The sequence below is a fragment of the Zalophus californianus genome, chromosome 10, assembly GCF_009762305.2.
Source record: "Zalophus californianus isolate mZalCal1 chromosome 10, mZalCal1.pri.v2, whole genome shotgun sequence".
In the NCBI taxonomy this organism is placed as follows: domain Eukaryota; kingdom Metazoa; phylum Chordata; class Mammalia; order Carnivora; family Otariidae; genus Zalophus; species Zalophus californianus.
In genome coordinates, this window is record NC_045604.1 from 41,822,916 (window position 1) to 42,976,348 (window position 1,153,433).

The 1,153,433-nt window shown below is 44.4% G+C and overlaps 9 protein-coding genes, 2 long non-coding RNA genes and 1 other non-coding gene across 26 annotated transcripts; 6 read left to right on the top strand and 6 right to left on the bottom strand.

The window, feature by feature from the left end:
- The first annotated feature begins 7,219 nt into the window (after nucleotides 1-7,219).
- KIAA1614 (KIAA1614 ortholog) lies at nucleotides 7,220-62,257 on the top strand. Of its 4 annotated transcripts, none has more exons than XM_027614051.2 (10): nucleotides 7,220-7,235; nucleotides 23,564-24,507; nucleotides 25,215-25,278; nucleotides 34,553-34,696; nucleotides 40,973-42,543; nucleotides 44,287-44,443; nucleotides 46,017-46,272; nucleotides 55,725-55,852; nucleotides 56,551-56,735; nucleotides 61,058-62,257. In XM_027614051.2, the coding sequence occupies exons 2-10, from the start codon at nucleotides 23,598-23,600 to the stop codon at nucleotides 61,249-61,251; spliced, it is 3,609 nt and encodes a 1,202-aa protein (XP_027469852.2). In that variant the 5' UTR covers nucleotides 7,220-7,235; nucleotides 23,564-23,597; the 3' UTR covers nucleotides 61,252-62,257. The 4 variants fall into 4 exon arrangements, with proteins under 4 accessions (XP_027469852.2, XP_027469849.2, XP_027469853.2 ...); XM_027614048.2 differs by lacking the exon at nucleotides 7,220-7,235 and adding an exon at nucleotides 21,632-21,895; XM_027614049.2 differs by lacking the exon at nucleotides 7,220-7,235 and adding an exon at nucleotides 22,192-22,400.
- Nucleotides 62,258-69,418: 7,161 nt separating this feature from the next.
- STX6 (syntaxin 6) lies at nucleotides 69,419-119,200 on the bottom strand. Of its 3 annotated transcripts, none has more exons than XM_027611471.1 (8): nucleotides 118,926-119,200; nucleotides 99,202-99,371; nucleotides 96,327-96,421; nucleotides 88,296-88,358; nucleotides 84,637-84,762; nucleotides 83,289-83,395; nucleotides 79,444-79,538; nucleotides 69,419-71,754 (listed from the first exon to the last, which is right to left on the bottom strand). In XM_027611471.1, the coding sequence occupies exons 1-8, from the start codon at nucleotides 118,958-118,960 to the stop codon at nucleotides 71,741-71,743; spliced, it is 705 nt and encodes a 234-aa protein (XP_027467272.1). In that variant the 5' UTR covers nucleotides 118,961-119,200; the 3' UTR covers nucleotides 69,419-71,740. The 3 variants fall into 3 exon arrangements, with proteins under 3 accessions (XP_027467272.1, XP_027467269.1, XP_027467270.1); XM_027611468.1 differs by lacking the exon at nucleotides 69,419-71,754 and adding an exon at nucleotides 71,761-75,252; XM_027611469.2 differs by lacking the exon at nucleotides 69,419-71,754 and adding an exon at nucleotides 75,262-77,231.
- A 5,172-nt stretch (nucleotides 119,201-124,372) lies between these two features.
- On the top strand, nucleotides 124,373-125,029 carry LOC113933033 (UPF0184 protein C9orf16-like). Its single transcript, XM_035722398.1, has one exon. The coding sequence runs from the start codon at nucleotides 124,475-124,477 to the stop codon at nucleotides 124,724-124,726; it is 252 nt and encodes an 83-aa protein (XP_035578291.1). The 5' UTR covers nucleotides 124,373-124,474; the 3' UTR covers nucleotides 124,727-125,029.
- An 11,563-nt stretch (nucleotides 125,030-136,592) lies between these two features.
- Nucleotides 136,593-138,386, top strand: LOC118356007 (major histocompatibility complex class I-related gene protein). Its single transcript, XM_035722192.1, is given in 5 exon segments — nucleotides 136,593-136,641; nucleotides 137,199-137,286; nucleotides 137,288-137,418; nucleotides 138,066-138,324; nucleotides 138,326-138,386. Coding segments are annotated over 5 exon segments (588 nt in total).
- Nucleotides 138,387-169,211: 30,825 nt separating this feature from the next.
- Nucleotides 169,212-172,060, top strand: IER5 (immediate early response 5). The gene has a single exon (XM_027614047.2). It carries the CDS (start codon nucleotides 170,116-170,118, stop codon nucleotides 171,082-171,084), a length of 969 nt encoding a protein of 322 aa, XP_027469848.1. The 5' UTR covers nucleotides 169,212-170,115; the 3' UTR covers nucleotides 171,085-172,060.
- Nucleotides 172,061-190,261: 18,201 nt separating this feature from the next.
- Nucleotides 190,262-198,319, bottom strand: LOC113931763. The gene is made up of 3 exons (XR_003522859.1): nucleotides 198,227-198,319; nucleotides 197,420-197,474; nucleotides 190,262-190,516 (listed from the first exon to the last, which is right to left on the bottom strand). It is a non-coding gene; the product is annotated as an uncharacterized LOC113931763 (long non-coding RNA).
- Nucleotides 198,320-231,513: 33,194 nt separating this feature from the next.
- On the top strand, nucleotides 231,514-320,076 carry LOC113932988. Of its 2 annotated transcripts, none has more exons than XR_003523194.2 (6): nucleotides 231,514-231,644; nucleotides 231,730-231,882; nucleotides 284,269-284,363; nucleotides 285,315-285,460; nucleotides 317,649-317,759; nucleotides 318,118-320,076. It is a non-coding gene; the product is annotated as an uncharacterized LOC113932988 (long non-coding RNA). The 2 variants fall into 2 exon arrangements; XR_003523195.2 differs by lacking the exons at nucleotides 231,514-231,644; nucleotides 231,730-231,882 and adding exons at nucleotides 279,885-280,039; nucleotides 280,691-280,787.
- Nucleotides 254,238-254,344, bottom strand: LOC113933821. Its single transcript, XR_003523516.1, has one exon. It is a non-coding gene; the product is annotated as a U6 spliceosomal RNA (small nuclear RNA).
- Nucleotides 320,077-352,379: 32,303 nt separating the features above from the next.
- On the bottom strand, nucleotides 352,380-353,220 carry LOC113933341 (OCIA domain-containing protein 1-like). The gene has a single exon (XM_035722529.1). It carries the CDS (start codon nucleotides 353,218-353,220, stop codon nucleotides 352,474-352,476), a length of 747 nt encoding a protein of 248 aa, XP_035578422.1. The 3' UTR covers nucleotides 352,380-352,473.
- A 33,097-nt stretch (nucleotides 353,221-386,317) lies between these two features.
- On the top strand, nucleotides 386,318-887,345 carry CACNA1E (calcium voltage-gated channel subunit alpha1 E). Of its 9 annotated transcripts, XM_035722083.1 has the most exons (51): nucleotides 386,318-386,407; nucleotides 386,720-386,786; nucleotides 495,282-495,732; nucleotides 567,237-567,503; nucleotides 593,411-593,516; nucleotides 594,391-594,530; nucleotides 665,502-665,605; nucleotides 666,409-666,561; nucleotides 667,748-667,929; nucleotides 738,958-739,061; nucleotides 795,664-795,779; nucleotides 800,297-800,350; nucleotides 800,969-801,058; nucleotides 802,004-802,213; nucleotides 802,950-803,062; nucleotides 804,670-804,782; nucleotides 805,134-805,265; nucleotides 805,728-805,800; nucleotides 807,092-807,209; nucleotides 808,998-809,065; nucleotides 809,802-809,899; nucleotides 814,321-814,377; nucleotides 815,498-816,139; nucleotides 816,570-816,880; nucleotides 819,007-819,163; nucleotides 820,301-820,430; nucleotides 821,146-821,205; nucleotides 821,947-822,053; nucleotides 833,450-833,461; nucleotides 835,133-835,229; nucleotides 837,351-837,511; nucleotides 838,042-838,179; nucleotides 839,326-839,527; nucleotides 840,334-840,498; nucleotides 841,107-841,217; nucleotides 844,914-844,997; nucleotides 845,959-846,084; nucleotides 849,091-849,156; nucleotides 853,106-853,197; nucleotides 853,775-853,940; nucleotides 858,325-858,452; nucleotides 863,580-863,676; nucleotides 865,772-865,877; nucleotides 866,736-866,843; nucleotides 867,415-867,515; nucleotides 867,780-867,886; nucleotides 871,580-871,688; nucleotides 874,607-874,735; nucleotides 875,757-875,937; nucleotides 877,174-877,364; nucleotides 878,832-879,374. In XM_035722083.1, the coding sequence occupies exons 3-51, from the start codon at nucleotides 495,296-495,298 to the stop codon at nucleotides 879,372-879,374; spliced, it is 7,362 nt and encodes a 2,453-aa protein (XP_035577976.1). In that variant the 5' UTR covers nucleotides 386,318-386,407; nucleotides 386,720-386,786; nucleotides 495,282-495,295. The 9 variants fall into 9 exon arrangements, with proteins under 9 accessions (XP_035577976.1, XP_027466597.2, XP_027466604.2 ...); XM_027610796.2 differs by lacking the exon at nucleotides 386,318-386,407 and having other exon boundaries at nucleotides 386,673-386,786; nucleotides 878,832-887,345; XM_027610803.2 differs by lacking the exon at nucleotides 386,318-386,407 and having other exon boundaries at nucleotides 386,673-386,786; nucleotides 804,670-804,718; nucleotides 805,244-805,265; nucleotides 878,832-887,345.
- Nucleotides 887,346-996,635: 109,290 nt separating this feature from the next.
- On the bottom strand, nucleotides 996,636-1,003,334 carry LOC113932607 (40S ribosomal protein S7-like). Its single transcript, XM_035722193.1, has 2 exons — nucleotides 1,002,812-1,003,334; nucleotides 996,636-996,832 (listed from the first exon to the last, which is right to left on the bottom strand). The coding sequence occupies exons 1-2, from the start codon at nucleotides 1,003,332-1,003,334 to the stop codon at nucleotides 996,636-996,638; spliced, it is 720 nt and encodes a 239-aa protein (XP_035578086.1).
- Nucleotides 1,003,335-1,089,675: 86,341 nt separating this feature from the next.
- Nucleotides 1,089,676-1,091,385, bottom strand: ZNF648 (zinc finger protein 648). Its single transcript, XM_027609926.1, has one exon. The coding sequence runs from the start codon at nucleotides 1,091,383-1,091,385 to the stop codon at nucleotides 1,089,676-1,089,678; it is 1,710 nt and encodes a 569-aa protein (XP_027465727.1).
- Between the last annotated feature and the right edge of the window lie 62,048 nt (nucleotides 1,091,386-1,153,433).

Below are 1,153,433 nucleotides of genomic sequence, written 5' to 3' on the forward strand. Positions count from 1 at the left end.
CTCTTGTGCAAGACAACACATGCACCACTCAGGGTCCTCATAACTCAGCTGGGGACATGCTGGGCCAGCTAAGGGAAGATAGGGACTATACACTAAAAGAACCATAAGATAGTACACAGGTACTGATGGGAATTGGAGGAGATCCTAAGGATGCTTGAAGAAAGGAGCCAGAATATTATAAGATGGAATAGAGAAGAATTTTGGACTTGGAAGTGCTCCGCCAAGATACAGAATTTAATTCTCTAGCAAAGATTCCAGGAGTTGGTGCAAACTTGCTACTAGCATGGCTCCTAGAAACATGGAAAAAGTGATGGCCAATGTTGAGTGGAGTTAAAATTCCAGAATTGCCTTGGCAGACAGTGAAAGATGGAGCTAAAAGTTTCAGGGAAGCGGGCATGATGGATATACTATGGCTGGAAGGCCAAGAGGACACACCATGGACAAAGGTCCTGAGGCATACACTGTTCAGAGGTGCACTAGCATCACTAAAAATTCAAAGATGACTCTTCTATAAAGACATCACTACAGAACAATGTTGGCTGATAGCAACAGGGATGCTAGGACTCTGAAACAACAGAGCCAGGTGGCAACATAAAACCACCCAAAGCCAGGAAGTCACAATTACTGTCCTGACTGCAAGGTCAGAGTGGCAGCCGAGAGGGTCAAACCACACAGTTATGAGAATAATTCCAACAACAGAGTCCCTAGAGACAAAATAGATGGGCATTTACCCAGCTTGTACTACTGAGCTTATACTAGCAGAAGTCAATGATGGACAATTTCAAAACTGAGGCCGTTGCCCCCTTAAAAAGTCACAATCCCTTGCCCATTTTCTCAACCTGGGCGAGCCAGTTTTCAGACCCAGAACTGCTGACAGAAGAGATGGCTGGGTCCACAGGAGGGAAAACACTGCAGTATCATGGCAAGTATACACAATAATGGTTACGTAACTACACATTAGGGAAAAGCGAATACCCAGACATTTGAGGAGGTTGAACATAGGGCATGAGTTGTCATTGATGACCCAAGACCTGAGTCATCATGGCCCCCGTGTTAGAGTGGGTCCTATGGGGGCCAGATAGTAAATGTAGTCCTGACCAATGTCCAGTTTACAGAGATCCTCAGCTCCCATGGACCCACTCAGTGGTCAGTTACTCACTCAGTCTGCTAATATATAACTGGAATGACCTGTTTGGCAGTTGGCCCAACCCCGCTTTGCATCCTTGGTCTGCAAAATAAGAACTATCATACTGGAAAAGGCCAAGAGCAAGTCTCTCAAATTAACCTCCCCCCCTCGCACTCCCCAGGCATAAATAAATGTAAAGTCATATTGTGGGGAGAAGATAATAGAGGTGTATTGCCACATTCTATTCATCTTCTCCTCTCAGTTCTTACTAGTTTGACCAGTCTGGTCCCTGAAGAAACCACATGGAGTAGGAAGGGTCACTAAACTATCACAATCTCAAGTATAATAACCCCAGTTGCAAGCAGAGTGCTAGGTGTGGTATCTTCATTAGACCAGATCAATACCACCTCAAGTGTATAGTATACAGCTATTGATAGGGTGAAGGCATTCTTTTTTCTTTCAGTCAAAAAAGATCAGAAACAATTCACATTTCCATGGAAATAATAGACATTAACAGTTTTGCTCCAAGGCCATATTGACTTCAATATTTGTACCAGTTGGACATCCACAGAATAACACCTTCATTTCATCAATGATACTATATTGACAGGGTCAGATGAGCAAGAGGTGGCTAGCTTGCTGGAGACCTTTATAAGACACGTGTGTTCCAGAGGATTGGCACTAACCCCTGCAATAATTCAGGAGCCTGCCACAACTGTAACATTTTCAGAAGGCCAGGAATCAGGTCCAGTAACCAGGACATCTGCAAAACAAAAGACAAATTATTGTATCTTGTACCTCACTATGAAGAAGGAAACATGCCTGGTAAGCCTCTTCAAGTTCTTGAGTCAGCATATTATTCAGTACCTAGAGAAACTATTCTGATTCATGCACCTTGTGACATAGAAGGCAGCCAACTTTGAGTCCCAGAGCAGAAAAGACCTCTGCAGCCAGCCCAGGCTACCATGCAGACAATCCAGATCCATATGCTCTGACAGACCTCATGGGATTAGAGGTATGGTGTGAGGAAAGACACCATGTGGAGTTTGTGGCAAGCTCCAGTGAGAGAAAATCACAATGCAAGCCCCCAGGGCTCTGCAGCAAGGCCATGCCATCTGCACTGAAGAATTGTATGCCTTTGGAAAACAACTCCTAACCTGCTAGTAGGCCCTGGTATAGAGAGAGTCCAAGTAACTTTGTGGCTAAAACTGCCCATCAAATGCAGGGTCCTCTAAGACCCAATGAGAGACTAGCTCGGCAACAGTCCATCATAAAGCAGAAGTGGTACCTCCAGGATTGAGTACCAACAGGATGAGAGGGTACAAGCAGGCTGCATGAGCGGGTAATCCAGACCCCCTCTCATCTACCATGATTGCCCAGGAGGTCCTCTTCCTGGGCACATCTCTGGCAGGATGAGGCATCCTGTAAGACCAACTGAAAGAGGAGGAAAACCCCCGGGTTGTTTCACGGATGGGTCAACTCTGTATGTGAGTGCAAGCTGAAATTGGATAGAGTTACACTACAACCTCACATAGGGAGGGGGATCGGGGGGTAGGGGGCGGGGCGCTTAAAAGACAGTAATAAGAGAAAATCCTCCCAATATTCAGAACTGTGAATAGTGCACTGGGTCACCCGCTTAGTGTAGAAAAAAGAAGTGTCCCAAGGTTAGAATATATAGTGGCAAATGGCCTGGCTAGCTGATGAGGAAAAACAGGAAAATTAGAGACAAGGGGTCTGGGATGGAGGTATGTGGATGGACTTAAAGAAGTGGACTTGAAGGAGAAAAATCTTTGTATCCTATGTTCAAATCCCCAGAGAGCATCCACCATTGATGAAGAACTAAATCAGGTAGACAGATGACTCAGCCCACTGGCCTCAGCCAGCCTCTATCACCGGCCACTCCAGTGTTGGCACAATGGAAACATGAACAAAATGTGGGAGCAGAGATGAACGTTATTCATGGGCCAACAGCATAGACTCTCACTTACCAAAGATAATTTGGCTACTGCTGCCATTAAAGTTATCCTGCCTACAGCAGCAACCAACGGAGTCCCCAACAGAGCACCATATTGATTGGTCTTCCTCAAGAGACAAACCAGCCACTTCGTAGCAGTTTGACTACATTGGGCCCTTTCTATCCTGGAAAGTTCAGAAATCTATTCTTTGTTCTCAGAAGAATAGATACATATTCAGGTCATGGGTTGGCCTTGCCTTTCCTGACCACAGAGTCTCAACCAGCACCACCATATGAAGGTTTGCAGAATGTTCCATCCACTGACATGGGAAGATTATGTTTGGCACCCAGGTGTAGAAAAAATGTATTTCAGTGGACGCTATGCATCATTTATAACATACCTTTCCAGATTATCAGATTCTGGTCATGTTCCTCATCTTCAAGTTATTTTTCAATATTTTGGTAAATTGTAGGTAATTATATGTAAATTCTGTCTTGTCTTGTGGTGATTTTAATTGACTTATTTCCCACTGCAGAAAAAAATTTAATCTCTACTTGCAATTCATCCCAATATCCCTTAATGCCAAATATGCTTGTGCTCTTTTGACTTTCTTAAATTTTGTATATGTACACATATCTCATCCATCTTTGTGTCTGAGAGTCCTAATTTTTTTTTTCTGAAAAGAAAATTACCTTTTAACACAGGTGACTTGGGCACCTTTGGTGGCTCTCTTACCTAACAGTGACGGTAAATGGAGAGCTATAGAAACTTCAGCTTACAAAGGGGCTCAGGTCCCCTAGAGATGAGATCTGGGTCATATCAGACTAGCCTGTGAAGCCAGGAGAAGTGGTAACCGATGAGGAGAGGCATCTAGAACAAATGAGTGTCAACTGTGACCGAGAATCCAACTGCACCATTCTGGGCTATTATGAAAGTGTGGCTCAGTCGGTTAGGCGTCTGCCTTCAGCTCAGGTCATAATCCCAGGGGCCTGGGAGGGAAGCAGGGAGCCCGCTTCTCCCTCTCCCTTTGCCTCTGTCACTCCCCCTGTTTGTGCTCTCTCACTCTCTGTCAAATAAATAAATAAAATCTTAAAAAAGAAATAAATAAAATTGTACTCTTTTCTTACCTACAATCAGTTCTGTACATTGTAGGACACAAGGCCCTTTGGAATCTGACCCATCTGCTAGTCCACCCTCATCTCTATCTGTCTTCAAAATGGAAACTGCAGGAAGGCATGTCTCTCCGCCTCTGTGCATGAGGCTGATTCTCCAGAGAATTCTCCCCTCTTGCTTTTCACCTGCTCAGGCAGTGCCAGGGAGTACTACTTCACTCCTACATTTATCCCACCAGTACCCCCCCACTAGAGGGCTCCTTACCTTTTTTTTTTACTTTTTACATTGAAGCAGTCAACACACAATGTTACATTAGTTTCAAGTGTGTAACATAGTGATTCCACAACTCTACCCAGTATGCTATGCTCTCCCCAAGTGTAGCTGCCCTTTGTCACCACACAGCACTATTACATTATCATTGGCTAAATGCCTTATTTGTACCTTGCATCCCTATGACTTCTTTATGCCATAACTGGAAGCCCGTACCTCCCACTCTCGTTCACCCATTTTGCCCACCCACCCACCCCCTCTTCTGTGGCAATCATCAGTTTGTTCTCTGTATTTATGGGTCTGTCTCTGCTTTTTTTGTTTGTTCTCTTGTTTCTTAGATTCCACACAGAAGTAAAGTCATGGTATTTTTCTTTCTCTGACTTACTGCACTTAGTATAATACCTTCTAGATCCATCTGTGTTGTTGCAAATGGCAAGATCTCATCCTTTTTTAAATTGCTCAGTAGTAGAGCACTCCTTATCTTTACTAAATCTGGTCACTTGTCAGTCTACCCACCACTTCACATTCCCCATACTAGACTGTTCTCTAGGGCTAGAATACTATCTATTTTTCTATCTTGGGTATCCAACCATAATGCCTAGTTTACATTAGGAAATATTAGTTGAATAAATAAGTTGCATAAATTCATCAAAAGATATTTTTTGTGTATGAATGTTAATAGCAGCTTTATTCATAACTGCCAAATACTGAAAACAAGAAAATATCCATCAGTAGATAAATGGATGAACAAATTGGGTATATAGTCTTAGTCTGATAAGGCTACCATAACAAAATAGTATGCAGTGTGTAACTTAAACCACAGAAATTTATTTTTTCTTATTCTGGAGGCTGGAAGATCAAGGCATCAGCAGATTTGGTTACTCCAGAGGCCTCTCTCCTTGCTTGCTGATGACTACCTTCCCACTGTGTCCTCACATGGCCCTTTCTCTGTGGATGTGTCAAAAGATAACTTTTAAAGGAGGGCATAATCATACCTCTCAGATAGCTATAAAATGAACACATGTCAGAGATTTTATTTAAGTCATTAATTAAGGAGAGAACCAGTAATATGTCTGTTCCTGAATAGGTTGTCTATTCAAAAGAGAATCCAAAACACAAATATATAGACATCTGGAGTGCTGAGAGAAATTTACAAATAAATGCAAATTCAGCAATATTTTGCTGGTCAGTATCCATGGGGCTAACTACCACTAAATACAACTGGAATTCTATGGACAAAAATAATTTGCATTACTGTCAACTTTTCTACAACTTAGAGGATTCTAAAATAGCTTAGATAATCTGGAAGGATGCAATAGACAGTACCCCCAATAATCTTTTTAAGTCCATGTCAATGTCTTTCACATTTTCCCCTACAGTTTAATTAACAGCTAATTCCTCCACCCCAAATTATGCATTTATTTATCAAGTCATTTGACATAATTTTTTAAAAACCACACAACAAAATGCTTTGTTCTCAAATAGCCTAGAGAAAAATCCTTTTCAGCTTTAGTCATCTAGTTAAAAGCCAGCAGTCTGATTTAGGCCCTGGGCAGATGGAATCCCCCTGTCAGGTGTCCTCTTGTTTCCTCTAAATTTTCAGATATGGCCCAATTCTTAGCAAGAGATATTATTAACGACATCAATATTAACAAAGGAAAGACTTTGTTGTCTTAGATGCTCTGAAGAGTTAGAAAAAGCTAACCACCTTTTGGGTGATGTGTAGGGCTCTACCAACCCTGATTTTCACCACTGCTTTCCTGGGGGAGAGAGAAGTCTTGTGGGCCCAGCTCCCAAGGCTGGTACCAAAATGGAGCTGGATGTTGGGGGAGAAATGTTGGGCAATTGAGCCCAAGGGGGAGAAAGGAGAACAGGAAACTAGTGAGGCGATTCTGAGTGAACAGCATCTTGGAGGGAAGAGTAAAGAGCCTTGAACCGCGCAGACTACCTCTCTAGATGTGGCAGCTTGTGAAAAAGTGATGCGGGGCTCAAGGGGGCAGAACTTTGCACATATAAAATCAGAACTTCCAAGTGTTTGAAAGCCCTCAGATATTGGCACTGCCAAAAGGCTTTCTTTTTTTTTTAAAGATTTTATTTATTTATTAGACAGCGAGCGAGAGAGAAACAGCACGAGAGGGGAGAGGGTGAGAGGGAGAAGCAGACTCCCCGCCGAGCAGGGAGCCCGACATGGGGACTCAATCCCAGGACCCTGGGATCACGACCTGAGCCGAAGGCAGTCGCTTAACCAACTGAGCCACCCAGGCGCCCGCCAAAAGGCTTTCTAAGAAGTTGCACAGAATCCAAGTTGGCCGGATCCCTGAGCCTGCTTGAATGGGCTCTGCTCCCCTCAGCTCAGTAAAGGTGGTGCTCCACGCACTATCTCGGCCCGCGGAGATCCTTTCCCAGTGTGCTCTGAAAGGCCAAGCCATACGTCACAACCACGTCACACCTTCAACACACGCTCCCATACACAACCCCGGGTCTCCCTTGGGGACACCCTTACTTCCCTTGGGGCCCCTCCACCCCTTTGCTCTCCACCACAGCACTTTTAAACTGCTCCGGGGCCCAAGCTCTTGAGTCAGGAGCTCTTTACCTTTTCATTACCTGCTGATCTTTTTATTACTTTCACAGACACTAAGTTTGTAAAAAAAAAAAAAAATTGTCTCACAAACCAACCCTATCTATTGCATAATAATCCTTGTCCCCATGACAACCAATGTTGCCATACTGAGTTGATACAATACCAGTCAAAAGCAAAGACACTTCTCATGGTAAATGTATAATTTCCACTAGACTTCTTTAAATATTGGAAATAGCTTATGCTTTTCTCCCCATTTGGTGTATGGGGACCCCAGGTTGGGAACTTCTGAGGGCTAACATTGAGTGGGGGCCAGTGAAGACTCCCTAGTCCCTTTTCACAGATGGGCAAACCAAGGCTGTTAGTTTTAAGGTGAATTGACGTCATCAAATTGACAAAGAATCAGAGTAAAAAAATGAGATTTTTTTTTAAAGTCTCCCCTTTTTGGTCTCTAATTCGTAGCAGTAGTCTTTCTTAAAAAAATAATAAAATAGAGCTGGGAGGGACTGCTACTTGCCCCTTTTCTACGTGCAGTGTGGACCTTTCTGTGGGATCTTGGAATTTGCTGTAGAGCCGCTCCTGGTCTGCTCCCGGCCCCGGGGTGGAGAGGTCTCGCCTATCCTGGCAACAAGAAAGTTGAGAGGTTATCTGGTCAGGTTGTCCCAAGGGGGTGTCCCAGGATGTTGACTGCTATTTTGAGGAAAAGGGCTTCTATGGTGAATTACTTGTGAGAAAGTCAGGGTTAAACAAAGGTAAACTGGTTTAGTTTAGTTTTGTTTTGTTTTCACTGCGGTACTTCCCTGAGCCTTTGAAATGCCTTTGGGCCTAATGACCTGCTGGGAGGATGAGATAGCATATATTATCACCCAAACTTATGGGACCCGAATTCTCTTTTTCATAGGAGACCTATTAATACCTCATGGAACCCTGGGGTTCTGGGGAACATTAGTTTGGGACCTGTGAGTCCGATCCACCATTTTCAGATGAAGAAACTGAATTCCATGGAGTGACCAGGCCAGAGCTGATTCCAGGTTGCTAGTGTCTAATCCCAGACTTTCCAAATTTGGGTCTTTCCCTCCATACCTCACCCACCATGTACCTTAATTCAACCCTGGAAAAATCTTAGCAGGGGACCACAGACCATGGAGGGAATTCTGCTCTGAGAGAAGCTGCTTCCGAGCTTCATGTGTGTCTCAGCAAAATCTCCCAGGCTGGTGGGGGAGGGGGGACCCGGGAGGCAGGAACCCCACAGGACCACAGGGTGAGGAATGGCACAGCCGCGGTGCTAGAAAGGGCTTCGTTCTGGGGCGCCTGGGTGGCTCAGTCCTTAAGCATCTGCCTTCGGCTCAGGTCATGATCCCAGGGTCCTGGGATCGAGCCCCACATCGGGCTCCCTGCTCAGCAGGGAAGCCTGCTCCTCTCCTACTCCCCCTGCTTGTGTTCCCTCTCTCACTATATCTCTCTGTCAAATAAATAAATAAAATCTTTAAAAAAAAAAGAAAGAAAGAAAGAAAGAAAGAAAGAAAGGGCTTCATTCTGGAGACCCCAGAACATCCTCGGTCTAAGGCACCTGTCCACAGTGAGAGGCCGCAAAGGCACCTTGCACTCAGGAAGAGCCGGGCAGACGCGCCCCTGCAAGCCGGCATCCTGGGCCAGAGAGACCTGGGCCAGTGACTCCCAGGGGTCTCCGCGGAAGGTGTGTCCAGGAGGAAGAGAGCACCCACTGCGCTCCAGAGCTGGAGAAGCGGCATCTGCAGCCAGGAGTGAGGACTTGGCGGGGCTCCAGGCTGACGGGCCCGCTAGCCTGGGGAGTGTTCTAGGGGCTGCAGGCAGCAAGATAAACAGGCACCGCGCCCCCTTTTCAGAGCAGCCTCAGACACTCACTCCAGAGACCAGATGCCAAAAAGAGCAATGAAGAGCTGGGCCTTTCCTGGGCAATGGTCCCGCTGCAGCCGGGATGTAGGGCCTTTCCCCTCTGCCCAAAGCAGCTTCCGAGCTTCTGGGGAGACCCCTCCCATCCAACACTGAGCCACTCTGCTTGGCCAGGTTAGACCTCCCCTGGCAAAACCAGGTCGTCCCCCCCTCCCTGCCTGCCCCTCGGAGTGTGGGAGGGGCATGCTGAGTCGCTGTCCTCCTGCCTTAGGTGACCACGCCCGACTCAAGCCTTGTTCCCCTTCGAGCATTGGGGATGGGGCTCTGAGCCGAGAGGGAAGCATTCTTGGGGGGCGCCTATCTGAGAATAGCAGTCTGGTGGGGCCGTGCGTGGAACTCTCCCTGGTAGGCAGACACAGCCAGGTGTGTGGTTTCCAAGCCTGGAGTGGGGCTGGGTCGCTCACCAGCCTTCTTAACTGTGGGCAAATTCCTAGGCCTCCTTGGGTCTTGGCATCTTCCTCTGTAAAATCTGACTTGGGAGGCTTGTCGGGGGCTGACTTACAGGCTACGCAGTGCTGCTCCGGGGGACTTGCTGGCATCCGCCTTCCACAAGAGGAGGATGGAGGCGGGTGACGGTGTTGAACTCACACCCCTGTGGACGTGGGAGGGGCGATGTGGGGAGCGGTGCCCCCAATCCAGGACCCCAGCACATCGGCCCCGAGTGAAAACCTCCTCAGAGTCTCTTCAACAAGTACATGCATTTCCACCACCCTCATTACCCTCGTCTCATTCGATCAAGCTTATTCCCAGACCTGAGCTGGACCCTCTACCAAATTAGTCCCCAGACAATCTGTGATGTCTTGGGACCACCACTTACCAGCTGGCGAACCTTGGGCAAAGTAGTTAGTCTCTTTGAGACTTGGTGTACTCCTCTATAAAATGGGAAGGAGGGTTGCCTTGTGAATTAGACTAACGGACAAATGCAAAGTGGGCTGATTCCAAAGCTCAGGCCTTAACCTCTGCTTAGAGTTAAAGGACTCACAGAGGTGACAAAGAAATGAACCCACCCAAAAGGCGCTGCAATGAATGGTGTTAGGACACAGGGAAGGGGTATTACTCTGACTTCGGGTTGATCACGAGGGCCTCCCAGGTGGAGAAGGAAGGACCTTCCAGGTAGGGAGTACACAGATGTGTTCATGGAACATGAACCCCAGGGTGATGTGAGTGGAGTGTGGGGTGTGCACAGGAATTGGGAGGATATGAGACGAAGCTGGAGAAGGTGGGTTGAGGAGCTGTCAGTGCTGTGAGCCAGTTGGGGACCACATTTCGCCGCTCACGAGGACTATGCTCACAAGGTTTTAGAAAGATCACCAAGTGGCTGTAGGGAGAGACAGGATTGGAGCAGGGAGACCGGGCTGGAGGTGCGTTCAGTTCTGCGGTGGAGATCCTGCTACTCCAGACTGGGATCGAGGCAGGGGAGATGGGAGAGGAGATGCCTCCAGGAGAAAGGAAAGGGGCAGCATTCTTGTCTTGGAAGGTGAAGGAGAGAAAATTTCTCAGGTTGCTGGCTTGGGTGATTGATGATGCCATTCTCCGGGAGAAGATTCAGAGAAGAGGGAGATGATCCATTTGGATCCTACCATGTCAAATGTAAAGTATCCGGACAGGTGGGGGTGTCCTCCACCCAGTTATGTAGCACATGGTAGGAACTTGATACATATCTGCTGGGCACCTCATGCGGGTGTAGAGTGGGGGTCTTCAGCACGCAAAGGGGGACAGCTTGGATGTCTTGGATTTAGATTACGTCCCTCTGGAAGCCCACGCAATGTAAGAGTGGGGTAAAGAGCTCCAGGGGACAGACCAGGGCAGGAAGAAGAGTAAAGAAGGAGCAATCGGAAGTGAGTGAGGGTAACCAGGAAAGAGAGGGGTCATGGAAGCTGAAGGAAGAGACCGCTCGAAAAGGGGTGGAGTCACAAACAGTCTCCTGAATTCTGCAACCCTGGGCCCTGGCGCTTGGGGGCAGGGCACAATCACTATGCAGTTGCAAAGATTATGGCTGTTTTTACCTAAAGGGAAGACTCATTCGGAGCTAGAATGAGCAACGTTGCTTCCTTTGAACAATTTTTCTTGAATAAACCTCCACAGAATTAACATAGTTTTTAACCACATGACTGCACGTGCAAGGCTCTCAGAGTTGTCGGAGACTTCATGGAGATTCAGGGACTCAGGAGAGAAGAGTGGCTAAAGTGTGTGGTCTTTGGAGGCAGACAGTGGTTCAACTTGGTCTCCTCCACTTACTCATTCTGGGTCTGAATCCTGACTCTGCCACCTACTATCCTGCAGGTTACTTGACCTTTCTACACCTCATTGCTCCACCTAGAAATATGAGTTCTTACTGATGAGCATTGTTGAGAAGATTCTGTAAAATGAAGCATATGAAGCACTTAGCATAGTTTTCGCATATTGGCATTCAAGAAATGTTAGCTACGGGGCGCCTCTGTGGCTCAGTCGGTTAAGCGTCTGCCTTCTGCTCAGGTCATGATCTCAGGGTCCTGGGATCGAGTCCACATTGAGTCCCACAGCGGGCTCCTTGCTCAGCAGGGAGCCTGCTTCTTCCTCTCTCCCTGCCTCTTAGCCCCCTCCCCACCTGTGCTCTGTGCTCTCCCTCTCTCTCAAAATATAATCTTAAAAAAAAATGTTAGCTACAACAACAACAATAGAAGACTATTGTTAATCTAGTCAACAAATATTAATTGAGTGCCTACCATGTGCCAGGCAATATTCTAGGGCAGGTCTGTCCAGTAGAAACACAACGCAAGCCATAAACACAAGCCCTGTATGTAATTCCAAAATACATCTAATAGCCATACTCTAAAAATGCATAAATTATATAGAAGTATTTACATATAGCATTAGATATAATATACTTCATTTAACCTAATACATCCAAAATACTATCATTGCAACATGCAATCTATATGAAAAGTTATTAGTAAGATTTTTACATTCTTTTCTTATGTGACCACTTTGAAACCCCCTGGGTGGCCACCAAATTGCACAGTGTTTTCTAGGGGCTAAAGATACAATGGTAAGTAGGGACGGAGACAGCCCTCATAAAGCTTACGTTTTCGAAAGGAGGGATGGACAATAAGAAAGAAAGAGAGTTATCGAATAAAATAATTATTCACTATAGTATCTAACCTTTACCCCGATCTGACTCAGAGGGCTGAGGTCTATTTCACTGACTGCTTATCTCTGCTCCACTATGGGGTACTGTTTACCCGGTCCTATCTCCCTGATGCCCAGGAGGCTTTAATCCTGTTCCCTGCAAGGGACAATACCACAAATCAGGGAGGATGCTTACTGAGCTGGTAAACTTAAAACGATCGCAAGTAAAAATAAAAATAACCATGTTATTGGCGTGGATTTCATTAAATGAGGTCCATTTTGAAGAACCACTTCCTTTATTTGAGGGCTGCAGAAAGAAGACGGTGCTAAGTTGTCCTCGAAAGTTAAATGGCAGAGAGAATATTGATACTCTTGAAAAGTTATTTCTCTAAATTCTTTTTATGATTTATTATAATGACTTCTTTTCTGCTTATGAAAATGGAACATTGTAAAAAGCCTGAAAATATCAAAAAGTATCAAGAAAAAATTTACCCAGACCCCAAAATGCAGAGATGAATATTTTGATGTATTTTCTGTCTTATTTTGTATACAGATATGTAAGTATAAATGTAGCTATTTACTGATTTCACATGCATGTTTTATATACTTAAAATCAAACTGTAATATTCTGTTTCATATTCTGCTTTTTTGCCTAACAATGTTGCATGAGCATATTCCTATTTCACATTTCAAAATAGAATTTACTTCTAAGGGCTACATAATGCTCTACCTTATAGAGATAGCATAACTTCCATTCTAGTTGGACATTTGGGTTGTTCCAATATTTTACTACTATAAATAATGCTGAATGAGCTTCCTTTTACTCAAATCTTTGTTGTCATTTTTTATTTCCTTAGCATAGATGCTAAGAACGACTTTGCTTTGTCCAGAGCTATAGCATACGATGAATCAATTGCCTTAAAAAATGCTACATCTCCCACAAGCAATGTATGCGAAAGCTCATCTAATTGTATTCTCCCCAAAGTCTGGTATTAACATTGAAACATTTTTTGCTATTTTAAAGGGTTAAAATGGTAACTTTAGGATTGTTTTAATTTTCATTTCTCTGTTTTCTAATGATTTTGAACTTACCCTCTTATGGTTATTAGCTGTTTCTTTCTCTTCTACTGTAAACTGTTTTGTGCTTTGCTCATGTTTCCTCTGTTCTTTAATGTAGTGGTATCATATTGTGACTTAAATTTTACTTGTCTAATGACTAACAGTTTTGAGCACCTATTCACATGTTTGTAGATCATTTGGATATCCTTCTTGGGAAATGCCTATTCAAGTCTTTTGTCCATTTTTAAATTTAGTGTCTGTCTTTTCTTGATTTTAAGAAGTTCAGGTATATATTGGCAGTATATAGATATTGCAAACATCTTCTCCAAGGCTTTTCACTATCTTAAAGATGTTTTCTGATAAACAGAGATTCTTAATTCTAATGAAGTCCAATTTATCACTTCTGTCTTTTAAAGTTAGTATTTTTGTGCCTCTTTAGGAAAGATTTTCCTAGCCCAACGTCATAAAGATATTCTCCTGTTTTCTCCTAGAAGCTTGATTGCTTTGACTTTCATATTTTGTTCTATAATCAATCTCACATTAGTTTTTGTGAATGGTATGAGGTAGGGGTCAAGGAGTCAAGATTTATTTCCTTTCCAATATGGATATACAATTGACCCAGCACTGATTATTGAAATGATTATCCTCTCTTGCTCTGCACTGCATGGAGCTTTGGTTATAAGTCAAGAGACTGTACATGTGTGACTCTGTTTCTGGACACTCTAGTCTATTCTATTCGTCTATACTTTACCAATGCTACATTGTCTGAATTAGAGTCATTTTATTGTAAGTTTTGATATTCACTAGCGTAAGTACTCCAGCACTGTTCTTTTTGAAAATTGTCTTAACTATATCCTTTATATGTCCATATAAACTTTAGAACCAGCTTGTCAATTGCAACCAGAAAGAAAACCTGTTGTAGTATAGATCAGAATGCATTGAATACTGTTATGGGTTGAGCTAGTCCCCCAAAACTCATATATTGAAGTCCTAACCCTCAATACCTCAGAATGTGACCTTGTTTGGAAATGGGATTGTAAGATGAAATCATACTAGAGTAGGGTGAGTCCCTAATCCAATATGACTGATGTCCTCGTAAGAGGAGGAAATTTAAATTTGGACACAGTCATGCACACAGTGAGAACACCACGTGAAGACTGAAGTTGTATTGCCACAAGCCAACTACCAGAAGCTGGCAGAGAGGCCTGAAACACATCCTTCTCTAGAGCCTTCAGATGGAGCATGGCCCCGCTGAGACCTTGATTTTGGACTTCTGGCCTCCAGAACTGTGAGATAACACATTTTTGTTGTGTAAGCCACCCAGTTTGTGGTACTTCATTACCACAGCCCTTTCGAACTAAAACAAATACATAGATCAATTCTGGAGGAATTGACATCTTAACGATAAGTTTTCTGATATGTCAACATGGTATATTCCTCCACTTATTCACATGTCTTCAATTTCTCTCAGTAATGTTTTGTAGTTTTCTTTCTTTTTTAAAGATTTATTTATTTATTTATTTATTTTAGAGAAGAGAGAGTGTGTGAGCAAGGGGAGGGGCAGAGGGAGAGGGAGACCAGCAGACTCCCCACTGAGTGGGGAACCTGACATGGGCCTCGATCTCACATCCCCGAGATCATGACCTGAGCTGAAATCAAGAGTCAGACACTTAACCAACTGTTTTGTAGTTTTCTTTTTTTTTTTTTTAAGATTTTATTTGTTTATATGACAGAGAGAGAGATAGCGACAGCAGGAACACAAGCAGGGGGAGTGGGAGAGAGAGAAGCAGGCTTCCCGCGGAACAGGGAGCCTGATGCGGGGCTCGACCCCAGGATCCTGGGATCATGGCCTGAGCCGAAGGCAGACACTTAACGACTGAGCCACCCAGGAGCCCCTGTTTTCTAGTTTTCAATGCAAAAGTCTTGCTAATGATCTTTGTCAGATTTCATTCCTAGGCACTTGATGTTTTTTGATGCTTTTATTCATGGTACTTTTTATAAATCTCACTTTCGACTTGTTTGTTGCTAAGTATATAGAAATGCAATAGATTTTTATATATTGATTTTGTAACCAGAAGCCCTGCTAAATTTACTTCTTAATTTAAGAGCTTGTAGTTTCTTTTGGATTTTTCTATACTCATGTAATCAGCAAATAATTTTAATTGTTTCATTATTTATGCTTTTTTTTTTTCTTTTTCTAGCTGTATTGCACTAGATAGGGCTTCCATTACAACACTGAATAGAAGTGGTGGTACTGGATAGCCTTTCCTTGTTCCCAAACTCAGGAAAAGTGTTCCATATGTCACTACTATCATATTAGTTATATATATATATTTTTTTTGTAAATTCCCTTTATGAGATGAAGAAAATGTAGGATCTGTTTTTATATTATGTGCATTACTATATACCCACTATATGTGTATACTGTATTCATTATGTTACCTTGCTCTGATGATTTACTTTGGCATCAGTTCCTCTCTATTTTAATTATTATAAACTTATAATACAATTTTGTATTTTGTAGAATAAGCCTCCTCTCCTTTTCTTTTTTTTTCTTTCCTTTCTTTCACAAAATTTTTTTAAAAAACATTATTGCCTATATATGGAATCTTCACTGAAATCACATTTAAATCTTTAAATTCAATGAAAATTTTCATCTTCATAATATACAATAAGTGTTGCGAGCACTAAGTATTTCTCCATTCACCCAGGTCTTTGTTCACATATAAAGTGGGGGTTTTTTCATATAGTTTCCATATTTTTAAAAATTATGAAATATGTTTATTGTACATTATATATACTATATATTACACACATTCTATGTATGGTGGTATGTGTTTACATATAATGTACATTGTAAAGACTAATAAAGTAAACATCCGTATATGTGCCACCCGATTCAATAAAGCATTGCCTCTGCCTCTGGGAACCTTCTCCCAGTTGTCACCTGCCATTCTCTTCCCACACTGAGGAGACCACAATATAATTATCTGTGCTAATAATTCTCTTTCTTTCCATTAGTTTGCCCCCATACGCATGGTATGTGTCTCTAAAGAATGTATTGTTTAGTTTCATCTGTTTCTTTTTTCTTGCTCTGTTTGCTCAGCAGCCTGTAAGAATCAGCCACGTTGTTGTGTGTAGTTATCATTTGTTCATCTTTCGTTGATCTCTAGTGTTCCATTTTACAAATATACCAAAATTATCCTTTCTACTATTGATAAACATTTGGATTGTTTCCAGTTATTTTGTATTGTGAACAATGTTGCCATTAATTTTCTTATAAATGTCTTTGGTATAAAGGTTATTTCTAAATGGGCTATTACTTTTCTGGATTATACTAATATATTTCTTCATAGTCTTTCATATGTCTTAAGCAAATGACTGATGTATTTTTGAGCACATCTCTGTCTTTTCTCAAGATGAAAAACTGTCACAAACATGACTTCAGGTCTTAGTCATGTTCCAGTATCTTTCTCCCTGAATCTGCTTTCATTTTGTAGATGAGAAAAGTGATTCGACCAAGATGATAGTGATTGCCGACAGGCATGTTAAAGCCAGGGGCCCTCTCCTCATATTGATGCCGCAACCCACAGAGAAGGCCGGTAGATTAGGAGGGAGAGTATTAAAATATTTTCCTAATTGCAGTCATTTCCCTGTGATTAGGATTATGAAATGAAAAGCTGTGGTCTGAGTTTGGACATGGGAACAGACGCCTAGCAGAGGGAGGGCGGATGTGGGGCATCAAAGGCTGTGAAGTCTGAAGTCCTTATCTCCAGGGAAGGTCCCTGTCCCATCCTGGGGGACGCCCTGCCCAGCAGCCTGGGGAAGTGGTTCAGGCTAACCCTGGCCAGGTAAGAACCATGCTTCTGTTCTCCTTGGGACTAGGGCAATTCAGGCAGGTGGGGCATAGGAGAGCATGTATGTGTTCTTGTGTGTGTATGTGCGCGCGCGCGTGCACGAGTGCTGGAGTGTGCAGGGACGCGTAACAAGGTGGTTGCTCTCTGGAGGTGCCCAGTTGTTGTGTTGCCTCAGTGTATGTACTTCTGGGATCCTCTCCCACCCTGTTTGTGCTTCTCTCTCATTATCTCCTCCTCTCTCCTCCCCCATCCATTTCTTCTTCTGATCGCTATGTTATCTCCTGATTTCCAGGCTCACTCAGAATTGAAGCCTAATGCCCCTACCCGTGTCTGTGATCAGTAGCACTGGGGGAAGCGGGAAGAAGAGCGGGGGCAAGCAGGGCATCAGGTGAAAATGAGAGGCAGTTAAGAAACCTAGGTGCTGGTGCTGGTCCTGGCCCTGCCAGGGACCGACTTTCTCACAGAACCTGAGGCAGGACTGGCCATGTCGAGCAAATGAACCAAATCCTTTGGAAATGACCTTGATCCTTTTAGCAAGCAGTGCTGTCAGGCAGCCTTACTTGGTAGGGATTTTTTTCTCTCTCTCTTTTAGCTGCCTGGCATTTAGTCAATACCTTTTATGTGGCAGGCACGTGGTAGGGGCCAGGGACACAGATCCAGATCAGGAATGCTCAGTGATGTGGCAGCGTGATAAACGGTCTGGCAGCAGCGGGGCCCCCCGGGGCTCTAACCTAGGTTAGGAGGCCCGTGGAAGGTACTGGGAAGACTGCCCTGAGGACGGGCCATTTGAGCTGTGCGGAAGGTCTAGTAGGAGACAGCCAAATTGGCATGTATGTGGAGGGAAGCTGGGTGTTTCAGGCTGAAGGAGAGCCTGGGCAAGGTCGGTCAGGAGAGCTGGAAGCAGGTCCGTTGGCCAGCGTGCGGGATGGGCTGTGGGGCCGTGAGCTGAAGCCGGAGGCCCCCAGGCCTTACGAAGGGGTTTGAGTCTGAACACAGGACGTGTGCTTCTCCAGGCTGACTGGGCCTGAAAAGCCCATGGGAAGCCCATTAGGAGGCAGACTCCCGGGCCTCACTCAGCCTACAGAGTCAGGATCTCCAAGAGCAGACCTTGGAATCAGCCTCTCACCAGTGTCCCAGGCGCATCCAAACAGGCCCAGGTCACACCAGCTCTTGGCAAGTGGCGGAAGAGTTCTATAGGGAGGGAGACAGGTCCCAGTGCTCTCTTGGGGTTCTGCTGGAAGGAAAAGGGAAGAGCCTGAGGGAAGACCCTGGAGCTGTGAACAGCATCCCCAAGAGCCGCTGACAGGACCAGTTGGCTCTGTGTGCTCCTCAGACCATGCGCCCCACGTCCGAGACAGGGGTGACCAGCTCCTCAGGCAGTACAGTGAAGCGCCGGCAGAGGTGTCCCTCCCACTCCAGTCCCACTCCACCCACCTCTAATGGTGTGACCTTGAAGGACCATCTCTCACCCATCCCTTTATCCTAAGTGAAACCCGATTTCCAGATCCAACATGGCTCCTGTTCAAAGCTCCGTGTTCAGAGCCTGTTGAGGGAAGGCGGGGAGGAGGAGTGAGCTGTGGTGTTTTCATCCAGGCCAAGTGGAGGGAGGCTGGGTCTCCCTCGTTGTTCAAATGGAGGAAGAAGTCTATGTGATTGCTACATCCCAAGTATTTGTGTTCCTCCTAGATTTCTCTCCAAAACACGGTATTGAAGGATTCTGATACACATGACATACATAAGGTGGTTCTCCAGTCCAGAAAGGTGCCATGCTCAAGGTAGCCCACCTTCCAGGGACTCCCACTTCACAGGACAGCGTCCAAGCTCCTCACCCGGACACGAGATGCTCTGCAGCAGGCCACACCACCCCTGCCTTGCAACTTCAGCCCGGCTCTTGCTTTTCCAGTGTAACTTTTACTCATAGTAACAATGGAACCAGGCAGTTTCACACCTGGATGCCTGTGTTTATGCTAATCTCTCTGACAGAAATGTTTCTCCCACCCCTCCCCCTCTGTCTGGCTAACTCCTGCTCTTTCTCCACGAGCCGGTGCTCCGTCATACCCCTCCCACCCAACACACACGTCAGTCACACACCTCAGCTGTTCCTGTGAGCCGACCTCTACCACCACCCTGTGCTAGCCTGACTGGGGAGCACGTATATAGAAAGTTTCTGTTTCCCTCCCCTGCCCAACTTGACCAGAAATTCCTCAAGGACAGGGTCTGTGGTGTTACATTTTGTCTTTCCAGTGTCTGGTGCATAGTAGAAACTCAATGGATATTTGCTGAACCAAACAGAATCCAGATGAATGAGAAATGCCTTCCAATGTGTGAATGTTGTGATAAATTAATAGCTTCTGAGGATATGCTTGTTGGTATTTGTAGATGGCTTTTCAAACCTCTGTAGAGATGTGACACCCATCCCCCTATATTAAGTGTAAAGTAACAAATTTAATGAGTAAACTGAAGGTGATTATTTGCATCTCAAAAGGTGGGGGGCAGGTTTCCTTTAAACATTAAGCTTTTGCTGGAACTTTCAGAAACTTGCCTTACAGATCATTAACTTCTGGGGGTGGGGAACAGGAGTCATGAAGTTACCTGCAAGAGTCTGGGTTCTGAGATGCCTCTGGAAGGAGAAAGCAAGGCAGAAGATCTTGGAGCCCCGCAGGACTGGATTCGGATTCTGACTAGACTAGCTGTGTGGCCTCAGGCAAGTCCCTCAGCTCTCTATACCCCGATTTCCTTATCCCTAAAGTGGAGAAACACTACACTCACTTGGTGGGATGGTTGTAAAGATCTAAAGAATCCTATATGGAGTCTCTTAGCTCGTAAAAGTTTCCCAATAATGGTAAGAGTAATGTTGTTGGGTTTGACATTGCATGTGGACGAGAGGAAGGGGTCTTACCAGGTTTCCAGAACTTTACCTTGGATTGCCGGAGTAAGGAAGGCAGAAAGTATCCAGACTGGAAGGGCCAGACCGCTGCTGCAGCATATTTTTTCTCTCACAGCACTTGACAATGTTTTGATTTTTTAGACTAACTCTTTCTATGCCAAACATGCACATGCAGAGTGCTGCCGCCCTCCCCCCGTGCGGTGCGGTTGAGGTGAGGGTCTTGAACTCTAGAAAGCATACCACTTACGAGCTCCATAATCTTGGGAAGATCACCTAACTCAGTTTCCTAATCTGTAGAAAGGAGACAATAAACAGTACCCATCTTTTAGCGCTACCATATGAGATAAGGCATGTAAAGTGCTTAGCACAATGCCAGGTGCACAGTACCTCCATAAATCCCTGTATATGGTACGTTATTGTCTTATGAAGGGATCCGTACTAAGAAATGGCAGTAAGTGCCCTGTTGGAGGAACAGCTTGCTCTGGGACTATGGAAGGAGGTAGGGATTCACTTGCCAGAGCACTGACCCCAGACTTTGGAGACCACCTGACAGGAGAGCTGTATGACCTTGGGCCTATTCTGTAACACACAGGGTTTGCCCTAGATAATCTCTCAGGTTCCTAAATTAGCCCAAGGCCAATCTAACACAGCTCCCCAAACAGCTGCTCTCAGGCCTGGGGGGCTTGAGCCTTGCCCAGATGCCCCCACTTACAGGGTAAGTCCTCCTCACTCAAGAGCCAGGCCTCCCCCGGAAACCATCCCTGGCCTCCACCCCTGCGCAGGCACTTGGCAAGCACACTGTGTGGTCCTGTTGCTGTGCCTGTCATCTAGGTGGTGACAGTAGCACGCAAGTACAAATAGGAGAGCAACCCATACTTGAGTGAGAAGCTTGTCCGGCTGAAGGAACAATGAATGAGCACTTTTCTCTTTGCAGAGATTTCTGGAATCTCCTGGGTCCTCACTCTCTTATTGTTTCCTATCCTTTGTTGACAACTGTTTGGAAACAGGTGAGATTCCTTTACCTCCCTCTGGGTGGACAGAGAAAGCAAGCTCTGTTGGTTTGGGCCACAGGCTGCAGGGAAAAACCTTTGCTGCCGCTTCCTCCCAGCTGTGGAAAAAGTGACAAGGTCTCTTGAGGAGGCCCCAGGGCTCTGAGAACCGGTCCCTATCCCAGGGGCTGGCAATGCAGGTACCAGGCTCTCCTGCGGGCAGGGCAGGATGAGGGAACCCGCCTCCACTCCGGGTACCCTCGCGCCGCAGGAAAGCAGAAACGAATGACCTTGACCTCTGAGGCTAGGGCACCTCGGAGAGAGCGCCCCGAGTTCTCTGGAAAAGTTGTCTAAACAAAGGGCATCGCTTAGCTTCCACCCGGAGGGCCGAGCCTCCCCCCAAGCCGCGGGTGTAGAGTTACACGCATTCCCGCGGAGCCGGGGAGGAACGCGGTGTCTTCCTAGCCTTGGCTCGCGTGGAGCCGGGTCCCACGCCGCGCGCGCCCCGAAGCCTCGCCTGGACCCGCGCGAAGGGGTCGGTCCCGCGGCGTCCTCCGAGGGCCCCGAGCCCCCTCGGTCCCCGCGCCCGGGCCCCGGCCCCGCTCGTCCTCCCTTCCCCGGGACGTGGGAACCCGCGGCCGCCCTCGCCGGGAGCAGGAGGCGAGCGGAGGGCGGCGGGGGCCGGGGTGGGGGCACGGGCCCGTTCCTCCAGCCCCTTCCGCTGCCCCGCCTTTCTGCCCTCCTTGCTCCTTCTCTCGGCTCCCGGCCTGGGGCGCGCCAGGCTTGGCCTCTCCCCGGGGCTGGCAGAGCCGGGAACCAGCAGCCCATGCCGCTGTCTCCCCGCTCGGGCCGCGCCCGCTTCCCCCCGCGGACCCGCAGGCAGGCGGCGGCCCGCACCCCACCGCGCGGCCGGAACGGAGGGCGGAGGGGCGGAGGGCCGGAGGAGGGCCGCGCCGCTCCGCGGGATGGAGGGGGTGCCGGAGGCGGCGGCGGCGGCCCGGCCCGCGGGCGGCGGCCCCCAGTGAGTACGCGGGAGCGAGGCGCCGGGCCGGCGGGGTTGGCGGGGGAGCGGAGGGGATGGGGTGGGAGGGGGATGCCGGCCGCGCGCGGCCTCGGAGCGGACCGCGGCGCGGGGAGGCCGCCCTGCGCGTCCTTCCGGCTTCAGCCTGCGGGAGTCAGAGCCGACCCCGGGCTCGGCCCGGCCCGGCCCGGCCGGCTCCACGGAAGGCTGCCGGTGCCCCGGGGAGCCCCGTGCAAGGCTCGCGTGCTCGAAGGGCTCCAGACCCGGGTGCCCCGGGAATGCGGGTTCCAGAGCCTACCCGTCAGAAAGTTCTTTTCGTCTGGCTGGCCTTGCCCCGAATCCCCTGCTTTCTGAGCTGAACTTTTCTAGAAGAGAGAATTCGGTGGCTGGGCTGCAAAAAGAAAGTTGGTAAATTCCAGATCAGCTGGTGGAGGAGATGATCTCGCCCTCCTGAAGATACTCCTTATACTTCACAGGCTTAAGGCTGATGTGACATTTGCACTATGTATGTATTTTGCTTTATGAACTATGTACATTCCCGAAACATGTATAAATCGAATTGTAAACGACGATGGAGGGACTTGCCATTTCAGAGAATCCTGTGGTGAACTTTAGTTCATATATGAAGTGAAAAATTAACTCCTAATTTGTAATTTATGTAAATATGAATTTTTATACATGCAGTTTACTTCAAGTGAGACATATCTAAATGTATGGTGTTTAAGGAGCTTTTTCTCAGAGAGTGGGGTAAATATTAGTGCACTGAACCACTTGGGGAATAAAATCCTATGCTCACTTTCATTCTCTGTGAAGACATTGACATCAGCTCCGCCACCAAGGAGCTGTGTGATTCGGGCAAGTCACTTAACCTCTCCAGACTGGATATTCTCACCTACAGAATAAGGGGAGTGGGGGGTTAGTGATCCCCTGATCACTGAGTTCTTTGAGCCACCGGCCTTGGAAGGAGATTTGCATTCCAAATCCAGCCTTCTTTCAGCCCCTGTGTGACCGGATCTCTGTGCCTCAGTTTCTCCATCTGTGAAAATGAGGAAGATAATCCCCTTCTGGCAGAGTGTGTGAGGATCACTAGAGAGAGTGTGTTTGAAAGCTCTTGCAGGCCCGCCTGCCACAGAGTAGATGTGGATAGGAGCCGGTGACTCGTCATGGCCACCCTTTGCACACAGCCCCATGCTGCTGACCTGTGGCTTGTACACAGGGAGGCACCTTCAACCAGGGGGTCAGATCCTGTGTGGTATCTTCCCAAAGTCCCTCATCCCCTTTGGCTCCCCTTAAAAAAGGAGGAGTTTGTTAGCTCTTAGCAGATGTTGACATCCTCCCCTGAGACCTCCTGTCAGCAAAGATGGAGGCCAGGGGCTGGGAAATCTGGCCCCTGTTGTCACTCTGGTCCACATTAGGCAGTTGTTTGAAGCTTCATTGTGCCCCATCTGTAAAATGGGGATAGAAAAACTAGAACACTGCTCAGACTTGGAAGAAAAAACTCAATAACTTATTTGTGCCACACAGTGATTTATACTTTTCAAAGTTCTGTCCCCAGGTTGTTCTCATCTGCACAAGCCTCAATTCCAAGGCACTTTGGGGACCCAGGAGGTAGTTGGAGCTACTGGCCACATGCTGGGTCTCAGGAGCTCTGTCTGTTTTCTCCTCCAGAGGGACCCAAATAGGGAGCAGAACAACCAGCTCCATGGAGATGACCTTGGCTGTGGAGAGAAGTGGCCCTGAGCCACAGCTGGATAGTGGACACCTCCCAAGACCCTGGTCCTGCTCTCTGGAAGACAGAACATCCAGCCTGATGGCCCCCCAACACCCCAGGGCATGGGGGATACAACTCCCAGGTCCCTCTGTGCTGGAGTCCAAAGTGAGGGCCTTGAAGGAAAAAGTGACGGCAGGCAAACAGGGGGTGAGCCCCGGCCTCACTTCTCACGAGTGGCCATCCAAGAAACCCAAATGCAGACGAGTCAAGGTGGGCGGAGCTGGGCCTCTGTCAGAGGGGTCTTCCTTGGCGGATGCTCAGGGGGTGCTCCCTGCTCAGAATCTGCCTGATGGGCAGCTGGACAGCGATATCAGCAAGGAGGAACTTGCCCGGAACGGGGGTCCCAGACCTCCTAGGCCGCCTTCTCCTGGGCTGGAGTGCCGGAACGGGAGGAGCCCGCGGCCTCCAGAAGCAGTACAGGCCTTGCCCGACAATGAGAGGAGTCTGCTGCCAGGGCCTGGCTGTTTGGAAGAAAACCCTGTTCACAGAGTCACTCCAGGCCGGCCTGGGGGCCCTGGTCCTTGTAACAAAATCGCCCACACGCCCAACCTGAGGAAGGGAAGGTCATACACCCTTCAAGATGATCTAGTTACAGGGGGAGACCTGGACAGCTTGTCTCTTACCTGCGAGGAGGACTTTGTTCCCAGGCCAGCCTTGCTCGAGGGGCTCTGGCGAGCTGCAGAGCTGGGGGCTCTGGGCCCTGGGGGCAGTGCCTTATCCTTGTCTGACCGGGTGGAGAGGAACCGCCTTCTGCTGCAGGAGATGCTAAATGTTGGTGGCCAAGGCCCCCCCAGGGTGGGAATCCCAGCCTGGACTCCATCCTGGGACAGAGGTCTACCAGGTGAGGCTCTCTCTGTAGGTCTGGGTGGTGGGGGCCAAAGGAGGGAGTCCAGGAGGAGACGAGGGGCAAGAGGGTACCCGTGGTGGCGTGTGTCAGGAAAGGGAGAAGGGCACAGCTGCCGGCCACCTAATTCCTCAAGATGTCCTCTTACTCTGGGCTTTGACATAGATTCTTTACCACCTCACAGCTAGCCTGTCTGCTGAAGACCCCCATGGCCCCCCAGACCAACTGGAGGCTACCCTCAGAGCTTGGGATGGTTTCTCCCCTGTGGCTTACAGCCCTCTCTGGGGTGGCTCTCGGCACCTTCCTCCGGGACCTGCCCCCAGCCCCCAGTGGAGCTCAGTGCCTCCTGGCGGAAGCCCCACCGCAGGGGGCAGGGTTCTGTCAGGCGGCAGCTCCGCTGGGATGTGTAAGTGTTCGGGCCTGAGAGAGCCTTCTTTCCGTGCTTCCCCCCACTCCGAAAGTCCATTCCTCACCCCACACCTGAGAGGACCCACGCGGTCCCCTTGGCCCGTGGCAGTGCCCCCCTGTCACCATGACAGGCTATGCCTCCACTTCTTCAGCTGAGACACAGAGCGGGGTTGAGTGTGTCTAGGGAATAAGTCGCTCCTGGAGACAGCTTTCTTCCGGGTGTTCACTAAGTCACAGCTGAGAGCCCGGTGTCTGTCTGACTCTGCCCTGAGCTCCGCTTCTGTTCTATGTCCTAGAGCGACCAGCAGGGGACGTGGACTGGGACTCAGGCATCTCCTTGCAAGACTTGGACCAGAACAGGTGAGAACCCACAGTGCACACGTCCTCTCCTGCCCTCCTCACTGGGGTCCCCTCGTTTGCCCGGCACCAGGAGAGTGGGAGACCTCGAGAAAGCAAGAGGCAGGCAGGACCCCCTCCCTGCCCCGCGCCTCCACCCCCCCCGCCCCCGCTGCTGCACCAGCAGACCAGTGGACAGCGGGCCACTGTGGATCCTCATATCTGAGGCCCCATGGAAGGTGTCAGCACCCCCCAGTGCCCACAGGTGCCTGGCCACTGGGAGAAAACCACTGGGCACAGGACACAGGGCCAAGAGCACTGCCAGCCACCTGCTCTGCATCCCTGGGCATCCTTTCCCCGGCCCTGGGCTCAGTCTCTTGATCTCCAAGGTGGCCCAAATAGTGCCTGTCTGGTTTCCTTCACAGGACTGTGGTGAGGCTAATAGGAAAGAATGTGTGAAAATCCTTAGGGAAAGTCCACAGATTTCCCCCACAGTTCCTTCCCCACCCAGGGGGTCTGCTGGCTCCTGCAAAGGAGTTCACCTCCTCTGACCTCACCTGTGACATCGCACAGACACAGACCAGTGTCTCTGGGCAGTTGGCGCAACGGCGTGCTCGGGGCCGTGGGGCCACTCTCCAGAGTGGGCAGTGTCCTGGCAGGATGTGCACTCCGTGGGGCTGAGGGCCACCCCTGGTGCCTGCTCAGAGGTTGGCCCCCGCCTTCAACGAGCTCCTGGCCCCAGGTACACCGGGCTCCGTGTCTCCAGCTGTGCAGTGACGTCACTTGCTGAGGGTCTCCTGGCTCCTGTGGGGGGCAGAGGTCAGAGTTGTTGCTTCTTCATTCCCAGGCCATTCCCTGCAGAAATTCCACTTCAGTTGACCTGCCTTCCAGAAAACGTGGATGGGGCCCCCCTGGTCCTGCTTTCACAAATCGAGGGCTGCCCCGATTCAGGCGATCCAGCTTCTGCTTGGCTACTGGCCTTTGCCGTGGCCTTGGCCAAGGGCTGGTGGAGTGGGGGCTTTCTGGCTTCTTCATCCCTCATTATTTATGACTTGGAATCATAGTTGGCTCCCCTCTGCCAGGTCCCCACATAGCCCGGCCACCGTATGGAGGAGTGTGACTGCAGGAAGGACTGGTCCTCAGTGACATGCTCTCGGCCTCCCTGCCCTCTCCTTGCCTGGGGAGCCCGTGGAGAAGGCAGCTGGGGCAGACGTACCGCGTGTCCTGTGAGATGGTACCTCCTCTTCTGTAGCTGCTCCTGCCCCCCACCTCTCACCCTCCCACCCCTGCCCCGGCAGGAGAGAGGCCCCGCCCCAGCCTGTTGCCCCTGGGGGCTTTGTCCAGAGCTCACTGTTGAAAGGAGAAACCAAAGTTCCCGACTGGCTTACCGGATTATAAGGAATAAAAATACCCAGTTTAGAGGAGGAGAACCTCAACTGTGGTGGAGGAAGGGACTCCCCCCACCCACAAGTCCTGTGAGGAGATGGTGTTTGTGTAGAATCCTCCGGATGGGGATTTCTGGACTATTGTTTAAACTGCCAGGCCACCTGCAGCATTTTAGGGTTCAGGTGGGGTATATGTGTGCAGGTGCAGGATGTGTAGGTGTGTGCATATATGTGTGATGGGCGTGTGTGTGTGTGTGTGTGTGTGTGTGTGTGTGGAGGAAGAAGTTGTCCTAGTGAGCTTTAGGACTGTGGCCAGCATATACTGGGCATAGAGTTGGCATGGGGAAAACTGTGTCCTCCAGAGTGCCCCATTGACCTGCAATCTACAGTCAGGCCCCTCCCGAACCGACATACAGGCCGAAGGGCCAGGGAACATACCCTAGTTCAAGGCTGAGTGAAACATTGGCCATGTCTTGAGGCCCCCTTGGGCAGAGCGCCTCATTTGGTTCTATTCTTGAGTCTCCTGGGCAGAAATTAAAGTACCCTAAGACACTGCAGGCTCCATCTGTCCCCTAAGGGGGATGGATTATTGATGCCATTTCCTTATAGCTGAACTTCCCAAGAGACCTCTGAAATAAGGCCTACTTCTCTCAGTTCTGTAATCCAGGGGTGCCAATCGGACCAGCATCCTGGGGATTTAGTGTGTACGGAGGGGCCTAGGGCCCTGGGCAGTGGCGTGTTCTGACGCGGTGGCCGTGCATCTTGGTGGCCGTCCTTCGGGGGGTCAGGACATGCTCTGGCAGTGAGTCCTGTGATCTCTGAGGATGTGACACAGAGAAGGTCCTGCCTCACACTCAGGTCCAGCATCAGTGCCTTTCAGGATTGCCATCAAATATCCATTTGACCACATTAATCCAGCCTGTACTTAATTATAATTGTCTGCACTTGTTACTGCTTTGCATGGTGATGAGACAAGAAGCTCATGAAATGATGGTCACTGCAGAGCCTGAGACAGTCGTCACTGTGTGACGGGGGGGGGGGGGGGAGGTGTGGGCCAGCCTGTTGGGGGCTAGTCAGCGGAAGAGTCGACCTTGCAGGTGGGACACCTGAGATGCTACAGGAACACCAGAGGTGCCCTGGGACCCTAGATGCTAAGGGCCAAATGCAGAGGAGACCTCCATCCCCTGACCCCAGGGTGGTCCCCTCTACTGAGGGGCAAGGGAAGGTTGAGTCCTAGAGAGCTGGAACATGCCGGTGGCCAGTCCCTCCCTCCAGAAGACCATGCCAGCCCTGCCCTTTTCCAGCCCCTGTTGTGTGCCAGGGCCTGTGTGAAGTCTCTGCCCACATTCTCGCTTTATCCTAATAACTACCTATAGGGCTTGTTCTGTTTCCCTGACAAAGAGACCCCTCTGAAGAGAGGTTAAGTGACCTGCCCAGGGTCATACAGCTAGTAAGTGTGGAAGCCAGGATTTGCAGGCACCGGGGTCTGTGCCCTAACCCTTATGCCACACTGCCACGGCTGTCCTCTCCATGCCCCCCCAGGCCGCTCCTCGAGTTAGGGATCTGGGGGTCTTCTGCCTCCCCCAGTGCCGGCGAGGTGTTCTCAGGGATGGGCAAAGAAGGGGAGGTGACAGTCTCCAAGGGCTAATCTTGTTTCTCTCCCAAGCCACCGTTGAGATGATTTGGGGCATAAGGCTCTGGTTTGGGGAGAGGAGGGGGTGGGAGGTAAGCACTTCAGAGAGTGCAGACGGGGGCCGGTGCTGTCAGCCACCTGTTCACAGGCGGACTGGGAACTGGTCCCATCAAAGGCAGGAGCGGGAAGGAGAGTGCAGCGGGCACTCTGCTCAGGGCTGGCTCTGCCCTCTTCCATCCTTAGCAGCCCATGGGCATCCCACCCCAACTCCATGAAATGGCCAGGACCAGCTCGGCCTCTTCCCTCTCTTGAGGCTCTGAGAGAGCAGATCAGGATTACAGGTCGCCCTAGGACCCTCAGTTACCCCAGCTTGTGCAAAACATATGTGAAGCCAGAGGTGCAGCAGCAGGCAAGGCAGTCCTCACCCCACGCCCTGCACCGAATGGGAGTCGGGAGCTGAAAGCACCCAGCTCTGGGCGGCCGCACGTGCCAGCGTGCCCACTTGAGGCCGGCTCTGGCTCGAATCAGGACCTTCCGTGTGGGATCAGTGCTCCAGATCCTCAAGTGTGTCTGCAGGGCTTTAATGATTGCTCCGCTGTGCGCAAAATGGAGAGAAGAGGGTCTCTGGGGTTGTGTTTTATTTGTGCTCTGCTGATGAAGGAAACTCAGAGGATTCCCTAGGTTGTTGACCGACACTCCCCCCCCCCCCCCCCCCCCCGCCGAGCTGCATCCCTGTGGCAGAGTCGTGCCCATTTTGGAAGCCGAGGCTCGAGGGAAGCTCAGTCCCGTACACACACCTCTTTATGAGAAGAGAAGGCAGAGTGCCAGCCCACAGACGCTCACACCCTGGTGGGTCGCAGTTTTCCGGCCCCAGCTGGGATTGCTACAGGTCAAAACTCCCTGCCCCAAAGCAGTTCATAGACTGTAAAGGGAGGCAGGCAGGGAGCCCCCAAGAGTTTCCGAGGCCTGGCCTTGTGGCTCAAGGGGTCAGGCCCACAGCTGCGAGAAAATCTCCGGCTTGTTAAAAATTAACATATTAACTCACATTTCTGGAGAGCATCCTGTGAACCGACCACTGTGTCTGATTTCAGAGGGAATTGCCCGTTTGTGTGCTCACTGCCATCTTTGCACAGCTTTAGCGAAAGATGTTGTTGCTGGGTCTCCTCCTCGCGCTCCTTGGGGACAAAAACTATGCCGGTCTTCTCTCCGGGGCCCCGTAGCTGCAGGGAACAGGCCCTCAGGAAACGTTTGGCAGTGGCTCACAGGCAGGAGTGTAGGTGGGCTCGAAAGAAGCGGGATGGACACAGGAGAGGACACCCCCAGGTGGGTAGGACCTGCGGGAATGCTTTCGAGAAGGCTGAAGCGGCATGTGTGGATACTACAGGATACAAGATGGGAAGGCTGGCTCTCCATTTGTGGAGAGCTTTGGAATTGAGATCTTAAGTAGGGCAGTAACAAGTGGAGACACATTCACCATCTTCAAGGAAACCACTCGCCTGTGTTCTGATACCGTGCTCCCGGTTATCTAGGCTTCTAAGTCCTGGGTGGAGAAGGAAGGACGCTAACGTTGGAAGCCTTGATGCACAGCTCGTGCCACCTGGAGCTTTCACGTCATGCCATTTCCACACTCACATACACGCCACACGTGGAAACCCCCTGGTGGCCCTAGCCTCTGCGAATATAGAGGCTGAAGAAAGCTACTTTCTCCTCCACCACCTGTGGGGGGTCGGGCTGACGTTCAAACAGAGGAAGCCCTCCTCCTGGCCTCTGGAGTTGAGCCGGCCACTCTCCCTCCTACTTGGGGGTGTCTCGGGCACCTGCCTCTGCACACTGAGGCCAGGCAGTGCTGCCCAGAGGGGCCACCCCCAAGGAGTTTGTTAGCCTTCAAGAAGGCAAGAACAGGGCCAGCTGCTGTACTGTCCCCAAGCAAGAGGCTGGCGTCTTGACGCTGCTCGCCTGCACCATGTCCTTTTCAAGGTGTTAAATGAGACAGGCGCCCCCTGCAGCAACCATTCTTGAGGACGCCTGCTCTTCCTTCTCTGTTGAGAAGTTACCTATTTATTCTCTGGGCAGCAGTTTCGTCAGCCACCAGACAGTCTCCTCTGAGGGGCTCCCCATTTGTCGGATATTGCCTTCTCTGTGAAGCCCTGTCAAGAGCTGTCTAGAGCAAAACCCCCGAGCCTTCTGGAGCTTCAAAATGGTTTCCCTTCCAAACGTACCTTCCCCTTGCAGACGACGGCAAGATGATCTCTTCAGCAGGGATTTCAGTTCGCGGTTAGGGATTCCATCCTTTGTTCATAAGGGGGAGAGTTACCTAAAAAAAATAGCACCCTTAATAACAGCAGTCGTAACAGTGAATGCTAACACTGATCGAATCTCACCCAGTACCCGGCTCTGCGATCAGCTCCTTTAAAAGGAGCTCAATCTCACTTATCGACTGAGCCCTTAGTTAGCAGATGAGGAAACTGAGGCTTAGCCCCAAAGTAACCTACCAGGGTGACCCACTTGTAAGGGGCAGCCCCGAATTAGGACCTGGTTAGGCTGCCCCAGAACCACGCTTGGAACCCTCACTCTGGCCCCAGCCTGTCCGTGTCCTGTGATGATGCCCCGAGGATAGCCTCCCACCCTCAGGCCACACGCAGTCAGGACTCAGTTTCAGGCCTGCTTTCTCTTCCCCTCCCTCGGGGAAACTGCACACAGTGTAACAGCAGGAGAGCGCGACCCTCGCTCATCTAGAAAGATGGAACAAGTGCGGGGCAAGAAGGTTTATATATGTTCTGTATGCCATACATTCCCCTCTACCCACTGCATCCTGGAATCTGGGAAATGTCAGATCTCTATATATTCCAAATTATTTCCCTGATTCGTGTTCCTGGGATGGAAGGGTGAGACCCAGACTTGCTGGAGCTTATTATTTTAATCCAGGATTATGATGGCTGCAGAAAGATGCCACTCTGTCCTGCTGACCTCCCTCCTTGGCTAGGAGACCAGTGGAGGCTCTCCTGACTCGAGATCTCGGCCTGTCTGGCCACGAGGGGAGCTGAGGTCAGAGCTAAGCCTGTCCCTCCACCAGGAAACTGGCTTAGAGGGACAGGCCAGATGGGGGCACATGCTACCTTTGTCCTTGAAATGAGCTTGGGACACTGGTGGTTGGAGGGGCAGAGGGAAGGGCTAGAATACCCCTGTGGTGCTCCGGTTGTCCCCAGCAATTAGTTCCTTAAAAAAAAATTATTTGAGAGAGAGAGAATGAGCAGGGGGGAGGGGCAGAGGGAGAGAGAGAGAAACAGGCTCCCCGCTGAGCGGGGAGCCCAATGCAGGGCTTGATCCCAGGACCCTGAGACTATGACGTGAGCTGAAGGCAGATGCTTCACCACCTGAGCCACCCAGGCGCCCCCAACAATTAGTTCCTTGTAGGTATTGCTGCTCCTTGGTGACTAGACCTCTGTGATGTGAACTCCCCAGGGAGAGTTCAAAATCCCCCACCCAACCCTGTGGTCTACCAGACTACCTGGCCAAAACCTGGACTCACAGGGTAGCAGTGGGAGTCTACGGGCCTGTCCAACTCCCACTGTTCGCAGATGGGAGATTAAGGCCCAGGGAGGAACAGCGTTCAGCCATGTTATCTCCGCGCCCTACCCGCTGAGCTAATGAGGCCCAGACATGCAGGTTTTCTAGAGAGTAGCAACGGTGTCTGTTCTGAGATGGAATTGCCTCAGCCTCGCCATGCGCTGATGGCCCCGGCCCTTCCAAGAAATTCCCACAAATGTGGGAGCTGAGACGGTGGGGTACAGTCCATGATGGGAAGGGGTTGGCTCTAGGGCTGCATGCCCCTGGGCAGAGGCCAGGGCCAGACGAGACAGGAAAGCCTCGCTCGGATGGGAGAGTCTGAACCTGTCAGGCTGGCAGGGCTGGCACCCTACCGGCAGACCAGCATGTTGCAGTGATGGTTCTGGGGTGGGCAGTCAGGCTGGGAGAGGCTCAACATCCCCCAGCACTGCAGCCGCTTGCCCCCGCCTCCCGGGAGAAAGAGCCCTTTCCCCTGCACGGGGCTGGTCAGGTCCAGGACTGCGTGCCCTGCTGACCTTGACGGCCATCTGTGAAGGTAGCTGCCACGCCCCTCCCGGCTCAGCTTGCTAGTGCACGGACGCCTTCAGGAGCCTAAAAAGCCTTACTTTTGTAATCAGTGGAGAAAGCAGCTTTGTCTGCCAGGAACCAAAGCAGGGCAGCTGATGAAAACAGAAAGAAATGGAAAAAAAAAAAAAAAAAAGAATTAATAGCTCCAAGGAGAGGGAGCAGAAAGGAAGCAGCAAAGCTGGAAAATGGCTTAAAAACCTGGGGGCAAGGCCAGGCTTGGCAGCATCTGGCCAGCTGCCTGGGGGCCCTCCTGCCTGCCCACCAGGTCTTGTGACAAATGCCCTCCGACAGCCGGGGAACCACATTGTCCCCGGAAGGCTCCGAGTGTGGGGGCCGGCGGCTGCAGGGCGTCTCTTGGGCTGGTAACCTCATTATCTGTGCTGTGGGAGCAGGAGCCCCAGGGGGCACAGCTGTTCTCAGCAGAGGGTCGGAGAAGCTGCCTGCTTGGGAAGCTATGCAAAGCGAGGCCTCTCCTGCCAAAGGAGGCTTCACAGGGCCACAGGCCTGGAGAGTCACTTTCACGTCACTCCAGTAAACCCTCCTGGTTCCAAAACTGTGCCTGGGCCTTGCCAGGGTTCATATGCACAGATGGTGCCTTTATTCTAGCAGTTCTTTTTTTTTTTTTCCCTTGAGCTCCAAAGCAAGGTTAGGTGCAAAGCATGAGCAACAAAGAAAGAAAGACGAAAGCAAGCAAGAAAGGAAGAGAATAGGAAAGAAAAGAGAAAAAGAAAGAACCACAGACTGCCTGAGCTTGTCCAAGGATGTCCCAAGGAGGCCCCAGAATTATGCCATTTCCCACTCACATCTGTCATCTGTCATCCAGGAAACTGGTACCTTCCCCCAGTCAGGCCCCTTTCTTGGGGTCACCCATGCGGCAGGCGAGACAAGGGATTTGGGGGGCTACCGTCTGAGATCTAAGCCTGGCTGAGCCTCTCCCTGCCCGGGTTCTCTTTTGGTGGATCCTCCCTGGTGAGGACAGCCCAGCGTATATGACAGTGAGGACAGGGGCAGCCGGGGGGGGGGGGAGGGGGATGCTGAAGTCACGTCAAAGAATGTGACTCCAGCCACGCACACTCTCAGCCTGTCCTGGGATCCAGGGACAGAAGGAAGGAGGAGACAGAGGGTGTGGGAAGGAGACGGGAGGCAGTGGGGCTGGCGATCGTCTGCTTTGCTCTCCACTGATGTTCGACCTTGAGCAGCGCGCCAAATGTTCCCGTCTGCTGCGGAATACCCTCATCTGTCAGGCGGACAGCACACCTGCCCTGGGTCAGCCTGGCTGGGGAGAGGGAGCTCGGTGGAGAGAAATGGCTTGTCAGTGGGGGCTTGGGGGCTGCCGTTATTCTGTACCCTGGTGCAGGCTGTATGCCACCGTCTGCCAGACAGCTTTGAAAAAGGGCCTCGGCTCTGGACTGCGGTTCTGGACCTCCCCGGGAGGCCACACATCTGGTAGGTGGGGAGGGCTGGTAGAGGACCCTTATTTTTACGAAAATCGAGCCATTGGCTGACTTGGTGTGGGTCCAGCTTAATTTCTCTGAGCCCTGAGCCGATGCCTGACGGGTTTGGATTGGGCCTGAGGCAGGCAAGAAAGCACCAGGATTTATAGAAATGTCATTCCCCCCAAGGAGCAGAATGTGACGGGCTGAGGCCTGACTCCTCATGTCTGCGGTGGGGGCTTGCATGGGTACGTGTGGGTGCAAAGAGAGGCAGAAGGAGAGAGGGAGGTGATGTGTGTAAAGACCATCTGGCTGGGCACAGGCCCAGTCCAACAATGCCAGGCCCTTCCCCCGTCCTCCCAGATAACTCCCATTGCCTGCCCAGGGAAGGAACAATAGAATAATCTGGAGATTCCCCTGCCCTTCTTAGATCCTCCTGGGATCTCTGCCTCTAGTCCCTGAGCGGATGTCCGAGGTGGGCCATCTCCCTTCCCACGCAGGGCCATTGCCCAGACTCCAGGCCCCAGAGCCCCGTCCCCGGGCTGGAGCCCTCTGTGTAGGAGCTGGACAAGGAAGGCTGCACATGCAGAGCCTTTTCTGGCACAGCCAAGTTCAGTGCTGTTAAAGCCCTTCTAATCCATGTTATTTTCTTCTAATCCCTCCCCCCCGCCCCCCGCCCTGCCGCCTGCTCCGGCCTGTGGGCCACCCTGCAGGACCTTTGGTCCCAAGCCGGAGTCTGTGCTGAGCCCCAGGCATGAGGAAGCCAAGCATCTGCTGCAGCGTGCCCGCATGAAGGCCAGGACCAGGCCCCTCCGTGCCAGCCATGAGATCATGCCTGCCGTTGCTCAGGGCAGCCGGTGAGTGGGGCCCTGGCCAGGCTGGGCTAGGAGGGCTGTGGCAGGGAGAAGAGGTAGGATCTAGCCAAACTGCCGCTGCTCGCTCCTCCCTCTGTCTATGTGTGTGGTTCCCATGCCAGACACTTGATTTAACTCATTTAGTCGCTCAACACACCTTGACCGAGTGTCAAGTGTCAAACATTGAGTCGTCAAAGATGAACGACACATAATCCGAGCTCCCTGGAGGGACAGATGTCACGGTCTCCAGGGAGAAAGACAGGCACGCAGATCAATACAATTCTGTGGACTGTGGTGTAGGAGAGGTGAGACAGGCATGCAGGGCAGGAAACCCAAACCTCCACCTGGAGAGGATAGCAGAGGCTCGAGAGGCCGTGGCTGCTACGTCGGGGCTTGAAGGGGGTGTAGATCTTCACTGGGCACATGCTGGAGGCTGGGGTGAGCATCCCAGGGCAGAAACCCTGAGCAGAAACACTGTGCTCGTTGGGGAGGGAGGGAGTGGCTCGAAGGCCAGAGAGCTCAGTGGAGGCCCGTCAGGGAGGCCTCCAGGCCTACTGAAAAATTGGGATGTCTCCAGGAATAGGTAGGAGGCACTGAAGGATTTTAAGTGGGTACATAGCATGATCACACATCCATCTCAGTAGAGCTGTTCTGGCCACCGGGTAGTGTTGGATCTGGGGGCCTGGGGAAGTCAGGGGGCTGAACTGTGGTCCTGGTGAGATGTGACAGGGACGAGGCTGTGGAGACAAGGGATTACCAAGAGCCAGAAGCAGGCAGGTTTACTGAGGCAGCACAGAAGTTAGACTGGTTAAGACTCCGGAACCAGACCACTGGGTTTGAATTTGGGCTCTGCCACTTACTGGCTATATACCTTTAGGGAAGCCTCTGTGCCTCAGTTTCACACACCAGAGCCGGTGCACCTGGGTGGGCCTGACTCGGAGCTGCCAGCCCATGCCACATTGGGCCCGCCCCAAAGCAGGGTATCTGTGCTGTTGAGAAAGCCTCTGCTTTGGTCACATGATGGGTACGCTGGCTCTGCTGGTTTCCATTACCATGTGATACTAGAGGGGGTGAGGATTCTCAGTGGAACTGGACCTTATGCTCTTTGATGGGGAACGCTGAGCCCGCTCACTGAGGGCCGAGAACTGTCATGGCACCACTGAGGTGACTCCAGCATGCGCAAAGGGCTGAGGCCTGCCTCTGGGTTCAGGGTCATTGTGACCCCTTAGGAGAGGGGCACAGGAAATCCTAAATCCTGGCAAGCAGTGCCGAACAGGCTACCCTTTTATTTCTACATCTGTGCCTTGTCTCCCTCTGCTTGGAGGGCACTAGTTAGGAATGGGCATGGCTTCTTTGGAGCATCCGAACTATTATTCTCTGCATGTATATGGCCCCCAGAGCCTTAGAGTTACACAGAGCCCTCCGTTCCACTTTCTATAATCCTTAGGCTGGGTTTCATAGCCACAAAATAGTCAAGAGGACAATTTGCGAAAGAGACGTGACTGCGTAAAGGTCCTCCCGGACACCTCCTGTGCCCCAGATTCCACGAGCAGCTCATAACAACCCCGGTCACTGACCTTAAAGTACGTTCCCTTTTGTCAGGCTGTCCCCTGGCCATCGAAATGCTATAGAAATGCAAGGTGACCCACTTTAGCAGCTGCTGTGTCCAGAAAGAATTACTTCGACTTGGCAGCACTGGTGAATCCTCAGAGGGTGTAGCTGAAAAATCAACACCAGATGGCTTGCTGCAGATGCTTCTAAAGGTTATGCTTGTCAGAGCACCCTGGAGAGCCATGCTGAGTTCACAGGGAGATGCCGCACGGGCCCCAGGCCTGAGTCGGATGCAGGAGCAGCCCCGCACCCTCCCCTGCCCTCAGCCCAGAGGCATCCCTCCTTCCAAAGAGCAGCTCGGTAGAAGATGGATGGAAGAGTGGGGGCAGGCAGAGCAGTCTCCAGAAGGCCTTCTCTAGCCTCAGCCTGGCTGGAGGTGGCTGGGGCAGGCCAGGACAGACAGACTTTTCTAGGAGGGAAAGAGGTAGCCGTAGCTGCATTTTCTGGCAGCAAACCAATGTAGAAATCCAGCAGCTCCTGGAAACATAGGCTCTTGCCATTTGGGGGACAGGCACACCGAGGTTGGTGTTCCTAATACCGGGAGGGCAGAACATGTCAGCAAGATGCAGAGCCCGGGAGGGGGGCACCACGAGTGCTCTTGTCCTGTGTCAGGTAGTGGCTGCAATAAGACTACGGAGCGTGTGTGGGTTGCACTGATTGTGTGGTTACGACAGCACTGTTATAGGAAGTGGGCCTCCAGAAAGGGCTTCTGCCCGTTGGGGTGCCTCTTGTTCCTGGGGGAGGGGAGGTGATGCGGTTTCTCTGGCCAGAGCCTTCCCTTCCTGGGCAAGAATGGTCTGGAGAGCTGACCCAGGAACCCCGCATGGACAGCGACCCCTCAGATCCTGAGCTGCAGAAGAGACATAGGTGCAGGTGGGGTCCTCAGGGGCCAGAGCTTGGGGCTCCAGGGGCTCCACAGGCACCAACAGAAAACTGTCACCAGCTCAGGGATCACAGGGACCTCCCTGGCCATGTTGAGACAAGCAGGGAGACCCTGAACCATTCTCACCAGGGGGCGATCCTAGCGAAGAGCTTCACGTCTCTGCCGCGAACCCCTCTCTGAATGCAGACCCACATTATGACTTCGAGGGGTCCAAGGCACTCTGGCCTTCTCTGCCGTCCTCCATAAAAAAAAGCTAAAAGTTATAGTTTACCACCGTGCTGGTTTAAAGGTATTATATATTAGAATGTTTTCTTAGACTTAAAAGTTTGTTTCCTTCTTACCTGAAGAGAAATTAAAACATTTTCATGGGTCCCTGGAAGTATCATGGCCCATAGATGCTGTGGCTGTTGGGCCTAATGGGGAAACTGGCCCTGTGTGAATGTGAGCTCCAGAAAACAGGATGACTGACGACCCTGCAGTATTCCTCAAAGCAGCCATTTTAAGCACAGGCTCTGCTCAGGTTTCAAAGCAGGCAGATCCACTTGCTTAGCAGTAGTTCTGTAAAAAAAAAAAAAAAAAAAAATTCCTCCTGGAGCAGTGCTTATTAAGAGAAAATACTGGAGTCAGGATTAGCAGCAGGTGTGCAGGCCCCCATAGCCCGTCGCATCCTAGGGCAGGTAATTATTTAGCCAACACCTAGCCTCAGCCTCCAGGGAGGCCCCCCCGTGCTTGCCCTGTGGCACTTTAAGCTGCATGATTTAGGAAGTGTTCACCCTTCCTTAGTATGGCATGGCAGGACCTTGGCGGTCGCTTGATTCCACCTGCTCAGCATTCAGTTAGGTGACCAGCAGGCCTGTGCGATCAGAGGCCTGGGGTCCAAGGTTTGAGCTGGTGGTCTGTCTGATGTGGCATGAGTGAGGGAGTGCCTTAAGCTATCAGCCATAGCTGGTTCCCATGGAGCTTTGCAGAGAATCATTCTTGAAGAATTTCTCTCTGACCTCTCAGACCACCCCCTGATTCCAAAGACTAGCTTTATACATCATATTCCACACCCTCAGCAATCCAGACCATTCCGATCCATCAGGACCGTGAGGCTAGTCAGTGGCTTTGCTGTCAAAGCACAGAGGCAGGGGATGGTTAGGGATGGCCAGTGACACCCCCAGGGCACAGGTCATGTTCACCTGAGCCAGATAGGCAATGCCTTTTATTTATACAGAAAGTACAGCTGGGAAGGACAGCCTGCGCAGTCCAGTAAATGCTATGTCTCTGTATAGGCCGCTCTCCCCACTGGCTGGCATGCTTTAATAGTAATTGTGAAGCATGTATGGTTTCTTCCCACTGTTATCTGAACTCCTTTCCTTTTAACTGTATACCATATCTGCCCTTCGGCTGGGTAGCTGTAAACTTGGTGAAGGAGGAACTCGCATGAGGGCAGCCTTTTTGAAAGCACTGGCATCCTTCTTCCGGAATCACTGAAGCATCCAGTTAGAGAAAGGATTAGTAAACCCACTAATCACCAACATGCATTTCATTATAATAAGTTGATGTGTCTAGGCACCTGAGCAAACTGTGCTATGTACAGTATGCTATCAGAGAAGTGTACTTCTCTGTTTGGGGAGATGGGGGGTGGTGGGGAGGAAGAAGGTAAGGTTAGGGAAGGCTTCGAAGACACTTTGAGGACTAAAACCAGTAACGTAACCCATGACGTATACCGATATAGATACTTGCGTATATGGGCGCACTTCTGGGCAATCGGAAAGAAGCCGCAAGTCTCCAAAATCCGGGCTCCTGTCTCCAGGTAGGACTAGACCACCAGCATGGTCAGTGTCTAGTTCTATTTTTGTGGTTCCACCTGAGGGAGAAAAAACATCCACAGCTTGCCTTTGCGGCTGCTCAGGTACTGGTCAGCCTGGGAGCTGGGCTTGTGTGGCCTCTCCTTTCTAGGAATGAGGAGGGACCACGTGGTCATGGCCCTGCCTTCCAGCACTAACATCCTGTGAGTCTGTAATGACAAATGAGTGGTACAGGTTCAGAGGAGGAGATATTGTCACGGTGCATTAGTCAGGTTTCTTCAAAGGAAGAACCAACAGGGGGTGTGTGTGTGTGTGTGTGTGTGTGTGTGTGTGTGTGTGTGTGTGCGCGCGCGCGCGCGCGCACATACATATGTATGGAGAGAGAGAGAGAGAGAGAGATTTATTTTAAGGACTTGACTCATGTGATCATGGCATGGTAAGCCCAAAATCTGCAGGGTAGGCTGGCAGGCTTCAGACTCAGGAAAGAGGAGCAACTCAAATCTAAAGGCAGTCTATTGGCAGAATTCCTTCTTGCTCAGGGAAGATCTGTATTTGTGCTGTTAAGGCCTTCACGGATTGAATGAAGTCAACCACATCGTGGAGGGTAATCAGCCTTATTCAAAGTCCACCCATCTAAATGTTAACCTTACCCAAAAAATGTCTTCACAAAAACATCCAGAAGAATGTTTCACCAAGTAGCTGGGCACCGTGGTACCAGTCGAGCTGACACACAAAATCAGCCATCACACATGGGATGTCTATACAACGGTAACATTTTAACAGATAGGATTCAAATGCAGGCAGGTTAAGAAAAAAGATTCCAGGAAATGGGGCAAGAGTGCTGCATGAGGTGGATGAGATAGGAAGCCTGGGGGCCCTATAAAGTGGGTGGTGGGGGTGCAGAGCTGGGGAGGAAAACAGTGAGGAAGGTGGAGGGCCTGTGTTTTTACCACAAAGACTGTGAGCTGGGTCCTGTGCCCCCTTGGGGGACAGTGTGACAAGGCTGTGCTCCAGGAGGACCAGCAGACAGGAGGCAGGGAGGCTGGGTAAGAAGCAGGAGTCCAGTGTGAGTGATAAAGAAGCTATAAATGAGAAGAATGGTGTGAATGCCAAACACTGAGCAGTAGATTGATGGGGACGCTGCTGCAGGGAAAAGGAAGGGAACATACAGTCCTTCCTTGGGTAGCCTGTGATGGGAAATGCCTCAGGTTCCTGGCTCCAGGGGGCCCTCGTGTGAGATTTATGTAGGTGTTTTCTTGAGCTGAGCAGGACTTGACCACCAGCAGTGTCTCCCAGAGCGAAGGCCAGTGACAGGACGACTCTTCCTAGCGCAGTCCCTGTCCTCACAGCTTTTCAGAGTGCGAGTGAGGGGCTGAGGAGGGCAGGTGGGGGGGTGCTGGCACAGACAAGATGCAGAGTCCAAGAAGAAACGTGGGTGGCATTCTGTCTAAATTTTGTCTGAGCAAGAGGATTAGGAACCCTGAGTGGACACTTTTGGGAGCAAGAATGCTTAGAAACCCTGACTTTGGGTCCCGCGCAGTCTCTGTAGAGACTTATAATTCATTCTTCCCATTAAACCTGCATAGCAAATACATCATTGGAACAATTCATCCCTACCAGATGCCCATGAATGCCAGGCTCACTTCCTCTTAAGTGCGTGCACACATACATACAACACACACACACGCACACACCCCACTATGAGGATTTTGCTCTTATCCATCGGTACATCCTCTGTTCAATATAATGTTTCATCTTGAATCAGGCAACAGAAGGAAAGCCAAAGTAGGAAGCTCCTACTGATTTTGTCTAGAGCTGGGTCTCAGGATCAAGATGGTCTTGGAAGCTACTCGGGTTTGCTGCCTGACTCCCCAGGAAGCTGCTATCGGGTAACTTTGAAGTTGTCATCACGGAGCTGTACTCCATGGTACCCTCCTCCCCATCTTCTGTCTGTGACCTGTCTCCCCCCCCAACCCCCCGTCTGCCCCTCAGAGACGGCCGGAGAAGCCCAGCCCCGGACTCGAGGATGCCCTTTGCCTGCAGAGACACCCCGCAGAACGGGAACACAAGTGACTCGTCCAGCGGGGAGTCCAGCAGCGGGCAGTGGCCGAAGCGGGGCGCCTCCCCATCCCGCGTGCGCTTCGAGGACGAGTCGGCCCGCGACGCCGAGTCCCGCTACCTGGAGCGGCTGCAGCAGCGCCAGCGCCAGGCGCGGAGCTGCGCGCTGCCCACGGCGGCACAGGGCCCGCTGCGCTCCAAGCCCGACCTGGCCCACTACATCAACGCGGGCTTCGCGCGCACCGACGCCGGCCAAGGGCAACTCTACTGCCTGGTGGGCCGGCTGGAGCGGAGGGGCGGACCGGCGCCGCCGCCCGCGCGGGGCAGCGCCAGGAAGTGCCAAGCCTGCGGCAGCTGCATCCACGACCAGCGCCCCGCCCCAGGGAAGGCCGGCCCGGACCCCAGGGCCCTCCCGGAGCGCGAAGCTGCCTGCGGGGTGCCGGCGGAGCCCCTCAGCTCTCGGGGCCCGAGCCCCGCCTTCCAGCTCCTCCCTGCGGAGCAGGGGTGCCACACGGAATGGATCCGGGAAACGCACATCGGAGACTCGGCGCGCCCGGAGGAGGCGGATTCCGCACTGGACAGCACGGACACCTCGGACAGCTGCAGGACCGACAGTGAGGAAGCTGGGACCTCGCAGCCCAGCAGGGCTCGGGGCCCGGCCCGAGGCAACAGCCCCCGTCCACGTCCACAGGGCTCCAGGCCTCGAGGAGGCCCCAGATGGTTCCGGAAGGCCGAATCGGAGCTGCCCCGGAGCCCTCAGGCCCCGCACTACCTGCTGGGGGTTGATCACGTGGAGGGTGCAGCCGAGGTGAAAGAAGGCAGGGGACACCTGCCTGAGGGGACTCTGTTTCCCAGAGAAGATGCTTTCCCTAAGCCTCCAGTCCTGGAATGTAAAAGGGCTTCCCTGGGCTCCCAGTGGCAGCCTGGCCCGGGGCTGGGAAATCACTGGGTCCACCCGGTGGATTCCCAGGCTCTGAGCAGGACAGCCTATCCCCTGGCCTCTTCCATGAAGCTGGGGTCCTCAGTGCCAGGCAGACAAGCCCAGGATGGAGGAAGCCATGAGTCTCTGGAGACTGTCTCTGCTTCCTCCCTGCAACAGAGTCACCCAGAGCCCTCTGCCCTGCACCAGGCCCAGCAGGTGACCTCTTCCCTCTCCCCTGAAGGCTGGGTGCCAACCCCTCCGTCTTCAAGGAAAACCACCTCACCTGTGTCTCACAGGAAGGCAGCCCTGGCTGGACCCCGCAGGCTGGGTAGGCAGGAAGAGCCTGTGGACCCCCCTCCGCCTTCTTCAAGAAGTGTAGTTCCCAGGACCTGTGAGCTGTCCCCTGCCCAGACCCAGCCCTACGGCCCTGCAGGCAGGCATCCCCTGCTGGCCTTGTCCACCAACAACTGCAACAATAGCCTGCCTCCGGGGCTGCAGGAGCCCTGGGGAGGGGCCGGCCTCGAGGCGAAGGTGGGGGATGGCCCCTGCAGCCCGGAGCTGCCCCTGGAGAACCGCGGCCATGGTAAGCAGAGACCCCAGGCCAGGCGCTCTGAGTCCTTCCTTACCTCCAATCTGAATCGATGACATAGCTGTGCGCACTCCCAGCAGCCTCTTGGCCCCTTCAGAGCAGCAGCAGGTGTTCTGGAAGCTATGGGGTCTGTGGGTTAGCTGACTCAACGTCAGCCTGGATGCAGATTAGCCACCTCCTGCGAGGGGAGGCAGGGGGTGACGCCCTCTGACTGCGGGGGACCCTGAGCTTAGTACAGAAGCACCACACTCTGGCTGCTGGAGGCCTAGACTTTAAGGGAGTTTCACTACCAACGAGCAGGAAGGTTGCCACAGCTGTAGATTTACTATTTGCTTAGAGCAGTCAGTGCCTATAATCACATGGTTGAGGCCCTTTCCTTCAACATCTTCATTTCATTCATTCCCTCATTCATTCCTTCAACACTGATTGAATACCTGTTACATGCCAGGCATGATACCAGGCACTGTGGGGAATGCATAAGTGAATGAATTCAGCGGGAGTCCTGCCCTGGAGACCTTCTGTGGCCAGGCAGACATGCTATCTGGAGAACATGGTGACCAGCAGGCAAGCCCTCCCAGACCCCCAGCCCTCCTGGGCAGGCTCCTAGGTTTCAGCAGGAAGGGTTGCAAAAGGGTGTAGGGCATCACCTCTGCCCTTGGAAGAGATCCTTATATTGTGGGCCAATCCTGGGCATCAGCCGTCATAGGCTGTGATTCCTGGTGCTGTGATCTGGGGTGAGCAACTCAGCCATTCACTCTTAGGCAGAGATAACAGGCCTGCCCCCCAAGAGCCATGCCTTAGTGTGTCCACAACTGTGACAGTCCTGGGGTTGGGGTGGCTTGGGAGGGATCCAGGGCTTGGAAACACAGTAGGGGAGGGCAGAGAGCTGGTAGACCAGGCTGACCTTCCTGAAGATGTGGATGCCAAGCACCCTCCCCCGGGGTGTTGACCACCCCCTCTGCTCCACACGGGGACACAGACATTTTCCCCTCTCCCTCCCTTGCTGACAGGAGCCTTAAGAAAGCAGGCACTACCCTGAGCTGCCTGCTGCCTGCCCCGTTCTAAGGTGCGGTTTCTTCCGTGGGGTTGGCTCTAGGCCGGCTGCTGCTGGCTGCCCCTAGCCACTTCCTGAGGAGCTTCTATTCTTTCTGGGCAGCCTGGCCTTCACCTCCTCAGACTCCTCCTCTCATTAGCCAGGAGGTCCTGGCCACACCATGTCAGCCCTCTGTGCTCCAGGTTCCTCCTCTGTAACCTGGGGAAATAGGAGAGCCTATCTCCTAGGAACCCAGGACGTCATCTCTGTAGAGGGTTTAATTCCTTGCTGAGCACCGCATACGTGCTCCCGAAATGGTGCCTGTCATTAAAGCTTAGACATCACAACCAATGAGATTGTGGTTTGCATCCCAGGAACGCAAAAGTTCCCCTTTCCCAACTATGTCTCTTGTTATAGGAGGCACATGACTTATGACCAGCAGCCCCTTCATTGAACAGACATTTATTAATCACCGACTGTGTACCAGTTGCGGTTCTGGGGGTGGTGGGTTATAGCAGTAAACAAGACCCCTCATTCCCGTCCTGCTGTGTGGGGTCTCATCACTGCCTCCACTGCTCTCCTGGGGCTCCCGCCTCTCTCCAGCTTCCTCTGGTTCTCCTGCCTCCATTGTTGGGCATGTCCCCTCCCCTGATCATGAACTGCAGGGATGGCTCAGTGACACGGGAGGGCTGTGGCTGTTGCAGGAGGAGTCCAGGGCTTTCTTGGCCCAGCAGCTGTTGGCGCAGTCAGCTCCATGAGCATCACCCTCTCCCTGGCCTTAGAGGAGTCAGAGTCCAGCCAGGACCCAGAGGGAGGCCTGCAGAGGCCAGAGTTGAGTTCCGGAGGGCAGGTGTCATCCCGGTGAGTGATGGGGGCAAGAGCCCTGACTGCCAGAGGTGGGGGGCTGGGGGGCTGGGCGGAGAAAGAGACCTCCTCCCTGGCATGATTAGCCTCACCACTCCCAAACCCTTAGAGGGTTCCTAGACTTATTCCAGGCATGGCACCTTAATACTCCTTTCCCAGCCACTTTTAGTGTGATGCGCATGCTCACTCATTCCCCAAACCTCAGGCTTCAGGTACTGTGCTGGGCACAGCTGGCCAGACAGTCCCGACCCTCGGGGTGCTCCCAGGATGGGGCTGCCTGAGAGCCCTTGTTTCTGACTCGGGACTTGGAAACAAGCAGATGCTGAAGAAACAAGCCTGGCGTTCACCTTTCCATTCATTCTCTCCTTCGGCGCCGAGGGTCTGAGTCCTCGCCGAGTCCCCAAAGCCTTGGTGAGCCAGGGCTGTGGCCACGACATTCTTTCCTGCACCACACCCCACTCCTGGTGACACCGAGAGCCAAATCTCCATCTCCGGCCCTGTGTGCCCCCCAGAACCCCAGACCCATACACCTTGTTTCCCCTGACTTCTCCACTAGGGTGGCTGAGAGGCCCCTGACCCAATGGCTTCCCCAGGTCCTCTTCCCGGCACCATCCACCATCCACACGGTGCTCACGCCCACTCTCTTCCTTCCAGCCTCTCTGACCCACTGGCATGTCCCCTCCAGCTGCTGCACCCCCCTCTCTCGCCTTTCTCCTGGTCTGAGCTGCATGACATCTTTCTGACAACCCCAACAGCCCCAGCGGCTCTCTGCCTTCACTCTCGCTCCTACACTTCCTTCTTGGCACAGCAACTGAAGGTACATTCTAGAAACTGCCATTAAATAATGTCATGTCTCCTGCTGAAAACCCCCAATGGTTTTCTTCTCCCACTTGGGATAGAATCCGAGCCCCTTACCTTGGCTTCTGTGCTCCGTGAAATCTGGCCCACCTGCCTGGCCTCTCTGCCTGCCTTGCTGGCTCTGTCCCAGGGCTGGTGGCCGGGCCCCGTCGCGCTCTGGAACGCACGGAGCCTCTTCCTGCCCTGGAGCTGTGGTCCCACCGCTGCCTCCGCCCGGGGTTCTCACCTCCGGCCTCGCAGGACAGGTCCTCCTTACCATTCAGCTCCCAGCCTGGGCGCCATCTTCTCGGAGGGAGCTGGCTTCCCTCTCTCTCTGCTTGACATTTCTCAATACTTGCTGTTGGTTTTTCTCCTTCGTTTACTAGTCTGAGAGTAAGGACCTTGTCTGTCTTGTATACCACGGACCCCTGTTGTTTCTAGAAGGCACAGAGGCCCGGAAGAAATCCTGAATGAATGAATGGAACAAATGGGTGGGTGAGCCCACAGTTGGGTGTGAGGCCCAGGGTCTTGTCTGAGCGTGTCTCCCCAAAAGCTGCCCAAGCAGAGCATCCTGCAGATGTCCTCTCAGCCTTTCTGTACCCAGCCTTCACGTCCTCCACAAGCAATGGGTGCTGGCTCTCCTAGGGCCCCCAGGGCCCTGAGGAGCAGTCCACCCAGGCCCCTGCCCCCCAGCTGTCTCCTGCCTGCTTCATGTACCCCCCTTGCATTTCAGGGCATTCCCGGGGGTTGGCGCAGGACCTGGCCTGCCCTCTGCTGCCCCTTCTGACAGGAGCAAGAAAAGCAGCAGCCTGGCCTCCACCCTGGGGCTGAAAAAGCTCTTGCTGGCCCTGGGCCACAGCACCAGGCCCAAGCTGGGCAAGGCCCGCAGCTACAGTGTGGAGCAGCTGCAATCCCCTGCGCCTGGCCCGGCATCACACACCAGCACCCCCAGAGTGAAGAAAGCCCCGTCGGTACAGTCCCTGCAACTGGTGAGTCTGAAGGGCCCCTGCCACGGGGTGAGTGGTACCGGTGCCACCGGAATGGAAGGTGACAGGAGATGGGAGGCGCTGAGGATGCCACCTGAGGAGCCCAGGTGGAGAAAGGGAAGCTACTGGTCTCCCTGCAGTCGATCCACAAGACCGGGCTCCCCACAGGGGTAGGCAGCACCCCACAGTTCTTTTCTTCCACCCAGCTACCCCAGCATGGGCTCTTCCTAAGCTCCTCCTCCTCCTTCTGTCTCTCCCTCAACTCTGCCACCTGTGCCAAGTCCTAGAGGCTACTGCCTGATCATTCTGGAACCTTCTCCATGGCCACAGTGACAGTCTAGCACAGGTCACTTCACACCCAGACTAACGCGGCAGCCTCCTGACTGGCGTCCCTGCCGTGCCTTTCTCCGCCTGGCTTCCACAGAGGTCCTCCTGTTACGCAGGTCTGGTTATCTACCCCCTTGCTGAACATCCGCCGTTGGCCCCTTATCACCCGCAGCGTAAAGTTCAGATCACCTGACGTGGCCAGACGCTTCTGTGATTCTGCCTTCATCTCTCATCACTCTCCTTCTAACACCCTATCCATTATCCTTGACCTTGCTATTCTGTCATCAGGCCACACACTGTCTGACTTTGAACTTTCACCTGCAATGTTTCTTGCACCTTCTCTCCCTGCTAACATCTGCTCGTCTGTCAACTTTTCAGGAATTGCCTCCTCCATGAAGCCGCTTCCGGTCCTTTCTTGGGCTGAGCTGGGGGGCCTCTGCTCTGTGTTCCCATCCTGTTCTGTGCTTCCCTCCTTTGGGGAACTTGCCACATAGTATTTTAATGGATTTTTGTCTGCCTGCCCTCACTGGAGTGTGAATTCCTTGAGGGACACCCCTTGATCTTTATATTCCCAGTACAGGTTCCCCTGCTGTCTAGATTAGAGAGTTTCTACGACAACTTCCATCAGCCAAAATGGCATAAACTGAAGAAGCAGTCACCGTTAGTTAATATGGGAAATTTTTTGAACACTCCCAGACCCCCTATTTTGGGCTCTTCTCTTGGGCTTTTCTGATCCCCCAGGACACCTCTTGCTAACGGATGCACACATAAATCGAGATGGAGCACGGACGCTCACAGATGCACTTCAAAGCTGTAGTGGCTTGATGTGAAAATGCTGAGCGTCACCCTGGGGAAGGAGCTTGGTGGGGCCACACTCACTGCTCGGGGTCCGCTGCTCCGTGACGGCAAAACTAACGCTGAATGCTGGTTTTACTTTTCACCTTTTTTCCTAAAAGTGAAAATCCTCCAAATTTCTTCTGGTTAGTGAAAACAGGTCTTTCATAAAGGCAAACTTTTGAAAAGTGGGGGATACCCGTACTGAGTGCAATGGCTAGTATATAGTACATATTTAAGACACAGCGAATGAACAAATGAGTGAGGGAGGGAGCGAATGAATGCAGGGCAGCTAGCGGGCCGTCTCCCTCCCCGTGTGCCAGCTCCTTAACCAACAGCAAACCAACGGTGCGCTCTCAACTAGGTTTCTGAAAACCCTGCTCTGTCCCAGGTGTGTCCAGGGCTCCAGTTTGTTCTTCTGTTCCCTGCCCCCCGGGCAGAACAAAGCAGGTGATGTGGTTGGGGCCAACGGAGGCTTCCATTGGTCAGGCTGAAGTAGGGAAGAGAGGGCCAGCCGAGTGAAAATGCCAGTGGTTGTCCTGTACCAGGAGCAGTACCTTGTATGCAGTCAGTGCTCAATACCTATTTGCTGGATGCAGGAATGGAAGGCAAGGAAACAGAAGTCAAGTGATCATAAGCTGGGGAGAAAAGCCTAGGGTGATGCTGTGCTCCGGGAAGTCACCTTTCCCCGGAAGTGAGGTTTGGGCCCTGTGTGTCGGAGCCAGGGTGTCCGGGTGGATCACCATCAGAGCTCCGAGCTCCGTAAGCCTCCCAAGGGCAAGGACGCCGCTGGTAGCGTGGCACAGAGACTATCGGTGACGCAAGCCGAGTGGGCAAAGAGAGAGAGCAAGCTGGCCAACAAAGGGTGGGACCACGTGCGGGGAGGACCGAGCAGCAGAGAGAACGGCTCAAGGACTGACGAAAGACGATGCAATGAGAATCCGTCTCCCCCAGAATGTGACACCTCTGACAGGTGTCAGAGCGGGGGGCTCCCTCCTTTAGACCGGCACCCTTGCCTTAGACGCTCCCGCTGCCGTGTGGGGGCAGGGGCCGCCCCGGTTTCCTTTTCATTTTGCCTTCTGCGTGGGCCCTGTTCCCGCACCCGACCACACTGGGGCTCCCGCGTCCCTGGGCGGCTGTGGCTTTTTGACATTTGACCCCGCATCTGGAACGCTCTCCTCTCTCTGTTCTCCCTGGGGAATGCCCCCTGGTCTTTCAGGTCTGAGGTAAGCATGACTTCTCCCAGGAAGCCTTCCTGAACTCGGACAGGAGCTTAAGACCCCCTCTAAACCTCTTGATAATGTACCTTATTTCTTCTTCTTTTTCTTTCTTTTTTTTTTTTTTAGATTTTATTTATTTATTTGAGAGAGAGAGAGAGAGAGCACAAGCAGGGGTGAGAGGGGCAGAGAGAGAGGGAGAAGCAGGCCCCCTGCTGAGCAGGGAACCCAATGTGGGACTCGATCCCAGGACCCTGGGATCATGACCTGAGCCGAAGGCAGATGCTTACCTGACTGAGCCCCCCAGGCGCCTGGATAATGTAACTTTCTTCTTGAGAGCATGGATTCCAAATGTGGTAAATAATGTGTGCCATGTTTGTTTAAAAGCCTGTCTCTATCTCCACCGCCCCCACCCTCACAATAGCCCCCTCACTGGGTCAGTTTCTAGAACACAGATCTATTCTTGTCTCTCTTCTGATTAACGTCACTCTAGTGGCTCCTTAGCAGGCCATATAAGGTCCTTCCAGGTCTGTCCCCTGGCTCCAGCCCATCTCCTGTCTGCAGCCTAACCACCCAAACCCTGTTCCAAAATATATGCTTTCTGTCCATCTCTCCACGTCCTTGCACCTGCTGTTTTTCTACCCTGGAGCACCTTTACTGGTCTTCACCTGGAAAGTTCATGCTTCAAGCCTCGCTCAGGTGTCATTTTCTCCAGTGTCCCCGGACCTCCTAAACCGGAGTCTCTCTCTGCTTCCCTGCACGTCCATCTCTTAGCCCGGCACTTACAGCAAGTATTTAGGGCTGTTAACTCATCTGTGCTCAACCCCAGCCCCAGTGGTGGGTGAACTCCTTAAGGGATTTTTGTCTTGTCTACCTTTTTATGCACAATGTTTTAAGGTGCATACTGAGATAATTCTTTTAAATTCCAGTATAGTTAACATACAGAGTTATATTAGTTTCAGGTGTACAACATAGTAATTCAACAATTCTGTACATTACTCAGTGCTCATCAAGATAAGCGTGCTCTTAATCCCCTTCACCTACTTCATCCATTCCCCCACCCCCTTCCCTCTGGAAACCATCAGTTTATTCTCTATAATGTAGAGTCTTTTTATTGGTTTGTCTTTGTCCATTTGTTTGGTTTCTTAAATTCCACACGTGAGTGAAATGATATGGTATTTGTCTTTCTCTGACTGATTTGACTTAGCATTATACTCTCTAGATCCATCGATGTTGTTGCAAATAACAAGATTTCATTCTTTTTTATAGGTGAGTAATATTCTGTTGTGTATATGTCACATCTTCTTTATCCATTAGTCTGTCGATGGACACGGGGACTGCTTCTATAATTTGGCTATTGTAAATAATGCTACAGTGAACATAGGGGTGTGTGTTTCTTTTTGAATTAGTGTTTTCATTTCCTCTGGGTAAATACCTAGTAGAATTGCTGGGTAATTCTATTTTTCCTCTTCTATTTTTTGGATTAGTTTGAGAAGAATAGGCATTAATTCTTCTTTAAATGTCTGGTAGGATTCACCTGTAAAGCTGTCTGGTCCTGGACTTTTATTGGGAATCTTTTGATTACTGATTCAATTTAATTGATAATAATCAGTCTGTCAAGTTTTCTATTTCTTCCTGATTCCGTTTTGGAAGGTTATATGTTTTAGGAATTTATCTATTTCTTCTAGTTTGTCCAGTTTGTTGGCATATAATTTTTCATACTATTCTCTTATAATTCTTTGTATTTCTGTGGGGTCAGTTATTTCTCCTCGTTCATTTCTGATTTTATTTGAATCCCTCCCTTTTTTTCTTGGTGAGTCTGGCTTAAAGGCTAATTGGTTTTATTGATCTTCTCAAAGAACCAGCTCCTGGTTTCATTGATCTGTTTTATTGGTTTTTTAGTTTCTATTTATTTCTGCTCTAATATTAATTATTTCCTTCCTTCTACTGGTTTTGGGTTTTGTTTGTTCTTTTTTCTAGCTCCTGTAGATGCAGGGTTAGGTCATTTATTTGAGATTTTTATGGCTTCTTGAGGTAGGCCTGTCTTGCTATAAATTTCTCCCTTAGAACAGCTTTTGCTGCATCCCAAAGATTTTGGACCATTGTGTTTTCATTTTCATTTGTCTCCATGTATTTTTCAATTTCCTCTTTTATTTTTTTTTAATTAAAAAAATTTTTTTAAGATTTTATCTATTTATTTGTCAGAGAGAGAGAAAGAGCACAAGCAGGGGGAGTGGCAGGCAGAGGGAGAAACAGGCTCCTTTCTGAGGAGGGAGCCTGATGCGGGACTCAATCCCAGGACTCTGGGATCATGACCTGAGCCGAAGGCAGATGCTTAACCAACTGAGCTACCCAGGTGTCCCTGATTTCTTTCCTTCGGCTCAGGTCATGATCCTGGAGTCCCGGGATCGAGTCCCACATCGGGCTCCCTGCTCAGCGGGGAGTCTGCTTCTCCCTCTGACCCTCTTCCCTCTTGTGCTCTCTCTCTCACTCTCTCAAATAAAAAATAAAATCTTTAAAAAAAAAGATTATTTGTTTATTTTAGAGAGAGAGAGGGGGGAGATGGGCAGAGGGAGAGGGAGAGAGAGAATCTCAAGTAGACGTATCACTGATCACAGAGCCCATGTGGGCCTCAATCCCAGGACCCTGAGATCATGACCTGAGCTGAAATCAAGAATCGGTTGCTTAACTGACTGAGCCACCCAGATGCCCCTCCTCTTTGATTTCTTGGTTGACCCATTCATTGTTTAGTAGCACATTATTTAACCTCATGTATTTGTGCTCTTTCCAGATTTTTTCTTGTGATTGATTTCTAGTTTCACAGCACTGTGGTCAGAAAAGATACATGGTATGACTTCAGTCGTTTTTAATTTGTTGAGACTTGGTTTGTGACCTAATATGTGATCTCTTCTGGATAATGTTCCATGTGCACTTGAAAAGAATGTATATTCTGCTGTTTTAGGGTGGGATGTTCTGAATATATCTGTTAGATCCATCTGGTCCAGTGTGTCATTCAAAGCCACTGTTTCTTTGTCGATTTTCTGTTTGGATGACCTGTCCATTGATGTTAGTGGGGTGTTAAAGTCCCCTCCTATTATTGTATTCCTAGTGATTACTTCCTTTATGTTTGTTATTAACTGCTTTAAGAATGTGGGTGCTCCCATGTCGGGTGCATAAATATTTACAATTGCTATATCTTCTTATTGGATTGTCCCCTTAATGATTATATATAGTGTCCTTCTTTATCTCTTGTTACAGTCTTTCTTTTAAAGTATATTCTGTCCAGGGGCGCCTGGGTGGTTCGGTCGGTTAAGCATCTGCCTTCGGCTCAGATCACGATCCCAGGGTCCTGGGATCAAGCCCCGTATTGGGCTCCTTGCTTAGCGGAGAACTGGCTTCTCCCTCTCCTTCTGCTTGCCGCTCCCCCTGCTTGTGCTCTCTATCTCTCTCTCTGTGTCAAATAAATAAAATCTTAAAAAAAAAAAGTATATTTTGTCCAATATAAGTATTGCTCCCCCGGCTTTTTTTCACTTCTTTTTGCATGATAAATGTTTCTCCATACCCTCACTTTCAACCTGCATGTGTCCTTAGGTCTGAAATGAGTCTCTTGTTGGCAGCAGGTTTTGCTTTTTTCTGCATTCCCCCAACCTGTGTCTTTTGTTTGGAGCATTTAGTCCATTTACATTCAAAGTAATTATTGATACACATGTACTTCTTGCCATTTCGTTACTTGTTTTATAGTTGTTTTTGTAGTTCTTTTCCGTTCCTTTCTTCTCTTGCTCTTTTCTCTCGTGGTTTGCTGGCTTTCTTTAGTGATATACTTGGATTCCTTTCTCTTTGTTTTTTGCATATCTATTACTGGCTCTTGATTTGTGGTTACTGTTAGGTTTATAAATAACATCTTCTGCATATAGCAGTCTATATTAAGTTGATGGTCACTTCAGTTTGAACCCATTCTTTACTCCTCTCCTCCCCACTCCAATTTTAAGTATATGGTGTCCTACTTTACATCTTTTTACTTTGTGAATCCCTTGGCTCATTTCTATAGATATACTTAATTTTACTGCCTCTGTGCTTCCTGCTTTTCTTACTCCTACTTAAGGCCTTTCCTTTCCACTCAAAAAGTTCCCTTCAACATTTTTTGTAAGGCTGGCTTAGTGGTTCATGAATTCCTCTAACATTTGTCTGGGAAACTCCTTATCTCACCTTCTATTCTGAATGATAGCCTTGCTGGATAGAGTACTCTTGGCTGCAGGTTTTTCCTTTCAGCACTTTGAATGTATTATGCCCTCTCTTCTGGCCTGCAAAGTTTCTGCTGAAAAATCAGCTGATAGCCTTATGGGGTTTCCCTTGTATGTAACTGTTTTCTCTTGCTGCTTTTAAAAATTCTCTTTATCACTACTTTTTACCTTTTTAGTTACTATGTATCTTAGTGTGGACTTCTTTGGGTTGATTTTGTTGTGGGTTCTCTGTGCCTCCTGGCTCTGGATCTCTGTTTCTTTCCCCAGATTCGGAAAGTTTTCTGCCTCCTTTCCTCTCTCTTCCCCATCAGGGATCCCCATAATGAGAATGATATTATGGTTGATGGTGTCACTGAGTTCCCTAAGTCTATTTTCATTTTTTATTATAATTTTTTCTCTCTGCTGTTCAGCTTGATTGCTGTCCATTACTCTATCCTCCAGGTCACAGACCCATTCTTCTGATTCCTCTAGTCTACTATTTATTCCATCTAGTGTATTTTTAATTTCAGTTATTGAATTCTTTATCTCTGAGTAGTTCTTTTTTATGTTTTCTATCTCTTTGGTAAGGGTCTCACTGAGGTCTTCCACTCTTTTCTCAAGTCCAGTGAATATCTTTATGACCATTGCTTTATTTATTACTATTATTATTATTATTATTATTATTATTATTATTGGAGAGGGAGAGAGAAAGGGGACAGGAGAGACAGAGGGAGAAGGAGAGAGAGAATTATAAGCAGGCTCCATGCCCAGTGTGAAGCCTGTTGCTGGGCTCGATTTCACAACCTGGAGATCATGACCTGAGCTGAAATCAAGAGTCAGACACTTAACCATCTGAGCCACCCAGGCATCCCTGACCATTACTTTAAATTCTCCATCAGGCATATTACTTATCTCTGTTTCATTTAGCTCTCTTGCTGTGATTTTGTCCCGTTCTTTCATTTGAGACTTATTTCTCTGTCTCCTCATTTTGACGAACTTTGTGTCTGTTTCTTTGTGTTAGGAAAGTCAGCTATGTCTCCTGCTCTTGAAAGTAGTGGCCTTATGAATAAGAGGTCCTGTAGTGCCCTGCAGTGCTGTGTCCCCTGTTCATCAGAACCTGGTGCTTCAGGGGTGACTCCTATGTGTGTTGCGTGTGCCCTGTTGTGGCTGAGCTGCTTTTGCCTTCAGTCCAGTCGTCTGCAATGGCTCTCTTTGCCTGTTGTGGGCAGTGTTTGGTCCCTGTGGTGTTAGTGGGCCGCTGTTGGGCTGCCTTAGACTTGAGTTGAGTCAGACCAGGCATTTGCCAGAGATGCAGTAGTATTGAACTATAGGGCGCTTTCTTGGTGTTGCCCCGTGAGAAGCTTTTGTTGGTGGAACTGCTGGGGCCACAGTCTCAGTCTGGTATGTATGGTTATCTTCCCCTCTCCCCAGGGCAGGAGTCACTGTCATGGCTGCTTTGCACACTGCCAGACTTATGGCACCACTTTGAATGGGCTCTGGCCAAGGGCATATTGGAGGGGGCCTGTGCACAGGAGAACGAGGGGGTGTGCCGCGCTGTTAGCAAGTTAGGTGGAGAGTGTTGGTACTGTGCTGGTTCCCCCAGCTGTCCATGTGCCTAGGCTGGGGGGCAGGGGAGGGAAATGGTGCCTGCCAGCATCTTTGTTCCTAGAGAAGTCTCCCAAAGATCCCTGCCCTTCCAGAGCAGACTCTGAGATTAGTAAACAAATCTCCCTCCCATATACCCCAGGTGTTTTCCAAACTGCTGCTTCTCTCTGCTGCATTTCAGTGGGGCTCTTTGCTGTGCCGTCTCTTTAGGGGCAGGGACTCAGTTTCCTATCATCTTCCCAGGTCTCCCAGAGCCAAGCCCACTGATTTTTAAAGTTCCAGTGTTAAGCCCCACTGATTTTAAGAACTCCTGAAATTAGGCCTCTCTGGTTTTCAAAGCCGAATGTTATGAGGATTCAGCTTCCCTCTGCAGGTTCCTCATGCCTGGTATGCCTGGTGTGAGGGTCTGGTCCTCTCCTCTCCTCCTCTCTCTGCACCCAGTGTCCCTCCCTCCCTCTGATGGTCTTGCAGGTTCATTTAGCTCCCGAGCGAATCTCCACCCCTCCTACCCTCTTCGATACATTCAGCTGTGAAGAGTCTGTTCTGCCAGTCTTTGGATTGTTTTATGGCTTATTTACACTGATATGCATGTTATCTAATTGTATCCATGGGACGAAGTGAGCTTGGGATTGTTGTACTCAGCCATCTTTCCTGGAAGTCCTCAGATAAAAATTTTTAATATAAACAATCATAAAAGGGATACTAAAGAATCATGAAGTTTTAATATTTTAACTCTAAAATCGTATTTGTTACTCTGTAATTAATTTGCTTTCACTTTTTTCTTAATGAGAACATTAGATTTTCTTAATCAATGAAATTATTAGTATTCTAGTGCTAAGTTATTTTAGCCAAAAATGAACCTTCAGATCACCTCTATAGGACTGTCTACTTGAGTAAATTATGGTGATTCCTGATGGGCACTTTGCAGTAGTGACAAAAGCTTGTATCATTACTTTCTTAAAAAGCCCTCAGGCTTGGGGCACCTGGGTGGCTCAGTCGGTTGAGTGTCTGCCTTCAGCCTTGGTCATGGTCCCAGGGTCCTGCGATGGAGCTCCACATTGGGCTCTCTGCTCTGCGGGAGCCTGCTTCTCCCACTGTCTGCCTCTCTGCCTACTTGTGCTCTCTCTCTGTCAAATAAATAAATAAAATCTTAAAAAGAAAAAAAAAAGCCCTCAGGCTCCTGGTTAGGGTCAGGTCTCCACCCCCTGCGCTGTGGCTTTTCTCACCTGCAATATTGAATCCTTACCACCAGGTGTCACCATCTCACAAACATCGGAAAGCTGCCTCCTTTCAGAACCTCCACTCTCTGCTGAGTGGCAAGGGGGACCGGTCCAGCCTCTACATGGTAGGGGAGCCGGGGGACCACAGTGCACTTGGACGGTAAGAGTTGGCAAGTGGTGTGGGGGTTAAACTCAACATGGGTGGTGGAGCTGTAAGCCTAACTCCGTCCTGCCTCGGGTGCCACAGGAGTCTTGGAGCCCACATCTCAGTGCCTTGCCCCATGCACCTGAGCTCTGAGAAGGTGTGATGTTGGTGGAATGGGTAGAGTTGGAAGGTTTGATTCTTCCATCCTTCTGCTGTCTGATGACATCCTAAAATCAGGATGTTCAGAGAGCTTCCTTAGCCCAGCTGAAGATCTGATTAGAGATCCAGAGATAGGGCCCCCAAAGAGGCACTTGACCTGTGACCCTGTCTAGAGAACTCCCACCCCCTGACGAGACCCTCTAGGCTAGCTGCTCTTACCTAGGGCTCCATGGAGGCACCTCAAGTGGCCTGTTCACTCCTGGAAATGTTATCTAATATCATAGCTTTGGTTGGATTCTCAGAGAGGTCTCTGTACCCACAAAGATTTAAAATTGTGTTTCTAGGTTAGGGGGTGGGTAGCAGGGGGCTTCTGGTCCTGCACCAGGCTTTGTGGAGCCTCAGACCACTGTGACAACCCTCCAGTCTTGTTCCCAGCATGTTGTTTTTGCTGGTTGGAGCCAGTCAAGAGGCATCTGTCATCTTTAAGGCAGGGAGTGATTGGGCCCCGGTGCCCAGCCCTCTTTGCACTTACTCTGTCTCCGGCCCCCTGGCAGACCAACCAAGGCCTCACCCCGACGTGCCCTCAGTGTGGAGGACGTGAGCTCCCCCAGCCAGGCGCGCACGGTGGGCCGCGTGGTGGAGGTGTTCCCAGATGGCACAACCCAGCTGCAGTTACAACGCTCCCCGGAGGGCTCTTTCGGCTTTTGCGTGGCCTCCGGGAATGGGCGCCGGGACTCAGGTATGCCCCCTCCCCTTTTCTGGGTTCCATATCCCTGGGGCCTTAGCAAACCGCTTTTGGCTGTGGGCACTTCCAGTCTGTGGCTGAGACGCGGAGCTCCAGACTCAGACAGCCTCGTGAAAGGACTGGAATTCTCCCTCAGGGGCTCTTTGGGAAGCGTCAGGTGTGGGGCTGCTGGAGTGGGTAGGGATGGCGAGCCTGACCCCCCTGCCCCTCTGTTGTCTGCTGACCTTTTCGCTGGAGCGCCCAGGGGAGGTTTGTGCTTGCTGGTTCTCGGGAGCCCTTTGATGCGGCTGGTGCGTATAATGGTTCCCTTCCTCAGCTGCTGTCTGGCCATGTGCAGTGAGCCCGCCTGGCTATGCGTCTGGCTCCCTCTCGCAGCGCTGGCTCCAGGGGGTGATGTTCTGGGGATCCTGCCCTGGCTGCCCTCTGCCGAGCAGGGTTCAGTCCTGGGCTGTGATCGCCTAGGTCAAAGTCATGTAACCTGGAAAAAAAAAAAAATCTGCCTGCTGCCAGGTTTGCAGCCTGCAGCAAGTTCTTACCTCTGTTCCGTAGTTCATTGTTTCAACAAGTTTGCCCTTAGCACCTACTAGGTGTTTTAGATACCGGCTCTATGGCAGGAAATGGAACAGAAAAAGACCCTGTCCTCAGGAGCCCACAGTCCAGGGAGGGAGATAGGCTGTACCTATAAAGAGGTATACATTTTTATATATTATCCAAATAAGGTGCCAGATAGCAGAGGGTATGAAGACACGAATCCAAGCAAAGCAGGGTGAGGGCCCGAGAGTGGGAGGACGGGAGTGCAGGTGGGGCAGCTCTTCTGGGCGGAGGTGTCTGGAGAAAGAGCAGTCCAGGCCCAGGCGGAGGGTGGGAATGAGCTTGGCTGTCACAAGACCTGCAGGGTGGATCTGCACAGAGCAGCAGCGGGGAGAGAGGGCGCTGAGCTCAGGAGGGTGGTGGCTTCCCCACCCCCTGAGCTGGGAGGCGGCAGCGGCCAACGGGCTCTGATTTGCACTTGGAACGGGTGTCGCTGCCCAGCTGGCTGCCCGACCGTGAACAGATGCTAGCAGGTCGAAGGTGGACCAGGGAGACTCTTTGTAAAGCTATTTCCGTGGAAAGACTTGCTGGTGGTGGCTTGGGCTGGGGAGCCAGTGGGGATGTGAGAAGTGCTTGCAGTCAGCTTGACTTGAAGGCCGTTTGAAGCAGTTTGCGGATGGTTTGACCTGAGCGTGAGAGGAACAGGCCAAGTTTCTCCCCACTCTGGACCTCCGGGGGGGATGGGTCTGTCCTCACAGGGAGGTGGTGTTTGTGTTTGAACTTATACTGATCATCATAAAGGACTAGCGGGCTGTTAGCTACTCCACCTTTTCCTTTAGCCTCCCCATTCCTCAGGTGAGGGGCGGCAGGCCTGCCAGAGAGGCACAGAGTTAGGTGACATGGCATGGTTTGTACTCCAGAGCCTCTGCCAGCTGCGTGACCTGAGCAGGTCACTTACCCTCTCTGAGCCTCAGTTCTCTCATCTCTAAACTGAAGATACTCAAACCTGCCTGGAAGAGTCATAAGGAGCGTCCCGTGAGGTACATGGGAAAGTGCCTGGCACTTTTCTTCCCTTCCCTCTTCACAAAGAGAATTTGTATTTGGGGAACAGAACTCCAACAGGGGCCACCATGATCTGTACCATCTGTCCACATGAGGTCACACACAACCGGGCATTGTGCTCTGCCCTTCATCTTCCCCTAAAGTCCCGCTAGGCCGCTTTGCAGACAGTCACGGAGTTGATGTCTGATGGGCAGAGGTCTCTAATGACCAAGAGCTCCTTGGGCTCTGCCCTGACCTGCCCCCGCATGGCAGCCCTCACCTGGGTTGGCACGAGCTCTGCCCTGTCCTGCCCAGGGGGTGCCCTGCTCCTGCTGCCACCGTTGGCCATTGGCTATCCTGCAGAGATCCCCAGGCACACGGAACGTGACTGGTGCTGGTGCCTCCTGGCCACAGAGCCTCCTCCGACAGCCACAGGTCACTCCTGCTGGGCCTCAGAGGGGCCGTGAGCTGGGGCTGGTCTGCATTCCTCGCTAAAACGTCCAGGTGCTGGGGCTAACTTGCTGGCTGTCACATAGGATGCTATGCAAGCATATGAGAACAGCAAGCTTCGCCTCCGGCTTCTGAGCACCACATAGAGATGATCCATGCTGAACAGAGGCCATTTCCAGCAGACAGTAAATACCAACAACAGCGGTCTGTCTGTCATATTTTTGTCATGACGTTCCGTTGTGAAACCTACCCCAGTGTCTCCCCCAGAATGACTGGCACGACATCAGTGTCTGGTCCGGCTCTGGCTCCATGCTTTTGGGGTTTCTCATGGCTCCCCACATGCATGTCCTGCTTACAACAGCCGTTTCTGTAGGCACCACCCCTCCCCTCCTTTCCTGCCCTCTCTCCATGCCAGCAACATGCAGACGGGGCAGGCAAGTGCTTAGAACACCTGGAGAGAAGGAGTTGGAGATAGGGCAGGGGCTGCGAGAAAGGCGTTGCTCGAGCAGCTGAGATGGCCAGCATACCTCATGAGGAGGGAGGCAGCCTGGCGGCAAAGGCTCGGCTTGGCCAAGAAGCCCCCCACACCGAGAGAGAGTTCCACGGTCAGACCCGGGAGAGGAAGTGTGTCAGGAGGTTGGTTTTGCTAGACTCAGAGCTCCAACCTTCAGGTGCCTTGAAGGAGATTTCAGTGTTTTCAAACCCCCATTTCAGAGGGTTGCTCTGGAAGGTTTGCCACAAGCTGGGCTGAACAAAGCTCCTGTGGGCTGGGGGCAGCAGAGGCAGGATGTCCCACTATAGTCCAAGTGTGTTAAATGCCTTCAGGCTCGAGACCGTGATACCAGAGGAGAGGCCCTCTCAGGCCCTTTCTAAGGAAGCTGATTCTAGGACGCAGAAGTAGAGAGGAAGGAGTTTGCAGCCTGGGCTGGGGAGCCGTGAGGGCGTTTAAGGTGGCGCTGAGTGGGCCCCCCTGAATTCTGCAGGTGGTGTCAGCTGCACACCGTCCACACCCTGGCCTTGTGCTCTCAGATCACCTGTGTTCGCTCAGCTGGGGGTGGGGGGCGCGGGGTGGTGCCCAGCTTTCCCTGTAAGACCCTTTATTCTCTTAACTGAAGGGGAGTCTGGAAGGTTTTCAGAAGAAGTTGAGGTGAGAGGGGTCCCTCAGCAGGACTTGCCTGTGCTGTGCGGTCAGGAGAGTCCCGGGGAACTCAGGCTAGCCAGCCCCCAGGCCCCACAGAGCCTGCTCCACTGATGTGGGTTCCCCAAGTCGGACCCAGGGAAAGGGGAAGAAGCAGGCTCTGCCCAGGCTCATGCTGCACCTGAGAGACCCAGGAGACCGTCACACTGGCCAGGCAGGGCCTTCCCAGGGGCAGTGTGGGGGACAAGATGTGTGTGAATAAGGGACAAGTGAGCCACCATGGCTTTAAATAGGGGGTGGGATTTTTGTTTCCTGGGCTTTTGCCCAGATGCCTCCAAATCCCAGTGAGGAACCACCTCTGATGAAGATTGAGGCCAGGGCTGGTCCTAACAGTAATATGGAGCAAACCAGGTTTGGATTTGACCTCAGCCATGTTCAATGATACCTTCCCACCACTCCAGCTTCTTGAAGGCAGCAACTGGATCATATTTGTGAATCCCACCCAGTGGCAGGCATGAAGTAGGCTTTTTTTCTTAATTTTTAAATATCGGTTTCCTTCCTATTCTACAATCAAAGCTCATCTCAGAAAAAGATAAGATCACCTCATTCACACAGGGGTATACACGAATAATAATAAAAAACAAGCATTATTTGCTTAAAGCATTATTTTATTAAAGCATTATTTGCACAGCTTTTTATTTTTTTATTTTTAAAGATTTTATTTATTTATTTGACAGAGAGATAGAGAGAGAGCACAAGTAGGCAGAGAGGAAGGCAGAGGGAGAGGGAGAAGCAGACTCTCCACCGAGCTGGGAGCCCGATGCGGGGCTTGATCCCAGGACGCTGAGATCATGACCCGAGCCGAAGGCAGCTGCTTAACCGACTGAGCCACCCGGGCGCCCCGCTTTTTAAAAAGAGACAGAGAAATGAAATGATACCATGGGGGTGGGCACACTGTATCTATATAGAAAGCCCGTTGTGGTTCTGAGGTAGGATAATGAGGGTGTGTGTGGGTGGGTGTGCACGCGCATGCATGGAGCAGTGCCCTATATGAGCACCTGCTCCCCGACCCCTGCCCGAAACACCACCTGGTCAACATTCCACAGAGCTGCATCTCTGGATTTCATGTGTTCACTTGTTCTGTTTTCCTTTGCAGGGTTCTACGTGCAGGAGATGGCTGACGCGAGCATGGCCAAGCTCTACTCGGGGCTGCTGGGGGTAGGGGATGAGATCCTCGAAGTGAATGGGGCCAAGGTTGCCGGGCTGGGCTTGGCTCACATTCAGGAGCTCCTGGCCCACGCGGAGAGCTTGTCAGTCCGTGTGCTGAGGCAGAGGCCTGTCCCTCGGTGACCCAGGGCTGTTTTGCCCTCACTGTCACCCTTTGGAAGCCCTGACCTGCCCCAGGAGGGACAGCTGGAAAGGTACTGCATGAAGCTGCTTCGTGGATGAAAACAGATCACGGTGGTGTGTGACCGCTTAGGCTGTGGCAGGGGCTTCTGGGATTGACCACCATAGGGTGAGAGCAGGATGGTGTGTTTTGTTTAGGGATGTTAATTGACGCTGAACTGGGGAAAGCAAACATGGATCTCTTTCCATGCCGGAAGTGGTGTCAACATCTTTCTGTTCCTTTGTCGGAGGGAGGAGGAGAGAGATTCAGGGGTACTTGGGTGAGCCCCTGATTGTCTCCTCACCCCCAAGTCTCATCCCACTCTCGATCAAGGGCTCCCCCAGCCTCCACACTCCAGAACCAAAGAAAATGCTTGGCCATTTTGGCCTTGAGCCTGCCTTTAAAGTCTCATGTCTTCCATGTCCCATTTGACACCTTTGCTCTTTTTCCGGAAATGGGCAAAGTGCCCTAGTGTAACAGTCTTACAGCCATCGGCCATATATTCCCAACCCAAAATTGGAATATGTGGTCCTGGTGTGAGAACATCTGGGAGATGTTATCTGGCAGCCAGATAATTTTTGTGATATATAAAGTTGGAGGGGAAAAAAAATGAACCTGAGACCAATGTCAGGGAAGTGCAGCTGTGGCTGGTGGGTCTGGCCGGCTCCACCCCCGGCCCCCTGCCCTCTGCCTCTGCCCAGGGCGAGGCTGGCGCTGGTGGGGAGGGCCTGCCTTCCTTCTCCGGTGGAGTGTGGGCACAGGCTGCAGCCGGTGCCAGGCTGTCTCCAGCCGCAAGCTCTCTGCCCAGGCTCCTTGATGGCTGCTGGGGGTGGGCCGGCAGGGAGTGCAATGACAGGGTATAGGCAGGGGAATGGGCTCTCCACCCAGGTGCTTCCCAGCTCTAGGCCCAAAGGGTTGGGACTCTCTGGAGTGGATGGCCGTGTGTCAGTCTTAAATTATTAAAAAGCAAAGCTGAAGCTTCTCTCGCTCTGAGTCGCTAAATTCTGGGCTGGATGCTCACTTGACCTTGAATGGCCAAGAGCAGGGGCCTGGGGTGGGGGAAGAGGGAGGGAGGATACGGGCACAGCAGTGCTGTGTTGGGCCTGCCAGAGGGGAAGGCCTGGGCAGTCCCCTGGGGTTGGGGTGACAGCCAGGGTAGATGCAGAAGCCTCCAGAGACAGTCCTTCAGCTGGGAGAGGAGCCTTGGGCAGGGTGCATTTCTGAACAGAAGACAGAATGGAGCTAGGGGCTTTGGGGAGGTGCTACTGGAGGGTGGGGAGCGTAGAGGGCAGCTTCAGGGCTGTTGTAGAACTTGGGAAAACACACAGCCTTCGCTAAAACGAGTGTCCTAGCAGCTTTCCAGGGGCAAGATCACTGAAAGGCACATGTGGCCTGAGGGAAAGATGATGGGGGAGGAGGCAGGCAATCCTGTGGAGTGTGGAGTGTTTCAGGCCTTACCTGCAGGAGCCAGTTAAAACCCCTCTTTACTGGCCCCTGGAGGCTAGAGATTGAGGGGTGCTCCCGGAGCCCCTCTGCACTGTGGGACTGGGAGACTGAGCCACCTGGGGTGGGGGGGGAATGTGGGAGGAATGGGGAGGTGCCAGCAGGGGAGCAGGGAGGCCAGTGGAGCAAGTGTTTGGGCCTGCAGGGTGTGAAGAGGGTGCTGGGACATCTCAGAGAGCATCCTGGCCCCCCAAACTTGGGAATGGCCCCATGTCAGAAAGTATAGTCATGGGGGAACACTGGCAGCTCCTGTACCCCAATTCCTGGTCTTGAGGTCATGAAGTTTCATGTTGAATGAAAGCTTCTAGGGACAAAGGCACCTCTCTTCTCTGTATGGTGATCATGGACAACGTGCCCTTCTCGCTTCAACTGGGAAGAAAGGGAAGAAGGAAGCTCCGGCTGGGACTAGGCCGGGGAAGGTCTCTAAGGAATCCTGAGCATCTGCTTCTGTTACCTGCCAGGGGGGCAGGGCCAGGCTCTCGACACATCCTGTTAAGTCCTTAAAAAATGGATCTGCCAGGTAAGCTCTGTGTAGCATCTTCCTTTACACAGATGGAGATCCTTTACACAATGAGGGGTGTCTCTGACACAGGGCCCACTCCTCCTGCTGCGACCCCTCCCACAGCTCCCGAAAAAGGCTTGACAGAGGGTAGTGGACACTCTGGACTGTGTGGAAAGTAGACCTGCGCTTCTTGAGTAAAGTGGCCCCGACTTGTGTGGGTGGGAGGGGACGTAGATTCCTCCAGACACCTGTCTGATGGTCCCCATCTGCTCTGCCTGGGGAGCTGCTCACCAGGTCAGCCCTGTGTCCCCCACACAGCCATCAGAATGTTCCCACTTAGAACGTTGTGTATTAACTGGGAGCCAGGCCCTGTGACAGGCAGGAGCTCAGGCAGGTGAGAAAGACGGGCTGCAGGGGCCACAGTCTAGGGGAGACGCAGACATTAGGCCTGGGGCTCGCAGCCACGCAGGAGAGCGGGCCGGAGATGCTGCCTGCGCCAGATCCGCCCTTGGTGGGGGGGGGAAGCTTACCGACAAGGGGCACCCACGCAGGGCTTTGTAACATGAGTAGGGGCTGACAGGTAAGACAGGGAAAGGACACAGAAAATAAGCAGCACGTGCTTAGGTTAGACACCCATAGGTGTCTAACACACCTATGGGTGTCTAACCTATGGGCCCACCCCAGCCCTGGCCCATTATTGGTATTGTGTGTCCGGGGCTCTCTCCACCAAAGGCCGCAGACGTTGGGACTACACAGAACAGAAAGGGGCTCCGACTTGGGCCTCAGACATGACAATATCCTTAGGGTGACAGGTGGGGGTGGGGAGCAAGGTGAGACGCAGGCCTGGGAGGGAAGGGAGGGGAGGGCGGGCGTGGGCCGGCCGCGCTCCCACCGTCGCCCGTTACAACTTCTCCTCAGGGCGCCTCTTCCCGGTGGCGGAGGGGCCGGCGGGAGGCGAGGGCACATGTCCGCGCAGGGCGCGCCCGGCGCCGGCGGCCCTGGGGGGCGGGGTGGGGGGGGAACCGAACTCGGGCGCGCGCGAGCGACCGGGACCGCCAAGGTTCTCTGCCCGGACGCGCGGGTCGCCGGCAAGTCCCGCAGGTCCCGGCGGTTCGCAGGCGGCTGGCTGGCTCTCTGCCCGTGCGCCCTCCCTGCCACCCCACCGCCCGGGAGTGCCCTCCGCGCCGGCCTCCCGGCCTCTGTGGCGCGCCTCCCGCCCTCCCGCCGCCGTCCCTGCGCGGTCCTTCCTGGCCTCGGCGGAGATCCGGGCGGGAGACGCGGCTCCGGGCGCACTGCCCCGCCTGGCGCGGGCTCGGTTAGAGCCGCGGGACGGCTGCCGCCGGAAGTTTGCCAGAGGCTGGCGGTGTGTGTGTTGGGGGGGGGGGGCGGTTTACACGCCCCCAGTCCCTAACACACACACACACACACACACACACACACACACACACACACACACACACGACACCTTACCCGGCGCCGAGGGCCGGGAAGAGGCTGGCCCCCACTTTGCCTTCGAGGGACGCACGGCTGGGGGCGGGGAGCGGACAGCCTGGAGGACTGCGTGGTGACCGCGGCGGGCTGGAGCCGGTGAGCGGGATGGGACGGGAAGTGAGGTGACTCAGGACCCGCAGGCGGGGGTGGGGGGGTGGGGGTGGCGCAGGAATGAGGACCCGCAGGAATGAGGACACTGCGCGCAGTGTCCGGAGTCTCAGGCAGGATGGAGAAACCGCAGGCACGGCTCGATTTTTGGAAATCAAGGTTAATTCAAGGGCGTGCAGTCGCTGTGCCTGCTCCGTCTGCTCTTCAAATACTCCAGAGCTCTGTTGGGGACATCAGGGATTCAATTCTGAATCCTTCCAGCAACTCTGCGAGGGAGGGAATACTTATCTCGGGGTTACAAACTAGGGGGCCCGAGATTCGGGTTGAATTACTTACCCAAGATTACACTGCAAACTAGTGGAGGTTGGATTTGAACCGGGCCCTGTGAGACTCCCAGCCTTCATGCGTCCTCCCTCCTGGGACCCTGTGGGGCTCACCTCATCCCGAGGCCCTCGAGCACCCCTCCTGGCCCTCACAGATGGCGGGGCGCAGCGCTGGCCCGGGACACCCAGCTGGGCCTACCCGATGCTGACCTTCACCAGGGTGGGTGTGAGGGGTTCGCTTCTGTTTTTCTTGGGGTGGGGGGAATGGCATTGGCCCTCCCACTTCCCTGCGGGGTGGGGTGGGTGGGGGACAAATCACTTTCCAGTACAGTGTTTCTGAAATGCAGGTGTAACCCACTCATGGGTCACAAAATTGGTCGAGACCAACATTTAAAAGAATATCAGTGCTTCGCACAAGCAAGTGTAGGTTTTGTTTGAGAACCGCCTCTTCCAGGGCTGGGGGTGTCCTGAGTTGTAATTTAAAGGGTCGTTAAGACCCTGCTCCAGGGGCACCTGGGTAGCTCAGTCGGTTAAGCGTCTGCCTTCAGCTGAGGTCATGATCCCAGGGTCCTGGGATCGAGCCCCGCATCGGGCTCCCTGCTCCAAAGGAAAGCCTGCTTCTCCCTCTCCCTCTCCCCCTACCTGTGTTCCCTCTTTTGCTGTGTCTCTCTCTGTCAAATAAAATCTTTAAAAAAAAAAAAAGACACTGCTCCAGAGGGCACAAAAAACACACCCTTGGGGCTAAGGCCCAGGGAGGCTGCCTCCGGCCTCCGATACCCCACACTCCATGCGCGGACTTCTTCAGGTGGCGCCTTGCCTCAGGAGGCTGCGGAAACCTTCCTGGACTGAGTGTGCCTGGCCTGTGGGCGCGGGGGAGGGGGGGCGGGGAAGAGGCATCCTCCATCCTTGTCCCAGGGGCAGGGTATAATGATGTGACTGGACTTCCTGCTCCCCCAAACTAGCCTCGGTGCAGTGGGATTTCCCCCGAGGGTATGTATCACCAGGAGCTTGGGCTGCTGGTTCCCTGACCTGGCCACGCCGCAGATCCACGCCCGCACCCCTTTCGTGCTGCTTATTCCTGTGCCCTTGCTGGAACATCCTTCCCCTTGTACGCCATGGATTCCTTGGTGGCGGCCTGCAGAAATGTCAGAGGTGCCTGTCCTGGGAAGCATTCCAGGACACCTGCATGCTGACTTTGGCCCCCTTTCCTTAGCTCCCATATAATTGGGTACAAGTGCTCTTTACTGTGGCTCTTTTCAAATAGCATTTCTTGCTTATCCTCCACCAAACTCACCTGGCAACAACTGGACTTCCCTTGTCCATCTGCGCAACCCACTTCCCGCCCCAAATCCCCAGGGTGGTCCCGGAGCTATTCAAAAGGTCCTGCTGTCGCCGGATCCCCTTCCTTCCCGCCCTCTCTCCCTCCCCGCCATCCTCTCTGAAGTTTCCCTCCTTCCCACAGAGCCAGAGCACCTGCTTAGAAATGGCAGCAGCCTTCCTTGGCACGAAGCTCTGCGCAGCTTTCTCAGGCCGTGGGCTTGGCCAGGTCGGGGTCCTGGGCCCCGAGGAAGGGGCTGCTGGCATTGGCTCTGAATCTCTGCCCATGCAGCCCGGCTTTAACAGCTGCCCTGCCAGGCCTGGAGGACATCCGGGGCTCTCCTGTGGCTGCCCGGCTGCCCCGCTGGGCCTGCCTTTGTCTTGTCCTTCTGCAATCTGGGCTCAGGCCCCGACTCGCAGTGTGGGGCTGTCCTTAGGGGTCTGGCCAGATGCCAGGTACTGGGGAGAGGCCTGTCCTGCCCTTGGGATGCCCGTGTCCCCAGGGTGGAGACAGTTACAGCTGTGAAAAGACGAACCAGTGTGCCAAGGCCTACAATGGAAGCCCCAGGCAGGAGGCCCACTCCCACCTGGTGAGCAGAAAGCCTTCCCAGAAGAGCCAGCCGTGGGCTCACCAGCCTCCATCCCTGAGGAGCAAGGAATGCTGGCCGCTGTGGGGGCCGTTCAGATGCCACAACGTTGCTTCTCACCCTGAGCTCCTCAGACTGAGTCTCCAGGCTTTTCTGAGTTCATATAATGAGTTGGGCTCACTTACTTTTTGCACATTTCCAGCCAAATAAAAGCTCCAAAACATTTTATCAGCAAGGCTAACCTGCTTGAAGGTCCTTGACGAGTAGACTTCTTGAAGCTTTACAGTGGGCATATAGGGTTAGAGACGTGGTCAAGTCCAAGGCACCTGGTGTCCAGGTTTTATCTTCAGCACTTGCAGTTCAGCGCTTGAACCCACCGCGGACTCATACTACCGCTCTTTCCATTCCTTGTCCTCACCTCAGCTTTCACGGCTTCTTGGGTTAGAAAGACGGCTTCCCGAAATGCTTGCCAGCCCTCAAATCTGAATGGCGCCTTTTTTGTCTGAAGGGAGGCTGGCTTCACGAGGGTCCAGTCAGACCTGGGTTCTCATCCTGCCTCCACCACTTCCTCATGGAACCCCGGGGCGAATTCTTAATCGCTCCATGCTTGTTTTCAGGGATAAAGTGGGCCTTGACAGGATCTCCCTCGTGGGGTTGTGGGAATTAAATGGCGACAGAAATTTCACTCATCATGTCCCGGATGCCTTGGTCAAAGACCTGCCAGCCCATCAGATTCTCATCAAATGCTGGCTGAAAGTTTCAGCTGCTAATTAGATATAAAATTTGAGACATTTTTTCCTATGAGTTGATGACCCCTTCCCAGAGGCTGGCCAATCCTAGTGTGAACTTTTGTGAAAGCAGACAGGATGCATCTGATGGTGTGGTGAGGAACGGGAATACCATTACAGAGGTCAGGTTGGATTTGGATTTCTCACATCCAAGCTTCTGGAACAGATCACCGGTGGAGAGGGATATTGGTGGGGATGTTTGTGCTCAGGCTCTGCCTGCATCTGCACCAAATGGAGACTCCACTAATGTTCCAGTTATCAGTGTCACCTGGGTAGAAGGTGTTTCCAGACAAGTGAGACCCCAGAGGTGCCAAGGATCAAGCTTTATAGACCTGAACTGTGTCCTCTTGGATGGGCAACATTATGGCAATATGGCCTTCCCTTCCTACAAGTTTCATTTTTGCCTCAGGTCTTGTATTTTCAGTGAGTTTTATGTAAGATTTGTAGCCAGTGGGGACCTTTTGAAAGACAGTAAATCACTCTTTTGCTGCAAAGTGGAGCCACTAGTGGAGTCAAGTGCTGGTCAGTCCAGAACCCTCAGCCTTGTAGATGCCTGCCTTTTCCGCCTGTCCACACGACACAGTCCACGCTTCCTCGGGCTGGGGTGGGGGGCTGATTCGCTTTTATCAGGGAGCACGTTATACATAACCATTTCTTCCTCCTAAATCCCCTCCTCCTCAAATATTAACTAGAACTCTCAAAATAAGCACTCATTCCTCTAGCAAGGCTGGTTATAGGTTGGTCTGCGTTAACCCTCCTCGCTGTTACATTTGGGGGGGAAGTCAAACTGGGGACTCACGAAGCACTGATGTCCCAATTTCTGTGCTAGGCGCCGGGGGCACAGTAAGTAGCTCTGCCTCTCATCAGCTGTGTGACCTTGAGAAATTGTGTCCCAGGTTCCTCATCTGCGTATTTGAGATAGTATTAGATGAGGAAACTTCACTATTTCATACAGCCATTTTCAGTATCATCTGCACTAGTACGGACGAAGTACCTAGACCACCGCCAGGCACATAGAAGGTGTTCAGTTAACAGGAGTGAGGAGGATGATGACAAATGGAATGATGAAGGTCTGTGTCCTTAAGGAGCTTATGTAGCCTCGTCACCTTGTCCCACACAGAACTGAAGGCAGGTTCTTTCAACTGCCAACTGGGATGGCCAATATTCTTGTTGGCCAACACTTCGGTGAGGGGGAAGTAAGACTCAGGTCGGGTTTCTCTGCTCCCCACACACTCCCTGTCCCAACTGAAGCTGTGCTGTATGGTATTTTGAATACATAGTGTGGTTATTTTGGGGTTTAATAATTCATGTGACTTGCCCAAAGAAAGCCCAATTTATAATTCAGACCTTCTAACGGCCACACACTTTCCTCCCCCCAAAGGTGTACGCGTATGTCCGTGTTTATTAGTAGGGGCAGAAGGAGGGCGCTGTGTGTGGGTATGAAAGGAAATAAAAAAGACAAAAACCAACAGAACTTAAACACAACAAAACAACAGCCCAAGACAAGGTCATGGTCTCTCCATTTCTCTTTTAATACTGAACAGTATTCTTTGTACAGCTGTAACATGATTTCAAGAGCAGAAGTAAGAAACATTACTAATAGACTTCAGGGTGTAAAAATACCACTTTGAAAGACGGCTAGTTGAGATTTTTTCTTACACAAGTATTTTTAAAAAGTTTTCAAGTTTATTGTGTCATCAGTTTGTTTAATGTCAGGATTACATACAAAGCTGTGGAAGAGCTTTTATTATGCAGGGAGTAGCCTAAATTCCACGATGCAGTAGCAGTGATTCTGAAACTAGACTGGGCGTCAGAACCCCCTTGGAGGGCTTGTGAACACCCCAGAGTTTGTGATTCAGCAGAGCCGAGGGGAGCCACGAGAACCTGCATTTCTAGCAAGCTCCGGGGCGATGCTGCCGAGGCTGGTCCCACACCGCACTTGGGAGACCCGGCCTGCAGAAAAACAACGCATCTACCTGTGGCGAGGGGCGTAAACTGGCACCAGGACCACTGGGCTCTTCTCATGAGGACTCGGGGGAGGGGGGGGACCATCTGGAAATCACCCAGGCATTTGCAATTCTAATCTTTGACCTCACTTCTTTAGTTTGTACCTTCCAGTTATTTAAAAATGAAACGCTGTAGGTTATTTATCCCTCGAAGAAAAATACAATGGTTTCATCTTGCTCAGTACTGCCAGGTATTATACATTTGATTTTTCCATTACACTAATTTCTGATTACAAATGAGCCAGTGAAAGCATATTTTTCCACTTACAAAAAAACGAATCCACAATCATTTACAGCTTGCTGTCTTTGGCCCTTTCCTGGTTTCCAGGCCGCCCTCACCCAGGGCGTTCTCCCAGCCTGGGTCGAGCTAGGACGGAACCACATCCAGCTTACAAGCAAGTTCCAGTAACCCATCCTAGTGGGGGACACCTGGCTGGCCTCTCCCTGCCCTGCACGGATACTTTCTTTTCCTGAGGACTAGGACATCTGCCTCTCCCAGGGCGCACTTTACCCACAGGGTTGCAATTCCCGTTCAGGAGCAGGGTCTCAGCTAAAGCCCACTTTCTGCAGAGCAGACAGAACAACGGTGAACGTGGTCTCAGCCCAGGGCTGGCAGAAAGCCCGGCTCGTGCGGAGCGCCCGGCTGACACGCGGCTACACCACAAGGCCCGAGCTTTGCTCAGCGAACAGTGAGGCCGGGGGGTCTTATTTCAATCACCCCCTGGATAATTGAGTGGCTTCTGGGTTTAAGAACTCATAACCTTTAAAAAAAAAAAAAAAAAAGGATAAAATACACTTTCTCACAGTGGACCTGTGCCAAGCAGCCGGGCAGGTGACCGGGACAAATCACCCTCTCAGCACAGTTCCCGTCTACACAGCCTTGGGGAAGGGCATTTCTAGACAAAAGTCACATGGGAAAGAAAACAGCACCAACACACTAGCTTATGTCGCAGGGAAACCAAGTTCTTTTTCTTCCTTCCCCGCCTAGCCACACACTTGTTATCTGCAGAAACCAGATCATGAAGAAGTGCCGCCTAGAGGTAGATGGCAGCAACACAGCAAGACCCCCCCGGGAGCTTTCAGAGCTTCAGTGTTCATCCAAAAGCAAAAAACACCAAATGGCTGGGGTGAGGGGTGCGCACGACAGGTCACTACCAGCCTACCTTGTTACGTCGCTGAGGTCGCTTGTCCCTGGGACCAAGTCCAGCATGCAGCGCCGCAAATGCCCCCCGTGTCTGTTGGAGGAGCTGAGCTGGGGGCTCCAAGGCCTTCTGAGGGCACCGTTGGGGCTGCTGACCCCAGGAGCCAGCGAGCCTGGGGTTTTGGCCCCGCCGTGAGTGACCAGGCACTGGGCCTCAAGAGCCAGAGCCTCGGAGCTTCTCTGCACTGCTCTTCTCGTCTGATGGCTGCTCTACTCGGAATTCTCTTGATTTTCTGGACCCGACAGCCGACGGCAGCTTCGCAGTGAGCGTCACAGCAAGGGGCCCACAGTGAGGCCGGCGTCCGCGCTTCCATAACGGCCAGGCGCAGGCCTTGCAAGAGTAAAACCTCCTCACTGGAAGCGCAAGCATGTCCGTGAGGGTCGGAAGCTGGGTAAGGACAGCTAGACAGGTCAGCCCGGTGCAGCTGCCGCAGCTGCCCCCCACTCAGAAGCAGAGGCCCCGGGAGAAGCCCGCCGCTGTGCCCCCGCCGGCCACCCAGGGCCATTCACCGGGCACCATCTTCCTGCATGGACTGGACGGGACAGCGCCACGGGACGGAGGGGCTAGAAGTTTGCGAGCCCTCTGGTTTCCCCTCTCTGCTCTTGATGGAGAAAGAACGTGCTTTTCAAAAGCGTTCTTCTGAAAAAATAAGAAAGACATGGCAGCTAGAGGAAGACAAAGGGAGGTAGTGCATGCCGTGTTTTACAACTTGCGCTTCTCGGGCCGGCCCGCTGCTGTTCTGCTTCCAAGTTCATCCTGCAGCACGAGGCGAAGCCAAGCAGTCTGAGCCCACTGAGCTGAAAAGCAGCTCTTCTATGTAATTCAGTTCCTAGATCTTCAAATGCTGTGAATTCTCTAGAAAGGTAACGGTCTCACTTTATAGCCAGGGAAATTACCAAAAGAAAGATCTTGGCTCTGCCACCTTCACTTACAGAAGGTAAAACACTTCACAGAGACAGATTTCTGTTGGAGTTAGACTAGATTTCTCTTCACAGCCCTGATTCTCACGAGGTGAGAAGGAGTGGGAGTTGCCAAGTGGTTGGCTACCAGACCCATCAGTCTGTTTAACTCTGGCTAAAAGCAGAGAATAATGGGCAAGCCACCAAGTTTCTCCCCCTTCGGCTCTGGCGTGAAGATCCTCGTGTAACACACACGCTGCGACTTCCAATTGCCACCCAGCAGCGGGCACCCACAGAGCGCTGGGAGCGCGCAGTCCGCACAAAGGCAAGATGAAAAATTAGGACTAAAAACTAAAGGTATTTCAGTTTTCCAGCTGGATCCCCACTCTGGCAAACTCTCTCAATGGTTCATTCCCCCCAATCTACCCCCCAAATCAGCTGATTAGAAACACGTTCTTCCAATAAACCGATAAACGTAAGCTGAGCTCTCCTTGTATCCATCATATTCTGCCAGTTCCTTAGAAATGATATGTGTCGAGGTGCAGAGGCTGCAGGAAAAAGCCCACACACTGCAGGATGTGCCTCTAAGCAGTGCAGAGGGTCACCAGGGTCTACTTCTCTCCCCATTCTACGGGCAGGGGGGCCACGTAGGTGCCCCCAAAAGCCCGGCAGTGTTAGGATCGCTGATGAGGAAATACTTATCCTCAAAAATCAGCCTAAGCCCCTGGCTTATTCCCTCGGACTGCCCTGGTTTGCATTCTGAGCGGAGACGTCTATAGTGATGCCCACTTCGGGCACAACAGGGTCAGGCCATGACCATGCTGGCGGGGCTGAAGCTCTGCTGGGGGCAGAGCTGGCGCGGACAGTTACGGTAAGAGGCTGCCATGTTAAAGAGCATTCCTTCGAGGCGCGGAGACAGGGGCGGTGCTTGTATCTTAAACTTTCTCCTCCTAAATAATTCCCTAGTCTGCGTCAGCGGGAGTCTGGTCTACAATAGCCACTGTTTAGCAAACACTTGAAATTAAGTGAGGTCATCATGCCGATTCTAAATCTATCCAGACATTTAGTAATTAAGTCTCCGGGTCACAACACTTGGCCCCCCACCCCACCTCAGGGAAGCATCGTACTCATTAATGACCAGGCATGTTCCCAACAAGCCCCACGGACACACATGACAGTTAGTTGTGTGGGGCACAGTAAACCTGATCATAGCAGGAGAAGAGCATGGCTTTTAAATGGCATGATCATATAGGTCATTAGGCTGCCGGCTGCCTCTGGTAGTGCGGATTGTGGATTACAGTACTGAGACAAGGTCCCCATTTATGGCGAACAAAGACCTATACGTTTTAATGCAAATCTAAGGACCATCCCTGTTCTAAGTTTAGAGAAGACTATTTGAATGAGTCTCAAAACTTGTAAAACAAATAATCTAGTACCCAACGTCTGAAGCCCTTTGTAGTTATTTTTTTTGCTAACTTGAAAAAAATAACTTATTTATATATCAAATAGAGTTGAGTGTAAACGTGGATGTCAACCACCCTTTTAGTTTTATAAATCTGCTTTTAGCTTTCATTAAGAGGCAGATTTCCTTACCTACCATGATCCTAGCCATGAGAAAATACCCTTCTTTAAAAAATTGTTACAAATATTTATTAAAAAGTGCAATTCATAAGTCAGCTGGGCAAGTACATTATTGCAAATCACAAAAAAGGGGGGGAGGAAGCCCAAAGCAAATAAACAAAAAAACCCCAAGAAATACAGACAAAACATGAAAAAAAGGAAAAAAAAATAGAGTGTGCTGAGGAATGGGCCCCAACAGATGAGGAAACAGGAAGTCAAAGCTAGAGCTCTATCCAGACATTGCTGTGCTTTCCAAGTGCAGAAGGTGGAGGGGGAGTGGCCCCTGCCGCAGGGCTCCGGGTCAGCTGCTGCTTCAACATTGGTGACGGCATCGGGGAGGTTATAAAAATATCCTATAGACGCTGGGATGCTGGAGGTGTTTAAAAAATCGGAAGCTTGAAGTTTAGCATCTCAGCAGTTTCAGCTACTAAAACTCAATTAAAGCATCCGTTCTTTAAATTTGGATTGGCTCAGTTATTTGGATGATTAAAAAAAAACTGAGTCGTCATCTTAGGGGGAAAAAAACCCCACCCAAGTTCACCTACCCATTCTTGCCATTACTCACAGGGTAAGAAAAGTCCGGTCCAGAACTAGTCTTTTTGGTCATTAGGGTTTCTGAGTGTCGCTACACTGCCAATGTACTAACCACCCCCCCCCAATGCAGAGTGCCACAGGAATGACCTAACCGGCCATGAGGCTGGCCCCGGATCCAGACCACCCAAGTGTGCGGCTAAGCTGCACCACACGGGTAAGGGGCATCCTCAAAATACAAGGTGCACCAGGATAGCAACATGAATTTGGCAAGGCTCTGATCTCCCGCAACCTCACCCACCCTTCCCTCAGCTGTGCAAACCCTGGGTCCTGCTACCCTCTCCTCCCTTCGGTTCAAGCCCCAGCTGTTAGCACCCCCAAAGCCTAGTGCTTTCCGTTATTTTTCATTAGTTATTTCTACCACAGAATAATGAGCCTGGAAAAGCAATTTTATCCCAGCACTTATCCCTGAAAAATGGATCACTGCGTCTTCTGTCACAAACTGCTTCTGGGCCTTGCGTCCCCATTAGCAACCAGCTCTTGGGGGGGCCAAGGGCTGCTGCCGCAATGGGAAATGAGACCTGCCCGGGAGCCCGCACTCCTGACGGCGCTCTCGGGGATGGGACAGCGGTGTGCTGTCTGAGCTGGCGGGGGGGGGGGGGGGAGAGCTGCCAAAGATGGATGGAATGAGCAATAGCAAGCGCTAGTGGAGTCTGCAAACTTTTCCGGATTCCTCAGAGGTTGTCCCGGGGGCCCGAGGCCCCAGAGGCAAGCAGTGCCGAGCCGTCCTCAGGACAGGACAGGTGGCCCCGGGAGCGCAGTCATCGCTTCCTCTTCCCAGCGGCCCTGCCAGCACCGGGTCAGAGCAGCTATCTCAGTGGTGGGGTCACAAGGAGGAAAGTCAGTGCAGGCTGTTTTCCAGAGAGGAGTGTGAAGAGACGGCAACGTTGGGGTGCTGCTTCCCGCCTCCCCCGGGGTTCGTGAGCAGGAGGAGCCGCGCCGGGCCGCCGTCACAGCACTAAGAAGAAGACCAGCACGACCACCAGGACCACAAAGAGGATGGCGATGGCACACCACTGGCGCCGATCTGGAAGGCAGGACACAAGGGTCAGCGCTCACGACTCCACGCTCCCCAAGGTACAGTCACATGCAACACCCTGAAGCAGAGAGGGGACAGAATGTGCACACGACGGGCGCACAGAGGCTCTGGAGCCTGCCCGGGGGGTCGGGTATCCTGGCCTGCTCCGTGTGTGCATCCACAGTGCTGCCAGTCTCCTGAAAATGGGCCTCTAATAGTACTGCTTTGTGTCTCAAGCCTTTCATTAAAATCTGTGGCACTCAGCTTGCTGCTGGTGAGTACCATGTCCCTGGAAAGGTGCTGGCATCGGCGTTATGGATCAAAGCTCGTTTGCTTTCATCTCCTACCGAAGTCAAATCATTTCATTCAACAACAATCAGTGAGCACTAAGGGAGGATGGAGAGAGGATAAAAGCGCCTGCTGGTCACTTCAAGAAGCGAGGAGCTGAAAAAGCAAGCTCTGAGGATCGAGAGCACGATCAGCACTACCCCACTTAACCAGTAACTTACACAGCTTACCTGTAAAGGAAAGTGGAATGTCTTCTCTGAAACTTCTGCACCCTACCGATACTTGAGGACAAGCACTGGAAGCGAAGTGGTTAGAGTCCATCCAAACGGCCGAAAGCAAGGGGACTTGAGGGGCAGGAGGGCCCACACAGGCCCCAGGGGAGACCTGGCTGCACCCACAACCCTGACCGTGGGCTCGTCACGCTGCACAGAGGCTGCCTGGCAGGGCTTTGTGAGCGTGAACACGAATACCCTCGCACACTCTGGGCTGGGCCAGGCCAGGCATGGGGCCCAGGATGCCTCCTTAACTTGTGTAGGTGTAGAAAGAACACGCGGTCCTTCCATAGACGGGTCCTGCATTTTCCACAAAGGGTCAGACTGACAGAACAGGATTTCACTGGCCTATAAAAACGTAGTTCGACGGCCAGAAATGATCACTCCATTTAAACAGAAATATAAAGGTATACTGATTCATCAAAAGTTTATTGGAAAGCCTGCAGATTGTGGCATATACAATTGTGGCATACCACAGCGAATGAGACTCACATTACATAAAGGTCTGAATCTAGGAAAAGAGATTGCCAAACTTTCTACAAAGCAATGCTAAGTCCACAAACCAAGGACTTAAATTATTTAAATGTCACGGAAAGCACAATCTTAGAACCAGCCAACAGACAGCCACCAACGGACAGTAAGCAAAGCAAGTACCTTCTTAGTGGTGATCACCTTGTTCTACTTCCGATGTGCTAGAAACTCACTTAGTAAGTGTGATTAGGGCAAAGACCCCAAGTCTGTCGGTTCCTTATCTGAACAGGGACTAGTCCAATGGGCATGGGAGGCAGAATCGGCCTATGAGATAATAATCTGTTTATCACTTCACTGGCCAAGAAAACTTGAGTATCTAGGATTTTTCATCTATTTAAAAATGTTTACGATAATTTAAAAACACTCTCACTAAAATGATTGATCAATATTCTTCCAGGACAAAACAGTCAAGGTAATTGCTTCCTAACCACCCCCACCCCCCAACTTCATACAGATCCCTGCCCCTCCCCCCATCCTGCCATTCTCAAACCCAGATTCCCAATATTGAACTGGTTTTCTACTTTTTTTGGCTTTCCACCAGCCTCTACCCAATCCCCTCCTACCTCCAATCACTCCCTCTTCCCCAACTGCATTAAACAGGGGATTTTCATCGAGAAGTTGGGTCACACAAGCCAGCACAACCCAGGACCGCTCTTTTAAAGCCATCTTCCTCTGCAGTGCTAAGCTGCTGCTTCGAAGCAGGAACCAGGTAAGCTCTGGGAGCTGTTACCCCAGCTGACTTCTCCCCAGAAGGGGTGAGTACCAACCACAAAGGCTTCTGTGCTCTCAAGTGAAAAGCCTAACCAGCTTGGCAAGGTCAAGACCTGTTTCAAAAAGATAGGAACAAAGAGAACTCCAATGGCAAGTTTTTTCCTCCTTCCAGTATATTTTTCTTCCCTAAAGAGAAAAGAACGACAACAGAATTTTGGAAAGTGAGGGGAAGAAAACCTCTGTTATCTACTCAAAAGAATATACTTCCCTTGGGTCACTCGAAAAGGCGGGTGTGGCACCCTGGCTGATCTCCATGGAGCAGCCAGCCACGGGGAGGGCAGGTGTCCTGTGCCTGCTCACTGACTGCCTCATTGAACTTCAGTGTGTCTTAATATACTTTAGGTAGAGACTGAAAGGTAGTGAACTTGCCCAAAAGTTATGGAGGTGAACAGAGACAAATACAAACTGCCTTGTTGTCAAACTGAAGCCAGCACCCCCGTGCGGGAGCCCTGAGTGAGCTTTCTTTTGGGAGCGAGCAAAGATTAAAATGAAAACCCCAGGCAAGCTGTCCAAACTGAAGGGTCTTTCAGGCTGAATGCTCTGTTTCCTGGCTCTTTTTCTTAGACAAACATAACTGAAGTCCCCACTTTGCTCCCCAAACTTTTCTTTCAGGATAAAGTAGAATAAAGCATAAGCAAGGCTCAGTGTTATTTATACACACTGAACGGCTTATCACAATGCAAGTACTTTCCTCAATTATTCATACCCGGAATGCTGAGAAACAAAGACACAGTGCATCTTTGTTCTTTGCTCTTCCCCAAACAAAACTGGTGTTGAAGTAGCTACTTGACTTTGTGACTAATACATACACTAGTGAGAGGCCTGGTGTTTCAACTTGTTATATAATACTTCATTAAATTTTTTTTTTTTTAAAGTAGAGGGGTGAAGGTGGGAGAGGAGAGAACACAGAGGAATAAGGAAGGCGGCTTTGCAAACCTTTCTCTGAAGTGTGTGAAAGATGAACTAAGCTGGTGCCTGCTTTCGGCAATGACTTGTTAGGAGCATAAAGGTATTTGTCCCTGGAGAGAAAGAAGGAAGTCTGGCTATGAGCTTCCCTCTGTTTTGGATCTAACAGGTCCTTTGCCCCGTAGGGCCATATTCTGCCTGTCTTACTATTTTTTTAAAACATAAACAGTAAGAACTAATATATGGGAGACACTGTTAAACACTTGTACATTAATTACTATTATTTCACATTTAATCTTCACAATGATCTTCAGAGGAAGGCATCAACCTATTTTTTTACAGATAAGAAGCTGAGCCCCAGACAACTGTTCTATAACTTGATTGTGAGTTGAAGTGCTGGAAAGTAAATATACATTTGTATTTAAGTCTCAGCTCAAAAGTCCGAATTATTAGACCCCGTAACACAGACCTGATGGGAGGAAACCCAAAGAATGACGTGTCAAGAAAGAGGGGAAGTTCCAGTGTGGGAGCTGGGTGCTCTGGTTCAAGGACATCTACATCACCTCAAGGAGCAGCTCAGGTCCTCCCTTCACCAAGCCATCCCCACCAACTAAAGAAAAAAGGAGATACTGGATTTTCCTTGATTTAAAAAAATACTATTTCTGGGACGCCTGGGTGGCTCAGTTGGTTTAGCATCTGCCTTTGGCTCAGGTCATGATCTCAGGGTCCTGGGATCGAGCCCCACGTCAGGCTTCCTGCTCAGTGGGGAGCCTGCTTCTCCCTCTGCTTCTCCCCCCGCTCATGCTTTCTCGCTCACTCTCTCAAATAAATAAAATCTTTAAAAAAGAGTAAAATATTATTTCTAATGTACCAGGGGAGGTGGGCTGTTGCAATAAAAACAAATAGTCATTGGAACATATCTTCCTGTACAGTGACTGATTTGAAAACTGTTACTTCTTCATCCCCATCCTGATGCAAACCTGCTGGAGTATTTCACTATGGATTTAAATGAACACCATTTAAATTAGACCTGTAAGGCCATCTTATTCTGAAATGGTAGGAGTTTCTCAATAAAACAAAGTCAGTCCAGGAGAAACAGTAACTGGCTTCTTAATTACTGTTTTATAATAAGTTCCCTATTTTGGCAAGGAAACAGAAAAAATAAAATTAAGTAAGAAAGGATTTTCTAATTGCAAAGAGAGTTGATCCACCAGGAGATAAGCCACCCAACACCACCAGCCTTGTGCGGTGGGGGAACACAAAGACCACTTCTCAAGTGAAGGCCACAAACGACAGACAAGGCCTGTGCATACTAGTCTTCCTTCTCCGACCGGAAAGCAGGAAAGATCTGAAGGGGCACGCCTATGAGAATTCTATAGACCGTGTTTCTAGAATTAAGTAGGAATTCTTAAGCTTTAAATACCATACATACCACTGGTCATGTGAGATACTTTTGCAAGTTTCTTCATCACATTGTCTAGCCGAGACTGAGTGCTCTCCAACTCATGAGAAAAATCATCCAACATACTAGAAAGAGAAGCAGACACAGAAGGGTAGCTGGTCAGCACAAAGACTTGGCAATACGTTGGCCATGGAATTAAAACAGGATCTACACCTCCATTTTAGCAAACCTAAAACCGGTAATTTTGCGATTCAAGTTCCCAATCTATTATCCAAAATCCTTAGCACAAGATATGTTTTTGATTTCAGAATTTTGGGGAATTTTAAAAAAGTACTAAGTTACATGTGCTATATATTAGCCAACACCCTCAAGCAGGGTCCAGGGCAGACCTCATAATCAAACATGGTAGTATTTCTGCAGAGAAAACTATGAGGAATCACTGCTGCAGTCAATTCAGGTCAGGTTTTTTGTAGTAGGAACTTGCTGAAAACTTTTTTTTAAAAGATTATTTTAGCACTTTCTAGACTTTAGAATTGTAGACCAGGCAGCGTGGACCTGACTATATAGTAACACAAACTCAGGGGCAGTGCAGCACACGTGGAGGAGGCTAAGCAAAGCCCGACAACCAGGCTCTGCCACTTGCTTCCCTTGTTACCTTGACAAGGCACCCCACTTTGGCACTGTTTCCACATCTGTAAAATGGGGTAGCTTCCCTGCCAGGGTCTTGTGAGCACCAGGTCATAACACAAAGCGCTTTAGGGCCAACAGGAGTTAAACACGCTTAATTGCATGATCATCTCCTTTAACGCGCTCTGTGCTTTGTCACAGAGCTGGGAGGCCGTGGGACTGACACTCCTGACCGTGTGCACTCCTGGTCTACACGTGTACCACACAGAAGTCAGTGTTTGCCCGCTAAGAGAAGCGGCTCCAGGAAGCGAATAGTATTTGCTGTCCACAGTGCAGCTGGGAAAGAAAACACCAAAATGCTCTTATTCCAGCAGTGTTTATTTCATAAATGACTAAACATTCCAGACTTTTCAACTTGGGATTAACATATGATTATCCCAAAGAGTGGTACCTAACATACAGCATCAATGGAAGCTAGAAATGACTGGGCTTGGTCTGTGCCCCTGTGAGGCACGTGAGTGCCTGCAGGACTCGGGGCAACCAACTCCTCATTAAGTCGATTATTAAATAAACTCCATGTTGACAACTAAATAAACAGATCTTTGTCCCTTACCTGAAATTCCAAATAACACACTATTAGCTCATCTAAGATCCTGGTAGCATCTTGGCCTGCAGCTGTAGACCTATCCAGGCAGGGCCAAATACTGAAAAACAAGAGCCACCTTTGTATGCTGGGCATGACTTTTCCTACTGAGGACAAAAAGGCCAGTCACTCAACCTCCAGCCCAAGGACACCCACTAAACTAGGTTTCTAGCCCAGATCTAGCTGATTCGGCACTGTCCAAAAGAAACAGACTGCGAGTCCAATATGCTACTTAATATTTGCTAGTAGCCACATTTAAAGCAAGAAGATGAAATTAATTTTAATAATCTGTTTTATTTGGCCTAATATATTCCAAATATTATCATTCCAACATGTAACTAATATTAAAAAAAAAAATCACTCACAAGCTACTTTACATTTTTTTTTCATAGGAAGTCTTCAAAATCTGGTGTGCATTTATACTGAGGGCGCATCTCCGTTCAGACTGGCCACATTTTATGTATTCACTGGCCACAGCTGCCAGTGGCCACCGATGCTGGAAAACACAGGCCGAAGTCCAAGACCCAGGGGTTTTCCTTTTAATTTACTTATTATTTTTACCAAAGTGAGACACAGTTTAAAGAGCTAAATAGCACGTTCAGGCTCTTTATAAAAAACCACGGCTGTTTCCTGCCCCCTTGGACAAGTGCTGCCACCCCCTCCCACTAGTCCCTGGGTGCTTTCTCGGTGTGTTCAAGGAGCATGCTCACACCAGAATCCTGTCGTACTGACTCCACTCTAAAAAGGCTAGGGCTTAGCTCTGCTCCCACCTCCCTCCCCATCCCGGCATCCAACCCACTACTCATCCCCCTTCCTTCCAGTATGACTGTGTCACAACGTGATGAGCACGCCCTTCAGGGCTCACACTATCACGAGTGATTGCTCTCCTGGGCTGGTGGCTCGCGGTGGGAACTGGGTTTGCTCCGTGGCGCCCCCCTGAGGCTGGCAGAGGATTCAGCTTTCTCTGGTCTGTTGAGTCAGTAGCCATTCATTTTCCTACTTTCCAGGACCTATAATGTTATGGTTACTGTTTGTTATTTCATGTTCTATGTCCCCATAGGTCTTATGCCAGTTTTATAAAAAGATCCCTCTGCTGGTGCCCTAGTGGGCTCTAGGGAAGGAGCGACATAAAGGGTATGTTCGGTGTGTTCAGGTTACCATCTTTAACTGAAGTCTGCCAGGCTTCTCTATCATCTACTGAACCCCAGGGAGGCAGGCAATTAGTCCTTTTCCAACCGCAAATTGAAATTTTAGGGGAAAAATGCATTTTAGACAGAAATTCAACACGCATGCCTAGATTTTCCTGCTCTTCCAGCTTCCCCCTGGTCTCCTTGCCTTCAATCTGACTCCATTATTGCTTGTCATCTAAACCACAGCTAGATGGGTCTGCCCCAAATGTAAACCTGTCCATGGTATTACTCCCAACACAACCTTCGTGGTTTCCCACGACCCTCAGGAGAGAAAGTCCTAGCCCCTTAATGGGGCGTCAAAGGCCTCCCCACTCTGTTCTTGGCCTCCGTCTTGCCTTCTGCAACCCCCCCTACCCCCATGCTCTACACAAACGAGACCTTTCTGTCCCATGCACACTCTCACACTCTCTCTAAAACCCCAGTCGACCCTCCCCTCACCCTCACCCCTCCGCTGGGTCACCTTCCCCTCATCCTTCAGGTTCCAGTTCCACACATCTTCTCAGGGACCTGGGCTAAGTCAGGTCTGCAGCTTGAGTGGAGTGAGGGCTCTCAAGGCACCACACTCTTCCCCCTTACGTCTCTGCACTTCTTAGTGACTTGCATGTAGAACGTCTGTTCTAGGCAGTAACTGGTAAACTCTCTGATGGCAGAGATGCAGTCTGTTCGCTCCTCTATGGGTACCCGGGACCTCCCAGCAGAACAGATACCCAGTTTGAATTTCTGAAGAATGAATGTATAAGGCTGAACTCAAGACTGAGATAGGAGAGGTTCTGAAATATCCTAGTGGATAGTCTTATTTTTTCAGAAAGAAATTTGTGAAATGAAAGCATTTAAGAATGATGCTTTTGGTGTCCTACTTCTGAGCACAAAAGGAGACTACTGAAGGAAAAAATAAATAAACCCAGTTATGTTTTCGTTTGCTTTGTTTTTACTTTGTATTTTTGAGAGGGAAGATTTTTGATTAATTGAACTCAAATCTATAAACTTTCTTCATTAAGTTAAAGTTTAAGATGCAGAGCAAGAAGTTCTGTTCGATGGAGCAGGAGAGTCAGGGGATGACAGAGGGAAGTCAGCTCCTGTCCTATCCTCTCCGGGACCCAGATCTCCAAGGAGGTTACACAGCCATATCTGTCTCATGTCCCATTCGTCACAACACTCTTGAGAATCGGCTCAGAGGAATCTCTATCTGTTTTTGGAGGGCGCAAAAATAATCATGATAATAACTCTGCCCAAACCCCGTTGAAAATTTTATCTGATCAATGTGCTTCTTTGGGGGAGCAGAATAAAGATGCAGCTACACAAGTAAAACGGCTTTTGGGTTTACTAGCCATGTAACTGTCAGGCTTTTCAGGGGTCTCATAAGATGGCTTTGCCCCTCAATTTCACTGTAGCAAGAGGGGCGTGTCAGTACTCACACCGCCTGTTCCTCTAGCTCCCCTCCGATGCGCTGGGACATGTTCTTCAGCACCCCGATGCTGCCAGAGACCAGCTCCAACTGCTCATCCTGCTGTTCCACGATCAACTGGTGCCAGAGAAATGGGAAATAAGCAATTAAACTCCATCTTACCTGGTTCCAAGCCCAGTACTCTAGCAGCTGCTAGCTTCTTTGCCAACTTGGGACCATTCTCATTCAGAAGCAAAGCCCAGAAATCGAAGGACCAGACCATTGCCTCTGAGAACACGCTGCTCAAAAGGCTGGGTTGACAAGCTACTGATACTTCCTGCCGATCCAACTTGTGAACAGTCAGCAGGCCTGGAAACCACCAAGAGCGATTTACTCTGGTTGGCTCAAGTCCGACGAGGGAATAAGCCAGGGTCAAAAGCACCTGTGTGGTGACCACTGAGACATGGGATGTTGGGGAAGAGGAAGCCCACTGCCAGGGTCAAGGTCTCAATCCACAACAGACTGCCTCAGCCTGACTCCAAGAGAGAGGCCGACAAATATGTGAATGTGGGAAAATTGCATACAGAGTTCTTTCTTTCCTCTTCAAGGACAAACTAGAGGAGGCCCTGTGGCTATAAGCTGCTTCAAGGACAACTACTGAGTGATAAATAATTAGTTTTAATTGTGGTGTAGCCTCCTCATTTTTTATTAAGAAAAAAAGGTTTGCTTGATTAATAACAATTTAAGTAGACAACTGGTTAAACAGACACGCTATGAAAAAGAACAAACCTACGTGTATACATAAAACATAATATTTAAGAACCAATAGTTTCAATGGATAGATAATCCTCAAATCCCCAGATACATCATTAACTTCCTTTTTAAAATACAACACATATCAAAAGCCACGATGTAATCATAATCAACCTCACTTTCCTTCTACCCTAGAACCTCCACCAAAGCAATCATTTTTACATATAATGGAACCAGCAATAATTTGCAATGAAGAAACAAGGACTCAGTTTTTCTGAAAGTGCCTTTGTTGAAATGAACAAAAAACTGAGCATACAAGTGGAGGCGGGGGAAGAGGTTGCTGGGGTTTGTTTTTTTTTTTTTGTAAATCAATGGCCTTGTCTGTCAGTTTTGGATGTGTGGTCTGCTTTTCCTAAGAGATCTAATCAAGCTTGGTTCTCCCGAAAAGGTCGTGCTCTGAAGGAGGTTTTAAAAACCCTTCATCTACACAATGGTTGCACACACAGACAGGCAGCCGCGGGGCCAGCTCTGGTCCCCCAGGGGCTGTCACTGGTCACAGCACCCCCTGGCGGCAGGGGAACGTAGGGAGGTGCCCCACCTCCCTCCCTCGGCCGCTTCTTGGGTACCTGCTGCTGAGCCTGCTGCTCCTCGATGAAATGGGAGTTGGCCAGCTGGAGCTCACGGTCCAGGCGCCCGGATGTGTCCATCTTTCCTGCGCTCCAGTTCTGGCCACCACTGTCCCCTAGGAGTGCCTGTGAGAGGGAGGCGGGGGGAACCAGCCGTTACCATCTGAACAAATGCTCCAGCACAGGGACAGAAAGAGTCCACAGACTGCTCACAGTGCATTTCCCGCCAGCTCAGCCTTTTGCGTAGTGGTGTAGGTTGGTGCCTGTGTGGCATGATTTCAGGAATGCCAGGAAGGGCGCCCACTGCCTCCAAGCTCTCGCAACGGGACTCAGAAATGGGCTCTGTCCCATTAAAATACAGATAAAGGTCAACTTTAAATCAACAAACGCCCATCTGTACACTGCTTTACAATCTAGAAGCACTTGGTCTTCAGGCCAGCTGTTCCTAGCACCCTCGGAAGTTCATCAGAGACTCATAGACTCCAATCTGATTCCACAGACCTAGAGTCCCTTTTTATTCACGTATGAGCCAGGAAAGTTTCTGGGTTTCTTCGGAAGGAGGCAGGGAGAGCTCCCTGGAATGACAACAAGCCAAGTCACAGCCCCTCATGTACAGAAGGCACGAGACTCACCAAAGTCTGTTCAATTGAACCCATGAGTAAATCCCAGTGCCCTTCAGTTGAACTAAAAGGCTACCGGCGTCCCAAATAGGAACCGGGAGTTGCTTCAGAGGCAGGTATGGTCACAAGTGAGCACCTGACCCTCATAACCCAGGCAAGTGCTGGTCCCGAAGTCAGAGCTCTTCCCCAGGGTCAGGTTTCCCAATATGAATTCAAGGAAGTTTGCAGCCAGAACAGGATAAGTCTGGAAAAAGGATAAGTCTCCCTTCCGTGAAGAGGCCAGCCAGGAATGTGAGAGCTCATTCTCGGTAGCAGGCTCTGACCAGGAGCCCCACAAGCCCATCTGACTAGTTGGTCAGAGTTACCGCTCACACCAGTCCTGCACAAAGAACCAGAAGATGCTGCTAAGATTCTTCTTCCTTGTGGAGGTGCCAGATCTTACTAGGTACTTTTTATCTCCGGAACTGTTAAAAGCCTCACGGGTTACGTGGTTTTCTGTCTGCAAAGCCCTTCAATAGCCCCTTGATACTGACATGGACCTCCTGGCCTGACGTTCGAAGGTGACTTCAGTCAAATGGCCACACTTCAGGGACGGGGCTCAGAGAAGCTCAGGACGCAGAGCCTAAGTTCTTGAGGGAGTTAGGAGAGCTGCCAGCAGCCCAGGGCCTCAGTCCAGCCAAGAAGCTGGATGGGGACTGTCTCCGGCATAAAGCAAACCCAAGGCCTTCTGTAGATGGCTCTGCCCAACCTGATCCTAGGGCTGTCAAGTTTAGAAGATCCTGCTCATTCCGAGGCAGAGACTCTAAGAATCTCTGTGGAGGACACTGAGGCCTAGTGACAATGTTTTCAAGGTCAGAAAGAGTCTATACAGAGTGCATCATTAGGTTACCGACAGAACTGGGGGCTCCACCAGCCTCGTGCACTCCTGGGATCATAGTCGGGGCTGTTTTTTTTTTTTTAGTCTCTTCATGGTCTGCACTTAGGTGGACATATGTCACGCCGTTAAGAGTTGTCTATGCTTTATTGTGAAGCAGATTAGATGTCATTAGTCTGACTTCTAGGAATCTATCTTCACGGGAACGAAGATGGAGAGGGCCCAGAGCACTGGAAGACCAGCCTGGGCGCAGGTGCTGGAGCGGGGAGGTCCTGGCTGAGCAGGCTGGAGCACAGCACCTGGTCCTGGCATGAAGCAGTGAGGCAGACTGGGCCTGCTCGAGTATGAGAGAAAACTGGTCCTGCCATTCCCTGAGAATTTGTGACTCTAGGACATTTCACTCCACGCCAAAAACAAAGTCCCAAGCCATACTCGGAGAAGCAATGTGTAAGTATACGTTTTATTTATGGTAGTTCAACTCTTACTCTCTAGAGAATAAAGCAATTCAAGTTTGGCAGAACAGAGGCCCAGTGTTCCCCATCTCCCTGCCACAACTGCTTCGGGTTCCGTTCCTCAACTTCTGTAAGTTCAAGTGTAGACAAAAAGGGAACTCTCAAACTGTGAGCCTTTGGCCATGCCCTAGAGCTCCTTTCAAGAGTTAGTGCCAGATGGGCTGGGTTAGCGCCTGGCAGTTCCCCACTGCACTATTAAGAGGAAGGGAGGGAGACAGGAAGAAAAAGCCACAACAGTGACTTGAAGAATGAAATGCAGGGAAAGGCAACAGGAAAATTAGGCAGGTGATATCTGGAGAGCCCCTCCCTTTCTTTGAACTCTTAACTTGTTTTCAAATGTCATGGGTCAACAAATAACCACAGGTCTAAAGTAAGAATGTAACCGATTCCTAGTTAATAATGATGAACTGTTTCTTACCAGTCTACTAAACGGACTATCAGTAACTTGATGGAGTCTGAATAGAACTGAAGTTAAATCTAAATTTTAGGCGACTGTTGTGTATTTCTTAAAAGGATTTTATCAGTCAGAAGGGAATTTCTATCAAATGTCTCTAATTTTAAAAAGTGTCTAATTTTAAAAAGATACTTAAGTCTGGGTAGCTCACTCCATTGAGCACCTGACTCTTGGTTTCGGCTCAGGTCATGATCTCAGGTTGTGAGATGGAGCCCTGCTCAGCAGGGAGTCTGCTTGAGATTCTCTCCCTCTACCCCTCCCCCTACTTGCACATACATGTGCTCGCTCGCTCTCTCTCCAGTAAATAAATCAATCTTTGGGGGAAAAAAAAGATACGGGGCGCCTGGGTGGCTCAGTTGGTTAAGTCGTTGCCTTCGGCTCAGGTCATGATCTCAGGGTCCTGGGATTGAGCCCCATGTCAGGCTCCCTACTCAGCCGGGAATCTGCTTCTCCCTTTCCCTCTGCCCTTCCCCCCTGCTCATGCTCTCTCTCTTAAATAAATAACATCTTTTAAAAAAAATTAAAAAATTAAAAAAAAGATACTTAAATTCAAGGACTGGTCTCCTGTAGGTTTTATTTTTGATATGTCATTATCTGTACTGGGGTTTTTGAAATCAGGTTTCATAATTTATCTGTAATAACTAATAAAAACTGGACCTCATATCAAAACAATACTTAAAACAATGAAAGATTTAATTTAACACATTTAAGGTTCCTCTAATGTCTTTACATAAAATTTCACTCATTAGATGTCTAGTAAGTTCTATGGGCAATAGAATAGCAGCTAGATATTTAAAAACAGCTCATGATATAATTGCTCTTCACTTTCAAGGAGCTTGGTTGGGGTCCAGCAGAGAAAGCAGAGAAAAAGACAGGAGACAAAGCAACCACAGCACTTCCCAGAGCACGTGGGCAGCACAGGCAGAGTGAATGGCTGTGTGTAAGGCCTACGGGGATAAGCAGAGGGAGCTACAGGGGCCCAGAGGAGAGAAGCAGAGGGTGTGAGGGAGGGAGGGACAGAGGACCGTGGCACTGGGGCAAGCTAACCTTTCACAACACCTGCCAGCCTCATGCCAGGCTCAGCACGTACAAGTCTTCTGTGTGAACACACGATACACCCACGTCAGCAGTTTTTAATTCCAAATATCTAACCATGCTATTTTCTTTGATTGATACTGTGTGTTCAGATGTTTACTCACCTGTCTGTTTTTTCGTTCCGCTAATGCCTGCACAGATGAAGCTGACATCTGATCCTTCATGTCCTAATGAGATGAGCAGAAGACCAGAAAATGAATGAAAACAAAATCACGGCTAACATTTTACAGGCTAACAAAATACACACAGATTATTATGAATTTTTTTATTATGAATTTTTTTAAACAAAAAGACAGCATTCTTTAGCTTGTAAGTCTCAAAAACAAAGGAAATAAAATAGACTCACATTCCCTTAAAAGAGAGTAACCTGGACACTGAATTCAAACAGGCAGAAAGAGGAAGGGAACTCGTATTTCCTGGGTACCTACCAGAGACCGCAACACCGTGTACACTTGTGTACACTTACACAAGGTATCATGGAATTTTCACAACGACCCTGTGAAGCCGCTATTATTTCCATTTTGCAGGTAAGAAGACTGAGATCTAAAAAGGCTAAGATACTTTCTTAAAGTCACACAGTCAGTAAATGGCAATCCTGGGGCACAAACACAGAAGTCTGTGCTCAAGGGCTAGCATCTTCAAACAGAATGCATGTGAAAAACCACACACTTTAGGATCAAGTCTGTTTACCATTAAACACCAGAGCACTTTCTAGTATTCTTATTTTATTTCTGAGTTGGATTCGTGTGTAGAATAGACTCCCCTCCCTCCTTCCCTTCCTTCCTTCCTCCCATAATCTCTACACCCAAGGTGGAACTCAAACTCACAACCCCAAGATCAAAAGTCACATGCTCTACTGACTGAGCCAGCCAGGCGCCCCCCAGTATAGACTATTTCTAACACAAGAGTGAATTTCTAGCACAGTATCAAAAATAATTTTGTATGGAAAGAAAAATGAATGGACCCATTACTTAACCCAAAGCAAAACACTATTAAATATGAACCCTTTCCCTTATATTTAACCACAACCCAATATACTTTAAAATGATTTGAACTGAATACATGATTACTGTAATACAAATTTTCTTTGGAAAAAAAAAAAGGCTGCCACAATACGTTATAATTTTTTGTTGGCAAGTAGGCTATTTTATAGATGCAAACGTTGAGGTATTAGGCTCTTAGAAACTTCTTCCAAGAGCCGTGACAGGTGAACAGCAGATCGGACAGTGCCACAGTTTTTGTCATTCCTACTGTGGTGTGTCTTAATAATAACCACCTTGCTCCAACTTTCCAAGTGCCCATTTTACGTTTGGCAAATGCTCCCTAAAGCCTAATACATGCCCACATAGAGCAGTGAGCAATACAGGCAAGGCCCCTGCCTGAGTGGAAAGGGTACTATGGTGAGGAAGGGGCAAACAGTAATCCCACAGACAGGTCAATGAGCTGATGACTGCGTTGGGAAGGAAGGGAATAAAGGGCTGGGATTGAGTGGGTGAAGGACACCACTTTAGAAGGATGGGGGTAACACTGGAATCGAGATCGGAAGGGCAAGAATGAGCCAACCACAGAAAGAGTTAGAGGCTGAGAATTCCAGTCAAAGGGAACAGCAAGTACAAAAGCCTGGAGGCAAGAAAAAGCTTTGCGCCTTCAGCTATGGAGAAGGCAGGCCAAGGGAGGGTGGAGGAGCCAACTGCGTGTTCAGGGGTGGGGGGGAAAGAAGAGAAGGCTGGCCGAACACATGGGGCTTAGATTTTATCCTGAGGCAGGGGTTGGCAAACTCCTTATCTGTTTGATAAGGAGTAGATATTAAGGATTCAGTCCCTGTCATATACTCTTTGTTGTGTGTGTGTTTTCTAATTATCCTTTAAAAAAATGTAAAACTGTTCTTATATAGCTTGCAGTCCCCTGTGCAAAGGCAATGGGAAGGCCTTAAGGTATTTTAAGCAGGGCCATGGAGTATTCTGGTTCATGTTTTAGAAGCTCACTTTAGTTTTTCTGTAGAAAAAAAATGTTAAGCAGAGCAAAAGTAAAGGGATCATTTTACTATAACCTGTCACAAAGTACCAGTGCTGCCCCAGATAAGAACTGGCGCATCTAGAAGGAGCAAGCTCCCTGCTGTTGGGGGCCGCCTTCAACAAGAGGCTATGTGAGCCCTTGGAAATGACACTGGATAGGCAGCGCATCTGAGGGGTGCTCCGCCTAGGGTCCAGCTGACCCAGAAATTCTAGGATTCTCTACCTATTTCATCCATTCGCAAACCTCAAAGACAAAAAAAAAAAAAGGCCACCCATAAAAAATGAGAAAAATATACTTAGTAAAAGAAGTATTTGCCACAAAATACAAAGGGAATTCAGTGATATAAGTCATATTTCTTAGATGTGTGAGATTTGCTTGAGTCAGTCACCTGAGGTGAAATGCAGGTCCCTTGGGCACCTGGTGGCTCAGGTGGTTAAGTGTGTGACTCTTGGTTTCAGCTCAGGTCATGATTCCAGGGTTGTGAGACTGAGCCCCCGAGGGCTCCATGCTCAGGGTGGAAGCCGCTCGAGATTCTCTCGTTCCCTCTCCCTCTGCCCCGCCCCCGCCTGCATCTGCACTCTCTCTCAAAATAAATAAAATCTTAAAAAAAAAAAAAAAATGCAGGTCCCTGGACCCCACCCAGACCTACTCAGGCAGACTCTAAGGTACAGCTAACAAGTCCCTGGGTGAGTTTTATGAATACTGAAGTCTGAGCTGCTCTTTTTTAGATTCTAGAAGCCTTAAAGTGAGCCTGTCACCTAATAAATATCTCCTGGACTGTGGGCTCCCAATTACCACTGAGAGTTAAAGATGACATTTGGATATTCAATCAAACAATAATAATAGTGCAATCCTATATATATTATTAACTATGCAGAGCAAATATCTGAAATGTTCATTGGTATGGATAATATATGCTTTAAAAATGCATTTAATACATTTTATAATAGTTTTTCAAAACAATAAACATTACTTGCATAATGAAAATATCAACACACGGGTATGGCAAAAGTAACTGAAGTTCAATTAAACTTTGAACTTCAGCTACAGAATGTGTTTTTGCTGTTAGAAGTCAGGACAATGAGCAGGGAATTAAAGACTGTAAAGGGACACAAGGAAGCTTCTAGAGGGTGCCGGGAATGCTCTGGAATGCTTCTGGGTGCTGTTTCCATGGTTGTGATCAGTTTATAAACTCTTCATGCTGTATACTTGGGATACATGTACTTTTCTCTATTGTTATACTTCAATAAAAATGTAAAAAAAAGGGCGCCTGGGTGGCTCAGATGGTTAAGCGTCTGCCTTCAGCTCAGGTCATGATCCCAGGATCCTGGGATCGAGTCCCGCATCGGGCTCCCTGCTCCTTGGGAGCCTGCTTCTCCCTCTGCTTCTCTCTCTCTCTCTCTCTTTCTCCCTCTGTCTCTCATGAATAAATAAATAAAATCTTAAAAAAAAAAAAAAAAGTAAAAAAAAAACACAAAACCCTACTGTTCTGGAACAATGGCTGGAAGGTAAACTGGACTCTAAATAAACCTGACATTTTGTATCAAGAGCTGTGATATTTGTATCAAATATTCACAGCCTTGACCTAGCAATTCCACTAAAAGGATTTATTTTAAGAAAACAATATAAAAGTGGTGCTCGGCTGGCTGAGTTGGTAGAGCATGCAACTCTTGATCTCAGGGTTGTGAGTTAGAGCCCCATGCTGGGTGTGGAGGTTACTTAAAAATAAAATCTTAAAAAAAAAAAAGTAAAATATATACCCCCCCAAAAAAGCAAAGATGTACACTGCAGTGTTATTTATAATATGAAAGAAAAACAGAAATAAGCAGCATGTCCAAACCAGAGAACAGTAACTTAGAGTAAATCCAGAATAATATGTCATTTCTTTTAAATATGTCTATTTCGGGGTCATATAAGGGCTAGAGATAATATGTAAAATTGTTAATAGTGATTTCTAGGGAGTGGAATTACAGAATGGGCGGGAGGCATTTTCACCTTTCTCATACAGCAAAATTATTTGCATTTTAAAAAGAGCAAGTATGGATTACCTTTAATTTAAAAAAAATAAAAAATGCTTATGATTGCTTAACAGTATGATCACAACTATGTAAAAATACAACTGTCATGCATTAACAAAATGACTGAGAAAATATAACAAAGTTTGGTGTTTATTATTTTTTTTAATTTTTTATTGTTATGTTAATCACCATACATTACATCATTAGTTTTTGATGTAGTGTTCCATGATTCATTGTTCGTGCATAACACCCAGTGCTCCACGCAGAATGTGCCCTCTTTAATACCCTTCACCAGGCTAACCCATCCCCCCACCCCCCTCCCCTCTAGAACCCTCAGTTTGTTTTTCAGAGTCCATTGTCTCTCATGGTTCGTCTCCCCCTCCGACTTACTCCCCTTCATTCTTCCCCTCCTGCTATCTTCTTCTTCTTTTTTCTTAACATATGTTGCATTATTTGGGTGTTTATTATTTTGAGCTTAGGTTTCTTTTCCTAGCTTTTCCTCTTATTAACATTTTTCTAATTTTCTTTAATAAACATGCATTACTTTAATGAAATAGATATTTTAAAAGTTCCAGTTTTTAAAGTTTCTGCTTAATAAAATATATGTGTGGGGGGGAGAGGCGGTGCCCTGATGGCCATGACTTCCCCAACAGCTGTGTGCTGTGCATCCTGTGTGTGGTGTGCGTCCTGTGTGTGGCCATGGCAGCAGGTAAAGCACGAGGCTTTCACTTCCAGGATGGCATTTTTTCTACGGACGTTAAAAGCTGTAAGATACCATGCAACAGACTACCTTATTAGGATCTGGAATTTTAAGCTAAGTCACTACACAGTTTTAAGCATTCTGCATTAACCGGTTACATCAGGCCAAAAACATAATCAATCATCTTTCCAACACATGAAGTTTAGAACCAGCAGTCAAGAAGCAGTACCAATACGATTTGGTTCGTCTGCCAAAAGAGCAATAAATGTCCTGGTTATTTACGCTCCTGTTCCCATTTCATGGTGTCCTCCAAACTGAGTGAATGGGACACTATACATACCCCAGTACTTCCCACTAAGAAGTCTCACACCCTTTATACCTCATCCTTTTCGGTTAACCATGTCTGTCTTGACTTAGAATGAAATGTGAATAATTCTTGGGTTGGAACAAGTTGGGTTCCCCCCACCCCACCACAGGGATGTATAGTTCTCATTCCTTTAAAAGTTAAGGTTAGAAAATGTCTGTGAGGACCATTTAACTGATAAAGAAAACACAGAGTGAAAGAAGCTAATTGACCTGCCATGATGAAAATTTACTAAGGGGGCACCTGGGTGGCTCAGTCGTTAAGCGGCTGCCTTCGGCTTAGGTCATGATCCCAGGATCCTGGGATCGAGCCCCGCATCAGGCTCCCTGCTCTGCGGGAAGCCTGCTTCTCCCTCTCCTACTCCCTCTGCTTGTGTTCCTGCTCTCGCTGTGTCTCTCTCTGTCAAATAAATTAATAAAATCTTTAAAAAAAAAAGAAAATTTTTATTTTATTTTATTAAGGTCACAGATGAGCCTAGAACTCAGGTCTCCTAAGAGCTCACCCCCTGTATTCCTCTGCCACACACTACAAAACCTTTTGCTACGAAATTAAAATGAGGTCACTCCTGGAACATATTTCCACAACAGAAAAATTCCACATGCAAAATCGCTGTTGTGTAGATAACTCCATAAATGTAAAAATGATTACTTCAAAATTATCAAAGGCTATTTACACACACAAAAGAATATTTTGCTTTCTTCCAGCAAAACTTACTAAACTGTACAACCTTAAAAGACACTTGGGAAAACAAGACTCTTAAAACAAGGAAGGCTTCTAAAAGCAAAACCAATGGACAATAATTGAAAAGAAAAACAAGAGAAAGATGTAATTCTTCAGAGACAGCAACCACAGACACACAAATGCACAATGTATCACTGACTCTCCTGCCTATGAAGGAGAAAGGACCCCTGGTATCAGCTGTGGATCCAAATGTATTCTGTTTAGAGCAACTAAATGAAAACCTATTGATAATGGTTAACAGAGGAGTTTACATGAGCTTGTGAAAGACAAATCCCAAATCGGAGTGTGGTCTTAGGTCTCATTTCCCAAACTGGCTAACTCTCTGATCCTACTCTATCTCCTCCAACTAGAACCCAGAGATCTCTGTATACAAATGCTGCCTAACTAAATGCAATAATAGTCAATCACCACACGGTGCTTTAAAAAAAAAAAATCAAGTTGGCATCATTACTACCTCCTTCTCTTCTTACAGAACTTCAATTAGAATTTATCAAAATGAGATCAGCAAAAGCTCAGTTACGTACTGTTAACCTACAACTAGCAAACGATAACAGCTTCCCAAAAAGGGGTCATAATTAAAACAAGAATGATTAAAAACTCTACAATACTCAGTTGGATTATACAATTGAGTATGCTTTAGACTTCAATTCTAGAAGGACTGCAACACTATATATGAAATATGGACTTGATTTAGAATACTTCTTTTAGGTGCGCCTGGGTGGCTCAGTCAGTTAAGCATCTGCGTTGGGCTCAGGTCATGATCCCACAGTCCCAAGATCGAGCCCTGCATCGGGCTCCCCCACTCAGTGGGGAGTCTGCTTCTCCTTCTGACCTTCCTCTTGTGCTCTCTCTCAAATAAATAAAATCTTAAAAAAAAAAAAAAAAACTTCTTTCAAAGAATGTACTTTAAAAACCTCTTCAAGGATTAGAAAATGATCTCTGGTTTCTCCTTGCAATTATACCAACTAACTTAACTTTCAATATACTTACCTCTGAATTTCAATTTGCAAAATTTACAAGTACTATCTTGCAAAAAGAAGAAACACAATGATTGAGTTCAGGAATTTATGCTTCACTGCCAGGCGCTATTTAAATACCAGTCTCTACAGCAGTGTCTTTCAGAAAATCTATTACAAAAAATAAAAAAGCAAACTATATTTATAAAATAAATAATTGGGGACTTACCTTCTCGGAATAAGGGGCTTTCTTGTCAGAATAACATTCTGAACTGGCTAGAAATTAGGAGTGTCTAATACAAATGCTCAGTGTATATAGATGGTGTACCTAGGTCCCAAAATGTTACTGGCCCATTAAAGTATGGGCTTATTTAACAATAATTTATACACACACACACACACACACACAGAAAGGCAACTAATGAATAAAAGACGACACAAGAATTAAAGTTCAGTGATAACCTACCATTTGAAATAATTTCAAAAGGAAATCACATGACATAAAGTCTTTGGCAAACACATACCAAGGTTCCTGCCTGAGATGACTCCTAAAAAGCCATATGTTAGCGCTGGTATGATCCCAAGTTTCTTTATTCAAGGAAGCTGCTTTCTAGTACATATGTTAAAGACAGCTGGTTCTCTTACATCTAGTTATGCTAATCAAATGGCTTAGCTATATAGTTTCAAAATACAAACATATCTCAAGGAGACAAGATTTGTCTTAAATGATATTTTCTCCTAGTTTTTTTTTTTTAACAATAAGTTATTAGTTATATCATTTGAGACTAGAGATTTGTTCACTTGGATTGGTGTTTTGCACTCTGATGGATGCTGCTCTGGACAGCTCCCGAAAGGCTGTCAAGCAGTTGTATATGGAAATGTCAGTAACATGGGTTGCAAAAGTTCCAGAAGCAATTCAGATGGTAGAAGAGGCCGCTATCCAAACCCGGTAAGAGTCACTCTTCACAATGCAAAGTGATTACCAATCAATCAAGAAACCAAATGTTTTCTACAATACTAATTCTTCCTTTTGTCCAAAAATACAGTATACTGAGAAATAAAGAGGCAAAAAGATAACTGGTTTGGAGAAACAAAAGCTATGGACAAGGAACCTCCCCAAAGCCGGTCATCTACTCTCATTTTTGCTCTAAGAAGTAAGCTAGACAATATTACAAACAGATTTCTTTATTTGAATCAGAGAAATTAGGAAGAAAACTCGCATTTAATTCATACTAAAAAGTGGTTTCAGAGTTGACCTATTAGTTTACAATTAAGAAAAAGAGTTCTGAGAAGTGTGGCTATTTCTTGCAAAAATAACACAATAAGACCATATTCCTTACCCTGACAACTTGCCGAGTACTTGTGATGAAGGTTTTTCTTATACTCAATTCAGTTGCATCGAGGTTGAATTTTCTAGGGTTTGCTTCAACTATGCGTGGGTCAAAAAGTCAAGGGAAAGCAATTTCATCGTTAAAAACCTAACAAACATCATCACGTTAAACCACAAAATCTCTCACAGGTAAGCAATAAGATCTGGCTTGATGTTTCTTAAAACACTGTCAACTTGACACACATCATTCTCAAACCTTCTCTTCCTACAGCTATGAGGATCTCTGTGCCTCCGAGTGGAGAGGACCCACCAGGTTAAGAAACACAGCCCCTGCTGACTGGGTTCACTACAAATCCATGGCAGGCTGACCACAGCTGAGCTGGGCTCTTCCAGATGCCTGCCAGCACTCTTTGTTGACTCGTTTCTGACTTCAGATCATCTTTCCCATGACAGCTTTGCAAGCCTTTTTCATCTGCTATTCCAAACAATTCCATTTATGCCAAGAAGCTAATCCTGCTTATTAATCTAGAGGTTGAGGCTTCTTCGAAGTTTCCCCTAATCTCCTTATTCCCAGCCTGGTCCTGCTGCCCCATGTCAGACACTCGCATGGCTCTCTGGTCTTTTCTCTTACAGTCTGCAAATACATAGTGTTATCTGATTAATGTCTGTTCCCCTGTCCCCTGAGCCCCTCACTACTCCCCACCATAAATTCCATGAGGGCTGGTATCCTGTTTTGCTTTATCAATCCAATCTCAGTAACTAACAAAATATCCAGCACATTACTCAAAAATGTCACTCAAAGATTAATGACTATTAACAATTTTACATATTATCTCTAGCCCTTATATGACCCCGAAATAGACATATTTAAAAGAAATGACATATTATTCTGGATTTACTCTAAGTTACTGTTCTCTGGTTTGGACATGCTGCTTATTTCTGTTTTTCTTTCATATTATAAATAACACTGCAGTGTACATCTTTGCTTTTTTTGGGGGGGTATATATTTTACTTTTTTTTTAAGATTTTATTTTTAAGTAATGTCACTCAATGATTATTTGCCGAATGAATGATGAATACAAAGGCATACCTCATTTTATTGTGCTTTGTTTTACTGCACTTAGCAGACACTGTGTTTTACAAATTGAAGGCTTCTCACAACCCTGTGTCGAGCAAGTCTATGGGCACCATTTTTCCAATAGCATCTGCTCACTTCATGTCTCTGTCACATTTTGGTAAGTCTTAAAATATTTCAAGCTTTTTCATTATTATATTTGTTATGGTGATCCATGATTGTGACTCAACTGGAAGCTGAGATGATAACTAGACTTTTTTAGCAATAAAGTATTTTTTTAAAGATTTTATTTTTAAGTAATCTCTACCCCCAACGTGGGGTTTGAACTTACAACCCTGAGATCAAGAGTTAACATGCTCTACTGACTCAGCCAGCCAGGTGTCCCAGCAATAAAGTATTTTTAAATTAAGGTATATACATTGTTTTTAGACAAAATACTACTGCACACTTGGCACCTGGGTGGCTCAGATGGTTAAGCGTCTGCCTTCAGCTCAGGTCATGATCCCAGGGTCCTGGGATCAAGTCCCGCATCGGGCTCCCTGCTCCTTGGGAGCCTGCTTTTCCCTCTGCCTCTCTCTCTCTGTCTCTCATGAATAAATAAAATCTTTAAAAAAAAAATACTACTGCACACTTAACAGACTACCGTATAGTGTAGACATAACTTTTATATGCACCAGGAAACCCTAAAAATTCACTTGAGTCGCTTTACTGAGACCACGATACTCCCCTTACTGTGCTGGTCTGGAACCGAACCACAGTATCTCCAAGGTGTGCGTGTATCTGTTAACACCTGTCTTCTTTCTCTCACAATTTCTGTCTCCCCAATCTTCTTCTCTTTCCTCTATCTCAAGCTATCTCCCTGTACCTGTGTTTTTGATCCCATCTTCTCACACATTTTGTTCCACTAATTTTTAACAATATACTTTTTAAAATAATTTAAAAGGTACCCAGCGTCACATGATGAATAGAAATATTATAAACAGATTATGACCTCCACTTATTAACCTGCATATGAACCTGAAAAGCTGGTTTCCTAGATCACTCTTACAGAGAGAACAAGAGAGAACTGAGAACATGCAACTGGCATATCTTCAAAATTTTTGATTAACTGGAATTTTTCCAGCTGAAAAAAGGCCATCATTCTCTGGTTCGCCAGTCAGGTCAGTGGACCTCCCATCAACAGCATGACTTAACAGACAGATCTGCTTTGACTAAATGCAGTTTCATGGTACAAAATGCTCTCTGATGGACACTGGCGTTGTAACACATCACTTCTTGAACAGGAAAAAGACAGTCTACAAAAGGATTTTCTTTTGATTTCTAATTAACCATGTAGGACACTGGTCTGTATACACCTCTATGGAATAGTGACTAACACTCACAGAAGCTCACTGCGTGTCAGGCCCCACACTTACCTGCTCAACTTTCAACAACCCTATGAGATAGTAACTACTGTTATCTTAACTTTCTACAGAAGAGGAAACTGAAGCAGAGAGCAAGGTGCCCAAAGTCACAAAGTTAGTAACTGGTGTAGCCAGGACTTGAACACACGGTCTGCCTTCAGGGTCTGAGCTTATAACCACTGCACCACACTGTCTCCACGTTGCCGGGTTTATCATGCACTGTAGAAGAAGGTGGCCCCTACCCCTTAGCTTACTGGGCAATTATTTCAAGTGTGTCATGGTACAAATAAAAGCAGTATCAATCATTATAAAAGGAAATATCTTAATGATGTACTTGAGAAATCAGGATAAAAACATGTTCACTTTTCTGTTGACCCCAAAGGCATAGGCACCATAGAAAAGGATATTGATGGTCTCGTCAAGGTCCTCGAGATCCCACTCTATGCTCCGGAGGTTGTTTCTCAGCTCGTTGGTGGTCCAGTCGATTTCTTCCCTCGTTGCTGTGGAAGGATCCTGGAGGAGCTCTGTCCATCTCTGAAATAATCCCTGGGCAGTGTTGACTGCTTTCTGTACCTCTCTGTAATCAAGGTGAGGGGAAAGGACTGAAATCGCAGACAACATGTTCCAGGAACAAGTTAACTACTGCCTAAGTTAACACTTGTGATCACATACCATCTTCAGCAAACTACCATTCCCGAAAGTGTTTTTAGATCTTTATAGAAGGCTCTTTGCAAACAAATATCAAAGTTTATTTATTTTTTTTTAAAGATTTTATTTATTTATTTGAGAGAGAGAGAATGAGAGATGGAGAGCACGAGAGGGAAGAGGGTCAGAGGGAGAGGCAGACTCCCCGCCGAGCAGGGAGCCTGATGCGGGACTCGATCCCGGGACTCCAGGATCATGACCTGAGCCGAAGGCAGTCGCTCAACCGACTGAGCCACCCAGGCACCCCAATATCAAAGTTTAAACCTTTAAAAATAACAGTATTATGTTCTCAGCTGATTTTGGAATAAAATAGTCACTATTTAAATAGCTGTATCAGGTTTATCTGAGGACAAAATTTAATCTTTCTCTGAACAGCCTATACTTAAAAGTCATATAAGCAGCAATCCTACAAATTAAAGTGCCATTAACATTCACACATGCTGCCATTTGGTGTGATAGTAATTTATACTCACATGTACAAGTCCTAACACAGCTTTCCTTTTCTTGGGGTGGGGGAGAGGGGTGGTGAGGGTAAAAAGGGTTGAGGAAGGGTTACTTATGCAGCTAGTCTTTCAGAAGAGAGGTATTTTAATCTGAGAGTTTAAAAAAATTTTTTGAATTCCAGTATAGTTAACAGAGTGTTACGTGAGTTTCAGGTGTACAATATAGTGGTTCAACAATTTCATACATTACTCAGTGCTCATCATGATAAGTGCACTCTTAATTCCCTTCACCTATTTCCCCCACCTCCCCACCCCTCTCCCCCTCCGGTAACCATCAGTTTGTTCTCTATAGTAAAGAGTCTGTTTCTTGGTTTGTCTTTTTCTTTTTTTTTTTTTTTTAACTTTGCTCATTTGTTTTGTTTCTTAAATTCCATATATGAGTGAAATCATATATTTGTCTTTCTCCAGCTGACTTATTTCATTTAGCATTATACCCTCTAGCTCCTTCCATGTTGTTCCCAAAGGCAAGATTTCATTTCTTTTTATGGCTACATAATATTCCATTGTGTATATATATATATATATATATATATATATATATATACACAGCACTTCTCCTTTATCCATTTATCTATCAATGGACACTCGGGCTGCTCTCATATTTGGCTTTCATTCACTGGCTGCTTACAATTTTCATATTGTAAATAATGCTGCAATAAACATAGGGGTGCAAGTATCTCTTTAAATTAATGTATTTGTATTTTTTGGGTAAATACCCAGTAGTGTGATTCCTGGATCGTAGAGCAGTTCTGTTTTTAACTTTTTGAGGAACCACTATACTGTTTTCCACAGTGGCTGCACCAATTTGCACTCCCACCAACAATGCACAGAGGGTTCTTATTTCTCTGCATTCTCGCTAACACCTGTTGTTTCTTGCATTTTTGGTTTTAGCTATTCTGACAGGTGTGAGGTGATATCTCATTATAATTTTGATTTGAGTGTAGTTCAAAGATTTGATTGCAGTTTTGATCTGGATAATTATGAGTGATGCTGAACAGCTCTTCATGTGTCTGCTGGCCATCCATTCATATGTCTTCTTCGGAGAAATGCCTGCTCATGTCTTCTGCCCATTTTTTAATTGGATTATTTGTTTTTTGGGTGTTGAGCTGTATCAGTTCCTTATATATTTTGGATACTAACCCTTTATCAGAGCTGTCATTTGCAAATACTTCTCCCATTGAGTAGCTTGTCTTTAATCTGAGACATTTTTAAATCCAAAATCTCATTAGAAGATTTCCTAATATTATTAGTTTTAAATATAAATATGTATAATATATACATATAGCAAATGAATATGTTTCTTGTTTAGAGAGTGAAACTAGGCCATTAAGTGCTATGATTTAGAATGCTTTCAAATTAGATATGGTCACAAAGTTTTAAAAATTTTCCCTACTTCCACTCTCATGGATTGTAAGAACAAATATTGTTAAAATGTCTATACTACCCAAAGCAATCTACACATTTAATGGTATCTATCAAAATACAAACAGCATTTTTCAGAGCTAGAACAATCCTAAAATGTATGGAACCACAAAAGACCCCATATAGCCAAAGCAATTTTGAAAATGATAAGCAAAGCTGGAGGCTTCACAATTCTGGACTTCAAGCTCTATTACAAAGCTGTACTCATCAAAACAGTATGGTACTGGCACAAAAACAGACACATAGATCAATGAAACAGAATAGAAAACCCAAAATGGACCCACACCCATATAGCCAATTAATCTTCGACAAAGCAGGAAAGAATATCCAATGGAAAAAAGTCTCTTCAACAAATGGTGTTGGGAAAACTGGACAGCCACATGCAGAAGAATGAAACCAGACCACTTTCTTACACTATACAAAAAAATAAATCCAAAATGGATGAAAGACCTAAATTTGAGACAGGAAACCATCAAAATCCTAGAGGAGAACACAGGCAGCAACCTCTTTGACACTGGCCAGAGCAACTTTTTACTAGATGTCTCCTGAGGCAACAGAAGCAAAAGCAAAAATAAACTATTGGGACTTTATGAAAATAAAAAGCTTCTGCACAGCAAAGGAAACAATCAACAGAACTAAAAGGCAGCCTCCTCCATGGGAGGAGGTATTTGCAAGTGATATATCTGATATAGGGTTAGTATCCAAAACCTATAAAGAACTTATCAGGCACACCTGGGTGGCTCAGTCAGTTAAGTGTCTGCCTTCAGCTCAGGTCATGATCTCAGTCCTGTGATTGAGCCCCACATCGGCCTCCCTGCTCAGCAGGGAGTCTACTTCTTCCTCTGCCTCTGCCCCCAATTCATGTATGTGTTCTCGTGCGCTCTCTCTCAAGTAAATAAATAAAATCTTAAAAAAAAAAAACAACTTATCCAACTCAACACCCCCAAAAACAAATAATCCAGTTAAGAAATGGGCAGAAGACACGAATAAACATTTTTCCAGAGAAGACATACAGATGGCTAACAGACACATGAAAAGATGCTTAACATCACTCATCATCAGGAAAATACATCAAAACTACAATGAGATATCACCTCACACCAGTCAGAATGGCTAAAATTAACACCACGGGAAACAACAAATGTTGGCAAGGATGCAGAGAAAGGGGAACCCTCTTACACTGTTGGTGGGAATGCAAGCAGGTGCAGCCACTCTGGAAATAGTATGGAGGTTCCTCAAAAAAAGTTAAAAATAGAACTACCCTATGACCCAGCAATTGCACTACTAGGTACTTACCCAAAGGATACAAAAATATCAATTCAAAGGGTTACATGCACCCGATGTTTTCAGCAGCATTATCAACAATAGCCAAATTATGGAAAGAGCCCAAGTGTCCATCAACTGATGAATGGATAAAGATGTGGTATGTGTGTGTACATATGTATGTACAACACACACACACACACACACACATACACACACACACACACACACACACAAAGGAATATTACACAGCCATAAAAAAGAATGAAGTCTTGCCATTTGACATGGGTGGAGCTAGAGAATGCTAAGCAAAGTCAGTCAGAGAAAGACAAATACCGTATGATTTCACTCATGTGGAATTTAAGAAACAAAGGAACTTTGGCACGGGGTGTGGGGGAAGAGAGGAAAACCAAGAAACAGACTGTCAACTGTTCAGAACAAATTGATGGTTACCAGAGGGGAGATGTGGGAGGAGGCGATTTGGGTTGAATAGGTGATGGGGATGACGGAGAGCACTTGTTGTGATGAGCAGTGGGTGTGATATGGAAGTGCTGACTCACTAAATTCTACACCTGAAACTCCTATTACACTGTATGTTAAACAACTGAAATTTAAATTAAAACTTGGAAAAATAAATAAATAAATAAAAGTGATAACACATTAAAAAAAAGACCAACCACTTCTGAGGTAGCATTCTGTACTGGTGTAGTGAGAATGACACTATAACTTTTCAGAAGTGCAAATAAAGATAGACACAGAAGAGAAAAAACGAAAAACAAAAAAAATTGGTTGCCTAACAATGGGCCAATATCCACAATTTAAATGTTATAATTGAGTATTACTGCATATAAAAGCCAGTAAGGAATCATTTTATAATTATACGGTCTCTAGTATACAAAGATTATAATCATGCACCTAAACGAAGAGATCTGTTTTGATCCTTCAATGACTTCTTAACCAATTCTTCCGGGTATTCACTCAGGGTGTTTGCTGCCTATAACTTTAAGACGGAAACTGCACGCATTCTATTCCCTCTGACAGGTTTTTTTTTTTTTTAAGATCTTATTTATTTTTTTGACAGAGAGAGAGAGAGCAAGAGAGAGAGAAGCAGGCTTCCTGCTGAGTAGGGAGCCTCATGTGGGGCTCGATCCCAGGACCCTGGGATCATGACCTGAGCCGAAGGCAGACCCTTAACAACTGAGCCACCCAGGCGCCCCTCCCTCTGACAGTTTAAATACCAGAAGATAAAGCACTAGCAAAATGAAGAAAGGTGACTTACAATACTATTTCTGTTAGAAAATACCCATGAGAGCTAAAAAGTGTCAAAACAGAGAATATAGCTATGGGGCCAGGCTGAATATATCACTGACCTATATGGCCAACAGGACATCTCCCCAGGTCTGTTTAATACCCAGTTTATGGGTTAGCAGAGTCCTCTCATTGTTCCTCGCATACCAGCCGTATACTTTCAGTGTTAATGAGAAACTCTATTTAACATAAAAAGGGGAGGAGCTAAATACATGGTTTTACTTTCTCGTAAGGTTTCTGGCTGATTTGGTGGAGAAAGAGGTACACATCTTCCCATAATACCAGGTACTTGGTTTACTTCTAAGTGTTGAATATCACCCATGATAACAGAAGACAGGATTAAAGAGGTTATCTACAATATCTCATTTTAAAGAAGATAAAAATTAGGGGTGCCTGGGTGGCTCAGTCGGTTAGGCCTCTGCCTTTGGCTCGGGTCATGACCCCGGGGTCCTGGGATCGAGTCCTGCATCGGGCTCCTTGTTCAGTGGGGGCCTGCTTCTTCCTCTGCCTGCCGTTTCCCCTGCTTGTGCATGCTCTCTCTTGCTGACAAATAAATAAATAAAATATTTTTAAAAAATAAAAATAAAGAATATAAAAACTAGCAATTCTGTAAAGTACATATAAATTCCCTTTTGAAAATGAGAAGCCTTAAACCAAGGAAGACTCAGGGCATACCACATTCTCCATCCCCAGAACACAACCATATGCTCAAATTAAATTCTCTTAAGTAGCAATCCATACACTTTTTTGATCTCAGAGCTTCTATGCACTCTTCAGAATTACTGAAGACCCCAAAGAACTTAGATTGATGTGGGCTATTTATCTATTCCCATTTACCATATCAGAATTTCAAACAGATGTTTAAAGAGTATTTAGCAAGTAATCAAATATAGTGAACTTGCTACATGTTAACATTTTTGCAAAATAAAACTTCTAAAACAAAAAAAATTACCATTTCACATGCTTGCAGATCTCTTTAATATCTGGTTTAACAGAAGACAGCTGGATTCTCATATCTCCTTCTACATTGAGTCTGTTGACATGTTTTGTTGAAATATATAAGGAAAATCCAGCCTCACACAGATAGATGGAAAAGGGAGTATTTTAATAGCCTGTTTAGATAATTGTGTATATTCTTTTTTTTTTTTTTAAGATTTTAGTTATTTATTTGACAGAGAGAGACACAGCGAGAAAGGGAGCACAAGCAGAGGGCAGTGGGAGAGGGAGAAGCAGGCTTCCCGCGGAGCAGGGAGCCTGATGCGGAGCTCGATCCCAGGACCCTGGGATCATGACCTGAGCCGAAGGCAGAGGCTTAACGACTGAATCACCCAGGCGCCCCTAGATAATTGTGCATATTCTTTTTTGACCCTATACCAAAACTCAACAAAGTGGCAGTTTCTTAAAGGTTAGTTGCAATGTGGAACCTGAAACTGTATCAAAGGCTTTTTGAACTCTTCTATACATTACAGTCCATTGCCATACCTTGTATTTTACATGGATCTTTTACCTACCCATGTTTGATTTTATCACATACTGGTCATCTGGAAAGTATTAGTTTACTGAGTACCACAGGTCTTGCAAATGCTGACTCTTTTCACTACCCAATATTCCAAATCATATAATATCACCACCAGTCTCATCAGAGACTTAACTATTGGGAACCAGTAAGATGATAGGAATTTAAAAAATTCTATTTAAAAAAAAAGGCTCTAATTTTATCGTCAGCAGAAAAACTATCAACTGTTTTCTAGTAAGTGACAGGTTCACTTTCTTCATTTTTGAGAAAATATCTCAAGTACTTTTTAGATAATTTTGAAATTTGAGAACATGGGCAAGTCTCAATAGTCAGTTTGCCAGGCATTCTTTCAAGTAAAAATGAGAGTCTGTGGAGGAAAAAAAAATGAGCTATTTCAGCTAGTAACTCAATCACAAATTGCTTTTCCTGGAGACAGCCATCTTATTTCACAATATAGCCAAAGTGCTTTGGCATACTCTCAGTTTGTCACGTAGAATAGTAAAATGTGTACTAAGGCTGGGAGAAAACATGTATGAATTACATAACTGATCAATGTCTTTTATTTAGAATATAATTTTTGAAAAAACTCTCAAAACTTAGCAAGAAAACAAACCCAATTAAGAAATGGGGGGGGGGTGGGTAAAGGAAACAGGCAAAAGATGTGAATATCACTTCACCAAAGATGACATACAGATGATAGCTAAGCACACAAGATGTCCAATACCATTAGTTATTAGAAAAAATGCAAATCAAATCCACAATGAGATACCACTACAAACTGAGAATGGCTTAATACAAATGACTGACAATGCCGAAGGGCTGACCAGGTGGTAGAGTAACTGCAACTCCCATGCACTTCTAGTGGGAATGCAAAATGGTACAACCACTTTGGAAAATAATGTGCCTCTTTCTTAAACATGTTTACCATATGACCCAACAATCTCACTTCTAGGTGACATGAAAACTTATGTTCACACAACCACCTGCAAATTCTTATAGCAGCTTTAGTCATAACTGCCAAACATTGAAAACCACAACCCCTCAAGCAACAGTGATTAACCTGACAAGACCTCCAGCCAGCCCAGACCAGTTTGAGTGTAAGCCCCAACTCAAGCCTGCGCAGATGGGACCATGGAGTGACTTCTAGAATGACCAACAACTACCTTTGCCTCATTATATTATTAAATTCTCTGCCCGAGGAGAATAAGCCTCATTTACATAACATAAAATGTACGCATAGGCATATTTCCTGAAGGCACACTGTGACCTTCCACCCACCTCTACATATGACAAGGCTCTCCTTTTTAAATATTCACACTAACCCTAAATAAAAGGAACCCACCCACACTTGCTCAGGAGTCACAGCTTTGGAAGTTATTCCCCGTGATCTCATTTGCTGCAAATAGTTTCCTTTGTGCTACAACTCACCTGGCGTAGTATTTTTTTATTTAATTTTATTTAAATTCAATTAATTAACATATAGTGTATTATTAGTTTCAGAGATAGAGGTCAGTGATTCATCAGTTGTATATAACACCCAGTGCTCATCACATCACCTGTTGTAGTTTTTACCTGTGACTCACCAAGGAGCAAAGTCATGTTAGTTCAGCTACAAAGGGACACAGAGAAACAAACCTTTAGGGGGGATGGATCTGTCCTATATCTTATTTGTGGAGGTGGTGGTTACACACAACTGTATCCATTTGTCAAATTTTGAAGAACTGTACACTAAAAATTAGGATCAATTTTACTGTAGGTAAACTATAACCCTAAAAATAAAGTGTCTTTGAGGATCAAGATTTGATACAATTTTTACTGTTTCAGTGAAGAACATTTTTAAGGGAGTATGACTTTTTTTTCCTCTTCACCGTGAGGGAGGAACACAGTGACTACTGGTACAGTTTTTGGTGCCACTGCCTTGACCTAGGCTAAGGCACCGGCACTTTTACCTGCCATAGCTTTTTGCATCATTGTGTAAATGTCAGCACCGTGGAAAAACAAACAACATCTGAGCTATTATGAACAGCATTTTAGGTTAAGGGACTCTTCTGTGAAAGGGACAAGAACCCCTTGATATCCAAGGACCACACTTTCATAACCACAACTTCTGAGAGTTGATAGTCAGACTTGAGGGGGAGGGGCACGTGGATGGATTCAATTCTAGTAGCACAGAGTGAAATCAAGGAGGCCTTAAGCATGTTCTGAAGAAGACATCAAAGCGATGGCAGGAATCAGAAAAATGCCGCAAAGCAATCCCAGGATAACATTCAACACCCCACAGACCCGGCCAGTAACCGGGCTTATTCCACTCTCAATCTCTTATTTTTTAAGAGGTTTTCAGTTAGTGGCACAGACATAAGAAAGGCAAAGTAATCATTATTTTGCAGTTCTGAGATAAACATTTCAAGGAATTACGAAAGTGGAACTATCAGCAATGGTTCAAATCTCGAAAAGCCAGAACCTGCAGTGTGTCACGGAATCCTATTTTAACAGCAGCTTGTGGGGTCCCTCAAAGTTTAAAACACTTCCCAACTTCATTTCAGCTTAGTGCTAGCCTGAAAAAGAAGGCATGAAAGCAGAGTAGAAAACATCATGTGTCACAACAAATCCCTTTTTAAGCCAAATATTAATGGTAACCAGAATTTTCAAGAGAACTTGGGATTTCTGGTCAGTTTCAAGAGCCACAAGCCACACCTAATAAGTGTGAGACTCTAGTCAGACAACTCATTCAATTAGGAACCATTTGTAAATATCTGTAACTGAATATTTTACAATCACGAGGCATTCCAAGTAAATCAGTTAACAGGACAGAGGAGAACAACAACAAAAAGACAGGGGAGTATATAATAGTGTCATCTGTTTGAGATTTGTGAGGGTTTTAACAAGAGAAGGAAAAGAGCCCACGGAGTTTTCTTCACACCACTCTCTCAGGAAGGGCAAGGGAGTTGCTTCTGTAACAAGTGGCTAGTTACGCACTTCCCACATACACACATATCCAGCACTGCCGGCTCGCACAGCCCATGTGAGCGCAGCACCCGGACCAGACAGCAGCAGCTGCTAACTCCTTAGGCAACAGAGATCCACGTTTGTGTATAGTCTCCAGAAAGGTTAAAATCACAAAACACTGATTTCCTTTTCCTGTGAAGTCTGGTTTACTTATTTGAGGTTTTTCTTTCAACTATGTGAAGGGAATGACTGAAGTCTGACGCCCAGAACTTACCACGAGGGGCCAGGTATACCTTGAATTTTTGGAGCTCTTCAGCTTAGCAAACTTCTTGGTTAACCATCTGCTCACCAACAGCTCTGGGAATCCTGTCTGGCACCATTTCACCACAAACTTCCTAATTACTTTCCTAGGAAGTACAAGTTTAGCTCCAAAGAAGGTCCCCACAACAGTCAAACAGATTTTCTGCTGCCACATCTGTTAACAGATGTTTCCAAAGTCAGTTCTGTCTTACACAGCTCATGGGCAACAAGAGTCAGTGTTGGAAAATGCTAGGGATGAAGATCTTCCACCTTGCTGTCTACCAAATGGTCTATCAAAATCAGGGACCTGTCATATCCTCATGGGTTAAACTGCACGAACACCAGAATGAAGGTCCCTCACTGCAATCCGCCTCAATGCCCAAGGAACTACTGGTAAGCAACTGTCAAAAATGAGAACACAGTCCACATATTTGAAGAATGTATCTTTTGGGAAAAATGAAGTCAACAAAGCTTTCAAAACCAGATTACTCCATTCATTATAAATAAAAAGTTGACACTGTCAGAACTAACCTAGTTTGTTTCTGAAGCCAGCCAAACACTAACCCTCTGTCATTGCTAGGTGAGCCTCTACCGTCCAACAGTCTAGTCTGTTCCACCATGGGGAAGGGCCCACCATCCCAACAACCAACCTCCAGGGCTAAAGGCAACACATCTAGATGTCCATAAAAATCTCCACGTATTCTTATCTAGATCTTGCCAAGTTTCTCAGTAAAGCCAGAGGAAGGATTATCTCAGCCATTAGGGAGCTTTGGTTTTGCAGAATCTGCCATTCAGCTATGCCAACAAGTTGCAGAATAAATGTAGCTGCAACTCCGTCAGCCTTCTGATTTCTCATTTCTTCTTTGATCATGCTGACAGACTCTGAATTGGCATCTGTCCCAGTTACTGTGGTTGTGTAACAACCACCCCAAAACATAGTGGAGAAAAACAAGCATTTATTATGCCCATGGACTGTGCGGGTCAGGAGATCGTGCCGGACACAGAAGAGATGGCTGGTCCCTGCTCCACAGTGTCTGGGGCTGCAAAAACATAGGCTCCTCAGTAGTGTCTCTGTGTCTGTGTCTCTCCACATGATCTCCCTAGCAGAGCAGCTTGGGTGGAGCTGGACTTCTTCCTTGTTCGTTCCAGACACGCCAGCCTCGAGTCCCCAGTCAGGAAGATGCAGGTGCAAGCTGTATCGGCAGTCTTTTAGGACTCAAACTTCGGGAGTCAAGCAGTGTCATTTCCGCATTCTGTCAGGTGAGACAATTATAAAGGTCTGCCCAGGTCCCAGGGAAAGGAACGAGGAGGCCAGCTTGCTAGAAGAACGCCAGCTTCACAATTTAAGAAAAGCAAACGGGGCAGGATATACACTGGGGTGGCCAGTATATATGGAAAAAGACAATCGGCCCAAGACCAGTATCTGGCGCAGGCAGCGCTCATCCTGCATGACCCTTTACAGAGAGGTTCCTGTTTCGTCAATATACTGAGAGGCTAGGAAAGGCAGATGGTTTCCATTCTCGTAATGAAACCTGAAAAACCCAGGCTGTGTGAGCCTCTGCAACCATATCCCCCTCCCGCCCCCTTATCCTACCAACCTTGTTCCACCACCAATCCCTCGTGCTTGGTAAGGGAGGAACTCTTGTTACTGCTCGACTTCCATACTCACATCTTCTGTATTTAAGGGGAAAACCATACACACTCCTTTCACTTGACCTCACCGTCATTTCCAAATTCAACTGTACTGTGATACCTTTGGCAATTACTCTTGTGGGGGAAGGATTGACTCTACTTAGTTACCTACAGTTACATACAATTTTGACCTCAACTTGCTGCTGCTTCCACAACCCCCCTGGGATAGTACTACTGCTACCAACGACACCGCAGGTCAGAGTCATGATGGGCTTGAACTCATCTTCACTTTCAATATACCTGCCACGACAGCCTTCATAGCTGTTTTCTTGAAACTCTCACTTCCTTTGTTTTTGTGTCATTGTGCTCTTCTGGTTTCTACCAGTTTTCTCATTCCTTTTCCTCCGCTTGGTCCTAGTGTTTCTCAACACTCTGTAGAGCTTCTAGGTGCTCATCAATACCCACAGGTTCAAAAGATCCCTTTCAGCTGATGACTCCCCAACTGCATTACCAACCCTAGTCACTCACCCAGGATTAATTCCTCTATCTTTAGCTGCCTACAGGACCACTCCATTTGCCTAAAACCAAACTGATCTTATCCTGCCTACAAATAAAGAAAGAAATTTTTTTAAAAAGCAAGTATTCAAACAAAAAGAGCAGAAAAGAAGTCTGCTTCCTTCTCTAACTTCCCCTTTTCAGTCAATAGTGCCTCTAGCTTCCAAGATTTCAAACTTGTCTAGACACTCTTCCTCTTAAACTTCTCACCTTGCACAACTTCTACTTAAGCTCAATCACTGGATTTTAGATCTGGAAGAAACTTTCAAGATATCTAGTCCACACTCGTTGAACAAACAGGAGAACTGGGGCTCAGGCATCTTGGCTGTTTGCTTCAAATGCTTCTGACCCTGACTATGAGGTGCCTTCCAGCACCAAGACCTATTCAATCCCATCTTTGCTAAGCCTTCAGACAAATCTATTTTCTTTGTGGAATCAGAAGACCCGGGTTTGAACCCTTAACAGCTGTTTGCCCAAAGGCGAGTAAACAGTACCTGCTAGTTAAAACTGCCTCCTGATTAAGAATTTACAATAGGAAACAGATTAAATTTAAACTCCTCAGCTGGGTATTCTGTATCTTCCTCCCCAAAACTGACCGACTTTAATATCCAACCTGATTTCTTCACTAAAACAAAATCTGCGTCAGTTGGCAGGTCTCCTTCCCATCCTCCCCTTTCTCATTCCTGGCTCTAGACTTCTGCTAGCTGCTTCCCCAGCCAAGAGTCCCTACATCTCTGCAAATGAAAAGCAGACATTTCCTTTAAGGGTCAGAATGAGACCCTATTACTTGCTTCACTAAAATGCCTTTGACCAACATTCCCCCTGGGGTCTTTCCTTTTTTTCATTCTCTGTAACATCTCAACTCTACTCTGAAATCTTACACACAATGCACATTGTCTTTCGCCTACACTCCACGTATCTACATAGTGTTGTCCAACTAGACTACTATTTCAGCCAAATATAGTATTAGGCATTCAATAAATTTATAACAAATGTTTGCAAAGTCTTTATGGTGAAACATCTGATTCTGATTTCAAAAAAGTAGAATGTGAGATTTGACTTACATTCATTTTATTAGACTAAAATTACCTTGCAAGCAAATGATTTCTTTTTCAGTGATTATACCAATAAGCAGTTCTCTCAATAATGTGACTACAATGCACAATGCCCGCCTTCAAGGAACTCATAATCTAGAGTTAAGAAGGCTGCACATATAAATGCTGGTTAAAGAATACAACATAACATATACCATATTGCTCATCTGCTTACTTAGGCCATTATTTCAACATTGATCCACAGCCAAGAACCTGGAAATTACCCTTACTCAGGCACACAAAGCCTCCAAAACAACAAAATATTAAAGAGCCACAACATTCATGCCTTTTACCTACAGGAGAGGCTCACTTGGTACCAACAGACTCTCATACTCCAATGCTCAATTTTGTGGTTTTCTTGGTCAGTTCAATCAGAAGTTGCAAATCCTAAAAGGTTGCCAACAAGACAGGGAAAAATACAGAACCCAAAACTCAAAATGGATGCACTCATCAAACAAGCACTGCATGAGTCCCTACGAAATATAAAGATGAAAACAACAGGATTCAAATACGGCATTTTTTTTTCACCTCGCAAATTAGTAAAGATTTCTTAAAATGAGAATCCCAGGGCTGTTAAGAGATCAGGGGAAATGGGTGGGGCTGGGGGACAGAGTGAAGTCAGAGGTGTGTTCCGAAGGGCAATCTGCTAACATGCGTCAGAAGCTTTGGACACGTGCTTACTCTCTGATTTTGCAATTTTGCCACAGGAATATACGCTATGGAAATAAAGAGAAGCAGCAATAAAGACCTGTCAGGCATTCATTCTCCTCACCACTACTTTATTTGTTACTAGTGAAAATTTAGAAATATCCTGTCATCCTAGGTAATCATTTATATTACGTTTATATGGCAAAATTCAACGCAGTCATTAAAAGCCCTCCCCACTGAAGACATTTTAAGGATATAAAAAAAAAAAATGGCCCTCCCGTCCTCTTTCTGTGTCGCCATAATGATACACACGAACGTCCTGGCAGATGCTCTCAAGAGCATGAACAATGCTGAAGAGAGGCAAACGCCAGGTTCTTACTAGGCTGTGCTCCAAAGTCATCGTCCGGTTTCTAACTGTGATGATGAAGCATGGTTACACTGGTGAATTTGAAGTCACTGATGATCACGGAGCGGGGAAAATTGCTGTGAACCTCATGGGCAGGTTAAACAAGTGTGGAGCGATCAGCCCCAGATCTGATGTACAACTCAAAAGATCTAGAAAAATGGCAGAAGAATCTGCTCCTGTCCCACTAGTTTGGTTTCGTTGTACTGACAATCTCTGGCAACAGTCAACTTCTCACAACCCATGAAGAAGCAAGACAAAAACACACAGGAGGGAAAATTTTTCTGGGATCCTTTTTCTAGGGATGTAATACATCTGTGTAAATAAAAATGCCTCAATGGAAAAAAAATACAGATGAAAAGATTATAACATGGTATGATCCCAATTTCTGAAACAGTTAATAATAATACACACATATATAAATCCTGGCCTTTCCACTTATAAGCTTATAAGCCTGAAGTTTTTGGTTTTTTTTACTAAGTTTCATTTTCTTAATTTGTAAAATGATAATAATAGTACCAGTACTTACTTCATAAGGACTAAAAAGATAATTACTGTTAGGTTCTTAGCACAGTGCCTGACATATAGTAAGAGATCAAAACCTGATGAAAAGTATTGCCTAAAACTAGTAATAGAAATAAAGATCAAAAAGACATCAAAATTTTAACAAATTATTTCTGGATGGTGGCACTTCAATAAATTTTTATTCTCTTTATATTTTTGTTTCCTAGATTTTCTAAAATAAGCATATATTAGTTTAACATGAGTTTAAATGTTACTCAAAAACCAGTAAGACATGGTCTTTCCTCTCAGAGACAGCAGCTTATTTGGCCAGAAACATAGAAACAGACATTTCAAAGAGAATGTTTATTGGGCATTTAATATGTGCCCCCAACCGCTAGGCAATTTACATGCATTAACTCATTTAATCCTTATAACCAATAAAGCAGGTATTGTTAAGCCAATTTTGTACATTGCTAAGCCATTTTGTACAAACAGTTTCAAAGAGATGAATTAACTTGCCAAAAGTTACTCCAAGTAACTGAAAGGTAAGATCCCAACGTTGGGTCAGCCTGATTACCAAAAAACAGGTCACCAAACTTCACTGCCTCCTGAAGTCAGATAAAAAGAAAATTTTCACCCAGAATCCACTTTTCCTTTCTCTTTAACCACCTTTATTCTTACAGAACTTATTACCACCTGACATACCACGTTATTTGTCTTGTTTCCTGTCCCTAGAATGTAAGCTCCATAAGGATGGGATTTTGTTTGTTCACGGCTGCACTCTCAGCTCCCAGCACACAAAAACAGACGCTCAATAAGGATGTTAGAATAAAAGACTCTGAATAGAGAAGTGACCTGATCGTGTCTCTGTGGACACATCTGGTAGCAGTGCGAAGCTTGCTGAAGAAGTTGCTTACAGGAGTCCAGGCGGGAGAGAACAAGGACACGCACTAGGGTAGATGAACCATCACTAGAGAGGGAGAGAAGACTCCAGAAATATCCAAGGGATGGCACTGCTAGGACACGATGATCAAGTGGGCGCGGGACTGGAGGACGGTCTGGTCAGGCATTTGTAGGGAGGGGAGAGAGTGGGGCCAGAGTGACCAGGATGTGCTCAGATACACAGGGAGTACGACACAATGGGAATAATCCAGCTCACCCATGAGAGCACACGGAGAGGATCTGCCAAAGAGGCTACGCGTTAAGGGCAGGCCAGAGGTGATTCAGGAGGGCCTGGAGTTTCAGGGACCGAGTTCTGGTGCTGTAAATACCACTGTGAATGTCTAGGCCAGGTAGGGGTCACGTGCGCTCGGAGAGCTCAGCTGCCCCACTGTGGTGGTTTTCTCCTCTGTGTCCTGGGATTCTGCTCTGAACAGGCCACTGATAGTGTCAAACCCTCACAAAACTAGCCTCAAACATCCAGGCATTAAGAACTGCACATTTCAATTAACACAGCTTTCTAACTGGTCCCCTTTTAAATCTTTCCTCACACTGATGTATCTAACAGTACTACCAAATCAATATTCCTAAAAACCCTAATTTCCCAGATTTAAAAATCTCCCAATGGCTTCAAAATGAGACTCTCCTTGACCCTAATTCTACCTGTACTGTGAAGTTTTAATAGCGTGAGTAGAATCAGGAAGTTCAAATCTGAATCCTGGATCTATCACTTACTAGCTGTGTGACCCCAAGCAAATAACAACCCCTCTGGGCTTCCTCAGTTCCTCATCTCTAAAATGGGGCTAGTACCCACATCACAAAGCTGTTCCTATCAAGTGAAAATTTTTATAAAGTGCTTACTTAGCACAAAATGCTTGGATAGGAGTTGCATCCTTTAAATGTTAGCTATTATTATTACTTCCCCTAAATAAACTTCCTACACCACCTGGGAGCATCTCTCCTTGATCATTTCTAATACACAATGCCCAACTCACGGCATCTGCTGGCAAAGTTCCCACCCATGAATCACTACTCCTTAACCACCTGCACCACCACCACGAGTATTTAGTTAACATTTATGCTGTATATTCAAGGTGCTGGGCTGGAAATACAGGAAAAATACACAGTCCCAACCCACAGAGCTCATAATCTAATAATGAAAGACAGCCAGAGGAAGAGGTGCAATAACATGTTACAAGTGCCAAGGGAAGCTCTTCCTGGAGGCAACACAGATGCTTACACTGAATCTTCAAAGCTTAGTGGGTGAACCAGGCAGAGTGGGTGCACATGGAGTAACAGCACCCAGGACTGTGGTCACACACACTAGTCGGACCTTGCTGGAGCTCCGCGCTGAGGGTAGGCAGAGTGGGCGGAAGGTAAAGGGCCACGGGATCATGGGGGTCATGAAGTGTTTGGACTTTATTCCTGAGGCAACAGGCAGCCACTAAATGATGTTAAGCACGGAAGCCCTGCTTGGGTTCTAGAAGAGCTGCACCTCTGCTGCCCAACGTGGGCTCCACATGTGACTACAGAACACCTGCAATGCGCTGGGATGACGAAAGAACTAATTTTTCTATTTCAATTAAATTTAAAAACCGATATGCAATTCCGTTCCTGGGAAATTTCTAAGTATGTCGGGGTATGTGAATTGACTTTCTCAACTGTAAATTTAATGAACTCTAAATACAGATCAAATATTCCCGATGAAAATTCAGTGTCCAAACTAAGATGTGCTATACGTGTAAAATACACTCCAAATCTGAAAACTTAATACAAAAAAAGTAAACTATTCCATTATAATCTTCATATTAATCACCTGCTGAAACATTTGAATATATTAAAGATGATATTATAATTAATTTCACCAGTTTCTTTTTACCCCCCTTTTTTTTTTAAAGTGAGCTCCTCAGGGCGCCTGGGTGGCTCAGTCGCTGGGCGTCTGCCTTTGGCTCAGGTCATGATCCCAGGGGCCTGGGATCCAGGCCCGCATCGGGCTTCCTGCTTAGTGGGGAGCCCGCTTCTCCCGCTCCCACTCCCCCTGCTTGTGTTCCCTCTCTCGCTCTCGCTCTCTCTGTCAAATAAATAAACAAAATATTTTTAAAAAGTTAAAAAAAATAAATAAAGTGAGCTCCTCGCCCAGTGTGGGGCTTGAACTCACGCCACAGAGATCAAGAGTTGCATGCTCCACCGACTAAGCCAGCCAGGTGCCTCTCTTTTTACTTTTTAACATGGCTACCAGCAAACGTAAAATGGCATATATGGCTCACATTATATTTTAGATAAAACTGACCCAACAGAACCAAAGGAAGATGACTAGAAGCAGGCAGACCAATTAAGAGACTCTTTAGTAAGAGTCCAGATGAGACACAGGCCTGAATTATCCCAATTCTACCCATGTTCATAACCTAATTCAAGACCTACTACTTCTAAAAGCTTGTCCAATCACAACCATTTCTAATGAGTTGCTTTTCTCAGAACTACTGGGGCACTTAATCTTCTGTAACATTTGCTTTAGTGCTTAATTTATCACCTGTCATTTCTACTTAATTTTGGGGTGAGCTGTTTCTCAGAACCATCAGCTCCTAGGCTAAGGGCCACAACTTAGGCATCTAATTTTCCACATCGTTTGATGCATTTTCAATACTTTTAATAAATAGAGGTACACGGCTCCCCGGATATTCTGTCACAGTCTGGATACACCCTTGTGGCTAACTTTACCTTCTACAGCAGAAGGTATTGCCAATCTCTTCCCTCAGACACCTTAGGACATGAGCTAAAATGATATAAAAGTCAACGAAGAATCCAGTGTTCCAATGTTCCAATACAGCAGTGATATCTAATCAGTGAGCAAGCACTGGTAGACTATATTGGATCTATCAGGAAAAAAAGACCAAGATGGCAGAGCAATTTAGCATTTTCGCAGGGATTCCATTAAAAATCAAGCAAACAAAAAATTTCTGATTATCCCTGGTTTCCACCGCCAGAGATAACCTTTGCAACCTAAGCATTAAGAACTTTCATTCAAGGGAAAGACACACAGCTTTAACATTTAAAAATTAACCTCTAAACTAATCCTTCTAACAAATAACACATTTTCCCGGTAGAGAGCCACATATTACTAGTCAATCTGCAACTCAGCATTTTCACATCTACCTTTAAGTAGGATGAAGGAAAAAACCTTTTAAGAAAATGTTAAAAAGTATATAAATATATTTTACCGTATCATGGATAACAAAGTACTTCACCTAAAGTACCAAGTAAATTTCCCGAGAAGAATCCTTAAAAAACACAAACACTCAAGCAACTGGTCAGCAGAAATAGGAAGCTAGCAGCAACCAGTTGCAAGCAAAGGGACACTTTGTGGTTATTAGTACTGATCTGGGAACTTTGTAGTTCTCGGATTTTTTTTTTTTGGTCTGTCATTTAAAACAAGCTGACAAGTTACAACAACCTGAGAATCGACCTTTTTTTGCATTTGTTTAATGGCTACAAAGATAATATAACAAAGTGCAAATAAAGTTTCTATCTCCAAACAATCGTGCAATCAAAGATGGAGTCAGGACAGCTCAGAGGGAAAAATAAATTAAGGCAGTTCTGTTCTGAAAGGCTGGATAAGAAATGGGGGAAACCTGTCAAAGAGCCTGGATGAAATCAGGGAGTTAAAAAGAAAGCACTCACTTCCTTCAGCACTGTGGGAAAATCCCAGTTGCTAATAGAAAGCTGAGGAAAGTTTAGTTTGGCTGATATCATTTTGTTTTCCTTCCAACATCATCGCCGAGTTCGAACGACTGCTTTCCTCCCCTCACATTACTCAGTAAAAACGCCCCCACTGAATTGAGTTGTCTTCCGGAGCCCTGCTCCCCCGCAGCCCAGCCTGCAAACGTGCTCAGACGCCTCTGGGCGTGTTGTGGTCTCACCACTCTGCGGGCCGGCGCTCCAAACTCAATGGACAATGGGAGCTCACCCCCATCAACGCCAACTACAAAGCTCAGGAGGGCCATTTCCCTTTTCCTGCCCAGATGCTGTTTTCCCTCCTTCGAAGTAAGGCCCCGTGCTCCACTAGAGCCCCAGCATGGACTGGGACGCGTGTTTCCCTCCTCACCTGCAGAGCTGCTGATCCCCTCGAACCCCAAATAAGTTGTATCTCCGCGCACGTCCCAAAAGGGATCCCCTTCCCCAGGGGCTTGGTTGGGGGCACGGTTTTCACAGTCCAGGTAGGACGCGGAGGGGATGTGTCTGGACGCTTGGTCATGGCCCTGCAAGCTAAGCCGTCCGCACTGTCCCCTCCCTAGCCTCCACTTGTCTCCCCTCCCCCTCTAGCGAGAAGAGCGGGGAGGTGCGGGCTGGTAGCACCGCCACGTCCTCCTCCAGTGGAGCCCACGGGGACACTCACCCTTTCACCACAAAGAAGGGGTCCTCCATGGACATGGCGTCCCGGCCCCCGGCTGCCTCACGCCTGCTCCGCGCACAGGGCGCCCTCCGAGCCCCCCTCTGCCCACCTCACCGGTTTGCCGCAGCCGCCGGCGCCTCGGCCTGGGGTACCCAGAGCAGCTGGCGCGCGCTGGCCGGGGCGCACCGGACCGCCGCCGGTCCAGCACTCGATCGCCCCGCAGACCGAACCCCGGACTCTGACGCCGGCCCCCGCGCCTGCCTCCTCCCCCGGCTCCTCCCGGCGCGTCTGGCCGGCTTGACCCCGCCCCCGGGACCCGCGGCCTCGGCCAACCACAGACGCCGCCCGTTGCACCACTTCCGCACCCGCGCTCACGTGACCAGGGCCGGCCCCGCCCCCCGTCGGCGGGGCTTGGGCGCCGCGTCACGCAAGCCTGGAGGCGGGGCTCGGAGGCGGGTGGGCGAGGGCCGGAGTTCCTCCCACCCTTGCCCACTCTGCTTGTTTCCTCCTGGGGGGCAATTAGGTTTTCAAGATATGCACTAGTACCTGATTTGTACAATCCTTTTACCTTTCCTGTACTTTTAACACTTGATTTTGATAACATGATTTATAAATCCATCTTGTCCTTGCAATAAAGCGCGCTCATGTACATCATCTGACTATGATAATGTTGCACAACTCCTTTATGTAGGTCCTACTATGTGTTCCGCAATGCCCTAAAGGCTGCGTGTGCGTTATCTCAATTTTCCTGGGGGAAGGTATTATTTCCAATTTGTAAATGATAAAAGTTCAGGGACGCCTGGGTGGCTCAGTCGGTTAAGCGTCTGCCTTCGGCTCAGGTCATGATCCCCGGGGTCCTGGGATAGAGTCCCCCGTTGGACTCCGTGCTCCGCGGGGAGCCTGCTTCTCCCTCTGTCTCTGCCTCTCTCTCTCTCTGTTTCTCACGAATAAATAAATAAAATCTTTAAAAAAAAATAAATGATAAAAGTTCAGAGGTTTCAAGATTGCCTGTGGTCACACACCCTGGACAGTCTCTCTGTGCTCTCCACTAGACTGGATGTATTTTCTATTGCTGTGCATCCTGCAAGTGAGCAGTATGGTAATTTTTTTCATACCGCATACAGTGCTTCCCTGGAGAGAACTCCTTTAAGAGACTAATAAGGGGCCAGGTATGGCAATTTCTTACCAGCTGTAGTTCAAGAGCCCTTCCAGATAGCATTTTGGTCATGACAATTAGCCAGCTCTCATGCTATGTATGCTATAGGCTTTGTGAACTTTAATTGCTAATTATCACTGAGCACTTACTGTGTGTCAGGCACTGTGCTGTTATCTCAGTTGCTCTCACAATGAGGTAATTACCACTATTATCCCCATTTTACAAATGAGAAATCTGAGAAATCTGAGATTCATGAAGGTTAAGTGACTTGCTCAAGGTCACCAGTCCTTGTGCGGATGGAAGAGTCCTCAGGGCCAGACAAACCCTGTTTGAACCTGGAGTCTATTATTTGGTTTCTCATCTATAAAACATGAATAATAATATTTAGCTTGTGGATTATCGTGAAGGTTAAATAATAATGCATGTAAACCCCAAGGCCCCCAAAGAGTGGGGCAGCATTTGCAAAGGTGCAACCAAACCAATGTGAGTCTGCTCCTAAGTGAGTCAGAAACTGAACCATGTTGAGTTGTCATACAAAGAAAACTTTTATTTGCAGCAAAAAAGGAGATCATGGGGAATGGCTTCCAAAGCCCTGATTCTGCAAGAGAGGGTGAATGGGTTCCTTTTGTTTAGTGTTAGGATGAATATTTAGATAGGGAAGCCTTGTTCCTATGTAGAGGTGTGCATAAGGTTGCCCAAGTGCTTTAAGGAAACATGCTTATACGTGTGTTGTATGTTATGTAAATGAGTCTAAGTCTCCTCCTTGGGCAGATATTTTAGTATTATGATGAAGTAAAGGTAGTTGTAGGTCATTCCAGAGCTCCATCTGTGCAGTCATGAGTGGGGGTTGAGCTCAAAAGGTCTAGGTGGTCTGGGCTGGTGGGAGGTCTTATCAGGGCCTTCACCATCACCTGAGGGGTGGTTTTGGGTTTCATGTGCTGAGTTAAGAGGTAAGCCAGAAAGAAGAGCTTAAGGGAAAATGTAAGACAAAGATGAGTGAGTACAAGCAGGTAGGCAGGTAGGCAGGTAGGCAGCAAATTAGGCTGGGGAGAAGAGGCTGGGATGCCTGGGTGGCTCAGTCGGTTAAGCATCTGCCTTCGGCTCAGGTCATGATCCCAGGGTCCTGGGATTGAGTCCCTCATCCGGCTCCTTGCTCACCCAGAGCCTGCTTCTCCCTCGGGCTGCCGCTCCTCCTACTTGTGCTCTCTCTCTCTCTCTGACAAATAAATAAAATCTTTAAAAAAGAAAAGAAAGTCTCCATGTTTCTCTGAGACCCAGGACGAATAGCGAGGTCAGATGTGGGGAAAAGATGTTTTGGGGAGAGAACCATTTAATTTGGCCATGGACATATTGAGATGAGAAGGCAAAAAAGGATCATTGTTCATCCATTCAACAAACACATGTAATTGAGGGGCAGATGAGAATACTGATTAACAGCCGTACTTGGAGCCAGATTGCTCAAGTTCCAAATTCCAATTCTGCTGCTTCCTGACTATGGTGTCTTGGGCAAGCTGTTAAATCTCTCACTGTCCTCATCTGTGAAATGGACTGATTGATAACACCTTCCTCATCGAGTATTACAAGGATTAAATGAATTGATGTGTAAAAGGAGCTTAGAACAGTGCCCAGCACCTGTTGCACTCTTACTGTGTGCTAGGCACTGAGGACACAGAGATGAATAGGCTTGGCCCTTGCCTTCAAGGGACCCTCAGATTGGCGGGACAGACAGGCCCCATGGAAAGGAAAGCTATTATTAAAATGAGGGAGAAACAAAGGAAGCTACTTCTTTTTTTCTTCTTTTCTTTTTTTTTTTTTTAAGTTTAACAGGCCCCAGGTCCTGGCATAAACAATCACTCAGGAAGAATACTCAGCAAAAAGCCATCTCCTCCCAACCCCCTGCCAAAAAAAAAAAAAAAGAATAAAAAATTCTCATGGAATAAAAAATCAAAGCAGTAGTTGCCTTGGGGTGGGAGTATTGACTGGGAAAGGAAACTTTCTGAGGTGATGGAAATGTTCTCTATCCTGATAGGAGTGTGGCTTATACAGTTATATGGCTTTGTTAGAACTTATCAAACTGTAACACTTAGATTCTGTTCATTTTGCTGGAAGAGGCTACCACTCCACCTCTGAGTTTTCTGTACAGTCCTGAGAGGACATCCAGGAGAACCTCCAGTCCCTGAGTTAGTCTGCAAAGTTAGGAGATGAGTGACGGGGGGAGCCTGCTGGGGGCCAGGCACAGGTCACTAGGCCACGGATTGGATGAGAATGAGGATCAGAAAGTGTGGAATCACATCCTACCATTAAGGATTCCAGGGTAGGCTGGAGCCATCCCTTTCCCTTAAAAGCTGTGGGGGCTCCATGACATCCCTACAAGGGAATCTCTTCTACTCCAAAATGAGAATGAAAATACCCAACCTGCTCCCTTACAGGTTGTTTTAAGGATCAACTGGGATGTTGTATGCGAAAGCATTTTGGAAAGTAGGGGGTAGGGCGCCTGGGTGGCTCAGTTGGTTAAGCGACTTCCTTCAGCTCAGATCATGATCCCAGAGTCCCAGGATCGAGGCCCACATCGGGCTCCCTGCTCAGCAGGGAGTCTGCTTCTCCCTCTGACCCTCCCCCCCATGCTCTCTCTCTCTCAAATAAATAAATAAATCTAAAAAAAAAAAGAAAGTACGGGGGTAAGTACCCTAAATCCTTTTTTTTAAAGATTTTATTTATTTATTTGAGAGAGAGAGAGAATGAGAGAGAAAGCACATGAGATGGGGGGAGGGTCAGAGGGAGAAGCAGACTCTCTGCTGAGCAGGGAGCCCGATGCGGGACTCGATCCAGGCACTCCGGGATCATGACCTGAGCCGAAGGCAGTTGCCCAACCAACTGAGCCACTCAGGCGCCCCCTAAATCCTTTTTTAAAAGTAATTAAAAATGTCTTCCTTGTGGTAAAATACAAGTAACAAAATTTACCATCTTAACCATTTTTAAGTATGCAGTTCAGTAGTGGTTAGTACACTCACAGTGTTGCTCAACCAATGTCCAGAACTCTTTTCATCTTTGCAAAAACGGAACTCTGTACCAATTAAACAACTCTCTATTCTCCACTTCCCCCACCCACTGACAACCAGCATCCTACTTTCTGCATCTGTGGATCTGACTACTGTAGGAACCGCATAACTGAAAGCATACAGTATTTGTCTTTTTGTGATTGCCTTATTTCACTTAGCATAATGTCCCCAAGGTTCATTCATGTTGTAGCATGTGTCAGAATTTCCTTCCTTTTTAAGGCTGGATAATATTCAGTTGTGTGTACATACCACATTTTGTTTACCTATTCATCTAACCATGGTCACTTGGGTTCCTTCTACCTTTTGGCTACCGTGGAATCATGGGGCATGAACATAGGTGCACAAATACTGCTTCAAGACCCTGCTTTCAATTCTTTTGGGTATATATCCAACGTGGAATTGCTGGATCATATGTTAATTCTATTTTTAATTTTTTGAGAAACCACCAGACCGTTTCCACAGTGGCTGGACCATTTTACAATCCCACTAACAGTGCACAAGGGTTTCAATTTCTCCACATCCTTTCCAACACTTGTTATTTTGTTTGTTTGTTTATTTTTAATAGTACCCATCCTAAAAGGTGTGAAGCAATATCTCGTTGTGGTTTTGATTTACGTTTCCCTAATGATTAGTGATGTTGAGCATCTTTTTGTGTGCCTATTGACCTTTTGTGTATCTTCTTTGGCAAAATGTCTATTCAAATTCTTTTTCTTTTTTAAGATTTTATTTTTAAGTAATCTCTACACCCAATGTGAGGCTTGAACTCACAACCCCAAGATCAAGAGTCCCATGCTCTACCAACTGAGCCGGTCAGGCTCCCTTCAAATTCTTTGCTCATTTTTTGAGTTGTTTTTTGTTGTTGAGTTCACCCTAAATCCTTTTTGAAACAGCACAGAGTAAGGGAGAAAAGTGTTACATACATGTTAGGTATTATATTCTTCATCATTTCCCCAAATTTTTAAAAACCCTGATACACATATGTATGTTCTAGAATACTCCAAGCAACAGTCACTTAAGTTGGTTTCCATTGACCGAACTATGGCTGTCTAGGTTTCCCAGCCCCAGCCACAGGAAATATCCACACAGTTGTTATGTTTTCTTTCCTCTCCTTGGATGTTACCAACATCTCCCACTTTTACTCTCTACATACTCGTTTAAAATAAATAAGGAGGAATTCTAGTCAATTTATATAGCCCAACACAAAGAAGTGATTAAGAATTTTTTTTAAGCGGCTTCGAGTTCCATCCGGCGTCTCCACCTTCCGCCCAGCGCAGGCTGTGGGCGGGAGGGTAGCTGGGTTCTACCGTCGCGCGGCCCTTGCGGCGCCCGAGCCCGCAATGTCGGGCCCCAACGGGGACCTGGGCGTGCCGGTGGAGACGGGCGCGGAAGGCGAGGACGACGGCTTCGCGGAAGCAGAATATGCTGCCATCAACTCCATGTTGGACCAGATCAACTCCTGTCTAGACAACCTAGAGGAGAAGAACGACTACCTCCATGCCCGCCTCCAGGAGCTGCTTGAGTCCAACCGGCAGACACGCCTTGAGTTCCAGCAGCAGCTTGGGGAGGCCCCTAGTGATGCCAGTCCCTAGGTTCTGGGAGCCCCCAACCAGCCCAAACCCTGCCTCCCTGGGCTAGGCTCTGGCCTGGGCACTCACCACCTGGCTTAGATACCTTCTCAAGGGCTGGCCTACAGGTCCCCTGGTGGGTCTGCCTGCCTCAGTCACCCTTCCGGTACTCCCCTTGGCATGCCTGGGCCAGCCCCCACCACCCAACATCCCCTCCTGGGGTCAGGTGTGGGCCCACGACCCACCCACTTAGCCTGCTTGCCCAGTTCCAGGGCACTCCCCACTCTGCCCAGGCCTTGAGCGTCCATATTAAACGGGTATCCAACAAAAAAAAAAAAAAAAAAAAGAATTTTTTTTAAGTAGGCTCCATACCCACCGTGGAGCCCAAAGCAGGGCTTGAGCTCACAACGCTGAGATCAAGACCTGAGCTGAGATAAAGAGTCGGACGCTTAACTGACTGAGCTGCCCAGGTGCCCCAGTGATTAAGAATTTGTGGAATATACATTTATGATTATCAGAAGTATTTAAAGGTGTGTAATGGCAGGTATGGAAAATAGCAAGACATAAAATTGTATATATGATATACATTTTTATATACACTGTTCATTTTTATGTATACATTTATGCACATATACACTCTTCATTTTATATACACATTTATACATATATACAAACATTTGTATACATAGAAAATTTTTATATGTACAAAAAAGGAAATGTATTTAAGATTTGGTAATTTTTACTTGGATGATCAGAAATACAAAAAGTAAAAAAAAATTGAAAATTAAAAAAAAGAGAAGTGAGAAAGCCAAGTGACCACATATTCAAAAACTACATCAAAAGTTAGCAGTCTTAAATCCTTTCTAGAATAAGGCAAGTTAGGCATGTATGAATGAATGGATATTGGTAAGTATTAAAAGTTAAAATATGTTATTGGAATTCAGTGACCTCCTTGACAAAACAGTGAATTTGAACCATTGTAGGAGGGCAGGTTGACCGTTACCATTTTCTACGAATTTGTCAGGGCACAGGGAATCTCTCCTGGTAAACGAGAGATTGCTCGTTTGATTGCTAACATTTACTTACTATGATTGTTCATTTACTTACTATGTACCAGACATTGTGCTAAGTGATCTCCATGCATAATCTTCAGAAGAGGCTCCACAATTTCTACAGAGGGCAGGTCTTAGAACTTGTTTGTACATCAGGGCTAGGAGGCTTGAACTCGGGTTACAAGATAGACCCACTGTCTTTTCTTCCACTACTGGTTTATTTGGGACAGCTCCAGAGTGCCGATGGTGATTGTGTGTGTGATAATAGTGCTCTAAAGTCCCAACAAGTGGCCGGTCACCTCTTGGGTCCACCACTGGGGATCTCATTGAATCCTTACAACAACTCTGTAAGGAGGATAGTGTTATTACCCTCCTTTTCCACATGAGAAATCTGAGGCTTTGAGAGGTTGATAATTTGCCCAAGGTCTCATAGGTAGGAAAAGGCAGAGCCCCATTTGAATACAAGTTTGTCTGACTCCTAAACCCGTGTTCTTTGCTACAGTATTCTACTGCGCATTTGCACAAGGGCTAGCCTTCTCCAAAAATTAGCAAGTGGATTTTACCTAAGCACAGAAAATGGCTCAGATTGGACTTCACACCCACACCCATGCACTCACCCACAGGCACACCTGCTGGAGCACATGCACACCTATTGAATTTTTAAAAGTAGCCAAGAGGAAACTATTTACTGACTGTGATAAATTAAATTGTATGGAAAATAGCATTATTTAACAAACAAGACCCTCCTGCTAACTTGATAATTTGTCTTTTGGTTTTTGAGGATGACCCGTCCCATTGGGTCAGATTCTTCAGATGGACTTTATGATACATAGGTATTAAAAGCCAAGACACATGCGTGCGCTCACACACACACACACACACACACACACACAGGGAGCCAAAACACAATTAAAGGGATCCATAGTAAACCAGATGAGCACGGGACACTGAAAAGTGCAGCCTGAGATTTAAGGATAGGCAATTGCTCAGAGGGAGGGCTTGTTCTTCCCAAGGAGAATTCATAGGACTCTTCCCTACCCCAGTGATTCCCAGCTTAGTGGGTGGGGCAGGTTTCACTTGTCCTTTAGGATCTTGATTATCATCAAATCTATTTATTTAAGAATTTAAGGACTAGTGAAACGATCCCACTTTTTAAAATGTACTGTTAAATGAAGAAGAGAGGGAAGAACAAAGGAGAGAAGGAAGAAGGAAAGGAAGAAAGAAATACAAAGATCTGAGAAGAGAAAGTGCTAGGAGGGGCTGAGAGGTTACCAAATATCAATTTCATTACCTGGCTTCTTTTTTCTTTGGAGAAATGAAAGACAAATAGTTTCCTATTGCTGCTGTAAAAATGACCATAACCTTAGTGACCTAAAACAACACAAATGTATTATTTTACAGTTCTGGAGGTCAGAAGTTTGAAAGTCGGTCTCAGGAGCTAAAATCAAAGTGTTAGGAGGGTTGCATTTCTTCTTGGGGTCATAGGGGAGAATCTGTTCCTTCTCTTTCCAGTTCTAGAGGCTGTCTGCTTTCCTTGGCTTAGGTCCCCTTTCAACAATGGCATCCCTTTGACCTTGCTTCCATTGTCACATCTTCTCTGATTCTGACCCCTTTGCCTTCCTTTTATAAGGACCGTTGTGGTTACATTGGGCCCACCAGATAATCCAGGATAATCTCCTATCTCAAGATTCTTAACTTAATCCTATTTGCTGAATCCCATGTAAGGTAACATTTTCACAGGTTCTGGAGATTCGGATGTGGATATCTTTAGGGTGATGGAGATATTATTCAGCCTACCACAGAAGGAAACCAAATGTTTACAGTTTTGCTGCCTACCAGGTGCATCATAAACAAAGCCTCATCTGATACCTCAACAACCTTGTGCAATATATGCCAGGATTTACTTTTAAAAGCTGAAGAGACTGAGCCTTGGTGCAATCTGGGATTCTGCCCAAGGCCAAGCAGCTGGGATGAAGACCCAGATCCCTGAACCCCAGCGCAAGCCAGCCTGCCTCATGGCCCTGCCTCCATTCATCTCTCCCACTCACGTCTACTTCCTCTTTCCCATCTGGGCCGGTCCCCCAGCTCCCTGGACAAGCTCAAGCTGCTGTTTCCCAATGTGGCATGCTCTCCTGATGACAATGGTGTAGTCACAGCTTGATCCTGGGGATTTCTAATCAAGCAAGCCAAGTGGCTGCCCCTCCAGATCTTCTTTTAGGACTTTTTCTTGCCCTCCTTTATTCAACAAGCATTTTGAGCTTATTGTGCTGGGTGCTAGCGCAGCAAGGAAGGTAGACCTAAGCTAAAAATAACCGGACAGTCAGTGATACATACTGTATCAGACAAAAGGGGGTCCAAGATTATAGGAAGCCAGAGGAGGGAGTTCCAAGTCCTGGGAGCTTTGTGTGAATCTTTTACATTGACGCTGGGTGAAATCTAAGTTCCAGTGAAGAACCAAAGGGTCCTTTTCTTTTGAGCTTCTTAAGGGACCAGGTATCGTTAGTCTTTCTGTGCCTTGCACATAGCCATGCTCCATAAATAATTAAAAGTTGGGATTGGGGTCAAGACAGGCACACTAAAAGGAGGAAGCAGTGTGTGAGACCAATAAAGGGTTAAAAGTCACCTTGGAAGGCAGTCAGCACTGCCATTTTGTCTCTCTATTCTACCTAGCAACTGGTGACACCAAGTATCTCTCCCTGTTTTTGTAGGAGAGGGCCCTGGGTACTGCTAGGTTGTCGAGTCACTGAAAAGCAGGAGCTGATGGAGCTGTTGTAGACTTTTGATGTCATCTATACCTTCTGAGGGGTAGAAGCCATTCTGGAAGTACCGTCTTGGTAATTTCCTCACTTTCCTTCTGAGCATTGCTACCCTTCTTTTCTGCTCATCTCTTTTCTTTCCTTTTGTTTCTCTACTAGCTTAGTGAATTGCAGGGGTTGGGGATGTGGTCAGAGTTTCAGGGGCACTGAATAGAGGAGGAGATCCACTGCTCAGGTTTATTTCTGTTTTTTTTTTTTTTTTTCTCCTCAGCATAAGCCCTACCTGTCACAAAAGATCCCAGAAAGATAAAACCATGGTTCTGGACTTGTTTACTGTGTATAAAGATATATCAACTGAGTAGGAGGAATTTTTTATTTTTTACGGGATCCATGTCATTGGAAAAGCAGATGCCTTCTGTTGTCCGAAATACATGAGAAGGCCCACTGGCTGGAAGCACCAGGCTTCTCTGTCTTAAGCAACTGCTCACCCAGCAAGGGCTGGTACTCCTGAGTGGTTTGGCAGGCAATGTCTAGAACTCACTCAGTCTGGGCCACCATAGGTGGTGACTCATGTACTTGACAGTCAAGGGCTCTTGCAAATCATCTGTGTATTAATACCTCAAGTGTTGGTTGATGAGCTATTATATGCAAAGTACTTTTGGAGATATGACAGTGAATAAGACAGACATAGTTCCTGTTTCTACAAAAATTTAATCCAGAAAAGTCCCACCATTCAAGTAAGAAATGGGAAAGACTAGGGGTGAAGATAAGAGACAAATGATGGAAAGATGAAGGGAGGAAGGAGGAAACAGATGATATTTCTAGAAGCTCAAAGCTTGTATATCATCTACATTTGATTGTCAAAGAATTCTCCAGTAATATGACCGTAATATCTACCCTACACATAACCTTTCATGCGATAGTCTCACTAACCCTTTGTGGTAGGCTGAGAAAATATCCCCATTTCAAGATGGGAAAAACGCAGGCCTTGAGTAGGGAGGCTGACTCAGCTCACGTAATGAACAGAGTCCAAAGTAGACCCAGGTCCTAGAGCCCAAAGTCCCAGGCTTTACCACAATGTCCCAGCACCTTCGGATGTGGATATTTGGCACGTTGATCATTGGTAGAATTTGAAATAAAACCAGTCAGCTATAAAGGACAGGAAAGGTCGCTTTGTGCTGGTTATTCTCCTTTTGACTCCTCACACTCCAATCTTTCTCTGTCCTGTCTTGTGCCCTGGGAAGCTGACTGCCACAGACTGCATCACCTAGTTGCTCTTGCAGGCTGATATCTGGTTGGATTCCCCCCATGGGAGGCACTGAGAGGAGAGAGATCAGAGAACAGAGAGGAAAGAGAGGTTGGAGTATTTTCTTCTTCCTCCTTGCCCTCATTCTGCAATGCTTCTGGTGGTAGATGTGTCCCTCTGCTATATAGTTTTCCCTGAATAGTCCCTTCTTCATGGTTCTAGGTCCCGCTGAGCCTCAGTAACACTATTTGCTACTCTTATCTCTGCAAATCTAGGGGCAGTCACAGGCTTTCCATAATTACTAATTTCTGCATGCCCCATCATCCCTCATTTATTCCCTTAACCTTGCCCATACATTGCAAAGAGTCCCTTCCTTCCTAGGTGAGTCTCTTCATGTGACTCACCTAGAGTGAAGGCTGTTTCCTACCAGAACCCTGACTGAGCATTCTTGAGCACTGAGGGATGCTGACAAAGAAGGGAGGCAGGGTTATGAAAAAGACTTGGTCTGCTTGTTATTTGTGTCTAATGAGGGCCCTGAGTAGGGGCTTCTAGATGGGGAAATACAGAGAGGAGATACCAGAGTGGGGTCAGGAAATGTCAAGATAACTCCAATGTCACTTCCAGTGTATTGCTTTCATTGACTCCACAGCCTGCGATAGACTGCTCTTCCTCTGTAGTCCTATGGTGCCTGTCCACAGTTCTACGGTTTCTGTTTGCAAAACTCTTCCTTAAAGGCAGGGAGAGATCTCCTCACTTTCCTCTTCTTTATTTCCCAGGCACTACCTAGGGACCAATAGGTACTGAATAAATGCTTCCTGAATGAATTTTTGTTCAAAGGTAGTGTCCCTAAGAAACTGAAGTTATCCAACTATGATGAGCCATATAGAATCTGGGCAGCAATAATGACTACAAAATTGCACCTGGGGCTTACTGTAGTTGTAGAATTTGTCTGAAAAAAAATATATATATATATATGTTTCACACTTTACAAACTCATCTTGTTCTTCACTTCAGCCTCTGTGAACTTGTGACCTGGTGTGAGGGGGACATATATGAGATCTCTCTTGCACAGCCATGTGTGGTTTGTGTGTTTAATCTCGAAATAACCAAGGTCAGTCTCTTGGTATTACAATTCTATGGTTGTATCAATCTGCTTCACAAATGGTTGAATCCTTCACAGACAAGGACTGATGGCGGATAAGCCCCCCAAGTTGCCAACCAGGCTAGTGTTAAAAGGCAGACTTGGAGATTATCTGCTTAGAAATGGCCTAGAGTTCAAAGAGTTAATGTGAGAAAACGTGGGCCTTTGCTATAGACTTTATTCGACTTCAGTCTGTTTCCATGGAGCTGTTGCCAAGGTACGTGCAACCGAAATTTCTCTAAGACAATATTCCACTCCCCTAAGGCCCTCTTCTTCTTGGTTGACATTGAATCTATCTAAATCTGAGAAATTCAACTCATTTGTAGCTTTTTCTTCTGACTAGTTGGAATTTCTGCCTATTCTTTCTTAAAGCCCATTGACTTCAATCCTCTTAACCCAGGGGGTTACCAAGAACAGGAGAGAGGAGTCCTAAGGTAAAGATGAGGCATGTGGCTCTTTATATACTAGTTTTGTGAAACCCAAATTGAGACAGATGACAAAGGACATTCTTTCTGATGTCCGAATTTATGTTTATTCTGGAAAACCTTTCAAGAGTATGCATATCAAATCACATTTTCTTACAACTTCAATGAATCATGTAAAAAGAATAAAATTCCTAAATTAGAATTCTCCTGGGAAATATGAGACATATGGTTATCATTGTATATAGAGAATACTAAGAAAAAAACCTACCAGAGCTCATTCATTAATTCTCTAAAGTTCTACATGGCCCTACTGTGTTCTCCTTCCTGTTCCTCAAACTCATGGAATGTGCACCCTCCCAGAAGACTTGGGCTTGCTGTCCTCTCTGGAAGGTTCCTCTTCCATGGCTCACTTTCCACCCCGTATCCAAATTTCTTCTCAAATGACACCTGCTCAGAGAGGCCTTTCCTGGTCCCTCTGTCTAAAAGATCAGCTCTCTTCACACTGTTTCCTTTCTCTGCTTTACTTTTCTTCACACACTTTGTCACCACTTAATCTTGTTTAAGATATATTTAACTATTGCCTGTCGTCCTCATAGAAATTAGCTCAGAGAAAGGGACTTTGATGTATGTGTTCGTTGCTGTGTCCCCAGCAGCTAGGACTGTGTCTACTGGAAATTCAGAAAAGAATAAAATTTATAGGGGCACCTGGGTGGCTCAGTTAAGCGTCTGCCTCCAGCTCAGGTCAGGATCCCAGGGTCGTGGGATGGAGTCCCACATCGGGCTCCTTGCTTAGCGGAAAATCTGCTTCTCCCTCTCCCTCTGCCTGCCGCTTCCCCTGCTTGTGCTCACTCTCTCTCTCTCTCTCTCTCAAATAAATAAATAAAATCTTAAAAAAAAAAGAATAAAATTTGTGTGAAATAAGACCTCGGTAACCTCCAAAAAAGGTAGCCTCAAAAGAGTAGCTAAAAAATTCAAATTGTTGCATTCAGCACACACAGCAGTATAAGTTCCTGTAGTTAGATGAGTGGTTAGGAGAGAGACTAGCAGTTCTTGTTGGGGATAGAAGCATCCACATGACTGCATGGTTTGAGAAGCGTCCAAAGATCCTTATAACTAAAAATATCACCATCCCCTTCCCCTCCTCATTCTCACAATGCCTGAAATTCCAAAGAGTAGTTCCCAGAAATCATAATCATTTTGATTGTATTAAGGCATTGGGCCATTTGGGAGAACCAATGTATAATAATCAGAATTGTGATGACCTGGTTATCCAATCAGGATGCGCAGCCACTTGGAAGATCTGGAGCCTGGGCCCCCAGGGACTGGGAAATCAGGGACAATGAGTCATTGTGACACAAGGGGGCGGGAGAGAGCAGGAACAACCGGGCGAGGAGAAGACTGGAACAGAATCTGGGTTGGGGAAGTGCCCCTACATTAGGGCCAGTTGGGTCACATAAGGTGGAGAGACTTCACATTCGAGAGATCAAGAGTGTGATTCCTGGCTCCTCCACTTATGGATTCTAGGGATGATGTTAGGCAATTTTCTTAACCTCTCTGCACCTACTTTTGTCTGCGAGATGGGAATTATAAGACCTACCTCGGGCGCCTGGGTGGCTCAGCTGGTTAAGCAACTGCCTTCGGCTCAGGTCATGATCCTGGAGTCTTGGGATCGAGTCCCACATCGGGCTCCCGGCTCAGCGGGGAGGCTGCTTCTCCCTCTGACCTTCTCCCCTCTCATGCTGTTTCTCTCTCTCTCTCTCAAATAAATAAATAAAATCTTAAAAAAAAAAAAAAGACCTACCTCAAAGGGGTATTTATTTATGCATTGTATTTATTTATGTTATATGCTTTAGTTCTCCAATAATACTATCACTTCCTGGACGACAGAACTGGTATCTGATTTATTTTACTGTTCCTGACATTGTCTCACAACTCCTTGTACATCACAGATACCCAATAAATATAAATTGCCCCATGGATGAATATCTGTAAACCCTTGGTCAATTATTTTATGATCCAGTGATTTTTCACAGCCTTTTGTAAAAATGGCCCAACCAGGTCATCTACAGGTTAAAGGGCACATAATTTAGAATGTGCAGTAACCACTGCCTCTGGTCTAAGGGCTATTTGGTTGTGTTGTTCAGGCTTTTCAGCAATGTTTGTGAGAGGCTGCTGGGACGGGCAGCAAATGTCCTTTGTGAGGACTCCCTAACAACTCCCTAAGTGAGTTGATGCTGATAATCTGTTCATGAAAAGGGAGAGAAAAATCTAATTTCATAATTACTGGAGTAAGAAGAGAGAATCAAAAGCTTAAACTGAATTGTATGAAATAAAAAATGGTCAGAGATAGGTTTCTTCAAATGATTCAACCTGCATAATCATACTAGAAATCTGATCATCGGAGCTACATATTGATAGGATAGAAAGCATCCCAAGGACTAATGTACCAAGAGAGAAAGGGTACCGTGGACCTTCCCCTCTCTTCTCTGTTCTAAGTTACTGACTTCACATCTGTCAGCCAACTTCCCATCACGGCTGGGGTAGCATTTTGGAAACCCAACTCGGGAGCAAGCGTGACTTGTGCTTGTGGACACAGCAGATGGGTAAGTGGGCCCATGGCAAACCAAGGGGACGGGACCATGATGCCCCTGGAGCAGAGCCACGCTGCAGCTGGGCGAGGGGAGACGAGCAGATGACCGGCAGATGGAGGCCAGCCTTCGGGGGCAGAGCAGCCTTTGAAGTCAGGGCTGGCTGGTGCAGACAAACTGCTCTGAAATCAGGAACTGGATTGAGATCGAGGTTGGCAAAAAGGACATTACACTGTACTTGGACAGTATTGTCAACAGACCATGTTTCTATTTCCCTCTTATAAATTCCAGACAATGCAGATTTTTATGAGGTTATATTTTGGTAAGAAAGTGACATTAGGGACGCCTGGGTGGCTCAGTCCATTAAGCGCCTGCCTTTGGCTCAGGTCACGATCCCAGGGTCCTGGGATCGAGTCCCGCATCGGGCTCCCTGCTCCGTGGGGAGCCTGCTTCTCCCTCTGCCTGCCGCTTCCCTTGCTTGTGCTTGCTGGTGCTCATGCTCTCTCTCTCTCTCTCTGACAAATAAATAAATAAACTCTTTTTAGAAAAATAAAAAAAAAGAAAGTGAAATTATAGGAATTGTAAATAATATGTGTGGAGATGATGTGGGACAAAGACAAAATCCTCCCATTGAGCAGTAATGCCCCAAGTTGTTAATACTTTGGGGGTTTGATTTTTTTTTTTTTTGCTTGTTGACATGTCCTAGGCATGTAGACCCCAGATGTCATAAGAAGAACCCCACCCAGATTCCAAGGGAAATTCTATACCAATCCAGCTTTGCTCAGAAGCACAGTCTCTTTTTAAATCCCTTCCTCCTTCTCCTCTCCCATTCTTTGCCTGGAATTTTATTTCTGTGAGGTTTTATTCCTATGAATGAGTGTGGAAGCAATTCTTACCTATTTCTTTCCCCCTCATTCTCTCAGCTCCAGTCACGGGTCTTCTTGCTGCTCCTGAACCATGCCAGGTTCGTCCTTTCCTCCAGGTCTTTGTACAGTCCCCCTGCCTGGACTGGTGTCCCCAGATATCTGGCTGGCTCCCTCATTCCCAGCAGGCACTTGCTCTAAAGTCACCTTCTTGGGGAGGCCTTTCTTAAGCATTGCTGTTTTAAACTTCATTGCTTCATCCTTTTTGCAACTTTATTTTTCTCCATTGTACTTTCCAAAAGACATGATGTATATTTCATGTATTTTGTGTTGTCTGTCTTCTTCCCTTCCATCTACTAGGGTATAGGCTCCACAAGGGCAGACATTTCTATCTTTTTTGTTTGCTGTGTGCTCAGGGCCTAGAACTGTGCCTAGCACGGAGGAAGCACTCGTATGTTTGTTGAATACACAGATGGATACTAAGAAGGTGTGAGAACTAATGTTCATGACTTGTTCTTCCTTCTGCCTCCCTCTCTGAACAGTTGGGTATCTGCAGAGTCGCCACAAAACCTTTCCAGCTGTGGAGGAATGGAAGAGTTTCAAAATTGGTTGCAGATTCAAGCATATACACCTTTTGCAGATTCCAGACTAGGTGTAAATGAGATTTCAGCTCTGCTCCCCATTCGCCAACCTGCACTTTCTGAAAAGTATTTTGAAAAGTACACATTCCAGGTTAAATAGATTCATATTCATTTCAGCATCTTTCAAAGCAGAGAAATCAAAAGCTTTGCCAACAACTTAATTCACAAATATTTACGAAGCTCCTACCATGTGCCAAGCTCCCTGCGGCAGGCCTTGGCAGGAACCACAAAGGAAAGACACAAAGTCCCAGTCTTCAAGTGCCTTAGGATTGAGACTGGAGTAGAAGGTAAACAAAGATAAAGAGAATAGAAGGCAGAATATGATAACTACTGATTTGGGGGTAGTATTTGTACCGCTGCTTCAATCTCTGGCTCTTAGTTATAGAAGAACCAACACTTCCATGATGACAGACTCTTACGCCCAACCTGACAGCCTTCCACTGGGTTGCTTCCTCATCCCAACCCTTATCCCCTCAACCCCCTAGGAAGGAAAAAGGGGAAGAAAAAGCTGAAAGCAATGAAAGGGGGCCTTGAAGCCTTACATTCTGCCAGGCCTGGGGAAGACCAGACTCCTCCATCTTGTTCAGCACTGCAGCTGATATGCAGGACCCCATTCCATGTGGAGGGGCCTACAGGGCTGGGTGCCTACTCTGAACCCAGCCAAGCTGCCCCCATCCCAGCTAGAGGAGCAGGGAGAAAGGAGAGGACAGTTCTGCTTTTATAGAACCTGGCACAATCAGGCAGAAGGGGCCCTGGCTGTACCTGGTTCAGTCTCAGAGACTCCTGTCTTCCTCCGAGGTTAAGGTAATGGGTAGCCTGGCCTTGCGGTGGCCCGTTCTCAAAGACAGTCTCCATGTAATGAATGCTTTCAGAAACAGTTTTAGAAAAAAAGAAAGACTAGACAGACTCGCATGTACCAAAACCAACCCAACCATTTTGTGAATGATTTTTTTTAATTTGATATTTTTTCTTAAATATATATTTGTAAATAAAGGGGAAGGAGTCAACATCATTAAGTAGTAGTCAGCCTGGGGGATGGGAGCCTGACACAGTCCAAGGTTCCCTGCTGTGGCAAGGGCCACATAGGAAAAAAAGATCTGAGTGCTAGGGGAGTTCCCAAAGGGACAAGAGCATTTGGCTGGGCGATCTGGAAACACTGTGGAGAGGTGGTGTCTAGTATGGTCCTTAGGCAAGAGAAGTCCCTGGACATGGACGTGACCCCACACGGTAGATGGCTCCACTCACCCACAGCCTTCCCTATGGAGCAAGGAAAAGCACAGTGCTTTTAAAACACTTTTTCTTAGGAGGCCTGTGTCCTTAAGTGGGTTCTCTGACTGATCTGAGCTGTGTGTGTGTGTGTGTGTGTGTGTGTGTGTGTGTGTACCTACACAGGGTCGGGTAGGAGCCCTCATTTACCCACGTAGAACCTTCATTCACAAAACAAGGGCATGGGTTATCAGGGTTATCAAGCCCTCTGACAGCACCCTAGGGGTGGTCCTGGGCACATTGTCACCCCAAGTCCAGAGCAGGGCTCTCTACTTCACTTACAAATTGAGATTACCTGTAAAATTTTATCCTGAGGTTTCCAAACCAGGACAAAAAAGGCTCCAGGTCTTGGGCTGAAGCTCTTAGGTCCTTTCCAGGCTCCAGGTCCTGGGGTTCTGTGATTATGTAAAATGAAGCAGCAGCTACGTCCCTGGAGGAATGCAGCCAAACACAGAACACTGATGTGGGTTGCAATTGTCCGTGACTCTAAATATCTTCCCTCTTTGCCTCCCTTCCAGGGACTAGCTCACTGACATATTTTCGCCTGGGCATTTCAGATCCCAGCCATGGGATCACTGAATCTCTTTCTCATCCCATCATTACATATTAGTGTCTCTTTGCAGGAGGAGCCGTGGGCTCCATGGATGGTGGAGAACCCCTTGCCTGGTCACTGGGAGAGGTACACTCAGCTGCCGAGGGGCTGGAGCTGGAGCATCTGTAGTCATCGCGATCACTCAGGTGGTGAAGGCAACAGAAGTGAATGCTTGCCCTCACCAGCCCCCATTCCTGCAGAGAGGTCCTTGGGCTGACAGTGAACATGAGCAGTTGCTGAGTTACACTATTTTGGCAAAGCCTGGACAATCTGGTCGATCGTGTTCAGTGTCTGCCAGCTGCCCGAAGCATCTTCCAAATCCTCTCTTCCTCGGGAGCCCTTTGTCCTTTGCCCCCCATATCCTGATGCCATCCCCATTCAGGCTTCTAACCTGTATCTTCTCCTTTCTCATTCTAAATTTGGCCATTCTGTGTCTCATTTCCTGGTGGCCGGGCTTAGTGAGACACTTGATTATGCACAATGGCTTACTACATTAACTTTCCCAGGATATTTCTGGCTCTTGCATATCTTCCTCTCCTTTATTGCATTATAAAATTTATAATTGATCGTTCCTATTATCGGATAATTCCCCAAGGCAAAAATTATCATGTTCCTATGGCGTGCAAATGTCTGTTGCTAGGTGGGTTATGTCACAGGAACCTCCTGGAGGCATGCCTGTGGGATGATGTATTCGGGGGCAGAGGATGCTTCCAGCCATACCCCCAGTCATCCACCGGATGCCCACCTTTATGTCTCTGTCTAATCCCCTTCCTGAACCACATGTGTAAGCCAGGGTTTCACACTTCCCAGAGGATGACTGGCTAGGAGTTGCTGGAGGACAGAAGCACCACATTTGTCCAGCATGCCTATGATGGACAAGATTTCATTATCTTAAATAAAGATATCATTTTCTGGATGGCTGCAGATAATATGGCTCACATCACCAAGTGGGCATGGGAGGCCAATTGGCATGAGTTATAATATCAAAAGAACTAGCTGGAAGGAGAACATATTACCTCATTAAAGAGGTTCCCGGAGTATGGGGAAGATACTTACAAGGACAGGTAAAGAGAAGGGAGAACACCAGGTCCCCAGAGCCCTTGGTTTTATATAGAACTTCCTCTAATCTAGGTTATAGTCACCCTATTCTGAAACCCATCTTGTGAGTTGCACTGTGGTGATCTGTAACTCCCTGTGAAAACTTCCCTTAGTTATTTTTTATCAGCATCTGGACAAGATTCAGCAATTCCACCTGTCTTGATGGTGGAGTACCTTCAGGGACACCTCTTTTTTGGGGTATCCATTGAGACCAATCCTTCCATCTCCTGTCAATGAGAAGCTGGGAAGTACTTTGGGAGGTGGAGCAATCCTCATTTACCAGGGGCTCACACAAGACCAGTATGAGTGAAAATCTGGTCTTACGAAGAAGACAAATGGAGAGTCTTTGCTTTACTAAAGGATTTATGTTAAGATTTCTCTCAGTAAAAAGCTCATCAAAGACGAGACTCAATCAGTCCACTTTTATTTAATGCAGACTTTTCACTTATAATCTTATTATTTAAAAAAAATTCTTATTATTTAAAATGCATTTATGTCTATAACATGCTATGGGTAACTCCTGGACACAATGCGCCTTTTCCCACTGGAGTTATCTTTAATGGTGGGACTTTCCAGAGCTGTGGTGGGCCTTGGGAAGACATCTGGGTCACAGTTACGAATGTAGACTCTCTGTCTAAGGGTATCGGCTTTGGAGGCAGATGACTAGAGTTGGAACTTCAACCCTCCCACTCATTGGCTGACTTAGCCATCTGAATTGCAATGGTTGCAGGTAACAGAAACCTACTCAGACTGGCTTAGACACAAAGAGGGAAGCTATTTGGAAGGCAGGAATCAGGACCGTGTGAGGACCCAAGGAATTTAAACCAAGATTCAAATGAGGAGGGGATGTGGCCGCCAGCATAAAGCTCAGAGATACTTTCAGCCCTTCACCATTCCAGAAGAATGGGCTTCCCTCTCCCCGCTCTGGTTACAAAACCTTTTTTCCCCCCCACAGGAGAACTGTGGTTGGTCTGAACTGCATCACAGGCCACCCCTCCGACTCATTGCTGTGACCATCCGGAAGAGTGTCTAAGATCGGCTGTGGGTAACAGAGTCCTGGTAAGAAGTAAGTGACGTACTCAATGTGATTTAGCCGAGGAGAATTCAATCATAGGATTATGCACAGAGGGACCATCAGGATTGAGGAAACCCAAAGTCAGGTACCCAGAGGTGTGCAGCAGAGGGAAGCTGTTACATCCCCAAATCTGAAGGGGCAGGCGAAGGCAGGGGCCCTTGAAGAAGCGCCTTCTAGCAAGTCCTGCGCCTCTGGAGAAATACAGCCACTGGCAGACTGCAGTGAAATGCTTGGAGAACAGGTCCCTGAGAACCCCAACCTTTCTCTCCTCCGGCTCTCTGAGGTTTGCTGAGGATGTTCCTCCTAGCAAGCGGCCAGACCCGGCCAGGCCAGGGAGCCCTGGAGGGGCAGTCTGAGGAGCACAACCTTCCAGGGCACAATACAGAGGAGAAGCTGGGTCTGGGGGCTAGCAATGAGAGAGTAACCAGTGCACGACGGGCTGTGCTTGAGTTCCAGGATTAAGATTGGTACTTCTCAACAGAAGCACACCTTGGAGTCAGGAGAACTGATTTTCCAATGTATGTTATGTGTTTGTCAGGAGCAGGGGTTCCTCTTATCAGAAAAAAGTGGAGCTCATAGATGCGAAGGCGGCAAAGCAGTAATCTTGAGTAAAAGAAACAGTTGTGATAATGCCTACATCCCAGACATTGGTGTGAAAAATGTGCATGAAAGCACTTAGTACAGATAGTTCTCTGCTTACACGTTACATCTCATTATTGTTGCCAGGCTGAAGAAGTTCTGACAGCTTGGGATCTGGCTGAAATCTGTGGCCAGTTTGGGGTTGTACTAGACCCTCAGTCACTGAGACATTGTAGGCCAAAGCTAGGTATGAAGTGGCGCCCTAGGAGTCTCCACTCCCAGATCTTGATGAGTGGCATGGCCTTGGACTGCAAACAAAGAGAACCCTTCGTTGCCTGGCCTCCTGCTCTCAGGGAAGGGAGGTAAACTGGAGAGACAGTAGGAAAACTGGAACAGAATTGCTATCAGTTGGGATTTGAGGGTTAATACTAATCCTGTTGGTTCTCTCTGGGGCGAGGAGCTCTTTGGAAGGAAAGGGGAGAACCTGGACTCCCGGGTTGTACGGGAAGAGTATGGAAAGAATGGCTTCAGTGTATCTGCTCCCCCTCCCATTAGGACCATGAGTGTCATAATAGGCTCTCAACTCTTTGGTCAAAATCCATTCTTAGAAAAGTATCTGGGAACGATTTCTTCCGAGCACTGTCAAAAAGCAGTATCTCTCCTTGTGGCATTCATATTTTATTTTTCATGTTGGGAAGTCTTTTTTTCCTGCGAAATTTCATGCCTCAGGAAAAATAGAAGGAAGGTGTTGTTGAGGTAAAGCTCTTCCCTGTATCTGACGGCCAGATAGCAAGGTGGCGGGGGGGGGGGGGGGGTGGTGTGTGTGTGAAAAGGTGGGGCCTCCAGACGAGCAGGAGGCAGCCCTTCTAAGATGCCGTCAGGCTCTGTATGGCTCACATCTGGATGGGACCCAATTCAGAGGGAATATTAAGAACAGCACCATCTGGAAAATTAGTAGAAGAGTCCAGAGTTAGCAAGGCCCCCAAATAGACAGTTTATTGTTGTCACTACTGGAGCCCCTTCGCGATATGAATTTCTGGAATTCCTTCGAGGGCATAACCACAACATGATCTATTGATTACATATGTTTGTTTCTGATGACAGTCCCTGTTTTAGTCCATGTGGCTGTATAACCAAACACCATAGGCTGGGGAAACTTACAAACAATAGAAATGTATTTCTCACAGATCTGGAGACTGCAAGTCTGAGATGAGGGTGTCAGTGTGGTCGGATGGGGGCCCTGTTCTCAGTTGCAGACTGTGGGCTTCTGATGGCATCCTCACGTGATAGAATTGGGCCAGGGATCTCTCAGAGCCTCTTCTATAAAGCACTAAGCCCATTCATGAGGGTATCACTGGCATGACTTTTTTTTTTTAAGATTTTATTTTTATTTATTTGATACAGAGAGAGAGAGCACAAGTAGGCAGAGTGGCCGCAGAGGGAGAGGGAGAAAGCGCCAGCCCAAGGACACCAGGCAGCTCAGAGCCAAAGCAGAGCCGCATTGGCTGTGATATCTCTTTGCGCTAGCACGGTATTGAGAGTAAAGAAGCCTGAGTTCTAATCTCCAGGCTTTTGCTGAATTACTCATCACAGTCACACACGTTGTAACTCAGTTTTCCTTTTCTGTGACTCATAAGAGTATTTCAAAGGTTAACAGTAAATGATCCTGACACACTTTCCAAACACTCAAAACTATGTGGCTTTTCCCCCGCTTGGAGGACCGAACATGGCTCAACTCCACGTTCGTCCTTCCCCAGCATGCTGCCCTGGTAGGAGGTACACAATAAATACGTTTGTTGTTGACAGACCTGGGCTCTGGGTCATTCTTGGTTTTAGATGTTTCCTGCAATAAAGAAAATAAATTGGGAGACCCAGTTGCCAAGTTCTAGTATTGTATGCTCTGTACCTACGATACTTGCACTGAACGTTATTTCTTCTTCCTAGAGCCCCCACCGGTCAGAGTAAATCACAACTTTTCCAAGGATTACAACTCCTTTCTGCAGAGTTCATGGCATGGGGCGGGGGGGGGGGGGGGGGGGCAGAAATTTGCATGATCTGGTTGAAAAATGGGGAAGAAATTTTCCAAGGAATAGTTTATGGAGACATTCTTCCCAATGGGGATGGAATCAATCGGACATGGGTACCAGTTGAGCTGGATCCTCAGATCGGCGACCTCTACTCCTACCCAAGCAGACCGTAGCCTCTGCGTGGTTCTTCAAGTCCCCCAAGATAAGGATAGGTTGTGGCTGTCTGGGGAGCGAGAGGGAGGGAAAGGGCAGAGCAGGAAACACTGTGTGCTTTTTTCAATCAGTGGTTCTCTCGCTCTTTGGCCTTAGAGCTCCTTTATTCTTAATTATTGAGGACGCCAAAGAGCTTTTGTTTCTGTGGGTTATATCTATTGCTATTTACTGTATTATAAATTAAACATTAAAAAGATGTTTAAGTACAAGAAAACACAAGCTCATATCTATTGACCGTCAGAGAGATGATGTCATCGTGTGTCATGTAGCCTCCAGAAAACTCCACTGGGCACACGTGAGAGATGGAGATGAAACGAAACAGGGAAATCATGATTTAGACCTCATGGACGCCCTGAAAGGGTCTTGAGGCCCCTGGGGCATTCAGATCACACTTTGAGAACTGCCTCCTCTGTTTTCCTTTATCATCCTACCCGGAGCTGTGAAGTGAGAAGTGTCAGTAAGATAAGTAGGGCTGGGCTTCCTGCGGATCACAGGGACACGTCCCTAAAAGTTGGCAGAGAAGGGGAGGAGGGCTTGTGGAGTTCTCCTCCCTCGCTGGCTTTTAGAACCAGAAACGGTCAGCAGAAGGTCTATTGTGGGAGGGGCTGGAGTTGGTGTCCTAGCGGGAGGGCGAGGGGGGACGAGGGGGGGTGAGGGGGGGCGGGCAGAAGGCCCCATGGCTGTGAGGCAGGTGGAGGCAGGACTCTAGGGGCCACAGATTGTCTCTCCTGCAGCTCCACACAGTCTCATTTTCTGCACCAGCCACTCCAAGCTCCATTTACAAATGGGTTGGGCCTCGCTTTGCGATCACAGGAGGACCAGGAACACCGCTCCCACGATAGAGGAAAGCACACCATGGTTAGAGCTTGCAAGGAAAGGGGCGCCTGACCATGACAAAGCCCAGCGCCCGTCCAGGTGAACCACCCTCATAGAAGTTGAGTCAGAGAAGGTATGGCGATCTTGATTGGTCTTTTTCCAAACTCTATCTTTATTATTAGTTAATATCGACTTTTGAGGGAATTTTGTCCTTGGTTTCAAGACTTTAGTAAGTTTTCCCATTTTGACACTTTTTCCTCCCAATCATGTGAAAATCCTTTTCTTTCTAAAATCATCGTTCAACACATGAAATGTTGAAGAGTAGATACCTTTGGAAAATGGGATTCAGGGGAAGGAAAAGGGGAAGGAAAAATGGGAGATATATGGGCTCTTGATACTTTGGGGAAAAATTAATTCATTCAATAACTATGTATTTAATACCTACTATGTCCTGGGCACTGCACTGGATTCTAGAATATAGCAGTGCAAAGGACAGACATGATTCCTGCTGTCAGAGAGTTTACAGGCTAGTCTTATAACATCATTCCCCTGCCTCTGGCTTCTTTAGGTGCACAAACTGATCACAGCATAATATTGATGAGACCTGGATTATGGGTTTGAACCCACTGTGGGCTAGGAGTTTGGCTTTGCTTCATAACCACAGACTTCAATCTCAATTCAGGTGATACTGTGCAAAGCATGTTATTAGAACAAAGTAAAACCAGCCCCTTTACTAGAAAATCAACTCAGGAGTTAGTGAGTCATTGATGTTTTCTTTATAAAGTAGAGCACTAATCCCAACCCAATAAGAAATAGCTGCTGAAGAAAAAAGAAATTAGCAACGACATACCCCTTTCAAGACTGATACACACTGTGAGTTCCTTCTTATCTCGTGGAGTTTGTGAATTTGAGTTAAAATTTGTCAAGTACTAAGAGAATCTTGATAAAGCGGGCTAAAAATGTCAATGCTGGCTTCTCAGATTTTGCTGAACATTGCATAATTTGTTTTTGAGCTATAAGGAAAATTGCATATATCTGACTAAAAACTTTTCCTTTCAAAGCAAAATGGAGTCATCAACCTTTTTACACCAGATCAATGATTGAAGATAGCTCTTTCCCGGTGGTTTTTCCTCTAGGAAGCATGGTCCCCTTGTCCCATATAGACTCAAGTCCAGTGCTCAACATTCTTGGCCACATCCATGATAACCTATGGATATCATAGGTTTGAGCCTTTATGGCAGAAAGATAGGGAATCATGAAATTTTCGTGAGATCAGAGAATCTCAGAGCTGAAGGGAACCTTCTGATCCAGGACAGGAAATGTCCTCTACACTACCTCCGACGCGAGCATCCAGCCTCCACTGGAATACCACCAGTTTGGGGCGGCTCACTATTCTATAACATGCTCTTTCTCTTCTTTCACGAGAATGTTTATTATGTAAGAGCTTTGAACATCACAGGTGCCTTTGCTGTGACCCTACGGACAGGGTGAGATCAGCCCATGAGATTAGCCAGTGAGTTTCTACAATGGCCTGTGAATGGCTGGATCATTTTACACATTTCCTGGCCTGAGAGAAAGTGAAAGTGCCCTGTTCTTATGGCAAACCTGACGGGTAGCTTGGAATCTTGGAAGTATGCCTGGTCAGATCTGTGGAAGTGATCTCATTCTTTCTGATGTTGGTGGGAAAGTAGGAACACTAATTATCAGACGTTTTACCACCTTTGGTGGTACCGCAGTGACCTGGACTCAACTGCAATCTTGAATGCAAAAATGAGAGTATGTCTCAGTCTCAGAGGGGGGTTCAATTCTTTCTCTACCGGCTTCTCATAGATGGGCCTGACTCACCTTTATACATATGCTCATTCTCCACATATATATGCACTGGGAATAAAGAAAAGCCTCACTAGGAGAATGAACTTCCCCTCGATCCTCCTTTACTCCCCTAAAATCCTCACCATCATTTACCTCTTGTCCTGCTGACTTGTCCTCGGATGGACAGCAGTTACATTCATCTGTCCCATTCCTCTGACTCTGTCTGGCCACACACCTCAGCCCGGACACTTACTTCGGTGGTCCCAACTTTGACAACTGGCTTTGAACATGTACCTTGGGCTTGACCTTTCCCCTCCCTTGACCATGACATTTGCCCTCTGGCTTTAATATCACAACCACAGGTAAAGACATTCTCAGTGTGCCAGGCCTTAAAGAACCCACCTGCCAAGCCTACTTCTTGCTTCACTGTCCCCACCTGCTTCCATGGATGAAGATCCTACTGTACGTCTCTCACTTCTGGTGCCAACTGAGTCACAGAAAAGCACAATTGTCCCTGCTTATCTTGTTTTCAGGGTTGCTATGGGCAATTTCTATGCCATCTTTTAAACAGTGTTGCACTGTGAAGAGGGCAGCTTTATGTGGGGAATGGTTTCTCACCATTAAAATAGTTAGGACTGGGGCGCCTGGGTGGCTCAGTCGTCAAGCATCTGCCTTCGGCTCAGGTCATGATCCCGGGGTCCTGGGATCAAGCCCCGCATCGGGCTCCCTGCTCCGCGGGCAGCCTGCTTCTCCCTCTCCCACTCCCCCTGCTTGTGTTCCCTCTCTCGCTGTGTCTCTCTCTGTCAAATAAATAAATATAATCTTAAAAAAAAATAAAATAGTTAGGACTGGATATATTTCTGGATGGACACTGAGAGTCAAACAGGTGGTACGTCTATGTAAATGTCTTGTCTCTCCAACTGTGTGGTAGTCTCCTCAGAGGTGTGAATGAGCAAGGCCTCTTTGTGCTTCCAGGGCTTCACCCTACACTTCACACAAAGCGAAAATGTCCAAGGGGATGAAGAGGAAGAGGCAGGGGCAAGGTCAAGGATGTGGTGAGAAGACCTTCTGTAATGCGCTTGCTGCATTTCTGCTTCTCCTGGAGGGATTTTATAATTTAAGAGCTACATACATATAACATAAAGGGGTGCTTTTAAACAATACCCAACATGTTGTAACCTTCATTTTACCAGTGGTTCAAAATTTCATTATTTCTTAATAATTATAGACCTGTCCTGGCTTTATTAACTCATGTTTGCTGATGACAGATGCTCAGTCACTGGAATCTGTGAAATATTTGATAACATAAATATCAAACACAACAAACTGTGCTGTCACCAGAATCAGGTTTGGACTTTGGGCTGTCTTTACCTAATATGTGGGTTAAGAACACTGGACGAGAAATCTGTTCAGCTCTGCCCCTCCCTCCTCTTCCACTTTTTTCCTCCTCCTCCCCCTCCCTCCCTCTCCCTCCCCACTTCTTCCTCTTCCACTCCGCTCCACTTATAATCTGTTTTCCTTTTAAGCGCATACAGACCAAGATGTAGCTTGTCTCCATGGCAGTGTAACGGGAAGGAAAGCAGTTTGGAAAGCAATGTGAAGGTCAGGCGAGGTTTTCCTGGAGGCCGGACTGCTCTGCCCCAGGGGTCCTGAGCTGTCCCGTCAGACGGATGGCCTCCCTCCTCTCTCTGCCTCTCTCTTCTTGCTCCCACTATTTTTTAGTTCTTCTGAGCCTTCCCTTATTTCTGAGGAGCTGCTTGGTTTTTCCTCTTCAAATTTTTGGCCCGAGACTGTTTCTGCAGTTGTGGCCGTGAGGAATAGTCATCTACTAGAGAGGCCAGTGATCACTTTCTGGCAGTGTCCCTCAGCAGGGTCACCCCTGATTTGATCACGTCTGGGGTCTTTGTCTTCACATGTGCAGGTCAGGTGGCCCCACGCGCTGATCAGATGAGTGCATAAACTCCAAGGCCAGTGGATTAACTTACGGCGAGAAACACGAATGCCAAGTGGGTCAGATGTGTGTCTCAGCTGGTCAGCAAATTTTCTGGCAGCAGAGTCTATCAGGGTCAGAAGAGTGCTTGGTGGCCCCAGAATCGGTGCAAAGGGACACATTCTTTCTCTTTAGCTCCTCCTTTCACACACAATTTCGCAGTTTTCACAGTTCGCAGAGTTTTCTCCAGCAAGGAGAGGGCGCTTGCCTGAAGACTCAGGCAGTGGGCGGTGGCTCTAGAAGGGAGCCCAGGTCTCCCAGCCCAGGCGTTTTCCACTTGACTGAGGAAGAGTCCCTCACCACCCTTTCTGAATGCCTTCACTACCTCTCTTTTTGGACATTTGCCATCTTTGAGCCTTTTATCTCTCTGGGACATCTCTGCAACTCCCTTTCCCACTGGGCTGCCTTTCTCTGATGTCCCTCTGGCTTCTGGTTGCCCCAAACCCTGCAGGTTGTGTAACAAATCCCAACTCTAGTGGCTTCAAACAGCAACAATCATTTTATTATCTTTTATAGTCTCTGTGAGTCAGGAGTTTAGGTAGGGCTGGGCTGGGCCTTTCTGGCTTGGGGTTGCAGTCAAATACTGGCTGGAATTTGCTCCAGGTAGACTCGGGACTCTCCATGTGGCCTCTCTGTGTAGATTAGATTGGGCTTCCTCACAGCATGGTGGCCACAGGGCAGCGAGACTGCTTCATGGCAGCTAGCCTCCCTCAGCTAGTATCCCAAGAGACCAAGGCAGAGGGGCATAGTATTTCTATGACCTAGCCTTGGAAGTCACATAGTGTGACTTTTGCCATTCTTAAGTCAAGAAAGTCGCAAAATTTCTGCTCAGTATCAAGAGGAGGGGACATAGACCCCAACATTCAATGGGAAGATTGTCAAAGTCACGTAGGAAGAACATATGGATAGGAGATATTGTGGTCAGCTTTGGCAAGATAAACCTGTCCCAATTGCCATGGCCCACCATCCTCTCCCCATTCTACCCTGTATTGGTTTCTTAGGGTTGCCATGACATTGTAAGGCAAACTGGGTGGCTTCTAAAACAACAGAAATTTGTTCAAAATCAAAGTGTTGACGAGGCCATGCTCCCTCTGTAGGCACCAGGGAAAGAATTGTTCCAGGCTTCTCTCTTAGCTTCTACTAATTCCTTGGCTTGTGACTGTACAACGTCAGTCTTCACATGGTGTTCTGTGTGTGTGTGTGTGTGTGTGTGTGTGTATCTGAATTTCCCTTTGTTATACCAGTCATACTGGATTAGGAATCCACTCTCCTCCAGTATGGCCTCATCTTCACAATTTACATTTGCAACAACTCTATTTCCAAGTAAGGTCATATTCTTAGGTACTGGGGGTTAGGACTTGGACATGAATTTTGGAGACACAATTCAACCTGTAACACACTCCTATCAAACCTCTGCAGGATCCCATCAATCCATCAAAGCTCCCTCCGCTCCAGCAGATCAGCCAGCATTTAAGAAATCAAAGTTATTAAATGAATTCATCTTGTAGTGAGATTGAGGAGTAGTGTACCTTTCCTTAACTAGCCATGAAAACAGTTAAGTCAAATGAATCTGGTGGAAGTTTGGATGGTTCTGGGGAAATTCGGGGAACGGCAATGCTTTCTTTAAATCATTCCACTTACTTTTCTTCAATTTATAATGCTTACCACCTAACCTTGCAGAACAAGGAAAGGTGTTCTTGGCCTCTTGATGGTGAAAGGAGTTGTTCATTGGCCTACTCGCTCAACAGCTTCTCCTCTTGAGCCAGAGGCTTCTGATGTCTGCCATCTTTGATTCTCAGTAAGAAGGTCATATTCTACCAGAGGTGGGGGGATGCTTACGTCTTTCAGTAAGTTAAATATGAGTACAGACCCCAGGACTCTGGACTCCCCTGGACATAAGATTTCTGGAGATACTCAGAACATGGGGACCCCCTGCTGAGGAGGAACCTCCTCCCCCCACACACACCACCAAACTGTGGCTCCAGGGGAACTCACCAGCTTTCACTGTGGCCTCCTTCTCCAACAAGCTTCCTGTTTGCTTCCCCACAGTTGGCTTGGCTGAGTTAAAAAAAAGACCCAGCATACACAGCCACTTACAGGAGTGACTTACCGCATAGCAAGATAAATACCATTTACGTCATCAAACGTATCTTTGTTGTAGATCTTGTTTGATAAACTCTGTAAACTCAGCAAACCCTGCCCATGTGTTCTATTTCCAGCTCATGAAGCAACTGAGGACATGAGCAGGACTACAGCTAACCCATACGGGACATTTGTGAAAATTAGAAAATTGTTCTTTTTCTCTGGTAGACACTGACCCAGTTGGGATCATGGCTTAGCCCAGCAGGACATTTCTACCCTGTTTGCCCTCTTGGTGGGGTATTTATTCTCATGCAGGGCTCAACCTTACATGGCAGCTCTGGTCATACCATTAGAAAACAGAAGGAAATTAGCTGTAGACTAAGATGAATGAATTGATTCAGAAGGGAAGAGTGATGGTAGAAAAAATAGGTCAATTCATTCAAAACAGTAGAACTAGAAGCCTTGTTTGCATCTCCGAAGAGCTAAAATTATCTAAAAGGTTTTACATAATCCTATCATGGAGTTTATTTATGGCGATCTATTTTTAAAATTTTATGTCATATCACACAGTCTGTTTGCACAATGCCTTGTATGTATTAGCAACTCAGTAAATACTTCTAGAATGAACCAGTACAGTATTTTAATTAGCTAGTCCTCACGTACTGGCGCAAAAGAACAGTGTCATCTTACAACTGAAGTCATAGAGGGGAAATATCCCACCCAAGATGGTGTGACATTCCAGGGACCCAGAATGAACACTCCAAAGGCTTGCCCGAGTTCTTCAAAGGTTTTAGCAGCATTAACATTCTTTATTTAATACTTCATCTTGTTATTGCCTTGTCTGACATGAGCGATCCCAAACATTCTAACTACACTCCTCCTCCCCCACACACGTATCAGGAACAAAAACAGAATACAGATGTTCTCACACAAGGCATGGTTTTTCTTGAAGGCTCTGACAAGAGGTGCCAAGAAATGAATTCCCAGCCATCGTGAGGGCCCAAATATCTGAAACCTAATGTATATCTTTTATTTTTGAGGCCAGTAGAACTGTTACATAATCTGAATTTTCCTTTCTATTGTTATGTGGGTATTTAGTTAATGAAAGTTCTTGCAATACAAATTTCATCAATTCGTATCAACGACCTGGAAGTGTGTGAAACTGCTCCTTCTGAGCAGAAGGATCACATATAATTTTCCCTTTCCCCTTTCCTCCCTTCAGAGTTAGCTGAACCCAACAGGAACTGCTGTATTTGTCCTTGGCGGGGGTGGGGTGTGAGAGAATGTTTGAGACCAGAAGGTTCTGAGTCGGTTGGAGCTGGACGGTCGGAGCTGAATGGTGGCGGAGTCGTAGCTGGAGAGCTGGGTTGGCCCAGAGCCCTGGCAAGGCCAGACTGGGTCTGAGGCAAGTACCGTGGTGGCAGCCAGACCTCTGAAGGAGCAAAACAGGGGCCAGAGAGTGGGAACAACCGAGGAGAAAAACAGCTTCTGAGAAAATAGCTTCTCGAATGGAAAATACATTCAGGGAACAGGAGGCTGCAGACGAAATGGGAAGCCACCTGAACGAAATGGGAAGCCACCCGAATGGAAAGGAAGTGAAACGAAGAGAAAAATGAGACATTCACCCCCAAGCTAAGGCAGTCTTTGCTTTTTTTCCCTTTTGAGGTATCAGTAGGGATTCCGAGGTGAATCTGTTATCTGAACTCAGTAAAAGCTCTATTTTTTTTCTCTTCTGAGCAACGTGATGGTGGGGTGAATAGGGAATTCCGGGAACACACTGAGAAGATACGAACTGAAAGCTGACGATCCTGGGGAAATTCGAAAGGTTGAAGTAATAAAAAGTAAAACCTTTGGAGTCCCATCAGCTGCTAAAACACAACCCCTTGATGCACGTTAAAAGACCTAAAGGTGTGTACTCTTGTGTATTACTCACAAAACGGCGACAAATACGTGGTCTGTGCATTACACACAACAGGAAGTTGCCAAACCAGATGTAACCCCCAGAGGCTGAGTACTAGGGCTATCCTCCACCTTACTTTTAGAAGACTGAATTAGTCATCGATCCCTGAGGATCAAGGAGGGCTGAAGACAAGGCAAGCTACTCTAACCCAATGTACGTCCTTGCAACTGGAACTGAGATCAAATTTCAAAGATCTGTAAGCTTGCCCAGCTTCACAGACTTGAAATCACTCCACAGGATGACTTGTTTATAGCCCCCATGATGAAATTTTCAAGGATTGTCCCCTGCCAAAAGGAATTAGCAGTTTATCTGTGTGACACTGCATACGCTATATTTTCAATTAAAGCCACCAATTTTGTTAACTCCAATTTCTTACTAATAATCTGCCACGGATACTGACATTCAAATTAAATCCTTATGGCCTTCATAAGTTAATCAGCTATTCATAGAATGTATGTTCTATGAGGCCTCAGACTCCAGTGCCTGGCACATGGTGGGCACTCAATATGTATGCATACTGATTAAATGAATTTCCATAATGCCTACTCGGAGCCAGACTATAGAAGGCAATGGAGCCCAGTGACATTCTGGAAAAGTAGCAAGTGCAGAAATGGCTCAGACATACCCTTATAAGCAAATCAAGCTCACATCAAAGAAAATGATTTTGGAGAAGGTAATCCAGAACATAATTTCTATAACATCGACCCCAGGTTTTATGTTAATAGAAGAAATACAACCCTGACAGTGACCTTTTGTGTCATGCTGAAAAACACAAGTTAGATAAAACTTCAGAGTGAACTAGGAGGGCCTGCATATCAATATTCCGTTAACAAAGGGGAGGAGGGAGAGAGGGAATGGCTGGAAGTGCGGAGAGCTGTCTCCCTCCCTGAAGCAGCTGGGCTGGGCTTCCAGGGCCAACAGGCAGTTGTGAGGGTGACATCTAGGAACTCAGAGATGTCTGGTGACACAGAGTACGTTCTAATCCGCTAGTTTCCTTTTGCCTTCCCCATTTCCCAACTGGCCAATCCTCAGAATTAACTCCTTCTCTAAACTCCTAAACGCTTTTTGGCTCTGCCCCTCCACTGACACTTGCTACTGTGTGTTTCCACACAGCCTGTCACTCCAGCTAGACCCTCTGGCTAGATTCTGGCTCAACCCTGGAAGAACACAGTTTGCTCGTTTGGAGGGAAAAAAAAAAAAAGAACACAGTTTGAATTCCATCTCCTTCACTTAAAATCAGGGTGATTTTAAATTGTTTAACTTCTCTGAGCCTCACTTTTATAAAAAACGGGGCTCGTCGAGGCACCTGGGTAGCTCTGTCAGTTGAGCAGCCGACTCTTGGTTTCGGCTCAGGTCATGATCTCAGGGTCATGGGATCAAGCCCTGAGTTGGCTCAACACTCAGCATGGAGTCTGCCTGAGATTCTCTCTCTCCCTCTGCCCCTCCCCCTGTTTATGCTCTCTTCTAAAATAAAATAAATAAAATCTTAAAAAACCAAAAAAAACAGGGCTTGTAAATGCCTGTCTCCCAGTGTTGCCGTGGGAACTGAATGAGCGGCCTGTGTGTGTGTATGAATGTGCAGAGCAGAGGGCATGGCGTGTGCTGCATCACCCTTCACCCAGGGACACCCCCTCCCACCCCACACAATCAGAGCGACCATTTACTGAGTGCTAACTGTGAACCGGCCGCTTTATGTGTATGATCTCTGTGTTGTAGCAGCTTTGGCAGCAGGTGTTCTGTCCGTTTTGCTGACGTTCAGATGAGTTATGTTTCTTTACAAGGTCACAGTTACTAAGTGGCAAAGGCATGATCAAAACCAAAGCCTTCTCCACATAGAGCTTGTGCTTCTTCCCATACCCCTCCCTAGCTGCATACACTAGGCACTCAAGTGATGTGTGATAAAAATTGTAAGGTATCATCTACTCCAAACCATGTTCTATAATGAACCCTGGGAACAAACCAAAAACAACTTTACAATGAATCAGAAAATTAATAAAGTCCCTTATCAATTTGTGAAAATGTGAATCTTTTTGTTTAGCTTTTGATAATGTAACTTAAATGCTGAGTGAGGCCCACAGGGCCAAATGAAGCACATAGGGGGTTCCATGGAAATGTCAGTGAAGACCATGGATAACAGTTATTACTTGTCAATGCATGGTGGATGGGAACAGCTGAGGCACAAAGGGAAAAGTAAAAGCTCCTTACCTTGCAAACAAACTCACCCAAGGTAGATTCAGTGGTGCATAGAATTTTAGATTCGGAGAGTTATATAGTGAAATTCATTTTACAGATGAGAATGTTGAGGCTTAGAGGGAGTAAAATGATGTGCCAAAAGAAACTCTGAAACCAGTTATAAACTTCATGTGTTTACATACATATGTTCAACATCATTAGTCTTTAGGGAAATGCAAATTAAAACCACAGTGAGATATCACCACACACCTACAAGAGCAGCTAAAATAAAAATTGGTGACAATACCAAATGCTGGAAAGGATGTGGAGAAACTGGATCACTCACCCATTGTTGGTGGGAACATAGAATGGTACAGGTACTCTGGACAATAGTTCGGCTATTTCTTTAAAAACTAAAAATATACTTACCCAGCAACTGGACTCCTGGCAATTTACCCCAGAAGAATAACTTATGTCCACATAAAAATCTGTACACAATTGTTCATAGCAGCTTTACTTATAATAGCCTGAAATTGGAGACAACCAAAGCATCCCCTGTGAATGAATTGATAAACAATGGTACATCCATGCTATGGAATACTAGTCAGCAATAAAAGGAATGAACTATATGTGCAACAATTTAGATGAATCTCAAAGGCATTATGCTGAGTGAAAAAAGCCAGTTTCAGAAGGTCACATACTGTATAATTCAAACTACATAATTTCTAGAACATTCTCAAAAATGACAAAACTATAGAGATGGACAACAGGTTGGTGGTTACCAGGGTTATGGATGGTTGCAGGGAGAGGGAAAGGTGTGACAATAAAGGGGTAGCATGACAGAGATCTCTGTTGTGATGGCAGTCCTATATCTTGATTGTGGTGGTGGTTCCACAGATTTACCCACGTGGATAAAATGACATAGAGCAATACACATATATTGTTTTGGTTTCAGCTTCTTGGTTTTGGTAGTGCATCCTAACGATGTAAGATATAACTATGGAGAAAACTTGGTGAGGGTTCATGGGATCTCTGTACTATCTTTGCACTTTCCTGTGAATTTATAATTATTTCATACTACAATATTTTTTTAAATTGAAGGACAGTGCAGCAACTCAGTTCAGTTATGATACTTGTAATTATCTGGCTTACATGAAACTAGTTCCATGTAGAGTTTAGCCAAATAGTGGAACTGACAGTGTCAGCTTGTTAAAGTGATCTGTGCCTATTACTATAACTACCCAAATACTCTTATTTAGAAAAATCCCATTTAGTTTGCAATGGGTAGACTGTAAATTAAGATAGTTAAGGCGACCCACTAACAGTGGAATAATCAGAAAAATCTGTATTTTTAGAATTAGGTAATCTCATAGTAATTCGTTTGAGGAGTACTGGGGGCATTTCCACTGCTTTAGAACCCCATAGAAGAAAAAGTGCAAGGTATTTCGTGCGTGGATCTTGCTCCTGTCTTTCATAATTCGAAAGATACCCCCACCTAAGGTTAGCATCACCTACCCATGTGACCGAAAATCTCATCACTGGGTGGTGAGGAGCTCAAGATGATTTGAACTTAAAGTCTCTTTGCCCCAGCAGGAGAACCACCCTTAAGACTAACTACCCTTCAACCATTCTGATTGTTGGGTTCTCGAGCTGGTTTCCTTGCAGTAACTGTTTTCTAGAGGGTCAGAGCTGTGCCTGAATCTACAGGTAAATCACCCATTTTTCTGGGGCTCTTATAGTGACCTAAGGGGAATGACTAATGCTTCCCATTATGACAGTACTGGCCAACATAATGAATGAACTGCAGCTATTTCTTTCTTTTTTTTTTTTTTTTAAGATTTTATTTATTTATTTGACAGAGAGAGACACAGCGAGAGAGGGAACACAAGCAGGCGGAGTGGAAGAGGGAGAAGCAGGTTTCCCGCTGAGCAGGGAGCCAGATGCGGGGGCTCGATCCCAGGACCCTGAGATCATGACCTGAGCCAAAGGCTTAACGACTGAGCCACCCAGGCTCCCTCCAGCTGTTTATTTCTTAGGGGCAGTCCCTCATGGAATTTATCCACGTATTTGGTTGGGAAAGATGGCCACAATCTCAACTCGCTTGGTGTGTATTTGTAAATCTAACCCTGGTCAGTTTTGTCCACAAGAGCTCTTCCAGGCTCTCTTCACTCAGGCTCCCTGCTTGACCTCACCCCATTTGCCTCCAAATTCACAGAGAAAGCTGAGGTTCTCAGAAGCTCCTTAGCTCCTAGCCCAAGCCATCTCCCCCTCACCTCCTTCCCTTCAGCCTCAGTGGAGTATTCTACTTTGTTCTGGGCTGGTCCCCCTCCAAGGCTCTAGATCCTCTCCTTTACTGACCTCCCAAGACTTTCTCCACCAATTATCCCTCTCCCTGCTGCAGCTTTAGCTTCACAGACTGGTGCAGATGCACAGAGAAAAGAGCAGTGATTTCACAACCCACCAGACAAGGGTTTGAATACCACCTCCTCCATTTACTAGCTGTGCGAGCCTAAGCACTTTTTTTTTAAGATTTTATTTATTTATTTGAGAGAGAGAGTGTGTGTGAGAGAGAGAGAGCACTCCAACAAGCAGGGGAAGTGGCAGAGGGAGAGGGAGAAGCGGACTCCCCGCTGAGCAGAGAGCCTGTCAGTTTCCGGCTTGATCCTAGGACCTGGGAATCTTGAGCTGAGCCGAAGGCAAATGCTTAACTGAATGAGCCACCCCAGTGCCCACTTTTTTTTTTTTAATTGTGGTAAAATATACGTAACATAAAGTTCACCATCTTAATCATTTTTAAATGTACAGTTCAGTCGTGTTAAGTAATTCAGATTGTTGTGCAACCGATCTCCAGCGCTCTTTTCATCTTATAAAACTGAAGCTCTGTACCCACTAAACAACACCCTACTCACCCCTCCCCAGCCTCTGCTAATCACCTTCTGTTTTCTGTCTCTATGATTTGACACTTTAGGTACTTCATAGAAGGAGAATCATACGGTATTTGTCTTTGTAACAGGCTTACTTCACTTAGTCAAATGTCCTCAAGGTTTATCCATGTTGTAGCATGTCTTGAGCAAGTTTCAAGGCATTCTTTTTTTAAAAAAATGTATTTATTTATTTGAGAGAGAGAGAGCACGAGCAGGGAGAGGGGCAGAGGGAGAGGGAGAAGCAGAATCCCTGCTGAGTGCAGAGTGATCCCAGGGCCCCCTGAGATCACGACCTGAGCCCAAGTTGGACGCTCAACCAACTGAGCCATCCAGGTGCCCTTTAAGCAAGTTTTAAAAAACCAATCCCAAACTCCAGTTGCCTCGCACACAAAGTGCCACACCTTCCCCAGGGGTGTTGGGAGGGTTACATACTATGGGAACTCAACACTGGTTGGGTCCTTTTCCTCTTACTGTCTGTGATCTTTCCCTGGATTCAGAAACCCTCCCAAGTTCCTGGATGTCTCTCTCTACTTAAAACCTTCCCTTATCTTCACAATCAGAGTTCTGATGAGCAAGCTATCTGCAAGCTGTCTCCACTCCTCACTCCCTTGTCACTCTTCCTGATCTGCAGAAGGACTTGTATATGTCACTACCCCTCCAGGCATGCTGTTGCTGGGAAAGTCACTGGAAATTCCCAACTGTCCAATCTACTTCTCCAGTCTAATTTCACTTGTCCCTTCTGAAATATCTGACATGAATTGAACATCACCCAATGTACTTTCATTGTTGAGAGCTCCTCCCTCGGCCTCTGTGATGGCACTCAGTAGCATTCTGAACTGGTCAAAAAGGTACTTAGGAATAACATGAGCAGAGGCTTTATTTGAATGTATTGTTTTATTATTATTATTATTATTATTATGTGAACTCTATGCCCAACAGGGGTTTTGAACTCATGACCCCGAGATCAAGAGTTGCATGCTCTACCAACTGAGCCAGGCTAATGTATTCTTTTTATTCATTCAACAACTATTTTGTGAGCACCCTATGTGCCACTTACTATCCTAGGTTCTAGAGATACCTCAGTGAACCACACAGACAAATGTGGTGCCCTGGCATGCTTCAGGGACAGATACTAGTTCATTAAGGATTGGATGGTGGCTGGAGCTCCCCCTACCCACTCCCAGTTTTCTGTACATTATTCACTTCTGCACTAGAAGAAAAGGTAGCTCAAGCCTCTTTCTTTGACACCATGAACCTTGCCCCCAGTTCACACCTTGCCTCCATGACCTGCATCACAGGAGGGTTGCCTGTGCCCTCTTTGATCCCAACCTTGTCCTTGCACAGAGTCCTATTGTAGGACTGATCCCAGTAACACTCTATTATTGATGATGATGACTCTGATGATTATTTCTATTATAGATGACTTTCTATTCTCACCAGCCTGTCTCCCCTATAAGGAGGTGAGCTGCATGAAGGTACCGCTGGATGGGGCCATATTCATCCTGCTTTTCCCAGGGCCTGATATAATGCCTAGCACATGTAGACAATCAGTGAATGTTCACTGGATAAAGTTGAGTAATTTTATTTTTTTAAATGTTAATTAACAAGAATATTGCAATGGCCCTCCTGTCCTCTTATATTTTGTTGCTTTAGAACCTGGACTGCAGGGATTTTAATAAACCCAGAAACATCCCAAATCCTTTTTCCTTTAAATAGGCCCCCACTGCCACTAATTTGGCAAATAAGGTTGGGCTGCTCAAAGTCTTTTTCATTCTTCTTTTTAAAGAGCATTGGAACTGGAAGGGACCTTAGATGAGCCTCATCATTTCATAGATTGGGATCCCGAGGACCATGAAATGCCATGGCTGACACAGGGTCACCCAACTGGCTAGCAGCCGGGAGAGAGGCGGTCTCCTTTGGGAGAGCGGTCATGGGTGTGTGGAGATGGGGGGCATCGAATCCTTCACGGGGCCCAGAGACCACTTCCAGCCCAGCTGCTCACCTCGCGCTGTGTGCTCGCTTTTCTGAGCAGAGAAGAAAGAAACAGGCTCAGTATTTCAGGCACATATTTACAACCTTATCTTTTCTTACTCTAAAATATTCCTGAATAGGAGCCTTTGAGCCAAGAGTCTTAGTTTGCAATTCTAGTCAATACAACTTGATTTTGTAAGACAACCTCCAGAAATGCCTAGGATATTAAGTGATACAGGAATGCCGAGAATAGTCAGTAGAATTAATGTGCTAATGAGGTAGTAACACAGATTCGCTCAGGATTAACACATTCAGGAGCCAACCAATTAACTACCCTTTCTACTACCTCGCAGGCATATTCTGTGTCCAGAATTTGGTAAAGCTCCTGGCCTCTGTAAATCTCAGCTCTCCTGTGTTTTTTTTGTGTGGGGGGCGCGGCTCGAGAGCTTGGGGAGTGGGGGAGGAGTTGGATAAATGAATGGCCTAAAGCTAGCTGATGGCCAAATCCCAGAGTGAGCCCTCTTGTATGCTAAATATTGGTTATGTACCTGCATCATCACGTATTTGCTTAGCATTATCCCAGCCCTTCCAGCACCCCAGTTTGGGCCAGAGCAGAAGCTGTGCTCTCTGGGCTTCAAGTATCCTATTTTGCCTACCTTGTCAGCGTTGACCCTGCTCCCTCTATCATGCAGAGTCCTTCCCAAAGTAAAAAGAATGTAAGCGTCTCTGGATCCAAATGTTTAACATTTGAGTCAGCCACAAACACCTTTGAAGGAGGGTCCTTTGGAAATATCACACCACATACATACTCCCAGTCCTCTTTCTTTACTTTAGAAGCCCTTCGATAGTCTCCAAAATATCCCCCTCTCATCATGAGGTTGTTTCTTAGGATATTTCACAGAGCTGAGGTTGGGAAGCTATGCCTCAAACGCTTTATATTTGAATCACTCTCTACTGCTCCTCCATTCTCTTTCCTGGAAACCTCTTCCTCCAGGGAGAAGAGCTATTTTTCTCCTCTCTTAATCATTAATTCAACAAACGTGTGCTGAGTATAACCCTGTGCATGCCGTGTACCGTGTTAGGTGCTGAAGAGGATATTTGCGGAGCTAGTCTCCAGAACAAAGTCAATCCCATTGCATCTCTATCTTGTGTATCTGTCAGAAGAAAGTTTGCCAATCATATGTTGCCTTTTCTGGAATATCGGGAGAAAAGGAGAAAATGTATGAGTATTCCAGGTGTCTTGCTCTACTATCTATTCTCCTCTCCATCCATCCGTCCACTAACCCCAACACTCCGAGAGAGTCCTTCCGACAGAGGAGTGCCTCCTCTAGACCAAGCGCTGTGCTAAACACTGAGGATCCACGCAGGAGACTTGCTCACTGCCCCAGGGAAGGAAGCGCCAGTTCAGAGGGACATAGTCCTATGATCAGACCATGAGCTAGAATGTCACTATTAGAGTGGAAGCATATCTAGAATGCAAAAGGAACCAAGCCCAAGGTTTCTAGCAGCTGAGGTTGACTGGGAGTTAATTCGTGAACAGGATTCTGGTTTTGATAGTGGCTTTAATTCCCGTTGGGTGTATTTTCAAGGAAATTTTAAAACAGCAAAATTTAGAATCCAATTTGATAGGTATAATCTTTTAATTCTTTGAGGGCATATCTGGTCCTTCTCTTTCTCTGCCTTCTTCCTTGATCTTCCAGCTCCCGACCTTCTGGAAGGTGTGTTGCTGGTCTGTTCCCTTTGTTTAGTGCATCGTGTGCTTTCCCTTCCCATCCACATCCCCATTCATGACAGGAGACATTTCAGGACCCCAGAGAGCCTGGGCTGGCAGAGCGAATTGACATGTGGGAGTGTGAGAGGCAGTCTTTCAGAGAAAAGGAAGGGGATGAGGTAAAAATGGCAGGCTGAGAGAGCAGAAAAAGGGGAAAAAGAAATAAGAACGTAAGAGGACAAGACAGAGAGGGAAGAAGGAAGAAAATGGGGAGGAAAAGGCAACACAACCCTGATCAGATCTCCCCAGACGTGGCATTGAGCAATTTCTGCAACAGAGAGTCAGGTTTAGAGAAGGGCTGGCTGGAACAGTCCTTCCAAATGTGGGGGGCGAGGTGGAGCAGAATTGCAGGAATACCAGAAGACCTGACTCATTCACTGAACTGCATCTTAAAGGGCAATTTTGCTTTAATTATTGAACTGGGGGAAATTATGAAATTATGAACTGGGGGGGCGGTTAGAAAAACTCAGTATCCATCATGTGTTGCTTTTGAAAATTATTATTTTGGAGCACAAGCTGTTTCCTGTCTTAAAAGCCTATTATGTATCTCCCTTCCAGGTGGAGCCTGGGCTGCCTGCTAATTTAATCCCCTGGGTTTCCCCCTCTGCCTTCAAGATCTCACAGAGATGCAGGCTTTAAAAAGAGGGCACCTTTGTGTCTTCCTCCCCTTAAGGCCCTCCATCTACCCTGGCAGCTAAGAAGATGTTATTTTGGGAAACAGCAGCTGAGTGGGGAGGATTGTTAATTGTTTGTCAAACCCTTCTAGTCTAGTTAGATCTCACCAAAAAAAAAAAAAAAAGAAAGAAAGAGAGAAAGAGAGAGAGAGAGAGAGAATGTCATACCTTTCCCTTCATTCTATTTTCCTCTCACATCTGTGAGAAGAGAGGGGGCCTTTTCCTCTCAAGCACAGGCACACAAACTCATATTTAAAAAAATAAACCGAATTCTTCTACCCAATTGGAAACACATAAACATAATATTGACCCCAGAACCAATTAAAATAGTTTAAAAATCATTTATAAGCCTCAAAACAAACAAACCAACCCCAAACCCAAACAAACAAAAAATTCCTATCTTAACCGAAAAGACTTCAGGGGCTCTGCCATCCCTTCGGGACGGGACCTGCCCTGCCCGGAGCATTTATTCAAACCACTGCGGCCAAATTGAGTGAACCGATCCCCCTCTCCCCCGTAACACCCACTCACATGCTGGAAAACAATCCTACCCAGGCACACTAATCGGAACATCCACTGTCACACGCACTCATTCCATCACGGCGTGGACAAATTCAAAATCAAACAGAAAAAGACCCACTATTGGGACTAAAAGACCCACTCCTTGGGACTTTAGTCCCAAGGAGAAAAGGGTCCTTGGGACTCTGACCTCAGGAGCCCCCACGTGATTCTAAACTTCCTAAGCATTACGTCAGCCTGCGAGGAAAATGGGATGAAAAGACTGGGAACCGAATGCTTACGCTTCTTAAAAGGGCAATGCCACAAAACATTTTATAACTAGTTTTTCTCCTCTGACCAGTTCTCATAATGGAAGGATCGTAGTCCCACTTGACTTTGAGAGGACACCTTTTCCCAACCCCCACAATGATCCTCTGATATTTTCAAAGAATGGCAAAAGGAATGAGCTTTTTTAAGAGAGGAGTTGGACTCAGAACTTTGTAAGTGATCAAGATGCAGGGAAGGATATGAGCGTGCTGCCTATTTCAAAATCATTTTTCCTCAAAAGAGCTCAGACTGCTTTATAAACATAAATCTGCTAATCCACACACCAGCTCCTGGTTAGACAGCAGATCTGAAACTTCCTTTTACACTGCAGGATGTGTCTGTGTAAATACTCACTCAGAATTTGCTTAGTCAAAATGAACATGAGATGGGTTAGTGATTTGGGGTTTTCAAAATGAATGCGCATTCATGTTAGCATTTAGATCAGCTGTGTTGATCTAAAATGGACTTGACTGATGAATTAGAATTCGCGCTATTAGTTTCAGCGATTAGAACGGGAGTGGGGAGAAGAGGCGAGATTTCCATACTGGCTGAAGATATATAGGTTGCCCTTAAAGGAGGTGCTGATACGCAGCGGGGTTTTCAGTACATCATTAATCCATAATAAATGTTTAATCAGAACAGAGTAGGCCAGCAATTACTTTCTCAGTAATAAAATCACACATTGGTAAATAGCATGGCAGAAAAAGCAAACTATCAAAAATCAATTTATTTCATGTGAAAAAATAGCTTTTATAGGGGAAAGGTGGAGCTTAGGGTCATGAATAATAATGAGCTAGGATAAGATAAAATGTATTTGATGTGATATTTTGGTTAATATGCCACTAAAGTAATGTATGTGGAGTACTCTTTTTTTACCCTCTTGTTGTCTGTGTTTAAAGAGTTTACCATCAGATTTGCAGAGCCCATTAAAAACTTGTTTATCAACTAGTTATTGATCCCTCAATATGTACATAGCAATAGTCAAGCTTCTGGGTGTAGAGGAGGCAGGATGCAAAGAAAGTACAATGCAGCATTTTCCCAGCACTTGAATGTTACTGGGAAATGAGAAATATATCCACACAAAGTTAAATAGATACTATGGAAGTAAATAAAACACAGAAATACAACGGTTATAGATAACAAGTGGTATTGTGGTTTTCAGTAACAAATGACGAGTATGTGCGCCCAAGTGAGAACACTAAATACCAGTGGGCATGGACGGCTTCCTGGAAGAAGTGATGGTGCAGAATTTGGGCAGGAAGGGAGAGGGCATTCTGTTAAGGAAGTAGAAGATAGACATACACTTTTGATTAGACCTGTCTAGCTGGGAAAGAGATGGGTCCTTTATGTTGTTCAGGGTACTAGAAAGGTTGAAAAGGTTTGCCCAGGGCGCCTGGGTGGCTCAGTTGGTTAAGCGACTGCCTGCAGCTCAGGTCATGATCCTGGAGTCCCGGGATCGAGTCCCACATGGGGCTCCCTGCTCAGCAGGGGGTCTGCTTCTCCCTCTGACCCTCTTCCCTCTCGTGCTATCTCTCATTCTCTCTCTCTCAAATAAATAAATAAAATCTTTTAAAAAAAAGAAAAGAAAAGGTTTGCCTGGATTCATAGAATCTCGGAATTCTAGACCTGAAGTGATCCTAAAACAATCATATCTAGTCCCCTAGTTCTCAAACGTGAATGCACATTGTAATCACCTATGGAGTTTAAAAAAATTCCAATACCTGGGTCTCACTCCAGAGTTTCTGATTTAAGTCATCTGCAGTGAGGTCTGGGCAGCTCCTGTATTTAAAGGCTCCCCAGGTGATTCTACTGTGCAGCCAGAGTTTGAGGGCCACTGATTTAGTCCAACTCCCCAATTTTGTAAGATAAAGAGCATGCACAGCTGGTGAGAAGCCAGGCTCTATTCACCACTCCAGGCTGTTTGTCTTTGACAGTGTATTGTGTAGTACTCCAGAGACCAGGCCAGAGGGTTGGATTTTTGCCATAAAGGTCATGGGGAGCCACTGAAGGTTTTTGTGCAGGGAAAATGGCACGTTGGAAACAAATGGTCCTGCAGCTTCCAGGTGGACATCAGAATTTGAAAAGGATAAATGCACTCTAACAGCGCACAAGAATGGTGCTGTCCAAGTGAGTTTTTGAAATTTGTTTGCATGTTTGTATTTTGAATTTTAAAATAATATTGTGATAATTTCTGTGTTCTCACAATCAGATACGTAGAATTGTGCTTCTCCACCTGTGTGGCCACTTCTCAGTTCTAGAAAGAACTGTCATCTGGCTGATTGGCTCTGGTTTTTTTTGCCTTTTTCTTAGATTTTCTAAGAAGCTAAGTGTTTTAACAACCATCTAAGTGTTTTATGGTTTACTTCCTTTTTACTTTATCTTCCCTCACAATATGCTCATGCATGTTTATATGTCCATACCACCTTTTATTACCATTAGGGCACTGTTGTCCAATAGAAATATAATTTGAGGGGTGCCTGGGTGACTCAGTCGGTTGGGCGTCTGCCTTCTTGGGTCATGATCTGGCTCCCTGCTCGGCGAGGAGCCTGCTTCTCCTGCCTCTCCCTCTGCTGCTCCCCCTCCTTATGCTCTCTCCCTCTCTCTCTGTCAAATAAATAAATAAATAAAATCTTTTAAAAATGAAGAAATATAATTTGAGCCACACATGTAAAAAGAAACAGGTTACATTAATTTTAATAATATATTTTATTTAAGTCAGTATATCCAAAGTTTTATCATTTCAGCATGTAACCATTCTAAAAATATGAATGAGACATTTTATGTTCTCTTTTTGATACTAAGCCTTTGAACTCTGCTCTGTATTTTATAATTGCGGCATTGATTCAGATGCTAAATTTTCAATCTTCAAAAATCATACAAAATAAAGTTGGGTTTCAAAAAAAGGATTTTACCCTGTTTCAGTTTTCAGATTTGAAGTAAATAAAATTCAAAATTCAGTTCCGCAATCAACCTAGCCCCGTTGGCCCTGCGGCTACTATATTGAACAGTGCAGGCCTAGGGTTTTATATGGTAGTGGCTTCTCATTCTGTGGCTTGAGAGGGTGGTAGGCTCATTTTAATGAGTTTGAGTACTCTATTTATGGAGGAATCTGTTCTCTAAGAGTACTAAGGGAGGCAAGGTATGACAAGGATGATTGTAAAAATAACCTAAGTTTCTCTGAACCAAAATATAAAATTTAGGACAAGAAGGAGGGCTAATTTAGGAAAGGAAATGGGGAGGAGGAAAAAAAAGGCAGGTTTTGGTGCCCACTCCTGGTCAAATGTTATTTGAAAATAAAGAAATTCTATAGTAGTCAAGCAGCCAAAAGGAAAAAAAAAAAGATATAAAATATGACAGAAGACTGAGAGAGAAAAAGTTGAATTAAAAAGTGGCTTTGGGGGCGCCTGGGTGGCTCAGTCGTTAAGCGTCTGCCTTCGGCTCAGGTCATGATCTCAGGGTCCTGGGATCGAGTCCCACATCGGGGTCCCTGCTCAGCGGGAAGCCTGCTTCTCCCTCTCCCATTCCCCCTGCTTGTGTTCCTGCTCTCGCTGTCTCTCTCTGTCAAATAAATAAATAAAATCTTTAAAAAAAAAAAAGTGGCTTTGGGGGGCGCCTGGGTTGCTCAGTCGGTTAGGCATCCGACTCTTGATTTCGGCTAAGGTCAGGATTCTCAGGGTTGTAAGATTGAGCCCCCTCTCCCCCGTTGGGCTCCACACTCAGCTTAAGATTCTCTCTCTCTCCCCACCCCCCACCTGCATGCGAGCTATCGCTCTGAAATAAATAAATTAATTAAATAGCTTTGTCTGTCCTCAGAAGAGCAAGAGGAGTATTGCCTACATAAAGTGCTAATAATATATTTTTGTAGCGCTCTTCCCCTAAAGAACTCAGGATGTCATACGAATGTTTATTCACTTACATAAGCAACTTTGACCCCCCAACAATTTCCAAGTGGCCTAACATGGCAAGGTAGGCTTGGTGCAGAGAACTTACTTCACCCACTCCTCTCGTTACTTCTCACAGCTCGAGCTATGGAGTGTATCATCCATGGTGCATTTGCATTGTTCTTATACAGACTAGACTTAATTTAAGGCAATAGAAGCTCTGTGATCATCTGATCATAATCCTTAGGCTTCAAGTTGTCATGCAAGAAATAAAGAACAACAAGAAATAAAGTCAACAGCAGTGGGCACGCAGGCCCTGCTCTCAGGTGCCACGCAGCACCTGAGTGGGAACAGGTGTGGCCAACTGTCAGCATGCTAACCTGCTCGTGCGTGTCCAGGGGAGGAGATGGGGTGGAGGGATGGACCAGACTCTGTGGACATGCTCTGGCCATTTCGTCCAGAGCAGTTGCTTCCTGGGTCCTTCTCATACTGCTAGGGTTTCTCGTTCTCTACCACTTCTTTTTTTTTTTTAACTGAAAAGGTCTCAACGATTGATAATGGCAAATTCGAACTCAGTTACCTGCTTTCTAAAGCTTAGGAAAAGTTGTTCTGGATCTCTCTTTTGGTAGGGGGAGGTAAAGTTTGCTGAGCATAAGAGATGAGTTCTCAAGGTTCCATTCTGTTGTCTCAGGATTAGAAGTCCTGATAATAGGAGTGATCAGTGGACATTTCCTGAGCAGCTATTCTGTGGTATTGTAGAAAAACCATGTACAATTCAATAAGCACTAACTGTGTGCCTGGGACTCATATGGGCACTGGCATAATAAGAACAATATCAGGAAATAGACTTAGTAAGTGCTTATATGGTGCTGGGAGCTGTACTCAGCCCCTTAGGTATTGTTATTTCTTTTCTTTTTTTTTTAAAGATTTTATCTATCTATCTATCTATCTATCTATCTATCTATCTATCTATCTATCAGAGAGAAATATACACACAATGAAAGAGGGAACACAAGCAGGGGGAGCGGAAGAGGGAGAAGCAGGCTTCCCGCTGAGCAGGGAGCCCGAAGTGGGGCTTGATCCCAGGACCCTAGGATCACGACCTGAGCCGAAGGCAGATGCTTAACCGACCGAGCCACCCAGGTTCCCAGTATTGTTATTTCCATTTTACACAATAGGCGACCGAGGCACAGAAAGGTTGAATAACTTGGGCATGACTTTCTCATTTCACTTAGATGTGAAATAACTTTCCACAGGTCACACAGCTAGTAAGAGGTGAAACAAGGTAACCTGGTCCCAGAACTCTGCACTCAAGCTTTAGAGCTCCATAGGTTTGGAGTTCAATCCCACCCTCTCCACCCATAGCTGCATGACTTGGGGGAAATTACTTGACCTTTCAGAGTCCTAGTTTCCTGATCTACTTTCAGAACTTTTTAAGGATGATAAATAATGGCTGGAAAGTGACTAGCACAGTGCTGGATAGACAATATCATTATTCGAAATTCACTAAGCCGAGTTCATAATTGCCCAGTATACACTGGTATGGCCACTCCAGTTGTTAAAATATTGTAATGGTTCCATGCCAGTTGGCAGAACGTCTGCCCCAGCCCCCTGAGTGCACCCTTTCCTGGCCACTCAGCTGCTCCTGCAGGAATCCACCATAAACCCTTGTACCATAAGGGCCTCCAGGATTCTGTTCTGGTGGTTACTGCCTGTGCCATACATTTGTTAAATATTCTTACTATCTTCTGGCTACAAATATGAGATGGGCTCCTGCCTTTGATGACAGCATAATTTGAGAGGGGACCTGAACATGACAGGTGCAAGTGAGGAGAGCAGTGCTGAGGGACCATGAATGCAGGGGCAGATGGTGAAACTCCCAGCTCATGTGGGTCAGCTTCACCTAATGCTTGCTCTATCAGTGACCTGTTTGAGTGGGTGGGAACACCCCAGATCATCACTACAGTTCCTTGTGTTCCTTTTTTTTTTTTTTTTTTTTTGTAATTCTTCCTACCTCCACTTAGTTCAGGCTTTCAGGACCCTTTGCCTAAACTCTCACAAGAGCTTTATAATTAAGTGATCCTCTTTGTAGTTCAGTTGTAAATTAAGTGTACTGACTGTTCTAGAATCTGTTCTGTGGTTCTCTTACTCAACAACCTTAGGTAGCTCCCTGTGACCCCATCTCCTCCTTGAGGCATGCATGACCCACTGTCATTAGCTCCAGCCCCTGTTCCTAGCCTCTGGCACACCTGCCAAATGATATGCTCCCTATACCAAACTTTGTTGCTCCAGCTGCTCAGAACTTGTGGATCCTACCTCAGCGTTTTTCAACAAGCTCTTCAAGCATAGCTTCTTTCTCCTGTCTGTTTCTTCCCTCCTCAGCCTCTTCTCCCACCCCTGGGTCTTGCGTGGGGTGATATTTTCTAACTAACATACATTGATAGCTTCTTATATGCCAGGCTGTTCTAAGAGCTTCACATGTGTTACCTTGTTTTATCCTCACAAAACTCTAAGAGGTGGGGACTATTATTAGCTCTATTTTAAGATGGAAAAGATGAAGGCACGGAGAGGTAAAATAACTTTCCAAAGGTCACACAGCAAGTAAAAAGTGGAGCTGGGATTCCAACTCAGGAAGTTTCCCTTCAAAGCCTGCATTCTTAATCAGTGTTTTATGGTGACTAATAACTATCAAAGAAAGAGAAACTAGAAGAAAAATTTTCATGTTATTACTCAAAATATGTGGCTTGCTTCTGAATTATTCATGTTACTATTTTATCTCCTTTATGCAAACTGAAAACTCCTAGAGGGGAGGAACTCTGGGTCTCATGTCCTGGTGTCTCAATTACCATTAATAAGTTGTGGCATAAGTAATGTTACAGAGCCATCACATCTGCTGGAGTTCTTTTAACTGTGAATTACTCATTATCAAGCCCACTTTTCACTATTTTTCCTAACCAAATATCCCACTTGGCCAAACTCTGGTGCAGGATCAGGCTAACTATTCCATGTGGATTCCAAGAAAGTTATGCTTAGTTTTATGATTCAGATGTGGCTGAGAGTTGTCATTTTTCTAAAAAATTTTAATTCCAGTGTAGTTAACATACAGTGTTATATTAGTTTCAGGTGTACAATGTAGGGATTCAACACTTCCATACATCACTCAGTGCTCATCACAACAAATGCCCTCCTTTTTTTTTTTAAGATTTTCTTTATTTGAGAGAGTGGGAGAGAGAGAATGAGAGAGAGAGAGAGGGAGAGCAGAAGGGGGAGGGGCAAAGGGAGAGAGAGAAGCGGACTACCCGCTGAGCAGGGAGCCTAATGATATGGGCAATCCCAGGACCTTGAGAACATGACCCTGGGATCATGACCTGAGCCAAAGGCAGAACCTTAACTGAGCCACCTAGGAGTCACAAGTGCCCTCCTTAATCCCCATCACCTATATCACCCCTTCCCCCCACCACCAACCATCAGTTCGTTCTCTAGTTAAGCGTCTTGTTTCTTGGTTTGTCTCTCTTTTTCCTTTGCTTGTTTCGTTTCTTAAATTCCACATATGAGTGAAATCATATGGTATTTGTCTTTCTCTGACTGACTTCACTTAGCATTACACTCTCTAGCTCCATCCATGTCATTGCAAATGTCAAGATTTCATTCTTTTTTGTGACTGAATAATATTCCATTGTGTGTGTGTACCACATCTTTATCCATTTATCTATGGATGGTGAGAGTTGTCCTTTCTCTTTTGCATAATAGAATAGATGTGTATGTGATTTCTCCCTTTTAGAGTTGGAGAAACTAAGGTATCCTGAAATTCTTCACCCAGAATCATCAGGCAGGTCTGTGGTGGAGCTTAGGTGGACTAACTCAGACTGACTCTCCAGGAACCCAGTCCAGGACTCTGGACAACCCTGTGGTGATTCCACCCTAATGCCATGTACTAAGGATCACTAGATAGACTAAGTTGTTGACTGACCAGAAAAGTCTGGAACAGTCTTCCCCTATATTTTTACCTTGACACAAAATAAAATTATGACATCATGATGGGAACACAGGACTTCTCTATTTGTATTTTTAGAACTTCTTCCAAGGGTGAACTTATCAGTCCTTGTGTTGAAGAAAAATGACCGGGGAGAACTTGTACCACCTTTCATTGTAACCTAAGGGACACTTGTGTTTATTCTAGAATCTAGAGAACAAAGTGATAGATGATGGCTTTAGTAGAGAACCAATAATTTCGTACCTAGTCACAATTCCTTAATAAGCAGCCAAAAACCTTAGGAACTTTTAGAACCCCCTTTTTCTTTCTTGGGGATTAGAACTGACAGATGTTATGCTTGTGTGTGACTCTAGGAAGGCAAGGCACTCATCCAAAATCAGTATCTGCTAAATACCTTGTGGTAATACTATTTATTATCCAGGGGTATACTCAGATGAAAGTTCGAGTGGTTTAGTTCCCTCTGGTTCTGGCAAGCCTGCGCACAAGCCAGAATCCTTAACTACAAACCACTCTGGCTACGCCTCCGCCCCGTCACCCGCCGGCGGAGCACAAGCCCGGACCCGTCCGGCCAGCGCGTCCTCGCCCCCTTTAAGAGCCTGCTCCGCGGGACTAACGTTCGAATAGCCCAGGCGCCCCTCCTCGGCCTCCGATTGGCCGCGCGCGGCGCACGGGGGCGCGCCGGCCTGCCCCGGAACGGTTGGCGGCCCGTCGCGATTGGCGGTCGAGGGGCGTATATAAGGCGCCGGGCGTCCGGGTTGCCCTCAGTCAGCGACCGGACCTGGGACTGAGCTGTTTTCTGTGGTGCCCAGGACGCGGGGGTCGGGGAGCGCGTCACCGGAGTCGTTTCTTTTAGCCTTCAGGTATCGAGGGTCCAGCTCCGGACCGGACTTGTCGACGTCTCTCCTTCCCTCTCAGCTTCCGAACGTGAGCCGGGGGTTCACCCCTCACCTCGGCGCCAGCCCCGCGAGGGGGAGGCAGGATGGAGTTCAAGCTGGAGGCTCACCGCATCGTCAGCATCTCCCTGGGCAAGATCTACAACTCGCGGGTCCAGCGCGGCGGCATCAAACTGCACAAGAACCTGCTGGTCTCCCTGGTGCTGCGCAGCGCCCGCCAGGTCTACCTGAGTGACCCGTGCCCGGGCCTCTACCTGGCCGGTCCCGCGGGGAGCCCGGCGGTGCCGCCGCCGCAGCCCGGGGAGCCGGCGGCCGGGCCTCCCGCGGGCTGGGGGGAGCCGCCCCCGCCGGCCGCCGGTGCTGCCTGGCCCGAGATCGAGCCGCAGCCGGAGCGCCCCGCTGACCCGGCCGCGCCGCGGGCGGGCGACGCGGAGCCCGGGGCCCCGATGACGGGCGCAGGGGAAACTGTTCGGGGCGGAGAGGTGGAGGCGGCGGAAGCTGCCTGGCGCCGCGTGGAGGGACCGTGCGAGGCGGCGGAGGGAGGAGCCGGGGGCCCCGCCGGAGGCTCAGACGGCTTCCCCGAGGGGCTCCGTGAGGCGCGCCGCCACTGCGGCTGCCCCCCAGGAGCGGCGGACCGGCCGGGGCCGCTGGGCGCGTGCCCCCGAGTTGACTGCTGCTGCGCGCCGCGGCCCGCCGAGGACGAGCCCCCAGCACCGCCCGCCGTCGGCCCCCGGAAGCGTGGCGCGGCGGGCGTGGGTGGCGGCCCGGCGCCCGGCTCCAGCCCGCTGAAGAAGCCCCGCCGGAACTCAGAGGAGCAGTCGGGCGGGGCGGCGGAGGAGGAGGAGGAGGAGATGGAGACCGGTAACGTGGCTAACCTCATTAGCATCTTCGGTTCCAGCTTCTCGGGACTCTTGCGGAAAAGCCCCGGGGGCGGCCGGGAGGAAGGCGAGGGAGAGGAGAGCGGTCCGGAAGCCGCGGAGCCCGGGCAGATCTGCTGCGATAAGCCGGTGCTGAGAGACATTAACCCTTGGAGCACAGCCATCGTGGCCTTCTGAGCCCCCGGGTCCCCGTCGGAAGGAGGTTGAGCCGCGGGGGGACCCCGACGTGAGGCCGCGAGGGCGGCCCAGGGACCGTAGGCGCTGGGCGCGTGGCGGAGCCTGCGGGTGCTGCCGGGCCGCACGGACTGCCCTTGGGCTCGGCGGCCCTGCCGCGCCGAGCCTCCCTGCGGTCTCCTCTGGAGACTTGGCGGGGGGTGGGGGGGTGAGGCTTGTCGGAAGAGGACGATCGTTCGCTTTTGTGTAGTGTTGTTATGTCTGTACGTATGTTCGTCTTGTTGAATTAAGACTATTTTGTCGTGGAATGCATCGCCCCTTTCCCAGGGCTTGGGAGCTTGGGGGCAGACAGGGACTTTCCTCTGCCGGCAGCACCGAGAAGGAAGCGGCTGAGAGGGCCGGGGAGTTCCCCTTTCGTACTCGGGGGAGGAAGGGACTTTACACACACCCCTCACATGAAAGCTAGCATCGCACCAGTGCCAGGGTGGCATTTCCTCACAGGATTTCCTAAGACTAGAGGGATTTAGTCTGGGGGAGAGGCTCGTATTATTTCTCTCTCCCCCCACCCTTCTATCTCACTGAAAAAGTTTATACCCTGTGATTACTCTGGGAAAAGGGAGTATGAGCGGCCCTTGTCTTCCCCCACAGGGGGGAAAAAAAAGCTTGCTGAACTTCACAGAAGAGTTCAAGCTTGGAAATACGGAGTTTATAGAGAATAGATATATTTTTAAAAGCTCTAGATCAGAACTACTACACAGTGCTTTTAAAAAGTGTTTAATGAAACAAAGTTTACAGACAGAAGCCCTAAGTGGAAAGACCTTATGGTTTTGTAGATACGGTGACTCCAGTCTTTGTTGTATAAAGGTTGGGGGAGCTGACAAGGTTTTTGTACAGTATTTTCTCCTTCGTTGTATTGATTTTTGTATAAAAATGTAACTTTACGTGTCTAACACGTATTAAATATTTTGAAGCAACTTAATTGCCTCCTTGTCTGTAATCACCTGTCTGGGTCGGAAGAGAAGTGGGAGGAGGGAAACTATGGTCCTGGCTGGAAAAGTGTGGTTCTTAATATCAGCCATGCACAGACTGGGGACATTGTTTGCTGACTTCACTGAGTATGGAGAGACACGTTTAAGGTTTCTGCCCTAGATCAGAGGATAGCTCTTAAATACTAATATCAGTGGCCATCCAGTTTCTTGAAACCTGTCACCACAACTGCCTTTTTTTTTTTTTTAAGATTTTATTTATTTATTAGAGAATGAGCGAGAGAGAGCATGAGAGGGAAGAGGGTCAGAGGGAGAAGCAGATTCCCCGCTGAGCAGGGAGCCCGATGTGGGACTCGATCCCGGGACTCCAGGATCATGACCTGAGCCGAAGGCAGTCGCTTAACCAACTGAGCCACCCAGGCGCCCCACAACTGCCTTTTTAAAAGTCAGCTTAGCCCAATTTGATCTTCTACAGGCCAATCTGATGGTGTCTGATATTAGTAACTTTAGTGCCAACTTTTGAAGCCCTTCCCATAAGCAAAATGTTTTCGCAAAAACTTCTTTCAGTATTCTGTTAAACTATATCAACATGGGTCATCTTTCAGCTCTGTTATTGAAAAAAGCTGACACATTGAGGGAAGCTGATGAGACTGACTTGCCCAGTTGGTCAGATCCACCCTGCAGTCCAGTGGATGTCAGGATGGAATTTTCAATGCTTTTTTCTTTCCTTTTATTGTTTTATCTGTAGAAAGTAAATGCATCAGTGAAAGGAAATTGCTTGTGTCAAATTAGATAAGGAAGGAGGACTAGGCAAATTCAACTTAGCAAAACTTCCTGGTTTGCTGCGGTGTTTGGGTCATGGTGAACACTTAGGTGATGACAACCAAATCACCGGTTGATTTTACTATAATCACTGCATTTAAGAGAGCTTTTTGTCTAAGGCAAATATTCAGTGTTTGAAAGGTATTCACTAATCTATTTCAAAAGCAAATCAATTAGAAGGAGATCTTAAAATATTGTTGCTAGTGCTTTAAACACTGGTATTGGTCTATACCAGCTTATAAATAGGGTGTTTAAGAGATGGGACAAATTGAGGTTAGACAAAGTTTTAAGGGTTATGACCTTTGTACAAAAGGAGCAAATGAATGGTGCTTTGGTGTTCCTAAAGTCTTGATTATGTGAACTGTCATAGCTGAGTAGGCCAGTGCTTTGATTTTTTGCAAATCTATTAGTGATTCATTAAGCATAAGGAACTTTCTGCTTTATGCTCTATCACCTTAATAATATATTCATAGAATTAAACCTTGTCTAATCAGGGTCTTATTAAAATTGACGTGTTTTTCTTTCAGAGATTAGCTACTTGAGTTCTGTTCTAGCCACAAGAGATCCTTTGAGTGCTGACTGCTTAAACTGAAGAGGGGGTCCAGGACCTGAATTTTGCAAACATTTCCTGTTGCTAGAAAGTAATTATGCTTGAACAGCTATCTGAGTGCATTTTTATATTTGAAAGGAGGTAACATTTGGTGTGTTTAAGAGAATTGATATATTTTGGATAAGACTAAAGTTCCTGTTGATTGTTGTTTTCACATTAAGATGACCCATGGGACCATGTTTCTGTTTAATTTAGAGAATGTAAATGGACATTTTTGATAGGGAGACATAGCTTTGTAGGAAATCTGAAAACATCATTGTTTCTGTTGCAGGATTGTTGCAGAAGCAATGTAGTGTAATGGTTAGAGCATGGGCTCTGGAGCCAGACTTCCTGGGTTTTTATCTTGGCTCTGCTACTTAACTAGCTGAGGAACTTTTGACCGATTCCTTCCTTTTTCTCTGCCTCGGTTTTCCCAAATGTGAAATTGAAAACTATCTACCTCATAGGGTTGTGAAAATTAATGAGTTAATGCCCCTAAAGTTCCTTAGAAAAGTGAGCATAGTGAGCACTCAGTTATCATTGTTAATTTAGAAGTGAATTTTGTGTATAAATCAGATATATTACTGTCAAAGAATTGTGTATATTTTGTAAGAAGGGCGAGTAAGGGAGAATCTATTTTAAACTTAGCCTATCTGTGAATGCTGGGTTCTTTTATTCTCTGAACACTTGGCAGTTACAAAGCTTAGTTGCATCAGCATGGTTTTGCTGTTCTGTATGTCTCACACCAACTCTGACTTTCCTGATTGTATCAAACAACTCTATTTTCAGGGAGGAGTAAGGAGTGAAAACACTCAAGGAGCAATGATCTTGTTGAGGTACAAATGCTTTCTGTGGATGAGTAAAGAAAAAAATAGCCCACAGAGTTATTTTTAGCCTGAACTGCTTGGGCATAGAATGTTTCTTAAGCCATGTTAATTGATAGGTCCTGGAAAAGAGCCTTCCTAGTGCCAGGATGGGGTTATCACACACAACTAAATCAGATTCACCGTGACTAGAAATGAAGCTACAGTTTTGAGTACCTAACCACTTCTTGACCACTCTGAGAGGGACCTCTTCTCTTGATCAAATTAACCTTAGCTGTGGTCTAGGGAAAAAAAAAATTTTTTTTTTAAAGATTTATTTATTTATTTATTTATTAGAGAGCAAGCGAGAGAGAAACAGCATGAGGGGGGAGAGGGTCAGAGGGAGAAGCAGGCTCCCGGCCGAGCTGGGAGCCCGATGCGGGACTCGATCCCAGGACTCTGGGATCACGACCTGAGCCGAAGGCAGTCGCTTAACCAACTGAGCCACCCAGGCGCCCGAAAAAAAAAATTTTTGACTGCCACGTAAAAATTCGTTTAAAGTGCTTTAAAAATATGTGTATTTATTTATTTATTTATTTATTTGAGAGAGAGCATAAGCGGGGGAAGGGGCAGAGGGAGAGGGGGAAGCCGACTACTGGCCAAGCAGGGAGGCCGATATGGGGCTGGATCCCAGGACTCTGGGATCATGACCTGAGCCCCAAAGGCAGACACCCAACTGACTGAGCCACCCAAGCATCTATGTAAAGTGCTTTTTGATGACTACTCCAAGAAGATCACATTGATAGTGAATAAGGTGATTAGTTTTGGTTTAATGCTTCTTAAACATGTCACTTTAAACGTATCTTCCCTCTCAGAAATCATTGATTGTATTTGGGGAAAGGAACCAATGATGTAAAGCTTGAACTGCCCCTCCTCGGCAACTGGATTTTCTCTAAGGCACACCTAGTAGAGTAATAATAACCTTTCTATCCCTATCATTCATCACTGATTGGATTTGGGGCTGAGAAGTGGAAAGGAATGGGCTATTTAGTAACATTGGTAGAATTCTCAGACTAAAGATTAAGTATTAATGACAAAACTGCTCCGTTTTATCACTGGATTGGTCTGAGTCTCTTCCCTCAACTTGCTAGGCATGACAACTCAGCTTAGAGCCTGTGAGATGGGGTTGAAAGGCTAATACCCATTGTGACATGGAGTTTGATGGACATTTATTTCCTTATACTTTTTTTAAAAGTAGAGTTAGTTCAGTTCACTGAATAACCAAAGAACTTCTGATCTCCTGCCCTAAATATTCCTGTCCTGTTTGTGAATTTTTTATTCTTGTAGGCTCGCTTTTATCCCAGCAGTTACTGAAAGAAGACGAGAATGAAAAGAAACAGTGATCCAACCCTCCCGTGACTATGAAAGAAGCCATTACTATTAGGTGCAGAACTCCGGTGGGAGTGAGGTCTGCTTCCCAAGATTCCTGGCACTCTTTCCAGTAATGAGCAGTTTGTTTCTCAGCCTTTGAACCATTATTCACATTTAAAATTCTACCCAGTGGAAAGCCTTGGGAGGAAAAATATAGAAGTAGAATCGATGTTAGGTATCATTGTGATCTTAACTCCTGTCCTTGGAGTTTTTTAGTAACAATTCTTGAGGATATAGAGAAGAGAATATGTGAGAGCAGAAAGTATAAAAGGATACCCACATCTAGTAGAATGCCTCCTTCCCGATCCAAACACAGTTTTTCCCAATGCCTGCCACCACCCCCTCCCCCGGCAGGAACGAGGGTTTTAAAAATAAAACTCTTCTCTCGCTCTCAGAGGAATATAGCCCAAAGCGTCTTTGCTGGACCATATCCTAGGGTTTATCTCAGACATTTGGAATCTTACAAGCAGGGAGGGAGAAGCCTCCTGGGACTGCATTCCTAAAAGGGCCTCTCCCTCCTCCCTACTCTCCTGATCAGCATCTTCCACCACTGGATACTGACTGCTTATGGGCAGGTGAGTTCTGGCTATCAGCTTTTGAAAACTGCAGGAAGAAGGGCTGATCCCTGTCACTACCACTGAGCATCTTCAGCAGGTGTTTCTCTTAAGGGTCTAACATAAAGTAGGCCCACGATATTTCTTGATAAATCTACTTATTTTATAAAACAAAGTTTTCTGGGACCTGGTCACAAGAAGCTGCCATGCCTGTGTGATAAGCCGCATCCCTAACTTACAGAACGAAGGTCAGACCCAGCTTTCCCCTTTCTACCCATTTAGCACCAAGTCAGCCCTGGTCGCCCTCTGCTTTCTCCCTATGAATTTGAGCCTCTCTCTGCCAGGCTGCCCTAGCCCCTCATTCTACTAGATGCCAAGGCAAGGCTCCTTTCGGTTTTTCTAGAACTCGGTTGTGCCAAACGCCATGTGTCCCCACCTGCTCGTTTTTCGTTCCATTCATTCTCTCAAGTCTTGGGGCAGGGCAGGCTGCTGGAAACTTGCTTTCTCTGCGGTAAAAGAAAACCATTCTGTTCCCTCTGCTCGAAGCACTGAAGTTGTCTCTGAAGGGCAGGATTTCCTTTGGCTACTCTCCGTACTTGATCCCTTTTCTGGATCCCATTTGAGTTTTTCTCTGGGTTGATCCACCTCTGCATGGCTCTTTCTTTCTCACCAGTCACAGCATCACCCTGCCCTTGGTGGCATAGCTACTTCCTTCGGTGCTGTAGTTGTCTTTCCTATCTGTCTGGGTCCTAGTCCTCCCTCCACCCTCTCCGGAGGACACTCACATTCATTGTTTACCTGGGAAAGACTCTGAGTGCCCAGGGAAGAGCTGTGATGGGGAAAGATGGAATGGAGTTGGATTTCTTGACCTTGAGACGTGCAGAATCTCCGGAGATCAAGCACAGCTGTGGTAGCTGGTCGCCCAATCCCGGTGCCTCGCCAGACCCCCAATTCCATCATAATAGCAGGGGGTGGGCTTGGGAGTATCCATCTAGAAACAGGAGCAGCTGCTGAAAAACAGCCTGGCTTGTGGCCAGCTGGAGGGAAGGAGAGGCAAAGCCAGGGGAGCCCAAACTTGGGCTACACAGCATTTCCACTCCCCCTTTCCTGGAACTGCATGTGCCGCTTTTTAGAACAGATAATGAATCACAGAGCTGCTCTGATGAAGAAATCCAAAAGTGCCTCTTTGCCTTGTCTCCCCCATCCAGGCTTTGATTAATAGAAACTTTTTACAGTGGGTTACCAGAAATGAGAGTAGGGGAATAGTTATAATCCCGCTGGAATCCTGCAACAGAGGTGACTGGTAGGAAGTGAGTTAGACTGACCCTGTGAAGAGATCCTGTGGGGTGGGGGGCAGTCATTGGGAGGAATTGCCACTGAGTCAAGTTCTGCTCTCCTGCGTCGAGCTAGGCTACTACTCTTTGGCATGCAAGGCAAAAGAGAGCCGGGATGATAGCTAGAGAGGTCAGTTGAAAGGGCCTGTGCATGTCTTAAGACAGAACCAACCAGAAACAACCAAATTGAGGTGAACGGGGCTTGAATATATAAACTGCTTAAGTATGCATCTCTTTATCAGAAGGAATAAACACTTTCTTTTCCTTCTCCTGTCAATGAATCCAGGGCAGGAGCACCCCACCCACTTTTTTCTCCCCAGCTTTTCTCAAGCTGCACCCATTTTCTTTAGACAATTTCCAAGTTCTATTTTTGGTTTGGAAAAGGGTGAAAGTGCCTTGGCATCTGCATTTATCAGCTTGCTCTCTCTCTGTGTGACCTACTTTAGAGACTGGAGTTGCTTTTATTTTTATGGCTATGGGAGAAATCCCTGAAAGCAAAAATTCAGTTTTAGAAGCTGAACTTAAGGGACATGGGACACTATGTTGAGGTGGTTATTACTCTATGATTTCTGTGGTTTTCTCCCCGCCCCCGCCAACCCTACCCCACCCCACTTCCTCTTCACATGTCTTTTTAAGAGGTGCTTCTAAACAGTACCGGCTAAGTTGTAAAGGTGCCGTGTGGGGGCGATTCTGGCATGTGGGCTGGCCCAGCTGTGTGCTTCCCAACCTTTGAGTCACCTCAGCATCAGGCATCTGGCCTCCTAACATGAAGCTTGCAGCTCCTTAAGGCTCCTGAACTTGCCTGTGAGAGAAGGAGACAGAGGGGAGAGTCTCCTATTTATTAGTCAGGAAAGAGTAAATGAGGTCCAGAAAGTGAGTAGGTCATCTCGAGCAGTCAGGTGAGAACCCAAGCAGAGGCAGTGTTAGAATTCACCCTGGAGGGCGCCTGGGTGGCTCAGTCGTTAAGCGTCTGCCTTCGGCTCAGGTCATGATCCCAGGGTTCTGGGATCGAGCCCCGCATCGGGCTCCCTGCTCAACAGGAAGCCTGCTTCTCCCTCTCCCACTCCCACTGCTTGTATTCCCTCTCTTGCTGTGTCTCTCTCTCTCTCTGTTAAATAAAATCTTTAAAAAAAAAAAAGAAAAGAAGAATTCACCCCGGACCAGTCCTTGGGACCCCTCTGAGGAATATGTGGACCAGAATCTGAAATGTGACTCACTATTTGGAGAATCATTCATTTTTCTTGGTTTCTATTTATAGTCCAAAAAAAGAAAAAAGAAAAGAAAGGATCCACTTGCCTCATGATTGTGATGTGAAGATAAATTAGTGTTTGGAAAGCAAAGCTAGAAGATATAAACAACTCAGCCCTGGGTCCTATCAACTAAGTATTCATAGGAACACCCAGAAGGAATTCATCAATGGGGAACACTAAGATGCAAACAATAGCATCCTGGTTCTCAAGTCGGATTACATTCCAGATGAGCTACAAAAACAATGCAGAAAACCCCCAGGAAACCTGACAGTAGTTAAGTGTGATGTAGCCCCTTGCTTCTCAAAGTACTGCCTATGGACCAGCAACGTGGGTATCATCTGGGAGTTTACCAGAAATGCAGAATCTCAGGCTCTACCCCAGACCTACTGAATCTGCATTTTAACAAGGCCCCCAGGTGATTTGTCTGCACATTAACGTCTAAAACGCAGATATTTCCACTAATCTCAGGGTCAAGTGGAAACTTCTCAGCCTGAGGTCACTCAAGGCCTAGCTTCCCCAAATATATTCCATCCCTCCTGATGCCTCCTGCCAGAGGGTATTGCCTGCAGGCTTGTGGGGGTGGGGGGGTGGGGCTTTTCACATGCTGCTTCCTAGGGGGCCATGGCCAAGTTTAGAGATGATCCTTAGAGCTGAGAGCATAAAGAAACTCTCCAAGCTAGAGAGAAGGGCTAGAGAGAAGCAATAAAAGGGAAGCCTGGAGGTGGGGGCTGGAGTAGGAAGAGGGCACTGCTAGGAGGAACAGTTTTCGGAGAGGTGGGCTTAGAGCTAGGCTACTACCTAGGGAGATGCTCAACAGAACAGTCAAGGAAAACGAGAACAAAGAAAAGGTCATTGAACCAAAGATGGTTACTGGTGAATTTTGAGAACGGTTCTGGTAGGATACGGGAGGAAAAAATCCAATTATAAAGTTGTGGAGGGAAAGATGTGGAGGCTCTGGCTTCCCCCCAAGAACTTTGGCATGCAAGGCAAAAGAGAGCCGGGATGATAGCTAGAGAGGTCAATTGAAAGGGCCTGTGCATGTCTTAAGACAGAACCAACCAGAAACAACCAAATTGAGGTGAATGGGGCTTGAATATATAAACTGCTTAAGTATGCATCTCTTTATCAGAAGGAATAAACACTTTCTTTTCCTTCTCCTGTCAAATAAAAGGAGACTGAAGACACTAATAAATCACTCCAGGGACCTTGTTAGTGTCAGCAGCCTGCATTCTCTTCCTCATTCTCAGCCCTCGAAGACTCTTGCAGCTTTAAACTCCAGCATACCAGCTGGCAAAGTAACAAACTGCAAGAGGGTTCTGGAGGATAAAGGATCACTCTCCCAAACCCTAGTGCTGCCAGGTACAAATCTAAAGATCTATATTTCTGATGCTTCATCCTCTTTACATATCAGGAGTTCAAAACATCTGAAGGCAGGCATGTGTTAGGAGGAAAGCAGAAGTTGGGGTTCTTGACAGCAGAAACACACACACACACACACACACACACAGCAGGCATGTGTTAGGAGGAAAGCAGAAGTTGGGGTTCTTGACAGCAGAAACACACACACACACACACACACACACACACACACACACACACACACACACACACACACACACACCTGGTAGTCTGTTCTCATTTGGAAAGCCAGTTATGAATGAGCATGGTTTCCTGGGTAAGAAATGTTCTCTTCCTTCCCTCCCAAGCAAGTCTGACCTCATCTGTCATTTTCAGTGTTATGGAGGATTAGCCTGAGGCTGAGAACAGGTTGAGACATGCCCCTTAGAGGGCATGTCTCTAGGAGACTCCGGATACTGGGAGACCCAGGAGGAAAGCCGAGCAGTTTTAGGTCTCTTAAGGCAACGCTGAGAATCGGGAGTGGGAGAGGAGAGGGGTGGACGGATGGGGAAGGCAAGAGAGACAGATGTCTGTGGTGATTTCAAAAGAAACACCAGACTAAAATAAACTCCGAGTCAGAAAACAGGAAGAATGTGAGAAGATGAAAAGGTAATGGACTGAGAACTGCAGTGTGTTTGAGAAAACACAGCCCCATGCCCCAGCAAGGTCTTCTGGAAGGGGTCGGGGGATGCAGAGGGGCTGCAGAAGAAGTAATAGCTCTACTTGGTACTGGGATCATTTGATGCGAAAGCTCTAAAAGTCACAAAGCAACATCGCTGTTGGGCCTCTATCCCAATTTCCTGAAAGGGTGACAGGAGGCCCTGGCTTGTGAGTCTTTGCCTGCCTAGATATTCAACCCAGAGCTCAAAATTCCTTCAGTCTGTTTGCTTTCTGTCCTCATTAGCTGAAGCTATTTCTAAAACCAAACAGATCGGGCGCCTGGGTGGCTCAGTTGGTTAAGTGACTGCCTTCGGCTCAGGTCATGATCCTGGAGTCCCGGGATCGAGTCCCACATCGGGCTCCCTGCTCAGCCGGGAGTCTGCTTCTCCCTCTGACTCTCTTCCCTCTCGTGCTCTCTGTCTCTCACTCTCTCTCTCTCAAATAAATAAATAAAATCTTTAAAAAATAATAAAAATAAAATAAAGATAAAACCAAACAGATCATCTCCTCTCACAGATTCCCTGGTGGCCCTTTCCCCACTGCTACCCTCACCCAGGACCTTCTCCTGACTTCTGTGTGCTGCTTTGACTCAAGTTCCCTCTCAGACTCCAGGGCTGCGGACCTTAGCTTCACCTCCCTCCTTTGCCAACACATCCCAACACTTGCTAAAGCTTATAGCATTACCTCCAAAGCCAAGCTCATTTCCATTCCTGATTCTCACTGCCACCTTCTTCCTTCTTTACTTCAAGCCCTTTATGACTTCAGTCTCTTCTCCCCTTTTCCCCCAACACTTCCCCCCCTACAACTTGGTAACTAATAGATTACGCATCTGACAATGTAGTTTTGGTGTTGTTATCAGTCACTAACTCAGAAGCCTCTAATGACTTTCCATATTCTCTGCCTGCCTCCCATTCAGTTTTTCATTCAACCATCATTTATTGTCTACTCAGCACCAGGCACTGGGTACAAAGTTGAGTTAAGAAAGTTGATGTCTAGTGGGGAGAGAGGTAGAAAACTCATTGCAGTTCAGGCTTGATACTACAGCGTTGCAAGAATGTTGATGAGGAGTACTTAACCCAGACAGAGAAGGTCAGGGAAGGAGTCCTGGGAAGAGGAAATTATTTCTGTGCTGAGTTCCAAAAGGCTAGTTGGAGTTAGCCAAATGGGAAGAGGAAAAACATTCCAGGCAGACCGAGCTGCATGTGCAAAGGCCCTGAGGCCAGAGAGCTGGTAGTATCTGGATATCACAAATGCTTTATTCTGGCTGGAGCATGGAGTCCCAAGGATTAGGAAAGGTCAGATTAAAAAAGGCTAGGCATGCCATGGGAGGGGTTTGGTTTTAACTGGAAAGATAGGGGGAGCAGAGGGAGACTTTTGAGCAGATTTACATGTAGAGTCATCATTGGCTATAGTGCAGAGATGGGACTGAGAGTGGAAGAAGAGGAAAGACTGGAGGCAGGCTGAGGGGGCCAGTTAGGGGGCTGTTCAGTGACCCACGCGGGGAATCACTGGGGCTAACGGCTGCCGTGGCAATTCTGAGGCACCTAGTGTACACTGTTATGTACATGTTTGTTAATTTCCCAAAATTCCTTACCTCTCCCTTCCTCACTGGATTGTAAATTCTTGAAAGATAAGTGCTGGGCCTTACTGGATCCTAATCTTTTTTTGTTTAAAGATTTTATTTATTTATTTGAGAGAGAGAGAGAGTGAGGGAGAGCACAAGGGGGGAGGGGCAGAGGGAGAGGGAGAAGCAGGCTCCCCGTTAGCAGGAAGCCCAACGCAGGACTCAATCCCAGGACCCTGGGCAGATGCTTCACCGACTGAGCCACCGGGGCGCCCCACCGGATCTTAATTTTGTCCATGTAGAGGCCTTTCTGTGTCAGGATCTGCACTGGTATCAGTTGAACCAGGGAAAGTTAAGAATAAGTGGGGTGAGGGGAAACTAGCCTAGAGGCAATAGGCAGGAGAGAGCTCACAGCCAAAAGACAGAAAGGAATGTGAGGTTTCTCTTGCTCCAACCCCACACCTTCTGCAGCTCAGCTGGGTTCCCACTCCAGTTTCTGAGAAGCAAATTCTGAATCACCTCTTTCTTCCTAGATTCTCTTTCCCCAAAGGATTCAAAGGCTCTAGGGGTGTTGGAGAAGGGAGGGTAGAAGCACCATCTCATACTTGCCCCTTCTCACAACGTGGACAAAGAGCAGTGATGTTGACAATGGCCTAGCTGGGAAGAATGTAGCCAGAACAGAGCCTTCTGCCTCTCAGCCCTGGAACCTTGCTTCCAGCGAGCGTGGAATTTCACTTGGAAGGTAGGCTGAGGGTGATGAAATTAGTCTTGAGAAGCTGGCTGGGAGGGGGCCTTGAGGGAAGGCAGTGTCCTCTCAGGCAGTGAGTAGAGTCAAATCATTTAAGCCACTTCTCCAGTTACAGGCTGTCCTGTAGGGTAATTGCTTGTTTACTCCTTCCCAGTTCTTAGAGGCTGTTGGACTCCCACTGCTCTGGGAGTTGTGGGCTTACCGACCCCCCCTTTACCCTCACCTTCTCCACTGCACTGAACCCACTGGGAAAGAACAAAGACCAGAGTTCAAGTTCTAATGAGGTCTCCGGTGAGGTAGAGGCGATCGTCATCATTTGGTCCCAGGCAGAGAGAGGTATTGAAATCCCAGAACTAGCCCTTAAATTGGCTGTTGGCCTGGTGCTCAGAATGAGTGCCCCAGGGAGGTGGGCAGGCCTGGTTACGGGCTTTCAGGGACAGGGACTTGAAGTGCAAGTAGTCCTATTGGGCTCATTTCTTCTCCCACCAACAGTCTCTCCCCCAGGGAGGGCATTTGAGTGCTGTGATTTAATAATTCCCTGAAAGAGTGGATTAAAGACATGATAAACATAAATATGCAACTAGTACTCCTAAAGAAACCAGTAGAAGATAAGTGACCCTAGTATCTGGCTGTATATGTCATAAGAATTTCCCAAAAGGGGACCGGGAGATAATAGTCCCTTCAATAACTACAGGTCTTTTTTTTTTTTTTTTTAAGATTTTATTTATTTTTTGACAGAGAGACAGCGAGAGAGGGAACACAAGCAGGGGGAGTGGGAGAGGGAGAAGCAGGCTTCCTGCTGAGCAGGGAGTCCCACGTGGGGCTCGATCCCAGGACCCAGAGATCATGACCTGAGCCGAAGGCAGACGCTTAACCAGCTGAGCCACCCAGGCGCCCCAATAACTAGGGGTCCTTATCTGCATTTCCATTGTGAGGAACGATCATAAACTGGTTTAAGTAAGACTCTGAGCCTCTGGAGACCTGTGATTCTGTGAAATCCATTGACACCTTGCTAGGAAAAGCCACCAGGTATGCACTTCATATCTTCTCCTAATTAAAGTGCATTATCACTTATTTACAAATGGTTAGGGCTACAGTAAACTAACTCTTAGGAGACTGAAGGTCAAATAAACACACAAAGATAACTTACTACAGGATGTCAATAGGAACCCAATTGACGGGTTAATCATTGCTTCTCTTTAGGGTTATTAGGTCCTTAAGGACTCATCCACATTGGTCTCTGTTCCAGTTCGGTTCTCCCCTTTGGCCGGGGCCCAGGGGAGGCAATTAGAGTCCTTAGGTAGAAGGACGAACAGTATCCCCAGTGGCATCTGGGGCATCTCTGCTCCTTCCTTCCCTCCACCCTACCTTGCTCTCAGCAATACTTGGGGGACCACCCCAACAGCTGGTGTTTTACCAAGATTCCTCTGCCTGGACCACTTTCCCCATATATCTGCCAGGGCAAAGAATCTTTGCAGTAATTACTGGTTCACATGTTTCTTTTCCCGACCGGACTGTGCCCTCCCCACCTCAAAATCGAGTTCATCTTTCTATTCCCATAAGCTAGATCAGAACCTAGCATGCGGTAAGTACTTCGCCAGAGCCGACTGGATGCTGGCTGGGGAGGCTCAAGTCTGGGTTCGGTCCTTCACATTCTGTATGACTTTCAGCAAGTCGTTTCATCGTTCGGAGTTTTAGCTTCTCCGTTTTAAAATAAATCCTGCCAATTCCAACTCACACGGTTACGAATTAAAAACGAGACAAGTGTGGAAGCGCTGAACAAAACGCCAGGTGGTGGAGGTGGTAGGAGGGGCGCTGGGCTCCAAGCGAACACATATTTGTCTTAGTCTGCTCAGGCTGCCATAACAAAATACCACAGACCGGGTGGGGGGGGGGCACTTAAACAAAAGAAATTTATTTTCTCACAGTTTTGGAGGATGGAAGTCTGAGATCAGGGTGCCAGCATGGTTGGGTTCTAGTGAGGGCTCCCTTCCTGGCTTGCAGATGGCTGCTTTGTCATTGTGTCCTCACGTGGCAGTGGTGGGGATAGATCCCTCTTTTCCTTTTCTTCCAGGACCACAGCCCTGATGAACTCACTTCACCTTGAATTACCTCTCCTAAAGAGCCTCTCTCCAGGTATAGTCACATTGGGAGTTAGGGCTTCAACGTCTGCATGGGGGAAATGCCATAGGGGACACAATTCAGTCGGCAGTAATGTGAGAGGAGACTCAACAGCACACAGATCCCTTCAGTCCTGCCTCCATGTCCCCCAGCTTGCAGATCTGGCACCCTCCTGAGTCCGGTCACCCTGTTGTCTTGCTCTCTGGATAATAGATGGTCTCTTTAGTCCAGTATCAACATTTATTCTTTTATAATTCCCTGTCTCTTATTGGGACTGCTCTTCTGGGCTTGAGTTTTGGTTCCTACCCTTGGAGCATATAGTATTTGAAGCTGTCTTTTAGGCTAAGAAGTAAAAAGGAAGTCCTCTGGGGTTTGCCAAATTAAGTCAAGAATCCAGAAGTGGTCCTGAAAAAAACACCTGAGTTTCTCTCTGAATTTCCTCCTATTCAGAGGAGACTGGACGGAGGTAGTCCATATCTCACTAGGATATTTGGAGAAATAACCAGCAAAATCTTGGGAAAGCACTTTGCAGCTACAGGATGTGAAGCGGTTTGTAGATGTCCCAGTAACTGAAGCATGTGTGTGGCATATCCTATGGCTTCTGAAGAATACCTCCTAAATTATCTCATCCCATCTTCACAACCATTTCACAGATGAGGAGACTTAGGCCTAATTAGGTCCTCCATTTGTTCACTCCCAAACTCTTTCCACCATACAAGGGAACCCCCATCCCCACTTCAAAGAAAGCACAGGGCCCTAAGGAGGAACACAGTGTACCTCTTTAGCTCCTCTGCTAGGACCAGAGATAGTCCAGACTCTTACTCGTTTCATATGAATCTTTCTTTCTTGTTCTGGAATTTTAAGGAGTTTGAAGTAGAATATATGGAATGAGGTGACATTCTTAGAGGAAGAGACTTTACAAATGGAAAATTATTATTTTATTCATGTTCGTTTGATTTAAGACTAAATTTCAGGGGACCCTGACTACTTTCTTAGTGTGTTTCCTTGAGATGCCCTGCCCACTTAGAACAACGGAATGAAGGAAACATTATCTGGTTTTAACCATATCCATTCACTAAACGTTAATTTAGTTCAGAACCTTCTACGTGCCAGAGGCTCTACCCTGCAGGAGCTCACATTCTAAGTAAGCCAGGGATAGACTACCCCTTAAGAGGGACAGTATAAATGGAACTCTTCTGGTCTGCCCCTTTCCTCCCGCAGCTCTCTGGGCGCTCGGAACGTCTCAGTTCGGCCCCAATCACCCTGGAAGCTGGAGACACTCTTTTCGGGGATCTGCAACGCTCCCTTCTCACCACACCAACAAACAAAATGCGCCAGGGTCCTGCACAGTCGAAATCCTCGGGGGGGGGGGGGCGGTCATCCCAACATGGAGCAATGTGCAGTTTTTGTGTTGTTTTTTCCCCACGAGATGCGGTGCACTTGGGGAGGGGGCTGCCTGGAAAGCACGACCCCAGCTCCCGACGGCGATTCCCGCTCCGGTCCTTCCCTCCAGGCCAGTGTCTCTTCGGCCCGCACATCCCTGTTTCTCCGACCCCGGCCCTCGGGCCAGAGAGGGCTTTATTTTCCGGCTCCCTCTTTCATCTGGCCGAGCGTGCCGACTCAGCCAAGGTCTCCTTCCATCCTAGGAAGACGGGCGGGGAGATCTGGGGAGGTTTTCGAGGGGCCGGGAGGTCAGGCGAGGCCGGGGGAGGCTCCGGGGAGACTGTGCAACCGGCCAGGGCTCTCCCGCAACCTCCGCCGCTGCGGCGGAGCTTCCTCCCCTGCTCCAGCCTTTCCGGACCCGGCCGGCCGAGCGGAGGGGAGGCTTCCTGCGTCGGCTCCCGCGGCGCCGAGCGAGTGCCGGCCGGGGCAGCGGCCGAGCGCCGGGCGCCGCGGGCGGCGAGGGCGGAGGTGGGGCCGGGCCGCGCTCAGGGTCCCCTCCCGCGCACCGCGGCCGCCGTTGCCAGGGTTACCGGGGGGGTTGCTCAGGTGGAGGGGAGGCCGCCGCGGCGGGGGCCGGCAGAGCTCGCCGCGGGCGGGCGAGCGGGCGGGGGCGGAGTCGCTGCCTCGTCGCCATGGGAACGGCGCAGCTATTTCCAACCCCGGGCGGTGCCAGTGGCGCCGTGCCAGGGTGCGAGGGTATTGCAGGACAACGGCAATCTGCTGCGGCCGGGGACCTAACAATGCGCTCCTTCTGTAGCGCGGGGCCCGCCGGCAAGAGGCCGAGCTAATCGGAGGGGCCCGGGCCGCCCCCGCGCGTCGCGCCTCCTCCCCGGCGCTCCTCGGCGGGGAGCCCGGCTGCCTGGGGCGCTGTCGGCTGCACGTGCTGCCCCCGCCGCCGCCCTCGCCAGACAAAGCGGCCTCCCCCCCCCTCACTCGATGGACCCTTTGATTTCTTCCCCCTCTCGCCTTCATCTCTCACTCGTTCCACCCCGCTCAACGGCCTCCTGGAGAGCCGCCTCTTTTGTGCTAGCCACCTTCAATTTGGCCCTCGCTCCAAAGCTTTGTCCTAAAAAACCGACTCCGTTTGACCTTGCCCCTCTCCCACTCTGTCATCAACTTTGGTAGCTTAATACGTTTGTTAAAAGGGCGACTGCCCCCGTCTCCTCATATTTTTCAGCTTCGCGTTACCTTTTCTTTTGTCCGCTCCCCTTCCTATCAGAACCGACTTTCTGGCCTCAGCCTTTTCAAGATTTCCAGAAACCTTCTTGCCTCTTTCCCAGTTTCCTTTTCACCTTTTTTCTCGCAGCAGAAGAGAGATTGCAAATGACTACCTCGGTTGAGCCCCCTTTGTATTTCGCTGACATCGCCTTTTTCTGCGACCCCGAAATCACATTGTTTGGGTCCCATGGGTGGGGCTGTAGTTGGGAGTGGGGGAGTTCTGTTGCTACCGCCATTAGCAGTCGCTTTGCTTGTAAAACCAAGTGAGGGAAACTTCTGGGAACTGGCCAGAGACCCCTGAAATGCAACTTGGCTGAACGTCTCTCAGTCCATCCGCGCTTGGCCACTCTTTAGTTCGTGCACCATCTGCCTCTTCCCACCTCTGGACTCCCTTCACCCCTGCCCCTGCCCCCCTCAACATCACATTGTTCATCCCTTTGGCACCAGCCCTAGAGAGGAAAGGGCAGGTCCTCCTCCCCAGGAAGGAAGGTTGGGGCAGAGCAGCTCCTGCAGGAAGGGAAGGAAAAAGGAGGGAAGGAAGGAAGTGGCCAACAGAAGAAGTGGGATCCGGTGGGAGGGCTCTGCATTGTTTTAACTTCTTTCCTTTTTAGCAAGGCAAAGCCAAGCCCAAGGCCATCCCAGAGCCAAGGTTATGCTGCCATCTCTGAGAACCCCGCTGGGACTGCCTGGGGGGGACAGTCTGAGGTTTTTGGTGGACCTATTTAAGAGAGGTGGGCAGAGTTCAACGTGTGCTGCAGATTGTAAGCACTTACATTTTTAATGTATCCATTTCCTTTTGGGTTTTTTTTCTGTCCAACAAAGTCAGCTTTTATTTTATTAATGTATTTCCATAAAAAGCTCCAGGGTAGAACTATGCCTCAGGTAAGGAAAATGTAACACTTCCCAAAGATCTTCTAAGTGTGAATCTGCTCGTATAGTCTATAATAGTTCATATTTACATAGGGCTTTGTAGTTTGTAAAGATCTGCCCCTTAACACTACCTCATCTCAACCATTATTACCCCTGCTTGGTCCTTTTCACCCCCTTACTTTAAAACTCAGCCCCTCGGGGAAAAACTGCTCATCAGTATTGCTCTCTATTTCCTCCACCCTTTTCCTGGGCTTGGCCCAAACTGTAGGTCTCAGGAACACAGGCAGGAAGTGCTTCGGTCCATGTGAGGCCTGTGGGTCTTACGCAGTTATAAGCTGCTTGGTGATAGACTAAAAAGAGGTTTGTCGTGTGATTGTTATTCACATAGTGTATCTTTGTATCTCCATTCACTTAATATCCAAATGCCTAGAAGACCACCAGCCAGGTTTCTGGCTGTAGAGGCCTTGTCTTGTTCTTTGAAAGCCTCAGAATGAAAAAAAAAAAAACAAAAAACAAAAAAAACACTGATTTGTGCTTTGGAAGAGCTTGTCTGAAACATAGTCCAAAGTTAAACTGCTGTTGTCTTCCCACCTTCTGGATCGGTTAACAGTGTCCTGAACACTGCGCAGGGGGCAGAGGGAATGGGTGTTCCTTTTTCTCAGCCCAGGGAAGCTCATCCTTGCTGTCTCTGTGAGGCGTCCTTCTGGCGGGAAAGGGTTCTCAACACCACTCTGATGGCCCGAGATGGGGGGTGAGGGTCAGGAAGGGGGCCCAAGAACCAGGATCCTTTTGTGTTTCTTTGGATTTGAAGTTGCTGTCTCATTGGTGGAAGAAGGTTTGAAGGGCTGGAGAACCTGGCTCTGCGGACTTGGGACAAGTGTGGGCAGAGCTGTGGGGCTTGGCTTCTTTTCCTTCCCTCTTAGTCACCCGGTTCTCTAGAGGGAATTTGCTACCACCATCCATTAGCAAGCCAATTTGCCCTGGGTGCTTACTTGGGGCACTGAGTTAGTGCCTCAGGGAACTGACCCTCTCCCAGAGAACAAGCTCTACAGTCTTGTGGTCATTGTGTGGAGGGGGATGGGGGTGCAGCGGTGGGGAGGGGAGATTTCTGGCAACTAGTAGAAAGGATCTTCTAACCAGAGACCTCAACTGTGACCGGGGCCGGGCTTCCTTAGGCATTCGTGGTCGTGGAGATGGTCAGGGAGTCCAGGCTAGAGGTCCATCAGTCAGAAATTGTGCAGTACCTGCTCCTGTGCTGGGGTGGGGGGTGAACTGATGACCTCACAGTCCCTTCTAACCCCGAGAGCTTGCAATTTTGGGATATACTCACGATCCAGGCAGTGTTCAATAAATGACTCAAGCTTTATAGGGATTCTATTCATCCGTTATTTTATCAAGCATGTACTTCGATAAATACACTGGTGCTCTGCTAGATGCTGTGGGAGATTCAGAGATGTGAATCGTGGGGTTTAAGATCTTTGTGGAGACCACCAGCACGCAAAGCAAACCGAGGCAGGAAGAGTTCCAGGCCAGAGTGAGAGGTCCTGTCCCCCATTACGTCTCAGGTCAGCATCCTCTTACAACATTGCCCGGTGGTTTGTTTCTTCTTGAGACGCTGGATTGAAAGATTTCTGGGGCTTTGGTCTGTAGGAGAGGGGCAGAAAAGAGAAACCTTATTAATCCAGAGAGAAGTGCTGAGGGAGCAGGGCAGTGTCTGTAAGGGTGAAAGCAGAGAGTGAGGATGGAGCCCACCTGTCAGGATACGCTAGGCTGGGGACAGGAATGAGAACCGGGAGGAAGATGAGGTGGAAATGAATGGGCCCCTGTAGGAGGAGGTAATGAGGTGAATCAGAAAAATCTGTCACTGAGATCCAAGAAGAGCCTGCGAGGTTTAATCTCTCTTGGTCTTTTTTAAAAGATGAGGTGTGTCAGTTAGAGGTCCCAGCCTTGTAGAGACAGATCTGTTTGGTTGGCTCCGACCAGGAGTCTGGGGATGGAACAGGTGGGGGCTTGCCAGGGCTGTTGTGGATGATGCTATCCCAGCACCAGGGCAGCCTGGAATCAGCTCACGGGCCCATCCTTCTTTCCCATCTTTGGCAGGGGGAGTCTGCTAAGTCCCAAGAACTTCTTCCCTGGCCTGGGCTCAGCGGCAACCCCCACCCCACGCTGGCCCCCAGCAGAGTCTCTGTATCTGTAGGACTCTCAGAACCCCGAAGCCAGGGAGAGTGGCAGGGTGGGGTGGAGGTCGCACTGCAGGATGGTGGATGGAGGAAGGGAGGGGTCACAAGGATTCTAATTTGCTTCTCTGTTCAGGGGAGCAACTGGGAGTCCGTTCAATTAGAGTTCTTGGCATCCTTGGGGATGGAAACCTCTGCTTTGTTGGTTTAGGTTTGTGTGTGTCCTGGAATAGCCTCCCCCTTCCACAACTGTGGACACTCAAGAGACTCTTGTGCCCAGAATGTCGCTCAGGGGGGCCGTGTCTTTTTTTTTTTTTTTTTTAAGATTTTATTTATTTGACAGAGGGAGAACGAGAGAGAGAACACAAGCAGGGGGAGTGGCAGAGGGAGAAGCAGGCCTCCTGCAGAGCAGGGAGCTCAATGCGGGGCTCGATCCCAGGACCCTGAGATGATGACCTGAGCTGAAGGCAGATGCTTAACGACTGAGCCACCCAGGCGCCCCAGGGAGGCCGTGTCTTGTAGGTCCGGAAGGACCTGACTGTGTGACTTGAGGGGCGTTGCAGGGAGGGGAGGGGAAGGACACCCTCTCCGCCAGAAGCACGACTCCTTCAAGCCTGCAGCTTCCATTGGGACAAACGCTGTCTGTGTGGGGATGAGGTAGCTGTGGGTCACCATCTGCTGTAAGGAGTAGACTGGCAGGCACGGGAAAGGGCCACCCAGTGCAGACCAGGGCCCTGAAGGAAGGGGATCAGGGACCAGGGAATTTTGCCGTTGGTAGGGACAAGTCAGGGGAGAAGAATCCAAACACCAGGGCTAGATTTGGAGCCTTTTTTTACTGTCTTCACGTCATCCCTGGGAGCTGAAGGAGGCTGAGGCTGAGGCCTGGGACATCTCAGAACCTCTCTGGGATGGGAGGGTGCTGAAACGGGATTTCATTTTCTCTGTTCTGAATTTGAGGACAGAAAGGCTGCCGCTGGGAGTTTTGCTCATGTCTGCATTCAGATCATCGCAGGGTTCTCTGCTTTGAAGAATGAACGGAAGCCAGAGGCTCAGTTTGACAAGGGCTCTGCAGGGGGATTGCGGGATGCAATTGTGGGCTGCAGGAAGCTCTTCTCCTGCTCGGATGATGGATGTGATGAGCCTCTGCGAGGGATGCGGCCAGATGCTGGTTGCTTTTCTGGTTTTAGCTCTCAGTGGTGGCGTTCAGCTGGAAAGCCCTGGTAAGTATTTCATGCAAACCAAAGGAGGGCCAGAGGCACCTCACCTAAACTCAGGGTCCTCAATGTCACACACCCCTGGAATTCCACCTGCCAGAGGCGAGGCTGGGGCTGGGGCGGGGCTGAGTTGGAAGCGGAAAAAGCTGGGTAGAGGGTGGCCTCTGCAGCTTCAGAGGACCTGACCTCGAGGCTGGGGCACTGGACAGAGTGGTCAGGCGTGAGGCCGCTGTGCTTCATCCAGGGTCAAGAGCTGAGCTGTTGCCATGTAAGCCAGGCAGCTCACATCCAGCCATTCTGAGACTCCAAGGCCATTCCACCTGTCTCTGTGTTGACGGTTTGGTTTTGTCTTTGGTATTGACTGAGACTTTCAAGAGCTAATCAGGCTTAGGGGACAAATAGAGGCTTGCTTTCCCTTTCAGAATTAAATCCAAATGCTTCAGTGTTAGGTACTCAAGTCTTTGTGGTACATTTCCTGCCTCATCTGTTGACACCACGCTGTGTAGATAGCACCCTCTAGTCACACTGATGGATTCATAGTTCTCCTGAGCGTGGCGCACTCTCATTCCTGTCTTCACCCTCTCCCTGGAGCACCTTTCCCTTCCCCCACTCCCGAGATGCCTTCGAAAGAGCCTGTGTCTCATCTTTTCCAGAGCACCTTTCCCGATGCCCTCCCCTCCCCAGTCTGGAGTAAAATGCCCCCTCCGTGTTCTGCAGGAGAGTATGCGTACCCAAATCACAGCAGTTACCGGATTCGTATTCGGTTGCGGTACTTTGCTCCTGGGTCTCCCTGACAAAAAGAGCTTGCCTTCCGGGCTTTCCCGGTGCTCAGCACAGTACCTGATACACAATCGGCCCTGGTTTATTTGTTTAGTGGCTAACTGTATTTCCTCCCACCCACCCCCGCTTCAGAATTTAAGCCCCATAAGAGCAAGGATCTTGCCTTTCTTGTTCACTGCTAACCCCCAGTGTCTAGCACATAGTGGGCCTGTAAAAATATCTGTTGAATGAATGGTTGGAAGTCACGCGCTGTGGTCCACATGTTGGCCCTTCCCCCGAGTGCCCCAGGGATGGTGTATAAGTTACTTATTATACCTGGGACGGTGGTGTGGGGCCGTGGAGGGACGCGTGTCCAGAGCACCGCCCGTAGGCACCACGTCAGGTCTTTGCTGCCTGGACTCCGCTTCCAGTGTCTGCTGCCCTGGCCACCTCTGGGCTGGTGTGGGCAAGTCAGCAATACAGAGGGACTGACATGGGCAACTGCGGCCAGCGCCTAAATGCTTTCTCCCTTTCTTCGTCGTGAATGATCTTGTGACGTTTCTTTCTTTTTTTTTTTTTTTTAAGATTTTATTTATTTATTCGAGATAGAGAGAGCAGGAGCCAGGGAGCAGAGGGAGAGGGAGGAGGAGGCTCCCCGCTGAGCTGGGAGCCGGACAATGACAACGCAGGGCTGGATCCCAGGACCCGGGATCAGGACCTGAGCCGAAGGCAGCCGCTTAACCATCTGAGCCCCCCAGGCGCCCCTGATCCTGCGATGTTTCAGAGTATCCTCAGATGGCCCCACAGGATGGGTCAAACAGCTGGCCCTTATGGACAGCTTCATTGTTCCCCACTGTGTAGGCTCCCTCTCCTTCCCTGTTTCTGCCTTCCAGGGTCACATACCCAGGTGCACTACTCACATATAAGCCTCTGTCTCAGGCTCTGCCATTTTCTTTTTTTAAAAAAGAATTTTTTTTTTAGGTAAACTCCACCCCCAATGTGGGGCTTGAACTCATGACCCTGAGATCAAGAGTCGCACGCTCTAGCGACTAAGCCAGCCAGGCACTCCTCAGGCTCTGCTTTTTAGGGAACCCAGGTAAAGACGACCAGGTTCCACTCCTGGCTCCTGCTACTAACTAGCTCTGTCTTTGGGTCAAACCATTTGACCTGTCTGCTTCTGTTGCCTCAGCTGGGAAATGGGTATCATAAAGCCACACCAGGTTTGTGACATTTGATAATGTGATATATGTGAGAGTGTCTGCTTCAGTCCCTCATATATTAGGGACTCACTAATAGTTTCTTTCTCTTCCTACCGCCTGTCTTTGTAAAAAGGCAGGTCTAGGAAGCCTGCTGGGCCTCCTAGTTGGTGAGGCCTTGTGAAGAACTGTTGCGGAGTGTGACCCTCACTCCGGTGGGAAGGCCACACCAGAGGACCAAAGGGTGCACCAGATGACTCAGGCATTTGGCAACCAGTTCATTCTCCTTTGGAGCATTATGTAAACATTGGTCAAGGCAGTCTTGCAACACGCCTGACAGGTGGGAGGCGGGAAGAGGCGAGGGTGTGGAGGCGGGGAGAAGGCCAAACACATTGCTCACAGGGCCTGGGCGGTGGGGGGGGGCATGTCTGAGATGCTCGTCTGGCACGAGTATGAGGCCACATGTGCAGGGCCTCCCTGTGGGGGGCAGGGTGGGGTGGGGTCAAGTTCTCTTTCTGCCCCCCACTGGTTTTCCTGTCCACCCCACATCTTCTCCCACGTGGCATCCTTTTGCTGCCAAGAAGAATCCCAGAGTTTTTATGTTCCTGGCCCCATCCCCCCCATGCCCCCCCTCCAAAACAGCTTTAAGTCCCAAAGCAAAGAAAACGGATTTCTGGCTTATTGTTGGTGATGGGAGAGAGATCTGGGGGGATGTCATCTGCCTGGCTCCCCCTTAAATTAGATACTATATGCCTCCTCAACCTACAGATAAGGCAGGTTCTGGGCACAGTAAGCCCATTGGTGACTGGGAAGCTCTTTGGGAAATGACTCAGGAGGGCTAGGTCAGTCTTCTTGGCATCTAGTGATTACTTCTTTGAGCTGTAAGGCCCCTGCTTTCCACTGTCCCTGGCAGTCTTATGCTCTGAGCACCCACGTTCACCCATTTGCAGAGGGACTGTTTTTCCTCTCTTCTCCCGGCCTCCTGGCCCCCAGAGAACAGGGGAGACAGGAAGTTGGGGCCAGGATCAAAGTCTGAAGCCCACCACAGATGTGGCCCCTTCTCCCAGAGCGCCCCTGCCCGCCTCCACCTCCCAAGGGGGTAGATTCCTGCCCTCGTAGAAACATGGCAGACGTCTGGCCCTGGCTGGGCCCGCTGAAGGAGGCCAGGAGGGGAGGGGGCAGTTCCTAGTGGACAGCAGCAGGGGCTGGGCTGTGCTGCCTCTGCCTTCTCCCTGTCACTACCAGGCACCTCCCTCTTCAGTGGTCCGGCTGGGTCCTGTTCCCATCTGGCCAGCAAGTCAGCAGTCACCACTCTCTGAGCGACTCCCTGTGTCCTGCCCTGAGGTCTCTGTGCTGCCAAGACAGGTACACCTAGAGACCCGTGGCTTTGCCCCCTTCCCCCCTCCCCCATACTGCCTGTGAGGCAGCAGCGGGCCAAAGCTCAGGGAACTTTCTCTGGAGGGCAGCAGCTGAGCGTGGAGGGGAGAGCGGCAGCAAAAGCAGTGAGAGAATCATCCACTGAGTTGCCAGAGCCTTTCTTCTCAGCCTCCCATCCCACATTGCTACATGCATCTGGGGATGAGCATCTAAATAGCCACACATGCGTACGCCACTTGCTCATGCTCAACTTCAGTCCCCGGGGCTGGTCTTTGGTCAGACTCCTTCCCAGCCCCAACCCTCCTTCCCACGCTCTTGGACCCTCCCCACACCCCAGCCCTGGGCAGGTGACCACCGATTGCCTGAGCCGTGTCCTTTATCACAGTGGTTCTCAAAGTGTGACTTCTGGACCAGCAGCAGCAGCGGTACTTGGGAACTTGAAATGCAGATTCCCAGGCTCAGCCCAGACCTGCCGAATCAGAAACGCTCAGGAGCGGGCTCAGCAATCTGTGCTTATCTGCCCCATCCTGAGATGTGTTCTTTTTTTTTTTTTTTTTAAGATTTTATTTATTTATTTGACGGTGAGAGATACAGCGAGAGAGGGAACAGAAGCAGCGGGAGTGGGAGAAGCAGGCTCCCCGCTGAGCAGGGAGCCCGATGCGGGGCTCGATCCCAGCACCCCGGGACCATGACCTGAGCCGAAGGCAGACGCTTAACAACTGAGCCACCCAGGTGCCCCCTGAGATGGCTTCTGAAGTTTGAGCACCCCTGCTTTATCACCATACCTGCAAGAGTCTGAGCAGAGAAACGCTTGTCCTGAGCAAGGAGGCTGAGGCAGGGGCAGGTAACTGCCCCAACAAGCTGGGCTTCCTGGCGAGCATCCCCCCAAGCTAGCAGAAGGTGCTGGAGGCCACCGCCCACTGACAGCAGCCTCGGAGGTATCCAGGAGTGCTGAGCGGGCACTTCTCACCACCGTTTCTCCACCGGGCCTGGGAATCACAGTGGACGTGCTCTTCTCCCGAGGGCTTGGCTCAAAGAAGGGTGGGGGGGGGGAGAGGGGAAAAGGGCTTCTCCTCCAGGACGAAGTTCAGGGAACCAGTGACTTGCAGGAGGGAGCACGTTAGCTCAGAATTAGAATGCGGTGGTGGTTCTAGCTGTGTGGTCAGTCTTCCCTGGAAGGGGCCCCTGTGACAGTTTCATCTGGTTACTTTGATTAGTCGGGTGACAGTGCCTTATTTACGGACACATGGAGTACAGTGGAATGAGCACTGGATAAAGAGTCAGGACACAGGCACTCTTCTGCCCACTTTGACACATCTCTGTTGTGACTCAGGGCAACTCTTTCTGGCCTCAGTTTTGGGAAACTCTATACAAACTACATTCTCATCCATACAATGAGAGTAACATTATCAACTTCATTTACCTGAAAATAATGCTTTGAGGACAGAATAAAACCCTTGTAAAATTTTTTGATAAGTTCAAAATGTTTGGTATCTAACCCTACAATGCTAGGTTTTTGTTTTTTAAAAATCTATGTTTCTGGGTGCTGGGGTGGCTCAGTTGGTGAAGCATCTGCCTTCAGCTCAGGTCATGATCCCGGGGTCCTGGGATCGAGTCCGCATCGGGCTCCCTGCTCAGCGGGGAGCCTGTGTCTCCCTCTCCCTCTGCCCCTCCCCCTCAAAAAAATAAGTAATATCTTTAAACTAGCTTTCTGAGATCTGAACCCCAAGTGCAAACAGAACTGAGGGGCAGGTGGGTGTGCTGGAAAGAACAATGGAGTAGAAGTCTGGAAGTCTGGACTCCAGCTTCAGTATGACCACTCACCAGCAGTGTGTCCCTGGGTCAGCCACGTTCCCTCCCTGGGTGTCAGTTTCCTCATCTGTAAAATGGGAACATTAGGTTAGATTATATCTAATGTCATGCCAAAATTTAACAGTCTAAGATTCCAGGACTTTGATTTGTTGGTCCTCATTGTCTTCATTCCCAGGCAGGCTCCACGATGTTCTGGCCTTTGCCTCGTGGAGGGAAAGAGGCCAAAGGAAAGGGGTGGGGCACATTAGGCTACGATCGCTAGAGCCAGGACTGAGGACCAAGGGGGTAGAGGATGCAGACAGAAGGAAGAGTTGGAAGGCTTTCTGGAAGGGTGACAGGTCATTCTCAGAAAATTTGCTGAAAGTCAGGGTGTTTTTTTCAGCCACGAAGCTTAGGTTGACAGCTCATAAACAAAACAAGGGAGTGCCCGAGAGAGAAGCAAGTGGGCTGGCTTTATAGACTTCTGTCCTCCTTCCTCACTGGCCTCACGACATGGATGGAATTCGCTTTTACTCTTTCCCACCCCAACTGTCAAAGCTGGAGGAGACATGGAGACAAGAAGGGGCAGCGGATGGGGGCTGGAGGGCGGGCTTAACATTCTCAACTCCACATCTCTTCCTCATCCTTAGCTGGCCTTGAGTGGGCCACTCAGAAAGGAAGGCAGAGAGCAGACCCCTGGCTTCAGGAAAGAAAAAGAGCCCAGCATTCCCTTAACAAGACCAGCCCTCCTGTATCCCAAACATCATCCCTGGTTCTCTTGGCTCTGGGTGCTCGCTGCCCCCACGCAGGTCAAGGGTGTGTGCCCAGAACCTCACTCACATCCTTCCTCCGGCTTCTTTGGGGGCCACTCACAGCTTTGGGGAGCAGCTTAAGTGGCAGAACCGGTGTCAGAACGCCCTGGGGCACTCTGAGGCTGTGGCTTCTACTCCTGGGAACAGCCTGAGGCTATTTCTACTCCCTTAGTCAGCACAGGGCGGGAAGGGTGAGGGCCTGGGAAAGGCCAGTGGTGCAAGCTTCTGTAGCAATTGCTCCTTGGTAAACACAGTAATAATAGCAGGTCTGGGATTATGGTTGTTACCCCTGATAATTATCAGCTGCAGCGCATTCCCTCCCCTAGGTGGGCCACACCGAGCTCATCACAGCACAGGGGGCCGTGGAGTAAGCTCCAGATTTCCCAGATCACCTCCTCCAGTTGCTAGGCAACTAGAAGTCTGTGCTGGAAGTGGGGTGGAGGGGGGAATCCCATTTAGGAAAATCTCCAGGTCTCCCAAACCTCTGGAATCTCAATGGATTATTCACCAAGTGAAGACCTTGGATCACTGATTGCTCACCTGGGGGGTCAGAGGCTAGTCCAAATGCAAGGATAAGCTGGGCTGAGTGAGATTGCCCAGCCAGCCTGGGGTGGGTGGGGGGGAATCACAGGGAGGGGAGGCTGTTCTGGGAGCAACCCTTTTCTTTTTTTTTTTAAAGATTTTAGTTATTTATTTGAGAGAGAGAGAGAATGAGAGGTAGCACGAGAGGGAAGAGGGTCAGAGGGAGAAGCAGACTCCCTACCGAGGAGGGAGCCTGATGTGGGACTCGATCCCGGGACTCCAGGATCATGACCTGAGCCGAAGGCAGTCGCTTAACCAACTGAGCCACCCAGGCGCTCTGGGAGCAACCCTTTTCCTGAAACACCAGAACTGCGGTTATGGGGCTGAGTTTAGCATGTGTTATGGCCCTAGCTAGTTGGAGTGAGAAGCAGCCCATGGTTGTCTGCCTTATACTGGCCCGAGAGGGTGCAGGGGTGACCCGGCGCAGAGAAGATGTAGGGGAGGAAGGTGGGTTTGTGTTCATTGGCTTGTTTTCAGTGGCCAGCCCCCATGGGAGTATCAGGGAGCAGGCCCTAGTGTCTTGGGCTCTACTCCAGTACTCCATAGACCAGTGTTTGAGACCACGGGGGAGGAGAGGGAGGAGAAAGTTCTTGGAGCTGCCTCAACTTCCTGCTCCAGGTGATGTAATTTGGGGGCAGGTGAACTGCAGGACCTAATGCATTGTCTCAGGCATGACTTGGGAATCTACTCCAAGGCCCCTCAGGAGGGGCAGAGTTGGGAAGGGGGAGGAGGAAATGGCAGGGACTGTTGGTTCTGGACCCTGTTGACCTTGACCAGGCATGAATGACATCTCTCTGTTGAGTTTTGAGGAGTGTGTCTAACAGCTTACCTCAGGCAGAAGACCCTGGCTCCAAACCAGAAACAGAGGAATTAAAATTGAAGAAACCTTCCTTGACCATGTACCCAGATGTGCATGGTGTTTAGGTGCCAGGAGGAGACGGGGAGCCAAGGGACCTGGGTTCCTACCTTCAGGGAGCTCACAGTCTAGCCAGGGAGGCGTCACAGGCTCTCCTGCAGCTGGAGGTCATTTCTCGTCCTGGGAATGTGCCTCTCACAGCAGCCAGAGGTTGAGGCTTTGTCCTAAGGTGGAGGTCATAAAAACCTGTTTATCTTCCCAGAGCAAGACTTGCCTCAGGGCCTGCATGTCAGAAACCAGCACTCAGTTTGCCTGAGTCAGGCGGGAGAGCACCTCCTCGTCTCTGGAATCCCGCTGAGGCAGGGAGGCTGGGGAGGAGGCCAGGTACAAGCCTGGCGTGGGAGCTGAGGAGGTGGACACGAAGAGCTCCCTCCTCAGTGGCTGGTCTCCTGGCAACCTTGACCACGGTCCTCCCCCCCTCCCCGCTAGCCGAAAGTGCCCCGAAGAGACCATGACGAAAAGAACAGGCTGTCCAGACACTCGCGGTGATGGTATTCCAACAAAGCAACCATTGATGGTCATGATCACCTTCAGGTTCAATAAATACGGAATTCCCGCCACGTGCCAGCTACAGGGCTGGGGGCTCTCGCACGGCCGTCCTGTGTAGTGTATCGTCTCTCCATAACTCTATGATGTAGGTGTCAGCCTCACTGGACAGAGGAGGAAGCAGAACCTTGAAAGCCAGGGAGTCCATGGGGACAACTCACCGGACTCAGCACTGAGCTCTGGGCTGCTTGCAAGCACCACCAGACTCTTGGCGTCCTTCAGCTGTTTCAAAAGTCAGTTTATCCAAAACCAAGTTCACTAGGATTGACTCCTTCCGGGTTCCCAGTCCAGGGCCATTCGTCTAGCTGCCCAAATGTGGAAGTTCTCTTCGATGCCTCCCTTTTTGCTCACCCCTACTTTCTCCATCTGCCGGTCCTACCAGCCACACATCGCTTGGATCCATTTCCTCTTTTCTGATCCTGGATCACGGTCTTAATGCAGTCTCTAATAATTTATCTGCCTGGTCATCACAGTGGCCTTGCCTGGAGGCTTCTCCACCCACTCCCACCCAAACTTCTGCTGGAGGGCGCCTCTCTCTAACCTCCCGGATAAACGTAAGCTCGTTATTTGGAATAAAAGGCTCTTTTGGGTATTACTGATTATTGGTTGTAGCTCTCTGCCTCACTCTGCTCGCTTGCTGCTGGCCCCCAGCACAGGGCCTGTGTGTGGGTCCCTGGGGTGTCCCATGCTTCCTGCCCACCTCTCTCATTCAAGCCCGTCTTCCTTTCTGCCTCGCCCTTCGCCTCAGCCGCCTCCCTCCACTTCCCTGGGCTCCCGTTTATGTCTTCCAACCAAACCCAGGCTTCCCTTCTTTTTTCTAGCATTTCCAGACCCCAGGTGGAGGTTGTTGGCCTTGTGTCACCTGTCCCCAGAAAGGAGCCTGTGTCTCCGCTGAGCAGAAGTGCTTGACCAACTCCAGTGATCATTGACAAAAGAACAGCCTTAGACAATGGTTTTTTGAGTGGGGGAGACCCTGCAACATACCCAATTACAAAAATAACTTTTATAAGGCTGTATGGAGATATCGTAGTATAGTTCATTATTCGAGGGGAGAGAGTCAGCATTTGTTGAAGCCGACGGTGGACCGTGCTGAGGCTTTGCGTATGTCATGTCATGTCATTAGCAATGCTGAGACTGGGGCACAGAGATTCTAGAAGCCACGGTCATAGTCCACTCAGCAGTTGCCTGCCACACTTGGGGTTCACATCCAGGCAAATTCCTCTGCTATTTCCCTGGCCTCCTGTGTCCCCTCCTTTTTGGAGGCAGGTTTTCCCAGTGTGGGGGATTCTCTTTTGGTCATTTTGGGGCCTATCAGGACTTTACGAGGGGAGGGGACAGGGGTTCGGGGCCAGGGATGAGAGGATCAGTGATGCCCAGGGTACCACATCTCCACCTCCTGATCTTCCTTGCGTATTTGCATCACATCTCACCGTGTGTCTCCTGAAGAACAAGCCTGACGGTCGGATTGTCACAAGGTGGCCCGAAGGCTGACATCGCTGTGATTCAGTATGCCAGCATCGGGCACAGAGGGTCCATAATCAGTATGGTGAGACGCAGAAACAGCTGGGCCCGCGGAGGCCTCCTGGGAGCACTGACGGAGGCCCTGCCCCCCCCACCTGTGTCTCTGGGCTCCAGCAGAGTGCTTGGCGCTGGTGGGGCTCAGCACAGGATTGCTGCAACGAACGAAGCAATGATCGAGTGAGTTCGGGGATACCGTGTTTGTCAGGAAGGAGGGGGAGGTGGGCGCTTTGCTCTTTCTTGGGGGTCTGTCCCTCTGGTCAGGGGCATTTCTGCCATAAGCCACCCACGTGCTCCCTCCACTCTGCCCTTCTCCCCTTCTCCCTTCCTCACCTCTTTTCCATCTCATCACCCCCACTTGGGTGACTGGCGCAGGCTTCTGGGGCTCCCGTAGGACGACTCGTTCAACGTTTATTCAGCATTTCTGGACTCCTTCCCTGTGCTCAGCAAGCACGAGGCTCTACACACAGGAGGAAAAAGGATGATACACCCTGTGGCGAGCCAGGCTGGTCAACAGGCAGTTACAGTGGAATCTGATTGGAGGTCAGAGCCATCAGGGACATCAAATAGACTTGGATAGATGAGTTTAGGGGAGGGCTTCTTGGAGGAGTGATGTCTGGACTAAGCCTGACCATTTGCACGATTCTGAGAGCCTCCTTACGTTTTGTGCCCCTTTGCTTCACTTTGGTCCCAGGTCTGGCCCTGAGGATGCACAGGAGTTGGTAGGAAAGGAGGAGATAGTGACGGTGAGTGGCCAGGAAGTGCCTTCCAGGTGAGGGATGTCTGGAGCATGGGGCAGAGCACTGAGGTCAGAGCCCCATGGGGTCTTCATTCCCCCCTCTCTGGAGGGGGCTGGGGGCAAGCTGCTGGTGCCTGTACCTCATCAGGCACGTCTGAGAGCCAGACACTGTTACCAGTGCTCTTGCTGCGGAGAGAAGGTAGCTCCAGGTGGCACGGAATGGAGGGTCGAGGGCTCTGACATCTGTCATGGCACTTCTCGGCTTTCACACCAGGACAATAAAATAGCCAACACTTACCTGGTGCTTTATGTGTACTTTATGCACTGTCCTATGAGGCAAGTGCTGTTAATACTGGCCATTATCACAGATGGGAAACTGAGGCACAGAGCTGTTGAATAACTTGTTCAAGGTCATACAGGCGGAGCCTGGACTCAAACTCAGGGAGTCGGTGCCAGAGCCCTTGTGTCTGCCCCCTGCACTTAGGCTCGTGACCCCCGTGAACAGCTGGAGAGAGGAGATAGCTCTTGGGTGATTTATAAAGATGCCTACAGGTACAAAATTTCTGAAATACTCCTATTTCATCTTAAAAATTCACATACATCTACATCTGTTATGAATAAGTCCTATATGTTTAATCAAAACAATGCGTCCCACCAAGGAACCGAGTAAAATTGGTGCCCCAGAGACAGGTGCCCCCTCTGTCCCGAAGCCCTGAGGATCCCCAGAGACGGGGTGGGTGGCAGGAAAGGGACAGCCCAGCTCAGGTTTCAGAGCAGGAAGAGCTCGGGCTGGTGGCAGGAACTGGACGAGGAGGGACTCGAGCCCTTGACCGTAGCGCTGCCTTGCTTTCCCCTTCTGCCTCACCCTGACCGCCTGGAGACCCTCTTGAGTCAGGGTGCGTGTCGTGACTTCCCCACATGACCTTCACTGCGAAGGTCGTCTGGAAACTGGCGACTCCTGCTTTGTGGTTGCTGGACTGCCTTGTTTGTCACGGCTCTCCTCCTCCTCCCCCTCCTTCTTCCCACTCCTCCTCCCCTTCTCCTCCTCCTCCCTCTCTTCCCTTCTTCATCCTTCTCGTTCTTGCCCCTTCTGCTAATCCTCCCCTTCCTCCCCATCTCCTCCTTCCCCTCCTCCTCCTCCTCTCTTTCTCCCTTCCCCTCCTCCCCCTCTTTCCCCTTCCCCTCCTCCCTCCCCTCTCTTCTCCCTTCCCCTCCTCCTCTCCTCCCCTCCCTTCCTCCTCCTCCCCTCTCTTTCCCCTTCCCCTCCTCCCTCCTCTTTCCCCTTTCCCCTCCTCCCCCTCCTCCCCTCTCTTTCTCCTTCCCCTCCTCCTCCTCTTTCCCCCTTCCCCTCCTCCCCCTCCTCCCTCTCTCTCTCTCCCCTCCCCTCCTCCCCTCCTCCTCTCTCCCTCCCCCTCCTCCCCTCTCCCCTCCCCTCTCCTCTCCCTCCCCCCTCCTCCCTCCCTCTCCCCTCCTCCCCTCTCTCTCTCCCTTCCCCCTCCCCCTCCTCCCCTCTCTTTCCCCCTCCCCTCCTCCCCCCTCTTTCCCCCTTCCCCTCCTCCCCCTCCTCCCCTCTCTCTCTCCCTTCCCCCTCCCCCTCCTCCTTTCCCGCTTCCCTCTTCTTCCTCCTCCTCCCATCATCCTCCCCTTCTCATCCTTGTCCTCCCCTCCTCCTCCTCCTCCCCCTTCCCATTCCTCCTCCTACTTCTCCTTCCTCCTCTTCCCTACTTCTCCTCTCTGCCTCCTCCCCTCCTTCCTCCTTTTTCTCCCTCCCCCTCCCTCCCCCCTCCCTCCCCCTCCCTCTCCCCCTCCCTCTCCCCCTCTCCTTCTTTTGTTTTCTTCTGGAGGAGGCCTCTTAGAGGGTCATGTGAGCCCACACATCTGAGATCAAGCTCTGGAAGCCTCTTCCATTTTAGCCCACATTTAGTTCTCTCCTTTCTCCAACTTCCTCTATTTTCTAGAAGTTTCATGTTTGCTCATGTTGAGCTACTGCAGAAACCCCCTTGAGTGGCCTTAGAAAATCATAGCAACCACCGCAAACCCAGCATTTCTATTCTTTCTTTACCTCCTAGTTTCCAAATAAGTCGTCCTTCCTTGGCCAGACAATTGGCGGCCTTTACGTGATGTCTTTATGTCCTTAAGTTTCAGACTTGATGTGCTTTCTCACGTGGCTGCCTGGAGCCCCGCGGGGCCATTTCTCTGTTGCAGGGGAAACCGCCCCAGCTGCCCTGCCTCTCAGCCCAACATCTCCGAGGTCTCCTTAGCATTCATTTATTTGCTTAACAGATGATCATGGTCAGGTGCCGTTCCAGGCATGAGGAATGCAGTTGGGTGTACGACCAGATGATCTTGTAAAGCTTACATTGTCGGAAGGGATTGCAGTGGAGACAGACAGACAATGGCCCTCCCCCGAGAACAATAACAATAATAACCCCCCCAAAACAACCGCCCCCCACAAAACCCCAAGAAGTAGATAAGTAACATACTTTCAGGTAGTTATAAGAACTACAATGCAAATAAAATAGGATGGTACACAGAGTGAAAAAGGGAGACAAGGAACAGGTGCACAGACCTTGGGTGAGGAGAATCTCGAGTGGACAGGAGGCCAGCAAGGCTGGAACGTGGTGGCTGAGGGGAAGGGAGGTGCCAGGTGTGGGGAGAGAGGGAGGCATGGGCCAGATCACCTTGCTTGACAGCTTCTGTGCCCTTGTAAGGAGGTAGGTTTTATTCTACACGCAGTAGGGGAGAAACGTGATCGCTTCTTGAGAAGGACCACTCTGGCTGTTGTGGAAAACAGATTTTAGGCACCAAGGGTGGGACCAAGGAAACCCACTGGGAGGCTAATGTAGTGACCCAGATGAGCAGCGATGGCAGATTCCACTGAGGGCAGTAAAGAGGGAGAGAGAGAAATACACTCAAGAAAGATCATGGAGAGGTCACCAATGGTGGAGTGGAACATGCTCTAATCTGGGACTCAGAAGTCCCGGGGTTGAATCCTCAGCCCGCTGCCCACCAGCTGCGGGAGATTGTGTGAATGGCCTCATTCGTCTTCTATAAAATGAGGATGATGGCACCGCCTGCACATTTCTCAGGTGGGGGAGAGGAAGAAGGTGAATTTGCTCAGCTCAGTGCCTCTGTGACAGAGCCTCCCCCCCGAGTTCTTATGATGTTGAATGTTGGGTGAGGACACTCTAGAGAGGTCACAGTGTTCCAAGGATTTCCTGGAACGCACCTCTTCTCTATTACAAGGGTGAAAAGGCAAGACTCTCATCTAAGGTTTCAGGTAAGTCAAAGCTCACTCATTGTTGACAGTAAAGGGCGCATTTGGAAGTCATTGCTTTTCAAAGTGGGGAAGTGGGTTTTGGGCAGGGTTAGGAGATACCCAGGGCTGGTGGGAGACAGTAGTAGCCTGAGGGGCTGATTGATGGTGGCTGGACAAGGCAGAAGGGCTTGGACTTGGGGGCAAGCCTGTCACTGTCCAGAGGGGCAGCTGGTAAAGGTGGCTCTGGCCACATGTCCTTTGATGGATGAAGGCAGGCAGGCTAAGGAACAGTTTGATGGACAGACAAGTTTCCAGAAAGTCTCAGCAAGGCTGGGTTTTGACCTTTCATGGGTGGAGTAGGTCAGTTTCGAGCCCTTTCTATGGAAGTTCTGAAAGCAGAGGTCCCACCCCTGGAAATCACCTATCCCAAGCTGGCTTGTTGTCAAGTCTGGCCTGCAGTGCTGTGGGAGCCAGCTGACCCGGGGGCAGGGTGCATGGACTTTTATTAAGGCATGAATCAAAGGTCAGCATAACATGAGCAATATTCATGGGCTACGCCCCTTTCTCTTTAGCTTTCTGAAGTCTGGACTCTGGAACTTCAGGTTTCTAAAGGAAAATGGAAGGGAGCTGGTAACCGTTCAGGTATGGCACGCCTGGCACCTCGCCAAGCACCGAACACTACTCACAACACGGTGAAGTAAACGTTATTATCTCCATTTTTTTATACTAGGGAACTGGGGCTCTGAGAGAGAAAAGCATCTTTTTCCAAAGTTTTGTGACTGGTAATGGGCACCTAAGTCCACCTACTCCAAGCCCTAGCTCCTACGCAAGTGCCTCCTGGACAGGCTAGGTATACATCAGAACCTTCCAGAGGAGGGGTCTTAGGATCTTGATTTTTCATTTTTTTATTTTTATTTTTTTTTTTTAAGATTTCATTTATTTATTTGACAGAGAGATAGCAAGAGCAGGAACACAAGCAGGGGGAGTGGGAGAGGGAGAAGCAGGCTTCCTGCCGAGCAGGGAGCCCGATGTGGGGCTCGATCCCAGGACCCTGGGATCACAACCTGAGCCGAAGGCAGACTTAATGACTGAGCCACTCAGGCGCCCTGGGATCTTGATTTTTTTTAAAAAGTCCCTCAGGCTCCTGCGATGGCCAGAAGCAAGAAGCTTCTGCCTTGCACCGTGTGGCTCTCCTAAATGCCTTCATGGGACATTAGAAGTGAAAGGAGAGAGTAGGCGCCCAGCCTACTTCGGAACATGACCACAGCAGGACTTAAAGAATCTTACCTAGAAAGAAGCTTTAATCTGTGTTAAGTGGCTTTCTGGCTGTGATGCAGGTCACTGAACTTCTCTGAGCCTCAGTTCCCTGGCCTGTAAAATGGGGATCCAAATACCCTGCAGGACCATTAAAGGGTTAGGGACAAGAAAGTAAGTGACTTAGCATACTGTCCCGCTCAGCTGGCCCTGAATGCATGGTCGCCATTAACAGGATTCATTGCATCATCAAACCTTTTTTGGACGGGGGAGTTGGGGGACAGTCAGCTTCTCTGTGGCCCACTTAGCCATTGCTGAGGCCCCTCCTTGGCACAGCCTATCCCGTAGAAAGAGCAGACTGCCAGGCACTGTTCCTCTGCGGAAAGCTAGTATCCCCACAGGCCACTGGGCCCTGGTGCTTGAAGCTCTGGCACGCGGCGACACTCTCTGCTTTTCAGCCGGCGAGCATGCCCCCCTCCCTGGACTGGCCCAGGGGCATGCTGGGCAGGGGGGCGGCTGGCAGGGAGAGCTGAGGAGGCTGGCCCTGCGCCCTGCTCCTCTGCCATCTGGGTGGCTGGGCCCGGCAGCAGCTTGGACTAGCTCGAAGGCCCAGCAGGGGCCTCTGTGGGGCGGCAGCCTCCCTGAGCCCCTCAGCTAGCACCAGGCCATCTGGTGCCTCTGTCCCCTTTTGTGTGCCAGGGGGGAGGAGGGGCGAAGGGGGAGGGGACAGATTTCTCTGGCCAGCTCTTTTCTGAACTGAGAAGGAGAAGCTGGAGGTAGAGGGCATGGAGCCTGGGGATGAGGTGGAGGGCACTCTGGGCTCAGGACTCGGGAAGAAGGGACGGGAGGGATGGGGGGACCCCCGAGGCGTGAAAGGGGGCAGGCTCACGAGGGAAGGAGGAAAGCTCAGGAGGAACAGGTGCCGTGTGCAAACTACAAGGGGAAGAGGCGAAAGAGAGAGAGAGAGAGGGCACGAGCGAGCTGTGTGAAGAGGAAACTGGGGGGGCTGCGGAAAAGGGAATAAAAGCAGACAGAGAAGGATGAAGCCCAGGAGTAGGAAAAGGTGTACAAAATCTCTCCAGGTTGGATGCGTGAAGTCGCTGCCGTGTCTCTGCTCTAGGAAAGAGGAAGTGAGAGCGTGTGGGCTGGGGGCCGGCCCTGGCCAGGGCTGTAGGTGAGGGGGAGTGGCTGACAGAGCAGCCTGGCTTTCTGGGCAGAGCAGCTGGCGGGGGGCGGGGGGGCAGCCCAGCCCTGCCCAGCAGCTGCCAAGGTTGGGTCAAAGTCAGAACTGCCACCAGGCAGAGACTACTGGAAAGGAATGTGATGCTTGGTCTCTAGGGGTGGGGGGAAAACTGGTGTTGACAAATATGCTCTTTGATGTGGTTCACTTGGGGAGTAAAAGTGTGCATTTCTGAGGCAGTTAGGGGGTGGACTTTAAAGGATTTCACATTCAGGAACTTATAGTGGCTTTGAGGGAGCAGGCGCCTATCAGGTGGTGGAATATCCCTTCTCTTCCATGCAGGCCACCGGGCGTGCATAAAGCAGACACAGAAATAACAGTGGTGAGCGTGCTGCTTTGGGCTTCTCTGCTTCTGCATTCGGGGAGCAGGAAGGACACAGAAGGTGGTCTGTTTTCTCTGCTGGGGACAGTACAAACTGGCCTCGGGTTGGAAGCCTCCTTCCCCCCCCGGCACTTCTCCCGTCAGACTCCATTCGTGGACCTCTCTCCGAATTAAGCTCGCTTCCCCTCCTGGGGTTTGTCTAGGGTTATCCCTTCCTGGCCCCTGGCCCGGAGATGTGTGTTCACCCTCTAGCTCTCCCAGAAATCTGCCCTGTCATCTGCATAAGGCCTTACCAGTGTCAGTCTTCTGGTCCCATCTAGAAAGAAGGACTAAGTCACCGTTACCTTCTTGAAGCAGGAAATCCACACAGAACTAATTCATGACTGAGGCATGGAGAACACATACCGCGAAGATGATTGATTTTAGTGCAAATTGGTCCATTTAGCACCAACCAACATGCGATTTCCCCCCATTTTTTTTAAAGATTTTATTTATTTATTTGACAGAGATAGAGAGAAGCAGGGGGAGCGGCAGGCAGAGGGAGAGGAGAAGCAGGCTTCCCGCTGAGCAGGGAGCCAGATGTGGGGCTCGATCCCAGGACCCTGGGACCTGAGACGCTTAACTGACTGAGCCACCCAGCCTCCCCCTCCCCCCCGCCCCGTTAAAGTCACCTGAAGATCATAGGTTGGTTGGAGGCTTTGGGAAGCCCTTTGCAGCTCTGGTGGCAGGGGGTACCCCAAAGTGGAAAAATATGCGATGGCCCTGCCCTGCTGGGCTCTGAAGACCCGAGTGGGTGATGGGGCAGCACTCACTGCCAAAGAGGGCCCTGTGTTTTGAAGAAGGTCAGGCTGGAGCTCAGAAGCGGCCCCTGCAAGGAGCCACCAGATGTAGCTGATGGGCAGCTAGAAGCAAGCAGGGCCTGACTGGAAAGGTCCGTTCCTGTGTGCCTGCAGGCGGGCTCACAGCTGGCTCAGCTGAGCCGCCTGCACAAGGGACAGAGGGGACTTTGTATATCAGTGGTGATTTCTTGAGCACTTATGAAGTGCCGCCCAGTTAGTCCTCACAGCAAGCAGGAAGGTGAGGAAATCGTGGCCCAGAGAGGCTAAGGGACTCTCCTACCACCCTTTGGCTAGTAAAGGGCAACGCTGCTGCTCAAACCTTGGTCAGGCCCCATGGGAATGCTCTGGAAGGCGGCATCAGGAATGGCTTCATGGAGGGCCTTTGAAATGGCCTTGACAAATGAGCAGGACGTTGACATCTGGAAGGGTGCTTCCTCTCCTGAATGGAGGAAATAGCAGGCACAGCCGCCCAGGCCCATGCGGGGATCTGGGCAGACTGCTGAACACCGACAGGCATTTGGAAGGACATACAGCCTGAGAGGCAGGGTGGCGCCATTTTGTGGCATCTTAAAGCCACTGTGGAGGTTTGCTTTCTTCCCTAGGTGGTGGGGTCTGATGAAAGTTTGGATGAGGGGAGTCACGTGGTCAGGGCTGTCATGGCGGGGGGGGGGGGGGGGAGGACTGAGCACGAGGAGGAAGGCCACGGCCGGAGCAGTAGGGCGGGCAAGGATGGGGAGGTGTGCGAGCGGCCAGGACGGATGACACACACTCCGTGGAGCTGGCTGGGAGTTCATAGAAATATCTATAGAAAGTTGATAGACGGTGTGGTTGTTTATAGAAATGGGGAAGTCACGGAGAGGAGGTGATTTCGGGTGTGGGGGAGGGACAAAGGAGATCAGAATTTGAACCTGGTGAGGTTGGTTGTTAGCTGGACTTCCAGGTGGCCATAGGTAACAGGACGGCTCCCTGATAACCAACCCTAAAACCTCATCTTGAATGTTCAGCTGCTTCATTCTCCCCCGAGGTGCTGAGTTACCAATTGGGATTCTTGGACTTACTTCCCAGTGGCATCAGAACCTTGGATACCCTGGGAGCTGAGGGGCCCAGTTACCAGCTGGCGCTAAGGGACAAAGACAACTATACAGTCCCGGCCCCAGATCTGGGGTCCTCAGACCTTCAGGGAAGTTACAGATGAAGAATTTCCCTAGAGGGCTCTTTCTGCAAGACCTCCTCTGGTTCTCTCAGGGGAGACCCTATTCACCCTTCCACAGGGGCACGGAAACCAGCAGCGGGGCCAGGGTGGCATTTTGGCTCAAGGGTCACGACAATGGCCCTGCCTTGACCAGGAGGAAAGAGACAGCTTCCTTCTCCTGGCTTTACTTCTGCACGAGAGGGGAAAGAGACAGTAACCCAGGCTGTTGACTACTCCTGGTCCCCCATCTTGCCAATTCTTGACGTGCTCTTGAACAGCTGAAAAACCTGAACCTGGATCTTGGCTTTGGGTGAATCCCCTTTCTTAGTGAGGAGGTAGAGCTCTAGGAAGAGGCAACTTATAAATAAGATCCACTCCTTCCCTTTTTTCTTTTCTTTCTTTCTTTTTAATATATATTTTTTAAAGATTTTATTTATTTATTCCACAGAAAGAGACACAGTGAGAGAGGGAACACAAAGCCGGGGGAGTGGGAGAGGGAGAAGCAGGCTTCCCGCGGAGCAGGGAGCCCGAAGTGGGGCTCGATCCCCAGACCCTGGGATCATAACCTGAGCCAAAGGCAGATGCTTAACGACTGAGCCACCCAGGCGCTCCTCCCTTTTTTCATCCAATAAGTATGCATCTAGTGTCTACTGTGGGTCAGATAAAGCATAGATAAGCTGAAGTCTTGCCCCCGAGGGGCTGAGAGTTGGGGGCACAGACGTATTACACGGGCAAGGACAGCACAGAGCCGGGGGGAGTCGGATGTCCTCACAGAAGAGGCAGGCTTCAGCTGAGTCGGGGGTATGTAGGGAACTCTCCAGTGAAGGGGGAGCAGAAACTGTTCGCAGAAATGAAAACAGCAGGAGCACCCCCAGAAATTCTTATTTCATGGGTCTGGAGAGTGGCTCAGGCACTGACTGGTATTTTAAAAGCTCCCTAGATGATTCTGACTTGCAGTCAGGGCCCCACTGGCCCACCCCTGGTTTGTGTGCAGAGTTCTGCTAATTGCATGCGGGTCTTTTTTTTTTTTTTAAGATTTTATTTATTTATTTGAGAGAGAGAGAATGAGAGAGAGCAAGCACACGAGAGGGGAGAGGGTCAGAGGGAGAAGCAGACTCCCTGCCCAGCAGGGAGCCCGATGCAGGAATCAATCCAGGGACTCCAGGATCATGACCTGAGCTGAAGGCAGTCGCTTAACCAACTGAGCCACCCAGGCGCCCTGCATGTGGGTCTTATCCAAGGAAGCACGGGGTCACAGCTGCTGAGCATGGTGGGAAGACAGAGAAGAGCAGGTCTATATGGATTCAGGCAGCTCTCCCTGCGGGGTCTGAGCCAGGGGCTTCTCTGCATCTCCCTTCTTGTCCCTTCCCGTTGCCACCCCCTTGCTCTGGCTCCTGCTCTCGGCAGACTTCCGCAGAGGTCTTCCAACCAGTCCCCCGCCCCTAGGATCCAGCCCCAGCGGGGGCATCCCCGTGACCTGGGGCATACGGCGCTCCTGTTGTTTGTGGCCTGGCCAGGGTGCTCCCCCCTGCAGGGGCTCCGTGCACCCCGGGCCCTCTGGCTTCACACCTTCTGTGCTCACTTCACAACTTCTCCCAGCAAGGGAAACCCTGCCTTTGTGGTTCCCTTCCCACCTCCCGTTCCCTTCCTGGAATGTCCTTCATCTTCTATGAAGGTGTCCCTCCCAGGAGGCCCCCCACCCGCTCTTGTGGAGTTAAGGGCCCTGCCTGTGCTCTCAGCTTGCCCGGTGTTCCTGGCCTGTGCCGCGTGTGCAAACCCGCGGGAATGACGAACCTCTTCTCCCTCAGATGGACGCGTCTGCAGCCGCCACCAGCTTTGCTTTTGTAAAGGGAGGAAAATTACTCTTTTTTCCCTCTGCACAACTTAGGTGCCTTGACTGGGGCCCCTGCAAACTAGATTGACAAGGGACAGATTAACAAAAGAAGATGCAGGAGGTTACTACACGTTGCACTGGTTACTACACGTTGCACTTACGCACGGGAGCACTCAGTGATGAGTAACTCAAAGGGGTGCACGGAGCTTGGACTTCTAGAACATCTTCACAGAAGAACACTACACTTGGAGAAAAGTGACAAGACCAAGGAGAAGAGTTGTCCGCTTCCAAGGCTGGCGAGCTGTGGGAAAGCATATATCTGGGGGAGATAATGGAAGATAAGGGCTGGTTGGTAACGTTTGTGTAGCTTCCTCTGGTGCCTTCTCTGGCCTGAGAAGGGTCTGGAGTTGTGTCTGGTGAGTAACTTCCAATCTTCTTGGTAGACGGGGGAGCAGGGACCTCTTTCCAAATTTATGCCCTGATTTTGGGCGAAGAGCAGGAGGGCAGAGAGTTGTTCTTGCATCTTCTCGGTTGCCTTCAGCTCCAAGTCCTTACACCAAAGCGGCCTCTTCTGGGGTGGCGTATTCTGCTCCCCTTCACTCGCCAGGCCTGACAGCCGCCGGCCCACAGCAAGTGCACAGGAAAGGCAAGGATGACCGTGCTGCAAGGAGCAGAGTCAAGGCGAAGTTGATGGCAATGGCCTGACTGCAGAGGGACGTGCAGTCTGGGCTGCACTCCTGGTTTTATTTATTTTTTTTTTAAGATTTTTTATTTATTTATTCATGAAAGACAGAGAGAGAGAGAGAGAGAGAGAGAGAGAGAGAGAGAGGCAGGCAGAGGGAGAAGCAGGCTCCCAAGGAGCAGGGAGCCCGACGCGGGACTCGATCCCAGGATCCTAGGATCACGACCCGAGCCGAAGGCAGACGCTTAACCATCTGAGCCACCCAGGCGCCCTGCACTCCTGGTTTTAAATGAGGAAATTGTGCTTCCCCAGAAGATGAAAGACTTGTCAGAGGTCACTCTACAAGTGTCAGAGTTGTCATTTAAGGCAGTGCTGCCTCGAGCGTGTTTGTGGCTTTGTGTTGACAGTGCTGGCCCTCGGTGGGGGAAGAATCCAGGGAAGCTGCTGTGTTACCCCTCCCTTTCCTCTGCCTTCCACAGCCACTGCCCCGTATACCCCCCGCTCTTCTCTCCCAGTTGCCTGATTTTATCGTAGGTGATTTCTTTTGGGCTTTCACCATCGACCCCTCTGAGGGCCGACTCACAATTTCAGAGACTCTCAGGGAGGCCCATGCCTCATTTGCCACCCCTGCCCGGAACACAGCTTCTCCAGAGCTTTGGTCTCCGGGCCTGGGAGCCTGGGAGCGAGCGTGCCTTGCAGGAGGGGGCAGCGAGGGCCAGGGGGTGGCAGGATGGCCAGTGCTGTGTCCCTGGACCTCTGCATTTGTGTGTCAGCAGTCCGGCCCGAGGCCGAGAGGGAGGGAGACAAGCCCGGGTGTATCTGGTGGGGCAGGCCGGCCAGGAGCCCACTTGCCTGAAGATCGCAGAGATCCTTGGGAGTCGCTACTGGATGCTGAAGCGTGCTACACTGGAACTGGGCCTTCGTCGGGGGAGGGCAGGAGAGCTGTGCTCTGGGGGAGGAGGGCGGGTATTGAGGATGATGATGTGATGATGTGGGTAGTAGTGGTGGGTATCATTGAGTGAATGGCTCCTATTTGCTGGGCACCGTACTCTGGGCCTTTGTAGGCATTAGATCATTTTATCCTTAGTACAACACCTTGAGGTGAGACTTATCCCTACTTTCATATTTTACATTTTGCAGTTTATAGATGAGGAAATGAGGCTCATATGTCTGGTCATCAGTGGAGCATCACATGGCTGAGCTCCTGAGCACTGTCCTTTCTGGAGACTTCAAGAGTCCTCCTGGAGACACCCGGAGATACTGGATGGGGTGTCTCAGCGGGGCCTGGAGCAGGTGTGGCTCAGAACTAGCCAACGATGGGTTCCTATTGTTCTTGTGTCTCAGACGGGCAGGTCTGGGAAAAATCATGGGTTACGTTCATAGGTCTTTAAAAACAGAAAAGTTTTCATGCTTGACTCTAAAATAATATACTTTCTTTTTTTTTTTAAGATTTTATTTATTTGACAGAGAGAGATACAGCGAGAGAGGGAACACAAGCAGGGGCAGAGGGAGAAGGAGAAGCAGACTCCCCTGCTGAGCCTGGAGCCTGATGCGGGGCTCGATCCCAGCACCCTGGGATCATGACCTGAGCCGAAGGCCAACGCTTAACGACTGAGCCACCCAGGGGCCCTAAAAAAAAGTGCTTCCTGCTATGACTGCTCTGGGCCCCTCTACTATGAACTGGCACAAACCCTAACAGCTTAAACCCTTCTGGGCAACACTACAGAAGAAAATAAATCCTGGAGTGTCATTATTGGCCACAAGCTGAACATGAGTAAGCAGCAGAGATACTCATTTGTAAGAAAAAGAGGATTTGTGGCAAGTGAAGTGTGACAAGGGAATTAGCCCCCCTCCCTCAGTGGGGCAAGGCAGAGGAACTTCCCTACACGTGGTGCTCCGAGGGGTTATTTCTAGGTCACTTGTTGAGAACTTGGAACTCCTTCCTTCACAGAATCATTGTTGCTAATGCAGGCAAAGTGCTGAAGCTAGCCTAGAAATGTGCACCTATTGCTCCGATCCTCAGAGCTACAATGAAACAATAGGAGAGAGCAATTTAGCTGCCCTGTGCATCATTCCCTGTTTCCCTTCCCAGGAAATGCTTCCTGGGATACTTGAGAAGGGGAGGGATGATGTCATGCAAGAGACACAGCTTCTTTCAATTTTCAGATTGTTAGTATTTGGCATACCTCTGCCTCTTCCTACCCCCTCCCCTACCTTTCTCTAGAAGGCTTTCAGCTCTTCCCCAAATCATCTGCATGTGTGTGCACACGTGCATATGAGTGTGCATGCGTGTGTACATAAACACACACACACACACGGAAGGACAGGACACCTCTCCCAGTCCCCCCTCCTCACCTGTCAGTCTCTGTGACTCCCAGTGTGACATGCTCCTTCATGTACTTTCCTAAAGTCTGACAAGGACAGTATGACAAGTCATTCCTAGCTCTGAAATATATCTCCCTCTAAATCGTACCTCCGTCCTTCTGCTGCCTTCCATCTTCATTACCAACACCTTGGTCATCATTTCTGGTGAAGATAAGGGCAATAGCCAGAATGGCTCTTTCCTTCCCACTCCCTCCCCTGCTCCAATCCTCAGTTCTATTTTCCACACAGTGGCCAGAGCGACCCTTGACCATTTCACCTTGCGGGTAGAGTAAAATCCACTCTTACCCTGACCCTGCTGGGCCTGGGTGGTCTCCCCGCCTCCCGGTTCCCCCCTGGCATTGGGCTTTTGCTCTTGCCTACCCCTCCGTCTGGACCACCTTTCCTCCCCGCTGCCTTTCCTCACCTGGCAGATGTCAATTTAAATATTAGCTTCCTCCTCCAAGAAGTCTTTTTGGATCTCCCTTTCTAAAAGAACTTCCGTGCTCTCTTACAAGATCCTATTTATTTCCTTCAAAGAACGCAATCACAACCTGCAGTGCTCTTGTCTGTTTACTACACCCTTGTGCATTGTGTGTCTTCTCCTCTGGAATGGGATTTTTTTTTTTTTTTTTAAGTAGGCCCCACACGCAGCGCGGAGCCCAACGTGGGGCTTGAACTCATGACCCTGAGATCAAGACCTAGGCTGAGATCAAGAGTCGGATGTTTAACCGACTGAGCCACCCAGGCGCCTCCAGGATGGAATTTTGAAAGCCTGGCTTTGTCCGGCCTGTTGGTCATTGTAGCTGCAGTGCCCAGAACAGTGCCTGACAGTGAAGGCATTCATCAATGTTTGCAGAATGAATGGATGGATCTAAAATACATCAGAGAGAGCAAATGAAAAAATGTTTCTGTGCTAGGGAAATTTTATGGAGTGTGAAGAGACTTTGGAAGGTGGGTGCTGCATAAGCCCCCAGAATCCTGCTGATTGAGGACTGGCTCGGAGTTGAGGTCAAGGCACAGTTGTATGAGGCCTTAGTGGTTGGAGGGCATCTGATGGGTTGGGTGAGAAAGAGGCTTAGAAACACAGATCCTGGAGTTAGTGCCTGACAGGAGTGGTGTAGGAGCTGATGTTTCCAGGAGGGTGATGGGGGCAGGGGCTCACCATTTGTTTAGACGAGGCTGTGGCGTTTAAATGTGAACCACAAGCCCCACTTTCCAGTCCATATTCAGCGGATTGAGAGTAGTATGGCTGGGGTGAAAACAATCACGGTTTAATTGGTTTTAAATATGCTAATGTCTGTGGTGAAAGCACAGTGATGTGAGCAGATGGGAGCACACCTTTGGAGGGGGTGAGCTTTCTGTCACAAGGTGGGATGACTAATGAGTGAAACAGACTCTTAGAAGATAACTAAGGGTTGTAGTTATGAAGAGTCAAATAGAGATCTAGAAGAAACAGAATTCAGGACGCAGGAAGGATTTGGTGGTAAGGACAGAGGAATGTAATGGGAGTGGGACGCAAAAGAGGTTAAGTTCTTTTGGATGTTTGTCTTGGGCTGTGAGAAAGAAACAAAATATTATTATTGATATGATAATAATGGATTTTCATTCTCAGGAATCAAAATGTTCCTACTCAATGAATCAATGGATTTGTGGTTTCAGAGGAGCACCATGATATCCCAGAACAAAGAAGTCTTGCTTTGGGGCGCCTGGGTGGCTCAGCGGCTTAAGCGACTGCCTTCGCTCAGGTCACGATCCCAGAATCCTGGGATCGAGTCCCGCATCGGGGTCCCAGCTCAGCGGGGAGCCTACTTCTCCCTCTGACCCTCTCCCCTCTCATGCTGTTTCTCTCTCTCTCTCTCTCTCTCTCTCAAGTAAATAAATAAATAAAAGCTTAAAAAAAGGTCTTGCTCAGCTTCATATTTTAAACTAGATTTTAAAAAATCCATAGCAAGCTAATAATCAATAATCTTGAGAGCCTGGTTCTTGAGAGGGAGGAGGCTTTCTACTTTTCAAGAAGATTCCTTTTCTGTATGTAGAGCAAAGCTTGGGGATCTGAGCAGAGAGCGATGTGTTATGCCATCATGCTGAGAAAGAATAAAGGGTTGGACACAAAGGAAGTACCTGCCCTGTAGAAACTCATCTGGGAGAAGCCTGGAGCAAGACTCAGAAGGGATGAGAAGGGTGGCGAGCCGCCGTGTGCCTCTACCCCCCAGCCAGGTAGGAATGGGGGCAAGGTGGCAGAAACAGCCCAGATGGGGTGACATGCAGTAGGAAGTAGATTTGGATCACTGGGAAGAAGATGCCTTGTATGGGGTGCCCACGGCACAGTGGGAATGCTGGCAAACTGTGTTTTAGCCGGGGGGGGGGTGCTGACATCGTGGTCCCTGCTTCGTCTCCAGAGCTTCCCAGTGATGCCTGGGGGTGCATAAGGTGGCAGAGAATTAAGAGCCAGCATGCCCGTTGAGGGGTGACTGGGTCAGGGGGGCCCCTTGGCAGAGTCTTGGAGTAGAGACCCAGCACTGGCACCAGAGGGAAGGTGTGGCTGAGCCCCGGTGGGTCATGGTGCCAGGGCACACGGACAAGGGGGCCCACAAGGCAGGCGGGATGGCCAGACTGCCCAGGAGTACTTAGTAGGCACTGCCTACTCGAAGAGAACAGGTCATGAATGTCTCAGGCCCCGCCAGACGAGGGGCGGGAGAGCATGTGGCTTAGGGTCAGCACATGGGAAAGGCACTTAAGAGGTTTCATTCCTGACAAGATCAGAATGAGTGCCCAGCATATTAAGACCCGTGAAATAAAATAAAGGGGCCGTAGTCTGGCCCCATGCTTCTCTGGGCCGATAAGCTCACTTTTGGAGCCCTCTAGTCATGATGGGGTCTCACTATGAGACTTGACTGACAAACCAGACTCCATTCAGAGAGTGGTGAGAAATTGCCACATGAGAGTGAGGAAGGAATCTAGAATGTGAATGTGTTGTCTTGAGGAGGACAACTCAGGAGTGACACACTGCTCAGGTTCTCTATGACCTGAGGGCTGACTCCAGATGGGGACACTACAGGCAGAGAGAGAGATTTCAGCTCCAAACGCAAAAGGACTGTTTAAGAATTCTGAGCCGGTATGGGCTGACTCAGGACACAAGGCACTTCCTGGAGTTGGTGTCTCCAAACGGAAGCCAGGACATTATGTAGGAAACCCAGACATCTGCCTGGACAACCTTTAAAATGTCTTCCAACCTTAAGATTTTGTGAATTGCTGAATGAAACTCTCATTTTACAATTTATGACTCAGAGGCGGCTCTTACTTTGAGTCAGAGCATCTGAGTAGTAAGGACCCAGCTTCTCGGAGTCAGATCGCCCTGGCTTCTGGGACTGGCTTTGTCACTCACTAGCTGCACGACCCTGGAGAATTTCCTCCCCTTTCTGAATCTCTGTTTTCTCATCTATGAAATGGCAATACTTACCTGGCAGGGTTTTGTTGGCATTAAGTGAAAGAATATGATAAAAGACCAAAACAGCAGTTGTGTGTGTGTGTGTGTGTGTGTGTGTGTGTGGCAGGGTGAGGTCATGTGTGTGTGTGTGTGGCAGTGAGAGAGAGAAGGGGGCCAAGAGGGAGCGGGAGGTGAGTACAGGACCTTCGCAGCGCTATAAAAATCTCATTACTGCCTACCGGTTAATTTTTGTCTTAAGACTCACAGAGCATCAGGGTTAATGAAAAGATGAAACAGACTCTGATATGATGCAGACAGATTCTGGTTTGAATCCCCTTAACAGGGAAGGGAAGGGATGGGTCTGACTTGGGGAGGAAGGGAGGCCCCAAAACTATGCTCGGGAAGGGGCAAGAGAAAGTCGTCCCCTGAGGACTACAAATAGACGGCTCTGGTCCTCCCCCCTGGCCATGGGATGAGTGTGGTTGTGCAGGTGCCCACCCTCTCGTGGAAAGGAGTGGGCCTGGATAAGCCCCTTGCTTCCCCGTGACTGTCTGAGGGATGGCACCGTATCTGGAGCAACCCTCAGAGGTGAGGTGGGCAAGGTTTTCTTTCAGCCTTCCCCACCCTGGCTCCAACACTTATTGCACCAGCCCCAACTCCCCCTTACCTTCTCCCTCCTAATTCCTCCTTCAGAACTTAGTTCCTTAGAAACAGCTCAGTTTGTTCACAGGGAGGTATAAGGGACTGACAAAGCTGAAAGAGCGACCTCTCCCAGGGGCACTGACACTCCAAGCCAGGACCGACTCTCCACAGGGGGCCTCTCTCCTCAGCAGACCCTGTGGGTGGGGGTGAGCCCAGGGCATGTACTCTGGGCCAGGTTCCTGACCGCCTTGAGCACTGGTGGATGGTGGTGAAAAACCAGGCCCAAAGCCTTGCCTGGGGATGGGGGAGTGGCCCGGCCCATTGGAGGAAGTGAGTGGGTCCTGCCTGGGGCCTTAGGCTGACTCAGTGATTCCTGGAAGGTGTGATGTCACAGTGACGTAGCAATTCCCCACCCCAGCCAAAGTCAGTGGGCGAGTGAGCAACGAGTGTCTCTCATTGGCACAGAGCCTTGAGGCCTCTAGTTACCAAGTCCCCGGGATCTTGCAGGCCACTTAATGCTGCCTGCATTAACCAATCTCTTCGCCAAATTCCCACAGGTCAGATCATCTGTCCCTACAGTGATCCCATGCTCTGGGCAGTCTTGGTTGATTTTAATAATTTTGTCTCTTTGTTTGCCATGTAAATAAATTCACAGGGGCACCTGGGTGGCTCAGTCGGTTGGGCATCCAACTCCTGGTTTTGGCTCAGGTTGTGATCTGGGGGGGAAGGAAGTCCTGGGATTGAGCCCCATATCCAGCTCCAAGATCAGTAGGGAGTCTGCTTGAGATTCTTTCTCCCTCTCCCTCTGCCCCTCCCCCTGCTCAGGCTTTCTCTCTCTCTCTCTCAAATAAATAAATAAATCTAAAAAATAAATAAATACACTCACAAATCATAAAAAATCATCCCAGGTCTGACCATGTGTCCTGAGGTTTGGGGAACATGGCGCCTCTGGCTGTGCTTGATTGGAAACGGAGCACAGGATGATGTGTATCCCTGTGTCTTTCTCCAGTTTCACATCTGCGTGTCTTCAACAGTATTAATAGCTCCTAATTGTCGGGAGCTGTGTCCCTTTATTTCTTCTGTCCTCTCCAGGACTCCCAAATGGGGCTGAGGATGTAAGCAGCTGAAAGCCTTGTGGGGGAGCTAGGGTTGTCCCCTAGCTCCATGTTGTCCTGTCAGGCACTCTCTCCCAACATGTCATGGAGGAAGGGGCATCTGCAGCAAGGGCCGGATGGCTGGGTAAGAAGCAGCCTTTTGCTCCAGGAGGATGGGTGCTATATTCAAGGATAACAGTAGTCAGTCCCAGTGTGGGTTTGGGGAAAACCCGGCTGGACTTCTTGGGACTAGGAGTGCTTGAAAAAACCCACTCCCTGCTCCCCTGTTCCCCAAAGACCGGACTCCCTGGGAGGCTGAGTGTCAGGCTCACGTGGCCTAACTCCAGGTCTTTTGTCACCTGGAGTCTGAATTCAAGCCCCTCCTCCGAGGTCCTTCCCAGCCCCGCTCCAGCGGTTTCCAGGGGCGCCCGGGCTGGCCTCACACTGCCCGATGCTGCCCCCTGCAGGCGGTTCTGGGGGCACAGCGCTCAGTCCCGGGGGCTTGCAGGCTCTGAGCCCCAGCCTCCCAAAGGGTGGCTTTTCATCACCTAAAGTTGTCAGAGCAGCTAATAGCCCATGAACATAGAGAGAATGAGTCCTCTCCAAGTGAACTGGGTGTTGAAAGACACTGTGATAAATGGTGGAGGTAGTGAGGGTGACTGATGAAGACGCATGTCTGAAATGAGATAGTGGGGATGGGGGTGAGGTGGCACAAGAAGGAACCAGTGTTTACTGCGACCTTGTCATTTACAGCAAGGCTCACAACAATCGGAGAGGCAGGTGTTCTGAGCCCCTGCTTAATGAATGATGGAATCGAGTCTTAGGTTAACTAACATGACCCAGGTTATACAACCAGTAAATGGTGGGGCCCGGACCCGAACTCAGTGACCCCAGAGCTCTGTGACATCTGGTGTCCCATTACCTTATGCTAAGAGAGCAGAATCCTGCCCAGGAGGAAAGTCCCTTTTTCTTTGGTATGAATGGGGTTCTTTGGGATGAATATGAGATTTTAACAGCATTCTCTTCACTAAGAGTTTTAGCTATAGCCTCCATGATGTGATTTTAGGGATGCTGGGAAGATCTCCATACTTGAAAACATGTCCCCAACTTGTCCATCAAGGAGCTCAGAATTTCACTGTTGGAGAGTCGTTCCCTTGATTAGCATTGGCTACGTGGTACTCTCTCGTTAACTGAACATGAGTCCGGGGGCGGGGTGGGAGGAGTCCCATGTTGAACCCTTACATCATCCCTCAGTGGGGATTAGCTTCTCACATTGCTTTGTCCCTGTGATAGAGAATTAAGGGTGTGGGGAAAGTGGAGGACAAGGCTCCCTAACTACATACTTCATCTTCTCCCCCGAGCCTGGTTTTTTCTTTGGTGTCACATGGGCCCAGAAATCTTCAAGGTGTCCATCCCTCCTCCATCTAATTGGTCGGGAAGTCATACCTGGCCTACCTCTTAAGTGGTGCTTGCCTCTTTCCTGTGCACACTCCCAGTCTCTGGTCAGCTTGTCCCTCGCTTGTTCCTGGCTCTGGGCCTTTAATCAACCCCTGGGGCAACAACAGTGGAAGAGAACTTTGTAGAATGTAAATTGGATAATGCTGTATTTCCTCTTAAGATCCTCCTCATTGCTCAAGGAGTGCAAACTCCTTAGTATTTTTTATGTGCCCCTCAGGACCTCCTGGCTACCCCTCTCTCTAACCCCAATTCTGCTTTGTCTCTGTCCATTCCTCCATCACCCGCCCCCCCCGTCCCATTTCTGCCGCCTTCTCTGACATTTTCCCTTTGTTCCCTCAAATGTTCATTCACATCTTCGTGCCTCTGCTGGTGCTTTGTTTTTGGTCAGGAAAGCCTCATCCCCTTCGGGTGGTCAGCTGACCACTCCTTGGTGAAGCCGTCCCTGATTCCCACCCCCGGGCCCCAGGAGGAGGGGTTTTGATGTCTCTGTCTCCCCCACTAAGCTGGATACAAAAATGAAGGAGTGAATGAGTAAACGAAGTCAGCTGATGAGCGGGCTATCCGTTTCAAAGGACGTGCTGCCGTTGTGGACATGAATACGAACTCCACGGTTGCTGCGTGTGTGAGGACGGCTGCGAGGCACCAGATGTACGTGTGTGTGCCTCGGTGGGCTACACTGGCTCTGTTATGATAAGTAATTTGATGGGCCTTGAACTTCCTCACACAAGCAGAATAGTTTCAGAACATTGCCATGGAGACGGATGAGGCCTCAAGCAGCAGGGTACCACTTAGGCAGTGACAGATTTTACAGAAAATGGGCTTAGTTACACCTTTCTTGTCAAAAAAAAAAGAAGAATCCCCCAGCTAATGGGAAGAGTACTTCCAGGCAGAATGAAACCTTGCACCCCCCGTGAACAAAAAGCCCCTGAAGTTCGGAAAACGGGGACATTAGCAGGGCAGGAAGAAGGTAAATGCTTAGCTGGAGCCCGAAATACAAAAAGAGAATTAGGATGCCGAAGCCCTGGCACGATGTTGGAGCTCCAGACGTCGTCAGAAAATAAACGGAGGAAGAAGATGTTTCCAATATATAATTACGTTCGGGAAAACGAGGAGGGAATCCTGTCGTGTGGAGGGGTGAGATACCACACAGAATAGTCAGGCCTGGGGGAAACGTGTCCTGGGGTCTTTGGCAAGGTATCCATCATCTATGACATAACTAGAACTACCATCTTCCAATTCTCCTTCATCTGCAGAGAATGGCCTTCCCTGCCTGGTAGAAATGTGTTCTTTCTGGGACCAGCTCAAATGGCGCGACTCCATGGGTGAAGCCTTCCCCGGGTCTCCAGGTGGGGCTGATCATTTTCTCCATGTGGCTCCTCTCGTCTCTTCATTGCATCGTTGGTGGCATTTATTCTCACGTCCGCATCAGCTAGACTGTGGCTCACATGAGGGCAGTGCCCTTGTCTGGCCACCTTGAACCCGCTGACACCCGGGTGGTGTCTGGCATGGAGTGTGTGAGGAGACGAACTGTCTTCACCGATCCCTACATGGAAGTCCTAACCCAGGACCTCAGAGTGGGACCGTAATTGCAGATAGGACTTCAGAGAGGTGATTAAGGTAAAATGAGTCCTTAGGATGGGCCCTAATCCAAGCCACCTCCTCCTGTATAAGAGGAGGAGACCTGGGCACAGGGGGCATCAGGGGCCTGGCTGTGGAGGGAAGACCACGTGAGGACACAGTGAGAAGGAGGGCCGAGAAGAAAGGCCTCGGAAGTGACCAGCCCGCCTGACGCCTTGCTCTGGGACTTCTGGCTTCCAGGACTGTGAGAACATGCATTTCTGCGGTTTAAACTGCCCAGTCTATGGTATTTGGTGATGGCAGCCCTGGCAACCTGATAGAGAACTTCCTCAAAAAAAATTTTTTTTTTTGTCAAATGAAGACAAAAACACTGATTATGAGAAGAGGCAAAAGTAGCAGCTTTTGGTTGAAGATATTAGGGATAGAAATGGAAGGCCGTGCTGATTGCTTTAACTGGAAGCTAAAAAGGAAGAAAAAGGAAATGCCATTTCACCTAACTACAAGGGCTTTATCAAGTATTGATTAATAAGAAAGCATGGGCGGGCGCCTGGGTGGCTCAGTCGATAAGCATCTGCCTTCGGCTCAGGTCATGATCCCAGGGTCCTGGGATCGAGCCCCACATCGGGCTCCCTGCTCCGCGGGAAGCCTGCTTCTCCCTCTCCCACTCCCCCTGCTTGTGTTCCCTCTCTCGCTGTGTCTCTCTCTGTCAAATAAATAAATAAAATCTTAAAAAAAAAAGAAAGCATGGGCATGCCTGGGTGGCTCAATTGGTTGAAAGGCTGGCTCTTGGTTTCGGCTCAGGTCGTGATCTCTGGGTCCTGGGATCAAGCCCTTTATGGGACTCCGCACTCAGTGGGGAGTCCGCCTGAGGATTCCATCTCTCCCTCTGCCCCTCCCCCCACCCGCAGGAGCTCTTGTGCTCTCTCTTTCTAAAACAAATAAATAGGGGCACCTGGGTGGCTCAGTGGGTTAAGTATCTGCCTTCAGCTCAGGTCATGATCCCAGGGTCCTGGGACCGAGCCCCACATCGGGCTCCCTGTTCAGTGGGAGTCTGCTTCTCCCTCTCCTTCCCACTAATTCTCTCTCGCTATCTCTGTCTCTGTCTCTCTCAAATAAATAAAATCTTAAAAAAACAAGAAAACAAATAAAACAAATAAATAAATCTTTAAAAAAAATAAAGTATGGATAGATGCACATTGCATGTATGAACTGGTAATGATGGATATTCCTTTAATAAATCCTCCAATTATTTATGTTTAAATACATTGTTGCTGTCTCTCTCTTTACAAATGCCATATAACCTTGTAGGTGGGGTGGAAAATATAAAATCACAGTGATAGGTCAAAGAAATGTCCAAAGGGCAACTCACAGTTGGGTACAGTCCTCAAGACAGGGACACTTCTTAGGATTTTGTAGACAAAGTTAAAAAAATTTTACCCTCTAAAGTTGGAGTCCATAAAAATCAACCTCAAATGAATATGATTAACAAACAAACTTGGAGTGGAACCATCTTGAAAGATGACTTGTAATTGGCTCCTGGATACAACTAGGGTGCTTTCCAAATCTCCATGAAGGAGACTGAAGACCCTTCCCAAACCTATCTAAGCAGTTATTCATTCATTCAATACCAGTCATGTTGGTGTCTGCCAGTTTTCTCCCCTGCAAAGTTATCATTTCTCTTTTTGGAATTACGTGTTAGTCTGATAAGTGCTGGGGAATATAACAGGGGAGAAAACACAGTCCTTGTGCTCAGAAAGTTTATAATCTGGTTGGAGAGACAGACCAGTAACCAGGCCATTTCTAAGTCTCTTGAGAGGAGTGAGCACCCAGCTCTGACTCCGTGGAGGGTATATGGAAAGGTTTCCCAGAAGAGGTGACATCTAAGCTGAGACCTGAAGGACTGGTGGGAGTTAACTAAGAGAAGGGGTGTGGTAGAAAGTCAGAGAGGAGAGAATGTTATAGGATGAGGGGCCATGTGTTCAAAGATCTGGAAAAATGAGAACACTTAGGGAGTGGCAAGTAGCTCAATGTGGCTGGAATACCAAATTTGAGGAGGAATGGGGGACATGCGACTGAAGAGTTATGTGGAGGCAAAATCATCAGAGGTCTTGGAAGCCATATTTAGGCATCTGGACTTCATCCTAGAGAAAAGGAGACATCCCTCCCGTGTTTTAGGCAGATACGGGATGCGATCATAGTCCCATTTTAGAAAACCCCTCTGGCTGTGTAGGGTGAGTTAGCCAACTTGAGGTGAAGGGCACAGTCCCCATAAGTCTGCCCTTACTTCAGACACCAGCCCCAAGTTTGGGGGTCCCCAGGATTACCTACTCATCATAGCATCTGGCTGCAAATTCAGGGGTTCCCATGACTACCCTCACAGTTGATAATTTGATATTTAGGCAAGTTTTATACTTAGGAGTAGACTTTTTTTTAAAAATTTTTTTATTGTTATGTTAACCAACATATATTACATCATTTGTTTTTGATGTAGTGTTCCATGATTCATTGTTTGTTCATAACACCCAGTGCTCCATGCAGAATGTGCCCTCTTTAATACCCATCACCAGGCTAACCCATCCCCCTACCCTCCTCCCCTCTAGAACCCTCAGTTTGTTTTTCGGAGTCCATCATCTCTCATGGTTCATCTCCCCCTCTGACTTACTCCCCTTCATTCTTCCTCTCCTGCTATCTTCTTCTTTTTCTTTTTTCTTAAAATCTGTTGCGTTATTTGTTTCAGAAGTACAGATCTGTGATTCAACAGTCTTGCACAATCACAGTGCTCACCATAGCACATACCCTCCCCAATGTCTATCACCCAGCCACCCCATCCCTCCCACCCCCAACCACTCCAGTAACACTCAGTTTGTTCCTGAGATTAAGAATTCCTCATATCAGTGAGGTCATATGATACATGTCTTTCTCTGATTGACTTATTTCACTAAGCATAACACCCTCCAGTTCCATCCACATCGTTGCAAATGGCAAGATCTCATTCCTTTTGATGGCTGCATAATATTCCATTGTGTATATAGACCACATCTTCTTTATCCATTCATCTGTCGATGGACATCTTGGCTCTTTCCACAGTTTGGCTATTGTGGACAGGAGTAGACTTTTATTATAATAAAAAGATACAAATTGGAATTAGTCAAAGATACAAGTAATTGGAAGCAGGAGGGTGGACCCTGAGAGGGTTCTAAACGTGACGCTTCTGTGTCCTCAGGATGCACCGCTTCCCAGCATCTCTAGATGAATACGCACAAGTATTGCCAACCCGGGAAGTTCATCCAAGCTTTAGTGGCCTGAGTTTTTATTGAGGCTTCATTACCTAGGCATGATTGATTGAATAATTGCCCACATGGTTGAACTTAATCTCCAGGCTCCTTCTCCTCCCTGGAGGTCAGGCTGTCACATGGCCTAAAGCCCCAACCACAAATCACATGGTTGGTCTGTCAGATAGGGCTGGCCCCACCCTGACTCATCTTGTTAGCAGAAAGGAAGGGCCAACCTTGAATAACAAAGACACTCCTCTTGCTGTGAAAATTGCAAGTTTAGGAATTACCTCCCAGGAGCCCAAAGGGCAGATCTCTCTTTAGGTGAGGCCTTCTTATTACGCACTGTGGTGGTGCAGTTCGACTGGATGAAAGTAAGTCTGAAAACAGGAAAATCAATTAAGTGGTAGCTGCAAAAATCTAAGGAAGAGAACATGATAGCCAAGACCAAGGAAGAGGAGAGAGGATGGGAAGTAGAGGGGTTTTGATACATGAAGAATAGAATGTCAGTACTTGGTGGTTGACTGGATATAAGGAGGTTGAGGGATGGGGAGGAGACAGGGACTATGGGCAGGTGTCTGGCCTGGGCAAAGAGCTGGTTTAGGGCTGCTGTTTGCCAGTATCTCTGGCTTCTTGTTTTCCGGATCAATCAGCCTAGCGCAATGCTTGACACATAGTAAACATTCAGCAAATATCTGTTGAATAAAAAAAATGAATGAATGGACCCATCTTCCAGCAAAAGAGGATGTGCCTGGATTCAGACTGCTGTAAGAGTGCAAGCCACACTCAACAAATATTCACTGACCCCTTCTGAAATAGGGCCACAAGGTAGCTCATGCATCCTCAGCAACTAGACATTTTTACCTTCCATGTGGGACGTGTCCCAGGATTGCTTAGGGGTGTGTGTGTGTGTGTGTGTGTGTGTGTGTGTGTGTGTGTGTGTGTGTACGGGTATGTGTGTAATAAGGGGAGGTTCTATGCGAGTTGTGAATTTTATTGTTGAGTTGAAAGCCAGACACACATCCTACTCTATTGGAGAGACTTGAAGAGGGCTATGTGTTTGCCTGGAATAGAACAGGGCTGAGTGTTGAGAGGAACTTTCTTTCCTCTCTCTTCATGTTTCCATATGGAGGGAGTTGGATTAGGGTAACACTCTTGGCTTCTCTCTGCCTTCCTCTTTTCTCCTTTGTCATTTAACTGCTTAGTGAGCTTGGGAAAAGGGGCTGAGGGTACCTGGCTCAGTCCCTCCCTGACTCTCTCTTAGAGGCTGGCTGCCTCTGGAGAGTGTAGATTGTCATTGGCTTCAGCTGAGCGCTCAGCTTAGTGGGGCAGGGCCCTCAGCGGGGAGCCTGCAGGGATGCAGCTCTGCCTGCACCTGGGAAGGCAAGTGTGCCTCATTCTGGAAGCAGGGTTGGGAAGTCCTCTCTTATTGTGTACCTAAGTCACACTTCCTGGGTCAGCTTTAGTGTTACTCAGTTCGTGGAAGAGAGATGGTCTTTCTTTCTAGTTCTCCCCAACACAGGGCTCCCAGCAGAAGGGCAGAAGTCTGAGGCCAACTTGCCATGGCCTATACCCCATACTCTGCCCTGATCCCCTGGGTTCTGGTGTTATGGCTCCCTTACAGCCTGAGTTCCTGTCTTCGCTTGGGCCGCCATAACAAAATACTGGGCAGCTTAACCACAGAGATGTGTTTTCTCACAGCTCTGGAGGCTGGAAGCCTAAGATGAGTGTGCCATTGGGGTTGCTTTCTGGTGAGGCCTCCCTTCCTGGCTCGCAGACAACATCTTCTCGCTGGGTCCTCTTCGCATGACCTCTTTTCTGTGCACGTGTAAACAGACAGAAAGGTTTCCAGTCGCTCTTCCTCTTCTTATTGGACCCCAGTCCTATGGAATCAGGGCCCCACTCTGATTCAATGACTTCATTGAACCTAAATTACCTCCTGAAAGGCTCTATCTCCAAATACAGTCATATTGGGGGTTAGGATTTCAACATAGGGATTTTGGTGGGGGTGTGAGGGGGAATGCAACAGTCCATAACACTATCCCTTTAAAGAGCTTTCCCATTGTCTTTCATGATTAGGATATAGTTATACAGTCTGTGTTGTGATAAAGTTAAGAATTCTGGATTATAATTTCAGACTGGTTTTAAGAACCATGAACCTGGCGTTCAATAATTGCCTGTTGATGCCTTCAGAAATGTGATACTTGGGTTTTGTGTAATATCGCCGTTGGTGGACTTTGGGCATGACACCAAAGGACATGGATGATAGATCAGTCCTTTAGACGATAGTATCAGCTGCACCCAGGTGCATCTGGGGAATTTTCCAGCGCTAACCAGCAGGTGCTCTTTGTTACGTCATAAAAATCTTTCAAGTCCTAATGATTTAAAGCTGGGGGCAAAGGTCACCTTTGAACATTATTCCTATCTTCTTCTGATGTCATTCCTGAAAAGTTCATGCTGCTCATTATCGGTTGTTATGGTGATAAATTGGGTGAGTTTCTGAACTGGGAGAAAATACTACTAAGTGGAAGGAGGGGCTTAAATATTTAAAGCTATAAAATGGAGGCAAAATTATTATTTTGATCCAGGCTTTAGAAGTCATCCCATCTTCTCCCACGATATTGGCTGGCAATGCAATGTTGATATATCTCCAAAGAATTTGCTAGCCACTCTGGGCAGCATCCTCTCTACTGGGAGGCCACAGCCTTGGAATGAGAGCACCACTGCTGGTCACAGACAGCCCATGTCTATCCTGGGAGCCAGATTTATGGGAGGTCTTAGCGGTGCCAGGTGATGGAAGCAAGCCCATGGACCGCGGAGCAGGTAGAACTTTGAATTCTGCCTCTGGCTTCTCTGAGCCACTGTTTTCTGTTCTGTAAAATGGGAACGATAACACCACACAATACTGTTGTCAGGACCAAACAAGATGGTGTACGTAGGTGTGTGCCATGCCTTGCTGACGTGAACATGTGAGACTCCTTCTCTCAAACCAACCCAATCCCATCAGGAACTACCAGGCGTGGTGCCATTGATGATGTTCATTTTCTCTACGAGACCTGCTCTGACCTCCAGAACCCAGTGGAGAGTCTCTTCCAGACTTGCCACCTTATCACCTGCCAAGGATCATATCCTGTTTGCTGGGTGTGCCTTTTGGCACAAAGCACTTGCTCAAAAAATAGGGATCGGCTGATACCTCACCTACTTTTGTCTCCTCAAAATTGTCCTAGGGTTATGAGATAGCTGAACTCAGCCTCCATGAGGTCGTCACTACAAAGTAACAACATGTTTATTCTTTTATCTGTTTATCTAGCAGCCCTGCCATGACTCACACATCCCAATGAGGACTCCTGCCTTATAAGGAGGCACTTTGAAGGCTATTATTCCAAGGAGCCTGTCACCTCTCAAAGCATTTTTAGAACTCCTGCTTTGAATCAGTGCCAGTGTCAGGATGGTGAATCCTCACACCTCCTGGGAACAATTATTTTTGGAAACAATGGAAGTCATGGTGGCCAAGTTTGGTAAGTCTGGTCCTCCAGGGGGTGGGTGGGTGTGGAGAAGGAGGCATGGTGGACTGATAATCAGTTAATATTTAATTGGGCATTTCCAATGGGTCAAGCACTTTGCATCCACTGTCTTATGTGATTCTTAAAAACATTTCTGTGAGGCAGGTGCTATTATCACCCCCACTTTACAGACAAGGAGGCACAGAGTGCAAAACACATTTTCTACAGGAATATCGTTGCTTTTTCTCCCCCTATTACTAAGCTAGTGTTAGGGGGCCCGGAAGCAGGCAGGACAGACATCCTTGAGTGACCTTTCTCACCCCAGCAGAAATGAGGAACAGGGACGCCTTATCTAAAGACAACAAAGCCAAGAACAGTGACATTTGAACTGGTGGGGGCAGGGAAGGTACGAGGATGCAGGAACCCTGGGGGAGCAGGAAAAGGAAAGTCCCCGCCAGCACCTGGAGGACTCCTCTGGGAGAGATCGGAGAAGAGGGGAGAGGGCTGGTCCAGGATTGGGGACCCAGGAGCAGAGGGAAGATGGTCACCAGAATTCCTAGTGGAAGGAATTCCTTTTGTGCCTCTCTTTTTTACTTTTTTAAAACTCGTATTCATGTTTGCTGACTCTGAGAGGAGCTCAAGTTCGTTGTGGAGAACTTGGAACATATAGAGGAGTATGAAGAAGATAAAAATGATCTGTAGGTGACCCCTCCTCCCCAGGATCTCAGGCCTTGCTAAGATGCATGCTGAGCCCATCAGCACGACTGAGGTTATTTATAAGCTCCCTTCTTCTCATCCACCCACTCCCCTCTCTGCTTGGGCTAGGGAGGCCTTGAGCCAGGACATTCCCTTGCAGCCCACACAGGCTGCTATATAAAGCCCTGCTCTTCTAGGGGCTGGATCAGGACGTCCCTTATCGCTCTGCAGCAGGGTTCTGATAACGCGCCCAGTTGGCAGGTGCTCTGAGCCGGGCCAGTGGACTCTGGTAGCTGCCACCGGGGCCTCCAGCCCCCATGTGGTCGTCTGTTCTGGTTGCCGCTGAGACCTGGCCAAGGACACCAACTGAAGCCTTCAGCATGGGAAGTCGTTTGCTCATTTTGTTAGAGGGCAGTTGCCAGACAGCTGAGTTGAATTCGACGGGCTTGGCACGAGTGATGGGTGTGTCCGGCACATGCAAGCGCCATGGTCAGTAGCCCCCTCCTGCAGCAGCTGTGCCTAACCCCACTCTCTCAGCCCCCGCCCTGATTTCCCTCTCCTTTCTCTTCATTAGTGCTTGGCTCAGAATTTTCTTCATCCATATGGCTTCTGCAGGCAAAGGCCTTCCATGGCTGGTGGCCTGCTGTGTCTCAGTCCCAGAATTCCGGGCTGGACTTCTCCCTAATCGACAGTGGACTATAGCAGATGTACTCTCTCCGCCTGGAAAGTAAGTTTTGCCAAAGGAGGTAGAACCATCTTATTGCTACAAGCTGGGGCAGAGGGGAGACAGGAAGCCCTCCTGAAAAAATGCATAGGCTTTTGTTAGAAGGCGGGGGAGGGACTGTAAAGTATTCCCCAAACTGAGAAGGCAGTTTGAGACTGAAAAATGAAGGAGGCCACACAATACAGTTTACACACAGTTTTGTTTGGGGTAACTTACTGATGGGGGGCGGGGATCAGGCAGGTGGTGATCCACTTGCAGAGTTATTCTCCACAAAGTCTGGACCTCAATCTACAAATTTTATAGAACAAGGGACTCTGCAGAAGGGCACTGTGGTGAGACCAAAGGGTTCTCATGCACCTAATAGACGTCTAACATTTAATCAGATCTTGCGGCACCACCTGTGTATCAGGAAGGGGAGACACTGTGTGATCTTTAACAAACTTACAGAGGGCCAAAGCAAGCTGCCCTCCATCTCAGCCTTGGAAGGCATTTCTAAGTTATGTATAGTAATCTCCTAGGGACCCTGGAACACATAGCCTGCCCGGGGGGGTTGGGGGGTGAGTGGGGGTGGAGTTGGGGAGGGATCAGTGAGTAGATGTGAACAAGATAAAGAGTTAAAGTTGGCTTTAACTACAGCTTTCCTATAGCTTTAAATCAGACACAACCAGCATGAAATCCTAGCTCCTTTGCTTAAAAGGAGGTGTGATGTTAAGCAACATATATATATATATATATATATATACCCTTTGAGGCTTATTTCTCATCTTTAAGTAGAGTATGATATCTCTAAGAACTCACGCAAAAATTAAATAAGATGACATGTATAAGACACTGGAAACATTTTAGTTGGCATTATGGTAGCGATTATAATTTTTGTTAATAATATTTTGATTTATGATCATTTGGATAAGAGAGAAGTGGTGACTTTTTTTCCCCCTTTTGGATTCAACAGGGGAACTCTTTTTTTTTTTTTTTAAAGATTGTATTTATTTATTTGACAGAGAGAGACAGTGAGAGCAGGAACACAAGCAGGGGGAGTGGGAGAGGGAGAAGCAGGCTTCCCGCTGAGCGGGGAGCCCGATGTGGGACTCGATCCCAGGACCCTGGGATCATGACCTGAGCCGAAGGCAGATGCTTAATGACTGAGCCACCCAGGCGCCCTCAACAGGGGAGCTCTTGACCTTGGTTATTAAGAGACTCATTTAGGCAAAAAGGTATGTGTTTCCATTGATATTTAAGTGAATTTTTCAAGTTCTGAGAGAACCTTTCAAAGCAACATCTGGGCCCCAAGGAGGTCCTGGTTCACATTTGTCTTGACCTATGAGAATCAGATCAACCTTATACAAAAGGGCAAGTCAGTGTACTCATGGCTTAGTCAAAATTTAGTAGCAAAACATCCCTGCCATAAGCTACAAGGGACTTCAAGATGGAATGATTATATATGAAATGAAAATAGGTAAAAACATTACTTATCTGAACTTAGGAGATACAACTAGAACAGCGTCCAGAGAAGAATGCATAGTGAGATTTTATGTGTCAACTTGCATAGACCACAGTGTGCCCAGATATTTGGTCAAACATTATTCTAAGTGTTTCTGTAGGGTGTTTCTGGGTGAGGTTAACACATGAATTGGCAGACTGAGCAAAGCAGATTGGTTCTTCCCGATATGGGTGGGCCCCATCCAATCTGTTGAAGGCTTGAATAGAATAAAAAGACTAAGCAAGAATTCTCTCTGCCTGCCTATCTTTGAGTGGGGACATCATCCTTTCCTGCCTTTGAACTTGGACTTGGATTGGAACTTACATCACCGTCCCTCCTGGGGCTCCAGCTTGCTGTCTGACGATCTTGGGGGACTTTTTAGCCTCCATAATTGCATGTGCCAATTCCTTAGAATAAATTTCTTTATATATCCTAGAGATTCTGTGTCTCTAGAGAACCCTGACTAATACATAGTCTTATAATGAATTAATAAAAAATTAAACAGGAATGAAAAATGAAATAAGCATCCAACTGAAGTAGTTAGAAAAAAGGCAATAACCTAAGGAAAGCAGAAGGAGAGAAATTAATAAATGTTAAAGCAGAAATCAATAAATTATACAACAAAAAGTTTTATAATTAATAAATTATAACAAGTAACTCACAAATAAACTTAAAGCTAATTCTTTTAAAAAACACGATTTATAGGGGTGCCTGGGTGGCTCAGTCGGTTAAGCATCTGCCTTCGGCTCAGGTCATGATCCGAGGGTCCTGGGATCGAGTCCCACATCTGGCTCTGTGCTCAATGGGGAGCCTGCTTCTCCCTCTGCCTGCTAGTCCCCCTGCTTGTGCTCTCTCTCTCTGTCAAATAAATAAATAAATAAAACAAAAAAACCCACGATTTATAAATTGTTGGCTAACCTTGTCAAGAGAAAAGAAGGAAAATGGCACAAAAAAGAAGGGCTAAGGGGAAAATAACCACAGGTGGATGGAATTAAAAGAAACCTTAGAGACTATTTTTCTCAACTCCATGTAAATACATTTAAAAAACTTGTGTTGTAAAAAAATGAACATTACTCAAAGAGATATCTAGCTTTTGTCCTTGGCTCCTGGGACATAATCTCTAGGACCTTGGAATGTCCTGCCTGATAAGAATGTCCTACTTTACCTGGGGGCCTCAGGCCCCACCAAACAGTTTAACAATGTGATTTAGGATGGGAGCTTTGGGCTGCATGCTCTTCACTCTAGCTCTGGCTCTGCTCTAAAGGTCAGCCACATGGACAGTCAGTAATGTCTGTGTGGTTGAGCTCCAGTAGAAACCCTGGACACTCAGGTGAGTTTCCCCAGCTGTCAGTCCTCTGTATGTTTGCATGTTGTTGCTAGGGAGAGTAGTGCTGGCCATGGGTCCACCAGAAGAGCTGGGAAACTCAGTGCTTGGAAGTTTCCTGGACTCTGCCTGGTGCATCTCTTCCCTTGGCTGGCGTTAATCCACATCCTTTCACCGTAACGAACTGTAACCGTGAGCACAACAGCTTCCAGTGAGTTCTGTGAGTCTTTCTATAAATTGTTAAACCTAAGCATGGTCTTGGGAACCCCCTAAGTTTGAAAAACCTGACATATTGGATACTTTCCTGAAAAAGTATAATTCTGCCAAACTGAATCAACAACCAATGTTAGTTTCTCCTTAGTTAACCTATAAATGAATAGAAATCCCAATAAAACCGATAGTTCACATGGAAAAAGAAGGTGAAAAGTGAATGGAAAGCTAGCCCTATAAGTTCTAATGCATATCGTAAAACTATAATAATTAAAATAGTGTAGGACATCTTGCAGTTGGAACAAAATAGGAACTCCAGAAATAGACCAAAACCTATTGGGAATTTAACTTATGAAAATGATGGCATTTCAAATCATTGGGAAAAAAAGATGAATTATTCAGTAAATAGTGTTGAGACAACTGAGTAGCCATCTGGAAAAAAATTAAGTTGGCTTCATACCTAACTTCTTATATCAGGATACATACCCGGAGAGATCAGTGATTTAAATTTTTTAAAATGCTAGAAGATACTGTGGGGAGATTAAGAAGTAATCTAATGACTATTTTGGAATGCGGGAGAACTTTCAAAGTATGCCATAAGACACAAAAGTCATAAAGAAAACAGACGATAACTTCTATTGCATTAAAGATTCTGTATGGAGGGACACCTGGATGGCTCAGTTGGTTAAGCATCCAACTCTTGATTTTGGCTCAGGGTCGTGAGATTGGGCTCTGCACTGGGCATGGATCCTGCTTCAGATTCTCACTCTTGGAGTGCCTGGGTGGCTCAGTTGGTCAAGCCTCTTCCTTTCTGCCGGATCATGATCCCGGAGTTCCTGCTCAGTGGGGAGTCTGCTTCTGCTCCTCCCCCTGCTTCCTTCTCTATCTCACTCACTCTCTCTCAAATACATAAAAAAAATCTTAAAAATAAAAAGTTCTCCCTCTCCCTCTGCCCCCCCCCCAAATTACGTATGGAAAACCAGCAAGAGCAAATACTACAGAGTAATGCCAAACCAGGAAAAATATGGTGACATTCCTAATACATAAAGACCTTTTTACTAATCAATAAGAAGAATGACTGGGTAATAAGAAAATAGCAAAAGATATGAACAGAAAGTTCACAGAAAAGGAAACATAAATGATTTATAAATGTATAAAAAGATGCTTCACATTACTCATATTAAGAGATACAAAATAAAACTATAGAGAAATAGCATTTACTGTTTTTCACTTACCAAATCAACAAAGATAAAACATTGTTTGTGCACTCTGCTGGTACAAGCATGGGAACAGAAAGTCTTATATGTTGCTTATGGCATATTGAATCTGTGCAAGCTTTATGGATTGCAAAAAGTGACAAACGCACATACCCGTTGACTAACATTCTACTTGTAGGAATTTATCCTAATCACTTTCGGACAAAATAAAGTATGTACAAAGTTATTCACTGCAGCATTGTTTGTAAGAGAAAATATGGAACCCGCCAAAATGTCCATCAAAAAAAGGATCGTCCAAATAATTATGGTGCACTGAGCCAATGAAATATTATGCAACCCTAAAGTAGACCAAGGAAACTCTTTATGTACTAATGGGGGGATGAGCTACAGATCCACTGAAAGTGAAAAAAATAAGGTGCAGAATAGTATGTGCAAAACAGTGTGCTATCATTTCTGTAAAACAGGAAAGAAAACAATATCCATTACAGCGAGAGCTAAGACGTTGTTTAACCTCACCCTCGTCCTATGCGGCAGGTACTATGATTACATCCTGCTGTGCAGATGGGGGTAACTGGGGCACAGAGAGGCTGCCCGACGTCATGGACCAGTTAGTACCGGGCAGTGCTGGGTCTCAAACGCAGGGAGTCTGGCTCCAGAGTTTGCACTCTTCCCACATGCCATGTTCTTTTGTATGGATACATGGGCATATTTGCTTATAATATCCATAAACTATCTCTGGTGGCTAAGGGAGAGGTGTGGGAGGGTGTATTTCACTGTATTCCCTTTCTGTACATGTGGCTATTGGACCATGTCAAGTATTACCTACTAATACGTTTAAAGCAAACGTTTCTGACTGGGAGCAGAGCTCAGGGGAAGGGATATATTGCCCAAGACCCAGGTTCCCCGAGGCAGATGTAAAGTCCTGTCCTGGGCACCAAGGACTGAGTGTCTCTGCCTGCCAAGCTGGGGAAACCACATGGCCTCAGGCCGGCTCTGATCTGCTCATGGGGCCCTCAGAACGGTGGTAGGTAGAGGTGAGGGCTGAACCAGCCCGCCGCCTCATGCGGAGCTCAGGTCCAAGACCACAGAGCTGGGCATCAGGTGGGCATCATGCTGGGCCCTCTGCTTGTGATCTGAGGCGAGACATGTCTTCCCACGGGCCTCCTCCTACAGATGTTCGCTTGCTTTCTCTTCCCCCTCCCGACCCAGGGCTATCAGCTCAGTCTGGCTGGGCTTGCTTGACAGCCTCAGGGCAGTGGGATGGGGCAAGGTCTATTTTTGCTGATGCAGATAATGTGTTTCTGCACAGGAAAGTATTCTTGGGGCTAGAGGTGGTGCTGCGCAGAGGAGGACCTTCAGGCTTTCAAGTGCTTGGACTTGGCCCAGCTCTGGGTGAGTGGCCCGCATAGCCGTGCTGGACATCACCACCAGGGGCTGGAGCCGCTCACCCAGAGAAGATCCCCTCTCTCTGCCTGTCCCCTTTTGTTTCGCCTGGGCACAGCCTGAGGCCGTGAGATGGGAGAGTGTCAAGGGGCAAGAGACCACCCCTCCCCGCGGCTGGCCTCCCCCTCAGGCTGTGATGAAGGAGCCGGAATACCCTCAACAAGCCGGCAGCAATGGCAACAGGCACACGACCATGAGGATCCGAAAAACTCCCCCGCCACTGTGATTGCAAACAACCACACGGTACGATCACACAACGAACAACAGCAATGAGTTGCTGGAGCAACCACACCATCTGTACAATCATGCAACGCCCACACACCACAGCGACCTGCAGCAATCACTGCGTCCGTGGCCAGTGAGCCAATATGTACCATGCTCTGACTTAAGAGCGGGAAGGGAGTTGTGCGAAGCCTCCTGCCACAGATCCGCGAAGGCCCAGGAGGCTGGAGAGCCCCTCGGGCCTCTGGGCGGGAATGGGTTGGCAGGAAGTTGGATCAGGTGAGTTGGGTTTATGGCCTTGCCCCTCTTCTCTAAGGGAGGTGTGGTCCCTTGAAAGACTTCCGAGCCCTTTGGCTCTAAGCCTAGAGGAGAGGGCATCTTTCTCACTACCCTTTCTGAGGCTTGTTTTCCTTCCCTGGGGACACCCTGTGATGCTCAGCGCTGAGCTCTGAGCATAAATGGTACTCTCTGGTTAGAGGGGATGGGACCAAGCAGCAGGCTTTCCTGTCATTCCAGTGTCCTATTTGCTCTGGTGCATCACAAGAAGGAGTGGGCTTCAGGCCTTCTGAAAACCACTCTCCAAAAGGGGGATGGGGTCAGCAAGTTGTTGACCAGACCCCCTGAGTACTATCAGCACAAGCCCATAGAAAGTCTCTGTTCTATGCAGCCCAGCACAGTGAAAGGCAAGCTCTGAGACCCCCAGGGACTAACTGTGTATGTGAGGAGACAGGTCTGTGCACAGAGAAACTATCCAAACTCTCAAGGCAGCTGATGCCCCGAGCCGGTGGCCCGAGAAAGCCACAGGAGAGCCTGGGGAGGGGCACGCTGATGCTTGGGGCTCTCAGGAAGGCTTCCTGGAGAAGGTGGAGCTTGATCCAGGTCTAAAGGAAGGATTCCACTCACCCAGTAGAGAGAGAGAGAGGGTGTTCCAGGAAGGGGAACAACATGAGTGAAAACCCAGAGGCCTTCCGAGGTCTGGTGGAGTCACTGAGTCGTGGGGGTTAGGAAGGCAGGAAGGAAGACATAGGATGGCGGAGGGGGTCGGAGGCTGGAGGAGAGCATCTTGGAATGCAGGGTCCTGTGGGCAGTGGACACCACTGAAGGTTTTTCGGAGAGATGGGCCACAACATATGTAGGGCAAGGTCGCAGGATGATTTTTTGGCTACCCTGTGTGGGACTGAGCAGTAGGATTCTGAGGGTGTTGTGGGGGGGGGGGAACAGGCCAAGTGAGAGGCTGGGACTTGGACTCAGTGTCCCCAGTGGGAGCCAAAGGTAGGGAGGGGGTGGGCAGGAATAGACGGGCTCTGACAACAGCTTGGATTCGGGGAGGGTGAATCAAGGATGGTGGCTCCAAGCGATGGTGTTTGGACTACTGGCTAGAGGGGTCCGTAGTTTCTAGGGAGAGATGCTGAGCTTGTGCAACACAGGAAGTAGGGCTGCGACCATGGGGGAGGCACAGGAGGCGGCTGGCTATGTGGCATGGAGCCCAGGAGAATGGGATGGTGTGGGGTGCACTGGGGTGGTGACAGTTGCAGGAGCAGAAGGGACCAGGGGTGAAAAAGGGCCAGAGGGAGAAAAGCAGAGGGGCAGGTAGGGAACCGGGATGCAGCTGCAGACGCAGGAGAGGTGGGAGTCTGAGGCCGAGGGGGAGGTGAGGGGGAGCCATGGCCAGAAGCATCAGTCTGGAGAGTGGGGCTCCAGCTGTGTGGAGGTCCCCTTTCTCCCTGGTGTCTTCCCCTCTGCCTTCCTTCTGCTTCAGGACAATCGTCAGCTCCCTAAGCGTCACAGTTGTCTACCTGTCTGTGCACCCCACTTCGCTGGGAGCCCCAAGAAGGCTGTACCTCTGTGTCCAGTGAAGGAAAGAACTTACCTGGCAGGTGGGACTGGCCCCGAAATCTCAGTGATGTGTGTGGTCCTGGGGATATCTGAGCGGCAGACTCTTGTCAGGAAGCAGACTGTCCCTCTTGGCTAGAATGTTCTTTCTCTCCTGAGCTGCTCAGACAGCAGCTTCCCTTTCGTGGGTACCTGCTAGGTACTGGGCATGGTGGGGCGAGTCCAGTGACAAACTGGGCACAATCACCTTATGGTTCTTCCAGTTTCTGCTTCCAACTAGGGGCCCAAGATGGAATCAAGGGGGAAGAGAAAAGGCAGGCGAGGCAGGTAGTCCATGGGGCAGAAGAGCCCTGAGGACCTAGAGGGCCGCGCAGGGGGAAGCGGGAGTGGCTGGTGGGTGGGGGGAAGATGGAATTTTCAGAAGAGAGGACGAAGTGGGTTTGGGTCAGTTTGAAGTTTGCAGTCAGTCCTGAGAGGAAGGGAGGGACTGGCAGGCTCCTGTGTGTGGGGTGGAGAGACCGAGCCCAGCAACCATCCATGATGGGGAGGGACAGGGAGAGGTCAGGCGAAAGGAAGTCCCGAAGCTTTGGCTGAGGAGATGGGGTTTGTGTAGTCAGTGACCGGGGAGTCACGAACATGGCAGGGAGGATGCTTTGGTCAACACGTGGCGAAGTCGGAGGAATCCCTTCTGTGAGACGGGCAGGTGGTCCACAGAAGGCCTGCTGAAAGCTCAGATGTTCACCTGGGTAGTGGCCAAGGAGATTAGGCCCCAGGACCCTGAGCCGGCAGGGGATGGCAAGGATGAGGGTGTAGGTGGGCAGCAGGGAGCTAGAGCAAGGGCCAGATGCCTGGGGGTGCTGGGCGGGAGCCGAGCGAGGAGGTGGCAGTGGGACGATGTGAAGAGCCGGCTCAAGATGGAGAGAACCCTGGGACAGAGATGGGGGTGGGGAGAGGGAGAGGGAGGGTGAGGGAGGCTGGGGGGGTGGAGAGAGGCGGAGGGGGGAAGCGCTTTCTAGACCCAAGGGGATGAGGTTTCACAGAACCAATGTTGTCTAGGTCATTTCCTACTGAGGCCATGCACAGGAGGAACGGGACTGTCTCCTCATATCACCCCTATGCTGGCCTTTAATTCTGTCCAGGTCGAGGGAAGAGAAAGCTCCCCTCCTCCACTCTGGGAGAGTTGTTAGTTTTGCTGACAAGTACTCTATGCTTCCTCTTTCCTTCAAGGAAAGGGGAACCAGTTCTCGAAGCTGTCAGAACAGTGGCCTCTGAGGTTTGCCAAAATGCTTGTCCGGGCATTTGAGAGGGGCTGACAGGTCCCTGTTGCCACATTCAGCGAGAATGTTTTCCTTTGTCTTATCCAGTTCTATGCCATTGGTTCTCAGCTGTGGTTGGACAACAGTATTCCCCCTGGAGCTGGGAAAAAATCTTATTGCCCTGGTAGCTCCCGAGATCAATGGGATACAAATCTTGGGGGAAGACATTGGTATGTTTGAAAGCTCCTTAGCAGATTTCTGGGTGCAGCCAGGCTTGGGGACCTCAGTCCAAGGGTGTGGTTCCTGTAAACGCCTCTTTGTTTATAGCTGGAAAACCTGGAATTAATGTTACACTGTCTGTTAACTAACTAGAATTTAAATTAAAAAATTGAAACAAACAAATAAAACAAAACTAAGAAAGAAAACAAAGTGACTGCCTTCATGGAACTTACATTCTAATGGAAGTGACAGACAATTGCTAAAATTATATGTCAAGTAGTAACAAGTGCTATGAAGAAATGTTGAGAATCCTCAAAGATACAAAGGAGTGACTAACAGCTATATATAAAACATAACTTATGAAACAACAAATAGGCAAAATTTTAAAAAGCAACTTATAAAAAAGAACCAATTGAAATGAAAAATATAGACATTGAAGTAAGTAAACTCAATAGTACTGGATGAACACTATGAAGTCATATTGGAAGAGAGATTAATTAATTAGAAGGCAGTACTGATGAAATCACCCATAATGCAGCACAAAGAGAGGATATGTATTTTTAAAAGTATAAAAAAGCAAATATATATATAGATATATATGTATGTAATATTAATTTCAGGAGTAGGATTTAGTGATTCATCACTTGTGTATAACACCCAGTGCTCATCACATCACGTGCCCCTCTTTAATGCTCATTTGACCCATCCCCCCACCCACCTCCTCTCCAGCAACCCTCAGTTTGTTCTCTATAGGTAAAGTCTGTTTTATGGTTTGCCTCGCTCTACCCCCCCCACCCATGTTCATCTGTTTCATTTCTTAAGTACCACATATGAGTGAAATCATATGGTATTTGTCTTTCTCTGACTGACTTATTTTGCTTAGCATGATACTTTTTTACGGCTGAGGAATATTCCAGTGTGTGTGTGTGTGTGTGTGTGTGTGTATCACATTTTTTTTTTAAAGATTTATTTATTTTAGAGAGAATGAGAGGGCGTGGGGAGAAGGGAGAGGGACAGAGGTAGAGAATCTCAAGCAGACTCCCTGCTGAGCATGAGGCTTGATCCCACAACCCTCAGATCATGACCTGAGCTGAAATCAAGAGTTCAACACCCAACCAACTGAGCCACCCCTATACCACATCTTCTTTATCTATTCATCGGTTGATGGACATTGGGGCTCTTCCATAATTTGGCTATTATTGATAATGCTGCTATAAACATGGGGATGCATGTTTCCCCTAAATCTATATTTTTGTATCCTCTGGGTAAACACCTAGTAGTACAATTGCTGGGTCATAGGGTAGTCCTATTTTTAACTTTTTGAGGAAACTCCATACTGTTTACCAGAGTGGCTGCACCAGCTTGCATTCCCACCAGCAGTGTAGGAGGGTTCCCCTTTCTCCGCATCCTCACCAACATCTGTTGTTTTTTGTGTTGTTAATTTTAGCCATTCTGACAGGTGTGAGGTGATATCTCACTATAGTTTTGATTTGTATTTCTCTGATGAGTGATGTTGAGCATCTTTTCATGTGTCTGTTAGCCATCTGGATGTCTTTTTAGAAAAGTGTCTATTCATGTCTTCTGCCCATTTCTTAACTGAATTGTTTGTTTTTTGGGGTGTTGAGTTTGATAAGTTCTTTATAGATTTTTGGATATTAATCTTTTATCAGATATGTCACTTGCAAATATCTTTTCCCATTTCAAAGGTTGCCTTTTGCTTTTTATTTTTATTTAAAAAAAGATTTTATTTATTTATTTATTTATTTATTTATTTATTTACTTACTTACTTACTTACTTACTTACTTACTTATTTTAGAGTCGGGGGAGCAAAGGGGGAGGGGGAAAGGGGGAAAGAATCTCAAGCTGACTCTGCATTGAGCACAGGGCCTGACTCAGGGCCCAATCCCATGACCCCAAGATCATGACCTGAGCCAAAATCAAGCCACCCAGGAACCCCTCAAAAGTTGCCTTTTAGTTTTGTGATTGTTTCCTTTGCTGGGGTAGAAGGTTTTTATCTTGATGAAGTCCCAGTAGTTCATATTTGCTTTTGTTTCCCTTCCTTCTGGAGACATATCTAGTAAGAAGTTGCTATGGCCAATGTCAAAGAGCTTGCTGCCCATGTTCTCCTCTAGGATTTTGATGATTTCCTGTCTCACATTTAGGTCTTTAATTCATTTTTAATTTATTTTTGTGTATGGTGTAAGAAAGTGGTCCAGGTTCATTCTTCTGCATGTTACTGCCCAGTTTTCCCAACACCATTTGTTGAGACTGTCTTTTTTCCATTGGGTAGTCTTTCCTGTTTTGTTGAAGACTAATTGACCGTATAGTGGTGGGTCCATTTCTGGGTTTTCTATTCTGTTCCATTGATCTATGTGTCTGTTTTTGTGCCAGTACCATACTGTCTTGATGACTACAGCTTTATAATATAGCTTAAAGTCTGGAATTGTGATGCCTCCAGCTTTGCTTTTCTTTTTCAAGATTGCTTTGGCTATGTGGGGTCTTTGTGGTTCCATATGAATTTTAGGATTCTTTGTCGTAGCTCTGTGAAAAATGTGGTTGATATTTTCATAGCGACATTTTAACAATATTTGTTCTTCCAATCCATGAGCATGGAATGTTTTTCCATTTCTTCAATTTATTTCATAAGTGTTCTATAGTTTTCAGAGTATAGATCTTTAACCTCTTTGGTTGTGTTTATTCCTAGGTATCTTATGGTTTTGGGTGCAATTGTAAACGGGATCAATTCCTTGATTGCTCTTTCTGCTGCTTCATTATTGGTGTATAGAAATGCAACAGGTTTCTCTATGTTGATTTTGCATCCTGTGACTTTACTGAATTCATGTATAAATTTTAGCAATCTTTTGGTGGAGTCTTTCAGGTTTTCTACATAGAGTATGATGTCATCTGCAAATAGTGAAAGTTTGACTTTTTCCTTGCCAATTTGTATGCCTTTTATTTCTTTGTCTGATTGCTGCAACTAGGACTTCCAGTACTATGTTAAATAACAATGGTGAGAGTGGACATTCCGGTCTTGTTCTTGACCACAGAGGAAAAGCTCTCAGTTTTTCCCCAATGAGGATGTTATTAGCTGTGGGTCTTTCGTATATGGCCTTTATGATGTTGAGCCATGTTCCCTCTATCCCTGCTTTGTTGGGTTTTATCAAGAATGGATGCTGTACTTTGTCAAATGCTTTTTCTGCATCTATTGAGAAGATTATACGGTTCTTATTCTTTCTTTTATTAATGTGGTGTATTCTGTTGATTGATTTGTGAATATTGAATCACCCTTGCAGCCCAGGAATAAATCCTACTTGATCGTGGTGTATGAGTCTTTTAATGTACTATTGGATTTAATTTGCTAGTATTTTATTGAGAATTTTTGCATCCATGTTCATCAGGGATATTGGCTTGTAATTCTCCTTTTTGTGGGGTATCAAGGTAATGCTGACCTCATAGAATGAGTTTAGGTAGTTATCCTTCCATTTCTATGTTTTGGAATAGTTTGAGAAGAATAGGTATTAACTCTTCTTTAAATGTTTGGTAGAATTTCCCTGGGAAGCCATCTGGCTCTGGACTTTTGTTTGTTGGGAGATTTTTGATTACTGATTCAATTTCTTTGCTGTTTATTGGTTTGCTCACATTTTCTATTTCTTCCTGTTTCAGTTTTGGTAGTTTATATGTTTCTAGCAATTTATCAATTACTTCCAATTATCCAATTTGTTGGTATACAGTTTTTCATAATATTATCTTTTTTTTAAAAGATTTTATTTATTTATTTGACACAGAGAGAGAAAGAGAGAGACAGAGAGAGAGGGAATACAAGCAGGGGGAGTGGGAGTGGAAGAGGGAGAAGAAGGCTTCCCGCCGAGCAGGGAGCCTGATGCGGGGCTCGATCCCAGGACCCTGGGATCATGACCTGAGCTGAAGGCAGACGCCTAACCAACTGAGCCACCCAGGCGCCCCTTTCATAATATTATCTTATAATTGTTTGTATTTCTGTGGTGTTGGTTCTCTCTCTCTCATTCATGATTTCATTTATTTGGGTCCCTTCTTTTTTCTTTTTGATAAGTCTGGTTAGGGGTTTATCAATTTTATTAATTCTTTCAAAGAACCAGCTCTTAGTTTCTTTGATCTGTTCTACTGTTTTGTTGTTGTTGTTGTTGTTTGTTTTTTTCTATATCATTGATTTCTGCTGTAATTTTTATTATTTCCCTTCTTCTGCTGGCTTTAGGCTTCATTTGCTGTTCTTTTTCTAGCTCCTTTAGGTGTAAGGTTAGGTTGTGTATTTGAGACTTTTCTTGCTTCTTGAGGTAGGTCTGTATTGGTATATACTTCCCTCTTAATGACTGCTTTTGCTGCATCCCAAAGGTTTTGGATCAGACTGTTTTCATTTTTATTTGTTTCCATGATTTTTTTCTTTCTTCTTTAATTTCCTGGTTAACCCATTCATTCTTTAGTAGGATACTCTTTAACTTCCATGTATTTGTGGTCTTTCCAAATTTTTTGTTGTGGTTGACTTCAAGTTTCAGAGTGTAATAGTCAGAAAATATGTATGGTATGATCTCAATCTTTTTGTACTTGTTGAGGCCTGATTTGTGACCCAGTATTTGATCTATTCTGTTGAATGTTCCATGCGCACTCAAAAAGAACGTGTATTCTGCTGCTCTAGGATGAAATGCTCTGAATATATATTAAGTCCCTCTAGTCCAGTGTGTCATTCAAAGCCCTTGTTTCCTTGTTGATTTTCTGCTTAGATGATCTGTCCATTGCTGTAAGTGGGGTGTGAAAGTGCCCTATTATTATTATATTATTATCAATGAATTTCTTTATATTTGGGTGTTCCCAAGTTGGGGGCATAATATTTGTCATTGTTAGATCTTGTTGGATGGGCCCCTTTATTATGATATAGTGCTCTTCTTCATCTCTTGTTGCAGTCTTTGGTTTAAAATCTAGTTTGTCTGATATAAGGATGGCTACTCTGGCTTTCTTTTGATGGCCATTAGCATGATAAATGGCTCTCCATCCCCTCACTTTCAATCTGCATGTGATTTAGGTCTAAAATGAGTCTCTTGGGGTGCCTGGGTGGCTCAGTTGGTCCACTCAAGTCATGATCCCAGGGTCCTGGGATCAAGCCCCACATTGGGCTCCCTGCTCAGTGAGGAGCCTGCTTTTCCCTCTCCCTCTGCCTGCCACTTCCCTGCTTGTGCTCTCTGTCAAATAAATAAATAAAATCTTAAAAAAAAATGAGTCTCTTGTAGGCAGTATATAGATGGGTTTTGCTTTTTATCCATTCTCATACCCTATGTCTTTTTATTGGAGCATTTAGTCCATTTATATTCTGAGTGATTATTGATAGATATAAATTTAGTTCCATTGTATTACCTGTTAAGTTGCTGTTTCTGGAGATTTTCTCTATTCCTTTCTAGTCTTTGTTGCCTTTGGTCTTTCTTTCCCACTCAAAGAGTCCCCTTTGATATTTCTTGCAGGGCTGGTTTAGTGCTCACAAACTCCTTTAGTTTTTGTTTGTCTGGGAAACCCTGTCCCTCTCTTTCTATTCTGAATGATAGCCTTGCTGAATGAAATATTCTTGACTGCATATTTTCTCATTCAGTATGTTGAAGATATCATGCCATTTTCTTCTGGCCTGCCGAGTTTCCTTGGAAAGCTCTGCTGCTAATCTTATCTGTCTTCCCTTGTAGGTTAGGGATTTCTTTCTTTCTTTTTTTTTTTAAATTATTTATTTATTTATTTAGAGAGAGCATGAGAGGTGGCAGGGCAAAGGGAGGGCGAGAGAGAATGATTCTGATGGGAGCTCTCTGTGCCTTATGGATTTGGATGTCTGTTTCCTTCCATATATTAGGAAAGTTTTCAGCTATACTTTCCTCAAATAAATCTGCCTCTTCCCCCCTTCTCTTCTTGTTTTCTTTATTATTATATCTTCAGCACTCAAAAGAGTACCTGGGAAATTGTAGTTGCTTAGAATATTTGCTGAATAAGTAATGAAATCTTATTTTAAAAATCAATATTTTATTGTCCTACTATTTCACTTCATCTGAGTTGAATTCACTTCCTGCCATTACAATTTTTTACTTGCAAGTTTTGGCTGCCTTTCTTAGTCTTTCACTTGGGGGAGTCATTATTAGTAATTTTGATCTCTCTCATGCTCATGCCCCCAAACTTGTGGTTTTACCGTTGCTTCCTCTTAGCTTCCATAGCCCCCAGTTTAGAACCAGATTTTCTTTTCTTTTCTTTTTCTTTTTTCTTTTTTATTTATTTGACAGAGAGAGACACAGCGAGAGAGGGAACACAAGCAGGGGGAGTGGGAGAGCGAGAAGCAGGCTTCCTGCTGAGCAGGGAGTCCGATGCAGGGGCTGGATCCCAGGACCCTGGGATCATGACCTGAGCCGAAGGCAGATGCTTAACGACTGAGCCACACAGGCACCCCAGAAACAGATTTTCTATTGTCCGCTCAGGTATCTATGCTGCCATAATTTGGGAATGCTGCTGATCTTGTCATTGGGCCAGGGAACCAGTGCCTCTTCATGGAGGGCTAAGAAGTTTGGTGTAAGCCTCAGCTCTGGAAGCAGTTATGTATTTTAAGCCCCTTGTTCTTGGGTGTGGAGCCCCACACAGTCCCTGGTTTGGGGACACCTTCTCATGTAGAAAAGCTCCTCATCACCTCTGCCTGCTTCTTGCCCTGGAGACTCACAATCCCACAGCATCATCCAGCTTAAAATGTTGTGTCTCTGTCGTTCTGATCTTCAGAGATGTTCATCTTTTTTAAGCAAGGCTTTGAGTTTAAATTTTTTTAATTTTTGTATTTTATATGTTATTGTTAAGTGTTTGGAGCACAGGGGGCCTCAAAGTATGAACTTATAGTACCATTGTGCCTGCAAGTCTTATAATTACTGCTCTCCTTGACCAGGCCTGCAGGCTTTTACTCTTCAAAGTAAGGATGCTGCGGTTGGGGGGTGCATTAAAGCTCATCTTGCTCCACCTCATTTCACAGAGGAAGCAACGAAGGCCCAGTGACTTGCTTTTGGCCACTCACTTTGTTAGTAGCAGAGCCAAGAAGGTAAACCTGATTCTCCACCCTGGGTCTTTGAACATCCTCCTCTGAATATGATTTCTCTCATACAGAATAGCTTTCCTGCATTGCTGTTTTGTCTGAGCTTTTTTTTTTTAAAGATTTTATTTATTTATTTGAGAGAGAAAGAGCACAAGCAAGCACAAGCAGGGGGAGGGGCAGAGGGACAGGGAGAAGCAGACTCCCCGCTGAGCAAGGGAGCCCGATGTGGGGCTTGATCCCAGGACTCCGGGATCATGACCTGAGCCGAAGGCAGTTGCTTAACCAACTGAGCCACCCAGGAGCTTTGCTTAGAGTTTAAGGGCCCTTTACAGTCCTCCACGGTCTCTCCCTTTTCCCAAGGCATGACATTTAAGAGGGAGGGAAAGAGGATCAGCTCTAATAGTTAACTGAGTACCTGCCTTGTAATGGCTCTGCCTGTCGGGTCTACTTAGTTAACGGTTGGGGGAAAGCTCACATTTTTATATACGCTGCTGCCCTCTAGTGGCTATAATGGGCATCACATGTATAGTCTGGAACAGCAAATAAAATTGCCCCAGGACCAGTCTGTCTTGAACACATTAATATTCTCATAGTCATAACTTCCCTGCTCTGCGTGGAAACACAAATATAAGTCATATTTATTTGATTTTTCAATGCCAAATATATATATATACATATATATATATATATATACACATATATGTATATATAAAATCAGAAGTTGTAATCGACCTCCACAGCACATAACATTCTTCAACTGATGCTGACCATCTAGGCAGCACGGTCCAAGAGAAATATAATGTGAGCCACACAGCAATTTAATATTTTCTAGTAGCCTCTGGGTGCCTGGGTAGCTCAGCCAGTTAAGCCTCTGACTCTTGATTTTGGCTCAGGTCATGATCTTGGGGTCCTGAGATCCAGCCCTGCCTCGGCTCACTGGGGAGTCGGCTTCTCTCCCTCTCCCTCTGCCTCCCCCTGCTTGTGTACTCTCTCTCTAAAATAAATAAATAAATCTTTAAAATTTTCTACTAGTCCCATCTTTAATAAAGTAAAAAACATGTTAAATTCATTTTAATGATATATCAGTATAGCCAAAATATTATCATTTCAATAAGTAATCAATATAAAAATTACTAAAACATATTATACATTTTTTTGTACTATGTTTTTGAAATGTGGTGTGAATTTTACGATTACATCACATCTCAGTTCAGACCAGCCACATTGCAGGTGCTCAACAGCCACATGTGACTATCAGGCACTGAACTGGACAGCGAAGGTCTAGGGAGTGGTTTCTAAACTCTGTCTGTCCCTGTTGTTGCAATGATGTTTGTGGGTTCCCAAGGAACATTTTCACCAATCTGCTGTAAAACGAGAAAAATATGAACCATAACCTTGTTTTTTTAATATATAAAGTGAATGCAAGATTGTTGCCTATCTTGTCTGAAGGAACGCTTGGAGGTCATTCTACTGACTTTGTCAGTGTTCATATATTCATTCTTCTATGAAATGATGGTCATAGCAGATGACAGATTATTGATCAAGTGTTCTTAATTTGCAAATAAAACATTTGCAATCCTCTCCGGGGCCCCACACTTTTTGTGCACATTTTACTAATGGTGTGTGATGCATGAAATCCCGGGAGCCAGCCTGCGAGGTGGCTTTTTCCTCTGGCTTGGACAATGGATGGTCACAAATGGACACACGTCTGTGTGGGGAGGCTACTGGGTAGTGCTTGGCATGGCATCTCTACACCTTTCTGTCTGCCTCACAAAAGCATAAGGAAATACAAGTGAGTGAGCATGATATGAACACAGGAGTAACCTTGAATTTACTCTGAAAACCACAACCCAAAGAGTAAATCATTAGCAAAAGCCAGTTCTCAGCAATAATTAGTAACAAATGACTCTCAACCGAGCCTAGAGACTTTGTTGCCACATACCTGGAAGATAGCATTGCAATGTGGCTGGTTTTTAATGCAGAGCCAGGGAAGCTGATGAAGTCCGAAAGAGAAGGCACTGTTCTAATGGGCAAAAATGTCTTTAAACATTTTGTTTAAATGTTTTAAATGTCTTTAAACATCTTTAAAGACAAAATGTCTTTAATGTCCTCCCAAGCTCTTTATCAGGCAGTATCTAAAGCAGGCTGGGTAGGTTTGTGTCACTGTGTATGGCTAGGGAACGGAGGAAACTAGGGCGTTCTCCTCTGTATGCAATGGGGTGTCTACTTATAGTAGCTCCAGACTGGGGTCTGCTCTCTTTAGCCCCTCTTCTCGGATTGATGTTCCCCCTTTGGCTCACCTGTCTGCCCTGCATATCCTGACGGGTCACAGCCCTATCCCAGTCTTTGAGGCTGATCTTCAAGGTGTCCTTAAAATATGCCTTCTGACCACCCTGCTTATAAATGCAAGCCTTTAGCTCTCTAACTTAGCAGTCACTAGGGTGCTCATTAGCAGTTCTGTTTCTTTTTCATATATAACCTTTATGCTCAGGTTGTAAAATGGGAAAAAATGTGAGCAAATTGAAATTTTATAAATCAAGTAATTTTGATTGCTCTGGGAGCTCACTATTTAAGAAATCCTATGGCAATGTCTGTTGTAAATTGAGCCATCAGCCTTTTATCTGTTCTAAAAATTCAAGTTTTAATATATCATCTTGCCTGAGGGGGGTGATTGCGCTTGTATTATTAAAAAGATGCACAGAAAAGATCGAGCCTTTGGTGCTCCCCATCTGTATTTAAATAGTGGTATGTAATCACAATTACCCAGCTCACAAGCAAGCAATTACACTCAGTATTAATGAAAGGACCCTAGTCAAAACTGTGCCCAAGGGAAGCTTCTGCCTACAAGTCAGGGTTAATGGCCCAGCCATTGTTTTAATGGATTTTCAATGAGGTGTGAAGATGACAGGCCAATAAGGGTGAAGCTTTATGACGCGGCTAAACAAGCACAATTAGCGACTTGCCATTAGTATCCTGACCTTTCTGTTTCTATTTCTTTGCAACCGGAGTGTTTATTTATTAATTTTTGTTTAACACAATTCATAGAGCCTTGGTTAACTCAGAGGGAAGGTGACCCATCTTGGCTGCTTTTGTGGGAAGGGCATTAATAAAGCCGCCTCCCTAAGCAAGTTTCAGCGGCGAGCCCGTGGTCACGGACTCTGCTGAACCACCCGGTTCTGCTCGCCGCCTCTCTTCCAGGCTCTCTGGCCCTCGAGACGCCCAGCGCCTTGCCCAGACAAGACAGTCTTGTCTTCTGGAGTCCGATCCCCCACCCCCACCTGGGAGGTGTGGACCTAGTGATTACAAACTCAGCCTCAATGAGATCACCTGGGTTTGTCTCCCCGCCTCCAATTTACGTAATTTACATAAGATCAGTGCTCAGCGCCCGTGAGCCCCCCCCCCCCCCCCCCCCCCCGCCCCTGAGGTCTGATTTCTCTCATTTTGAATCCACATTTCTGATTCTGGGCTAGAATTCTGAGCTAGAGCCTGGGCTAGGCCTACCTTGACTTTAACCTAGCACTTCTGGGGACTCAAATTTTGCTCCTGACCTGTTTTTCTGGCTGAGTTCCCTCTCTCACAAAGGCCACATAAACTCTTTTTTTCCTTGTTTTGAAAATTTGTCTGTTAAACTGGGGCTCGGCAAACTATGGCCTATGAGCCATGTCTGGCCTACTGCCTGTTTTTGTAAGTTTTTTTTTTTTAAGATTTTATTTATTTGACAGAGAGAGAGTGAGAGCACACAAGCAGGGAGAGGGGCAGAGGGAGACCAAGAAGCTGACTCCCCGCTGAGCAGAGAGCCCAGGACTCTGAGATCACGACCTGAGCCGAAGGCGAACACTTAATCGACTGAGCCACCCCGACGCCCTTTTTGTAAGTAAAGTTTTATTGGAACACAACCATGCTCATTTATTTATATATTGTTTATGGCTGCTTTCTTGCTACAATAGCAGTTGAGTAGTTGTGACAGAGGAATTACAACCCTCTAGTCTAAAACATTCACTATCAGGCCCTTGACTGAGAAAGTTTACTGTTCCTTGTTTGCTCAGCTTGAATTAAGTCCTCTAAAAAAGATATGTTGAAATCCCCAGTACCTCAGAATGGGGTCATATTTGGAAATAGGGTCTTCCCAGAGGTAACCAACTTAAAATGAAGTCATTAGGGTGAGCCTTATTTCAATATGACAGTTGTCTTTATAAAAAGGGAAGTTTGGACACAGTATTTTCTTATTTCCTACATTCTTGATGCTCAGACATCTGGACCTTCAGTGACTGGGGTGAGAATGCCCTCCCAGGATTAGCAATTCCTAGAGATAGCAAAAGACTTGCACAGAGCCATGCCTTTTGTATGCAAACTAACCCTTCCAGAGCCCATACTCCAAACTGCCTCCTCCATCTGGCTCTTACACCCAGGGGCTAAGTACTAGACAACTAGGGACCATCCCCACAGCCCAGAGCTTCCTGAGATTATCCTAACATATCTAATCCTAAACCTACTCAGCTTGCTTACCTTGCCTTCCTCATTCCTTCCCATGAAAGCCACAGTGAGGACTCTAGGCCACGTTTTCTCCTCACTCTTTCTGCCTCCTGACTAACCCCGTGTGGCCTTGCATGGTATGCATGCCCCTTCCCCCTGGGAACTAGAAGTAACAAACATTTTCAATGGCAATCATCCCCCGATCTGTTGGTCTCACCATACTTGAATAAAAACCAACATCCCAGGTGCATTTTAGAACATAGAGACAGACACATATGGAGGGAAAATAACATGAAGACATAGGGACGTGCCGTGTGGACACGGAAGATTGGGGTTTTGTATCTATAAGCCAAAGAACACCCGAGGCCACCAGACGCTGCCAGAAGGGCATGGAACTGTTCCTTCCCTAGCACCTTCAGGAGGAGCAGGACTCTGTCAACACCTTGATTTTAGTCTTCCAGACTCCGGAATGTGAGACAATAAATCCCCATTGTTTTAAGTCGCTCAGTTTGTGGTACTTTGTTAGGGTAGCCTAGGCAACTTATATACCACCTAACACATTATTTTGTTTTGTTTTCTTTATTCCTCATTGTTCTTTTACATAAAACACCTGTGTGGTCTCTTATATCGTCATTTGAAGATGACCCTAACACACATTACCGCATCTATGTATCGCCAGGTAGTCGGGCGAGCGGGCAGCTCGTCTAACCCAGGACCGAGGCTCAGCGACTTTAGGGGACTTCACGAGCTCACCCTGCAGGCAGCAGGTGGGCGGCGCACTGGTGTTTACTGAGGGCTCCTTATGTGCTGTCCTCACAGGATTTCAGGACCCACCCCCACAGTTAACCTGAGGACTAGGAGCTGAGCAATTCAGGTAATCATCAGATAGCTATGAACGTAAAAAGGACACCTTCTGACCTCACTTTCCCTTGTCTTTAGGGGGGCTTCTCCTTTTTTTTAAGGTTTTTAATTTATTTATTAGAGAGAAAGAGCCCTACTGAGCAGGGAGCCTGATGCGGGGCTCAATCCCAGGACCTGGAGATCATGCCTTAAGCCGAAGGTAGATGCTCAACCGACTGAGCCACCCAGGCGCCCCCTTTCCATGGCTTCTGAAGGCAGAACTGCATGAGGAGGCCGGACCACCTACAACTCGGTACTGCCGTGGTCAGAACCAGCCGGCACCGCCTGGACCAGTCAGGGAAGTTCTTCCTTCAAAGGACAGTGCTGAACTTAGCAGTGTGTGGTAAAACAAGCTAAGAGAGCTCTAAAGGCCACTTCTGCTGGCCCTGTGGGGTGTGGTGAGGGTCCGAGGAGGGGAGAACGGGAGAGGTCTGGGGCTATTCCCGTGTGTAACACTGTGGTGAAAGCTGGAGCTGCTTCTGGTCAAGGCTTGGTCTGGATGTTGTGGATTCCCTGACCTCTGACGCCAGGAGCCCATCCATCTCCTGGGGTTCTTTCTTTCTTTCTTTCTTTTTTTTTAAATTACATTAAAAAGTATTTTTCTAGTGAGATATCACAATTTCATTATCCAGTGCTGCACATTGGGCTTTGACTCATATTGTTTCCTCTGAGTTAATCTGCAAAGGGTGGCAGTTCCCTGGGGAAACTTCGCAAAACATGGAACGTGTCGCAAATTTGTGTGTCATCCTTGAGCAGGGGCCATGCTAATCTTCTCTGTATTGTTCCAGTTTCAGGATATGTGCTGCCGAAGTGAGCACTAATTTCATTTTATTTCATCATGATAAGTCTCTTTAATCCCCATCCCCTAATTTCCCCCATCTCCCCCCACCCACCTCCCCTCCGGTAACCATCAGTTTGTTCTCTATAGTTAAGAGTCTGTTTCTTGGTTTGTCTCTCTTTCTTTTTTTCCCTTTGCTTGTTTATTTTGTTTCTTAAATTCCACATGAGTGAAATCATATGGTATTTGTCTTTCTCTGACTTATCTTGCTCAGCATTATACCCTCTACCTCCATCCATGTTGCAAATGGCAAGATTCATCCTTTTTTATGGCTGAATAATATTCCTGTGTGTGTGTGTGTGTGTGTGTGTGTGTGTGTGTGTGTGTGTGTATGTATGTATCATGTCTTTATCCGTTCATCTATGGTTGGACCCTTGGGCTGCTTTCATAGTTTGCCTATTGTAAATAATGCTGCAATAAACACAGGGGTGCATGTATCCTTTTGAATTAGTGTTTTTGCATTTTTCAGGTAAAAACCCAGTAATGCAATTCCTGGATCATAGGGTAGCTCTATTTTTAATTTTGGGGGGAACCTCCATACTGTTTTCCATAGTGACTATATCAGTTTGCATCCCCACCAACAGTGCATGAAGATTCTTTTTTCTCCCAATCCTCCCCAACACTTGTTGTTTCTTGTGTTTTTGATTTTAGCCATTCTGACAGGTGTGAGGTGATATCACATTGTAGTTTTGATTTGGATTTTCCTGATGATTAGTGATGCTGAGCATCTTTTCATGTGTCTGTTGGCCATCTTTATGTCTTGTTTGGAGAAATGACTATTCATGTCTTCTGCCCATTTTTAAATTGGATTGTTTGTTTTTTGGGTGTTGAGTTTTATCAGTTTTTTTGTATGCTTTGGATACTAACCCTTTACCAGATATGTCATTTGTAAATGTCTTCTCCCATTCAGTAGGTTGCCTTTTAGTTTTGTTGATTGTTTCCTTTGCTGTGCGGAAGATTTTTATCCTGATGTAGTCCCAATGGTTTGTTTTTGCTTTTATTTCCCTTGACTCAGGAGACATCTAGAAAAATGTTGCTATAGCTGATGTCAGAGAGATTACTGCCTTTGCTCTCTTCAATGCTCTTTGTGGTTTCAGGTCTCACATTTAGGTATTTAATTCATTTTTAGTTTATTTTTGTGTAGGACGTAAGAAAGTGGTCCAGTTTCATTCCTTTGCATGTAGCTGTCCAGTTTTCCCAACACCATTTGTTGAAGAGACTGTCTTTTTCCCATTGTATATTCATTCCTTGTTTGTCAAAGATTAGTTGACCATATAATTGTGGGTTTATTTCTGGATTTTCTATTCTATTGATCTATGTATCTATATTTATGCCAGTACCATACTGTTTTCATTACTATTCCTTTGTAATATAACTTGAAATCTGGAATTGTGATACCTTCAGTTTTGTTTTTCTTTTTCAAGATTGCTTTGGCTATTTGAGGTCTTTTGTGGTTCCATACAAATTTTAGGATTGTTCCAGTTCTGTGAAAAATGCTGTTGGTATTGCATTAATGTGTAGATTGCTCTGTGTAGTATAGACATTTTAACAATATTTGTTCTTCCAGTCCATGAGCATGGAATATCTTTCCACTTCTTTGTGTCATCTTCAATGTCTTTCATCAGTGTTTTATAGTTTTCAGAGTACATGTCTTTTACCTCTTTGGTTAATTTATTCCTAGACACTTTATTGGTTTTGGTGCAATGATAAGTGGGATTGTTTTCTTAATTTCACTTTCTGCTGCTTCATTATTAGTGTATAGGAATGCAACAGATTTCTGTACATTGATTTTGTATCCTGTGACTTTACTGAATTCATTTATTCTAGTAATTTTTTGGTGGAGTCTTTAGGGTTTTATATGTGTAGTATCATGTCATCTGCAAATAATGAGAATTTTACTTTCTGACCAGTTTGGATGCCTTTTGTTTTTATTTTTTAAAAGATTGTATTTATTTGCCAGAGAAAGAGAGAGAGGGCACTCACACAAGCAGGGGGAGTGGCAGAGGGAGAAGCAGGCTCCCCGCTGAGCAAGGAGCCTGATGTGGGACTCAATCCTGGGATCATGACCTGAGCTGGGATCATGACCTGAGCTGAAGGCAGATCTAAACCAACTACCAGGCAACCCTGGATGCCTTTTATTTTTTTATGTTGTCTGATTGCTGTGGCTAGGACTTCCAGTCCTATGTTGAATAAAAATGGTGAGAGTGGACGTCCTTGTCTTGTTCCTGACCTTAGGGGAAAAGTTCTGTTTTTCCCCACTGAGTATGATGTTGGCTGTGGGTTTTTCATATTTGGCCTTTATTACATTGAGGCATGTTCCCTCTAGACCTACTTTGCAGAGGGGTTTTTTTTTTTTATCATGAATGGATGTCATACTTTGTCAAATGCTTTTTCTGCATCTATTGATATGCTTGTATGTTTTTTTAATAAAATCATTTCTCTTATTGATGTGACATATCATGTTGATTGTTTCGTGAATATTAAAACACCCTTTCATCCCAGGAATAAATCCCACTTGATTGTGGTGCATGATTTTTAAAAATATATCGTTGGATTCGGTTTGCTAATACTTTTGTTGAGGATTTTTGCATCTATATTCATTTGAGATATTGGGCCTGTAGTTCTCTCTCTCTCTCTCTCTTTTTTTTTTGTGGTGTCTTTATCTGTTTTTGGTATCAGGGTGGTACTCGCCTCAGAATGAATTTGGAAGTTTTCCTTTTGTATTTTTTGGAGTAGTTTCAGAAGAATGGGTATTAACTCTTCTTTAAATGTTTGATGGAATTTGCCTGTGAAGCCATCTGGTCCTGGACTTTTGCTTGTTGGGAGTTTTTTGATTACTGATTCAATTTCATTGTTGGTGATTAGTCTGTTCAAATTTTCTATTTCTTCCTGCTTTAGTTGCAATACATGATGTGTTTCTAGGAATTGATCCATTTCTTCTAAGTTGTTCAGTATGTTGGTGTATAGGTTTTCATAATATTCTGTTACAATTATTTGTATTTCTGTGGTGGTGCTTGTTATCTTTCCTCTTTCATTAGTAATTTTATTTATTTGGGTTCTCTCTCTCTCTCTTTTTTTTAATGAGTCATACTAGAGGTTCATCAATTTTGTTGATCTTTTCAAAGAACCAGCTCCTGGTTTCATTCATCTGTTCTATTGTTGTTGTTTTTTTAAATTTCTCTATCATTTACTTCTGCTCTAATCTTTATTATTTATGTCCTTCTCCTGGTTTTGGATTTTGTTTGTTGTTCTTTTTCTAGCTCTTTTTTTTTTTTAAGATTTTATTTATTTATTTGACAGAGAGAGAGACAGCAAGAGCAGGAACACAAGCAGGGGGAGTGGGAGCGGGAGAAGCAAGCTTCCCGCCGAGCAGGGAGCCCGATGCGGGACTTGATCCCAGGACACTGGGATCATGACCTGAGCCGAAGGCAGATGCTTAACGACTGAGCCACCCAGGCGCCCTTTTTTCCAGCTCCTTTAGGTGTAAGGTGAGGTGGTTGATTTGAGATTTTTCTAGCTGCTTGAGGTAGGCTTGTATTGCCCCCTCTGCATTTTATACTGCCCCTCTGCTTTCATTCCTTTCACCCGTGTGTTCACCTGCCATTGCCACTCACTTTCCAAGCTTGGCCTGGGATGCGAACAGCCTTCCTGACAGTCCTGGGAAGACCCAGCCCTGTGCACAGAGTTCTGTGAGCACATATCACACTGCCTTGTAATGACCTGTTTACTGGTTTACCTCCCTTATTAGACAGTGAGCCCAAGGGAAGAGATCCTGTTTTACATTTACATTAATATCCTGTTTTACATTTAAATGTCTCTTTCCTTACACAGCAGTACCTTACCAGGTACTCCAATCCTTGATGAATAAATGATTCAACCAATTAAACAAACTAGAATTCCTCTTAAGTTCACTAGTCTTTGCTAATGGCATCCCTCTGTCTAAACCAATTATGACTCTCCAATAGCCATAAAATTGCCCCTGGTGTGAAAAGTTAGGAGATTCTTGCACCCATGATCTGTTTCTTCCTTGTCCAGTTGTTACAAAGATTCTTCCACATCAAGGATATTTGTAAAGTTATGCCAAGATTTTGGGGACCACAGATAGGGGTAACCATTCCACTAGGGATGTCATCTCCAATGTAGAGATGAGAACATTGAGTGTCAGTAGCCTCACAGTCCATCAGGGATGATGATGGCATTGGGGCCGGCCCTTTCTGGCTCTGTAGTTCTTGTCATCACACAGGGCTGAGGTGGGGTGGGGTCCATGCCCTCAGCCTCTTTTGCCAGTAAACGTTGTTCAGAATATGACTCAGCATGTGATTCCTCTGTGTGGACATGGGTGTATGTGCATGAGGGAGAGAAATAGCAGAGGCTCAGTGAACCTCTCTCCTCAGTGCTGAGGTGGGGGAGGGTAGAGAATAAGAGGAAGAAGTCAGAGTGTGTCCTGGGTGAGAGAAGAAGCAGGAGGTGAAAGACTAGAAGGAAAAGTACAACAGAGCCCCAGGGACACCCACCTCTGCCCCTGCATCCCCCTCTTGCCTCCACACACCCCCTAAAACAAGCTGAAGAAGGTGCTGCCATCCTGGCTGTGGGGATGGTGGCTCCAAGACTGGCCAGTCTGGGTCTGCCTCCGCAGGAAGCAGCAGGTGTAAGCCCGGGGCTTGCAGGTGTAAGCCCGGGGCTTGCAGCTGCTCCGGGGCTGTGAGAAAGCCCGGGGTGAGGGGATGCCATCTGGTCAGGAGTCCCTGAAGCTGGGGTTGGGGAGAGGCTGTTGGAGCCCCACCTCAGGCAGCCTCCGCTGCAGATAGGGCAGCCGATGGATGTCATGACAGGGGCTGAGGAGCCGGCCTGCCCTTCCTGCCTGTGGTAGGCTGAATAATGGCCCCCGAATATATCCACATCTTAATCCCCGGAACCTGGGAATGTTACCACACACGGCAAAGGGGACTTGGCAGATGTGATTTAGTTAAGAATCTTGAGATGGGGAGATTGGCCTGGATTATCCGGGTGGGCCCCTACCCTCACAAACGTCCCCTAAGTAGCTACCAGGCTCTCCAAGCACATGGTGGGGCAGAAGCAGTTTCCTTCATCTGATGAAAATTTACTGAACACCTAATCCATGCCAGAGGCTGCTATGGGGGCCTGGGCTATAGCAGTGCAAACACAACACAGAGTGCTGCCCTCATGGGGTTCATAGTCTAGTGGAGGAAGAACGGTTGAAGGCACGTACATGTATCAGAGCTTGGTAAGTGCCGGGGAAGAAAATTAGCAAGGCGAGGGCAAAGGAAGTGCTGGGTGGAGTGCTAGGGTGGTCAGGGAAGGCCTGATAACATGCAGTTTGAGCCACAATGATCTCTGAAGGAAGTAGAACATTCCAGGCAGGAGGAATGGCAGGACAAAGGCTTGGGGGCAAGACACTTGCCGGACACTTTCCAGGACCGCGAGGAGCCCAGTGTGGCTGGCATGGAGTGGGTGGTAGGGCAGTGATAGGAGGTAAGTGTGTGTGGAGGCAGAGGGTAGATAGCCTGGCGCCTCATGGACTTTAGGCCACCTGCCAAGGGAGCCCTTGGGGGGTTTTGAGCAGAGGAATGGACTGGTCTGAGTGTTAAAAGGATCCCTCTAGGATACCTGAGCTACCTCCTTTATCTGTTCTGCAGCTGTACCCACTGGTGTCGGCCCTCAGCTAAATCAGGAGAAAGACGAAGAAATCAGTCTTTGTGGCTCCATCCTTGGCCCTCCTACCCCACTTCTCGTTAGTGGAACCATCCATCTATACATGGTGTATGCATGGTCCTCTCCCCTCTTCTTCTGCATGGTTGTCCCCTGCCCCCTCCCCCCATATCTTATCAGTCATTTACACTTTAGTGAAATCAAGGATATGTATCCCACTACCTTCTCCGTGGTTACAAGTTGAATTGCGGCAACCAAAAGATGTGTTGAAGGCTTAATTTCCAGTACCTCGGAATGTGACCTTATTTGAAAATAAAGTCATTGCAGATGTAATTTAGTTCAGATAAGTTCACCCTGGAGTAGGGAGGGCTCTTAATGCAACATGACTAGTGTCCTTTTTTTTTTTTTTTTATTAGAGAGAGAGAGACTATGAGCAGGCGGAGTGGCAGGCAGAGGGAGAAGGAGAAGCAGACTCCCTGCTGAGCAGGGAGCCTGACAAGGGGCTTGATCCCAGAACTCCGGGATCATGACCCAAGCCAAAGGCAGACGCTTAAGTGACTGAGCCACCCAGGCGCCCCACATGACTGGCATCCTTAGAAAAAGATGATGTGGAGATGCTGGGGAAGATAGTAGGGCGACGCAGCTGTGGCCAAGGAACGCCAAGGAGTGCTGGAAACTCCCCATAGCTAGGAAGAGTCAAGGGAAGATCCTCCCCTAGAGCCGTCAGAGGGAGCAGGGCCCTGTGGACACCTTGATTGCAGACCTCTGGCTCTGGAACCGTGAGAGGATAAGTTTCTGTTGCTTAAGCCCCGCCAGGTTGTGGCGCTTTGTTATGGTGGCCTGAGGAAGCTAATGCCAGGGTTGATATCTTTTTTAGAGTCTTTCTTCTAATGGTGAAATGGGAGATTTTATCTATCTAAAGAAATGTCTGGCATGTGATTATCCTACTAATCAGGTTTTACCTGAAGATAATGATGCTCTGCTGTGGGGGGCGTCCTGGGGCTGCATGACAATTCAGAAGGGCCCATTTCTCTCTGCCGCCTGCATATGCTTACCCCTGGGGAGTGGGGCAGCTGGGGGTTGTGGGGAGAGCTGGGTTGGACCCCTGCCCCAATGCTGGGTGGGGTTTGGGAAGAGGAAGATGCGGGGGTCTCAGTCCTGAGCTGAGGGCAGATAAGGGGAGACCTAAAGCTCGAGGACATTAGATGCCTTTTATTAATTACTGAGCCTGTGCCGGTCTGTTCACAGCCCAGGGACATGGAATGATCAAAGCAGAGTCCCCTTCAAACAGACACTTGAATGTGAATGTTCATTGCAGCATTACTTAAAATAGCAAAAGGTACAAACAACCCAAAGATCCACCAGCTGACCAGTGGCCGAACAAAATGTGGCCTAGCCATACGATAGAGTATGATTCCGCCATAAGAGGAATGACATACGGCTATCTGCTATGACATGCACGACCCCTGGAAACATGATGCTAAGTGACAGAAGTCAGACACAAAAAGTCACACACTCTATGATTCCATTTATTTACTTATTTTTATAATTTTCCTAAAGAACAATAAGTTTTATGCCCACTCACCATCACAAGACATTGATCTGCTAAATAGAGAGAAACTGTTATGTGATTCAAATCTAAAAATGACTTGTGTCTGGCCAGGCCAGTGAAATGCACCAGCAGATTATTTTTTCCATAGTGATAACCTATAAGAGTTAACTCAGAAATGTGTCAGGAATTGTTTAAAAAAAAAAAATATATATATATATAGTCAAGATATTGTCTAATTGTCCTAGTGACTTTAAAATATAGAACATATGTCAAGCATTTATTAGGAATCTTCTCATAAAATACCAATTTTTTAGAATGTATTTTGAATCCCTGAAACTATGGATTTCTAGTTTTTGGCCATGGCAATTTATGTGTATAATAGTGATTTTTTTTTTAAAAGACTTCACAATTAAATTACATTATTTACTTGACATGCCACATTTAAAAAATCTCATTTAACAATAAGGAGAGAATAAGGAGTGAGGGAGATACAAGCCCAAAAGCCATAAAACAAACAAAAAAAAGTTCAAATACATTAAAAAAAAATCCTGACCAGTAAAAAAGACACAAAAAAGGAAAAGGTATTTTTTTGTGTGTGCGATGTATATACATATACACCTATATGCATAGTTATTTCCCTTTTAAGGGTTAATAACCCACCCTGGATTTAAAGAAAATTTTGTTTATCTGTCAGCTCTAGGCACAAGATCCATGAATCTGAAATCTAGCAAAATGTATGCCACAGTTACCTTTTCTGTTTTTTTTTTTTAAGATTTCATTATTTTAAAAAATTTTTAACATATAGTGTAATATTGGTTTCTGGAGTAGAATTTGGTGATTCATCACTTGCATACAACACCTGGTGCTCGTCACAACAGGTGACCTCCTTAATACCCATCCCCCATCTAGCTCCTCCCCCACCAACCTCCCTCCATCACCCCTCAAGAGTCTCTTATGGTTTGCTTCCCTCTCTCTCTTTTTTTCTTTTCCCATTTGTTCATCTGTTTTGTTTCCTAAGTTCCCCATATGAATGAAATCATAGTATATGTCTTTCTCTGACTTATTTCGCTTAACGTAATACACTCTGGCTCTGTCCATGTCATTGCAAATGGCAAGATTTCATTCTTTTTGATGGCTGAGCAATATTCCATTATATATATACACCACATCTTCTTAACCAACTGAGCCACTCAGGCGCCCATATACACCACATCTTCTTTATCCATTCATCTGTTGACGGACACCTGGGTGTCCAGCCAGTGATGGACGCTTGTACACACACACACACACACACACACATCTTTTTTATCTATTCATCAGTGGATGGGCATTTGGGCTCTTTCCATAATTTGACTATTGTTGATAATGCTGCTCTAAACTTTGGAGTCCATGCACCCCTTTGAATCTGTATTTTTGTATCCTTTGGGTAAATATCTAGTAGTGCAATTGCTGGGTCGTATGGTAGCTCTATTTTCAACATTATGAGGAACCTCCATACTGTTTTCCGGAGTGCCTGCACCAGCTTGCATTCCCACCAACAGTGTAAGAGGGTTCCCCTTTCTCCGCATCCTCACCAACATCTGTTGTTTCCTGGGTTAATTTTAGCCATTCTGACAGGTGTGAGGTGATAGCTCATTGTACTTTTGATTTGTATTTCCCTGATGATGAGTGATGCTGAGCATTTTTTCATGTGTCTGTTGGCCATCTGTAAGTTTTGTTTGGAAAAGTGTCTATTCATGTCTTCTGCCCATTTTTTAACTGGGTTATTTGTTTTTTTGGGTGTTGAATGTGATTAAGTTCTGTATAGATTTTGGATACTAACCCTTTATCAGATGTCATTTGCAGGTATCTTCTCCTATTTCATAGGTTGCCTTTTTTTTTTTTTAAAGATTTATTTATTTATTTGACAGAGAGAGACACAGCGAGAGAGGGAACACAAGCAGGGGGAGTGGGAGAGGGAGAAGCAGGCTTCCCACCGAGCAGGGAGCCCGATGCGGGGCTCGATCCCAGGACCCTGGGATCATGACCTGAGCTGAAGGCAGACGCTTAACGACTGAGCCACCCAGGTGCCCCCATAGGTTGCCTTTTAGTTTTGTTGCTTGTTTCCTTTGCTGTGCAGAAGCTTTTTATCTTGGTGAACTCCCACAGTTCATTTTTGCTTTTGTTTCCTTGTGTGATTCCATTTATATGACATGTCCAGAATAGGCAGATCCATGGAGACATAAAAACAGAAAGCACATTAGTGATTGCCAGGGGCTGGAGGTGGGAGGGGCAGGCTGGTGACTCGTTAGTGGGTCTGGGGTTTCCTTTGGATGTGATGAAAATGTTCTGAAACTAGGTGGTGGTGATGGTTGCACAATCTTTTTTTTTTTTTTTTAAAGATTTTATTTATTTATTCATGAAAGACAGAGAGAGAGAGAGAGAGAGAGAGAGAGGCAGAGGGAGAAGCAGGCTCCCAAGGAGCAGGGAGCCCGACGCGGGACTCGATCCCAGGACCCTGGGATCATGACCTGAGCCGAAGGCAGACGCTTAACCATCTGAGCCACCCAGGCGCCCAATGGTTGCACAATCTTGTAAAAATACTCAATGTCACTGAATTGTACACTTTAGGTGGTAAATTTTATGTTATTTTACTACCCCTCTACATGAAACCCAGAGTTCCTGCCCCCCCTGCATTCAAGCGAGAGGAGACAGATGATTAAGAAAGAAATATGTATTTAAGGTAAGTGCTGTGAAGACAAAGCAGACAGGCTAAAGTACAGGGAGTGACAGGGGGGTGCTAATTGATTGTATGGTTGGATTTTCCGAGCCGAATGCCAGTGGGAGAGCCGAGGACACGGTGGAGAGGAGACCCTTCAGGCTGCGGAAGCAGAAAGGGCAAAGGCCCCGAGGCAGGCTCAGGCCAGGCGTGTCGGGAACTGAGCTGCAGGAAGCGGGGCACACAGGTGATGAGATCAGAGGAGAAGAGGCTGGAGGCGTGGCAGGGAGGGCCTGTGGGCCAGGGCGCCCTGGGAACCTGAAGGGCACAGGCAGGACAATGAAGGGCAGGGAGCCAGGGTAGACGCCAGGAGACGGTGGCAACAGTGGTCCTGTCTGCAGAAGGAACAGGACCAGGAGACCGGAAGGCTGGCTTTGGCCATCAAGCAATCTGATCAGAGTTCTACATGCGGCAACTCCTGTCCTGGTCACCAAGCAGCACCGTCACGATTAAGCAGATGTATAAACGCGCGAGGAGTTTGTACTTTTTGAGCGCATCGCCTAGGGATGTTTATTGTTCATTCAGGTTCATATTGAGCGACATGCTGTATTTCCCACAGCGGGTCTCCTGCTGTCCCCCTGCCTGGGGCTCCCCGACCCCCTCACCCTGCTTTCCCCTTCCCCCATGCACGTATCACTGCCCCATGCAGTTATATATCACTGTCATGGGTAATTTCTGTGTCAGGGTGGCTAGGCTGTAGCACCCAGTTATTCAGTCAAACACTCACCTAGTGCTGCTGTGAAGATACTTTGTAGCTGTGGGAACATCTACAGTCAGTTAACTTGAAGGAAGGAGATTACCCGTGATAGCTTGGGTGGGCCTCATCTAATCAGTTGAAAGGCCTTGACAGCAAAATTGAAATTTCCCAATGGAAGAAGAAATTCTGCCTCAAGACTGCAGCCCCAGCACTGGACTGAGTTTCCAGCCAGCCAGCCAGCCAGCCTGCCCTACAGATTTCAGACTTGGCCAGTCCCCACAATCACATGAACCATTTCCTTGAAATAAATCTCTTTCTATCCATATCCATACACACATTATTCCTACCGGTTGTGTTTGTCTGGAGAACCCTGGCAGATGTGGTGTCTCTTTGTTTATCATCCCCTTCCCTCCGGATCCAGCCAAGTGCAAGGACTTGCCTGTTTTCTCCATAACTGCGTCCCCCAGAATGATGCCTGGCCATAGTAGGTCAGTGGGTAGTGTCTGGTGGATAGTTCTACATACATCTTGTTTGTGTGGTTGTTGGATCAGTTTGAAAATCAATAGAGGGAGAAAAAAGAGGCACCCTAGTCTTATCTGAGCTGGGGCTTTCCTTGCGGGGCCCGGGGCTATAGGTCCTGCTGTGGAGTAGGTGTCTGTCTGCAGCTGAGGAACGGCAGTGGCAGTGAAGAAAGGTTGCAAATTTAAACTCAAGTTCAGATTCTCTTAGCAACGTGCACGCTTCCGGCCGGGGTAACCCAAGCACCGACTCCGTGCAGCCGGGGCAGTGCGTGTTGCTGGGAGCACAATGCCTCCTGCTTCCAGCACAGGTGGAGGTGCTGTTGTGGCATCAGGAGGGGTGAACAAGGTGGGCATTGCCTTTTGTTTCCGAGTAATTGTTTTGGAGCAAGGTGTGCAAGGAGCCAGGCGAGTGGGAGAGTGAGAAACAAGGCTTAAGCCCTGATTTTTGTTTGTTTGTTTGCTTCAGAACTAGTGGTTAGTGCAAAGCCTCTTGTTGCAGAATATGCCCCAAAAGGGTTTGCCATTGGGGACAGAGTCTGTAGGAGCTTACAAAACAACCGGTTCTCCTACTGTTTGGCTCTCAGCCTCCACAGGCCATCTGCATCAGAGCAAGAAGTGAGGGACTGGGGGTGGGGTTGGGGAATGAAAAGGATCAAGCTGGTGTTGGATGGGGCTGGGAGGGATTTGGGTTTCCAGTTTTTGTGTGTACTTCATTACATTCGCAGACCATCTTGACTTCAGCCTTCTATGGTGCCGCGAGGCTGGGGTATGGGAGAACAGGAGGAAGGGGGCCAAGATCACCCTTTACGTGCGCTGCCCCCAGCTGCTAACCACCCTGTGTTACCACTTGCGCTTTGCAAAAGAGGAAGCTGATGCAGAAGGGCTGAGCAGCCCGAGTAAGTGGCAAAGCTGAGAGCTGGGTCCCTCTCTTCCAAACCACCTTCTTTCTCACACATCTGCTGCCCAGGTCAGATGGGACATCATCTGCTATGGGCTTGGAGGAGAAACCCATGGAGCATTGCTTTGGGTCTGTTTTCTAAGAGGATGCCCTTAAGAACAGAAATTCAAGTTCCCTCCTAGAGAAGCCTCTGCTTCAGAAGGAGGTAGTGACCTAAATTCTTTATTGAATTTATCTTTTTTTTTTTAAGATTTGATTTTTAAGTAATGTCTACACCCAATGTGGGGCTCGAATTTGCTTTTGTTTCCTGTGTGATTCCATTTATATGAAATGTCTGGAAGAGACAGATCCATGGAGACAGAAAAACAGAAAGCACAGTAGTGATTGTGGGAAAAATGCTGTGTTCATCGCGCTGATTTTATTTTCCTCTTGGACATGTGGAAAGACTATTCCTGAGCTCCCACTACAGTAAGGTGGTGTCATGGGACTGAGTTTCTGGCCAATGGAAGGGGCTAAGGGGACAAACGTCCCTGCCCAATATGGTCCTAAAACCTGCATGTGATCCTTGATGTGCTTTCTTCCCACCTTCTGGCTGGATGCAGAGGACCCAGGTGGGACCCCAAGGCCCAGGAAGATGGTGGAGCCACTAGAAAGGAGCCTGGTTTTCTGAATGATTTCATGAAGCAGAACATTGACATTATCAGATTATGAGTGAAAAGCAAGCCTGTTGTTTGTGTTGTGTTGCGCCCTTGGCTTTGGAGGCTGTTACAGCAGTCAGGCCATGGTGATCAGTAGAGAGCTCTACGTAGGTGGTATGTGTGGTATGTGGTATGGAGGGTATGTGAGCAGATCATTTTTGTTGGGGGCACCTGGCTGGCTCAGTCAGTAGATCATGTGAGTCTTGGTCTTGGGGTCGTGAATTCGAGCCCCACATTGGGTGTAGACATTACTTAAAAATCAAATCTTAAAAAAAAATGATCATTTTTGTTGGAGGAGGGAAGAGAGTGATATTTGGCAGAAGTGTTTCATGAGCAGGTGGGGAGGAGCCTCCTGCTGACAGAAGGGTAAGGTTTAACGAGCCCCCCTAGACTGAGAAGAGGGAGCCAATGTGTGTGTGTGTGTGTGTGTGTGTGTGTAAATTGGGGTAAGCACCCTCTGGTGGGGCCCTTTCTCAACTAATTAAAGATAATAATGATAATATAATAGTTAATAGTAATAGTAATAGCAACAAAAGAAACTAATAATTATAATAAAAGTCAATTTTTATTGCATACTCACTTTTCCAAGTGCTTTACCTGGATGATCTTATTTCATCTTCGTAACAGTCCAATGAGGTAGGAACTGTTAATGTTATCCCCATTTTATAGGTGAGGAAACTGAGGCCAACAGAGACACAGAACTTTCTGCAGTGCCAGCAGGAAGTAAGCGGCAGTCAGGACTGGGGGGAAGGTATGCTGGCGATCGAGCCCGCCTCTTACCCACTCTGTCTATCTCTCTGGAATGAGCCCTAACCCTTCTTAACGAGGATGAGGAATTCTGCTTTCCTACTTCGTTGTCTAAAGCAAAGGCAGAAGTAATTTGGGTGGCTTAAGGCTCCTAGGTTGGTAAGGAAGCCATGCCATTTATCTTGTCTGAGATGGTGCCAGACATTGCTGGAAACATCCCCGAGGGCACAGGGGGCCCTGGGGTGAGAGGGAGGAGGACAGCTGGGAGGGGGAGAGGCCAGCCTGTGGTCATCGTAGGTTTAAAACGAGGGTCTTGGGTGGACCCGTGCTCAGGCAGAGCGAGCCGGTGGGCCTGGACAGGTGCGCCTCCAAGCCCGGTACTTCCCTGGAGGCCCCGGCTCATCTGCAGAGCAGGCTCTTGGTGGGAGGAGCCCCGGCTGCCCTTTCAGTACCTGTCCTAGGACGAAGGATGGGCCTGAAGGCAGGAAGCACAGCCCGCACATCTGTGTATCTTATACAAGAGGGGTGCTCGACGTCTGCTGAATCTAGGCCACGAATGATTGTAGAAGGCCTACTGTGTGTCAGGAGATGTCCTAGATGCTGGGGATATAATAGTGAGCAGAACGACATGGCTACTGCCTCCATGGAGCTTTCCGTCTGGATTCTAGATGCTGAATGTGTCGCTGGAGGATGAGCTGGAGGTCAAAGGCACCACAGAGGTGGGATGGGGTGGGGAAAAGGCTCAGAGGGACAGGGAACCCAGAATCCTCCAAAGCCAAGCCATGCAATCTGACTGGGGAGCGTTTGTTTACCTGCAAGTGTTTTCAGACAACTAGAAACTGTGGGTAGCCGTGATCCTGTCTGTAAACACAGAGAAAGTACGTCTCAGAGGTGAAGGGGGGAGGGGGAAGGAGCCCTCAGTGGGCTGGCTTCCCTCAGGGAGCCAGGACAGGGCTCTTGAGAGGGAATTTGGATAATTCTTTTTTAGGACCAGCAGAAACTATGCCCAGAACAGGCTCTTTCCATTTTTGATGTCACTTTGGGATGTACATTTGGTTTGCTCAATGCCACAGGAATTCAGATGGAGTTGAAGTCTTGCATCAAATTAGGAAAAACATAATCATTGGTTGGTCTGGAGCCTGGAGCTAGGATTTGCTGTCTGGGGCGCTGCCCGGAGGCAGCCTGCCTCACCTACTGACTCTGGTGCTTCCTTGAACGGGAACATTCCATAGTGTAAGCATTTCCTCTTTGACTGATGTCTGGCCCTTGGGGGCAGGCGACTCCATGTCCCACTTCCTTAAACGGGATGTTTGGAGAGCGAGCAGCCTCCCTGGGCTTGCGGATCTGTCCCCTGTTAATTTAAGCCAGGGCGGGAGTGCAGAATCTTCCTCACTTTCCTCATGTTCCCTGTAAGCTCTGGGACCCCCACATAATTTACGTCAGGTTTAGCACAACCCATGTAACTCACAAGGAAGTGGGCCAAGTTCCCCAGATATCCCTTTGGCGGGCATCTCTGCTGAGCTCCAGCCCTCTGTTCCTGGCTGCCTTGCGGATGTCCCTCCTTCACCCAGCCGTCATTTGTGGAGTCTTCTCTGTGCCACGGCCTGCTGGGGGCGGGAGACAGAGCCAAAGACGAGAAGCCCCCCTATCCCGTGGACGGTCTCTGTTTACCTCCCTCCTGCATTAGACCAAGCCTGGCACGAGAGCAGGGGCTGCATTCCCTCCCCGCTGTGCTCTCAGAACCTGGGCATTAGAACACAGTAGGGGGCGCCTGGGTGGCTCAGTTGGTTGAGCGACTGCTTTTGGCTCAGGTCATGATCCTGGAGTCCTGGGATCGGGTCCCGCATCGGGCTCCCTGCTCAGTGGGGAGTCTGCTTCTCCCTCTGACCCTCCCCCCTCTCATACTCTCTCTCTCTATCTCATTCTCTCTCTCAAATAAATAAATGAAGTCTTTAAAAAAAAAAAAACGCAGTAGGAGCTCAGGAAACATTGTTGCCTCCACGGTGAATAATCGAACACCTGTCCTCAAAAGGCTTCGGCGAGGGGCAGGGGGTTGCTGGGGGGAACCAGAGCGGTGAACCAGTGACTGCGGCCCACCCAGCACCGGTGGTAGGGAGCAGGTAAGCAAGAGGAGGGCATTTCCTGAAGCCCCTGACGTGGGGCCCCCTGGGGGGGGGGCGCTTCCAGGAGGAGGTGGTGCCTGAGCTGAGAGCTGAAGCAAGAGGCCCCCTGGTGAGCAAGGGGAGGGGACGGGGGAAGGACGCTCCGGATACTGGTGGAAGCAGTGTGGGGCAGGACTGATGGCAGGTCCGGGGGGCAACGGTCAGAGGTGAGGTAGAGAGGCCCAGGGCGGGGGGCCGAGCTCATCTTTGGCAAAGCAGCTGCACCTTCCCTGACCTCCCATTTTTGGCGGAGGGCACCTCTGTTCTCCTGAGACCTTTCCAGCCGCCCTCCACAGTCTGTCTTACCACTTCCTCGGGATTCCGGTGCTCTGCGTTCTGTGCTCGCCCTCCCACCCGGGGCCTCTGTTCTGGTAACTCTGCTCGGTCCTTACGTTCTGCTTGCCTGGGTCACTGTACGGGCCACCTGACCGGTCCTCCTGCCCTTGTCTTGTTGGGCTCCCATCTACCCCACACACTTCTGCTGGGTTCTTCTTTGCAGACCTCAGTCCTGTCCACAGCCCTCCCTGCTCAGTAGCTTTCAGCAGCTCCCAGATGCCTTACAAAATTAGGTGAAAACGTCTTCACTGAACATTTCAGGATTCCAACCTGTAGGATCTACCTAACTTTCTAGAATCTTCTTCCATTGTTGACAGGCCGCCAGCACCAAACTGGACTTTTATTCTTCTCCAAACGCCATTGAGTTCCTTCTGCCTGGAATACCTGTCCCCATATCCTCAAATGTCTGTGGGGTCCTATATATCTTTCAAGGCCAATCCTAAACTCTACTCTGTGAAGCCTTTCCAACCCGGATATTCTGGCTCTTACCATGTAAGGCAGCATAGTCTAACCTTCCTGCTGAATGACTCCTCCCAGAGTGTGGAGGATTGTTATCGAAGGTATTGGCAATGGGAAGGGGCCAATACATGTGCTACGACCAGAGGACCCAGGCAGACCCCCAAACCCAGCAAACCCTACCCCCAAAGTCTCAGAGGGTGACCAAGAGGAAGAGCAGTGAAGAAAGAAGAGTCACATTTGATGGTGGCTGGCCTTGGGCCCCACACCCCACAGAGTGAACTGGGCTGAGCCTGGAGGCCTTGTTCTCTCTAGATTTCTGCTCTTCCCGTGCTCTGGCCAGCCACATGGAAGGACAAGAGAGAGCCAGCCTGGGCCACCGAGCCACTTCCGCCGTGGGAATGGAGGAGAGGGCCAGGCCAGCCACGCCCTAGCCCACATTTTAGGACCAGCAACCGCACCCATCTGCAAATCTGGGCCAATCACTGGCCTTCCATCTGACCAGTCGGATGAGCATTCTCTCTCCTTGGGACAGAATGACAGGGGAGGGGTGCAGGGAGGGAGTCCTGAGAGCATCTTCCTGTCTTACCTGGGAAGTCTCCCGATTCCCAGCCCAACACTGAAGACAGGGTGCAAGCGATGGGGACTTGTTGAATTAATGAGAAACCAGCTCCATGAGCTCATGCCTGCCCTGACAGGTGCCTGGCCTCTGGCCAGCCTGCTCTAGTCCTCTCCTAATGCAGGTCTTCCCGCTCTGCCCATGGTAGAGACACAGTGAGTAAATGTGGCTGGCTCACCGTTCCGTGTTGGGTTGTGATTTGGGGCCAGGGGCTGCTGCTTTCTCTCCCTGACTCTGACGTCAACTCTTATCCTGCCTTGATGTTCCAGGTGCTGGACTCTGATGTGGGGGCAGCTTCGTTCTGATGACACTGGGCCAATGGTCAGGAGGCCGGGGCTCTCCCTTTGAGAGCAGAACAGGACCAGCAGGTGGATTCGTTCTTATGCAGGGAATATGCCTCTGCAGGTAGACTCAGGGAGGCGTTTCCACGATCTGAATAGGTTCCGTGGCTGCCAGGGCTGCCATGGGCCAAGGTCAGGTCCGTGATTCTGTGATTCTGCGATTCTGCCTTTGAAGTGGTTCTGGGTAGGATCCTAGACAACTCCTTTGGCTTCTCCTTCATCTTCCAAATGTTTTGGGGGATCATAATATCTATTCCACTGGTTTCCTAAAGAGCGAGCTGCCTTCTACATGCTATATAGTAAAATCCTTAAGACATTCTTGATCATTTAAATTTCCCATATGGAACCTTGCAATTTTGGATCTCAACTCTGTGTTCCTTTCTTTCTCCTCCAAACACAAATCTCTCATCGGAGGAGTTTTTCATAGTCAGGACTTGAGAGTCTTACTCCTTAAGCAAGTGTATTTGTAGTTGCCTGTAGTCACATGGTTACTAAAGTCCCGTGGACCAGAAACTTCAAATAGTGGTGGTTTTGTTCTTCCAAATGTTTCCCTCAGCATTCTATCCTTTTGAGTCTCACTCCTTTTGAGTCTCACAGGCCGTGTGTAAGGGAAGTTGGGAGGTGTTTATTCTTATCATCCTCTTTCTCAGGTGCAGAAATGCAGAACAGGCTGAGGGAGTGAAGCCAGGGCAGCCCCGGAATTGGACTCCCCACTTCCTCCAGACACCATTGGTGGGGGTGGGGTGGGGGGGAGCACCTGCGCCCGGCCTCAGGGCTGTGAAAGCCCTCTGTCTTTGTTTCCTCATCAGCTCAGGGCACAGGGGAGGCAGGGATATGAGGGGACAGAAGCCTCAGCCCCCAGCCAGGGAGGAGACGGCAGGGGTGGGAGGGGCACGGGTAACCGACAGGGAGGAAAGGCCCCGGCAGACAGCCCTGCCAAGGGATCACTGCTTTCCCGACTGAATGAATTACTCCCTGTGACCTAGAGCCTACCAGCCCTTTCGGTGATATTCTCTTCCCCAGCCCACTTTCCCTTTCTTTTGCATTCTTTCCCTTTGTCCCTGCAGAGGCCCGCACCGCCAGGGCCCTCTATGCACCTCCAGGCTCCGCAGGCCATCTCCGCCGCCGATTCCGCAAGTCGCCACTGGGTGGCGCAGCCGGCCGCGATGTGCGGGCCCGGGTGGGCGCTCCAGCTCCAGGCGCGAGTCCTGTCTTCTGCCTGCCCGGACCCGCGGCCAGGAGTGGGGCTCCTAGGGGCGCTGGGGAGAGGAGGCGAAGGGAAGGGGGCATTTTTCGGAACCTGGGGCGGGGGGGCGGTATGTGGCGGCTCCCAGGCTGTGGGGCACGGCGGGACAGAACAAGGCTCAGGGTCACTTAAAGAGAGACAGGAATGGGTGGGTTGGGATATTGGGAGGTGGGGCAGGGTAGGGTGGGGATGGGTGAGGCGAGGAAGAGGAGGCTCAACCCTCTTTTTCCCCAGGGTTTCTCCTCTCTCGGGAGTAGAATGGGATGGAAAATTGCATTTGAACGGAGAAGTCAAATGTCTCTGCGCCCTGAGGGAGAGATCTGGAGGGTGTGTGTGTGTGTGGGGGGGTGTCTTCCTTCCTGTTTAACAAACACACTGCATTTACTATATGCCAGACACTTCACACTTGTTAACTCATTTAATCCACACCACAATCTCATCCTGCACAGGTGAGGCCACTAAGGCACAGCTTCCCCAGATGCTAAGGGGCAGAAGAAGGATTCTACTGCGGCAGCCGAGCACGCCCAGCAGCTTCCCTCGGGGCAGGGATGGGCTTCCATCCCCCACCTCTCTTATAGGATGTGCTGGGAGGGAGGCAGGCCTGGCAACTCTGTGTAGTTTAGCTTTGACGCCCTCCTGCTTCATTCACTCCTTCCTACAACAGATGTTGATGGAGGGCTTTCTGCTTGCAGGGATGGGGCTTGGCACCGCGTTGTCTGCAAAACCAGCCACAGTCCTTGTTTTTGTGAAGCCATGAGGGAGAGACAGAGATTCATCAATCACATTAGTGATGTTCCCTGAGATTAGTGTTCTGGAGAATGGAACGCTGCGCTCCTTCTTCAGGTCCCCCTTCCTCCTGACCCCACTCCATCCCCTCCCATCCTGGCCCGCTTGGTATGTCTGCACCCCTGTGTGTCTGCTAAGATGTGAGCTCAGAGCTAAGGGGATAGATGGAGACTTAACTTAGTTGTACAGCCCTTTGTGACTTAGAAGGCAGATCATATCCACTGTCTAGTCTGGCCTTGTCCAGGACAGGCTGATGTGATTACGTTGGGGAGGCAGGGTCTTTAGAAAGGGATGCTTCAGTCCAAGAAAGATTCTGGGGGAGACTGGAAAAAGTCTTGGCTTTCAGACTTGGGTTTGAACCAGACAATCACCTGATTTGTAGTGTTTACGGATTTCTGTGGTCCAGCGGATGGAGCATTCAGGTTACCAATGTGATGTCACTGGATGGGGAGCTGGAAAGAAATGCACAAAATCCATTCTGGCAGGCTGGGTGGGGTGCCCCAGCACACCAGTGCAGGGTCTCTTACTTGTGTGAACCGAAGCAAGTGATTTAACCGTCATAATTTCAGCCTCCCCATCTGGAAGAGGGCTAACAACACTTCCCTCAAAATGTTCGTGGGAGGATTAAATGACTTGCTGTTGTCCCCACCTAGCTCACTGAATCCTTAGAATAGCTTTTCCTCACTCTAATTGTTTGGTTTTATGTCTGTTTTTTCAGCGAACTCCGAACTCCTTAAAAGCAGGGACAATGTCACATTCATCTTTGTATCCCCGGGGTCCAGTACGGGGCCTGGTGCAGAGCACTGAGTAAGTGCTCAATAAATGTGTCCCTTTCTAACCTTAAGGTAGAGCCCTGTGGGAGCAGATCCTATGGGGTGAGGGGGGAGGGTGTTCTATGAATAACAGCCACTCTTAGAGAGGGCCTTTCCCTGGGGTCTGCCTTTGGCTTCTTTGCTCTTTCTGTGAGTCTGGGTGAGTCATCTGCTCCTCAGCCTGGGCTTTCCCTGTGAGTGTGGGGAGGGTTGACTTGCTCACCCCTGCATGGATCTTTCTGGAGGAGCCAGCATTGTTGGGTCAGATTTCAGCTTTCCGAGTCTGTGGACCATGTGAGGGCTGGGTGTCAGAAGGATCACCCGGAAGGGTCTTCCCTGGACCACCTGGAGGCCCTTGCCCAGGTCCCTAGACTTGGAGGCTGGCAGGGGGTGGGGGTCAGATCAGAGCCTTGAGCAGCTGCTTCCAGGAGCCTCTCCTAGCTGCTCCCCAGCTCTCTCAAAGTTTCTGGAACACGGGGGGAGGGAACGCCAAGGTAATGTCGCCTCCTCAGCCCTAAAAATCATGCCGAGACATGGGAAGAGGAGCCACGCTGGTCTTCTCCCCAGGGAGAACTGAATCTCTCATCAGTCCCGCCTGCCCTGGCTCTGAGGCGGCTGGGAAGGCTCCCCGTGAACTTCCCCTGGGGTGAGATGGGCCCTCCCCGGGTCTCCTGTGTTCCCTGACACAGTCCGCAGCTCTACACCACCCACTGCCACCCAGGAGCCTTCAGCTCCTCCCCTCCCTGCTTCCCTTCCTGCTTTGTAGCTGCCTGTCTGTCTCCAAGGGTATGTCCCCGAGGTGAGGGCTGGACAGCGTGGGGAGGAGGGAAAAGGGCCCCAGGGAGACCGATCTCTGCAGGAGGCTGCCCTAGCTACGTTCCTACCTTGTACTAGCTCTCGTGCGCTCCCCACACAGCTGCTTGGTGGAGCACGCAAATACTGTTCCCCAGGGGGGCCCTGGAGTATCTTGCATCACCAAGCCCAGAAGGTGTCTTCTCCCAAGCAACCCGTTGGGAAGAGCCCTCTCTCCCTTCTTCCTTCCTCACCAGGACTCTTGGCCAGGTGTTTTTGAGGCCTCTTGCCCTCCAGAGGCCATATCTGATTGCTTGACAAATCCAGCGCAGTCTGCCATTACTGTTGATGGGATGTGTCCTGTCTTCTGCATGCCCATCACCACTGATTTTCCTCATCGGTCCACATCTGGACTCTTGCTAGGAATTCCTAACAGGACCCCATGTCCTCCTTCATACAGCCTCTCCATTTAAATATGTTCTCCAGTGTAAATCTCACATGTTCTTTCTTTCATTCCTTCCTCCCAACAAATGTACATCAAGCCCCAGCTCTGTGCCAGGCACTATTCCAGGTACTGGGGATATGGCCGTGAGCAGGACAGTCAGGCCTCGAGTGTTCTTGAACACCTCTGTCCCACGGTCTCCTGGAGGTTTGCAGGGCCCATGGAGTGAAGGTGCACATCCTTCAGGATCAGCCCCAGACTATTTTTCCAGCCCCTTGATTTTCATCTCCTGTCTGTGAGCTCTGCTGTGCCCTTGGCAGACCACTCTGCATTCTCTGAACACACCATGCAATTTCCTTGGTGTGGAACGGCCTCCTTGGCTTCTCCATCTGCTTCACGGCCCTCAGCTCCAGAGTAACAGCTCCGGCCTCCTGCACTGTGTGTCTCGCACGGTTGCTGCTCCCTAGACAGGGATGGAGGCAAATGAGATCAATGGATGGAGAAAACCAAAAGAGACCCTTTACTTGCAAAATTGAGCAGAGACCCTGAATTTAACCTCAAACCACCTGAGATTCTGGAGGGAATATTTTGTTTGTCCATGCTTTAATCTCATAGAATTCTATTCACCAGAAATTGTCTTGGCGAGTCCTGCTGTCTAAGGATTTGTGGTGGTTGTTGGAAGCTTACTTGCTACATCCCGAAAACCTCACGAAGGACTTCAAGTCTGTGTCATGAAAAGGATGAGATGAAGGTCCATGATTTAAAAACGTTTTGTGGCACCTCCTCTGACTACTAGTTTCAATGGAAAACACACGGAAAATAGTAGCAAAAACCATTATTAAAAGACAGGAACCAAAAAATAAAAAGTGAAGGGAGAAAGAAAAAAAAATACAGTTGATGATGGAACAACAAAGTTTGAGCTGCGTGGGTCCACTGATAGGTGGATTTTTTTTCCCCAGTAAATACAGTGCAGTACTATAAGTGTATTTTCTTTTCCTTATAATTTTCTTAATAACATTTTCTTTTCTTTACCTGACTTTATTGTAAGAGCACAATATATAATACATACAAGATACAAAATATGTGTTAATTGATTGTTTATGTTATGCGTGAGGCTTCTGGTCCACAGTAGGTTATTCGTAGTTCAGTTTTGGGGGAGTCCAAAGTTATATGCGGATTTCAACTACATGGGGGTCAATGCCTCAACCCTCTGTGATGTTCAAGGGTCAGCTGTGCTGGAAAAGCCTCGCTGGCTGGGAGACTTCATTAGCCAGAGTCTCAGATGGTGTTTGACTGTGGGCTGGTTACTTACCCTTTACAGTTGTTCTGAGAACCACATGACACAATTCACGGAAACCAGCTTAGAATGGCGCCCATGTGGTGAGTGTCCAGCAAACATTGGTGAGACACAAACCAAACTCTTCACAGCAGCCTGGATGAGGGGTAAACCCAGCACATAATTCACTACAGGCCAAGCATCCCCTGTCTGCCATGCTGACGTCCAAAGAGCTCTGAAAACCCAAAGCTTTTCTATTTGTTTGTAAGAAACTAATTTAATGGCAAAACCTGACCTGAGCTGATGCTGACCTGCTTATTGTCTTTATACATCCCACTCAGTGTAAGTGTTCAGTTCACATATAAACTTCTCTGTAGAACTATGAGGATGTTTAATCATGATGTGCTAGCCTGGACCTCCAGGGGAGATTACACAGTATAAAGTGGCTGCACTTGGGTTACTGGGTGGCTCAGTCAGTTAAGCATCTGACTTCCGCTCAGGTCATGATCCCAGGGTCCTGGGATTGAGCCCCGCATCCGGCTCCCTGCTCAGCGTGGAGCCTACTTCTCCATCTGCCCCTCTCCCTGCTTGTGCTCTCTCTCTCTCTCAGATAAATAAATAAAAATCTTAAAGAAAAAATAAAATGCCCTCTAGAAGCTCTCAAAATTCCGAAGAGTCTAAATTCTGAAAAGCATCTGGCTCCAAGCTTTCTGATATCGGATTTTAGATGTGTTTTACGAAATTCTTCAGAAGAAATAAACTCCTTGAATTCTGGGAGGAATTTATCATGGCCTTTGAATAAGGAGTCTTAAATGATATGATAATAGATAACATTCATTCACTCAACAAATATTTATAGCAGTTTAAAAATAATGCAGATCCATTTTTTTTTTCAGTCACTATGGAATTTCTCTGAACTCCTAAGACAGCAAATGGTATAAATGTGTACCTGTCTAAAGTTATGTGGGAAGCTATATCTGAAACATCTAGACCTTCCTTAAAATCTAGATCCTCACCACAACTGAAGATTATTTGGATAGAGTTGGCTCAAATGACCGGATAAAAGGGTTGCCAACAATCAATATGGAAGGTGGTGTTACTGGAATAATTGCAGAATAAGCATCACCTCCCCCCCTGGGCTTCAGTTTCCTCCTACAAAATGTGGATAACAATAGCAATGTTCATGGAGCACTTGCTGGATGCTAGGCAAAGTTCTAAATATTTTACATATTATTTTGTGTAACTCATTTTATTCCCACCATAACATTTTAAGTTATAATATTCCCATTTTTGCAGGTAAGGAAACTGAGGTACAGAGAGCTTAAGTAATTAGCCCAAGGTTATCCAGCTAGTAAATGGTGGGCCTGAGGTTTGAACCTGGGCAGTCTGGTTCCCAGAGCTCAGGTTCTAAGAATAGTAGTTCCTCTCTTTTCTGCCTCCCCTTCTTCTCAAGGGCTGAAGTGCTAATTACTAATCAATCTAATCCATTCCTTTAAATAGCCTACCATTTCATTAGTTTAGTGAAATGGGAAGTTATGTGGTTTAGTTGCCTTTTCTTCTGTCCCTAATCTGCCCATTCGTCTGCTGCCCATCCATCCTTCCTTCCATCCATCCTTCCTTCCTTCCACCCACTCGAGATTAATGCAATGTCAGTAGTTACAGGGATACCACTTATCCACCGTTAGCTTCTAGCCTCTATGAACATCACTTACCTCATCAGTATAAAATGGCATCATAATATTTACCTTGCAGACTGCTCGTATTAAATGAGCTGTTTCATGTCTAACGTCTAGCCTGGAGTTCATATCACTCGGTGTAGTTGAAAGAGACATAATTACATTGACAAAATTCTACAACTGGTGGAACTACAGATTTCACTAGTGTTCCCACCTTCACATTTATTCTAAATCGGTTATATTTTAGTTTTAAAAAATTTAATCCTGCAGCACCCTGGGAGGAGATAATCCTCCAAATGTTGAACTGACTAAGGGACCACATCCACCTTGGCCACCCATCCCCTTCCTGTGATGGAGGGAGCCGTCTGTCTGTCGGCTGGCAGGGATTCGGGCACGGTGGGGTGGCCTAGTCTCCTTCCCTTCCTGATCCCCTGTCGACAAGTCTGAGCAGCTTTTCCCTGGAAGAAGAGGGCAGAAGGCTTTGGGAGGGGGCTGGCCTTCCTTCTCCAAGGAGGCAGTGGAGAGCAGCAGGGAGGAGAAGCTGGACTGGCCCTGGTGGCCGCTGGAATACGTATGTGCTTCTAGAGAGTGTTCCAACAGCAAGGTCAAGGGCAGCACTCAGAAATTTCTAGTTTCCTGTGCTTCTGATCCTGGATATGGTGGGTGAGTGGAGGCAGGCAGCCTTTTGCCAGAGACAGCTTGGCACTCAGGCTCCGCCATCTGGGTTGTGAATGCTGTGTGTGTGTGTCTGTGTGTGTCTCCGTGTGTGTCTCTTTGTATGTGTGTTCTTTCCATAGACAGACTCTCTAGTCAGATGTCAGAAGGTCTCAAAACAGGGGCAAAGGAGTCCTTGATCAACTATCTCCCCAATAATACCCCCAATCCCACCACTTTCCACAAGTAATTGTGGAACAGATTACAATTCAAAAGAGGTTGAACTTTCTTTTTTTTTTTTTTAAGATTTCATTTATTTATTTGACAGAAAGAGACACAGCGAGAGACGGAACACAGCAAGGGGAGTGGGAGAGGGAGAAGCAGGCTTCCTACGGAGCAGGGAGCCTAATGCGGGGCTCGATCCCAGGACCCTGGGATCATGACCTGAGCTGAAGGCAGACGCTTAACTGACTGAGCCACCCTGGCGCCCCGAGGCTGAACTTTCATACATTTGTTGCCTTGCCCCTGTTATCCAGGTAATAAGCTTTTAAAAGATAGTCCACATTACATAATAATAATTAATGGTCAAACAGACACAAACCAAAACATAAGACAAACCAGCCACCCACAGGTTCAAGCTATTTGCTGTAGTCACCTCCCCCGTGCCCTAGGAAGGAGGCTGACATTTCTTGATTACTCTCTGCAGTCAGGGACAGGGCGGGATGTAGTGAGCTGCAGTGTTGGTTAAGAGTCCCGGATGCCCATGATGTGGGACCACCAGCCAGCAGCAAACCAAGGTTGAACAGAAAGACTGGCTGGCTTTCATAGAAAGACACAGAAGCCACACTTATGCAAGTGTATAGGAGGGAGGGGCTTGAGGAAGGGGCATTGATGGGGAAGCCCATTGGAGACCGTTTCAAGGACTCAGAGGCATGGGTAGCCCCAGGTTCTATGTGGAGCCCATATTGGAGTATCTGAACTATTACTTCAGCTGGAGAGGAATGACCTATTGCTTCTGGAGTCTGAGGGCAGAGGGCATACACTAGAAATAGAAAGTCATTTGCCTGCTCTTGTGAACAGCAAGGCTCTTGGAACCAGTTGACCTTGAAAGTGTAGCTGTAGGAGGAACTTGCAATCACTGAGTCACACATTCAACAAATACTTACTGAGCACTTAACCTGTGGCAGGTGCTGTCTGCGTGCTGAAGATACAGCCATGCACAGACAGAATCAATAACCCTGTTGTCACCGAGTCTGCCTCCTGGTGGGGCGGTGCGGATCATAAGTAAGTAAAATATATGGCATGTTGGCTGGAGAAAGGTGTCTGGAGAAAAAAAAAGGGAGAGAAAAGGGATGTTGGGGGGAGACTGTATAATTTTGAATGGAGTGGCAAATAAAGGCCTCACTGAGAAGGTGATACTAAAATGAAGATGAGAAGGAGACTTGTGAATACTTCGAGAAAGAGTGGGCCAGGCAGAGGACATGGCAGGTGCAAAGACCCAGTGGCAGGGGGTACTGCCAGGGCAGAAGGTACAAAGGAAGGCCAGTAGGAGATGACACAGAGAGAGGGGGGTCTCATGCATGACCTTGTGGATTATTTCAATGCCTTTGTTATTATCTAGGTGAGAGATGGAAAGCTGTTGGACCATTTCTAGCACAGAAGTGACTTAGGATCACTTTCCCCGGGTTGTTGACCAGAGACTGAAATAGTTTTGGCCTTAGCTCTGGGAGTGTGGTGAGATGGTCCCCAGGGGCAGGGGAGGACACCGTCAAGGCAGATATGAGCATGGGGACAGTTCGGCCCTAGACCTCCGGTTCATTGCCCTTGCATACCTAGCTCACACCTCTCTGCAGTAATGAACTTGGAGTGGTGCCAATGGGCTGATAGTCCAAGCTGATATGACAGGCTGTTGACATTGGGTACCTGGGAAGGGACGTTGGATGAGAAGACAACGAGGTAAACTCACAAACACTCGGTAACACAGAGGGAAAGAAAACTGCAGTTCCGTAATATAATCCCGTTTATGTCAAATTGCACGTGTCTATATGCAAGAAGTGTGAGGTGTGTGAAAGCTGGCCATCGAAGGCAGGTAGGGGTTATGTCTGGGTGGCTGGCGATCCTGACTTCCCCTCCCCCCCATACCTTTCTGGAGTGTTTAAATTTAAAAAAATAATAATAAACAGGTATTATTTATATAACCATGAAAAAAAAATCCAACAGAGCTCTTTTCATCATGGAAGAATAAAAGAAAACTTTTATTCTTTATTTATGGGATTATACTGAAGATTTTGTGGTTTGTTCTGTTAATATCTTTCATGGTCTCAGGCCCTCAAGTGACCAGACTCAAAAGCGGGATGCAACTGATTGAATGGGGATGGTGATGATTTCTTCTTCAGTTGGTCAAACAGCTAAATCGAACCTGAGGCTGCTCAGCTCCAGCGGGATGCATATCCGCCCCGCTTCTGGTTTGGGAAAGATGCAGCTGCCCAGCCTTTCCTGTGTGGGCTGCAGGGTCAATAACAGCCCATTGACACCACTGAAGTTCATTACTGCAGAGAGGTGTGAGCTAGGTATGCAAGGGCAATGGACCGGAGGTCTAGGGCCGAACTGTATCAGGTGCCACCGCCTAGTAATTGTGGGACTCAGAGCAACACGTGCCCCCCCCCAAGGTCAAAGTCTTTGAGAAGCAGAGGGAGGAGGAGGAGGAGGGGGGAGGGCAGGGCCTACTGGCGTTCTGACCGTGGGATCCCTGCAGAATCACCTCACATGAATAATCAAGTCCCCAACAAGCTGAGGAAACAGTTCTTGGCAAGCGGGGATCCCGTGAAAATGCAAAGACCCGAGCTGAAGTAGGCACTCCGTGTTGTTTTAATGCGTGTTTAACTGCGTGTTGTTTTCACACGTTTAATGCGTTAAGTGTGTGTGTAAACATCTTTGAAAGCCCAAAGTCTCAGGGTCTCCCCGGAGGCCACTGTGAGGACTGCACAGGTTTCCTGCATTCCTGAGCCTTTGGGGCCCCGTTCCTGGGGACTCTGCACAGAGAAAGGAGGCCAGAGCCCGAAGAAGTTGAGGGCCGCCGGGGTTCTTCGGCCAGATACCTGTGGGTGACTTACAGGTGTCCCCAGAGCAGCAGATCCACACCGCGGGTTACCAAGGCAACACCCGCTCCTCCTGGGACAAGAGAGGAAGCGAGTGCTGACAGGGTAGGATTTCATGAGCTGCCTTTCCAGAGGGATCCGGGCTAAAAATACCCTCACAATTGGCACTTGCTTGGCTCCGGGAGCCTCTGCCTGGTCTCGCTCCCCGGTGGTGTTCTGATCCCCCAGAGCAGAGTGCAGGGCTACCTGGGGCGGGGAGGGCAGGCACTTGAGAAAACCCGGGATTGCCTTCCGGGCCTGGCTGCGGAGGCCTGGGGCAGGGCTGGCGCGAGGACCAGGGTAGCTGTTTTCCTGGCAGACACAGGTCCCTGTCTTACTGACGGCACCAGAAGTCAATAGGTCGGCCACTCCCCGGCAGCCGACCTAGAATAATAAAACCACTGGCAGCTCCAGAGGGCGCCGGAGACAGGTACAAACTGCTCTTGAACTTGCCCGCCCGCCGCGAGCCGGGGCTGAGGGCTGAACAGGCCCCTCCCAGTTCCCCGCAGCCTGGGATTCGCCTACCCCGTCCCGGCTCCTTGGGTCCCACGCGGCGGGGACACACGCCGAAGCGGAGAACTGAGCTCAAGCCCCTGCGACTCCCAGGCTTCCAGCCTGTGCTGCTGAAGGCAGCCCTTAAGACCCGGAGAGTGGACGTCTGCGCGGGGCTCCGGGGGGTTCCGGGATTCGGACATCCGGGCACCTCCGGGGATCGAGGCCCTCCGAGGCTGGCCATTGAGTACGGCTCTACACCCTGCAGGTGGGTGAGACTTGAGGCCATGACCAAAGTCTCACACCCCCGGTGATGGGCCGCCCGGGCAGAGAGCCCACCTGGCTCACAGAGTCCACCCTAGCAGCCTCTACACTGATGCTCCTTCAACTTTATGTGGCACAGAATCACCAGTGCAGGTTCTGACTCCACAGGTCTTCGCGGGGCCTGAGACTCTATTTCCGATAGGCTCCCGGGTGGTGCCCATTTTGCTTTTTCTGTGGAGTAGCAACTATGAGGAGGGCTTCAGGGCAATGGTTCTCAAACAGGGGAGCAGATAAGAATCCCTGGGAGGCATTTTATTATCTATTTATTTAATTATTAGAGAGAGCGAGCGAGCGAGGGAGCGAGTGCTCCAGCAAGCGGGGGAGGGGCAGAGGGAGAGGGAGAGAGAGAGAGAGAATCTTAAGCAGGTTCCACGCCCAGCGAGGAGCCTGACATGCAACTTGATCTTAAGATCCTGAGATCATGACCTGAGCCGGTCGCTTGGTGGCTTAACTGACTGCGCCCCCCAGGCACCTCCCCCCCCCCCCCCCCCCCCCCCGCCCCGGGAAGCATTTTAAAACTGCAGATCCTGGGCCCTGTCTGTGACTTCCTGAATCAGTTATCCCATGACAATATGTCAGAAATGCTAACGGGTGGTTTGATGCAGGACTTTGATTTGCAACCACTCTCCTGGAGCCTTCAGTGGATGGCGAGAGGTGGGAGAAATGCCTCCTCCAACCAGTGTGGTCCAAACATTTCTCTATTTTTAGTAAGATTTGTCCTTTGCAAACCGGGCCTACCATCCTTCATTCTTCAACAAATATTTATTAAGTCTCTTCTGTGTTTCCATAAGGGTCTCTTCTTTTTTTTCTAGCTGGACGGATAGACGGCAGATGACAGACTCTGCTTCATGCCTCCAAGCCTGCAAAACTGAATTAGAGAAATCTCCAGTGGCTTAGAGTTCACTAGGTTGGTTTCCTTACATGGTTACAGAGCTACTAATGTGTTCTTAATGAGCTGCCATTTACTTATGCAAATAGTAGGGCACAGATGCCAGGGGGATTAGGCTTGGCAGAGAGGCGTGCCTCTGCATATTGCGCATGTTTTAACACAGGAGCTGCTGTCCTTTCGGACCTACCCTTGTTTTTTGCCTTTAATTGCTGCTGTGTGGGCAGTGTTTATGCATGCATACGTTGTATGTGTGTGTGTGTGTTAGGGGGTCTCAGCAAGCCAGCCCGGCATGAGGGTGTCTCCACCAGCCAGAGGTCCTGGTGGGAATCACAGACCTCCCCCTACCCACACCGGCCTCGAGCCTGGCCGAAGACCACTGGGGAAGACCCGGGAGGTGGGGAGGCCAGGGGCTGTTGAACTACATGGCGTAATGGGCTTACTGGATCCGAGCAGTGCTGTGAATTTCACTGCTGCCCTTCATGAAAAACTTTTAGCAAAGGTTTCCTTGCATCTTGTCAAAGGACGAAAAAAACCCCCAAACCATGAAAAAAAGCACGATTTCTCTCCTGCTCTCCCAAGAAACTTCCCCTTCCACATGAGTGAAGACACTGCTCAGAGCGCGGTGGTGTGAGATCTCTGAGCGTGTAGCTCTGGCCTGGGTACTGGCATCTTCACTGATGCAAGGGAACAGCTTGCGGGCGCTGTTGACATTTGCTACCACAGCAGACACTGTCCAAACAGAACCCAGTAGGCCTCTCTCCTCATTTCCAAGAGCTTTTGGAACATGTATCAGAGAGCAAAAATCTGTCCAAACAGGCATGGCATTCTTGGGAGAGTCGGCGCCACGCTTCTCATGTGCTTCTAGGCCTGCTCGCCCTGGTATCTTATTTATTTATTTTTGTAATTGCAACTTGGTTTATTTCCCTGGTATCTTATTGGCATTGTTTTGCTGCCACTCTTTTTCTCCAGCAATGACTGCTTTGCTCGCATGTCTTCGGTGCTCACTGCAGACTCTCCCCATCCGGCCGACCTGCTCCATAACCTGGTGGGAAACGCCCATTGCTGAAGAATCTCACAGATGCTGCCAAGGGAGGCTCTTCCTATCCCTTCCTGAGGTGCGACGCTTGTAGCTTGCCCTTCCTGTCCCCACATCCCATGCCTCTGCTGGCCCGGCCCCATCCCTTTCCCCCTCTGTGGCAGAGACTGCTGTGAGCTCGTGCAGCTCCTTCCTAGGAACCTAGGCTGGCAGGGACCATTGGACCCCACGACAGCTGGGACGATGAAGGTGTCTTGGTCTGTGCCTACTCCCTCCAGCTCAGGAGTCACCTCTTCCATGAGAGCTGTGAGTCCTGAGTGGGGCGAGCTTTCATCTACTGCCCCAGGGGCAGAAGGCCGGAGTGCAGCGTGGTAGATGGCACTGTACGTTTCAGCCTTGGCTGTCGCTTGAGTAGACATAAATCACCTTGTTTCTTGGGTCTCCATTTCTCATCTGCAAAATGGGGAGATTGGTCTGGCCTTATCTGGCCCACGCTGATTCAAAAAAGCAAAAACACAAGAACAAAACAAAAAACCTCCATTTGGCTTAACATTCAAAAATCAGAGGTTTCATGTAAAAGTATGGATTTTTCCCTTATGCAGAAAAATCGGCATATTTGGCAACATCATTGCCTCTTGGCAGCAATTGAATGCCACTGAGTCACTGTTGTCCTTTTTTGTAGGCTGTGCTCTGCACCTGGGTCCACTCTGGGCTCACCTCTGACAACAGCCCTGTTCACTCCATTACATTATGTATTTTGTCTTCTAGGCCCATCTATTAATTTCTTGGGACTGCCATGACAAATTACCACAAACTGAGTAGCTTAGAACTACAGAAATTTATTCTTCTATAGTTCTGGAGGCCGGAAGTCTGAAATCAATGTGCTGGCAGGGCAGTGCTCCCTCGGGAGGCTCAAGGAAAATCTTCCTTGTCTCTTCCTTGCTTCTGGTGGTTGCTGGCAGTCTTAGTGCTCCTTGACTTACAGATGCATTGCTCCAATCTCTGCCTCCATTGTCACGTAGCCTTCTCCCTGTGTCTCCATGAGTGTCTTTATAAGGGCCCTCGTCATTGGATTAGGGCCCACCTGAATACAATATGAGCACGTCTGAACTTGATTACATAAGGTCACATTTGGAGGTTGCTAGTGGACATGAATTTTGGGGGACACTATCCAACCCAGTGTAGCCTTGTGGGCTGGCAACCTTTGGTCCAGCTGGCTTCATGTCCTCTGACTTGCTGTCCTCCTGACTTCTGTCCTCAGTTTTCTTCCTCTGGGTGGCATTTTCACTTTCCTTCACCTCTCTGCATGTGAAGAGGAGGCCTCACAGTCTTCTGGTCTTGCTTTGGCTACTGGAAGGGCCACCTTGGGGACAATCATTGCTTTTCTGGGTGTTTTGTTTGTGCATGTTACTGCAGAACAACAGAAGCTGCCCTAGGCTGTGGTGGGAGCAGGCTGAGAATGGGAGGCACCTTTTCTTGCCTGGTCAGAGGCAGCTCCCTGTGGCAGTGTCTCCGAATAGCCCCTTCCCTGAGTTGCCCTTTATTCTAGTACTTACTACTAAATTGCACTGAAGTGTTAATAGACCTGTTTCCTCTCTAGGCTCTGAGCTCCATGGGGTCAAAGACTGTGCTTTTACTCCAGAAATTCAGCCAGGAGGATGATAGGCCCTTAGCAGATGTTTGCTGAGCAGATGATGCTTTAGGGAGCTCACCAACTCCATAATCAGGGCCCCACCCCCACCAACTTGCCCCCTCTTTCATGCCACCTTAGGCCCAAAGCTGCTGTGTTACTATCCTGAGTGCCCTAGTTTTTGACTCTTCCATAGTCTACCCAGCCTTGATAAGTGCATAATTGAGAAAAGATGGGGATCTGGGCTTTTCCTTGCTAGTCCTTCTCACTGCCAAGTCTGGTGTTGTGTGTGTTTTGGAGTTTCCTTCCCCCAGCCTTCAATCCTGTTCAATAGAAACATTTTACTTAATTTCAGGAGGGCATTTTCCCCAGATCTATCTCCAGAGGTGGGATGATGCCCACGGTCTGCCTAATCCTGGCAGATTTCATGTCTTTTGTCAAGATCCTTCATCCTAATGAGACTCAGTTTCCCCATCTGCTGTGTTGATGCTGCGTTAAGTTCCCCCCCCCCCCAAAAACATCTCTTGAGTTCTCATCATGTACCAGGTGTGGAATAAAGAGGTGAATGAACGAATATGGGCCATCATCCTGGAGTATTGTTTGATTTAAACTGTGACAGGTGTTGTAGGAGCTAAACACGTGGTCCTATGACCGTGTCTGTCAGGAGGACCTGATCGGCTGGGAGAGCTAAGGAAGGGTGGCTTCCTTAGAACATGGCATTTGAGCTGTGCTTCAAAGATAACTAGGAGTCTGGTTGGTGGCAGAAGGTGGGGACAAGGAATGGCGGGAGCAGAACACATGGAGACCATGAGGTCGGAGAATGTAGCCCCAACCAGGAGCAGGGAGAAGGCCAGCATATCTACAGGTTGGAGGGTGAAGGGGTGAGGTAGCACTGGTGAGGCCAGGAAGGCAGACTGGGGCCAGACCACGCCGGACCCTGTGTGACCTTGTGTGCCGTGGGAGCTACGGAAGCACTTTAAGCAGGTGAGCGACGTGTCCAAGTTTGCATTTTGAAGCGCTCACTCCTGCTGCTGTGTGGGGCATAGACTGGGAGCAGCGAGAAGGGGAATGAGGACCGCAGTCGAGAACTACTGGAGTCTTTTCAAGCAAAACCTGATGATCTTTTAGGCTGTGGTGGAAGGAGTGGGATGGGGCCAAGAAGGTGGCTCTGGATAGTACTGGGGGGGTCAGCTGGGCCTGCTGATAGACTGGATCTGGGAGTGAGGGCAAGGGAGGCATCAAGGGTGATTAAGGTTTCTGGTTTATAAAATTGAGGGGTGGCATCTGTCATGGTGAAGAACAATGGATGGGAGCCCAGCTTTGGGGGAGAACATCAGGAGTTCAGTTTGAGATCTGACTGCACCCATTCACCTGGTCCCTGCGACTGATGCATACGACATTGCTCATGAAAATCCTCAGGCTCTTTAGGGAAACCTCTGTAGTTAGATTCGGACACGAGCCCCTGTACTCTTTCCCCACTAACTTGAGTCTACTCTGACCCTTGTAAGAAACAGTCACTAAAAACATGCTCATTAGGGGGGCTAGTTGGTCTAGCAGGGTAACAGTTGGTGCCACGTGGGCATTAAAAAATATGGTGCCCTTGTGTCCTGAAAGTTAAATGTCCTTCCCAGGATGGGCCACTCCCTTGATGTTTATACAACCACAAGTGGGTGGGAATCCTTGGGCCTTAGTGCTGGGCTTCAGCTGCTCATATGCTCCATGAACTTGGGAGGTCATTTACCTTTTCTGAGCCTCTACTTCTTTTTTTTTTTTTTGAGATTTTATTTATTTATTTATTTGAGAGAGAGAGCACACATGAGTGTGGGGGAGGGGCAGAGGGAGAGGGACAAGCTGACTCCCCACTGAGGAGGGAGCCAGACTCAGGGCTGGATCACAGGACCCTGAGCTCATGACCTGAGCCGAAGGCAGACACTTAACCGACTGAGCCACCCAGGCAACCCCTGAGCCTCTACTTCTGATAGTGAGGGTCCAATAAGATGGTATGGCTGAAAGGGCTTTAGAAAATTAGGTGCTATATAGAAATCTATGGTGTCTCATTGTCATTGTGGCTGCAGCCCCCCCGCCCCCCCAAGGCCCCATCTGCCACCCCTTGCAGATCAGGAGGAGGAGGAGATTTGTGTCAATGACCACAACATCACTTGGTGGGTGTGGCTATCACCACTGTGGTCCTGCAGCCAGATTTTTATTTCACGTGACACTGTTCTTACGCAAGAACTTTGCAAATTCAGTTCCTTGAGACATTGTGCCAAATCCTCCAGCAAAATTGAAATCTTCCACATCTGCTCTGTTCCTCTTAGTCACTAATTTTGGTAATTTGATTACAGAGACAGCCCTCTCTGCTGGAGCTTTTCTGCTCTGGCCAAGGAAACTGGTTCTGGGTGAGGTGTTATTGCCCCTCTTTCTGAACAAGTTGTTTTTCCTTCATGTTTTGTTCTTGAGTTTGGGAAATACAGCATTGACAGGAGCTACAGTGGGCAAACTGCCTCCAGTTCTTTTTAGAGCAGAGTATGGAATAAACAAATAAAGACATTCATCTGTACAGAAGTACCTTGGACAGCTGCTTCTGGAAAGGATCAATACCTGCATGTGTTTTCCTCTGTAAAAAGGGGACAGGCGGAGTGTTTTTAAAGATGACTTTGCTCATTGGCACTGGGAACCCAGCCCACTGTTTGAGCTGTGAAACCGTGGGTAGGTCTTTGGTTTCTCTGGGCCTCTGTTTCTCCACCTGTAAAATGAAAGCATCTAAGTTGCCCTTTCTGGCTCAGAAGGTCATTCATTCATCCATTCATCCATCCATCCATCCATCCATCCATCCATCCATCCATCTATCCAGCCAGCCAGCCAGCCAGCCAGCCAGCAAATATCTGTTCTAAGTGCTAGGGAAGTAGCTGTGAATATATCAGACACAAACCCCTGGCTTTGAAATACCTAAATCCTAGCTCTGTAGTTGGATTCAGGAAATAGTGGTTGAACCCCTACTATGTGTCAGGCACTGTACTGGGCACTGGGGAAACGGTGGTAGATCATGTAGAAGCTCCCCTGCTCTGGGGGGGCTTGTGGTCTGAGAGGGAAGAAGTAAAGGAGGAAAGGGTCCTTACTGTATTATAGGGTGAAGAGCAGAAACATAGGGGTCCTAAAATGGGGGACTTGCCCCTGTCTGGGGTCAGGGAAGGTCTCCTGAGAGGAGAAGGCTGAGCTGAGAGGAAGGAGGAGGAAGAGGGGAAGGTGGGATACTTTGGGCCAGGGAAGAGCTTTGAAGATGCTCTGGGGGAGGTCTGAGATGGCCAGAGCTGGGAAAGGGAGGAGCAGCAGGGTGTGAGGAAGCTGGAAATCTAGGCAGGGGGCAATTTGCCAGAGCCTGTTATGCCTTGAAGTCTAGAAGGGGGCAGAGAGACCCAGGACCTCTGAGACCACTCAGAGAGTGATGTGTGCCCAGTGGCAGACCCTAGGCTGGGGGGTGGTACTCCCAAATTTGGGTCCTCTTCAGCCAGCCCAGTCCCCCTCTTCATTTATATTCAGATCTCACTATCTCCTGGGCCATTGGGATGGCCCTTCTGTTTGGCTTCCCCTGATAAACTGCCTACCCTAATTTCTCTCTTTTCACCATTTTTTCTCCTGAAGAGATGTTTATGGGATTTGAGGCATCCAAAGCAGTTGGCCGTATGGAGGCCTTTCTTGACTGTTCAGTCTTCTTTTTCTGGTCCTTTGCATCTTTTGCCTGCACATTTTCTTTGGAAGCCTTGCTGAGGGCTTGTCTGGGTGGGACCTAAACTTTGGTGGGAAGACCATGTGGGAGTTGCGAGGGTGGGGGGTGGCAGGCAGAACGTGAACCATCTAGTACCAATACCAAGAAGGACCCACAGGCATTTCCCCCCACTTTTGAATAAAGAGCCAATGCCAACCTCTACTACTTTGTACTTAAGCAAATTTAACAAAGATCTCATTTAAAAATAAAACACATGGTTTTCCACATGAATTGCATCCCCTGGGTTTGTGGTACTGGGTGGCAGCACTCCTGCCTTCTGAGCTTTAGCCACACTGGCCACCTTGAAGCTCTCAAACACTCCACAGTCTCTCCCTCCCCAGGGCCTTTGCACATGCTGTGCCTTTCTCTTGGAGCATTTTTCCCTTCACCTCATACCCCTTTGCCTACTTTCCCCTACTCCTCCTTCTTAGCTCAGCTTACATATCACTTCTTCAGGGAAATCTTCATTGACCCACACGCGTGAGATTGGGTCCTCTTATATTCTACCATGGCTCCCTATTCTCTTTGTGCATAGCACTCACTTTCGCTTGTAGTTAACTATTTGTGAAGTAATTTGATGGTTCCCCGCTAGACTCTAAGCTCTCTGAGAGCCGAAGCTTGTCTATTTGAGTCACTGTTGTTTCTTCAGCACAGAGCACAATGCCTGGCACACAGTGAGTGTCCCATACGCATTCGTTGGGTGGACAAGCCAGCTTGGGCCACAATTTCCTAGGCTTTCGGATATGCTGTTGCCACAAGGGAACTTAAGAAAGCAGAAGTCACGTGATAGCTCTTTGGCCGGGGCTTTTGTGAAACCTGGGCTGACATACACCTGTCAGAACACGTGTTTCAGTTCACGTTTGACAACAGCTCTGGCCAAAAGGAAGATGAACAGAATACTTGGGGAGGAGGAGTTCAATCCTTTATGAGAAAGATCTGACATTTGGGCAGAGAGCTGGGAGTTTAATGTGGCTGAGATAATTAGTGGTCATCGAATATCCATGTGCTCCTGAACTAGGCTGGCTTCCTTGTCATTACACTGGGGACATGTGCATGGTTCTTTCTGATGGATTGAGAGTGGAAGGAATGGGAGCCATTTCTGCCTCTTTTCCCTTATGTTGAAGGCATATGTCCATAGCATAGAGTTGCAAGAGGGAGAAGAGCCTCCTAATGTGTGGCAGCCTTTTTGTGAATGAGAAGTAGTCTTTGTTCCATCAGACCTTTGGGATTAAGATTCTTCTTCTCAAAATTTCATTTTGATTTATCTGTTACCACCGCATATCCTACACTATCCCGACTGATACTCTCTTACCACACTGATGCTTCCTCATGCTTTTTCTCAAAAGCCAAATATTTATTTCCTTTTAAATTCTTACCTCTTAACCAGATGGCTTCGGACTTTCTGGAATTTGTATTAAGAATTCCAGACATCCCACCGGTGGTTTTCAGACAACGCAGCTCCTGCCAGTATGTGGTGGTATTGGTCTCTCGACACGGTTTCCTTCCCCTCCCCCGGGAACAGTGCTTCATATGAAGTAAATGTCTTCCAGTGCCTGGTGGCATTTCTGACAGCTTCTGGAAGAGGGGTTCTGCTTGGCAGATTCCTGGAGTGGCTTGCACACACTTCAGCCTGTTCTCTCCCAGGTGAGCTGGGGCATAGAATACGTCCCTCTCAGATCCTGATCTCCTCCAGTTATTCAGCAGGCTCAGATCCTGAGTAGACAAAAAACCAAAAAAACCTGAACCGTCATTTATAGGGTAAAGGAGCCTGTTCTCTGTGGTAGCTGCTGAGGAACAGCTTTTGAGTCCTGCTGCTTCTTTCTCCTTGCTCCTCTGAGGGCTGCTGGGGGCATGGGGGTCAGGGACCTGTGGAGGCGGAAGGGGCTTCAGCGGGCATATGGGAGCTGGTGTCAACTGAGATCCTCTCAGGGCTAAAGGTGGCCTGGGGCAGGGTCTCACTGGCTGGCCAACTGTGAGCAAACCACTCCAGTGTCCTCATCTGTAAAACAGTGTGTGAGCAGAGGTGGGGGCTATGTAGCCCTCAGTTGTCAAACCACTGACCCTCAGGGATCAGAGGGCTGGGTAATGGGGGCATAGGACAATGGCCCTCTTTGCCAGAAAGCTCTGCTTTTATTTATTTTATTTGGGTGGTAAGACAATCAGTTGATGTTTTAACTAATGTATTAATTAGTGCTTTGTTCTGGCTGTCACGAGAGATTCCAAAGAAGGAGGTTGAGTTTTATTTTCTCCCGTATTCTCGAATTCTGGCCTCCTTGCCCTAGGTCTGTTAACAGAGTTTGAGATTCAGGACAAAAAAAGTCATGCACAGGGAGGACCACTGTCCCCAACCTACGTTTTGTTTGGAGGTGGGTAGTGATGGAGGAGAGGAGAGAGTGAGTCTGGGGCTCAGAGTGGTCCTTCTTGGGAGAGAGGGGCTAGCAAGGGCCAGTGAGGGGTGGAGGCCTGCGTCTTGCCTGCTGACATAATAGTAGTGCTGGGTGGTTGGCTCCTGTTTTCAGATAAAAAATCTATAGCCTTGAGAATAGCCTTGGGTGGGTGTCTGTGGTCAGGAATGTCTTGGTGAATCAATCACCTGAACAGCCTGGTCTGGGAATAGAAGAGGGTTGGGGAGGGTGGTCTTCTCTTTGCAAGGAGCAATGGTAGAAGAGGGGACAGAGGGCAGAGCCTTCTTCCCAGTGATCCAAGGGATGGGATGGAGTCCTCCAATGACTGGCTATTATCAATAATACCAGACTCCTTGGCTATTATGAGAAGTAAAGTCTTAGTGCCAGATTTAAGGAACCTTGGAAGAACATGGAATAGGAGTGTTATGGAGGGAATCCTTGCTCTGCTCATTTGGCCTTCTAGATGAGAGTTATTTTGGAGAAAAAGCAACCAAACATTTGCAACCCACTCTACTGAATGACCTCTGAGGTTCTTTCTGGAGCAGTCTATGATACTGTAGTTTTAATGATGACTCATGGGTGGTAAGTGTCTCAAACTGGGGGATATCCTCTCACCTCTGCCCCGGCTCTGCTCTGCATCAGGGGGCACACCCATGGAAATTATAGTTTCAGCCATGGCTGGGGGGAGGTCAAAAAGGGCCCTCTTACAAATTTGGAGCCCAGTTTACAGAGCACAAATGAGACTTTGGGAGCGGCAGAGCCTGATGCTTGGTTGGAGAACCTGGATCCCACCATGCCTGAAGCGGCATGGATCTACCGATAACTAGAAGTGCTCAGTGAATTCATATGCTAGGCCTGCTGAGCTCCCCAGCTTTGTCACCAAAGCTATTACTCAAAAGCACAGCTCCTGCACATGAGATGAGCCACTGGCTGCACTGGGGGCTAGGCTGGGGTTCATATGAGGGATATACCCACTACATAAAGGCACACATGCGTTGGAAGGGTTCATGGGCCTGGTAGTATCAGTGACGGTTCTTTGTGTTTCACTGGCCTGCAGGCAAGATGACCTTCCCCAGGGTCTGCCCCACAAACTTGCCAGCTTCCTCTGTTCTCTGGAACTTAAATCCAAGTCAGTCACTAGTCTGCTTGTGCTCAGGGGCAGATTTCCGTGGAATTTATGAGGCTGAGCCTCCAGGCCCTGGGAGTTGAAGAATGTTCTAAGTGGAGAGAGTTATTTCTATGTAAGCATTCTGGTAAATTGCTTAAAGAGATCTTGGTAGATAAGGTCTGGAAAAGGTCTCCGATAACTTATTATTTATTATTCAAAATAAATGTGCTCTTTTGTACCTGATTTTATGTTAGTTATTTTGTATTCTTTTTCTTGCAGAGGGCACAGAAATTGCTTCAGGTGTCACAGAATCCAGATCTGGCACTGCTTATGTGAATATGCACGTGTTTGGGATGTGTTTGTGACAATCAGTGACTAGACAGGAGTGTGTCCAGGATGCCTGCAAACACGGCTGTACTTTCTACTGTTGGTGCTTTGGTCTAGCCCAACCCCACCCAGGAGTGCCTTCCCAGTCCTGGGGGGGGTGGCCCTCCAAAGCTCTCCCCCCGCCCCGAGCCAGCTGCTCACAAAGCTCTTCTGTCCAGGTGTGGCCAGGCATGATTTCTCCCCACTTCCAACAGTGCTGGGCATTTCTTTAAACTCCAGTTCGTGAGTTCCCATGTAGAACTTTATGGTGTTTTTTTCTGTTGCTGGTCTTGAATTTGAAATTTGAGTGCCAGACTGTTACTTAACTTTTTATGTCATTTTGTGCTGTCTCCCCAAGTCAGAGTATAAGCTCCTTGGCTGGGGGTGGGGGGCAGCTTTCACAAAAAAGAGCTTCGTATTTCCCACAGAGCATGTCTCACACTAAACTTCTCAACACATAGCTGTCGGTTTGGTTGAATAATAATGCCTAAAATATTTCCAAAGTTAAAAATATTTACTCTCTTATTCAATTAAAAAAGACAGAACAGGTAGATATCTTCTCTGCTCTATATAATTGAAGAACTCAGCTGAGATACAGCTCATGTAGGACCCAGAATTAGACTCTTGTTCCAAGGTAAGACAATTATAAACCATTTTAGATAGATGGTTCCATCTAATTTTTAATTTCTTGCAAAAAAGTAAAAATCTGTAACAAGGCCCTTTTCAGCTGGTCCTTCTGCCTACCCGAAACCTCCTCTGCTCTGATTTCAAGTTTACTTGCATTTTCCTCACATCGCTGTAGAGATCTCTTCAAAACCTTGAACTTTACATGTGAAACTAATGATAGCCTTTTAATGATAACTTTTTAGAGCCAACGCTATATGTTGGCTATAAAAAAAACCAAACTAATAATGTCAGCCCATTGCTTGAAGTCCTCCAATGAGTTAAAAGAAACCTGGCACCTTATGTGACTTCCCACCCTGCGTGAGCTGGCCCTGCCTGCATCCTTAACTCTTCCTGTCCTCTTCTTTTGCTCTGCTTTGTCGCATGGCTCTTCTTACACATCCTAGGATGTACTAAGTGCTTCCTGCCTCAGGGCCTTTGCACATGCAGCCCCTCTGCCTGCTATTCCTCTCGATCCTTATCCTTTGGGTCTCTGTTTATCTATCACTTCCTCCAAAGGGCCTTTTTGATCACCCATCGCCAAGAGGCCCCTGCTCTGCCAGACTCTATCACAGTACTGTACTTATTCCCTGAACAGAATTTTTCACAGTCTGAAGTAATTTTAATTATTGCTTGCTCTAGCTGTTTATGTTTTGTCTTCCCCACAAGTGAGTTCTTCTTTTATTTATTTTTATTTTTTTTAATTCTTTTTTTAAATATTTTATTTATTTATTCATGAGGGACAGAGAGAGAGAGGGAGAGAAGCAGAGGGAGAAGCAGGCTCCCAAGGAGCAGGGAGCCCGATGCGGGACTTGATCCCAGGACCCTGGGATCATGACCTGAGCTGAAGGCAGACGCTTAACGACTGAGCCACCCAGGCACCCGTAAGTTCTTCTTTTAAAAAAAGTTTTTTTTTATTTATTTGTCAGAGAGGGTGAGAGAGAGAGAGAGAGAGAGAGAGAGAGAGCGAGCGCACAAGCAGGGGGAGTGGCAGGCAGATGGAGAAGCAGGCTCCCTGCAGGGCTTGATCCCAGGACCCTGGGATCACAACCCGAGCCAAAGGCAGACGCTTAACCAACTGAGCCACCTACGTGTCCCGACCCACAAGTGAGTTCTACGAGAGTAAGGACCCTGTCCGTTTTAGTCACTGCTGCATTATCCCCAGTTCCATTCCTACTTGTCACATGGCAGGGGTTCAATATATATATTTATCACCTGGAGGACAGAAGTATTCAATTTGTTGGTCTTGGGGTAAAAAAAAAAAAGGCTCAGGACTCCCCCCCCCCCCCCCCCCCCGCCAGAGTTTGGTTATGAGAGGCTTGCCTGAGTCTGAGAGGTCACCTGGTGACAGGGGGCCATCTTTGGATCAGGTCAGTTAGCTGGCCTGGGTGACAGGTCAGTGGGCTCCTCGCTCACTGCCCTGGCCCCTGTCTAGACACTCAACTGTAGGTGTCCTCCCTCCCTGGCCCTTACAGCAGGTCTGGGAAGGCCAGGAGGGAGCTAGGGAGCACCAGGTGCTGCTTGTATGGCTGGGAAAATACCATGTGGGAGGCCCCCTACTACCCGTCACAGCCCCAGCTTTTCCTGAGGCCTCCAAGTGTGAGCATTTGACAGGCGACAAGGCCAACAGAATGGATTTGGTGGTTTGTCATCTCAAGGGAGGTGGAGATCATTCAGGGAGCTGAGTCCAGATGAGATTTTTAAAGACACCGTTGTCTGAGGTGACAGGGAACAGCCCCATTTTAGGGCCCAGGGTCTCACTTGGGAGTCAGTGGATGAAAGAATGATTTAGTAGCTAGAGAAAGGGAGATCAGCTTCTGAGGCTTTTTCCAGCAGCTCAGCCATAATACCATCCAAGAGCTGACCTTTAATGTGGGCGTGTGCGGCCAACCTGCTGGGACAGACCAGAAGAATCAAGTGAAGAGATGCTGATGGCAAATTTAAACCAGCCAAGGGTGTTGCAGCCAGGGGCCCAACCTTGCAAGGAGGGCAGCCGGAGAGTTGGGAGATGGAAAACAGCCCTCGAATGTTTAAAATGGTGCAGAGGGCTTCAGTGGAGCCTGGAAACAGACAGCACACTAGGCCTGAGAGCTGAATGGGAAGCGGGACCGGCAGTGTCTGGAGAGGGGATGGAAACTCTCGCTTCCACCCCAGAGCAGGATGGGCAGAGATGCTCAGGCCGCAGAGTGGTGGGTGTCACTAACCTGCGGGTGATAATTAGTTGCACTCAGCAAAGCCTGTTTCATATAAATGACCTAATTTGGGTCTCCGAGGCGCATACTATCAGCTCCACTTCCTAGATGTGGAAACAGGTACTGGAGAGGTTGAATAAGTTACCTGGGGCCCCTGGCTAGTTAATGGCAGAATTGGACTTGGAAGTTGGCTTTTCTGATGCTGGGGTCAAGCCACAGTGGTGTTTTGTGAGCTTTGCAGAACCCCAGGAAACAATGCCCACCCTCCCTTTCCGGATCTTCCTCCTCCCCCAAAATCAAATCCATCATCCTCAGTTCCAGTCAAATCAGGTACTGAGAGCCTTCAAAGTGTCCACGCCAGTACAGATCCTGCTGCCTTATTCCACTAGTCCATGAGGACCAGGTGCTTCTCACCCTGGACTCCGCCCCCAAGAGGCCTAGAGACCTTGGGATTTGGAGCAGAGCAAGATGGTGATTCTGTAGTCAAGTGTTCTCTCCCAGACTCTACCATCAGGGGGATGCAGAGCCTATATGTTCATAGAAAACAGCTAATTGTACCAAAACCTCTTTCAGGTTCATTGGCCTGACTTGGGTAGTATTTCTTTTTGTCCCAGAGAGGCTGTGGTAGATCTCTTTAATGGCTCCTAGTCATCCCTCTCTCTTTATTGATGCCCTTTGCCATGTGACTATGGATTTTATTTCCTTCTTTCTTGAATCTGGAACTAGTCACGTGACCTACTTTGGCCAATAGAATAAGGTAGAAGTGACTGTAGTTTCCAGACTGGACCTCAAGAAACCTCGCGTCTGCTTGTCCTGTTGCTCTCTCCCCGGAAAGAACATGCCTGGGCCGGCCTGCTGGTTGATGAGAGGAGGAAGAGAGACATTTGGGGCAGAGCTGCCCCAGCCCAGGGGCCCTGGCCAAGCAGCCTGGAGAGCCGCCAGCAGACCTGCAGATGCCTGAGGAGCAGCCTACACCAGCCCCTCCACACAGCAGTGTGAGCTATGATTGTTTAAGTTTGTATGCCACTGGGACTTTGTGGCTGGTAAGCAGCAGCTGCTGGTGGTAGCTAACAGATACAGAGACACTTCAAGAGTTAGCAAAGTACCAGAACTCTGACAAATTAACTCAGTGTATTGTGTAGAAGAAGAAAAAAAGAAAGAAAGTTGATTGACCGAAGCCTAGTTCGGGAAGGGACCTAGGACCTTGAGTCCCACTCTTCATCTTGCAGGTAAAGAATTGGAGTCCCAGAGATGTGAAGTGACTTGTTCCAGGCCATACGTGTGTGTGTTGAGGACAGAAGTCCAGTTTCCCAATCCAGGTCTGCCTCCTTGTATAGTTCAGATGGGCACACTGGACTGGTGGCCGTCCCAGCATGGGGGCTAACGTCAAGGGTGGGATATGGTCTCCAACCATGCTCTTAAACTCTGAACCCTGAAGACTCTTGGCCTTGGGGGTCTGAGACCAAGTAAATGGCCTTAAAGCAGGAAGCCAATCCCAGAGTGGCCACTCCACCTTTCAGTAACGGTCTCCTACCTCTAACTGGTCACCAGCTGCAGCTTTCAACTCTAAGCCCCAGTGGTCACTTTTGTGCTCTATAATGCCAAATGGGTCGTGTTCCCAGGAAACTGTGACATGGCCTCAGGACTGTTCAGGATTACACTCTAGTCTCTGGCATTGCCCTGTCCTTGGAGTCTGAGAAATGCTCCTTTGAATACAGGGTGTGGTATAGAACAATTGGCTGGTGTCTTCCTATGTTGCCAGCTTCATCTCTTGTACTTCTGTTCTCCCAGAGGTGGGCCAGGGTGCCAACCCGTAACAGGCAGCTGGGTGTAAGTTTTTGTGTACGTGTGTGTACGTTTTGTGTGTGTGTGTGAGTGAATGTGGGGAATGAGACTGGAGTGGGACAGTTCCAGGGTGTATATACTCAGAGATCTGTGAAACTCTTTTCCTGGATAGAACATGGTGGGCTTGACAATCGTGCTTTTCAGTAACCCCTCTGTTCCAGGGTCTCCCGCTGGCCCTGTCTCCTTTTCATTCCCTTCTTACTGAAAGAACGTGAATTAGATCTGTGCTGGGAGGATCAAGGTGCCAGCCCAGCTCTAGGAGAAGGAGCAGGGTGGGGGTGGGGGTGGGGGGCTCCAGGCAGCCAGATTGGAAAAGAACAAACCCTACTGAGCCCTTCTACTTGGTCCCCTCCTGTCAGCCCGCCTCTCCATCCAGGATTCAGAGGGCCTCTGGGATTCCCGGGTCTGTTGACTAGTCAGGCCAGAGAGGCTGAGCTCCGGCTGCTGAAAGGAGACCAGGGGCCGCCTCCTGGTGCCTCAAAACACTTTGTGTTGCAGTTCTCCAACTGGGTTGTACATTAAAATCGCTTGGGAGTTTTCAAGGACCCATGCCCAGACTCCACCTCAGGCAATAGGATCAGAATCTTTGGGGGTGAGAGCTTAAGCAAGATATTTCTTTAATATAATTTATTTTTTAAATCATGTTTATACAATTTTATGTTTTAATAATGGCTTTGTTTAACAACGGGCTCACAGAATTCATGAAAAATTAACCATCAGCTCTCCCAAGCTGGTATAAGCCAGCTCCAGCATGCCATTTCATATTCCAATGAGCCCCAAATTTCTATTTCCGACCAGGAACTCTTTCTCAGTCCCAGGCTTATGTAGCTAACCTCCTACTTCTCCATTTCTATGACTCACAGGCATCTCAAACTTAACATATCCAAAACCAAATTCTGTATCTTTTCCCCTAATGCTGCTTTTCTTCACAGCTCTCTATGGTCTCCATTCAGAAGTCAAACCTTGGGTCATCCTTGTCATTTTTTTCTCCCTCAGTGACACTTTTGCCCACTGCCCCCATTGAATCTACCACCAAGTGCCAATCTGTTCTATCTCCAAGTGAATCCATCCACTTCTCTCCATCTTCTGTGACAACTTTCTGGCCCAAACTGTTCACATCACTCCCTGGAACAGCAGCGTCCAACATAGTTTTTCTGATTCGATCCCAGTCTTTCATCCAGCCATGTTCCATGAAAAGCCACAGTAAGCTTTGTCAAATGTAAGGAGAACCCTCTGTTTGAATCCCCGTAGGCTCTTCCCACTGCTCTTAGGATAAAATGCATATTCAAGCATGACCTCTAAGCAGAGCCCATCGAGGTCTGCCATGGCCTTTGCCATTGGGCTCGAGCTACCCTTGTGCCACATAGCCCTCTTGTGAGTTCCTCTTACCACCAAGCTCCCTCCTTCTTCGGGGCTTTCCTGTGTACTCTTGTCTTCTGTGTGGAGCTCTTCTTTCTCTCTTTTTTTAATTGAAGCGTAGTTGACATACAATACTATATTAGTTTCAGGTGTACAACATAGTGATTTGACATTTGTATACATTGCGAAATGGTCACCATAATAAGTCTGGTTACCGTCTGTCACCATACAACGTTAATGCAATTTTATTGACTGTATTCCCTGTGCTGGACATTACATCCCCATGGCTTATTTATTTGATAATTGGAAGTTTGTACCTCTTGATCCCTTCCATCCATTTTGCACTCCCCCCAAATGCCTCCCCTCTGGTAACCTCCAATCTCTGGGTTTTGTTGTTTGTCTATTTTGTTTTGTAGATTCCACACATAAGTGAAATCACATGGTATTTGTTTTTCTCTGTCTAACTTATTTCACTTTACATTATGCCCTCAAGTTCCATCCATGTTGTTGCACATGGCAAGAGCTCATTCTTTTTTATGGCCGAGTAATATTCCATTGTGTATATATACCACATCTTCTTTATCTATTCCTCTACGGATGGACACTTAAGTTGCTTCCATGTCTTGACTATTGTAAATAATGTTGCAATAAACGTAGGGGTGCATATATCTTTTTTTTTTTTTTTAAGTAGGCTCCACGCCCAGCGTGGAGCCCAGTGCAGGGCTTGAACTCACAACCCTGAGATCAAGACCTGAGCTGGGATCAAGAGTTGGATGTATAACAGACTGAGCCACCCAAGCACCCCACATATATCTTTTTGATTAGTGTTTTTTCTTTCTTTTAAAATTTTATTTATTTATTTGAGAGAGAGAGAGCACAAGCAGAGGGAGTGGCAGGCAGAGGGAGAAGCAGACTCCCCGCTGAGCAAGAAGCCTGATTTGGGACTTGATCCCAGGACCCTGGGATCATGACCTGAGCTGAAGGCAGACACTTAACCAACCGAGGCACCCAGGCCTCCCTTGATTAGTGTTTTCATTTTCTTCAGACAGATACCCAGTGGTAGAATTGCTGGATCATATGATGGTTTTATTTTTATTTTTTTGAGGAAACTCTATACTGTTTTCTAGAGTGTTTGTACCAGTTTGCATCCCCACCAACAATGCAGAGGGTTCCTTTTTCTTCACACCCTTACCAACACTTGTTATTTCTTGTGTTTTGGAATTTAGCCATTCTGACAGGTGTGAGGTGATATCTCATTGTGATTTTGATTTGCATTTTCCTGATGATGAGTGATCTTGAGCATGTTTTCATATGCCTGTTGGCCATCTGTATGTCTTCTTTGGAGAAATGTCAATTCCGATTCTCTGCCCATTTTTAAGTGGCTTTGCCATTGTTGTTGTTATTGAGTTGTGTGAGTTCTTTATATATTTTGGATATTAACCCCTTATTGGATATATGATTTGCAAATATCTTCTCCCCTTCAGTAGGTTGCTTTTTTGTTTTGTTGATGGTTTCCTTTGCTGTGCAGAAGCTTTTTAGTACGATGTAATCTGAGTAACACATTTTGATAAAAGTCCTCAGGTGATTCTCAAATGCAGCCAGAGTTGGATCCACTGCTTCCAGAGATGGATCTGTAAGAACCACCTGAAGGTACTTTGACCAAATGCTGTTTGGAGGCATTTGTTGGTGAGGCAGTTTTGTGGGTTAAGACGTTGCCTGCAGTAGGCTGAATCATGGCACCCAAAGATATTAGGTTCTAATCCCTAAAACTTACAAATATTATCTTATTTGGAAAAAGTGTCTTTGCAGATATGATTAAATTAAGAATCTTAAAATGGGAAGATTATCCTAGATATTTTGAGTGAGCCCTAAGTACAATCACGAATATCCTTGTAAGAGGGGACAGAGGGAGATTATGCAGACACAGAGGAGAAAGTGATGGGAAGATGGAGCAGAGAGACTTGAAGATGCTAGCCTTGATGATTGCGGTGATATGACCACAACCCAAGGGATGCTGGCAGCCACCAGAAACCAGAAGAAGCAAGGAAGAGATTCTCTCTAGAGCCTCCACAGAGAGCACAGCCCTGCCAATGCCTTGATTTTGGTCCCATGAACCCGATTTCTGACTTCTGGCCTCTAGAGTGATGAGAGAGTAACTGTGTGTTGTTTTAAGCCATGCAGTTTATGGTACTTTGTTACAGCAGCCACAGGAAACTACCTGGAGAGGCCCTTTAAGCTGCCAAGTCAGCATTACCTTATGGGTAACATCCCCTAGCCCAATACATAACTCACGTGAATCCAAGCCATCAACCAACTGGTCAACTACTATTAATGAGGGGACCAGCCCCATACTAGATAAAATGGCAGTTACAAAGCAGGATGGGCAGCAGCGTAGGGCACAGATGGGACTGGAGTTGAGTCAGCAGACAGGGCTGGCATCCCTTGTGGTTTTCTACCTACTGGTCACATGATAATCAGAGGAACTCTACAGAGACCTGGAAGAGCTTATCTAGGCAAGGAGAGGGGGCTGGGGGAAAGTGGGCAGAATCCCCAGAAAGAATAGAATAGTTTGAAGATAGGACTATGCCAAAGATTTTGTGGAAACAAGTGCAAGACAAGCTTGGCTGGAGCCAAGGCTTGAAGTGTGGAGGTTGTTCTCAAGCTTCAGTGTGCTGAATTGCTGAATTATTGAGGAACGTTGTCTAGGAATCTGTACTTAATACAAGTTCCCTGGGTTATTCTTGTAGATGATATACTGATTACATTTTTAGAAACATTGAGTTCAGGTCATAGATAGAGATAGAGATAGAAAGTAGAAAAATTGGTTAAAGTTAGGCTTATTGACTCTTGAAAATTAGCAGAACTTTAAATATTATTTAACTATGCAGCATTTCTTTTACAGCTATACCATATCTTAAATTCTTATTTCCATCAAATATGTATGTATATATATGAATTTAAAAGTTAAAGGCACTGCAAGGATTTTAATGAAAATCATCAGTCCCCATTCTACCTCTCTCTATCTCAGATTCCCAGAGGCAACCTCTTTCAACGCTTTTAGTTGTTGATTCTGATGTTTAGCTTCCATACTTCCAAATGGCATATGCGTATCACTACTTCTTGATTTTTCAGTTTGAGGCATTATCTACTGACTTTCCGTCAAGACTAATGATTAGCTTTTCCATCCATTTCCCTGTCCCTTTCAACAGATTCAATTCTCTCCCTCCATCTTCTCCTAATAGCTCTCTTACAATGTTTGGTTAAGTAAAAAATCAGTGTGTTGATCTAGGCAAAATTGTTCCCAGCCAAGCCATATGGTGATTATGACTATATTTGCTTCATTATATAACTTAGATGTCTCTTGGAATAATAAATTGCTTAGTTTTAGTTTTCCAGGTACCTGTGGCAGAGACAGTTAGCTGTGCCCCAACATAGCTTTCTCCCCTTGTTCTGGAGTAAGAGAGTTTGTAGGTATACATTGAGCCATCCAGCTAAAGCTACGGTTCCTAGCCTCCCTTGGGTATGGTCACTGTGACTGAGTTGTGCCAATAGGAAGTGAGCAGATATAGCAATACCCGGGACATGCCCTTAAAGGTAGGAATGTACCTTCCTCTTTACCTTTCCTCCATTCTGCTACAGAAATGCAAATGTGATGGCAGGAGCAAGATCAGCCAATTAAGACTCTAAGGTAGAAGTCACATGTTGAGGAATGAAGAACAATGTGATTGGAGATGAGTGCCTTACCATAAGAAAGAAATAGGCTGCCATCTTGTTTGAGTTTCTGCCCCTCTGGGTTTCTTTGGGGCCTAACTGTGTTAACAGCTGCTATAATGTCTAGGGGCAGATTTCCGTGAAGCTAGTGGAGTTCAAGCTTCAGGGTTTCTTATTTGCACATGTCTCTTTCAAAGGCCCTGGTAGGGACCCTAGACATTTTGTATTTGTGGTTTTATATTCTTTTCATTAAATAAGCCCCCTTACCCCCCAGTTATATAAGCTTCAGGCCCCTCAAAGTGGATCCTATCCCTCTCTGTATCTAAAGTAGAAACTACTAGCTCTCCACCAAAATCCATTATGCCCTTCTTTGGATCTCAGTTAGGCTACCTTTCCCAGTCTATCTTCTGGTTAAGTATGGTCCTATGAATGGCAGTAATGTGTGCTGCCTTCAGGCCTGGCTCATAAAAACCTCCTCTAGTCTCCTCCATGCTCCCTCCACCCCCTATTCTGGCTGACTGGGAAGGTGACAATTAGGGTGTCCTTGGAAGGCATGTTTTGAAGATGGCAGAGCATCCATGAACCAGGGTCACTGATGAATGTGTGGCGAGAATTATCACCAACTTCAATGTCTGCCCAGGACTGTTAACACCAAAAAGAAATAAACTTGTCTCTAAACCACTGATTTTTTGGGGATATATTTGTTTCTATAGATTAGCTTACCCAAATACAGTACCTATCATTAATCAATTCCCACCCTACAGAACCCTAAATCTCATTGCAGCATAGTTAATCTTATCAGGAAATCTATCAGTTCCTTCCAATTATTTCTTTTGGAAAGTTTTCTGGAGATTGCTGAATACCTTCTCTAATCAGTTTTCCGGCTAGTTCTACCGTATAGCTATTAACATTTATCATCATTTTAGGGAATTCCCTTTGCTTCTCTCTTGTGTTGGAGCCTATTTTCTGGATCCTATGTCTTTATTTATTTCTTATTTATTCTTTCATTTTGCTGTGACATATCTTCCAGTAGTTTTCTAAGAAAGAATGCATGAGAGATAAAATTATAGAAGTTTTGAATGTCTGATTTGTATTCTTGTTTTATATCTAATGTTTACTCTTAATTTATAGTTTGGTTGAGTACAGCATTCTAAGCTGGATAATTTTTCTTTCCAAATTTTTAAGGCATTGCTCTACTGTCTTCCAAGTTGTTGCACGCAAGTTCGGTGCTATTCTTACTTTTTTTTTTAGTATGTGATCTGATTTTCCCTCTGAAAGATTTCAGAATACTGTCTTTGTCCTCAGTGTTCTTATGTTTAAACAGTATGCCTTGATTTGGGTCATTTTTCATACCTTCAGATAAGCATGCAGTGGGCTATTTTAAGTTAGAAATTTAAAACTTTCAGTTCTGGGAAATTTTGGGGTTTTTTTTTTTGATAATTTTTTCCTGTTCTCTTTTTCTGGAAGTTCCCATTATTCAGATTTTGGCCCTTCTGGAATGATCTGATTTTTTTCTTGGGGGATTTTCTCAATATTAACTTCTAGCACTTTTGTTGAAATTTTTACTTCCTGATTGTATTTTAATTTCCAAAAGTTCTTTCTTTTCCCTAAATCATTATCGATCAGTCTTACTTCCCCCCCCAGCATTATATTCTTGTTTCTTGAATGTAATATCTTTTATCTCCCTGAGGACACAATTACAGTTTTAAAAAAAATGTTTTCTTCTGCTTCTTTCAGTGTCTCTTTTACCTCTAAATACCTTTTAAATTTCTGTTTGTTTTGGATTTTCTCTGCCATGTTTAAGGATTTCTTCAAATGTCTTGCAATTCTTGGCTAACTTTTCATATAAAGGAGAGAGATATTAAATCTTTTTGGAACTTCTGAGAGATTTCTTGACCAGTGGGCCTCCCTATTGCCAATTTCCTGGCAGACCTCCAGATGTCAGTATCTTAGGACTTTATCATGGCTCAGTTTCCTTGTAAAAAATCATCTTATCTCTTGCCTTGTAGGCCAGTAAGACTGGCTGCTTAGGAGGGAAAAGGGCCTGTGGTGGACATGGAGCTCCACCTTCAAAGAAGGCCTTGTTGAATCAGCTTCTGGGAGTGTGGTTAGTACGTAGTCTTCAGGTGTCATTTCCTTCATGGATAGTCTCAGCTGCAGAGAGCCCCTTCCAGATTGTCCTTCCAGGAGTGGCCCATATCTAGTAATTGATCAAGGTGGAGATATAAGGGCCTGGCATTTTTTGGCCCACTGTGGGACGACTTTGTTGGACCATTTCAGCCTTAGAGCTCCCTGTGGAGTTGACTGAGGCTGTCAGACTATTTTTCCCTCTGCCCCATCCCTTTCCCTTCTATAGGTGTTGATCCCAGGAGCACTCCCTAATAAACTTCCTGAACAGTAAACTCTTTCTCACACAATCTGCTTTCTGGATGACCCAACTTGCAATAGCTTCTTTTTTTTTTTTTATTTAAATTCAATTAGCCAACATATAGTACATCATTATATTCAGATATAGAGTTCAATAATTCATCAGTTGTGTATAAGACCCAGCACTTGCAATAGCTTTTTAAGGAGCATTCCATAAAAGTAGGTACTAAGAGGGGATTTGGGAGCTGGATCATTCACCTCCTATTTAAAAATAAGGATCCCATCATTGGTTATAGGTAGGCACAGAGAGTCCCTGGTGCAAGTCCAATGGTTAACTTTCACCAGTGGTGAATTGGATAGTGTACCAGTAGAAGAAAATGCACTAGCTGGTGCTATACATCAGGTGTTTGAAAAATAAGAGGGAACTAATGCTATAAACACAATTGGATTATGTATTAGTTTTATATTGCTGCTGTTACAAATTACCACAACCTTAGTGGCTTGTACAATTCAAATTTATTCTCTTGTAATTCTATAGGTCAGAAATCTGACACAGGTCTCACTGACCTACCTATAAGTTGGCAGGATTGCATTTCTTTCTGAAGACTCTAGGGAAGAATCTGCTTCCTTGCTTTTTATAGCTCTTAGTAGCTGACTATATTCTTTGGCTCACAGCTCCTTTCTTCATCTTCAAAATCAGTAATGGTACATGGAGTGCTTCTCATTTTGCCATCTCTAGTTTTCTGCAGCTTAAAAAGGATCTCTGCTTTTAAGGACTCATATAATAAGATTGGGTCCACCTAGATAATCCAGGATAATCGCCCCATCTCAAGGTCCTTAATCTTATTCACATTTGTAGCCATTTTTGCCATTGTAAGGCCACATATTCATGAATTTTGAGGATTAGGACAGAAATCTTTGGTATGCCATTGTTCTGCTTCCACAGATGGCTATTGCTAAGCTTTATGAAGTGTTAGAAAAAGAAAGCAAGAGACTGAGAGCAGTTAACATCCAATTCAAACCATGTGAAAGCCTCCTTGTTTCATATAAAGAGGATCTCATCCTACAGAGGAAGTGCAGAGAAAGTGGAGGCTAAGGCCCAATACTTAATTGTCAGAGTGGCCAATCTCTAAAGAAGGCTAAATTTCCAAACACGGCAGGTCCGCTATGCCAAGGTCAGGACCCTGGTTGGGAAAAGATGGGACTCTGCCACATGGATATCTGTATCAATGTCCCCCAAACTCAACTTCTCAGATTTCTTTGAACTCTCCGAGCCTGTGGAATTTGGCCACCATCCCTGTTAAAAGCTAGCACTCCCATCCTTGCTTGAAGATAATGCAAGGATATCCCTGCAGGATAGAATGTGTTCCCTTTCCCTCAGGATCTGTCCCTGCTTCTTCCTGGCCATTGGGCCTATAACTAGAGTTAAGTCACAGGACAGCCCAGTCAGGGACATGGTAGCTTGAAAGGGGGAGGAAAGGGAGACTATCTCCCAAATCAAGCCAGCATATACTGGAAGGAGCCAGAGGAATACACTAGACCAGATTCTGAGAGTGCTTAATCGTGAATACCAGAATGTAAGATTGAATATGGGAAAACACTGATTTGGAAATGCTCATAAGACTTATAATTTAATCAGATGGTGTAAACTTGCTGCTGTAATGGCTCCTAGAAACATACAAAAAGTGATGGCCCACCTTCATGAGGTCAAAATGCCAGCATGGTTCATCATAGATGGTAGAGAAAGAATTAAAAGACTCAGGGATGCAGACATGCTGAATGGATATACCAAGTGAGGCTGGGAAGCTACACTAGATGAAGATGCACCATTTAAAGAATGCACTGACAGAGAGGCACCGACATTACTGTTGGATGTTGGTTCATCTCTATGGGCCAGAGTGGGTGGTAGGAGGGACCATTACAGAACTAGGCTCACTGATAGCAGAGGAAATAGGACTCCAACACGGCCAAGGCCAAGTGGCATTACTTATCCTTCAGAAGCTGTTTATGGATGCAATAATTGTAATGCCATTATTGTGGATACAACTATTATAGTGAGCAGCAAGTTCAGAGTGGTAGCCAAAGAGGCCTAACCCACAAAGAGTTGTGGAGATAGTTAATGGACCACTGTATCCTTAGGGGCAGAATATATGAGCAGCAAACAAGAGTACTACTCAACTTGTGTCAGCAAAAGAAACCATGGCTAGATGATCAGGACAGTTACCCCACAAAAATTAAGCTCCTTACTTGGTTTCTGGATCTGAGCTAGTTTTCAGACACAGGGCTCATTGACTGAAGGAGAGGCCATGTCCCCAAGAAGAAGGACCCTGCAACACCTCTGCACATATATAATGATTCCACTAGTCCTTCCCCCCAAAAAGATCTATAATGATTTACTCTGATAATTATACTCTGAAGAAAGGAAAATACCCAAATATTTTATGGATAGTTAGACATAGGGTTTGAGTTGACATTGATACTCAGATACCTGAAATATCACCAAGGTCCCCCAGTTAAGGTAGGCATAGGAAGACCACCTAGTAAATCAAGTCCTGGCCAAGGTCTAGCTCTCAGTGCTTCTACTGAGTCTTATGGACCCACCTGTGGTCATTTTCCCAGTCCCAAAATGTCTAAATGTCTAATTGGGATGGATATAGTTCATTGTAAAGTGGAAGTGGTGCATCAGATTGAATATGACTAGAACCGGAGGGCACATGCAAGCTGCTCAGATCTCACATCATCTACCATTATTTCACAGGGGGTCCCTCTCTTAGCTCACACTTACAGCCACATGGGAGAATCCTTTATGACTAGCTGACAGAGAATGAAAAGCTCAGTCTTGGATTTTAGACGTGTGAGCTTAGTGTCTGGTCTCAAGCCAAAATAGGCAGAGTAGCTGTACGACAGCCTCCCTTAGGGATAGCCTGGAAAGACAGAGGTGAGGGAAAATCCTTCCGGTGGATGGAGCTCCAAGTGTTACCTCTGACCATCCACTCTGTGTGGAAAGAGAAATAGCTCCAGGATATATATAGACTAATAGGTAGTGGCAAATAATCTGACAACTGATCAGTGACCTAAAGGGAGAAAGACTGGAATGCTGGGAACCAGGGTGTCTGGGGTAGAGGCATATTGATGGACATGTGGGAACATGTAAAAATTATAAATATCTTTGTATCATATGCTAACACCCATCAGAGTGCATCTATGATGGGAGAGACACTAAACAAGCAAGCTGCTAAAATGACCCAGACAGTTGATGTCAGTCAGCTCCTGTCATCAGCCACTACAGTGCTGGTATGATGAGAATAAGAATGAGGTGGCCATGGTGGCAGATACTGAGGATAACCTGGGCTCCCATTTGCCAAGGCTAATCTAGCTGCTACTGCTACCAAATGTCCAACTTCTACAGCAAGAGAAACCAATACTTGCCCTCAATTTAGCACCACTCTTCCAGGTAGCAAGTTGACTGCACTGAGTCTCTTTCACTCTGGAAGGACAAGCAATTTGTTTTGACAGAAATAGATACTCATTCCGAGCATGGATTTGCCTTTCCTGTGAATGCCACTCTCTGGGGATGTACACAAGATCTCAGAGAAAGTCACATCAGATCAAGATATCCACTTTACAGAAAGGGAGGTACAGGAGTGGATCCATCATCATGAAATATATTGGTCATACCTCATGCTGGACGACCTAGAAGCCAATAGGATGGTAGAGCTTTGGGATGGCCTACTAAAGAAACAGCTGAAGCTCTAGCTCAGCGGTGATATTTTTGAAGATGAGGTGTCGTACTCTAGGATACAACATACACCTTGAATCAAAGACCTTTATGGTGCTATATCCTAAATTGGAAGAATTCATGGGTCCAGGGACCGAGAAGGATAAAGGAGTGGCCCTGCTTATGATCACTCCCAATAACCCACATAAAAAATTTGTGCTTTCTGTGCCTACAACTCCAGGTTTTTCAAGGTTAAAGGTCCCCATCTCCAAAGTGGGAACATTTCCACCAGGGGACTCAGCACGAAACTCCATACCTTGAGCTGCCACCTGGCATTTCAGGCTCCTCAGGTCCAGGGATCAGCAGGCAAGAAATCACCATCTTGACAGGGATGATTGACTCTGGTTATTTGGGGAGGTAGAGATGCTACTACACAATGGAGACAGGGAGGAAGGTGATACCTGGGCACCTCTTTAGTATTCCCTTCCTTAACTGTGATGGTAAATGGACAAGTACAGTAACCCCAAGGGCAAGGTCAATAGAGCTCAGACCCTCAGGCCTGAGGGTCCAAGTTATGCCAATAGCTTGAACCCAGCAAAGGTGCTAACTGAAGATGAGGGAACATCTCAACATCCGCAACAGATAGTGGCAGAAGGAGACATTGCATAGAGGTCGGGGCCCTTAGAGCAGCTGCAGGAGCGGGAGCTGTAATCCATTAATTTTCCTTCTGAACTATAATTTATCTCATTAACCTTCCTCTTGTAAGTCTCCCCCAGGAAGAGAGGCCCATGAGAACTGTGGCAAATTTAGCAGCACTTTCCCCAACAAAGTACTTCCCTGAAGTCCTCCCCACATTCTGGTGATATGCATGGGGATCTCAAAATGCATTAGGACAGAGAGAGCTTTATCATTTCATTATCTTGGATATGGCTACTTCTTGGAATTTCATGTAATATGCAGAGGGCATGTGCTTCTTGTCAATGCTATCTGTGATGGTCAATTTTATGTGTCATCTTGACTGGGCTAAGGGAGGCCCAGAGAGCTGGGTGTGTCTGGAGGGTGTTTCTGGAAGAGCTTAGCACTTGAATCCATAGACTGAATAGAGAAGATTGCTCTCACCCATGTGGGTGGGCATTGTTCGATCCTTTGAGGACCTGAGTAGAACAAAAAAATGGAGGAAGGGTAAATTTGCTCTCTGCTCCAGTGGGGACATCCATCTTCTCTTGCCCTCGGACATATGTGCTTCCACTTCTTGGGTCTTTGGATTGGGGCTTACATCATTGCCTCCTCTGAGATCTTTGGGTTGGACTAGAATTGCACCATGGCTTTCTTGGGCCTCCAGCTTGCAGACAGCAGATTGTGGGATTTCTCAGCCTCCATAATGGTGTGAGCCAATTCCTTATAGTAAATCTTTCATGCACTCTTTTTCTCTATCCTATTGGTTCTGCTTCTCTGGAGAACCCTGACTAATACATTATCCATCCCCCATCCCAGTCCCAGCTCCCACCACCCCTTCCACTCCCATTGCACCCAGACATACAAAGAGCTCAGCCACTTTCAAACAGTCAATCAACCAATCAACAGGTATTTCATGAATGACTTTGCTCATGGACTATGCCTAGCATCCCCAGTCCTGAAATCAGGGCCTGGAACTTTCTAGGTGCTCTATACATTATTTTTTAAATAAAAAAACTTCTGGGTATACTTAGCTGCTAAATGAGCACTGTGGCCCTGACTGTTGCTATTTTAGGAGGTTGGAGATATATGAGGCTGGAGAAGGAAAGATGTCACAAAGAAAGTAGCACTTCTTCTAGGCCTTGAAAAGTACATAATGTCTACACAATTGAGAACATTTGGAACTAAAGGGGACTCATTCATTCATTCAGCACATAAATACCGGGTATTTGCTTGGTGCTTGGGATGCGGCAGTGAACAGAAGAGAGAAAAACAATGTCTGTCCTCAGGGAGCTCCCATTCTTGTGGCGAGAGACAAACAATAAGTGAGTGAGTTTGTGGTCTGTTAGCAGGTGTAGAGAGCTTTGGGGAAGAATAAAGCAAAAAGAGAATGCTACAGAAGGTCAGCAGGGTGGAGTGGGTGCAAGGACCAGGTTCCCAGACGTGAGATAGGGAGCCATGTGGATCTTTGGTGAAGAGCATTCAGGCAGAAGGAATAGCAGGTACAAGGGCCCTGAGGTGTGTGTATGCCTGGTCTACGTGGCTGGCTCAGAGTGAACTAGGGCAGAAAGAATAGGGAGGTTGGAGGTTCAAACTTTTAGTCTGAGTGAGAAGGAAAGCATGGAGGGTATATTAGTTTTCTTTTGCTGTGTAACAAATCACCACAAACTTAAGGGTTTAAAACGGCATAAATTTAGTATCTCACCCTGACACCAAGGGTCAGGATTCTGGCATGTTTTCAATGGGTCCTTAATTCAGGATCTCACCAGGCTGAATCAAGGTGTCAGTGGCAATTGCAATCTCCTCTGAGGTTTGGGATCCTCTTCCAAGTTCACTGATTGCTGGCAGAATTCAGTTCCTTGTTGTTATAGGGCTGAAATCCCCACTTTCTTGCTACCTGTTAGCCTGGAGCCATTCTTAGCTCCCAGAGGTCACTTGCTATTCCCTGCCACCTGGCCCTCTCCACAGCATGGCTGTTTTTGAGGGCATCTCTGCTGCTTTGACTTCCTCTGTTTCTGACTTCTGGACCTTTGAAAAGGACTCACCTGATTAAACCAGGCCTGCCCCCACCGGTGGGACCATTTTAGGATTTCGCCTACCTAAGAGGGCTTGAGCAGAAGAAAGGCACGGTCTGACTTATGTTTCAGCAGGATGGCACTGGTGCTGTATTGAAAATAGACTTGGGGGAACATAAATAGAAACAGGGTGACCAATTAGGAGGCCATCATGGGGCATTGGGATGGAGAGGGCTGACAGCGTGTTGAAACCATTGCATGGCTAGGGAATGCCTAGAAGCCTAGCAGGGGAGTCTAGACTTTATCTTGGTGGCAAAACTGAACTGGGGAGAAGTATAACTTTAGATTCACCCAAGCATAATTGCTCAGACGCTCCTTTGCCTCATCCTGTAAAGGGATCTGCCTGTAGTAAAAGCATGATGGTTACCGATGGAAAAGAGGTGGAGCAGAGGTGAGTTGGTGTGCCTGGGTTTGCTGAGGATACTGCAGCCAGGAGTGGCAGGTCACACACCTGACATCCCCCCAAAATCTTCAAGCTCCGACTCGGGCCAGAATCTCCATTCGCCTCCTGTCTTAGGACCTCCCATTCCTCCTTCTTTCCTCCTGTCAAGGAAAGCATGTCCTAGGATCCCACGAGATGGAAAGCAGAAAAGGCTCCCAGCCGTGGAAGGCAGAAACAGTTTGAAAAGCACAGCAGGGATGTGCCTGTGAATATCTTCTAGTCTGAGACGTGTCACCTTTCCATGAGGAGAAAGAAAGAGAATGAGGAGGCATATTTGAGGCAGGGTTGGTGAAGGCTAATGTGGAACTCGGTGTGAAAGGATCTAGCCCAGAGCCTGGCACAGAGCGGGCCCTCCATCCAGTGATGTTTACTGGGGGCTTGCTCTATGGGCCAGGTGACTAACACGTCATCCTTGCCTCAAGGAGTTCGGTTTTGTTGAACACAAGTTTTCAAATAGCTTGTGTGCGACAAACAAACACACGTGTGTGTGTGTGTGTGTGTGTATGCCTTCTGAAGTCAGGCTGTGTGGGTTGAGATCCTGACTCTAGCACTTAATTGCGTGATATTATGCCAATCACTTGCCCCTCTTTGAAAATGGGGTGATAATAATAGTACCTGCCTCAGAGAATTTGTAGCAAGGTTGCATGAATGACGTAAATGAACATTTGTAGTGTTTAGAAAAGCATCTGGAATATAGGTATGCTATGTAAGTGCTTGATGCATAAAAACGTGTGAATCTTAAAATCTCAAATGATGTCTCCTCATCTTGTGACATTCTTTCTCAATTCTTGGAACCGCCTTGCACTGGGTGCGAACAGAACTGAAGGGGTCCTCCTTTTTGTATGAACGAAGGAGAGAGTGTTCCCAGGCCAGCCTTCCTGGGAGAATGTGGTGGCTACCTGAGCTCAGCCCAGAGCCCGGCTGCCTGGCTGGCCAGCATGTGGCCTCCAGGCTCCACCCTAGACCAGTAAAGCCCCGTTGCTGGGAATAAACTTTTAAAATGTCCTCAAGAGCTTTTACTTTTTAGTATTTATTTTTTTAAAGATTTATGTATTTATTTTAGAGAGAGAGAGCGAGAGCATGTGTGCTCAAGTGGGGGGAGGGGCAGAGGGAGAGAATCCCAAGCAGACGCCCCACTGAGCAGGGTGCCCATTCATGGGGCTCAATCTCATAACCCGTGAGATCGTGACCAGAGCTGAAACCAAGAGTCGGACGCCTTACTGACTGAGCCACCCAGGCACCCCAAAGCGTCCTTGGGAGATTTTAATATCTGATGAGCTATGGTGCTTACTAGTAATATTGATTTGTCTTTCCTGCCTGTGTTTAATTTTCACTTTTGTCTATGGAGAGTGAGTGTGCATACGTGTGTGAGGTAATCCTTTGTCATCCACCTGCTGTGACAGGGTTTCGGTAACAACTGGTTTGGATATAGGCTTTTGTACCAAAGCTCTTTCTATTGTCAGGCTGGTGAATAAAGCTCATTATTTATTTCTGTTCTGCTGTTAAGACATAGAGATCTTTCTTGTTCTCTCATTCTCTCTCTCTTCCTCAAATGTGGGAATGATCACCCTTTCTGACCCTTTTCTATATCCCTTTCTGAGTCAGGTAGAAATATTTAAGGGCCAGCAGTGCTGATAATAACTGTTCTGGGAGGTCAGAGAGGGAAGTAGAAAGACAAGGCCTGAGCTTGGTGTGAGGAGAGTGGGAGAGCTTCTGAAAAGTGGAGAAAGGAAAGTGCCCCCCGCCCCCAGGAGCCCTCCCAGTCTCCTGGCACTGCTAAGGGGACAGTCAAGTTGAGTAATTTAGAGGGGCGCCTGGGTGGCTCAGTGGTTAAGCATCTGCATTTGGCTCTGGTCATGATCCCAGGGTCCTGGGATCGAGCCCCACATCGGGCTCCCTGCTCGGCGGGAAGCCTGCTTCTCCCTCTCCCACTCCCCCTGCTTGTGTTCCCTCTCTTGCGCTGTGTCTCTGTCAAATAAATAAATACAATCTTTAAAAAAAAAGTTGAATAATTTAGAATTGCATCTTTAGTGGGCTGTTAATCTCCATCCCCACCCTCCTCAGAATGCAAATGGATAGCTCAGAACAGAGCTGTCTGTCTTTCGGACCCTCCCCAATTGTTTTGTTTTGGCTGATGGGCGGATTCCCAGTTATATAACCCCTTCACCATTAGATGAAACCTCATTATTCTGCAGTGTGGTGTTCCTCAGGTCTGGGTTCACATTGAGCTACCTGAGAGGAGCTGGGAACGTGCTGTTTCTCATCATTTCCACCCAGCAAGAGAATTGGAGAGAAACAGCTATATCTGCGTCAGTTACAGTGGGGGTCCTTGGGGGCTGTTATATAATCTTCCAGAGACAGTGGAGTGGGGTGGGCCTTGCGGTGCACCAGTGGGTGCACTTGCTCAGACAGCGTCTCGTCCTTACTACAAGTCTTGAGTAAGTAAGTTCTCTTTCAAACCCAGGGGATTTTCGAGGCATATTCGTATGCGGTCGGGTGAGGCAGGGGGACTTCTAAATTGACTTGAGATCTTCTTGCCCACGGATAAGCAAAATAAGAAAATGAACGAAAACAAAGCTAGGCTTTCCTTCCAGGCCCGGTAATTGTTGTGTTTTGGGTCCTAAAGGAGCTCTGATCCAGGCCAATCAGGTCACTAGCACAATAACCCTTGAATCCGAATATGAAAACCCTGAGTCTCAGAACAGATGCTCAGCTCCAGAGGGAAGCGGAAGCGTTGGTGAGATGTCTAGGCCTGGAGCCCTCTGAGGCGATTAGGGTGGCAGGATGGCACAGTGGGGGACAGAATGGAGGGCTTTTGGGGTAGCAGAACTGGTTTGATTCTGCTCTGCCACTTACTAGTCGTATGATCTTGAATGAGTCACTTCATCCATAGGATCCATCCAGGAAAACAGAAGCCGCTCTTAGTCTTTCATCAGAGGGTATTTAATTATACAGACAATGGAAGAGCTAAAGAGACAAACAGCACGTCAGGGCAGCGGGGCTTGGGGACCAGCACGGCAGGAAGCTGCTGCCCCCTGAGACCCAGAGGGGGGTGTCTTATCAGAGTTTGGAAGCCAGGGCTGTCTTCGGGGAGCTGGGACAATGAAAAGAGGGAAGGTCAAGGGAGAGCTAGAGTAATGGGAGAGACAAAGAATAGCTGGAAAAGCCATTCACAGCAGAGAGAGAAGAGGAGAACTCCCCGGGCTTCTTGCTTCCTCTCACCCTCCAATCTGGCACAAGTGCCCCACTGGCAGGGCCTGCTAGAGGGCAAAGGAGCATGGGAAACGAGTCTTCTGTGATACAGGACAAAGCAGGGAAAGGGCAGGGAATGGATCTAAGAGCAAATAGGTACATGGCTTGCACAGCCTCTAGTGTCTCTAAATAAATTGTATCTAATGATTAATCACTAACTCCTGCCATCCCTGGGGTCAGGCATGGAGTGAGACTGGCCAAGAAACACTCCCAGTTGTCTGGGAGGGGAAGGGAATGCAGTGTTTGCCCCGATACGTGCCTCCTGTGCATTTAGCACCTCTGCCCTCCGACTGTCCATTTAGCTCCAAGTGGCCGGGGGTGGGCTCAGCTGCCAACTGAATGTAGCTCAGACCGTATTCTCTGCGGGAAGCCTTGCTCCAAAAACACTCTCTTAGTTTGGGTTCCTCCAAAACCAGCCTTGGGACGGGGTCCTGGGTGCAAGTAGTTTCTTTGAAAGGTGATCCCAGAAAATAAGAGGGAGGACATGGGAAAGGGAGAAAAGCCAATAAAGGGTGGATGAATGAGCAGATTCCTGTGGGCAACTGGGTTTGGTCCTGTGGGAGACCCTCTGAGAAATGGTGTGGAATTCACTTAAGAATCATCCTACCAGCGAACAGGGAGGCTGGAGCTTTACTCCCATCCCTCACCGGTAGAGGGTTTCCACCTAGAGAGTAACTTTTCCTTGACTTCTAGACTGTCTGGGGTGGAGCAAGCTCCCTCAATGCTGGAGAAAGCCCTTTGGCAGAGAAGCAGCTTAACGGCATGCTGGGACCTGTCTGCTGCACCTGTGGGGGAATCCAACAGGTAGGCCATGGGAAGCATGTGCCATAGTCACTGAGCCCCCCCAAAAATCCCTAAAGTGTGTTATTAGGTAGTAAGAGGGGTCATTCTCACCTTTGCCTCTTGGCTCCGGGCCCTGGGTTATCTGACTTTGGGGAAGTAACACCGTACATTGGCCATTTATTTCATCCTATAGATTAGCATCCCAACCTTACAGGCTGTGGGGCCCAAGCAACATGGAAAAGAGACCGCGCTACTAAAGCTCTGGTCATAGGTGAATGCAGCCACTGCCAAAACCTTGGTAAGGTAGGGAGGAAGCGAGGGGTCAGGGGGCATAGAAAGAAGTACCCCGATCTCTCTCCTCCATTTCTTCCCTCCCCAGTCTCCTACTGGTGCCTCTCATTGGCTGAGCTCAACCGGAAGCAGAAGGAAAGTTTGCCTGGATGATGCAATCCACAGGGGTCCATCTTCTGAAGAACAGCGCAGGGCGAAGAGAGCCAGAATGATGGGGCAGAGAGGTGGCAATGAGAACACAGTCTGATTGCTTCCAGAATGCCTCTCTGCTTTCCATCCATTCCCACCGTCATCGTCTTTGTTCCAGCCTCGTTATTCCACCCCTGGACTACTGGGGCAAGCTCCTAACCCATCTCCCTGTCTCCAGTCCACCATTCCTAATGTCTGCGACACAGAGTCCTTCCATTCCTGTTTCAGAGAACTCCAGTGTTTCCCATTCTCTACTCATTACTGAAGATGGCCAGGACAATTCCAAGACTTCACATCTTATTTCTAATAAGGAGGATAGACATTAAGAAACTAGAAATGGATAATTTCACCATAAGAGAGATGTGGTTGAAAAGATGTGTAAATTTGACTCTTTAATGTCTTGGCATCATAGTCGAGGCTGTTCTCAGTCCAAATTTTTCCTTCCAGACTTGTTTTCTAAGACTTGTGTTCTACTGCATTCTTCCATGTGCCTTGGGTCCTAGCCCTGCTGATTGCCTGACATCCTTTGACAGCACACACCACCCACACTGAGAATTCTAGGTCTTTGCTCTTGCTGTTCCTCCCGCCCAGAAAGCCCCTCCCCAGCCGGCCTTGGCGGATGGTCTGATCAGCTGCTCACAGTTAGTTGAGTCAGAACACCAAACCTGTAAGACCTCATACTCAGAGTGTGGTACCTAGATTGGCAGCATAGCAGCACCTGGGAGCTTGTTAGGACTGTAACTCTCAGGCTCACCGTACCTAGAATCAGAACCCTGCATCTGGACCAAATCTCCAGGTGATTCCCATGTGCTTGAAAGTCTGAAAAGCAGCAGATGTTGTCTGAGCAACCGAAGTGGGGCTTGTGGCTTGAGTAAGGGAGCTTGGCTTCTTACCTTGTCTCCCTAGAATAAAGGGTTAGGGGGGCTCTGTTTTTAGTTAGTTATAAACCACTTGTGTTCTTAGCTCTGAAGTTATGAGGGGGCTAACAAAATGGCTAAGAGAATGAGCTTTTGCATGATACAGCCATGGGTTCAAATCTCTGCTCTCCCACTCACTAGCTTGGGGTTTTAATAAAGGCAGTTAACCTCTCTCGGTCCCAATTTTCCAAAGGGTAATGTGTTAATGATATCATAGCATAGATGTAAGGATCAAATTAAATCAGATGTGTTCACTGTTTAATAAATGTTAACTGCATTTGTTATTTTGCAAACCCGTGAAGCAAAGTCACTGGTCAAGAAGCCCTTTTGTGGGAAGGTCTTGGCCATTTAACTAGTGGTGGGAGGAGCAGGTCTTTGGTGATATAACAGGAGCCCAAGGGCGTAAGAGTGGCAAATCAGAGAAAACAAAGGTGTATCCAAGAGCAGTTTAGTCTACCTGGCTGAACAGATGCTCTCCTAACAGAATGATGTCTGCAGGCACTATCTGGAAGGTAGGCGGTATCCTGGTGGGCTCCCTGGAGGTCGTGTTACGAGGATTGGTGACCCCTCCCCTTAAGGTATAAAGTCAGTGATACTGTACCTGATCTGACAGGACTAAAATGGAGATAGGCCACCATCCTCCTGGATGGCTCATCTCAAATAACTGTTACCATCTAATATCTTCCTGGTACTCTACTACTTACAAATCACTCACATTTCCGTCATCTCTTTTAATTTGGAATGTGACAGGGTTTAGCATGCCGTTCAAGTCTCTCGTGACTGCCCCCTTCTGCTGATTCACACAGGAAAAACAATCCAGTCCAGAGTAAAAAACAAACCTCGAGTGTGTCTCCCCAGACCCTGACATTTTGAGTAAGAAATAGAAGGACTTGGGGGCTCATGGGGTGTTTTCATCCCTCCTTCCTGCTGAAGGTTGTGACTTGGGGAAAGAAGGGAGGTGGTGGGTTGGGAGGGGCTGGCTTTGTGGGGGGCTTTCGAAGTATGGAATTGGTGGACTTGACATACCAGAGTGAGGGGTTGCTGGCACGAGGGAGTGAAATCTCAGGAGGTGTGGGGTTTTGGCCTGGGTGTTTGCCAAAACCATCTCGAAGACTTTAAAGGGGCATTTGCGACTGTGGAGAAAAATGCCCAGAAAAAAATGCAAAGCTCAATGTGATCAATGGCACATGGAGCAACATTTCATTTTCAAATGAAAACAAGAAGGGAGGGGCTGGAAACATTGTAGACTCTAGACCCAAATGCACGGGATGTGGGCCACAAGCAAACTGAACTTGAATGTTGATGTAAGAAGGAAAATATGTACGCAGATTCATTTTCCTCATCTTGTAGGTTTACATCAAACCGAGGTCTGTCAACTATTGTTGAGAGAATTCAGCCCAGGGAGTCTGCTGTATGTCTTGTTCCGAAGAGGCAGCCCAAGACAGTGGGTCAGTCTTGGCCTCAGTAGTTCAAATCCACTCTAGTGCCCATCCTGGCCTGACCTAGCTTTCCAGAGGCACAGGGAAGTCCAAGTTCCTCCAAAGCCACAGAAAAAATTGCAGGAGTAGAGAAGGAGCTGGCCAGACAGGACACTGGAGTGAGCTGACAGTGAAGTGGGAGGGAAATTAGGAGCAAGTGGCGTCTTGAAAGCTCAAGGAGGATAGGTTTAATGAGTGATCAGTAGTGTCATGGGCTGGAGAGAGGGGAGATGTGCAGGCGACAACAGGAGGGGACCTCTGAACCTGGGTGGGGTGGAGTGATAGGAGGTGGGAGACCTGGGGGCTGGCCCCACCTACTGTGAGGTCTTGGGAAGTCCACTGACCTCTCTGTCTTGCCTTTCCTAAGTGTTATGGTTAAATGATTTATTCTTTTAATTTAATTTTAGTTTTTTTTAAAAGCCTTTATCTTTATTTTTAAATTTTCGTTTATTTTTATTTTTTAGATTTTTTATTTAAATTCAGTTGAGTTAACATATACTGTATTATTAATTTCAGGGGTAGAATTTAGTGATTCATCAGTTGCATATAATACCCAGTGCTCATTACAACATGCCCTCCTTAACACCCATCATGCAATTACCCCATCCCCCTACCCACCTCCCCTCCAGTAACCCTCAGTTTGTTTCCTGTAGTTAAGAGTCTCTTCGATGGACTCTGAAAAACAAACTGAGGGTTCTAGAGGGGAGAGGGGTGGGGGGAGGGGTTAGCCTGGTGATGGGTATTAAAGAGGGCACGTTCTGTGTAGAGCACTGGGTGTTATGCACAAACAATGAATCATGGTACACTACATCAAAAACTAATGATGTGATGTATGGTGATTAACAACAATAAAAAATTTAAAAAAAGAGTCTCTTATGGTTTGTCTCCCTCTCTGTTTTTATCTTATTTTATTTTTCCTTCCCTTCCCCTATATTCATCTGTTTTATTTCTTAAATTCCACACGAGTGAAATCATACAGTATTTGTCCTTCTCTGATTGACTTATTTCGTTTAGCATAAAAGTTCTATCCACGTCATTGCAAATGGCAGTATTTCATTCTTTTTGACGGCTGAGTAGTATTCCATTGTATACATATGCCTCATCTTCTTTATCCATTCATCTGTTGATGGACATCTGGGCTCTTTCCATATTTTGGGTATTGTGGACATTGCTGCTATAAACATTGGGGTGTATGTGCCCCTTTGAATTACTATTTTAGTTTTAAATGAGTCTATGATGAAAAAGTTGACTTTAAATTGGAAATTCAAGCTTTCTTTTTTTTAAGGAGATAGAAGTTTATTGAATATACAGCAAGGAAGTGGCAGGCAGGACAGCAAGGGAGGGACAGTCTGCCTCAAGGCAGTGATGGGGGGCTGCAGTTAAAGGGGACTTTTTTGTGTTCCTAAAGTCTAGTAGAATGAGACTAGAGATTTTCTTTCTTTCTCCCCTTCCTTCCTTCCTTCCTTCCTTCCTTCCATCCTTCCATCCTTCCTTCCTTCCTTCCTTCCTTCCTTCCTTCCTTCCTCCTTACTCCCTCCCTCCCTTGCTTCCTTTCTTACTGTTAACAAGTGGGATTCTACTAAACACATTATTCTGAGACACATTTTGGTTCACTTAATCTGTGCTCATTTATTGAATGAATGGGTAATACTTGCCTTTCGTTCTGTATTTTGTAAAAGTGAGAGGTTAGGTCAGGCCCTATGTCCTTTCGGCCCTTACACTGGTAAGAGAAGATCCCAAGAGAAGCGGATGGGAAAGAGGCAGAAATGCTCAAGCGAGCTATGTAGGAACACTGGGCTTTGGAGCAGGAAGGCTGTCAACAATCATCTGGAACAGCAGCTCTCCACAGACAGGGTTATCTTCAAGTTGGAGTTAGGCCATAAGAATTTTTTTCAAATAATAACTGATAGAAGTTGTAGAATTTTGTTGTTGTTGTTGTTTTTTAAAGGTATCCCTGGAACAACATCATTTTTCAGGTAACCCCAGGGCATCCATGGGCTGAGTTATATATCACATACATCTGAGAACATGATCTCAACCTATTTCCCCTCCCTCCATCACCTTTGTATTAGAATGCAGATTTTGTTACTCTAACAAAGACCTGAAGCTGGAGCAGGTGCAAATCTTCAGAAATCTTGAGAGCTGGTTGTTAAACATAGTCCTCATTAAAAATTAAATTATATAAACTTGAAAGGGAATAAAATACATTAAAAGCAATGTAACGAATACTCAGAACCACTTCCTGGTTCTTTTACCACATTTTACTATTTTCTGTGCTCTTACAGTGACTTACATCTGTTGCATGTGCATGGCGGCACGGCTCTGTAGTGGTGTGATTCTCAGCCCCACAGCTCTGACCGTCTAGACTCCTTTGATCCTGCTACTCTGGCATCTCAACGCCTGCATTGTATCCTCGGTCCAAGGAGGCTTGCTAAGCTCGAATCCTGCCTGTATATCAGCCAGAGGAAAGAGGAGAAACAGGAAGGAGGTTCATTTCTTCTCTCTTCGATGCATGGTCTTGAATTTACACACATCCCTTCTGCTGACTTCCTACTGGCCACACCTAGCTGCAAAGAAGCCTAGAAATATGGCCTTCATCTGGGATGCCATATGCCTGGCTAAAACTTTGCCTAGAAGGCAAAAATGGACACTGGGGAACAGCTGGCCTCTCTGTTATAACATTTTGTTGGTTCTCAGCTAGCTTTAGGCCACCAAATGCTCTCTCCTACCCTCACCGCACCTCCTCTGAAGGCCTATTACAGGGTTTTAGGAAATGCTCCTGCCACTGTCTGTAGCTCTTACAGACCTGGCACGTTCTGGCCGATCTCACATCCTCAGCCTCCAGACAGTGCGAGGAGACTCAGACACACGAGCCAGGACCATCTTTTCTAGAAAGAGAGCACCAACAGATGAACACTGGCACAGAGGCCACCCCTACCCCCCAGTCAGGGCTGAGCTGAGCTCAGGTGGGGAGGGGATAATGATACCATGAAAAATTAAACAGTACCTGCCTCGAGGACCTTTTAGTCCTGGTGAAACCCTTATTCCTGGGAGATCACTAAACAGTACAGGTAATAACTGATAAAGACCAGGTAGCTTCTTTCTGGGGGTGCCTGGGGGGCTCAGGTCATGATCCCCGGTTCTTGGGATCTAGCACCGCGTCAGGCTCTCTGCTCGGTTGGGACCTGCTTCTCCCATCTCCCTCTGCCTACTTGTGTTCTCTCTCTCTCTGTGTCAATAAATAAATAAAAATCTTAAAAAAAAGTAAAAAAAAAAAAGACTAGGTAGCTCCTTTCTAATTTTAAATTCTGGGCAAGGAATTAGTTCTCATGAACAACAAACTCATTGTTGGACTAAGCTCTTGTTTTTAGCCTTTACAGTTATAATCAAATAAAACTTAAAGCAAAGTTAGGTTGACATTAGTTAAAGATCTACCTAATTGTTGAGTTGCCTGATAATTAGGCAGAAACGGTAAGCAATTCACATAAATGACTGTAATTAGCATTATTTTTACATAGCCAAGCAAAGTTTCTAATTTTCCCTGTTATCCTGTGTAGTTTATTGGTTGTCACTCTTGGCTCCAGCCATAACTAATACTTATGTGGAATACCCCAGCTCTTTCTGACCTCTGACCTTTGCCTGGATGGCCTCTCCTGTGCTTCCCCACCAAGCCCCCTTCATACTGGGAAGTGGCAAGGCAGAGTGGTCAAGCGCTTGGGGCTCTGGAGTCAAAATGCCTTCACAGCTCACCTCATGACTTAAGCTGGATGGACTTAGTGAATTGTTTTATCTTTCACTTCCTCAGAATTGTCCATATACAATTCCTGAGAATGTGCCTAAGTCATGTTGGTTGTTATGAGCCCATTTATTCATTCAACAAAGAATTTTGGCATCTGCTATTTACCAGGTGCTGTTCTAGGTGCTGAGAATTAATAGTGAACCAAACAAAGTCCCATGGTTTACTTTTTAGAGGAGGGAGACAGACAAGTAACAACTATTGAAGTTTACAGGTGGTGATAAGTCTGATGAAGAAAACAAGGCATAGTAAGGTATAAGCGTGAGGGAGGATGCTATTTTAGCAGAGGAAGTGTATTAGTCAGAACATACGAGATCAAACTGCAGTAACAAACAACCCCCAATTTCAGGGCTTATCTTTTTTGTTTTTGCTACATGTCCACTGTGGGACAACAGGGGATTCTACTCCACATGCTTATCACATTGGGACCTGGGCAGACTACGTCATTATGTTCTGAACTGTCCCTGGTCATTACAGTAGGTTGAAGGGGGAATGTGATCACTTACATCTGGAAGTGACATTGACTTGACTTAAGGGTTTGGCAGAGAATGCAGGCCCCTACCTTGGGCCTGGAAGGAGAGGAACCAGAAATATTGAGGTGCTGAGTAATCTCCATTTGCCCCAAATATGTTCTCTGTTCTTTGCTGCCCTGTTGTGTGCTCTTGAACCTGAACTCCATGGACTGTATCACTAGGGCTTTCTTGCCTTCTGGCTCCTGGTTGTGTTTGGCAAAAGTATGCAGCTTCATGAGACCTGAGGATGGAAAAATTCTTCCTGCTTCCTGCTCAGCCATAGTTCCAGCCACAACTCTACCAAGCACAGTCATGCCCATGGCTGTGGCTCTCAGGTGGGCTCTGGTAACACCATTTCCTTTCCTTGTCCTTCAGGACTACGAGTAAGGTGGTGTCAGCCTCTCAGCATTGCTAATTCTTAGGAGCAAAACCTCTTCTTGATTTCTTCTGTGAATAGTACCTTCAGGAAAAGAGCTCTTCGAAGATCGTACCTGAGATAACACTTGAAGTGAAGGAGAAAGTCAAGCAGGTATCTCGGGAAAGATGGTTGAGTAGACAGAGCAGACCTGGAAGAGGAGGTGGGGGAGTGGTGCTGGGCACATTCAAGGACTAGGAACCAGGCAGTGTGGCTGGAGCCAGTGAGAGTGGTGGGACATTAGTAGGAGTTGAGAGCAGAGAGGTGGGGGCCTCTCTGATTATATCAGATTCTTCTGGGGGGATGGGAGGGATTTGGGATTTCATTCTGAGTGACACAGAAAACCACTGGAGCTTTTTGGGTAGGTGAGTGACATGATCTGGCTTACAGTTTTAAATCACTCTGATTTTAAGGACCAAATGGAGGTGAGGAGATCTGATAGCAGGCTAATGCCAGAGTCTCAGAGGGAGGTATGGTGGCTTGGCCCAAGGTGAGAACAGTAGAGGTGGTGACAAGGGGCCAAATTAGGATTACATGTTGAAGGAGACATAACAAGATGTGTTGACTGATTGGATGCTGGCACGAGAGAAGAGAACTCTTTTGAGAGGAAAGATTGAGGGGAATGCAGTTTTGGGGGAAGCGAGGGTAGAAATTGAGTGTCCAGTTCCATTCGTAGTAAGTTAAAGATACCTATTGGACCTTGCAGGGGAAAGTTAAGTTAGCAGGTAGAGGGGAGAGGTCAGAGCTAGGAATAAAAATTTGGTGGTTTCTAGTGGCAGGTGGTACTTAAAGCCAAGATATGGCTGAGCACTTCGGGAGTGAGAGCAATAGAGAAGAGGTCCAAGAATCAAGTGCTGGGTATTCTAACATTTAAAACTTCAGAAGATAAGGAGGCACCAGCAAAGGAGATTAGGAAGGAGTGGCTGAATAGGAGGGAAATTAAGTGAAGAAAGTATTTCAAGGAGGAGGGTGGATTAACTGCATCAAATGCTACTGACATACTGAGTTAGATGAAGACACTCTTTCAGGTCTTAAGTTGTCTGTCCCCTCCTCCAAGAAGTCTGTTCTAACCCCTGAGTGGATTCAATAACCTTCCGCTGTGCTCCCACACACCCACTGCTTCCTCTCTGTATAATTACCTCTTGTCATGTCCATCTCCCCCACCATCCAGAATGCCTTGAGGGTAGGGATGGTGTCTTACTCATAAACGACTCTGAACTTGATGCCATGCACTTAGTAATGTTAATATTAGTTCACAAAACACATGAATCAGTCAAGATGCTCTACACACCTGTTCCACCCCCGCAACTGACATATATTCACCGTCCAGGGCTCCAAATTTCATTCCCAAGAGTTGAAGTTCCCTAATTTTTTCACCTTGAAGAGGTCTGAAGATTTGTGGACTCCTTTAAAGCATTCCCATTACAGTAGTTGATATCCCACCAACGTTCCTCTTTCTTTTCATGCTGAGAGGTTCTGGGACTATTTTCACTGGTTGAGCAACTTAGGTACCACACGATGGGGCTGCAGAAACATGCAGGTAGAGATTTATAGATTGTCTGCCTTGGCGGTGACTCACTGAATTCTGAGGGTGAGACAATGGGTGGGGAGGGAGAGGGGAGAGGGAAAGAGAGAGAGACAGGCAGTCAGGGCTGAAGAGGAAGAGGGAAGGAGAGAGGCAAAGTGGGAGGGAGGGAAGGATAGAGAAGGAGAGAGAGGCAGCATAGAGGTAATGGCACAGTAAGTATAAAAGAGATGGCTGTGGGGAAATGAGCTTTTTCTCCTTTGACATCTTGGAAATGGTCTAGCCTAAGCCCTTCATTTTATAAAAGGGAAGCTGAGGCCAAGAAGTGAATGACTTACCCAAGACTTTAGAGTTGGTGGTAAGAGCTGGCCTAGACCATATTCCTTATGTCTCTCAGGTCAGTGCATTTTCTGTAACATGCTGGTGACTTTGGAGATGGGAAGAGTTGTCTCCTGTCCCAGGCAAATACCTTCCACTTATTCAGTGATACCTGGAACTGCTTTAAAAGACAACCTTCTTGTTCCACAAATGAGAGAAGCAAGGTGAACTTTGCAAATGATGGGGGAAAGAACAGGGATGGGGATGCTTCTGTGCTGAGGGATAAAGGATAGTAGTTCCTTAGGGGACAGCCAGGGAGGGGGTGAAGATACCCCAGTGTCTGGCTGGAAAGAGGGCAAGAAAGGTTAAATGGAAAGACTAGAGGTGTGGAATTCAAACTGAAATTGGGTGGGTGAGAGGGAGGGGAGCAAATCTAGCTATCCGATCCTGGGCATGAACAGGACCATCTCATGATGAAGTGACTTGAGTGAGCACACTGAAGAAGGCAGAAGAAAGGGAGAGGCCCGGTTCTCATCCAACAAGTGAGACAGTGAGGCCTGAATCTTCATTCCTTCCTACTAGGGACAAATGGTTTCCCAAGGAAGGCTCAGGTCAGTGGCGTTTGAGTACGACCAACTAGGATCTGAGCTGGGACATTCTTCTTCTGGTGACTGCTTTAATGTTCTCCTGGGCAGTGTCCATCCTGCCCTCTTAGCCACTGGGAAGTTGGGGGGGGTGGTTCATGCCTTGTTCAGGTCTCCAAAGCTGGGTGATCCTGGGGTTCAGCAGTGGGCTTGGTCCTTAGGCTCATGAGCTGAGTGTTCCAGGGGGATTTGCTTGAGTCTGGGGGCTTTGCCAGACTCTGTCTCACCTAGCTCTTTCTAACAATGCTAATTTCCAAGCCCAATCGTTTCTACAAAGAGCCTGGCAGCCTTCCCTCCCTTCTCAGTGAAGGTTTAATAGCAGAGTGCTGAAACAGGGCTCGTTGCTAAGCCTTCATTATTTTCACAACGTATACTACAGGACTCCTACTAACATACCATGAAGCATTGTCCTAATTAAAACTAAATGACTCATGTCAAATTAAATGAGCAGAGTACATCGGGTTAGCCAGGGCTCCGGCTTGCAATTGCATGTTTGTTTACTTGTTAACTGGCCAAGTTCAATCGTCTACAGCAGCCTTTTCTTCTTATCAATACAAATTACTGATGCTTCCGACTTGATCTGCTGGGGAGCCCGGGCCTGGGAGACAGGATGCCTGACAAGCAGTCCCACTGTGCCGTCTTGTAAAGCTGTTGAACCACCCTGTGCTGAGTTTCTCCTGGAGCAAAGGAAGCGTGATCTTCACCACCTACCCACTTCTTGTGGATGCTCCCAAGGCACTGTAAATTGGGGACATCGAAAGACCTCCTAAGTGTGCTCCCCCCTGGAAGAGCTTTAGTCCAAAGTTAAGGACTTTGACTAGGTCTTTGAAGGCTAGTATATGAGTCAGGATTTTACCAGAGAAGTGGAACCAGCAGAATATATGATACTGTCATATATATATAGTGTATGTATATAGTAGTGTATACATGTGTATATACTTGTGTGTGTGTCTCAAGAGATTTAGTGCAAGGGCTTGGCTTACACAATTGGAACGGCTGGCTAGGCGAATCTGAAATCCATAGGGCAGGCTGTCAGGAAGGGAAGACTGAAAACTCTCAGTAGGAGCTAAAACTGCAGTCCACAGGCAGGATTTCTTCTTCTTCAGGGAAACCTCAGTTCTATCTGAAAGGTCTTTCAACTGATTGGATCAGACCTACCGAGATTATTGAGGATATTCTCCTGAAAGTCAATTGGTTGTAGATGATGCCTTCACAGAGACACCTAGATTAGTGTTTGCTTGAGTAACTAGCTACTACAGCCAAGTTAAGTTGACAGGCAAAACTGACCATTGCAGCTAGAATCTGGAAGTGGTCATCCAATTTAGCAATATTGCCTTCACTTGGCTCAGGTGGGCAGGAAATAACGCTGTTATGTCTGTGGGTTCAGTTCAGTTTTTAAAGAAAGATTCTCTTGCAAATATTTCATTCATTCACAGTTCCATCAGGCATAATTTGGCGCCTTTGCACTGAGCTAGGAGCTAGAGGCACATCGTGGTTAGTCTGTGCCACAGTGGAGCTTACCATATGGTGGGTGAAATGAGTATGTACACAGAGGACAACATGGTGAATGTGACGAGAGAGATATGCATGTGGATTTCAAGAAGCCTCACCCAGGGAAATCAGAGGGGGCTTCTAGGAGGAGGTAATGCCTGAATGTGGAAGATGGGGAAAGGGGAAGAAAGAGGGACATGTGTGTAGAGAGGCCATCCCAAGCAGAGAGGACACAAAGCTAAGCAAAGGCACAAAGGTGAGGGGTCCCATGGATTTGTCAGGGACTATAAGCAGGTTTGTGTCCAGGAATGAGGGGAATGAGGTGTGGAGATTAGCAAGGCGGGGATGATGGCAAAGGCTGCATTCTGAAGAGACTCATAGAGGCGTTTGGACTTTTCTGTAGGTGGCAGGGAGAAGATTATCACCTCTGCATGTTGAAAGGGCCCTTTGCGATCTGTGGGAAAGATGGGATTAATGGAGACAAAACTAGGGAGAGGAAGGCCCATTAGAGGCTGGCAATACTGAAGGTCAGGACTAGGGCAATTGTTTCAGGTTTGGAAAGAAGGCATCCAGAAATACTTGGGAGGTGAACTCCATAGAACTGGGTGGTTGGTTGGTCCTGTGGGTGTGTAAGGAGAAGCAAGAAATGGAAGATGGAGCTATTGCTTCAGAGGGAGGCAAAGATTTATAGGGGAAGCTGATGAGCTCAGTTGGGGATATAGTGAGTTTGAGGTATCTGAGGGACACACAGCTGCCAGTTGTCAGCTTGACATGTGGATGTAGGGCTCAGGGAAAAGATCTGGGCTGGGAATTTGGGATTGTAGATGTTTGGGAACCATTAAAAATAGGTGGTAGTACAAAGCATGCAGTAGATAAGATCCTCTAGAAACAGACTCATGAGACAGACATTGTTTCCAATTCACAGACAAGAAAACTGGGTTAAGGCTCCTGTTTTGTGAAAAAAGGCAAACGCCAGCGGGAAGTGCATTTGTCACGTGTTATCATTTTGCCCTTCTTGTGAACGAATCACCTGCTAGGTTGGCACTGAGACACAGCCCTCTCTCACCTGGGAGGGGACTATGACTCCCGGAGGTCACGGCTCCTGGGGGTCATGTTTGGCTAGAACACATGCCCTCTAAATTCCAGCCAGGTCGTTCCCCCTCTGTGTGGTGCACAGGGGGACAATTTTGACTGTGTGGGTGAAGGAGAGCACCTGTGGTATTGGCAGCTGGGACCAGCAGGGTGGTGGGAGGCTCTCGGGCAGGAACTCCCAGCAAGAAGGGGAGAGGTCCCAGGGAAAGGGGCCTGGGCTGTTCCAACTGCATGACACGCAGGCCATGCCTCAGGGCTTTCTCTCTCACACCAAGGCATGTTATGGTCCAGGTGAATACATGACCCCCCTACCACCGGTGGTGTTCAGAAAATAACTTCAGCTGTCATTAGTCGGTTAGTGTAACTTAGAATCAGCGTGGAAAGAAGGAAAGAAATGGGGAGCAAGGGAGAGAGTTCACCCAGGAGGGAGACAGGGCAGCCTCTGAATGGCTCCCTGCAGCCGCGCTGGCAGCCAGGTTTACCGGGACCTGTGAGCGGCAGCCAGTGTTTTGGAAGCTAAGGAGCCCCATGTTTGTAAGCTGGCCCTGAACTGACCACAGTGGTCAGGATGCCCTGCTCTGCACAGACCATTTAGAGAGATGTTAGCTACCACCCAGTGTACTTTGCACAAAGGCAAAAAGATTGTATGGGATCCTGGAACGCTAGTTGCTATAGCAACTATATCTGTCTTTATTATCACCTAAACCCATTCACTGTATAAATATAGTAACTATTTGACTTCCCCACCCCCTGGTCCACTTGGTAGGATTTAAAAAGAAATTGCAACAACCAAAAAAAAAAAAATTAAAAAGACCAACAAATTGCAGTATCATGGGTGTGTGCACAGAGGAGGTTTTAGAGGTGGGGAGAGCATGAGGAGGACATCTGTGGGTGGGGTAGATTTTCACAGGTTGCAGGTTAGTGGAGATGGCTACTCCTTACAACCAAGGCAGAAAGGGCAAATTCCTAGAAGTAATGGGACCAATTTGCATGGAAAGCTGAAAAAAAAGGGGGAGGGGAATGAAGAAGGAGAGGTGCAGAAGAGGGAAATATTATAGTGGAAAGAACTCGAATTTGTAATCAGAGAGACCTGAGCTCGAATCTTGGCATCCTACTTACACCTAAGTGACATTGGGTCACTCGATCCCCTGAGCCTGTTTGCTCATCTGCAAAATGGGAGAACCATATCCCACAGCCCATTTGAGCAACTTGGTCTCCTTATATGAGGCCTGAAGACCCCAAATCTAATGTTGGGCCAGAGACTGAGATGTACTCACCAGCAGGAGGAGATTTCCTAGACACCAGCTCCGTTCTCTGCAGTGAGTGGTGAAAAGGGCCAGACCCAGCGGGGGTTGGTGAGAGTGATCATCATCAGTCTGGGCAAGGGGCTAGGCCAGCCAGATGGGGCGGGCAAGCCACAACAGGGCAAAAGAGGGAGTGAGAAGGGGAAGTCTCCTGCCAATGGATGTTCCACGGGTTGTTTTTTGCTTCTGAAGACCAAGTTTCCAAATGTGGAGCTATTAACCAGGATTGGGAGGGGGTGGAGAAGGAAGCCATGGACAGAAATCCAGTATCTAACAGCCATTTTTAGAAAGCCTGCTGTGAGCGAGGCACTGTGCTGGGAACCGGGGGATGTGAAAATGGACAGATACAGTCCTGCTGAGGCCAGAGGGACCTTCCTGCTGGAGGAAGGAATAGAGCAATAGAAACTTTTCTCTCACACCCATCCCAACATCCCTGGGCTTCTTGCTCCCTGAGATGAACTGATTTGTTTTCTTGGACTCTAAATAACAAAAGCAAACACTTAACATAGCACTTGCTACTTGCTAGGCACTATTCTAAGTGCTTCATAAATATTACTTCATTTAATCCTCGCAGTAATTTCATAAAGTGGAAACAGATATTGTCCCACTTGGCAGATGAGTAAACTGAGGCAGAGAGTGGCATGCACAGGACTAGTGTGGTCTCATAAAATACTGGCTCCAAGGGTGAGATCCAACCTGAGAGCTGCTGCTGCTTTCTTCTCCTCCTCCTCCTCCTCCTCCTTCTTCTTTTCTTCATCACCTTCTAATTCTCATGATAGAACATGACATAATCATTTAGCCTGAACCTGGCTACAGTAAGTGCCTAATAAATGTTGGCTATTACTGCTATGATTGTTATTCTCTAGTGGAATTGCTGTCAGGCCCATGAAGTTCAACTATTTTTTCTCTTTTTGAAAATGGCTCTCCTTGCCCCCTAAGTCTTAGCTTGAGAGAACCTCTTCCCTTTGTGACTGGAAGTCTCTAGAAACAAGTCAATCCTATTAGGAAGGGAGGGGGTGGGGACAAGACAGGAGCCAGGCAGCAGGACTAGGTCTCTGAAGCCAGAGTCATTGCCCTGGTAATATTCAGACAGGCCTGGGTTCAAATCCTACCTCAGGCACTACTAGCTGCATCCTTAGGCAAGTCACTTGAAATTCTGAACATCGCTTGTAGTGCTGTTTGGTGGTTAAATGGTGCAAGTGCCATGCCTGCTACATAGGAAGTGCTTGGTAAATGTAGCCCCTGTGATGGTGAGGATAGTGATGTTGATGGCAAGTATGGTGATGATGAAGATGATGATTTGAACTCTGCCTGCTCCCATTGTCTTCTAAGAGGAGAGGAGAGTTACTCCCTTTCTCTGCCCCCTCCATCATCTTCATGAGGCTAGACAGCTTCACCTGGCTGAGAGTACAAAGCTAATAAGTGGGAATACGGATGAGAATATAAATACGTGGATAATTCAGAATATGATAACTCTGGATCCAGATGAAAACCCAACTGTGATAACTGAATATACAAATAAGAATGCAAACTCCACAGTAAGAAAACAGCTTCTACCGTCCCTCCAAAGACCTCATTCTCCAATACCATGGCTGGGAGCTATTCCTCTTTCCCTCTAACAGTCAAGCCACCAATCTCTTTCTTGAGCTGAGAGTAAGACTAGTTTGCTGACCTCTGCAGGAGAGGAAGGGAGGGATCCTGGTGGGTGTGTTTCAGGAAGCTGGCGCTGCCAGCCTGGGGAGAAAATGCTGAGATGAGCACAAGCTGGAGGGGCTCAAGACTCTCATTCTGGCTGGCTGGCCAGTGTGGTGGGTCACAAGGTGCTGATGGAAGCACTGTTTGTCATGTCAACAAGGCATAAACCAAGGACCTTTGATGTTTCAGCCCATTTCCCTGCCAGGCACTAGCTTTATTCTCCTTGTAGATATCATGGGGCCATCTCTCTAAAATTAGGAGGAATAAAGCCTCTATTTAAGCCTTTCCCACTTACCTGTGGAGCTGCCCTTTCTTCCTCATGCCCCTTTGTATCTTTCTTCTCTCAATGTGCTCTGTTAAAATTGTGATTGAGTCTCCATATGTCTTTACAGCTTCTTTTAGACCGTTTTGGTTATCTGCTGCTGCATAATAAGCCACCCCAAAACTTAACGATGCTCACATATTCTGTGGATCAGGAATTCTAACAGAGCACTGTGGGGATGGCTTGTCTGTTTCAGGATGTCTGGGGGCTGCAGCTGGGAATATTTGAACAACTGGGAATAGCTTTAAAGAGCAGAACAGAGAGAGCAAGCTCTCCCGTCTCTTCTTAAAAGGGCATTAATCCCGTTCATAAGAGGTCCATTCGCATGACCTATTTACCTCCTAAGGGCCCCATATCCTAATAGCATCACATCAGGGGTTAAGATTTCAACATATGAATTTTTTTGGGGGGAATATTCACTTTATAACATGTGTGTTGCTTAGAGCTCCAACAGTAAATGTTCTAGCAAACAAGGCCAAAGTTGCATGGGTCTTTATGATTAGCCTACATAATCCTCCAGGCTGATAGAATCACAAACTCACTTATGTTCAAGGAGAGGGGATATGGACTCCACTGTTCAATGGAAAGAGTATCAGTGGATTTGTCTGATTATCGATCATTCAGTAGGTCTGTTCACTATGTAGAGAAGTGAAATCTTAAAGATTAAGCCAAAGATATAGTTAATAATATGACTAATTTGCTTCTTAAATAATAATTTTAAAATAATTTCTTTAAATTAAGGATGGCTAGTATTTTGCAACCTATATTTCTTGGACAGAGATTCCTAGAGCCATCTTACAAAACAAACAATCAAAAATTCTTATTTCCAAGTAAGTTTAGAAAATACTTCATACTATACATAGCCTCTTGGAGAGTCACTGTGCATACTGACACATCACAGTCCCTGAAAAATCCTGCAGCAAGGGAAGATTTATTTTCTTTTGGAGTTTAGATTTTTCCAAAGCCTATTTGAGCACAGAACCTTTAAAATTTTCTTTTTAGGTTCCAATACCTGTTGAAATCTCACCAAACTAATACTCCTTGAGCTCTCTTTAAGAAAGGCTGTCTAAGTAATATTCCATTCTGTGTGTGTGTATGCACATCTTCTTTATCCCTTTGTCTATGGATGGACACTGGGTTGCTTCCATATCTTGGCTATTATAAATAATGCTTCAATAAACATAGGGATGCAAGTATCCATTTGAATTAGTGTTTTTTAAAAAATATTTTATTTATGGGCACCTGGGTGGCTCAGTTGGTTAAGCGACTGCCTTCGGCTCAGGTCATGATCCTGGAGTCCTGGGATCGAGTCCCGCATAGGGCTTCCTGCTCAGCAGGGAGTCTGCTTCTCCCTCTGACCCTCCCCCATCTCATGCTCTATCTCATTCTCTCTCTCAAATAAATGAAATCTTTAAAAAATATTTAATTTATTTAATTTATTTATTTGAGAGAGAGAGAAGGTATGTGTGTGCAAGCAGTGGTGGGGAGGGTGCAGAGGGAGAGGGAGAGGGAATCTCAAGCAGACTCCATGTTAATCAGGGAGCCTGGTGTGGGCTTGATCCCATGACCCTGAGATCATGACCTGAGCCCAAACTAGGAGTCGGACACTCAACCAACTGAGCCACCCAGGAGCCCCTTGAGTTAGTGTTTTGTTTTCTTTGGATAAATATCCAGTGGTGGAGTTACTGGATCATATGGTATTTTTTTTATTATGTTCAGTTAGCCAACATATAGTACATATGGTATTTCTATTTTTAATTTTTTGAGGAACCTCCATACTGTTTTCCACAGTGTCTACACCAGCTTGCATTCCCACCAACAGTGCATGAGGGTTCCTTATTCTCCACATCCATGCCAGCCCTTGTTATTTCTTGTGTTTTGGAGTCCAACCATTCTGACAGGTGTGAGGTAATATCTCGTTATAGTTTTGATTTGCATTTCCCTAATTATTAGATATGTTGAGAATCTTTTCATGTGTTTGTTGTCTATCTGTATGTCTTCTTTAGAGAAATGTCTGTTCATGTCTTCTGTCCATTTAAAAAATCAGATTATTTGGTTTTTGGTGTTGAATTGTATAAGTTCTTTATATATTTTGGATACTAACCTCTTACTGGTTGTTGAAATAGGTGAAGGGGATTTACACTTGTCATGAGGAGCACTGAGTAATGTATAGAATTGTTGAATCATTACATTGTACACCTGCAACTAATATAACACTGCATGTTTCTTTTTAAAAGATTTTATTTATTTACTTGAGAGAGAGAGAGCATGAGAGAACAAGAGCACAAGCAGTGGGGAGGGGTAGAGGGAGAAGCAGACTCCCCGCCGAGCAGGGAGCCCGATGTGAGACTCGAGCCCAGCATCCTGGGATCGTGACCTGAGCCGAAGGCAGACGCTTAACTGACTGAGCCACTCAGGCGCCCTATAACACTGTATGTTAATTATACTTGAATTAAAGATATATTATGATCAATTAAAGATATTATAATAAAAAATGTTACATTCAAACACTTGGGTCTCATGAAATGTAACCCAAAGTTTGCATAAATTAAAAGAAAGAAAGCCTGTTTAGACTCTAAATTCCAGAACAAGCAAGCTTCAGAACAAATCTTAAAGTATTATTCAGTAACTTTTTCAACAATTGTAGCATAATTTCCAGCGCTTGATTTGAGTATTTGTACCAGAGCAATTAAAGCAGAATCTTTGGAGGCGGGGGCCTGGGCATTGAAATTTTTGAAAAGCAACAGGGAATTCTAATGTGCAGTCAGGTTGAGAGCCATTGACTTAAACTATTATTTCAGAAAAATACTGTTTATTCTTGGGAGGTTATACACTTTGTTCAACAGTTACTTGCTGGAAAATTGGGAGAACAAAGAGGCACATTTGCAATTCTTAATGAAGGGGGTATCACAAAAGAGACCAGATGCTGAGTATCTATACTCACCCTGCTCTGCTCCATGAGTCTTGATTGCTACTCTCCACACCCCATGACCCCTGCCTTTGCCCATCCCCTCCAGATTGCATTGTCAAACCATTATTGACTCTTCTGCTAAAGTTTTGCCTCCTTCTCACCCCCACCCCCAAATAGATCCATTCTAGAATGGGTCATTTGAATTGGAGGACATGTACCCCTGGGGGTGGGGAGATTAACTCTTACAGATTTGGAAGAGAGATTTCTAAAACTTGCATGGAGCTTCAGTGGGAAGAGATTAGAAAAGAGGTGGGGATAGAGGAGGAGAGAGAGGACATGTAATCTTAAATCAGTGAAAGGAACCATCCTCCCTTCCGTGAAGGACTTAAGTATTAGAGTGCTTATCCCTAGACTGTAGAAAATTCCTATCACATACAGCTTTAGGTTCTTCATTCCTATTGTATAATTTTCTCTAATCCAATAGTTGGGAAAAATCTGCTATACTCAGAGTCTTGTGGCATGATGTTTGAAGAATAAAGTTAAAGGTCAGCAAAGGGAAGTGTGGCCAGTTCCAAGTCCAGTCTCCATAGTATCCTTGGAGGTGGCTACATCTAGCAGTTCTATGTGGAGACCATCTGTGAAGTAAATGACAGTCCAAGGTGGAGATGGAAATGGCGAGACAAGCCCCTTGAATACCCTTAGCATAAAAATTCTCCTTCCCTCATTTAATAAGAGAAAGGTGACCTTGAAAATAAAAGGTAGAAAAGGGGCAGGGAGGAGGTAGACCTACGTTTGAGCTACAAATGGATGTACCGTTATTTATTTAACTATTTCTCCTTTGTTAACCATTTGGCTTGTTTCAAGGTCTTTCTATTATAATACACTGCATGAACATTGTGACACATAAATCCTAGCCTGCGTCTTAGATTATTTCCTTAGGTTAAATTTCCAGGAGTGGAATTATCAGATCAAAAAATAAGAGGCATTTTTAGGGCTCTTGATATATATTACCACCCAGCCCCCTTAGAAAATTTGTATCAATTTAAACTCTCATTAGCAATGTACAAGAATGCTCATTTCCCCATGTCTGCCAACACTGGGCATTTTAACTTAAAACACTTCTTGGTGTTCTTGTTATTTTTGTTTTGATGGTTTCCTTTCTGGATTATTCTCAAAAGGAAAAATTTCCCCCAGCTTTGAGATATAATTGACATAACATTGTGTAAGCTTAAGGTATACGACAAGTTGATTTGATATATAGGTATTGTGAAATGATTACTTCAGTAGCATTAGCTAACACCTCCATCACCTCACATAATTACCATTTATTTCTTGTGCATCTTGTGATGAGAACATTTTAAGATCTAGTCTTTTAGCAACTTTCAAGTATATAATACAGTATTGTGAACTATAATCACCATGCTGTATATTAGATCTCCAGAACTTATTCATCATATATATAACTGGAAGTTTGTATCCTTTGACCTACATTTCCTTATTTCTCCCATTCCCCAGCGATTGGCAACCACCATTCTGCTCTGTTTCTATGAGTTCATCTTTTTTAGATTCCATATTTAAGTGATATCATACAGTATCTGTCTTTCTCTGTATTGCTTATTTCACTTCGCATAATGTCGTCAGGGTTCATCCATGTTGTTACAAATGGCAGCATTTCTTTTCGTCTCACAGCTGAGTACTATTCCATTGTGTGTGTGTGTGTGTGTGTCTGTGTGTGTGTGTAAATTTTACCCATTCATCTGTAGATGCACATTTAGGTTGTTTCCATATTTGGGCTGTTGTGAATAATGCTTCTGTGAACATGGGGGTACAGATATCTCTTCGAGATCCTGATTTCATTTCCTTTGAATATATACCCAGAAATGGGATTACTGGATCATATGGTAGTTTTATTTTTAATATTTTGAGGAAGTTCCATGCCACTTTCCATAGTGGCTGCACCAATTTACATTCCCACCAACAGTGTACAAGATTTCCCTTTTCTCCATATCCTTGCCAATACTTGTTATCTCCTGTCTTTTTGATGACATGGTGACCTGTTAGCCATTCTAACAGGTATGAGGTGATAGCTCATTGTGGTTTTGATTTGTATTTCTCTGGTGATTAATGAGGTAGAGCATCTTTTCATGTGTCTGTTGGCCATTTCTCTGTCTTCTTTGGAAAAATGTCTATTCAGTCCCTCTGTCCGTTTTTAAAAATAGGATTGTTTATTTTTTGCTATTGACTTGTATGATTTCCTTATATATTTTGGATATTAACCCTTTGTCAGAAAAATGATTTGCAAATATTTCCTCCCATTATGTAGGTTGCCTTTTCATTTGGTTAATTGTTTATTTTGCTGTGGTTAAGCTTTTTATTTTGATGAAACCCCACTTACTTATTTTGGCTGTTGTTGCTTGTGCTTTTGGTGTCATATCCAACAATTATTGCCAACACTAATATCAAGGAGTTTTTCCTCTGTGTTTTCTTCCAGAAGTTTTATAGTTTCAGGTCTTGCGTTTAAGTCTGTAATCCATTTTCAGCTAATTTTGTTAATTGTGTAAGATAGGGTTCTAATTTCATTCTTCTACATGTGACTATCCAATTTTCCCAGCACCATTTATTGAAGAGTCTGTCCTTCTCCATTGAGTATATTTGGGTCCATTGTCAAATATTAGTTGATTGTATATGTGAGGGTTTATTTATGGGCTGTTGATTCCAATCCATTTGTCTGTGTCTATTTGTATACCAATATCATACTGTTTATGATTACTCTAACTTTGTAGTATAGTTTGAAATCAGGAAACATGATGCTTCCAGCTTTGTTCTTTCTCAGGTTTGCTTTGGCTATTCAAGTTCTTTGTGGTTCCATACAAATTTTAGGATTATTTTTTTCCTGTTTCTGTGAAAAATCCCATTGGAATTTTGATAGACATTGTATTGAATCTATATATGACTTTGGGTAGTATGAACATTTTAATGATATCAAATTTTCCAATTCATGAGCATGAGGTATCTTTCCATTTACTTGTATCTTCTTTAATTTCTTTCATTAAAGTCTTATAGTTTTCAATGTATAGGTCTTTCACCTCCTTGGTTAAATTTATTCCTAAGTATTTTATTGTTTTTGAGGCTTTTATGAATGGAATTGTTCTATTTTTTTCAGATATTTTGTTGATAGTGCATAGGGTATAGAAACACAACTGATTCTTAAAAAGAAACTTTTAATGGGGTAAATTAAATTATGTGTATTGCCTCTTGAGTCTATTTTCTCTTCAAAAAGTATACAAATATCCCTTTGCTTTAGAAACAGCAATCAATTTTTTTCTTTTATCAATTCTCCCCAATCAGAAGCAGATAACTTTCAGTTTGCTGATAAAGAACAAGAAACCTCTTTTCTTTAATGGATATTGCAAATAGCAGATGGTCTTTTGAGATTTTCTTCTAGCCTTTCCTTAGCAGTGGACTCCAATTTGCCTCTGCAAGAGTCTCAGAAACTTTGGAGAGCTTGTCTTCCAGCCTGAACATGCCTCCTAAAATGAATTTTATTTATTTTTTTAAATTTTATTATGTTATGTTAGTCACCATACAATACATCATTAGTTTTTGATGTGGTCATCCACGATCCATTGTTTTCGTATAACACCCGGTGCTCCATGCAGTACGTGCCCTCCTTAATACCCATCACTAGGCTAACCCATCCCCCCACCCCCCTCCCCTCTAGAACCCTCAGTTTGTTTCTCAGAGTCCATAGTCTCTCATGGTTCATCTCTCCCTCTGATATCCCCCTCTTTATTTTTCCCTTCCTTCTCCTAATGTCCTCCCTGCTATTCCTTATGTTCCACAAAGAAGTGAAACCATATGATAATTGACTTTCTCTGCTTGACTTATTTCACTTAGCATAATCCCCTCCAGTTCCATCCATGTTGATGTAAAAGTTGGGTATTCATCCTTTCTGATGGCTGAGTAATAGTCCATTGTATATATGGACCACATCTTCTTTATCCATTCGTCTGTTGAAGGGCATCTCGGCTCTTTCCACAGTTTGGCTATTGCGGACATTTCTGCTATGAGCATTGGGGTGCATATGGCCCTTCTTTTCACTACATCTGTGTCTTTGGGGTAAATACCCAGGAGTGCAATTGCTGGGTCATAGGGTAGCTCTATTTTTAAATTTTTGAGGCACCTCCACACTGTTTTCCAAAGTGGCTGTACCAACTTGCATTCCTACCAACTGTGTAAGAGTGTTCCCCTTTCTCCACAACCGCTCCAACATTTGTTGTTTCTTTCCCTGTCCATTTTTGCCATTCTAACTGGTATAAGGTGGTATCTCAATGTGGTTTTGATTTGAATTTCCCTGATGGCTAATGATAATGAACATTTTTTCATGTGTCTGTTAGCCATTTGTATGTCTTCTTCAGAGAAGTGTCTTTACATATCTTCTGCCCACTTTTTGACTTGATTATTTGTTTTTTGGGTGTTGAGTTTGAGAAGTTCTTTATAGATCTTGGATACCAGCCCTTTATCTGTAGTGTCATTTGCAAATATCTTCTCCCATTCTGTGGGTTGCCTCTTTGTTCTGTTGACTGTTTCCTTTGCTGTGCAGAAGATTTTTATCTTGATGAAGTCCCAAAAGTTCATTTTTGCTTTTGTTTCACTAGCTTTTGGAGATGTATCTTGAAAGAAGTTGCTGTGAGTGATGTCAAAAAGGTTACTGCCTATGTTCTCCTCTAGGATTTTGATGGATTCCTGCCTCACATTGAAGTCTTTCATCCACTTTGAGTTTATCTTTGTGAATGGTGTTAGAGAATGGTCGAGTTTCATTCTTCTGCATGTGGCTGTCCAATTTTCCCAGCACCATTTATTGAAGAAACTGTCTTTTTTCCATTGCATGTTTTTTCCTGCTTTGTCAAAGATTATTTGACCATAGAGTTGAGGGTCCATATCTGGGTTCTCTATTCTGTTTCATTGGTCTATATGTCTGTTTTTGTGCCAGTACCATGCTGTCTTGGTGATCACAGCTTTGTAATATAGCTTGAAATCTGGCAACGTGATGCCCCCAGCTTTGTTTTTCTTTTTCAACATTTCCTTGGCGATTCGGGGTCTTTTCTGATTCCATACAAATTTTAGGATTGTTTGTTCCAGCACTTTGAAAAATGTCATTGGAATTTTGATCGGGATGGCGTTGAAGGTATAGATTGCTCTGAGTAGCACAGACATTTTAACAATGTTTATTCTTCCGATCCATGAGCATGGAATATTTTTCCATCTTTTTGTGTCTTCTTCAATTTCTTTCATGAGTGTTCTGTAGGTCCTAGAGTATAGATCCTTTACCTCTTCGGTTAGGTTTATTCCGAGGTATCTTATGGTTTTTGGTGCTATTGTAAATGGAATCATTTCTCTAATTTCTCTTTCTACAGTTGCGTTGTTAGTGTATAAGAAAGCAACTGATTTCTGTGCATTGATTTTGTATCCTGCCACATTACTGAATTGCTGTATGAGTTCTAGTAATTTGGGGGTGGAGTGTTTTGGGTTTTCCACATAAAGTATGTCATCTGCGAAAAGAAAGAGTTTGACTTCTTCTTTGCCAATTTGAATACCTTTTATTTCTTTTTGTTGTCTGATTACTGTTGCTAGGACTTCTAGTACTATGTTGAACAATAGTGTTGAGAGTGGGCATCCTTGACGTGTTCCTGATCTTAAGGGAAAGGCTCTCAGCTTTTCCCCATTGAGGATGATATTCGCTGTGGGTTTTTCATAGATGGATTTTATGAACGTGAGGAATGTTCCCTCTATCCCTATACTCTGAAGAATTTTAATCAGGAAAGGATGTTGTATTTTGTCAAATGCTTTTTCTGCATCAATTGAGAGGACCATATGATTCTTTTCCATCCTCTTATTAATGTGTTCTATCACATTGATTGATTTGTGAACGTTGAACCACCCTTGCATCCCAGGGATAAATCCCACTTGGTCGTGGTGGATGATCCTTTTAACGTATTGTTGGATCCTATTAGCTAGGATTTTGTTCAGGGTTTGGGAATCCATATTCATCAGTGATATCGGTCTGTAATTCTCCTTTTTGATGGGGTCTTTGCCTGGTTTGGGGATTAAGGTAATGCTGGCCTCATAGAATGACTTTGGAAGTTCTCTTTCTGTTTCTTTTTTGAGAAACAGTTTCAGTAGAATAGGTATTATTTCTTCTTTGAATGTTTGGTAGAATTCCCCAGGGAATCCATCAGGCCCTGGACTCTTGTTTTTTGGGAGGTTTTTGATCACTGCTTCAATCTCATTACTGGTTATTGGCCTATTCAGGTTGTCAATTTCTTCCTGTTTCAGTCTTGGCAGCTTATAGGTTTCCAGGAAGGTCTCCATTTCATCCAGATTGCTCAGTTTATTGGCATAGAGTTGTTGATAATAATTTCTAATATTTGTTTCTATTTCCTTGGTGTTAGTCATGATCTCTCCCCTTTCATTCATAACTTTATTAATTTGGGTCCTTTCTATTTTCTTTTGGATAAGTCTGGCCAGTGGTTTATTGATCTTATTAATTCTTTCAAAGAACCAACTTCTAGTTTCGTTGATCTGATCTACTGTGTTTCTGGTTTCTAATTCATTGATCTCTGCTCTAATTTTAATTGTTTCTCTTCTAATGCGTGGCTTAGGCATTGTTTGTTGCTTTTGCTCTAGTTCTTTAAGGTGTAGAGTTAGTTGGTGAATTCGGGATTTTTCTATTTTTTTGAGTGAGGCTTGGATGGCTATGTATTTCCCCCTTAGGACCACCTTTGCAGTATCCCATAGGTTTTGGACCGATGTGTTTTCGTTCTCATTGATTTCCATGAATTGTTTAAGTGCTTCTTTGATTTCCTGGTTGACCCAAACATTCTTGAGCAGAGTGGTCTTTAGCTTCCAAGTGTTTGAATTTCTGCCAAATTTTTTCTTGTGATTGAGTTCTGGTTTTAAAGCATTGTGGTCTGAGAATATGCAGGGAATCATCTCAATCTTTTGGTATCGGTTGAGACCTGATTTGTGACCCAGTATGTGGTCTATTCTGCAGAAAGTTCCACGTCCGCTCGAGAAGAATGAGTATTCTGTTGTTTTACGGTGGAATGTTCTAAATATCTATGAGGTCCATCTGGTCCAGTTTATCATTCAAAGCTCTTGTTTCCTTGTTGATTTTCTGCTTAGATGATCTGTCCATTGCTGAGAGTGGAGTACTGAGGTCTCCTACAATTAACGTATTGTTATCAATATGACTCTTTATTTTGGTTAACAGTTGGCTTATGTAGATGGCTGCTCCCATGTTGGGGGCATAGATATTTACAGTTGTTAGATCTTCTTGTTGGATAGACCCTTTAAGATTGATATACTGTCCTTCTGTGTCTCTAATGACAAACTTTAGTTTAAAATCTAATTTGTCTGATATAAGAATTGCTACCCCAGCTTTCTTTTGAGGTCCGCTGGCATGGAAGATGGATCCCCATCCCTTCACTTTCAGTCTGGATGTATCTTTAGGTTCAAAATGAGCCTCTTGTAGGCAGCATATGGATGGGTCCTGTCTTTTTATCCAATCTGCAACCCTGTGCCATTTTATGGGAGCATTCAGGCCATTCACGTTGAGAGTGATTATTGAAAGATATGAATTAATTGTCATCATGTTGCCTGTGAAGATGTTGTTTTTATAGATTGTCCCTGTAAATTTCTGTTGTATGTCACTCTTGGGGTCTTTCTCCTTTTATAGAACCCCCCTTAATATTTCTTGCAGAGCTGGCTTAGTGGTCACATATTCTTTCAGTTTCTGCCAGTCGTGGAAGCTCTGCATCTCTCCATCCATTCTAAATGACAGCCTTGCCGGATAAAGTATTCTTGACTGCATGTTCTTCTCATTTAGTACCCTGAATATGTCTTGCCAGGCCTTTCTGGCTTGCCAGGTCTCTGTGGATAGGTCTGACATTGTTCTGATGTTCCTCCGTTGGTACGTAAGGAATCTCTTCCCCCTAACTGCCCTTAAGATGGTTTCCTTGGTTCTAAGATTTGCATGTTTTACTATTACATGTCAGGGTGTTGGCCTGTTTTCCTTGATCTTGGGAGGGGTCCTCTCTGCCTCTAGGACGTGAATGTTTGTTTCATTCCCCAGATTAGGGAAGTTCTCAGCTACAATTTGCTCAAATACATCTTCTAGTCCTCTCTCTCTCTCCACTCCCTCCGGGATTCCAATTATTCTGACATTGGAACGCTTCATGGTGTCACTTATTTCTCTGATTCTATTTTCATGGATTCTGAGTTGTTTTTCCCTGGCCTCCACTTTTCCCTTTTTGTCTATTATATTGTCTTCCAGGTCGCTTATTCATTCTTCTGCCTCACTTACCCTAGCTGTTAGATTATCTAGATCGGATTGGATCTCATTGATAGCATTTTTAAGTTCTGCCAATTCGGTTTTCATTTCTGCCCTTAGAGACTCTATGTTGCCATTAATTGATTTCTCCATTCTAGCCATTGTCTTCACAATTGCTAACCTGAATTCCATCTCCGACATCTTGGTTATATCTGCATCCATTTGTAAATCTGCAGCATAAGTCATAGTCTCTGAGTCTTTTCTATTTTGGGGGCTCCCCCTCCTAGTCATTCTGTTGATGGGTGTTTGAGGGAATGTATAGAGTCCAAATTATTGACCAGAACCCAAGCAAGATGCACCTGTTTTCTTGGGACCTTAGGGTTGCTGGCCTCTAGTTTTCCCAGCCTGTCTTCTGGGGGAGGGGTCTGCCGCGCTGTTACTCAGGCAACCCTGTTTGGGCGGAGCTGCCCTGCCCCCCTGTGGCGGGGGATGGGCTCAGCGGGAATCAGTTTTTGGGGCTTTTGTTTTCTGGCAGCTTTCCCTGGCAGCTTTCCTGCGTCTCTTCTGTGAGTCAGAGCAGAAGAGACTGTTTCCAACCCTCTGCCTCAGAGCAGAGAGACCGCAGTCTGTTCTTCAGTGAGCTCTCCAGGCCACACCGTCTCCGTTTCTGTCCAGCGGCCTGGGTTGTGCGCCCCTCCACAGCGCCCCCAGTCCTGCCTCCAGGTCGGGGCATGTCTCTGCCCTTTGTGCTTCTAAAACTGCCAGTGGCTCGCAGTTCGACTGTGAGACCCCCGCAGCTCCGGGTTTCCGCCCTGGGGGCTGCCCTAAAGTCCTTTCCCCACTACCGGTCTGTGAGTATGTGCCCCGTCCTCAGCGCGCGAGGCTGTCTATCACCAGCGGTGCAGGATCCCCATGGCCAGGCACCCTCCTGCTGCCATTTATCCTCCGATATCTGCCCGCAAAATCACAGCTCCCCATTTTGTACCTGGAAACCAACCGCCTGTGATACTCTGTAGAGATCCAGATCTTTTTACATCTCAGGCTGGTTTCGTGGGTGCTCAGAGTGGTCTGGTAGATATCCAGCTCAATTCCGGGGACCAGCTGAAATAGGGTCCCCAACTCCTCCACCATCTTTCCTCTCCCCTCCTAAAATGAATTTTAAATAAGGGTTCTCCGATGGAGATTTAAGTGAAGTCATGAGTTAGTTCCTTCTTTTGTCCTTCCAACTGTCTAGATAAATTATTGAATGCTTTTTTTTTTTTAAAGATTTTATTTATTTGTGAGAGAGAGAGAATGAGAGAGAGAAAGCACATGAGAGGGAAGAGGGTCAGAGGGAGAAGCAGACTCCCCGCTGAGCAGGGAGCCCGATGTGGGACTCGATCCCGGGACCCCAGGATCATGACCTGAGCCGAAGGCAGTCGCTTAACCAACTGAGCCACCCAGGCGCCCCTATTGAATGCTTTTTTAAAAAGATTTTTTTATCTATTTATTTGTGTGTAAGAGGGAGAGAGAGAGTGAGAGTGAGAACGCACAAACGGGGGAGTGGCAGTCAGAAGGAGAAGCAGCTCCCCACTGAGCAAGGAGCCCGATGTGGAACTCAATCCCAGGACCCTGGGATCATGACCTGAGCCGAAGGCAGACGCTTAACCAACTGAGCCACCCAGGCGCCCCAAATTATTGAATGCTTAGAAGTGTCTTACACAGTACAATACGTTGCAAAGTGCAAGTGATATTAATTATTCATGGATTCCATAGTTACGATTTTGCATCTTGGTGAAATTTATTGTAACCCCAAATCAGTGCTCATGGCTCTTTCATGGTAGTACCAGGAAGGTTTGAGTCACTCAACATGCACATTCCCAGCTGAGGTAAAGCAAGGCATCAGTCTGCCTTTTTGTCTTTTTGTTTTCTCTCTCATTTTCTGAATAAGAGTCTTTTTGTGATGTATTTGGTGCCATATTTTTGCATTTTTCTTGGTTATTTCTTTATTTAAAATAGCCCCCAAGGGTAGTGCTGAAGTGCTGTTTAACGTTCCTAAGCTGTGATGTTCAAGAAGGGAGAAAATAAGCTCAGATAAGCTTAATTAAGGCCTAAGTTGTGTTGACCATGAATTCAATAAATCAACAATACATATTAAATAAATAAATTAATTAAATTAAATACGTATTAAATAAATTAAATAAAGGATTAAATAATCCATAAATAAATACGTATTAAATTAAATATAAATTAAATAAATAAACACACATAAAACAAGGTTATGTATTGGTTGATGAAAATGTTGTGACCAGAGTCTCACAGGAATCTAACCTTGTATTTCCCCTAGGAGGAATGCCTCAGTATTCGCTAATTCAGTGTTCCCAGCAACTACATAGAACGTAACTTCCAGGAGAACTAGAGTTGACTGTATATCAGAGAGCGACAGTTGACCTTGGGAAGTGAGAGGAGCACATGTAATGAATCATGAATGACCTGAACAGTAACAGCAGTATAAATAACAAAGGATAGATGAATCAGGGTGATCTAGAAGAAGGCTTTGTGAAAGGAGTGGTCATCAATCTGGGCTCTGCAGACTGAAGAGGGTTTATGTAAGCTCAGGAAGCTAAGAGTAGGAGTGATGAATAGTCTTATTTAGGGAGGACAGGCTATAAGCCAATTTGTGTTTGAGGATTATTTTGAATGTGGGGCATATGAAAAATAAGGCTGAAAAAATCGTGTGGGAAGGAGTTCTGGAGGTCCTGAATGTAAGTCTGAGAGAGCCTGGGTTGGTTCCCGGGACCAGTTTTTTTTTTTTTTTTTTTAAATCAGCTTCATAATTTGCATAAAATAAATTTCACACATTTTGATGAGCTTTGACAAATATGTACCCCCAAGTAAACACCACCACAATCAAGTTATAAAACATTTCTATTACCCCAAAATGTTTTCTCATACTGCCTTGCAACCAATACCCCTACCGCTCATAATACTAGGCAAAAAATACAGCACAAACTTATCTTTTATAGAATTTCTTATAAATAAAATCAAATAGTAAGTCCTTGTATGAGACTGGCTTCTTTGGCTTAGCATAATGTTTTTGAGGTGTATCCATTTTGTATGTAGTATATAGTTTTAAAGAAAAATGCTGACTAGTATTTCATTTTACGGATGTACTAAAATTTGCTTATCCATTTACCAGTTGTTAGATATTTCGGTTGTTTCCAGTTTTGAACTATTAGAAGTAAACTTTTTGTGGCCATTTGTGTACAATTCTTTTTGTGGAAATACATTGTCATTTTTCTTGGATGAATACCTAAGACTGGAACTGCTGGGTTGTATAAGTGTATACTTAACTTTTTATGAAACTGCCAAACTGTTTTCAAAGTGATTAAAACATTATATATAACCCCAGCCATGTATGAAAATTCTAGTTGCTCCATATCCTCACACTTAATGTGGTCAGTCTTCTAAATATATGCCATGCTAGTGGGTGTTGGTATCTCATTGTGATTTGAACTTAGATTTTATTTATGACTAATGATGAGAAACATATTTTCATGTATTTGAGATTTATATATCTTATTTTGTAAAGTATTCAAAGATAAAAAATTGGTTGTCTTGTTATTGGGTTTGAGACATTCTTCAAATATTCTGGATATTGATCCTTTGTCACACATATGTGCATATGTGTTGTGAATATTTCCTGTATGTCCTGCCTTTTTGTTTTTGTAATGGTGCCTTTTAAAAAGCAGAAACTTTTATTTTTGTTGAAGGCCAATTTACCAATTTTTTTTTCTTTCATGGTTCATGCTTTTTATATACTCTAAGAAGTCTTTGCCTAACCTAAGGTCACAAAAATTTTCCTCCATGTTTTCTTCTAGAAGTTTTATAGTTTTAGCTTTTACATTTAAGTCTACAATCCATATCAAGTTGCTTTTTTTGGTATGATGTGAGGGAAGGGTTGAGATTCAACTGTTCCAGCAACATTTGTTGAAACAGCTATTTTTTCCCCATCGGATTCCCTTGACACTTCGGTCAAAAGTGATAATTGACCCAGATGTGTGTGGATTTATTTCTGGATATATATATATATATATACAGACACACACACCACAACTATGCATACACACATATCTCTTTAAAATTGGGTCATATACATAGCTTTATAGTAAGTCTTGAAATCAGGTAGTGTAACTTTTCCAAGTTTATTATTCTCTTTCAAAATTGTCTTGGACATTCTAAGTACTTTGAACTTCCCTAAAAATTTTAAAGTCAACTTATCAAGTTCTACAAGAAAACCTGCTGACATTTTCATTGGAATCCCAATCTGAATCTACAGATCAATTTAGGGAGAATTAACATGTTAAAGTACAAAGTCTTCCAGTCTGCAAGCATGGTATAGCTCTCCAGTTATTTAGGCTTACTTTAGTTTATCCAACAGTGTTTTGTATTTTTTGGTGTACAGGTCTTGCACATATTTTGTTTAAATTTTCCCTAAATATTTCACATTTTTTGATGCTACTGCTAATGATCTTTTCAAACAACCAGATATCTTTATCAGTTTTTTTCTATTTTATGCATTTTCTATGCTATTGGTTTCTGTTTTTATTTTTATTATTTAATTTGTCTTCTTAATTTGTGTTTAATTTGTTCTTTTTTCTAGCTTAAGGTGGGAGCTTAGATAAATTATTTTAGAACTTTCTTCTCCAAAGTAAGTGTTAAAAGTTATGAATTTTCTTGTAAGTTCTGCTTTAATTGCATGCCACATATTTTGATATCTGTGTTTTCATTGTCATTTAAGATATTTAAAAATTTTTCCTTATGATTTTTTATTTGACACATGGATTATTTGGAATAATTTTGTTTAATTTCAATACACTTTGAGATTCACCAGATAAAATTTCTGTTGTTGATTTCTTCATTCTCTTGTGGTCAGAGAAAATTGTAAGTTCTCTGAGTACATGCTGCTGAGTGGAATATTCTATAAATGTCAGTTAATTCAAGTTGATTCAAGTGTTGTTTGAGTATTCTGTATTTTTATTGAATTTTTAGTCTACTTATTCTATCAATTACTGAAAGAGGCCTGTTGAAATCTCTAACTATAATTATGTGTTTATTTTTCCTTTCACTTCAATCTATTTTGCTTTCTCTATTATAAAACTGTTGTTATGGCCCAATCATTTAGGATTATTATGTCTTGAGGAAGTGACCCGTTTGTCATTATGAAATGTGTCTCTTTATCCTTTGTTGTATTTCTTGTTGTGGTATTAACATAGGCATTCCAGTTTTCTTTTGATTAGTGTTTTTCCATCATATACCTTTTAAACATATTTTTAGTTTTAACTTATCTTTGACTTTATATTTAATGCTGGTTTCTTCTGTTGGGGTGTGCTTTTTTATTCAGCCTGATAATTTCTTTGACTTTTAACTGGACTATTTAGATCATTTGTATTTAATGTAATTATTGATACAGCTGGATTTAAATCTAAATCTATTTTTCTTATTCGATTTGTTTAAATCTGTTCTTTATTTATATTTTCCTCTTTTTCTACCTTGTTTTTGGATTGAGTATTTTGTAGTATTCTGTTTTCTCTCCACTAGTGGCTCACTAGCTATACCTCTTGTTTATGTATATGTGTGTGTTTGGGGGAGGGTGCTTGCTCTAGATTTACAATATACATCTTTAAAATAGTCTACCTTTAAATAATATTGTGCCACTTCCTATGTAATATAAGAACTTTAAAATAATATACTTCTGTTTCCTTTTCCTGTCCTCTGTGTTAGTATAGGCATACATTTTACTTCCACAAGTGTTATAAACTCCACAATACATTGTTTAGTTCTTTAAACAGTTATCTTTTAAGAAGTTAAAATATGAAAAAAAGGATTTTTACATTTATTCTTATACTTATTATTTTAACTTTCTTCCTTTCTTTGGATAGCTCCAAGTTTCCATCTGGTATTATTTTCCTTCTTCCTAAATGATAACGGATTTACATTTCTTTTTTTTAAATTTTTATTTAAATTCAATTTAATTAACATACTGTATTATTAGTTTCAGAGGTAGAATTTAGTGATTCATCAGTTACATATAACACCCAGTGCTCATTACTCCAAGTGCCCTCCTTAATGCCCATCACCCAGTTACCCCACCCCCCACCCCCTCCCCTCCAGCAATTCTCAGTTTGTTTCCTATGGTTAAGAGTCTCTTATGGTTTGTCTCCCTTTCTGGTTTCATCTTATTTTATTTTTCCTTCCCTTCCCCTATGTTCATCTGTTTTCTTTCTTAAATTCCACTTATGAGTGAAATCATATGGTAATTGTCTTTCTCTGACTGACTTCTTTCACTTAACATAATACCCTCTAGTGCCATTCATGTCATTGCAAATGGCAAGATTTCATTGTTTTTGATGACTAATATTACATCATACACACACACACACACACACACACACACACACACACACACATACATATATATGGACATCTGGGCTCTTTCCATAATTTGGCTATTGTGGACATTGCTGCTATAAACATTGGGGTTCATGTGCCCCTTCGGATCACTATGTTTGTATCCTTTGGATAAATACCTAGTAGGGCAATTGCTGGATTGTAGGGTGGTTCTATTTTTAACTTTTTGAGGAACCTCCATACTGTTTTTCAGAGTGGCTGCACCAGTTTCCATTCCCATCAACAGTGTAGGAGGGTTCCCCTTCCTCAGCATCCTCGCCAATGTTTGTTGTTTCCTGAGTTGTTCATTTTAGCCATTCTGACTTGTGTGAGGTGGTATCTTATTGTGGTTTTGATTTGTGTTTCCCCAGTGCTGAGTTATGTGCATTTTTTCATGTGTCTGTTTGCCATTTGTAAGTCTTCTTTGGAGACATGTCTGTTCATGTCTTCTGCCCATTTCTTGACTGGATTTTTTGTTTTTGGTGTTGAATATGATAAGTTCTTTATAGATTTTGGATACTAGCCCTTTATCTGATAAGACATTTGCAAATATCTTCTCCCATTCTGCATGTGGTCTTTTAGTTTTTTTTCTTTATGTTTTATTTACCATAAACATTAATAAGTGAATACAGCAAACATTGGAGATAGGCTTTTTAATAATTTTTGGATATAAAGCTTAACACTTAAAATTATGCTTGCTCCCACCCACCCACCCCAATTCAACATGCAGATACTTATTTTCATATATGCTGATCCTAGAGTAGACAATCTCTTTGTAGTTTCGTAAGAGAGTATCCTTACCCTGTAACTTAAAACGATTTCACAAACTATATGTGATCATGGTATAGTATCATCATTCATACAGTTCCTCAAGGTGAATACATTCACACAACATTCACATTAAAATCTGTGTTTTTAAACATCATTTTAATAAGCCAAACCACAAGAACCCAGGTTCTAGTTTTAAATGTGTTTATGAAGACTGCTGCTGAGCTCAAAGCATGCAGATATTCATGACTACCTAGATGAAGCTGGATATTGAAACACCTTCAGTAGGTCCAATGATGCAATTTTTCACTCATCCCAAGTATCTCCATATTTGTTTAGTTTGACTTCTTTTTTTGGCATTCTTTCTTGCATAGGCCTGACGGAGGGGTCAGTCTTATGTGTTAAAGTTACTTCATATGACTCTCTGTTCTTATTCCTTAATTCCTCATATGTAATATTTTTTGTCTTAGGACTTTCTTCAGGGTTGGGATCAGGTCCTTGAGCAATATGATCAGTAATACCAGTGGGAGTAGATTCAGTCATAGAAGCACTGAATGGAATTGGCTCATAATGAGGAAGCATCGCTTTTTCTATGTTGTCTGCTGCTGGAGATGTCACAAAAGATGAATGACCACCCAAATTTGAGTCATATTTTGACTTCTGAGAATAGTGCCCAGATGGTGAAGATCGCCATGACTGTAAAGCTGAGCGTAAAGCTTTTCCCAGAGGGGAATTCCCAAGATTTCTGAACTTCTCTTGGCAAGTTTTCACATAAGAAGGCTTTCCAGCAAAGTATCCCATGATACAAGCAAATATAAGTTTAGGGATGGAACCATATTTGGGATGACTTGAAAGGATTCCTTTACTAATTAATCCTTGAGTAATCAACATACTTGTTGCAGCCAAAGGAACAGATCTGAACCGGAAGATTTCATCATTGCACTCTGCGAAGACTCTTCTTTCTTCTTCTGTTGGAATGTAATCAGCCCCTATGTGGGGAATTGGTCTTGGAACTTCTGCATTTGGCTCTCGAAAATCAGCCCTCCCATTCATTTTTCCTCCAGATGACAGCAGCGAGCTGGCGCGGTCGGGGGCAGATCGCCTCAAGGAGACCCAAGAAGGGTCAAGAAGGAAGAAAAGCGTGTGGAAACCAGCAGGTGGGGGGCATTGCAGTGGACTTGGGGGTGGGGAGCAGACAGCCACCACCTTTTAGTTTTATTGGCTGTTTCCTTTGCTGTGCAAAAGTTTTTTGTCTTGATGAAGTCCTGATAGTTCATTTTTGCTTTTGTTTGCCTTGCCTTTGGAGATGTGTCTAGCGAGAAATTACTGTGGCTGAGGTCAAAGAGGTTGCTGCCTGTGTTATCCTCTAGGATTTTGATGGATTCCTGTCTCACATTTAGTTCTTTCATCCATTTTGAGTCTATGTTTGTGTGTGGTGTAAGGAAATGGTCCAGTTTCATTCTTCTGCATGTGGCTGTCCAATTTTCCCAGCACTATTTATTGAAGAGACTGTCTTTTTTCCATTAGATATTTTTTCCTGCTTTGTCAAGATTAGTTGACTATGGAGCTGAGGGTCCATTTCTGGGTTCTTTATTCTGTTCCACTGATCTATGTGTCTGTTTTTATGCCGGTACCATACTGTCTTGATGACTACAGCTTTATAATATAGCTTGAAGTCCGGAGTTGTGATGCCTCCAGCTTTGGTTTTCTTTTTCAACATTACTTTGCCTATTTGGATTCTTCTGTGGTTCCATACAAATTTTAGAATTGTTTGTTCCAACTCTGTGAAAAATGTTGATGGTATTTTGATAGGGATTATATTGAATGTGTAGATTGCTTTGGGTAGTATAGACATTTTAACAATATTTGTTCTTCCAATCCATGAGCATGGAATGTTTTTCCATTTCTTTGTGTCATCTTCAATTTCTTTCATAAGTGTTCTAAAGTTTTCAGAGTACAGATTTTTTACTTCTATGGTTAGGTCTATTCCTAGGTATCTTATGGCTTTTGGTGTATTTGTAAATGGGATCAGTTCCTTGATTTCTCTTTCTTCTGCTTCATTGTTAGTGTATGGAAATGCAACTAACTTCTGTGCGTTGATTTTCTATCCTGTGATGGATTCCTGTATCAGTTCTAGCAATTTTTAGGTGTAGTCTTTTTGGTTTTCTACCTCAAGAAACAAGAAAAGTCTCAAATATACAACCTAACTTTACACCTGAAGGAGCTGGAAAAAGAACAGCACATAAAGCCTTAATCCAGCAGGAGAAGTGAAGTAATAAAGATTAGAGCAGAAACCAATGACAGAAATTAAAAAAAACAAAAAACCCACAGTAGAACAGATCAATGAAATCAGGAGGTGGTTCTTTGAAAGAATTAATAAGATTGATAAACCCTTAGCAGACTTGTCAAAAAGAAAAGAGAAAGGACCCAAATAAATCAAGTCATGAATGAAAGAGGAGAGATCACAACCAACACCCAGAAATACAAACAATTATAAGAGAATATTATGAGCAATTATATGCCAACAAATTAGGCAATCTGGAAGAAATGGATACATTTCTAGAAACATATAAACTTCCCAAAATGAAACAGGAAGAAATAGAAAACCTGAACAAACCCATAACCAGCAAAGAAATTGAATCAGTAATCAAAAATCTCCCAACAAACAAGAGTCCAGGGCAGGATGGCTTCTCAGCAGAATTCTACCAAACATTTAAAGAAGAATTAATACCTATTCTGAAACTGTTTCAAAAAAGTAGAAATGGAAGGAAAACCTCTAAACTCATTCTATGAGGCCAGCTTTACCTTGAAAACCAGAAAGACCCCACTAAAAATGAGAATTGCAGGCCAATATCCCTGATGAACATGAATGTAAAAATTCTCAATAAAATACTAGCAAATTGAATCCAACAGTACATTAAAAGAAGTATACACCACAATTAAATGGTATTTATTCCTTACCTTCAAGCGTGGTTCAACATCCATAAATCAATCAGTGTGATACACCACATTAATAAAAGAAAGGACAAGAATCATATGATCCTCTCAATAGATGCTGAAAAAGTATTTGACAAAATACAACATCCTTTCTTGATAGAAACTCTCCACTGTAAAGGGATAGAGGGAACATACCCCAATATCATAACAGCCATATACAAAAGACCCACACGAATTTCATTCTCAACAAGGAAAACTGAGAGCTTTTCCCCAAGGTCGGGACCACAACAGGGATGTCCACTCTCACCACTGTTGTTCAACATAGTACTGGAAGTCCTAGCCTCAGCAATCAGACAACAAAAAGAAATAAAAGGCATCCAAATCAGCAAAGTGGATTTACATTTCTTGGATTATGGATCTTCTGGCAACAAATTACCTCAGCCTTTGTCTGAAAAAATATTTATTTTGACTTCATTATTTAATTTTTATATTTTCACTGGATTTAAAAGTCTAGGTTAACAGTTTTTCTCCCTTTTCACACTTTAAAGATGTCATTTTATTGTCCTCTGTCTTGCATTTTTTTAAATTTATTTTATTATTTTTTAAAGATTTTATTTATTTGACAAAGAGAGACACAGTGAGAGAGGGAACACAAGCAGGGGGAGTGGGAGAGGGAGAAGCAGGCTTCCTGCTGAGCAGGGAGCCCGATGTGGGGCTGGATCCCAGGCCCCTGGGATCATGACCTGAGCCAAAGGCAGACGCTTAACAACTGAGCCACCCAGGTGCCCTGCATTGTTTTTTATTTAAGATTTTATTTATTTATTTATTTATTTATTTGACAGAGCGAGAGAGCACTAGCAGGGGGAGCAGGAGAAGGAGAGAGAGAAGCAGGCTCCCTGCTCAAGGAGCCTGATGCGGGGGTCGATCCTAGGACCCTGGGATCATGATCTGAGCGGAAGGCAGGTGCTTAACCATCTGAGCCATCCAGGCGCCCCTGTCTTGCATTGTTTTTGATAAGAAGTCTCAATAATCTTACTTTCATTCCTCTGTGTGGTATGTCTCCCCCTCCCCCTGGCTTTTTAAAAAGATATTCTCCTTGTCCTGGTTTTGAGAAATTTTATAATGAGGTGCACTCGTGATGTTTTCTGTGTGTTTAGACTTCTTAAACTATATGTTTAGACTCTTTGTTCAGTGTCTTTGATCTGTAAATTTATAATTTTTATAAAATTTGGGAAAATTTCAGCCATAAAGTCTTCAAATTTGTTTTTGTTCTCTTCTCCTCCTTTCTGGGACTCCAGATTCATGCTGAAGAGCTCAATATTGTTCTACTAATTATTAAGACACTAGTATTTTGTTTTTGTCTTTTCTCTTCCTCTTACCCTCTGTACTTAATTAGGATAGTTTCTACTGTTATGGCTTCAAGTTTATTGATCTTTTCTTCTGCTGTGTTTAATCTGCTCTTAATCCCATTCAATGAACTTTTCATTTCAAGTTTAATTTTAATCTCTAGATGATCTATGTTGCTTTTGTTTATGTTTTCCATTTCTCTCTTCACATGTTCATGTTTTCTTTTAAATACTTTTACATAGATGTGACACTTATAATTGTTTTATGTCTTTGTAAATTCCCCATCAAATCTATCATTTCTAGATCTGTGTCTACTTCTATCATTGACTGACTTTCCTTGTGGTTTTGAGTCACATTTTATATATCTAATAATTGTTTTTATTGGAAAGTGAACATTGTGAGTTTTCTTTGTTGAGTGCTTGATTTTGTTGCATTCCTTTAAAACATGATCAGTTTTATTTTGGCAGGCAGGTAAGTTACTTAAAGATCAGATTGACCCTTTCGAGGTTTGTTTTAAAGCTTTTTTCAGGGCAGGTTTGGAGGATACTTAAGGGCTCCAGTATACTAGGGCTCCTTTGCTACATTACTAAGCTATGACTCTTCTGATGAGTCCTCTAAATACTTTGTGAATTCAGTGAGATCTACCTATTCTGGTTGATAAAAATTGAAATGATTTTTCAGATCTGTTTGGGCTCTGGAAATTTCTTGGCTTACCACATTCTACTAATCTTTCCTAGCATCATGGAGTGTCACCTTATGCATGTACAGACATTTATTCAGGCAAAGAATTGAGGGGACCCCCATGCAGATTTCTGGAGCTCTTTCTTCATATAGCTCCCTTATTTTCAATATTCTGCCCTGCAAATTCTACCTGCTTTGGGCTTCTCAAACCTCAAATTTCGCAAGGCTTTTTTCAGACTCCTCCTCCTTGTGCTGCAGTTTGGAGGTTACATCGAGGTAGACAGGGCAAACATATAAATACTTCATTTATTTCCCTTTTCTAAGGGAACATAATCTTGCCTTGCTTGTAGTCCAATGTCTGAAAATATTTACTTAAATTTATTTTGTCTATGTTTTCATTTGTTTAAGTCAGGAGAGCAATTTCCATAGCAGTTACTTGTTCATAGGTGTAAGCAGAAGTCTACAGCAGTATTTATCAATGTGTTTGAGTTTGTGTGATCAGATATATGTATATATTGTGTGTGCCTTCATATGGTTAATATGGGTCATACACATTGCCTTACTTGGCTGGGGCTGCCATAACAAAATACCATAGACTGGTGCTTAAACAATAAAAATGTATTTTCTCACAGATCTAGAGGCTGAAAATTCAATATCAGGGTGCCACCTTGGTTGGGTTCTGTTGAGGGTTCTTGTCTTAGCTTGAAGATGGCTGCCTTTTCACTATGTCCTCACCTGTAAGGGGTAAGGGGAAGAGTATGTGTGCTAGCTCTCTTGTGCCTTTTCTCTTAAGGACACTAATCTCGTCAAGAGGGTCCTACCGTCATGATCTCATCTAAATCCAATGACCTCCTGAAGGTCCCATTTCCAAATACCATCACAATGGGGGTTAGAGTTTCAACATATGAATTTGGTGGTGTTGGGGGAACAATTCAGGCCTTGTCATGCATTCTTCAGAAATATCTCTCATTACTCACAGTAATTGTTTTTTAACTTATGCGATAGCCACTCTTCTAAGATGTATTTTAGAATCAAAATGACAAAACTCCCGCCTTCTACTCCATTAGTGCTACCCAGTTTGAAAATTACTTCAGGCAATAGGGAGCTCTTACATACAGATTTTTGAGTGGGGAGTTGACCTGATGAAATGGTGATTGAGGTGTTTGAGGTAGGTAGGACTAAATGTAGGAGGGTGACAGGTACAGCAGGTTATTTAATGCTCAGTATAGTAACCAGCTGATGAGTTCTCTCAGGGTTCAAGGTCAGCAAAATTTGTCACTAGTCATTTGCTTAGCTGGTTGTATCCAAGCTTATCATTATCCTCAGCAACCAAAGCCTCCAACAGCTCCAGCACTGAGGAAATCTTCAAAGACTCACGTGCTGAAGTGCATTATCCATTCATTTATTCATCCAGTATATATTTTATTTAACTGTTGTGTCTGGCATTTTTAAGCAATCTAAAATAAAGACTATTGCCCTTGCCCTCAAGGGGTTTATGGACCCTTTGGGGAAGCAAGACAAATATATTAGTTAAAATATAACATAATAATAGTTCATTATTTTGGCAATATCTTTACTGCTTTTAAAATGAATTCTCATACCTTCTATGATCAAAAAGATAACCAACATACTGTCTCACAGATTGTCCATATGCTGTAGGGAAAGAAAAATGATAGTCAGTGTGGGATGGTATTAGCCAGAGAAGACTTTTCAGAAGAGGCTTTGGGTGTTTTCTTGAAAGATACGCTGAAAACAAGAGGTGGAAGATCCTTTGGGCTACAGGAATCTCCTGGCAAATATCATAGGTGTTCAGGCTGACCCAGGCAGGGTAGAACTTGGACTTGGGGACATATGGCTGGATAAAATGGGGACCCCAGATAGTGGAAACCTTTAAGAGTAGGCTGAGGCATGTGGACTTGATAAAATAATTGAATAGAGAACTGTGGGAGGTTCTTCTCTAATAAAGTAATGGAAATTTTTGCCCTATGTTTTCTGTTCCCTTCTTTTTCCTCCACTTTCATGTGAGCTTATTTTTAAATTCCCTTTTGACACTAATAAGCTTTTAAAATAAGCTTTATGCTCGCATTTTATTTTTTAAACAAACCAAAAACAGTTCTTTACCACAAAAATCTGTAATAAAATTTTAGGACCATACCCATTGAATTGATATGTCAAATTAGTAACTGGCCATCTTTTCTCTTGCAGACATAATGCAAGACACTGAGAGGGATACAAAGCTTCAGCATTTTTCATTCATTCATTCAGTCAATCAATATCTTACAGTGCTTAGAAGCATTATCTATGTCTTCAGTGTCTTACAGTCTAGTGATGAGAAGGGACTGAAGTAAATGGCTGGTTGAATTCAGGTCACCTTTCTTCTCCTTCAGCTGTCCAAGGGGTTCACTCACTCATCCCCCAGGGCCTCTCTCCAGGACTTTTATTTATTTTATTTATTTTTTATTTTATTTTATTTAAGTAGGCTCCATCCCCAGTGTGGAACCCAATGCAGGGCTTGAACTCACAACCCTGAGATGAAGATCTAAGCTGAGATCAAGAGTTGGATGCCTAACCAACTGAGCCACACAGGTGCCCCTCTTCAGGGCTTTCTGATTGGTTTATGGACATGGGAAGGGAGGGCTCACAATGGAAATCAGGAAGAGTGCTGGGGTCTTCTGGGGCTGCTGGAGATTTTATTCTCATATCTCAGAACTCCATGTTGACATAGTCCCGTGGAGATTTCTTGGTCATGCAAGGTGTTTCTGTTTCTGGATTGTTGAAATAGTCATCTGAATCTAAAATTGAGGCTCAAGTAGAAAGAATGGAAAGAACATGAAAGATGCCACTTACATAGTTTTGGGGATAATGTCTGGCTGTGTGAGGGAAGCATATTAAATGAAAATCAATTATTTCATCAGCAAGTGGGAAGTAGTTGCAGCTAAAGGATTTTAGTCTACAGTAAATACATGCCATGCCATGTGACCACAACTTGGCGTTAAATAAAGTTTTAGATCGTATTCATAAAAGAATAATATGGAAGATATTTAAAACAAACAGTTTCTCTTTTACTTTACATTGGCCAGTTTATGTCTAGAGTGTTTTATTCATTTTTAGGTGTCAGGTTTTAAGAGAAACACAGCAAATTGATCTATTGAAACATTAAGGAATCAAATGTGAAAATGAAAGGGTTTGAAACCAAATAATATCTGGAATGGTTGAAGGAAGTCTGTATGTTGCTCTTGCAGAAGAAAGGACTAAAAGGCAATTGAGAACTTTCAAATAACCAACAGGCTGTCTCGTGAAACAGGAATTAAGCTGGATCTGTGTAGGTACAACAGATTCAATTAGGAGCAAATCAAGGGAAGTATCAGGGAAACCCAAGTAAGGCAGAACTTCTCCACAATTAAAACGGTTCCCAGATGGACTAGTTTGTCTATTGGGGTAGTAAGTGCCCCATCACTGGATAAATTTGATGTACATCTGGGGAAAATGTTGTGGAAGGCTCCAATGTTGTTTGATTCGATGATTTTGTACCATATGATGAATCCTGTCACACCTCAGTGCTCTCTGAGAGATGATAAGTAGAGCTCAAAGGAACCCAGAGGAACTTGGATGAGTGGATAAAGAATACAACTGCCAGAGGCCCCCAATTCTGAGTCATATTTGAGCTACCCTTAGAGGCAGGGTGGAGAAAGGAAAAGAAAAAATTCCAAGAGGAAAAACACCTTCTGTTGCTCTTGGCAAAGATTTGAAACAGCACCACCAGCCTTATGCAGCCCTACAGGGAGGAGGTTGGCCGTTGGTCCATTGGCCCCTCTATCTGTCTGTACTTCCCAAGGCAGGAGGCTGTTCTTGGACAACCCCTCCTCTACATCTGGGAGGTAATTAGGCCCCGGGGTGGTGGGTGAAGTGAGTATAGGTCTGTTGTCAGTGGGAAACAGAGCTTACACCAGCTCTGAAGCTGTGTCTGGTATTCTCTGGCAGCAGGATAGTCTCAGTTGTTCTTTCTTCCTTTGGCTTGTGGGGGCTTTCTTGATCTCTAGAATGTTTGAGTCTCATCACCAGCACATGTGAGTATTCTAGAGTTTGCTGCTGATGCCTTCCCTCACTTGCTCTCAATGCATCCCTCGTTTACTGCCTTTGGTGGTTATCTTCTCACATGTACTTGTCTTCTATCTTCAATAAATTGTAAAAATCCTGAGGTGAGGATGGGCTTATACTCTTTCTAGTTAAGTTTTTAAAAATCTTCTTTCTTTTTTTTAAAGGTTTTTATTTTAATTCTGGTATAGTTAACATACAGTGTTATATTAGTTTCAGATGTACAATATAGTGATTCAACAATTCTATATATTCACTCAGTGCTCATCATGGTAAGTGCTCTCCTTAAGCCCCATCCCCTATTTTACCCATCTCCTCTCTCCTCTGGTAACCATCAGTTTGTTCTCTATAGTTAAGAGTCTGTTTCTTGGTTTCTCTCTCTCTTTTTTCCCTTTGCTCATTTGTTTTGTTTCTTAAATTCCACATATGAGTAAAATCATATGGTATTTGTCTTTCTCTGACTTATTTTGCTTGGCATTATATTCTCTAGCTCCTTCTATCTTGTTGCAAATGATAAGCTTTAATTCTTTTTATGACTGAGTAATAACCCATTGTATATATATGCCACATCTTCTTTATCCATTCATCTATTGATGGACACTTGGGCTGCCTCCATAATTTGGTTATTGCAAATAATGCTGCAATAAACACAGGAGTACATACATCCCTTTGAATTAGTGTTTTTGTATTTTTGGGGTAAATACCCACTATTGAAATTACTGGATCATAGGATAGTTCTATTTTATTTTATTTTATTTTATTTTTCTTATTTTTTATTGTTATGTTAATCACCATATATTACATCATTAGTTTTTGGTGCAGTGTTCCATGATTCATTGTTTGTTCATAACACCCAGTGCTCCATGCAGAACGTGCCCTCCTCAATACCCATCACCAGGCTAACCCATCCCCCCACCCCCCTCCCCTCTAGAACCCTCAGTTTGTTTTTCAGAGTCCATCATCTCTCATGGTTCGTTTCCCCCTCTGACATACTCCCCTTTTCTTCCTCTCCTGTTATCTTTTTCTTTTTTCTTAAAATATGTTGCGTTATTTGTTTCAGAAGTACAGATCTGTGATTCAACAGTCTTGCACAATTCACAGCGCTCACCATAGCACATACCCTCCCCAATGTCTATCACCCAGCCACCCCATCCCTCCCACCCCCAACCACTCCAGTAACACTCAGTTTCTTTCCTGAGATTAAGAATTCCTCATATCAGTGAGGTCATGTGATACATGTCTTTCTCTGATTGGGATAGTTCTATTTTAAAATTTTGAGGAACATCCATACTGTTTTCCACGGTGGCTGCACCCGTTTGCATTCCCACCAACAGCATAAGAGGGTTCCCCTTTCTCTACATCCTCACCAACACTTGTTTCTTGTTTTTGATTTTAAGGATTGGTTTATACTTTTGTGTGTTCTCCATAGCACCTATCTCAGTCCTTTTTCATAATGAATGTGCTTATTCAAGTATCAAGGATATATGCCAATTTGTCAAAGTAGATCTTTTTGTAAAAGAGATGATGTTGGTTAGTTTTTATGTATGGAAGTTATGGACTCTTCATTATGAACATTAATCATTGAACACCGGATTTTTTTTTAAAGCCCTTTAGGTATTCAGACTGGCTTATATCATTTGAAAATTCTTGCAGCTGGGGAAGGTGTTGAACTCCTGGCTGTCTCTCCTGGCCCAGCATTTGGAGATCATCTTTGAGGTCTGTCTGAGTCTGTTACAGTGAGTTTTAGGGATTGTGCTGCTGATGACATGAGTTTACTCAAAATCAATAATCAACAGCCCACTCCCCATGATTTGGACTATTACTTTCCCTAGAAGAAAAAATAGAAAGTTTTTCAAGAAGCCTCATGTGCCTTTTAAGTCCCTCAGTGTCCAACAGGAAGAGAAGCCAGGAGGAGGGCCGCCAGAATCATTGCCAAGGGCAGTGTATGTGTGGGTTGCGGTGTGATGGTGACAATGGTGACCTCCCACACCACATCTCCTTGGCTCTTTTATTTTTCCCTTTGGGGAAAGCTTTGGGGTATGGGCAGGGCACCCTTTAAAGGAGAGTCTTCTCAAGCAAAAGCAAGCCATGTCAAAGCAGGCTTGTTTTTACTGCCTGGCTGCAAGTTCATTTGCAGGGAAACCAAGGAAACCACCTTTGAAAGGCTGCATGTGGACCAAATAATAGAATCTGAAACCATGTTGTTGTACTTCAAAAATAACAAAACTTGGCAGGTAATGGGAGCACACCATGATTTAATTGCTTTGGGTATTAATTAAGAAAGATGGAACAGGCTTTCAGGGAGGGATTTTCATGACTGTAGGAGTGTTTGAACACTGTGTGTGTGTGTGTGTGTGTGTGTGTGTGTGTGTGTGTATCTATTCTATAAATCATCACAAAAACTGGAGAAGACGAAGAAGCATGGCAGACCGATTTTACTGCCAAAACAAAGATTGTTGTCTTAATAAGGTACCCAGAGTCCCTGAGGGTCTATGCTGGGCAGCATTCTCATACATTCAGCCTTAGTTTTTCCTTTCTTCTTTCAGCATCTTCATTCCTGTTGTCCAGTTACCTTCCCTTCTGCTGCTCAAATTCTTTGTCCTCCTTTATACTTAGCAACTGTGAAACACCAAACCACTGTCTGTGTCATGCTTTGAAACCATTACTAACAGAGCTAACCTGCCTGGCCAGGTGTTTGATTCTGTCTTCAGCCAGACCTTGTATTCACCTAATCAGAATGGTGGCTCTTCTCTGGGAAACTTGCAAACTTTACGGCATAAGCTAAGATCTCCATGAAGTGTCCTATTGCCCTCAGTTCTATGTCTATCAGGAGTGCTGAGCAGCCTTGCCCCATTTTTCTTCTGTTTTTCAGCTGAGAGGAAGTTAAAAAAAAAAAGGCCAATGTGGTCCTTAACTAGCTGTGACCTCTAGGAAGTCATTGCTCAGCATCATGATTTCTCATCTTCAAAATGAAGGGATGGATTGGATTATCTCTAAAGGTTCATTTGGCTCTACCATCTGTGATTCTGCTCCAGCTTAGCATTCTCTGCCAGCACTCCATACCACAGGTCACCATGGGTGAGCAACAGACAAGAAATGGTTGCATTCCAAGGGAGGGAGAGCTCAGCCCAAGTGAGTAAAATGACATTTGCAAAGTCCTGAGAAGCTGAGCTCTGCAGCACTGAAGAAATAATATGTTAATTCACTAAAATTTCCCAGTACAGTGCCCTAAGCATTTTAGGGGAAAGAAGCTATATAAATCTAATATGTAAGTGATTCTCTCATTCTAATTCATATGCTTTCTACAGGTTACAATGAGGTCTCCCTGGTGTTCAAACTGGGGTGTAGGTTTTTTCACACTCTTGGGGTTTGTGCTTTTCAAGGCCCATTTTGATTGGGCTGCAACAAGAAGGAGCAAGTGAGGGCCAGAGCTGGTCTAGAGATGTGGGGTATGGGGCCATGGGTAGGACAATAGCCTGGCATTAAACACAAGCTGCAGATGGGGCCTCCTTCCTTCACTGAGGTACCGGAGTTGTCTGAGGGGTGCAGTGTTCTTTAGCCTCTGTCTTAACAATCCAGAGGCCCAGGAAGCCGAAGGAACCTTCACAGAAGCCCAGGAAGGCCACGACTAAACACACGGGACTGTATGATGTGGGACATATGACTGGGGAAACAAAGAACACTAAGCATCTTAACCTGGAAAGAGGAAGCCTTGGGAATGGCATTGGAACATATTCTAATACTCAAAGGACCATCGTGTGGAAGAAGAATTAGGCTTGTTTTTGTGCTTTCATAGTATATTATTGATGGAAATTAGACAGATATTGATTCAATGTCAATAAAAATATTCTAATGCTGTGTAAAAAATTGAATAATATTTGACATCTTTATAGTGTTGTACATTTGCAAAAGTGCTTTTCCTACCTAATTTAATAGCACTGTGAGGTAGGTAGAGTTATTATTGTCACTATTATTGGGATTCCTAATTTCACAGTGCTATGGGTAGGTAGAGCTAAGGTTATAATTGTTAGTATTATCATTATTACCACCAACACCATTATTTTAAGTCAGATATGAAAATAGAGATTATATTAAATGACTTAAAGTTGTGAACCTATTAAGTGGGTAAGTTGAACTCTATGTCCTAACCTTTTCCTTAAATTTACAAATATACATACTCTTCAAACTACAAAATAAGTGAGGAAATAAGATACCTGCTTTCAAATCTTTTATAGTGGTCGGTCAGACCACCCCATGCTCCTCTTTAAACCCTTCCCGACTTTCTCTTCTGGTATATTAACTTCTGATTGCCAACTCCAAGGTCTCTCTTTTATTCTCATGGGACTGGAACGGTATTTTTCTAACCTTGGCTGGGGTCATTTGGGAAGGATCAGCAGGTGGGACTGGGAACCTGGGGCACTAAGTGGCTAATTCAGGGTCTAATCCGTGGGGCCCCACAGAGCAGCTGAGTGCATCCCAAGGTGCACAGCTGGTTTTTCATAGTGCTGCTATTATAGGATTATTGGAAATGGCAATTGGGCATCAAGTAGTGGGACCTCTTTTCTCAGGCTCTAAGGAAAACTTAACAGCAATAGTCCATGCCCTTGGCAATCTTTGGCCTCAGGAGAGAGGAAATGAATGGACAATGGAGGATGATACTGAACTCATTTAATAATAAGAAAAAAAATTCTTTTTTTTTTTTTTTTTTAGATCTCCAGGGAATAATTCCCTATTTTTGCCCCAGTTCCTAGCCAATTTCTGGAGTTTTTCGTTTTGCCAAACCCAAATATCTCTTGCTGACATTTAGTGAGTTGATAACACTTACTGAGCACTTCCTCCATGGAGAGTGGATAGGGAGAGGTAGAAGAACACATGCACATGCTCCCTGACTCAGTTTCCCCCAAATCAAAGAATTATAATAGTTAACAATAGTTGGCATTATGATGGAAGTGTCAAAAGGGCACGAAAAGATCTATAAAAACTGGAACACACTAATGTGGTTCATTTGCTACACAACAATATATTTTTTAAAAAATCATGTATTTTTTTTATGTCAAGAGCATGTGGGAGGTTGGACAGGAGTAGGGTTTGAGCAACAGGCCAAGGACTGCCTTCCATCTCTTGGGTTTTTTTTTTTTTTTTTCCTTTTCAACTCTGTCCCTGCCGCAAGCTGGAGTATTCTAACTCACTCCTTCCTCACTTCTTACACCTTCTCACAGCTGCTGTGTTCTGAGAGCCTGTCAGTCCAAAACCTTTTCAATTTCTCTCAGCTGGCTTAGGGCCCTGCAGGCCAGCAGGTCACCTTGCAGCCCCGCTAAACAGCACAGAGGCGTGAGATGGTTTTGCAGAGAAGGTCTGTTTGGACACCTGATCCAGACGCCAACAGTGGCAGGTCAGCTGTCTGTGGTGAGCGCTGGTGATGTGAAAGGGGTGTCTGGGGCCGGACTGTGGTGAGGGAAGGCACCCTGCCAGAGATGAACCCTCAGCCACATTCTTAAGGTAGCTGAGTGTCTGGCCTAGGGGCACAGGCGGATTGAGACAGAACCTTGGAGCAGGATGGAGCCAGACTTCAGCACGAGAAGGGAAGAGGCCAAAGGTGTTCTCGTGATGATCATAATAATTCAGATATTTAGAATCTGAGTCCCTGTTCCCATCCCCACACTTCTTTTCTCTTTCCTTCTCCCTCACATTCAGAATATGACAGCTTTTTATCACATTGCTCTTAGGTGGCAGATGGATGGAGGTGGGACAAAGAAGTCCATTGGATTTCTGATTGAGTCTTCTGAACTTGCCTAGCATAAACAATGATCTTAAAAGCTGAGGCTTTACATATTTTTTTTTTAAATCTAAAATGCCTGGCTTTAAATATCAAGAGCCAAAGTCTAGAGAGCTGAAATTTTAGAAGGCAGGATGACACAATTTATGTCCTACCCAAAAGGAGATAAAAATGTGACCAGCTAGGGGAACGAGGAGAACCAAAGCAAAGTAGATATTGCTAGAACTTAGGAGTTTCTATGAAGAGGGTCAGCTTCCTTATCTCCAGGGCTGAATTATGGGAGGGGGTAAGGATTGGGCAACTGAAATTGTAACTGGATTGAAAAGAGCTCCGAGGCAGTAGACACTTGTGCCTCTCTCTCCCTGGACTGTGGTCCAAAGACCAGGTACACCTGCCCCCAACTTGGCCCTGGGCTGTAGAGTAGTGATGGCTGGGGAAAGTCTAGCTAGCAGATCTGAGGACAGCCTCATGGAATTCCACACAATCCTATGCTAGAGGTTCCATGACACCCACAATGGCAGCAAAAGTGACGGAGAATAAGCTGGTTGATTCTAAAGGAGCCCGGTACTGGATTCTACAAGGAAGGTGCAGGATGCGTGTACTTCCTGGTAAGATGCTATAGCAGGATGGTGAATGGTGAGGACCAAAGAAAATGAGGTATGCCTCAGTGGAGTCAGCCAGTGCAGAGGACAGCTTGAAGATAGATGTCTTTCCCCAGAAGCCAGGGCAATGGCTGCCCTCCACCAAATTGGAAATTTAGAACATCCCCAGCAAGAAAGAAAAGAGAAGGGGGTAGGGGGGGTGGGAGCATGTACATCTCAAAGTAACCCTAATTAAATCCCAAAGAGGCTGAGTAACCTTGAATTGGAAGAATTAAGATTTCTGTGACAGAGAAAGAAATAAGAAATGCGCTAAGTTCTATTATAGAAATCAAATATTGCACTATTTTTATAGTCCATGATTGTGTATTTAACTTTCCATATAGGTTTGCCTAGAATGGAGCGAAGACACCAAAATGAAGTGGAGTAGGAGACAAATGCAGAAGCCTCTAGAGAGGAAGCTCAGGCGTATAGAAGCTAATTATGATGAGAACTTGCCTGGTTTCCAAGAGGAGGCTAGGAATGCGGGGAGGCATGCTAATGTTGCACAGAAAGGGCTACAAGGGGACCCCGGTTAGTTTCCCAACACGTTGATCTGTTCAGGAGGCTGTTCAGTTCATCTCTCATGATGCCCTCAAAGAGCTCTTCCCCGGGAATCCTTATGAACCCAAGGATGGCTATGACCTCTCCCCCACCATCCCAGCAATGAGCATGAGCAGCCTATCAGTCAGTGTTGTGAGAGCGTCCCCCATAGTTGAGACCTGGACTCAGTGTGGGGGATGTGCTTCTCCAGGCACTGCCCACGACCAGATGGGGCTGGAGCTACACATCACATGTCTGCTCTTGCTGGGTCTGCGGATGAGGATAGGGCAGTGAACGGAGAGATGCACTCTGTTCTGAATCAGAGTATAATGACAGCCAGATAAGCACATCTAAAATGAAACCACGGAACCCATTCCTCCTTCTGATCACTGAGCAGCCACCTGAGATATGTAATGGGAAAATTATTTGGAAGCTCGTTCTCTGGATCAAGACAGATTTGCATGAGGAGAATGGATTCAGGGCATCATCCCCTGGCTCTGTGTTTCTCTTCCTTCCAAGGGTCTCCCCCTATTTCCTGGGTCAGCAATACTTCTAGATTTTGTTTCTTCACTTCCCTTTTCTTTCTGTTTGCCTTTCCTCCCCTGATGCTTGATCTTCACTTGGGGTTCCCTGAGTTTCAGTTTTGCATCCCGGGAAAAAATGGGATTCTCCTCCCAGAGGAGGAACTGGGTTTTCCTTTGTAATTTACTATAACTTTGTGAAGTTCAGAGAACATCCTCAGATCCTAGACTGTTTATAAATTCCGGGTTTCACTTTCTCTCAGCAGTTTTACTTGTGGAGCAGGTTTGTTAGAAGAGTGTGAGCTGCTGATAGAGAAGAGAGAGGTGCAGAGAGATTTAACATATTGGAAGGATTGATTAATCCATGTACAGGCACCATGACGTCGGTGTTCTGAGGGAACGGTGTGAGGTATGGAGAAGTTTTGATGGGGCAAAGGCACTCTTACCCAGTCTACCCCTCTGATAGCTTATAATAGGACCCACGAGGCTCTCAGATAAACTAATTACAGTTACAATGCTAACAAGTGTAGGGCATATAACTCCCTGAACTACTTCTTTTTTTTTTTTTTCTAGAGCGGGAGAGAGCATGCATGAGCAGTGGGGAGGGGCAGAGGGAGCGGGAGAAAGAGAATCTTAAGCCGATTCCATTCCCACCACTCCCAGCACAGAGATGGAGGTAGGGCTTGATCTCACAACCCTGAGATCCTCTTTTTTTTTTTTTTTTAAGATTTATTTATTTATTTTAGAGAGAAAGCGAGCACATGGGGGGAGGGGCAGAGGGAGGGAGCGAGAGAGAATCTTAAGTGGACTCCCCGCTGAGCACGGATGGGGCTCCATCCCGCGACTCCAACATCATGACCTGAGCCGAAATAGAGTCAGTCGCTCAACGGACTGTACCACCCAGGCGCCCCAGATATTGTCAAATTCTTCCCCATAGGGGTTATATTATTTTGCCTTCCCACTGGTTTTTCAACAGAAGATGACGTCAAACTTTAGATTTTTACCTATCTGATTGGTGAGAGATGGTATCTCAATGTAGTTTTGCTTGGGTGTTATTATGAGTGAGGGTGAAGATATTTTCATGTGCTTAGGAGCCATTTGCATTTTTTCCTATGAATTCTCAGTTTATATCTTTAACGCGTTATTACATTTTTAAAAGCGTTGCTGGCCTCTTCTCTGTTTTTAGAAGGTCTCTCACTATACTAAGGATATTAACCCTTTTTTTAAAGATTTTATTTATTTATTTGACAGAGAAAGAGATAGTGAGAGCAGGAACGTAGGCAGGGAGAGTAGGAGAGGGAGAAGCAGGCTTCCTGTTGAGCAGGGAGCCCGATGCGGGGATCATGACCTGAGCCGAAGGCAGATGCTTAACGACTGAGCCACCCCGGCGCCCCGATATTAACCCTTTTTTAATGAATAAGTTACTAATAGTTTTCCCTGTTTTTCATTTGTCTTTGTTCTTAGGTTTGTTTGGTTTTTGTTTGTTTTTTGTCATGTGACAGCTTAAAAAAATTTTTTTATGTAATAAAATTGATCAATATTTTTATTGCTTTGGGGTTTTAAGTCACAGTTCAAAAGATTTTCCCTACTTTAAGAGTATAGAGGAATTCACCTATTTTTTTTTCAAATACTTGTATGATTTAATTTTAGATGTTTAAATCTGTGAAATTTATTGAAATTTATTCTGGAATGCAGTATGAGCAATAGATCTGATCTTATCTTTTCCTATGTTGTTATACAGTCCCTTATACTATGTTTTCTCCACTGATGTGAGATGCTGTGATTACCATATACTAAATGCCCATGTCGTATATGAAATGTTCATATCTGGGTCATTTTCCAGATTTTATTTTCTGTTCATATAACAACACCAAATATATATATATTTTAAATTTGTGATACATATTTATTTATTTTTTCTAATTAACATGCAGTGTTATATTACTTTCAGATGTGCAGTGTAATGATTCAACAATTCTGTACATTGTTCGATGCTCAAAATATTTTATTATAGAGGTTTATAATAGGGTTGAATTCTGACCAACCAGACTAGTCCCCTTACCCCCTTTGCTTAGTCATTGCTCTTCAATTTAAAATTTTCCAGGTGATTCTTGCTTGTTTGTTTTTCTAAATGAACCTCATAATCAACTTGTCTAACTCAAAAGAGAATTGTCTGATGACATTTTTTTAAACTGAGATTGCATTACCCTTACAAAATATCTTATAAAAAGCTGACGTCTTTGGGTTGCTGAGTCTTCCTATCTCCACACATGGTATCTCATTTCATTTGTTCAAGCCTACTTTTGTTTCTTTCTGAATGTTTTATAGTTTTCCTCATATGGATTTTGGGCATTTCTTATAGGTGTATGCATAGGCATTTTATTTTATTTTTGCTACTGTGAAAGGGGTTTTCTCTTCCATTAGCCTTCTAACTAGGTCTTTTGGTTTATGACAATTTTACTGTCTGCTACTTTACTAAGTTTTCTTATTATTTGTAATAGTTTTCTCAGGGATTCTTCTCAATTTCTGAGATCATATCATATGTAAATAGAGAGTTTTACCTCTTTTGTTCCAATTCTTATTCCTCTAGATGCTTTCTCTTGTCTAATTGCATTAGTTCCAAGACAGTGTGAAATATAGGAAGAGATAGTGTTTGTCTTGTTCCTAAATTTAGCAGAGAAGCCTTTGGTGTTTCCTTATTTGTAAGATGCTAGATTTGGGATTTTTGTCTCTTGGTTTCTTTTTATCTCTATTGGGTCAACATTGAAATTACCTAATAATTTCTTCTTTTCCCTCCCTTTCCTTCCACTGAATCTATTTTGAAGTAGCCTCCTTTATGCCAATTAATTCCCAGTGAACTGAGAATATTTTCACATATTCTTTCCAGTCTCCCTCTGTTTTTTAATGGTTGTACTGCACGGGGATTGTCAAAACATACAACTCAAACATAGTATCTTATGTATCTTACATACTCTCCTTTATAACTATAATTTAGTCTTAGATTTACCAATTAATATATACTTAATGTTTAAAAAATTTCATTTCTAGTTGTTTGTTTCTAGTGTATAGAAGTGGAATCAATTGTTGTAAATTGACCTTGTAACCTGCAGCCTCGCTATAATTTATTTATTAGTTCTAGGAAGTGTTTTGTAGTTTCCTGAGACTTTTTTGCACACAGAATCATGTCTACTTCATTGCAGAGATTTTGTACTTTTTAATTCATTACAAGTTTATTTCCTTTACCTGCCTGAGCATATTTATACTGTTGCTTTAAAGTCTTTGAGAAGTCTAACATCTGGATCATCTTAGGGTTGGCATATGTTGATTACCTTTTTCTTTGAGAATGGGTCACATTTTCCTGGGTCTTCCTTTGTTGAATAATTTGGGATTGTACCCTGCACATTGTGAATATTATATTGCAGAAACTCTGCATTCTGTTATATTTCTCCAAGGAGTGCTGACATTTTGTTTTAGCAATTAACTGGGTTTAGACTCAGATTGCCAGCTATCATGTCTATGCTGTGTGGTGGTTCAGATCTTACCTCAGCTCTATAAGCCATAATTACAACCTACTTTCAGTTTGTTCCACATTTGCACGGCTCAAGGATTAGCCAGAGACTTGGGCTGGGTTTGTACATAGAATTTGAGATTCTCCTTTTCTTGCTCTCTCTTTGTTGAGGTTCCGCCTTACTTTCTGGCAGCCCTGGTTGTTCTGGCACCTTTGCATGGTTCCAGTGGTCAGAAAGATGGTGGACCTGCTTCCAGAATTTAAGCGAGCCCACACCAGTAGTGCTGCAACTGTGGTTTCCCTCAGGGCAAGGCCACAATAAGCAGGGAACTCATTTCATACTGGTTACTTGCTCCAGTTTTTACTCATCTCTTAGTAGGCCTGCCTTTCTTCAGTCTTCAGAGTTCCCTGAATTTTTGTTGTGGTTTATAGCTGTTACTTGGCATGGTAAGTGTTTACTCCTCCATACCAGAAGTAGCACTTCTTTTAGTACTTGAAAAGGTTCCCAAAGGGAATCTAGCCTGGGGCTGGCCCAGTGGGGGTAATTTTTGGTCATAAGAGTCTCTCAACAGTGATTTCTCCATTCCATCTATGGCAAAGCCTGCCTTCTCCGCATTGAGGCTGTTCACGGTTTAACAAGTCTCTGAAGGAGTATTTCCTGACCCTTATGCTCTGAGCCTCACAGTGGCCTTTGATAGTCATGGAGCTAGATGGAATCGGGACAGTATCAGATGTCACACCTCCTGCCTCCAAGCTTGCAGGCCTGTGCGCAGCAAGCATCCCGGTTTGCAGAACAGGTGTAGAATCAATATGAACCATATCTCTTTAAATCTCCCGTGTATGAGGATGCCCCTCAGTCTGATGGTGAGAGGGCCACCTTGCCTCCATCCAGGAATATTGTGACTACAAAAGCACAGGGAAAGGGGAGCAGGGATGGGGCTCTGTTTCTTGAATCTCGAGAAATGCAGTCACTGGATTGGCACATATTTTCGGCTTTTTGTATGACATTCATGCTGTATTACGGTCTCTTTCATGTCCCGCTTTTTTTTTTTCATAAAGCCTTTTCTAATTGTCACCAATCTCATTCTTTTTCAAGTTTCTTAAAGAAAGGAGTATCTGTGGACTAGATTGCCTTTGTGTTGTCTTCTCATAATTTCATTTGTATAAATCCTGTCTTCTAGTCTGTAATAATTTTGAGGGCTGGGTCATATTTACTAAACAATGGATCCACCTAGCAGTGCCTAGCATAGGATATGTTGTCAATGTGGAGTTGAATTGAGCCTGAAACCAAGAACCAATTTTGACAGCTCAGAGCTCTGGGCTTGCAGGCAGAAAAAAAATGTCAGTAAATTTCACAGTAAGTTGCCTTAAAACCAGGCTGAGAACGCAGCAGGTAGGACAAGGCAATTTTACCAGTTCAGGGGACTGAGTATGCAGTGCAGGATATTAGGAGTGAAGCTTTAAAATAGATAAGTAAATAATGGACCTGTGTATCTGAAGGTTTCAACTTAAGGTGAGGAGCTTAAAGCCAAGATGAGAATTATCAAGGAAGTAAATGTGGCCATTTCGATAGCTTAGGGATTTAATGAAATTAAGTCTTGGGCCATGATCCTGACACTTTAATTGAAATTAAAATTTAACATCAATAAAGTAAGCACACAGCACTGAAAAAGAGCAGCATTTTATTCTCATCCTGTACACTGTTGACTTTTTTAATCCGAAAGGCTTGGTGAGTCCAAGGAATTTTCTGAGCAGGCTGCCTCCAGATCAGCAACTATAGTTACATTGTTGTCATTCTTGTCTCAGTAGTTTTTGGACATTCTGCACCCATCAATTTGCTTCCTGACCCAACAGGAGATACTCTTTAAATTGTTTTGCTAGGAGCACTATTGGCTTTGTTTTATTCCCTGTGCTTTTTCTCCCCATCCATCTTGTGAATAAACCTCACTGATTTCTCCCTCCTCTGAAATCCCAGCACTTACTGTCCATTCTGCCCATAGACTCATCATCTTGTCTTTGATGCTCAACTGGTTCAACTCAGTCACATTACACATGAGAAAACCAAGGCCCAGAGTGCCATAGTCAGTTTCCCAGCGTCCCACGGTAACTGGATGGCAAAACTGTGATGAGAATCTAAGTTTCTGCAGACTATTTCAATATGTTTCTACTTGCATGGCACTACCCACACTTATTATAAATATAATAATAACAATAACAATAATAATGTGATATGTCTGTGTAAAGCATTATGCTTTATTTCTATTTTTTAAGGTTGAATAATATTCCGTTGTGTGTGTATACCATATTTTCTTCATCCATTCATAACTTGGAGGATTTTAAGCAAGTGTGTAATCCAGACTGTGATTTAAAACAATCAATCTGGGGGTGCAGGGCACAGTGTGGTCTAGAATGAAGTACAGGGGAGAGAAGGATGGCAGGGACACCAGGGAGAGGCTGGTGGAGTTGTCTAGGCAAGAGGATGGTGGCTTGGCCTCAGACATGACAGAGGACTTGGATTCCAGAGACATTTAAGAGGTAGAATCAGTAGGATTTGATAAAGGTGACAAGATATTTGTCCTAGCTTTAGAACTCAAGGTGTCTTTATGCTTAAATCTTATGCTTTATTTCTTGAATTGATTTAAAAAATTTTTTTTGTCAAGATAATACTGATTTGTTAGATGGTTAGCCCTTAAGATAAGCAACACTGTACCAATAGTTAGTCCCTAGAATCAAGCTCCATTTTTGGATGGGAGTACTTATTAGGATATTCCATGGCCTGGATTAAATGTACCAACACTGTCCTCCTTCCTTTTTTGTGATTCTGTGCTCACCAAGCAGCCTCTGATGACTAATTTGGTCTTGCAGATACACTGATAGCAAGAAGGAGGTATGCCAGCTACAGAATTTGTATACATTTCTCCAGGCCCCAGAAAGGACAACCTCCTGTATAAATTAATAAACTGGCATTCCAGTTTTTTATTTTTTTAAAAAGATTTTATTTATTTATTTGACAGAGACACAGCGAGAGAGGGAACACAAGCAGGGAGAGTGGGGGAGGGAGAAGCAGGCTTCCCGCTGAGCGGGGAGCCTGATGCAGGGCTCTATCCCAGGACCCTGGGACCATGACCTGAGCTGAAGGCAACTGAGCCACCCAGGCACCCCAACATTCCAGTTTTTTAGTTTCTGGAAGTTTGGTTTCTTTGACATCCCACACCCTGAAACTGAGTTTCTGAAACTGCCTGGCTGAGCTCAGATTCTCAATGGAGGTGACTCTGCTGAGCTATGACTCCCTCTTGGGGTCCATTGTGGGGTCCATTGTGGGGTCCATCTTAGGCAGGAGCCAGCCACCCTCTGCCATCTGTGAAGATCTGTTGAACCGTAGCAGCAATGAATCACAGCCTTCCAGAGAGTGACTTAATTGATGTCTTCCATTCAGAACATTCTACTGCATGCTTTGCTAAGATTCTTTCACAGGCTGGGTTTGGTACTAACAAGGCCTGGTGGCAAGGTGAGATAGAGAACAGATGAAGAGGACCTGATCAGCAGTCCTGGAGAGCTGGTAGACAAGGAGATGCCTGGTTTTTAATTCAGATTAGGGTATATTTAAAAAAAAAATCTTGGAGCCAATGAGATTCTTATTCTGATTAGTAATTCTCCAGAAGTTTCACTCTTGACTACATTTAGGATAAGGAATCAGTGGGCTTGTACTTGCACTGGTAAGTCCTGCCATAATAACACTCTGTCCTAAGCCACCCCCCAAATCAGAACTGTGTCTTCTCAAGGAGCAGCAGATCAGCTAAGCCAGCTTTGCTTCAGGTGATAGTAGCTGGGCTAGCTCTGCATCACGTGTCCCTCCTGTTCCTCCTGGGACCAGTGGGCCAAGCACGGAATGTTCTCTTCACAGTCATAGCACAGAGACAACCCTCAGGTGCAAGCACATTTTGAGCTCCTACCGGAAGCACAGCTGCAGGAATCTCATTGGCCAAAGCAAGTCACATGGCTGAGCCAATGTCAAGGCCGGGGAGAGTTCCCTGCCTTCTTGTGGGAGGGGCCACCAAGCTACACAGCAAATGGTGTGGACGTGGGAGGGGCGGAGGCCTGAGGACATTAAGGCAGTCTGCCCCAAACTCGGTTTGGTATTCTTGGAAACGTGACGTTATTTATGTCCCTGGGAAGGGTTTTTCTGCAGATAAGAAACCTTTTTTTTTTTTTAAAGATTTTATTTATTTATTTGACAGAGAGAGACACAGCGAGAGAGGGAACGCAAGGAGGGGTAGTGAGAGAGGGAGAAGCAGGCTTCCTGCCGAGCAGGGAGCCCGATGCGGGGCTCGATCCCAGGACCCTGGGATCATGACCTGAGCCAAAGGCAGACGCTTAATGACTGAGCCACCCAGGCGCCCTCAGATAAGAAACCTTTAAAACAGTTTGGTGGGTCCTCAAAAAGTTAAACATAGAGTTACCATTGGATCCGGCAATTTCACTCCTAGGTGTACATCCAAAAGAATTAAAAGCAGAGACTCAAATCAGTGTTCAGGGCAGCATCATTCACAATGGCCAAAAGGGGGAACAACCCAAATGGCCATCACCAGATGAATGGATAAACAAAATGTGGTATATATGTACATTGGAATGTTAGTCTTAAAAAGGAAGAAAATTCTGACACATGGTACAAATGAATGAACCTCGAGGACATTATGCTAAGTGAAATAAGCCAGATATAAAGGACAAATATTGTATGATTCCAGTTTTATGAAGCACTGAGAGTAGTTAAGTCCATCAAGGTGAAGATTTGATGGAAAGTTGCCCAAACCTTCCTATTATGATGATTGGCTTATTCAAATGTTTTCTGGGAAGAAAGAGCGAATAGGTGTCTCAGGAACTACCAGTTTCTAGTGGACAAGGAGCAAGATTCACTTGTCAAAATATTTGTGCTTTCTTTTTTCCTTCCCATAAAAGCTCTTTGAAAATATGTCAATGCCATTGATATCAGCATGGTGAGAAAAGCAAGGTGTTATTTGTCTTGTACATTAACAAGCGAGGAGGTCTTCCCTTGTACAAAGATTTTATGCCTTTATTGTCTTCTCTTTTCTTCCTCTCTCTCCTGCCCCTCACTTCCATGGACCTGGAAAGCCATAGATTTTTACCATCTTTGCATGTAACAACATTTTAAGAGTGCCTACCTGGAAAGACAGGGTTGGCACATGCCAAGGAAGCAGGGAAGCATCATCTGGTTAGATGTACCTGCTGTCAGATAGACTCCAGGGAAGTGTACACTCTGGGCCTGGAAAAAGAGCATTTTTAACTCACCCTCTGATGACTCATTTGCTCTTTGCTCAAGGATCCTGGGCCTTGATAACTTGGGTACTGCTAGGTTCTCTGAATGGACATTGTGCCATGTTCCACATTCCCTGGAGATGTGAAACTAAATGTTGCCTCTTTGACCCTGGACTCTTCCTTAGGCAGATATGGCCCATGGAAGTCTGGGTGTTACCAGAGTCCCAAGGACTATAGGTCTGTGTTCCCTGCCATGTTTCGTAAGGGCAACAGAGACTAAAGAGATTGCAGAACAAAACCAGCAGCAACTAAATCAAAGTCCCCAACGTGGACAATTAACCGGGCGGCCTGTGGTCCAGGTGATGAAAAGAGGAGACATTTGGTGACACATTGTCAGAGCGTCCATGAGGCTCAAGTGGAGGCTGCTGGGAGCACCACCCGCTGTTTCCAGGATCCTATCCACCATACATACCTGATCCATGGAAATAAACCTGCTTGTGCTATTCTGGTGTCATTAGGTTAAATCCTCAGTCCTGCCCCCACCCCCCCTCCCCATTCTAAACATCCCACAGGGGCAGAGCAGAGAATAAATCAGATCAGTTGTCCTTGTAGTAGAGAGATCTGGAGGGATCTGTCAGGGATAAAGAGTTCACAGGGATGGAAAATGAAAACCTGAGAAGCCTTGAGTGGGCTACGGGGGAGGACTGAGAGCATCTGTGGGGAATAGTTCACAAACTGTGATGTTTTGAAAAATTATGGCTACTTCTGGCTTATTGATCCTTTCTAAAGTAATCTATATTACTTCATGGGGGGATTTAAGGATTAAATCCGCAGCCTTCCCTGAAAGGTAGCAAGTTGGTTCTCAGACTTCTGTGTGACTTCAGAGCTAGGGGGGTGCCTGATAAGTTATCTTAGCCATTTCCTTGTCTTCAGGCCGAACCCAGATACCAGACTCAATTCCAGCTTTCTGATAAACAAACAAAACCAAAACACGATCCAAAAAACTTCAATTAAAAAAATTGTTTGTCTTTGTAGTAATATTTGTTGAGTATTTTCTATGTTCCAGGCACTGTTCTAAGTACTTGACAGGTAAAATCTCCCAGAATCCTTACAATTGCCCTATAAGAAAGGTGTTGTTATCCAGTTGTGTAGATGAGGAAACGGAGGCATAGAGAGCTCACACGTTATTTGATTAGTGGGCAGTGAGCGGGCAGGGAACCCCAGGTGGTCTGACTTCAGAGCCTACCATCTGGACTGCCATTTGGGAGTCATTCCTCACTGTCTCATTTCAGTGCACCTGCTACTATTTGGTCTCACCTGTATGAGTTTGCTTGGGCTGCTATAACAAAGGACCACAGACTGGGTGGCTTAAACAACAGACATGTATTTTCTTACAGTTCTGGAGGCTGGAAGTCTGAGCTCAAGATGTCGGCAGGGTAGGTTTCTTCGGAGGCCTGTCTCTTTGGCTTGTTTATGGTGGTCTTCCCTCTGTGTGTGTCTGTGTCCTAGTCTCTTTTTATAAGGCCACCAGATGTATTAGATTAGGGCCCACCCCAATTACCTCATGTAACCTTAGTGACCTCTTTAAAGGTCAAAATACAGCTGTCTCCAAATACAATCATATTCTTAGGTACTATGGGTTATGACTTCAAAATTTGAATTTGGGGAGGGGACACAATTCAGCCCCTAACACAGGGGGCTGGACACTGTGGGTCCCATTGAAGCCCACAATGATTAAATTGCTTCTTGCTTTTCTCTTCTGTATGGGGGAATTAGTCCCACCTCTGCTGCTTGCCTCCCGGATCTTCTATTTCTAGTTGGTTAATTATCTACATTGTTCTTTTCTTCATGAGTGTGTCCAGTTTCATGTCTTGCTTTGTAAGTAGTTAGATTCAAACTGAAAGTATACTGTGTTCATATACATTTAATTTTCCTCTTCTCTCATACTGATTCATAGATAATGCCCATTCTGGGTTGGAGGAGAAAATTTAGGGTAGAGATGGAGGAGATAAAGGAGTATAAAAGAGTATAGACATTTGGAAAAGTATTTTTTTCTCTACTTACCATTCAGGTGCCACCTTAGCACTTGAGCTGGGTCCTTTCTGCCCTATATCGTATGTTGAATTATCAGGCCAAAGGGTTTCTCTCATATGTGGCAAACCGTTTAGGACCTCTAGAAACCATGAATCATAGGAACATAAGATGCTGAGGCTTAGGAAAGCTAAGAGCAGGGCGCCTGGGTGGCTCAGTCAGTTAAGCGTCTGCCTTCGGCTCAGGTTATGATCTCAGGGTCCTGGGATCGAGTTTCATGTTGGGCTCACTGCTTAGCTGGGAGTCTGCTTCTCCCTCTGCCTCTGCCTCCCCCCCCCCCCCACCGCTCATGCTCTCTCTCTCTCTCAAATAAATAAAAAAATAAATCTTAAAAAAAAAAAAAGCTAAGAGCATTGCTTGGCGCCTCCAGGCTGGCTAATAGCTGAACTGAGATAGGAATTTAGGCTTCCATTTAACACCAAATGAGTTTCCCTCTTCTTGTCCACGATTGAGCCTTATTGTATTACTCCATTGATTAAATGAAATTATGTTTTTTCTTTACTCCTTGAGGTCATCAAAATCTGAAGAAGAGTCTGGCAATTACTTCCCAATAGGTTCTTGGTTCTGTTTGTCTTGTTAGTCTCATCGGAGGAAATGAGATCTTAGCATGTGAAGTGTGTTGAAGTATTTTATTTGACAATCCAATTTGGGCAGTTTCTGATAGGTAAATAGATAGGTCGATATATTGATAGATAGATGACAGATAGATAGATAGGACCATGTCTGAGGCTAACACTATCCTGAGAAATTATTTTCCCCCAAATTGATATAAGATAACCATTTTAGAGGGGCCTCTTGGCAAGAGCTGTGGAAAGAGAACACCTGTGTTGGAACCCTGTCCCAATTCCTGTGGTTAATGCTGGTCTGGGTCCTTAGATTTTATTCTCTTAGAGTTTTTTTTTTTTAAAGATTTAATTTATTTATTTGACAGAGAGAGACACAGCGAGAGAGGGAACACAAGCAGGGGGAGTGGGAGAGGGAGAAGCAGGCTTCCCGCCGAGCAGGGAGCCCAATGTGGGGCATGATCCCAGGATCCTGGGACCATGACCAGAGCGGAAGGCAGATGCTTAACGACTGAGCCACCCAGGGGCCTCTCTCTTAGAGTTTTTTATGAATTAGTAAATATGGCTTTTCTCACGCATTCTGGAGTGGTTGTCTTTCTTGCATAGAGTAAAAGGGTGGGTGTATATGACCTTGGCTGCCCCTAGACACTACTTAGTCTGAGACTTTTCCAGGGTAACCTATATTTTGAAAGTCAGAGCTTTCAATACCCTCCTTGGGAGGTAAAGCCAGAGCCCCAAGAAGGTTTGACTCTGTTACGATGTATTTTATTTGAAACTAACTAAACGGGGATGGTGCTGAAATGCAGACACAGCAAGCCAGTGAGCGAGGGAGCATGCAGGAGTGAGCAAGCGGCACCTATTGAATGGTGAACCCCAAGAGTTCAATTACCCCAGTTCCCTCCACAGAAGGTAACCATGGAAACCTCATAAGCCAAAGCATCACCCGTCTCCAAGCAGAACACACACACACACACACACACACACACACACACACACACACACACACACACGCCCGGGGAGGGTAGTGTATACATATGACTATGTATGCATGTGCTCATGTTTTACTTATTCTTTATGTGGGGAATGTTTGTGTGATGCCTTGACAGTTTGTGTGTGTGTATCAAATGGAATTAGCATGGGCGTTTGCTGCCACATGCTTTCCGGTTCTGCTCTCGGGTGGTGAAAGAGCGTAGGTTTGTCCTAATGTTTGGGTGGTGCACTTGGAGCTGGTGAGAGGACGTGCATTTTCAATTTAGTGGAGGGTGCTGTAGTGGTATGCTTTGGGCATACAGGAAGGTTTTTAACTTATTTTTCCCGTATCAGATTTCTATTGCACAAAAGTGTACAGGAGGTGGATTTTTCACCAGCTGGGAGGTATTATTCCCCCAGGATGGGAAAACTCAGTGTGGATCCATATTGAGCTGCTCAAACAATCTAGTACGGATGCAAATTCAGGTTTGGGAAACAGTGTCTTTTTTTTTTTTCCCCAGGGTATGTGCTGGCCTTTTCTTTATTCTCTTCTAGCTTTCTGCTCTTTCTACTTTAAACCTTCCCCTTTTTCTGAAGCTGGGGCTAGCCTGCTTATGGCAAGAGGAGTATGAGAATGTGGCACTTGGGGAGGGGGTGGTAAGGATAACTCATGGAAGTCTGCTAATGAAATGTGTCACTCAGTATGTGCATGATATCAAGAAGATTGTGTGTCACTTGGCAGATCTTTGAGGGTAAGGCAGCTCCATCTGGATTAGGGATTATTTGGGGGAAAGGCGATATGAAGGCTGGGGCTTCAGCTAGGCATGCCTGGGTTTCTGAGTTGTGAATGAGGACAGCACACTGTGCAAAGCCTAGCCCCCATGCCTGAGGCTGTCTCAACCTAATGGAGCTCTGGGCACACAAGTGTGAGAGCTTGAATGTTTGTGTGTTTATCAGCTCTGTCCCTTCTTCTTTACGTAATGTATGACCGAAAGAGACTTCACTAGGGAGCCTTGAGAAGAAACCCTTGTCTTCTGAATTCCTGCCTCTCATTCACGTTGACAGCTAAGGGTTCCCAAGTGGGGAGGTCTTGTTTGTCCATCAAGAAATGACTATCAAAAGGATATTTTTTCTCCTTTGAAAATAGCCACTTCCTGGATGACAGAAATCCACACTGGCATCTCCCAGCAGGGGTCTGAAACACTGCCCATCTCCTCCCTGACTCCTCCGCCCGTGGCCCATGTGCCTCTGGCAGCATTATCTCAGCCTCCGTCTGCTTTCCTCATGGCCCTGCTCCCAGAAGACGGAGTCACGCTAAAAGGCTACAGGACATTTGATGTCAGGCAGTTGCCCGAAGCTCTGACACCTTGGAGGGAACTTCACTTCTATTCCTGCATGAGTTTAGTTACTTGTTGAGTTTGGCCAAATGGTGGCACACAGCACCCTCAGAGCTGGGCCGAAGGGAACCACCCACTTGGCATTGTTCCCTTTCCCCACTCCTGCTGGAGCCCATTTCAGGTCCTCCAGGAGCTGTTTCCATAAGAGAGCATCCCCACCAAAATGACTGAAAGAGCCCATTGCTATAGGCTTACCACCTCATCAAAACAGTTTGGGAAGGAGGTCTCCTTCACCCCATCCATGGTAGTGCAGGGGAGGCTGGGGCTTGAATGGGCTCCCCCTCTGGCTTCCTCACCCTGTGCCCTTTATGGGGTGTATGTTGAGTCTCTCACAGGCAGTGATTCAGAAACCTGTGGTTTGAGGTTTTTTATCCTGTCTTCCAAACACTACTTGTTAAATGCCTTCCAAGTAGCAGCAACTGGGGATACAGCAATGAAGGAGGCACTATTTGACCCTTAGTGAGCTCACCTGTATAGAGGTAGCAGTCTACCACCCAGCAGTGAGCTGGGGTACAATAGGGGCTAACCCAGCGCATGGATAAAGGGGGCAGGGAGGTTTCTTAGAGAAACTGATGTCTGATCTGCCACCCAAAGGATGGGGGAAAGTTAGCTGGGCAAAGGGGGGTGAGGGTACCCTGTCAAGCAAGAGGAAATGAAATGAAATATTTATTAAAAAAATAACTGCTTCACAGGTGAAACCTCATGGCAAGTGGTATTCATGGGAGAGAAAAATGGGGGGCGTGGAGAGGGAGAGTGAGAAAGAGGCATAGGAAACAGAGAGGCAAAGAGATAGAGAAACAGAGACAGGTAGACAGAGAGGAAAGGTGGATAGGTGGACAGATGACAGAGACAGAGGGAGGCCCAGAGCCCCATGGATTGTTAGAACTGAAAGGAACCACAGTGAATGTCCACAAGCCCCTCATTTTACAGATATGGAAACTGAGGCAAAGAAAGTCATTTGCCAGAGGCATGAAGGGATTTAGTCTGAATGCTGAGTCAGGAACCTAGATCTCAGCTTCCAGTAGGTTTGAGAGAGGAAGAGCTAGAGAGGGATAAGATGGGAGGAAAGGGAAGTCAGGGATGGAGGTAAGGGAGTTAGGGAGAAGCACAGAGAGCCGATATTCACTGGTGTCACACTGTCAGGATTGCCGGAGGGGATGCAGGGAAAGTTCAGATGAAATCTGAGCTGGATTTCTTTCTTTTCCTTCCTCCTTTACCTTCCTCTCTCCCTCTCTTTTTCCTTCCAACCACATCCTGCCTACAACTAGATGTCAGGGAACTGGTTGCCATGGCTACTAAATGGCATTCAAGCGGGCTGAATTATTAAACCAGGGTCTTGTCTTTGAAGCCAAGGCCCCAGTGTGAAGTACCGTTAGGTGGCGCAGTATGGGGCATAGGTTTGTGCCCAGGGCTGTCCTTGGTGCTCTCTTGCTGGTCTGGCTCTGAGAGAGAGAGAGGACGGTGTATCTTGAGCACTGAACCCTTTCCCCTGCTGGCTGTCACAGAGGCTTGGAGCAGGGAGGAGGTGCATCTGCTGGGGTGAGGGGTCAGAGGGATACAGGCTCTGTGTGCTGAACTGAACCCCTGCATCCCAGACTATTTCCCCCACCTACTCTGCCGAGAGCCAAAGGCGCCGGGCAACAGCCACCACTCATTCAAATGGGATAAGAACAAAAGCCAATATTTTTGTTATGTCTGAAATGACACCATATTGTTCTAATTAGTTGTTACTTGTAGCCAGAGAGGCAAGAAATAAAATGGCAGGTGTGTCCAAGGGGCCGTACTTGGGCATCTGGATTTGTGATGCCTCCTTGGATAGGTTAAGTAAATCTGTCATGGAACCATCCAGCTGGTGGGCATGGCCTTATCCGAATAGTATGAATGGGCCATCAAGGAGAATCTTGTTTGTGGGCACAATTGTTTTTTGTTTTGATGATGGAGAGGGGGGGGTGAGTATGGATGCTCTTCTCTTAAGGAGATTCCAAGCCAGGAAAACCATCAGCCTTCTAGTATCCTAGCTCTTTAAACTTTTTCATTACAAAAAGAAGCCCAAACATTGTAGTGTCAGTGCTCCTGCTTATGGACTGATGGAAGAAGGGCCTCAATGGCTGGTTACTGCCCTATCTGTATGCTGGGGTGGAGTGGGGGACACGAGGAGTACATTTTGGGGTTAATGAAGTCATTCTCCTTCCCTTTAACAGGTTCAGTAGATTCTGAGGTTTATTTCCTAGAGTGGGAGAATCTCTCTTCCTCTCCACTTTGCGTTTTTTCTCCCTTGAGAGAAGGGCTGCTGTAAGACTTTTTCAAAATCTATCAGCCTCAGAACAACTGATATGTTGCCCTGATTGTTTTTTTTTCCTAATGCCCAGCATGAGAAATTTTTAATGTCAGAGCTAAATTCCTGGCTTTCTAAAAGTCTAGTTCCTAGACACCAGACTCACTTCCTTTTCAGTATTGGTGATAATTTTCAGAACTTACCTGAACCTGGGGTCAAAGTCCTGGGTCCTCACAGAGTGACCCTCCCAAACAGACCTTCAGAGGGGGAGGGAGGGAGGGAGGGAGGGAGAATTGTCAAGGAGGCGGTCCAGCCCTTGGTCTTCACTTCCTTCCCCTACCCTAAAACGAGAGGAGAGGGACAGGAATCATCTGCCTTGCGCCTACTGAGTTCCCTTCAGTGAAGTCTTCTAAGATGTGCCAGGCCCTTGAGGGGGTGGGTGTACAGGGTGCAAAGTTGACTAAATAGAATCCCTGCTCTCAGTACGGGAAGATCCATAGTTAAGTGGGAATGGCTGCCTGTCCTCATTCAACTTTGGCAACCCCCAAACCAAGCCTTCAGAGGATTTGCCCCATCCGTGCCAAGGCCAGGCCTAAGGAACAAGAGCAGTGAGGGAGAGAACCCTCCCCTTTCTTCTTCTTCTCCTCCTCCTCCTCCTCCTCCTCCTCCCCCCCCTCCCCTGGTTCTTCCTCAATCCTACTGTCTCCTCTTCTCTCTCTGGGGCCCTTCTGTGCTCTGATTCTGAGCTTTTGGTGTAGGGTGGACATCTGCTTTTGGGAACTACCAAAGCCCCTCTGGGGACCTACTTGGACTGAAGAGATGAGCTGGTGGAGCCCAAGGTCTTTACCAGCAGTGACTCTGGGAGGCATTTCTGTGATTCTTGAGGAAAGATATGCAAAGAGCCAGAGAAATGGGGGAAGAGGGAGCCCTCTGAGAGAAAGCCTTCAAAACGACAGTTTGACTCGGTTTTTAGGGCTGTTTATTTTGTGTTCCTTAACTGCCCCCCAGGGTACAGGGTCTCCCTTAGGGTCCACACCTGGCCCCTAGCAGGACCCGCAGAGAACCTCTAGGTCCTTCCAGAGGCAGCAGAGAGACTCCCCACCGTGGCTGGGGCCCCCTGTCCTTGGGCAGCATCTGGCTCAGGGACTGGTCCCCCCCACCACTTCCCTCTCTCCCTTACTCCTTAAAGCCCCCAATTCGCTTGTTTCTCTTTAGATATAATCATGCTCTCGCATCACTGCTCCCCCTTGCCCGACGGCGAGGCCAGCGGCGGACACCCTGGAGCCCGGAGCCTGGGTGAGGCGCCCGAGCAGGACCTCGGGAGGTGTCGCTCCCGCCCACAAACCGGGACAGTGTTCTGGAGTGCAATCACCTGGGGAATTTCGAGGTCGCTGAACTTTTCCGCCGGAATCCTGACCTGAATTTCTCGCCCCCAAGCTGTTTACTACCCTGAGGCCCGCGTCACTCCCCCAGGCCCGGCCGCCCCCCGCCCCGCCGCGCCCCGCCCCGCCCCGCCCGCAGCCCCGGGAGTGCGCGCTCCCGCCGGCGTGCCGTCTCCGCGCCTGCCCGCCCGCTCCTTGGCCGACCGCCGCCGCTTCCTCAGGAGCCGGCTCCCGGCCACCCTGGTCCTTTGTTATTACCCCGTCTGCCCTCTCTGGGGGGGGGGGGGGGGGGGGGCGGCATGTGTGCGAGTCGTCTTGCTGACTGTCAGAAATTTCTTTTCCACTGTCTGGGCAGGAAGCAGATTTTTTTCCTTTTAACTGTCTTCCTTCTGTTTTATTTATTTTATTTTCTGTTTCTCCCCCTTACCTCCTCCTGCCTTCCTTCCCCCTTCCTTCTTCGGGTGGCTCCTTCGTCCCCCTGCAATCTCACCATCTTTCCTCCTCTCTCTCTCCATTCCCCTCCCCCCACCCTTTTGCTCTTTTAAAATAATTCAGGGATGTCTCGGGAATCCTAGCACGCCCTCCCCATTCAGCCGAGCGCGGGACCCTGCGTGAATTCCAGGTAAGCCCGGGGTCTGGCCGCCGCCGGAACCGTGGTCTGCGCCGGCGCCCGCTGCTGCCCGCCGCGCTGCGCTGTCCTTCCCGGCGGCGGGCACCGCGCCTCGGTCCCGGCGCTGCTACCTGTTGGGGGATGATGGACGGCGGGGATTCCTAGTTTGCCCAGACTTCCTCGGAATCCGGCTCTCCGCCAGCTTTGCCTCTCCAGGCGCTGCCCTTTCCTGGCAACTTCCGCGACGATTTTCCGGGCGTGAGAAAGCCCCGTGCCGTCCGGCATCTCGGGCTGTGAGTGGTGTGCCCTTGCCAGGCGCCCGGGCCGGCGTCTCGCTCGTGGTTGCGCGCTGGTCCAGCCCGCGGTGAGGGAGGCTCGCGCGGCCCGGGAGTGCCGCCAGGCTCGGCGCAGGTGCCGGCCGCCGGGTCTTAGCGAGCCTCGCGGGCCCCGCCGCCCGTTCGCCAGCTCCTGGTACCCAGCAGTTTTGCGCGGGGGACCCCTCGATGGAAGGGCTCGCTGAGCAGGGACTGAGCTTCCAGCGAAGTTTCTGTGACGGAAGCTGCGTGCGCCCTTGGAGGCGTCCCAGGAATGGTAGGCTGGGTGTCTGGAGGCGCGGGTCGGGCAGGTGGAGAGTGAACCCAGCCCTGGGAGGGAGTTGACAGCTGGGCCCAGAGCAGGGAGGGGAGTGCGGAGAAGAAGCCAGGCTACTTTGAGTGACTTGCTGTTTGGCAGAATTCCGGTCTCCCAGTTGTGAGAGTGGTTGTGCATCCTTTTCCTGGGATGGAACTCCCAGTTGTTGGCGCCTCTTTGCTTTGTGCCCTTGCCTGGGAGAGAATGATGGGAAACACTACGCCTTCCGAACCCCTAAGACAGGCATCCACCTCAACCCTGGGGACAGAGGTGGCAGTTTGTCCACTTGCCCAAGGGGGGGGTTCCCTCACACTGGGTATGTGACTATGAGGCCGCTCAGGGTGTGCAATTCAGGCTGAGTGCGCTAGTGACCAACATCTGGGGGCTTGTAATGATTCGCTGGCTCTTCCCTTTGGAAGCCCTGGTGGTGGATTCTTACCTACTCTTGGGGGGCCCAGAGCTGCCCCATGTCACAGAGACATCATCCTTAGAAGGAAGACTGGATGGAGGGAGCCTGGACCCCTTAATCCAGAAAAGCGTTTTCCTGAAAGGTTAGGATGTTTGTGATGCTTAAATAAAAGCATGGCCTAAAAAAAAGGAAAGGAAAGAAAAAGCATGGTTTTCTCTTCACTGACATCAGAGCCAGAGAAAAGGGGCTCTCTTTACTCAGCTGGAAATTAGGGTAGACACCAGGGGAAAACTTCTTGTTGACAGTTCCAAGAGGAATTATTAATGTAAAACATAGAAGTTCCTCTTCTGCACATGTGTAAGTCTTGTATGGTTGTGCAGCCATCTCCAGAGCCTAGAAGAAGGCAGTCTTTTCTTGCTGTTTGATTCCATTCTACTGTTCTTTTTTCACATGCTAAGTCTCTGGCCAGCTAAGAGGTTTTATTGCTGTTGTTTGTTTTTTTACAACTTTGTAGTAATGGGTAATCATGTAATTTATTGTGCAAGCCAGGACACTTTTGAGAGTGGACAGAGACATTAGTAATAATTACGTAGGGACAATAGAGGCTGTCCAGACAAGGATGAATGATCGCCCTAAGAGTGACTATGTGGTCAGAGGTAGGGACAGTTCACGGGGCAACATATGTTACTTTCCTATCATTTGGATCTTGCATCTTCCTTCCTGTCATGGTTCTTCCTGACTCAGATCTCAAACGGACTTTATTTCAGTTCTCTCTGAGAATCCAGCTCTGAATACAAATCTCTTTCCCTTGATGAACTCTTCTTTCCCCAGCTCCACCAGTCCCTCCAAAAATCCCATTCCCAGAATGGGGACTTCGTGCTCTGACTGCAGGGATTACAAGCAGAGGGTGATTTACATGGAGCTGTTTCTATCCCTCTGTCTGCTTCTTGGTCATATTTATGAGCATGGGGCTTCCAGGAGGCGGTCCGTCTGCCAGGAATTCAAGTGTGTTGATGGCAGTGTGATATATAGTGACCCTTGCAGTCACACAGTTGAGTTATTGGATTACTGCTGTCATACCTCCTTGGTTCTCTTGCGGCTGGGGTGAGGTGAGTGTGTCTTGGTTTAAAACTGAGAAACTCATGTTCAAGAATTGTCCTATTGCAGGGAAATACCTGGCTTTTCCTCCCTCGCTTGTGTGCAGGAGTGATGAGGATTCTTAGGGGATGTGTCTATTAGTCATACCTTCATTCCCCTGGGAGCCCCTGGGTCTGTCAGGCAGCCAAGTCCCTGAAGGGCTTCAAAAATTTAGCTTCCATTGATTGTTTATTATTTTCCAGATATGATACCAAGCAATTTCTAGACTTTATCATAATTAATCCTTATCCAACCCTCTTAAGTAAGTTCCCCCATTTAATAGATAAGGAAGCTTAAGCTCAGAAAAGTTAGTAACTTGCCCAAGTTCACCCAGATAGTAAGGGGGCAGAGCTGGGATTCAAACCCAAGGCCAGCGGACTCCCAATGGTGCTTTGTTGTGCTGAAGCTGATGCGGTCAGTGTTTGGCTCACAGAATTAATCCCACCTGTTTGGGGTCCTGGGGATGATGGATAATTCTAGAGTGGGGTGGGTTGGGCACTCCACTTGTCCATCCTGCCCAGTTCTTGACTCATGTTGCCCCTGTTCTTTCTGTCAGCATGGCCCTTTCTTGGGCTCCATGGAGTTTGTGTCTCATTACCTGCCCTGCTTCTTTGACCATCACTGTAGGGGTCTCTTTCCTGGATCCTACTCCAGTGAACTCATGATTACCTGGGGTGGTAGGATTCATTCTTAGAAAGGCAGAGCATATGTCACTATCAGGTTTTTAGTATCCGTCTACACCTTAGTTATTGAAGTCTATCTCTCTTAGGATCAGGATCACCATTTAGTGAGTCCAGTTGTTTCAGAGACTGACCATGACCTGGACTTGGAGAGACTGTGCCTACCCAGAAGTAATCCTACAGATTAGCAAGGGAATATTTACCCAGAAATAATTCTGTAGATTAGCGAGGGAAGCTGACCATACAGAGCTGGAGGTATGTTGGCAAGGTCCCTCAGATTCTTTGTCTATCATATAGGTGAAAATAGGCCATTAAGTAGATAATGCCAGACATTGTTTCCACCTGTTCATCATTTCTCTTTACCCTGTAGCACCATAATCAGCCCGACCTAGAACAGCACCATGCCTAGAGGGAAGGAGGGCATTATCAGGTGGGGTGAGGTAGATAAAAGTGCATTGCCCTGGAAGACTTGACTTCTAGCCCTGGCTCAGCCCCGTTAAGTAGCCATGTGGCCCTGGGCCAGTCATTCACTTCCCTGGGCCTCTTTTACCTTGCCTGAAAATGGAGTTTGGGCAGATGCTTCCCAGGTATGTCCCAGCTTGGCAGTCTAAGATCCCACAGTTCAGGGTGACCTTGTGCTCTTGTGCTCTGCAAATCCTAGGCAGAGCCCTCCTCCCTTCCCCTCTTTTGGTGAAGCTAGGGGGCACCTGGGGCTGATGGATAGGCCTTAGATGGAGGGACCACGAAAGAGGCATCCTGGGGAGGAGCAGTGGCTGCTCTTGGCCTCCTGTGGGCAGCCTCTGCCCAGTTTGTGTCTGGAAGAATGAGTTGGTTTATCTGGCCGGGGGAGAGCCTTTGCCCCTGCCTTGTGTTACCTTGCATCCCCAATAAGTTATATTACCTTGCAGCCCCAGTAAGTGACAGGATTGAGAAAAGCAGCAAATGCAATACTCTGCTAACCAACATCTATAATATGCCCTGAATGATGAGCTAAGCACTGGAGAAAGTGTGGGGATGGGAGATAGGACAGTGGGAGAAGGTGGTCTACAAAAAGAGGTGGGGGCACAGTCTTTGTTCTCAATGCACTGACAGTGTGATGGGGAGCCTGGATCTAGGCCATTGCACGAAATATACATGTGACAAACCATAAAGCCATCTGGGACCAAAAGGCTCATTTAAAATAATTTGTTACAGTAGAGGATTGGTTATGTGCACATCAGGCACCTTCCTGGAGGAAGCAAAGGTGTGTGGTGCCTTTCTCACTATCACCTGGAAAACTTCTACTAGGGGTTTCATCTTCATCTCTGACATGAGGATTCTAAAGGGTTCTGCTGTCAGCTTACATGCATGGGTGTGGAGGAATTGCAGCGAATGAGATTCTAGTACAGAATTGGGCTTTACCAAGGAAAAGGCCTTCCCATTTATATGGTTCATATGGTATTATTTGGAAAGATTCATCATGTGGAATCACAGAACCTCTATAACTACATTGATCACACTTGAATGAAAAATTTCCCCCCTAAAACTGCTAGCCTGGGATTGGGGTGAAGAGAGAATGCCCTAGATTATCAATATGGGGTTAGTGTTGGCAGCCCCAGCTGCGTGGGCATTGGGGAAAGGCAGAGAACTGGGGAACAGCAGGAGGAGGGTGTGATGCTGTCTTGGGTTCGGGCCAGGCACCCCAGCCTGTGGCAGGGCAGCAAATCCATCCCCAGGGTTTTTTATACAATTTCTAACCGGGGTAACAGAATCTAGGGCTACACCGATGGGGACACCTTTTAATGGTGGAAGTTTCACTGTTGTTGCAAAAATGCAATTGGATGTCAAGGTAGTTCTTGGTCTCTTGTGTACTTCAGAGGTGGTGTGTGTTTATGCTTCTCTCATACATCTTTTGGGGTTCTCCCCTTTCTCATGAACCACATGTGTACGTGGCCTTTTTCTAGGAGGGGTGGGAAAATAAAGATGAAAATGACGTGGTTCATTTTCATGGTTCACTCTCAAATAATTGGTTTCTAGCTCTCAGTACAGTACTTTGAAGAAGTCTTTATTTCTTTTACCAGATTATATGTTATCTGACCGTGACATTGTGGATCTGGTCTTACTCCAGTCCTTACTGGCTGTAGACCACAGACAAACCGCTTAACCCCCTGGGCCTCAGCTGTGTTATCAATACACAGGCCCAGGACCCTATCTTCCAGAGCAGGGGCCTGGAGCCTGTGGTGGCTTGAGATTCCTTCCCATTTTAAGAGCGATGACTGTTCCATGATTTTGTCTCATCGCTTTTCAACTCCCTTCCTTGATCTTTGTCTTTCCCTCTTACTGTGTCATACAATAGAATTTTTTTTTTGTTTTCTCTATTTACTGAACAAGACTTTTATTCTTTTTCCTTAATTTAAAAAGTGGTGAAGAACATTTTATATTTCTGCTTAAAAGAAAGTAATCTCTCTTGACTTACTTGGTTCTTGATTGATGTTTTCTTGAGTATAATGATCCTCAGTATAGACAGAGTTCCATGCCTTCTTTAGTGAAGGGATTTGCAATGACAGGTGACTACAGACTACATATCCAACATATCCAATAACCTGCTTCTCTCTTTGTTGCATCTCAGACTCTGGGTTAATGAGCTGTTTGGCTCTGGAGTCTGAGTCCTGGGTACGTCTGCCTCTGTACCCAGGCAAGGAAAGTCAGCCTGCCAACCTCAGAACCTGGGCCCTGGCTCAGAACCGTCCCCAAGGTGTGTGGAGGAGAAGGAGCCTGGGCTGGGGAGTAAAGCCCCAGATGTGAACCTCAGCTCTGTTAGTGGGAAAATAACAGCCTCTCCCTGCTTGTCCCCTCCTTCCCTTCTCCTTTCCCACCCTCTCTCCCCACCCTCCTTCCTTCTGCAAAGGCTGTATCCTGAGTACCCATTCTGGGCCAGGCAGTGATTTGGGTGCTGGGAATACAGCCGTGCACAAGCTCCTACTTCAGTGAAATTTATATTCTATTGCAGGGAGAGAGAGAGAGAAAATAAATAGACAAGTAAATTTGTAAAAAAAAAAAAAATGACTGTGATAAATGTCACTCAGAAAATTAGTATAGGGTGATGTGGTGGTGACTGGGTAGCTCTTAAGACTGGGATGTCAGGGAAAGCTTCTGAGGAGGTAATAGTTAAGTGGAAGATCAGAAAGGCAAAAAAATGAAATAAGATCCGTATCACCAATTCTCTATGGCCCTTATGAGGAGCAGGTACAATTGCACAAGAAAGTGTTTTGTAGACTATAAAATAAATGCAGCACATTTTGTATCCCATTAGGCAAAATTCCTTGAGGGCAGGCATGGTAATTAATTAATATTTGCGATCTCAGTACCTAGCACGGTAGTAAATGTGGGTTGAAAAAGAATTAGGTTTATGAAATTGGGAGTTCACAGGGGATTTTTTAAGAAATAAAATAAGATGGTATCTGTGGCAGGCCTTTGTTAAAAGAATATTCCTTTCACTCTTGCCACTACTGGGCAGATTTCTATACGCATTGCCCTGGGGAGGGTGGAGAAGCTCTCAGAGAAGAGCATCACCAGGGCAGAGAGGGTTAGAGTGGGATGGGAAACACTGAGCAAGTACACTTCCCGAGGAAATCCCATTTTGCTTTTCTTGCTTTTCGGGGTCTTCTTAACCCAGCGCAGAGGCTGACTTCTCTGAAATTGGGAAGAGCTGTTATAGGCTTATTCTTGCTCTCTATAACTGGGGGAAGACTTCCTTTTCCACACTTCTGCAGCCCTTGCCTTTCTCCAGCCCTAGAGCCTGGCTCATTGGGTGCCCAGAAGACCTCAGTCCATCCTGCTGACTGTTGCTGTGACTCTCTAGACTGGCTCCCCTCCCTACCACCCTGAGGGTTGAGTCAATGTAGCCCACCTACTGCATCCAGTGAGTCACGGCTTTTCAAACACCCAGGTATGAATCACTCAATTTGTAGCCCTTGAGATGCCTTGGGTGACAGCTGAGGGGGAAGACTGTGTTCCTGTCCCTGTCCCTCACCTTGCTGTTGCTTTATCACACTTCCTGCCCCTTCCTGCCCCTAGAACCTAGACCTCTAATCCCACAGCCCAGCTCTAGGGCCATGAGACCAGTTGTTGGAGTATGTGGGGTGTTCACTCCATGGTAGGGGTCCTTCAGGGAGAACGCACTGTCCCAAAGTGTGGTTCCTGGACCAGCAGCATCATTATCATCCTGGACATCCTGAATCAGGAACTCGGGTTGGGGCAGACCTTCCAGGTGAGTCTGATGCATGTCAGAGTTTGAGAACCACTGTTAGAGGCATTGATGAAGGGATGTACAAGAAACATGGTATAGCTTACATCTGTTTGGGATATAGGAATTGTTATTCTTGTTTTATTTTTTAAAAGATTTTATTTATTTATTGGAGAGAGAGTGCAAGAGCAAGTGAGAGAGCGAGAGAGAGAGTGAGCGAGCGGGATGGGGCACAGGGGGAAGGAGCAGATTGAGAGGGACAAGCAGACCCTGTGCTGAGTGGGGAGCCTGACTCTGAGATCATGACCTGAGCCGAGATTAAGAGTTGGACACATAACTGGCTGAGCCGCTTGGGAATTGTTACTCTTGTTTTATAGGAGCAAACAAAAGCCTCCAGAATCCAAGATCACAGGAGGTGGTGGAGGCCACCAGATTGGCTCCAAGGCCAGAAGTACTATGAGGTTGAGATGCTTACTTAAAATGCAAATATTTCTGTAGACTTCTGTTACTGACCATTAACACCGCAGTGGTCATTGCTTTATTGTCCATTTACAAGAGGCTTCTGAGAAGAGATCTGGAGCAAGCCAGGTGTCAGTGGTATTTTCCGGGTGTTCTCACTGCTTGGTCATTTGGCCTCTGATTAGCTCTGGCTGGGTTCCTCCTCCAGATGGGAACTGAGGGACTGCTCCTTAAATGTAGGTGCCTTCTCGTCCCAACCCTGGCCCTTTCCACTTCTTATGGTATACACTCTCTCAGAGATTTCCTCCCCTCCCTTTCTTCAGCCATCACCCATATACTGATGCCCTCCAAATTTGTTTTCCAACCCAGGATTGTCTCTTGAGTTTCAGCATTTCCCTCTGACTGACTACTGGACATTTCTACCTCATCACTTCATAGTATCTCAGACTTACCTTGTCCCAAACTGAACCCATCATCATTGACCAGATCTTGTCTTCTGCTTGTGCCCCATTTGTTATTGTTTCATTGGCTAAAGCAGGTCACAGGACCAAGCTCAGAGGCGGTGTGCAAAGCTCCTCCAAGGAGCAGACACTGAGATGGGATTAAATGTGCAAGGACTTTATTAGGGGGTATACCTATGAAAGGTAATGGGGAGGGAGCCAGGAAAGGCTGGAAGAGCTACCAGGGCATCATACAAATCTGACCCTGAGTGATGGACAGAGGGAAAGAAGGTTGGGTGCAAGGGTCCCAGCCTGCTGTCCAATCTAAGGATGCTCAGCAGGGCTGCTGGGAAGCCCTTGGACCAAAGTCAGCCATCAGATGCATTTCATGTCTCCCAGGAGTGGGCCTGCCTTACTGTGCCTGCCCTGCTCCCTCTGTCAAATGCAGTGACGGATTTCAGAACCCAAAGCTGGGGTACTTGGTAAATTAGGTGCCCTGTAGTTAACATGTCTGCCAGGCACATTCTTAAGGCTGCTGCAGGGCCACTACTCTCCCTCCACCCCTTTCACAACCCGACTGAGGATGCCTCTATGCTGAACAACCAGCTCCCAAAGGGTTAGTGCTGATCAGCTGTCTGGGATTGCCCAGTGAAGCTGGGGCCCATTTCTTAGTCCACCCTCTGACCTGTGAGGGTCTCCTAGTCCATTTCTTTACCACCTTCCTTAGCACTTTTTGACCATACATCACAGCTCACTAGCTTCTCCAACAAACATAGAGGAAAATTTAAAAGATGGAACTCAAACAAGAATTTGCATCCTATGCAAATTGTCTGCATTGTGCCTCCAACTTCCTCTGGGTTTTACCTACCATTTCTCTCTACCATGGCCACCTCTTCCCAGCCCTCTATCTTCCCCTCTTCTCTGACTGCATCCAGTTCATTATGGCTGAAACTAAAGGCCGAAACATCTCCAAAATGTCAAAACAGGCGTTAGTCATCTTGGTGAGAGACTGACCACCCAGGGAGTGAGCAGAGCAGAGTGTTGCCTGGTCAGGCTAACTTGGAGGCAGGTGCCTGGGGAATCAGGCAAACACAGCCTGAGTGTAATACGTGGCTGTAGTAGTTCTGTCCCTACCCACTGTCATGCTCTCTTTCTTATGCGGCGGGGGCAAGGCTTGCTGGCATCCTAGAATTGTTGCTGAAACTCTGTTGCTGGAACATAAAGCTGCCCAAGTCCCTGTGGCAGGTTTTCCTAGTGGGTGGGTGAGTCCAGAGACGTGTCAGACAAGCAATAACCAAGCAGATGGGGACTGGGTTCTGTGGTTAGAGGACTTAGAGCACCAGCCCTGGGGTCAGGCGGCTGTCAGGGTCCTGACGCTCCCCATTCATTCCTAAATGGCTCTCCACAGGTGACTTATTCTCTCTGAATCTCAGCCTCCTTGAATGTGTGTAGGAGTCATACCTACCCCATGGGATTTGTGTGAAGTTTGAGTCAGTATAAGCAATCAACAGACATTAGCTAGAGATTATTGAGACTTGTTTTGGGTCAGGGGATGGTGCTGAGCTCTCAGGGGAGGGGAGAGAAGGCACAATGGTAAGGAAGTTTGGCTGGGCACTGCCATAGTGCACTTAAGTGGGCCACCCTCTTAATTTTCCATCCTACAGTGTCTCAGAGCCTTGAGCTCGATAGGTATCCGGTAAACGCTGACTAAATGAGCATATAAAATATTTGAGGTAGGCAGACAGTGTGGGTTGCCTTGGATTTCATCCTGTTAGGCAAGGCTTTTTGTAGGCACATAAAGTTGTGAGGGTTTGGGGGATGCTCATTTGTAAAGGCCATGCAAACTATTAAGACAAACACAGTTCAATTTAGAAAAAATTACAGATTGTACCCCCATTTTATTTCTTCACTCTGCCTTTTAAAGTTTTCATAGCAAAATTTTCAAAGCCCAAATATGAAGTGCCAATGAAATAATTTGCCTTGTAAACTGTAGGGCTTGAAATATATGTATAATGTCAGCAGTTATGTAGGAAATAGCTCCTGATAATTTTGCTATTTTGTTCAGCCTGTAAAGGCAGAGGGTGCTTGAGGTTTGCATTGCTGTTAGCTTGCCATTGAAGAATTGCAATTGAAAATGGAAGGATTTTAATTTTTGTTTTCACTGATCCTGAAACAATCTTCTATTTTTAGGGGTAGGAAGACCTTTGAGGGAGCTCTAGCAGATGTAATTATACTGCAGACCTCACCCCAAATCCTTAACATCAAAAAATAATTAAACCTCTAGTACAGTGATTCTTAAGCTTTGGGGTCATAGAATCCTTTGAAAATTTGATGAAGACTGTGGACTCAACCTGGTGAAATGCACATCCCAAATATTCATATAATATCAGGGGACCCCAGAAACTCATGAAGCACATGCTACTTGGAACCTCGGTGGATCACCCCAGCATCATGAATCAGCCACAAGGGGACTGGGCAGAGCTCAGACGACAGAGATGCCAGGTGGAGAGGCAGATCTGGGGCTTGCCCTTGCTGGAGCTTCTGGTGTGCAGGACTCCTGCAGAGATGTTTCCTTCCTCAGCATGCAAACTTGCCCTCCCTGAGGATGTCTCCTGCACCTCACAGGGTCAGGGGCTCCCTTCTGCAACTGTGGGCCCTGATGCTATCCAGAAGGCTGGCTGTAGGTCAGCTTGGCCCATGGGAAGTGATCCATAGTGACACAGCAGAGGGAGGTCTAGAGGATGGGTGACATTTCTCAGCCCCCTCCAGCATGAAGTCTGTAAAAAGTCTGTGGAAGGAGCTTCCCCCTGGGCCTCAGCCTTTGCTCCTATTACTTCTCTTCCTAAAATGCCCTGGTCTCTCTTCTCTGACCATCTTCCAGAGTCTCACCTCCTCTGGGAAGCATTTGGCGTCTCTCCCAGGTGCCCCCCTTCCATCACTGCTGTGGACCCCAATATCATTATGGCCCTCCCATCCTCTGTGCTACATGCTCCCATACTCCTTGTGTTTTTTGGTTAACCTTTCAGCTGTAGGATTTGGCTGTGCAATGAGAGGGCAGATTCTCAAGGTCAGAGACTACACCTTCTGCCTGGCTACCTGGAGGCTCAGAGTGGGAAGTTTAAGACACCAAGTATGTTATTTAGGAGAGCAGCCAGGAGAAGCAATAGTGTTCCCATGACCGCTGCAGGGGCTGTGAAGGGTGAATCTGCTGGAGATGACTGTGTTTTTAAAACTCCTCTTTCCTCCCCCCGGAAATGGCTCGATTTCTCTTCTCAGTGCAGTATGATTTCCCCAAAGAGTTGCTTGTACTTGTTGGGTCCAAACTCTCTTTATTTTCTCTTTTTCCTCTTCTCCTTCTTCTTTTTTTTGTTTTTTGTTTTTTTTTTTTAATTGAAGTATGATTAGCATACAGTGTTATATTAGTTTCAAGTGTACAATGTAGTGATTCAACAATTCCATATAATACTCAGTGTTCATTACTGTAAGTGTATTCTCTTCTTTTGAAATTAGCTCTTTATTGTGGAAAATTTCAACATATACTAAAGTAGAATAGTATAATGAACCCTCAAATACCACCCAACTTCAATAATTATTGACTTCTGACCAATTTTTTTTTTACCTAAATCTCCCTACTTTACCTCCCCACTGAGTTTTTTTGAAGCAAATATTTAGGTACCAGTCTCCAAAAGATAGTGGACTAGAAAAATAACCATAATAGCATTATTACACTCCTTCAAAATAATAATAATTTCTTAGTATCTCCAGGTATCTAGTTGGTATTCGAATTTCCCCCCTTGTATCTTATTATTTTTTTATTTTTTAGCAGTTTGTTTGAATCAGAATTCAAAGAATGGCCACACATTATATTTGATTGAAAAGGTTTCTTGAGTCAGAATTGTAGGTTCCTTCCCCTGCTTTGTTTTTGGCCTTAGAATTTGTTGGTTGGTGAAACTTGGTTGTCTTTTTCTGTAGATTTTCCCATCCCCTAGATATGGCTGGTTGCATCTCCATTGTGTTGTTGAATGTTTTTGTTGCCTGGATTTCCTATAAACTGGTACTTAGTTCCATCTGATTCAGATTTGATTTTCTATTGTTTTGTAAGTAGACTTCCTAGGGAGTGGTGTGTACTTCCAACAGAGGCACCTAATGTCTGGTTGTTTCTCTTATGACATTAGCAGCCACTGAGGATCATTACCTAGATTAGGGTTGGCAAACTTTCTCTATGAAGGCCAGACAGTAAATCTTTCAGTTTGTGGGCCATGCGGTCTCTATCACAGCTTCTCAAAACTGCCACCATTGTGCAGCAGTACATGAATGGGCATGTATGAGTTCCAGTAAAACTTTATACACAGAAACAAGCAGGCCAGATACAGCCCAAGGTCCATGGTTTGCTGACCCCTATCTGGATTAGGGGCTTGCAAAATGTTGATATTCTGATCCTGTCATTCTTTGTTCATTTATTAGTTGGAGTAGCTTATAAAGAGAGATTTTCTCTGCACTATTTGTCTCCCTCTGTTCTTTTTGACCCTTCTTTAATGAGGCTCCCTTTTGTCCCTACTCCACCAGAATTGTTCTAAGATCATCAGTGACCATCCTCTTGCTATAGCCAGTGGTTAATTTTCAGTTCTCATCTGGAGATACTTGACCTAATAGCAGTGTCTGACATAGCTGATTACTCTTTCTTTCTTGAAATGCTTCACTTGGCGTTCAGAATATACATCTTCTCCCAGTGTTCTTTCCGTGTTACTGGTCATTCCTTTTCAGTGGTTTTGTTAATTTTTCCTCATCAGCCAACCTTGAGTGTTGGATACCCCTAGGCTCAGTCCTCAGAGCTCTACTTATTACAATCTCTTATCCAGGACACTGTCTGCAGATGGCTCTAAACATATAAACATATAGCTACATATATATGTATATTAAATATCATATTTAATAAGATATTAAATATATAGCTCTAGCCTGGCCTTCTCTCTGAACACTACATCCGGTTACCATGAAACATTTCCACGTGGATGTCTAAAGAGGCATGCCAGACCTTACTTGTTCAACTATGAATTCTTGGCCTTCTTCATAAAACCCATTCCTTCTTCAGGCTTCTCTGTCTCAGTTAATGACTCCACCCTTCTAGTAGCTTCGGCCAAAAAATATAAACATCTAGTCTGTCGGCAAATCCACTTGGCTCAATTGTCAGATATGTCCACTTTTCACCAAGCTATCAACCTGGTTCAAGCTATTGTTACCCCTCTCCAAGACTGTTGCAACAGGCTGCTACTAACTGAGGGTGGTCAGGTGCTCATGCTTCCCTATTTGGAGTAAATTCTCAACCTGACAGCTCTAGGGACATTTTGAAAACTATGTCAGTATATCTCATCTTCTGCTCAAAACCTTCCAGTGGCTTCCCATCTCATTAAGAGTAGAAGCCTGAATCCTTAAAATGGTCTACAGAACCCGACAGGGTCTGAAAGCCACCACCACCTCTTAGCTCTTTGACCTGTTTTGTAACACTTCATATATATCTCTGTGCTCCAATCACACAAGCTCCTGATATGCTAGGCACACCCTTTGTCTCGAGCTCTGCATTTGCTGTTTCCTCTGCTTGGGATGCTCTTCTGCAGATATTAGTGTGACCTTTTCCTGTTTCCTTAAAAACTAAGCTCTTGGGCACCTGGGTGGCTCAGATGGTTGAGCATCTGCCTTCAGCTCAGGTCATGTTCCCAGAGTCCTGGGATCGAGTCCCACATCAGGCTCCCTGCTCCTTGGGAGCCTGCTTCTCCCTCTGCCTCTCTCTCTCTCTCTCTGTCTCTCATGAATAAATAAATAAAAATCTTTAAAATAAAAAAATAAAAATAAAAAATTAAAAAAAAAAAAACTAAGCTCTTAGAATCCTCTGGGTTGCTGGACTAGCTGTGGTTCCCAGAGCTTGGGGCTTATGTAGAGGTACCTCTTTGGATTCACAGCCAACCTTGGGGTGTTTTCTTCTAGGTCTTCACTCATGAATTCTGTTTCAATGTTTTATTCCAAGGCCTGGATCCTGGAGCTTACGCTAGCCCAGAAAAAGTCTGTGGCAGTCCCCTCCTAGGGACTTTCTGCCCTTCTTTCTGTCTTCCGGGGATGATCGTGCCTTGGTTCTTCTCCATTCATCTATGTGAAAATCGTGTCTGTCATTTTGAATTTGAGTCCGCACTGGACATATGGAGGCTTCTGGTCCCTCCTGGGGTGGATTTGGATGATGTCATGAAGCAGATATGTCTGCGAGGCTGATACCCTGGAGCCTTTGCCCAGCCAAGCTGCTCATAGTCCAGTCCTTGGCCCTCACCTTATAGCATCACAGACTCTGAACCAGATGGGCCATAGAGGTAACCTAGTTTTAACCCTCTGAATCTCTTCTGCAACATGTCTGATAAGTGGCTACCCAGACCACTCACTACTTTTAAAAATAGCCCATTCTATTTTCAGATAGGTCTAATCATTAGAAAACAATTTAGACCTTCAACCTAATTGAGCCTCCTGTTTACCTTCTTGAAGGATACTACCATAATGACTCTTTCAACACTTATTCCTTTTTTTTTTTTAAATATTTTATTTATTTATTTGAGAGAGAGAGAATGAGAGATAGAGAGCACGAGAAGGAAGAGGATCAGAGGGAGAAGCAGACTCCCTGCTGAGCAGGGAGCCTGATGTGGGACTCGATTCCAGGACTCCGGAATCATGACCTGAGCCGAAGGCAGTCGCTTAACCGACTGAGCCACCCAGGCGCCCCAACACTTATTCCTAAAGCGAGGGCTTGAGTGAAGATAGAATCAATTAAGATCCCATTTACTCAGTGGTGAGGCTCTTAAAGGCAGGAACCCATCCTATTGATCTCTGTATTCCCAGTACTTGGCATTGTGCCTGAATATAATAGGTACTCAATAAATATTTGTTAAAGATAATAGTGAGGAACCACTACTTATGAAGCACTTACAGTGTGGCAGGTACTATTCTAAGCCCTTTATGTTCCTCAGACCAACCCAACATAGTAGGTAGTGCTACTATTATCATTTTATGGTTGAGGAAATTGAGGTATAGGAAGACTAAGTACCTTGACCAAGTATGTGAAGCTAAGGTGACAGAGCTGTGAACGGGAGGATTCAAACCCAGGAGAGCTGACGCTAGAATCCATGCTCTTTTTTTGTATATTATCTAAGGTTTATTTCTTTATATTTTTACTGTGGTAAAATATATTATACCATAAGATTTACTGTGTTACCCATATTGAAGTGTAAAGTTTAGTGGTATTCAGTACATTCACACTGTGGTGCAACCATGAAGTCCGCTAGAGCTTTTTCATCTTCCCAAACTGGAACCCCATGCTCATAAAACAATAACTCCCCCTTCTCCCTCCCCAGCCCTGGCAACTGCCATTCTACTTTCTGTCTCTATCGATTTGACATGAGGTACCTCATACAAGTGAATTCATATAAGACTTGTTCTTTTGTGACTGGCTTATTTTACTTAGTATAATGTCTTCAAGGTTCATCCATATGGGAGCACGAGTCAGGATTTCCTTCCTTTTTAAGACTGAATAATATTGTATTGTATGCATATTCCACATTTTGTTTATGCACTTATCCATTGATGGACATTTGGATTGCTTCCCCCTTTCAGCTATCGTGAATGATACTGCTATGAATATGGATGTACAAATATCTGTTTGAGTCCCAGCTTCAGTTCTTTTGGGTATATACCCAGAAGTAGAATTGCTGAATTATATGGCAATTCTATGTTTAATTGTTTTGAGGAACTCTCATACTGTTTTCCACAGTGGCTGCACCATTTTACATTCCCACTGAAATGTACAAGGGTTCCAAGTTCTCCACATCCTCACCTATTTTTTTATTTGTTTGTTTGTTTGTTTATTGAGCATCCTAATGGGTATGAAATGGTATCTCATTATAGTTTTGATTTGCATTTCCCTAAGAGTGAATAGAGAATCTTCATGTGCTTATTGGTCATTTGCATATCTTCTTTGGATACCCAACTTTTATATCAACATGGATGGGACTGGAGTAGATTATGCTAAGTGAAATAAGTCAAGCAGAGAAAGTCAATTATCATATGGTTTCACTTATTTGTGGACCATAAGGAATAGCAGGGAGGACATTAGGAGAAGGAAGGGAAAAATGAAGGGGGGGAATCGGAGGGGGAGACGAACCATGAGAGACTATGGACTCTGAGAAACAAACAGGGTTTTAGAGGGGAGTGGGGTGGGGGGATGGATTAGCCTGGTGATGGGTATTAAGGAGGGCACGTACTGCATGGAGCACTGGGTGTTATAGGCAAACAATGAATCATGGAACACTATATCAAAAACTAATGATGTATTGTATGGTGACTAACATAACATAATAAAATAAAATAAAATAAAATAAAAATTTCCCCTAGTTACCTTGCTCCCCTCCTAGAAGATGAGCATTGTTACCATTTCTTGTGTACCCTTCCATTTCTAGATATATAAATAAAATTATAATGTATAGAGTTTTCAAAACCCAATAGTAACATACATAACTGTTCTGCAATTAGATATTTTTCTACTTAATAATTGATCTTGGATATCCTTCCAAATCAGGACACTGAGATTTGCCTCAATCTTTTTAAAGGCTATATATATTCCATAATTTATTTAGCTGATCCCTGCTTAATGGACATATAATGTTTCTTTTTTTTTTTGGTAATATTTCACTATGATATTAATGCTTCAATGAATAAAAATATGAAGATGCCATTTGCACACATGCAAATATATGCAATAGAAAATTTCCTAAAAGTAGAATTGTGGAGCCAAAGAGTGAGTTTAAAATTTTGCATATAGTTCCAATTACCTTCCATGGAAGTTGTACCAATTTATCAATCTAGTGGTACAGTGCCCGTTTCCTCACATTTTTGCCAGCATAGTGTGCATTAAGCTTTTTGGTCATTGGTTATCTAAGAGATTAAAGTGGTATCTCCTAGTTTCATTTTCTCTTATTGTGAGATTCAACATCTCTTCAAATAAATTAGAGTCATTGATATTTCCCTTTCTGTGAATTAATTATTCATATCCTTTGTATATTTTTTCATTGATTTGTAGAAGTTCTTTATATATTAAGAAAATTAGTCCTTCATCTCTAGTATAGATGTAGAAAATATTTTCCTAATTTGTAATTTGCCTTTTGACGTTATGTTTTTATGACAGTTTTTACATTTTTATGTAACTGAATGCATCAGTCTTTATTACTACATTTTGGTTTTGTATTATGCTAACAAAAGCCTTCACAACTACAAAAATTATACATTTTTTTACTTTTAGAATTTTTATGGTTTCGTTTAGATTTTTGATTCATCAATAGTTCATTTTAGTATAAGAATTGAGGGAGGGAGTCTGTGTAATTTTTTTCCATGTTTATATAATTGTCCTAATGCTATTTATTCAATATTCAACTCTTCTAAATGATCTAAAATGCAATATTTCTCATAGGTTTTTGGGTCTCTTTCTGAATTTATTATTCTTTTCTATTGATCCATTTGTCCAGTTATATGTTAGAATGCATGTTTTAATTAATGCAGTTTTATAATATGCCTTAATATGTGGTAGGGCTAGTTTTTTCTCGTAATATTTCTTTTTCAGATTTTTTTGGGAAATTATTGTTTATTTGTTGTCCCATTGTTTATATGTTGTCCCCTAGATAAATTTAGATTAAATTTATCTAGCTCTCCCCAAAATTTATTGGTAATTTTGTTGAGAATGCATTCGGTTTATAAATCAACTTTAGGGAGACTTTACATCTTTGTGATGTTAAATTTTTTTTAATCCATGAACATGGTATGACTTTCCATTTGTCCAGTGGTTCCATTTCTTGTGTCCTTAAAAAGTGTTTTAAATTAAACATTTCTTCATCATTTTGCATACTTATTATTAGATTGATTCCTAGGGTTTTAATTTTGTTTTCATTTGTTATCATAAGGGTCCATACTCTTACCTACTCCAGGTCTCGGTGTGCTCTTAGGAATACAGTCACTAGAAGTTTCCCACCCTCCTGGCCTGGGGTGCTACAGTGTCTATAAAGAAAAAAATCCTCCCAAACATTGCCACTTATTCCAAACTTGGCTAATGAGTTACTATCTGTTTTACTTTCTGAGTAGTAAGGCTCATTATGATCATCTTCTGTTTTCCTCAAAAGCTCTTTCATATATGTGATTTTATTTAATCCTTACAACAACCTTGAGATGTTAAGGTTTTTGAGGGTATTTATACGTGTCCATTTTAAGCCCACCTGAGACCTCAGAAGTAGAGATGGGCTGGGGCAGAACTCAGGCCTCTCTGTATTCCAGTCCAGGTTCTTATCATCACTGTCTTTTCCCCAGATCCCCACACGCTTATCCCATCTCCAGGAGGAGCCTTTCTGCCTCTTCTTCCAGGATTGTTCCCCATTCCAGTCCTTTCTCCCTGGAGTCCACAACTTGTTGCTCTGCATGTGTGCAGGGATGGGCCGAAGGCTGCTTGGAGCATAACCCACAGCCCAGCAGAGAGATATGGGGGTCTGGTGATGGCTTTTGCTGCTCTCTTGATGTTTATTGAGGCAGTAGTTGGGAAAGTTTGTCATTCCCAGAGGTTGCACTGGCAGGCTGGCAGCCTGAATTGTCTCATTCTGCTGCCTTAACTTCTCAGAATAATGAAACACTCCCACCTTCCTCTCTTCTTGTCTAGATGAGGATTAAAGGCAGCCTCACTTTTCCTCCTATTTCACAAGGGTTTGGCTTATGCTCTGAAGGAGGTTCAGTGTTCCCTTCCTCACAGAGAACCTTTCCCAGGCTGTAGGATCAGCTAGACAGCAAGGGACTCTCCAGTACACCACTGATCAGACCTGCAGGGGCAAGGGGGAAGTCCTCAGCCTAGGGCACAGAGCAGAATTTCAATCATTGTTAACCTCCTGCCTCCCTTCCTTTCTTTATTCTTCCTTCATTGTTCTCAAAAGTATTCATTGCTCTCTACTCTACTTCCCTCCTCTAACTACCACTAGATTTGGTTATGCTGACATCTTTCCTGGAGCATTCATTCATTCATCGTTTATTCATTCATCCAACAAGCTTTTATTGAACACTATGTCAGATACAGTTCTAGATGCAGAGGATACAGCAGCCAATGAGACAGTGTCCCCGAGCTCAGGGAGGTTGGAAGAGGTAAACAATAAGCAACTAACCAGGCATCTAGAGAAGATGGCTTTCCATAGCAAAGAGTACCATTAGGAAAATAAAACGAGGGGATGTGAGAGAAGAGAGCTTTGGGAGGTCTCTTCCAAATTAGGTGGTTAAAGGAGTTGTTGAAGAGTTGATATTTGACTCAACATGTGAATGTCAAGAAGCCGGCTATTCCAAGATCTGCATTCAGGCAAAGGGAGGAGCAAGTGTAAAGGCCCTGAGGTAGAGGCGAGTGTAGTGTGTTCCAGCAATAGAAAGACTGATGAGGTGGGAACACTGTGAGCAAGGAGGAGAGAGATAGAAGAGGACATCAGAGAGGGAAGACCTTATAAGCCGTGATAAGGAATTAGGTTTTAAGTATGTCAGGAAGATTTGGAGATTTTTAAACAGAGGAGTGATGTGGTCTGATCCATGTTTTAAGACTATTCTGGCACCAAGAGACAGATATCAAACTGTTCATAGCAATATTATTCATATTAGCTGAAAAACTAGAAGCAATCCAATGGGTGAAGGGGAGTAGGAGGTACAGGCTTCCAGTTATGGAATGAATAAGTCACAGGAATAAAAGGTACAGCATAGGGAATACAGTCGTGTTGTAATAGTGTTGTATGGTGACAGATGGGAGCTACACTTGTGGGGAGCATAGAATAACACAGAGTTGTTGAATCACTATGTTGTACACCTGAAACTAATATAACATTGTGTGTCAACTATACTTCAATTAAAAAAGAAACAGAAGCAGGGCACCCGGGTGGCTCAGTCAGTTGAGCATCCGACTCTTGGTTTTGGCTCAGGTCATGATCTCAGAGTTGTGAAATCGAGTCCTGAGGCAGGCTCCGTGCTCACTGGGGAGTCTGCTTGAGTTTCTCTCCCTCTGCCCTACCTCCCCCCACCCACTCTCAAAATTAAGAAATAAATCTTAAAAAAACCTGAAACCCCACCCCCCAAAAAAACCCTGGAAGAAATCCAAATGCCCATCAGCAGTAGAATGGATAAATAATGGACTTCTGTAAAACAATAAAAATAAGCAAACTAGAGCTACCTATACAACATGGATGAATCTCATAAATATAATGCTGAGTGAAAGAAGTCCCATACAAAATAATACATGTGGTATGATTCCATTTATATAGTGGTCAAACATAAGCCAGATCCAAACTATAGCTTTTAGACATTCATTCTTAGGTAGTAAACTGTGAGGAAAGTCAAGGAAGTGATCACCTTAAAAGCCAGGATGGTGGTTGCCTTTGGCAGGGAAGGAGGAGCAGTGATAGGGAGAGAGGACAAGGAGGGCTTCAGGGGTAGAACCAGTAATGTTTTATTCCTTGACCTTGGGGATGATGACATGTATGTTTACTTTGTGATAAACCATTGAGTTATACATTTGTCTTTTGTACTGTTGTGCATGTGTGTGGTATTTCACAATCAAAATGTGTAAAAACCTCCTTTGGCTGCCATGTGGCAAGTGGGTTGAGGGGAACAAAGGGTGGAGGGAGGACTGTCACCTAGGTGACTGCAGATGTCCAGGTGAGTGGTGAGGGGGCTGGGACTGTGCTGGTTTTCGTTGATTGGGTTTGAGATATGTTTTAGAAGTGAGGTCCACAGGGCTTGCCAATGGACTGGGTGCTGTTAGTGGTGGTGATGAGGGAAGCAGCAATCAGGATGCCTCCTGGGTGTTTGGCTTGAGTGTCTGGTATCATTTACTGGGAAAGAGAAGGCTTGGGAGGGGCAAGCTGGAAGGGGAGATAAAGAATTTTGCTTTGGTTCTATCAAGCTTGAGATGCTTATATGCATTTAAGTGGAGAAAGCCAGTAGGCACCAGCTTCCTAACTGGCTAGTCAGCCTCCAGGTGTCTGGCCTTGTTGTATTCTTGGCCCCATGGTTCAGGTGGTATATCCAAAAGGTAAATCTGGGATGACGCTTCTCCTTTCAAAATCCCCCCCGCCCCATGACTGTTTGTGAATGGGTAGAGGCTGAATTCCTCATTGTGGCCCCAAGCCTGTACCCGACTGGGTCCTGCCTCTCCAGCTTTGTCTCTCCCTGCTGTTCCTCTTTCACCCCACTTGGGCCATCTAAAAGGATGGCATGCTTTTCCATGTGTTGTCCTCTTTATCTCCAGCCTTGTCCCACACCCTTCATCTGTCACCTAGGTGACTGCGGACTTCCAGGTGAGCGATGGGGCTGGGACTCATTTTTCAATATTTCTTTCTTTTTTTTTTTAAGATTTATTTATTTGACAGAGAGAGATACAGCCAGAGAGGGAACACAAGCAGGGGGAGTGGGAGAGGAAGAAGCAGGCTCCCCGCTGAGCAGGGACCCCCCCCCCCCCCGCCGATGTGGGGCTCGATCCCAGGACCCTGAGATCATGACCTGAGCCGAAGGCAGACGCTTAACCGACTGAGCCACCCAGGCGCCCCTGGGACTCATTCTTCAAGACTCACCTGGAATACCTGTTCCCCCCAGGAAGCCTTTCAGTGCTTGTTAGCCCCCAGGACTGAGTGAGGTGCCCTCCTGTGTGTTCCCAACCCTGACTTTACCTAGCTCTTGTGTTAGCAGTCTTTCCACTACTCTGCAAGTATCTCTCTTTTTCTTTTTTGTTCCACTACGAGCTGTTTGAGGGCAATGACTGGGTCCTGTTCACAACTGGGTCCCAAGCAGCTGCACCATACCTGCTAATACTAATAAATTAGTATTTAATGCATACCCTGCCCTGCATGCATTCCAGGCATGTGGTCTCTCTCTTCCACCAGTGAAACTCCCTTTTGGACTACCTCCACACCAAGGCACACTCCGTGTTGCTACTTTCACAAGAGTTCCATCTGTGGTTAAGGACTGAGACTCCAAGGCAGACCTTTAGGGAGAGAACAGTGGGAGCTTGGTGCCATCCCCCAAAGTCTTCTGCGAGTGCAGATGCTTCCCTGACTAAGGGTTTGGAAGGTCCCCAAGGAGGAGGCAAAAATGTTATCGGAGCAGCTGCAAAGAAGAGAGGGGAAAACAGAGCTCAGCTTTTCTGGTGCCCTCCCAGACAAAATGACTGAAAAATTGCCTTGGGGTGGGGGGGACCTGGGTCTAAGTGGTGGAAAATGCTGTTTGTCCTAGGGAGACATCTGGCAAGCCCAGTTGGATTACATTATGTGTATCTTCCCTGCTCAACACCCCCACTTCTATTTAGCTTGAATTCTACAGGAGCCATTAAGTAGAAGAAGAGCCACACAAGAGTGTGTGGCCTTTTGTGGGCTGATGGTGGTCAGGTTTCTGGGCTTGCTGTTTGGGAACCTGAAGTCTTTGTTTTTAAAGAACCTACAGGTAGAGCCCTGGTTGCCTCTAGAGTTCACACTGGCCAAGTCAGCCTAGGGATTTAGCCATGGGGGTCATTCTTGCAGTTATACTACATCCCTCCTCTGCTACCTTCCATCGGTAGGTAGCCCAGGTATGATGAACTGAATTTTGTCCCTATGAGAAAAAGGTAAGCCACCCCAGACCCAAGAGTGAAAGACAGTGGAGTGGGGCTGTCCCGTGGCAGGGAGCCCCCTGCCTCAGCCTGGACCACACAGACCGAGGTACAGACTGCGGACTCAGCCACTTAGATCACCGAGCCATGGCGAAGCTGCTTTGCAGGGTGAGTGATCACCTGCCATGCTGATTGACAATGATTGCCTTGGAGTGCTGCTGGCTCATTTTCTTGTAAAGCCTTTTCCTGAGAGCTCCACAGACCCTGGGATTGGAGTCTCACAGTCAGTGTGAGCCTTGGCAATGAAAATGCAGGCTGACATGAAATCGCTTCATTTCTCCTCATTGTTTGGCATGGCCACACACTGAGGCGCTGGGTCCGGTGGCCGCGCCGGTGCGGTCATGGGCCTAAAATAAAAGCCCCACAGCCTGCGGGCTTCAGGGCCTCCCTTGGGCAAATGGCCACATGACTTAGGGCCACTGTTAGCATGTCGGCTCCTGGCCTGGGAGGAGACACAGATGAACACACTGGCAAGGAGGGGTTTATCGGCAGAGGGCAGGGCTCACCAAGGGCTGGAAGAGGCATGAGAGATGAGCTCTGCGATGTCCTCCTTTTACAATGAACAAACCGAGGCCGGGAAGGTCTGATGAGTTGCGAGCTTAGATTTTCCTCCTAGCCAAGGGCCCTCTTGATACTTTCCAGGTCTGATGGAGGGAGGAGTGGGCTCCTGGGCCACTGAGTGGAGGAGGGGCTGCAGGCACCAAGGGCAAGCTTTACCTGCCCCACAGCTGTGTGAGGCTTGACTCCTCATCACACCTCTTGCCCACACAGGACCAGGTGTTCCTGACATTTCACATGGGCAGTTGGACATGGAAGGCTAAGCCTGGGGCTTTGCCCTAACTAGGCAAGCTCTGGTAGGGTGTGTAATGGAGACCCCTGCATGGCTAAAGTGGGCAGCGGGACAGTAGGAGAGCTGGGAGGAGGGGCACTGAAGGGCAGTGGAGCCATGAGCTTGCCCTCTCTGACCCTGTCTGCTCCAGCCAGCAGCCGCCTCCTGTCCTCACCTCTCTCCCAGATCTGCTCTCTCAGAGCACCTGTGTAGCTCTTCTCTTTGTCTGGAATGCATTTACTCATATATCTCCATAGTTCCGTCCTTCATTGCCTTTCAGATCTTTACTCAGAAGTAACTCTTTCTGGAAGAGCTTCCTTGGTTATCTTTTCTAAAAATTTAGGCCAGTATATCTCCCTACTTTATTTTTCTTCCTTAACCCTTATCACCATCTAAAATCCCATTTGTTGTACTTCTAAAAAAAATCTTGGATACTGTCTGTATCCCCCTTAGAAGCCTCCCGTTAAAAGCAGGTGATCGGAAGACAGGGATCTTGGTCTGATTTGTTGCTTACTGTCAGCCAAGATGCCGGGCAGCCCCCCGTGAGAGGGAGAGGGCCGCGATGGGGTCACCGACTGTGGCTGCTGTAGGGTGCTATTGTAGGTCCCTGTTCTCCCTAATTAGTGCAAGTTACTCTAACCTTTCCTAAATCCCCCCTTAGAGCTGTCTGGGCAGGGTTCCATTTTCCTCAAGATGCTTGCCTACCAGGGAGTCGTCAGCCAGCCTGAGGTGTGGGTTAATGCCTTTACCTTCTATTAGCTTTTAATAGAAGGCTCTTAGGACCACATTCCCTTTATGCAAAGGGAATTCCAGGCATCATGGCCAGGGACAGGGCCCACTTGACCCCAGGCCTCCAGGGGTTGCTTCTCATCCTGGGAGGCAGTGCTTGTTGTCCCCACCTGCCACAGGACTATTGTTTGGACCCTCAGGGAAGACATTTTATGGAAGCAAACCCCGGGGAAGTGCACTCTGAGGGCAGCCTGCCCTGTGCTTGGCATACAGAGTTCCTTATAGACTTGCTGAGAACAGAGCCAGGCACCCAAGAAATATTTGTTGACTGAATGTCCTGGGCTAATCAAGGAGGACCACAGCTCTTCATGGGAAAATCCCAGCATTGCTTTATTTGGAATAGGAAATTGCTTAGTTAGGAATAAGGAAATCTTTATTCTCCCAAATTCCTTTATTCAGATCCCTTCTCTTTGAGGAGTGGCCACCGCCTTCCTGCACATTCACCAGGGTCACAGAAATGAAGTCCCACAGGCTTGTCTCAAAGGCTTGTTTAGACTCTAACCTGATTTCTCTTAGGACTGGTGTAATTATCTGTAAACCATGATTTTCATGGAGCCAGAAAGTCCAAAGAATCTTCCCAAGCTGAAGAGACAGAAAAGGGAGTGAAACAATAATAAGAATGTATTTGACTCATATGAGGAAAAGGAAAATCCTAACAGATCTATCCTAGTGATTTTACCTTGTTCTAGAACTCCTTTCAGGGTTGTGGTATCCTTAGGTTAGCAAACCTTTTTCTCCTTTCCCCCACCAACTGCCCAGTATTGCCCACTATTCATTAACCTGTTTCTTTGGTATGGAACCCTGGTAGCTCTTCCCTCTCCCTAGGACCTGCCCCTGCATTGTAGCTTGCTTAATGGAGCACTCCATTCTAGGGTGTGGGCCAAGTTCTTCTGTAAAGAGATGAATGTGATGCCAATAAAATGTATTTTTATTTTTTTTAAAGATTTTATTTATTTGTCAGAGAGAGAGAGAGAGAGAGAACGAGAGCACACAAGCAGGAGGAGGGAGAAGCAGGCTCCCTGCCTAGCAAGGAGCCCGAGGTGGGACTTGATCCCAGGACCCTGGCATCATGATCTGAGCCGAGGTGATGCTAATAAAATGTAACAAGAATAAAGAAAAAAAATGTATTTGAAATTCTTCCCTTCCTTGTCTTTTCTTCATTCCTCCCCTCCCCGATGGTTGTTTGGTGTTTTGCCCATGAATCCACGTGTGGCTTGTTTTTGCACGGTAAGGCAGACAGGCTTCCTCTTCAAGAAGGCTCTCATCCACAAAGCTTCAGAGCCCTCCTTCCATCTCTGACCCCAAACTAAAGACTCATAGGTTCAGGGACAGTGGGTAAGAGGGTCTGTACCTACTTCTGTACCTGTTTCTCCATCCATGATTCTGGGTCTTCCAGCCTCAGGCCTTTATTCATTTTGCTTGTTTTAGTCACTTGTGAGGCCAGTGGCGGTCTGAACTCAGTGACTATGTCTGCTCTCCCTGGTGACAGGGTTGGTGACAGCACGTGGTCCTTAGCCTGTTGGGTGGGGCTGGGAGTGGTCCCTTCACCACAAAGGGCTTTCCCCCTTCCTGTGCTCTGTGGGAATTCTAGTCAGAAGTGCTTTGAGATGGTAAATATTTTGGCTTCTTATCAAGAAATAATACCCCTCCTGGATGCATAAAAGGCACTTTTCATAGTTTTAATTGTTGACACTGCACAACAGCTTACCTCAGGGTGCCAGTCCAGCGGTAGCTGCTCCCCTTAACAGCCAGGAGCACAAAGGCAATCCTTGGGAGAGCCCATTAAGGGTTGGGCTGGGCCAGGATGCGAGCAAGGCTCTGCGTCCTCACCTGCTCAAGTGACCTGCTCAAGGGCACGTGGGCACTGTTGAGATGGGCCGACTTTCTGCTGCAGCACTCCTTTGGATTGCCACCATCTGGTCACTGATATGGAAGTCCATGGAGGTCGGAATATGGGAAGGAGATGGGCAGGGTCCTCTTCTCCAGATGTGTCCTACCTGGTGACTTGTAGTTTCAAAGTGACGGGTTGTAGCAATAGACTCAGTCCTGTGCCTTGAAGTCCTTTGTTTTGGGGGTGGGAGTGTTAATGCCAGTTGTGCCCCAGCACTGAGCTGTCCTCTGGGGTATCCTCTGGGGTCTAGGCAGACAGGGTGGCCTTTCAGTGGAGAGAAAGGGGCCTACTTGGGCACAATTGGTCACCAGAGGAAAGAAAGGGTCATATATAATGTGGGGCTTCCAAGCCTGATGTCTGCCTGTTGTATGTGGGTTCCCCACATTTAGTTCACCCCTTCTCTCACAGTCAAAGGAAACATCTGTGATCCCAGGAACTGACTTAGAGGGCCAATATGGTTTGCTTAATGGCAGTTCTGCTTATTATTGTCTTCCTGACAAGCCTTGATACAAGTCATGGGGCCACAGATCTATTGCCACGCTCCTGGGAAGCTGCGTGCGGTGGTGAGGCAATGTGTGTATGTGTCAGGTGGGCGTATGGTTGCCTCAGAGGCTTCCATGCCTTCTAGTGTTTATTGCACATCCTCTTTTGGGAAATGCAAGTCAGATTTCCAGGAAGAGGGCTGATTTTCCTCCTTCTCCTCTTACATGCCCCAGACTTTTAAGGCTACATGGTGCTTTCAGCTGCTCTGCTTGTCATTTGTGCACAGAGACATTGATGTCTACTTAAGACTTTACAAAGGACAGGGTAGTGAGCCCTTAGGAAGCAGTAGTGAACTATAACACCTTCATTTAACAGACAAGAGCCTGCAGTGAGTGAACAAGGCCATGTGGCACTTGTCCCAGAGCCAGGCAGGCAAGGGTGGGGAGTGGCTCAAAACCTGGGAGTCAGTCCAGAGCTCCCAATCCAGTGCTCTCCCCAGCAGTCATGCTGCTCCTCTTCATCTCCAGGGCAAGTCTAGAGAACTCAGAATATGGGCAGGGAGAGCAGGGCAGCTGTTGAATGAGCTGTCATGCAGTTCCTCATACAGTGGTAATCTTGGGGTGCTTTGGGGGGACATGCAGGGAGAGCAGGGCTGTGGCAGGACTGGGCTGGCTATTGTTAGAAAGTACAGGGAGACATCACAATGTGGAATAAAGTTGGTCCTTGGTGGGGTACATGTCCCTTGTTTGGGTGAGGGCGGAGGCACAGGTCTACTGTGGGGCTTGTCCAAGGCTGCAGAAGTCACCCAAACCTGGACTGGCCTTGAATCCCTGATTTCCAAGGAGCAGGCAGTGATGGTGCTCTCATTATGTGCTGGGCTGGGGTTGGGGAGGTGGGGTGGGGAGCTACTGAGAGGAATCTGCATGAAATTTGCAGTCTTGTTCAGAAGATGAGGAGAAAGAACCCTGCACCATGGAGACAGGATAAATTCAGGACTAAGCTTCAAGTGCTGGAGTTGTTCAGAGAAAGGAATGAAGGGTATTAAAAGGGAAGATGATGGAGAAGAGTGGTCTTGAACTAAGGCCTCAAGGGTGGATGAAATCAGAGCGGCAGTGAAGGTGTGAGGGTTGCTAGGTTGGGGAGCATCTGAAACAAAAGCATGTAGTTACTGAGTGACAATGAGTAGACAGGCTTGTGTAGAAAGGATTCATGTGTGTGTGCATGTACATGCTTGTGTATGCATGTCTCTGTATGTGCATGTGTTTGGGGGTGTTCTGGACGAGGCTCCAAGAAGCGTGTGATGGAACACAGTTGGAAAAGGTATTATCCTGATATGAGGACATTTGAATTCTGGTCTCCACTCTTACTTACCAACAGTTGTGTGACCTCAAGCAAGTCACTTCCCTTTTTTTTTCTTAAATTTAATTTTATTATGTTAGTCACCATACAATATGTCATTAGTTTTTGATGTAGTGATCCATGACTTACTGTTCCCTTTTTGTACCTCAGTTTCCTGGTGTATAGTTCTTTCCAGACCTTATCTAGCCCTAGCTTGTGAGAGAGACGTTTTGAGTGTAGGCCCTCAACTCCCTGACTTTATCATCTCTGGATATTTCCCTGAGGTGACGGGTAGGGGACTGGGAGGAAGGGTGTCTTTTATGACTGTGCACCCTGGCCAGGAGACTGCCTCGAGGCCCAGTACTTATTGGGAGAAATTTAATGGACCTCTCAGGAGCCCATTCCTCTCAGACAAACCAGAGCCTGAATTAATGCTTTAATTATCCAGGCAGCCTTCCCAAAGGCCCTATTCTCCATTTTAATTTTGGAAAATTCATGTATGTGATATTCTTCTTCTCTTGATCTTTCATCAATCAGGCTGAAAACACTTCCTGGTTCCTGAGTGGAAGTGATCAGCATTTCATATCAGTGTCTAAAGGGGTATGATGACCTTGGTCTGACCTGGGTCCAAGAGCATCTGATGAGTGGGGGCATTGCAGCAAGAGTTTCTAGGTGGTAGCCATGCTTATCAAGTAGGGGTGAGTGTGTACACTGGCTCCTGTGGTTGGACAGTTGTTTGGATTGGAGCAGAGGCTAACATGCAAATCAGGAAGTGGAGGCAGCCTGAAAATTCTACAAATCCAGCAAGGGACGAGGTCAGGCTGCCAGTACAGAGAGCCTATGAGGTCAACCTTGGGTATGTAAATCCTTGGTCTTCTGATGGCCCCATTCCTCGGGGGATGAAGCTGCCAGGGTCTTTGATATTCCATCATAGTCCAGGCACGGCTGAAGTTATAGGAGACAAGTTGAAGGCGCAGGAGGAGTTGCAGCTTATGGGCTTTGAAGGACGGTGGAGAGGGGGGAGGGGAAATTGAGAAAGGCACAGTCAGAACAAACAGGTAAACAAGTCATTGAGCACATACACCTTTAGTCATTCAGACTGGGCTTCTGTCTCAACAGGGTCATGCCCCGTGACTCAAACTTGCAAATGGTCGGATATGTCCTCCTTTGCCTCATATATCCCCATTTTTTCCCAGTTGAGGGAAAAACTAATTAATTTGACAAGTATTTATTAAGTGCCTACCATTTATTAGGCACAGTGTTGGTGCTGAGGATACAGGAGGGAACAAGACAAAGGCAATCTCTGAACTGTGGGAGGAAGGCAAACCCCAAATTAAAAAAATTAAAATAAAAACCAAGTGATCAAGCAAATAAATAATGACAATTGATGGTAAATCCTGTGAAGAAAGCAAACAGGAAGCTGGCAGAGAAAATACAGGAGAACTCTTTTTGATGCCATGTTAGGAAAGGATCCTCTAAGAGGTGACATTTAAGTTTAGATCTGAGGAAGGAGCCAGCCCCTTGAAGAGCAGGAGGAGCAGAATCCCAGCTAGAGGGAATGGCAGGGAGTATCGGAATAACTGAAGGAGGTATGGTGTGTCTGGATTCCTCACTCGTGAACGGTGATGAAATTAAGGTGGGGTGGGGGGTAGGTTGGTGGTTTATACAGGGGTGAGTGAAGCACTGAGTTTCAGCTTGGACAGCTCCCAGTGCTGAAGTCCCAAGGCTCACATGGGTGTGTTATGGAACATGGTGGGTACCTTGGACCCTTCAAGGCTGAGGAATATGGATTCAAGTTCCCGGGATTTGCAGAACTTTGGGGTTCTACTATGGAGAAAAAGTGATCTGGATGTCGTATCTGTTTTCTGTGGCAGCTGTAGCCAATTACCACACACTCGGTGGCTTAAAGCAACAGAAATTTAATCTCCTACGGTTTTGGAAGATGTCAGAAATCAGTGTCACTGAGTCGAAATCAAGGTGTTGTCAGGGTTGAGCTCCCTCTGGAAGCTCTAGGGAAGAATCTATTCCTTACCTTTTCCAGCTTTGGTGGCTACTAATATTCCTTGGCTGGTGGCTGCAGTACCCCCCATTTCTACTTTGGTGGTCACATTGTTTTCTTCTTCTGTGTCGAATATCCCCTTGTCTTTTTCTTATAAGGACACTTGTCATTGCATTGGGGCCTACCCAGATAATTCAGGATAATCTCCCCATCTCAAGATCCATAATCACATCTCATCTGCAAAGTCCCTTTTGCCATATAAGGTAACATCCACAGGTTCTGGGAATATTAGAGTTTGCACATATTTGGAGGTTGCTATTCAGCCTATCATAGATGTGCTTGTAAGAGAAGAGGGGAGAGGAGTGAGGCAGGATCCAAGCACCAGTGTCTGGATTAGATGATGCTCGGGGCTTGGTCGGAGCCCCAGTAAACACTGGTAAAAACACTTGAGTATATCTCTAGCTAAGATATTTTAATTTTTCATTACATCTTGATCCTGTTATTCCCAGGAGAGGATTTGACCAGCAGGAAGGAGGGATGAGAAGTTTGGGGTGGCAGAAGCCCTGGGCCTTTCAGCTGCTTCAACTCTTTGTGTTTTTAATAAAAAGCCTCCTGACACAGAGTAAAAGGGCACAGAGCAGTGGGAAATGATGGTGTCCAAGTGAGTGGGGTTGGAGGAGGGTGGCAGAGGGTGTAGGGACTTCCGTTGGCATTAACAGGGTCCTTTGCTGACTTCAGTTCTGCGTTACTTATGGTTGGATTTTAAGAATTTATGGACCTAAATAATTACATGAGGCAAGATTAAGTAAATAAGAGAATACTGTATTTCTTAGATCTGTCAAAGAAACATTAAGTTCTCCTACCTAGACAGTCTTTCCAGAAATATTGAATTTCTTTTTATTATTTCTGAAGTTAAACAAGAATAAATTTGAATAATTAATGCATTGGTCTCTCTCTTCACTGCCTCCTCTGCCACTTGTTAGCATCTGTATCATCTTAAAGTACTGAGAGGAAAGAAATAGATCAAAGATGTGGCAGGGCAATTTGTAGGCATCAGCTAAATTGCTCGCTTGGCTGTGGGTGGACGTGGTTGTTATGATTGGAGGGTGAGGGGTCCTTGGCTGTAAGCTCCTGGGGGACCACACTGACATCTGCTCTCATTGATCTGTCTCAGTATAGGTTGGTGAGCCCTTTAAAAGAAGACTTTCTTTCTGATTGGGATGGGAAGTGGGGCTAAGTATGGGCTGTGGGAGATGAATCGATGGGTTGGTGCCATGCAGGATTGGTAGGCACTGCTCTGATCTGAGGGAGGGTGGGATAGAGTCTTGGATTGGCCCTTCCTGCCTCTTTCAGAGTCGTCTCGGGGAGCTTCTATTATGCTGTCTTGGCTTCAGGACAACTGCTGGTTATTAGTTGTGCTGCTGCCTGCTCTATCTAATGCAGGTGATTGTCAGCTATACATACTGGGAGTTAATGAGATGGCCACTACTTGGCTTCTGATGAACTGATGACTTCCTCCACTAACCTAGAAGGGTGTGTGGGATAACATCTCTCTGGGGTCCTGCAAGAGGCCCTCATATATATATCCCACAGGCATTTAATGGGAGTCTACTATGGGTCAGACTCTGGGGATACCACATGGCATGGTATAGGCTTGGCCCTAAGTAGCTTTTGTCTAGTGGGAGAAACAGATAAGAACAGGCAATCATAGTAGAGTGGAATACAGGCTGCTGCAGGCCTGGGTGCAGGGTAATCTGAGAACACAAAACCTGGTCTTGAGAATCAGGGGTGGCTTTTTGGAGGAAGTCATGCCTACTCTGAAGTCTGAAAGATAACTTGGCATTAGCCAAGTAAAAGGGAGAGGAGACTATTCCAGATAGAACAACAACGAGTAAGCTCTGGAGAGAGAGGGGGGAGAAAGAGAGAGAGAGAGATTGTGTTTGGGGAACCAGAAGAAGTTTGGCATGAATGTAATGGTGGATGAGGGATGGGGGTGGGAAGAGATGGAGGTGAACCAAGCCTATGTTATTTGGATGGAACATCAGGGCAGTGGGTCATGAATGGATTTACATGTGGGCGTGACATGAGCAGATTTTCACTTACTATTATTTTAGAAAAGCCACTCTGGCTGTGATGTGGAGGATGGGGTGGGATTAGGATTCTTTAGTAGGGACTCCAGTTCAGGGGCTGTTGTAGTCATCCGGACAACAAACATCAGCGGGATAGACTAAGGTCTCAGCAGTGGGGATGGAGAGAAGAGAAGAGATTTGAAATATTGAAAGAGTAGAAGGGACAGGACTTGAAGGTTGTGGAGAGTGAGAGAAAAGGAGGAATAGAAGGTGACACGCAGGCTTCATTTTCGGGCAACAGAAGGGTGTCCTTTGCTCAGATAGAAAACACAAGAGGTGCAGCAGACTTTCTGGAAAGATACTGAGATGCTTGTGGGATATTCCAGAGGAGAAGATGCTGGTCTCAACACATGAGATAGAGCACGGCAGAAGATGCAAAATTTGATCCTCAGCACATAGATGGTAACTGAAGCCAAGGGAAAGGTGAGAGCTTCCAGAAATAGCATTGAGTGAGGAGAGATGAGGTCCATCCATCATGCTCCAGTCATCTATTGTGGCATAACAAATGGCCTACAAACGTAGTAGCTTAAAACAACAAATGTTTTATTATATTTTACTGTTTTATGGGTCATGAATTTGGCTAGGGCTTAGCTGGGCACTACTTCTGTTCTGTGTGGGGTTGACTCAGGTGACTGGTTGTATTTGGCTGGCAGATGGGCTGCTCTGGAGACCCCAAGAAGCCGTCACTCACACATCTGCCACCTTGGTGGAGATGGCTGGCAGTCCAGGCTCGGCTGAGACTCTGCAGCAAGACTGTCTCAGGGTGGCAGAACTTCCTCTGTGGGAGCTCAGGATTTCCAGATGGAGTATTCCATGAGAGAGGAATTAGAAACTGTCAGTTTCGCAAGGCATAGGCTCAGAGACTGGCACTGTGTTTTTTCCAATGCATTCTATTGATCAAAAGCAGTCACAGAACCACCCACTGAGGTTCAAGAGCTGGGAGTGGAGACTATGTCTTGATAGGCGGAGTGTCATATTTGTCGAATTTGTGGCATCATACTGTGGAAGGAAGGCAATAGAAGGCTGTAAGAGCAAGGCTATCCTTATTTATAGGCAAGAAATTAGAAGAGGTTCTTTGACTATTAGTTGATATTTAATTGGTAGGTACCAATTCTGTATTGGGTTGTCAAAAATGAAATACTACCATACATATTTGATAAATAGCCACTTCCCTGAGCTCCTGAGTGCTAACTGCCCCAGCTGACTTGGTTCTTCCCCTGCACATACAAATTGGAATTTTACTTTATTTTTTTATTATTTGCTTTTAATATTTTTCTCCATATCAGACTAGATGAATAGGTTGAATAAGGGCAGAGGACTTTTTTTTTAAACCAGTATCTATTGTAATAGTGCTTGCTGCATAGTAGGCACTCAGTCAATGCTTGCTCAATGAATAAATGAGTGGAACAAATATGTATTATGTATTTGTATATGTATTATCTATCATGTACCAGACACATTCTGGGCATAGAGAGAAACAGATCATAAACAAAATAAATAGGGGAAATCTACAGTGTATCAGATGTTGATGAGTGTGGAGAAAACCCAGGCAGGAGTACAGGGAGCGCTAGGGAAGGAGTTGCTATTTAAATCGGGCTTTCCGGGAAGCCCTCAATGAGAAGGTAAATTCTGAGAGAAGATCTGAAGGAGTGAATGAACAAGCTTACACAGTGGGTTTGGGGCACTGGGAATCTACTCATCAAAATCCAGACCTTTCTTTCCAGCTTTCTGGGCCAGAAAGGTTACAAGTAGAGATCCCTCCCTGTGGTTTGGGTTTTCTGTACATCAGCCTGTTGTTTTAGAGGGCCACCAAGCTGCCTTCTATTGTTAGAGCTCACTGTCAAAGATGTGGCTGAAGCCACCCCAAGAGCAGGTTTTCATAGAGGGAGAAGGGAAGAGTAAAGTAAAATTCTGACGGTGCCCTGCTCCATGAAGAGGGGGAAGAACCACAGGGGAAGGGATGCTCTTTACAAAGTTGAACATTCCCAGGGGAAAGAATCCAATGAGGTGGTTAAGCTGGACCAGGGCCTGACTGCCTGGGTTCGAATCCTGACCCTGCCACACACCAGCTGGTGCCTTGGGCAGGGATTGTTCCCCTTTCCCTATCAGTTTCTTCATCTGAAAAATGTGGGAAAATAAATGAGGCCTACCTCACAGGGGGAAGGTGGGGGTTCCACGAGGCATAGTGTGGAGTGTTATTAGCCCTGGGCATCCCATGGATGAAGCGCTCATTTTACTGATGATTAGAAATAAGATCCAATTTAAAGGCCTCCTCTAAAGAGAGCTCTTGACCACACTGCTTGTTTACAGATCAGTAACTGCTTGACGGTTGCTGGAGGGCAGAGGAGGTTACAGCTTAATTGACAGAAGGTGTTGCTGAGTGTGGAGGCATCAGAGATGGGGATGAAGCATCTCTGAGATTCTGGGGCAAGCACGCGGGGCATAGAGACCCACTTTATAAGACAATTTGCACACTCCTTTGTGATCAAAATTTCATGTAATGTATGCTGAGTTTAGTGGCTTATTTTCCCCCTTTCCTTTTTTTGCAGTACCCCTCCTTTACCTTATGTTGGTACCAGCAGGGCATCTCCTCCCCATGGTCCCAACTGGATGTACATCATTTTGTGCCCTTCTGTCTGTCATGCTGTCATTTAAAAATGTAGTGATGTACAGAATGATTATTGTCATTGTCTGATAAAAATGAGATCATTACATATACACTTGGTTGCATCCTGCTTTTCTGGTTTACTAATCCCTCCCACAATTATTGATGAGCTGAGGCACCTGTGCAGGCAGGTGGTCCTCAGCTACCTGGGGTGGGGGTGCCTATTACATAATCCCTACTGTGGTGAGAGCATACAGGCATTTCTGGTGAGGTGTGGACTCATAACCTGAGCTGACCCTACTGTGTTGTGGTTAAGATAATGCTTTCAGGACAGCCTGCCAGCCTGTGAGCCCCACAAAAACACATACCGGTAGGTGTGTTGAGAAGCCAGAGCTAGAGCTGGTATTAAATTAAGAATATGCAGATTATGACCTGCCACGTGAGAAGGCACAAGCCTCCCACCCAGGGTAGGCAGGTAACTCAGCATCCGAGGTCCCACCTGGGGGAAATGAAAACCCCCCACGGTTGTTTTGATTGAAGGTGCAGTTTCAGTACACCTGCACAAAGGAAGTCATGTCACAAGATTTGTTACTTACAGATCCCAGAAACCAGGAGGAGGGGGGCTGCTATGAGCTGGGGAGCAGGGCAGCCCTCCATCCCGGGTCAAGAGTGAGCAGGAGATAGAGAGCAGGTTAGCAAGCACCTGTTACTTATAAAGAGGTTGGGGTGGAAGTCGCTAACTTTTCTCAACTCCAAGTGGTCATTTTAAAAGGTGCCCTGGGAAAAGCAAAGTGGGGACTTGGGGCAGGAATCCTCAGCTTGGGTCTTCATCTAAATGTACGAACTCTGGGTGTGAGCAGGCTTGCCATGCTGTAAAATGCCAAGACAGTGAGTCTTCTCACCTTTGCATCCCCAAGCCTGCACGCTGCCTGGTGCCATTGGGAGCAGGCATGTTAAAAATGCTTGGTTGGTCCTGGTTCATGGCCAACATGTAACATGTGACTTCCTTGACTCATGTGGGTGTGCTCCTGCGGACAGATATATTGGGAATGTCCTAGATGACTTGGAGGTGCTCTGGCAGTTACTTTCCTTAAACTGGAGGGAAGTGGAGCCTGAGGACACAGGGATGGAGAAGGGTAGCGGGACTCTCTCTATCTACCCTATTTGCTGGCTGCTTCTTTCCAGTTGTGTGTGTATGTGTGTGTGTGTACATACACGTGGGTTTCCAGGTTGACTGTGACATCATAGCCGGTGGCTCTTATATCATCTGTTTGCTTTCCATCTAACCAATACCATCTCCTCCCCCAGTTTAACACAGGACGTTGTGCCTAGTGCTCAGGACAAAAAGATGCATGAATAGACTTTTGGTCTGACTTGGTGCTTTAGCAGCTGGACCCACCCCAGCACTCTGCTCTCCCCAGAAGACATGCATGCCCTGACCTCTGCATTGTCACTGCCAGGCCTTGCTGCGAGAAGAGACCTGGGGCCTACAGGCCTCAGCCTTGTTTAGACCCCTCTGCCACCAGCTTCAGAGCTAGAGTCACCTCCAAGGCTGTTCTTGGCTCCACTGCTGTGCTCTGTTCCTTCCCTGGGTGGGTTTCTGCTGCACTCTGGGGGGTTCCTCCTCCTGGGGCTTGAAGTGGGGGGAAGCTAGCTTCTCTACATCCTTGTCCCTTCCTCCTCCCCACTCCCAGGCCCTGGTAGGAGCCCTTATTGTTTGGTTCCAGGGACAAAATAACTGGTTGCCCAAATAGGTTCTAAATATAACCAGCGCAGCAAAGAAGCTCAGCTAGAGGGTATGGAGAAGTTGTACTTGGGTAAACGACTATTTATTTCTGATGATTTTACCAGTAATTGGTCCTGCCTTCTCCCAGGCGTCCCCTTGGCCTCTGTTTTAGCTGCAAATGTAATTGTTTCTGTTGAAGCTGTTCCCCTCCTCCCTTTCCACCTGCTGCTTCCTCGCCCACCCACTGTTTGAAAGTAGTCTTTACTCTTGTTCTTGTTCTTGGATGAACCCCAACAGCTCAGTGAGCAGAAAGATGGGCTGGGGCAAGTCTCTGTGAGCCCTGGCTGGTAGAGCTGGAACCCACTCCTTTGTGGCTCACAGCCCCAAGGAGTGGGCATGACTGCACAGTGCCATGCTCAGAAGTCCTCAGTCAGGCACTCTAGGGACTTTTAAACAACAAAACCACTATTTATTCCCATCTTTAGGTGAGAAAACTGAGCTACGACTAGCCTCTCTGGTGGAGACAGACTCCTGTTCTCCTTTCCCTATTTTTCTTTTTCTTGTTTTGAAATAAAGGACGCTGTCAGGCACTGTGAGTGTGTGAGCTCAGTTAGAGTAGGCCAATGATGATAATTTCATGGATAGGATTGCCTGGGCACTGTCCAAAGGAAATCTCCCCCTGCTCTACAGGGAAGTTCAGCCCTGCCTAACCCTGCCTAACCAATGTAAGGCGAATAGAAGAGTATCTGGTTTTTCCCTAGATTTCAAAGCTGTATGGATGAACCCCCAAACATCTGAGTGACATTTGTTACCATGATGCTGTGGACGCCCAGCCCCTGAAGTAGCCTGAGGAGCTCACTGGGGAGCCCAGACCACCCCTGGAATCTTTGCCTCTTGGCCTTGTGAATGAGGGCAGCCGGGAGGTCACTTCTACTCCCTGAAGGGTATTTTTCTGCTGCTTATTCATGGTGGGCGGAGGAAAGGAGGGTGGGCTACTGATGCTGGCCATGGAAGGGGGTGAGAGATATGCTGGTGGAGGGTTCTCCCTGTCACAAAGCGGGAAGTCTGGTCATCTGATGAGTGTAGGGGGTCGGAATACAGACAGCTAACGTGCCTTTTGAGAGAACAGGAATGTGCTGGCTACAGAAACAGACTGGAGTGTTGGAAGACTAGTTACGTGCAGCTGCTGTCTGTGTGGAGGGTGCCATGTTTTCAGTGTGGTGTCCAGAGCAGTCTTACACTCCTCAGATTTTGAGGGCACCAGGTGGAATGGGTAAGTTTTACCAACTACTTCTGTTCTGTGGTCAGGAGCTATTTCTGGAGACTTAGCTGACCAAACAAAACAACTCTGGTTTGTTTTGCCACAAGATGCAACAAGGGGTTTGTAATGATTTCTCTTCCTGTGTGTAAAGGGACATTGTAAGAGTTTCTGGTGAAATCTTTTTTTTTTTTTTTTAAGATTTTTAAAAATTTATTTATTTGAGAGAGAGAGAGAATGAGAGAGAGAGCACATGAGAGGGGGGAGGGTCAGAGGGAGAAGCACACTCCCTGCCGAGCAGGGAGCCCGATGCGAACTCCATCCAGGGACTCCAGGAACATGACCTGAGCCGAAGGCAGTCGCTTAACCAACTGAGCCACCCAGGCGCCCTCTGGTGAAATCTTACTCAGTGTGTAATCTTAAGAGAGTTTACAAGGTTGCAGGGGGATTTATTTTGGTTAGTAGAAAGAGCTTTGTTATTGTAGGCTGGTGATCCAATGAACTAAGGAACATGAAGGCTTGTCCCTCCACCGAGATTTCTTAGAAAAGCCTGGACAGCTGCTCTTTTGCAATGGGTTGAATGTGAATATTCTGTTTTGCAGGAGGAGTGTTGGTGAGTGGGGAATCTGGCCATTGCAGAGCTGATTTATTCATCATGAACTATCATTTCACATCAATGTAAAGCAGACTTCTAGAAACTGTCCTCCCTCAGAAGTACACCCGGCACACTACATAATGTCCTCGTAACATTTTCCCCCATATGTCTCTTCCTCAAATACCAGTCTAATGCATATGCCAGCAATGTTCCCCACTTGTAACATTCCTGGTTTTGTCATTTTATCAGAAGCCAAAGCAGTTGTGGACCAACAGGAATTTGGGATGACTCTAGAGTATTTGTTTGGATGCAACTTCTGCCCATGCCCTGGAAAGCACCCTTTTAAAAATCCTTTTTTTTTTTTTTTTTTTTTGCTTTCTTTGTACAAAAAATTTTTCAAAATTAGTTCCATGGCCATTTGTATTAACCCAGCGTCCTGGGTTCAAGTAGAGGCTCAGCCACACACTAACTGCCGGAATCCTTGATAAGTCCCTGACCTGTCTTGGCCTTGGTCCCTTATTTATACAATAGAGGCTTGGCCTGATTAATTTACTCAGTAGGTATTTATGGAACACTGCCTATGGGTTGAAAAGCACGGGAGGCATAGTCAAATAAGATAAAGCTCTTTAGTTGGAGGGGCTCAGAGGGGCTTTGGACAGAAGACAGAGATAGTCATTGTAACAAATTACAATGACAAGTGTGTAACATGTTAAGGGGCATAGATAAGAGATGGATTTATTTTGCCCGAGAGGGTCAGGAAACAACTCATTGAAAGAAGGGACATTTGTACTTGGCCTTGAAGAGGGAAGGCAGAAAGAACGGCATGAGCTAAGACACTGAGGTTCAAATGTGCACTGGGATGTGGGGAACAGCAAGCAGTCCAGGGTGGCTGAAGGGGAGGGGTCCTGGAGAGGAAGCTGGAAACCGGCTAAAATGGGTCCAATTAGCCATTCTAAGGAACACAGGCTTGCCCTCCCATGAAAGGCCTTCTCATTCTGATATTCTGCAGATGTGTACATTTTTAAACCGTGAATATGTGATGTGAATTATAATTCTGTTTGGAAGATTGCAAAAAAAGAAAATCCCACTGTCTCTTTGGACGCACCGCACAACTATTTCTTCTCCGAGGTCTTGTTGCCTCTCTGGGGCTCTACTGAGAAAGGGCGCAAGGACCCTCAGTGTTCGAGTTCCCCTAAACCTGTGAGGAGGATGGTCCTAATGCCGTCCAGGGGTTGGGGGACAGGGCGCAGCATTCCCCTTTGTCAGAGGCTCACCACACCTCTCCACGCCTTGCTTCACCGCTGATGCTCCCCGCTCTCCAGTGGGACAGCCTCTGAGCTGTTTCTTCAGGTAGTCTCCTTGGTCTGTGGCCCAGGCACCGAATCCTCTCCACTCTTTCCTCCGGGCTGAACTCTGAACACCACAAGCCGGGAACAGACTCTTTCCTCCTCTGTGGTTCTTCTAGGCCATCCTCCCAGAGGCGGTGCCCAAAGACTCTCGGCAGACCCAGGGCAGGAAGGGCAGGACCGCGGAGGGGGGTTTGGAAACTTGGGTTTGGGAATCTCGGAATATTATTCTATCACAGGCTGCCCAATCTTCTGCTTCGTGCAGGGAGCAGAGACGGTCTCGGCGGTGTCGCGGGCAGGGAGGTTTGCCTGTGTGAATCCTTTTCCCGGGACCCCTGGGAACATTGGAGGGCTGTCATTAGTTGTGAGGGGCTGACAGGGACAGCATGGGACCCTTTCCAGTACCCCTGAAAGCACCCTGCAGAGGTCGCTGTTTGCTGTCCTCCCCTGTCACCTGTACACATGTCTTCCCCAGCTGCCTGTCCCCTCCTGAAGGGGCAGACCTCGGTGCCCGCAGGTCAACCTCTGACCAACCACTACTCCGTCGTGTATCTGAGGATGTCATGGGGACGGGGACTTGGCTCGATCTCGAAACCCTCAGGATGGCTCTGCCACCCACAAACCGAGTGGCCTTGAGAACATTGATGAGACTCCGTTTCCACATCTGTGAACAGTGATAGGATTACTTAATGCATTCCGCCTTCAGTCTGTGAATGAAGGATTATTAGAGTTAATAAGTGCGTGTATTTCCTCAGCACAGTGCCTGGCACAAGGCAAGAGCTCAGTAAATGGCTGGGACCATCCTGGCTGTTATTACTAGATGTGTGATCTGGAGAGTCGCTTACCCTCTCTGAACTTGTCTTCTCGTCTGTCAGGTGGGGCCGCTCTGACCTCCTTCACAGGGCTTTTTTGAAGACTGTTATGTGCCAGCATCTGGCGTTCAGTACGTAGGTGTTAGATAAACCTTAATCTGCCCCTTTTCCATGTTTTCTCCAGCAGCTCTGGTCTTTCCTCATCAGAGACCGCAAGGGGAAGTGCTTTGTCCCCATCATGACCTCACAACCCTGGTCCTGTTTGACTCTGACTCTCTTTTTTCCAGAGGCCCAGAGCCCCATGGATTTTCCCTTTGGGGGCAGAGATAGAAGAATGGGCTCATTTGTGGTCCTGTCTGCTGTGGCTGACAGCAAGACTTCGTCATTCTGGGAACGAGCCTTGGCCTTTGTTGCTGTCCCGGACATGGGTACACTCCTTATCTAGCCTTGGCTTTGTTGCTTAGCAGGTGTGTGGTCTAGGACGAGGCACGCCGCCTCTCCAGATCTCAGTTTCCTTGTCTGTAGAATGGGGATAATGATCCTATTAGCCTTGCCCATCTTCCAGGATTGTTGTTACTGACACCTATGGAATGATGAATGTGAAACATATTTTGTAAAGTGCTGCACAGTTGTAAGGGATTATGATTCCGGACTCCCCGACTACCTAAAGTTCTGCCAGCCCTCTTGAAACACAAATTATCTCCTAGAGGTGGCTCACCCAGAGGCCTTGTATTAGTAGGAATGAGAGCAAAGCATGGGAATAAGATTTAGACACGCACATCAAGGAAGGGAAACTGGGGGGGGGGGCTGGTATTGGGGAGGAATGTGAAAGAGGAGACAGATGTTTTGTCTCTGGCTGACCGAGCTCCTCTGCTGGACCCCTTGCCCTGGGCCATCCTCAGGAATCCCAGTATGAGTTCACTGGGGAGGCTTGAGGGCAGACTGAAAGGGTATAAACAGCCCATCCTAGCTCTGACCCTGTGCCTTTTACAGGTCCCCACAGACCCCATGGGCACAGTCTCCTGGGGGATGCGGCTGCGTTTCCCAGACCAGGTATGTGGTGCAGGTGGTCGCCTGTCATTTCCTTCTCTGAGGCCCCTGGTTCCAGGTTGCTGGGCTACATACAGGAGACAGATGCGTATGCATTTCAGGGTTCATTCGTAGGTCTTGAAGGGCATATTTTGTGCCTCGTCTGGTGTGGAAGATTACAAAGAAGCCAAAAAGTCTGTCGCTGCTCTCAAGGTACTCACGATCTCGTTAGGAAGATAAGAAGACATAGATGCATGAAAACCATTAGCAAACCAAAACCCCAACCAACCCCTTTGTGAATCCTTGCCGAAATGTGCCTGAGATGTCTATCGCTATGATAATTCAGAGAGCGCAGCTGGAATGGCCAAGGGAGGGAGGAGAGAATCTGTGTTTGGCAATGGTGGAAACTTAATTGGGACAGTGTCTCGGGTCACTTTCCTGGAAGCAGACCCTGAAAGAGAGACTGGTATGCAAGTGATTTGTTAAGGCAGTGCTCCTAGGAGAAACCAGTAAGGGATCAGGGTGAGCAGGATGGGCAGGGCAGGGAAGACACCAAGCAAGGGTGACATCCCAGGTGATGTTCCAGCCTCAGCCTGCTTCCCCGGGGGATTCTGGGTCTTGAATGACACGGCTGACTTTGTCCAACCTCTAGACAAGGCTTTTATAGTCCGACTCGTTGCCTGTAGCTGCTGCAGGGTGGGAGCCACAGACCCCAGGTCTTTCTGGCTCTCTGCATAGCAGTGGCAGGGCTCTCAGTAAGGTCATGGGTGCCAGTGGTCAGAAACAAGGCACACAGAATGGAGGGCAGCGCACAGAAGCGGTGAGAGAAATCGGGGACGGCTGCCAGCAGTGCTCACTACAGATCGAGGCGTGGGGCCCAGGAACAGCGATCTTCCGTACCAGAGCCCTCTGTTCACCTATAACCCCTTCTCAGTTCCTGACTGGGTGATTGGCACAAGGAAAGCAGAGATGAACCCCATGGTAGAGCTCAAGGGGATTGGAGGGGGCAGAGCCTAGAGGCTGGGCAGGCCAGGCATGCACTTTCCTTTGGGGCCTTTGCACCAGCTTTTCCCCAGTGGCTGGAACATTCTCTCCCCGTGGATGTGACTGGCGAACTCCCTCACTTCCTGCAGGTTTTGTTCGGATTCCGTCTCACTGAGGCCTGCCCTGCCCCTGCCCCTGAACCCTGCACCCCCACACTCCTAAGCCCCTTTATCCTGCTCTGCCTTTTCCTCTTGCTATAGCACACACCCGTTTCCGACACACTTTATAACCTACCTGTTTATTACAACTTTTGTGAGTTGTCTCCTTGTGAGCTCCGGGTGGGCAGGGCTGACTGTTTTGCCCACCGATTCATCTTGAGTGGGCGAGTGGTGGCTGGCCCAAGGCCGGCACAGGGTACACGTTTCGTAGAATGGATTGCTTCGAGCCAGAGGTCGGCTGGAGGCTGCCAGGGAGGGAGCTAGATAGGAGGCATGAACCTCAGGGATATTTGGGGCATGAAGCAACAGGGATGAGTGGGGTCCACACAGGGGCTGAGAGGAAGGAGGGCACAGGAAGGATGATGAAGGTTTGGGAAAAGGGAAGCAGGGTGATGTTGGGTCCCTGCTGAGGTCAGAATTCTAGGTGGAGCGGTGTGTTGAAGAACACAACATGGTGAGGTCCGGGGAGCAGATTTTCCCTGAGGGAGCAGTGGGGTGTGGGAGGGGGAAGGATCTGTTCTCAGGTCCATTTGGGCCTGAGTCTGAAGCCTGTGGTGGGGAAGGGCAGCAGGTGCCACAGTAGGAGCAGACGGAAGGCTTTTCCTGCTCCCCTGCCTGTGGCCTCCTTCCCGCCGACAAGGCTGCTAGGATATGACTGGTTCCCCAGGCCTTCCCTCTGCACAAAGACCTTGGCTTACGCTCATCAGCCAAGCTTTGCCATTCCCACTGAGTGGCCCCGGGTGGGTTTCATTTGCTTCTAGCATGGTTGGGTAGCAGCACGGAGCTTGCACTTGGGTGAGGTAAAGCCACTTAATGGTGCGTGTGTGAGTGTGGAGGAAGGTGGGGACAGCCCTACTGTGAAGGGGATCCCAGCCTGGAGAGCTGCCTGGAGTTCAGAAGCAGCCGAGTAAATCTGAGCAGCTGGGGTGGGGCAGCTGTGGCCTGTTGGCCTAATCTGTTGTTGCGCTGAAGAGATGGTAAGGGAGGAGCAGGGTGGGGACAGGCACTTCTCCCTTCCTGTCCCAAACACTGGGCAGCACGGGGGAAGGGCATCTTGGGCAGAAGCTCGAGCCGTTGATTTACCTTCGTGGGCAGGAAGGGGCTTTCCCGCTGTGTCAGGGGGCCCCGAGCCTGCTCTCGTGCCCTGACATTTAGCAGGAAGTGCCACGCCAAGCACAGGACAGCCTGTTTGTGAGCTACCAGCACCTTGCGAGGAAGTGGATGAAGGGCCGGAGTGGGAGAGGAAGATTGGGCCAGATGCCCTGTGGAAACTGGCTGGTGTCCCTTGGAGACCAGTGACTGGGGAGGCCTCCCAGAGCCTGCGAATTTGGGGTTCCTAACTTGCCCCTCTGCCTTCACATCCATACGCTGGCAAGAGCTGCAGACAGGCTGTCAAAAGGAACCTGGGATGGGGGCCCTCAGAGGACAGGGCCCCCATCCCAGAGACCTGGTTGTCAGCCGACTATCCTCTCTGGATGACTATTCCCATCTTACGCTGTCTGTTTCAGGGCCAGAGGAAAGGATTGACACACCTCACACACATGACATCCTCCCTTCCACCCCCCCCCACCCCCCGTTTCTTACTACAAGGGTTCCCAGTTGTAATCTAGTCATTTGCCTCTGCTTTCCCCATTTGTCCCTTTTTTCCTGGTCACCTGAGAGGTGAGCCGCCAGCCTGTCAAGACAAGTCCAAGCCTGCTGGGACGGCCTTTGCAGGAGCTCCTGCAGGAGGAGAGAGCATCCTGGCACGTGGGTGGGCCAAGTGGCCGACTGTAGATGCGAGGAGCAGCAATGTGAGCCCTGACCCTGCCACCCATTTGCTGTGTGACCCCAAACAATGTGCTTCCCTTCTCTGAACCTTAGACTTTTCTCCAAAAATGGAAGAGGAACCCTATGCCTTTATGGCAGTTAACCGAAGAGATGACAGACCATCATTAATAATAGTAGCTACCACCCCTTGCAGTCCGTTTTGTACCAGGTGCTTACTTACACGATCTACAGTCCTCACAACAGCAATCTGAGATACTTCTAGCTCAGTTTTATAAATAAAAGGACAAGGTCTTGGAGGCTTGTATCCTCTAAAACTTGCTCCTCTTTCCATTATGTGATCCTGTGTCTGTATTGAAGGAGGTGTCCCCTTGCCTAACATTTCCTATTAGCTCCTTTTGGAGCTACCGCAGGGGTGGGCCCCAACTGGGCCTTGGACACCCCTGCTTCCTGGGACAGCTCTGCATTTCCTACTCCCCCATCCTGGGAGAGTTGCATTCAAAAGAGTATTGTCCTAGCACCTTTTACATTTGGGGACCCTACTGCTCCTCAGAATCAAGGCAGATTTTTAGCACAATTTAGAATTTGTCAAAGATCTTTGGCCTGGTGCCTGATCCAAAATGCTGCTTCAGAAGCTCTTTTTTTGAATTGAATTGGCACCTTCTCATCTCTCCTTTAAAATTTTCTTTTTCCCATCTTGGGCATAAGGAATTACTTTCTTAGTTTGTCCCAGGGCCGCCTGGACATTCATTTTTATTGTGCACCACGATCTTGAAAAAAGAAAAAAAAAAACATTTAGGAAGCTTGCCCCCACAAGGGGTATTGAATTCACAGTTGTGGAAAAAATTAATAAAAAAAATAAGAGCTTGAAGCTTTCCAGATGACCTTGATTTAGGTTAATAATTATGTTTGTACTTTAGTTACAAGTGGAAATAACAGAGTAACTAATAGACTGCTTAAAAGATTATTTCATAAGGGATGAGTAAGATATGGTAAATTAGCTTCTATATTTTGATTATTTTCCAATGTAACATATATAATTTTGCTCCAGAACCATGAGAAATATGCCAGCTTATTTGTAATTTACTCTGCTTTCCTTGAAAATGATGCTTTATTTCTCATCCAGTGTTCAGAATAACCTTCCCAATCCTTTTGATAGATAGCCATGTGAAGTACTTGGCAAAGAGAAAATGCATCGCAGATCTACCAGAATAACCGAAATGAAGATATTTATAACCAGGTGACAAATGAAAACTATCTCCACAGAGAACCTGTGGTACAAATTTTATTACTGAAAGGATCTCTAAAAAGTTATTAAAGACATCTGAATTAGAAATAATAAAAGCAGCTGAATATCAAAATTAAGACTATCTGTGTGAATGAGGGAAAGGTGGTCTGTTATGTAGCAGAAACAACTCAGACATCCTTATGGAGCTTTAGTAAAGCTGCTTTTCAAAATTTACATCTGACATTTTCTCTCTTTTGTCTTGTGAGGACAGAGAAAAGCAGATGGGGGTGGAGGAGAAGACCAGTGAGGAGGATGGCAGCATTTTGCCCATACTCAGCATTAATACAAGTGGCCATGGAACTAATTTTGAAAAAATTTTTGTAGAAAGAAAGCAAAAAAAAAAAAAAAAAAAAGGATTTTTAAAAATTTTCTATTTACACTGAATTCATTTCCAACTTTCCAGGGGGAGAAATTAAATATGTTAGAGGCAGTCAGTGTGAATGGGCACGGGTTTTGGAGTCACATTGCTCAGTTCCACAGCTGTAAAATGGATCTCATAATACCCTCCTCGTGGATTCCTAAGGGAGCCAAGATCATGTGTGTAAGCACTCAGTGTACAGTAGGTTCATATTAAATTACCACCAGGATTTGTATTGATGCTGATTTATCACGATGATGACTCTGTGATGAAAGAAACATAATCAAGGAGGGCCAAAGCACATGCAGAAAAGGGTGGATTCCTTTGTCTAAATGACTCCGCTAGTTCAGGCTGGGACATTTCCTCACTTAATTATGCAGGACGACAAGCGCACCAGTGAATAGTTGCATGTCAACATTTCAAAGCTAGTTGACTCTTAAGATATTTCTAGCTTGGAAATTTCCACTAATTCAAGCCTTGCACAAAATGCAGTGTGGAGGTTGAAAACTGGAGAAATTAACCTGGCTCGCTACCAAGTCTTTTTAATGGCAGACTTCTTGAGTCTCTGTTTCCTAGTCTGACTGGGCCACGGGAGAAAGTGAATGCCTGTTGTGTCATAAACCTTGCTCTGACTATCAATCAAAGCCCCCCTCAGAGCAAAGGTAATTCTCCACACGTTAACTGAGGTGTTCTGGGACACGCCACAATCACAGAACTTCCGCTCAAGTGAATTTCTCTGAAAGGCGTCGTATAGTTCCAATACACAGGCCTCAAAAAATGGGGACCTCACGCCTGGAGTCACTTTCTTAGCAATTGATGCTAGCATGAAACCTGACACCCAAAAGAGCCAAGGAGTTTTAGGCCCCTGGGGCCAGGCTGGACGAGTCACAGTGCACTGGAACCCTGTGAAGACCATGGTCCCTTCTCCATTGCCATCAAGAGGCCTGAGTGTCTCCTGAAACTCTTAACATCACTTGATTAGTAGAAACAGCCTTGGTAGGAAATTCAACTCTGAATTGATTGCATTTTCTTAAAAAGATTTCATTTATTTGAGACACACACACAGAGAGAGCAAGAGAATGAGAGCACGAGTGGGGAGGAGGGCAGAGGGAGAGGGAGAAGCAGACTCTCTGCTGAGCAGGGAGCCCAACACGAGGCTCAATCCCAGGACCCTGGGATCATGACCTGAGCCAAAGGCAGACGCTTAACCGGCTGAGGCACCCAGGTGGCCTTGAATTGATTCCATTTTTGCCCCTAAAAGCCTGAGGTAGTCTAAAAGAAAGTTTTTTAGGTCAGTAGAATCTAAAATAACTTTAAACAGCAAGCTTAAATTCCCCCTACTACCCAAGGAATGGGGCTCAAAAATAAAAATGAATGTGGTTTTAAAAAAGAAAGGTATGTTTTTACATATCCAAGTTGTAAATATAATTTTTGTACCCTTAGGTATATCGAGTAATAAAGATAAAAGACATGAAAAGGTGACTAGTGTGAGGAGAAAATAATACAACATAGTTAATGCCAAAGAAAAAGCCAGCACAACGTGTACTATAAATGCCTTCACAGGTAAAAAGGGGACTTCAGATCTGGCTCTGAGGTCCTTTGCAGCCAGAATAAGAAGCACGGTTAGTCCCAGGTGTCACGTTTTCATAAGGTGAAAGATAAATAGTTGCTCTGGAGAAGGTTTCCAGACACCAAGGATGGAGAGACCGGAGGTGCTGAGTGGTAGAATGGATGGATAACAATGCAATGGGCATTGGTACTTCATTCAACCAGTGTTTGTAGAATATGCATGATATGCTTACCATGCCAGGTGCGGGGGATAAAACGATGAATGAGACTCAGACCCTGCCCTCACAGAACTTACAGTCTGGTGGGGTTTCAGGTAGTTGTTTCCTGCAGATTTGTCAGTGCAGACTGGGAGCCTAGACCTGAAAAGCCATTCTGGCAAAAGAGGTTTTCTTAGGGGTTGTATTCATGTCAGTTGGCTTTGTAGCTCATTTATAGTCTCGCCTGGTGTTTAAATTTTAGTAGGCATCTCTATAAAACTGAAAAGGAATTCACTCATTTGTCCCTTAAATATTTATTAGCCCTTATTTGTGCCGGCACCTAGGAGAGGCACTGAGGGTACAAAGATGAATATCAGATGTTAAGGCTTTCTAGAACCTTGGCTGACCATGAGGGTAACACACACAGGCAAGTAAATCAGAGTGCAACATGAACTGAGATTTCCGGAGATGTCTGAATCTTCCAGAGTCAAGGAAGGTCTACTGAGTAGAAACCTGAGCTGCTTCCTGAAGGACCAAGAACAATAGCAAACACTTGGTACTTACTTTTTCAGGAACTGTTGTAAACACTTTCTGCATATGTGTTGAATTAACTCATTTTAATCCTCACAACAGCTCTGTGAAGTAGGTGCATTATGATCCCCATTTTAATTAATGAGGAAACTGAGGCACAAAGAAGCATCATGTCCTGGATCACCTTGCTGGTAAGTGATGTCAAGCAATGGAATCCCTCATCCTTCTTGCGTCCTCTGAGTGACCTCTCCTGAGACCCAGGTGAGGCTGGTTTTCCTGGTTGCGTGCTCCAACAGCACTGTGTGATTTCTTTCTTAGAACTTTCCATGTTGTGTAATTGCACACTTATCTGTGCTATTATTTGTTTAATGTCTACTTCTTCCCGTAGACTGCAGTCTTCACTAGGGCAGAAACTGCATTTTCTTGCTATTCAGTCACTAGGGCAAGAATTTGGCACACAGAGGGCACTCAGCAAATATTCTGGGTGCAGGTGGGAAAGGACCTGAACTATAGGAAGAATGTGTGGTAGAGACTTAGGTGGCAGAGAGGTGGGAGTGGGGTTTGGAGATGTTTGGGACGAACTTTCTACAAATCAGGTCATCTGTGTGGATACCTTTGTTGTTGTTGTTGTTGCTATTTGCTTTAAAATAAACTTTGACTAGGATTGTCCACCCAGGTAGGTAAGCTGTTTACTTTTCAGAGGCAGAGACATGAAATAGGGAAGGAGGTTGGACAGTGTCAAATTGCATTTTTTTTGGCAGCATTGGCCTACCAGATGCTTCCTGAGCCAGGTTAGTGGCACAGAACCTGCAAGGATGAGGTATTATATTCTAATTCTCTTTTCCTCCCTCAGTCTCTGGGTGACGGAGGTAGAGAAGACCTCATGGTGAGAGGTGGTTTGTGATGTTCCCTATTTGTTCCCTCCTTTCCCAACCTTTCGGGAAGGCCCATCAGAGCTTGGGGTGGACAAGGGTGGGGAATGGCTCCCATCCCTGGTTTCTCTCTTGCTTGCTGCAGCGCTGGCAGGAATAGGCTGTTTCCCATCCTGTGACACCATGTCAATCTTCCTTTGCATCCTGAGCTTCTGCTGCCTCCCAGTTTCTATTTCCAGGGGAGCATGGCGGCTGAGTCTATATTTGGTGGGATGTTCTGCTTCTCTTTGGTACATTTGACTCAGTGAGGCTGTGTTAATTAGACAAGTTCAAGAGCCTGGAAACTGGTAACTGGCGTTCTGTAGCCTTTGCTACTTCTGTACCCCTAAGGCTGCCAGGATGATGTGGCTGTTTTGGGCTCAGTTCTTCCTGCCATTTGTATGATGAGGAGTTCATCTTCTCCCAGGAAGAACTGGCTAAGGAAAGAATTTACTGCTGGTTCTTTGCCTTGAATATCCCCATTAGTCCTCTGAGTTAAGTTAATTTGTTCATTGAGTAGATGTTTGTTGAGTGCCTACTAGATGCATAGGTCTATGATTACAGGTACTAATAAAGGAGGTAATAGAGGTCACATGAAAATCATGGACAGTTGTTAAGGGTGTTGAGAGGATATAGAGATTGAATATTTTGAAAGCGATCAGTATGGGCTTTATAAGAAGGTGGAGTTTGAGTTGGACTCTTAAGGGTGGGTAGGATTTTGATTGGGGGTGGGCTTGGGTGGAGGGGGGGCTATAAAATGGAATTCCAGGTGTAGGTGATTATGTGAGCATAGGTGGGAAGAAAGATGTATTTGGTTTCTGGCAAATGGATCCATATTATTGAACGAAAGGCTTCATGTGGTGGTAGTGGTGGTAGGAAGATGAATTTAGAAATGAAGGTTGGGGCTTAACAGTGGGAGCACTTTGGGGTTACATGGGGAGTCACAGAAGGTTCCAAAAGAACTATCTCCTGGAGGATAACTTAAAGGGAGGAGAAACTGAAAACAAGGAGACCACTTCAGTTCAAGAAAAGGTTCCTCAAAAAGTTAAAAATAGAACTACGTTATAATCCAGCAATTGCAGTACTAGATATTTCCCTAAAGGATAAAAAAATACAAATTCGAAGGGGTACATACACCCTGATGTTTATAGCAGCATTAGCAACAATAACTAAATTATGGAAACAGCCAAATGTCCATTGACTGATGAATGGATAAAGAAGATGTGGTATATATACACAAGGGAATATTACTCAGCCATAAAAAATAATGAAATCTTACCATTTGCAATGACATGGATGGAGCTAGAGTGTATTGTGCTAAGTGAAATAAGTCAGTCAGAGAAAGACAAATACCGTATGATTTCACTCATGTGTGGAATTCAGGAAACAAAACAGATGAACATATGGGAAGAAAAAAAAAAGAGGGAAGCAAACCGTAAGAGACTCTTGTCCCAGCTTACTGTCTTGAGAGTTTCCAGGCCACACTGGAGGGAAGGGGAAATCAAGTAGATCCTGGAAGACCCCCTGAATTGAGGAGACAAAGCTGAGAGTCTGGGAAACCAAATCAGTTAAAGTTCTCAGGTGTAGAGAGAATTCCAGAGATTTGTAGAAGATCCTTTTTGAGTATTCAGCTGAGTACTTAACGAGTGCATGTGTGTGAGAAAACTACCCAAGGCTGGATAAAGAACCACCTGAAAGGATTAGAGGTAACAGCCCTTACACGGAGTCAGAAATAGTGCCTGTTCTCAATAGCCAGACTAGAAACCTCAAGGTTCAGGGGCATTAAATGGAGTCCACAGCAGTGTTTTTTTTCAGGAACCGAGGGTTAATGAGCTCTAGATTAGATACTGTTCTGGTTCTGCGTAACAAATTTAAAAAACACAGGACACAAAGGGATTCAACGAATTCCAAAGAACTGCATCCAGAACAAAGATCACAAATACTTGTAGGGAAAAAAATTTTAGCGTCCAGTAAGGTAAAATTTACAGTGTCAGGTATTCAATCAAAAAATTATCAGCCATGCAAAGAAACAAAAAATATAACCTATAATGACATAGGTCAATCAACTGAAATTGATGCAGAATTGACCCAGATGTTAGAATTAGCATAAAAAGGCCACTAAAAATAATTACAACTGTATTCCATATGTTCAAAAGTTAAGTAGAGACATGGGAGATATAAAAGTCTAGACCCAACTTTTAAAACTGAGAATTATAATGTGTGACTGGTTGAGACTAATGGTAGGTAAGACTGCAGAAGGAAAGTTTGGTGAACTTAAAGTCATAGTAACAGAAAATATCAAAAAAAAAAAAAAGAAAGAAAGAAAGAAAAAGAAAGAAAAGAAACACATGAATAAGGGAGAATCTTAAAAAAGAAGAGAGTATTAGTAAGCTGTGAGGCAACTTCAAGTGGCTTAATATACATGTAATTGGAGTTTACAAAGGGAGGAGAGAGAGAAGAAAGGACAGAAAAAAATATTTGAAGAAATAATGGGTGAGATTTCTAAATTTGATGAAAACTATAAATTCACAACTCCAAGAAGCTCACAACCTCCAAGCACAAGGAACCTGAAGAAAACTATACCAACTCACATCATAAGCCAATTGCTCAAAACCATCAGTAAAGAGAAAATCTGAAAAGCAGCCAGAGGAAAAAGACACCTATGTACAGTGTTGGGACAAAGATGAAGACAGCAGATTTCTTTGGAAACAATGCAAATGAAAGGAAAAAGTACTGAAAGACAAATACCCCTGTCAATCTAGAATTATATGCCCAAAGAATGTATCTTTCAAAAATGAAGGAAAAATAAAGATTTTTCAGACATGGAAAAGACATACTTATTTAAATTTAAAATATTCTCTTTAAGAGAAAATAAACTGTTTAAAAAAAGCAGTAATAGTATAGTGTGGGGTTTTTAGTGTAAGTAAAAGTCATAGGCATGCAGAACAAAGGTCAGGAGGGAAAAAGTGGAAATGCACTATTACAAAGTTCTTAATGCTATATGAAGTGGTATGCTATCACTTTAGTGTATAAGGTAAATATGTATACTGTAAATCCTATAGCAACTGCTAAAATAATAAAACAGTGTTAGAAGATAAGCTATGTATAAAATGGAAATAAAATAGAATCATACAAATATTCAACTTATCCAAAATAAGGCAGAAAAAGAAGAGGGAAAGAACTACTTGAATGGTCAAATAGAATAAATAAAAAGATAACAGATTCAATACAACCATATCAATAAATACCCCAGTTAAACAACAGAGATTGTCAGATTGGACACGAACTATATATGCTGCCTATAAGAAACACACTGAATATAAAGACACAAACTTTATAACACTAAACACCTGTATTAGAAATAAATAGTCTCAAATCAGTGACTCAGATTCCATCCTAAGAAACTAGAAAGAGCAAAGTAAACCCAACGTAAATAGAAAAAAAAGATCAGAGCAGAAATCAATCAGAAAACAGAAAAACAGAGAAAAATTTAATGAAACCAAAACCTAGTTCTTAGAGAAGGTCAATAAAATTGATAAATCTCTAGCCAGACTGATCAGGAAATAAGTGAGAGAAGATACAAATTACCAGTATCAGGAATGAGAGAGGTGACATCACTATAGATTTTACAGATATTAAAAAGATAACAAGGATAATATTATGAGCAACTTTCTGCCAATAAATTCAATCAAATTGACAAATTCCTTGAAAGATACAAGCTACCAAAGCTAACTTAAACAGAAAAGGATAATGAGAATATCCGCATATATATTAAAATATGTAATTTTTGGTGGAAAACCTTTCTATGAAGACAACTCCAGGGCCAGATAACATCACCAGTGAATTCTACCAAACATTTAAATAGGAAAACTACACAAACTCTTCCAGAAAGTTGAAGAGGAAGGAATATTTCCCAGCTCATTTTATAAGGCCCACATTGCACTGATAAACCAAACCAGACAAAAATATTAAAAGATAAGAACACTACAAACTATTATCCCTCATGGACATAGTTGCAAAAATTCTGAGCAAAATTTTAGCAAACTGAATTCAAACAGTTCGCAGATAAATCCGTGAAACTACGCTCAGCATCATTAATAATTTGAGAAAAGCAAATTAAAACTTCAGGAGGGGCACCACTATAGGTCTACTAGAATGGCTAAAACTAAAAAGGCTGATGATATGAAGTATTGGGAGTTCTGTGGAGGAACTGGAACTCTTGAATGCTGGTTGTGGGAATGCACAACAGTTTAGCAGTTTATTTAAAAGCTAAACATTTATCTCCAATATGATACAGGCATTTCATCCCTAGTTACTCACCCAAGAGCGAAAAAAGCATGTTTGTATAATGACTTGTACACAAATGTTCATAGAAGCTTTATTTGTAATAGCCAAAAACTGGAAATAAGCCAGATATCCATCAACTAAGGAATGGACAAACTTCTGTATCAATACAATGGAATTCTACTCAGTAATAAAAAAGAACAAACTATTGACATAAGGTACAACATGTGGTGAGTCTCAAAGTAATTATGCTGAGTGGAAAACCAGACAAAAAAAAGAGTATAAAATGTATGATTCCATTTATGTAGAATTCGAGGAAATGCGCACTAATGTATAGTGGCACAGAAGAGATCAGTGCTTTCCAGGAGAGAGTGGAGGATTGGGGGGTTGGTGAGGAAGAGATTACCAGGGGGCAGAAGGAAACCACTTGGGGTAATGAATATGTTCATTATCTTGATTTTGGTAATGGTCTGGTATTTTCTTCAATTCAACTTCAATAAAGATTTAAAAAAAATAATGACAACCTCAATGATTAAGAAGTTGCTGTGTGAGGGGCGCCTGGGTGGCTCAGTTGGTTAAGCAACTGCCTTTGGCTCAGGTCATGATCCTGGAGTCCCGGGATCGAGTCCCACATCGGGCTCCCTGCTTGGCGGGGAGTCTGCTTCTCCCTCTGACCCTCTTCCTTCTTGTGCTCTCTAACTCTCATTCTATCTCTCTCAAATAAATAAATAAAATCTTAAAAGAAGTTGCTGTGTGAAAGCTCTTTATGTACTACATAGTGCTACAGGAAAGTTACTTATTAATTATATGTAAGGAATTAAAGATGACTATGTGATTGTAAGATTATGAAATTGCAAGGATGGTGGTAGGACTAACAGAAATAAGGGGTAGGAACTGATTTGCAAGAGACGGTGATTTTGTTTTCCCAACTGTGACATATAGGTGGAACACCCAGGAGCTGGTTGGGAATGTGGAACTGAGAGGTGAGTGCTGACACAATGTGTAAATGGGCACAGAGGTGAGGTTCTGGGTAGGAGAGTGGAGGAGATATTTGGAGGGACAGCATGGGGCAAGGGAAGGGTCGAAGTCTGGGGATACTCCCGGCAAATTTTGTAACAGTAACTGGGGAGGGGGGTGGTTTGGGACAGGGAAGTTAGAGGTCATCTGAAATGGTGACATGGGAGCTGAGCCAGCCATGTGGAGTTCAAAAGGAAGAGTGTTCCAGATCAAGGAACAGCAGATGGAGAGACTTTGAGATGGGAGAGACCTGGATGTGTTTTAGGAAGTGTTTAGGAGGCCAGTGGGGCTAGAGGTGGTAAGGGAGGAAGAAGGTGTTTTAAGACTTGGTTAGGCTGGTAGGCTGCAATGAGTTTAGATTTTATCTTCAGCGTAATAGGGAGCCACGATGGATTTTTAGAAAAGCCATTCTGGTTGCAGGTGAATAAGTAGTTGTGGAGGAGGCAAGAGTAGAAGCAGAGAGATCAGTGAAGGAGTTTCTTTCAGTAGTTGAGGTGGGATATTGGTGGTGACTTGGACTAGGGTCACCGTGGAGTGGTGGATTTAAGGTAGAAAGATCAGGGCTTGATAAAAATCCAAGGTGCTCAGGAATCTTGCCAGTGACAAAACCACTGGGCCTTGAAATTTTAGAGTCGGAAGTGGTATTAAGGATTGTCCAGTAGAACTGCTTAACCAACAACCCTGTTTCCCACTCGGCTCTGTACAAATACCTTAGCACATGGCAGTAGTTATCTTTCACATTTGTGTGGTCCTTCAAAGCTTCCAGTGTGTGTTCAGATACAGTGTTTCCTTCAAAGACATGGTCCCACTCTTGCTTTATCTCAACTCTTTGCTCCAGTGTTCTGTGCCCGCCAGTTTGGTCATATCTTGGTATTCAAAGTGGGACTTGGGGCAGGGTAGGGGATGCAGTTGATGTGACAGAAGCTGGGGAAGCAACTTTCCAGAGACTGATTCCAAGTATGTGGCCAGCCATCTTGTCCTCAGAACAAGGTCAGCACAGCCTCCCTCTCTTCTTGGAAGCTCCTCCTCACTTTCCAACCTATTGAAATCAGCCTCAGCATTTAGAATTCATGCTATATTGTCTTCTCTTCCAGGGAGTCTTTTTCTGCTTCCCTTACCTGATGTTATCTCACATTGTTTTTCAACTCTCACTTTTGTGTTTCTTTGGGGGCATTTATCTCAGCTTAACATGTTATAATTATTTCAAACCTCCCCTGAGTTATTGTGTGTCTTTTACTTTTTTATACCCCATGCCCCTTACTGCATATAGCTCGTGCATATAGCACAGGCCTAGTGAAGGTTATTGAATGGAACCCATTCAAGTTCAAAGATATGTTTCAGACACAGTAGGTACACAGAAAAGTTAGAAGGGAGCCAAGATTCTCATGTGAATGTTCATTTTTTAAATCAAAGTTGGGATGGGTTAGTCTGGTGATGGGTATTAAGGAGGGTACGTACTGCATGGAGCACTGGGTGTTGTACGAAAACAATCGTGGATCACTGCATCAAAAACTGGTGATGTATGGTGACTAACATAACATAATAAAATAAAATAAAAAAAAATAAATCAAAGTTTTCCTAACTGAGGGGCACCTGGGTGGCTCAGTTGTTAAGCGTCTGCCTTCAGCTCAGGTCATGATCCCAGGGTCCTGGGATTGAGCCCCGCGTCAGGCTCCCTGCTCAGTGGGAAGCCTGCTTCTCCCTCTCCCACTCCCCCTGTCTGTGTTCCCTCTCTCACTGTCTCTCTCTGTCAAATTAAATAAAATTAAAAAAATACACAAAGTTTTCCTAATTGAGATATAATTGACATATAACATTGTATTAGTTTTAGATCTACAACATAATGATTTGATATATCTATATACTACAAAATGAATACCACAGTAAGTATAGTTACCATCTATTACCACACAATTACAATTTTTTTTTTTTTCTGGAGATGAGACATTTTAAGATCTGTTCTTTTAACAACTTTCAAATAAACAATACACTATTGGTAACTGTAGTAACCACGCTATACATTATATTCCCAAGACTTATTTATCTTATAACTGGAAGTTTGTACTTTTATACCCTTTTCATCCATTTCACACACTCCCCAACCCCCCTTCCCTGCAACCATGGATCTGTTCTCTGTATTTATGAGTTTGTGTTTTTGTTTTTAAGAGTCCACATATAAGTGAAATCATATAATATTTGTCTTTCTCTGACTTATTTCACTTAGCTTAATGCCATCAAGTTCCATCTGTATTGTTGCAAATGGCAGGATATCTTTTTTAATGGCTGAATAACATCCCATTATATATGTATCTGCATTTTCTTTTTTACTGTAGTTGACAGACAATGTTAAATTAGTTTCAGGTGTACAACATAGTGATTTGACAAAATTATGCTATGCTCACTGCAAGTGTAGCTACCATCTATCAGCATACAATGCTATTACAATATTATTGACTATATTCCCTATGCTGTACCCTTTTTTTATCCCTGTGGACTTACTCATTCCATAACTGGAAGCCTGTACCTCCCACTCCCCTTCACCCATTTTCCCCATCCCTCCACCCCCCTTCCCTCTGGTTACCATCAGTTTGTTCTCTGTATTTATGGGCCTATTTCTGCTTTTGTTTGTTTCTTTGTTTTGTTTTTTAGATTCTATATATAGGTGAAATCATTTGATATTTGTCTTTTTTTGACTTATTTCACTTACCATAACTCCTCCAGGTCCATCCATTGTCACAGATGGCAAGATCTCTTTCTTCTTTATAGCTGAGTAATATTCCAATATATATGTGGTATGTGTGTGTGTATACACACCACATCTTGATCCATTCATCTATTGATGGACATTGGGGTTGCTTCCAATCTTGGCTATTGTAAATAATGCTGCAATAAACATAGGGATGCATATATCTCTTCAAATTAGTGTTTTCATTTTCTTTGGGTAAATACCTAGTAGTAGAATTACTGGATCATATGGTATTTCTATTTCTAGTTTTTGAGGAACCTCCATACTATTTTCCACAATGGCTGCACCAATTTACATTCCTACCAATAGCACACGGAGGATTCCTTTTTCTCCACATTTTCACCAACACTTGTTATTTCTTGTCATTTGATGATAGCCATTCTAACTGGTGTGAGGTGATATCTCATTGTGGTTTTGATTTTCATTTCCCTGATGATTAGTGATGTTCAGCATCTTTTTGTGTGTTTGTTGGCCATCTGTATGTCTTTTTTGGAAAAATGTCTATTCAGATCCTCTGTCCATTTATATATATATATATATATATATATATATACACACACACACACACACACACACACATATACATATATATATATATGTGTATATACCATCAATTTGTTGATGGTTTTCCTCCCTGTGCAAAAGCTTTTTATTTTGGTGTAGTTTTGCTTTTATTTCCCTTGCCTGAGAAGACATCTAGAAAAATGTTGCTAAAGCTAGTGTCAAAGAGATTACTGCCTATGTTTTTTTTCTAGGAGTTTTATGGTTTCATGTCTCACAATTAGGGCTTTAGTTCATTTTGAGTTTACTTTTGTGTATGGTGTGTAAAAGTGGTCCAGTCTCATTCTTTTGCATGTAGCTCTTCAGTGTTTCCAGCACCATTTATTAAGGAGACTATCTTTTCCCCATTGTATATTCTTGCCTCTTTTGTCATAGATTAATTGAACATATAAGCGTGGATTTATTTCTGGGCTCTCTATTCTGTTCCCATTCATCTGTGTGTTTATTTTTGCTAGTACCATACTTTTTTGATTACTAAAGCTTTGCAGTATATACTGAAATCTGGGATTGTGAAGCCTTAAGTTTTGTTCTTATTTCTCAGGATTGCTTTGACTGTGGTCTTTTGTGGTTCTGATGAAATTTTAGGATTATTTTTTCTAGTTCTGTGAAAACTATTGTTCGTGATTTGATAGGGAATACATTGAAACTGTAGATTGCTTTGGATAGTATGGGCATTTTAACAATATTAATTACTCTGATCCATGGATATGGTATGTATTTCCATTTGTTTATATCATCTTTAATGTCTTTCATCAGTATTTTATAGTTTTGAGAGTATAGGTCTTTCACCTCCTTGGTTAATCTTATTCCTGGGTATTTTATTCTTTTTGGTACAATTTTAAGTGGAATTGCTTGCTTAATTTCTCTTTCTGCTACTTTGTTATTGTATATGGAATGTATATTTCCATATACATTGTTATTGTATATGGAAAAGCAACAAATTCCTGTGTGCTCCAACTTGGCTAAATTAATTTATTACTTCTAATAGTTTTTGTTTTTTGGTAGAGTCTTTAGGGTTTCCTATGTGTAGAATCATGCCATCTGTAAAATAGTGACAAATAGTGACATTTTAACTTCTTCCTTTCCAATTTGGATTCCTTTTATTTTTTTTCTGGTCAGATGGCTTCTATGTACTATGTATATAGGAGTTCCAGTACGATGTTGAATAAAAGTGGTGAGAATGGACATCCTTATCTTGTTCTTGCTCTTAGAGGAAAAGCTCTCAGTTTCTCACCACTGAGTTTGATGTTATCTGTGAATTTGTCATATATAGCCTTTATTATGTTGAAATATATTCCCTCTAAGTCCACTTTGTTGAGAGTTCTTACCATGAACAGATGTTGAATTTTGTCAAATGCTTTTTCTGCATTTATATGATCATAAGATTTTATCTTTCCTTTCGTTAATGTGTATCATATTGATTGATTTGTGGATATTGAATCATCCTTGCATCCCTGAAATAAATCCCACTTGATTGTGGTGAATGGTCCTTTTAATGTATTGTTAAATGTGCTTTGCTAATATTTTGTTGAGGATTTTTGCATCTATGTTCATCAGGGATATTGGCCTGTAGTTTTTCTTTTTCTTTTTTTATAGTGTTTTTGTCTGATTTTGAATTAGGGTAATGCTGGCCTCGTAGAATAATTTGGAAACTTTCCTTCCTCTTCTATTTCTTGGAATAGTTTGAAGAGAACAGATATTAACTCTTCTTTAAATGTTTGGTAGAATTTAGCTATGAATCCCTCTGGTCCTAGACTGTTGTTTGTTGGGAGTTTTTTGATTGCCAGTTCAATTTTATTACTAGTAATTTGTTCATATTTTCTATTTCTTTTGATTTGGTTTTGGAAGATTATACATTTGTAGGATTTTATCCATTTCTTCTAGGTTGTCCAATTTTTTGGCATATACTTTTTCATAGTAGTTTCTTATAATGCTTTGTATTTCTGTAGTGTTGGTTATTTCTCCTCTTTTATTTCTGATTTTATTTGGGTCCTGTCTTTTTTTTTTTCTTGATGAGTCTGGCTAAAGATTTATTAATTTTATCTTTTCAAAGAACCAGGTCTTGGTTTCATTGATCTTTTCTATTGTTTTTTTTTTTTTCAATCTCCATTTCCTTTATTTCTGCTCTGGTATTTATTATTTCCTTCCTTCAATTAACTTTGGGCTTTGTATGTTCTTTTTCTAGTTCCTTAAGATGTAAGGTTACATTGTTTATTTGAGATTTTTCTTGTTTCTTGAGGCAGTCCTGTATCATCACACATTCCTCTCTTAGAACTACTTTCACTGTGTCCCAAAGATTTTGGACTATGTTGTTTTCATTTTCATTTATCGCTATGTATTATTTGATTTCATTGACCCACTGGTTGCTTAGTAGCATGTTGTTTAGCTTTCACATGTTTGTGTTTTTTCCAGTTTTTTTCTTGCAATTAACTTCTTTTAAAAAAGTTTTATTTATTTATTTGACACAGAGAGAGAGAGCGAGGGAGTGCTCACAAGCAGTGGGAGAGGGAGAAGCAGGCTCTTCACTGAGCAGGGAGCCTGATGCAGGCTTGATCCCAGGACTCTGGGATCATGACCTGAGACGAAGGCAGATGCTTAACCGACTGAGCCACCCAGATGCCCCAGTTGTAATTAATTTCTAGTTTCATATCGTTTAGTTGGAAAAAATGCATGATATGATTTCATTCTTCTTTAATTTACTGATACTTGTTTTGTGGCCTAACATATGATCTATCCTGGTGAATGTATCATGTGCACTTGAAAAAAATGTGTATTATGTTGTTTTGGGATAGACTATATATGTTTTTGAAGTCCACCTTGTCTAATGTGATGTTCACAGACACTGTTTCCTTATGGATTTTCTGCCTGAATGATGTATGCGTTGATATAAGTGAGTTAAAGTTTCCTACTATTACTGTAATACTGTCAATTTTTCTCTTTATGTCTGTTAATATTTGCTTTATGTGTTTAGGTGCTCCAGTGTTGGGTGTATAGATATTTATAATTGTTATATCCCCTTGTTGTGTTGATCCCTTTATCATTATGTAGTGCTCTTCTTCATCTCTTGTTAACAGTCTTTGTTTTAAAGTCTGTTTTGTCTAATATAAGTATTGCTACACCAGCATTTTTTCCATTTCCATTTGCATGAGCTATCTTTTTCCATCCCTTCATTTTCAGTCTGTATGTGTCTTCAGGTCTGAAGTGAGTCTCTGGTAGGCAGAATATAGATGGGTCCTGTTTTTTTTTTTTTTTTTTTAATCCATTCAGCCACCCTATGTCTTTTGATTGGAGCATTTATACCATTTATATTTAAAGTAATTATTGATAGATATGCACTGATTGCCATTTTGTTAATTGTTTAATGATTTTTTTGGTAATTCTTCTCTTTTCCTTTCTTTTTCTCTCGCTCTCTTTCCTCATGATTGATGATTTTCCTTAATGTTATGCTTGATTTATTTCTTTTTATTTTTTGTGCATCTACTATAGGTATTTGGTTTGTGGTTACCATAAGGTTTGTATATAACATCTTAAGTATATAGCATTCTGTATTAAGTTGATGATTTAAAGTTTGAACATATTATAAAAGAACTTATGTTCCTATCTTCTGCCCATTTCTTGACTGGATTATTTGTTTTTTGGGTGTTGAGTTTGGTAAGTTCTTTATAGATCTTGGTTAGTAGCCCTTTATCTGATATGTCATTTGCAGATATTTTCTCCCATTCTGTAGGTTGCCTTTTAGTTTTGTTGACTGTTTCCTTTGCTGTGCAGAAGCTTTTTATCTGAATGAACTGGAGGGTGTTATGCTGAGTGAAATAAGTCAATCAGAGAAAGACAATTATCATATGTTTTCACAAATATATGAAATATAAGAAACAGGACAGAGGACCACAGGGGAAGGGAGGGAAAACAGAATGGGGAGAAATCAGAGAGGGAGAGAAACCATGGGAGACTCTTAACTCTAGGAGACAAACTGAGGGTTGCTGGAGGGGAGGTGGGTGGGGGGATGGGGTAATTAAGTGATGGGCATTAAGGAGGGCACGTGATGTGATGAGTACTGGGTGTTATATGCAACTGATAAATTATTGAACACTACATTTGAAACTAAAAAGTACTATAAGTTGGCTAATTGAATTTAAATAAAAAAAAGAACTTATGTTTTATGCCCCCATTTTATATATATGTCATTGTATTTTAAATCTTTTTATTTTGTGGGTCCCCTTAACTAATTTTTTGATATAATTGATTTTCAAACTAGCTTAAGTGACTATTTGCTTTTACTCATGAAATTTTTACCTGTCATAATTTTCTTCTAATTATAGCCTTTTTGTTACCACTTAAAGAAGTCTCCTTAACATTTCCTATAAGGCCAGTTTAGTGGTGATGAACTCCTTTAACTTTTGTTTGGGAAAATCTTTATCTGTTCTTCAGTTGACAATGACAGCCTTGTCAGGTGGAGTATTCTTGGTTGTAGGTTTTTTCTTTTTAGCACTTTGAATATATCATGCTACTTTCTTCTGGCCTGCAAAGCTTCTGCTTAAAAAAATCAGCTGATATGGGGCACCTGGGTGGCTGAGTTGTTATGCATCTGGCTTCAGCTCAGGTCATGATCCCAGGGTTCTGGGACCGAGCCCTACATCAGGCTTCCTGCTTGGCGGAAAGCCTGCTTCTCCCTCTCCCACTCCCCCTGCTTGTGTTCCTGTTCTCGCCATCTCTCTCTGTCAAATAAATAAATAAAATCTTTAAAAAAAAATCAGCTGATAGCCTTAGGGTTTTTTTTTTTTTTTTTGTAGTTTACTAGTTGCTTCTCTCTTGATGCTTTAAACATTCTCTGTATCTTTAATCTTTGACATTTTAATTATTATGTGTTGTGTGGTGGACCTTCTTGGGTTCATATTGTTTGGAACTCTCTGTACTTCCTGAACCTGGATTTTTGTTTTCCCCCCTCCGGTTAGGGAGGTTTTCAGCTGTTGTTTTTTCAGTTGATTTTTTTTTTTTTTTTTTTTTTTGCCACATTCTCTTTTTCCTCTGGGAAGCCTCTAATGCAAATGTTTGTTTGCTTGATGTTGTTCAAGAGATCTATCCTCATTTTGTTTTATTCTTTTTTCTTTTTGCTGTTCAGCTTGGATGCTTCTTATTACCCTGTCTTCCACATCACTGATCTGTTTCTGCATCCTCTAGTCTACTTTGAATCTCTTTATTTTTCATCTCAGTTTTTGTATCCTTCAACTATGGTTATTTTTTAAATATATTTTTTATCTCTTTTTTGAAGTTCTCACTACATTCATCTACGCTTGTCACCAGTCCATTGAGCATCTTTATGACCATACTTTGAACTCTTTATCAGGTAGGGTTGGTTATCTTCATTTCATTTAGTTTATTTTCTGAGGTTTTGCCTTCTTTCATTTGGAACATATTCTTCTGTCTTGTTTTTCTTGACTTTCTGTGTTTGTTTTTATTAATTAGGCAGGACAGCTACTTCTCCCAAACTTAAAGAAATGGTCTTGTGTATAGTCAGACCCTGTGTAGACTGTGTGTGCCTGGTGACATTGGCTGACTGGCTCAGTTGTGACTGGCATGGGTGGTGGGTCCTGGGGCACTCCATGCTGTGGTTGTCCTGGTAGGCTGGCTGGAGCTGAAGTGTGCTTGGGCCAGGGTGGTCCTGAGACTCTCCTTGTAGAGGGTGCCCTGACAGGGAAGCTGAAGCTGGAGTGGGTACCTGCTTAGGGTATTTTGTGTCACTCCATACATGAGGTGCCCTGGTAAGGGCAGCTGGAGCTGAGGAGTCCTGGCACTCTCTACTGGGGGTGTCCTAGTTAGTTGTCTGGAGGTGAAGTGGTGTGGGCCTGGAGTGTTCTGGAATGCTTTGTGCTTCTGTCACTTTGGTGAGATGGCTGGAGCTGTAGGGAGCACTGACCAGGGGTTTCCTGCACTGGGGCTGCTGTGGTAGGGTAGCTTGGGTTGGTATGGGCTAGGGGCCTGGGGCTTACTGAGGTGGTAGGCTAGCTAGTGCACCTGGATCCTACTTCCATCCATGCTGTCATGGTAGAGGGGGAAAGTAAACCATGGCTCTTACCAGCTTCTCCAACTTGGAGAGAGTTCCAGCAGCTATCCCACCATTTGTGAGTTCTAGGGCTCATTCTTTTATATTCTAGTTGCCCTTTTATTTTACTTTTTAAATTTTTTCCAAATTTTTATTTAAATTTCAGTTAACATACAGTGTAATATTAGTTTCAGGTGTAGAATTTAGTGATTCATCACTTACATACAATACCCAGTGCTATCACAAGTACTCTCCTTAACACCCATCACCTATTTAACCCATCTCCCCACCGACCTCCCCTCCAGTAATCCTCAGTTTGTTCTCTTAACTATAGTTAAGGGTCTGTTTCCTGATTGGCATCTCTATTTTCTCCCCTCTATGTTCATCTGTTTTGTTTCTTAAATTCAAACCACAGCATTTTTTTTATATTTTATTATGTTATGTTAGTCACCATACATCACATCATTAGTTTTTGATGTAGTGTTCCATGATTCATTGTTTGCGTATAACACCCAGTGCTCCATTTAATACATGCCCTCTTTGATACTCATCACCAAGCTAACCCATCCCCCCACCCCCCTCCCCTCTAGAATCCTCAGTTTGTTTCTCAGAGTCCATAGTCTCTCATGGTTCGTCTCCACCTCTGATTTCTCCCCCTTCATTTTATCCTTCCTACTATCTTCTTTTTTTTTTTTTTAACATATAATGTATTATTTGTTTCAGAGGTGCAGGTCTGTGATTCAACAGTCTTACACAATTCACAGTGCTCACCATAGCCCATACCCTCCCCAATGTCTATCACCCAGCCACCCCATCCCTCCCACCCCCCACCACTCCAGCAACCCTCAGTTTGTTTCCTGAGATTAAGAATTCCTCATATCAATGAGATCATATGATACATGTCTTTCTCTGATTGACTTATTTCGCTCAGCATAATACCCTCCAGTTCCATCCACGTCGTTGCAAATGGCAAGATCTCATTCCTTTTGATGGCTGCATATTATTCCATTGTGTGTGTGTGTGTGTGTGTGTGTATATATATATATACACACACACACACACATACCACATCTTCTTTAGCCATTCATCTGTTGATGGACATCTTGGCTCTTTCCATAGTTGGGCTATTGTGGACACTGCTGCTATAAACATCGGGGTGCCTGTACCCCTTCAGATCCCTACACTTGTATCTTTGGGGTAAATACCCGGTAGTGCAATTGCTGGGTCATAGGGTAGCTCTATTTTCAACTGTTTGAGGAACCTCCATACTGTTTTCCAGAGTGGCTGCACCAGCTTGCATTCCCACCAACAGTGTAGGAGGGTTCCCTTTTCTCGGCATCCCCACCAACATCTGTTGTTTCCTGCATTGTTAATTTTAGCCATTCTGACTGGTGTGAGGTGGTATTTCATTGAGGTTTTTATTTGGATTTCCCTGATGCCGAGTAATGTTGAGCACTTTTTCATGTGTCTGTTGGCCATTTGGATGTCTTCTTTGGGAAAACGTTCATGTCTTCTGCCCATTTCTTGATTGGATTATTCTTTGGGTGTTGAGTTTGATAAGTTCTTTCTAGATGTTGTATACTAGCCCTTTATCTGATATATCTTTTGCAAATATCTTCTCCCATTCTGTCGGTTGTCTTTTGGTTTTGTTGATTGTTTCTTTTGCTGTGCGAAAGCTTTTTATCTTGATGAAGTCCTAATAGTTCATTTTTGCCGTCGCTTCCCTTGCCTTTGGCAGTGTTTCTAGGAAGAAGTTGCTGCTGCTGAGGTCGAAGAGGTTGCTGCCTGTGTTCTCCTTAGGATTTTGATGGACTCCTGTCTCACATTTAGGTCTTTCAACCATTTTGAGTCTACTTTTGTGTGTGGTGTAAGGAAATGGTCCAGTTTCGGTCTCTGCATGTGGCTGTCCAATTTTCCCAACACCATTTGTTGAAGAGACTGTCTTTTTTCCATTGGACATTGTTTGCTGTTTTTTCGAAGATGAGTTGACCATAGAGTTGAGGGTCCATTTCTGGGCTCTCTGTTCTGTTCCATTGATCTATGTGTCTGTTTTTGTGCCAGTACCGTAGTGTCTTGATGATGACAGCTTTGTAATAGAGCTGGAAGTCCGGAAATGTGATGCCGCCAGCTTTACTTTTCTTTTTCAACATTCCTCTGGCTATTCGGGGTCTTTTCTGGTTCGATACAAATTTTAGGATTATTCGTTGCATTTCTTTGAAAAAAGTTGCTGGTATTTTGATAGGGATTGCATTAAATGTGTAGATTGCTCTAGGTAGCATTGACATCTTCACAACATTTGTTCTTCCAATCCATGAGCATGGAATGCTTTTCCATTTCTTTGTGTCTTCCTCAGTTTCTTTCATGAGTATTTCATAGTTTTCTGAGTACAGATTCTTTGCCTCTTTGGTTAGATTTATTCCTAGGTATCTTATGGTTTTGGGTGCAATTGTAAATGGGATCGACTCTTTCTTCTGTCTTGTTGTTGGTGTATAGGAATGCCACTGATTTCTGTGCATTGATTTTATATCCTGCCACTTGACTGAATTCCTGTATGAGTTCTAGCAGTTTTGGGGTGGAGTCTTTTGGGTTTCCCACATAAAGTATCATATCTTCTGCAGAGAATGAGAGTTTGACTTCTTCTTTGCCGATTCGGATGCCTTTTATTTCTTTTTGTTGTCTGATTGCTATGGCTAGGACTTCTAGTACTATGTTGAATAGCAGTGGTGATAGTGGACATCCTTACCATGTTCCTGACCTTAGGGGGAAAGCTCTCAGTTTTTCCCCATTGAGAATGATACTCGCTGTGGGTTTTTCATAGATGGCTTTTATGATATTGAGGTATGTACCCTCTATCCCTATGCGCTGAAGAGTTTTGATCAAGAAAGGATGCTGTACTTTGTCAAATGCTTTTTCTGCAGCTACTGAGAGGATTATATGGTTGTTGTTCTTCCTTTTATTAATGTATTGTATCACATTGATTGATTTGTGGATGTTGAACCAACTTTGCAGCCCAGAAATAAATCCTACTTGGTTGTGGTGAAGAATCCTTTTAATGTACTGTTGGATCCTATTGGCTAGTATTTTGGTGAGAATTTTTGCGTCCATGTTTATCAGGGATATTGGTCTGTAATTCTCCTTTTTGATGGGGTCTTTGGTTTTGAGATCAAGGTAATGGTGGCCTTATAAAACGAATTTGGGTTTTCCTTCCATTTCTATTTTTAGGAACAGTTTCAGAAGAAGAGGTATTAATTCTTCTTTCAATGTTTGGTAGAATTCCCCTGGGAAGCCATCTGGCCTGGGGCTCTTGTTTGTTGGGGATTTTTGATTACTGCTTCAATTTCCTTAGTGCTTATCGGTCTGTTCAGGTTTTCTATTTCTTCCTGGTTCAGTTTTGATAGTTGATACGTCTCTAGAAATGCATCCATTTCTTCCAAATTATCTAATTTGCTCGCATAGAGTTGCTCATAATATGTTCTTATAATTGTTTGTATTTCTTTGCTGTGGTTGTGATCTCTCCTCTTTCATTCATGATTTTATTTATTTGGGTCATTTCTCTTTTCTTTTTGATAAGTCTGGCCAGGGGTTTATCATTCTTATTCTTTCAAAGAACCAGCTCCTAGTTTCATTGATCTGTTCTACCATTTTTTTGGTTTCTATTTCATTGATTTCTGCTCTGATCTTTATTATTTCTCTTCTCCTGCTGGGTTTAGGCTTTATTTGCTGTTCTTTCTCCAGCTCTGTTAGGTCTAGGGTTAGGTTGTGTATTTGAGACCTTTCTTGTCTTGCTATATACTTCCGGCTTAGGACTGCCTTTGCTGCATCCCAAAGATTTTGAACAGTTGTGTTTTCGTTTTCATTGGTTTCCATGAATTTTTTTAATTCTTCTTTAATTTCCTGGTTGATCCATTCATTCTTTAGTAGAATGCTCTTTAGCCTCCATGTATTTGAGTTCTTTCCAACTTTCCTCTTGTGATTGAGGTCTAGTTTCAAAGCACTGTGGTCTGAAAACATGCAGGGAATGATCCCAGTCTTTTGGTTCTGGTTGATACCTGATTTGTGACCTGGGATGTGATCTATTCTGGAGAATGTTCCATGGGCACTAGAGAAGAATGTGTATTCTGTTGCTTTGGGATGGAATGTTCTGAATATGTCTGTGAAGTCCATTTGGTCCAGTGTGTCATTTAAAGTCTTTATTTCCTTGTTGATCTTTTGCTTAGATGATCTGTCCATTTCAATGAGGGGGATGTTAAAGTCCCCCACTATTATTGTATTGTTGTCAATGTGTTTCTTTGCTTTTGTTATTAATTGCCTTATATAATTGGCTGCTCCCATGTTAGGGGCATAGATATTTACAATTGTTAGATCTTCTTGTTGGATGGACCCTTTAAGTAGGATATAGTGTCCTTCCTCATCTCTTAATACAGAGTTTGGTTTAAAATCTAATTTGTCTGATATAAGGGTTGCCACCCCTGCTTTCTTTTGGTGTCCATTAGCATGGTAAATGGTTTTCCACCCCCTCACTTTCAATCTGAATGGTGTCTTTGGGTCTAAAATGAGTCTCTGGCAGACAGCATATCGATGGGTCTTGTTTTTTTATCCAATCTGATACCCTGTGTCTTTTGATTGGGGCATGTAGCCCATTTATATTCAGAGTAACTTTTGAAAGATATGAATTTAGTGCCATTGTATTGCCTGTAAGGTGACTCTTACTGTATATTGTTTGTGTTCCTCTCTGGTCTATGTTACTTTAGGCTCTCTCTTTGCTTAGAGGACCCCTTTCAGTATTTCTTGTAGGGCTGGTTTCGTGTTTGCAAATTCTTTAGTTTTGTTTGTCCTGGAAGCTTTTTATCTCTCCTATTTTCAAAGACAGCCTAGCTGGATATAGTATTCTTGGCTACATATTTTTCTCATTTAGTGCTCTGAATATTTCATTCCAGTCCTTTTGGGCCTGCCAGGTCTCTGTGGATGGGTCTGTTGCCAATCTAATGTTTCTACCATTATAGGTTACAGATCTCTTGTCCTGAGCTGCTTTCAGGATTTTCTCTATGTTTCTGAGACTTGTAAGTTTTACTATTAGATGTCGGGGTGTTGACCTATTTGTTTTGATTTTAAGGGGGTTCTCTGTGCCTTCTGGATTTTGATGCCTGTTTCCTTCCCCAAATTAGGGAAGTTCTGTGTGCGGTATTCCCCTAGCGCTGGAGTTCTGTGGTTCTCATTGATGGGTAAACTTGGTCTTGGCAGGCTGTTCTTGCTGATCTTCTGGGGGAGGGGCCTGTTGCTGTAGTTCCCAAATGTCTTTGCTGGAGGCGGAATGGCCCCGCCCTTGCCGGTCCGGGCTACGTAATCTGCTCAGGTTTGCTCTCGGGAGCTTTTGTTCCCGGCAGCTTTTGGTACAGCTTTGGAGGATGAGTGTGAAAATGGTGGCCTCCCAATCTCCGCCTGGAGGAGCTGAGAACTCGGGGCCCCACACCTCAGTGCGCCCCCAGAGAAAAGCAGTCACTCCTGTCTCTCTGGTCTCCGGCAGCACTCCGTGCTCATCTGGCCTGTGAGCGAGCATTTCTATCTCTAGCACCCGACCCCTGTAGAGTCTCCAAACCCAGCAGATCCCTGCGGTGCGCTCCCGCGCTGCTCCTCCCCGGGGGAGGAAGGGGAGTGTTCCCGGATCTGCCACTTGTTGGGTCCCTGCTCAACGATCAGTGGCCGGACTGTGCTGTGTGTCACCGTTTATGGCAACCCCGAGCTGAGAGCCTGCGCCTCAGGTCTGTCTCTGCAGCCGGCTTCCCTGCTCCGATACCTGGGAGCTCTGCCGCACTCAGGCACCCCCGGTCTTTCTGTGACCCCGAGGGTCCTGAGACCACACTGTCCCAGAGAGGTTCCACCCCCCTCCCCCTCGCTTAGCCACTGGAGCAACGTCCCTTAGCGGAGCTGACTTCTAAAAGTTCTGTTTTAGAAGAAAACGGATAGAGTGCTCCACTGCTCTATCACTTGCCACAAATGACCAACGGAGTCCCCCTCCCCCGCCACCTATCCTTCCGAATATCACCTCGGATTCACTTCTCCGCACCTCCTACCTCCCAGAAAGTGGTCTCTTTTCTGTTCAGAGAGTTGCTGCTATTCTTTTCTTCGATCTCCTGTTGAGTTCGTAGGTTTTCAGAATGGTTTGATCCCTATCCTGCTGAATTCCTGGGACCAGACGAAATTTAGGTCGCCTACTCCTCTGCCATCTTGCTCCTCCCCCACCAAACCACAGCATTTTCTTCTGTGCCCCAGGGCACATGAATCTGCTCACAGTCTCAGTATTATCCCTCCCCACTGCCGTTTGCAGTGTCAAGGATGAAGGCTTCCTCTGTTATCGTGTCTCTGTCTCTTTTGCCATTCTCTGTGTAGTCTATCTTTTGTTGTGCAGAAGCTCTTCAGTCAGCCCTCCATTCTTCTTCAAGAGAAACTATTCTATAAATATGTGTAGATTTAAATGGCGTGTCTATGGAATAGGTGAGTTCAACATTTACCTATGTCACCATCTTGGCTCAGCAGTCCATATTTTCTTTATTCATTCATCGGTTGATGGACACTTAGGTTATTTCCATGTCTTGGCTATTGTAAATAATCTTTCAGTGAACATGGAAGTGTAGATATCTTTTCAAGATAGTGATTTCATTTCTTTGAGATAAATACCCAGTGGAATTCCTGGGTCATATGGTAGTTCTATTTTTAATATTTTGAGGAACCTCCATACTGTTTTCCATGGTGCCTGCAGCAATTTACATTCCCACCAACATTGTACAAGGGTTCCCTTTTCTCCACATGCTTGCCAACACTTGTCATTTCTTGTCATCTTCCTAAGATAGCTATTTTAACAGGTGTGAGGTGATATCTCTTTGTGATTTAGATTTGCATTTCCCTAATGATTAGTGAGGTTGAGCACCTTTTCATGTACCTATTGGCCATTTTGTGTATCTCCTTTGGAAAAATTCCTGTTTGGATCCTCTGCTCATTTTTTAGTTTTTTTTTTTTCCTTTTGAGGTGGAGTTTTTTTGTATATTTTTGATATTAACCCCTCATCAGATATATGATTTACAAGTATTTTCTCCTATTCAGTAGGTTGCCTTTTCATCTTGTTGTTGATTTTCGTTGCTGTGCAGAAGCTTTTTAGTGTGATGTAGTCCCACTTGGGTTTATTTTTGCCCTGTTCCCTCCCCTGTGAATGTTGATTATAGTATCTCTACACCAGGTATAAATGATGGAGTAGGGGTGGAGGTGGGGATAGAAATGGAGCACCTGGGAGTGCTTAGAATTAGGAAAGTATGTCACAGTGCCTTAGAGAACTGTAACTCTGAGTATGAGCCTGACCACCATCTTAACTCTTCCTTGTTTAAAATTTAAAACAGCCTTGGGGAGATAGTCTCTTTTTAGGATCATCATTCTGATTTTATTACAGAGCTCTGTTGGGAAATTAATTTTTCATTTTAGGAACTTGCTAGAACATATACATGGCAGAAACTGGTAAATACTCACTGGGCTCATTTCCTTTTCTTCCTGGGCGTATAGCTTGACTACATTTCTCTGTCTCCCTTCTTCTTTGCAGTTAGGTGTGGCTGTACAATAGAACCCTGGCCAGTGGAATATTGGCACAAGTGATGTCTGGCACCTCTAGGCCTGGCCCATTAAACTTCCTATATCATCATCCAAGCTTTTTCTCTTCTTTGCCTGCTGCTGAATGCCAGAGATCCAGTCTAGAGGAGCACTCTCCAATAGAACTTTAGTGATGATGCAATGTTCTAAACCTCTGCTGTCCAATATGGTAGCCATGTGCTCACTGAGTACTTCAAATATAGCTAGCAGGACTGGGGAACTGAATTTTTAATTTCATTTAATTTTAATTAATATAAATAACCACAAATGACCAGCAGCTACCATACCGGATAGCACAGCCTTTGATAGGAGTGTGGTCTCTGAGTGGCTGGATAGAGCAGAGTTCTTGGCCTACCTGCACTGCATGGTAAAGTGCATGAGAAACACATAATTACTGCGTTAAGGCACTGAAATGTAATATCCGTTCCATAAAATGAGGGATGCCTGCTGATTCACCTACACTAAAAATTCATATGACATGCATTTTCAGTTGGGCAACAATGTGGCTGGACAAACCCAATATTTAATATCAAACTCAATTATATAGTATAATTCCTAAATAGACAATCTAATCTTTTACCTCCCTTAAGCTCCCAGTTTTGCCCCCCACCCTATTTTCTTGGAGGGCAGTAGTGATCAAGAGGCCAGGAGGCAAGTGCTACCCCCTTTTCCCACCTGGGGTAGAAAGAACTGCTTAGGGTTCTGGTTTCTTCTCTATCCTAGCTCACTGTGTAGGCTTGGGCAAGTCACATTGTTTCTCTTGTTATTGCCTTCATTACCTACACAATTGTGATTTCTAGATTTTTTTTTTAATGCTGCTTTCATATATGTGCTCTATTTTTGCATCCTCTGTTATTCTTCTTTGAAGGGGTGACTGTCACTCCAGTGCTTCTGGCCCAAGCCCCTCCCACGCCCTTCCAAGTTCTGTGCCTCTGACTTCATGCCTTGATGTCTTTCCTCTTCATCATTGATTATGCCCATACCTGTTAATAGTGCTGCCTTACACCTCACTCACATTCAGCCTCTCAAGGCTCATTTCCACCCCAACCTCTCTGCTGAGATGGCTTTTAGGAATATCACTATAAAACCCTTCTGTTCAGGTTCAAAAGGGTGGGGTCTCTGGGGATAGATGAGTCTCCCATGTCTGGGTGCTTAATCCTGTCACATGGCTTTTCTCTGCCCATTTATATATTCTAGACTTTTACCTCCTTCACTCCCAGAATGTCAGGATAATTAAAAGTTTGTAAATTGCCTTGAATTCCTTGGGGATAACTAACAAGTGTAAAGAATAAAAAGCATTTCATGTAAAGCTGTTGAAAAACAGGCAGTGAATTCATTCCTAGGCTCCCCCATTGGGCTATGATTATAAGTGCCTCAGATGAAATATCACATTTCAGTAAGACAGGTGATGCCTGTGTTAGGCTGCTAATTGTAATAAAAAGCTTAATTTGCACTTCTATTTCTCATTCCAGTGGGTTGAGGAGAGGGGGTGGCAAAGATGGGGCTATTCAGGGAGTCTTTATAAGGTTGTCCTTGAGTTGGTGATGGGAAATGATTGTTCCAGCATTGTACAGTCAAAGCTTGACTGCTTGGTGCCATTAGTTCGCCAGCTATTCTGTTTCTCAATAACACCACCGTTTCTCCTGTCTCCTAAGCACAAGCTTTGCATTCACCGTTTACTCACCTACTTCTTCCTTTTATTTTCCTTTTATCTCCATCTCCCTCCCTTCCTTTCTCCTTCTCTCCATCCCTCTCTTCTTTTCTCATACCCTCCCCTCCTCTTTTCTTCCCTTCCTTTCTTTTGCCATCATTCCTTAATAATTTTGATTGTCCGTTATATTGGAGAGACTGGAGATAAGGTTGTGAGATAAATAAGTCCCCTGCCCTTGTGTAATTGCAAACTATGACGGTTGACAAACAGTGATACAAGGAATTCTAACAAAGATTTATTTATTTTTTCATTCAACAAATAATTAAAGAGAGCCTACTGTGAGCCAGGCAGTGTTCTACAGACTTGGGATACATCAGTGAACAACAAAGCACAGACTTCTCTGAGATTGCAAAGCAGGAGACCTTGTCTTATTTAAAGGGTCCAGAGGGACCCCAGAAAAGGTATGCTTTGATTGGCTCAGTAGAATGAGAAGAAATTAGGTCAGCCAAAAGGGTCAGGGGAAGTGGTTCAGCTACGCTGCTGGAGGGAGCAGCTTGTGAGAAGGAAGGAACGAAGTTTACTCACTGAAGCTGGTGCATATGGTGTGAAGGTCCAGAGTCGCAAAAATGAGTCCTAAGAGCCACACAGGGACCAATCCATAAGGGACATCTAAGGGCAGTGAGTTCAGAGTTCATTCAGGGCATTTAAAGACCACTGAAGGGGGGTAAGGACAATTTGGATCAGAACTGTCCAATAGAACTTTCTGTGATGGTGGAAATTCTGCTCTGGCCAATATGGTAGCAACTAGTCACAGTAACTATTGCACACTTGAAATGTGGACTATTGTGACTGAAGAACTGAGTTTTAAATTTTATTTTATTATTTTATTTAAGTTTAAATGGCTACATGTGGCTAGGAGCTACCTTATTGGACAGTGCATATCTGAATTGTCTGTGCAAATCATATCCAGAATTATAATCACATGTTTTCTGCACAGCACCCCAGTGTGGGCTTCTGCTCCTTTGAAGCCTTTCTCAACCACTGAGGCCTGCGGTACCAACTGAATCTCCCAGCTAACTGGATAGCAACTTTCTACAAGTTTTTTTGCGTGTCCCCCTTCCTCCTCATTGACTCTTCACACTTTCAGAGTGAGGACTATGCTCAGATTTTGTTTTCATCCTATGACAGGCCACGTAGCCTCTGTTCACTGAGTAATTTTTGTTTCAGGGTTGACTCCTGTTTTCTTTTGTGGGTTGATGATGGGTAGAAAGCTCAAGGATGCAGACACCAGCTTGGCCTGTGTGTTGCCCAATGGGTCTGTGTGTTCAAACTTCTGAGGGTCCTTGGGGGGACATCTGCCCAAGAAGCCAACCTGCATGGCCTCTGGGAGCCCAGCCAGAATCTCTCATTTGTCCACCCCTTGAACCCTTCAGTGCTGTGAATGAAGTGAGGTAGAGGGATTCTCTGGTTCTTCATGGAAAGGGGAGATGTCACCTCATCGCACCTTGTTGTCACGCAGAGGAACTGTTGGGTTGCTCCTCTGAAAGTCTTACGGTAACAGGAGCTTTCTTTCCATTTCTCTATTTTCTCTTGACCGTTAAGTCACTTTCCCACTGAGGTTTCAGCTTAAAACTGATTGGGAAAGGGTCTTATTTCCATGCTTATGTTTTCAGCTCAGCTTGAGGCATGAAAGGAAATATTCTTATGCTCTCAATTAATTTGGGGATAATCAATGATCTGCCACTCGTCTCACTTCCCTCCTTCATCAGAACCAAAATGTGTGAAGCTCCCGTCTGAGTTCTTTCATGTGACTAGCCCAGGGCTGCCTCTCCTTTCTCTGGAAGTACAGATAGTGTTGCCCCATTTTCAGAGTACACAGAAGACAAGAGACATGGTAATTTTAGTGAAGAAATGGGGATTTTGTCCTGGCAGAGTCTTGGTTCTCGCTGAGGGGATTTATTTTCATAAAATAACGATTGTCTCAAATATAATTTAGGCAGTGCTTATATTTTCTCAGTGACCCCTTTGTTGCAGTAACAAGGGCCTCCATGAGACTGTCCTCCTGTCCTCAAGGCTCTTCTGATTATTGGAACATACTTTGCTGGACTGAGCTAAAATCTGCCCATGGTAGCTTTCACTCCTGGATTCTAGCCTTTCTCAGCGGACCTGATAAGCCCAGCCTCATCCTCCCTCCTTCACATGAATACCCCTGGGTATTTGATGATAGGTCAGTCTTGCACTTGTCCAGTAGATTCCCAGAGTTCCTTTATTGATTTCTTGGAGGATGAGGTATCAAACCCCATGGTCATCTTGACTAAAGGTCTTTAGTTTCTCCTCAGAGTGGAGCACCCAGAGAAAAGGAGGTTAGCTTTACCCAGAGACGTGGAGAATAAGTGTCCTGGGCAGAAATGGCGTGAAATCTTGTGCAAGTGTGTATCACAGGGAGGTCCAAAGTAGGGGTCCTGCCTGTATAGTGAGGGGGTCTTACTCTTTTTCCTGTCCTTGGATAGACTCAGCTGTGGGAGGACATGCCTCTCATTTGCATCAATACTGTCTGGCACAGTGTATCATCCAGAGTAGGGCATCTGGTGAATATTTGCTATTGGGCTGTGGGGGATGATATGAGTGCTGTTTCAGAGCAGAGGGCACCCAGGGAGAGAATGAAATGAGACGGGATGCATGTAGGACCTAAGAGGCACTTAAAGTGAGGATGCAGAGCTTACTATTAATTCAAAAAATAAATGGAGAGGCAGTGGAAGGACCTAAAGGAAGAGACTGAAGTGGCTGCAGCCACAAGAAAGATGAGGTTAGAAGAGGCAGACTCTGTATTGGGGTGGGAATGGTGAGAAGCAGAAGGCTTGTTTTCCATTTACCCAGGAGACTTTCCTTCTTGAGGCCTACCCCTCTACATAAATGATGGCTGCTCCTCACAATGGCTCCCCGAGACAGGGCTGGGCTGTTATGTTCATTGTTAAGATGAACAAAGAGCCCAGGGGACTTATCTCACTTTCCCAAGGGAACACGATCTGTGATGGACCCAGGGCACCTACTGTCACCTTGTGGAGTGGTTACAGTGAATTCAGTGATGGCCAGAAATGAGAGGTTAGGAAACTGGAGAAAGTTGAAAGAGCTTTTAAAAGAAAACATGCTGTTCGTGGTGTTTGGCGATGTCACTTTGATTCAGTTCAGTAGATATTTGTTGAGTCTCTATGTCTCCTTCCTCCTGGAATGGAAAGAATAGAGTCATGGGCTGGGCAGAGGAGGAGTATGGGCATGTAGGTCAGGGACAGCTGCCCATCAACAGGGAAGTGGGTTTAATTTATGAGGCAGGGAGGAACACCAAGGACTTTTAGCAAGGGCTCAAAGTGGGTACTGAAAGCCATACCTTTTGTATAATAAGAGACTCGAACTTGGTGTCTGTGGCCTACAGGTGATTCTGTTATGCTACCATCTTAGTTCTGGACCCTGTGGCTCCATGTCTGAGAGCCCAAGTGCTGTGGAGGTCCCAAAGAGGAACAAGAAATGGTGAGCCACATCAAATTAAAATCTAGCAGGGGGAGTAAGTCAGACGGACATATAGCTACTATATAATTATAATATCATTCCACTATGCTATGATTACAAAGGAAGGATAAATTGTTTCCTACTGGAAGAGTTGCTGGAGGCTCCGTGAAGCAGGAGACAGTTTGACATGCTATTTGACCCCCAAACTGCCCTTGCCCTTACCTTCCCATCTCTATACTTGCCACCCAGTTGATCAAGCCAAAAACCTAGAAGAGTCATTACTGGTACTTCCCTTTTTCCTATCCCTAACATCCCGTCTGTCACCAGTTTCCTTAGCATCTGTCTCCAGCATAGAGCTTGATTCTATCTATTTCACTCTTTATCCATTGCCACCATTGAAGCCCTGTACACAACCACCTGTTGCTGGGACAGTTGAAAGAACTTTCTACACATCTTTCTATCCTATCAACAGTTTTTGCAGCAGTCAGAGTAATCTTTCAAAAGGTAATTCAAGATCCTGCCACTCCTCTGCTCAAAAAACCTTTGTGGCTTCTTCTATTAGTCAGTGAGACCACTTTAGGTATTTTTTCCCCCAGTTTGTGTTTTATTGACACCAATGCTCCATCTTCAGTTCTCCCAGCTGTTTAAGTAGTGCCTCCCCCGACTCTTGCTATGAAGGTCTTGAGCTTTTAATCTTGGCCATGGCTGCAAAAGCTGCTACCACCTGCTTCTTGGGAAAGAGGAACAACTTTAGGTACTTCAGACAAGGAATATTAATACAAGATTTTTTTGCATAGATACAGAGGATGGGAGGCAACCAGAGCAGAAAACCACTTCTACCTCAAGGTTGGAGACCCCTAATCCCCAGAACTCAGAAGTTGCTCAACCATGATGGGTCCACCTGGTGGGAGCTGTGACCTCAGAGGAAGGCGCTGCCTTCCCACCTGGTGGGAAGCTGCAAGGACAAAGGAGATGCCACCATTGTCATAAAATGCCAACTAAAGCCAAGAAGGGAGAAGTACTCTGGCCTCTCTCCTCTTCCTCTCTCCTAGTCTTCCATTGTCAAGGGAGTCTGGGAAATGCTGAAGTGTAGAAACAGATTGACAGCAAGTAGGCAAAGACTGGCATACTCCCAGCTCTCTGCCATTGCCTACGGGGCCTCACATGACCTGCTTCTGGCCACCTGTCCATTCTTGTTTTGTACCGACCTGCCTTCCTCCTAGCGGACCTACCATTTCCCTTTCTGGTCCTGGAATATTCCAGGCTCTTCTTTCCCCACTTCTTTGGACAGTGCTCTCTCTCTGGAATAGGCATCCCTTGGCTACTTTCATGGCTGGCTCCTTCTTTGCATCCTTCAGTCTTAGCTTAAATGGTACCTTCCCAGGGGGCCTTCCCTGACCACCCCATCTAAAGTACCTCCCCTCCCCTTACTGATGGCTGTGCTATGATGTCACCTTGGCATTTCATTGTGGCACTTACCATAATCAAAACTTATTTATTGGTTGTTATTTATTATTTGTCTTTCCTCAGTTCATTCAGGTCTCTGCTCAAATATCACCTCCCCAGAAAGGCCCTCTATGACCACCCAAGCTAAGGAGTGCCCCTTTCCGCTCATGTTCTATTTCATCACACAGCTTTGTTATTATTATTTTTATATAGGTAGTCATTACTTGGCAAGCACACTACCCCACTCTCCCCCCACCCCACACACATACATTTTTCTTCCCCACTAGATTATAAACTCTTTGAAAGCAGCTTGTTGACCTTGTTCATCTGAAAGGAAAGCTCCAAGAAGGCAGGGGCCTTATGTGTCCCATTCAGCTGAGTGAACTGTTGTGAACATCCCCAGCACTTAGAATGATGCCAGATATTGTACACACTTAGTGAATATCTGTGACATGAATGAATAAATAGTGTTGAAGTTGGTAGAATCTCAAAAAGCAGTGATGGGAGAGAAGAAAGAAGATTCTCAAACAATGGAAAAACAGAAATAAAAGCAGAGATATTGGAAAGTGTGCATTCTGGGAAAGATGAGAACTTTGGTTTGTTGAAATGTAAAGACCGTGATGGGTGTTAATTTGGAGTTAAGTCAGGAGAGGCAGGTTGAGGCCAGATCATGGAAGACCTTAAAGGCCATGTTAATGAGTTTATTAAATTAGGTAATAGGGAGCTGTGGAAAGTTTTTGAGCAGGGCCGTGAAATATTCAGACTGTGCTAGAAAGATGCATTGAAGTGTCTAAAGATTTACTTTACTTTAACCCTGGTGACAATTTTGTGGCTATCCAAGAGTCATAGTTGATTTAGACAGAGGGATGCCATTAGCAAAGACTAAACTTAAAAGGAATTTTAGTTTGGTTAATTGGTTGAATCATTTATTCATCAAGGATTGGAGCACCTGGTAATAACCAGGTTCTGCTGTGTAAGGAAAGAGTCATTTAAATGTAAAACAGGATATTAATGTAAATGTAAAAGCAGGATACCTTCCCTTGGGCTTACTGTCTCATAAGGGAGGTAAACCTATAAACAGGTCATGACAAGGCGGTGTGATATGTGCTCACAGAACTCTGTGTACCAGGGGCTGTGTCTTCCTGGGACTGTCAGGAAGGCTGCTCACATCCCAGGCCAAGCTTGGAAGGTGAGAGGCAATGGCAGGTGAACACATGGGTGAAGGGAAATGAAAACAGAGGGGGAGTATAGAGATCTGTTAGCTTCTTTTTAATCTCTCATGGCCTGGTGGAGGGACATTCATTCAGCCAAGGGATATTTTACAGTGAGAAGAGGACCCTAGAAAAGTCTAGGGTCTTCCCAGGAAAAACAAATTCTGCGTTACACTACACTGAAGTTTTGAATTTTCCCACATGATTGAATGGTTTTGAAAACTAATTTTTAATGAATTCAAAATATTCAATCATATGAATTTACCATTTAAACTTTGTTCCACGGCTGGGATTCCAATTTTTCAATTATGAACAATGCTGAGATTAAAATCTTTATTCGTGAAACAAAATAAAACAGAGGGGCAATATAAAATGCATAGGGTTACAAGAGCATGGTTGTCCGGAAAACAGGAAGCAGCAGCTCTATGGGCAGAGTTACTGGGTTTAGGAGGGTGGGCAGAGCACCATGGATTGGATGTGATGAAATGTGAGAGGTCAGAAAGAGGGGAGGGGCCAGGTAATGAAGACCTTATTTCACCACTGTAAGGCAAGGAGTTTGAAGAAGAGGTCTGTTTCCTACCACTCCCTGACTTCTGCTTATAACTTCTGACACACCCAATTTACACTCATTCGTGTTCATTTTTTTCTAAAAATATTTAATAAGTTTCTACTATATGCCACACACTGTTCTATGCATTGAAGATATGGTGGTGAATAAGGTAAACAAGCTGCCCTTTTGTAGTTTACAGTCTAGTGGGGAAGATGCATACATCTATGTGTGTGATGTACATATTGTATAATATAGTATTTGTTGCCAAGTCATGATTAATTTTATGAAAACATTTATGTGGGTATATGTGTATACATTTTTTTTTGTCAAATTATTCTAGGAAAAATAAAACTTGTCTAAGGACATAAAACATGATGAGAGGGAGTGTTTAGGTTATGGAAGGTCTTTCTGTTCTGTGGAAGTGACATATGAAAAAGATCTGAAGTGAGGGACAAGCCATGTGAATATCATAGGGAAGAGTGTTTCAGGCAGAGAAACAGCACATGAAAGGTCCTGAGGCGGGAGATGTTCCAGAAAGAGCAAGGAGGACAGTGCAGCTGGAGTACAGTGAATAAAGGAAGAGGAATAGGAGTGGAGGAAGCAAGTAGGGACAAATCATGTTGGGCTTGCTGGTGACACACAAGGTTATAGATTTTATTCTAACTGTGATGAGAAGTCATTGGAAGCTTTTGAACAATGCATTGTAAAAGAATCATGCTAATTGTTTTTGAGAAATAGCCTCTAGTGGGGCAGGGGAGGAAGCCAAGAGATGAGTTAGGAGGCTGTTATGGTAGTGTAGGTAAGAAATGGTGGTGACTTGGTGCAGCTTAGTGGTGATGCTATTGGTGAAAAATGGTCAAATTCTAAATATATTTTGAAGATGGAGCCAGTGGGTTTGCTGATGGATTGAAGGTGGGGTGTTAAGGAAAGAGAGAAGTCAAGGATGATTCCCAAGGTTTTTGACTTGAGTACCTGGGCAAATGAACAGTGGTGCCATTTACTGAGACAAGAGACACTGATGGAAAAACAGATTTGTAAGAATGTAGAGGGCAGGGAAGACACAATTTTTCATTTGGAGAAGCCTGTGAGACACCCAAGTGGAATGCTGTGTGGGCAGTTGGATGCACAAGTCAGGAGTTCAGGGACAAAGTCAAAGGTGGAGGTAGACATTTGGGAGTGTCCACATATAGGTGGCAGTTAAATGATGTCTCTGTGGTCCTGACCATCTTTCCAGGACCAGAGTCAGTGCTGCTCCTTCCAGGAAGCCTTCCTGGACTGTCCCAGGCCTTTCCTTTGCCTTCCTGTTATTTCCTTTAAACTGAAGACTTTTGGGTGCCTGGGTGGCTCAGTCGTTAAGTGTCTGCCTTCAGCTCAGGTCATGATCCCAGGGTCCTGGGATTGAGCCCCACATCGGGCTCCCTGCTTGGCGGGAAGCCTGCTTCTCCCTCTCCCTCTCCCACTCCCCCTGCTTCTGTTCCCTCTCTCGCTGTGTCTCTGTCTAATAAATAAATAAAATCTTTAAAAAAAATAAACTGAAGACTTTCATTTGGGAAAACTGTGGCTTTGCCTCTGATCCAGATCTCTTGAGGCTTCACAGGGCCTTAACTGGGGTGCCTAGAGTGAAATGTGCTCATCTTCTATGTCTACAGGCAGGTGGGCTGTTTCCCAAGGTTCTCTATGGTGATGTTTGGGTCTATCAGACAGGACCCTATTCTTGTCGTTAGAGCCTAGACCTTCAAGGTCATCAACCCACATAAGACTGATGTTTGGGTCTGTCAGACAGGACCCTGTTCTTGTCATTAGAGCCTAGACCCTCAGGGTCATCAACGCATATCAAAATATTATCGTGGAAACCAAAGGTAAAAGGACACATATTGTATGATTCTATTTATATGAAATATCCAAAATAGGCAAATCCATAGAGACAGAAAACAGATTAGTGGTTGCCAGGAGCTGGGTGAGGGGGATTGGCAAGAGACTGCTTAATGAGTAGAGTTTCCTTTGAAGTGATGAAAAAGTTCTGGAACTGGAGAGTGGTGATGGTTACACAGCATTGTGAATATGCTTAATGCTTTTGAATTGTGTACTTTAAAATGGTGAATTTTATGTATGTCTATTTTACCACAATGAAAAAAATACCAAAAATATGTCATTAGGGATGGCAGTTTCCACAAACCTCATTCTCTTCTCTTTGTGGCAGCTTCCTCACTTCCACTGGCTTCCTCTGCTTGGGGCAGGGATGGAGGCTCAGAGCTAGGTACTGCGGATGGGAGAGGTTGGATGTGTGTGGCTGGGGCCTGGTACTGACCTGCTTCAAAGAGCAATCTGTCTATTTGTAGGGAGAAGTGGAGGAAGGCAGGGATAGGATTACAGAGCAGGGTCAAGTTATTCCCATCCAACCTGAGGTTTAGGATGCATATGGGGGTGGGATGGGGTGGCCACAGGGAGGCTAGGCAAGCTGGCAGCTGTGATGGCAGTTCATTTGTAGACCACCAGTACACACCAGGGTAGCTACTGACATTCTTTCTTGCTGAGCCCTTGCTGCCAGAGACACCCAGGAAACTCTGGAGGACTTGTGTTGCTGGTTGTAAACTCTTTCCAATCTGGAAAAGGAGCCCTGTAGGGGTTGGAGAGAACTCTTTGAGAGAGGCTGGAAAAACCAAGACATTCCCAGTGATCTGATTACCCATCCCCCTATTGGGGTGACCACCCTTAGATTTTCAGGGCAAGTTTCTATGGGCTGTGATTTGGGGTTTCCTAAGGACCCATTAGCTTGAAATTACCAGGTAAGATGGAAGATGTTTTTACTTTGGGGCATAGTTTTGCCTTTGGCAGACTCCTGAGCAAATGTGTTAACTTGAGAGGGGGAGCCTATTAGCTATTGCACTAGCATGGATGAGTGAATTAGCCTATGGACAGTCACAGGGAGCAGCAAGGAATTAAGATGAGGAGGGTGGTTATATTTCCAGAGATAGAGATGGTGGATGAAGATGGAAATCCAGAAAAGTCTGGGACATGTGGAGTCCTCAGTGAAAGTAAGCAAAAGGGAATGTGATGGCTTTTCATCTGGTACTGGGCCACTTATTCCCAGCATTATTATACTAGGACTCTGGGTATTTGCAGCCCCAGGTCTATAACATGGGTGTGACTCTGGAAATAGGAGTTGTCTTAGTCTGCTTGGGCTGCCATGATAAAATGCCTTAGGCTGGGTGGCTTAAACAACATACATGTATTTCTCACAGTTCTGGAGACAGAAGCCCAAGGTGAAGGTGCTAGCAGAATTGGTGTCTGGTGAGAGCTCTCTTTCTGGCTTGCAAACAGCGACCTTTTTGCCATGGCCTCATATGGCAGAGAGAGAGAGAGCTCTCTGGTGTCTCTTCTTAAAAGGGCACTAGTCCTATCAGACCAGTGCTCCACTTTATGATCTCATCCTTTAAGATTACCTTAATTACCTCCTAATGGTCCCATCTCCAAATGTAGTCACATTGGGGGAATAGGGCTTCATCATATGGACTGGAAGGTGTTGAATAAAGCCTATGGCAGGAGTCATAATCACACAGCCCCAGGAATGTTCTCTGGCAGGGTCCAGAGGTCTAAAGCTGAGACCCAGTGGCCTGGCTTCAGAAACCCACTCTATGGATTGTGAGTTGTATCCTGAGGTGTCCTTCGTGAGAACCAGCTAAGCTTAGGTATCACCATGTCGATGAAAACTGAGAAGACCCTGAACCTGGAGACACTGCCTCTCAGGTGTTGAGTCACAGGTGAACCAAGCTCCCCTGGTATTCTGAAATACCTTGTAGGGGTTGGGACACATGTGGGGCTGGGGGCCAAGGCAGTTGGCCAGGGACCTGAGCTGTAACTGGAAAATAGAGTCTGATAAACTCTTGGCTTATGGAGTATCTTCAGGGTCTGGTTGAATAGTATGTGCAAACTGGGTTTGACTCCTGGGTGGAACAGAAAGCTGCTGAAATTGTGTCAGAAAGTGCCATAGCCCAGGAATCTGGTCAATGATTCCGTGTGTGTGTGTGTGTGTGTGTAGTGAAGGGACAGATCTGGGCCAAGGGCTGGGTAAATGAAGGATAGTCCCTTGTTGGCCTCTTGTTGACCCTGGGATGATATGCATAGAATATTATTTTTAAGAGAATTCTATTCAGGTCAGCACAGAGGGTGTTAAAGCACAGGCAGTTTGGTGCTTCCATAGTACAATCTCAGTGTCTTTTCATTTGGCATTAAAGACTTTTAGACTTTCCTCTGATCTTATTTCCCATGTTTCTCCACTGGAAATCTTTTTTCTGATACTTGACTAAGCCTTACTAACTTCAGCCTCCTTACCTTTGCATATAAGATTCCTTTGGCAAAATCCTATTTTCCTATTCTTTCTGTTCTTCAAGAACAGCTCAGTCCAGGTTGCCTGGGTGGCTCAGTTGGGCATCCAACTCAGGTCATCATGGTCTTGGGGTCATGAGATTGAGCCTTGTGTGTGTTGGCCATGGAGCCTGCTTGGGATTCTCTCTCCCTCTCCCCTTCCCACTCTCTTCTCTCTCTCAAAACAACAACAACAACAACAACAACAACAACACAACAAGTTGTGTTGCTCAGTCCTCACCTCCTCCATGAACCCCTCCTGGTTCCTCCAGCCCACAGGGATCTTTCTCTCCTAAGAAATTTTAAAAGGTTTAAAATTGCTTTCACTTCTTTGTTAAATCATAGCTTTTTCAAAGAGAGATATTTCAGAGATGTCACCACTATATGCAGGCACAGAGTGAATGACTGACCAACATCCGGTGAATGGAAATTTATGCAATCCTAAAAACCAAGCAGTCAGTGTTTTAAAAAGAAGAAAAGGCTAGGCAGGTAGAAATGTGTGTCATCATGATTAGTGAGCCCTCCAAAGGGAGTGCTTTAGGAATAAGAGCAATACAATCACTGGGAGCAAATATGAAATCGTGGCTCTTGGAGCAAAAGGGGGCTGCCCTTAATTAATGGGTAGCTGACAAAAAAAAAAAGACATTGGTGAGAGAGGCTGAGATGGGGAGCAGACTGAGAAAGCTTAGTGTGAAGATAATGTGTGATGGTGGCAATTGTGAAATGTCATGTTTAGCAATGGATAATAGATGACTGATGTCGTGGAAAATGTAGAACTGGTTCTTGAGAATGGTGAGGATGGGGTCTGTGAAATGATAAGGGAGTTCAATGTGGATAGCTATATTAGAAGATATGTCTGCTTCCCATCTAGATGTTGTCTGTGAGTATGAATGGATTTACTCTGTGGAGTGCTAGAGCCTTCAACCACCACAGGTGGTGTTTACATGTTTCTCTTGTTTTCCTGCTGAAGTGTGGTGTATCTGTTAAATACAGGCTGTGGAGGTAGGCTGTTTTGGTTCAAATTCTGGCTCTACTGCTTGATATGGTACCTTGGGAATGTCTTCATGCCTCAGTTTTCTTCATCTGTAACATGGGGTTAATAATAGTACCTTCCTTTTGATGTTGTTGTGAAGGTTAAATGAGGTGTAATGTATGGAAGCATTCAGGAATGTCTAGCATGTTGTAAGAGCCAATACAGTGTTAGTTATTATTACCATTGGTTGTCAGTGTCATCACTGATTTTATCACATCAGGGCTTGACTCCTCACCACTTGTGTGACTTTAGGAAGCTACTTAACTTCTTTGAGCCTTGGAACACAAGAGGAATACATAAGATAATGTATATAAAGTGTCTGGCACATAGTAAGATTGAGAAATGTTAATTCCCTATCCCTCAGTTTCCTCATCTGTAAAATGTGGATAGTAAAAAAATTGTGGAACTTCCATAATAATTATAGATCATAGTATAAATTCATTAATTCAACAATTTCTTTTAGTGTCATGTATATGTCAGGTAATGTCTTAAAGGCTTAGGGCTTATCAGTGAATAAAATAGACAAAGATACTTCCCTTTTGTAGTTTAAATTTTAGCAAGGGAAGATAGACAATACACTAACAAATGATTAAGGCTTCCAGTGTGTTTAAAGATGCTAAGTACTATGGAAAAAAGAGAAAATGAAAGTAGGATAAGGAGGCTTGGGGTGCCAGGGGTGGCAGCAGTGTGCAGTATTAAATAGGATGGCCAAGACATGCTTCATTGAGAAGGTGGTATTTGAGCAAAGACTTGAAAAATATGAGGAACTGAGTCATAATGATATTTAGGGGACGAGCATTCCATGCAGAAGAAAGAGCAGTACAAATGCCGTGGGAGTGGGCATGGCATGTTCCAAGAACAGCATGGAGGTCAGTGTGGCTAGAACAGAATAAGGGGGGGGTAGAAGGAGACAAGGTCAGGGGAGTAAGAGGGGCGCCAGACCATGTAGGGCTTTGCTGGCCATTGGCTTTTACTCTAAGTGAAATGAGGATATATCACAGGATGCCGAGTAGAGAAGAACAATGAGATCTGCCTATCTAAGGGAATCATATTGCACACTGGTTACTGTGTCCAAAACTGACTGCAGAAAGGCAAGGGTGGAAACAGAGAGACCAGTTAGAGAAGGCTCTTGCTGTGTCCAGTTGAGAGATGATGGTGGCTTGAACCAGAATGGTATCAGTGGTAGATGACAAGCAACTGGATCTCATATTCTTGATGGTAGAGTCAGTAGGATTCCTTGATGATTGGATATGGGGTATAAGAGAAAGATAGGAATCAAGGATAATCTGAGCAACTAGGAGGATGCCACCAATTCAGAAGAATATGGAACAGGTTTGGGTGGAGAAAATTAGGAGCTTACTTTTGATCATGTTGAATTGGAGCTGAATATTAAATATCCAAGTGTAAAAGTCATGTAGACAGTTGGTTACATGAGTCAGAAGCTTAGGAGAGGAGATCTGGACTGAGATATAAATGTGGTAATTGACAATATATAGTTGGTAATGATTAAAGCCATGAAACTGGATGAAGTCATTAAGGGAGTGAGTAGACATAGAAGAGTAGCAAAGGCCAGCTCTGGGCCTCAACTTAAAAAAGGTGGGCAGGAGTATAAGAATCAGCAAAGGAAGTTGAGGGGAAATGATCCATGAGGTAGAAGGAAAACCAAGAAAGAGTGGTTTAATGGAAGCTAAACTAAGAAAGTATTTCAAGGAGGAAGGAGTGATCAACTGTGTCAAATAATGTGACAGGTCAAGTATATTAGTAACCTATTGTGTTACAAATTACTACAAAGCTTAATAGTTTAAAGTAACAAACACTATCTCACAAAATTTCTGAGGGTCAGGAATCTGTGAGTGGCTAAGGTGAGTGCCTCTGACTTAAGATCCCTTGCAAGGTTGTGGTCAAACTGTCAGCTGGGGCTGCAGTTATCTCAAGTCTTGACTGGGACTGGAGAATCCTACTCCAAATTCTTACAGTTTTTGGAAGTCCTCAGTTCCTCACTGGCTGTTGGTCAGAGACCTCAATTCCTCACCATGTGGGCTTTTCCACAGGCTGTCTGTGTAGCCTCATGACGTGGTAACAGCTTCTTCTCATGTGATCTGAGAGAAAGAGTGCAAGAGAGCACCTGAAAGGGTAGTCACAGTCTTCTGTAACCTAATTTTGAAAGTGTTATACCATCAACTCTGGATATTCTTGGAAGGAGACTACAGGAAAGCATGAATACCAGGAGGTGGGGGGTCATTTTGGAAGTTGATTATCATGCCAAGTATAACAAGAAGAACTGATCATTGGATTTAGCAATATGGAGGTTATTGGTGACCTTAAGAAATGCTATGAAGAGAAATATTTGATTAAAGTTGGTGTTAGAAATGTTGGGATGAGGAGTACTGAGACAATGAATATAGACAACTCTTTTGAAGAGTTTTCTGCAGATAGGAGCAAAGAAATGGGGTAATCGCTGGTGAATGAAGTGTTTTTTCTGAGTTGAGGGAAATAACACTGTGTTTATATGTTGATGGAAATAGTCCAATAGAGAGTGAAAAATTGATGATGTATAAGAGAAAAGAGAATTAGTGAAGCACTGTCCTTGAGTGGGAGAGATAAGAACTTGTGTTGAGAAGGAGGGGTTGACTTTAAAGATTTTTTTTTATTTATTTGAGAGAATGAGAGAGAGAGACAGAGCAAGAGAGAGCATGAGAGGGGGTTGGGTCAGAGGGAGAAGCAGACTCCCTGCTGAGCAGGGAGCCCGATGCGGGACCCGATCCCGGGACTCCAGGATCATGACCTGAGCTGAAGGCAGTCGCTTAACCAACTGAGCCACCCAGGTGCCCCGGAGGGGTTGACTTTAGATAGAGGCATGCTGGATTCATCTACAGTATTATTTGGGAAGATATGGTTATGGAAGTTTGTGGAATTATCTTCTGATTGCTCCATTTTTCTCAGTGAAGTGGGAATCAATGCCATCAGCTGGACTTGTTAGATGGTATATATTTTTAAAAATCATGGCTTTGATACCTTTTGTAACTTCGATGAGGGTGGGTAACTATGGTCACAGTAAAGGCACCTCCCCCAAGATTCCTTTTGCTTTAAGTCAAAAGATAGAACTTTCGTTCTCATAATTTGTCCAGATGGTGGGACATCTGCAGTTCATGGTACTCTTTGTAATGTAACATGGAAACAACGATCTATTTAACCCAAAATAAATAGTTTATTCCAAGACATTATAACCCTCCCCCTACAAAACTACAGGTCAATATCCCTGATGAACATAGATGTAAAAATTCTCAACAAAATATTAACAAGCCAGATTCAACAATACATTAAAAGGATCATACACCATGATCAAGTGGGATTTATTCCAGGGCTGCAAGGATATCCATAAATCAATGTGATATACCACATTAACAAAATAAAGAATAAAAAATCATATGATCATATCAATATATGCAGAAAAAGCATTTGACAAAATTCAACAACGATTTATGATAAAAACTCTCAACAAGGTGGGTATAGAGGGAGTAAACCTCAACATGATGAAGGCCATATATGACAAATCCAGTTAGCATTATACTTAGTGGTGAAAAGCTGAAAACTTTTCTTCTAAAATTAGAAACAAGATAAGGATATCATCTCTTGCCACTTGTATGCAACATAGTATTGGAAGTCCTAGCTACAGCAGTTAGGCAAGAAAAAGAAATAAAAGTCATTTAAATTGGAAAGGTAGAAGTAAAACTCAATATTTGCAGATAGCCTGATACTATACATAAAAACCACTAAAGCATGCACCCAAAACCTATGAGAACTAATAAATGAACTCAGTGAAGTTGCAGGGTACAAAACCAATATACAGAAATCTGTTGCATACACTAATAATGAACTATCAGAAAGATAAATTAAGAAAATAATCCTATTTACAACTGCATCAAAAAGAAAATACCTAGGAATAAATTTAACCAAGAAGGTGAAAAACCTGCACCCTGAACAGTCTAAGACACTGATGAAAGAAACTGAAAGCAAAACAAATACATGGAAAGATATACTCTGCTCAGAGATTGCAAGAATCAGTATTGTTAAAATGCCCATAATACCCCTCCCCAAATCTGTAGATTCAGTGCATCCCTATGAAAATATCAATGACATTTTTCATAGAACTAGAACAAAGAATCCTAAGGTGTGTCTGGAACTACAAAGATCCAGAATAGCCAAAGTCATCTTGAGAAAGAAGAACAGAGCTGGAGGTATCATGCTGTCAGACTTAAAACTCTACTACAAAACTATAGTAACCAAAGCAGTATAGTACTAGCACTAAAACAGATATAGATAAATGGGACAGACTAGAGAGCCCAGAATAAACCCACACTTATATGGCCAATTAGTCTACATCAAAGGAAGCAAAAATATACAACAGGAAAAAGACAGTGTCTTCAATAAATGGCTGGGAAACTGGACCACTTTCTTGCACTATATACAAAAATAAATTCAAAATAAATTAAAGATTTAATGGAAGACCCAAAACCATAAAATTCCTGGAAGAAAACATAGTAAGCTCTTTAACATTGGTCTTAGTGCTTTTTTTTTTTTTTTTTTTGGATCTGTCACCTCAAAAAGGACAAAAGCAAAAATAATTAAGTGGAACTACATCAAACCAAAAAAAGAAAAAAAAAAACCCCACAAAAACAAAAATAAAAACCCATTTGCACAGTGACAGAAACCATCAACAAAATGAGAAAACAGTCTACTGGATGACAGAAGATACTTGAAAATGATATATCTGAGAAGGGGTTAATATCCAAAATATATAAAGAACTCCTACAACTCAATATAAAAAAATCCAATAAAAAATGGGCGGAGCTGGGGTGCCTGGGTGGCTCAGTTGGTTAAGCGGCTGACTCTTGATTTTGGGTCAGGTCATGATCTCAGAGTCCTTGGATTGAGCCCTGAGTCGGGCTCCATGCTCAGCTGGGTGTCTGCTTGAGGATTCTCTCTCTCTGCCCCTCCCCCTGCCCACATTCTCTGTCTTTCAAATGAATAAATAAATTTTTATTAAAAAATGGGCAGAAGACCTGAAGAGACATTTTTCCAAAGAAGACAGAGATGGCCAACAGACACATGAAAAGATGTTCAACATAACTATTCATGAGGGAAATACAAATCAAAGACACAATGAGCTATCACCTCAATCCTATTACAATGGCTATTACCAAAAAGACAAGAAATAACAAGCACTGGAAAGGATGCAGAGAAAAGGGACACTTGTGTACTGTTGGTAGGAATGTAAATTGGGACAGTCACTGTGGAAAACAATATGGAGGTTCCTTGAAAAATTAAAAGCAGCATTAACAATCTATTAAGTCCACTTCTAGGTATTTATATGAAGAAAACAGAAACACTAATTTGAAAAGACTTATGTACCCCTATGTTCATTGCAGCATTCTATTTACAACAGCCAAGATATGGTTGCAATTTAGGTGTCCATTGATAGATGAATGGCTAAAGATGATGACACACACACACACACACACACACACACACTCACTCACACACACACACACGCAGGAATATTACTCAGCCATAAAAAGAAAGAGTTCTTGTCACGTGTGGCAACATGGATGGACGGACATAGAAGGTAGTATACTAAGTAAGTCAGACAGAGAAAGGCAAATACCATATGGTTTCACTGACATGTAGAATCTAAAAAAATAAAATAGGTGAATGAACAAAACGAAAGAGAAATAGACTCATAGAGCAAACTGATGGTTGCCAGAGGGGAGGGGAGTGGAGTAATGGATGAACTAGGGGGCAAGGGGATCAAGAGGTACAATGTTCCAGTTATAAAATAAATAAGACATGGGGATGCAATATGCAGCAAAGGGAATATATTCAATAATACTGTAACAATTTTGTGTGGTGACATATAATTAGACTTACTGTGTTAACCATTTCATAATGTATATAAATACCAAATGTGTTGTATACCTGAAACTAATATATTGTATTTCAATTCTTCAATAAAAAACAATTTTTAAAAAGTTTGTGCTAAAACAAAATCACCTACCATATTCTTATACAGACAAGAGGTAACATCTCAAGAGTTTAAGGAAAAAATTACAGGAGAAATCTTAATACTGAGAACTTTATTTCCATTTTTATTTTTCTTCTGGGAATTGGGAGAAGACTGGACAGTTTATTTCAGGAGCAGAACATACCTGCAAAAGTGCCTGGTTTGAAAACCTCTGTAGTCAGCCTTGCAAATGGAAAGGCTGGGACTTTTAAGGTAGTTCAGAGCTCTGAAGGAGAGGGTTTCTGTCTCTGGATGAGGGAATCGAAGAGCTGACCAAACAGACTGCACAGGGAAAAGGACAGGGGTCTGTTGAGCTCTCAGAATGTTTCTGGAAGAGGTAGGAGCGTCAGCCCCACCTCAGTGCCTCCTATGCTTCCTTTCTACTCATTGGATCTCACTAGAATAAATAGCAGTTAAGACTCAGCCCTGGACCCGTAAGCTGCTCAGCCTCCTGCCTGGGCCAGGTGACCTAGTCTCCTCTTGAACCCACTAGAAAGGCTCCAGAGAAGGAGGAGAGTAAGAGAAACTCTTGAATGGGCCATATCAGTGATGCCTAGAATCCATTTTCAGGACCTGGCATCCCTTCCTCTGTCATCTTGTCCTTCCTACCTCCTGCCCAACTCCTCAGCCTGGGGACCTCCAGGTGCAGGCCTGACCATGGGGTCAGCCCTTGCCCCTCTTGTCCTGCAGGCAGTTCCCATGGGTACCGTCCTGGTTCTCAAAAAGCCCTTTCCCCATTGGCTGAGACAGAGTCACCCTGGAGATCCTGGATACTCTCCTAGCAACCACGACAGAGCTGGTGGCCACCTCATTTTTGCAGAGACAGGTGCTCTGGTAACAAGAACAAATCAATTAGCCAGCCTGATGCTAGTGTGCTAATGTTGCCTTATAAATGGCACTTGGCTCGGGGGAGCTACCTCTTCCCCCTATGCCTCCTATCCCTGCTCTGGTGCTCAATTTTTCATTGTTGCTTCAACCTCAGGCTTCTGTGGGGCTGCACAGGCCACAGGGTTCCTGCAGAGGGCTGACTCTTGACCTCTCTCTATTCTGAAGTCAGTTGTAAAATGCTGCCTTCTCAACACCTATGAAGATCACAGGCTCTGCCCAGATGCTTTGGCAGAGGGGAAGGGCAGCTTAATTCCCATTCCAGCTATTCTTTTCCTCCCTATTTCCTGAGAAACAGGAAAAAGACATGATGAAACTTTATTTTAGGTGATAATAACACTTTCCTCCTTAAAACGTGCTTTCTCATATTTATCTTATTTGACCCTCATAATAAATCTGTTGGAGGTGAGGGCAGTAATTTCCATCTTACAGATAAAGGAACTGAGGCCCAGAGAGGGGGCTGACTTGCTCACTGACATTAAGCTGGGAAACAACGAAGCTGGGGATGGCAGAAGGGGCAGAAGGGCCAGAGAGGACCATCTAAAGCAAAGGCAAACTCTGGAAGGAAGTCTTCTGGCGGCTGGAGCCGAGCAGTGTGGAGTGTGCTGTCCTTTGTTGGGCCTCCCTGAAGGAGACTGGGGCTCCATGGAGCACTAACCCCTCTCTGCCTCCCCACACCCAACCTGGGTCATCTGTCACAGTCTCATTTTCAGGAAAGATGTCTGAGCAACATGGCTGGACCTACTCTTGTATTAGTTTCCAAGGACTTTTCTCTTTGTCAAGCAAAACCAAGCACCTCTTTGACATCTGTAGCCCCATCCCTACAGATCAGCCTTTCAGCTCGATCAAAGGGCAAAAAGCAATGGAGAGACAACTAGAAACAACTCTATTCCTTCCAGGTGGTCTTGCTGTGCAGAACGTCACCTCAGAAATTCTGTCTACACTGTGAGGGCATGGATGTGAGGGAGCATCTCCTCTGCAGATTCTAGGTGAACCATGATCTTTCAGTGAGTCCCCTCAGGACACCTCCCGAATCCCTTAAACATTCATCCTCATATCATGCCCTTTCTGCCCTTCTTCTGAAGTTGTGGGAGTTGACTCTTCCCAAAATAACCCAAGTCAAAAAGTGATGGCTTGCAGGAAAGTTACAATTAGCTTTTCATGGGGAAAAAAGCTCAAAGAGGTTTTTTTTTTTTTTTTTTTTTTGAAGGAAGAGGTGGAGGAAGGAAAAGAAGCCACTGGAAAAAATCTGTGGTCTTCTGATTCAGTTGAGAAAACACAGAATTATTTCAGTGCCGAGCTATTTTGGCAGGAGACACATTGATTTTTGTCTTCTCTTCATTGTTTTTATTGTTGATTACATCTCTTTTTCTCAAGTGTCAGCAGTGGGCAGAGGCAAATGAATTACTTTTCCTCACAGTCCATTGATTTTTGTGTTGACACACATTGATTTCAGCTTAGAATAAGAAAACACATCCTAATAGGGTTATCTAAAGTTGGAATAGTTGCCTTGGGGGCTGTGGGATCCCTGTCAATGGAGGTATTCGAACATAAGCTGAATGCCTGTACAGGGAATATTTAGAGCTGACTCAATCCATGACTGGGAGGATAGCTTAGGTAATCTTAGGGTCCTCTATTTCACATTCAACATTAAACTGGGTGACTTACTTGCTTTAGGTAGAGCCTGCATGTCACCCAGGGCAGTGTTTCCCACATGGTGGTATGCTGGATGATTTTCATTGGTGAGAATTTACTATTAACAGGAAAAATGTAAAACAACAATAAGATATCATTATACACCCATTATAATGGTAAAAATCCAAAACATTGACAACACCAAATGCTGGCAAGAATTGGAGCAGCAGGAACTTTCTTTCATTGCTGGTGGGAATGCAAAATAATAGCCACTTTAGAAGATAGTTTGGCAATTTCTTACAAAACTAAATATACTATTACGATGTGATCCAGCAACCAAGCTTGTTGGTATTTACCCAAAGGAGCTGAAAACTTATGTCCATACAAAAGCCTGCACACAGAAGTTTCTAGCAGCTTTATTTGTAAGTGCAAAAACTTGGAAGCAAGATGTTTTTCAGTAGGTGAATGGATAAACAGTGGTAATCAGACAATGGAATGTTATTCAGTGCCAAAAAGAAATGAGCTATCAAGCCATGCAAACACATGGAGGGATCTTAACTGCATATTACCAAGTGGAAGAAGTCAATCCGAAAAGGCTAAATACTGTATAATTCCAACTATATGACACTCTGGAAAAGGCAAAACTCTGGGGACAGTAAAAAGGTAAGTGGTTGCCGGAGGTTGTGGGGGTTAGGAAGGAATGTATAGGCAGAATGCAGAGGATTTTTAAGGCAGTGAAAATACTCTGTGTAATACTATGGTGGTTGATACATGTCATTATACATTTTTCCAAACCACAGAATGTAGGACACCGAGAGTGAACCCTTAAGTAAACTCTAGACTGTAGGTGATGATGATGTGTCAATTCAGGTTCATCAATTGTAACAAATAGACCACTTTGGTGGGGGATGGTGACAAAGGGGGAAGACTGTATATGTGTGAGGACAGGAAGTATATGAGAACTCTCTGTGCCTTTTTTTAAAATTTTATTATTTTTCAGAGAGAGAGTGCATACAAGCAGGGGAGTGGCAGGCAGAGGGAGAAGCAGGCCCTCCACTGAGCAGGGAGCCCAATTTGGGGCTCAATCCCAGGACCCTGGGATCATGCTCTGAGCCAAGGCAGATGCTTAACAGACTGAGCCACCCAGGCGTCCCTCTCTGTGCCTTTCTCTCAATTTTTCTTCGAATCTAAAATTGCTCTAAAAAATAAAGTCTTTTTAAAAAACTGAAAAAAATAGTAAAAATATAATTAGCATATCAGATCATGATTTTATATATATCATTGCCTAGGATGAAGCTAAGACCATCAGTGCCATGGTAACCCACATTAAGACTGCACAGATTACAGGTAGAGTCCTAAGACATGGCCTTGAATAGTTAAAACCTCCATTGCTGAATTTCAGCCCTAACTGTTCCAAAGAGTGAAGAGTTCAGGTGATCCAGATAAGTAATATGGAATCATATCTACCTTATTTCTGTGCTGTATCTCAGTGCTCTTTTTGGTGGTACATTATGAAGCAGATTTGAATTTGCACAGCTGCAAAACTCAGGTTATAAAAATGTGGCTATCCTTAGTTCCAGAAGCTTGTTTGATTTCTGAGTCCCTAGCTACATTAATGGAAAGCAATTGATTTTTACAAGTTCATGTTTTTCCTTAGTTCTAGCCAGGGTTTTTCTAGTTAACTCATGATGTATCATTCTTTTTTAAAAAAATAAAAAAAAATTAAGTAATCTACACCTAAGGTGGGGCTCAAATTCACAACCCCAAGATCAAGAGTTGCATGTTCTACGGACTGAGCCCGCCAGGCACAGTTAACTAATATGTTATCTCCTACCCCTTCTTTCTTGGAGCTTACATGGCCTGATATTGGGACAGGGCATCATGCTCAAATGTCACTTTCTCAATGAGGCCTCTCCTGACCATGCTGTTTAAATTGCAACCCACCCCAACTCCCACCCTCTCTGCCAGGCCCATTCTTACATAATGTACATTCTTAGCTTAACTATCCTATCCTTCAAGCAAACTCCCCAACTCCCCAGGGCCCTCTGTAGACTCCCAAAGCACCTTATTCTTTATTCCCATTTGAGCACTTATCACAGTAGCCTGTCAGCATCTGTTTACTGATCTGTTTTTGGCCCTGATGCTAGTGCAATGCTTGGCATGTGACAGGTGCTCATCATAAGTGTGTTGAATAAATAAGTGATTGGATGAATGAGTGAATGATTCAGTTCATTAAAAAAAAAGACTGCTGAGAGGATTAGCTAGAAGGCTGGTAAAGCCTCTTGTGTGGTGCTTGGTCCAAAAAGAGGTAATTTATAATTTACATGATAAGGAAGGTCTTTATGCCACAGAGCTTCCATATTGTCTAGAATTCAAGTAGTCCCAGTGAAGAAGGCACTGATTTTATTTATTTATTTTTCCTTTTCCTTTTTTTATTATGTTATGTTAATCACCATACATTACATCATTAGTTTTTGATGTAGTGTTCCATGATTCATTGTTTGCATATAACACCTGGTGCTCTATTCAGTACGTGCCCTCTTTAATACCCATCACCAGGCTAACCCATCCCCCACCCCTCTCCCCTCTAGAACCCTCAGTTTGTTTCTCAGAGTCATTGTCTCTCCTGGTTCGTCTCCATCTCCGATTTCCCCCCCTTCATTTTTCCCTTCCTACTATCTTCTTTTTTTTAACATATAATGTATTATTTGTTTCAGAGGTACAGGTCTGTGATTCAACGGTCTTATACAATTCACAGCGCTCACCATAGCACATACCCTCCCCAATGTCTGTCACCCAGCCACCCCATCCCTCCCACCCCCAACCACTCCAGCAACCCTCAGATTGTTTCCTGAGATTAAGAATTCCTCATATCAGCGAGATCATATGATACATGTCTTTCTCTGACTGACTTATTTCGCTCAGCATAACACCCTCCAGTTCCATCCATGTCGTTGCAAATGGCAAGATCTCATTCCTTTTGTTGGCTGCATAATATTCCATTGTATATATATTCCACATCTTCTTTATCCGTTCATCTGTCGATGGACATCTTGGCTCTTTCCATAGTTGGGCTATTGTGGACACTGCTGCTATAAACATTGGGGTGCATGTACCCCTTTGGATCCCTACATTTGTATCTTTGGGGTAAATATCTAGTAGGAAGGCACTGATTTTATGTAGGAGATGACTATATATGCATGGAGAAGGTAGCTGGATGGAAGGGGCGGTCCTATGTTTTCACAGCGTCAGGACTTTCTCGCACATGACTACAGAGGTCATCTTGCCTTGCCTCCTGTTATCACTGCCTGGCTGCCAAAGAACCCGCCCAGCTCCCTAGAGCGCTGGCACCTTAGAATGTGTTAATGTATTTGAGTGATTTTGATTTGATTTCTGAGAGCCTGGTGCTAGGGGACCTCAGGGGTGGGGGGGGGCAAAAAGAGGTAGAAGAAAGACAGGATGAACTACCTTGGAGCATGTGTGTGGTGACCACATGGTCCAGACTTTCTGGTGCTTCCCAATTTCATATAATTCTATTTTTTCCAACATAGGTCACTATATGAGACATTCCATAAATATAAAACTTTGCAAATCCAAAAAAGACAACAACCAACTTTTTTTCTGAGCGGTTTTAATTTTTGGATAAAATTTGCCATAATCGTGGGGAATTTTTTGTAGGAGATCATGGTAAAGACAGGCAGGAATTTGGCCACAGCCAGAGGCAGTGTAAGGACTGCAGCAGCTGGAGGGTAGAGGTGTAAGGTGGTGAGAGAGAGCCCAGGGACCAGGAAAGGTGGAAGGATCCCAAGACTCATTCTCTTTCCTCCTTGTTTCATCCCAGAGCAGATCAGTTCCTTGGTTCTTGTCAGGGGATGACGTGAGCTCAAGTGTCGGGGAAGTGCTGTGATCATCCCGCGTGGTGCTGCCTGAGGAGGCCTGGGATTATGTGCCAAGCCAGGATCATGCTCTGCCCCCACACAGTGCTGTGCTTGTGCAGAGAGTGCCGCTGACCCAGCTCTTCATCTTCTACCCAGACCTGCCTGAAGACACAAAGCCAGGCCTGTGAGGGGGGCTGGGTACAATCCATCACCGACATGCAGGGCTTATTACTCCCTCCACATATATGTACATGCAGTCACTAAAACACGCAGATGCTCCAAAAAAAAAAAAAAAAAGAAAGAAAGAAAGAAAGAAAAGAAGAAACATGCAGATGGTCTTGCACCCAAGGAATAGGACCATTTGGGAACCCATCCACGTTCAAAATACTGCTTCCCAGAGAGACGCTGGTGAGGAATCAGATACTGAAGTCCAGAGTCAGTATTTACAAGCTAGGTGACTTTGGGTAACTTTCCATTACTAAACAAGTGATAATATTTATCTTATGGGGTGGTTAATAAACATGAATTTCTGGTCCTGAATATAAGTTCAGTAAGTGAAAATTATCCTTACCATTATTCTTGCCATGGTCCTAACCCTTCTTAGAGCCCAGTGCGGTGCGGTGGGTGACAGCATGGCATTCGGAGTGGGTCAGACATGGATCAGATGCACTACTACGTAATGACTGTGTGACCCTGACATTGGGGACGTCTTGTAAGTCTCAGTTTTCTCATTTATAAAACTGCGTTAATAGTAATAGTTGTTTCATAAGATTTTTTCAAGAATTATGTGAATTCTTAAGATTTACTGCATGAAACCCTTACTGCAAGTTCTAGCATAAAAAAATTCAATGAATATTAGCCATTATATTTAGTGATGATGTGATGGTGGTGGTGGTGCCTGCTATGACCACTAGATCGTTCTGTACTGTTATTTAATTGCAACAAGTCCTTTTCCATGTAATCCAATCGCAGTGTTTCCTTCTCTACCTAAAACTTACTGCTCGCTCAGTTGAATTAACTTTATTCCATTTCGGTTGAGTCATTTTCCCATTATACAAAGGATTCTTAGAATCCTGGTCTCAAGAGTTTTGTGCAAGACTGAAGTCCCAGTGTCCATGTATAAAAGATGAATTACAACCAGAAAACCTCTAGAGGAGTGTGAGGGGACTTTCCCCCTGCTGGGGCCAAAGCACATAAATGGTTTTGCGGGCTCTTGGAGTAGTATTGTGTGGAGGATGTGGGGGCTCCTGCTTTGGGGTGGAAGTAACGGAAAACATGACTCAAGTCAGTGGGCTTCAGCCATCAGGAGCTGTATTGCCTCATATTGCTAGTGGTGTAGAGGTGGGGAGGCTTCCAGGCTGGCTGAATCTGGTGGCTTTATCTCCACTGCCTGTGATTCTCTTGGCCCTGCTTTCCTTCATGTAGTGGCTTAGTCCTTAGGTTGGCGGTGAGGTGGTGCCCGAAGTTCCCCCATTTATATCTGTGCACAATAACATCCAGCACCCATTCCCATAAAACCTTCCTTTAAAAGTTGGGAGAATTTTCTTAAAAGCCCCAGTAAGCTTTACCTCATTCTTTACTGGCCTTACATGGGTCATGTGCCCTCTTCTTAACCACTGGCAAAAGGATGGGATTCTCCTGACTGGCTTAATCTAACTAGAATCCACGCAGGAGCTGGAGCCCATTGCCCAAACTGTCTAGATACTGCACAAGGATGGGGGATGGAAGGGTCTTGAAGAGGTAACCATAATGTTTACTGTGGGTGTTCTTTTTAGCCTGTTGGAGGTATGCGGGCACTTTTGATTTGGTTGTAATTGTTGGTCTAATCTTACAAGTGCTCTGTGTCGTATTGCACAACTCCAGGGGGCGCCAGTCTGAGATGCACACCTGGCATCGCCAACATTGTACTCTAAGTGTATTTGTTGAGCAAAAAATCCTTCAGGTCATATTATCCCTGGAAATGCAAATTTTGTCCTCAGTGAATTCTTTGGCTTGAATAAACAGGTTAATTATAATATTATTAGCAATTATGTGGTGAAATACACAATAAATGACCAGAAAGAAAATGCATAAAAATGAACAGAGAGTACAGAGATGAGGGTGGGATGAAGGAAAGAGTCTAAAAGCTTTCAGAGACCAGATATGCTTTGGAGGCATCAGTGTGTCCTTCTTCCATTTCCACAGGTGCCTGAGTGTCCAGCTCATAACCTATCATCTTTCTACTTGGTGGCAGGCTTCTTTGTAACTTCCATGTCTTTGATCACAGCTGAGAAAGTGGCTGGACAGAGGCTGGGCTCTGAGATCTGACATCTGGACTTGACCCCTAGGAGGAGCCAGCACTGGCAGACAGATTGACGGCCACCACTACAGAGGCTCATGGCTGGTTAAAATGCAAAGCCCTTGAGGGTTATATAGGCTTGTCCTTCTTCCTGGGGCCACAGTGTGGAGGCCTTGAATGCCAGGCTCAGGGCTTTGCGCTTGTTTCTCTATGTGGCACTTCAGACTAGCTCTCCCAGTGTGAACGGTGTTCCCTGCTTAGAGCGGCAGAGAGAGGGGCTGCTGAGCTGGTGCCTTTGAAAGCCTGCAGGGGTATTAAGACCCCGATCAGAGAGGAGATTCCATCTGGGTGCACCAACATGGCTGTCTCCCACCCATAACTTTACTGTGGCAGTAACTTACTTTTCTTTAAAACAGGGCTTCCAAGGAAAGCAATTCAAGTAATCTGGGTCTGCGTGGGTAGGAAGGATATTATCAGGCTCTAGTTGGAGATTCCTGGTGTTCCTAGGACTGACACTTGAGAAGTGTTTTGATGGAAAAGAGGCTCTTGGAGAAGTTTCTGCAGCATTGTGGAGTCTGTTGTCTGAGACTGATGCTGCTGTGGTTTGGACCTTTCAGGGCACACCCGTGGTCTCCTAGATGTTTGCCCCACCAGGCCTTCCTTGTCCCCGGTCAGGCAGCTGTCACACCTTGACTCAGTTTCTGCAAGCCCAAGGGGTGGAGGCATTTGTTTTCTCTACATTTGTAACTGTTACTGACTCCTGGTGGGTTTTCCTTCCAGAAACTCTCTCAGGAGTGGTATTTTGTTCTTTGTTTTCTATTCCCTTTTGGGTCCCCAGAAAAAGTGCAGCTTTCTTTTTATCTTTGTCTGTCTGTCTGTCTGTCTGTTTATGTCTGGGTACTTTAGGGAAGTAGAAGGAAGAACAGAAGTAACAAATTCCAGAAAAGTCACAAATTCTCATCTCACGATACTCTTGCAGAAGTAATTCTTGCTTTACATTAAAAAGTTACTGTGCTAAAACAACAACAACAACAACAAAAACTGACTGTACTGGGCTTAAGTTTCTTCCTGGACTCTTGTTGTGATATCATCAAGAGTTTGCAGTGCCTTTCTCAGTCCCCAACACATAGTAGGTGCTCAATAAATGTTTGGTGAATGAATCTGTTGTCTTTTTCTGTGATGATTACTGCACAGTCATGTATTAAGTCCTCTTCCCTTATTAAAGAGTTTTTCTTCCCTTTTCTAAGTCAGGCAGATTCTGTGGAGGTTTGAAGCAGCTTCTAAAGTGGAATAGTAAAGATGAATATTTAAGCAAATTGGAAATTTACAAGTAAAGGCTCCTTAAAACCACTTCTATCCACTCAAGTGTAGTTGTAAGGATTTCTGCAGAAGGTAACTCTTAAAAGGACTAATTTACCACAGTAGCAAAATTATAGTATGGAAACTGTAGAGCGTCTTCTTTTCTCTCTGCCTCCTGCCCCTGCCCTCTCTTTCCTCCTATGCATTGCTTCCTTTTATAAATATTTACTGAATGCCTATCAGGGCTGGGTGCTGGGGATATGGTGGTGAATAAAGCAAGTGTGGTTTCTGCCTTCATGTAGCTAAAAGACTAGTGTGTGAGGACGTGTCATTAATCAGGGGACTGTAGAGACAGATATGTCTGTGATGTGAGTCTGCTCTGTAATTGATCAGGACCCACCCCCATTTTACATTTTTGAGGCCTTGCTTTCCAAATCATCAAGATCCTTTGGTGAATTGATTGTCGTGTTTAGGGTTTCTCCTTTTTCTTTCACATAAATCTGTTTCTCTATCTCTGTATACATTATGATGTGGCTAATTTTCAGCAATTCATTAATACCCCATTAGATTGATCAATATTCAGTGTATTTGATATATTTGTAAATATTTGCCTTTGCATTTACTCTTGTGGTTATATTACAATACAAATAGTAATCGTGTAATGGAGATTTCTAGTGCTTGTTATTATTGGTTTTCTCCTCATTTGGCACACAGATAGACTGTATTTTTGCTTTCCTTCAGTTAAACAGGGCCAGATCACAGAGTTCTGGCTAATGAAATATGGCATAAGTGGTACACAACACTTCTAGGTCTGGTCTCTAGACCTCTTGCAGGGTCCTCTGAGCTCTTTTTCTTTGTCTCCAGGCTGGAGACAAAAAGCCTAGTGGAGGACTCTGAGGCTCTGGGCTCAGGTGTTAGCTGCCTGTTTTTGTAAATAAAGTGTTATTGAAACACAGCCACACCCGTTTGTTTATGTATTATCTATGGCGCTTTTACACTACAAAGACAGGGTTGAATAGTTGCCACTGAAATCTCATAGGCTGCAAAGCCTAAAATATTTACTATCTGGTCTTTGAGGGGAGAAATTTGCCATCCTAAGGGGCTGACAGAGTCACTGAATGAGACAAACCTGGGTCCCTGAGTGACTGTGTGGAGCAGAGCCTATCTTTCCCATCTTCCAGGCCAGTTTGTGTTATTAAATGGTGACATGACAAAGAAATAAACCTTGACCATCTTAAGCCACAGGTATTTTGGGGTTGTTTACTAGCATTACTTAGTTAAAAAAATATAAGATATTTTACATAATAAAAATGACAGCTAACATTTATTGGGCATTTTTATCAGGTACTGTCTTATATGCTTCTGTATTCACTTCTCACAACAGCCTTATGAAGTATCTACTCTTAATGATCATTTTACAGATGAGGAGTGGAAGGCTATATAATTTGCCCATGGATTCAGTTGGTGAGAGGGAAGCTTGGATTCTTACCCAGGCAGCCTGGCTGTAGTGTGCAGGCTTTAATCTCTACTCTTTTTTTCCATATTTATATGACTTAACAGTCTCCAGGTTCTTTCCCAGATGCTATCTTATTTGATTCCCACCACAGATTTCTATAGGACAGGTTGTTGTATTATCCTCATTGTTCAGGTGAGGAAACTGACCTAGAGAAGAAAAGTGTATTGCCAAAAATTACTTGACTAGCAAGTGGAAGAACTGTACCCTGAACCCAGAGATTCTGACACCAGATCATGGGCTCTTTTGTCAGGAACTCTGGCGGACTTAGTGATCACTCCATGTTTGAAGCAGAGTGTTTTCCTTGGGTCTTGGTTTACATTCAAAATGCAGCAGCCTGTCAAGTTGCAGTTGGACATTAGCCCATCCTTGAACAGTCACCATAACAACATAGACATATGGAGGAGAATGTGGGACGGGCAAAAACCGATGCCAGTCTAGGGGAGGATAGAGTTTTGCAAAGAGTGGGGGTGGGTCAAGGAACTCCTCTGGGTATATAGATACAGACTGAAAATGGGTGAGAGGGACACTGTCCTAGGGGCCTTTAGTATCCTAATTCACCCAGGGCAATACCTCTTACCAACTTAGCACAACCTCTCATAACTCTATGGTGCTTTTAGGACAGTGTTTCTTAAGACATGATTAGGGGAGGAGATGCCTATTAAAACTACAGATTCCTGAGTGCACTCAAGATCAATTGTATGAGAATCTCTGAAGGGAGGTCCCAGGAATCTGCATTTTAGAAAACCAGTGTAGATGATTCTGATGTACACTTGTAAAAGCTTTGAGAACCACAGCCTTTACAGGAAATGAAAACATTATCCAGCGTTTGTTCCTTCCTTGTGGTCGGGTAGCAAGCTGACTCAGAAAAGAAAGTCCTTGGATGAATATTTCTGCACCAGGAATGTCTCCTCTCTGAACAGGTGGGTGAAGACTTTGAGTAGGGTCATTCTCTGCCTTCCCTTTTGCTGGACAGAAAACCCATGAACTCTATGAGTTCTCTTCTCTAGACTGTCATTTTTAGAGAGGAACTCAGTATGGCATCTCTGTTGTGTAGTATCATATTTTAAAAACTTTTTCCCTCTTATGATGTTTCATTTCCAACAGTTGGGGGATGGGGGCCCTTCTGCTCTCTTCTCGTGCAGGGCAGACAGAGGGAGCAGAGCCAGCAGAGTTTCAGGGCCACCACTAACATTTTGGTCCCATTTCTGCCCACCATCTCCCAGCCCATGCTACTTGGTGGTGTATGTAATGGAGACTCTCTCCTCCTTGCTGAACTCAGGACTTTCAGGGTATGAAGACAGTACACTCACAAGAGCATAAACTTTGTTGACTTCCTGGTATATCCATTGTTCAGAAGGTGACTGGAAGATGCACATAATCTGGAGGAATGCGAAAGTGAGCAGTGAAGGGGTGGGAGTGGGATGGGCATGAACCCAATGAGAGAAGAATACATGTCCTTGGCACAAGGGACTCCCCTGCTAAAGCCTGGGAGACACAGACAAGCCAATGGGATGCATGGGCCATTATTTCTGAAGCAATCAAAAATAGAAGAATAAAAGTTAAAACTCTTGATAGGATATAAAGGGAAGGATGGTGCAAATGACATAGTATTCCTCTGTGGAGGAAGATCTCAGCTCCAACTCTGGAAGGGTAAGAGGAGTGCAGATTTCCTTACCCTGCTACTCCATGTGGACTGGGAAGCAAGGGAAGAGTTCTTAATGGGGCTGCTGGGTTTCAAATAAGTCATTTTTCCTCCTCAGGACCCCTGTAATTAAAAAATCCTATCCTCTGCCCATGAGCCAAGCAGAGCAATAAAGAATAAGAAGAGATGTGGATGGAAAGCAAGGGTTAGATGAATAAGTCAGATGCCCTTGGAGATTTCACTAGCTTATTCTTGGGCCAGTATCTCAGAGCTGCAAGTCCTGTTTTCCTTCAATTAGGGACTAGGAGTGGGGGCCACAGAACAACAACTTTGCCCTCAGGAAGCTTCTTTTTAATTTTATTATTTATTATTTATTTTTATTTTTTTAAGGAAGCTTCTCATTTGGCATGTCCACCCTCAATTCTGTTTTATGGGTCTCCATTTCCTCTTTTTGCCTGCTGCTGTGGACCTGCCCCTATGGACATAGACTGAGTAACAATGATGGAGTCCAAGAGATGTATTTGAAAGAGCAAAGTTCACAAAAACAAAGTTTTATCAGAACACAGTCACACACATTTGTTTGCATATTGTCAGATTGTTTTCATGCTATAACAACAGAATTTGAGTACTTGCAACAAAAATTACATGGCTTACAACATCTGAAATATTGCTTATCTGGTCCTTTATAGAAGGATTTGCCAGCCCTTCTAGATCTAGAACTCTCACACTGCCTTTAAATGCTTAGCCTCGAAGGGACACACATCAGTCTACTCACAATTCATTGGCCAGAATGGTCACATGACCCCACTCAACCGCAGGAGGCCAGGAAGTGCATCCTACTATATGAATGGGGATAACCAGACTATTTGGCAAATAGTACTGATGACCACCACAACAACCTACTATGTGTTGACCTCAATACTGGGTGCTGGATATAGAAAGATAAGACAAAATTCCTGATCTCAAGGAACTCGAGGAATGCCAGAATTTGGGGGCTGGGCAGGAGGAAGGCTAACTATAGAGTAGATTCAAGTGTCCTTCCTTGGAACATGTAGACTCCATCTCGTCTAAATTGCTTGAGATAGAAGATGTCCTCTCAGTTTGATGATAGCCAGACCTGGGGACTGGCCGGTTTGGCAGGCAGTGGGGGTGACAGATTCCCCGATGAACATTTATATCAATAATAGAAGGGTTGTTTAACAGGAATTCTTAAAGGAAAGATGAGATAATTTCATGTTTTGATATTCGTAAAATTGATTCTGTTGAAGCAGAGCTCCGCAGTGCATATTATTGTGCTGTAATTTTGGCAAAGATGTGATTCAGATTGGCAAAGTGTCTGGGAAGGGGAAACCCAGTAAGGAGAGCGAGAGCAGGCTGGGCCAGGAAGCAGATGCCAGGAACCAGGTCCTGGTGGCCCGGTGAGAGCCGGGACGGTGGCCCAGGAGCCTTGGCCGTGGAGGAACATGAGGGAGAGGAGGCTGCGGGTGGCAGAACCTGAGAGTGCTTGAGTTTCTGGTAGTGCTGAAGCCTGTGGGGGGAGTGGGAGCACCCCGAGGACGGGTATGTGCATGTGTGTGGTGAGGGAGAGACATTTAAACGTTGTAGGAATGAAGGATAAATTTAAAATCCATCAAGCAGAGTTGAGACAGAATGACAATGTGAAGAGCATGAATCACTCTTTCTAGGGACCCACCCAACTGTTTGCAGATTTTGAAATGTATTTTTCCCTTCTTTTCTCCTCCCTACCAAGCTTATCCTGGACGCTTTACCTTCCTTCCCCTGCTCCTTGGACCCAAGCTTGGTGGCCAAGGTCCTAGACCAGGCTGGATGCTAGAAATAGGGGACAAATGAGGAGGATATTGAATAACCTACTCTCCAGGGAAGTCAGGCTCTCTTCATTGTTAACATCATCAGGCTTTATCACATATGCAGGAAGATCATCCTGGCCTTTTCTTGTCCACCTGTTATCTTAGTGTGATGCAGAGGGGGCTGGGAGGGGTGTCTATTTATTCTGCTTCATGTGGTAGAGACAGTGTGGTCAATATAGTGTGACAAACTGTGAGCTGGGATTTGAAACCCGAGCTGTGACTTTGAGTGGTAGTGTGACCCTGGGCAACTCTCTAGGTCTCTGCACCTCAGCTTCCTCACCTATAAAATGGTATGGCTATACCATGCAGATTCCTGCCCATTATAATATTCTTTGTTTTTGTGACTTTCAGTTCAGACCAGGGGAGGCCGCAGTGGGGTCTGGAGGGTAGCATTCTGGGAAGACGCCTCCTTGGGGGTCTAGCGCAGTCCCCCGTGCATAATGGGCACTCACTAAGCACTGGTTGAGTGATCTGGACACCAAGGCTTCTCTGAGCACGTAGAGCATGTGGCACTGCTTAGTGCCGAGAAGGCGTGTGTGTGTGTGTGTGTGTGTGTGTGTGTGTGTGTGTGTGCCACTTGTGGTTACTAGGGGTGTGGTTTGAAATGTGGGTGGGGAGGAGGCCAGGGATTCAGGGGTTGGGCTCTTGGCAGGAAGGGAGACAGTAAGCAGCTATCTCAAAAAAGGTGGTATCTCAGAAAGGTAAGTTTGGGACGCCTGGGTGGCTCAGTCAGTTAAGCGTCTGCCTTTGGCTCAGGTCATGATCCCAGGGTGCTGGGATCGAGTCCCACATTGGGCTTCTTGCTTGGCAGGGAGCCTGCTTCTCCCTCTGCCTGCCACTTCCCCTACTTGTGCTTGCTCGCTCTCTCTCTCTCTCTGACAAATAAATAAATAAAACCTTAAAAAAAAAAAGTGGTAGGTTCAGGCCCTTTTGCGTCAGAAGGTCTGTCCCCCAAACCTCAGACTTGCCATGAGAACTCCCGGATCCTTCAGTTCCCTAAATCCTCTCTGCACATGCTCTTTCTTTTGTCCATAATCCTCTCCCATTCCTCACATGGAAAGCTCTGTTTAAACCCAGCATAATGGTCATATCTTCCACAAAGCCCTTCCAGCCACCCCCAGATGGGCTCTGGTGCCCCTAATGTGAGCTCATACAGCAACTGGGCCTGCCTCAATCATAGCACCTCATGTTGTGTGGTCAAAATGGATGTTTTTCCTGTTTCTCCCACGAGGAGGATGTGGACTAAATCCAGCTCATCTCAGTGTGCCCAGTGCCTGGCACAGTGCCTGGCACATGGTAAGCCCTCAGTCAGTGTTGACTGAATGAGTATGTCTTTCACATGCAAATCTGGACACATCCTCCTTGGCAGGGAAAGGGAAAGTGAGGCTCAAGGATGCTAGAGAGGCACCTGATTACACACATGCTTCCCAGATCCTGGGCTGGATGCACGCATTAGCAAAGGAGGAAGGAACCTATATATGGGACCCAGTTCTCAAAGACAGGTCGCCTGTGGCTGGTCCTGGGGAGAGAGTGTGAGGATCAGGGCAGCAGGTGGTGGGTGGGATTTCCCCAGAGGAGTTGGGACACTGGGGAATGGATTAGAGAGATTCTTTCACCTTGAATGGGAGAGAACAGGCAGCGAGCTATCTGAGGCTTGGGCCCAAAAAGACAGTCTATGGAGTTCTTCTCTTGGTGTAGCAGTACCCTGAGACATTTATCACATTGCATATAATTATTTCTTTAACCTCTGTCTTCTGCACTAGACTGTGAAGTTCATGGGGCAGAAATCAAGTCTACTTTATTTAACTCTGGATACTCAGCACTTGGCACCCAGCCTGGTCCACAGTGGATGCTCCTGAGTTCAGTGATCATTTGCCGGGTCCCTAGTATGTGCCAGTTTTCTAGGCCAGGCCTGGGGCGTAGCACTGGGTCAGCCGGAAACTTTGATGTCATTAACCTCTTTCTTTTCTCTATTTCCTTCACGCCCACCCCTCCCCGCCTCCCGCCTCTCCCCTCCTTAACCCCCCCCCCCCCCCCCCCCGCAGAGCAATGTTCTGGGATGGTGCCCGAGATGCGTGGACCGAGCCCAGGCCGCAGGCTGCCCGAACCCGCCCCCTACCCTGCCGCGGACGGGAGCCCTGAGCCCTGGGCCGCAGGCCGCCGCCGCCACGTCCTGGCCCTGCCTGAGGAGGAGGCATGGCGGCCCCAGCAGTGCTCCCTGCTCGAGGCCGATGCCTCGGACGAAGTGGGCATGCTGCCGGCCTCCCCGCGCGCAGCCGCCACCGGCTTCGACAACTTCTTCCCGGTGCACGAGGGCGAGGGCCCAGGCTGGGAGGGCGGTGCGGCCCTGGAGGCTGGCTCCAGCCCCTTTCTCCCGGTGAGCCCCGAGGTGATGAAGCGGCGGCGCGGGGGCCTCATCGAGCAGCGCGACATCATCAAGGCCCACGAGGCGCACAAGATGCAGAGCACACCGCAGGCCCGGCGCAAGGAGTGGGAGTGAGTTTGGGGAGGTGGGAGTGAGGACACGCGGGGGTGGGGGGAAGCCCAGTGCAGCAGCGGGGAGGATGGGGTGGGTGTGGGAAAGGGTGGGCCCCGGGAGTCGGGTGCGTTTGTCACTGCTGTTGCTAAAGAGGGTTTTGACCCATCGAGTGAGGTCAGCCGGCTGCACGCAACCTCACTGAGGTCTACAACTGTCGGCTGGGGGCCGTCAGGCTTGCCCTCCAAAGCATGCCTCGTTTGCTAAGATCTGGAGAAAGAACTAGGGTCTGTTTCACACTCTGAGCTTCCCTGAAAAGAGGAGCTCTATAAAACGATGGAGAAGTCACCGAAACATGAATCATCAATCATCTTTTCTTCTGGAATTGTAGCTAAACTTACTCTTTCTAATGTCATCCTTGGGTGAATGATTACATTTTGAGGCAAGTGGTGGAAGAGATTGTGGCCCCCATGACTTTATCTCTGATCTTTTTGAGTAGAGCAAAAGGATTTATGTTCTGTCTTAGATTGCCTTGAACCCAATTCACGCCTCTTGAGAACTTGGGCTTTATTCTAAGGAGCCCTACGTTAAAGCAAGAGTGTTTCATTTGATTCTCATTTGACACTCCAGGCTTATACCCCACCTAGGGGCTTTGTTTTGTCTTTTGGATGCCAGTGTACATTCTGCAGGTTTACAGGTCTTGTGGTCTGTGTATCTTTAGCTCCTCTTCCTTAGATTGTTGAATTGTTAGATGTTACTAAGTGCAAAAAGACTAATAATAGATGTTTTTTGTTGGTGGTGGTTATGGTAGAATTTACTTATTTGGTTTCAGTGGACATTCTGGGTGGTACAAAGAGGGGTAGATTAGCTGATATCTGGAGGTTTTTCCCTATGGATGTCAGAATGTTTGCTGGTTCATCATTCATTCATTCAGTGGGCCCTGGGATTCAGAAAGGGGTCAGGCATCCAGCACTCAACCTCCTCCTATTGTTCACCTTCAAGTATTGTTAGTCTTTAAAACCCTACATAGCTCTAAGAGCCAGGCAATGTCCTAAGCACCCATGTTAACTTATGTTAATCCTCACCATTACTGTACAGTAGGTACAGTATTTAACCACTGTTAAATATGGCACAGAGAAGTTAGGTGACTTTCCCAAAGTCGCTCCAATAATAACTACATTGTTACTGTGATTTGATGATTTGAACCCTGGCAATCTGGTTCTAGAATCCATGCTTTGAACCACAATGGCACAGTGACTTTCTTTCCAATTCCCACAGTACTTAACTTCTTCCTCAACCACAAGCTGAGATACCATGACAAGAACACTGGCTTGGAGGTTGAGAGATCTGGGTCTAATTCCCAGGGTGACTGACTAGTGGTATGATGTTGAGTAAGTCACCCCATGGCCTCAAAAAATGAAGAGGAGAAAGTGTGAATATCATGCAGCTCTGATAGTTGATATTTCTTTGTATTTAGAAGTACTATATTTCTCTGCACCTCTGTCTTGTTTTCCTGAGTGGATTCTGAACAACTTGAGGGCAGAGACTATCTTACACATTTTTCATGTCACTCAGTGCCTGTCCTTTGACCTAACTCAAGAATTACTATAATACTCATTGAAAAACTAGCTTCACCATGGCTAGCAATGCATGGTAACTCTTATACCTTTCTCTAAGTTAAACTTTTACTAGTTGGGGGATATAAAGGTCTAGTAGCAGCCACCTATTTCGAGTCATGGTGGGGATGGTTGGGAGACTGTGCTTTCACTAGGAAGGGCCATGAGGAGGTGAAATAGGGCAGACACTTCAGTGGCTTGGGGGTGTGTCAACCTTCCTGAGTAGAGGAATTGAGAAGGAGGGGCCAGAGAAGTAGGAGGAAAGCCAGAGAGTGGGGTGTCTGGGTGGCTCAGTTGGTTAAGTGTCTGCCTTCAGCTCAGGTCATGATACCAGAGTTCTGGGATCGAGTCCTGTGCGGGGAGTCTGCTTCTCCGTCTGTCCCTGCCCCCACTCATGCTCTTTCTATCTCAAATAAATAAATAAATAAATAAATAAAATCTTAAAAAAAAAAAAAGGAAAGCCGGAGAGTAAAGGGACAAAGAAGTGAAGAGAGGTGTCTGTTCAGAAGGCAGGAGTCATCTGTGTAGGAGGTTGCTGAGAGGTAAGTTAGGGCTGGAGACAGAATCACTGGTTTCAGCAATATGGAGGTGACCTTAATGGGAGCAGTTTCAGTAGGGTGATGGGGTCAGGGCCCAATTGAAATGGGTTGAAAAGAAAATGAGAGATGTTAGAGACAGAGATGTTGCCCCACTCTCAACCCTGGACACCTTTATACAGGTTGCAGTGATGAGGCTGTGAGTGTTAAGAGGCAAATACCATCATGCCTTTTTTCTTTACCATCCAAAATCCATCCTCATATAGCTCTACATGCCTTAATCTGACCTACTTCCTGCTCTTCGCCAGCTCCCCAAACCCTAATATTGTACTGTCTGGAGCTCATGTTCCATCATGTGAAAAATTCTCTGCATTCTCACACCTTCTCTGGACATTCTCATCACCTCCTTGTTCTAACTGGTACCTGCCTCTCCCCCAAGAACATGGCTTGATTGGCAGCTGCCTCATGTGGTGGCAGCCTTCCCTCCCACACGTCCTCACAATCTTGAGCCTGGAGCTGGGGTAGCTGTCTACTTGCCCCTCATTATTGCTTCCAGACCATGATTCCTCGTGCCTGTCCTAAAAGGCCAGCTTTGGAGCTCATGTCATCATGCAGTAGCACCTGCTACTCCTTCCTGTAGCCATCTACAGACTCCCAGGCCACTCACCTTCATTCCAGAAAGATTTTAGCTCTTGGTTTATTGCCTGTCTCCCATGTCTCCTCTTGCCATCAGTCTTGGTGATTTCCATATCCACTTAAATGACCTTTCCTGGACCCTGGCTTCTTGGATCCTTAACCTCTTCTCCCTGATGATTTTACCTCCATATTTGCTGCCGAGACCTCACTTCTATGGCCTCCCCACACCTTGTAACTGCACTGCTCCATAATCTCAGTTCCAAGCATCCTACTCTCTGACCACCAGCTCTTCTCTGCCCAGTTCACTCCCTCTAGTGCTCAACTCCCAAGATTCTTTAACCTCACTGACATCCACAAGACATATTACTTTTTTGTGGCTCCCCTCTTCAGTCATCTCCTCACTTCTCATCTTATCAAATTAAATTCCCTTGTGAGCACCAAAAATACTTTCCAGAGCAAAATGGTGATGTCACTCTTGAGGTCTCCTCCTACTCTCTCAACCCTTTCTCCTGCCAGCTTCTCAGATAGAGCCAGTCATCAGCCAGGGGCAAGAATGCTGGATGCCTCCCAAGCTGGCTCTAGTCTACTTCATGCTCTATCATCCTTGTTTTCACCCTCACCTTTCTTGCCCCTCTGTTGCTCCATCATACTGGTCTAGCAGGACTCCAGCCCTGCTTAAATCCCACTTGCCACCTATTTGTCCCTTGCACTTGCGCAGCAGAACATTGCTGTGGAAAATCTCACAGCTATGCTTACTGGTTTCACTGTAAATTCGTGATCCCCTCCCTCAAGTTGGTCCTCAGTCTTGCCCAGAAATCCTATGACTTTTCACCTTTCTATTCACCCTCACGTTCTTTTAGAGGTTATTTCACATACTTTACCCTTAATTCTCAAACCCCAGCGTCTCCTGCCAGCCTATTCCTAGCTTATCACCGCAATTGCCTTCCTGCTTCACTGGGAAAAGAGCAGAAGTCAAAGAGGCTTGCAGGAGTTCCAACCACTGCATTAACCACCCACTGCACCTGGACCCCTGTTCTAGGCTGTTCTTCCTGTTTCTGTGGACCGATTACTCATCATGCTCCATGTGGAGGTCTAGATGTAGAGCATGATGAGCCCTTTTGTCTACATTCTCTGTCTCCAGTTCCCTCTGGAACCCATTGAAATCAGGCCTTTATGCCAGTCAAGCAGATGGCTCTGGCATGCTCACACCTGCCTCCATGCTGCTGTGTCCAGTGGGTGGTTCTCTGTGTCCATCTTCCCTGACCTGCTGGCAGCAGCCATACCATTTGTCCACTATCACTCTGTCTTTCTTGGAACTCTTTTCTCACATGGCCTTTATGACTCTAGGTTTTCTTCCTACCTTGCCAGTCTTTCCTCCACCTCTTTTGCTTGTTTCCTCTTCCTTTTTCTAATCCCCAAATACTGGGGGGCCCAGGGATCCATCCTCCACTCTCTCGCCAACACTTACTTGCTGGTGACCTCACCCAGTCCCGGACCTTTAGTGACAGTCACAGACTAGCAACTCTCAAATTTGTATCTCTGGCTAAGATCTCTTCCCTGGTTTTTAGATGTCATCCACTTAATCAGCACCTTTACTTGTATATCCATAGGTATCTCAAGCAAGATCTGTCCAACAGAAAAATACCAATTTTCCTCCAGATCTGCTTTTCCTGCGGTCTTCTCTTTCTCACTAAATGGAACCTATATTCATTCTTTCTTTTGCTGGGGCCAGAAGCATTGGAGTCCTCCTGATTTCTCTCACACTGACACTCAATTCTTGCCAATCCCCATCAGTTTTCCCTTTGAAATGTGTCAGATCATATTTGATCACTTCTGCCACTATCTCCCTAGTCTGAGTCACCTGTGATTTTTATTTTTAATAGAGACTTAAGTGGTAGACACTTATATGGTACTTATTAGATATCCAGAACTCTTCTTTTTTTCCCTAAAGATTTATTTATTTATTTATTTATTTGAGAACGAGTGACAGAGAGAGAGTGCAGGTGGGTGGGTGGGTTGGGACAGAGGGAGAAGGAGAGAGAATTTTAAGCTGACTCTGCACGGAGCGTGGAGCCTGACATGGGGCTCCACCTCATGACCCTCAAATCACGACCTGAGACAAAACCAAGAGTCAGATGCTCAACCAACTGTGCCATCTAGGCGCCCCTACCCAGCACTCTTCTTAATACTTTAATTCATTTAATCCTTATAACAACTGAATAAGACCAGTACTATTATTATCCCCATATTTGCAGTTGAGGCACAGAGAATTTGAGTAACTCATCCAAGGGGATTACTGCAGCCACTCTTAACTAACTAGCCTCCCCGCTAGGGTCTTTTTCGGTCTTTTTCCCCCACCAAAGCTGATTCTTCTTTGCCTTTTTTTTTTTTTTTTTTCCCCTTAAGATCTACAAAGGCATTGGAGGGATACTACATGGAGTTTCCATTAGAGAGTCTTCAGACATTTATCACATCAGTCCTCTGCTCAAGCCCTCTAGTGGCTCATGTCCCACAGAACAAAGTCCTTCACATGGTCTTTAAGGCCGTACATGATCTCCTTCCTCCACCCCTTGGACCTCTCCCCCGGCCCCCCAGACATGCACAGGCATTTTTGGCTACATCTCTTAATCTCTTCCCCACTCATCTGCTCGGTCCACGCTGGTCCCACGCTATTCCTTGACTATGCTCAGATCATTGCCACCTCAGGGAACTTTGCTTTTGCTCTTCCCTCTACCTGGAATGCTCTTTCCCCACAGACTTGCATGACTCCCACTCACTTCATTTAGGTCTCTGCTCAGAGAGACCTTTCTTATCACCCCCTGTAGTATAGCATTCCCCCGTTGTCACTCTCTTTCTCTCTTTATTTTGCCTTTTTTTTAATCACAGCCCTTCCTGTTATTATACATGCACTCAGGCGCATAAAGACACACACACACATACACACACTATATATAGATGTAGGTAGATATCTACATAGACATATAGATATCTGTCTCCCTCCACTGAAGTGTCAACTTCTTGAATGGAGGGACTTTGTCTTATCTTGAGAGTATAGGACAATGCCCTGTATGTAGTTGGCTCACAATAAGTCTTAGTTGAATGAATGATGAAGTAAATGCACTGAGGGGAATTGGTACCCATTCTAGTCTGCTAGCTTCCGGGGAAAGAGGTAGCTCCATTCCCTGGGTTAGCCGTGTGGTTCTGCAGGTTGCTGACTGCTCAAGACCCTCCAGTTGAACAATCAGCAGAGGAATTGGGGAGTCTGTCCTCTGCCCTCCTTCTGCTTAGGATCCTGTGTCTACTTAGTGCACCTTGGAGAGATGGAGCCTTCTCCTCTCTATCTCCAGCCTTCTGGCTTCTCCTGACTGACATTCTAGAGACAGGATCCTCCTGACACTAAGACAGGGGCAGCCTGGTCCTTTCTCAAGAATGAATTTGCTACAGTAGGAAGTCAGGTAGGGTTCTCTGCCTGGCAGCCCTGCCAGCTTCTTGCTCCTCCCTCAGCTGCAGCCCCTCCCAAGGCCCTGTCCACCACCCACACAGCTGACAACCTATGGCACACATACCAAATTTACAAATCCTGCCTTCTTGGCACTGACTCAGGATTCTAGTGATGCACGAAGCCGGCTGGAAGCCAGCCTGGGAGGTTTCCAGAATTTTTTGCCTTTGGCTGTGTGAGCCAAATGTGGTAGGGGAAGGAGTTGAGAGGGTAGGAGGAGGCCTCAAGTAAAGGGTCTTTGTTTTCCGGTGGACAGAGTATAGGGATTTGGATGAAACAGAATTTCTTGTGCAGAATTCCATTTTCCAAAGAACCTACTAAAAAAGGTTTCCACAGGCCATTGTGTAAGGGCTATGAGGACCTTTTGGGTAATACAAACTATTCCTCATGGACTGAGTTTTGTAGCTCTACAAAGGCATGAAACCATGTTTTACTCATATTTTAATAGAATTCCCTCCAGCTTACCAAATGTTTTCATGTATACTGTCTCATCTGACCCTCACAAGGACCCCGTGGACTAGCTATTATTATTATTTTTTCTTAAGAGAGAGAATGAGAGAGAGAGTTGGGGGGTGGGGCAGAGGGAGAAGGAGAGAGAGAATCTTAAGCAGGCTTCACACTCACTGTGGAGTCTGATAAGGAGCTTGATCTTGCAACCCTGAGATCATGACCTGAGCCAAAATCAAGAGTCAGACACTTTACTGACTGAGCCACCCAGATGCTCCTGGACTAGCTGTTATTATTCCTAATTTACAGAGGAGAAAAATGAGCCCAAAAGTCAGAGGTGGTGCTAGGTCAAAAAACCCATGTTTTAATAATGACCGTTACCATTTATTGACACTGGCTATGTGCTAGGTGCTTTGCATGTATTATTTATTCTAATGAAAATCATAGGTACTATTATAAAGAGTAGAAACATTTCATATGGGACTATTATTGCATATGGATTTGGAAGAAAGGAAATTATGTATAACTTTAAAGTCTGCGTAGGTTGGTACAACATACTCTAAAAAGAGGGAAGCAGTATTTCCATAATCATAGTACTTATCACACTATATTCTAATTGCCTGTTTACATGTCCATATCCCCCACTAGACTGTATACCACAGAAGTCTTATCTGTTCCCCATGGGTCCCCATTACTTGGTGCAGTGTCCGGCACACAAGAGACACTTAATAGATATTTGCAAAATAAAAAAAAAATCATAATTTTATACCCCAGAAAGCTCAGGCTTGCCCAGTATCACATAGCTAGTGAGGATTCAACCCAGGCCCTCTGACTTCAATGCCTAGCTTGTTCCACCGAGGCCTTCTGCCCATATGAGCATCCACCTGCATTCATTACACAGTGGTAGACAAGTGACAGGAACCCAGTCATAATATTTAGGGTTGATTCTTGCCATGCTACTTATAAACTGTGGGACCTGGGGCAGGCTGTAACTTCTCTGCATTTTTAGAGTGAAGATGAGCCTAATACCTTGCACGTCTGTTGTGAATTTGGACCATGTTTACTAGATCACGTATGCTCATGTGGGTCCTCAAAATGTTGGTGAGCCTTGGGTTACTCCTGGACTCTACTCTGCCTACACAATCTCCCTGGGTAACCTCAGCCAGGCCCACAGATCAGCAGATGATTCCCAAATTTGGTTCCTAAGAACCTTTGACTCTTGTAGCCAAATGGGAAGCTGGCATCTCCACATTGTGGTCTAACCAGCATCTAAAACTTAACATGGCTAAAGCAAAACTCTTGATCCTCTCCTGACCCAGCGCAGCCCCGCATCTCAGTAGGCAGCACCACATCAACCCTGTTGCTCAAGCCAAAGACTTCTATTGTCCTTTATTACTCCCTTTCCCATTTCTTCTGCTTCCAGTCAGTTGGCAAGCCCTGTCAACACATCTCCCAAACACGTTCCAAGTCTGAACACTTCTGCGTCCCTGGTGCTAACAATCTTCCAAGCCGTTGTCACTTGGCCTCCTAATTTCCATGGCCTCCTAATTGGCCTCTCTCCTTATGTCTTTGTTTTTCTGTATTCAGGAGTGTGGCTGTTCATATGAGAGACAGCGGTGTTTAAAAAGATATAAACCAAATCATGCTTCTGTGATGTAACTTCCCTTTGCACTCAGAGTAAAATCTGAGCCCCTATCCCTGGTTTGTAAAGCCTTGAAGCACCTGGTCGTGGGTAGCTCATGACCTCATCTGTACAACTGCTCCCTTGCTCCCTGCAGTCCTGCCCACTTTCAGGCCAGGCCGACGCCTGCTATGTTTCTGCCTGTCCCTCTGCCTAGAACGTTCTTTCTCCAGATTTTTGAAAGGTTGGTCCATTCTTGTCATTTAGACCTCAGCTTAAGTGATGCCTTCTCAGAGAGGTTAGTCGTCACCATATAGTCTAAAATAGACATCTGGTAAATCTGGCTCCCATCACCCTGGGCTGCTGACTGCCTCCACTCCCGCCCCCAACAAGAGAAAAAGTAACACACTGCATGGTTCACTTCATAGACTCAGTGCTGGGAGCAATGCCTGACATCTAGTCTCTCAGTGACTGGTTGTCAGTGAATGAATGAGTGAATGAATGCCCAAGGGATAGTTGGTGTGGCAATGATTCTGATCTGGATGGTTACTTAGCCTCTGACAACACCGGACATATTGTCGGGTCTAGTCGAGGGAGCTGGGGACACCAGGGGCTCTGGATCTAGGCCAGGTCAGCCCCTGCGGTGGGGAGCCTCATGGGCTGAGAAAACCCAGGTTGGTTAGGTTGCAGGTTGTTCGGTCCTGTCTTCCCTCACACCTCTGATCACCCCCGAACCGTGTGTTATTTACCTCCGTATTCGACCTTGTTTTCCTCCCTTGCTAGATTGTGGATGAGGACGGTCACCTTTCTGACATGTGATGAACACCTAGAATACTTAGTCCAGGGTTTGGTTGTTTTGCCCCCTCGTGTCTGATTCCTCACCTTCAGGAGCCCCCCACTCGCTATCTACAGCAGGGCGTGCAAGGCTCGCTAATGCCTGTTGGTGCAGAGGCTACAGCCAGGGCTGAGGTCAGCTGTGTACATCAGCGGACCCCCTGGGCGATGAAATGAGGACCTGCACGGCGCCTGACACGGGGCCCAGAGTCAGGGCACAGCAGCCGCTCTTGCTATGATTGGCATTATTACTATTATGCCCACCACCATCACCGTTGTCTAGCCCAGGTGCCTCATTTACAGCTGAGGGGGTGAGGGCCCTCAGGGCCGAGTGACTGCTGGTGCTGGCAACGAGCCATTCTGATGGCGGGGTCAGCAGGCCGCTGTGAGGGACTGGCTCCGGGGAGCCGGCCCTGCGAGCCCCACCCGCTTCTCGCCTGTGTCCCAACCGCCCTGCTGACCAGGAGGGCTGGTACCACCACAGTCTCGGGTGTCCTACCACAGTCTCACCAGCTTCCATGCCACGCCCAAGGTCACACACCAGTTCCCCCAGGAAACAAATGTCCCAACCTTGAAACTTTCCCCTTGGATTTTAAAAGCCGGTGGGCCAGTTTTTCTCTGAGCCTCCTGAAAGGCAGCTAACCCCAGGCAGATCTAGTCGCAGTGACTGGGGACATCATTCCACATGCTGCCACTTGCTGGTAAAAGCAGGCAGCGCTTGGTTTACTGGGGTGCTAGTGTCTATAGCAATGTCATTGCCAGAAAGGCACATGGGCAGAGTTTGTTCAGTTAAATAGAAAGGTCCTGCTGACTGATCTGGTGTTTTAATACAATTTAAATTTGTATGCTCTTAGGAGGCACAGGGGTTCTTGAGGTCTCCGCAGTCCCCTCCACCCCCCACTGCCTTAGACGGGGCTAATTCACCTATCAGCTGTGCTCATCCTGGCCCTGAGGGTGCCTGAGTTTGTAGCCCGGCTGAATCTCACCCCTGCGCTCAGAGATGAGGCATTTCAGGCTGGTCGGGTTGTAGTATAACAGACTTGCTGAACCAGAACATATGCCAATGGAATACAGAAATCACGCGATTTCAACACACTGTGCTTTCACTAGCCAACAACACGTATGAACACCACAAGCCAAGTAGGGACCTGTAGCATATGCCCTGCCTGTCTGGAATTCTGAGCAGAACAAGAAGCCACCGAGAAGCCAGAGAGCTGGGCTCCTCCTGGGAATTGACACAATTTGGGTGACTCCGTAGAGATTTAAGATGGGCCCTTTGGGGAAACGTCAACACATATCCTTGAAAAAAAATTTTTTTTTTCGGTCTGTCCTCCAGAGATTTGAAAACGAGTGTCTCTTTCTAGGTCCGGTCTCTAGTGACTTCTTTTTCCTACATTTTCCTCCTGCAGTTCTCTCAACACTTCCTTTAGAGAACAGGCTATGGAGATATGCAGGGTGGTGAGCCGGAGCAGTGGGGTTCCTTTGAGGGTGCCCAGCCCCTCACTCAGTGCCTGGTGATGCCCACGTCTCAAAGGGAACGAAGACAGCTTCTCTGCTCCTTCACCGAAGCCACTGGACGCCCTTTCACCTTCTCCAGAGTGTGGGGCCAGGAGCTCGGGCTTAGTGGGGGCAAATGTTCCTCTGCTGTTCTGGCTCTTCCCTTCCAGGCCAAGCCAGGAAGGAGGCGCCAAGGGAGAAGGGTTGTGACTCTGTAGCTCTCAGTCCCGATGGGCCCCAGGGGTCCATTTGATGCCTGTGTTTCTCTGTCCAGCCCCATCAGAGTCTTGTTCCTGTTTTTTGGGGGGGTGCAGGTGAGCCAGTCTCCCCTACGCTACCCCAAACTCGGCCATCTCCACTGTGTTGGCATGGGCCGTGCCTGAATATCTTCAAAAGGAGACTCTTCAACCTCCTGCACTATCCACATCTGAACACCTGAGTCACCCTTTGGAAGAAAATGGGAAAAACAATGCCCTCTAGTGCCAGCGGCACAATTTGTCACACTTCCTCATTCTTGAGATACTTTTCCCTGTTTTATGATGCCCCCGAGTGGTCACTCCTGTGTACTGCAGCCACCGTCTCTTAATTGGAAGAGTCCTGGAATGCTGGGCCTGGCAGGGGCTGGAGCAGCCTGGGGGGTCACCCGTCACGTCGGAGGGAAGGACAAGGAAGCCTGAAGGCAGAAGGGCCTTGCAGAGCAGGGTGAGAGCCCCAAGGACTCGGGTTTCAGTCCAAAGCTACCATCTCCCTTACCTTCCTGCACGGCCTTTCCTTTCAAGCAGAGCTCACCTGGATGCATAGCCGCAGATGAGTCAAGGGTGTTTTTCTCTTGGATGTGATGGGATGGATGAAGACACTTGTAGAAAAGGAAATACTGAGGGCTGAAGAGTTGAAGTGTGATCATGCTCACATGCACGCGTGCATGCGTGCACACACACCCACACCCACACCATACTACAGTATTCCAGGCACTGCGATAAACAAGACGTTTAGAAACGTCGTGTCACCTAATTTCACATTTATTTAACGTTCAGGTGAGAAAGCAGAGGCCCACAGAACGAAGTGCATTGCCCTGGGCCAAGTGCGGGTCTGTCTGACCTTTAGACACTGCTGTTTCCAGTGGCCACACCTGCTCTCCGTCCAAGGACTGCTGCATAGCGTGCTTCTACCCCACAGCCCCCTCTTCCTCCTCCGCTCTGCTCTTGGCCCCTCTCACCACCTCTCTCTTCCTCTTTCGCTCTCCAAAACCCAGAGTGAAGGAGGAATGGTAAACGCAGAGTTGGAGCCCTCTTCTGCGTCTCTTCCTTCCCTCCGCCTCTCACCTGGGAACCTCTGTGCAGACTCGCTCAGTGCTTGCATCCCACCACCTCACCGCACTGCTCCTGTCAGAATGTAGCCCCGTTACCTCCTGATCTCAGGGATGGGACATTCACATCCCTTCTGAAATCTGTGAAGAAAACAGGGAGGAGTCAGGTAAATTCCCTCACTGTTCTTGGAGTGGAGAAATAATACACAGAAAGGCTTCCTCAGGGACCATGCTCTTCAGGGCAGGGCAGTGCTGGCCTGACATCCCTGGTTTGGGGACACCAGTTTCTAGTCCATCTTCATCCCCCTCCCCCGGCATCTTAAACTGTCCCCAGCTGTCATCCTCTCTCCTCATTCCTGTGCTTTAGCTGGGTAAATTTTGTCCCTCTCTTTCTGGCAAGAAAACGGAGTCAGAGTACACACGTAGGTCTGCATGTTGCATTTGTTATTTTGCTTTTTAAAAATTAACACTATATCATGGGCATCTTCCTTGGCAGTTTCTAGGAAGATGTCCATAAAGTCTCTGTAATGCTGCATAGTATTCCCTAGCATGGGAGTCTCTGGTCGCTTGGCCATTAGGAGCAGCGCTGCAGTGACCCTCTCTGTTGGTGCCTTTAGGATGTGCATTTTCCTTTCTGCAGCAGAGAGGGCCAGAAGCCAGTCTGTGGAGGAGGTTTCTCACACTGCCGCCCGTGCCCCTTGAGGACTGATGCTTCTCCCCAACAGCCCTCCGCCCGTCTCAACTTCAAATTGAAATGTGAACTTTTGCAGTCTGTGTTATCTCTCTGGCCCCACTGGAGAGGCCCCATGAATTAATAATAGGCCAGCAGGAAACAGAGAGATGGAGTCATTAATAGTCTGTGTGCCCAACCTCTCGTCGTTGCTAATTAGCACGCCTACAGCTTTGGTTTTATCCAGAGCCAGAGCAATACTTTGGGGAGGCTTGTGGCTCAGCTTGTGGCATCCGGCGCAGAGGGGGGACCCTGGAACCTTCTTGGGTGGGGTGGGGGTGACCTTGCAAGAGGCTTGCTGAATTCAGAAGTTCCTTCAGGGAACCCTGTGTGCCTCCTGGTGGTGGGAGGAGACAGGCATGGGGGGGGGGGGTTAGTGTCCAGGTGGTGCTGGCTGGTGGGTGCTGTTCTCAGGGCCCCTGTGGCAGGTTTGTGACTCTGGTTCTGCTAATGGCGAGTGACAATTGCTGAGCTCTGTTGGGTTTAGTTGTCTTACGGCGGAGCCCTGCCTCCAAACCATAGGCTCCCTCGAGGGAGAGGAGGCCCAGAAATATGCTTCGGCATAAATACCATTCTAAGCCTCCAGCCCTGTCCTCTTTCACAACACGTATACCCCCAGTGGTCTAACCTTAAATCCGGCCCTGGCACAGTGCCAGGCTCTTACAGGGTTGCTTAGAGAATGTTTCTGTGAATGAAACTGCCACCAAGGAGCTATGTGACCCGGGCCAAGGCCGTTCACCTCTCTGGCTGTTTGTAATATGGCTTATGGGTAGCCCCCATTTGCTGTCTGAGGCAGTGTGGCCCCATGGTTCAGAGCACAGATTTTAGGGCAGACTGCCTGTTTTTAATCCTGGCTCTAGCACCTAGAAGCTGGGTGGCCTTGGGTAGGTCACTTCACCTCTCTGGGCTTCTGTTCCTTCATCCCTTTAATGTAGAGCTAATTTCAGTTTGATACTAAGGTGAACTCCAATCTGATGAAAATAAGATTTGTTTGACAGATGGACTCCAGATGAAATGTTTTAGGCCACGTGGCCAGGACTTAGCCCTCTTCTTTCCCAATGCCCCCCACTCCCCATCTTCCCCAGCAGACCTCTGGCTGGGATGCAGGCCTGGTCTCTTCCTCCGCTTGGCACTGCTTGCTGAGCGTCAGGCTCAGTCAGGCCCATCCTCTAGTTTTCCACTCCAGGACCCTGCCCTCCCACTTTACTCTAGGGCCTCTGCTTCCATGCTGCTGCAGGGAGGCTGACCCTGCTTGTTGTGGACGGGGTTCCAGGAGGCAGGCTCCGAGATGTGGATTAATGTGCAGGGGCTTATGGGGGCAACGTCTTGGGATCCACACCTGGGAAAGGAAGGGAAGGATGCAGGACTAGGTGGAAAGAGAAGTCAGGCTGTGATGTGTCTCAACAAAGGCCTCAGGTGGCCTCATGGGGTAGGTGGGGGCTCTTACAGAGTTTCCCTGAGTTGGGGCAGAGAGGCCAGGCTTTTCTGTTCCCCCACTGAGCAGTTATTGGACGAAGACTGCCTCAGGAAGGTGCCATGACCTTGGTCCAGGTAGCCAGCTTTAGCTAAGGCAGTTCCTGAGGTGGGCCGACAGCCCCGGGGGGTTGGACCGGCAGTCCTCCAGGGAGGCGGGGGCACATCACAGCATCCACTGAGGTGCTTTAAGGGCTGCTGGCCTGGAAGCTTCTGCACCACATAGAGGGATGGCTTTGTGGCCTACCATGAGCAGAGGCACAGGGGCTGGCCAGAACCTTCTGGAACACCAGCCAGGCCCTGCTGTCCCGACGGCGCGCTTCTGTTGTGAGCACATGCCTCTTTGCTCTGACCTCTCTGCACACGTGGGGATGGTTGGACTCTCTCAATGGACTGTCCCAGGCTTTTCTCGCTTTGCCGCCGACACTCATCTGCCCCAGCATCCATGCTTGGCTGTGTGTCTCAGGCTCCTCTCAGATGTTTCTGGCAGCAGAGCTTTGTAGAAGCTGAAAGTCTCTGGAATTAGGTAGACCTGATCTGTTGCTCAATAGCCTCACGTGTCTCTTAATCTTTACGGGATTGAGGACAACAACATCTCAGGGTTGTTTTTGTCTGTGTATTTACTTTTACTGATGAGTCTCATATGTTCTTAGGCTCTTGTGATGTGTTTAATATCATTTTCACTAGTGTTTATTAGGAGTCTTGGTCTTCGTTCATTTGGGCTGCTATAACAAAGTACCGCAAACCGGGTGGCTTACAAACAACAGAAATTTATTCCTCACAGTTCTGGAGGCTGGAAGTCTGAGATCAGGGTGCCGGCTTGGCTCTTCTGTTGCAGACGGCTGACTTCTTGCTGTGTCCTCCCTCAGAGGGCAGATAGAGAGTGAGCTCTCTGGCCTCTCCTTATAAGGGCACCAGAACCATTCATGGAGGCTCCACCCTCAAGACCTAATTATCTCCCAAACTCTTCACCAAATACCGTCCTGTTAGGATTAGGATTTCAACCTGGGAATTTCGGGGAGACACAAGATATTTAGTCTACTGCATTCTCTTTGTCCTGCTTTCTCCCCTCGCTGTGGCTGGGAAGCAGAACAGCTGTTGACGCAGTTAGCCACCAGTGACCCCAGCTCCCTCCCTTCCCACTTGGCTTTAAAAAATATGGGGCTCTAGATTCCAACTCTGAGAGATTCACATCAGGTTCTCCTGGTTGGAGTCTCGGTATTGATAGTTACATGTACGTATGTATAAGTTCTGATAAATAGACCTCTGTAGTTCCTCATGTGATTCTAAGGTGCAGTCAGGGTTGAGAATTATTGCTTGTTATCTGTGGCTACAGGGTGGGCAGGCATCTTTGCCCAGCCTTTGTCAGGAGTGAGTGCCACTGTTGTCTTTCCTGGGATACAGTAGATTGTCCGAGACTTATCTCCTGGTGACTTCCACAAATTCTTTCCTCGGACCAGGCTGTTTGTCTGGGTCTTCTAGAAGGTAATTAGGACTTCTCTGAGAGGTTCTGGATTCTGTACCTATAAACTAAGGGGGCGGAGCTCACTAGATGATGACTTACATCCCTTAGACTGAGTCTTGGGCTTAATGGGGGTGCAGGGGTCTTACTGGATTTGAGTCCTGTTTGGATCCAGCAATTCTGAGTTAGTTGTCTGATCTTGGGTAAACTACTGAGCCTTCTTGAACTTCATTTTCCTCATCTGTAGGAAAATATGTGCCTAAGAGTAATAACATTACATTTCTAGAACACTGTGTAGTTGACAAAGCACGTTCACTACCTCATGTAATTTGAGCGCCTAATGACCTGGTGAGTTGTTACGGATGAAAGAAAAGGCTCAGGGAGATTAAATATCTTAGCCAAGATCACACAGCTAGAGGTAGGATTGAACCCACATTTTCATTTCCCTTACAACTATGCTGAGGATGGACCTTGCAATTCCATATGACTATAAATAAGTAAAATCCAGATAGTTCAGGGACTAAGAGACTGTTACAAAGTCTACTTAACACTCTTCTTTCTGTAGGTTCGACAATTATTAGTTATCCCTGGAACTGTTGTGACCTCGTCAGGGTTATGGGCTCCTCCAGGTTCCCAGGAGATCTGTGGAACTCTCCTCACCCCGGAAACACACACTCATACATATACAACCATCATGAGCAATTTTGCCCTTAATTCATTTTATTAATATATTTTACATACATGAAATAGAAAAATGATACACTAAAGAATGATGCTTCTCACTCAATTTTTTTTATGTAGAAATACATGCCCACTTGTTAAAAAAAATTAAATCATGTAAGTAAAACAAAAGATATATTTAAGCTTTCAACAGAAGATTGTTTACATTTGCTTTGAATAAGGAGCAGAAATTGTGGAGTGATTTTGGATGTGACAGGGTATATATCATTTTTGCTCTCTAGCTGCTTTTGACTTGGTTTTGATGGCGAGCAGATATTGACCCTGATGCTCAGAGGTACGTAATCACATCATTTTGAAGACATCCTGACTCTTAAAGTTTCCAAAAGGGGCTCCCCAAATAGGAATTCTTTTGAGAGGGCATTGACATGTTCCAAACCAGTGGAATCCCCCCACAGGGATTGACTGAGTGGCTAGAACTGGGAGTTTCAGATAGCTGTAAGTTGAAGAAAACTGGCAGAGGTAATCCCTTTGTGACTTTCTTCCAGAATCTGACAGAAATACCCATGACCCTAGGTGCTTGATGTTACTTGACAGAAGCATAGCTTCCATCCCCGCCCCCCCCGCCCCGCCCCTGCACCCAGCCACAAAGCAGCTCATTCGTTTCCAGGGCACGAGTCTTCAGGGGGGTCTCTGTGGCTGCATTTGTCCTCTCTTGTTTGGCAGTCTGTAGGATTTGTCAGGATGAGGTTTTTGCCTAGGGCACCTGAGATTTGGCAATGTTCTGCTTTTTAAAATAGAGTGTTCTCATAAAATCATTTCATAACTGTGACAGACTTGTGTAAGATATATTTGTGGCCTGCTGTTTTAGAAATTGAGTTTGACTTTTGAGTACAGTGACCTGAAGAACAAAATGGGGTCCTATTTTTCTCATTCCAGTACGTCTGCGGGAGGCAGGCTGGGGCTGGTGAGGCAGTTCTGTGATGTCATCAGGGTCTTTCCACCCAGCTGTCTTTAGTGTGGGCTTGTTGCCTCAGGGTCCCAAGCAGGAGATTTGTGTCCAGTGCTGTGGGAAATATGAGAAGAAAGAAAAGGAAGGGCAAAAGGAAACATGATATTGGAGTCAGCCCCTTCCTGAAGAACTTTCCTTGCAGCCTCTACCTAGTAACTTCTGATTATATCTCCTTAGTCTGATCTGTATCACATGACTTCCTTTAGATGAAAAGGGGGATGGGAAGTGTAGTTTCATTAGTGGAGGACCTAGCTGTTCCTTATAGAATCAGGTTTCTTTTGGGAAGAAAGGAGTAAAAGGCTATTGGGTAGGCAATTCTCAGCTATAAGAACCTTGCAAAGCAAGAAACAGTGCAGCATTGCCTCTTCATGTTTGGCAATAAAAGTAAAATCAAAACATATGTAAGCCTTGCCTTATTGTGATTTTCTAACTTAAGCTAGATCTGGTGTATACAAAGATTATGTCCCCACACAAAATGGCAGGATCTAGTTTAATTTTTATCAGTGGAAAACTCTTCCAGACCTCATTCCATGGTGATGGGTTGGACTGGACTCTACATGATGGTCTATAGAACGTCCCACACCACACTATATTTGCTTGGGTTGAAGCAATACATGAATGAAAGCATTTTGAGAATGTTTTCACAAAGACAGTTTTCTAAGTAACAGGAAGAACATTGGGGAAAAAAAAATCCTTAGTTGTTCCAAGTTTCCCAAACATCAGATGACAATAACCTCAATTGTCTATAGAAATGAAGTACACCGTTTCTATGTCCCTGGAATCAAACATGTGATATGTAGATTGGGTCAAGAGGCAAGAGGATTGGATTGGGTGGTAAGAACTGTGAGAATTGGTCTCATCTCTTTCACTAACTAGCTGTGTGGAGTTCATTAAATAGCTCTAGCCACTCACTCACTGTAGCTTCAAGTTGGTCATCTTTATTTATTTTTTACATTTTTTTTATTATGTTAATCACCATATATTACATGATTAGTTTTTGATGTAGTGTTCCATGATTCATTGTTTGCGTATAACACCCAGTGCTCCATGCAGAACGTGCCCCCTTTAATACCCATCACCAGGCTAACCCATCCCCCCACCCCCCTCCCCTCTAGAACCCTCAGTTTGTTTCTCAGAGTCCATAGTCTCTTATGTTTCGTCTCCCCCTCCAATTTACCCCCCTTCATTCTTCCCTTCCTGCTATCTTCTTCTTTTTTTTTTTTTTTTAACATATAATGTATTATTTGTTTCAGAGGTACAGGTCTGTGATTCAACAGTCTCACACAATTCACAGTGCTCACCATAGCACATACCCTCCCCAGGAACTATCACCCAGCCACCCCATCCCTCCCACCCCCCCACCACTCCAGCAACCCTCAGTTTGTTTCCTGAGATTAAGAATTCCTCATATCAGTGAGGTCATATGATACATGTCTTTCTCTGATTGACTTATTTCGCTCAGCATAATACCCTCCAGTTCCATCCACGTTGTTGCAAATGGCAAGATCTCATTCCTTTTGAAAGCTGCATAATATTCCCTTGTGTATATATACCACATCTTCTTTATCCATTCATCTGTCAATGGACATCTTGACTCTTTCCACAGTTTGGCTATTGTGGACATTGCTGCTATAAACATTGGGGTGCGCATACCCCTTCAGATCCCTACATTTGTATCTTTGGGGTAAATACCCAGTAGTGCAATTGCTGGGTCATAGGGTAGCTCTATTTTCAACTTTTTGAGGAACATCCATACTGTTTTCCAGAGTGGTTGCACCAGCTTGCATTCCCACCAACAGTGTAGGAGGGTTCCCCTTTCTCCGCATCCCCACCAACATCTGTTGTTTCCTGACTTGTTAATTGTAGGCATTCTGATTGGTGTGAGGTGGTATCTCATTGAGGTTTTGATTTGGATTTCCCTGATACCGAGCGATGTTGAGCACTTTTTCATGTGTCTGTTGGCCATTTGGATATCTTTGGAAAAATGTCTGTTCATGTCTTCTGCCCATTTCTTGATTGGATCATTTGTTCTTTGGGTGTTGAGTTTAAGAAGTTCTTTATAGATTTTGGATACTAGCCCTTTATCTGATATGTCATTTGCAAATATCTTCTCCCATTCTGTCGTTTGTCTTTTGGTTTTGTTGACTGTTTCTTTTGCACAGCGATTAGTTTTTTCCCTTGATGAAGTCCCAATAGTTCATTTTCACCCCTGCTTCCCTTGCCTTTGGCAGTGTTTCTAGGAAGAAGTTGCTGTGGCTGGGGTCAAAGAGGTTGCTGCCTGTGTTCTCCTTTAAGATTTTGATGGACTCCTGTCTAACATTTAGGTCTTTCAACCATTTTGAGTCCATTTTTGTGTGTGGTGTAAGGAAATGGTCCAGTTTCATTCTTCTGCATGTGGCTGTCCAATTTTCCCAAAACCATTTGTTGAAGAGACTGTCTTTTTTCCATTGGACATTCTTTCCTGCTCTGTTGAAGATGAGTTGACCATAGAGTTGAGGGTCCATTTCTGGGCTCTCTGTTCTGTTCCATTGATCTATGTGTCTGTTTTTGTGCCAGTACCATAGTGTCTTGATGATTACAGCTTTGTAATAGAGCTTGAAGTCCAGAATTGTGATGCCGCCAGCTTTGCTTTTCTTTTTCAACATTCCTCCAGCTATTCGGAGTCTTTTCTGGTTCGATACAAATTTTAGGACTATTTGTTCCATTTCTTTGAAAAAAGTGGATGGTATTTTGACGGGGATTGCATTCAATGTGTAGATTGCTCTAGGTAACGTTGACATCGTCACAATATTTGTTCTTTCAATCCATGTGCATGGAAATTTTACCATTTCTTTGTGTCTTACACAATTTCTTTCATGAGGATTTTATAGTTTAATGAGTACACATTCTTTGCCCCTTTGGTTAGATTTATTCCTAGGTATCTTATGGTTTTGGGTGCAATTGTAAATGGGATCAACTCCTTAATTTCTCTTTCTTCTGTCTTGTTGTTTGCATATAGGAATACCACTGATTTCTGTGAACTGATTTTATATCCTGACACTTTACTGAATTCCTGTATGAGTTCTAGCAGTTTTGGGGTGGAGTCTTTTGGGTTTCCCACATAAAGTATCATATCATCTGCAAAGAATGAGAGTTTGACTTCTTTGCTGATTCGGATGCCTTTTATTTCTTTTTGTTGTCTGATTGCTCTGGCTAGGACTTCTAGTACTATGTTGAATAGCAGTGGTGATAGTGGACATCCCTGCTGTGTTCCTGACCTTAGGGGGAAAGCTCTCAGCTTTTCCCCATTGAGAATGATACTCGCTGTGGGTTTTTCATAGATGGCTTTTATGATATTGAGGTATGTACTCTCTATCCCTATACTCTGAAGAGTTTTGATCAAGAAAGGATGCTGTACTTTGTCAAATGCTTTTTCTGCATCTACTGAGAGGATCATATGGTTGTTGTTCTTTCTTTTATTAATGTATCACATTGATTGATTTGCAGATGTTGAACCAACCTTGCAGCCCAGGGATAAATCCCACTTGGTCATGGTGAATAATCCTTTTAATGTACTGTTGGATCCTATTGGCTAGTATTTTGGTGAGAATTTTTGCATCCATGTTCATCAAGGATATTGGTCTGTAATTCTCCTTTTTGATGGGGTCTTTGTCTGGTTTTGGGATCAAGGTAATGGTGGCCTCATAAAACGAGTTTGGAAGTTTTCCTTCCATTTCTATTTTTAGGAACAGTTTCAGAAGAATAGGTATTAATTCTTCTTGAAATGTTTGGTAGAATTCCCCTGGGAAGCCATCTGGCCCGGGGCTCTTGTTTGTTGGGGATTTTTGATTACTGCTTCAATTTCCATAGTGGCTATGGGTTTGTTCAGGTTTTGTATTTCTTCCTGGTTCAGTTTTAGTAGTTGATACATCTCTAGGAATGCATCCATTTCTTCCAGATTATCTAATTTGCTGGCATAGAGTTGCTCATAATATGTTCTTATAATTGTTTGTGTTTCTTTGGTGTTAGTTGTGATCTCTCCTCTTTCATTCATGATTTTATTGATTTGGGTCATTTCTCTTTTCTTTTTGATAAGTCTGGCCAGGGTTTTATCAATCTTGTTAATTCTTTCAAAGAACCAGCTCCTAGTTTCGTTGATCTGTTCTACTGTTCTTTTGGTTTCTATTTCATTGATTTCTGCTCTGATCTTTATTATTTCTCTTCTCCTGCTTGGTTTGGGCTTTATTTGCTGTTCTTTTTCCAGCTCCTATAAGTGTAGGGTTAGGTTGTGTATTTGAGACCTTTCTTGTTTCTTGAGAAAGGCTTGTAGTGCTATATACTTTCCTCTTAGGACTGCCTTTGTTGCATCCCAAAGAGTTTGAACAGTTGTGTTTTCATTTTTACTTGTTTCCATGATTTTTTTAAATTCTTCTTTAATTTCCTGGTTGACCATTCATTCTTTAGTAGAATGCTCTTTAGCCTCCATGTATTTGAGTCCTTTCCAACTTTACTCTTGTGATTGAGGTCTAGTTTCAAAGCATTGTGGTCTGAAAATATGCAGGGAATGATTCCAGTCTTTTGGTACGTGTTGAGACCCGATTTGTGACCTAGGATATGATCTATTCTGGAGAATGTTCCATGGGCAGTAGAGAAGAATGTGTATTCTGTTGCTTTGGGATGGAATGTTCTGAGTATATCTGTGAAGTCCATTTGGTCCAGTGTGTCATTTAAAGTCTTTATTTCCTTGTTGATCTTTTGTTTAGATGATCTGTCCATTTCAGTGTCCACTATTATTGTATTGTTGTCGATGTGTTTCTTTGTTTTTGTTATTAATTGGCTTATATGATTGGCTGCTCCCATGTTAGGGGCATATATATTTACAATTGTTAGATCTTCTTGTTGGATAGACCCTTTAAGTAGGATATAGTGTCCTTCCTCATCTCTTAATACAGAGTTTGGTTTAAAATCTAATTTGTCTGATATAAGGATTGCCACCCCAGCTTTCTTTTGGTGTCCATTAGCATGGTAAATAGTTTTTCACCCCCTCACTTTCAATCTGGGGATGTTTTTGGGTCTAAAATGAGTCTCTTGCAGACAGCATATCGATGGGTCTCGTTTTTTTATCCAATCTGATAGCCTGTGTCTTTTGATTGGGGCATTTAGCCCATTTACATTCAGGGTAACTATTGAAAGATATGACTTTAGTGCCATTGTATTAACTGTAAGGTGACTGTTACTGTATATTGTCTGTGTTCCTTTCTGGTCTATGTTGCTTTTATGTTCTTTCTTTGCTTAGAGGACCCCTTTCAATATTTCTTGTAGGCCTGGTTTCGTGTTTGCAAATTCCTTTAGTTTTTGTTTGTCCTGGAAGCTTCTTATCTCTCCTTCTATTTTCAATGACAGCCTAGCTGGATATAGTATTCTTGGCTGCATATATTTTTCTCATTTAACGCTCTGAATGTATCATGCCAGTCCTTTCAGGCCTGCCAGTCCTCTGTGGATAAGTGTGTTGCCAATCTAATGTGTCTACTGTTGTAGGTTACAGATCTCTTGTCTCGAGCTGCTTTCAGGATTTTTTCTTTGTCTCGGAGACTCATAAGTTTTACTATTAGATGTCGGGGTGTTGACCTATTTTTATTGATTTTGAGGGGGGTTCTCTATGCCTCCTGGATTTTGATGACTGTTTCCTTCCCCAAATTAGGGAAGTTCTCTGCTATAATTTGCTCTAGTATACCTTCTGCCCCTCTCTCTCTTTCCTCTTCTTCTGGGATCCCAATTATTCTAATATTGTTTCATCTTATGGTATCACTTATCTCTCGAATTCTGCCCTCATGATCCAGTAGTTGTTTATCTCTCTTTTTTTCAGCTTCTTTATTTTCCATCATTTGGTCTTCTATTTCATGAATTCTCTCTTCTACCTCATTTATCCTAGCAGTTAGAGCCTCCATTTTTGACTGCACCTCATTAATAGCCCTTTTGATTTCGACTTGGTTAGATTTTAGTTCTTTTATTTCTACAGAAAGGGTTTCTCTAATATCTTCCATGCTTTTTTCAAGCCCAGCTTGTATCTTTAAAATCATCATTCTGAACTCTAGTTCCGACACCTTACTAATGCCTGTATTGATTAGGTCCCTGGCGGTCAGTACTGCCTTTCGTTCTTTTTTTTGAGTTGATATTTTCTGTCTTGTCATTTTGTCCAGAGGAGAATAGATGAATGAGAGAACAAAATGCTAACAGAGTAACAACATCCCCAGAAAATATACACTAAAGAAATCAGAAATGACCCGAAACCTGGGGAAAAGAAAGGGAAAGAAAGAAAAAAGAAAAAGAAAAAGATAAAAACAAACAAAAACAAAAACAAAAAAAACAACATGATCAAATATGATCAGGCTGGTGCATAGATCCTGCCTGAATTTTGGGTGTATTTTGGTCTGTTAGAAGAAACTGCCTCCCAAAATTTAAAAAAAAGAAAAACTTATATATGTACAAAAATAAGGGTTAATACAATGAAGGGTTGGAATATGACTGTAAAGATGAAAATTATAAAAGATTTTATAAAAGGAATTGATAAGAAGTTGGTTGAAAAAAGAAAGAAGAGGATTTAAAAAAAAAAAGGGAGAGAATGTGATCAAGCAGGAGACTAGAACAAAGCCATACACTAGAGATCTAGGGTATATTTTGGTCTGTTAGAAGAAACTATCCCAAAATTTTAAAGGGAGAACAACTTATATACCAAAAATAAGGTTAACTACTATGAAGGGATAGAATATGACTCTAAAAATGAAAAATAAAAGATTTATTAAAAAAAGGGATTTGATCAGATGGTTGAAAAAGGGAAAAAGAAAAATTCAAAAAAAAAAAGAAAAAGAAAGTTAAAAAAAATTAACTTTGAAAGACTAAAGAATCATGGGAAAAAAGCCATGAATTCTTGTGCACTATTCCCCTAGCGCTGGCGTTCCGCCGTTCTCATTGATCAGTAAACTTGGTCTTGGCTGGCTGTTCCTGCTGATCTTCTGGGGGAGGGATCTGTTGCCGTGGTTCCCAAATGTCTTTGCTGGAGGCGGAATTGCCTGGCCGTCGCTGGGTCCACGCTAAGTAATCTGCTCGGGTTGCTCTCGGGAGCTTTTGTTCCCTGCAAGCTTTTGGTACAGCTTTGGAAGACGAGAGTGAAAATGGCGGCCCCCCAGTCTCCGCCCTGCAGAAGCCGAGAACTCGAGGCCCCACTCCTCAGTGCACCCCCAGAGAAAAGCAGTCAATCACTCCTATCTCCCTGGTCTCCGCCATACTCAGTGCTCACCTGGCCTGTGACCAAGTGTTTTTCTCTGTGGCACACGATCCCGTGTGGAGTCTCTAAACCCAGCAGATCCCTGCGGTGCACTCCTGTGCTGCTCCTCCCGGGGGAGGAAGGGGAGTCTCCCCGGATCTGCCGCTTGTTGGGTCCCTGCTGGACAAGCAGTGGCCCGACTGTGCCACGGATCGTGGTTTATGGCAACCCCGAGCTGATAGCCCACTCCTCGGCTCCGTCTCTGCAGCCCACTTCCCTGCTCCAGTACCTGGGAGCTCTGCCACACTCAGGCACCCCCGGTCTTTCTGTAACCCCGAGGGTCCTGAGACCACACTGTTCCAGTGAGGGTTCCACCCCCCGCTTAGCCACTAGAGCGACGTCCCTCCGTGGAGCTGACTTCTGAAGGTTCCGATTTTGTGCTCTGTGGCTCTGTCACTTGCCGGTATTGGCTGATGGAGGCCCCCTCCCCTGCCGTCTATCCTCCTGAATATCGCCTTGGATTCACTTCTCTGCATGTCCTACCTTCCAGAAAGTGGTTGCTTTTCTGTTCAGAGAGTTGCTGCTATTCTTTTCTTCAATCTCCTTCTGAGTTTGTAGGTATTCAGAATGGTTTGATCCCTATCTAGCTGAATTCCTGGGACTAGAGGAAATTTAGGTCTGCTACTCCTCCGCCATCTTGCTCCACCCCCTCAAGTTGGTCATCTTTAAATGAAAGGGCTCGTCTAGATCATGTTCAGTTGAAATATTCTTTGAGCCACAAATGCAGGCCACCAGTGTAATTTTAAGATTTTTAGTAGCTATATTGAAAAAGTAAAAATGAACAGGTGAGGTTAATAATATATTTTATTAATCCAACTTTTCCAAAAATATTGTCACTTCAGCATATAGGCAATAAAAAATTGAGGTATTTTACATTTTTTTCCTGCTAAATCTTTGAACTTAGTGTATAGCCACCAATTGGTGGACTAGCCACATTTCAGATGCTCATAGTGCACGTGGCTATTGGTTACTGTTTTAGACTCGGCACTGCTCTGAATGAGCTCGTTTCTTTCAGTCTGACCCTTGGGGATTCCACACTTGGTTACTCAAGTTTTGAATATCCTTTCTATCCTAGAATATCCTTACTGTCCTTTCTGACTCAGTCTCTGAGTGTCACAGCTCTTTCTCCCAGATGGCCATCCTACCTGTGATATTGTGATTTATACGAAAAATATGCATTTGGTCATTTGGGTGACCAAAATCTAATACTCATATATATTTGGTCTTTGTCTAGTTCCCAACTCACAGCTCCCAAAACCCTTGGAATTTCCCAAATGATGAGAGTGATAAAGGTGTCACGTGTTATGTTAATGAGGTGACTTTTGGAAATCATGTAAGAATGGGGGTTGTTTGCCAGGAGAACCAACCATATGATTCAAGGGTTGGAACTTTCAGTCCCACCCCAACCTCCTCCTAGGAGAGGAGAGGGGCTGGAGATGAAATCCGTCATCATTGGCCAATGAGTTTATCAATCATGTCTATGTAATAGACCCAAAAGGACGGTGTTGGGAAAGCTTCTGGTTTGGTGAACACTTGGAGATTGGGGAGAGTTAGTGCTCCTGGAGAGGGCATAGAAATTTCCTGTCCTTTTCCCCATACCTTGGTCCATGCATCTCTTCCATCTGGCTGTTCCTGAATTATATCCTTTTTATAATCAACCAGTAACCTAGTAGGTAATTTATTTCTTTGAGTCTTGTGAGTTGCTCTGGAAAATTCATTGAATCCAAGGAGGAGGTCCTGGGAACCTGTGATTTCTAACCAATAGGTCAGAAATACAGGTAACAACCTGGGTTTGCAGTTGGCAACTGAAGTGTGTCCCAGGGTGGCAGTCTTGTAGGATTGAGCCCTTAGCCTGTGGAATCTGACATATTCTCTGGGTTTATAATCTCAGAATTGAGTTGACACCCAGATACCAGCTTGGTATTGTTGGAATGGTGTCCAGGAACCTAGAAGACTACCCTGACATGAACTCACTTCCCTTCCCTTCCGGTGTTGCGGGGGAGGGGACCAACCCTTAAGTATAACATGTCTGTCATCTTTCTTCACCTTCACCTCTCTGTCCTGTGTTTGTCTCATTTGTAACTACTTCCCTTGTTGCTTTTTCTCAGGTTAAATGTGTGTGGACTTTCCCAGCCCTGGAGAAACCCTATTTGCAGCCTTCCAATCCTGCTTTATCTGGGCTGTTTAACATTCTCTGAATTTTGCCTTCTGTTGCCTTTAAAGTCTTCACCCACTTAAAAAAATGCAATGATACAGATTTTTTTCTTTCTCAATACAAAAGACATACTTATTGGGAAACAATTGGAAAATAGGGAAAGGCATACAGAAGAATATAAAAATCGCTCAGAATCCAATCACCTCAGTCCAAACCCTGCTAACATTTGGTGTGTTTTCCCCTCCGGTCTTTTTGTAAGCATTATATATACACATACAAATGTGTTTTTAATTTCTTTGTTTTCTCAAAAATTGAGCTTTTACAGAACACATAGTTTTCTATTCTGCTTCTTTTACTTTTTTATTATCTTGTGAACATTATAATGATATCATGAAATATTGTTTGAAAACCTGATTTGTAATGGCTGATGGTTGAAGTTCAGGGAGAGATTTGGGTGCTATTATGTTGCTCTTAAGCTAGGGACTTGGATAAATTTCGTTCCCACCCTGCTTTTTGCTATTCCTCTGAAAAGCTCTTGACCAAGGGAACTACAAATATGAAGAGCAGGAGCCAACTGTGAAATAAGGAATGATTTTATTAATAGCTCAGTGAGCACCTGAAACCAGCACTTCCATGTTCCTGTGGTCATTGGTCTAAGTGAAGCTTCAACCCCATCCCTGGAATCTTAGATGATCTATCCAGTTGAGCCTGTGAAACTGACTTGGATTCGACTTCCATGGCTCAATGTGGCTTTGGGCAGATTACTTAACCTCCCTGGGTATTTCCTCATCTGTAAAATGAGAATGACAAGAGTGCTCACTCCATAGAGTTTTGTACAGATGATGTGAGGTGAACATATCATGTGCTTCTCATAGTACCTGGTAGATGGTAAATGATCAACAAATGTTAGTTTTACCATTTCCCTATCATTGGACATTTATGTGGTTTAAACATTCTTCACTATTATAGACTAATCAGTGTGTCAATATTCAACAAATAGGTATCAAGTACTTACTGTGTGCCAAGTATTTTTCTGAATTCCGGGAATTACCTGGGGTAGCCATGACAGGTGTCTGATCTTGTGGAGTTTAAATTTTAGTGGAGAGGCATGATAAATAAAGGAGGTAAGTTCAGGTAGTGACAGGGGCTGTACACGGTAATGGAGTGAACTAAGGGGTGGCAACTTCAATACTTTTTTTTTTTTTTTTTAAAGATTTTATTTATTTATTCATGAGAGACAGAGAGAGAGAGAGAGAAGGAGAGGGAGAAGCAGGCTCCCAAGGAGCAGGGAGCCCGATACGGGACTCGATCCCAGGACCCTGGGATCATGACCTGAGCCGAAGGCAGACGCTTAACCATCTGAGCCACCCAGGCACCCGGGTGGCAACTTCAGGTAGGATGGTCAGGGGGGCACCTTTCTGAGTAGGTGAACTGAATGACAAGGAGAGATTCTGGGAAAGGTGAAGTTGAAAGACTCTGAAGTGGGAGTGAACGTGGGGAGTTCAAAGTTCAGGAAGAGTTAATGAGCAAAGAGAGGGGATGGGAGGAGGGGACCGAGGTGGTCAGGGGCCACCTTGTCGTGGAGAGCTTTGGAGGACAGGGTAAGCAGGGTGGGCTTTATTGCAGTGTGAAGGACACCCACCGGAGCATTTCATGCCGGAGAGTGATGCACATTGAGTGGTGTGCTGGACCTGGCTCACGTGGGCTCCTGAGAGCCAGTTATGCCTATCTCTCCCCAACTAATTGTGTAGTGACATCACATGTTGGTAATTCGAAATGGCCACAGTGAGAGTATTTACATCACAGAAATTTGTAGCAGATGCTGCAAGTCAGGGGCTTTCATCCTTCAGAGAGCTGATTGTTTAACATTTACCAGCACACCACTGGAACAAGCTGATCTAGATTTTAAAAATAGCTGGTTGCCTGGGTGGCTCAGTTGGTTGGGCGACTGCCTTCGGCTCGGGTCATGATCCTGGAGTCCCAGGATTGAGTCCCACATCAAGCTCCCTGCTCAGCGGGGAGTCTGCTCCCTCTGACCCTCCCCCCTCTCATGTGCTCTCTCTCTCATTCTCTCTCTCAAATAAATAAATAAAATCTTTAAAAAAAATAAAAATACTTGAGCTGCTCTATGGAGAATGAATTACATGGAAGTGATACAGCAGTGAACATTCTGGAACATATTGTTTTGACTGCGGTTTTGGGTATTTTCTTAGGAGAAATTACTAGAAGTAAAATGACTGCATAAAATTATCTAATTGCTCCCTATTGGAAGTTTTCACCAATTTATATTTCCACCAGCCATGAGAGATAATTTTTCTGTACCCTTATTAATACTGATCACTAGCAAGAAAAAAAGGAAAAAAAAAGAAAAAACAAAATGTGTTAGATGAAAAATGGTATCCTGTTTGATTATTAATGATTAGATGTTTATTGATTGTATGTCTTCTTTATGGAATCCTGTATCTATATCCTAAGCATCATTATAAAAAATTGGTTATTTGTATTTTTCTTACTGATTTGTCAGAACTTTTTAAAAAAAATTAATTTTAATTAATTAAAAATTTCAGTTAGCCAACATATAGTACATCATTAGTTTTTGATATAATGTTCAATGACTGATTAGTTGGGTATAACACCCAGTGCTCATCACATCACGTGCCCTCCTTAATGCCCATCACTCTTTATGCATTAAAAGGAATAATTTTTGCCATTATGTTGCAAATATTTTCCTTAGTTTACTATCTTAACTTTTTTAGTATCCAGAAGTTTTACATTTGTATGGACTAAGATCTGTGTTTTTTCTCCCAGTGCTTTCATATTTAAAAAATTTTCTCCATCTTGAGGTCAGAGGAATATTCATTTATGTTTTACTTATGTTTTTTTTTTTTTTAAATACATCTTTAATCCATCTGGAATTGATTTTGGTTTAAGATCTTAGGTAATAAATCAATTTCATTTCATTCTAAATGGTTTACCAAATTTTCCCAGCACTAGTTATTGAATACATATTTCTTTCTCCACTGATGTTTAATATTACCTGTATTTACAATTTTGTGTATAGTAAGGTCTGTTTTTGTCTATGCTTAGTTCTCTTGATCTGCTTATTATTTTCTTATTATAATGCTGTTTTAATTTTTAGCTTTATATTAGAATATTTGATAAGGCAATATCCCCTTTAGTACACTTTAGAATCACTTTGCAACAATATAAAAAATCAGAATTTGGCTCAGAATTGCAACAACATTTTATGGTTTAATTAAAAGGACATTTATAGAAAGGACATTTTGGAACTTGGCATTTATTGGAGGCTTCTCTTACCTTTTGCAGTCAGATGTTAGAGTTTCCAATTTCCTCTCTTAAGCCAAATCCTGTTTCTACGTATCTTGTTGAGGGATTTTTTTTTTTCCTAGATAAAGTTTTTATTGCTATTATAAGCAGGATACTTTTTTTCTGACATGTTATTACTGGCATGTAGGCAAGTTATAATGCTGTTTGTTTGTTTATGTATGTTGGACACTTAAGTGAAATCTAAACTGATAAACCACTGTCTGAATTGGCATCATCTGTCCTGGAGCTCCTGCTTCTCTGTTCTCTGTCCTCTGGGCTTTCTCTGACTTCCTCCAAGACCTTAAGCTCTTTGTTTTTACCACTTTGTGTGGTCTGTTCCCCTTATCTCGGACTTCCCAGTCTCTTCTCTAGGCAGATAATTCCTTTTTATCCTTCAGGTCTGGGCTCCCATGTCCTCTCCTCCCAGAGGACTTTACTGATCACCCTGTCAGTCTGTCATTACTTATTTGCAAGAACCATGGCCATTTATTTATTCCAACTGCCCAGGGCAGTATCTGTCACCTGGTAGGCTCTCAATATATGTTCTTGGAGTAAATACATGCATCTGGCTACCTTTCTGAACTCTCAAATTAATGAATTCTCATAGAGTCAAAGGAGTTCTTTTATTTGGAATGTCCAAGATTGGCTTATTCCAGGTTCATGATATTTCTGGAGTTGGGGTATATGCAGTCCAAAGAGTGCCGTGATTGATAACAAAACACGATGCAATAAAACACAGCTAAACATCTGTTACCAATGAACACACAAACAACTAAGAACTTGTGCTAACTGCACGATCAAGTGAGATTTCTCTGTACGCTCACCAGTGGCATCTCTGACCAGCAGACCACCCCGTCCCCGTTTGCCCCGTGTGGCCTCAGCTCACCGCGGCCTTCGCTTCTCGCGATGTGGCTGCTGGGTGTAGTCCCACTTCTGCCAGTTACATTTCTACATCCACTTTCAGTCTCAGCCCTTCATCTTCCTGCGCTCTCAGTGTCTCTCCTTCCACCAGATCGCTTACACCTGTGTAAGGACATGCTCTAGAATCTCACACAAAACAAAGCAACCCTCCCTTGACCTCATACCCTTCTTTATCCTCTGTCCTGTTTCTCTGCTCTTCTCTACAGCAGAACTTACTAAGAGTTGTCTGTAGCTGTCCTCATTTTCTCATCTGTGGTTCCCTCCTCGAGCTACACTGATAGACTTGGGTTTGCTAAAACTGCTCTTGGTAAGGTCCTGAGTGACATCCATGCTACTGCATTCTCGTGTTCCTTCTCCCACTTTATTTTACTTGACTTGCTATTTGGTACAGGTGACCACTCTCTCGTTCTTGAAACATTTGCTTCTCTGGGCTTTTGGGATGGCATGCTCTTCTATAGTTTCCCTCCTCTGTGGCTGTTCCTGGTCTCTGTTGCTGGCTCTTCCTCTCTGCTATTACCCCTAACGAGGGTGTGCCCCAGGGCTGGGTTCTGGACTTCTCTTCTCTGCCCATACTCAGCCCTAGGAGCTCATCCATTCTTGTGGGTTTATGTAAATCTACCTGCGGATGACTTCCCCATTTGTAGATCCAGCCTCTTCTCTCCTCTGAGCTCCAAAACCAACTGCCTCCTTGACATCTTAACTCAGGTGTCTAGTAGGCACCTTCACCTTAACATGTCCACACCAGAACTTTTGACTTATCCCGTCTTCCAATCTATTCTTCCCTTGTGTCTTTTCCGTTCCACAAATGATACCACCATCTATAGTATGGCTCCAGTCCTAGCTTGTGTTAAAGAGTTAAGGAAGGCGTTTGGTGGGAGTAACAGCTATGTTCCCCAGGGGTGCTGTTACCAGGACGTGTCCTTTCTCCGATCTGACTCTCCTCATTTTGTAGTAGATGTTTCAGAACGCAGTGTGTGCAGCCAGCTCTACCCACCCACCACTCCTACTTCCTTTCCCTTCTTAGGAGTTTTGGACTCATAATGGCTCTAGAAGCAGAGGCGTGAAGGCTGGAGTGGGCAATGGTATTCGGTCTACTCAAAAGTTATACCCATGCAAGAGAAGGTTGGCCTCCTGGTTTTCTGGGTAGTGCAACCCCTGAGTCCCTGTGATGTGCAGCAGGAATTGTGAGTGATGGATGGGGCATTTATGGAGATTCCTTCAGGCTAGTAGGTTTGTTCTGTTCCATTTCCATTCTCAGCTTTTTTTTTTTAAATTTTTTTGTTTTTGTCTTTTTTTTTCTTTATCATCATGTGTATTTTGGGGGGAATGGGGGAGTCTAAATCAAACACTGTCAGTCAGATGGTATTTTAAGCCAGAAATCCCCGGAGAAATGCAAATATAAACAATTATGAGAAACTTCTTGATACTCCTCAGAATGGCAAAATTCAGAAATTTGGATAATACCCATGTTGGCGCTGATGTGGGGAGATGGGAACTTTCGTGTACTGCTGGTGAGGACCCAACTGCTACAATGATTCTGGAAAGTAATTTGGCAGAATCTAGTGAAATGAAACGTGGATGACATACATTCTAGAAATCCCACTTAGGTATATATGTCCTAGAGAAATTCTTTGCATAGATCTGAAAGGAAGGCCACGCGCAGAGATTTCATTAAGGTATCACTTCTAATAGCAGGGAGTTAATGGCAACCTAAGTGCCCATTCCAAAGGGAATAGATAAGTAAAGCGTGGTGGGAGCAGCTATGGGACAGAGTGGCAAGAGCCTCCGTGCAGCAACATGGATAGGTTTTAAAGACACTGTTGAGTGGGCGCCTGGGTAGCTCAGATGGTTAAGCGTCTGCCTTCGGCTCAGGTCATTATCCCAGGGTCCTGGGATCGAGTCCCGCATCGGGCTCCCTGCTCCTTGGGAGCCTGCTTCTCCCTCTGCTTCTCTCTCTCTCTCTTCCTCTCTCTCTCTCCCTCTGTCTCTCATGAATAAATAAATCTTAAAAAAAAAAAGACATTGTTGAGTGAACAAAGACAGAAACCAAATGAAATTCATAACATAATATGACTTAGGAAAGTGAAAAACATCCCAACATCTTATGTTTTATAAAGATAAATGGATATTTAAGATTCTGTGTTACATGTGTCAGAGAGGGTGCCCATGCTGGGGGAGGTGCTTGAAAGGGGTTATTAGGGATGAAGAGGCAAAAGCCTTGTTGCCCTTTGAGCCATTTCAGGAACAGGGCGTAACCTGTCTAAAATCAAAGACAGGAAGTTCAGATTTGAGATCTATGTCCCTCATGAATTTCAGAAAGCTAGATTTAGATATCCCAAATGTGGTATCTTTTCTTCAAAGAACCATGTTTAAAACCCCAGGCCAGGACTAGTATGAGTGGGCCATGCCTTTGCTAATGGCAGTGAGGGGTGGCGTTTTTCTCCTTTCTGCCCCCAAATTGCTCCAAGTTGCAGAAGGCATAAAACCACTCTGCATACTGAGTCAACCTGTTGTCTAGAGATTGAGCACTTAAGGATAGAGACGGCACCCATTCACTTCGGTGTCACAAACACCTGGCTACTCTTTGGCAGTGAATGCGGTATCAGCACTGCTTACCACTTTTAAATGCATCCCTTCACTGGCAACTTTTCTAGTATATAGGCTTGCCTTGCAAGTGGCTTATCAAAGTATTTTTCCCACCCTCCACCCCATAAGGTAGGTCTCACACAAAGATACAGTGTGATACTATCTGCCAAGGGCATAACATGTCATCTGGTCACAGGTTAAAAGCATAAAAATGGGCTTTCCTGAATGATGGCCAGGTCTGTTCCCACAAGGAGACAACATCTTTTCCATGTAAAAAATACCTTTGTGGAATTCTGTTCAAGTTCCTTCAATCTCACAAATATATGTTGAATGCCTACTAAGTGCAAGGGAACAGAACTCGAGGGGGCTGTTCCGGTGAGATGACCAGAACGCTCTAGACTGAGCAGTAAATAGATTGTGGTACATTGAGTACAATCCTTTATGCAATAGTAGGAATAATAGGAAATAATAAGGCCTTACATTTATAGAATGTACCTTTCAAAAGTACTTGCATATCAATTATCTCAGCATGGTTTGGTGACCACAATCTCAGGCAGTACCTGTGACCAGGTAGATATTTTCTGTGGAAAATGGTCTCCAGCATTGGGCATCATACTTTTTTGGGTTGCGTGTGTGGGGGAGTCAATTGTCGTGTGCTTCCATAGATGGAGATGAAGGAGCCAAGACCGAAAGAATGAAAAGTTTCCCATCCCTAGGAGTGAAACCTTACATCAGTGATTCCCAACCCTGCTTATTGATTCCCCAGGGGTGTCTTGAAATTTTTCAAAGGAAATTAATTGTAATTCACTTCAATTTTTAAAATACATGTATATAACGCATAGCACAAAGGTTCCGGGCAGGGGTGGACCAAGGGAGGTGGACTTGAAGTTGTATGTATGCCAAAGAAACTGTCAATCAGCCAAAGAACAATAGGGAGCTGAAACTCCCCCAAATTTGGGGGAGTGATTGGTCTGTGCTCACACCTGCAGGGTAGGCAGAGGCAGAAGGGGGTGGTGTTGGTGACTGAAAAAGTTGACATAACTTGGATGACTGCAGTGACTCCAAACTCTCAGCAGAAGATGCCTTGCTCTTTCCAGAGTCTGGAAAAGCAGACTTCCAGGCCCCAGGGACTATGTTAAATCCATGTTCTACAATGGGCGGGGGGGGGGGGGGGGTGTCTCATTTTGCCATTATTATTTTTAATTGGCTAATAATTTAATGATTCCGTGCTTTTAACACTTGTTTGTCAATACCAAGAAAGTGCTGTTGCGTAGCTGCTTGGCTTAAGAGCAAAGTGTTGGTTGTTCTCTTCCTTCCCTACCCAAGTTAGAAGTGCGAGTTTGCTCTGTTGTGGCATCTGATTAATGCAGACATGTGGATCCCTGTGTGTGCCAGTGCTCAGAACTTAAAAGGCATCCTACTGGATGGGGAGGAACTCACAGACAACTGGGTCTTGAAGGAACGGATCAAGGGCTGCCCCTGCTTTTCTCCGTCTGTCTTGCTGGGTTCGCATGGGAAGTGGGATTTGTGGGCAGCCACGCATGTTTGGGCTATGTCTTCTTAGCTCAGTTCTGCACAGCCCTGTAGGAAAGGGGACAGAGAAGGAGGCTAGTGGTAGGGGAGCCTCTGTTTTGGGAACATGAAGCCGCCTGGGAGAGGATGAGGGAAGTAAGGCGGGGGAGAGTTAGGGAAGCCTTGATTCATTTCATCCGATAGCCCAGGAACAGAGGTTGTAATGTCTTCTTATCTGCAGGTAGTGCCATCAGCGTATTCGCTGCATTTTGGAGCACACGTGGACCTTGGACTCTGGCATGTGCTGTAATTGGCTGTAAGAAGAGTGGGTTCTCCCTGTTTCATATCCCTTGGCTTTCACATCCCTTGCCTCAGGAGACAGATCTAGACAAATGATACTCTAGCAATTACTGCTTGTGCTCTCTTCAAGGATTTTTATGGTTTCGGCTCTTAGGTCTTTCATCCATTTTGAGTTTATTTTTGTGTATGGTGTAAGAAAGTGGTCCAGTTTCATTCTTTTGCATGTTGGTATCCAGTTTTCCCAACACCATTGAAGATACATTCTTTTTCCCATTGGATATTCTTTCCTGCTTTATCAAAGATTAACTGACCATGTAATTGTGGGTTCACTTCTGGGTTTTCTATTCTGTTGCATTGATCTATGTGTCTGTTTTTTGTGCCAGTATCATACTGTTTTGATTACTACAACTTTGTAATATAACTTGAAGTCTAGAATTGTGATGCCTCCAGCTTTGTTTTTTCTTTTTCAAGATTGCTTTGGCTATTCGGGGTCCTTTGTGGTTCTATACAAATTTTAGGATTGTTTGTTCTAGCTCTGTGAAAAATGCTGTTGGTATTTTGATAAGGATTGCATTAAATGCGTAGAGTGCTTTGGGCAGTAGAGACATTTTAGTGATACGTGTTTTTTCAGTCCATGAGCTTGAAATGTCTTTCCATTTCTTTGTGTCATCTTCACTTTCTTTCATCAGGGTTTTATAGTTTTCAGAGTACAGGCCTTTCACCTCTTTCCCATTGCCCCAATCTTGACCTCACACTTCATGGCTGTCTCCTCCCTGGAATTCCACATTGACAGGAGAGAGATAAGAAAATTACGCCAGTGAAATAAGTCAAGTAGAGAAGGACAATTATCGTATGGTTTCACTTATATGTGGAACATAGGAATAGCTTGGAGGACATCAGGAGAAGGAAGGGAAAAATGAAGGGTGGGAAATTGCAGGGGGAGGTGAAGCCTGAGAGACGATGGACTCTGAGGAACAAACTGAGGGTTCTAGAGGGGAGGGGGCTGGGGGGATGGGTTAGCCTGGGGATGGGTATTAAGGAGGGCACGTATTGCATGGAGCACTGGGTGTTACACGAAAACAATGAATTATGGAACACTACATCAAAAACTAATGACGTGGGACACCTGGGTGGCTCAGTCGGTTAAGCGGCTGCCTTCGGCCCAGGTCATGATCCCAGGGTCCTGGGATCGAGTCCCACGTTGGGCTCCTTGCTCAGCAGGGAACCTGCTTCTCCCCCTCTCTCCCTCTGCTTGTGCTCTCTCTGTCAAATAAATAAAAATCTTAAAACAAAAAAAAAAAACTAACGAAATGTATGGTGACTAACATAACATAATAATAATAAAAAAAGAAAATGTGCTCCTCTTGTCTCTAAGCTATTGAAGTTGATTAAGAAAATGACTTAACCTATTTTGAGTCTTGGCACATTAAAACAAAGTCAGTTGCTGCAGCAAAGTACAAGGGGTGTTTGCTGCAGGTTTAAAAAGAGGCAGGTAGCCTTCGCAGCAGGCCTACCGGTCTTTTCAAGTCACTACACATTCATGAGGACAACAGGTGCTGAGAGGGGTTGTCCCACAACAACTGTGTAAGGCCTGGATTCTTGTCCTTCTTTTGTTGATAAGAAACCGAGGCTTTGTGAGCAGCCAGAGCTCACTGCGGTGGTGAGTGGTGAAGATAGGATTTGACCCTAAGCCTGTCAAGCCCCAGAACCCGCCCTGTCTGCAGTGCTGCATAATGCTGACTGTACACACGGTCTCTTGATATGACAGCTCTCCTCCTGATCCTCCAAAATAGCTCGGAGCAGCCTTAGAACTCTGATGAATCCGCACAATCATTCTGGCTTCAAAGCACACTGATGAGGAGTGGAGCTTTTGCTGAAGATTTTCTTGGCCAGATGAGGAAGACATTTTGCATTGTGCCTGGTCTAGAAAAACTTTCCTGAATTTCTTGGATTCATTTTTAACATCTCTGTTCTCCCTAATGCTTTTTCCCTCCAGCTCCACTTTTAGGGTTGGGTCAACTGTTTTCTGTCCCTCTTTTCCTTTGACCCCTTGGTCCTCCCTCCCTCCGTTGCTCCAAGCAGTTCATTGCCCACCCTGGCCGGGCATGCGCAGGCCGGCCAAGTGGAACGAATCTCGGCAGTCAGTTGTGCTGGCTTTGCTTCGATAGCAATCCAGTGAGCGTCTGCAGTTATTTCAGCGAGTCCCCAAGAGGCTTATCAGAGTGTTCACCCCGCAGAGCTGCCGTCCTCTGGTGGCAGGGACGACTATGCTGTTAAGAATATAGGATTTTCCTCCATGTTGTTTCACGTGGGGGAGCATGAAGAAAGAGAGACAGTTGCAAAGAGAAGGCTTACGTTCCAGGAAGGCCAGTGGGGAAGGAGAGGAGGATACTACTCTGAGACGTCGAAAGGTAGAATTCTAGGACTTGGCGATTATCTGGAAAGAGAGGGAAAGGGAAGAATTTTGACTACAGCAAAAGGGTAGAATGAGATGGAGAATTCTGCAGAGAAACAGATTTGAGATGGGGTGGGAGGAAAATAGTTTAGGGAAAATACTCTATTTTTGGAATGTACTGCTTCCTGGCTGTCAACTTGGGACACTGTCCTTGCTTTGTTCTTGCTTTGTCCTTGGATCACCAGCCCCAGTGGGGTGGGCCGGGGGGGGCGGGGGGGGGCGGCGGGAACGGGAGTGGTTGGCTCCAGAGCTCAGAAGTAATTCCATAGTTCCTGGCCATGCGTGCTCTGGGGACTGTCGACTCTGCTTGGAGGCCCCTGGAACTGCTCCCACCTCTGGGGTTACCTTTTTTCTTTTTTCCTGGCTGTGGTTCCTCAGTCTTCTCTGTCAATTTGTACCCATTGGCTTTTGGTCTTTTGGAAATTTCTTCCTGATAGCATTTTTGTTTTCCATTAATAGTTGTGGATGTATTCTTAAACAAAGCAAGATAAGACAAACAAACTGCAGGGAAAGAAAAAGAGACACGTACTTGGACTATCCTCCAACTCTCCTGTAGTTGTTTTCCTGGCTCAGTCCCCTCCTGACTTTGAATTCCTTGAGGGCAGGTAAAACAGCTTATTCATCCTTTTGTTCCCAAGCACGGACTGATTCTTTTTTTTTACATGCACTGGGGCACTTAGTCTCTAAGGGATTCTATGTTTACCTCTTTTATAAACTTAAAAAGAAAAAAGATAAAAATATAACACATCATCTCCAACTCAAGATTTGTTTTTTCCCCCGTATTTTCAATTCAACGCTATTTCTGAGTGCCTCTTCTGTGTTTAGCATGAGTTTAATCCAATGTGAGGAGAATATGAATACTTCAGAAGACTTAAAGTCTTGAAGCAATTTCACCTGCTCCTGCCTCTAGATTTCAGGGCTGGAGAAGGTGAAGGATGGGTGGTCAGGATGAAGGATAGCAGTGAGGATGAAGAGTGGCAGCAGGTCTCTGGCTCGAGGAAGTTCTTTGTGGGACGGGATGAGTTTTTCTCAGTCCACCCATGTGTCTGTTGCATACCTGCCCTGTGTACCCGAGGTGTGTGGTACAACAGGTGATACACCACACAGGGTCCCTGCCCTCTTGGATCCAAAGGGATAGGCCTGACATCCACGTAGCCGTGGAAAACATTGCAGACATTCCATGTTAGAGAGTTAAAAATCATAGCATTTGACACATCTGGTCTCAGCCTCACTGTACTTGCTCAATTAGTTGTTTATGCAGAAAGGATCATTCAGGTTTCAAAAAGGGAGCCATCAGAGTAGGGAAGGCATCTCTGTATCTTTGCCTATGGCTCCTGAGTTCCCACTGGCTCAAAGAGAACCCTCAGCCACCCCAAGTTTGCGAGATGACTGCTGTCCCAGCCCACCACACTGAGCACCCCCTGGCATTCACGGAGGGAGAAGAATATAAGGAGGCATGCACCTTCTTTCTGTAAATGACTGTGACTGAGTCATCTCGGAGCCCACCTGGCAGTTTGTTCTCAAGGTAAAATAGTATCCTGTTTCCAGACTGACTCCTATGCTCACCAGCAGGGCAGACCTCAGAGTCTGGGACATGGGACAGTCTTAATTACCTTGCTAGACTGTGGTGTTCTTTCGGGGGTGGGGAGCTTCCAGGACTGGGAGAGACATGTAGCAAGGGCCAGTCTGGGGCCTTCCAGCCTCTGTGAGGTGACCACACAGGTGCCTCTGGCTTAGGAGCACAGCCTAGATTCTGCTTCTATCTGCAGTAGGAGGGGAGGCAGTGAATCTTAGCCGAAGGGCCCAGGATTGCTTGATGCCAAGTATTGCATTCTGAGCACGTCAGAATACAGGGGGCCTCATGGATAAAGCTATTATAAATGATCTAATTAATACAGCAGACCGCTGTTTTATAACGGGGGCTGCAGGCTCCTGCCTGCGTGCGACACTTGGAGTTACTGCCATCAGCTTCTTGTTCCTGGCATTCGGGTGGCTCATGCACTATAGAGAGATGCAGGGGCATTTAATAAGATGATCAAATGCCGTGCTGAATTAATGTTTATAGCTTCTTGGCTTGGGCTCTCTAAATCTAGAGGTACTCAGGACTGAAAAGGAAGAATTTATCTGGGTCCCCATGCGCTCTCTGCTCACCCTTGTTATTCTTTTGTAGCACATCCCTTGAAGACCTTGCATTCTGTCATTCAGTTGCAGAGCACATTCTAACATGATGGGAGGTACACGACACTTGTGCCATGCGTGTTACCAGGAAATATCTTCTGGTGGCTGGTGGGGCTGTGGCACCTACTGGATCATTCTTATTTCCGGGTACTTATGTGGCATCTAGTTTATTTCCTCTCTCCAAATCACACCATTCCTAAAGTGTTGTTCTTTGGAACTGCACCTGTTGGAGCCTTTCTTAATCCCAGAAGAATCTGGGCCATTGCATTTTAAGCTTGTGATGTTACCCTGCATTGAAGGGTGATTTGGGATGGCTCTTCTCCTGAGGCTGTCAAGTTCTTGCCAGATGTTGTGCTTTGTTTCCTTAGTGGACACCAGGAGGAAGTGGCCTGTGTTAGAGCCTCAGGGCTCAAATAGCCAGAATATCCTGGCTTCCTAGGAGTGGTTAACTGAGTAAAAAACCAAACGAAACCAAACAAACCTGATTGTTATTTCATTTTGGGATGTTTTTTTCTATCAAAATAGAACTCTATTAAAACGTTAAATCTAACTATACATAGTATAGTGTTTCAGTTTTTCTATTGCTGCGATAAATTCCTGCGAGTTTAGTATCTTAAAAAACCCACAGATTTATTATCTTCCAGTTCTGTGCAGCAGAAGTCTGGTATGGGTCTCACTGGACTAAACTCAAGGTGTCAACAGAATGTTCCCTTCTGGAGGCTCTAGGGGAGAATTTGTTCCCTGGTCTCTCTGGTTGTTGGCAGAATTCATTTCTTTGCAGCTATAGGGTTGTGGTCTCCATTCTCTTCCTGGCTGTAACCAGAGAGGCGTCTCCTTCTAGAGGCTGCTACATTCTCTGACTTGGGACGTCCTTCCTCCATCTTCGAAGCCAGCAAGAGCAGGGGGACATTTTCTTATAGTATATCGCGGGCCCACTTTTTTGCCTTCCTCTTCTACTTTTTTAAAAGCACGTATGGTTAGATTAGAGATCATGTAGATAGGTAGATGAGACCATGATAATCCAGGATAATCTCTCCATTTTAAGGTCAGCTGAGTAACAACTTTTATTCCACCTATAACCTTAATTCTCTTAATTTATCGGTCCTGGGGATTAAGATGTGGACATCTCTGGGAGGGGTATTATTCTGCCTACCACATATAGTTTCTTGACAAAGCCCACAATGCATTTAATTTAAATTCTAAAGGTTATGATAGGGAGGAGGGAGATTGATGTTTATTGAGCACCTACTGTATGCCAAGCATCACATGCTTAGACTTGCACATGTACTGTGTACATTAGGTAAGTACTGTCCTCATCTTGCCGATGAGTTAACTGAGATTTGTAGAAATTAAGTAACTTGCCTAAGTTCCAGGAGTTAGTAAATGACAGAGCCAGGATTTGAGCCCAAGAGGATAAGACTCCAAGGTCTGAATCCTGCTCTTTCTACCCCATCATATCGTTTCTCTTGGGACTTTAGCTAAGAGCCTCAGAACTGATGGCTTGGTTAGGCATAAGTGTTTTCTCTGGGTTAACTTCAGTATGTTTGAGGCCTGAGCTTCCGGCGGAGTGCAGATCACCAATTTCCCCCCCACTTCAGCCTCTCATATGCAGCAGGATCTATTTTATGTTACTCAGATCTGGGCAAGGAATGCAGTGGAGGAAGTGAGGAAACTGTCAGGGCCTGTGGCTGGGCCAAGCTCAGACTTACTTGAGTGGCATCTTGTCCCTGCACTGCCTGACCTTAGGTGTTGGAAAGCTGCTTGAAGTTCCTCCTCTGTTCTGCTCGTCTCAGCTCACCTGGGGCCCTGCATCGGGCTGGCCTTGGGCAAGTGGCACCTGCTTTCTCAGTGGACTGGAACTGAGAGGCCTGGGGTGGCCTTGCCATAGGAGCTCTGCAGGGGAGAGCCTTCCAGAACTGTGGTGACAAAGGAGACAGGGTGGGGCAGAAGGGTGTGCCAGGTCTGGGGTGGCTGTTGGCAGGGTCACGTCTGGAGGCCTCCAGTTCTGTATCATTCCCCCCTCCGCCCCCTCCCCTGCAACAGTGTGATCACTGATGTCCTGCAGCTGCACTTGGTTCGGATATGGGTAGATTCTTGGTGCTGTGGCATTTTGGGAGCTCACGGTTCAAGTCAGAGTTCTTTGGTTTCTGCATCAATTAGAAAGATCCTCAGAGCTACGTGGTCCCACCCCTGAGATGCCCGCCACAGTAACGGCTCAGGGGGCCAGAGCTATTTCCGTCTCTGGTACACACATATGTCCACTCATGTACACGCTTTAAATAATGTGATCAGCTTATGTCCTGCCTCAGTATTCTTGTTTTTCTCTTCCAATTTTGTTACTGCTCTGACAGGCTGGCAGGGCACCATGATTCTGTCTTTGCATGTTGATTAAAGCAACTCTGACAGATCAGGATTACAAGTTGCTAACTTGCTTTTGGGCCCTGGCTGCTGAATTTATAATGTCTCCCCAAATCTCTTCTCCCTCTCAGCTACTGTACAGAGAGTCAGGAGTGTTGCATGAACTGGTGTCAGCGTCTTTTTATTTGCATCCAGGAAGGCAGGAGCCTGGGTGAGCAGACACTGGGGCCTCTTTCTGTTGATGACCAATTCCTACCCACAAATCACCTGAGTGTGAAGGTGCTGGACTGTGGGCTCCTTTGTTTCATTTCAGCAAATATTGATTAAACCTCTACTTTGGATATTCAGAGATAAAAAAAAATGACAAACCTCTCCCTCAATTAAAAAGGCAAATACAATAGAGGGTTCTAAATGTGATGGAAGGCAGGAAGTATAGGGTATAATGGGGGCACATAGGAAGGTGCCCGGCCCAGTCTTGGCAGTGGATGGGCAGGAAAGGCTTTCTTAAGGAACTGACGTACACACTAGACCTGAAGACTAATGGGAGACCTTCAGGTGAGGGAGGAGAGAGAGAGAGAGAGAGAGAGAGAGAGAGAGAGAGAGAGAGAGAGAGAGAGTGTGTGTAGGGGGTTCAAGAAGAGGTAAGGAAGAGCTCTAAACAGAATACATGCCATGAGCAAGAGCCCAGAGGCCAGAGACAGGTAGGTGAGTGAGAGTATTAGAAGCCCAGATTACGGGTGGGACCCTAGCATGCAGCAGGACAATGGATGGGGGGTGGAGAGAGATTAGATTAGTAGGCCTGAAACACTCTGTAATGATACATAGGCCACATGAAGATATTTGTGCTTTAACCTTAGAGAAATGGAATAATTATAGAAGAGTAGTTGCATGAACAAATTTGGCCTTAAAGAAGATTATTTTAGCCTGGATGTGGAGAGTGGCTTGGAGGAGGCAGCACCAGAGTCCGGGAGATGCACTGAAACAGTCTTAAGTGAAAAAAGCAGTGGCCAGATTTAAAGATTGGGCTGGAGAAAGTGGGTGTATTTGAGAACTATTTAGGAATTGCAAAGAATAGGACTTGCTGATTGATTCAGTGGGGTTCAGGGAGAGGAGGTGGCAGCAAGAATACCCAGATTTCTGCCTTAGGCAACTGGATGGATAGTAGAGCCATTTATCGCTTCAGGGACATAAAAGGCAGAGCAGGTGTGGGAGGCTGGGGTGGAAAAGATGAATGCATCAGGGCCATGTTGAACGTGAAGGGCTGTGGGATAGCCAGGTTTGAGTTTGAGTTGGTCCTGATTCGTGTGGCTGGGTTGGTTATTGAAATACCGAAATACCTCTGTACTGTTGATGAAGAACGACTGCCCTGAGAAGCCCCTCTTCCATGTTCCCCTTTCACTGTCTTGCTTGCCCTAACTTACCCAGTCACTAAGGCCTTTCCAAGATCTGGAAAGGTGGCTAATATGAGGCATAGCAGGACATCTCCTATTCTGACTGGTTAGTGCCCTTGCCATTCCACTTCAATATTCTTAACATCTCCCTTCGGAGACAGCTGAGTGTCCTGCAGGCAGTTGGTTTTAAAAAGTCAGGAGCTCAGGAGAAAGAGAGGTCATGGCTATGAATACTCTATTTCAAGTCACCAGCCTGAAAGTTGAAGCCTTGGAGTGGCCGAGCATCTTCAGGAAGAGTGTACAGAATAAGAAGAGAGGGCCTAGGACTAAGGAATTTGGACTTGACCCTACAGGAAGTGAGGAGCCAATAAAGTATTTTATGCGGGGGCATGAAGCAACTGGTGGACCCCTTAGGACTGAGAAGAATGCCAAAGAAGTCTGACAAAGTTGTTGCCGTAGAGAAGTGCCTCTCCAACTGGGGTAGGCAAGGTCCTTGGAAAGGAACCTGCTCACCCTGTGTGAGAACTGAGGATCAGGTGAGCAGCTCTGTCTCACAGTAAGTAGTTCTGTCCCACAGCGTGGCCCAGAGCCCCCAGTGGGGAAGGATCTTCTTCCATCTGATGATGGTTAAGGTCAGCTGAGGGTGTAGTCGATCAATTTGCCTTTGTTGGAATCTTGATAGTAAGGTTGTTCCTTGGGACTAGGTGACTTCTGAGTTCCCTGCCAAAGCCTAGATAACTGAATAAGCAAGAAGGGTTCTTCATAAAAGGAAATGCTTTTGTATGGCACTTTGGAGTTCACGAGACCCTTTGATGTTATGTTACCTCATTTTATACCTTCAGCAGGTAAGTTATAGAGGTTGTTGCAGAGATAAGGAGCTGAGACTTGGAGAAGTTTGGAGTTAACTCAGGGTTATGGAACCAGCCTTCAAATCTGGGTCTTTAGATACAAAGGTTGGTACATTAATGCTTCTCCAGTGGTCTGCAAACCATATTCCTTGGCACACTTAAGGGACTGCTGGGTTGGATTGCAGGTGTTGGGAAGCATCCAGAAAGCAGGGCTCAGCTCCTAGCCTACTTCAGCCAGATAGTTTTGTCCATTCCCGATCAGCCTTCTTAGGACATTTTCTTCTGGGAAAGCATTTCCTAGTGGGAGAAACCTATCCTATCTTCAAGACTTTTCTAGTTAGGCCTGACTAAACCATCCTCCAAAGTTGGTGTTGGTTCCCTTATTGATCACACACAAGACCTAGCAAGCCACGTCTTTTGTTTTAACCCTAACCCTTTGGTTCCAGCTCCAGCCTCTTCTGTCTGGACCATGCTCTCTGGTACTCGTTCTTCTCAGCTGGATGGCTGCCTTCCACCCTCTCCTGTGGATTTCTGGCACTCCAGACACTGTAAGAGTGCATATAAAAATTTACCATTTGGATTCTTTCCTGGATGTGCATTGTTGCTGACCTTGTGACTACCCACCGGTCAGTTTTAGTATCTTCAACTCTTGATGGACTTGTATTTGAATCCTTTGTGGCAGTGTTTTCCTGAAACCATTGCATCTCAAGCATCTCAGTGTACCAATTCCTTTGTTCTCAGAAATTGTATCTTCATTAAAACAAGCCGTTTTCCATTAAAATACTCTTTAAAAGGCTGCGGTTTGCCTTGATGCACCAGTAGTTATGAGTTAGAGGGTAAAGAGAAAGGGCCCAGAGGCAAAGAAAATCATTTTACTTCCTAATTATACAAGCAAAATTAAGAGTTAGTATTTCTCTGGCTTCCCTTTCTGAGAACTGCCTAGAATTTAGTGGCAACTTTCTAACTCACAATTTGTGAAATACAGTCCTAATAAGCCTTTCTCTTTTTCTCAAATACTTATTGAGCACCTACAGTGTAAGTGCAAAACTTAGTTCTAGTCTCTGTAGAGGATACAGCAATTTTAAGGAATGATTTCTGCCCTCCAAGGAGTTTATGATCCCAGCATGCACTTAAATAATACAAGGAGAAGCAGGGAGGGGTGGATAGGGTAAGTGCTGCGGATGGCCTGAAGATGGGAGGAAACAGACTCCCTCTAGGTTCCCAATTCAAATGTGGGTAATATGACAGGTGACCCTTTTATATCCTACTCCAGAAGCGTAGGGGTTGAAGGCAGAGTTCCACTGGAGACAGAGAGCAGGAAAGGTCCTGCAAAGGAGGCCTGACACTGGTAAATCAGTTTCAAATGCTGGTGAGGTTGATGGTGGGTGGGATCTGGACTCAAGTGGAATTCTCACACTGGGGCAAATTCAAGATATTTCAATTGTGTGTTTTTGAAGAGCCACGTGACCGCTGGTAGTTCTTGACTTCTTAGCCCCTAACAGACTGAAACTATGGAGGGACCACACTCTGGGGCAGCTCACCCAGCAGATCCACTGCTGGGAGAACACAGGCCCTGGCATGTTTTCTGGCAGATTCAGGACTTGAATCCCTGCTGTCCTTTCCCATTCTGTTGGTTGCTTAACTTCTCTTGCCTCAGTTTTCTTCTTGTGCAAAAGGGACCTAAGACCTACCTTGCTGGGTTGTGGAGAGGATGGGAGATGGTGCAGGGAAAGTACTTGGCTTATAGGAGGCACTCAGTAAATAGTGCCTCATTACTTTTACTACGAACCCAGCAGCTTCATAGTGGGAACAAGGCACACAAGGCCAAGGTGGCCTAGCTCAGATGTTAGCCTTCAGTCTTACAAGTGGTCAGGATAGCCATGCTGTGTGGTGGATTGAGGGTCTAAAGATCAGGCTCCTCTCCCGAGCCTCTGGGGGGAACTTGGATAAACCTTTTAACCTTCTCTGTATGTTATTCCTGTCCATATACTGATAAGATGGGAGTGAAAAAAAAAAATCACAGCATTCTTAGTTGGAAAGTATTTTCCAGTACAAATGTAAAATAAGGGCATTTAACAGGAGAGGCTGCGAAGGCTGAAAGAGATAAAATGACACCCTGAAGGCAAAGCGAGAGTGTAGCCCTGTCTTGACTTTTAGCCTAATGCTCTTCCTCTACATGGTTGCCTCGAAGACTGGTGACAGCTCAGGGGTTTGGGAAGATTAGTTCATGCATCATGAACTAATGATCCCTTGGGCTGGACCACCTGAATTTGTCAGATTGATCGAGACAAATCTGTTTTCATCAGCATCATTCCAGGATTCAAAGCATAAATGTAGTAGAAATGGTAGTGGAAATGTGCTGTCCTCCCCATCTTTTGTTTGTTTGTTTGTTTTAATTCCTTAGCTCCCTCCTTACCTTTGGTTCCTTGAGTATTTCCCTGCTCTGACCTGGCATTCACTTACTTGGTATTTATTCTACATACAATGTGTGTACTATGAGGGATACGAAGAAATACAAGACAGACCTTGACCTGAAGGGTGTTACTGTCTAGTACGCAGGGAAAGACATGCGCAGTTGAAAAGTTGGGTAAACAATACGAGAGGAAGAAAAAGTGAACAAAACATGCAAGGCACCATATGATTAAGTGTCAAATGAGACATCTAGATCAGTGGTTCCCAAATGCTAATTTATGGGTTGGTGCTTGTTGATGACAACATTTTCATCAGTTTGCTGTGAAATGAGGAAAATAGGGCAAGTAGTGATTATCTCATAGGGCTAAATTTATTTGTTTTATAGGATTTTCTGAGATTATATCCTTCCAATGTTACAGTGCTAAAATGCCCTTTCTTTTTTTTTTTTTTTTTTTAAATAATGGGGTATAAATAGCGGTGGCTGTTTTTGAAAGCCCATACTTAGAAAATAAAAAGTTGGCCACATTATACTGTTTCCCTTTGAAGTTTTGCTCATTCTTGAAAGCCAAAAGCAAGGGAACCACTGGTGTGCACAAATGTCTGGAGTCAGGGGGAGGAGCAAATATGGAGTACTGGGGTGTTCAAGGAAGCTCCCAGAACAAGGATAAACACTGATACCAAGTTGGAAGGATGGAAGGCTTTGCTACAGTGGAGAGGTATGGGGAGTCTTCCCCTTATGGAATAATGAGAAGAGCTTTGGGGACAAGATTGGAGGGTTTATTTAGGGCCACAGGGGGAAAAGTTTGGAAGCCTTGTCCATTTATCTGCTGTGCCTATAAAAAAAAATCACCCTGCTGTTATCACAATAAAAACAGATCTCTGACTCCCTTGAAATAACCAAAGTCAACCTCTTGAACCACTGCCTCCAGTCAATGAGTCAGTGACCCAGTCCACCTCGTGTTCCAGTTTTGTTTGGCCTGCTCTCTCACACGCCCATTTTTGACCTTGCTTGAACATTCACATGCAGTGAGCAATATCTCATTTTTAGTTCCAACCTCTTGCTTCCATCCTAGACTACAGTGTGGACTCATTCTTGGGTTAGATCAACCTTGCTCCTTCTGGCCTTGTCCTGAGGTATACAGCCTAGGCCATGCCCTTGAGGACAGCACCCAAAATGAGTTAGTCATTTTGGTTAGAGCTCCTGAGGAGGGCCCAGTGAGCAGTGGCATGTAGGATGCATTGCAGGGGAGACTGGAAAGAATGGAAGAAGGCTCAACAGGACGTGTGTCTAGGTGGAAAAGGAGGAACCGGTGGCCTAAGCCTGGGGGTCTGAGGCAGGAATGGTCACCATTGACTACAAGCCTGTTCAGGGGGGTGGGGAAGTATTTGGTTTCAGAGCTGTTGAGTCGAGGGATGGGAAGGGAGATAAAACGGTGGCTGGAGGGGAAAGACCAGGTCCCTTTGGAGCCAAGAAGTATTCGTGATCAAGAACTTTTGTAGAGGGGATGGGGTGCTGCTGCAAGTGAACACAGAGGAGAAGGAAGCTGAAAGGAGTATAGCCTCACACGAAGACCAGAAATTCATGCAGGAGGGACTGGGCAAATGGGCAGGAGGCTGGGGAGGCCATGGGGGGCAAGATGAGGGAAATCACTAATTTAGAGACCATAAACTTGAATCTTGGCAAGGACCCGTACTTTCTGGACTGGAAGGCACATTTCACTATAGATGTGCAGCCAGAGGGTGAGGGAGAGGCATGCTTGTTTTACGAGCCTGGATGTGATCTGAGGTGTCCCCTTGGCACAAACCTCTACTTCCTTTGCTTGGTGTCTTCACAACTTTCCCTGCCTCCTACTCCTTCTCAAGGTGGAGAAGTCCTTGTTTCTGGGAACTGAGTGGCTGTAGGGCACAGAGAGGGTAGGAGCCAATGGGGCCATCCTTCTTCAGGCCTCCCTCATGGGTTGCTAAAAGCAGTGGATCTGTTTGAGCTTATTTATGTGCCTGGAGTTGAGAGCCCATGTTTTGCTTATTCAACCAGCTTCCCACGCTGCCAGGAAGGTGCTAAGCAGCAGAAGTTCATATTCACCCTCTCCCCTCTCCCTCTCTCTCACACTTTCTCTGGTATTCTTCAACTTCAACGGGAGCTAATATTTACCTGAAGTATTAGCTGTGGGTCCGTGGGATGTGACAGCTGGAGGTGGAGACTTTTTTCTCCCTTCTTCCTCCACCTGTCTTTCCCCAGAGGTTTGAAAATGGGAAAAACTGTAATTGTAATCTTCAAGACTGCCTGGTTGAGAATTCAGAGATGGCAGGGAAGAGTCAGGGGGTCTTGAGTTAGCTTGTCCACTGAAAGGCAAGGAAGGAAGATGAATTTGGTGGGCAAAGGGATTTTGGGAGGGGACCTGAAGATTGGGCGAGCTACTAGGCAGCCCGGGGCGGGGAGTAGCTGCCAGCCAAGAGACACTGTTCCTTACCAGGTGAAGGACTCCAGAATTGGGGACTGGAGGGCACAGATGACAGAGTCACAGGTATTACCGTAACTGGTCTCCCTAGCAGCATAGGCAACCTCTATAGTGGAGGCCTAGCAGGCTCCGCAGGGCTAGGCATATAACTGCTCCCTACGCCCAGGGAATGTGCACAAAGGGCAAGTTTCCCCCAAGCCTGGTGCTGACTCAGCCTGAGTATTCAACAGCTCACCTGTCAGGAATCAAGCGTACACAGTAAGTGGAACAAGTATCTGACGCCGGGAATGGGAGAAGGGCCTCAGCTCAGCATGCTTTGTAAATGACAGAAGGATGAGTAACTGGTGATACTCTTAAGACTTGATAGGTTCCTGCACTGGGCAAAGAGGTTTCCCAGGGATGCTGAAGGAAGGGACATGCAGGGGAGATGGGGTAGGGCTGAAAAAAGGGATCTCAAAAGTTGGGAGTGGGTAGGGATGACACCCTGTGTAGGTTCTGGAGGTGGTATGGGTCCATCTGTGTCTGTGAGCTGGCTCCCCACAAGGGGCCAGATGCCCTCCTCCACTCATTCCTCTAGCTGCCTTTACTTGCCTTTCCAGCCATTTATCAGAAAGCCTGTTTCTGTTCTTTAAACTAATCTTTTAAGCTGTGTGTCATAATTCTCTCTTGCCTCAATTTGTCCTCTTGGTGCCATGGTAGCTGGCTAGGGGTCTCCAGCTAGCTGGGGGTGTCCTGCTGGCAAAGCATGGAGGCAGAAGACACAGTGATCCTGGGCTGGTGCTTCTGGAGCTCCTGGTGCTACAAGGCCCCTCCTTGTCCCTCCGCCCTTGCTCCCAGCTCCCTAAAGTTCCCACAACCTGTGCCTACCAAAACGCAAAAGCAGGGAAAGAAACAATAGTAACATTTGTTGTTGTTCTGGCCATTTCAGAAATCGCCAGAACTGATTTGTTCCATGCATGATTAGGAAGAGAAAAGGAGACAGCAGTGAGAGAGCCAAGATTTAGCCTGTGAAAAGCCCCTTCTAAGAAACATGCATAATCTGAGGGGAGCAGCGGGCCCTTGACATCCGAGCTAAGCAGCCCAGCGGGGACGCTCCAGCCCACGAAGCCCACGAGCACAGACATTTTCATATGGACTCTTGACTTCACTTCTGAGAATCCTGGGATTTCCGTGCCTTGCATGACCATACGTTAGCTTTTTTAGCTTTCACCCTGATTTTCTCTCGAATTCATGGCAACTTTTCACAAGACAAGATATATTTTAAATAATTTATTTACATGCCCATCCATCCGTTTATCCATCTATAGCCATCCATCCATCCATTTACTCAAGAAATATTCAAGAAATAATTGAGCACCTACTATAATTTTGTACTGATTCAACTCTGGGGAAACAGCAGCGAATGATATTGACAGACTCTGCTCTCACATAGTTTACATTCTTTTGAGACAGATCAACAATGAGTAAACAAGAAAACACCAGATAGTAAAAAGTGGAAGATAACAAAGGGTGATGTTACAAAAGGTGTCTGGGTGGGTGGTTCAGGAAGGCCTCCGACAAGGTAGCAAGTTAACTTGAAATCAGAGCACTGGGAATTAGCCACAATGTGAAGATGTGGGAAGAACATTTCCAGCAGAGGAAATAACTAGGCAGAAGCTAGCTTGTGTGTTTGAGAAATATCAATGTCAGTATGAGTGGAATGAGTGAGTTAGAGGGAGGTAGAAGATATGGTCAGATCAGAAGGTCATTGGGTCATACATGGGCCACACCAGAAGCTCTTGGCCTCACCGGTCTCTGGGACTTTGGGCCATTTGTTTCAGCCCGGCCACCACTGCAGTGACTGACCAATTCCATGCATGTAAAACCTGAGAGCCCCTCACTTCATGCTTTGCATCTCCCACCTTTTACCCTGGAGCTTCCTTCCCTATTGACATTGACCCATGAGATACTCAGGACTCTCTTGGGCAGCTGCAACTTGGAGAAGGAAATTAACTCCCTGAGTGATGAACTTTTGACCAATAGGAGATTCAACGATAAATTTCTTCAGTTTCCTCTGATGGACCGTCCCAAGATTCAGTTACTTGGGCTTTTCGCGTGGCCAGCTTGGTAATGCATACTTGTATTGGCTTTCCCTTTTCCCCTGCCTTATTTCCCTTCCCCCCCCCCCCCCATTCCTGTTTTCCTGTGATTGCACTCAGTAATAAAGGCATCTAAACCCCTGCCTCAGGCTCTGCTTCCTGGGAAGCTGGGCTAAGACAAATAGGCAGGCATTAGGTGAAGTGGGTTTTGTAGGACATGGTTAGGCATTTTCATTTCATTCTGAGGATTAGGGGAGGTGGTTAGAGAGTATTAAACAGGGGATTGTTGATCTGACTTAGTTCTTAAAAAAAGGACTCTGGGAGAATAGTTTGAAGAGAGGCAGGAGTGGAAGCAGGATGAGCAGTGGGGAGGCTATTACTGTGGTTCAGGTTGAGGGATGAATGATATAGCCCAAATGAGTGGGAACAGTGGAGGTCATGAGCATGTGGGTCGGTGACAAGGGTGATCATAAGGCAAGGTAGCACTGGCATGGGTGCTGGGTAGTGGGCCAGTTGCTCTTAGTAATAAACTCACCTCTGCACAGCCGCCTTTATGCTTGGAACTCAAATACCTGGTTCAGCAAGATGACAGATTACAACCTGCCATGGACCTTCCTCTATGTTGAAATACAGAGGCTTCCCCTTTGAACACTGTCAGGGTAAACTGAAGACATTTCCCATAATCTCAGGTCAGCATTATTCAAGCTGTTCCTTGTTCAGGGGAAAGGAGTTTGGGTTTCCCACCCTCAGCTGACTCAGAGTAACCTTCTGCCTTTATCTGTTTAATTAATTTACACTTACAGTAGTATTTCTTTTGCAGAAAAAGCTCCGTGGCTAAAAATTTAAGGAAATACTGCTTCCATCATTGAAAAGTAATTTAGCTTAATAAGACTGAATCTTGGATTCAGATAGCTCTAGGTTTCAATTTCAGACTGAGCAGTTCCTAGTTACATGGCTTTGTTTCTTATCTACAATGTGCAGATTAATAACACCAACTGCTCAGAGTTATGAGAATTAAATGATTTAGATGTACAAAGTGCTTGATACGTGCTCTTTCTATCCCCTGACTACACCCGACACACAGGATAAATAAACCCCGTGGAAGGTGAAATTCAGTGGGGTTGAATTGAGGTTGGTTCAGCCTTGGCCCTCATCTGGCAGACCTCCTTCCATGGTTGACCCTGGAGATTCTGGAGTTTGTGCCATCCTTACCAACTATTCTTCTGGAGACATTCAGGAGGCTGGAACCTAGCCTTTTCTTTTGAGAGGCTCAAAGCAGCATCCATCTACGAATTACTGTGATGGTACCCCCATGAGATAGTGTGAGACAAGTGTTGTTCAATCCATTTTATGGACGGAAGAGTCTAATACTTCAGGCAGTTGTGCCTTTGCGATCAAACGCTAAGGCTTTTTCCCCTCGCTGTCTTTTTCCCTTGCTCAACTAAAACTTTGTCAGCTCTTGCAGAATAAATGATCAGTTGTTAACAGTGGCTGATGTGAACAACTCTTATGAACCTTGGACCCATCTTAGATATAATGTGTTTTTCTGAAAGTACAAAAGTATTTTATGTTTATTTTATAATATATGAAAAAGCACACAGAAGAAAATATAATCTATAATGCCATCATGTCAAAGTAATCACTAACATTGGATAACTATTTCTTCTGGGTTTCTCACCCCCTCCCACACGTGCATGTGTACAATTACATCTATATACCTACCTATAGTTTTTTTTTTTTAAAGAAAAAAAATTTTTTTTTTTTAGATTTTATTTATTTATTTGAGAGAGAGAGAATGAGAATTAGAGAGCACGAGAGGGAAGAGGGTCAGAGGGAGGAGCAGACTTCCCGCTGAGCAGGGAGCCCGATGTGGGACTCGATCCCGGGACTCCAGGATCATGACCTGAACCGAAGGCAGTTGCTTAACCAACTGAGCCACCCAGGTGCCCCAGCCTACCTATAGTTTTATTACATTAAATGGGGATTATGGTCTGCACACATTGCCTTTGTAACCTGCTTTGCTAATTAATAATATGCTGTGGACAATTTTGTCATTAAATATTATATTACCACATGATTTATTTTAGCATATGATTTTTAATAATTGTAAAATACTCCATTATATGACTACATTATGTTAACCAGTACCTTATTATTGTTTATTTGGATTGTAGTTTTTAATATTTGAATTAACAGTCCAATGGGCAGTTTTACAAATGCATCTTTGTGTGCAAATTCAGTGATCTCATAAGGACAAATTTTTAGAATTGGAATTATTGGGGCAAAGGCTATGCATATATTTATGACTCTTTAGAAGCATTGTTGGTCTGCCTCAGGAGAGTTTGTACTAATTACATCCTTTGCCAGTAGTGGATGAGATTGCCCACATTTTTGCCAATTCTGTGTGCTTTAATTAGTAAGAATATCTCCTGAATCTCTCTTAAATATTTATATGAATTATGATGTATCAAACATTTAGTATAAAAAACGACTAAGAAACACTCATTACCACCATTAAGATTAAATATATCATAATATTTGTCTTTATTTGCTTCATCTAGCTCCCGTTTTTTAAAGGAATAAAATATTACAGATGCATTTATACACCCTCATCCCTTATCCCTCTCTCCACAAGTCACCACTCCTCTGAAATTAAAATTTCATTACCATGTGCATTTTTGTAATTTTACTACATATGTGGGTATTAATAAAGTATGTATGTGATTTTTTGTGAGTTTTAAAATTTTATATAAATGATACATGAAATGTGTCCTTTTGCAGCAAAGTGAACATTAATTTTTAAGATTAACCAGTGTTATTACATGCACACTTATTTCATTATTTCACTTTCTGCATAGAACTACATTGTATGCATAAATTGAAGGTTGTTCACTTACTCCCCTTCTGAAGGGAGCCGGGCTGCTCCAATTCTTTTGCCTACTATAAGTAATGTTAAAATGATCATCCTTGCCCATGTCTCCTTGGGCAAGGATGTGAGATTTTCTCTAGGGTAGATGCCTAAAAGTGGAATTGTCGAGTTTTGGAATGCACGTTTCCACCTTTATTGGATATCACCACATTGCTTTCCAAAGAGACTCCCATCTACACATCTGCCATTTGCAGTCCCCATTTCTGTATGTCTTCCACAACACTTTAGACGATCAGAATTATTAAAGTTTGACAATCTGATGCGTATGAAATGAAATCTAGTTATTGCATTAATTGCATTTTCCTGATTACTAATGCAATTGAGCGTCTAACATATGTTTATTGGCCATTTGGATTTCTTCTTATGTGAATTGTAGTTTCATATCCTTTTCCTGTATTTCTATTAGGTAGTTTGTTTTTTCATTTGATTTGTTAGGGTTCTTTTAAGTATTCTAGATATGATTTAAGGGTTGTAAATATCTTCTCCCTCAAATGGCTTGTCTTTTTCACTTTGTTTATGGTGCTTTTTGTCACACAGAATTATTAGTTTTAGGGTAGTAAAATTTATCTGCTTTTTTTTTTTAATGATTTTAGCCGATTTTGTCTTGTTTAAAAATTCTTTCCACATACTGAGATAAAAAAAGAAGTTATTTGTATTAAACTTTTTTTTTCAGTTTTGCTTATCATATTTTGCTCTTTTAATCCATCCATAATTTATTTTTGCATGTAGTGTGAGGTAGGCCCTAATTTCATCTTTTATCCTCCCTAGGATTTGTCCTTTGCCATAACAACATTTAGTAGATAGTCAATAGGTTTCCACTGTTCTCTGGGCACCTTATTTTATTCCGGTGGTCTAATTGTATATTCTCTTTGGCCGTGTCTCAATAATTTAATTTTTATAGCTGTGTAGATTTGATGCATTAGGGTAAATTCTCCCCACACCTCTGCCAGATTATCTTGGATATTAGCCCTTTATTCATCCACATAACTTGTAGGATCAGCTTGTCACATTTCATTTAAAAAATGGGATTTTGATTGTAACTGAACTTATGGATTTATTTGGGAAAGGATTACTATCTTTAAGCTCTTTCATTTTTCCATCCCCCAACATGACATATTTCTTCCTATGCTTAGATCTTCCTTAAAATCCCTCAAGAGAGTTTAAAATTTTTTTCTCTACATATTTTATTGCATATCTTTTATTAAATTTTGTTTTTGCACCCTGTATAGTTTTGATGCTATCGCATGGTATCTTTTTATTTTTGTATTTTCTGATTCTCTGCTGTAGCTGTATGAGAAACTGTGTGTTTGTATATGGATTTCATATCCAGCCTCCTTGTAGAACTCTTATTACTTTGAATTATTTTTTCTGTTTGCTCTCTTCTATTTGGTATGTAGACTGCATTGACGGTGAATAATGACAGCTTTGTTTTTTTCCTTTTCAGTTTGTATGTCTATTCTTTCTTTTTACTTTGTTGATTACATTGACTAGTACTTCATTTACAATATTGAAGAGAAATAGTGTTAGTAGGTATCCTAGTCAGATACCTTCCTTCACTTGCTTATCTGCAAGTCTGTCCTCCTGCCCGATACCCTACCTCTGATCACCCTTCTCAACTTACATGGCCTGTTTAGTGCTATGGCTCCATCTTGTGTGTGTGTATATTCAAAATTAAACAATCCGTTTACCTATCTATCTACCCCTCTGTCTACCTATCTAATCATCTTTCTTTATTGTAGATTTGTCCTCATATTTACCATTATCTTTTGCTTATTGTGCCGTTTTCTTGCAAGCCATTCTTTTTTCTTCCATCTAAATTTCCTGCTTGGGAAATACTGTATAGTACTTATTTCACCTGAGCCTGAGTAGTAAACTTTTCTTTATTTTTCTGAGAAAGCCTTTATTTTTACCTCAATTTTGAGAAGTAATTTAGCTGAGTATTTTTAATACTGTAAGATATTATTCCATTATCTTCTGGTCTCTGTGATTATACCCGATAATCAAAATGTTGTTTCTTGTTTCTTGAAAAAATAAAGTTTTTTCTCAGGATGCCTTTAGGAATTTCTCTTCATAATTTTAGATCTTCTGGTATTTCACTGGAATGCATAGAGGTTGGGTTTATTTTTGTTCATCCTTCTTAGAATTCATTGAAGGATTTATATCTTTCATCAATACTGGAAAATTTATCCTTTAGCTCTTAAAATACTGCCCCTCTGCTTTCTCTCCTTTCTCTCTTTCTAGAACTTCCATGAGATATATTTTGGATTTTTCAGTCTGTTCTCCCTGTCTCTTAACTTTATATTTTTCATCTCTTTATCTCCCTGCCTATATACTGGAGAACTTCCTCATATATGTCTACCTAATACTCCCCTTAGTTGTGTCTAACCTAATAGTTAATTTACCTAGTGCTTTTAATTTCAGTGATTCCATTTTTTGTTACAAGAAATTGTATTTGCCACTTCATATTTTTTTCATTGTATCCTATTCCTTTATATACATTTTCTATTATTTCAAGCTGTGGTGCTCTAATTCTCCTGTTCATTGTATCAACTAACTTTTCCTTATGGTGAATTGTTTCCTTACATGATTAAAAAGTTCTGATTGTAAGCTCATGTCTAGTGATGCTTGTTTTTCCTATGGGAATGCCGTTTAGTCAGGGATGTGAGAGTAGCCTCATAGAGCATTTCTGTTGGTTCTCTTATTTGACCCAGGGAAGTTACTGGGACTAGTTTTCACATTGATTTTTTTGGCTTAAGGGTTTCTAAACCCTCCTGAACATGTAGTGTGAATTCAGCTTGTAAATCCATGTAACATGCAGTCTTGGGTTTTGATTTCTCAGGGCTTTGCTTTTCATTCACCCAGATAGAAGTTTCCTCATTATCTCCTTTTGCTGCAGAGTTGATTTTTCTGCAGTTCATTGTTTAACTCAGGGTGTCGTCTTTCAAGTGTTCCAGCTTAATGCAGAGTTTTAGTTTCAACTTCTATTCACATATGCTCAGAAGACCTTATCTCTTGCTCTTGAATGGGCATTAAAACCCATCCATTAAATCCTCTAGGTTGCCAGGACTAATCACTGTCCATGGGATAGCTGCAGTTTGGGTTCACATGCTTGGTTTTATGTTTTCCATTTCCTCCTGGGAGATTCCTTTCATATTTCGCAAGTTTAGGAATGTATATATATATATATATATATACACATATATGTATTTTAAGATTTTATTTATTTATTTGACAGAGAGAGACACAGCGAGAGAGGGAACACAAGCAGGGCGAGCAGGAGAGGGACCATGACCTGAGCTGAAGGCAGACGCTTAACGACTGAGCCACCCAGGCGCCCCAAGCAATGTATATTTTAAAATCCATTTGAAAATGCATTCCTGGGGCATCTGGGTGGCTCAGAGGGTTAAGCATCTGCCTTTGGCTCAAGTCATGATCCTGGGGTCCTGGGATCGAGCCCCGAGTCAGGCTCCCCGCTCAGTGGGGAGTCTGCTTCTCCCTCTCCCTCTGCTTCTCCCCCTGCTCATGCTCTCTCTCTGTATCTCTCGTCTCAAATGAATAATTAAGTTCTAAAAACAAAGAAAATGCATTCCTGTATTTTAGTTTTCTAGAGATTTGTAGCAAGAGGTTTCTCTTGTTCTGCCATCTTGCTAGTATTAGATCCTTGAATGTCTTTTACTCTAAAATAGGAAAATGTAAGATATTTCCTGGGGGATACATAGAGTCCTCCAGGACTTATAAGTGTGATGTTCCTAATGGAGAGGTTAGTCAGAGTGCTATTGAACCAGGTAGAACCTGGAAGCGAAAGAAGGTTTAAGAGGCTCTTCTCCTCTTCTGAGGAGGAGGTATGAAGTCCTGAACTTGAGAGGTGGTGGTGCAAACAGAAAAGAAAGGAAGATTATGAAAGTGGAGTAAAGAAAAAAAAAAGTGACAGGGTGTGGGGGATGGTTGCTGTAGGAAGGAGGTGGGAGGAAGAATCAAGGATGCATCCAAAGTTTTGTTCCTGAGTTACGGGGAGTCTGTGATGCTGAGAACAGAGTGAGACCAGGGAAGGCACTGGTTTGGAGGGAAAGAACATGTTTTTAAACCAGTTGACTGATTCCTGGTGGCATCAGATTGTCCAGGTGGGGGGAGCCCATTTGAGCAGTTGTGAATGTGGTACCTGGCTTTAAAAAGAATAGGGCCAAAGATAAAGATTTGGGCATCTCTCAGATATTAGCTTTAGCTGCAGCCATCAAGACGGACGAGATCACCGAAAGAGAGTGTAGATAACTGAGAGAAAAGGTAGGAGACAGGCTCTGAGGAATGCATACATTTAGGAGGTGGAAGAAGAAGAGGTGAAGAAGAAGTTGAAGGGGCAGTTCGGGAGGTGGGAATAGAAAAATAGATTGGAAATGCTCCTGAGGGGGAAGCAGGGAGGCAGAGAAGCCAATTCCTGCTGAGTCCCGGATGCAGCAGAATGTGTATACACCCTAATAGCCTCCAGGGAAACAGACTCTGGTTTTAAAAATCCCTTGGATGCATTTAGCTGTAAAAGTGTTGAGCCACCTGATCATTTTATCACTTCTTGGTGCCTCAGCCAGAGGGTGAGGAGGGAGAGAGAGAGGAGGAGGCTCTCCAGTGACTCATCCCTCATGTGTGTTAGGAGTTTTGGTTAAAAGGTTTGCTGCAAGAGAAAACTGCTTGACTTATTTTATAATAGGTTCCTGGAGCACGGTGGCAACAATAGGACTATAGAAGCTACGGCCTTTGCCTCTGAGAGGTATGCCGCCAAAGGGAAGGCATTTGGGGGACTGTCCGGGATTGAGGTTATCTGTGCCATCCTGGATGGTCGAGTGGCTGCACTGGGGTTTGTAGCTCATGCAAAGCTTGTGGTTTCCAGGTAAAGGGACTTTTCATCCTTTTACGTTTGGCTGTGGAGGAGACTCTGTGCCCAGGACCTGATCCTTACTGACTCCGGAGTGACTCTACGCTCTTCCACTATGGGCCCTGGGCAGCCATTCCTGTCCAGCCTCAGGGGCCCAGCCATACTGGCTCCTTCAGCATGTCTCTTGCTGTGAGGTGTAGGGGTAGTATGTAACCTCCCGCATTAGGCACAACCAGGTTCTGGGTCTAGCTCTGCATTTGTTCGCTGTGTGATCTTGGTTTAGGGACTTTGTTTCTCTGATCTCAGTTGCCTCATCTGAGAGGTGGTTGAAGCTAAACATACCTACCTCATAGATTCTCACGCAGCTCAAGTGAGGTAGCATGTACCCAGTGCTTTGTTAGGCCTTCCACCATTGCTAGTTATTGTTGCTGCTTTGAAACTTTTATTTTTCTGTTGAATTGTTTCCAGAATTCCTTTCCCTTTCTCCCCGTGTTTCCCACTTTTTTTTTTAAAGTACTTAATTTGAAGAAAATCAATACCCCCAATGCCCGTTAGCCAGCTCCTGTCTGGATGCGTATAAAGGGCCTTGAATGCTTCGATTGTTCTGGTATAATTCTCTTTTGGAAATAGGAAGCTGTCTTTTGACATCCCCTGTAATGCCTGGTGTCTGTCCCTGTAACTATAACAATGATACCACCCACAGTGGTGTGACAATCTAAGTTTACAAAGCACTTTCACACACACAGTCTTCACCATCTCAACATCATTTGGGAAGCTGGGTCTTTCAGCCCAGCAAGCTGCTGACTCTCATCAGGTTTCAGGTGCATGCGTGTGTGAGCACGCGTGTGTGCACACACGCAAGCTTGAAGGATTGCTTCTTTTCTTTTAACACGAAGAGCTAAAGTTTCAAAGCAGGTGGGGTGTGGGTTAAACACTGTTCTAAATGGCAGGCCTGCTGTTCGTGGGGAGGGAAAGTGGCCTGAAAGTTTAAAAATAACCCGAACATTATAGACTCCTGTGAATTCTACAGCCCGGAGCACTGTGAGTCTGTGGGTGTCTCACCTGCTGGAGTGCAGGCAGGAAAACAAGTTTGAGAGGCAGGAGGATTTAAATTTGCTGAATCCTTTAGAGGCACGCGTTGGCAGCAGAAGCTTTCATAAAAAAATGGAAACCATACCTAATAATCAGGATCGATATTCCTGAATGGTAGGCATAGTGCCACCCTCGGTTTCTCTGAACACAGAACCCTTGCTAATATTTGAGTCTGCAGTAAAGCAGACCCTCCTCTTCTGCTGCTGAACACCACCTCTCTTTCCCTATCTTTCTTCCCTTACTGACCCCTCTGGTTTTCCCAGATAGCTGCCTAAGACGGACCCACCAGGGAGCTCAGGGCTGGGTCATTTTGGGGTAGATTTGGCCATTCATTGAGAAACAAGCAAATGGTGTGTGTAAAACCATGTTCATCATGAGTAAATTGTGCACAGTAACATACCCTTTGGATTTTGAAGAAATTTTGAAGAGTTTAAACAGTTTTTGAAGTAAGACTCAGTTCTCCTAGGCGTGGCCCGTGCTGCATGGCCCATGCTGCTTGGGGACGTTGCAATGGGGGGACTGCAGCAGCAGGTCAGGCTAATAACACCAGCACATATTAGAACATGATGCACTTGCGAATCTGTTGTCCCAGTTGGTGTATCAACAGTCTCCTGAGATTTGGAGGGCATTTTTGCACACACAGTCATAAACCCAACCAGGACTGAGGTGCAAATCTTGTCTCGCGCTCTTGTGACTCACTTATTCTGAGGGGCCCTCCCCCCCAGTACCTGCTGTAGTGTCTGGACATTTTCTTGCATCTTGGAACTGTAGGGTGGTCAGCAAATAAAGTAACTAGCCCAAATCTCTATTAATCATATCAGCGAGAAGCTCTACACTGTGGTGGTTAAGATAATGGATTTTGGAGTCAAATAGACCAAGGGTTGACTTTCTGCTATGTCATTTACCATCTTGAGAAATTATTTAGTTTTGTTCAATTTTGCTTTTCTTATCTATGAAATGTTGATTATAGTAGTACTTACCACACAGGATTATTCTCAGAAATAAGGAAAGTAAAGGGTTTAGTGCAATGCCTTATTATTAAATAATAAGTATTTAATACCCATTACAATTAATATTATTAACCAAATTGCCTATACTTTTTTTGGTAATTACTCGTAATTATTTGTTTGATGCATGTCCATTTTTCTCTTGGTTTTTTTATATCCTGGTATTTGCAAGATCAAACCATGACCTACTGGAGAATAGAGGTTATTTTAACAAAGGAAAAATAGCATAATAGGAAGCTCTGGGTTATTATATTAATAATACTTGACTACTTTACATGTGGTAGAAGTTTTTTGAAGAATGTGACTGAGTGATGGAGGATTATGTAAAGAAAAAAACCCCACAACCCAGTCTCTAAGGGAAAGGACTGTATTATGAGTGCATCTGTGTGTGTGTGTGTCCAAGGAGTTGGCTCGTTAAGCGTCCTAGAGAGGAGTATTTCAGAAATTTTCTTTCGATTGAGAATTACATTTCCACCTTTCCCATTTTTAAACGGCACATTAGGAATATTTATAAATCTTCAAGAGAGCTTGTAATTCTTCCCACTTAAATATAATGTATTAGGCCTGTCTGAAACCTCCCAACAGCATAGGAAAATTACTTTATATGTTTATACAGCTGGCTGGCAGAACTTGAGATCGGATCAGAACTGAGTGTGTGTCTTTGCACAAAGGCAGAAGTGTGTGTGTGTGTGTGTGTGTGTGTCTTCCACATGTAATTCTTTGTAAGGGAAAGGAGTCTGATGATGACATTTGCCTTTTTGTAGAGAGAAGAGATAGAACCAGTTTAAGACTATAGTTGATTTTTTTTTTGAAGCAGAAGTTTATTCTTCTGTTTTATATTCTGTGAAAAGAGATCTGAAAATATTCTTTGTGTCGGGGTCTGAATGTCTTTTTTCAATAGGTGATTCCCCAAATCTTATTTCAATTATATTTTTTATTTTTATTCATTTATTTACTTTTTTAAAAAAGATTTTATTTATTTATTTGAGAGAGAGAATGAGATAGAGAGCATGAGATGGGGGAGGGTCAGAGGGAGAAGCAGACTCCCCGCTGAGCAGGGAGCCCGATGTGGGACTTGCTCCCGGGACTCCACGATCATGACCTGAGCTGAAGGCAGTTGCTTAACCCACTGAGCCACCCAGGCGCCCTCAATTATATTTTTTAAAGAGCAGATGATATTCCTCATAAGAGAATGAACCCTATAATTTGATGATTGATAAAATGAGGGTGAGGTTGTTATTGTGCTGGTAAAGTTCCTGAGTTAGAGTCACTTGATCCCCTAGAGGAGAAGGAGGCATCCTTTCTTGCTATGAAGGGAAGGATGAACACTCAACCCAGAAAGAACAGCTGGGAACCCTGAGAACAGAGCAGAGACTCAGAGCCAGAATGGGTTAGGGGAAGGGCAGCCCCTCTGACAGGAACCAGTTAACCAGTTGATGCTGAAACTCTTTTTCACCAAAAAAAGTTGCAGGAGACTCCATGTTTCATTCATTGATGATGTATTTCAGAAAGGCCGGCTAGAACATAATGCAGGCACTCTAGGTAATACCATGAAGGGGAAGATAAGTCCTTTGCACTCGAGAAGCTTACACCATGGTGAAGAAGACAAGACAGACATGATTGAAAAATTAAATAGGAATTTAGTGGTGGGGTATATACCCATGACAACAATGACAGTAAGTAAACAAGGTTTATGAATGACACGAAGTTCTGTGAGTTTATGGCAAGTAGAGATCACAGATAGAATTGGAGAGGTTATGGAAGGCTTCATGGAGGAGGCAGAATTGAACCGAACCACACCTTGAACGATACCTAGGAGTTAGAGGAGCAGACAAGAGGAAGGATGTTCTTGGATCAGTCTGAGTCAGGTGCTCTGAGCAAGAGTTTTGAGGCAGGGGTGGGTGTGACATGTTATAAATTTGTTGATACTATGGTACATGAGAAGATGATGTTGGAAAGGTAGGTTGAATTCAGATTGTCAGGCTAAGGAGTTCGGCCATTTTTTAGGCAGCAAGGAACCACTGAAGTTAAGTGATTGACACGGGAGAATGACGTCACCTCAGTAGAAGCTGGAATTTTTGAAGGGGAGATTGTCTCGAAGGAATTACGATGAATTCACTTTTAAGCACATTGAGTTTGAGATGGTGGACAGTCCTTAGTTGGGCATTTGGATCTGGAAAGGAGGTGGAAAAGTAAGGCTGAGACTAGGTGTGGAAGCCGGGGGGTAGTTGAAAGTGTGGGTAAGGACGTGACCCCAAAAGGAAAGATGTCAGAGAAGATGCAGGGGTTAAGAACAGCCCCGTGGGGTACTCCCACAATAAAGAGGGGGATCAAGGAGCAAGAGAAGGAAACAGACAGAAACTGGGAGGTGGGATGCTAAGGGAGGGGAACTCTGAGAAGGAGGGGAGGTCAGTGGTGGCAGATGCTGCAGAGTAATCAAGGAAAAAACGGGCGGGGGAGCAAGGACCACTGGAGGTCAGTGGAGGTCTTAGTGCAGTTTTAGGGGAGCGGAAGGGGCAGAACCAGCACATGGCCTGCCCAGGTGCACATTTCAAAACTGGCCTTAAGTCCATATCATATGGGAATGCCTTATTCACTCTGATTATTTTATACCAGGTGGGTGTAACCAGCTGCTCAGTGTAGGAGCGAGTGGGAGAGAAAGGGTGTGGTGATGGACAGGTGGTGGTTTACTCTGCTGATGATTCCAACCCAAAGAGTCCTGTAAGAGACAAGACTGGTGGGTGTGGTGGGATTGAGTTCCCTTCTCTGAGCCTTTAGGGTTCCTCTAGGGTTTGTTTCAGCCGTGAGCTGCTTTTCCTGCTATTGGGACACCGTCTCAAGAGTGAAGTGTGGGGAATGGATTAAGACCAGCAAGTTCAGGTTAAAGGTCAGGCACCTTCTCATCCTGGGCACTGCCTCCTTTGCTCTAGCACCTGACATCATGCCTGACACGTGGAAGGTGCTCATTTTATGTTTGCTGAATGAATGAATCAGATTGAACCCACCCAGGCTGAGCAAGCTTTACAATGTGTGGGCTGTATTTTGTTTTTTGAGTCAAGAGGCCAAGGGGGTGGATGGATGGGCGTGCTTCTGTCGGTTGTTCTCACCCTTAGATACCGATGCATCCTCCGCTCACCCCCCACCAGTCAGAGCTGGAGCTCTGCAGAGTCGTCCTGCTGCACTTTGCCTTGGCCAGAAGCAAGACTGGACCCAGAGGATGGGTGTTGAGGTGCAGTAATGAGGCAGGGAGCCTATGATGTCTGGGGCTAAACACTGAAGCTCTAAAAGGACTTTCCCAATAAGGGTTAATGTTTGTTAGGTTGAATATATCTGACTTTGGTCCAGGCTGAAAAGTGGCCTTATCTAATGGGGAAAAAAAGGACTGAAGTGGTAATACTAGAATTTTTATGATCTTAGATACACTGAAACGCAATAAACATGCTGTCTGGTTCATCAGCCCCATGTGTCTGGTATTCCCTCCACAGCCCGGGCATTCGTGTTCCATGCTGCTCTTCCCCACTGCTTCTCCCCACCTCCGGTGCCCTCTGTTTCAAAGGATCTCCCCGATTCTTTCCTTTTCCTGGTTGCTTCCAGCCAGAAGGGATCTCTCCCTTCTCCATTCTCCCCCTTACTGTGCACACTATCCTGGCGCACGCTACCTTCTGCGTTGTATCAGAGCCCTTTATGGGTATGTTTTCCCCCTCTTCTCTCTTCACATGCAAGCTCTCAGAGGCTGTGGCCATGTCTAATTTATCCTTGAGCCTCAGAATCTTGAGAAAAATGCCTGGCACATTAAAAGGGTTTAATGAGCATGAAATGGGCTTATGAATGAAAGAATAAATAAACAAACACGGATCTGTCCCAGGTGCCAAGGTCTTTGGGCTCTTTGGACTGTGGTCTCAAATGTTTTTCTTTCTTTTCTCTTTTCCCCCATTTGTCTTTCTGACCGAGTCTCAGATACTTGTATTTCTCTGCGCCTCTGTCCACCCCATACACACCGAAGTCATCCCTGGGCTGCACTTCTGCCGTCTGCCTTCTGAAACAGAAAGCTGCCAGATACGTGGTTTGCTACGTGGTACTGTGGTCACAGCTACCATTGCTGAAATGTATTTAACAAACACGTATGTAGAGCTTGTTGTATGCCAGGTACTGTTCTGAGAGCCTTACACATATTAACTAACTTAATCTTCATAAAAGCCCAGAGACAGGTGGTGTGCTTTCTTAGAAATTTAACCCTTTGGGAGGCTTTCTGGCTCAGGGTCCTGCCTCACCTCTCCAAAGTCCAAGATTATGGCTGTGACTGGACTCTTAAGCAAGGAAAACATTATTTTGACATGCAGAATGCTAATAGGGGCCACAGATTGTCTAGAGTCCTGACCTTATTACCAGGAGATCCAGCTCTGCTATTTCCTACCTCGGTGCACTTGGACAAGTCCCTGACCCTTTGCATCTCAGATAATAGAATGTGCCTCACAGTCCTGCAGCAAAGATGCAGTAAGATAACATCACAGTTGGCACCCAGGAAATATTGAGTTGTCATAAATGAATGGTTTTAAAAACACTTTTTAAGCAAAATTTGCACATCTATAGTTAGCTGGTAGAGTGTTAGAGCTGTGGGGTTTCTCAGGCACAGGTTTGAGAAATGCTGCTTCTAGGGATGGACATTACATAAGCATGTAAAGTTATGTTTTCACCCAAGTAAGGGCTGTAAGGTATTGTGGAAGCCACCAGATTCCTAAGATGTCTACATCACCATAATGCTCCTCTGCTCTGCAATGAATTTGTACATGGTCTCCTGCCAACTTTTTTCTTAAGAACCCACTCCCAAATCCTCTCTGCATTATGTTCCTTAGAGTACTGCTTTGCATAAGAGTCTATTTCTTGGAAAAGCTCAACGGGGAAAATAGAACAAAAGGGGCTCTGATAGCTTAACCATAAGCTATCTGAGAGTAACTGACAGTGGGGGAGGGAGGAATGAGGAAGCTGGGCTGATGGGAGGGGCACATGCTTTTTGGATGAGGCTAGATTTGCAGCCCCGGCAGTGATGGGCTGAAATCTCACGCAGAGATGGCCCAAGGCCTGACAGATCTGGGAAGAGCTTTATGAATGAGGGGAATAGATAAGTACTTCTCCACTCATGCTGCTCATGTCTATCCAGCTTAGTACAAACTCCCGTGGCCTTCCTGGTCTGGGGGAGTTCAGCCAACTGGTTTCATTCCTTTTCCAGAGGAGACTGGAGGTACCCTCTACCAGTCGCCTTCCATCCTGCTTGCATTTTGGATGGTACACTGGAGATGAGGGGCTACAGGGTGAAAGCTTTGAAATTAAGCCATCTGGATGGGATTGATCTAGGAAAGTTTTTCACTTGCTTCCTCAGATCCTTTTGGGTTAGTTTGCAGGTCACTGCTTGCAGCAAAACATGCATGCAGAAAAACACTTGGTTGCACCATGTTAACTGTGTGTGTGTATGTGTGCGCATGTGCATGCAGTGTGTTGACCTTGTGCCCCGTGTGTGGGGGTGTACTTTCTAACTACTGGATGGTTGCATTGTGGTGAAATTTGGGGCTTGGACCTCAACAAAGTCCCACAGGGGAGTAGAGAGCTGGTGACAAGAAGTTACCTCTTTAGGCACGTCTAGGTTGTGAGGTGTGCTAGGGGTGCTGGGCGGCCAGGTACTGGGCTCACGTTGACGTGCTCACAAGTGACCAGTAGATGGTGCTCTGACAACAGGGAAATATGGCTACGGTCCCTCATGGGCTGGAAAGGGATTTTAGGAATCTGGTTTCCAGTCAGCGTTATGACCAAATGCTGACTTTCTACATTTCCATATGTGGGTCTTTAAGAAGACATTGCAAGGAGGGACACTGTTAGGAGAATGCCCACCAAGTTCCCTTATGAAGAGCATTATGGCAATGACCTGACCTCAGGTTTTTTCTAAGGATCCTCCTGGATCTTGAGGGCAGTACCTGTGTTCCTAGTTTAGTGTCTTCCCAGCATGGTCCCAGGACCATGTGGCTACTGACCAAATTCAATTTGAGGACGGTAAGCATAGGATTCCCATAGGTTTAGCGTTATTGTGTAGTTTCTTCTCTTGACAATGAACAACTTTGGAATTACACTATTACCATCCACCAGAGATTAGACTGGTTATTAGAAAGAGCCATAAAGTGACAGTCGGAAGATCTGTTAGAGGCCCAGGGAAAATTACCTAAGGTTTCTGAAACTCTGCTAATTTGTCCATCAAATCAGGGTCATAATACCTGGGTTGCCAGGCTGATCTCAGAGATTTGTTGTGAGGTTTATGTAAACTGAAAACTATTGAAGACACATAAAATATTTTTCAGTCATTAAAATTCTAGCCCTCTGGGGGCTGGGAGAATGGGGGCATTGGAAAGCATAAGAGATCATGAGTTCATAGATCTCAAAAGTCTGAAAAGCTGTGACTGTGGGGTGGGGGATGGTGTTTGTGGTGGTGGTGGTGGAATATGAGAGTATGCCTCCCTCCCACCATTACTGCCCTTAGATCAAGTCCATTCCCAAAGACTTTAATGCCATTATGTTTGCCTCTTTCCTCTTGGGCTTCTCCCCCCACCCCACAAATTCCCCATTTATAACTTCCCTCCAAAGGTGCTCATACTCTCCAGCATGGTCTGTATCATTCCCAACCCATGCATTTGTGATTCCTGTCTCCTCAGGGAGGCAAGCCTCAACTCCACTGGGTCTTCACATTTCCAAGTATAATATTCTGTCTTGGGGAACCTAGGTCTCTTAAGAATTACAACAGCCACAGAGAACACAGGACATTGTAGAGAGAGGAAAGGGGATTAGTACCGCCTCTCTTCTGAGTGGGTGGCATTGAAGATCCAGATCTGGAGGTTCCAGATCTTCCAAGAGCCTCTTCCAGGATGTAAAGCTTAGAGAGCCCTGCTTCCTCTGAGCATGAACAAACAGGCATACCACTCGGATGCCTGCTAAGGTCAGGACCCAGGGAAAAGAGGTGAAGTTGTAGTGTGAGAATGAGGTCTATCAAGCATTCTGGCTGGTAAGGTTGTAGAATCTAATTTAATCCAAGAAGAGGACACATTTTTTTTTTTCATCTGTTTTCTTCATTTGGCATCCTCAGTGCCAACAGTGCCTGGTGCTCAAAAATATTTATCAGATGATTGATGTGAATGAATTTTGTGCTATGGATTATGGTCTGCCTGAAAGCATGGGTTTGATCACTTCTGCAAGCCCTTTCTAATCTGCACAGTTTACAGGGTTAGTGAGACAGCCACTTGTGACCATTGTGAATGACTAAACAGGCTGATGGGGCTTTGTGGTTCACAGCACCGCCTCCCCTTTCACTTCTGACCAGGTATCCAGACAGAAAAGGGTCTTCGAGTAAAGGGAGGTAGAATGACAGAGTAAGGCAGTAATATGAAATCAAAATACTAATTAGAATGGACACACCTTGCATAGTAAGTTGGACTGAAATGGGCTACCTTGAATCAAAAGGTCAATATGATGACCCAAGGGCAGCACGGACACCATTCCTTTGGATTTCCAGTACCCAGAGGATTTCCCTTCACACATACACTCAAATGCATTCTCACCCAGATGTGTGTCAGTGCTCACGTGGCCTTGCCCACACATAGACACACACAGGAACACACGTGCCTCTCACTCAGGTGTCATCACCCTTCCCATCAGTTATTCTCACACATAGAGACACTGCCTTTCACACATGTGAAGCCACACTCACCCATGGTTTCCAACCTCCAGGTTTTAGTCAGTCTCTTTGTTTCCTTCCTCAGCCGCCCCCTTCCCCTTCTCTAACATTTCTTAGGTGGGGAAGATTTGGATAGAGCTGTGTATTGAGACTACAGTGGAAAAAGGAGAGGAAAGTGTGCTCCAGCTAGTGTAGACATGGAAGGGGGCAGCTGGTCCTGGGCTCAGTTCAAACCACTGAGTCACCTGTGGAGAAGGGCTTGGTTGCTAAACCTAGGGACTCTTTCTCCGGGTCTTGGAGTCCACCTTTCCCACTTAGGCAGCTCAAATACTAATTGTTTTTTTCTTCATTAATGGGGTGGGTTTGAGGAAGTCAGTGGAGACGATTTATGGGTAAAAGATAGGGGTGTGAGGATCCCCCTGATTGTTAAGACTTTGAGAAAGGTAGTGTTAGCTCCAAACTCACCATCTACGGCCCCAATATCTGGACCAGTCTTCCAGAAACGGATGCGCAGGGCTCCGCGAGAGCTGAACCCAAGGGGCCGCCCCAGATCGCATTTGGCTGGGGGAGGGCAGAAGCTCCCACGCGGAGCTGCCGCCAACACCCGAGTGCGGAGCCCCCAGAGGTCCTAGCGTGCCTCACGGGGCCTGCGGGTTGCTAAGTGGGGAGATGGGGAGAGGGTGCTGCCTTCTCCGCGGAAATCCCTGGGCAGCGTTCCTCGGAGACTGGGAGCTGAGGAGGAGCAGCGACGGGGCCCCGGTGCGCGGCGCGCAGGGCGCAAAGGCTTCGATTACCCTTCAGGGCAGGCACGGCGCGGGGCAAAGCCCTGGCGGGCGCCTTGGCGGGGACGGAAGGCGCGAGTGCGTGCGCGCGTGCGTGTGCGCCCCCGCCGGGCCTGGGCTCGGCTCTCTTGCGGGGACTGTGCCGCGCCGCCAGCTGCGCCCGCCTCCCTCCTCTCGGCGTTACTTGGGGAGAGGCGACTCTCGCTGGGCCTCTGCAGCGGTGGCCCCCTACCCTTTGGCTAAATAAATCCCGAAGCCAAACCAGCCTCGCTTCCCTGGCCTCTGCAGCCGCGGTCGGCCGGGTTCCTTCCGGCTCCATCCCCGCCCCTCCTGTCCTCGCCGGCCCCGCCCCCGCTTCTCCTGGCGCTCCAGCGCTCGCCTCGCTGCGCCTCTGCGCTCCGCTTGCTCTCCGCTCCTCGCATTCCCCTTTCCTTCCCTACATTCTCCTCTGCTTCCCCGGAGTGGGGCTATCCGAGTGGCAGAAGAAACCCAGCCGTTCAGGAGGAAGTTCGGTCCTTGGACAACTCGCGTGCCAGGCCACCGCTAGGCTCGCCTGCAACCTGTTCCTATCTCGCCCAAGTGCTCGCCCGCCCGCCCGCTCCCGCTCCCGCCCTCGCCCCGGCGCAGCCGCGGATCGCTGTTGCATGCTGATCCGGGGAGGCGGCGGCGGTGGCGGCGGCGAGCGCTCCGGCAGGATGCTGGCACTCGGGCTTCGCTGCTCTCTGGATGCTGCTCAACTTCTATCCCAAGCGCAGGAGCTTTGAAGTCGTTTGTCCCTCTCCGGTTGGATTGACTTCTTATTTTGATATTTTGGGCGTTGCGGTTTGCGCAGGAACCTCAATATCGCTCTCCCCCCTCCCTCTCTGTCAACCTTTGGATGCGTCTGTGCTGGCAGATTTAAAGACCCAAGTCTTGGCTGTGGAATTTCTTAGATGGACTTGCTGGGGCTGGCGTTATAAAGCATGTCATCATAACCCCGTCCTTATCTTATTTTTTTTAAAGTTCTTTTGTTTTCATTTTTCCCTTCCTCCCCAACCCCCACCCCCAATAAATCACCAAACTGTTACCTAGCGGGCCGGTGCCTGCCTCTCTTCCAGAACTAGGTGGTGCGTCTGCCAGAAGAGGAGCTATGTTTGAAGAGCAGCCTACTCCACCCCTCTCCTCTTCAGTCCCTGAATGCCACCACACACTGGCATTTTGAAAAAAAAAAAAAAAAGAATTGCCTCCAGAAACTGAGCACCCCCAAGCCCTCCCCCCATTTTTTTTTTTTTTTTTTTTTTCCTCCTTGAGGAATGGAGCTTCGCAGAGGTTGTATTTAGATTCAACAGTTCGGAGCGGCGGGGCTGCTGCTGCCGCCTCTTCCAAGAGCTCGCGAGGCTCCCCGGAGGCGGTGGTCCCCGCGCTCGGCTGGATGCGGCTCTGAGTCTCCGTGTGTCTTTCTGCTTGTTGCTGTGTGCGGGTGTTCGGCCGCGATCACCTTTGTGTGTCTTCTGTCTGTTTAAACTTCAGGATGGCTCGCTTCGGGGAGGCGGTGGTCGGCAGGCCGGGGTCGGGCGATGGAGACTCGGACCAGAGCAGGAACCGGCAAGGAACCCCGGTGCCGGCCTCGGGGCCGGCGGCCGCCTACAAGCAGTCGAAAGCGCAGAGGGCGCGGACTATGGCTTTGTACAACCCCATTCCCGTCCGGCAGAACTGTTTCACCGTCAACAGATCCCTGTTCATCTTCGGAGAAGATAACATTGTCAGGAAATACGCCAAGAAGCTCATCGATTGGCCATATCCTTTCTTGCCCTCTCCCCCTTTGCATTTCTTTGGGTAAGGGGGGAAATCTAGCATGGAATTTATCCCCCATCCCCTTCCTGGTGCCAATTTGCCCCTTTGGTGAAGTGCACTCTTTACTTCGGTGTGCCTAAGGGGCAAGCTTGGTGCTGTAGAGGCCAGTGTGGGCACGGGTGCTTTTCAAGGTAAGACTTTTGGTTTTTTGATTTTTCCAATGTGGAAATCTCTAGCGTCCCTGGGTGCATGGTGTTGCTGTGTCTGCCCCTTTCTGGGCTGGGCTTTGTCTGATTCCCAGGCCCCCAAGGCCCTTCACATAGAATGGGTTGCCCCTAATCTCAAGGTTTTCTTTCATACTCACTCCCCCTTTTCCTCCCTCAAAGCCACCCCCTCTGTCCCCATCCCCACCAGCTGGGGAGACATCCGCACTATCTGCGCCTGGGGAAGTCAAGGCTCCCTGGGGGATTTATCAGTTCAGAAGCTTCAAGAGTCTGGGCCAAAACCTTGTAGACAAATAGAATGGTTAAATAAAACAGCCATTTGGCTGGGGATCCAGCTAACTCTGGGGACTGAGTTTAAGTTCCACTGAGAGTGGAGTGAATGAATTTGTCAGCGGAGGTAATCTCTAATGATCCAGCCCAGACAGCTCAGAGTTGGAGTTCTCTTCTCAGCCAAAGAGGAACAGCTCATCAGAGCTCATTGTTTTCTTAGTCCGGTTGGGTGCCCCTGCCTCTGAATGCTTGACCCAGCTGAGTGCTCTCCTAGGGCCCAAGATTCAGGTTGATATGCTGGGCCTGAATTCTTCAGCTGAGGGCTGCACCAAGCTGAGCCCAGAGGTGTGCAAGCAGTCTGTCTCTCCCTACCTCCAAAGGAACTGCTCTCCCACAAAGAGCTGGTGGTGTCTCTCATGGTGGCGTCTCACGGTGTCAGGGTGAAAAGGCATCGAAGGAGCTTCTTTGCAGGTTTAATCAAGTGCACCAAATGCAGGCTGCTGATTAGGCATCTCGCTGCCTTGTTCTTCACTAAGAATTTGGGCATCTGGCAAGGTCTTTAGGAATTGCGGGTTGGTGGGGGTGGGGAGGGTGCTTGGTAAGAAGCAAGCCAGGGGGGTGGTGGTAAATATGGGGGTAGGCTTGGAGACATGGGACTTTGATGCTTGTAGAAAGACATTTCTTGGGAAGGATGCACCTGCAAAGGAGGCCCCTCCTCTTCTCCTCTAGCCTCCTCTTTCCCCACCCCCTCCCTCCAGGTGTGCATCATGAGGCAGCTGAGCTGCACTGGGTCTCTAGTATCAGTGAGGCACGTGGCTCGCTTCCCCTAGGGCTTGGGCATCTCCCTGCTACCCCCACCCCAGTCTCTGGCCTTCCCCTCCTTCCTCCCTAGTTCCCTGCCTCAGCAGCACTGCCATTGGCTGGCGCTTGGTGCTTCTAGGCAGCACCCCTCATTAGAAACGAAGGAGCATCTCTAAGCAGATATTCTTCCTGCTGCTGCTCAAATCCTCCCACAACCACCCCTGGCTGGGCTTCTTCTCTCCTCCTCTCTGCACTCCCCTCCTCCTCCCACCCCCACAGAGTGATTCGGGGTCATTCCGTGCCCGAGTTGAACGTATCTAGGGTGCGGATACTGGAGAGGAGGAAGGGTCCAGTCTCTGCGGTCCCGCCTGCCGGTGCGCCGCACAAAGCGGACAGATCTCATTATGTTGCGTGCCGCGCGGCTGGGCTGCAAACACTCCTCTAGTCAGATCTCTACTGATTTCTCTAGCGCGGCCCCGCTCCCCCATCCGCCTTGTACAATTCTCAAAAATTCCCCACCCTCCAGGTGCTGCTTTACTGTGCTCCTCTCTTAGGGGCATGTTAACTTAGGCGCCCTTGGGCTTCCTTGCGGTAGACAAAGCGCCCCCGCCGCGCCGCGGGTGGCAAAGTGTGCCAGCAGCCATCGTTGGCACCTAGGACAGCGCCACCGAAACTCCCCAGGCGTCCGCGGCTCTGCGATCAGCCGGTTCGGCACCACGGGCACTACCGGCTGGGCCCAGGCTCTGGGGCTGGGAAATGAAGCTCGGTTCCTAGACCACGCGGTCGGCGCTTTTCACGTTTTCGCTTCCGCTGCAAAGACACCGCCTTTCTACCAGGCGTTGCGAGCGCAAGGTGCAACAGTGGTTTTTACCCCGCCCCTTCCTTGTCTTTGGCCGGGATGAACCAGAGGGACTCAAAGGAGAGCATAGGGAGTTGATTTCATTGTGGTACTCAGTGCCTCGGCCGAGAGCTGAGTCCCAGGGGTCTCTTCTGTCCCCGTCGTTGGAAGTTGCACAGTGGTTCTGCAGCACTTAGGCTGTTGTAACAGTGTTCAGAGAACATCTGCTAAGGTGTGTAGAGGAGCCCTGTTGGAAAATTTAAAATACACCATGTTGCTTTTTTTCTCTTCGCTGTGCAACGTGACTGAGTGACAAGTATATATTGCCTCTGGTGGTGACCATGTGGAAACACTGTGCTTCTGTGGGTTCTGCTTTTTCTCCAGTACTGCATCTGAGATCCTAGTCTCACTTTCCTTCCTACCTAGACATCCAGCTTCCGGAAATCTCTCCCTTTTTCTTTCTGGGAGTCGTTGTGAGCAGTGGTTACCAGAAAACTTGGGAGCCGGGCTGTCTGCGTTCAAATCCCCGTTCCTTCACCAGCTCTGTGACCTTGAAAAGTTACTTCCTTATCTGTAAAATGAGGGTGGTAATCATGAGTTAGGGGGAGAATTAAATGACCTAACATATGTCGGGTTTCTAAAACATTCCTGATTACCCAGTAAACACTAGCTATTATTTTAATGGAGTCCTTCAGAAATGTCAGCATGTCTGAAGGTAGGGGTCTTAGTTCTAGGTGAACTAAATCTTCTAGGTTTTTGCGTCTCAAAGAGAGCAAAGAGCAACATCCCCGTCACTTGGGGGCCTGTTAAAAATTCAGAACCCTGAGCCCCATTTCAGATTTTACTGACTCAGAATCTGCATTTTAATAAGATCCCCAGGTGGTTAGTATGCACATTAAAGTCTGGGAAGTACTTCTCTACTGTTTATAAGGGCCAGATATTTGAAAAAAAAAAAAAAAAGATTGTTCAGAACATGGGTTAAGACTGCCCGCTTTGAACTGACATATGAACATGTAACATGCTTGAGGACTTTGATTATCTGTGCACTATGTCTTTGAGGCTTATACATCTTTTATGGGCTGTAGAAAGTCACTGTGGAGCTAGGAGGAAATGAGCACTTCTGTGTGTTATGTTAGCTCCTCTTCACACTGCATGTTACTGGTCTTTAACAAACTGGTCTGGAAAGATCAGTTAAGAGAAAGGAATTATTTGATTTATACTGGTAGGACCCTCTGGCTTGGGTGGGTGGGTGGGGTAAACTTCTCCAGTTATTTAATAGGGAAAGTCTCGTTCCTACGGAAAGAAATGCCCAAGATAACCCAGATTTGGCATGAAAGATGGTGGTAAGTTACAGCCCACTCTGAATGTGTTTCATTTTTCTTGGAAGCTACATCTGCATAGGGAGATAATTTTATTTTCTTATGGCACTCTTTTCTGTAGTGGGTACCATAACCTTTTTGAAAATGCTAATCTGATTTAAAATGTGATGTTACATTTTATATGATACCTTCATTTCTTTCTTGTTCATCTAATAGATGTAACAATAAAAGGATTCTCTTTTTCTCAGGGAATTGGCTGCTCTGAATGTCATCCCACGTTCACTGTGCCATATGCTTACCGGCTCTCACCTTTCCATGCTCAGGCTCAGTTACTCTGTGGACACACACAAGGTCTCCCTCACGGTTTGTGAGATGCAAACACTTGTTTGCACTTTTTTTTAGGTCAGAGGATGAGGGGAAGAAATGGGATGTCTGATTTGGGGCTCTGTGCCATTAATGGGCAGTGGGAGATATTTTTTTCCTCCACCGATGATGTGGGTCATCTCAGCAGGGATCACATGTCTCATGCAGAAATGTAAAGGGTCTAAAGTAGGAAGATCAAATGTGTTTGCAGCCATTGAGATCTTGAAAGCTCATTATAATGAACTTGTAGATACTCATCCATGATTTCCTGTTGCAGAGAATTTCACTGTAGCCTCAAAAGACTCCAGCTCTGGGTCAGAGGTTATGTGCTTTATTATGGTAAATTTCCCCTTGTAAATTGCCTATTTATTTTGGAGGGTTTTGGTGAGGATTACTGAAGGCTTTAGTTCTCACATCTCCCATTTTTGCATAAACTTTTCTCCTGCTCTGGTTGCCTATAAATATACAGCACCTTGCAGGATAGTAGACTGTAATCTTGGCAAGAATTTCAGGTTTGATGTAACGCTAATGGATCATGAGTCAGAGTGCCTTGATTAGGGCCCAGGGTGGCAGCTAACAAGGACAAAGTCTGTAATTATATCCTATGATCACATAACGCAGAAAGACTTCGCATCTTCTGTGTATCTGGGCACCGATGCAGATAGGGAAGCAGATAGTGAGTGTAACTGGCCCTGCGGCTGCTGGAGAAAGGTCTTCATTTTCTGAGCCTCCCAGGACAGTCTCCAAATTGTCCGTTGGCTTTGTCTTTGAAATGAGGTGTGGGTAATGTCTCCTCCAGAAACCAGGCTTTGACTTGTTGTGGGGACCAGTTGTAATTGGGATGCAGCCTGGAAAGCAAGCTGGAGTGAAGGAGTTTGACAGAAATGAAATGACTGGAGAATGGAGATGAAAATATCTTGGACGTGATAGTGTTGTCTGTTGGTTTGCATGCCACCATTTCTCCACTTCCCTCCACTTGCTTTCCCTTGCAATAGGTGGAACGCACACTATGAATTAAAGGAGGAGGAAGGAAATAATGAGAACAGGATTTTTTATCTTCTGAGAGATCCAGACTTTGGAATTATTAGCTCCATCCAGAATTGCTGATCTCTTTTTAGCTGCTGCTGTATAAAATGTAGGGTTTCTTTCCCTTCCAACTCTGCTGCTTTTCCCCCTCTTTATAGGAACATCTGGTTTCCTTCCATCTTCATGTTCTTAGTTAAAATAGAACAGAGCCAAGATTTGCTAAGCTGTCAGAAATCCTGCAAACCCTTGACTCCTTGGGTCCCACCAACAGCCCGGTAGCCTCCCTTTTGTTGTTTGCAGGGCTGCCTGGGATGGGAAGCTGTGGGTCTCCAACGCCCAGACATGGAAGCCAGCCATCAGAGGCCACTCTGCTGATCTTAGTTTGTTTCTCAGTGACCACACACACGTGCAAGAGGGAACCTGGACGTGACTGTGATGAATACCCTTGTATTCAAGGAGAGACACTTTCTCTTTCTGCAGTCCTCTGTCCCTTTTCCGTCTCTCTGTGTTTCTCCGTCTCTCATTTTTAGGTTCAGCCTTTGTGAATAATTCATTATATGTGTGGGTTTTCCCTAGGATTTTCAGAAAAGGAAGGTTATTTGTCTTCCTCTTGGATATAAGCAGGGTCTCTTGCTGAGGACCAGCTTCACAGATCGACTTTTCCCTCTGCGTCTGCTATTTGTTGCAGTGGGACTGGGACACAAGAGAAAGGTAGCAGAGGAGGGGAAAAGCTCTCTTCTTACATGCTTTTTCCTGCTGCTTTTATAATGACTGCCTCCTACCCAGTCCTGTTACATCTGGGTGCCCCATAAATATGCAGCTACTCCCCTCCTCTGTTCAGAGAACATGGTTAACTAGAAGATATTTGTGTCCTTGTCGCTCTGAATGCTCTTGTCATTCCAGGTCTTTACGCTAATAAATGCTGAACCACAGAGCTAAGGAGGCTTCTCTAATTGTTTCTTTTCAAACTTCAGTGGGAATTCACATAGGAATTTGAAGGGGTGAGCCGCTACTGAAATTAATGTGTACCACTCCCTGTCACCTCTGCCATCATAAACACGATATGGTTTTTAAAGCAGTCCCTTTCAAGGAGGGATAAAAATGCCGGTGACCTGTGCTGGTACTTCCCCTTCCAAGCATTCTGAACCTGCACAGAAAGGGCTCATGTGGAGGCTCCCCAGCACGTTTCCACCATCACTTGGATTTAAGGACAGAAAGTACAGCCCTGAGGTTTTAGCCTTCTCCAACCTAGTGGTCTGTCTCTTATGTGTCAGTCTTACGTTAGGGAGATGTCTGTGGTGTATTTTTGCTCACTGAATAGCCCAGGTACGTTTACTTAATTTTCCATTCCCTGTGTCCTTGGCTAGTCTTTGGCTATAAACTCTGATGAGCCACCCCCGTGTCACCATTTCTGGAAAGCAAGGGGCAGCCAGGAGGTGTGTCCTTAAGAGGGAGAAATGGGCCAGACTAAGGAGAACAGCACTGAGTGACTAAAAAGTGTCAGTTATCCAAGACACTGGCAGAGCAGTGGGTACTTCTTAGGAGTGTCTTTTTTTTAATTGTATTTTGGGTTCCAAATTTGTAGGACTAAGCAGTTCCACTCTTAGTCCTCTTGAATATTTAAAAAAAAAAAAGGACCCATTTTTAAAGTGGTAGCTCATCCCCGAGGCAGGTGGGCAGGGCTTGGGAATGTGACTGAGTCCAGGCTAGGCTCCAGCGACAGGATCCTGTGGTCCAGCCAGTGAAGGGCTTCTGGGAGAGGCTCTGTGTGGCTCCTATGCCAGGTGTGGTCTTTTGCCTGTGGGTGGTTGATATGAATTGCTGTTGCAACTCTGCATAATTTCGAGGCTGTAATTTTTGCTGGATTTGGTCATGCTGCATGTGTACTGCATCTGTTCCCTCCATCGCTAGAGAATTTGGAAAGCCTGTGTCAGATGTAAGCCTTCCTTTCTGAAGGCTTCTGTCCTTAAAGCGGGGAGTGGGGCATCTATAGAATCCCCTCCCCCTTAGAGAAGGGATGAAGAGGATGTGACTGAGTGGTTGGTCACAGATTAGAGGGGAAAGGAAGAAATGCTCTGACTAAGGTCAAGACCTGAGGCTTGGGGTACTCAGACTCTGGCATCATTTCTGTGGCTGAGATGCAAGACACCATGTGTGCCTCATCGACCCAGAGGAGAGGCTCTGAAAACCAGGACGGGGAGGAGAATCAGCCCTCACAAGCTTTTCTCCACCTGCGACGTGGCTGTATGTTTGAAGGGTTTCAAACTTTCAGTGCCTCCTTCTCAATTTCCACACCATTGTCTCACGGGGCTGGTCAGACTCAAAAAGCATGAAATGGATTTTCAACAGTCACTCACCAGCGTCCTGGCAATTTCCGGCTGTATGCTGTTGGGAACTGTTTTGCTACTATTTTGTCAATGACTGTTCCTTCCAGCAGGTGACTTCCATCAGCATCAAAGCTAATTCCTCAGTTTCTTTGTGCTGAAGTCATACTATATGCACTGCCCATTTCATCTACATCACTGGTTCAGAAGCTTCAGGATTTACTGAAGGGCTTATTAAGATACAGATTTCTGGACCCTACTGCCAGAGTTGTGGATTCAGTAGGTCTGAAGTAGGGTCTGGGAATTTGCCTTTGTCACAGGTTCCCAGGTGATGCTAAAGCTGCAGGCCTCGGAACCGTACTCTGAGAACCACTGTTTGACATGGTTTTGTTGTCTGCCCGGCAGGGCCTTCAGAGAAGGCCAGTTTTGCAAATCGCAGAGGAGAGTCCCCATCCCAAATTTCTCTCATCTCTCAGCCTGAAGCCTTGCTGTGACCTCTGGGTTCAGGTAGTGAGGCTTCAAGACTTCACTGTCAGAATGCAGATGATCTTGGGGGCTGGGATATAGTAGCAGCTACATGGCATAAACACCGTATAACTGAAAGCAGGCTCTTCTGAGAACTGGCACAGGACACGCCCCTAATTAATTTCCACACCTAGCGCAACCCTGACTTGCACTGAGCATCTGGTACAACTTTGTTAGATGATTTCATTAGGTGGTTACTACTGGCCAACAGAAAGCATCACTGAAGTATCTCTTTCCTAGTGTTGCACTGACCTGGACCTATAGGATCAGGGGTGGCTCTAGCGTGGGGAGGGGAGGTTGCTGGGAGGTAGTGAGGGCACTGGATAGCTGGTGGTGTCATTACATGTGAATCTGTAAGTTGTAAAAGACAGGCTTCAGGATCTAGCTATGGATCAGTCCGGTTTCTGTATTACCCAATATGAACTGTGAAAAAAGCACACAGTATTTGTTATCTGGCATTTTATTATATATTAATTGGCACCCAGAGATCTATAGCATAATAACAATTGAGATTTGTCCTGATGGCCCCCAGGCACCACAAAATGCCATAGTTCTTTCTGAATATCGCCAGTGAAGCATTTATTACATCATGTTCAACATGGTTTGAATGGTGTGTGCGCTTTATTGTGTTCAGAGCTTTTGCAAATTACAATCCATATTGATTATTTAAAGTAGCTCTTTATCACTTTTTTTTTGTTAAATTAACCAAAGTGTTCTTCTCTAGCTACACCAGATAACAAAAGAATCCCTGCGTTGTTCTAGAAATCAGTCCTTTCAGCTCGAGAGATACTCTAGGACATAGAGATGAATTCTGGGCAATTGTCATACTGTCAGGTGGTGATTAGAACAAAGTCATATTTCTTTAAACGGATTGATAGCTCAGCAAACTTTGGATTCACTGGGCAGGTTCTCCAGCTAGTAAGCTGGTATTACATCTGACTGGGTGGGCTTGTGTCTGTAGGTTGTCATTGAAAATGAGCCATCAGGATTTACAAGAGAGTTTCCAATGGGCATCTCAGGAAGAGGTTGACAGATTCTCTTCTTCCTTTCCCCGACCTGACTGAATTATCCAACTTTAGTGCCTTGGGTTGTTTCCATGTCCTTTTATACTTGTCCCATCTCTTTTCTCCTTGATCAAGGTCAGGGGATACTTGACTTGAAACTGTTCAATTGCAGGGTGATTGTCTTTAGATGCTCCCACAATGGAACCTTACAGTCGGGAATGACCCTAGTGGCCATCTGGATGACATCCAGATGACTCTTTTTGGAGGACTGGGACTGCCTGGTCCCTCCAGTACAATGTTTATTTGCTTTCTATATTGGGATCACAAATCTTACTGAAATCTGATTGGTGCAATGCACCCCCTTTCCTGAAAGAGATACACATACAATTTGCATTCAGTTTCAGGGGGTCCATGGATTGCAATGCTGACTATGTTAGAACATTCCCACATTCTGGGATGTTGGGTTGCTGAACCACCAGGCATAGTGATTCGCAATCCAGCATCATATCTGTTAGCTACAGGTGTGACAGGGACTCCATGTGAAGGAACTTCAGAGATATGTTTGCACAAGTACATCAGTCAGACTGCCATGGTAGAATACAAACATCCTAACCAAAGAGCAGTAGGTCAGTAAAGGAACTCTTTTTCCATCCCCCTGATGGTTGGCTGTCAAGCTTCCAGTGACGGGGTGCTCTTGTCATTAAGGTGTAGGACGTTGAAATAGTCTTCCTTAGAGCTCCCACCTGCTGATTTTTATTTTTCCTGTTTCTGTTCTATAAAGCAATATAAACCCAATCTACTTCTCATTCACTTAAAGTCCTATGGCACTGAGTAGTGCTGTAGACCAGAACTTTCTATGCTGATGGATATATGTTTTTATCTGTGCTAATATAGTATCCAGTAGCCACATGTGGCTCTTGAGCCCTTGAGAGGTGGCTGTTGTGACTAAGTACTAAATTATAAATTACATTTCCTTTTAATTAATTTAAGTTAAATAGCTACATATGGCTAGTGGCTACAGTAAAGGACAGCAGGGATATAGAGAATAGATAATGATTCAGGAAGCCTAAGTTCCTGTCTGGGTTCTGTTATTTGTTTGCTTTATAACTGGGCAAGGTTTTCCTGCCTTGGTGTGCAGGGCTTCCTATGCTCTACTCTGCACATGGTGGCAACCGTGCAATCACCTTCTTTTCAACTGTTCCAGTGGGCTGCTAATGTCTGAAGGCACCAGCTTCTCCTAGGCCTCCATGCCTGTGCACTTACTGCTCCCAGTGCCTGGAATGTCTTTTCTCTCTCCCCCTGACTTCCTGGCTTTAAGACTATACTCAGTAGTCACTTCCTCCATGAAGACTTCCTTGATTTCTCTTGGCAGAATAAAACCAACTCCCTCCTCTGGGCTCCCATAGGGCACCTGGTTTATTACTTTATTGTAACACTTACCACATAGCTTTAGTATTGGTTTAAAATCCCTGGAAGGGAATGGACAGTGTCTGTTAGTTTTTAAATTACTGGAACATAGATCAGTGCTTATTAACATTAGCACATTTGTTTAAACTAAAACAAATTTTAAAAATTTTTTTCTTTGTAAAGAAGTGGCACTGTACTTCTGACTTAACTTGAGGTCGCTTGCAGTCAGCAATAAACCCTGGGTCTTTTATATGAATTGATGACAGAATTAGTTTTCTCTCACTCTGTTCTCAATTTAATTTTTGAGTCTAAATTCAGGACTTCATGTTTATTTCAAGTACGTTTTATTTTCTTTTGGTGCAACAGTCCTTCTTACAGAGATCCTTTACAAGTGGGGACATGGAACCAACATTCAGTGAGTATTCACCAAACTTCAGACCCTCTGCATTTATCTATCTATCTGTCTATCTGAGAAAGAGAGAGAGTGTCCACGTGTGTGCAAGAGCTGGGGGTGGGGAAGGGAGAGGGACAGAGAGAATACCAAGCAGGTTGCATGCTCAGTGCAGAGCCTGACACTGAGCTCAGTCTCATGACCCTGACATCATGACCTGAACCAAAATCAAGAGTTGGACACCCAACTGACTGAGACACCCAGGTGCCCCAAGACTCTCTGCATTTAAACAAAACAACAATCCAGTGAGATAACTATTATCCACATTTTAAATATAGAGAAACTGAGACTATAGAAGATTAAATCACTTGCCCAAGGTCACCACTAGTGAACTTGAACCCCAGGGGTCCGACTCCAAAATTTAAGTGGTTTCTACTACACATTGTCTTCAGACTCTGCTGTTTAATGAGTGAGCTCTCTACTTGGAGCTCTACATCATCTGCAGACTGGATAAGCATGTGCTTTATACTTTCATTCGAGTAACTAATAAAAATATGTTTAGAATTGGGGACCTCCCTTCTGCTTATCATTAGTGCATTGGTCAGTGCTCATCGACTGTTCACCTTTTCTCGAATTTTCTGCACTATTCTTTAGCCGACTTATATTTCTTTATTCGGTAAGAATTTTGTGCAAGATATCCTTGTCACATGCTTTGCTGAATCAATACATGCTTTTATGACTATTTCATGTCTATTTTAGGCTAGGATATAGTGTTCTACTTTCTCCAAAGTCTACACTAAATATCGTTTTCAGAGACTCACTTAGACACTATTTTATTTCTTTACTAGAAAATAGAAGTGTCGGAGCCTAGAATCTCGGCAGTTGAGGGATATTAGACATCATCTAGTCCAGTGTCCAGCTGGTGAAATCTTCACCTTACTGTTAGGATGTACAGTCTGCTTGGAAGCATTAAAGTGTCAAGGTTAAGAACTGGCTTCTGGATTCAGATCTTGGTACCATTTCCACAACTTCCTAGCTGTGTGCCTTGGGGAAGAGACTTAACCTTGCTGTGCTTCAGATTCCTCAAACATAAAATGGAAATAGGAATTTTATCTATAGGGTGTATCCTATAGGATTTTTGAGAAGATCAGGTGGGATAGCGCATGTAAAATGTTAGGACAGTGTTTGGCACGTAGTAACCCGTGACTACAGCTTAGTTGTTAGTATCTGGTTAACTCTGGGTGAATCAACATAAACTTAACATAAGGTTAAGTTTCCTTATAATAATACCATCTCCTTTCTTCTGACTCTTGTCAAGTTTTAGCCTGAGCACTGTGAGTAACAGTTATGTGACCTCGAGTTGGTTTCGCAACCTCTGTGAGCCTCAGGGATTTCAGGTGTGAGGGGGAAATCACATCCTTGCAAGACTAATGTGTATGAAAGCCCTTTGTAAACATGGATATACGTTAGTACTAGCATTAATGTGGATATATCTAATATTTATTGCGTATTTATGAGGTGCCAGATTACTGTGCTAAATTAATCCCACAGATTATTGCATTGATTCCTTATGGCAGTTCTACCGAGACTCGCATTCTTGTTTCCCACACCCCACAGTTGGGGGATTAAGGTGTGGAGAGGTTAACTCACTTGCCCACTTACCCAGCAAGGGAGAGCTGGAAGCCTGGCTTGGAGCCCGGGCTCTCAACCACTGTAGCTAGATGGTCTTCCCAGGAGCCTTTTTTTTTCCGTCTCAAAATTACTGAGTCTACTTATTTTTTAAGGTGAGTTTTTAAAATATCTACATCAAAACCTGTCTTTCTTTGCATGTTTCTAATACCGATTTTACATTGATATTATCCCCAAGGACACATCTGGACTTATAACCCAGGAAAAATATCTTCAGGAGCAATAAGATGTGGAATTTTCCCAGCAGGCTTTCAGATCAGATATTCAGAACCCTCAGGCTTAAACAAACGCAGTAGATTTTGTTTTTGCTTGTTCAAAAATGGTAGCCACAGGTTTCAGATGGCTTGATTGATGGCATGTGGAAGGATCTGTCCTAGAGTCCAAGCTTGGCCTCTGAGTAGATTTCCTTCTCAGGGGTTGTTGGTCTTCTGGTGAATTATTCCTTATCTGTTTGGGTTTCTAGGTATTCTGGGTCTCCATCTCTGTTCCGTCAGAGAAGGGAGTCGGGATTGGACTCCACCGACTGTGGAAGAAGTTTCTGAAAGGGTTAGAGGGATGGTGGGGGAAGGGGAGCCTCCCTGGGTTGGAGCCCTTGCACATTTGCATAATGAGCTTGATGAAGGTCACCTGACCAGGATCCTGGAGGGCATTTTCCCTGAGGGCACTGGATACTGGTGTGGATGTGAATGGAGATCTAGGATGTACCACTTGGCTTCTGGAAACCAGGTGGAAGATTTAAGAGAAATTAAGGAGTGGACCTAAAAAATATTAAAAGAATTGCCTCTTCTTTCTGCTAACTTTGGATTGTATTTGCATGGGAATTTGTGTTTATGAAATAACTGAGCCATATGGATGTACAAGGATGCATGTGTTCTCCTGATCTGTTGATATGAGGAGCAGTTGAAGGGCGTGGGCTTGTCTGGAGGTGGGATGGGTGGGTGGATGTGGTAACACAAGGCGGGGGCAGGTCCGGGGAATATGGGCCCATGTAAATTCGGAGGATCTGAGCCTTTTGGCAAAATAGGACTCCCTTCTCAGAGAGAGTTATGTATGTATATATTTATTTATTTTGGTGATCACCATTACCCCCCACCCAAGGTGAGGATGTTACATATTTCCCAGGTAACCTCTTCCCCTGGCGATGATTAGAGAGTAACAGATGCCCACCCCTGAATGCAAAGGCTCGTAAAGCCTGAGCTCATTTCTGTTACAAATATCAGTAGACAGGCGCAAAAGAGCAAAGCAAGGGAATAGATGTGGAAAATGAGAACTCTCCCAACAGCTAGCCACACTTCCACTGTGAAAGAGACTCGGTTCAGAACAATCCTGCACAGTCATAACGCTTATCATCTTTCCTTTTCTCTTACCTTCATATATTTTTGTCATGTAATTTTATCAACATTCCATGGGGACCATGATCCAGGCCTAGAGAGTCATCCATTCCTCAGTACGCCTTTAATAAATGCCTGTTGTGTGACACTCTCTGTGTTTTAGAGACATCTATCATTTAGCTCTGTGTGAAGTGGACATTGTTTTCATATTACAGATGATTAGCCCAAGGTCACAGGTAGATGTGATCTCACCGATTCCATTGGCTGCTCTCTTTCCACTGTACACACTGCCTCGGGTCAGACCAGAGACTGGCAGGCACTCTTCCCTAACAGAGCATCTTTTTAGGATGACTGTGAACTGCTTGCATATATCTGTAGCACCCACTGGGTATGAAGCTAAACCCATGGAAGGGTAAAGGATCAGTAGATGGGAGAAGAGCAGAGATCTCTTACCCATCGTCATGGTCATCATGAAATGGATCTGAGACATTTTGCACTGTATCATTGGAATGCGAGATTCTGTTGGAATTAGGGCATTTTGCTGTTTTGTTTTTCCCTTCACCAAAAGCTCCACTGCCGTACTTCTTCATTGCTCTGTAGAGGACCTTTGTTTTGGAAATGCCAGTTCTTCCTCTCCTTTCAATATTAGCATGTGAAGTCCGTTTTCTGTTTCCAGCCCTCAAAGAAGTCTGCTCTTTTCTGGGAGGCCCAGAGTTGTAAGTTATCATATGGAGGAGTCAACTTGAATGACTTTTTCTTAAAGTTTCATCTTACCGAATGCTTCTGCCTTTGCAGATTTTTAAGGAAATGGGAGTTGGGGGGACAGGGAGGCTGTGGAAAAGACTCTTAGACTCTTATAGGGAGTGTAGAAGAGGCTCTCTCTTACAGAGAGTGTAGGTTCATAGAAAAGCAGCTTTATGTTCACCCCCAGGCCACCGTTATGAGGATTCTTTGTATTAACCATCTTTTAGTGAAGTTTTTGGCCAACTCCGCTTGTGATGGAGCTCCTATTCTTGAAAATTTAGAAACATGTCCATTGGCTGTGGACACTTTCAAGGTATTCATAGGTGTGCCAGGATTTCCATTTTGGGTGTTATTGTTGGATGTCCTCATTAGTAGCTTCATCAAAAATAGCTTCTCTCAATTGTAGTAATAGATACTCCTCCTTTATCCTTTACTCTTTTCCCATCGTATTGTCTATTAGCACCACAGAATAATAGTTTATTGGAGGAATGGTGAGCTAGGAGAAACTCTTAGCAAGTGACAATGCGGGGGCTAGAATCCAGGGCTCCTTACCCTTAAGTCTAGGGATCCTTTGATCACATTTCCTCAGTACCCTTTCTCTGCTCAGTCATCTTCCTTCTTGCTCCTTCGTTCTTTTCTGGGGCCTTCTCATCCTTTTATTAGTAAGTATGTGTTTTAGAGTTTGTCTTGGGTTGGGGCCTATGAGGATGGATATAGGGATTGTGATTAATAAGAAAGGACTTAATTAAGGAGTAGGAATGGGTAAGAGAAGGTTAATTCAAGAGAGGCCAATCAGCGCTGATCCAACGAGAATGGGAAACAGCGATTCAGAACAATGGTTAATGTTTTCCTTTCCCAAAAATGTTGCTAGAGAGAATATGAGTTGCTGGAGAACTTTATGAATTGATAGTACTGTACTCAGTAGGCAATGGTCTTCTCCCCAGTGTCAAACCATGTCTCAGCACATGGGAGCTCTGGCAAGCACTCCTCTCAGAATGTTTTCTGGACTCTTAAGTGGCCTTAGGAAAGGTAAACCATCCAGACTCTACCTTAAGAAATATGCTCTTGAGAACAATTGAGTAGTCTTCGGGTGGAGGAAATAAACTCAAATAAAAAGATCCCTTTCTTTTAGAACCCTCAGTTCAAGTCAAGAAACCAGGGAGTTTTACTTGATTGTTCTGAATAGATTCCTAAGTTTTCAGGGTGTGGGGCTATGAATCCAGAGAGGTTTCTAGTCCTGGCTCTGCAAAAGTCTCCTTGCACCTCGGGTCTCAGTATCTACATCTGTAAAATTAATGTAATGGAATAGTTAATAGAACTCTAAGGCACCTTCCGGTTCTTACCTTTGGGCACCTGGGAGTCTAGTTTCTCCTGTTGTTATCTCATCCGATTTGAGGATACCATTAGGTTTCATGGCCTCCAGCATCTATAGCAGTGTTCTTTACCCTGGCTGCACATTAGAATCAGCGTAGGAGCTTCTAGAAATGCTGATGCCCAGATGGCACCTGAGACAAATCAGAATTTCTAGAGATAGGATACCCATATCCTTAATTTCTAAAAGGTTCCCAGGTCATTCTGTGTGTGGCCAAGGCTGAGATCCGCTGATCTTCTAGAAGGAGAGGTGAGCCTTTTACCTGATGTGTTTCTGTCTCTTGGGATTGTGCTTTCATTGTGTGTGTTGGCTGATTCCTCTCAGTTCTTTTGCAGGCTATGGTGAAATAGCAGGAGCCCCTGGGTATCCCAGACTCCAGCCTAAGAGGATGGGGATGATTAATTAATTATTATGATTCATGGCACTGGCAAACCATTCACCTGTGCTGCTTCTGGCCCACATCCAGCTGCACAGATGTCAGCCTTCTGTGATAAGGGTGATGCTCCAGACTTCATGAACGCAGGTCTAGCTAAGTAGGCAACTTGAGGCTGAGGACCAGAGTGAGTCATGCTGACCCAGGAGGCCCTTGAGCAAGTGACTGAAGACTCGTTGACCTTGCTTCCTACCCATTTGTTAACCCCTGTTAGCAACAAGGGTTGATCCAGCTCAACTAATATCAAATACAGGAATCTCCACCTCACTACTCGTTTTGTTTTGTTTTGTTTTGTTTTGTTTTGTTTTGAGTTACAGTAAGTGGTGTGTGGGAACTGGCCAGTCCCAGCTCTTGAGTGCTCATTGTGTGTATCTTTGCAACTCCATGTGCATTGATGTCAAGTTGGGAACTTGAAATTAGTTATGGAGAGAGTATTTGCACTCCAGAAATTGGCAAATGCTATACACCAGGGCTTTTCATCCTTTAGAGAGACTGGTTGTTAAACATTTGTTAGTCCAACATTCAGTTTACTATTTAACGAAATCATCCATTCACTTATGGAAGAGTGAAGCTTCTTCTCTGTTCCTTCAGATCTGCCTTTGGGTGGGTATTCTACCTTTTGGTCTTGGTCTTACGCTCCAGAATAACGTAGACAATGTCTAAGCCCCCATTATAAGCTAGTTCTTCAGATATTTGAAAACAGCTGTGATGTCTCTCTCCACTTCCCTTCCCAAGCTATATATCCTTAGTGTCCTTGACATTTTCTCGTGGTTTGGAGGCTCAATGGGTGTCTTTGAACACGGGGTGATAGGTGCTGGGTTTTCAGAGTAAGACAAAAATTCTCTCGCAGATGATCTGTGGACTCTTTCATAAAAGGCTTTTCATTTTCTTTGTACATTCAGCTACTGTCTGTCACCCCACGAAGCCAGTGTGGATGTGAATTTAGGGGATAGTTTTGGGTGTGGTTGCTGGTTGCAGCCCACATTCTTCTTCCCCTAGGATGTATGCTGCTGCCAGAACTCTTGATGGGCTCGTATTTGTCAGAGTATCATCAAAACACAGATTCTGGTTTCTGAAACAGGTAATTTTCCCACTGCTGTTTTGTTTTCTTTCAGAGGCTTTTAATATTCCCCGTTCCTTTCTTCCCTTTTCTGTAGCGTTCAATCATCTGTCCCCTGATCACCAAAACTGGGTGTTGAATGACAGCGTTCTGAGTCCAGGGTTTAGTCAGACACATACACACAGTGAATTTGTTAAGATGTATCCACCTGACTGAAACTGAGGCAAAAGAAGGAGGAAAGCTGGTGCTGTCTTAATTCCTCAGAACTGTCACTCCCCATTCTCTTGGAACTGGGACCCAGATGAGTCTGGAGCTGAGCTCAGTATTAGTTAACCAAATTAGCAATACTGTGAACTTCCTTTCAGTCATTTTTTATAGAGTCAGGGATATGGGAGTCAGATGAGAGCTTTTGGTTGAAAAGCAATGGAGGGTTGAATGTGGCTTCCTTCACAGCCAACATTAAAAGGGTGATGATGCTAGGCATCTTTTTTGTTGAGTAGCTGAGTCCATTGAGCTCCCCAGGAGAGCAGTGGGACTGTGCCACAGCAAGCGAGAGCCTTTTGGGGGAAGCGGGGCCGGGGGGGGGGGGGTCTCTGCCTCTTGGCTGTATTCTCAATATTGCTTTCTTTGTCTTTCATTCATTCGGATTTAAGTCTTTAGGAGTAGGTGTAGTGGCATTTCCATCTTCTTGACAGAGAGCGAGAGAGAATGGGAGAGGTGTGTATGTGTGTTCAGGACTGCCTGTCAGATGGTGAATTTGAACCGAAGCAGCTGTTGTCATGGTGATGGCAGGTCGCATCCACCACCATGGAAACCAAAGTTAAAAAACTGATGTTAAGGCTGGAAGTCACATGATACATTTTTGTTTTGTTTTGTTTTAAAAAAAGAAAAGGGGTTTGGTTTTTCAGTCTGATCTTGTGTTTGTTTTCTTTAAAGGCGAAGTTGGGTGGCGAGAAAAAATGCGATAAGGAAAGCGATGAGCTAGTGAAATGGGACATCATGAAGTCTGCAGAGCCTTCTACTGCATTCTTCTGCTTGTTAACTGCATTTCTCCTGTCATGGGGGCAGAAAGGGAGGAGGAGATGCTGCGTGAATTTCCAGATTTGCACCCTTTGCACTGCACACTGTCACATGGAGAAGCACAGGTTAGGAGCCCTCCTGTCCTTCAGTAGCTGTGTGTGGTCCACTCTCTATTGATCAGCCCAGGACGGAGGCTGGAACCCTAAAATTAAGGACTGAGACAAGAGAAGGAAATGCAATTGAGGGTGTGACTTGCTCCAGATAAGAGTGTGGTTCATGCATTGGTAAGTTTAGATGATTAACATTGTTTTTCAGGAAATGGAAAAATTCATCTGTAGTCCCTCAGAACCCCAAGGAATACAGTCCTTCTGTCTACTCTCTTTTCCGGATTGGTCTTTGGCCTACACTGTCCTGCTAGGTCAGCCACAGGAGCAAGTGCAAAGAAGGCTGAAAGGAGCCTATCCAGGAGCATGTTAGCCTCTGCGCCAGGGTCCTTGGGCCTCAGCTTAGCTCTTAACTTGGCCTTTCAGCTGGGCGGGTTGGGGTGAGGCAGAGAAGGCTGGCCCACAGGCATTAGGGAGCCCTCTTGGGTCTCCATCTTTTTATCTCGTACTCGCTGTCACTTCATACCATGATCTGGGCAAAAAGTGAGGCATCTTTCCAGGAAGGAGAGCTGGCCCCAGGCCTCATTTACCAGGGTGGGGTTTAATTTTCTTTTCAGGCAGAAGGGTTGAAGGCCTGCATGCGTGTCCTACGTGGCCAGGCGAGGGGACAGGGGGACAGCTATTCCTGTGAGAGTGTCAGCCTCTAGAGAGGGTGAGGAAGGTGAGGGGGTGCAGGGGGTGCAGACGCACTCTGTGGTGGAGATCGTAGTGGTGGCTCTGGCCACGTCTGCGTTTGACGCACAAGGTCTGTCTCTTCAATGTTACTGGTCCCTCCAGGACAGATGTATCGTTCTCAGCAGCCTGGGCGAGGGGGATGTGATCTCACCAGCATGATCTCACTGCATTTCCATCAGGGTCTGTAGGAGCTGGAGCCGGACTTCTGTGATGGTTCAGTCCCTTCTGTTCTTAGCCCTGGCCTTGGGTGTGATTAATGCCCCTTCTGATCACTGGGAGAGATTGCATCAGAGCCATCAGCTTCATAAATCCTCCTCTGGGGACTGGTGTTTGGATGTGCTTTCCATATGCCCAGGAGGTTCTGGGCCAAATGTCTTTGCTGTCTTCCCAGAGGCCCATTACCATAATTTTTTTTTCAAATCCTTTCTTGCGGTGGGTCTTTTCAGTGTCGGCTCCTGGCTGCAGCCAGCCAGCCCATTCCCAGAGGCTATGACCACTAACTGTTGCTTATCCCAAAGCTTAGAGTCACAGCAGATGCTTGAAGAGTGATTTAGTAGGATAATAAAAATGACTGTGCATTTGTGTAGCACCTTACCGGTTTTCAAAGAACTTTATATTCATGGGTCATTTTAGATTTTGATCCTTCTGTATTTCGTGTTTGGTTCTGCGGGAATGGATGGTGGTGCTTTTCCCTGCCTTGAGTGCCATGTTGGGGTAGATTTTGCAGTGGGAACCCTGGCTCTGGTTTCCCATTACCAATCTACATTTCTCCATTGCAGTGCAGATTTCCAGGAAGATTCTGATTCTTCTCATAGAAAAAAAAAAAGTAGTGTGAAAGCCTTGGATAGCTGTTATTTCATTATCATTCATTTTTAAAATGTCTCTCTGGTGTAGTGCTCAAGGGAATCACAGATTAGGCAGGGCCCCTTCCCTCAGACTGTGCTTGAGTTAACATCCCACTTCTGAGGCCATCTTCTGAGGACTCTCTCATCTCTTAGAATTAGACCTCCCAAAACAGGCAGCTGCGATAATAGGGAGGAAAGGGAGATCTTGTGGGGAGAGTGTCCTGGGCTGGGGGTGAGGGGTGGAAATGGGTAAAGGAGGCTGAGCCAAGCCTTCCCTGAGACTGTGGGCTATTCCCGACTCCCCCAGGAGTTTTTGGAAGTGGATGAGTGGCTGCAGGCTGCTCCCCACACAGTGGCATTCTCCATTAGGCCTGGAGTCAGGGAGAGAGCACAGCATTCTGTCCCTGGTGGCCTCTCAGTCTCTCTGAGTACATTCCATCTCCTTAAGTGTGCTCTGATGTCCCAGATCTGAGAGCACACGGCTGAGAGCCAAGGGGATCTAGGATCAGCATCCTGGTGGTGGTGAAGATACAGCTTTCCCCTGGAGGACCCCAGCTGTGCTGCTCGAGGCCTAAGTCTCTCCCAGTCCTGAGCCTGCAGATCTACCCCTGAGAGGTGTTGGCAGGTGAGTGTCTGCTGGTCCGGCCAGAAGGAGGGCTCCTCTCCCAGGCCGGGTCCCCAGGGCTCTGGTGATAAGCAGAGCCAGCACCACAACTGTGGCCTGTAGGGCAGCCCTCTTCCTTGCCCTGACTTTCTGCGCCTCGGGAAGGAAATGAACAAATGGCAGGTGTGCAGGCCAAGTAGTGCTGCTCAAATTAGCTGTGTTGCTAAGGAAACAAGTCAACTGTTGGAAGGAAGGAGCATCGGGTAAAGGAGATAAATCAATAAGCGAACCTATTTTTGTCATTTCCCTAATGATTGTCTTGAAGCTGCTAGACGGGAAGGGGAGAGATGGAGTGGCACAGGTCCTCGTTAATGGGCTCGGAGGGAGAGAGGAGTGAAGGGGTGTTTGGGGAGATTGCCAGGAAAGTGGGTGAAATGAGGCCCCTGGTGAACAGACAGTGAGACAGATACGGGAGAGGAGGCGTCTTGGCAGGTTCAAAGCACTTCCATGGCATTTTCTCCTTGGGTCCAGTCCCTTTGTTCTCCTGTATTAGATCCTCTCAGAAACCTTGTGCTGATTTCCATTACCCTCAGGTTGGGATGGTTTTATTGTGTTGGTTTGTGTTTTTTCAAAATACGTATAGCTTTAATTGATTTTATAATTATAAATTAATATATACTCACTATAACACTCCAGGCAATGCATACAGGAGTAGAGGAGAAAGTGGAAATGACCCTACTACCCCAAGAAAACTCATTATCCTTCTAGCATGACGGATTTTTTTTCCTTTGCTCCTTTTTCAAAAAATATTTTTTACATCAAAGGGATCTTCTATGCATGCTGGTTTCTATTTTTGAATAGCTAATGTGTATACACAGACTATAGTACAAAAAGTTCAAGTGGGTCCACAGTGTGGAGAAAGTAGGAGATACCTTTGCAAGGATACCTCTGATTCTGGCTTTTCTATGCAATTCACGTATCAATTGATTGATTCATTAATTAGTTAATTAATTAGAAGACAATTACTGCATGCCTACCATGCAATGGACACAAGGGGTCCGGAGGTGAGTAAGACAGGCAGAGCTCCTGCCCTCAGGCTCCCACACCTCACTGCCCTGCTAGCACCCATTTATTCAAGATCTCCAACACAGTCTGGACACCAGGGAGAGATACAGTTCTCCAAAATGTGTTTGGTACCAAGCACAGAACGTAATGGGGGCCACTGAATTCCTGGGCGGAAGGAATCAGAGTTCTGGACAGTCTTCCATTACCGTCTCATGAAGGGCCTTGTACTTTGAGGTCTTGGCAACATGGAGCTTCCTTTGACCTTTCCAGGTCACATCTTTGTGTAGCCTGAGGTGTATTCCCTTGACCTATGGGCCATTATTTGCAGTCCAGGCTCTTGCCTTGGGAGATGTAGCAGAGCCACAAGCCTTAGAGCCAAGCTTATTTGGCTGGAAGTTGTGACGGTAGATGAGAAGAAATGGGAGTGGCGCCTCTGAGTCAGCTCCCAAGGGTGGGAGCAGGAGCCCGGGCCTGAGCCAGTGTGAGTGACTACTGTGCAGTCTTTGTGATGGCTCCTTAATGGAGCTGCTGCTCCTGGGGGTGCCTCCCATTCATTCACGCCTGCATTGAGCATTGAGTCAGCTCCTACTGTGTACCAGGGGCTCTGGTAAGCACTGCCATTGGAGAGATGAACAAGAACACGTCCTTGCTTTCAAGCTGTAGTTTCTTGGGGAAGACAAATAGGAGAAGAAATGATAAAATTGTACAATATAAAGAGCTATGGGGTACAGGGAGAAACCTTCACAGACAAGGTGGTATTTTAGCGTGCTCTGGACATAGGACCAGAAAAGAGGAGAAAGCCCCCCCTTTGCAGGTGGAGGCCAAAGCGCCAAGATGTAGGTGCCCATTCTTCATGCTTTCTTCAGAAAGAGAAGGGGGCGCGAGGGAGATGGAAAGGGCTGAAAGGGAGAGTGGCTGGACCCCAGACGGAATTGGATGTTCTCTGCCAAGATTTCCCAGTCACTCTCCTTTCTGTTGCCTCATCCACAGATGCATGCGATTCCCATAGTCTCACCTCTGCTTCTCAGCAAAACCTCACCTCACATTCTTAATTGCCCCAAACATGAATTCATCCTGAGGTTGAGATGAGCTGTAAGGTCTAAAGGGACATCCCTCCCAAGGATATGTGCATTTAAACAGTTTCCACATTTCAAGCCAAAGGATTGCTGCTCTGCAAGGGTCCTTAGACATCAGGCCATAGGCAGAGGATTTGGGTTGGGGAGGGCGTGGCAGTGGGGTCTTTTCAGAACCTATGAATTACCAAACCCTCACTTTTCGATGGAAGCCTCCCGGGCTTTAGGCAGTGCCGTTCACTGAGGCCTCATGAATTCTCGGCCATCCAGATATCTGGCCAGTCCCAGGAAGTTTGGGTCATTAGCACCGGGGGCCAAGAGCCTTGCTCCTGTCCCCCGAGCATCCAGCAGTGGTGATGGTCATACCTTCCTGAAGCTAGCCAGCCCTGTGGTCACAGAGAAGCCTCATGTATCCGCACCCGGACATTCTCGAGTAGGTCAGCTGACAGGTAAACGCAGGGAGTTGTATGCTTAGGTGATCCAGCTAGGGAAATGCAAGTGTGGAAGTGGGAGCAGGGAGTGGGGGCCACAGAGGGGCTGCTGCAGTCCCAGCAGGTGTTGTGGGGTAGAGAGGCTTGGGGGACATACGGCTGCCACGACCCATCAGGCCTGCAAGTCAGCACCTAAGAGCTCATCAGCTTTGAAGTCTGTGGCTCTCACTTGGAGGTTTTCAGGGGAAGAAGCCTGAACCCCAGAAAGCAATCCTAGCACCCAAGCAGACCCATGAGAGCTCAGGATGTCTGCCACTCCCCAGTCCTGCCTGCCAGGTCACCTGCCGGGCTCCGTGGAGCTGCTGAGCAGCTTCTCTGAACTTGCTCGGGGCACTGCCAGCCAGGGCCAAGGGCAGCTGAGCCCTGCGCTTTGGGAATGGTTTCACTGGGAATAAGGATGCCACCAGTTTCCCCCCTGCCGGAGCGGCAGCCTTCCTCCTCATACCTGGGGACTGGCAGTGACATCTGCCCTTTGGACCAGGGCTTCCCAAATACGTTCCTCTGACACCATTCCCAGGAGAGGTGTTCTGATAAAAGGATGATGTGGTCAAGCGGGTTAGGGAATGCTGTGTACCATTCCCACCACCCCCTTTGGGGGAGGCGGTGGACACTGTTGACAGTAATACCAAAGGCTCCCAGAAGTCCTGCTGAAGGAGCCTGCTTACTCTCCTGAATTCCCGCTTTCCCTCATTGATTTGATTGCCAATTCCTATAACACTGGTATCCCGTGGCCTGCATTTTAGGAACACTGCCCCAGATGCCCTCCACTTCTGTTGACCTTTGTCAGTGGCTGATCAGCATGTTGTCAGGAAAAGGCCTGCATGGCTGGACCACCACTTCTGCCATGCTCTCATCTTCAGGTTACCTTTTGGGTCTGGGGAATTCTGGGTGTCTGAACCCGGCCCAGGACCAGCTAGCCTTTTCAGAGGGCCCCTGGGACACCAGGGTCCTGCTATGAACCCTGGTCCTGCTACACTTAGAGCTCTGGGTCAGACCCCATGATGGGAGGGAGGAGCACGCCCCCTGTGACCAGTGAGAGCTGGTGGCCCTGGGGGCATTGTGGGCGGGGGCTTGTCCCAAGAAAGTGGGCATGCCCGCCGGGTGGGCGTCTGTGGAGCTTGTCCGCTGGCATGTTTAGCTCTCAGGGGCCTCGTTCGGTACTGAGAGAGACTGCGGGAGGAGGAACGGCTGGGCGTGCGGTTAGATTCTCCTCTGACTGGGAGGGTTTAAAGGAGCACAGTGGGGTGCGGAGGCAGGGGGCTGGCTCTGAAGTCCTTGGAGCCCATCCAGTCTGCAGATCCGGTGGCAGAGCGTCAGAGCATCAGAAGCCAGCAGGGCTGTCCCTAGAGCGTGGGTCCTGGGGGAACACTGGGGCTGTGTGGGAAGGAAGGGTGGCCAGCCGCGGGAGAGTGGGCGGTGACTCGGGTGCACGGTCGAGGGGAAGGAGACCGCACTGGGCACTGCCGCGTGCCCTTGAAGAGCTCTGGGGGCTCCGATGCAGCCTCCTGCCTCACCCGCTGTAGCCTCCCATTCCAGCCCTGGGGCCTGAGCAGCGGAGGGGAGCTCACATCTCCTTCCACACGTCCCCTCTGCTGGGAGGTGCCCTGCCCTTCCTCACAGATGCCCTGAATGCCCACTGGCCACTGATGGGCACTGGGGCGGGGAAGCATCAGGGGCCTGATTATGATCTGTACTCCCCAGGGAAAGCTCTAGGCCCTACGTGCTATACAGCAGGCCTGGATATGTGGAAGGACAAGGAGGATGGTCCCTTGCCTTCCCTCCACTTGGCCAGATCTACTCTTTTCTCCTGCCCAGATGCCAGAATCTGCCAGAGCATAGGTTGCTTGGCAAGACCCGTGGCGACTGCTCACTTGTGTTTGTCACAGCAATAGTCACAGAATGAAATGAATCTAGCACGCAGGATGACTTGACTCCAGAAACTGGTGATTCCCTCTCTCTCTGTGAACAGCCCCCCCCCCCCCAATAACTCCTGGGCTCGTGGCACACCCTTTCTGCAGGAGTCCAGATGCAGGCACTTGAATCATAGTCCTGTTGTTCAGAAAGGCTCAGGGAGACCCCTCATCTGTCCACAGAAAAATGCAACAGAAAAAAAACCTGAATTCATTATCCATTCATTTTTAGTTTGATTCTTAGATGCCCTAAGAACCAAACTGCCCTGGACTCAGACTTATGATGCATCTCTGTTTGCTCTCTGTGTAGAAGCTCAGGAGAAAATAAGGTGGGCCTAGGCAAGCTTCTCCTGCCTGCATTAAATATTTTTCTGAATTGGATATTGAAATAGAAGAAAGCTCACATGGAGAGAATTGTTTTTTCCAAAGGCCCTTCTACTCAGTTGAGCAGAGGTTCTAGAGGAGGAGGCCCCAGATGTGATTCCCAGAGATACCAACAGACAGCCACGGCTGGATCCTTGCTGAAGCATCGTCGTCCAGCGCCGAGGTTGAAGCTGGGGAAGAGCAGGAGCCTGCGGCCACATCACTGTCTCTTCCTTCTTTCTGTTTCCGTTTTTAGCCCTGCTTAATCCCCGGCTATACCATTGAATTCCCTAAGTATCTGGAGTGTCAGCCAGATGTCAAACTATATTATTTATTGGCTACATTCCTCCTTTTCTTGGAGAAGGTGCTTTGGGTTTAGAGCCCAACCAGAAATGGTTATAGTTTCTCACACTATGGAGCATCCAGTGCCCTGCCTGCGTGCTTGCTCATAGAGATCATGCAGACTGCACAGGCGTCATTTAGGTTTTAATGAAGTTTGTGTATTTATGTACATAGCCATCGTGGAGGCTGCATCCCTCTCTCTTTGGTGAATCTGTTCCTTAACTTCATCTTTCCTACGCCGTTTGAGTACATGATTTTGGCCACCATCATTGCCAACTGCATTGTCTTGGCCCTGGAACAGCATCTTCCTGAAGATGACAAGACCCCGATGTCCCGCAGACTGGTATGTGCCTCCTTCCATCTCGTCTTTCTCCCCAGTCCTTTCTCTTCCCCGGTTCCCTTCTCCTTTGCTTCATCACCTGGCCACCTCCCCTATGCCCTCCCCTACAGTTCAGTGAGGAGTTTGTTCTTTGCTGAGGGACAAGTTGGTGACAAACTCCACTGGGGTGCAGAAGGACGAGAGGACTGACCTTTTTTAACTCCTGCTCCCAGGAAGTTCTGAGGGCATCACAAACACTTGTGTATACACCGTGTGGCAGCCAGACAAGAAGAAAGGGCAGGCGCAAGGGCCATTAACTTCACTCCCCTTCCTAAGGGACTTTGGAAGTGATAGGGAGAAGGATGCTCAAAGCCTATGTGCATTCACAGTGATGATTTTGTAGATGTCATGTCCATTTTCTCCTTAAAGCAATGAGTCATGTGTTTAGTGTATTACCTCTAGAGAGGGAAAATTAATTGCTTAAAATCCAAATGTGTGGATAAGCGGCTTCAGCCTGATTACCTGCAGATGAAAACCCGTAAGCTTCCAGGGTAAGTGAAGGCCAGCAATGGAAAAGCCAACTTCGCCAAGGCAAAAGCCAGAAACATCAACCATCCTCCTGGGAAGAAGTCTGGCTTGAGTGTGACCGCCTCACCCATCCATTTCTGCAGCTGGCGCCCCCTGAGGCTTCCCGTGCTCTTGTGCACTCCCGGAGTCCTTCAGCGCACTCACTTCCCACCTGTACCTGGGGCTGGCCCAGCGCGGACGTCAGGTGTTGTGTAGGAGAGAGAAGTGGTCAGAGTGGAGAGGGCGGCCGGGGCGCGACTTTGTCTGCATCTGACAAAGTATATTCCGCTCCCCCCACCCCTTACCGGCACCTGTGCTCCTCATCCCGCAGGAGAAGACAGAACCGTATTTCATTGGGATCTTTTGCTTTGAAGCTGGTATCAAAATTGTGGCCCTGGGGTTCATCTTCCATAAGGGCTCGTACCTCCGCAATGGCTGGAATGTCATGGACTTCATCGTGGTCCTCAGTGGGTGAGTCCTCCTGTCTCTCCCTTTTGGTGTGAGGGGATGTGCCTATGTGGTCATGAAGTGGTTGGTGCAAGGAACCCAGGGGTGGGAAGGCCGAAGTGCATGCAGGAGGGCCAGAAGAAAACAGTTTCAGGACGGAATTCTCCACAGGGCCAGACCATAGGTGACCCACCTGCAGGGGGCTATGGGTACTCTGTGGAGATGCATGTGGCATTCCGTAGAGGTTACAGAACCAGGGTGTGGCTGCCTCTCCTTCTGCTTTTCCATTCTGGGTTTGCCTAGTGCCAGGCACACATACCCCGGTGAGTCTTTTCACCAAAGCAAGCAGCTTGCCCTAGCCTGAGGGGCCCCCGCAAAGATGGGCCCCGAATGCCATTGGGGTGCAGTGTTTCTTTGAACGTTGAAGAAGACCCCCCCATGAATATTTTCTTAACTGATAACTGAGACTCGTGTCCTGACCACAGAATTTTTTATGACTTGCAGATTTATTCATATGAGGAGGTATAAAATTGAGTCACATTAAAATGCTTGATAAGTAATACTAAATTGTTGCCAACGCAGTGTCATAGGCGGCATATGTTCATTGGCAGTAGATTTAAATATCTGATAAATCATGTTTTTGAGAATGAGTGTGGTATGGCCTCTCTTGGGGCCTATCCAGTGCCCCATAGCATATGCGATGGGCCTTGGGACTGGTGATAACGGGCATGCCTCTCTGGGCTTTTGTGGTTTCTCGTTGTTGTTTGTGTCAGGTGGCTTTTGGTGCCTGCATGGGAGGGTAGTGGCCCAGACCTCGTGGGGGAGCCCCTGTGGCCCAGACCTGTGTGGATATGGCTATGGCAGCAAGGGGTGTGACTTGGAAATTCCCATACTCAAGCTGCTTGCCAGACCTGTGTGGAAAAGAAGAGAATGCAGTAGAAAAGGGAGGAGGGGGATCTAGGAGCCACCATTACGATTGACCAAAAGGAGAGGGGAACAAAGAGGAGATTTTTTCCAGGGAACAGAGGAGTGGAGGTAGATAAAGTCTGAGAAAAATAAGAGCTTGACAATGTTCGTGTCTACTCATCATCTTGTGGAATACACACAATACTTATACTTTTAACCTTCACACCAGTTGTGATTAAGTGAAAGAGAAAAAGTTGAAGGTGTAAAGGATTGGAATGTTCGAATGGAGCTCATAAGCAACCAACCCCTCAAGATAGGGAACAGATAAATAGATAGAGATGACGATGTTTAAAAACATCTGTTGCCTTACAAAAGGATCTTCTGAAGGTTACTCTCGTAAAAGAAAATTCTGCTGAATTTTAAACATGGTTTAGTCTATAAAGATAATTTGTACATAGTGTTTCAGAAGTGCATGGTCATAGACAATGCAGCACACCTGGGCAATGTTTTCTCATGTTTTATTTTTTTCAGCTTTATTGAGGTATGATTGACAGATAGAAATTGTATATATTTAAGGTATGCGATACAGTGTTTAGACATACATTGCGGAATGATTACCACAATCAAAGCTAATTAACATACCCATCATCTCACATAGTTACCTATTTTGTGTGTGTGGTGAGAACACTTGAGCTCTATTCTCAGCAAATTTCAAGTGTACGGTACATTGTTATTAACTGTAGTCACCATGCTGGTCTCCAGGACTTATTCCTCTGTAGCTGATAGTTTGTACTCTTTGGCCAGTTTCTCCCCCACTCCCAGCACCTAGGAAGTATCATTCATTTCTCTGTTACTGAGTTCGATTTTTTTTTTTTAAAGACTCTACATATAAATGAGATCATGCAGTATTTGTCTCTTTTCAGTGCTTGGGTTATTTCACTTAGCATAATGCCCTCCAAATTCATCCATACCATTGCCAGTGGCAGGACTTCCTTCTCCTCCTCCTTCTTTTTTTTTTTTTAAGGCTAAATAACATTCCTCTGTGTGTGTGTGTGTGTGTGTGTGTGTGTGTGTGTATCTATCCATTCACCCACCGATGGACATTTAGGTTGCTTTCCTATCTTGGCTACTGTGAATAATGCTACAGTGAACATGGGGGTATAAGTATCTCTTCAAGTTAGTGATTTTATTTCTTTTGGATATATACTCAGCAGTGGGTTTGCTGGATTTATGGTATTTCTAATTTTAATTTTTTGAGGAACTGCTATACTGTTTTCCAGAGTGGTTGCACCAGCTTACATTCCTACCAACAGTGCATGAGGGTTCCCTTTCTCCATATCCTCGCCAAGGCCTGTTATCTTTTGACTTTTTGATAATAGCTTGGTGATGTTTTAAATGTCCTTAAAATAAGTACTATCTACTATATAGTGAAAGGTCTTAAATGAGAATCTGAGTCATTTAGAAATACTGTGATTCTGTCTGAGAGAAAAGCATTAAGTACTATAATGCATGTGTATTATATGTCAAGATTGTGTGCATTCTTGGTCCTGCTGAGTTTTATATGTGTGAGAGGCCATTTGAAATTTCTCATCTCATCTTATTTATTTATTTAGAGAATTTGGGGGGAAGGGCAGAAGGAGAGAGGGAGAGCGAGATTCTTAAGCAGGCTCCACGCCCAGTGTGGATTCTGACATGGGGCTTGATCTCATGACCCTGAGATCATGACCTAAGCTGAAATCAAGAGTTGGTCGCTTAACCCACTGAGCCACCCAGGTGCCTCTCATCCATTTATTTTTATTTTAAACTATTATGCATCCATTAAAGAAAATATAGGAAAGTCAAAAGAGAAAAACAGTTCACTGATTAAGAAGATTTTATAACTATTTGGTGATGTTTCCTTCCAACCCTTTTAATGCTAAGGAAGCTTTCTTTTCAGTGCTTATAATTTTGCTGCCTTTTCTCAATATCGTATGGGCATAGTACATGTTACTTCATATTTTGGTAAAAATCTGTAATACTTGACCAGCAGTTTATTAAATGGACGTACACAGAAGATGTGTACTTCTCCATTTTTACAATTATTTGACAGCTGGATTGCCTTCTGGTTTTGGCTATTATAGTTAATTATTAAGAGTGTTCCAATGTACGTCTTTAGGATATCACATTTTAATAGGGTATTGTGACAGGTTGAAGTGCTCCCAAAGACGGCTCTGCCATTCTGGGGTGGGGTCTGGGAGCTAGGATGTATGAGGAGAGGTAGAGGAACTGGACCCTTTGACAGGATGGGAGAAGACTGATGGGAGCAGTACCCACTGGCTTCCCAGAAGGGTTGCCATGTGGCTTGAGGAGCAGATCTGTAGGAGTCACCGGGGTCTTTCCATTAGCATGTCCAGGAAGGCCCTCTGTGTCCTCGCTGGCATGTATCAAGGTGCATGCGAGTGGGCACAAGTGGTGACCCCTAGGCCAAGTCCGTTGTCTTCTTCATTCTCTGCCCACTCAGCCGTCCAACCTCCCATTCTTAGTGGCCTTCAGACTTTGCCAAACGGCCCCTGCTGTCCGTCTGAACCAACAGGACCTTGTCCCTGTTCTTCCCGCACCTACTGATTTCTTCCTCTCTCCTTAATTCCCATGTGAATGTGCTCCAGGGAAAGGGCTTGGCACTCTCGAGATTTGTGCTGAGGGTGCTGAGGGCTGTGGTTCAATCCCCCAGGAACGGCTACTCAGATTTAGTCTTAGGTTCACACAGTTCGTTCACGTACCAAATCACAGTGCTTCTGCAATGCGCATTTCTCAAGCTGAAGCATCATTGACATCAGCCTGTGTCTTATAATAATGACATGATACAATGTAATTGACAGCATTTTTCTTTCTGTCTTTGCTAAAAAGGAATTCCTGGGGCATCCTACAACTCTTGGGGTCTTAGAAGCAGTGAAATATGTTATAATACCAACCCAGGGAGGCAGGCAGATCAGGCTTTTGATGTGAATCATCTAGGATGCAGGTTAAGTGCTCAGCCCAAGATCAACTGCTTCTGGACCGCAGATCCAGGAGTTGGCACTGTGCCCTTTGCCCCAGGGCGGGTGCTTTGCCTGGGACAGCCCCCTCTCCAGGCTTCCTGACATCCGCCTCTGCAGCAGTCCCTGCTGGCAGCTCCTTCTCCCCACCTCAGCTCCAGGTGTCACTTCGTATTCTCCTCCTGTGTACGGAGGGAATGACAGGTGCTGAAGCATGACACAGCGCCCTGGGCTGAGGCTGCACAACTCCTCAGCTCTCAGTGTGTGACAGAGGGGAGGGAGCTAGGGAGGGGGTGTTGAGGTGTCAGACAGCTCGGTCGGTGAAAGACCTTCTATCAGTGACCTTTGCTAAGGAAGGGGTAGCTGGGGACTGAGCCACTCCATTTTGCCTGTTCCTCTGATCTTCCAACCTCTGGTATTCTTAGGTGTGTAAGTTGAGAGAGTTTATGGTTTAGAAAGTTAATAACAGATGCTTTATTCATCTAATGCTCATAATCCCCCAAATGAGATCTTGTTATCCTCATTTGATAGATGAAGAAACAGGTTCAGAGGGAGTATGTGACTTATTAGGAGCTACCTGATCCAGGACTTGAGCTCACATCTCCACATCTTCTGGCACCAAGGTCCTTCTTCACACTCATTTCCCCACACTGTCAGCCACCTGCCAACCACACGGGCTCCAGGTTTTTATATGCAGTCTGTGTGATTGCATGTTTCTTCAGTTCCCTTGATGCAATGTGGGATGGGCAGGGAGGGGGGTGGGCATAATTTAGCAAATGTCCCCGACCCGGAGCTGTGGCTTCCCGTGTGACTTGAGGAGGACCAGAGTCCCATCTGTCCATCCTAAGACTTCTCTCTGTGGGCTTGGAATAAAACTCGCTGATCTGTGGTTAAGAAGCCATGTTACTTAGCTCTTGTGGGGTTAATGTATAAAAACTGAATCACGAGTTCGTTAATAGGCTTGTTTGTTCATTCCAGTCATTTATCTATTCATTTTTTGAACAAACTTGTGGAATACTCAAGCAAATGCTGGGACTGAGAAACACCAAAATTAATATATTCTCATTTCTCCTAAAAGACAGTGGAATTTGCCATTCCTTTAACAAACTATTACCTTACATAACTTGGGATCTCTTGTATTGGTAACAATTTAGGACATGCTGTTTCTAAACATTTATTAGGCCACCTGGAAAATTCTACATTATTTGAAGTCATTATTCTCTGTTAGTCTTTATAATAAATCATAGTACCTGGAATAGATGGGTAAGTGATAAAGGAGGATGGAAACTCAGAGATGCTCCTAAGCCATGGCTAAGAACAGGGAAGTGAGGGCGAGGACCTTCTTTCAACCCTGTTCATCTCTGTAGCCTCGGGGCCCGGATTGTAGTAGGTACTTGGTAAATGTTAATTGACTTGAATCGCTTGCTTCATCCCAGAATCTGTCTGTCACCTATAGGATACAAAAGAGAGTGCTGAGGGAAGCCTTGGGCTGGGAGTAGGGAAGGGTTGTCTATTCCCAATCCTTTCCCTTGGTCTCCATCTCTCTCATGTAGCTATGACTCATCCCAGCTCGCTCCCATTCTGATCACTCCGTTGGAGAAAAGAGCTGAGAATTCAGTCTCTAGGTTATCAAGAGTTAGGGGATTCCAGTCACTTGGGCCTATTTACAGGGTTATCAGTGTTACCTTTTGGGGCTTGCTTCCTGGGTGATGGGGGTGGGGGCAGGGTCAGGGCTGGATATTGAAGACCCAGCCTTCTAGAGGTATCTATAGGGGGTGGTAAGGAGAAAGCAACAGGATCGGATCACATGATATTTGCTCTACAATGAAAGCTGCCATTTGTTAGTCTGTATGCCAAAGACTGTAGTATGTATTCTCACACGCACACATATGTATATATGTGTGTATGTATGTTACTGATCAGAACATGCTGTGCCAACAGTTTTGTCAGCCTTGCTGTGGGAGATGACTTGTTTTGACTATTCCCCTAACTGTGAGTACATGGGTGCAAGCTCAGGAGAATGGGCAGGTGTATCTGAGCCTGGGGCTTTTCCTCTTTTTTCTACTAAGGCCCTCACTCCAGGGCCCACGCGATCATTCTGTCCCCACCCTCCTGTCTTCCTTCAAGACACGTGGTTGAATACCCACAATGTGCCAGGTACTGTGCTCGGTGTGGGTGGGATGGGGCTGAGTGTCCCCAGCCGGGAACCACATGTCATGAAAACCCAGAAGAAGGGCACCCAACCTAGCTATGGGGGGTTGGGGCAAACTTTCTGAAGGAAGTAACGTTTAAATTGGGATTGAAGATGGGCACGTGGGACTTAGACAAAGAAGAAGAGGTTTTCTGGGGAAGGAATGCTATGTCTAAATCCTTGCAGGTGTGAGTGAGAGCAAGCAGGACAGTTCTGAGCTGTTGGCCAGTGTCCATACCTTCTCTGAGAGCTGAGCCTGGAGGTTAGCAGGGGCCCGTGCCAGCCTGGCTCAGGAGCTTGAGCTTTAGCCGGAGGGCAGTGGGAGACCCCTGAAGGCTTTGAGCAGGGCTGGGATGATTCGTTCTAACTCTGCTCTGGATGCTGCACAGGACTTCTTTATCCTGGACACAGTCCACTCTGAGGAATTGGCATGGAGAGGAGAAGGGAGCCATGGCCATGTCTTTGGCTCCAGTTTGGGAGGATGTGCATAACTGAGCAGAGAGAGGAAAGACAAAGGAAAAGGGAACAGGAAAGAAAAGCCTGAGGAAATGCTGTGGGCTGCCAGCACAGGTCCCCAGTTTCTCACCAGCGGCACATGCAGAATGGTTCAGCCTGAAGCCTGTGGTAGGAGGACGGTATCTGGAGCTAAATATACATTGATAGGTATTTTTAGAGGGCTTCTGTAAGCAGGCTGCCCTAATACACGAGTTTCCTGAGCAGCTAAAGATCGAGGAAAGCAGTTTCCCCGTTGGAGCACCATCTCTTCAGTGCCGAGAATGTGGGGGAGGTGTTGCGAACGCAGTCCCAGGGCCCCCAGCCCAATTTAAACCTCTGTGGTGATAGTACGATAACACTTGGTATTTATATAGCATCTTCATGCCAGTGAGCCTGGCAGGATTTTACAGACCTGTCTTGTACTCATCCTCTCTGCTCTAAGTGGGCAAAGCAGGGAGGTGGGGAGCAAGGAAGGGCTGGGTAGAGGGAGGGGGCATTGGAGCTTGTCATTTGGGAGATGGGGAAACTGAGGCTGAGTAAGGAGATGTGAGGGGCTTGGCTCTAGAGGAGCTGAGTCTGGAGAAGGGGATGAGGTCTCTGGTGCCTGAGTGCTGATGGCGGGGTGCTCCGCTAGCCCTCAAGCTGGACCGCTTCTCAGGTTCTTGCTCTCGGCAGAGTTGGTGGCTGCTCACCCGGAGACTTGCTCCTCCTCAGTGGCTCCTTTTCATTTCTAGCTCCACACCGAGGCAACACAGCTGCTACTTGCAGCATCTCCTTCCATCAGAACATTATTTTTTTTAAGTGCGTTTTCCTCCAGATGGGTGAATGATGGGAACGATGGAGTTAGAATAAGGAATTTTGGTTCAGGGGAGAGGGGGACCAAAGGTAAAATGTGGAGCTCAGAGGTCTCTCAGCTCTGTGCCAATGAGAAACCCAGTTCCTTCAGGGAGACTCTGAATGAGAGTCTCAGGTAGTGGCTGACAGGTGGGTGAGCTGGGATTACTCCTTGGGTGGAGGTAATCGTCCTCTCATATATGAAGTCTGCCTTTTTTCTATATTGAGAATCATCTTTGATTCACTCAAAAGGTATTTATTGAGTAGCTACTGTGTTCTGGTTTTGGCATGGTTTCTCCTGAAAGGCTGCTTCTTGCTTCCCCCACTCACTCACTGACGGAAGCTGGAACTGGAGAGAACTGAGTGAGGCCTGAATTGGCCTTGTTGGAAATAGGGAGGGAGTGGGGGAGGCTTCAGAATCCATGGGGAGATCGGTTTGGGGCTGTTTTTCTGGCTTCACATCCATTCAGAGTAGCTTAGGGAAAACATGGTGGCAAGCTGCTTTCCAAGTCAGACCATGTCCACCCTAGGGCACTTTAGTGCCTGTTGTCTTCCGTGTGTGTGAGCGTGTGTGGGAGAGCTTGGCAGTGGGAGAGTTCCAAGGCATGTCTGCGAAGCAGAGATGGATGTAGCATAAATGTTCATTCTGTAGATTTACCAGGTAGACTTCAGAATGAAAGGGAGTGTTTACATTTGCATTCTGTGGATGATGCACGTCTCCTCACTCAGGCCGGGATGTGTGCACTGGTGTCTATTGTAGGTAGAGTCCACAGTTAAGCACAGATATATCCATGTGGGATGTGCAATTCAGCAGCACTCCTCAGTGTATCCATCACTGAAGTCAGGAACTAGCAGAGGTGGTGAGTGCAGAGTGGTTGCCCACAGGAGGGGTGAGGAGGAGCAGTGCAGATGCTGAAAGGAAAAAGAAGGTGTACAGGTCTTTAAAGAGAACATACATCCTCTGAAACAAATAATGCAATATATGTTAAGAAAAAAAAAGAAGAGGAAGAAGATAGCAGGAGGGGAAGAATGAAGGGGAGTAAATCGGAGGGGGAGATGAACCAGGAGAGACGATGGACTCTGCAAAACAAACTGAGGTTCTAGAGGGGAGGGGGGTGGGGGGATGGGTTAGCCTGGTGATGGGTATTAAAGAGGGCACGTTCTGCGTGGAGCACTGGGTGTTATGCACGAACAGTGAATCATGGAACAGTACATCAAAAACTAATGATGGAATGTATGGTGATTAACATAACAATAAAAAATTAAGAAAAAAAAGAGAACATACAAAGGAAAGTGAAGTCCATGGTTACTAAAACTTACTGAATTTTAGACTTAGGAGGATGCTAGATTGCCCTGGCTTTCCCTTATTTATTATTTGTCGCCGAAGAGCGAACCAAGGCCCAAGTGGCCAAGCGACTTGTCAAGGGTCTTGTTGCTGGAACGCGGTGAGCAGGGACCCGGGGCCTCGTGTGTGGTTGGGCTCTGCTATCCCTGACAGTGAGAAGCTGCGGCTGCTTGATTGTGTTCAGGCCGTCAAGCTGGGGTGGTAGGAAACAAATACAGGTTTTTATTAGTTAGCTGGAATATGTATGCGGAATTTATATGGAAACAGTTCAATCTAGTGGGCTGAATGTTTTGGGGGTCCTGGGCTCTGGTCCTGACCCTACAATGCATTCTCTCCGTGATGCCAGGTGACACATCAATAATCTCAGCCTCAGTTTCCTTTATGAAGTGAAGACAACACCTTCCCTAGCTTCTTCACCACGTCTTGTGACAAGCAAATAAAATAATGACGAAGCTGATGTTGATGGTGATGGCTCCCATTTCACCGGGAGCTCACATGTCTTATTTTAAATGGGAAAGCCTTCATACACCACCTCAGTCCTGGCACAGATCATTTTATCATTTTTTTTTATTTTTTATTTTTTTATTTTATTTTCTTTAAAGATTTTATTATCTGACAGACAGAGAGAGAAACAGCGAGAGAGGAACACAAGCAGGGGGAGCGGGAGAGGCAGAAGCAGGCTTCCCACTGAGCAGGGAGCCTGATGCGGGACTCGATCCCCCAGGATCCTGGGATCATGACCTGAGCCGAAGGCAGACACTTAACCGACTGAGCCACCCAGGTGCCCCCAGATCATTTTATTTATTTTTTTCTTTTTTTTAAAGATTTTATTTATTTATTCATGAGAGACAGAGAGAGAGAGAGAGAGAGAGAAGCAGAGGGAGAAGCAGGCCCCCAAGGAGCAGGGAGCCCGATGCGGGACTTGATCCCAGGACCCCGGGATCATGACCCGAGCCGAAGGCAGACCCTCAACCATCTGAGCCACCCAGGCGCCCCCCAGATCATTTTAAATGTAGAAACACAACAAGGCAGATAACTGTCTCCATTTTGCAGGTGAGGAAACCAACACTCAAAGAGGCTAATTCTTTTACCAAGAATTCCAAAGCCCATGCTACATCCGATATATGCACAGTTGCCTCAGGAAAAGTGCTTTGAAAGATAATGAAACAAAATAACAAATCAGTGAGCAGTGATACCTTCCCCCAGGACAGTGATATTATGAAGATAAATGTTAAAATACACATAAAGCACCTTGAGTACTTTGAAAAAAACGTGTATAAACAATGAAGCATTCAAAATACTCTGATTCGGTAGTGCTCATTCAGAATAGTCATTTATCTCCATAAAACTTGAGCCACAGAGATACGTTTCACTACAGTCTATTGCAAGTTCCAAAACAGTGGCTAATTAAAAAATTTCCATTACTTGTAATTTTGTTTCAAGACAAGTTTACTACTACTTGAACATAAAATAGCTCTCACTTCCTTTTGGTAGTGTATCTAATCTCATCAGAACTGGTCAAATCCTTCTACAGTGATTATCAACAACAACAAAGAAAGTCCAAGAGTAACAGTTGAAACAAAGGCCTTCATTTTTAATCTTTATCGATAATGGAAATACTACATTACCCAGACTCCCCTGCCTTTATTTTATTTTATTTTATTTTAATTTTTTGGCTTCGTCTTCTGGCCCACCCTTCTCCTCCCTACTTCATATGGCTATCAGGTCAGAGGGGTCTGGTTGTTACAAAGGAAGGCTGAAGAGAATGCCCCTCTTCCCTCAGGAGGAATGTCCCATCAGAGAGCTCTAGTTATCGCTCTGAGGAGAACTGACAGGGAAGGCTGAGCTCCAACGTCCTCCAACCCTTGTCTTTCATTTCCTTCTGTTTCGGCTGCCACTCTTCCGTCAGGAGCCTGGGCCGTGGTGACACAATGATTAGGAGAGGAGCTAAAGGCCATGGCTTTTCTCCTTGACTTCTAATTCTGGGACAGTGACTGGGAGGCTGAGTGACAGGTGTGGTGTGGCCGCTTCAAACATGAAATGGCATTTGCATTGAAGTCTCATGATTCACGTCACTGTGGGGGTCCATTGCATGCATCTTACCTCCTCCTCCCACCCCTGTGGAGCCAAGCTGGGCTTACGGAGTTGGTCCTTAGCTCAGGGCCACATAACTGGCCATGGGGGAGCCGAAATGAAACAGACTGGTCTGACGTGTCTTTTCTGTTGGGTCTGAATCAAAAGTTTGGGCAAAAAGGGATGATGAGGATGATGTGTCTCCCAGCCTGGCCCATTCAGGGCTGAGCATGTCTAGCGCCCACATCTGCAACTCTGAATTACGGGGTGGGGAAGACACCCGAGGGGCCAGTCGAAGACAGGGAGGAAGGAAGGATGGAGGCAGCCAGTATTCGTTGAACACCTTCTGTGTTCCGAACACTGTGCTGACTCCGAGGGATACGGCCATGGACCGAGATGTTCTTTCTATTATTTTAGAGCTTGCTAAGACAGAGAAGACAGATGTTAAATAAACTTAAATATGACCCAGCAATTGCATTCCTGGGTATTTACCCCAAAGACACAGATGCAGTAAAAAGAAGGGCCACATGCACCCCAACGTTCATAGCAGCAATGTCCGCAATAGCCAAACTGTGGAAAGAGCCGAGATGCCCTTCAACAGACGAATGGATAAAGAAGCTGTGGTCCATATATACAATGGACTATTACTCAGCCATCAGAAAGGATGAATACCCAACTTTTACATCAACATGGTTGGGACTGGAGGAGATGATGCTAAGTGAAATAAGTCAAGCAGAGAAAGTCAATTATCCTATGGTTTCACTTATTTGTGAACCATAACGAATAGCAGGGAGGACATTAGGAGAAGGAAGGGAAAAATGAAGGGGGGACTCGGAGGGGGAGACGAACCATGAGAGACTGTGGACTCTGAGAAACAAACTGAGGGTTCTAGAGGGGAGGGGGGTGGGGGGATGGGTTAGCCCGGTGATGGGTATTAAGGAGGGCACGTACTGCATGGAGCACTGGGTGTTATATAAAAACACTGGATCGTGGATCACCACATCAAAAACTAATGATGTATTTATTGTATGGTGACTAACATAACATAATAAAATTAAAAAGTAAATAAATAAACTTAAATTTAATGGTATTTAAAGTGCTGCAAAGGAGACCTGTTAGGAGGTTGGGAGAGTTTTAAATTGGGAGCCTAACCTAATTGAGGGAGGCTGTTCAAGGAGTTGCTGTTGAGGTGGAAGCCTGGAGACTGGATAGCATTTGGCTGGAAAAAGAAGACAAGAGGGAAGGGGGTGGGATGGAGAGAGTATATAGGCAGAGGGTAGGGCAGGTGTGAAGGGCTGGAGGTGAGAGAGAGCCTGGCAGTCTGGGAAACAGAAGACCAACAACAGTCCTATCTCGTGACTGAGGTGAGGGTAAGCTGAGGGAGGCTGCGGGGGAGGCGGGGACCACATCATTCAGGGCCACATTGGCATCGCAAGGGATGTTCCACAGGATGCCACTGCATGGTTTGAAGTGGGAAGGTGGACATGTTTGCAGAAAATGAATGGGGATGGGACAATGCTTGCCGAAAAGATAGAACAAATTCCTGAGTGACTCTGTGTCTGCTCAAAATTAGGTACATCGAATTATGTCCTCCAAGAGTCCCTCTCTTCTGTCTTGCCTCCTCCTTCCAACACTGGCCCTCAACTATAATTTTGTTCAACCTTTTGGAGTTGTACCCAAACCCAGTCTGTAAACCTTATAATCTAGCCCATTATAAGCTAAAGATCTGTTAATCTTGCCCGGAGTAGAGACATAGTCCTGCCTTCTGGGTTCACAGTCTGAGCATCTCCTACTGATTTAAATAATGGGTAAGAATTGATGAGTGTGTGGGCTTTTATTTTTTATATTCAGCAGAGAAATTATTTTAAAAATGCTTTTGTGAGAACATTGCTATATGATTATTATGATTTTTATTTTTCTGATAGAACAATAGTCAAAAGATCAAGCCAACCCACATGCTTGTTTATGGGATGTTTCTCTTTTTTCCTGCTTTCTAAGCCTGTGACACATCATGATGCTGGATCTGGATCCCAATTGAACTCTGGTTAATAACCACCATAAACACAACATTTTGTGATTTAGGGGCCCCATCCAGCGAGAGCTCACAGTGCTCTGTAGTTCACCCTCTACTCACTCCTCATTTGGAAAAGGGAAATAGAGGTCTCCTCCTGGTTCCTTTTCTGGGTAAGTGTTGTATTCTGTGTTCTAGAGACAGGTTGCCCAGATGGATGCTTCACAGCTAGGCTCTGGTGCTGGAGATGGGGAGGTGCTCACTGCTTATCCAAGTCTTTCCTAATTACTACTTAAATTCCACATCCTCTTTTCAGATGAGTGCAGCCAGCTGCTTCATGTTCTGGCTTCCTCCTCTCTGTTCTTTCTCTGTCCTTTCCTGACTCTTCCCAGCCCTTCTCTGTTTTCATTTTTCACACTCATTCAAAATAAAAGATTAAGGTGGAGGCAGGTGCCATGGAGGGTGGTGTGTGTGTGTGTGTGTGTGTGTGTGTGGACGTGTGTGACAGAGGGAGAGAGAGAAGATGACAATCCTGACTGACTTCTTCTTAAAGTTTTATTAGAGTGACTTTGAAATCAGCCTCTCTTCCCCAACAAACAAATCCAGGTTTGGGGTGGGTTCTCTCTAGTGGGAATATGATAACTCAAAGGTTTGACCAGGTACTACTGCAAATGAGGGAGAAGGGACTTCCCTGACTTCAGCTCCCCTGAGCTGTCCCTGACCAGAAACAGACTGAAGCTACGCATCAAGAAATCACCCAGAAGTTCAAATTTTGGGACCACGAATAGAAAGTGAAGGCAGGAATGTACCTAAAGTGTCACCTAGCTGTTCCAGTGGTTTTTCAGTCTGTGGGCTCTGGGACTCTTGAGAGCCCTGGAATTACTGCAGTGGGCGTGCAGATCCATGGCCACACCCAGCATTGGCTGTTTTCTGAACAGCGTCTCCCACAAATATGTACCACGGTATCATTTTTCTAAAGTGTGTGGGTGCCATTGTGATTTATAAAATATGAATGTATTTAAAAGCATTGTTGAATAAATAGTGGCCTTTTTTCTCTTCGTTTAGCCGATAGTATACTGTTAACAGTTTGGGCTTTGTACACAAGCAAAGCTGAATTCATATTTCTGCTCTGCTGTTTAGTAGCTCAGTGGTTGTAGGCAAGTGACCCAGCTTCTGAAAGCCTCAACGTCTAGAGGACATGTTGTAGAGGCTCTCTATAAAAAAGGGGTGTGGTAGTAGTGGTAGAAAATGACATCTATTTAACACAGTTGTTACAAGGTTATACTAATGAAATAACGCCTCCAGGGGGCAAAGTGGGTCTAGGATTTTGACATTATAAGGGAGCCTCACGCTTGAAACGATAAGAACCGATCCAGTGTTTGGGGCGCCTGGGTGCCTTAGTTGTTAAGCGTCTGCCTTCAGCTCAGGTCGTGATCCCAGGGTCCTGGGATTGAGCCCCGCGTCGGGCTCCCTGCTCAGCGGGAAGCCTGCTTCTCCCTCTCCCACTCCCCCTGCTTGTGTTCCCTCTCTCGCTGTGTCTCTCTCTGTCAAATAAATAAATAAATCTTAGAAAAAGAAAAAGAACTGATCCAGTGTGACCCATTGTTACAGATGAAGGGGTTGAGGCCCAGAGAGGGGCCAGTGTATGCCTGGTACTCTTGTCTCTGACTGGAAATTATTTGCTTGAAGCTAATGCCTGGTTTTAGTCAAGCTGACAGAGTTTTGGTGTTCAGTCTGATGTAGGTGTGGTGGGGGGAGTAGAAGTTAGACACAGTGCTCACACTCATGAATGGAACTGTCTGGCTGGAGTAGAATATATATATATATATATATATATGAAGAGAGAGAGAGAGAGGGAGAGACAGGGCAGCTAGATATAATGTGATCAAGACAGTCTAGTTCTGGGTTGGATGGTCCAGTCTCTTTAACAGTGGCTAGATGGGAAGGGTGTAAGTTGCATCAGAGACATCCAGATCTCTGTCTAGGGTTAGGTATTCCAGGGTCAGCCTTTGGATCCTTTGCTTTTTTACCATTGACCACAAATGCCTTCTTGGCTAGTTAACTCTCTTTTAGCCATTGCATGTCCATCTTTCTTTCACCCTGTGTGCATGTATATCTCATCTTACTGTCTTAAAAGAAAAAATATATTTTTCCTCAAGATTTTTCAGCTTGAATATAGATCTTGATTTGATTACTGTTTGGTAGAGGGGAGCAATATTAGATCTTTAAAGATACATCTCTTTTTCCTGAAATTCCAGGGCAAGAATGTATAATAGAGTCTACAAAGACTCTCAGCATCCGTGGCCCTTGCTGTAGGAGGATGTGGGATAGGGAATGAGGTAGTTGGCCCTTTTTCATCATATTTATCCTAGTGACAACTTTTCCCCCCCACCCATCCACCTGTTCTATCCAACTCTCCATCCATCCATCCATCCATCCATCCATCCATCTAAAAAAACCATCATGTGTTAGTTAAGTGCATATGGGATTCCAGGCACTATATTGGATGGTATAACAGTAATGTAACTGTTATAGTCCCTGCCCACATGGAGACTGCCATCAATTCAGGCTTAGGGAGGAGTAAGGAAGCTTAGTCTGATATTGCCTGGACTGCACCTGGCAGTGGGGGAAGTAGTGGTTTCATAGGTATGTATCTATGCGTTACCAACATCAAATCACCCCAGTAGTACATAGTGGAAAGACTAAGGACTTTAGTGTTAGGCAGACCTGAGCTTGAACTTCAGCTTTGCCACTGAGATGTTGCTTTGGGTAAGTTGTTGAACCTAGCAGAACCTTGTTTTTTAAATCTAAACTACCCCGTTTGCAACATTTTATGTACTAGATTGAGTAGTGCTCGATGCTCTCAGAAACAACCCCTCAGATTGCAGTGGGTTAGGCTTATGTCTTTCCCCTTGAACAGGCCAGTGTGTTCTTGGCTTTCCTTTACTTTCTGTCCCCTTCTGTCTGGTGCCTCTCCCATCTTCTAGGTTCCCATGGTTTACATCTCCTCGATGGGAGTAGAGAGTATGAAGAAGGCAGACTCGTTTTTTACATTTTTTGGCATAGAAGTGACACAGTAATTTCTACTAACATCCCATTGGCAAAGACCAGCCTCATGACTCAACATAGGTGCAAAGGAGACTAGGAGATCTCATCTCTAATTGTGTGGCTGCTTCCCAGCAAAACCCCACACTGTGGAAAGGAGACCATCAATTTTAGAGGACAGGTAGTGGCCTCTTCATCGTCTATATGAGGGTTAAATAAGAAAATGAATGTATATTGTCTGGTGTATAGCAGATACTCTACACTAAATGTCGTCTTCTAATTCCTAGTGATACTTATGGATTCAGGGAATATTTACCAGGCATGTACAGAACATTTTGCTAAGTATTGGGGCTAAAAAGGTAAATAATAAGATATCTGCCCTCAAAGAGCTTTTGGTCTGATATAGAGATGCTGTATGTAAATAGATAATTTTAATTTGAACTCAGTACCACTTGATCAGGAGGAAAGGCAATGAAAATTATTGTGTTCTGTCCATTTAGTTTTCTATCTATCCATCTGTCCACCTTTATTAAGCGCTTAACATGTACCAGACATAGTTGTGAGTAGTAAGAGGCATAGCAGTGGAGTTTAACCGAGAAGGATGTGAGGGATCAGTGGGAATTGGGTTTCATTTTGCTCTATTGATGCTTAGACTAGAAGCAGCCCCTAACGCCTTTTGCCACCTCTTTTGATCAGACTTTGAAGATAAGATTGAGAAGCAAGCAGTTTATTTTATTTCACGTAATTTTTGTATTGTTGCTTTCCTCTTTAAGATGGCAAAGCCCAGAGGTAGTCAGCCAGGTGAGCTGTTTATAAAATATCCATGTTGGCTTGGATATCGCTGCTGGCTAACTCCTGTCAAATCCCAAACCGTGTAGCCAGTAGGACAGAGGATCAGAAGCCAGTTTCAGAGGGAAAACCAGCTTTTCAGTTCACTAATGTCTTTTCTATCTTTAGTTTGCACAAACAAGGTTGAGAAGTCAGAGGTTTAGTTCATGTACATCTACGACAAATAAATTGGGGAGTCAGTAACAAGTAAATGGTTGTGGCGGATCTTTGGAGAAGGATTTATTATTGTGGCAAGTATCGGCATGGTCCCTGGGGATGTTAATTATGTTGCTCCTTGCTGCAGCGTATAACACTGGATCTAGGAGAGCTGTCTCTTTCGAAGGGAAGAGGCTGGTTTGATTCCAAGTTCATGATCTTAAGGAAAGGAGCTTCGGAAAGGAGCTTCAGAAAGGAATTGCCCAGATGATTCAGTCTCCTTGATATTTCCTATTCCTAACTCTGGAAGAGGGCTTTTCCATTCACCCGCTGGTCCTTGCCATAGTGATACAGGTCAGAAGGCAGGGGGGAGAAGAATGGATAGAGAGCTGGGATTACCTAGTCACCCAGGACTGCTGACTTAGTTAATAGCTGATGGTCTGTGCCAAGCACTGCATTCAACATTTCAAAGCATTTTCTCATTTAATTCTTACAGCCACCCTATGGGATAGATATTATTATTATTGCTATTGGATTAAGGAAACCAGGGCTTCACTGGGTTCCATAATTTCTGCCTTATCATGCTGCTCCTGGTTGGTGGAATCAGGATTTAAATGCCATAGTCCGATTCCAGATCCCCTATCATTAGCCATGATGCTGTTCTGTCTTCCTAATATATATATTGTGGGGGCTGCCTGCTCTGGATTTTTTTACTCTTGAGGCATCATAACTAACAAAGGTAAAGGGATGTATCTATTGGTAGGTCAAAACCCATCCAGGGGAATATGAAACTCACTATTTGGTTTTGGTTACTGCGAAAATGTCTTTTGTTAAAAAGGATTAAAGGAGCAACAGATTATTGGATTTTCGATATCATGTTGATCTTGAAGTCATTTTGGACAGGGTTTTCATTTAGTTCTTTAAAATAGGTCACTGTTACAAAGCAGGACAGCCTGGCAGGATGGGAAGAACAAAGGCTATGGAATTACACAGTTCTGCATTTGAAGACTGAATCTGGCACTGTAACTGAGCAAGTTATTGTTAGCCTCAGTTTCCTCATTGGGATATTAAGCCTTCAGGGTATTTCTGAGTATTTTATGAGCATCCTGATATGATGTATGTCAAGCACTTGGCACAGTGCTTTGCACATAGTAGGTTTTTAATAAACAGTATCTATTACTATTCCCTAGTTTATTGATGAAGAACGGGGGGTACAAAGGGAGCAAATATATTCCTCAAGTTACTCTAAGCCCCACAGAAATGCTTACTGTAGCTGAGATGAAGTTGATATCCCTGTATTTTTAGTCTGTAGTTAACTTGCACTGGGTCATACGAGCTTCTACAATGTACTGAATCTTGGGTGGGCTTTAGGGTCCTAGAATCACTTTGTATTTGATCTGTATTCACAATGCTTAGTTTAGCTAGGACGGGGGTTTCAAATTATAAAAAATAACTGTATTCACCTAATGATAATAAAGCAGGTCTGTATCAAACAAGGCACACTGTCAGTTGGCTATGAACAATAGCCATGCTAAGCTGATGTGTTTGATCTTTTTTTCTCCTTACCCTTTTCTTTCTTTCTTTCTTTTTTTTTTTTTTTTTTAACGATTTTATTTATTTTTTGAGAGAGAGAGAGCATGAGCAGTGGGGAAAGGCAGAGGGAGAGGGGGATGCGGAGCTCTGTCCCAGGACCCCGAAATCATGACCTGAGCTGAAGGCAGATGCTTAACTGACTGAGCCACCCAGGCGCTCCCTTACGCTTTTCAAAAAAATTCTCTTTCCTGGGGCACCTGGGTGGCTCAGTTGTTAAACATCTTCCTTCGGTTCAGGTCATGGTCCCAGGGCCCCGCATCGGGTTCCTTTCTCCGTAGGAGTACTGCTTCTCCCTCTCCCCCTGCTGTGTTCCCTCTCTCTCTGTGTCTCTCTCTGTCAAATAAATAAATAAAACCTTTAAAAAAAATTCTCTTTCCAGTCCTGTTTTTAAATTTATTTACTCCAAGAAACCAGTCCATTTTATTTCTTTTCTAGTTCCTTGTTTGCTTCCCATCCCTTCATACTTAAATAATCAAAATCCCATGATAGTTTCTTTGTGTTGCTTTCCAGTTACACACCTGTGTCTTCCTCTTTTGAGAGATTATGCACATTAATATTTATTGTAATAGAAAATTTATTTGTTTTCATTTCTTTCATTTATATGCTTGCTGTTCATTAGAATTTTTTCCATTTTTCTTATAGTTCCTGCATTGCTTAGCATGTTATAGATCAGTTGCTTATAATTATCAGAATTATTACATTATTAAATTCTTATGATGGCGAATCTCCTTTTTATCTTTTTTGTTTTAGCTCCCATCCCCTTCCCCACTCCTTTGCAGGCTATAAGCATGCATTACACATATAGCACTGAGCTTAATCCTGAATTTGTAGTAGAGTTTTAATACTTATTGCATAACCAAAAGTTTGGCGGTCAGGCTCAGTCAATTCTAGTGAGATATTGTGTGTTGTAGTAGAATTCCCTTCGAGGTCAGAACTGATCAAGTACTGGTACTGGTCCTTATTGGTGATATGACTGTAGGCTAGTTGCTTCACCTTCCTGAGTTTTCATTTTCTGCTCTAAAAAAGAGACAGAAACACTAGTCTTCTGGAAGTGTTGAGATTAGATGGCATGGAATATCCGAGAGTGTCTGGTACCCGCCCTGCTGCTGGTACCTTTCTCTGCCTGCCTTCTCTCATGCCTTTCACCCATCAGTAGAAGGAGTCATGGAGGAACCTGATGCAGATATCTGTATTCAGGCTATGGTGCTGCAGAGAAGGGAGGCCATGAAGTTTGATGGTACCCCTGGCAGCTGCCAGGCTGGAGGTGAGATAGAAGAGAAGAGAAAGAATAAGAAGTAGGAATGAGAATAAGACATTCTGAGGTTCTTGAAGAAGATAGGCATAGGCTTGTAGTTTATGGTCTGTCCATATGTGTGCTTGCTGATGGGTCGTATATATTCTTGCCTGAGGTTGCAACGAAGTACCTCTGCATCTAGACTTTCGTCCTTATCCTCCACCCCATACGTTATGGTAAGCAGAATTCTTAAATGCAAACAGCATGACGCTGTGTTCCCTTAGCAGCTTGCTTTCTTTATTAGTGATTTTGTTAAAAGGATTTGAAAGCCTTTTCTTCCCTTTGGAGAGACCATAGCTTGTTTCTATGAACTGATCTAGGGCTGGATTCCCCTGCCTTTCTGTGAACTGCTCCAAGGGAATCTCTTTTCTTCTCCCTGCCTTAGCATCCACAGCCCCTGACCCTGACCACAGTTTGGTTTTGTCTTTGCCAGGACCCAACCCTAAGAATTTACCGGGAATGAACTCTCCCAGGTCACCAGTTCTCAAATGCAAATCCTCGGCCTGGATGGACATTTGGAAATGAATTTGCCACAGCAAGGACAGCCACTAAACCCTAATTTTACTCATGATCCTGGCCTGCTGTTTGAAGGCAGACCCATTTCCCAAGAGGGCACACTGAGATTGTCTTCCTTATACTTCTGTGAAGGGAGGGAGGACAGAAAACTCCTTGATGGTTTTTGAAAGGCAGACCCCTTCCAAAATTAATTGTACATTAAAAACAAAAGCAAAAACAAAAAGTCAAGAGATTACAAAAGGGTCACTTTTTTTTTTTTTTTTTTTTTTTTGAGTAAGCACATAGAGACATTCCAGAAAGGGTAACTTCTCTCACTACAGTTTTTTATTTCATTTTTTTTCTATCTCCTTGATTTTTCTTTGAACAGAAGATCCTTTCCTACAAAATGACATGCTTTCTAACATCAGTGCTTCAATCAGTGGTGTCACTGGTCTGTGTGGTTATGAGGAAGAGACCTTTAGTTGTGTCCGAAATACTGGGATCTGTTCCAGGCACTGCCTGTCCCTTCTGAGGGGTGGCCCAGGCTGACGTTTACTCACCTGCAGCCTGGAAGCTTCGGATGGATGGACTTTAGGGAGTCTCGAACCGTTTGAAATGCTATTAAAAGTTAGTAGATATGAGCATTTTCCCCTAGGGAAAGGGCCCATAGATTTTACCAAAGGAGCCTGTGACTCACATTTCAGGACTATTCTGTTAAATGATCTCTAAGGAACGTACAAGCTTGAGAATTTATGTCGGTTTTATTACCCTTCCTGTCATGTAGACTTTTCTGTACCTTTGATGTCTTCATCAATCCAAGACCTTATTTTTCTCTCTGGCTCTTTCTTTCTCCCCCCTCGTCGGCATTGTCCTCAGTGGATCTGTTCCCTGCAAGAGCATCATAACTTGACTTCCAGCCTCAGGTTTGCCTCCGCCCTGGTCCGTCATCATGGGAGCACCTGAATCCTTTCTTTCTTCATATCTCTGTCCTGATCAGGACCTGTGGACAAGTGTTTCTTTCTTCTTTGATGTAGCGTGGCATCCCAGACGTGTGTCTGCCCAATCTCCTGCTCCTATTCTCATGCCCATTGTCTGACTGGTGTTGTCACTGCTGCAGATGGTTTCTTCGCCCCAGCAAGGCCAGCCTTGGTGCCTGTCTCATCTTGAAACTTCTCCCCTTGTTCCCTCACTGCTGTCACCGACCTTGTTTCTATCCCGCCTGCCTTTTACCATTCCCTGCCGTGATGATCTATCTGTGGGAACCAGCTCAAGACCCAACCCCTCAGGAAGGTAGCCTTCCTTCTCTGGACACCCTCAACGCTTACATGTGTTTGCCTTTTAGTAGCAAGCCCTGTGCTTCTTCTTTGGTTATTCTTGTGACCCTCTTTCTCTACATTGAGATCGAGCATCATGTTTTCCTTTTCCTCTTATCTAGGGTGACTTGGGTTTTTCTCAGACCTGTAATAGATGCCCAACAAATGTGGGATGAATGAGGAGGTGAACAGCAAGGGTCAGTTCATACCCACCCATGGAGCTGAGGAGGGAGTGGGAATCATGGACCCAGCTTAAGCCTTGTACTCCAGTTGCACTTAGAGTCTGTCCAGGTGTGAGTCCACATAGCTAGAATAAAAATGTGGGCCGTGACCCAGCCTCAGGCCCAGTAGCAGTGTGTGTGTGGTTATCAACCTCCCAGTCGAGCTGAGGGTGGTGAGGCTACAGGTAGAGAACGGGGTGCCATGGGGTGGAATGCTTTGATTCGGATTCTGGGGGAAGGCAGTGTGTTTCTCCCCTCCTACTTCAGAGGCAGCCTGTATCCCATATTAGTTATCCAATTAACTTAGAAGAGGCTGTTTTCTTCCTTGGTGCTTATTCGTTGTTGTTTGTTTAAAATAAATGGAGTATTAATACTGCCAGTTGTCAAATTGGCACGATGCCTTTTCCTTCCATCAACCTCTTTTCCCCCTTCACCTCTCCTTCCTGGACAATTAGCAAAGGGTTTGGTCTTTGGTTGGGATGAATAATTGATTCAGAAGCTTTGTGAATGATTCATGGCCCATATGGTAGGACAACAGGATGTGTGTGTGTGTGTGTGTGTGTGTGTGTGTGTGTGTGTGTGGCTGGCACCTCATACAAAAGGTCAGAGGCTTCTCCCTTGCTCAGTGGAAGGCTGGTGCAGACCACTCCCCAGGGCCAGAGAAGGTTGCCCATGGTCTTTCTCTCTGTATGCTATCAAAGGTAAGAGGCTTGGAGCTTCTTCTAGGAAAGCAAGATTCTCCATGAGTGTGTATGCATTCTAGTTCTTCTTCATCAGCGGTTCTGTTTTTGGTTCGATTAATCAATGAATGGATTAGAATTTATCTCCTTTAAACTAGCTTTTCACCCTCCCCAATTTGAACGGCTCATTTGATTTTCAGAGCAATTGAGGGAGGGGGATATATTGCCTTTTTTTCCTTGGCATTACCATATTTCAAACCTTCCTAGTTAGGGGACATTTTTTCCCCTAACCTAGAGCCTTAACCTAGACACTCCCTGCTACTACATTAATTTGGTTTCCTTGTATACCTCCTTCATTAGAGATGGAGAACATCTAGTTATCATTCATTTTATAACTTTTCTCATCCTTAAAAACTGTTAGGAAATACTTGTGTGCATGGGAAAAATGGGACTGATGCCTAGCTTATATTATAGAAGAGTGACATTCCCTATCTACAAACCTTTGCAGTTTTAGTCATTTTGTAGGGAAAAATTGGGACTCCTGAATATGCCCTGGTCTTTGGAAGCCAGCTGAGAGAACATAATGTTGTTACCTGAACATAGTTTGTTGTCTCTTAGGCAGCCAGACTGCACATTTTATTATAGGAAGTTGAGACAGATGCAGTACAGGAGTAAAATGCAAGATTATGGTAGCATGTTTATTGGTCATTCAGGTTTTTTTTTTTTTTTTCAGGAAGGCTATAAAGATTATATTTTCTAGTACAATTTTAAAATTATGCTTTTCCTATTTATGTCCTAATCCTTTTCAAATTTATTTTTGTGTGTTATGTGAGGTATGAATGAATATGCCTATATATTTTCCTTTAAGTTCCCAACTCCATTTAATGAATAGTACATCTTTTGTCCACTAACTTTTTTTTTTTAAAGATTTTATTCATTTATTTGAGAGAGAGAATGAGATAGAGAGAGAGCATGAGGGGGGAGAGGGTCAGGGGGAGAAGCAGACTCCCAGCTGAGCAGGGAGCCCGATGCGGGACTCGATCCTGGGACTCCAGGATCATGACCTGAGCTGAAGGCAGTCGCTTAACCAACTGAGCCACTGAGGCGCCCTTGTCCACTTACTTGTAAAGCTACTTCTTTTCATATACAAATTTCCATATGTGAATGATTTGTTTTTAGGCTCTCTGTTCTATCTCACTGAATATTATTTATCTATCCTATTAATGACTATATTTTTATAATGGTTTTATAATGGTTTTTATAATGGTTTTTGATAAGCGATAGTGCTAATCATCCCCTCTCCATTTGTCTTTAAAATTGGCTAACCTTGGGGCGCCTGGGTGGCTCAGTTGGTTAAGCGACTGCCTTCGGCTCAGGTCATGATCCTGGAGTCCCGGGATCGAGTCCCACATCGGGCTCCCTGCTCAGCAGGGAGTCTGCTTCTCCCTCTGACCCTCTTCCCTCTCGTGCTCTCTCTCATTCTCTCTCTCTCTCAAATAAATAAATAAAATCTTTAAAAAAATAAAATAAAATAAAATAAAATTGGCTAACCTTGCACATTATAGTGTCATATGAATTTAGAATTAATTTGTCAAAGTTTTAAGATTTTCTTAGGAAATACACTAATAATGAAGTCACAGAAAGAGAAATTAAGAAAACAACCCCATTTGCAATTGCACCAAAAATAATAAAAACCCAGGAATAAACTTAACCAACAAGATGAAAAACCTGTACTGTAAAACTTTAAAACTGATGAAATAAATTGAAGATGACACAAATAAATGGAAAGATATTCCATGCTCACAGGTGGGAAGAACGTTATTGTTAAAATGCTCATACTACGCAAAGCAATCTACAGATTAAATGCAATCACTATCGAAATACCAACAACATTTTTCACAGAACTAGAGAAAATAATCCTAAAATTTGTGTGGAACCATAAAAGACCTCCATAGCTAAAGCAATCTTGAGAAAGAATAAAGCTGGAAGTATCACAACCCCAGATTTCAAGATACACTGCAAAGCTGTAGTAATCAAAACAGTATGTCACTGGCACAAAAACAGACACATAGATCAGTGGAACAGAATAAAGAATCCAGAAATAAACCCACACTTTTATGGTCAGTTAGTCTGCAACAAGGGAGGCAAGAACATATAATGGGAAAAAGAACCATGTCTTCAACAAATGGTGTAGGGAAGCTGGACAGCTACATGCAAAAGACTGAAAGTGTACCACCTTCTTCCATAGTACACAGAAATAAACCCTGAATGGAAATGTAGTGTGTTTACTGACTAATATGGGGAGAATTGACATTTTCATAATGCTAAGTCTTACCAATATCTCTTCATTTATTTGGGATATATTTTAAGTATTATAAGAGTTTGAGAGATTTCTCCATTTAGGACTTGCACATCTTTCAATAGGGTTATTCTATGTACCTTTATTTATTGCTCTTGCAAAGGAATTAGTATTTTTTTGTACTTCCAACTAAACATTGCTAATGTGTAAAAATGTTACTGCTTTTGTCTGTTGATGCTATATCCAGTAATCATGTCAAATCTTTTCATTAATTGAAATCATTTATTGGTGGATTTTTTTAGGTTGCCTATGTAGAAAATTACATCACCTGATAATAACTGTTATTATATTTCTTTCTTTCCAATGCACCCACTATATATTTTTTTCTTATTGCACTAACTACAATTTCTAAGACAGTGTTGAGCAATGGCAATAGAAAGCTTTCATATCTTGTTTTTGATATTAAAGAAAATATTTTTAAATCTTCTGCATTAAGATAGCTGTTTGTTATAATGACATGGTGGATAGTTCTCTAAAGTAACTGAAGTGTAATAGTTAAATTAGTTTTATGAGTAGCTTAATATTTTTATTTGACTTATAAATTCAAAGTTTTTGGAAGTTCATTCTGTAGAAGGTAAAACATTGAGAATGCTATAGAAAAAATTCAATTTAGAAGTTTAACAATAATTTATTTTTGGAGTGATAATATAATTTTGATGCATTGTGGTATTATTGTATAAACAACGTTTTTACTAAATTAAGAAAACTATGGAATGGAAATTGATGGGGTAGTGATGGGGACACAATTCATAGCCAACAAGGTCTGGTATTCTACGTGTTGAGATAGAAGCTGTAGGCAAGTGGAACCAGTATAGAAAAGAAAGGTAAGAAGGGAGCAAGATGGCGGAGGAGTAGGAGACCTGGGTTTCGTCTGGCCTCAGGAATTCAGCTGGATAGGGATCAAACCATTCTGAACACCTATGAACTCAACAGGAGATTGAAGAGAAGAATAGCAACAACTCTCTGAACAGAAAAGCAACCACTTACTGGAAGGTAGGACATGCGGAGAAGTGAATCCGAGGTGATATTAGGGAGGAGAGACGGCGGGGGAGGGGGCCTCTGTCGGCCGCTTCTGGCAAGTGATAGATGCGCAGAGCACAAAATCAGAGCTTTTAGAAGTTGGCTCCGCTGAGTGACATCACTCCAGTGGCTAAGCGGGGGGTGGAACCCTCGCAGGACAGTGTGGTCTCAGGACCCTCGGGGTCACAGAAAGACCCGGGGTGCCTGAGTGCAGCAGAGCTCACAGGTATCGGAGGGGGGAAGCCGGCTGCAGAGACGGAGTTGAGGAGTGGGCTCTCAGCTCAGGGTTGCCATAAACTGTGATCCGTGGCCCAGTGGGGCCACTGCTCCTCCAGCAGGGACCCAACAAGCGGCAGATCCGGGGAGACTCCCCTTGCTTCCCTGGGAGGAGTGGCGCGGGAGCTCACCGCAGGGATCTGCTGGGTTTGGAGACTCCACGTGGGGTCGGGTGCCAGGGATAGAAACACTCGGTCACAGGCCGAGTGAGTACGGAGTGCGGCCGGAGGCCGGGGAGACGGGAGTGACTGCTTTTCTCTGGGGGCGCACTGAGGAGTGGGGCCCCGAGTTCTCACCTCCTCCGGGTCAGAGATTGGGAGGCCACCATTTTCACCCTGGTCCTCCAAAGCTGTACCGAGAGCTTGGAGGGAACAAAAGCACCGGAGAGCAAACCTGAGCAGATTGCTTAGCTGGGACCTACGAGGGCGGGGCAATTCCGCCTTCGGCAAAGACATTTGGGAACCATGGCAACAGGCCCCTCCCCCAGAAGATCAGCAAGAACAGCCAGCAAGCCAAGACCAAGTTTACCGATCAAGGAGAACGGGAGAACTCCAGTGCTAGGGGAATACTGCACATAGAATTCATGGCTTTTTTACCATGATTCATTAGGTTTTCAAAGTTGATTTTTTTAACTGTTTTTTTTTTCTTTTTTTTTGAATTTTTCTTTTTCCCTTTTTCAACCAACATCTTATCAATCCCTTTTTAAAAATTTTTTTTAATTTTTCATTTTTTAGAGTCATATTTTATCCCTTCATAGTAGTTACCCTTATTTTTGGCATATATATATAAGTTGTTCTCTCTTTAAAATTTTGAGATACAGTTTCTTCTAACAGATCAAAATATACCCTAAATCATTAGTGTATGGCTTTGTTCTAGTCTCCTGCCTGATCACATTCTCTCTTTTCTTTTAATCTTCTTCTTTCTTTTTTTAAACAACTTATCTTATTAATTCCTTTTATAAAATCTTTTATAATTTTCATCTTTACAGTCATCTTCCATCCCTTCATTGTATCAACCCTTATTTTGTACATATATAAGTCTTTCTTTCTTTAAAATTTTAGGAGGCACTTTCTTCTAACAGACCAAAATACACCCGAAATCTAGTGTGTGGCACTGATCTATACACTAGTCTGATCATATTTGATCATTTTGGTTTTTTTTGTTTTATTCTGTTTTTGTTTGTTTTTATCTTTTTCTTTTTTCTTTTTTTTCCCCCTTTCTTTTTCCTTTCTTTTCCTTTCTTTTCCCCTGGTTTCAGGTCTTTTCTGATTTGTATACAGTATATTTGCTGGGGACGTTGTTAGCCTGTTAGCATTCTGTTCTCTCATTCATCTATTTTCCTCTGGACAAAATGACAAGACAAAAAAAATCACCTCAGCCAAAAGAACAAGAGGTAGTACCGTCTGCCAGGGACCTACTCAATGCAGACCATTAGTACGATGTCAGACCTAGAGTTCAGAATCATGACTTTAAAGACAATAACTGGGCTTGAAAAAAGCATGGAAGTTATTAAAGAAACCCTTTCTGGAGAAATAAAAGAACTAAACTCTAACCAAGTCGAAATCAAAAAGGCTATTAATGAGGTACAATCAAAAATGGGGTCACTAACTGCTAGGATAAATGAGGCAGAAGAGAGAATCACCGATATAGAAGACCAAATGATGGAAAATAAAGAGGCTGAGAAAAAGAGTGATAAACAACTACTGGATCACGAGGGCAGAATTCGAGAGATAAGCGATACTATAAGACGAAACAACATTAGAATAATTGGGATCCCAGAAGAAGAAGAAAGAGAGAGACGGGCAGAAGGTATATTGGAGCAAATTATAGCAGAGAACTTCCCTAATGTGGGGAAGGAAACAGGCATCAAAATCCAAGAGGCACAGAGAACCCCCCTCAAAATGAATAAAAATAGGTCAACACCCCGACATCTAATAGTAAAACTCACGAGTCTCAGAGACAAAGAGAAAATCCTGAAAGCAGCTCGGGAGAAGAGATATGTAACCTACAATGGTAGAAATATTAGATTGGCAACAGACCTATCCACAGAGACCTGGCAGGCCAGAAAGGACTGGCATGGTATCTTCAGAGTGCTAAACGAGAAAAATATGCAGCCAAGAATACTATATCCAGCTAGGCTGTCACTGAAAATAGAAGGAGAGGTAAAAAGCTTCCAGGACAAACAAAAACTAAAGGAATTTGCAAGTACGAAACCAGCCCTCCAAGAAATATTGAAAGGGGTCCTCTAAGCAAACAGAGAGCCTAAAAGCAGCATAGATCAGAAAGGAACACAGACAATATACACTCACAGTCACCTTACAGGCAATACAGTGGCACTAAATTCATATCTTTCACTAGTTACCCTGAATGTAAATGGGCTAAATGCCCCAATCAAAAGACACAGGCTATCAGATTGGATTAAAAAACAAGGGCGCCTGGGTGGCTCAGATGGTTAAGCGTCTGCCTTCAGCTCAGGTCATGATCCCAGGGACCTGGGATCGAGTCCCGCATTGGGCTCCCTGCTCTGTGGTGAGCCTGCTTCTCCCTCTGCCTCTGCCTCTGCCTCTCTCTCTCTCTCTCTCTTTCTCTCTCTGACTCTCGTGAATAAATAAATAAAACATTTAAGAAAAATTCCTTTAAAAAAAAAACAAGACCCATTGATATGCTGTCTGCAAGAGACTCATTTTAGAGCCAAAGACACCCCCAGATTGAAAGTGAGGGGGTGGAAAACCATTTACCATGCTAATGGACACCAAAAGAAAGCTGGGGTGGCAATCCTTCTATCAGACAAATTAGATTTTAAAACAAAGACTGTAATAAGAGATGAAAAAGGACACTATATCCTACTTAGAGGGTCCATCCAACAAGAAGATCTAACAATTGTAAATATCTATACCCCTAACATGGGAGCAGCCAATTATATAAGGCAATTAATAACAAAAGCAAAGAAACACATTGACAACAATACAATAATAGTGGGGGACTTTAACACCCCCCTGACTGAAATGGACAGATCATCTAAGCAAAAAATCAACAAGGAAATAAAGCCTTTAAATGACACACTGGACCAAATGGACTTCACAGACATATTCAGAACATTCCATCCCAAAGCAACGGAATACACATTCTTCTCTAGTGCCCATGGAACATTCTCCAGAATAGATCACATCCTAGGTCACAAATCAGGTCTCAACTGCTACCAAAAGATTGGGATCATTCCCTGCATATGTTCAGACCACAATGCTTTGAAACTAGAACTCAGTCACAAGAGGAAAGTCGGAAAGAACTCAAATACATGGAGGCTAAAGAGCATGCTACTAAAGAATGAATGGGTCAACCAGGAAATTAAAGAAGAATTAAAAAAATTCATGGAAACCAATGAAAATGAAAACACAACTGTTCAAAATCTTTGGGATACAGCAAAGGCAGTCCTGAGAGGAAAGTATATAGCAATACAAGCCTTTCTCAACAAACAAGAAAGGTCTCAAATACACAACCTCACCCTACACCTAAAGGAGCTAGAGAAAGAACAGCAAATAAAGCCTAAACCCAGCAGGAGAAGAGAGATAATAAAGATCAGAGCAGAAATCAATGAAATAGAAACCAAAAGAACAGTAGAACAGATCAACGAAACTAGGAGCTGGTTCTTTGAAAGAATTAAAAAGATTGATAAACCCCTGGCCAGACTGATCAAAAAGAAAAGAGAAATGACCCAAATCAACAAAATCATGAATGAAAGAAGAGAGATCACAACTAACACCAAAGAAATACAAACAATTATAAGAACATATGATGAGCAACTCTATGCCAGCAAATTAGATAACCTGGAAGAAATGGGTGCATTCCTAGAGATGTATCAAATACCAAAACTGAACCAGGAAGAAATAGAAAACCTGAACAGACCTATAACCACTAAGGAAATTGAAGCAGTCATCAAAAATCTCCCAGAAACAAAAGCCCAGGACCAGATGGCTTCCCAGGGGAATTCTACCAAACATTTAAAGAAGAATTAATACCTATTCTCCTGAAACTGTTCCAAAAAATAGAAATGGAAGGAAAACTTCCAAATTCATTTTATGAGGCCACCATTACCTTGATCCCAAAACCAAAGACCCCATCAAAAAGGAGAATTACAGACCAATATCCTTGATGAACATGGATGCAAAAATTCTCACCAAAATACTAGCCAATAGGATGCAACAGTACATTAAAAGGATTGTTCACCATGACCAAGTGGGATTTATCCCTGGGCTGCAAGGTTGGTTCAACATCCGCAAATCAATCAACGTGATACAACACATTAACAAAGGAAAGAACAAGAGTCATATGATCCTCTCAATAGATGCAGAAAAAGCATTTGACAAAGTACAGCATCCTTTCTTGATCAAAACTCTTCAGAGTATAGGGATAGAGGGTTCATACCTCAATATCATAAAAGCCATCTATGAAAAACCTACAGCGAATATCCTTCTCAATGGGGAAAGGCTGAGAGCTTTTCCCCTAAGGTCAGGAATGCGGCAGGGATGTCCACTCTCACCACTGCTATTCAACATAGTATTAGAAGTCCTAGCCACAGCAATCAGACAACAAAAAGAAATCAAAGGCATCCAAATCGGCAAAGAGGAAGTCAAACTCTCACTGTTTGCAGATGATATGATACTGTATGTGGAAAACCCAAAAGACTCCACCCCCAAACTGCTAGAACTCATACAGGAATTCAGTAAAGTAGCAGGATATAAAATCAATGCACAGAAATCAGCGGCATTCCTATACACCAACAACAAGACAGAAGAGAGACAAATCAAGGAGTCGATCCCATTTACAATTGCACCCAAAACCATAAGATACCTAGGAATAAATTTAACCAAAGAGGCAAAGGATCTGTACTCAGAAAACTATAAAATACTCATGAAAGAAATTGAAGAAGACACAAAGAAATGGAAAAACGTTCCATGCTCACTGATTGGAAGAACAAACATTGTGAAGATGTCAATGCTACCTAGAGCAATCTACGCATTCAATGCAATCCCCATCAAAATACCATCCACTTTTTTCAAAGAAATGGAACAAATAATCCTAAAATTTGTATGGAACCAGAAGAGACCCCGAATAGCCAGAGGAATATTGAAAAAGAAAAGCAAAGCTGGTGGCATCACAATTCCGCACTTCCAGCTCTATTACAAAGCTGTCATCATCAAGACAGTATGGTACTGGCACAAAACAGACACATAGATCAATGGAACAGAATAGAGAACCCAGAAATGGACCCTCAACTCTATGGTCAGCTCATCTTTGACAAAGCAGGAAAGAAAGTCCAATGGAAAAAAGACAGTCTCTTCCACAAATGGTGTTGGGAAAATTGGACAGCCACATGCAGAAGAATGAAACTGGACCATTTCCTTACACCACACACAAAAATAGACTCTAAATGGTTGAAAGACCTAAACGTGAGACAGGAGTCCATCAAAATCCTAAAGGAGAACACAGTCAGCAACCTCTTCGACCTCAGCCGCAGCAACTTCTTCCTAGAAACATCTCCAAAGGCAAGGGAAGCAAGGGCAAAAATGAACTACTGGGATTTCATCAAGATAAAAAGCTTTTGCACAGCAAAGGAAACAGCCCACAAAATCAAAAGACAACCGACAGAATGGGAGAAAATATTTGCAAATGACATATCAGATAAAGGGCTGGTATCCAAAATCTATAAAGAACTTATCAAACTCAACATCCAAAGAACAAATAATCCAATCAAGAAATGGGCAGAAGACATGAACAGACATTTTTCCAAAGAAGACATCCAAATGGCCAACAGACACATGAAAAAGTGCTCAACATCACTCGTCATCAGGGAAATCCAAATCAAAACCTCAATGAGATACCACCTCACACCAGTCAGAATGGCTAAAATTAACAAGTCAGGCAAAGACAGATGTTTGCGGGGATGCGGAGAAAGGGGAACCCTCCTACACTGTTGGTGGGAATGCAAGCTGGTGCAACCACTCTGGGAAACAGTATGGAGGTTCCTCAAGCAGTTTAAAATAGAGCTACCCTACAATCCAGCAATTGCACTACTGGGTATTTACCCCAAAGATACAAATGTAGGGATCCAAAGGGGTACGTCCACCCCAATGTTTATAGCAGCAATGTCCACAATAGCCAAACTGTGGAAAGAGCCAAGATATCCATCAACAGATGAATGGATAAAGAAGAAGTGGTATATATACACAATGGAATATTATGCAGCCATCAAAAGGAATGAGATCTTGCCATTTGCAACGACGTGGATGGAACTGGAGGGTGTTATGCTGAATGAAATAAGTCAATCAGAGAAAGACATGTATCATATGATCTCACTGATATGAGGAGTTCTTAATCTCAGGAAACAAACTGAGGGTGCTGGAGTGGTGGGGGGTGGGAGGGATGGGGTGGCTGGGTGATAGACATTGGGGAGGGTATGTGCTATGGTGAGCACTGTGAATTGTACAAGACTGTTGAATCACAGATCTGTACTTCTGAAAGAAATAATGCAATATATGTTAAAAAAAAAAGAAGAAGAAGATAGCAGGAGGGGAAGAATGAAGGGGAGTAAGTCGGAGGGGCAGACAAACCATGAGATATGAAAAACAAACTGAGGGTTCTAGAGGGGAGGGGGTGGGGGAATGGGTTAGCCCGGTGATGGGTATTAAAGAGGGCACGTTCTGCATGGAGCACTGGGTGTTATGCACAAACAATGAATCAGGGAACACTACATCAAAAACTAATGTAATGTATGGTGATTAACATAATAAAAAATGAAAAAAAAGAAAGGTAACAAAATTCAGAAAGTCCATCAAAAAGTAAAAAACAAGGGAAGAGAATCAATAGGCAAGAAAACTAGAAAATACGAATGGAGAAATAAGTCCTAACTTAATAGCAGTTGGAACAAATGTAAATAGATTAAACTTTTTCAAAAAGAGACCCTGTGGTTTTATTTATTTTTAACTTTATATTGGCTGACTAAAAATGATACTAGAAAACTGAAAATAGAAGAGATGGTAAAAGATGCGCTAGACGCATGCCAACCAAAAGAAAGTGGAATTGACAGATGCTAAAAACATTAAGATGAAAGCATTAAAGGGGACAATGATGACATTTTATTCTGATAAAAAGAAAATAATTCTTTAAAAAAAGATGATTCAAGAAGATGTAAAAGTTACATGTTTGTGCATTGTCAGCGTAAATGTTTGTTAAATATTGATGGTAAGTATTAAAGAGGCTTCCAACTGGTTTTGAACAAAACACAACCAAAATTGCTTTTTTATAGAAAGTTTAATACCATTTCAATACACACACACACACACACACACACACAGGATTATGTTTACTACTTACTGTACTTACTGTCTTTTATCTTTTGCAGTTGATGGCAATTTTAATATGCACCTGATTTTTCTTTACAGAAAATTGACATTTCCCCCTTATTTTTGGAGTTGTAAAATTTCACTAATATGTCTTATGTTTTTTTTTTAAAGTTTCATGCCACTTTGGGGCGTCCTTTCAATCCAAAAATTCGTATCTTTATTCAGTTTAGTTCTGGGAAGTACTTTTTGAATTGTTTTTCCCTCCCTCAAATGGCTCTTTCCTTTCTTTTTTTAAATACTGCTTTCTCTCCCTTACACCTATTCTTTATTTCTAGCATTCATTATATGTGATGCTGGGTCATTTCTATATATCCTCTGTCTTTAAACTCTGCTTTTTTCAGCTTTTTATTGCTCTGTGTTGATTTCTGGGAACATTGCTCACTTTCATTTTCTGAGTCTCTAATTCAGCTGTCTCTTTGGCCATTCAATTTATTTAGTCATTTAAAAATTTTTCAGTTATCAGGGGCGCCTGGGTGGCTCAGTTGGTTAAGCGACTGCCTTCGGCTCAGGTCATGATCCTGGAGTCCCGGGATCAAGTCCCGCATCGGGATCCCTGCTCGGCAGGGAGTCTGCTTCTCCCTCTGACCCTACCCCCTCTCATGCTCCCTCTCTCTCTCTCATTCTCTCTCTCAAATAAATAAATAAAATCTTTAAAAAAAATAAAATAAAAAATTTTCAGTTATCCAAATTTTCATTTGTACTATCTATAGCTAATTTAAAAAAATGCTTGCAGTATTCTCACACTTACCCCTAACCTAGTAATTATATGTATTCATTCTTGATGATTATAAGTACTTTGATGGTTCAGTTTGTTTCCTTTCTTTGTGGTATTGAATTTCCTCAAGCACTGGGTGATTCTTGATTGTAATGTCAGCTGTCATATCTGTTTGTGCAAACAGCTTAAAGGGACTTTAGGCTCCGAGTTAGTAGTCTAGTGAGAGTATGGTGGGGTGGGACCTCACTGTGGCAGCTAGTCACCTGTTCCTCTTAGGCATGAGGGACAAAAGGTACTGCCCTACTTCTCACCCAGCTTCCATGCCCATTGCCTTGGCTTATGGTCAGATACTCCAAAGAGAGTAAGGAGGAGAGAGTAGAGTGCTTGCTCGATCTTTCTGCTACTGTGTCAGTAGTGGTGATGGTGGAGGTGCTGATACTTAGCTAACATTGGAAATTATAATATGTGTCAGGCATTACTCTTAAGTTCCCACTTTATATGTACGAACTCATCTAATTCCTCAACAACCCTGTGTTATATATTATTGCCATATTATAGATGAAGAAACTGAGGTACAGGAAGGTTAATTTACCCAAGGAAGTAGCTACCTACTTCATAGGGTTCCTTTGAGGATTATTGAATTAATACATATGAAGCACTTACCATGGTGCTTGAAACATATTAAAACTATGAAGATGGCTGTTATTTTTCTCAGTGCCAACCTGAGCTGGCTGAAAACAGGCACTAATAAAATACGTGGTAAATGAATGAAAAGACAGCAAAAAGTGGTAGTCTATTTGGTCTGTAGAAGGTCATGTGGAAGTTGGACAGCAAACCCTGTGCAAGTGTTTTCTTAAGTAATAAAAATAAACTGGGTCCTGGACATTGGCCACTTGGTTCCCACTCTAACCAGCTCAGGAGTTTAGATTTTTAGTATTGAGTTCTTGGTTCTTGGAACCATTTTAACTTTTTCTGTTTTTGTCATGTGGTATGACTTAATTTGAAATTTAGTTAATAAGTTTTAAAAAATCAGTTGCTTTTCTTTCTTTTTCTTTCTTTCTTTCTTTCTTTCTTTCTTTCTTTCTTTCTTTCTTTCTTTCTTTCTTTCTTCTTTCTATTTTAGTTTTTAGCAATATTTTAAAATTTAAATTCAATTAACATACAGTGTATTATTAGTTTCAGAGGTAGAATTTAGTGATTCATCAGTTGTATATAACACCCAATGCTCATTGCATCATATGCCCTCCTTTATGCCCATCACCCAGTTACCCCACCCCCCACCCCCTCCCCTCCAGCAATTCTCAGTTTGTTTCCTATAGTTAAGAGTCTCTTATGGTTTGTCTCCCTCTCTGTTTTCGTCTTATTTTATTTTCCCCTCCCTTCCCCTATGATCCTGTTTTGTTTCTTAAATTCTACATATGAGTGAAATCATATGATAATTGTTTTTCTATGATTGACTTATTTTGCTTAGCATAATACCCTCTAGATCCATCCACATCGTTGCAAATGGTAAGATTTCATTTTTTTGATGGTTGAGTAGTATTCCATTGTATATCTATACCACATTTTCTTTATCCGTTCATCTGTCGATGGATACCTGGGCTCTTTCGCTGTGTTGGCTATTGTGGACATTGCTGCTATAAACATTAGGGTACAGGTACCCCTTTGGATCACTACATTTGTATCTTTTGGGTAAATACCTAGTTGTGCAATTGCTGGGTCATAGGGTAGCTCTAAAAAGTCAGTTGCTTTTCATTTCTCATATTCAGAGTACTGAAAAAAATGTTAACTTTTGCTTTAAGGGAACTTAACACTCAATTTCCATATACATATATATTATATACACATTTACATATACCACACGAGAATAGTTTTTTTCTTTTAGTAGTATATTGAAAATCAGCGTCTAGCACAATGTCTGGAAGAGAGCAGGTGTTCGATAAAGTACTGCTGAGTAAATGAGCATGTATATGTAAATTAGAATGCAAGTCTCTGCCTTCATGGGATCCATACTATAACAGAAGAGAGAGACTTGTAGAAAGTAATTAGAATACATCACCATAGTAATATTGTGTAGAATGTATCCTGGGAACTTGGAGGAAGAAGAAGGTGACTGTATTTGAGGAAAAAAAAAATCACAGAGGAGTTGATGTTTGTTTTAGCTGCATTTTGAGGATGGATAAGGTGTTGCCATGGAGAATGTAGTGAAGGGCATTCAATCAGGGCAAGGGGAGGATATCACCCAATATAATGCAAAGTGAATTGCAAAATCCTGAGAATCTACACAGTGAAATCTGTTCAATGAGATCATGTTAATCAAAAAGGCTTCTTGAAATTTGAAAAAAAATCATGCAAAAGATAACCATAGATTTTCAAAATGATAATGAAATATGATTATGCAATTCTTTGCCTAAAGGCCTTCAGTGGTTCAGTGTTGTCAGTGGCAAAGTACAGGAGCCATTCAAGATCCTTCCTGACCTGACCACATGCAGCCTGCCCTTTAGCTACACTGGATTACTCGTAGTTCCTTGAATTTCATGCTATTTTATGCCTCTGTCTTTTTGAATATGCTCTTTTGCCTGCTGTTACACCATCCTTGCCATCCCTTTAAGCTAATTCCTCATTTCCCTCCACCTTCCCTTCCTTCCTGGCCACGTTCTCTCTGAATTTTACTCCTGTGGTTGACATTGGTGTCTCCTCCACTAGATGGGTTGCTTGCTGGGGGCTGGAGGGTGGGTTTATAGCTTACTCTCATTTGAATTCCTTCCATGACTGGTCTTTAGTAATCTTTCAGCAAATACTACTGAAAAATAGATGACTGAACAAGCTAATGAATAAATTAGGGAATGGCAGTTACGACAGGGAGAAGAATTCAAAAGGCAGGCACAATGTTTCAAGGACATTTCTTAAGGCCAAAGAAATGCCAGGTTGAGGGCGCCTGGGTGGCTCAGATGGTTAAGCGTCTGCCTTCGACTCAGGTCATGATCCTGGAGTCCTGGGATCGAGTCCCGCATCGGGCTCCCTGCTCCTTGGGAGCCTGCTTCTCCCTCTGCCTCTTTCTCTCTCTCTGTCTCTCATGAATAAATAAATAAAATCTTAAAAAAAAAAAAAAAGAAATGCCAGGTTGTTCCAGTCTATGTCCAAGAATTACCTTCATGGCAGGAAGAACATATCATTCCTAGTCTTCTACTCCTTCCCCCTTCTCTAATGGTCCTTTTTAACATTACTAGTGCTGCCTGTGAGCCCTTCAATCCCACATGTTCTACACTGTCTGAGTCCCAGTAAAGCCTTCCTTGAGCTGAGTAAAAGCAACTTGAAGAAACTGATAAGGTTTTTTAATAGAAAACCTTCCTCAGAGCAGTAACCTCTGAATATTAGCTGTAAAGCCATTACATTATTTAATGGATAAAACTTCTGTTAAAATTCACCTTTTCTCCATAGAAGACAGAGTCCAGGTTTTGCTCTCAGTCTCCATGTATATGAAATGGTGTCCAGTGAAGCTGTGTTATTTGACCAGGAGGTCTTAAGTTAAAACACGACGTCGGTAAAATCAGACACCAGGATGTCTGATTTCAGGTCCCCAGTCTGATAACAGATGTTTTCTACAAGAGATGTTTTCTATTTGTCTTTCTTTGGTTTCTATCCTCCTCAATTCCAACATTAATAGATACTCAACAAACACCTACTGTTTGTGTATGACATGCTGTTGGGTGCTGGTGATACAATGCACAGGTAGAGCCCGTTTATAATGAGGCAGATGGAAGATCTTCACAAAACCCACATTAATGTAACCATGTTTCCAACATACTTTGGGAAGTCAATCTTAATTCTGTGCATTCATAAATAACAAACATCAGAGGTCTTTGATTCCTGTATCCTCATCTGATTTCTCTTAGGTTCACTACCATAGTCTCCATACTCTAAGGTAAATGGTTTATTATATGCAGTTATATATGGTAGTTTTTATTCCCTGTGTGCCTAGCACTTAGTAGTCATTTAGCAATATTTGATGAATGTTGAACACGCTAATGAATGAATGGCAGATATGAGAAGGAGGAGAATTTACGAAGGCAGGCAAGTGTTTTAAGAGTGTTTTTAAGGTTCTAGTAGTCCCAGAGCACCTGCGTGGCTCAGCTGGTTGAGCATCTGACTCTTGATTTTGGCTCAGGTTATGATCTCAAGGTCCTGAGTTCCAGCCCCACATTGAACCCTGCATCAGGCTCTGTGCTCAGTGGGGAGTCTGAGATTCTCTCTCCTTCTGCCCCTCCCCTTTCTCTCTCTCTCAAATAAATAAAGCTTACAAAATAATAAAGTCCTAGCAGTCCTAGGATTTAAACATGGTTTTAGGCAAAAAATGTTGTACTTTACATTTGGAAAGAAACTGAGGCTTTATATTCAACAGTCTACCGCCAGAATAATAGCAGTTATAGATTAACCCAAAAAAAGATGGAGGTAATTTCTAAGAAATGGGATTTTAGGAGCTACTAATGCTGGGAATTATGAGTTTCCCAATTAGATAGGTGGACAATGAAAGAAAAAAAAAAGACAGGGATGTGATTTATAGTTTAGCAGTAGCCAGATTGTTGAGAGCACACACAGAAGTGAATTGATACTCATCTCCCAGATTAGTTAAGAACAGCCTAATTAGCTAATGAACTGTTCCAATCCTATGTCCTGAAAAGCTTGGTTTCTGGGCAAGCTGCAGTGCTTAGCAGCAGCTGCAAAATGTGTAGACATGCTAAACACCAAGAAGAGGAACACATGCTGAGTTCCGACCTGCAAAGGTTGGTCTTTTTGTGTTACCCGTTCTTAAAGGAGTATCAGAAAGCGTGGTGAGTAAGAATAACAGATACAGGACACGGTAGCCTGGACTCGAGCCAGACTGCCTGGGGTCAAGTCACAGCCCTGTCACTTACTAGCAGAGCGATGTTTACCCCCTGGTCCTCATGACCTTGCATCGTTCTCTCCCACATCATGTCAGGTCTCGTCTGTGTGACCAAGAGAACGTGGCAGAAGTGAGGGTGTGACTTTTAAGCCTCGGTCATAAAAGACCTTGCCACGTCTGCCTTGCTCTCTTGGATCACTTGCTGTGGGGGAAGCCAGCTGCCATGTCATGAGGACACTCAGTGAGCTCTACAGAAGGTCACATAGTGAGGAACTGGGCGCTCCTGCCAAGGCCATGTGAGGGAGCCATCTTGGGAAATCCAGACTCAGGGTCAAGCCTTCAGATAATGGCAGCCCCTAGTGAAATCTTGACTGCCAGATCCTGAGACATCCCGAGCAAGAACCATGTAGCTAAGCCACTCTCAGATTCCTGTCCTGCTATGTGAGATCATAAATGCATATTGCTCTTTTAAGCCACCACACACTACATTTTACTCTGCTGCAATAGACAACTGAAGCAAAAGACTTTGTAAAGAACTAGTGTAAAGCATGTTTAACAATAGACTTGATTTGATAAATAGTAGCATACACTTTTAATTTATTTTACAGAATATTTTTATGTTTCTGAAAGTAACTTCTATGGAACACTAGTCCCACAAGATGCTCCATGTAAAAGGGGTTTCGTGCTTATATAACACTGTGCTGTACATTAGATCTCCTTCTTGGAGATCTCCATGCTCATAAACATATTAAAGAATCTGAGAAGTCCTGAGTAAAGGATTTTTTGATTAGCCCAGGGTTTTTCAGACTTACATCACTAAGAAATTTCTTTATCAAATATCACCTGCTAAAATACCGTGGCTCACCCTGTAAGAAACATTCTTCTATAGCACTGATTTTCAGACCTAAGCCTACATCAGAATCATGTGGAGAACTTTTAAACACACATTGCTGGGCCCCGCTCTCAGGATTTCTGATTAAGGAGATTTGGGGTAGGGCCTGAGAATTTGCATTTCTAATAAGGACTCTGGTGATGCTGCTGGCGCATGCACCTGTGTTAGGGGAGTGGACCCCACTTTGAGAATCACTGTTAGATAAGGTTCCAGGTTCTTTGGTAAAAAGCTTTAAGGAATGTCTATGCAAATGGCCAGGCCAGTAAGCACAGGAAAGGATGCTCAACATTATTAGCCATTAAAGAAATGCAAATCAAAACCACAAGGGGATACCTCTTCACATCCACCAGAATGATTATAATAATAAAAAAAAAAACCAGACAATAGCAAGTGTTGTGCAGGAATGTGGAGAAATTAGCACCTTAACCATTGCTGGTAGAAGTGTAAAATGGTGCAGCCACTTTGCAGAACACTTTTGTCAGTTTCTCAAACTGTTAACCATAGTTACCATATGCCCTAGCTATTTCACTTTTAGGTACATTCTTAAGAGAAATGAAAACATGTACCCATCTAAAAACTTGTACCTGAATGCCCTTCACCTCAGTATTCATAATAGCGAAAAGTTGCTAAGCACCCAGGTGTGCATTAGCTGATGAATGGATAAACAACCTATGTTTATTATATTATAATGGAATACTATTTGATGATGAAAAGGAAGGAAATACTGATTCATGCTACAAAATGAATGAACCTTGAAAACTGTGCTGAGTGGAAGAAGTCCTTCACAAAAGGCTGCATACTTCATGATTCCATTTATATTAAAAATTCAGGATAGGCAAATCTGTAGAAACAGAGAGTAGAGTAGTGGTTACCAAAGGCTGGGGGGAGGCTGGGGGAGGAGTGACTGATAATGGGTATGGGGTTTCTTTTAGGAGTGATGAAAAATGTCCTGAAATTATATAGCAGTGATGATTGGATAATTGTTTGAATGTACTAAAAAACCACTGGATGGGAGAAGACCACTCTGTTACTATTATTATTATTTTTTTTAGAGAGAGAGAAAATGAGTATGAGCAGGAGGGAGGGGCAGGGGGGAGAGGGACAGAGAGAATCTTAAGCAGGCTCCACACAGCGCGGATCCTGATGTGGGGCTCAATCCCATGACCCTGAGATCATGATCTGAGCTGAAATCAAGTCAGATGTTCAACCAATGTTCAACCAACTGAGCCACCCGGGTGCCCCATGGGAGAAAACCACTCTAAATGGGAGAATTTTGTAGTTGTAAACAGACTTAATAAAACTGCTATAAAAAAAAAACGTGCATAGCTTCTAAATTAAGAGAGCAACAAAAATACAAATATCCAATTACATCCATTGTTACTCTTGTTACAGTCCATCAGGTGCAGGGACGTGCTACGTATGGTGGCAGTAGTGGGCTGATGCGAACAGGACACTTGGATCTGGGGGGCCTTTTAGCTCTCTTCTCTCCCTGTGTCCCTCTCTGAAGACAATAAAGGTTTATTGTTGTTTTATGGTGGCTCTAAGTGAGCTGTGGAAGTGATGGGGAAACAGCAGGCTGACCCGTAGTCATTGGACAGAGTACAAAGCCTGCCTATGATCTGTCATTTACATGGAGCAGTAGGTGACAGCAGTCTAAAGGGTAACCCTTCCCAGGGTTAGTTGGTTTGTTTTGGTCTTTGTTGTTGTTTGTTTTGCATTCTAAGAGAACTTAAAGTCCTGGGGCGCCTGGGGGGCTCAGTTAAACAACAACTCTTGATTTCAGCTCAGGTCATGATCTCAGGGTTGTGAAATGGGGCCCCATGTTGGGCTCTATGCTGGGCATGGAGCCTGCTTAAGAGTATTTCTCTCCCTTTCCCTCTGCACTCCCTCACCCCTGCCCCCATTTGCTTGTGAGCTCTCTCTCTCTCTCAAAAAAAAAAAAAAAGAGGCTTAAAGTCCTAAGCTAGAACAGTGGTTCTTGAAGCTTTAGTGTGCATTAAAAAGCATTTGGAGTTCTTTTTAAAAAAACAAAACAAAACAAAACATTTGGAGTTCTTATTTAAAAAGCAGAATTTTGGCCTTACTCCAAGAGGGTCAGAAATCTGCATGTGAAGCAAGCACCCAGATAACTCTGATGCACGTGGTTCATGGACTCCGTTGAAAACATTTGAGCTGGAAAACACCCAGCTATAGTGGGAAAGTACATAAATCTGTATACAGGCCATACAACCAATTCCAAGACAGTGATTACTTTGGGAAGGTAGGGGAGAAAACGGGTTGGGGTGGAGTCTTAGGTGTATCTGGCATGTCCATAGCTTTTAAAAAATGATTTGGAAGCAAATATCAGAAAATGTTAAATCCCTGATAAATAGGGGATTGTGTATGACTGTGTATGACTGTTGTGTCTTACGTTTTATTTTCTGAATTTCTGAACTGTCTCATAAGAAATACGGTATTTTATCATCTTTGGGGTTTTAGGTTTTAGGACCCTTGTAGGGACTCTCACCGCAGGCTCTGGGTTTCCCATAGGGCTGTAGGTCAGGGTAGCTCTCAGCCCGAAAGCCCTCTGGCGGGCCTGGCCCCACCCCTCTCCTCCCACCTCTGCCTTCTGCATGGAGGGCACCCTTGTGACTACTCCTGGCTCCACACAGGCTCCAGCAGAGCAGGACCAGGAACTCCAGAAGCCGGAGGGTGGAATTTCTCCTGACAGAACAGGAGAGAGAGGAGGAACCAGAAAACTACAGCCTGCCTCCTTGGTCCCAGGAGCTGTCTGTTGCTGGAGTTTGGGAGGATTCCATATGCAGGTCATCATGGTTGTCACACTTTCCTTCCTTTTCCCTCATGGGTTTCAAGACCCCTGCCTTTCCCCCCTACTTCTAGGAGAGAGGAGTTTTTATTTCTTGGTCAAAGGCTATCAGAGGGAACACTACCGCCCCCCCCCCCCCCCCCCCCCCCCCCCCCCCCCCCGCCCAGTCCAATCTCTTTCTTTACAGTTTTCCTCAGGTATATTCTTTCCTTGGTCCCCTATGACATGGCCGTGCTCCTCAGGTATATTCTTTCCTTGGTCCCCTTTAACATGGCCGTGCCCTGATGTGCAGATGAGGTGACGAAATGCTACTCCAGGTGGCTGCCTTGCCGGGGGTGGGGCTCTGAACCCCACACAGCCACCTTGGGGCACAGGGGGAGGGCTGGCCAAGGCTTCAGAATGCTGGGCTCGCTGGAAGGCCGGTGCAGGCAGCGGGGCGGCGGCGGCGGCGGGCTGGCTTGGGCACTTCAGTAACTGGAGAGTTCACAGCCAGCAGACACAGAGCTTGGCTGGAAGGCAGAGGCACAGCGAGTCATCACGTTGTGAAGCAGGCCCAGGCCAGTCGGGAAGCCGGCCAGCATGGGCCATCCCTGAGGAGGAGGGAGGCCTGGCCCAGAGCGCTCTGGGCCGAGTACTGAGACTCGGGCTCTTACCAGCTACTTCTTTCCCTGAACCCCTGCCCTCCTGTTTGAAAGCAGGCAGGGCCCTCCGTCTGCCTGGAGGAGGTGATGGCACTAAGGTCAGGCGTTTGTTATATTTATAACCCTATCGTTGCTGCAAGGCCTTGCCTCTACCAAGTCCCCCCGCCCCTTCCTGCTGCGCGTGGTCTCTCCACAGGAGCCCCTGCTGAGGCTGTGCCCTCTGTTTTCTATCTCAGATTGCCCCCTTTCCCTTCCCCGACCTGCCCTCTTCTGTGTGTGATGCCTCTAAAGGTTTCTGAAGTTACACGAGGGATTACTTAAGGTTCAGCGTAGACGAGTTCTCAATGAAGACAACTGCTGGCCATCGGTTGTGTGCCGAGCACGGTGCTAGCTGCCGTTGGAGGCCCAATATTAAATAGGCCCCCTTCTCCATAGAGAAGGGTCTGTGGGGCCAGTTCACGCTCATCAGTTGCTCTTCTGCCTCTTTATGTCAGCTGCCCGTCTCACAGAGCTATTGCAGCCTCAGGATTTGGAGTTGGGTGTTAGCCTGGGCTTGGAAGTAATGAGACAGGTACTGGCCTCATCAGTTTTGTGCATTCTTCACACCTTTGTTTTCCAAGTCGTGTCTGTCCTTTTAGAATAAGCCCTTTGCGTGTGCCTTCAGCGTCCTCCTCCCAGCCACTGGCCTGCATCCACGTCATCTCAGTAATATAGATGATTTAATGGCCCTGGCCTTCATTTCCTCCCCAGTTTCAGTCTGTTGACTGTCATGTCTCCTTAATGCCCCTTCTGCAGCAAGGCATGACCCTGAGTGGGAACCTAGAATGGCCGTCTGTTTCCTGTTGCCTCGGGTCTGACCTCTTCTGCATGACCTCTGAAGCCTTTCTCAGTTGGTGATGCTGTCTGCACCCTGGCCCTGATACTTTGGCCACCAGCTCGGCTCTGTTCTCTTAAACATGCCTCCATTCTGACTTTCACATCCCTGCTCAGGATCCGCCCGCATCTGGAATCCCTCTATCATCCCTCCTTCCTCCTCCTATCCATCCTTTATACCCCTCTAAAGCCTTGCACCATGAGGTCAGCTGGTTCTTCTGCATTCAGAACCACCTTTGAATTGGAAGGGATTTCAGAGATTCTTGGGTCCTGCTTCTCTCTAGAGGCCCCAACAGAGAAAGTAACCTGCCCGTGAATCCATACCAGGTGATTCCTGGACCAGGCCCCTCAGCCCCCGTCCAGGGCTGCTTTCATTATATGGAGCTGTAGAGGAAGTGTTCTCGCCCACAGCTAGCTGCGATATTGCCATCAGCAGCAACAGAGATGCAGTGGAAGTAAATAACAATATTTGTGGAGGATTTCTTATTCATTGCCTTTGCTGTGCAATTAGTGCCTTATTATAGCCTGATGTCATTCTTATTGTCAGTGCCACACATTGAGCCCTTTTATATCAGAATATAACGCTTCCTTGTTCACTAATTACTTTATGCACAGAAGACAAAACTGTCTTAAATATCTTTTGTAGCCCAAAGCATCTCCCACAGTTGCAGGCAGGGAATAGAACTCACCACCTATTTGTTGATTCACTGGGTTTCAAGGACAATTCCAGGCAAGGCTCACATTTAAACAATTAGTTGTGTTGGGGACCTGCCTACCCACACTGGTATTGGCTCTGAGACTTCTCAGAACCACCTGGTTAGAGTTAGATACCTTCCCTCCTCTCTCTCCTCATAGCACTTTATTAGCACCTTGCTTGTTGCTCAGATCATGTGCATAATTAGGAACAAACCCATGCCTCTTTCTGGATTCTGAGCTTCCGGGGACAATAAGAAGTCTTTCTCAGCATGGCCTGTAGGTTTCTTTGGCCACACAGTTTCTTCCACATGGTTGTGCTCCATACACGGCTGTTAAATTGAATATTATGAGTAATGACATAGTCAACACCATCTTATCCACATGTAGTCTATTTGCACAGCCCAGGGCCTCTTTCCACACTGTGGCCAAACCCCAGGCTGGGATGAAGGCCAGGCTGGGAGGGTTTGGGATGCTTTCCAGATGGGCAGAGATAGTTGTATGTCTCTGAGTATGTCTCTGAGTATGTCTCTAACCACCTCTCGAAGTGAAATATATGATAAATTACTTTGGTTTTTATCCACTCTGTTTAGTTGGCTCGGTCTCTTCCTCCCTTTATCAGTCCAGATAATGAAGAGATGATATTTTTATTGTTTACGCCGTGGCACAGAGAATAAAGCAGGTTCCCAGGTAACCTGACACAGGCGGCATTTTCCAAGCACCTCAGCTGATATGGTCTGGGAAGGGAAGGTATGTCTGGGGGACACAGAAAGGAAAAGCTAGACAGAAAAAGGAGTCGTTCTTTGTTGATTCCAACTCGGAGAGATGGAAAGTGTGACCTCATTTTGTGAATAAAGAAATGGAGGTCCAAAGAAGGAAAGCCAGCCTAAACTTACAGGTGGTGAAGGTGTGGGGTAAGGACTAGCAGGAGGGGGGCCTTCTGAGCCACTGGCCTGGTTGTCTGGTTTTGGTTTCTTTAACCCTGTAGCCCCATCAGGTGGTTAGGAGAAATGCCACATGACTGGATGGTCAGGCCATGCTTTGAGGGTGTAAGAAAGGGACAGGAGCGAATAGATTAGGGTAGGAGTGCAGGGGATGCCTGAGGGACTAGAGAGAGATGTGGGGGAGGAGGGCTGAAAAGAGAGGGGCCAGCAGTATTTGCTATTAATTCAGAGTGATTCCTTTCTCTGGAAAGAAGGATGAGTAAGAGAATAAGGGAAGGCCACAGTCATGCCACAAATCGTCAGGCTCAGGGAGGTGGAAAACAACAGTTCACCTCCCGGCTGCTTCCAGATTCATTGATCTCTTTCCCTTAGAATGATATTGCCTCAATTTTAGAACTTTCTGAAAACTTCTGGGGAGCGAATCTGTCCAAAGGAGAAGGATGGAGGAGGGGAGTTGTCCTTGGGGTCCCAGCGTACTTGCTGAGGAGCTGTAGACACGGGGGGCCCCACGAGGCTGGATATGTGTTTTCTGCTAGGGGAGGGAGTGGATAATAATGATTAGATGTCCCCAAGCCCCTAACTAAGTAGACTCATAGTCCTAAATAAGGAATAGAATTAAAGGGGGAAATTATACAGTCCTGAATTAGGATTTTTATAAGTGAATAAATTGAGAACTGGATAGCAGAGCAATGGCTCCTCAGCAATTCACATAAGATTTGTGTTTTTATGGTTTGACTAATATTATCTTAATTTCTATTGGTTAGGAATATAGGGTCCAGATAAAAGATAGTGGTAATACATGTATTCTCTTGACTTCACTCCCATGGAAATGATGTGCTAATTCAAGAGTCATGCTGTGTAAGGGATGCTGACCACCTGGGATGCCCTCAGAGGAGGGTGGCGGGACAGTGTGGGGCTCTGGAAACTGGAGCACCTTTTTGATGACTGTAAGTGCTTAGTAAGCTATAAACCCTTCCTACAGGATTCACAGTATCTTGGGAAATTGGACTAGAAACCAGCCATTGCAATAAGGGTGATAGGGCTGTAGGAGACGAAAGTCCAGCGTGCTCAGGGAGCGTGAAGGAGGAAGCGTCTAGGTCTACTGGGAGGAGTCAGGGAAAGAAACCATGCAGAGGAGCTGTTGCTTGAGTGGAGACCTCTTCAGAAGGGGCTCCTCAGCAGTGGGACTGGGGGAGAAAGCAACAGCGAGGGAACGCAAGCGGAGGCACAGAGGTGAGAGCAGACGTGCCGCCCTGGAGAATGGCACGTGTACAGTGTGAAGGGCTTGGAGTGTCGGGGGCACGAGGGAGGGTGGGTCCACATGCTGCTGAGCGGTGAGGCGGGAACGGTGGGGTCTTGTGTACCACAATAACATGTTTGGATTTTATTAGGAAGGCAATACAGGGTCATTACAGGGTTTAAAGCAAGAGAGTGGTAGAATCCCTGGATGGTTGGACCTTCTAGCCTTCTGAGCCTGGGACTCTTGTGGTGTATGTGTGCAGTCATGATGATTAGGAAGGGGTCAGACTGGAGCCCCAAGGACCAGTTAGGAGGCTATCTCCTTTACATGCTCTACTGTCTAGAAGAAAAATGAAGGTATGAACCTGGATCGTGTCAGTGAGACCAGACTGAAGAGGACAGATGTAATATTGGGATCTTTAAATTTGTATGTTGAGGGAGAGGGAAAAAAATCAAAGATGAATCCAGGTGGGGTGGATGGAATACCTTCCCTGAGAGATAACACGCTGGATGAGGAGTAGTCTGGAGGGGTGGGGATGTTTTTGTCTTTGTTGGGTTGGATGTGCTTTCTGGACCACTGGGTGTGGAGCTCAGGGTAGGGGTCTGTGTGGACATCTGCAGTTCATCAGTGTGTGGTTGGCAGTTGAAACCAAAGACATGGGCCAGATTGCCCCAGGGTAGGAGAGAGGCCGAGAGAGAGAGAGAGAGAGAGAGAGAGAGAGAGAGAGAGAGAAGGCCAAAGGTAGTAGACTCCAGGGGAAAATATGCAGGACCTGAGAGGGAGTCTGAGGTGCAGCACGAAGGGACAGGGAGGCAGGTTGATGAAGACCATTAGCAGAAAAATGAAGGCAGTTTCTAGAAGAAAGGAGTGGTTCACAGAGTCAAATGTGAGGAAAGAACCCACTGCTGGCGTTCGTTTGAGAAACTGACTTTTTTCTACTTCCTTGTTAGAAATGAGTTTTTGTTTTGTTTGTTTTTATGGCGGGCAGGGATGTACAAGGACCCTGCCCCTATGGGGTGGAATTATTATTGCTTGGGGTCTTCGATTCTATACATAAAGTCTGTTCTGGTTCTAGGCTTTTGTCAAAGAGCAGAGAACTCTTGCAGTTTGCAGTGAGAGGCAGGGGGGCTGGGTGTGAAAGATGAGCTCCTCAATTTTAGCAAGACTGTCTGAGCTCCTTGGAAGACAAGCTTTATTTCTACGTAAATAGAAAGTATTATTATTATTATATCCTCACACTGTATCAGAGCCAAACACTGGAGTCCTTAATACTGTATTTATTTCTCTGGGCTTCTGGAGGGGTGGGGAAGAATGGGACGTTTAGGTTGCTAAGTGATTTTGCTTCTAAAAATAATGAAATTCCCCAGCGGCTCTCTCTCATCTTTTTTTTCTTTTTCTTTCTTTTTTTTTTTTGGTTAGCGTAAGAATGCGAAGGTCAAGCTATGGCTTTATGGATGACAGGCTATGTCTTGAGGTGGCCTCAGGGCAGCCTGTTGGGGATGGTGAGGAGGAACTCTCCTTCTCCAGTCCTCCTATCTGTGTCCCCTTAGGGCTCACTACTTTGGGAAATTGCAGGAAAAACTGGGCCTCCCTCTGCCTGAATTGAAATGCCTTGTGAGATAGTCAGCCCCAGTGGTTGCTATGGTGATGGTGGGCGGTTGGGGGGAGCTGGTGATGCAGCATTTGGCCTGTGTGGCTGAGGTCCCCAATGCAGGCTGCTTGGAGCCAAGGCTGCTGATGCTCTCATGACAATTCATTTGGGATTCCAGAGGGTCACTTGCTGCAGTGTTGAAATCTTCAGACAAGCCAGCCAGTTTGTCCAGCTGAATCCTTCACTGTTGAATATGGCTCTCACAGGCCAATTTTTGGCAGGTGTTCATGGGATTGGGAGCTCCACAGTGACCTTGATGGGGGAAGAGGGTATGTGGAAGAAAGTTCTGAGCAGGGCAGAGGGTGGGGATCATAGCCTTTGAGAATTGAAAATGACCTTTAAGATCATCTAGTGCATCAGTCTCCTCAACAATATTCCTGACAACTGGCCACCATGCCCCTGCTTGGACTCTTCCTATATTGGAGAGCTCACTACTGGGCAAGGCACACCATTCTGTTGTTGGATAGCTCCTAGGTTTTCTTCCTTCCCTCCCTCCCTGTCTGTCTTTTTGTCTTTACAAAATCTGGCCCTTTCTAATTTGATCTACTGGCTTAAGTTATGCCAAGAAGGAAAGCAGTGTCATTCCTCCAAATGACAACCACTTGCTGCCAAACAAAACAGTAGTCTCTTTCTCAACTATTTCTCACCTGACATCACCTCAGGACCCACTGTGCTAACCCCATTCCCCAAATTTCTCACTATTGTTCTTAAAATATGACACCTAGAACTGAACATAGTACTCCAATGGTCAGAGTTATGTAGAGTACTTTCAGATGATACCACACATCTGCGAACACAGTCTGAGCTTATTGTTTATCTCCTTCATCACACCATTGTCTGATAGGAAACTTGTGATTGTCAGTCTCACATCTTTTGTATAGAGTTTTCACTGTCCTCTAGTTCTCTACATTTTTGCTGTTTTCATCTAAGATGTTGATAAAAACGTTGAAATGGACAGAAATGGTGATAAAACTCAGTAACATACCTCTAGGAACCTCCCTAAAGGACACAATTACATTAACAGCTAACATTTTGATGTATCTGTCTAATCTCTCTAGTCACTGGGCTTTTGAGATGGTTGATATTATTATTATTATTATTATTTATGACAAGGAAGTGGAACCACAGAGAGGTTAGGTAAGTTGCTCAAGCTCTCACAGGCTCTAGATAGCAAACTTGGTACTTGAATTCCATCTTTTATTCACTGGTCAGTATAATTGGAGCAAGACTTTTCAAATGTCAGCAACTCTGATCCAGTGGTACTCTTCACCGTTCTGAAAACATGAGAGATTTTGTCAAGGGCTGCTGAAACACAGCAATACCAAATCTTCATCATTGGCCCGATCTGTTCTTCCAATAACCCTATTAAAAAAAGAAACAAAGTTAGCTTGGATGGGTTTGTTCCAAGAAATCTTTTGCTAATTCCAGATAATAAGAAACAGTGATAATAGTGATAGTAACAGTCCTCACATTTACAGAGCCCTCGCCCTTACCAGTCAGTGTTTGAACAACTTGCTTTCTCGAAATTCCTCACAAAGTAGCCATGTATTGCAGAATTCTTCTGGGATTGATAATGAGGTCACTGGTTATTATTCTAGATTTTTTTGAAATCAAATATTTGTTTGGGTTTAGGTTACTTTGGGTTTCTAAGGCCCTTGATTTTATCTTCAGTTTCTAACAAGTTCTCTCTCAATTTGGGTGTTTTGTTTTGTTTTCAGTGTTGAGTCTAAAGGAGCATTGAACTTGGGGGCTGGAGATTGGGTTCAAGTCCAGTTCTACTATGGCTTTTTATCTATGGGACTAATAGCAAATCACTCAACCTTCCTGTGTTTTGGTCTTCTCATTTTTTAATTGGGCAATAATTCCAGTGAAGCATATTTCTAGGGATGTTGAGATGCTCTTGTGGGAGAATGTTTATGTAAAAGTGCTTCTCAAGTTTTGAAGTTTCAGACTTACTTGAACCATTGTTATTATTTAAAATGGTTAGATAGCCCCTCTTATGTTATCTTCTATTTGTGTTTCACTTTTAACAAACTTTGTCTTACCTTTTTTATGTTATTTTATATATTTATAAGACACACAGAGGTCTATGGCCGAATATTGGTCACCAGGCACAGAAAGATACCCACCAGCCCTCTCCACACTGATTTGTGGTTGAAGCGGAAGAAATGGGGTTGTAGACTCAAGGAGGGAGAGGGTATCTTTTTAGAATTCTTTTGTCCAGAAAAAAGCATCCGTACCCACTATTAAACAGCAGAAGTCCTCAAAAAAGCAAGCCACATTGATCCTGGAAGAAGGGCGCCATATGTATTGGTGTTCATTTTCTTATTTTTCCTTATACCCTCTGCCAGTGTCCACAGGATAGTCTGGTGCCCCCTACAAGTCTTCTGGTGTCACTGTGGGGGGGACAGCTGCATGCAGAAGCAACCAGCTTTTTATCCCGATGGCGCCAGCAGCCTCATTTTCTCTTTGGGAAAGCTAAGGCACAAAAAAATGGTCAGGGACCTCCATGGTGTCATGAGACCAGCAGAACCAGGCACTGCTCTATTCCGTCCTTGGTCTTGGTCCTCTGGATTATAAACTGTAAGAGGGCAAGACCATGACCCCCTTGCCATTACATGCCAGCTCCTCACATGATCAGGTACCACATACATGTGAAACGTCAGCATATGGGCTTGTAAGAATGAAGGGATGAATACATGAGGGGAGAGTTCTTTTCTGTGGGAACTGTGGCTCCTGCCAGTCTGAGCAACATGCAGCCCTTCAACTTTGTGAGGAGGAAGCCCAGAAAGTCTCCACCGATCTTTATTCCTGAGACCCTGTCAAAAAGTATGGAAACGTTCTGAGATTGTTGGAAATGTGGGCCTAGACTAGCAAATGATTTTGGAGTGATATAGGTATGTCCAGCTGCTGTCAGCAGTGAAGGACGCTGCAGAAGTAAGGATGGCGGATGGGTTTTCTGCTTTAAATACGGCTCTATACTAGAGTTGCCCAGGCGTCTTCTTAGTGGTGTTGCAGCAGGGCCCTCCTCTGAGACAGAAGGGGTGCCGGATACCTTCCTGCAGGTTTGCATTAAATACTGCGGATCCCAGGAGAGTGAAATCTCATACATTTTCATTCCACAATACCCTTGAGAGATGCTCTTGTCTCTTCACGTCCCCATAGTACCCACCTCTAAAGCAAGAAGATAAATACGAAGCAAAAGTTCAGGCTCCCTTCCTGATCACAGAAGGTCTGGACTGCAAGAAGGGACAGAGGCACATGTGGCTGGTGGAAGGGGCAGGTTGGAGCAGGCTGGCTTATTGCAGCTCAGTCCCCAAGAAGCCCTGTGGGCACTGGTCCTTTGAGTGCACCCCACCCCACCATAGTACCAGGTGTATGGCCTCAGGCCACATTTTGGGGCGGGTGGGAAGAATTTGAGGGGGGGGCAAGGAGGTGCTGTGGGCCTATTGAAATAGTGAAATGCTAAAGCTTTCCATTCCGAGGGGCTCAGGTTGCTGATTCCCTGAGCAGAGACCAGAGTGTGTGTGGCACCACGGCCACAGAGAGGTGGAAAACCGGAGTTCGGAGGGAGAAGCAGAGAATCTGTTAGTTCATGACTCTTCTCGTGGTTCCCACAGAATTTTTAGTCCCCTGCCCATTTCTTTCAAATATATCAGAACCGGTGAGATGAACAGGCACGTATTCTCCTGCGGTGCAAGAACCGGGTGCTGGGTGTGCCCCTCCTTGGCTCTGGGAGAAGAGGCGTTGGTGAGGGCTGGCTGAGTGTTTGGGAATCTGCTCAGGGTGGCTGGCCATTCCCTCAGCTCTCGTCGCTGTGGCCCTGGTTGCTGCCTCATGGGAGGCCCGGCCTGTGGGCCCACAGCACGACTTTTCCGTCAGCGCCGTCCAGGGTACCTCAGTTAGAGGCTCTGAGAGCAGCAAATAGTAGATGTGGGATCCGTGGAGGGCACTGCCTGGGAGGCTCCAGAGCACCGCCTGAATATTCTGTCTAGCCTTTGTTTTCCCCTCCTAAAAATTACACCAGCAACTCTAACCTCACTGCGGTCACCCTTTGCCATGTAGTGGCTGCCTCGATTCTTTTTGACAGCCTCAGACATTTTAATAGTCCTGCTGCTGACAGCCATGGGGAGCAGGCATTTCCTGTCGGCATGCTGAGTATTCTGAGAAGACAGGGATAATGGACTTCCTTTTCATCCTGGTTACTGCCCCAGGTTCAGGGCCTTGCAGCAGGGCTGTGGCAGAGCCTTCTCCCCGGCAGCTCTCTTCTTTCTGGTCCCTCTGTTGGCCACCACTGGACAACCTTCTAAAGCATTTTCTTCTCACGTTGTCCTCCTGGTCCAGAACCATCCATGGCTCCCCACACTCAACAGAGGAGGAAGCAGAGCTGGCTTAGCAGCATTTTTGAGGAAAGGATTCACAGTACATTAAGAAGACAGAATGGCTGCTGAAAGGGATGATGCTATCTGGACTCTGCTATCAGCAGAGTTTAGGGTCCCCAAACAAGATTCACACTGGTCCCACTTTTAAACTCAGCCCTGGTTTTTGAAGTGGACGCTACCTTTGAAGAGGCGAACAGGAGTGGTTCCAGATAAAACTGTCCAGAATAACTAGAGTTTGGCTTAAAGAAGCATTACAGGGAAATGGGAGAAGAAATAAGGCCGTGAGCCTGGGAAGAGGATAATTCCAGGACCATATAATGCTTATCTTTGAACATGTGAAAGGCAGTCTTAGAGGTACGTCAAGAGGGGGTTACTTTGTATAACTCTGAGGTCAGGGATGGGCTGCCTTGGAAGAATGTGAGCTGCCCATCCCTGTAAGGGACAAAAGAGAGGCTGGAATGACCCAGGAGCACTATATAGAGGTGTGGAGCTTGGGCTCAGTGTTTTCTAAGATCATTTCCACTTTGAGGTGGATCTAGTCACTCTGTCCTGCAACACCCATTTATTGAGTACTTTATGCCAAGTACTTTGTCATAGACAGGTTGTCATAGTTCATGTCCCCCCCAGAACTCACATGTTCAACCTAATCCCCAGTGTGAGGAAGTTTAGAGGTGAGCCTTGGGAGGTGATTATTAGTTCATGGGATTAATGCCCTTATAAGAAGAGGCCCCAGAGAGTTCCCTCACCCTCTTGTCCATGTGCAGACACAGCAGGAAGATGGCTGTCTATGAACCAGAAATCAGGTTCTCACCAGACACCAATCTGTTGGCACCTTGACCTTGGACTTCCCAGCCTCCAGCACTGCAGAAAATAAATTTCAGTTGTGTTAGCCACCCATTCTGTGGCATTTTGTTATAGGACATGCCTTCTATATTGTATTGGAAATATGGCACAGGCCTTGCCCTCAGAGAATTCATCCTAGTAGGGGAGACAGATAAGAAAAATGAATTATAAGCTAGAACGTTGGGGGAAGGCTGTTTGGAAAGGCTTCCTAAAGGAACTCACACTGACAAGAGCTTTGAGGGGAGTGTTTTGGAGGAGCAGGCTATACCTAAACAAGGTAGAGTACGTACAGAAGCACTGATGTGATGTGTGAGATCCTGGTACCTGTAGGAAACTCTAACTAGGTGATTGGAGGGCTGTCTGGGGGCAGTGTGGTGAGAGGTTAGGCTAGATCCTGGCATGATTCTAAAGTTCACATGGACGTACGAGAGGATTTGACCCAGGATGCTACATATCAGCCCTGAATTTTAGAAAGATCATTCTAGTAATGGTCTGGAGATAAGATTGTGGAAGAAGGGAACGGGAAGTCAGAGAGAAACTAGCAGGTAGTCACGTGAAACATGATGAGGACATTGGTAGTAGAGATAGAGGGACAGAGATATTAACAGAGAGGAAGCTACAGGAGTTGCTATAAGAATCTCTGGAGAAAGAAGAGGTGACGTTTGAGTTGAAACCTGAGTGATGAGAAGAAAGGACCAGCAAAGCCCTGCAAACAAAAGTAAATCTAGAATGTTCAAGAAACAGAGAGGAGACTGGTATGGCTGGGTGACAGAGAGCAGTGAAGATCACTGAGGGAGATGAGGTGAGAGGGGGAGGCAGGGCCCAGTTCGTGCAGGACCTTATTTGTGGGAAAGGTTTGGGATGTTGTTGTAAGTGCGATGAGAAGCTGGAGCATTTTAAGCAAGTTGATCTGATTTACACTTTTGAGAGTTCATTCTGCTCTGTGAAGAATACACAGTAGAGGGTGCCTTCAGGCCAGAAGCCCTGTGGGAGGCACCTGGACCACAGAGTGGAAGTGCTCAACAGGGTACTGGATATGCAAGGAGAGAGGTTTGCCCAGGAGATAAAAGCTGGGGAGTCATTTGCATTCAAGTGATAGTTGGAAGCTTGGTTTCAGGGAGGGCACTTAGGGAGAATGTGTGGATTGGATAAAAGGGGGAGGTGGGGTACAAGCATGAAACTGTAGGAAACCTTGTTTTTAAATGAGGGTGGAGGAAGAGGAGCAGCCAGAGGAAGAATAGCAACTCAGAATGAAAGGGAGGAGTTTCACAACAAGGGCACCGAACACAGACTTACAAAATACTACAGCGTGAATACCATCAAGTTCATATTGGATTTGGGGGCCTGGAGGTCATCGATGACCTGTAGTGGAAGTCATTTCTGTAGAGTGGCGAGGGCTGAAGCCAGATGGCAGTGGGCTGAGGAGGTGGAGTTAGTTGCAAGTGCATACGAGTTTCAGCAGCAGGACACCAGGTTCAGCAGCTGGACGGCAACATGAAGATGGTGAAGAGGGGCACTTTGCACATCCAGGAAAGCGCTGTGTTAACAGGTAGAGAGTAGGGAGTTGAGGAAACGAGAGAGAGAGAGAGAGAGAGAGAGGGGCTCAGAGCACAGCATCCCTGAGGGCGTGGGATGCAGGGAGGGCATCAGATGAAGGTTGGTCTGCAACATGAGAAACCTCAGCTCTGCTCAGTCCACATTTTTATTAGAAGGTTTTGCTTATTTTAAGTAAGGATCTAATAATTATTGGAAAATTATTTCTGCATTTGTTGAATTTTAGTCATATTTGAAGTTCAGCATTCAAAACATGTCTTTGGTTATATATGTAAATTAATTATATTTATATATATAAATTAATATATTCATATATATTAACTAATTAATATTAATATGAATGTAAGAATCACCATCCAGTTCAGTGGCCCTTCTGCACAGGGCCATGAAGAGTGGTTTTGTGAAAAGCATAGGATTGCTCTCTGTGGTGCTGACTTCAGGTTAGGGAGATATTTCAGTCAACCTTCTGTCTCTCTCTTTTATAGTTGTGTTTTCCTGCTTATAGTAGGAATTCATTCTCATGAGAGAAAATTTGCAAAGTACAGAGGAATATAAAGGAAATACAGATAACCTGTAATTCCACCTCCTAAAGATGATCACTGTTACCCTTTGGGTATTTTTCCTTCCAGTCTTTTTTCTTCTTTTACACATTTCATATTGTTGAACATACATAAAATAATTTCCCTTTAAAATTATGTTTTTCCCCTTAAAACTATACGATGGCTTTTTCCATGTTATTAAAAGTAATGTAGGAATAGCATTTTAAAGGCTGCGTAATATTTCATCAAGTGCACTATACTCAACCCATTCCCCTCTTGTTAAAACACTAAGATTCTCTGTGGAAAATGGTATGGCAATTTCTCAAAAACTTAAACATAGAATAAACATACTATTCAGCAATTCCACTTCTGCATATATACCCAAAAGAACTGAAAGCAGGAACTTGGACAGATATTTGTACACCAGTGTTTATAACAGCATTATTCACAGTAGCCAAAAGGTAGAAGAACTCCCAAGTGTCCATTGATGGAAGAATGGATAAACAAAACATGGTATATACGTACAATGGAATATTATCCATCCCTAAAAAGGGAGGAAAGCCTAACACATGCTACAACATGTGTGAACCTTGAAGACATTATACTGAATGAAATAAGCCAGTCATAAAAGGGCAAATATTGTGATTCCATTTATGTAAGTTACCTAGAGTAGTTAAATTCACAGAGACAGAAAGTAGATTGGCACTTACCAGGGGCTGGGGGAAGGAGGGAATGGGGAGTTAGTATTTAATGGGTACAGAGTTTCACTTTTGCAAGATGAAAAGAGTTACAGGGATGGATGGTGGTGGTGGTTGCACAACAATGGGAATGTACTTGACGCCACTGAACTGGACACTTAAAAATGGTTCTGGTGGTAAATTTTATGTGTATTTTACCACAATGAGAAAAAAAACCCCAAACACTAAGGACCCTGACAAATGTATACAGATAGCTAACCACCTCCATAATCAAGACAAGAATATTTCTTTCACTCTCAAAGTTCCCTCAGGCCCCTTCCTAGCCAGTTTCGTCTCTCAGTCCCCAGGCTTTCGTAGGGTGCTGAGCTGTTTTGTCCTTATCGTTTTGTCTTTGCAGAATATCATATACATGGAATCAGATAGGATATAGCCTTTTGATTCTGGCTTCTTGCATATAACATAATACCTTTGAGAGCCACCTATGCTGTTGCATGGATCAATAGTTCATTTCTTTTTGTTGCTGCCTAGCAGTTGGATGGGTGTATCACAGATTGTTTATTCACCATTTGAGGGACATATCTCAGATTGTTCCCAGTTTGGGGCAATTATGAATCTATCTGTGATAAATAACCATGGTTGGGTCATATAGCAAGTGTATGTTTAGCTCTAAGCAGCTGCTGCAAAACTGTTCTCCAAAATGGTTGTACTGTTTTGTATTCCCACTAGCAATACATGAGCGTTCCAGTTGCTCCACATTCTTACCAGCATATGATCTTATCAGGCTTTTTATTGTCTAGTTTCATTTCTGTTTTAGCTTTCTGGTAGGTAGGTAGTGGTAACTATTGTGATTTTAATTGGCATTTCCTTAGTAATTAATAATGGTTCTTATTTGTCATCCACGTCTCCCTTTGGTGAAGTGTCTGTTTACTTCTTTTGCTCATGTTTGTAATTGGGTTGCTTGTTTTCTTATTATTCAGTTGTGGGTGATTTAAAAATATTTTGCTATCATAAAAAATCCTTCATTGAACAACATTGTATTTGCCCTAATTTTGGAATATGGATTCAAAATAATTTCCTAAACCTCCTGGATCAAAGAGAGTGAACATCTTCAGTGACCTTATATACAAAATGTCCAATAGCTTTGCAAAGTACCAATATGCTTTCTTTCTAGTGGTGGCAACTTAACAGCAGAACAGGCTGTTGTGTTGTTTTAATTTGAATTTCTTTGACTATAATGCTATGGAACTTTTTCATATAATCCCTAAATAGTCTATGTTTCTTCTTTTGTGAATTGTTTATAGCTTGCCTTTTTTGCTGCTAGATTGGCACAGAAATTTGCCATGGCAATATCTATCCAGGGTAGTTAATAGAGTATGTGAAGATCAGTGCCAGGATCAGTGGTTTAGAGGATTTTCATTTTTTCATAAAATATTAACCTGGTCTCAGCCTGGTTTCTTTCATGCTCTGAGGCCATGAGCTAATTTGCATAGCTGGCAAGGTAAAAATAACTTCAGAGCCGAAAAGAAAGATCATTGCCATTGAGTTAAACTTGGACCCTGGGGGGCCAGCACTTCTACATGGGGCAGCAGTTCCTTGGTCTAGACTCCATTATTAATAAACACACTCCATTGTTCCTTATAAATAGAAAAAAGGTGCTCTTTTAAATTCCTTTCTGAGAAAATGGCCATGCCTCTTAGCTCTTCAGCTGGGAGAGAAGTAACCTCTTGATTCTTGCAACAATTCAGCATTTTATTTATTCACAGTGAGAGTACAATTAAAACCACTTACTCTGTGCTTACATATCTCTATCAAATAGATTTGGGTAACAATTAAAGAGTTCCTGTATATAGGCGCAATTCTTTTTAATTATTAAAATGGCTTGTGTTTTATTGTATTCCAAATAGGCGGTATGGGATGTGATATGACTCAGAAGTACTAGAAGGAATTTTGGTTTAATGACTCAAAAATAAAAAGCACTTTGTTTTCTCTAACAAATAGCTCTAGTTCATTTGGGGGCTCTATAGACAGTTGATATTTTATAACAGCTTTATGGCTGCCTCTTCATCATGCACTGTAATTGTAGGTTGGTCTGCTCTGCAAGTACGGGAAATTATCTGGGTATTTTTTTTTAATACTTGTCATCCTAGAAGACAGATGGCATATGCCTGTCATGCAAATCAATCTCTTAGGCATTGTAGGCTGAACTAGGGAAGAGGAACAATGGACAAATATGTTTTCTCTAAAATTTATGGATCCATATTTTTCTGAAAGAGTCAATGATTTGAAAAGTTTTATAAACTCAGATTCTTTTAGCTAGATATTCCTCAGACATCCAAAAGAAAAAAATCTCCTACCCCAATACACTATGAGACGGTAGAGTTTTATTACTTAGGTTTTTCTTTTCCTCCTGCTTTGAGTATCCCTTCAGTCAACCCACCATCTAGTGTTCACCTGCACTCATCCACATTTGACGTCTTGACAAGAAGACTCTGGCTCTCCCCAGGATCTTGAATATGTATAATTTTTTAGTCTTTCCAAAGCTGAAGAGGAAGCAGTGTTTCAGTATCTTAGGATTTAAGCCACTTGCTAAGGTGACATCAAGAAAAAAAAAGCTTTCACATTCTCTAATTGGTGTATTGGCTCCATGCCAGGGCATGGTTTTCCGAGTTTTTCCTTGTTTTTCATGTATCTTACTTAGCTCTTGTCTGGCCAGGCCAGTTATGTCAACTTTCACTTTGGTTTCTTATCCAGGTGATATTATCTGGACAGAATAGGTGAGTGGGTCATTGTGAGTGATAGACACCTAACTTGGAGTCATTTAAGCAAGGAGGGCTTTTCAAGGAAGACGTGTCTCATGGAACCACCGAGTTGCAGAAATGTCAGGAAGTAGTTGGGCCTCAGGAACTGCAGGATCAGGGTGCTAGCTCCAGAGGAATTCTTTCCTTTTTTCATTCTTCTTACCTCCAGGGTCAGCTTTATTCTTCTCTCTTACTACAGCCAGCTGTGTTCTGTGAGAACAATGACAGCTCCTGAAGCCTATCATTTTAGGACTTTAGCTGCTTCAGGAGAGATCAGCCAAACTCTGGTCCTCCGTCCAAACATCCCCGGGGAGAAACTTAACTGGCTAGCGGTGGCATGTAAGAGCATTGCAGTTTTTGAAAAGAATGGTAGGGGGAGAGGGCGCCTGGGTGGCTCAGTTGGTTAAGCGACTGCCTTCAGCTCAGGTCATGATCCTGGAGTCCCGGGATCGAGTCCCGCATCGGGCTCCCTGCTCAGCAGGGAGTCTGCTTCTCCCTCTGACCTTACCCCCTCTCATGTACTCTCTCTCTCTCCCTCATTCTCTCTCTCAAATAAATAAATAAAATCTTTAAAAAAAAAAAAAAAAAAGAATGGTAGGGGGAGAGTGTTGTTTTTGGAGGAAGAGGAGATCCTAGCAGTACAAACAATAGGAGGCCACTGTGTGTGGGTAGTGGGGGAGTATACCGCTGGTCTCTGTAATGTGATACTGGAGGTCACTAGTGCAGCCTTCTCATGAGGCCAGCATTAGCGGCTTGGCCCTAATTAGCTGCATTCTGTTGCTCAGCTGGTTTCTGCTCTATCCCAGGCTAGCCATCTCACAAGTGCTTGTCCCTGGACCTCAGGGAGACCTGGTGAGAGAAAGTGTGTGGGTGGTAGATCAACAGAAATCCCTCACCACTACTAGAAAAACAACTGAAAGAACATGTATTTATGTTAGCGAGTTCTTATAATGTGGGATTTCCCTCTCCAGCAATTATCTGTCTTTGCCAGCTCTCTGAAGTACAGTTTTGGTAACATTCATATGATCCTGCAATCACAGGACACCATAAGGCTCTGCCGAGAGGCAGCTCTGTGGTTGTCCTAGAGAAGACATTTGTTGAACGTATGTGCCTTTGGGATATGTTTCTAGCTATTAGCCATTATCTTTTGTAGCTACCAAAAGCACTCCAAATTTGGAATCTAAATTTCTGGATTTGGGTCTCAGTTTGACCATTTACTATCTCCGTAATCTTGGGCTAGGCAGTTTCTCTCTCTGAACCTTAATTCTCAAACTGACGAAATGGAGAATAATGTATCTTTATGGGATAAGGTTATGTAAACTGGGAAGCAACGAGGCATTTTTTTCATCATCATCATCATCATCATCATCATCTTTATCATCACCTGGACCTGAATGACACTCATAGAGTTTCTACCCATTGCTTGGCATTTCTCCTTGCTGTGTCTGAGTGAATCATCAGGGGCTTTCTTGTAAAACAAGGAAGAAACCCAGGACCATTAGTAGGAACCTGACCTTTGTCTCCATTACACTGAGGTTAAGTAAATAAAACCCTCCTTTGTACGTTACTGTGTTCTTTACCTTCCATGATCTGGGGAAACTTTTGGATTAAAGCTTCCTTTGTAGACACACTGGGGTTAAGCTTCATGTAGCCACTAGGAGATGTTTAAAGAAGAAGGCAGAGGACATTTTTATCAATGTTGGCATCAATGCATTTTCATCAAAATTATGACTTGTAGCTGGGGGTCACCCTGGCAACATCTTCACGTCTGCCTGAGAGGGGCTGTGTGTGCTTCTCCCAGAGTGGATGAGGACTAGTTGTGAAACACACGCATTGCCTTTAATCAGGCTACTACTCAGTTTGAAGGAATCGCTATCTGAGAGATTCTCTGTCAGTAGTGGTCCTCAACCTGTGATGTGTCCCCCCCCCCCCACCGGCCCCATCACAATGTCTAGAGACATTTTTGGTTGTCACAACCCCCGGGGGAGGGGGGTTGGAGGAGGGGTTGCTACTGGCACCTAGTGGGTAGAAGTGGGGGATGCTGTTAAACATCCTACAATGCACAGAATAGCTCCCAACGACAAAGAATTATCTGGTCTCAAATGTTAATACAAACTCCTCTCCTTGGCATGACATGGTTTGATTGTTGAACTTTCTTTTAGTGGGAAAGGCCATGATTTTTCTGTTCACCAAAAAGCATATTTGGGGACCACTTCATAGCCTCAAGAGAGTCTTGGGAAATTTAATTAGGAGCCCCATTTTAAATTCCAGAAAGGGTAGCCTTACCTTTGTTAAATACAGAACCACTTGTCCTTTCTGGAAATGGCACAGACCTTCTCTTTTGGAAAGGGACAATTTGACCCCACTGTCCTCATTCTCCCAAGAAATATTGTGACTTCTTCCTAGGCAGAATCTTAGAAGAAAGTTCATGCTCCATTTTGGTCATAAATCAACTTGGACCCAAGTCTAAATAAATAAATAACAGCCAACCAACTAACCAACCAAACCCCAGAAATAGCTGCCTCGTGACAGTTTTGGAGGTGGTGGTCTTTCTATAAGACTACCCATTCTGAAAGGCAGCAAGATGCTGTTACTATTTCTGGTAACAGAGGAGGGAACAGGGTCTCTCCTAGACTGCTGTGTCTGCAGTTCTTGGAAAAACACAGTAAAACTTTTCAAGGCAAACTGTTTCATCATTCTGGGGAAACACCAAGAAACCACATGGTGCTATTAAAGCAGTAGTTCATGTTGGTCTATCTTGTCCTCTTTAGAACAGTCTCCTTAGAGTGAGCATGTGTATTAGCTAGTCTTTACATCTGGGTTTTTCAAACTGTAGGTCAACCCCATTAGAGAATCGTGACATCACCTTAATTGGTTGCGACCAGCGTGAAACAAAAAATAGCAAGGAAAATTTGAAGAGAAAATATATCACACATAGAATATTATTTTATGAGGCACTCTGTAATTTTACACACACACACACACACGCATGCATACACACACACACATACATATATTCATCGTGGCTTGTGATGTAAAATATATTTTGTACTGCAGGTATGTTCAAAAAAGGTTTGAAAATCATTGCTTTATATGCTTTTACTTTTGAACAAAATTTGGGTGAATTGAAGCAACACAGCATATTTTCCTTTAAACTCAAAGGCCTGAGTTCTATGAGCTGTTCATTCCTAAACCAGTCACTATTCAGAATAGGACAATGGATGATTTGCTTAGGATAATCTAGATTCAGTCTCTGGGCTGGAGAGAGACCCAGCATGACTATAGGATATCTCTGTTATCAGGAAAGAGTACTGTGGAGGAGGCAGGTGGGAGCAGCTGTCCTAGGAGGGGCCTATGGGAATAGAAGTCGGCACTAATTCAGGTACAGTGGCCAAGGTAGACACATATTATAGCAGCTCGGGCTGGGCTTGGGGAGAAGCTAAGAGACCAATGGTTCAATCAGGGACTTCTTTGGGGCTCACAGTAGTGGTGTGGGTAACCTGATGCTTCATTACCAAGTGTAAGCCTGGATTTTGAGCACTGCTAGGCTTGGTCCAATCTCTAACATGTCTGTGAAGTTTTCTTTATTTGATATTTCCACACTCTCTAGCCTCTCTGCTTTCCATACTTCCTGGATTTCCCTAAGTTCCAGACAACACCAGCCCTTGTTTGAATTGTTCAAGTATACCAGTCTCCTTTCTGCCTCTGTCCCTTCTATGCATGTCTGTTCCTGCATCTGGGATGCTCTTCCCACGTTGTTTCCTCTAGCCTACTCATACTTCACCTTTGAGCTCATATGCCATTTCCATAGGAAAGCCTTCCTTTCCTGACCCTCTAGTTACTATAATTGTGATCTGTGTAATGTCTTTTTCATTAAGTTTCATGAGGACAGCCACCATCTCATCCTATTCTGCATTGTAATGCCAGTGCCTACTGCATTGCATGCATTCAGTAATTATTAGCACACTGTAGATGGGTTCTGGGTTCTGGGTTCTGGGTTCTAGGTTCTGGGTTCTGGGTTCTGGGATTGAGCTAAGCCTGAATGGTATCAGAGGGCCCTAACATAGGGTCTGGGGAGGAAAAGGGGGCAGCTTGCAGAGACTGGGTACTGGGCCAGTACCCAAACACCTATTTTCCCTCTCTCAGCCTCATCCTTTTCCCTCGGATGTATTTTGGTCAAATTGAATTTTGAGGGGAGGTTGTCTCCATTGAACAATGTAGTACACAGGAACTATTTTTTTGTTTTTGATAAAATGAAGTAAAATCTTTAGAAACTGATTCCCAAATCAAATTATACTTTCAGTAATTTATTTAAAAGGAATGGAGAGCCAAACGTTGGGTGTAATTTAGTAGATTTTTGATAGATCATCATTATTTGCACATGTGGTAAAATCTCCTTCAGTTTGGATATCTAATTATATAGGTGCCAGTGGGCTCATTCGCAGCTCCACGGACAAGTTCATCCGATCTGCCCCAGTGGGGATCTGTTAACACCCCTTTATCCCTGAGTCAAGGGTATTTCTTGGGCATTACTGTTGCATATCGTTAGGGAAGGGACCATAGACAGAAATGTGAAAGGAACTTTCTGCCATTGAGGAGCTGGCTTTGAACTGAGTTACAAGGTTCCAGCTAATTATCATTAACAGTCAGACTTTAGTTCTAAGACATAAGAACTGTACGCGATCAGGTGTTAAATGCTGTGCACTTTTCAAGATATTCAGAGAAAGGGGAGGTGGCGTGAGCTGGAGAAATGTAGTGCCATCTGGACAGGTTTTGGCTCGGAGTCTTAGAGCCAGGAGGGATCTGAGAAGTCCCTCTATCTGATCCATTTGTTTTAGAGACTAAAAAAACAAAACAAAACAAAACAAAATAAATCCAGATATGTTCTTCCTCATCTTCCTCCATGACACCTATTTCCTAAGTACTTTCTAGGAGTCAGGCTTAGTAGAAATTGTTGTATTTTTAGAGACTCCATGACTCCATGTCCAGCTTCCCCAGTGGCCTCCAATCTCCCTTTTGGGAGAATCTTTTATTGTGTGTGCGCTTGGTGGGGGTCTTGCCCACTTTGGAAATGCTAGAGGACCGTCCCAGTGCAGCCAGATGAAGTGTAAGGGGACATGTGACTTAAGTTCCACCACATGCTTTTTCCACCATGACTTTTAAGCTATCAATGCTATGTTATTAGTACAGTTGGCGATGATACGTCTAGCAATAGCCACAGTGGCCTAAGAATCAGATTTCCTGGAATCTCTGACCTTTGCCAGGTGTATTATTCCTGCTGTAACAAATTGCTGCAAACTTGGTGGCTTAAAGCGAATTCCTTCTCTTATAGCTCTAGATTCAAAACTCCAAAATTTGTTTCCCTGGGCTGCATCGGTTATCAGCAGGTCTGTACTCTCACCTGAGGCTTTAAGACGGGGAAGGCATTTCTTTGCCTTTCCTCGCATCTAGAGCTGTATTCCTTGCATCCTTCCTCCATCTTCAAAGCCAGCAGCATAGCACCTTGCTTCAGTCATCACATTGCCTTCTTTCTAGCCAAATCTTCCTGTGCCTCCCTCTTATGAGGCACTTGTGATTGCATTCAGGGCCCACGCAGATAATCCAGAAAAATCTCCCCATCTCAAAATCCTTAATCACATCTGCAAAGTCAGTTTTGCCATATCAGGTAACATTCACAGGTTTCCAGGATTAGGAGCTGGATCTCTTTGAATCTCTTATTCAGCCTACCACACCAAGATTTCTACTTTCCTGTTTTTCCAGCCTGGTCCTCCAATATCCCTTTAATTCTGTGAGCTCTTGATATCTTTTCAAAGTCAGCACTATGTGAAGAAGTTTATAAGCATCTTATCTTTTAAAATCCTCACATGACCCTCTACGGAAGGTATTGTCCCCATTTTACAGATAAGAACACTATAGCTCAGGGAGGCAATTGCATCAGGCCAGACAGCTAGTGTGAGTGAGGGAACTGACATTTGAAACCAGCCAGTATGACGGGAGAGTATGTGCTTTACCACTTCCTTATCATCTTAGTTCAAGTTTCTTTTGACTGTAGATCTTTTCCACGGAGGAGGTAGGATGCCATCTGGCTCTGAAGTCTGGATCGTATTATTTAGGCAAGGAGAGAAGGCAAGGGGGTGGGCATTCCAAGGCAAGAAGGAAGCTGGAGGTTAAGAGGTGAATCCAAGAGATGTGTTGAAGGAAGGGTATGTTAGACTTTGGTGCCTCATTGGTGGTAAAATAGTAGAAGAGAAGAAGGAACCAACCACCTCTGAAACACTTCTAAGTGGACCCAGCAACCCATTTTGGATTACCCATGGAAATGATATCCTGGCTCAAATCTGTGTAGGGAATCCAACTTGAGTTAGGTCCCTCCCTGTCTCCTCTTGGTCTCCTGTAATATGGGCTGGTTAAACACCTAACACCCTTTGCTCCTGTTAATCAGCCTTTTTGCACAGATGCTAATGAATAACTTGCCTTTTGAATGCTAATCAGCTTCTCCCTTGGGATTTATATGGGCAGAAGCAAAGAGATACTTTTTAGAGCTCAGGAGGGACTCCGGAGCCTAAGGGCAGGAGACTCCTGGTTTGTGTCTCTTCTTCACAAAAGAGAATTTACACGTTTGTTTAGGGCTAGGGCAACAACTGGGAGGGAAGCTATTTACCTGGTTATCCCTTGAATAGAGTTGCCAGATTTAGCAAATAAAAATACAAAATGCCCAGTTAAATCTGAATTGCAGATAAGCAACAGATAATATTTTGATGTAATATTTGCATAATGCTTCAGGGAATTTTTAGCCATGGAAGTGTGAAAAGAGACTGTTAAGACTTGGGTTGATGAAGAGGCTAAGACAGAACCCCAAGGTCAAAAGGAATTCTTGAGTGGGAGAATTCTTTGGGTGATTGACTTGGGGAGAGACCATTTGGTTGTGATGGCTCAGAGCATCCCTTCCATCTCCTGCCACTGCAGTGACGGTCCTGCCACACCCTCAGGATCATATCAGCCTCTAGGCTCTTCTTATCTGCTGACAGCTCAGAGCAGAAGCATTAGAGGTAGGGATGAGCCATGACATCCATGAGGAAACAGGTTTTGAACATACACAGTGCACCAAACCCTCCGTCTCTGCTGGTGGTGCTCAGAGGTTCATGTCTGTCCTCTGCTTTGGGGGTAAAGTAGTAATTAAGCACCCTCTGTGTACAGAGCTCCCCACCCTGGGGACAAAAGAACTGGAAAAACACAACCTCTGTTTCTGAAGGGTATGTGCAAATGGGGCACGGGATGATGCAGAACTCAGGCTTTTATTACTCAGAATTGGAACTTTGCACAGTGGCCTCTCTCTGATCCTGTGGCAGTAGCGCACGCGTGTGTGTGTGTATGTGTGTGTGCGTGTAGATATTACAGCAGCTGTGACCTCAGGTGTAAGGAGCCTCCAACCTGCTGGTCCGGAGAGCTGTCAGTGGCAAGTCTGTGGGACTTAGTGATTTGTGGCTTGAGGATCAAGGGAACCAAGCTCACTGGCTTGTTGGGAGACTAAACACTGTGACCTTGGTATTTTTAGCAGCACACTGGGCTGAGGACCAGTGGAACTGTGCTGTGCTAGAAAAGACTGCACGGCATGCTGGCAGACTGGGGAAAGGCTGGACTTCGATACCAGAAGAGGAAGGACTTTAATACCTGCTCTGGGCGTGTATTAGCAGTTTAATTGTTTCTAAGTCCCAATTTCCTCTCCTATGAAATGGAAACAGTCGTGATATCAGGATATGTTTGAGGATTTAATGAAATAACTTAGGGGAAAATGCTAGCAGGTAGTAAGCCCCGTAGGTGATCCTGCAGTGTGTCCCATTCTCGGAGCGCTTTGTAAGCATCTCTCTTAAGACATTCTTCATTGTGAATTATAATTATTTCATTTCTCTGTCTGTCTGCTTTTGCTAGACTGAGGGCCTGGGCCTTTTCCTACTGTGCACTTGCCTTGAGCCTCCCACATTAGGCCTGCTCTGTGTGAGGCCCAGAGTTTTGCTGAGCTGTATAGACTTCAGTACCAAGGCTTTGCTAAAGGGCAAGTCTTCACATTTTGAGGCTTCTTCCTTCCCTCCCTCTCTCTTAACTCTCCTGCTGCAGACGGGGCAGATCCTGTCCTGTGGGATCTGCTTGAGAGCAGGAGTCCTATACGATATTAGAAGCTCCTCATTAGACTCTAAAATGTTTGAGGACAGATTTCTAGTACGCCCCCGTGCACTCAAATAGGTGTGTGTTTGAGTAGTATCCGGCGGTGCCACCTACCCTTTCCATTGGTAAATTCTAGGGTTTCTGTGATATTTCTGTCCGTTTGGTTCCTGCTTCAACACATTGACTACTTTCCTCAGTGCAGTTCGATCCACCAGGCATTCACTGAGCGCCTTTTACTTGCTGGAGTCTGGGCTAGGTGTGGGGGATGTAGAGATGGGGAAGACGGCGTCTCTGCTTGAGGTGTTCCGGATCCTGTGGGAGAGACAGAGGAGAAACCAGAGAAAACGGAGAATTCCTCTAAGATGTGGGCAGGGCAGGGATGGCAGTGGGCACAGAATTTTACGGGGGCACACAGCAGGGCCCGTTTCCTCAATTATCCTTCCCCCCGAAGAATCCCACTGTCCCTGCTTCTAGCAAGTGGATGGGACCTCCTTCCCTCAAACATGATGTGAACACTAGGGATGTGCATGGGATATTCTTCATGGGTGAAGGAAAAGAAAGTTCTGAGGGCCAGGGGAGCATGGGGCCCTAGGTGGTGTGGTCCTGGCTGAAGTTTGAGGCAGCTTGGATAACTTGGGGGACAGGTTGGTGAAAAGAGCACGGACGTGTCTGGTGGCCCCGGCCACAAGTGCCATATTTTTGCTTCTCTCCTTCAAATTGGCTTCACTTCTGTTCTCTTTCCCACATGAGAATTCTTATTTTTCTCGCATTTGCTTCTCCACCAGCTCTTATTTCGTATTTTTTCCTGTTTCCATCTCCATGTCTCCTTTCACCATTTGCTTCCCTGTCCTCTCATTTTTCCCCCCCTCAGCCGTTTTTCTTTCTCCGTACACTTCTGCCTTCTTGCCTTTCAATTTTGTCTTTTGGACCCTACCTCCATGTTCTGAAATATCCCTCCTTCAACTCAGGGTTGGAAAGGAAATTTTCCTTTTCAGTAGCTCTTTCTTAGGACTTGAAAGAGCATCTCATGTGTATCTGGGTATCCTAGGAAACAGAACTCTGATTTCTGAACAGGGCAGAGTCTCCCCACCGTGTGTGTGTGTGTGTGTGTGTGTAAGACAGCACGAACCGGAGGGAAAGGCATCTCCCATGGTCACCACGCCTCAGAGGACTGAGAATACAGTGCTTCTTTCCCTTTTAGCAGATTCAGCAGAACAGTGACCCCATTTTCCTGGGGTTCTAGTTCTCTATCACTACACTATCCTTGAGCTTTCTCTTTCTCTGCTTTCCTTTATTTGTTTCTTTGTCTGTTTTATTTTTCAGTCCTATTTTCCACGTTTCTCCTTGCTCTCTTTTCTCTTCAGGTTTTCCCTACTTGTTGGAAAGGATATCACTCCCCTCCCTAATTTCTCTCTTTGGTTTTGGCAGACAGAGTCAAAAGTAGCATCAGAGACCCTGCTCGTCGACATCCCCCATTTTCAGAGACAGTGTGGAAGTTTGGATCAGGAGAGGTAGAGGGAGACCTGAGAACCAGCTTGCCTGGGTCCTGAGACCCTTTATGAGAGTAGGGTTTCTTTCTGGTTCTTATTTTGAGGTTGGGTTAACATAGAATTATAGAGTCTTAAAGTTGAGAGCAATCTCTACTGGTTATTTAGATAACCTTCAACCCACATTGGAACACTTTTAACTTCCTAATAGATAGTTCTACAGTCTGTGGCTGAGTATGTTTAATGTTGCGAAGTGGACCTACCCCATGAAACAGTCCACCTTGTTCTTGGCCAGCCCTGCTCATGATTCTCATGTCCTGGATCTGTGCAATTTGTACCTATTGATCCTATGTCTGCTTTCTAGAGGTATACAGCACAGACCTTTCATTCAAGTTCGATTTCAAGTATTGAAGGAAATGTTTCCTCCAAAATAATTAAGTGACATAAACTATTCCCATCACCCTTTGACTATATAGAAAACTTGGTTTTCTGAATGACTCACTCACCAGTGGCTCCAGGTAGCTGAAATTCTCATGGAGAGGTTATGAGGGAGTTCAAATAGTGTTCCAAAGAAGGAAGACTAAGATTAGACAAAGTTGCAAAAACTATACTATTAATATTTATGTTGGACGTATTAGCTAGTTTGCACATTATAACTTCTAGAATACTCCTAATATTCAATACCATGTCATTTTATTTTTATAGTGAGGTCCTGGCACTCCCCCCATTTTGTAGATGGGGGTAGTGAGGCTGCTGGAGTGTGTAACTTGCCTCAAATCACTCAGTTCTCAAGTGCTTGAGTCACAACTGAAACCCAGCTCTGCTGGCTCTTGGTCATCTGCTGTGTTTTTCATTAATCCTTAAGTATCATTGACTATCCGCAGTACCTGCAGTGTCATGGGATTCTATGAAATAAATTGTCTCCTGAAGACAAGGTGCTTGGTGTATACAATATAATAGGATTGTTATGGATTTTGGTGTGTGTGTGTGTGTGTGTGTGTGTGTGTGTGTGTGTCTGTGGAAATGGAAAAATGGAAGCAAAGAAACAAAATCCAAGTTATACAGTGATTTGGAGCAATTATAAAAGTGCTGTATGTGGACGAGTGAAGTTATTCCCTAATTTATAAGCATCAGTGTGATTGATATGTTTGGTAAAAACTCTTAAGTGCCAAAGTGGGGAAGAATGATTTACTCCTTTACTGCACCTGATCCAGAGAAATTCCCTAAAGGAGTTAGGAGACAGGGGAATCTAAGAAAATTCTTAAATACAAAATCCAGGGGCCTTGGTAGGTTGGAAAGAGGGAAAGGAGGTTGGTGAGAAATAGCAAGGAGAGTAGGGACCAAGGTTTGGAGGCAGCAATGGGACCGATGCTAGGGAGCTGGTATTCTACTCATGATTTGGATCTAGGATTCTGGTGTGATGGTAATTTTTCCTTCTTTGCAAAGTAAAACCCAGATATGGCTAAGTTTAATTCCAGTCAGAACCACCGATGATTCACCCAAGCTCAGGTGCTCCCACATGCAACTGGCATCAGCTCTGTGTGCTTTCCAGGCTGAGCCTTCTTCAACCCAGCTTCCCCCATGGAACAGGGGGAGAAAGCCAGACTGTGGTAACCTTGACCTTCTGTGTCTCCATCTGCAGCATCCTGGCCACGGCAGGAACCCACTTCAACACACATGTGGACCTGAGGACCCTCCGGGCTGTGCGTGTCCTGAGACCCCTGAAGCTCGTGTCAGGGATACCTAGTGAGCACCTGCCTTTCTTCTTTCTCCTCTGCTGTAGCTTTACTGATGTGTCCCCGCAGGATCTGGGGCCAAAGGAATTTGGGATAAACAAGAAACAATTTCTCCAGTGATAATAAAGAGTGGGGATGAAGCAATCTGGCATAACATTTTACTTTAAAATCTAGCAACTTTCTTTCAGATTTTTAAAGATAATGAAAGATCTTTGTAGAATCTTTACAAAGTAAAAAATATATATATAAAGTGAAAAGGAAAAACACTCATTATCCTATATTTTTATGCATTTTTTCCTGTGAGTTTTAATATAATTTGATCATACTTGGTATATACTTTTGGATCCTGTCACGGAAGCCTTTGATTTTCCTGACATTAAAAATTCTTCAGAAATACAATTCTGATATAGTAGTGGGGGAGGTAAACTTTGTCCTTGCTCTCATAGGACTTAGAGCCTAGCAGGGCCAGGCTTAATTTCCTTTAGGAAAGAAGCACGTTCACGTAAGTTTGTAAAAGATAAGCAGAAGGCAACATGGATGAAACAAAAAAAGGAAGGAGTAATAGGCATGTAAATAAATGATCAGAGAATGGTGAGAAGGAGCATGAGATTGATTCTAGGGGTAGTAGTGATGGAGTCTTTGGCTTGACTTGTTCTGGTTGTCCCTTTGCAAATTTTCTTCATCATCTCAGGACCAGTGGTTCTTTTCCCTCAAAGACTTGTCCTTCTCCTCTTAGGAGAAGGTAGAGGGAGCCTGCTGTATCAAATGGTGCCCAGGGAGGCTCCATTTGTCATTCTCTTCCTTTCCTTCTAGGCCTGCAGATTGTACTGAAGTCCATCATGAAGGCCATGGTACCTCTTCTGCAAATTGGTCTTCTGCTCTTCTTTGCCATCCTGATGTTTGCTATCATTGGCTTGGAGTTCTACAGTGGGAAGTTGCACCGTGCATGTTTCACGAACAATTCAGGTAGGGTCATTGTTTCTTGCCTTCTACTTCTTCCCTTCCTCTCCCCTCTGGTCATTGGAGTACTTTCAGGTCATTGGGAGACTGGTTGGAAGAGAATATTCTGTCCCAACCCCAGAATTAGGATCAGAAACTTCCTAGTTTGCTTTTTGAGGCACAAGCAGCCTAGAATAAAGGTCCCCATTGGACAGTGATATTGCAAAGCAAATGACCTCTTACGTTTGCAGTCAGAGGATGTCAAACAGGAGGTCCCAGCTCCCCCGTCCCATGGTAGAAGGTTGTCAGAATGCATGTCAAAAACCACCTGTCTGAAGAACTACTCTTTGTTCAGTGTCTTCTTTGGCCCACAGGCCAAGGAGATCCAGGAGTCCAGAGTCAGATTTAGGTCTCTCTAGATCTGTGGAGACATTTTCCCTCATGATCCATCTTGTGACCTTTCTCCTCCCTTGCTGTGCCCCACAGACAGTGTAGAAGGGCTGAGGGAGCTCTGAGCTTGGCTTGCCGGGGGTGCTTGGGAGATCTGTGGTGTTCACAGACCCCAGATTCTTATCTCTTTGTATCTTATTTGTTCAAGTTGAGTAGAATACCCTAGCAGGAAAGGGGGTCAGGGAGAGGTTGAAGAAGTCCAATTTAGTATAATGTTTATGTTTTTTTAAAAGCATCTTCAAAGGACACCTTCCACAGTGGAGTTTTACTTTATTGATTGATGGATTGATTGTCTTATTCAAGACCAGGAATTTAGGCCAGAAGAACAAGGAGTTGAGACCCACTGTGAAGGGACTGTAGTTTATAATTGTCCCCAAGAAACTCAGGAAAATCTCAGAGTCTATACTACAGTCTGAAGTTAGAAACTCAGTAGGATTCTGCCTTCACCTCAGACTGTTCTGTGTGATCCAGTCTTGTCATTTCCTGTGGGACTCAGGCGAGGGTAGAGAATGAGGCCTGCAGAAAGTGAAGGCCATGTGGAGGAGAGGCTCCATGTTCAGAGGAGTTTGGGAAGCACTGGGATGAGCTTGTGGTATGTGAGCTGTGAGGTGGAGAGAGGCCGGAGGTGGGAGGGAGCTTGAGAGAAAGAAGGTCACACTTTTCTGGGGGAAATAGAATTGAGTGTTTGTGGCTTCCTGGAGTCCTTTCCAGCTCATGCTAAACACCATGTGGTTTGTCTCCTGCCCTCCAAATGTGTCTGCAGGTATTCTGGAAGGATTTGACCCCCCTCACCCATGTGGTGTGCAGGGCTGCCCAGCTGGTTATGAGTGCCGGGACTGGATTGGCCCCAATGATGGGATCACCCAGTTTGATAACATACTTTTTGCTGTGCTGACTGTCTTCCAATGCATCACCATGGAAGGGTGGACTACCGTGCTGTACAATGTGAGTAGAGCTTGCAGGGGGCTGGAGCAAGAGGGAAGAACCCTGCAATGAGGCTTCTGGCATTGTGTCGGCTGGTTATTCTGGGGTAGGGGAGGGGTGTGTGTGTGTGTGTGTGTGTGTGTGTGTGTGTGTGTGTGTGCATACGCGCATAGACTCAACTGTGAAAAGTTGTAGCACTTCATATCCTCCTATCATCTGGCCTCTTGCTGAGTGGAAGCATGCAGCTTCTTAGCAGAGTTAGGAAATTGCATCCCATTGGATGGGTGAGCAAAGCTAGTTAAATGAGATCAACTTAGTAGTGATAGAGTGTGTTTTACGGCAGGTACAACACGATGGTGGGGTTGGGTAAGGGGTACTAAGAGGTATAGATTTCTTGGTTGCTGGCTTCAAATAGCTTACCATCGGGTTGGGAAGATATTACGGTCGTTCTTAACCCTCGCTGCAGATTAGAATCAGCTAGTAGCTTTAAACATTTACACCTCCTGGGCTCTACTCCAGACAAATTAAGTAGGAAAAGCTAGGGGTAAAGCCCTGTCATTGATTTTTTTAAAGCTTTCTAGCTGATTCTCAGATGCAGCTACTGTCAAGAACCACTGCATTACAGGCACATAAGAAACATGCTTAATTGTAGGACTCACTAGGGATGCTTGTTGCAATTTGGGTTCACAGGCCCTTTCTCTGCAGGTTTTGATTTTGTGTAGCTTTGAATAGTTCGTGGGCTATATACTTTTTACAGGTGCTACTGGTGGTTCATACAATCAGGCACGTTTGGAAGGTTCTGAGTTGGTGCACAAGACAAGGCTGTCTGACTGCCAGTCAGGGATGTTAGGGGATTCCGGCGTGGCTACACAAGTCAGACAGCGTGACCACTGAAGGATCTTCTGCCTCCCAGAGTCCAATTTTAAGAAGCTGTGGAAGGCATGGGCAGAGTCCAAGTTCTAAAATGACAGGTATTGGGGAGGTGTGCGCTTTGATGCCCACCCTGAAGCAGATACTTTGCAATGATTGTGCCTCTTATTTTTACTTTCACAGGCTGCCTTTACCCTGAGGTCTCCTCTGTTTCCTTTAAACCTGGTTCTGTCTGTAGAAAACTTAATGGGTGGGGCATGGGATAGCTTACACTAAGCAGTCTTTAGAAGGAGCTCTGGATGTAATCTACACTGGAGGGAAAGGAAATGCTTTGTCTCAGGAGAGACTCAACCAGACTGTAATGCCCAATGAGCCAGGATTTGTATAAGGCCTGCACAAGTAGGTGTTTTGTAAATGTCCATTACTAACCTGGATCCATTTCCATACGGGTGAGCAAGTCAGGCCTGAGCTTTATGGAAAAGAGCCACAGGCTATTACGCTCAGTCTCTAAAGGGCAGTGAAGAAGTCCCAAGGACCAGTTTATGTGCCGCAAGCCCAAGGGTTACTTGTGACCTAGAAACACCTTGAGGACATTCTAAGATTCTTACCGGTTGTGGGGGATAGCAGGAGGGCGGGGAGGGAGGCAAGATTGGATGAGGGTAGCTGCTTCGTATTTGAAATGTCTTGAGGCCATGTCACTCAGATTAGCCAGGCGTCTCTGGAAATTACAGCACTGGCCCCACGGTGGCTGGTGTCATTCGTGGGGCTTTGCGAGTGATGTATTTCAATTATATGTGTAGACTCACCTAAGTGATGTGATAAATGCACTGAAAGCCTGAAAGGAGAAGTGTTGCATTTGAACATATATGATCTGTTGGTCCTCCTGAGTCGGGGCTCCGATGGTGCTGAGATAAGTAGAAGCGCAGCTGAAAAATCACCTAGCCTTTGCATTTGTTCCTTTGTTCATTCAGTCATTCAACAAATATTAAGTGAGCATCTACTGTATGCCAAGCACTTCACTCAGGAAATATGGAAGGTAAAAACGGCTTGCTCTCACGGTGCTCTTTTTAAATTCCCATTTCTCTCCAGTTATCTCTCTGACATAGATATAGAGGTCACACCGACTCAGGGATCTTGCCCTGTTCTCTATTTTTGCTCCAGTGAGGAAGCAGGGAAGAGACGAAGTCAAGCTGCTGATCCTCTGAAACCTTTCATTGCATGGGCTTCCAAGGCCACAGACTCATACTCTCTCTGACTTCCAGTCTGTTGCTATTGAACTTCAGTTTACTGAAGGCCTCCTGCTAACCTCGTGGCTGAATGCAGTGTTGAGGGAATTAGTTAGGGCTGGTTTCTAAAACGTAGCTGGCTGCTCATGGGGAAGAATGAACTTCTGTCCACTTTGAAATGATGTCACTTTCCACAACATTGGATCTAGGGCCAGGGAGCCAGGAATCCATAGGTAGAGGTGATAATTAGAGGTGGATAACTACACCTTGATTCAGAAGTTGGATGAAAAAGACGCTCATTTTTCAGCCAGTGGAACAAGGACAAAGTGTGGCTTCCTAGGAAGAAAGAGCCAGCCAAGGCTGGGCTCCAGGTAAGGAGGGAACTGCGGCATGAAGCATGACCCAGGCAGACTCTGTTACAGAGGCTGGATGCACATCCTGGAGTTAGGGTTGTCTGCTTCCAGAAGAGCAGGTTCAGAGAAGCCGATTCTTCATACTGTTGGGGATAGGGCTTGCATTGTATGGTGGAGTTACATCGTAAACGCTTTAAATTACCCAAATTCAACCATTCAGCTTGGACCAGAAGAGGGGGCCAGGGAGAGAGGAAAATAATTTAAATAGTACAGGCTAATTCATTTATCATTCCTTTCCCTGTTCCTATACCCATTGAAAGTGTGAGATGAGAAATGCCTGAGAAAGGTGATGGCTGAAAAATTGAGGATTCACATAGCCAATTCAACAATTCCCAAGTCTTTTTCTTCTTTTTCTTTTAACTCAGGACTTGGTAATGACAAAATTTTACATATATATTAGAACTGGTTGCACACCATGCAATTAACCATGATCAACTAGTAAATTCAGTATTATAAATTCAGATACGCATATATGGATGTTTCTGCATAGAGAAAATCTCTCACTCTGCCCTTATCACCACCATCCCAATAAGATGCAAATACAACTGTTGGTTTCCCTTCCTACCACGTATCCTGGGAAGGCTCAATTCACCCAGCTGCTGTATTTCCTCACCCAGTCCACAAGGGCTGGGGGAGCTCCCATTTCCCAGTCTAGTGCCTCTTCTAGTCAATGGTGGCGACAAGGATGAATGATATCCTGGTGCCACTTGTGCTCGAGCCAGGAGGAGAACCTTCAGGTTTACACAATACACGGAAGCTCTCTCAAGCATGTGGACTTGGTGTTAACCTTTCTCTACACAATTTAAATGCTTCCTTCCTGTTTGCATCCCTTTTCTGCTACACAGATTCTCCCTCAATGCCTCTTGTGACTTTGTTTGCTCTGCTATGGGTTACTTTTTCTCTTAATTTAAATTCAATTAGGCGACATATAGTGCATCATTAGTTTGAGGTGTAGAGTTCAACAATTCATCAGATGCATATAACATGCTCTGGGTTACTTTTAACTTCATTTGCATGTAGCTTTTCTCAGAATGCATTATTGTAAGGGGCAGGGAGGGTTCTCCTTGTGGGGGGGCGACCTGCAGTCAGGCTTGCTCAATGTAGGCTCTACCCAGATTTCAATTCTGCTTGGTCAAACTCCAACGTATTATTGGCTTCCCTCCCTCTTGTGGTAGAAAGCATGCAAAGCAGTCTGCAGTTCCACGGGCTGCTTCTTCCTGTTTTGACTGTCTCTCTGAAGGTCTCCTCAACTTGCAAATCCTCCCCTATTCTTGCCAGTTTAATTCATGTTATTTCTCCGACCCTGGATAGGTGTTCCTACAGTACGTTTTGCCTGTGATCAGTGTGGTTCACTCCACAGATGTTACCATGGCTCTCGTATTAACTTTCAAACCTTGGTCACCTGGACTGCATCTGGTTCTGAGAACTGGCTCTTTCCTGCTTCTGGTCTGTCTCATTTCCCTGGTGTTATTCTGGTTTGGTGTTATCTGCTGTTTGTGTTATCAGGTCCCTCATGCAGATTGCAGAGGTTCTCAGTCTCTGTCTGCAGTTACTCAAACCTCTTCTCCTAAAGTCCATCATTTTTCATCTGTGTTTCTGAGGCTTGAACCATGTCTCTTCTCACTTGGTATTGATAAAGTCATGCAGGTGTGCAGATTTCTCCGAGGGGTGCCCTTTCTCCTAGTACGCCAGCTGGGTCTGTTACGACTGACAAGGGTGTTCTGTGCTGCTGTGGAGGAAGAGATGTTTACAGACTTTATGGCTTTTTGTATGAGGCAGCTTGTAGACTGGATGCTTTCTCAGTCTTCCTCACTTCTCGGTTCTTTGGTCTGTAACAGTGCCTGTGGCTCTGTTTTAAGTTGCCTTCTCTCAGATGCATATAGTCAATATTTGTTAAGTAGTTGACAGTTATTCACTTTTTGCTTTAAGATTTTGCTGAAGTGTGTTATGCCCAATGTTAAAAAATAAAATTCAACTGAGTAAATTTGAAGATCAAGTTGGCTTTTTCAATGATTCATGAATTGGGCAGTATCCCATCTAGCAAAAGAAAGGAGCTCCCAGGAGCTGTACAAAATGGAAGACTTTTATAGGCAGACAGGAGTAGAAAAAGGAAGTTTCTAACAAACAGTGGATTGTTTCAGGCAAGGTCACCTTCCTTTGGGGGAAAGGCAGGGCTCTTTCAGGCAGATTACCTCACTAGTGCTGATCAGTAACTCCAGATGTACTGGTTAAAGGTTACCGTCCTGGGAGAGGCTGAAACTACAATTAGTTGTTAAGCCTGGTTTCCTGATGTGGGGTCAGCACCAGTGACTCTGAGGCCTGTTCTTTCTTTCTTTGTTTCTTTGTTTCTTTCCTTCCTTTCTTCTTCTTTTCCTCCTCCTCCTTCTTTTTAACAGTTCACCCCTTTTGATCAGAATCTCAGCTTTTCTTTTCTTTTTTTTCCTTCCTTCCTTCCTTTTTCTTTCTTTCTTTCTCTTTCTTTCTTTCTTTTTCTTCCTTCCTTCCTTCCTTCCTTCCTTCCTTCCTTCCTTCCTTCCTTCCTTCCTTCCTTTTTCTTTTTCTTTCTTCCTTTCTTCCTTCCTTCCTTTTTCTTTCTTTCTTTCTTTCTTTCTTTCTTTTTCTTTCTTCCTTCCTTCCTTCCTTTTTCTTTCTTCCTTTCTTTCTTTCTTCCTTCCTTCCTTTTTCTTTCTTTCTTCCTTCCTTTCTTTCTTTCTTTCTTTCTTTCTTTTTTTTCTTTCTTTTCCTCCTTCTTCTTTTTAACAATTCCCCCCTTTTGATCAGAATCCCAGCTTAACTGAAAGATGTGATCAAAATTTAAAGCATTAGTGCCTCTTGTAGCTACTGCTCTGAAGTTCTTATAGCTTTTACTGATCCTCTATGTGATACAGGTTGTGATAGGATGTTTTTGTTTGTTTGTTCATTTGTTTATTTGTTTCTGAATCTCTGTGGTATTCACAGGTCAAAACTTCAAGCCCACAATTTTTTAGTCATTTTCTTCATTCCTTTTATGGCATTCCAGTCTTAGGGAGGTTATTAGCTTGGTGATTAATGGCTGTGAGCATGCATTTAAAGCTTTTGAGAGAATACAGTGTGCCAGAGAGACTATTATTATTATTATTAGTAGTAGTATCTAGAAGTGTACTTCAGAGCCATGGTTCTCAAGACCCAAACCAATCAAAATCCAATAAATCAAAGACCCTGTTGAAGGAGTCACTTTCCTAAGCCAGTTCAGTGACCTTGTGTAGCTGTTTCAACTTTCCTAGTGTTAATCCAGGTACAGCAGGTGGTGCTGGCTACAGCACAGACAGCTTCTTGCTCAGCTAACACAGTCAAGGGTTGTCCTATTATCAAGAAGAACTTTGGCCAGTGGCGCCTGGGTGGCTCAGTCATTAAGCGTCTGCCTTCGGCTTAGGTCATAATCCCAGGGTCTTGGGATCGAGCCCAGCGTCCGGCTCCCTGCTCCATGGGAAGCCTGCTTCTCCCTCTCCCACTCCCCCTGCTTGTGTTTCCTCTCTCGCTGTCTCTCTCTCTCTCTGTCAAATAAATGAATAAACTCTTTAACCAAAAAGAAGAAGAAGAAGAGGAACTTTGGCCAGAGAGTCTAAGGACCTCTTTTGGACAGCTATTGTTTTACCAACAGATTCTGTAATGCTTTCAAGAGTTAAGGAGAGTTTCTGGATCAGAGCCTCATTTGTATTCGCTCCCAACCAGGGAAGTAGAAGCCTGACAAAGGAAGCAAATCCTGAATCATGAAACACTTCCTGATAGGTCTTTTCTAACTCAATGTTGTATATTCAGGGGAATTGACCAATGAAGTAGCACAATCTATTTGTGAAAAGGTAGGGGTGCAGTTAACCTAAGAGGCATTCCTCAGTTATATGCCAGCCATTTAGGGATTTATAGGCCCAAGAGTGATAATCACTACAGAAAAAGATAAATTCTGTTGGGTCACAAACCACCCCCACTAAGGAGGCACTGTTAATGGACAAATCAGAGTTTTTTTATGACAAATCTAGTAGTCTGAAAGGTCTTAGCAATGGCCTAGGAGATACAGATGATGGCATTATCTTTCCAGACCAATGCCAGTACAAAGGAAATAAAGAAGAGTTTTATGTTTAAAGTACGAATTCTTGATCCAGCATCTTGGGTGGAAGCAGTCTACTTCGATATCAGCTACTTGTCTTTCTCATCAATCTGATTTGGAGGTCTCCAGCTGGTGTACAGAACCATGTGTTGGGTGGAGCCTTCTTTAGGTGTGAGATATATATCCAAATTTCAAATCTCTGAAGTTTGGCTGGGTGGTGAGGAGGATCTGGTATAATGCCTTCCAAGGACATTCAAGGGTAGTCTCTGTTCTTAGTGATTCTGAACCAGAAAGGAACTAATTGGAAACATTAGTTTGGAGAGTTGTAGCCAGATACTTGAGGAAACTAGAACAATTCAGAATCCATTCCAGTTTATAGGTATAGAACAAAACCTCAAAGACAATTAACAGGACTAGAATCCAATACCTACAAAGGTGCAAACATAATTTTTCTCTCTACAATCACTCCCATTCTTTTAACCAAAGATAATCATAGTAATAGTCATTTATTTGCATTAAACATGGACTGATTATTTACATAAATGCAGCAAAAATAGTGATTGACTATGTAAGTCAATACTGCTTTGCTGGAACTTTTCTTAGGGAATCTCAGACTGAACTCTAAAAAATTCTTTGAGAAGGCACCTGGGTGGCTCAGTTGTTGGGTGTCTGCCTTCGGCTCTGGTCATGATCCCAGGGTCCTGGGATCGAGCCCCGCATTGGGCTGCCTGCTCAGCGGGAGGACTGCTTCTCCCTCTCCCACTCCCCCTGCTTGTGTTCCCTCTCTTGCTGTGTCTCTCTCTGTCAAATAAATAAATAAAATCTTAAAAAATAAAATAAAATAAAAAATAAAAAATTCTTTGAGGCCAGGAAGCCAAGGCAAGGGCTTGCCATAGATTTTGCCTATAATACCTATAGTTTGGCTGAATTCCTCTCTTCTCAAGGTCCCTCAAAATATCTTGATGTATCTGGGTCTACTAGGCAGTGACCTTCTTTCCTTACTTGGTAAGGCTGCCAGAAACCTTATAAGCAAGGTATCAGATGATCTTTCCAAGTAGTTACTTAAGCTGTCTGGTCATATCTGAGTCTGTACACAACTTTGTCAAATACAATATTCCATTCGAAGCTTTGGTAATACTGCCAATGATCTCATTGTGTTCTATTACAGGGAGAATGGATTCTTGTTGAACTTATGCACATAACTAATTATATTGCCATGGATAGAATACTAAAGAGTTTCTGATTTCTGGAGGAATTGGGTAGGGAGAAAAAGGAAATGTTTCATCTTTGTTTACAAAGATGGACTTTACCAAACTGCTATAAGTCATGGATAGCTTAAGAAAAGGTTTTTTATATCTAAAAAAACAAAACAAGAACTATCAATGTCTCAAACAAAAAGTCATAAAGAATTATAATTATCCCCCTTAGTTTATTCAGTCCCATGTAGTTAATACTTGTTCTGCTTGAATCCAGTTTTTTCATTAGTCCTAGAAAGTCTTACCCAGGTCAGTTTTATCATCTTAAAGTTATCAGAGCCTGTGCTTGCCAAAGTCCTTCCTATGACTCTCCCTGAAGATGAAACACTTTGTGGAACATCTTTGCAAAAACATCTGAGTATAACAATAACTGCCTATAAATGACAAAAGACAAGCAGTGCTCATTGTTAAAGATCTGATGAGAGTTTGTCATAATGGAATTGACACAGAAATTTGGATATTTCTGTGACACACAGCATTTTAAAATTACGACTGATAGCATTATATATCAGGACATATCAGATTTCTAGGAATTTCACACAATTTCTGGAACACTAATAAGATTTTCTTATACAAATACAACATAAAGACTTAGTATTACTTTTTTTTAAAGATTTTATTTATTTATTTGACAGAGAGAGAGAGAGCACAAACAGGGGGAGTGGGAGAGGGATAAGTAGGCTCCCCACCTAGCAGGGAGCCTGATGTGGGGCTCTATCCCAGGACCCTGGGATCACGACCTGAGCTGAAGGCAGATGTTTAACCGACTGAGCCACCTAGATGCCCCTTAGTATTACTTCTTATTTGACAATGCTTCCTAGGAATTTAACATATCAAATAAGCCAAATTAGCTTAACATCTCACTTTTTATAAGAAAAGAAATCAATCTTTTGAGATGTTCCAGGGACCCTCTGAAATATCCCAAAGATAGTTCTAAGGCAAAAAGGCTTTATTTAGGATTTAATTTTGGGAAGTTTGTCAAAAATATCAAAGGTTTTAAAACACTTAGTCAAGTTGGATTATAAGTCATTGTGCAACAATACTTAGTTATATATTTAACAATAGTGACAATTAGAAATTTTGTAGGCAAATATAGAAAGTTAAGTAGTTGGGGAAAAAAACCCAAAAACTTCACTTTTTAAATAGAGAAGACTCAGTTTTCTTTAAGTAATCAATGACCTGACATGTTATAAAGATAAATGAAGCATGGCAAATTATTTTGGTAGGACACAAAATCTTTGCTGTTCAGGCAGATTACTTAAAAATAAACTTTTCAGTGTCTTATCGAGAGCAGACCAATAGTCCAATAAAACTTTGTTCTTTTAACAGAGAGAAAACCAAATTCTAATTTCGCACCAGCTTACTTTTGATATTAAAACACATTCACTTAATTAAATTCATTCCAATCTTAGCAAGGCCTGACCATGCATAAAATTCCTTTCCAAAGATTTCTGTCCTTAGTGACTTTAATTACATATGTTAGAATTTTTAACTCTTAAAAATCTTACCTTTTAGTAAGAATAAACAGTTATGAGCTGTCTTTTACACTAGCATTCTGTGGATTGGCAGACTTTTTATAATTTCTAGAACCACATGCTTTCTCATAGTAAATTTTTCAGCATAGCACAAAACTAACAGACCCAGATATCTTTAGTTCCTCTGTAAAAGGAAGCCAAAAGTGGATAAACTTATATTCAGTAATTAATGTTTCTAGTATTTTATCTTATTTGGAAATGATCCAGATATATAAAGATTATCCATCATTTAATTTAACTTGGCAAAACTTTAAGGTTTAAGGTTACCCAAAAGATTTGGGGAAACTATTAAAAACATCTTAAGACTTTTTATCCCACATACATCTATTTAATTCACTTGTTCTCAACAATTATCTTTAGAACACTTAGAAAATTTCATTGTATGAAGTTATTTTTTTCTTGTTGACAAATTTTGTAACAGAGATAATATGAATTTGTTTGACTAGTAAACCCAGATAGAATAAAAGTTGTATGTTGGCATTATTTTTAATTTTGATAACTTTAAAGATAATGTTTGTTTTAATTAAACTAATAAACTAGTGTTTAATTACTAAAGATTATCTGAGATCATGGGAACCTGAAAGGCATTTGGGTTAGTTTTCATTATAATTCTAAGAATTTTATGAATACGTGATTCATATAAGCACTTAATTATCTTTGGGCCAACTAAATAGAACTCTTTTACAAACTGATTTTGGTAATACCAAATCAAATACCAATATCTAGAGATAGAAAATTATCATACATGTAGAACACATATATGTAGGTACACATAGACACAAAAAATTTTAGCCATGAATCAAGTAGTTATAAAAGAGGTTGGATCCAAAATACCTTTCTGGCAGGTGGAATAATTTAAGATTACTAACTCAGATGGCTAATGCTTTTTGTTAATATTTGTGGAGAAGACACTTAAGATTTTTATTTGCCTAAGTTTTAAAATAAACTTTCCCCTTTCTGTTCTTTTTTTTTTTTTTTTTTTTTTTTGGTAAGGATTACCTCCCTGAAGTTTGCATTTCAAAGAGATGGCCTAGATAAAAGTTCTTGAAGAAGACCAGGTAGGCAGGACACTTGTACCTCAAAGGTATAGGGAAAGAATGTACAAAGGACTTTGGTTTCCTAAGGCCAAAATTTTTATAACACTTAACAAGGCTTTTGAGATGAATAGATGAGATTAGTTGTTTATGAAAGGACTGACACACCTGCCCACCTATGTTGGAATGTTTTTCTTTCCCTCTACAAACATTTAGTTTAGGGGAGAGGTCCTAAAAAATATTGCTGTTAGGCCCTGAGTATCAGCTTCCAATTTGGCCAAATTTCTGATCATAGGGTTATTAATTCCTTTCAAATGTCTTATCAGGCTTCAGCAAACAGTAAATACATCTGGCAGTATTAAACAATGTCATAAACCCAAGAGGTGTCCTCAAAGAGGTTGCAAAAGATATTATCTTCACAAGATTTAGAGCTACTCCCAAAGATAGCCAAAGGAAGGAACTGATAACCTGCATGTCCCCGGCAGGCAGAAAGCCAAGCCAAGTTCTTAGGAGGTAGAACAAGACAAGAAGGCAGTCATCCTTAAGGATCAATAACCAATAAGTCTGGATTTGGAAAGGAAGAGACTGAAATTTTATCCTCCTTTTTCAGCTGGGCCCTACAGACAGAGGTCTGAGAGAGCTGACTCTGGTAAGAATTTTTACGCTGTTCTGCGAGGTTTTTGCCAGTTTTCCTAGGATTTCCTCTGTCAGCTCCAATACCTTGCAGAATTTGACAAGATTTTTCATTAATTTTAATTTAGGTTCTCTTAGCTATTTTAAGAGAATAACATAGCAGTTTACCAGAAAATTCCTCAGAGTCCTGTCAGCCTTGGGAGGGACCCATAGGGGGCCCTTCTTCAGGAGTACATGAGGATATCTATAAGACCACTAACTTGGCAGTCTTGTGTTTATGGTCTTGTAGCCTCTTCAGAGTGGAAAGGCAATTCAGATGGAGGATTATTAGACTGCGAATACTCAGGTAAAAGGAGGATAGAGGGGGGCAGGTCTTATTTTAGGTACCTCCTGTGTCTTTAATTTTTCATTAGCGTTTGCAATGAATTTTTTAATGAAGCAATTTTAGAATCTTGAAGCCTCTGGAATCTTTTGCATAGCAATTAAAATAGGTCTACAGTCTGTTTAATTCAGGAACCCTTACTTTCAAGTGCACTTCTTAAATGAACGATCTTGCCTAATTGGAATGTTCCCCATAATGGCCATTGTAATTCTAGGTGGTCTTTAGTAAGATTTTGCCATTTTTGTAGCTATTTATATTCTGGAACCATAGTTCTTAGATATAAAATAAACAAGTGTGCTGGAAAGTGGCATATTCAACTCTTTGGAATTTAAGGATACCATATTTATTTATTTATTTATTTATTTATTTTATTTTTTAAAGATTTTTATTTATTTATTCGAGAGAGAGAGAATGAGAGATAGAGAGCACGAGAGGGAAGAGGGTCAGAGGGAGAAGCAGACTCCCCGCCGAGCAGGGAGCCCGATGTGGGACTCGATCCCAGGACTCCAGGATCATGACCTGAGCCGAAGGCAGTCGCTTAACCAACTGAGCCACCCAGGCGCCCTAGTTATTTGTTTATTTTTAAGCTAAGCCTTTGTGCCTCTTGGAGCCAAACTAATTCCTAAAAGGATGTACTACTGGGTTGGGGATTGTGTTGTGTTTCACAGCGTACCTCGTTACACAGAGATTTTCTAGAGGTTGGCAGATTACCTTGTGTCTGTCTAACCTGTCCCATGATGAGCTTATCTTAATAAGAGTTGCTGGGTTATGTGCTAAGTACTCCAACAGCTTTTAAATGCTTGACCTATCACCACCAATTCTGCAGCTGCTTCTAAGATTCCCATTAGCAATAGACTTTGTCTGCACAAAATAAGACAAACAAACGTGTGCTATAAAATACTGGCAGTAACTAAGAGATGTTTCTGCATCATGGCCAAGAGAAGGCCTGTGCACGCTACCACCAGTTCCTACAATGAAAGGATTGGGGAAGGGACTGACCTAGGAGACCTCAACAAGTGGGGAGTGCAGACTGGGAGCTCCACATAAATGGGGAGCTGTGAACTGCCACTATCAGTTCTCATGCAGATCGTGGTATAAAATCAAGGGCTGGAAGTTTCCACCAATTAAATGAGAATTGAAGTCTGAACTATCAGTAGTTCTCAACACGGAAATGACTCAAAAGCTAATTAGATCTGGAGCTTGATGCAAAGCTATCAGCACTCCGAACCAAGGGGTGCACTTACCCACAGCCCTCAGAAATGGTGAGAAAGAGAACTCAAAAGGGTTTGCAGGCACCATGCCTGTGTTTCTTGTTGTCCCTGAAACCCTCAGAAGTTCATTTTAGATCTTATCATTGCCACCAAATCGGTTAACAAAATTCAGCTGAGTAAATTTGAAGATCAAATTGGCTTTATTCAATGAATCATGAATCAAGCAGTATCCTCTCTAGTAAATAGAAGGAAGCCCCAAGTTGCTGTACAAAATAGAAGACTTTTATAGGCAGAAGGGAACAGAAAAAAAGAAGTTTCTAACAAAGAGTGGATTGTTTCAGGCAAGGTCACCTTCCTTTTGGGAAGGGCAGGGCTCTGTCAAGCAGATTACCTCACTAGTGTTGATCAGGTAGTTTCAAATGTTCTGGTTAAAGGTTACATGAAACTACAACGAGAACAGATGTTAAGCTTTGTTTGCTGCCGTGGGTCTCAGCACTAGTGACTCCACGTGGGGCATGTTGTTTCTTTCTTTCTTTCCTTCTTTTTTTAAACACCAAGCACATTGAAAGAATATCACCATATCCAAGGGTTGATGAAAAACTGCCATTTTCCAGCTTCCTAAAGTTTCTCGGATTTTATGGGATCTACAGAGAATGTTTTGGTTCGAGGGTCCATGAGACTAGGAAAATGCATCTAACTCATCTTTGCTTTGGTCTTCCCCCACCACCTACCCTACATGCCCTGGGAACGGAACCTACTCAAAACCCATTTGACAACACGTGGGCAGGAGCCTGCCATCATGTGGGGATGCTAGAGTGAGAAGGTTCACCAGCTGACCTAGGATCATGTGTATAGTTGATAAAAGTTGCAGATGCCTGTATCCAGGATCAGTCATGCTCTGGAATAGGTTGTCTGTTTTTCCCACTATGTCCCTGTCTGCACTGTCCTGTTCCCGTGTTCTTGTAGGAGTCTGGGACCTTGTAATACAGATGACACTTAGAATCTGATACTTGTGTCTGTTCACCTGTGACTTGTCTTATCCATAGAGAGGTTGATAAATGGATGCTAGAAGTTAGTCTGTCTCCTTTTTTGCTAAGGCTAGAAGCAGGGTGTGTGTGCTTAAAAGGAACTGTAATTCCTTATTCCTTCTAATTCTGCCCAGGCACTTTGGCTGGGCACATTGCTTATCAGGCTCTTCAAGGAGGGGAAAGAGCAGAGGGAGTAGAAAACTATTTCCTGAACTCCAAGCGAAGTCTTCTAAACCTCCACTTTTTCTCTATTTGCATTTTCTCTGTTTACATTCATAGATTCATTCATTAACCCATTCATGCAATAAATATTGATTAAGTGTGTATTATGTGCTAGAACTGTTCTGGATGTTGGGGATACAGCAGAGAATAAAATGTGAAAAAGTCCCTGCCCTCATGGAGCTTACATTCTATTGGGAAATACGTGCAGAATAAATAACTAAAACATGTGGTGTATCTGATAGTGATAGGTGCTGTGGAGAAAAATAAAGTGGGGAAGGAGGAAGTTGATTGTAATTTTAAATGGAGATGTCACGGAGGACCATGTTGAGGAGTTGGCATTTGCGCAAGGACCTGGAGCAGGTGACGAGTGAGCTGGGGAAAAGTGTCGCAGGGAGATGGGATAGATAGCAGCTACAGAGATGCTGACATGGGCAGGTTCCGGGTCTATCTGAAGAACAGCAAAGAGGCCAGTGGGTTGGAGCGTACTGAGTGAGGGGTAAAGTACGAGACCATCGGGTCAGGAGGAGACACAATAGCCAGCTAGATGGTGTGGAGCCTTGTAGGCCATTGTAAATACTCTGGTTGGTACTCTGAGCAAGAGGGAAGTGATAGGAGGATTTGGGGGAGAAGAGGGATATGACCTGCGTTATGTTTTAAAAGGATTGTTGCAGCTGCTTTGCTGAGAACAGACTATAAAGGAGCAAGGCCAGAAGCAGGGACACAAGTTAAGAGGGACTGCAGTGATTTAAGGCAAGGACGATGGAGGCTTGGGCCCAGGAGCTAGCAGTGGAAGAGGTGAAAGTGGTTGGATTTAGGCCGCGGTATCCTCTAGTGGACTGGATGTATGAGGAAAGACAACCAAAAAGTGGAGTTGGCGTTCGCTAACTCGGGGAAGACTGTAGGTGAAGTAGGTTGGGAGGAAAGTTAAGAATTAAGTTTGCACATGAACTGAGACTTTGTGATGCTTATTTGACATGGGAGTATAAGAAGGGGTTGGGTAACCGAATTCAGGGCTGGAGGTGTAGAGTTGGGAGTTTTTGTGTATAGATGGCATCTCGATCACAAGACTGGATAAGCCTCTCTGACTATAGGTTACAGAGAAGAGGTTCCAGAACTGAGTTCCCATGTTAGGATGCTGATGAGTTGAGGAGGTAACAGCAAAAAGAGTAAGAAGGAGCAGAGGGGAGGAAAGATGGAAATCAGGCCAGTTGAGAGAATGCTTTGGGCAAGAGGAAGGGAAGGAGACCAGCTGAACCAAATACTGCTCATGGATCAAGATGAGGGCCGGGGCAGTTTGAGTGGAGTGGGAAGTGTGAAAGCATGGTTGGAGAAGGCTGAAGAGAAGGTTGGACACAGTGAGTGCAGACCATTGTGTGGAGTTTTGTTTGAAAGGGAAGCAGAGACGATGGGGCAGGTGGAAGAAATGCCATTTATTTGCTGGTGAGAACGCTCCAGTCATGATAAAAATCATTGCTGATGTGGGAGAGGGAAGACTCTTGGGGGAATGTCCTACCACAGGGGAGAGAATGGGCTCAGGGCGCAGGTTGGGTTGGGTTCTGCTGGGCTCATGCTCTGATGGTTCATCCACAGCCCTAGAAGGGAAGACTCAAGGCTGCCGTGTGGGGAGATGAGGTGACAGAAGCTTGTGGAAATTCTCTTGCTTCTGTTTTCTTAATGAAATAAGAAGTCAGTTCATCAGCAGAGGTGGGAGGAGGAAAGGGTTGGAGGAGAAGGTGAGAGCGTCTTCTAGGAAAGTCAGCGGAGTGAATAGAGTGGGGATCTGCTGACAGGCAGCATCCAGGGCCCGCTTGGGGTTAGTGGTGATGAGGTTAAAGTGAGACAAATGAGCCTGGGTGTTTTCCTCCAGCCCCATTCTGTCACTGAGGTTCAGGCCGGAAGCGACAGAGAGCTGGCTTTTACCTGGGTACTTTTGCCAGGTGAGTAGAATAAAATGAGAAGGTCAAGAGAGTGATCTTAGCATGGCCATGGAATTTGAGCTAGGTAGGGAGGAAAGAGGTGGGGGAGAGACAAAAGGGGGCCAGAATAATGGATTATAGAATAATGCGATAGATATAAAATATAAATTCAGACGTGATTTGAAATGTTACTCTTCAGTCTGCTGGACATATTCAGTCAGTTGCAAAACCTGTCTCATTGCAGAGAGGAAGTAGGAAGTGAGTTTTGAAACCAAATGTTCTGATTTCTAATTTGGTGCTCTGCCCCCAGTAGAAAGAGAATGAGTGCGTGCCTGCTTGTGTGAGTGAGGTGTGTGTGTGCCCCTGTGCAGGGCAAGCTGTGACTAGAAGTTTCAGCACACCCCTTGTGCCCTCTAACTTGACTCCTGGGTCCTGCTTCTGCCCGATTCAGAACAGTGACTTGGGGGGAATTTTGAGGGCCCCAAACCACAGGGCCTCCCACCTTCCCCACTAGCATTATATTCTGAAATCTTGTTTTCCCTCTCAGAGTGTGTGTGTATAACTCTTTTTTAAAACATTATGTTTGCTGCTCCTGCTGATGCCTTTGGCAGCCTGTTCACCACGCTAATTGCTCATCCTCCCTCTAAACCCTGCAGTGCCTTCCTCCTGCACCCTGCCCGCTGGGCTGGAGGCTGGGGTCTGCAGTGCTGCACTCTCTGGCTCCCTCCATGGGAAGAAGCTATGATTTTCTTTCTCCCTCATGGTTGCATTTTCCCATCCATTGTTGCCTCCATCCTGAAATTGTCCCTATTCTTTCATATCCATCTTGCTTTCTCAATAATGTCAAACCAGAGATGCCAGTGTTTGGGGTTTATTCCAAATACTCCAAGTTTGCATCCTGATCGGGTGCCTGAATTTCAAAACATGCACCAGGCCCGCTTCCAGATCTTTTGTTTGTACAGAGCCATTAGGCTGGCTCATGGTTTCTTTCCTTTCTTTTAGCCCGCTCTAATATACAGCTTAATTTCTGACCCAAGGCCAGAGGCCTCAGGTGCCTGGTGTGTCATGCAGCCTTAGGCTATGATCTCTCCATTCCGAGGCAACACTAAGCCTTCGGACTGAGGGGCAGAAATTAACTCAGGGTGGTGCGTTGTTGGCTCAGTGGCTGTTTCAGGGCCTTTCAACTGGATCATTCTGGAGCCCAAATCCTTATGAAATCTCAGCCAAACAAGGATGGGACAAGGGCCAGTATCTGGTACACTGGATAAACCAAGAGGTATCTATGATTTTTTTCCTTATCATTCACTGGAAAAGTACTTTTGGGAGGGTAGAATGGGGTACAAAGTAGGAGATACTGAATGAAAAGCCTTCAGCCTGTCTCCCTCACTAGATGGATTTCCAGAAGGTCATGCTTTATTCAGTATTTATCCCACATAACGTGATGACACACAGTGGGGTCTCAGGAAAAGAATTAATTTATTGCTCTGAGTCTAAAAGACGTGATCAGTGATGTGCACGGAAATGCACACATTCTCGTAACAACAGGGCCAATGGAATTTAGTGAATGGTTGGGACCTACCTAAGCAAAGGTGTGTGGGAGGCTTGAGGAGGGCGTGGCTCACTTATAGGGAGCTTCAGGGACCCTGGGTAGACTGAGCCTATTGTCAGTGAGGGCCAGTGAACTCAAGGGGAGCCAGTGATATTGAATTGCAGCCGTTGGACAGGCTGCTGGATGAAGAAATCAGAGCTACTCGAAGTAGATCGGGGCATCACTTGCCTCCTGGGCACTTAGAAGCTATTTTACATTTTTACTTTCTTTCAGGGATAACACTCAGAAACTGACTTTTAAATTGTGGGGTGCCGGGGCAGAACTTTCTCTTAAGGACCCTCTCCTTGGCCCTTCCTCACTTCATGTCTGTTAAAAACGATACACCGAGGTGTACATACCTTTGCCTTCTTCAAGTCCTATTTTGCAGATCTCAACTTTTTCTCAGTGTTGCAGCTGATGCTTTTCCTGTGGACCTATACTCCTGCCCTCAATTACACCTCAGTTCCCTCCCAAAGAGAGGGAAGGCCCGAACAAAAGCCTCTTTCCTTCAAGGTGCTAGGCATCATGAGGCCCCATTTTACACTTTGGGGGACTTTTTTTTTTTTTAAAGTAGGGTCCGTGTCCAGTATGGAGCCCAACATAGGGCTTGAACTCACCACCTTGAGATCGAGACCTGAGCTGAGATCAAGAGTCAGATGCTTAACCAACTGAGCCACCCAGGTGCCCCTGAGGAACTCTTTTTAAAGGGACTCCTCTTTCTAGTTCCTTCCTCCCCCTACCATGGGCTCCCATTATCTGCCTACCAGGGAAAACAAAGGATTCCCGGTACTCATAGAGAAGGAAGAGTAGTAGAATTAGTCATAAGAAATACGTTTTATATTTGACTAGTTAGTTTTGGTTTATCATCTGCATATGACCATGTCTGATCTTCTGGGAAATTACAACACTTGCAATAAAACGAAGAAGCCACAGTGATGAGAGCAGCCTTAGCGGACCTGGGATGATCTTTTGATTTTTATCCCTACCAGCTTCTCTTAATTTCCTTCCTCTTGAGAAGCAGCAGGCCAAGGCTGAGGCCTTCACCTTAGGAGCAGACCAGTCACAGCAGCCAGTGATGGTTAGAGAAGGTGAGGACTGTTAGCATTTCCATCCTCCTGAGGGCACTTTGCCAGGTGCCTCTTTGCCCTGCCCTCTGGGCCTCACTGTCCTGCCCTTTGCCCTCTGGACTAGGGACTTACCAGCTGAGATCTGTAGACAGACTTTGGTGGCTTCTACAAAATGGTTTCAATTTTTTTTTTTTTTTTAAGACTTTATTGAGTTGGCCGAGACAGCATGAGCAGTGGGGGGAAAGGCAGAGGGAGAAGCAGACTCCCCGCTGAACAGGGGGGAACCATGACCTGAGCCAAAGGCAGATGCTTAACCAACTGAGCCACCCAGGTGCCCCTCAAATTTTGTTTTTAAAGTACATTTTTTTAACTACTACATTTCCTTGAATCTAAGATACATACCATTGTTTATAAGAGCTACTAAAAACTTAATAACAGCTTTTCATGCTGGAGGAGGAGGAGGGGGACATTCTGTATGTTCCATCTTCCTATATTTGGAGTTCCAAAACCTTCAACTGTGAAGAAAGGTGTATCAGAGTTGAGGAGGTAGGAAATGATGAAAAGAAAAAAAAAAACTAATTTAAAAAGTCACACATCATCAGTGCATCCTAGACCAAATTTTCATACTTGGAGACCACCTGTGGTCATCCTGGTGTAATTCTGTTTTGTGCAGACCTTGGAATAAAGCTCTCTGTGCCATCTTCTGCATTCGTTTGAACTTTGTGTAAATGTGCTGTGGATTAGAAAGCTTGTATTCTGTGTTAGCCTTTTTAAAAAATTCAGGCCTGAGCTTGTTTGCTCATATAAAATGATATAAGTGAGCACCCTTATTACTTTTCTGTGTGATTCAGGATTTTCTCCATACTGTGAAACTAAAACAAAATACAGAAATACACTGGATGCCAATGCTGATTCAAGACTGTACCTGTCATCTGTGGCCCTGACTTTGAATTTGTATCTTGCTAAACACCATCTCATTTCTTTGAGTGATTGATTCCTTATTGAAAACATGGTTTGTATCATACATAGATTAAATAGATAAAATGCTTTTATGCCAAAAGGTGTCCTTTTTGGGTAAGTTTTCCATGCTGATGTTCTGATGAAGATCTTGCTTGGAAAAAAAAATGATTTCTGATGCTGGGGTGGTGTAACAGTGGTTAGGAAGCCTGGTCCCACCTTTATGTTGCCTGTGGGATTTGGGCAGCTTTACTTAACCTCTGTGGCTTAGTTTCCTTCTTTGCGAAGTGAGGGTACTTACGGGACCCACCTCATGGAGTTGAGAGAATTGAGATCAGGTGGAGAAAGCCCTTGGCACCTGTCTGGCCCCTAGGAAGCACTCTGGTGATACACTGTTACTCAGAACATCTGGTGACACCCACTGACAGAGTAGACGGGCAGATCATCTTCTCTTGCTTCCTGTTGTGCAGCACTGCTCCTTCCTGTCCCTCAGCCTAGCAACTTTGTACCTTCCATGGGCCTCTTGGCCCGTCTTCCACCCATGTTTCTCCTCCAAGATGTTGGTGCCGTCTCCTCTAGAGAGCCTTCTCTGAGACATTCAGAGGAGAGGGGCTCTTTCCTCTGAGCTGTCTCCCCCAGACCTAAATGTGAGTAGCATTTAATTTGGTGCTTTTTCCAGATTCCCCCATTTTGACTTGTCTTTTATGTGTCTCTGTCCCTTTTCCCTATCGGAATATCCTTCTGTCCTCTGGCATCAATCACAGGTCCCCAAACATGGTTAAATATTCAGTAAGTATCCACTGGTGGACTGATTTCACAGAGCCCATGTGAACCCACCGAAGGTGCCGCGGCCACCAGACTGTCCGGGCTCTCCACGCATGTGGTCCGGGTTCCGTGCTCGGTGAGGTGAGTGAGCACCGTCGGGAGGGCAGGGCTAACTCTCCGCGGCGGGCTGGCACCACTTGGACTGTCTGCTCTTCCTGCCTCCCTCCAGCTCAGCTCCCTGCTCCCTTCCCCAGGGGCAGGTAGAGGAAAAAAAGTAGAGAAAAGTAGGGGGATGGTAATTTGAGTGTTTACAGAGGGTTTGCATGTAATTAGCAGTTTATTTCCAAGACACAGTTGGCATCCTGGCTTGGAACCTGGCTCTGAAATGCTCTTAAAGAGACCCATACCTCCACAGTCTGAGAGATGCGTAGGTTTTGGAACATAACAAAGAAAAAGGATGCCCTGCCTTTTGTGATGAAATGTAACCAAGAACAGCCCCTACATTGAAGACTCCTTACACACACACAGACACACACACACACACACACACACACACTTTTGTTTCTTGAATTAGTTTCCATTACTGAATCCACCTTTGACTTGAACTTTTTACAAGCTCCATTTTTTTACTTCCGTGAAAATCAGCTTGGGATTTGATAGGTAACTGAGAGTAGGGACACGGTCCTACTGCCAGGAGCCCCGTGATTGCAGGCAAAACACTTACCTCTCTTTTTAAGTGTTGAGTAGATGAATAAATAAATGTCTTACTAGTCTTCTCATTAGTAATATGGAGGTGTGGGCACCTGGGTGGCTCAGTTAGTTAAGTGTCTGCCTTCGGCTCAGATCATGATCCCGGAGTCCCAGGAATGAGCCCTGCACTGGGCTCCCTGCTCAGTGGGGAGTCTGCTTCTCTCTCTGCCCCTCACCCAATCCTGTTCTCTCTCTCTCTCACGTGCATGTGCTATCTCCTTCAAATAAATAAATAAAATCTTAAAAAAAAGTAATATGGGGGTAATACCACCTGATGCTCTTACCTCAAGAGAGTCCCGTAGCAATGACATGAGATAAAACATAGAAAAGTACTTTGAAAAATACTTCGCCACAGGAGTGCTCTTCTCACGACTTTGTATTGTGCACTTATAAACTCAGTTATGCTAAGTGAGACAATTTTATTTTTTTGCTTATTTAAAGGGAGTGTCTGGTTGTTTCAAGGGCATGTAAGGTGAATTTTCCCATCATGTTTTCTCTTCCTTTGCATCTGGTTGCTGGTTAAGTCTCTGCTGTGTGTACTGGGTGCTCTCATGTCCTGCATTTTGGCTTAGAAATATGGTGGTGTTTATAGTACGTGTGTATTGAAAACCATACCTGCATTTGGTGAAAAATGGTTTCTGAATACATTTGAAGCATTCATATCGGTTCTTGCTAACTTGTGTAACCTCTGAATAATGGGGAAATGCTCATGTGGCACGGCCACCAAATTCTAACGTGCTTCAGCATTTTTGACACTTTGTAAGCATAGGGCAGGCCTGAACTTGACCCACAGCAATGTTTCTGAATGGTCCAGGGCTGAGCCCTTGCTAAAGTTCTCACCAGTCTGGCAAAATGAGATGATAATGGCAGTATAGTTTTTCATGAAACTAAACTTGTTCAACTTGACTTTGAATTTAAATATTTTAAATGTTAATGGATTTTCTTGGCAAAATAAAACATTGACCCTACTGCAAGCCCATTTTCTTTTGTTTTTGTTTTGTGAAAATTCTCTGAACTGTGAAAGGTAGAAAAACAATGGCAATATAGATTTTATCTATATCATCGATTAATCTGTTAATATAATTATATTGATATAAATAATTTACTGTGAATGCACAGTATTGCTATTAGCAGCTTGGTACTTAAGTTTTCTCTTCTATTCTAGTGACACTGAGCTTTTTACTTTAATTTTAACAGAACTTAGTAGTTGCTCATGTGACATCGCTGAAGAATGAATATCTTAGAAAACCAGTTAGGCTGGTATGTCGAATGCCATAAGGAATAAGGTAGTATTAGACATTGGACTGTGCGGAGGCAACCTGGGTCCAATTCCAGGTTTTGTTTCTTATCAACTCCCTGCTCCCCTCAGTCATGATTTAGGAAAGTCACATGACCTCAAGGAGACTCATTTTACTCTTCTGTTAAATCGTAATACCAATTCAGTCCTTAGTTCATATTATGGATGTAAGAATTAAGTAAGAACGTGTGTGTGAAAGTACTTTGTGCACCAAGATTTGCTTTATGAATTTAAGGTATTGTTAAAATACTTTAAGGTTATGAAGAGTTATGTTAGAAGGATTTCCACTATTGAGCTTTACAATGCAGATTTTTCACATACCATCTTTAAATGTGTTTTGACAGATATGGTCAATGGGATTCCTTGGAAAAAAGGTAGAATATATATTCAAAATATTGTTAGCATCTTTCTCTTTCCTTTGTGCACAATACATCATAATACCATGACCATTTTCAGCTGTTTCCTTGATGATGTAAAACAAAGGTGCCACTCCCCAAGTAATTTGTATAAAAACAGCAGATTTCTAGATGAAACAAAAAAGAAAGGGAGCGTGAGAACATGTGACTCCATCTTTATCCCAGTGATTGTGGTGCACCGGCCCCCGCCTTCCTTTATGGGCACTGTAGGCTGCAACTGGCCTGTTGAACCAGAGAGCCTGCCCTTAATGATTTGGCAGGAGAGGCAGGACTCAAAGGGCAACAGGCACATGCCCACCCAGGTGATCATGCCTCCTTCACCACCAGTCACGGGGACTTTCCAGTTCTTGGTAGCCCCTGCCCCCTAAACACAGGTGGGGCTAGGGTCGTCAATGAGGCTGGCACATCTTTGTCACATGCTTCCCTTTCTCCTGGGGTTTTCATTCAGGGCTCTCTCTCTTCAGCTTCCTCACCATCCTCAGATCTGCCACTCTCCTGTCTCTGTGGTGGGTTCCTCTTCCGTAGCAGGTTGCATGGGAGGAGCATGATGCACCCTCAGGGAGCATGCCACCTGAGCAAGTAGGGAAGGAAGAGCAGAGAGGTACCCACCCAGGGCTGCCCGAGTAATCGGGATCATGCTCCCCAAAGAGGTGGGCACCCATGGCTTCAGTCCTCCTGGGATTAGAAATTCCGTCGCCTCCTTGAGCCAGCGGTTCTGGTCTGCCCTCTAGGACCTTAGTCTCCCTGGGCACACGAACCTTGCCTGCCACCCTGCGCTGCTAGAAGCAGCTGTGACTCTCGGCACACCGGGCCTGGCAAGGGTGACCATGGAGAGTAATTGCCCGCGTCTAGTCTGTGTGTGCATGTGTGTGACAGAGTGACAGGGAGGGCGCATGCCTCTCCTTTGTGCCCAAGTTATTTATCGCATTTGTCTTACGACTTCCATTTAAAGCTAAATAAACTGCGAAGTAGGTTATTTAAACTGGATCTCGGGTGCCTTTAGCAAGTGGGGAAGTGGGTGGTGAGGAGGGAGAGAGACAGGAGGTTGGGCAGAGGGGCCGGAGGAACATAATGTGGCTTTTTTCCTGCCTCCAGTAGGGTGAGGCAGGGGTACCGAAGCTCCTGCCATACAGAGCCCCTCTGCTGGAGGCTCTTGAAGAGCATTCTGTCTCAGGCACTTGGGAAGCCGCTTCCAGTGGACTTAAATTGATTTATGACTTATAAATAAAACCAAGGCACTGCCTAGCACTGCAGATGGCACAGAGTCTGCAGTGAGCTTCCCCACCTAGAAAGGTAGGTTTCCACCTGACACGATTGTACCTGGATCCCCTGCGTGCCCTGGCTTTGTGCAGCCTGCCACAGGGCTGACTCATGAGGCAGAAAGAATATCCTTAGAGTATATTATAGTTGCTGGATCCAAGGGATTTGGGGGTCTCGTCTCCACTGAGTAGCATGTTTCCCTCCCCACTCCCCTGCATGTGCCTGTATGTGTGCATATTCAAGCTCAAACTCCCTGCAGGCCTGGGTAGCTCTTTGTCATTTCAAGAGACTCTTGGTCCATCAAAATCACTCATGAATTCTCTTTTGTAGAGATTTGATAAAGGGTCTTTCTTGAGTACCAGAAGTACTGTACATAATTCATAACATGAAGCAAGATGAAGTAGAAAGAGCAAGAAAAGATAATAACTGGGGAATGAAAAGTTTTAAGCTTTGTTACAAGCTGGAAGAATGAGTCAGCAGCACATATGTCTTGAGGGAGAGCTTTGCACAAGGCTGGTTTTGGGGTGGGGGCATAGGTGTCCCAAAAAAGAGGAAGAAGGATGCCAAGGAGGAGTCGGAAGTAGGGGGTGGGAGGAGATGGGTTGAGGGGCAGAGGGAGGTGAGGGGCAGATTGTTAGGGGGGTGACCTCTTGCTCTGCCTTGCCTCCTCCTCTCTCCTCAAAGGAAGGAAATATCCTGGGGCCTTCATCATCTCCCCCTCTCTCATTTCTCTCCTGGTTTAATTAAATTCCTGTTCTAATTTGGAAGAGCCTGCAGATCCCTTTCTGCTGTGGCAACCAGTCTCTTTTATGAGACCCACCCTGGCATTCAGAAGAACTATGACCTCCACGGGGACTTGGATCCTCTGCAGCTTTTGAAGTCATGGTCAATTCAGTAAGCAGAAGCTGGCGTGAGGGGAGAAATGGAGTCTCTTGCTCTTGTCAGTCATCTTGCTTCCCATTGACTTCAGTCTGCCACTTCCCCAACTATCACCGGGAGTCAAGCCTCTCCTCTCATCCGGACCACCTTTGTGTCTTTCTCCTTGTGTTACCTCGCCTGTCTCAGGACAAAACACGCTTTGTTGGGATATCTTTGAGTATGAGGTGAATCTGAAAAGAGAGATGAAAGACGGGAAACATGTGGATAATCGTATTAGCCACCGTTTATTTACACCTCCTGTGTGCCAGGCATCGTGCCGGGCACTTTACATGTATGACCTCTAATTCTTACAGTGGCCTTGAAATTGACTCTTGTCATTCCTTGTTTTACAAGTGAGGCAGTTGAGGCACAGAGAGGGTAAGTGATCTGCCCAAGTTGTGCAGCTATGAAGTGGAAAGCCTGGGTTGGAACCTAGTTTTGCCTAACTAGAGAAGCCCAGATTCTTGCCATTTGTTAGAGCAGAATAGGAGAGAAGATGGTGGCTGATAAAGGAATTCAGTTCAACTTAATTTACACAACAAACATTAGAGGACCTACTCATTGCCAGGACCTGTGCTAGGTGTTGGAGGGTAAAAGAGATTATGTTCCTGCCCTCAGGGAAGGAAGACAGACTGTTCAACCGATGCCATGATGAAGTGTTTAGTCATTTTAGCACTGGGGACCCAGTGCTATGGGGTCATAAAGACGATGGCCATATTCTATCTGAAGTGATCAAGAACGGCTTCTTAGGGAAACCTCACAGTGTCTTGCATGGCAGAGTGGCTGCTTGGTAGGTTCAAAGAACAGCAAGAAAGCCAGAGCGCTCCAAGGTGAGCAGAGAGAGAGTTGGGGCCAGATCCAGTCTGACCTGGTTGGATTTTGTTTTTCATAATGGGAAGTGGCAGTATTTTGAGCAGATGAATGGTATGATCTGATATATGTTGAAAGATCACCCTGACTGCTGTGTGGGGAACTGGCCATAGTGGGGCAACAGTGGAGGTGGTAGGAAGGCAATGGTGGTGAAGTCTGGGGTGGTGGTGCTGGTGGTGATGAGCAGTGGTCAGATTAGCATGTGTCCTGAAGGTACAGCTGATAAGACTTGCTGATGGACTTATTGTAGGGTGTGAGAGAAAGGCAGGGGCTAGTGATGGCTCCTCAGCAACAGTAATGAGTCAACAGTGGTGCCATTTACCAAGATCCAGAGACCTAGAGAAGAAGTAGGTTGGTTGGGCAGGGTCAAGAGTTCAGTCAGGGGCATGTTAAATTGGGGATGCCTATTTGATGCCTATTGGTTATCCAAGTAGGAGATGTCATGATGAGTGAGTGGTTGAATAGATGAGTCTGGAGTTCAGAGGAGAGGTCAAGACAGGACATATGCATTTAATTTTTTTTTTTAAGATTTTATTTATTTATTTGTCAGAGAGAGAGAGAGAAAGAGAGTGAGAGAGAGAGAGAGAAACAAGCAGGAGGAGCAGCACAGGGAGAGGAGAAGCGGGCTCCCGCCTGAGTAGAGAGCCCAGTGTGGGACTCGATCCCAGGGATCATGATCTGAGCCGAAGGCAGACGCTTAACCCACTGAGCCACCCAGGCGCCCCAGGACATACACATTTAAGATGCATCACTTTATTAATCATTTTAGTCATGGGACTGACTGGCTGATACCCCATGGGGGAGGTATCCCTAAAGAAGAAGGCCGGGGGCTGGGCTGTGAGGGACACAGCTCACTGTGTATTCGGACGGCAGCAGACCTGTTACTAAGCCCCCGAGAACTTGGGGTTCTTCTCTTGGAGCTATTTCTTCTGGAATTTAGCCCACATTTAGCATTATTACAACTCTTAGGAAGTTATCAGGATAATAACATGCTCTAGGGCCAGTTTCTTGATTATGACAGGAACTGCTTTGCCCTAGGGAATGAGAACAGGAGTTCCCATTACCAGCCAATGAGCTAGCTGCGGCTTTAGGGCAGAGAGAATTTCAGGTGTGGAGGGAGTTCTTCAGTTTCTGTTCTGGTTTGGTTCATTTTCCTTTAGTCTTTGCCTCTTCTCCTGTAAAAATTATATTTTCCCTCAAGATGATGTTGTTTGTAAAGCTTGGTTTTTATTTAACTGCACTTCTTTTCACTCAACAAACTTTCATTGAGGGCCTACTGCATGCTGGACACTGCTCCCTCTTCAAACACACAGTTCTTCTCACCATTCCCGTATTGCCCCTTAGTGTCCTCGGCTGTCCCCCAGCTCTTCTCGACTTGTTTACATTTGTTGCATCATTCACATACCTGTTACATCATTCATCCATAGATACTGGAGCTACCCAAACTTGAAACCGTTCTTGACTTCTCTTTTCTTCTCCTACCCCACATTTAATTCATCGATAATTCCTGTTGGCTCCAAATCCCATATTATCCAGAACCTGACTGCCAGTTCCAACCCCCAGTACCACAGCTGGCTCCAAGCCTGAGTTACTGCAGTGCATCCCGATTGCATGGTCGCCCCACGTCTCTCTGTCCCTATGACCCTGGTAAGTTTAAGTTAGAGCTTGTCACTCCTACAGGGAGCCCTCCAGTGGCTCCTCCTCCCATGCTGGGTGACAGCCAGAGCTCGTAAAAGGTCCAAGGACTCCAGGCACTCTGCTCCGCAGACCCACCTGCCCCTCTCCTACTCTCCCCATCATGTCTCTGCTCCGGCCACAGTGGTTGTCTTGTGCAGACATGTCAGGCATGCTCCTGCCTTGAAACCTTCCTGTTGTGCTAGCTTGCTGGAGTTATTGTAGTGGGCTCACTCTTTTCCCTCCTTAGTGAGCCTTTTCATAACCATCCTATCTAAAATTCGGCATCCCCCTTCTCGTGTTCTTTCTTTTCAGTGAATTTACCACAGTGTCTATCTTACCCATTTATTCTGTCTATAGGCTCAGTCATCACACTAGGGTATAAGCCCCATGAGGGCAGGAATCTTGTCTCACTCACACTGGTGTAAGGTAAGTTCTTAGTAGGTCTTTGCTGAATGAATAAATGACAGAATGTGAGTTCATGGCCGGTGGGCTGGTCAGTGCACTCTCTGTTACTTCCTGGCTGCTGCACCCGGCCCTCTGGTGACCTTTGAGGTGCCTTTGTGAGTTGGCTGCCTGCCATAAGGGACCTGAGAACAGCATTCCCATTGGAGAAGTCAGCTGGCCTCCACAGCAGTGAGCCATTCACCTAGATGTACTTAGTATTATTAGCAAACTGCCCATCCCACATTTGAGCTTAGATGAATCCACAAAGTGACTTATTGAGGTCATATTAACAAAGAAACAGTGATTTATTTAAGGGTCCCCAAGATGCATATTTGTGCATGAAGATAACTGTGGGGTCTCTGGGGGAATGGGGAAGAGATCCGAATTCCCAAGGGAGCCCTCAGGAAGCCTTCATCCAGGCTCACAGCTGGTGCCACAGTGAGTTTCCAACACCACTGGCTATAGTTTGAATCTGGGAATGAATTGGAGATATTTGAACCTTAAAACCAGGAAGGGAAACCTACCGGCCTTATGAATTGGAAGACCTCTTGTTGACGTCGTTGGGGATATTTAGTGTTGGGAAAGGTCCAGGGTGAGGAATCATGGCACACCCTCCTACAGCACATATTGTATGCCAGGAGATGTTTTAGCATACTATAAATATAAATTCACTTAATTTTCCTTAGCAACCCTTTCTGATAGGACTGTCATATCCCCATTTTCCACCTGATAAAACCAAGGCCGTCTGTGCCCAGAATCTGTGCTCTTAACCATTATGCTGCACCTATTTCAAAATAAGTGCTGCCGAAGGGCCATTTAGGGGAGTAGACAACTTGTTTAATATGCTTACGTGTTATATTTTTATTTTTATATTGTTGTAGGGAGTAGCTGTGTGTGAAAACTGACTTTTTAATGAGGTGTGCATGTGTGAACACTGTAATTAGTATTTCCAAGACAGAACAGGTTTTTTTCCCCCACTGTGCCTAGCTGGAGACTTTGCTCCTGACACATCTTTTTTTTTTTTTTTTTTTGCCTTTTCTTTCTTTTTCTTTCTTTCTTTCTTTCTTTCTTTCTTTCTTTCTTTCTTTCTTTCTTTCTTTCTTTCTTTCTTTTTTTTTATACCTTCATAAGAGAGAATGTTAAAGTAGGGCTGTCCTTTTGATGGAAGTCCTAGAGCATTTGGGACACTTGAAGACTGGTCAGATGCTAGTAAGCATTTTTCACCTTTGATCGTCTGTACTAAGGAATTCTTGATTACCAGGAAGGATTCTATAGAAATCAGAGAAGCCTATTTCTTATCCTCTCCTGTTTTTGCCTCTGCCTGCCTGCCTTTCTGTCTGCGGTGATGTGAGCTGGCTCACCGTCAGGTGTCCAGGGCAAGGAGGCAATCAGGTTTGCAGCCGCCTGCCCACCTTAGGGACCTCCGAAGGCAGCCCAAGGTCGTGAGTGATGGTCAAAGATGTGCAACACCTAGCTGACCTGAAGCTTGAAAATGGCCCTCTGACCCATGCCCCTTCACACTTTGCCCTCCCCTTTGGGGGACAGAGCTGGGAAGCTGGTCTCATCCTGGAAGCACTGATTTTAAGAGAAGAGCCAGGCTTATATTTGCTGGCCTCATCCTGATTTGAGAGGCAGGGTCTTGTTGATTCCCATGAAAGTGCCCACATGTCCAAACTTCAAGTGCCATTGTCCTTTGAGGCGAGTAGTAGGTGAGTAGTTCCATCCTGACCCTTCTCAGACTGAGGTCCCATCTTGTGCCAGAGTGTGGCCACTGGGGGTGACTCGCCTCACTTTGGTTGGCCCTTCCTTTTGGGGGGAGTAATCAGAACCCTCAGACCCTACTGCCGTCTTCACAACACATAGAGCTTTCCACCTTTCTTCCAGGCAGGCTTGAGATAATTTTTTTCACGGAGAGGGGATGCCGTGGAATTGTTTGGGGACGGGAGCAGCCATTGGCTCCCCTTCCCTCGGCTAAGACTGGGAAGTGGGAAGAGATGGAGTGGTTGGGCTTGGCCCTTGGAGGCGGTGTTTGCAGCGGGGCCGGTAGGTGGTCTCTGCACAGTGCCACGCCTCACACTCATGTAATTAGACTCCTAATGCCACTTTCTACTGACAAGGGTGAGGCTGCTGCCAAGTCACTTGAGATGAAATTAGGTCGCCTGTCACAATTCCTGTGGGACTGAGGTAGAACGGTGCTTACTATACACCTTGCCCTACTTTCACCTCCAACTGGATCTGGTCCCACATGCCAGCTGGAGGGAGGAGAGGAGGCCTCTCTGGGCCACTCTGATCTCCTTGGGGTGGGGACTTGCCCAGGAATGCCTCCCTTAACCTAACACAGAGTTGCTTAACGGAGGTCAACGTGAATCTTTTATCCCTTTATAAGTCCAATTTGTAGAACGAGAAGGAGACAGTGACCCTAAAACCCTCTGAGTGTGGGAGAGATGAGAAAGGCCCCATTTGTCATTCTGAATGTGGAGGAAGGAATGGACAGTTATTTGTCTTCTCTCAGAAAGAGCCATGATCTCTGGTTGCCAGCTCTTCTCTGAGAATGGAAATCAGGAGAGCTGTCCAGAGACTGAGGGAGCGAGGGAGGAGAGGGAGAGAGAAGAAAGTCAATCATGTGTGCGTGCGTGCCCATACATTGATGTGTTTAACTTAGGATGCAATTGAGGAGGAAACAGAAAGAGAGAAATGAGAGTGAGCAGGAAAGACAACTGAAGTGGAGGTGAGGGAGGCAGAACATGGACAAAAGGCTGCCTGAAGAGGCAGTGAAAAACTCCATAAGGGGGCAGAGAGAGAGAGAAGCCTGGGGGGGGAGGGAGGAACAGGGGCAGTGGGCCGATGGGGGCTGGGGAGCGGGGTCTGCACCAGCTGTTTCCTAGATGCTGGGACACCCCCCATCTGTGAACCAGGGCCCTGCCCCCTGGCCCCCAGCAGCGCTTAAACCTCCAGCCAAAGCACAGGCAAGAAAATAATTCTTTTTCTTGTGTTTTCTTGATGTTTTAGGAATAGGAATAACAAGCAGAAAAGAAACACGGGAAAAAAAGAGACAGGGGAAAAAGTCTGTCATGGAGGGATGAAAATTTAATCAACACCCAGTGTTCCTAGCAGTTTGGGAGCAAGCTCGTTCTTATTATCTGTGCGGCTATTTCTGTCACCTGAGGGGGACCCTCAGAGCAGCCCCTGCCACTGCACGGGCTCCGGGAGACTGCATCTGGGACCCCCTGGCCTGGTAGGGCAGGCGTAGGGGAAGACAGGCTGACCTTGGGAAGCTTTCGGCATAGGGCACTTTCAGGCTTTACCAGCTCGGAATTGATGCAGGTGAGGATTTTAACATAGACTGTTGTCCTGATGGGCTGGATATAAACTTGTAAACTGAGCATTTAAACCTCAACCATGTTCCCTTCAGTGTATGGACATGGATCAGTCTACCCTACTTGACCTCTCAGCAACATTCAACACTGTGGCTCCGTCCCTCCCTCTTGAAGCTCCTGGCTTCAGAGCCATCACACTGTCCTGTTTCCTTCCAGTTTTCTGGTTGCTGCTTCTCTTTTGAGCCCTCATTTCTTCTCACATGCTCTTTCCCTTGGGATACTGTTGAAAGTCCCTTGACTATATACTGATGACTCGATTTTATATTTCTAGTCCAGAGCTCTCTTCTGAGCTCCAGGCGTAGAGAGCTAATTACCTACTGTTGGCACCATTGCTAAATACCTCAGATTAACAAGCCTTAAACAGAAGTCTTGATCTTCCTGCCATCCTGTTTTCCAGTCTCCCCCAGCCCAGTACGGGAGCCCCACCTCCTGTTTAGTTGTATGAGCCAAAAGCCTCCTTGTCACCCTTGTTTCCTCCCCCTCCTTCACCTTGTCTCCCTGTCAGACAGCAAGTCTTACGGATGCTGCCTGCAGAATAGGTCCCAGTCCCTCGGTCTCTGTCTTCACTACAGAGACTCTGGTCCAGTGACCATCTTCTTTCCCAGATTATGGCAGGCGCCTCTTGACTGCCATCCCAGTTTTCTCTCTTGTGCATCTGTCTCCTCTGCAGCCAGAATGATTTTTAGACAATGCACATCTCCTGGGTCACTTCCCTTTTCAAATGCTTTATTGGGTTCCTGTTGCACCTGAAGTAGAGACAAAACTCTAATGGCACGTGATCTGCAAGAATCACAAACCTCCCAGCTTCACCAATCTCTGAAAGTTTGGATATGCTGTTCTGCACATATGGGAATTTCTTGCCTCGGTAGCCTCCCATCTTTCCAGTTAAACTCCTACTCATCTTGTAGGTCCCAATTTAAAGGACATACCCTGAGGAAAATGTTTTCTGAGCACAGGCCCTAAACAAAGTCAGCTCTCCCCAGGAATCATACTCATGACTCTATTTTCCTTTGGAGCACTTACCTTTGTTGTACTATTCCAGTTATTTGTGTAATGTTTTAGGTACTACCATTCCTCCTACTAATCATAAAGCTCCATGAGAGCAGGGCCATGTCTGTCTGATTCACTGTGGTGCCTGTGGGATATGGCAGTCCATTGTAGAGGCTGAACAAGTGAACCCATTGTCTTGAACACCTCTGTTCAAGGTGTTTTGATTCAAGGTGGGGGTGGGGCAGGACATTCAGAAAAGTGTAACAAGGAGTCCTTGGCCCTAAGGCCCCTTCCTATCTGGCCCTATTCTGTTTTGTGTTATATTATCAGCTTGTGTGCATATGCATTTTTTTCTCCAAATAGAGCTTATGTATTTCTTGAGGACCGTGTCTTCCACTCTGTGGTCACACATGCGTGGGTTTTATCTTCTTGGATCTTGACTGTACATAGATGCCCCTCCTCCCAGCCCCCATCCGGCCAGATGCATCTTCCTCTCCTTCCACACTGGCCTGTATCTGTGGGAATACAGTTCATCCTGCAACCCAAACCGCCTGCATTATGACAACCTAATCGCTGTGTCTTCTCTGCCATGGCTCTTATTCTCTAGAAGCTTCAGCTCTCTGCAAAATGCGAATGAGATCATTAATGGTAATAATACCTTGTCTATCTTTCAAGGTTGTTGTGAGGAAAAGAGGAGTTCATTTATGTCAAATACTTTGAAAACCATAAAGCTTCACAAGAGTGCTGGAATTAAGTAAGAATGTTGGGGAGTGACGAGAGATGAGCAATCACTCTTAACTACAGCAGAAAATAAAGTTTCTTGGAGGAGGCGGGATTTGGAATGAGGCTGGAAAGATGGTGTTTCAGGCAGATCCTGATGGGAAACAGAAAGCACCTTCAGGTGGCATATGAAGAGGATTTAAAGAAGGGAGTATTTAAGAGATGTGGACAGGACCAACAAGGGGTGTTTAGATCCCAGGGACCAGCTACAGTGGGATATAATCTCCACTCCTGGGTCTGAAGGAGCAAGGGGAGGAAAAGGGGTTATCAGAACCCAGTGAGAGCTGGGAGCAGGAGGAGGGACCGTCAGACTGTGACCACTGTGATCACAGAGGGACCTAGTCCAGACAGAATGTGCCCTGAAGCCGGAGGGGGGGAGCGGGAAGGACATCCATTCGACCCTCTCCTGCTGCAGGTGCCTCCGGTGAGAAGCGAAAGGGCTAAGGAGCCAGGTGAGGAAGTTTGAACGGGCCACCCTCTCAGACCACAGAAAAGGGCAGAGAATTGATGGGGGGAGGGGCAGCACAGATGGGTGTAGTTGGGGAAGACAGGAGCAAGGAACAGTGAGGATGTCCAGGTGAGGACAGTGGTGCGAGGAAAGCAGAAAGGCTGGAAGATATTTAGGGGCAGCTAAAGACACTAATGGGAAATAGAATTTAAGAAGTAGGTAGCGAGCTCCCTGCTCCGCGGGAAGCCTGCTTCTCCCTCCCCCACTCCCCCTGCTTGTGTTCCCTCTCTCGCTGTCTCTGTCTCGATCAAATAAATAAATAGAATCTTAAAAAAAAAAAAAGTAGGTAGCTTCCACCAAACCATGAAAGCTGTTGTCAGCCTTGGAAGGTTGGGTTTGATAGATCCTGCTGACAACGGAAGTTATGGAAGATGTTTCAACAGAGAAGACCCATTATTAAGACTGTGTTTGAAGAAATGGTTTTGGCAGAGGTATGTTGGTCGGGTTGAGAGAAGCAAGAAGTGGCTGGAAGGCTGTGGTAATAGGAGCTGTTGTGAGGGGACAGGGCCCCCAGACTGAATGATGGCCGAGTGAGGATGGAAAGTGCCGGACGAACACAAGAAACCACTGGGAACGGGTGAGACTTGGATGTGGAGGCTGTCAGTCAGCAAGTGTGTCCACAGGATACCTAGGGGCACAGAGAGCCCCCCAAATTGTGGCATTTGTGGGCAGGATCCCTTCGCTTGCCCCTCTCCCCGCTTCCCCTCTCTTCTAGTCCCATACCAGGGGTCTTTGTGACCAGGGCTTTTCTCTTCTTTTCCTTGGGGCATGACTGCTGCAGCTGCCTGCCTCCTTGTTTCTGGGGGCCCCTTCCACACCCTTGATGACATGTTATTACTTTAAGACTCGGGAATGATGGACTGAGGCTTTCGCGCCTGCGGAGCTGGTGGGTGGTGTCTCCTGACAGTATTCCAACCCTTGGGCAGCAGCCTGGACCAGGCCTGCCGTGCGAGAGGCTGTGGAGACAGCCACACCCACACGGGGGCCCCCAGGGTGCGGGAAGCCCAGAAAGAGGAAATGGAGAGGGAATATTTGTCTGGCTTTTTCCTTAGCACCTGAAAGGATGCTGCCCCCTGCAGGGCCACCTCCTGCCCATCTGTTAGGCGCCATTCCTTTATTGTAATGCTGGTTCCTAATTCACATCCCCCAAGCACAAAAGGTACATCAGGGCCACATGGAAACAAAGGGAAATACTGGAGGTGCTCCTTGGGTTTAGGCCTGAAATAGGACAAACAAGAACGTAACACATAACCCCCGGAGATGAGGGCCGGGGAGAAAGAATGGCAGCGGGGTTGGCTGGCTTGCTTGCTTTCAGGCTCTTTGGTCCCTTCCACTCTCCTTTTTCCTTAAGACCTCTTATTTGAGAGACGTTTGTGTTTTGTTTTTGTCAATGGTAACTGAATGGAGGCAAACGTTTGGAATGGATGGATTTGGAGAGGGGTTGTTAAACAGAAAGCAGTTCAGCAGGTATGATGGGGAAGCGTTGGGAATAAGAGCCCCAAATGTGGCAGACAAGAAAGAGAGGAACTGAGTGGGCAAATGAACACCAGATGCAGTGTGGGGGTAGAACGGACTCTGGGACAAGGTGAGGAGTCGGCGAGGGCTTTGAAAATGTGTATGCTGGTTGTAAGAAAATTGCTAGTGAGCCCAAATAAATTCTAATTGTGCGCTCATTATGTCATTAAGCACTGTGGTTTAGCTCCTTTGTGCATTATCTTGTTTAATTCTCATAACAGTTCTGCGAGATAGAACTACAATTAGCTTGAGTTATAGATAACAAAACCGAGGCCAAAAGGGAGTATCTTGCCTCAGGTCACACAGTTGGTAAGTAGCACAGGTGGAACTCAGGCTCGATATTGTCAAGGGATTGTTCCACCTGTCTGTGGTTGCTTAGCGAGAACTCCTAACCGGTCTCGGATGGAATTAAAGAGGAGTTGGTAGGACAGAACACATCTCCACCCTTACCGCGTCCACCTGCTCGGAGCTGGTCCAGAGATGCCCACACAGGTGTTCCTTAGATGGATGGTCAAGAAAGGCTGGGAAAAGTCCCATCAGTTTGGTGTGTAGAAAGCATCTTCCTGACCTGGACTAGATCTTCTTACCCTAAAATCCCTGATGTTTTGTTCCCCATGTTGTATAAGAAAAGGGGAGCAAGCCTTTTGCTCCAGGACCACCTAGAGAGTCTGTGGCTTGGGCCTACTTCCTGAGGACCAGTCCTTTCACAGTCCCTGCACATCATTTTTCCAGCCATTCCTTTCACCCCTATCCCCAGTTGTAGACCAGGAACCTGAGAAGGTAAGGTTGAGAAGTCTCCTTCCACATGTCTTTGAGTAACTGGGGGGTCTACAGAATGTATATGAGGATTTGTTGGGAGGTACCAAGAACATTTCTTTTTCTATAGTACTTTCTACCTTGCCTAGTCTACTAAAAGACAGCTGATCTCAGAGTACAATATTGTGTACCTTTGTTTTTTTTTTTTTTCCCTTGACACGCCAAATATTCTTAATCATCTTTGGAAGAGAGCAAAATGTTCTGGTGCAAACAATGTCTCTCTCACTGAAATCACTGAGAGTTGAAAGCAGGCCTTGTGAACTTGGTCATGTAGTCTTATTTGCAAAGACTCATACTCAGGTAACTCTATCAACACTGTGTTAACACTCAGGAAAGCTGTTTGGTGCTGAGTTCCCCAGACTCAGTGGGGCATCTTGATTCATTCCAGTGAGGCCCTTCTGAGGCCAGCTCAACCCCATGCATACCAGCATGCAACTTTGCTCTGGTGTAAATAAAAACTATGGAAAATGGCTCTTCTTCATTGAACTTTTACTATACAATAGGCACTATGTTGAGGTCTTTAAATCTGTTATTTCCAACTCTTACAACAACTGCAATGCAACATGATTACTTTTTTTTTAGAGGAGGGAGCTGAAATTTAGAGAAGTCAGTGGCTTACCAAGGGCATGCAGTAAGTCTGTCTGAGGATTCCTCAGTCCATGCTCTTAACGTCTACCCAGGTATGAAAGACCTGCCTCCTGTGTAGGGAGTATAAGGAATAGTTCATATGCTAATCCATTTCCATGGTCATGAACATTGGAGTCAGATCTTGGAAAAATGGTAAAGTGTGTCTTCTAGCTGCCAGCCTTCCTTTCCTTTCCCAGATACACCTTGTGTAAAACTCTCCACTCCTATCACCACAGTCTACACGGTTTGGTCGCTCAGTGCCTCCCCTATCAAATTCTCTTCCTCGTTCATTCGTTCATTCATTCATTCATTCGTTCATTCATTCATCCATTCCATCAGCTGATACTAGTAAGTAGTATCATACTCACTGTACTGGGTACCATTGTGGGCACTGCTCTAAGGAAAGGGACTAATTTTAGTTGCTTACACTTTTACTTGATTTCAAGTCTGTATTTTCTCTTGGAAAACAATTCATACTAAACGCTTCTAACCAGAGACTGGAAGACCTTGTCCGTTACCAGCAGGCACCTGGTGAGGTGTTTTGGGGTAGGTGTATCACTGCTGTCAAGCCAGACAGCAGCCTGCTTTCCTCAAGGATAGGATAGACTTGAGGTACACAGAGGTGAGTTAAAGCATGATTTGGATCTACCTCCAGAGGCTCTATATCACTTGGTAATTTGTAGATTCAATCAGCCCTCAGCCCCTGGCCCTATCCCAGTATTGGTAGCTGGGAAGAACCAGTGGGGTCATGTTTACTGCCATAATTATTCTGGTGTATTAAAAGTAACAACATTGTGGTTGTGCAACTGTGTGGTTAGCAGATTTTCATTGGGCAGTTGGCTTATGTTACAATTCTTTTTTTTTTAAGATTTTTTTTATTTATTTGAGAGAGTGAGAGAGAGAGAGAGAGAGAGAGAGAGCACGAGCAGGGGGAGGGGCAGAGGGAGAAGCAGGCTCCCTGCTGAGCAAGGAGCCCGATATGGGACTCAACCCCAGGACCTTGGGATCATGACCTGAGCCAAAGGCAGACGCTCAACTGACTGAGCCACCCAGGCATCTCTTATGTTACAATTCTTAATTGAGGACCACTTGTATCTGGTCATTCTAGAATGTAATAACCAACTCTCCCTGGTTACCCTTGGTAAAAATTTTAGCTGTGGACAAACTATTTCCTTATTGCATACAGGAGGTAAAATGAGGTATATTCTAAAAACACAAAAGTAAGAGAAATAAGATCTCCTACTGAATATCAGTGTACAAAGCTAAGAGTAGGGATTGCTAAATCATGTTCTAGTCTCCCTCCCAGGACAAATCAAAATACTATTAGTAGATTAACATACCTGAACAAAATGTGGCCCTCAGAGAAGGTGCTGACCACCTGCAGAAGCAAGGGAAAAAAGAAGCCTGGAAAAAAGCATAGGTCCTACCTAACCATCCCAGCTTCTGTAAGGCAGAAGATTCTCTGCCTAAGGAATAGACTTCCAGGTCTATCTGGGACTTCTACTCTCATGTGGCGGCGGCGGGGGGGGGGGGGGGGGGGAGGTGGTGGCTAATGCCACTGACCTTTCCAATCATGTGACTCAACTTGCTCTGAGAAATATTTGTTACAGATTGACTTTACAGGTAGCCAATGGGTTGGTGATGGGTTAACCTGAGCACATGTGGCCCATGATTATTATATAGTTCTGTCATTGGAAAGGTTGCTGATGGTGACCCTGACCTGAGAAGCAAATCAGTTCTTGAGGTGAATGAATCATGTTTGTGAGCAACCCATGCTCAGGGCCAGACTGGGGAGTGTATGGAGTTTACTCAGGGAAGTTTATCACTGGGGGCCTCTTAGAAGTCCGTCTGACCCCCAAGCAGTAGCCCTTGGCACTGTCCCTTTTCTGGTTTGATGCCACCAGCCTCTGGGCCTTCTTTAGTATCAGTCAGTTGGGACAGTCCCATGGAGAATAGACGTGTGCACATGTGCGCGTGCGTCACACGCACACACACACACACACACACAGAGTTTACATTTAAAATGCTCTTTCCTGCATAGCTACTATGATCTACAGTGCCAGGCAAGATAACTCCGCCATTCACTTTTTGAGTATACGCAAAACTATCAGGTTGACTGAGGAACTTTTCCCACCTCAGGGTCATGAAGGTGTTCTCCTGTGTTATTTGCTAGAAGTTTTACTGGTTTACGTTTCACGTTTAGTTTTCAGTGCACCCAGAATTGATTTTCATGTATGTTGTGCATGGGAGTTAATCTTAATTTTTTTTCCAAATGGACATCCAATTGACCTAACACTAGTTATTGTAAAGGTTATTTATCATTATTACTTTTATAATAAATCAAGTGACCATATTTGTATGAGTCTGTTTCAGGGCACTCTGTTCTCTTGTGTCTCTTTGCTTGGACCCAATGCCACCATTTCTTAATTATTATAGCTTTAGAATAAATTTTGATATGTGGTAATGTAATTCCTCCAAATCTGTTCTACCTTTTCAGGTTTGTCTTGGCTGTTACTTTTTTCTCCTAGCATTTCCATATATATTTTAGAATTAACTTGTCAATTTCCATCACAAAAATTCCTGCTTTGAATCTGTAGATTTTGGGGGAAAATTAACATCTTTACAATAAATGGCCATACCATTTATGAACATAGTATATCCCTCTATTTATTATATCTACTTTAATTTTTCTCAGTAATGTTTTATAGTATGCTGTGTAGAGATGTATCTTAATGTTTTTGGTATCATAATTGGTGTTTTTAAAGTTTGTTTTCTAATATTTTGTTAATAGTATATCCACATACAAATGAGTTTTGTTTATTGAATTTCTATCTGGCAATCTTGCTAAATTCACTTATGCATTTTAATAGTGTATCTGAAAATCCTTTTGGATTTTCTACATACATAATTATGCCAGCTACAAATAAAGATAGTTTCATTTCTTCCTTTCCAATCCTTACACCATTATTTCTCTTTCTTGTCTTATTGCACTGGCTAGGACCCCTAGTACAGATTAAATTTAAGTGGTAAAATGGATGTTCGTATTTACGGTCTCAGTGAAAAAGCTTTTAATACTTCCTCATTAAATATGTTTGCTATAGGTTTTTTATATATATCCTTTTTTAGGCTAAGAAAGTTTTCTTCTATTCCTAAATTGATTAAGTTGTTTTTTTAAAATCAAGAACAGAGGCTGAACTTCCTTAAATTCATCTTCTCTATTTATTGTATTGATGACATGATTTTTGCCTATATTTCAATATAGTGAATTATACTTCTTTTTCCTTTTCTTTTTTTAAAGATGAGCAGGGGGAGGGGCAGAGGGAGAAGCAGGTTCCCCGCTGAGCGGGAAGCCTAATGAAGGGCTCCATCCCAGGACCCTGAGATCATGACTTGAGCCAAAGGCAGACGCTGAACTGACTGAGCCACCCAGGCACCCCTACACTTATTTTTCTAGTGTTAAACTTTCAATGCTAGACTAACACAAACTTTGTTGTGCTATGCTTTTTCTATATCACTGGATTTAATTTATTCTGGTTTAGAATTTTATTCTCTATGTTTATAATAGAGATTGGCCTGCACTTTTCTTGAAATGTCCTAGTTAGGTTTTGGTATCAAGGATAGGTTTCCCTCATGAAATAAGATATGTTCCCTCTTTATTCTTTGGAATAATTTGTAAGACTTAAGGATTAGGGTTACTTCTTCCATTAGTATCCATGCACGAAGTCATTTGGGCTTGGTGGGTTGTTTTTTTTTGTTTTTTGTTTTTTAGCTTTATATTGGCTTTATCCAACTTGCAACTTGTTTGTTTAACAGTATAAAATTAACTAATGTAATTCACTGTATTAAAAGGATGAAGGAGAAAAATTGTGATCAATGCAAACATGATCAATATAGAAAAAGAATTTAAAGTTCAAGTTTTGTTTTTGTGATTTTTTTTTTAAGTACAGATTTAATTTCTCTGCTAGACATCAAACTTTTTAGCCTTCCTGCTTCTTGTGTTGGTTATTTTAAGTTGTATTTTAAAAATTAGTGATGCATTGCATCTTAATTTTAAAATTTAGTTGCATAAAGATGTGAATTATTATTATCTTATTTGATGTTTATAGGATCTGTAGTAATGTCCTCTTTTTTTCATTCCCAATATTAGTAATCTCTGCCTTCTTTTATTTTTGATCAGTGTTGATAGTTTTATGAAACTTTTTTAAAGATTTATTTATTTATTTTTAAAGATTTATTTATTTATTTGACGGAGAGAGTGACAGCGAGAGAGGGAACACAAGCAGGGGGAGTGGGAGAGGGAGAAGCAGGCTTCCTGCCGAGCAGGGAGCCCGATGTGGGGCTCGATCCCAGGACCCTGGGATCATGACCTGAGCTGGAGGCAGATGCTTAATGCCTGAGTCACCCAGGTGTCCCGATTTATTTATTTTAGAGAGAAAGCATGTGCGAGCGGGGGTGGGGGGAGGGATAGAGAGAGGGGAATAGAGAATCTCAAGCAGATTCCCACTGAGTGTGGAGCCCCACATGGGCTTCAATCCCACGACCCTGAGATCATGACCTGAGCCAAAATCAAGAGTCTGATGCTTAAACCACTGAGTCACCCAGGCGCCCCGGTTTATCAAATTTATTAGCCTTCTCAAAGAACTAATTCTTTATCCGTATATACAATGGAATATTACTCAGCCATCAGAAAGGATGAATACCCACCATTTGCATCGACATGGAGGGAACTGGAGGGGATTATGCTGAGTGAAGTAAGTCAAGCAGAGAAAGACAATCATCGTATGGTTTCACTCCTGTGTGGAACATAAGCAATAGCGCGGAGGACCAGAGGGGAAGGGAGGGAAATCTGAAGGGGGAGAAATCAGAGAGGGAGATGAACCATGAGAGACTGTAGACCCCGGAAAACAAACTGAGGGTTTCAGAGGCAAGGGGGTAACAGGGTGATGGGTTTTAAGGAGGGCACGCACGGTGATAAGCACTCGGTGTTATATGTAACTGATGAATCATTGAACACTACATCAGAAACTAATGATGTACTATACAGTGGCTAACTGAACATAATTTAAAAAGAACCAATTCTTGATTTTGTAGATTTTCTGTATTTCACACTTATTTTAATTTCTGTTGTTATTTTGTTCTCGTTTTGGAAAGTTTTAATATGCTATATTCTGTTGTAACCTTTTACGTATCTTTATATCTAAGATGTGTTTATTCTTAAGCAATTTTTGTCTTTTAATTGGCATCTTTAGTGTTGAGTTTGTTCATTATGATAAGTTGTACCTGGAATAGTACCTGGCATATCCTAAGTGTTTCACCAGAAAATATTGAATGAATGAGTGAATGGGCACCGAGGTCTTTGTGACGAGCGGGAGATTGGGACAGAGATAGTCAGGGATCTGAGTTTGTCCAGCCACAAGTGAAAGGTGCAATTCCTTTGGGCACCTTTGTTCTGTGTTTCGTTGCCTCTCTGACTCTGACTGTGATTTAGCCAGCTTTCATGCTTATCTTTTTTATACTAATCCCCCCATCAGGGACTCCTGCTTCCCTCTTCCCCACCCCCCTCACTCACAATTATAACAGTGAGAGGTGCTGCCGGCTTACGTATATAACGTGTCCTTTGCCAACATTCACATCGGCCCCTCCTTGTCAGTGTTCTCCCAAGGAAAGATTGCCTCCCACATCTCTCTCCATTACAAAAGAGCCCAAATGCCTCTGGGTATTTTAAGGGGCACAACGTTGTGACAGTGACAGAGTGATGTGGTATTAGCACAATTACTCTGTTGGAAGTGCCATTAGGACTTTTCATGTCATCTGGGTGACTGCTACTTTGTCCACATTTAGCTGGGTGAGCCCCAGAGCTGAGGGAATTTATTTTCAGTGTAGGAAGAAAAAAGCTTCTTGGATCTGCATGGCAGCTTCTTTTTTTTTTTTTTTTTTAAGACTCTAAACTTAATATGGCTTTTCCTCCCTGCCTTGCCCCTGAGGCCCAAAGTTGCAGACAGTGAGTCCCTGCATGACATCCAATTTGCCTACAGTGGTGTTTTGAATGTTAAAGATCAACCAAGTATGAATTAGCTGCGTGTCTCGGTTTATGTGGGTATGTGAGACAGAGGGACTCGGTGAGACAGGGGTACTCAGCGAACCAGAGAGAAAGGTTCTTAGGAAAAGTAGGAAGATGTTGGAGAGGGGATAATAAGTGGACGTGGCAGATGAGCTTCACAGTGGTAGAAGGGATATCAGACCATCATCTGTTTGTTCATATTTCATAGACAACACAACTGATCTTGAGAGACATTCCATTACTTGGTAAAGAAGTGAAAATCAGATTCTGCTAGATCATAAATTTCAGGGGTCAAAGGCTCTCTTTGCTGTGATTGATAGTGTATCTTCAGCACCTAGCTCAGTAAGTAGCATATAGTAGGTGCTCAATAAATGGTGGTTGAATGGACACCAAATACATAATGACTGCTAGTAAAAATTCCCTCAAGGTTACTCTTTAACATATTCTTCATAGTATCGGCTTAATCTGGTCCTTGTTTATTTCAAGATTATCAAGTTTTTTGATTCAGTAGATAAACAAAACAGTAACACATAAAATAAGTGGCTTTCAGTTTATTAAGTTAGGGTTTATAATTACAACAAATTTTTATTAAGCATCTATTCTGTACCAGGTACGTAATAATGATCTAGGTAATGATCTAGATAATGGGGGTACAGTGGGGAGGAAAACAATAGAAATACCTGCTTTCATGGAACTTACATTCTAAATAATGTAAAAAGCAAAATAAATAAATGCTAAGCATAGTATGATAGAAGGGGATATAACCCTTGGGGGCATGGGCAGGTTTGGTAGGAGGGTCCGATAATGTAGTTTTTCTATAGGATAGTTGGGAAAGCCTCGAAGAGAAGTTGACTTTCAGATAAGACCAGAAGAAAGTTAGGAGTTGAGACCTATGCATACATAGGGAACAAGCATTCTGAGAAGGAACAGCACAGGCAAAAGCCCTGAGGTAAGAGTAGATCTAGAGAGGTAAAGGAAGGGCTAAGAGGACAGTGTGCGTGGAGCTTAACGGGAGGGCAGCAGTAGGAGATGGGGTCAGATATGGGGAGTCAGATCACGGGGAACCCTGTAGACCATGATGAGGCTTTGAGGGGTGAGGTGGGAATTTTTGGGAGAGCTTCGAAGAGGGCAGTGACTCAGCTTGCACTTTAACAGAATCAGTCTGGCTGCTGTGTTGACAGTAGACTGGAAGAGGGCAAAGGCAAAAGCAGGAAGACCAGCTAGGAAGCTATTGCAATAGTCCAAGCAAGAGGGGACAGTGCCTTGGACCAGGGTGGCAGCAGTACAGGTGGGGAGGAGTGAAATCCTGAAGGTTCTGAAGGAAAGGCCAATCAGTTTATTGATGAACCAGAAATGGATGTGAGAGACAGAGGGGAATCAAGAGTGATCTGAAGGTTTTTGGCCTGAAAAACGAGTGGAATTCCATTGCAAGGGCAGTATCAGGAACTCGGATTTAGACGTGTTAAATTTGAGATGGCTGTTGGCCATTCCCGGAAAAACTTGAATAGGCAGCTGGATATATGACCCTGAAGTTCAGAGAAGAGGTTTGTGGTGAGCATAAATATTTCAGGGCTATTATGGCATATAAATGGTTTTATTTTTTATTTTGTTTTATTTATACATATTGTCACTATATTATTGTTATAGCAAATAGATGGCCATGAAAATTAGATGGGAACAAAGCTGTCATGAGTTCCATTTGGATATGGCCCAGATAGGTTTTCCTGTTGGGGGGAGGCACTGAATTGTTTCAGGGCCTCCAGCCAAGCTAGCTGTCTAGTATGGTACAAGTACGTAATTAAGCCTACAGGTGAGCCTCGTGAGAGCAGGGGGATAGATCGGCATAAGCCAGCCTTGCTACTGGAAAAGCAGCCTCATGTGGTGAGTCAGCTGTCCTCAACCATCCTTACTGTGAAGGGGAGCATATCCTGATTGCTGTGACAGATATGCCGATACCACTCACCTGGATAATGTCATTCCACCATGCTGACACCCCCTCATCCACATGTTGAGACATGGCTGACATGTGCAATTGAATTCATTTCTTGTTTTTCTTTTAGGGTTCATTCATCTCAAGGTGAGACTTTGAAATAGAGTTGACAGATAGGCCCGAGTGAACGCAGATCAAAGCATACTAGGACTGGTCCGCACTGCCCACGACACTGGGAGGATAGCTTCTCCCAACTTGTCAGAAGGTATTTCCCTGGGAGGAGTCCCAAGTGGGTTGCATTGCATTCATAGCAATGTGGTGGGTACTGGGGGTGCAAAGAGGTAAAAGACTCAGACTTCTCTTAAGGGACTTATTATCTGGTGGACTTATATGGAAGTTCGAATAATAAATGCATGATGGAGGGAGCTAGAAGGCAAAGGCAACGTGTGTCATGAAGAACACAGAGAAGAGAGAGACTCCTGAGTGCCATGGAGTGAGAAAAGCCTTGTTTCCACAGGATATGAGGCTCAAGCTGGCCTTTGAGGAGTGGAGGCACTTAAATAAGTACAAGAAGGAGGAGAAAGGCTCCCCTATGTGGTTGTAAGGGAAGTACATAACTCTACACAGCACCATATAATACACTGATCGTGTGCAAAGTCAGTGACCCCACGACAGAGAGAGACCCTCCAGGAGGGAAGAAGTATGAACAAAAACCAAAAGGCAGAATTGGGTATGATATGGTCATTTGCTTAATGCTTATCTAACATCCATCCACTTGTTCAGGAAATACTTATTGTCTGGCATCAACAAGCAGGCTACGTTGACCATAGTGGAAGATTTGTACAGGAGGGTAGTGGCAAAGAATGTGGGCCTGCTGTGCTATGTGATGTGAGGCCTTGAATGTCTAGCTCAGGAGTTAGAACTTTGTCCTATGGGCAGTTAGTAGCTGACAAAATTTTCTTTGAGTAAGAGATTGAATGTTTTAAAAATAATGTTCTAGGAAGCTGTCTTGGTAGCACCGTGCAATCTGGCTTGGGTTATGAGGTGACCGGTGGTGGGGAAGTGAAGGAAGGCCATCGGCTAGAAGAAGAGTTGAGAGCGTTAAAATAATGCAGTTAGGGTTCATGGAAAGACGTGGCACCATGGGGCCAAGTGTATATTAGCCAAATAGATGCTTGTTAAGTGCTTGCACTGCTTGAGCCCACAGTTCTCTAACATGTATAAAGGGGAGACAGGAAAAATATTGAACATATGGCTCTCTCCCTCGATTGTTCAAAGTCTAACTGAATATAAAATGCACGTTCACATTGCAAGTCAATCTGCCAATAAGAGAGGACAGAACTTGGATAAGCAGAAGAAGATGTAGTAAGTAAATTTAATAATTGCCAGGATAACTAGCATTTATGGAGCGCCTCAGTGGCTTCAAACATGTCCATAAATGACCACACTTGATTCTCACTATAGCCCTGTGAGATTGGCATCATCATCTCCATCTTTACAGTAAGAAACCAAGATGCTGAGAGGGTGGAGCACCAGTATTGTCACCCAGCTTGTACGTGGCAAGCCACATCTCAAGCTCTTAACTGATTTCTCTAGAAATAATGCTTTTCTACTCCCATGTTGTCTTGTGCTGCATTTTGTGTCTGTCTTTGGAGGCCATGGGAGACCCTGCAGAAAGTATTGGTAGTATGAGGAGGAAGGGAAGGGGATGTTTTCCACTACTAGCTCTTTTTCATGGGGTGGGCCATGACCCTTTCAGATCCCTTGCCTGTATCAAGCTGTCTTTTTACAATGCACAGGTAAAGGAACATCTACTCACAGAGCCAGCTTTGTCCGTGGTGGCGAGGGTCATGCCTTGGCCCACCATGAGTATATGCCCTCCTCAAGGGGCATACAAGACTCTGCTGATCTAAGACCTTCAGTACAGGCCCAGAATGCCCCTAGTCTAATTATAGTGTCCTTGAGTCACAGAGTCCCTACTCCCTTCTCCTGGATGTCTCAGTTGAGAAGGGCTCCACCAACCCTCCTTGGCACTGATCCATCAGAGCTGCCTCATGCCTGTTTCCATTCTCAGGTTATGCTTGGCATATCCAAAGTAAGATCCTCCATTCCCCGCCCCCCCCCCCCCCCCCCCCCCCCCCCAGCTAAGAGTCTTCCCCAGTGTCTTGGAAAGCCAGCTCTTGGCTCAGTAGAGGGCTGTTCTCTTTGAAAGAGTCAAGGCTCTTTCATTATTGAACTGTCCTTGATTATGAGGGCAGTGTTAGAGTAGCTGATAGGTGTATTGGTGTGCTAGAGAAACCAAAAATTACCACAGGCTGTGTGGCTTAAATAACAGAAATTTATTTTCTCACTGTTCTGGAGGCTAGAAGTCCAAGATGAAGGTGTGGGCAGATTTGGTTTCTCCTGAGGCTTCTTGGCTTGCAGACGCCCATCGTCTCGCTGTGTCCTCGTATGGTCTTTCCTTTGTGTGTGTTCATTCCTGATATCCCTTCATGTGTCTATATAGTAAGATTGAATTAGGGCCTACGCCAATGGGCTCTTTTTGATGTAATCACCTCTCTAATATACCCTGTGTTCAAATACAGGCACATGTGGTCATACTGGGAGTTAGGACTGTAACAAATGAATTTTGGAGGGACACAGTGTAGCCCATAGCAGTGGGGAAGCTCTTCCCTACTCCACACTTCATCCTTCTCTTGCCTCCACTTACCCCAGCACCTTTTCTGGGAGTCCATTTGGGCTGGATCCAGAGGATAAAAGGGTGGGATCTGAAGCGGTTGCTTAAAAACTATACAGTAAGTTCCTTAAGGACAAGGACTACCCCTTGAATTATTTTTTCTGCCAGAGTTTAGCAGAGAGTGGACACAGAGTAGGTTCTCAGATGTTTGCTGAATGATTAAATGATTAGGGGACTTGTCTGAAGCAGGGATATTTTTTTGGTTTTATAAATTAAAAACTTCTGCTTAATCAAATATAGTACTTAAGACTGTCGAAGAGATTTTGTCGAGTATAAATTTTACAAAAATCAAGCTGCAGTAGGATGCATTTTAAATTCAAATAATATAAAACTAATCTCATCTTAGGTGTATGATATAAAGCAAACGACATTAAAGCAAAGCTAGAGAGTTCTGCTTCCTGCTCTGCTCCTCATGGGTGTTTGGATCTTGGGAAGTCAGTTTTTCTCAGGACCTTTTACCATACAAAAATGGGGGGATGGAATCTCAGCTGACAAGTAGGCTTCACACTGCATGCAGTTTTTAGTCGATGGACATAGTTGCCTGGAGGAGGATTCTGAGATCATGTTCAAACTCATTTTTGAAGAGTAGCTTGCATGATTAGCCATGTCTATCAAATGCACGGGAGAAGGGAGAGGTGACATAAATGGAGATGTTCTCTAAGGTCACTCTGAGAAATAAAGTTCTATGAATTTATGATTCAGAGAAGGCACTTCAGAAACTTGCTGGGCCCAAAGTCATCACCAAGAACATCTGCTTGCATTGTACTGTTGATATGTAGGAGTGCTCACTGGCAGAGATTTCTGGTCAACCAAATGCTGGGTGAGTACAGAGTATGTGACTTGATCTAAATTCAGGAAAACACGCACAGGGCGTAGGACTTCCATATGTAAATTTATTTAATTGCATTGATGTAAAATGTGCAATTAAGAGGGTAATGAGCATGGTTATCTCTAGGTGATGATTGTGGGTAATTTTTATTTTTCTGTTTACGCTTTTCTTTTCAAATGTTTATGCATTGCTTTTATGACCAGAAGAACAAAATCTTATAAAAATAATTAACATTCTAGCAGGGTGAAAGAACAATGAAGAATTTCAAAATTCGGTTCAGTTCTTTGCAACAAACATTATCCATCTCATTCAGTAAACATTTATTTAGCATTTACAGTGTTACAAGTACTGTGGGGGTTACAAATAATTATGACTCAAGATGGATAGCCATTGATAGGATGTTTTACAGAAGAGAAAGCATATTGAACTAGGTCTTGTGGGAAGAGTTAGCAATGGATAGAATATGTAAGGTGGACATCTCAGTTGGAGGAAATAGCACCTGTATCTAGAAAATGTAGTATGTTATCAAAGGACTGCAAGAGGTCAGGTTTAGATATATGGCAGGGATCCTATCAGGGAGTGGGGAGAGAGAAGCCTCAACATGCTCATTGGGCCCAGATGGTTGTGCTCACAGCCACCAATTGGTGAGCAGAGTGTAGCCACTGTGGAACTCTGAGCAGAGGAAGGCCATAACAGAGCCGTGGATTGATGAAATGGGCTGTGGTCACAGGGTGGGTTGGAGGGGACCCATCAGTCCAGCACAGTAGTTCAACTATATGGGAATGCTATCTAGGCATTCCAGGGTTTAGAAAAAGGCCTTTCAAGGTGGTAGATACTTATAGGAGCATCAGGTTTCTCCACAGTGTTGCTAATTATTACAAATTAGGGAGAGTAAGGTTTAAGCTCTGTCACTAACATGCTTCTCCAGTGGGCGAGGCTAAAGGTTGCTAAACTTTTTGGAATCGTGATACAATAATTTCATTGTTTTAGTGTCGTGTCTTGTCAACCCACCTCTGCTTTCTCTGTCTAGCCTTCTTCTACCCCGTTATTGACATTTAGTTCGTATTCATTTTAGTACTAAAATGAACTAAATTATTTCTGTATTATGAAATTCACATTTGAGATCATTTAGACATATTCTGTAATGCTGGAAGCCGGAATCATAAGACCGATTAAGTCCTATTCTTTAAAAAAGAAGAAAAAAATCACCAAGAAGCTACATGAAGTGATGAAGTGCTGAGATGGGCTGGTCTGTGTCCCTCAGACGACTGTCAATAACCTTTGAACCTTGTCCTAGGTGAAAAGTTCAGCTGTCCTACTGTAAAGTTCTGATCATTGGGGGTGCTCCAGGAAGCTTTCCTTTTCTTAGATTCTTCAACAACTCCCAGGAATGGGAACACTTTCAGGGAAAACAGGAGACTAAGGAAGTAAATGTCCACAGCAGTTACAGAGAGGAAGCAGGGCCTCTATTTCTAAAGAAGGACTCTGTGCAACCAAATAATTTTCTTCTATTAAAAATTGGAAATCCTTTCTCCTAGGAGCTCATTGCCAGACATCCCTGTAGTCTTATAGTCAATTTAAAAATATGTCGCTTCTCAAAGATGTGAGCTTGAAGTGAATGCTATCACATGAATCAGTTTTTTTTTATCATAGAAAAGTCTTTTAGGTGGGGTGTTGATGTCAAGATTAACTCAGAGAAAATTGACTGCAGTCAATTAGGGCTAAATGATAGTGATCATTCCAAAACTCATTAAGAGTCTGAAAAATGAATATTTAGACTTTTTTTTTTTAAAGATTTTATTTATTTATTTGACAGAGAGAGAGACAGCGAGAGAGGGAACACGAGCAGGGGGAGTGGGAAAGGGAGAAGCAGGCTTCCCGCGGAGCAGGGAGCCAGATGCAGGGCTCGATCCCAGGACCCTGGGATCATGACCTGAACTGAAGGCAGACGCTTAACTGACTGAGCCGCCTAGGCGCCCCGAATATTTAGACTTTATCCTTGACCAAAAACCATTTGTCCCAGAGTGAAACATGGTAGCTGGAGAATGGCAGTTCAGCAACCCTGAAGTGTAGGCGGGCCTTTCTTTATGAACCAGGCATGTTCTTGACATTTACTGTGTCAATCAGCTTTTTGTAAATGGAATCCTTTTTTTTTTTTTCTTCATTAACTTACCCTGTAATTTCAGCAATGTTTAACATTCTTTCCTGATTGATCTTGAGTTGACAGTGAACTGTGAACGTTCGGCTTTGGAGTTGAGTGCTTCTCTCTTGATTTCTTGCTCTTTTGCTTTGCTTTCTTTCTTTCAGTAGCTACTTAAGGAGCAAATAGTGTGTCAGGTACAGTCCTAGGTGTTGGGAATATAAATACACATGGCAGGTAAATAATTACCAAATGATAGGTAATGCAATGCTGGGGAATGCAAGGAGGCCCATGATAGCAGAGTCCCTCTGTCTAGGGAGGTGAAGGAATGGTAGGTGTTTGAGCTGAGTGTTGAAGGAGATGAAGATAGAAGGAGGAGCTTGCATGGGTGATGTACACCCAAAGATGACCCAGATCAAGGGCCTGGTTGGGATCGACTGGCTAGAAGGACTTTGATGTTGAATAGTTTCAGCCCTGAGACAAGCACTCAGCAGTGGATGGTTTTTGCTTAGCCTTCTACATGGAGTAAATATCAGTGAAAATTTGTTCCCTACCTTTGTTTCTCTAATGGTTGGGAGGAGATATTTTACTATTATTTTCTCCCAAATACACTTGTGAGTTTCTGTAATATGCATGGTCTTACTTCAAGCTTCAGTTCAACCTATAATATCAAAATTTTAATATTCATGAAGCAGAGCACCCTCAAATAAAATTGAGAGGGAAAAGAATATGAATCTTTTAATTTCCAGTAGGAATGCTAATTTTGATTCAGCAACTTTAAGAAATGATTATGTAGAAATTATAATTTTTTCAGTGGGAGAGGACATCCACCATAAGTAACGTCAAGACACTTGATAGACTAAGAAAAATGACACAAAAAGCAAGCTTCTTTTTTTTAAAGATTTATTTTAGAGAGAAGAGAGTGTGTGTGCATGCAGGAGTAGGGGGAGGGGTAGAGGGAGAGAATTCTCAAGCAGACTCCCCGTTGAGCGCGGAGCCTGACCCGGGGGTCGATCCGAGATCGTGACCTAAGCCGAAACGAAGAGTTGGATGGTCAACCGATTGAGCCACTCAGGTGTCCCAAACATGCTTCTAAAATAACTGATATACAAAGAGCCTCAACAAATTCATAAGAAAAGGACGACTACCTAGGAAAAACAGCAAAGCGTATGAACAAGTAATTCAAAGGAAAGGAAATTTGTATGGTAATAAATACCTGAAATGATGCTAATTTCAGAAAAATGCAAATTAAATAGGACCTATTTTTTTGTCCAATTGGCTGACATTTAAGTGTCATAACATCCAGTACCTGTGAGCATGTGGAGTAAAAGGCATTCATGAATTTCTGGTAGATTTGGTGGCTTCTGGTATTACTACAACCTCTGGGGGGATTAATACCGAAAATAAATATTCCCTTTGACTCTGTCAGCCCATTGTTGAGACATTCACCTATTGAAATAAAAAGGCTGGTTGATAAGGATATAATATGTAAGGGAGAGTATTTCAATCTTCTTTTACAGTACCAAACCAAAAGCAAACAAACATCAGTAGTGAGATCAGTAGAGGAACATTGCATTGCTTTGGTTCTCTGTATGTGCATGCCTGTGTGGTGTGTGTGTGTATGTGTATATTTCAATGAATTTGATCTATGTGGTTGTCCTGGAGGGACATTCCTAATGTGTTTTAAATAAGAAGAGCAAGCTACAGAGTAACGTGTGTATAGTATGGTTCCATTTAAAAAAAAAATAGCGAAACACTATATGTAAGTTTGAATGTGCATGGATGGAGGTAGGTGGGGAAGTATCCACATCAGACTGTAAACACTTGTGTAAACACAGCAGGATGAGAATGGAGGTGAGGGAAACTAAACTTTTTCTTTACACGTTTTTTGTAGTGTTTGACTATCAGTTATTCCTCATACACATTGCTTTTGCAATTTAAAATGTTACAGGTAATAAAACTGAAGTAAGTACATAAAAATTGAGAACTGGTTAGGACACCTTTGTTGCTACTCTTGTCCAAACCAGCTAGAAAACAGTTACATGATGCCAAGGAAGGTGAACTCCCTGCCTCACCATCCCACAGAACAAAGCAGTGCAATTGAGACCACCCACCACACCTGTTTTAGCTTCTCTGTTTGTAGGTCCGAACAGGTATTCATTCATCCATTCATCAATTTCTTACTTCAGTTATAATTTATTTTTTTTTAAAGATATTTTATTTTTGGGCGCCTGGGTGGCTCAGTCGGTTAAGCGACTGCCTTTGGCTCAGGTCATGATCCTGGAGTCCCGGGATCGAGTCCTGCATCGGACTCCCTGCTCGGCGGGGAGTCTGCTTCTCCCTCTGACCCTCTTTCCTCTCGTGCTCTCTATCTCTCATTCTCTCTCTCTCTCAAATAAGTAAATAAAATCTTTAAAAAAAAAATGAAGATTTTTTATTTTTTTTGAGGGGGGCAGGGGCAGATTATTTTTTTAAAAGATTTATTTATTTATTAGAGAAAGAGTGGGGAAGAGGGGTAGAGGGAGAGGGAGAGAGAGTCTTAAGCAGACTCCCCGCTGAGTGCAGAGCCATTTTAGTAATAATTTTAATAAATATATAAACGAATATATGTGTATATATAAGTTTATCTCTCTATGTTGGTAGGTAGGTAGGAAGATTGCCTACTAAGTGCTTGGCTTTCCACATGTACTGGCTTTGAGCCCTGCACACCTCCCCGGGTGCTCTTTGTTTCTAACTCTGACCTAATCCTTCCCAGGCCCAAGGCCAGCACCTGCTGGAATTGCCCTCAGGTGGCTGGAAGGCCTGACTGGAAGGAACTTGGTTTTTGTCACCCTCAGCTGGGGGTTGCTTCTTGGAGGCCTACTCTCCAAGAACAAACCAACTGAGCCTGACACTGCATAATAGGGACATTTTCACAGGCTCTGTGCCCATGGTGGCGGAGTGCCCCCCCCCCCCGGGTGCACGGTCCTCAGTTAATTAGGTGGTGATGGCAGTCCCACAGCCTGGCTGTGCGCTAATGAGTCTGGGCTGACATGGGAGGCCTCGGGCTGTGGATGGACTTCTCTGCAAGGAGCTTGAATATTTCAGGTTTCGGGATGACTTTTCTTTTGGGAAAGTTTTATAGGACCGCTCAGGCCTTCAGAACCTATCTTCCCATCTCTGAATGTCTTTTTGGGGTATATCCTTTCTCATGCCTTCAATCATTGCACTTTTCATTCTCCCTGTGGATGGTAGGCTGCCTGAGGTCAAGAATTTTCTCTAGACATTTGCTCCCTCCAGTACAGTACTTTGGGCAGAGTTGGTGCTCCGTAAGCGGACACATGCCTGAAGTGTTGGAGGATTCTGGGGCATGCCTGGGGCCGTATTCCCGGAGGCAGAGGCCTGATGGAGTAGGCTAGATGAGGATGGTGGGGATGGACCTTTCTGCCCAGGAACTCCTGCCAGGCCGCCAGCTGGGTGATGCCCCTCAGAGGGAAGTGAACCCTGGAGCAGGTGAGAAGAGGGAGAAGCTGGGTCCTCGACTTCGAGAGACCATGCCAAAAACTCGCCTGTTATAACACCCACTTTATTCCTGCTCCTTGCAAGCTGAAAGGAGAGAGTTGAGGAACCTTCCATTTGCCCACTTTTTCTGATTCATGGTGGCCCTGGCTGGGCCCCCAGGGGAAACACCTGACCCATACAACCTTCCCCAGACCATCCCCTGTCTGACTCCACAAGCCCACAGAGATTTTGTGTGTGTGTGTGTGTGTGTGTGTGTGTGTGTGTGTGTGTGTGTGTGTGTGTGTGTGTGTGTGTGTGTATACACACATACACAGCTCAGGTTTCATGTGTTGATAGGAATACGGTTCAGTGGATCTCAAGGCCCCACTAAAACTCAGTATCTCGGGGGGTATCTCAGAGTCCGTGCATGAAGCAGGAGATGGATATAAGTAATAGCAAGTCTTCCTGGGAGTCCTGAGGGAGAGTTCACCCTAGTGTGGCCCCAAGGACTTTAGACTGAACCAGAGTCACCTTGTACTGAATGAGCTGATGCGGTGTTTCCAGAGGACCTGCTGTCTTCAGGGTGCTTGGAGGAAAGGTGAAGATCTTCAAGACACGGTCCTTCTTCCTCAGTGAACCTACCATCCAGCCAGCAATTTTATAAAGCTGCCAGGAGTTGCATATACAGTGTCATAGTCCTTTGAGTTCGAAGACGGTCATGATTACTGTTATCAAAGACTCTTTACTGAGTGCTCTCTAAGATCTATATTATCTTAGATTGAGGTCCCTGGAAGTCAGTTCTGCGCTGGAGGACTGCAGGCATAGTGTTGATTGAATGTACTTTGGGGATGCCAGGAGGCCGAAGCTGGACAGAGGAGGGACTGAACCACACCAGCAGAGCTCGCTCGGTGTGTGGTACAAGGACGGTTCCCAGGGCGGGGCACAGCTGTGAGCGGTCACAGGCAAATGTTACCAGCAGCAGGGAGACCAGAGCGTGTCGCCTCTGGGGAAGAGAACTGACTAGAACACCTAGTATCCCCCGGTGTGTGGTACAAGGACGGTTCCCAGGGCGGGGCACAGCTGTGAGCGGTCAGAGGCAAATGTTACCAGCAGCAGGGAGACCAGAGCGCGTCGCCTCTGGGGAAGAGAACTGACTAGAACACCTAGTATCCACCGGCAGAATGCTTTCTGCCTGCCTGACCTTGAGCGGGATGTTTTAGCTACATGATTTCCAATCTGTACAGATAAAGGTAGGCCAATGATGGGCAGAAAAGTAACTTACCTAAGATTGCACAGCTAATATCATGAAGGACTGTTAACCATCCCACTGCACTTTTCCACGATAGGGATTATCATCCCCATTATACAAACTGAGAAACTGAGGCACTGAGAGTTTAAATGATTTGCCCATTGTCACACAACTAATAAGAGATGAGGGCCAGTGTTTTCTGCTTGTCCTATGGTGTCTCACAGAGGTAAGCTGCCCAGTGAAGGACAGCCAGTTCTGGCTGGGATAGACATCACAGCCCTCGGGTAATGTATGGACCGCTGGTATGGACCAGTTCTCTCCCCTCTCCTTTATTGTAGACAGAATCATGTCCCTTATTGTGGACAAGTGAGCACGGCTTTTGAAGTCAGGCAGACATGGATTTGAATCCGGATTCCTTGTTTTACTACTTGTCACGAATTCAGTTTTGTCATTCATAAAATGGGGGTGATAATGACCACTTCCCTGGGTCGTGATGAGGATTAAAAGAAATCAGATAGAAGAAATCTCTCAGCACATTCTTCCCCATCCTCCCTGCCCCCGAAAAGGGGTTCAAGGCTGCACGAGGATTTTTTGAGGGCAGAGTCTTTGAACATAACGGTGGTTTATTGGTTTATCTTTTCCACATTTGCTTTCTTCTCTCAGAGAGTGATACCAAGTCTTCCATGCAGTTCGCTCAGAGTTCTAACACTAGCCTGTTAGTCTAATCATAACAGAGTTCTTCTTGGAAACAAACATAGCAACAGCAATTATATCTTACTTTTAATGTCTAATTGGCTGTAAACTCCCTTTTACTAAGTTATTTTCATCAAATGTGGGGAGCATTGTGCATTTAGCTTATCTCAATGTCCCTTTCTTGCAGCCCCCATCTTGCCTTTATTAGGGAAGACGGTTTGATGTATGTTTGCCTTGTGGGTGCCCCGCAAGCTCCAGCCATTCCCAGCAAAGGACTGCGACGATCTTGTGAGGCTTCTATTCCTCATTATCCCTCTGTTCTCCCACCAGAGTCTCTGGCCTGGAATCTTCCTGTGAGTTCTGTTGGTATGCCCCTTCCCCATTTGGTCTCCTCTCCTGGCTTCTGGACTAATCCTTCCCTAGTGTCTTAGCCCTGCTTCATTGCCCTCCTCTGCTTCCAACCCTACAGCTAGGTGGGCTCCCTTCCTCTCCTCTTAAGTCTCTCTTCTTTTCTCAGTGTCCCACAGAGCAGCTGAGCCATCCACCCAAGCCAGGCTGTGTTAGGCTGTGAGCCTAGAGCAAACGCAAGTGCCTCTCCCTTGCTGTGTCTTCTGCCCTTACGAAGAAGTAGTAGTTTTTGCAGGAGCCCAGCTGGGGACCAGAGCTGATATGGGGTGCTTTTTCCCTAAGCTTTCCCCTCACTAGGTCTTTCCAACTCAAGCTTGGATCCTTCTGCAGGACTCCAGCCTCAGTGTAGGTGTGTCTAGTGCCTGGCCATCTTGGGGATGGGGTGTAGGGAGAGAGATACTGTACCTGTTGCTATGGTAGCACCCAGCTGAGATCATGAACCCATTTCATTCCCAGGAGATTTCAAGGTGAATCAGTCTCTCCTTCTCACCCACTGCCTTTCTCCTCCCTCTGGCTCTCTCCCCACATTCTTCTGTAATCTTTCCTCCTCCCCACTCAACCTCAGGCTTGTCCTTACTCAGACTTCTCTTCTTTTTGCTCCTGGATACATCAGCATAGCCACTGAGGCTACACATAGCAGACTTTTTTTTTTTTTTTAATTTCCCTAGACCAGTGTTTCTCAAACTTTAGCAGGCATCCCCTGAAGAACGTGTTAGAACACAGTTGCTGAATGTTAAGCTTCATCCCCAGAGTTCTGATCTGAAGGTCCTCGTTGGGACCCAAGAATGTGTATTTCCAATAAGGCCTCCCAAAATGCTGATGCTGTGGAGCCCTTTGAGAACCACTGTTCTAGACTATGTTTGCCTATGTTGAACTAGTTATGGTTGGAATATTCCACTGTGTTTTGATTCTAGATGATTTGATTAGCTCATTCATCCATTCATACAACATGTTTATTGAGCACCTACCTACTCAGAGAACTGTGGCAGTTACTCTCCCTACAAAGAAACACAAAACCTTGTCCTCCAAGAGTCCACAGATTTGTACAGGGGACAGACAAGTAAATAATTATTATATGGTGTGAAAAATATTATAATAACCTGCAAATAATGAAAAAGGTTTAGAAGTAGGCACTAATCTCCTTGCACAGGGAAGTAAAATATTTAGATGAGATGAATACAAATTGATTCATTCATACAAAGTGATTCATTCTTTTTTTCTTTTGCTCTTTTCCAAGGGTTAAGGGGAGCTAAGATTAACCTATTTAAATAGCATCTAATGTCTGTGGAGTGTTTACTCTGTGTCAGTTACTGTACCAAGTACAGAATGTATTGATGAAAATGTCCGGGGTCAGACTGCTAGCTGTAGCCTGGTCACTTACTCTGTGCAACCTCGGACAGGTTGCTCACCCACTCTGTGCTTCAGTTTCCTCACCAGAGAAAAAAGCTATCGTTCTAGTATCTGCTTCGAAAGATTCTTGAGAAGATTTAAGGTGCCAATGTGGGCAAAATGAACATAGTAAGTTCTCCAATAAAATGTTGCCTCTTATTATCCATATTTTTTAACCTCATGCTGAACATCAGACAATCTGCCTAGAGAAATTTGTACCCTCCAAACTAAATAAATCACCAGGATTTAACCAAGAGAATGATTTGTGGGTAGGTCTGAATGTGGGAATTGCAAGATCTCAGAGCAAGCCTGGGAAGCCCCTGGGGCACCAGCCAGGGTCAGCAGCCCTAGCTGAGCAGTCAGGGAATCTCTTCATCCAGATGCATCATAAGAAAGGCCTTGAAGGATGGCCAGGATTTTGACCAAAGTGCCTCCCGTCCTCCCATCCTCCCTTCCTCCTGTCCTCCCTTCCTCCCTTCCTGAGATGATGAGGGGGAATTGTCAGGATTGAGGCTTAAAAGCATTCTCAGCAGAGAGAACATCTCTACCCCACAAAGTTTAAGAGGGAAGAGCTCTCAGGCCGGGATCTAGAGTTTCAAGCTTAGCTTTGCCATTGAGAGGGCCAGGTTCACCTTCCCTGAGAGATGCTTTATCGATGCCCCATCATCTTCAGGCCCAAATGCGAGGTGGCTGGTGCTGACCGCATTAACTGGGTGTTTCCTACCAGTACCCTCCAAGAGGCAGGTTTTCTATTGCTTCCCCTGAGGCGCAGTCCTCTCCCCTCTTAGGTACCCTTCCCCAGCCCTGAGAGATGTGGTTCTCTGTACTTAGTCCAAGATCAGGGAGTGTTCCCCTAATCTTTGTGGCCTTCCAGGGAGGGACTGTAGTCCACATTCATGCTGAGTGTCCAGTCTGAATTTTCTACCTCCCTCAGACCTAAGTTTACAGCTGAAACTGTAGCTGGATGGGGAAGGCAGAATCTTAGCAGTTTTGTTTTAATCCTTTCCTGAGCTCATCAAAAATAAGAGTGGTACAGCCTTTCTTCTTCCAGAGAGGATTAGAGGATAAAGTCTTTCCTGGGAGATATACCTGGAAAGGGCTTAATAAGTGATAATCCCTGATAACCCCCCTCAAATTATCTACTAACTCTGCCCTCTTAGTAATGAAAAAGACTTCTAGGCATTTCATTAACTCTTTGAAGATTTTTTTTTCTCACCTTTTCTTGTCTCCCTTCTGCTTGCCTTAGATTTAATCAGAGCATTCAGTTTATTAACTTATTCCTTTATTTATTCACTCAACAAACACTTGCTGAGCACCTGCTGAGAGCTAATTTGTGTTCTGGGACAGATACCTAGACAAATAAGACCTGTTCCTTGTTCTTAAGGGGTGTCAAGCCTTGCAGAGGAGAATGACATAAAAGCAAGCACTGATTACCACACAAAGTTAGGTGGTATGACAGCATTAAGGGCAGGGAGTGATGAGTGTGAATGACTCTGGGAAGGTTTCCCTGACATGGGTAGCACTTAACCAGGGTATGTGCAGAGGCCTTCCAGGTAGAAAAAGTGGAGAGGGTTTTCTAAGCGCTGGAGAGAACATGAGCAAAAGCATAGAACTATGAAAGAACATGAAATATGCAGGAATTGCAAGAAGCAGGGTCTGGTCATGTGCCTTGGCCTAGGGAGGGGCAGCAGCTTTGAGGTGAGCTGGAGAGGTTAGGCTGGAATCAGTCTTGGGAGGGGATTTGGCAAGGGTGGCCATCGGAGGTTTTTAAGCAGAGGAGAGACGGTGAGATATGTTGGTAGGAAAGAACACCTTTCCCCTGCTCTGAAGACTGAGTCCAACTGTGTGGCTGGGAGTCACTTGTCCCACTTTACGAGGTCACCCTGGCCACAAAGTAGCTGTCACCCTACTAGCCAGGGAACTAGCTGGAAGATGAGGTCTTCCAACCTTATCAAATGTCCATGGCCCCAAAGAAACCCGAGTTAAGGTGGACACGTCAAAGGTGTTGAAACAATGTAACATTTGGATGGGATTAAGATATGCAGTTGGTTAGAAACGATTTCCTCTGCCGGCATTGCTGTTGTAAATACCTGCCTTCATAACTCTGTTCTCAGGTATGTTCCAGGTTACAACAACATTGTTATTTTTATCCCCCACCCTCAATGCAAGAAGCAACACAATGTAATATTTTAAGAAGAGGCCAAACTAGGGTTTGGATGTTGGTTCTACAATATACTGACTGTGGGAGCTTGGACAAGTCCCCTTAGCCTTTCTAAGTTTGGATTTTGTTGCTGTTGTACTTACATGAACTTAAAATTGCACCTGTCTTGCACATGGTTGTGAAGATTAGAGTTAACGTATTTTATGTACCTGGTTCAGTATCCAGCATAGAGTAGGAAGTGGAATAACAAGTGGAAGCTATGATTCTTTTTCCTCCTCAGTTACACTGGAGTCTTAGGATGTAAGTCACAGTAAAATATTTAGGTAAAGATGTTTTAATCAGGTCCTCTTCATATTTCCAGAAACAGGTCTCATTGTTTCCATGTTGGAGCTGCCATTCAAGAGCTTATATACATTCTTACATTAGTCACCTATCATCATTAACATAGTACATTCATAGTATAAAGAAAGTTCTGCAAAGAATGGTAAAAGCAAAAAGCAATTCTTTTCAGTGACTCCTAGATTGGGGAAGCAATGAACGTTATTGTTTTATTGTCTGTGTTCTGTTTCAACCTTGTTATACCCCCAAACCAATGGGAATGCTCAATTGCAATGAACTTTGGGCATCTTAGGGGAAAGGGGAAGAACAAGAAGAATTTCTAGCAGCAGAATGAACCAGACAGTAGAAAATCAAGAGAGGAGAAAAGAGAAAGGTTTGGGGGAGTGGTAGACTTGGAACCCAAAAATGAGAGTCCCTGAGAGAGAGGAGAAACAAAGTGAAGAATATGGTCTGAGTGGGAAGGGCTCTCACATCTGTTGTCTGATGTAGGCACCTACACAAGTGAGGAATTCCCTCCTCAATGTCCCTAACAGATGGTAATCTTGCACAGTTATTCCTTTTTTTTTTTTTTCACATCATGGCACACATAGAAAATAATATTTGTATAACACTGGGGTAAATGGATGAAGCTGCTTACAAGTGGAGGTGACCAACCTGGGGCCTCTGACAGGTGAGTAGAATAATACCTTGAGTATACCTGTAACCCAGTGTGCTTTGAGAAACTCTAATCCAGCAGGACCAGAGTGGAGAGCCTCACGCATGCACTCTCAGGACAGGACCTCAGGTGATAAATAGGCACATGGGACTGGGTATTTCATTATCACCACCAGTGAAAATTTATTGAGCGTGTTTTCCAGAGATATGTCTTGGATTCTGAAGATGCAAAGACTTGCAAGGCGTGGTTTCTTGCTTTCACGCTGTTGTTACTAGGGAGTAAGAGTGCTTCCTGCGGCCACAGAATAAATGGAACTGGCCCGAGGCTGCTTCAGGGAACCAACTGGGCTTACCAGCCTTGCCTAGTGTGTGATGCACAATCATTAATTAACATAGGGATGTTCAGTGATAAATTAATTCATCTGCTCAGAAACCATTGTGGAGGGAAGACTGAAAGCCAAGAAAAATGATTATTTGAAGCTTTTTTCTCAAGTGTCTCCTCTTATGTGCTATGCTAAATATTTGTTAGCGAGGTATACTTGCTGTATGTCAGCAGAGATGCCAATTTACAGGGGATGTGGTATTTATTACCAGAGAAGGAAACTCCTAGAGGCCTGTGAAGCAGAAGGCTAGTGGTGGTAAAGTCTCCCATTAGCCAATGACATTATTGAGAATCTCTTGTTTGAAGAATAATCATCTAGGCGTTAGCAGAGTGAACAGAGAAATTAAAGATGCAGTTCTGTTTTTGAGAAACATTTTAACCCTAATGGGAAAGTAGGACCAATATGTGAAAGAGACAGAATATATATAAAAAAAGGTCTGTAAATAAGTACAAATAAAAAACTCGTGCAGCACTTAATGTTCTCTTTTCTATAGTAGGTATTTCTACTCATGACTTAGCCTTCGTTAAGATACCAAGAATCTTGAGGACTGTTTTCCGTTCTTACTCATTTTGTGCGGAGTACACACTCAAAGGTGTTGAATGAACATGCTACTCTGGGTTGTCTAAGTGCTGGGGGATTTCTGGAGGGAAGTAGAGTGATGTGCTTAGGGGAAGCCTTATAGAGGCTGAGCAGTGTTTTCAAGTATGAGAAACTCATGGTTTGGCAGAGGGAGGGGACAGGAGAGGGAAGAAAGAGGAGCTTGTAGGCAGTGAGCAAATCCAAATAAACACTGAGGCCACCACTCAAGGTCCTCCATGACCTGCCTTCCTAACTACTGCCAAGAACAACTCTTTGTGGTCTCCTCATTTCTGCCCATTTCTTTCTCCTTGGACTCTCTTCCTCCATTGATTGGCCAATCTAAATCTTCCCCCTACTTTGAGTCCAGGTGAAGGTACAGCCGCAGGAAGCCTTCCATGATACTTCTGATCTCAGTCCTTTCTTCATTAAATCCAGTATGAGTATTCACAGGTCTGAGCTCCATGCTCTTAAGGTTCAGAGGGAGTGAGAGACAGCATCAAAAGAGTCTTCAACCTGGGGATGAAGCTTCCAAATGAGATTGTGAGGCTAGACTAATTACAAACAAAATAACTAGAGGGAACTGGGCTATGGACACATAGTTTTAGTATGAAACTGAGCAGTACAGAAGTGCTGTGCAGAGTGAACTGGGGGTCCTAAGTCCTGCATCCCAGTTCTACTTCTATAGCCAATTAGTGGAGTATCTTTCAGCAGTCACCTGGCTTTTGATCCTCAGTTCTTCACCTGTGAAATGAGGGGTTTGTGCAAGATGCTATGATTCCTTCTATCTAATCTGCAAGATGATAAAGGCTTGAGGACTTACACTGAATGGAAAGTAGTGATTAGTTAGCTAGAAGGGACAGGGACCAATGGAAAAGTAATAAATGATAACTAGAAGGATTGATCCCTGAGGACCATAGGATAGAGAGAACCAGCTAGGGACTGGTGGAAGACCTGTTTTCCTGGTATTATCAGCACAGTCTTTCTGGAATACAATGGACCCTCCACAAAGCTCCCCCAGTGTACAGGGTCTATCAAGCCTCATGTACCCTTTGTCCCTGAGCCTTAAAGGAACAGTCTTCTAAGACTCTCTCTCTCTCTTTTTTTAATATTTTATTTATTAGAGACAGAGACAGAGAGTACGAGCAGAGAGAGAGTCAGAGGGAGAGGAAGAAGCAGGCTCCCCGCTGAGTAAGGAGCCCAATGTGGGGCTCGATCCCAGGACCCTGGGATCGTGACCTGAACTAAAGGCAGTTACTTAACCGACTGAGCCACCCAGGCGCCCTGGGACTCTCTTCTCTTTTGTTCTCTGATTCCTGAATTTCTTGAAAAAGTACATCAAGTCTCTTATCAGCAAGCGCTGTAGAACGGGTGAAGGGGTGATGGGTTTTAGCTAATCATCATAGGATGCATCCTCTTTAATTTCCTCTTTCAGTCACCTACTTTGGCCAGCCTGCACACGATGCTGTCAGAACAACACACTCACCTTTTCCCAGAGCAAAGCAACATCCCAGCCTGGATGGCTTAGTAGAGGGTCAACTGCCTCTGTCCTGGCTTTTCAGAGGCTCTGAAAATGTCTGCTGCCTAGCTCCTTGGGTTGCAGGGCAGGAGGACCTCTCTGTCTCTCTCTCTCCCTCCCTCTTTTTTTCCCCAATAGTATTTGTTTTCTCTCATTTTTAAAAACAAACAAAAATCACTGCAGGAGAAGTTTCAAAGTACAGAAAAGTATAAAAAGATTATTTAAAAATGTCTAATTTCTACCCCTCCCATTACCATCACTGTTTAACATTTTTCACTATTTTGAAATTAGGGTTTTCTGTTAAAATGTGTTCATGACCCTGAACTATTTGAATAAACTGCTCAATTTTATTTGGGGAAAACTTAAAGCCTTTTATTATAGAAATTTTCAAATGTATGCAGAACTAGAGAGGAGAGAATATTGAGCCCCCATGTAATCCAGCCCCAGCTTTGGCAGATGCAAGAAGACCTTCTTTAAATGACCTGTTCTCTCCACGGTGGGTTCGTGGGCCAGAGCTCAGAGAGGGAGCGGACAGGATAAACATCACATAACAGGGATGTTGGAATTATTAGGATTTAGCCAGAGAGATTGTAAGGATCGCAGGGCCCTGAGCCATGTGGGTTGTAAGGCCTGGCTTCTATGGACACACAGTCATGTCTGCCTTCCCGATCCGAAGTGGCACCACTTACCCTCTCTCCGTTTGATGGTATTTATGTGAGTCCTCTTCTGAGGTGTGCGGATGGATGTTTACTGACCCATCAATGCCTGTCTGCCCAGTGCTGGTGGGGATCAGCACCTACGGCCAGGATGGGGCAGTACTTGGCCTGTGATGCTGAGCAGAGCTCCTGACATGCAGCTCCTGACCCTGGTCTCATCGGCATCCTTCTGCTGCCTTGGGACTAGGCTGGGGGTGCTGTTCCTTCCTGGCTTACTTTGCTGAACTGGTTCTGCTGTTTTCCCACTGGCAAGAGAAGGGGAGGAATAGGTGGTGAAATGTCCAATAGGCAGTTACTCCTTGAGGTGCTTTTGCATCTGGACTCAGGCACTGCTGCATCCTCGGTGGCCGTCCCTGAGAAAGTGGCTGCTGGCCATGCAGTCCGGGGGCTTGGAACAACCAGAACGTGTGCTGAGTCTTGACTGTTTATCACGGGCCCCTCTCTATGCCAGATGCTGCCCTTGGAGCTTGTCTGTGTGGGGAGACTGGCAGTGTTGGCTAAATATGCTCAGGGAGCGGAGACATAATAAAATGCTTTGCCTTTAGGACTGACAGGCTCAGCCTCCTTGCCGGGTTGGGGGGGGTGGTGGTGGTGCAGGTGGTTGTGTTTTACTGGGAGCTCTCTGGCCTCACTCTTTCCACCTGCTCTGCCATCCTTCTTTCTTGCCTGGGTGGGGCGGGGAAGACCACTCTTCCTTTCTGGCTGCCAGATCCCAGTGTCAGCTTTCCTATTTATTTTTGTTCTCCCCCGGAAGGTGGTAATGGCATGGATAGGATTGCTTTTAAAAGACCTGGGGTAAATGAGATCTGGAGAGTCTAGAGTTCTGAAGCAGGTGACCATTTATGGTTCTCCGTGACTCCAGGTCACTTTGCTGATTTGGGCCTCAGCTTCCTCTTCTACCAAAGGAAGCGTTGGATCGCACGTTCTCAAATTCTTCCAAGACCAGGGATGGAATTCCTGGTATGCAGGGAACCAGGTTGGATAATCCATATGCTTTTAGTTGCCAGGGGTTGTAGAGGAGGCTGTACCTTGTGTCCTTTTCCTAAAATGTGAGCATGGTCAGAGGGGTGTACATGGCTCTGCCCTTGGAAATAGCCAACTCTGTGACTCGGGGCTGGGATGTTGCCACTTTGTAAGGCTGGTCAAAACGCTGATGAGAAAAGGATATAATGCCTTAAGTCAGATTCCCTGTAAACAGACGTTGGGACAGATTCTTGTGGCAGTGATTTATTATTGAGGGACTGCTTTCCAGAGAAAACTGTAAGGATATAAGGGAAGCAGGATAGGTTAGGGGGAAAAATATTAAGAGATGTGGTTTCAACAGTTTTAACCTCAGCCTGATCCCACAGGCAGCTCCAGAATGTGAATTGCAACCCAGCGGTGGTCCCACCCAGAGGAAAAGGGGCCGGACCATGGATAACCTTCCATCGGTTAATTATTGCCTATAGGTCACCCCCATTCCAAGGGCAGGCATAAACTCCCAGGTGAGGCAGGTCTCTCGGCCAGGGCCAGACTTCTGAGAAGGGCCCAGGTGTGAGCCCTTAGCAGCCAACACAACATAGCAGCCAACACAACATGGGCGCACCTGCAGCTAGAGGCTACGTGACGGGGGCAACACAGAATTTGCCCCATCCAGGGAGGTGAGAGCCAGATAGGGAGCAGGGGAGGAGGCCAGGTGGGAGAGGGTTATTCTGGATGTAAATCCTGAGCACATCTCGGTCCTGAGCAAAGAGGGAGTGTGGATGGCTCAGCATTTGCAGGGAAATGCTCAAATGTGACTTTCCAATTAGGCCGACATAACTGCTGATGATAAAAGTCAGGATAATGGTAGATTTGAGGAGAGGGAGATGGTGCCTAGGATAGGGCAGGAGGGAAGCACCGGGGCTATCTGGGTGCTGGTCGTACAATTATGTACACTTGGCAGAAAACCCATCAAGGGGTGCCCTCACAATTCTTGGATGTTTCAGGATAATGCCCGCATAGAAGTGCGGGGGCTGCTCTCACAGGGTGGTGGGAGTTCATTCCGAGAGGGCCTCCCCACCCTCATTTCTCTTCCCCTGTGTCACCCACTTCACGGCACTCCTTCATCTTCACTTTTCTCTCCTTTCTGTTTCCCCTTCATAATGTACCTTTTCCCTGCTTTTCTGGCCTCTGCTGTCTCAGCCAAGGTAGTATCTTAGACAGTCATGTGACTCTGTTCTCCAAAAGCTTCAGCGCATCCTTTCCTGACCCCCTGGACCAGATCAGATGCCCCTTTGCATCCCTGCCCAGTGTGGCCCCTTCACAGCCCACAGGTCAAAGGCACATGTATGTGTGCTGATCTCTTTAACGCAGGTCCCCTGATATGCTGGGATTCACAAGGTCCAGGGCCTGTGGCTGTTTTGCTCATTGTTTATCCCCAACACCTAGGAGACTGTCACAAAGTATGTGCTCCACAAATGTACAGAACAAAATATGGCCTTTCAGCTCTGCAACATGAGCTCCAAGTGCCTTGGGGTGGAAGAGGAGCTGTCGGCCCCGGAGCTGGGATGAAGCAGAGGCAAAGGGAGGCCGTCAGCCGGGGGATGTCTGGTGTGCTGCCCTTAGGGAAGGTGGTACTTGGTGGAGTCGGTCTTTGGCTTCTGTCCCTTTCCTTCCCCATGCTTGCCCTCCCTGAACTTCTTTTTCCTGGGGTGGTCAGCGGAGGCCTTGGACAGATGCTTTTGCTGAGATGAATGGCCTGGTCTTCTTGGCAGCCTCAGGTGGTGTTTCCAACCATATCCTGACCTGAGATCAGTTGGTGATTTCAAAGAACTCTGGGGACAGAGCCTCTCAGCCTGTGGTTCTCAACTGGGAACTGTTTTTACCCCTCAGGACATTTGGCAATTCCAGAAACACCTTTGGTTGTTACAGCTGGGGGAGTGCCCCTGGCATCTAGTGGGTAGAACCTAGGGATCCTGCAAATGTACCCCACAGGATAGCATTATCCAGAGTTAGCCCACAATGAAGAATTATCCAGCCCAAGATGCTAGCGGTGTCCTGGCTGAGAAACCCCGCAGTAGGCCAGCCCAGGCTTGCCAGTAGATGCTGTCTCCAGACACTCTTTTTTCCTGAAAGGATCCTAGAATCCATATCCTCCTTACCCCCAGCCCCAGCTCATGCAGCCTCCTTGGTCAGATTTGCTCTGTGAAAGGCATGTACATGGAAGAGGCCCCTCCGCATTTTTTCCAGAGCCCTGTGGAACCTTGACAGAGACCTGCTTCCAAGAGTGAGGGCCTAGCTCTGCTTCTATAGCTTTAGTCCAGGAGAACCACGGGAACCCCCGCCCCTTCATCTTGCTGTCTCCATCCTCGTGTTTCTCTTCAATCTTGTTCCTCCCACCCCGCCTTCTCCCATTTCCCCCAGTGCTCCAGAGATTAATGTGATAATTGCCATGCGTGCCTGTTTACGCAGGGAGTGGGTGCACTCACCACCCCCAGTTGGGCAGGTTCCCAAAGGAACACATTTCACGGTGTCAGGACTGGTACCGCTGAGCACTCCCTGTGCAGGTGGGCTGCCACCCCCGACTGCTTTCTCTGTCTGTCATTACCCCTGTCACGTGCACATGTACGTGTGTGTGTGTCACTCGGGGAGTCAGCAGGTGAGAAGGACAGAGAGCGGCCAGCCTGCCGGTCGAGGGGCTTGTCTGAGTTGGGTGGGTGGAGAATCTGTACCTTCACTAAGAGGACATTGCCCCAAAGAAAAACACTCTTCTGTAATGGCTAACAAAGAGTAGGTGTTCCATGAATGGTGGGGAACGAAGACGCTGCTCAGGCATCCTTCTCTGAAGAGAGAAGCTTGGTTTATCCTTAGCTGCTCCGCCACAGCAGGCTGGGCAGGGGAGGTGCCACTGTGAGACTCTTGGGCCAGAAGCCAGTGAAACACGTTCAGAAAGCTGGGGGTCTCCTTCCCCAGCATCTTGCTCAGAGTACTTAGCATGGCTGCCTCCGATTCCTGAAGGAAGATGCGCGACGGAAGGTAGAGTGTGATGATGCCACAGGCAAGCGGCTTGTCCGAGTCGCAGAAGCAGAAGGATTTGGAGACAGGAGCAGAGAACAACTGCTTCTCACCTTGGGAGCCCTAGTGTTTGTCCCCTCCCCCTGTGACACAGACACCCGGACTCTCGAGAGAAAACACAGGCACAACTCTAAGGTCACACTGGCTACTTTGTCCTTGGCTTACCTGACTCCCGCCTCACGTGGCTTCAGGGCACTTGCTCACCGGAGAGTTGTCAGTTACTTTCTTCTTGTTTAATAGTGACGAATCAGAAGGAGATTGAAGTTCTAACTAGCATCAGAAAGAACCTTGCCATTTTGGAGGAGGGAAATTGGAAGTCCTTTGCCCCCTTCCTGCTGAGTTATGTCCCCTTGTCCTACTGGATTTGTCGTTGATCCATTGACAGGCATGTGAGGTGAGGGTGAGGCCTCCTGGTGGGGCAAGATGGGAGGGGAGTAACCAGGAGGAAACCTGAGGGAGAGGAGAGAAGTGTAGAGGGTGCGGCAAGTCTATTAAAAGGTTTGTGAATAATCTCGGGGAGCTGTCAAGCTGCCTTCTCCAGAAGAATCTTGATACCGTCAGTCATCCGTAACGACCCGCAGGGTATGGTGCCGCTGTCCCCCAGCCCGTCTTTTTCTCCTTCTCTTCCCCTTCGTCCTCTTTTTCTCATCAAACAGGCACTGATGTCATAGTGGATGACGGTTTTTCTTAAAAAACAATTCAGACAAACCTTGAGGGGAATATCAGAATGAACAATTTTGGGGGGTACGTTTTAAGCACGAGAATCCTCTTGTTCAAACTGGGGTCGTGTATGGGTTAGTTGATAAGTACTGCATGTGCCAGACACTTCGCTAGGTACCAGGTATAGAAATGAACAGTGAAGTTTCTTGCCTTAAGGTGGGTTAAATCAAAGCCAAAGCATTGTCACAACACATGGCTAAAGAGACACTTTCTGTCCTTGTTTTTTCTGGAAGAATTGAGGAGTGTGTTCCAGACTTTCGGTCCTTTGGGGAGAGTCCTTTCATCCCTGCATTTCACAGGCTGTGTTTCCTCATATGTTAAAAGATTTCCTTCAAAAAAAGGGGGTTTCATAATCCAGGCAGTATGTGAAATGATATTGAAGTTAGTAATATTTCTTTCATGAGTCTTTTCACAGGCTAAGGGGAAAATATAATCTGTTGTGTGTCCTAAGTTCCTTTGGTTACCGAAGTTCATTTTCCACAGAACACATTAACATCTTACAGATGACTAGCAAGGAGGAGAACACTATTTGGGAAATGCTCTTCACTCTACAGCCTCTCTGGCAAATCATCCCCCAACTGAAATTGCTCTAGCCATCCTCAAACTGTAGCTCAGTCACTTCTGGGACCAAAGACACCTTAACAGCATGTTTCATCGTTGCCACTGCTGGCACCAACTCAGGTGTCTTGGCAGCTGAGCCCTGATCTGGGTGTTGGGAGCAGACTTGGTCCTTGCTGCCAAAGAATGCTGGGGGCGGGGGGCACTGGCTAAGCCATATAGTAGATGAAACTTGTTCGTCTGGTGCACCACTGGTGAGCCATCCAAGTTAACCAGTCTTTACAAAATGTTGTATTTGTAATCATGGATAAAGATATAGCTATTTATACAAGGGTCATGTAATCCATCCCTCAGCTTACAGGAAGGACCATGTCTTAACTGTCTCAGAAAAAACAGCTTCCTATGTTCATTAACATCCCTTGTGGCTGGCCCTCAGTGTCTAGTTCTTCTACATCTTCTTTCTGATAATCAGGAGCACTTTTCTCTGAGGTCTGGTCCACATCTTCTCTGCTTGCACATAACTGACCAGACCTGGTTGAACTAAAGAGTTAGATCTTACGCACACTGAAATTGGCAGATCCCCACCTTTGCCCCATCCAGTTCAGCAGGTGTTTGTTTTTAATTTATATTCTGCTTCATTTGCAGTCACCTGTCTCTGAACAGTGTGGAGACAAGACGAAAGACACAAGTTTGGTGAAAGAGGTTGCCTTAAAAGCTATTTTTAATGGAAAAAATCTATGCGGTGATAGCTTCCACGATCAGTGGGAAGCTATATTCTGTGTACTGACATATCTGAATGGGAGACAGAAAGAAAATTAGGTAATTTTGAGAGAAAAGATAGAATGCCCTAGAAGTCCACAGAAAGCATGAGAACAATGAGTCAAAATATGTTTGCAAAGTTGAGTAGCGAGAGGGAGAAAAAAGGTAAATCACAGGGACAAAGAAGCATTTTGCCATAGAAATTCTGAGTTCAGATCTTAATTTTACTAATTTAGCCTGTGAATTTTAGGCATGGCATTTGACTTTGGCCTAGTTTCTCCAGTGAACTGAGAATAAAATATCTTTTAACTGTTTCAAATGGGTATTCAAGTTTGCGTGTGAGGGGCCGGTGTGGGAATGGGAGGATTTCAAAGCCCTGCATAGTAAAATGTGACTCAAGGAGACTATTTAGAAAGATTTGGAGTTGATATTATGGGGAGAGAGAGTCAAAGTGAAGTTTAGTTGAGAGGCTCAAGTGCTAGAGTTTTCAAAATGTTCCCAAACTGTTTCTAGATCCTAATAAGGCACCATTCCAAGAGTTGCTGCCTTTGGCTAAGCCATGTGGTATAATCCTCCCTCAACCCCCCACCATTCAAGGGCCTTGCATCTCACTTATAGTATAAAAATCCAGAATATGAATTGCCAAGCACTTTTCACTTCACTGTGTGTTAGCATTAGAGAGGAAGAGATCGCTCTTCAGATTGAATCCTTGTTCTGTCCAGAGCCTTGCTGGGGCCAAGCCTGAGCCTGCTCTGTACTATTGGACTATGATAGAAGAAAGCAAGCCAGAGCTGAGGATCAAGGGCTGAGCAGGATGTGGATGACACTAAGGTCTTCCAAGCAGCCCTGTCAAGGCTCTTGCCAGCATCCATGGAATAGACTGATAGACCTAGCTTGCCTCTGACTTGTTGAGAATTTGTCTGATTTAGACTCCAAAAGCTTGGAACTGACATCACTAAACACTATAAAACCTGTAAGTGTTTGCATGATCTTGGAAAAGTACTTGACCTCTCTGGATTCAGTTATCTCAGCTGTTAAGTGAGGGTTTTGGACAAATCCTACTCAGGATCTCATGTGAGGCTCATGCAGTGTCCTTTCCTCTGTACATGGTGGAATATGAGTTAACCCACAGTAACACCAAATTGGGAATGAAGCAGGCGGTGTTAATTGTATTGCCCTGTGCTTGCTGTATCACCATATATGTGAAGCTTCAGGAAGGGAGACCTCCTTCTGGCAGATGGTTTCGGTAAAACATTAAGGAACCATTTTTCTTTCTTTCAGACCAATGATGCCTTAGGAGCCACCTGGAACTGGCTGTACTTCATCCCCCTCATCATCATTGGATCCTTCTTTGTTCTCAACCTAGTTCTGGGAGTGCTCTCCGGGTAAGCCAGACGTTCCTCTCTCCTCTTAACTTCTTTACAACTGTAAACCAATGCTCCTGACTACCGACCAATTCATTCATCTAATGTTCGTTTAGAAGACATCTACTGAGCAGCCCCCATGGGCCAAGTGCTATTCTAGCAGCTGCGGATACAGTAGTGAACATTGTTCTAATCATGTTTATTTTTCTTAGGAGTTAAAAAGTATTTAAACCACATGCAACATTGAACATGATACCTAGTGAGAGTTCATGTATCCCTCCATCCTTTCATTCACTCATTCAGCAGTCATAGACCTTCTTTGTCAAACAGGTGCTGGTTGCGAGGGATATAAAGTTGAATAAGATGTAATCTTTACCTTCAAATGTTATTATTCTGTCATGTATTGAACATCAAATCCCATATTTGTAGCTTGGATTAGTGTACCTCAGTCAGCAAGTACTCAGTGTCCAGTGCCATGGTAAGCATTGCAAAGAGCACACAAAGTCTCAGGCATGGTTCCTGTCCTTAAGAAAATTGTACTTCGTGGGGCACCTGGGTGGCTCAGTTGGTTAAGTGTCCCACTCTTGATTTCAGCTGGGGTCATGATCTTAGGGTAATGGGATTGAGCCCTGCATCAGGCTCTGTGCTCAGCATGGAGTCTGCGTGGGATTCTTTCTCTCTCTCCTTCTGCCCCCCCCCCCCCCGCTCTCTCTCTCTCTTTCTCTCTCTCTCTCTCAATAAATAAAATCTTTAAGAAAAAAGGAAATCATATTTTGTAGACAGGACAACACACTTGAAACAGGGAATGGAAATTCTTTTACTTACTAATATAAGCTATAGATCATTTTGTGGAAGGAACAAATCTATTTAGTCTGAAGTTACCAGGAATGGTTTCATAAAGGACTGGGCTTTTGCTTGGATGTACAAGATGTAATAGGATAAAATAGAATATATGTGAGTGAACATTCCAGGAAGGAGAGCACCACACCATAAGCAAAATTGAAGAAATGGGACTCATCTTATAGTGGGAAAAGAATGTTATGCAACCTGACTTATCTAGAGCTGATACTTTACTTTGGGAAATGAAAAGTATAAAATTAGGGCTATTACAGGGGTCAATTTTAGAGGGTCTTAGATTTTTCTAAGCAAAACTGGACTTAATTTCTTCTCTGAGTAGCAGAAGTTCTTCAAGTGGAAATTAAATGGTGGTGCTTCTGTTTCAGCATAGCAGATTGAACCAAGTTTGTCATGTCTTGTAACGCTACTAACACAGGAAATAAATTTTAAGAAGGGCATAGTGATAGAACAAGAGAGGAAATGACAAAGATGAGAGATGTCAATAAAAGTTTTGAAGGCAGAGAGTAAATGGTAACTTATCTAGTGGTGGGAAAGCTGAGGTTTAATTGCCTTTGGTGAGGAATGCCAATAAAAAGGCAAAATGATTGTCCTTCAGAACCTTCCACAGTCCTGGAGAGGCTCGGGAATTGAAGGTACCACGTATGTCTGAGAGATGAAGTATGGGTGCCACTAAAAACAAGAGGATTGGTCAAAAGTCCTCGTAAGGAACCCTTAGATGCCCTCTTGCCCAACACCTTAGATCTCTACCCCCAAACACTTCTGACAGGTATCTGCCCTGCCCTCCCCAGTGAAAGTCAGAAGACATCCTGTCTCTGTAGAGGCTGAATCAGAAATTTGCAATGGTAACATCAGGGACTTCTGAGGGTAGGGGTGATATGTTGTAGTGAAGTCCACAAACTGAACATTATGCTCCCAGCCCACATCTACTGTTGACTTCCAAAAGTGGATCAATCTGGTAAGGGTAAGTAGGATTCCTCTGTGGGGAAACTGTCCATCTTAAGAGAAGAATCTTATGTATGTTGATATCTGAGGATGGACAGAGAAATGGCTCCTACCCATCACCCTCAGCGAGGCTCCTATTAGTTTCCTATGGCTGCTGCAACAAATTAACACAACTAGGTGGCTTCACACTATGAAAGAAATTAATTCTCTCACAGTTCTGGAGGCTAGAGATCCAAAATCTGGCAGGGCATTACTCCCTGTGAGGGCTCAAGGGAGAATTTATTTCCTTCCTCTTCCAGTCCCTGGTGACTCCCAAGTATTCCTCGGCTAGTGGCTGCATTACCCTGGTCTCTTCTTCTGTGGTCAAATTGCCTCCTTCTCTTTTGTCTAAAATCTCCCTGGGCCTCTTTCTTATGAGGATACTTGTCACTGGCTTTAGGGTCACTTCTATATTCCAGGGTGACCTCTTCATTTCAAGACCCTTAACTTAATTGCATCTGCAAGGACTCTTTTTCCAAATAAGGTAACATTCATAGGATCCAGGAATTAGGTTGTGGACATATTTTTTTTTGGCAGGGGCATTCAACCCACCACACTCATCATTCTAGAAGCTCCAGCTATACACACGAGTTTCCAGTAAGACTTTTGAGACTTGCTCTTAAATATTAATGCACAGCTAGGGATCATCAGCATTTGAAGAAAATGTCCAAAACAAAAGACAAAAACAAAATAACACATAGAAAAAAGGATTTAGAGGGAATATGAATGATGCAGGGAGCAAAAGATTTAAAAAGCACGATTGATATCAGCAGAGATAGAAGAGAAATAATTTTATCCACAAAATAACATTGCTATTTAAAAAGGAAAATTTAGCCATTAAGAAGAGTCCTTGGGGATTAATGTAAAATAAATAATGTAAAATTTACATTAATGTAACATGAATTAATGTAAAAATGTAAACATGTAATGAAAATAATGAGGTAGTAAATGGTTGGAATATGAAATTAATGAAATCACCTAGAAAGTAGAACAAAAATAAGAAAGTCAAAGGGTTCGTCCATCATTCAACTATTAAGAGTTCCATAAAGAGAACAGGGAAGTGGAGAGGGAGGAATTTACAAAGAAAAATACTAAAAATATTTCCAGAATCAGTAAACACACCTTGCCAGAGTAAAAGGTCTGTGGAAACATGTTCAAGGATATTCTTTCCAGCAGTGGTTTTTGGTGATGGGGAGTTGGAGAACCTGGACATCCATAATTGGGAGGGTAGATAGGTAAGCTGTTGGATGCATACCATGACATACTAGCCCAGTTAGGAGCAACAAATACCATATACACATGACAACATAGAGTAATTTAAAAGCATAGTTTAGTGAAAACAAGAAGAAATAGCATGGTATAATATCATCCACATAAATAAAAAATACATGCACACACAATACGTAGTTTGTAAGAATGCATTCAAATAAAACGAATACATTGAATACAGGTTTCTCTTGCTATCTGAAAGTAAAACATTCTTTGTTTTTTACTGAAATATAATTAAAATACAATGTTAAATTAGTTTCAGATGTACAACCTATTGATTTGACACTTCTGTACATTACCTGGTGCTTACCATGTAGTCACCATCTGTCACCATACAACATTATTACAGTATTATTGATTACATTCCCTAAACTGTACTATTTGACTTCATGGTTTATTTTATAACTAGAAGTTTGTAACTCAGTCCTTTTATCATTTTGCCCATCCCCCCACTCACTTCCCCTCTCTGGCAACCACCAGTTCTTTGTACTTAAGAATTTGGTTTTTGTTTGTTTGTTCATTTATTTTTTATACTCCACATATAAGTGAAATCATATTGTATTTGTCTTTCTCTTTCTGGCTTATTTCACTTAGCGTAATACCCTCTAGGTCCATCTGTGTTGTCACAAATGACAAGACTTCATTCTTTTGAATGAAAAAGTAATATTCCATTGTCTATATATACCACATCTTCTTTATCCATTCCTCTCTGGATGGACACTTGTGTTGTTTCCATATCTTTGCTATTGCAAATAGTGCTACTGTAAGCATAGGGGTGCTTATATCTTTTTAAATTAGTGTTTTTGTTTTCTTTGCATAAATACCTAGTAGTGAAATAATGGATCATATGGTATTTCTATTTTTAAATTTTTGAGGAACCTATATGGTTTTTCCACAGTAGTTGCTCCAACTTACAGTCCTACCAACAGTAATATGAGGGTTCCCTTTTTTCCATGTTCTCACCAACACATATTTCTTATCCTTTTGCTACTATCCATTCTGATATGTATGTGTGATATGATATCTCATTGTGTTTTGATTTTCATTTCTTTGATGAGTGATGTTGAGCATCTTTTCATGGGTCTGTTGGCCGTCTGTGCATTGTCTTTAGACAAATGTCTATTCAGGTCCTCTGTCCATTTTTTTAGTATGATTTTTTTGGGTTTTTTTTTTTGTGGTGTTGAATTGAAAGTAGAGCATTCTTATGAAACCTTTCATAAACCAATATGACATGAAGCAAAGAAGCAATTACCATTTCATAAAGGCAAAAATGCTCTTTGGATTTTTTTCAGTTGTCGAAAATAGGTACTAATGTAGGTTTTTCATGAAAGTGAAGTGGTGTAAAACGAAATTTCAGATACTCGGGGAAACCAGTATATTGTAATGGTAATTTGTATGGCAGAGAGATGGGAGGCAGGTATAGAGAGGGATAAAAGGAAACAAATGAATTTAATTAATAAAGAAAATGCCCACTGAGCACTTGACACAACTAATGAAAAGAGACCACAGCAAGATAAAGTCATCATAAAATTTCAGAGCCTCTGAATAAAGATAATATTCTAAAAGCTTCTGGTTATTGGAAAGGTGATATATTTTGCCAACAAAAAATCAGGAATTAGGGCGGCTTTGGGTTTCTCATTGATACTGAAAGTTAGAAATGAACAGAGAAGTTCCTAAAACTTTTTGAAGGAAAAACATTTCCAAGGTGGAATTCTATACCCAGCCAAAATAGCAATAATTTGTGCGAATGGAATAACAGTATTTTGGGACACTCTTTCTGAAGTTACTGGAGAATGTGAGTCACTAATTCCTAGAAATAAGGAATTAATTGAAGAATGAGAAGGACATGATATTCATGCAAACAAGGGATTCAATAGAGGAGAGAGGCAAAGGGGATTCCAAGATGATGATGAGGGGAAGTCTACCATGACAGCTGTCAGAATGCCTAGAGAGCAGCAAGTTCAGATTTGAATAGGGTGATAGAGAGCTCTAAGAGTAATAGCTTTATGGAAATAATGAAACAAGTATATTCCCTGACACATATTCAGAAAAGTTTAATGGTTTTGTGAAGATTATATTTAATTATATTTATAAAATATATACAAATATGTTTGCATTATATATAAACATTATATATTCATATATGTATTTGTATGCACATGCCTCCATCTAAGCAATTCCATAAAATACAAAAGGGTTACCACTAAAGGAATATAAGCATAGTAAGTTTTCTCTGCAGCTGTCAACCAGATTTTCATTGTTAACACTGGGTTGTGAGATGGCCCCTTATGGTGCTATAATTGCCCTTGAGAGAAAGGGGGAAGGTAAATATGGGGAGGGGGAGGGAATGTCAAAGACTAAAATCTTAGTTTTCACAGTAAGAGTCTTTAAGCAGTATCTAAAATTGAAAGATAAAGAAATAGCAGTTGTGTAAGTATAATACTCAGAAAATTGGAAATGAATACCAGAAAAAAATACAGGTAAAAATTACAAGTGATGGTTTCTGGGGAATGAGAATTAGGGGTGGGGAGGGGTGAGGCAGTGGATGGCTCTCTCTTCATGATAAGTCTTTTTAAAATATTTGACTTAAAACTCAATGTGTATCACTTTAAGAAAAATAGAAATACAATTTTAAAGTAAAAATGCTGCAATTACATAAAGTATAGGATGAAAGTATATAAGACCATTCATCTAGCATCAGTGGGGGAAGGATTGGCATGGAGAGAGACCAAATTCACTAGGATTAAGGAGGAAACAACCATACTAGTCCAAATATGTGGTACTGAGAGCCGGTGGTGACTTGTGAAATGGTTATGAAGTAAAAGCAGGGTTCATTGTGAAGGCGTTTATAATACTGTGTATCTTGAGTGGAAAGTTCTAAGACACAATGGGACTTCTTATATATGTACTCATTCAGTGAGGGTTCATTGGCATCCTTTATGTGCAGGCACTGCTCTAGGTAATTCACTTCATATAGCCTGTACCTACACCTCATATGCTCTCTCTCAATGACTACTTACTCAAGGGGCCTGACCACCGACTTCATTCTTCATGTATTTCTACAGAGGGAATATCTCTTATTTATGTAATCTTACTTGATCTTTATCCATACTTGTTTCCAAAGTGTGTCCGTGTGTTAATTTAGAAAATTCAAGTCCTGTTCTTACTATTTGAAAAGGGAGAAAAGTAGATGCCATGTTAACAAATCATTGGTGTTCCAGAAAAGGCTTCGATATGAGTTCAAGATATATTTTAACAGAGCTGACATAGGACAGAGCACTGCCCTCCAGGACAATTCTTACATCTAACCATATGCACTCTGATGGACCAGCTCTGGTTTGGAGTCATACCTTTTAGTTCTCCTGCATCCTTCTCCAGATGGGAAAGAGTGGCACGTTGGGGGAAGTATGGTCTTTGGCATGTGACAGTCATGAGTGCGACCCTTATCTTGCTACTTGCCAGCATTGTACATCTGGACCAGTTACTCTGAGCCCACTTCCTCCTCTGTGAAATGGGATAGCATTGTCTCTCATAGGCAGAGGCCTAGCCCGGGGTCTGGGATGGAGCAGCCATAAGCTCTTATAACCTTTGATAATATTGACATTCATTTTCTCCACCTGTTACATCTAGGTGACTGTCATCTGAGTAGCAGCCTGTGATGTTTGGCTTGAATTGGCTTTGAGGCCATCGGCTCTTCTCTGATGGGGAGACAGCCTCCTCAGGTTGGGAGATGAAACAGACCTGGAATGGCATATGTCTCCTTAGTGCTTCTGGAGAAGCCTAGGAAGTGACAACAGCAGCTGGGAACAGCTGGTGTGAATAAATTCTGACATTTAAAGGAGTGTTAACGATAGGGGCCTTACAGGCTCGGACTGAAATATTTCCGTCCCGGTTTCTTTTTCACATTCTGTTGCTCAACACCTAAGGGGTTTTACCGGTGTCAGCAGAGGGTTCAGCAGCAGCTAGTTCTGTGTATAAAGGGGCCAAGGAAGCTCCGTTCTGCTTGGTCTGGTTCTCACATGCCTCTGGATGAGGGGATGTTGGCTTTCTCTTTGGAGGAAGTGTTTGGTTGGGAGTTGCACTTGGGAGCCAGAGAAAAGCTCTGATGTTTTATTTCCAGGGGACATGTTCCCTGTGCCCTGTAGGCAGTTCGAATGTTATGTGCCCAAGGCTTTTCTAAAGCAGAGAAAGAAGGCAGTGGAAGGAGGAGCCTCTGTTCTGGCAAGTGACAAGATGAGTCTGGGCAAGAGGGGGCAGGTAGCCGACACCAGTGCTCGTGGCCCACAGGACACTCAGTGTGGAAATGGCTGAGGCACCCATCTCAGGGCCAGGGGACTCAGAGAGGGGAGGGCTGTCAGCTTCGGTGTATTTAAAGAGGAAGTATGGATAGAAGCATTGCAGCATTTTTACTAGTCTCAGAGGAAATGGGATTTGATGAAAACCATTAGCTTAGGCTTGAGGAGAAGCAGAGCTTCCTGTCTCCATGGAAACAAACCAGGGCTGCATAAACACAGGGCTGCAGGGCAGAAGGCTCACACAAACAGAAAATGACCCTGAGCTAGTCCGTTGCCTACATCCACTGCTCCCAGGGCTTCTGGAGAGAGGGGAAGGTGGGCTTGGGGGAGTAGTTGTGTTGTCTCCAAACTGGGACGGGAACAGCCAGGCCAGAGACTGCTTACAAATGCACATGGGGAGCAATTGGAAACCTCATGTATGTAAAGCATGTCATAGTTTTCAAAGCTTCTTTGCTTCCATGTATTTTTTAAATATACCAGGTGGCCTCCATTCAGGGACACTAGCACTCAACGTGGCACAACTAGAGAAAGGCTGCCAACGGTTAGCCTAGAATATCGCCCTGTCCGTACAGACTTTGGTGCAAGCTTTAATCTGTACATGCATGGACACACACACTTACACACACTGGTCTTCAGGTAAACAACATGACCTGGTACATACAAGTAGAGAATGCCAAGACCCACTGTCAAGGTCCTGTTGCCCTAAGGACTAATGGGGAATGGTGAGCTTTCCATATTAGAGGAGGAATTCTTCTGGTTGCATCTCTTATGTGAATGGAGTGGCTCCTATAACAAGCAAGGGGACAGTTGTCTGTCTGTCTTGACACCAAACTGACTTGCTGAGTGGGTTTGACAATTTAGTGCAATTCCATAAATATTTATTGAATATTTGCTATGCACTAGACACTTTGCTAGACTGAGATTACAAAGATAAATGAATTAAGGAGATTGTAGATATATTAAGGAAATAATTCAAAATACATGTAATGGAATCTAAGTTCAAGGAGAGCCTGAATTTTATCCCTACCAAAAGCTATTTTTATAATATTCATATATGTCATATATATTTTTTAAGATTTATATCACATATTTTGAGTGCCTACTATCTTGCAAGGCATTGTTAAGGATACAAAAGTGAATAAGACCTAGGTCCTGTCCACAAGGAAGACACCAACAGACATACCTTCAGTATTAAACTTTGCATCTCCTGAATCACCTGCCCTTGCTTCTCTTTGGATATAGAAGTTGGCACCTGAGTATTTCTCAGACCTGACTTGTGTGTAGATGAACTGCACAGTAATTTTCCTGCCAGGATTCTGACCCTGGAATCAACCATAGAAATTCATTTATTCATGCATCCAGTGTTACTGAGTTCGCGATGTATGTCACCTGCTTCTAGGAACCAAGGATATCAGACAAGGACAGAGAGCTGTTACCCTCAAGGAGCTTGTAGTCTAGGTGGAGAGACAGCACAGGTCGAGCATTTAAATTAGAAGGGGCAAGGATCAGTCAAGGTCAAGTGAAGAAGTTGCCATTGATGTATACTTTGAAAGAATGAGTAATCATTGGCTAGAAGAAAGAGGAAGGACATCCCAACAGGTTGGTAGTTAAGAAGGTGTAGAAGGCCATTCTGACTTGAGTGAATTACGTCAGGGAAAGTAGAGATGAAACTAGAGGCAAAGACAGAGGCTTGTCACGAAGGGCTCATCAGATGCGCTAAGCTGATGAGTTTAAACCTGATTCCAGAAGCTTGTGGGAGGTTCTCAAGTTTTAAGCAGGGAAGATGACCAGTTTGCAATTGAAGATGATCATCCTGCAGAAAATATATAGAGAAACAAGCCTGGAGTCGGGCAGATACTTTAGGAGCAAAGCGGAGAAGCAGCGAGGCCTACCCGAAGGGGTACAGTGGCGTGACAGTGGACAGGATGGGCCAGACCCGAGAGGTGCTGGTTACACAGGATGCGCACGACTTGGTGACTGTGTGGGTGTGTCTGAGTGTGGGCTGGGGGCGGAAATGAGAGGGAAGTCTCTTGGACTGCTTCTGGATTTCTGAATTGAGCCACTACGTGGCTGGTGGAGAACGCAGGACAAAGAGATTTTGAGGGAAAGAGTGTAGGTTCTGGATCTGTTGAATTTGAGAAAACATAACGCACTTTACACCTGTTGGCTAGTTTATAGCAGTAGTGTAGGGTTTGTTTCAGGTTGCTTTTTTCTTTTTTTAGGCTGTAATTTATCGAGATTGTGCTATGCATTGAAGATTGTGTCAGTGCCATGAGACATGTTGTTTCATTTAATCCTCACAATGACCCTATGAGGTATTACCGTCTTCTTTTATGAATAGGGCAACTGACAGGGAGGTTTGGTAATTTGCCTAAGCTCACAAAGCTGTTAAGCAGCAGCTTCAGAATTTGGGATGAGGTCTGCCAGGCCCAAACACCAATTCTGTTAAACACATCCTGCGTACAGTAAATGTGCTTTTTGGAAGGAAATTATCCAGCATTCAGCGCAACAAATCTTGATGGAACTGAAGGGACCCTTGGTAGCTGGCAAGACATGTAGAACTTTCCAGTCCTTCAGACAGAGATTTCATGTTCAACACCAGAGTTGTAGAGTTCAAAGACCAGAGTAGTAGTTGTCGTCCCTGCATGACTAGGACGACACTCTCCTGGATGAGTTGTGTGGCCATGGAAGTCACATACAAAGTTATGAGAGCTTGCGGGAAGCATCCGCATTTCCCCCAAGACACTGTTCGGTGTATCAGTTGTCAGAGCTGTGTCTTAGAGTGTGACAAAAATTATTTGAGGTAGAAGGGACTGTAAGTGAAGCTTATGCCTGGCTTCTGTGTTACAGTCGAAGAAACCAGAATAGAAAGTGAAGCAACTTGCCCAAGTGATAGATAGCTATTTAGTGGCAGATCTTGACTGGCACCCAGGTTCTCTGGTTCCCTGTCCAGAGTGCTTTTGTTGTTCTGCACAATAGGTACAGCTTGGTAGTAAAATACAGACGGCTACACAGTATATCTGGGTTTGAATCCCTTTTCTATCACTTGTCATCTTTATAGACCTTAGGCAAGTCACTTCCATTTCCATACCTTTAATTACCCAATGGCAAACAAGGATACTAGTATCCACCACGTAGGATTGTTGGGAAAACTAAATCAGATCACGAATGTTCAGTGCTTAGTACCTGGGAGAAATTTAATACTTAATCAGTGTTAGCTCTTTGTAGCAGATTTCTTCTCTCCAGAACCTGGTCTACACCTCAGTAGGTGGGCCTGGGAAAGAATCCTTCTTCTTACCTACCAAGTAACCCCACTGAGTCAAGTTGCATGCACTAAGATGTTTTTGGGTACCACCTGGTAGGGCTGACCCACTATGGCGCTCTGCATGGAATAGTCATAATAGACCAGTGGACCACATTCTTGTGCCCCACGTATAGCCATCACCTTAGACTCTCCTCCTGTTACAGTTTCTTGGAAATGCCCTGGACTTTCGGTGCTCCGCTCCTGTGGTCTAGAGTAGGCCCCTGACCCCTTCATTTGCCTTGGTGAATTCTTTCCTTCACAACCTGTTTCAACTTTGACCTCTTTCATGAGATCTTTCCAGGTCCATACCCCTCCTCCTGTTCTTCAGTTAGGTTTAAAATCTTTCTCTCATATACTCTCATGACACTGTGTACCTATCCATTATAGAACCGATTACTCATAATAACATGCAATTTTGTTACAGAACTTAATAATACTGAAGACAAGAGCTAACATTTATTGAAAGCTCATCATCTGCCTGATACTATGCCAAATATTTTATATACATTATTTCAATTAATTATTATAACAGCCTCATGAGTAAGATACTGTTGTTAACCCCAGTTTATAAATGAGGAAATGGAAGCTGAGAGACTTGGAGTCTTGCCTAAGGCTGCGTAGTTAGTGAGGGAAGTGTATTAGAGCTACGAATGTCCCTGTCCCCCGTTAGGTTTTGTTTCTTATGCTAGAAATGGCCTTCCACATAATTGGCTCTCTCCTAACATCTTGGTGCCTTGTTCTTGGGTTCGGTAAATCATTGCTGAATTGAGGGGAAATCCAGTAACACCAGGCCGCTCTTAGAGGATGCCATACGCCCTGTGACCTCCTGGAGAAAAATACTGCAGAGACTAAGGAAGACTCTGGTATTTTTAATTAATTAAATTATTTATTTATTTATTTATTTGGGTGCAGAGTGGTGGATTATTAAAGCATAGGGACAGGACCCGTGGGCAGAAGGAGCTGCTGCCCCGGGGTTGTGAGGGGTGGCAGATTATATGCTATGGGGTGGGGGGAGGTAAGGAAAAGGGAGGTTGCAAAAAAACTCTCATATGTTAGAGACAGGATACCAGAGGCCTTGCCATTGTCAAGTTAAAGACTCTGATATCTTAAAAGTAAGGAGCAATCACAGCCCCGGAGAGGCTGTTTTTTCTGCAGAGCGATGGCCCTTGCCTGTGTCTTCCAGACAAGTCATCGGCTCACACTGAACGTTTTTTTTTCACATGGCTATTGCTATTCCTATTTTTTTAGTTATTGATTATGCCCTTTTCCCACTTTCCTATTGGCACGTTTATCTTTTCTCATATGAACATAAAAGATCTATTCGTATGGCAAAGATATTAACCTTTTTTAAAATCGTACGTAGCATTATTTAGGGAATAATTGCTTTTAAAGGATAAAGTTGTCATCATATTGGGAATTGTGGGCAACTCAGTCTGTTGGAAGCAGAAAAAGACTAAAATGGTTATTCTTTTTAAATGTAGGGCACTTCATTTAGAAAGCATTCCGTATGTGTTCATTTGTTTGATTCTCACAATGGTGCTAGGCACCATATTATCATTATTTTACAAATAAGGAGAGTAAAGCTCAAAGCGAATAAGTATTATGCCCTAAGTCATAAATCCGAAAGTGTGGTGTTCTGGGGTGATAGAAACTAACAATCACATCCAGAAAGGTCAACATCGAGGGGCAGTGTTGAAGTGTTAACGGAAACGAAATAGAGAAATCAGTAAGCAGGACTCTCAAGATAAATAATCAAGACAAGGTACTGTTTGACATGGACTCACCCTTTTTATAGAGATATTTGAACAAATATGTTACAACATCATTAGGTGCCTTTTTGGTGATGTTGAGACAAGGGGCAAATATAAAAATGCCCCCCTTATCTTTTGAAAAATTTTTGCACATGGAATTTTTTAAATTTAAATTTTACTTAGTTAACATACGGTGCAATGTTGGTTTCTGGAGTAGAATTCAGTGATTCATCACTGAATATACAACACCCAGTGCTCATCACAAGTGCCCTCTTTAATACCCATCTCACATCTAGCCCATACCCCCACCCCCCAGCAACACTCAGTTTGTTCGCTATTGTTAAGAATCTCTTATGGCTTGTTCCCCTCTCTCCTTTTTTTCTTTTCCCCCTTCCCTTATGTTCATTTGTTTTCTGTCTTAAATTCCACATATGATAAGACAAAATCAGAGAGGGAGACAAACCATAAGAGACTCTTAACTATAGGAAACTGAGGGTTGCTGGAGGGGAGGTGGGGGGCGGGATGGGGTAACTGGGTGATGGGCATTAAGGAGGGCACTTGATGTAATGAGCACTGGGTATTATATATAACTGATGAATCACTAAACTCTACCTCTAAAACTAATAATACACTGTGTTAATTGAATTTAAATAAAAGTCTTAAAAAATTCATATATGAGTGAGAGCATATGGCATTTGTCTTTCTCTGACTGATTTCACTTAGCATAATACACTCTAATCAGTCGATGGACATTAGGGCTCTCTCCATAGCTTGACTATTGTTGATAATGCTGCTATAAACATCGGGGTGCATGTGCCCCTTCAAATCTATATTTTTGTATCCTTTGGGTAAATACCTAGTAGTACAATTGATGGGTCGTAGGGTGGTTCTGTTTTTAACTTTTTGAGGAACCTCCAAACTGTTCTCCAGAGTGGCTGCACCAGTTTGCATTTCCACCAACCCTGCTGAGGGTTCCCCTTTCTCCACATTCTCCCCAACACCTGTTGTTAATTTTAGCCATTCTGACAGGTGTGAGGTGGTATCTCATTGGGGTTTTAATTTGCATTTCCCTGATGCTGAGTGATGTTGAGCAATTTTTCATGTGTCTTTAAGCCATTTGGATGTCTTTGGAAAAGTGTCTGTCATTTCTTAACTGAATTGTTTGTTTTTTGGGGGGGTATTGAGCTTGATAAGTTCTTTATAGATTTTAGATACAAGCCCTTTATCAGATATGTCATTTGCAAATATTTTTTCCCATTCCGTAGGCTGCCTTTTATTTCTGTTGATTGTTTCCTTTGCTGTGCAGAAGGTTTTTATATTTTTTAAAAGATTTTATTTATTTGGTAAAAGGAGAACACACAAGCAGGAGGAGCTGTAGTCAGAGAGAGAGGGAGAAGCAGACTCCCCACTGAGCAGGGAGCCCAACTCAGGGCACGATCCCAGACCCTGGGATCGTGACTGAGCCGAAGGCAGATGCTTAACCAACTGAACCAGCCAGGTGCCCCAGAAGCTTTTAACTCGATAAAGTCCCAGTAGTTCATTTTTGCTTTTGTTTCCCTTGCCTCCAGCAGCATGTCTAGTAAGAAGTTGCTGAGGCTGAGGTCAAAGAGGTTTCTGCCTGTGTTCTTCTCTAGGATTTCGATGGTTATTTTTGGTTGGCCAAGTTCTTAGGTGTCTGAAACAATCCTGTTATCTCCTCTGCCATACCTTAACTAACTTAGTGTAGATTCACCCTCTAGTACTCTGATACCTTTATTTCTATGTGTGTGTACATACACACACACATCTCTACACACCATACATACATACATATATACATTTTTACATATTTTCACACGTGTACGTGATGCTTTGTATTCATGTTCCAACTCTAATGCATGCATGTACCATTGTTCAGTCTTCCTCCTCCCATGAAGTACTTCTCGACCCAGTAGATAACTGTACCATTCTGAATTCACCGTATATAGCATACACGGTGCTATATAATTCAATATAGCATACACTGTATTGCATACTTGTACACTATATCTAAACCTATTTCAAGAATGTTTCCATCTAAAAATCCCATTTTACTTCTCTGTTTTTCAGAGGACAAGTTAATGTTACTTAATAGAATAATATAATGTGAAATAATGTGTAAGGACATAGCTTTGTTAACAGACACACCTGGATTTAATTTACCTGTCTGCCACTGAGCTCCAAAGGGTACCCCTTTGCTTAGGTATCCCTTAGGCATCTCAAATTCAGGATGCTCTAAACTGAATTAATTCTCTCATTCTCCTACCCTCCACTCACTGTCCCCCCATACTCTCCATCTGTTACCTTTTACCACATTCATTATCCAAGACAGTAACCTCAGTTAATACTTTTTCGCTTATTCTCTGCATCTAATCGCTCATCAAGACCTACTGGTTCCACCCTTGAAAGGGTTCATGAACTATATCTTGGATGGTAGCAGCTGTCTCTTTAAGTGCTCTCCTTACTCTAATCCAGCCTGCTGTCTATCAGCAAAGCAGTCTTTCTAAGCTAGACATTTAATTACGTGATTTGTATATCTTAACTATTTATAATGGTTTCCTGTGGCCTAAATAATGGAATCATTTATGTTTTCACTTGTTCAGTTTTTCAACAAATAGGTAATGAGCTTCTGTTAAGTGCCAGCCAGTGTTCTAGATGCTGCCTACGTAGCAGAGAACAAAACAAACAACAAGTTCTGCACTTGTGAAGCTTGAGTTCCAGTAAGAGCATATTCCAATTGTTGTATATGTTCATTTGGGTAATTGAAAGGCAAACCCTGTTCTTGAAAAGTAATACTTCAAATTACAAAGATCTTTCTTTCCCCTACTTTAGTCTTTTAACTTTAATGTAGTATTAATAAACACAAATAAGATTTTCACTTTACTAAATTGAAATTTATTTGAACACTTACGTATGTAAGAATAATGAGGACATTTCTTAGAATGATGAAGTAGTGTGGCTTTTCCCACAAGTAGTAAATTATATTCTAAAACTATAGTAATTGAAACAGTGTGGTATGATGTAAGAATAGGAGGACCAAGGGAAGACTCAAAAAAAAATATATATGAATTTACAATAGTATATATTTTTCATATGTCATTTCAAGTTAGTAAAAATGAATTATTCAATAAATGGCACTAATAAGTGGCCAACACCTGAAAAGAAAAAATTTGAGTTAGATAACCCCAGTTCTTATATCTTACACGGTAATAAATTGTAGGTGGAGCTAGTATAAAAAAAGTGTATATTTTTTAATTAAACCATAAAAGTATTCAAAGAGATTATGCACAATTTAAAATTCTTCAAGGGGGAAGGTTTTTTAAGTGTGATGCAAATTAATAAGATACTAAGGAAACAATGGATACATTTGAATTTATAAAAATAAGAAATATACTGCCGTAGTTCATTAATAAAAATCAAAAGACAAAAGTTGAGTGTTAGTTTTGAATTTTAGATAGTCTATAGAGGATTAGGGAAGATGGTTTTTTAAAAAGGTGATTGACTAGTAATAAGACCATAAAAAAGATCTGGTTGTGAACAGAAAATGAGGATATCATGCGGTGGTGACTGGAAAGTAAAGAGAAAACAGGTGAAGATTTTAGGTAGTGAAATTGTCAGGATATGGTAAGTGATTGACTGGAATGGGTGAGGGAAGATGGTGGAGGATATCCCCGGATTCAGTTGTAAATGTCTTGGCCCATTTATTGAGATGAATAATAGAGGAAAAAAAAAAAGCTCATGTTCTGGGAGGGAGATGCGTTAGATATCAAACAGAATTTGAGGTCCATGAGGGCCAAGCAAGTAGATAGGATTAGCCAGTATCTGTGTTTTAAGAACAGAGAGAGAAAAGATGTGAGGGCTATCAGGACATGATAGAGAAAATGGTAAAAATAGATAAGGTCATCTATAGAAGGCATATAGAAAAGAAAAAAAGAGCCAGAGACAGAGATTTATCAAAACATTAAGCATTAAAGAGTTAGAATATCAAGATGGGTCAAGAGGAGATCATGAAAGCACCATGTCATAGAAGACAAGTATATGGTTTCAGAAAGGAATGAGAAAACTCCAAATGCTCTCCCTTTGTAACCACACCACAGTCCTTTACCCACTCCCTACAACCCCTGGTGACCACTCATCTGTTCTCCATCTCTCTAATTTTGTCATTTTAAGAATGTTATATAAATAGACTTATACAGTGTGTAACTTCTTGAAATGGTATCACTCAGCATAATTTCCTTGAAATCTACCCAGATCCTTCCATGTAACAGTTGTTCATTCCTTTTAAATTCTGAATAGTGTTCCATGGCACGATGTAGCAGTTTGTTCAACCATGCACCCCTTGGAGAACATTTGGGTTGTTTTCAGTTTTGAGCTATTACTGATAAAGTTACCACAAAGATTTCTGAGTAGATTTTTGTGTGAATAAGTTTTCTTTTCTCTGGGATAAATGCTCAAGAGTACAATTGCTGGGTCATATGGTAAGTGTGTGTTTAGTCTCTAAGAAACTGTCATTCTGTCTTCTAGAGTGGCTGTATACCATTTTATATTCCTGCTAGCAATATATGAGAGTTCTATTTTTTCCGTGTTTTCACTGGCTGGCTTAAAAATAAATAATATACAATGAACATTAATCAGTATCACAACTTTATGTTGAAATTTTAAGACAATATAAGTAATGTTGGCCAATGATTGTTAAATAGATGACTTTTTAAAAAAGATTTTATTTTTTATTTATTTGAGACTGAGAGAGAAAGAGAGAGAATAGGCATGATTGGGGAGAAGGGGTAGTCTAAGAGGGAGAAGCAGGCTCCCCACTGAGCAGGGAGCCCGATGCGGGGCTCGATCCCAGGATCCCCAAGATCATGACCTGAGCCGAAGGCAGACACTTAACGAACTGAGCCACCCAGGTGCCCCAAAATGGTGACATTTTTAAATATTATGGACCAGTAAATTCTTAGAAAAAGAATAAACTAAAACAGAAAACCAACATTGAGTGGGTAGAACAGACGAATAACTTTTAATAGTTGAAGGCTTTAAAGTGAACAGAGTAATCATCACAAACACAGCTTCAACTGCTAGCTTCTCTCATCATCAGTTTATTAAAGAGTCCAAATTAATGTTCCTTCCTTGCATGATGTCTCAAAGCTTAGTGCAACCTACTTTTCCATCCTTGATCCTACCTTTCTCTCCTTTAGCCCTGCCACACACATGCCGCTCCTGACTTTCCCAGGTACACATCCCTCCGTTTCTTTGTTCCTTTTGCCTAGAAATAACCAACCTCTACAATCCTCCTCTGCTCTCCTGCTTTATTTGACTGGGGACTCCTCTTGTAAGGTCGCATTTCCCTTACATTTCTTCATCTGTGTTTCCACTGCACTGTGTATGATCCTCTATTAGAGCACTTGTCTTATAATTATTTGTGAATGCCTTTGTCCCTTTTGTAAAATTACGAAGGCAGGTAGCATGGCGAGTTCATCTTCCTTTCCCCAACCCAAGGATAATTAGTAGGCACACAGTAGGCTCCCAGTAGATGCCCTCCAGCGAACAAATCAAAGGCCATCTTCCTTTTTGTAGGATGTCTGTATTGGTCAGAAATTTTCCTGAGATCTTGGGCATTGTTTTCAGTGGGTATAATTCCCCTGAAACCCAAGTTTAATATTAGTTGAAGGGCTGAGCACAGATTAGTGTAACAGAACTCCATTATTTTGCTAGTATCAAGGGACAACTCTGAGAACTTTGTAGACCTTCTCCATTACTGGGAGAAAGAGGGAACATTTGTCATTATCAGTATGGTGGACATGACCCAGTGTAATCAAATCATTGCTATTTGAGAGGCTTTTAAATGGCTTTCTTTACTGTCATAATTTATCCCACATGCTCCTTTCACTGTAGCTTTTGTGCCCAAATCTTATGCTTTTCAAGATTAGAAAAGAATTTATGCTTGAACCTATGTCTCTTTTTTTGGTCTGTGGAATCTCCTAGTAATTGCTTTTACCACATGGAAATTGATAATAGTGTTAGAACCTCACTTTATTCTGAGCTTATAGCCCATAGTCAAGCCCCTATAATTAGACATGTTTTCTGTGCACTTGCAGACATGTGCACGCTGAGGTGGCTGAAATAATACCTCCCAATTTCCCCAGTTGATAATCACAGTCTTTACAACTTGGTTATAAACTGGGTGGTTGGCATTTCTAGCTGTTAAGTTTCAGATTCTGTTAGAGTTGCAGTTGAATTAAAAGTTCTTCATTTTCCCCTTGGTGTCAAGTGCATCACTACATTCTCAACACTTAATTATCATTGCATCCTAAAATATTCCTCATTTGGCAAAAATATTGAAATTACTTTTTCCTGTTGAAGAAGCACACTCTGATATGCGGGGAAAACACTGAGATGCTGTGTTCTACCGAGAACCCAGGAAGTGAACAGCAACTTAGGGCATTTGGAAGAATTAAGAGGGACCCCAAAACCAGTTAAAGGGTCCACGTTACCATTACCCATATTAAACTAAACTTGATAACTGATCTGTTTAACCAGATGACATATCCATAAGCTGAAGCTCACCAGACCAGAGGAAGCACCCTAACCCTCACCAGAGTTGACTGAAATGGCAGTAAAATGGGATGTGACCTTCCTCCCCTCCTCCCACAGCCTCTGTGCTGTACACAGGGCAGCTTCTCCTCACTCACCCTCCCACTACATTTTCATATTAGACTCTTCCCTTAGATCAAGGTGTACCCACTGATCAAATATAACACAAGGGAGGGATGACATTATTTGCAAACATTAGTACCTCAGCCAGCAGGTATCTGAGACCAAGAACTGAGGGAAGAAGACACAAGATAAGTTAAGTAGAAGTAGATTAAGGAGACAAGACATTTATTTGCTTATTTATTAAAATACTTTTCCAGCAACCATTTATGAAGCACCTGTGTGTTGGGCACTCTGCGTTTGATAGTGAACAAGATGAGGTCCATAACCCCCATGAGCTTCATATTCTAATGGCGAAGGGAGAAAACAAGTAAACATACGAATAATGTGATAGTAATGGTAAATGTCATGAAGAAAATGAACAGGCTTTGAATAGCAGCTCTGGCTCCTTCTTAGAATGGAAAAGAAAATCAGACTTGAGAGAATAGCTACCATTCCCTGACAGTCTGCATGGGTCTGACCTCTATGTCAAATCCGTGGATACGCTTTTTTCAACTGACCCAACGGCTTCCTTGCTGTTCTCCACAGGAGAAATGCTGCATGCATTTCTCAAGGGGACAGTGTCAGTTATTCTGAAAATGTCCTTTCCCAACCATCGGGGCTACAAAAAATAACCAAGCAACGGTATCTTGAATGCATTAATTAACCTGTGTGGGGCACCTCCTGTCCTTTGCTCAGTGGTGGTCAAAAGGATGCCTCTTATTAAAAGATGCCCCAGTGGATAAAGCAACTTAATATTCTTTCCAGAGTCCTGGAATCCAGGACTATGCTGTTATTGACATCCTCACCTTCTACATTCCCTGTGCATACACCCATGAATAGGAAAAAAAAATTCTAAAATGGTCCGAGGGAACCTCAAGGCCAAGTTGTGTCCCAGATCAGGTACCCCCCGGAGAGGAGGTGTGTTATTCATTCAGTCACTCATTTCTGGCCCCTCTCCTCAGCACTATCCTCAGAAGCAGAAGCAAATAACGGTCTCTAGTTTGGGCTGTGCTGGTCATTTCCACAGATAAATTAAGCTCAGGTTATCTCTTCTTTCTAGGAATTTTTTGTCCATCTAGCCTTTCAACCCTGGTCAAGATTTGCTCCTGGCTAAATTTGAGAAGTGGGTAGCATTCGTATTTGAGATCATGCACCCTTTCTCTCTCCCAGTTTAATGTCACCCCTTCCTTTTCCCCATCCTTTTGTCAAGAGGGAAAATGATTTGATGGACTCACTAGTTCACAGATAGTGTTTTGGTCTGGGTTTCCCTGAAAGAAGACCCTAAGAAAAGAATTGGGTATAGGTGGTTTATTTGGGAGGTGATCCCTAACTGCAAAAGGGAGAAAGTGGGGAAATTTAAGCAGAGAAGTGGGAAAAGCCAAGGAATACATGTTAATTGAGAGGGTTACTAGTATGGACTGCTGAGGCTTCATCTACTGGGAGCTTTTTAAGGAATCATAGAGATCAGAATTGCTCTACCAAGGGTTGAGAAATGGGGATATATATAATCTCTATTAATTCCTCTCCCTCCTTGAGAGATGACACTTAAGGGTTGCCCTGCTTGCGAGCTGAGCAAGCTCCCAGGGCACTGGAAAAATCCCTTAGGCAGAGAATCAGAAAGATGTGGGCACTTGAGGTGGGAGCTGTCAACATCTGTCGAAGTGCACAGGATCTGTCCATGGCAGCTTTAGGACAACGCAGAGGTGATCTGAGAGGATATGAAGTGGGGCATCCAGAGCATACACTGCTTGCTGTCCATTCAAGGAGGATTTCATTTGTTCAACATTTGTTGAGCACTTACTGTGTGCCAGGAATAGTTTTCCCGAGATGAGCGTCCAGGTAAATTAAAAGAAGCAGGGTAAAGGGCACCTGGGTGCCTCAGTTGGTTAAGAGTCTGACTCTTGATCTCAGCTCAGGTCTTAGTTTCAGGGTTGTGAGTTCAGGCCCTGCGTTGGGCTCCACACTGGGCGTGGAGCCTTCTTAAAAGTAAAAATAAAAATAAATAAAAGAAGCAGGATGAGAAAAGATCTGAGGGATGGAGCTGCCTGGGAGAGCAGGTGTTCCACTGCTCAGAAGGATGACATCCCTCAAAGGCCTGGGGAGATAGGTGCTCTGGGAATAGGTATGCTGCTCAGAAGCCATGGGCTGGCTAGAACACACCTGTCACATCCTGCAAGGCCAATCAGAGACCTGAAAGTTTAAGTTAACGTGACCCTTCCCCTCTCCTGCAGCCTGGTGCCTCCTCCCAAGCCCATTTGGCCATCCAGAACCCGGATACCTGCCATGCCAGCTTGAAGTCATTCCCCTTTCCTCTTCTGCCTTCTCTCTCCAGCACACCCACCATTCCATTTTATCCCAGTGTGCCCTTGCCCTGCTCAGCCTTCCTGCCCTTTTCACCTTCCTCCTCACCATGAAATACAGTATTCCCATTATCATTGCCTAGTTCCCCATCTACACAGCTAATCCTGTTAAGGACCAATTTAAGCAATGCTGGAGTCTGGAGCTTTTATGACTTAAGCAGTTGAGGATCTCCTTATGTTACCAATGATGAATGATATAATAAATAAGCAGAGTCTCAATTAAAATACTCATCCATCATGTTTGATGTCACAGAAGTCTAATCTCAGACATAATAGGTTTGTAAATTAAAAATACTGGGTCTCAGTAGCCAGAAAGTCATTCTGTCTTAGAGCCTCTGGACACTGTCCCCTAATCTGCGTCTGGCCCCCTGTGTCAGTTTCACACACCCCGCTTCCCCAGCCTGTGTGCTGTAGCCCAGTCCATTCCCTTTCCCTGGGGATGAGAGAGCAGAAGTGGGCTGTCCGGAGGAAGGAGGGACTCTGCCACAGTCCCCAGGACTGTGCTGGTCCCAGCCACCTGTCTGGGGTCACCTGGACCCCAGTCCAGAGAGCCACAGCAGAGGTCCTCAGGATACCAACCCTTTGGCAGCTGTACAAACCAAACAACCATTTCTGCTGTAGATACACCCTGGGCCTCCCCAAGCATGAGGACTCCCTCCCTGTGGGCGAATGAAGCAGATGGGAGCCCGTGCTGGCCTTTCTCAGGTGGCTTGTGCACAGAGGGGAAGTTCGGGCTCCCTCTGCCCTGTTTTGGTTCCATTTGCCTCTCTGGCTCCATCCTGGTTTTTGATAGCAAAGGTTAGCATTATAATTAAACAATCAATTTAGCAAATCTTCTTTGGGGATTTCCTTTCCTTTCCTTTTGGCAACTGTAGCTTCTCTTATCTCTAGAGATCCCCTGTGAAGTCTATCTGAGGTGTTTTCACTTTCCTTCATCTACAGTTGTTGTTTTTTTAAATGCTGTTTTCTCAAACTACCAAATGATAAATAAGATGCAGCATGTTCGTGGTTTATGTAAGCAGGAAGGAATATATTTGCTTCTCTCTGCAGGAAAAGAGAAGGAGGCAAGCTGATGTCTGTTACCCAAGGCCTTGTTCCCAAATATCATGGGGATTTGGGAGTCTAAGAATATTAATTGGATATAGCGAGAACAGTGGCAATTTCAAGTACCCAGGAGGGACATGCTGTGCTGCAATAGAGTGTGAGAGAAATTTACCTGGCAGTGATTTGGTCTTCATTTCTTCCACGTTTTGTTTCCTGTGCAAAACATATATGTGGCAAGAGATGGGAATAGGGAAAAGGAGTTCACGGAGGGGAGAAGAGAAGAAATAAACTTTGAAAATTCTAGTTGCCATGACAACATAATGAGCTCCAAAAGTGGTATCTCTGAACTAGTTTTGCATGGAAAGGCAGGGGAGCCCAGAAGGAAAGAATTAAAATAATACAAATAATGAAACAGTGATCATGAAGCAAAAGACACCACGGAAGAGCCACTTCTTGCCACTGCTTGGGGACTGGGACTGCGAAAGCTGCCTGCTCCCGGCCAACCACAGCAGTGACAGTGGGATTACTGTTGGCTGGGGGGTGGGGTGGGGTGGGGGGGCAGAATGCTCTTCACAACCTCCTGGGCTCTGGGTGATGCGCAGCTAAGAGATTCTGACAAAAGAAACCCTGTGCATTGTGTGTGAAGCAGAGCATGCTGAGGGCCCTCGAAAAGCAAGGCTCTCCTCCTGCCCTGGTCTCCTCCCTTTCTTTCCTCCCACCTGAGCTCCCTTACAGCCTAGCTTCGTCCTTCCAGTGGGTTTCCCGGCAGCCCTAGCCACAAGGTGTGCTGTCTCACTTTTACCGCAGCAGTTGGGAGCAGGGTCCCCGTGGCCCAGCATCCGTTGTAGCTGTAAGGCTCTCCTCCCACAGCCAAGGGCCCCAGAGCTGTATGGGGTTTAGAAAAGAGCAGGCAGCATATAGAAGCATAAACTAGGAAGGCTGAGTAATGGTTTGTTGACTACACTCAAATTGGAAATGCACCCAAGGCATCTTAAAAAAAAAGGGGGGGGGTATTTTAATAAAGAAATCTCTCAGTACTTCCTTATTCTTATTCAAACGTTGTTCATTTTTTCCTCGTTAGGATAACTATGAACATTGCAATACATATTCTTTTCTCATATCATCAGTATTTATTTTACAGCATTTTGAACGAATCTGTGAGTTAACGTGCTTGTTCTTAGGACTGGGTGGATTTGGGGATCCTGCTGCCACCTTGTGCTTGCTTGATACTGCTCCTCACTAGTCTTGTACATTGTTCTGTCTCTACCACCAAACACAGTAGCTGCCACACAATTGTTACTTAATACTATGTTTGTTAAATAAATAGAATGAGTGCTTCATTCCACTTGAAGTATCAAGCCTTCTTTATTATACATGCTCTGGCTGGACTCCAACAAATGGCTGTTTGGCAATAACCCACATCAAGGTCAACAGATGACTTACAGGTGTATATGTACGTGAACTACTGCCCCTGAGCAGGGCAGCACCTCTATGGAGAGAAGAAAATCATTGAGATCAGCAAAGACGAATCAACTAATTTTCTAGCCCCTTTCAGATATTATCGTTAAAGTATTAGTACTTAATACTAAAGCATAATACTTCCTGCTTTAGAACCATTTATTAGTGAGGGGAACCTCCTTTTCCCTGGCTCCAACATGTTTTCATGTGGAGGTACTTCCTCTAGAAAACTCTAGGCTTCTCTCTCTGCCCTTCATTCATTCCTCCTGACTTGTAATTGATGAGCTTAGAAGACCTGGGTATGCTTCTCTCTGCCTCTTTTTTTTAGAGCTGACCTGCCCTCCAGGTGTATAAACCCTCTCCTCTGCTTTCTTAGCTCACAGGGACAGCACCCTAGAATAGGGCAGGTCTGGGATCGTGTGGTTGTGCTTATGATGAGGTGGCTCAAAATGTTGGGGTAAATATTAGTGGTAGAATTAAAGCTGTGCTCTCCAATGGGTTTTATCAGAAATAATGCTGATATTTTTGTTTTCATTTATCTGACTCCTCTATATACTGTTTCTCTCAGTTGGTTCCATAATGTGAAGGAGAATCAATATTGATCCCCATAGGACTGTTACGCTTGATTACAAAGCCTTTTTTTTTCCCTTTAAATGTGCAATTTTCAGTGATACAATACAGTCTCCAATGTGATTTTCTTCCCATCCAAGGAATCTAGAAATTCCAGTGCACATACCTTAGATATTTATTTTGAAGGTCAGTTGGGAAAGAGTAGTCAGAGAACAGAAATTATCTTTATAGCACACTTGATTAGTGTATGACCTTCTGATCACCAAAAATAGGAGAATGCAAAAGAAGTGTAAGAACTGGTTCATCCTCTTGGGGGCTCACCTCCTCCCCTGGAAGCTTAAACCCGCCATTTTTTCATATTGGGCATCACTGTAGCAGGTATTCTGTGGCTTCTACCAGAACAGCAGCTTTGCAGAAGAGGTGGAATTTGAGCTGGGCTTTGAGGGGTGCCTAAAATTTATATAAGCCAGGGATGGTGTGGATTTCAGGGAGGGAGCATTAGGTGAGCACCAGCTTTGAGGCAGGCCCTAATCTATTTGCAGGATAGAGAGGACATTGCATTTGAGAGTTGGGCAAACAAGGTTGGATCATTTGGGTCTGGCCAGATTTTGGAGAGTCTCACAAAAGAGGGGATTAGGCTTGAGCCTGCAGATGGGTGAGTTATTGTGGGTACCAGATGGAAGATATGGGATGACCACGTGGGACATAGTATTTTAGTAAGATTAACTTGCAGAACTGTCCTGTGTAAGGATATCCTGCTTATCTAGTTCCTTTGCTACCTCCCCAACTCTTTAATCTTCCTCTGAGCTGCTCCTGCGTGAGGACCATGGCTGGGTCTCTCTGTCAGCCTCTCTGAACCATGGTTAGACGTGCCTGGCACAGAAGTTAGGTAGGCTGCTTCTAAAAAGACTGAGAGCATTCATTCCACCCAGACCATGGCTTTTAGATTTGAGACTGGATATCAGGATGTGCATTTTTCATAAGAAAGGTGTTTGTTTGTTTTGGTAAATGAAAAAGGAGAAGTAATAGTCCCCTTTCACCTGTAAACACCACTATCTGGGAACCATAGCAAAGAGCTATATGTAATAACAATAATATTAATAATAATAGCTACTGTCATAAAAGTGTTTGCTGCATGCTAGAACTTATCTTATTGTCTTTACTGCATCTCTAACATGTAGGTCTCTGATAAGGGCATACAGAACAGGTGTTAGAATTTTAACATGCTGGGAATAAATACAGAAAAAAAGGCAACCCCTGATGGAAAGGTGTTGGATGGGCCCCTTACCAAAAGTGGGAGGCAGTCCAGTATGGTGGTGGTTTTGGAATTAGAGGGCTCCCACTTGACTCCTAACTCTTCATTTTACCAGTTGTATGGCTATGGGCCGATTTCCCAACCTCTATAATATAGTTTCCATTACCCAGTCTGTAAAATGGGGCTCATAATACTTCAAATTTGTTGTCATTGTTGTTGTTGAAAGTGAGGTAAATTAATGTAATAAACTTTACTAGCACAGTGCCTGGCCCGTATTGGATGTTCAGTAATGTGTAGCTATTATTATTAAGGGCCTTCCTTAACCAGCCTCCCATGAATCGTAATTTTTCTGCCATCCATTGTATCTTTGACTTGAGGCTTTGGAAGAGCCTCCAAATAACTAAAAATATGATAGATCATCAAAGTTACACATTTTCTCCCTCATGTTCCCTGAATATCTTTGTGCAGTTCATTTATTAGCACTCTAAAATGATGGAGCCTTGGGAGAGAGGTACAGACAGAACAGAATCATTTTGATAGCTAGGGGATGGAATTGTAAAAGCTGAAGAAATCTGAAGGAAAAAAAAGAGGCAAGTTAACAAAATGTATTGAATAACCACAATATGGTAGGAAAAAATGTCACGTATTGTTTATTTAATCCTCACAAGAACTCAGTAAAGTGGCTATGTTCTCCTCACCTACAGATGGGAAAATATGGACCATCAGAGATAAAATAATTTGCCCAAGGATCCCCAGATAGTAAGTGGGGGGATTGGGATTTGAACTTAGATTTCTTTTCATCCAAAGCCTGTACATTTTGTCCTGCATTCTGCTGGCCCTCGAGGAATGCACAGAACAGCAGTGCCTATTGGAAGAAGCCAAGCATCTTGGGGAGACCAGGGGGAGGCTAAGGACATGGTGTCAGAGAGCCCAATGTAAGCATATGAAAGAGGTAGACATTTTCCGATAACAGGGAAATGGGGGAAAGGTGGAAGAAGGGTATACTTTCACTATTTCTACTTTTTTTTTAAAGATTTTATTAATTTATTTGACAGAGAAAGACACAGCGAGAGAGGGAACACAAGCAGGGGGAGTGGGAGAGGGAGAAGCAGGCTCCCTGCTGAGCAGGGAGCCTGATGTGGGACTGGATCCCAGGACCCTGGGATCATGACCTGAGCTGAAGGCAGACACCTACCGACTGAGCCACCCAGGCGCCCTCACAATTTCTACTTCTAGTATCCCTTAGGGCTCATTTGGTCTGTGGGAGACAGAGAGACTGAGTCCCTGACCACACTCCCAAGGCTCACTACCCAACAGGACAATGCTGCAGGGACTGGGGTTCTGAGAGGGGCTGCTCAGCATCTTTCCCCTGTTAGTGACTAGGCCTGAGCAGGCCTGACTAGGCAGAGGCCTGGGGAGTGTAGGATAGGCAGGCCACTTGTTACCTGCCATAGCAATGTGCAGAATTGACAAATCCATGTCTAGAAGGGGACCAAAGTCATAGTGAAGGCTGATGTTCTAAAGCCAGGTCCCCAATCTAGAGAGCTAGACAGATAACAGGAGTCAGGATGCAGGCTGGAGGAACCAGTGGGTAGGAAGGGGGCAGTGAGTGAAGAGAATCAACACGGGCATTGGGAGATGGTCCAGGTGGTATTCTGTGGGCAGGGAGTGGGCTTCTAGCATGGTTCCTGTCTTGGGAAGATAGGCTGGACACTTTTCAAGGAGCCAGATGTCCTTCTGATGTGCTGTGATGTATGAACCTTCAACCTTTGGGGTGAGGGATGTGATTTGGGGTGAGAGCACAAGCCAAGGATGTGACAACCAAATGTGCTTGAGGGAAAACTGCTCCAGGGAGAAATGTGTAGGTTGCCGACCAACAGGGCCAAGGAGAGTCAAGGAACTGCATGTTCTCTAATTCACATGCAGACCAACACCAGCCCAGTCGACCCTACTTTTCAGGCTCTCTGCCTTCAGAAATGAAGAGCCAAAAAAGAAAACCTCAAGAAAATGATTTCTACACTTTCAGACATAGGTCCACTCAACAGCAAAGTTGACTGCACTCCTGTACCTGCCCTCAGTTATCCCCAGTGAACCCAGGTTGCCAAATCATGTCTCTTTCCACCATGAAGCCCTGTCACTGCCTTGAAGTGTTTAAATAAGTTGAGGATTTCACTGAGACCTTTCTCTTAAGTTTCTCTTTTTCACTTCCTGCATATCTGACCACTTGCTCTCAGTATTAGTCAGTATAAATTAGGCTATGTTGCTGAAACAAACAACCCTCAAATCTCAGTAGCTTAAAACAATGGAGGTTTATATTTTGCTCAAGCTTCAAGGTCAGTGTTGCATATCATAGATGCCTCCTAGAGACTCAGGCTGACAGTTAAATGCTTTGGCACAGATGTGTCTCCCAGCAACCCTGCTCACATTTCACAGGTCAGAACTAGTCACGTGGCCTTGCTAACATTAAGGGGGGAGAAGAGCAGTCTTCCATGTGTCTGGAAGTTGAGGAGAACTGGGTATGAGCAAATATCAGTAATGTCTACCTTACTCTCTTTGCTGATTTCTTTTTCTCTATGTCCTGTGAAACCGTGGTTTCCCACAAGGTGCCATTCTGAGCCACATCATCCTTCTCTTCCTTGGAGGTCTCATTTACTTCCCCATAGCTATAAGCCATCCATGTCCTTAGGACCCTTGGACCCAAACCCCCAACTTTTGCCTCTCTCCTGTGCTACAAAGCCGTATTTTCAACTGTATGATAGATCTGAATGAATTACTTCAAGCTCATCATGCTGCAAACCAAATTAACTTTCTATACCAAAATCCCCACCTCCTCTCTCTACTAACACACCCACTTAGCCATCGTGGGGGCCTTTGGAATTTCTGGCTCTTCTAATCTGGTCTACAGATTCCTTTTTTATTCTGTGATATGTCTGTTGACCTGTCCATTCTCCTTTCCATTTTCAATGCCCTTGATCATGTGAGGCCCAGGTTCTTGTCATAACCTGTCAAATAGTGCCTCCCCCCATCTTTAGTCTTTGGCACAAATATAGCTATTTTCCTAAAAATAGATTTAATCATGTTGCTCCCTTGTGAAAAAACCTTTGAGAATTTCTTGCGACCCACAGAATAAATTAAATTGCATCAAGTCGTTGGGGGAACAGGGTTGTATTTGAACAGAGCCAGACAAGGATTTGAATCCTGGTCTACCACCTACTAGCTGTGAGTAAGTTATTTAATCTCATTGACTCTCAGTTTTTCAGTCTATAAAAAGAAGACAGTAATACGTACCTCTCAAGGTTATTTCTTGCTCATGTTAGTGTCCATCATCCATTTGGCTGGGGCTCCATGCCAAGTTGTTATTGTATTCCCTCTAGAACCTGGACTGATGGAGTACTCATTCTCTGACCTCATCACCTCCTGCTCTGTCCTGGCCCACTGCACTTCAGCCATACTTTCTCACACTGGGGTAAGGAAAAAGAGAGCTCTGAAGGTTCTTACTCTGGCAGGAAGTATTTGGCCTCAAACTTATTTGTCAGAATTGGTCATATGTCTGTATCCAACCTTAGGCACTAAGGAGGCAAAGAGCCAAAAATATTATGTGAGCAGCATTAATGACTACCCTGTAATCCCATAGAGGTTACCTCAGATCCTTGCCCTGTGGCTGGCTTCTTGGCCTGATTAAGCTCTGACACAGAGACTCCATGTGACCATTAGCTAGTCAAACTTGTCAGGTTTTTCTTAGTCTCCTTCAAAACAGGATGGGACACTTCAAGTGTGTCAGCGACTTGAGGATTAAAAACTGATCCACAAAGATGGTCTAACTAAAGGGGATGGAAACCATCTTTTAGTCGGTTCTACTCATCACAGATGAGGAAACTCAAGGACCAAGAAGAGTAAGACAACCTGCCTAGGACTCTCTGGCATCTTAGACTCTTCATGTCTGTCTCTGAACCCTCATTATCCCTTCCAGCAAGCCCCACCAGCCAACCTGTATTTTCTCCGTGGCTGGTGTCATCATCTATTTTCAATTTATCCTTTGGAACACAATGTCCTCTTTCCTAGACACCTTCCCTAGTTCCTCCCATGGAATCAGAGCCTTTCCTCTTTATGTCATCTGTGTCCCATTTATAGCATATGCCATTTTGTATTGATTTCTTTGTCTCCTGGGAATATTGGATTTACTTGAATAAGGAATGGTATCTTTTTTTTTTAAGATTTTATTTATTTATTTGAGAGAGAGAGAATGAGAGATAGAAAGCACGAGAGGGAAGAGGGTCAGAGGGAGAAGCAGACTCCCCGCTGAGCAGGGAGCCCGATGCGGGACTCGATCCCGGGACTCCAGGATCATGACCTGAGCTGAAGGCAGTCGCTTAACCAACTGAGCCACCCAGGCGTCCAATGAGGAATGGTATCTTATATATCTCTATATTTTCCAATCTAGCAAGTGGTACTTTATCCAGTGGCACTGGATAAAGACTCTGTGTCTAAATAATTGGAAAAAAATAAACTCCCATAGCCACACAGGCAGTAGCAGAGTTGGTACCAAAACCTAACACTCCTGATTTTTGTTTCCATTAATTTTCTCCTGAATTTTATTCAGCTTATAATTTTTCAGTCTCTTACAGAGTAGTGTCCTGTGCTTTTCTGCTGGGGGTTAAGAGACTATTTCTTTTTTTTTTTTTAATGATTTTTTATTGTTATGTTAATCACCATACATTACATCATTAGTTTTTGATGGAGTGTTCCATGATTCATTGTTTGTGCATAACACCCAGTGCTCCACACAGAACGTGCCCTCTTTAATAGCCATCACCAGGCTAACCCATCCCCCACCCCCCTCCCCTCTAGAACCCTCAGTTTGTTTTTCAGAGTCCATCGTCTCTAATGGTCCGTCTCCCCCTCCAACTTACTCCCCTTCATTCTTCCCCTCCTGCTATCTTCTTCTTCTTTTTTTTTTCTTAACATATATTGCATTATTTGTTTCAGAAGTACAGATCCGTGATTCATCAGTCTTGTACAATTCACAGTGCTCACCATAGCACATACCCTCCCCAATGTCTATCACCCAGCCACCCAATCCCTCCCACCCCCCACCACTCCAGCAACCCTCAGTTTGTTTCCTGAGATTAAGAATTCCTCATATCAGTGAGGTCATATGATACATGTCTTTCTCTGATTGACTTATTTCACTCAGCATAACACCCTCCAGTTCTATCCACGTCGCTGCAAATGGCAAGATCTCATTCCTTTTGATGGCTGCATAATATTCCATTGTGTATATATACCACATCTTCTTTATCCATTCATCTGTCGATGGACATCTTGGCTCTTTCCACAGTTTGGCTATGGTGGACATTGCTGCTATAAACATTGGGGTGCACGTACCCCTTCGGATCCCTACATTTGTATCTTTGTGGTAAATACCCAGTAGTGCAATTGCTGGATCGTAGGGTAGCTCTATTTTCAACTGTTTGAGGAACCTCCATACTGTTTTCCAGAGGGGTTGCACCAGCTTGCATTCCCACCAACAGTGTAGGAGGGTTCCCCTTTCTCCGCATCCCCGCCAACATCTGTCATTTCCTGACTTGTTAATTTTAGCCATTCTGACGGGTGTGAGGTGGTATCTCATTGACGTTTTGATTTGGATTTCCCTGATGCCGAGCGATGTTGAGCACTTTTTCATGTGTCTGTTGGCCATTTGGATGTCTTCTTTGGAAAAATGTCTGTTCATGTCTTCTGCCCATTTCTTGATTGGATTATTTGTTCTTTGGGTGTTGAGTGTGATAAGTTCTTTATAGATTTTGGATACTGGTTAAGAGACTATTTCTTACCAGATTTTTTCCCTCTATTCTTCATTGGATTTGCTAACTTGAATTTGTTTTTGTTTTTGTTTTTGTTTCTTGTTTGGTGATAATACCACATTCCCATTCAAGATGGAAATTCTCCATAAACAAAGGGTGTTTTGTTTTTATTTTTGTTTTGCCTTTCAAGTATCATGCTACAAGAAATAAGTTAATTCTAATTTGCAATCTCACAAACTTTGAAAGGCATCTATATGGCTTTGGGGGCTTAATGTATTGCAAATACTGAGTTAATTCTCGAGATACTCGGTATGAAACTTTTTTTTACAAACTGTAAGGTGGCATAGTGTTACAAGTATTATATTTAACATTATAACATTAAATTATACTTAACATCCAGCATCATGTCTGGTGCTGGTAGATGCTTAATGAGAATTTGGTGAACAAATGAAGACTTCCCCCCCCCCCCCCCAGATTATTTCATGTTGTCCTCATGAGAAGTTGTTTTGTAGCCATGGACTGTACCCCTTGAGTCAGTCAGTGCTGTGTCCTGAATACCTTTTACAGGTCTCTGGGGGAATTGAGCTGGACACTGTAGATAACTAACCCAGTGCAGTCTATTTTCTATCAACAGCAGGTTCATTGCACCACGTTCCTTCTTGGAGGGCAGTCTCCTTACCCCCACTGACTTACTCTTTTGGGGTGTCTCTTTTTTACTTCTGGAAGGGTCCCAGGTCTTTCTGATAATATTCCAAACTGTCATGTTTTGAGCAGGTGTTTCTGGTTATAAAAACCATATCAGCAAACTCTCTTTAGCAGATGTTCTCAGTCTTGGTCTCATTTATTCAGTAAACATATATAGTTCTTACTCTGAGGCAGATGCTATGTTCTGTGGGAAAAGCATGACTTACTTTTGGGAGACTCTCTCAAATTTTGTCCAGAAGACCTTTTAGAATAATTAATCTATATCCCATTGTTTTATTACCCCCTGGCTTCCCAAATCTTCCTCATTTTATACACTGACTGTTTGCATTTTATATAACATGGACTTTTCCTTCATATTCTTCATCCCCTGCATCCTTCATGCCCTCCATCTTTGTTCTCTAAATTTTATTCCCTGGGACCAATCTGATGTGACTTACATTGCACTTCATTTGAGTTATAACCATAGAGTACTCAAGCTAACAAGCTCCTTAGAGAACATTTCAGGGCTGAAGTAAAGCCCGCCCACCCCCATCCCGCCCCCACAACCAAATTGTCTTGACAAAGACCCAGAGGTGGTGAGTGGTGGAGTAGGGCTAGAATCCAGACCCCCTGGCCCTTATTCAAATAGTGTCTTTTGCCTACCTCTATTCAGTGCTCTTTGTCCTTATCGGATGAACCTTTTGATATTTGACTTTCATCCTTGTTACCCTTTCTCTTGTTGGTGTTAAGACCATGGTTTCCATCCCTCATTAGATTGATTACAGAGCTGTAGGGACCAATAAGGACCCAGGTTTCAGAGGGATGGTTTCATGTCTCTGTGTGTCAGCCTTTGAGGGTGACGTGCTATGGTTATGGTTGGTAGCAAGATGATGAGCCTTTTTTTAATCCTTATTGCTATCTAGTTAATGTAGCTTGGATTGCCACTGGTAGTCATGATAAGGCCCTTCTATTCCAGTGAGGAAACGTTCAGAGGACAGGCCAATGTGGGGATGCTAGCAGGACTTTCATGTGAAGAATTCCCGTGTATGGGGTTGTTTGGGGAAGCAGGCTTGTGGGTGAGGGGCAAAGAGAATTCTAAAAAGACTACATCATATTTCCTTTAGCTCAAAGACAGGTGGAGATCCTGGATGACATGTGATGTCAATTTTTATTGTTATGCATACTGGTACGATAGGTGTGTCTTTTATTGTCTCTTTGGCAAGAGTGATGTGAATGGCTTTTTTGGGAACATGAGATAGAGGCTCACCGCTGTACTTGGTGAGGGTAAAAATTAAGATGAGTTCTGACTGCTTTTATATATTTTTGAAAGGGCATTGGGGCAACTGTAAAGATACAGCTGACAGTTTCTTGAATTGGGAGAAAAACTTATTTCCTCTTTGTGTTTTTATGGTTTCTGTATTCATCTATGAGAACATATGGTTTATTAAAATTTCCAGAGCACCTTTGTATATATTTTATTCTTTTATCCCCACCATAACTTCAAGAAAAGTTATCATCCATTTTGTAAGAAACTGAGGCCATTTAGTGACTTACACAGAATTTCATAACTAGAGTATGTCAAAGTTGGGACCAAAAAACAGCTCTTCTTCCTGTCTGGTCCTTTTTGTTGTTGTTGTTATTCAAGGTAACTCAGTGTCCTCATCACTATGACACAGTATGTTTTCATAACTCATGGTTCATTGACTTACAAAAAAACCCCTTCTGTCTGAAATATTTCATATATACCCCCCCAATATGTGTTTGTGTGTATGTATATCTGTGTATATGTGTGTGTGTATAAAATTTTTTATATAGTTTGTACTATATATGTGATATAAACATAAATAAAATATCTGGGTACTCACAGTGAAGCTTAAGAGAGGGAGTATTAGTGAAACCCCAGTGGCCTTTCCCCAACTGTATCTCTTCATCTCCCCCTTAAGGGTAGTGCTTATTATTCCTTTGCTTTCCGTTAGTTTTACTACCTATATATATTTCCCTACACAATAAATCACTGAATGCTATATGAACTGTAGCATCCTGTGTATATTTTTATACCTGTTGGTTCACTACTGTTACTGCAGTATAGAATTGCACTCTATACATGTACTGCAAGTTATGTGTTCTCCACTTGGATACTTCTAGTTTTTTGTTAATGCAAATACACTGCCAGAAGATTCTGGAAGTGAATTTTTGGGGTTATAGGGCATCTGCATGTCCAACTTCACAAGATAATGCCCAATCACATTTTTAAAAATCACTTTTTAGGGCGCCTGGGTGGCTCAGTTGGTTAAGTGACTGCCTTCGGCTCAGGTCATGATCCTGGAGCCCTGGGATCGAGTCCCACATCGGGCTCCCTGCTCCGCAGGGAGTCTGCTTCTCCCTCTGACCCTCTTCCCTCTCGTGCTCTCTATCTCTCATTCTCTCTCTCTCAAATAAATAAATAAAATCTTAAAAAAAAATCACTTTTTAAAGTGACTGTACCAGTTTACATTTTCACCAGTAGCATATCAGAGATCTTGTTCCTCATTCTTCTTAATACTTAAACTTTTTGACTTCTGAATTTGTGTCGGTTTGATGTGTGTAAACAGCATCTTGTGGTTTTAACATGCTTTTTCTTGTTTACTAGTGAGGTTGAGCATATTTTCAAATATTTATTGCCCATTTGTATTTGCTTTTTACTTTTGTGAGGCCTTAACTGCTTAGACTTTTTTGTGTGAATGATTTAGGATAGTGACCCATTTCTATTTATTTTCCGTGTAGATAATGAATGCTATATGAATGCTCAACACCACGTATAGGAAAATATCTGGCTCTTCTTGGCTTTTCTTTTCCATGTGAATTTTAAAATCCTTATCAGATTCCAAGGAAGCCTCTGTTAGGATTTTCATTAGAATGCTTTTTATCCTATAGTATGATTTAGTGATATTTATAATAAGTCTATCCATTAACATACAGATGTCTTCATTTATTTGTGCCTTCTTTAATGTCTTTCAACATAGTTTTATAACTCCAGAAAGGTCTTGCACATCTTTGCTTATATTTATTCCTGGGTACTGCATGGCATTTTTTGCTAGTTTATTATTTTATTATTAATTGTACTCGTGTCTAGAGTTTCAATTGATTTCTGGATATTGATATTTTTATTGATTGATGTTGTTATACTCTGTTAATTCTATTAAATTATATGTACATTTTTTGAGGCTTCCAACACATAGACTTATCATTGGAGAATCATGGCTTTTGTATATTTTTTCACTTATTCTACTTATACCATCTATCAAATTTGAAGTTATTAGCATTTATCTGTTCTTTCAATGGCTGAATTTTAATTTTTCCCAGGCATTCTTCAATTAATGAAATTTTTATAAACTTAATACCTTCTACCACAAAATATAAAATCTCAGTAAGTCATATTACCCTGTCCTGGGATTATTAGACCAATATGAAGTTGTAATTTATATTTTTAACTGAACGATTTAGGCATAATCTTTAGCATTTTAAACATATTTTGTTAGATTTACTCACAGTTTCCTACATATTTTTTTTTACTGTTCTTTCTTCCATCTTAGACTTTTGTTTTTAGACTGTTTTCCTTATTTCTGAAGTACATTCTTCAGAGATTTCTTTGACAGTGCAAATTTCCTGTTTTTAGTTGTCTAAAAATATCTTTATTTTGACCACATCCTTAGTGTTTGTCAGGATTCATAATTCGAAGGTGACAATTATTTTGTCTCAGCATTCTAAAGAAATAATCCCTGTATCTTGGCTTCCATCATTGCTGATGAGAGCTAATTGTGAATCCTTAGTAAGTGATCAATTATTTTCTTATTTCTTAGGCTCCTTTAAAGACTTTGTCTTTGGTGTTGTGTAGTTTTACTTTAATCGTTTTAGTTATGGATTTCTAAATTTATCCTACTTTTATATATATTGTACTTACTCTACTTATATATTTGAGTATATCCACAATTCTGAGAAATTCAGGTATTTTCAAATATTTCCTCTCTTCACTCGGTCTTTTCTCTTATTATGGAATTCTGACTTGTCTTAAAGACCTTCATCATATCTAACATTTCTGTTAATCTCCCTTTCATTTTTCTCATCTCTTTATTTTATCGTGCTGTGTTTAAAAACAAACCACCCCCCCAAAACAAAAATAAAACCTCACAGTTCACTGACCTTTTATTTAATGCTATTTTCTCTGCTGTGCAATTTACCTTTGAATTTTAAATTTCAAAGGAAGAAAGAAAACACAAATTTTCGACATGAGGAATAAAAATGGGGTTATCACTACAGGTCCTACAGACATTGGAAAATATGAACAATTTTCTGCCAGTAAATTCAACAACTTAAATGAAATAGCAAGTTTCTTGAAAACAAAAATTGCCAAAACTTACACAAGAAATTAAAAAGTTAAATAAACCCATATCTATTAAAGAAATTAAATTGATCTAAAACCTTCCTACCAAAAAGCAAAACAAAACTCCAGGTCACATGTCATTTTTACCAAACATAATACCAATCCTCATGAGCTCCTTTAGAATATAGAGGAGTATAGAACACTTCCCAACTTATTTGATGTGGCAGGCATAACCCCAATATGTAAATCTGACAAATAAGAAGAAGATTACAGAACAATATCCATCATGAACATAGATGCAAAATTCCTGAATAAAATATTATCAATCAAATCTGGCAGAATAGAAGGATAATACATTATCACCAAGTAATATTTAATCCGTGAATACAAGGTTGGTTTAGCATTTGAAAATCAATCAATGTAATATGCCATAGTAACAGTATAAAAGGGGAAAAGCATATGACATCTCGATAGAGGCCCAAAAAGAATTTAACAAAATCCAACTCCTTTTTATAATAAAAACTCACAGTAAACTAATGAAAGGAGAGAACTTTCTCAATCTCATAAAAGAATGTCTATAAAACCTACAAGCTAGCACCATACCTATAGATAAAATATTAATCCCTTCCCCTCTGATCTGGAAATAGGCAAGGAATTTATACTTTCAGCACTTCTTAACACCGTTCTGTAGACCTGAGCCATTTTAATAAGGCAAGAAAAAGGAATAAAGGGCAAGAATATTGGAAAGGAAGAAGTAAAATTGTAATTTTTTCAAGAACAATATCATATATTTTGAAACTAACAATAAAATATATAAACTACTGGAGCTAATAAGCAAATTAAGCAAGATTATAGGATATAAGGTCAATATACAAAAAACTAATCAGATTCTATATACTTGCAATGATCAATTTCAATCTGAATGAAAAATGAATTAAAAATTTTTTAAAGTAGCGTAAAATCAAGTATCTAAGCATAAATCTAACAAAAGATGCGTAAAACCTTTATACTGAGAAGTACAGAACATTTCTGAAATAAGTCCTTTAAAAATGGAGAGACATACCATCTTTATAGATTGAAAGACTTAGGAGCGCCTGGGTGGCTCAGTTGGTTAAGTGTCTGCCTTTGGCTCAGGTCATGATCCCGGGGTCCTGGGATGGAGCCCCATGTTGGGCTCCCTGCTCAAGGGGGGAGTCTGCTTCGCCCTCTATCCCTTCTCCTGCTCATTCTCTCTCTCTCTCAAATAAAATAAATTAAATCCTTAAAAAAAGACTTAATATCATTAAGATATCCATTACCCCTAAATCAATATATAGATTCAGTGTATTCCCCACCAAAATTTCAGCAGGCTAATTTGAAGAAATAGGCAAGACGATTAAAAAATTAACATGTAAATGCAAAAGCTTTAGAGAAACTAGACAATTCTGTAAAAGGAGAACAAAGTTGTAGGACTTGCACCATTTGATTTTAAGATTTACTATAATGCTACCCTATCAAGACGATATGGTATTGGTGCAAAGATAGAGAAATAGATCAGCAAAACAGAATAGAGAGCCCCTCATATATGTGGTTGGTTGATTTTTGACAAAAGTGCAAAGTCAATTTAATGAGAAAAGGACAGTTTTTTAAAATAAATCATGTTGGATCTACTGGGTATTGGTATGGAGAAGAAAAAATGAATCTAGACCCCTGTCTCTCTCTGTAGATAAATATTAATTTGAGAATATCTGAGAATTTAGCACAGGCAAGTATTTCTTGCACAGAATACAAAAAACACAAACAATAAAACAAAAAAATTGTTAAGTTGGGCTTTGTCAAAATTAAAAAAAAATCTGTTCATCCAAAAGGCAGCATTAAGAGAATGAATGTAGACAAACCACAGACTGGGAGAAAATATTTATATAGTGTGTGTCTGTTTTTGTTTTTTTGACTATGGAGATTTCTGTTACTTTAAGCTTAGCGATGTATTAATTGCCATGCTTATTGCAATTTACCCAGCATCTGGGAATTTTGTACAGAATTCTGCCAGAAGCAGAAGCTAGTTTTTTTGACTTTTCAGATTCTTTATAAAATGCAATTGTTTTCTGGGCGCCTGGGTGGCTCAGATGTTTGAGCATCTGCTTTCGGCTCAGGTCATGATCCCAGGGTCCTGGGATCGAGTCCCGCATCAGGCTCCCTGCTCCTTGGGAGCCTGCTTCTCCCTCTGCTTCTTTCTCTCTCTCTCTCCCTCTCTTCTCTCTCTCCCTCTGTCTCTCATGAATAAATAAATAAAAAATTAAAAAAAAAATGCAATTGTTTTCTGAGTAGCATTAGGGAGAAATACAGTGATAGCAACCTAGTGACTACCGTATTTCTCATTTAAGCAGAATTATTTAGCTAATCCCCCTTAGAAGTAAAGCCTGTACTTACTAGCTTCCCAGGTAGGGGGCATATCTACAAAGGAGTAGGTAAACCTCTGAAAAACTTTGGCACGTTAGATCTTTTCAGGTTTAAGTGGGCTTCCTGTAAGTGGGTTCTGGCCATAAATATGTGTATGTGCATACCCACATGTATGCATGTACTTTTTCATGACTGTGGAGCCATATGTGTGCACGGATAATGTTTTCAAATAAGATGTATTTTCAGGTAAGAATTGAAGATTTGGAAAGAAGTCATATTTTTTTTCTCTAAATTTTTTTATTGTTATGTTAATCACCATACATTACATCATTAGTTTTTGATGTAATGTTCCATGATTCATTGGTTTGTGCATAACACCCAGGGCTCCATGCAGAACGTGCCCTCTTTAATACCGAACACCAGGCTAACCCATCCCCCACCCCCCTCCCCTCTAGAACCCTCAGTTTGTTTTTCAGAGTCCATTATCTCTCATGGTTCGTCTCCCCCTCCGATTCCTCCCCTTCATTCTTCCCCTCCTGCTGTCTTTTTCTTTTTTTTTTTTGTCTTAACATATATTACATTATTTGTTTCAGAGGTACAGGTCTGTGATTCAACAGTCTTGCACAATTCACAGCACTCACCATAGCACATACCCTCCCCAATGTCTATCACCCAGCCACCCCCTCCCTCCCAAGAAGTCATATTTTAACTTAGAATTCATTGTAATATTTGGATTTGGATAGCTAAAAAATGATCAGTGTTTATTAGCAGAGCATGTTTCCTTGCAAAAGGATATGGCTGTTTATGCTATTGAAAATTGGCACTTTTAATGAGAATCCATTTCTCTTAACTATTGTTTGATAATAAAAGGGTAATATACATTTCCTACTTCCTGCACACGATGAGAATGTGCATTTAATGCCTTTGTATGATTCATCCCCTCAACTGCACAGAGCAGGGTAGGGCAGAAATATCCTGTAGTGAAGTTCAGGGGCCTACCCAAGAAAGGGGGAAAAAAAGAAAGGATGTACTTTCCTCTTGGTATTCCTTCCTTTCTGATGTTGACTTATTTGTATTATCCTTGATCCAAATGTCTATTTTGAGTTAATATCCCAAGGTAATAAAATAACAACAGTTATCCACCACAGTGCTTTGGACTTTAAGAGTACCAGCTGCTTTGGGCTTCAGATTCAGCTCACATATATTTAAGATATACCATGCTAGGTGCTCTTGTGAGCCCATTGACAACAGCTCAGTAAGGTCGGTATTTTTATCAATGCCGTGTATTAGGAAATCAAGCCTCAGAGAGGTTAACTGACTTGCCTGTGGACTCTCTTTTTTTCCCCCCACTATACTACATGTTTAAGTATCTTTTATGACATCTTGTTACTTTAGTTGCATATTTATTGTTACAGAGTCCTCATGGGAATGTGCATGGCCTCCAGTAGTCTTAAGCAGTAATGTCCACCACCTGCTAGCCTTTCCAAAGGAGAACATCTTTGCTTGTACATCACCTGCTTTTGTAGCATTTGTCTCTAATAGGCATTGAAACTTTCAATGAGGTAATAATTAATTGCGTTTTATCAAAGAACTTAGGTTAACTGTAAGATAAGATAAAGAAGTTGGTGATTTATTAAGTATCTTCAATTTAAGAAAGACCGCTAAATAAAATAGCCATCAACGTTAGTGAGTCTGCAGAGGGATGAGCTGTCAATGGCAGCAGAAAAAATTTAAGCCGAATGTGCTAAAGAATTCCCTGAAGTGATGACACTTTGCAGCTTTGGCACAGCTTTGAAAGTTCATGTAAAGTGTCAGAGAAGAGGTGGATAACTTGTTTTCAGAGTGGCTTCGTTGAGAATTAATTCCGGAGGTAAGAGGGATTGATCCTACAACCAGTAGATGGGATGTGCAGTGGTCATGACTCATAAAGGTAACTTACCTCCAAAGAAAAGAATGCATAATTTTGAATGCTCTGTTACCTTTATTCATTCATTCAATAAGTATTTGTTGAGTTCCTTCTAAGTATCTTGGCACTGAGGATACAATGTTCAACATTATAGAAGAGACTCTTTCCTCATATAGGTTATATTCTTGTGAAAAGACAAAAAAAAAAAGGTGAGAAAAATCATCTTTTAATGGCAAATGTTACTAATGAAATAAAACAGCCTGGTATAGTAGAGCATGACAACTCGTGGGATTATTAACTTTGGTTCTGTGATCAGGAAAGGCCCCCTGAAGCCAGGGAGATAGACAAGGATCTGACCTATGTAGGGTCTTGTAGACTACAGTAAAGAGTTTGGATTTTAGTAGTGAGATGCCGGCGGGGTGGGGGTCGTAAGCTGGGGATAACATGACTATTTTGTATTTCAAAATCATCCCCCCCCCCATTTTCCTTCCATGAGGGAAATAGGGTTATCAGGAGAAGGGTGGAAATAAGAAGTCACTTAGTGAGATTATTGTGGGCTACTGAGGGTAGGAAGCATCTAGGCAAGAGATAAGAATAGCCTGGGATCAGGTGGTAGCAGTGAGTTGGAAAGAAGGCAGTAGATGGAATCGCTGGGAATTGCTTATAGATTGGATTGGCCTTGCAGTGAGGAAAATAGAGTAATCGAAAATGACTATGAGCCTGAGTGCTATTATTTATTTACTGAGATGGGAGAGACTAGAGGAGGAGTAGTTTAGGGGAGAAATCAACAGTTCTGCTTTGGCCATCTTAAGTTTGAGAGGCCAGCTTCACATCCACATTGCTGATATCAAGTAGACAGTTGCACAGATGGCTTTGGAGTTCACTGGTGAGTTGCGGCTGGAGATATAAATGTGGTCTTTAGCATAGGATGGTGTTGACTCCATGGGGCTCTCTGAGATCATGGAGAGGGGAGGACCCTCAAGGAGAAGACCCAGGTCTGGATCCTGGGACACACCAATGTTTGGAGGAGAAGCAAAGGAGATTGAGAAGAAGCCTCTCCTAGAAAAATAAGTGGGAGTCACGGAGTCACAGATCCTCATGCACCACCCTGTGCTGCCACCCTCTTCCCCCCCCCCCCCCCCAATGACTCTACACACTCTGGAGCAATGCATCTTTAGGACTGAGGCCCAGGGCGTATGCCACTAGATCCACTCTCTCCTCTTGTTCCAAAATCCAAAACTGCCCTTTGTCTAGTGGTTGCCTGTGGGGTGGGGTACAGTTCATTCACTTAGAAGATGTTTCCTGAGCAGCCAGTTGGTGCTGGGTCTATGAATGTGATATTGAACAAGAGCTATTTGACACAGCCCCTGCCCTCACGGAATTGACAGCATAATAGGGCCACCAGCAAGTAAGTGGACAGTTTATAAGGAACAGAAATGTTTGAGGTATGGCTGTTTCTAATACAGACTGTGTGATTTGGGCAAGTTTAGTTGTACTGAGCCTTGATTTTTCTGTCTGAAAAATGGAGCTGAGTTTGAGGGGCTCTTTAACATACCCTGAAGATATGAATGAATACATGTGAGTGAAAACTCCTGCATAGCCCATCATGGAGATGTTTACCAGGATAGTGAGTAGAAAAGCCTGGTCAGCCTTTCTGTGTGGTAAGCTTATGCTTGGTGCATTAGCCAACACCAAGTCTGCAAACTTTGTTACCTCCCTCAGGACTCTCTCCCCATCTTGTTTGCTCCAGCCCATTTTTTTCCTTCACATTTCTCTTCCGCTTCTCACTATCCGCCACTCCCGTTCTGTCAGCCCTGGGCCTTGTCTTTGGCTTCACTTGTCCATTCTAAAGCAGAAGAAAGGGCTTGTTTTAGCAGGGAAGAATCTTCTGATGCTGAACCAGAAGGATTTTACCTCCCTGAGAGGAATCTTTAATGTTTAAATTATCTGGGGCTGTTGAACAATGGATTCTGGGAAATTTAAAGCTTTTTACAAGGAAAAAAAAAGCCCACAAGGTATTAAAGTGTATAATGACTCAACTTGGTAATAAACTCTCAGTCATTCTCTTGAATGCAGCCACACCCGTTCCTCAGAAGCCTCCAGACCCTTGTGGGGTGGGGGTGGGGGGGGTCAGGATTGACTGCTCTAGCTTCTCAGAGGAGTGCCAAAAGTGTCTCTTAAAAGAACACAGCCATTTGTTCCCTGTCAAGAAGCCTCTTTCCTGCTGTGGAGTGCTGCGGGGCGGGGGAGGGGGCGGTGTGTGATGGAAATGAGGGAGAAAGAATATGAAATCCCTTACTTCCCCTGGCTCATTCTTCCTTACCACAGGGCTTTGAACCCACTGAAATATTGTGACTGAAACATATCCCATTATGTGCAGAGAGAGAGACAGAAGGCGACATGTGTGCCCCTGAGTTCATGCCTCGATAGTGTCTGTGTGCTATAATGGGGTGGTGCGGACTGGTACGTAATTATAGAGTTGGGAGATCTGAATTCCTCTTCGTAACTCTGTGTCTTTCCATAAGTCACACTGATCCTCTAGGCCTTTGATTTTCTGATCTGTCGAATAGGGAGAGAAGTATGGTTTCCTAGTTCCCATCGTAAAAGCTGGGAAGGTCAAGCACGTGAGAACGCGTAACTTTTCTGTGTCCATAGTACATGCTATCCCTTGATCATCCCTGCTGATGGGAGGAACTGTGAAGTAGTTGGAATAGAATAATGCATCATTCAAGAATATTTGTGGGGTTTGGTTTTGTTTTGAATCTTATTTGTGGCAATAGCAACAATAATTTCTGGATTGTATTTTGCTGAAAAATCAGTCACCATCTTTCTAGCATATGACAGCAGGGGAGAAGAACGGAAGGGTGGTAGGGAGACCGTGTAGAATACTCCGTGAAGCAACTAGCACATACCACATGGATAACAGAATTAGTGCTATTGGGCCTAATGATTTTTAATGTGAATGTGTCTGGATATCCAGCTGACTTATATACACAGCTGAACTTTTGATCTCCACCCCACCCTCCAAAAAAACCCCTACTCCTCGCAGTGTCTTTTCCGTCTCAGTTCATTTAACTCGTTGCTCAAGTGAAACAACTTTTTGTCGGGGGTGGGGGGGGGGAGTCATCTTTGATCCAGATCTCTCTTATACTCCACATTCAAAGTGTCATCATGTCTTCTTAGCCCTACTTCACGACATATCCAGAGCCCTGGTATTTCTCAGTATCTGCACACCTGCCACTCTGACCAAGGCAGCCATGGTCTGGATATAACCTGTCGGGTCTCCCTGCTCCCACCCTTAGCCCTCATCTGCCTGTTGTCAACAGGGTGACCAGAGACATTCTGTGAAAGCTTAGGTCATTGACTCCCCTGCTCCAATCCCACCAATGGCTCCCAGATCACACCAAGTAAAAGTCAAATAGTTAGAGGGCCTCTGAAGCCCTACAAGGTCTAGCTCTCCATCTCCGTGCAGCCTGTGACCCACTCTGACCTCATCTTATTTGTTTTCTGTTTATTCAATCCACTTCCAAGCCATATTGGCCCCTTTCTATTCTTGGAAGGCTTCTCTGGGGAGTTCCTGCCCCACAGCTTTGCCCTGGCTGTTGCCTCTCCTAGAATGTTCTCCCTCAGATACCCTGTATGGCTCACTGCCTCCCACCTCTCAAGTCATTTCTCAGGTCAGGCCTTCCCTGGACACCCTACCCCAAATCCCAGACCTCCTCCCGATACTTACTGTTCCTCTTCTATGCCTTAGTTTCCCCTTAGAACTTAAAAGTACATAACATATTTTATATTGCCCTTTTTTATCTTGTGTATTGTCTGTCTCCTCCACTAGAATGTAAGTTACATGAAGACGAGGATTTCTGGTTTTTATTGTATCCCCATATTCTAAAATAATGCCCACCCAGCAGGCACTCAATTAATTTTATTTTGGAGGCAGAATGAATATGTAGAGATGGATAGATGGTTGGATAAAGACCTTGGTAATATGTTAAATGTATTAGGATACATTCTCAGGAGTGTCAGTGATACTTAAAATAGGCACTTGGAACACCTACTCTCCTAGATACTATACTTGGCATCTTCCATCTAATATTTAATTTAATCCTCACAACGCTTTGAGACAGGTATGGTGTTTATTCCTATTTTACAAAGGAGGAAACCGAGACTCACATGTTAGCTTGCCCCAGATCATACCCTGATGTAGATGGGATTCAAATCCAGTTTGGTTTGGTTTCAGAGATTTTAGTTATTATGCTCTAACAGTCTGGATTACACCAACTTCAAGGTTAAAAAGCAAAAAGCAAAACAGGAAACATATTCCAGCTCCTTCATCATCCCCTTTGTGTCAATTGCCAGGCCTTCCCCTGCATCTACTCCAACAAATAAATGAATTCTCAATGTCAAGAAGAACAAGACAAAAAATAAAAAGACCATGCCTTCCCCAAGGTCCTAAAAGAACCTGCTTCTTTGAATTCTCATGCCTGAAATGTCATGAAGATATGAAATGCACTGGCTTCGGGATCCAGAGATGCAAGTTATGCTCTGGGCAGCCATCACAGGCTACTGGCCTTGGACTAGCAAGCCATTTGACCTATCTATGCCTCAGTTTCCTTGCCTATGAAAGGAGAGGCTTGGAGAGGTGATTTGTTAGCCCCGCCCCCAACCTGATATTCTGGTCTGTGAGACCCATGGCCTTTCTTTCTTTGCTTTGGGTATAGGGTGGAGGAGTCGGGGTGGGGTATAAGACTGTGTAAGGTCATTGATTTACCATAACTGCCTTAGAAAAGGACAACTTCTCATTGGAGGAGCCCTCCCAAAGCCTCTGATCTCTGAGGAGGTGTGACATGGTGTGATACAGGGCCCGAGTTAAGCATCCCTCACCCGCCTGGACTCCTATCCATCCTGCTTATTAGAGTCAACACTGGATGGCATTTAGAGAATTGGGTGCTCTTCTGGTCTTTATTTATTAGCAACCTAAGGCTCCTTAAATCCTTTCTGGAACAAGTCAAGGGATAAGACGTAAATAACTATAATACAGCTGAACTGTGTGACCTTCAGCAAGGTGTTTACCTTCTCTGGGCTGTGTTTGCTCCTCTGAAAAATGGGAGAAAAGCTTCCCCAGACTCATAAGAACAACCAAAAAGCTGTTTTACCCTCCATCCCCCAGCCCATGTTCCAATGAGACTGAAATGAAATCCCAGCCAACACACAATTGCCTATCTGACTTACCCCAATTTCTCTTAATTTCAGAATCTTTAGGGTTGATGAGGTTTTTTTCTTGATGTCTAACCCCAACTCCCCCTTCCTGGAGCAAACATCTTACAGGAAGACTGGCAAAGTTCACCCGGGAGCAGTGAAGCATTTTGGAAATATGGGCTCCGAAGAGTAATAGGAATATGACCATGTGGCCATTTGTGTGCTTGGCAAAGTCTGTCTGTATATGCGTCTATGTGCCAGTGTGAGCATGTGTGTATTTGTGCCGTGTGTGTGTGATGAAGCGTACAAGGGTGTACAGGAGTGTGGGTAAACATCTTTGAGTCACACAGGCCAGCCCATCCTGGCCGGCTTTGTCTTCTTTTTGTTGCCATGACAGCCGCAAAGGCCTCTGCATGGGTAAACAAAGCTCCCTGTGGGTACTGAATCAGGAGGAGGGGTCTTGGAGCTAGAGGCTAAAACAGGAGCCAGAGTCCTCCAACAGAGCATTTCTTGTCACAGCAGACCTACCAGCATGTCTTCCTCACTATCTAGATAAGTGTAGAGATACCTGTCCAGGTGACCCGTGACTCTGAGTTCACATGACATAACACGGGCAGGAATTTCAGGCGGGAGCAAGGCTTCATTGAATCTCCCAAGAGTTAGTCTTGGTGACTTAGTCACCTCATGATAAATTCTAGCAATGTGAATGACCAAGCACCCTCACATCAGCTCATGGACAAAAACCAGTCACTTTAATGTATTAAAATACAGATGAGCACTTCATGGATTATCTGTGGCAGTGGCTCCTTTATAGGTCTGTAAGTTCAGGAAATATAAACCCATTTTAATGTTTACCTAAATATGACTTGAAAGAGGACATTGCCTTCTCCCTGTACACCTCCCACCAGTCACACATGACAATGTTTTGGGTTTTATACCTCGTGTGAGATTATGTAATTCTTCCACTTCATCTAATTGTGAATAATTTATAATTGGCTATGTAGGAATAGTTGATTTTTTACAAATTATGCCTCTCATGTAAACTGCTGGAAAACAAAAGCAGTCACAAATGTAAATTCACTACCTAGGCTGAAAGAAGAAGATTATACTTAACCAAGCAGAACATGGAGATCAGCTTTCTTCTTAGTTCCCATAACTGAAATTTAGAAACCCAAACCTTGCACACCTAAGTGACAACTAGAATAGAGACTCATCCATGCTTAGCTTCAGCTTACTTTCCTTCCATCTATGCGAGAGCTCTGTCATGGGAGGGAACAGCAAATTATCCTCCTGGATGAAAAAAAGGGGGGTGGGTGGTACACCTAAAAACAATGGATAATAGAATTGGGTAAGAAGTATCTCCAGTGAAACAGAATTTGGATTTTTACCGTTATACAGTCTTTTACAGGAACCCAGTCTGGACTCCCAGAGTAACCCAATTTATTCCTGTCCTGGGCTAAGACCAGAGGGATTTTTGTGTCCTTCTAATGATTGACAGGGAAATTGAGACAGAGAGGTTACTGCCAGTTTCTTAGCACAGAGGTTACCTGAATGCCGAGCTCTGAGAATAGACCTGGTAGTATTTTTGCTACCTCACATGGGATTTATTTTCGTTCCCCCTGTTTGGGATTCTGGAGTCTGGATGCATCCCATCTTGAGTTCTGTTATATCTTTGGGTATTTCTACACTGGATGGAGCAAATGAAAAAGGAGTTGTTTAGCCATCTCTATGCCTTAAGCCACAGGCCAATGCAGAAAGGCTGAGGGGTTGTGAACACTTTCTACTATAAGCCAGAGTTCCTCCTTTTAAACTTCCTTGCTTGATCCAAGGGAATTGGGTAAGTTGAGATACTTGGAGGGCCGCTCTTCGAGGTACCTTTCAATAGGAAGTTTGGCAGTGGTCATCTGGATGACTAAGTAATGTAGCAGCTGTATGCTTTATCTTTGCCAAAACACCATCATCTGAATAATCCCAGGATCCTCTGTGAAAAGTAGAGAGTACTCAGGTCTTCAGGGAAGAGGGGATCAGTGGTGGGATGTGTTTCCCTTTCCTCAGGGCCAGGCACGAATATACTCCCAAGAATGGGGGACATAACAGTTCTAACGTTAGAATAGACACTTACTTTTGGTAGGTACTGGAACCGAATCCTGTCTGTCCCTGTTCTCTCTAGAATGTAATATGCATATAAATAAATGGTGGCTATGCTACAGACAGAAAATCAAGCAGTATATTACTAGTTTGACTAATGCCATGAATTTTATACTGGGTCTTTATTAACCGAACACAGAGCAGTGGATTTTTGTGCTGTTTGCTCAATTAAAAAGCTAGTCCTTTTAGAAAAAGCACAAAACTCTGTTTTTAGGTCTTTATTTTCCTTGACCTTGAGCTGAAACTAAATCCCTTGTGATTTTAAGTGTTGACATCTAGATAGCATGTAAGACAGCTGAGGAATTGTGGAAATGGCACTTAACCTCGCTTTGGAAAATATTACCTTGAATTCTGGCTCTGTCTTCTGCTGATGAGGTGATCTTGGGCAAGAGCCTTTCTGAATCTCCCAGGGTCTTTACAAATATAAATGAAATTATTTACATGAAAGTGATTCATAGATTCATAGATTAAAAATGTCACAGGGGCACCTGGGAGGCTCAGATGGTTAGGCTCAGGTCATGATCCCAGGGTCCTGGGATCGAGTACTGCACTGGGCTCCCTGCTCAGGGGAGAGTCTGCTTCTCCCTCTGCCTCTCCCTCTTGTGCTCTGTCTCTCTCTCTCTCTCAAATGAATAAATTAAAAAAATATATTTAAAATTAAAAAATGTCACAAATATGTTAGGTGAATATTAGCTGTTCTTCATATGTTATATCCATAATCTGTGGAATCTACTATAATACCAGGCCTTGGTATTCAACTTCGTAGGGCCTCGTTGGAATGTGATACAATCAGTGTAGGCTCTTCTTGGCCTCATGGAGCCCGTAGACTAGTCAGGGAAATAAGCCATGGGCACAGTTATGACGACAAGGGAGGGATGACAGGTGTGAAAGACATTGGTACTAGACTTTGTGCCCTAGGCCCCCAATGGAAAAACAAAACCTAAAAGTCCCCTTGATAGACCTAATACAGAACCTTCCCCCTACCCAGCCCTTCTTCCTCCACTGACACAGGGGCTGCTCAGGAAGTATTCCCCCTGGTGCTTATTCTTTGCTTTACTTCTTTTAGCCAAGAGACTTCTTTAAAAGACCAGGTCAGTTTTGTTAGGCCCTGGGCCCTTGAGCCCTGCTAAGAGGCCAGGTGGAAGGCTGAGCATACATGGTGGTCTGTAGCAGCAGTACAGGAGAGCAGGGAAGCCAGCTGATGAGACCCAGAGCCGGAAAACTTCCAAATACGCAGGGAGGTTAGACTGGGGGTTGTTGGCCTCTCTCTCCCACCGGAAATCAAGCTACGTGGTCATTCTCTCTTTCACAGAGGAAAGAAAGGGTGGAGACTAGAGACTGGGATTTTTCACAGAACTAGAACAAATAATTCTAAAATTTGTATGGAAATGCAGAAGACCCCCAAAGAGCCACGTACTACCACTGCAGTAGAAGTGACACACTGCATACTTCATAGACTGATTCTACAGAGATTTTAGTGGAGCCGAACACAAGAGAAGCAGTGGTGGCAGTGTCCAGGAGTTACCTGGCAACTGCTGCTGTCCGGCTAGTTCACCTACCTCCCTTTGGATTGGTGCAGAGTTGGAGGGTTCCTTCATTTAAGCCTTTGAGAACCAGGGTAGAGCTATCCGTTTACTCTCCAAGTCAGCCTGGATATTTTTAATTAAAAAGAAATCTATTGGGCCTATTACCATGTGTCCGGCCTAGTCTGTCTAGTCTGGGAGGATACGGAGTTGAGCAAGACATGGAGTATTTTCACAAAAGGCTCACATAGAGGGAGAGACCACCACATGCACAGCTCACTACAGTAAAGCCTGGCTGGGAGATGAGCTGTAAAGGCACAGAGGAAAGAAAGGATGGAGACTAGAGACTGGGGAAGGAGTAAGGAGAGGAGGGGAAAGCTGAACAGAAAAAGTAACATTTCAACCTGGCCTTGGAGAAGGATTCTGACAGACTTGGGCAGTTAAGAAGGGATTCCCGGCAGACAAACAGTGGACCAAACCTTGAGAACGGTGCTGTATTCTCCAGAACAGGGAGAAGGGTGCTGCTGCTGGAGTGAGCCACACTGGCTGCAGGCAGGTGGGTGGGTGCGAATGATGGGAGGCGAGGCTCAGAGGAAAGGTTAGTATCAGGCTGTGAAAGACTGTGAAGGTCATGTTACGTGTTTGTATTTCATTTAGCGGAAGATGGAGGAGGCTGTGGAGGAGCAGAGGAAGAATAGAAAGACTATGGAATGTAGAAGATCTGAAGGTCTTGGTTCCTCTTAGTGGCTCTGTGTCCTTGGACACTTGCTCTCTCAAAGGGCCACTTAACTCCCCCTTAGATTCAGTGTTCTGAGCTAGAAAATGGTGATGTTGGTAATGATGCTCACCCTAGATGCTAAAGGATTATTGTGTTCTTCTGTTCATAGCCTGCTTAAATTCTGCTTTTTTCAAGGTCATCCTTAAAATATTACCTCCTCTTTAAACCTTTCTGGATCCCCAGAGTGTAGTTGAAAAATCAAGTCACGCATATATATGAAACAATAAAGAAAGCAGCATATAAATATGCCATTGGGCTAGGCAGACATGTGGAGTATGAAGAGCCTGAGCTCTTAGAGCAGACAGGACTGGGGTCCAATCCTGACTTTGTTTCTTACTTAAATTTGAACAAGTTATTTAACTTTTAAATTGAGGATGAAAATACCTGTTCTACCTTCTTAAAAATATGAGCAAAATATGTGAAGGTGCTTGGAAACTAGAAGGTGTTCCACAAATGTTACTCACTGTGGTTATTATTTTAGGTTTGGAAGTGATCACATCTAGTGTGTGTTTTAGAAAGTGTGTGTGAGGGGCGCCTGGGTGGCTCAGTCGTTAAGCGTCTGCCTTCGGCTCAGGTCATGATGCCAGGGTCCTGGGATCAAGCCCCACATCGGGCTCCCTGCTCAGTGGGAAGCCTGCTTCTCCCTCTCTTGCTCCCACTGCTTGTGTTCGCTCTCTCACTGTGTCTCTCTCTGTCAAATACATAAATAAAATCTTTAAAAAAAATTTAGAAAAAGGAAGAAAGTATGTGTGAGATGGATAAAATGAAGGGAAGAGAGACAGGCGGTTGAGAGACCCATGGAAGTGCTTTTGTAATAGTCCAGGCAGAAAAGGATGAGGCCCTGGACAAGGCAGTGAGGACGAAGAGGGAGGGTAGATCCAAGTGCTGTTTTGGGGATAGAACCAATAGAACATAGCACTAATTGGACAGGAGGGATAGAAAGAAGACAAAGAGCCAAAGGTAAGAACTTTGGTAGATGGTAATGCCATGAACCAAGCCAGCCCCTTGTTTCTTTCTAACTGTAGCAATCCAGAGAAGAAGGAAAGGAAAGGAGGTGCCCCAGGGCTTACGTTCTGTTGTTCTGACTCTCACTGGCCCTGGCACTCTTCATTTGACTCTTTCCCTCTCTATTCCCCCACAACACTGTTGGTAGAACCTGCTGAACCTGAAGATGAGCCCAGAATTTCTCCTTTAATGTGCCCTGTTCTCAAACCCTCAGACTATGACCATGATAAGGTGTCTGTGCCAAAGAATCCATATATTGTGGCAGGAGAGGCTGAATGAGGTTCCTCCTCTTCCCCTGCCCTGGGGCTGTGGCATGTCCCTCAACCCCTGGCTTGTTTCTTCCTTCCTGGATATGAGGGCTATTTTATTTTGGGAGGCAAATATGCTCAGAGGCTGAGTTTGTCTTTGCCAGCAATTTATTTAACATAGGTTTACTGCAGGAATCTTACAAGCCAATAGTATACAGGATAATTTCTCTTAATAAGCCAGTAAAGAAATAACATATTCCAAATCAATGACTGATTAATCACACTATTGTTCCAGGTAAGGGGAGATGAAAGGAATAAAATACAAATTTTTTTTAAAGATTTTATTTATTTATTTGAGAGAGAGAATGAGATAGAGCATGAGAGGGGGGAGGGTCAGAGGGAGAAGCAGACTCCCTGCTGACAGCAGGGAGCCCGATGCGGGACTTGATCCTGGGACTCCAGGATCATGACTTGAGCCGAAGGCAGTCGCTTAACCAACTGAGCCACCCAGGCGCCCCATAAAATACAAATTTAGTTGAGCTGTACCTTTATACAAGTTGGTACTGGGAAGAGACAGCTTAGCCAACTGAGAGCTGATGTCCAGCTACCAGTGCAAAAGTAAAAGTCCCGTGTTGCCTAGAACATACTGCTAGGGAACAGGGGAGCTGGTGTTGATGGGCAAGATGTTCTTTATGGGGCTGCTGTATGACTTTCACCATTGCCTGTAAGTGTTACCTTTACGGATGTCCATCATGACCATTTTTATTCAACATATTACTGGAAGTCCTAGCCACAGCAATCAGACAAGAAAAAGAAATAAAAGTCATCCAAATTAGTAAGGAAGAAGTGAAACATTCACTATTTGCAGATGACATGATACTATATGTAGAAAACCCTCAAGACTCCATCAAAAAACTACAAGAACTGACAAATTAATTCAGTAAAGTCACAGGATACAAAATCAATATACAGAAATCCATTGCATTTCTATACATGAATAATGAAGTAGCAGAAAGAGAAATTAAGAAAAGAATTCCATTTACAATTGCACCAGAAATAACAGTATACCAGGAATAAACTTAACCAACTTAACCTGGCCTCTGAAAACCATAAAACATTGATGAAAGAAATTGAAGACAACAGAAAGAAATGGAAAGACATTCCAGGGGTGCCTGAGTGACTCAGTCGTTAAGTGTCTGCCTTTGGCTCAGGTCATGATGCCAGGGTCCTGGGATCGAGCCCCACGTCAGGCTCCCTGCTCGGTGGGAAGCCTGCTTCTCCCTCTCCCCTCCCCCTGCTTGTGTTCCCTCTCTCACTTTGTCTGTCTCTGTCAAATAAATGAATAAAATCTTAAAAAAAAAAAAAGAAATGGAAAGACATTCCATGCTTGTGGATTGGGAGAATAAATACTATTAAAATGTCAATAAAGAAATCTACAGATTTAATGACATCCCTATAAAATACCAACAGATTTTTCACAGAACTAGAGCAAAGAATTCTAAAATTTGCATGAAAATGCAAAAGACCCCCAAAAAGCTAAAGCAGTCTTGGAAAGGAAGAACAAAACTGGGGGATCACAATCCCAGATTTCAAGATATACTACAAAGCTACAGTAATCAAAGTACTATGGTACTGGTACAAAAGATCAATGGAACACAATAGAGAGCCCAGAAATAAACCCATGATTATATAGTCAATCTTCAATAAAGGAGGCCAAGAATATGCAATGGGAAAAACAGTCTCTTCAAAAAAGGCATTGGGAAAACTGGACAGCTACATGCAAAGGAATGAACCTGGACCCTTCTTAAACCGTATACAAAAGTAGACTCAAAATGGATTAAAGACCTAAATGTGAGACCTGAAACCATAAAAATCCTAGAAAAGAGCACAGGCAATAATTTCTCTGACATTGGTCATAACAACATCTTTCTAGATATGTTTTCTGAGGCAAGGGAAACAACAGCAAAAATATTGGGATCACATCAAAGTAAAAAGTGCATAGCAAAAGAAACAAAACTAAAAGCCTACAGAATGGGAGAAGATCTTTGCAAACAACATATCTGATAAAGGGTTAGTATCCAAAATACATAAAGAACTTCTACAACTCCATACCCAAAAAACAAATAATCCAATTTAAAATGGGCAGAAGACATGAACAGACATTTTTCCAGAGAAGACATCCAAATGGCCAACACATCCAGACACATGAAAGGATACTCAGATCACTCATCATCAGGGAAACCACAGTGAGATACCACCTCACACCTGTCAGAATGGCTGAAATCAAAAACACAAGAAACAAGTGTTGGGGAGGATGTGGAGAAAAAGGAACCCTCATGTACTATTGGAAAACAGTATGGAGGTTCCTCAAAAAAATTAAAAATAGAAAAACCAGTAATTCCACTCCTGGGTATTTACCCAAAGAATACAAAAACACTAATTCGAAAAGATATATTCACCCCTATGTTTATTGCAGCATTATTTGCAATAGTCAAATTATGGAAGTAGTACAAATGTCCATTTATAAATGAGTAGATAAGGAAGATGTGGTATAATATACACAATGGAATATTATTCAGTCATAAAAAGAATGAGATCTTGCCATTTGCAACAACGTGAATGGATCTAGAGAGTATAACGCTAAGTGAAATAGAGAAAGACAAATACTCATATGGGAATTTAAGAAACAAAACAAATGAAAAAAAAAAGAGAGACCAAAAAAACCCCACAAAATAGACTCTTAACTATAGAGAACAGATGGTTATCAGAGGGGATGGGGTGGGGGATGGGTGAAATAGGTGAAGGGGATTAAGAGCACACTTACCTTGATGAGCACTAAGGTATGGAATTGTTGAATCACTATATTGTACACCTAAAACTAATAAACATTGTGTGTTAATTAACTGGAATTAAAAAATAAACTGCAAAAAAAAAAAAAAAAGCGTCTGCTCTGCGAAGGCGGGAGCTGATTGCCCCAAGGTCTTCATGGAGCTATCTTTGATCAGTGGAGTGTAGCCTTGCTCAGACCAGATGCTCTTATATCGTCCTCACAGACTCTATGTTCACAGTTTAATGTTCCCTTGCCATAGTTGTTTCTTCATATGCTTTCATGTTCAGCCCCCAGTGGAGCCCCTCAGCAGCTGAGCAACTGAGTTCTGATGGGCAAGAACAGATGAGATGGTGACATCCTGACACAACTTACTTCATTCTTCTATCAAAACAACTTTACTCCTGGGGCGCCTAGGTGGCTTAGTCAGTTGAGCATCTGCCTTCGGCAGGTCATGATCTCAGGGTCCTGGGATCGAGCCCCGCATCGGGCTCCCTGCTCAGCGGGGAGTCGGCTTCTCCCTCTCCCTCTGCCCCCACCACTTGTGCTCTCTCTCTCTCGCTCACTCTTTCTCTCTCAAATAAATAAAATCTTTAAAAAAAAAAACAAACTTCTAAATCTTTTTTTTTCTTTGTCATATACAAGTGGATTAAAACAGCTTCACCTAAGTCATAAGCAAGTGGGTTTGAAGTCCTGTCAAACAAATACACAACAAGGGAGTAGCTGAGAGGACCCACAGTGGGTTGCTGGGCTCCCTCATCTTCAGGCTGGGCCTCTTTAGTCACGGGGACCCCCTCGAATACGTGCAGTGCTCCTGGGGCAGGAGGAGCATGCCTGAGCCCTGGCGAGCGTGACACTGCTGAGTGGCATGGTAGCCTGGGCGGGTGTCTGGTGATGAGAAGGGCGTTGGTAGAGGTGGTTGCCAGAGAGGCCTCTCAGCAAGTGTGCATTTCTTTATCCCAGTGTGCTCAACCTTTGAATTTGTTTGTCTTCCTCTCTGCCAGGGAGCCCTCGGGTCTCTTCTCTCTTCTTTCTTCCCACGGGCTTTAGGCTTTTGACCGTCTTGTGCCACAGACTCTGGTCCTCCACCCCTGTCAGTGGACTGTGTCTTCTCCCTGATCTTTGATCTTCGCTTGCCCTCTGTCCCATTATCTCCCTTCCTACCCCTCCCACCTTCCCACTGTGTTTCTGTTGGAGCCGGGGGCCCTTTCCAGTCCTTCCCTTCCCTTTTTAACCTCCACCAGCCATCGTCACACAGAATCAGCCCTTCGAGGCCTTGGTGCTCTTGGTCTTACTGGGTGCCGCAGGATGCGGGATGCCAGAGGAAGCATAGCACTGTGGTTTGACTTCAGATCCCAGCAAGTTATTTCCCTTCTCTGATCCTTGGTGTTTCCCCCTCTGTTAAATAGGAATTTTAATAGTGCTTATTACTTCATAGGGTGACTGTAATGGATTAAATGAGTCCATGGGTCTGAAGCACCTCGTACAGGGTCGGCACATAATTGGTCAATATACATCAATCACGGTTGTTATTAAAAGCACAAAGGGAAGGTGTGCCCCCCCCAGGAGGCTGAGGGCTGGTGTTGTAGCTGGGGAAGCAGAACATAGCATTTTGAACCCTAGTTTGTCGCATGACAAAGAAAGTGCCTTTCCAGATAGAGCACGCAGAGGGTGTTAGGGCTGACTGGGACGAAACCGACCTGGAAGAGCTTCCTGCACGAGGCCAGAGGAGGTAGGTTTCTGTGAGGCATTTTAAGATCGTAGTTGCCGCCTGGAAGGAGAGGGGACGTGATGGGTAGAGAAGCACCTGCGCCAACACTCTCTCGCTTCTACAGGCTTCACCCTTCCTCTTTGTCCTGGAGCTCCTCATACATTACAAAGTCCTGCATCTCATCCTTCTCATCCACAGGGAATTCGCCAAAGAGAGAGAGAGAGTGGAGAACCGGAGGGCGTTCATGAAACTGCGGCGGCAGCAGCAGATTGAGCGCGAGCTGAATGGATACCGCGCCTGGATAGACAAAGCAGGTGAGGCGTGGTGGGCAGCACAGATGTCCCTGCAGACAGCCCCTTGCCCCGGCCCCTCCGCTTCCATTCACAGGGGCAGCTCTGGCCAGAGCACAGAGAAGCTCTGGATGTCTCACCAGATTTGTGTGTTTCCTGCTGGTCCGTCTTTCTTCCTCTGGGGTCTAACCGTCCCTGTCCTTCTACCAAACACCTTTGTGAGGCCCACAAGGTGAAGTGAGTGAAAGGTAACAGAGCCCAGTCCTGGAACTGAGGTTGGGTGGGTGACATTTCACACTACTGCTAATAATAATAACAACAACAACAGCAGCAGCAGCAACAACAATCCATCCATTCCACAAATATTTATTGAGTGTTTACTTTGTGCCAACACCTGTTCTAGGAACTTGAGACACAGCAGGGAGCCTTTCTTGCAGAACTCAGTCCCCTCTAGCTGGGGAAGGCAGAGATAAAATGATGAGTAAGTAACTTGTAAGAAGGTGATAAGTACACTAGAAAACAGATCAAGGTAGGGTTATGGGGTGTAGGGTAGGTTGTGATTTTATTTAAATTTTTAAAGATGTATTTATTTATTTGACAGAGAGAGACACAGTGAGAGAGGGAACACAAGCAGAGGGAGTGGGAGAGGGAGAAGCAGGCTTCCCGCTGAGCGGGGAGCCCGATGCGGGGCTCGATCCCAGGACCCCGAGATCATGACCTGAGCTGAAGGCAGATGTTTAACTGACGGAGCCACCTAGGCGCCCCTAGGTTGTGATTTTAAATAGGGAGTTCAGGGAGACCCATTTTGGGGAAGGACTTAAAGGAGCTGAGGCATAAATCATGGGAATGTCTGAGGGGGGTATCAACAGTGCCATTTGTCTAGTGTGGAAGTGGGAATATTCCAAGAGTAGAAGGAGGAATGAGTAAGGGGAGAGGAACAGGAAGACAGGGTGGGGGCTGTAATGGGAGGAGGGGCAGACTTTATGGGCCATTGTAAGGGTTTGGGGCTTTCCTGTAAGTGAGGCAGGAACCATTGGACTGTTTGGGTCAGAGGTGGGAGATGGTCTGATTGAAGATTTGAAGGGTGCACTTGGTTGCTGCATTAGTAGGAGGGCAAGGTCAGAAGTAGGGGGTTGACCGTGAGGCCACTGCAGTAAGTGGGTAATAGCTGATGGTGAGAACTGCTTGTTGCTATTCCCTGAGCTGTCCCCAGTTCTTCACTACAAGGCTCAGCATCAGGAACAATTCTTGCCCAGCCTTGAGGATAGGTCCAAACCTATCACAGTTTTATTAACCCACAGAGCCACCATATTCAAGCTTGACTGTGGCTCAGCTGCTTATGAGGGGTATCGATCACCCCATATCTGTCAGTAAATTGGATGCATTTGCTTTCCTTATTATTTTAAAGATTGCATTGCATTGCTGTTATATATCTTTATTTTCATCCCGAGCAAAGAGTAATTTATTTTAATAAAAAAATACACATGACAGCATTTTTTTTTCTCTATTCCTGGTAGAAAGCATAGCTCAAATGTGAGGTCTCGCAGGAAAAATTTGGAATATGATTTGATGCTTAGCTGCCTGAGCCTTATTCTTCTACAGCAGCTTTGGAATGACACCATGGCCCTCCTGTTCTAACCACCAGCACACAAAAGCTCGCTTTCGGCTCTGGAGTCAACCTTTGATCACCTGTCAGGTGTGAGAGTGTGTGTGCAATGAAAAGTGCCATTTCAGTGCCCGATAGATTAAAAAACACCTCCCATTTAGGACTATCTGCATCTCTTTGCTGCCTCTGGAGGCCTGCACAGTGCCCACTGATGGCGCTTCCCAATTTGCCCTTTCTTCTCCGAGGCTCTCGTGTGGGGGTGAATGTGAACCTCTCAGCCTTCTTTCCAGAATGGTAACTCAGCCTTACAGAGCAGATTTGCCTCCAGGTCTGGCAGGCAGCTTGAAGTTCCCCACTGTCCTTGGCTTCCTGGGTGGAGGAGCCATCTGACAGACCGCCCCCGTGAGCAGGCTGGCAGCAGAACTGGAAGAGAACCTTCCCCGCCACGTCCGTGACCCCACTTGTGGTCAGGCAGCACGGGACGCTGTTCTTTGTGGCTCTGCTCTTCCTATACACGCAGAATTCCAAGGCTCCACTTTCTTCCAGTTGGCAAAGCCAGCTCTCTCCTTCTAAGAAAAAAGACGTACTGCGACGTCAAATTGTGCTTCCTGGCCCTTCTCTTTGCAAATGGGGTGTGAGTGAATCAGAGACATATGGGTTACATTTCCCTGGAAAGACGCTCTCAAGTTCGAAAGAGAACTTGGCAAAAGGCAGTGGGGGAGGGGGGGCAGCTTCCGCTCATCCAGAGCCCTCAGAGCACTTCTCAGAGCTATTCAGTAGCACCACACACCCTCCATCTGCCTTGCGGGTCCTCCGATCTGCCCACCCCAGCACCCAGGCACTGTACACAGCAGATGTGACTCCCGGGCTCAGGTCATTCACGTTGCCATGAGGAGTATTTTAACGAGTACCTAATTTTTAAATGATGCCCTCTGAACAACGTGGGCTGTAAATGACTTTAAAACCCTCTATGTCTGCATAAAGGAGCATCCCACCAGTAACACTTAACCTGTTAACTTAGAGTTTTGCCAGAGGCTGTTCTTAAGAAAGCTAAACATATATGACTTGGTATAATGGCCGTCCTGCGTGGTCCCCTCCGAGCCTCAAAGTGTTCCCCTCCCTGGGAAATACATTACCTACTCTCTGTTTTATTATGCAGGTGGAATTATGGTAATGGCTTTGCCCTCTTCTGCTTGTCCTTTTACTTGTTACAATTGCTTAAATTAAACCATTGTTTAATAGGGCCTGCTGCAAGCTTTTCCCCAGCAGCTGGGATCTTAAGGAATGATTGCTCAAGGCCTCTGACATCCTCGCCTGTGGCTGAGGTGGGGCGGGGATCAAAACTCATCCACGTCACTCCCAAAGGGGACTCAGAATCCTGCCAGACATGGGACAGAAGGGCTAGTTTGTAAGTTTGGAGGGATGCTAGTGAGGTTTATTCTAAACAAGTCTTACTAGAATTCCTGGAATGCAGGACTGTTCCTGGGGAGGTCATGAGGAAAATCCAAGGGACTATTGGTTCTTTTCCAAATACCAACAATGAGACACACCATTCCAACACTGGCCAGTCCTTCAGTTCTCCAACTGGGTGTCCAGCAATTAATTCAATTCAGTTCTGACACTAAACACCACCAGAAATTAGTGCAGATCCCACAGGTTAGGGACTCAATCCCACAAGCCTGCCCTCACTTCACATAGCACCCCAAGTGGAGTCCCCAGGTGACCTGCATTTTTGCCTTCCAGACTGCAAATTTACAGGGCTCCAGGTTTGATAATTTCCTCAGGAAAATTATTCTTACCATCACCAGTTAATTACAAAGGATTCAACTCAGGAACAACCAAATGGAAGAGATACGTGGGGGTGGAAGGGGGGCAAAGAGCCTCCATGCCCCCTTCAGGCATATCACCCTCCCAGCATCTTAATGTGTTCACTAACTCTGAAGCTTCCTGAGCCCCATTATGTAGGGTTTTTTTTTTTTTTTTTTTGAAGGTCCCATTACATAGACCTGCTTGAGTAAATCATTGGCCATTGGTGATTAAACATTCTCAAGCCCCTCACCCATTCCAGGAGTTAGGAGAGGGAATGAGGCTAAAAGTTATAGCCAAATATGTGGTTGGTTTTTCTGGTGACCCATCCAGATCCTCAGGTAGTGTAGGCCTCCCCCACAATGAGTTATCTTGTTAGCATACAGAAGACAGTAAATTCCAAGGGTGTGGGAACTCTGTGCCAGGAAGGTGGACAAAAAACAAATATTTGTTTGTTCTGTCAGAGGGACAAATTCATGATGGGCCTAAGCCTCTTTCCCTCAAGCAAGGCAGACTGTGGCATGGGGGTAAGAGGAAGCAAACCCACAAGTCATCCTCCTCTGGTCCATTAGCATCTTCTTCTCCTCCTCCAAGAAGTAGACAGGCTGGAGCTGAAAACATGGTCTTACCTCCTGAACAAGGCAGTAGATGTTGTGCCTTGGTATGCCTTGTATGTGCTGCAGACAGGAAACACCAAGGAAGCTCCTATTGCTAGGAAAAGTTTATAGAACCTGGGTAAAAGAAAAAAACAAAGATGGAAATTTTTCACTCCTACCAATTTAGGAGATTTCAGTTAAAAAAGATCAGGTCTTGCTCGCAACAAGTGTTATCAGACGCAGAGCTGAATTTTACCCATCAACCTCCACTTGAGGCCCCTCGGTACAGAACTTCCTTTCTGTTCTGATTTGCGCTCAGGAGCCCCTCTGTGGCCCTTGCTGTCCTTCTGATGCTGGTGCCTGAGTGGAGCTGTGAACTCTTTGCTCACTCTCTCTCTCTCTCTCTTTCTCTCTCTCTCTCTCTCTTTTTCTCTCTGTTGCCCTGGAGCCACAGCAGTCCCTGGGGGATTTTTCATTTTGCAAAATAATTTGACATTTACAGATAATTTACTCAACCATTTGTTTCCTTATAGAGGAAGTCATGCTCGCTGAAGAAAATAAAAATGCCGGGACGTCAGCCTTAGAAGGTAAGGACGTGCTCCCGCACTTGCCTGCTTTTGCGCCCTTTCAGGCTGTGGCCATCTCTTGATCAAAAGAAGAAGAAAAAAAAAAGAGGAGTGCCCTGGGATTTGAAATGAAGGTCTCTCTGTCATAGAATCTCTCATGCTTTAAAATGAAGGGAATTGACTCATGGATTTAAATGCTTTTTAAAGTGATGGAAATGAAATCCAAGAGCTGCTTTGTTCCAGGGTGTATGATTGATAACCGTACAATGAAAAAACCATCACACAACCAGCGGCATGTAAAGGGATCTTCGGTGAAAATTTGTGGGGATCATCTTGGGACCATTTCATTAGCAGGAGGTGGCCTTGTTTATGAAGAGAGCAAACAGATAGGGAGCGCCTTTTTACCTACTGCATGTAGATAAGGTCTAGCAAGGGTTCTGGAGCCTGTGTGTTTCAAGGTGCTGCTGAGCACGGGAGTCCTGTTTCTGTAGACACTGGCGGCTTCTAGAACCATGGCTCAGGTGCTTCAAGGCGGCTGCCTGTGTCACAGAGGCTTCTGGCACACAGTCCTGAGCTTTGACCAGAATGATCTGGTTGTTCTTGTGTTCTTTCACCGGGCTTTCCCCTTCCCTGGTGTAGTACTTCGAAGGGCAACCATCAAACGGAGCCGGACGGAGGCCATGACTCGAGACTCCAGCGATGAGCACTGTGTTGACATCTCCTCTGTGGGTGAGTGGAACCAGTTAGATCTTTGACTTGTCTGAGCTCCTGTAAGAAGACAGATCCTGTCTTTTGAGAAGCACCACGAAGAGAAATAGAATCAAAAGAAACCAGGATTTAGGGATGTAATTAGGGAAGGACTTGGAAATCTAATCTAGAGAAAAATGGACCGTGGGGTGTAGGGCTAAGAATCCCACCCAGATTCTTTAAGTGTGGCAGATGTATTCCATTTGCATATAAATACTATCTGTCCTGGAGGTGATAATGAGAACCCACTTTGGGATATTGTTCCGAGGATGCTGAGGACCTGTTGCTTCTAGTGACCCCCATTTGAGGGCCTATAATCATTTGCTTAACCATAGTGACACCCACCTACTTCCAAGTGATATTTCAACAAATTCCTACTGACAACTCTTAAATGATTGCTCTTCAGTCCCAGGTTCCCTTAGATATGCTGGCTGATGGCAGATTTAACCTCCCCAGAAAAAGGGATGACAGATTTTTACCTCCTCCCTCACTTCATCCTCAAAAGCAGAAGAGGTATACAGAACTCAGTGCTGCTCTAGGCTGCCAGTGGTAGAAATCATCACAAATGTAGCAAGACGATTCCAGTGCCTCAAACATATTTAAAAGGAAAGGCCAGAGAGAAGCCCAATCTGTTAAAAACATAAACGCCCCCCTATTAGGCTTCAGGACACTGGGTATATGTCTGGTGTCGTGCCCAGGGAATCTTTCAGTTTCCTAGAACTGAGAGTGTCCAGTGAGGAAAAGCAGGGATCTCTGCTATGGAAACTACTTAATTCATACCATGGGGATTTCCCTGGGCCTGCAACGTGGGGGTCACCTAACCCCCCAGGACTGAAGCTGTCCACCTCCCCCTTTGACTGCCCCCCTTGCCATGGGGGGCGATCTGTCGTGCAGCCTCATTCTTCCTCCCTACTTCTCTCCCCTTAGGCACACCTCTTGCCCGAGCCAGCATCAAAAGTGCAAAGGTGGATGGGGCCTCCTATTTCCGGCACAAAGAAAGGCTTCTGCGCATTTCTATCCGCCACATGGTTAAATCCCAGGTGTTTTACTGGATCGTGTTGAGCCTTGTGGCTCTCAACACCGCCTGCGTGGCCATCGTCCATCACAACCAGCCCCAGTGGCTCACCCATCTCCTCTGTAAGTGGCCAGCGATTGCCAGTCGGCACAGTGTGGCTAGATTCAGGTGTGAACATAAGAGGACGGGTGTCCTGCTGGGCCTGGCAGTGCTCTGAGGGGGAGGCCAGAGTTGGCCTCTAGGGGTTGGGATATCACACCACGGGTCCCCTTGTCGTTCATTATTGAATCAGATGAATCTTTGCTGATAAGACAACAAAATGGTGTTAGCCTTGGGTACTTTAAGGCCTTCACTTAGTGTCTTAAGGAGGCTCAATGGTGTAGAGAGTTTTGGTCACCTAAGTCCTGGGGAGAAAGTTCTAAGGGCAGTGGTTACTTCCAGTAGACCAAGACAGGAACTTATAGGTCAGCTCTGAGTAGGGCCACCACTGCGGGTAAATGGGGATCCAGGATGCCATCACACAGCTGGGTGTGTGTAGGGCGAATCGGGCTCTTTCATCAGCACCATGATAAAGCCCTTTCTCTCCTGAGAGCCATATACCATTTAAAGGCCAGTGACAAACCCGTCCATTGAAAGAGAGCAAAGCAGATATGTGGAGTGTGCCTGGGCCCCCCAGGTCACAGTGTATTCAGATATCATTAGGTTTTGCCTGCCATTGACCTGACATGGTCACTGAATGTCTGCCTAGGGGGTCCTGCCGGTGTTGAGGGCTCCTCCGTAAGGTGAGGGGGTTGGGCTGGGGGGTGTGGGAGCCCATGGCATCTATGGAATAAACACTTCTGCTCTTGACGCTTTCAGATTATGCAGAATTTTTGTTTCTGGGGCTGTTCCTCTTGGAGATGTCCCTGAAGATGTATGGCATGGGGCCTCGACTCTATTTTCACTCTTCATTCAACTGTTTTGATTTTGGGGTAAGTGCTCTGGAGCCCACCTGTCCTCCTGCTTCATGTTGATATGGCTCAGTTTGAGTTAAGCAGCTCGCTCCACTGCTCAGCATGAAGCACTGAAATCAGAATTTATAAAAGGGGACTAAGTAAGTGAGCTAAAGGGAGGTCAGGAATGAGGAAATCCTTCCCATACCAGGATTTGTCTGTTTGTTGTTTAAAGTTCTTTTATTTTTTAATGTTTCTATTGAAGTATAACATGCATACCATTGTGTGCACTTAAGTGTACAGCAGAATGAATTTGACGGAGCTGCCCATAGCAAGTTTTTAACCACTTACTATCTTAGGGGGGAAGCCTGAGAGAGAACAAAGGAACTGATTCCAGAAGGTGACTCAGTAAAAATGAGAAGCTTATATACTTTTTTTTTTTAGTTCAGTTTAAAATTGGGAAAATTATCTAGATATACCCTCATGCAAAGATGCACACGTGCGCGTGCGCGCACACACACTCCTGTCTTAGCAAGTTCCCACATCGTCTATTTCATCCAGCGTTCACTTCCTAAATTGTGTTGATATGTAAATGTGTGCATATCTAACAGTGTTCAAGGTGCTCTGACATACATTTTTGCCCTCCACTGCTTTCAGGACTCCTAGCCACTCTATTACATATCAGGAGTTACCTTTCCCATTTGCAGATGGGTAAATAGAGAACATCGTGTGCAAGTTCACATCGCCAGTTAGCAACAGAACAAGGTTGTAAAACTTTGGGTTCCTGAACCACTTCTCTTTCTGCCAAACCCATTCTGTTCCTGCCAAATCTTCAGTTAGGTGCTAAGGATTTTGAGCACTTGCCAATCTGCGTTTCACTTGGACCATATGCTTCTGGGTACATGGGCAATTTTCAGGCACAACAACTAGTGAAAGACCATTCCCTATATATGTACTTTTCAGCGCTGCAGCGAGGATTAATTTTTGTCACTCCTCCTAGTGCGTTGTGTAGAACATAGTAGATATTCAGTGCACATATAATTAAAACAAAAACCAAATTGTTAATTTGACATTGCTACTTCCTACAGCAATCAGTATCTATATGCCACCAAGTAGTACTGTCCCATTGGGGTGTGTGGGACCTGAGTGACTGAAAAATATTTCACAGACGGGTGACTGAACCATTCTTGGTAGCACTAAATTCTAGGACAGTGGGAGAATGTGGATCTCCTCTGAGGTTTTTACATTGGAATGCAACCTGTATTAAATTTGTTTCCTTGCTTTGAGTACCGCTCTTTCATGTGTTTGTTCAAGGTGTTATTATGTAAGAACAGTTGTGGCTCTCAGATTGTGCAGAAGCAGTGACTGGTCTCGTAGTTTCCACCAAGGACAGAGCAGCAGTGAACCAGTCTCCAGCATGAAGGAGTGACATCAGGAAGGGGAGTGGAGAGCAGTGGGGAGGGAGGCAGTAGTCTCATTTTCCCTTGGCAGCCTTCACAAATAGGTAGTCTTGCTGGAGCTGCGCTGGGTGGGGAGGGGAGAGTTTTAATTTCACCATAGCCCAGTGACAGGTGTTGACTGCTGAATGCCAGAAGGCTCCTCTCTTCTCCTCCTCCTCCTCACTGTGGCTGGGTTTGGCTCTTTAGGTCACAGTGGGCAGTATCTTTGAAGTGGTCTGGGCAATCTTCAGACCTGGTACATCTTTTGGAATCAGTGTCTTGCGAGCTCTCCGGCTTCTAAGAATATTTAAAATAACCAAGTAAGTGATCAGAATCTGGACTCTTCCCAACCACCTGTGAGAGTGGAAGCTTCTCTCTGCCTTATTATATTTCCTTCCATCCCCTGTTCTCCTTTGCCACAGTCCCCTTTCCCTACCACGTCCCCTACTCCATTCTTCAGCTCCTCCTTCTCCAAAAATCAAGCCAGAAAAATACCTATGATGCCAGATCCCATGCCACATTCCCCAGGGGAGCCTCATTGTTGCTGACATCTCTCCTTCATACAAGTACACAAATACAGCCTATTTCATAGACTACCAGGCAGATGCCCGGCTGGATTTGGGGATAATTTTACATTCAGTGTTCACTGCTGTAATGTTTGGATTTTGTAGGTATTGGGCATCTCTGCGAAATTTGGTGGTGTCCTTGATGAGTTCTATGAAGTCTATCATCAGTTTGCTCTTCCTCCTCTTCCTCTTCATTGTTGTCTTTGCTCTCCTAGGAATGCAGCTGTTTGGAGGCAGGTAAGCACCAATGAACTTTCCATCCAAAGAGCCTCAAAACCCAGTCTTCAGCCTGTGAGCGCCAGGGTTTCTAATTTGGTCACTGTGCTATCATCCTGTTTGCTTTGGCCCACATCAACCACTGTGTGTGTGTGTAAAACTTATGTCTCTGCTTTTAATCTTTTCACACTGTATAGGGTTCTGGGTCTAGAGACCTCTCTTTGAAGCTGTCCCCAAAATGTACAGCATGGGGCCTTATAACTCAAGATCAGCCCAAACCCCATCTTGTTACCCACACCCTTCAAAGTGCACAGTCCATCAGTAGTAGTCACTAATAGTACCATCTTCATAAGTTACATGGAAAGGGGAGAAATTAGGGAAGAGGAGGATATAGAGAATGGGTAAAAGAAGTGATGAAGAAGGGAGGGAAAACTTGGTATGTGGGATTTTCATTTTATTCTTCTCTCTGAACTTCCTTTTCAGGTTTAACTTTAATGATGGGACTCCTTCGGCAAACTTTGACACATTCCCTGCAGCCATCATGACTGTATTCCAGGTATGAGGCCAACTGGCAGTTAAAAATGTTATGTAGGATCTTTTGGATCCTACAAATCAGCAAAATGATATGTTAGGAGAATCCTACTTTTCTGCCCCAGGCTCGTCCCAGGCAACTGGGACTCTGGTTGAGTAATTATAATCAAGATAATTCCTAGAATTTCTGTAGCTGCATTCTTACCAATAATGGAAGAGCTCTATCATAATTACAATATTGGCCTTTTTCCTGTACTTGTGAGTTTGCAAGAGATATTAAGACATTCAGTAACTTACGATATTTATGACTACCATCAAGTGGGCTTTATTCCACGAATGTAAGGATGGTTCAGTATCCACAAATCAATCAATGTGATCTACCAAATTACCAAAATAAAGGATAAAAATCATGTTATTTCAATAGATGCAGAAAAAGCATTTAACAAAATTTAACACTCATTCCTGATAAAACTCTCAATGAAGTGGGTGTGGAAGGAACCTACCTCAAAATAATAAAGGCCATGTATGACCAACCCACAGCTAAATCATACTCAGTGGTGAAAAGCTGAAGGCTTTTTCTCTAAGACTAGGAACAAGATAAGGATGTCTACTTGCACCACTTTTATTCTGCATAGTGCTGGAAGTCCTAGCCACTGCAATCAGACAAGAAAAAGAAATAAATATCATCCAGATTGGTAAGGAAGAAGTAAAACTGTCATATCACATTTATGGTTTTCTGAAATTGAAAGCATCTTCTGACCCATATGTCCATTTAATGAATTTTCCCCCCCACCCTACCTCCCCCCACCCCACAAAAAATATGTTTTTAAATCATGGAGGGAAACTCAAAGATCAATAATGCTGAGAGCTAAAGAAAACACTATTTAGCTAGAATCTGAGGCTAAACCAGAACCCAGGTTTCTGAAACTGGAACCCATGAGGTTCTTTCTAATAGTGCTGCTGTCCCACAAATTGTATCTTAGCTCCCCTGGGATGGACTGGTCGTGACCAGACCACCTGATCTGTGTGATTCCCATAGGCCTGGCCAAGTTGGAAGTGGAGGGAGTCGGTAGTCAGACTCAGAAAAGAATCTTCCCTTGTGATGCTCTCTTTCCATTTTCAATGCCTAACATTATCTTCCTTATCAGAAGAAAGTTTAGAATTATTCATGGAAGTGACTTTATTTTTCTCCCTGGCAGAATAACCAAGCAAGGGGGTAGACGGAAAAGACCGAGGCCAGAATTTTCCTTTTTACATTGGCCCCATTTTCTCAACCAACCCAAGTCTCTGACTTGCTTGTTGTTTGCTTTGCATAGATCCTAACAGGGGAGGACTGGAATGAGGTGATGTACAATGGGATCCGTTCCCAGGGTGGGGTCAGCTCAGGCATGTGGTCAGCTATCTATTTCATTGTGCTCACCTTGTTTGGAAACTGTATCCTTTTTAAGATACTCCTCTTCATGCTGCCTGCCTGCCTGGACCAGCATTTAAGGAGGGTGGTAGTGGTGATGGTGGTGGTGGTAGAGGTGGGTGAGTTTTTTTGGCCGGGGGGTGGGAGTCAGGGTGGTAGTGGGGTGGATATTGCTTGGTATACTAAGAGAAACAAGGATTCTGATCTTAAGGAACTTGTGTATTAGTTGGGTAAAGAAGACAGTTATAAACAAGGAGACAAAGTATTATCCAAATCTTCAGCGTACAAAATAATAACATGTGAGGCTCTTATTTTGCATAGTTGGAAATACTATCAGCTGGGGAAAATAAGAGATGGCAAAGATAACTCCAGGCTGAAATAGTGGTCACATTGTAATATTAATAAATTAATTATATGTTAATATAGAATAGGACCTGCACATAATAAGATCTCAGAAATATCTGTATTATGATTAATGCTAATACTATTTAGCATAGCTAACATTTATTGTATTTGTGCTATTCGTGAGACCCTGTACTAAATGTTTTACAGGCACTATTTCATCTGATCCTTACCTTCTAAGACTTAGAAGAAATAACTTTCAAAGTCAAACAATTATTAAATTTTAAGGGGAGACTGGAAATCAAGTACATTTAATTCCCATACCCTTACCTGGTCATAAGATCTAGACTAGGAAGATTTAGGTTTTAATACCAGCAGTTCTGCTTACCAGTTGTGTAGCCTTGGAAAAGTCCCTTAATCTGTCTGAGTTTTAGTTTTCACATCTGTAAGGAGGATAACAACATTGATCCCTTTGTTAGTTGTGAATAATGAATGAGGTCATTTATTTGGATGTACCTTATGAACTGCAGACTTCTACACAATCACTAGATGTTTGGGGGGGATGGGACTTGCCTTGAAATGGCATTGATGGAGTTAGAAGGGAGAGCCATGTGATGTAGCTGCACTTTTGCTTTTCCCATAGTCTCACAGAGACAAGATACTCCTTTAACTTTTTTGCCTTGAAAATTTCTAGGGGCCAGAGCAGACTATGAACTAAACATGAGACACCCATAAGAATAAAGTTACGCAGTGCGTCACAGAAATGGAGTGTCACAATGGCACCTTGATTTTCCTGTTCCTCTGAGGGTAGTCAGACCTGGACTTTGATGCTAAAACCAGCTCTATATTCCACAACACCTGGATCTCAAAGAGAGTTGGAAAATTGGGACTTCAGAGATTAGAGCTTAGAATGGAAATGGGTTCCATAATGATCTTGTGTGCTCTGTGACATTTTTGTTAAATGAAATATGGAAGCCTTTTAGGATAAGAAGAACGAGAGAAGTTAGCATTCCATTATTGAGAGCCGCTCAGTGATGGGTCTATGGGATCTCATTTCTTTTCACCTTTAAGAACAGAGTAGGATCTTGATCTGGGTGGGCTTCAATTCTAGCCTCCCAGAAAGGAGAGGTAAGCTCCTGCATTGAGCTCCCTACTGTCATGTTGTTCCATGATTCTCTATTCAATATTGCTATGAGTGGGGGCCATATATGTCAAAGGCCCCCTTACTCCAACTTGGCCCCTGAGTGATTGGATTCAGCTATCTCTGTGTCCTAGGCAAAGAGAAGCCATGTGGAAGGAAGAAGAGATATTCTTCTTCAGACAGGGCTGCATAACCTCTGCTTAATTGTTGCTGTGGGGTAGCTTCTGTTCCTGTTGGATCCCAGGCAGCAAAGACCTCGAGAAACCTTCTCAGTCTTGCTAAAGCCTTTTGGTTTTCTTACTTGCCTGTCCTTAACTCATCACCCCAGACACACTGCTGAATGTGTTCTTGGCCATTGCTGTGGACAATCTGGCCAATGCCCAAGAGCTGACCAAGGTAAGCATTCTCTGCAGATCTGATGATTCTCTTGTGCCATTGGGCACTTCATCTAGAGCATGGGAATGATCTATCTGCTTTGCATACCTCACAGGATTATTGTTAGGATCAAGTAAAATAATGTATGTGAAGATCAGAGCAGGCTGAGAAGATGTGTCTTCTTAGTAGCTCTAGTCATTTCGCCTGAACTGGCTTTTCCCAGTGTCATCACAAAGAAGGAACACTTACACCAGGAATGTAGGTGAGGGGATGAGGTCCCTGCCTGATCACCTGGGGTGAGGCCACTTAGCTGGGCAGGGGAAAGGGTGTAAGTAGACGCACAGTCTTAGCATTTTACTTTAGGGCAGGTCTGCCTGGAAGGACCCTGCTCCATCACTTGCAGGCACTGCAGAACATCTGAAAGGTGTCAGCTCCAGCTTCTGACCTCCATAGCCATGGGCTCCACCGAGGGCTAGAGCCTGGGGTAGAATTCCATGGCTTTCCTGAGGAATGGTGGGGAAGCCTGTGGGACAGGGTAGAGACCAGAATTACTGGCCATGCCAGGGCTGTGGAGGCTTCTGTCTCCTAAGGTGCCTGGCACCTGGCCACCTGAGGTCACCCACCCTTCTACTGCCTTGTTTAACCCCTTTTCCTGCCTTCCTCATTTCACCTGGTCTCCAGAACTTGTGGGGAGAGCCAAGGGAGCTCTTCTCCTTCATGGGGATCCCAGGCAAGGCCATCTCTGCTTTGTGTCTAGGATGAGCAAGAAGAAGAGGAGGCTTTCAACCAGAAACATGCATTGCAGAAGGCCAAGGAGGTCAGCCCGATGTCTGCACCCAACATGCCTTCTATCGAGTGAGTTGGCTGTCCCCACTTCACTGACCCCTGGGCTCCTGTGCTAACAGCCAATTCATCAACTCAAAATGATATATTATCGGAGGATGCCTACTCCATGCTGGGAAATGTCCTAAGAATACAGCAGTGAGCAAGACAGAGTCTCTGTTCTCCTGGAGCTTTTATTTCAGTGAGAGAGATGGATCATTAACACACATAAATAATTTTAGGTGATGATAACTGCTCTAAGGTAAATAGAACAGGGTAATAATGCAGAAGAATAAGAATTGGGTGGAGTACTTACAGGCAGCCTGGGAGGGATTCTCTGAAGAGGTGAAATTCAAGCAGAGATCTATATGTGGAGAAGGTGGTCATGTAAAATTACAAAGGAGGAGCATTCTCCAGCGAGGTGCAGTGTGGCTGGTGGGCAGGGAGCAAGGAGGAATAGAAGGAGACATGGCCAGGGAGATCCTGGAGGCCCAGGTGAAGCGTTTTAGCTTTTATTCTAATTGCAACCATGGAGGCTCTAAGGCAGAAGGATGGATACTATATGACCTACACTTTTTAAAAAATATATGTTATTTATTTGAGAGAAAGAGAGCATGAGCAGGGGGAGGGGCAGAGGGAGAGGGAGAAGCAGGCTTCCCGCTGAGCAGGGAGCCCGAAGCGGGGCCTGATACTAGGACCCCGAGCTCATGACCTGAGCTGAAGGCCAGCACTTAACTGGTGCCCCCCCCCCATGATAAATATTTTAAAAGTTTGCTCTGCTCTATGAAAAATGGATTGTAGGGGCCAAGGGTGGAGGCAGGGAGCCAGGGTTGACTATAAGAGTAAAGTAGGTGACAGGTAATGGTCGTTGAGACCATGGTAGCAATGGAGGAAATGAGAAGTAATCCCATTCAGTCTGTGCTTTGGAGGGAGAACCAATAGGACGAGGTGATGGATTAAATGTGATGGAGGTGGGGATAAAAAAAAAAAGAAATATTTCTCCCATGTTTTAAGGTTTGATGCCTAAGCAACTAGGTAGATGGTGGTGGTACTTACTGATAGTCTGGAGAACAGTGGAAATCCAAGGTTCATTTTGGCCACATTAAAATTTGAGATACTTAGAGGACATCCAAGTGAAGATGTTGAATAGGCCGTTGGTTACATGAGTCTGAAGCTTGGAAGAGAAGTCCAGGTTAGAAATAAAGATTTGGGGGGAGCCATTTGTATTTGGACAGCATTAAACTATCAGCACGCGTGAACTGGCACAGAGTTGGTGGGACAGAGTTGCTCAGGATGGAGGCCAGAGCACTCCTGTGCCTCGACGTCTGGCAGAGGAGAAACCCACAGAGGAGGTAAATGGGAAGCAATTATGAGTAGGAAGAAAGAACAGGGAAGTGTCCTATCCTGGAGACCTAGAGAAGAAAACTCTTCAGGAAGGAGTGAGTGGACAGTGCAGCTAAATACTATTGAAAGATCACATAAGCTGAGGACAGAAAAGGGACCATTGGGTTTGGCAAAACAAACGTTGTTAGTGACCGTCAGTTTCAGCGGCTCGGTGGGAACAGAATCCAGTTGGAGTGGTTTAGGGAGAGAATGGCAGGTGAGAGAGTAGAGCAGCGAGTGTAGACTTTAAGGATCTAGTCTGGACCTGTGGTTGCTGGTAGAACTAGCAAGGCGTGGGCCCCGGGTGTAGCTGGAAGAAAGTGTTGGAGGAGGAGCTGAGAATCCCTTTTGTGGCTTGTGAGCCTCACTGAGGTCTGCATGGGTGGCCCTGGGGATCAATGGGGAGGCTTTGAGACCCCCGGGAGGTGTGACTCTATCCGGACACCAGACCCTGTCATCCACCACTTGAAGCTGGTCAGCAGGAGCCTTTCTTTGCCAAGTGCTCATGGGAAGGGCTCTGAGTGTTCTCTGTCTTGCCCTTTAGAGTCATTCCAGAGCTCTGTGTGGGGCCCTTCTTCCCCTGGACGGTCATCATCTTGCCCTCACCTTTCAAAACTGAAGGCCTGGCCTCTGAGCCCCTTCTCTGTGAGTGAGAAAAAAAACGGCCCTCAAACTTTGTTAAAGATTGATGGAGAAAGGTAGAGTAACTCCTTTCTCTCTGGAATACTCTCTGGGCCTTGAGTCGTTCCTTCCCCACCTTCCCTGCACTCATGTGTTTGGATTAAAAATACACACACGCAGGTATGCAAACACGCTGATGGGGAGGGCTGGCTGTCACTTAGGAGTGGGTGGTTCTATTTACTGAGATGAGGAAGCCTGGGGAAGAGTGGGTTTGGAGACGTGAGTTGGGAAAATGCTTGGCCCAGAGTAGAAACTCCCTATTTGTGGAATGGAAGAATGAATGAAATGCGGGTAGGCATAGGGCTGTAGGCAGTGAGCTGTAATGCGTGTCTGGGCACGGTGAGGTGGAAGAAGGTGCTACAACCATCCAAGATGAGCAGAGATCCAGCTCTGGTTGCTGGGTGGGTACTGCTGACGGGAGCGATGTTGGGGTGGGGTGTGTGTTTCTCCGGAGTGCAGGCAAGACCACTGAATCCTGGGCTACCGGACAGGCGAAGAGGTGGCTGTCCCTAGAGAAACCTGAAAAGAGCGTTGTTACAAATCAGAAGGTCTGAGGGCTGGTTCTGTCACTCCCATGCTCAGTGTCCTTGGAGAAAGAACCACTTAGGATCCTAGAACCTCTGTTGCCCCATCTTTGAAATGGGAAGAATGCTGCTGCCCTTCCTGATCCACAGGGTTAATGTCAGGTGTATGTGAGGTCACATATGCACGAGTTGGAGAGATGTCGATGCCTCTCTGTGTGATTTTAGGAAAGATGGTGTATTGCTGATGGGCTGTGAATTTGGATATGTGTATGTGTGAGTGGAGAAGTGGAGTTTGAAGCGTGTATCTGATTTGTATGGGAATTAAAAGTTGGGTCTGTCTTTGCCTGGTGTGTGTGTGTGTGTGTGTGTGTGTGTGTGTGTGTGTGTGTGTGTGTGTGTGTGTGTGTGTGTGTGTGTGTGTGTGTGTGTGTGTGTGTGTGTGTGTGTGTGTGTGTGTGTGTGTGCGCGCGCGCGCGCGCGCACGTTCATGAGAGAATTCTTCCATGTACTTAAACTCTTACACATGTGCTTCTGGAGAGCTGATATTTGAATATTTGAGGATTTGCAAGTAGATGATAGCGTCTGCTTTCTCTAGTGGGTGTGCTTGCTGCCTGGCTAGAGTGTGTCCTTCTATTTCTATGTGTTACCCATGCTGCTTGGCAGCGGCACCCCATGTGGGCCTCATTGCATTGCAGCTGCCCCTGCTGAGGGGTGCACACAGTCGGGGAGCTCACAGGCATCTCCGCAGTGATGTCTGCCCCCACTCCGTGGATGCTTGTACACACTGTGCCTCTTCCAGATGCCAAGTGAGGCTCCCACCAGCTGCTGCTCCTCCCCCAGCCCACCCATGTATCAGGCTTCTCTGTGGATGTGGGACATGGCAGTTGAGCAGTGCTACGAGGCCTAGCATGTTCTCCATTGGTCAGGGAGGGAACAACGGTCACTAAGCATCCCCCAGGTCTAGGCAGGGCCCAGTGGGCCACACTGCATCTGTCAGCCCAGGACTGGGGGCAAGCTCGCTCCACAGGTGTCCCACCTGTGGTGTCCTTGACCTGAGCGTTGACCTTGCCCTGAGAGCTTCATTTTTAGGAGTCCCATTTGCCTTTGTGGGTGATGCCCACACCCTACCAGTCTGACCTTGTCTGGACCTTGTAAGCGAAAGGGCACAGCATGTGTGTGTCTGGAGAAAGATCCCCCCCCTCCCCTGCGCATGGCTGAGAAGGCTGGGGCTGTGCTTTACCTGGCTGAACAGACGGAGCCTGGAAGGCCTCTGGCCAGGGTCACTGGGTCGCAGAGCCGCAGGGGTGCTGCACATGTCCTGAAGTACATGGACAGCAGCCTATGGCAGGGTGGCCCTGCCCCTGGCCATGGGCTGCTCTGTGGCTCTGATGGTTTGCATGGCGGGGCAGTTTTCCCGCATGTGTTATGTGACTGGAGTGATGAGCTTGGGGGCGGGGCGGTCACACCCATGTGAATGTCCTAGACGTGATTGGGGGGAATACAACTCTCATCCGAGTTTGTAGGGTTTCCAGGATAGATCCCCGAAGGGCACTTAGGGGCAAGCGTGAGTGCCGGGGGGGGGGGGGGCATGATGACCGAGCCCCCGAAGCTGTGTCCTCTATGAAATGAGACCTCCTTTGCACCTGCATGTGTGCTTCCAGCACCGGATCCATGTGTCTGCACAGAATCCAAGGTCACTTCCTGGGCAAGGTGAAGGTGGGGAGCCTCCAGAGGGCAGCGGGCATGTGGAGAGCGTGTGGGCACCTAGAGGACTCTGCGCCTCTCCCTGGACACTGGCTGGTGGCTGTGGGGCTTGTGGTTCCGAGAGGCCGGGGTGAACTGAACCTGTTCGTTTTTCTTTCCCAGAAGAGACAGAAGGAGAAGACACCACATGTCGATGTGGGAGCCACGCAGCGGCCACCTGTATGTGTGTACCGGTCTGCGTGTTTGTGAGCGGTCATGTGTGTGCGTGGGGACACCGTGTCTTCGTCCTCACCGCGGACACAGTGGCGCCGGGTGTGCATGTCAGTGTGTGCCGTGGTGTGCGCGTGTGTCCCGTGGACGCTATCCTCTGCACCTCTCCACTTGTGCTCAGTTCAGTGTGTGTCTACGGTACGTGACCCCGTGTGTTGTGCACGCCTCTGTGCGGCCCGCGAGTGGGCACGCGTTGGTGTGGGCACGTCGTGTCGGCGCGTGGGCCTCGCCCGTGGGCTGGCGCACGGGCCTCCGTGAGGGTGCGTGTGGGCACATGTGCGTGAAAGCAGGGACTGCCCTCCCGCCCACGGGAGCCCGCTCCTGGGCGCGTCACGTTGCGTGGGCCTGCCGCCACGTGAGGGCTCATCTCAGCCCCTGGGCTGAAGCGTTCGGCAGCGGTTTTGAGAAGCAGGGGCCGGCGCTCTCGGCACACACAGTGCCATGGTCTGCGTCAGCTGTCGTGGAAGAGAGCCACGGCACTCTCGTTTTTGGAGGGCGATGCCAACACGGGTCTGCTAGTCACCGTCGCCAGGCTTCCTCTCGTCGGACCCGGCCGCTGTACTTCTCAGCCTGTGCCCCCCACCATCTGAGGGGCAGGGGGAGCTGGGGGAGTGGGGGGAGCAAAGCTCTCTGACCTGGAATTAAGGGCCAGTGCTGAGCGCAGGGTGGGTATAGGTGGATGTCCTGAGAGCGAAGGAGAACAGGGGAGTGCAGACCGGGTGAGCCTTGGTACCGCAGTCCTGCAGGCCCTGGGGGCTCCATCCCGGGCTCATGCCCACCCCCCGCCCCCCCGCCCCCCTGACGACTGCAGAGCAGGGACGAGAGTGGGAAGCCCCACATGCTCGGAGGCGCTGGTCCCACCACCTACTCGTGTGTGGCCCACTCCGCTCCTTGCATCTTTCTGTGCTTCCTGTCTGCAGGTCCTGGGCTCTCCCGTTTGCTGCCCGCCCCCCATGTGTCCCGCCCCTTTCCCACGGCCGCTGAGGGCTGGTCTGCACCCCAGTGGCTCCCTCCCTGGCCTTCGGCTATCAGGCTCTGACCGTGGTCCTCGCCCTTTCCCCTTTGGCAGGAGGGAGCGGAGGCGCCGGCACCACATGTCGGTGTGGGAGCAGCGCACCAGCCAGCTGAGAAGGCACATGCAGATGTCCAGCCAGGAGGCCCTCAATAAAGAGGAGGCCCCACCAATGAACCCCCTCAACCCCCTCAACCCGCTGAGTGCCCTCAACCCACTCAATGCCCACCCCAGCCTCTACCGGAGACCCAGGCCCATCGAGGGCCTGGGCCTGGAGAAGTGTGAGGAGGAGCGCATCAGCCGTGGGGGGTCCCTCAAGGGGGATGGAGGGGACCTGTCGAGCGCCCTGGACAACCAGAGGAGCCCCTTGTCCCTGGGCAAACGGGAGCCACCGTGGCTGGCCAGGCCCTGTCATGGCAACTGTGATCCGACCCAGCTGGAGGCTGGGGGAGGGGAGACCATGGTGACCTTTGAGGACCGTGCCAGACACAGGCAGAGCCAGCGGCGCAGCCGGCACCGTCGCGTCAGGACAGAAGGCAGGGAGCTGTCTTCCACCTCCCGGAGCAGGTCTGCCAGCCAGGAGCGGAGTCTGGATGAGGCGGCACCCCCCGAGGGGGAGAAGGACAGCGAGCCCAGGGGCAGCCACGCGGGCAAGGCACCCACGATCCAGGAAGAAGAGCGAGGCCAAGACTTAAGGAGGTAAGTTAGTCACAGGCGTGCCCCAGAGGCATCTAGCCCTGCGGGGGTGAAGGACTCTTCAATACAATCCTGTCTGACCCTCCGTTTTCCCTTTTACAAAATGGAGAAGATGCTAACACATCCTTCATAAGATATGCGTGACTATGATAGGTGATGGACGCTGTCCCCTTGAAAACCCGGTCTGTTCTTCTAGGGCATCTCCTTTTGGGAGCGGGTCCCGGGCCGATTGACGGGAACAAGGCCTGGACACTGCCTGGGGGTCTTAGCTGCCCCCTGCCTGGGTGGGTTGGGGTGGGAGGCAGCGGTTGGCACGCTCTCCAGCAAGGCTCCTCGGGCTTCCCTCACCTTTCCCTCTTGCCTGGCTCACCCGCCACTTGAGAACAGCTTCTTCTGATCTGAGCAACAGCCATCTCCTCCTTTGTCCCTCCAGGACCAACAGTCTGATGGTGCCCAGAGGCTCTGGGCTGGCAGGAGCCTTCGACGAGGACAACATGCCCCTGGTCCTGCCCCAGCCGGAGCTGGAAGTGGCGAAGGACACGGCGCTGACCGAGCAGGAGGTGGAGGGCAGCAGTGAGCGGGCCCTGCTGGGCGACGTGCAGTTGGACATGGGCAGGGCCATCAGCCAGAGTGAGCCTGACCTCTCCTGCGCCACCAACACAGACAAGGCCACCGCTGACAGCACCAGCGTCACTGTTGCCATCCCCGACGTGGGCCCCTTGGTGGACTCAACTGTGGTTCACAGTGAGAACGCAGTCCCTGCCCCCTTCACCCTTACTGCCCATCCCACCCAGGGCTGGGGACCATTGTGGCTCTGAAGTCACCCAGTAAAGCTACATGAAAAACCCCACCAGCAGGACGAAGTCATTCTTCAGCAAGTAAATGATAGCAGTAGTTTTATCTCGGTTTGCAGGAAAAATGTTCTCTGTCTTAAGTTTTGCCCATAAAATTTCCTTCAGCCTTGGCCCCTGTGACCACCATAGAGACTTCAAGGAGAACACATGTGGTTTGGTACCCAGATATATATTCAGCTATTTGACTTACCGTGTGAATATTTGGTGGTGTTCTCCAGGACCTCCAAGGTGCCCTGTCACTTGGACAGGTTAGGGAACCCCTGATGGAGCAGGAGATGGCCCAGACCTGTTCAGTGTGGCTTGCACAAACCTCGGTTTCTCCCAAGGCTTCAGGTTGTCAGCCCTGCAGTGAAAGCATTGAATTGGGTGATCTCTGAGGTCTTTCTCAGCACTAACATTTTATGAATCTGTTACTCTTATCTACTCTTTCCTCCGAGGAGATTTTACTCAGTTTTTATCCTAGATCCCTCAGGCAATGGATGTTAATCTCCGGACCTCAAAAGGAAGAGACAAAAATTACGGGGCCTACCCCTGCATCCCCACCCTTCACCCCACCCGGCCTCACTCCTATCCTTGTTTCAACCCCATCCCTCTTCCTCCCCTAACCCCATCCCTCTCCCAGCCCTAACCCTAAACTCCACCCCTGTCTCTGCCCTGACCCCATCCCCGCCCTAAGCCCACCCCATCCCTACTTCCCCCCCAGCCCCATCCCCTCCCTAACCCTCACCACACCCCCATTCTTGCATTAATCCCACCTGCTGCCCATGGCCACTGAATTGCGACCATAGATTCCACCCTTGCTTTTTTGGCCTCTCTTTTTCCTTATTTTTCTCTTTGCATAGAACAGTCTTCTCCTCTCCCTGTTTTTCTTTCTTCCACTGCTCCATCTCCATTCCATCACCTTGTCAGCACTCAAAATGCCAATACTACTTTAGAAAATGAAATCCCCCATGTCTAGTGCTCGTGGGGTTGACTTGGGCATGTCTCAGGATTTCAGACAACCTCTTTTGGTGTCTGTTTCATTTTATGCTCTAATAAGTGCTTTGGACCCTCTCTGATGAGAAATGTTAAGAAGTTTGACCTTCCTCTGTTCCTGTTCTGGGGCTGGTCGATGGCCTTGGTCATAGGTAAGAGCATATTATCAGAGGGCTTTTGGATGGGTTACCTCTTGGAAGGACCCAGAAGGGGCCAGAAGCTCAAAGGTTTGCTGCTTGCACAAGGCTCCAGGGTAGAGTCATTAGCTGAGAGAGAACAGCGGGAGAGGCTGACTGCATCCCTTGCCCCGCTCAGAGAGCTTCCGCCTCTTTGCCACTTACCCCACCCTGTGACTTGCATGTGGAAACCAAGGGTGGCCCAAGAGCTCCACTCAGTCTCTGGCTCCTTCATCCTCCCCGTCCTGGAATGCAGTCATGGTCCCATAGAGGTATGAATATTGCATTGCCATTTCAACATTAATCATGACCGGAACAAGAAGAGCCAGCAAGTCAGCCGCAAACAAGAGTAACGGCTTTTTAAAATCTTCCATTGCAGTGGGAGATTATCGAAAGGCTACAGGATTTGGAATTGGGAACTAGCTGTATGAACCTAGGATAGGTACTTGAATTCCCTGAACCTTAGTTTTCCCGTCTGTATAATGGGCAGAGTACATGCCGCTCAGGGTGTAGTGATGTGAAAATTCAAGAAGTGAACATAGGCAAAGAATCTAGATTTTAGATATGTCGGCTTTGTAAACTTCACAGCAGAAACAAGCCTTCTGTGACCCTAGGAAATGTGATTATTATTTATATGGCAAAAAAAGTCATATACCATGTAAAATTAGGGTGACAGCCAGGCGAGAACGAGAGCAAGGGCTTGACTCAGCATAATAGTGAACACCCCCAGTGTTTGCAGCGTACCTGGCTAGACACATTCCTCTAACCCCTTCCCCTCCTCTTGATCCTACCCCCATGGGAAACAAAGGGCACTGTTCTCACAGGCGGCAAGGTTTCTGATGATTTCAACACATTCCTTTGGCAGTTAGCAACAAGACTGATGGAGAAGCCAGTCCGCTGAAGGAGGCAGAGATCAAAGAGGAGGAGGAGGAGGTGGAGAAGAAGCAGAAGAAGGAGAAGCGTGAGACGGGCAAAGCCATGGTGCCCCACAGCTCCATGTTCATCTTCAGCACCACCAACCCGTAAGGCACCTTCCCATCGCTCCCCGTTCAGGACCAGGGTTAGAACCAGGGCAGGGTGATGAGGAGAAGGAGAGATGAGGGCCCCCTTAGTAGACTGTGGCCAGACATCTGAAACATGCAGGGTGCTCACTGGTGGAAGTGGGTCATGGGATTGAACAGCCTCTGAGCTCTGTGCTGAGTCTACAAGGTAATTTAAGACAGGGAAGCATGAGAGATGTCATGAGGAAAGGACCCTATAACTTTTATTCCTCTTATTTGGTCAGTAGGTTGTGTAGGGGTGGGGTGGGAGGAAGGAAATCTACTTGGGATGTGTCATCAAATACTCCAGTGGTGGACAGAACTGAGAATAGGGAACCTAGAATAGAAAGATCATCCACTGGAGTTTAAGAGTATTGGTCCCACTGTCCCATACGTGAGTTTTGAAATGGGCATGTTCCTCAAAGCAGAGGTAGGGGCATGAGATGAGGGTGGCAGAGAAGATTCTGGAAGGTTAGACTGAGCTGCCTTTTGCCCTGGAAATGAGCAAGATGTACACATAGACCTAATTCTGAGGCTAGCAAGACAAAAACGTTTTCAGTGACCACATGGGCAGTATTTCAGGCAAGGCTCTGGGAAGGAAGGAACTTGGGCTAAGGTATGTCAGGTCACCCAAGTCCAGAACACAGTCTGTAGAACATAATTACTCTAATCAGAATACGTGGGGCTCATGAAAACCCGTTGCTGTTCTCGCTAGGAATCTTAGAATCAAGGTCTATTGTTATGTTTCTTGGTTCTTCTGGTTTCCTTGCTATGTCCCAGTTTCTGTATGGTGGGGGAGTAGACATTGAGATACAGTGGAGGGTACCATGTGGCCATGCGGAGTGCATGTCGTCTGATGCTGGCTGCTCCCTTGGCTCAGACGTGCCTACAGATAATGTATCTTGGCTTACACACTGCAGCCTCTAACCAATCTGATTACCTTCTCCCACTGGAGCTTTAAATCACGGGTGGTGCCTGCAAAATTAAATTGATCTCCCCACGGCTTCCTCTGGCCAGGGCCTGGCTGTCTGGAGGAGGCTGATGTGCACGAGGGTGGGGAGTAAGGAATGGGGAGGGGAGGGAAGCCGACACAGCTCTGTTGGCTCCTCCGCCCCACAGGATCCGCAGGGCCTGCCACTACATCGTGAGCCTGCGCTACTTTGAGATGTGCATTCTCCTGGTGATCGCAGCCAGCAGCATCGCCCTGGCAGCCGAGGACCCCGTCCTGACCAACTCGGAGCGCAACAAAGTGGGTGCATGGGAGCCCTTTGCCCTGGGACCCGCCCCGTCCCAGCCCCTCCCCATCCCAGTATTAAAGGTGAACTGAGGAAGGTTCCTGGGGTAATGAGGAAGGCTTAAGAAATGGCCCATTCCTCTTCCTCAGGGCAGAGTATGGACCATTTCCAGATCAGCCCCGTCTCCCCAGTCCCCACCGCGTGCCCTGAGGCTTCAGCGGTGGGCCTTACATCCAGAGCCAGCCAGTCTTTGCAGCTGCCCAAGGGCTTCTATAGTGTGTGTGTGTGGGGGGGTCTGATGTCAGGTCATGAGGGATGTGCATGAATCTGGGGAGCTGAGATTCTACCCCAGGGAGCTGAGACATCTCCTGGAGGTCCCAAGGGTGTATGTCCGGAGGGATGACGGGGGGTGCATGGGGAGGATTGCAATCGACAAGGATTCCAGGTCCTGAGGGAGAGATTTGTGGGGCAATTGGGACCCAAGAAGTTAAGTTCTGGCCCAGGGGAGGGAGGAGCCAAGGACTGACCCCTGGGTCCTGCGGCTCTAGCAGGATGCATGGCTCCTCTAGTCCCTGTGTCCAGCCAGCACTTAGAAGCCCATGCTTCTGTTCTGAGGGAGAAGTGAGCTGGGGTGCGGGTGCAGCACTGCCTGTGTGTGGGTAGGCAGGAGTGTATACGGCCTGGTGGCCACACGTGGTCCTCTTGCCCTTCACTGTACGTGTTTTACAGGTCCTGAGGTATTTTGACTATGTTTTCACTGGCGTGTTCACCTTTGAGATGGTCATAAAGGTAAAAGCCTCCAGAGAAAAGCTGGGCTCCAGGGTTTGGATGGGTCATGGGTCTGCTCTTCCCCAGTGCTGCCACCTACCAGCCAGTGACAGACCTCAGGCCTCTGGCGACCCCTCTTCTGGCCTCGGAAGTCTGATGAAGTCTGTCGTGACCAAACTTCATGGCACAGCATGGCTGTGTGGATCTGTTTAGGCTGGGGCAGACCTGTGGGAGTGGCCCAGGAAGGAGCCATTCCACTCTCAGGCAGGCAGGAGAGCAGACAGGCCTGGGCACTGTACTTGCCTCCCCAGTGTGCCCCCTGGTTTGAGCCAAGGTAAAGGGCCAAGGAGGAATGAGTCCTCCTGGACTCTACATGTAGTGCCAGCCGCACTCACTGCTTACCAGTCTGGTCCCCACCACCCTAACAGCCCACATTTCTATCTTGTTCATAGTCTCTCCCATCTGGGGTTTTCCCCATCTGTGCGTATGTGGTGACGCCTGGTGTTCTGAGCCCCTAAAGGAAGGAGGAATGTGAGAACCAAGGAGTCTAGCTGAGCCCTGGTGGCTAGGATACGGGGCCTGAGCTTCACAGTTAGGTGGAGAGAGCCTGTGGGACCTGTCCCTTGCTCCTCAGGTCCTTGTGCAGGGCTGATTGTGGAAACAGTGGTAGTAGGGGCATTGCCCTGGGGGAAGCCCTGAGCTCCGGGTGCATTGCCAACTCCTGTGGGCTCATCCACGGCTGTTCACATCCTTCTCCTTCAGATGATAGACCAGGGCTTGATCCTGCAGGACGGGTCGTACTTCCGAGACCTGTGGAACATCCTGGACTTCGTGGTGGTGGTTGGCGCGTTGGTGGCCTTCGCTTTGGCGTAAGTGTAACTCTTTCTTGCTCAGTTTCCTTTGTCCCTTCTTCCTGAGACTCGGACTGATTTGAGGCCTTCTCCTAGGCCAGCATGAGAGGCAGTCCACTCAGAGTGGTGCCAAAGCAAGCCGCCCTGGAAATCTGGTTCCCACTTGCCCTCCCTGGAACTCCGGCGAGCCTTATAGCTTCAGCTCCCTGCCCCAAATTGCTGCACTGATGAAGGAAGAGCCGGGGGAGTCCCGAGGAAGAAGTCAGGGGCCCTGGAGTTCCTCTTGGAGAAGAGCAAGCATGGGCAGGTGCTCACCCATGTGGGCAGTTCCTCCATGGGCTCAGGGAGGGACCCAGGGACAGCTCATGTACCCTTTCCTTTCTTGGATATGTCAAACAAAGAGTCGGCTTGGAAGAAGAATGCATAGCTGGGGACTGCAGACTCTTGAGTATGAGATTCTCTGCTCATGAGCAGGGGGACCCCAGAGCTACTTCACAGACATAAGAACCATGTTAATATGTTTAGCTCCAGAACATAAGACTCTCACAACTTCCTTGATAATGCACTGAGGAGAACATTCAGGTGACTAAACCATGCTCATTACATTTGGGGAATTTTTTTTTTCCAAACATTGATTCAGCTGTAGCAGGTTTTCAACTAACTACATGCTGACATTTCCTGTGGCATCCAGCCAAGGAAGGGGCTCTCTTGGCCCTCCAGGGTCTAGCTAGGAAACACACATGGTCAGGGCCTTTTCCCTAAGCTGGTGTGTAGAGTGCCCAGGAGATGAATGACAGCCTCTGGGCCCCATCGGCACCTTGTTGTACTGCCAGAGAGCTCCCGCCTTTTCCAGGTGGCCCAGCAGACTTCCCTCCAGCCTCTCCAAGTGCAAGACAGAGCCGAGTCTTTAAGCAAGTCTGGCTACACTGTGATGAGGCAGAAAGAAAGCATTTGGGAGTTGCTGTCAGTGATATCACTGCAAAAGGGAAGGGGCAGAGCACCTGCAGAAGTTGGGCCTCCCCAGGTCCAGGTGGTCAGAGGGGGCTAATCCATTTCCCCTCTTCTCCCCAAACACCATCAGCTTCCATTTCTCTCCATCCTGGAGGAGAAAGAGGTGGGGTGACAGTTGAGAAGGAACATTCCCCAAGTAGCTAAGGGTCGGGAGCTCTCTGTAGGAGAGATGAAAGGTCCCCAGCTGTCCTAAGAACTTAAGATCTTCCAGAACCTAGAAGTGGGCTATTTGCATTGCTGTCCCAGCCACGGGGGACCCTCCAAAGGAGAGCCGGTTGAATGTCGCTGGTAGCCCTGAGCTGGGCTGGCGGGACAATTTCAGTGTCCCCCATGTACACCATTGTATTAACTGCCCCTCCTCCCCGCCTACCATTAGAGTCACATGGAATCACCTGTGTCTCTCACAACCAGAAAGCCTCCTATTAGAGGTGTCTGAGCTATTTCTAAGGAAATTGCCCAAAAGCGGGGTATTTTCCCCCATCATCTGGACCTTGTATAAATTCTCACCCCAAGGTAAAAATCAAGGCAACGCTGGCTCTACCAAGGGGACTCCCAGCTCCTCTTCCTCCTTCTTAGAAAAAAATCATTAAAATCTGTCTTTTTCCTAAAGAGGCCTACTTACTTTGTTAGGGATAAATAGCACCCTTGAGTTTTTAAAAGGTCAAGTTCCCTTCTCATCAATCCATTTGCATATATTATTCACCATATTGTTCTTCTTTCTTATTTTGATCTCAGTAAAGTAGTTTGTCTCTCTTTGAAGAAACAAAACACAAGGAGGGAGAAGTGTATGGGAAAGAATCTTCCCCATCTTTTAGGAAGAACAGAGCTCCTTGGGGTGACAGGGCAGAGTGGGAGGAAGGTGTGGGCTATGGACTCAGGCAGGCCCTGCTTTGAATCCCAGCCCCTCTACTTACCTGCATCATGTCCTAGAGCAACAGAACAAGGTAGTAACCCTCCTAACCTCAGTTTCTCATCCCTGAAATGGCAGTCAAAATAATGCGTGTGGCGTGCTTAGCACATAGGGCGTGGCACAATGTGAATGATCATAAATTTTTTTAATTTAAAGATTTTTTTATTTATTTTATTTGAGAGAGGGAGAAAGCACATGAGACGGGGGGAGGGTCAGAGGGAGAAGCAGACCCCCCTGCTGAGCAGGGAGCCCGATGTGGGACTCGATCCGGGGACTCCAGGATCATGACCTGAGCCGAAGGCAGTCGCTTAACCAACTGAGCCACCCAGGCGCCCATAAATTTTTTTAATTTAAATTCCATTTGCCAACAAATAGTAAATCATTGGTTCTGATATAATGTTCAATAATTCATTAGGTGTTAGTTCCCCTCCTTATCCTTCCATTCTCTCATCACACTCTGAAGTCTAGACACTGGAGCCAAGTATGTGTTGATATATACTGTGTGCAAATGGTTGAAGATGAACACAGGCTGGTTTCCACAACTTGGTTGTCTTAGACACGCGCGCGCACACACGCGCGCGCAAAGACACACACCCTGGTAACCGGGCAGGTATGCAGGTGCCTTTGGGGAGGAGGTGTGTTTTAGAGGAAGCCTCTGCATGCCTGCCCCATGTCCACAGTCCTGTTGTCTCTCCTCAGATCCAGAGTGATGACAGTGGGCTGGAGGGTCGTCATCTATCTTGTTCTTTTTTTTTGTGCCCTTTGAAAATATGGCAGTGGTGGCTTTGGTGCTGGTGGCAGGGGAAGCGTTAACAGCCCCGGAACCGAAGCCTCTCTGTGGGTCCTCAGACCAGGTACAGTGCAGGGAACCCCAAGAATCCCCTGGTTCTGGGGTCCACACTTATGTGATGGATTGAGAGTTATGATCCATCACTTGCTTTTAGTGATGTCACTCCCTGAACTTTTTCTTAATTTCCCTGGAAATGTAAATGGTACTTGCTCATCCTTCTCCATCCACTCTCTTCTTTTACCATCCTTTCAAGCTGGCCATGCACATTTCCTCTCCCCTTCCTCCTGCTCGTGGGACAGGCTCACACCCCTCTCCTCTGGCCTTCGTCACATTGCTGAGGTCCAGGTAACGCTTTCTCTTGCTCATGCGCCATGCTTCCTAACTCTTTTCTCTCCCCTTCCTCATTAAAGGCACCAGAGAATTCAGCTCTCCCATCACTTTGGTAGGGTTGGCCGGGGTCCCACCTGCCAGCAGAGTGAGGGCCTGGCCCAGGGCACACCGCAGAAGGAAGCCCGTGTCGCACTGCCAGGCCATGCTAGGAGGCTCAAGCCAAGAGGAAGCCAAATGTGGGGTTTTCTGCAGGCTTTTCAAGGGCCTTCCTCCTTTGCAGTTACAGCCTTCATCATTATAACCCATATATTTGCCCCTGGGGAATGTCTACCACTCAGATGACCTTACCCCTGCCCTGTCTCGCTCTCCTCCTCCTGAGGAGAGGCTCCTGCGGAGGCTTCTGCTCAGGCTGTTACTCAGTCTGAGCAAAGCTGATGACGATTGCCGTGGTAACACCGTCACGTGATGCCTCAGAAGTCCGAGGCGACTTGGCATCCCTTTCACCGTGACCAGCCAGGATCTTCTCAGAACCCAACCCAAGTCCCAAGAGCACTACCCCTAACCAAGGGGAAGGAATGGCCAGTAGCTGAATTCTCAGAGAGAGCTGCGTGGTCCCCTGAGCCCTTCTGCAGAGGTCTGCACCTGCCGTCATGTATGTTTTGTATAAGCATATGTGTCATTTACGTAGTGGCTGAAGAGAACTCTCTCTTCTCCATAGCTGCGTACCTCAAGTGAAGGGATTCTTTATAATGTAAACCTGACAAATTCTGTTTGGGAACTTTTATTCCTGACTTTTGAGGAGGAGGGGAAGGGGATTTCTTTCTAAGCGGGGGGCATACCGGGAGATGAGAAAACCAACGGAAAGACACCCCAATCGCACCTTTCCTGTTCCTCCCGGCACACTTTTACATTATAAAGCATTTATAAGAACACTCAGGTCTCCTGTCTCAGCCAGACACCCGTGTAGGGAGATGGGCAGAGTTTTGGCAGAGGCTGGGTATGTTTCTCCCTCATTCTGCTGCCCTCACAACACCCCACTTTCTGGGCCATATGGAGACACGGAGTGTTTGCCAACTATAAATGTCCCAACTGTGCCTTTTCCTCCTTGAGGTTTCAAGAAAAGTCTGGTGAGTGACTGGATCTATGAAACCTTTCTCTTTTATCTTTTTCTATCTGAAAAAGAGGATTCTTCAGTTTGATCATTATTTTACACTGGCGGGCCAGCAACTGCTTTTCCCAGTTTCCTCACACCCTGTTGCCATCATGTCTGCCTCCCAGCCTCCTGGGTGGGACAACAAAGGTGGCTCCAGCCTTGGCATTTCTGGGTATCTGCACATCAGGCACATTCCCTCGCTTTGGGGCCTCCTGCTGGAGTCATCTGCCTTGTAGGGAAGTCATGTGACCCGACCCCTATGGCAGGTTGAGTTCACGAGCCTTATGGGATCATGCGCAGGGATGGTGATGCCATCTGGCCCTCAGGTTTCGCGTCTGAAATGTCTCGTGAAGGGATTTGGACAGGCAGCTGGGCAGGGACAGCATCTGAGGAGGAAAGGTAGGAGAGCACGGGGACATATGTGTGTGTGAGGTCCTGCACTCCAACCCAAGCCCCTCATCCTCTTCATTCCCATCGGTCTACAACATGTTACTTGACTAGCTCACATCAAGTCATCAGTGAGCCATCCTGGATTGGCTTCTAACTAGTAAACTCACAGCTTATAATGACTTGTTCACACAAACAATTTCAAAGAAAAATAACCAGCAGTTCTTCTCCTACCTCCTCCCCCAGCTGGGGCCTGTGCCTCAGTCAGAGTCACGCAGGCTCTCTGGCAGCTAAGGCCAAAGCTTTCCCTTGCTGTTTGCCATCTTAGTGGAGCATGAGGTAAGGTCAGGACTCCCTGGCATGCGGGGGATCTGGATCACAGCCGCACTTGGCCTTTAATTATTCAGTGCTTAGCCAGAAAGGAAAAACATGAGTCAATCTGCCTCTTGATGCCAGAAGGAACCAGAATTCCCACATTAGCTTTTAATACCTTCTTTTTATCGAAGTGTGTTGCTTTTCTGACACTTGACACTCCACCCTGGTCTTTAAGATGGATAAGGTCTTTCGGAATGCATTTCGGAACCAGCCGCAGTGGCCGAGCTGGTTCTGAATTCATTCAGTGAAATACACAGATAGAGACAATCTTAGATTTGGAAGGCCCCTGAGGAGCCACAGAATATGGTGCCCCGGTTCTGGTTTTGTATTTGTAAAGGTGTGAATGTGTGCTCTGAGAAAGGAGTGGCTTCCAGAACTGAAATGCTAGGATGTACTTAGCAGAGCACAGAACAATAGAGCAGACATTTCACCCTATACCTGGCTCCTTCTTATTCTTCACTGCCTGCCTGTGTCTGAGGCAGTGCCCCTCAAATCTCACGCTTTGCTGTGGGACTTCTTTCTTGAGCACCGCTATTCTTCTAGAACCGAAAGGGGCATCTCCCAAAGGAAGTTGTGACTACACATTAATCTTGGAGGGGGCAAAAAAAAAGAGTGGACAAAGTCCTGCTTCATGCAAAGAAAACCCATTTACCACTGAACCAGACAGGTCATCCAGTTCCACTGTTCTGTGCAAGTGAATGAAGGATTAAAATTAGATTTAGCCATCAGGTAGCCAATTAACTGTGGATTTAGGATGCTGGCTGAACTGGAATTGGAAATTTCCAGCAGTGAGCAGATAGAAAGATGTTGTTTCTCGAGACTCCAGCTTTCAGAGTCACCTCAAGAGTGACTTTCCCTGACTTTGTGCCCAGGCAGGGACACTAAAGATGGTTAATGGCCAGGGACTTTTGGGGTGCCTACTGCTGTATGGTCCCCGAGCTGCCTCGAAAATGGGCTTTGGGATGAATTAGGAGGGACAGAGTGGGAGCCACATGGAGGGGGTGCCTGAAAGAAAGAGATAAGTTCTCAGTCTACCTGCTCTTGGCATTAAGCTCCAGCATGCATGTTTTTTGATGAACGCTGGAAAATCCATCATCTGTGATCTGTGCCACGGGGAATGTGCATTTGGAGACCTTTATCATATGGAGGCAGTGGGTGTGAATGCCCTAGCATTGTTCTTTATTAACAAGCACAAATTTGGAGAAGGTTGATTATAAATGGGATCTCAGCCTCTGGCCACATAAACAAGCAAAGTGAAATGGTCCAGTCAGGGAACACGGCCCCGTTCACACGGTAGCCAACAATTTGGCTAACCAGCCTCAGATGCAAGACGCACCCTGCACACGAGGCAAGCCTTCACAGACGTAGGAAGAGCTCAGTCCTGCAGGATTAGTAGAAATCCATCACCATGCTCTCCAGATTTAAAAAGTAAGTTTTAGAGTAACTCAGACCAGATTTCGTGATGGGCCTAGGGAAGGATCAGCTCAGATCATGTGACCTGCAAGCCATCTGTCTAAGCCACGCTCACAGAGCCACAACCTAGCATTATGAATTAGTCTCCTGCTGGGGGAGCGTATCAGCTGGACTTTAGCCAGTGCCAAGGCCTTCTGGGAAAGACCAGCAGATGAGGGGTCTTGGGTATGTTAGAATATGAAGACTAGGAAGCAAGACAGATCGGATCACTGTTCCCCAGCCTGAATAACAAAGCTGCTAGGAGACAGTGAGGTGCTTTGCTGTCTCCTGCTGCTGCTCAGTGCTCAGACCTTCCAGTTAGAGTGCTGTGTTTTCGAAGGCAACGATGACTGTGTATTGGAGGCTCACTGAGGTGCATTTGCAGGAAGGAAAGGATTATGCACTAACCGCTTATTATAGAATTAGTGCCCTGGTCACAGAGCAAAGGAAGTTGGCAGAGTTGCAAAGGATTTGGGGCTCATGGGAGAACCCACGCGATGCTGAGGTAGGGGCAAGGAAGAAAAATACATAAATAGATGAACTAGCCTTACCAACAGGTCCTAGACTTCCTCTGGAGACAAGCAGTGCCAATGCAGAGAACTTCTCATTTCCACTGGTCTTTAGAACTTTTAAAGTTCTTTCACACTATTTATTTCATGCATCACTCAACAGTCCTGTTTTATAGTTGAGAGGTGGGTTGCTTGAGACTTTAACTATTTTGACTCATTTGACTAGTAGTCTAGTAGTTCTTTCTTTCTTTTTTTTTAAGATTTTATTTATTTATTTATTTGACAGAGAGAGAATGAGAACAAGCAGGGGGAGCAGCAGAGGGAGAGGGAGAAGCAGACTCCCTGCGGATCAGGGAGCCCGATACGGGGCTCAATCCCAGGACCCTGGGATCATGACCTGAGCCAAAGGCAGATGCTTAACCGACTAAGCCACCCAGGTGCCCCGCAAAACCAGTTCTTAAGCAGCTGGTATTTTTTACTTCAAGTTTAGGGGCTTTCTCTATTACATTAAACTCCTTTCTATCTCTGTTGTTGTAGTTAGTTCCAAGCCATTAACCCCTGTAAACTCAACTTGGTGGCTTGGTATGGATCTCTCCTCAGCCTTGCGATCCATCTTTCTCTGCTTGGAGACAGAAAAGACCTATGGACCAGGTGGACAAGGGCATCCCTGACCTTGTCCATCTGTTCTATCTGTACCTTTTTCTTTCTGTGAACACTCACAGACCCTAGGCTGATTACGGCTAAGAGGATAAATAGCTCAATATTTGAGCTCAGGAACTACTCATTTCTTTTGCTGTTCCTTCTTTGGTTAAAGTCCTCCTGTGATTCCCATCCAAAAAGGCACTGTAACATCACAAATAAGGACATAGATTTCAGAGCCTGACTTAGGTCTGAATCCCAGCATTATGAATTATTAGCTGTCTTAATTCTCTGAACTTCTATTTCCTCATCTATAAGTAGAAATTAAAAAGAACTATATTTTAGTCTTGTGAGAATGAAATAATACATTCAGTGTCCAGTATAGTGCCAAACCCTTAGCAAGTACGTATTAAAGTTATTATTGCCTCCCAAATAATAGTCCAGACATTTTAGCAAGGCTCACGGCTCCTCACAGCGTGACCTCCTGTCCCCACCTTACACTCCAGCAAGCCTGTCCATCCTTCTAAGGCAAGAGATTCCTTCAGATCCCTGTGCTGTTCTCTCTGGGGCTCATGGGGGAGGGAGGCCATTCCACTTAGAGGAGGGAGAGCTCTTCAGAACCCGATGTCCCTCCTCTGCCTGCCATGGAAAGAGTTGGTTCCTTGCAGAAATCAATGTGAGAGCATGTCCTTTGAGAAAGGGGGGCCCTGGAAGCTGAGGAGCGAGATTACAGTGAATGATGAGTGGTTATATATGAAAGATCTGGAGGGCAACTTGACAATTGAGCTGGAAAATTCTCATCTTTTACTGATGAGACATAAGAGAAATGTGGCTTTTTTTTTTTTTTTTTCTGTAGAGCAGCCAGGACCTTACCAAATAACAAGTAGGAAATAAATGGGAAAATGAGTGGCCCAGTTGAGTCCCAATTAAAGGCGGACCAGTACATCCTAGCATGCGAAATTATCCTCAAATTTTAACATTAGAGTCAGTTTTTAAACCTGATAAATTTCACTAGTTAGGCAGTATAAAAAAATTCTGACTATACATAGAGTAGCAAAGACTAACAAAGTGTTATCAAGTGATTATATTTAAATGATTTGTAAAAAGCACATGAATTATTTCAAAAATAATATGCCTCCATTAAAGTGAAGAGTTTGTCCTCTTGGTTTGGTAAAACATTTCCCTTGTAATCTTGTTGGCTCTGATAATGGCTTAAATAGCTCCCCTGTGCATGGATTCGGGAAAGGTAGTTCGGCCTAGCATATGTGTAAATTATGATATATTTTAATTAATAATAAAATTAATATTGGGGTGAAATTGTCAAGACTTTTCTGGACACTGTGGCTTTGTTATCTGGTGTTCCTTTCATTTCAAATGGCAATTTTCAAATCCGTGTTGAACATATGTTAACAAAACCGAGAAGCAACCGTGCTTTTCTGCAACCACTCAAAATCATAGCTTTTCAGTGGTTCCTCTGCTATGAGGGACTTGTTTGAAAAATGTGCAGGGCAATGACTAATCTTATTTTGCTTTGGGCCTCTGTCTTATTACTATCCTTGGCTCAACTTTGTGGGAGTCAGCATGGGACAAATGTCCCCCCACCTCTGCTGTACATTGGCAGCCACAATCAGCTGTTGAGATCAGAGTGTGCTATTAAGGAACCCCATTTTCCAAAACAAGGGACACACAAATCATACAAGCAGTGGGGTCAGATGGTCTTTGTTCCATAGCAGAATATTTTAGTAGGATCCTGGGGCAAAATTAATTATAGAGAACAAATTCTGTCCTTTATCGAGGTGTGTGGGAAGAGCAAGAAATTTGGGGCCTTCCTTCATAAAATGGGCGTCTGTGAGTATGAACCTCTGAGAACCCGTTCAGATGCTCCTGGACATAAAGGTCTCAGAGTTGAGGACCTGGGCTAAGCAACAGGTAAAAGCTTAGAGTGTGTCACCCTAAATCACCTGCCCATCCATTGATCCTACTCTGTTCTCTCATTTTAGGGATATGGAAGATTCTCCCTAAGCTTTTCCTCAAAATGAATGTAGCCTGGGGAAAGGAAGGTGACCTATGTAGTTGTTTTGGGGAAATTTTCAATCAAATGATTGCATTTTTCCCATGGCACATAGCTTGCAATTATACTTTCATTTGTTTGCTTGTTTACTTGAGGTCTTTCCTCCCCACTAGACTTGGTAAATTTCAAGAAGTGAGGGACGCCATTTGTTTTATTCACGGTGGTATATCCACACCCAGAAGAGTGCCTGGTGTATATTAAAGACTCCATCAGTGCTGTGGTACGAGTGGATAAAGGTGCGTTTGGCCTACCCACCGTGTGCCCAGTCTCGTGCATGAGAAGGCACTATTATAACCCAGGGAAAGATACTATCTTTGCCTTCTGAACACTCAGAGGGTGTCACACGAGGGATTTAAGATTTATAAAGCCTTGGGTTTAATCCCAAATCAGCATTAATTTGGCAATTACTGTGAAAATGAATGTAATTTTGAATATGAGATCATTTACTGAGTAAAATAACCATGAGAAGTCTTTGCTTGTGACATAGAGTGGTGTAACGTTAGGTTTGTGTTACATTAAAAAGATTAAGGATGGAGAGAAAGTACCCTTTCCAGCAACCAGCAACTGGGAACCACAGCCTGAATTCTAGACAGTTCTCCATGGCTGAAGGTGGGTTCATCGATGGCTCCACTGTGGCTCACTCACTGAGGGATCTCATGCAAGGCACATCTTCCTGGGGATGCAGTTAAGTGGATTTCAGGGGTCTTTTCCAGCTCTAGAATTTGGTTTGACAGAGCCTGGAACCAAAACCTTCTGCTGCCGAGGCTTAGTGGTACAGAGCAAGAGCTCCAACCATCGTACAGTCTTAGCTTCAAGGCCCAGCTTGCCCTGCTAATGCCAGGTACTCCTTAGCCTCTCTGAATCATGTCTGTGAAATGGGGATAGTGATAGCTATGTGTCCTAAGGTTATTGGAAGGCCCAAAGAAAGAGTCGCACTAAAAGTGCTTAGCATAGAATCTAGCCAAGAGGAAGTATGCAGAAAGTTAGCTCTCATTATTTCTAATCTCAAATATTTCATATTTATGCTCTCACCCCTTTTTATTATTGGTAAGCCTCCAAATAGAGCTGGGATGATTTTTCTCCAAGCTGCACAGTAAATAGCTCATGATGAACAGTTGGTCATTTAACTTATCAAAGGGCATCCCTTTGTGTGCCATCAGGACTTTGATACAAAATGCCTTCCCCCATATTTTGGGGTGGTTTTATGGTGTTGCTCATCCATGCTTTTAAGAGGTGTCCTACCATCCCTGTCAGGGGGGTCATGCGCCCCATTGCAGATGAAATCCTTCGGAAGCGTAGGTACGCCACTGTGACGTGAAATGCCTTTCCCAACAGAATTTCTGGCCCAGAGCAGACCTAATTCCTCTCTCCTGGTTTCTTATAAATTCACTGGAAGTAGAGTTTGTCTGAAAACTACTAAGGAAATGGAAGTAAAAGACTCTATTTAGGAAACGTCACTAGACTGGGCTCCATGAAATCAAGCACAATATGGGGAATGCCATCCGGTTAGACACAGTTTCACTGGTGCTTGCAAAGCGCCTTTGCCTTTGCAGGTTGGAGAGGTGGGTGTGGAGCAAATGGTGTGCTGGCCCTTCCTTTCACAAAGCGTGTGGACTCTACAAGTGCCAAGGCTGTAAGCGGGATCTCCTGGGCCTGTGCTTGTCCAATTTCCTGTCGCTGTACGGTTTCCTGTCCTCCCTGGAGTTTTCTGACTGTTTCCTTCTCTCCACCCCCTTCCTCTTTTTTTTTTTTTTTTTTTAACTGCTTTCTGCTTGGATCCTCCATAGGAACGCTTTGGGGTAAATATTGTTCTCACTTTTCTTTGAAGTAAAGAATCCGGGAAGTGGGTTGGAGGAGGGTGCAAGTACAGTTGGGAGGGAAGGAGTCTGCTCACTGAAAAAGGACTGGTGAGTGTATATGAGTGGTAAGTTCTCACTGACATCCAAGAGGGCAAAAATTAGGAGTCGCCAAGCCTTCTTGGGAAGTGATCAGGTGCATTGGTTTGGGTATATATTTGGCTTGGAAGTTGCCTTTTTTAGCTAGGTAGATATATGAACGTAATACAGTAAAAGAGTTTATAAAATATACAGAACCCCTGGATGCAAATGACCTTCTAATGCGGTACTCTTGGATTATCTATATTCAGAGCTCGAATGGAATAAGAGTGGCTTATAGGCCATGGCCTACAGCCATTAAAAGGGTCTTTAAATTCACATTCTGGGCAAAGCCAGCATTCCCTGAATGATATTAAATGTCTTTCTACCTTGCCTTCTGTGGAAGCATAGCTCTTTTATCTCCCTGCCAGAGGGTGGGTGGTGGGTATGGCAGGAAGGACGAGGTAAAAAGCAGGCAGAAGCCCTTGTAGTTCCCATCTGATGTTCTGGATCTTGTTTCCTTGGGCTGTTGGCGTCATGATACTCTGAACCAACAGGAGGAAAGAACCAGAGCCTGAGCTCACTCTTCAGAGTCTCATTTCCTACCATCTGTGTGTGTCTTTTACAAATTGCAGTTGTTTGGATTGAATGCAAAGATCTCAGGGAATAAGCAGGTTGGAGGGAGAAATGCAGGTTGATTGATTCATTTCATTCCTGAAAATACAAAGAGAAGCATATTTTATCTATTAGGAACAAACGTTTCCAAGTGGCTGAATAGGGACGCTCATGAGCTGAAGGGCAAGGATAAAGGTGGGCAGGGCCTGCAGTTTGGGCCTCCTCCAACTCTCTGGCTCTCCGCAGCCTGTGCTAGGTATAGAATGTCTCAGATGGGAAAGGACTGCTGAAAGAGCCAGCCACGCACAGATAACTGGGGTGTGAGCCAAGGTCCTGGCAAGAAGCCCACGTGACATGCTTTCTCTGGAAGCGGCAGCCAACACAGCAGGAGTGTCATGTCCCCAGTGCCCTTCCTCACCCTGCTGTCCCCTGAACTAGTGAACTCTGCAGGGGTGACAAATCTAGAGCCAAAGAAAGGACTAGGTCAAGTCCCCTGATGAGATTTGCTTTCGACCGGAGGTTCCTAGTCCATTCAACAAATATCATTTGAGAGCCTGCTACTGAAGAAGCACCAGAGCAGGCACAGTGGGGATCCAGAATGGACTGCCAGTCATGTTCCCTAGTCAGTTGGTCTTCCATTTGCATTCTGCTAGTGTGGTAATGAGCCGCATTACTCCAGACGTTGGGGAGAGGAAGCGTTCATTATCATACGTGCATGGAGGCCTCTGGGTGCATGCCCATGTGTTCCTGTGTGAGGACACATGGGTGTGCATGCATAGGAGTGTGTGCACACTGGGGAGTGAATTGAAAATTTTCCCAGAGCATGTTTTGTGGGGTTGTCCTGAAGGGAGTTTACTCTGACCCAATCTCTGGTCTCTTGCCTAAGCATCTCCCCTTTTACCCTGTTGTTAATGCAGTCGTATGAATGCCACTTTCATTTCTCCCCCTCTCCTCTGACCTCTGGGGGCCTCCCCACTGCAGAACAAACAAGGGGCGAGACATCAAGACCATCAAATCTCTGAGGGTCCTCCGAGTTCTTAGGCCGCTGAAGACCATCAAGCGCTTGCCCAAGCTCAAGGTAACATTTCCCGAGGCCCCTTCTCCCATCTTGTCTTTAGCCGTGGTCAGCCTACTTTTGGAGGATCATTTCTGGGAATATTCCTTTTGCTCACACAGAGACTGGGGTTCTTTCAAATGCCTGAGTTAAAGGCCTTCATTTCAAAGAAAAATAACCGATGGGCCAAGAAATCTATAAGGCGGCTTTGGCCTCTTGAGTCCGGCCCCAGGTGGTATTTTGTATATACTCTGCCTGTGGCATGCCATCCAAAAAGAACCCTGTGTCATTAAGGTGCACTCAGAACACCAAAATGGAAGTGCAGGAGTCCTCTATGTTGTGGGCTACACGTTAGATCATGCTGAGTAACCTGGGATGCTTTCTTCCCTCATAATCCTTGAGAAGGAAAGGATTTTCTAGCCCTGACCCTTTATATTTTTAAGGCATAGATTGGTCATAACTTGCCCAAGAACACAGTCATTTTTGGCAGAAGCAGAGAATGGGGAAGCAAGCTAACATGAATTGAGTTTTTCCTGTTACCAGGACCTGCACTTTCATAGCTATATTACCTTGGTTCTCCTCTTTTCTGGCCCATGCCCTCCCTGCTCCATCCTCCTAGGCCTCCTTCCTGCCCTCAATGTGTGCTTTACCATTCAAGTCCGGTTTGCTAACATGTTGAGCCCTCCTTCCCCCCTCCCAGCCGCCCCCACACATAAATTGCGATTAATGGAAGCTGAAGCTTCATGGGGGAAAAGTTCTTCCCCTGAATTCCTGAGCGATAGCCTGCCACCATGAGGGAGGGACCAGGACTCCCAGTTCACAGCCCAGAGGTCCGCTCACTGCTGCCCCAGGCCACATAGCCAGCCAACTGAGCCACAGCGCCGCACCTGAGCCCGGTCTCCAGGTTCCTTACAACCCTCTACCATCATAGTGCCGGGCCTTGTCCATGCCCATAAATACTCCTTTCTGCCAGGGGGCCTGGGGCCCTAACCACTATTGTTAGCTGCAGCCCAGGCCCCAGGGGTCTCCTTTCTTCTGAGCTATGTTGGGGTCCTAAGGAGACTGCAGACAGCATGATGAGATTAATTAACAGGCTGGAGAGTGAAACCTCACCCTTGGTTAATTCCATTTAATTAGGAAGTGCTGGCTTCTGGCTTCTCACACTCTCTGCAGCTCCATAACCTAGGCAAGTATAGGTGGCGCTGATGAATCTGTAAGGCTGCAGGCTGCTCACCTTCCCTGCAGTGTTCAACTAATTAAACCAGCGCTATTCATCCAGCGCTGTGAAGAAGCAACTGCACAAATGTAGCAAGGGCACAAATGCAGTGCCACCATGGGGCACCACTCTCCAGTGAGCTAAACCTAAAAACCTAGAAAATAACCTAAAAATGGCTTGGAATGTGTTGAATTCCTGTGTAGCCCCTCAGGATTCTGCTGAAGGACATGGCCTGTAACTGGAGAGCAAGTCTCTGATTTTGCCCACCCCATCCCCCCTGCCCTATGAGAAGGCAGCTCCCCATCCCCACCCGTACCACCTGTTGAATCTTCATCCCCAATAGAGCCCGCCTTAAGCTAAAAACATTTAAGTGAAGTGTTGAACATACTTGGAGTGAATGTAGGAATTTATTCCAAATATCATTAAATACTAAGTAATAATTTACTATACTCTCTGATCCATTTAAAACAGTAAAGAGAAAAACAATACATATTCAGTATATAAACCAAATCTAAGAATGTCACCAAATAGATGTTGGGTTAGGGACAAGCCATTTAATGACCAGAAAGGGCTGAACGCTCTCAGAGATCCCTTTCTGCAATAGATTTCTGTGCCTCCCGCTAATTGGAGCACACCTGTTGGGAGCCCACAAAGGACTCCCTGCATTGCCTGCTGCCATTTGGTTTCTACTGCTTTGGGTTTGCTTTCAGATTCAGAGCACGTGTGCCCTTCCAGGTGGTAGATTCTTGCAGTCATGACCGGCTTGGAAGCCAGCTCTGAATCCCATGCGTGTCACTTCTTAGTAAGGGGATATCTCCCGGGGCACCTTCTATGGGGGGCTGGCTGGTGGTGATGTGGCCCTCACTCAGCTCTAGGCAAAGGCACAGGCCATTCTGGGGACCCATAGTGCTTTTGACTTCTCTTTGCAGGCTGTCTTCGACTGTGTGGTGACTTCCTTGAAGAACGTATTCAACATCCTCATTGTCTACAAGCTCTTCATGTTCATCTTTGCTGTTATTGCAGTCCAGCTCTTCAAGGGAAAATTCTTTTATTGCACAGACAGTTCCAAAGACACAGAGAAGGAGTGCATGTAAGTGCGACCAGCACGCGCTGCTCACCTTCCCTGATGCATATTCTGGTGATGCCCGCTCAGCCCTCCACACATAGCTCTTCTCTTTCTCTCTTACCTCTCTCACATTTCTTCTTTTAGGAAAAAGGCAAGATAGGAAATTGTTAAACTTTTATTGAGCACCTCTTTTGTGCCAGACATGGTACATGGCATTTTACACCCAGTTTTTCACTTTAAGTCTTTGCAGTGACCTTTTGAGATAGGTTTCATTTACATATTCTAGATTGGAAGCTGAGGCTCAGAAAGTTTAAATTGCTCAAGGTTACACACGGTGACTAGTAAAAGGATTAGAATTTAATCTTCCATGTCTACTAGGCACCAAATACAACTTTTATCCCACAATCATAGACTGCCTTTGATAAGGCTCTGCTTTCTTCCTCACATTTGTATGCTGATTATTACTCAGCCACATTATTGAAGTTTGTAGAATTTCCTTCCTCTCCCACGAGCTATAGTGAAGAGGCCCTATTTCATCTGTACTCTGGTTTTAGAGGCAACTATGTAGATCATGAAAAAAACAAGATGGAGGTGAAAGGCCGGGAATGGAAGCGCCACGAATTCCACTACGACAACATTATCTGGGCCCTGCTGACCCTCTTCACCGTCTCCACAGGGGAAGGATGGCCTCAGTGAGTGATGGGTTTGAGTTGGCATGCTTGTCTGTGAGCTGGGATAGGACCACGTGGTTGCCTTGAGAAGCTTATTGAAGATGAACGAGGCTGACCCTTTGCTATTCTCCCAGGGAAAATAAGTGGTTATGAGTGGGTGAGACAGGCAGAAGAGAGGAGGAATGAAATAAGGCAAAAATCAAGAGGGAGATAACAAAGTCAGAAATATTTGCAACTCTTATTGTTTCAGTCTCTGGGGATGGTTTTAGACATATTTATCCTCCAAGTTGGCCCTTCACCTGAGGATTGAGGTTAAGAATGAGCTGGAAGAGGGGCATCTTGGTGGTTTGTTGGTTAAGCATCTGACTCTTAATCTCAGCTCAGTTCTTCATGTCAGGGTCATGAGTTCAAGCCCCACGTTGGGCTCCATGGTAGGTATGGAGCCTACTTAAAAAAAAAGAGAGAGAGAAAAAGAATAAGCTGGAAGAACTCAGAGACCCTTTCTGCGATCATACCTGTCATGAAGAAGACAACAGAATGCAGTTTCTTTTTTCTTTTCTTTTCTTTCTTTTTTTTTTATTTTTAGAGAGAGTGTGAGTGGGGTGGGAGAGGGGCAGAGGCAGAGGGAGAGGGGGAGAGAGAATCTTAAGCAGGCTCCACGCCCAGCACAGAGGCCAATGAGGGGCTTGATCTTATAACCCTGAGATCATGACCTGAGCCGAAATGAAGAATCTGGTGCTTAACCGACTGAGCCACCCAGGTGCCCCTAGAATGCAGTTTCTTAGGCTGCCGATGGCTGATTTTTCAGAGACTTGGCAATTACTAAGACCCCACTTTCTGGTGGGGGCATACTCTAGTTGGTAAAATGCCATATAGACATCCGGCATCTCTTGGCATTGAATATGACAACCTAAGATATAAAATAATGTCACTCTTTCTTAGCAGTTGGATGCATGATGGGACAGGGCCTAGAAAGGGCAGTGGACTGGGGATCACTGGCTCTTCGCCAGCTTGGTTATGGACCCTAAAAATTATGGTGGATCTTCAAAGTCAGGGAAGCCACATAAGAAGATATAATAGGTGGCACATCTCCTAATGAAGCCTTCAGTCAGGGCCACTGCCAAGATTGCTGTCCACCATCCATGCCCCCTCATTCTGTCCCTACAGAGTCTTACAGCATTCTGTTGATGTGACAGAGGAAGACCGAGGACCAAGCCGCAGCAACCGCATGGAGATGTCCATCTTTTACGTGGTCTACTTCGTGGTCTTCCCTTTCTTCTTTGTCAATATCTTTGTGGCTCTCATCATCATCACCTTCCAGGAGCAAGGGGACAAGATGATGGAGGAGTGCAGCCTGGAGAAGAACGAGGTAAAAACAAGTGGTCTAGAGCATGGGAGAGCAGGGGTTCCAGAAAGGACGCTTGGAACCGCAGTGGTAGGAAGGAAGACTGAATTGTCTTAACTTTATTAAAAATGACAGAAGATGGGAAAAATTATTGAGTCATTAAATATTTTTTGAACATATGCTCTTTTAAGACCTAGGCATGAGGCACAGAGAACTGGAAGGTTTATGATGTAGTCCCTACGTTTAAGCAGTGAATAGTCTAAAAGTGGCAGTAAAAGTTAGGTACCAGAATTACATCATGAAGACATTTGCTTACCTGGCTGTGTCCCTCCGTGGTATGTATTTGCTGTAAGGATAAGGGATATGGCTTGCTTATTGCGGCTTTTCTAGTAACAAGCATAGTTCTGGCACATTGTAGGGTTCATTATTTTTGTAATGGAATGGAACAGAAACTGTTTGAGACTATGAGAGAAATGCAAATACAGTGCTATGGGAACGCACAGGGAGATAGATTTTTACATCTGACCAAGGGCGTCGGGTAAGGCTTCCTGCCTGCTCATGTTGGCTGCAGCCTGTGTAAAGGACGTTACTAATCACCATGCAGTCCACATCCCATGTGTTAGCCCAGTTCTGTGTACTCATTTAAAGGGACCATGCACCTATAGTTTTGTCCCCATAATCCCTGCTGCCCTTTTTACCTTTTGCTTGTCCAGCCCGACCCTGTGTTTTCCTGCACTGTCCTGTTCTTCTAGCCACCTAACAGAGAGCCCACCAATGGGTGAGGTTGAGGGAACTTGAGCTTGGGCTAATAGCTGTAACTTTCCTTTCAGAGGGCGTGCATCGACTTCGCCATAAGCGCCAAACCTCTCACCCGCTACATGCCGCAGAACAGACACACCTTCCAGTACCGCGTCTGGCACTTCGTGGTGTCCCCGTCCTTCGAGTACACCATCATGGCCATGATCGCCTTGAACACTGTCGTGCTGATGATGAAGGTGAGGGGTTGGTGGCTGGGAGGCACTCAGCAGACGGGGCCTTTGGGGCCGGGTCCCTCCCGGGGCATCGGGCAGACGCTTGCCTCCTCCCCTTCTTCTCCCCCTGCAGAATCTCTTTTTGATCTTGTCCCATTCAGCAGCCCAGCCTCTGGGCCTTCTGGGCAAAGTGCAGTGAGACCTATAGTAGCAAGCCAGTAGTGCCCAGGGCCCCGGGTGCTGGTGGCCATCAGATTCAGACGAGAATGGGAATGTCAGGAGGTCTACATGATCGTGGGGTTCTAAAGGAGTGTTAGAAGAGGTGTGATCTTATTTAATAATAAATGGTAAGAAAATGTTTCTGTCCCTCTCACCTTCCTCTTTAGGAAGACTGGCTGTTTTGCTAATAAGTAGCCACCATAGGGCATGGTCTGTGGTTTCCTCTGTGTTGTCCGGTTCTGCTACGTGGGATGCGTGGTCCTCCTTGCTGGCACGTCTGTCGCGCCTCCTACACCACATGCCAGAGTGTCGCCCAAGGGCAGGGATGAGAGATGGCCAGCCTCGATGACACGGAATATCCCCCCTCACCTTAAGGGTTTGATTCTTTTTCTCCTCTTTTCTCTTCTTGGCAGTACTACTCTGCTCCCTGCACCTACGAACTGGCCCTGAAGTACCTGAATATTGCCTTCACCATGGTGTTCTCCCTGGAATGTGTCCTAAAGATCATCGCGTTCGGCTTCTTGGTATGGCTTGCCATGTACCCCAGCATTGCGCTTGTCTTCCCTGCCTTCTGGAGGCCTTCCCAGCCTTTGCTAGAAGGGGAGTGGCTCCCACTCTTCCAGAAATGGTTCACACACTTGACCTAATTGTGGGCCTATTTCAACTGCTAAGTAAACTGCCCAAGAAAGAAGAGGGTACATGAGGGTATTAGGAGAAAGGGCAAAGGAAACCAGATCCCCAGCTCCATACTCATCAAGCCATCAGCTCTGGTCCTGTCAGGTTCTTTCAGTGGTCAAGCGGTGACAGAGTTCTTAATAGAACTGCAATTTATTTGTCGATAGGGAGCAAAACAAAGATTGGACTAATAAGCCTTGAATGTTTATTTACTGGTAAAAGGTATAAGATTTTATAATTCAAGTGGGAAAATGTCTGTCCCTCTTACCCTCAAACATAGCAGATACTAGATTTTACCTAATTGTCCTCCTCCCATTAGTTACATGAAGCACAATTTCTGCTAACAAAAATAAATGTTTATTACTTAAGCTTACAAAGGCTTGTGACCATTAAAGCGTGAGAGAGAGAGAGAGAGAGAGAGAGAGAAAGGGAGAGAAAGGTAAATTGGTACGTAGGTATGCTGGAATTAGGTTTGAGGAGGGTTGGGCTGAGTTTTTCTTGTATGAGTCTTTTACTTCTCTTCAACTATTAATTACAAATGCTTGGCACATCCATGCATCTCCTCTCAATGGTGTTAAGCAAACCTAGCCCTTGGCTTCAGTGTCCTATAAACAAAATAGTTCTCTCTGCTACCACCCTCCTTGTTTCAGCGTTTACAGTGAGATCAGTGGAATGCAGATAACCCCACCTGACGGCTGTTTCACCCTTACTTAGTGTGTGAGCTACCATTTCAAGTTATGTGTGTATGTGGCTTTCCCTGCACGAAAAGAAACTTCGCTGATTATCCGAATAGGGGTTTGTCTGGTAGCAGCTTTAGCAGGGACTCTGGGCTGGGCTTGATAACTGTGAGTGTTGATTGCGGGGGGGGGGGGGGGGGGGGGGGGAGGGGGGGGTTGCTTTTGGTCTCCTAATGGTTCTTTGAAAAGTCATTAACTTGATGGTTTGGGGAGGGGAGTTGAAGAGAGCCCATTGCAGGTGGCTGCATTGTTGCTCGCTTGACTCCAGTTGAGTATTTTGAGACTTGGGGAAATAAAAAAGTAAAAAGAAACTACCACCAACAAAGATGCCTTTATAATACAGTCTAGCCCTGAGCAGGGTGAGCAGAGTGAGGGACAAGCTGGTGCTGCAACAGGGAAAGTTTTTCTATGCATCTTGATTACTTGCATATGCTATTGACATTGTCTGTGACTTAAGTCCCCAACTGTGCGCTAATTACAGTGAATGCTGAATACATACTTATAAGCTTAACTAGACTCGGCTCCAAAGCCTGCCTCCTTCCCACTCTCACCTCCATATTTTCATTCAAGGTCTAGAGGCATTTTCACACAATAAAAGACATCACTACTCCCAAATAAGTCTTTATATTGATAGAGTACTCTAGGTTTTCAGAATATCCTAACGTATACTATTTTGTTAGATCTTCTCAATGATTCTGAAATACACATGGCAGATGCCATCATTATCATTGTTGATGTTGTTGATTTAAATGAGGAACTTGAAGTTCAGAAAAATTGTATAGCTTTTTAAAGATGACAGAATAAAAGGCAGTAGAAATGGAAAGTGGGATGGGAATAAAAAAGGAAGAAGGAAAAAGGGGGAGAGAATGAACATTGGTTGTCATATTAAGTACCAAACTCTTTATATGTTACTCATTTTAGCTTCATAACTTCATAATGCCTACTAGATAGGCGTTATCAGTTTCTTTTATGGATGGGCTAGGGCTCAAGAAGATTCAATACTTTGCCCAAGGTTACTAAAAGGCAGAGCCAGCGTTCAGATCCTGATCTAATCTGACTTGAAACCCACAGTCTGTCCACGGTAATCTACTAGTCTACACTACACTGTGCTATTCTAAACCATATTGTGTCGTAAAATCCCTTCAGCTGGAATCCAGAGCTCCCGTCCTCTGAGACCTAGATTCATGTTCTCTCTACTATATGGGGGCCTATCCAAGAATTAAGAAGCTTAGCCCAGGTTGGAAATAGGAGAGCCCTGAGAACTGAGGAACTCAGAGACTCGACTTGGTTCCACTCCTGAGGAAGTAGGTATTCTTCATGGAAACGTGAATTTGTGAGGCTGTGTGCCCTGTTTCTCTGCATGCCTAGCAGGTGCTGGTGGCTTTGGAATCAGACAAGCCTCTCTAAGCCTTAGCTTTGTCATTCAAAATGAGGATCACTATAGTTGCCTTATAGCCTTAGATACTTTGTTGTGTGTACCCAGCTAAACAGTGTACCGAAGGCATCAAGGCTCTAGTCCTGAGTAGGTGCTCCTTAAAGATCACTTAGCGGGGCGCCTGGGTGGCTCAGCTGGTTAAGCGTCTGACTCTTGATTTCGGCTCAGGTCATGATCTCAGGGTCATGGGATCAAGCCCCGTGTGGTGCTCCATGCTCAGCAGTGAGTCTGCTTGAGATTCTCTCTCTCCATCTCCCTCTGCCCGTACCCGCCCCCCACCCCGTACTCATGTTCTAAGAAAGAAAGAAAAGAAAAGAAAAGAAAGCTTTGCTCTCACCATACTCCTTTCCTCTCACTATTTGTGTGTCTCTGCCCACTCTTCTTGCCAACCTTGCTACTGAGTATTTTATGAACATAGGGTATTGAGGGTATTGATCATGACCTACCCATAGGATTCATGGGAGAAACGAATGGAAAGAACTCAAGGGCCTAGCCATTATCTGGCACATACTGTAAAAGTCACTAATGCTCATTGTGAGGGTGGGGGGGTTGACTTCAGCAGTGCTCTGAGAGTCTCATATGGGACCTGCTGCCCAAGGACAAGCCAGTGACTTTGGAAACCCAAGTGTCCTGTTTCTTTTAAGGAATATAGTCCAAGGTCTGTATTCACCTGAGCGCTGGAGATGGGAGCAGAACCTACCTACTCTCTCTGTTAAGCAGGCTGTTACATGGTTGATGCATTTGCCAGGTCCTTTATTTCTCCTCCATCTCCTTCAACCCACTCATTTTATTACTCAAGAGGTGTAACAGAGCTGAGAAAGAGGGGAAGGATGAAGTCTATTCGTCCTATCGCCCTGTGGAGTTAGGAGAAGATTTTTGGTACATCTTTTGGCCTTTAAAGACTTAAGACATCACTGTGAATAGTTGAAAGTCAGAACTGTATATTTATAGGGTCACATGATATAGACAATTTAAAAAGTTGTAGAAAACCTTAGAGTAATACAGTAAATAATTTTATTGCCTTGTAGGTGACAATGATGATCTTTCCTTTTTTGGACTTTATAATATTATTGGCCACAGATCTCTTTCTTACATATTTTTTTTAATGTAGCTTTTTAGTGACAGCTACAAAAACAAGGTCTTCAAGTAGTGAGAAGACTGCTTTCCCAAATGAGAAATTCCCAAGTCGGTAAAGAAATACCATTTCCTGTTAGAAATGGGAAAATGAAAGCCAAAGTTAGAATTGCTCTTGTAAGTGAATTGACGAGTTTTAATTCCAAGTGACAAACTTATGTAATTAAAGATATCTTTTCTCCATTTCTTTTTCTTTTCCTCCTTTTTCTGGTGCTCCTGTGACTGAATTCACACTGCAGAACTATTTTCGAGACACCTGGAATATCTTTGACTTCATCACGGTGATTGGCAGTATCACAGAAATCATTCTGACAGACAGCAAGGTGAGTGGCTTGTACATCCTTGTCTTTGAGCTTGGTCCTGAAGTAGCATAAAAAAAATCCTTTGTGCATGCAGTTCGTTTTTTTAAAAAGATTATTTATTTATTTGAGAGAGAGTGAGTGAGCACGAGCAGGGGGAGGGCCAGAGGGAGAGGGAGAAGCAGGCTTCCTGCTGAACAGGGAGCCCGACACGGGGCTCAATCCCAGGACCCTGAGATCATGACCTGAGCTGAAGGCCGATACTCAACCGGCTGAGCCACCCAGGCGCCTCCCCTATACAGTCCATTTTTTAGCTCATCAAACCAAATGTGTAGCCCTCTAAGTGCTGGGAGCTCATTTCCTCACTCCCGAGCTGCAAACACTGGAGTGGCACTGGGCCTCGTGGAAGGTTTTGTTCATTTGCATGACTGAACAGCAGCCTCCAAATGGGGTCAGTGCAATAGGCAGTACCAGAAGAAGCCTCGTGTGCACAGTGTTCTGCTAGATTCTTTGGGAGAGACAGAAGCAGCACAGTATTGTTGTCCTCAAAGTTGTTAGACCTGAATCGTTTCCCTAAAATTGTTTATCCTAAAGAAGACTTGGAGAGCTCATTGTCATTTTCATCGAATGTGGGCATGACCATCATATGTGCTAGAGGCATTATTTGGTCACCTCGTTGGCTTCTGAGTGCAGTTAGGACCACGAGGGCCCCTTGGAAGACTAGAGAGCCTGGTTTTGTCTGACACATGCTGGGCACTCTTCTGGGGGTACTACCCATACCCTTCTACCTGGGAATAGAGGGCGGGCCTGGGAAGGCTTGGAGAGATGGTCCTTACTGGCGCAACAGTTGGAGATGGGTTGAAAACACAAGACAGAATCTGTGTCCAATTTTATGATCCGAATGAGGGATACATATGCAAATACTAGTGTGTAGTGTTTTCTAAATGACTGTAATGTCACTATGAGCTTCCTTTTGGTCCACCAGCTGGTGAACACCAGTGGCTTCAACATGAGCTTTCTGAAGCTCTTCCGAGCCGCCCGCCTCATCAAGCTTCTACGGCAGGGCTACACCATCCGTATTTTACTTTGGACCTTTGTGCAGTCCTTTAAGGTAAGCGTCATCAGCTCCTCCTCTCTGTCTTATCAGATGGAACACTGCCGGGCCACAGCATGTCATTACACAGGTCCCTTGACCTCCAGGAATGAGTGTTTGTCAGATGCATCCAGTAAATACAGCAGTTCTCAGTTACAGTGCAACTTAGCTGGGCCACAGTCAGCTCGTGCCTAACTGGATAGAATGTCATTCTAGAAAAACACCTCCACTTTGTAACTCCCTTATCTTCTCTGTTGACTGAGGCCAGGGCTTGTCTGAGAAGATAGTCCAAAAAGCCCCAGGCAATCCCATCCGTGTCTGGAGCCAGCTTCTTCATTTTCAGGGACTTGCCAACGGCTTCATTTCACATGACCAGTTTTTCAAAGGATTCCTTAAGTTGTGTTTGATTGCAGGATGATTCATACGGTCCCATTCTTGTCTTTGTTAGTGTGTTTCCTCAACCACTGAATGTATGGCATGTTCATGGTCACCTCCGTGTCCTACAGTCTAATAGGATGTTTGGGCCAGGCTGATGTAGTGAGCTGCTTTGAATGGTCTCATGGGGCCATACAGAGGTGTATGTATAAGAAACAGAAGTTTAAAAGTGACCTGAAATCCACTCTAATCACAGAGACTTCCTGCAAAAGAAGTTTTACAAACAGATTTCAATGTCTTCAGGCTGTAGCAGATATCATAGTTTGTTTTTGAAGTTTGGGGGGGGGATTCTAAATGCTGTTCAAATGCCTACTATTTTTCCTCTTATTAAAAAAAGCTTTTCAATGAATGTGTTTTGAAAATAAATTTGATGACATTGATTCAAAGCTGAGAAATCATGAATTTACCAATTGTCTCCTTTATTTAATTTAATTATTTATGTACTTTAATTGAACTAGAGAAGGTCAGCCAGTGAATTCAATGGTTTCTCATCATTTGGGAAAAGTGTTCACCCCACACCATCGTTACTGACTTATTCTCCATCGAGGTCCTGCGGGTTTGATATGTGAGACCAGTCATAGGGATGTTCAGGCTCCTACAAGCAACCTTGACATTTTTATCATATCCAGAGTAATTGTTTGGTGTCATGACTCCCACAGAGGCCTCACCTCAATGAAAGGAATTTTGCCAAAGCTACATGACAGAGGAGAAATCTAAAACCTTAGTAAGAATTTACCAAGTCTCAGGTGAATTTGGATTTAGAATCTGATACACAAAATACTCCTAAAACCTTTTTGCTAGAGACCTTCCAAACAAGTTACAGTTAGTCTCTCAAGAAATAACGTGTCAGCCTGTCACGTTATCATGCTCACCAGCTCTCTGTAAAAATGCATACTGTTGAGGGCAATGAAAAGCATGTCAAAACTTGATGGCCAAGTGGTTGGCTTATTGCAGTGAATATAGAACAGCGAAGAAAAGGTGAATCTGCCTCCAGGTGACACCATGATGGATAGGTGTTTCCCTTTTGGAACAGTCTCAGTACACAGTATAGAAATTATTTTCTTAAAGTCGGCTTCACAAAGGTTGCCTCTGCAGATACACACAGCAGGGAGCCACACAGTATAAACTGCACCCCCATGGCCTACCCAAGCCACCCCTCCCGCACCCCACCAGCCATGAGCATAGCCCCCAGTTCTCCATCACTGACGCCTACTTCATTCTTCCGTGTTTTTCTTTGTTTTGAGTTAGAATTTATAGCATGATAAGAAAGGCGATCAGAATGTATCTTTGATCTTTTTCCAAAACCTGGGGGTAGGGAGAGATGAGCTAGGGACTGAAGACATTGGAGTGTAGAAGGTGGAATGAGGGCAGGAAGTAAGCAGAAGGTGGGAGAAGGTAGCAGCACCTCGAGCGGTAAGAAACCTATCTCCCTTCCTTCTTCTATCAGCAGACGGAGTCTTCGCATGGCCCCTTGAAATGCAGCCATTTTTCTTCACAGACCTTGGGAGTCAGCACTTTACCAGTGAGGGGATTCTCCTGGCAACTTTCAGTTGCATTTTAATTTTATCCTTTTTTCAAGTTGTAAAAGTCTCCCAAGGCTCTTCATTTAGTTGGCTCTGTTGATAAGCCCTACCCTTGCAGTCTGAAAGCCTTCAACTGATCTCCTGGGATTTGTGCTGCACACAGTCAAGATAGAGTGGAGACTCATAGTTGCATCGTCTTCTATGGAACTTACTGGGTGGTAAAGGAGGGAGGGAGGTTTCCGTGTCAGCACTGAGATCACCCCAGAATTACGGAGCCCACCCTGGCCCTAAAACCAAATTGCCCTATATCCTCCTCCAGCCAGAGGCCAGTTCCCTACCTTACATTTCCTTCACTTGCCCCATTGCCCCCCTTATTGAAATGTTATCATCCCAGCATGGCAGTTGGCTTGCACGATATAGAATTTTGTGCCGCATGGCTTCATGGCAGTGTTTTTCAGTGGCTTACACTTGAAAGGCTTTTTGGAGTTTTGTGTGACACATAATGAAGTGTCAGGAGGCTTAAACACTGGAAAGTGATGTTACCTCAGAAGATGAAGGTGCCTTCTACGAAATGGTGAACAACTGAGACTCAGCCCATTCACTTTGCTCCCAGATTCTCCATCAGGGGCTTGGCATTGAGTGAGGGAGTGGGAAGGGGTAATACAGGAATTTGGGAGCCAAAGCTAGGTGCTTACTGTGTACTTTGCATCACAATTGTCCACATTATTAATATTCTGCAATGCAAAGTGGGATGCATCCCAAGCCCAGGAAGTTTCCCCAGCTCTCCTTGGAGATCTGGGCCATACTTCTGGGTGAGTGAATATTCTTGACAGAAGGTAAATGACAAGCCTCTCCACAGACAGCAGCTTACCTGTCTGTCAGAGGACATGAACATCGGCAAATTTATGGCACTCTAGAACAGCACAGCCCCAGGGAATAGATTCCCAGCGCCCCCATTTAAATCAGCCTCAGGGCAAGAGTTCCAGTATTGCTGGTGACTGTGGGGTGTGGAGCCTGGGAGCTATCTGCCTCTGAATTCATGGTCCTGTCTCTGCTTTCCTTCCAGGCCCTCCCCTATGTCTGCCTTCTGATTGCCATGCTTTTCTTCATCTATGCCATCATTGGGATGCAGGTGAGCTCATGTATCAGGGGCCTGGTGGGGGACAGTTGTTGCCCAGATTGTCACTGGCTTACCAGCCCGAGCACACAAGATTGAGGGTGAGGCCCATGATGATCCATTTCTCAGGATCTCCCATATTTGAGCTAGACCTAAAAGAAAGTCTGATGGTTGTTCTCTTGTATACAGCAACACAAAATGTGTCTAAGTCTTGAATGGCTGAGATTTATGCCCTAAGACCTACAACTGGGAACAACTCCCGGGGTTCCTAGTAGCCTGCCTAATCCTAAGGGTACCCAAGGGCCATGATCCTGCTGATTCCTCTCAAAGGGTCAGGCAGCTCCTAGACAGTTCTCTTGGGTTACCACATCCTTGCCAGTTTCGGAGTTGAGAAGTGGATCAGGTTCCCACCTTGGATATTTATGCGGGTAGCCAGAGGCCCACTGAGCAGAAGAGGCCATAAGATCTTTCTAATGCGACTTCATCTGTGACAGATGGACACCTGTAAACAGTCAGCAGCTCATCCCATGAACCTATCCAGCTGGATACACTGGATTGTCTGCCTGTCTCAGGGAGGCGAACTTTCTGACTTGGAGATGTGGAGACTAAACCCCAGCATGGAAATTTAGCCAAGTGGCAGTCTCCTGCATTTAGCCAGTCTGGCCGCCTTCAGACTGCCAGCCATCTTGTCAATAGTACCTGCCATCTGGGGCCACTGGGCACCTCTCCCAGGCTTGCTGTGTCAGCAGCCTTTTTCCAGAGCATCTCTGAAATGTCTCTTCTTTTTCCTCCTCTCTCATGCAAGCACTTCTTAATTTGATTCATCTTCTAACCACATTCCTGGAGAGTTTTTTGTTCTCCAAAAAGACAGCCGAATGTCAAATGTGAAAAGGTGTGAGATTTGGTTGAGAAGTAGTGAGTTCTCCTTCAATGAGGATATTTCAGTAGAGATGTCATGATGGTGTCAGGGCTGTGTTGTAAGCGGAATCCCTACTGAAATTGCTGATCAGCATGATGATGTCTATTAAGGCCCTTCTAACTCTCAAATATTTGATTCTAGAATTTAAATGTTCTTGAATAGCCAAATAGAAACTTAATCAATTTTTGCCCATGCTTAAAATAGCTCTTACCTCCTTTTCGTCATCAATCAAAATAAACCAGAATAATACCATCTCCAGTACTCAACTGTTCTTGATATTGCTGATAATGATGATAAGGCTGTTTACCATCACTTGAATTCCTGGATGTTCCAGACACTGTCCTAAATGTGTGCTCTTACCCCCATCCTTCCTCCCTATCAGCAGGCACACACACAATCCATGACTAACGTATTCGGGAGTGATGTGAAAATGTTTACGGGTGGATTTCATTGACTCCATTGATGCTTAGCATAGTTAAGTAACTTATAACATGCTCAAGGGCTCAGTAAGTGGGAGAGCTGAGGTTTAAATTTAGCTTTGTCTGCTACACAGCGCATATTCTTACTGTACTGCATGTTCTCTCCTCCTACCAACAAGCAAATACAAGTATTTCTTTGACCCTTCAGTGGGACGTGGGAGTTGTTCAGTCATGAAATTGTGATCTTTAAAATTACTGCAATGTCTAATTAATTTTATTGCCCTGAGACTTCTTTCCAAAAAAATAAGAGCACTATTTCCATTACACAGGGACGCAAATGGGTTTGCCACTGTGATTTGCCTTTAGATGGCCGTCTTCCTCCTGGTCCATGACGGAGACCCCGCACCAAGCACATTGCTGACACCTAGATTGTGACTAGAGAAATTGTATCTAGTATAGTCATAACAAAGCAGAGGGATCCATTTAAACAGAAAGACATAAAGGCAGAAGACCAACATTGGAAAGATATAAATAGAAACAGGATGAATCTATGAGAAGAACCATTATTCTGAACTTCCACAGGCATCTTGGAAGAAGAGAGAGCTTTGCAGAGGAATCTGAAGATGGAAGGAAGGAGTAACTTGCTGGGTATGGGAAAGAGTCCCGGGGCACAGATCATTAGAAGGTGAGGCTTTCAGCCTCAGCTCCTGCACTGACCACCTGTACAAACTTGGTCAAGTCACTGAGCCTCTCGGGGCCTTAAGACCCTCACCAATACAGTAGAGGAGTTGGATAGATGTCTTCAGAGGTCCTTTTATGTGCCAGAGTTCTGTGATTCCAAGCGAAAGTATATTTAAGCTTGTACTTCCATTAAGTTTTCTGGTGGGTCTCGGTATCCCTTCTTTCTTTTTCATGCCCTTTTGGTGTAAGAAATTTGGTTTGGGACAAGAGCTAAGTGAAAGCTTAAAAAAAAAAAAAAAAGGACTGACTTCACAGTAAATATACATTTTTACATTTTTGGCTTGAAAACTAGAGTAGATTCAAAACAGCTTCAGTTTTTTTGACTGTTAGACACATGCCTCATGCAAAACCCCAGCATGCTCTCCAACCAGCTGATGACTGGATAAAGTATTGGAGAAAATCATAACGAGGACAATTAATGATGGCTGATGACTGTCATATGTAGAAAGAAAAAAAACACTGTAAGTTTTGTGGATGTGAGGAATGAGGGATAAATCGTGGATGCTGGACCAAGAGGGTGAAAAGGAGAGACTGGTGATGTGAACATAGGCAAGGATGTTGGACAGTTTCCTCCTGGGTGCCTGGAACTAAATGTAAGGGGGACTTTTTCATTGCTACTACTTCTGTTTGTGGGCCTTCCACCTGCTTATCTTTCTCCTTCCTTTCTTTGCTGGTGCTGCCTCGCTTGCCACTTCCATTCTCCCTGAGAGACAAATAGTATTTGGGTCTTGAAAAACAGTGTTGAGAACAAATTCCCAAAGCAGGTGTCAGTGGGGGTTATTTGAGCAAAATAGCTGGGGGCAGAGATTGTTCCTCAATTGCACATTCTCAAAACTGTTCGGGGGAAAAATGTGTTGAATTTAGCATATATTAGATAAACTGAAGCATGTCATGTATAGGCTGGAAATTGTCTCAGATATCTGGGAAAGTGACCTATAGGCCTTCAGTAGTACCGATACTGACTTGTGAGACTAGATCCTGACACCTGAAACATGGTTAGCGGGGAGGGCAGGGAGTGCATTTGGAAGGGCGCCCTTCTCATCTGAAGAGACTTAGGGTCTCAGAGTTCAACATTATTCACTGTCTGTGGACAAATATCTCTGAGTTTTCCCTCTTTTTTCACATTAATGTGCATGGTGACCACATTCCGAGCTCAACAACCAACAGCAGGCTAGTAAACTCTTTCTATAGCCAGATCTACCCAAATTCATTTTCTTTCTCCTTTTTTAAGTATCCAGTTGTCCTGACTTTCTTCATCCTCTTTGCCAGAACTTGGCTTTGTGTGCCTTTGTTCTCGTGGATTCTAGATTATGGATGTACTGATCTTCTCACTTTGACTCTCTGGATAAGAACATAACCAAGGAAGATCAAGGTGCCCCTCTCTGACCCACACTGCTTGCAAATTCCAGGACAGTATCCGCCCAAGCCGTAAATCACATCTTCTGCAAATACACATGCCCCCCTCATTACTACCTGAGACAGGAAGAGAGGGGTAATTCCTTCCCCGCACTTCTGTGATGGGGTACGTCTTTGACAGACTGCTTGAGTACCATGGTGACAGGTACCATGGAAATGAAAAGACCAAATTAGGTGTGGGAGGAACTACCTACAGGCAGAATGACTTCAAAAAGATCTTGCCTTCTATGGTCCTGAGTCCCCTTTGCTGCACTGGAGAAGGTAATTACTTCTTCACAGCGGGCCGGGAGCGTGGGATCCACCAGCCTGTCTGGGTTTGAGTTGTCTGTGTCAGGATTAAGCCACTGGGAAGGGCCATGTGATTTGCCAACCCTAGTAGATGCAGGTGCATCTAATATTCATGTGCAGGACAAGACACATCACACAGCCAGTAATGCTCTTTGTTTTTCGTTGTTTTTTTCTTTTCAAGGTATTTGGAAACATAAAATTAGATGAGGAGAGTCATATCAACCGGCACAACAACTTCCGGAGTTTCTTTGGGTCCCTCATGTTACTCTTCAGGTATCTGGATGCATAACTGTTGTAGCTGGAGCTCTCTTGTTGAGGGAGGCAGTTAGTCTGCCTTTTCCTATTTGTCTCTTTATTCTGCTTGCTCTGCTCCTATTAAGATACACAGTTGGAGTAGAGGCAGGGGTTGGGGAGGGGCAATGGCTCTGAAAAATGGCTCCATTGATGACGGGAAGTTTCCTCAAGGTTTTTGACTCAGCAGGTAATTTGTAAACTGCAAGTTTAGACTATGTGCAGCAGGACTGAGTAGGGAAGGTGACAACAGGTTCCTCCAGGTCAGATTCCATTTAAGGGCTGGAACGCTGGATGGCCAGGTTTACGTGGGGTCTTAGATAGTCCCACCACCGTCTCTACCACTGTCAGCAGACACTCCCAAAAAGACAGAAGCAGTGGGGGAGGTGGCAGAGCCCAAGAGAGACCTCCTTGGCACGCTCCCATCTCTGGATGGAAAGCACTAGAGGGAGGAAACCTACAGAGAAGAGAGAGGGATGGGTGAGTTGGGAAGGAGGGCCAAAGAGAGGCTGAGACGTGCAGCCTTGCTACAACTAACCAAAATGTCTTCGGGGCTCAGGAGTGCCACAGGTGAGGCCTGGCAGGAGATAATGCTGTCGTGCCTCGGGGAGAAAGGCTGCGAGCCCGACACCACTGCACCTTCGGGGCAGAACGAGAATGAGCGCTGTGGCACAGATCTGGCCTACGTTTACTTTGTCTCCTTCATCTTCTTCTGCTCCTTCTTGGTGAGCAAACCCTGCATTCTTGGCTCGAGATGTGGCCTGCCCTACCCTACACTACCCTACCCTACCCTACCCTACCCTACCCTACCCTATCCCATCCCATCCTCCAAGGAACTCTTGAAGGCCAGGATGCTTAGCGGACTCCCGGGCAAGTGACTTCCCATGGCTGCCACCAAATAGATTTTGTTGCCTCTAGGGAAGGTTTGCTGTGAGAAGGAATGATGAGTGGAGTGGAGTGGCATTTAGGGAATAGATTATTGAGTTTCATGTTGAATCTGTTGTGACCCAGAGGACATCTCTCTTCTCTGTACCTGAGGGATTTTATCTTACAGGTAGGGCTAAGAATATCTCACCTCTCTTTTGGAGCCTTGCAAACTGTTGAGAAGAGGTACCTCAGAAATATAAAGTGATAGGATTAATAAGACTCGAGTGCTGAAAAAGTACAGTGTCACAGATGTGGTCTCTTGACTCACATCACTATATTTGACAACAGTTGGCCAACTTGACAGACATGAAAGGAAGTGATCGCTTTGGGCATTAGTAAATACTGAGTGACATATGTGGAGCATGGCTACTTATAAAATGGTGAGAAGCCCTAGGTGCCTTCTTAATCCGTTCTTTGGGAGAAAGCATGAATCAGCACCCCGGCCTCTAAAAATCTCTACCCTGCACAATCCTAGACGAGGTGCTACCAGATCTATTAAATTGTTGGTCTGGTGTTTTTGGCCACCCTGACATCCCTCAGCGTGGCTTCACTGCTCATGTCACTGACTGTACAAAAATCTAAAACTAGGGGTGCCTGGGTGGCTCGGTTGAGCATCTGCCTTCAGCTCGGGTCCTGGTCCTGGGATCGAGCCCCACGTGGGGCTCCCTGCTCAACGGGGAGCCTGCTTCTCCCTCTGTCTGCCTCTCTGCCTACTTGTGCTTTCTCTCTGTCAAATAAATAAATAAAAGTCTAAAAAAAAAAAAATCTAAAACTAAAGCGGTGCCACTGAGAAATGGTTAACTTTGCATGCAGCCGTGCATCAGCAAATGAATTAGGTCATGTCCAAGCATTTCTGCCTCTCTAAAGTGATCACGAGGGATTTGCCATGTGTCCAGCTCGCTGGTGTGGAGAAGCTCTCTGGTGTGGCTTGCAGGCAGACTTTTGAGGGTGGCCATCAGGTTAACCCAGCAGGGAGTGAGCCAGCTGGAGACTCAGGTAGCCCTATGTTGTGGTCTTGGCTTTGCTGCTGTCCTAGCATGGTCACACACTTTCCCTTTTGTAGCTTCTGTAAATGAGAGGAAAAATGACTTGATAATAAGGGTATTATTTGCATGGTGAACGGGTACATGTGTTTTTAATACACTCCCTTCTTGTGGGTATGAAAGGTTTTTCAGTGAAAAAAAAAGAACACAAAACAGCATCTTAGAAGCACGGGGGTGAAGCTGTGAGTGGGTTACAGTCTCTCTGTCAACCAGAGGCAAAGGGAGGAAGGCCCACGGGTGCCGGTGCTTGTTGTAGGGTGATGTGGAGGAGCATATAGAAGGGCATGTGGGCAGCTTGGTTTTATCCTCCATGGTGTAAGTGTTTAATAATAAATATTTTAAAAGAAACCAAAGATATAACTGGAAAATTCATTAGAGACTAAAAAGGTACTTTTAGAATTATGAGATAGAGGGTGCTGCATAATTCACATTCATGTTATTTTTAAAGAGGCTATATTCAGTATGAGCCGATGTGCTTTCAAATCTTGGCCCTCTGAGAGATTGACTTTGTGACCTTGGGCGAGTCACACAGCTTCTTCGCTCAAACCAACCACTCCAGAAAGATTTACTGATATGCTGCGATGTGCCAGGCCGCATGCTTGGAGCTGAGAATACAAATGTGTCTAGGAAGCACTTGTGTCCTCGAAGGGCTGATGGCAATTAAGTCTGCCTCACGAGGTTAGAGCAGCGTTAAAACAAATTATCAGTTTGAGTGTGCACACCACACTATGAAAGACTATACAAATGTAAAGCAGTGATTTTGTTAACATTAGTAATAAGTACCTTGAAAGGCATGTAAAACACATGTGTGGATACGTGGAAACCCTTTTAGAACCCAGGCAGTGATTGAACAATTCACTGTGGCTCCAATGTCAGCGACAGAAAGAAAGGCCCGGCCCATGCTGGGATGAGGTTCAGCGGCATGAAACAGAACTCCCCAAATAACAGCGGCTTAACCAATAGGGAGGTTTATTTCCCTCACACACCAGTGAGGTGCGAAGGAAGGCAGTCCAGGCTTGTTATGGTGGCTCTACAGAGTGCTTAGCACCCCAGACACCACCTCCAGGGGCCAGACCTCCAGGCATCCACATATATCCTCTTTGGATATACGTGGCGGGACGGAGGAAGGCAGGCAGGCAGGAATGAGACGGGTTGTTAGGATGCAGTCTGCAGGCTCTGCATAAAGACTCTCAGAGAAGACTCCAACCACGTCCTGTCTCCAGACTTTCTCCTTATCTTTATTTTTAAAGAGATTTTTATTTGAGAGTGAGAGCATGAGAGTGGGGTGAGGGGCAGAGGGAGAAGCAGACCCCCCGTGGAGCAGGGAGCTCAATGCAGGACTCAATCCCAGGACTCCGGGATCATGACCTGAGCCGAAGGCAGACGCTTAACCAACAGAGCCACCTAGACACCTGACTTTCTCCTTATCTTCTGTGCCACCTGCACATCTGGCACCCCCATCCACCTGGGAACCAACAGAGTCTACTCTCACCCCATCAGCCAGTTGTGTCTCTCAGGCAGGACTCTTACTCCGGAGTGACAGAAGGCCCAGCTCCATCTGGCCTAAGTGGAAAGGGATTTTATAGGCACATATAAATGAAAAGTCCTGGGGCACGGGAGGCATAAGTAGGTTCCTTTCTCTGTGTATGATCTCTTCCTCCGGGCTCCTCCATGAGAGCTCTTTCCTCAAACACCCCAACCTGTGGCGCCAAGATGGTGGTAGCAGCAGTTCCAGACCCCAATCCTCACACATTCAAGACTGACAGGGAAGAACAAGTCTATTGCCCAGAAGGTCCAATACCATTTTATTGGCTGTGATTGGATCACCAATCACTATGACCCAGGGAAATGGGATTCAGTGACTGGCTGAGGCCCGGGTCACAGGTGGTGCCCCATTGAACCATGTTAACTGGGAATAGGGTGGGGTCCCCAAGAGACCAGATGTACAATAAATGAGCACTCGGCAGCCAAGAAGCAACAACAGTGTGTGTTCCCGGGTGCTCAAGTTCTGTCAATTCCATGTCATTTGATTCTCGACTATCGCCACTGCTATCCTGCCACGGGGTTGGTCCAGGAGCACCGCAAAATTCTCCCCACAGGTCTCCTGGGCACCCTCCGCCACACTGCTCCCAAGGGTTCTTTCTGGATGAAACATACCTCTGTCTCTCTCCTAGTATAAACCCTTTTGGTGGATTCTGTTGCTTCCTCATAATTTAGACCAGAAATGGGCAAACTGTAGCCCAAGGGCCAAATCCAGTTTGCCACCTCTTTTTGTATGGCCCCTGAGCTACCAATGGGTTTTACATTCTTAAATGGTTATGGAAAAAGTCAAAAGATGGATGATATTTCATGAACTGGAAATTATATGAAATTCACATCCATACTCCTTTCTGATCCCAGTGTAACCTGTGTACATTTCTTTTATGGCTCCTAAAAAGATTTATAGCATTTGTATGTTCCTGATACATCACAGTCTCTGCTAAATACTAAGTCTTTAAGAATATTCAAGTAACAGTATCTAGTGAAGGCTTGCTGTGTTTTAAGCAATGTGCGAGGCATAGGAACGTATCTCTGGACAGCCCCTTTCTTATTTCCCCTCCTTAGCATCTGGATCTCTGCAACACAGTGGGTGCACAAGAAATGTTGTTGAGCAAATAAATGAGAGAACAGGGTTTTGGAAGCCACTGAGGGGCATGGACAGCTTCCAAGTGATCACATAGTAAGCCATGCGGTGAGCTCTAAAGCACCTCCCCAGGTCTCTTGATGGCTCCTTTTGTGGAACTAGGGGCAGGGACAGGGGAAGCTAGAAGGGAAGGTTGGTGTCAGGCCTTGACTTTGAGAATGCTGTCACTGTTGCTGCTCCCTCTGCTGCACATCAATTAAATTAATTGAACAGATAAGAAAGTGACTTTTTGTGGAATTCTTTGCAAATATAAAGTGGCACTGAAGAGTGAAGGAATAAAGCTCACACAATGAAATGTGTGGAAATCATGACGAAAACATGTTGCATACAGCAAGATCAGCAGTGCTTTAGCTAGGATCTTCGGCCTCACAAACTTTTGAATTCCTTGATTTGCCTTGAAGCCCATTTTCCTACATTAGGTTTCCCCTAACTCCACTTCTCCCCCTTGCCCTCCAGATGCTCAACCTGTTCGTGGCCGTCATCATGGACAACTTTGAGTACCTGACTCGGGACTCCTCCATCTTAGGGCCTCACCACTTGGATGAGTTTGTCCGTGTCTGGGCAGAATATGACAGAGCTGCATGGTGCGTAGGCCTCCCAGCCATCCCAGTGGGGCCCGTAACAAGGACCTCTGGAGTTCCCAAGGAAGGGGTTGGAACCGGATGTCTGCCTGTTACAGAAGGAGAGGAGATTCCTCTCAGTCATGGCCTGTGGGAGAGCCCAGGCCCTCAGATTGGCTCTGGTATCAGGCCAGTCATCAAAAACATAGCTTCTTTATCTTCGTTTCCCCTCTCATTCCTTCTGTGACAGGCTTTCCTTTTCTTTGCCGATCTCATCACACAGTCTCTACCTCAGAATGGTTGGTTTCAACTGCCAGAGGGGCTTCCCATAATCTTTTTCTTTTTTACCCCTGCCAATGGTTAGTGGACTCCTTTGAGTCACCAGAGCAGGGAGGGGGGGTGGGTTGACAAGGGTTTTCTAGGTCAGTTGAACATCTGGCCATCGTGGTCAGTGACAACAGCATTTTGTCTCTCTCATCCCTCTCAAAAGATACTGTTTGAGATAACTCTGAAATTATGTTAAAAACCGAGCAAGTAACACTTGAGGATTTTCATTGCATAGAATTGAATTACATGACAGGAATTAGCATGAATAACCCCCCAGATTTCTTTCACTGTTCCGTATTTCTCAAGTGATGTGCCTTCTGGGCTTTCGAGCAGGGGTTGGCAAACTACAGCCTCAGGGCCAAACATGGTCCGCTGGCTGTTTTTGTAAATAAAGCTTTATTAGAACACAGCCAGACCCACTCATTGATGCATCGTCTATGGCAGCTTTCACACTATAAGGCGGAGCTGTGTAGTTGTGACAAAGACAGTGTGACCCTCAAAATCAAAAATATTACCTGACCCTTTACAGAAAAAGAATTTGTGGATCCCTGCTTTAGAGCGCAAAGGCAGCAATTTGGCCCCTCATGGTTGAGGACAGGGTGACCATTCTGGGAGAACTCACTCCACAGGAACTTTTCTGTCCCATGTCATTGAACTTTAGGATCTTACCTCACCCATCTACCCATTTTGGTCCCCTTCTAAAAATACTACAAAAAATGCCATCCTTCCCAGGAATGGCCCACGTTGCTTCCACCTGGAGCCCCTTCATAATCCGAGACTTTTCCTAAAATCTACCCTCCTGTGAGGCTGTTGAACTTGGGTCAAGCGTTGGAAAAGTGAATCAGAATTCCTCTTCCCCTCAGTAATTACTAGTGACTTAGGGCACAGAGTTCTCCAAATCCATTCCTGTTACAAATGGCTGAGCAATGGTGTTACTTTCTGGGTCTACTTTCTGGTAGATAGGCTGCTTAGAAAGCCACGGGTGGTGTTAGAGGGAATGTAGGCAGGGCCTGCATCGAACTGGCCCTGTGGCCTTGGACAAGTCACCTAACCACGCTAAGCCTCCTCATCTGTAAAATGGTGCTAATGATGCCCTGCCTACCTTGAAGGGTGGCTGTGTGGCTTGTATTAGGTCATGTATGTAACTGTTGTTACAACTGATAGTAACCATATGGGAAAGCAACCAGAAATGATGGAACATTGGTTTGAAAAGCATGGATGGCCATGAGATGGGGAGCCTGAGAAGGGATGTCTTCACTCCCCTGAGAGAGAACTGCTTGTAGAAGAGTCCATTGCTCACCTAGCCTCACTCAGGTGTCTCTGGCTTTCGTGTTATCTTGGGACCCGAAAACCTTGTGCATTAAACATGCTCCTCCCCACTCATTCCAGCTGCTGGGAAGAAAGAATTCCATGAGAACTAAAAAAAAAAAAAAAAAAAAAAAAAAAAATCATGAGACTTAGATCGAAGAGCTATGAGAGAGCAAAAATAGAAAGGAGAACCCCTTCTGCTTCAAAATTCACAGCATAACAGGCTGGTTAGAGTTTCATTGGTCTTCTCTTTGAGATGCGGGGGGAAGCGCTATCAGGGATAATGTGAGCCAATGTCTTGGCCAACTGATACAGGATGCAGAGAATACCAGCTTATAGGCAGTACGAACCCACCCACATCCCAATCTCAAGAAACAAAGAGCAAATGGTTAATTGAACTTCCTCTCAAGAATCAAGAGACTTGAAGTACTGATGAGCTGCTATTTAGAAAAAGAGGAGGAATTAACACCAACATCAAGAAAAGACTAGAAAGAGTAAAGCTGGGACCAAGCCTCACATGGCTGCTGGCAAGGACCGGATGCCCAGAGGTGGACATGTAGGTTCATAATTTCAGGTAGAAACCATGGTCCATCCCGGGACCAGGAGGTTGCTTCCTTGTTTTGGTCTCTGACAGGGCAGATGCTTTAGCCCCTGAAAATGAATCCGTTGTTGATTCTGTCCTTCCCGCAGAAAGCCAGGATTCCCTAGCCGGCCCTTGATAGAAGGGTGGTAAGATAGGTCGCATTGTTCCTGGAATTCTGGCTGGATCTGACCAGGCTGCCTGCCTGTGGGCTGGCTGGCAGGAGCAGAGCTGGAGGGAGAATGTCCACAGCTCCCTCCCAGGCCCCTGAGCACAGATCCAGGCAGGCTCCCCACTGAGGAGAGCAGAGCTTGCCCAAGCTGAACTCGGGAACAATCTGCTGCCCCGAGAAGCAAAGCCCTTTGCCAGTTCCCTTGTGCTAACTGTGCTCCTTGCTAATTAGCCTAACGGGAAATTCATCTCTCTCTGTCCGCAGAGAAATGCTGACTTCCCACTGCCCCTGACAGGGCGGGTCTGAGTGACTGGCTGTAATTGGTCTCTGTGAAAAGCATACCGTTGGGCAGCCCACTTCATGGCAGCCTGGCATCTGCTCTGACAGCTGTCAGAGGCCGTCCTGAACTCTCAAGCTCTGTTCTCTGAGGCCTGGCTCGAGCCAGTGTCCATTTTCTGCATCTGGCTGAGCATGGGCCAGACAGGTGTCTTGGGGGGGCTCTGGGCCATTTGGCAGTCCCTCGGGCGCTGGACAGGCTCTGATTTCCTTCGACAACCGGGGGCAGTGCAGTTCAGCAAGGTGGTGGTTCTCTGATGCTTACTGTTCTCAGTCTGTCCTGGCCTGGCTTTGCTGGGTCCCAGGGGGGGGGAAAAAAAAAAGCTGCTCTTCTTCTTCCAGCCATCAGCTTCATGGCTAAATTGTCATGTCTTTCCCACCCTTTTCTGAGTGTCCTCTATTAACCCACCTGTGCTTCCTTTGCAGCGGCAGGATCCCGTATAAGGATATGTACAAATTAGTGCGGGTGATCTCACCGCCTCTGGGCCTGGGAAAGAACTGCCCCTACAGGGTGGCTTGCAAGGTTGGCCTCCCAGTCCCCAGCCGTGCCCGGCTGTGGGGTGCAACCTCCAACCCTCCTGTCCGTTCTGCTCCACCACCACTGCGCCACATGAGGGAACCTTCATGTTGCTTTCCTTTGAGTTTAAAGAGGTCCAAACCCTCCCAGAACCAGCAGCTGTTACATAAGGAAGAAGGGCACATGGTGGGGGGGGGGGGGGGCGGGGAGGCAGAAAAAAAGGGCTTCATACAGAAGGCTGAGGTGACCTCTCTCACTGTTCAGCACGTGCGCACACTCAGTCACGTGTGTATGCACACACAACCACACACACACTCACACACACTCGGTCTCTCTCCCCACTCCACCTTAACCTGTAGCTTTCACCAGAGGGACCTCTCTGTCCTCCAGAGAATTCGGACATCTTTGCTGGTTTCCCTTCACCGGAGAACAGAGAGCCTCTTTTTGGTAGAAGTAGCACCATCCTCCCATGTGTAAAGTAGCCAAGTGTGATCCTAGTCAGCCCTACCTCTGCGCGTCCTCCAGCTCCTGGAGAGTCGGGCCAGAAGGGATCATAAAAGCTCGAGGATAGAAAGGAGGTGAGAAGCCATAAAGAATCGGAGCTCAAGGGCAGAGCGGTAGGATGGGGTAGCCTCGGGGGGGTGTGGAAGAACGCAGTAGCTGCAGGGGTCTGGGAAGGTCTTTGTAGGTGACGGAGGGCTCCTGAGCAGATGCCTTGCCTTAGGGTCCTCTGGATATTGCCGAGGGGACCAAGGGGCCTGTCATAACTGCCGCATCGCTGCTTGTTTGCGAGACCAAGGATGTTGTTCAGGGTCACGTGGGACGCCCTCTGCAACTCTGCCAGACCCTGGGAACTCGAGCAGGAGTGGCTCTGCCAAGCCGCCGTCCAAGGCCAAGCCCGCTAGATAAGGAAGCCCCTCCTGGCACTGCAGGAGGGAAGGGCGGGCTCTCTGGGCATAGCACGGTCCGGCAGCTGGCAGAAGACGTAGGCCCAGGAAGATGCCAGCGTGAGCAACGGGAAGGAGCTGGCTTGGGGGTGGCGACACAGTGACTCCCGTACCCCGGGGGGCCAAACAGCTGCCTCTGCTGAGACTCTTTAAACTGCACCCCCGTGAAACCTGCAGCCGCATGTGGGGAGAGCCGGGAGGGCAGCATGGCATGCGAGATGCTCTTCCTCCTCCTGGTTTGGTTTCTTCCGTCCCCAGCATGCCATTGCCCCGGGGCATGCCAGGAGTAAAGAGCACTCTTCCCCACAGAGCCAGGTGGAAGCAACGGGGCCGGCCGACGCGGAAAAGCAGCCCACCACTTTGAGTGCAAGTTGCCGCCTCCTGCTGCACACACACCACAGAGGGGGATACACGACGTTCCGCCTGTGGGTTGAGAGGAGGAGAAAGGCCCGACTCCCAGGTCGGGGGCCCCATCCCGGCAGGGGCCAGAAATCCTAACCCGTGGCTGGAGCACCGTCTATCCGTTTTATACCGCGCGCACACAGCCCTGGGAATTGCAAACAGGCTTGCGGTGAATGGGGGATGGATAGAGTGAACAGCCAAGTAGGGTCCTGATCGTCCAGGAGGAGAAAACTGAGTCCCCACGACTGCGCTCTAGAGTCAGAGGGGCCACAGTGTTGCCACGAATGTTCCCGGGTCTGTGTGGGGCGTGATATAAATCCGCACCAGGATGGAGTCACACGTACGATTTGCCTTGATTAACAGGTTTCCTGTTCTTTTTCTGTTTGTCCATTTTGTTTTGTTTCTCTTCTGTTTTCTGTATTATTTTGTTTTGGCTCTCTGGGAATGCCTGTTCTCCTCTCCTCCCGGTCTGCATCCTTCTCCCCACTTCCTGTTCCTTTCCCTGCCACCCTCCCTGCCCCTCCAACCCACCCACCCCCACTTACCACCCCTCCATGAGCAGTGGCCGCATCCATTACACTGAGATGTATGAAATGCTGACTCTCATGTCACCACCGCTAGGCCTCGGCAAGAGATGTCCCTCCAAAGTGGCATATAAGGTAGACCACCCCTTCCTTTATTCTGGGCTAGAGACCAACAGGAAACGGGACCCAGCTGTGGGGAGGCCAGAATATGGGGAGGAAGCTGGGCTGGGGAGGTGGAGGAGGGAACCAAGGGGGAAAGAAACAATGAGATCGAAGGGCAAGGAAGGTTCCTGGAAGTATGGAGTCCTAGAACAATACAAAGCATGCTTGGCAAGACTCTTCACCATGGGGCGTTTTGTGTGTGATTCTGTGTTTCTATAAGCGTGTGGCTTCTCATGAATGACCAGATTACCAGAGAGTACCGGAAAGGAAGTGTTAAGTAACGCGTTTCCTCAGAGGAGGCAGAGGTGGCCGGCAGGATAGCGTATATGGGCAAGAAGGAAGCCTACAGTGAAACTGAGATCAGAGCCTATAAAAAAAAAAAAAATCTTCAATTGGATAAGCTAAGGAAATAAATGCAGAAATTTGTCTAAACATGGTTCAAGAAATTTTTAGGAGAGGGGAAAATCCTTAACAAATTTCTTCTTCTTTGACATAGGAAGGAACTGTGGCATGGTTCCTTCTAGGTATCAGGAAAAAAAAGAACAACATGATCTCTGTGATACATGAGGAAGGATCCAGCCCCCTCCCCCCATCAGCCCAGTTGCCAGGCTCTCTTGTCAGTACAAGGGAAAAGGTGACAGTGGGCACAAGTTGCCCTCAGCATTAGATTTGCTTTCTTGGCATGACTGATGATGGGGGCTGGCCCTGGAGTCAAGGGTGGATTCCCCACGGCTTGCTCAGAGCAGTGTTGTGTATTGGAAGTCACCTGCCATCAGGGTACTCAGAGCTTTGGGGCCTGATTTTCTCCTCCACCTGTTAGTAATAGTTACTGTGGGGTGTTTAGACTGACCCAGCACTCCGGAGCTCTTTCATCTAGGAAGGCACCCCAGCAATGTTGCCACTTGTCTAGAAGCTTAAGGAAGTGGGAGAGAGATGGCACTCAGGTACAAACAAGAAACTGACTTTACACTCTCAAGACACCACGTCTGTGGAATCACATTAGGTGAGATGTTCCAACGGAGCACTAGAGATCCTGCCTTGGGAAGAGACACATCCCTCCCTGCTAGGCTGGTGGTTCTGCCAGAGGACCTTCTAGCTGCTTCTACCTCCAAGTTGTATGGCTCCAGAGAGCATCTCCTTGGAACAGGGCCGTTTCAGGTCCAGGACATGGCTCTTCATGCGCAGCTTATGGGCTGGCATCCTTTTTGCTCATGATGGCCACATCCAAAAGGACCAGGTGGTGGGACATGGCATTGAGTTCTTTGAATTTCTGGGATGAAGCTTGGGGGAAGAGGGGGTGTGGAGCCTGGAGGAAACGTTAAAGGATTCCAAAAGCAAGATACTCTCTGGAAAGTGGATTTGGCCATTTCAGTTTGATCCCTTCCTTCGGGTGAGGGGAACAAGGCCTGCCCACTCTGCTCCTGCCTCGGTCACCCTTCTCTCATTCTCCCTCCTCTGCGCTCTGCAGCCTTCTTCCCCGAGACCCTGTTTGCACTCTTTTCCATCCTGTTCCACCTCATCCTTTGGATAAGTTGGACTTATGCATGTTTAACCATGTGCTGGCAAATTTCACCTTTTAAAGACTCAAAAAGGGGGCATCAGGATGCATCTTTCAAGTCAGATAAGCAAAGCGAAATCTCCCCCGTCACTCTCTTTCCATGTGAGTTTTGGGGGTATCCATGGGACAAGGGGAAACAGAGAGCAGCCTTGAATCAGGGAATGGAGTCACCTCCCAGAGCTGACTCTTTTCTCTGAGCCGCTTCTTTTAAAAATATCACTTTCCATCGCTATGGAAGACGTTCTTAGGACCGTGGAGGAGTCCTGCAGAATGACTAGCCCCCCTTCTTTTGGAATTCGGCGACCCCCCCTAGGAAAAACTACCTAACTACATAGCAGCGAATGAGGCTGAAGTGAGAAGCAGAGAGAGGGGGTGGGACCGGGGACAGGGAATCCTTGCCCTTCTTTTTTGTCTCTGCATTTGACCCCTGTACTTCTCTTCTCTTCTCACCAAGGTTTCTGTCGATTTTTTTTTTTTCCTCCTGCTGTTTCTTTTCTCTCTTTTGCACAGAGGTTGGTCCTGATGAATATGCCAGTAGCTGAGGACATGACAGTCCACTTCACCTCCACACTTATGGCTCTGATCCGGACAGCTCTGGACATCAAAATCGCCAAAGGTGAGCTGCGGGGGGAAAACGGGATTCTGCAACAACTCACCCGAGGTGGCACAGGCTGGAGATTTCGAACTTGCCTCCATCTGACAGCGCCGTGATGTGGAAATCAGCTCTGTAGGGTCCTAGTTTCACCTCTGACTCGGTAACTCTAATGTTTGCCACTTCTTCCTGGGAGAATGAATGGTTTGATAATCCCTAAGGCTCCTTTCAGCTCTACCAGCCTGCGAGCTTCGTTGTCTGGCACAGGGTAGGCCCACAGAAGTCTTTGCTTATTGAACGAAGGACTTTTGATTCTGCCTTTTTTTTCTTATGTGGTATCATCTCTAATGCCCTGGAAGGTCCATGGCAGGGGCTGTTGGGGCAGCACTTTGCTCCTCTCCGTTTCTGATTCAGTGATTCAGGAGAGGAAAAGTTTACTGCTTCCAGATGCACCTCCAGCCTTCCTGCTCTTGCCTGTTCCAAATCCTTTTTAAAATCAGGTCACTCAGGCTATGGAGTCAGAGTCGCTGGAAGAATTAATGTACATCTCATGAGGCAGGGGAGGCTCCTTATGGCTCTTTTCATTTTTCCCTCTGATATATTAAGCACCCGGGGAGGTGTTTCTAATGAATGAGGAAGCTGCTCTTGGTCTCGGGGCCTCAGATCTGTGGCAGGATATCCCTGAGTCACTAAAAATGGGAGCCAAAATGTGGTCTGCTTCTTCAGCAGAAAGACCTGGTATTACAAGATCCACTGTCACTAAGTGCCAAGACGTCCTCTGAGAATATGAGGTGCCATGCTGATTCAGCTCCCACCCCGCACCCACTCCCTCAGTCCTTGGTGTTTGTGTGTCTGTTCTATTTATGAAAATTTATCTTCTAGGTGGTGCAGACAGGCAGCAGCTAGACTCGGAGCTGCAAAAAGAGACCCTGGCCATCTGGCCTCACCTGTCCCAGAAGATGCTAGATCTGCTTGTGCCCATGCCCAAAGGTGTGGGGTCTCCTCCTGGGTAGTGTTGTCACTGTGGGCTCAGCATGCCACGGTCACGTCTTTTGGGAGAATGGGAAGTGATCAAGGAGATAAAGAAAGGTTGCTCTTTTATCCGTAGGAAACCCAAATCCCCCACTTCTTAATCCCTTTGCATGCACTGAAAACATTTTTTCAAGATAGGTCACTGTAGTTGTGGGCGAAACTTCCTGGGCATATAGCCCTCTCCCTGCCTGTAGTAGTGTCCAGCAAACCCTCACACATTGGCAATAAGGGTGCTGTGACTTGGACATGGGAATCTAGACCAGTGGAGGTGATGCTTTCTCATATGTGGTTTCTCATCAGTATCCTTACCCTCACTGGGTGGTGGTGGAAGCTCCCTGAAGGCAGATCTGGGACCTCATCACTTGGTATCCCCAGGGTCCCGCACACGTGGAGCTCTCCATAAATGTTGGCTAGATGGGTGGCTGAGGGAGCAAACCTGCTTCAGAGAGTGGGGAGGCTTGTGAGGTGTCCTCACTCTCTGCCACCTGTCTTCTCCCTGTTCCCTCCCATGCCACCTTTGTGGTTCTAGCCTCTGACCTGACTGTGGGCAAAATCTATGCAGCAATGATGATCATGGACTACTATAAACAGAGTAAGGTGAAGAAGCAGAGACAGCAGCTGGAGGAACAGGTGAGGGTCACTGACAGCAGGGGAAGTGGGTGGGCCATGAGGAGTCACAGGAGGGCCCCTCTAGGGCCAGGCCTGCGCCTCTGTGGGGCTCAGAAGCAGAGGCCGGGGTGCAGGGCCCAGGAACATTCTAATGTTGGGGATTAGAAACCCAGGAGATCGGAGGATCAGGCATGATCCTATCTTACCCAAGTGAATGGTATCCCCCGCTCCCCCGCTGGTAGACCCCACCATCACATGAATTCCTCCTTCCTGCTTTTAACACAGAAAAATGCACCCATGTTCCAGCGCATGGAGCCCTCATCTCTGCCTCAGGAGATCATTGCCAATGCCAAAGCCCTGCCCTATCTCCAGCAGGACCCTGTTTCAGGCCTGTGAGTATAACCAAGGACTCCACAGCCGTCCTGCTTGCATCCGATCACCAGCACCATTGTGCAGGCCCAGAAATGCCCAGGAAATAATAGTCTGAGCCAAGTGATCCTTTCTCTGAGTTTGAGAAGACAACAGTTTTTATTTTAAAATGGTTATTCAGTGGGGGGAATAGCATGTTCGGTCCTGGGGCCAGCTTGAGAGAGAGTGAATGGACAAAGGAAGAAGGGCATACATTCATGTCTTTGCTCTACAAATAAGAAACTGGGGACTAAATAAGTTACCCACAGCCATGTGGCTAGTAGGAAGCTGAACTGGAAGTTAAGTTTGTTATTCCTAACTCCAGAGTATTCCCACTACACTGTTACCTGTAATGAACAAAAGAAACCTTAGATCAGGAAAATATATATATATATTGGAAGCGGAAACAAAGCCTCGGTTAAGGAATTTGCCAACTCTTCTGAGTTGCAAGCCCTAGCCCCCCACTTGGTCGTTAGTCATACATGATTTACTATAGCAGACATATCTCATTATAACCTGAACTTCTTTACATCAGCAAGCATGTCCAAGTTCCAAAAGGGCAGGAATCTCTCTGCCCAAGGTGAGTGAGTTTTTGCAGTGGGGTTTAACCCGGTCTTCGTTCTCGTGGAGCTGATAATCATTAAATACCACAACCTCAGTAATTATCAGGGGAATGAAATCAAGGCTTGGGAATGAGACCTCTGTCAGAATGCCATTTGGAGTTTCTCACACCACCAATTCCTTTAAGCCTGTGATGCTGGACACCTGTTTTTGAAAAGCATTGATTTCAGAGGTCTTAATCCAACACATTTGCAAGAGAAGCAAAGGACCAACATCATGACCAAGGCTATTCATTTTTACAGATATTTGATGTGATAAAATAGCAAGGTATGGATTCTCCTGTCTACAGAAAACCAGAAGTCTGCCTTTGGTCTGTGCAGGAAGCGGGTATGACTGGAGCTGTGGAATCTTCCCAGGGGAAGTACAGGGTCTTTCAAGGGCCTTGCTTAGAAAGAGAGGACACCCCTCCACCTAGATCTCTCTCACCCCAACAATTTGCCGTATTTAACTCCTACTACAGCATCAGTCCAACTCCTCCTTGTGTTTATTGATACTTTTACTCCTTGATTTGACCAATATTTGTTAAAACCCCCTATGAGAGAAGAGCTGGCTCAGGCACTGGGGAGTTATCAGTCAACATGATCACGGCCCCCATGGAGATAAATATTGAAAAAGAAATTACAAAAGCGATGAAGGTTAAAATGCAGAAGGGTAGCCTCGTGTGATACCACAGAAGAGAAGCAACACAACGGTTCTAGGGTGTGGGGAGGCCTCCCTGTGGAAGTAACATTTAAGGAGACTCAAAGACAGGGTCTTCAAAGAGAGTGGGGGGAACGGGGAGAAGCCTCAGGAACCTGAAAACTGTCAGGATGGCTGGAGCTGAGGTGATGAGCTCCATCAGGGCCAGCACGGGGAAGCATTATAAACAGGATACAGGAGTGAGGGTTTATCTAAGGATCATGGCGTTTTACTCATCAGTGTGACATGATCAGACTTGGGCTTTTCAGAGATGATTCTTGAAACCAATGTGGACTTGTATCAGAATGGAACAGTTTGAACTGCTTTTAGTATGTGACGGCAATTGTGTGAATTATTAATGACTGTGGCTTGGACTAACAGGATGGAGATGGGGAGAGATGCTCAGACTTGAAATATTATCAGGAGGGAGACTGGATGGGATGTGGTGATTGATTTGCCTCAGGGAGTGAAGGAGGGGAAAAAAAAAATCAAAGATGACCCACAAGTTTCCAGCATAAGGCTTTGGGTGGATGTTGGCACACTTCCTGAAAGGGGTTCAGAGGTAGAGGTCCTCAGGACCTTCTGCCCTCCCTGAGCTTATACTTGGTGGAAAGCCAGTCATGAAACAGAATTATTAGAAAGCAGAAAAGTTGTCATTTTCAGTGATTTGGACTAGGAGGAAAACAGTGTGGCATAATCTGAGTCCACCTCCATTCTGGCGGTAGGGAGAGATCAGAGAGCATTTCCTGAACAGAGTGAATTTTGAAGGATGAATTAAAAATAACATGAAAAAAGTTTGCCAAGGGCAGGGGAGTTGGAGAGAAGCACTCTGCTCTCTGGGAACAGCCTGTATTAACGTCTCGAGGCAGAGAGAAGCCAGGCGGGCCCATTCAGTGAACTAAGAGAGTCCAGTGTGTCTGAAATTCAGGAGCAGGAGGTAAAGGGCATGAGAAAGCAGGCAGGGTAGGAACCAGATCAGGAGAGGCCGTGTTCCAGACTTTATCCTAAAAATGAGAATCCAGACACGGTTTTTAAAGGAGGAAGTCACTCTCACTTCAAGTCATTCAACTCTAGGAGGTTGTTCAGTGATCCCAAGTGTCCTCTCTCCCCATTGGGGATTCTGTGGTGACTCAGAGAGCAGTGTCCATCTTGCTCCCAGTGATTCTCAGGAGAAGGCACACTGAGGAAGGGGACTGACATGTAAGCAGGTCATTTAAATATCAGATCGCTCTGTATCAGCTGTGAAAATTCAGCAAACATCCTCCTGGCAGCAAGGGGACAGGTGGGGTGACTCTCCACTCTTCAGATCCCTCCCTGTGATCCCAGTCAAGGTAAGATTGTGCCTATGGATTATTTTTAAGTAAATTGGTTCACGCCTCAGATTTTCCAGCAGATACACTCATGAGTGCAGTACCCTCCACTCTGAAATGGCTGTCCCTTGAGTACAGGACGATGCCCCCTCTCTCCCTTCCAGCTGCAGCCCCATCCCCGACCACTGTCCCTCTTCCCACCATCAGGAGGCTCACTCCGCATTCTTGAGTGGGTCAGAGGGCACCTGTTACAGTGCTAGTCGCAGTGCATGGCAGCAACAGACACCTTCTCAGGAGAGACTGGCTACCTCTTTCTCTCCTAACCAGCCCCTTAGGTCCCATTGGCCAAGAGTGTCTGCAGGTTCCCAACAGTGGTTTAAACCTGGACGGCTCACCATAGCTTTCATTCAGTGGCCTCTTACCTCATCACCATTTAAGTGTTCTCCTCCATAACCATCAACCCAGAGGTTACCACCTCAGAGATCATTCCCCCCAGCTCATAAACCAACAGACATAGTGTCTGGCACAGAATTGTCCTTCAGTGGATGTTCATGGCATTGAATAGTTTGGCCAAGGATGTTGGCACAATAAGACCATATTTCTGCTGAGACTGGGGGAAATTTTTTAAAAGACCACGACTGCTTGATATTTAAACAAACTGTTCACTGTTTAAACTACAGTATTTTTTTTTTCTCTGCTGGAGGGAGAAACTGAGCAGAAACAGGTTTGTAATTGAGCATGGGTCTTCCATATGGCTGAATGTGACAAATAATGTCGTTTGTCACAGATAGACTAGTCACCAGCAGAATTCTGATGAATGGTTCCAAATGCAGGTTGAAAACAGTGGCTTCTCCTTTCCAGTGCTTTTTTAAAAAAAAAAAAAAACCCTTTTATTCCAGAGTCCAGCCCCCTGTCAGTTACCAGCCTTATACCCAGCCAGTACTGACGGGTGTTGCCCTTGCCAGAAAGGAAGTCCCCCATCTGGGGTGGGGCGCTAGTAGCAGCTATGACAGGACTTTCCCTTTCTCTCATGTACACGTGACGTCTGACTTTGCCATTGCTTTTCAGGAGTGGCCGTAGCGGATACCCTTCGATGAGTCCGCTCTCCCCCCAGGAAATATTCCAGTTGGCTTGTATGGACCCAGCCGATGGACAGTTCCAGGAACAGCAGTCTCTGGTGAATGAATGAGTTACATGACCTCAAAAATAGTTCCTTGGTTTCCCGATCCCTCCCACTCTCATTTCCGAATCTTATTTCATAGCTATGGTTTATCAGGAAAACCCTTTCTGATAGTCCTGCCAGTTAGTTACCCTGCTGTCTCTCCTTTTGTGGCTGACTTTCTCATGTTCTCTGACAAATGCTTCCTCTGCACGTTTTAACAATCCCAGAGACCCCTTACCTGCTTCAGGAACCTAGATCGCTTCAGGCTAAACCTTCTTAATTTATGCCTGTAAGCAGCAAATGTAGAAGCAAGAGTCACTAAATCTTGCCTTTGATATGCAGCCTTAGGACGAACCATCAGAATGAGTGGCACCAAATGGACAGCTTAGTGTAGCCAGGTACTGCTTCTGGGAACACAGGAATGCCCTACGCCGGCCCTCTGGAGATGCCCACCTCCTGGATAACTCAGGGGAGCATGTGTGACCATGACGAGCTGTCAGCCAAGAGTTACAGAAAAATCTCTTACCTCTTTTCTGTGTGTCCCTTTTGGTCACAGTTCTATAAATCGAGTACATACTGAGAGGTCCCTAAAATCCCTCCCCTGAGCCTAAAGTTTTTCATTAGCATAAATGGTAAAATTCCTGAGAAACCAATTGAATCAAGTTTAAGCTGGGGGGGGGGGGACGGGGGCACATTGACCTTTAGATTTTGCTAATACAAAGCTAAAATAGCTTTGTGTTTTGATTCCCAATGATAATAGACTTTACCGTTATCCTTAGTTCAGGAGCCTGAGATCAAGGTCCGTCCTGAACTTAGAATCAAAGCCCAAGTGTTCATGGGCCTGGAAAGAAAAAGACAAAACTCCACATTTGCAAAAGTCCACATAGACAGCTTATTCTGAGTTCTGTGTCACTTTGATTATAATTCATCTGTGTGTTTTCTCTCCCCTTCTCTCCTGACCCCCTCCACTGCTACCATGCACCCCAGAGCCATCCTGGATGATGTGGGTGGAATGTGGGACTGGCCTGTTTATGGAGTGCATGTCTGATGGCATGGGAACCCTTAGAGGGGGCAAAACCCTCTGGTAGCTCAAACAAATGGGTGATTCCGTCTCCTGTGACTGCTGAGACAGGGAGTTCTGTGTAGATGTTTGGGAGACCGCTAGACCAAACCCTCCCAGGGTATGAGTACCTTGGGTGTTCTTGGTAAGGTAGGCAGGAATCATTGGACTATTTCCTGCCTTCCTTTATGAGGAACTTAGCACCATGGACTAATTGGTACAGATAGTTTTTTATTCTTAAAAGTTCCTCTCAGCATTTTACAGCTTGTCTGCCTGATGATGTGTCTGGCTGGGAAAATCTCAATAATCTGTCCTTTCTTTCACAGGGAGGCTTGCTTTATTACATCATTATTTCTGTGGGTTCCCCAGGGCTGAGCCATAGTGCCAGGACTTTTTGGATCTGTGTTCATCTCATTGTCAGTACTGGTGTCTGTAATTCAGTTCAGGTGTCAGCCCGTGCCACACGCTCACCACTGTGTACTCCTGCCCATCCCTTGGGGCCCCCTGCTCCACGTCCAGAGGCGTGGCCATGATTTGTGCATGTGTCTTATCCCACCTCCCACACCCCACAAACTGCAGTGTTGTTACCACGTCTGTTTTTTAAGTCGGACCTGTGTGCTTTATAAAGCATGTACTGCAAACACTAAAATTTCCTCAAGCGCACATATCACATGTCCTAGGAGGGCAGTCCTCCCCTTCACACCAGAAACCACCCGGCCAAATGGTCTTGGAGGCTGAGCCAGGTCTCGGGCACCCTTTCCTTCAGCAGTGCCCTATTTAAACAACTAGGTTTTTAGGGTGTCATTCTCTAAATATAAAATAGCTTTTTTTTCCTGGTAAAATCTCCAGATGTCCAGGATATTTCTAGGTCTCTTTGGTGGCCCATGTAAACATTTCTAAGGCAACTCTACCCCTTAGGCAGTGACAGTAGCTATCTGTATGGATCACGTACATTTGCCAAACTGACATTCTTTAACCAGGAAAATCACCTAAAAGAGCTGACCCCTTAGAGAGTTCCAATCTAATCTTCTAGAGTGGCATAGGCCAGTATAACAGCCACTTCCCACATTGGCCATTGAGCACTTGGATTGAGATGTGCTGTAAGCAGAAAATACTGTCCCGTGTCAAAGACGTGGTGCCAAAAAGAATGTGAAATATCCCAAGTTTTAGATTGATTACATGTTGACATGAGAATATTTGGATATATTGGGCTAAATATATTAAACTTGATGGTTTTTAAAAATTTTTTTAAATGTAGTTCCTAGGAAATTTAAAATTACAGAGGCACTTTGCATACTATTTTTATTGGACTGCACTAGTGGAGAGCATCCCTGACAAATGGCTATCTATCATATTTTTTGAATGGTTTCAATCGGAAAGAAAGTTCTCAGCTAATAAAATCAAGTGTCTTAAGGTTTGAGATGATATATTTGATACCAGAAATTGGTGACTTTCCTTAGAATAGTGATTTCTGTTTGACAAATAGCTTCTTCCAATTAAAAGAATAAGCCTAACAAACACTACCAACTTTCAGAAAGTAAACTTCACTTATCTAAGAAGTACTATGACATAATGTTTTTTACAGAGCTATAAAATCAGAAGCACTGCTTAGAGGTAAATAAGAGGATACTTGACTAGAAAAAGTAGTCTTTACCTTTCGGTTCCTGGTAGAATTTTCTGTTTGGGACATCTGGTATACCACAAGTGCACACATAGATGCACACATATATACACATACAACTGAGACCTTAAAGATGTAAGTGTCTCTTCTAAAAACTATTCTTGTTATGGAGGAGGCAGAATCATCCACCGGAGGTGAGAAGCAATGAGATGGAACCAAGTCCCACAAGCTTGGCTGTGTGTTTATTTCCAGGAGCCAGAGGTTAGTGAATTAAAAAGCGTGCAGTCCTCTAACCATGGCATCTACCTTCCTTCGGACACCCAGGAGCATACGGGATCGGGGAGGGCATCCTCTATGCCACGCCTGACTGTGGATCCCCAGGTAAAAAGCTATCACCACCTACCATGTGTAGTGGCATCCTGGACTGTATTGAATTGGTGGGTTATGAAAAAATCATCTGATATTTTCAGGTGAGCCCTCGACTTGCCCCCATCCCTTCCGTATAAGCAAAATCTGGCTCATGGGCCTTCTCTTTAGAGTCTGCCTGCTCCTCCACAGTGTGTTTTTAGTGAAGCCCTAAGCATAAAAGTCTAACTCCTTCTGGATGGGCCCAACATCTTCAAGACTCAACCAGCTATGCAAGAAATATTTTCCAGGATTTTCCCTGTGGTTCTTTTTTTTTTCCTTTCACCTTTCCTGGCTTCCCCAGCACATATGCAGTTACTTACACACACAGCTCTGTGTCAGGACCGTCTGTCCTAACCAGTGCAGGCCACGCCTCATTTCTTTGTCTGTTTTTCTGGCTTCTTTTTTTCTGTCTGTCTGTCTTACATCAAGTTTTGACAGAGAGAAGAAGTTTTTGTGGATCTGTTTTAACATCTGTGGCAAATCAAAATGCAAGAGTTTAAGGTGGGGCTGGGGGAGGGGGGCGGAGGATGGATGATAGAGAGCAATGCATTCTTAGATGCTGCCCAGCTACGAGCTGTCCTAAGCTCCTGTGCTATAGGGAAGGGCCTTCCCTGGTGAGAGCAACAAAGAAAAGGCAAAGTTATGCTTCTTTCATGGTGCAGACTTTTTGATAATTGCCCTCACATATTTCAGAGTGGCTCAAGGTTCACTGCAGGTCCTGGCTGGGTCCCTATGGTAGAGGGCTCTATGGGAAGCTTGCACTGTACATTTACTGCTTGCTTTCCTGAGCACGAAGACAAGACCGTGGATAAGTCTCAGTATCTATGTTAACATAGCATAGGACGCTTGCCGCCAGCTAAGATCTGAGCAAGAGGGATTCAAGGAAGGTTACAGTTTGCACTCTTCAACAATCTTTAGCTCACTTCTTCCTTACTTTTAGACCTTTTCCGTAATTAATCCAGATTTTGTGTTCCTCTGGGGCTCCTATTTCCAGGTGGTGACAGATCCCAGCTCCATGAGACGTTCATTTTCCACGATTCGGGATAAGCGTTCAAATTCCTCATGGTTAGAGGAATTCTCCATGGAGAGAAGCAGTGAAAACACCTACAAGTCACGTCGTCGGAGTTACCACTCCTCACTGAGACTGTCAGCTCATCGCCTGAATTCTGACTCAGGTGAGGCGGGGGGGTGTTCCCTGTTCACCTCTTTTCAGGCTCCTGCGCTGATGACCAGTTCTGACAAGAACTGAAAATCACTGGAACAGGATTCAGATAAGGATACAGGTTTAGGAGAGCAAGGGAAGAAAGAACACTTGTCATCAGGAAAGAGTTCCCTATCTGATTTGTCCTGAAACAAAGTCTTCTATATTCATCATAAAGGCTGAAATTTCTTTCTTTCAGAGTAGGGCTATAGAAGTCATTAAAATGTATAGAACTGTTGAATCAATTACGTTTTACACCTGAAACTAATATAATCTTCTATTTTAATTATACTTCAATAATTAAAAAAATTGAGATTTTCAAATAACCTTCTGCAAAACCACTGAGGTTCCTTAGGGGGTTTCTTTTTTTTTTTTATTAAAGATTTTATTTATTTATTTATTTGACAGAGCACAAGTAGGCAGAGCAGGAGGGAGAAGCCGGCTCTCTGCTGAGCCAGGAGCCCAACGTGGGGCTCGATCCCAGGACCCTGGGATCATGACCTGAGCCGAAGGCAGCCGCTTAACCGACTGAGCCACCCACGCGCCCCACCTTAGGGGGTCTCTAACACATTCCTGGCAGGGGCTGGGCTCTTACCACCAACTCCGCTTCAACCCCAGTAGGGCTACCTGGAATTTTTTTTAGGTTTTTGAGTTTTGTTTCTTTTTTAAGGAAAAGGGTCATACTGATAGAGTTTGAAGCATTCTCATGTTTTTCTAATGGTTTCTATTTTACTAGATGAGGAAAGAGATCAAAAAGCTGTGACATGCCTATAGCATAGGGCCAGTAAGTGGCAGAAATGGGACTAGAAGTCTTCAGTGGGACTGAAACACTTTGACCTCCATCCCTTTACTGATGCCACCTTCCCCCAAAAAAATTACACACCCGTGTTTAGGACAGAGAATTCCTGGGCCATATTGTTGGCAAAGATTCTATCTTAATTGTGTTCTAGCATAAACAGTAGCAGAAGAGAATCAAGTGCATCCTTTGACACGTGTGTCTTTCCAATGGCAACTTGCACACTTTCCTCTTCACAAAAGAGTAATTTTCCAACCTTTCCGTCCTGCCTCCCTTTCAGATCACCTGTTGACGTGCCTGGAGAAGCTAGGATTCCTCAGGGGCCCAGTCCCTCCCAGGCTTTATGACATCTCTTTATGTTCAGAGGCCAGTATGTGTAGAGCTGTGATCAGGTGCTTTTGTCATCTCTCCCAGGCCACAAGTCTGACACCCATCGCTCAGGGGGCAGAGAGCGGGGGCGGTCGAAAGAGCGAAAGCATCTTCTCTCTCCCGATGTCTCCCGCTGCAATTCAGAGGAGCGAGGGACCCAGGCCGACTGGGAGTCCCCAGAGCGCCAGCAGTCCAGGTCTCCCAGTGAGGGCCGGTCACAGACCCCCAACAGACAGGTGAGCCTGGAGAGGAAGTGGAACCCCTGTAGAAAGAGACAGAGGGGTGGTCTGCTAACGTTAGGTGCAAAATGTGGGCATCTAGTACCCACACCCACCTTGGTGTCACAGCAACTATACCCATTGTGCATAGAAGCTGGCTACCTCCTGCTTGTGTACTCAGAAAACCAGATAGTTCCCCCAAGAAAGACAATGGTATCTAGAAGTCATTCCATCTCAGTCCTCAGAACCCAGAGGTACAAAGTCACAAGTAAGTTCACGGAAGTCTCAGCCAGATTTAGGAGGAAAGGATCACCTCTAGCCAGAAAAGTTTCTTTGACCAGTTGCGTGATCCTTAGTTACAGTGGTGATCCATCTCTCAGCACAGGATTTATCATTTGGATCAGTTCAACCTCACTTACCTAGCTTCCAGCCATCCCAAAAGGAAGACCCCCCCCCACTTCTCCTTCCAGCCCCTGCCTAAGAAATCACTACCCGAGCTGTGTGAAAACATTCTCTCGACTCCCGCTTTCCTCCTCACTCCCAGCCCAAACTCTGTTTAAGGCTGTGGGAGCCCAGATGGGAGAACCCCTCAGCAGCAGTGAGCAGAGGGGAAGGGGAGGGTCTGCTACAGTAGACTTTAGAGGCAGTTGAGAAGTTTCTTCTAGAGCAGTGACTTTCAAATTTTAGTGAACAGAATCATGAAAGCTTGTTAGAACTGCATATTCCAGGGACCTAGAGGGCTCTGCTTCAGTAGTGAGACCAGCTAGAAAGGGAAAAGTAGAAAGTTGAAAGGACCCCTACTTCCCCAGGAACTTCTGAGCAGGTGGTTCATAGGTCACACACACCTTTGAGAAACACCTTCCGGAAGGTTCATTTACCAGCGCTGGGCTCAGGGACCCTTGGGTCTAGGTGAGCAGATCAAGTAAGGCCTGAAGCAGCAGCTGAGCATGTGGGTGTAGAAGCTGAGTTGACCTCAACCAGCCACTGAAGACATGAAGGCAGAGTGAAGATGAGGGGAGGAAGTTGCTATTCCCTCAGATCCACTTCCCAGGAAAGGTTTCCCAGACAGCAACCCCTTAGCATCCATTCATCTTGCATGTAGCTGTCTTCCTCTGAGGTTGCAAGGCTTTCTTTCACTGTGCCCCTTGTTACATTTTTTGAGCTTCCAGATCCTTGCTCCTCTAAGTGTATGCTCCATGGTCCAGCCACACCTGGGAGCGTGTTAGAAATGCAGAGTCTCAGACCCCACCCCAGACCTGCTGAGCCTGCAGCTGCAGTTTACGTTGACAGGCCCTGGTCTCCACGGTGGAGACTCTTCTGTCTCCTTCAGTCCCTCCCTTCCTAAGCGGAGGGGACCCCCAGCTCAGACCTCCCTCCCCCAGGCTCCAAGGGCTCTCTGGAGGGAGGGTTGGGGACCTTACCCGGGCCCCTAGTAGGGATCAGGCCAGGCGCGGTCTAACCTGCCTTGTCTGTCCCGCTGCGCAGGGCACAGGTTCCCTGAGTGAAAGCTCCATCCCCTCCATCTCTGACACCAGCACCCCAAGACGAAGTCGCCGGCAGCTCCCACCTGTTCCCCCAAAGCCACGGCCCCTCCTTTCCTACAGCTCCCTGCTGCGCCACACCGGGAGCATCTCCCCGCCGGCTGACGGAAGCGAGGGCGGCTCCCCGCTCACCTCCCAGGCGCTGGAGAGCACGGAGGCCGGCCTGGTGGAGGCTCCCAGCTCCCGGCTTGTCCAGCAGGGCCAACACTGCTCCCCTCAGCGCTACATCTCCGAGCCCTACCTGGCCCTGCACGAAGACTCCCACGCCTCAGACTGTGGCGAGGAGGAGACGCTCACCTTCGAAGCCGCCGTGGCCACCAGCCTGGGCCGCTCCAATACCATTGGCTCGGCACCGCCACTGAGGCATGGCTGGCAGATGCCCAACGGGCACTATCGGCGGCGGCGGCGCGGGGGGCCTGGGCCCGGCGTCATGTGTGGGGCTGTCGGCGACCTCCTGAGTGACACGGAAGAAGACGACAAGTGCTAGAGGCTGCTCCCCCCTCCGATGCATGCTCTTCTCTCCACCGAGTTGGGAAGCCAGTGCTGCCCGGGGGGGAAGGAAGAGGGAGGAGGAAGATGGGAGGACACCGTGCATCATCAGACGAGAGGAACGAAGGGACACCAGGAAAACCAGGGGCACTCGCCCCATTGCTTTACTTCCCTTTGCAAGATGGGCCCTGCCCACGGGCTGCCTCTTTGCTGGGGACAGGAAATTGGAGAAGGCACAGGGGGCTTCCCATGGCAGGAGGGACGTGAGGATGGCTTTGCTTCCCCTTGCCCCTTCCCCCTTTGCCGTCAGCTCAGCTACAGAGGGATGGAGCTGGCCTGTGTCTACACCCCTTGCCCTGAAAAGCCTGGAAGACTTTCTGGCTCTTCGCTAGGGAGTTGTGGAGACCCCAGCAGAGGGGTCCTCTCCCTCAGCAGCTCTTGCTCCCCAGCCAGCACCCCTGCCAGGGAGGGCAACCACAGGAGCATCTCCTGCACACTCCCCTCCGGCTTGCTTCCCCCAGAGAAGTGTAGGCTAAGTGCGGGAGTGTTGGATGCCAGGGGTCGGAGGCCAAAAGGGAAAAGTTGAAGTGGCAGAAGGGGTCAGGGTGCTGTGGCAGCAGCAGCGAGGGCTGGTCTGGGTGAGCAAAGCCATAGTCCGGCAGCCCGGACCCTGGGGGAGAGGCTCAAAGAGAGGGAGGGAATGGGGGGTGCGGGGAGGGACAGTCCCGTCTCTTTGAAGCCTGTCACCTCCTCAGTAGGTGCTGGGTTAGGATAGGCCAGGGACAGCCCTCAGGCTCCACCGAGGCTCTGGGAAGGGTATATTTGGAAAGCATTTACCAACCCCTGTGGCCAGAGCACCAGCCGGTGTGAGCAGAAGTCCAGCCAGGACTCTGCCAGGCCTTAGCCCTGCAAATGCTGGTCCTAAGGGATCTCTGAGGGTGGGGTGAGTACGGTGAGGGGCACTTAAGGCAGAGTCTGTTTTCCATCCAGTAGAGAAGAATCTGGAACCAGCACATAGGGCCGAATGTCAAGGTAGACTCTGGGCCAGGAGGCAGTGGGCCTTTCTGCCAAGCAGCGAGGCCCCGAGCCAGAGGCCCAGGCTTCCCTGCCACTCCCTGAGATGGTAGTGCACACATACCCAAGGTGGGCCCTCCATCACTGAGTAGAGACTTCTAGAGCGAGAGGAAAGGTGGCCAGACCGACATGTGAAACTTCCATGAGAGAGTCAGGCTGAGTTCACTGAGGACCTCCTGGGAGGAGGACCCCTTCCACAGCTAGTTGGTGAAGTGAAGTTCAGTTTGTCCTGACACTTTGAAGGTGATTAGTCAATATACCTCAGCTGAGACCTGGGCTGCTCCTCCTAGCCACGGAGACTCTGATGCGACCTCATCACACAGTGTCATGAGATGGGGGTTCCCCATGGCCCTGCATATTCCCTGGGGCCGGGACGAGGCTTTTTCTCTCCCCAGGGTAAGAGCTGGGCAGAAGACGGCCTCAGGCCACTGTGTTATTCTTAACCACCAACCCCCCAAACTCAGAAGCATGGAGAAAGAGAGAGACTTCCTCGACTAATCAGTCCTCGCCTTGTATCGATTGTCCACTCGGGGAAGCACATCACTCCCTCTATCTGGTGGAAATGTCCCATCCCCTCAACTTCCTCCCCTGTCTCCTCCCAGGGGCTGGAAGGGTCTGCTGGAGAAGGGTGCCAGGCAGGCCTTCCCTTCACAGCCACGAGCAGGCCGAGCTGGCCTCACAGGCCCCTCCCCTGGCCCAAGATCCCCGTGGCTGAACCCTCTCCCCATCCTCCTCCAGCCAAGCCAGCCTCCACCTCTTGGGGAGGAGAAGTGAGGAGCTGTTATTTTTCTTAGAAGGAGCCTCTTTTGACTTCTGAAGTTTTTTGTTTGTTTTGGTTGAAATAGAACTAAGGCATAGTTGCTTCTACCCTGAAAAGCCAAATACAACCGTGGGGCTGCAGAATCATTGCTCATGGCCCCGCCTTCTCTTTTAGATACTGATGGAGCTTCATGACCCCCAGGCAGCCCCCACATCAAAGTAGGCCCAGGGCAGGAGACCATGGAGGCAGAACAGAAGCCGCCTCCTCCCCGACCTAATGTCCATTTTCACTGCACTCTCCTGCTCACTACTTGCGTGCTTGGGAGTAGCTGCCCATGTGAACGCAACTACGTCACACCCTGATCTGAACAGGCGTGCCCCCCTTTACGGAAGACTCAGATGCTGGGCCTTGTAGTGTTTGAAAAGTTTCCTCTGCCCTGTGTCATTTCATGCCAAAGTGCCGCAGTGGGCTGTTTTCTGTGCACAAATTTGCATTCTTCCCCCTCAGAAATGCAGCTTTCCCTAGGGACAGGCCTACCCCAGGACAGCCGCTCTGAGTCAGCAAGCCTCTTGCACTGTGGTGTGAGAACAGGAATTGATCTCTTCTGCCATCTCAACAGGAGGAATTTAGCCTGGCAGAGCAATTACCAGAAATGGGATTTGCCTGTAAACCACATTATGAACACAAAATTTACTGTGCCAGGAACCCTCCCTGGACACCTGAACTCCTTAAACTCACATACACACCCAAGCACCGGAGTCTCGAATGCGGTGGTATCGAGCCTTGCAGAGGCAGTCCCCCGACCAACCACTGGGGTTTTTCTAGAACCAATGAACTTAGGAACACTCTTACTCAGTTTCCCCTGACCAAGAAATTGGGTTTCTTATCCCTGAGCCTGCATTTACCGTTCTAGTAAGACCAGAAAATAAAAGACAGTTTTCTGTTAAGTCACGGAACTCATAATCTGTTTCCTTCCACCTCTTAATAAATGTGACCTTCCCCCTTCCCTCTAATAGCTGACCAGGATATCCCTTCCCACGTGTCAGATTCTGTCTCTTCTCTCTCCCTTGAAAAGAAGGTCCTTGAGATCTCAAAACCTGTGCTGCTCTTCTTTGGATGAAAAAGTATGGCAGCATCTCGAGAAATGCCAAGCAAACTGGAAACTGTTGGAGATAACACCGAATGATTAAACGGAGTACTGCAGGTCCCCTCAGAAGAACATTTATCTCTGTCCAGTTTCCATTGCTATTGTTAGTCTTCGGCATCTCCTCAAAACAAAGAGGGAGGGATGGGGGAAAAGAGTAGAGGAGGAAAAGAAATCAAGGTAGATATTCTAACTAGGTCTGTGTTTAGATGCTCCTCTCTTCACTTCCAGACAGACTTCTGGTGGGGAATTCACGTGTCTCCCTCTCTCAATCCCCATGAGGGCAGAATGCCAGCAGGCCTTCAGACACAGGGCAAGAGCTCTAGGCCAAGATGCTCTGTGAGCCAGGGTCTGGATAGAATTACCTACACTATGAAGAGATGGTACCTTCGAGCATCTCCCCCACCCCACCCCCAGGGTTGACTTACATAAGCCATGAACACGACCGCCCAATGTGGGTCTGTCCACTCTTCTAGCTGAAGAATCTATTTCTATTCTGGGCTTCACTTCTCCCCACTCAATGTCCCTATGGGGTACTGAAATCATGGATAATGTTTCTCTGAAACTGAAATTCAGATGTTCTGGATTAGACCACCTTTTGACTCTGGGACCACACAAAGACGACCCCATATTCCACCACTCAGCCAACGTCTTCTTTCTACACACATCCATCTCTCCCCTGGCCTTTGTGATGAGCCTCAGTATCTCCTGCCTTCTGTTCTCCCATCCCAGCTCTTGTTTTGCTGCATGTTATCACTGACTTAACTCCTGAAATGTTTTAAATCCACCCAGTCCAAGCTTATTTGCTGACCTGCCTGTTTCTGCTGTTGGGGAATGCATCATTCTCATAAAAATAGTTGGGAACTCACCAGGTAATATTCACAAGGTGATCTGAACCAGTATAAGGTGCAGTACTATTGGGGTGAGTGGGGGATATGAAATGTCCGCATATTCAATGAAAGTCCACTTGAGGGAAATTAGGTCTCTCTTGGCATAATGGAACAAAATTTAATAATTTTGGTTTTTTTTAAAGAAAGTTCTCAATTTTCCATTACATCCTATTTCTAAAGCCTGCTCTGGATGTTTCATTTTTGGACAGAGTATTTGTTCAGTGGGTTGAGCCAGGGATAAGCTGAGATTCTTTAATTTCTCAGCCCAGCTGTAATAAATATGAGGTCATAATAAGAAAAGGCATATGTATAGCAGGCGGGAAGCAGATGGTCATCTACTTTGCTGGGATTTTGTGAGACTTGAAGGTTAAGGAATTTTCACCCTATTTTTATCAGTTTCATGTTTGTTATGTTTTGAGACCCTCAGAGACCTGGTGCCAGTGTGCACAAAGAATCTTGGGGAGGACAGGCATTCCCATGACTTGGGGTAGCCTCTTCCTCACCAGATTCTTCCATCCTGTCCGTCCGTCCTTCCTGGATTCCCAGGCACTGAACACTGTCCAAGAGGTGCAGGTGAGGAGTAAGGCAAAAAAAAAAAAAAAAAAAAAAAAGAAGTGGGCCTCCTGCCCGTGGCCAGAGCATGATGGTTTAATTCCAGGCAAGAGCCTCCTGAGGAATCAGGTCTAGGTTTGGATAAAGAGATCTCCACACTGAGGCTCTTATTTTAACAAAAGCCACACAGAGGTAGCTCAGGACTTAGGACCTAAGTTGGCATGATATGATCAGAAGAGATGCCACGTTAACGAGCGCTGCCTTTATCTGTAGCTCTTTCTGACTTTTGTTTTTTCTTTGGTGAACTACCCTGTATACTGTAGCCGTTTAGCCTGACAGAGCCCCAGCTGATGGCTTTGCTGGTTGCAGCCCCAGACTTAGCTGAAGACTGCTGGGGTGATCTGCCAGTCATCATGTGCCGTCACTCAGTCAGAAGGACACAGATGTACCATTTTGGGCTGGGGGAGACTAGGAACAGAAAAAACTGTCTTTGGTTTCTGATGCCTTTTTCTTCCCTTAAATCCTTTCTGCTTTGACCCTCTGAGGCTTAGGCATCCCAGAGAAATCAGGTCAAGTCAAAGATAACAGATTCATAGATTGTCCCAACCTTCCCAAAGGGCCTGGAAAGCTTCTCTTAACAAAACTCAAGTTAGTTGGTTGAGAAATTTGAATGAGACTCACAGCAGAGGCAAATGGATGGCTGGGGTACCTCTGAACTTCCCTTCTATTTTTGTAGTCTTCCTTCTGATCCCTTCCATCACGCTAAAAATGGGGTGGGGGCGGCCCTAGCATCCTGACCTTCTAAATGCAAAAAGATTTTATAACAAGCCATGCTACTATGTAAATACATGATTGAAGTTTGAAATCTTATTTCTGGGGGTATGAAAGAGTTGAGCAGATCTGATGATAAAAAATGGTAAGGGGATCTATGTTTATTTTTATTTGCGATCTTTTTGTTTGGATTTTTTGTATCAGACCCGCTCTAAAATAGCAATGAAGGATAAATGTGTGCTCTGCAGTGTTTCTGAATCACCTTCTAATTAATTTCCATCAAACTTAATATATTTGAGCCAAAAATCAGAGGTATACAGTACCAGTTCCATCTTCTCTCTTTGGTGGATTTTTGTTTTTTGGGTTTTTGTTTTTGTTTTTGTTTTTGTTTTTTGTCTTCTTCTAAGCCTCTGTCTCTTGTTTCTAGGGACTTAAAATATAACCTAGATGAACGTAAAGCAGCCTGAAAACTTAGTGAAAGCCAAGGAAATAATAGAATGGATATAGATTTTTTTCAAGACATCTTTAACCAATAAATACAGAGTTTATGTCTTGAGAAGATAAAATTTTAAGAGTGTAGTAATCTGGTAACTGGAAATTATTGGGAGTCAAAAATAATTCTATCCCAGCCTTCTGTACTCGTGCCTTCAGCAAGGTATTGCATCTGCGTGCTTTATTTCCCTCATTAGGAAAGCTGAAATACTAATGCTTGGCTAATTCATGGGGTATGTTTGTAAGTCAATTAATATCACATCATTTAACATACTTAGTCTCCACAAATCAACTTAGAAAAATCTTCTCTTCTTATATCCCACTAAGGACCTATGAAATTCTTGGCATCACTAGAAACTTCATGTTTAATGGAACCCAAATCCCAGATTTGCTTTAATTTCACCAGCTATTGTTCCCGTTTTCCCTTCCTCTTCTTTTTCACTCTCTAATTTAAAAAAAAAAAAAAAAATCAAGACTTTTTTTTTTCTTAAATGCAGGAAAGAAGTTGAGTTTTCATGATCAGAGCTTCCTGGTATCTTCTTTTTGTGGACACTTAAGCCAGTGTTAGATCAAATAACCATTCTCTAATGCTTAGGATCCTCACGAAGACCTCTTTTCTAACCCAACATTGAGTCTTTTCTGTCTTTGTTCTGCCAGTTTGTCAGAGAGAAGGGATGGATTACTCTCTCTATTCTGGAACCAGATCTGTAGGATCTGTACCAGGTACTACCACGTCCTCCTCAGTTCACCCAGAGGTGGGCCCCAAAACTGAAAGGGTATTAATCACAGCTGCCAAATCCAAATTTGACCTTATCTGGTGACTCAATTTTCTTTCCGGTAATCTGATTTCTTACAGTGATGGCCTGTACCACACAGGAACCCACTGCCCAAAGGAAGTCTATTAGAAATCCATATAAGGGGTGAGCAAGAAAAACACACTCCAAAATTTAAAGTGCCATTAAACCCATTAAAAAAAAAATAAGGGTAATATGAAATGAGGGCTAAACAGTGTAATCTAACTGCCAATTAAAGTATACAGTAGTTCTGGTCTTAGCTACATTTGATAGGGAATTATATCACATTAAGCAGATCCCAGCAGATTTAGTAAAAACATAGGCATTCAATTTTAATGGCTACCAATGGGGATATATACTTAGCCTGCGGGCCAAACTTCAATCAGTGTTTTTCTATCCTGGTGTTTTGTGAACAAGCCAAAATTTATACAAAGCCACCCTAAATGCTGCAATTGCAGAGGAACCTCCCTCTTGGTGATATGAGAACAGTCCAACTCCACTCAAATTGAGTCTAAAATTTGGAACTCGACCAGAAAAACAAATGGAGGAGAAAAATCTAATGCACAAGTTGATTTGACATATTTGTAGCTGGGGCAATGTGAGCAGAGCCTAGGAAGACAAACTATAGAACAAAGACAAGGTTGAGGTAGAAAATATCAGCTAGTCCCAGGAAAAGAAGGTGTATGACTTGAGATAGTCTTTTACTAGATCAGTGGTATACGTGTTAGCAAGATACAGGATTCAGAGCAGTACTTCCTGCCAAGCTCACCAAAGGTAGTGGATTTGAAGGCTTCAGTGGATTAATAGAGCCCTGAACAAATTTTTCAGACCTGGGAGATGGAGAGAAAGGAGGTTCATGCTTTAAAGCAGCCCGAAGACAATCTCTGTGACTTTATCAACTCTTCAGTATAGTAGTGCCAATAGTGGAGAGATTTCACTGATCTTCCTGGTGGTACAAATGCCAACAGGAGGGGAGGGGAGAGGGGTGGTGAGTGGGACAGAGGATGAGCTTTATCAGGAAGAGATTTCAAACTGTGAAGGGTGCACCGGTACTAGCCCCAAAGGATATCATTGCAAAAAAGTAGACCAACGGGTGTCCAGGCCATACCCTCTGTGCTTTGGGACCTAAGGCCAGGCCATTCCCACCTTGATTTGCTCTTAGAGGAGGAGCTTGTAAGATGGAATCAAGAGGGAAAATGGGTGCTCTGCCTTAGGCTGTTAGAAACGCTGCCACCTGCATTACAAACCACATGTGAGTCAAAGACGCTTGAGACACTTCCTTATGGGCAGCATCCACTGTGGTGCACCAGACTGACACCCCTTCAGGAATGGTGTTTAAATGGCAGCCAGTGCTGGCCCGCCCAGAGTATCGGTGCATCTTTCCTAAAGCCAGAATTCAGCACTGCATGTTGACCAGGTGGATATCCTGTAATATAAATGCTCGTTTGGATCCAAAAGGAAAATTATTAAAAATAAAAGAAAGATGAACAACTTTAATGGTTTTTTTGGGGGGGGGGTGGTCAAAGAAAAGAATAAATAAAACCTTGTTGTAAAGAATTAATTGGCCTGATTCCCCTCACTCTGTTTCTTTGGTCCCTAAAAAGGGAGGTCTCAGGAGTGAATCCTTGCCAGAACTCTCAGGGTAAGTGGGCAGCGGGTCCTGCAGTGCAGTTGGATGACATCTGCTCAGCCCAGCTAGTTAGGAGGAATTCCAAAGTTTCTCCAAGTTTCAAGGACACCCTGTCCCTAAAAGATTTTCTTAAAAGTATTAACTTGGAGGAAACAACAACACAAAAATAGGCTCCAGATAAACAGCTTCACTGAACAAGTTATTTCCTTTTCTTTTTTATTTATTTTTTAAAGATTTTACTTGAGAACAAGAGAAACAGAATGAGTGGAGGGAGGGGCAAGAAGCAGACTCCCCGCTGAGCAGGGAGCAGATCGCAACAGCAGGGCTGGAACCCAGGACCCTGAGATCATGACCTAAGCTGAAGGCAGACTCTTAACCAACTGAGCCACCCAGGTGCCCCCGAACAAGTTATTTTCTGACCAGAAAAGTTCTATCTCTAGGTAAGGAGTTTAAAAGTAGACTGGAAATCTATGGAACACAGGGCTTCATGACTAGAACTATAACCAGCCTCCTCTCTGAAAGAGCAGGGAAGAGAGGACATCCCAAGACTTTGAGGAGATACTGTCTATTCTTTCCCACTGCCTGTATTACTCCTCATGTAATCATAATAGCTTCCTTAATAAAAGGGAAGCAGCCGCCCTCGGATCCAGTGGTCCCTTATGAGTCTCCCTCTAATCCTAGTGTTGGGTCTATTGTTTTAATATGAATTATTCTTCTATTAATTAATTTAATGGAAACCAGCTTCTAGAATGGATCCTCTATTTCTGCAGTTCTACCAACATATGGCTTCTCAAGCCCTGCATGATTTTTTTAAGTGAGGGTTCGTTAGGATTAAAACCATCCAAAAATATGGTAGGTGGCCAATAGAGCCCTTCGAGGCTGGATTGTAAATCTCTACTATCTTGTCCAACTCTCAGAGTTTATTTTCCAGTCATAATTTTTTCCCATGGCTTCCATCACCACTGAAGCTGGAAAGACAGAATTTGAAGAAAAATTTTTACCTAATTACACACTTCTATGGGATGACTAGTTGGTTTGGGCAAAGATTGGTTTGTAAGAAATTTTTAACATTGAGGAGTTTTTTGGTTTCTTTCTAATCTGGACCTTAGGTCCATAGTATTTCCCAGGCGAATGGTACTAGGAAACACATATAAAGAAAAATAGACACTACTCTGAACTTCTCTCCAGTGTTTCTGTGTTATGCTTCTGAGCATCTATTGGTTACCCTAACACAACAATGTCCCTTTACCTAAATTTTGCCTCTGGGATATTACAAAACTTGTCTTTCCTAGTATACCATGTTCTTTTGTTAATAAGCTAGAAAATTTTCAAACCAGAGACTAAGATTTTAGTTCCTTAGACACTTAAACACAAAATATTGGGACTAGTCACAGGTGCATATAGCTCTAGAACACCATAAACTTAAGAGGCAACAAAGAGCAGGAAGAGAATCGAGGCTATAAATGCAAGTTCTGGAGTCAGATCCAACTAAATTCAAATCTGTGAACCACCCCTCTTGAACTGTGTGTCCCTGAGCAAGCCACTTAACCTTAAAGTCACTTTCTTAATCTTTGCAATGGGAAAATTGTAGCAATGACATCATGGGGTTACTGTACAGAGTGAATGAGTTTTTGCACATACAGAGAACAGCCACTGTCTGCCCCATAAAAGGTATTTGATAAAAGCCATTTGATAAAAGCCAGATACCACCATTGTAGCTATCAATGTTGTCACTTAAAAGTACTTTCCCCAAACCTGAAGAACTGAGCCCTACAGAGAGGCAATCTTAACTGGAAGAGTGTGGCAGGTGAGTGTGTTCCCCTTATGCTAGTGGAACATGGAAGACAATTTGATCCTCAGACAGATTTCTAAGGAAAAGGGAATAAATTAAGCTTTCAAAAGGAAGCAAATCATTATTATATATATCTAGTTTTAAATAATGCCTCCACTCTTGTCTCAGAAACAAGCACTAATTTGCTTACTCTTCACTTCTAATTTCCATATTCATTTAATAGTGAAATGGGGGAAACATTAGTGGGAAATACCAATTGTAATAGTAGCAATAAAGTTAATGGCAACATTAAAATACTGTACACATATAAACAGCAATATTCAAGACAATTTGAAATATCAAGCAACTCACAAATTAACAGCACACATAAGGGAATCATATATCCAGCGTCAATGGCCTGATTATGACTCTATTAAAAGGAAAAAAACAGCAGCTCCTGGCTGGCTCAGTTGGTGGAACATACAACTCTTGATCTCAGGGTCATGAGTTCAAGCCCCATGTTGGGCATAGAGATTACTAAAAAAAAAAAAAGGCAAAACTTTTTATTTTATTTATTTGAGGAGAGAGAGAGAGAGCGCGCACGCATAAGCAGGGGGAACAGGAGAGGGAGAGGGAGAAGCAGGTTCTCCACTGAACAGGGAGCCCAATACAGTACTCGATCCCAGGACCCTGGGATCATGACCTGAGCCGAAGACAGACACTTAACCGACTGAGCCACCCAGGTGCCCCCCAAAAAGCCAAAATTCTTAAATTGTAATCTATAAATAGTATACTTCTGTGAAGGCCACATTACTTGGAAAACAAAAAATTCTCAACCCCATAAAATAAACAAAATAAGCATCCTGAGGTTACTTCTATAGTAAAGCAAAATTAAAAAACAAAAAAAAAAGGAAAAAACTAAGATCCATCCTTTTAAAAAAAATTCCTAGGTGATCAGTAAAGAACCATCATTTCATAAGGCATCAGCTCTGGATGTAAATAAATTATGCAGTGCCGTGCAGGTGATTCCTGGAGGAATAGTCAGGGTACCACAAAGGCAGAACAGCATAAGAAAGCCAACCACTGCAAGTCTGTCCACAATGGGAACCCCCATGCCTCAGAGCGTTCCTTCCAGCTCTCTCACCTCTGCTTCCGCATGCAAGACCACATGTGCTCATAAAAATAATAACTATCATCTCCAGCTGCTGACATTTAAATGACAGGAACCATAGAACCCAGAATGTTAGAGCAGGAAAGGGCCTCGGGATCAATTCTGTCCTAGTCTATTTCATATGTGAGGGATTTAAGACTCAGAAAAACTCTAGTGTGTGCTTTCCAGAGGTCAAGGAGGTCTCCTGTGAATCTGGCCAGCCACAGAAGGCTTTTGAGGTGGCCCCAGCAACCCTTAAACAACCACCTTCTAAACAACAAGAGAAGAAAATAACAAGAGAAGCACCCGAGGAGGCCCTTTGCTCTTGTGTCTAGAATTAACGGACACTGTGCACCCTCTCCCTTGCAAAGGGTATGCAGAAACCTGAGTCTTCACATTCCCCTAGCCCTACCCCCAGAGTCTTTTTATAAGCCCTGAAACAGTCCCAGGAACTATTAGGGAGAGACCAAGCACAAGCAAAGCTACTTGCACCAAAGAAATGCAGGGGAAGAGCTGCAACGGACCAAATATCAAGGCCTGAAAATGCAGAATGGAAGCCAGGCCCAGTCCCCAGCATGTTAGAAACACTGCTTTCCTCTGCCTCCAGATCAGAGGGCTTGACTTGGTTGGGAATATAGTGTGGATGGCTGGGAGAGGGCGTGAGAGGGGAAAAGGTTGTCTCGAATACAGCCTGGTAAATATGCTGACATAAAGTATTAGGCAGACCAGGGTCCAAATTCCAGCTGTGCACTGAAGAGTGTGACCCCAGCCTTGACCATGTCACATAGCTTCTAACCCTTGGTTTTTTCAAATGTAGAATTAGGAAAACAAGACCAACTGTGTGTAGTTGTATTTAGGATTAGAGATCACACACACACACACACACACACACACACACACGCACACACACACACACACACTGAGTACCTATTATGTAGCAGACATTCAATGAACCTATTGCTATCATTATGATATCCATTCACTCATTCGTTAAATATATTTATTAATCACATACTCTGGTTCCAAGCACTAGGGCTGCAATAATGAACAAGCCAGGTGAAGTAGTCGTCTTGAGTTGTCCACAGCCTAATAGAAATTCCATCAACAAAGAAACCATTGCACTGTAGTGCGATTCTTGTTAGAGAGGGAGACTTTCAGAGTACTCTGGCAGTCCCTAGGAGTGACTTAGGGAGTCACAAATGGCTTCCTGAGAGGACTGGTATTTGAGCTGAGGCCTAAAGAATGACGGGTCAGGTAGGCCACAAGGAAGGGGAAGAGAGTGTCAGGTAGAGGTGTGGGAGAAAAGAGCTTGTTGCACCTCCAGGGTGGAGCTTTGAGAGGACGTATTAAGGGATAAGCCTGGAGCCTAGTAGGGGAGCTCACATACGGTGTCCGGAGTTTAACCTTCATGCATCCACTGGGTTGGCAAATGGCAATGGCAAGTATCAAGTCACGAGAAAACTAAATACAGTTAGCACATAGGTAAGCCAAACCAGGTTTGCTTACCTAAAGGATAAAGAAGAAAGTCAGCATAGTCAGTAATACAACAAAGAGGAAATAATACTCTTTGAGACCTCCTGCAATACAAGCTTCCTCCCCTCTCCACCCCCCACAGCAATGTGGGTACACAGCTGAAGATGATAATGTGAGTGAGGGAGGCTTACATCAGACCCAGTGGAGGCTTAACTGTCTCCTCCAGGTTCCACTCATGAACGTGACACCAAAGCTGCTCTCGGTGTAGGTTAATCTGAAGAAATGCCAGGGTGCATCTCAGCTGGCTTGCCTCGTCAATCTTGAAGTCACACCATGGTGACGGGGCTTGTGCAGAGCAGAACCCTCAGGCTGGAGAACAAGTCTCATTTATCACGCTCAACCTCAGCCCCTCCCCAGCCTCAGTAAATCCCTGAGTTCGGTGCTGCGGAACCCAGCAGGGCCCACACTCCCAGTTTCCTCTGAGCAGCCAAGCAGGTTGGGGCCCTCTGACCTGTGACTCTGTTTGTACCCCAGGCTTTATCCTGAGGGCAGTGAGCAGCCACCAAGGTAAAGGAAGCACAGGAATGACAATGGTCTGATTTGTAAAAAATAAAACAAAAACCCTTTAGCGGAAATGAGGAAAATGGGATTTAAAGGAGAAAAAAACCCAGCAAACCATCAGAGTAGAGCTGGTGAGAGGGGCCTGGGATAGGGTAGTGACAGCAGAGAGAGATACAAAGAACTGGACACAACCAAAAAGTCCATTTAGGGGAGGAGTAGATAGGATTTGATGATTGGTGTGTCACCCTGACATACAAATCTGTGGTTTCCAGTAAATGAGGGAGGCAGTTAGTTGAGATGGTACATTGAGTTTCCTTTTGCTACTGCAACAAATTATAAAACAAAACAACAAAAAAACTAGTGGCTTAATACAAATTTATTCTCTTATAGTTCTGGAGGTCAGAAGTCCAGAGTCAATTTCAGTGAGCTAAGGTCAAGGTGTTAGCAGGGCTGGTTCCTTCTGGAGTGTCTGAGGGAGATTTCCTTTCCCTGCCTTTTTCAGCTTCTAGTGGTCATCTGTATCCCTTGGCTTGTGGCCCCTTCTTCCATCTTCAAAATGTATCACTCCAACCTCTGCTTCCAGAATCACATTGCCTTCTCCTCTGAGGGGCTCCTCACATAAGAAATACTGTGATTACATCAGTCCACTCAGATAATCCAGGATAATTTCTCCATCTCAAGAGTACTTAATCACATCTGTGAAGTTTCTTTTGCCTTGTGAGGTGACATTGACAAGTTCCAGGGGGTAGAATGACATTGGCAGGGGTGGGGGGCATTTTTCAGCCACAGAGGTTTCCTTCATTTATTTGAGCAACAGCAGCTCCACATATCTGTACCTCCTCATGGAAGGCAGAGGCCGTTACCAGCCCCGTGGAGCCTTCTGGTCCTCCCCGTCCAGTTGTCTGCTGCTCAGAGAGACCCAGTAGACTCTCAGTAGGATAATTTCCATATTTCCCTTAGTAGCACATACAGCTTTGTCACTCATATATTCAGCTTTTTTAGAATATTTCTCATAGCGCAAGATAAGGACCAAAAGAAATCATACCAGCATCTCATTTTCTAATTGGAAAATCTTCTGTCAGAATCACAACCAGCAGTTGAGATAAATTAAGCTTGTTGTAGGTCATCAAACCATTCTTTGCTTCATTAAAGCCCAACAGTGGTCCCTTTATGTGTTTAAAAATATGACTGAGTTTTATAATAAATTGATTCATAAACAATTTTCAGGAGTACATCTTAAGCAAAAACTAAAATGCATCTCAAATGTTTGTCTCTGGAGAAGCAAACTCATTGCAGAGTCCCCACTTTGTTTTCACTTGAAGTCCTCACTTAAGAGTAATAAGTCCCTTTGTCAAGGACTCTATTTCCCGGTTATATTTCTGCTCCAGACCTATCAGCTTGCCTTTCTTATTTTCCAGGTATTTAGAATCTGTCTTTTCCTTCTCACTTTTATTTTATGTGTAGCCCATCTCCTTTGATTTGTAACTGTGGGTTTGTTAGTAAAAATGGAAGAGAGGGTCTTCATAAATAGATTGTACTGGGAACAGTCTCGGTGAAGTTTTAAATAACTCCTTACTTCTTAGATTCAATTCAAAATAAGTCACCTTGCAGGAGCAAAAGTGCTTCTTGAGCGGGATTAGTAAACCCTTCCCAGATAAGTACTAAAGAGAGATGAATGAACTCACGAGGGTCCCAGGCACTGGGTGGACCACCTGGCTCCCCACTGAGATGGGATGTGGTATGACGTCTGCATCCTGAGCTGGACTCCATGAGACACAAGCAGCTGCTGCTCAGATCTGAGCTGAGAGGTAGTGACTTTAACCTTGGGCAGTAATCAGAGTTCCAAATGGCAGGGGCTCTGCCAGATAGAGGGATGAAGAGAGGGTTTTCAGGCACCATGACCGGTCACCAGCTGCAGAAATTTCTTAGAAAGGAGAGATGGCTAGGAGAGGGAGAATAAGAAGAAGTATTAACACAATCAAAGTGTAACTGTATCATTACCAAGCATCACAATTTAATCACCAAACATGGCAGAAAGGTTCTTTTGTAATTAGAAAAATCAGCAGGTTAGTCACACACTAATCAAGACCTATTTTTGCTTGAATTAGGTCAGTCTTCGTTAAATGCCTCTCTAGAAATAGGCAGAGGTCGAACTCCCCATGGGTGGTTTGCACTGATGAAGCAGACATGACTCATGTTTGCTCATCTTATAAGCTGTACAGATGGCTGATGGAACTCCTCCTGCCAACTCCCCAGAGAATGAAGAACCCTCCCCACCCCACCCCCATCTTCACTGGAAGCCCGGCAAATGCACTTCAGAGTAGGCAAAGTGGTTTCTGAACTGATTCTCATACCAGCGGGGCACAAAGTTTCCTTGACCCCTTGCTAACAGAGTGCCAGGAAAGTATATCAGCCAGGTGCATAGTCGTGGCTGGACAGAGGAGTTCCTGGTATCTTTGTGGACCGGTGAGTCACTGAAGTGAAATAAATAACCACTATAGCTGAGTCTTCATGCAGTGACCAACTTGTTTCAATTCGCCTGAAAGGCCTGCATCCTGGGGATCACCTGGGTACTGGGCAAACCAACCATTGGTCACCATAGGCATCTTTACAAAGGTTAAGATCCAAGACCAAATCTTTACTTGACAGATACTCTAGGTTCCTCCCAGTGGATAAAAATTACTGCATGAGAAAATGTTCAAGATGAAAAGGATATTAGGAATTATTTGATCCAAGCGAATCAGAAGCCACTGGGCTATTTGTTGAAAATGCAGATTCCTGAGTTTTACCTCCAGAAATACTAAATCAGTAGGTCTGAGGTGGAGTTCCATGTTTTACAATTTTATATGCACTCTGGATGATTCAGATTACAAGTGGTCCAAGAAGCCATGTTTGAGAAATAGGGATTTAATTCCAGTGCCTCATTTTATTGATAAATCCGTGCTGTGTGAGACCACACAATATGCCATTTACAGCCTGATCTAAAATAAACCTCAAAAACACACCCTCTTCCAGTCCAAAGTTATTTTCATTTACAGCATTTGGGGGCTATGTAGTTCTTTTTTTCTTGCGAAAGTCTGTTTACATTATCCTTCTAGAATATATCATCTGAGACAATATTTGACAAAAAGGAAAACTGAGACTCATTAGATACAGCTATGTTTACGGGGTTTAGCATTTCTTCTCTGTGAGTAGCTGATGTCAGCTTCAAGGAAAGAGGTGTAATGTTTTGTTTTTCTTATTGAGGAGTTTCTTAGAAGCATTAGCTGCCTTGAACTAGTCTGCTCTTATACACGAGGTTCTGAGACCTCACAATGACTCAGCCGGGATAAAGGATGTTAATTATAAAGATACCTGGGATTAGACAAACACGCAAAAATATCTTAATTCATGCTCCCAAATTTGCATCTTGTGAAATTGGACCCCAGATATTTTGTGTGAGTGTGCCTCATCTCTGGTGTGCCCATACCATGTAGAACCAGTCTTTAAATATAAAAGTGTAAGCTTTTGAAAGTAGTATTTTAAGGTAGTTCTGGCTAAAAAGGTGGCAATTTGGGATAGGCCCTGTTTTGTGCAGTTTCATTCCCTCTGTGGGTAACTTTCATTTACTGCAATAGAACTGTCCTTTGGAGCTATCTATAATCTAATTTCTCTTCCAAAAGACAGTTCTTTAAATATTTGAAGATAATAATTAAGACTTCTTCAGGCTAGATATCTCTAAAATTTAGGTGTCCCTTTTCCAAGCTCTTTGTTCTCCTCCAGGTTTGATCTAGAACATTGCTGTCTTCTGAAAGTATATCACGCAGAACTGAACCCAGTTCCTCAGTCCCATTCTCTTCTGTCACACCAACATCCATCATTAGAACTAGGTGGAAAAAGTGAAGGGAGGGGACACATCTCACTTGGAGGCTTGAAGATTTCCAAGTCTAAAGACAGTTTGTGAAAATAGACCCATCAAGGAGCAGAGGGAGAAAGCATTCAGGCCTCCCACCTGCCAGGTATGGACTGGGAATTGCTTTAGCAGTGGTGATAATAAATTGAATTCAGAGGAGCAAGATGGTGGAAGAGTAGGTGACCTAAATTTCGTCTGGTCCCAGGAATTCAGCTGGATAGGGATCAAACCATTCTGAACACCTACGAACTCAACAGGAGATCGAAGAGGAGAGTAGCAACAACTCTCTGAACAGAGAAGCGACCACTTTCTGGAAGGTAGGACGTGCGGAGAAGTGAATCCAAGGCGATATTTGGGAGGATAGACGGCAGGGGAGGGGGCCTCCGTCGGCCGCTTCTGGCAAGTGATAGAGCCGCGGAGCACTAAATCGGACCTTTTAGAAGTCGGTTCCGCTGAGGGACGTCGCTCCAGTGGCTAAGCGGGGGGGTGGAACCCTTGTGGGCCCCTCCCCAAGAAGATCAGCAAGAACAGCCTGCCAAGACCAAGTTTACCGATCAAGGAGAATGGGAGAACTCCAGCATTAGGGGAATACTGCACATAGAATTCATGGCTTTTTTCCCCCATGATTCTTTAGTCTTTCAAAGTTAATTTTTTAAATTTTCTGTTTTTTTCCTTTTCTATTTTTTGAATTTTTCTTTTTCCCTTTTTCAACCAACATCTTATCAATCCCTTTTTTAAAATCTTTTTTAGTTTTCATTTTTAGAATCGTATTCTGTCCCTTCATTGTAGTCACCTTATTTTTTGTATATATATAAGTTGTTCTCTCTTTAAAATTTTGTGATACATTTTCTTCTAACAGACCAAAATATACCCTAAATCGTTAGTATATGGCTTTGTTCTAGTCTCCTGCCTGATCACATTATCTTCCCCCTCTTTTTTATTCTTCTTTTTAATTTCTTTTTTCAACCAACTTTTTATCTTATCAATTCCTTTTATAGAATCTTTTATAATTTTCATCTTTATAGTCATATTCCATCACTTCATCCTATTTACCCTTATCTTTGTACATATATAAGCTTTTCTTTCTTTAAAATTCTGGGAGGCAGTTTCTTCTAACAGACCAAAATACACCCAAAACCTAGTGTGGGGCACTGATCTATTCACCACCCTGATCATATTTGATCATATTCCTTTTTTTTTCTTTCTTTCTTTCCCCCCTGGTTTTGGGTCTCTTCTGATTTGTTTGGTGTATATTTTTCTGGGGTCGTTGTTGCCCTGTTAGCATTTTGTTCTCTCATTCATCTATTCTCCTCTGGACAAAATTACAAGATGGAAAAACTCACCTCAAAAAAAAAAAAAAAGAATAAGAGGCAGTACCGACTGCCAGGGACCTAATCAATATGGACATTAGTAAGATATAGGAACTAGAGTTCATTCTGAACTCTATATATTATAAAGATTATAAAGATACTAGCTGGGCTTGAAAAAAACATGGAAGATACTAGAGAATCCCTTTCTGGAGAAATAAAAGAACTAAAATCTAAACAAGTCAAAATCAAAAAGGTTATTAATGAAGTGCAATAAAAAATGGAGGCTCTAACTGCTAGAATAAATGAGGCAGAAGAGAGAACTAGTGATAGAGAAAACCAAATGATGGAGAATAAAGAAGCTGAGAAAAAGAGAGATAAACAACTATTGGATCACGAGGGCAGAATTCGAGAGATAAGCGATACCATAAGATGAAACAACATTAGAATAATGGGGATTCCAGAAGAAGAAGAGAGAGAGAGGGGCAGAAGGTATATTGGAGCAAATTATAGCAGAGAACTTCCCTAATTGGGGGAAGGAAATAGGCATCAAAATCCAGGAGGCACAGAGAATCCCCCTCAAAGTCAATAAAAATAGGTCAACACCCTGACATCTAATAGTAAAACTTACAAGTCTCAAAGACAAAAAGAAAATCCTAAAAGCAGCCTGGGACAAGAGATCAGTAACCTACAATGGTAGAAACATAGATTGGCAGCAGACCTATCCACAGAGACCTGGCAGGCCCGAAAGGACTGGCCTGATATATTCAGAGCACTAAACAAGAAAGATATGCAGCCAAGAATCCTATATCCAGCTAGGCTGTCATTGAAAATAGAAGGAGAGCGAAAAAGCTTCCAGGACAAACAAAAACTAAAAGAATTTGTAAACACCAAACCGCCCTACAAGAAATATTGAAAAGGGTCCTCTAAGCAAAGAGAGAGCCTAAAAGTAACATAGACCAGAAAGGAACACAGACAATATACAGTAACGGTAACCTTACAGGCAATACAATGGCACTACATTCATATCTTTCAATAGTGACCCTGAATGTAAATGGGTTAAATGCCCCAATCAAAAGACACAGGGTATCAGCTTGGATAAAAAAACAAGCCCCATAAATATGACTGCAAGAGACTCATTTTAGACCCAAAGACACCTCCAGATTGAAAGTGAGGGGGTAGAACATGATTTACCATACTAATGGACATCAAAAGAAAGCTGGGGTGGCAATCCTTATATCAGACAAATTAGATTTTATTTTTTATTTCTTTTAAGAGATATTATTTATTTATTAAACAGAGAGACACAGCGAGAGAGGGAACACAAGCAGGGGGAGTGGGAGAGGGAGAAGCAGGCTTCCCGCCCAGCAGGGAGCCCAATGCAGGGCTCGATCCCAGGACCCTGGAATCATGAACTGAGCTGAAAGCAGATGCTTAATGACTGAGCCACCCAGGCACCCCAACAAATTAGATTTTAAACCAAAAACTATAATAAGAGATGAGGAAGGACACTATATCATACTTAAAGGATCTATCCAACAAGAAGATCTAACAACTGTAAATATCTATGCCCCTAACATGGGAGCAGCCAATCATATAAGCCAATTAATAACAAAATCAAACAAAATCAAAGAAACACATTGATAACAATACAATAATAGTAGGGGACTTTAACAACCCCCCCCTCAAAGAAATGGACCGATCATCTAAGCAAAAGATTAACAAGGAAATAAAGGCTTTAAATGACGCACTGGACCTAATGGACTTCACAGATATATTCAGAACATTCCATCCCCAAAGCAACAGAATACACATTCTTCTCTAGTGCCCATGGAACATTCTCCAGAATAGATCATATCCTAGGTCACAAATCAGGTCTCAATCGGTACCAAAAGATTGGGATGATTCCCTGCATATTTTCAGACCACAATGCTTTGAAACTAGAAATCAATCACAAGAGGAAAGTCAAAAAGAACTCAAATACATGGAAGCTAAAGAGCATCCTACTAAAGAATGAATGGGTCAACCAGGAAATTAAAGCAGAATTTAAAAAGTTCATGGAAGCAAATGAAAATGAAAATGAAAACACAACTGTTCGAAATCTTTGGGATGCATCAAAGGCAGTCCTAAGAGGAAAGTATATAGCAATGCAAGCCTTTCTCAAGAAACAAGAAAGGTCTCAAATACACAACCTAACCCTACACCTATAGGAGCTGGAGAAAGAACAGCAAATAAAGGCTAAACCCAGCAGGAGAAGAGAAATAATAAAGATCAGAGCAGAAATCAATGAAATAGAAACCAAAAGAACAGTAGAACAGATCAACAAAACTAGGAGCTGGTTCTTTGAAAGAACTAACAAGATTGATAAACCCCTGGACAGACTTATCAAAAAGAAAAGGGAAATGACCCAAATCAACCAAATCATGAAGGAAAGAGGAGAGATCACAACCAACACCAAAGAAATACAAACAATTATAAGAACATATTAGGAGCAAATCTATGCCAGCAAATTAGATTATCTGGAAGAAATGGGTGCATTCCTAGAGATGTATGAACTACCAAAACTGAACCAGGAAGAAATAGAAAACCTGAACAGACCCATAACCAGTAAGGAAATTGAAGCAGTCATCAAAAATCTCCCAACAAACCAGAGCCCAGGGCCAGATGGCTTCCCAGGGGAATTCTACCAAACATTTCAAGAATTAATACCTATTCTTCTGAAACTGTTCCAAAAAATAGAAATGGAAAGAAAACTTCCAAACTCGTTTTATGAGGCCACCATTACCTTGATCCCAAAACCAGACAGAGACCTCTTCAAAAGGAGAATTACAGACCAATATCCCTGATGAACATGGATGCAAAAATTCTCACCAAAATACTAGCCAATAGGATCCAACAGTACATTAAAAGGATTATTCACCATGACCAAGTGGGATTTATTCCTGGCTGCAAGGTTGGTTTAACATCCGCAAATCAATGTGATACAATACATTAATAAAAGAAAGAACAAGAACCATATGATCCTCTCAATAGATGCAGAAAAAGCATTTGACAAAGTACAGCATCCTTTCTTGATTAAGACTCTTCAGAGTGTAGGGATAGAGGGTACATACCTCAATATCATAAAAGCCATCTATGAAAAACACATAGCGAATATCATTCTCAATGGGGAAAAACTGAGACCTTTTCCCCTAAGGTCAGGAACACGGCAGGAATGTCCACTATCACCATTGCTATTCCACATAGTACTAGAAGTCCTAGCCACAGCAATCAGACAACAAAAAGAAATAAAAGGCATCCAAATCGGCAAAGAAGAAGTCAAAGTCTCACTCTTTGCAGAAGATACTTTATGTGGAAAACCCAAAAGACTCCACCCCAAAATTGCTAGAACTCATACAGGAATTCAGTAAAGTGGAAGGATATAAAATCAATGTACAAAAATCAGTTGCATTTCTATATACCAACAACAAGACAGAAGAAAGAGAAATTAAGGAGTTGATCCCATTTACAATTGCACCCAAAACCTTAAGACACCGAGAAATAAATCTAACCAAAGAGGCAAAGAATCTGTACTCAGAAAACTATAGAATACTCCTGAAAAAATTGAGGAAGACACAAAGAAATGGAAAAACGTTCCATGCTCATGGATTGGAAGAACAAATATTGTGAAAATGTCAATGTTACCTAGAGCATTCTACACATTTAATGCAATCCCTATCAAAATACCATCGACTTTTTTCAAAGAAATGGAACCAATAATCCTAAAATTTGTGTGGAAGCAGAAAAGACCCGGAATAGCCAGAGGAATGTCAAAAAAGAAATGCAAAGCTGGTGGCATCACAATTCTGGAATTCAAGCTCTATTACAAAGCTGTAATCATCAAGACAGTATGGTACTGGCACAAAACAGACACATAGATCAATGGAACAGAATAGAGAGCCAAGAAATGGATCCTCAACTCTATAATCAACTAACCTTCAACAAAGCAGGAAAGAATGTCCAGTGGAAAAAAGACAGTCTCTTCAACAAATGGTGTTGGGAAAATTGGACAGCCACATGCAGAAGAGTGAAACCAGACCATTTCCTTACACCACACACAAAAATAGACTCAAAATGGATGAAAGACCTAAATGTGAGACAGGAATCCATCAAAATCCTCGAGAACACAGGCAGTAACCTCTTTGACCTCAGTGGCAGCAACTTCTTCCTAGAAACATCACAAAGGCAAGGGAAGCAAGGGCAAAAAGGAACTATTGGGACTTCATCAAGATAAAGAGTTTTTGCACAGCAAAAGAAACAGTCAACAAAACCAAAAGACAACCGACAGAATGGGAGAAGACATTTGCAAATGACATATCAGATAAAGGGTTAGAATCCAAAATCTATAAAAAACTTATCAAACTCAACACCCCAAAAAACCAAATAATCAATCAAGTAATGGGCAGAAGACATGAACAGACATTTCTGCAAAGAAGACATCCAAATGGCCAACAGACACATGAAAAAGTGCTCAACAGCGCTCTGCATCAGGGAATCCAAATCAAAACCTCAATGAGATACCACCTCACACCAGTCAGAATGGCCTAAAATTAACAAGTTAGGAAACAACAGATGTTGGCGGGGATGTGGAGAAAGGGGAACTCACCCACACTGTTGGTGGGAATGCAAGCTGATGCAACCCCTCTGGAAAACAGTATGAAGGTTCCTCAAAAAGTTAAAAATAGAGCTACCCTCTGACCCAGCAATTGCGCTACTGGGTATTTACCCCAAATATACAAATGTAGTGATCTGAAGGGGCACTCCAATGTTTATAGCAGCAATGTCCACAATAGCCAAACTATGGAAAGAGCCTAGATGTCCATCAACAGCAAATGGATAACAAAGAAGTGGTATACACACACACACACACAGACACACACACACACACACACACACACACACACACACACTGGAATATTATGCAGCTATCCAAAAAAGAAATGCTGCCATTTGCAATGATGTGGATGGAACTAGAGGGTATTATGCTAAGTGAAATAAGTCAACCAGAGAAAGACAAGTATCATATGATCTCACTGATATGAGGAATTTGAGAAACAAGACAGAGGATCATAGGGGAAGAGAGGGAAAAATGAAACATAGATGAAACCAGAGAGGGAGACAAACCATTAGAGACTCTTAATCTCAGGAAACAAACTGAGGGTTGCTGGAGTGGAGGGGGGTGGGAGGGATCGGGTGGCTGGGTGATGGACTCTGCGGAGGGTAGATACTATGGTGAGTGCTGTGAATTGTATAAGACTGATGAATCACAGACCTGTACCCCTGAAACAAATAATACATTATATGTTAAGAAAAAAAAGAAAAAAATTAAGTCAAATAAATGCCACTTTTGATGAACGTTAAAAAAAAGAAAGAAAAAGAAAAACAAAGTTGGAAGCATCACAATTTCAGACTTCAAGTTATATTTCAAAGCTGTAGTAATCAAAACAGTATGGTGCTGGCACAGAAACAGACATATAGATCAATGGAACAAATAGAAAACCCAGAAATAAACCCACAATTATATGGCCAATTAATCTTCAACAAAGGAGGCAAGAATATGCAGTGGGAAAATATCTTCAACAAATGGTGCTCGGAAAACTGGACAGCAATATGCAAAAGAATGAAACTGGACCACTTAAACTATACACAAAATAAATTCCAAATGGATTAAAGACCTAGATGTGAGACAAGAAACCATAAAAATCCTAGAAGAGAACACAGGCACTAACTTCTCTGACATTGGCCATAGTAATGTTTTTCTAGATATGTTTCCTGAGGCAAGGCAAATAAAAGAAAAAATAAACTATTGGAAACTACATCAAAATAAAAAGCTTCTGCATAGTGAAGGAAACAGTTAACAAAGCTAAAAAGCAAACTACAGAATGGGAGAAGATATTTGCAAATGACATATCTGATAAAGGGTGTATCAAAAATATATAATTTATACAATCCACTCCCCCCCACAAAAAATCTAATAAAAATGGACAGAAGACATGAACATTTTTCTAAAGAAGACGTACAGATGGCCAACAGACACATGAAAGGATGCTCAACATAACTCATCCTCAAGGAAATACACATTGACACTACAATGAGATATCTCTTCACACCTGTCAGGAAATGGCTAGAATCAACAACACAAGAAACAACACATGCTGGTGAGGATATGAAGAAAAAGGAATCCTCTTGCACAGTTGGTGGGAATCAAACCAGTCCAGCCACTGCAGAAAACAATATGGAGTTTCCTCAAAAAGTTAAAAATAGAACTACCCTATGATCTAGCAATCACACTATTGATATTTACCCAAAGAATACAAAAATACTAAATCAAAGGGATACATGCACCCCTATGTTTATAGCAGCATTATAACAGTAGTCAAGATATGGAAGCAGCTCAAATGTCCATTGATTGATGAATGGATAAAGAAGTGGTATATATGTGTACACACACACACACCACACACACACACACGAATATATTACTCAGCCATGAAAACGAAAGAAATCATAGCACTTGCTATGACATGGATGGTGCAGATAGTATAATGCTAAGCAAAATAATGAGTCAGAGAAAGACAAAAACCATATATTTCACTCCTGCGGAATTTAAGAAACAAAACAACTAAGTAAAGGGGGAAAGAGAGAGAGAGACAAATCAAGAAACAGGCCCTTAATTATAGAGAACAAACTGATGATTACCAGAGGGTAGGTAGGTGGAGAAGGGATGGGTGAAATAGATGATGGGGATTAAGGAAGTGAACTTGTGATAAGCACTGGGCGATGTATGGAATTGTTAAATCACTGTACTGTACACCTTAAACTAATATAGCACTGTATGTTAACTAACGAATTAAAGTAAAAACTTAAAGTATCTTGTAAAAAGCCTATAGTTGAGTCTTGCTGTTTTTTTTCTTTTTCTTTTAAAATCAAACTTGACAATCTCCATATTTCAGTTGAGGGACTAGCACCATTTATACTCAATGTAGTTACTTATGGGGTTGGAAATCTATCTTCCTATTTGTCTCATCTATTCTTTGTCCCTTTTTACCTATTTTCTCTCTTTAGGGATTAAGTATCTTAATTTAATTTCTATCTTGTTTAATTTCCATTCTTGGTATTTTAGCTACAGTTTTTAAAAAAGTTTTTAGTGGTTGCTCTAACATTGATAAAATATATCTTCAACCTTTCACAATCCATCTTCTAATTTTATTCTATGTCATATGTAGTATGAAGTCTATTCAATAGTATAACCTATTTTCCTCTCCCATTCTTATGCTATTTTTATCACATATTTCATTTCTACATATAAGCTCCACAAAATATAATTTTTTAAGAAGTCAATTATGTTTTTAAGAATGTTGAAAATGAGAAAAAAGTATTTCATATTTACACCATGTTTCTTTATGGGCCCTTTGTTTTTTTTGCATCAATTTGTGCTTCCATTATTTTCCTTCTGCTTCCTACAGCAATTCCTGTAGTGCATATCTACTACTGATAAGGTCTCCCAGCCTTGGTTTATCTAAAAAATTTTGAATTTTACCTTCATTTTAAAAAGATGCTTTCACTGGTATAAAATTATAGGTTGTTTTATTTTTCTTTCATAACCTGGAAACTTATTTTATTTTCTTCTGGATTGCACAGTTTTCAGCAGAAGACTAGAAATCCTTCTCTGTCTCCTTCTACATAATGTAATCTTTTTTTCCCTTTGGCTCTTGTTAAGCTCGCTTGGTATCAGTTTTCATAACTTTGCTTAGGATATGCCTTGGTGTGGTGTGTGTACATACCTGTGTGTATGGGTGAGTATGTGTATTTATCTTACCTGGAGTTAATTTTTTTTAATCTGTGAGTTTTTTACTTTTCATCAATTTCAATGTTCATTTACTATTTCTTCAGATTTTTTCTACCTTTCTTCCACTCTTACTCCTCTTCCACTTATACAGTTAGACTACTTACTAATATCTATAAGTCATTGAGGTTCTGGTTTTTTTTTAAAACATTTTATTTATTTATTTGACAGAGAGAGACACAGCGAGAGAGGGAACACAAGCAGGGGGAGTGGGAGAGGGAGAAGTAGGGCTTCCTGCCGAGCAGGGAGCCCGATGTGGACCTCGATCCCAGGACCCTGGGATCATGACCTGAGCCAAAGGCAGACGCTTAACGACTGAGCCACCGAGGAGCCTGAGGCTCTGTTCTTATACTTTTTAGTACTTTTCCTTCTCCATACTTCATTTTATGAACAGATTATCTTGCTATACCTTTGGGTTTATAGATCTTTTCTTCTGTCTAACCTGTTGTTTAATCCTATCCAGTGAGATTTTAACTTCAAATACTTTATTTTTCATATCTGAAGCTCCATTTGATTATTTTTATATCACCATTGATTTTCTCATTATGTTCATCATTTACTTTAAATATTTGAACAAAGTTATAGTAACTATTTTAAACATCCTTGTTTCTAATTCTATTATTTCTGCATCTGTTCTTATTGACTGATTTTTGCACGAATTATGAGTCACCATTTTCCTGTTTCTTGGAAAGCCTAATAATTTTTATTGAATATTGGACTTTGTGAATATTACGTTGAGTGTCTAGTTTGCATTGTCTTTCTTTAAAGAGTGCTGGTCAGGCAGTTAAATAATTTGCAGATGTTTGTCCTTTTGAGATGTGTTTGAAATTTTCTAGAGGAAGTCTAGAGTATTTTTCACCTATGATAGTACAGCTCTACTGCTGAGCTGTGGCATCTCCACTGGATGTCCTGGTGTGATCACCAATGGCTCTCCAATCTGACTGGTCATAGTTTGAATACCTCCCACAGCTTAAACATCACACCAACCTGTGTGAGCTTCTAGGGATTATTCTAATTACAATTCTCTGGGTATTCTCTGCCTGGTATTGTAAATTTTCCTCTATGAATGTGCAGCCTAATACTAAACAAAGACTCATGAGGATCCTTCTTCAGGTTTCTGGAGTTTTTTTCCAGCTCACATCACATGTTTCTAAAATTCTAAACTGTAACACCCAACAGCCTTAACTTTCTTGAGCTTTAATTTTCTAAGTTAGAAATCTCTATCTGAAATTAGATTACTTCTAGATTAGAAATTCCTATCTCCTGAATTCATTAAGGTTACTGGGCTCTGCTTGGGTTGACCCCACCTCCACTATGCTCACTGTCCAGAAATTGCCTCCAGGCAGAAATACAAGGTCGTTAGGGGATTCACCTTACTTTTTTCTCTCCATTAGCAATTAAGGGTCACAAAACTGTGTTGCTTGTTGTACAATGTCTGAAAATAGTTGTTTCAATTGCTAGAGTGTGTTCCATCCCCCAATTCATATGTTGAAATCAAATGCATAGTGTGATAGTATTTGGAGGTGGAGCTTTTGGGAGGTGATTAGGTCATAAGAGTTGACCCTCATAAACAGAATTAATGCTCTAATAAAAGAGCTCCTTGGCCCCTTCTCCTATGTGAGGACACAGTGAAAAGATGGCCATCAATGAACCAGGAAGTGGGCTCTCAACAGGCACCAAGTCTGCAGGTGCCTTGATCTGGAGTTACTAGCCTCCAGAACAGTGAGAAATAAATTCCTATTGCTTACTATCCACCCAGTCTACGGCAAATTGTTACAACAACCCAAATGTGCTAAGACACATATATTTTGTCTAATTTTCTGGTTTATGGTGGGAGGTCTCCCCTAGTCCTTATTTCATCATGGCTTTAAGCAGAAGTCCAGTCAGAGATCTTTTATTTAATCAGTTTTTTTATATATAAGCTAAAGATTTCATCTTGACTCATTCATGTAAAGGAAAAGTTTATATACAATGTAAATAGAGAAAGGATAGGCAAAGAGGAGGTGAAAGAGTGAGTTTGCCAAAGTGTGAGTTTAGGTCCCTCATCTTTTAACCCAATCTGACTTTGATCATCTTTAGTAATGTTTTGAAAGTACAAAAAGGAAATATTTAGTTTCCTTTCATTGGCTTCTAGATAAAATAGTGCAGATTCTAAAAGTAATTAGGCTGAACTAGTAAGCAAAATGGGTTTCATGCCTTGAGGGAAGTTTTGATCCAAGCCTGTAACTCCATAGATTTAAGGTTAGTTACAAGTGATAAGCCTATTCTGGTGTTATCCAGAGTCCTTTCGTCCTGAAGACTAATCAGCCTTCCCTGTAAGCCTGAAAGATTAGGAGAACAAAGACCCATGGATACAGCCCTGAATGTTCACAGAAGAGTGTATAAAGATGGGACCCAAAAGTTAATTCCCCAGCCCTGGTAAAATTTATAAATAACAAAATAGATACATCAATAATGCCTAAATAAAGCTGAAAATAACCCTTTGCTGAAAATTTTCCTTTAAAAGCTCTCACTTGTTATCATTTAGTCTGAGCTGAAAGCTAGTGGGAGAAACAGGTACTATCTGTATATTTAGGGATCACCCTTTCTGTTTCTCAGCCGGAAGCTATAGTGCATCCACAGGAAGCATTATGTCCAGTAGATGTAAATTATTAGCATCATCACTCCCAGCATATTCCCCTATATTATAAGAATTCATATCAAAAGAAATAAAACTTTTCTTCTACATTCAATAACCAGGGTCCCTTGGGAAGCTCTTCCTTGTTTTGACTCAAACTTGCAGAGCAGCAACTGTTACTGCTGTGAAAGGATGAGTTTTAGAAAGAATTATATTGTCTCTGCAAAATTGTTTTCTTTGTGAAAGCTGCAAGGTGGTAAGGAACACACAGGGTATATGTCTACATATTCAAAAACATGAATGCATGTGTGTATTTAAAGTTTGTTCCAAATGGAAAACTTTTATTGAGACTTTTCTAGACTCTAGAAACTGTGTTACATACTAGGAGGGATATGCAGATGTTAAATAAGGAAGGACTTTAAATGAAATAAGCTCACAAGTCAGATGAGAGATTGACATTAAATACATAATTCTAAGACACAGCAAAGAGTAACAGGGTGTAAAATGCTCAAAGGAGACACATATATACAAACCCAAGAGAGTGGAAGTGTCAACTAGTATCTGGCACATAGTAGATTCTCAATAAATATTTAGTTAGTGGACGAATTGATGATGAGTACATTTGTCTCCCCTTCCTTCAACATAAAACAATTTCTACTCTCAAAAATGGAATAATAGGGACCATATTTAACCTCCATCTGAAACAATAAAAAAAATTCAAATATATGAAACAATGGTTTGAAGACACTGAATATAAGGCAATAAAGGAGAGTGATTGTAGGAGTGCTGACAACACTAATCACTTGGCCCCTCCATCTTGTTCTCCCTCTGGGCACACAGATAGCACCATTTTAGATAACTACCTTGTGGTCTCACCACCATGCCCCTCACCCCATAAAAGCGGGGATTAAGGTCTGGATAGGGGCAGAGAATACCTGCATAGTGCCCTGGATAGTCCCTGTCCACCCATCTCCCCTGTCAATAAGTTACTGTAAATGAAACTCTGTATAAATAATATTCAGTGGTTTGTTTTTTGTTTTGTTTTGTTTGTTTTTGTATTAAAGTGGCTTTCTCATTCTGGAGGATACATTACTGACCCCCTCCCACCTTCTAACAGTGATCTTGAGAGGTAGGAAATACAGTGATTCCTATGAGAGATGAAACACTGTAACTGCCCGAGTTTACTGCTTTGAGAAAAATATCCAGGCCATAGTGCAGGGTTGATGGGAGGAGGACCATGTGGAGCCCAAAGAACTTCCAGAGTGAGGAGAAGAGTGGAGAATTTGTAGGAGACTATAGGGCTCAAGTTGGTAGAATAGAATACCAGAAAGCAAAGAACTACACAAAAAGAGAACTCTGGAGATATGCAAAGACTACCCTTGAGTATTAAGCTGAATACTGATCAACGCATGCATATGAGGAAACTGCCCAAGTCTGGGGAAGAACTATTTAAAAATAATCAGAAGTAACAATTCCTAGAGGTAACATTGTTGGTGATTAGACAGGACTTGGAATACTATGTGTTCCCCCAACAGACTGAAACCCAGATTAGGGAGGCATTGGGTAGAGTACAAAAAGGCTTTCACCTCAGTACTGGGAATAATAAGCCAGAGATTGATAAGTATTCCAGTCCTGCCTTATATATCTTAACAACAAAACTTGAAAGGATCAAACTGTTCTTAGATAATACAACTCCCAACCAGAACAAAGCTCAAGTATGTGGGAATACAAAAATATCCAGCACCCCCCACCGGGTTAAAGTTCAAAATGTTTGACATCCAATCAAAATTGCCAGCATGCAAGAAGCAGAAAATACAACCCATTGTGAGAAATTAATTAATTGAAACTGACTTAGAACTGACACAGATATTAGAATTAGCAGACAAGAACATTAAAACAATTATTATAGTTGTGTTCGTATGTTCCAAATCTTAAGAGATATGGTATATACAAAATGACTAAAATTGCACTTCTAGAGATGAAAATCACAAGTGCAAGATGAAAAATAAACTGAAAAGATTAATAGCAGATTAAAGAGAAGAAAAGGTAAGTTTCAGGACATAATAGAAAACACACACACCAGAAAAAAAGAATTTAAAATGTTAACAAAACATCAGTGATCTGAGACAACCTCAGGTCGCCCAATAAAACATGTAATTTGAATCTTTGAAAATCCTACAGAAAAATGATTAAAAAATAATGGTTGAACAAATTTCCAAAATTAAAAAGTATAAACTCATAGATCCAAAAACTCGATGAATCACAAAAGAAACGGGAATAAAAATACTCTAAGGCATATCAAATCAAATTGCTCAAAACCAGTGCTATAAGAAAATCTTAAAAGATCCAGAGAAGAAATACATGATATATGCAGAAAGTGGAATGTTGAAACTGGCCTCCCAAGATGTCCACGTTCTAATCCTTGGAACCTATAAATACATTAGGTCACATGGCAAAAGGAATTAATTTAAAAGATGGAATACAATTTACTGATCAAGCAACCTTAAGACAGGAGAATTATCCTGGATTATCTAAATACTAGGATATCTGGGCTCAATGTAATCACAAAGGTCCTCCAAAGAGGAAGAGGGAGACAGAAGAGAGAACCAGAGAGATGACAGTGTGAGGAGGACTTGGTTGCTGATTTTAAAGTCGGGGGAGGGAAGTCATAAGCCAAGGAATGCTAGAGGTCTCTCGAAGCTGGAAAAGGCCAAGAAAATGCATTATATCTGTAGCCTTCAGAAAGGAATGCAGCCATGTCAATTTTTGATTTTAGCCCAGTAAGACCCATTTCAGACTTGAATATTTTTCCAGAACTATATAAATTAGTACTGTTTTAAGTCACTAAGCTTATCATAATTTGTTACAGCAGCAAATAAAAAAGCAATACACAGAAGAACAACAAAAGGATGAAATCTAATTTTTTATCAAGAAGCAATGTAAGAAAGAAGATACTTGAATAATATTTGTGAAGTACTAAATTTAAAAATTCAACCTAGAATTCTATACCCAGGGAAAGTATCTCTTAAAATAAAGGTGAAATAAAGTTTCCTTTTAGATATACAAAAGCTGAGAGACCCACCAAAAGAAATGTTAAATGAGGTCCTTCAGGAAGAAAGAAATGCCATCAGATGGAAATATGAATCTACACAAAGAAATAAAGAGCCCTGGAAATAACTACCATGAGTAAATATAAAATATTTCTATTACTTAAATATTTTAAAAATATAATGTTTAAATAAAATAATGTATTTGGTGGTTTACAACATCTGTGAAAGTAAAAAATATGACAACAATAGGGCACATGTCAGGAGAGGTGAAATAAAAGTATACTACTGGAAGTCTCTTGTATTTGGTGAGGAGTGGTACAATATCACTTGAAAATAGACAACTGACAAGTCCTAAGTTAAATATGTATACTATAAACTCTAAGGCAATCCCCCAAAATTATAAAATGAAGAGTTATGTTGAATAAGACAAAAAATGAGATGAAATGGAATTATAAAAAAATCCTCACTGACTTCAAAAGCCAAGAAAAAGGAGAAGGGAATGAAAGCCACATTGGACAAACAAAAAACAATAGCAAGATGATAAATGGTCTAAATATCCCAACTAAGGGAAAAAAAATTGTCAGATTGACCTAAAAAAAGCAAGATTCAAAATCTATGCTAACTACAAGAAACACAATTCAAATATAAAGACAGAAATAGATTAAAGTAAAAGTATGAAAAATACACAATGCTAACAATAGTAGAAAATAAAAGCTGAAGTGGCTATATAATATTAAACAAATAAATTGCAGAGCAAACATTACTACTATATATAAAAGACAATTATTCCATAATAACAAAGGATATTACAAATAACCATCATAGAAATTTAGGCACACATATAACAGAATTTCAAAACACATCAAGCAAAAAACTGGCAACTACAAGGATAAATAAACATATCCATAATTATTTGTGGACATTTCAATATCTTCTCAGAATAATTGATAAACAAGTAAATCCATGATGATATAGTATACTTAAATAAGACTCTCATTTAATTTGATCTAGTTAAGAGCATAGAAAATTTAACACAATTGTAGAATATACATTTTTTTCAAATGCACAAACAATATTTACCAAGATAGACATATTGTAGACCATAAAACATATCTCAGGAACTTAAAATTATTCAAGTCATACAAAGTATGTTGTCTGATTACTATGTAATTGAATTAAAAACCATTAGCAGAAATATCTCTGGAAAACACCAAAAATATCTGGAAAACTAACACACTTCTAAATTATTTAATGAAAATGAAACAAACATATAAAAATTTGTGGGATGTCACAATTTTATAGAATTAGTGCCAATATTAGAAGAGAAGAAAGTCTCATATGAATGACCTTAGCTTCCACTTTGGGCAACTAGAGAAAGAAGAGCCAATGAACGCAAGAAGTAGAATAAAGGGAATAATAAATGTCAAGAGCATAAATCAATGAAATAGAAAACAGGAAAATAGAGAAAATCAACACCCAAAAGCTGATTCTTTGATATCAAGTGATAAATATCTAGCTAGATTGGAGATTAATATGGATTATGGATATTAAAAGGCTAATAAGTAAATATTATACATAAATTTATGCCAATAATTTGACAGCTTAGATAAAATTTGTAGTCAAAAACCTTCAGAGTACTCCCAAGTAATTCTGCGCATCCATCATTAAACAGATAACAAAACAGGCATAGAAACATTACAAGAAGTGAATTACAAACAACAGGCCTCATAAACTAGTTGCAAAGTCCTGTACAAAATTTTAATATCCAAATTTGGTAATATATAAAAACAATAATATCAAATGACCAAATGGGGTTTTCCAGGAATGCGAGGTTCGTTTAACATGCAAAAATCAATCAGTGTAGGAGGAATTCTGGAAGATGGCAGAGTAGGCAAGCACCAGAAATATATCTTCTCAATTAGACAACAATTACACTGGCAGAATCTGTGTGATATAACGACTTTGGAACTCTGCACTATAGACTGAAGCCTTGTAACTTCCAGGGAAAGACTCCAGTAGTAACTTGCAGTTAATTTCAGTCAACTTCAGCTCTTAACACAGTAGCAGTTATGAATTCCCACCCCTCTCAGCCCATTATGATGAGTAGCAATGCATGTTTTCCTGGAGTAGCTTGCAGGAGCCAGAGTGGGCAAAAAGAACCCCGTCCTTCAAATGTTAGGGATCTGTGCTCTGACTGCTGATTCTGATCACAGAGGTACAAAGGAGGTAGCAGCTAATGTTGTTGTATCTCCCCTATCTTTGTAAGCCCATCCCCTTCTGATTAAAGTGACTTCTACAGCATTTAAAGAGCCAGCATAATTTTGTTAAGATCCAGAATAATTTTATTTCATTATTTACTTTTTGAGAGCTCGAAATTGAAGACGAGGACATTCAAAAGCAGCCATATAGATGGCAGGAATTAGAAAGTCACCATGCATGCCCAAAGAAAGGTACAGATTCAGAAAAGACCTAAGAAGAACTTAAATTTACAACTAAGGTGATCCCTTGGCACAGAGATGGCCAACACACAAAAAACTAAAAACAAATGAACCAACACAAACCAGGAAAACTGGAGAAAGGAGAAAATCAGATTTTCAGAGTTACCACATTTATTTGATTCAAGTGTCCAGTTCCCAACTAAAAATCCAGGCATACAAAGAAATAGGAAAACTTTTTTTCATTTATTTTTTCATTTTTATAAATATTTTATTTTTTTAAATTTTAATTTCAGATGGTGTTTGTCATACCATAAGACTTATTATGTAGTTACTTGTTTGTGCATTTATTCCCCCCTCCCCGACCCCTACAAGAATGAAATATCTTGTATGGAAGGACTTTATCTAGCTATTGACTACAGTATCCCCAGTACCTCAGACCGTGCTGGTTCCATAGTAAATCTCATGGGTATTTGTTGACTCAGTCAATGAATCAGTGAATTAAAATATATGAGTCCAAACATGAAAGATGGAAGACTTCCTCTATGCTCACTTTCCTCCCTGCTGGTTTGGAGCAGACAAGGGCAGAGGTTCTTAGCCCTTGAGAGCTTGTAGACAGAATTCAGAAGACTCATGAACTTGGATGGGAACAAATTTTATCTTTTAGCTAGCCCCTAACAGAAAATTAGCATTTCTTTCACTTACGATGGCAATTAGATAACACCACTATTACTAGTAATACTTGTGATTTGGTTGCCAGTCAAAATCACAGATATCTTATATCACATTTCTACTGCTATAGATATCTTGAAATATTATTTACCCTCACCACTACTTCAAAAGTATGGTGGTTATTAGAACTATGGTGCTAGAGCTAGTTAATGTTAATTAAAAGCACATGTATTTACTGTGTAATAAATTCATTTTAAACACATTTTAATAAATTATGTCAGTATAATTGCTTATCTTTATAATCCCATATCTTTTATGTATTTAAAAATGTTATACTTAGGCTTTATCAGTGTGAAAGATGGGTCCGTGGCGCACACACACAAAATGAAGGACCCTACATCTGAATTGGCAGAGTCACAAGATATAAGGAGAGTGGGTCCATGAATTACCACAAGAGGAGAGCTGCCAGTTAAAAAGTAGCCCCTTCTTTCAACTATTAAGGGTATGAGAAAAAAAAACTTCTATTGTTTTTGATCCTTTATTTATGTTGGGGAATATTTCTTTTTTTTATTTGTTTCTTAAAGATTTTATTTATTTCAGAGAGAGAGTGAGCACAAGCTGGGGGGACAGGCAGAGGGAGAAGCAGACTCCCCTCCAAGCAGGGAGCCTGACGTAGGGCTCAATCCCAGGACTCTGATATCATGACCTGAGCTGAAGGCAGAGGCTTAACTGACTGAGCCACCTAGGCACCCCAACATGGCTCATTTAAAGAAAAAAGTAAACCAACAAAAAGTGTCCCTGAAAAAGAACTAATCTGCTAAATAGGGACTGTCTTAAGGAAGACAAGGAGAAAATGAAGAAAATGATGAACAAATTGGAAATAAAGAAAAAGATAGAAAACAAAAGAAAAACCTAAGAAGATGTTTTGGAACTGAGAAGTACAGCAACTGAAGTTGAAAATTTACTAGAGGAACTCAAAAGCAGATCTGAGCAGACCAGAGGAAGAATTAGCATATTTGATAATTGAATAATGAAATTACTGAGTCTGAGGAAAAGAAAACAGATTTAAAAAAAAAAAAAGTATTCAGAGCCTAAGGGACCTGTAAGATAACCAAGTGGACCAATATACATATTGTGGGAATCCTAGGAAAAGAAAAATGGGCAGAGAGAATATTTGAAAAAGTTGTGTTTGGAAACTACCCAAATTTGATGAAGGGCATGAATATAAACATTATGAAGCTCAACAGACTCCAAGCACGATGAACCCAGACTCATACTAAGACATATTATAATCAAACTGTCAAAAGCCAAAGATAGAATTTTGAAAGCAGCAAGAGAGGAGCAACTTGTCACATATAACGGATCATCAATAAGTTTATTAGCATAGTTCCTATCTGAAACTTTGGAGGCCAGAAGACAGTGGGCTGATACAAAATGCTAAAAGAAAAAAAAATGTCAACCAAGAATCCTATATCTGGCAAAACTGCCCTCCAAAAACATGGGAAAATTTAAGTTATTCTCAGATAACCAAAAACTGAAGGAGTTTATTACCACTATATCACTTCCTGCAAACAAACAAACAAAACAAACATAAAGGGGGTCCTATAGGTTGAAATGAACAGACACTAAGAATATACACAAAAGGAAATGAGAGAGGAATTTGAATGTTTCACTACAAAAAAGTCAACTAAGCACAAAAAATTATAATAATGCCAGAAACAAAAGACCAAAAAGCTATAGGTATATAGAAAACAAATATCAAAATGACTGAAGTCAATCCTTCCTTAGAAGTAACTACTTTAAATGTAAATGGACTAAACTGTCATATCAAAAGACAGATTGGCAGAATGGATAAAAAAACATGACCCAAGCATGTGCTGTCTCAAAGAGACTTGCTTTAGATCCAAAGATATAAATAGATTGAAAGTGAAAGGCTAAAAAAGATATTCCATGCTAATAGTAACCAAAAGAGAGCAGGAGTGGCTCTATTAATATCACATGAAATAGACTAAATAAAAAAAAACTGTATGAGACAAAGAAGAACATTATATATTTAAAAAATTCAAGACAGCAAAAAGTTATGATTATAAACACTTACTTACCCAATAACAGATTATCAAACTATATAATGAAAACATTGGCAGTATTAAGGGGAAATATAGTTGTACAATAATATTTGACAAGTTCAATACCCTGCTCTCAATAATGTATAGAACAATCAGATAGAAGATAAGTAAGGAAATAGAGGACTTGACAACATAATAAACTAACTAGATCTAAGAGACATACACAAAAACACTCTACCCAACAACAGAATACACATTCTTCTCAAATACATTTTAAAATATAGGTATCATACATAATATCTTCTCTGACTACAACAGGATGAAATTAGAAATCAATAACAGAAGAAAAATTAGAAAATTCACATATTTGTGGAAATTAAAAAACATTCTTAAACAACCTATGAGTGAAAGAAGAAATCACAAGAGAAATTAGAAAGTACTTAGGAATGAATGAAAAAAGCAGAGCATATCCAAATTTACAGAATGCAGTGAAAGCAGTGTTAAAGGGGAAATTTATAGCTATAAAACTTATATTAGAAAACAAGAAAGATTTCAACAATCTCATTTTACAGCCTAAGGAACTTAAAAAAGAAAAAAAAAACCTACGGTGCCTTGCTGGCTCAGTTGGTGGAGCATGTGACTCTCAATCTCAGGGTTGTGAGGTCAAGCCCCAGGTTCGGTGTGGAGCCTACTTAAACAATTTTAGAGAAAAAAAAACTAAAGCCACAGCTAGCAGAAGGAAGACATAATAAAAATTAGAGAGGCAATAAACTAAGTCAAGAATAGAAAAATAATAGAGAAAAATTAGCGCAACCAAAAGTTGGCTCTTCAATAGGATCAACAAAATTAATAAATAAGAAAAAAAGAAAGACTCAAATTACTAAAAGTTAAAGTGGGGACATTACCACAATTCTGTAGAAATAAAAAGAATTATAACAGAGTACTATAAGCAATTATATGCCAACAAATTGGACAACTACATGAAATGGAAAACTTCTTAGAAACACAAAACCTACCAAGAATAAACCATAAAAAAAGAGAAAATATAAATAGACCTATAACTACTAAGGAGATTGACTCAGTAATAAAAATCTCCCAACAAGAAAAGAACTCTGGACCTGATGGATTCATTGGTGAATTCTACAAAATATTTAAAGAAAAATTAACACCAACCTTTTTCAAGCTTTTCCAAAAAAGAAAGAAAAAAATTGAAGAGGCTGGAACGCTAACTCATTCTCTGAGGCCAGAATTAACCTGACACCAAAACCAGACAAAGACATTACAAGAAAACTACAGACCAACATTTATTATGAAAATTGATGCAAAATACTCAATAAAATACTAAGCAAACAAAATTCAGCAGCACATTAAAACTATTATACACCATGACCAAATGGGACTTATTCCTAAAATGCAAGGATGGTTCAAACATAAGAAAATTTATCAGTATAATGCACCACATTAATATAACGAAGGGGGAAAAAATCCTACATGATCATTCCAATTGATGCAGGAAAACCACTGGGCAAAATTCAATACTCTTTCCTGATTAAAAAAAAAAAAACACTCAACACACTAGGAACAGAAGAAAACTATTGCAATATAATAAAAACCCCAGCAAATAACAGATTTGATAATAAAAATTTGAAAGGTTTTCTCTAAGATCAAGAATGAGGGAAGGATGCCCACTTTTACCACTTCCATTCAACACAGTACTGGAAGTTCTAGCCAGAATAATTAGGTGAGAAAAGGAAATAAAATGCATCTAAATTGGAGAGAAGTAAAGTTATCTGTTTTCAGATGATAAGATCTTATATATAGAAAACTAAAAATTCCACCCCCCCAAAAAAAACTGTTAGAACTAATAAATTCAACAAAGTAGCAGGATACAAAATCAACAACACCAAAAATTCAGTTGCATTTCTAAACACCAACAATGAATAATCTGAAACAGAAATTAGGAAAACAATTCCATTTACAATAGCTTCCAAAAATATACTTGTAGTTAACTAAGGAGGGAATGAAAATAACAAAACATTCCTGAAAGAAATTAAAGACAACATAAATAAATGTATAGACATTCTGTGTTCATAGATTGGAAAACTTAATATTGTTAATATGCCAGTACTACCCAAAATAATCTACAGATTTAATTCAGTCCCTATCAAAACCCCAAAGGCCCCTCTTTTTTTTCAGAAATAGAAAAATCTATCCTAAAACTTATATGGAAACTTAAGTGATCCCAAATAACCAAAACAAGCCTGAAAAATACCAAAGATAGAGACGCATATTTCCTGACTTCAAAACTTACTATAAGGTTACAGTAATCAAAACTGTGGTACTTGTATAAATTCAGACATGTAGGCCAATGGAATAAAGAGTTCAGAAATACATCCTTGCACATACAGTGAAGTGATTTTCAACAAGGGTGCCAAGACCATTCAATGGGGAAAAGACAGTCTTTTCAACAAATGGTTCTAGAAGAAGTGGATCTCCACAATCAAAAGACTGGAGTTGAATCCTGAACTAATACTATATATAAAAGTTAAATTAAAGTAGATTCATGACCAAAATGTAGACCCTAAATTATCGACCTCTTAGAATACAATGTAGGGCAAAAGATTCATGACATTAGATTTAGGAATGATTCTTATATATGGCAAAAAAGGTACAAAGAACAAAAGAAAAAAAAACAGACAAATCAAACTTCATAAAAATTTTTAAAATTTGTGCATCAATGGAATATTACTCAGCCATCAGAAAGGATGAATACCCACCATTTGTATTGACATGGATGGAACTGGAGGGGATTATGCTAAGTGAAATAAGTCAAGCAGAGAGAGACAATTATCATATGGTTTCACTCATATGTGGAACATAAAGCGTAGCATGGAGAACCACAGGGGAAGGAAGGGAAAACTGAATGGGAGGAAATCAGAGAGGGAGATAAACCATGAGAGAGTCTGGACTCCAGGAAACAAATGGAGGGTTACAGAAGGGATGGGGGGATGGGGTAAGGAGGTGATGGGTATTAAGGAGGGCACATATTGTGATGAGCACAGGGTGTTGTATGAAACTAATGAATCATTGAATACTACATCAAAAACTAATGATGTACTATATGCTGGCTAACTGAACATTAAAAAAAAATTGTGCCTCAAAAGATATTATCAACAGAATAAGCAGGCAATCCAGAGAATGGGAAAATATTTGCAAATTATATATCTGATAAGAGATTAATATCCAGAATGTATAGATAATTCCTAAAACCTAAGAACAAAAATCAACCCAATTCAAAAATAAGCAAAGGACTTGAATTAATATTTATCTAAAGAAGATATATAAAAAGCCAATAAGCACAATTAAAGATGCTAAACACCACTCATCATTAGGGAAATGCAAATAAAAACTACACTGAAGTATCACCTCATACCTACTGGGATGGCTAATATATATTAGGAAACAAAAAAACAAAAAAACAAAGGAACTAAGATGTTGGAGTAGTAGGCGGACCCTAGGCTTGCTTCGATCCACAAACATAGTTAGATAAATATCAAGTCATTCTGGACATGCAAGAAATCAATCTGAGAACAGAACAAACTGCACAACTAGAGGGAGAGAAGAGGCCACATCATGGAAGATAGGTGGTGTGGAGAGACATGGTTTGGGGGAGAAAAGGACGGTGAAGCATGCAGAGGGGAGAGAGCCCTGATCGAGGAGAGAGAGAGAGAGAAGTACAGAGGAGATCACACAAGGAAAACACTTCCCCAAAGCCACTGACTGGGAAAATGAGAGGAACTGATTATCATGAGTTTTCACAACCAGCATAACTCAAAGACTGGAGTTTTAGAGGTCCATGCCATGGCCAGTGTAGAGCCTGATGGGCATTGGAGTGTTCCTGTGGGGTGCAGGTAACCAGGTAGCGGACTATTCAATCTGAGGATTCCCTGGGACATGCTTGGAGAGACAGTTCCCCCTTCTTGGAACACATCTGGGCGAGGCGGCATTACCTCTCTAAGGACAAAGAAGGGGTATGCTCATTCTCCTCCCCTGCCCCGCAGCACAGGCACAGAGACACCTGCTGAGGGCAGCTAACCTGGACACTGGTTTTTTGCTGTGCTTTATTCCAAACCTGAGGCATCTGCACTTTGGTGAAACTGCCCTTCTTGGACAAACCTGCACCAGCCCCAGCACAGTGACACTCCCCCAGAGGACCAGCACACCACAACAGGTCCATAAAGTTTGGAGCTTTAAAACTCAGCCAGCCTGCCTGGGATAAAACACAGGTATACTGCACTGCCAGTTGGGCAGATGGCCCGGACACAAACAGGGTGAAGGCAGAGATCTGAGGGATGCCTGGGACAGATGAGGGGAGGGGAGAGTGTTCTCTCTTCTGTGAGGGCTACCCAGACCGTGGGGAGCACAACTCCTCTCTCCGGGGTCAAGGGAGAGTGTTGGCACATTTCCCTCCCCAGCCATTCAGCATAAACTAACTTCAGTAAGCAGCACAGCACGAATAGTAGCGGTGTCCTAAACTGCTTACACCAAGCCCTGCCCCCCTTGCACTCGGCAGGTGCTGTTTTACTCTCAGGACAAGTGTGCCTGAGAACAAGGGCAGTGGTCCCTTCCCCAGAAGACAAGCACACCCCCCCCCCCCCCGCAACACACACACCAAGTCTACTGACCATAGAGTTCTGCAAAGCTTCAGCTCTAGTGGAAATAGCATCAGGTCTCTCTTACAAGCAGACCAGAGGACACCTACTTAAAGCTTGCCACACTCTGGCCAAGGTCCAAACACTCCCCACTGCAGGCAAGGAGAAACTCTGAACTGAGGACTGTCCTGAGGGAAAGAGCAGCCCAGATACAGCAGTAGAGGGCATGCAGCATACACTAGAATCACTTCCTGAAGTGACAGGCCCTGGACAGTATATGACCTCTTCTTAATAAAGCCATTAGTCTCAGGAGCAGGAAACATAACAGACTCTCCTAACACACAGAAGAAGACAGAGTCTAGACAAAATGCCAAGGTGGAGGAATTCATCCCAAAAGAAAGAACGAGAAAAGCTCATGGTCAGGGATCTAATTGAAACAGATATAATTTGCCTGATACAGAATTTAAAATAAAAATCATAAGGATAATAGCTGGGCTCAAGAAAAGCATAGAAGACAGCAGGGAGTCCCTTACCGCAGAGATAAAAGACCCCAAGATTAGGCTGAAATAAAAAAACGCTCTGAGATGTGAAACTGAATGGATCTAATGACCACAAAGACAGAAGAAGCAGAAGAACAAATAAGTGATATAGAAGATAAAATTATGGAAAATAATGAAGCTGAAAAGAAGAGGGAAAGAAAAACATTGGGTCACAAGTACCAATTTAGGGAACTCAACAGCTCCATAAGGTATATTAACATTCATATCATAGGAGTCCCAGAAGAAGAAGAGAGGGAAAAGGGGGCATAAGGTATATTTGAGGAAATTATAGTTGAAAACTTTCCTAATCTGGGAAAGGAAACAGACACCCAAATCCAGGAGGCACAGAGAACTCCCATCAAAATCAACAAAAGCAGGGCAACGCCAAGACATATCATAGTTAAATTTGCAAAATATAGAGATAAGGAAAAAATCCTAAAAGCAACAAGAGAAAAGAAATCCCTAACTTACAAGGGAAGATAAATAAGGTTAGCAGCAAATCTCTCCACAGAAACTTGACAGGCCAGACAAAAGGGGCCCAATATATTCAACATGCTGAATGGGAAAAATATGCAGCCAAAAATACTCTATCTAGCAAGGCTGTCATTGAGAACAGAAGAAGTAGTTTCCCAGACAAACAAAAACTAAAGGAGTTCATGACCACGAAACGAGACCTGCAAGAAATATTAAAGGGGACTCTTTGGGAAAGAAAGACCAAAAGCAACAAAGACTAGAAAGGACAGAGAAAATCTCCAGAAATAATGACTTAACAGGTAATACAAAGGCACTAAATCCCTATCTATCAATAATCACTCTGAATGTAAATGGACTAAATGCTCCAATCAAAAGATATAGTGTGTAAAAATAGATTAAAAAATAAGACTCATGTATATGCTGCCTACAATAGATTCATTTATACCCAAAGACACCTCCAGATTGAAAGTGAGGGGGTGGAGAACCATCCAATGGCTGTCAAAAGAAAGACAGAGTAGCCATACTTGTATCAGACAAACTAGATTTTAAACCAAAGACTACAAGAGATGAAGAAGGGCACTATGTCATAATGAAGGGCACTATGTCATAATAAAGGGGTCTATCCAACAAGAAGATCTAATGATTGTAACTATTTTTTTTAAAGATTTTATTTATTTATTTGACAGAGAGAAAGAGAGAGAGCACAAGCAGGGAGAGTGGCAGGCAGAGGGAGAGAAAGAAGCAGGCTCCCCGCCGAGCAGGGAGCCCAATGTGGGGCTCAATCCCAGGACCCTGGGATCATGACCTGAGCCGAAGGCAGAAGGCTTAACGACTGAGCCACCCAGGTGCCCTGATTGTAACTATTTATGCCCCCAACTTGGGAGCACCCAAATAAATAAAACAATTGATAACAAACATAAAGAAACTCATTGATAATAATAAAATAGTAGGCCACTTTAACACCCCACTTACAACAATAGACAGATCATCTAAGCAGAAAATCAACAAGGAAATAATGGCTTTGAATGACTTGCTGGACCAAATGGACTTAACAGATATATTCAGAACATTTCATCCTCAAGCAGTACAATACACATTATTTTCGAATGCACATAAGATATTCTCCAAAATAGATCACATACAGGTCACAAATCATGTCTTGACAAGTACAAAAAGACTGAGATCTTACCATGCCTATTTTCTGACCACAATGCTATGAAACTTGAAGTCAACAACAAGAAAAAATTTAGAAGACCTCAAATACATGGAGGTTAAAGAACATCTTACTAAAGAATGAATGGGTCAGGATGCCTGGGGGGCTCAGTTGGTTGGGCGGCTGCCTTTGGCTCAGGTCATGATCCCAGAGTCCTGGGATGGAGTCCCGCATTGGGGTCCTTGCTCAGAGGGGATCCTGCTTCTCCCTCTGTCTGCCACTCCCCCTGCTTGTGCTCTTTCTCTCTCTGACAAATAAATAAATAAAAATTAAAAAAAAGAATGAATGGATCAACCAGGAAATTAAGGAAGAAATTAAAGATACATGGGAACAAATGAGAATGAAAACACAAGAGTCCAAAACCTTTGGGATGCAGCAAAAGAGGGGAAGTATACACTTCCTTTCATAAGAGGGAAGTATATAGCAAAGCAATTGAACCTCAAAAAGCAAGAAAAATCTCAAGTACACAGCTAACCTTACACCAAAAAGAGCTAGAAAAAGAACAACTAGTGAAGCCTAAAGCCAGCAGAAGGGAAATAATAAAGATTAGAGCAGAAATAAATTATATAGAAATAACAACAAAAACCCCATTACAGATCAATGAAACCAGGAGTTGGTTCTTTGAAAGAATTAATAAAATTGATAAACCCCCAGCCAGGCTTGACAAAAAGAAAAAAAAAGTACCCAAGAAAATAAAATCATGAATGAGAGAGATTACAACCAACACCAGAAATACAATTATAAGAGAATATTGTGAAAAATTATATGCCAACAAATTGGGAAATCTGGGAGAAATTGATAAATTCCTAGAAACATATAAACTACCAAAACTGAAATAGGAAGAAATAGAAAATTTGAACAGACTGATAACCAGCAAAGAAATTGAATCAGTAATCAAAAATCTCCCAACAAACAAGAGCCCGGGCCAGATGGCTTCCCAGGGGAATTCTACCAAACATTTAGAGAAGAGTTAATATGTATTCTTCTCAGATTGTTCCAAAAATAGAAAAGGAAGGAAAACTTCCAAACTCATTCTACGAGGCCAGCATTACCTTGATTCCCAAACCAGAAAAAGACCCCAGTAAAAAGAATTACAGGCCAATAACCCTGATAAATATGGATGCAAAATTCTCAATAAAATACTAGCAAATTAAGTCCAACAGTACATTAAAATAATCATTCACCACGATCAAGTAGGACTTATTCCTGGGCTGCAAGGGTGTTTCATTGTTTGCAAATCCATCAATGTGATACACCACATTAATAAAAGAAAGGATAAGAACCATATGATTCTCTCAATAGATGCAGAAAAAGCATTTGACAAAGTACAGCATCCATTCTTGATAAAAGCCTTTAACAAAGTAGGTATAGATGGAACATACCTCAACATCATAAAGGCCATATACAAAAGACCCACAGCTAGTATCATCATTGATGAGGAAAAACTTCCTCTGCAGTCAGGAATAAGACAGGGATATCCACGCTCACCATTGTTATTTAACATAGTACTGGATGTCCTCCCTCAGCAATCAAACAACAATAAGATAAAAAAAGGCATCCAAATCAGCAAGGAAGAAATCAAACCCTCACTATTTGAAGATGACAGAATACTGTATGTATCCTGAAAGACTCCACCAAAAAATTGCTAGAATTGATACACAAATTCAGTATAAAGTTGCAGGATACAAAATTAATATACAGCAATCTATTGCATTTCTATACACCAGTAATGAAGCAGCAGAAAGAGAAATCAAGGAATTGATCCCATTTATAATTGCACCAAAAACCATAAGATACCAAGAATAAACCTAACCAAAGAGGTAAAAGATCTCTACTCTGAAAACTAGAGAACACTTATGAAAGAAATTGGAGAGGACACAAAAAACATTCCAAGCTCACAGATTAGAAGAAAAAATATTGTTAAAATGTCTATATTACCCAAAGCAATCTACACACTTAATACAACCCCTATCAAAATACCACCAACATTTTTCACAGAGCAAAAATAAGCAATCCTAAAATTCATATGGAACTACGAAAGACCCCAAATAGCCAAAGCAATCTTGAAAAAGAAAAGCATTAAAGAGGGCATGTGGTATGATGAACACTGGGTGTTATACTGAACTAATGAAACATTGAACACTATATCAAAAACCAATGATGTACTATACTTTGGCTAATTGAATTTAAATAAAAAATTAAAGTTAAAATTAATAAAAAAGAAAAACAAAGCTGGAGACATCATAATCCTGGAGCTATATTGCAAAGCTGTAGTTACCAAGACAGTATGGTAGTGGCACAAAAACAGACACATAGATCAATGGAACAGAATAGAAAACCCCGAAATGGACCCACAACAATATGGTCAACTAATCTTCAACAAAGCAGGAAAGAATATCCAATGGGGGGAAAAATGGTTTCTTCAACAAATGGTGTTGGGAAAACTGGACAGCCACATGCAGAAGAATGAAACTGAACCACTTTTTTTTAAATTTTATTTTATTATGTTATGTTAATCACCATACATTACATCATTAGTTTCTGATGTAGTGTTCCATCATTCATTGTTTGCATATAACACCCAGTGCTCGATTTAATACCCATCACCAGGTTAACCCATCCTCCTACCCCCTCCCCTCTAGAATCCTCAGTTTGTTTCTCAGAGTCCATAGTCTCTCATGGTTCGTCTCCCCCTCTCATCCCCCCCCTTCATTTTTCCCTTCCTACTATCTTTTTTTTTTTAACATACAATGTATTTGTTTCAGAGGTACAGGTCTGTGATTCAACAGTCTTACACAATTCACAGCGCTCACCATAGCACATACCCTCCCCAGTGTCTATCACCCAGCCACCCCATCCCTCCCACCCCCCACCACTCCAGCAACCCTCAGTTTGTTTCCTGAGATTAAGAATTCCTCATATCAGTGAGATCATATGATACATGGTTTTCTCTGATTGACTTATTTCACATAGCATAATACCCTCTAGTTCCATCCATGTCATTGCAAATGGCAGGATTTGGGGGGTTTTTTGATGGCTGCATAATATTCCACTGTACGTATATACATCTTTATCCATTCATCTGTTGATGGACATCTTGGCTCTTTCCATAGTTTGGCTATTGTGGACATTGCTGCTATAAACATTGGGGTGCATGTACCCCTTTGGGAAACCGAACCACTTTCTTACACCACACACAAAAAATAAATTCAAAATGGTTGAAAGACCTAAATGTGAGACAGGAAGCCATCAAAATCCTAGAGGAGAACGCAGGCATCAACCTCTTTGACATTGACCATAGCAACTTCTTTTTTTTTTTTTAAGATTTTACTTATCTATTTTACAGAGGGAGATAGAGAGTGAGAGAGAGAGAGAGAGTGAGTGCATAAGCAGGGGGAGCAGCAGGGAGAGGGAGACACAGGCTTCCCACGGAGCAGGGAGGCCAACTTGGGGTTGGATCCCAGGACCTGGGGATCATGACCTGAGCCAAAGGCAGACGCTTAACTAACTGAGTCACCAAAGGCACCCCATTGACCATAGTAACTTCTTACTAGACATGTCTCTGGAGGCAAGGGAAACAAAAGCAAACATGAACTATTAGGACTTCATCAAGATAAAAGACTTCTGCACAACAAAGGAAACAAGCAACAAAACTAAAAGGAAACCTTCAGAATGGGAGAAGATATTTGCAAATGCTATATCTGATAAAGGGTTAGTATACAAAATCTATAAAGAACTTATCTAACAACACCCCAAAACCAAACAATCCAATTAAAAATGGGCAGAAGAAGATGATATGATACTTTATGTAAAAACCCAAAAGACTCCACCCCAAAACTGCTAGAACTCATACAGGAATTCAGTAAAGTGGCAGGATATAAAATCAATGCACAGAAATCAGTCGCATATCTATACACCAACAAGACAGAAGAAAATTAAGGACTCTATCCCATTTTCAAATGCACACAAAACCATAAGATACCTAGGAATAAATCTAACCAAAGAGGCAAAGAATCTGTACTCAGAAAACTATAGAATACTCAAAAAAGAAATTGAGAATGACACAAAGAAATGGAAAAATGTTCCATGCTTATGGATTGGAAGAACAAATATTGTGAAAATGTCTAATGTTTATGCTACCTAGAGCAATCTATACATTTAAAGCAATCCCTATCAAAATACCATCAACTTTTTTCACAGAGTTGGAACAAATAATCCTAAAATTTGTATGGAGCCAGATAAGACCCCAAATAGCTACAGGAATGTCAAAAAAGAAGTGCAAAGCTGGTGGCATCACAATTCTGGAATTCAAGCTCTACTACAAAGCTGTCATCATCAAGACAGTATGGTACTGGCACAAAAACAGACACATAGATCAATGGAACAGAAGGGAGAGCTCAACTCCATGGTCAACTAATCTTTGACAAAGCTGGAAAGAATGTCCAGTGGAAAAAAGTCTCTTCAACAAATTTGGGAAAATTGGACAGCCACAAGCAGAAGAGTGAAACCAGACCATTTCCTTACACCACACACAAAAATAGACTCAAAATGGATGAAAGACCTAAATGTGAGACAGGAATCCATCAAAATCCTCGAGAACACAGGCAGTAACCTCTTCGACCTCAGTGGCAGCAACTTCTTGCTAGAAACATCGCCAAAGGCAAGGGAAGCAAGGGCAAAAATGAACTATTGGGACTTCATCAAGATAAAAAGCTTTTGCAAAGCAAAGGAAACAGTCCACAAAACCAAAAGACAACCGACAGAATGGGAGAAGATATTTGCAAATGACATATCAGATAAAGGGCTAGTATCCAAAATCTATAAAAATCTTATCAAACTCAACACCCAAAGAACAAATAATCCAATCAAGACATGGGCAGAAGACATGAACAGACATTTCTGCAAAGAAGACATCCAAATGGCCAACAGACAGTTGAAAAAGTACTCAACATCACTCAGCATCAGGGCAACCCAAATCAAAACCTCAATGAGATACCACCTCACACCAGTCAGAATGGCTAAAATTAACAAGTCAGGAAACAACAGATGTTGGCGAGGATGCAGAGAAAAGGGAACCCTCCTAAACTGTTGGGAATGCAAGCTGGTGCAGCCACTCTGGAAAACAGTATGGAGGTTCCTCAGAAAGTTAAAAATAGAGTTACCCTCCAACCCAGCAATTGCACTACTTGGTATTTACCCCAAACATACAAATGTAGTGATCCAAAGGGGCACGTGCACCCCAATGTTTATAGCAGCAATGTCCACAATAGCCAAACTATGGTGAGAGCCCAGATGTCCGTCGACAGATGAATGGATAAAGAAGAAGTGGTATATTTATACAATGGAATATTATGCAGCCATCAAAAAAAGAAATGTTGCCATCTGCAACGATGTGGATGGAACTAGAGGGTATTATGCTAAGTGAAATAAGTCAATTGGAGAAAGACAAGTATCATATGATCTCACTGATATGAGGAATTTGAGAAACAAGACAGAGGATCATAGGGGAAGGGAGGGGAAAAATGAAACAAGATGAAACCAGAGAGGGAGACAAACCATAAGAGACCCTTAATCTCAGGAAACAAACTGAGGGTTGCTGGAGTGGTGGGGTGTGGGAGGGATGGGTGGCTGGGTGATGGAACACTGGGGAGGGTATGTACTATGGTGAGTGTGAATTGTGTAAGACTGATGAATCACAGACCTGTACCCCTGAAACAAATAATACATGTTAATTAAAAAAAATAAAAATGGGCAGAAGACATGAACAGACATTTTTCCAAAGATGTCGTCCAGATGGCTAACAGACAAATGAAAAGATGCTCAACAACCCTCATCATCAGGGAACTATAAATCAAAACTACAATGAGGTCATCTCATACCTATCAGAATGACTAAAATTAACAATGCAGGAAACAACAGACATTAGTGAAGGTGTGGAGAAAAGGGAACCCTCTTGCACTGTTGGTGGCAGTGCAAACTGGGGCAGCCACTCTGAAAAACAGTATGGAGGTTCCTCAAAAAGTTAAAAATAGGTATTTACCCATTTGAAAGGACATATCCACCCCTCTGTTTATAGCAGCATTATGAACAATAGCCAAATTATGGAGAAGCCCAAGTGTCCATTGACTGATGAATGGATAAAGAAGTTGTGGTATATATATACAACAGAATACCTGCCATAAAAAAGAATGAAATCTTGCCATTTGCAATGATGTGGATGGAACTAGAGTATATTATGTCAAGCAAAATAAGGCAGAAAGACAAATACCATATGATTTCACTCATATGTAGAATTTAAGAAATGAAACAGATGAACATAGCAGGAAAAAAAAGAGTGGCAAGCCATAAAACAGACTCTTAACTATAGAGAACAAACTGAGAGTTGCTGGAGGGGATGTGGGCAGGGGGCATTGGTTAAATGGGTGAAGGGTACAAAGGAAGGCAGTGTTGTGATGAGCACTGGGTGTTATATGTAAGTGATGAATCAGTAAATTCTACTCCTGAAACTAACATTACACTATATGTTAACTAACTGGAATTTAAATAAAAACCTTAAACAAAAATGTGAGGAAAAAATCAGAAAAAAAAGCAAATGATGGCAAGGATGTTGAAAAATTGGAACCCTAAATGCATTGTTCATTGGAATGGAAAATGGTACAGTCACTGTGTAAAACATTATAGTGGATCCTCAAAAAATTAAAAATAGAATTACCATATAATCCAGCAATTCTAGTTTCGGGTATATACTCAGAAGAATTAAAAGGAGGGTCTCAAAGAGATATTTGCATAGTATCTTCACAGCAATATTCACAATAGCTAAAAAGTGGAAGCAACCCAAGTGTCCACTGATGGATGAATGGATAAGCAAAATGTAGCATATATGTATATACAATAGAATGCTATCCATATTTAAAAGGAAAGAAATTCTGACATATGCTACCACATGAATGAACCTTGAGTACATTTCCTCAGTGAAATCAGCTAGTCACAAAAAAATAAATACTGTATGATTCCATTTACATAAGGTACTTAGAGTCATCATAATTGGAGACAGAAAGTAGAATGAATGGTGGTTGCAGAGGCTGGAAGAAGAGGTAATCAGAAGTTATTGTTTAATGCAAATAGAGTTTCAGTTTTGCAGGGTAAAAAGAGTTCTGGATTGATGGTGTTGATGTTTGCACAACAGTGAAAATGTACTTAATCCCACTAACTATACACTTAAGAACCGGTTAACATAGTAAATTTTATGTTATATGTATTTTACCACCAAACCGTGAAAGATTTTCTTCTATTTTTCTCCTCAGCTTCATTGAAATTGAAAACTTGTAGCATAGTATCAACAGCAGACTGGACAGAGAAGACAGATTTGGTGAAGTAAAGATGTATCGGAAGAAAATACTCAAAAAATTGAAGCCGAATAAAAAAGATTTAAAAAACAGAGAAGAGAATAATACATGTGTGGAATAGAGTTTAAAACGAAAGGCATGTTGGGCTGCCTGGGTGGTTCAGTTGGTCGAGCGTCTGACTCTTGGTTTAGGCTCAGGTCATGATCTCATGGTCCTGAGATCAAGCCCCCTGTCAGCTCTGTGCTCAGTGGAGTCTGCTTAGGTTTCTCTCTCTCCCTCTGCCCCTCTCCCCATAAAAATAAAGGTATAGCATGTTTATAGTCCCAGGAAGAGGTGAGGGATAGACTGGGTCAGAAATAATAACTGGAAAGATAAGGGTTGAGAATCCAACTCCAAACAGGATAAATACGAAGACAGCCAGCCAAAGCACACAGTTAACCTGCCGAAAACCAAAGACTAATTTCAGTTTTACCCAGTGTCCAGCCTCTGCCTGGGCCCAACCTGATACCCAGTCCTTTTCCTGATTTGTAAAATACCCCCAGGAAATAAAGTGATGTCCTTGTCAGCTCACACCGGAAGGTCTTCTTTTTATCGAGTTTGTCTTAGTCTTATTGCTTCCACAGTTCTCTGAGATCCTAAAAAGTAATTTAGGCAGTTTCCCCCTCATTTCCTAATTGTTGCAGATACAGTTTCTGATTTTGTAATGAAAACTGGAATGCCAGTCTTCTGCTAACAATCAACTGTAATGAACTTTGGTGTGGAACCTCCCTTATGTTATATTTTATTTAAAGAAAAAAATTAACAACATCATTTCAGAAATTTGAGAAGCCTACACATCCACTAACCTTAATGACATTTTATCTGAATGTCTGTGAAAAATAAAAAAGGTTCATAAATTATTTAATTGGTGTTAAAAATCTTAAACATTAAAAATTTTTAAAAAACAGACGTTGGGCGCCTGGGTGGCTCAGTCGTTAGGCGTCTGCCTTCGGCTCAGGTCATGATCCCAGGGTCCTGGGATCGAGCCCTGCATCGGGCTCCCTGCTCAGCGGGAAGCCTGCTTCTCCCTCTGCCACTCCCCCTGCTGTGTTCCCTCTCTCACCGTCTCTCTCTCTCTGTTGAAAAATAAATAAAATCTTAAAAAAAAAACAGATGTCATAGGAATATAGAAAGAGGATATATACTGTATCTAGACTTTGCTTATATTCACAATTATTATACACTTATAATGCAACAGACTTTAATTAAAAAGTTCTTTTCAGTTTTCTGTATACAGAAATATACAGGTGACTAGATCTCTATCTTCAGCATCCTTTGACCTCATTGAGCTAACACAATGCCATGACCATAACTTTGGACAATGGTTTGCTGCTAAAGGTCTAGCAACTAGCTCTTCAAGAAAAAAAAATTAATTTGTATCTTTTGCCAATTTCCAAGGTATATATAGTCCCACTATGTCCAATTTCAAGCTACCAATATGAAGTTACTGAATGTGGGGCTTGGGAAGAGATATGAACAATTGGTTTGCCATTTGTGACAACATGGATGGACCTAAAAGGTAAATGAAATAAGTCAGACTGAGAAAGACAAGTATCATACGATTTTACTCATATGTGGAATCTAAAAAACAAAACAAATGAATAAACAAAAAGGAGAATTGGACTTATAAAGAGAACTGATGGTTACCAGAAGGAAAGGGGGTGGGGGAGGGGCACAATGGGTGAAGGGGAGTGGGAGATACAGGTTTCCAGTTATGGAATGGAGTAAGTCATGGGAATAAAAAGTACAGCATAGGGAAAGTAGTCAGTGATATTATATGTATGGTGACAGATGGTAGCTACACTTGTGAGCATAGCACAACATCAAGAGATGCTAAATCACTACCTTGTACACCTGCAACTAACATAACATTGTGTGTCAACTACACTCAAAAACGAATAAAGAAGCAAACAACTGGCTTGCATGAGCCAGTGCCAACCAGTTTCTGTATATTTCTGAGTTCCTAAGATTGACTAAGTTGAGGGCAGTGAGAGGGAATTCTTTAACAAAACCCCTTCAGGCTCCCATGAGGCCTTACCACTGCCCATTCCTATGTGGTCTGAGTGAAGAGTAGATGGCCTTGAGTGATCCCCTCCTTGTCCCCTGGCCCATTATTCTTTTTGGACAGGCAACTCAGAAACATAGCATGTCCTACAGAAACACTGAGGGAATAATAACAAAATGCAAAAAAAAAAAAAAAAAAAAGTTCCTAAAATCCAAGGTGCTGTTCCACCCGGGACATTTATTAAGATGATATATACAGATTTCAAATGAGAGCCAGTTCTCACTGGGAAGGGAATTTCAGTGGAAGGTGGGGAGAGTCTGCAACAAAAAGAAAACCTGGGGCAGCTATAGCTGCAGACATAGAGTTATTCCAAGAAAGAGTGGTGGAGGAGCCTAAGAAGGGCCATGAAGCTGAAAGAACATCAGGGTTGGAAGAGAGCTAAAGGATCATGTAATCTTACCTTCCACCTAGGACAGAGGTCTCCCCCACAGAGCAATCTCAACATCCCCTGGAATTCAGAGATTTCTTTCTCACTCTTTAACTCAGTTTCTCTATCCTCTAATTAAGTAATTCCAGTCAAGGAAAATTAGGACTCTGATATTCCTAAATATGTTGAGAATTTATGTCTTTACCAACTACAACAAACTCAAAAAGGGATAGGAATGTTTCATGGCAGTTGCAAAGTTCGGATGACTAGCTCAGCCATGATCCATGACTGACACCTGCCTTGGATCTAGGAGAGGCAACTATGCTAACACCACAAATCTGTCATCCTTCCCTTAAAAGAATCTGCTTCTCTTTGGTCTTCTTAGGTCTGAGAATTGATTAAAACATTACGGGATAAGAAATAAGGAGAAACCTCAAAGCAGAGTGAAGTTGTTTACTTCTTTCATGCCATAACTTATCTTTTATAATTTACAGGGGATACTTAGAGGCAAAAATAAGACACCATCCAGAATTTGGGAAGGTGGTAAATTTGCCTCATAGAATTATGACTCAGCACATAATACGCTACAGGAGAGATGCAAAATCATCTTAAAAAAACAGCAAAATGTGGGGCGCCTTGGTGGCTCAGTCATTGGGCATCTGCCATTGGTTCAGGTCATGATCCCAGGATCCTGGGGTCGAGCTCCGCATCGGGCTCCCTGCTCAGTGGGAAGTCTACTTCTCCCTCTCCCTCTCCCTCTCCCTCTCCCACTCCCTCTGCTTGTGTTCCCTCTCTCTAATAAATAAAATAAAATCTTAAAAAAAACCCAGCAAAGTTTGACTGTAAACCAAATGGATATGTGAGTACAACCCAAGAAAGCACACAATAGTCAGGATGGGGTTGATTAGCAAAGGAAACTTAGAAAAAGATAACTCAAAGGGATGACTTAAACTACATAAAAGCATACAGCAGAAAGTATATAGCAAGAGGCCAGTGTTGGCAGAACTTTTGAGCCCTTATTGATAAGGTCCTTTCTATAGTGCCCTAAAGGATTTCAAGCCTTCTTTTCTGGGGAGCAGAACCTCATCTAAATAAATATCTTTTTCTGTTTGCCTGTTCCCGGAGCATTTGGCTTTCCAGAGAGCTCTGCTTCTTTGTAGTGGATGTGGTCCAAGAGCATAAAGAGCATGGAGGATAGAGTGATTGTCTGAGAATCACCTAGTGTACTTTCCATGAGGTGTGGAAATACAATGATGGGGAAGGAAAGTAGTCATTTTTAAGTTGAAATGCTCTCCAGGCGATCCCTGATACCCCACTCCATCACCCATCCTTGAGTATCACCAGACTTTTTAAAAAGAGTACATCACACCCACAGGAAATTTTAGCACATGTGACAACTATATTTATTTTCATAAGTTAGTAAATTATCAAAGTGACGGATACAGCAATTCCTGTGAGTTTAGTTAATGTAAAGTTACCTTGAGTAACGAACTCACTCTCAGTAAACCAAAATCACTTTCTGGTGCTCAAAACTGATGACCATAACCTTGACTGAGATGAAATCACCTGGGTAAATGGCAGCCAGTCAGCTCAGCTTCCTTGATGCTACTTTATGATGAGGACTCAATTTGGGGCAACACAATGTGATGTGACTAAGAGTATAAGTTCTTTCCAGTCTCTACCTATAAAATGGGGATAATGATACCTTCCACATGGGATTGCTGTGAGGAGTGAATGAGATAATAATGATAAAGAGCCTGGAACATCCTTAGTGTGGCAGAGGTAGGCTAGATGCTCATCAATCCAATTTCTTGTGCACAGAGAAATGCTACATTTCCCAGCCTCCTTTGAAGTCATATTGACGTCACCACATTCTGGCTAATGGAACGTGGGGTAGAAGTGACACACATCACTTCCAGGCTTGGCCATAAAATTCTCTGCACAATTACCCCTTCTCTCTCTTTCCTTTTAATTGTGCTCTTGGAAGCCACATGTTTAAATGGCAGTTTCACAGGTTACAAAAAAAGTGAACCTTGAGGTCACTGCCAAACAGAGAGCCCTCAAGGAGAGCCTCTAATCTGCACTGGATAGGGTGTAAGCAAGAAATAAACCTTTGTGGTGCTAAGCTCCTGAACCTTAGAGTGGTGGTTAAAGCAGCTAGCATAAATTCCTCTAGCACAGAAATCGGTATCTTTGAATTGGGATGTGGCTGAAAGTCTAGAATTTGTGCCAGTGCCTAAAAATCAGCACTGAGTGGCAAGCAAACCAATGTTGGAGGCTAAAAAAAGATCAAGATACATATTAAACCATTCCATACATTTGATGAAACACTAGAATTTGAAATACAGTGCTGTAACCTGGATGTCAGATCACATGCCTAAGGACTTCAGAGCTTTAGGGAAAGAATGCAGAAAGCAAGATGCTACTGGCATGAGTTGCTGACTATTGGTTGCATTTGATAAGGTATTACAGGAAAGAGATGAATTCAGAAAAGAATCAGCTTGCTTGTAAGCAGAAATGAAATGAATAGAGAATCCAGAAATTCAGGGCTTTGCAGGATTGTAAAATCGGACTGCTTCTAACTCCAATGTGTTAGAAGAAAGTGGGTGTGGTTACTGGCATATGAAATACACTGAAAATAGATTAGAAACCCACTACATTTTTGAGGGGATTATATCGCCTAAGAAACCATGAATCTGGACTAAAAAAAGGCTTTGACCGTTCAAAACTTAAAACAATCCTTAAAATTTCCTTGAGCAAGGCAGGCTTCAAAAGCTGCACAATTCCCCCAAAGAGCACTTCATATGTGGTTAAGAAAAATTACACATGGTGGGGGGTGGGTAGGGAGACTCCTGGAGGAACCAGAAGCCACAGAGAACACTGAACAAGAGAACTGTTTCCAGAAGCAGGGTAAAATCAAGGAATCACCCCACCTCAAGGATGGGTACATTTAAAACACCTGCCTAAACAAGATTCCAAAATTGCTCCAGACAAGTGTCTGTACAGTGTCTCCACTCTTTCCATTTCTGAAGGGGTATTCATCATGATTATCGCAGACCTCTTCCATCAGTGTATATTGGTGGGGATGAGGGAAGGCAGACAAGAAGAGGCACATAAATTTCTTTTTATTTCATCAATTGCCAAACTAAGAAAAGCTATATTTGGACTTTTGATGGAAAAGACTGAATAACACCAGGGTTCCTGAACTTTAAGTAAGATGCAGGGACTGGGTAGAGCCTTGAGTGATGAGCATGTGTTATATGTGAAACAAGAGTGAAAAAGGCCTTTATGATCAGATGGACAGTCTACGTCACAGTGTTGCTAGATGCTTACCAATTCTGTTTTCCTCTTCTTGAGCCCATGGAAGACTACATTTCCCAATATAGTTTGCAGTTAGGTTGGAACAATAAGAATTGGTTCTGGCCAGTCAGTTATAGATAGAAGTGCTCATGCATAGCCCCTGTGCTGTCCGATAATATGGCCACCAAATCTAAATTTTGAAAAATTCAGTTTCTCAGTCATGCTATATTTCAAGTGCTCAATAGATATAGATCTAGTGGTTATCATACTGAAAGGTGAAGATATAAAACATTTCCTTCCTCAGAGAAGATTCCATTCAACAATGCTGGCCTAGCCTTTCTGCAGTGAACTTAGCAGTCCGCTCCCTAAATGAGATGAAGACTCAGGAGGCCCAAATAGTGGGGAGAATGGTGCTTCTAAGGATTAGGGCAAATTTTACAGGTTTAAGTGTCAATTAGAAAAAAATGCCTGGAGTTAAACAATTAAGTGGCCGATGGATAAAACAGTCCTGCTTGTGTCTATAGCAGAAAGTTGGGGACAAGAGGAATCTTTGCTACTTTAATAACAATGCCATCTTCCTCAACACTGAAAAATAATTGTATCATTTATGTGTTTATGGTGCTATGAAAATAAGTCCACAGTTTATCCTGACTTCTAGACTGACATCCCCCCAGAAATCTTTTTTTTTTTTTAAGATTTTATTTGACAGAGAGAGACACAGCGAGAGAGGGAACACAAGCAGGGGGAGTGGGAGAGGGAGAAGCAGGCTTCCTGCTGAGCAGGGAGCCCGGCTCCATCCCAGGACCCTGGGATCATGACCTGAGCTGCAGGCAGATATTGAACAACTGAGCCACCCAGGTGTCCCCACCTCAGAAATCTTATCAGCACTCTTGAATTATGCTCTCTATGAAGGGGGAGTTTGTAAATCAAAGGTAAACCTCGGGGCTTGTTGAAACAAATTCCTAATCAATGTAACCCTGGGATGCCTGTAAAAATGCTTTTGGCAATATTGAATATTATCTAAATTATGATTAGGGCCAATGACTTCTAGTATGGCTGAAAGATTCCCTGTGGGAGTCATAAAAATTCTCCACACCTCCAGCCTAGCAGAATCAAGTTAATCAGAGCATTTTGTGAAAATTTTCAGAAGGAAATGAAGTGGATTTTTTTTTTCCTAAGGAAAACAGAATCCACCATAATTTCCAACCTGAGCATGTTCTCTTTCCCAATTTTGTTACTTCTCCAAAAGAATCTAATGGGTAACAAAGCATCATTTATGACACTAGCTTTTTCTCTGATGATTCTGACAAGGCCAAAGAGCCCACGTTATTCTAGATCCACAGATGTTTTCTATTTATTTTTCATATATGAGTATGTGTCTATATGTATCTAAATGTTATACTCCCTTTTTAAGACTTTGCCCTTCTTCACATTCCTACACACACAAACACATCACACTGGTAGCATTTTGAGGTGAAAGACAGCATGATTCGACCACTATCTATGTGACCATATGCAAAGTTACTTAATTATTTAGGATCTTGCTTCACTGTACTTTAAAATGCATTCCTTAAAAAATGAATGCATGAACAAAATAATCTCTAAGGTATATTTTTTATTAATTTACATAATTTATGACTTCCATATAATTGAAAACCAATAAAAATATGTTAATAAATATGCTACTTAAAATTCCATTGTCCAGTTTAACCATTTATTAGTGGTAGGCAAGAATATTTGACTTATTTATTATGCCCATAAATAAATTAAGCTTTGTTTGAATTTCCCTAAGTATTCTTGAATTCACAAGAACCCCCGGCTATAAGGGCAAACTATCATACCATTAAATACCAGAGTTGATAAGCTGAACCTGCTGGCTAGATAAACCAGGGTGACATTTGCCATAGTACAGATTTTGACCAAACCAAATGTATATTTTTGTCCTATAAATTAGAAAAATTGTCCTGCTGACATTGTTATCACATATAAGGCTCCATCCATCTAACTTTAAGTCACTCTAATCTTTCAGAGACCCTTCTTTCATCAGGTACTTTTAAAATACCACAAGTACTCATATGATCCTCAGAGAAAATACTTGATCTTTGTCAATATCCCGTAACACCTTCATAGGAAAATAATGTTCAGTCATGAGGCAAGACAATAGTGTGAAATAATGTCACACTGAGAGCCAGAAAAACTAAATTTGAGTCCTGGTTTCCATTTAATCTAATGAATATGTATTGAGCAACCACTATGTCCAAAAATGTTGGGCAAGCATCTGGAGATAATAGTGGGAAATAAGACAAAAATAACTTATTATTTATTGGGGAAGATAAGCATTACACATGTAACTGCAAGGGTGATAAGCATTTCCAAGGGTGATATAAAGGGGGCTATGGGAACATAGAAGACTTTTACTCAGTCTGAAGGATAAGCTCAGAAAGAAAATTAAGTGAGAGTTCTTCAGAGAAAGATAATGGAGAATTAATCCAAACAGTGGGAAAAGCATGTGCAAAGGCTTAGGAAGCAAAAGAGTATCACACATGTGAGGAATTAAAGGAAGTTCAAACCAGCTAGAGTAGGGAGAACAGTGGAAATAGTCTGAGATGAAGATGAGGCACACAGGTACCACAATGTAGAAGACTCCAAAATAACATTAACCAGCTGTGGTCTTGGGAAGACCTCTAACCTCTCTAGGTCACTGTAGTGTGGGAGGTTAGGTACGTGAACTGTTTTTTTTTTTTTAAAGAATTTATTTATTTATTTGACAAAGAGAGACACAGCAAGAAAGGGAACACAAGCAGAGGGAGTGGGAGAGGGAGAAGCAGGAGGAACCTTCTAGCTCTGAGGTTGAAAGGGTCTATGACATCTAATTAGTCCCTGTTGCAGAAGTCCACTAGCTTAAATTCAAGCCTTGAGGGAAAAGCAGATATTTAGGGTAAATCTTAGCCTGACATCTCAAGCAATTTTTCACTATTCCATGAATTTTATGGGTGTCTCTATATGTTGTTAGGGCCAAAAAGCATGAAAATGCCAAATTTTTATGCTGTGTGGTCTAGTCATTGGGTGGAGATTCTGAGAGTGTTGGGCCCTTGGTCTTACTTTGGACCTTTGCTGACTCACCCCGTCTCTACCTTGTCACTTCTCTTTGTCCCTCTGAAATGATCATGGGGGTGCTAGAAAACACTTCTCCTAGGACAGTCATGATGATTACATGGTATAAAATGTTCTAAGTGTCTGGGATGAAAGGTGTGGGCAATATAATAGGTTCTGTTCAGCCTGGCCAAATATGTGGCCTGAATTTCAGAGAGATGACATTCTTGATAGTCTAGTGCGCTAGGTAAGGCAATTTGGCTTGGAAAAAAGTTCCAGTAAGCAGAGTCACAACTGGCAAGTAACAACTGCCAAGACTGTGTGCCTTGTAAAATCAGGAAAGTGTCTTTTGTGTTCTGCTGTATTTGGAACACCCAGATGGTGTCAGAGCCAAAACTCAATAAATATTTACAGAACATGCAAATTAATCAAAGTATCTATTGGTATGGCTTAGGTTGATTCAATTTACCTTGAATATGCAAGAAAGAACTCATCAAAATCATCAAGGATACTAATCCACATTTTCAAAACTGGGCTCATTTCCTCTCCTGTTTTCCCATTCTGATTAGCTTTGTGTAAATCTTGACTTCCTGGGTTTTCCAACCTTAGTTTGGCTCTAATCCATGTTAAATTTCCTCTAATGCACTCCCAGCTTTGACAATCCATTTTGGATTCACTACTCCAGCTTAACTTGGTATCTCACTTTGTACCAAATGCTAATATTTGACCTTTGGAATAACATACACTATGACAGGAGCCTTTAGTTTAACCTACTAGTGATACAGAATAAGCCATTTTTGAAACCAAGGTCCGTGTGTCACTAGGAAACCCTTTGTTGCATTGTGGCAAAAGTTGCTTCCTTTAAATTCAAGTCATTTAACCTAATTCTTTGCCTTGGAGAAACACAGAATAAGTCCCCCCCTCTTTCACACAACAGTCATTCAAATATGTGAAAATTAGTGATTATACTCTACCTCAGGCTCTTTACTGGAAACTCAACAATCTCACAGGACATAGATTTGAAATCATCTATCTTTCTGATAAATTTGAGTACAAAAAACAAAAATTGTATGGCAAAAGCCATCATAACCTAAGTTATGGAAACCGGTAAATGAGGAGAAAATATTTGCGAGACATATCACAGACAAAAGCTAATATCCCTAATGTTCATAAAATTCATAAAAATTAAGAACAGAGGCACTAAAATCTGATAAAAATATAGGCAAAGTAAAATTAGACAATTCACAAAAATATATTTGAAACGGTCCTCAAACATATGAAAAGATATTCAATCTCACTCAATTAGATTTTATAAAAATTAAGTTAATGCAAATTAAATTATACTGAGATACCTCCTATCCATTAGAAAGGTGAAAACTAAAAAACAAACAAAAACAACAACATCAAAAAACCCTCACATTTTGTTAGTGATACTATGTGGAAACATACATACATTGTTGGTGGGAGTAAAAACTAGTACAACTCTTTTAGAGAAGAATTTAAGATTACATAATAAAAATATATATGCACTTACCTATTGACCCAGCAAAAGAATCAAAACAATTCTTAGAAGTTATTTGAGGAGTCCATCTCAAAGATACACCCTCAGCAATGTAAAAATACATATATGAAAGATTATTCATTGCAAAATTGTTTATAATTGCACAGTATTGGGAACCATTTAAATATAGCAAAGTGGCTGAGTAGACCCTGGTACATCCACACAATGCAATACCATGTAGCTGTAAAAAGAATGAGGAAGTTATTTATGAACTAATATAGAGTAATTTTTAGGGTATAATGTTAGGACAATGGAAGCAACTTTCATGAGTGTCTACAGTATGTTACTTTGAGTGTAAGGAGGGAAAAATAACAAAATGTGTTCATTTATGAATAAAGAAAACAGAAAGGATAAACCAGAAACTACTAAGATTTGTTACCCACAGATAGTTGGTGGAAACAGGGTGAAAATGGAAATGTAGTAGAAGGGATTAGGAGAGTGACACTACCTGAATTTAAAAAAATTATATATATATATTACATATATATTTATATATGTAATATGGCTTATTTATTTATTTTTAAAGATTTTATTTATTTATTTGAAAGAGAGAGAGAGCACAAGCAAGGGAAGAGGAAGAAGCAGGCTCCCCACCAAGCAGGAAGCCTGACGCGGGGCTCAATCCCAGGACCCTGGGATCATGACCTGAGCCAAAGGCAGACGCTTAACTGACTGAGCCACCCAGGCGCCCTATTTTTTTTATTTAAATTCAATTTGCCAACATATAGCACATCATTAGATTTTGATGTAGTGTTCAATGATTCATTAGTTGTGTATATATGGTTTTGACTTAGAATGATGTTACTATCCCACATACTCAAAGAATAGATATATGATTAAAATGAATGGTGGCAAAGATGACCCCAAATGTGAAGTAAACAGAAAAGGATGAATCAAACTCTATTATCAATAACATAACCACACTGAAGAGGTAGGGGTGGTGAATAACTAACCAAATTAACTTTGGAAAATTTTGACTGCGTACTTTAAGACTGAATGGGAAAAAAAGAAAAACTGTATACAAACATTGAACTTTAATTAGCAGACTTATTTTCCACAGGTTATGGGTTAGTTATGAAATTACTTTATGTGTATTCTATGAGCCAGCAAATATATTGTGGATAATGAGAAATAGGTTGCTCTTTGTCAGAGAAAGGGTTGTCAATTAGGAAAGGAAGAAAGCTGGAATAAGTCTTGTGGACTTGGACTGAAATTGGAGCCATCCTGGAGTATAAGCTCAAGCATTTAAAAATGTATATGGATTGATAGGTATACAAATACCTATAGGTGTTTGTGTATGTGTATTCATACATATAGTTCATAGCTCTGTCTTCCAAGAAAGCTGAAAAAGCAATTATACTCCTATATCAATGGGCACACCTAGGGCTCATTCTCTCTACTAAAAGTAACTGTTTTAATAAAATACCACTCTCATACAAATCAAAACCACAATGGGATACCACTTCATACCAGTCAGAATGGCTAAAATTAACAAGTCAGGAAACAACAGATGTTGGCAAGGGTGCAGAGAAAGGGGACCCTCCTACACTGTTGGTGCAGCCACTCTGGAAAACAGTATGGCGGTTCCTCAAAAAGTTAAAAATAGAGCTACCCTATGACCCAGCAATTGCACTACTAGGTATTTACCCAAAAGATACAAATGTAGTGATCTAAAGGGGCACCTGTACCCCAATGTTTACAGCAGCAATGTCCATAATAGCCAAACTATGGAAAGAGCCCAGATAAAGATGTGGTGTGTGTATACACACACACACACACACAATGGAAAATTACTCAGCCATCAGAAAAAGAAATCTTACCATTTGCAATGACATGGATGGAACTAGAGGGTATTTTGCTAAGCAAAATAAATTAATCAGAGAAAGACAATTATCATATGATTTTACTCATATGTGGAATTTAAGAAACAAAACAGAGGATCATAGGGAAAGGGAGGGAAAGATAAGATGAAATCAGAGAGAGAGACAAGGCATAAGAGACTCAACTATAGGAAACAAACTGAGGGTTGCTGGAGGGGAGGGGGTTGGGAGGATGGGGTAACTGGGTGATGGGCATTAAGGAAGGCACGTGATGTAATGAGCAGTGGGTGTTACATACAACTGATGAATCGCTGAACTCTGCCTCTGAAATTAATAATACACTATATGTTAATTGAATTTAAATTAAATTAAATTAAAAAATAAAATACCACTCTCAGAAAAAGTAGCCAGGGCTCCTCAAGGAAAGGGCACATTTCAAAGCTTGGGTAGGAAAAGTATAGGATGAGCTTGAAACATCTAGTGAGGTCAGGGATTAGGTAATGCTCAAAGAATGAAAGAAGAAAAGTGCTCATATCAAAAAGACACTGGAGGGGCGCCTGGGTGGCTCAGTCATTAAGTGTCTGCCTTCAGCTTAGGTCATGATCCCAGGGTCCTGGAATCGAGCCCTGCATCGGGTTCCCTGCTTGGTGGGAAGCCTGTTGCTTCTCCCTCTCCCACTTCCCCCTGCTTGTGTTCCTGCTCTCGCTATCTCTCTCTCTGTCAAATAAATAAATAAAATCTTAAAAAAAAGAAGACACTGGAACCAATGAAATGAGTTCCCAATGACCAAATCCAGAACAATTTGAGCATGAAAATAAATAATTATAATGTTGGCTTATAATTCATAGAATAAAATAAAATCCATGAGTCCCCACAGATATAAATAATTGAATTAGACACACAAAGGGTGGGGAAAGGAAATCTCTTCTTTGAATTAGAATAAATGTGGAAGAGACATTGGAAATAGAAAATTGCCATTTAACGAACACCAAGGTAATAGTTATCAGGCAAGAATCATCAATGGAAGCTAAAACTAGTAGACGAAAATATGATGAGAAAAAAGATACATTGTCTCAAAGTATCTCCCCATAAGATACTTATTTACTACAAAGGAAAAAATACAGTGGAGGAGCCTGGTAGGTAGCACTTTTACCAAACAGTCAAAGATAACAGCACATGTACAGCATGGACCACTGGGTGTTATACAAAAAGAATGAATCGTGGATCACTACATCAAAAACTAATGATGTATTGTATAGTGACTAATACAACATAATAAAATAAAATTAAAGAAAAAGATAACATCACCAGCAATGGGACAAATCAACACTGTGTGCTTCTTGATATGATGCACTGAGAGGGACACAACATCACTTCTGTGACTTTCTTAAAAATATTCATAACCTGAATTTAATCACAGGGAAACATCCTACAGATTAAGGGACTTTGTCTAAAATAACTGAACAGTCCTCTTCAAAATGTTAAGATCATGAAAGAAAAATTGAGGAAATGTTCCAGACTAAAAGAGACTGAAGAGACAACTAAATGTGAACAAGCTCTGTAGAATACCTAATTGTATTAATATTAATTTCCTGATTTTGATAACTACCATGGGTGTTATGGGCTGAACTGTGTCCCCCCGCCAATTCGTGTTTTGAAATCCTAATACCCCAGTACCTCAGAATGTGACTATCTGGAGATAGGGCCTTTAAAGAGGTGATTAAGGTAAAATGAGGTCGTAAGGGTAGACCCTAATCCCATATACCTGATCTTCTTATGAAAAGAGATTAGCACAATGACAACGCAGACTGAGGGATGACTATGTGAGGGCACAGTGAGAAGGTGGCCATCTGCGAGTCAAGGAGATGGGCCTCAAGAAGAATCCAAACCTGTTGACACCCTGATCTTGGATTTTTAACTTCCAAGCAGTGAGAAAATAAATTTCTGTTGTTTAAGCTCCCCCCATCACTACTATTGTATTATGGCAGCCCTAGAAAACTAATACAACATACAACAGAGTATTATTTAGCCTTAAAAAGGAAGGAGATTCTGACACATGCTATAATATGGATAAGCTTTAAAGACATTATAGTAAGTAAAATAAACCAGCCACAAAAGGTCTGTATGATTCCACTTATATGAGATACCTAGAGTGGTCAAATTCATACAGATAGAGAGTAGAATGATGGCTGCCAGGGGTTGAGGAAGGAGGGAATGGGGAGTTACTGTTTAATGGGTACTTTCAGTGATACAAGATGGAAAGAATTCTAGAGATCAGTGTGGTGATAGCTGGGCAACAATCTGAATGCACTTAATGCCATTGAACTGTAATGCTTAAAAATGGTTAAAATGATAAATTTTATGTTTTTTAGATCTTGCTAGAATTAAAAATAACAATAGAGAGGAGGGAAATTTGGATATATAGGGGGAAAACCCACAGGGAACAAAATGTAATAATAGAGGGAGAGGAGGGAGTGATGCCGTCCACAAGCCAAGGAGCACCAAGGATTTCGGGGAGGCCCTAAAAGCTAGGAAAAGGCAATGAAGGATTCTCCCCTACAGTCCTCAGAGGGAACATGGCCCTGCTGATGGACCCTGATTCCAGATGTCTAGACTTCAGAACTGTGAGAGAATTAATTTTTGTTGTTTTAAGTGAAGGAAAGAAGAAAGGGAGGAAAAGAATGAGAGAAATAGGGAGAAAAAAGAAAAAGGGAGAAAAAAAAAAAAAAGGAAAGCATGAGCCTGAGAACCCATCTGAAGTTCTGTGATACATAATACAGTGCTATATATCTAGCCAGCTTGGAATAGGTTCAAGAGTGAACTATCACTATTTCATGTGGATTAAATGCTTGAAAAGTGTAGGTCTGAAATATCTATAAGTGCATCTGCCCAAATAACAGCCAAGGATCATTCTTTTCCCTGGGGGAATACACTTGTCTTCGTAAATCATTGCCTAAACACAGAATTACCAAGAAGAAAGGGTAAAGTAGATAAACTTTGTCTCCTGTGACGCCACTTCAAATTCCCCCATGCTTGCTTTTCACCAGAGCAATAATGGCGGTGAGCAAATTGTGAAACAGGAAACTTGCTTCTATTTGTTTTGTGTTCACTTAATTCTTTTATTTGTTCATATTCAACAAACAGCTATTAAGTAACTTATATGTTCTAAGGAAGAATTCATTTATTCAATAGCTGCCATATGCTAGACATTGGTCTAGGTGTCAGAGATACGGTAGTGAACAAAACAATATCCCTGTGGCCACCATGAAAATGCACATCTCAGAGCTCCTACTGAGAGAATGTCATTAACTGCCAGCACCAGCTGCTGTGCTCTGAAATCCATCACCATATTCATGCCAAGGCTCTAACTCCCATGGCCTGTTCCCAGTTAATGACTGAACTTGGCAGAGGCACTAAAGCAAACCAGGTCCTGGAAGACAGGCGTCTCCTCTGATGGATGATTCTTACTGGACTTTGTGAAACTTTCTTAAAATTGTACTGCAAGTTATGGTCTTCCTTCTTTCCTTTCTTCCTCCTTTCCATTTCTCCTTCACAAGAGTCAGAACGGCATCATTGTCTAACTTCCCTTCCAGCTTTCTCTGGTTCCTTTCCCATATTCCTTTACTGGTGTTTCCCTCAATAAACCTCTTGCATGTGTAATCCCACCTTGGTATCTGCTTTTTGGAGGACCCTGACTAACACAGTCCCCAACACCCTGCAGGAGGGACCATCGGAAGCAGTTAAGAGCACAGACTCTGGAAGCAGACTGCCTGGGTTTGAAGCCCTGCCCTGCCACTTACTAACAACTTATTTCACCTCTCCCCCACCTCAATTTCATTGCAGACTTTGATTCAGTTTCATCACCTGTAAAATGAAGGTAATGACAGTAAACCAAACTTGCAGGGTCATTGTTAGAACTAAACACATTATATACAGGGTGCCTACAATGATGGAAGGGTGCATGGTCTATGTACATGCTGATCATTAAAAGGGGTTGCATTTTAGTGAAGGAGATAGACAAAAATACACAAATACCAGGTAATGATAATACTAAGGTGAAAATAAGGAGGGTGATATGATAGGATGACTAATTAGTCATTTTAGATCAGGAAGCCAAGAAAGGTCAATAAGAAAGAGTCCACCATGCTGAGATCTGGAGAAGGGCTGATTAGGGAAAGGGAACAGCTTGTGTGAAGACCTTAAGGCAAGAGGGGTGCCTGGATGGCTCAGTTCGCTGAGCATCCGACTCTTGATTTCAGCTCAGGTCATGGTCCCAGGGTCATGAGCTAGAGCCCCAAGTCAGGCTCTGTGCTCAACAGGGAGTCTGCTTGAGATTCTTTCCCTCTGCCCCCCACCCCTCTAAAATAAGTAAATCCTTTAAAAAAAAAAAAAGACCTTAAGGCAAGAATGTGCAGTCATGCTTTAGAAAGAACAAGAGGGTCAGGGAAACTAGAGGATAGTGAACAGCAAGGAGGGTGATAGATGAGAAGACAAGGAGACAGGTGGGGGCCAGATCATGGGGGCAAAGTAGGCTGCAAGGAGTTTCATTTCTTCTTTCCTTTATTTATTTAATGTATTATTTGTCAGCCACCCAACTCAGTATTAAGAACCCCGATAATTCTTGTTCTACATTTTTAAATTACATGATTAGAGGCAACATGAGGTAGTAGTTAGGTCCAGTAAGTAGTTGTATAGTCATACAGGAGACAAAACCATCTTTTAAAAACACTCCTGTGAGGAGTGTTTTTGTATAGCTTGATTCCAATTTTCTGCCCTTGGCAATTTTTTCTACTTGTAGACAATTTTGATTATATATATATATATATCTCACACATTTATATAATTACATAGATATTACTTATTTACATAGTTATATATAACAACCAGATTCATTTTAGCTATCAAAGTTCTGATGGTTTGAAAACAACAAGACTCCTCCAGCAATTCTGTGGTTGGCTGTTATTCTAAGCATTGCTGAGTTCTGTTTGCCTAAATGTGACTGTACTGCAAGTACTCTGGCCACTCTGTGAGTACCTTTCAATAGGGGGCAACGTTTGAGAACCACTTTAGCAGTTACACTATAGTCCTGAAATGCCCAGTAAAGGGTGTGTTTGTTTTACCTTGTTTTGTAGTCTATTGTAAAACCAGAGATGAAAGTTTTGGGTCTTCAAGGTCCTGAGCACTCAGTTAGTTTTCCTTAACATTGGAAGGAATGTTCTGCACAGGTCCACAGTCATATAATTCACCAGGGTCTTCATTTCCTTGTTAATAAAGTGTGGATAATGTACACTTTCTACTTGCCTTTGAGCCTGAGTGAGTGAAGTTTTCTCTAGTGGGTTCTCCTGAATCTGGAGCCATGAGGCAATGAAGGGATTTCAAAGTTATTTTTATTTAGCCCGTTTCCCCACAAGTTCAGTGAAGCTGAAAAAAAAATCTTTAGCTGGAATTCTAGGTGGGAAAGTGATAACTAGAGTGTCGAGATAGTTAGACAAGCTGTTGTGTTTTCATCCCAGATTAGAGTCCCATGGACAAGAATAGTATTTGCAGTAGCACTCGCCTGGGCAAAATTACAAGTGACTTCAGTGTTCAGGTCTCAGGTTGCAGGTTGGCAGTTTTGGGTCCTCCCGCCAAGGGTTGCCTTTCCTTCTCTTTTAAAATCTATGGACTCCCCCAGAGAACCCAAAGATTTCCTCGTTAGATCTACCTGTGGGTCAGGGAGGCCCTATGCCTTTCACTGGCCCCTGGGCTTCAACTTTTCAGTCTGCAAAATAGAACATATGATACAATCAACATATCTTCCTCAAAGGTTATTGGTGAGGCTTACACCAGTAACTGTGTGTGAGGGGGAGGAGGGGAAATTTAGAGTTAGAGACAGAGCAGTTATAGGAAGCACTTCCTGGAATCCTAACCTTGAAGGAGAATATGAGATTGGCTATTCCTTAGGCTAGATAAAGGACCATAAAATCAGGAAGGAAATATTCTCTAATTTTGGATTATGGAGGAAAGAAAACAAGACTTCTCTACGTTGTATTGCTTGTTTGACTACAGAGAGGAAAGATGTCATTTTTCCTGAGGTTTTCTTTAGCCTAGAACAGTGGCTCTCAAGGTTGATTGCTTCTCAGAGTCATTTGTTGAGCCTAATCCAATACTTTCTGAGAGAGAATCACTGGGACTTCTACTTCTGGCTAATATGGAATAACAGAGACTATATTAATTCTCCCATTGGAAACAGCCAAAAAATGGGCAACATATATAAAACAATGGTTTGTAAGACACTGGATATAAGAAAACAAAGGAAAGTGATCTCTGAGTCACAGGAAAGAAACAAGGTAAGTCTTCTGATTACCTCAGCTTGCAGTGGTGCGAAAGTTGCTAGGTTTGTATAGGGCAGAGCCCAGTAGACCACTTGAGCTGGGAGGAGGAAGGTGACATTGTGGCAAAATCAAAATGGTAGAATTCTCAGGATAGAGTACTAGAGAGAAAAAAAAGCAACAGAGAGAGAGAGAGAACACGTTAGATATCTGCAGATTCTCAGTATTCATCTGAGTATTGACCAATGCATATGTATTCGAAAACTAAGACTGGGTAGGGGGGGAACCATCTGGAAGGACTGAAGATAACAATGTCCAGCACTCACACAGAGTCAAGAACAGTTTCTTTCTTTTTTTTTTTTTAAAGATTTTTATTTATTTATTTTACAGAGAGAGACACAGCGAGAGAGGGAACACAAGCAGGGGGAGTGGGAGAGGGAGAAGCAGGCTTCCCGCAGAGCGGGGAGCCCGATGTGGGGCTCGATCCCAGGACCCTGGGATCATGACCTGAGCCAAGGCAGACGCTTAACGACAGAGCCACCCAGGCGCCCCTCAAGAACAGTTTCTATTCTCAACACCTTGAATGGAAAACCCCAAGATTCAAGAGTCAATATGTAGATTAAACGGGGTTTCTCCTTCAGTGGTGGGGAATAAGTAGCTCTAAACTGATAACTGCTTCACGTCTGCCTAACAAATCTTAAAAGGAAACAGGAAAGAATTAGTTTTCCAAATAACTGAACTCTGTTCCAGAACTAAGCTCAAGAGTATTTATAAGAGTATAAAAATATCCAGCCCTCAAAAACTCAACAGGTAAGATTCATAAAATTTGATATTTAGTAAAAAAAAAAGCATATATATTTATAATATAATGTTATATTATATATAATTATATTATGTAAAATATATATTCATACTATATGTTTTATAAATAAAATCTTTGGCCATAAAAAAAGAAAATGCAACCATAATAAGAAGACAAATAAAATCACTGAAAATAACTCAGAACTAATAGAGTCAGTGATATTATAATAGCATTGTATGACAGATGGTAGGTACATTTGGGGTGAGCATAGCATAATATATAGAGATGTTGAATCACTGTGTTGTACACCTGAAACTAATGTAACATTTTGTGTCAACTACAGTCAAATTTAAAAGAAAATAAAAAGAAAACAGTAAAAAGCAATTGCTTCTATTGATAAATACGATGAACTTGATTTGGAAAAAAAGAACAGAACTGATATTAATACTAGGATTACCAGACAAAGACATTGAAATAATTATATGCTGTATTCTATATAATTTAAAATAAATAGAGACATGGAAGATCTAAAAAAGACCTAAGGCAAACATAGAAATAAAAACTACAATGTGTGAGATATAAATTCACTGGTTGGGAATAATAGCAGATTAGACATGGCAAACTAAAAGATTAGCAGACTATGAAGACAAAGCAATATAAACTATTCAAAATGAAACAGAAAAGGGATAATTTTTTTAAATGAACAAAACACTGGTAAACTGTGGGATACCTTCAAGTAACTTAATATATGTATAATTAAAGAACCCAAAGTACAGAAGAGTGTAAAAATAAATATTTGAAGAAATAATGACTGAAATATTCCCAAATTTGATGGATATAACAAAAACAGAGATCTAACAGTTTCAACAAACCCTGAGGAGAAGAAGCATGAACAAAATTACCCCAAGGCACATCATAATAAAATTTCAAAACCAGTGATAGAAAATCTTAAAAGCAGCAAAATGAATAAAATACACATTACCTGCATTAGAGATCTTGCAGGCCAGGATGGAATGAGATAATATATTTAAAGTACTGGAAAGAAAATAACTCCCAGTCAAGAATATTATATCCAGCAAAATTATCCTTCAAAAATGAAGAGATAAAGTCTTTCCCAAACAAAAACTGGGGGTGTTTCTTATCTAGTAAACCCGTCTTACAAAAGCTGCTTAAGAAAATTCTTCAGACTGAAACAAAAACTAAAAAGCAACACAGAAACATATGAAAGCATAAATCTCATTGGTAAAGGTAAATATATAAACAAATACAGGATAATAAAACACTATAATGGTGATAAATTACTTTTAACCTGGGGAACTTAGGAAAGATGTAGAGTAGGAGGATTCTGAGTTCACCTTATCCCACATGCAAACTAAGGTAACAGTTGTATCTATGCAGCTAACTCTGAAAACGACCCAAAGACTGGCAGAACAGACCTTCTACAGTTAATCACAGACAGAAGACCACATACAAAGGGGTAGGAGGACTGGAGATGTGTTTGGGAGCCAGCATGACTAACCACAAATGGGAGAGACATGACAAACATGGAGAAGTGAGAGGATCAGACCCTGCAGAGGGCACCCCTCACATTGGGGATCCATACTAGAAAGATGAGTCCCCATAAGATCTGGTTTTGAAAACCAGCAGGGCTTAACACTGGAAGCTTTACAAATTAGCAGGTTGGCTCCATTAGAGCTGGAGGACAATAGGAAACTGAGTCCTGGCCTTTCCAGAGCCAGAATATTAAATAACTCAGTGGAGACACAGTGAGGGAGCAGCACTTTGAAAAGTAACTGGGGTGTATGTGAAGATTTATTGACTAACCTTAGAACTAATCAAAGGGGCAGGAATCTATAGGAGATTTCTCTCAAAAGTTCTGGTGGATGCCATTTCTCTTTCCCACCCCCAACCTAGATAGTCAAACACTGTGGGAGCCAGTGCTAATACTTTCCATCTACCTTGCAAGGACTGCATACCCTATCCCGTCATTTCCCTGCAGACCTGCCCCATCCAAACAGCTCACCTCAGCAGGTGTCCCTCCAAAGTGACTTCTGTTTTACCACACCCAACAGGTAGCCCTACCTGGGAACAGTGCCACTCCAAAATGACTTCTGTCCTGGGGAAGGGGGAAATAACCCCACATATCATCTCACCTGCAGATCCTACAGCCAGACCTTGTGGCTGGTTGTGCAGGGAACAAACCCTGCCATTTGGTGTGCCAGCAGCTATAGCAAAGAGGGTGATTGCAGACGGCTAAGCTGACAGCCCACCCACCAAAAAGCTCATGGTGGCCACAGACAGGCTTCTCAACAGTATAGGGGCAAACCCTGCCCAGTGCAACCACAGTAGGCAAAGTGGGTCATTGCAGCTAGCAAGGCTGAAGACAATTTCAGTTTAGCCACAACAGGAGGGTGCACACAGCCCACAGAGGGGACATCTCATAACACCTGGTTCTGGTGACCAGAGGGGATTGCACTATAGGTTACCACAGGACTTTTTCTACACCATTTTCAAGACCAGGATACATAGCTGGTTTACCTAATACATAAAAACAAACACATAGATTTAGACAAAGAGAAGAAATAGAGGGAATTAAAAAAAAAGACAAAATCATAGTAAAAGAGCTAAATTAAGTGGAGAGAAGCAATATGCCTGATAAAAAATTCAAAGTAATGGTCATAAAGATACTAGTGGACATGAGGAAAGAGTGGATGAACTCAGTGAGAACTTCAACAAAGAGATAAAAAATATAAAGAACCAGTCAGAGCTGAAGAATTCATTAACTGAAATAAAATATATGCTAGAGGAAATCAACAGCAGAGTAGAGGGCACAGAAGAACAGATGAGCAATCTGGAAGACAGGATAGTGGAAAGCAGTCAAACTGAAGAGCAAAAAGAAAAAAGAATAATAAAAAATGACAATAGATTAAGAGAACAATGCAATATCACCAAGAATAATAAAATTCATATTATAGGGATTCCAAACTATGAAGAGACAGAGAAGTGGGCAGGAAAGTTATCTGAATAAATAATAGCTGAAATCATCTCTAATCTGGGGAAAGGAAACGGACATCCAGATCCAGGAAACAAACAGAGTCCCTAACAACACGAATACAAGGAGCCCTACACCAAGATATGTAATAAATAAAATGGCAAATAAAGATAGAATTTTAGAAGCACCAAGACAACAGTTTCATATAAGGAAAACCCCATAGACTATCAACTATTTTTTCAGCATGCCAGAAGGAAGTGACATGGGATGTTCAAAGTGGTGAAAGGAAAAAACCTACAACAAAGAATACTCTACCTGGCAAGGTTATCATTCAGTCACTAAACCAGCCTTTTAAGAAATGTTAAAGGGAATTCTCTTGGTGAAAAAAAAAAAAAGTCCATAACTAGAAGAAAGTTCTAAAAGGAAAAAAATTTCACAGGCAAGAGTAAACATATAGTAAATACAGTAGATTAATCAGTTATAAAGCCAGTATGGAAGTCAAAACACAAATGTTGTAAAATCAATTATATCTACAGAAATTAGTCAAGGTATACACAAAATCAAAAGATGTAAAATACAACATCATATACCTAAAACATGAAAAGGAGTAAAAATTTAGTGCTTTCAGAATATGTTCAAACTTAAGTGATCATCAACATAATGTAGGTTGCTACACAAATAAGATGCTATATATAAACCATGAATCAAAAATCTATGATGGATACCAAAAAATAAAATAAAGAGAAAGGAATCCAAGCATAACACTTAAGAAAGCCATCAAACCACAAAGGTAGAGACCAAATGAAGGAGAAAGGAACAGAGGGGAACTAAAAAACAACCAGAAAACAATTAACAAAATGGCAGTAAGTACATACTTATCAATTTTTACTTTAAATGTAAATGGTCTACATGCTCCAATCAAAAACACATAGGGTGGCTGAATGGATTTTAAAGAGACCCATCTATATATTGCATACAACAGATTCACTTTAGACCTAAAGACATACACGGTGTAAAAGTGAAGGGATGGAAAACATACCATGCAAATGCAAGCAAAAAAAAAAAAAAATTAAAAAGAAAATCTGGGAGAGTAATGAATAATACTTATATCAGACAAAATAGACTTTAAAGACTGTAAGACTGTAGCAAGAGACAAAGAAGGGCCCTACATAATAATCAAAGGATCAATACAACAAGCGGTTTTAACAACTGTAAATATCTAAGCATCCAACATAGGAGCACCTAAAAGATAAAGTAAATATTAGCATACATAAAGGGAGAAATTGAAGGTAATACCATAATAATAGGAGAATTTAATACCCTGCTTACATCAATGGATAGAACGTCTATCAGATATCCTTCAACAAGGAAACAGTGGCTTTGAATGACTCATTAGACCCAACAGACTTAACAGATATCGACAGAACAACCCATCCAAAACCAGCAGAATACACTTTCTTTTTAAGTGCATATGGAACATTCTCCAGGACAGATCACATGTTAGGCCACAAAACAAGTCTCGATAAATTTAAGAAAATTGAAATTATATTAAGCATCTTTTCCAACCACAACAGTTTGAAACTAGAAATCAATTACAAGAAAAAAAGAAACCTAGTAAAAACAACAAAAACCCACAAAGACATGAAGGTTACAACACATGCTATTAAACAACCTATGTCAACAAATAAATAAGAGGAAATAAAAAATACATGGAGACAAATTAAATTGAAAACACAATGAGTCAAAATCTTTGGGATGAGGCAGAAGCAGTTCTAGGAGGGAAGTTAGTATGATACAGTCCTACCTCAAGAAGTAATGAGAATCTCATACAAACAACCTAACCTTACTTCTAAAGGAGCTAGAAAAAGAAAAAAAAAGTCCAAATTTAGAAGAAAGGAAATAAAAACTAGAATGAAAATAAATTAAATAGAGACAAAAAAATCAACAAAATCCAACAGCTGTTTTTTTTAAAAGATAAAACTGATAAACCTTCAGCTAGACTCGTTAAGAAAATAAAAAGATTCCATGAAATCAGATATGAAAGAAGGGAAATAATAACTGATACCACATAAATACAGAGAATTATAGGAGAATATTATGAAAATTATATACCAATAAATTGGTGTATCAATAGAAGAAATAGATAAAATCCCAGAAATATGCAGTCTTCCAAAACTGAATCCAGAAGAAACAGAAAATTTAAACAGACAAATCAGTGATGAAATTGAATCAGTAATCAAAAAACTTCCAACAAACAAAAGTTTGTCTTCACAGGTGAATTTTACCAAACATTTAAAGAAGACTTAATACTTAATCTTCTCAAACTATTCAAAGAAATAAATAGAAAATTTCCAAATTTGTTCTACAAGGCCAACATGACCATGATACCCAAACCAGACAAAGACACTATAAAAAAACAAAAACAAAAAACCCCCCAAAAACTACAGCCAATATCTCTGATGAACATTAATGCAAAAATCCTCAACAAAATATTAGCAAACCAAATTCTAGAATACATTAGAACAGTCATTCACCATGACCAAGTCGGATTCATCCCAGGGATACAAGGATGTTTCAGTATTCACAAATCAATCAGTGTGGTACATCACATTAACAAGAGGAAGGATAAAAACCACATGATCATCTCAATAGAGAAAAATCATTTGGCAAAATTCAACAACTATCCATAATAAAAACTTTCAATGGAGGAGGTTTAGAGGGAATATGACTTAACAAAATAAAGGCCATATGTAAAAAACCCACAGCTAACATCACACTCAATGGCGAAAAGCTGAAAGCTTTCCCACTAAGATCAGAAACAAGACAAGAATGTCCACTTTCACCATTTTTACTCAGCATAGTACTGGAGGTCCTAGTGACAGCCATCAGACAAGAAATAAAGATCATCCAAATTGGTAAGGAAGAAGTAAAACTGTCTTATTTGCAGATGACAGAATATATAGAAAACCCTAAATACTCCACCAAAAAAACTATTAGAAATAATAAGTGAATTTAGTAATGTTATAGGATGCAAAATACACAGAAGTCTGTTGTGCTCATATACATTAATAATGAAGTAACAGAAAGATAAATTAGGAAAACAATCTATTTATAACTTCACCAAAAAGATGGATAAAACACCTAGGAATAAATTAAATGAAGGAAGTGAAAGATCTATATTCTGAAAACTAAAACATTTATGAAATAAACACTATACAAACAAGTGAAAAGATATACCATGCTCATGGTTTGGAAGAATTAACATTATTAACATGTCCATACTACCCAAAGCAATCTACAGATTCAATGCAATACCAACAGTATTTTTCACAAAACTAGAATAATCCTCAAATTTGTATGGAACCACAAAAGACTCTAAATAGCCAAAACACCAATGAGAAAGAGGAACAAAGCTGGAGGTATCACAACCCTAAATTGCAAAATACATCACAAAGCTATAGTAATCAAGACAGTATTGTATTGGCTCAAAAATAGACACATAAGGGGGCACCTGGGTGGCTCAGTCATTAAGCGTCTGCCTTCAGCTCAGGTCATGATCCCAGGGTCCTGGGATCGAGCCCCGCATTGGGCTCCCTGCTCTGCCGGGAGCCTGCTTCTCCCTCTCCCACTCTCTCTGCTTGTGTTCCCTCTCTCACTGTGTCTCTCTCTGTCAAATAAATAAATAAAATCTTAAAAAAAAAAACAAACAGACACATAGGTCAACAGAATAGGATAGAAAGACCAGAAATAAACCCACACCTTTGTGATCAATTAATAAAGACACAACTATATGATCAATTAACCTATGACAAAGGAGGCAAGAATATATGAGGAAAAGACAGTTCTTCAATAAATGGTGCTGGAAAAAGTGGACAGCTACATGCAAATGAATGAAACCGGACCATTTTCTTACATCAGACATAAAAATTAAAACTAAAAGGTATATTAAAGACCTCAAGGTGTGGCCTGAAACTACAAAACATAAGCAGTAATCTCTTGGAAACAGCCTTAGCAATATATTTATGGATATGTCTCCACAGGAAAGGGAAAAGAAAGCAGACAAACTATTGGGACTACACCAAAATAAAAAGTTTTTCACAGTGATGGAAACCATCATCAAAACAAAAAGGCAACCTAGTAAATGGGAGAAGATACTTGTAAATGGTATATCTGATAAGGGGTTAAAATACAAAATATATAAAGAATTTATACAACACCACCAAAAAACCACAAACAATCCAATTTTTAAAAATGGACCAAAGAACTCAATACAGGAAAAATGGACAAAGGAATTTCATTTTTCCAAAGAAGGCATATAGACGGCAGACAGACACATAAAAAGATGCTCAATATCACTAATCATCAGGGAAATGCAAATGAATACAGTGAGATATCTCCTCACACCTGTCAGAATGGCTAGTATCAAAAAGACAATAAATATCAAGTGTTGGTGAGGATGTGGAGTAAAGATACCCTTGTGCACTGTTGGTAAGAATTCAAATTGGTACAAGCACTGTGGAAAACACTATGGGAGTTTCCCTCAAACAGTTAAAAGTAGAAATACAATATTATCCAGTAATTCCAATATTGGATATTTGCCCAAAGAAAAAGAAAATGTGAATTCAAAAAGATTTATTCGCAGCTTTGTTTACTTCAGCACCATTCACAAGAGCCAAGATATAGAAGCAACTCAAGTGTCCATCTATAAATGAATGGATTCAGAATATGTGGTATCTATATTACTACAGCTTTGTGATATATCTTGAAGTTTAGGACTGTGATACCTCTAGCTTTGTTCCTCTCTCTCAGTGGTGCTTTGGCACACATACAGACATACATACACACATAATGTAGTATTCCTCAGCCATAAAAAAAAAATGAGATCTTGCCATTTATAGCAACATGGATGGACCTAGAGGGTATTATGCTAAGTGAAATAAGTCAAAGACAAATATCATAGGATTTCACTTAGATGTGGAATCTAAAACACAAAACAAAAAAACAATCAGACTCTTAAATATGAAGAACAAACTGGTACTTGCCAGAGGGGAGGTGGGTGGGTGGGTCTGGGTAAAGTAGATAAAGAAGATTAAGGGGTACAAACTTCCAGTTACAAAATAAATGAATCATAGAGATTAAAATTACAGCATAGGAAATGTATTCAGTAATATTATAATAACATTGTATGGAGATAGATGGTGACTACACTTATCATGGTATGCATAAGTAATGTATAGAATTGTTGAATCAATATGTTGTATACCTGAAGATAATATAAAGTTGTTTGTCGGGTATACTTCAATAATAAAAAAATTACCTTTGACTCTAATATGAAGGTTAAGAGATAAAACTTTGTTAATGGATACCTGCTATTAAAAAAACAAAAAACAAAAATCTGATTAAAAGAACACAAAATATAGAGGAGGGAATGAAAACTGTAGAATTTTTTTTTTGTGATTGAAGTCAAGTTGTTATCGACCTAAAATAGGTTATAACTACAAGATATTTTATGTAAGACTTGAGTCAACCGCAAAGAAAAAAAAGATAATAAACATGAAAAATGATAAAAAGAATCAAATCATTACACAACTTTATCAATTAACAGCAAGAGAGGAAGACAGGGATAAAACACATGCAAAACAAAAAACAATAAAATGACAGTAAGTAATTCCTCACCTATCAATGATTACTTTAAATGTAAATGCATTAAACTTACCAAGTGAAAGGCAAAGAGTGGCCAAATGGGTAATATAAAACAAGATCCAGCAACGTGCTCCCTACACAAGACACAATTTAGATTAGAGACACACATAGACTGAAAGTAAAGGGATAAAAAAGACACTTCATCCAAGTGGTAACCAAAAGAAAAGCATGGATGTCTATTAATTAGGCAAAATATACTTTAAGTCTAAAACTGTCTCTAGAGACAAAGAAAGTCTTTGTCTATGGTAAAAGGACCAGTTCAACAGGAAGATATAACAATTTTAAATATATAAGCACACAACATCAGACAAAGCAACATAACTATATAAAGCAACCAAATATATAAAGCAGATATTGACAGGTCTGAAGGGAGACATGGGTAGTAATACAATAATAATAGGGGACTTTAATATCCCACTGACAATAATGGATAGAATAACTCAGACAAAAATTTCTATAAAGAAACAACTGACCTGAACAACACATAGACTAAATGAATCTAAGAGACATATACAGAACTTTCCATTCAACAATAAAAGATACACATTCTTCCCAAGCATACATGGAATATTTTCCAGGATAGTTCACATGCTGGTCATAAAACAAGTCTTAACAAACTTTTAAAAAATTGTTTGTTCGTTCCTGGAACAAGCAATCCTAAAATTTGTATGGAATCAGAAAAGACCCCGAATCACCAAGGAAATATTGAAAAAGTAAAACAAAGCTGGGGGCATCACGTTGCCTGATTTCAAGCTATATTACAAAGCAGTGATCACCAAAACAGCATGGTACTGGCACAAAAACAGACATATAGACCAATGGAACAGAACAGAGAGCCCAGAAATGGACCCTCAACTCTATGGTCAAATAATCTTCAACAAAGCAGGAGAAAATATGCAATGGAAAAAAGTCTCTTCAATAAATGGTGCTGGCAAAATTGGACAGCTATATACAGAAGAATGAAATTCGACCATTCTCTAACACCATACACAAAGATAGACTCAAAATGGATGAAAGACTTCAATGTGAGAGAGGAATCCATCAAAATCCTAGAGGAGAACATAGGCAGTAACCTCTTTGACATCGGCCACAGCAACTTCTTTCAAGATACATCTCCAAAAGCCAGTGAAACAAAAGCAAAAATGAACTTTGGGGACTTCATCAAGATAAAAAGCTTCTGCACAGCAAAGGAAACAGTCAACAAAACAAAGAGGAAACCCACAGAATGGGAGAAGATATTTGCAAATGACACTACAGATAAAGGGCTGGTATCCAAGATCTATAAAGAACTTCTCAGGGGTGCCTGGATGGCTCAGTCCGTTAAGCAGCTGCCTTCAGCTCAGGTCATGATCCCAGAGTGCTGGGATCGAGCCCCACATCGGGCTCCCTGCTCAGTGGATAGCCTGCTTCTCCCTCTCCCTCTGCCTGCCTCTCTGCCTACTTGTGCTCTCTCTCTCTCTCTGTCAAATAAATAAATAAAATCTTAAAAAAAAAGAACTTCTCAAACTCAACACCCAAAAGACAAATAATCAAGTCAAAAAATGGGCAGAAGACATGACCAGACACGTCTCCAAAGAAGATACACAAATGGCTAACAGACACATGAAAAAATGTTCACCATCATTAGCCATCAAGGGAAATTCAAATCAAAACCACATTGAGATACCATCTTACACCAGTTAGAATGGCAAAAATTGACAAGACAAGAAACAACAACTGTTGGAGAGGTTGTGGAGAAAGGGGAACCCTCTTACACTGTTGGTGGGAATGCAAGCTGGTATAGCCACTTTGGAAAACAGTGTGGAGGTTCCTCAAAAAATTAAAAATAGAGCTACCCTCTGACCCAGCAATTGCACTACTGGGTATTTACCCCAAAGACAAAGATGTAGTGAAAAGAAGAGCCATATGCACTTCAATGTTCATAGCAGTAATGTCCGCAATAGCCAAACTGTGGAAAGAGCCGAGATGCCCTTCAACAGATGAATGGATAAAGAAGATGTGGTCCACATACACAATGGAATATTACTCAGCCATCAGAAAGGATGAATACCCAACTCTTACATCAACATGGATGGGACTGGAGGAGATTATGCTAAGTGAAATAAGTCAAGCAGAGAAAGTCAATTATCATATGGTTTCACTTATTTGTGGAACATAAGGAATAGCATGAAGGACATTAGGAGAAGGAAGGGAAAATGAAGGGGGAGAAACCAGAGGGGGAGATGAACCATGAGAAACTATGGACCCTTAGAAGCAAACTGAGGGTTCTAGAGGGGAGGGGGTGGGGGGATGGGTTAGCCCGGTGATGGGTATTAAGGAGGGCACGTACTGCATGGAGCACTGGGTGTTATATGCAAACAATGAATCATGGAACAGTACATCAAAAACTAATGATGTATTGTATGGTGACTAACATAACATAATAAAATTAAATTAAATTAAAATAAATAAAAAGATTGAAATCATTCCAAGTATCTTTTCCAACCACAATGAAAAGAGAACAGAAATCAAGAACAATAAGAAAATTGGAAAATTCATATATAAATGAAAATTAAAAAACACACTCTTCAACAACCACTGGGTCAAAGAGGAAATCAAAAGGGAATTTTAAAGTATCTCAAAACAAAATTAAAATGAAAACGTAGCACACTAAAACTTATAGGATGCAGCAAAAGCAGTTTTAAGAGGGAAGTTTACAGTGATAAATGCCTAAATTACAAAGAGGGTCTCAAATAAACAACCTACGTATATGCTTCAAGAAAAAAGAAAAACAAAGTAAGCCCAAAATTTAAAAAAGAAAAAAATAAATAGTGTAGAAATAAGTTAAATTTAAGAAAAATACAACTAAGAGTTAATTTTTTGAAAAAAAATAAAATTGACAAACTCTTAGACAAAAAAATAGAAGATTCAAATAAGTATAATCAGAAATGAGAGGGGAGATATCACAATGGATGTCTCAAAAGTAAAAAGAATCATAAATGACTATTATGAGCAATTATACACCAACAAATTGGATAACCTAGAAGAAATGGATAGATTCCTAGAAATTCACAACTTACCAAAATTAAATCAAGAAGAAATAGAAAGCCTTAGCGGATCAATATCAAATAAAAAAGATTGAATCAATAATCAAAAACTTCCCAACAAAGAAAAGCCCAGTACCACATGGCTTCACAGATGAATTCTACCAAACATTCAAAGAAGGACTAATACCAATTCTTCTTTAATTCTTCCAAAAACTTGGAAAGAGAAAGCACTCTAAACTCATGTTATGAGGCCAGCATCAGCCTAATACAAAAACCGGACAGACAGGATAAGAAAAGAAACAGACCAATATCCTCAATGAACACAGATGTAAAAGTCCTCAATAAAATACCAGAAGACTTAATTCAACAATACACTGAAAGGATCATACACGCTGACCAAGAGGGATTAATCACTGGGATGTCAGAATGGTTCAACACATGCAAATCAATGTGATACACTACATTAACAAAATGAAAAGAAAAAAAAAAGCCACATGACCATCTCAGTACCATTTGACACAGTTCAACATCCATTCATGATTAAAATTCTCAACAAATACATATAGAAGGAATTTATCTCAACAACAACAACAACAACAAAAGCATATCTGATGAGCCCACATCTAACATCATAAAGGAAAAAAAGATTGAATGCTTTCCCTTGAAGATTGAGTACAAGGCAAGAACACTCATTATCACTACTTCTTTTCAACATAGTACTGGAAGTCCTAACCAGAGCAATTAGAAAAGAAAAAGAAATGACTCTTCCAAATTTGAAAGGAAGAAGTAAAATAATCATATACATAGAAAACTATGAAGACAACAACAATAAAAACTGTTAGAACTGAACAATGAATTCAGTAAAGTTGTAGGATATAATATCCACAGACAAAAATCAAACACATTTCTGGGCGCCTGGGTGGCTCAGTCGTTAAGCATCTGCCTTCAGCTCAGGTCATGATCCCAGGGTCCTGGGATCGAGTCCCACACCGGGCTCCCTGCTCGGCGGGAAGCCTGCTTCTCCCTCTCCCACTCCCCTGCTTGTGTTCCTGCTCTCGCTATCTCTCTCTCTGTCAAATAAATAAAATCTTAAAAAAAAAAACACACACATTTCTATAAACAAACAATGAATTCTCCCAAAAGTGAATTAAGAAAATAACTCCATTCACAATAGCAACAAAAAGAATAAAATACTTTGGGATAAACTTACCAAAAGGTGAAAGACATGTAACTTAAAAATTATAAAACATTAATGAAGGAAATTAAAGATGACAAATGGTAAATGATAAATGGAAAGGCACTCTGTGTTTATGAAGGATTAATATTGTATAGATGTCCGTAATACCCGAAGTGATCTATAGACTCAATGCAATCCCTATAAAAATACCCACAGCTTTCTTCACAGATAAATAGACAGAGTTATTGCAAGCAAGAAGAACAAAGCTGAAGGCACACTTCAGATTTTGTAATATACTGCAAAGTTACAGTAATCAGAACAGTATGGTACTGGCATAAAAACAGAAATGTAGACCAATGGAACAGAGTAGAGTCCAGAAATAAATTCATGCATCTATTTAACACTTCGATAAGAGTGCCAAAACGCACGATGGGGAAAGGATAGTTTCTTCAATTAATGGTACTGAGAAAACTGGATATCCACATGCAGAATGAAACTGGACACTCATTTTACACCATATGCAAAAATAACTTAAAATGATGGAAAGATTTACATAAGACCTTAAAGCATAAAACCACTAGAAGAAAACATAAGGGAAAAACTTCTTGATATTGGGATAAGCAATTATTGTGGGTTTTTTTTTTAATATAACACCAACAAAAGCAAAAGTAGATAAATGGTACTGGGACTTCATTAAACTAAGAAGCTTCTGTATAGCAAACAGAACAGAGTGAAAAGGCAACACACAGAATGATAGAAAATATTTGTAAACCATGTAGCTGATAAGGGGCTAATATCCAATGTAAGGAACTCATACAACTCAATAGCTAAAACCAAATAAACCAATTAAAACTGGGCAAAGAACATGAGTAGACCTCACAAAAGAAGATATACAGGGCACCTGGGTGGCTCAGTTGGTTAAGTGACTGCCTTCAGCTCAGGTCATGATCCTGGAGTCTCAGGATCGAGTCCCACATCGGGCTTCCTGCTCAGCAGGGAGTCTGCTTCTCCCTCTGACCCTCTTCCCTCTTGTTATATCTCTCATTCTCTCTCTCTCAAATAAATAAATAAAATCTTTAAAAAAAATAAAATAAAATAAAGAAGATATACAAATGGCCAACAGGAATATAAGAAGGTGTTAAACTTCACCAATCATCAGGGAAATGCAACTTGGAACCACAATGAGGTGTCACTTCACACCTGTTAGAATGTCTATTATATAACAACTGTTGGTGTAGATATAAAGAAGAGGGAACCCTTATATACTATTTGTAGGATTGTAAACTGGTGTAGTCACTATGGAAAACAGGATAGAAATTTCTCAAAAAATTAAAAATTGAACTATCTTATGATCCATTAATCCCACCACTTCTTAGTACGTGTCCAAAAGAAAGGAGATCAGAATCTTGAAGTGATATCTGTACTCCCACATTGATTTCAGCATTATTCACAAGAGCCAAGATATGGAAACAACCTAAATGACAATCAATGGATACATGGATAAAGAAAATGTAGTTATCTATCTATCTATCTATCTATCTATCTATCTATCTATCTATCTATCTATCTATCTATCTATCTACCTATCTATCTACCTATCTATCTACCTATCTATCATCTATCTACCTACCTACCATCTAATATGCACACACATACCACACGCAATATTCATCCATTAAAAAAATCATGCCCTTTGTTCCAAATTGGCAAAGAAGAAGTTAAACTCTCACTCTTTCCAGATGACATGATACTCTATGTGGAGAACCCAAAAGACTCTACCCCACAATTGCTAGAACTCATGAAAGAATTCAACAACATGGCAGGATATAAAATCAGTGCACAGAAGTCAATTGCATTTCTATACACTAACAATGAGATAGAAAAATAGAAATTAAGTAGTCAATCCCATTTACAATTGCACCAAAAACCATAAGATACCTAGGAATAAACCTAATCAAGGAGGCAAAGGATCTGTACTCAGAAAATTATAGAACACTCATGAAAGAAATGGAGGAAGACACAAAGAAATGGAAGAATGTTCCATGCTCATGGATTGGAAGAACAAATATTGTGAAAATGTCTATGCTACCTAGAGCAATCTATACATTCAATGCAATCCTTATCAAAATACCATCAACTTTTTTCACAGAGCTGGAACAAATAAACCTAAAATTTGTATGGAACCAGAAAAGACCCCAAATAGCCAAAGGAATGTTGGAAACAAACAAACAAACAAAGCTGGTAGCATCACAATTCCAGACTTCAAGCTCTATTACAAAGCTGTAATCATCAAGACGGTATGGTACTGGCACAAAAACAGACGCATAGATCAATGGAACAGAATACAGAACCCAGAAATGGACCCTCAACTCTATGGTCAACTAACCTTCAACAAAGCAGGAAAGAATGTCCAATGGAAAAAAGACAGTCTCTTCAACAAATGGTGTTGGGAAAATTGGATAGCCACACGCAGAAGAATGAAACTGGACCATTCCTTACACCACACACAAAAATAGACTCAAAACGGATGGAAGACCTAAATGTGAGACAGGAATCCATCAAAATCCTAGAGAACACAGGCAGCAAACTCTGACCTCAGCCACAGCAACTTCTTGCTAGACACATCTCCAAAGCCAAGGGAATCAAAAGCAAAAATGAACTACTGGGACTTCATCAAGATAAAAAAGCTTTTTCACAACAAAGGGAGCAGATGACAAAACCAAAAGACAACTGACAGAATAGGAGAAGATATTTGCAAATGACATATCAGATAAAGGGCTAGTATCCAAAATCTATAAAGAACTTATCAAACTCAACACCCAGAGAATAAATAATCTAATCAAGAAATGGGCAGAAGACATGAATAGACATTTCTGCAGAGGAGACATCCAAATGACCAACAGACACATGAAAAAGTGCTCAACATCACTCAGCATCAGGAAAATACAAATCAAAACCTCAGTGAGATACCACCTCACACCAGTCAGAATGGCTAAAATTAAAAAGTCAGGGGGGCACCTGGGTGGCTCAGTTGATTATGCATCTGCCTTCAGCTCAGGTCCCTCATCGGGCTCCCTGCTCATTGGGTAGTCTGCCTCTTCCCTCCCCCCCCGCTCATGCTCTCTTTCTTGCTATCTCTCTCTCTCAAATAAATAAATAAAATCTTTAAAAAAAATTAAAAAGTCAGGAAACGAAAGATGTTAGTGATGTGGAGAAAGGGGAACCCTCTTACACTGCTGGTTGGGAATGCAAGCTGGTACAGCCACTCTGGAATACAGTATGGAGGTTCCTCAAAAAGTTGAGGAACCTATGACCTAGCAATTGCACTACTAGGGATTTACCCCAAAGATACAAATGTAGTGATCCAAAGGGGCACCTGCACCCCAATGTTTATAGCAGCAATGTCCACAACAGCCTAACAATGGAAAAAGCTGAGATGTCCATTGACAGATGAATGGATAAAGAAGATGTGGTATGTATACACACACACACACACAAAATGGAATACTAAGCCATCAAAAAAAATCAAGTGTTGCAACAACGTGGATGGAACTAGACGGTATTATGCTAAGCAAAATAAGTCAGTCAGGGAGAAAGACAATTATCATATGATCTCACTAATATGTGGAAGAAACAAACCAAAGGACCACTGGGGGAGAGATGAAAAAATAAAACAAGATGAAATCAGAGAGGGAGACAAATCTCTTAATCATATGAAACAAACTTGAGGGTTGCTGGAGGATAGAGGGTTAGGGGATGGGGTACCTTGTGATGGACATCAAGGAGGGCACATGATGTAATGAGCACTGGGTATTATGTAAGACTGATAAATCACTGACTTCTACCTCTGTAACTAATAATACATTATATGTTAATTAATAGAATATAAATTTTAAAAATTTAAAAAAAAATCATGCCATTTATGACAGGATAAACCTGGAGGACACTATGCTAAGTGAAATAAGTCAGAATAAATATTGCATTATCTTTCTTATATATGGAATATAAAAGAGTTGAACTCATAGAAGTAGAAAGTAGAATGGCGGTTTCCAGGAGCTAGGAGGAGGTGGAAATGGGGAGATGTTGATCAAAGGGTACAAAGTTTCATTTATGCAAGATGAATAGTTCTGAAGATCTAATGTATACGATATAACTATAGTTAACAATACTGTATTGCATACTTAAGATCTACCCTCTTAGAAAATCTCAAGTTTTCTTTTTTTTTTTTTAAAGATTTTATTTATTTATTCATGAGAGACACAGAGAGAGAGAGAGGCAGAGGGAGAAGCAGGTTCCCAGGGAGCCAGGGACCCCGATGCGGGACTCGATCCCAGGACTCTGGGATCATGACTTGAGCCGAAGTTTTCTTACCACAAGGAAAAAAACTATGTGAGGTGATGGATATGAAATTAATTTGATTGTGATTATTTCACTATGTGTACAGATCATCAAGTTATATACCTTAAATATATATAATTTTTATTTGTCAATTATACCTCAGTAAAGCTGTTGGGAGGAAAGCTCTAGGTACAAATGGCTTCACATGAGTTGTATTAAATATATAAGGAAGAAATGATACTAATGATGCACAACCTCTTTCAGAAAAATGAAGAGAAGGAATATTTCCCAATTCATTCTACAAGACCATCAATATCTTGATTAAAACCAGATAAAGACAATAAGAAAACTAAAGGTCAATATCCTTTGTAAACATAAATGTAAAATTTCTAAACAAAATTTCAGCAAATCAAATCCTACAAAATGCAAAAAGGATAAATACCTCATAATCAGTTGGGGTTTCCCAGGAATACAAGGTTGTTTTAACATTTCAAAATCAGTTGGTATATTTCACTGTCCATCATATTAAAGGACTAAAAAGAAAACCTGTATAATTTTTTCAATAAATGCAGAAAAAAACATTGATAAAATCCACTACCCATTCTTTATAAAAACAATCAGCAAACAAGGAAGATAACTCTTTCTCAAATCAATAAAGGGCATGTTCAAAAAAATCTACACCTGATGGTGAAAGAATGAATGTTTACTCCCCAAGACAATGATGTCTATTATCATTGACTCTATTCAGTATTGTATTGGAGGTTCAAACTAGTGTAGGAAGGTAAGAAAAACAAACGGAAGATAGATTGGAAAAGAAGAGTAAAACTCTTCTTATTCAGAGACAACATGATCATCAACGTAAAAAGACCCATGAAATTTATCAAAATATTACCAGAATAAGCAAATTTAACAATGTTGCAGGACAGAAATCAATATGTAAAAATCAACTTTATTTCTATATACAATTAGCCAACTATTGAAAATTGAAATTAAAAAATATAAATCGTACAAAAGCATGCTTAGAGAAAACTTTTACAAAAGATGTGCGAGATTAAAAAAATACAAAACATTGCTGACAAAAATTAGAGACCTAAATAAATAGAGATTTACCATGTTCATGTATGGGAACACTCAATTTTATTTCAAAATTATAGTAAGATAGGACTTTTTTCATCTCAGTCCTCTTGAACATTTTATTCTGCCTTATCTGTCTTTGTTTTATTACTTACTATAGCTATGGGACTCTATGAGCCTATCTTGCATATATAGGGGCTCAATAAATGTTTGAATGAATGAATGAACATAGTGACATACTTGTTGAAGTTTGGGTAACAATGATAATGAAAGAAATTCAGTGACATTTTATACAATTGATAATTCTTTTCTTTTTTTTAAATGGGTCTGATTCTGCTTTTTGTTTATTGTTAGTTTTAGATTTCACTTATAAGTGGAATCATAGGATATTTGACTTTCTCAGTCTGACTTATTTCACTTAGCATAATACCCTCTAAGTACATCCATATAGTCTCAAATGGCATGGTCTCATCTTTTTTTTTTTATGGCTGTGTAATATTACATTATATATATATATATATACACACACACACACACGTTATATATATAACATATTTTATATATATTACTTTATATATGTGTATGTACATACATATATACCACTTTTTCTTATATATAGATTACATTATATATTATATATAATATATATTACATTGTGTGTGTGTGTGTGTGTGTGTGTACACACACATATATACTACATTTTTTTATCCATTCATCAATTGATGGACACTTGGACTTGGGTTGCTTCCATATCTTAGCTACTGTAATACTGCAACAAATCTAGTGGTACATAGATCCTTTTGAATTAGTTTCATTTTCTTTGGGTAAATACCCAATATTGGAATCACCGGATCATATGGTATTTCCATTTTTAATTTTTTAAGGAACTTCCATACTGTTTTCCACAGTGGCTGTACCAATTTACATCCCCACAAACACTGTTATGAGTGTTCCAACATTTCTCTCCTTGAGACTTTCTTGCTGGTTTTCCATCTGTAACTCTGGTCATTCCTTCTTCTTCCTTGTGGAGTTATCTTCCTCTTGCAAAATATAAATCATAGGGTTTCTTACATTCTCTTTTCTTACTCCTGAACCTCTCACTGCCCCATCCTCTGTCTTGTAGTCACTTCTCATCACTACATTGATGATTCCCAAATCTCTTGTCCAGCTTGGACCTGCCATTCCAATTGGCATTCACATATTCAACTACATATTTGACATCTCCACTATCAACCCAAGCTCATCAGGTGTAAAACAGAACTGATTATATACCGTGTTCCCAAGTAAACAAACAATAAAAACCAAAAAGCACCTGCTCTTCTACCTAGATTCTCTCTCTCAGTGAATATGACAGGTGGTTCATCTAGGTATCAAGCCAAAGTCCCAGGTATTATTCTTACCACCTCCTTCGTATACCCCCTAGGCTAATCTTCCAATAGTTCTGTCATTTCTACCTCTAAATAACTCCTGCATTTTTCCACTTCTTTATATATACTGCTGCTATCCTGGTTCAGACCACTACCATCACTCACCTGGAATACTGCAACAGCCTAACTGTTCTCCCTTCCTTCAAAATGATGTCTCTCTTCAGCCCATTCCTCAATTTGCAACCAGAGTGATCTTTCTAGAGTGAAGGTCTCATGCCACTTATATCATTTAAGAGCTCCCTATATCACTTTTTTCTTTAAATTTTTTATTGTTATGCTAATCATCATACATTACATCATTAGTTTTTGATGTAGTGTTCCATCATTCACTGTTTGTGCATAACACCCAGTGCTCCATGCAGAACGTGCCCTCTTTAATACCCATCACCAGGCTAACCCATCCCCCCCACACCCCTCCCCTCTAGAACACTCAGTTTGTTTTTCAGAGTCCATTGTCTCTCATGGTTCGTCTCCCCCTCTGATTTACCCCCCTTCATTCTTCCCGTCCTTTTTTTTTTCTTAACATATATTGCGTTATTTGTTTCAGAGGTACAGATCTGTGATTCAACAGCCTTGCATAATTCACAGCGCTCACCATAGCACATACGCTCCCCAATGTCTATCACCCAGCCACCCCATCCCTCCCACCCCCCACCACTCCAGCCATGCTCAGTTTGTTTCCTGAGATTAAGAATTCCTCAGATCAGTGAGGTCATATGATACATGTCTTTCTCTGATTGACTTATTTCACTCAGCATAACACCCTCCAGTTCCATCCACGTCATTGCAAATGGCAAGACCTCATTCCTTTTGATGGCTGCATGATATTCCATTGTATATATACCACATCTTTATCCATTCATCTGTCGATGGACATCTTGGCTCTTTCCACAATTTAGCTATTGTGGCCATTGCTGCTATAAACATTGGGGTGCACGTACGCCTTCAGACCCTTACATTTGTATCTTGCTGGTAAATACCCAGTAGTGCAATTGCTGGATCGTATGGTAGCTCTATTTTCAACTGTTTGAGGAACCTCCATACTGTTTTCCAGGGTGGTTGCACCAGCTTGCATTCCCACCAACAGTGTAGGAGGGTTCCCTTTCTCCACATCCCCACCAACATCTGTCATTTCCTGACTTATTAATTTTAGCCATTCTAACTGGTGTGAGGTGGTATCTCACTGACGTTTTGATTTGGATTTCCCTGATGCCGAGCGATGTTGAGCACTTTTTCATGTGTCCGTTGGCCATTTGGATGTCTTCTTTGGAAAAATGTCTGTTCATGTCTTCTGTCCATGTCTTGATTGGATTATTTGTTCTTTGGGTGTTGAGTTTGGTAAGTTCTTTATAGATTTTGGATACTAGCCCTTTATCTGATATGTCATTTGCAAATATTTTCTCCCATTCCGTCGGTTGTCTTTTGGTTTTGTGGACTGTTTCTTTTGCTGTGCAAAAGCTTTTTAACTTGATGAAATCCCAGTAGTTCATTTTTGCCCTTGCTTCCCTTGCCTTTGGCGATGTTTCTAGGAAGAAGTTGCTGCTGTTGAGGTCGAAGAGGTTGCTGCCTGTGTTCTCCTTTAGGATGTTGATGGACTCCTGTCTCACATTTAGGTCTTTCAACCATGTGTAGTCTATTTTTGTGTGTGGTGTAAGGAAATGGTCCAGTTTCATTCTTCTGCATGTGGCTGTCCAATTTTCCCAACACCATTTGTTGAAGAGACTGTCTTTTTTCCACTGGACATTCTTTCCTGCTTTGTCAAAGATGAGTTGACCATAGAGTTGAGCGTCCATTTCTGGGCTCTCTATTCAGTTCCATTGATCTATGTATCTGTTTTTGTGCCAGTACCATACTGTCTTGATGATGACAGCTTTGTAATAGAGCTGGAAGTCCAGAATTGTGATGCCGCCAGCTTTGCTTTTCTTTTTCAACATTCCTCTGGCTATTCGGGGTCTCTTCTGGTTCCATAGAAATTTTAGGATTATTTGTTCCATTTCTTTGAAAAAAGTGGATGGTATTTTGATGGGGATTGCATTGAATGTGTAGATTGCTCTAGGTAGCATTGACATCTTCACAGTGTTTGTTCTTCCAATCCATGAGCATGGAATGTTTTTCCATTTCTTTGTGTCTTCCTCAATTTCTTTCATGAGTATTTTATAGTTTTCTGAGTACAGATTCTTTGCCTCTTTGGTTAGATTTATTCCTAGGTATCTTATGGTTTTGGGTGCAATTGTAACTGGGATCGACTCCTTAATTTGTCTCTCTTCTGTCTTGTTGTTGGTGTATAGGAATGCCACTGATTTCTGTGCATTGATTTTATATCCTGCCACTTGACTGAATTCCTGTATGAGTTCTAGCAGTTTTGGGATGGAGTCTTTTGGGTTTTCCACATAAAGTATCATATCATCTGCAAAGAGTGAGAGTTTGACTTCCTCTTTGCCAATTTGGATGCTTTTGTTTCTTTTTGTTGTCTGATTGCTGTGGCTAGGACTTCTAATACTATGTTGAATAGCAGTGGTGAGAGTGGACATCCCTGCCGTGTTCCTGACCTTAGGGGAAAAGCTCTCAGCTTTTCCCCATTGAGAATGATATTCGCTGTAGGTTTTTCATAGATGGCTTTTATGATATTGAGGTATGTACCCTCTATCCCTATACTCTGAAGAGTTTTGATCAAGAAAGGATGCTGTACTTTGTCGAATGCTTTTTCTGCATCTACTGAGAGGATCATATGATTCTTGTTCTTTCTTTTGTTAATGTATTGTATTTTGTTGATTGATTTGCGGATGTTGAACCAACCTTGCAGCCCAGGGATAAATCCCACTTGGTCATGGTGAATAATCCTTTTAATGTACTGTTGGATCCTATTGGCTAGTATTTTGGTGAGAATTTTTGCATCCATGTTCATCAAGGATATTGGTCTGTAATTCTCCTTTTTAATGGGGTCTTTGACTGGTTTTGGGATCAAGGTAATGGTGGCCTCATAAAAGGAGTTTGGAAGTTTTCCTTCCATTTCTATTTTTTGGAACAGTTTCAGGAGAATAGGTATTAATTCTTCTTTAAATGTTTGGTAGAATTCCCCTGGGAAGCCATCTGGCCCTGGGCTTTTGTTTGTTTGGAGATTTTTGATGACTGCTTCAATTTCTTTAGTGGTTATAGGTCTGTTCAGGTTTTCTATTTCTTCCTGGATCAATTTTGGTAGTTGATACATCTCTAGGAATGCATCCATTTCTTCCAGATAATCTAATTTGCTGGCATAGAGTTGCTCATAATATGTTCTTATAATTGTTTGTATTTCTTTGGTGTTGGTTGTGATCTCTCCTCTTTCATTCATGATTTTGTTGATTTGGGTCATTTCTCTTTTCTTTTGGATAAGTCTGGCCAGGGGTTTATCAATCTTGTTAGTTCTTTCAAAGAACCAGCTCCTAGTTTCGTTGATCTGTTCTACTGTTCTTTTGGTTTCTATTTCATTGATTTCTGCTCTGATCTTTATTATTTCTTTTCTCCTGCTGGGTTTAGCCTTTATTTGTTGTTCTTTCTCTAGCTCCTTTAGGGGTAGGGGTAGGTTGTGTATTTGAGACCTTTCTTGTTTTCTTGAGAAAGGCTTGTATTGCTATATACTTTCCTCTTAGGACTGCCTTTGCTGCATCCCAAAGATTTTGAACAGTTGTGTTTTCATTTTCATTGGTTTCCATGAATTTTTTAAATTCTTCTTTAATTTTCTGGTTGACCCATTCATTCTTTAGTAGGATGCTCTTTAGCTTCCATGTATTTGAGTTCTTTCTGACTTTCCGCTTGTGATTGAGTTCTAGTTTCAAAGCATTGTGGTCTGAAAATATGCAGGGAATCATCCCAATCTTTTGGTACCAGTGGAGACCTGATTTGTGACCTAGGATGCGTTTGATCTATTCTGGAGAATGTTCATGGGCACTAGAGAAGAATGTGTATTCCGTTGCTTTGGGATGGAACGTTCTGGATATGTTTGTGAATTCCATTTGGTCCAGTGTGTCATTTAAACTCTTTATTTCCTTGTTGATCTTTTGCTTAGATGATCTGTCCATTTCAGTCAGGGGGTGTTAAAGTCCCCCACTATTATTGTATTGTTGTCAATGTGTTTCTTTGCTTTTGTTATTAATTACCTTAAATAATTGGCTGCTCACATGTTAGGGGCACAGATATTTACAGTTGTTAGATCGTCTTGTTGGATAGTACATTTAAGTAGGATATAGTGTCCTTTTTCATCTCTTATTACAGTCTTTGTTTTAAAATCTAATTTGTCTGATAGAAGGACTGCCACCCCAGCTTTCTTTTGGTGTCCATTAGCATGGTAAATGGTTTTCCACCCCCTCACTTTCAATGTGGGGGTGTCTTTGAGTCTAAAATGAGTCTCTTGCAGACAGCATATCGATGGGTCTTGTTTTTTAATCCAATCTGATAGCCTGTGTCTTTTGATTGGGGCATTTAGCCCATTTACATTCAGGGTAACTATTGAAAGATATGAATTTAGTGCCATTGTATTGCCTGTAGGGTGACTATTACTGTATATTGTTTGTCTTCCTTTCTGTTCTATGCTGCTTTTAGGCTCTCTCTTTGCTTAGAGGACCCCTTTCAATATTTCTTGTAGGACTGGTTTCGTGTTTGCAAATTCCTTTAGTTTTTGCTTGTCCTGGAAGCTTTTTATCTCTCCTATATTCAGTGACAGCCTAGCTGGATATAGTATTCTTGGCTGTATATTTTTCTCATTTAGGGCTCTGAAGATATCATGCCAGTCCTTTCTGGCCTGCCAGGTCTCTGTGGATAGGTCTGTTGCCAATCTAATGTTTCTACCATTATAGGTTATGTATCTCTTCTCTCGAGCTGCTTTCAAGATTTTCTCTTTGTCTCTGAGACTCGTAAGTTTTACTATTAGAATCAGGGTGTTGACCTATTTTTATTGATTTTGAGGGGGGTTCTCTGTGCCTCCTGGATTTTGATGCCTGTTTCCTTCCCCACATTAGGGAAGTTCTCTGCTATAATTTGCTCCAATATACCTTCTGCCCCTCTTTCGCTTTCTTCTTCTTCTGGGATCCCAATTATTCTAATGTTGTTTCATCTTATCATATCGCTTATCTCTCAAATTCTGCCCTCGTGATCCAGTAGTTGTTTATCTCTCTTTTTCTCAGCTTCTTTATTTTCCATCATTTGGTCTTCTATATTGCTGATTCTCTCTTCTGCCTCATTTATCCTAGCAGTTAGTGCCCCCATTTTTTATTGCATCTCATTAATAGCCTTTTTGATTTCGACTTGGTTAGATTTTAGTTCTTATATTTCTCCAGAAAGGGTTTCTCTAATATCTTCCATGTTTTTTTCAAGCCCAGCTAGTATCTTTAAAGTCATGATTCTGAACTCTAGGTCTGACATTGTACTAATGTCCGTATTGAATAGGTCCCTGGCATACTGTACTACCCCTTGTTCTTTTTGCTGAGGTGATTTTTTTCGTCTTGTCATTTTGTCCAGAGGAGAATAGATGAATGAAAGAACAAAATGCTAACGGGTTAACAATGTCCCAGAAAGTATACTCTAAACAAATCAGAAAAGACGTGAAACCAGGGGAAAATAAGGGTAAGAAAGGAAAAAGGAAAAGAAAAGGAAAAGAAAAAGATAAAAACAAACAAAAACAAAAAGAAGAATATGATCAAATATGATCAGGCTGGTGCATAGATCAGTGCCACACACTGGATTTTGGGTGTATTTGGTCTGTTAGAAAAAAGTGCCTCCTAAAATTTTAAGAAAGAAAGACTTAAATATTTACAAAATAAGGGTTGGTACAATTAAGGGATGGAATATGACTGTAAAGATAAAAATTATAAAAAATTTTAAAAAAGAATTGATAAGAAGGTATTTTTTTTTTAAAGATTTTATTTATTTATTTGAGAGAGAGGGAGAATGAGAGATAGGAGCACGAGAGGGAAGAGGGTCAGAGGGAGAAGCAGACTCCCCGCTGAGCAGGGAGCCCGATGCGGGACTCGATCCCGGGACCCCAGAATCATGACCTGAGCCGAAGGCAGTCGCTTAACCGACTGAGCCACCCAGGCGCCCGATAAGAAGGTATTTGAAAAAAGAAATAAGAGGATTAAAAAAGAGAAAAAAAAAGGGGGAGAGAATATGATCAGGCAGGAGACTAGAACAAAGCCATACAGTAGAGATTTAGGGTATATTTTGATATGTTAGAAGAAACTGTATCTCAACATTTTAAAGAGAGAACAACTTATATATATATATATATATATGCCAAAAATAAGGGTAACTACTATGAAGGGATAGAATATGACTCTAAAAATGAAAAATAAAATTTTTTTCTTAAAAAAGGGACTGATAAGATGTTGGTTGAAAAAGAGAAAAAGAAAAATTCAAAAAAACAAAGACAGTTAAAAAAAAATTAACTTTGAAAGACTAATGAATCATGGTAAAAAAGCCATGAATTCTACATGCAGTATTCCCCTAGTGCTGGAGTTCTCCCATTCTCATTGATTGGTAAACTTGGTCTTGGCTAGCTGTTCTTGCTGATCTTCTGGGTGAGGGGCCTGTTGCCGTGGTTCCCAAATGTCTTTGCTGGAGGCGGAATTGCCCCGCCCTTGCTGGGCCGGGCTAAGCAATCTGCTCGGGGTTGCTCTCAGGAGCTTTTGTTCCCTGCAAGCTTTCCGTACAGCTTTGGAAGACGAGAGTGAAAATGGTGGCCTCCCAATCTCCACCCGGAGGAACTGAGAACTCGGGGCCCCGCTCCTCAGTGCGCCCCCAGAGAAAAGCAGTCAATCACTCCCGTCTCCCCGGTCTCCGGCCGCACTCCGTGCTCAACCGGCCTGTGACCGAGCATTTCTATCTCTGGCACCCGACCCCGTGTGGAGTCTCCAAACCCAGCAGATCCCTGCGGTGCGCTCTCCCACCGCTCCTCCTGGGGGAGGAAGGGGAGTCTCCCTGGATCTGCCGCTTGTTGGGTCCCTGCTGGAGGAGCAGTGGCCCAACTGGGCCGCGGATCACAGTTTATGGCAACCCCGAGCTGAGAGCCCGCCCCTCGGCTCCATCTCTGCAGCCGGCTTCCCCACTCCGATACCTGGGAGCTCTGCTGCACTCAGGCACCCCCGGTCTTTCTGTGACCCCCGAGGGTCCTGAGACCACACTGTCCCGCGAGGGTTCCACCCCCCGCTTAGCCACTGGAGCGACGTCCCTCAGTGGAGCCGACTTCTAAAAGTTCCATGGCTCTATCACTTGCCAGAAGCGGCCGTCGGAGGCCCCCTCCCCCGCTGTCTATCCTCCCAAATATCGCCTCAGATTCACTTCTCCGCATGTCCTACCTTCCAGACAGTGGTCGCTTTTCTGTTCAGAGAGTTGTTGCTATTCTTTTCTTTGATCTCCTGTTGAGTTTGAAGGTGTTCAGAATGGTTTGATCCCTATCCAGCTGAATTCCTGAGACCAGAGGAAATCCAGGTTTCCTACTCCTCCGCCATCTTGCTCCTGGATCCCTCCCTATATCATTTAAGAGCTCCAACTCAGCTTACCTCTGCCGAGTTATTGTTCTCCACTGCTCTTCTTGATCCTACGCTCTTAAACTGATCAGTGCTTCAAAATCTCCATATAGGTCCTTTCTTCTTTGCTCAAGCTCTTTTCTTAAGGAACTTATTCTTTCTCTCTTTTTATTTGACCAACACCTACATATCTGCTGCTATTCAGCTAACATAGGATTTCCTCATGAAATCATTCTTGATTCCCCAAACGTAGGTTAGAGACTTTTCCACAGTATCCTATACTTCCTATAAGATCACTTTTCTCACCCAATTGTACCCATTACATTATTTCTGTTCCTTATTAGAATAAAATATTTATGAGGCCAAGGACTGTGTCCACCATATTCACAATTTATATTCACAGAAGAGTAACTGCAGGAGGGGAGCTCATAAAAATCATTTGAATAAACAAGTTAACAAAGAGTCTACACCTAAGAACACCCATCTAAGTGCCAGAATTGGCTCTTAGTTCTAAAACAAACAAACACCACATTTACATAAGCAAGGATGGAGGAGGAGCTCAGAATAGCACACGGAAGGAGTTTGGGAATCACATGACAGGAGGCTAAGGATGAGTCAATAGCCAGAGTTGTGCTGATTGTAGCACACCCTCTGCATTGTGATCACTTTGACACTGGGCTTTGAGTGTAATAGATAAGCTGGAGACAGTCACCTGAAGTTATGAGAAGGATGGCACCTGAAACCATATGAAGGAATCAGAACATACACAATATGCCACTCTGGCATATTGATTATTTTGAGCGGAAGGCACTTGGGAAATAGTAGATGCATAAATTGCTCTCTGACCTCCTCCTTTCTCCCAAGAGTAGGTCATAATTTCCCATAAGAAAGGTACCCTTTCTGTGCCAGGAAGAAAAGAATATTCTTATCACCAGAGATGGGAAGTCAATACCAAGATGAGTCAACAAAACTTATTAGAATAACCCTTATCTTCTATTAGATTCTTCCATGTATTTCCTAATCACATTCTCACAGTTTACCACTTCTAGCCCAAACACCTTTTTCCTTTGTCTTGTCATGTCTTCATAATTTATCACTCTTTTTTAAAATGGCACATAAGCCCCCAGATCTAACCGCTCCAGTCCTGTTTTCATTTCTTTCCATGAAGCCCCCGTGCCACATAAAAATATTAACAACATATAAAATTGGTATACTTCTTCTCCTTTTAATCTATCTTTTGTTAGTTTAATTCACAGGCCCTAGGGACAGTACATAGAAAGGTAGAGGAAAAGTCTTTCTACCCCTACACATGTGAACTGAGGAGCTATTATAGGCTCAGCATCTATAGACATGAACACTGCCTTCAAACAGAGTTTCTAATTCTGAGTTTCTACAGTTGGCTACTTTGGTGTCTTAACCTAAAATACAGAATACCTAAGAGAGCAACAAAGCAACAGACCTCAAATGCCTTTGCTGATCAATCAAGGAGTTTAGCAATTGCCTGAGGCTTCTTTTTTAACCAAAGCCTGAGTGATTTTCTTATTCCTGTTAATGTCACATAGTTTGGATATAATTAATTACTGATTTTCAATTTTTCTCGATTAGAATCCTATGGTGGAACAGTGAGAAGGATTTCTCCACCTTGAGCATTTTGTCTTCTCTATTTTCCTTTGGGAAAGTAGATTAGGTACAAGGGTACTTAATTACCTTCCAGACTCTCTACCTGAGTGTGAGACTCCCAGTTTTATGATCCTTGATAGCTGTAAACCAGCTTATGTAAAGGTGTTTGGAGAGGCTCCTATGGCCTATTTCTTCTTTCTTTTCTTTTTGAAGTTTTCTGAGTGCCTCTAAGATTCAATGTTTGCATATACAATGGGTATTGAAGGGATCCAGAACATGCCACCACAAAATATGCCACTTTGGCATAAGGAGTATTTTGAGCTGGAGGCAACTGAAAATCAACAGATGCAAAAAGAGTTTTCCACCCTCCTCTTACCTACTTGAACACAGGGCATAAATTTCCTTTTGAGGACGCTGTCCCCCCACCTCCCGGGAAGAGCACTTATTACCAGAGATGGAGAGTTGACATCCAGATGAATTTGCATAAAGAGACCCTACTAAAATACCTCCTCTTCCATCTGTTCTCCCACTTATTTCCTCGTCACCTCCTCGTGATTTATCATTGTTTAGACCCCAAGTTCTCTTTCCTTTGTTAAAATAGTATGCACACCCCCGAGTCTAACCACTTCTTTGAGTTTCACTTCTTTTCTATGAATTCCTGTACACATAAGCATTACTGAAACCTGTGTGTCTTTCCTGCTCTTAACCTGTCTTTTATTAGTTTAATTCACAAATTGAACCCCCCAAATTCACAATTAACCCTAAGAAGGTAGAGGAAATTTTTTCCCCCTGAAGGTATGTTCAATTCTATGACTGTGCTGAGTGTGAAACAGTCCACTCAAAGCATGATCTCGGTCCTTAGAGTAAATTAAATGAGATACCAGATGGTAGTAGAATCTTGCATTGAGTAAATGTTCCATAATGGTTGAGTGTGAATTAAAAAAGCAAAAACAAAAAACTATCTTGCCTCTAGGCTACATTACTGGGGAATGTCTCTAAATATAGTCTAGTTTTCTATAAGGATAGGCATTGCTAATGAAACCAATATAGATAGTGAAGAAAGTATCTATTCCCATTCTTTAATCCAGGTGCTCCCATTTTACCCCAAACACTTTACAGGTCTTGGTTATTCTCTAGAGAAGAAAGGATCACAAAGAATAGCCCCAGTGTTGTAACTCAAGGATCTCATTCACAGGGCATTTTGAGATGAATGGTCTGTCACATCTATTGCACCAGAGACTTGGAGATGAACACCCTTACTCAACACTGTTTACAAGAAAGTGGCTAATACATTTGCTCCCTGTGAAAATGTATTCCAGGATGTAAGACCTACAAAGGCCAGACTGGTCAGTGTGATTCTGTGGACCCCTAAATGGTTGATTGGCAGATTGCTGTTCTGAAAAGGGTTTTATCCTGAAGGGTTTCAGGTGTTCCTCATATCATTTAGAACAAATTAAGGTCACTTGATTCAAATATGTAGCTCTGGCCTTGAAACTACTTGAATGTTGTACATTCTTTTAATGTTAATGGCAAAATTAATAGAATTTGTTATCATGTGAAACGTTGCTGTCATGGATTCTCAATATTATAAAACATGATGCCACAGTTTCTCCCATTCTAGCAATAACAGCTTATATTTGTTGAGAGATTACTATGTGCATGGCATGATACTAAGAGTTTATATAATCTTATTTAATTATCATAACAACCACATGGGATTAAAAAAACTTAATTTTTCCCATTTTACAAGTAATGATGAAAACACCTAACATTTACTGAACACTTAGTAGGCACCATTCTAAGGGCTTTATGAGCCTTATTACAATTAAACCCTCTAAGCAAAATAATCTAAAACTTGAAAATAAGGCAAAAAGATCACACCAGGGCTTTTCAAAGTCTACATAGTAATATCTAACCTCTCTAAAGGTCCTAGGATTCTCAAGGGGAAGTAACTTTGACTTACCATTTACTATTGATCAGGTCCCAGTCTCTGTATAGGTGGTTTTTAGCAATTAGAAAATTGACATGTTACAAATATTTTTTGCCATATAGGAAAGATGACCCCCAAAATCATGGTTCTTTTGCTTGTAGGACATTAACCAGTTTGTGTCAAATGTTGCAATCAATGTAGCATTCTTTCTCTTTTCCTGTGAGTATATATCTATTTCTTTTACCCTCCTTTAAACCAGTTTTGTGATTCTCCTGGTTCCATCATTAACAAGTCAAATAAATCTTTGATACAATCCTTACAATATATATGCATGAGAATTATATTAACTTTTTGAAAATTACTTTGACAATACTCCCAATGTTTCTATGAAGCAGTTGCTGTAGTCATTATCCCCGTATAAAAGTTGAGGAGACTGAGACATAGAAAATTTACTTACTTACTCAAGGACACACAGCAATAGAGCCAGGATGCAAACCTAGGCAGTATGATATTATAGTTTACACATATAACTTCAGAATTTTTTTTTAAGATTTTATTTTTTGACAGAGAGAGACAGCGAGAGAGGGAAAACAAGCAGGGGGAGTGGGAGAGGGAGAAGCAGGCTTCCTGTGGAGCAGGAAGCCTGATGCAGGGCTTGATCCCGGGACCCTGAGATCATGACCTGAGCCGAAGGCAGACGCTTAACGACTGAGCCACCCAGGCGCCCCCAGAATTTTCTTTTAAGAAGACTGAGATATTAGAAGAGTTAAATAACTTCCCTCATGAGATCTTCCTCAAGTAAGTGTAAGAACTTGATTCTTCTGGCTCTGACCCTGTGTGCTTAACATCTATGTTTTGCCGTATATCATGTGTAGACATTGCACAGTCTAAAGGAGGTAATTCATAAGTGGGATAAAGGGGATTTCAGTAAAAATATTCTCATCCCTTTTGATAACTTCGTCCAGGTTACATTACAAGAAACCAAAACCAAAATAAGACAATGAAACAAAAGGACAGTCCAGACACCATAAAAGTGACAAAGGATTTTTCTCTTCTACCTCAGCATTTTTTCCCTTGCCAAGTCAACAAATGAGCTTGCCAATTGCCAAAGTTTCAAACTCTTGGTTTTGCACTCATTCTGATTTGCACTTCAATGCCCTTAGGAAAGATTATTGGAAAAGAGTTTAAAGGATGAGTCTACTGTTGATACATATGTCAGTGAGAAAGTCAAGTTTACTACATACCAAGGGAAACATGTGAGAAGCAACTCACTGGCACTTACAAAATAGAGATTTCTAGTGGTCAGGAAAGAAACATATAGCTTTTAAAAGTAGTTTTGCTAGCCCCTGAATTTTGGGGTTCTTTGGGAAGACAGCGGAGTAAAATCTTTCCCCTCTATGTTTTTCCCATTCTCTATCTGACCTGAGAGAGATAATACATCTTAAACCAGAGGTTGCTAATGCAAACTCACACAGGAAGGTAACTAGAGTGAGGGAACAGGTGGGGACTGTGGCCTTGTTCTGACCAAAGGGGACAGTCATTTCTTCATTAAACTGATTGTTGCCACATGTTAACATAAGCCCAGTGCTACCACACTACCCATTTTTAAAAAGAAACCCAAACTTCAGATTTTTATGCAAAAATTCCTGCTTGTAAATGTTGACAATTATTTCAGCTTTTGAATACTTGGGCCAACTAAACAAAACATATCTGAAGTCAAATTTAGCTCAAGGCCACTGGTCCACAACTCTTGCTTTAAATAAACTTATTTAAAAGCGTGGATTTATGCAGATGTTAAAAAGGGGACATGATTATTGTTTAAAAAGATCCGTCACAGGTTTCTTTAGGGAACAAGTTCTTCTCTGTATTTAAAATATTACTAGGTTCAGGGAAACTTAATTTTAGACTCATTTTGAATAATACATCAATAATGTAAAATATCTTATTTGCAGAGACTACCAAGTCTTGCTTGGTCCTATCCTTGTTCTAATTAAAATTAACACTTCATTCATTCAACAGATATATATATAAGATGGCCATTAGGTGACAAGAAATTTTCAAGGTGCTGAAAAATGCCAGGGTAAATAAGATTTGGTCCTGGAAGTGTTTGGATTATAGAAGGGTAATATGTATATTGGGAAGGTGGTGGATGCCTTGGGAATTGACAGACTTGGGTCTTGAACCACATTGTTATTAGCTCTATTACCTGTTACTGGCTCTATTAACCCTTCTCAGTTTGTTTCTTCATCTGCAAGATGAGAGAAACAATTCCACCATTCTAAGATTTCATTAATATTTGTGAAAGCAGTAGGCAAATAGAAGGTGCTCAATAAATAGTTAACTAAATTATATTTTCAAAATTCATATTCTCTTCCTCTTAATTAGGTAGGAAATTTTGTTGCAAGTGACATAAACCCAGTTCAAACAGGGTAGGAGAGTGGTTTTTTTTGTTTTGTTTTGTTTTTGTATTTTTGTTTTTGTTTTGTTTTGTTTTGTTAGGAATATAAAAACAAATCCAAAAGCAAAAGAAGAGTTGAATAACCAAACCAGAGCTGGGCCAGGAATGCCATCAGGCTCTCTCTCCCTCTCTCCTCTTTCTGTTCTCTTACTGCAGTTCAGCTTCTCCATGTGATAGCACAGATGCCCCAGAGCATGCCTAACCCTCATAGCCTTTACCTCTAGAGAATGTCTACCTCATTTATTTTAGTGCCAGTTCAAAGAAGGGCAGAGAAGGACCGTGATAGGCTTGGTACGAGGCAACACCCACTTCTAAAGCAATCACCAAGACTGTGGAAGTGATTACTTCCTATAACCATATGAGTTCCTGAAGAAGGAGTAGTTTCAAAGAGAAGGGGAGATGTGGGTCTTGTGAGAAATGAAGGCTGTTGGAAAGACAAAATGGTCAACAATTCCGCCCCTTAGGATTGGGTTCAAGATACAGGCGACTGGATTCCTTTTCACCAAGAATATCTATCTACTATAGGGGAGACCTAGTTCCCCTATAGAAAATGTAAATACCTCAGGAAGAGGGGATGGCTTCTGGACAGTCAAATGACAAATATCTACCACTTATTTGATCTCAAATTATTGTGTTCCACATTGATAAACTGGGCCCAGATTTTCTGCTGTTAGCTTTTGCAATTCTCCGGCTAATGTACCTTCGGGAATACCTTTCTCCTCCTTTGTTCCTTACTTACTTAGAGAGACTCTACTTGATAAGTCCACCAATCCTTAATCATCTAAGGTCTCCACCTTATATGTGCATCTAATAATAATATCTGGCATTGGAATAGTTATCCAACACTTTATCACAATTATCCAATTGGTTGCTTATAGCACCTCCAAAAGGGGCAGAATAAGTATTACCATTCCATTTGATAATGATAAAATAATTCCAAATCAGATCCCATAATTGAACTCAGATATAAGCCCACTATATAATTTTTATGTTGCATCATTATATGCTGAAGATGACTTGTCTTCACTAGACAAATTCATCTAAGGACAAGAATCTCCTTGGCTTTAAGCCTTGTTCCCATGAACACTGAGCACAGAACTAGATTGGATGCACAGCAAGATGACCTGGGCACTCCAAAGAAGATCCCACAGATAACTCCTTCACCTCAAAAACAATTCCAAGCTGCAAGCTCAGAATGCAGGAGCTATCCCTGCATGAAGTTCCATAATTCAGAACCCCATGATCCCATGTACAGTGATAATATGTTGCCCATCACCATTTCTAACTATGCATAGACAAAGCATACCATGGGATACCACTCTCAGGCAATTGTAACACTTTTATTGAGGTATAATGAACATACTATTAACTACATGCCTTTACAGTGCACATTTTGATGTTTTAACATTTTAAACACTATCACTACATCAAGCCATCATTATCATCAAGATAGTGAACATAGGTTTCACTCCCAAAAGTTTCCCTCTGCCTCTTTGCATCCCTCCCTAATGCCCTTCACCCCATCTTTATCCCCAAGAAAACATGGATCTGCTTCTGTCACATTAGTTCACATTTTATAGAATTTTACACAAAAGGAATTACACAGTGTGTACTCTTTTTCCTGGCCCCTATGGCTCAGCATAGTTATGTTGGGATTCATCCATGTTGCTAAGTATATTAGTGGTTCATTCCTTTTTATTGCTGAGTAGCATTCCATTGTACAGATATGCCACAGCCCTTTACCTGTTGATGGACATTTAGGTTGTTTCCAGTTTGGGGATACTGTAAGTTAATCAGATATGAACAGTGAACTAGTGGTAGTATGGACATATGTTTTTATTGCTGGGGCAAATACCTAGGAGCAGAATAGCAGGATCATATGGTAAGTATATGTTTAACTTTTTCAGAAGCTGCTATATTGTTTTACAAGGTGCTTATACCATTCTACATTCCCACCAGCAGGGTACAAGAGTTCCAGTTTCTCCATATCTTGGCCAATATGCGGTATGCTCAGTCTTTTTCTGAGTCTTTTAGCCATTCTAAAACATGTATAGGGGCATTTCATTTGTTTTAATGTGCACTTTCCTAATGACTAATAATGCTGAACATCTTTTCATGGGCTGAAGTGCCAGCTGTATCTCTTTTTTGGTGAAGTACCTGTGCAAATACTTTGCTCTCTTTTAGTGCTTTTGAAATTGTTTTGAGAATTCTTTATGTATTCTAAGTACAAATCCTTTATCAGATATCAGATATGTACTTTGCAAATATATTTTCCCAGTGTGGCTTTTTTATTGCCTAGCTGACTTTCAAAGAACACTTTTTAAAAATTTTTGGTGAAGTTCAATTTATTATTTTATGGGTCATGCTTTTGGATGCCAGATATTTTGAAACTTTAGAACTATGTAAGTTAAAGTAGCAAACTCAGGAGAATGAGGAAAAGGGGGAAATAAGGGAGGGGGATGGATTTACTAAAATTAACCAGTGATTTGGCTGTAGCTAGCAAACCTGTTCTAAAAGGATTATTACAATGGTTTTATTCTGTGGGTGACACACATACACACACAGAGCTATTTAAGCACTTTCCAGAGAAGATAAAAATGTTTCTAAACAACATTTCTGGCTAGTGTTGTCACATCCAATTGGATTATTATTTTTTTAGTTGGCGCCTCAGTTTTCTTGACACAGATAGTCAAGAGTCTAGTTTTTAGATTCACAACACTTATTATGTCCAAAATATGGCCCTTCTGGTATTCCCAACAGCATTGAACCAAGATTGACTTAAATTCTGTGTTGATGACCATAAATGATCCTGAGAGGTTGGGCGTTGTTAGGAGTATGATATGGTGGTTTCTTGGATAGCAGGACAGACGCTCTGTTGCCCTTGTAGAATCAAGGAAGTTAGTTAGGTGGTATTAGCACATATGTTGCTGGACAGTTAGGAGCCATGTGCTGTGCCTGCACATGGGATCACTGGATGGTATTTCACTGAACTGACAACACGACCACCCAGCAGTGGGCCCCCACTTGGGTGCACCCAGATGCCTGGCAGGTGCATGGTCTGCCTGGCTGTGTTATAATCCAACACCTGCCCTTCTCTGGAGCCCAGAGGCAAACTCAAAAGCTGGGGGCACGCTCGGTGTCTTGCAGCACCTTATAGTACATTGTATGTTCCTGTGTGGGTTACGGCTGCAAGTCAACAATGCCATCTGTGACCTGCTGGCAGCCTAAAACTGCAGTCAGAACACTCTCCAACTGTGGTCTTCCTGCATGGAGGTTGAGGCTTAGGATTTCCCCGAAGGTCATAGTGTGGCAGTCCATAAAAGGAGCATACATCCCATTTCAGAATCATCTGCAACACGCTTGATCATCCAGAAACACTCAGGGGCACAGTTGTGTCAATTCTTTCCGCAGACCACCATCCATCATACAAGCCTATTTTCCTTCCTGGGGTCAACAGATGTCTGACTGAGAAGAATTACCCACAGCCAGGGTTTACATCACCTCTGTCTTATCGGATTACAGGTGACCAGGTTGAATATGTCACAGAAATTATCTGATCAGAAAAGGGCAGGTAGTGAAGGAGAAGGAGTAAGACCCATATTTCTGACAAATAGCTACAGTGAGGTTTCCACCAAAATATTTAACTGAATTTGAGGAGGCAGCTGGGGGACTTGGCTTTTCGGAAAAAATGATTTTGCAGGCCCTGAGAGAATTCCTGTCAAGAAACCACAAGACAAAATCCCAGATGATAATTCTGGGGAATGTGTGGCTACAGTTTAAGAAACAGGCCCTGGGTGGAGCCCGATGCGGGGCTCTATCTCACGACCCTGAGATCATGACCTGAGCCAAAAATCAAGAGTAGGTTGCTTAACGAACTGAGCCACCCAGGTGTCCCTCACCCACTTTTAAACTGATGCTCAAAGGAGTTTCCTTAATTCCCTCAGTTACCCTAACAATTACTGAGCAGCTTCTATGTGTTAGCACTGATGCTCACTGGGGATACAAAGATGAATGAAACACAACAGTCCCCTGACTTTGAGGAGCTCATGATCAAAGTGGTCCCATTCGTGGGGACAGACATGTGAACAGCACAATTACAATGCAGTGCTCTTGCAATATCTTGTTTTAGTTCAACTGTCTCATGCAATCTGGATTTGCAGTGCAATGTTAAAATAAAAGACTAAAAAAAGGAACAGTGAATTTGGCCTGAACCAGTTGTGGAAGGCTTCTCCTAGGGAGTGAACTTGAATCAGATTCTGAAGGGCAAAGAAGTTAACCAGGTAAAGGGAGAAAAAGCAGTTTCCAGACAAAGTCCTGAGTTATTGCATCTCAGAATGGATTTTGAGCCTGGGTCTGTCTGATTATGGTGTTTTTGTCTTTCTGCTCTACCAGCTACTACTGTCTCAACCTTGGAGATTCCTGAGCTCCCAGAGCTTGACTCCCTCTGAGAGAGGTGGAAATAGCCTCCAGTCAGGGTGGAGGCCCAGGCTTCCAGGAGGCAAGCTAAACTCTAATGATGCCACTTTTACTATGGTCCTAAACTGGTAGATCATTATTTACCTATTAGCTTCTGAGACTTTTGGGGAAGATCCTTAGCATCCCTACAATTAAATACCAGACCACTTCCACCTTTCATGTGAGGACCAAGAATAGTTCACTCCCCGCAAAATCAGATGAGTTACATCCTAGCACCTTGTGATTTTCTTAGTGGTTAATGGGAGCTAATATTTATTGAGGGCTTACTAAATACCAAGTATTGTTATTCTTTACGTATATAAACTCATTCAATATATGTTGGTAATTATATTCCGCATTTAATAGATGATGAAAATGAGGCAGAGAGAAGTTAAGTTGATCTCAATAGGAACACACGTACTGAGGTTAGGTACTTGTACTGGCTTACAGGTTGAGACCCAGAACTAGATTTGTTAAGTTAGGAGAACATTTAGAAATCAAGATTAGGAACCTCTCAGCACATCACCTGAATCAGAACTATGACCAAATTTGGACAAAGACCCTCATTTTTCAAATCTGGTATGTGTGAAACTCCCACAACAGCAGATACCTAGTAGCTAGAGGTGGCAACCCAGAGACACAGTGAGCAAAGGAGAGGGTAGCATTTCCACATGACTCCAACGTTAAGGTATTACTTGGATCATCACTTAAGCCACTCTTACCTGCTCTTGACCCTCAAGAGAACCTGAGAAGACTCTTGGTAGTGTAACCCCATTTCCCTGTCACATACACCCCACCAGGTGGACGTGAATCCTTTGGGATACTTCCCCCCAACCCTTTTTTTAACACGCGTTCAAAGTTTCTCTTAATGGTCACTGAAGTTAGCAAAGAGAAATTTGCTCCAGGTGCCATAAACTTCCCCCAGGAGGGCTTTGCTATGGCTAGTGTTTTATACTTATTGGACATCTTGTCTTGGCACATTGCCTTTAGCATAAATAGTTGGCTCCTTTACCCATGGGGTTTCACCACTGACTTCAACCCAGAGGGAAGCAACTGAGGCTACTGTAAGACAGGGCAGCGTTCTGCTAGATAAACATTCACAGATCAAATTCTGACCGTTGGAATGCTTTTCAGGCTTTTAAACTCATGTAACTCAAGGCAAGTTTCAACATTTGCTGCCCCTTCCCCAGATAGAGACAAGGATGTCAATTCCTTCCTAGCTGCCCTTAGTTTGAATCCTGTTTTTCTTCTTTCTGCAAAGAAATGTAGGTTTTCATATTATTCAGGTATGTCAAGGCCAACAGACCAGGAAACAACTGCAATTAAAAAGATGGTTTGTTATTGATCTCAGGGTTGTGGGTTTGAGTGTCACATTAGGTGTAGAGATTACTTAAACATAAAATCTTAAAAAAAAATACTCATGTTAATACTCACGAATCCCAAGAGGAGAGGGCATGCCAAACCATGGGTACCACAAGGGGAAGCACCAAGATCAGTCAAGAGGCACATGTAGCAGGGAACACATGAGCAATAGCCTTTATTGTGATTTCCATGGTTGCGGGGCGGGGGGGGCGTGGTAGGTGGGAATGGGTGAGGTTGGGAAAGCAGGCTTAGCTTCGATTAGTTTGAATAATTTCAGTGGGCTCTGGAGCATAGGCTGTCCTTAGTTGTCTGGTACCTAGCCCTAGGGTGATTAGGGCAGGGGTGGGGGAGTGGGGGGTGGGAATAATGTCCCAGAGTGTGAAAGACAGGTAGTTGGAGGTATGGGCTCTGGATTGGTCTATTTGCATATGAAAGCCATGCTTGTAGGCCAGTCTTTCACTGTGTCTAAGAATTGGCTGACCCTGGGAGGGACAGTCCCTCCAGGGTCAGAAAGGCCCCAAGATGTCAAAGCATGAAATGCAGAAACTAGAAAATGTGGATATCACAGAAGGGAGTGGCTGGATTCTTTTCTGCCACCTCTCTCCAGGGTCCTGACTTAAGTGGCTTTTGCCAGACTGAAATGTTCTGAGTCATCCTGGGAGCACTCCATTTTCTCCGATATGCATCTAAAAATTAAAATATCCCAATTCAGCAATGGATTTTGAACTCACACATCTTTGTGTGTCAGGTTGGTTTCCCTGGATCAAACAATTTCCTCCTTGAAGAAGGAATTTTAAGTCTCTAAACTGTTGAGAATGGGGTTATGGATCCTTAGGTCATGTATGAATAGCCAATTGGCTCAACCAATTGTGGGTCAACTGAGGAGGAATCAATCAAATCCAAGAGCAGCCAATCCATGCCAGTCATTTTAATAGTTACAACAATAAGACTAAGGTCAGGTATTCCTCACACTAGTAGTACTCAGCCCCAGCTGCAAATTAGAATCACCAAGGGAGATTTTAAAATATATCAATATTTGGACCCTGCAGCAGCCCAATTAAATCAGAATCTCTGGAGAAGGTGTGGCCTGGGTAGCAATATCTTCCAAAAATTCTCTATGTGGTTCTAATGTTCAGCCAGGATTGGAAAGCACTCTCCTGTAATTAATTCAATTATTAAACAACTTGACAATTGGTCATTATAATAGCTGGTTAATATCCAGTGGATGATGTAAAATGAAAACTCTGGGTTAGTTTGGAACGATCTTGATTTTACAACATGGAGTTTTTGCCCTCAAAGAAACTTGGTCTGAGGCACTCTGTGGAGTCCAGTGACTCCAACACTGTCTGCCTTCCCCCATATGCTGTCCTGATGAACTAACCAGCCTGGACTGAAAGAATACCCAATAATAACTCCCTCCACCTCATGAAAACAAAAGATCGCTGGAGGCTCTGATAGATACTAAGAGGCATGTTTTCACTTCTAGTTGCCATCCTGGTGGGAAACCGGAGACCTACCCTCCAGTCATGACACATGTCTCAGCTTCTGATGGAATTCAAGTGCAGTGCCAGGAGGGAATTGAGACATCTGACTTTGGGCCAGGATGCCTGTTCTTTGTGAGTTTTCCAGATCCTTAGCCAAGCTCTTTACACTCCAATTACTGAGAGAAGCAGCCGCAGAGCTATTCGCCCAAATCAGTTCAGCTCTGCTGCAGTTCATGTTTCCATAGGTACCAGGGAGAGAAGCCAATGTTCCTCAAGAATCTTCAAGGTTTCCATAAAATCCTGGGAAAGGGAGGACAGTCTCCAAGGAACTCCACACCTGGTTGTAAGGTACCTTAGCAAACCTTTCCTCCAGAGTCTTTTGTGTCAGAGATCTCATCATCAAAGAGTGTGAAACCTTATTTTGGCTGGATGCTTGGAAACTGTTTAGGGCAAACCTCTCCTGACTACTGCAGCTTTCTCTTGTCTTGATTAAGCATCTGAAAGGATTACTTTATTGGGGAAACAGAAGTATCTAGGCACAATTTAAATGGGCTTTCTCGAAGTCACTGAGAGAGCATCTTCAGATTCTCTCACATAAAATGTCCCATGTATCAGTAAGCCATCTCAATTATCATGGAATAAAAAAATACGTTTGAGAATCTGTAAAATAATGGTAGTAGTAATCCCTTAGCATATTGTGACTTATAAAGCATTTTTTGTCACGGCATTGTTAACAAGAGCTAAAATTTAATGAGAGCTTAAATGAGCTTACTATTTACCAAATTTTGAGCCACTTTAATTTTCACCTTTAATTTTCACAAAACATTATGGAAGTAAGTGCTACTGTCCCTACTTTACAAAAGAAAAGAAATTGAAGAGAGGTTAATAACTTGCCAAAGAATTCACACTGATTAACGATGCAACAGGCTCTCTAACATAAGTATGTCTGACTCCAGAGCTAGTGCCACCCAAATGCCTGTAGGGTGATATGAAAGAGAGGTCAGGTGTAAAATAACACTCTTCTACTGGTTCCTTCTGCTCTTCCAGATTTCTAAATGCAGAAGAGCTCTTGTCCTTGAATCTCTTTTCTACCTACCCTTCCTTCCTAAGGGATGTCACCTAGTCCCGTCTATATATCAAGGACCACCAAGTGTTTAGGTTGGTCCCCAGTGTCTCCCAAACATCCAGACCCAATATCCAATGCCTATTGTTCCTCTTCTTGGATGTCTAATAGGTATCTTAAATTTAACATGTTCAAACCCAAACTCTTGAGTCTTCTCCCCGGAGGCCAATATTCCCCACCCCAGGGTTCCCTGTCCCAATAAAAAGCCCCACCATTCACCCATGTGCTTATACCAAAATCCTTGGAGTCATCCCTGCTGCCCTTTTTGCTTTCATACCCCATAACCAATCCTCGAGCAAATCTCAGTCTACTCCAAAGAATATTCCAGATTTCTCTATCCTACCCTTCACTACTACCATCATCGTTCAAGCCACCATCATTTCTGGCCTGGATCAAGGCACATTCCTCTTAACAGTCCTCCCTGTGTCCTCTTTGTCCCTAGACCAGTTGATGCTGAGGGTAAACATCATTTGGATCAGAAACTATCAGCATGTGGGAGGACTGACTGCTTAAGCACTGCCAGTTTTACCTACGTCCTCCACCTGGCTTAAATGCTATTACCGCGACATTGCTCCCAAATGACCACGACCACTGAGCTTTTGTATTGGGTCTGAAATCACCTGCCTGGCAATCTTGGCATGGAATCAGTGCTTACCACAGGGCCACTGGGTTGTTCCTTCTTTTTAGTTCCCTTTCCAACAATGGAATTCCTGTGCCTACTTTACCTTGTTCCTGAGGCCTGCTTAACCTGCTCCCAACCTCTATCCAGCAGGCCTCAGTCTGGACAACTGGGTTTATGTTTGCTCTGAGTTTTTGAGTGTGATGGTCAGTTGGGGGCAGCCACAAGAGGAGACACAGGAGATGCTCAGGAAAACAAAGTTTATTATACTCATAAGTCCTACAGAGAGGGTTACTGCATGCCATGCTGGGTCACAGGGGAAAAGTCAGGTTTTGGTAAGGGGGCAGAAGACATGAACGAGGGTAAAACTTAGGCCACGGTCTTTATTGGGGTTTCTATAGGAAAGGTAAGACAGGACAGAGTAAAGAGTTTAGGGTTGGCTAGTTTGAATAATTTTGGCAGGCTCTAAACTATGGGAGTAGTTCCTAGTTGCCTGGTACCTGGCTCTGGGAGGATTAAGGTAGAGGAATATTACCTTCTTGGGTGAGTAGGCCTAATGCTTCTCCCAGTCTGATCCTTGAGATCAGGCCCAGCCTGGCACTGAAACAGGCTTCTGCATGGTGCTGGGAGGCAAGGTAATCACTGTGCTGACTCACTGTCTGCTCCCTGAGTGTGGCATGCTGTATATAATAAGGAAAAGTCAATCAGCCCAAGGGTGGGAGGCAGCCAGGTACTTAACCATCTCAGACCAAAGTGCTCAGATGGGCACAGCTGAGTAGCCAGGAAAAAAAAAATGATATCAACTGAATAAATTTAAACTAGGCTCGAGAGCCAGCAATTGACGATATAAGGAACATCCTTAAGAAGTAACCTGATGAATTAGAATCTGCAGACCTCTGTCTTCATGGCACCTGTGGCCTGGGGCTCTTAAGACACTTTGACAAGTATGATTTACTCAAGGCAGTACCAGAGGCCCAGCTGGGCAAGAGTTTCCCTGTAAGCCAGTGGAGTCTGCAGAGGATGGGTCACCAGGGACTGACGACTGGTTCCCTCAGATCTGAGGAATGAGTCAGGGCCTATTAGACAATGCTGGATTCGGAGCTCCACCCCTTCACCCCCAGCTCTGTGGCCCAGAACATTTTTTTTTTTTTTTAAAACAAGAGTTCAAGAAAGTTTATTTACATCCAGCCGGTACAAAACTCATCAGAGGATTCCTCCAATTTACTCTACCCGAGGCAGAAATAATGGTACCTTGTGGTACCAATTTTTTTATAGAGCTTCACCAAACATCTCCAAAGACACTTCCTCATCTGAACTTCTCAAATCCCAGTGGGTTAGGTCAGGCTGCATATTATTTTCTAGGGCTGCCATAGCAAGTCACCACAAACTGAGTGTCTCAAAACAACACAAATTTATTCTCTCATAGTTCCAGAAGTCTGAAATCAAGGTGTTGGCAGGGCTGGCTCCTTCTGGTGACTGTCAGGGAGAATCTAGTCCTTGCTTTTCTCTTCACTCCCGGCGACTACTGGTAATCTCTGGTATTCCCTGTCTAATATATGTATCACTCCAATCTCTGCCTCTGTCTTCATATGGCCTTTCTATCTGGATTTCTCATTTCTATTTCTTACAGGACAACCACCACTGGACTTAGGGCCCATCTTCATCCAGGATTATCTCAAGATCCTTACCTTAATTATATCTGCAAAGACCCTTATCCAAATAAAGGCACATTCCAAGCATGGAATCTAGCACTTGGTTAGATCCAAGTGGACATGCATTTTGGATCCCACTATTTAACTCACTATAGACAGATAATATTCCTACCCAAAGATGGGGACATTGAGGCTCCAGAAGGTTAAATTACTCAAGTCGCAAAGCTATTGATGAAAGTTCCAGAATCGGAAGAGAGAGGATGTGGCATACCATACCTCTGGGGACCTTCTTAGGCACTAGGAGTCCCAATTACTTGTTTGGTTCTAAGTAGGTATCCCAACTTGCAATGTGCTGGCTGTTAATTGTAGATAAAGGAGACATCTTTGAACTGAAAATTCAGAGGTAATAAATATCAAAACCAAATCACCTTTATATATTTTTAGTTGCCTAGTCGCTTTCAACAGGATTTCCTTTCCAATTCCTAGGTGGTTTCTTTAAAGCTACCATGTCTGAGAACACACCTATTTTCAGGTTGTTTATTTATATTTATGTGACAAACATTTATCAGTTGCCCATTATGTGCCAGACACTGTTCCAGGAAGCGCAGATATGAAGATGTGTAAGACATAACCCTTGTTTGCAGGATGTTTCCTGTCTGGTGATGAACACAGTGTCAGAGTGTTGCAGTCCAAAACAAAGACTGAGGGTAATGAAGGATGTTCCAGGTACCAGGGAAAGATGAAAGATGGAGCCAGTCATTGTGCCTGAGGACCATAAGGGCAGGACTCAGAAGATGAGCTTTTATGGAGTTTGGAAAGAAAAGTGTTTCCTTAGGGAGATACATAGGGATAGGTAGGGTACATAGGAAATAAGAGGTGCAAATGGAATTACAAGTAAATAGGGCTTTTTTAGGGAAGGAAGAATTAGTGTTTTTTAAAGGGTTGAAAAGGTAAGCAGGAGCCATTGTTACTAGCCCTGTATGCTAGATCTGAAGTTCAGATTTTATCCTAAACCACAGCAAACCCCTGATGAGCTTTAAGTAGAGTGAAAGGTGTCTAAATGAATTTGCATTTCCAGACTTTTTTCTTTGCAAAGGTCTGGAAGTCAAATGCTTAGTCTGATGGGACATGTGGCAGTGGGGATGAAGGGGAGACATTAACTAGAAAACTGTTTATTGGTGCCCATCCGGAGTTCCTGCCCTCTTTTGTGCTCCCACAGGGCCCCTAGCACAACATATTTTTTTGTGTATCATGTTACACCATATTTGTGCTTTACAAGTCTGCTTCCATCATTAATCATGAATTTCCTGAGACTATGCCTTATTCATCTTTGTTTCCCAGAACCTAACAGAGATGTTCAATAAATACATATTGATAGAATTTTTAATGAGGCAGAACCAACAGGAATTGGTGATCAATTAGATGTGGGGAGTGAGAAGGAAAAGAGGAGTCTATAATGACTCCAGAGCCTTGCTTATATGGCTAGGGAAAGGTGGTGCCATTACTAGTGCAGGAGAGATGGAGAAGTTTTGGCCAGCCTGGGCTTATTGTTGCAATTGTTAGTTCTCTGAGGAAAGATAACTCATCAGACTGAGCTTGGTAGTGTTAGTCATAAATACTTCACAAATTTTGTTAGGTTGAATTGCCTGACAAAGGAAAACCTACCACCTAATGGCTCACATCACTGGAGTGGATTCAGAACTGAGGTCTACCACTGGTCCCTACTCTGCCACTCACTAATCTGAGCTCAGGAAAGAGGTCCAGCCTCTCTACCTGGATAGTCATGCTTACAAACGCAAATGCTTAAAATGCCACCTCCTTCTGGAAGCCCTCCTGGACATCCCAATTTGAGGTAATCTCCACTTCTTCCAGTATTCATTGCCTTTTTTCTCTTCCTGCATCTCTCATGGTACTTTTGTCAATCTCCACTTTTTGTTATATTTCAGGATGTGCAGGTCTTCTCTTCATAGATTAAAGCCACCAAGAGCAGCAAATGCATTTACTAACAGTATGGAGCATAATACCATTTTTTGTAATTTTGCTGAAGAAATGAATGAAACTCATAAAAGGTAGGGAAATGGATCTTAAAGACTCCTCCTAGGTTTTACATTTATTTGATAATCATAGCCTGGTCTGGGGGATGGGTGTGGGGGCAGGGGAGGGAGAAGGAGACAGATTTCTAGAGAAAAAGGACTCAGCCCTTCTGGTAAGCCAGGGTATCCCACAAGAAATTGCAACCATTTCCCTGATGCTCCTTAGCTTAGAGAATAACAGGATGAGAATCTGGCCCATTGAGTCTGGAAAAAAATTGAAGACAACATTCAGGATGGGCAGGTGCCTGGTTCCCTTAAGACTTCTGGGAATGTTCTCTTTGGCTAAGCCCCTTCTAGTCACTGAGAATGCTTCCAATTTATAGCCTACACAAACCTCTAGTTTGGCTGGGCTGTTTATTTCAGTGTCCCATTATCCAAACAGGCTCTGAAAGGATTCCTTGAGAGGGCTGGGTGGGGGACGGGGACAGACACACACACACACACACACACACACACCCCACACACCCCCACCCCCTTGCAGAGTCCTGGCTGGAGTTTGCTGGGTCAATGAGAGACGCCCCCTAGCGCGGCTCTTAAATCAGCGCCTGTGGGGGCGGCTGACAGGGCTGCAGGCTCCTCCTTGCTGTGAGGGCTCCCATTTGTAATCGACTAAAATACTTTGGGCTGCTGTGACTCATGCCCGCCTGACATTTGCCTAATTAATTCTGGCTCTTAAATTCCCGCTCTCTCTTCCGTGAAGGGGCGGCTGGGAGCTGCAGGGAAGTGGGATCCACCAGGAGCTCCAGGTGAATGTATAGCAGAGCCAGCAAAAGGACAGGCTCCTCCTGGATAAGGGTGGGCAGCTGAGCCCTAGGGATCCTGCTGCGACCAGCCGATGTTTTTGCGGCCAGCTGTGCTGGGGAGGCCCAGCAAGGCAGAGGTTCAGAGGGGCCTGCGGAAGTTTGCCAGGGGCTGGGACCTGCCCTCTTGCTATTTATCCGATATGACAGAGATGCTCTCCAGGCAGCTCAGTATTGCTAGGGGAAGTTGAGGGTCTGACCTATCTACATCGTGGGCAGGAGACAAGTGAGGAGGCTTGCCCTCTGCGATGTGATCTGTGGCCAAACTATTTCTCCATTTGGGGGTGTTTTGATGGGGCTGGAGATGTATCAGGATGCTGTCAAGTGATCGTAGGAGTCAGGAAGCAGTACTTTTAAAACTTTTGTATACATTAAAATCATCTAGGAAGCTTGTAAAAATGCAAATTCCTTGGCCCAGTCCCTCAGAGATTCAGTACAGGCATTACAAGCTCCTAGGTGATTCTGAGCAAGCAGTCCTTATACCAGTTCAGTGCTAGAGGGAGAGATGGATCAATGGTCCGCCCATGACTAAAGGCTTTCCTTCCAGAAACACTGATAGCTTCCTTTGATAGTGCTAATTTTCTCTCCCTTCTTCGTAAACGCATGGGGCAAAATCCCAACACCAGATCTATCCAATTCCCTCCTCCTTGGACACTAAGTACTGTTGGATAAACACACATACTTGGACCAACTAGTGGTCGTCAAAGTCAGGGCCTCTAACTCAACTGAGCTATGACCCAAACATCACAAGGCTGTCCTGTCCCCTCACTAACCTATTTCCAAGGACGTTTTACCTCCCTTTGCCACTTTACCCAACTCTGCCTAGACCACCTGCCCACCCCATTCTTGGCAAACAGCTCTAACTTCCACTTCACAGCAAAATAAAGTTTGTTAGGTTAAAAATTCATTCTTTCCCAAACCTACGAAGAACCTTATCTGCACAAGCATTCACTCTTTCTTCTAGTCTCAGGGGTAAGACCTCAGTCACCCTCCTTCATCAGTGCCTTAATTACTCCCCTCCCCCATCCTCTCTTTTTTGGCTCTTTCTCCTTAACATATATACATGCCCAAGTTTCTCAGTTTTAAAAAAATCCAACCCCCCCCCCCGCAACACTATGCCCTTCGTTCACCATGCTAGGATTTTTCTTTTTTTGATAACTTTTTGAATGAATGGTTTTACTTCAACTATCTCCACTTTTCACCTCCTCCATTTGCTATACTCCAACCCCCTCCCCCTCCACTATCCTTCTGAAATGAAATTGCTCTCAAGATAGAAAATGATCCTCCACTGCCCAATACAATTGACATATTTCTCGCCCTATTTCACTTGGCCTCTGGGCAGCTTCTGAACCTCTCTGGATCTCCTTCCTTGAAAGGGTCTTCTTCCCTAGTTCCACTCCCCATCTGACTGTTACCTCTCATTTTCCCTCCCAAAATCCTTTCTTTACCTGCCTCAAAAGAGAGTTATTTCCCTGGGTTCCATTCTCATTCTACATACTCTCATCGCTTCAACCACCATGTATAACCTGACACCTCCCAAATCTATATCCTGAGCCCCGATCTGCTCCATGAGTTCTGATATATTCAGTGGCTTATTGGATAGCCCCACTCCACTGGATGGCCTAACACAGAGCTTAAACTCATGTCCAAAACAGAACTTACCACTCCATCTCTGCCAATTTTACATCTTTTCCTATGTTTTTAAATTCAGTGTTTCTCTATGTTTTTCACTTATTTTTATGTTCTGGGATAAATGTCACCTTTTTAGAGAAGGTTCTCCAACTACCTTACCTAAAATAGCAATCCTATCCCCACCTCCCGTTAAATGTCATCCCCTTATCCTGCGTTTTCTTCATAGACTGTATAGCTCCCTACACATTGCTTATCGTAGACATTTTATTTGTTTATTCTTGGTCTCTCCCACTTAAAGGCTCTACAAAAACAGGAAGTTTGTCTCATTCACTTTAGCCTCTCCAGTGCCTAAAATGACGCCTGGCACATAGTAAATATCAGTTGAGGGGATTAATAAAGGCATGGTTCAATAGAATCTCCTGGAGTGCTTTGAAAATGCAGATGTATGGGCCCAGCTCCGCCTACTAAATCAGGATATCCAAGGATAGAGTCCAGGAATTTGCATTTTAAAAAGCTCTCCACGTGAGGTCTTTGTAAGAACTGGTTCCTAACAAGAGGGATGTCACTCGGGGCGCCTGGGTGGCTCAGTTGGTTAAGCGACTGCCTTCGGCTCGGGTCATGATCCTGGAGTCCCGGGATCGAGTCCCGCATCGGGCTCCCTGCTCAGCAGGGAGTCTGCTTCTCCCTCTGACCCTCCCCCGTCTCATGCTCTCTCTCTCTATCTCATTCTCTCTCTCAAATAAATAAATAAAATCTTTAAAAAAAAAAAAAGAGGGATGTCACTCCCACTGACCAATAATCCTGTACACCCTCCCTAACTCACACTCCCCCTTCACAGATCCATCACAACCACACCCTATTCTTCTCTCCCCTTGTCATCTTGTCCTGTCTATCCTAACGTTTTTGACATTACTTAGATGGGTACCCTCCTATTTGCCAGTGTCACTACCTTCACTCCATTACCAAGTTTTGTCAGTGACCCAGGGAGGCTTCTAATTGGTATCTCTACCTCCAGTCTTGACCCAGTGCAATTCTCTTTCCTACCCTTCCCTCAAAGTGAACTTTCTAAAATGTAAATATCACTGCATAACTCCCGTTAAAAACCTCCCATCCATTCCTCACTGCCTTCAAAATTAGCCTCAAATACATTATCATCTTCTGGCTGCCACATATCTTCAGTGTCAGCTTCCTGAGTGAAACTTATCCTCCAAAACACATAGGAATAAATTTAAGCAGGTAAAAGACCTGTATTCTGCAAGCTATAAAACATTCACGAAATAAATTGAATACTACACAAATGGAAAGATATACCACACTCATGGTTTGAAAGAATTAGCATTGTTAACATGTCCATACTACTCAAAGCAATGTACAGATTCAATGCAATCCCTATCAAAATGCCAATAGTATTTTTCACAGGACTAGAACGAAGAATCCTGAAATTTGTATAGAGCCGCAAAAGACCCCAATTGGCCAAGCAATCTTGAGAAAGAAGAACAAAGCTGGAGGTAGTCCCAGATTTCAAATTATACTACAGAGTATCAAACAAGTATGGTACTGGCACAAAAATTCACTCATAGATCAATAGCATAGGATAGAGAGCCAGAAATAAACCCGTTTATACTCTGAGTTAATCTAGGACAAAGGAGGTCAGAATATACAAAGAGGAAAAGATAGTCTTTTTAATAAATTCTATTGAGAAAGCAGGACAGCTACATGCAAAAGAATAAAACAGCACCACGTTCTTACACCATACACAAAGATTAGCTCAAAATGTATTAAAGACCTAAATGTGAGACCCGAAACCATAAAACTCCTGCAAGAAAACATAGGCAGTAATCTCTTAGACATTGGCCTTAGCAACATTTTTCTAAATAGGTCTCATCAGGCAAGAGAAACAAAGAGAAAAATAAACTATTGGGACTACACCAAAATAAAAAGCTTCTGCAAAGCGAAGGAAACCATCAACAAAACAAAAAGGCAACCTCCTGTATGGGAGAAGATATTTGTAAGTGATATATCTGATAAGGGGTTCATATCCAAATATATATATATATATTTGGATATATATATATCTTATATATAGATAGATAAGAGAACTTATACAAATCAATCTCAAAAAAACAATCTATTTAAACAATGGGAAGACATGAATAGATATTTCTCTAAAGAAGACATGCAGAGAGCCAAAAAAAAATGACAATACACTCAACATCAGTAATTATCAGAGAAATGCAAATCAAAACCACAATGAGAAATCATGTCACACTAATCGGAATGGCAATTGTTAAAAAGACATGGAATACATGTTGGCAAGGATGGGGAGAAGAGTGAACCCTCATGCACAATTGGTGAGAATGTAAACTGGTACACCCACTGTGGAAATCAGTATAGAGGTTTCTTAATAATTAAGAACAGAAATACCGTATGATCCAGTAATCCCATTACAGGCTATTTACCCAAAGAAAACGAAAAGACTAATTTGAAAAGATATGTGCACCTCCATGTTTATTTCAGCATTATTTATGACAGCCAAGATATGGAAGCAGCCCAAACATCCACTGATAGATGAATGGATAAAGAAGATGTAGTATATATGGACAATGGAATATTACTCATCCGTAAAAAAGAATGAGGTCTTGCCATTTGCAACAACACGGATGTGACTAGATGGTATGATGCTAACTGCAATAACTCAGACAAAGATAAATACCACATAATTTCACTTACATATGGAATCTAAAAAAACAAAACAAATTTTAAAAGCCCAGAAATAGATTCATAAAGACAGAGATAAAAACGGGTGGTTGCCAGAGGGGAAGGGGTTGGGGGGTGGGCTAATAGATGAAGAGAATTAAGAGGTATAAGCTTTCAGTGACAGAGTAAATAAGTCACAGAGATGAAAAGTCTAGCATAGGGAATGTAGTCAATAACACTGTATGGTGACAGATGGCGACTATACTTAATATGGTGAGCATTAAGAAACGAATAGAATTGTCCCATCACTATGTTGTACACCTGAAACTAGTATAACATTGTATGTCAACTATATTTTAATTAAAAAAAGAATGACATTTAAAGCAAAAAGCAAAAAATAGACTTGCACAACCTCCTCAGAGTCTGCATGTTTAGAGTTGCTGCTCCTTTTGTCAGCATGCACTTCCCTCTGCTTTTCTCCCCAGCCAACCCAATTAGTCCCATCCTCCAAATCAGGTTTGGGACCTCTGTCAGAACCAAGTGCGCATCAAGGTCAAAGCTGAATTGGACTGGTTTCTTCCACTAAACTGTAGGTCTCTTACATGTAGGACTGCCTTTGAACTCTGCATCCTCAGAACATACACTAGGCATGTGCTGAAGCCAGCTTGCCCCAATGTGACAGAGCCAGCTGGTCAGAGCTCTTCCCAATTCCACATTTATATTGATTACTTGCAATCAGCTATGGTGGAAGTATTTATACCACAGATATTGGCAAATGCTATAAATCAGGATTTCTTTTTTTTTCTGGAGAGCTGGTTGTTAAACATTTGTCGGCATACTACTACCTACAAGGAAACATGTCTAACATTCAGTGTACACTCAATTCAATTAATGTTTGTTGGAGAAGTGAATGAATTTATGAGTAAATAAAGATGTTAGGAGTCAAAATTGTCTCCTTAAAACTTCCAACTTTATGTTATTTCTTGTATGACACCATGCCCATCTGTGTTCTCTTTTATATTTTATTTTATTATGTTATGTTAATCACCATACAATACATCATTAGTTTTTGATGTGGTGATCCATGATTCATTGTTTGCATATAACACCCAGTGATCCATGCAGTACGTGCCCTCCTTAATACCCATCACCGGGCTAACCCATCCCCCCTCCCCCCTCCCCTCTAAAACCCTCAGTTTGTTTCTCAGAGTCCATAGTCTCTCATGGTTCGTCTCCCCCTCCAATCTCCCCCTTCATTTTTCCCTTCCTTCTCCTAATGTCCTCCCTGCTATTCCTTATGTTCCACAAATAAGTGAAACCATATGATAATTGACTTTCTCTGCTTGACTTATTTCACTTAGCATAATCTCCTCCAGTCCCATCCATGTGGATGTAAAAGTTGGGTATTCATCTGTTCTGATGGCTGAGTAATAGTCCATTGTATATATGGACCACACCTTCTTTATCCATTCATCTGCTGAAGGTCATCTCGGCTCTTTCCACAGTTTGGCAGTTGTGGACATTGCTGCTATGAACATTGGGGTGCATATGGTTCTTCTTTTCACTACATCTGTGTCTGGGGTAAATACACAGTAGTGCAATTGCTGGGTCATAGGGTAGGTCTTTTTTTTTTTTTTTTTTTTTTACTGTGAAAGTTTTATTTAGTCATTTTTTTTTTTTACAACTGAAACTCTGGGAACTCACACCAGAAAAAGTTTCAACCTTGTGTTCCACGTTGTTCTGCTGTGCTTTATCCAAATGAACCTTGATCAGACGGCTGCCATCCAGTTTCACAAAGAATCTCTCGCCCACAATTTCACTTGGGAAAACCAAGTCCTCCAGGATCGCATCATGCACGGCTGTCAAAGTGTGTCTCCTGGGATGCATTTGCTTATTTTTTGTACGGCTTTTTTGAGTTGGCTTAGGCAGAATTCTCCTCTGAGCAATAAAAACAACATGCTTCCCACTGAACTTTTTCTCCAATTCAAGGACTAGCCGGACTTGGATTTTCTGGAAAGATTTCAGCTGAGGAACGGGAACAAAGATGGTAATAGCTTTCTGACCACCGCCAACTTCAGTTTCCTTGGCAGCCGTGATATTCAGCTCCCTCAGCTGGGCTTTGAGGTCAGAGTTCATCTCCAACTCAAGGAGAGCCTGGGAGATGCCAGACTCCAAGTCGTCCGGCTTCTCGCTATTGGGCTTCATGATCTTTGTGCTCGAATTGAACATGGCCTTCTCCTTGGTGAGAGCGCCAGCCTATGAAGAGGGGGTAGGTCTATTTTTAATTTTTTGAGGAACCTCCACACTGTTTTCCAAAGTGGCTGTACCAACTTACATTCCCACCAACAGTGTAAGAGGGTTCCCCTTTCTCCACAACCTCTCCAACAGTTGTTGTTTCTTGCCTTGTCAATTTTTGCCATTCTAACTGGCATAAGGTGGTATCTCAATGTGGTTTTGATTTGTATTTCCCTGGTGGCTAATGATGATGAACATTTTTTCATGTGTCTGTTAGCCATTTGTGTATCTTCTTTGGAGAAGTGTCTGTTCATGTCTTCTGCCCATTTTTTGACTTGATTATTTGGGTTTTTTTTTTTTTTGCATGTTGAGTTTAAACTAAATAAAGAAATAGCTGTCATATTTTTCTTAGTCTTCTATTTTTCTTGGTACAGTTCCCTGACTTGACTCCTTGAGCCATTCCCCAGGGTACTCACCACACTGGCAATGTCCCTGGAGAGGTTTTCTTGTATTGGGGTTTCTTCTTAAAAACCATGGCTCCCAAATGTGACACAATGCCCTATGAATGGTCTAACCAGAGCTGGCAACAATGGAAGAATGAATTTCAGGTATGTAGTGCTTCTGTCACTGAAGCCCAAGATGTGAACTGTGCTTACACACATTCATGTGCATGCTCACACATGCATAGACACACAATTCCATCATATACTTTTGCACTAAGTGTATATTGAAACAAAATGCCAGTTTTCATATATATCCTTATTAATTTTAGCTTAATGTTTCAGCCTCAGTGTTCCAATCTATTAGAATTTTAATTTAATCTTGATTCTGTCATCTCAAAGTTTTTTTTCTGCCCTGGCATCTGGATTCTGAATATGCATCAGAGATTCTTGACTAGGCAATAGAAGAGGAACCACAGGAAGGAAAGAACCTGACATTCATCAAGGAATGCCTTCTACGCACAGGCTGTTAAGCAAGATATTTTCATATATATTGGCTCCTTTAATCCTAGCAGCAACCTGCAAGGTAAGTATTAATGGTACCATTTTAACAGATGGAGACCTCAGGGAGTTAAAGAACTTGTCCAAAGTCAAACAGAACTGGCATTGGAACTCATGTTTGTCTGAGTCTTAAGTGCATGTTCTGTGTATACCATTGCACTGCTTCCTAGGAAATATTACTAATAACTAATATTAGCATTCATGAAATGCTTTCACAGCTATTTCCTCTTGAGATGCTTACAATTTTATGAGGCAGTTCCTATTCCCCTACTGTCTTTGGGAGACCTATTTCTTTAGCCAAATTTAGATAATCTCCTCCAAGTAACCAAGAAATGGTCCATGATGGCTGACCGCAAGGTAGAATGCCACATGGACAGCCCATGGCTGCCCTTTAGTCATGAGTGGTAATAAAACCAACACTCTCTTTGTAGTATAAGTTGGGCACTTAATATACCAGGCTCTGGGTGAAACTTGATATTCACATGTTCTTGAGTAACATTCATTGCCAGCCTATGAGATAATAATTCCTATTTTCTAAGTGTGTTAAATGAAACCTCAAGAGGTTTAACTTCTCAAGATCACAGTTAAGAAGAGGCAGAACTGGGGCTTGAGTCCAATATGCCTGACTTCTGCACCCATGTTCTTATCCATGACCCTTGGGGGTCTTCTTAATGGAAAGGAATATAAAAGCTCAGACTGTCTCCTAGGCTACTTGGAAAATTCAGGGCCTTGTTTGACCTTTTATTTAAGATTCTCTGGGTTTTCTAAGGGAAACTCATGTATTTGCAATTCGGTAACATTCAGATCCATGTCCAAATTTCATTTATTGCTTAAATCTATTATAAGAAGAAAAATAAGCAAAGGAAGAGAAGAGGAAGGATTTGTGCCTGTCTGTTCCAGAGCTGCATTTTTTTCCTCCCAATGTTGCTGTTCTGGCTGTGAGAGTCTAGTTCCTTCCAGCATGGGCATATCTAATGATGTCAAAATGGTCAATCATTGAGGCTCCCAAGGCTGCCCGATTCTGTGTCAGCACTTCACCTCATGTCAATGACCCAAATAAGCCAACAGATTCCTGACAGGTTTATTTTCCCCGGACAGACATATAATCCCCCAACCACTCTGAAGAAAATGGTATCTTTTTCCTTCACTTGTTCTCTTGCACATTCTCTCTCCAGCCCTGGACAGGTTCTGCCTAAACACTGTCACCACAGTAAGTGGTGAGCCGTCATTGCAGAGAGAAGTGTCATACTGAAGGGGGCATAAGCTGCTAACAAGAACCTAAGATCTTAAGAAACAATACTTCTGAAGCCAGAATAGCTGAGCAGAGAGAAATACTGCAAAGCTTAGGGGTTTTGGTCCAGATCAGCTCCTTTAAACTCCATCTCATTCCATCTTCATCTCACCTATCAGATTAGATGCACATAATTGGCCCCCAGGAGGTACCGTGGTACCTCTTAGCTCTGGTTCTGCCACATAGCTTGGCACTGTCTGCTCACATTGCCTGAATGCATACCACTCCCAGCTTCACCTGCTTGACCTTCCTAACTTAGTGGATCTTCCAGTGCTTCAGGCTTTTATCCCAGGCTGACTTTCCACAATCTAGATTCTCCAACTCAAAGATCATAGCTCCAATTTATTAATGCAGCTATTGGGTGGCTTCTTGGTTGCCAGTGTGAGTCATACTTCTTGATCTCCTGCCTAGTTGGAAGGAGGCAGCCTGACTGACTAACTCAGTACAAGAAGGGTGTCCTACACTATCACTCTTAGCTAGATTCTCAGCAGGGACACCTGAACCCAAGACCTTTGTTTGTCACTAAAGACTCTGTAAGCTACTGGAGGCTCCTCAACCCAGCCTAGCTTTGGGTGGCGTTGCCTTCATTAGAATAAGCTAGATAAGTATGTTCTAGAGCCAAGGAACATTAAGGGAGGTTTGAAAGGATGCAATGTTTAACTCCTGATCATACCTCATCCCCCATATATGAGAGCGAGAGAGAATCATAAACAACAATCTTTCAAGAACCATGACATCATGCTTGCAGACTTGGTGACAAAACCAATCAAATTTATCCCATTCTAAGGCCAGTCTTAGTTCCAGATGCTGCTGCCCTCTTCCTGAGGTGATCAAACCCACTGCATGTCCCAGATTTGAAGGAAATTCTTTAGGAAAGATTAGGTCTGCAATTCTACTACTGCTCACCATTCACCTATTGCAAGATTAGGTCTCCAATTCTACTTCTCACCAATGATGAAATAGGATTTAGGAAAATACTCTCATTTAGGGACTTTCTGCTGGCAGGACAACTGGACTATTTATCTCTCTGCAGTGGCACTCACTTATTAAAAAACACCATCTAATTTCTGCTCAAATCAACATGCATTCACCGAGCATGTAGGTACCTGGTTCTGTGTTAGAACTTGTGGGTATAAAAATAGGCAACAGGATTCCTTCACTCAAGCAGTTTCTAATCCAGTAAGAAGATCCAAACTTCTGGTGTATCACATAATATATGCAAGAAAAGAAGTGCGTATAAGCTTCAGATACAAAAGCACTGTAATGAAGGAAACTGTTGGTTCTCTAGGTTTGGGGGCAGTCAGGGAAGATCCTAACAGGAGGTCATGCTGTACAAGGATGTGACAGATGCTTGTGTGCTTCCTGTCAAAACTGGTGGACTGAGGGACACCTGGATGTTTCAGGCAGTTAAGCGTCTGCCTCTAGCTCAGGTGATGATCCCAGAGTCCTGGGATTGAGCCCTGCATGGGGCTCCCTGTTGAGCAGGGAGCCTGCTTCTCCCTCTGCCTGCTGCTACCCCTACTTGTGCACTCTCCCTCTGGCAAATAAATAAAATCTTAAAAAAAAAACTGGTGGACTGAACACACATTATCTTCACTATTTCCTGAAACCCTACTAAAATGGCAAGGATTCTTTTTTTGGGGGGAGGAATAAATCTGTAAGGATAAAGAGAATAGGAAAGGAAATAACACCAAACACATTATTCTGAAGTGGAAAAACAGATGGGCATTTGATAATAGACTCAACAGATTGGCTGAGAAGGCTGAAACCTTAACTGACAGTGGAAGTGGCTGCACCGCAGAACCCCAGGAAGGTACCAGATACCACGCACAATGAAGGTGAAGCTGAAGCTGAAAGCGGAGGGAAGTTCTGAAAGTCTAAGAAGAAGCGTTAAGACCCCAAGGTGCCTTCCCCCCACCTTCACCCTCTCCCTTCTATATGCAGATGGCTCCCCCATTCCACCATGGCAGGAGACTGGAGAGGGTGGACTGGAGGCATGCTGGATTGTAGACATCAGGTGCAATAGAGAGCAGAAGTGCTATCTAGAAAACGGGATTAAGTGAAAGTCAGCTCACAGAACTGAAAGAGACGTCTACACTCTGCAACAAGAGCATCAGCACCAAGCTCACCCCCTCTAGGAAAAGAGTGAAGCATTTATTCTGAAAAAAAAACAAAAAACAAAAACACAACAACAACAACAACAACAAAAAAACAAAAAAACTGATTAGCCCAAGAGACAAGACTTAAATGCCTTCCACAGTGGGAGAGCTTAACCAGGTCACCTAATAGTGGAGCTGCTTCTAGTCAACAGACCCCCACCCACAAACATGGGGTTTTCAGGCCACTACTCAAACTAGAAAGCACAGCCCCAAATTTTCAGATGCTTGAGAAAAGCCTCTCATATCAAAGGCAAAACCAAACAAACAGGAAAATAAAAGGAATTTAGAAGAAAACCAGGATAATTCAGGGAAAAGAAACCTATAAAACTATACACACACACATACATATTTCAATATCCTTAGAAGAGAAAGAATTTTTTACTGGTGAAAACAACCAGGATGCTCTTCCAAGAAGGGGCACATTCAGAAGACCAATTAAAAAAAGACCTCTTAGAAATAAAAAGCATGAAAACTAAAAATTTGGATGATAAGTTTTTAAAATCTCCCAGAGAATGGAAAATACAGAGAGAGATAAAATAGGGGTGAAGAATGAAATTAGAACAACAATCTAGAAATACTAAGGAATTGCAAAAATAGAGAATGGCAAAAACAAAAGTTAACCGATAACTAATTTGACAAAATTGCCTAAACCCGAAGGACATTAACTTCTAGATTATAAGGGTCTGCCAGTGGCCAGTACAATGGAAGCATACAGACTCACACCAAAGCACATTCCCCAGGACACAGAGGACCCTAAATGCTTTCAAGAGGTCACAAAGGATCAAGAACCAGAATGGCAGCAAGCTTGCCTGGCTTTCTTCCCAGAATGTACCACTAATCCACTGGCAACAGCACTGGAACCTGGAAAACATGGAGCAATACCTTCAAAATTCTAAAGGAAAATAATTTCTAATCCAGAATTCTAGACATGGCCAAACTATCCATCAAATCTAAGAATAAACACATTCAACGTACATGCATGTTTTCCAAAACTTTATTTCCCGTACATACTTTCTTAGGAAGGTATCTCAGGATGTGGTCTGGTGAAGGGAAGAGATAAAGACAAGAAGACATGGGATCCAGGAAAGAAGAGATCCAGCACAGGAGGGAAAGAATTCTAAGACAATAAGGAAGAGACTTCAGGAAGACAGCTCACAGATGGGGGAGGAAACATTCAAGAAGATGAACCTGACAGAATACCTGATTGTGCAAATATATCGAGAGGAAACATATATGTGGAAGAATGTCTAGGTAGGAATTAGTGGTAGGCGAACAGAGCACTATACAAATGAAGAAACAAGACAATTATTAACTCCAGGGAAAATTAAAAGTTGTACAAGAAAGAAAATGCAATCATGCTTTCCTACACGGGCATGCTGTGAATATAGTCATAATTATGTAAACACTGAATACTGATCTAACTAAAAATGCTGATATAAGTCTACTGGGAGACTAGGGACAGGGAAATCGTGGAGGTGGGCGAGGGAGGTGTTAAAGAGAGCTAAAACCCATCTTCCATAATGAGAATTCAATAGGTAATTCTTGAAACTGAAAATCAAGAAGTTGGTAGTAGAAATGTGTTATTTAGCAATATAGAAGCAAATGCCCAAAGAGCAACCGAAAATGGTTGCCTCTAGGAACTGAAAATAAAGGGGGGAGAAGGGAAAGTTCAGGAAACTGTATTTTCATAATAAGGTTTATAACTGTTTGACTTTTTAGAATGAAATTAGATGAAATTTTTAAAAAAAAGTTTCCGGGGTGAATCGAGAAGGATGAAACGGTTTCCAAGGTAGAGGAGACAACATGTACAAATACACAGATGGGTGATACAATGTGGCATATACTGAGAATTGCTGTGGCGCATAGGTGTGTCATAGAAGATGCGGGGTGGGGAAGAGGTAAAGCAGAACCCAAGTCATGAAAGGCCTTGTGTGCCTTGAGCCCAGACCAATCACTTCTTCAGGTGTTGGGAGAAATCTGAAATCAGACAGCTGAACCATGGATAATAGCAGAGCTGCTGAGGCCCTTCAAATGGACAAATGTTGGTCTACCTTCCAGAAAGAAGAAAGAGTCTGGTGCTATAGAATAATGGCTTATAGATTAGGTTAAATTCTAGAATGGACTTTCAAATGGATGGTTTTAGAGAAGAAAAGGAAAATAATTAAGAAATCAACATGAGTTCGTGAAGGAGTCAGATCACAAAGATCTCTCATTTTTTTTTTTTCCAGCATGGTTATGAGATCGAGAGACCAAGGAAAAGCTGAGCACACAGGCTTCTCTTAATTTCCATTAAATATTTGTCTCCCTGCTATCCCTGTGGACAAGATGAAGACATGTGGGCTAGGGGACAGTATAGTGGGGTTACTAGGTAACTGTTCTGACCACAAGCAGTGATGTATATCATTTGCTCAAGGACTCAGCCCAAAGTGATTTATGTTCCAATATTTTTAACCATGAATTGAAGGATGACATTTTTTAAAAAAGATTTTGAGAGAGAGCAAGTGCACATGAGTGGGGGAAGCAGCAGAGGGAGAGGGACAAGCAGACTCTGCTGAGCACAAAGCCCAATTCAGGGCCCAATCCCAGGACCCTGAGATCATGACCTGAGCTGAAACTAAGAGTTGGATGCTTAACCCACCGAACCACCCAGGAGCCCCAAATGGTGGCATTTTTTATCAAGTCCTTGCATGTCAAAACCTGAGGTTGATTAGTAGTCGGGATGGGGAATGCAGTGTCCTAAATGACTTTGGCATATTTGAGTAATGAATTGAGTCTAACAATCTAAGCTTAATAGAACAAGTGTTGAGTCCTCCACATAGAGTATACGGTCCCATCGTTACCTATCCACCAGTTACCTGTCCAGCATTACTTGCGGCCACAGTTTCCTTAGACTCAAGACAAAGGCTACTCCTATAAGTTTTGACACAGATAGCCTCCATATCTTTGCAGATACAGCCTTGCTGCTTCTGTTTGAAATGTCCTCCCCTTCTCTTCTCCCCTTCGTATGCTTATTCAACACAAACTCAACTGTCATATGCAGTTTAACTCCTCTATAAGTCTCACTACACCTTCTCCTACTCTAATCACAGAAGATAATACCCGTCCTTTGGGCTTTCACTGGACCCAGCTGATGTCTATCAGAATGGCTATAGTATTTTAGGGCCTTTTTTTGACTTTTATTAGTGAGGAAGTATGATGCAAACACCAGCTGGAACTACATTAACCAGGTTCAAATGCCAGCTCTGCCACTTGGTGGTTATGTGATATTGGGTAAATCCCTTAACCTCTGTGTGCCTTACTTACTCCCTCTGCAGAGAAAGGGTGATAACAGTTTGTACAATTAGGGTAGTCAAGAGATTGAGTGAGTGAATATTGGTGACTAGCATATAGTAAGTTCTAGATGTTCTTTTTATACATCCATTGCATCTCTGTATTGCAGCACCTGATGCAGTACATGACACATAGTAGTAGGACACCTACTTAAAACACCTCAATGGTTCCCCACTGCCCCCTGAGGGGGAAAAAAAATCCAAATTCTTCAACTTTCCTACCACCTACCTCACCAATCTTCACTCTCCCCTGAACAATCCTCAGATCCTACACTCCCTCCTTGCAAAATGAATTTCTGATGGCCCAAGTGTCTCAAGCACTAACCTTCTTCAGCCCCTCACACTGGGATATTCCGTTCCCTCTAAACATTGATATTCTGGCCCCAGCCACACTCACAGCTAGGCAGCTTGGAGGAGAGTGGCAGAGCCAAGAGGGGTCAAATCAGGCTCGCTCTGTGTGGGTACACATATCACCCGTAAGCTGCCATCTGGCTGTTCCTTCTTTGAATGAATGCCCATGGAACCTACTGACAGTTGGGGACCCCACACTGCATGGAGCCATTGGCCCGTCAGGATGACAGCTTTTGCAACATATTCCTATCCCTCTTCAATACAGAAATACCCAGATAGTCCAGTTGACTTTGGACTATTGCAAAACTGCATCAGCATTAGCCAGATCTGGGGATATTGGCTGAGAACATTTTGGTTTCCGCCACCTTTACTTACGTAATAAGTGAAGTCTGTTGAGGTCTATTCTCATCTCCACGTTCTGAACCCATCAGATTCCCAGCTCAGAGGCATGAACTTGGGAGCTGCTCCCAAAAAACCTCACTCTTGATTTTGATAAATTGAAAGCCCCTAGCTTGGGATGAAATAAAAAATGTCCTTTGGACTGAGAAGATCTGAGTTTATATTGTGGCAACTCTTAATCACTACTTTATAAAAAAAAAAAAGAGAGAGAGAGAGAGAGAGAGAGGGAGAGTACTGTGTAAGTCCTCCAGCTTTCTAGGGAATTTGGGCTTCCACAACCTAGGGGCCATTTCCTGATACAGAAGCTCCTATCACCTGTGAGTGGAACAGCAGTGCCATCCAGTGGCCATCTCATTTAATGCAGCAGTCCTCCACAATCCTGTGCCCCCATTTTCCCCACTAACCTGAACATGAAGTCTCAGAAGCTCTGTGCTATAGAAAAATTTTTTCCAAAGCCATTTTGGATTTTTTTTTTTTTGGTGGGGGGTGGGGATGGTTAAACATCTGTCAAATCTTTGAAGGATTACTGTTCTATGGAATTTCTCAGAAACAGGTGTTTTTGAGCAGTATTCAAAGTGTGGTCCAGGGAGACTTTTAGGGGTTCTACAAGGTCAATTTTTTGTAATACTAAGACATTATCTGTCATTTTATTTTCATTCTTTCAAGTGTATGCTAGACATTTTCAGGATTTAAATGACCCATGACAAAGCAACAGATTGAAGGAAAGTCAGATAGGAGAAATGAGTCATTAAGCCATATATTAAAGAGATTTGCAAAGTTACAAAAATGTTAAAATTATTTTCTAAAAGAAAAATTAAGAAAAGTAACTTTTTTATGTTAACCTGTAATGGGCTTATTGTTAATTTAAATGGATGCTTTTGTTTCAATTCTGTTTTAAATTTGAGTATTTTAAGTATTAAAAAATATTACCCACCCACCAGAACAAAGATACTCTGGGGTCCTCTATATTTTATGACTATACAGGGTCACTAAGACGAAAAAGTTTGTGATCCACTGCTTTAAAGGCTTAGTTGCAATGTTACACTGTCACAGTCATCATTTCTGCACTGAATGGTACTCAGGGGAGATCCATGACTGCACTGATGCAGGAGGTGAGTATTTTTTCCCCCTTCGAGAGGAAGTACTTAGCTTTCATTGGGTTTTTAGAGAGATCTGTGACACGGTTCACCCCTACAGAGGCTGGAACCACTTAAACGTGGACATGGCCTAGGAGCTCGAAGGCTTAGGGCTATTTCTCTTCATGTCTTCATGCAGAACCCCTGCGGGAACTATGGAGAAATCAGATAAGTCTCCATTTTATTACTTTATAGTTAAAGAAGCTTGACCTTTTAAAGTGTGAATTATACCATGCCTTGTTTATAAAAAGTGTGATCTACATCCTGGGGTAACCATAGGAGACTAGCCTGAATTAAAATGCTTTATTTACCTAATGTTTGTCTAGGCTACTGACCTTCCAAAGATCTGATTATTGGATTTATCAATTCTACTGCTTTGTGTTTGCTAGTTCATTAGTTTTTGTCCTTGAATTATTATAAAAAAATTAAAAAATTTAACACCATAAATTTTCCCTTTAAGCCCAGCTTTAGCTCTATCCCATATGCTTTATATGTAATGTTTTGAGGAAAACTCTAAATCTATGATTGGACCTTTAATTTTTTCTGTTATCCAAAAATTAGAGCTTTTTAAGTACTTCATTGTTAATTTCTAGTTTCAGTGCATTTTTATAACAGCTTTACTGAAATATAATTCACATACCATAAAATTCATCCTTTTAAAGAAAAGAAGTGTTATGTCCATTAGCCCTAATTCCCCAGTCTCCCAAACCTAACTTCTGGTCTGCTTTGTCTGTATAGGCTCTCTTATTCAGGACATTTCATATAAATGGAATCATATAACCTGTAGCCTTGTGTGTCTGGTTTCTTTCCCTTAGCATAATATTCTCAAGGTTTATCCACATTGTAGTATGGATCAGTATTTTATTCTTTTTCATGGCTAATATTCCACAGGTAGATATAAGACATTTTATCTATCCATTAGCTGATGGATATCTGGGTTGTTTACACTTTCTGGTTATTATTAAGAATGCTGCTATGAAGCTTTGTGTACAAGTTTTTATGTGGATATGTTTTTTATTCTTTGGTGTATACCTACGAGTGGAATTTCTGGAATATAGTAATAGTAATTCTATGATTAACATTCTAACTGCCAAACTGTGTTCTAAAGTGGCTGAATCATTTTATGATCCTACCAATAATTTTTCCACGCGCTTGCTAACTTTTTTAATTTAGTTATCCTAGTGGGTATGAAGGGTATCTCACTGTAGTTTTGATTAGCATTTCACTAATGACTAATGATACTGAGTCCATTGCATTTTAGTCAAATAGTAGCCAAATTTTAAAATTTATGATTTCTTTGCAGCTTTTAGGTGATCAATGATAGTCTATGAATTAAAAAAAAATCTATGTTCTTTTGTAAGACATGATGGTTAGTTTTCTCCAGAGATCCCTCACTGATACGTAATGTATATATTTTTATATACACATTATTTAATTATATCCTTTCTATTATTTACCTATTTGGCCTGTTAAAAACTCAAAATATATTAAAATCTTTTAATACTATTGTGTTTCTATTTCTTCTTGTATTTCAAACACCTTTCCCTTAATTACTTTGACGTAATGTTACTTGTTAAAGCTTTATGATAGTTTCAGCTTTATTGAACATTACAATGGTTTTCTTTGTAAAAAGGTTTGTAAAAAAAATAAGTTTTGTCTGATATATTGTTCATCAATATACCCTATTGATATTGATATTGTTTTTATATTTGCATAAAATACATTTGTCTTGTGTGCTTATACATTTTATTGCCACTTTGCTTTAAATAAGTCTGACAAATAGCATATATGGTTTTTAAAAAATTTAATCTGAATGTCTGTTTTTAGTAGAGGAATTAATCTAATTTACATTTCTATAAATTGAAAATATGGTTAGTTAAATTTGGTTAATTAAAAACTCATTTTTAGAAATTAGTTTTTTGCGGTATTCTCTGCTTTTAAAAATGTTTTCTTTTTATTTCTTGGTTTTCAGCCCTTTGATAAACTATTTTCTCTGCGTTTATGATTTAGAGTTTTTGAAGCATACAAGCTGTTCCTAATTATATTGGTGGTTTCCTAAAAAAAATTTTCAATAGCATTCTGCTAACTTATATTTCTTTAGAGTGAAGAATTCCACAATATTTTTAAACTCCCCTCATTTGACACCATTTTTCCCTACTTCACCCCTCAATCATCACTAACTACTAGATCTTTGTTATAATAATCTGGGCATTTTTGTTTCTTACCTATAGTGCTGTTATTGTTTTATATTTTTATATTTTTTATAATTTTATTTTCATAATTTTTGGGGAGATCAGACATAAGGTATTTAGACAGCTCTATTTTAACTGGATTAAGCAGTCATTGCTGTTCCATTCATGTACTGACATCCTTAATCTTGAATTTTTTGTTCCCTCATTCATTTGGAGCAAATCTTCAAGTGTCTATTAAAAGAAATATGCAAGACTTGGACTTTTTCTGAATCCCTAAATATCTAAGAATATCTTTGTATTGCTAACATGCAAGGAAAGAAAGCTTAGCTGTGTACAGAATTCTTGGGTTACATAGTTTTCTAGATTGTGTTCCACTGGTTTCTGGAATTTACTATTATAAAGGAAAAACATAATGGCTAATCTCTTATTAGGTAAAGCAAAATAACACAAATGCTGCCTGGTAATAAACATACCTAATGTTTTGATATTAATAATTTCATATTATTCTATGCCTATGATACTGTTTTCCATTTCTAGGATAACATTGTGATGTGCACCATTAATTCACAGCTTTTGGGGAAAAAAGACACTAAAGGATATAAAAGCTATTTGTTTTGTTTTATTGGCTCATTTTTACTTGTCTATAGTTTATTAAAACAAAGGTTTTAATCTAAGCTGCCTCATCTAAAGTTTGAAAATTAAACATTTTGTCCATTAGCAATCATACATAGAATTATAGTAATTTTATGCTTTTTAAACCAATGGTCATATTTTTAGCACCATGAAAATTAACACAATTTCAAAGCACAAGAAATGCCAGAATTTTGTCTACATTTCCAACTTGGAAATTTTTATTATTTTGAAAACTGTATTATTTGACAGACCCTTGGTGATAGTTCTTCCAAGACACATGAAATGGCCATACCTAACCCTTCTGGTTTTAAGAATTCTATTTAGTATGAGGGATTTGGCAGTACCTATTTTTATTGCCTTGCCCACCATATGATATGCAATCTTCTATTTACAAGACAGCTTTTTATTTCAATGCTGTAATTATGTAGATATCTTTTTAGGACATTCTATGCAACTACAGAGGAGGAAAAATATTTTTTTCCCTACCCTTTTAAGTTCTTGGCTAGGGTCCCTGTAACAAAAGTCAAATTAACAAGAGAAAAAGCACACAAATTTATTTAGTATTAGTTTTATGTGACACAGGAGCCTTTATAAGGAAATAAAAACCCAAAGAAGTGGTTAAACCTGAGTGTTTTTATGCTAGGTTTGATAAAAACTAGAAAATCATGGAAAAACATAGCTGGACCAAAAAAGGGTATGAACTAAGTATGGTAAACTAGGGGAAACAGGAAGACCTCACTGTTCATTCCTCTGCATTCCTGTGTCTTGGGAAATAAGCATCTTCCCTTCCTCCAGGTGTAGGGAGGGCATCTCTCACATGAGGGTCTTGTGACCTGTTTAAGAAGGTCAGAAAGTCCTTTCTGCACTGGCCTGACTTCCTTCAGTTTGAAATATTCAATGTGACAAATCTTGGGGTACCATGTTCTGAACTCTGTGTCAATAAAGGGCATCCCGAATTAAAAGTACAAGGGATTTGTCTGTTACACCAATGCAATGGTTAGTGTTGTACCAATGAAAATAAGTAAAATGACAATTTTTTTAAAGATTTTATTTATTTGAGAGAGAGAGAGAGCACATGAGAGGGGGAAGGGTCAGAGGGAGAAGCAGACTCCCTGCTGAGCAGGGAGCCCGATGCGGGACTCGATCCTGGGACTCCAGGATCATGACCTGAGCCGAAGGCAGTCGCTTAACCAGCTGAGCTACCCAGGCGCCTGTAAAATGACAATTTGACATGAAGTTAGAGTCCATAGTTCAGTTCGTGCATACAAAAACGCAATGACAACCATCTCATGACTTACTATCCTACCTGACAGCTGTAAGTAATCTTTTAATATCAACTGTAACATGTATTTAATTTGGAAAAATAAGAATTAACATTTAGGAGATACCTTATAAACAGTTGGATAGTGATGTTTACAATTTTGACTATCTTTTTTAATGTTTCAATTAGGATCTAGTATAGACTCTTACACTTGTCTAAACATTTCCTTCAAATAAAAAAAATCCTAAAAGATTGTTGAGCAGAGTTAAATATTTAAAGCTTTCAATGTACATTGCAGAATTGCCATTTAGAAAACTTCTGAATTTATAGTCCTGACCAGAAATGAGAGTGCACATTTCCTCTATGTCCTTGCCAAAATTGGTTTTATCTTTTTTTTTATATTGTAGATGTGATGGGTGAAAATGAAATCTTATTGTTTTAATTTGCATTTTTGATGCCTAGTAAGTTTAGACATGTTTCGTAAGTTCCCTATTTTCTGATTTGAAATACTATTTTATATGTAAAGACTAATACTTTATCCATCATATATGTTTAAAAATATTTCAATGTCCCATTTACATTCTGATTTACTCATGATGTTCTGGTCACACTAAAGTTTTCATCTTAATGTAATAAAAACCTACTAGTCCTTCCCTTTCTTTTCCTTTGCTATGAGCCAGCCTGCTTTTTCCCCAGACTGGTTCCTTGTAAGATTCTCTTTAATAATCAACATTTGGCAAATTTATTTTGAAGCTCCTGGGTGCAATTTTCTTTGTATTTATCTTGCTTAAAGTTCACAATACTTTTTCAATGTATGGCTCAAGATCTTTCTTCAGTTTTAGAAAATTACCAACCATTATCTGCAAATATTGCTTTCGCTCCCACTCTATCTTCTCCTTGGGATTAAAATTTCAAGTATGTTAGACCTCTTCACCATAACCTATGTGCCTCTTAATTTTTTTCTATGATTTCATCATTTTCCCTTTTATTGAGTCTTACCTTATTTTCTTACCTTTTATCGATCTTCCATTTCATTTGTATCTAACCCACTCCTAGTTTTAATTAGTTTTGTTTTTCAATTCTAGAATTTCCATTTGATTTTAATAGTTTCTAGTTTTCTGCCAAAATTCTCCCTTTTAATTATTTCTATTAACTATTTTAAATTATAACTATTTTAAAGTTTATAGTAACTTCCATTTTGACTCCCTTATCTGAATTTCTCCTGGATTGGTTTCAGTTGTCTGTTTTTATTTGCACTTGGTTTCAGTCAAATCTTGTGTTTTTACATAGTTGGTTATATTTGATTGCTAGACATTGTTAATGAAAAAAATGCATAGATAGTTGAGGCATAGAGGATATTATCTTCCTTCAGAGACAGTTTGTGTTTTCATCTCATGGGCTTCTAGGTTAGGAGCTATAGAAATCCTAATGCCATCAGATATTTAGATGATTCAAAGCTAGCTTTCTGTTTCTGTGGGAGATTTATTCCTAATTCATACTTATTCCTAGGGTACAATCCTTCAGAGCTTCAGCTGAAAACCTGGACCCTTCCTGGTTGTGAACCTAACGCCAGAGTTTGTCCCCTTGCCCCATGGGTCTAAAGCTCTGCTCAGTTTTATATCCTCTTAGCAGCTGATTTTAAACTTCACTGTTGTTTTGAGTGACACCTGAGATTTTGGGTGCTTTGCTTCCTCTTCTAGGATCTTAGCCACACAAATTCTCACTGCTTTCATACAGATGAACTTTCTAGATTTACTTGTTTTTATTTTTTATTTATTTTTTTAAAGATTTTATTTGACAGAGAGAGACACAGCAAGAGAGGGAACACAAGCAGGGGGAGCAGGAGAGGAGAAGCAGGCTTCCTGCTGAGCAGGGAGCCCAATGAGGGTCCTGGGATCATGACCTGAGCCGAAGGTAGACGCTTTTTTTTTTTTAAGATTTATTTATTTATTTGAGAGAGAGAATGAGATAGAGAGAGATAGCACGAGAGGGCAGAGGGTCAGAGGGAGAAGCAGACTCCCTGCCGAGCAGGGAGCCCGATGTGGGACTCGATCCCGGGACTCCAGGATCATGACCTGAGCCGAAGGCAGTCGCTCAACCAACTGAGCCACCCAGGCGCCCCTAAGCGTCCAACTCGATCTCAGCTCAGGTCCTGATCTCTTGGTTGTAAGTTCAAGCCCGATATTGGGCTCCATGCTGGGCATGGAGCCTACTTAAAATAATGTTTTGATTAGGCTATAAATAATAGGTATGAGTTTCTTCTTAAAGTTATTATTAATTTTTCCTAAAGCCTGCATGTAAACAAGTCTTTTTTTCCCCCTTCAGATAATGGAAACGCCTTTCTCTTATTTCTTGGACAATTGCATTACTTCCATTTACCTTGCTCTTTCATTCAAGAATATGTATTATATCCATATACTTTCCATTTTCTACTATCCATATATATCATCTTCTTGGTCAGCATTTTCCTTCATTTGTCCTTTTAATATGAATTTGGAAGATCCTCCCAATTTTTCCCCACTGTTTCAATTTTCTACAATTTCAGATCTACTCACATTGCTCAACTTTGAGACCACTGAAGCATTTGAAATAATCAAAATCCTACAATACATCATTCTCAAATGTATGTTCATCCTTTTAGTCTCCCAGATACTCTAAGGTATCCTTTCTTTATAGTGATCCATAATTTACATACCTGCAAATTCTACCTGAGAAAACTTTTTAAGTGTCTATACAAAGGAAATGAATATTTTGAGCCTTGGAATTTTAAAATATTCTTAGGGTCACCATAAGAAAATTTGGAGCTAATAAAACAAGAATAAAATTGGGTGGTTACATTGCTTAAATATTTGTAATACTCAAAACTCCCTTAAATGCTATTAGTACAATTTCGTTTCTATTACTTGTTCACCAGACATTTACAGATTTCCTGCAGTAATAAAGAGAACACAATATGAAAGGACCTGTATCCTAATTTCACATAATACTAAAGGAGGAAAAATGTATTAATGGAGAAAAGGGTATTCATGGAGAAAGGTACAACCTATTTGAAAGAGGTTTGAAGAGGGAATTGAGAATTATCTGACCTATTTCACCCAGAGAAACTATGTAGAATGTTAAGTCAGTTCATTTATTTGAACCCAATCTCATCTGTAAAAACACTAATTGTTTTGACTTCTAAGTTGCCTAGATTTTATGTGAACATTAATGTGAAGATATATGAGGAACATCTGGCATTTGATATGAGAAAGTCCTTATATAAAGTCAAGGTGGATTACCCATGCTATCATTTTTACTATAATTATTATTCTCTTCTATGCTCCTCTAGGTCAATAGTCTATTAACTTCAGAGGGCTGGTGAGAAAAATTCAGAGAGGAATCTATTAGGATTGATGCTTCTTCAGAATATAGCCTATACAGAAATAGATATATTTTCCTTATACTTCTTGGCATTCTCTTAAATAAGAAAAGCAAAAACCCAGCTGACATCTAATACTTAAAGCAGTTTTCTTATGAATATAATTTCTAAATTAAAAAAAAACATTTTTTTTAAAGATGTGAGAGAGAGAGCACAGTGGGGAGGAACAGAGGGAGAGGTCTCAAGAGAGAAACTCAAGCAGACACTGCACTGAGCACGAAACCTGATGTTGGGCTCAATTTCATGACCCTGAGATCACGACCTGAGCCCAAATTAAGAGTTGGCTGCTCAACTGAGTGCACAACACAGGCACCTCTGCAAGTTGTTATTTATGTTTACATTTTTTACCTCGCTGTCTTTTTAATTATGCAAAGTTTTTTTTCTGTATTGATTCTCTGCTATCTCCATCATTAAATATTATTTTGTCCATTTTAGCAAACCTTAATGCCTAAGATTGCCTGTGACAAAAAAGGAGGTAAATAGATGTTTTTGGGGAGTCTACTGGTCTTAAACATGGTCAGAAATACACATGTACATGTATACACACATGCCAGCATTGGAGAGATGATGTGTTCCCTTAAAATCTTAGAAGTTTCCATGATTAGGTTCTATATTTTCAACCCATGGGTAAATGGCAATGGAAATCACTTTGACAACTATATATTTTCTTTGTTTAGATGGCATGAGTTTGACAGGATAGTAAAGATTATGTGTCTTTCCCTTTGCACTCTCAGTTTTATAGTAATGGAGATTAGGTGGAAATTTTTAATTTCAAATCCTGACCTCTCTACCTTCTTGTAAAGGTACACCCCCTTCCAAGAGCACAAAGAGCCCATGAGCCACTAGCACTGAGTTTTATGGTTCAATTTGCTGAAGCAAATTATTTTTCCATAATTGTGTGTTTGGACATTTTAACATAGAAAAGAGTCTTTAGTTCAAAGACCTGAAATAATTTCCCTCCTATCTATGACCATGTGTTCACTAAGTTGCATTATTGCAACGTATTGCAATTAAATTGAATAAATAGGACGGTTAAAACAGAAACAGGGTATTACAGTAACTCAAAAATATGTCAGAGTAGAGGAATCTTCAAGAGGAGGCTTACTCATTTGACCACATCCTCTGCTCCTACTCCCCTCTAAAGTCAAGAGTAGACAATTTCATTTGTTTTTTAGGTTTAAGCTGCTGGTTCCTAAATTCCTGCTGAGCCATGACAATCTTTGCTAACAAAGGAAATTCTAAGAAAGCATGATGAGTGCTAACAAAATTTATCATGTCTGGACCATCATTTCAGCAAGCATCTACTGGACAAACCCAAATATTAAAGATCATGCCAGACAGTGCAGGACTAAAGGAATGAGAAAAACATGGTCCTTGCACCAACAGTTTTTCCTTGAGGTACCAAATTTTATTCAGAAGGGGGAATGCAAAGTCTAGAAGACAACTAACAAAGCTAAGATGTTAAGGACTTTGGGTTTGTAGAGAAACAAGGCTCTAAATATTTACATGGCCGCACTGGGGCCCATGTGCTCAAGAGCATGTAGCCATAATTATAGCTGACATTGGGTAGCCCTCTAAAACCTATAGAGTTCTTGTTCCTGCAATATCCTATTTTGTCCACACATTGACCCCCCCCAGCTACATGACGTTGGTCAAGCCATTTAATCTCCTTGAGGCTTAAAATCTCTTTGAGCCTTTAAAATCTTTGAGGCTTAGTTCCTTTGTGTGCAGCACTATGGATTATAATAGTGCCTATCTCAGAGCTGTTCAGAAGGTTAAATATAGCGCTTAAAATATTGACACTGGAGGGACACCTGGGTGGCTCAGTCAGTTAAGCGTCTGCCTTCAGCTCAGGTCATGATCCCAGGGTCCTGGGATCGAGTCCTGCATCAGGCTCCCTGCTCAGTGGAGAGCCTGTTTCTCCCTCTCCCCTCTGCTGCTCCCCCTGCTCATGCTCTCTGACAAATAAATAGATAAAATCTTTAAAAAAAATACTGACACTGGAAACTACAAGACATTGCTGATAGAAATTAAATGCCTATCCTAAATATAGCATATCCATTTATATCTATCCACTGTCAATATACCATGGATTAGAATAGCCAACATTGTTAAGATGTCAATCTGTCTTGTCTCTTCAATAAATGGTGCCAGGAAAATTGGACAGATATATACAGAAGAATGAAACTCGACCGTTCTCTAACACCATACACAAAGATAAACTCAAAATGGATGAAAGACCTCAATGTGAGACAGAAATCCATCAAAATCCTAGAGGAGAACATAGGCAGTAACCTCTTCGACATTGGCCACGGCAAATTCTTTCAAGACACGTCCCCAAAGACTAGTGAAACAAAAGCAAAAATGAACTTTTGGGACTTCATCAAGATAAAAAGCTCCTGCACAGCAAAGGAAATATTTGTCAACAAAACAAAGAGGCAACCCACAGAATGGGAGAAGATATTTGCAAATGACACTACAAAGCACTGATTTACAAGATCTATAAAGAACTTCTCAAACTCAACACCCAAAAACAAGTAATCAAGTCAAAGAAATGGGCAGAAGACATGGACAGACACTTCTCAAAAGAAGTCATACAAATGGCTAACAGACACATGAAAAAAATGTTCATTATTAGCCATCAGGGAAATTCAAATCAAAACCACATGGAGATATAAACCTTACACCAGTTAGAATGGCAAAAATTGACAAGGCAAGAAACAACAACTGTTGGGCGCCTGGGTGGCTCAGTTGGTTAGGCGACTGCCTTCGGCTCGGGTCATGATCCTGGAGTCCCAGAATCGAGTCCCACATCGGGCTCCCCGCTCAGCGGGGAGTCTGCTTCTCCCTCTGACCTTCCCCCCCTCCTGCTCTCTCTTTCTCATTCTCTCTCACAAATAAATAAATAAAATCTTAAAAAAAAAAAAAGAAACAACTACTGTTGGAGAGGTTGTGGAGAAAGGGGAACCCTCTTACACTGTTGGTGGGAATGCAAATTGGTACAGCCACTTTTGAAAACAGTGTGGACATTCCTCAAAAAATTAAAAAATAGAGCTACCTTATGACCCAGCAATTGCACTACTGGGTATTTACCCCAAAGACACAGATGTAGTGAAAAGAAGGGTCGTATGCACCCCAATGTTCATAGCAGAAATGTCCGCAATAGCCAAACTGTGGCAAGAGCCGAGATGCCCTTCAACAGACGAATGGATAAAGATGTGGTCCATATATACAATGGGATATTACTCAGCCATCAGAAACAATGAATACCCAACTTTTACATCAACATGGATGGGACTGGAGGAGATTATGCTAAGTGAAATAAGTCAAGCAGAGAAAGTCAATTATCATATGGTTTCACTTATTTGTGGCACATAAGGAATAGCATGGAGGACATTAGGAGAAGGAAGGGAAAAATGAAGGGGGGGACTCGGAGGGGGAGATGAACCATGAGAGACTGTGGACTCTGAGAAACAAACTGAGGGTTTTAGAGGGGAGAGGGTGGGGGGATGGGTTAGCCCCGTGATGGGTATTAAGGAAGGCACGTACTGCATGGAGCACTGGGTGTTATATGAAAACAATAAATCATGGATCACTACATCAAAAACTAATAATGTATGGTGACTAACATAACATAATAAAATTAAATTAAAAAAAGATGTCAGTCTGTCTCCAGGTGATCTATGTATTAAGTGTAATTCCAATAAAAAATTGTCAGGCTTTTTTAGTAACAACTGGTAATTTTATAATTTGTATGGTAATATAAAGGACCTAGAATTACAAAGAAAATCTTGAAGAGTGAAGTTCAAGGACCTATTTTAAAGCTATAGTAACATAAACATGACATGGTGTTGGTGAAAGAACAAGCAGAACAATGAAATATAATACAGGAATAGGCCCACATAAGAACTACCACTCGATTTATGCCAAAGATGCCATTACAAGTTAGTGGTGAAAGGATGGTCCTTTTAATAAATGTCATGGAATCCACTGGATTTCAATATGGGAAAAAAAAAGAAAATGTCCTGCTTCACACCTTGCATGCACCATACATAAAAATTTAAAATGGATCATAGGGTTAAAATAAAATTTCTAGAAGAAAGCATAGGAAGTCATCTTCATAAATCTTAGGTAAGTAAATACTCTTAGGACACAAAAATTAATAGCCATAAAAGAGAGGATATGTTAATTGGACTTCTTTAAGAATTATTAGAATAAAAAGTCAAAACACAAGGAGAAGATATTTATAAAATATGTATCTGTAGTATAAAGAACTCCTATAAACTAACAAAGCAATAAAGGCAAGAAAATTTAAAAAGCAAAAGACCTGTTCTTCAAAAAGAGACTATCCAATTAGTCAATAAACATATGAAAAGTTGTTCAGTGTTATATATCAGGAAAATATAAATTAAAGCCACAATAAAATACCACTACACCCCTATAAGAATAGCTAAAATGAAAAACACTAAATGCCAATTGCTGGTGAGAATACAAAGCAACTGGCACTCTCCTATATTGCTGGTGGGAATGCAATTGGTATAATTATGTTGGAAAACCACTTTGCAGGCTCTACTAAAGGTAAGCAGGATAAATCCAAGATCCAGTGCCTTTCATCCTGGATATATACTCAAAACTGGAAATATGCCCATCAAAAGACCTGAACAAGAATCATAGCAGCTGGAAACAATCCAAATGTCCATCAATAACAAAATGGATAAACTTTATTCACATAATAAAATACTATGCAGGAATAAGAGGACAAATTACTGCTACATGGTTCATAGATGAATTTCAGACATTAGGTTTCACGAAAAGAGCCAGAAAAAAAAAATGCATTGTGTATGATTCTACGTATATAAAGGTCAAGAATGGGTATAACTAATCTATTGCAGTAGAAGTCGAATAAGCCATTACTTTTGGAGGTTATTAATTGGGAGGAAGAGTGCTGACACTGCTCTACATTTTGATCTAATAGTTTTACAAGTATATAGATATGTAAAAATGTAAAATAGGTATGTAAAAATATGTAACTTTGCACTCAAAATTTGTGTACTTTATTATATGTGTAAATATGTATATTTACATATACATATCTATATGTGAACATAAATATATATACTTTTAGCAGTATCTGGTACATAGTAAACACTCAAATGTTAGCCGTTTTTGTTATTATGAGTAAAGAATGAGTAACATTGTCTTATTGAATAGATAAAAGAGGTAAAGCTTGACCATATATATTCAAGCTCTCTCCTGAGCTTACAGAACTGACAAGGGGGAGGAGCTGGGGGGGGAGCCATGTCTTCTGACATTGGATCTAAGGCATGAATGCCACCTGCCTTGTCTCACTGGTACTCTTAACAATGGTAACTGGATCTACCTTTCTGGGCTTCCTAGCTTTCAGGGCATGTTTTCTACCTTCTCTAAATGGCACTGGAATACTTCTCAAGTTCAGTTCAGCTGATTAGGGGAAGCAGGCTGGCAATCAGAGCAAGCACATCTAAGCTTTGGACAAAATGCCTCATAGTAATTGGGGACAAATTAAAGCAGAATTTACAGCTATGTACAAATTGCTTAGAACTGTGCATTACTATAACTGCTCACCATTACTAGCTTGATATATTGTGAGCCTAGAACACAAGGCTTGAGAAATAATGGAGTTTTATACAGTGTGTGCAAGAAATGCCCCTACTTCCTGTATTCCCAGCTCTGCAGATGGCTGTCCTCCAGGCAGATGATAGAAACAAGCAGAGAGGAAAAGTCATTCCACTCTAAGAGTGCTTAACTATTCCTCATCTATGATTACACGTCCATACTTGCTAAAAGTACAAGTATGGCTACGATTATTCAGTATAATTGGAGCTGAACAAATCTTATGGGTCGTCACAGATGCTACCGAAGTTCCCTAGGCAGCTCTGTGTCTTGGAGAAGAGCCCAAGGGTATGCAGAAGGAACAGGCAGTGCAAAGGTCCTGAAGCAGAACCATGGCTGAGGTTTTTGAAGAACAGCAGGGAGAAGTGATACAGGGGCAGGTGATGAGGGGGAGCCTAGTAGGAGCTAAGGTCATGTCAGAAGTCAAAGCATGCACCATGTATTTTTAAAGCATGAAAGAAAGGACCTTCTGAGAACTCTCTATTATTTTCTGCTGTCAGAGCCCTGTAATTAAAAGGTGTGGGGAGGAAGAGGAACCAGGGCTGGATGGATTCCTTCCCCTGTGGTGTACCATTGTCTAAAAACAGAGCATCATGTTGGGAAGGACTTGATGAGCTCTGAACTAGGCAATAGATTTTTTTTTTTTTTTTAAGGAATTCTATTCCCCTCCACTATCCTGCCCAAGATCCCTGGGCCTCAGAGTAGCATTGCTTGTTGGTCAAGTATCTTGTTTTTACCCAGCTTTAGTCAGAATGCATGCTCTCGTTCTTGCATCCTCATGCCCTCGCTCTCTCTCTCATATTCTCCCTCTCCCTCCCTGAATCAAGCAGAGAAGGTACAGAATTTATTTTTGCACTTTTGTGGCAAGGCTGAGTTATTTTTATCTTTATAAATTATTTCCCATTAAAAAAATCTCATTTAATGAGATATATTTCTAAGTGACTAGTGTTATACATATTTCAGTAGGCACCCCTGGGGACATCTGAGAACTTAGTTTGGCAGGAATGTTTCCAAGTCTTTCTTGCTCTTGTTCTTTCTGGGTGCAGCCCCAAAAGCCAGGTGGTAACTGTGAGTATGAAGATGGAACGTGCATACTTAAATGGGGAGGATTGACTCTGCCCTCCCAGTCCCCTTCTAGGTTGCCTTTGCTAACTAATAACTTCGTAATAGCTGGAGTCAAATATCTGGCATAGAAGAGGGCAACAAGATACCTCTCAGCCCCCAGACAACAATTCTTACTTGAAGCTGCTGTGTATAGATCTTGTACTAGAATAAGTTGAAAAGGAAGTTTCAGGTCCTCCCAGGCAGAATAAACATTATGACATCTCTATCTTCAACATAGATCTTTCTAATTATGGGTTGGAAGCATTTTGATGTATTAGCAAACCTCTGGACTTTATAAAGGGGGCTGCCTTAAATAGAAAATCTCAGAAAACTCAAAAATGGCTGATATAGAAAAAAAACAGGGAGAATTGGAAAAGCGAATAAAAAATGAAAATAAAATCAATGGCTGGGGGCACCTGGGTGGCTCAGTTGTTAGGTGTCTGCCTTCGGCTTGGGTCATGATCCGGTCCTGGGATCGAGCCCCGCATCCGGCTCCCTGCTCAGCAGGAAGCCTGCTTCTCCCTCTCCCACTTCCCCCTGCTTGTGCTCCCTCTCTCACTGTGTCTCTGTCAAATAAATAAATGAAATATTAAAAAAAATAGTATCTATGAAATCTTTAAAAAAAATCAATGGCTGAATATAACAGCTATGCTCTCATTATGGTCTGAGCTACAGTCTTTACCTATATGATCTCATTTAACCTTGAAATAACTATGAAGCAAATTATCATCATTCCCATTTTTCAGAAGAGAAAACTGAATTTTAGACAGGTTAAGTAGTAAGTCCAATTCCAAACAGCTCCAGTGCATCAGAGGTCTGTCTGCCCCAATTCTTTGGAGAAAAGAAATTAGAAGGTGTGGAAATGTGAAATACTTTAGAAGAAGCAGAGGGAACTTTACAGGTAGAAATATAGGAAGCAAATTCTGCATGGATGACAGAAGGAAAAAAAATATTTGGGCTTATAAAATGAATGTCATATCAGTAACTTCCATGAGGTGTGTTTCCATACAGAAATGTTCTTTTTTTAGCTAGTTGGCAGGGGTTATATTTGTCTAGCTTTTTAAGCAGTAGCAAGATGGTTATGAGACAATGAAAAGTAAAAATTGTTCCTGTGGTGTCACTCATCTGGTAGAAGGGGTTAGTTGCTCACAAAGCCAGCTACTACTACTTATTATCACACTTATTATCCACTTTTGGAATGGTGTAATAAGTACTATTCATTATCACACTGTCGGAGCAGAACTAGGTTCTAGTTCCCTGACAGTTCATGAGAGCTCAACTCTTCAGCATTGGAAGAGTGAGACTCTAAACAACCTCTAAGTTTCCTTCCTACCCTAAGGTGTCATGATTTCCTTTCTTCCCATGTTTCATTTACTCTCTCCCTTCCATCCACCTATTCATCCTCATCTCTCTAGAAGTTACCCAAACTTAGATCATTGCAACTCAGAATTGGACATTTGTGAATCTTTAAAAAGCTGTGGTCAGGTAGAACACTAAAGTATATAATACTAATGTATATTATACTAATACTGATAGAGTATTTAATACTAATCCCTGGGTTGGGCACACAAACAGGCAGGTCTTTAATTCTCTTATTTCATCTGCTCCAACCCAAGTTTGCTATATGTCCAGGCAGGATGCAAAAGTGGTACTTTAGGGGCTACTTTTTCCAGAGTTGGTCAAAGGCTAGTGACTCTTCCTGGCGATATGGTGGGTAGGAGGTGGAGGCACTGGTGTTACAGCTCTAAGATATCTCCTCTCACCCTTCTAACTTTGACTAGGTTGGGGAGAATATTGGGAGGGAGCATATTTTTTAAAAGATTTATTTATTTGTTTTAGAGATAGGAGAGGGGAGAGGGGAAGAGAGAATCCCAAGCAGACTCCCTGCTGAGCATGGAGCCTAATGCAGGACTTGATCCCATGGCCTGGAGATCATGACCTGAGTCAAAATCAAGAGTTGGACACTTAACCAACTGAGCCACCCAGACACCCCGGGAGGGAACACATTTTTATTAGCATCTTTTAGAAAACTTGGGTTGAAATTCTCAAGAACCGGGGCGCCTGCGTGGCTCAGTTGGTTAAGCGACTGCCTTCAGCTCAGGTCATGATCCCAGGGTCCTGGGATCGAGTCCCATATCGGGCTCCCTGCTCAGCGGGGAGTCTGCTTCTCCCTCTGACCCTCTTCCCTCTCATGCTCTCTATCTCTCATTCTCTCTCTCTCAAATAAATAAATAAAATCTTTAAAAAAAAAAAAAAAGAAATTCTCAAGAACCAAAGGGCTCTTTCTCCCTTTCAGAGGAAAGGGAGGAATAGAAGTTATTTGCATTGGAAGCACTGTATAGATGTGTGTGAATTAATGGCTTCTCTCTCTTTCTGCCATTTCTTCATCTTCCTCTACCTACTCCTCCAAGAAGAAAATTGTAATTCTTGTCAACAAAAACACGTGATTTATCTTTGTATCCAGAAAGGAACCTAGTTCTATGCTGGTAACATATAGGTGCTCAGTATTTGCTCGTAGGATGGATGGACGCCCGAGATTGACAGAGAGAGGAGATTGAAAATCTAACTCTGCCACCTACTAGCTATGTGAATTAGGCAATTTGTCATCTTTAAGCCAGAATTCCATATTTTCCAGGAGTAGAAATTACATCTACCTCATGGTTTGTTATGGGGAACCAATGAGATAATCCTTGAAAAACACTTTGCCAAGTTCCTAGTGTTAATAACCTGCTCAATAAATTTACCTAGTTGAAGGAAGATAGGAATAAATATTAAGACTGAGGTGAAAGAAACTCAGAGAGGTTATGGTGGATGATGGTAGGATACAAGGTCTTTTATTCAAGCTGGGGCTTAGAAACTCTGAATTCTATAGGGTTGGATCAATAAGGACCCCAAATCTGGTGCCATGTGAAGACAGGGTAAGTAAGGAGTAAGTTGAGAAGGTGGAATCTGATCATGGGTGAAAAAGTCTGGACAAGTACTTAATTCTTGCCAAAACAACAAAACAACAAGAAGAAAACAACATAATTGGGAAAAAAGAATAAAGTTCCTTTTCTCAAAATACAGTTGGAAACAAGCCTTATATTTTTAAGGGAATAATCCCCTAATTTAGTGCTTCCTTCCTTTGCCCTTTTAGGCTTTGGCCCAGCAAATATTTGCTGAATATGTTGAATGACTAGGTCATTCTAAAAGGCTTCAAAGATAAATAAGGAACCCACCCACAGTTGCCAGTCCAATATATAAACAGCTTGGAAGTTGGCACTCTTTTCCTCACAGGAAGTAAGAAACTTAAAAAAAAAATCAATCACTCTTTTTAGATTGAAGACAGAATAGAGGTCCCAAGGCAAATGGCCACCCCCAAAACTGGAAAGACAGGTAAATACGGAGAACCACAATTTGCCTAGAACAGAAGCTGCTGCAGGAACTAGCTAGGAACATTTAAGAGTAATTGACTAATCGCTAGAGATAGAATGTGGACTATCTTGAAAGCTGAAACTTCTGGGGGCCCAGTTTTAAGGGGGGAGTCCCCATACTTTCATGAGTTTTACAACCAGGAGCCCCAACAGATTTTTGAGGTAAAGACTGAAGAAAAATTCCCCCATGCTTCTGGCATGAAGACAGAAAGCAGGCATCAAAGTCTGACTCCATTATGGCAAAGACTTTGAAATCATCAGACTAGGAATTTAAAATAACTATGATATGTTAAGGGCTCTAATGGAAAAGGTAGACAACATGCAAGATGGGTAATGTAAGCAGAGAGATGGAAACTAAGAAACAACCAGAAGGAAATGCTAGAAATAAATAGCACTGTAAAATAAATAAAGAATGCCCCTGGCAATCTCTTCAGTAGACTGGACATGGCCAAGGGAAGAACCGATGATTTTTTTTTTAAGATTTTATTTGAGAGAGAGAAAGCAAGAGAGATCACAGATGGAGAGGGAGATGCAGACTCACTGCTGACTGAGCAGAGAACTGGATGTGGGGCTCGATCCCAGAACCCTGAGATCATGACCTGGGCCAAAGGCAGCCGCTTAACTGACTGAGACACCCGGGTGCCTCGAAGAGCCAATGATTCTGAAGAAACTTTCCAAACTGAAAAGCTGAGAAGAGTAACAAAAAGGAATAGGATTTCTAAGAACTGTGGGACGATTAAAGGCATTAACACATACATAATAGTAATAAACCAGAAGGAGACAAAAGAACAGAAGAAATAGTTGAAATAATCAAGGCAGATAATTTTTCCAAATTAATGACAGATATTAAAACACGGTTCCAAGTAGCTCAGAGAACACCAAGCAGGATAAATACCAAAGATCTACACCTAGTTATATTATATTCAAACTGTGTTAAAAAAAAAAAAAGTCAAAGACAAAGAGTAAGTCTTGAAAGAAGACAGAGGGAGGAAATAGATCTTACCAATAGAGGAGAAAGGCTAAGAATTATGTTGTGCTTCTCTTCAGAAGCTATGCAGGTAAAGAGAGTGAAGTATTTTTAGTGTTGAAAGAAGCCCATAATCAAGAAAGGGAGAAGACATGTGAACAAAGGATTACAGTGTGTGTTTCAATGACAAGAGAGGAAGAAATGTTTAACTGTTAGTTGAAGTCAGTCATGTGAGAGGATGACTGTAATCATTATAAGGGAGAAGGAAATATAGGCCAAAACATAAGCTTGTTAAATGAACAAAGGCATATGAGAGTTTGATGTTCTCATTTTTATTTCCTTAAGTCTTCATACTTTTTCCCCTATGAGGACCACCTCCATGAAACAACACAGGAACAAGCCTTCTGCAAAGATGTAGATACTTATGTAGGAGCCTGTGACCAGCTAGTGGGGTCCCATGTTAACCCGACAAAGGCCACTGGGTTGACCCTTTCACAGTCAATCCCCAGTTGTCTGGGTTTTGTAATGCTAATAGTGCTGGAGAGTTCAAGGAGTTACTATGTTTAAGAACCAATAAAGTAGATGGCCAAGGCCACAAGGGATCCTGGTGAACATATGGTATACAGTAAGAAGATAAATGAGGTTGGAGTAGGGTGGATGGGCTGATGGAATTAGGGAGGTCAGAGGACTGATGTCATGATGGGGCATAGAACAAAGGTGGATATTAGAGAGCTAAAAGATAAAGAGGAGAGAGAAGGGATTTTAAGACCAAAAATGGAATAAAGGTAATGTAGAGTTCAATCAGTTTGTGCATACTAGGCCAGGTCTCAAAGGACACGGGACAATAAGGATGGGTATGTTCAAATACATCTGCGCTATTGAATGTATGAGTCAAACAACAGATCTTGGGGGGTAGAGGACAAGTCTTGTTATCTTTATACATTTGCTTTTCATTGTAATAATTTTTTAAAAAGATTTTGAGAGAGAGAGCGTGAGCGAGAGTATAAGCTGGGGGAGTGGGGGAGAGGCAGAAGGAGCTACAGACACGCTGCTGAGCAGGGAAGCTGATGTGGGGCTCAATCCCAGGACCCTGGGATCATAACCTGAGCCGAAGGCATATGCATAACCAACTGAGCCACTCAGGTGCCCACAGTAATTTTTGATCCTCTGATACTAATTCCTCCAGTTTCCATGTTTCATCTATTACAACAGACTATGGCTATTGCTTTTTTTATTCTACAAGAAATTTCTTTTGGAGTATGGAAAAAAGGAAAGGAAATGATAAACATCTCTACCTCAATAAGTCATTGTGGTAGATTTTCTCATCACTTAAAATCTGAATTTGTCAAGTAGAAAAAACACTCTGAAGCACCACAAGTTCTGAGCTGGGCAGGCCACTTCAGGGTGGAATTGACCACCCAGGTGGCAGAGAAGGAGACCCAGTGTGTCTGGGAAATTTGTATGGTTGGCAGCAGAATGCGCAGGATGACAATGCTTGATTATTTAGGATGAGGTTTGATGCTTGGTAAATGCAAAGTAAGAGGCCACACTAATCATTACCTCCTACATTGGTACTGCCCTTGCATTTAGTTAGAATAGACCGTTGCCTGTGTGGTATGGGTTGAGGGCCAAAATGAGGAAAGGTAATGAAATCTAAAAATAATATAACTGAGAGGGATCTTCAAGATCATCTAGTCTAGAAATTCCCTCCCTTGTGTTAGGAGTGTGCCTCAGCTCCTGGGGCAGGCTTGCAGAGCCTCATTTATTTCTGGGCATGCTGCACAGCTATGCTTTTCTATGTGTGTTATGACACAAAAAGACTTGGGAGCACTAATTGGTCCAAACTCATTTTCTATGTGAAAACACTGAAGGTAATGAAGCGAAGTAGGTTGGTCAGCTGTTTTGGGCAGAGTCAGAACCACAGTCTAGACTTCCCGAATCCATTTCTCAACTCACCATGTCTTGGTTCTTACTTCATGGTCTTGAAAGTTCTTCCACATATACAGTCATTCTATTAAAGTAGGGCGTGGTCTTTTAAGACTTAAATTGGATGTCAATTTCCTTCTGAAAACCCCCCAGATGTATCCCACTCATCTCCTTTCTCACCACACCACAGCTACACTGGCTGGAACAGGTTTCTCCAGACCTCACTCCTTCTCTTCATTCAAGTGAAGACTCAAATGTCATCTTCTCGATGGAGACTTCCCTGCTCACCACAGCTCACCAAATAACTTTCATGTTACCTTGCTTTATTTTCTTCATAGAACTTACCACTATCACAAATGGTCTTATTGGTTTTATTGCCTCTCTTACTAGTGTGCAAGCAGGAACCTTGGCTGAATTGATCCCTAGAACAAGGATTGGCACATGGTAGGAATGTCACTAACTTTACGAATTAGTGAGTTCTCTCCTATGAAGATGTGAGGTGAGTAATACATGAAGTTGGGATTGCAGACTTGTGAAGAGGTTTTGTTAAGGGGAGGTAAAGAGGCTCATGTGGGAGGCATGGTCTGAGAGAGGGTGCAGGCAAATAGAGGACACCTGAGGGACTTCTGGAGTGTTTACCATCATGATCACTTTTGCTCTCCTTACTGGTGTGCTTAAAGCTGACTCCAAACATGGCACTCAGAGAGGCAGGCAGAGGGGAACTGGAAGACACTGGGGCATTTCAGTGGCATTACCTCTGTAGCACACAACACAACCCTGCCTCAACCATGAGGATGCTCATCTCTCTCTGTATCACTTGCCAAGAGGAAATTCAGAGAAGCCATTTTAGCAATTACTAGATACAAACTGGAAGAAGAATGTAAAACAATGGATTCCTAAAACTTTGGAGGCCTGACTTTCTGGAGCCACTCATGGGGTGAAGCTAGAGAAAGAAAAATGGGAAGGGAGAGTGACAGGTCAGGGAGTGAGGGAGGCTGACAGAGATGCTCCCTCAGGAATTAAAGAACAATTATAAAGGCTTTGGGAAACAATGACAACAGTGACAGCTCTATTCAGGAGGGAGAAATTAATAAATCTTAGAATCACCCCCACAACATCTAGGTGGGAAGCACTTAACAGACAACACTCCCAATAGATGGCACCACTCACAGCTGCACACATAGAAAAGGCAAAGGTTGAATTTTCCTGAGTTTCTTAGCCTCACAAATTCTGTTGGATTTCTCTTGGTGGTTCTTTCAAAATAGGGCTGTGCCCTTCCCATTTAATTATTCTGCAGGCCTGTGGCACAGACTTACGTAAGACATATGCAAAGAAATAACAAGATTTCTGGGAAGCAGATCTTAAAGGCTTATTTTTTTAAACTGCATTGCTAAATTTAGGGAAATGATTCAGAAGACACCCCCACTCCATCACATGCATACCTCTCTGTCTAGTGTTCTGTGCACGTTTAGCTGTTCTTGGCATTTTATTTTTTCTCTAGTTTCAGCAAAGGGCCTTGCATTTGTCTGTAAAGGTTCTTTCTATAAGGATAGTTTGCCTTTTCTTCCTTTTTTTTTTTTTTGGTGAAGTAATGACTTGCACTAACATGAATAAAATATAAAGCGAGGCATTCCATCTCTTCAGAAATTAGGGAACTGCATGGTTCATGAGGGGAAAATGTGTTCCTCCTCTAAGGGCCTGGGGAGGTTTGGGGTAATTCTTGACAGTCACAGAGCATCAATCTTTGAAATGTCAAGCTGAAAACAAGCACTTGACATCAGATTCATGATAGTGTCTCATTTATTTGGGTTTTTTCCCTACTATCTGGATACAGGGGACTATGTGGAAATCCCCCCACTTCCTGTGAGAAACCCAGAATAAAAAACAGGTCTAGATCCTAATCCCAGGTGACAACTAATAAATAAAATGTTTCTGAGTATGTCATTCCTCCTTTAGCCTCATTTTTCTCACTATAAAATGAGAGGGTTGGGCTGGACCAGCCTTTCCCAAACTGATACACCACACCCTAGTGAAAATGCACCACAGTTGTATTTTTTCTTTTCGTCATTCACAAGGTTCAGAAGCACTTTAAAGGCTTAGTATGTCCTGTAATAAAAGAACAACTTTGTTGATCACATTATTTTCCAAATCAATTTGACCCTGAGATAGCCCTAGTACCCTTCTCTTCTCACGTTCCTTCCCCCCCTCCCTCAACCTTTTAATATGTATCTCATTGAGCCCTAAGGAACCCATTTTGGGAAATCCTGAACTACAGAACCCTGTGGATGATCTTATAGGCTCCTTCCAGCTCCAGATGCAGTTCATTTCTGCCATGAAGACCTAATTCTTGCCAAACATATGCTAGGTACAATAAGAGATGTGGGTCCTGTCTGCAATCTGCTTATAGTCATGGTCTATTTTAATCCATGTGATAGAAAAGCAGGTTGCCTAATTAACTGATGGCATCACTTTAGAGGGTAAGCAGGATGCCCCCCGAGTCAAGGGTTTCTTATAGTTTATTGGCTGATAAACAACAAAGGACTTAGGGCAAAGTCTAACTTGTGAGTTCAGAAATATGTAGATTCACAGTGAAATATTAATGTGAAACTACCACTGTTTTCCCAACTAATCCCATAAACACTGACTGATGGAGGGCTCTCCTGGTTCTGGGGAGAATCATGATCAAGTGTTGTCAAGGATCCATGCAGGTATTGGCAGGAACTTTTGTATATCATGGTCATGTTTGAAATCATCTGGGAGAAATAAAATTGAATTGAGAACTCTTGTTTGATGGTAGAACAGCTTAAAATCTGTTCCAGTATATTTTATCAAGACATTTTTCTGATTTGGGATTCTCTCTTCTGGGCAAGGCAACTTCAAATCTGCCTCAAGCTTTACAGCTAATGGTACCACCCACCTAGTCTCCATATGGCCCCGTGACTAAGGACGTTTATTATAACTTTAAAGTGGCCCCTAACTGTGCCATAGGCACAATAGTGCTTGAAATCAAGCCATTAGAGATATAACAGGGCAGAAGCTAGAGGAAAAAAAAAGCTGGCAGAAAAGATGCTGCTTCAGGATACACAGATGACAGCTGGCTTACCTATGGCATATGGAACATTTCTAAAACAACAGCTCACCTTTAATGAGCACTAAGACAGACAGGCCTTCTCTGCTCTTCTTCTGATACAGTGTTAACACAGATGACATTTGGCTGTAAGAGCAGTAAATGGAAATGCAAACAAGGACCTAAAGATGTGGGGAGACTGTAGGGAGGGGAGGAAGGTGAGCAATGGGTCCAGACGATAAAACTGATCAAATGTAAATTGGAGAGACTCTCAGGAGTATCGATGTGTTCAGTTTCAAGGCAAGCAGGGAAACAAAATGCCCACTCTCCTTCTCCCCATATGTGTAGCAGCAGGCAAGAGAACATTGTTCTCTACAAAGAGTGGGAGGTTAGAGAGAGAAGGGGGGGAGAGAGAGAGAGAGAGAGAGAGAGAGAGAGAGAAGGGGGAGGGGGGAGGGAGAGAGAGAGAGAGAGAGAGAGAAGGGGGAGGAGAGAGAGAGAAGGGGGAGGAGAGAGAGAGAGGGGGGAGGAGGGGGGGAGGAGAGAGAGAGGGGGGAGGAGACAGAGAGAGGGAGGAGGGGGGAGGAGAGAGAGAGAGAAGGGGGAGGAGAGAGAGAGGGGAGAGGGGGGAGAGGGGAGAGGGGAGAGGGGGGAGAGGGGAGAGGGGAGAGAGGAGAGAGGGGAGAGGGGGGAGAGGGGGGGAGGGGGGAGAGGGGGGAGAGGGGGGAGAGGGGGGAGAGGGGGGGAGAGGGGGGGAGAGGGGGGGAGAGGGGGGGAGAGGGGGGGAGAGGGGGGGAGAGGGGGGGAGAGGGAAGGGGAGGAGGGGGGAGGGGGGGAGGGGGGGAGGGGGGAGAGGGAAGGGGGGGAGGGGGGGAGAGGGAAGGGGGGGAGGGGGGAGGGGGGAGAGGGAAGGGGGAGGGGGGGAGGGGGGGAGAGGGAAGGAGGGGGGGGGAGAGGGAAGGAGGGGGGGGAGAGGGAAGGAGGGGGGGGAGAGGGAAGGAGGGGGGGGAGAGGGAAGGAGGGGGGGGAGAGGGAAGGAGGGGGGGGAGAGGGAAGGAGGGGGGGGAGAGGGAAGGAGGGGGGGGAGAGGGAAGGAGGGGGGGAGAGGGAAGGAGGGGGGGGAGAGGGAAGGAGGGGGGGAGAGGGAAGGAGGGGGGGAGAGGGAAGGAGGGGGGGAGAGGGAAGGAGGGGGGGAGAGGGAAGGAGGGGGGGAGAGGGAAGGAGGGGGGGGAGAGGGAAGGAGGGGGGAGAGGGAAGGAGGGGGGGAGAGGGAAGGAGGGGGGAGAGGGAAGGAGGGGGGGGAGAGGGAAGGAGGGGGGGGAGAGGGAAGGAGGGGGGGAGAGGGAAGGAGGGGGGAGAGGGAAGGAGGGGGGGGAGAGGGAAGGAGGGGGGGGAGAGGGAGTGGGCCATTATATGCCATGGGGAGAGAATGGGAGAGCCACTGCTCAGAGGCAGCACCAACACACTGGGCATTTAGGCCCTAGGTCCCAGAGTGCCAGGAAGGCCAACCAGCTGCTAAGTCATAACCCCCAAATCCCCTTTCTGACCACTACCTTCTCCCAGTCTTCCTCTTCTACTCACAAACCCTGTTTTCCTACCTTGTTGAGCCCTGTTTTTCCCCCTCTTCCCTCACCTTCCCCTCTTGGTCTCACAGCCCCCTGCCCCCTGCCCCAGACTCACAGCCCAGCTCATCAGGGACTGTCTGTCAGCACTTTACACAACTTTGTGTCTTTGACTTTATCTTGTGATCGCTCTCCACGCTTCCTACCCCATGGAACTCTAGCCATCTTTCACCTTTTCTCTGCTTGGAGGGTCGATTGCTAGGAAAAAGCCAACAATCTCTGCTTCAGCTGAGTCCTTGGATGTCTGGCATTCCTTTCCTACAGAGACTACCTGGCATTGTTGCTCCCTTCCTAACCCTTTCTTACTCACTCTCTCCCTCGTCCAGCTCCCCCTCTCAGCAGATGGCCTTACTTCCATCTGCAGAGAGGGGAGTGAAAACATCAAAACCAGGCAGCTGGATCTTGCCACATGTTAATCAGCCGAGTATGTACCCCTTGTGGAAACTTGGATTTGTAATGGAAAGCTTAGACCAGCACAGGGGAGTAGGGGCTTGGGACAGTTCTTGGCAGAACAGAATGAGAAAAATTTAGCATTCCCAAGGGTAACATGGGAGAGTGAGAATAAAGAGGAAAGATAAAAAAGGAGGAAAAAGGGAGGAGGCAACTAGTTGGCCAAAGTAAGCTGGCACCGTTGGATGAAGAAGCCAGTGAAAAATCCCAGTGAGCAAAACCAAAAGATCTTTAAGAACAAGAGTGAGCTATGTTCGATTGGAAGTTGTTTGTGTTGCTAGGATAAATACCTCTCTTTGCTTCCCATCAAAACCTCTGTAAAGTCTACCACAAATACAAGTGCTTTGTAGAACTTGAGGCATAGGCATCAGAGTGCCCACAGGATCCAAGAGAAGCTGTCAGCTGAACAAGTTCAGTCAAAGCCAGGGGAGAGACTCAGAGGAGCCTGTGAAAATGCCAGCCCCTGGTGATCTGTAGAAACCAGGGGAAGACTTTAAGACCTCCACAAAGTTTGTAATGATATTGAGGTAATGTTATCTCAGTTTAAAGAGAGAGAGGATCCCAGTGAATGGATATCAGGATTAAACAGGAAAAAAAAGGGGGGGGGGTTCAAATGTAAATTTCTTCAGTTTTGCCTCCATTCTACAATCATACCAGCAGCTCTACACCTATCCTACCTCATTCATTTCAAAGATGTAGAGGCAGTGTAATGTGGTAGAAAAATAAGACTGGATTTTGAATTTTGACTCTAACTTCATTTGTTGTGTGGCTTTGAGTAAGTTGCTTAACCTTTCTGAGCCAAGGTCAGTTTTCTCATCTGCAAACCGAGGAATAAATACAACTCTTGTAAAGTTATTAGTCTGAACTGACCTGATGCATATAAAAATAATCCCATGATCCCTGGTACACAGAAGGTGCTCGGTAAATATTAGTTTTTCCCACTATCTAATTACCACCTCAATCTTATTTCCTCATCTTCTGTGAGGTTGTTTCTTCAATTATTTTTGTATCTTCCCATTCTCTCCATATCATTGAATGGATATGCTTAGAACTTACTCTTTTAAGACTTGTGTTTCAAAAAAATCCAGTCAAAAAATGGGCAGAAGATATGAACAGGCATTTCCCCCAAAAGACCTACAAATGGCTAACAGACACATGAAAAAATGTTCAACATCACTTGGCATCAGGGAAATACAAATCAAGACCACAATGAAATACCACCTCACACCTGTCAGAATGGCTAAAATTAACAACTCAGGAAACAACAGATGTTGGTGAGGATGTGCAGAAAGGGGAACTCTCTTACACTGTTCTTGGGAATGCAAACTGGTACAGCCACTCTGGAAAACAGTATGGAGGTTCTTCAAAAAGTTAAAAACAGAGCTACCCTACAACCCAGCAATTGCACTACTGGGTATTTATGAAAAGGATACAAAAATAGTGATTTGAAGGGGCACCTGCACCCCCATATTTATAGCAGCAATTTCCACAACAGCCAAACTATAGAAAGAGCCCAGATTGGACATCAATAGATGAATGGATAAAGAAAATGTGATAGATTATACACACACACACATATGTGTATATATACATATACACACACACACATATATATACACACACAATGGAATGCTAGTCATAAAATCACAAAAAAGAATATCTTGCCATTTGCAATGAAGTGGATGGAACTAGAGGGTATTATGCTAAGCAAAATGTCAGAGAAAGACAAATACCATATGATTTTACTCATATGTGGAATTTAAGAAACAAAAAGAGATGAACATAGGGGAAGGGAAGGAAAAATAAGAAAAACAAGGAGGCAAACCATAAGAGACTCTTATTTTTTTAATTTTATTAATTTGACAGAGAGAGAGAGAGAGAGAGAGAGCACACAAGCACAAGCAGGGGGAATAGGAGAAGGAGAAGCAGGCTCCCAACTGAGCAGGGAGCCTGACATGGGGCTCAATCCCAGGACCTTGGGATCATGACTGGAGCTGAAGGCAGACACTTAACTGACTAAGCCACCCAGGTGCCCCCCAGAAGAGACTCTGAACTGTAGGAAACAAACTGAAGGTTGCTGAAGGGGAGGTAGGTGGGAGGATGGGGTAAATGGGTGATGGGCATTAAGGAGGGCACTTGATATAATGAGCACTGGGTGTTATATGCAACTGATGAATCACTAAATTCTAGTCTTCAAACCAAAAAAAGACTTGTATTTCCCACTGCCCTATATTTCTTCTCCAAGGTAAAAGTCTTGATACAATCATCTGAATTACATCTACTTCCTCAATGCCCAGTCAGTCCCCAAGTCCTTTCCCATGGGCTCTGTCCCATGACTCCATGAAAGTTCCCTTGCTTGGATTGCCAATGACCTTCACAATGGTCAGATCCAGAGAACTCTGTTCAGCCTCTTTTTACTCAACCTCTCAGTGACATTTGCCACTAAGATCATTCCCTCTTCTCTTTGAGACAGGGACCACTCCCACCTTCAGAGGCTAGACTACTACTCTGTTTCTCTATCAGTGTCTTTATTTTATGGCCTTTTAAAAAAAAGGTTGTGTCCCCCTCTCCTACTCAGAATTCCATTGCACCCTTTAAAAATTCAGAATCTGTATTATCGTCCTGAGAAAACTTATTCACCACTAAACCTTCAGCCACCACCCAAATGCTGAGGACTTTAAAATAATTATTTCTCACAGATGAATGGATAAAGAAGATGTGATACACACACACACACACACACACACACACACACACACACACACACACACAATGGAATATTATGCAGCCATCAAAAAATGAAATCTTGGCATTTGCAATATCATGGATGGAACTAGAGGGTATTATGCTAAGTAAAATAAGTCATTCAGAAAGACAATTATCATATGATCTCACTGATATGAGGAATTTGAGAAACAAGACAGAGGATCATAGGGGAAGGGAGGGAAAAATGAAACAAGATGAAACCAGAGAGGGAGACAAACCATAACATTCTTAATCTCAGGAAACAAACTGAGGGTTTGGAGTGGAGGGAGGTGGGAGGGATGGGGTGGCTGGGTGATGGACACTGGGGAGGGTTTGTGCTATGGTGAGCACTGTGAATTGTGTAAGACTGATGAATCACAGACCTGTACCCCTGAAACACATACATTATGTGTTAATAAAAAAAATAAAATAGTTACTTCTCTGAGCAAGAACTTTCCTAAAGTACTACACCCATTTTTTTCTGACCACCTACTTCTTCAGGTCAGCAAGCATTTATTAGGGTATTTACTATAAGCCAGGATCTTCACCAGGGATATAAGATGGAATGGAACACACCTCCCTGGGATGTCAAGGGGGTCCTGCATGCTTGAATTTCCAACTTCCCCAGATATTCCCAACTCCATTAACAGGGTAAGAGAGGTAGTAACACCATACTTTTGAAGCAGGACCATCCCTCCCTAAGAGGGGGTAAGATTGAGCTCTGTACCAGCAATAAGACCCCACACTTCTTAATGGTCACAGACAAGGGTCAAGGTAGAGTCCAGAAACCCGTGCTTCCATACAAATAAATGCTCACAGACTGACATTCACAACCTCTCATCAATATCTGTCTTGAGGGATTAATACCCAAAATATATAGGGAACTCGCACAACTTATAGCAGAAAACCAAATAACCTGATTTTTTTTTAAATGAGCAAAGGATCTGAATAGACATTTCTCAAAAGAAGACCAATGGTCAACAGTACCTGAAAAAGGTGCTCAACATCACTAATTATTAGGGAAATGCGAATCAAAACCACAATAAGAAATCACCTTACATGTTAGGAGGTCTATTATCAAAAATAAAAGTGCTGGTGAGGACGTGAAGAAAAGGGACCTTGTGTATTATTGGTGGGAATATAAATTGATATGGCCATTATGGAAAAACAGTATAGAGGTTCCTCAAAATTAAAAATAGAAGTACAATATGATCCAGGATTCCATTTCTCAGTATATATCCAAAGGAACTGAAATCCAGATCTCAAAGAGATGTCTTCACCGCATGTTCATTGCAGTATTATTCGCAATAGCCAGTTATATAAACAACCTAAATGGCTCAACTGATAAATAAAGATGTGGTATAGATGTACAACGGAATATTCTGCAACCATAAGAAAGAAGGAAATCTGTCATTTGTGACACCATAGACAGGACTTGCAGGCATTATGCTAAACGCAATAACCCAGGCACAGAAAGAAATACTGCGTGATCCCACTTATATATGGAATCTAAAATAATTGAAATTATAGAAGCAGAGAGTAGAATACTAGTTGCCAGAGAATAGGGGTGGGAGGAGGAGAGAATGGGGAGACAGTAAAAGGACACAAAGTTCTAGTTATTCAAGATGAATGAGTTCTGGAGAGCTATTGCCTACTATGGTAAGGTTAACAAAACTGAATTGTGTACTTGAAATCTGCCAAGAGATCTTAGACTTAAGTCATTTGACCACACACAAAATGGTAACTACAAAGAGGTGATGGATAAGTTATTTAACTTGACTGTGGTGATCTTTTCACAATGTTTACACATGTCCAAACATCATGGGTGAGGGAAATGAGAAGACCTTGGTCAAAGGGTACAAACTTCCAACAATAAAGCGAGTAAGTTCTGAGAATCTAATGTACAGCATGGTAACTGTAGTTAATACTGTATTACATACTTGAAAGTTGTTAAGATAATAAATCTTAAATGTGCTCACCATAAAAAAGAAATGGTAATTATGTGAGGTCATGGAGGTGTTAGCTAACATGATGGTGGTAATCATTTTGCTATATATAAATGCATGAAATCAACACATCGTAACCCTTAAACTTAAATTTTAAGGGTCAATTATATGTCAATAAAACTGGGGAAATGTACATTTTAAATATACAGTTTTTGATATGTCAGAGTTCGCAATAAAGTTGTTAAAAAATTAAATATCTGCCTTTGGTCTGCCCAAACCAGTCTTCTTAGTGCCAGTTACGACAAGAAGCCTCAGACTCCCAGGTCACTTCTCATCCCTATATGGCTCTGTGTAACCCCAGTTCTTTCCCCATATCCCCCTCCTTCCAAATTCCCCAAACCATCTACTGTGCTCTCTTGAACTCATGGCCCATCATTACCAAAAATCCCGTGTCCCCAATCTTCCCAGAGCAGTCCTGTTGCATCCTTGCTCTAAAGAAAACTTGACTCTTCCCAAGGACAAATGCCTGCCCTACAATAGGGGCTGTGTTTTCTTAGCCCTCAGAAGTCTGGGCTTCAGTGTGGGATGAGGGCCTCCTTGCTCTTCATTGCCACTTTCAGACCATTCTCCCTCTCTCCTCCCAAAACATTCCAGTTTTGACTCACACCTCATCAGACTATATCACCCATTATCCCTCATTGTAGCTATAACTTACTGACATCGGGCTCACTGTCATTCTCTTCAGCATTACTTCAGTCTTAATTTTTGCTGAGTTAATACACAGGGAAGTGAAACTGTGCATCCTGGCCACTCCACTAAATGCTTCTACTTTGATGATCTTGTCCTCTACCCTCCCTCAAGAGCTCACTCCCATGTTATAGTTCAGATAAACTTGTCATAACAAATCATTGCAATAATTCCATGATACAAACTCCATGACACCACCTCCTCTATGTTTCAGCAATCTCCCTCTAGAGCCCCAGATGCAAAAACTCCTCTGACCTCACCTGGACCTGTAATCCAGTGATCCTGATATCTTTTCACTACCCTTACCCCCTTTATGTCTCCACCCCCTTCCTTCCTTAGCCAGCTTACATTTCATAGTCAATCCTTAGTAACTTCTGTGTGTGTGTGTGTGTGTGTGTATACACACATACACACTTCCCGTATCCCTTTTCATCCCTCTTTTCATATATGTATGTATATGTATATACATACATATATATTCACACTTCCCATATCCCTCTTTTCATTGTACTTACTTGGCTAAACTCAGATTATTTTGAACTGCCACACTAGCCTATAAAATCAGTGCAGCTGGAAGTGTCTAGAAACACACATAAAATGATGTTGAGTTATCTACATTAAATTTGTGCCCCTAACCTGGAGGGGGCCCTTGATGTTGCCTAGCAGCTACACTGGATCCCCCCTAGTACATTCTCCCTCCCATGCTAGGAGAGGGTCAATTCATACCTTCTCCTTTCTCCTCACATGTCCAACACCTCTGCTCCCATGCTTACTCTCAGAGGACCTTGCTTCTTACTTTCCTGACAAAACTGGAACAAATTAGAAGAGAATTTCCACGAACTCACACTACCTCATGTACCCACCTCCAACCATCTGCACCCATACATGCTGCCTTCTTCCAGTTATGAAAGTTGAACTTTGTGTTCTTCTCTGCAGCCAGTCCCTTCCTTGTGTATTGAAGAATACCTGACTGGGGAAGGTGTGTGTGTGTGTGTGTGTGTGTGTGTGTGTGTGTGCACGCGTGTGGGTGTATTGGGGGTTGGGGCAGGGGCTGTTTTCATTTTCTTATTGTTATAAATAAGACTGTCATGAATATCTTAATGCCTTTTTTAAATTGTGGATTTTTTCTGAGGATGGACTCTCAAGTAGTATAATGATGGGGACAGACATTATATTTTTATAGTGATATACTGTGAGGGGGAAAGAATGGAGGATGAATCAGGGAAATACACAGCTTATGGCTCATTGTTGAATATGAGGAAAAACTAATCTTATGAAACAAGGACTTTAAAAGAACCAATAAAACATAATAAAACCATGAGTTACATTTATGAAACATGTCTGAGGTTATAGGTTACAATACAGTCAGTCCAAATGATGACTTTTATATCTATTCCTTTCTCCAAAAAAGTCAGTTTTTCATGTTTACAGTTTTGCTTGGAGAAATAAGCAAAGAACAAAGCAATAAAGAGCTAAAACATTAATTTCTGCTTGCACCATTTGTGCCAATTTCCAGAAAACACTTCCGGAAAAAGATGTGATTTTTTCATCAATATATATGTGTGAAATTGAATTACTAGACCTTAATACTCCAAGAACTGCACAAGCACTTACATTACTCTGAAATCTTTGCAGATATTGGAGGGAGGAGAGTGGGTAGAATATCAAATAAATCATGTGCATTGGCCATCTTCTTGCCGTACTTATATAGATTTCAGTTATTCACAGTGAGCAGTGTTGGCATTTTCCTGTCATTGTTTCAGATTTTTCTATTATAAAAGCAATGTATCTCCAGTTAAATGGGGTGGTTTACCATTTACTTCAAAAAACAAAAACACCTCTTCTGTCCCTAAAACACACTAAAGTCACAGTGAAGGAATAAAAATATATATAAATACACAAGGAACAAGAGAACTTAGAAGGAAATTATAGATAATATAATTTGGCAGTTTTGGAAGATATCATTTCTCCTGAGTCCAAATACCAGATGGAGTTGCAGCGACAGACTTCGCAGCGTAAGTGCCAGCCCACATGCCTGCAGAGCAAAAGGTAACTTGCCTAGTGGGTTCCTAGAAAGGCTTAGCATTTGGAGACCCAGGCATTACCAAAAATGAAGGGGAGGCATAGGACTGAAAATAAGGGACGTAGCTGGAAGCTATATAAGGAGCAGTTGGATCCTTCCAAGTCCCCTTTCCAAAACTAGATAGCCAGATAACTCACACCGGAGAAAGTCAGAGGTGGATTCTTTAGTAAAATTGATTAAGAGGGATTCCAAACATGGAAACAGCAGGTCTAAAAACGGGAAATTTAGTGAAAGTTTACATTTAAACAATGGAAACCTCAATTTCCTTTCCTGATCTTGCTTTCAGAACATAGTTAGACATATATTCTATCCCACCTCCCAGAAAAAATATTGGAGGATTCTTCTACTGGGATATTGGATAGCCCCAAAGATTTTCATATACTGACACATGTGGTTCTCTCAATGAAGAGCTAGCTCCTAGTTATATTATGGTGGGATCCAACAGCCTCCGAGACCCATGCATGCATATAAAACTTCATATCAAATTTTTAGTACCTTATTTTAAATTGGTCAAAAATCATAAGACATTTAAGGAGAACCTCTAACATAAAAAAGAGAAACAACAAATGAGAAAATTGAGTCAGAAGAGAAGAACTATACAAAGAACAGAAAAATTATTTACAGTTTCCTGAGAAAGGAGAAAACACCACTGCATTCATGAAACAAGACAGTACTATGGGAAAGGAACTGTATTCATTAAAATATAATAAGCTCTACTGAAGCAAAACACGCTCAGGTTTCAATGACTTAGGACAACCAAGTTTGTTTCTCATTTATACCAAGTCCAAAGCACTCAAAAGTTGTATTCTTTATCTGCAACTCAGAAATCCAGGCTCCCTTCATTCTGTGATGCCATCGTCTTTACATGTGGCTTATAAGAACACCACAGCAGGAGGAGAGAGGGCTGGGGCAGAGGCACAGTAGCTTTTAACTGCCTCAGCCTGGGAGTGACATAGGTCACCCTGCTTCCAGACCACTGCCAGAACTAGTTTTAGTCTAACTGAGGCTGGGAAAGAGAAGCACCTGGAATATTTGTTGAGCCTAATATCCCTGCAACAGGAACTATCAGGACAAGAAAGAGCTCTTGAGCATAGGGTAGCTGAAATGAAAAATTCTAGAGAATTTAGAAGATAAAGTTGAACTCTCTCATGAAATAATTTTTAAAAAGACAAAGATGGAGGGCGCCTGGGTGGCTCAGATGGTTAAGCGTCTGCCTTCGGCTCAGGTCGTGATCCTAGGGTCCTGGGATCGAGTCCCGCATTGGGCTTCCTGCTCAGCGGGGAGCCTGCTTCTCCCTCTGCCTCTCTCTCTCTCTCTCTCTGTCTCTCATGAATAAATAAATAAAATCTTTAAAAAAAAAGACAAAGATAGAAATTTTAAAGTTCTATAATCCATCCAATCATTAAGAACTCCTTGAAGAGTAGGGAGGAAAGCAATGGAATTTTTCTGTGAAGTCGTAACAGAAACCATTCACAAACTAAAAACTGCCACTCTCCAGATTAAGAGTCCACTGAGATGGGCATTCATCCTTTGTGCAAAAAGTTGTGGTCAGGGGTCAGGTGATATAATGTCCAACAACTTGTGGGTAAAATAAAAACTTTCAGAGGCATGACTGGCACTTGGTTTGACTAAAAGGAGAAGTAGGACCAGCAAGCACCTCACAGAGCCTGCTCGGCTCATTATGCAATAATTGTACTTCCATGGCACTGGATTATCTTCATAGTCATTACATTGATTACAATGATTACAAATATTCTATTGAAGAGATACCATATCTTACTTAACTCTTACTATAGACTTTAATGTTTCCAGTCTTGTTATAAGACGGTCATGAATATCTTAATGTCTAAATTTTAATTTAAAATTTGGATTATTTTCATAGAATGGATATTTCCTTAGAATTATTTCCAAAATTGTAAAAAGGGGACCAAACCTTATTTATATGTTCATGATTCTTAGATTTTACAAAAATCAACTTCCACAATTATACCAATTTATAAGGCATCCAGGCATTCTTGCACATACTTGTTTAACCACATATTCACTAGCATTACATATTCTTACAGGAATTTTATTTTGCTGATTTAGGGGGACTAAATGCCTTTGTATATATTTTTCTACGTATTTGTTTACAATTATTCCATTTTAATGAATTATCACTCCATAAACTTTGCTTATTTATCCATCTAATGCTTGTTTTTTTTTGTATGTGTTTTAAGTCGGCTCCACACCCAGCATGGAGCCCAGTGCTAGGCTCAAACTCAAAACCATGAGATCAAGACCTGAGCTGAGATCAAGAGATGGACACTCAACTGACTGAGCCACTCAGGTGCCTCTGCTTAGTTCTTTTCTTATTACTTTGCAGTAATAACCCTTTGGCACTTGCCTTTTACTTTTTAATATAGCAAAGTTTTAAAAATCTTTATGCAAATTTGTTGATCCTTTCCTTATGGATTTCTTAATTATAAGCACATATCGATACAGAAAGTTGACAACCACCTAATTTCTTGTATTACTATGATTAATTCTTAGTAAGTCCATAGTAAAATAAGTAAAATATTTATTTAACAAGTGTCTATGTTCCAGCACTGGAGGTTTAAGAGGTATAGAAGAGGTCCCTGCCCTCCAACAGTTTATGGAACTGATGCTTCCTACAAATTGTTAGCCCACCCAAGTACTACCACTATGCAGAATGCTTTCTTTTCCCACTGATGTCTCATAGGTCACAAATTCTTATATGTAAATATGCTCTATCAAAGCTCCAATGGCATTAGAAATAGAACCCTAAAATTAGTATCAAATCCCAAAAGACCCCAGATAGACAAATCTTGAGAAAGTAAAACAAAAATGGAGGCATCATACTTTCTGACTTCAAACTGTATTACCAAAACAGTATGGTATTAGCATAGAAACAGATACAGATCAGTGGAATAGGGAAGCCAGAAATAAACCCACACGTTTATGATCAGTTAATTTACAACAAAGGAGCCAAGGATATACAATGGGGAAATGAAAGACTCTTCAATAAATGGTGATGGGAAAACTGGACAGCCACATGCACCACGATCTTCACCACACACAAAAATTAACTCAAAATAGATGGAAGACTCAAATGTAAGACCTGAAACTTTAAAACTCCTGGAAGAAAACATAGGCAGTAAGCTCCTTGACATCGGTCTTGCCAATGATGTTTTGGATTTGACACTCAAAGCAAAAACAAAGAAGCAAACATAGATAAGTGGGACTACAAACTAAAAAGCTCTGCACAGCAAAGAAACCATCAACAAAATGAAAAGGCAACCTACAAATTGGGGAAAATATTTGCAAAGCCTGTAATATAAAAAATATATATAACTTGGGGTGCCTGGGTGGCTCAGTCGGTTAAGGATCTGACCCTTGTTTCAGCTCAGGTCATGATCTCAAGGTTGTGGGATCAAGCCCCATGTTGGGCTCCATGCTCAGCACAGAGTCTGCTTGTCCATCCACCTCTGCTCCTCCCCTCAATGTCATGGTCACGCTCACACTCTCTCAAATAAATAAAATCTTTATATACAACTCATAGCAAAATACAAAACAAAAAGAACCAAAAAAAGCAAAAACAAGAACTGAACAATCCAATTAAGAAATGGTCAGAGGATCTCAATAGACATCCCCCCAAAACAACAACAAAAAACCCACAAATGGCCAGCAGGTACATGAAAAGGTGCTCAACATCACTAATCATCAGGGAAATGCAAATCAAAACTATAATGAGATATCACCTCACACCTGTCAGAATGGCTATTTTCAAAAAGACAGACGATAACAAGTATTGTCAAGGATGTAGAGAAAAGGGAACCCTTGTATACTATAGATAGGAATGTAAATTGGTGCAGCCACTATGATAAACAATATGAAGGTTCCTCAGAAATTAAAAATAAAACACTACCATGATTCAGCAATCCCACTTCTGGATATATAGTCAAAGGACATGAAAACAGGATATGAAAGATAACTGCACTTCCATGTTCATTATAACATCATTCACAATAGCCAAGATATGGAAACAACTTAAGAGTCCATTGATAGATGAATGAATAAAGAAGATGTGGTGTGTGTACACATACACACACATATATATACAATGGGATATTATTCAGCCATGAGAAAGGACATCCAGCCATTTGAAACAATTATCTTGTCAACATAAATAGAACTTAAAGGCATTATGCTGAATGAAAGCAGAGAAAAAAATGCTAAGTGGTATCACTTAGGTATGAAATTAAAAAAAAGTCAAGCTCATTAAAACAGAGTAGAAAAGTGGTTTCTAGGGAATGGGGGGAAATAGGGAAAGGTTGGCAAAAGGGCACAAAATTTTAGCTATAAGACGAAGAAGGTCTAAGGATCTAATGTAAAACATGGTGAGTATAGTTATTTAATACCACTGTACTGTACAATTGGAATCTACAATTGTTTTATCTTCTTGATGAGTTTACCTCTTTATCATTATATAATGACCTTCTTTACTTTTTATTTGCATTTTTGGCTTAAAGTCTATTTTGTCTGAAATAAGTATAGCCTGTTTTCTCTTAGTTTCTACCTGCATGGAATATATTTTTCTGTCCCTTTACCTTGAGCCTGCCTGTGTCCTTAAATCTGGAGTCCCTTGTAGTCTCTGGCTGCCGTTCTGACCTTGTGCTCATTATAGTCACCTTGGCTTCTGACAGTTAAGTGCTGCCACCTGGCCTCTGTTTTCCAGAATCCTATCCCATTGCTATAAGGGAGTCCAACTATGTTACCATCAGTTCTAGCCTATAAAAGACAGCTGCTACTGAGATTCTCATTGATAGTGATGTCCTCTTCACTAGTTCATTCCTTATTGCCTTGCTAAATGGAGTGACTGGCCCCCCTGAGAATTTTGGGCAGGTAATGCATTTTCTGGTCTCATACAGCAGATCCAATCCAGCATACCCACTTCTCTGAGCTTTCCTATTCCTTCCTGCATCATTTTGTGCAGTAGTTCTTGCATTTTTACTACACTTTGTGTAGGTCATTCCTTTTTCCAATCTTCCAAAAGTTAACCCAACAATTTAGAGTCATCTCCTAGGCCCTGGCCAGGATATTAACTTATGAACTGTGGCGAAGAGCTCCCATAGCCACAAGCTTTCTCTTAAGCAATTTTATATTCTGTTCCCCTTTGGTCAATCACTCTCAGGGTCCTCTGTTAGACGCACTCTCCCAACTTCTGCCGATAAATTTTCTTTAGATCTTGAACCTTCTTCAAGATATAATATCATCTCCCCCCTTGGCTGGCCCAGCACTTTTCTGATTAAGCTATGCTGAGATTTGATGTTAGTTATGAGTCTGGCGGCCAAGAGGGAAATTGGGAGCATATCCTAAAAAGGACCCTGCACTGTTTTATAATGCCTTATTTGAAGTCTCTTTGCAGCCTTCAAGGAAAGAGGGGGTAGGAGGCTCTATCTTAGATAATGAGAAATAGGCTGCCTCTCTAGAATCAGAGGGTTTACGGGAATCAAAGTTCAAAATGCATCTATGCAGAGATATCTCTCCCAAGTCTCAGGGTTATACCCTTTCCCCATTAAGGCCCCAACTTTGGTTTAAGAGACTTGCCAAAGCTGAACACTCAGCCTTCTCAGAGATTTGCAAATTGCAATTAGGTCCTGTGTCCGATCTTCAGCTGTTTTTGCCCCAATGCCATCCCAGCTGCAGGAGTTAAGGCCTCCTGGCTCTCATGTTTTACTTTAAAATTCTGATCAATAAATCCAAATCTGTAATTTTATCTCTTCAGCTACGCATCCAGTTCCAGAGACCTTATAATTATTTTCTTACACCTCTCAAAGACTGAGACATTGCACCAACTAGCACATCTCCTTCCACCTCAATCCCATCCCAGCCCATTACAGATAAAAATCTTAGCAATCCCACTGTGCAGCATAGCAGGGATGACCAGTTCCTCACCTACCTTCGGCTGTGGGGTACTTGCCATCCAGCCAGCAGGTGAGCATTCCTAGGGTTGGTTTCCTAAGACCATTTCTGATGCCAGTGGTCTTCAGTTAGGTTCCTGAGTAGCCAGGATAGAGATGAAGTTTCTTATAAGTGACTGGGAAAGTGCTCCCAGGATAAGAGGCGTGAAAGCAGAGTAGGACAGAAGTAGAAAGCTTAAACAAGAAAGTGGTACCGGCTGAAGACTAGTTTGTTTAATTCCGCAGAGAGGCTGAAGCTACACCACCAAGTAATCCCACCTTGAGGCAAAGGGGCCAGCCTTTTATGCCACTAAATCTGTTGCCATTGGTTCAAATCTGCCCTGGGCAGTAGGGGGCGTTGCCTCCTGCGCAAGAAGACTCCTGTTTGGCGGGGGAGGACTATTTTCAGGAGTAGGGGCAGCTGTGAATTGTTATCAGCCAACACAAATGGCAGCCAGGGGGTGGGTGCACTGCCTGTAAAGAGGATCCAGGTGGGGCACTATGAGAATACATTACACTGACATTTAATGAGCACATAAGATATACTAAGTTCTTTTTCATTTATTGTCTCATTTAAACTTCAAAACAACTCCAGAAAGGAGGTATTAACATTGTCTCTGGGGGCGCCTGGGTGGCTCAGTCGTTAAGCGTCTGCCTTCGGCTCAGGTCATGATCTCAGGGTCCTGGGATCAACCCCGCATCGGACTCCCTGCTCCGCGGGAAACCTGCTTCTCCCTCTCCCACTCCCCCTGCTTGTGTTTCCGCTCTCGCTGTCGCTCTCTGTGTCAAATAAATAAAATCTTAAAAAAAAAAAAGATTGTCTCCGTTTTACGGTTAAGGAAAATTAACCTTGAAAGTTTAAATGACTTTCTAGTGGTCACATAATGAGGGTCTGTATTTTCAGGTGTAATAACTTGTGGATAAAAAGAAATGCCTCAGCTTATGTATTTCTAAAATGGGTACACACAGTACTCATTTATGTTCATATCTTTGGAAACTTAGAGTCTACGTAGTTAGTCGATTCAATTCAAATTCTATGTTTTAAGTGCTTTGCAATAATATTGCCTCTTTCATACAATTGTAAATCCTATTCCCTAAATATTCTTGGTCTCCTATGTTGATTGTTTGTGTATCAACTCAGTTACTCAAAATATTCAATTACTTGAAACACCACATTTTCCAACTCCTTTGAATACTAGGTGTTAAAAATTACTAAGAAATTCTCTGTTAAGGAATGGAAAAGCCAGAAAACAGCCTAGAAATATGATTGATAATAATTTATTTAGCTTTTGGCTGTATGTTAAGCACTTTATATCCAATTTCTCATTATGAAGCAAGTACTAGCATCATATCCCATAATATAGATAAGAAAACTGAGACTCTGGGAGATTTATTAACTTGCTTCAAGTTATAGAAGTAGGAAAGAATGGATTTGGAATTGAACCCAAAGCACCTGTTTTTTTTTTCATTTTTCATTTTGTTTTATTATGTTATGTTAGTCACCATACAATATATCATTAGTTTTGGATGTAGTGATCCACGATTCATTGTTTTCGCATAACACCCAGTGCTCCATGCAGTATGTGTCCTCCTTAATACCCATCATTGGGCTAAACCATCGCCCTCCCCTCTGAAACCCTCAGTTTGTTTCTCAGAGTCCGTGGTCTCTCATGGATCATCTCTCCCTCTGATTTCCCCCCTTCATTTTTCCCTTCCTTCTCCTAATGTCCTCCATGTTATTCCTTATGGTCCACAAATAAGTGAAACCATATGATAGACTTTCTCCATTTGACTTATTTCACTTAGCACCTCTGATTTTAAAACTACTATTGGAGGGGCACCTGGGTGGCTCAGTCGTTTAGCGTCTGCCTTCAGCTCAGGTCATGATCCCAGGGTCCTGGGATCGAGCCCCACGTCAGTCTCCCTGCTCAGCGGGAAGCCTTCCTCTCCCTCTCCCACTTCCCCTGCTTGTGTTCCCTCTCTCACTGTCTCTCTCTCTCTGTCAAAAAATAAATAAAAATCTTTAAAAAAATAAAAATAAATAAAAAATAAACTACTATTGGATGTTAATGAGAAAATGGCATATCATAGATTCACATATAGACAATCAATGGTACAGACCTCAGTATGAGTAAAGGGAATTTTCCACCTTCTCAACTCCTTCACATGAGCCAAATTTGAAAGCTATGAAGGAGATGGAAAATTTCAAAAAGCACTCATTCACCCAGCACATCACTGGCAGAACATTTCTGAGACAAGAAAGAATAATCATTAATCATGACCTGCTAAAATAAAAAGTATTTTTCTAGAGGCAGTGCCCTGAGCTGACACAGGATTGAGTGGTTGACTCCACAGCTTGAGTGAAATCATCAAATCAGGTTCTCTGGCATAAGAGGAGGGTGAGGTTTTGTGGCAGGGTGGATTCCTGTAACCATGGAAACAATGCCAGCCACTTGCCCTGGATGGTGGCTTCTGCAGCATGCTGCTGAAGCTTTCTTTGCTTCCTCTCCCTACTTGCACCCCCCACCTCCAATGAATAAATCATTTGCTGAATCCCTCTATGCTCTGCACTCTGGGGTCACTCTAAAAAAAAAGCAAAGTTGTCCTACTGTTGGCAGAAGGCCACTTCTGTTGTCCTCCTACAAGTTACTCAGCCTTTGTAAGCATCAATTTCCTCATTTGTGAAATAAGAATAACCCACATCCTTGGATTGTTATGGGGGATATATTCATTTTGTATATAGGTACATTACATGTGCACATGTGTGTGTTTGTGTGTGTGTGTGTGTGTGTGTGTGTGTATCCATCAGACTAGTACAAAAACATTTCTGAATAAATTCGGGTACCTTTCCCAAACCTCACCTATTAAAATTAGAAAAAAAACTGGGGGAAGGGCATATTATTTCCCTGTTCAAAACTCTCATTGGCTTTCCAGGGCCTGTTAGATGAAGAACAAACCCTGTTCTGTATTCAAAACCTTCCATGGTATGGCCCCAAAATTCTTTCTCAGCCACCTTTCCCAGGATACACCACCTATCACTCATCCCTGAACATGATCTGCATTTGCTCACCTTTATGCTTTTCTCATGCTTCTCTCTCTACTCCTACTGGTCCCTCTCAGTTTTGCCAAAATCTCAACCATTACTTTAGTCTCAGAGAGTGTGGAAATTCTATGCAAAACAAATTTCAGGAAGTTATAGAAATTGTAAGTATTCCATTTCTTTAATGTATCCTGTCATTTGTTGTGGGTAAAACTCCAATTTAAAAATGTTCCTTAATGTTACCAAACTATCTATTTTAAGTACACAATTTGATGGATTTTCACAAAGTGTATATACCCATGTAACTACTTCCCAGATCAAGAAGTAGGGTATAATAAATACCCAAGTAGACTTTCTCATGCCCCCTCCTAATCTCTACCCTCTTCTCCAAAAGTAACTACTATCCTAATTTCTAATATCATAAATTAACATTTTCCTTTTTTAAAACTTTGAGTGGAATAACATAGTATGTATTCTTTTGTATATGACTTCTTCCAGTCAATATCATATTTGTAATATTTATTCACATTGTCACATGTACAGTAGTTCATTCATTGTAATTAATTGAATTCATTCATGAATATTCCACTATTTGTTTATCCATTCTATTCTTTTTTAATTAATTTATTTTTTATTATGTTATGTTAATCACTACACGTTACATCATTAGTTTTTGATGTAGTGTTCCATGATTCATTGTTTGCATATAACACCCAGTGCTCCATGCAGAACATGCCCTCTTTAATACCCATCACCAGGCTAACACATCCCCCCACCCCCCTCCCCTCTAGAACCCTCAGTTTGTTTTTCAGAGTCCATCATCTCTCATGGTTGATCTCCCCCTCTGATTCCGCCCCCTTCATATCCATTCTATTCTTGATAGACAGTTGGGTAGTTTCTAGTGGGCAAACAGGATATGTGCTGAGAAGGTCTTCATCTGAGTCAGGTGAAGCTCATCAATCTCTGGACCAGACAATGCACAATGTGACTACAGAGCTTGGTACATTATACTGAGATGTAGACATATACTCATTTTTCTCCCTCAGCCACCCCCTCTTTTCAGTGCCAACACAGCATGGCCTGAAAACTTTTTTGAGCTTGGAGCTACAGAATTATAAGAGTCAGTTACAAAATGTCTCATGAAGTTATGTTAATGGGCCCTTAAAATAGCCAGATGGGCCTGTTAGGTTTTTTTCCCCTATAATCTTTAATAAGGTGTTCAGAAATTATGAGTTTGGCCCCACATGGAGGAGAGTCCTATTTCCTTATATTTTTTCTAAACCATTACGATTCATATTTCACATAATTCTAGAATGTTAGACCTGAAAGGGACTTTGAAGCTTATCTATTTTAATGTCCAGTTTTCAGATGATAAAAAAGAGGCATAGAGACATCAGTGAGTTTTCTAAAGTAAAGTATTTTAGGGGCAGAATGAAGTCTCAAACCTGACTAGAAGAATTCTCTTCTCCACAAGATACCATCCCAAGCCACTCAGAAGATTTTATAACAATAACGTGCCAAACTTACTTCCCTAGAAACATGCAAGTTTCCCACTGATTAGTGGACAAATATCTACTTTCCTTCCAGGGTAGGGTGAGGAGTTCCACTTTGGGTTCACTTCACATATCACTTCACCAAACGCCAGTGTCTCTTTATAGAAAAGCCACCAACAGAAAATTTGAATGCACTATGCTCCAAAATCTCATTAGAGGACATTACATGGGGATACAGGAGCAGAAAATGTCCACCATCATTTCCTTGAGAAATGTTAACAGAGGGCTTTACAGTTTACCCCGAAGGAGTAGGGCAATGACAGCTAACCTAGACTGAGTGTTTATTACGTGCCAGCTACATTCTAAGCTCCTGATGTGCATTAGCTCATTTAATTCTCACAACTCTCAAGTAGGGACTAGTATCCCAATTTTACTGATGAAGAATCTATGGCATAGAGAGGCTAAGTCACTTATGTGTGTTCCCACTAACTCTTATGACAAAGATAATTTCATTTTCCCAGGGGAAAGTTGAAAGCACAACAAACCTCCTGGAAGCTCAAATGGTACAGTTGTGAAGGGCAATAGCCGCAGCTTCAGAAAGTAAATGTGTCCTCTGGTAGGGACAAAGGCTCTTGGCATGAAGTCTGTACATAGCTTTGATATATATATACACACACACATGTATATATATATATATATAATAAATTTTATAAATATATGTATTTTCTATAGCAAGTAGCTTGAAATAAATATACATTTCTTTTTGTCTGTGTGACAAGTCTTCCATTACCCAGACCAATAACACCTCCTAAGAAGTGGCATACTTATTTGGTACACCCAGAAAGTTGCAGGGTGGGTAAAAGTCCATGAAGCTTATAGGCAGTGTTAACACTCCATCTCTTTTGGTAATTGAGCCAATTGTGTGGGGTATTGCTTCTGGAATATTCTATTTTCTCATAATACCCTATTTTCCATAAACCGAAAGTGGAACATGCCAGTGGGTAAGTTTATTTTGCTACAGGAGCAGAGAGAGTCCCTCATAGGTATACACTTTAGACAAAATGTTGGCCTTCTCAGTCAAGGGAGGCAAGATGGCAGAAGAGCAGGAGACATGAGCTTCATCTGGTCCCTTGAATTCGGCTAGATATCTATCGAATCATTCTGAACACCTGTGAATTCAACCTGAGATCTAAGAAAAGAATTGCTGTGATTCTACAAATAGAAAAGCAACCACTTTTTGCAAGGTAGGAGGTGTGGAGATGTGAATCTGAGGGGAAGATAAACATCGGAGGTGGGGGAGTTTCCAGAAGCCAGCTACCGGAAAGTGATATAGCCCCTGAGTGGCAAAATCAGAACTTTAGAAGTCTGCTCCTATGAGGGACGTCCCTGCCTGAAAGGTGCTCAGGTGGTGAAGTGGGGCAGAATCCTGGGTAGGTAGTGTGATCTCAGGATCCCCGGGATCACAGGAAGACCGGGGTGCCTGAGTGCAGCAGAGTTCCCAAGCATTGGAGTGGGGAAGCAGGCTACAATTAGCAAGCCCTGGAGTGGCCTCTCAGCTAGGTGTGGCCATAAACCATGAACCTCGCCACAATTGGGTAACAGCTCTCTAAGCAGAGGCCCAGCAAGTGACAACTGCTGGGAGACCCTGCTCCTTCCCTGAGAGGAGCAGCACAGGTGCATGCAGGATCTGGCAAATGCTCCCAAAGAAGGAGCCCAGCAAGTGGTGGGGCAGCGGTGAGATACCCCTGCCTCTCCTGGGAGAACTGGTGTGGGTGTGCACTGCAGGAGTCTGTGGAGTTTGGCACACATGAAAGGGACTGACTGCCTTTCCCTGAGGGTGCACTGAAGAGTGGGAGCTCCGATTATCTAGCTCCAGGACTGGAGATCAGGTGCCACCATTTTTTACCTTTTTTTCATTCCCTAAAGCAGCAGGAAAAGCCTTCAGGGAACAAAAACCACACAGAGCAATGTGAAGCAGCTTACACTGAGCCTGGCCCCTGGCAAGGGGTGCTGCAACTCTGCCCAGGCAAAGACATCTGAGACTCAGTGCAACAGTCCCCTCCCCGCCGAAGACTGGCAGGAACATTGGTGGAATACCAAGTTTACAGATCATGCAGAACTGAAAAACTCCTGTGCTAGGGAAAATAGTATATAGAATTTGAGGTTTTTTTTTCTTATGAGTCTTTAGTTTTTCAGTTTAAAATTTTCTTTTTCTGGGGTGCCTGGTGGCTCAATTAGTTAAGCATCTGCCTTTGTTCAGGTCATGATCCCAGGGTCCTGGGATTGAGCCCCACATCAGGCTCCCTGCTCCACAGGGAGCCTGCTTCTCCCCCTCCCTATGCTGCTCACCCCACTTGTGCTCTCTCTCTCAAATAAATAAAAAATTAAAATCTTTAAAAGAAAATTTTAAAAAATTTCTTTTTTCATTTTTTTCCTTTTCAACTAGTCTCTTATTTTATCAACTCTTTGTTTTTTAAGTCTTTTTTTTAATTTTCATTTTTACATTTACACTTTAGAGATATATTCTTCATTTTGGCATCCTTTCACTGTATTCAATTTTATTTTTGTATATTTGCTTTCTTTACAATATTGAGATTTAGTGTCTTATAATAAACAGACCAAAATACACCCAGGACCAATAGGATCACCCTGTATTGTCCACCTGTGAGATTATATTCTCTCATTTCCCCCCCTTTTTTTTCCTTTTTCTTTTTCTTTTCTTTTTTGGGTTCTGACCTCTTTGGATTTGTCTAGTGTGTATTTTGCTTGGGTTGTGGTTGATATTTTTGATTTTGTTCTTTCATTCATTCATTCTTCTCTGGGCAAAATAACTAGAAGGAGGAATTCAAAAGAAAGAACCAGAGGTAATACTCTGCCACAGATCTAACTGATATGGATATAAGTAAAATTTCAGAGCAGGAATTCAGGATGACAATTATAAAGTTACTAGCTGGGCTTAAAAAAAGCATAAAAGACACTAGAGAATCCCTTAATGCAGAAATAAAACCTAATCAGACCAAAATAAATGCTTTGATTGAGATGCAGTCTAAAATGGACAGTCTAGCAGTTAGGTTAAATGAAGCAGAAGAGTCAATGACATAGAAGACAAGATGGTGGAAAGGAAAGAGGCTGAGGAAAAGAGAGAAAAACAATTAATGGACCATAAGGGGAGGCTTTGAGAAATCAGTGATACCATAAAGCAAAACAATATTAGAATTATTGGGGTCCCAGAGGAAGAAGAAAGAGAGAGAAAGGGACAGAAGGTATATTTGAGCAAATCATAGCTGAGAAATTCCCTAATCTGGGGAAGAAAACAGGCATTAAAGTCCAGGAGGTAGAGAGAACCACCCTCAAAATCAATAAAAATAGATCAACAGCCTGATGTATAATGGTGAAACTTGCAAATTTCAGAGATAAAGAGAAAATCCCAAAAGCAGCTCGAGATAAGAACTCCTTAACCTACAGGAATAAGAATATTATACTGGCAGCAGGCCTATACACAGAGACCTGGCAGGCCAGAAAGGACTGGCATGATATATTCAGGGTGCTAAATGAGAAAAATATGCAGCCAAGAATACTCTATCCAGCAAGGCTGTCATTCAGAATGGAAGGAGAGATAAAGAGCTTCCAGGACAAACAGAAACTAAAAGAATTTGTGATCACTAAACCAGCCCTGCAAAAATCATTAAAGGGGATCCTCTAAGTTAAGAGAGAGCCCAAAAGTAACATAGACCAGAAAGAAAAAGAGACAATCTACAGAAATAGAGACTTTACAGGTAATACAATGACATTAAATTAATATCTTACAATAGTTACTCTTAATGTAAATGGGCTAAATGCTCCAAGAAAAAGACACAGGGTATCAGGTTGGATAAAAAAGCAAGACCCATCCATATGCTGTCTACAAGAGATTAATTTTGTACCTAAAGACACCTCCAGATTGAAAGTGAGGGGTGGGGAACCATTTATCATGCTAATGGACATCAAGAGAAAGCTGGTGTAGCAATCCTCATATTAGAAAAATTAGATTTTTTAAACCAAAGACTGTGGTAAGGGAAGAAGAGGGACACTATATCATATTTAAAGGGCCTATCCAACAAGAAGATCTAACAATCATAAATATTTATGCTCCTAATTTGGAAGCAGCCAATTATATAAAACAATAACAAAATTAAAGGAACACATTGAAAATAATACAAAAATAGGGGACTTCAACATTCCACTCAAGCAATGGACAGCTCATCTAAAAGAAGATCAACAAGAAAACAAGGGTTTTGAATGATACACTGGGCCAGACGGACTTCACAGATATATACAGAGCATTCCATCCTAAAGCAAGAGAATACACTTTCTTCTTGAGTGCACATGGAACATTCTCCAGAATAGATCACATACTGGTTCATAAATCAGGTCTCAACCAGTACCAAAAGATTGGGATTATTCCCTGCATATTTTCAGATCACAATGCTTTGAAACTTGATTTCAATCACAAAAGGAAATTTGGAAGGAACTCAAACATTTGGAGGTTAAAGAGCATCGTACTGAAGAATGAATGAGTCAACCAGGAAATTGAAGAAGAATTTTAAAAATTCATGGAAACAAATGAAAATGAAAACACAACTATTCAAAATCTTTGGGATACAGCAAAGGTGGTCCTAAGGGGGAAGTACATAGCAATACAAGCCTTTCTCAAAACATCAGAAAAGGCTCAAACACACAAGCTAAACTTATACCTAAAGGAGCTGGAGACAGAACAGCAAATAAAGCCTAAACCCAGCAAGAGAAGAGAATTAATAAATATTAGAGCAGAAATCAATGAAATAGAAACCAGAAGAACAGTAGAAGATCAATGAAACTAGAAGCTGGTTCTTTGAAAGAATTAATAAGATCAATAAACCCCTAGCCAGACTTATCAAAAAGCAAAGAGGAAGGACCTAAATTAATAAAATCATGAATAAAAGAGGAGAGTTCACAAGCAACAGCAAGGAAATACAAACAATTTTAAGAACATATATGAGCAACTATATGCCAACAAATTAGGCAATCTGGAAGAAATGGATGCATTCCTGGAAATTTATAAACTACCAAAACTGAAACAGGAAGAAATAGAAAACTTGAACAGACCCATAACCAGCAAGGAAATTGATGACATACAAATGGCCAACAGACACATGAAGAAATGTTCCACATCACTTGGCATCAGGGAAATACAAATCAAAACCACAATGAGATACCACCTCACACCAGTCAGAATGGCTAAAATTGACAAGACAGGAAATGACAGATGTTGGCAGGGATGTGAAGAAAGGGGAACCCTTTTACACTGTTGGTGGGAATGCAAGCTGGTATAAGCACTCTGGAAAACAGTATGGAGGTTCCTCAAGAAGTTAAAAATAGAGCTACCCTATGACCCAGCAATTGCACTACTAGGTATTTACCCCAGAGATACAAATGTAGTGATCTGAAGGGGCACCTGCACCCCAATGTTTATAGCAGCAATGTCCACAATAGCCAAACTGTTGGAAGAGCCAAGATGTCCATCGACAGAGGAATGGATAAAGATGTGGTATAGATGATAGATAGATAGAAAATGATAGATAGATAGATAGATAGATAGATAGATAGATAGATAGATAGATAGATGATAGATAGATAGATGATAGATAGATAGATAGATGATAGATAGATGATAGACGGTAGATAGATGATATAGATATATAGATGTCTAACAATTATACACACACACACACACACACACACACACACACACACAATGGAATATTACTCAGCCATCAGAAAGGATGAATGCTTAACATTTACATCAACATGGATGGATCTGGAGTGTATTATGCTGAGTGAAATAAATCAATCAGAGAAAGACAATTATCATACAGTTTCACTCATATATGTGATGAAACAGTGCAGAGGAACATAGGAGAAGGGAGAGAAAACTGAATGGGAAGTCATCAGAGAGAGAAACAAACCATAAGAGTCTCAATCATCAGAAACAAACTGAAGGTTGCCGGAGGGGAGGTGGGTAGATGAATGGGGTAATTGGGTGATAGGCATTAAGGAGGGCAAGTGATGTGGTGAGCACTGAGTGTTATATGCAACTGAACACTACATCTGAAACTAATGATGTACTGTATGTTAGCTAGTTGAATTTAAATAATAAAAAAAAGAAGTTGGCCTTCTCACCCCAGGTTCTGATGGCCAGAATAGACAGTTGAATGGCTGTGGCCAGATTAGACTCTTCAGGACTGAGCCTAGGGTGGGCATTTCCTGTGAGAGGCAAAGGAGGAAGCCAGGAGCCAAAGGGATGAACTAGAAGTTCAAAGAGTCAAGCTAGGACCAAATTATCAGGTAGAATACATATAGACAGGCCTACAAAGATAAAATAGAGGTCAAGGTCACTAAGTTGGAGTTGGACCTACTTAAGAGTGCCAGAAGATCAGGAAAAGCAAAGGCTGAGAATTCTCAGGCAATTCCCTTGAATTCAGGCTGCAATTTGTGACTGACCCTTAAAACTGACACTTGCATACTTAGGGTATGTGTTCAGTTGACTTGAAGGTCCAGGGAAGAGTATTTAAAATCTTTTCACTGTTTCAATATACATGTTTTTGATGACTAGTGAAAATGTTTTCCTATCTGTTCCTGCATGAGTATTTCCTAGATGTCAGTCATTTGTTTTTCAATGGAGGCTCATTGACTAAATAATTTCCAAGGTGATTCTTGAGAAATGCAATGGGGGCTAATTTGGAATAATCTAAAATGTCAGCTCAGGAAGGTCACCCCTCTAATACCCTTCTTCTTAGGTCTCACACTGAGATAGAACAGTATAGAGAATGCACCCTGAGGAAGACACTAGGTTAGACACCCAAATTGGCAATTTATTAGCTGTAACTCTTGCTTTCTGAGGCTCAGCTTCATCACCTGTAGAATGAAGATGGCAATTCCTAATTTATAGGATGTTGTTATTCAATAAGGTAACATGGGTAAGATCCCCATAAAGTACCTGACACATGCCTGTCTCCTTGCTCTGTCTTTAGCCTTCTGAAGGAAGGCTGACATCATGCTAAGACAGAGCAATGGGTAAAATGATGACTTGAGGCTTGAGTCAGGGAAGGAGATATTCCACAGGTATTTGCCTCTCTTCAGTGGCATTTGACCCAGGCCCTTTCCCAGATCTAACCCTCTTTGTACCAGAATTCCTCAGAACATTAAATAAACCAAAGAATAACCTAGTATTATAAGACTATAAACTTACTATAGTATTTTACCTAATACATAGAACTTTATTGTCCAAAGAAGAAATTTTTTAATGTTTTTTGTTTAATAGGAGATTGTAGTTATACACTGTGAGTACATGTTGTCCAAATGTTTTTGTTTGGGACACCTGGGTGACTCAGTTGATTAAGTGGCCAATTCTTGGTTTTGGCTCAGGTCATGATCTCAATGTCCTAGGAATGAGCCCTGTGTCATGTGTGGGGCTCCGTGCTCAGCAGGGAGTCTGTTTCTCTCTTTCTCCCTCTCTCTCTGCCCCTCCTTGTGTGTTCTCTCTCTCAAATAAATAATCTTTTAAAAAAATTTTTTGTTCAACTGCTATAGCCTTCTAAGTGTTGACATCCACTGCCTGACATTGTACCTGAGCATACTTTACACATTCCTCAAACCTTGAAAGAGCCACAGAGATCCATCCTAATTCTTTACTTTCTGTCAGTGAAGAAGCAGTTAAGGGAAGGAGCCTATTACCGGGAAGTCTCTCCTGTTTCCTGTCCTTTCTTGAGTAATGTGATGGTTGACCACATAAGACATGTTCTAGCTCTGGACCCCTTCCTTCAAGCAGAATCAAAAAGCTTGAATAGATCATAAAAATGGTCATATGCAAAGGCTCATTCAGGTTGAACAAAAACATTTTCCTAGAAGCCTGGACACAGGTCTTCAAAAGTATATATAACTGCTGTCCTTAGATATTGACTGAACTGATCATTCTACATCTTAACTTCCAAACCCTAACTTCTTGTTCATTGATTTCAGTAGTGACTGACCCTTGGGGCTTTGTATTCGCCTTGTTCTGTTGGGATCCTCTCCTTATGGTACTTGGTATTTATGACGGATCTCCATCCCATTTCTTGCTTCATGAAGTAGATTTTCACCTATTTATTTTTTAAGATCCATCCTCACTCTCTCTTTTCTTTTTCCTCAGAATTCTTTCTGGTGTTTTAGCTTTGTATGTCTATCCTGGTTCTGACAGAAGTAATCAGTGCAAAAAGAACAGAATTATTCAGTACCCTTAAGTATTTGGCACTGTGGTGAACTCAGAAGCAAATAAAGATGCCTCAAAGAACTGGCACCTAAGGGAAGACATAAAAATGTGAAGTATATTATATCCCTGTGGTTGAAAAAATACAACCTAAGGTTAATGGTCATTGCTGGTAATGATCTAAAAATCCACAAGATGAAAGTAGATTCTCAGAAAGTAGTGTCTCATTCCAAATGAAATTAAATTTAGCAAACACTTATTGATTACTTACCACATGAAAATTATTCTTTTATTTAATAACTTTACATCAAAATAATGCACACCAAGCAAATTATCAGCAATCTGTGGTTTTCATCCTCAAAGTGCTGGTAGCTCATGGGAGGGACAGTCATCCACACATCTTACATTCTATACCAGTACTGTCCAATAGAAGTTTAATGCAATCCACATATGAGGTTTCAAATTTTCAAGTAGTCACATTAAAAAAAGTAAAAAGAGAGAGGTAAAAATTTATTCTAATAACATTTCATTTATCTAATATATTTCTAATATTATCATTTCAACATGTAATCAATATAAAATTATTGAGATACTTTCCATTCTTTTTGTCATACTAAGTTTTGGAAATCCAATGTATGTTTTACAGTTATAGCATATCTCAATGCAGATGTTAAAATTTTCATCAAAAATATCTGATTTGTAGTTGGTTTGTTGTTGACTTGTAGTTGGGTCATAAAATTTGCAATTGAAAAACAGATTTATATACTCAAATTGTTTTATCCAAACATATTTAAAAGTTTTCCAATAACTGAATCAAGTATCAAAACATAAAGTCCCTTTAATATCTGCATTCACATTTAAGAAACTGGTTCATCTTTTATAGAAGAATTGCTTTGACTTAGACTGATGGGCAAAATGGCGGAGGAGTAGGAGACCTGGATTTCATCTGGTCTCAGGAATTCAGCTGAATAGGATCAAACCATTCTGAACACCTACGAACTCAACAGGAGAGTTGAGAAGAAGAGAGTAGCAACAACTCTCTGAACAGAGAAGCGACCACTTACTGGAAGGTAGGACGTGCGGAGAAGTGAATCCGAGGCGATATTCGGGAGGATAGATGGCGGGGGAGGAGGCCTCCGGCGGCCGCTTCTGGCAAGTGATAGAGCAGCGGGGCACAAAATCGGAACTTTTAGAAGTCGGTTCCGCTGAGGGACGTCACTCCAGTGGCTAAGCAGGAGGTGGAAACCTCGCGGGACAGTGTGGACTCAGGACCCTCGGGGTCACAGAAAGACCGGGGGTGCCTGAGTGCAGCAGAGCTCCCAGGTATCGGAGCGGGGAAGCCGGCTGCAGAGACGGAGCTGAGGCGCGTGTTCTCAGCTCGGGGTGGCCATAAACTGTGATCCACGGCCCAATTGGGCCACTGCTCCTCCAGCTGGGACCCAACAAGCAGCAGAGCTGGGGAGACTCCCCTTCCTCCCCCAGGAGGAGCAGTGCAGGAGCGCACCGCAGGGATCTGCTGGGTTTGGAGACTCCACACGAGGTCAGGTACCAGAGATAGAAACGCTCGGTCACAGGCCAGGTGAGCACGGAGCATGGCGGGAGACCGGGGAGACGGGAGTGACTGCTTTTCTCTGGGGGCACACTGAGGAGCGGGGCCCCGAGTTCTCAGCTCCTCCCAGCAGAGAGTGTGAGGCCACCATTTTCACCCTGGTCCTCCAAAGCTGTACCGAGAGCTTGGAGGAAACAAAAGCTCCTGAGAGCAAACCCGAGCAGCTTGCTTAGCCCGGACTGACAAGGGCGGGGCAATTCTGCCTCTGGCAAAGACATTTGGGAACCAAGGCAACAGGCCCCTCCCCCAGAAGATCAGCACAAACAGCCAGCAAGCCAAGACCAAGTTTACCGATCAAGGAGAACGGGAGAACTCCAGCGCTAGGGGAATACTGCACATAGAATTCATGGCTTCTTTACCATGATTCATTAGTTTTTCAAAGTTAATTTTTTTTAACTGTTTTTTGTTTTTTGTTTTTGTTTTGAATTTTTCTTTTTCCCTTTTTCAACCAACATCTTATCAATCCCTTTTTTAAAAAAACATTTTTTATTTTTCATTTTTAGAGTCATATTTTATCCCTTCATAGTAGTTACCCTTATTTTTGGCATATATATATAAGTTCTTCTCTCTTTAAAATTTTGAGATACAGTTTCTTCTAACAGATCAAAATATACCCTAAATCACTAGTGTATGGCTTTGTTCTAGTCTCCTGCCTGATCACAGTCTCTCCCCCTTTTTTTTCTTTTCTTTTTTTTTTAAATCTTCTTCTTTCTTCTTTCAAACAACTTCTTATCAATTCCATTTATAAAACCTTTTATAATTTTCATCTTTACGGTCATCTTCCATCCCTTCATTGTATCAACCCTTATTTTGTACATATATAAGTCTTTCTTCCTTTAAAATTTTAGGAGGCACTTTCTTCTAAGAGACCAAAATACACCCAAAATCTAGTGTGTGGCACTGATCTATGCACCAGCCTGATCATATTTGATCATATTCTGTTTTTTTTTTTGTTTTGTTCTGTTTTTATCTTTATCTTTTTCTTTTTTTTCTCTTTCTTTTTTCTTTCTTTCCCTTTCTTTTCCCCTGGTTTCAGGTCTTTTCTGATTTGTATAGAGTATATTTGCTGGGGACGTTGTTAACTTGTTAGCATTTTGTTCACTCATTCATCTATTCTCCTCTGGACAAAATGACAAGACAAATAAAATCATCTCAGCAAAAAGAACAAGAGGTAGTACCGTCTGCCAGGGACCTACTCAATACGGACATTAGTACGATGTCAGACCTAGAGTTCAGAATCATGACTTTAAAGATACTAGCTGGGCTTGAAAAAAGCGTGGAAGTTATTAGAGAAACCCTTTCTGGAGAACTAAAAGAACTGAAATCTAACCAAGTCAAAATCAAAAAGGCTATTAATGAGGTGTAATAAAAAATGGGGGCACTAACTGCTAGGATAAATGAGGCAGAAGAGAGAATCAGTGATATAGAAGACCAAATGATGGAAAATAAAGAGGCTGAGAAAAAGAGAAACAACTACAGGATCACGAGGGCAGAATTTGAGAGATAAGCAATACGATAAGATGAAACAACATTAGAATAATTGGGATCCCAGAAGAAGAAGAAAGAGAGAGAGGGGCAGAAGGTATATTGGAGCAAATTATAGCAGAGAACTTCCCTAATGTGAGGAAGGAAACAGACATCAAAATCCAGGAGGCACAGAGAACCCACCTCAAAATCAATAAAAATAGGTCAACACCCCGACATGTAATAGTAAAACTTACGAGTCTCAGAGACAAAGAGAAAATCCTGAAAGCAGCTTGGGAGAAGAGATATGTAACCTACAATGGTAGAAACATTAGATTGGCAACAGACTTATCCACTGGCAGGCCAGAAAGGACTGGCAAGATATCTTCAGAGCACTAAACGAGAAAAATATGCAGCCAAGAATACTATATCCAGGTAGGCTGTCATTGAAAATAGAAGGAGAGGTAAAAAGCTTCCAGGACAAACAAAAACTAAAGGAATTTGCAAACACAAAACCAGCCCTACAAGAAATATTGAAAGGGGTCCTCTAAGGAAAGAGAGAGCCTAAAAGCAGCATGGACCAGAAAGGAACACAGACGATATACAGTAACAGTCACCTTACAGGCAATACAATGGCACTAAATTCCTAACTTTCAACAGTTACCCGGAATGTAAATGGGCTAAATGCCCCAATCAAAAGACATAGGCTATCAGATTGGATTAAAAAACAAGACCCATCAATATGCTGTCTGCAAGAGACTCATTTTAGACCCAAAGACACCCCCACATTGAAAGTGAGGGGGTGGAAAACAATTTACCATGCTAATGGACACCAAAAGAAAGCTGGGGTGGCAATCCTTCTATCAGACAAATTAGATTTTAAAACAAAGACTGTAATAAGAGATGAGGAAGGACACTCTATCCTACTTAAAGGGTCTATCTAACAAGAAGATCTAACAATTGTAAATATCTATGCCCCTAACATGGGAGCAGCCAATTATATAAGGCAATTAATAACAAAAGCAAAGAAACACATCGACAACAATACAATAGTAGTGGGGGACTTTAACACCCCCCTCACTGAAATGGACAGATCATCTAAGCAAAAGTTCAACAAGGAAATAAAGACTTTAAATGACACACTGGACCAAATGGACTTCACAGACGTATTCAGAACATTCCATCCCAAAGCAACATAATACACATTCTTCTCTAGTGCCCATGGAACATTCTCCAGAATAGATCACATCCTAGGTCACAAATCAGGTCTCAACTGGTACCAAAAGATTGGGATCATTCCCTGCATATTTTCAGATCACAACGCTTTGAAACTAGAACTCAATCACAAGCGGAAAGTCGGAAAGAACTCAAATACATGGAGGCTAAAGATCATCCTACTAAAGAATGAATGGGTCAGCCAGGAAATTAAAGAAGAATTAAAAAAATTCATGGAAACCAATGAAAATGAAAACACAACTGTTCAAAATCTTTAGGATACAGCAAAGGCAGTCCTGAGAGGAAAGTATATAGCAATACAAGCCTTTCTGAAGAAACAAGAAAGGTCTCAAATACACAACCTAATCCTACCCCTAAAGGAGCTAGAGAAAGAACAGCAAATAAAGCCTAAACCCAGCAGGAGAAGAGAAATAATAAAGATCAGAGCAGAAATCAATGAAATAGAAACCAAAAGAACAGTAGAACAGATCAATGAAACTAGGAGCTGGTTCTTTGAAAGAATTAAAAAGATTGATAAACCCCTGGCCAGACTTATCAAAAAGAAAAGAGAAATGACCCAAATCAACAAAATCATGAATGAAAGAGGAGAGATCACAACCAACACCAAAGAAATACAAACAATTATAAGAACATATTAGGAGCAACTCTATGCCAGCAAATTAGATAACCTGGAAGAAATGGGTGCATTCCTAGAGATGTATCAACTACCAAAACTGAACCAGGAAGAAGTAGAAAACCCGAATAGACCTATAACCACTAAGGAAATTGAAGCAGTCATCAAAACTCTCCCAAAAAACCGGAGCCCAGGGCCAGATGGCTTCCCAGGGTATTCTACCAAACATTTCAAGAAGAATTAATACCTATTCTTCGGAAACTGTTCCAAAAAATCGAAATGGAAGGAAAACTTCCAAACTCGTTTTATGAGGCCACCATTACCTTGATCCCAAAACCAGACAAAGACCCCATCAAAAAGGAGAATTACAGACCAATATCCTTGATGAACATGGATGCAAAAATTCTCACCAAAATACTGGCCAACAGGATCCAACAGTACATTAAAAGGATTATTCACCATGACCAAGTGGGATTTATCCCTGGGCTGCAAGGTTGGTTCAACATCCGCAAATCAATCAACGTGATACAATACATTAACAAAAGAAAGAACAAGAATATGATCCTCTCAATAGATGCAGAGAAAGCATTTGACAAAGCACAGCATCCTTTCTTGATCAAAACTCTTCAGAGTATAGGGATAGAGGGTACATACCTCAATATCATAAAAGCCATCTATGGAAAACCTACAGCGAATATCATTCTCAATGGGGAAAAGCTGAGAGCTTTTCTCCTAAGGTCAGGAATGTGGCAGGGATGTCCACTATCACCACTGCTATTCAACATAGTATTAGAAGTCCTAGCCACAGCAATCAGACAACAAAAAGACATCAAAGGCATCCAAATCGGCAAAGAGGAAGTCAAACTCTCACTTTTTGCAGATGATATGATACTGTATGTGGAAAACCCAAAAGACGGCACCCCAAAACTGCTAGAACTCATACAGGATTTCAATAAAGTAGCAGGATATAAAATCAATGCACAGAAATCAGTGGCATTCCTATACACCAACAAGACAGAAGAGACAAATCAAGGAGTTGATCCCATTTACAATTGCACCCAAAACCAGTGGAGCACTGGGTGTTATGCACAAACAATGAATCATGGAATGCTACATCAAAAACCAATGATGTAATGTATGGTGATTAACATAACAATAAAAAATTTTAAAAAAATTATGAGACAACCAGAAAAAAAAAAGTACTATGTTCTTTGAAGATTTGGTGAATTTAGTTCAAAAGCACATAAGCCTAAGGTTTCTTGTTTGTTTGTTTTTGTTTTTGTTTGTTTGTTTAGGTTTAGGGAAAACAAGACTTTAAACAATAGATTATTTTTAAAGTTTATTATTTATTTTTAAAATTTTATTTAAATTTTTATCTTTTTGATGCCACTTTGATGATCTATAATCTTGTGGAAAGTTTTCCATTTCATTTAAGTCTTTATATTTGTGGGCATCAGGTTATTTAATTTATTGAAATATTTATTCTAGTTTTCAAGCTTTCTACTGTAAATATAATTTTGTCTTTTTAGTTTATAATATTTTTGTGCTCCCCCTCCTTTTCCCTTTATCAGTCTTATTAGTGCTTTCTCTTTTTGATTAGTGCATTCAAAGGACCAGCTTCTGATTGTGACCCTTTACTCCCCTGTTTTCTTGAGTATTTATTTCTCCCAATCTTGACTACAACCTGGTTGAGAGTCTGTATCTGCTTCTACCTGCTATTCCAGGTATGAAGCTTTCATAAGCCATATCACAGGCTGAGGTCACATTTTCTTCCAGCCCAGCTCCATTATTTATTTCACTTACACATAATTTGAGAATTATACTACCAGACACATCAACAAATTCTCTAACCCAGAACCCCATAAGCGTACATCTTTAGCCTTGATTACTACATTCTGTTTCTATTCAATTATGGTCCATGAGGATTTTAATCTGGCTTCTGAGCACAGCTGTATTTAAAATTTTTCCTCTTGTTATATTTTATCTATCACTGCATTGCCATGTATTTCAGGAGTGGTAGTTAAATTGTGAACTCACAGCACCATCTTAACTGAAAGTCAGACAATTACTGTTCTGATTCTTAATATAATTAGAAACTAACTGTTTAGAAAAGCAGAAATAATCTTGTAGTTCCCAGAGTAAATTTTAAATAACTCTGAATAAAAATGATCTTTTTTTCCCCTTTAGAATGTTTAAAAGATAAAATGAAGCTATATCAATCTGTTAAGAAAGTATCTAAGACCAAAGGACCTGAACCTCAACAAAAAGCCAAGAACAAATAGCTACCTCAGTGGCTCAAGGATGGTATAGAGGTAGGAGGTGCCCAGGATACAGAGAAGTCATCTTCAGGTGAATGCAGCCTGAGCCTGGGGAAGATGTATCAGAAATCCAGCCTCCATCTGGAATTTCAAGAGTCTTTGCCACCCTCCAGGGCTGGCTGTCTCTCTGTGGGTCCCTCAGGTAGTACCGCAAGAGCTTCCGATGGAACTCAGTGTGAAATGAGGAAACTGATGAAATTTACTACCACTTCCAGAGTGAAACCACTGCAGGAGTCCCTGTCACTTCTAGTTCCAACTCTGGCTTATAGCATGGGAACTCAGAACCACAATCCTCTGGGCACTCAGAAGAATTTCAGGAGATCCTGTAGAGGATGATGAAAATATTTTCCTTGTTGACTCATTTGATGAAGACCTAGAGCCAATCTCTAGAAAAGATTGCTTTTACCAACATAAGAACCACGGAGCATCTTTTCAGGACTTCAGAAGCACGTGCAGAATCATGTAGGGGAATGTTCCTACTGCCCCATCTGTATCAAGGAATTCTTGCGGGCTGCCAACCTATACATGCACAAATTGATTCATTTCAAGGGCCAGCCCATAAGTGCCCTGAATGTGATAATATTTCAACCTCACAGCAGATGTGTAGGGGCACTGGTGAAATGGTCACAACATAGAGTGTTCTAATATGGCTGAGGGAAATGGTGCCGTGAGAAATTCCTGCTACACTGTGCATCAGAACCATCACAGTTCAGATGACTGAAACACAGGGAAAGAGGCCTCCAAACTATTTTGTCCTATTTGTTGCTGGGGTTTGGAAACCAAACATTCCATCTAAACATAAGGTGATCCATTGGCAGGTCAACCCATATAAGTGCCAAGAATGGTCTTTGTCCAGCTGGTCGGGTTAAAAAGACACCAACAAACACACTCTGGAGAGCACTCCCTCTACTGTGATGAGTGTGGAGGGACCTTCACCAGGTGGGCATCACTACAGCCCCATCAGCGGATTCGTACTGGAGAGAAACCATATTCCTGTGCTAACTGTGATCATTCTTTTACTGAGTCAGTGCTCTGAGGAGGCAGAAACATCTTCATAAAGTGGGGGAATCATGGTGGCTGGAACTGTTAAGTTTATCATTACCATTTTATTTTATTATTTTATTTTATTTTATTTATTATGTTATGTTATGTTAATCACCATACATTACATCATTAGTTTTTGATGTAGTGTTCCATGATTCATTGTTTGCATATAACACCCAGTGCTTGAGTCACTATGTGCCCTCTTTAATACCCATCACCAGGCTAACCCATCCCCCATCCCCCTCCCCTCTAGAACCCTCAGTCTGTTTCTCAGAGTCCATAGTCTCTCATGGTTCGTCTCCCCCTCCGATTTCCCCCCTTCATTTTTCCCTTCCTACTATCTTCTTCTTTTTTTAAAAACATATAATGTATTATTTGTTTCAGAGGTACAGGTCTGTGATTCAACAGTCTTACACAATTCACAGCGCTCACCATAGCACATACCCTCTCCAATGTCTATCACCAGCCACCCCATCCCTCCCACCCCATACCCCTCCAGCAACCTTCAGTTTGTTTCCTGAGATTAAGAATTCCTCATATCAGTGAGATCATATGATACATGTCTTTCTCTGATAGACTTATTTTGCTTAGTGTAATACCCTCTAGTTCCATCCACGTCGTTGCAAATGGCAAGATTTCATTCCTTTTGATGGCTGCATAATATTCCATTGTATATATACACCACATCTTCTTTATCCATTCATCTGTCGATGGACATCTTGGCTCTTTCCATAGTTTGGCTATTGTGGACACTGCTGCAATAAACATCGGGGTGCATGTACACTTTCGGATACCTACATTTGTATCTTTGGGGTAAACACCCAGTAGTGCAATTGCTGGGTTGTATGGTAGCTCTATTGTCAACTTTTTGAGGAACTTCCATACTGTTTTCCAGAGTGGCTGCATCAGCTTGCATTCCCACCAATAGTGTAGAAGGGTTCCCTTTTCTCCACATCCCTGCCAACATCTGTCGTTTCCTGACTTGTTAATTTTAGCCCTTCTGACTGGTGTGAGGTGGTATCTCACTGAGGTTTTGCTATGGATTTCCCTGATGCCGAGTGATGTTGAGCACTTTTTCATGTGTCTGTTGGCCATTTGGATGTCTTCTTTGCAAAAATGTCTGTTCATGTCTTCTGCCCATTTCTTGATTGGATTATTTGTTCTTTGGGTGTTGAGTTTGGTAAGTTCTTTATAGATTTTGGATACTAGCCCTTTATCGGATATGTCATTTGCAAATATCTTCTCCCATTCTGTCAGCTGTCTTTTGGTTTTGTGGTCTGTTTCTTTTGCTGTGCAGAAGGTTTTTATCTTGATGAAGTCCCAATAGTTCATTTTTGCCCTTGCTTCCCTTGCCTTTGGCGATGTTTCTAGGAAAAAGTTGCTGCGGCTGAGGTCAAAGAGGTTGCTGCGGCTGAGGTCAAAGAGGTTGCTGCCTGTGTTCTCCTTTAGGATTTTGATGGACTCCTGTCTCACGTTTAGGTCTTTCAACCATTTGGAGTCTATTTTTGTGTGTGGTGTAAGGAACTGGTCCAGTTTCATTCTTCTGCATGTGGCTGTCCAATTTTCCCAACACCATTTGTTGAAGAGACTCTCCTTTTTCCATTGGACATTCTTTCCTGCTTTGTCAAAGATGAATTGACCATAGAGTTGAGGGTCCATTTCTGGGCTCTCGATTCTGTTCCATTGATCTATGTGTCTGTGTTTGTGCCAGTACCATACTGTCTTGATGATGACAGCTTTGTAATAGAGCTGGAAGTCCGGAATTGTGATGCCGCCAGCTTTGCTTTTCTTTTTCAACATTCCTCTGGCTATTTGGGGTCTTTTCTGGTTCCATACAAATTTTAGGTTTATTCCATTTCTTTGAAAAAAGTGGATGGTATTTTGATAAGGATGTCATTAAATGTGTAGATTGCTCTAGGTAGCATTGACATCTTCACAACATTTCTTCTTCCAATCCATGAGCATGGAACTTTTTTCCATTTCTTTGTGTCTTCCTCAATTTCTTTCATGAGTATTTTATAGTTTTCTGAGTAAAGATTCTTTGCCTCTTTGGTTAGATTTATTCCTAGCTATTTTATGGTTTTGGGTGCAATTGTAAGTGGGACCGACTCCTTAATTTCTCTTTCTTCTGTCTTGTTGGTGTAGAGGGATGCCACTGATTTCTGTGCATTGATTTTATATCCTGCCACTTTACTGAATTCCTGTATGAGTTCTAGCAGTTTTGGGGTGCAGTCTTTTGGGTTTTCTACATAAAGTATCATATCATCTGCAAAAAGTGAGAGTTTGACTTCTCCTTTGCCGATTCAGACGCCTCTTATTTCTTTTTGTTGTCTGATTGCTGTGGCTAGGACTTCTAGTACTATGTTGAATAGCAGTGGTGATAGTGGACATCCCTGCCATGTTCCTGACCTTAGGGGAAAAGCTCTCAGTTTTTCCGCATTGAGAAAGACATTCACTGTGGGTTTTTCATAGATGGCTTTTATGATATTGAGGTTTGTACCCTCTATCCCTATACTCTGAAGAGTTTTGATCAAGAAAGGATGCTGAGCTTTGTCAAATGCTTTCTCTGCATCTATTGAGAGGATCATATGATTCTTGTTCTTTCTTTTATTAATGTATTGTATCACATTGATTGATTTGTGGATGTTGAACCAACCTTGCAGCCCGGAATAAATCCTGCTTGGTCTTGGTGAATAATCCTTTTAATGTAGTGTTGAATCCTATTGGCCAGTATTTTGGTGAGAATTTTTGCATCCATGTTCATCAAGGATATTGGTCTGTAATTCTCCTTTTTGATGGGGTCTTTGTCTGGTTTTGGGATCAAGGTAATGGTGGCCTCATAAAACGAGTTTGGAAGTTTTCCTTCCATTTCGATTTTTTGGAACAGTTTCGGAAGAATAGGTATTAATTCTTCTTGAAATGTTTGGTAGAATACCCTGGGAAGCCATCTGGCCCTGGGCTCCGGTTTTTTGGGAGAGTTTTGATGACTGCTTCAATTTCCTTAGTGGTTATAAGTCTGTTCGGGTTTTCTATTTCTTCCTGGTTCGGTTTTGGTAGCTGATACATCTTTAGGAATGCACCCATTTCTTCCAGGTTATCTAATTTGCTGGCATAGAGTTGTTCCTAATATGTTCTTATAATTGTTTGTATTTCTTTGGTGTTGGTTGTGATCTCTCCTCTTTCATTCATGATTTTGTTGATTTGGGTCATTTCTCTTTTCTTTTTGATAAGTCTGGCCAGGGGTTTATCAATCTTTTTAATTCTTTCAAAGAACCAGCTCCTAGTTTCATTGATCTGTTCTACTGTTCTTTTGGTTTCTATTTCATTGATTTCTGCTCTGATCTTTATTATTTCTCTTCTCCTGCTGGGTTTAGGCTTTATTTGCTGTTCTTTCTCCAGCTCCTATAGGGGTAGGGTTAGGTTGTGTATTTGAGACCTTTCTTGTTTCTTGAGAAAGGCTTGTATTGCTATATACTTTCCTCTTAGGACTGCCTTTGCTGCTATCCCAAAGATTTTGAACAGTTGTGTTTTCATTTTCATTGGTTTCCATGAATTTTTTAATTCTTCTTTAATTTCCTGGTTGACCCATTCATTCTTTAGTAGGATGCTCTTTAGCCTCCATATATTTGAGTTCCTTCCGATTTTTCTCTTGTGATTGAGTTCTAGTTTCAAAGCGTTGTGATCTGAAAATATGAAGGGAATGATCCCAATCTTTTGGTACCAGTGGAGACCTGATTTGTGACCTAGGATGTGATCTATTCTGGAGAATGTTCCATAGGCACTAGAGAAGAATGTGTATTCTGTTGTTTTGGGATGGAATGTTCTGAATACGTCTGTGAAGTCCATTTGGTCCAGTGTGTCATTTAAAGTCTTTATTTCTTGTTGATCTTTTGCTTAGATGATCTTTCCAGTTCAGTGATGGGGGTGTTAAAGTCCCCCACTATTATTGTATTGTTGTCGATGTGTTTCTTTGTTTTTGTTATTAATTGCCTTATATAATTGGCTGCTCCCATGTTAGGGGCATAGATATTTACAATTGTTAGATCTTCTTGTTGGATAGACCCTTTAAGTAAGATATAGTGTCCTTCCTCATCCCTTATTATAGTCTTTGGTTTAAAATCTAGTTTGTCTGATAGAAGGATTGCCACCCCAGCTTTCTTTTGGTGTCCATTAGCATGGTAAATGGTTTTCCACCCCCTCACTTTCAATCTGGAGGGGTCTTTGGGTCTAAAATGAGTCTCTTGCAGACAGCATATCGATGGGTCTTGTTTTTTTTATCCAATCTGATAGCCTGTGTCTTTTGATTGGGGCATTTAGCCCATTTACATTCAGGGTAACTATTGAAAGATATGACTTTAGTGCCATTGTATTGCCTGTAAGGTGACTGTTACTGTATATTGTTTGTGTTCCTTTCTGGTCTATGTTACTTTTAGGCTCTCTCTTTCCTTAGAGGACCCCTTTCAATATTTCTTGTAGGGCTGGCTTTGTATTTGCAAATTCCTTTAGTTTTTGTTTGTCCTGGGAGCTTTCTCTCTCTCCTTCTATTTTCAATGACAGCCTAGCTGGATATAGTATTCTTGGCTGCATATTTTTCTCATTTAGTTCTCTGAAGATATCAGTCCTTTCTGGCCTGACAGGTCTCTGTGGCTATGTCTGTTGACAATCTAATGTGTCTACCATTGTAGGTTATAGATGTCTTCTCCCGAGCTGCTTTCAGGATTTTCTCTTTGTCTCCGAGACTCGTAAGTTTTACTATTAGATGTTGGGTTGTTGACCTATTTTAATTGATTTTGAGGGGGGTTCTCTGTGCCTCCTTGATTTTGATGCCTGTTTCCTTCCCCCAGTTAGGGAAGTTCTCTGCTATAATTTGCTCCAATATACCTTCTGCCCCCCCCCCTCTTCTTCTGGAATCCCAATTATTCTAATATTGTTTTATCTTATGGTAACACTTATCTCTCAAATTCTGCCCTCGTGATCCAGTAGTTGTTTATCTCTCTTTTTCTCGGTTTCTTTATTTTCCATCATGTGGGCTTCTATATCACTAATTCTCTCTTCTGCCTCATTTATCCTAGCAGTTAAAGCCTCCATTTTTTATTGTACCTCATTAATAATCTTTTTGATTTCGTCTTGGTTAGATTTTAGTTCTTTTATTTCTCTGGAAAGCATTTCTCTAATATCTTCCATGTTTTTTTCAAGCCCAGCTGGTATCTTTAAAATGGTCATTCTGAACTCTAGTTCACACATCTTACTAATGTCCGTATTGATTAGGTCCCTTGCAGTTGGTACTGCCTCTTGTTCTTTTTTTTGAGGTGATTTTTTTCTGTCTTGTCATTTTGTCCAGAGGAGAATAGATGAATGGGAGAACAAAATGCTAACAGGGTAACAACGACCCCAGAAAAATATACACTAAACAAATCAGAAGAGACCTGAAACTGGAGGAAAGGAAGGGAAAGAAGGGAAAAAGGAAAAGGAAATGATCAAATATGATCAGGGTGGTGAATAGATCAGTGCCACACACTAGATTTGGGGTGTATTTTGGTCTGTTAGAAGAAACTGCCTCCCAAAATTTTAAAGAAACAAAAGCTTACATATGTACAAAAATAAGGGTAAATACGATGAAGGGATGGAATATGACTGTAAAGATGAAAATTATAAAAGATTTTATAAAAGGAATTGATAAGAATTTGGTTGAAAAAAGAAAGTAGAGAAATTAAAAAAAAAAAGATGGAGAGTGTGATCAGGCAGGAGACTAGAACAAAGCCATACACTAGAGATTTAGGGTATATTTTGGTCTGTCAGAAGAAACTGTATTCCAAAATTTTAAAGAGTGAACAAGTTATATATATATATATATATATATATATATATATACCAAAAATAAGGTTAACTACTATGAAGGGATAGAATATGACTCTAAAAATGAAAAATAAAAAAGATTAAAAAAAAGGGATTGAGAAGATGTTGGTTGTGAAAGGGAAAAATAAAAATAAAAAATAAATAAATAAAAGAAAATTAAAAAATTAACTTTGAAAGACTAAAGAATCAGGGGGAAAAAAGCCATGAATTCTATGTGCTGTATTCCCCTAGCGCTGGTGTTCTGCCATGTTCATTGATCAGTAAACTTGGTCTTGGCTGGCTGTTCTTGCTGATCTTCTGGGGGATGGGCCTGTTGCTGTGGTTCCCAAATGTCTTTGCTGGAGGCGGAATTGCCCCGCCCTTGCTGGGGGCGGGGCTAAATAATCTGTTTGGGTTTTCTCTCAGGAGCTTTTGTTCCCTACAAGCTTTCCGTACAGCTTTGGAGGACGAGAGTGAAAATGGTGGCCTCCCAATCTCTGCCCCAGAGGAGCCGAGAACTTGGGCCCCATTCCTCAGTGCGCCCCCAGAGAAAAGCAGTCAGTCACTCCCGTCTCCCTGGTCTCCGGCTGCACTCCGTGCTCACTTGGCCTGTGACCGAGCATTTCTCTCTCTGGTGCACGACTCGGTGTGGAGTCTCCAAACCCAGCAGATCCCTGCAGTGCGCTCCCGCACCACTCCTCCCGGGGGAAGAAGGGGAGTCTCCCCGGATCTGCCACTTGTTGGGTCCCTGCTGGAGGACCAGTGGCCCAACTGTCACTGATCACAGTTTATAGCAACCCTGAACTGAGAGCCCACTCCTCGGCTCCGTCTCTGCAGCCGGCTTCCCTGCTCCAATACCTGGGAGCTCTGCCGCCCTCAGGCACCCCTAGTCTTTCTGTGACCTGAGGGTCCTGAGACCACACTGTCCCGCGAGGGTTCCACCCCCTGCTTAGCCACTGGAGTGACGTCCCTCAGCAGAGCTGACTTCTAAAAGTTCAGATTTTGTGCTCTGCGGCTCTATCCCTTGCCAGAAGCGGCCGATGGAGGCCCCCTCCCCCGCCGTCTATCCTCCCGAATATCGCCTCAGATTCACTACTCCGTACGTCCTACCTTCCAGAAAGTGGTCGCTTTTCTGTTCAGAGAGTTGTTGCTATTCTTTTCTTCAATCTCCTGTTGAGTTCGTAGGTGTTCAGAATGGTTCGATCCCTATCTAGCTGAATTCCTGGGACCAGAGGAAATTTAGGTCTCCTACTCCTCCGCCATCTTGCTCCTCCCCTCACGTTTTGTTTTTATCTCCATTAAGATCTACTAGCTAAATCAAGCTTTCTAATGTGGTCACTAACTCAGGCCAGGTTTTCCCCCAGACTCTGCCCTGCCACGGATTGCTTAAAATAAATCTAAGAATGTGGTTTCTTTTCCCCTTAGAAATGCTGTGTTCGTCTAAGGCCATACCACCCTGAATGCACCCAATCTCCTCTGATCTCGGAAGCTAAGCAGAGTTGGGCCTGGTTAATACTCGGATGGGAGACGTGCTGTGGTCATTTCTAGCAGGAGTAAAGTAGGTATTTTTAGGTGCAGGTAACGCTGTTATTAATGACTGAGAATTGAGTTTTTATAATTAGTCTCCTTATCAAGAAGCCTGGCCCTTTTCATAATTTGGTGTTCTGCTTGGTCCTTTCAGAACTAGTCTTTATTGGAGTGTTCCACTATAATAATCCCTGTGCTGGTTTGCATGCAGTTTGGGATGCAAATGTAGCCTCTTCCCTAGAGTACCTTGGTAATTTTGTTTATTTTTATCATTAATTGTGCATTTTTTCAAAATAAAATATTTTTTTAAAGCTGTGACAGTACTTATTTGGATGAATTTGTAACTTTTTCAACCTATAAGAACAAATTTTACATATTCCAGGAGTAATTGTTACCTTTATAAAAGAGAATATGGATAACTTCCCATATTAGTAGTGAATTCATTTCCACATTTTAAGAAATCCACTCACTCCTTTGGAGTATGAGTTGTTTTAGTCATCTTCTGTTTGCTTTTTTCCTTTTAAAAATTCATCCAAAAGAATGTCTTTGGTGGGGCTTACTTTGTAAGACTGCCATAGTCCTTTCCTATTGTAACTGACTTAAGTTCCTGGGTTAGGGTGCTGGACACATATTTGGAAGTGAAATCAATCTAACAGAGATTCTTAAATTTAAGCCAGTTGATGGGCTTTACAAAGTCTATGGCTCCCTGAAACCACAAAGGAAAACATCAGTAATGTGGATTATTTTGATAGGATCTATAGCTTTTATTGGATTCTCCAAAGAGCCTGTTCAGAACTACTTTACAAAATTTAGGGAGTGACTCTGAGTCTCATTCACTCTAATTTCATCATTGTCTTTAGTTCTTTATGGTTTCTCTCAGAACTGATGTATCATTACAAAAGCACCATCTTTGATATACCTCTAATGAATGCCTTTTTTTTTTTTTTACATTTGTGATTAGGCATTAACCTCTTTTGCATGGTGCAAGTGTGTTTTAAGATTTTTTGAAATTTGATGGACAGAGAAGAATTTGGAGAAGTGCATCCTGAAATTGCAAACGTGTTTTTGCTTTCCATATTTACCCAGTTAATAAGTGGTGATGGTAGAAAACAATCTGAAATAAGTAATATGGTGATGGAATAACTTGAAAGCTTAAGTAGATAGTGTCATTGAGATGGAAATAGGCATAATGAATGGCTCTTAGGAGACAGAAATGGCTATAGATTGAGAATGGAAAATGCAATCTTAAAGCCATTTTATTAGTATAAAAAGAAAATGTGAACATTTCCATCTCAATATCTATTCTAAGTGTTATTTAAATCTACCATAATTTCTGAAATTAATAGATCCCACTAAAGTTATGATCTTTAGTAGATTTAAAGGATAGAAATCAAACCGCAATAAAGTAGAAAAGAGGATCTGGTAGAATAGAAAGAGCTCTGGCTGCCACTAGGAGCTGTAGAGTTCACAGCTTCTTCACTTGTAAGATAGTGATTGCTAAGGTCCACAGCAGTTCCAAACTTTCTTTGCTTAAGTGACAGGACAAATTAAATTTCTACTGTCCTTTCGTCTACCTGAAGTGAAATAAGGAATTATCACTCAATGTTCATGGTTGCAAGAAGGACCTGATACTATTTGTTTTGCAGTAGTATAGTCCGCTGAATAGCAAGCCACCTAAAGATAGCACTTAAAGATGCTAGTCCTTGGAACCTGTAAATGTGATAAAGGATTTTTGAGATGGGGAGATTTCCTGGATGAGGTGGGTAAACTCTAAATGCCGTCATAGCATCCTTGTAGGAGAAAGGCAGAGAGAGATTTGACACAGACAGAAAAGAAGACAATATGACGATGGAGACAGAGATTGGAATGATGTAGTCACAAGACAAGGAATGCTGGCAGCTACCAGAAGCCAGAAGGGAGAAGGAATGGATTCTCTCCTAGAGCCTCCGGAGGGAGCTTGGCCCTGCCGACACCTTGATTTTAGCCCAATGATAACTGATTTCAGCCTTCCAGCTTCCAGAATACCGAGGAGATAAATTTCTGTTGTTGGAAGCTACTTAGGTCGTGGTACTTTGTTACGTAGCCAGAGGATACTAACACAAGGGATTCACACACACTCATATGCAGACATCCAGGCATTATGATGGTGGACCTAATTACATGAGGGAAGATAAGATGCGCATTAACTGCATCTCTGTATTTTCTGTTTAGAGTTATACAAGTCCCAGGTTGAGAGAGAATTATTAAATATATGTTTCCAGATGTGTGTCTTGTGATTTCAGAAGTACCAGGGAAGTGCCTCTCCCAAATATCTCCCTCCACTGATACCTAAAATCCCTTTTTTAGGACACACACCTTTTGCGGTCTCAAAATGGAAAAACTAAGTATCAACGTATTTGTTCCCCATCACTTCCCTTTCAGGAACATGAATTGAGGAGTACCAGACAGGGACTTCAGTTGCCTCACCTTTGTGTCTACATTACCCTCTTATTCAACTCCTCTCCCTCATTAACCCCCTTTGTCCTTGAGGATGGGAATTCCAAGGTGAGGATGAGAAGGAGAAATGCGAAAGGCTAGCTGTGGTACTTACAGGAGGCTGAGTGCAGGGCAGTAGGCACAAATCAGGTTTAGGAGAAGAGACAGTGTTTAGAGCAGAAGGAACACTGACTGGGCAGTGAGCCACGGGAGAAGCCTGGGTGTGGGCCTTAGGTCCACACTCCTGTCCCCACTTCAAGGCAGAGGCAGTACAGCTGTGCAGATCAGAGCTGGTGTTCTGGTTGGTTCCATGCTTCCTAGCTATGTGATCTTGGATTGGTTGTATATGCTTTCCTTTCCAAACAAAGGAAACAAGTTTGTTTGTTTTCAGATAAGAAAACAACTTTGTTTTCTTATCTGAAAAGTGGGGCTAACACTACTTTCATAGGGCTGTGGTCTAGATTCTAGAGAATTAGAGATTTTTCCACTTTCTAGGGAAGACCATGCATTACTTTACTTATCTCCGTGAATTAGGAATTGCTGTATTCCAAAAAAAAAAAAAAGAAAAAGGAAAAAAAAAAAGATAATCAAAAGGGTTTCATTCTCATCCTTCCTTATCAAATGTGGTGCTGGTGTCCAGATATTACCCACAGTGCTTCTGACCCCTTCCCAGAGGGTCCCTTTTGTTGGGTCTTAGAGTTAGGGTGCCTCATTTGGCAATAGGGCAGGTGACACAGGGGTTTCCTGAATACCAGCTGAACCTCTGCCAGCCTTCACAATAACCATTGATTGGGGCAGAGGGGAATGTGGTGATAGGAAGAGATGTGTTCCAACCCCTCTGTCAATTTTCTTAGGGCAGAAATCAGGGCTCATGATGACATCTGATGACTGCATTCTTACTCGTTAAGAGAAAGTTATTCTCTATATTATGGCTTATTAGCTATTGCTGCATTAACAAATTACCAAGCAAAACTTCGCAGCTTAAAATAACAAGCATTTATTATTTCACAGTTTCCAAGGATCAGGAATTTGGGAGCCACTTAGATAAATAGTTCTGGCCTTGGGTCTCTCACGAGGTTTCAATCAAGTAGTCAGCCAGGTCTGTAGTCATCTGAACTCTTGGCTGGGCCTAAAAGGTCCCCTATAAGCTCACCCATGTGGCTGTTAGCAGATTTCCTCACCACAAGGGCCTCTTTATAAGGCTGCTCAATGACATGGTAGCTGGCTTCCCTCACAGCAAGTAATGGAGGGCAGAGGAGAGAGAGAGAGAGAAAGCAGGCTGTGGAAGCCACAATGCTTGTTATGATCTAGCCTCAGAAGTTGTGCATTGACACTTCTTCTTTATTCCATTTATTAGAACCCAGTCACTGAATCCAGCCCACACAAAAAAGGAGGGAGATTAGGCTCACTTCTTAAAGGGAGGCATATCAAAGAATTTGTGGGTGTATTTTTTATTTTTATTTAATTTTTAAATTCTTTGTTTTTTTTTAATTTCAGCTTTATTGAGGTATGACTGACACATAAAACTGTAAGATATTTAAAGTATACATTGTGATGATTTGATACACATATACATTGTGAAAGGGTTCTCCCCATCTAGTTAACACATCCGTCACTTCACATATTGATCTTTCTTTTCTTTGGTGAAAACACTTAAGTTCTACTCTCTTAACATATTTCAGTTATACAAAAAATGTTACCAACTACAGTCACTGTGTTTTACATCAGATCCTCAGGTGTCATTCATCTTATAGCTGAATGTTCGTACCCTTTGACTGACATCTCCCCAAATCCCCCACCCCCAGCCTCTGGCAACCACTCTTCTATCTGGTTCTATAAGTTTGATTTTTTTTTTTTTTTAGATTCCACATATAAGTGATATCATACAGCATTTGTCTTTCTCAGTTTGACTTATCTCATTTAGCATACATAATACCCTCAACATGTCTATCTGTGTGGTCACAAATGGGAGATTTCCTTCTTCTCACAGCTAATATTCCATTGTGTGTGTGTATGTGTATACCAGAACTTCTTTATCCATTCATCCCTTGATGGACACTTATGTGGGAATATTTTTTGAACCACCACAACTGCAGAAAATAAAAATGTAAGCAAGCACGATTTCTAAACAAAAGGTGGGGGATTTGCAGCAATTTTTCCATGTGGCAGAGATGCAACCTATTTCTTAGAAGAAGCACATAGACCTTAGTGACCCTCACTTAACAATACTGATAGACAATAGCCAAGACCTATTCGTCTTATCTGCCTTCTGAGAAAACAGTTGCATATCCCACGTGGGAATCTTTTTCAAGCGTCTCCCATAACAGATTGTTGTAGGGATTAGTTGGGATGATGGATGTAGTGCCAGAACCCTAAAAAGTGTTCACTGAATGGTAGCTGTTATTATCTTCTCACCAAACCTTATTGACTCCACCTCTGAAATCTTGGACATCTCTTCATCTTACTTACTAACCCACTTGTCCTTGGCTTCATCTGAACTACCACAGAAGATCCTTCCTTCCCTCCTTGTCCTTGGCCTCCTCTACCTCCTCTTTGCTTTACAGAAGAGGTCAATATTACTTTAAATCCTAATTATAGCTTAGGTTTTATAGAAGCTCCATTTATTCGCTGAACTTGACACCACTCAGTGAAACTCTGAGCCAATTTGACTGATGGCGTGGGAAGTGGTTAAGGAGAAAACATGGAAAAATATTATCTAGCCAGTGTGGAAAATTTTTAATTGTTCTGGCATGGTTTTATGCAGAATGGAGAGAGGGTAACTGATGTTAAAAATGAGCTTCCCTGTCAACCTTAAAAAGACACCATTTTCTGGCTCGATGAAACATTGTCATTCCATCTGTGGTAATATTTTCATGGGTCATTGAGTTTGTAGTTCACCGTCTAGTTCTGAGTCTAGCAGTGACATCTGCTTGAGTATTCTATCAATTAAATTGATGATTTCCTTCCCTGCAAGAATTTTTAAGGCTTAGTCGGAACTCCTGGATGATTTGTTGGGTTCATATCAGAGGTAATATAGCTGTTGAATGTGCATGCATTTGGATGATAAAATTTTGTGTAAATGTTGAGTGTCAAGATTCTTTGTGGGTGTATTTTTCTGTGTATGGCATACACGGAATGTTTCGTTAGTGAGATAAAACATCGGTTGGCCTTCAAGGAACTCAAATCCCTTTCTGCTGGCCGGCTTCTTGACTGCTTCTCTTAAGAGATTAGTGATTACTAGCTGCCAACCCAGGCTCTCCCAAATCCATAGGTCTTCCTTCCTGGGTCATGCCATGATTTCTGCTGGGCTGTATTTCAACCTTTATCTTCTGTTGAATTTATGGTGACCTACTTTTAAAATGCATATCACCAATAATTGCAGAGTATTCTTCTATGTCAAACAGGCAGTTGGCCCTGTGGTTAACAGCAGAGTCTCTGGAACCATTAAATGGCTATACCTAATGCTTAAGTGTCAAAACATCATAATGCTACCCCCTAGCCATGAGGTCTTGGGCAATACAACTTTTTTGTCTCTTGATCTCCTCATCTTAAAATTAAAGATGATAATCACCATAGGTTTACTTTAACATTTAAATAGTTAATATATATGAAACACTTAAAACAGTCCCCGGCACACTGAATACTATGTAAGGTGCTATTATCACGAACAGGGAAATAAGATTGTCTGCTATGATGTGAAAGTTTATAGAAAACTAGAAAACTAGAAAAGTCGTTCACTATTCTTTGGGGTAACAGTCCGAGCCGGAATAACCTTATTCGGACGCTGCTTCTTCTGCAAACAGAGGATTCAAATGCCCTCACTTTGGACGGGCAGACTTTACTGGGCAGAATTTGTGCCACACCAGTTTGTAGTTGGTTGGCTTCTCTTTTGTATCTGCTTCTCCACTCCATGTATTGTGGCCTTTTGCTTGAGCACCACCGTCCAGCCCAGTGACCTGTGGCTACAGTAAGGGGACTTCATTCCCCTGCAATACCTATTCAATATGATGCTTGCAGCTGGTGTGAGAAAAGACTGGTTTGGAGAATTTTCCTTAAAATGTGACTTGATTATGTGAGACCACTGAAGGATTATTGAACTTCTCTTCAGTCTATTCAGTATATTATAATTCCCTATATTCCAGAAACACAGTATGTAGCTACAAAGATACCAGCACAAGCTAACCTAGTTTTTTTCTGCCTATTAACAAAAAGGACACACTTTCTCCCCAAAGGTGTGCCCATCTGGAAGCTATACCTAGATACTGCATCTAATCTGCAGAAATGAGATTATGGGACCACATCAAAACCTGCTTCCTAGTCTGAGTCCACCATATCCAAGTCAGGAGGTATTCTAGCAGTTTGAACCTATTTTTAGTCTCGTTCTATTGTGATCTCATCCTGATTGCCTGCTTACTTTCATGTTATCTGCTTACTAGATGATAAAAGTTAATTATCACCAATAATTAATTATACCAGTGGTCCCAACTTGGCTGTGCATCAGAAAATATGGGAAGCTTAAAAAATTAGAATCCAAGATGCACAGCAGACTTGTTTCAATATTCAGAGCTAGAATTCAGCGAGTTGTGTGGTTAACAAACAGCTCAGGTAACTTCTCTAGAGCCATTCTATGAACTGGTTTGGGGAACAGCTGCCTTAAAAATTTATAGAAGCAAGTTAAAATTTTAAAGTATCAAAACTGTACTAACAACCATCTTAAAAAAAAAACAATACGAAGAAAAGAAATAATGACTTCAGTCTTCAGAGATTTCATTGGTTACCCAGGAAAAATATACTAGCCTTTACTCTGTTCATAATCATAAGGCTATGGTTGATTTTTATGACTTCTGCCAATTTAATATCTGTGCCTTCAGCCAAATTGCCTTCCCTGGCGGGATAATTCCAACTTTTATTGCCCCATTACTATCACTCCTGATTAGCCAATGCAGATGCAGAAGCTGAAGCCAAGGTCATATCACTGGTAAATGATGGGGGTGGACTAATAACTCAACCATTGGCCCTCATGCCAGACCCTGAACCAGCTAACTCTGCTGGTTGGACATGCAGATGTGTCTAAGGGAGCTAAGACACAAAACTTCCAGGCATGCAGTCCGAACTCTTTTACCAAGGTTACCTTTATCAAACAAAGTATGACAACATGTATCACTTCTCTTTGGCTCCCATGTGTCAAGGTGGAATTCAAGAGAAATTCAGATTTGGCACACTTTGGTGGCAATTTTCGGAATATGCTAAAGATATCCAAAAAGGAGAGTACTATACGTTCTTATGGAATATCTTATTCCATATTGGCCCCTGTGCATAAAGGAACTCTGTGAAGTCATGGATTCTTCATAGTTGGGGTCCAGAGCTAAGAACTGCTGACTTTAAACGGCAGAAAATCAATACATTTTGAAGAATGGCTGTTGGTAATACAGATTGCAAATAACCTCATTAGAGAGTAATTGTGAGTCCTGTGGGTTTCCAAACCTGGTTTTAAGACTTTGAAACAAAGACAAACCAATTGGCACTTGGGCAAGGGGTATTTTATTTTATTTACTTCAAATTGGAGCTAACGACCTGGAAAATTTAAATGAATCTAAGAGGTTTCTTGAACTACGGTCAGGTCCATTTGGAGAAATGTTATATATCTCTCTGTAAATGGGCATCTTACTCTCTGTAAATTACATATGGTTTAAGTTCCCAGGGTGGGAACAGGAAAAGAGGTGGCCAGACAGGAAGCACATGTAAATTTTGTGGGTGAGACTCAGGTTAGTTCCAGCTTACTGTGATTGACTATAAAGAGGAAGGGACTTCTTTTTCAGATGCTAAGTTTGCTCTGGACTTACAGAATAACTGGTTCCAAAACATAGGACATAAACTCCCCTCTCTTTAAGATAAAAGCCTTCTCTGCTTCAAAGCCAAGACCCATTTCCCAAGGGTAAAGTAATTTTGGTAGGAAAGTGAAATGATGTGCTGTCTGGCTGGGTCTGAGCTAACCCCAGGGAGGCTTTGTTGCTCTGGAAGAGTTGCTCACTGAGACCACTTCCAGGGATTCCTTTATTCATGTAAAAACTGAAAAATACCTTTCTCCCCAGAGGACCAGCCCCTGATGACCTCCTAGTATTTGCATATGGCTTTGAGGGCAGGACAGGACAATCTTCTTCACTGTGTCCCTGGAGGCTTGCACAGTGCCCAGGATATAATTCCCAATCCAGTGAGATCCCCACCCCACCAAGGAACTCAACTCTTGACCAGTTCTCACTACTGTTTCTTATCCTTTTCCCATTGAATATGACCTCGGAGATTCAGAAGAGAGACTGTTATGAAACCACACACGTGGATGCCAGCCCTCCTCTTACTTCTTACACAAGAGATCGAACACATGGATCACATGGATCACCGGATGGCCGGCGACTCACGGCGGGGCGGGGGGGGGGGGGGGGAGGCTGACCGGTGGGGCTAGGTGATATTACCACATGAATGGGCTTGTCCATGAAAGATGGTTCCAAGCAATGAGGTCGCAGCACAGTGTCTTCACCTTCCCTGAGAGTTAGCTGCTAGAGCCGTCACTCATCAGAGGAGGAGGGGACGGGCTCCTTCTTGCAGGTACTGTGCTTGGCTCGGTGCCGCTGGAGGTGATTGGACCTGGTGAAGGCCTGGCCGCAGTCCTCGCACTGGTAGGGCCTCTCCCCGTTGTGCACCCGGATGTGCTGGGCCAGCTCCGACGCGATGCGGAATGCCCTGCCGCACTCCGCGCAGAGGAAGCCCTTCTCCCCAGAGTGGATCTGCTGGTGCCGCTTCAGGGTGGAGGAGCGGGCAAAGGCCTGGCCACACTGAGCGCAAGGAAAGGGCCTCTCCCCCGTGTGGATGCGCTGGTGGCGCACGAGGCGCGAGGGCTGCGCGAAGGCCACGCCGCAGTCGGCGCACTTGAAGGGCCTCTGGCCCGTGTGCAGCGTCTGGTGCTCGATCAGGTTGGAGGATTTGGTGAAGCACTTGCCGCAGGTGGGGCAGGGGAAGGGCCGCTCGCCCGAATGCACACGCTGGTGTTCCATCATTCGGCTGGCCACGGCGAACTCCCTGTCGCAAGCGGGGCAGCGGAAGGGCTTCTCGCCCAGGTGCGTGCGCTGGTGGCGCAGCAGCGACAGCGGCTTGTTGAAGGTCAGACCGCACTCCGCGCAGGGGAAGGGCTTGTTGTTGCTGTGCATGTTGCGCTGGTGTTTGCGCAGGTCGGAGGAGCGCACGAAGGCCTTCCCGCAGTCCGGGCACGGGTAGGGTTTCTCGCCGGTGTGGGTGCGGATGTGCTTGCGGTGGTCCGAGGACCAAGTGTAGGACTTGTCGCAGAAGGGGCACTGGTAGGGCCGCTCGCCCGTGTGCAGGCGCCGGTGCTGTTGGAGCGTGCCCCGGTGGGAGTAGGCCTTCCCGCACAGCTCACAAGCGTAGGGCTTGGTGCCCCGCGGCTGCGAGGGACTCAGAGGGTTGCTGGGCTTCTGGAAGGCCCTTCCTCCCCGCAGGCACTTGTAGGGATGCGCCTCCTCTTGCCCACCCTCGCGCGCACCCTCCAGCTTCTGGCCCTTCCCGCCGGTCCGCGCTTTGGCCAGCACCGCGGCGGCCAGGCTGGCTGCGGGCGCAGACCCCCGGGCCGGGGTGCGTGTCTCCTGCGTGGGGAGGTCCCAGCTGCCCCCCGGCTTGGGGAAACACGTGAGAGAAGAGTTGTCTGGGGACGCGTCTGCACCTCTCTGTGCACAGAAATCTCCTCCCGTCTCAGGGAAGCTGGATGGGACCCCCAAGGCAGCGGCCAGGTTTGCCCTGGAGTCTTCATCATCTTCGGCAGGTAGTGAGTCCCTAAGTGGTTGCGTCCGACCTAACAACTTGTGTGAGAGGTCGCCAGGGAGGGTCCCCGGAGCTGTGCCTGGTCCAGGGGAGTCCTGGGTCTGGGTGATCTTGGACTCATCTCTTCCCCAGCTGGCCTTCCTCCCAGGCATCACCATCGGTTCCTTCTCCACGCCGCCGGCAGTAAAGGAGCTGGAGAATTTCTCTTCCTGGCTGGGTGGATGATGCCATGGCAAGTCAGGATTGTCTTCAGTCACCTGGGAGCTGCTTCTTGGACAGGCCTGGGTATCAGGGTCCCCAGTGCTCCCTTTGTCTCCTGCCTCCCCACCATTTTCATCCTCTCTCTCGAAGCTCATGCTCAGGATCTGGGGGTCATGAGCTTCCTCGCTCAAGCTGCAGAGGGGAGACACCTTGCCCCACCTTTCCTGGAGGTCCACCTGTGTCATAACTTTCAGGCACTTCTATTCCTGCTCCTCCTAGACAGAATCTTTGCTTGGCTCAGGATACCTGCACAAAGGAAGGTATTTTTTTGTTTGTTTAATATCTATCTTTTGTTTTTATGGATTCTTACAGAAACATTTTTTATTGTTGAACTATAGTTGGCATACAATGTTATATTTACGTATTTCTAATTTAGGTAAATCATACACACATGTATGTATATACGTATACACACATTTATTGTGTCTTTCTTTTTTTTTTACAAAGATAGTGTTTTCAGTTACCTTCAGTTTAAATGTTTAACTTTTCCCCAAGTGTGCCATATTTATCCCACGGTATTTCTGGCAAACCCCACAGGTCCCCAGCTGTGCATGTACCCTGATTTGAGAAGCATAGACTTAGGGTTTGACAGCAAGGCATGAGACAAGGAAGCCATTGAGTTTTATTTTCTAAGTGATTTTATTTTAGCTTGAAGACACTGAGAAAGCCTGCTAGGGTTGGCTAATAAGGGCTGTTTGTGTGAGCGATACGTTTTACGGGAGTCACTGGAGTAGAGGTAGGCTCCTGCAGGCCTGGGGGGTGAGGGGCAATTTCTGACCAGAAGGCTGAGTTTGCTTTTTTCCGGAGAGAACCTTCTGGGAATCTCAGAGGGGGTAACGCTAGTAGTTTCACTTTCTGGACAGACATTATGAGCCAGGTAAAATGCTGAGCGCCTCGCAAGCAGGATTTCATTTCTTCTTCCTAGCAACCTTTAAGAGAGATGCTGTTACTATTTTATTATTCTTTCTGTTTCGCAGACCAGGACAGTGAGGTCTAATGGGGTTTCCTACCTGCCCAAGGCCACACTGCCCAGGGACAGCAGCCCTGAGGCTTCTCTTTCACTCCGAGGCCCCGATGTTAAACCCAGAGCTGTAGGTACTACCTCCCAGACGTGGCTGCCAGACTGAGGCCTGCCCTGGGGCTGGGCGCAGCCCCAGAGCAGCCCCAGCATCCTGGGGGGAGAGCCACTGCCTTCTGCAGGCATCAAAGCCCCTTGTGTTTTCTGGGCCAAGGAGCCTTGGCTACGGGGCCTCACCACCGGGCTCCTCCCTGCTCTTGTTGACCCAAATTGCCCTCCGCAGAGAAAGAGGCCAGGACACACGCTGTGGAGACTGTTGCCTGGGGTGGTCAAGAGTATTAGTCACTGAGTGTTTACTTTCAGAAAGCTCCTTCTTTCCTCCTCCGCCCACCCTCCACTGTCTCTGGCAGAATAAGAGGGGCCATCTCTGGACTTGGAAGCTCCAATGCGCTCCCCATCGGGCAGGAGGCGTTCTATCACCTGCCAGCAAGGGGCAGTCATTCATTCAACAGATGTATACCAAACCCTCAAAATCATAGGCTTGTGCATCAACAAGTATCTCAGCCTTGTTTTCTTCATCAGAAAGCTGGAAGATAATGCGGCTGCTGTATGGTCTGTGTGAAGCTCTTGCACATGGCTGGCATTCAGTGACTAGTTCGTTGTCCCCCCTGCTCTCAGCTCCTCTGGCCCCCAGCAGGACTTCTGGGAGGTGTCCAGATGGACAGTTGCAGCAGTTTGGTGGTCAAGGTGCACATCTTTTAATCAGTTTTCTTTTCTAACTTTTTAAAGTCTCCAACATCTGTAATCAGTTTTGACAGCTTCCCTGATCAAGTGTAAGCTCGGCCATGAATAAAGCCATATCCTGGCCCCATCTCACCAAACTGCCCTGCCCCCAGCTCCTGCCTGATCATAAACCCAGTTATCGTGAGTGTGTGTGTGTGTGTGTGTGTGTGTGTGTGTGTGTGTGTGTGTGTAGGAGGTTGAGAAATGGGGAGGAGTCCTCACTTTGTATGTGGGAACAGAAGCCACATATGGTAGGAGGGCATAATGCCACAGTGGCTGGGGTCCAGGGTCTTTAGTCCCTTTGTGGCCTCAAGCCCAGGGACCACTCCCTCCCTCTGACCTCCCTCATTATCCCCGTAACAGGTCAGAGTGTGGCTGGCATAGCCTTGGGCAGGAGACCAGGCTTGATGTATTTTCAGCACACTGGTTCTTAGAAGAGTGGCTGCGTGCGTGTGTGTCTGTCTGGTTAACAGAAGGGACACTGCGCTGGCCAGCTTCACATGGTTTCCTCAGGCCAGCACGCCTGATCAGGGACCGTGGTCCGCCAGCACGGACAGCAAAGGGATGCTGGATTCCTTGGGCTTCTTTCTTTCTCTGGGACAACACTCTGCACATGTTCAGACGGAACTGCCTGCAGACCACTCACTTCGCCCACCCCCACACCCCCTCCAGCACACGGACCCAACTTTACATACGTGTCTCATTCCCCCTCCTCTGGGCCGCAGGTGAGCCTCCTCTGGGCAGCACGCCGCACTCTGGCAGCTCACAGCTTCTCAGAAGCCTGACAGAAGATTGTCTTTTCAGATGGGAAATCCCTCCCCTGTCTGAAGCCACAGCCCTAGAGAGTATATCCTGCTTTTTTCTGCCTGGAGCTGCCAGAGGTTCTCTCTTGACCACCAACAAGACCAAGGGGAAGGCAGGGGCTCAGGGTGGGACTTTCTGGCCGAGTCTACACCAATAGTCCTGGTCTGGAAGAGCACTGTGCCACGGTGTGGCTGGAGCTTCTGCTCTCCAGATACGCTGACCCCCGGAGGCTGTCAGAGCACAGCCCTTTCCTGGAACTTCCACCACCCTTACCAGCCAGGAGTGGCCCACACGCAGCCTCCAGCTTACTCACCTCATAAAGGGACACCTTGCAGAAGCCTGGCCTGAGGGCTTGTTCCAGCTCCGGCCCCTGCCCCTCTTCCTGCTTTCCTTCCGCAGATTGTTCTAGGTCCATCCCAGGGCGGCCCCCTCCCACCTTCTCCTCTGCCTTTAGGCCTTGCTCTCTACCTTTGGCTCTGACACAAATAGAGGCTTACCTGGGAAATGCAGACAGCTGCGCCGGTCCCCCACTCCGGCTTCTGTCACACGTGGCCTCTCAGGCCCTGGAACCTGAGTTTGGTACAAATCAGCAGAGGTGGTGTCTCTGTCCCTCACGCTTTTGTGTCCAGTCCAGCAGCTGCAGAGAGAGCTTCAGGAGGTGGGGCCAGTGTAATACACTCGACCTTCCTGCCTGCATCCCAGAGAGCAGCCTGGGAAATAGAGCGGGGCTGCCCTCTCTCACTGCCTGAACGATCCTGCCTTCCCTCTGCTCCCGCCTCCCCTCCTGCCAGAGCCTCCCTCCCACCCCCTCCTCCCTCAGAAAGGTTGCTCAGTCCTCCTGCAGGTGGCCCTTCCCTCCTGCTCACTCTCATTGCTTCTTCCCAGCAGAGCAAGCAGTCCCTCCTTCAGTCCTGCCCCGATATGTCCATAGGCCACTGTCACATGCGAGCTTCCTAGGGAAGCATGCTTTTTCCCTTCCTGGCAGGCAGGACAGGGTAAACTATATCCATACCTCCCCCTTTCTGGTGTCCACATTTTGTAGAGCTGGGGTTTGAGCAGGGATGTTCCCAGAATTTTCTGAAGTACTCATTGGCTCAAAGATGCCCATAGCAATTTCACGGGGGGGTGGGCTGTGGGGAGATTGTTTTATCTCCTTATTCGTATGGATGCTAAGCCTGTCTGGGACCTCTCTTCATCTTTCAGCATCGGTTCCCATGCAGGTTCATTTTGAAGAAAAAAATTGGCCCAGGATATGAGACTCACTGTGTCTGGAACTTATACCCACTCAAGTCTAATGTGTCTTTATTAAGGTGAAAGCTCGGGGCATTAAAATAGGAGATGGGAGTATGGTACTTGTGATAGCCTTGGGTGGCCAAGAAGTACACCAGTTGACAGCAGGGTTCTGGGACTGGCCTTGAATCTTACCACTCACTAACTGTGTGACCTTGAGTGAGTTACCTAACCACTCTGTGCCTTAGCTCCTCATCTGTAAAATGAGAATCCCCATTCGATGGCACCAAACGATGGCATCCCCATCATGGGGGTCCTGCAAGATCAAAGATGAGAATGCATGTAAGGAGCTTAGCTCAGTGTCTGACACATATTTAAGCCCAGAAAAGTCAGCTGCCCTCATTGTTACGGCTAATGCTGTTGGTGTTTTCAGGGAAGACATGGCTCGTGGCGCTCCTTTTATATCCCCATGGCCTTGTCAGGGTTTCAAGTCTGACAGCAGGTACTGACACCTAACACATTTTTCTGGACAGCAGCTTTCAGACTATGGTCCAGAAAAGCAGGCCTATCTGTGCCTTGGAGTTTGATAGCTGTGGCTTCGGAGGCAGGAGGCAGACAGCAGAGAGGCCTCTAGGTCTTTGAGTCTGGAAGTCTAGAACAGTCTGAAAGTCTAGAACTGAAAGCCAAATCCTCATGTCCATAGAACCCCTGAAGTAAAGTGCAAAATGCTACAGATATGTGGGTACATACTGTTTGGGCAAGAGGATCCCTAGCAGTCACACATTTCTGAAAAGGGCCACGATCCAAAAAAGGTTGAGAACCATTGGTGTTAGTGAGGGTGGTGGAAGAGGGGAAAATAGGCCCTTAAAATAAAATATCTCCCATAGCAACTTATCAGATGGTGTTGCCACCAACCCACATCCCAACACTGTTGCTCAAAATTTCCCAAGTGACCATATTGTACAGGCCTGGGCTTCAGACACCCTTTGGCAAGAAAGAAGCTACGTTCCTCAGGAAGGGCCTGTGGAGGTGAGAGCTGGGGCTGGGGTCGGCCTGCATGTGTCCCTCCCCACTCCCAGCTTCACTGCTATGGACGATGTACATTCACCGAGTTTTTTCTCATGCGAATGTTATGCTAACACACCGCGTGTGGTGTCTCCATTAGTCTTCACCACGTTCTGAGGGAGTGGCTCCCCTTTGCAGACTGAGGATACTGAGGCACAGACAGCTTAGTACGTTCTCTACAGAGCGGAGCTGTGATTCAATTCTGAGCTACCAGGGTCACATTCTTAACCACTACAGCACAAGTGGCCCACACACTGTCCCTTCAGAGCCTGTGCATTTGCCCTTTGCCCGGCTGCACCCTTGTTTCCTCCTGAAGACTCTTAGCTCCTCCACCCCAAGGCCGTGTGACCTGGGTATGTGTGGTCACTGCAGTCAATCCCTCAGAAGACCTCTTCCCTCAGAATAGCTGCCCAAGGAGATAATGGTTCTATCGAATGCCTACCTACTGGTGTCCAGCGTGGACAGCCTGTTTCTCATCATGCTTTACTTCTAGATTCTGTAACAACGAATGAATTACCATGTGCCATGGGACTTCCACGTTAACTTGCCCACTTTGTCTCCTTCTTGGTTTTCAACGCACACTGGTGTTACCGTCTTCCTGGTAGAGGCTAGACCACCTAGCAATGAATGGGGTGAGGAGTGGCCTGGATGCTACCTACACAGAGAAATCATGTCTTCCTGAGTCACCTACCCTGAGATGTCCCCTTAGCCATCCTAAAAATCCCACTTTGAGGTGTCGTGCACCTTTTCTGTATATGAGACTTCACTGTCCTGCTGAGTTGCACCCAGGAGGCTGATCCGGTCTCAGAACTGCATTCTGGGTCTTGCTCAGATCGCTGGTCAACCTGCTGCTCAGACCCCTCTTGTTTCCTGAATGCCTTCTACTTCTGACAGCACAAGCACATTCACTATCTCATCCAGCTTTCCCAACGGTCACTGGAAGGACCACCAGGCACTGGAGTTAAAGGACTTTCCCCTAGGACCACATCTTCACCCCTCCCCCAACACACCTTTCAAAGAACGTTTGGAATTTATATCATTCTGCTCAATCCCTTAGGTGCAGAAACAAGGGACATTGTTTTTTATTTATTTGTTATTATTTGCAAGTCTATCTTCACGATTTGGCATTTTCCTAGAGCTGCCCTGACTGGCAGTAGTAAAAATAAGGGTCCTCCTGCTTGCTTGTCTGGGAAGGGAACAAAGCAGAGATGGAGAGCAGAGCGCAAGGCAGTGAGGAGAGGAGAAGGCACTTGGCCTCCACTAGGCACCACATAGGGGCCTAGCGGTGCCTGTGAACTGCATGGCTGGCTGGGGGGAAACTGAGTGATATGGGTGGAAAACAGGTCTGACCCTCCACCCTGGGACCCTCCACCTTGCTGAGGTGGTGAACGAAGGCTGCGTCTGGACATCAGGCCAGATAGTGATTCTGAGAGGACCTGAGATACTTCCCAAGTTCTATACATGAGACTCTGAAGCTTGGACCCACTCCCCTGCGGCCCTCCTCATGCTCTGCAGCCAACTGTCACCAACCCGCTTTCTTGCAGCACAATGGAGACTTTAGTTATTTATTTAAAGGTATCTATTTATTTCTTTATTTGAGGGAGAGAGAGGGAGAGAGAGAGCATGGGTGGGGAGGAGCAGAGGGAGAGGGAGAATCTCAAGCAGACTCTGTGCTGAGCATGGAGCCTGATATGGAGCTTGATTCCACGACCCATGAGATCATGACCTGAGCCGAAACCAAGAGTCGAATGCCCAAATGACTGAGCCGCCCAGGCGCCCCCACAATGGAGACTTTAAATATTGTTGTTTTTCCCCCAGCCATCAAACCGTTGAGTAAGGGTATATGAGCAAGAAGCAGAACTATAGGTGGGTAGGAACTTGGTACATGATCTTAGGTTAGACACACATGACTTTAAATCCCAGTTCTATTTGTTGAACGACCTTGATGAATTTCCTTAACTTCTCTGAGTCTCAGGCTGTCTGTCTGTGGAATGAGAATAAAAATACCGTCATTGACGGGCTTGTTGTGAAAATACCCTGAAACAGTATTTTTAAAGAATTTAGTCCAGTGTCAGCCGTATGGTGGTTTTTCAACAAATCATCTTATAATTTTTTTATCCTAGAACTCGTGGGACTTCGATGGTGTCCTTTTCCCATGCCTGTTCTTCCAGATTGATTTTCCTTAATCACCTGCCCCCAGAAAGCCACCATTTTTCTGGCTAGTCTCCTTATCCCAAACATCCCCACTGAGAGGCTGGTCAAGCAGGTGTCTTGGAGGACTACGATGTCCCCAGAACAGGGATGTCATAAGCCCGGGCTCTTCATAAGCCTGTGATAGACTCAACACATGTAATCAATGACAGGGGTGGGAGGTTCATGCTCCAGACAGGATGACGGGACATGGTGATGACTCCAAATGCCAGCAGTTCCCACACCTCCTGCCCAACAGCATCAGGCGGACACCACCACCCTTAGCTGACAATACCACTTGGCCCTGGTGAAGGCTGCACAATGTAGTGATGGCGCATGCAGGCTTTGGAGTCAGGCTGTGTGGGTTAGTTCCTCTTGCTTCTGCCACCTGCTGCATGACTGTGGGCAAGTTACTTAACCTTTCTTTGTCTCGTCTCTTGAACTGTAAATTAAGGTTAATAACAGTTACCGACTTTACGGAGTTATGGGGATTAAATGAGATGATGTGCCTGGCAGAGTGCGAGCACTCAACCCATATTAGATAATCATAACATAATTTGGGGAGGGGGGAACTAGCCTCTGCTATAGTCCAGACATTGGAAAGCAGTGGAGAACCCCACCTCTGGTCTCTGCCAGAACTCTCTCCTCCAACTGTCCTGAGGCCTCACCCTATGGATGAGCTGTAAGAAGCAGAACCTCTTCGGTGACTCTCCAAGAACGCCAGCCCCCTCCTAGTTTCTGAAGGCCCACGTTGTGCTGTGGTGGCCTTCCCAGAGGAGCACACAAGCCCCAGGCCCACGCTGTAGGAGGACGAGATCCTAGCAGCAAGATGGGGATCTCTGAGGGTCCTGGAGCCCTCTGGGTACCACAGACCACACACTCCAACACTTACTCTCTCTCTTGACATAGTAACACATTTTCTTTGCCCTGGGGATAACACACCCTTCCAGGTCACAGGGACTCCCAGTCTTCACCTCAACCTTGGGACCATGTGGAAGACAAAGAAAGAACACCACAGAGAGGACATCTAGGAATCTCCTATGCTTTAGGTTTGCCTCCTGTCCTTACTGGTCCTTCGAAGCTCTGAGACAGCAAGTCTGGGGAAGCTAGCAGCCAAGACACTACATGTCTTTAGTTAATTAACAAACCGAAATAGAATGTTCTGCCGTCTTGTATCAGTGGGAATCCTTTTGACTACAGATCTCCAGCCCTGGGGCATGATGAAGCTGTTGGAAATGGACAAGAAGTCATCAGGTCTCAGAATTTTGAAAGAAAAGATCTTAGAAATGATCGAACGCAGCCCCTCTGTTTTGCAGTTGCTGAGATACAAGCATTCACTTAGTTGTTCCGTCTTTCATTTATTCATTCATCAAACATTGGTGGAGCATCACTCGTCTGTTTTTCAAACTGCGGGACAAAAACCTGTGAATAGGACAGTGAGTCACAACCAACCTTCTTGTTTGAATAGAGTAGAACAGAATAGAATAGAGTAGAACCTATCAGAATATCTCACACAGAGTAAGAAAAAGTTGTTTCAAGGTCTGTTTGTTTTAAGTTTTAGTTTTACATACGTACATACGTGCAGGGTTGCAATGAAAACTGTGTTTCTTACTCTGGTTTGCTTCGATTCTCGGTCAAAAACATTTGAAAAACACTGTACTTTGTACCAGTCTCCTTGTGCATAAAAATAACGGGGCGCGGGGCCGGGTGGGGGGAACCTGGTTAAATATGATGATTCCAGGGCCACACTCCCAGAGATCGTTCAGATCCGGGAGGATCCTGGAGTCTGTATTGCGACAAGCCCAGGCACCATCCTGAGGCATGAGTCCCAGCTACACCGAAAAGCACCGCTCTGGCCAGGTCCTGCCCTGCGGGGTTTCACGGGGCTTGGCGGCGTCCTGGAGCGCTCAGAGCCACCAGACAGTACCCACCCCCCCCACCCCCCCCCCCACCCCCCCCCCCCCCGCCTTGAGCCGGATGCTACTGGTGATAATGCGGGTTTGCAAGGAGGAGGCGGGATTGCCTTTGCATGGGCCTTGGGGACGTCTTTCCAAAAGAAATGCCTTTTGATTTGGGCCTTGACGGATGAGTTTGAGCTTGCCAAGAAAAGAAGGGGACGGAAGGGGCCTCACTACCTTCAGGAATTTCACAGCGTATTCCTCCTGGCCCGCTTTCCCGGGGGCTCAGCCCTCACTCCGCGCCTCTGCCGAGGGATGAGCCTCCCGGCTCTCTGGCTCCGCCTCTGGCTCACTTGCACGTTGCCGGTGGGATTGAGGCTTCTGCCGCAGCTGCTGCGGAACTCCGAACTCCCCTGTCCTCCTAGGCCACACCACCTACAGTCGCTGGCCACCGTACAAGGGGCCTTTTCTTTCCAAGGCCCCCACCAAACACACATGCTTTTCCTCGCAGCTGTCTAGCTCGGCTGCCTGAACACAGAGGTAATTCACAGGAGAGGCGTTTGAGGTTTCCATGAAAACATACCTCCCCTTTGCTTTTTCAACTGCTGCACTGAGCATAGCTGGACAGAACCTCTCTTCTTAATGCTCTGGTCCTGGGTGTGAAGCCGCGATTCTGGAAAGAAATTCCGTTTAGGGTCCTTGGAATGCAACATTACCCCGACCGCATGGATTCTCCTGGCCAAACTGAGGAGTGATCTTGCCCCAGCCGCCAGCAGCGGAAAGACCCTGAAAACCTCTGGCAAATTGAACCAGAGGGTGTGGGTTGGAGGATGGAGGTAGAGACACACAAACAAAATTGTAATGATTATAAAAACATAAAGACAACTTTTGCACAGTTTCATGTCATTACATTCGAAAACAATGAGGCAAATGGTATCCTTACGTAAAATGAATAAAGTTAAAATCTTGTATTCAGAATAAAAAAATATCAACAGTCTGCCAACGGCTGGGCCCCATCAGGAGAAAATGTCTCCCCGGACTCCAGTCCTTGGCTTTGCAGAAACAGGCCTGATTTTGCCAGGGCACCCCAAGGTGATGGGGCTAGTGGGGGGGGGGTCACAGCAGAGGCATGATGATTCCAGACGGGGCTGCTGGCGAGATGAGAACCCAGAGTGTCCTGATTCAGGTCTTGAGCCAAGTTTCTTCATCCAGGAGGAGCCGAGAGGGAAGGGAGGAGGGGGATGGCAGAAACTCTCTGCGCAAAGGTACATATCATTCTTCACCTGGAGAAACAGGGCAGCGGTGAGCATTCCAGGTGGGAGAACAGTACATGCAAAGACCAGATACTGGTCTCAGATACTGCCAGGCTTGGCTGAGGGCCAGCAAAGAAGCCGATGTAGCTAAGTGTGGGATAGAAAGAAAGGCCAGAGAAGTCGGAAGGGGTGGGTTGTGTGGGGCCTTGAGGATTGTGGAAGGACCTGGCTTCCTTTGGAATAAAAATTAGAACTCTTCAGAAGGTTTTGGGTAGACAGGGGGCATTAATTCATTAATTTGACAAATATTTAGTACCTACTATGTGCCAGTGCCTGTTTTTGGCTTTAGAGTTTTGTTTTTTGTTTTTTTTTTTTCCGGTGAGCAAAACAGAAACAAAGTCAAGCTGCAAGAAACTCATATTAGCATGAAAGGTCTGTATTATAAAAGAAGAAAGGTCTCAAATGATGGACCTCAGTTTCCCCCTCAAGAAACTAGAAAAAGATGAAAGTAAATCCAAAGTGGAATAAAGAGAATGATAAAGATCAGAGCAGAAATAAATAAGAAAATAAATACAAGAGGAAAGAAACTAGTGAAACCAAAAGCTGGCTCTTTGAGAAGATCAATAAAATTGATAATCCTCTAGTCACACCAATCAGGAAAAAAAAGAGAGAGAGAGAGAAAACAGCTACTAATATCAGGAATGGGAGCTATGGCATCTCCACAGATATTAAAAGGGTAATAAGGGAATATTATAAACAGCTTTATCCCAATAAATTTGGCAGGTTAGAATAGAAAAATTCCTTGAAACCCACTATCAAAGTTTAGTCAAGAAGAAATAGATAATGTGAATAGCCCTGTATCTATTAAAGTAATAGAATTTGTAGTTAAAAATGAGCACACGAATAAAGCTCCATGTCCAGAAGCCATTTTCCTACCTCCTCCTCACTCGGTTGCCAGGTGCAGGAAGCTCTGGGAGGGGCATGGTCCTGGACAGGTATCTTTAATGGTAAATTCTCTAAGAATAGTTCACTGATGGGATGTTGTGAGGTGACACATGCAAAGTGACTCGCATCTCCCTAAAATCCCTCCTTGCTCTCCATATTTATTGACGTTCCCCTTACAGGTCTCTGCCCCTAGAACAGGTTGCAAGTGCCTTCAGAGCAAGGAGCACATAGGATTCCTAGCCAGGTCCCCAGGGTCTGACCACAAAGGAGAAACAGTATCCTGAGCAAAGGGCCTGATGCCAGAATACTGTATCTTATCCAGCAACAAGTGAGGTCAGGATGCAGGTGTCTCGTCGACACCTGACCTAGCACACACAAGGGAACACGTCTGCATGTGTACCTCCTCTACTTTTTTTTTTAAATCACTATTACCCTTCTTCCACTCACTCAGACTGAAAATCTAGGAGTCAAATCCAACTTCCTCACGCTCTACACATCTCATTAGTCACTGACTCCTGTATCAGATTCCTTTCCCTTTCCTCAATTTCTAACATATAAGCCTTCATCAAAGGCAAACGCTTCTAACTCATTCCCTCAAAGTGGTTCATTTGTTCATTTAATAAATATCGACTGATTTGTAATCATGTGATGTTATCCATCAAATATTTCCAGTTTCCCCCTTGGTAGCATATGGTAGGATTTCATTCCCTGGCCCCTTGTGGTTACTCGGACCATGTGATTACTTCTGGCCAATGAGGTGTGGGTGTCCTTCAGACAAGGCATGCATTTTTCTCACCAAGACTCCAAGCTCCCTCTTCCTTGTCACTTGGCAACCAGCAACATTCGAGATGGTGGGAGCTCCATCATCTGGTAACCCGGATCCCTGAGTGGCTGTGGTGAGTAGAGCCTCTGGGCAGACCCACAGAGAACATGCAGCATGGGAGAGAAATAATTTTTTCTTTTTCATCTTAAATCCCCAACCTCAAAAATAAACTTAATAAGTAAACAAATTATAGGGTCTCTTAGATGTTGATAAGCCCTATGGGAAACATCGAACAGTGGCAAGGGGCTTAGAAGGGAGGGGGTGGGATTGCAATTTGAATTGCATGGCTGAGCTAGCTCTCATTAAGGAGATCACTTCTGTGCAAAATCCAGAAAGGGGGCAAGACAGCAAGATGTACAGATGTCTGGGACAAGGCAGGAGAGGGAAGAACTAGAGCAAAGCGTCTGAGGTGGGGACATGCCTGGCATGTGGGGGGAAAGGAGGCCTGGGTGAGCCAGGGGGAGAGAAGGAGAGGAGGTCGTGGACAGATTGTGTAAGGTCTTGCACGTCATTTTACGCAGTTTGGCTTTTGTTGTGAGTAATGCATTAACCAGAGCGGTCTGACTGCTCTTAAGAAAGCTGATGGGAACAACAGCAGACTAGGGAAGATCAGTTAGGAGGCTTTGCAGTAATCTGGTGGTTGGGACTAGAGTGGCCGCAAATGGTGAGAAATGGTCAAATTCCAGATTGGTCTTGAAGTTAGAACTAACATGATTTGGTTATCAATGGGATGTGGAAGCAAGAGAAAGAGAGGCATCAAGGACAACCCTAAGATTCGGGGTCCAACCAACTGGAAGAGTGGTGTTGCCCTTAACTGAGACGAAGAAGACACAGGAATAAATTTTAGGAGAAAAGATCAAGGAGTTTAGGCTTGGACAATGCTTAGAGATAATTGATGATTGTTAGATAAGAGATCATTGATACCGGTACTGGATTGGATATAGGCATCTGATTTCAAGACAGAGATCATGGTAGAACATAAAATTTAAAGAGTTATCAATGTATGGGTTGCATTTAAAGCCACGTGATTATATGAGTCGCCAAGAGGGTATAGTACACAGTGAAGGGAAGAGATCCAAGGACTGAGTCTGCGAAGTGGGGAGATGAGAGCACCCAGCGGACGAAATGAAAAGCAGAGAACACAGCGACTTGAAGAGAAACCAGAAGGATGTGATATTCTGGAGATAAAGGGAAGAAATGGTTCGAGGCGAAGGAAGTGATCCATTATGTCAAATGCTGCTGAGACCTCACTTTAAATGAGGACTAGGAGTTTACCATTTGATTTAGCCACATGGGCCTCGACAGTTGATTGCAGAGGATTTCAGGGGAGACAGGAATTGTAGCCAATGAGAATCGACAGTTCAGGGAGTTTCGCTGTAAGAGAGCTGAGAATGGGAAGAGTTAGTTTGGAAGTGACCCCGGAGAGAAGGAAACATTGACAAGGCAGGAGTGGAGGGCATTGCTGGGGTGATGTCCTTGAGAAAGTGAGAGGAGAGGAGATCCAGTGCATGAGCGAGGGTGGGCCTCTGCACAGGGAGCTCATCCCCAGGAGCAGGGGAAAGTTAGAGGACAGGGACACAGACACAGGTGTGTGTGGGGGGGGTGCAGAGGTGGGAGCTTGAGGAAGTGCTCTTTCTAGGGCTGCTTTTTCTCCATGCAATAGGAAGCAAGGTCTTGGTGGAGATGGCAGGTGGGGCAGGACATGTAGGGGGCCTGCGGAGAGTGCGTGGGTCTGTGATCGCCAGGCGGCTATTATAGACGCACCAGAGGTTAGCAGTCACGAGTCAGGAAGAGTGCGTTCTTTCCTGCTGCTACGGTCTGCTGTGTGGGCACAGGCATGGCGTGGGCTCAGACATGGAGTTGACCAAGTTAGAGTTGTGCCAAACATAGCGGTAAAGCAAAAGAGGGGTATTGGAGAAGAGGGCGTATGAAAAAATAAGTGATTAAAGTGATAAACCATGGAATTTGAACCAAGGAAGGTGGGGAGAGAGGACTCGAGGGGAGTGGGGAGTGAGTTAAAGGTGGTTGAGGCAGCCATTCAGTTCGAGAAGGATTGCTGGTGATGGGATTTCAGGAGCCCTGAGCTGGGAAGTTGGGAGGTGCTGGTCAGAGAGGGAGACGCACCAAATTGGGATTCTGGAAAGGATAGAGGTTCTATCCATGTCAGGCACTTGAGTATTTGAGATAGGGTGGGGACAAGCTCGCTGAGGGAGAGGCGCCCAGGGAACTGAGAAGCCAGCTGCCTGGAGTGGTGGTCCCAAGAGTGATGGCAGATGGTGTTGGTGGGAGTGACAGCGAGCCAGGTGCTAAGAGCCATAGAAGGAATGAAGGGTAGTCATCCAGGGTCTGTGAGAGACTGGACCAATGAGGGGTGGTGGGCGCTGCAGGCTGATGACTTGATCTTCAAAGCTGGGAAGTTTTAAGGAAGAATGGCTTGAAACAGCAAGAAGGAAAGAGGAAGACGCCTGCCCCACCCAGTGGTAGGAGGGATATGGCCGAGAGAAATAAGCACCACTGGAGAAGGCTGAGGGAACTATTCTTGGAAGAGAACCTGTGTTCAGTGAGAGCAAAAAGCAAAAAGGATGTGGTGGAGATAGGATAATATTTCTATCCAGCTTAACGCATTTCAGTGACTTCCCACAACTCTTAGAACCTAACAGACCAAATTCCATGCCACCTGCCCCCTCCCTCTCTACATCCCAGCCACAGTGTCCTTAGCATGTTTCTTAGACCTGCCACATTCTTTCCAACCCCAGGGCCTTTGCATTGGCTGCCATGCCTTCTCTTCTTGAAATTACACTCCAAACTTTTAGGTCTCATGTTGAGAGCATTTCCTCTAAGAAACCTTGCTGAATACCCTCTTTAAAATCAGGGTGCTGTGCTGGTATCGTAGAAGCGATTGTGATCCACACACAGTTTCTGTCCTCAAGGAGTCCAAAGTGTGGTGAGACAGATGGAGAAGTGGGCAGGTAGAGAGTGTGCTCAGGGCCAGGATAGGGCACACCCAGATGTGGGAGCACACAAGAGAAACTAACTCCGCTGTGGTGGTGGAAGTGGGGATTCAGAAAAAGGCTAAATGGAGGCCCGAGGGACAAGAAGGTTCTGTGGGACACGTAAGGAGTTTGGGCTCCATCCTGGGGGGAATGGGGGACCACTGAGAGGTATATACTTTAGAAGATATATACTTCTTTCACTGAAGGATTACGAGCAGGAGAAGAACATGGTCAAATTTGGCCTCCATTGTGTTTGGCCCCAGAATGAGCACAGAGGTGGCGTTTGGGGGCCGGAGGACCACAGCCTTCTGGGGCACAAAATGAGACCTGGTGCCCTCTGGAGGGAAACATTTGGCTAGGATCCTAGAACCGCCAGAGCTACAGAATGTCCCGGACTATTGGCCTCCCACCCACCACCCAGACAGTTTATTAACCAGCTGTATACTAGGTACACCTTCTGGACGCCTGGGTGGCTCAGTTGGTTAAGCGACTGCCTTCGGCTCAGGTCATGATCCTGGAGTCCCGGGATCGAGTCCCGCATTGGGCTCCCTGCTCAGCGGGGAGTCTGCTTCTCCCTCTCCCGCTCCCCCCTCTTGTGCTCTCTCTCAAATAAATAAATAAAAATCATAAAAAAAAAATAGGTACACCTTCTCCATTTTATTCCGATGCCACATTCTGACCTTCTTTGTACCTATGACCGGTATGCATCTGCTGGACCCCCGGGTGTGCAAGAACATGGAGTTCCTGTGTTTTCTCACTGTGGTTTGAACTTGTGTTTCTCATAGGGCTGAGGGGTCTGGTGGTCGGGCATTTATCAACGGCAGTTACCATGGAACCACTGGGGGCTCGTAGGTCTGCTGGCTCAGGGCTGCTTCTCCTTCATTCTCAGAACCTGGACATTCTTTGTGATGCTGGAAGTGCAGTGGGTCCGGGCATGATGCAGCCATTTCCCTCCAGGCCTGGATACTTCTGTGAGGGCGCTGCAGGACCAGGTTGGGGATGGCGACCTAGAGGCCTCTCTCCACACTGGCCAGGAGAACACTCTAGTGGGGAGAAGGCTGCTCTGCCTCCTGCCTTCCCGGTCACGTGGCTGAGTCCCTCCAACCTAGACCTGCCACATTCCCCCTGCACTGTCACAACAAACCTAGAGACCTCTAAAACCCAGAATCTAATTTTTTTAAAAATTTTTTTATTGTTATGTTAATCACCATATATTACATCATTAGTTTTTGGTGCAGTGTTCCATGATTCATTGTTTGTTCATAACACCCAGTGCTCCATGCAGAACGTGCCCTCCTCAATACCCATCACCAGGCTAACCCATCCCCCTACCCCCTCCCCTCTAGAACCCTCAGTTTGTTTTTCAGAGTCCATCATCTCTCATGATTCGTCTCCCCCTCTGACATACTCCCCTTTTCTTCCTCTCCTGTTATCTTCTTCTTTTACTTTTTTCTTAAAATATGTTGCGCTATTTGTTTCAGAAGTACAGATCTGTGATTCAACAGTCTTGCACAATTCACAGCGCTCACCGTAGCACATACCCTCCCCAATGTCTATCACCCAGCCACCCCATCCCTCCCACCCCCAACCACTCCAGTAACACTCAGTTTGTTTCCTGAGATTAAGAATTCCTCATATCAGTGAGGTCATATGATACATGTCTTTCTCTGATTGACTTATTTCACTCAGCATAACACCCTCCAGTTCCATCCACGTCGTTGCAAATGGCAAGATCTCACTCCTTTTGATGGCTGCATAATATTCCATTGTGTATATATACCACCTCTTCTTTATCCATTCATCTGTCGATGGACATCTTGGCTCTTTCCACAGTTTGGCTATTGTGGACATTGCTGCTATAAACATTGGGGTACACGTACCCCTTCGGGTCCCTACATTTGTATCTTTGTGGTAAATACCCAGTAGTGCAATTGCTGGATCGAACGGTAGCTCTAATTTCAACTGTTTGAGGAACCTCCATACTGTTTTCCAGAGTGGTTGCACAAGCTTGCATTCCCACCAACAGTGTAGGAGGGTTCCCCTTTCTCCACATCCCCGCCAACATCTGTCGTTCCCTGACTTGTTAATTTTAGCCATTCTGACGGGTGTGAGGTGGTATCTCATTGAGGTTTTGATTTGGATTTCCCTGATGCCGAGCGATGTTGAGCACTTTTTCATGTGCCTGTTGGCCATTTGGATGTCTTCTTTGGAGAAATGTCTGTTCATGTCTTCTGCCCATTTCTTGATTGGATTATTTGTTCTTTGGGTGTTGAGTTTGATAAGTTCTTTATAGATTTTGGATACTAGCCCTTTATCTGATATGTCGTTTGCAAATATTTTCTCCCATTCTGTCGGTTGTCTTTTGGTTTTGTGGACTGTTTCTTTTGCTGTGCAGAAGCTTTTTATCTTGATGAAATCCCAATAGTTCATTTTTGCCCTGGCTTCCCGTGCCTTTGGCGATGTTTCTAGGAAGAAGTTGCTGCAGCTAAGGTCGAAAAGGTTGCTACCTGTGTTCTCCTTTAGGATTTGGATGGACTCCTGTCTCACGTTTAGGTCTTTCAACCATTTGGAGTCTATTTTTGTGTGTGGTGTAAGGAAATGGTCCAGTTTCATTCTTCTGCATGTGGCTGTCCAATTTTCCCAACACCATTTGTTGAAGAGACTGTCTTTTTGCCATTGGACATTCTTTCCTGCTTTGTCAAAAATAAGTTGACCATAGAGTTGAGGGTCCATTTCTGGGCTCTCGATTCTGTTCCATTGATCTATGTGTCTGTTTTTGTGTCAGTACCATACTGTCTTGATGATGACAGCTTTGTAATAGAGCTGGAAGTCCGGAATTGTGATGCCGCCAGCTTTGCTTTTCTTTTTCAGTATTCCTCTGGCTATTCTGGGTCTCTTCTGGTTCCATACAAATTTTAGGATTATTTGTTCCATTTCTTTGAAAAAAGTGGATGGTATTTTGATGGGGATTGCATTGAATGTGTAGATTGCTCTAGGTAGCATTGACATCTTCACAATGTTGATTCTCCCAATCCATGAGCATGGAACGTTTTTCCATTTCTTTGTGTCTTCTTCAATTTCTTTCATGAGTATTTTATAGTTTTCTGAGTACAGATCCTTTGCCTCTTTGGTTAGATTTATTCCTAGGTATCTAATGGTTTTGGGTGCAATTGTAAATGGGATAGACTCCTTGATTTGTCTCTCTTCTGTCTTGTTGTTGGTGTATAGGAATGCCACTGATTTCTGTGCATTGATTTTATATCCTGCTACTTCACTGAATTCCTGTATGAGTTCTAGCAGTTTTGGGGTGGAGTCTTTTGGGTTTTCCACATACAGTATCATATCATCTGCAAAGAGTGAGAGTTTGACTTCCTCTTTGCCGATTTGGATGCCTTTGATTTCTTTTTGTTGTCTGATTGCTGTGGCTAGGACTTCTAATACTATGTTGAATAGCAGTGGTGAGAGTGGACATCCCTGCCGCATTCCTGACCTTAGGGGAAAAGCTCTCAGCCTTTCCCCATTGAGAATGATACAGAATCTAATTTTAACAACTGAGAAAACCTGTCTCCCTTTCTCTTCATCTCTACACCTGCCCGGAAATTGAGGAGAAATGTTTGCATTTCCATCACTTTGGGGCATCAGAGAAGTGTATTAAAGATAAATAGTTACGTTTCTATATCCAAACAGCCAGACTATCCTATCTTGTTGGTGTTTTTGCCTGGATTCTCCTTTTTCATTTTTCACCAGGCTGACTCTCGCTTACCCTTGAGGATTCAGCTCAGACATCACGTCGGAGAGGGAGTATCCGTATTCATGAATCACCCCCTCTGCAAAAGGCCCTGCATTCATGTCCTCTGTGTGGCCAGCCTACACCTGGCTCGTATCAAGTGTGTGCTAATCTGAATGGAATTGCGGGCAAGATACCAGATTAACAGGATCTGCCTTTGACTAGTGGCTGCCCAGGGAAGATGGGCTTAAATGAGAAGCGACAGAAGAGATGCAAGATTGGGGGATACTGTAGTTCTCAGAGTAGGCCATTCAGAGGCAGAACAAGAGGGAGGGCCGGGCCACTTGGCTTCTCCCCTCCGCTTACACCAGGCATCGGGAGAATGGGAGGTGTTTCTAGAACTGACCAGCAGGTGGCAGTATTGCCCCTTGAATGAGGGACGGCCCTCCCGCAGGATAAAGCAAAAGGTTCTTTCTTGCTCTGGGAGGCACTCCGCAGGAGGCCAAATCGCAGAGTGACTTGAGGCACAGAGGAGGCCAGGATGCCGACTGCTCTACACACAAGAGATCTGTAACCATTTGTGGATCGAATTTTTTCTTTCTTTTCTTTTCTTCTTTTTTTTGATGAAAATACATTTGGATCTAATTTTTTCTAACTCCAAGCCCTCTTCTAGGGGTCTTGCATGCTTGCTAAATGAAAATAAATGAATGAATGAAAGACTCACAGGCTTCACTGGAACCACTGAATCAGAATCTCCTGGAGAGTAAACTGGGAATTCCCATGTGGTTTTGATGGAGGCAGGCCAAATTCCCATTTGTGTGATTAGACCCCATGGCTAGCCCTTCAGTCATGAAATTGACCTTATCTATTAGGAAAACCCAGTACCTCTGGGCCCACTGCCCACCCTCTGCCCCAGGACAGAACATCAACTAGGAGGGCTGAGCAGGGTGCCTACAGGGGTCCAGCAGGAGGTGGCGGCCAGGCGCAGCCTCTAGGCTCCCCTTGGGCGCTCTCCTCTCTCCTTGCTCTTCCTCAGCCTTGGCGGATCTGCAGCCCCAACACAGCCCACTCCCACCACCCTCCGAGCTTTAACCCAACTGCAGGGCTGGTTGACCAGTCTGCGGAAGCAAACAGGACAGCCGACGGGTGCTTAGTGGCCAATTCTATCACCTCTCAGGCAGGTCGTATTTTCAGTAGTACCTTCTGAAGCTGAGGCCCGTGAAGAGCATCCTGGTGTTGGCTGGGGACATGGGTTAGAAGGGCTGCCCGCACATGGAAAATCTGGGCCAGGGTGGCTGACTTGGGGTTTCAACAGTAGGTGACCACATGGTTGCTTCTAACTTCTTCCTGCAGCCTCTCTGAGTCACCGCCCACCAATGGCCTTGGGCAGAAAGCTGCCAAAGTGGGTAAAGCCTGGAGGAGTGGAGCCCAGGCTCTGACTGAGCCAACCTGAAGGGCCTGGTTGGGTCCCATCCTGGTGGTTGCCCACATATCCAGCCACCTTTTCCTGTCTTCACGCCTTTGTCCATCTTGGTCTTCTACCCCAAAGTCTTTTCCTAGACTGACCGCTGCCATCCAAATCCTCTCTGTTTCAAAAAGTCCCTCTTCAGATGCCACCTGTGAGGCCCATAGCATTTGCTCTGAATCTCTGTCATGGACCCATGTGAGATGGTTGTTTCTATCTATGTATGTCTTCTCAACTGCATTGGAAGCAACTGTGAGGGGTGGGGCCACCATGTTATACCCGCCCCCTAGCCCCTAATGCAAGGTCTTGTGTGGGCGTAACAAGAGGAAGCACACAGGAAGTGGAGAAGGAAGACACAGGAGAGGTGTGGTTGTTAAATATTGTGAATCCAAAGGGTGAAAGGAGGAGACGGTGGCAAGTTGCAGTTGACGGGAGGGCTTTGTCATGGAGGAGAAGCCGTTCTGGGCCCTGAAGGCTGGTTTAGACGATCAGGTGGCAAGTCATCAGCATGTTCTCAGAGCTTTCTTCTTAAGTCAAGTCAGTGCTGAGAGATTCTGAGTAGGATAAAAGTGGCTCATGGGTGGGGCAGACCAATCATGATCAGCAGTCAATCATGTTGCTACGTTTGGTCTGTCCCCAGTAGAACCTTCTGGAGTGTGTGGATCAACCAGGGAGTGAGGAGTACATGGACAGCAAGGCCTTGGCTCCTCCCCTAGACTCAGTTCACCCCAAGAAGGGAGCATCAAGCACAAGGCCAGAGAGAGGGCTAGAGGCAGCAGTGCCGTCAGAGTAGGTACGGCACCCCCAAACCCAGTCCCTGGGCTTGAGGCAGAGTTATGATGTGGACGATGCCTGACCAGTCCGGCAAAGTCGCATCCTAAGAGGGAAGGGCCCGAGAGGTGGAATCCGTGTCTTCCCAGCACCTCAGAGGTGCACCTTCTGGCCTGGAGCCTGAGGACTCCTGCACTCGTGTGAACCTCCCTACCTTCTCCTCCTCTTCCCCCTAAGGTAAATGTTGCCAGACTTTGGGCTATGACCAGTTTCTCCTCTTGAGTGAAAAAGTAGGGTCTTGGCCTGCTGAGGGTCCAGGTGTTTGGAGGAGACAACAGGTGAGCTGGAGAAAGCAGAGGTGCCCACAGGGTGGGTCAAAACCTTGTTCTCTGCCTTCTCGGCTCCACTCTGGACACATTACCCACACTTAGCATGCTTCCTTCCAAGTTTGCCTAAGACAAGGAAAGGTCCCCTCAGGGAGTCCCCTCTCAGCCACTTCCTTGGCCCTGAGATTGGGTGTGGATGGCACAGACAGGAGGGAGAGCTGCTAGTTAGTGACATAGCAGCCCTCCACCCACCATGGCTTGTCTGGGATACTCAAGCACGTTGACCGGGAAAAGGGCACCACAGGGGTGGAGTGTGCCTTGTGTTCATTCTCCTAGGAGAATGCGCTCTCTACTATCTGATGGCACTCTGGCCAAAAAATGTTTATCTCCCTACCTTTCCATTCTTCCTCCTCGAGGGCCTCACTGTATTATCAAGACATATTGCTGAGTCTGAAGAGCAGAATGTCCATGTGGGAACAGGCTCCTCCCTTGTGGCATCTCAGGAGGTCTGACCACCCAGGGCAGCCCTGGCTTTGAGCCCCAGGCTGGCTCCAGGCCTTAGCCCTCCTCCTCTGCCCCGGGCTGGCCTGCTGTCTCCCATGAGTCACCCAGGTGATCAGGAGGGCAACCACAGGAGAAAAACAACACCCTCGTGGCCCCAGATGGCAAGTCCCAGCCCAGGGATGAGGATACTTGCTGGGGCACTTCTTGCAGTTTACCAAAGTGAGGCCTGAACTTGGGGCAGCAGGAAGAGGCTGTGGCAGAGATCCTGGGAGGGGCTGCAGGAGGAGCATCCTGGAACCTGGCATGCGTCCTGACTTGCCATTTCTGACAACAGCACCTTCCGATGCCCTTTCATAGGGTAGGAACCAGGAAGGGCAGAGGTAATGAGACTAGGATTGTGTCAGGTGAATTCCACGGAAGGCAGTGGTGAACCCCTCATGTTGACCAATGGCCTTTTGTAAATAAGTCACACTTCCCTCCTAGCTCATCCCAGACACACGCTCCTTCCTCTGCATCCACATCGCCAATCTGGTTCTTCATTTTAAAGCATGTGATTGAGGGATCTGTCCTCCCAGTGGGGAGCCCTATGTATCCAGCTCTGATAGCTAAGCGCTCGGTGGACATCTTTTGAGTTAGTGAATGAACACCTAGGCCCGTGCAACACCCCACTGGTCTGGAGTAGCTCTAATGACAGAGCAGCTGCTGAATTTAGGGTGCTGACTTGGGGGGTCATACAGCCCTGGGGGCACTTCTCCAAAAGTGGGGGGAGAGACTGTGCCAGAAGGTCACATCCTCAGAGTTGCTACCCTTACAAGAACAAGAGGCCCATCCTCAGGGTACTCTTGACGTTTGGGTGGGGGAACCACTCTGGTTAGAGTTGCACATCTGCTTCATGTTGCTTTCTCCCCTGGAGAAACAGCAAGTCTGGGTCTTATTCAGTTATGACTTCTAGCCCAGAGCCTGGCTCATCCCGAGTACCCAGCAGATACCTATTGGATACCTTCGTATCTGGGCCTGCATGCTGTTGCCGTCCACCCTTGCTGGAAGGCAGAGATGTATGCAGTGTAATCACCCACTCCATCTCTTCCCTACACACCCCAGGAGAGGAGCCCCAGTGATGGATTCTCTTCCTCCCCCAGCATCTGCCCCAGAGTATAGACATGGTTCCCCAGGCTCCTGCGGTCCTGGCAGGCCCTTTGCACACACAGACAATATTTGTGGGATGCTCTGACGGTTGAAAGAAAGGGAGTACACATTCTATTCGACTGAGGCTTGAGGAATTCTCAGAAAAAAAAAAAAAATGAGCTGCCTCCTCATATTTGACCCCAAACTGCTTGGAATGTTGTATCCTCTCCTCCTCTCCCTTGGTTTCCTTTCCAATACCACAAAGATGGAATGTTGAACCCATCACATTGATCAACACCTTTTGTCATTGAAAGAAGAAGGACCAGCCCTGTCTTGGGGCACATGTGAGAAAAACACATCCTCTCTTCTCCCCGCCAGGAGCTCAGATCCCCTCAGAGAAGCCTGCTGGCTCTTCGGAGTCCAGATTCTGAACCTGAATCTTGTACTTGATACCCTGAGCCCAGCTGAAGCAGTGGGAACCACCTCTGACTTGGGAACGGACTTGTGCAAGGAAAAAGGGAATCTCCCGAGCCAGCCAGAGCCGACGCTCACAGTTTTCCGCTCTATCTAGTGCTAGGTGTTTGCTTAAATGAGCACCGGCTGACGGGACTGAACCTCAGACAGCTGTCACTCCCACGCCCACTGCCTCCTGGAAGCCCTGAGCTCTCGGCTGCTCACACAGCATCCTGCAGTACAGATAAACCTAACAGAACTTCTTGGCTCGGGGAGAGGGTAGGGCATGGGCCTGATAAGCATGAATCACAAGAGAGTAGGGGCCCGGGGAACTGTAACAGCCACTGGGCAGATGGTGACAGGAGAGGGGACAAAAATCACCCATAGGATCAGACCTCAAATGATATGTGAACATAGAACCCATGAAAACGCCCTGTGGAGCCCAAAGACCAGCTAGATTCCCATCTTGTCTGTCTTGGCCAGAAGCTCATTGGCCAGTCCCTTATCACCGTAGCAAGCATCAGATGTAGCAACAATTACGAACAAAACCAAAACCCTCATCAGTGTCAATCTTGGGGTTTGAATGTGCTGAGTGCTCAGAGGGGGTGGGGAAAGAGCAGCTCTTAGGCAGAGATCAGTCACAGCCGCAATGACTCGCTAACCCAGGGCTGTGCATTTGAGGCAACCCACGCATGCTCGCAACTACCTTGCAAGAAATGGGCTTCCAGGCTGGTTCTGCACCGTGCAGGTGAGCAGGGGAGGGCCAGCTCTGCCCTCAAGTAGGCTGTATCCTCCTGGATATCTGCTATGACCTTGCCCCTCCAGGGGCAAGAAAAGGAAAGGTAAGGAGCTAAGGAAAGGTGAGGTAAGGCTACTCAGGAAAGGTAAGAGTTTTGTTCTTGAGGATTGGAGCAGATGGTAGCCCCAGCGCAGTGACTTCTGTGGACATCAGCCCCTGAGCAACAGTAGAGCTCCCCCTGCCTGTCCCACAATATCCCATCTACCGGCCATTGAATCCTGGCTCAGAGTTGCAGTCTACTCACCGGTGGAAGTGCCAGTAAATGCTAGGAACAGTAACGGGCTTTTTCATGGTTAGGCCTTGTAACAACCCTCCGAGGGCTCTTATTTTCCCTTTATAAGTGCAGAAATTAAAACTCAGATTACTTCAGGGATTTGCCTAAGATCACAAAGCTAAATGATAGGCACGGGTCTCCTGATTCTTACTTCAGTGTTCTGCCACTACACAAAGCCACCTCCTTCTTTGAAACCCGGAGTGGTGCCATCTACCCTTTTGGAGGCGCTCAGCATGGGAACAAGGTGGGAGGATGGAGAAGCAAGGTGTATTCAGTGCCTCCTGTCTGTCAGACTGTCTGTCAGACTCGCTATAGACAGTTTCCTCCACGTGGCCTCCTTGGCGCTGGACAGCAATCGGGAATTGGCAGTTTCCTGGAGGCCTAACGTAGTGGTTAGGAACACGGGCTCACACCAGCCTGCTGGGTTTAAATCCCCTGCCCGGCCAGGGACTACCTGTGTGATACCAGACAAAACTAGCGATGCCTCTAGCCCTCAGTTCCCTCATCTAGAAAATGGGATTATAATAGCACAACCTGCTAGGGCTTGTTTGGCCTCTGAGTTCGCCTGTGCAAAGCACTTAAACAGTGGTTAGCACTTCGTAAATGCTCTGTAAGTGTCTATTAATACCAATTATGTTTGATATTTAATATTGCTTCCAAACAGGGCAAAATCATTGACTTATTCCTATTGTATGCAGGGGAAGAAAAAAAAAATCTGAAGCCAAACAACCCGCAGCTGCTCCATCCTCAGGGTCTGGGGCCAGAGTGCCTGCGCAGAGCGTCCTCTGCCGGGAGGTGCCGAGGTGCGGGGACTGGGCCTTCTGGGAACGTTTCTCTGGCTGGGGAGCTGAGCCTGGTTTGGCCTTCTCCCCACCACCAGACTCTGCTCTCAAACACCCATCTATCCTGGGAACGCTCGGGCTGTCACCTTGGTATAAAGGCTGCCCAAAATACACATGCAGCCTCGCATGCGGGATGGACAGGCCTGCTTCTTGGCCTGCACCTCAGTGCCAAAGGAAAGTTTCTGACACGGTCTGGAGCCTGTTCCTGCCTCCCTGACAGGGAGGACACTGGCCTCCTTCCTGGATCTTTCACTTTCTTCTTACTCTCTGCTCTCTTAGGAGGATCTGGGTGGGCCTTCAGCCGAACCAGTGATCTAAAGAGCTGCCTCTACCTTTCACTCTCTTTTCGCTCCTGGTGGGCAGAAAGCATGTGGTGTGGACATCGTTGTGATGGAGCAGATGGTGGTGGGTGCTGTGGCAGCAGTGGGAGTGTTGGGAGAACCCATTTCCTGGTAAAGCTGGGGAGAGCCGAGGACAGAAGCCAGGCTCGGGCTCAAGGGTGTTTCCCAGACTGCGGACAGGAGATTTCAGGAGGCTCCTGGAAAAGTGAACGTAGGATGTGTTTTGTTTAGGATGCTCCTGGCTCTGGTAGTGTATGGCTTCCCCAACCTCAGTGGTTTCCCATGGGGGAAATTTATTTCCTGTGCCCACCAGGGCTCACCCCGGCACCCAGGCTGGCAGAGACGTTGCCCCTTTAACTTGCAGCTTCTAAGGCAGCTGGAGTGGAGACCTCCAAGCCGCAGATGGGGCAGGGGGGCTGTGGCGAGCCAGGAAGGAGGATTGGGGGCAGGGGGGTTAGCCCTCCAATCAGGATACCTCACTTCAGCCCATATGCCATTGACCAGGACTCCACCGCAAAGTTCATCGTTAGTGAGCTGGGAAACGTGGTCTCTGCTAGGAAGCCGTTCCCAGCAACAACCCCGCCCCGTGGCCTGGAAACATGACTGGGGGAATCAACCAAATGGGGATGCCAGCTGGAGGCATTCTAGAATGAAATTCTACTAATGAGATCTCAGCTGCTCCTGAGGTGGAAGGAGAGTGGGAGGGGTCTAAAAAGGCCACCTTAATAAACAGGGGTGAGTGAATAAATAGGCAAAAGCGGCTACCCAGGAAACTCTCAGTTGGGCTGGGTCTTAAAACAGAGCATGTACAGGGGCGCCTGGTGGCTCAGTTGGTTAAGCGTCTGCCTTCGGCTCAGGTCATGATCTCAGGGTCCTGGAATCGAGCCCCATGTCTGGCTCCCTGCTCAGTGGGGAGCCTGCTTCTCCTTCTCCCTCTGCCGCTCCCCCTGCTTGTGCTCTCTCTCTCTCTCAAATAAATAAATAAAATCTTTTTAAAAAAAGTAGATACAAAAGGTGGAAAGAGTGGCTATTGACCTCAAACAACTTAAAAATATAAAAGACGGGTAGAGAGCTGTCAGAGTAATGTCAGGAATGTTGAGCCAGGATATCTGAAAAATGTTAGCAAAGCTTTTTTAAGCTTTGAGTGGACAAAGGAGCCTTAGGTCTGTCCCTAGGGATGGACGGCAGGGTGTTACTGAATGACAGAAAAGAAACAAAACAGAACAACCAGTCCCCTCAATTTCCACTTTGCATCCAACTTCTTTGTGGAAGTGAATGATTTTAAGGCTAAAAAGAGAAGACATTGAAGCCCCCAATGAATGAAGAATGTGCAAGAGGGAAACTCACCCTTCAAGTTAGTTGACATGTCCTAGCCCAAATGAATTCCATTCCCAAATTCTGAAAAGAATTTCAAGAAGGGATTACGGTAGATGTAGAGTAATAGTTGACAACACAGGCGTTGAAGCTAGACTCTCTGGGTTTGAAACTTGGCTCAGTCACTTGCTTGATGTGTGACCCTGGGGAAATTACCTGATCAGTCTGTGTCTTAGCTTTTCTGCCTGTTAAATGAGTAAAATAATAACAGCTACTTCATAGGACTGTTGAGGGGTTTAAATCAGATTCAATCTACGCACTCGGCCTGGCACCTATTAAGTGTTTAATAGCTATTAGCTGATGCTGTTGCTGCTATTATATAGCTGATCTGACGCTGGTCTATCAAACATCATGACAATCAGAGAAAAATCTAGGAGACAAAATAAATATATTCCAATTTTGAAAATAGAAGAAGTGAATAAAAGAAGTGAATTTTCTCATTGCTGTCCGTGCCAGGCAAAATTTTGAACTATGCAGCTATTCAGCAAATATTATTATGTACCTACCATGTTCCAGGCTCTGTGCTGGGCCCTGGGAAAAAAGAGAGGCCCAAATAAGCAGAAATCTGTGTCTTTTTTGGGGTAGTTGTTCTATCAGGGGGAAATATGTAATTTTACATAAATGAATACATGTTGGTTACTGATTAGCGGTATGGAGAAAAACAAAGCAGGGCAAGAACATACACAGTAGAAGAGGGAGGAGGTTTTGGTTTTGAAGAGGGGAGGCAGGCAAGGTCTTTGACACAAGAAGAGCTTTTAGGAAAACCTGGAGACATGTGACTCTCTAGAGAAGGAACTGCAGGTGCAAAGAGGCCAGCAGGGAAACGCACCTGCTGTGTTCCTGATGCAGCATAGAGTCCAGCGTGGCTGTGTGAGGGGGGTGGGGTTGTGGGGAACTAATGGTAGAGGATGAGGTCAGAGAGAGAACAGGAGGCCAGGCTGGGCAGGGCTCTGCAGGCCCTTGTAAGGACCAGGAATGTTACTTAGAGAGGTGGCAGCCATTGACCAGGAGAGTGACACTCTCTGATTTATATTTATATTCTAAAAGTTCGCGTCATGGTGTAAAGGAAAGGAGGCTACCTGGGAAGCAGGGAGGCCCTTTATGAGGTTCTTGTAATGATCTGTGTATCAAACTGTGGCAATGATGGCTTAATCAAAGGTGTTGAGATGTGGTTTAAGAAGTCATCAAATTCTGGAGGGAAATAATTGGATTTTGCTAATAGATTAAGTGAGCATGAGAGAAGAAGAGAGGACTCGGGCTCATTCCAAGGATTTTGGCCCAACCAGCTGGAATAATGGGGTGGCATTAGCTGAAATGGGATAACTACAGGAGTACCTGGCTTAGGGGATGGGAGATGAGGAGGAAGTTGGTTTGAGATATATTTTACATTTGGGATGCTTAGTAGGCATCCAAGAAAAGACATGTGGCAGCTAGTTGGATTCATGAGGCTGGAGATCAAGGAAGAGTCCATGGTTGGAGAGGTACCTGCCCAAGAATGCTGAAATTAACAAGGGACTAAAGTAACTGGAAAAGAGAAGGAGTCCAAGGACTGAGCTGGAGTGGATCCCAATGTGGAGATATGGAGAAGGGGAGGAGGAAGCAGCCCAGGGAGACTAAAACGGAGCAGCCAGCAAGGTCGTAGGACAACCAGGAGAAGATCCCAGGGGCCATTGAAGATGAGGTTTCAAGGAGGAGGGAGGGATCAACTGTGTCGACTCTGGTTGAAAGGTGAAGGAAGACAAGGACCGAAGAATGACCATTGGAACAGTTGGTTAAAAGGATCCTCAGTGAATTCTTGGAAAAGAAAGTGGTGGTGATTAGGATTCAAGATTGGTTTTGTCAGATGAAGCACACTCTTTTATTTATAAAATGTCCCCGGACAGTTCCATAGTTTGCCTAGATTTCAGCATGGTGTTTGGAGAAAAAAATTAAAAAAAAAGATCCTTGAACATGATGGCAAAATAAGGGCTTATGACACAATTTTAGTACTTAAGTTGATAAATGGCATATTCTACTCTCTCTCTCCCCTCAGCCTGTTCAAAATGTTATCAAGAACTCGAATAAAAGCATTACTGCAATGGTGGTCTCATTTGCAGATGTTACAAAGCTAGGCAAGATCGAAATCTACTGACAGAACCCAGAGGGTCCCACAAGACTAGATGAATGGGCAGAGCGAACAAAATGACATTTAACAGGAATGACTGGGAATTCCTGCACTTTGGTAGCAAGACCTGAATGTATAAATATCAGATGGGGGGACCAGTGTTTAGCCACAGTAAATAAGAAAATGACCTCACAATTTATGTTGACAATAAGCTCTGTGTGAAGCAGCATAGTGATAAGTTACAAAAACCATTGTTATCCTAGGCAGCAATAACAGAAGAGTGGTATCTACAATGATTAATTATCTTATAGCATTCTGTGTGCTTAATCCACACCTGCGGTAGTTTATTCCATTCTGACATCATGTTTATAGAAGGTAATTGACAGAGTAGGGTGCATAGAGAGGAGAAAAACAGGACCCACGAAAACCACTGAAATCTGCTCTTTTCTAGCATTCCTGTCTTAATTCCCCACTGGTTCTCCACACTGCTCCCAGAGTGGTTTCCTTTGAAAATAAATAGGATCACATCACTCATTTAAAGCCTTCAGTACTCTTTCTCCCATTGCCTAAGAAATAAAACTCAAGACTTTCCATATCCTAACCCTGTCTCTGTAGCGGCATATTTCTCTGCTCTCTTGGTGGGCTCAATGCTCTTCCCTGAGTTTACCAAGTTAGTTCTTGCTTAGTGCTTTTGCTCATAGATTTAGTGCCCTCCTGTGTGCTCTCCAAGCACCTATTTTTCCCCTCTGTTTTTCTTGCCTTTCCCTACTACGTCATGTACCACTTACAGACTGAAGCTACCTGAGGGCAGGGCCGGTGTTGCTTGTTTCATTCTTATTTTCCTACTTAGGGCAGATCTTGCCACAAAACAGGTGCTCAGTAAATACTGGCTAAATGAATGAATGAATGGAGGGATAAATGAATCAGTGCTCGTCCCTCTGCCTAGAATGCCCTCCTTTCCTAGTTGTCTGTGTGGTAAATTGCCTTCTTCCTCTAAAGCACTGAGCTCAGGCATCAGGCATTCTGAGAGCCCTTCCTGCTGCCGCAGATCTTTCCCTTCCCTCCACTTCCTGCAACACTTGGCACTCAGGACACTAGGCTTATTTGCCTACCTGCTTACTCGGTCTTATTCGTCTTGGTATGCCCAGTGGCTGCCCACATACTTGCGTCTGGTGTCATGTCTTGTAAGGAACGACTAAGGCAACTGAGAATGTATAGCCCAGAGAAAAGGGAAATCTGGCTCTTTTATTAGAACGAAAGAAGTAAATGGCCCTTTAGCTTGGTTTTGTGGAGGTAACTCACATCTATGAGGGGTGAGGATGGATATCCTCTAAGGTCTCTTCCAACTCTGGGACTTCGCAGCTCTGAGCTCTGGTATTCAACAGAGTTGCTGTGTTACTTAACTGATAGTCTTGCTTCCATGCTAAGTAGCCCTGGGGAAGAGCTTGGAAGAGGTGTGGCCCCCTTTGCTACAGATGGATTGTAGATGAGAAGAAGTAAGATGCTCATCCTTTGAGGCAACTTCTGAGGGGCAGTTTCTAATCTCGCCTTCGCCAACAGGAAGAAGGCTTCCCTGGTGCACGAAATCCCACTGGGTTGGGGGTGAGGGGAGCCACTCTTCACACTCTGCCTCAGTGGGCTCTTAGCCCTGGCTCTCTCCAAAGCCCGTCTGATCCAGGGAACCCTGGCCAGCACTCCACTGCTCTGTCTCCTTGCACCTGGGATGTAGAGACTCAACCTTGTGCCAATGCCACAATTCATTCTGCTTCAGAGCAGCTCTGAATTCTTATGGCCGGTCGTCAGTGCAGGCAGAGAAAAGCTATGGCAAAAACCAGATGTCTCTGTGGCCATTAGCTTCATGGCCACTTTGGCCCCAGGGTACTGGTGGAGGAAGCAGTAGGAGGCCACAGAACCACTCTGCCAGGCTTCCAGCAAGAGAATAGCTTTCCAGGAAATCTGTGGGTCAGCATAGCCAGAGCCTTCCCTGGCCTCAGCTTTCAGGACATCGATAAAGGTTCAGAGGACACGCAGCTTGTCCCTGAAGGCCTGATTTCCCAGGAAATGGCTGCAGAGAAGATGGTTCCATCTGCACTGAAGCTGCTTGGGTCTACTCAGGTGTCTACAGGTCTGGACTCCTGCGTGTGGGACAAGAGCCATCAGACAGCATTTCTAGGTTTGTTTCTTGAGAGCAGGCATGATAAGATAACAGAACTCAGGTTTTCTGTTCCATTTATCTTATCAAAGGGACAGTTTGTAAGTGCCATTCTCACCATTACAACCGCCTGAGAAGATACCTGACACAGGTTCAGGGTTACTCTGAAATGTTGGCCTTGCTTGACTCTCCCTACTTGTTCTCCTAACACCCTGTCTCAGCTTAATCCCATTACCAGAGTCTCAGAAAACAACTCGGCTCACAAGAAACTAGTAAAACTCTTTAGCTAAATTCCCTTGTCTTTTGAGTGGAATTTGGGACCCTACTGGCCCTCAAAATTTGTAGCAGTAGCTTGCTTCTGTCCTGTCCAGCTCAGCAGCATGTCCTGGATCCCTTGGCCAAGGACTGGTCTAACCCTGCAGTGGACTGGGCTGGCACTGGCCTGTGTAAAGGCAGGGACTGGTACCGTCCCCTCTCACTTCCAGGTGGTAGCTATTTTAGGGAGAAATATTGATCAGATGGGCTATTTTTGCAAAGCAGTTGACAACAGCGTAAGCACTTGCCTGGAAGTTCCTTGGAACTTTAAAAACAACATGTGCTTATTGGAGCATGGTCCTGTCATGCAGGATCCATTTAATAAACATTCGGCAGATGTCTGTTGAGATTGTTCTGTCAATAAGAATTTCAAGAACACCGAGCACCAGTTCTAGACACTGAGGGAGAAAGAAAGAAGAAGAATGGAAAGTTCCTGTCCTCAATTGTCCTGCAGTCTGGTGGTCAAGAGAAGACTTCCCTATTTGGAGAGTGACCCACCAAATGACCATCTATAACTAGGACGCATCTGTGTATTGCAGTCCTCCTGCGTCTGAGGGCTTAGAGAGGTCCACTTTGCGCAGCACTCCCAGTTGGCTGGGGTTCTATCCATGGTGTCCTTGGGCCATCTGCAGTAACTCTGCAGGGGCCATGATTTCATCTCATGGAAGAAGACAGCTGCATCTCCCTCCCTGGATGTTAGAGTTCAATTCTCCCTTCTCTAATTTGGCTGAAAAATAGTTTTAAATATTTGAGATGGTGTCAGAGGGGAACATTACAGAGAATATGTTGGTGTTACACTATTTAATTTTGGCAGTAAGCATGCTGAAGGTAATGGAATGGGAATTGCTATAATGAGTGTTTTTGATGTTTTGCAAATGAGGGAATCGTTGAGGAAAGAAGCTCACCAAGGGTCATGCAGAGGAATGCATCGCCGGGTCTACACTAGAAAGTGCTCCTCTTTCAGATCTCTCTGCCACCTCCACACTAGTCCATTCTGAAAATCATGGCATGACTAGACCAGCAGCCATACCTCATCTCTTGGGTGGGGGGGTCTCTTACCTGCCCCCAGAGAGATGGGGACATCAGACCTTCAGCTCTCCACCCATGAGCAGACTGGCAGTGTGTGTGCCCTTCTTGACTGACCCCTGGGTGGTCAACTTTTAGTGTCTGTCAGTCATGTTTTATTTGTTCTTCCTTCTAGTTCTGGACTCCCTGAAATAAAGTAGACAAGGATCTGTGATGTTACTCTGATTGGTTTTGTTTTGTTTTGTTTTGTTTGCTATTTTGCAGGATGGTATTGTTCTGGCCTTGAGTTAATCTCCCTGGTTCCTGGAACAATTTCTATATTTATGTAGATGACCAATCTCCCCAGTCATATGCCCGGGTTCCCCTTTTCCCTAGCCCATCTCGACCATGTACAGGTGGATGCAGGCCATATGGGACAGCCTCCTTCCCCTTGTCTTCACACCGTGCCCCTCTTCCCAGACTTTGGCAGATTTGAAATGGAGGAACTCATGGTTGTCCTGGCCTGCAAATTCTCTGGTTGTCTTTCCTCTTTCTGAAGCTATTCACCCTGCAAGAGGCATAAGTAGGCATCTCTGACGCACTTGGAGACTGCTTTTGAGCTCTTCTGTCTTACACTCCATAGGGTGAGGCAAATAGTCTCTCTGGTTGGCCATCCTAACTCCTGCACCTAGCTCAGCACAGGTAGACTCTAGGCCCTCATAACTATTTACTGAATTAAATAATAATCTTCTCCCACCTCTACCAAACCAGCAGAATGCCTCTTGCCTAATTCCACAGGTCCAAGAAAGTGAGGTCTAGATGCCCTCTCCTGACTTCCTTCCCCTGCCCCCCACATCCTTCCAGTCCATAAGGAATTCTTGTCTGATCTCCTTTGCATAACAAATCTCTGCTACAGGCAGAATTTCCTTTGAGGTCACAAGAAAGAATTCCAGGATCAGCTAAAAATAAGTTTCTGAGGCCCATTGTGATTTCAGTGTTTGCTCCTTCGGACTTGTCATTCATTTTCAGACCTGAAAATCTTATTCTTCCATGTTTTTCCAAGAATGGTATTTTAAGGTGAATCCATTGTAGGGGTGTATGGGGTGGGAATGTGGCTTGGGGGAAGATAATTTTAAAATGGTCACTGGCACCTCCTTGATTTTCGGATGTCTTTGATTTCTCATCTGGTAGAGTTGGAGTGTTTTCCCCAAGTGTCATTATTTTCCCCAGTTCTAAACATGTCAAGTAGCTACGGGTAAAGAGCTGAGGAATGAAAGTGGGCGGGTGAATGCAGACACCCAGCCCAGCAGGTGCAGGCTGAAGCATGCCTGCTGGAGCAGGAGCAGGGGAGTGACAGTTCCCTGCAGCCCACAGCCCTGCTGTTCTGGCCACCCAATCCCATCCCTGTCCTCCCCAGGCATTGCGATGGCACAGAAGACAATGCCTTTACCACCAGCCTCTTGCTTCTCTGACGCACAAAAGAATGTCTGGCTCGATAAATATTCACCCAGTGATTATAGGATTAAGTGCAACCTGCAGGAAGGTAAGCCTTTAAACAAAGGTTTTGATTTGTTTTTTTGGAAGAAAATAAAATATAAAACAGACGGGCATATTATCCATTAATGGGAGCTTTAGGCTTAGGGTTCCAACAGTTCAGTTATTAGCAAGGATTTCCTTTTGCGAGGAGGTAATCAAGTTCAAATGTCACACTCACATCCCTCCTCTTCACAGGCTCCACCTGATTGCAGTTGCCATGGCAATGAGATTATTGTAGGAAAGCTAGAAAATGGTGGTGCTTGTACTTGGAAAGTGAGATGTTTATGAAAATTCACATTTTCCTTCTTTTCCCCTTTCTCTCTGTGGAAAGAAAGAAGGAATGAGGGAAGAAAAGTAATCACATGTTGTTGCACATCTATTATGTGCCAGGCATAAGGCTGGATGCTTAACACATATACTGTGTTAAATATGTGTGTGTGTGTGTGTGCGTGTGTGTGTATAATGCCTTTTTTATTATGAACTATAACTCTCCTACCAAAGAGTGCACAAAACAAAGGTGTTCAGCCCCATGATTTCTTACAAAGCAAACATCCATGTAAAATCAAGAAATAGACATTGCCAGAACTCCAGAAGTGGCCTTTGTTGACCCTCTCAATTCTTCCTCCTCATTACTTTTTTGGAAATCGCTTACTTTTTTTTTTTTGAGTTTTACCACCTAAACATTGATCTCTATACATTATAGTTTAATCTTTTCTTTTTTTTTAACTTCATATGGATGGAATCATACAACGTGTGTTCTTTTTGTGTCTGACTTTTTTTTTGCTCAATATTATGTTCATAAGCTTTATTCATATTAGTATTTGTGGCTGTAGTTGTGCATGTTCACATTTTTATGCAACTTCATTGTATCAGTGGAACCCAATTTATTTACCATTCTTTTTTTTTAAAGATTTTATTTATTTATTTGAGAGAGAGAGAATGAGAGATAGAGAGCACGAGAGGGAAGAGGGTCAGAGGGGGAAGCAGACTCCCTGCTGAGCAGGGAGCCCGATGTGGGACTCGATCCAGGGACTCCAGGATCATGACCTGAGCTGAAGGCAGTCGCTTAACCAACTGAGCCACCCAGGCGCCCTTTATTTACCGTTCTATTATTGGTGGATTTCTGGGTTGTTTCCAGTCTGGGGTTGTTGTAAATAATGCTATGATGAAAATTCTTGTCCTGTCTTTTTGTGCACATCTTCTGTGGGTATTAACTTAGCAGCAGAACTCCTAGGTCATAAGGTACTTTATGTAGATAATGCCAAACAAGGGTCCTAAGTAGCATGTCCCCACCAGCACTGTATGGATTTCTGTTTCTCCACATCCTCATCAATATTTAATATTCTCAGTCTTTTCAATTTTAGCCATTCTGGTGGATGTATAATGGTCACTCAATGTTTATTTGTCATTTGGATATTCTCTTTTATGATGTGACTGTTCAAATCCCATTTTTCTATCGGGTTGTTTTTTCTTACTGATTTGTGATAGAGTGTCACATAATTCATATACAAATGGATGGCCTGTTATATGTATTGCAAATATACTGTGTGGCTTATCTTTTCACCCTCTTAATGGTGTCTTTTGGTGAAACAGATGTTATTAATATGGTTTTATTTATCAATGCTTTCCTTGATAGTGTTCTTTGTGTCTTGGTTAAGAAGTCTTTCCTTTATCCCAGCATCCTAATGGTACTCTCCTATATGGTCTTTAGGAGATTTATTGTTTTACCTTTCATATTTAGATCTAACTTACACCAGAAATTAATTTTTATGATGGTGTTAGGCAGGGGTTAAATTTTGTTGTTGTTGTTTATATGGACATGCAAAACGTCTTAGCACATTTGTTGGAAAGACCAAACTTGCCTCAATACTCCACAGGGTCATCTTTGTAATAAATCAAGTGTCCATATATGGGCTTTCTCTCCGTGTTCATTGGTCTGTTTCACTGTCCCTTTCCAGTTCTACAATCTAAATTTCCATAGCTTTAGCGTCTTCTTACCCAGGATAGCAGACCCTCTCACTTTGTTCTTCTTTTTCAAGAGGGTTGTTGTTAGTCCTTTGTATAGCCATGAAAATATTAGAATCAGCTAGTTTCTAAAAAAGAAAAAAAAGCTGTTGTTTATTTATCTATTTATTTATTTACGGAGGTGGGGAGATTGCTTGAATCTATAGATCAGTTTTTGGGGAAATGATATCTTTATAATTTTGTTTCTAATTTCCATCATGATTTCTTCTTTGAATTTTCAAACATATGAGTATTTTCTAGTTACCTCTTTATCAGTTTTTTTCCACAGAAACACTTTGAATTACTTAAATTGTTCAAAATTTATTGAGACTTGCTTTATGATCTAGCATATGGTCAATTTCTGAGTTTGTGTGCTTGGAAAAAAAAATATATATATATAACCTGAAGTCTTGTGAATGCTCATTAGGTCGTGTGTTGATTATATTATCCAAATCTATATGATTTGGTTTTTGTCTGCTTCTCATAGCATTTACTTTAAGAATTATGTTAAAAGTCTTCCTGTTATCGTAGTGAATTTGTTTTTCTCTCAGTTTTGCTTTGTGTATTTTGAGGCTATGTTAGCATAGCCTTATTCACAGTTAGAATTGTTACATTTTCCTGGTGAATTCAACTTTATCATTATGAAATGACTATCTCTTGATTGCCAATAGTGCCTTTTGTCTTAAATTCTACTTTGTGTAGTTGATATAACTCTCTCAACTTTCTTTTAGTTATTATTTGCCTGGTATACCTTTTCTACTCTTTTGCTTTCAATCTTTCTTTATCATTATGTTTTAGATGTGTGTCTATTATAAGCAGTATATGGTTACTATTTTTTTAAATCCTGTCTAGCAATCTTTTTGTGATATGTTTGGGTTTAAATCTCCCATCTTAGTATTTTCTGTATCTCTCATGTATTCTGTTTCATTTTTCTTTCCTTGTTTTGGTTTCTTTTATATTGATGGGTCTTTATTATTCCATTTACTCACTTGGAAATTACATTAAAAATAATTCCAATACATGTTAACCGTATTGATTTTTTCCACAGTATATACCATTATTATTGTATGTTTTGATGCTCTGTATTTTAAACCTTCCATACTTGGTTATTGTTATTTTATATGGCTGATATTTATTTATATTTAACCACATATTTATTCTTTCATTGCTTTTCATTCTTGATCTCCAGTTTTTCGTCTTAAATCATATTCCTTTTGTCTGAAGAACACTCTTTAGTATTTCCTTCAACTGTGAATGTGCTGGTGACAATTCTCTTAGTTTTTGTTTATATGTAGTTTGTATGAGACTTTTTAAAATTTTTACTATTGATGGATTTTTTTTTTCCTGGACATAACATTCTAGGTGGGCAGTTATTTTCAAATTTCAGCTTTAAAGGTGTCATTCCACTGCTTCCTGGCTTCAATTAGTTTGTTGAGAAGTCATTTGTTAAGTTTTAGTGTTTTCTTTCATCGGGTTTGAAAAATGCTCAGCCATTATCTCTTCAGATACTGTTTATGTCCTCTACTCCTTTTACTTTCCTTTTGACACTCTACCTACAAGTATATTACATCTCCTCAATGAATCATCTGTATCTCTTACTATCTTTTGCGTATTTCCCATCATTTTCCTCTCCATACTCATTCTATATATCATCTTCTGACCCATCTTCCAACTCACAAATTCTCCTTTTGATTGGGTCTTATTAGCCACTATAGTCATTCATTAATTTAATGCAAAATTAAAGTTTTTAATTTTGATCATTACATTTTTTAATTTTAGTATTTATATTGTTTCTAGATCTCTGTCTAAATCCTCAATCATTTCTTTTATTTCCTTGAAAAAATAATAGCATGTGTTATATATCTTCTGTTTGCCTATTCAGCTATATCTTCATTCGCAAGTTCAAGACTGGTCTAGTTCCTTTCCTGCGCTGTAGAGAGCTATTGGATGATATCCTGGTGCCAGGTTACCTCAAGGCAATCCAGCTGCAACATGCTCTGAACTGAACTTACATCCCTTCTCCCATTTCTAATTATTTTTCCTTCTCTTTACTACTTCAATTAGTGCCACTGCTTGTTCCCAGTTTCCTATACTAGAATCCTAGTGATCATCCCTAATTCCATTCTACTTCCAAATCACCAGGTTTGATGAGTTTGGGTCCTAAATATTTCTCATATTTGTTCCTATCCTGGATATCTTTACAATGACTGTTTTAATGTGGGCTCTTAGAACTATTCCTCTGAGTTCTTCAGTGGCCTCTTAACTGATCTCACTTCCATTGTCTCTGAACCATCCTCCATAGAGTAATCTAACATTGGCATTGCATTGTTTAAAGCTCTCTGTGGGGGCGCCTGGGTGACTCAGTTGATTAAGCCTCTGCATTAGGCTCAGGTTGTGATCCCAGGGTCCTGGGATTGAGCCCCACATTGTAGGGGAGCTCAGTGGGGAGTCTGCTTCTCCCACTCTCTCTGCCGCTCCCCCTGCTTGTGCTCGCTCTCTCTCTCTCTCAAATAAGTAAATAAATAAAATCTTAAAAACAAAAACCAAAAAGTTCTCTGTGCTTCCCTGTCATCCATAGGCAATCTAAGCTCCTTGCCACCATTTGTAAAATTCTTCATAACCTGGCCCTCACCTACCTCTCAAGCCTCATTTCCATTGTTCCTTTTTTTAAACTTCATGGTCTAAAATTACCAAATATATTATGCTTCTGGGCATTCCTGTTATTCTTTCTCTTCCTTGCCTCGTTTCTTCACCTGTTTAATTTGTACTCCTTCTTTAAGAATTGGCTTCCCTAACTTCCCCAAGGCATTCCAAGTGGCCCTTCAGCGTGCTTCCATGGCAGAGTTCAATCATCTACTATACTGAAAGAATCTATTATACTGAAAGAATGGTGTTTATATCTCACTTTCACTGTGAGAAACTTCAAGGCACTCCAGTTAGGCGCAGTACTTACTAGGTCCTTAATAACCTCAATAGGCCCTTAGTTCTTCAGCTTGAAGAATTCAACTGAATAATATTTTTTAAGATTCATCAAAATCAGAATGCATATTATCCAAGCATCTTGGTTATTGCAGTAGGTGGTTTGTTACATTGTTTCTCGAGCTCTATTTTGTCTCTTAATTTTTAATACTATTAATGAACATTAATACTATATTTTAAATGTCTGCTGTATTTTCCACCTTACTAATCTCTCCTTATTATTTGAAAAGTTTATCTTTCATATAGCCCCATAGGCATGTTGAGAGTGAGCTCTCACTTTCTCTTTTTAGAGCCCTCACACATTTTGATGTTTTTTTTTTTTTCATCCTCATTATGTTTCTTTGCTGCATTCCATAGCGTGGAGCTCCAGTTATTAATGTGTTACATTTCCTATTAGTGGGATTGGAACCTACATATCTTTATGTCTTATTTATTACACATTTTATCATTCCCCTGATTCCTGAGAGTAAAACCCTTCTTTCAGCAGAAAGGAGAAGATCCTTTGTTGATTATTCCAGTTTCTGAAGCAATAGTTAGTCTTGTCCTCCTTGTCACCAATTCTGGGGATCACTGTCAACCTTCTTGACTTGGTGTAAAAATCTCAGCATCTCTTGGCATCCTGACTGACAATAATGGCAGTGTCTGTTTCAGTGTCTGTCACCAGTGGTTTGAAGAGGCAACAAGATCAAGATGGTGGTGGATGATTTTTATAACTTCCTTGCCTCTATTTGGTTTCATTGCTTTATTTTCTTTTAACTTATAACCCTCAAAAGGTAATAGGAAAGATCGTGTGTCTGACAGTTCAGAACTACTAACCCTGTAGATTGATGTCCACTCCATGGGTTTACTCCTTGTAGAAGATTGAACTTTCCAAGAATGACCCCAGCCATAGTTCTCACCCTACATGCTATTTCAGCACCTTGTAAGTTCCCTATCAAGTAGCAAAATCTATCTTCTCTCTGCTCAACCCTGGGTGAGTCATGTGACTACCTCGATGGTTATGACATGGTGAAAGTGACACTAACTTCTGAGGTTACGTTGTAGAAGGCTACCCATAATTTGGAAACTCTGAGTTGACCTGTGAGAAACCTAGCAACCCTGAAACTGTATGTTGGAAAGGCCATATGGAGATACCAGATGGAGATAGAGAGAGATGCCCAAGGAACCCCAGCTCTTTCAACCCCCAGTGTTGTAGTTTCCTCACTCAAGTAACAGATGTGTAAGTGACTAGGCCTTGATAATATCCAATTTGCATCCTTTGAGCAGCCCTAACTGACATAGGGTGGATCAAAAGGTTTCCCCCCAATCTTGCCTAAATTGCAGATAAATGAGCAAAATAAATGTTATTGTTCTAAGCCACTAGGTTTTGGAGGGGTTTGTCATATAGTAATATATAAGCAGAACACCTCTCATCACCAAATTTCAGACATAGAGCTCTGGTTTGATGCTTTTTTATCAAAAGGTGGAAATGTGAGATTCTAGATGTGTGCTTGGATGGCAGAGAGGAATGGCAAGTCAGAAGGCTTTAAACTCTTTGTGTTGAGGCTTCTGCGTGAGAATAACACAGGAGATGCTTTTTTAGAGCCCTTTGGAGGGTGGAGAAAGAAAGAGGAATTAAAGTGGACCAGAAGGAAGAGAAGCATGTGACAAGCTATTCCTGATTCCTCCATACCAGATGGCAAGAGACCACCATTCCTTCCATGCGTCGGTTGTATTAGCACAGTCCCAATTCTCCAACAAAGTGTTCACTGACATATAGAAGAATATACGGAAATATAGAAATATATAGAAATATAGAAGAATAGAGAGCTTTATGATTCTTCCCATAGAGAAAGAAGACCCATCCCTCTTTTCTCATTTGCCACTTCTTAACCTAGGGCCTCAGGCCTCAGTAATCAAAAGAAAGGTGGGTGACTGTCCATGGTGCTGGCCTGGGATTACTGTGTCTTTTGAGTGCCTCCTGCTTTTGACAAGCTTTGTACCTTTATAGGAACTCACATCTAAGGATCCGCCATTTACAATGACAAAGGCATCCTATGTCCTTAGATGATCTCGGGTTTGTCACTAGGTTTCATATATTTGTTGTAGGACATATATTTCTATATATTTCTATATTTCCGTATAAAGAACAATAAAAAATGAAAACCACCATTTGTTCATTTCTTTATTTTAGTATCATCGAGGTGTATGTGTGTGTTTGTGTGTGTGTTTTGTATGTGTATTTATTCTTCTCAAAAAGCAAAGACTAAAAAAGCCTTCCTAGAGGGTTTTGAGGAATTTTACTCATTGACAATGTAGCATTCCTTATACTGGATTCTCAAGTATGCTTATCAGAATTTTCTTCTGTGTGTTCCATTGAATATTTTTGTTCACTGTTACTGGATGTGGGCATAGGCATTCCATGTGCCACTATCCTGGAAAGGGAGGGCTGGAAACACTTAGGTTAGGGAATAGGACCAGAATCTGAGATATACAGTTGGAGGGTCAGTTGGTCTATCTTCTTTCCTCCCTTATATCTTCTTTTCCTCTCATATCCTCTTTTCCCATGTCCTTTTATTTCTGTTCAAGACCATGTCCCGGGATGGAAGTGGAGGTAAAAAGAGAATGTCAATGTCAAGGTCCTGAGGGGGGCAGGACGATAGGCTTCTACCTCCCATTATGCTCCACAATTATCCAGGTGGCAGCTGTGGTGAGATGGTGAGGGAGAGCACTGCATCTGATGCCAGACCTGGGTTCAAATCTAGCCTCCCATGTTTGATTGCTATGTAACCTCAAACAAGTCATGGAGTCACTTTTTTTCTCATCCATAGAAAGATAACATTCAGAGCACTGTTGTGAGGATTAAATGAGATAATGTATTAAAAAGAATTTTGAAAACTATAAACACTCTACTAATGAAGGGTTACCTTTTCTTGGTGGGGCTCCAAGGAGACATAAGAAGTGGTGAAGTAGTGAATCTAAGGGGCTACTGAAGTCTTCAGCGATAAGGGGACAGATGAGAACAGAGAAATTCCCAAAGGGAGAGGATTCCTGGACCAGAGTCCTGTCACCTGGGTCTCATGGAGCTGACCCGGTAGAGGGAGAGGAGAAGCTTACTTGGAGGTGTTCATGTGTGCAAACCAAGGCAGCACACACAGCTAAGAGCTGAGAGGGGAGAGCAGTTGAATAATAGCAGCCATGTGCCCAGCATGGCTGGGCTATCTCACAACTCTGTAAGCCAAGTGCTGCTATTATCCTCACTTTAAAGAGAGGAGAATGAGGCTCTGATAGGTACAAGAAATTTCTAAAAGTCTCACAGCCAGCAAATGGCAGAATATGGATTCAAATCTAGGCTTTTCAGACTCCAAAGTCCTAGCCAGCAAGATAGAGACAAGGTATGTTTTTGTTTTAATGGATTTTTATAATGAGAAAAAGAGTTGGAAAGGGATGCCTGGGTGGCTCAGTTGGTTAAGCGGCTACCTTCAGCCAGGGTCATGATCCCAGGGTCCTGGGATCGAGTCCCACGTCGGGCTCCTTGCTCAGCAGGGAGCCTGCTTCTTCCTCTCTCTCCCTCTGCTCGTGCTCTCTCTGTCAAATAAATAAAATCTTTAAAAAAAAGAAAAAGAAAGAAAGAGAGTTGGAAAACCTACTGTGAAGGAGTCACCAAAACAAAGGCTTCAAGGAACCAGAGTGAGCAAAACAGAGTGAATGGAGAGACAAATCAGAAGGTCGGGGTGAACAGAGGCATATGCCATCTCCCTGTGCAATGGCTCATGGTGGAGGCTGGATGCATTCAAAGGGCCATGGACAAAGAAACCTCCTGCAGCCCATTCTTATGTAAGGACCAGAAAGTCTTCATCTTGGGTCGAACCGTGGCTCTTGTTCTTCTCTTTTCATTGTAATTAACAGAACAAGTGAATTGTATAGACAGCATTCACCAAAGTATGTTCCATGGAACATGACCTCTGTAGGATATTATTGGATGTGACTTAGAAAGAAGGGTCAATTAAATTCACTTCAATTTAATGCATTATTGAACACAGGACTGTGAACTACAAATTCAACCATGGGAAATACAGGCCAAATCTCTCAGAGCTTATAGACTAACGGTCAAGTAAGTTTGGGAAGTACTATGCCAAAGTGGTATAGGGTTCCTTAGAGCAAACATTTCAGGACTTTATCATGCTAACAGGCTTTGTGACTTTCCGAGAGTGGGTTGAGTATACAAGGGTCCCCCAAACCATCTGGCCATGGAATCCTATTTTATTTGCCATAAGGTCTCTTCTTGTGGCCATGGGGCTGCTATTCTGCAGTGTGAGCTTGGGGGAGATGTGGGAGCAGATAGAGAAAGAATGACAAGCAACACTTCCATTCATTTCACCACAATATTGGTAGTGTGCCCAAAGGAAGGGTGGGTAACATTTAAGCCCCAAACATGGCATCCAGGTGATGCAAGTATGGGGGGAGAGTGGCTCCATTTGTGGATACCAAGTGGCGGCTGCCTCTCTACACTGAACTCTGATCAAGTCAGGGCCACCCAGAAATTGCTGTAGTCGAGCCCAAGGGGGTGAGCTATTCTCTAAGCAGGACCAAGAGGCTCACTGGGCCACTGATGTTGGAGGAGAGGGAGGCATAGGACGTGGTGACTGGGAGGGGAAAGTCCTTTCCCCCTAGGCCATAAGAGAGAAGGGGTAGGATTCCTTGTCAGTCTTGTGGCAGGACCTAGGTGGCAGCTGTACCAACGTGGGTGGGAGGGTACAGCATGCCCAGCCTTGTGGATATAAACAGAAGCATTCACTTGAGCCAGCCATGGGGTTTTGTATGCCAGCATCAAAGTTTATCACTCAGGCAAACAAGCCAGAGGAAAAGAGCTGACAAATGGCTAGCATTTTGTTTTTCCTTCTCCAGGAAGACATTTTGGTCTTGGTTACCCTCTGGGTTTTTTCTCTCTCTCTCTGATCTCTCGCTCTCACGCAATGTTCCCTGCATAGGCGTTACATAACAGCCGGGACTGCAGGGAACACCTATACAAGAGGGCATGACAGTTAGACAATGGGCAGGCAGAGGCTGCCCTGAGAAAACGGAGTCATTCATGAGCTGTGTGAGAGGCGGCTCTGTTCCCAGCTTGGCTCACTGGTAAATGAAGTGTGCTGGAGACAAAGAGGGGAACTTTACACTTGTCCAATTTTCCCACAGTGGCAGGCTCACAGGAAAACAAGGCACTAGTTGGCTTAGAGGAGAAAAGGCAACCATATCCATAGACTTTGCTTTCTCTCCCAGATTGCTGTCTTGTGCCAAAACCAGAGAATAATCTCCTAGCGAGGGAACAGTGAGGCTAACTTGGGGTGAGCCTACCCAGCAGAAGCCAGAGGTACATATGGATCCACCTTCTGCTTCTTTCTGTTTTCCTCACTGCTTGATGAGTTTTAATTTCTGAATCAGCTTATATTTTACCTCTGTACTAGCTTGCCACTTGGAAGGGAAAGAATGTTGTCAGTCAAGATGATTACTCTGAGAAATAACAAGGTCGTCTCTAAGTGCAGGGTGCTAAGCAGAATCAGGGAGCTTATTCCTCCACATAGGTGCCAGTTCACCTGTTCCTAAACGCTCTTTAGCCTGATGACAGGCTGGCCATTGCTCCAGCAGGAAAATACTGACCTGCTGGTCCAAGGACCCTTCACATAGGAATGTGTACTGCAACTGTATGTATATTGCTGCCTTGCCTTATAAACCAAAAATGCTGACAATTTAACCAAAAAGTTGAGTGCCCTGTATTGTTTTTTATAAGACTACATTTCATGCCAAGAAGCTACCTATATGACTACAAATAACCTTATATATTTTAAAATGTCTAAACCCTAGCAAAGACCTACTTATCTTGGTACAAAGCTCCTATTCAACCTATCTATTTAAAGAGGTTTTGGGGGTGCCTGGGTGGCACAGTCGGTTAAGCGTCTGACTCTTGATTTCTGCTCAGGTTGTGATCTCAGAGTTGTGAGATCAAGCCTCATGTTGGTCTCCACACTCAGCACGGAGTCTGCTTGAAATTCTCTCTCCCTCTGCCCCGCCTGCTCGTGCTCCTTCTCTTTCTCTCTCTAAAATAGATAAATATTTTTTAAAAAGAATAAAGAGGTTTTGGAGTCCTTTGTCAAATGATTTGACCCATGGCACAATTCCTACCACTAGAAATTCTATCATAATCATCAGGTGCAGAGAGGATCTTGCCGTGGGATAAGTTTTAATACTGTAAGGTATAAAGATGCCTCTTTATCTACCGTGGAGTGCTGTCTTCATACCCAGTAGTAGAGGATTCCAATGGATAAAGATAAGAAGAGAGTCAGGAGGTGTAAGATACTAACTGAATGATAAAAGGGCATTGATACGATCCAGTCTGGAATAAGTGTGCAGGTAAAATAGATCTGGGTGTGTCAGCTCAGCCTCATACAGGAAGGCTCTATCCTTCTGGGCACCAAGGCTATGATGTGAGCACGTGTCAGCTGAGGAAGAAAACAAGGACTAAATGCTCTGGAATCCGACAGATGGGCCTGAATCCTAATTTCAAAACTTGGTAGCTCTGTGACCTCGAAGAAGTTACTTTAGTTTGTTTCCTCAACTGAATTAATCACAGTGGCCACCATTTGTAGGAAAATGGGCAGAGACAGACCAACCAAGGGGATGTCCTGGGGGAGTTTAAGGAAGCAGGCTGTAGGATACTCACTCTCTAAGGCCTTTCTTATCAGAGAAGGCCTTGCTTATAGCTCTGGGCACCCTCACAAGACAGGTGACAATTTTTTGCAAAGACTCCTCACTGACCTGGGAAGACCAACATTGTTTCATGCACTGGGGCCTGAAAACCAATGCGTGACATATCTGTTGTGGTTTAATATTCCATTCGCTTTGATTATATTCTTTAAAGAGAAACCTTTAAGGTTTTCTCATTTATGCTTCAAGTATAAAAATGTGACTTTTACCAAATCTATGCACTTCTACTTCAGTTTGAGAGAAGAATCAAAGGTCTATCGGCTTGCAGATGGTCAGGGAATAGGTACTAGCCAATGTTTCTGGAGCATTTATCGGGCCCCAGGTACCATGCTAGACTTGCGTTACCCAGGGTATTTGTAACAGAGTGAGGCACAGAGGGGATTTAGTGGGGTTCAGTGCCCCCTCCCTGAGAATAAAGCCTGGGAGTCTAGGGGAGCATGGCTAATCAGAACAGTGGTGGCTGGGGAAGACTTTCCGGAGCAGACGATACCTAACATTCAGCTTAGTGAAGATTAGTAAACATTAGTGAATATTCAGGGTGCACACAGGCAGAAGGTGTAGAGCACACAGGGAAGAGCGTGGAAGGCAAGAGAGCCTGCATGTCTGAGAAACTGCAGTAGCTCCTCATGGCTGGGCGTTGGAAGAGGTGCTGAGATGGGAGGAGGTGAGTAGGAACTGAGATGCAGACAGGGGCCAGATCTGCGCAATATTCTAGTTAGCCCAGAGGTTTCATTTCTCCCTTAACAATGCCTTCTATAGAGATATTTACTGCTCCAAACATTTACTGATATTTTCATCCTCCAAAGAGAAAGCCCCTGGGTGTTTCCTTACATTTTTTTCACATCGGCAGTCCCCATGACTACCTTTTTCTCTCCAGTTTGAGGAGGATTCTTTGGGCAATTAAGTTTATGCTTCTGTAACTATTTATCTTCTCCCTACTGACCTTTGAATCTGATCTTTGTTAAAAAAGCTACTTTTCATCAAATTGATCTAGCTTATTCATTGACTAGTCTATTGACCATGGGTGCTTTTCAAAAAGGCGTCACCTTTTAAGCTAAATGATAGCTGCCATTGTTGGACTATTATTAAATGTCTGGCACTGTGCTAAGGGTTTTTGAAATATTTGTATTCAATCCTACTGGCAAATCAATGAGGAAGATAGTATTATTATTTCTTACGGGTGGGGAAAACAAGGCTTGATAAAGTAACAGCTTATAAATGGCAGAACTAGGAGCCAATCTGTTAGATTCAAAATCTCTACTCACCAGTTCACTCTACTGCTATTTTAAGATACTTCTGAGAACACCTTAAAACAAGATATATGGGAGTTGCTTTGCAGGGGATAGCCATGTTCTTAGGCCAGAAAACAAATTTTTCTTTGCAGAAAGAAGGCAACAAAGCAGTGAACATCCAGTGGATGTTCCAAGAAGTGATGGGGAGGCCTGAGGTTGGCAAAGAACTTCTCTCCACTACATGAAAGCCTGAGTTGAGATACCTCTGAGAAATTTTAATGCCGATTTTCTGTAAAACCCCCATTCTCTAAAGTATGAATGTTAGTTAATAATAATGTATCAATATTTCTTTGGTAATTGTAACAAATGTACCATACTCATGTAAGACATTAGCAAAAGGGAAACTGGATGAGATGTATGTGGGAACTCTGCACTGTCTTTGCAATATTTCTGCAAATCAAAAACTGTTGTAAAAAATAAATTTTATTTTTAAAAAACAAAAACAACCTGTCCTGAAGAGCCTCATACATATTCCAGAAGACTTTTTACTCTTAGAAAGTTTCAGAAGTAAGTGATATACTACACATAAGATTATGGCCCAGATTAGACCGAGCAGTAATTATTAATGACTGAAGTTTAGTGGAAAACCTGCAAAATTGTACACTGGAGTGTTTGTGTGTCTCTGAATCTTACAATATGTGTGCCAGTGATTCCTGATGCTTCTTAAAAATTTTTATAGACAAAGCATGATTGATAAAAACCGTGTGTCACATACTTTTTAATTTTCTTATCATATGTTATATCTTTGGGAATTGAGCTACATGTTCCCGACCCAGCTCCCTCCGTCTATCCCATAAGAGCTGTTGAATTGCAGTCATACTGCCTGGGGTTGAAGAGGAGGCTTCCAAAGGGCTGATCTCATGAATACAGGCCGGTAGGCCGGCTGATCCTTTTACTCCATTAGTTAGTAGGTGCATGCAAGTGTTTTCTGGTACTAACCATCCCATTTCGGGGAATGATTGGTGCAGCGTCCATGCTTTCACTGGATTATCTGTCCTGTCCTACCAGATTAAGGAAAGCATGTTTTATGAAGAAACCAGTTCCCTTGGTCAAGATTATCCAACTTCACAATACTCTCATCCCCACTCTCCAGGTGGAGATCAGAAGGATCCAAGGAAGGAGGTTTCTTGTCCGAGGTTGTACGGCCAGACAGGAGGGCAGCAGCTGGACAGAGGGAGAAAGATGCCAGAAGAGGCTCCCTTCCCAGGGCCCCATCCAAACCACACCACTACTCTCTTTTTTTAGATGGCAACATAGCAAGGCACAACAACATGAGTTTAATTATTATCCAGAAAACCAGCAGGGGTGGATAAGCTCACTCACAGAGGCCACTGGATTCCAGGAGCTGGGATTTTTATCCCTCCTGACTGGGAAAGTTGGGCCATGTGAAAGGAATCAAGCTTTACTGGTATCAGAGGCACAGTTCATTTCCTAGCCAAAGGTCATCCTGAGCCAGAGTGAGAAGCAAAGCTTCCCCGAAGAAGAGGATTAAGACCTCAGGTTGGTTCAAGGCGAGAGCAATTTATTACTTTCCCAGTGTGGTTACAGTGCAAAACTTAGTAAAAGTAGTTCTCAAGATAATGAGTTTTTCTTCTCTCCCTGCCATGGTGCTTGTGGGGTACCCCTATAAATTCCTTCTCTTACCAAGATTTGGAGACCTATTGACTAGTCCCTCCATGGACTGGGATCTAGAAAAGGCAATTCCTTCTTTGGTTTGAGCTTTATCAGAATGTCTATGCAAGAAATATATAGCAAGAATTTGCAACCCATCTTCCTGGAAGGAGATATCTATCAATAAAATCAGGCACCTAGGTCATCAGGAGGGAGGAAAAGTTAGACAGCCACCCAGGCCCCTTGGCTTGTGGGGCTCCCTCCAGGGTTAACAGGGAAGGAAGGAAGTGAGGACCAGGAGAGGGGAGTGAGCCTGGGATTCCAGTTCACCCCCTCACTCGTGGAGCGATCTCACCAACAGATGAAGAGTTCTGCATGCTGGATCCACTCACCTGCCCTTTCCATGACAGAACAAGCGAGAGGTGGCCATTCCCCAAATCCAGAATCACACCCCCCCACCCCACCCCAGGACGCCTTGCGCTCTTCTAAAGTGATATAGGAAAACTAAGGGAAGCGAGTAGATTCTAGGAACTTATCAAGGTTTAGGCTATGACTTAAGGTCACAGAGCCTCTGAATGACCAAGCTGTATCTCCGAAAATTTTATCTGACTCCAAAGTTCAGGCCCCGTCTACTTGAGAATTTGAGCCTGACTGAGGTGTGGTCAGGACTGCAAAGGGAGGGGAGGAGAAGCCCAGTGTCGAATAGAGAGAAAGGTATAAACTCCTGAACACTAGTGGACACTAAACAGCAGGGACCTCATTTAAGATATAATCATAACCATCCCGAAAGGTCAGAATTTACACTTAAAAGCTCCAGTGCACTTGCCATAGGAGCCATCGAGTGCTCCCAACCCTATGGTGCAGAATTCAGCTTATTTACCCGAGTCACCGACACATCAAAGGAAAAGCTCCTCTAAGTCCATTTAGGTGAGTTAGGGCTGAGGGACTTGCCCAGAATCCCTAAACAGAAATAAGTATGGGTCATGAAGAGCAATGTGGTCAGGCCCTTTCTGGCCATGGGGTCACCTCAGGCTCCAGGAGTTACTCGTTCAGCTCTGGTATCTAAACATTCACTTTGGAGGGTGAAAAACACCCACCTCCCCCAGATTGCCAAATGGAGTTTTCCAGTATAAAAGGTCTTAGTCACTTGGAGTCGGACCAAAGTTAACTCCTAGCGTGGACCCACCCATTCTTCTGAACTGGCTAGGGAGGGAAAGGGGGAAATCCCAAAACAGATATAAAAGCAGCCCGTCTGCAGGCGAGGTGGTCCTCCCCTCCCCAGGGCGGGGCTGCTGCAGGTGAGGCAGGACAGCAGGAAAGCTGTGGGCAAGGAGCAGGTCCCGGACAGACGGTCAATGGCATCTCTGTTCGGTTCCAGGGGCCTGAGTGGAGCTGTGGCTTACATAAGAGTTTGGCCAGGGATGCAGCCAGGCGGAAGCACGCGGGTTTCCAGCAGTGTATAATCATCTTTGCTTTCTCTGTTTGGTCAGCAGCTTTTATGTGGTGGGGGAGGCAGCGGTACAGGAGGAGGAGCAGGATTCTGATACACTGCAATCTTCTGTTTCCTTCTGCAGAGCAAACAGCCCTAAACAGATCCCTACGGCCAGGGAGTTAGCAACTGCCACCCGGGTCCTCTCTGGGGGAGGAGCTGTACTGGAGCCCGGTCCTGGCCTCAGAGGGCCAGAGATTAATCTCAGGTCAGGCCCTGGCCAGGTACACAGGAGCCTGATGGGCTGCCACGAGGCAGGGGCCGCGGTTGCTGGCAGTGACTGACACCCTTTGCCCTCTTGACTGTGAGGGTGATGGTGTGTTCTGCTCTGATTCTGCAGGTCACTGTGTCCCATGCCATGTCCATTCCAAAAGGCAGTTTTTCAGGCTCTGTGCCTTGCTAACCAATGTCTCTCTCTCTCTGCCATCCCCTCTGTGTAGGTACCAGGCTGATCATGCTAGAATCTTGGCATGTAGGAGCAACCAATGTAGATAGCGACATTTCACTTAATAAAAACACAAATTTCCACCATCTATTGATCCTTATTTGCCTGGAGTTGGGTAGCAACTATCCCCTTTAGAATGAGCACATCCACTCCACTGGCTGTAGTCCCCACTAGTCCCTATTGTGTTTCACGCAGAAGTCTCTTCATTTACTTATTTGACTTTTTGGGTTCTTGCAGACATTTTTCAGGATAAATTCCCTGCTCTATCTGAACTGTCATCATTAGATACTATAATCATCACTTGCCTCTCTGCTTCTCCCACTAGACTTGGGTAGGGGCCCAAACTGATCATTCATTTATTCATTCACCAACTGCCTACGGAGTGCTCACTTTGGGCAGAGTGCCAAGTGCTAGTCATTTTGTTAGGAGTATAGTATTTATTATGGGGCCCCCAGTGTCGGGCCCTGAGCACACGCTCTATATATGAATGCATGACTAATTTTTCCTTGTATAGCCTGTTGATCTCGGCAGTGTGGTTCTGTTACCAAATGTGCCCATGCTCTTAACCTTACGAGAAGATGTACCGATAGGGTACACCTTGTTCTGCAAGTAATTTGCATGAACTTGTGTAATGTCGTTGTGCTCAGATATTTCCCTGTGTTCAGAGGTATTCTAATCCCCAGTTTACATCTCTGCCTCATTTCTTGCCACTCCCTGCCCTAGCCAGCCATGCTGAATAGCTTGTATCATGTCTCTGTGCTCATCTCACTCCTGAGATCTCCATACCCTTGCTCCCACTGTCCCCTCAGTCTGGAATGCCCTTTACAACGTCCTTTACTTTGCCTCATTAGCATTTCTGCTGACCAGCTCCCAGTCACCTCCTAAGACAGCTCTGATATCACCTTCCCTTGGAGCCTCCCCTGAGCCCTCCAGGCTCGGGTAGGGGCTTCTCCTGGCTCTTCTCATTTTCTGTGTAGATCTTTTATGAGTTCATCTCCATCACCATGCTGACAGCCCCCTGAGGACAGGGACTGGGTTCTTTTTATCCTGAATCCTCAGGGTCAAGTACATAATAAGAACTTTAGATGGAGAGAGAGAGAGAACAACTCAGTCATGCTTATAAAGGAGACCGTAGTCTGGTTCAGCGCTTGTTTTAACAGCACGTCAATGCACACACACCCTCAACTTGGACATTTCCCTGCAGAGTCCACATTCCTGGCCAAGGATCTGATGAGATTCTTTCTTTGTACAGAGCCTAGCTGTCTGTTAACATGTCATGTTCTCTCCCCATTGCAATTATTACCCATGCTCTGTGTGTTTTCTCACAGTGTTTGAGTACATGAAATTCTTTTTCTCTTCATATGAAAACAATGCCATCTGTTCACTAGACGGAAATTCTGGAAAGCTTCAGAAGAGCAGCTAGGTTTTTGCTATAGAACAGCCCCAAGACACTTCAGTGGGATCCTGGGTGGGAGGCAGATAAAGTTATGAGTGGAGTGACTGAGCTCTTAGTTCTGTATGATACTTTTCCCCATGTTCTTCCATCTTGAACTTCAGGTCTTTTCTCCCACGTCTGCCTCATTGGGATCTATGCCTCAGTGAGAATTAACATCCTCCTTAACTCTCAGTCTAGCAACCCCCAGGGTGACAATAGTCCCTAGGAAGACATGGATCAATCCTATGTATTAAACACCCACAAAGCACTTGTGCCTACTGTATACACCTGCTGACAGGCGCTATAAGACATTCACAAGGCTTACCTGGCAGGCAGGATGGAGAGGAGGCAACATGCAAACCACAGTGGCAAGAGACCAACCGCAACAAGTGGTGTGATAAAGGTCAAGCCAGTTGCTGTGGGAAAGCAGAAGGTCACCTGCTGCCTTAAGACCATTCACTGGTTATCCATTGGTTTTGAAGTGACGTCCAGCCGCCTTTACAAGGCGGGCAAGGCCCGCTGCGATCCCAGTCTTTGGCTACCCACCAGCGCCCTTCATCCCCTCGGCACCGCCCCCGACCCAAACCCCCACGCGCTGCTCTAGCTTCTGGGATTCTCATCCCCAGTGAAGCATGCTCTTTTGCCTCTCTTGGCATTAGCAGTTTTCTTTGCCTAGAATGTCCTCATCTGTTTCCACCCCAACTGTTAGATGCAACTGAAGCTCCCAGTCCCCAAAAGATCTCTCAGACTGCAGTACTTACATTTCTTCTCTGCAGCTCTGGAGCATCCTGCACACACCTCCCTTTCCTCCATCATAGTTTTCTTTCCACCACACCGTGAGCCCTCCTGAGGACAAGGACTGATTTCCATCTCTGTAGCCTCAGAAAATAATGAAATACGAGAAACTTAATAAATATGCATTGAGTATCTGTTAAACATTAAACTTGTTGAATGTATATTATGACAATCAGGGAAATCTTTATGTGGCAAAATCCTGAAAAATGAGTTTTACTGTACTTGATGGAGAAAGGGAAAGGATATTTCAAGTTGAAAGAACAACTTATCTGGATATATTTCAAAGGGCTCAATAAATATTTATTGCTAGTTTGGCAGAATCTTGTAAAGTTACCCTTACCCTCTTGATCCAGCAATTTTACTCCTGAATATTTATTTACCCAAGAGAAATAAAAACACGGATCCGCAAAAAGATTTGTACAAGACTGTTTTTGGAAGCTTTATTCATAGCAGCCCCAAAGTGAAATTAGCCAAATATCCATCAATAAGAGAATAGATAAACAAATTATAGAATATTTATGGCATACTACACAGCATTGAAAAGGGAACGGACTATGAATACATGCTAAAACCTGAATAAATCTCCCAAACATGCTGAGTTTAAAAATCTGGCAGATACAAAAGCGCATACTAAATGATTGCATTCATAATGAAGTTTAAGAACAGATTGTTCACTGTAAGGAAACTTTAACTCAGCTAAAAAAAAAAAAAAAATCGTTTCTTGAGTTGCACCTATGTCCCTGGCACTCTTTCGGGTCCTGTTCTGGTAGCATTCCCAGTGTGGTAGGGGATGTATTAGAGAAAAAAACAAACAAAATTCCCAGCCCTTGTGGTGTTTATGCTCTTCCAGGCTGACTTGATGTGTTCAATGCAAAAGGACAAGTTGATATTTATCTCATTGAAGCTGTTGACTTCCTTCAAGGGCTTGTCAATGCCAGGGCTGGTGAGTGCTCAAAACGCTTACCAGGTGATTTGGACTGTATTGCTATTTTGTTAGCAGTACTCAGAAACATTCCAATGATGTTTTCCTTACCTAGTGATAAGCAGGTGTTTACAAAGGGGAGGGAGCACAAGGCTTGTTTTATCTCAGAACAGAGACATTAGGGACTGTGGGAAAGAGTGCAGTAGAAGGAGGTTCCCTTCCAGGGGCAGGCTCTGTGCTGGGAATGTAATGCAGACTCCATATCAGAAGAGGCCGAGTGAAGGAGGGCCAGGGTCCAGGCATGCAGGTAGAAGATATGGAGGGGCTGGGTGCCTCTTGGTAGTTCTCACCACCAGCCAAAAATCAGGCATTGAAAACAGAGCCATTTAGCAAAGTGCTTTGTGACAGAAAAGCATTGTAGTAGAAAGCCAAAATTGCTCCAAAGTAGCCTGAAGAAACTAATGTAGAAGTGGCCATTTTTCATAAATGAATCCATTTAGATTGGGATGATAAAATTGATGAGTTGGGTTTTTGTTTGCTTGGTTTGGTTTGGTTTGGGGCAGATGCTTAGCATAAGAAATTTGGGGATATTTTTAAAATGCGCCTATCCGTGATTTACATTACTAGTAATAAATCGCCATTGCAAAACATGCTAAAGGATGGTGGTTTCCTGTACTTGGACTAGAAGGTGTGTCACTTAAGGAAGTTATTATGCTCATAATTTTGACAACTGATGATTGGTGCAGAAACCAGCAGTACTACCCTAGTCTCAGGCAACAAAGGGAATGTGCCTCTGTGGGCTCATACCCAGGCCAGTCCAGGGACTGTGCTCAAATCTCCCAGGTCTTTACCAGCATTCCTCCCTCTGTTTATTAATGTCACTCTGGGGCCAGCCCTGATGAATGGGGGTAGGATGGAGGATGTGGGTTGTGGAACTCAGGACAAATCACGTACAATTCCCAACCTCTTTCTAATTTTTATTCTCTAGTGAAGGTCAACATAGACTGGAAAATAAATGCAAGAAGGGCACCTCAGGGAGTTAGAGGAACATGACGGTGCCAGTTATGTGCTATGTAAGCTGTTGGCTTTCTCATACCAACCCTTCTAACACCACATCACCTCCTGCCTCTGTCCTGCTTAGTAATGAATACCTTAAGTGATATCATTTTTGTGGGTGATGCTGTTATTATCTAAGTTTAATTTCTAGCAACCTGACTCATTTTGGTCACCTTCTAAGTTATTTTGAGCATGATGGTTTGAAGATCTTTAACAGTCTTTGTACCTTTTCTGCTACTGAACATTGATGTGTCAGAAGTAAGTATTTTAGGAAAACACTACTTCAGAATTTGAGAGCTCCATCACAGGAGTGGTTAATTAGTTTCAAGAATGTTCAAGGTAGCTTTAAAATAGCCAAACAATATGAAATGGGTTAACTAATAGAATACCATACAAAGGGATACAAATCAGTCACTGAAATAATGCTGTAAGTAAATATTTGTTGGAATATTAAATGGAAAACAATGAGACTATTTGTACAGTGTCACTCAGAGGCATGTGTGTGTGTGTGTGTGTGTGTGTGTGTGTGTGTGTGTGTGTGTGTGTCTAGAAGGAAAACGAAGCAAATTACTAACATTGGTTATCTCGAAGGGGTGAGATTACAAAGTTTTAAAATTGAAGTATTTTGCTTCTCTGTATTTATTTTCTAAATTTTCTATAATGAAGATTTATTGAGTTTTATGATGAGAAATAAAGTTATTTTAGAAAAAAAGGTAACCAAATATATCTTAAAAAGTCAATAAACTTTAGGGGCGCCTGGGTGGCTCAGTTGGTTGAGCGTCCAACCCTTGGTTTTGGCTCAGGTCGTGATCTCATGGGTCATGATCTCATGGGTCATGAGATTGAGCCTCAAGTCAGGTTCCATGCTCAGTGGGGAGTCTGCTTGAAGATTCTCTCTCTCTGCCCCTTCCCCAAATCACACATGTGCACGTGTGTGTACACTATCTCTCCCTTCCACTCTCTCTCAAATAAATAAATAAATCTTTGAAAAAAAGGTCAATAAGCTTTGAAAAAATAAACTATGAGTACATGATTCTTCCCATTAAAAGCATTACTAGGGACAGTCTTGATTTTATTCAGTTTTGTTCTTTTTCATATATACATTCAGCTAAGTACATGCTTAAATGCACCTTTATTTTTATACCCCTATATGACCTTCTGTGTAAGGTAACTCACAATATGAAATAATTCTTTGACAGAATTGGAATTGGAGCCTTGAAGGAGGAAAATAAAGTCACTGCCAGGGAAAACATAGGCTGGCAAGTCCCTGAAGCTGCTCAGATATGGGCAAAGGCATGCTTTATAGGATTTTTTTGTTATGGAGAAGTGTTGTATATGGACATTTTCTTTAGCCACTGTATTTTGTAATCCAGGATTCAAGTTAAAGATTGCAAAAAAGCTTCAATTTGATGCATCCCAGATGGAAAATGCTAATGTTTTTCATTCTTCTGTCCAGGTGAGGTAATTACAGTGTCTGTGCATTGAGGATTATAGGACCACTGTAATCCCATTTCCCACTCACATCTTAAAGGAACTGCTGGAAAGATCTAGAAGAATGGATGGAAAGATAGTCCAAAAGGAGAGAATAGATTGAACTTTTTCCTCTGAGATCTTCCCCTCAAGAACCCTTTAGCAAGGCCCTTTTGGCCCTCAGCAAAACTATATGGGAAGGCAATGTGGGCTAGTATGATTTGTTTTCCCATCTAAAAAAAGAGCCAACTATTCCTCTCAATCCTTCAGTCTTATAAGTTATAGGAACAAAGAGAATAACACAAGTAGAAATGAGCCTGTTTTACCATTGACAAGCGAGGCAACTTTGGGGATATCACCTCTCCTTTGCAAATCTCTGTCTTCCGAACCCTCTATTCCCTAGGTGGAACTTCAGGGGACGGAGGCCACATGCTGGCCAGGGCAGCTGCCCGGCACCATTGTGATGTGATGCATAAGCGCACTTGGATACATAATATGTAGTGTCGTGAGAAGTTCTGGTTCTTGTAGGACACCAATGTATTTGCAGCTTCACCGAATGGCTTTCTCTATCTTCTTTTCTCCAATGGATATGAATTTCTCTGGCCTCCGACAACAAACAGCATGGTGAAGAAGGGCAATAAACCCAAGGAAAGAAAAGAAAGAGGTCAGCAATCATGGAAGGAGGAGCCAGTGAGTCACAAGGGGACTGTGAAACCTGATACCAGCTGGAAAGCAGAACATGAAACCATGTATGAGAAGTCAACTTTGTCAACCAAAGGGCACAGTGTATCTGTTTCAGTTATATTAATTCTTATGCAGTTCCTTTTGATGAGAGCCTCTGCTCAGGTCTCTTAAAGAAAGTCTGGTCAGTGGTGGATTTTTAGAATATCCATGTCATGAAACTTCTCTTCAAGCTGAGAGTTATTCATAGTCCCAAAGTAGATGCCCTTCCCAATCCCAACCACAGAGGTTAGCTTGAAATCTTTCTAGAAAGTGATTTCCTGGAACAAGAATGAAAGTTGACTAGAAGTCCTGGGTTTGAGTCTTAACTCTGCTAATCATAAGGGAATCATTTATAGGCAGAGACTCCGTCTCCTCATTTGTAAGATGAGAGGTGAACGCCACCCTGCCCGCCTCCCCGAGTGAGCGTGCACTGAAAATCCACTGAATGAAGGTGAAGTTTGTAATACTGAAACCAGGGTCGGCACGTCTCCGTGCATCATCTACGATGCTGTGCTCGGGGCAGGCGTGCTGACAGCTTAAGTCACAACAGGGTGATTATAACAAATGTGGTGCTCCTCGCTACATCTGTCATCAAGAGATCGGGTTGCAAAACATAGATCTTGTTTCAGTACCTGTTTCTTTAAGTTTCAAGGAACAGGATCCATGGCTTCCTTCCTCTGCATTAACCCCGACACCCACTAAGCTTGGGCCTCATACCCAATGTCTTCAGCGTAGGCAGCCTTCAGAGGAATCTTTGACAGCCGTTGCCAGGGCCAGTCCTGCTCCCCTTTTTCTGCTCCAGAGCATGAATACAGCAACCATAGGGGTTTCTTGTGTTTGGTGTGCAGTTTTCCCAGCATCCAACACTTGGGAGTCCATGCACCAGAAGGGGCTGTTTGGGGTCTTGAGCGCTTATTAGTGTAGTAATTGGAACATTCATGGTTCTTCCTGCCAAGCGTCCGAAGACGTGACATTACAATCTTTCCATTTGGCATTGGTGGCTCAGGAGGTGAGTCCTGCTGGCACATGAGGCTAGGAGCGGAAGAGCTGGAGGTCACTGTGACCCCTGCTCCTAAGGCCATCACCTCCCTGTCCATGATCATCAGACTTGCATTTCCATGTGAATGAGCCAAGGGAAGAGAGTGTTTCTGAGTTTTATGGGTCTTTCATTCTTTTCTTTTCTTTAAAAAATTGGACCAGAAACTCCAGTCCTTTCAGCTTTCTTCCTCTCCCTGGAGTCCTGCTGGTGCGTATTACCACTAATAGGGCTTTGGGCCCTGCCAACTCAAAATGAAGAACAGGTCCACGCTGCATCTGTGGCCTAATGAGGAGCCCTGAATGGAAATGAGAATCAAACGTGCATTGAAAATATTCAGTTCTCAGCCAGATTGTCCCTCCCCTGCCCCTTGCCATCTCAGGGTCCTGAGTCCAGTGCCAGCAGAAGGTGACCTGCCAAGCTGATACCCTGTGTAACTTGGGGAAGGGCCCTCGAATGGGATCTGAAAGCACACTCTTGAACTCATTTTCTGTCTGCTCAGCAGCTACCAAAGCAGGGGCCAAAGTGCGGGGGCAAGTCGAAACGGAAATGGGGTTCACATGACTGAGCAGAATGAAAAATCTGGGGGTAGGGAGCAGAAAATCAGACATGGGGTGGCAGCCTAAAAACCCATTATTAGGAATTTCACTCTACTCTGAGCACTGATTGGGAAATTTGATCAGCGTCTTTAGTAGAAAAAGAACAAGAGAGGGGGCATAGCAGAGAAAACATGGTCCAGGGCCTGGCAGGGACTTGAGTGAGTTCTGTCTGAGTCTCAGCTCCCTCCTGTTCTGGACTGGAGATGGCAGTACGTGCTTCACCTGCTGCCCGAGCCCATCGTGAGGACTTTGTGACACATGGTCAGTGAGAGGGCTCCAGCAAATGGGAGGTATTGTTAGATTATTAAAGATCTTTTTAGGCAAATGAATTTGTTAGGAATCTGGAGGTAATGAAGTCAGGTAAGCTGCTAGGAAATTGGCTAGGTAGGCATGAAAGTGGGGACCCCCAAACTGTGAGGGTTCAGCTAATAAAAATAACACTGAGTATTAAAAGACAAGTTGTTCAGGCCAAACTGAATGGAGCAACTTGACGGTAGCCAAAGTGATATCCATGCTGTTAAAGAGCATGTTGACAAAGGTGCGTGGCCAGCATGAAAGCCTGGGGAGTGGGGCATGGACGGTGTGTATCTAGAATGGTCCAGGGGAAATGGTGGTAAGACATTGCTATGTGAAGATGGGCCATGTTGGCTTCATTCCCTTTGGGCCATACAGCTAGTTCCCTTCCTTGGCTTCATGTTCACCAAACCTCCTGATCGTGTCCTAGATTACATGGAGATTTCTCTCCAGGGACAAATGTACAGCTCAGAGAACTTTGCAATTTTCTGTAAGACATTTTTAACCATCCTGTATACATCAGGCCCCTATGACTTTGGTTTATATAAATCATTTCCTTCTGGGTGCAGTCTGGGGCACTGACATGATTGAGTTTTAGACCTGCAAGCCTAAAGAGGAACAAAAGCTCAAGGGTCTGCTAACTTGGACTACTGGGGCATCCAATTGGCATCTCCTGGCCCATATACCACTCCCCTCTAAAAAACAATAACTTTGATCATCTAAAAGGCTGACCTGAACCAAAGTTAGTGCTGGAGGAATGGAAAGGGAGAAAGAGATTTCAGAAAGCCCTTGTTGATAATGTAGATTTGAGTGGGGCTGAAGAAGCAAAAGTCAAGTGAACAAGCCCCAGTGAAGTCTCCAAGTAGTGAACTGGGGTAGGGGTAAGGAGGAAAGTGTTCCTGACAATACCATGAAGAGGACTATAAGGTATAAGGTTGGCAAATATCATGTGTAGGTTACTTTCCCTCCCTCCCATCCTCATGAAGTTGTCACTAATCAGTGTCGGCTCTCTTTCATTCTGTGAACCATGGAAACCTGAGAATCCTTCTCAACCCAAAACATTCCATAAACCACTCTCATAGGCCAGAGCTATAAATCACGAGATGACATCTTAGAGCTGACAGTTAAAGTAATTACTCACCAAATATTAATTGGTTAATTGCTGATAATAACCCTGGGAAAATTAGTTAAAATTCTTGGCTCCAGAAAAAAATAAATAAAAAAGAGGCACTTGACCTCTGATATTTAATCTCCAATAAGGACCACGATAAAATATGGAAAGTTATGACATTCCCCAGGTATGCTGTGTTTGACCATATTTCCTGTCCTATCAGTGGAGGAGGAGAAAACAATGTTGATGTAAGTAAGAGCTAGTGATAAGCCCAAAATATATACAAACCTTGCCCATTTAAGATCTAGTTGTCTTCCTAAGTTTAGAAACTCAGGAAGCTATTATATGCCTCTCTGATAAAAATAACCCCTGCCACTGCTTTCATATATACATCTCCATCATTGTCTACCCAATCCAAACTAGACAGGAAGCCCTCAGTGTCTTCCATAGACCCCTGCTGAGAAAGTGACCCCAGGCTTTTCTTTCTACCTGAATGGCTATGGTTTATATCATTTGTTATGAGAGATAGCAACCTTGTCCTAGTTGATTACCATAGGAATGGGGCCCCAGTCAAAGGCAATGAAGAGTGGGATGACTATGATGCAGAACACTCCCATGTGTAGTTTGGGGAGAAACTCTGTCCAGTATGGGTGAAACTCCATCCCCCATATTGGATAGAGAAAATGTAGTCACATCTCTTGAAGAGCATGGGAGGTATTCACAGAGGAGGCAGGTCACAGGAACCATTGCAGTAACTTGAATCATATCCAGTGGCTCTACTGCTTCCCTGGGTCCAATCTAGATCTATGGTTCATCCCATTCTGATGACACTGGATCAGTATGTGAGACCCAGAATGATCAGAACTACTGAGCACCTGGCCCACCTCCTTACTTCCCCATGAATTCCAACAATAAACCTCCCTCACTTAAGATAATATAACTTTGTCTCATGAACAGACATTTTTCCAAAGAAGACATCCAAATGGCCAACAGATACATGAAAAAGTGCTCAGCATCGCTCGGCATCAGGGAAATCCAAATCAAAACCTCAATGAGATATCACCTCACACCAGTCAGAATGGCTAAAATTAGCAAGTCTGGAAACAACAGATGTTGGCTGGGATGCAGAGAAAGGGGAACCCTCCTACACTGTTGGTGGGAATGCAAGCTGGTGCAGCCACTCTGGAAAACAGTATGGAGGTTCCTCAAAAAGTTGAAAATAGAGCTACCATATGATCCAGCAATTGCACTACTGGGTATTTACCCCAAACATAAAAATGTAGGGATCCGAAGGGGTACATGCACCCCGATGTTTATAGCAGCAATGTCCACAATAGCCAAACTGTGGAAAGAGTCAAGATGTACATCGACAGATGAATGGATAAAGAAGATGTGGTATATATATATATATATATAATGGAATATTATGCAGCCATCAAAAGGAATGAGATCTTGCCATTTGCAGCGACGTGGATGGAACTGGAGGGTATTATGCTGAGCGAAATAAGTCAATCAGAGAAAGACATGTATCATATGACCTCACTGATATGAGGAATTCTTAATTTCAGGAAACAAACTGAGGGTTGCTGGAGGGGTAGGGGGTGGGAGGGATGGGGTGGCTGGGTGATAGACATTGGGGAGGGTATGTGCTATGGTGAGCGCTGTGAATTGTGTAAAACTGATGAATCACAGACCTGTACCTCAAACAAATAATACATTATATGTTTAAAAAAAAAAGAAGAAGAAGATAGGAGGGGAAGAATGAAGGGGGGGATATCGGAGGGGGAGACGAACCATGAGAGACTATGGACTCTGAAAAACAAACTGAGGGTTCTAGAGGGGAGGAGGGTAGGGGGATGGGTTAGCCTGGTGATGGGTATTAAAGAGGGCACGTTCTGCATGGAGCACTGGGTGTTATACGCAAACAATGAATCATGGAACACTATATCAAAAACTAATGATATAATGTATGGTGATTAACATAACATAATAAAAAAAAGATAATCTAGCTATGTCTCTTTCTTATAATCTGAAAGAGCTGGACTAATAGACTATATTGTGAAATTCAGATCGTTAAAAGATTTCAAAGGTATTTTGAGATGTCATTTGAAAATCA

Excerpts from the sequence above, each read along its gene's own strand:
- KIAA1614 (XM_027614048.2), top strand. The coding sequence starts at position 21,840 with ATGGAGGGGGTGCCGGAGGCGGCGGCGGCGGCCCGGCCCGCGGGCGGC. Across the intron at positions 42,544-44,286 it reads CCTGGAGAACCGCGGCCATG|GAGGAGTCCAGGGCTTTCTT; the intron begins GTAAGCAGAGAC and ends TGGCTGTTGCAG. Across the intron at positions 55,853-56,550 it reads GACCACAGTGCACTTGGACG|ACCAACCAAGGCCTCACCCC; the intron begins GTAAGAGTTGGC and ends GCCCCCTGGCAG.
- STX6 (XM_027611468.1), bottom strand. The coding sequence starts at position 118,960 with ATGTCCATGGAGGACCCCTTCTTTGTGGTGAAAGG. Across the intron at positions 99,372-118,925 it reads CCCTTCTTTGTGGTGAAAGG|AGAGGTACAGAAAGCAGTCA; the intron begins GTGAGTGTCCCC and ends CCTTGATTACAG. Across the intron at positions 88,359-96,326 it reads GTACTCGGCAAGTTGTCAGG|GACATGAAGGATCAGATGTC; the intron begins GTAAGGAATATG and ends TCATCTCATTAG.
- LOC113933033 (XM_035722398.1), top strand. The coding sequence starts at position 124,475 with ATGTCGGGCCCCAACGGGGACCTGGGCGTGCCGGTGGAGACGGGCGCG.
- IER5 (XM_027614047.2), top strand. The coding sequence starts at position 170,116 with ATGGAGTTCAAGCTGGAGGCTCACCGCATCGTCAGCATCTCCCTGGGC.
- LOC113933341 (XM_035722529.1), bottom strand. The coding sequence starts at position 353,220 with ATGAATGGGAGGGCTGATTTTCGAGAGCCAAATGCAGAAGTTCCAAGA.
- CACNA1E (XM_035722083.1), top strand. The coding sequence starts at position 495,296 with ATGGTGCCCGAGATGCGTGGACCGAGCCCAGGCCGCAGGCTGCCCGAA. Across the intron at positions 820,431-821,145 it reads CCAACTCGGAGCGCAACAAA|GTCCTGAGGTATTTTGACTA; the intron begins GTGGGTGCATGG and ends CGTGTTTTACAG. Across the intron at positions 871,689-874,606 it reads TCCAGGAACAGCAGTCTCTG|GAGCCAGAGGTTAGTGAATT; the intron begins GTGAATGAATGA and ends GTTTATTTCCAG.
- LOC113932607 (XM_035722193.1), bottom strand. The coding sequence starts at position 1,003,334 with ATGTTCAATTCGAGCACAAAGATCATGAAGCCCAATAGCGAGAAGCCG. Across the intron at positions 996,833-1,002,811 it reads CAAGGTTGAAACTTTTTCTG|CACAGCTGGCCGCAAAAACA; the intron begins GTGTGAGTTCCC and ends GGGCCTCCCCAG.
- ZNF648 (XM_027609926.1), bottom strand. The coding sequence starts at position 1,091,385 with ATGACACAGGTGGACCTCCAGGAAAGGTGGGGCAAGGTGTCTCCCCTC.